Source organism: Amblyraja radiata, chromosome 5, assembly GCF_010909765.2.
Source record: "Amblyraja radiata isolate CabotCenter1 chromosome 5, sAmbRad1.1.pri, whole genome shotgun sequence".
Classification (NCBI taxonomy): domain Eukaryota; kingdom Metazoa; phylum Chordata; class Chondrichthyes; order Rajiformes; family Rajidae; genus Amblyraja; species Amblyraja radiata.
The window spans coordinates 66,638,703-67,792,135 of NC_045960.1; the positions used below are offsets into that span (position 1 = coordinate 66,638,703).

Genomic DNA, 1,153,433 nt, shown 5'->3' on the forward strand with positions numbered 1-1,153,433 from the left:
CTTATAAATCAGCAACCAAGGCATATTTACAAATTAAAGCCCAGAAGGAGTAAAAAATACAGAAGTTGTTCTCACAGCAGACTCACGACTGAAATGTTTCTCGAGCTTCGTTGTGTTATCCTTCACACTATCAAACAGGCATTTACAGATTTTCACAGATGGTATATTGAAGCTGTTTTGTTTTAAGGTTTCTCGTGTAACCCATGTTCCAACATTGCTTCATTTTTCTCGCAGTCTGGGTCTGGAAGATCAACAGATCAGTTTTGCCATTGGCCCTCGACAAAGCAACAAGATTTTGTTAAATCGTAGTGGAAAGACAGGGATATGTGGTTGCAGTAGAAAGCACAAAATTCAGGCCTGGATGTTCATAAAATTATCAGCCACACAGTCTTGTTCACACTAGATGGGGACTTCAACCAGGCCAACCTCGCTGGCAAGAACGTGAACTTCCCCGACAAGTTCAATGCACTTTATGCCCACTTTGAACAGGAAGGCAGCGGTATTGTCATCCACTTCGACAGCCTCGGGTGTGCCTGTAGATGACAATGCTACCAAAATACCATCAGCGTACCTACTGTCCCGCGAGAGGCCAAAACATCCTCAACCACTGCCACAGAAATATTACAGACACTTGTCCAAGTCATTAGCATTTCAGGTCAAATGATCCCGAATGGTACACAAAGTCTATTTATGACCTTTGTAAACCCTTCAAGAATGTCAAGACGAAATCCTGGATAGACACAAAATGCTGGGGTAACAGCGGGTGAGGCAGCATCTCTGGAGAGAAGGAATGGGCAATGTTTTTGGTTGAGAGCCATCTTCAGACTGATGTCAGGGGAGGGGGCAGGACAAAGATAGAATGTAGGCGGAGAGAGTAAGACTGGTGGGAGAACTGGGAAGGGGAAGGGGATGGAGAGAGAAAGCAAGGGCTATCTGAAGTTAGAGAAGTCAATGTTCATACTGCTGGGGTGTAAATTACCCAAGCGAAATATGAGAAATCCCGGACATGTGTTGATTCCATGATTAACCGCATGAACACCCATCGATTATGGCAATGCTTGCATGCTACAACAGGCCACAATGTGAAGTTGGGCAGTATCACTGGCAGCAATGCACCCATCTCTCATGAGCTCATTGCCTTCTATGCTCGCTTTTAACAGAAGATCAGTGGACCATGCCAGCCTCGGGTGTACCTGTACTCATGGTCAGTCACAGATGTCGGTTCGACCTTCCTGAGTGTGAACCTATGGAAAGAAAATTACTCCGATGAAATACCCATCTGTGTCCTCAGGACCTCGCTAACCAGCAGGCAGGAGTATTCATGGACATCTTTACTCCCTAATTTACCTCCCAAATGGGTCAGCACTGTAAACATGTTGGCAGCCAGCATTGAACAGGCTATTAAATGGAGCAGGCATCTCAACACTGGCTCTAAGAGAAGCACTGAGGATGAGTGCTTACGTAACCTTCTTATGCATGGGACTCGGGTCAGTGTGTGTGTTGAATATGTGATAGATGTGATGGCATCTGTTGATCAGTATGTCCTGGACATAGAGCAGGTATTTGCCTCAGAAAGATTAGACACAGCCAGCATACTGTGGCTCAACATCATGCTTCTGTTTTTCAAAATGTTTTCACTGATGTTTCTCAGAAGTGATTTTCTTTTTCCTGACTTTCTCCAGTTTCTTATAACAGGAAATAAATTTTGATTCCTGTATTTTTTGAACGTGAACCTGTTTTGTTTCTACAATTTCCAGTTCCTCCCTGTTGCTGTGTTGGATTCCCCTACAGACCTTGGCAACTCCTGCCACCAATTTCTTTAGCATACCCTTCATCATCTCACCATCCGTTGACGTGTTGCCGGTCGTTTAATTTTGTTTAGTTTAGTTTAGAGATACAGCGTGAAACAGGCCCTTCGGCCCATCAAATCCGCACCGACTGGCGATCCCTGCGCATTTACACTAGCCCACACACAAGGGACAATTTACATATATACCAAGCAAATTTACCTAGAAACTTGTACGTCTTTGGAGTGTGGGAGGAAACCTAAGATCTTGGAGAAAAGCCACGCAGGTCATAGGGAGAACATACAAACTCTGTACAGACAAGCACCCGTTGTCAGGATCGAACCTGGGTCCCTGGCGCTGTAAGGCAGCAACTCTACTGCTGCGCCACTGTGCCGTCTCTGACATTAAATCTAACATGCAAGCATGTGGACATACAAATCAAGTGCAGGAATAGGCCATCCAGCCCCTCAGGCATGCCTCACCATTTAATAAGGCTGATTTGATAGTAACCTCACCTCTTCAATCCCACCTATTCCAGAAAACGTTCATTTCCTTACTTATCAAGAATCTACCAATTTCTGCCTTAAAAATATTCAAAGACACATCTTCCATGACCCTTTTAAAGAAGTTATAAAGACTCATAATCTTTTGAGAACAAAAAAACGGTCTTATTTCTGTTTAATTAGGTTACTCCTTATTTCTAACCAGTGACTCCCCAGTTCTAGGTTCTGCCATCAATACATATCCCCCTGCTAAGACCCCTGGAAATTAATTTGATAAAAATGTCTTAATACAGTAATATGTAATGGTCTCCAACTGAAGTGGTTAAATAGAACGGGGGCTTTCTCTGCTGGTCTATTGCCTCACTCAGTTGGAAAGATTTGTGTGGGGTGGGAAGATTGTATATGATTTGCTGCTGCTTGAGAAAACTATTAAAATCGCAGGTTAACATGCACTCTTAAAAACTAAAACAATGCTCATTAGTACTCATGGTGTTTAGATTAAAGAAATAGCTGTCAGTTCTTCCCTTCCACTGATTTTCATATGCTTTGTAAATCTTCAATGAGAGAGCATTGCTTTTTGGCGGAAACAATCTCTGTTCCATTTCTTTTAAGTGTAGACAACTGACAACAAAGCCAAAGAAGATAAGAAAATTGGGCAGGGACTCCTTACTCTAAATTTCTGCATCGTGTAAAAAGAAGACTTCAGCTCGGCACCATTTGAAAGAAGTTTATTCCAGGTAAATTTTTTTAATGATCCTGATTTTTCCTTGGTGATTTTCGAGATGGATTTTCTATTATTTACCTGTTCTTCACAAAACCCAATTTAGTGTATCGACAATTAATATCAATTTGCTGAACCTTTAAAGGTATGTAGATCTGTAATGCTTGCTTTCCTCGAGGCTTCACCTTAATTTGAAAGGACAAAGATCAAAGCTAATTTAAATGTTGACAGAAGATGCATGTTATTAATCCAGCCAGAGAAAATCCTGATAAACATTTTTTCAAATCAGTGGTTCTTACAACTTACTGTTTTGCAACTGTTTCTTCCAAGAAAAATGATTTCTAAATCTCCATTTTTGCATTACCTAGCAATAAAACACGGACTTGTAGGGCCGAGATGGCCTGTTTCTGTGCTGTAATTGTTATATGGTTATAATTTGATGATGTTAAGCCAGATATTACTTTAAGGTATTTTTTATTTAGGACTGCAAAATGTCTTTGGAAACATTAATGGGAATATTTATACCTCGCTGCATATAAACTCTCCATTTCATCATTTTAAAGTGGAGATTGAAAAAGCTCCCTCCTTCCATTCTCTGGAAATTCCAGTGTTCTTTGATTTCTTGGTTTAGAATCATATTGCAATATTTCCGATGACTTCAATTATTTTGAATGATGCCCATAGACTCTTTGTTAAATTGTTAGCATGTTTTCATAATACTTAAACAACAATTAAACAAGTATTAACAAGAATAAACAAAATATTTTGTATCTCCATGTGTGCCTTAGAAGTGTGTCATTTAATCCTATATTAAAGAATTGTCAGAGGTATGCTGTTTTCCTGTTGTAGAAAGTAAACTACCTAAATTCAAAATGTTAATCTTGTTTAATTGCTCAGCACTTGTACTAAGTTACAGAATGGCAGCAGCCTGTATAAAACAATTGTGCAATGCTGAGTGCAAAGCTCACCTTTAAGAATAAAACAGTGACATTAATGATCCTCAGTGAGTCACTCCCACATGTCAGTCAGTCATGTTTCATGTTGACTGTCTTTATCAAGAAGACTGTATTTAGCAAGAAGTTACAATAGGAAAAATCTGACACAAATCCCGTTATGGCAGATTTGTGCATCAGATTCTGGCATTGGCTGAGCATAGTGCGGACAGTATAGATGAAATAATGATTTGGAAAATGACTATACCAATGCCATGTGAAGAATTTTAATGCATTTACTGATGTCCAAGTTGCCATCTCATTGTCTTCTCATTTTTGCATCTTGTAAAGTAGTTTATCAAATTATTATCAGAATACTAAAAATTAATAGAGCTTTTCCCTCCAAAATGAACAAATGGAATGAAGACTTTCTGTTGCTCAAACTAAATGAGTTTGCTGTAGGATGCAATACGTCCACGCAAAACATTGTTCTGGTGAAAATGACACCTTAATATATTTTAATTATGGGCTTAACCATTACCATGTATGCCTGAATATTCCAGAATTCATTCCTGTTATGTCCCAGAAGGTGGTCAGCCATTGTTACTTAAATATCACTGCCATGAAAAGGAGAGGAATTAATTGAATAAAAGAAAAAAAAAAATAGAAGAAACAGGAGCATGAGTAGGCCAGTCATCCACCGGAGCTTACTGAGTCACTGAATTTACACTGTCAATCTCAGCCATGAATGAGTATGGGGAGTGTGGGAATGTGGTGTTGACGCCAAGATCTGATCAGATGTGATTTTATTGAATGCAGAACCTACTCTGCTTTCATGGGTAGAGGATTTCAAAGTGTCATGATTCTCTGAGAAGAAATTCATCGAGTCACAAAGTCATACGGCATGGAAACAGACCTTTCAGCCCAACTTGCCCACGCCGACCAACATGCCCCATCTACCTTAGTCTCACCTGCCTGTGATTAGCTCATATTCTTCTAAACTTTTCCTATCCCTGCACCTGCCCAAAAGCCTTTTACATTTGTTATTGTACCTGCCTCAACTATCTCCTCTGGCAGCTCATTCCATCCACTCACCACCTTTTGTGTGAAAAAGTTGCCCTTCAGGTTCCTATTAAATCTTTCCACTCTCACCTTAAACCTGCCCTCTGGTTCTTTACCCTTCTTTGGGTAAAAGACTGCGAATTTACCCTATTCACCTTATGATCTTATGCACCTCTATAAGATCAGCCCTCGTCCTCGTGCTCTCCGAGGAATAAAGTCCTAGCCTGCTTAATCTTTCCCTATAGCTCAGACCATTGGATCCTCATAAATCGTCTCTGAACCTTCCAGTTTAACAAGATCTTTCCTGTAACAGGGTGACTAAAACTGAATGCAATATTCCAAATGTAGCCTCATCAATGTCTTGTACAACCGTTACATAACCTCCCAACTTCTGTGCTTAATACTCTGACTGAGTACTCTGACATGCTCATCTCTATCTCAAATAGGTCCTCTTGTTTTGAGAATGTATTCCCTGTTCTTGATACCGCACAAGGTCAGGCATCCACTTGGCATCAGAGATCTTTGAAGAATAATTCAAAGACCTTTGACAGCAGCACGCTGCTGATCTAGACCCATAAAAAGTGGGTGTGGTTGCAGGAATAGCCACACAAGCAATGTATCCTTGCATTTGTCTAAAAATACATTCACTAGTCTAAAAATAGCGCACTGGGATTTGCTGGGTGTTGAATGCCAGTTGCAGGCAGATGGGGCACAATCTGGACCACCTCAATTCTGTAACCACAACAAGGTGAGATTTTCTCTGGGCAATGTATTTGACAACATTGTAAATGTGTTCATCAAGAAACGACTTGGTTCAAGTATTGTTCCTGACTTCCCTTAAAATGCTGAAAAGGAAATCTTATATTTGTGTTGCAATGCAGTGTGATCAATGAAATTCTAAATATTTTATACCAAGGCCCATTCTTCCTTCTGATAATCCTGTATTTCAAGGCTTTTTTTTTGCTTTTTTGTGATGATTACCGATGATCTTCAAATACAATGTTTCACTTATTAGGTTTTATTCCCTTTCTCTCAGCAACCTTGAATACTGTCTCAAAATCCATTCACCAGTCTGAAAACAAAGGGCTAGAATTTGCTCGGAAACATTGGCTATTTCATCTTAAACTGGTGACATTCACCTCTGTAAGCCTTTGCAAGCCCTGCTACCCATGTCCTGTTCTTGCTGTCTATCTATCCTAACTATGTGCTGACGCTGGCCTTGCCAGTTTTGCTTGGTGAATCTTGCCTGTCAACCTGCAGCAGGATAGACCTGGTGTAGCAATATTGATATTAATTGTTTCAGAGATGAAAGATAAATTTAGTAAAGTACCGTATATTATGTTTAATTCACTGCAGAAGAAAGACTGGATAGACTCGGCTTGTACTCGCTAGAATTTAGAAGATTGAGGGGGGATCTTATAGAAACTTACAAAATTCTTAAGGGGTTGGACAGGCTAGATGCAGGAAGATTGTTCCCGATGTTGAGGAAGTCCAGGACAAGGGGTCACAGTTTAAGGATAAAGGGGAAATCCTTTAGGACCGAAATGAGAAAAGCATTTGTACTTCCGGTGGCGCTGGTGCCAGCAGCCTCCACCTACAGCCCGGTATCTTTATGTTTTTTTGTTTATTTAGTTATGTAAAAGTGTGTTTTTTTGTGGGGTTTTTGTGTTTTTATGTGGGGGAAGAGGGTACGGTGCGGGGGATACCGTCCTTCAGCCGCTTCCTGGTGAAGACGCGACTATTATTCGAGTTGCGTCCTCGCCCCCCCCCCCCCCCCCCCAGCGGCCTACCTACTGGATTGGCGTGGCCTTTCCTGCCGGGATCGACCAGAGCTCCAGCAGCGGCGGGACAGCGCTGATACATCGCGGGGCTGGCGATGCCTTACCGGGGATCGCCGTCTGGAGCCCGGAGTGCTGGACCTGTGGCACCGACATCATGGAGCTGCGGTTTGCGGAGCTCCCACCGCGGGCGGCGCTGATGGACAGCGCGGGGTCCTGCGACTCTGCCCGGCTCGGCCTGCGGACACGGGAGCTGCGGACTCCGGCTGCGGGAGGTGGCTGATCGGGAGGTCCAGGCCGCTGAGGAGGATGTTCACCGTCAGGGTTCGGCGTCGGCGTTCCACCAGCCCGGCGTGAGGGCCTGAACATCGGGCCACCCGGGGTGGCGACTGCGGGTGCTAGGAAGGCCTCGACCACGAGTGAACATCTGGGAAGAACGGAGGGGAGGCTGGCTGGACTATGGTGCCTTCCTCACCTTGGTGCCACTGTGTTATGTTGTGTCGTGGACTTTCACTGTTTGTGCTTTTTTTTTAAATTCTATTTTATTTTTAATGTTTTATTATTTATTATTATTTATTTATTTTTATTTTTATGATACTGCCTGTAAGGGAAATTCATTTTGTTGTCTCTAACTGAGACAATGACAATAAATTTGAATACAATACAATACAATACAATACACAGTTTAAGGATAAAGGGGTAATCCTTTAGGACCGAAATGAGAAAAGCATTTTTCACACAGAGAGTGGTGAATCTCTGGAACTCTCTGCCACAGAAGGTAGTTGAGGCCAGTTCATTGGCCATATTTAAGAGGGAGTTAGATGTGGCCCTTGTGGCTAAAGGGATCAGGGGGTATGGAGAGAAGGCAGGTACAGGATACTGAGTTGGATGATCAGCCATGATCATATTGAATGGCGGTGCAGGCTCGAAGGGCCGAATGGCCTACTCCTGCACCTAGTTTCTATGTTTATATGTTTATGTTTCTATGCTCTCAACTGTTTTAAGTATTTTTTTCAGTGTTTTTAATTTTTCAATTTTTTGAATGTTTGTGAAATATCAGTGCAATAGTTCAGGTTGGTGTCGAGGTTATTCATGAGAAAAATAATTATTTGAAAGGTTTATTGGCAGGAAAGCCTGTGTGGTGTAACCAACGTCGCTGTCAAAGTTGTCTCAGCTTTTCTGTGGGTGGAACTTATTTTGTCCATTTTCCTACAGAATTAATTTAGCATAAAGGCAATTATGGCAGCAAGCTAACATTAGTGGGCCAGTAAAAGTTCAGTGGGTAACTGCCTCGTAGATGAGCAGTGAGCATGGGCACCTTACACCTTACAGCTCGCAGAAAAAGCTGGGCCAATATCTCATTACCCTAATTATCAAAGCAACACTTATCTTGCTGAGTGCTTAAAACCTACTTTGAAAATTATTATGAACATTTATCTTTAGTTTATTTTAGTTTAGGGATACAGCATGGAAACAGGCCCTTCTACCCACTGAGTCCATGCCGACCAGCAAACCCCATGCACGAGCACTAACCTACACTCTAGGGACAATTTACCATTTTTACCGAAGCCAAATTAACCTGCAAATGTCTGTACGTCTTTGGAATGTGGGAGGAAACCGGAGCACCCGATAAAAAATCCACGCGGTCATGAGGAGAACGTACAAACTCCGTACAGGCAGCACCTGTACTCAGGTTCGAACCTGGGTCTGTGGCGCTGTAAGGTAGCAGCTCTGCCGCGGCTCCACCCGGTCGCTTCAAATCTGTGTTTTACTTTTACATAAAACACATGTATAGACTTTGTTATTATCGATTTTCTTGAATTATATTTGTTATATACACTGCAAAGATTTTCAAATGTTCACTGTAATAGTGAATAAAGGCTTATGGCTAATGAAAGGTAATTGTATCATTTCCATTTTCCAGCTAAAATCCATTAAAAATCATTGGATGTGAACATTCAAAGGTGCCACTGCAGCTGCAGGTACCTGTACAAAGAAGGGTCTTGACCCAAAACATCACCTATTCCTTCTCTCCATTACTCCAGCATTTTGTGTCTACCTTTGAACAAATTATGTCATCTTTAGGTCTTACCTAAAAATACTCCCATTTTCTAATTTGGCAACATTTTTGCTAATTGCACTCATGTACACGCCAACACACTAACTGATATCTGTTACAAACAATTCAGTAACAATTGGTCCCAGTGTAGGGTGATTGCTGGTCAGCGCGGAAGGCCTTATTCCCTCATTGCATCTCTAAGCAAAACTAAACTAAATTAAACTAAACAGTGAAAGGATGAAGAATTAGGACATAAGGTATAACAAATGTAATACAGAGCAAAATGGCAAAGTGGAAGCATTTTTCCACAAATGTGATTAGTTAACACGGATGGAAATAAGTGGAGCTGTAGTGAGATATGTTTACCTTGGTATTAATGATCCTAGGATGTTTAACTTTAATATAAGGTAAGCAAAATGGAAAAGAAGATTATTAAGCCTAATGTGAAAGAATTTTATAATCAGCAGAGAGAAAAGATCTTGGTCAAGATGTACAATCTTCTTCCTCGTGTCTGGCCTTCTTCTATATCACAGCTTTCTGGTCGGTCAGTAACGGTTGACAGAATTGGCTACTTCAGTCAGTCACTGTGGTACAGTGTCTGTCGTCAGCATTGCCCGCGAATTCAAAAATTTCAAATAATTAGCCATTCCAACCTTGTCGCTCATTTCCAGCATTCACAGATTGTAATTTCAAACTTAATGAGTTCTCTTATTTACACCAAGCTGAATTAGTTCATCTCAATGAGAACAGCAATTGAGCCAAACTGAAACATCGACGTGCAGCGGTAACACATGAGGTCCAGATAAGGCTTTGCTGCAAAGCTTTACCCTTGATAAAATAGCTTGCTGCCACACATTATAAACGTGAAGAATAATCATATGTTGGGTGATATGTTCACCAGCAAATGAAGAACTGTAACCAAACACAATTATTCTGAAAGAGAGGGGCGATGGCAGCAATAAATTAAAAATAGTCAATCTATTCCTAATAACAAGGATGTGACTTGTTTCATCTGACAAAGCTATATTTCCTCAGTGCAATCAATGCCCACTATAAAAGGCTCTTCACTTTGCATGTTATTTTATATGTCCTGTCAGATTTTCCTTTTGTGATTGAATTCTGTAAGATCACTACCCAGGCCAGCACCATATATGGAGTCACAAATGTTTGAAGATGTTGGAATCTATAGGAAAAAAAAGAGGGAAGGAACTCAGTGTGTCAGGCAGCGTCGTAGAGAGATGAATTGACAGTGGGTGATTTGGATTGAGACCCTTCATCTGAGTTCATCCAACTGCTCTCCTTTATTTGCTGTGGTGTGTACAACTTGGTACGTTGATAGTTGTACAAGATTTGGAGCTGCGGTTTCTATGGTTTTAAAGTTGCCTGGTCTATAAGACTGTAAATAATGATTTAGAATTTTGTGGTATGAAAATTCTTGTTTGATGTTAACTCCAGCTAAATAAATACTGGAATGTTAATTGGACATCACATGCTCAGATCTGTTATCTAAGTGTCTGTGTACTCAATTGAAATTTCGATTGGACGAGAACACTCTTTTTGCCCAGATATGGTACCTTATTCTATCTGTGCCTTTGATATTATTTCTTTTATAATCTAGCAAAACACAGTCAATGCTAAATTCCTAATACTTGTAAGAAATAAAACAACCAAACCTATTTTTAATGTTTTTATTATATTCCTAAATTTTGAATGCAGTCTGTTTGATTTAATGTGAACTGATTCTTTTGGATTTCAACCAACTTCTCAAAAATATTATTATTCCAAAGTGATAATTTTGCAGATTGAAATGACACTTAAGAAAATAATTTGGGAAGGGACCTGTTCATCTAGAATCTTTGAAGCACACGATCTTATTTTTAAAATGCTAAAAATGAGACCATGCTTCATGGACAAATACTTTTTTTTTGCAGTTGTTTGTGGCTACCATCTATCCTGCTGGAAACACATCTATTTCTGAAGAATTTCAACCCAATTATCCTCATATATGATGCTGTCTAATGCAATACGTTGTTAGGATCAGCACTCAAAGAAGAATTTGTAACCAGCTGAGATTTCCTTCACTCCAACGCTTCTATGCCCTTTAAATTATAAAACAAATTGGGCCAGAGGACATTTTGACCTGACCTGCACCTTACATTTTCCCCTTACACAACCTCTGTGGCTGCAATGACCTCTCATGGTAGAATAGGATCCATCAAACTGGATGCTCCACACCATTGCCCTGCCACAAGTAGTTACCAGGCCTCGGGTGGTGCATTTAACAGTAGATTTAAAGAATTACAAATATAAAAAATACTTACAAATATTAAAAGGTAACAAATTTGGTTGATGCACTTATTGCCTCTAAATGAAGGCTCAGACACAAGTAAAAGTAAACATAAACACAGAATCTGAATTTAACTTTTTACTGCAAGATGAATGTGATTGTTGCTGAGAGCGATGGATTGAATGCAATGTACTCTTTATTTCAGTATGAAGCCTACACAGAATTAATAATGAGGAGTCCATTGGCAGAGCAAAGGTTAATTGCTCTGGCTTCTGACCTCTAGGGTTTTTTTCTGACTTCTCAGCTGCTGTGTGCAGATGTGAAAGTTAAAGAAACTCTATGAATCAAAGAGTGAATAGAGTTGCCACCCACATCCAAGCTTGATCTGGCACAATAGCTGCCTGATGACAATGAGGACAATTTCAGGATGACTCACAGAGGTTGTGTAAGGGGAAAATGTAAGGTGCAGGTCAGATCTGAACTACGTAGGTAATAGTGATAATATTGGCCAAATAAGTATGTCACAAAATGGAGGATCTCTGCATTTGCAATGCCTGTTTGTCATCTTTCTGTGAAAAACTGCAAAGTCATCAGTCTCATGGCTCCAGGGTGCCTGGACCCTGGGAGGAAGTCAAGCACAGGGTGATGTCCAGATGTCACCTCTATTGTTAATATGTATGAAGGGTTTGCAGAAAGAGCTGAGCTGGGTTGCAAATGCATTATCAGGATTGCTTATAGAGTGGGGTGTTGTAAAGTATTGTTAATTATGTTGCAGAGTGTTTGAGCTGTTATCGTGTGATTGGTCAAACTATGGAGCCTTGTTCAAACTGTTTATATTACCTGGGGAAATGTTTCTTTACTTTGGTGAACTGTCTTCCAACTAGAACCTTCTGTGGAAACAATGTAATGGGGTACTTTGTGATTGGGTTAGGGAACTATCAATAAATGTATTATATGATCTTTATTTGTGATTGGCTTGTAGTGGTTGCCCCCCCCCCCCCCCCCCCCCCCCACCATGTATTTTCGCGCCACAGGTCCGATACAGTATAAAAGAGGGAACACCAGATGGATCGAGGTCGATCTTCTGGAGGTGCACTTGGGACTGTGTTGACCATCTGGAGGTGTCTATTCGCACAAAGCTCAAGGGCTTGGACGAGTAGAGACAAGATCGGACCCACGGTGTTGGTTAGGTATCGTATAGGAAGTTCGTTTGTGAGTGAGAATAAAGAGTTTAGTTGATCCAGTGCTTGACTCAGTGTTTTACTGAACTAGACTAACGGGGTAAGCTTTGGCAGCATAATTATAATAGTAGGCCATTTCATATGTTGTCCCTTCTCTCATGATGTTCACCAAACCTTTGTTCTTTGAGCTGGACATTCCCTGATGATTTGTTTCACTCAGAGCACTGATATTAATGTCAGTGTGACTGAAGGTTATGGGAAGAAGGCAGGAAAATGGGGTTAGGAGGGAGAGATAGATCAACCATGATTGAATGGCGGAGTAAACGTGAAGGGCCGAATGTAACATAACTGTATGACCTTAAGTCCCAGGTCACAAAACGCAGGGCAAGCATCATGTCTGTTGGTGTTAGGGTGTATCTATGAAGGCACGTCGGTTCCAAGCTTCACAATATACATCAATCCCCTGCAAGAGTTTGGTTTACTTCAATCATATCACTTCTTATTCTACCAAGTTTGAGAGATTATAGTCTCTGTCTACTTAACTCATTCCTCATGAAATAATTGCCCCCCACCCTTCACAGGAATTAATCTAGTGTACCTGTGCTGCACTCGAGCTATCATAGATATATCCTTTCTTCTTCAGGACAATCTGAACTGTACATAATTCTCCAGATAAACCCTCACCAGCTCCCAATAAAATTTATTTATTCTGGTCCTGAATATATTTGCAAGAAAGGTCAAAATAACATTGCTTGCTTTACCTGTATGTTAACTTGCCATGATTTGTGTGCAATGTCCCTTTTAGCTCCCGATGAACACCCAAACCTTACAATCTCTCACCAATTAAAAAAAAACATGCTATTTTCATTTCATTTTCTTACCTCAGTGGATGACATTGCAGTTTTCATTTCATGTCCCATTTCCTATGTCCTTGCTCCTTCATTTTGACTGACTATATTTTCTTGAAGCTTCCCTGCAGCCCATGGCGTCTTCCAGCGTTTAATCATCTTTGACATACAAAATATTATCTCCTCGTTAAATCATTAATATAGGTTTTAAACTGCTAGAACTATCCCCTGTATAAATTCTTGCCACAGGTACCCAATCTGAAAATGACCAGTTTATTCCTACTCCCTGTTCATGTCCAATATTCGTAATGGTTTATTGTTGTCACATGTACCGAGATGCAGTGTAAAGTGATGCTTTCCATGCTGTCCAGTCAAATCATACCATACATGAGCACAAACAAACCATACATAAATATAACAGGTAGTTAAAAGAGAAAAATAAACACAGTGCAGAGAAAATACAGATTAAAAAATGCTAGGGCTGCATCGAGATAGATTGGGAGATTGGGTTTTTAGTTTGATCTGACATCTCACTTCAGTTCCATGGTAAACCGGCCAGCTGATGCGATGCAGTGGTCGGTGCCCATCAGCTGCAGAGCCATGAGGCTCCTCCCTTGAGAGGGAGGTGAAAGGTCAGTGAGTTGAATTCTCAATCGACATTGACATATTATCCACAATCTCAAGTGTTCTAATTTTGAACATTAACTTTTCATGTGGCCCTGTATCAGAAGCCTTTTAAAAGTTTAAATGAACCACATCTATTTCTCCCCCTTGTCTATTCTGCAAAATACAACCTCAGAAACATCCAACAAATATTTCAAATGTGATTTTTGATCCATAAATACATTTTTATCCTATCTTGTTATTACTTCTGTTTATATGCAGTGTTTCCATAGAAGACACAAAAATTACCAGAAGTGCGGTAGTGTGAATGGTTTTGTGAAATGAGAAAGTAAAATAAGTTCATATTTATTAAATACTAATTTAACGAGTCTGTAAACTTATAAATCCTGTGAACTTTATGATTTTTAAACCCTAGAATTTTGAAAGTGATTGCCTTAGACAAAGTAGATCCTCTGCTTACTATCCTTCAAAATTCTATCAATGCTGGATTGCTTCCTGGAGATTGGAGGGCAACAAATGTGATCCACCCATTCTAGAAAGAAGGGAGTGAGAAAATAAGGAACTATAAACCTGTCAGTGTGTCATTAGCAGTCAGGAAAATGCTAGAATCTACAATAAATGATGTGCTATCAAGACAAAAGTAAAAATAGTGCTGAACAGAGTTAATTTGGATTTCTGAAATGAAAATCATGTGTAATTAATTCATTGGAGTTCTTTCAGAAAGCTCTTTGAATGTGTGGAGTTGCTGATTATTTATATAATTTGGCTGAGAGAATCTAATATCACATGTCCAGGTTTGCTCATGATAGAAAACTAAATGAAACTGTGAGTAAGGAGGTGAATATAAGGAATGGCAATTAGATATATATATATATATATATATATAGACAGAATAAGTGGGCAGGAACATGGCAGATGAAAGATAATGTGGAGCAATATGAAGTTGTTGCCTTTGATTTGTAAAATAGAAAAACAGTGCACTTTTTAATCGGGGAGAAATTGTGTAATGTTGTTTGCGAGGACCCAGGTGCAAATGCAGGGCAGTAAGTGAGTGTGGCAACCAATTAAGAAGGTTAACTTAATTGTTAAAGTTAATGACAATTAACATACATTGTTATGTTACATAACTGTTAGAGTATGTTAGTCTTTCGAATGAGAGGATATAGGCACAAAAGTAAAGACATCCTATTGTTACTATATGGGGTCTTAGTGATTATGTACGATATATTGTGTATAATTTTGACCCTTACCTAAGAGAGCTGTGCAGCAATGATTTTGCCAGTTACAGGGGCAGATAGATTGACTGGACTAGGCCTACAACAGCTAGAAAAATGAGAGATCTCACTGAAACTAACAAAATTCTTGCAGGGCTAAACATTACATTTAGAATTGAATGAGGAGAAATTTTGTCATGTGAAAGGTGGTGAATCTTTGGCATTTGTTAGCCCAGAGGGCCATGAGGTCTTGACCTGAAACGTCACTCATTCCTTCTCTCCAGAGATGCAGCCTGTCCCGCTGTTACCCCAGCATTTTGTGTCTCTCTTCAGCCATGAAGGCTCGGTCAATTGAGTTCATTAAAAAATGGAGATTGATAGATTTCTAGAACTTGAGAGAATAAAAGGGAAATACTGACGTGAGGGAAAAATAGTCTTGAGGTAAATGATCAGCCATGGTCATATTGAATGACAGAGCAGGCTTGAGGGGCCTTATGAATTATCAGGTACTTATGAATTCCTTAATGATAGTTTACAGTATTTTTCCTACTACTGATGTCAGGTTAACAGCTCCATAACTCCCTTCTTTCGTCAATAGTGTAGTTACTTTGGCTACTTTCCAGTCTAAGAGAAATGTTCTGGAATTGCTGAAGAAAGGAAGATATCTATCCATGAATTATTTTAATGTCGGATGGCCTTTGCACCCCAGCTGCAACAAGGATTTACCTGTAAGATTATTCCAGGAATGGAAAGCAAAGGTGTGGACGAAAGGAATATGGGCAAAGCGGAAAGGATGGCTAGAAAATGAAGGTGAGGAGGCAAATGGTAGAATGTGAGTGTTCATGGAATAAAGGTGCAGGTCATCATCGGCGGCATGGGCGGAAATCGCTTTTAAAACATGGGGGGGGACACAAAGAGAGAGGGCATAGTGGGGAGAGAGGGGAGGGTGAGAGGGCAGAGAGGAACAATTGCACGTTATAACGCGCCGACGACCCATTCTGACCGCTGCCACCACCACCAAACGACCCCCCCCCCCCTACGGCGGCCCTGTGATGTATCGGCTCTGACAATTCGAGGGACCTACCCGGTAACAACACTAAGAGCAGCTCCGGGCCGCTGTGCTCCCCGACTCGAATCAACAGCTAACTGACACACACTCCGTCCTGCGCTGAGCTTGCTGTGGGCTGGATAAAATCTTGAGGCGGGCCGGATGTGGCCCGCAGGCCATAGTTTGGAGACCCCTGATGTACTCGTATGTATGTACGCCTGATACGGTAATTACAGTTAGCGCTGGCTTCCTTCTGTGGTGGATGGGAGCACTTAGGGGGGAAAAGGGGCCGGAGAATAGGCCTAAGTTATGTTTCGACATACAAGAAAACATGGGGGGGTATTGTCCCCCACCTCTCAAAACATGGGGGGACACGTCCCCCCCCCCCCCCCCCCCCCCCCGGATTTCCACCCATGACCCTGAATTCCAGGTCACTCCAAACGAGTATGACTGTCCTCTCATGGAGGACGCCTGTGCATGACTTTGTTTAAGTGGGGAGACTGGTGCACAGACAGCCACAAGGTCCTTGACAGAAAGGTGACTGAGATGGAGATCAGGCAGTGGGAGGAATCTTAAGGAGAGAGATTCAAGGGTGGGAGGATTGATACTGAAAAGAACAATAAAAGAGGGTGGATGAGAAGGTAAAGAGGACATGTCGAGGAAGCTGCAGCATGGGAAGGTACCTGAGACTGCTGGTACTTATGTGAGCTTGGACAGGCATTTGTGCACGTCTGCGTGTATGATAATATCGGTGCAGCAAGTTCGGGCTCTAGTCCTCTTGGATTCCCTTGCCTTTGATCAAAGACGTTTTCCCACCAAATTCGTTCGTTTCATTTTTTATTTGTTTAGGCTTTTCTAAATTTCCCACATCACCCATAAACGAAAGATGTCAAGTATATGCACATTTCGGATGAACTCCACATTCAGAGATAACTCCCTAATTTGTTTTAATTTAGGTCAACCTTTTAAAAGTTGGGAGCAGATTCTAACGCGTAGCTTTCAAAGGGGTGCCATTAAAGAGGAAGAAAACGTACGTTAGAGATTTCAACATATGACACAATATAGAATCATTTTGTTTTAAAACGTCCTAAAAATCTTCATAAACTTATTGACGCTAACGTTGTACACGAAGATCACCATGAAGCACATCAGGGTGTAAGGTCTCTGGCTTTGTCTGATTCGGTTAGATCTAGCATTGAAATTTCACCGTGCGTTTATTTAAAAGACTCCATTTCCCCCATCCATTGGTGTTTCTAATAATTTTGCAATGAATTCACGGAGGGGTTTTTGCTCAGCCCGGTCGTGCGGCGAAACCTGAACACCAAAGGCTGGAGCTGAAGGTAATCGACAAAGCTGGGGATTTTCCACAACGCCATTTTCTACAATGTGACCCAGCTTTGCAAATCAGGCAAGAGCAGGTTCGGAGATATGCAACAATAAATGAAAGAGCGGGGCAGAGAGCAGACGGCAGGGGGAAAAAAGGGGGGATGGTAACGCCATCTCCCCGGGATGATACTAATTGAATTAGGCCACATTTTTAATTGGGAAGAGGGTTTGGAGGGGGGGGGGGGGTGGGCGATCTGCATTCTCCATCGAGAATAAGACATGCTTTTAAAAAATCCAGGTCTGGGGGAGTGGGGATGGAGAAATGCCTGGTTATTTCAGGGGTGTTTGGAATGTCACTAATCTTCCTATTCCCCAGGCCCAGATTATATAGAAATACTTGAATCTGCAGGGGGTGGGAGGGAGGGGGGAATAAAACGTCTTTGCGAATGTGTTTCGGCGAGTCAGATACGGACTGGGTCATGGATGAAAGTGGGGCTTGGCCTCAGGGGTGGTGACGTCTCCCGTCAGTTTCAGAAACAAAAACCCAAACGTCAGATCAGCCTCCCAAGCGTTCTCATTTACTGCGGCATTATATATATATATCTCTCTTAACTGGGCTCAGTTGGTTTTCTACTTAAAGGAGAAAATGCACGGCGCAGTTTTAAAAATACTGATGTAATAGGTGGAACCTTGCATTTTTAGACATATCGTTTCAATAAACGTGTTGTTAAATAATAACAATGCAGCCCACATAAATATGTTTTTCTCAACCGCAGAAAGAGCAGAAAGTATGACATCGCGTTTGCGAAGCAATTATCTAAAGTTAACACGTCAGTCTTCATTTTAAGAGCATATTTTTCAGTTAATCTTGATACGGGCCGTTGTTCAGAAACTTAACGTTGCGCTTTACGCAACACCAGTCCGTTTGCAGCACCTGACCTTGGCCTTTATGGGGGATGGTGGAGAATGAGTGGGACGGTGGTGAAGGGTGAACTAGTCCAAGATCGCCGGTCAGTTCAGGCTGCATTTCAGTTTTTTTGTTCTGCGATTCCATGCGCTACATGCAGTTAATTTAAGTGTGTAACAAAAAAGGTGTTAGAAGTTCCACGTTAGGGTTTCGAAGGTGTGCCAGTGATGCAATAGGAGTTGTTCGACATTTGTCCATTTCCAAAGTTATCGCCGTGACCAAATGTTTATCCGACCAAATGTTTAGAGAGTGCTTACATGCAGATCAAAGATTGCGACATGTGCAGTTGAGTTTTATGCCTTAACGAAGATGGCCCTTTAACGTGGCAGTGATCAAATAAGCAGAAGAGAATTCACCCATTGTCCGACCGCATGGCACTAAAAACAAGGTATAGATGGTGCCAATGTTCAGTCTAGAATCTCGAAAGGAAATTAAGCGATATTTCCTTGCTTATATTTGCAAAAAAAAGATAAACGAATTACAATTTACATTAATTAAATAAATTAATGTAAATAATATCTTGCAGAAGTTGTTTCCAAGTTATGACCTTTGAAAGAGAGCCACGGTTTGACCATTAGTTTCATATTCTTCTTCATATCAGAGAGGGTTTCAGGGTGCCCTCTGGGGATTGACCTACATGTATATGGCGACCACCTAATGTACTTCAGCGCCCCCTAACTTCCATAAGTACCGCAATTAAAGTTATGGAATGCACCTTGAGGTGATAATGTCTGCTTTTTTTGCAGGCTATTTAAGATGAATCACACTCTAATCTATGTTCATGCACTTGATAGCAAATTGCCGACAAAATCGAGATGAAAATTGACAAATCACAGACCTGCAGTTCCCAAAATAAGCACCGCTCCAGAACATCTGCAATGCGCAGCACCGATTTGAGCAACTTTTTGAAACCAGTCCGAAGTGTAAAAAAACTATGGAATATACATTTTCAAATAAACAGGTAGTTCTAAATGTGATTAATTGTGATTCGGCCATTGTGTTGAATATCAAATAACTCAAAGGTTAAATACGCATGTTTTATGTACATGTCCGTTACTGATCCAGGCATGTTAGAGCAGGAATTTTCTCACAACTTTTAAAATGACATCTCAGGAATCAAGGGTAAATAAGCAAGGTCATCGTATATGAACCACTATCTTTAACTACCTGCGCATGCATGTTTTGGGACCGTTCTGTACGTTGACGTTTTGCCATAGTTTACTGTAGTTCTAAATATACGTACACAGTCATTGTTACCATCTCAAAAACTCCATTAAACTCCACAGATGAAAAACAAACTCTTGGATTATTTTTCTCATGCCCTTTGAAGGGAATGTACACAGCTTTAGCTGTTCATGTCAAAGATGTGGTATATAATATCAAATATCTTTAATAGTTTTGAGTCAGATTATAAAATTGAAGCACTGCGGTGTGATGGGCCTACGAAGATACATATAACGGGTGTGAGCCTAGCTATTTATTGAACATGCATTTGTGGAGTGAACATTATTTTTATCCGATTTCCATAAAGTTTCTACAGATAGAATTACAGAACATCTCGTTCTACTAAATAAAAGCTATTTGAAGAACCAGCCCACAATTAATAAATATAGCCAACGAAGGGAGAGTTGTTGTGCATTCTAATGACGCTGGTTTTATTTGATACTACAATTTGAATAATGTCTCTATATGAATAAAGTATGCACTTTAATGTTGCAATAACTGAAACTCATACCCTTTTGGTATGTATCCAAAATAAAAAGCACAGTCGCCAAGTGTTAATGTTTGATAAGTTGTAAGTACTTTCCTAATAAAAGGAGAGGGAGCCTCGTCATGGTCAAAGATTTTACCCATAAATAAGACCAGCGGGTAAAATATGGAACAACAATCTTTGGTTTTAGGATGAGCATTCAACGCTAGTTCGTCACTGAGTCGTGGAGCTGTGTGTACAGAAACACGCCAACTTGCCTAGCCTGGCTGATTCCCTTTTAGACTGGTCTCAAAACAAATTGCATGTCTTAGGGAAACTGGAGCCAGGATTTCCATATTTTCTTTTGCAGGTATCGGAAAGCAAACTGGTGAAGTTGGTGGAGCTGCTGTCTCGCAGCGCCAGAGACCCCAGTTCGATCCTGACCTCGGGTGCCGTCTGTGTGGAGTTTCCACGTTCTCTCTGTGACCACGTGGGTTTACTCTGGGTACTCCGGTTTCCTCCCACATCCCAGAGACCTGCGGGTTTGTGGGTTAAAATTGGCATCTGTAAATTTTCCCGGGTGTGTTGGGAATGGATACGAAAGTGGGTTAACGTAGAACTAGTGTGAACTGGTGACCGTGGACTCGGTGGGCGGAGGGGGCTGTTTCCATCATCTCTCAACCACATTCTTCTTTCTTATATCGTTTTTCGAAACATAAGAACGGACACTCCAGTTATTGCATTTATTGAGATGTGTGGGGGGGGGGGGGGGGGGGGGGGGGGGACGTTTTCTGCCAACACATATAACAGCCCAAATGTGATTGTGATGAGCAGAGCAGATAACATCTGAAATGCGAAATACAGTAGTTATTATCCAAACGGAGACTGTTGGTCTGCAACATATCAGTCAATACAAAGACCAATAAATACTACGAAATTACTGTTAAATGCTAAAATAGATAATGTAACTAATCTCCATTCTATGGTTAAGATATTTAACTATATGTTTGAAAACAATATTTAATATTATAGTTTGAATGTACGGGTGTCAGGGGTTATGGGGAGAAGGCAGGAGCATGGGGTTGAGAAGGAAAGTCGATTGAATGGGCTGAATGGCCTAATTCTGCTCCTAGAACTTACGAATGCATATACCAAGTGGAATGGCTCACGATTCAACGTATAGCATTGATTTTTAAGTATGGTAATTCACGAGGGTGGCGTTTAGAGGGAAGAGTAGAGCAGCCATGATTGAATGGCAGATTGGACTCGATGGGCTGAATGGCCTAAATCTGCTCCAATGTCTCCTAAGGGTCCCGATCCGAAACAACATCTGTCCATTCCCTCCACAGATGTTGCCTGGCCCGCCGAGTTCCTCCAGCACTTTGTGTTTTGTTCTGTACTTCTTTTGTGTGCCTCTAGTTTCGTGACCTTCACGGATCTGTAATACAGAGGATTAACAGCACGTTTAAAAATAATAAGTTACTGACTTCAACTTACTGTGTCCATAGACACATGATGGAAATTAGAAATGTTAAAGTTTTAATTGGTGCCTGGGTATGATCAAACAAGTTTAGGCGGAATAATTAGAAGATACCATTAATTAAAATAATATGGGGTACACCGGACAGATATTAGTCAATTAATTTCTAGTCGTTTTAGGAGGTGCATTGCCAAGGCTGAGGTATTTGTGTACTGATGTCGAGGTCAAGGGATGAGAGAGTGAGAGTGCAGCGAGCGCTAAGTAGGTCGGGCTTTAGGACTGCGCGGAAGCCGTCTCTACCCGGTAGGACTCTGCAGTAAGTGTAGGGGACCTCAAGGAGGCCGCGCCGGCTGGGGAGGACGCTGGAAGAAGCAGCCGAGGAAAAGGTCCAGGCCTGGATTGGCAACGGGTAATTTACACTCCGATCACTATTAAACTCATCAGCTAATCAATATATTTTTCGATCTTCAACTTTTCGAAGGCGATTGCAAACGTAGGAGCAGTAAAAGATGGTGATGTTTTTCATTTTAACGGGGGTTGGGGCGGGTGTAGAGGTTTCATCAGAGCTCTCTGCAGATGTGTCCTCCTGTATATTTTAACGATTGTTCACTTTCACCGTGAACTTGGGAGGTTTGTATCGGGAGGGACTTCGTTCTCCGATTAAACGATGGAAGTGTCCGACACCTAAAAGATTCCTTCAATGCATTTAGTCGAGTCCGTGTGTGTGAATTTTTTTTTAGACTTGCATCGAACAAAAATGTAGCTAAGCCTTGGTACGTGTTAGTATTCACTGCAGCTAAAGCCGGTTTATCATCTGAAGCTTGGCTGTCTTCCAAACTCCACTTCTATGCTCGGTCTCTGGCACGTCTACTGCTCGCTTTCTAACAGCGCCGGCTGACCAAAATGGCATCAGATTCTCCAGCAGAGCAGCCCATTTGGAGATTTGTGTTTTGTTTCTGAGCAATAATAATGATCTCCGAGGATTATTGTAGCGCGAGTGGTCACGATGGACGTACCTTGCCCCACCTGCACGCAAACCTGGGTGGTGGTGCTGTGTGTGTCTGGTGTTGGGGGGGGGGGGGGGGGGGGGGGATAATGGTTGTTGAAGAAAAATAGATATAGAGTGCGCTTATACACATATTCAGATATAAACATCTGTCCCTGCTAAACATGTCGGTGCGTGTTTTATTTTTTGATTCCATAATGTCACTTTAATCTGCAACAAAGTGCAGCAGTTGCTACCTATATTACATAATCGATCCCCAATGTCTTCGGTGCAACCCATTTTCATGGGCGTCAGGATTCTGAGGTTTTTCCTTGTATTTACTTTTAAAGTTATTCTATTTTAGTGAATCAATTTCTTGCAATTGTACAAAATATAGTTAGTTCTGTTAACACTAAGATCGATCTGTTTGATGCAGTAAACTGCAATTGACCAGTAAAAAAGGGTCATCTGAATAATTTTGGGAATGTCATGATGTAAATGAACCCTTATGTCGTTATTTGCATTGAATCGGCCTATGAAGGTTAACCTGAAGTTTAAAGTCAGCAGACGCCATGTTAGCGAGCTATTCCCAATGATTGTAGATGAAGGACGGGGGGGGGGGGGGGGAGCAATGGAAGGCTCCAGAAAAGCTTTCTCACTGCCAAGTACAACATCACACATGGCAAATGCATGTAGGATTTTCCATAGCAACAGGTGCTCAGTCCATTATTTTGACGGGGCGTTATTTTTCCCCTCATCCTCCATCGTTTCTATTATTGTAACACTGATACACAGTGATCAGTTCTAGTACAGTCGGACCAGCTGAGGTCACCGTTTGTGAGTCAAAACACAAACTAGAGCTCTAATTATCAATCAGATCACAACTCAGTGTTTCGAGGAAACAGCTTGTATTCTTATTTTTGTTCTCTGCATTACTGGGGGGGGGGGGGGGCGTTATTTATTTGCCCGTTAACATACGATGGTTTCTATTTCAATTTCAGTCAAATTATTTTACTTTAGACATGCCAACCACAGCTGTGGCCGGTATCATTCTGGCTGTTCTTTTGAATCGCACGGATCAACACAAAAAGCCGAATCATTTTGGAAAACACTTAATCCAGTAATGTAATACGTAACACACAATACGATATGAACACTGCATATTTCAAGGAGATCAGGGAGTATCATTCGACTTTGTATCATTCAATTGTTCCCACATATTTGAAGACTAGTTACCGATCGAGCGATATATATGGACATATATGGATATGGATATATATTGGACGGGAGATTCTTGCCAGTGAGGTGTAGAAAGAAGGGAACCTGGGCGAATTTGAAGTGTTGCTGGCAGGCTTGACAAAGATGAGGGAAAAATGGAAAACGCTGACCAAGCGGAACGTGAGAATGAAACGCTGCTAATAAAATGAAAAGAAGAGATGCTTTCCAATCTGAAAAGGGTCCCTCTATCCTCTGGCCAAAGCGAGTAAGGCAACAAAATGCGTATTTTGGCACCATGTCAAAACCGCCATGTTATAACAGAGAGAGAAAGAGAGGAAGGGGGAGAAACTCGTTCAACGTGATAATGATCTGTTACGGACTTTATTTTTCCAAGGGAGGCATATACGACAATAATGTCCGGCCAGTTGTCCAACTGTTACGACCTGACGTTTAGTGACGATCGGTCCGATGCTTAATAGAAAACATGGTTGGCAACAACTGTCCAGCTCCTAACTGAACGCCACTGCCTGGAACGGCTATCATTTTCGCTAAGGTGGCAAGAGCCCCGAACTGCTAATATAATTGAAGACACTAAGAAATCGAGTCTTGCTTTTATTGTTTCAAAATCATCATTTGTTTCCTTTCTGTTTTGATTTTTTTTTTTCAGACAAGGGAAAGCTGAAAGACAGAAGGCACTTCTCCGCTTTATTATACATAAAATCTAGCAATCTATTAAATCTGATCCCATGATGCCGTCCAATACCAACACAAACCCTGCCCCGGATGAAGGAGTTGAGACGCAGATGGTAAGAAATGATTCTTTACGATTTGAGCACTTTGCACTTTCTTTGTTGTTCCCATGATAACAGGGTTGGTGCAGGTCGGCAGGACCGGGACCGATCTTCGCCAACTCTCGGCCATGTTCGGGCGACATCCGCTCGTTTCCTTTCCTTTCTGACTCTCCAACTGAATTCTTGCTCTGCTTTGGGACTGGGATCTTGCTGTTTGCACCTTGGCTTTATATATTTTGGGGGGTTGGTGGGGGTGGGTAGTGGTTGTGCCGACCTATCAGGCGTTGCATTCTGGGATTGTCGCATAGCGCAGGCGGTAATAAAAAAGTCAGCACCAACTCTGAACTCTTTGCACTCATGGGGAGGGGGGCGTGGAGGGGCTCTGCCGCCTCCTGTCCTCTCCTGTCCCCAGGGCCGCCCGGGAGCATCTCCCTCCCGCCCTCGCCTCGCCTCCCACCCGGTACGCGCGGGTCCCCGCGAGCCACGGGGGCTGGCTGCCTCTTGCACATCCGCGCACTGCTTTGAGTTGGCACCAAGGTCAAGTTGCACCAGATCAAAGGGACACAAGGGCCAAGTGCATCGAGTTCACGGACCTTGCACCTCCTCCTATTGATGGGAAAGTCACTTGGCCCCTCGGTTGATGAGCACCGACCACAGCATCTTGTCAACTGTCCGCTTTGCTCTGGGACTGCAAATCAAACTAAAAACCATGCCAACTTTCTTTCCATCATATCGGACGACTGACTGGTTGACCTTTAGAATGTAGGTTTTTAAAAAAGCTCTCTATCAAAAAATCTTGCTTTGAAGATATTAAACTGAAGGGTAACTTTGTGGGCTTGGGAACGGCATACAATCTTGAGATTAAAATGTAAGGAATAAGGGCTATAAAATTCAGTTGTTATTACAGAAATCTGGTTCCTCAAGTTAATAGGTAAGCTTAATACAAGAAATTAAAACACTATATTTTTTCCAGATTTAAACCGTAGGAAAATGATTGTCGATTGAGAATGGTCTTTAATACCCCCCCCCCCCTCCCCACCACCACCATCAACAAAAAGTTGGCTCCTGTAAGTGAGTTTCAAAGCATTTCAATCCTCTTAAAATGAGTTTCACTTTCAGTTGGTGTGGCACAAATAAGGATGGAATACAATAAATAACTCCTGACAGTAGTTTGAATAACTGATAGTCCTAGACCTTTATTATGAGTGAATTCTTGTGGACCTTGAACCACTTTCAAACAAGAATCATTTTTAAGCAATACTGAAAAAAAATGCAATTTTCAGTCACTTCCCTTCTCTCTTAAATGTCCGTGCACCATAAATAATGACTCTGGGTGGTGATGCTGCAAGTCCTGCCATTCGACGGTAAGTAAAATTGACGTTGGTCATCAGACGGTCTGATTTTTCCCTTCCTTGTTCAGAGATGTGTTGTGTTTCAGCTCTATATCTAGTTATCCTTCACTTAATTGGAAGCTCACAGTGAGTATTGATAAATGGTAGAATAAGTTTTCTTTCCATGTCACACAATCATGGCCATAAACTGCATGTTTCTGGGCAAGTTTTAATGGTATGTATATTAAAAAAAAACAATTAAATATATAATTTCAATCATATGCTCCCCTTTTGATTGTTCTAAATTATCGAAAGCCAGGAAAAAGAGATGATAGAAATGGATACCTTTTGAAGTTGCTGGTATATCTGCTTTTAACTTAATTGACCCTTTAGTCAAACTGCAAGTGGAAATTATTATCAAGTTATAACTGAAAAAATGAGATAACTAGAATCTGAGATTCTTTGCCATGATTCAATTTATCGAAAATCTACAGAGCATTATTTGATAATAAGACAAAATGTTTAAGTTTAGTTGTTTGACGTGCTGCAGGAAAAAGAGTACAATCTCCTAAAATACTGTTCAAATTGATTATTTTTATAACCTCTGTAGAGTTTGCATTAATCTGAATTCAAAAACCAAATATAAAGACAGAATCGCCATCCATAGTGAGGTGTTGCTCCATGAGCTTTATTAACAAGCTATCTCTATTCTCTGCCTAGTTGTCTCAATTTCTTTGCTTCTTGCACCTCACTGACTGACCCTGGTTTGTCTGTTCATCGATGTTTCTCCTTCTGACTCCTTGACAGGTTATCCTTGTTTTCTCTTTCTCTTTCCCTCTCTCTGAATCTTTGAACTCGCTCTGTTTGCATTTTGTAGGACTAGAATTCTTTTTGTAAATATATGCCTTCAATCATGCCCCTTCGTTGTTGTCATTCTGCTTACCATAAAGAAATCATCTATCTTACACACAATGCTTATCAACACAAATGCATGTGCATTAGCTCAATTGCTGCTGCTATTGTGACATTACAATCACAGCTGTTGCTGTTCCCATCTTTATCACAGTCCCATATTACATAGAATTAAAATATTACTCTTTTTTTCAAGTATGTTAGAAATGACTGATAACTGTCAAAATAAGCTGTTTTATTCTGTGCCACCTTCAGTGAATCAACCCTTCTGGGAAATAATTTAACATGCAAGTTATTCAACACAGATGCAGCCTTTGTGATACAAAGGCAGATGATCATGGCATTGACATGTCATTCCTTATAGTGCTCTACCACAATAAAACAAAGAGATTGGATATCATTTGAAATTCTTTTAAACTTTTCTGTTAAATTCATGGTCATTTTAAAGATAATTGAAATTGCACTGAAAAATCACTGCATCATGAAATAGTTACCGCATTTGGAATTTTGTGGAATCTGAATAATTTTTGCTAGTTATTAGTATTTGAATTTTTGCTGACATAGTCCAGTATTTTTACCTGTACATGTTTACATTAAAGGTGGTTGAATTGACTTGCATATGATTAATAGCCATTCACTTTGTTGTTAATAACATGGGGGTTTCATTAAAGTCATGCATATTCCATGCTTATTTGGAGTTACTTTGCATTAGAAAATTCATTTGAATTCATACTGGTAAAGAGGTGGGTGTAAAATCAAAGAGATCTTCACAGATTTTGCATACGTTTGGTGTTCTGAATATAGTACTTTTGGTTCAATTTGTGAACAAGGATCTTTAGAAAAAGTTGTTGGTGTTGCGTGTTAGTTTGATACTTCAGGTTGTGTAAATCTGAGCAGCTGAATGTTGGTTCATTCCCAGAAGGAATAAAGTTTTATTGATGTGATGTATTCACGGTGCTGACAAAGTAAATAGAATTGTTTGGAACAGTAAATAAAATTGTATCAGAAAATAATTTTCAAAACTTGGGCTGTCTTGGATCCATGCCTTGGTGACATTTAATAAAGGCAGCTAATAGTTTGGCCTTCGTTCAAATTTATCCTTTCAAACTTTGCTAACTAAAAGGTTATACAATAAATAATGTTGACAATAAATTCAGCTCACTTGCACAAAGTTCTGCTATTGCTACCTTGCATTGAAACCTTGCTTGTGCGGAGTGAAATATAACAGAAATGATGAAACTTGTAGCCAGTGGCTATGAAATAATGTGGATCTTGTTAAATATAATTTAGAAATTGAAACTCTTTGTTGTGCCAGAAAATAGAGTAAAACAATTGTACCTTGTAATAAGGAAGCAAGCACATTTAAATATCTGATTTTATTTGGATATTTTAATTTCCCAAAAAACATGATTAACCATTCAACTGCAACATTCATTTGGCAGGTACATCACCTTAAACCAAAAAGTATATATACTTCATGTAGTTGATTCCTCCAGTGGTGCCAATTAGCAGTTTATCTCACTCAACAGGTTGACCACATCTCCTTGACAACCCACAAGCTAGCGTCAGATGACTACCAAATTTAATGTCAAAGTTGACATCATATGCTCTTGGACCATTGTGACTTGTATCACTTTAATTTAATTTTTAAGAAATAACCAACAAGAAAATGAGTGGTCATTGATCAATTCAAGTAATTGTTGAAATCATTATAACTACCTACCTAAAACAAAAGTATACAGTAGTATACATGAAAACAGTGACAACAGTAAATTGGTAATTTTGGACAACTAAATTACCATACAAGATTAAATTTGGAGGATGCAGAAGTAATAATGACTTGCACCTAGTCAGTGATATGCATTATGACCATTTTTAAAAATGGGGTAAAGCTAGGGAGTTTTCATGAGACGTATCTCTCGTACACGATAAAGCAGAATATCTGACCATAATGCCTCTTCTATCTGTATGTGAAATGCTGTTCAATTTGGTTGTGTTTTTATTCATATATATTATAATTATTTAATTGGCTGTGAAGGACCTTGAGAATACGTTCATTTCTTCGTTAATTTTAATTGTTACCAGAAAGTCATATTTTGCATTTTGTAAAAAACATCTTTTTGTTATCCCAATTGGAGTAAATCAAGCTGGTCAACCAAGAAGTTCCTGTCAGGTGATATGGTTATGTTCAAATAATAACATTGCCTGCAATACCACATAGGTTTTTGTTTGATATTTACTAAGTTTTTGGTACAGAGAATATTGCTTTATCAAATTCATTGATCAGTTTCATTTAGCTTGGAATACAATGATTCACCTGCCCATGCATCTAAATTTCTCCCAGTGGTCTGAGTAAATTCTCCAATGATTCAGATGGGAATCATGTTGCAATTTCACTAAGGATATTACAATTAAATTCAAATGAGTGGCAGTACAATCAGTTTTATTCGTCACAATCAGACTTAGTATTACCCCATTGATGGCATCATCTCCCTTCAGTAGCTGCTCATAACTTCATGTCTCAGTAAAACTGCACCAGATCATTCACAACATGAATGTTTACAATTTATTATAGTCAGAAATACTTAACTTTGCTCAAATTTTAGTTTGTAACATCATACAAACTCATCAGTGTTTTTCAAGTTTCTGAGAAATGTACTTATTACCTTATAGAGTAGAGGTCGATAACTTCCTTGTGAAAAAACAGTTCTGTACCTTCAAGACAGAATTGATGAATAATGAAATTACTTAAGCTCGGCATCATGTTGAGTTGTTTTTTAAAACAATAAAAAAAACAACAATGACAAAAAAATGCTCATCTACTATAACAACATCTAAAAGATATTTGGATAGGTACATAGGTAGGAAAAGTCTACAGGGATATGGACCAAATGCGGGCAGGTGCAAATAGTGTATCTAGGACATCTTGGTTGGCATGTGGAAGTTGGGCTGAAGGGCCTATTTCCATGCTGCATGGATCTGGCATTGTGATTTGTAATTAATATCTAAACATTCCTCAGGTTCCAAGTACTGACCAAAAGGTATGATTATGATTTTAATTGTCAGATAAAAATGACCGTAGTGAAGATGCAAGCAGAAATGGAACATTTTTGCTTTATTCTTGCAAAAATGAGCATCTATCGATTGAAATATGGCTTTGATCTATGTTCATTGTATTTTAGCATCTCGTGTTTTATATGGTTATTTTCTTAATTTGTGCACTCTGTTGGCTTAGCATTCATGTTCAGAAATTAATTCACGATTAATGAATGCATTTATCAACCGTAATTTAAATGAGCATATAGGTGTTTTAACAAACATATACTAATAATTTATGAATACAGCCAATTTAGTTTCAAAAGCAACATGCAATAAAGCTGGCACACCGTTGACTTTCACAATATTTTATAGAATACCTTTTGACTTCAAAGTTTGTTTTTCTATCAAGCCAATGATATAATGTTGAAATAATGAATGAGTGAAGTTGTGAGTAGATTATCAGTAGAATTCTGTGTTTGGAATGTCTGTAGCATTTCTAATGGGGCCCCGAGCCTGTCTTGGAAGCCTGAAATTCTGTTATTAATTGAGATTCAGAAACTCGTAATTCCAACCTGAATAGGCACAGTGGTCTCGTAGCTTATAGCTCAGAGCATGCTTTGTGCCTGCAACTGACAATATTTATATATATGATTGATGGATACATGTATTGTTTGCTGAGCATGTTTCATCTGGTTGTTGATAAGCTCTATCCATTTTTCCAGTCCCATTTATCCAAAAATAGTGCTGTTCAAAACATGGAAGGAAATTATGAGCACTGAATTTAAATATATTAATTCTCCTAAAAAGATTATATTTATATGCCTGAACATTTTATTTTATTTTGAGGTTACAGGGAAAACTATCTCTACTGTACTTTAGCTCATTACCTTCCACATTGGTTGGTTATAACATCAGAGAGTTGAACAAATGAGAAGAAAATGAATGAGTAGGATTGGACAGGACAAGATCATGTGAGTCTTTATATCTCCTAATTAATTAAAAATGCCCACTAACAATGCATTCACAATATCCTGGAACTCAGAAACAAATGGGGAGATCAAAATAGTTAAATGCAGTACCTATAGCACAGTCTTTGAACAAAACGATGACACATCATTTTCTGTTACTGTCAACAACCACTGGACAGAAAGCAGTAACCTTACTCCATTGCCAGAAGTTCCAGCTGTTGAGATGGCAGATTGCATGAATATAAATATTGAGTGCTCAGTTTTCAGTCCATTAGTGCACAGCAGTTATCAGGGTTTATATTTCCTCTGTATGCAAATGAATGGTAATTCCCAGGAAATTATTATGCTATTGGAGACCAAATTCCAATTTCAGAATGTGATTACTTGAATCTCTGCCAGTCAAGAGAATTGTTCCATCAAACACTAGTTATATCTAATAGTGTTGCCTGTTCAGTGCAGTCAAACCAATTATCGGGACTAAAAAGTAGGTTTTAACAGTAATAAAGTTGTCCTGTGATGAATTACAGTGATGGGGTGAAACCCTACCAGATGCATTTGTTACATGAATGCCAGCATACCATAAATACCAAGATACATGAAACAACAACAAAATATTTCATATTCTAAATCTGTAGTTCTGTGTTTTACAGTGAGCAAAGCATGTACGTTGTGTGTAGCATTCTCCAGATACTCACAATCTAGAATCCAACTACCTATCAACAAATTATGGGTCCTATCTTTGGGTGGCAGCCAGCAAATTTCTTCCGTCAGTGCCTATAGTATGTTCAAAAATAATACGTCGTTTTTTTTTGTTAGAACACTTTATTTTGATGGTGTGACTTACCTTGCACATCAATTTTTAATTATTTGTTGCTTGATCAGGGTCTCTGGCAGCAGCCATGTCAGCAGCGCGTCAGTTTTTTCAACATTTTTTAAACTTTTTAGTATGTTTTAAAGTATGTGCTTAATGTTCCTTTGTGTGTTTTGTGTGGGGGGTGGTGTGGGGGGGCAAGGGGGAAACCGCTTCGGTCGCCTCCTCCATGGAGAGGCGACTTTTTCCAGGTCGCCTCCCCCGTGGTCTAACAACAAGGATCGGCGCGGCCTTTCCCGGAGACGCGCCCGGGACTTCAGCGGCGGGCGCAGCGTGGACTCTCGATGTGGAGCGGGTGAACCCTCGCTGGGGCTCACTGGAGGGGAGCGCTCCGTTTCGCTGGCCCGGGGCAGCCGGCAGCCTGAAGTCGCAGCCTGAAGCCGCGGTCTGCAGAGCTCCAGCTGGCGCGGCGTCTACAGCCCGGGATCCCTCGTGGGGGACCCGGGGGAAGAAGAAGCCATCACTGCCGGCCCGCGGCCAACTTCTACCGCGGGGCCGGCATGGACTTACCATCACCCCTGGAGGGGAGCTTCGACCACCGGCCCTGCAGTCTACGGTGCTTCTGGCTGCGGCGAAGACTTTAAATCTCGACCGCCGGCCGAGGCCTACAACAACTTAAAGCCGCGGTCTCCGGTGAGGAAGAGCCAATCCTGGACTGACTCTGGACTCTGGTCCTGTCCACGGGGGGGAATTGGAGGAGGACTGGCCAAATTTTGTGCCTTCCACCACAGTGATGAATGCTGTGGTGGATGTTTGTGTTACATTTTTATTGTGGTTGTGTGTTCTTTATTATTGTATCGCTGCTGACAACCCAAATTCCACCGACCCTGGTTGTGTGGTAATAAATTCTATCTAATCTAATCTTAATATGCTTCCTCATCAAAAAACGAATTCACTACAAAATGCTATCAAGCATTTGAGGATGATCTCGGGCCCATGGAAGGCATGAAAGAAACTGTGTTACTGTTTTTTATCTATCATCTAATTGTGTTATTTATGCTCATACCCAGCTGGTATACATTCTATCAATCTTGTGTGTGCTTCTATATGTACTTTTGTTGTTTTACTCTGGCGCATGATTCAGTTTGCTGGTTGTTAATGCCTATATCACAAATCTAACATATATATTCTGCAAGAGGAAGTTGTCCCTCCTCTGGGAGATTTATAACCTGGGGAAATAGATTAAGTAGTAGTCATTAATATCTCCATAAAAATATAGAGAGAAGCCATGGTATTACTGATGCATTAGAATGTGCTTTAAGTGGGGCTTTGCTTTGTGATATTCTACAAATTCTGGGTCTGATGTATCAAACTTCCGTCTGTTATGGATATTTACTCGGATTGTATATCTATCTGAGTTTCTGTCAGAGTACATCTATATTAACCTGTTGGAGGATAAACCTTGTGGAAAAGTAGACTGGATACATTTAAAATATGATTGTTATACTACCCTTAGATTTTGGAATGTAGTTGACTTAATGTTTATTTATTTCGAATGAACCAATAACTCCAAACTTTGAACAAATAGTTATATAATGCAAGTTTCCACATGTGGTTTAATGTAAAGTAATCAGATAATACAGTTTTTTGTCAAAGGTTGCGCATGCGGTGGGTATTAACCTTCTCTGAGAGATCGAACGCTAATGCTGTATGTAGCCTGTTGTACATCTCACTGGATGTTCCTTTGAATTTATGGAAATCAAAATGAAGTAGGTGCTTAATGGACATTTGATGATGCAGATGATGTGCTGTAGTCAGTTTTATTCTCAGCTATTTAAGTTAATGGCCATTCTTTCTTTATAAATTTCTTAAGCAAATAAGACATACTGTTCACTGTTCACATTACGGCCTCTATGTTTTCAGCCTTGCCAGTATTTTGAGCTCACAATAGGTTTTGTATTAATCAACAACTGTTTTGAGCAAAATAAGCCTGTGGCCTCTCCGCCATGCTCCCAAACCAGTCTCCACTCCCAGTTCAAAATTTGTTTTAAAAGAAGTGCTGCATTTCAACAAGAAAAATAACTGAGAGGGAAGAGATAATAAATTTGGCATGCTTTGTGCCTCTCTTGTGGGTATGGTTCTTAACATCCCACGTTTGCCTTTTAAGTACATGATATCAAAGATGTATGCCTCATAATTCGTCCTCGGTTAGTCTTACTAAATATGCTACAATGTAGCATTTATGCATTGTATTCTGCCTCTGAAATGTATTCATTTTACTTCGTTGCGTTGGTACTCCAGTGTATTGTGTTACATGCTGCCAACTGGGAATTTGTATCTTGGCATCAGTCTTTGATTCTGACTTGCCTGAGTCACCTCCGTTCACATGCACTGGCATGCTCAAGTGTCATTACTACAATACACTACCATTCTGGGATTGGATCTGGAGAGAGTTGCAGTGATTCTGTTGGGTATCTTAGCACAAACTCTTTGTCCTCTCTGCCCTCTTTTGATAGTAAGCTGCAAAGTTCTAACCAATAGTTATTATATCCATTCTACACTCTAGCAATGATGGTTTGCTACTTTCCTACTGGTTAAAACTTCAACTCCATAAAATACTTGCTTTTAAATTTGGAACTATCACACACTTTTATCATTGTTTCACCTGAAAATCATAACAATTTGCCTTTTCCTTTCCTGTTTTCTGCAACTATTTTGCATTAAAAAAAATCACACAAATTCAGACACTGATGAGAAGGGTCCTTTAGTATCTCTCCTAATATTTTGCCACTTTATAATGTATGTTTTTACTGAAGTTGATGAAGGGAAATATATCCAATCTTCTGAGTTAGTTACAAAACAGACTGCAACCAAAGGCAAAACACAGAGATTGCTCAGGACACACGGAGTTTGTAGACAATATAATCGCATGAAGAGTGAAAGAAACTTGTTTGCAAGAAATACCTATGCTTTTGCCCTTCCTATCATGCATTTATAATTGGAGCAATCATCAGTCTTGGTATTTGGAATATTTGCTGTTAGACTTGACAGAAACAGTGCAGAAACAGGCCATTCAGCCCACCGAGTCTGCGCCAACAAGCGATCTACTTGTACACAAGCACTGTCCTATATACTAGGGATAATTCACAATTTTAACAAAACCAATTAGCCTACAAACCTGTACGTCTTTGGAGTGTGGGAAGAAAACAGGGCACCCCGAGAAAACCCACTTGGTCACAAGAAGAACGTACAAACTCCGTACAGACAGCACCCGTAGTCAGGATCGAACCCAGGAATCTGGCGGTGTAAGGCAGCAACTCTGCTGCTGCGCCACTGTGCCGCCAGTGGTGGACAGTAATTAGCTTCGTTTTAGCTGACATTTTATTGTATCCTACAACTGTGCGCCACAAAACAAATTGTTAACCTCTGTAATAAATATTTTGGGTAATATGTTATTTTGATGCATGAATTTATTTAGCTTGGTATTAACTGGTCTAATATATGATGTTAACAAAGGGGAAATAAAAAATAATTTATTTAGAATGGTGCTGATGAAAATCCCAATGTCCAATCTGAAAGGATGCTGGTGATAATAAAACAAATACTCTTTGAAATTGTTGTATTGTTGATGATTTGACAAATACCTCATCTACTTAGTGCCAGCTTTGTTGAATTTAAGAGCCTACAGACCTATCATTATGAGGAAATTCGATCCATTTAATTTTATCAAGACTTAGTAAACAGGTCACTAAGGACATATAACGTCATTTCGTCCACGATGGATTGAAGTACAGTCAATCACTAATGCAACATATGCAATAGAGGGAGGTGCGGATTTCAACTGATTCATCATCTTTCCAACTGGCAATATAATTCAGATTCAGATTCAACTTTAATTGTCATTGTCAGTGTACAGTACAGAGACAACGAAATGCAGTGGACTTTACATAGTTACTTGAAAGCTATTAGCTAGCTGACTTCTATGGCTGCCCTCTCCGCTCTTTGGGCAATCATCAGCTGACCAACGACCTGAATGAGTTCTACTGCAGGTTTGACAAGCAGAAACGTAACCCTGGTACCCCCTCCCCAACAAACACAGCCAGACCCCAGTCTGCAAAGAATGGACCCTTCTGCACCCACTCCTCCCCATTCACCACTTAGAGCAAGACTCCAGTCTGAAAAGACTGTACCCTTTCCCACCCACCCCTCTCCAATCACCACTTCACACCGTCTGCACCATCTGTGCTGCACAACATCACCTCCATCATCACCAGTAAAAATAGAGGAATTGGAGAGGTTGTTCAGAAGACAGAAAAGCCAGAAATCTCCAGGACCTGACAATGTTTCCCAAGCTCTGTGCCTTCACAGCTCTTCACAGACATTTTTAACCAGTCCCTGCAAACCTGTACTGTCCCTGCCTGCTTCAAAGTCTCCATTATTGTCCCTGTACCCCAAAAGGTAAGGATTACTGGTCTTAATGACCACAGGCCTGTCGCACTGACCTCATGAAGACCCTTGAAAGGCTTGTGCTGGCCAAGCTGAAAAATATCATGGACCCCCTGCAGTTTGCATATCGGGCCAATAAATCAGTGGATGAAGCAGTCAACCTATGCCTGCGCTTCATTCTCCAGCACCTAGACCAGGGGACCTATGCTAGGATTTTGTTCGTTGATTTAAGCTCTGCATTCAACACCATTGTGCAAGAGCTACTACACTCCAAACTTTCCGAGTTGACTGTGCCTGAACCCCTTTGTTGGTGGATCACCAGCTTCCTGACAGATAAGAAGCAGCATGTGAGGCTTGGAAAGCACATCTCGGACCCGCAAACCCTCAGCATAGGAGCACCGCAAGGCTGCTTACTCTCCCCTCTCCTCTACTCTCTCTACACCAATGACTGCACCTTCACTGACTCCTCTGTCAAGCTTCTCAAGTTTGCGGACGACACAACCCTGATTGGACTGATCCAGGATGGGGAGGAATCTGCCTACAGACAGGAAGTATCACAGCTGGCGTCCTGGTGCCATTGCAACAACCTGGAGCTCAATGCTCTTAAGACAGTGGAATTGATTGTAGACTTTAGGAGAGCTCCCCCTCCCCTCACCCCACTCACCATCAACAACACCACAGTCACATATGTGGAGTCTTTTAAGTTCCTGGGAACCATCATCTCCAAGGACCTTAAGTGGGGGGCTACCATCGACTCCACCGTCAAAAAGACACAACAGAGGATGTACTTCCTGTGGCAGCTGAGGAAGCACAATCTGCCACAGGCAATGATGGTCCAATTCTATACGGCCATCTTAGAGTGTGTCCTCACCTTCTCCAGCATGACATCGGAGGCTGCAGCGAATCGTCCGATCAGCTGAGAAGGTTATTTGCAGCAACCTTCCCTCCATTGACGAACTGTACACTGCAAGGGCCAGGAAGCGAGCGGGTAAGATCATCTCTGACCCCTCTCACCCTGGCCCAAACTCAATGACTTCCTTCTGGAAGGCGACTGCGGACTGTCAAAGCTGCCATAGCCAGACATAAAAACAGCTTTTTTTCCACGATGTAAATAAGCAAACTGTACAATGTGGGGTTCAAGATCATCTTTAATCGGTACTCATATATAGCGGTACAGCAGGTTGTTAGTTGTTAGTTCATCGTTACCGCTTCCAAGTCTGACTAGTGTAGGAAGTGGGTGTTAGTATGAATCATACAGTAAGGTGGGGTTAGTGATGCTATTCTACTATGATTGGTTCACATGCAATAACCAATCTACATCCTTCCCCGTAAAGAGTGAATATAGTTAAACACACATGCAACTTAGAATTCAAACATACTCGCCATATCGGTCAGGCGGCCTACTAATACGGCACAAACGCGTACGGACTAACCCCTCTCCCTCTTTGCCAGAAAAGTTAGAGGGAGGCAGTGAACCCGGAAGTGAGAAAGCAGCAGGGGACACTCGTGGTGACCTAAAGGGGGAGCAGGCGGGTGAGGCAGTGTTGTTGTTAGTCATATCCGCCGGTCGTGGTGGAGTAAGGGACATGCTGGGACTAGTGGTGGCCACGGCAGCAGATGGCTGGAACAGTAGAGGTGGAGCGAAAGGATCGGCTGATGGGGGACGTGGTTCCTTCACAGACAGCAAGTGTTGGCGGCTGCGTCGGTACAAGGCGCCATCGATGTCAACAAGGTAGGATCAGGGTTCTTTGGACAGGCGAACAACGCAACCTAGACGGGAATGTCCCACAGTAGTTTGCAAATAGACGAATTGGCCCGGCAGTAGTGGTTTAAGTGGTTTGCTGGACTTGTCATATGATCGTTTCTGGGTGTTGTGTTTCTCCTGGATGCGCTTCTGGATCGTGTTTGGCTTCAGCACCTGTGGCACCAGCTTCTGCTGGGCAATTGGTATCGGAGGTCACGTTGTTCTGGACATCAGGCATTGGGCTGGTGAGCCCAGGACCCCATCTCTAGGGATGTTTCTGAGGTTTAAAAGGTCGGGGTACACATCCGACTTGGCTAGGTGGGCACGTTCCATTAGCTGTTTCACGCTTCTGATGGCCCATCAGCGAGCCCGTTACTTTGTGGGTATTCGGGGCTGCTCGTGACATGGTGAAAATTCCATCGGTTGGCAAAGTGTTTGAAGGCGTGGCTGGTAAATTGTCTTCCGTTGTCGGTTTGCAAGTGGACAGGTGCGCCAAATGTGGAGAAGTGTCTCTGTAGCTTTTGAATTACCATTTCTGATGTGATAAAGGGCAGTAAGTCATGTTCGAACCAGTTAGAGTAGGAGTCGACCAGGACTAGATAATGTTTACCATGCCATTCATTAATGTCTGCCGCCAGCGACGTCCAGGGCAGTGCTGGTGGAGGTTGTTGTAGCAGGGGCTGTCTCTGTTGGTGCGGCGCCAGGCTGTTGCAGATGGGGCAGGAGGCTGTCCTGTCCCGTATGTACTTGGCCATGCCAGGCCAGTAAAACATATTCTGTGCGTGGGCCAACGTGGCATCGGTGACTGGGTGTCCGCTGTGTGCCTCTTTGTAGTATTCGTCACGTAATGATGAAGGGATCACGACTTTGTGGCCCTTATCTATGACACCGTCCTGTAATACCAGTTCATCGCGGACTAAGATGAACGGCTGCTCCTCCAGTGGTGTGCTGGATTGCCTGTCTGGCCAGCCTCTCTTGATTATGGATGAGAGTAGCTGGAGAGTGCCGTCGGCAGCTGTGAGTTCGGCTAGATGGCGCAATCGTTCCGTGGGAACGAAGTCAATGCCGAGAACCGTAAACTCGTCCCGTTCATAGGGGTGTCGTTCGCTGGATGCTTGTGGTGCATGAGAGCGGGTGTCAGCAACGAGCATGTCTTTACCCTTCTTGTAAACAATTTTGAAGTCGAATCGCTGGAGCTGCATCATCATACGCTGCAGACGTGCAGGTGCTGCGGGTATAGGTTTATTGAGGATGGTCACAAGAGGTTGGTGGTCTGTTTCGACCGTGAAAACCTTCCCAAAGATAAAGTCCTTGAATTTAGAACATGCGAAGACCACGGCCAGCAGCTCTTTCTCGATCTGTGCGTAGCGCTGCTCTGTGTCCGTCATGGACGGTTGGTGCATATTCAAAGGTCCGAGCTCTCATCATGGCTTCGGGTCCTGCCAGGTTAAGTAGGAGGGAATGTCCCACAGTAGTTTGCAAACAGACGACTTGGCCCGGTAGCAGTGGTTTAAGTGGTTTGCTGGACTTGTCATGTGATCGTTTCTGGATGTCGTGTTTATCCTGGTCCCCACTTCTGACACCATGTACATAAGCAAACTACAATCTGGGGTTCAAGATCATCTTTAATCGGTACTCATATGTAGCGATACAGCAGGTTGTTAGTTGTTAGTTCATCGTTACTGCTTCCAAGACTGACCAGTGTAGGAAGTGTGTGTTAGTATGAATCATACAGTAAGGTGGGTTTAGTGATGCTATTCCACTATGATTGGTTCACATGCAATAACCAATCTATACACGAGTAGTAGCTCTACTCAATAACCAAAAATCTGTAGCCTCCTTTTGCTCTGGTATTTTATTTAATTCACATGTTTAATCAATAATGTTTTATTATTAATGTTTAATGTTTTATGTATCATTCTTAACCGTCACTGTTTATCATGTTGTCACTTGCGGGCGGAGCACCAAGGCAAATTTCTTGTATGTGAATACTTGGCCAATAAACTTATTCATTCATTCTTGATAACTCGGCCTTAAAGCTACTGAAATTTCCTGATTGTCATTATCCATTCAGAGGTTCTGGGTCTTCATGCTGGATGTATGCTGTAATGTGCACTTACTCAGTCATGGCAAAACTGAAGTCATCTCTTCAGCCGCCTTAAGAAACTGCATCTTCCCTCTTCTTATTTCTATTCATAGTTTAGCATTAGAGTCATGAAGGGTCATTGATCTGAAACATTGACTCTCTTTCTCCGGCACAAATACTGTTCCACTTGCAGAGTATTTCTGGCATTTCCTGTTTTTATTTCAGTTCTATTTTTGCTTTTGGAAGACTTTCTGACAACATGTTCCAAAGATAGGGACTGAGCATATTTTGGTAGTAATCTGATTTGCATATTTACTGGTAAACTATTTCCTGGTTTATGGCCAGCTGCAGATTATTTTATGAGGTGAGTGATTCCCAGGTTTATATTTAATTGCAACAGAAAATCTGTCTGACCTGCTGAGTTCTCACAGCAGTTTTTTGTTCAAGGTTGATGCATCTGCGGTTTTGTGTATCTCCATGTTAATACTCTGACAGCTCCTTCCATGGCCACAACTTATATGACTTAGCATAACAAGGTTAGTAGGCACATATGAACACCTCGCCTTCATATTACCAGACTGACGTGGGAAAGTACATTCATGACTGAAATATCATTGAGTCCGAATACTTGAACTCCCTCTACAATGGTACAATACTTTAACTCCTTCTACAAAAGGAGTGACTTCAGAAGGACTGCAGTGGTTTAAGAAAATCACCTTCGCCATTTCTGTCGCTATCAGGAATAGTCAATCAAAGCTAGACCATCTGGTGAGGCTCAGATCATGAAAGATAAATACATTTAAAAAATGAATACATTTTGTTAATGATAATGCCCCAGTACTTTTTGCGAAGAATCAACAATAACTTTTTGGTCAGTTTAATGCAGCAGTTTAATGTAATACTTTCTAGTTAGATTCATGAAGCAAAACCAACACAACACAATTCAGTTGCTGTTGCCAGCACCCATTCTTCAAAGTAAGCAGTACCTTGAACACAATTCATGCATAGTTTTACTTGCAGTACTTTATGAGGTCAGTCTAACATTTTTGTTACAAAGAGCCAGGTAGGAAAGAAACCAGATTAAATGAGATGATATCAATCTGCCAGAGAATTGCATCTTGATGCAAACATCTGACCAAGAGAAACCACACAGCAAAGTCGTATCAACTGAGACACAATTTTATTGTTTATAGACCAGTTGGATGAGGCTTAAAAATACTTGTCGGGTTTGGAATCATGCCAATTTGTTTGAATGGATAATCCACGCCCTGTTTTTGTCTGATTTCTGTAAACTGGCTGAGAAATGTAAAAGCCTGGCTCACAAATGCTGTTGGGGAAATGAGCTTGAGGTAATTTCCAATGATTCCTCGTTCATTATTTTTGATTATTTTCATCTGTTGGCTTTCAAAGTCTCAAAACAGTACGCTGTTACATTTTTTAAAATTCTTGCACATCAGAAATACAGATACATTTTCATTCCGTTCATTGATTTACAAATTAAAATCAAGCAGAGTTGGCTATTTGCAAAGTTAGTTTTATGCCTGGTGGCAATTTGGAAGTCTGCTTTTGTATTCTTTTCAATCAAGATGAATTCTCATGCCAAATATGTATACTTTTTTTATGTTCATCTTCATATCTCTTTAATCTTTACAAATCTCAAAAGTTGTATACCTTTCCATGAATTGAAATAAAATTTGTTTCCACATGTTGTAACGGGTGGAAGCATCATGGTGACACTACAGATAGTACTGTCGGCTATAGCTAAAAAAACAAATGGGTTCAGTTCTGATTGAAATGTAGAGTTTGCATATTCTACCTGTGACTGGGTTTTTTCCAGGAGCTCTGGATACCTCCCACATGCAATGAGGTTAATTGGGTGCTGCAGAAAGTGCCCCTCGTGTAAGATGGGTGGTGAGAGGATTGTTTTAGGGAGGAGTTGATGAGGATGTAAGAGGTAACGTAGGTATGGTGTAGATGGTGGCCATTGTTGGACTCTGCGCATGTGGTTGGCTGATGGGTTTGTTCCATATAATGTGATCTCTAGCTGTAAAATGTGCGGGAATGTGATCAGGCAGAGCTTGAATTTTTGGTATCAGCACAAGCATGATGGATTGTCTCATTTTGTGCTATAAATTTCTGTGCTTCTATGTTGTATGTTCCCAATGTCAACTTTAGCCTCCAGCTTTAATGTTTTCATCACATATATTTCCTTTACAAGTCCTATTCTGTTAATTATAGTTTCGTTTCTCTTAAATATTAAATATAAATATCCCATGCATTCTTCCTCCATACATTAGAACTATGTTTAACTTGCTCGACAATGTAACGGCTGACTTACACTATACCCACAATGAGGTTTTGAGAAGCAAATGTGTTTTTGAAAAATATTTACTACATAATCAAAGTATCCAGTCAAAATTTTCTCTATTAATTGAATATAAAATATACTCTCTATCTTGATTCATAGTTAAAACAAGCTATTCTGAGCTAGTGAAGAATATTTGTGAAGCTGGCTTTGGAATATTAGGGTACACTTGTCCTGATTCCTCCACGACATGTATGAGATAATTTCAATTGTTTTAATTGCGGCACTACTTTGTTGTTTGGGATTGCCTGGTTTTCTTTTCCTATTTTTAGTTCTCACTCCATTCCTGTTGGAATTTTGCTGTACACAGCCGACAAGGGCTTGAGATGGAAGTTCATTTGAGGATTCAAAGGTGATCCATGGTTTGGAGGAGAAAATTAATGGATATGTAGTTCATATCGGAAATAGAAAGTGTGATTTTATCTTTTGTTGTGCCAGAGAGTCATAGAAAATTTGCAAATTAGAGGAAGCAATTCAGCCATCAATTCTATGCCACCTTCTTCCAGAGTAAACTACTCCGTCTGATTTCTCTCTGTCTTTGACAGAAGATGGCAATTATTTTCTTTCATGCCTACCAGTTCTATTTAAAAATTCTTGCTATTGAGGGAGTGCAGTGTACGTTCATCCAGTTAATCCCCGGGATGGCAGGACTGACATATGATGAAAGAATGGATCGACTGGGCTTATTCACTGGAATTTAGAGGGATGAGAGGGGATCTTCTAGAAACATATAAAATTCTTAAGGGATTGGACAGGCTAGATGCAGGAAAAAATGTTCCCGATGTTGGGGGAGTCCAGAACCAGAGGTCACAGTTTAAGAATAAGGGGTAGGCCATTTAGGACTGAGATGAGGAAAAACTTTTTCACCCAGAGAGTTGTGAATCTGTGGAATTCTTTGCCACAGAAGGCAGTGGAGGCCAATTCACTGGATGTTTTCAAGAGAGAGTTAGATTTAGTTCTTAGGGCTAGCGGAATCAAGGGATATGGGGAGAAATCAGGAACGGGGTACTGATTTTGGATGATCAGCTATGATCATATTGAATGGCCTACTCCTTCACCTATTTTCTATGTTTCTATGTAACTCTGATGCTTCCCACCCTTGCATGTAGTGAACACCAAGTTGTCACCACTTCCTGCATAAGAAACAAATCCTCTCATCCCTATGATCTTTTGCCTGACACTTTAAACCAGTGTCCCATGCCCTTGAAATAATAGGAACAGGTTCTCCTCACTTGGTCTATCTAAGCAAATCATTATTTTGTATACACTGTCAAATGTCTTTCCAACCTCCTGTACTCCACGAAGACCAACACAAACCTCTCCATTTTAATCTCATAGTTCAAGTACCTCATCTATCGAACCAGTCTAATAAATGTTTTCTCCGCCCTCTCTTGAACCCTACAGCGTTCTGTTGACTAGAATTGTACATAATTGTACATAGTTGTTAGTTGTGTGGTATTTTATGAACCTTCTGCATAACCTCCTACATTGTACTTGGTGTTTGTATTTGAGGCATAGAATCCCATATTTGTTATTAAGTGCGGCCCTGACAATTAACTTTCAAAGGTTTATATGCATGTATAACCAAGTTGCTCTCTTCCTGCACACCCTTTTGAACGCCATTCAATCTTCACTTTCTCTTTGTATTGGCGAGACAAAGCATAAATGAAGCTACCATTTCAGCTAAAACTTGCACTCTGTACACCAAGGCCTGCGGGCGCTCTCAGTTGCTAACTATTTAACTATTTTTTTCATTCCCATACTAACCTTACTCTCCTGGGCACCTTCCAGTGTCAGATTGAGGCCAAATGTTAAACTGGATGAGCGTACCTCATATGTGACTTGGGTGACTTAGAACACAATGGTATGAACATTGAATTCTCCAATTTCAAGTAATACTCCAGCCTGGTGCGCACACATTTCTCCCACCAAGCCAGTCACCTTGCTCTCCCCTCCTTTGTGTACTCATCTCCCACTCTGGTCCCACCATTCCCTTTTATCCCCCCCACATCCCGCTCCCCTCTTGCCTTCGAACTATATCCTTTCATCCTTCCAGCTCCAAATTTCACTCTTCCTTCTTTCATTATTGGCACACTTTTGTCTCATTTTTACCTCAAACCGTTGTTGTATATTCCACCCATCTGATAATCAACCCCCCCCCTCCCCTCACTTGCTTGTATCCACCTATCACTTGTCAGGCTTTGTCTCACCCCCCCTTCTCTTCTCCAGCTTTCTCTCTATTCCAATCAGTTTAAAGAAGGGACGACTCAAAACATCACTGGTCCATTCCCTCCATAGATGGTGACTGGCTTGCTGGGTTCCTCCAGCATTACATGAAGCAAATACATGCAGTGTTCTTTGTGCACTGTTGCAGTTGCATCTCTTCTGTCTCGATATCATCTCCTTTTTCTTTCTGCCAGAATGCATCACTGCACACTTCTCTCGGTCAAATGTAACCTGCCACTTGTCTGTCCACTCTGCAGCCTAATTCAGTCTTGTTATAGTCTCTTCCTGCTAGATTTGTATTATTTTAATGTATTCAACCTGCAGAGCCATTAGGAAGTGCCTACAAAATTATGAAATATTAACTGACAACTGGCCAAGATATATTCAGAAACATTCAGAAACTTTAAACTCTTAATAATATGTTTGAAACGGTTTTGTTCAGAGTTTCAATCATATTGATAAGAATTGACAATAAGTAAAACATTTTATTGAACTAGTTTAAAATGGAAATAATCTAATGTGAAACTGCCCAGTGAAATGAATGGAGTGGCTGTTTCTGGACCTGGTTAAACTGGCACATGTTCAGCAGGCAGATTCCACAATGTAAATGCTGGGAAACTAGGAAGTTAGCACTCCACAGCTGGACACAGTGAGGAATCCAGCATTGAAGTGTGATTGGCAAAATCCCACAATACCTGTTGTGAAATTTGGGACTTCTGTGCTTATGCAGGAATCTCAAACTTATGGCTGACAGTTCCGCATGGGTTGCCCCATATATTTTCCCCGTGACATCTAGTTAGCTATTTATTTGTGTGCATTGTTCATGGGGATATTGTTTCCAGCATCAATGATTTTATCTCCATGTTGTTATTATGCCATCATTTCCCATTCATTTCAAAACTTGGTCTTGGGTCAAAGAACATTGTTTCGAACCATCTTTCCTTGTCTGCTACAAAACTAAATGCAAGCAAAATATTAGTCAACCACTGGAGCAAATTATGGAAGTCTTTTCTGTGAACAAATCATGCTTCAGTCTCCACTCTGTATTGAGTGGTGAATTATTATTCCCAAAGCCTCACAAGATGCCTTTTACTTAGTACAAGGAAGGAAATGCAGATGCTGGCTTACAAACAAAGGCTCAAGTAATTCAGCTGTTCCGGTAGCATCTCTGGAGAACATGGATAGGTGACCTGTCCATGTTCTTGATAGATTCTGCCTAACCTGCTGAGTTTCTCCAGCACGTTGTGCCTTTTACTAAGATGTATTGGGAATTTTTATTTTATTTGTAGTTTATTTAGACCTATTAAATATTTGGGCCTTCCAATGATCTGTAAAAAAATGTTAAATCATTGATATTTTAGGCTCAAACATTTTTTTAAATCCTATGTCATTATTTGAGTTTTTCAATATTGTGTTGTCAAAGACAACTAATTCAGTACGCTATTCAGTAGTGGTTGTGGACAGATGAGCATGATAAAAAAAAATTGATGATCACTGGCAATGTCAATATTTGTTTGAATTGACTATAGTAATACATATCTTTCAATGTAGAATTTGTGAAACTGGTTAATATGTTTTACTTTTATCCATTGTATTTCTTCACTTTTTGTGAAATATGATGGCTTCTGGCTGTAGAATGATAGAGATTCCAGATTAAATGGATGGCCTTTTGGCAATTAGTCAATTTCTGACTGGGACAGCCTTCATCACAGGTAAATTAGGGTGGATAGAAATTTGGTGTAAATGCCCTTTTTTACTTGCCAATATTGCCATCGGATGAGGAGAAAATCAAACTCGTGTTGCATGACTTCTCATGTGTGGATAACACATGATGGGGGTTTATTCGAGGTTACCTAAAATTGGGAGTAATCAATGTTCATATAATTGAGTTGTAAATTAACTCTCCCTGCCCATCCCTCTCTGGACCTTGTCAAAGGCCTTGCTGAGGTCCATATAGGCAAGAACCTCTGCACTGCCCTCACCAACCCTTTTGGCGAGCTCTTCAAAAAAGTCGAATATATTTTGTGAGAGATGATTTCCCACACACAAAGTCATGCTAACTAGCCCTAATCACTTTATGCTTTTCCAAATGCTGGTAAATGCCTGACCTGCTGGGTTACTCCGGCATTTTGTGTCTATCTTCAAATGCTGGTAGGTCCTGTCTCTAAGAATCCCCCCTAAACCTTTCCACACCATTAATGTCAGGTTCACTGGCCTGTAATTCCCTTGGCTTGTCCTTGCTGCCCAACTTAAATGAGAGGTTGGGGTTAAATACTGTAATCAAATAGAGTAAGATTAGCAGACAAGAAAGGCAAGAGCATAGTAAAGAGAGAATGAAAAGCCAATGATTTAAATTGCATTTAATTCCATGCTAGTGGTTTAACAGGCAAGACGGATGAACCCAGGCCTTAGGTTGATTCATGTTCTGGTATATAATTACCATAAACAGATACATGAAGGGAAGGGCAGGCCTGACAGCTCAATATCCCAAGGGATAGATGCTACATATTTGATAGATATGCAGGAAAGAGAAGAGGGGGGGGGGGGGGGGGGGGGGGGCGGCCTTTTTGATCAGGGTGTGCTGTATAACTGCAGTGCTCAGAGACAATATTGTTGAGGGATTGTCCAGTGAGGCTATTTGGATAGAACTTAGAAATAGGAAGGGAATGTTCACTTTCATGGGACTGTATTTTAGGACTCCCAATAGCCAGCATAAATTTAGAGGAGTACATGTGTAGGGAAGTTGCAGATAGCTACAAAAATAATAGGGTGATATTAGTGGGTGATTTTAACTGTCCTTACGTTGCCTGGGTCACCAATAGTGTAAAAACCTTAGATAGTATGGAATGTGTCAAAGAAAGCTTCCTTAATCAGGATATAGACATACATTTGCCTCCTTTCTGTACTGGGACCCTCCCTCCTGCCAATCTAATTTAAATCCTTCTGAGTAGCGCCAGCAAATCTTCCACCCAGGAGATTGGTCTGGAGCTGCAGCTGGGGGCACTTGGCAGAGGCGTAGAGTTATAGAGTCATACAGCACAGAAACAGGCTCTTCAGCCCAGCTAGCTCATGCTAACCAAGGTGATCCATCTACACTAGTCCCACCTGCCTACGTTTAGCCCATATCCCTCTAAATGTTTCCTGTGCACGTACCTGTCCAAATATCTTTTAAATCTTGTTATAGTTTCTGCCTCAACTACCCCCTCTGGCAGTTCATTCCATATACCCTATGTGGAATGTGCCACTCTGATTCCCATAAACCTTTCCCCTCTCGCCAGCAGCCCGTCTGTCCTTTCGACTTTAATTTTTAATTTTTAGTGCGTCTAAATGTGTGTTTTAATGTTTCTCAGTATGTCTGATTTGGGGTGTGGGGGGGGGGGGGGGGAATTGGGGGAAACCATTTTCAGTCACTTACCTCGACGGAGATGCGACTTTTCTCCTTGTCACATCTTCGCTCCCCTCGCGGCCAAACAAGTGGATTGGTGCGGCCTCTCCATCACAGTGAGAAATGTTGATTTCACTTTGATGGATGTTTATGTTAAACTCTATCGTGTATTGTGTTCTTTTTACTTGTATGGCTGTATGGTAACTCAAATATCACTGTAACTTAATTGTTGAATGTGACAATAAATGTGAACTTGAACTAAACCTATGTCCTTCGGTTCTCGATTCCCTTACTCTGGGTAAATCATACGGTGCATCTACCCTATCGGTTCCCCTCATCTGAAACACCTCTCTAAGATCACCTCTCATCCTGCTATGCTTAGGGAATACTGCACTAGCCTGCCAAACCTCTGCCTATCACTCAGGCCCTCAAATGCTGGCAGCTTCCTTGTAAATCTTTTCTGCGCAGTCATTAGGGAAACTGGAAGTTTCCCTGACTAACCACATCTTGCAGGAGTTAATTGCATTTGGACCAAAGAAGAAAGTTACAAAAACAAGACGTTTTTTTATATTGCCGTCACCTTCTGCTTGGTCACCTTGCTGAAGCCTCTCGAATCAAAACCTCAATATCCAGGGTGCAGTGCTGCCGGAGCTCACCGGAGCGCCGCTCCGGCACTTCTGCCTTGGGAGCGACAGGGAGGGTAGAACTTTGGAATAGAGAAACCGTGCGCTCGGATACTTGGTGGATGAATTTAGCGCGAGGCTGCTGTAACTGCGCAAGAGGGGAGAAAGAGATGGCAGTTTAGTTGGGGGAGATTCTCAGACGTTCCAGGGCCGCTTTGGAGGTGAGTACCTTATACTGATGCTTCAGTTTAGAATATTCACCCGCTGACTTGCCACCGTTATAAGGAGGGATATTTTAAACAGAATTTGAATCAAATCTCAACACGCAAGGAAATTGAAATTGCTGCAAGTAAGAATCTCATTGTCCCCTTTCAGGACAAATGTCAATAAAACAGTCTTGCCCCTTGAAATTCTCGCTTCTGCTACCAAGAAGAACCTATCCGCCTGAAATCGTCTTGTTAGAAATCGTCTTGCCAGTTTTGTTTTTAATGATTCACTCTGCCACTGTTATATACGGTTCTCAATGCAACCGAAGTCGCGCCCAATTTTTGAGGATTAGACCCTTCTCGCCCAGCGCGCAATTATATGTATATAAATAATGTTTCAAAGTTCAATCCAGATGGCTTCCGCTTTGATTTAGTTACCACTGTCGCGGGAAGTCTCTGTTTTTATTTTGGTTAAAAGAATGAATTTGGCAGGCATGAGTCCCTGTAAAAAAAAGCCAAAATGAACAGCGGGGAATTTTAACAAGCGGGGAATTTAACAGCGGCTGCATATTAAATAAAGGGGATTTTACGGAAGCGAAGGTTGGGGTACATAAGATAATATATGTAAAGATTCAACCTTTTTTTAACATATCTAAAAACGAAACAGGATTTGTATTGGTCTACTAACCATGTAATACCCCACGTGTGAGGATATTGTGAGTATCGACATGTACACTTTCTGTCCAAACATTTCTGCGAGGAAACAGTACAGTGCAGAGTTGCCAACCAACCGCTTTTGATGCTAATATTCTGTGATATTTGTGGCTCTAGCAATAGTTCATTAGACATTCTTTTTTCATACTTGATTACTTGGTTGAGTTGGTTCTAATTTAGGTGGCTAAAATGTGAAAAAAACGTATTTGCTTTATTTCAGTAAATTCTGTTGCTTTTATAATTGCAGCTTAGCAACACTGCTAAGTGTTGCTGGCCCTGCTGTTTGCTCTGACTCAGTCGCATTAGTAAGGCTACATCTGTGGTAGTCCGTGCCACTCCGTAGATTACTCTCTAATACTAAAGTTAAATTTTCTCACTAACAACCCAATGGCTTCTACACAAACAACGTTAACTTCTTTCTTTTGTAAACAAGCTGAGGAGTGTAACAAGAATAATGTAACAGAAACTGATGATAGTAAAAATGACAAAAGCTGTGTTTCGCCTGCTTCTAGTTCAAATTTTCCAACCGGGTATAAAGGTAGTTCTGAATGTAATGATGTTTCGAAGTCAGGCTTGTATCCCTGTTCAGGTGTTTGGATGGAAGAAATGTGGAAGAAAAAGAAAGAAGGTTAGACTTTGTAATGTATTTACACATATTCATGTGTATGTTAATTAGTTGGTGTTCAATATAAGCAGGGAATGCTGGGTAATAAATCTCTCTCTCTCTCATGATCCAGGCAACCAATGTGTAAGTCTAGTTCTTCATTCTGCTGTCCGGAATATAAGAAAATTGGCGACGAGGATGGGATAGAGTTTGTGAACTCATCCTTTAAATACAGTGCGGGACTGTTTTGCAACATGTAGTATTGTTTAACATTTTAAACAGCAAATACGGAGCTGTGTCGCAGTTGTTTGTGAGCTGGACACGATAGGCCACAGATCCTTCTATGTATGGGACTGTAGTTTAAAACAGCAACCGTACAAATCGTCGAGAGTTTGTCAGGCTATCTCTATGTTGTGTCCACATGGCAAGATGGCATCCTTGGGATTGTATAGGATTTTAGACCGATTTTTTTATTTTTTTGGTCGAGTTCTGTACAAGCTGTATAGCCTTTGTACAGCTATGTTTTAGGTGAATTGCTACACCAGAACAGACAGGAAATAGGGCTTTTTGAACAGACTTTAAAAAAAAGAGAGAACGATACGATGGCGGTGTCCACAGGCTGCATCGGAAACCGTGGCAATTTCGACAAGAGTAGAGAGCCGTTCAGCGCCTATATGGAGAGAGCGAACATGTTTTTCACGGCAAACAATATAATGGAGATTAGCGGTGAAGGACAGCTAGTGACAGAAACAAATAAGGTTGCTTGCGAACGCACAAAAGTGATTCTGCTCACAGAGTTCGGTCCTGAAGTGTACGGCACACTCTTGAATCACCTTGCGCCCATAAAGGCAAAAGACGTGCCATTGAATGACATTATGAAGAAGTTGGAGGAGCACTTCAACCCAAAGCCTCTGGAAATTGCAGAAAGCTATAAATTCGGCAATAGAAACCAGAAGCAGAATGAGACAATGAGTACATTATTGCCTTGAAAAACGTAACTTTGCACTGTAACTTTGGAACCTTTCTCGGATGCGCACAACGTGACAGATTTGTTTGTGGTCCAGTGAATGAACAAATTCAGTCCAAACTCATGAACATTCCAGATCTTACATTCGAGAAAGCATGCAAGATTGCTACCACAATGGAGATGGCATCAAAGAATGCTCGCGAGTTTCGCCCACCACAGACTGCAGTGGCCGTTTACAGTCACAAGGCAGTGCCTATGGCCAAACCTAGAGGCGCTAAACCAAAACCAAAGTATGGCTGGGAGCCGAGTTCAGCCAGTTGTTATCGTTGCAAAGGTTATCACTCATCCCAATGTTGTCATTTCAAAATGGCCAAGTGCTATAACTGCCAGAAGAAAGGCCATATCGACTCAGCATGTTGGGCCAAGCTTAAAACAGGAAACCAACAATCTGCAGGAAACAAGTGACAACACCAGAAAGGAGTTCACATCCTTGAGATGAACCCAGATGGAAATGAACTTGGGTTGTACACCATTTATGCAACCAACATCGATAAGCCTACAACCAGTCAAGGCAAGGACTTTCGAACTAAACTATTGATTAATGAACAGTTAATCGATATGTGTATTGACATGGCACCAGATTGTTCGGTCATGAGCAAAGACCTGTACGAAACAAAGTTCCCACAGACACCATTGTTTGAGAGTAAGGTCAAGCTGAGAACCTACTCGGGTGAAGTTTTGGAGACATGCGGACAAATGAACTGTAAAGTTCAGCATAATGGTCAGTCAGTAATACTGCCCATCAGAGTGGCCAGCTGCAGAAATAAACCAATCCTCCTTGGAAAGGATTGGCTGAATAGAATAGAATTAGACAGGAAGAACATTTTCAGCGTTAATTTGTCCAAAACACGTCTTGAAAATGTCATAAGCAAACATGCAGAAATTTTTGCCGACAGTTACACGGGATTAACAGGGTACTCTGCACACATTCGACTTAAGCAAGATGTGAAACCTGTGTATTGTCGACCAAGACCTGTACCCTATGCACTAAAGCAACAAGTGGAGGTAGAACTCAACAGATTAGAGCGTAATGGAGTACTCGTGAAGACAGACCAGAGTAACTGGGCAATGCCAATTGTAGCCATAACCAAGGCCGACAAAACTGTTCGACTCTGTGGTGACTACAAAGTCACAATCAACCAAGTCGTTGACGACGAACGATATCCCTTACCAACCTTCAAGATCTGTACGCAGAACTTAGCGGAGCAAGAGTCTTCACTAAACTGGATTTGTCTCACGCTTACCCCCAACTCAATGTCGACAAGGAAAGTCAGCAGTACTTGACTATCAACACACATAAGGGCTTGTATTCATATACAAAGCTGCCCTAGGGTGTGAAATCCTCCCCGAAAATATTCCAGTCTGTCATGGACAAAATGTTCTATGGCATTCCGCACTGTGTGTGCAACCAGGATGACCGACTGATATTCACAGAGGGCATGGTAGAACATCTGGAAATCCTCGAGCAAGTTCTCACACGACTGAATTGCCACAATGTCAAACTGCGACAAAGTAAATGTGCATTTGCACAGTCAGAGGTGGTCTACCTTGGACTCAAAGTAGACACCAATGAACTTCGTCCTGTGAAGGCGAAAGTTGAAGCAATAGTGAATGCTCCAAAACCCAACAATGTGTCAGAGCTACGATCATTCCTTGGGATGGTGCAGTTCTATGCACGATTCCTTCCAGATTTAGCAACTGTGCTAAAGCCACTACATCATCTGCTACAAAAAGATGTGAAATGGACTTGGGGAAAGGAACAGCAACGTGCATTTGACATCTGCAAGGAAAACTTGACAAGTGACAAACTCCTTGTTCACTACGACACGACACGCAAGTTGAAACTTGCTTGTGATGCTTCAAATTATGGTGTAGGTGCAGTGATCTGCCACGTAATGATTGACGGACAGGAAAAGCCTATTGGTTTTGCATCCCGCGCCCTATCACCGAGTGAGCGCAATTATGCGCAGATAGAAAAGGAAGCACTCAGCATCGTGTTCGGAATCAAGAAATTCCATCAGTTTCTTCTCGGCAGACCATTCACCCTAGTGACTGATCACAAGCCACTACTAGTGATACTTTGTCCCAAGTCAGCTATACCTTCCACGGCGGCATCAAGGATGCAGCACTGGGCAATTCTGCGGTCCCAGTATGAGTACAGAAGCTCCAAGTGTAACGCATTTGCAGATGCGTTGTGCCGGTTGCCACATGAGAACTTTGACGTGGGAAGTGAGAACTCAATCTACGCAAGTTGTAGATGAAGACTTTCCAGTGACTGCAACATAAATTACAGCAGAAACAGAGAAAGACACTGTGCTGAAGAGGGTCTATGACCAGACATTGAACGGTTGGACTGAAATTGATAGTGGATTGAACTCAGTTCTGAACTCAGAACTGAAGCCTTTCCATAATCAATGCCATGAATGATCATGTGAGCAGGGATGCATTAAGTGGGGTTACAGAGTGGTTGTACCAGAGTCTTTGAGACACAAAATTATGAATGACTTCATGCCGAACATCCTGGCATAGTAAGCATGAAGTCAATTGCCAGAGGTTTAGTGTATTGGCCTGGTATTGACAGTGACATAGTCACTGGTGAGCAAATGTAGCGTCTGCCAAAATTGCTGGAGTAAACCACCAAAAACACCACTGCAACCCTGGTCATGGCAAATTGGAACTTTTCAGAGAGTTCATGTAGATTTTTGTGAAAAGGGTAATGATCGCTTTCTGGTACTAGTAGATAGTCATTCCAAATGGATTGAGGTTAAGCTTATGGGGTCAAGCACCACTACTGAGTGTACCATAGATGAGTTGAGATCCATTTTTTCATGCCATGGTTTACCGGAAGAACTTGTTTCTGATAACGGGCCTCGGTTTCGTTCAAGCGGTTCAAAGAGTTCATGCAGCAGAATGGTGTAAAACCTAAACCTGTTACAACTGTTACTGTTAGACGATCAGGCAGGATCCGTTAACCAGTAGTCAGGTTAGGTTTGTAAGTTAAATAACTCACTGCACAAGTAAAACAAAATGTGTAGATGTGTAAAATAAATACTGGTTTAAATCAAGTATCGCAACAACAAAATTGTAACTGTGTACTTAGATTTAATACTTAAAAAAAGGAGAGCAGTGTAATGTATTCATACATATTCATGTGTATGTTAATGAGTTGGTGTTCAATATTAGCAGGGAATGCAGGGAATCTCTCTCTCATGATCCAGGCAACCCGTGTGTAAGTCTAGTTCTTCATTCTGCTGTCCGGAATATAACAGACTTCACGAATGATAAACTTGGGTATAAAGTATGTGCAAACATAAGCTGACACTTTTCACTTCTGAGGGTTTGAGGCTGTCAAATGAATGGCAAATGTACCAAATATCCTATTATAGAGCCGATCGAAGTACACGCTTGAAGTCTCTCAGAAATAATATTGTTGATCACAAACAAACTAAAGCTCACACTGCTGCTCTACGTGTTGAAAATAAAGCGAGTGAAGATGCTCTTGTAAAATTACGTGACACCATGAATGCTTCGCATCTAAAGGCAACTTGTACAATTTTTCGTTCTGCATATTATTTAGCTCAGAATGACAGACATACTGATCACTTTGGTTTACTGGAACTCCAAAACAGAAATGGTATTGACATTGGAATTGGACTGCATTCCCGCACTAGTGCGACAGAGATCATTAACCACATAGCCATCAATATGAAAAAGAAAATTTGCCTGCATATCAAGCAGATAAATGGCAAAATTTCTGTTCTCATTGATGAAACAACCAGCCTGAGCATCAAGACCGCCCTAAAAGTTTATTTGAAATGTGAACATGATGAGGAAGGTGATCCCCACTTTATGTTTCTGGATCGAATTGAACTACTTGATCAGGAAGCTGAAACTATTGCTAAGCATCTATTGAACTCTCAGTAAACATCGGTTTGATGACTCTTACATGAAACAGAACCTTTGAGCATTTGCTAGTGATGGGGCGAGCGTAATGCTTGGTGTCAAATCTGGTGTTGCTACAATTCTCAAGGAACATTACCTTGATGTGATAATTTGGCACTGTCTTAATCACAAATTAGAACTTGCAGTAGGTGATTCGGTGAGAGAAGTTCATGGAATTAATCATTTTCAATCATTTATGGACAAATTGTGCGCTGTTTACAGTAGATCAACTCAAAATCAAAAGGAACTGTAGGAAATGTGCCTCTCAACTAGAAAAACAAATTTGCAAAATAGTCTGTTTTCTGGGCTCCAGGTGGGTAGTTAACTTGTTGCGAACAGTTTCAGCAGTGGCAAAATTATGAAGCACTGTGTCTTCATTTTGGAAAAAGCAATGAAGGATGAAACAAGATCTGGGAGTGACAGAAAAACCGCTGAAGGTCTGTTGACTCTCTTCAGAACAGTTTCTATTGGATTTAGCTCTAATGTGTGACACGTTGCATGAACTTGGTTTACTGTCAGAGTTTTTACAGAAACGCACCACTACGATTGTTTATGCTGACAAATTGATCAAACAGAGCATAAGATCACTGCATGGACTGAAAGAGCAAGCTGGTACTAAAACTCTAGAAGCTCAAGAGGCAGTTGAAAAGGGGAAGTTGGAGAAATTACCTTAACAAGCAACAACAAAATCATCTCCATTAATTATCAACAGTTTCTTACTAGTCATAAACAATTTGCAGCACTGTATGTTAACAACGACATCCTTGAAAGGTTCTCATTCTTCTGAACCTCATGGTATGTATAAATCCCTGCTAAATGAATTGTGTGTACCTTGATAAATGCAGTTGGCCTGCTGAAATACCACCAAATTATGGAGAAGCTGCAAAATCATCTCTCTGTAAGAGGTGTAAGCTTTCTTCTTCCTCTGTAATAAATGCCTTCAGAGATTATGTGGAGGATCGTGGACGCCGCATCTCCCAAGATATACGCCCATTACTGCGCTGTTCACAAGTTATTCCTATTAGTACTGCTGAGTGTGAGAGGGGATTCATCACATGAACTTGATAATAACACCAACACGCTCAAGAATTCTCATAAATCATATATCAGCACGTTTGTTAAACTACACAGACCTCTGGTTCAGTGGAATCCTGAGCCATACGTCACATCATGGCTGCGGTACCACAGATCAGCAGAAGACACCAGGACAAGAGTTGCTTCAGACTCCTGAACACATATTACGCCTGACCCTTTGTGGAAATTATTGTGAAACTTCTCATTGGTGGCATTTGGTAAGTAGGTAATTTCTTGTAATTTTGGTAAAATATATGATTACCGTCTTTTTCTTTACTTGCTTGATAATTATATTTCATGATCATTAGTGAGTGTAATCGTGCAATATTTTGTCATATTATTAAATTAAGTGTTATATGGTTTATTGCACTAGTTATACACTGGGATGTAGTGATAGGCTATAATCTTGTTTGATCACCTTGGGAGACCAGCTTGTCCCCCTCCCCCAAAGCAAAACCTGAAATAACGCCCCTGTTTGACAGCTCCGGCACCTAAAAAATTAGCACTGCAACACTGTCAATACCTACCCTAAAACACAGCACTCCACCCCAAAATACAGCCTCCCTCAAAGCGACCACTCCCAATACACTGCTGTGCTCTACCTTGTCTTTGCTGTTCTGCCTCTCAATGAGCCAATCCATTAAACCTTCCAATTGCTGCCCTGCTCTGCATCCTGGCTGGAAACCTACACATTCCATCCGCTTTGCTGAATGAGAGAGCTCTTGTTTTTGAGCCTCTACTTCAGGACTTGGGTACAAGTCAGGACTTCAGATCAACTGACAACAGTGCAGAACGAAAGGACTGTGACACTGTCAGATATCTCAACTTTTATATGGAATTTTAAAATAGGCCCGAGTTGGAGTAAAAATAAGTCCAATGGCATTTTTGCAAATGAAGAGCAGACCGTTTTCTTGGCCAGCATTCTTCCATTAATTCCATTTTGTTTGTCAGATACCGTAGAAAACCATTGTTTGGTAACCATTGTTACCAAATAGGCTTACTTAGCAGTGGTTATTCCACTTCAAATTATTGGCAATGAGTACTTTTTAGAGAAATTGCAACATATGGCACAATATAAACCGGAGATCTCACCAAAATAAAACACATCGTAGAGGACTTTTTACTTTGCACACTACTTTTGCAAATGGCAAATGTCCTGACTTTCTGAAGCCTTCTCACCAACATACGTTTGGAGCATGGTGATCAGGTTTTATGAATGAATGCAGTTCTACAACTCTTAGGAAATTTGACACCATCCAAGACTCAGTAAGCTGCTTAATTGGCATCCTGTCCATTACCCTAAATATTAATTCCCACCACGTTTCCAGCAAACTGTGACCGCAGTGGGTACCATTTGCAAAAATGCCTTGTTGCTATTAACCCAGATTAGTCTGACAGTATTCCACAAACTGCCAATTTCAAGTACAAGGAAAGAAAGTGTAGAAATAAGGAACTGCAAGTTGCTTGTTAATACACAAAAAAGGCACAAAGTGCTGGAACAACTTAGCAGGTAAGGCAGCATCTCTAGGGAACATGGCTAAGTCCCGTTTTGGGTCTAGAATGAAGGTGGATGAGAATTATGTGACATTAAGGTTCCTTTCAAGATTGGACATCATTCTGACCTGGAAATGTATCCGCAATATATCATTATCATAGTATCGAATTTCTGGAACAACAGCAATGTGGGAGCAATTTGACTCCAACTGCAACAGTTCAATGAGGCAGCTCGCCATTACTGCAAGTAGTTTGGGTTGGGAAGTAAATACTAGATTTGCCAGTGTCACTTACATGCAAAAAGTTAAGTAACAAGTTAGAAAAAGCTCTTCCAAACTTACTGTCTGATTGCTGTGAATGTTTTTAGATAACTTGGATGTGCAGAAATGCAATCACTTTTTTAGATTGACCGGACATTTCTCAGCAACTTTATTCCTCATCTAAAATGCAGAATTCAGGACTTCAGCCCAGGTTCAGGTTAATTTGTCGACTGCCTCTTTGCAGTGTTGGTGTGAACCATATTGAGCAGGAGTAATTGGAGTTTAAATCTTTAGTGGTTAGGAATAATTCAAAATTCAGTGTAGCCTGCCCAAACAAGAATGTCTTAAACCTACCAATTACAATGTGCTATTTTGAAGGTTTAAGACTCATCCATTCATATTATTTGAAAGTATAGATTTTGTCATTGCCTTGATCGTTTCCAGGGACGTGGCCAGAACATTTGTAACACCAGGGGCAGAAGGATTCTTTTTCACCCATATTTATGATTCAATCTGTTAATTTGAACTATTCTGTGTATTAAATTAGAACATAGTTTTAGGGCCTGTGGACCTAAATGCATCTCTAATTAACTGGCTCTCCCTGGTAATTTTTAAATGTTGGAGCAGTGACAAAACCAGTTCCTGGTATGGATCTGCTCGATATTTTGTTTTTAAAGCAGCTGTGCCCCTAGATAAAACAGGCATGTAATATAAGCACACCAACCACTCAAACGTGGAATCTAATTGCCTGGAACTATTTTATGATGGAGCACTAGTACCAGTAGTAATACAAACCATGGAAAGATGCTCATATCCCACTCTTTTCTTGGTCATGAACATGACTTTCTATATTTATAGTACATTGAATTAATTGGCTTATTGTCCACTGTGTTGGTGTTAGTGAGTTGTTTGTTTGGCTATGGATGGCAAAGTAACATAACAGATCAAAATTACAAATAATTAAAAACTCCAAATTTGTAAGAATTAACTGAAGAGAAAAAAACTAAAATGGTACTCATTCTTGCAATCTAAATATTAGGACTAATGGAAAAGTCTTAATAGATGATAACTTCACATATAAAGAGAATTCTGAATCTTGTCTTGTTCTGATTCCACCATTTTGAGTGATATGTCTTAATATCTATTGCTCACTTATTAGCTTGACAATTTTAAACGAAATATGCTTTAGTATGAAATCTATACAAATATTGCAACAAAATCGATGAAATCCATACCTATTAACTATTCCATAGTTATTAGCACATCATAGAATATAATCTGCTTAAGGTATAAAGAAGAATATAGAATATGCAGCACAAAATTCAAATTGGCAACACCTGTCTTTTGGACTGACACTTCCAAAGTATCACCATGTCCATATGTTTATTTGTGATGTGAATTGTTTTGAACGTCATGCCAGTAAGGGTATTGATGTGCATGCAGTGAATGTCACTGCAAACAGGTCATAATGTCAGTCATCATGCATCACTGATTTGATGGCGTTTTTGAGGTCTGCCATCAATGCTATTGGCCCGAATCATTATTGCCATACATTACTTTGGTTATAAGGGCTGTTTGTGTGATTTTTACTAGTGTTCGGTGCTTTCTCTGGTCATATTGCAGGTTTCTAACTTCAAGCCTTTTTGCCCAAAATGATTGTGCATTATGGCCAATCAGTGTCGTACGGAAACTGTTGCTCTGAATCCTGATAATTTCATCACCAGCCATTATAAGTTGACCTTCTCCAACATGGAAGACTGATAAATGGAATTAGTATAGGTTTATGTTTATTATTGTTATATGTTCCATGGTTCCAATACTTTGTCTTGCATGCTCTCCAATCTGATCAGATAATACTGTACATAAATACAATCAATTCAAATGCAAGTATGATAGAGAGACCAAAGGAGAAGATAAAAAGTGCTGACAAGTCTTGGATTATTTTGGCTGCTATTCTGAGGCAATGTGAGGTGTAGATCTAGTCAATGGTAGGGAGTCTGGTGTGTGTGGTGGACTGGTCTACATCCACAACTCTCTGCAATTTCTTGCAGTCTTGGGCAAAGCTGTTCCCAAACCAAACTGCGATGCAACCTGACAGTATGCCTTCTTTGGTACATCTGTAGAAGTTTGTAATAGTATTTGGAGATGTGCAGAATTTCCTCAGTCTCTTGAGGAAGTAGAGGCATTGGTGTGCCTTTTTCGCTTTCGCTTCAAAGTGGTTGGTTCATGACATATCCTCTGTAATATAAATGTCAAGGAACTTGAAGCTCAACCATTTCCATTTGGGTAATGCACTATGCACTTGGTTGGCAAGAAGAACCTGCCTTCATGTTTCTATGATTCTACCCTCCCTACCCTTTAAAGATCTGCTGATCATATCCTGGCATTATAAAATAGTTATAGCGCAGCAGACGTTCATTTTGCCCTTTGATTTCATGCCAGTTCTGTGCAGAGTATTCCAGTCTGTTCCATTCTTCAGCTCCTTCCCTGTGGTCCTATGAATTGTCCATTTCCCTTTTTGATAGCCCCAATTGACTCAGTTCCTACTGTGCCAGCAAACAATGAATTCCACATGTTAACCATCAGTGTAAACTAAAAAAACATTGCATGTGTTTATCATCTCTGAACCAGTAATTTTCAATGCATCTCATCTCCTCTTAGATCTCCTCCTAGCCTTCACCATTCCAGAGCAAACAACACCACTTCCTCTAGTTTAATCTTGTATCCAAAACCCTTAATTTCATGACCTACCCCAGTTAATCTTTTCTGCATGTGCTCTAGGACCATGACATCCTTCATTGATTGATCAGAATTACACAATCGCATTTACCCTTGATCTTTGTAATGATTATTAAATATTGTCTCCATCTGATCAATGCCTCTATTTTTAAATCTCAAACTTGTTTTCAAATCTCTCCATGCTTTTGACAAGCACTACTCCAATAGCCTGGCAAACCCTCCAACTTATTTTGCTGTAATCTTTCATGGCCGTTCACCCACTAGACATTCCTTTCTCCATAATCTTTATGAATCCACTGTTTGGCTGCTAAGAGGTGTAAAATTCTCTCTCTGAAACAAACACCTTAAAATTTTTTCCTCCTCTCAATATAATATCTATCTCTTTCATCAAGTTTGATTTAAACTTATCCACCCTGCTCTCTCTGAAGCATGGTGTCAAATTTTGGACGTGCTCTTTTGAAACGCCTTGGGATATTTGTACTATTTTTTTTAATTCTGTGGTTGTAAAATTAGGTGTAACAAACCAGAATTTCAACAGTTAGCTAGGCATCCCACTAAAAGTACAAAGTCTGAAAATGAATGCATCTGGAACTAGCTGGTGTTTACATTCCACTCTGAGGAAGGGCTGAACTTAGTTGCACAGATTTTAAGTAGTTGCACAATATAGCAGTGTTCCTTACACCCTGAAACTCAGAATGAAGATGATCCTACCTGTGCTCAAATAATTCGAATGCAAATGCAAAATGCATGCAGGAATAATTTGAATGCTTGGTATGCTAAATTCTTTATAATTTTGTTGTACAATGGGATAATTCCAAACCATCACAAATTGGGAACACATGTGAGGAGATGGATTGCTTGTTGCAACCTAGACATCCCCCTTTTTTCCAAGATGAAGTTAACCAGGTAACTCACAGTGAACTAGTAACTTCAAATGCATTTCTTATCTTCTGGTAATTTGACTCTCCTCAGCTTCCCACCAACACTGACCGTCATGTTACATACTCTAATGCAAATCACATAGTATTGTGCATAAAATTAGAATAATTAGTCTTGTGCATTTCCATAACGGTTTTTTTTTTCAGTTTGTTTTTGCTTATGCAAATACTCCTGTGACGTGCACTACAGCTGAAGTAAGCTGTTTAATTGCAGTGGAGGAGGCATTAAATGGCCTCGGAGTAGTGAGCTTGAGAATCAGCACCATGGAGTCTTGGCTTCATTATTTACCAACTCCATGCGGGATAGTAATCTGAATTGACCGGCTAATGTCCAATAGCAAGGGTAGTAGCGAAGTAATGCTTTTGTGAGTCTGTAAGATGTTGTATGAAAGAAGACAGTAGGCTTGTGCTCCATGAATCTACACAGCCTTTTTTATCCACACGGCTCATTAAGTTCTCAGAGAAGTCTGTTTAATTTTGTTCATTGTGATTTTCCTTTTCATTAAAACAAGTTGAATCTGCTTGTTTGTATTCTGCTTTTCCAAGTATTCTATAACCCTCAATAATGGATTCCAGCATTTCCCCCTCCAATGATATAAAAACAAAAATAGCTGGAAATATTCAGTGGATCATCTTTGAAGAGAGAAGCAGTTAACATTGCAACTCACTGATCTTTCATAGGAATTGGTAAAGTTACTGAGTGGCAAGTATAAAGAATTTATTTATTCTTAATATGGCCATCAAAAATTTTACATGGAAATCTGAAATACAAATCTGAAATACAAATCAGGAGATAGTGAAGATACAGTTACAGATACAGCTTTCGCTTTAAACTGGAGAATGAGACTATGTTCGGCACCTGTGGCAAGGCTATATTGACAACATAATTTCCTACAAGGCAAAACTAGGAGGCAGCTCACTCCCAGCTCACTCCCAAAACCAGGGCAAAGCATCACTCCCAGATGAGCTCAATGCATTCTACACACACTTTGATTGGGAGAACACTCTTATATTCCTATATTTTCATTTATAATGGCATTTACAGAGTACTATGTTTACATATCAGTTGTGCTGTTGCAAGTGAGAATTTAATTGTTCTGTTTCAGGACATATGGCAATAAAATTCTTTTGACTCTTGAATTGTTTAGATAATTACAACTCAGAGGGAGAGAAGGAGTGGGTGACGTTTCGGGTCGAGACCGTTCTTCAGACTCCTCAATGTCACCCATTCCTTCTCTCCAGAGATGCTGCCTGTCCCGCTGAGTTACTCCAGCATTTTGTGTCTCTTCGGTTTAAACCAGCACCTGCAGTCCCTTCCTTCACATACAGGGAGGGAGTTGAAAGAGTGTAGTGGAGAGAAAAGACTGCAAGGACTGCTGTGCAAAACATAGCATTCCCCCCCCCCCCCCTCTCAAACTGAAACAATAACTGTTTATTTTTCCATAGTTGTTGTTTCCTAACTGTATCTTCACTATCTCCTGATTTGTATTTCAGATTTCCAACGATAGGCTAGTTTACCTCTAGTTTCTTGGTTTCTTTCTTTCCTTTTCTTAAATGGGGAGATGGTATTTGTTATTTTCCAATTCACTGGAATCTTTTAATCAACCTTGGAATGATCAGAATCTAGAATCTTTGCAGACACTCTTTTGAGATGTCTGGATGCAGGGCACCAGGATCGGGTAACTTGTCCACCTTTAATCCCATTACTTTGCGAGGTACCATTACTCCACTGAGATTCATTGTTTCAAGTTGCTCCCTCCTTTTTGTCCCATGTTTTTCTCCCATTATTGGGTTGATATTTGTGAATTTTGGTCTTTAGATTCACCAGCCCTGACAGCAAATGGGAAGTAATGGAACTCTGAGATATTTTTTTCCTGATTCTCGGGCTTATTCTTGTCATTTTCATCCAGGGATATAACTTTCTCTGCCAGCATGTCTGTTTGGAGAGTCTCCTAGCCTCATCAGTCTGCCTTTTCCTTCTTCAACCAGGCAACATCTGAAAAATATGGCCAGACATTTCTCTTATTTCCCAAGCCTGATTGAGCTAGAGAATGATGCAACGCCTGTTCTAACCATAGTGTATTTGCCCCTCGCAATATGCAGGCAAGCTTTAGGTTGTGCCAGATAGGAAAGAAAGCAAGCCTGCTGCTAATATGCGTTGGCTAGCTTTAAGCACTGCAAGCCACTAACAATATTGGGACCCCTGCTGATGTGTCCAGGCAATGAACAGAGCTGTGAGAGCAGGCTGCAGGCAACAGTCATTGTAATTAGCATGCAGCACACAGTTGGCACTCTGCCACATTCCACCCAACAGGCTTGGATTAATCACACATCCCGTCTACCCACCCTTTTTCGAGGGCTAACCAATTTATAGCCCAGGGTGCCTGATAGCTGACGTAAGATGTACAGCTGAGACATCTTTTCCAATTCCTTATGAGCTGAAAGACACAGAACTTAACCACATTATAATGTCACTGTTTATTATTCTGGGAATATGCTGATAATAGTCATTTGATGCTTTGAATATTAACAGTGAGCTCCTTTGTTATTACACCCACATCCGCCTCCCACCGCAGGGCATCACAGTGGTGCAATGGTAGAGTTGCTACCTGACAGCGTCATAGACCTAAGTTTGATCCTGACCTTGGATGCTATGTGTGTGGAGTTTTTATGTTCTCCCTGTGACCGACCGCATGGATTTTCTCCAGGTGCTCTGGTTTCCTCCCACATTACAAAGACATGCAGGTTTGTAGGTTAATTCGCTTCTGTCAATTGTCCCTCGTGTGTAGGATAGAACTTGAGTATGGGTGATCACTAGTCGGCACTGACTAGGTGGGTCGAAGAGTCTATGTCCATGCTGTATCTCTAAAATGAAGCCCAATACTTTCATGAGAATAATAAGTAAATAAGTAATTGCTTGAAACTCCTTTTGGGGTTTTGTTTGAAATACATAATAAAAAAGAAATTGTTGGATTTATTTCACTTATTGAAGCAATATTTGTGATAATTCAGTTCATTGAGATTCATAATATTAATATGCATATTTCATTATTGCAATTTTACGGAAGTATGTTCCTTTTAATTTCTTTATCATGGTTGATGGAACAGTTGCTGTACATTAATTCCATTAAATATTACATTTGGACTTTAAAAATTACATTAAGGAAAGGAAAGAACATTTGATAAGGATGAAAAATATGCCCAGCTGGATTGTGTCCATTGGTGTCCACCAACATTGCTCATACCTGATTCTCAGTGGAATTGTGGGTGGCACTTCAGTTGCATGTGTGGGTTGCTCACTTTGGTTATCCCACTGGATATATATGCTTCATGAACAGTAAGTTTATTCAATCCCCCTTATGGTGAATACTTAAAAAACATATATATGTGTAGGAAGGAACTGCAGATGCTGGTTTACACCATTTTCGGTCGTCACCCACTCCTCCTCTCCAGAGATGCTGCCTGGCCCGTTGAGTAACTCTAGCATTTTGTGTCTATCTTTGATTTTATGTGTTTTGGGTCCCTCATTTGGGCCTATGAGAATCCCCACTCATAATATTGCCCAACACAAGAAAGTTGCATCCTTTCTGAAGCCTTGGAATATGTCACGACTGAGGGAGTCAATGCTTCCCTCTCTTCACCTTGATTATCATTTGCTTCATATCAGATGGGCAGAAATTATGTTGATTTCAAAACGACCATGAGGTTATCACAAATTAAGATACCCTGGTATAATCCAAATGTTGTCTCCTTACCCACAGAAGGATATACTTGTAATGCTTGGAATACTTAGAAAAGGCATGCAGTCTGATTTCAAGAATGGCAGAACTATCATATGAGGAGTGATTCGGTCAACTCAGTTTATATTCACCTGAGTTTGTAAGAATGTAAGAGGTTAACGGAATCAAGGGATATGGGGAGATAACAGGAATGGGGTACTGATTTAGGATGATCAGCCATGGTCATATTGAATGGCGGTGCTGGCACGAAGGGCCGAATGGCCTACTCCTGCACCTATTTTCTATGTTTCTAATAGGGGATCTAAACTTGTGACTGGGCGCGACAGACTGGATGCAGAACGGATCTTTCTTCAGACTGGGCGATCTTGAGTGAGAGGTCATGGTCTCAGGATATTCGGCAAGATATTTAGAACTGGAAAGAGAAGCGATTTCCTTACTTTGAGGGCAGAGCCTGTGGACGTTTGTTCCAACAAGGCCAAGTTGCTGAATTTATTTGAGGAGGTAGTTAAATTTTTAGATGCAAAAGACTTTGTAGAGAGAGCAGAAATGTGGTATAGAAACATAGAAAAATAGGTGTAGGAGTAGGCCATTTGGCCCTTCGAGCCAGCACCGCCATTCAATATGATCATGGTTGATCATCTAAAATCAGTACCCCATTCCTGCTTTGTCTACATATCCCATGATTCCTTTAGCCCTAGGAGCTAAATTTAGGTTTTCAGCCATGATCGTACTGAATGGGGGAGACAGTTTGACTTAGTTTATTATTGTCACGTGTACCGAGGTACAATGAAAAGATTTTTGTTTGAAGGTTGTTTGAAAGGCCAACACCCACAGCCTCAGCTGGGGGAAACTTCGGGTCCATGGGCCAGTTGAAGATGTGACCACGTACAGAGATGTATTCAGAAATTTGTTTCTATGTTATATGTGATTTGCCCTTCGCTGTCTTCCAGGTTCTTGTGAAAGAAAATTATTTTGATGTAGGTAGTTGCTATACTGTTTAATTGACTTTAGGAAATTGTGTCAAGGCATTTCTAAATTTGAAGAAACTCCATATAAATAAAAAGATAATATTAAGTATTTTTCTGAAAAAACATTAATTAATGCACGGAAAGCTGGCGGAAAACACAGATGTGTGTGTGTGAACTATAAGATGTAAATACAGTGCGTATTGTGGTCTAGGAAGTGATAACTATGACAGGAGGGCTATGTTTGCAAAATTTTCTGAATCCAGAACCAGCTTGCCCACATAACAACTTTGAGGTTGCTTCAAAGTAACTCATTGTTAATTGTTTCGGAGAGATTTGATAAGGTGCCATTTGAATTATGCCAATGTTTCTTTTAGTTTAACTGCATGAGTTTGCAAAGGTCAATAAAATTTCCGTGTTTTTCTCGTTTTTCTTTTTGCTTTTAGATTATACATTTGTTTAAGTTGTATTTCTGAGGACGTTGACAATCTGCTTCATTAATATCTCAACCTAAATTCATTTTGTAAATTGACTTCAAGTGGTCTGAACAATTATGATTAAGAATGCCACATCTACTCACTGTTCATAAACTGCCAAAGCAGTGGTAGTCTATTGCTTCTGCTGAACAAAAAAACCTCTGCCATATACTTCAGCTGTCCTTCATGATTTGTTGCTTCTCCGAGTTTTATAATAATAATAATAATAATAATAATAATAACTTTATTTATAGAGCACTTTAAAAACAACCACTGTTGCAACAAAGTGCTGTAGATGACTAATCATGAACAAAAAATTATTACAAGACAATAAAAACATTAAAAAAGAGAGTAAAAACAATAAAAAAACATTAAAAACACTAAAACAGGAGCAAAGTCTCATGCAGGGTCAAAAGCCAAGGAATAGAAAAGGGTTTTAAGACTGGTTTTGAAGATGGACAGTGAGGGGGCCTGTCTGATGTGCAACGGCAGAGTGTTCCATAATGTCGGAGCAGCAACAGAGAAGGCTCTATCCCCTCTGAGCTTCCGCTTAGACCTCTATAAATTCAGATGACTGATGAGGCCAATGTAGGATGGTGCAAGGGATGTCTGACAAGGACAAAGGACATTTATTGTCACATACACCATTTCTGGTGTTGTGAAATTTGAGTTGCCATGCAGCACACCAATAGAAGTAAGACACCACATCCGGAAGTGGCGGCGCTGGGAACGTCTGCGGCTCGCCTGCAGTCCGTTTGTCTTTTACTTTTTTGTGTTGTTTTTTTCGTTTTGTCTAGTTACGTTTTTGGTTTTTAGGTCGTGGTTATGTGGGGGGGGGTGGGGGGTGAAACGGGGCTTGCTGTCTCTCCCTTCGGGGGAATACGACCTTTTTGTCGTATCCCCCTTCTCTGCCTCCGTCTACGCTGAGGCCTAATGGCGGAGCTGGCGACCTCGGGACTCTGGAGGCAGCTGACAGGACTCGCCCTGAGCTCCCGTGAGGGTGGCCCAGCCCGGGGCTGGAACTGCGCTCTCGTGAGAGCGGCCTGGCGAGGGGCTGAGAGACTCTCCCGTGAGGGGCTGTGGCCCGTCGGAGTGGCCCAGCCCGAGGGAGAACGGCACTCCCGTCGGAGTGGCCCAGCCCGAGGGTGGAACGGCACTCCCGTCGGAGTGGCACAGCCCGAGGGAGAACGGCACTCCCGTCAGAGTGGCCCAGCCCGAGGGAGAACGGCACTCGCGTCGGAGTGGCCCAGCCCGAGGGTGGAACGGCACCCCCGTCGGAGTGGCCCAGCCCGAGGGTGGAACGGCACTCTCGTCGGAGTGGCCCAGCTCGAAGGAGGAACGGTACTCACGTGAGGGCGATCCGGCTCGGGGCTGGAACGGTGCTCCGGTGGCTGGGACGGCGTTCTGGCGGCGGTGACCTGAGTCCTGGGTTGAGCCGCGGGCCAGCGGCTGCGTGTGCTGGACTGGAGGGCGGCAGCTTCGACCACCCCCGGGCCGCGGTGTTTGAACCGGCCCGTTTGCGGGGTTCGGTGAGCCGCGGGACTGTTTGTACCATCGCCCGGTGGGGAATCGCCTCAGCGCAGAGGGAGAAGAGGAGGGAAGAGACAGTAACCCTAAGATTTTTGCCTCCACCACAGTGAGGAGGTGCTTGGGGGATACACTGTGGTGGTGTTAATTTGTGTTTATTGTTGTTTATTATTGTATGATTGTATGTATGACTGCAGGCACGAAATTTCGTTCAGACCGTAAGGTCTGAATGACAATAAAGGTATTCAATTCAATTCACATTAATGAATAATTTAACATAAAACATAAAAGCATCCCCCCATAATGGTTCCCACTGTGAGGGAAGGCAACAAAATCCAGACCACTCCTCTTGTTCACCTCATGGTCGGGGCCTATTTGAGGCCTCCGCTGTCGCCGCAACGGCGGCCCGATGTTTCAGGCCCTCTTGCCGGATGATGGAGCTCGGGCGTCGGGAGAACACTCTTCAGCGGCTTGGAGTGCCTGGAACGGCCGCTTGCTGCCAGAGACTGCGGCTCCCGAAGTCCACAGGCCGCGCTGGTCGGAACTCCAACATTGGCGATCTCGGCGAGAGATCCCAGGCTCCATGGTGTTTAAAGTCAGCACCGCTGCGGCTGGACTCTCCGCAATGACAGCTCCGCGATGTTGGAGTCGGCGGTCTCAGCACTCCGGAGTTTACCACACGGCGACCCGGGTAAGGCATCGCCTGCTCCGCGATGGTGCTTCAGCACTGCGCCGCCGCCGAAGCTGAAGTTCTGGCCGGTCCCGGCAGGAAACGCCACTCCAGTCCCGTTGGTAGGCCGCGAGGAGAGGGCGAAGATGCGGCTCGGAGAAAAGCCACATCTCCAACCAGGTAGGGACTGAGAAATACAGTCCCACCCACCCCCCACAAAAAAAGATTAGACCTCCAAACGAAACTTTTTAACATATTAAACATTTTTTAAAAGGGTGAAAGGACGGACAGCTGCAGGCTGGGCAGCCATACTCGACGGTGCCCCCACTCGGTGGATGGTGGATAGAGCATGGGCCTGTGTACTTCATTTGCTTACAAATTAACCTACAATTAAACTACAAACCTGCATGTCTTTGGAATGTGGGAGGAATACGGAACTCCGAGAGAGAACCCACGCGGTCAGAGGGAGAACGCATAAACTTTGCACAGGCAGCACCCATAGTCAGGATCGAACCCGGATCTCTGGTGCTGTGAGGCAGCTGCTCTACCACTATGCCACTGTGCTAAACTTTTGATACATTTTTGATAAACTTTGTTCTATTTTACTATAAAATCAGCAGACTTTTGTTTATTTATGAACATTATTTTAAATCATAACCTCTGAAAAAATCCACAAGAAACACAAAATTATTTTTAAAAGCAGTTGTCTATAAATTATGATGCATCCAGTTATTGATTAATAATATTTAGTTTGGCAATGAAGTCAGTGGATTGGGGACCCACACCCTGGCCATTCCCTGTTCTCCTCTCTCCCATCAGGAAAAAATGTTCAGTGTGAAAATGCACACCTCCAGATTCAGGAACAGTTTCTTCTCTGCTGTTATCAGGCAAATGAATCGTCCTACCACAACCAGAGGGCATTGCTGAACTACTAGCTACCTCTTCGATGACCCTCGGACTATCCTTCGGCTCTTGGGGGGGATGGTCACGTGTCCCGGTGACGAGAGGTAGGGGTCACGGTATGGTCACAGGTGCCTCTGGGGAGTATTTAAGGGTTAATTGCGCGCACATGGGGTTGGTGAGTGAGGAGAATTAGCGTAGTAATAAAGAACAAGACAAACTTTGTGTCTGCCTCGTTCTTTAACGGACAACACCGTGTTCGCTACATTTGGTGACCCCGACGTCCAGAATAGATATTCTGGAAGAGAAAATGCTCCGCGCCGGAACGTCGGACGACGACGACGACCAGGCCCAACTCAACACCGTCGCCCTGAAGCTGCCGACCTTCTGGACCGGCCAGCTGCAGGTATGGCTCAAGCAGGCCGAGTCACAATTCTTTGTTCGCAAGGTAACAAACGATGAGACCCACGACCATTATGTGGTTGGTGCGCTCGACGAGGAAACGGCCGGGCGAATCATCCCCTTCCTGCAGGATCCACCAGCGGCCGATAAATATGGCGGCCTGAAGGCGTTGCTGCTCCATAGCTTCGGCCTCAGTTGGATGGAGCGAGCGGCCCGCATTTACAGCATGGCCGGGCTCGGCGACCGTAAGTCATCGGCCCTAATGAGCGAGATGTTCTTGCTCATGGATGGCCACCACCATTGCATGCTCTTCGAGTATGCCTACCTGCAACAGCTTCCAGACGACATGCACCCGCTCCTCGCAGGGGTAAGTTTTGAAAACCCCCGGGCTCTAGCGGAGTGTGCCGACGAGCTGTGGCTATCCAACCAGCAGGAAGTGGGCACGCTGGATCAGGTGTCCACAGTGCCCAGGAAGGCGCAGAGGCCTAGAGCCATGCCCACCATGGGCTCCACAGAGCACCTGGAGCCTGCCCTTAAAGGGGAAGTCCTTAAAGGGGAGTGGTGCTTTTACCACCAGCGTTGGTGCTCGGCGTCTCGCCAATGCCGCCCACCCTGTGCGTTTACGGGGTGCCGTCGGAGCTGTGGTCAGCAATGGCTCACCTGTTGGGGGCTGAGCTCCACCACTCAACGGCCTATCACCCCCAGTCGAATGGGTTGGTGGAACGTTTCCACCGCCGGCTTAAGGACGCTTTGAAGACTCGCCTCACCGGACCCGGTTGGATGGACAAGTTGCTGTGGGTCCTGCTAGGGATCCGCATCGCCCATAAGGAGGACTTGCAAGCTTCATCGGCCGAGTTAGTTTACGGCGTTCCACTAACCGTGCCCGGGGAGTTGATCCCAATCGCTGGCGGCCCCCACGAGTTACCGTCATCCATGTTGGTCTGACTGCGGAAGGGTCGGCGCCCTGTCTCCTGTCCCAACGTCTCGGCATGGTGTCGTTCCATCTCATGTGCCGCCGGCTCTTGCAGACAGTCAATATGTCTTCCTCCGCTGCGACGCCCACAGGTCACCCTTACAGCGCCCTTACGAAGGTCCTTTTCGGGTGCTACAACACGGGCCCACGACTTTTGATTTGGACTTGGGGGGTCAGGGGGAAACCGTTCCGGTAGCTCGTTTGAAGCCGGCCCATTTGGACCTGAGCGAGCCAATCCAGGTGGCCCAGCTTCGCCGTCGAGGGCGACCGCCATCTCGGGTCTCACCTATTTCGTCCTTACCAGAAAATGGTACGGTAAATTTGCATGGGGACGTATGTACGAGGTCCGGCCGCGTTCAGCTGCCCGTCCATTTTTGTGCCTCAGGTTCGGGGGGGGGGCGTAATATGGTGGACCATGCACTGTACATAACCTTCGGCTCTTGGGGGGGGGGGGGGTCAGGTGTCCCGGTGACGAGAGGTGGTCACGGGTGCCCCGTGGGAATATTTACGGGTTAATCGTGCCCGCACGGGGTTGGCGAGTGAGGAGAATTAGTGTAGTAATAAAGAACAAGAATTTCAGACAAACTTCGGGTCTGCCTCATTCTTTAACGGACAACACCTCGTCCGCTACACTGTCAATATTTATCTTATCAGTTAGCTCTTTTATTTAAGGATTAGGATATATGCATAATCAATGAATCTGTTGAAAAAAATGTCCTATTTTGTTTTATTACATGTATATTATTTCTTAGGATATTTGATTGGTTTTAACTCAGTAGATGCATTGTCACCTTTATAATATAGCTGTTTCCCAAATTGCAGCACATTATCGGACTCATACTTCAATACAGGACTGTAGATTGGTTATTGCATGTGAACCAATCAGATTAATGTACTACCTCCACCTTATTGAACACTACATATTAACACTCACTTCCTATATTACGTAGTCGCACTAGTGGTAGAGTGGAACTAACATGTATTGTACTGTGCTACTATAACTGATGATTAAAGCTGACTTAAACACCATACAATGTCCGTACATTTGTTTACAAGGACTATGGGAGCACTCTGTGCAGGTGCACGCCTTGTGGTTCAACTATTAAAATGAGGAGTATCCGTCAAATTAACGTAGTTAAAAAACAGCTTATTCAATGAGCCATGAAGTTCTTCAAGTATTTTGACCGAAATTTATCCTTAAACATACACCCCCAAAGAGAATGATTATTTATAACTGGTTGTTCTATACATCGCCTTAGTCAATGTTGTTAACACGCATGACTCGGTTAAAAATAATGTGATGCATGAAGCTTCTATTTTGGGCAAGTTATTTGCTTCAAGCTAATTATTTGCTACTTTTATCTATATATTACTAAAAGTCTGTTCTTGACCGGTTTTGGCCATCTGTGCTGCGATTTCCGAGAGAACGCCGCCACCTACGGCCGTCATTTTTGGCCACCTCGCTCAGAGCCCCCCTCCGCCGTATGTGTGATGAGCATTTTTCCCGTCGATGAAAAATGACAGAGATATTAATGATTTTACAAAATTCCCCATTCATCAGCTGCCCCTGCTGGCGGCAGGGGGGAGGGACTATAAAACCAGGAAGTGGTGTGCCTCAATCAATGTCTGCAAGCAGGAGGAAGGCAGAGGGTCACGTTTCTCTGAGCTGTGAATAACACTGAACACATGTCTACTCAAATGTAAGTGTCCTTAGTGGTTCTAAAACACTTGCAGAATGTGTCTATTGGTTCTAAAATGTTTGCAAAAAGTGTTTATTGGTTCTAAAATGTTTGCAAAAAGTGTCTCTTTTGGTTCTACAACGCTTGCAGAATGTGTCTTTTTTGGTTCTAAAATGTTTTTTAGGTTCTCCCCCCCCCTTCCTCTCCTCTCCCCCCCTCTCCTCTCCACCCTCTCCTCTCCCTCCCTCTCCTCTCCCCCCCTCTCCTCTCCCCCCCTCTCCTCTCCCCCTCCCTCCTCTCCCCCCCTCCTCTCCCCCCTCTCCTCTCCCCCCTCTCCTCCCCCCCCTCTCCTCTCCCCCCCTTTCCTCTCCCCCCATCCTCTCTCCCCCTCTCCTCTCCCCCCTCTCCTCTCCCCCCCCTCTCCTCTCCACCCCCCTCTCCTTTCCCCCCCCTCTCCTCTCCCCCCTCCTCTCCGTCCCCTCTCCTCTCCCCCCCTCTCCTCCCCCCCCCTCCTCCCCCCCTCTCCTCTCCCCCCCTCTCCTCCCCCCCCCCTCTCCTCTCCCCCCTCTTCTCTCCCCCCCTTTCCTCCCCCCTCTCCTCTCCCTCCTTTCACCTCCTCTCCTCTCCTCTCCTCCCCCCCTCTCCTCCCCCCCCTCTCCTCCCCCCGCTCCTCCCCCCCTCTCCCCCACTCTCCTCCCCCTCTCATCTCCCCCTCTCCTCTCCCCTCTCTCCCCCTCTCCTCTCCTCTCCCCCACCTCTCCCTCCCTCCCCCCTCTCTCTCTCCCCTCTTTTTCTCCCCTCCATCCCCTCCCCCACCATTCCTCTCCTAAACCCCCTCCCCTCCACACACCCTTACCCACTTCCCTCCACCCTCCCTCCCCCTCCCTGCTCCCCACCTCTCCCCCTCCCCTCTCAGCACACCCTCTCTCCCCCTCCCCCCTCTCTCCCCTCCTCCCCCCCTCTCTCCCCTCCTCCGCTCCATCCCCTCCCCCACCCTCCCTCTCTCCCCTAAACCCCCTCCCCTCCACACCCCCACCCTCTTCCCTCCACCCTCCCCCCCTCCCTGCTCCCGACCTCGCCCCCCTCTCAGCACCCCCTCTCTCCCCCTCACTCTCACCCTCTCTCTCCTCCCCCACCTTTCCCCCCTCACCCACCTCTTATCCTCCTCTCCACCCCCCTATCCCTCTTGCCCCTCTCTCTGTGTCTCTGTCTCTCTCTCTCTGCCTCTGCCCCATTTCTCTCTGCCCTCACTCTCTACCCACCCCCCCCCCCCCCCCTCTCTAGATGTGACTGCAAGTTGGGGGCTATGCGTCAGTAGATAGGGTGGTTATGGGGTAAAAGGAGCAAATTAATAATATTAATATAATATCAAGGGGGTAATTAGCGTGAGTGCGGGGGTGGGGGGGGGGGGATAGTTAGTGTGTGTGACGCTGCGTGCCGCCTCCCCCCCACAACCGCACGTTGGGGGAACAGACCCAACGGGTCTGCACTTGGTCTAGTTTTATTATATAAATACTGTAACTTCATGGGACTCTATTGTTATTTCTAATATTCATCTCTTTAACAGATGGATAATTACTACATCTTTCTCACTAACCCTTTTTGTGGCTCTCCAGCCTGATCAATTCTTGGCATAACTTTATTTAAGTCACCAGTGATTCCTTGAATTCCACTGTATTTCCTTCTCTGTTGTCATAAACGTATTTCAGTTGAAATTTGTCAGTTGTCATACTTGTTTCTTTTCTTTCCTGATTATCCATCCCCAGGTATTGACAATTGCTGCAAAATTGTTTTGAAATATTGGTGCAAGATCAGTTATGATAAAAATGATCAAAGCAGGAGCACATATTTGTTCTGAATTTGATAGAATTTGATAGAATTTATTGCCACACAACCAGGGTCGGTGGAATTTTGGGTTGTCAGCAGCGGTACAATAATAAAGAACACACAACCACAATAAAAATGTTACACAAACATCCACCACAGCATTCATCACTGTGGTGGAAGGCACAGAACTTGGCCAAACCTCCTCCATTTTCCCCCGTGGTCGGGACCTCCACCCTCCGCAGCCGTTGCTGCGGGCATCCAGATGGTAAGGGACAAAGTATTGGTCTAAATGTAGTACTGGCTGCCTCTATTAATACTATGGTGTTATATGGCAACTGGAAATGTGCAAAGTGAACTGTGGAAAGCCAGCATTGACAGCTCTGACGTACACCTTACAGCTATTTGATTTCTGAATTTCACACGGTTCATTGCACATTTACTCATGGCATAGAGTCCTGTCGAGAGGGGATCTTATTGAAACATATAAGATTATTAGGGGATTGGACACGCTAGAGGCAGGAAACATGTTCCCGATGTTGGTGGAGTCCAGAACCTGGGGCCACAGTTTAAGAATAAGGGGTAGGCTATTTAGAACGGAGATGAGGAAAAACTTTTTCACCCAGAGTTGTGAATCTGTGGAATTCTCTGCCTCAGAAAGCAATGGAGGTCAGTTCTCTGAATGCTTTCAAGAGAGAGTGAGATAGAGCTCTTAAAGATAGGGAGTATGGTGAGAAGGCAGGAACGGGGTGCTGAATGTGGATGATCAGCCATGATCACAGTGAATGGCGGTGCTGGCTCAAAGGACAGAATGACCTCCTCCTGCACCTATTGTCTATTGTCCTGCGTTTCCCCCTTCCCTCTTAATCAGCACAGTTGAAGGGAGCACCAACTAGTTGTGGGTTCATTGCTGTTTGATTTCTACCACCTATTGTTCTACAAGGGTGGTTTTCCAGATTCCTTTGAAATTATTGGTCTAAAGGCAGCGGTGAACCAGCAGCTGACTGTCTTGGCCTTAATTTCCAGCTTCTCCACAAACTGATTGCTTCTGAACATTACCGCAAGTTATTTGCACATTTTTGGGGAACAATTTAAAAGATCACCTCTTCAAAGGTTGATTGCCTTAAGTGCGCAGTGATATATATATTTTGGCTTACCCCAAGCCTCCATCTTTGCTCCACCTACCTGTTATTTTTTAACTGCATTGGACATAAGGCATAAATGCAGAGACACCTGACAGCAGCCATTATCCATAAACAAGGAGCTCCTGCTGTTCCTTGAGCTGCCCATCTCATATGTTGCCCTGGATCCTTTTCCAGCAGCTTCAACTCCACAATGCTGATATTAGTTTAGTTTAGAGATACAGTGTTGAAACAGGCCCTTCGGCCCACCGAGTCTGCGCCGACCAGCAATCCCTGCATATTAACACTAGGAACAATTTTCACATTTATACCAAGCCAATTTACCTACATACCTGTAGTTTTTTGGAGTGTGGGAGGAAACTGAAGAGAAAACCCACGCAGGTCAAGGGGAGAACATACAAACTCCTTCAGACAGCACTCGTAGTCAGGATCGAACCCGGGTCTCCAGTGCTGCAAGCGCTGTAAGGCAGCAACTCTACCGCTGCACCACCATGCCGCCCTTGTTTAAAACATTTTTGTACCTTTTTGGGGCTCAGGTGTAAACTCATTTAATTATTTTTTAATTTGCAAACTGTGTGAAATAATATGTAGCTTTGCAATTGTCCTTAATTATGAACAGATCTTTTTAATCCCAAATTTCTTCATCACAAGGTTCCTTTTCTTTTATAATGTAATGTCAAGTGGTTTTGGGGTATAACTCCCAACACAAAGATTTAAACCCCAATCAAGTAAATCGAGTATCACAGTACCTTAATTGGTACACGTGACAATAAAATACCCTTTGAAGTAATTGTTTAAGAAAGAACTGCAGATGCTGAAAAAATCGAAGGTAGACAAAAAATCTATGATTCATCATTTTGAGGAAGGCTTACATGTTGCACCTTTGAACATTTTTTTATTCAATTAATCTAGGGATGAGGCCTTCTTTCATCCAAAGTTGCACATAACCTCAAATCAGTCTTCCAGCAAATTAACTTTAAGGTCCTTACTGTCTTCTCTGGCTTTTTTTCAGACAAAATGAGCAATCTTCTTCATCCACATATGTGAACCTGCATCTTCCTTTATCTTGAATGGGCTGATTATTCTTCATTTATCCAGTCCACTGCCAAAGGCTGCTCTTTCAGCCATCGTTCAAAGGAACTCCCATTTTAAACCTTGTTGCATGGCTGCTTTCTCTCTACTAAAATATTCTCAAGAACCAGAATTTTTCTACTGTCTCCTCCTCATTCTTATATTGAATTCTTAACTTCTGGTTAAAATTTACTCCGACCTGTTACCTGAGGAGAAACACCAGAAATATGTTGGAGAAGAAATACCAATTCATTTACACTGTCTCTTTAGAGATGAATGCGTACATCAGAAAAATGTTCTTTGGATGAAATTCCATCAGAATCGACAAGTTGCCAGAAAATGTAATAAATTGTAGAGAAGAAATTGTTAATCGAAGATAACTTAAAGGGTCCGTTACAGTACATATTGAAAATGGCAAATGGAAGATTTTTGCCCTGCTGATCATTCTAATGACCTGCTGCATCATCGTTTATCAATAAAAATCATCTGGTTGTCTGTACCTTGTTTTTATGATACAGAATGATGAGCAGCCAGAGAAAAATAGAAACAAGGAGAAAAGACGAGGCAGGCCAGGGAGAAAACGCAAGCAAACAATGGTAAGCACAGATCATATTGTTAAATGTCCTATGATTTCATATGACAAGCGAGTCCTCTGGTTGCTGGTGGGGATGCACTAATGGGATATCACCATTCTTTTAAGAACATAAACTGTTTGGCTGCCTTTGTTCTTTCAAGTACCACATTTTTTTAACAGTCTTTGTCCAGTGACTGCACTATGTTTAGCCCCAGCTTTGTAATGCAGTTCATTTGTTAGTTACTACCTCAAATAACCAGACATGGAAAGCATAATTTTTTCATAGATGCTTCCAAGTGGCCCTTGGTAATTTTTCTACCTTAATCTTTGTTTACTTCATAAAATGTTGCTGTTTTCTTTTTTACCATAAATATGCCATTATTTCCCCCAATATCTGCTCTCTTTTCAATCTAGTTTCAATCTAATAAACTTCCATTCTGGAGTAGAAAGGCCAGTAAAATCTTCCAGTAATTTGCTTTCATACTAAACTCTTAGCTCTGCTTCAAAGTTTGGGGTCCATTTTCTCAAAAATCATTGAAACAAATCTAAGTCCATGACTTTAAGTACATTTATTTATATTGTTACATAGAGCACGCCAATAAAATCTGCCTATCCCATCCAAATTTTTCATTCGGATATACCACAGCAAATGATTTTCTCATTTGAGAGTGGGTACAGATTTTAGAGTAATTAGTACTGAATTATAGGTTGTGGAACCAGACTGATGCCATCCGCATACTTTTCAATGAGGGTAAATCACGCAGAGAGCAGCCTTTTCAACTGAGTGAACACAACCCTGAGATTTTCAAACTGTTTGCATCATTTATTTGCATTATATTTTGCAGACAAATAGGAAACATGTCATCACTGTTTCTTGTATCACAGGACACATTTAATGGTGTGCATCAATTATTTTAATTTGAGATTGATAATGCTGCCTGTGGAAGTCAGCAAAACTCAGACCTGTCATGGGACTAGATCTTCAGTGGCAAATACATTTGTATTGAGTTACAATAGCAGCTGGCAGGACACAGTCCATGCTATTTTTGTCAATATGTATGTTCTGCCATCCTTCTTATAAACTACACTGCAACTTTGTGAATGACCCTCAAAGATAATCAACATTTATCTTTTCCAGGTTCAAATTAATTTGCTCAGAAACAGAGAGAGAGAAACATATGGGTGTGGGTGGGTGTGTGTACCTAAGTACATGATTTAGCTGCCAACCTAACAATAAAAACTTAAATTATGGTTGAAAACAAAATGCTGTTTGTCTAAGAAAACACACAACAAAATACGGTAGATAGTGGAAACCTGTAAGATTCCTCCCCCCCCCCCCCCCCCATTTCACAAAATGTTTAGAATACACACCAATAAACAAAAGTGGAGGGGGAAAAAAGAGTTACAATTTCAGGTCAAAATGGTTGCAGTGGTTTTTGACTGTAAGTCCAAACTTTAGAGAATCATAACTTTTATCTTATTTCTTGGCAACTATGTTAGTACATTAATAACTGTTTTCAGATTGATAACAAATGGTAGTTTGCTTTCTGTGGTGTTAACACATCTTTCTATTAAATTACTCACATGTGATGATTTCAGAAATTCTTTAGTAATCATTAAAAGATATCCTGAGAAGGAAATAATGTGCTTGAACCAAAGTTGGACATAAATTGTGGTAATTTCAAACTCAAAATGGTTTATCTTTAAATACAAATGTCTGCTAACCATTTGAGTGTCTCCCACATTTTCTGCTATCTCTTTTACTTGATTATTTTTTTATATATTGATGCTTCTTCACATTCATTTGACTAGGTCAAATTTTGTGCATTATTATTCAGATTATTGGTCTGGCAAGGTGGAATTGACCTGTTCATGTTATCTTGGATTACATTTCAAAACTGAGCACGATAACATTGACTAAGCTAATTGTACAGTAGGTTCAAATGGAGCCTTGATGCATTTAGCATTAAGTTGGCTCAAACCATACACTATTATTAAATCAGACTAAAACAGCATTGATATTTCAAATGTACTATCTTTTCCTGTTAGGAACAATATTTGCTGTACTACCAAATCACCAGATAAGCAAACGAGACAATTGCAATCAACTTGGCCACAAGTAGTAAATGTCCAGCTGAAGCTGTTGAGGTCCTCTTCTGATTTCAGTAATTTGCCGTGTCAATTTTAGCAGATTATGCAAATGAAACATCAGGACAATATATACTTCATCATATGAGTTGTAATGATAATTTATAATTATGAGAATTGTGTTTATCATTGCAGATAAAAGGTTAGCATTAATTTTTAAGTTCATGTTTCATGAAAACTTAGTTACCGATAAATCGTACAAAAAAATTAGGAATGAAAATAGAAAAAAGTACAAGTTTAAAAAGAGAGAAAATTTCAACCAATAGTTTTGGTTCGTGTTGACAGTTCATCAGTTGCACCATCAATTCTTGCTTTACTTCAGTGCACATTCATTAAATAAATAATCATTTAGAATACATATAAACAGAAGCGTTTTAAACATTGGACAGGAAAAAGTGCATCTATGACATTGTCTCACTGTGAAGATTAGCTTTGCTTTTCTGATGAAAGTAGCACATATTTTTGAGCTTGTATATAAATAACTTCTCATTTGTGGTTTCATTTTGGCAAACATTTCTATGTCTTTTCTTGTTTCCTGTAATTCAGTGCCCAAAACTACACAAATTATCCCATCTGTGGCTTGGCTAATGTCATAAAAAAATGTTAAATTGCTTCTTGCTTTTTAGACCCTCTGTATCAAATCCCATTATTTTATTTGGTCTTCATGGCTTATTGAGTTGAATGATCAGTTGGAGAATCTATACATATGTTTCCATAGATCCTTCTGTTCCCTTGCTCATGAGTGTTATTATTTAGTGAACATGTTTTATCCAAGTTTTTCTTCCAAAATGGGATGCTTTTTTTTTGCACTGAACTACATGTTCCCATTTCTGATTTTTTTTTTTTGTCCTACAGTCACACACATTCCTCTCCAAGTTGCCTTAATCACTGATTTAGTATGATTACCAAATTCCACTGATTCACTTATTCCAAAACCAGAGTAAAATAAGAGGTTGGACGACTGATACTTTTCCACATGCAGTCATTGACAGCAGCATTAATTCCCCGATCTGTTCTGCTTGTCCCGCATGTGATTTATCCTGAATTTCTTTCCATCATTCAAAAGAGATGGGCTTTGCAGGCTGACCGGCATTTAATTGCCCATCCCTAATTGCCCTAAGAAGGAGATGGTAGGCTGCCTCTTAAACCACTGCTGTCCTTGAGATGTCTGTATACCGACAATGGTATTAAGGATCGAGTTTCAGGATTTTAACGCAGCTACAGCGAAGGAACAGTGATATATTTCCAAGTCACGATGGTGTGTGGCTCGGACAGCAACTTGTCCTTCTAGTTTGAAGTGGCCATTGGTTTGGGCATTTCTGTCGAAGGAGACTTGGTGTGTTGCTGCACCTCAACCTGTAGAAGGTACAAACTGATGTTACTGTGCAATGGAGGTAGAGTGAGTGAATGGTTGTGGATTGGATGCCTATCCAGCGGTCTGCTATGTCCTGTATGATGTCGAGCTGTTTGAGTGTTGTTGAAGCTGTACTCATACAGACAAGTGGAGAGTATTCCACTTCTGACTTGATCTTGCAATAATGGATAAGCTTTTCAAAATCAGTAGATGAGTCAGTCGTCTCAGGATTCCTAGCCCCTCTGACCTGCGCTTACAGCCACATTATGTATATGGCTACTCCAGTTTAATTTCAGGTCAATGGGAACCCCTTCCCCAGGATATGGATAGTATTGACAGTGTGAGATAGCTAGATTTGTATGAATGTAACTTGTCACCTATCAGCTCAAGCCTGGATATTGTCTGAATTAGGATCCCGGCTCAAATTGGCGCCTATCCATGTCCTCCAGAGACGCTGTCTGATGCTGAGTTACTCCCGCATTTTGTGTTCTACATAAGATTCCAGCATCTGCAGTTCCTATGTTTCCATTGCCCAGGTCTTGCTGCATTTGATATTGGCATTGGTTTTTAAAGTCACACGTGTCGAGATACAGTGAAAACCATTGTTTGCTATCCAGTCAAATCATACTATGCATGAGTACATTCAGGCCTTGCAGAAGTACAACATGTCATGCAAAGACAAAACAATAGCAGAGTGTAGAATGTAGCATTATAGCATTATCATGTCACAGTTCATTTGGTGTTTTGTAGATGGTGCACATTCTGGTCACAGTACATCAGTTATAAGGAAAATTAATGTGTGCGGTTGTGTTATTAGTCAGTAGTCAAGAAGAATTCTTTACCTTTGATGGTGTTGACATAATTTAGAATTGTTGACAGTACACTCATTCAGGATGTTGAAGGATTTCCATCAGGTTTAAGGCATGTTCCATGTAAATAGTGGATAGACTCTGGATATTCAGGGATGAATCACCTCATTCCAAAATAGCGAGGATCTGACTTGCTGTTGCAACTATTTTCATCTTGTGGCTAGGACAGTTAAGTTTCTTTTCTCTAGTGACTCTAGGTGGCTTTGGATTAAGAGGGCTAATCCGTGGATGGTTGCTGCTGGGACGCAAGTTGGGGCTTGATCAACCCCGGCTGGGTCGCATGGGCGAGGGTGTCTGACATTGTGAGACCTGAAACACCCAATGACCCCAGGTCACATCACTGAGGATGCATCCCAGCGCTTCTAGAAGATGTATCTTTCACACTGATGTTGATGGTGGGCAGGATCATCTAGTGCATTTCTTGTCAATTGTGTGCGGTGACTGTAACTATCCACTTATCAATGCCACACTTTGGACAAACATGGATTGTTTCATTGTCTGAGGAGGTATGAATGGAGCAAACTACTACGCATTAATCAACAAACCTCCCCTTTTGTGAATTTACGATGGCAGGATACCCATGAATGAAGAACTGAAGATGTTTGAGCCTAGGACACTGCCCTGAAGAACTTATTCGGCAATGTCCTGGGACTGAGAGTATTGGCAGCCAACAACTTAAATTATCTTTGTTTGTTTGAGGTACAACTCCAGCCACTGGGGAGCTTTATTTCACATTGTCTTTCAGAGGTCCATCAGATTGTTAAATTTTGCATTGATTTCAAAGGTTAGTCACTTTTCCTCTCCTCTGGAATTCAGTTGCTTTATCATGTTGGGATTAAGGCTGTGATGAGATCTGGAATAGAAAATGCATGATGGAATCTAAACAGAGAGAGAAGAACAAGTTATTGGTGAGGAAGTAATTTTTGATGGCACCATTATGGCACCTTCCGATGTTTGCTGATGATAGAGTGGACAATGATAGGGCTGTAATTGGCTAGATTGGATTTTTCTTCCTTTCTGGTAATACCTGTCTAATTTTCCCGACTATTGGTTTGATGGGATCGTGGTGACTGAACTTAGTCTGAATATCTAGCTTGTTCGGCAACTAAAGATTTCAGCACAATAGTCATAATACTGTGAGGCCAAAAAGTATTTGTTGTATTCAATCCACTTGGATTTTTATACTGTGAATCAGATAGGTGAACTCTGATTTCTGTGATGCGAGAATCTTTCAGGAGGCTCAATTCGATTATTCTTTGGTTACTTTTGCTTGAGGCTGGTTGCCAATGCAGCCTTGACTATTGTACTTGTGTGGTGGTAGTGATTGATGGTGATGTTCATGAGCAGTCTTGGTGTCAAATGTTTAATTATCCATCATTGTTGAATCTGCTTGGACATCAGAGCATTAATATAATTAATTGATTATGATTGGGAGCACATCAGAGGAAGTCAGAGAATAGAAGCAAGAAGCAAAAATGGTATTTGGGGTTTTAAAAGTTCACAGGGAGATGCTCTATCGTCTTATCAGAAGGAAGAAGCCTGTTGCTGAATAAATGAAGACACAGTAGAAGTTTGACAGTGAAGTAGCTGCTGTAGGTGGTACCATGCTCAAGAGTTCATTGACAAAGTAAGTCAGGAAAAATTATTACTTTGGAGTATTCACCTATGAACTAATATGGTTATCATCCCAACCCCAGTCTACTTTCTTAAGCCTATTCCAAGCTGATAACTCTTCACACTACCTTTTCGTGCATTTGTACTAATTCCTTTTCAGTGTACTTCCTTTCATATGCTTTTATCCATCCACAATGCGCACCTACTTTCTTCTTTCTGCTTAGTCATGCTATTCTCTCTTAGCTATGCTCAGCAAAATATACTTCATTCATTCTTTCATTCAACGTATACCATAATCCTTACTCTTAGGTCTCTTTATTTCCTTACAGGAGAAGAGAGCACAGACTATTGGGGAAAAAGGTCAAGAAGCAAAGATGGTCCCAAAGATGGTAGCAAAGATGAGCAAAAATCACTCCTCACATTTCTTAGCAGACTTACGGAGGAGGAGCCGGAATTGTTAGAATCTTGATGTGTTTGACCATTGGATATGGAGAGATAATGGGGTCCAATATTCCACTGATTGTGTTAATTGTCAAACACATGACATACATCACTCATTTATTTTGATTTGCTATCAGTTAGAGGTGAAACATGACTTGCTACATAATGATAACTCTAAAAGTCATGTGCAGCTTTTTCTAACTTGGCTTTAATCTCCCACAGGAGGAGATCAAAGAGGAAGTCAACAGTTCCTCCGAAGAGGTCACTCTTCATCATTACAGGCAGACCATGCACTAACTCAGATATTCACACTTTGGTCCAAATAGTAAAGCACATAATTGGATTGTCAGCTGCTGATTACACGTGACAAGTGAGCATGAGCAAAATATGGACAGCAAATCCACCAAGAGGCAACCAGATCTCCCAAGCTGTGTTAGCTGAGTACTGGTGCTGCTTCCCGATGCCTTCTAACAAACAGGCTATTTCAGGCAATGGAGTGCATGAAAGTGATGGACTGGTTGTTTACAGGATTAGTTTGTGTTAATGACAGAATGTGGGGTTTGAAGTGGTAAGAAAATGTGAATGGTGTACATGGATGTCAGATGGCAGAACCCAGAAGAAATCTTCCAATAATCAAGAGTATCCTGGGCAACAATATGCAGTGTTGTTATCACATTGGATATATCAGCCACTGCCTTGTCCTCTCCTTGGAATCATCTGCATGTAATTATATATTTACTTCAAATTAAAAAGCCATTCAGCCTATCGAATCTATGCAGGCCCTTGAAGACCAATCGGTTCAGTCCCATTCCCTTTCATATTTCCTTGTCACCTTGCAAATTATTCCCTCTCACATGGCCTTATAAGTTGTTGCCACTTACCTATGCTTAGGGGTCATTTACATTTGCCGGTTAATCCACACATATATCTTTGGGGTTAGGGAGAAAATTGGAGCACCAGGGGGGAAACACGTGCAAGTCGTGGGGAGAATATGGACAGGCGGCATTCAAGATCAGGATTGAACATGGGTTACTGGTGCCATTAGTCTGCAGCCCTAACTTCTGTGGCAGTTCTGTGCTCCACTCTATGCCCTTCTGGTCCATTCTTCTAGCTGTGGGATTGTAGAATAGTAAAAGTAAAATTGCTTGCCTTAGCACAGAGGGAGGCCGTTTGGCCCAATGATTCAGGCATTTTGAACAGGTTCCCAATGATTTTGAACATTTCTATCAAATCCCATTTCAATATTGTCTGTTCCCTTGAAAGTAATTTTCAGAATTTGTTTCATACTTAGTGCCTGGATGAGGGATAACTTCTCCGCACTGAAAAGGAATGGTGGGGTTTTGATTCAAGTGGACATGGGCATTACTATTGAGGAAGGAAAGAGCCGTTCCATTGGGGCACACTGCAGCAGAATCCACGCTGGGACTGGAGTTGCAGAGAATTAAATAGCAAGGGAGGGAGATTAATGCAGGCATAGAGAGAGACCCTGTGAAAGAAAATATAGAATTCTTGAGAACTCTTGAGGCAGCATCTATGGAGCGAAGGAAATAGGCAACGTTTTGGGCCGAAACCCTTCTTCAGAGTTTCTCCAGCATTTTTGTCTACCTTCGATTTTCCAGCGTCTGCAGTTCCTTCTTAAACATAGATTGCTTGAGGGTGGGATAAAAAATAGCTACATTGTGTCAGCAAGCAAAATAGACAATAGGTGCAGGAGTGGGCCATTCGGCCCTTAGAGTCAGCACCGTCATTCAATGTGATTATGGCTGAAAATAATTCCTGTGCGAATGAAAATGGCAATAATTTAAGTGGGCCAATAATCCAAAAATATGATCTGGTATTTTAAAAATTGTTAAGAAAAGATACACTGAGCGATGATGTATTTCAATAAGCAAAATATTTGATCAGCAGGTGGACAAATTAATTGCATAGTAGATGAGTTAACTGCATCAGTATTGATACGCAAATGATACGCAAATATGATTGCCATGATGGGACAACGGCAACATGGTTATCAAGAATGGAAATTTAAATATCAAAGTGTACTTAGGAAAGATAGGCAAAGCGGAATATGGTTTATCAGTAAAAGGAAGTTAGTGCAATAGTGAGAAGGTATTAACTCAGAAAATGAAGACTGAGTAGAGCCTAAGAGCACCAACTTAGTGGATGGTGTTTACATATTTCTGAACAGCACGCATTAATGAGGATGGCATCAAATAGGTAATTGAAGATACTTGTAGCAAGACTAATATACGAATTATGGGACCAATCTCCATGTGCATTGGCCAAGCTAAATTAGTAATAATACTCTGGAGGATTGGTGTAGGATTGTGTTTGGGGTGACTTTATGGACCCGAGGTATCAGTAGATAACTAGGCGCAGGCCAACAGATTGGCCACTTTCTAATAAAAAAAGTTAGTAATCTTGTGCGGTCCATTCGGGAAAGGTCAACTAGGATTGTATTCATGATAGAATTCTTAATTAAAATGGAAAGTGAAATAGGTGAGACTTAAATTAGGCTCCTAATACTAAACAAACTTATGAGGAGCAAGTAAGTTCTGGTAGATTGGGAATCATCATTAAAGCGTATGATGCTGCTAGAGAATAGCAAACATTTATAGAACAAATATAGGAATTAGAATATTGTACATTCCAGCATGGTGTAAAAAAAAAGAAAAGCAATTGTTAACAAATTATAAAGATAGTATTCAAAGAGGAGTTGTATATGATGGTCAGGATATACCTTCCATGATGAGTGTGTCATGTCAGTGTATCAGACCCACTCTTGACATGGTGCATTGCTCTATGTGGAGAGATAGGGTCAACTTGGACTGTATTCTAGTGGATCAGATGCTCTTGGGTTTTGAGTCTCAGATGAAATAAGTGTTCAGAAGTCCTAGTTGAGTTTAGTTGCAAATTTCTGATGGCGCTAGACTGTCTGCATAAGTAGAGGATGTTTCTCCTGGCTAGGGAGTCTGGGATGAGAGCCACAGTCTCAGGTTATAAGGCAAGACATTTAGTTTTTGTTGTATAAATATACCTCATTAGACTTTCAGTCTAATATATTTGTAAGGTTGCTGGAGATGAGTGTATGCTTTTGAACCAATGTCTGGACAATACAAGGAATGTACAAAATGCAGCAAGAACAAAGGCCAAATGATTTGAGTTGGTGAGAAGTCTCCAGGGGCAAGGGTCCCCTACCATTTCATTGCTTTCATTCTCCATGGTATTTACAGCAGCCGCGCCAAAGCGTGGCAAGTTTTTTTTTCCTGACTTCTCTGTTCCCTTCTGTTTGATGTATCCTGTCCTAAATCTATTGGTGTGGCCATGGGATGTGGGCAAAACAGTTCATAAAGTTTTTGCTCTGCCAGGCCACTTCCTCAGATATAAGCTGTACCTTTAAGAATGATTGATGTTCACAGTATGAGTTGCGTTCAAAATGATTGTATTTCTAGTGTGCTACAACATTGCTTTGTACCTAGCATTCAATGATGTGCTCTTGAGAGCAGTGCGGAGGTCAGCTTTTTTTGATTTTCATGAGTTACCACAAAATAATTTGCATTTATGAGGGCACATTTTTACAGTCTACTAAAAGGGAACAGGCGTTTGACAAGAGAACTGTAGGACGTATTTTGATTTCATTAAGACCTTTTGCTGATACCCCAGCTGTTCATGATATGACACTTATAACCATATAACCATATAACAATTACAGCACGGAAACAGGCCATCTCGGCCCTACAAGTCCGTGCCGAACAATTATTTTCCCTTAGACCCACCTGCCTGCACTCATACTATAATCCTCCATTCCCTTCTCATCCATATGCCTATCCAATTTATTTTTAAATGATACCAACGAACCTGCCTCCACCACTTCCACTGGAAGCTCATTCCACACCGCTACCACTCTCTGAGTTATCTTGTTTTTATTGTTTTTTGTTATCTTGTTTTTATTCTTCAGCATTTTGACAGGATGCCCATATCATGTGTATTTGACTATTTTAGTTTTCAACTCCAACCCACCTAAGATCCATGTCAAGATAAAAGCAAGATGCGATGTTTTGAGTTTGTACACTTGATCAAAAGATCAGATTATGACAAAGGGCTACATATTTAAAGTATAATAATATGTTCTGCTCAAATCCATCGCTATTATTTTTACAATTACGTAACATTGGTTATTGTCCAATGAGGTAAGTTCTGGTGACATAGTGAAAAGTTACCTAAATATAAAACTGTTCATTACATATTTTGGAAGAATGTACCATTCTAATAATGAGAATGATGACAGAATACACAAATTCTAAGTAGTTTACTATTTATAGTTACTGTGGGATTAATAAACAAGATCCTTTAACTTCTACTGGTATTATGCATTGAGTGTATTTCAAGATGATATACCTTGTTGGGTGTGCAAGCACCCTGGATAGATTTGCTGTAGATATGACTGTAGACATACAATTTTATACAAGCTACCCATTTAAAGGGAAATTATGAACAAGAATAAACATTGTGCAAGGAATATTGAATTTTACCAGCAGTATCTATGACCCATGCATTATTTTAAAAAATGCATTTGGTAAAGTGAGATAATTGGATTTGGAAAAATGTTACTGCTTCCCAAGTTTATTGAAGGAGTAGATGGGCAATTGAGCCAGGGAGGTTGAAATTTCAATATTGGTCTGTGTTGAATTCGCTGACATTACCAGGGGGGCATAATGTGGATGGTATAATTAGTTCCATTCCATCTATGTCAGGAAGATGAAGTTTGGCCAAAGTTCTTTCTTTTGCTGTCCATGTCTTTCCATGCAACTTTACATGTCAGAAAAGATCAGGATATTGTTTGGATGTGCTGTTACACCAGCAGAGAGCCAATTAGCCCTCAGGATTTAGAATTACACATACAACAGCACTTCAACCAAGTTTCTCGAGAAGATTTGGATTCTGTAGAACCGCATCCTGCAAGTTCTAACTTTTTGTAGTAGGATAAGGAGAACGATAGTAAATTAACTTCAAACAGGAGCTCATAATTCTGGTTCAAAAGACTGTTTGGCTTGGAGACATCAGTTGAAGCAAAAAGAGTGTAGCATGGTATTGCTTGCATTGATTACCTGTATTTCATATCCAAAACGCTTGCTGAAAGAAGTTAAGAAAATGAGTTTAAGATGACTATTGTAGGAATAAGATATATCCATGCAAGCATTTTGCTTTGCCACTCGAGTTATTGACAGCTTATCCACTGAACTATTTTAAGATATGGAGCTTTGATAATGATGGTAGGCTTCAAATGAAGAAGGTTATCGTGCTAGTACGTTTAAAAAAAATGCCAGGTCTTTTCAAGGCACGTGAATTCACATTTGAAAAGAAACCTGAGCCGTATTATTGACCTATTTGTATTTAACTGAAGAAAATACGATATTGTGCATTTAAAATTATTGTTTATACAAGCAATCTTTCTTAGCGATGTAAAAAATTAATTGCATTTAAAGGCAATTAATTATGGAGTCTCTAATATGCCGTTATAAACAAGCAGATTTAAAGATAGAAGGGTTAAAACTGTGGCTGCTGGAAATAGAAATAAAAACATTAAATGTTGGAAAATTTCAAGCAGAGATTATGGAGAGAATAAAAAAGTTAATGGTATAGAATAATAACTAGTCTTCAAAGTTTGAAATTTAACTTATTTGTGAGTAAAGAGCCAAGAAAAAGGTGTCGGAGAAGGAAGGTGCTGTGTGGCGTTGATGTGGTGGGGTTTGATGACTAGGGGGTGCAGGACTGTATTTTGTATGTGCAATAGTGAAGGGGAAGGGCAACGTGTTGAGTGATGGGTGATGCACAAGGAGTAAGAGGGCGGTCACGGCACAAGGAGTAAGAGGGCGGTCACGGTGGCACGGCGGTAAAGTTGCTGCCTTACAGTGAATGCAGCAACGGAGAGCCGGGTTCGATCCCGACTACGGGTGCCCTCTGTACGGAGTTTGTAGGTTCTCCCCATAAGTTCCGTGGGTTTTCTCCGAGATCTTCGGTTTCCTCCCACACTCCCACACTCCCACAGGTTTGTAGGTTTATTGGCTTGGTAAATGTAAATATTGTGCATAGTGGGTGTCGGATAGTGTTAATGTGCGAGGATCGCTGGTCAGCGCGGACCCGATGGGCCAAATGGCCTGCTTCTGCACTGTATCTCTAAACTAAACTAAAGGAAAAAAGGAAAATTAACTGTGATGAAGCTAGTAGTAAATTGAGAAAAGGCAAGAATGTGCAAGCCTGGAGAGCTGTTAAACGGTCCAGTAAAGAAAAAAAAGATTTATTGAGAGGGGAATGCTCATGGGAGATTGATAGAAGGCAAGATTTTGCAAGCCTTGAGTGCTGCTAAAAGGTCCAGTGAAGAAACAAGAGATTTATTGAGAAGAGGGGGGTGCTCATGGTGACAGCCGAACACCATCTGCTACTAAAATGAAATGGGATAATGAATTTGTGTTAACCCCAAAAGATTGTTAATTATGAAATTGAAGTAAGAAGTATTTTTGAGGTTGATTTGAGCATTGTTGGAACAATGTTGGAAGCCAAGATCAGAGTGGGAGTGGGATAATAGTAAGTTTCACACTTGTGATTTCATTTCCATGCCAACATTACAACAGCAGTCAGATATGTAGCTGCATTCTGAAAATCACTGACTTGTCAAACGTTTCCAATTTTATTATGTTTTGGATTGTGCTCACCAACACTTGTCATCATGTGTGCCAGCCAAAAAATCTGACAAAAAGTGGCCAAGTTGCAAGTTCAGTTCCATGAGATAGTTTACATTTTAGAACATTTATTGTTATTGTCAGTGTTCAAACTCTTAATTAATTTAAATTTAAAATGTGTATATTTTATGTTTATTGGAGATTAAGTTCTTCTCTCCGTTGTTCGGATGCAATTCAGCTATTTTGCAGAACCTTTATACAAGAGGGCATCCAATTGACTGGCCTTTGCCTTTACAGATGAGTTGGAGAAGTCGCAATAAAGCTATGTAAACTGCTGTAGTGTATCATCAGGGAACCTTAACTGAGGTGATGAATTCATGAGAATATAGACCTAAGGTAAAGCAGGGAAGACAATTTAAAGTGAGTTCCAGTTAGCTAAGCATTATATGATTTTGCAAATTCAAATGTATAGTTCATTTTAAACATGTATCTAACAGTTATTACTAATTGTGCTCACATGTGTACATGCATAAGTGAGTGAAATATTCTTCCATCATCCCATTTACAATTAAAACATAACATGCTGGAAATACTCAGCAGGCCAGGCAACATGCATGATGAGAGGAACAGTGGATATTAAAGTCCAATGTTCTTCATCAAACTAAATTGTTAACTCTGTTTCTCCTTGCAACAATATTGCTACAATTAGCAATATTATAAATGCTATTATTTCAGCATTTTCCACTTTTATATCAGTTTTCTAGCAATTTTGTTTAGAATAGAATAGGTTTGTAGGAGGTCTTAGAGCATTAATATCTTTATAAATACTGTATATTTATTTTCTTCAAAGATCTCAAGCTGCTTGAATTCTTTCATAAACACTGGAGTGAGAGAGAGTATTTCATAAAAGCAGTTAATATTTACTTGTGCAAATGTTCAGGTGGGTCTGGTGAAGATTACCAGTTATCAGTTGTGTAGAAAGGAACTGTAGATGCTGGTTTAAACTGAAGATAGACACAAAATGCTGGAGTTTTTGTTCAGACACAAAATGTACAGACTGAAGAAGGGTCTTGACCCGAAACCTCACCCATTCCTTCTCTCCAGAGATGCTGCCTGCGTCACTCCAGCATTTTGTGTCTATCACCAGTTATCAGTTTCCTACCCACACACACCACAATGGAATGAAAAACAGAATTAGTTATACCAAGAAAAATCTTGTGGCTGATATTAGTGCATATTTTGTATATTGTTATGTCCAGAACAAGCATTAACCAAGCAACTCGACATCATAAACTAGTGCAAAACTTTAATATAATGTACTCACACAGAACGATAAAGGAAGACTTATCAATTATTTCATTAGACGCAGAAAAAGCATTTGACCAAGTAGAATGGAAATATCTTTTTACAGTATTGCAAAAATTCCAGTTGGGAGAAAATTTTATTTCATGGATAAAATTGCTATATGACAAACCGACTGCCAGAATACTGACTAATCATGTACTCTCACCTAAATTTCAGCTATCCAGGGGCAATAGATAAGGATGTGCACTTGACACTCTGATCACAAATTTATTTGGGATTATAAAACACATAGAATCCATAAACGACATCTATGTAAACCCAAAGAAATTGGCAGATTGGCTCTCTCCAATTTTTTACACTATTATTGGGCAACGAATATTAAAAACGTAATCTAATGGATGGACAACACATGCCAACAGGTAAAATGGTTAATAATGGAGAGAGAAGGTTGTTCGCCTTTTAATATAGGCGCGATTCTTCTCTCTCCAATAAATTTGAAGAAAACATTATATGAGAAAAATCCGATTATCCACAGTACCTTACGAATCTGGAAACAAGTGAAGTCAACCCTTTAACTGAGAAATTTATCTTTTCTCTCACCAATTCGCTAACAACCCTTCGTTCAAGCCGTCTATTTTAGACAAAACGTTGGGAAAGATTAGGAATTAAAAAACTGGGAGATCTTTATGAGATGGGAACTCTTCTCTCATTTCAAGAATTACAGTCGAAATATCATCTGAAAGGTAGCCAATATTTTAGATACCTTCAAATACGAGACTATCTGAAATCATATATCCAAGACTATCAATCTATGTTGCCAGGCACACTAGACGATTGTATGAATAGAAACTCGGATTCAAACAAGTTAATATCATATCTGTATAACACCCTTTTAAATATACAAACCCCATCATCAGAAGTAATTAGAAGAGCTTGGGAAGATGAGCTTGGCCTAACAATTTTAAAAGACAGATGGGAGGAAAGCCTTCTATATATACACAACTGTTCTCTTAACGTTATGCATTCGTTAATTCAATATAAAATACTGCACAGACTCTATTATTCAAAGTCTAAACTGAATAAGATCTTTCCAAATGTATCTCCCATTTGCGATAAATGTCTTCTTCAGGAAGCAACTATAACCCATTCCTTTGCCTCTTGTATAAAGTCACATAATTTCTGGAGAGAAATTTTTGAAATTTTTCAAAAAAACTAAAAATATAATTGGAGCCCGACACTGAACTGATCATTCTAGGTACGTCTGTCAGAAGCCTGTTCTGAGCTATCACTATTTCAAAGATGTTTCCTTAATTATGGCCTGATAACGGCGAAAAAACTAATACTTAAATTTTGGAAACATACATCAGTCCCTACTCTTAAGATGTTGATTATAAACATGTCCGAGACACTACATCTTGAAAATATTAGGCTTGTCTTGGCAGAAAAACCAGATCATTTTTCCAAGACATGGACACCCTTCATTGATTTCTTACAAGGATAGTATGGCGCAACACAACTTTGGATTTAAATCTAATTATGGGTTGGGTGAGATGGGTGGGGAGGGACGAGAGGCATGTATATCACCACTTTTCTTTCTCTTTTACTTTTAGTCCTTTTTTTTCTATTCTTCTCTTTCTTTCTTTCTTTTATTCACCCTTTGGCTACACTACTTTGGCAGTCTAGGGGTCCTATCTTTGCACATCTCACTTTTTCTCTTTCTTGCTTTTTCTCCTTTCTTTTCTTCTAATTCAAAGCTAAAAAGTTAAAATTGAAGCTATACAATAACTGTATAATTTTATATGCCATTGGCTCTATTGTACACCTGCTAATAAAAAAAAATAAACTAGTGCAAAACATTAAAAATCTCCAAAACTTGGATCCTTTTTCATTGCCCGTTTTACTTTGATTCACTCAACTCGACAGCTTTGTTCAGGGCTGGTTGTTTAGACGTTAAAGTTGTAAAAATTATTGGTACTGAACCATATGTATTACTGGCATTTTGTAAAACCTGGGACTATCTTGTTCATGAAATTCACACCAATTTCTTTAAGTCTAATCAGCCACATAGACGTAATAAGGTAAGTTTGATAAGATATACATTTTGTCCCAGTTGGCTTTGCTTACATTGTGATTTATCAATTGATGTACCTGAAAGAATTAGTCAATATTCAGACAATGGGGCTGTAACAAAAAATAACAGAATATTAATTTCACCGCTTTTTTAAATTTGAGGTTTGGGGAACCTGTTCTAAACTAAGAAAAACTATACCTACACTGTAGTAATAAAAATTGAATTATGCTGTTGTGTTGGTCCTTTTAGTGGCACAAAAGAAGTATTAAATTTAATAATCTGGCTTAAGAATAAGGTGTGTACTGGAACGTGTAAATGTAATAGGTTATACATTTCTCATAATTTTGTCAGATTTATCATCTGATCATTTTGGAGAAAGAACAATGTCGTTTTTCACATTCAAATGGGAACAATATTCTCGTGTAGGTCAAGAATAATGACATAATTTATGATTGGCTGGGCCCAAATTGGGTGCTGTATTTCTTATATTGCAACAGCAGTTTGTTTTTTTGGAGTGTCTTGTGTGGGGGATGGTGAGGGGGGATAAGCGGGGAACCGCGTTCGGTCGCCTCCTCCACGGAGAGAGTTTATTGTCATGTGTCCCAGATAGGACAATGAAATTCTTGCCTTGCTTCAGCACAACAGAATATAGTAGGCATGAATACAGAACATATCAGTGTGTCCTTATACCATTATATACCATTATATAAATATATACACACATCAATAAATAAGCAGATAAAGTGCAAATAAACAGATAATGATCTATTAATGTTCAGAGATTTGTTTCAGTTGAGTTTAATAGTCTGATGGCTGTGGGGAAGCAGCTATTCCTGAACCTGGACGTTGCAGTCTTCAGGCTCCTGTACCTTCTACCTTAAGGTAGCGGGGAGATGAGTGTGTGGCCAGGATGGTGTGGCCAGGATTGGTGCGGCCTTTCCGGGAGTCGGGCCCGGAGTTTCAACAGCGGGCGTAGCATGGACTTTTCATCGTGGAGCGGGCGAGCCCTTGCTGGGGTTCGCCAGAAGGGAGTGCACAGATCGCTGGCCCACGGACTTTTACAGCCTAAAGCCGTGGTCTGCAGAGCTTCTAGCCACGGGCGCGGCGTCCAGAGCCTGTGATCCCTCGCTAAGGATCGCTGGAGCAGAGCTCCGAATGCCGGCCCACGGCCAATAACATCCTGAAGCCGCGGTTTGTGGAGCTTCTAGCCGTGGGCGCGGCGTAGACTTACCATCCGGAGCGGGATCCCTCGCCGGGGATTCCCGGAGAAACTGCAACCGCCGGCCTGCGGACTACAACATCCTGAAGCCGCAGTCTCCGGTAGGGAAGTGCTGATTTGGGACTTACCATCCCGACGAGAGGGCCTGTACATCGGGCCGCCCGCAGCGGCGACTGCGGAGGTTTATGGCCCCCACCACGGGGGAACAATGGAGGATAACTGACTGTACTTTGTGCCTTCCACCACAGTGTAGAATGCTGTGGTGGATGTATGTGTTAAATTTTTATTGTGTATTGTGTGTTCATTTTTGATTGTACTGCTGCTAGCAAAATTCATTTCACTGCACTTTATTGTGTATGTGATGAATACATTTGATTGATTGATTGATTGATTGATTGATTGATTGATTGATTGATTGATTGATTGATTGATTGATTGATTGATTGATTGATTGATTGATTGATTGATTGATTGATTGATTGATTGATTGATTGGTTACTCCTTTGGCGGTAAGGCTCTTTGGGATGTTCTTTAAGGATGCTTAAGATTTAGGCCTTAAAGAGCTTGTTTACATCTGTTCAGTTTTGGAATATTGTTGCAGACCAGTAAAGATATAATTATTGTAAATTTCAGAATCCTTTACCAAGAACCACGTCCTCAATTATTAGCCCCAAATGGGCAATAAGGGGGCTATGTTTTGTATTCCATATTTTGTTCATAAATAATATTCTGCACAAATCTGTAGAAACAAATGTCAGAAATTATTATTTTATGATCAATCTTACAACCAAGGTGTAATTTTTAGCCATTGTCATCTTTTGCCTCTGAACATTATTTTGGTCATGTCAAAAGGAAAAGCATTGATTTAATCAAATGGTTGATTTAATAACAATTTTAGCTTGTAATCAATGAATGTAATACATTTACGTATACTTGTAGATTTTCAAGTTACAATGACGGTCACATGTTTCGTCTTCAGTACAGACAAAACATATGTTCAGTTAATTCCAGAATCTGTCCAGACCTAGTCATGAGTAAACTGACTGTTGTGTGGCACTGCATGTTTCCAATTTGGTAATCTTTTATATATTTTTGAAATTCATCTTTTATGCTTTACTGAATAACATAAAGAGTAACTACAATAAGATATTAAAGATGTGAAGCTAGGTTTATGATTAATATTCACTTTTAAAATCAGTTGCCAATGTCTTCTGATGGTTCCATTGTCTCCAGTTCAGTACTGGCAGCATGCCAAAAAGCAAAGCCCATTTTCTTCTATTTGTTCATAATCAGTGTTGCTTTACCAGTGAAGTTTTACATTAAACACACTACAACATTCTCAATCCAAACATAACTGATGCCACATTTAATTGCCCGAGAGCTTTGTCAAATCTGGAAAAATGTGAAATCTCTATAGGTTATGAAATTACATTCAAATTTAGTTCCGTGATAATCACATTTTAAACTAGTGTGACTACGTTAGGGTCATCCTCCCCTTATAGCAGGCTTATTTTCAGATGAGGGGTGTAAGGTGAATGAAGTAACAACTGTTAGTTTTTAATCTCTGATTAGAGCTCAGCAATTGCATGGCCTTTGGATAAGGACTGGGCCAAGTATGGCTTCATTCTTTTCCACTAATCATTTAGTCAGTTATACAATTTTCACAACATCAGCATTGGATTCCTGAATAGCTGGGGAACTAACCCATTAAGCAGAGAAGAATGTCCAGTGTTACTGTGTAATAGATAAAACATACATGTAATTTTAAGAGCTATCATTGAGGAACGATTATTGCGATAAACCATGATGCATTCAAAGTATAAAATGCCTCACTTCCGTTACAACTGCCCAGATATGCTGGTTTTGCTATGTTGAGAAATGATTGACATCATATAATGTTAAAGTCTTGTTGAGAGGTAATTTGTTTGTGGGTGTATCTCTGGACATGCTTTAATGTGATCCTTTAGGTCATATTTCACAGAGGTCAACTGACCTCAATTTAATAATAAAGGAAACCTGAAGGGTGTTTATAGTCTTTAGCTAAGCATTTGACATAGAGATCTGAAAAATGTAATCCGAACAAGCTGGGGCAGCTCCTAACAATCCAAAGGTCATGAATAATAACATAACTTCACTGTACAAAAATCAACTGCACATAGTTAACAAAGTATTCATAATACTTGATGGTGTCAATGACTTTAAATTCTGTTGCATAGCAACACAAATTTTTTAACCAGTAATTTTTCAATTTTAACCATTTTTGGTGATTAAACCATCAATGAAATATTTGAAAAGGGAGACATTTTTGATATATTGCTGATGATTATTGGACCAGCATCTCATTCTTTTGATACTTTAAAATCACATGAGGTTCATCTGCAATTTCATTATATATGTGGTTGGTAAGCCTAGCATTGCAGAAAATCCACCAGGAGATAATTTATAGAAATGTGCATAACTAGTTATTGCAAATCCCTTCATGCAAAGAAAGGCATCTAGTTTTCTGAAACCCGCTTTTTTTTTTCAAATTGGTTTATTGATTTCAGCTTGTTTTCAAAAAATGAGTCAGAAATCATTTATTTGTTGATCTGAGCATTTGCACTACTTGAGCAGAAAACATTTGTGGGTGCAGTCCTTCCAAATTTTCAACCCCATGTTTCAATGGCTGGTATTCCTGTGGCCCCTTGTTGTGCCTGGGTCTATCAACAGATTTCTGCAGGTCTTCCGACCTACAACGCCATTTATTACCTTGTATTTATAAAGTGACTAGAGAAACCTTACTGAGGAGTGATTGCTGAGCAAAGTCTGACAGAGAGCCAGGCATATAAAGAGCTATTAGGACAAGTGCTCAGAAAAGGGTTCAGTATAGTGTCTTTTAAGCCTCCAGGTGTGGTTTCAGCCACGCCCTAATTGTGATCAGACATCTTGTCTCTTGTACTTAAAATCTCTTACAATGAAGGACAACATTTCATTTGTCTTCTAAATTGCTTGCTGCATTTAATTGTTTGCTCTCAGTGATAAGCATGAAAGAGCATTCAAAGAATTTTACACATCAACATTTGCCAATTTCTTGCAGTTTAAATAATACTTTCTATTTTATCCCTCAGTAAGTTCATACTTATTCACAGCTTTTCATTATGCTCACAATTCTCAATCCCACACAGTTTTATGTTGACTGCAAAGATAGATCCAAATCGCTGATATACATTGTAAATAAATGGGACCAAGCATTGATCCTTGTAGTATCCCACAAATCATTGCCTGCCATCGCAAAAGTAATCCATTTATTCCTCCTCTCTATTTCTTGACCAATTCTCAACCCTGTATATTACTCCAACTCCTATGTGCATTAATGTTGGATGTTTACTGGATGACTCGATCAAAATCCTTCTGAAAGTCCATATTGACCACATCCACTGGTTCTCACTTCATTATTTCAACAATTAAATCCATTAAAAACTCAGTAATACACAATTTCCCTTTCAACAATATATTCTGACTGCCTAGTCCTATTGATATTTTCCAGGTGTCCTGTTATCACATCCTTTTCAATAAATTCTTACATTTTCCCTTCAACTATTGTTCGGGTAACCATTCTGCAGTTTCCTGTTTACTCGCCCTTTTTAACATTTGCTATTCTCCAATTGAATGGAACCATTAAATAAATGTATAGAATTTTGAAAACTGATTAATGCATTTACTTTTTTTTCATGGTTACTTTTAATATCCTGGGATATAAATTATCAGACTCCGGGCATGTTTTGGTATTCAGTCCAATTCATTTATTCAGAATCATTTATTTTACTAATCATAGTACATTTAGTTCTCAGGGTTGATGACCTTTTTGTTTTTGCATTAAAGATTTTGCATGTCTATTAGCTATCAGATTTAAATATCAGGCACATGGTACCATCACTCATTGATCTTTTGAGGTCATTAACCGTTGCTCACACTGGAGAGGGTTTGAAGAGCACCTGTTAGATCTATCTTTGCAGACAACATAAAACTGGATGGGATTGAGAATTGTGAGGATGATGCAAATAAGCTATGTGGATTTTCCCTCCGGGGATGAATAAAGTTCTATCGTATCATCAATTGAACAACTTATTTTCACATGGTTGTCCTGTACTTTGTTGACGCCAGTCTCTCTGTAAGCCACTCCTGTGCCAAATTACACTCTTTAGAATATGATACGGCTCGTCTCTTTTCTCTTGACTTTTTCTTACAAGCTCTTCTTGAAGCTCTGATTCCAAACCGTTGTCCTCTAATTTTTCTTTTGCAAACACTTGAAATGTGAATTATTAAGTTATTCTGAAGATATTTCCAGAGCTTGAAAGTATTTCTGTTTTTGATTTCTTGCTGCCTCCACTTGAAGAATAGTTGTGTTTTATATACTACAAGTGTAACTTCAGCGTGATTTCCTGGGTGTCCTGGCCGGTGGAACTTGATGTCTCTGCATTATATACTACCTATGCAATTAGGAAGAGATGACTACTTTCTGGAAGAATTGATGTTGGAATTATTAAGTATGCAAGTTCTCCAATGCTACCACTTGGGTGCCAGATTGTGGAATTTAGGATTTCAGAGCCAGAAAATGTAATTCATTTCAAGAGCTTGGGCAGAAGTTATGGTATGAGGCTTAAATTAACAGAACATTTGTGCAGCTTAGAAAGTAACAAATTTAATTGGGTGGCCTTGCTTTACCTCCAGCAACTTATTTATCAGCCTTCTTCAGACAAATCTATAGCTGGTCCATTTATTTTTATATATGACTCAACAGTGTTTTGGAAATAATTACACTGTGGCAAAAATAGTGAAGTGGTTGTTGAGTTTGGATGACTGCCCAATAGCTCACCTCATTTTGAGTCGCCTACCTCATCTGTGCACACAGATTGTGTCGTTGCTACTCCTGCTCCTTCTGGAATTTTGAAAAAAAACTAATTTATTAAAAAAACCTATGGCCAAAGATCACTGGAGAGACTCAATGTTGTTTCAACATCCTCAGCAAGGGTGCCTGGAAAAGCCATTAGATCCCTTTTAACATTCACAGACTTATGTCTGCTTAAAGCCAAAATCCCTATAAAATGACAGCAGCAAATTTAGCAATGGGCCAAACATTCTGCTTAGATACGTTGCAAGTTGACCCACAGTAAAATGGATATGCATTGCTCTTAAACATGTACTGACATTTTTGTATTGCTCACATTAGATAGTCAAATATTGGCTTGTTATTATTATTGTCATGTGTACTGAGATACAGTGAAACACTTAGTTATGTATGCTATCCAGTCAAATCCATACACAAGCACAACAAAGAGAAAAATAGCCAGAGAGCAGAATATAGTGCAAAAGCACTTTTAGTGTTACAGTGCAGATAAAAAAAAGTAAAACTGTGTTGCACAATGAGGTAGGTTGGGAGATCAGGAACTGCACCCTTAGCTTATGAGAGGTCCGTTTAGTATTCTGATACCATGAAGGAAGAAGCTGTTGCTGAATCTGGTGGTATGCACTTTCAAGCAGTTGTAATTTCTGCCTGATGGGAGATGGCAGAAGAGGACAGGTGTTCTTTGATTATGTTGGCTGCTTTTCCAAGAGTGTGAGGTGTAGATGGAGGTGAGGGGAGAGGAAGTTGGTTTGTGTGATGGGCGAGCTGCATCTACAAATCATTGCAATTCCTTGTACCGAAAGGAAATGAATCATGTTGAATTACCCAAACTACACAGCATAAAAATATAAAGTGTAATTCTTTCAATGAATCTTGAAAATGTTGAGTATCATGTCAATATCTGAAAAAGAGAAGGTTAATTGTGACCAATTATTACGTGCAGTTTGTTAACTAAGATTACCAACTGAAAAGTTAATGTAACATTTATTGGCATGAAAGAGCACCATTTTGACATGCTGTCATGAATGATGTCAAGGTTTCCTGGCAACATCAAGTGCATTGACCCCGTTGACACAGGCTACGACTGTCTTCGCTATTGTTCACACACTGCGTACAAAGTCGTTCAGCAAAATAATTGGCTCTCTGTAACTCCTTTGTACCGGCACATCATAGTACAAGCTCATTCTTTCCAGTAACTAATCTCCCGCGATTGTTTTACTTGGCCAGGTGCACAGCAGGTTCACTTACTCTTCAGCATTGAATTCTTCTGGCACATAACCACGTTCAAATTCTGTAAAACACAGCATAATTTATCATTGTTTCAGTGAATAAAAACTATCACACAGGTTCGTCCAATTTCTTCAAACAAAAAATGGAACATTGATTTGGGTTAATAGAAGAGTGCTAAAATTAATTACCACCTATTTTTCAACATTAATTTCTTGGAACACAACATTTGCAACAATAACTATTACCGTACTCCTACCCCCTAAGTACTTTGCCATTCAAGATTTTTGGACCCAAGCTTTAATTTTTAACATAGTGTGATCACTAAATGGGGAATGCATATTGTACAGAATGGGAGCAGCAAGTACAATAGGTCTGATGGCATTTCTTTGATACAGTGCATTCAGAAAGTATTCAGACCCCTTCACTTTTTCCATATTTTGTTATGTTACAGCCTTATTCGAAAATGGATTAATTCATTGTTTTATCATCAATCTATACACAATACCCCATAATAAAAAAGCGAAAACAGGTGTTTAGAAATTTTTGCAATGTAATTAAAAATAAATAACTGAATATATCACATTTACATAAGTATTCAGACCCTTTACTCAGTATTTTGTTGAAGCACCTTTGGCAGCGATTACAGCCTCAAGTCTTCTTGGGTATGACGCTAGAAGCTTGGCACACCTGTATTTGGGTAATTTCTCCCATTCTTCTCTGCAGATCCTCTCAAGCTCTGTCAGGTTGGATGGGAAGGATCGATGCACAGCTATTTTCAGGTCCCTCCAGAGATATTCGATTGGGTTCAAGTCCGGGCTCAGGCTCGGCCACTCAAGGATATTCACACTGGCCACGAAGCCACTCCTGCGTCGTCTTATAGACAATAGGTGCAGGAATAGGCCATTTGGCCCTTCGAGCTAGCACCGCCGTTCAATGTGATCATGGCTGATCATCCCAAATCAGTACCCTGTTCCTGCCTTCTCCCCATATCCCCCGACTCTGCTATCTTTAAGAGCCCTATCTGGCTCTCTCTTGAAAGTATCTGGAGAACCGGCCTCCACCGCCGAGGCAGAGAATTCCACAGACTCACAACTCTCTGTGAGAAAAAGTGTTTCCTCATCTCCGTTCTAAATGGCTTACCCCTTATTCTTAAACTGTGGCCCCTGGTTCCGGACTCCACCAACATCGATAACATGTTTCCTGCCTCTTCCTTGTCAAACACTTAATAATCTTATATGTTTCAATGAGATATCCTCTCATCCTTCTAAACTCCAGAGTATACAAGCCCAGCTGCTCCATTCTCTCAGCAAATGACAGTCCCACCATCCCGGGAATGAACCTGGTAAACCTACGCTGCAAGAATGTCCTTCCTCTAATTAGGAGACCAAAACTGCACATAATACTCCAGGTGTGGTCTCACTAGAGCCCTATACAACTACAGAAGGACCTCTTTGCTCCTATACTCAACTCCTCTTGTTATGAAGGCCAACATGCCATTCGCTTTCTTCACATGCTTATTTTCATTGACTGATGAACAAGGACCTCCAGATCCCGTTGTACCTCCCCTTTTCCCAACTTGACACCATTAAGATAGTAATCTGCCTTCCTGTTTTTGCTACCAAAGTGGATAACCTTACATTTATCCACATTAAACAGCATCTGCCATACATCTGCCCACTTACCCAACCTGTCCATGTCACTCTTCATTCTCATAGCAATCTTCCTCACAGTTCACACTGCCACCCAGCTTTGTGTCATCTGCAAATTTGCTAATGTTACTTTGAATCCCTTCTTCTAAATCATTGATGTATATTGAAAATAGCTGCGGTCCCAGCAGCGAGCCTTGCGGTACCCCATTAGTCACTGCCTGTCATTCTAAAAGGGACCCGTTAATCCCTACTCTTTGTTTCCTGTCTGCCAACCAATTTTCTATCCATGTCAACACTCTACCCCCAATTCCAGAAGATTAGTCAAGCATGATTTCCCCTTCGTAAATCCATGCTGACTTGAACCAATCCTGTTACTGCTAACCAAATGTGCCGCTATTTCATTTTTATAATTGACTCCAGCATCTTCCCCACCACCGATGTCAGGCTAACTGGTCTATAATTCCCTGTTTTCTCTCTCCCGCCTTTCTTAAAAAGTGGGATAACATTAGCTACCCCCCAATCCACAGGAACTAATCCTGAATCTATAGAACATTGGAAAATTATCACCAATGCATCCACGATTTCTAGAGCCACTTCCTTAAGTACCCTGGGATGCAGACCATCAGGCTCTGGGGATTTATCAGCCTTCAGTTCCATCAGTTACCCAGCACCATTTCCTGCCTAATGTGGATTTCCTTCAGTTCCTCCGTCACCCCAGATCCTCTGGCCACTAGTATATCAGGAAGATTGTGTGTGTCCTCCTTAGTGAAGACGGATCCAAAGTACCTGTTCAACTCATCTGCCATTTCCTTGTACCCCATAATATATTCACCTTTTTCAGTCTTCAAGGGTCCAACTTTAGTCTTAACTATTTTTTTCCTCTTATTAGCAATGTTACAAAATTTTGAGATTTAAAAAATCAAGTCTGTAATTTATCCCATCAGATAAAGCATAAAATTTGACACCTAATTCACTTTCATATCTCAAGTATTTAAAAAGTTATGGCCATTTTCATACTGGGAAATGAGCAACTTGTTCCCTATTGATTTTCTATGGACATAACAAAAAAGCTGTGATCGTGAACAGTCAAAAGCCCATAACTTTCTTAAAAATTAAGAGAACTGAATGAAATTTTCAGTTATCATAGATTGAAGCATTCTGAAACAAATATAAAATAATCTTACTTGGATGACCTGAAATTAAAGCATATAATTAGTTAGTTACCTAATTGTAGCTAATTTCAGACTTCAATTACTAGATCTAAACATCTATCCATTTCTTAATAAATGATTAACATTTTTAAATAGCCTAAATGTCCAAATAATATTCACAAATAATTCACAATAAAACATGATTTTTAAATCTCATTTACATTAATTTATAGGCCAAATGGAAGGAATTTAGTGTTTAATTGCTGTAAATAAATGCCCATTTAAATCAGCTTTCCAGTGGGTCCCCGTGGAACACGCTGGTTTAGAACGTTCACATTGCGGTAGATTTGTGCCTCAAATGCCCAGAAAAATACTGCGGGATATAATGGGCCCAAAATGAGCTACTCGCAATATTAAACTTTGTATAAAGGGATCTTTAGAAGCCCTTTTTAATGTAAAAATATACAGCCTACCTTCTGTGGTTTGCTTTATGAGACCCTGCGGTTGCTGGCGGTCGCGGGTTTAGAGATTGATTTTTAAACTACTATAACTATTATTCAAGGCCTTTAAACCTAATAATAGCTTTTGCGACGGGGTCTTTCAGCGATTTTTCGTTAATAATTAACTAGGCTGAACATTTTCGATTGGAACAGCTTAGAGAAAATCGCGTTTTAAACCCGTCCCCTCTAAACGGCGCCAAAATCGCGCACACCCGCAGCGGCAGCTTTTCAGCGACGCTTCAGGTAGGCTTTGCAACATACCTACTCTTATCATACCTAAAGAAGCTTTTACTATCCTCCTTTGTATTCTTGGATAGCTTACCCTCTTACCTCATATTTTTTCCCCTACCTCTTTAGTTATCTTCTGTTGCTCTTTAAACATCACCCAATCCTCTTGCTTCCCACTCATCTTTGCTATGTTGTAATTCTTCTCTTTTATTTTATACTGTCCCTGACATCTCTTGTCAGCCACAGTTGCCCCTTACTCCCTTTGGAATCTTTCTTCCTCTTTGGAATGGCTGTGTGCATAGGGTCGTTGTCCTGTTGGGAGGTGAACCTCTGCCCCAGTCTGAGGTCCAGAATGCTCTGGAGCAGGTTTTCATCAAGGATCTCTTTGTACTTTGCTCCATTCATCTTTCCCTCGATCCTGATTAGTCTCCCAGTTTCTGCCACTAAAAAGCATGATGCTGCCGCCACCATGCTTCACCGTAGGTATGATATTGGTCAGGTGATGAGCGGTGCCTGGTTTTCTCCAGACGTGACACTTGGCATTCAGGCCAAAGAGTTCAATCTTGGTTTCATCAGAGATTCTTGTTCAGGTGCCTTTTGGCAAACTCCAAACAGGCTGTCATGTGCTTTTTACTGAGGAGTGGCTTCCGTCTGGCCATTCTACCATAAAGGCCTGATTGGTGGAGTGCTGCAGATATAGTTGTCCTTCTGGAAGTTTCTCCCATCTCCACAAAGGAACTCTGGAGCTCTGTCAGAGCGACTATCGGGTTCTTGGTCACCTCCATGACCAAGGCCCTTCTCCCCTGATTGCTCAGTTTGGCCAGGCAGCCAGCTCTATGAAGAGTCCTGGTGGTTCCAAAGTTCTTCCATTTAAGAATGATGGAGGGCACTGTCCTCTTCGGGACCTGCAGAAATTGTTTATACCCTTCCCCAGATCTGTGTCTTGACACAATCCTGTCTTGGAGGTCTACAGACAATTCCTTCGTCTTCATGGCTTGGCTTTTGCTCCGCAATACACTGTTTTTTCCTCATATTCTCAACTTTTCAGTTATTTTTCTTTATTGTTTTATCGGGATTGACATATGATGAAAGAATGGGTCGACTGGGCTTGTATTCACTGGAATTTAGAAGGATGAGAGGGTATCTTATAGTAACATATAAAGTTCCTAAAGGGTTAGACTGGCTGGAGGCAGGAAACAATTTGCCAATGTTGTGAGAGTCCAGAACCAGAGGTCACAGTTTAAGAATAAGGGGTAGGCCATTTAGAACTGAGATGAGGAAAAACTTCTTCACCCAGAGAGTTTTGAATCTGAGAAATTCTCTGCCACAGAAGGCAGTGGAGGCCAATTCACTGGATGTTTTCAAGAGAGAGTTAGATTTAGCTCTTAGGGCTAAAGGAATCAAGGGATATGGGGAAAAAGCAGGAACAGGGTACTGATTTTAGATGATCAGCCATGAACATATTGAATGGAGGTGCTGATTGTGAGGGGAAAGGGAAACAACCTTGTACCTACAGTATGTGCTCTGTGCATTCCTGTGTATGTCTGTTTCTTTTTGTGATTTTAGCTACCTGCTCTGGTCAGTACAGCACTTTGGTCAACGTGGGTTGTTTTTAAATGTGCTTTATAAATAAATTTGATTTGATTTGATTTGACATATTTCTTTTCTTCAGAGATGCTGTCTAACCCACTGAGTTACTCCAGATTTTTGTGTCTATCTCCGGTTTAAACCAGCATCTGCAGTTCCTTCCTGCACACCTAACCACCTATCCTTTGGATAATGTTGGAATAAAGGAAATGGAAGGAAAGGAATTTCTAAAATATATTCAAAAGAACTTCTTTGAACAGTTTGTTCAATGTTTAACCAAGAAAGAATCTCGTCCTGGAGACTGAGATGAGCCAAATGGATCTGGTGTCAGTGAAAGATCATCTGGGTAAGAACGATCATTTGCATGAAAAGGTTTAAATTAGCAATTGACAAGAAAAATCCACAACTAAACCGCAAGCAGTGCAATTTAAATGGGATTAAGGGGAGATCGTTCTTCTCTTTTTTTAGATTTGACCATTACGGGCAAGATAAGTATTTATTGGCTATCCTTGATTCCTCTTGTTATGGTGGTTTGAGCTTCTTTCTTGACAATGCCTGTTCTTCTTGTAGTGGAGATTATGGGTTTGTGTAAAACCGAATCAAAACATTGATGAGAAAACTAATCCTTTAAGGAGGAAATGTCTCCGGTACAGGCTGGATCAAAAGTGAACGATCCCTTGGATGTCAAACAAGATAGAGAATGTAATGGATTTAAAAAGGAGCATGAATGATCATGCTTGGTGAATTATTCATGTGATCTAGATTAAGGTGTTCTCTGAGAACAGACCACTGGAACATTGTGCCTTTGGAAATATTATATAAAAATGAGGCATGAATGTTTAAGATAATGGATGGGCCTTCAGCCAATAAGGCTACTTTGGCCTGGATTGTAATTCCTGGAATGACATGATTGTCATATGAGGATAGGTTAAGCAGACCAGACCTATACTTCATTGAATTTAGAACAATGAGAGATATTCTCATTAACATGTACACTTTTTTTTACAAAAGCTTGACAGAGTAGAAATGGAATTTGAAGTTTCAAGGAACCATGCACCTGTACTCCAAGATCCCTCTGCTCTACAACACTACACACAGGCCTACCATTTACTGTGTAGGTCCTGCCCTTGTCCCAAAATGCAACATCTCACATTTCTCTGTATTAAATCACGTCAAGCATTCCTCCGCCCATCTGGCCAATCGATCCAGATCTTGCTGCAATCGTTCACAACCATCTTCACTATCTGAAAAACCACTAACTTTTGTTTCATCAGCAAACTTGCTAATCTTGCCCTGCATATTCTCATCCAAATCATTTATGTTGATGACAAATAGTAACGGGCCCAGCACTGAACCCTGAGGCACATCACCAGTCACAGGCTTCCAGTCTGAGAAGCAATCATTACACTCTGCTTCCTTCCATGGAGCCAAATTGATATCCGTTCAGCTATCTCTCCGTGGATCCCATGTGATCTAACCTTCCAGAGCAGCCTACCATGCAGAACCTTGTTGAACGCCTTACAGAAGTCCATGTACACAACATCTACAGCTCTGCCCTCATCAACCTTTATGGTCACGTCTTCAATAAAATCAATCAGATTTGTGAGAAAGGACCTCCCACGTACAAAACCATGCTGACTATCCCTAATCAGCCCTTGCCCATCAAATGCTTGTATATCCTACCATCAGAATACTCTGCAGTATTTACCAACTACAGATGTTAAGCTCACTGGCCTATAGTTCCCAGCATTTTCCCTGCAGCCCTTCTTGAAAAGAGGTACAACATTTGAGAGTCTTCTGGCACTTCTCCTGTATTTAAGGACGACTCGTAAATTTCAACCAGGGCTCCCGCAATTTCCTCTAGTTTCCCGCAATGTCCTCGCATATATCAGACCAGGCCGTGGGGATGTGTCTACTTTCAAACACGACAGTACCTTCAGTACTTCTTCGACGGTAACCCTGACTGCTCTCAAGACACGTCCAGTGACTGCTCCAATTTCCTCCGTACTACTGTCTTTCTCCTCGGTAAATACAGAGGAGAAATACTCATTTAGGACATTGCCCATCTCCTGTAGCTCCACACAGAGGTGACTGCCTTGATTCCTGAGAGGTCTCTCTAGTTACCCTTTTCCCCTTATGTATTTATAAAATCTTTTTGGATTGTCTCAATGCTACCCGCCAGAGCTATGTCCTAGCTCCTTTTTGCCCTTCTGAGTTCCTTTTTTAGTAAAGAAGATGAAGTAGGTGTTAGAAAATAGTAAAAAATCTGATGTGATCTCAATGAATGGTAGAGCAAGGACAAGGTGTAAAATGGCTGATCTGATTTTATTTGTCATGATCTTCTTGAGTATTGCTGGAACTGTGTTCATCTCAGAGAGCAGAATAATTATATGTCTTGTAACTAGTAGAAGTACTTTGGGGTACTGGAACGTAAGGCATGCTCTATTCTGGTCGCCACAGAAGTTGTAATTGTCAGGTTATGTTTCTTGATGTTGACAATAATGTTGAATGGCATAAGTAAGTGATTAGACATTGTGTGGTTCAGTTGCTTGACCTTTGCGTGGCACAGATATTCTTGCATGGCAGAACAGGCTGGAGGAGTTGAATAACGCATTCATGTCTCTTTGAGTTCCAATATTTTCTGGATAACTATTTCTCACACTCAAGCCTTTGACGTAAAAACAAAGTTGGAAAACAGTTACTCAATAATAAGAAAGTATGTGTTATAATTGTTTATTGTAATACAAATTTTGTGTTTTACAAATACACAAAATAGTGATTTTAGTGCCCTCCATAATGTTAGGGACAAAGACCTATCGTTTATTTATTTGCCTCTGTTCTCCACAATTTGAGATTTGTAATAGAAAAAATCACATGTGGTTAAAGTGCACATTGTTAGCTTTTAATAAAAGCCATTTTTATACATTTTGGTTTCGCCGTGTATAAATTACAGCAGTGTTTATACATAGTCCCCACATTTCAGGGCACCATAATGTTTGGGACACAGGAATGTCATGTAAATGAAAGTACTCTTGTTTAGTATTTTGCATATCTTTTGCATTCAATGACTGGTTGAAGTCTGCGATTCATGGACATCATCAGTTGCTGGATGTCTTCCCCGGTGATGCTCTGCCAGGCCTGTATTGCACCCATCTTTAGCTAATGCTTGTTTTGGAGGCTAGTACCCTTCAGTTTTCTCTTCAATATATAAAAGGCATGCTCAATTGGGTTCAGATCGGGTGATTGATGGCCACTCAAGAATTGACCATTTTTTAGCTTTGAAAAACTCCATTGTTGCATTAGCAGTATGTTTGGGATCATTGTCTTGCTGTAGAATGAACTGCCGGCCAATGAGTTTTGAGGCATTTGTTTGAACGAGCAGATAGGATGTGTCTATACACTTCAGAATTCATTATGCTACTACCATTAGCAGTTGTATCATCAATGAAGATAAGTGAACCAGTACCTTCAGCAACCATACATGCCTGGCCATAACACCCCACCACTGTGTTTCACAGATGAGGTGGTATGCTTTGGATCTTGAGCAGTTCCTTCTCTCATGCATACTCTCCTGCCATCACTCTGATATAATTTAATATCATCTCATCTGTCCACTAGACCTTTTTCCAGAACTATGGTTGCTCTTTTAAATACTTCTTGGCAAACTGTAACTTAGCCATCCTATTTTTACAGCTAACCAGTGGTTTGCATCTTGCAGTGTGGCCTCTGTATTTCTGTTCATTAAGTCTTCTGCGACAGTGGTCATTGACAAATCCACACCTGACTCCTGAAAAATGTTTGTGATCTGTCGGACAGGTGTTTGGGGAATTTTCTTTATTATAGAATTCTTCTGTCATCAGCTGTGGAGGTCTTCCTTGGCCTGCCAGTCTCTTTGCAATTAGTTAGCTCACCAATGCTCTCTTTCTTCTTAATGATGTTCCAAACAGTTGATTTTGGTAAGCCTAAGGTTTGGCTGATGTCCCTAACAGTTTTATTCTTGTTTCTCAGTCTCGTAATGACTTTTTTGACTTTCTTTGGGAAAACGTTGGTCCTCTTGTTGATAAACAGCAATACAAGTTTCCAAAGGTGATGGAAATACTGGATGAAAGACTTGGTGCTGAGAGCTCCCTTATACCTGCATTAAGGAGGCATTTAAACACACCAGAGCAATTACAAACGCCTGTGAATCCATGTGTCCCAAACATAATGGTGCCCTGAAATGTATGAACACAGCTGTAATTTCTACATGGTGAAACCAAAATGTATAAAAATAGCCTTTAATAAAATCTGATAATGTGCACTGTAACCACATGTGATGTTTTCTATTTCAAATCTCAAATTGTGGAGTACAGAGGAAAATAAATAAATGATGGGTCTTTGTCCCAAACATTATTGAGGGCACAGTATGTAACAAGTGAATATATGGAAATGCACAAATATTGCCATCACTCTGATATAATTTAATATTCATCTCATCTGCTATTAGTAGTTGTAATGAGCAGCCAATTTCTACATGGAGAAGTTGGCGGAGTGAATGCTACCGCACAATGTATTTCAAATTGTTTGTGGGTTGTGGGTTTTTGCACAGCTGATTTCCTCAGGCCAGTAGTAAGACCTGGGTTGGTATACATTTGTACAGATGCTTACTTATAAACCAGCTGTTGGTGCATTACAATGTCTCTATGCTTTTAGCCACGTAAAATATCATGGATGTTAAGAACATTTTTAAAGGGCTTCAGAAACAGAGTATGGCCTTGCTATTTACCATCTGTTATTGGAAGTGTACACTGAGTGCTGCTGTAATACAATGGGAGATGCAAGAAACTGCAGATGCTGGTTTACTAAATGAGGCACAAAGTGCTGAAGTAACTTAGCAGGTCAGGCAGCATCTCTGGAGAATATAGATATGTGATGTTTTGGCCCAAGGGCCTTCCTCAGACATTCTTCAGACATGTCAGATCTACCTGACCTGCTTAGTTACTCAAGCATTTTGTGTCTTTTGCTGTTGTTAAACCAAATTGGACCTTTAATAATTGTACCAAGATTCAGTTCACAATGGAAGGCAAAAATGTGAATCATGTTGTTAACATTTTGTCAAGTGTTTCATGTTGAGGAAAGATATGGTTCCTTTGCTTGACCATATTTTGCACAGTCGGCAGAAATGAAATGTTTTGAAGTAACAGGATGTATAACAACACATTGAAGCTACACTGCTAATACAGACATGTTTTTGCTGCCATAATGTGCTTTTTAGCTCCTTCCCAGATATCGTAACCATTCCTGGAGGTCTAATCAGTATGTGTTGCTCTGTTAGATTTATTCAGATTCCTCTTGACCTGATTTTTTTTAAAGAAGGCACAAATCTGAAGGCTGCGAATGTGAAAATGTAAACTTATTCTGATAAAGGTTAAAGGTTATTTAAAACATATGACTTACAAGTGTTATTGAAGATGTAAATTCAGTAATTACTTCAAGCTGAGACCAGGTACTGCCTGAAGGAGTAATTGGACAAAGGAGACTTGGAAGGGACTTGGAAGTAATTGGACTTACCCCTTTCTGACTATAACATGAGTACATCTAGTTTGATAGATACAGCTTCAATCAATGTTTATTTTCTGTTGTTTTGGGCTGTAGATTTGGTGCTGTTGAGTAGTCTGTTAGGATAGAGAGGCTGGGCCAAAATGTAGCCTTGGCACCATCTCAATATATTGAGTGATCTGCCTGCAACCTTTCACATCACCAAAGTAGTGACTTTTTTTACAGCTTTTGGAATAGAGTATAGAGAATATTCACATATTTCCTGTGTCATGCTTTTCATTGTCCAAACATATATAGAAACATATGTTCCTAGGTGCAGGAGTAGGCCATTCGGCCCTTCGTGGCTGATCATCCAGAATCAGTACTCTTTTCCTGCTTTCTCCCCATATCCCTGGATTCCATTAGCCCTAAGAGCCACATCCAACTCCCTCTTGAATACATCCAGTGAATTGGCCTCCACTGCCTTCTGTGGCAGAGAATTCCACCGATTCAGAACTCTCTGGGTGCAATAGTTTTTCCTCATCTCAGTCCTAAATGGCCTACCCTTATTCTTAAACGGTGACCCCTGGTTCTAAACCCCCACACCATTAGGAACATTTTTCCTTCATCTACCCTGTCCAATCACTTAATAATTTTATTTGTTGGATAATTATATTGGATAAAGCTATCCATTACATTGTTATTGAGCAAAACTGATCTCAAAACTAGCATACCTAACTTGCATAATTTATACACAACAATGAAGAGCAAACAGATTAATATCTTGGCTTTTGAATTTGGAACATTGTTTGCTTTTGGTCTATTGTAGATCACTTTGAAATATAGAAAATAGGTGCAGGAGGAGGCCATTCGGCCCTTCGAGGCAGCACCGCCATTCATTGCGATCATGGCTGATCGTCCCCAATCAGACTTTCAGAAGGCTTTCGACAAGGTCCCACATAAGAGATTAGTATACAAACTTAAAGCACACGGTATTGGGGGTTCAGTATAGATGTGGATAGAGAACTGGCTAGCAAACAGGAAGCAAAGAGTAGGAGTAAACGGGTCCTTTTCACAATGGCAGGCAGTGACTAGTGGGGTACCGCAAGGCTCAGGGCTGCGACCCCAGCTATTTACAATATATATTAATGATTTGGACGAGGGAATTGAATGCAACATCTCCAAGTTTGCGGATGACACGAAGCTGGGGGACAGTGTTAGCTGTGAGGAGGATGCTAGGAGGCTGCAAGGTGACTTAGATAGGCTGGGTGAGTGGGCAAATGCATGGCAGATGCAGTATAATGTGGATAAATGTGAGGTTATCCACTTTGGTGGCAAAAACAGGAAAGTAGACTATTATCTAAATGGTGGCCGATTAGGAAAAGGGGAGATGCAACGAGACCTGGGTGTCATGGTACACCAGTCATTGAAAGTAGGCATGCAGGTGCAGCAGGCAGTGAAGAAAGCGAATGGTATCTTAGCATTCATAGCAAAAGGATTTGAGTATAGGAGCAGGGAGGATCTACTGCAGTTGTACAGGGTATTGGTGAGACCACACCTGGAGTATTGTGTACAGTTTCGGTCTCCAAATCTGAGGAAAGACTTTCTTGCCATAGAGGGAGTACAGAGAAGGTTCACCAGACTGATTCCTGGGATGTCAGGACTTTCATATGAAGAAAGACTGGATAGACTCGGCTTGTACTCGCTAGAATTTAGAAGATTGAGGGGGATCTTATAGAAACGTACAAAATTCTTAAGGGGTTGGACAGGCGATGCAGGAATATTGTTCCCGATGTTGGGGAAGTCCAGGACAAGAGGTCAAAGTTTAAGGATAAAGGGGAAATCCTTTAGGACCGAGATGAGAAAAACATTTTTCACACAGAGAGTGGTGAATCTCTGGAACTCTCTGCCACAGAAGGTGGTTGAGGCCAGTTCATTGGCTATATTTAAGAGGGAGTTAGATGTGGCCCTTGTGGCTAAAGCGTTCAGGGGGTATGGAGAGAAGGCAGGTGCAGGATACTGAGTTGGATGATCAGCCATGATCATATTGAATGGCGGTGCAGGCTCGAAGGGCCGAATGACCTACTCCTGCACCTATTTTCTAGGTTTCTAATAACCCGTGCCTGCCTTCTCCCCATACCTCTTGATTCCACTAGCACCTAGAGCTCTATCTAACTCTCTCTTAAATCCATCCAGTGATTTAGCCTCCACTGACTTCTGTGGCAGGGAATTCCACAAATTCACAACTGTCTGGGTGAAAAAGTTTTTTCTCACCTCAGTCTTAAATGGCCTCCCCTTTATTCTAAGACTGTGGCCCCTGGTTCTGGACTCGCCAAACATTGGGAACATTTTTCCCGCATCTAGCTTGTCCAGTCCTTTTATAATTTTATATGTTTCTATGAGATCCCCCTCATCCTTCTAAACTCCAGCGAATGCAAGCCTAGTCTTTTCAATCTTTCCTCATATGACAGTCCCGCCATCCCAGGGATCAATCTCGTGAACCTATGCTGCAGTGCCTCAATCACAAGGATGTCCTTCCTCAAACTAGGAGACCAAAACTGTACGTAATACTCCAGATGTGGTCTCACCAGAGCCCTATACAACTGCAGAAGAACCTCTCTACTCCTATACTGAAATCCTCTTGTTATGAAGGCCAACATTCCATTTGCTTTCTTCACTGCCTGCTGTACCTGTAAGCCAACTTTCAGTGACCGGTGTACAAGGACGCCCAGGTCTCGCTGTACCTCCCCCTTACCTCCTAACCCCATTGAGATAATAATCTGCCCCCTTGTTTTTGCCACCAAATTGGATAACCTCACATTTATCTATATTATATTGCATCTGCCACGCATCTGCCCACTTACTCAACCTGTCCAGGTCACCCTGCAACCTCCTAACATCCTCTTCACAGTTCACACTGCCACCCAGCTTTGTGTCATCCGAGGTCAATAAAAAATGTGAATGAAAGAAATAAGACAAATCTGGACATTAAAATATTCCACCAAAAGAGAAGTGAAAATGAAAAAAAAAATCCCACAACTGATGAAACAAGAGTGTTTCCTCTCTTTAGTAGTGAAATATCAGTCTTTTATGCTATGATCCAACACTCAGACACTTTTGAGGACCTAAAGACCTCTTGATCCTCGTTGAAACATTTGAGCTTGTGGCCTAAAGGGCCTGTTACACTTTCACGACCTAATTCACGACCTTTTTTACTCGTGGACATTTTTCATCAGGCTAGAAAAACGCCACAAACTACTTGATGCCACGCGTACCTACGACTAGCATCACGGCCTGCTACGACCTACCTACGACCTCCTACGACCTGGTGATGACCATGCTGCATGAGTCAAGGGCAAACTCGGCAGAGGTCATGATGTAGGTCGTGAAAGTGGGACAGGCCCTTAAGTCTTGGAAGTGATGCCACTGATGACTTCAATAACTGTAGTCTCCAATCTCCAAGGAGTGAACACAACTCGAATCAAAAGATTTGAAATAACCACATATGCTTTTTACCAGTTGTATACCAACTAAGTAACTTTGCATGTGTAAGGGTTTTATTTTTAAACATATTTCAAAAAGATTTGTGTTATGTTGATAAAGTTAAATTGTCAGTCAGTACATATCTTAATGACTGATTTTGCCTGCTTTAAATTACAGCCTCAAAATGGCAATATTTATCAAATGCTTGATTAAAATGCTTTATTTTTCAAAACAAATCATTCAAAATGAAGCAAATTAACATTATTATTATGATTCTATAGGATTAAACAAATTAGTTTATAAAATAGGAAGCTTTATATCACAATCTTCCAGTGCACAACTTTCACTATAAAGACGTGAATTACTGACGATTTTCCCTCAATCTTAAGGTGCAGAACCAGGAAATTTGCCATGGTTTAAATCTGATAGATCACCGTTGATCTGATGTTTAACTGCCCAGCCACAGAAATATAATGCAAATCATAGACTGATTTTATTACATTTAGTGACTTATCTCCTTACTCTCCACTAATAGGAGCATCTTGGACACAGTCCAGTCCAACTCACAAACCAGCCACAACTCCACCCCCCCCCCCCCCCCCCCCCCCCCTCCATTTGATACCATCAACACTTAATGTTGCCTCAGGAAAGCAGCCATAATCATCAAGGATCACATTTTGCGGCATTCTTTCTTCTTCCCTCTCTCATCGATCAGAAGATTAAACAGAATGACTTGAAAATATATCACTGTTCCATCCAACATTGCTGGATCAGAATCGTGGAACTCCCTCTCCAAAATTTTGGGGAGTGCCTTCACCACACAGGCTGCAGCAGTTCAAGAACTCAGATCACCCACACCTTCTCAAGGCCACAGAGGATGAATAATACATTTTCACCGTACCAGTGATACCCTCAGCCCAGAAAAACGCTTGAAATACTTTGATTAAATACGTTTCACAGGTATAGTAATAAACAAAGCAGGCTGTACTTTATTGGTTTGGAGTTTATACTGGATGCTATCTGGTTTCAGTTTTGCAAAATGATGTAAACCAGTGAATTTCTTGGAAACAGTGGGCAGTGAACTACAATGCAAAAGTGTGCTGGTGTTGAATATATTTTTACCTCGTAAAATAAAAATGCCTGTGCTACACCCATCATACCAGAAATGTAGGTAAATATTGAAAAATTGTGCTCTGAGCACAAAGCTTGCCCTGCCAGGAAAACATAAAGAGAGTTCAGCATGGAACTCAATAGGCTTTACAAGATTTTCCCATCATTAATTTTAATGGCTGAAGAACCTTATGCACCTTAGGTTGACCTCTGCACCTTAGCTCCTGATGTGCACTTTGGGTGAAAGAAACTTGAGATTGCAAATCGTATCTTGTAATATTGCATTGCAGGGTTCTCCTGGTGCTAATGATGTACAATTTGCAAAATGGCCAGGTGATTGGTATAATTGCGATTAGTAGCATTCAGAAGAAATAACAGTATGACTGTTGAATAGCAGTATGACTGATTAACTTTAGTGTGCTGAAGGATTGTAACTGAGGGAAGAAAAATTATTACTGGTTAATTCTCAGCCATTGTGATGTGGATATCCACAAAATCATGTAAGCACAAAGAGAAGATTTGATAATCAAATAATCTAACCTAACCTATTTTTTACTAAATTGGCTAATTATAAATTGCAAGTTTTACATTTGAGTTTAAATTGTCATTTTGCATGCTTAGCAACCTTGAGTTCCAGGTGCATATAATTATTGTGCATCAAATGCATCAACACAAGTCTCCAAGAGTAATTGCCCTTATGATTTTGCAATTGCTCAAGTTCAAGTTCAAGTGAGTTTATTTACATGTGTCCCTGTATAGGACAATGAAATTCTTGCTTTGCTTAAGCACACAGAAAATAGTAGGAAACATTTGCTCTAGAATAATTGCTCTAGAAAATACTATGAAACATTTCAAAGTGCTCCACTCGTTGGAACATTTAAGACCTTTTCATTTAAATGCTATTAATGCTGAGAAAAGGGCTCTTAACTTGCATTACATCACATTAAAAATAAACTCCTTTGTCACTGTGCCACACTAAATAGCAAGTATTGCCAATTGGGTGACAGTTCATAGGCTTCATTGCAAAGTGGAGAATAGTTTGAAAGGACCATACAATATAATGAATATATCATCCAGGTCTTTAAAAAAAAAAGATATGATTGAAAATAAGTATTAATTTGGCTGATAATTGTAGACACAAGGAGCACAACGATTCAACAGTACAAACAATAGAAAATAGGTGCAGGTGCAGGCCATTTGACCCTTTGAGCCAGCAATGTGATCATGGCTGATCATCCACAATCAGTACCCCTGACTGCACTATCTTTAAGAGCCCTATCTAGCTCTCTTGAAAGTATCCAGAGAACCGGCCTCCACCGCCCTCTGAGGCAGAGAATTCCACAGACACACAACTCTCTGTGTGAAAAAAGTGTTTCCTCGTCACCGTTCTAAATGGCTTACCCCTTATTCTTCAACTGTGGCCCCTGGTTCTGGACTCCCTCAACATCGGGAACATGTTTCCTGCCTCTAGCATGTCCAAACCCTTAATAATCTTGTATGTTTCAATAAGATCCCCTCACATCATTCTAAACTCCAGAGTATCATTCTAAAGTCCAGCCGCTCCATTCTCTTAGCATATGACAGCCCCGCCATCCCGGGAATTAACCTTGTAAACCTACGCTGCACTCCCTCAATAACAAGAATGTCCTTCCTCAAAGTAGGGGACCAAATCTGCACACAATACTCCAGGTGTGGTCTCACTAGGGCCCTATACAACTGCAGAAAGACCTCTGCTCCTTTACTCAACTCCTCTTGTTATGAAGGCCAACATGCCATTAGCTTTCTTCACTGCCTGCTGTACCTGCATGCTTACTTTCATTCGCTGATGAACAAGGACCCCCAGATCCCGTTGTACTTCCACTTTTCCCAATTTGACACAATTTAGATAATAAATCTGCCTTCCTGTTTTTGCTACCAAAGCGGATAACCTCACATTTATCCACATTATACTGCATCTGCCATTCATCTGCCCACTCACCCAACCTGTCCAAATCACCCTGCATTCTCATAGCATCTTCCTCACAGTTCACACTGCCACCCAGCTTAGTGTCATCTGCAACTTTGCTAATGTTACTTTGTATCCCTTCATCTAAATCATTGATGTATATTGTAAATAGCTGCAGTCCCAGCACCGAGCCTTGCGGTACCCCACTAGTAACTGCCTGACATTCTGAAAGGGACCCGTTAATCCCTACTCTTTGTTTCCTGTCTGCCAACCAATTTTCTATCCATGTCAGCACTCTACCCCCAATACCATGTGCCCTAATTTTGCCCACTAATCTCCAATGGGGGACCTTATCAAATGCTTTCTGAAAGTCCAGGAACACTAACCTCTGGCTCTCCCTTGTCCATTTTCCATCAAAGCCATTACAGAAATCGGGTAATACTGAAGTATAGATAACGAGATAATCAAATGTGTCTCTGCCAAACGTACATGTGAGACATAAGCAGCACTTACAGAGATGAGGGAAAGATGCTGAGCTTGTCAATCGAGCACTTTTCAAGGGCAGACAAATATAATGCCGTTTAAAGATAATGGGCTGGATTCTGCAGTCAGCTGTGGGACCATTATGTTCACTTCACTGCTGAGTGTAAAGAGAGATCGGGAAAGAAGAGAAAACCTTGTTAACCAACTGAAAGTAAAATATGAAGTTCTCTAGTATCTGTAATCCCCGGAAAAATAAACCAATGCAGATAATCCCAAGAGCATCCAGTAAACCAGGCAAAATGGACAGAAAAGGCAAGTTACTATTTCAGTTATAATTCCTTTATGGAAACAGAAGCACCCAATTAGATCTACTTCATGGAAAGAGGGGAACCTAATAAGTATCATTAATTAAACACAAAATATTTTACATTTATTTCTTGATATGTCCCGTGGTTGTATTTCAGGGATTATGCCCTCGTTTTCTAACCGCAATGCTTGGCTGCTATGCTTGCCAACTATTGGACCTTGTAGGTTTTGGCAGCACATGACACTCTGGTTCATGAAGACTTTGCTCTGAAGAAGCTTTTCTTTATAAGCCAAGGGTTTAATCATTTGTAATTATCAGCAGCTTGTTACATGGGGTTAGTAAATCGTTGACAATATGTTTTAAACCATAAAAACACAAACAGAAGCAGGACAAGACCACAAACTCCCAAGCCCATTCAGACATCCAATAAGCATTCCAGTTCTTGGTTCCATCAGCCCAAAAATCTGCCTATCTAAGCCTTAAAAATGACAACTCTCACGACTGTCTCGGATAGAGAATTTCAAAGAGGAACAAATCTGAGAAGAATTCCTCAAATGATTGACCCCATATCCTGAGACTCTCAAACTCATAACTTCACTCTAAGCATCCTCTCAAGTCCCTCAGAACCTTATTTTTCAATGATCATTATTTGCACGTAAACCTCAGAGTCACAGATGTAATCTCCCCAATTTCTCCTCGTAAGACAATTCCGTCATCCCGAGAATCAGGCTGGTATATATCTTTGCTGCACCACCCTTTTAGCGCATTCTTCATTAAATAATATATACAGTGCTCCAGATAATACTTTCACAAGCCCCATAGGCTACCTTATTCTCCTTGCTAATTGCATGTTGAACATACTTTTGCAATCTTGTATATGGAAACCCATACTTCTTTGAACCGATATTTAATAGTGTTATACCAGTTAAAGAAACCTTTCTACCAAATATCACCTTTATCTCATTATCTTTTTCACTGCCCACTTAATGTGTCTAAATCGAATTGCAGACACTTGGTGTTTTAGTCGCCATTTGTTTTCCCAGCACCTCAAACTTGGATAAATGACACTTATTCCCGACATCTAAGACATCAATGCAGGTCATAAAGCATAAAGGAAAATGGTCACAACAGCAGAAAAAATGATCAAGACTTGTAATTGCTGTGACAGGTTGGATAAGACTGTTCAAAATAGTTGATGTTTTAAATTATTTTTTTTGTGCCTGGAATTGGCTAGAAATTGACATTGTAAATTTACATTTGAAATATAAATAGTACACAATATTAAGTATGAACAGTAAAGGGTTTCAGTTCAAGAACTGTACACCGAAGTAAATAAAATGATTTGATTCTGTTTCCATAAATGCTTGCAAGAGAGAAAGTAATATATTGTCAGTATCACCTTGGAATATTTAGGAAAATAAACACAAAAATCTATCCAAGTAGTCAGGTGCAAATTTATGTTTGTCATTCGTCAAAATTCTCCAACCATAGATATCTTCTAATCGTTCCATAAAGCACGGAACTGAAACATTAGACGTGACAAATAATGGGATAAGGTGGGTGTGGGGGGAAGAAGAGATCTCTGTTCATGAGAAGTGTAAGTCTTGCTTGTAGCATATGTTCATCTTTGTTTCTATTTGCATGATACTTTTCCAATAACTTCAACAAAAAGCAAAGTTGCATAACCTGTGATCAGCCATAAAACAAGTTAAATACATTTGTATACACATTGGGTGAATATGGGAATTGTTTCCTTACATGGAGGACTCATGTTTGTACTAAATGGTTGAAGAAACCCCTGAAGAGGGAGTTAATGATTATCAGGAAGGTGCTTAAAAGCCCTCTGTTCTCATGTGGGCGGAACTCGTGTTCTGGAGTTGGCAACTGTAGATTAACTTTGGCATGAACCTTGAAAATTGAGCATTCCAATGAATCCAGGCTTGGAATTCTGAATCAAAGGGTTTAAACATAGATCATGGACCAGTACAGCACAAGAACCCCAATGTCTGAACATGATGCCAAGACCATTGCTTATCTACGTGTACCTAATCAATATCCCTCCATTACCTGCAAGTTCATATGCCCATTTAGAGTCTCTCTTAAATGCTACTGACAAACCTGCTGCAATCATCACTCTCGGCAGCACATTCCAGGAACTTCTTACCCTCTCTGTAAAATAACTTGCCCTCTAGTAAGGTTTAATGCGTTTTGGTAGTTGATTTTTCAATCTTGGGAAAAAAGGTTCTGACTGTCTCCCCATCTATGCCTCTTATAGTGTTATATACTTCTATCGGGTTTCCCTGCAACCTCTGGCATTCCAGAGAAAACAATCCAAGTCTGTCCAACCACTTCCTATAGCAAATTCCCCCTAATCCAGGTATCATCTTGGTAAATCTTCTCTGCACATCTTTCCAAAGCCTCCACATCCTTCCTGCAATGGAGTTTGGACAAATTAAATGTGGGTAAATAAAGATGTTGACAGACAGCAGGGAAATGTAATTGCAAAATCATTGAGGACTTTGGCACTTATGCTGAGAATTTGGGTCTCTCCCATAGTTGATCTGGAAAGGATTGTTTTCTTCCAACTTGCCCACAAGGGGCGGCACAGTGGTGCGACGATAGAGCTGCTGCCTCACAGCTTCGGAGATCTGGGTTAAAGGTTTCAAAAGTCTTTTATTGTCACGTATACCAATTAAGGTACAGTGATATTCAAATTGCCATACAGCCATACTAAAAAAAGCAACAAGACACACAACTACATAAAAGTTAACATAAACATCCGCCACAGCAGATTCCTCACATTCCTCACTGTGATGGAAGGCAACAAACTCCAATCTTCTTCCCTCTTTATTCTGCCGGACCATTTGTCGGGGCGATTGACGCTCCCGCAGCCGATTCTGACTATGGTGCTGTCTGCGCAAAGTTTGCACATTCTCCCTGCCACCACATAGGTTTTCCCCCAGTGTTCCGGTTTCATCCCACATTCCAAAGATGTGCAAGTTTGTAGGTTAATTAGCTTCTGTAAATTGCCCCTAGTGTGTCAGCATGGAACTAGAAAACGGGTGATCATGGTCGGCGTGGACTCAGTGGGCTGAAGGGCCTGTTTCTACATTGTATCTCTAAACCAAACAAAATGGTCAAATCAGTAGCTATCCCACATTACTGAACAATATGATATATGCAGGATCATATAAATGTGCATTAACATTACTGGGAATCCATGACTTGCCAAGGATGTGGATTCTTGCAATGGTTTTAATCAGAAGTGCACAGATTTTTTAATGTTATAGTTTCATTTACTTTTGTTTCACAAAACCAAAGATCTTCCAACACTACAGCACTTTTCTGCGACAGCTTAGTTACATTTTGCAATGAAGGCCATGAAATACCTTCTGGTTTAGTTTTTTTGTCTCTGCAGTTCAGTCACTGATTAACCTGGGCAGAAAATTTAATTTGGTATAATATAAATGTAAAAATGACACTAAAATATTGTGACAGGGAACATACCTAGAATTGCGATGCAGACTTTCTGGTGATAATAGTCTTTACTTTAAACTTCTGAGTTACAGCCCCAAAACAGACACTTTGACCCACTGAGTCCATGCCGACCTGTGAACCCCATACACTAACACTATCCAACGCACTAGGGACAATTTACAATTTTACCAAAGCCAATTAACCTACAAACCTGTATGGTTTTGGAGAGTGGGAGGACCCAGAGAAAACCCACAATGTCACAGGGAGAATGTACAAACTCTGTACAGACAACACCTGTAGTCAGGATTGAACCCAGGTCTATGACGCCGTAAAGCAGCAACTTTACGGCTGCACCACTGTGCCACCCAGAAGTCAATTGTGCTTTGATCACCGAATTGCAAACATTACACGTATACTAATCATCACTTTTTATATTAATTTCTGTTATTAAAATTGCTGCAACCAACAACAAAGCTGAAAGACAATGAAATGACTATTGTAATTTGATATAATTGCACAGTTAATCTTTCCTTGGGAGGCATTAATGATTTTGTTGAATTAAAGAAATGATAACTCATGGTTGTTTATGATGAAATTGCAGAGCAGTAACATCTGAGTAAAGTGATCTTGAGTATTATATAAGTGAAGGTGAGTTGTGACAACTGTGAAAGACCTAGACCATATCCAGTGGTGAAAATATGCACTTTTCTTAAGTTGTTATGCAAATTTATATAAAATTGTTTCAGCAATTACTTTGTGGAGGCCAGTTTATGATAACTAACAATACCTCTGGCTGGCGTGAAACTGGTTAAGATTAGATGTCAACATGGTTGAGCTCATGAGGGTATTCAAATTGGCTTTGTGATTTCCTGGTTGTGTGGTTAATGCAGGCTGTTTAAACAAATGTTTTTGCTATCTCTGGGTCAACAGTGTCCATGATAAATGAGGGGCTTACTTCCAAAGGCAATCTTACTATTGTGATGCAGTGGTGGCTTTTAATACTGGATTGACTGAGCTTGTGCAGTCCTGGATATTGGAGTGAAGTTGGTGGCTCTGGGAGAGTCATGCGAGTCTTTGAGTCATGCTATTTTTTAAGCTGTTTGTGGGACATGAGGAGCAAGAGTGTTCCTCCTTAACTCACAACCCCCTCCACCCCACCCCACCCCACCACAGTTGCCAAGCTTCCTACCCCTTGCTCATTTGCCTTGTATTAGACTGCTTCTTTGTGTGGGGAATTGCAATTAAGGGGTTTCCCCCCCACACACCTTCAGAACTCCCATCCCCATCCACTTTATTTAGGGGGCCACAGGGCAGGCTTGAGTCTCCAGATGTGTGGACCAGGTTAAAATTTAAATTGGAGTCATTATGGTCACAAAGATAATCACAGGCGTAGTCTATGGGAGCATTTTGTAACAGTATGGTCCAATAGTTAAACCAGGGGGTTTTGATCCAATATTTTAAACTGGTTCAGTGATCTGTCCCTTGGTTTAAAATTATTACTCCGATTAAGCATCTCAGAAAAGCAAGATTTCTGTAGGACTCCCCATTCTATTTATTATCTGGCTGAGCTAAGATAATCCAAGAGTTGCATTAACACATTAAAACAGCCCTTTCGTTTCTCTTGACCACTGCAAATTCTAATGAAAAGAGGAAGATTCTGGAAAAGTACAAAAGTTATGTTAACTTTCTATATGTAGAATTAAAGTTTTGGATCAGTTTGGCCACAAATATAATTTTTGCCAGTTGAAATTCCATAAGGGAGCAATTTAAACTGACACAAGTATTTGATGGAGCAAATGCAAAAATTCTTTCCAGATATCAGAAAAGCTATCGACCAGCCAGCAACTTGCCAAAATGCAATATATTGTTGAAACAATTTTACTCCAATTTTTTTGGTTACTGTGTTTTTTTTCAGCCACTTACTTATAATAATGAGCACATAAAATTCAAGTAAGTCTCATAGCATTAAACATGCCCATAAGCCTATTTTATTTTAGAAATCCCAATAACAATTTTCCTCTGCATAGGTCTTCTCCTTTCTCTGGCACCGGGCCAGCTGCATTCAAGATAACCGTGTCTACATGCGGCCGAACCAGCAGTCCTTAAAGGGACCGCTGGAGGCCGCCACCATAAAGGTAAGTTTTTGAAAAAAATACTTACCTAAATGTGGATCTGGGAGGTGAGGGAGGGCTCCTCCCAGTTCTGCAGCAGTCCCGTAGACCATTGCCAGTTCCCACTTAGCCCTTCTAGTCAATCCCCTAGCCCTCTTTCTCACTCGCCCTGTCTCTCAATCAACTCCTACCCTTCCTTCCCTGTCCCAGGACCTACCTGAAGGCTGCTGCTGAGGCAGCCAGCCCACCTCTGGGCACCCGGTTGGCATCGCAGCTTGCTGATGAGACTCAAGTCTCAATGAGGAGTGAGTCACGTGACAACTGTTGCTAGAACCACTCTGTGTCATGATGAGTAACACCATCTTATGTATATTTTCTATGTAGTGAAATATGAAGAATAATATGTTTGTTCTATGGGCATAAACGTGTAAGTATATATGTTATCTTCTATGTTAAGGTAATGACGGAAGTCATCATCATTAGAAATTGTTCTGCACCATAGCAATGTTATCTGTAAACTAAACAAATAATCAAGTCACTTTATAGCTATTGGTGAGAAGTGTTTGTGCCTCTGGTCTGAATGATATAAGAAAAATCTTGAGCGGAGAGTGAATGAAGCTATAGATGTGTTTGATTGATTTAATACAAGAGACTAATTTTTGCAGTGATCTGCTTGGCCATATTATTGAGCAATCAGCTATTAGAAATAACATGGCTCAAGCATCTTATTCTTTTCCATGGGATATTCATAGTGCAGTAAGATGCGCTCTATATTTATAATATTCTGCTAATTAGCAGAATTGACATCAAATTATATCTTATCTTAACAATTGTTAGAACTGGCATTGATCAATTTCTCTGAAGAAACTTTGTCCACATCCCTTACTCTCCAAAACAAATAGAGTTTACTTCCTGTGGTTATATGAAAATGTAAGGCATTTTAGAGATCAACCTGATCTTTTCAAGCAGCCTGCAGCCACTGATTCACTCAGCTCTTTCTAGTTTACATACTGGAAAGAATATAAATGTTGCTATTTACTTTGACAGATACTTTCGAACTTTAATATGTTGCTGGTTTATTTTTAATATCAAATGACAAAAATTTCATATTATTGATGAGAGATTCTTTAATATTGTCACTTTTTGTGTCTAATAAGTGTGGGATTTGATGAGTGGAAATTAGCTAAAACACAAACTGAACAGAAACCAAAGCTTTTGGTCTAAACATGTTGCTTAGATGATGAAATATTAATTTATAAATCTTAATATGTTAATTAGATTAATATCGTAATCATAATGAATATATTGATTATGGTTCTTACTTTGGCAAATAGAAATAATACTGCAGCTTTAAAGTATTTAAATTATTAACTCAAGTACAGTGTATTAAAGTAATGATTCCATTTCAAAAGTTAGAATTTTTGAGTTCATACTTTTACTTCAACAAAATACATATTGAGTAACCAAAAACATAAGGGAGACGACTTGTTAAATACTGAAAGTCCTTTTTAGTCAACAGTGGAGTAAAAATCGCAATTTTGGACAGAATTGTGGGCAAATTGCAATTTCTATGTCTGGTTGTTTAGACTCCTTAATACTGATTAGCAAATCCAAATAAAAAGATCTCCAAACTCAAGGCAGAGGCAAATCGATAGCTCCTTATGAATGACAGTTGTGAAATTTGTTTCGGTGTATCAATCAAAAAGAAATTTAATAGAATGCGTCACCATAACAATTGCTGGCATGATGCATTTTGAAAACATCTGCAATCTTAGATAATGCTGATTATGTGTCACTGAAATTTTTGGGGAGAATTTACTGTTATTAATTTACACAGCATATTGTTTTTCAGTTTGTGGGTAAACTGTGATAACTTGTACCTGTGCTAGCCATCAGGCAATCAATAGAGTAAGTAGCACTATATCCTTCAACATAGTTATGAATGCCAAACAGGGACCCTTTAAGCACTTGAAATAGAAGACCTGGTCAATTTTCATCTCTTAACCTACACCATCAAAGCCACCTGGTATGTAATGTTACGTGGGTAACAAAGAACAGTAATTACAACTAAGAGGTACTTAATTGTCTGCAGAGAGTTTCCACATCTTCTAAACATTCTGTACCTTCTATCACCTAGCACTGAATTCAGCTCAATGGCATCAGTAGTTTGGGTTCCACAGGTGCCAGCTTCTGTCAATTTGTTGCTTGACGTGCACAACACATTTGCCCTACAATTAATCCACTCTTCTCACTTTAATGGGAAACACAGCATCACATGCAATGCTCATGCATCCCACATTATGCAGAGCAGGCAGATTCTGATGTGTGCAATGCTGATTTAATGCCAGAGCTGCCAAATTAATATAGTTAACACCATGTGTTCAACCCTTGCTAAGAAATCAACAAAGAGTAGCAGGAAGGATCCAGATACGTGTTCTATTTAATTATTCATTATGATTAATTTACCAAGTTGCAAATTCTAATAAATTGGGGAGTTGGTCTTTTTTTAATCTCACGAGAACTTTTGAAGACCACATTGATATTGCAGAAGAGAAGATGTGCATTCAACACCATTGTGCCAGAGCTACTACACTCCAAACTTTCCGAGTTGACTGTGCCTGAACCCCTCTGTCGGTGGACCACCAGCTTCCTGACAGACAGGAAGCAGCATGTGAGGCTGGGAAAGCACATCTCGGGCGCGCAAACGCTCAGCATAGGAGCACCACGAGGCTGCGTACTCTCCCCTCTCCTCTACTCTCTCTACACCAAAGACTGCACCTCCACAGACACCTCTGTCAAGCTTCTCACGTTTGCGGATGACACAACCCTGATTGGACTGATCCAGGATGGGGAGGAATCTGCCTACAGACAGGAAGTGTCACAGCTGGCGTCCTGGTGCCATCGCAACAACCTAGAGCTCAATGCACTTAAGACAGTGGAATTGATTGTAGACTTTAGGAGAGCTCCCCCTCCCCTCACCCCACTCACCATCAACAACACCACAGTCACATCTGTGGAGTCTTTTAAGTTCCTGGGAACCATCATCTCCAAGGACCTTAAGTGGGGGGCTACCATCAACTCCACAGTCAAAAAGGCACAACAGAGGATGTACTTCCTACGGCAGCTGCGGAAGCACAATCTGCCACAAGCAATGATGGTCCAATTCTACACGGCCACCGTAGAGTCTTTTCTCACCTTCTCCATCATGGTCTGGTTTGGCTCAGCCACCAAGCACGACACCTGGAGGCTGCAGCGAATCGGCCGATCAGCAGAGAAGGTTATTGGCTGCAACCTTCCCTCCATTGATGAACTGTATACTGCAAGGGCCAGGAAAGCGAGCGGGCAAGATCATCTCTGACCCCTCTCACCCTGGCCACAAACTCTCTGAATCACTTCCCTTTGGAAGGCGACTCCAGAAAGTCAAAGCTGCCACAGCCAGACATAAAAACTGTTTTTATCCATGACTAGAAAATCTGTAGCCTCCCTTTGATCTGGTATTTTGTTGGTTCACATGCTTGATCGATGGTGTTTTATCATTAATGTCTTATTATTATTAATGTTTAGTGTTTTCTGAGTCCTTCGTAACTGTCACTGTATGTCATGTTGTTACTTGTGGGCGGAGCACCAAGGCAAATTCCTTGTATGTGAATACTTGGCCAATAAACTTACTACTACAACAGAACGTGCTTGCTCACAGAAGGGGAAGACTTGGTGACCAGTTCACCAGAGTGCATTGTGATGTGAGATTAAGAAAAATGCAAGAGGAAAGGCCAATGTTCCAGAAGATGGAGATCGAGGTCGTCTTCAGCCAGAGAACTTATTCAACAACACTGAAGATTTCACCTGTATACATGTCAGCAAGAAGCAATGCTTTAGGTAACTCCATTTCATTTGGGTCATGCTGTAAGCTGCAACCACAACTGATCTATCAGTATAGGACCAGAACTCTGATGTCAGTGACTGGAAAAGTGAGGAACTTATCAGATTCCATACCTGGATCTTTCCACGCTGCCCCTTGGGACTTCTGAAACATTTCACAGTTTGCAGCATGCGATTGCCTTAGGAAGGTCATTGACGTCTGGAGAGCAACATTTATTTTCTCCTATGACAGAGAGCAGAAGTATGTGAATTCACAAGGTTTGTTTAATGCCTTCCGGTGAGGCAGAGTGCCATTAATTGCAGGCATTTTGCTTGAAAGCCTCCATATTTGAACACTATGTACTCTGTAAACATCAAAGACTTTAAGTCTCTAAATGTGCAACAACTAGTGACCACACCCATTACTATGCGATGGTCACATGAGAGACTGCAAATGCTGGAATCTTGAGTTAAAAACAAATATCTGGAGGAACTTTCCAGAAGCATCTGTGGAGGGAAAAGCTTAGATGGTGTTTTAAAGTCAATTATTAGCAACTCTGGGCCAATTAGTTCAGACCTTGTAGACAATAGACAATAGGTGCAGGAGTAGGCCATTCGGCCCTTCGAGTCATCACCGCCATTCAATGTGATCATGGCTGATCATCCCCAATCAGTACTCCGTTCCGACCTTCTCCCCATACGCCATGACTCCGCTATCTTTAAGAGCCCTATCTAGCTCTCTCTTGAAAGTATCCAGAGAACCTGCCTCCACCGCCCTCTGAGGCAGAGAATTCCACAGACTCACAACTCTCTGCGTGAAAAAGTGTTTCCTCATCTCCGTTCTAAATGGCTTACCCCTTATTCTTAAACAATGGCCCCTGGTTCTGGACTCCCCCAACATCGGGAACATGTTTCCTGCCTCTAGCGTGTCCAAACCCTTAATAATCTTATATGTTTCAATAAGATCGCCTCTCATCCTTTTAAACTCCAGAATGTATAAGCCCAGTCGCTCCATTCTCTCGGCATTTGACAGTCCCGCCATTAACCTTGTAATAGCAAGAATGTCCTTCCTCAAATTAGGGGATCAAAACTACACACAATACTCCAGTTGTGGTCTCACTAGGGCCCCTATAAATTTGCAGAAGGACCTCTTTGCTCCTATACTCAACTCCTCTTGTTATGAATGCCAACATGCTATTTGCTTTCTTCACTGCCTGCTGTACCTGCACGCTTATACTTTCATCTGTAGAGGTCAGGTACTACATTTTCTCACCAAGCTGGACGGCCCAAAGCACGGCCTAAGTGGCAGTAGAGCCGGTGATGATGACAGACGCAACGGGAGAAGAACGAGGCTGGTAGGAGAGGAGAGGGAACCGGGGTCTGGCCCAACATGCCTTCCAGGTCAGCTGCAGGAGGCATCCCCAGGGCACAAAGTGGACAGGCGAGGAAAGGACATTGGTTGCTGGTCAACCAAGGAAGCCAATGGCTGGAGGCCTGCAGCAGCCTGAGGCTTGCCTGACTGGGCATTGCTCATAACAACTAGAGCATGGACTGGACTTGGAAATGGCATCTCTTACATGGGCCAGGCAGACTATTTCTGTACAATTGCTAATCGGGGATGGTATGGCAATACTCTACTCGACTGTTGTAAGAAAAGTATTTCACTGTGTGTTAGCACTTCACACATGTGACAATAAAATGCTATTGAACCACTGAAGGTATCTGAAGATTTCTGAAGAACCATCTGAAGAAGGGTCTCGACCTGAAACGTCACCCATTCCTTCTCTCCAGAGATGCTACCTGTCCAACTGAGTTACTCCAGCATTTTGTGTCTGCCATTGAACCATTGATTGGTGAAATCATCAAATATTGTAAGAAGACAGTAGATTCTCGCACCAGAGCATCACTGAATGTTGCATTACAGCAATATTTCTCATCTGTGGAGAACAGATTCCTGCAATGCTGTAACTGTTTAATACTATAAGTATGAGCCTCTACTACAGCACTCTTATGAGATTGGGTGGAGCCTGATGGCTCTGCATTTGGAAACTGAGACATTGGACTTCAAATGCAATCTGTTGGTTGACCTGCAAGTAGGGAAATGAACCCTTGACCCATTCCTTCTCTCCAGAGATGCTGCCTGTCCCGCTGAGTTACTCCAACACATTGTGTCTATAGTTGGGAAATTGAGTTGGATATGATTCACACACTGCGTAAATATGTGTTCAACATTGCTTCCCATTGTTCCTAGGTATTAGACATTTGCATTTTGGCAGTTGTGCTCACACATCAGGTAATTATATTTGCATAGCCATTGGCTTTCCTTTGAAAGACGAGGTTGAGTTTTCAGGAACTGAATTTGAGCGTATCTAGGCCTTGCAGCATGTTGTTACCTGATATTATCTTTGGCCTTACCCTGGGCATGTGGAGATCATGCCTGGTGACTCATCGCAATCACCAGATACCGTTTAAGCTTTTCTCTCTATATTCAGAATGCCAGTATCTGAGCTTGAGGCTTTGAATGTCAGAACACATGATGGGTGCCTTCTTCATCGCTGTAACATTTGTCAACCACACTGTCTGGCCAGGTGGGCATTCTTGGCCATTTGACTTCAGAAATGCACAGGGAGCAAGTTAAAGCTGCAGATCATGGCAAATAAGATTTTGGAATGGGGTATACCACGGGATTTCAGAAGAAGAGCTGGTTTGGAGATTTTGGATGAGCTGCTCTGAGGGGTGTGAAGTTTATAAGATTATGAGGAACATCGATGGGGTAGATAGTCAGACACTTTTTCCCTGGGAAAGGGTGTCTAAAACAAGAGGGCTTACATTTAAAGTGAGAGTGAATAACTTTAATGATGATGAGAGATGCAGGTTTTTCACATTCTCGATGGTGGTTATATGGAATTAGTGGCCAGAGGAGGCAGAAACATTCACAGTTTAAAAGCCATTTGAACAGGCATTTGGATAGTAAACAAGAGAGATATAAGCATAATGAAGGACAAATATGATTAATGCAGATGGGCATGATGATCGGCATGGAAGAGTTGGGCAAAACGGGAGTTTCTATACTGCTTAGCTCCAAGACTTTTAAAATACCATGATGAGGGGGGAAGATTTATTTACCGCACTTCATAATATTGTGAAATCATTGAGGTGCTAATGGCAATGTCTTTTTTTCCTTGGGTCCTGTCATTTATTAACCTTCCCAGCACTTTCCTCCATCTGGTACTTTAGTCTGTCCAAGAGGGTGCCAGGATCTCCAGTTGGAAGACCCCGTTCTTACTCTCCACTTCATCAGCAAAGATCTCCACTGATACATCAGAAAATGTTGCCTGTGTTCAGCTAACACTTCAGCAAGCTGGTTAGGCCTCTGTATCAAGCTCATCTCCAGTTCCAATTGTCAAACAACCCTTCTATAAGATGTGCAAGTTTGCAGTTGGCTTTAAGCCATCCAAAGTTATCTTCAACTCGTGCCCATCCCAAGCTAAGGCACAGATGCACACTGCACAGCTCAGTCTTTAATAATTGAACATTGACATTGTGTCAAGCAAAGAAGTCACGTGTTTGTGCGTGCCCTTCACTGGGCCACATGGATTACTCCAGACCAAAATCACACTCGATCCATCCGAGCCTCCTGCAAGTTAAAACATTAAAAAAAAGATGGTCATTTTGCACCGATGGAAGGGATAAAATTAAGTTAATTCAAGATGTTTTTCTCGGCTGGTATTCTGTACTTAAGCCCTAGATACACTCGTCAGCCACAATGAAGAGGTAACATCCTTCGCTTGGCTCCCGAAATGGACACTCCGTTCCAAGCTCGATCATGCGAAGAAATTGGGTGACAGAAGAAAAGATCAAGGATGTGCTCATTGCTTCCTGGAAGAAATGTCACATTCCCATTGACTCCTGGTTCAAGAATACTCAAAATGGAAAATAAACATTCTTGATAATATTTAAGTTATGTCAAAGCCTTGTATAAACAGCAGAAAGTTCACAGTGCATTTTCAATCCTTCCACCCTCCACATGCCATCAGAAACCTGCCACATTGGCCTTATTGGACTCTCAAAACTGGAGTTGAAGGAGTCATCCTTGATTTCAAGGGACTATCTAAGAACTTCATGAAGAATGGTTGTTTAGCTTCCTAGCCAGAGAGAATATAAATGCCTGACGACCTCTGATGAAAGAGAACGAGAGTTTAAACCGAAGAAGAACCTGGAGAGAAGGAATCAGTGACGTTTCGGTTCGAGACCCTTCTTCAGACTGGTTAGGGATAAGAGAAACGAGAGATATAGATGATGATGTAGAGTTTAAATCTCATTTCATTGATCTTTCACCAGAATGGGTAAATGTTGCAGTGCGTTAGGATTAATAATACACAGAATGCTTCATATTGAGTTTGGAGGGCTGCAGTGAACCTAGTCAAAGGATGAGGTACTACTTCTCCAGTTTGAATTCAGCAGTTTGAGAAATGATTCTACTGCTACCATTTACTCCTCGTCCAGGGTACTTTGGTTTCCTGTACCATTGTTATACTCTTATCTTGGATTGTCTTGCCTTTCACCATTTGATTTCACCATGTTCCATTACACCAAATGTTACATTTTGTTATTTGTTTCCTGTCTATTAATTACTAATCTTTTCCAGTTTTAATTCAAGTTAATTGACTAAAACTTGCTAGCCCAATATCTTCACCTAGAATTTCCAATCATGGACCTTAACGTCCATATTTACCTAGTCCAGGTACAGAGACTAATCTCACTGGCCCAAGCATCCAGGACTTCAGCAGCAATATCTCATTAGCAGCATTACAAACCCAAAACTGTTAAACACATAAGACATAAAAAACAAGTTGTTGAAAATACTTAAAAATAATTTAAAAGATTATCAGAAGTGAAATAATTAAAAACACTAGCTTGGCATTCACCAGTGGCATTAAAATAACTTGAAATCAAAAGGTTTCTGGGTCCTGATGTAACGACACAGGATCTGTTGGACTTTTATCTTAACCCCTTCCACAAGCTATTGCTGACAACTCAGCAATCTTGGGCTCAGCTGTTAGATAGCATGGCAAAATCAAAAATGGACTATAATGGCAACTTTCCCAATCAATCAGCAAGTTTGGGTATTTTGCAGCTAATGGCGAAGACACAGATGCTCTGAGCATACTCTAATTTAAAGCCGTAAATGCCAGAATTCTGTCTAGAAACACCCATCCTCTGAAATGTGTATTTCTCTTTAAAGATGCTGTCTTTATATTATACTAAATATTACTGGCATTTTATTTTTTCTACTTAACACTTCTGGCCATTGGAAGTAGTGTTTTGCCTTAATATTAATCTTCTATGTATTACTGTGCAACTGAAATTTACAAATAGTTCTATTATGATGTGGTGAACACATTATTATCTTAGTATCTTGCAATATACATGGGAGAAAAAATAATCTATAGTTCATTTTCCAACAGATTTGACTTCATAGTGTCACATTTCTTCATGGTTTAACAACATTCTCCTTTATCAAAAATACAAAGCAAATTACTGCTGCAGGAAAAAAAGAAGAGAGAATGACAATCTCTAATAATACCAAACTAACTCTTTCATTTAAAAACATCTGAGGCAGAGGAAGTAATAACTGAAGTTTAGAGATTCTGGATGGTAGCAATATACCACTCAAATGTTGTTATTACAATTTATAGTAGCACTTGAATGCTTTACTCAGATTACTGTTTTGCAGTCATTCCCAGTCATCCAATAATAATACCACTCAGATTAAATTTTAAAGAATTATTTTTTTATATGCCGTTCTGAGAAGTAACATAACTAATGTTGGGATTCTCACAAAAAAGGGAATCTGTGGTAAAATATAGGTCACTTCCAGCAAACTAATATTCTAGGTCCCTTCATCAGGTTGCTAATTTACATGGTGGAGGAAAAAGATTGTTGTTGGTAATTCCTGATAGTGGTCAGGGTTCTGATCATTTTGTTGAAAATTACGTTTATTGTCACCTTGATCTGAAAGGAATTGGCGGAAACATTTAATGGAAGCATTTTGAGAGAAATAGACTGAAAATTAATTTTACTTCATAACTCTCCAAAGGGATACCATCATAACCATATCTTGAAGTAAAATATACCACATCTTGAAGGGAAATATCTTGGAATCCTGAAAGATATGTAACTAAAATAAGAACCCATCTGATCGCAGAATAATAAATATTTTTGCATTTCATTTCATTCTATTTCATTATTTGGAGTTTCTCAACTGCAATTTGCAAAAATGTAATATGATAAATTGCATGTTATTTGTATAGAACTTTATATTTGAATAAATTTTACTTAACTCAGATAATAATGTGAGTCCTGTAAGAATGGCCGATTAATGTGGTCTTATTCTGGCTATCTGTTTAATACACTCGATCACATTTGCAGTGGAGTTACTGATCTTGAATACAGATGGAAATATGAACCTTGACATTTACAAATCCTTCCAAATAATTGAAGACTTTTTGATTAGCTGCAATATAATTTGCGCTCTTAAGAATCAGATGTATCATAGTGATGTGCTTTAAAAAGAGTCGTAGAAATACAGATTCAGAATTGGTAATTATGTCCGATGCTTTTTATGATTTTGTTTTAAAGCTAACGTGATTGGTGTGTCATCCCAATGACTGTACAAGGAGATCTTGAATTTAAGAATATTACAAATAATTAAAAAACATTGCATCCATTTATTTTCAAAATAAAATTTAGCATTATATCGCTGAATAGCATGCCATGGATTTTAAATGATCTACAGAAAGGAACGATTATTGTCTTATAAAGATCAAGAAATTAAGAACTTCCCGAAATAGAATCGGATAACCAAAAGTTAGATTACTCACCAGAAGCACTTAAAAAAAAAACCTATTTCTGAAAATAGTTTTTTGAGGATACCATAGTGAATAGCCACCTCTCAAAATAAATATAGTGGTTTTGGAACTGCAGCAATCCTATTGCAAAAGGGAAATGGATGTTCGTGCTAAGAATAATATAGAATTGACTCATTTGAAGGGTTATTGTGAATGAAGGCCATTTGTTGTCATTTCAGAACAGCAGCAAAAGATCCTTAAGCAAAAACGTAAAGTGAAACATTGCTCCTCCTTCAAAAAATATGTTAATAATGGAGACGTACCCTCTAAATCACAGGGAATTGACAACCTCTTATTCTAAAGGGTCAAACTGCTTTTACATAAGTGCCTTGAAAGATGAGAGGAATTGCAGCAAAGAACTGCAGATGCTGCAAATCGGAAATAAAAGTAGGAAATATTGGAAGAACGCAGGCAGCATGCATAGAGAGAGAAACAGATTTGACATTTCAGAAACCCTGATCTGAATTTTCGGTTTTGGTCTCAAAAATGACAGATCAAGAGTCAAGAGTGTTTTATTGTCAAATGTCTCAGATTTGGCAGGGAAATGCTGTGAGTTCAGCATAGAACTGTTTGCATTTTCTGGTGTAAGCACCACCAAGTTCAGGATTCCCAGGTTCACAGATGTGAATGCAGAATTCTCGTTTGCCCTGGGCTTTTCATATCTGTCCTTGTACGACTGTGCTCCAATATGGAATCCAGTGACAGTATAAAGCTACAGTAATCCCTCAGCATTTACGTGGATAGTTCAGCTGCACAGGCTAAAAGTAAGTATTGAGTAAATTACTATTTTTAATTAATTGAATTAATTAATTCAAATGTGTTTGATTATTTCATAAGATATTTGGTTAAAAAAAAAATTGTAACTGTTTTGCCACAATAATCGAATATTTTTAAATGACAGAGACTAGGGAATACCAAAGAAGTTTCTGACATTCTGGAAAAAGGCTCAGATAGGTATAATTTTTTTTTCACGGATGGAACTTGTTCTCTTCTGCTGTACCTCCACCCCCCCCCCCCCCCCCCCCCCCCCACACACACACAAGCAACACAAATTCTGAAACTGAATGAGTGGGGGACTTTAAGAGAGAAATTAATGCAAATGAGGGGAAATCATATCAGAGTGTGTAGGCAAGAGTCTGACTAATCCAGAAGTGAAGCCCACATAGCAAATGACGAATGAACTGGAGGCGTAGGAGCTGACTACAAGGATGGTCAATAATGATTCATTACCCACTTTAAACGGTATGGGGTTTGCCAGGGCAGATGCAAGTTTTGCAATCAAGTGGAAAGGTAGTGAGGTGGCCACACTTTCCATCTATTTTTCCTTGGTGTACAAGTGACTGGCTGACTAATAGGAAACGTTAACACCAGAATATCTGGCTCCCTATATACTCTTCTTTCAGTTGGTGGGGGGAGAAGGTAAGGAGGAATTATGTGGAAATCATATAGAGAACAAAAACGGTTGTTTTTTTTCATTGATCCAACTCATTCAGACAGGAGGAATTTCTGTTAATTCTGCGGCAGTAAAATATTCTAAAACTAGCAAGTAGTAAAGTGCTGGAGGAACAGCAGATCAGGCAACATCAGCGGAAGGAAATGGATGGACAACATGCCTGGTTGGGACCCTGCTTAAGGTCGATGGAGGGATAAAGATAGAAAAGTGAGGTGGGGGTGGTGCAAAGCCTGGCAAATGTTAGGTGGTTATACAAGTGAGAGGGGGGATCCAAAGAAGGGGGCGGGGCAAAAACGAGGTACTTGGAGATGGGAGAGGTGGGTGTGGTGATGGGGGGGCGGGGGGGGTGACCTTAAAGAGGAGAAGGAAAGGAGCAGCCAAAGCTATCTTCAGTTCTTTATTTCTGGCTGGAGCTTTCGCGAAGAATAGATCAAGATAGATGATCTGACCCTGTATACATATTGGTACACATCACACCACATGGTGAGGTACGGCTTAAATATATTATGTGTAGGAAAGATTTGCAGATGCTGATTTAAATCAAAGATAGACACAAAATGTGGGAGTAACTCAGCGGAACAGGCTTAAATATATTAGGTTAATCAACATTTGAAAACTCCACACACCTTGTAATGTCTTGTTATCTCCCCAATTATACCTTTTTTAAACTTCTTTGAGTTTCTTCTTGAGTTTTTAATTAAACTGAACTATTATATTGAAATATTTCTGATTTGATTGGGAATTAGTTGAATCCTGCCATTTTCATTTGATCAGATCTCTGATTAGATTTTCTGAATACAAATATGAAGGGTTGGTGTTGTCAATATTTCAAGCCAGTTTCTGCTCATGATGACCCTGGACTTAAGAGTTCAATGATGGCAAACCTGATTTTCCGTTGTGTGTGAAAGATATCTTGACTATAATTCTGTTTAAACAAAGCTATATAGACAATAGACAATACTAGGCCATTCGGCCCTTCGAGCCAACACTGCCATTCAATGTGATCATGGCTGATCATCCACAATCAGTACCCCGTTCCTGCCTTCTCCCCATATCCTCTGTCTCCGCTATCTTTAAGAGCCCTATCTAGCTCTCTCTTGAAAGTATCCAGAGAACCAGCCTCCACCACCCTCTGAGGCAGAGAGTTCCACAGACTCACAACTCTGTGTGAAAAAGTGTTTCCTCGTCTCTGTTCTAAATGGCTGGCCCCTTATTCTTAAATAAGAATTAATCAAGGTTTCTGTTAAGGTATAAAATCAAGGCAGGTGTAATTAATCAAGGTTTATGTTAAGGTATAAAATCTAATAACAAGCCTTTGAACATTAGTTAACATTTTCAGTAGGGAATTGGTGAGAGCTTTCCTTACTGAGCTAATGGTCCTAACATTAGATGTGCAAAGAAATCTAAGTTTTGTCATATGCTAATGAAGATTAGCCAGAAAGAAGGAAATCGTGGGAAAGATCCTGGAATTGTCTGGCAAGTTAGATTAGAAAATATAATGAAGTTACTTAAATATCATATGGTAAAAGAGAAAATAGTTTTTTAATAAAAATGGATGTCCGCAGACAAGCAGAATTGGAAATTCCATAGACCCAGTTGCCAGAGAGCATGTGTAAGTTGGTTTTATCTGTGATCTGCAATGCAGCTAATATTGTAAGGCCTGTTTCTCCAACCCATGCTGACAACAGGAAGTGGGGGTGGTTTCTGTAAATGACAGGAGAAAGCATATTTAACATTGACAGGAAATGCAGAACTGCTTTGAGGTTCAAGAGAAAAGGCAGCAAAGAAGTGTGCACCTTTGCATCACCTTCAGTGAACCCGAATCGGTGAAGATATTGGATTTATTTTCCATATAATGGTATGTCAAGCTTAATTATGGAACCGATTTTAGCTTTTTTTTTAAATGTATGTTTATGCTTCAAATAAGCTGTTATCTTTCCAGTGCCTGAGAAATGTGCTTCTGGTTTTCTAGTAATATTAAAGCAGTTGATGGTAGACCGGTGAGTTTCACTCAGTGCAAAAGGGCACTGCTTGACCAGTGACGGTACATGAAAATATTTAAATATTAAAATCAATTGTCAGACATGCTGAACGATATCATGTTCAGACATACGCTGGATGATTAGGGCCCAATTGAAGTGGAAATGTAGAAGTTTATATAATTGTCTTCTGGTGTGCATACACGTGCTCAGCACAAGCACTGAAGAGATTGTCTATCAAGTTTTCTGTCTTTCAACTATTTCTTTAAAGACCAATATTGTGCTGTTTAATGTTTTTCTTCCTCGTTCTTTATGAGAATAGAGAGAAATGAAAATGAAGAATAATTATTTTGTAGAATGGCATGTATGCAGATACAATGGAAGAGGAAATGGGTTCATCGTGAAAATTAGAAGGGGATTTAAGTGTCACCACGTGCAGATTTAGTTCTGAATATGGGAAAATCTTGCAGGCCTGTAATGAGGAGTATAAAAAGATGTGTAGATCAATTTTATGATAATTTACAAAAAACCTGCATGTACTGCAAAACTGAAGTAAAAACACAAAATGTTGGAAAAACTCAGTGGGTTCCAAATGTTGAAACATTGCAACACCTGTTGAAAGAAAAACAAAATTAATATTTCAGGTCAGATATCCTTCATCAGAACCATTTTAAAATTTTGTGCTTGTATTCAACGAAGAGACTAGTCGCGCAGGCTGCTTTGGGCCTCCACCAATCCAACACTTTTTGTTGCTTGGTAGTAGATTTAAAGATATGGGATGTGTTGATTTTGTCTGTGCCATTGTACCTTCCCATCCTGATCTGGATGGTGACATGAGAAACTCCAGGGAACAGGAGTCATTGCACTTGTTTTAGCACTACATTTTGCACATCAATTGCCATGTTATAAGACTGAATGCATGTATTAATCTTAATTTAAGCAGAGACCTTGGGAAGAATGGAATGTTGGAGAATGACAATAGAGAACAATTCAGCATAAAATAATACTTTGAATAGGTGTCGGCTCTTTCACTCCTGCTTACCCTAAGTTTCTGCAGTTTATTTTCATATTTATTGAATTCACTTTTCAATAATGTATTGAACATGTAACCATTCTTTAAAGCAATGCAAATTTCAATCACTTATGAAGTAAAAGAGTTTTCCCATTCAAATTCCTCTGAATCTTTTGACAATCATATTAATTCTCTTTACTCTGATCTCTGTTCCTCAAGCCATTGGAACTGCTCTATTCGCTGTATCTAAACTTTTCATAATATTAAATTGAAACTTCTCTAGAGGAAATAATGCAAATTCCTCCTCTCTCTTGTCACAACTATGGTCCCTCACCCCTTTAACCATTCCAGTAAAACATTCCAATATCCAAACTTTTTAATACCTCTACAAAGCTCTTGTTTACTTTCTCAAATGTGCTGCCTGGAATTCAGCAAAGTGATTTAGAATTTACACTGTGTTGAAGTGATTCTGCTTGCTGCAGGCTTCAAAGACAGATGCCAAACTTTGCAGTCTTCGTGGCATAGCTTTCCATCTTTTAGATATGAGTGTCTATCAAAAGCCAGGAATTGGTGGTGGGAAGGCAGTCAGTAAACCAACAACAATGATGTCCTCAAGCAGACTGAACTGTCATTGTGAAAACTTGCAAGGTACATCCTGTCCAAAGAAAATTAGGATCAATCCAGGGACTGCCCAATCACTCAAACAACAGAAAATGGATATCACATGTTAAGAGGGATCACAGGTTTAGAAGGACATGGGCCAAACAGGCAGGTGGGACTAGTGTAGATGGGACATGTTGGTCGATGCGGGCAAGCTGGGCCGAGGAGTCTGGTTCCACGCTGTATGATTCAATGACTTTATGTTGACATTGCTATTAGGTACCACTTTCTCACCAAAAATCCACTTGTCTGGATTCAGTACAAATTCCAATCGACCGCTTGGTTCCAGAACTCACATAACATTATATACACTAAAAGGAACTGATTCCAGATGTGAAGAGCATGTGCCTGCCCTTGGAAAACTAGAAGACTTTGATGACGTGTGACATTAATGGGCCTGTCCCACTTAGGTGACTCTTTATGGGCCTGCCCCACTTAGGCGATTTTTCAGGTGACTGTCAAGTTGCTGGCAGTCGCCTGAAAAACCGGCAACTGGAACGGCGACTGTCAGAGTGGAACACACACACACTCACATCGCTTCCTTCACCAGCCCGTTATGCATTGAGGCACGTCACCTTACTCTTCTTGGGCACTGGTATAATTGATGGCCTTTTGAAGCAGGTGGGAACCTCGGACCTCAGAAGTGAGAGGTTGAAAATGTCCGTAAAATCTCCAGCCAGTTGGTCCGCACAGGTTTTTAGAACACGACCAGGTATACCATTAGGTCCAGGCGCTTTTCGAGGGTTCACCCCTCTGAAGGATTTCCTGACGTCGGCCTCTGTGACTGAGACTGAAATACCATCACAGCCAATGGGGGCTCGGGAAGGCACATCGGTGTTCTCCCTATCAAAGTGTGCATAAAACGCATTGAGCTCATCAGGGAGTGATGTTTCGCTGACATTCGAGCTGCCTCCTGGTTTCGCCTTGTAGGAGGTGATTGCATTCAGGCCCCGCCACAGCTGCCGAACATCTGTCTCATACTCCAGTTTGGAGCAGATGTCCCTTTTGGCCTTTTTGATGATCTTACTATGGTCGTATCTGGACTTCTTGTAGACCACTGTATCATCAGACATGAATTCCCGGTGTCTGGTCTTCAGAAGAGTGCGGATCTCAAAGTTCATCCAAGGTTTCTGATTGGGAAACACTCGGAAGGTTTTTGTGGGGATGCAGTCCTCCACACATTTCTTAATGAAGTCTGTAATGACTGTGGCGTATTCGTTCAAGTCCGTTGCCGAGTCCCTGAACATTGCCCAGTCTACAGACTCCAAACAGTCCTGTAGTTGTTCCACTGCCCCCTGTCCAGCTCTCACCAGACCAGACGAATTCACCTACGACACCTGGCGACAATGTACGACAGCACCTACAACATCTGGCAATAACCTACGACAACACCTATATCAACCTACAACCACAAAAATTGTCGCCGAAAATGTTTGAATATGTTGAAAATTTTGCGGCAGTCGCCTGGAGTCGCCCAAAAAATTGCCTAAGTGGGTCAGGCCCATAAGGACCCTTGGGAGATTAAAGTCAATGGAAATCAAGAAGAGGAAAACCTAGATACTGTAAAAGAAACAGAAAGTGATTATTGAAGGCCAGTCATTCCTGTTCCAAGCCGTTACTGTGGCAGTTGTTCAGATCACATATAGGTTTGCCCACTAATTATTCTGCGGACCTCAGATTAATTTGCTACTGTTTGGGGAATGAAGCAGTCCCTATCTCCATTCTTAAGCAATGTTCAAGGATGAGCTGAAATTGGAAAGCAACATTTGTACCATTCATTGCCGATGTCTACCCTTAGCTTTCAAGCAATTATAGTTACTAGTTCTCATGTATAAACATCCTGCGTCTCATGGATTAGGAGTGTTATTATTGATTGGAAACCAAACTGAATATGTCACATCAATACTGTGACCTCAAGAGAATTTGGAGGGTTGGATAAGCTTTGATGAGTGACTCACCTGCTGACTCCCAAATTTTTACCATTTACCAGGTGTAAGTGAGCAATTTGCTGAAATGGCGTATTAGAGCACAAGTGTTGTATGTGTGCTGGAAAGAATGTTTCCAGTAATGGGAGAGCCTAGAACCAGAGGGCACAGCCTTAGGATGAACGGATGTACCTTCAAAATTGAGATAAGAAGGCATTTATTTAGCCAGCTGGTGGTGAATCTGGGTATTTTTAAGGTGGAGATTGATAGGTTCTTATTTAGACAATAGACAATAGGTGCAGGAGGAGACCATTCGGCCCATTGAGCTAGCACCGCCATTCAATGTGATTATGGCTGATCATCCACAATCAGTACCCTGATCCTGCCTTCTCCCCATATCCCCTGACTCCGCGATCTTTAAGAGCCCTATCAAGCTCTCTCTTGAAAGTATCCAGAGAACCGGCCTCCACCGCCCTCGGAGGCAGAGAATTCTTCAGACTCACAATGTGCGTGAAAAAGTGTATCCTCGGCTCCGTTCTAAATGCCTTACCCCTTATTCTTAAACTATGGCCCCTGGTCCTGGACTGGCCCAACATCGGGAACATGTTTCCTGCCTCTAGCATGTCCAAACCCCTAATAATCTTATATGTTTCAATAAGATCCCCTCTTCTTCTTCTTCTTCTTCTTCTTCTTCTTCTTGCGTATGGCGTGCACAGCCTAAAGTTGTAGGACAACTTGTTCTATTTGATCTTATTTGATTGTGCATGCCAGGTTGATTGCATTCGTCGAAACAGGGCAGACCACGTGAAGGTTGCAATCTTCCACAGATTTCCTCTCATCCTTCTAACATTAGCTACCCTCCAATCCATAGGAACTGATCCTGAATCTATAGAACATTGGAAACTGAACACCAATGCATCCACGATTTCTAGAGCCACTTCCTTAAGTACCCCGGGATGCAGACCATCAGACCCTGGGGATTTATCAGCCTTCAGTCCCATCAGTCTACCCAACACCATTTCCTGCCTAATGTGGATTTCCTTCAGTTCATCCGTCACCTCAGATCCTCTGGCCACTAGTACATCAGGAAGATTGTTTGTGTCCTTCATAGTGAAGACCAATCCAAATTACCTGTTCAACTCATGTTCCCCATAAGAAATTCACCTTTTTCAGTCATTAAGGGTCCAACTTTGGTCTTAACTAATTTTTTTCCTCTTCACATACAGTTCCTAAAGAAGCTTTCTTACTATCCTCCTTTATATTCTTGGCTAGCTTACCTTCGTACCTCATCTTTTCTCCCTGTATTGCCTTATTAGTTATCTTCTGTAGGTAAGGGCCTCAAAGGTTACTGGGAAAAGGCAGGTGAATAGGTTTGAGAGGCAAAAATATATAATCCATGATCAAATAGAGGAGTAAGCTCAATGGGCTGAATGTCCTAATTCTGCTCCAATGTAACTGCTTCATTATTTTTAAGAGACAGTTGAGGAGGATCCGTATGATGATCTTCTCTTCTTTATCAATGGAATATTGTTGAAATATGGTGGAAGTTGTTTTTCGGACTGGAGGCCTGTGACTAACGGATGCGCCAAGGATCAGTGCTGGACCCTTTGTTGTTTATGCTTTATATTAACGAGTTGGATGAGAATGTAGAAGGCATGATTACTAAATTTGCAGATGACACTTAGGTAAATGGTATCATAGATTGCAAATATGGTTATCAAAAATTACAGCAGCATATTAATCAGTTGGGCAAGTGGGCTAAAGTTCAATGGAGTTTAATGCAGATAATTGTGGTGTTGCATTTTGGGGTGTGAGGTGTTGCATTTTGGGAAGTCAAACAAGGACTGGACCTTCACAGTGAATCCATGGCCCTGGGGAGTGCCATAGTGCAGAGTGATATAGGACTACAGAGTTCCTTGAAAGTGGAGTCACTGGTAGGTGGATGGTTAAGAAGGATTTTGGTACATTGGCCTTCATCAGTCAGGGTATTGAGTATAGAAGTTGGTATATTATATTACAGTTGTACAGGGCATTGGTGAGGCCACATTTGGAGTATTGTGTTCAGTTTTGGTCACCCTGCTATAGGAAGGATGCTGTTAAGCTGGAAAGAAAGCAAAGAAGATTTACAAGGACGTTGCGAGAACTTGAGGCCCTGAGCTAATAGGCAGAGGATGGGCTGGCTAGAACTTGGAGCGCAGGAAGAAGAGAGATGATCTTATAGAGGTTATATGATCATGATAGGAATAGATAGGGTAAATGCGCACTTTTATCCAGAGTTGGGGAATCAAGGACACGGGTTAATGTTTAACCACCTTAAACATAGGTTTAAGGTTCGAGGGGAAAGATTCAATAGGAACCTGAGGGGCACCTTTTCACACAGACTGAAGTTATTATATGGAACAAAACTGCCTGTGGATGTAGTTAAGGCAGGTACTATAACAATGTTTTAAAAACATTTTACAGGTACATGGATCGGAAAGGTTTAGAGGAATAATTTGTCAAACGGGGGCAGGCGCACCTAGTTAATGGGGCATTTTGGTCGGCATGGGTCATTGGGCCTGTTTCCATGCTGTATAACTCTATGACAACGTCTCTGATAGACTGTTGGCATAGCACACATTGAATGTTTGCTAAGATCAAGAAATGTGAAGAGATATGAAAAGTGTAAATGCACCGGGTGAAATCAAATACAAAAATTGTGAGCATGTTAATCGGAAAAATGAGCAGAGATAATGTGTTGAAACTACAATGTAAAAAATGTGCAAAAGAGCAAAGAAATCCCAGCAGTGTCAGTGCAACCGTGATTGAAGCCTATCTAATCTTGAGATTTATAAATAGAGGCATAATGTACATGAAGCAGGAGTGAATGTTAAAGCTGTACAAGGCTTGACTGAGCTAGAGTATTAATCTCAAATTTCTGATGGGATAAAAGACAAGTCTGACTCTCATGTTAAAATGGGGGAAATCTGACAGAAACATGGATCGTTTACAGATATCCACAAACTGCTAGCATTGGTTCTCTGCTTCCTTACTGTGTATATTGTAGAAGTAATCTCCAGCATAATGAATGCATTGCTGAGAACTTCATGAATTATACACCAAAGGTTCTCAACCAACCAGCCCTAACCATACAAAGCCAAACACCATCAAGATCCATGTTGAGACACTCCCAAATATGGATCACTTTCCAATCCTCAGCAACCAATTTCCTGTCAAGGCAGATAGTGACGATCAATTAATCCCCAGTTCCCATGTACTAGCACATCCTCGGGTGATGGAGGAAACAGGTGTTCAGAGGCCAATAACTCAAACCCAGTAACAAGCTCACATTCTGCCAAACAATAGTGATTGCTGCCCTCACCTATTCCTTTGAAGCATGATCAACCTACAATAAATAACTTAATACACTGGAGAAGGACCACAGACACTGCCGAAGCCTCCAACTGTAATGGCAGGTTGATAAAGCAAGGGCAACCTCCTCTGACAAGCCAATGGCATTGATCAAGGTCAGCTATCACCAGTGGTCAGGCCATATTCTCCATACATCCGACACTGGATTCCTAAAATAGGAAATTTATTCTGAGCTTTATCATGTCAAAAGATTTCCCACAGGATAGCAAAAGCGCTCTGACGATGTTCTTAAAGTCTCTTTGATAAATATGTGATTCCCTTAATAGTTGACAGGAATCTCTCCCCTTGACTGCTGAAACAGAAACAAAAAGGCATTGATCAATTCAACTCACACTTGGAGCATGTGGAGACCAAGTACAATCTGTAAAGAGAGTGCACAACATCCCACACAATCCAGCAAACTACCTCGTTAAGCATCATCTGCTGTACTTGTGACAGTCTGTCAATTCAGAATAGCCCTGAACATCCTGCAGAATAGAGTGACAGTAAATCATTCTCAACCAACCCTGAGGGGTTGCCTAAGAATAAAATACTTTGGAGAAAGAACTGTGGAAAGAAAAGATAGTTGTAACTAGAGGTCCAAAGTCAAAGGTTACAATGAACACAACCCTCAAGATTGATTTGGCGGGAACAAGTCCAGCAATCGCACTGATAAGATAGTTAAGAGAACATTTACAATACAGACAGGTCATGATAATGAGCAGTATTCAGCATAGATAAGGCAGACTGGAGAACAGAATTAACACAGATAAGGCAGGATAGAGACCAATGTCAATAAGATTCAGGACAGTGTTCTATATTAATGCCATATAAAAAGAAGACAATTTCCATTAGTAGGGGAAATCCAGGTTTTTAGTGGGGTTTGATCAACATGCAAAGGCAAAGAAATTGGCCTAATAGAGTTTTTTAGTACTTTGGAAAATCCAGGTTTCCTTATTTTCGTTTCAACCATCAACAGTCCAAGACCATAATACAAACCCATTTAGAGTAAACAAAGTTGAACGGGTGCACCCATTGCTGGTGTGCCCATCAAAATGGGCTCAGATTATTTTCTCCTACTGCTAGCAGCCTCAGACCTGCAGTAGTCCAAGTCAAGTTTTAAAACAGTATCCACAATTTGTATAAAGATCAAGCCTATACTTAATCTTGCACCCCACTGATTGACAAAGAAATGGGGAATTAAATCACAGAGGCTGCCACAGCAAATGCCACAAACCACCAAAATCACCACAAAAATGTCCATAAATCATTAAACTTTAGCAGATTAACCAACCATTGAAAATTGATGTGTGTGTTGTTTCAATACAAATCAATCTTTCAGAATAATACCCTCAGCAAGCAGCCATCTTAGAAACACTTCACTGCAGGAGATTACAAGAGTGTATGTTTGATATCGAGGATGGCAAATTAAGAGGAAGCCGTGTGAAATAAGAAGGCAGAACCAGGTTAGCATTCTTTCTGAGTGTTACATATTTACTGTTTATGGCCTGTCTTTGTGTGGACTGAAGGGATAAAAGACAAGTCTGGCTCTCATGTTAAAATGGGGGAAATTTGACAGCAACATGGATAGTTTAACACAGAAATCCACAAACTGCTAGCATTGGTTCTCTGCTTCCTTAAGCCCCTGACCCATTTACGTGTCCTTGGCACGCTAATTACGCGACCTCGTGGTCGCGTTGAAGCGCGACGGTCCCGCGAAGGTCGCGCATGACTTCATTCGCCCGCACAGCCGTCTGGAGCACGTGACATCATTTGAAGATGGACACAAAATGCAGGAATAACTCAGCGGGACCGGCAGCATCTCTGGAGAGAAGCAATGGGTGATGTTTCGTGTCGAGACTCTTCTTCAGTCTGAAAGAAGGGTCTTGACCCGAAATGTCATCCATTCCTTCTCTCCAGAGATGCTGCCGGTCCCGCTGAGTTACTCCAGCATTTTGTGTCCATCTTCAATTTTCTTGGCCCCGCTCTGGGAGTAGAAGTGGGGGAGGATCCGGACCGCAACGGCCGTGAGCCCCAGGTCAAGTTCGGCGATCGTTTGCCTGCTTCTGCTGCTGTTGAAGGTGAGACGTTGCGTCGCGCCAGCGGATTGGGCCTGTCCCACTTTGGCCGTCAGTTACGCGGCAGGCCGTTGGCGCGCGAAGATTTCGTTCGCTACAAAAATTTCTGAGCCCCGTGCGATGTCGCGCACAACTACATACCCCTCTCAGTGGGACCGGCCCTTCTCAGTGGATGCCCGTGTGCCTCAACGCGACAACGAGGTCGCGTAATTTGCGTGCCAAGGACACGGATGTGGGACAGGCCCTTTACTGTGTATACTGTTGAAGTAATCTCCAGCATAATGAATACATTGCTGAGAACTTCATGAATTATACACCAAAGGTTCTCAACCAACCAGCCCTAACCACACAAAGCCAAACACCATCAAGATCCATGTTGAGACACTCCCAAACATGGATCACTTTCCAATCCTCAGCAACCAATTTCCTGTCAAGGCAGATAGTGACGATCAATTAATCCCCAGTTCCCATGTACCAGCACATCCTCGGTTGATGGAGGAAACAGGTGTTCAGAGGCCAATAACTCAAACCCAGTAACAAGCTAACATTCTACCAATCAATAGTGATTGCTGCCCTCACCTATTCCTTTGAAGCATGATCAACCTACAATAAATAACTTAATACACTGGAGAAGGACCACAGATACTGCCGAAGCCTCCAACTGTAATGGCAGGTTGATAAAGCAAGGGCAACCTCCTCTGACAAGCCAATGGCATTGATCAAGGTCAGCTATCACCAGTGGTCAGGCCATATTCTCCATACATCCGACACTGGATTCCTAAAATAGGAAGTTCATTCTGAGTTTTATCATGTCAAAATATTTCCCACAGGATAGCAAAAACGCTCTGATGATGTTCTTAAAGTCTCTTTGAAGAATATGTGATTCCCTTCATAGTTGACAGGAATCTCTCCCCATGACTGCTGAAACAGAAACAAAAAGGCATTGATCAATTCGAGTGTCACACTTGGAGCATGTGGAGACCAAGTACAATCTGTAAAGAGAGTGCACAACATCCCACACAATCCAGCAAACTACCTCGTTAAGCATCATCTGCTGTACTTGTGACAGTCTGTCAATTCAGATCTGGTAAACAGCCTGGTAAACAGACATAGCCTTAATGTATTTGGGAAGGGGAAAAATGTTACTGTCACATTTTATGTGACTAACAAGTTTCAATGTAAATTAAAACATCTCATCTATACTATTACTAAAACTCTCATTTTGACCATTTCCAGTCTGCGTTGTATTTAAATTTGCACAAAAATGCTACCCTATATCGCTAGGATTTTCGCCATCTTACTCACCGTTCTCATATGCTGCAAGCGCACCAAGTTTTGTTCGGATCGGTGAAATATTAGAAAGGTTATGAAGGTTTAAAAATTCATGAGATCAGCAGATTGGTCTTCTCGCCTGTGAGTCACCATGAAGGTAACGCCCCTTCCGGGGTGAGGAAAATAAAGCCCCTGAGGCCGGGCATGAGTCAGTCAGCCCGGAAGCTGTGAGTGCTGAGCTGTGAGTGCACAAGCCACGTGTGAGTGAGCTGTGAGTGCACCAGCTGTGAGTGAGTGTGGGGGGGGGGGGGTCACAAAGGGAACCCATCAGCCTCGCCTGCGCAGTTGGAAGCTATACATGAGCGGTGGAATATTGGAATTGGTGGAGAGGTGGAATATTGCGTTTGGGGACCAGACCTCCCGTGTGAGAATGGGACCCAACGGGTCCCACTTAGTCGAGTTTATTTGTAAAAACAGATCCATCAAATGTTATATAAAGTTGACATTTGGCAATGGATCTGTATGTGAATCCTATTGAATAGATGGAACTTTAAGATGCAGTTTAAGATTCAAGATTCAAGAGAGTTTTTTGTCATGTGTCCCTGATAGGACAATGACATTCTTGCTTTGCTTCAGCACAACAGAACATAGTAGGCATGACTACAGAACAGATCAGTGTGTCCATATACCATTATATAAATATATTGTTCTTCAAGGAAATAAATTTAGTGTCTGCATTCATTCAGGGTCTGCAATTATGGTTTACTCTCAATTTTCCCTTCTATTGGTCATGGATTAGCCATTCAGAGCAAAGGCAATTGGGGATAGACAATAAATGTTGGCCAAGCCAACAACATCCACATCCCGTTTATTCGGCAGAGACTCAATGGACCAAATGGCCTCTGACTCTGCTGTAAGGAAAGATGGACTGAACAAATAAACAGAAGTTACAGTTTGATCCTCAGCTATCTGATTTTGAACGTATAGGTGGGCCATTCTACCCTCAAGTTAATTTGCTTTTTTTAAACAGAAGGAATTCTTTCAGATTTGGAGAGCTTTGAAGCATGGAGTTGCAGACTGAAGTCAGTCAAAAACCAAAGAATGCCAATGATTGAAATTTTAAACAAGTAGTGTGCTGAAAGCTGGAGTAACGCAGCGGGTCAGACAGCATCTCTGGAGAAAAGGAATAGGTGACTTTTCAGGTTGAGACCCTTATTCAGACCCGAAATGTCACCTATTCCTTTTCTCCAGAGTTGCTGTCTGACCCGTTGAGTTACTCCAGCTTTTTATGTCTATCTTTGGTTTAAACCAGCATCTGCAGTTCCTTCCTACATACTTCCTACAGCACAGTTGTCAGGAATATTGGAAAAGTCCCTGAACCCACATCTTTTATCGCCAATCTACATAGTCTCTAATGATTGGATTTGTAGCAGCTCCCCAAGCATTCAAAATGTGGCTTCAAGTTATCCGAATATTAATTTGAGGCCTTGTGTTAAAATGTTACAACAACAAAAAAAAGCTTAACCTGTTTTATAACAAATATACCACTATAGCCAACTTCTAATTGGTGAACTTCACTTATTTGAGCTTTTTTTTTTGTTGTAACATTTTAACACAAGGCCTCAAATTAATATTCGGATAACTTGAAGCCACATTTTGAATGCTTGGGGAGCTGCTACAAATCCAATCATTAGAGACTATGTAGATTGGCGATAAAAGATGTAGGTTCAGGGAATTTTCCAATATTCCTGACAACTGTGCTGTAGGAAGTATGTAGGAAGGAACTGCAGATGCTCGTTTAAACCAAAGATAGACATAAAAAGCTGGAGTAACTCAACGGGTCAGACAACAACTCTAGAGAAAAGGAATAGGTGACATTTCGGGTCTGAATAAGGGTCTCAACCTGAAAAGTCACCTATTCCTTTTCTCCAGAGATGCTGTCTGACCCGCTGCGTTACTCCAGCTTTTTGTGTCTATCTGCAGGAAGTATGTCCAGTTGCAGTTCCTGTCAGACTGGTGAAGCAGCATTTAGAAATCGTCTTCACTTTTGGTCACCCTGCTATAGAAATTATGCCATTAAGCTGGAAAGAAAGCAGAGAAGATTTACAAGGATTTTTCCAGGAGCCTCAGCTACAGGGAGAGATTGGGCAGGCTAGGAATTTATTCCTTGGTGCGCTTAGGCCGAAGAGTGATATTAAGTGCAGAAAATCATGAGGGGAATAGGGTGGATGCAAGGGAAGAGGAATCAAGAACTAGACGGCATAGGTATAAGGTGAGAGGGGAACATTTAATAGGAACCTGAAGGGTCACTTTTTCCATACAGAGGTTGGTGAGTTTATGGAACGTGTTACCCGATAAGTACAATCACTTTTAAAACAAGTAGTTTCTCTACTCAATAACCAAAAATCTGTAGCCTCCTTTTGCTTTGGTATTTTATTTAATTCACATGTTTATTCAATAATGTTTTATTATTAATGTTTAATGGTTTATGTGTCATTCCTAACTGTCACTGTATGTCATGTTGTCACTTGCGGACGGAGCACCAAGGCAAATTCCTTGTATGTGAATACTTGGCCAATAAACTTATTCAAAAGCTTAAAAACTTAAAACTTCATAAATGATGTTTAGACAGGTACGTGAATAGGAAAGGTTTAACGGGATAATGGCCAAATGTAGGGAAACAGGACTAGCTTTGATGGAGCAGCTTCGTCGGCATGGAGGACTTGGGCTGAAGGACATGTTTCCAGCTCTATGACTCCATGACTACAATTGCATGGAGCAGTTGGATGTGCAGATGGTGTGGTTTTGAAAAATTCAGTTTGCAGAAAATGTCGTGGATAGTACATTAATCAAGTTGGTCTCACCACAAATACAGAAAGAAAAAGAGTGGGTGAGCTGTTCTGAGGAATGTGGCAGCAGTAGCCAGGTTTCTGACACAACATTTGGTTCTGGACAGAGCAAGAGAGAGAAAGATCCAGTTGAGTAGTAGAGGGGGATTCAGTCGTGAGGGGAATAGACATGGTTCTTCTGTGACTGAGAGCAAGACTCCAGGATTGTATGTTGCTTCCTTGTTGCAGTGTCAATATGTCTTAGACTAGGTACTGAACATTTGAAAGGGGTCGGGGGATGGATGAGAACAGCCAGAGGTCGTAATGCACATTGGTACTGATTACTTCTCTCTTATACTTGCTCCCTTCCCTCTCTGGTCTTACTGCTGATGCAGAGTTTCTTAAATATTCACAAGTCCTCCAACCACATAGAGATGCCACTCGATCCACTGAGTTCCTCCAGCAGTTTGATTTGCTCAAGATTCTAACATTGCAGTCCTGACTCTTGCAGCCACAAATTCTGTTTCCTTTGTTGATACCAATGAAAAATATTAACTTAGAAACTCATTTGGACCCCTTTGGAATCCCTGGGGCCCATGGTTATTTTTTTTTCACAATTGTAATCTTTTTCCCATAGTGACTGACAGGGATATTGGGTGCAAAATAAGCAAGACATAGAAGAGTACAAATCTATTGTGAGCAAATGCGATTAGTGTAGACAGACCAAAAGATCGGCATGCATTCGGTGGGTTGAAAGGCCTATTTCTATCATTGTACAATTGTTATGACTCTATGACAGGGGTCTCCAAACTATGACCTGCGGGCCACATCCGGCCCGCCATGAGATTTTATCCGGCCCACGGCAAGCTCTTAACATGTTCCGTGCGGCAGGCTATTTAGCTGGTTCTGTGGTAGCACGGGAACTTACACGTGAGTTTGCGTAGGCTATCAAGTTGCGGGTTTGTGTGCAGATGCTGACAGGTTACCGTTAGTTGTACATGACTAATACCCAGGGGTGCAGTGCTGCCGGAGTTCACCGGAGCGCTGCTCCGGCACTTCTGTAAAAAAAAAAGCCAAAATAAACAGTGAGGAATTTTAAGTAGCAGGTGTGTGGTCGGGGTAGCCTGGTTAAAAGAGGGGGAAGGGGAAGACTCATCGTTACTTAGGTTCCCTGTAGGAGGGGAGGAGCACGAGGAACGAGCAGAGTCAGACCATGTGCTGTCTGCATCGTGGAGGTTGTGGGCCTGGTGCTGAGCCTGGAACTCTGGTGAGGTGACGGCTTTGGCCCACTGGTGGCCGGTGGAGAGGCGAGGGTCGGCGAAGTCGCTGGTGGAGGCCCGTGGGGGCCTGGAGTAGAGATACGGGTCAGCGGCAGCAGCATCGGTGGCCCTGGGAAGACAGCGGCCTGTGAGTGGGTGGGTGAGTGAGTGGGTGGGTGAGTGAGTGAATGGGTGAGTGGGTGGGTGAGTGAGTGTGTGGGTGAGTGGGTGAATGGGTGGGTGAGTGTGGGTGAGTGGGTGAATGGGTGGGTGAGTGAGTGAGTGGGTGGGTGAGTGAGTGAGTGGGTGAGTGGCTACAAGTTTTGTTTTGAATTTCTTTCATTTGTTATACTTAAGTTCTTTTTTGAGTTCATTAAATTTATAAAACTGACATTTCTTTATTTTTTCCCATGGCCCACAAAAATGTGCCAAATATATAATGTGGCCCTCAAGCTGAAAAGTTTGGAGGGGCCCCTGCTCTATGACATTGCAATAGCACTTCCATTTCCTTTCCCAGTACTGAATCAAGCATGGTACTAGCAATGAAATCTCCCAAGCATCAAGTGTACTGTTAGGTTTCGGTGTAGTGGTTTGTGAATGTTAAATGGAGCATAAAACAGTTGGGCCTCTAGCCTGTATCCATGATGGATTAAAAAAAAGTCTACATAACATTATGCAATCATTAAAATAGTTTGCAGATGCTGGGTAATGTCCTGTTCTAAAAGGTATTTAGAGAACAGGCTTCAAGTGATCTGACTTGGTACAATTTTTAGCTGCAAACAATTAATTCTTCACATCCCTTCGAAATACTTTGGAAACTACTGGTAATAGATTATGCTGTGATGGCAGAATGATCATCATGCTTGTTAGATTCAGACTAACAGTTAATGATCATGCTTGTCTTCAAGCATGTCTTCAAGCATGTCTTCAAGTGAAAGCAACTTCAGGAGAAGTTACGATCACTGTCGTCCATTGCATTTTAAGGCACCGTGCCCATTGATGTTTTCAACAATGATGATGAGGATTGTCTTCATGATTTAAGAAACTCAACTATTAACTGTTCACAATAAAATTGCAATTTGAAATAAAACAGGGACATTGGGGACCATGGCCCACACATGGAAGTGCTGACATCTTGCTCACCTTTGTGGATTGTCGTGCATTTCTTGAGAGATGATGTTAATCCATGTTTGATAATGATCATTCAAGCGTACAGAAACCTACATAGATGAGAAACAGGGTTGCTCTCTTGGAGCCTGGCATGTCAATGATTTCAAATGGCAGACATCCAAAATGAATGAGCCCAAGATGACCATTGAATTTTGTGCAGTGAGAGAAAACTGGAAAAATAGGGAAGATTCAAAGGCCATTGTGAAATAGACAACTTGGATCCTTAATCCAAGATAACATCCACTGTCCAATACTGTTGGCATGTTTCAAGGATTTGGTCATGGAGAGTGAGATGTGTGTTTAAAATTGGATCGATTCAATATGAATACTACACAGCCAGGTCATTTCTGTATCAAGTGGATTGAAGCCATTTGACCGTAAAGGTGGTCATTTTTTTATAGTGTGATGGTGGGGTTGAGAAACATTCTGCCTTGTAAGCAGAATCATCAGAAAATAAAGAGCAGCTCAGGTGCAGTAGAGTTGCCCTGGTAGATGGACTGGAGGAAAGATGGCTCGGAGAACAATCTCAAATCTGGAAGAGATTGGGATAATTGAGAACAATCACATGGTGTAGTCCGCAGCAAGCCGAGTCATGGTCAGTGTGGACGAGTTGGACTGTAGATTAGTTTAACCTTGCATCAGATTCGGCACAAACATTGTGGGTTGTAGTGTCTGCTCTTGTGTTGTGCTGTTCTCCATAATGTTTGAGATAAAGACCCCGTTTATTTATTTGCCTCTGTACTCCACAATTTGAGATTTGTAATAGGAAAAAAAATCACATGTGGTTAAAGTGCACTTTGTCAGATTTTAATAAAGGCCATTTTTATATAGTTTGGTTTCACCATCAAGAAATCACAGCAGTGTTTATACATAGTCCCCCTATTTCAGGGCACCATAATGTTTGGGACACAGCAATGTCATGTAAATGAAAGTAGTCATGTTTAGTATGTTGTTGCATATCCTTTGCATGCAATGACTGCTTGATGTCTGCGATTCATGGACATCACCAGTTGCTGGGTGTCTGGTGATGCTCTGCCAGGCCTGTATTGCAGCCATTTTTGGCTTATGCTTGTTTTGGGGGCTAGTACTCTTCAGTTTTCTCTTCAGCATATAAAAGGCATGCTCAATTGGGTTTAGATCGGGGTGATTGACTTGGCCAGCCAATTGATCATTTTTTAGTTTTAGCCATATGTTTGGGATCATTGTCTTGTTGTAGATAAACCGCCGGGCAATGAGTTTTGAGGCATTTATTTTGAACAAGCAGATAGGATGTGTCTATACACTTCAGAATTCATTAGGCTACTACCATCAGTAGTTGTGTCATCAATGAAGATAAGTAAGCCAGTACTTTCAGCAGGCCATAACACCCCCATCATCGTGACCCAGGCCATAACACCCCCACCACCGTGTTTCACAGATGAGGTGGTCAGCTTTGGATATTGGGCAGTTCCTTCTCTCCTCCATACTTTGCTTTTGCCATCACTCTGATATAAGTTAACCTTCGTCTCATCTGTCCGCAAGACCTATTTTCCAGAACTGTGGTTGTTCTTTTAAGTACTTCTTGGCAAACTGTAACCTGGCCATCCCATTTTTGTGGCTAACCAGTTGTTTGCGTCTTGCAGTGTAGCCTCTGTTCATGAAGTCTTCTGCGGACAGTGGTCATTGACAAATCCACACCTGAAGAGTGTTTCTGATCTGTTGGTCAGGTATTTGGTGTTTTTTTTTTTTTTTTTATAGTAGAGAGAATTCTTCTGTCTTCAGCTGTGGAGGTCTTCCTTGGCCCGCCAGTCCGTTTGCAATTAGTAAGCTCACCAGTGATCTATTTCTTCTATATGATGTTCTAAACAGTTGATTTTGGTAAGCCTAAGGTTTGGCTGATGTCGCTAACAGTTTTATTCTTGTTTCTCTGTCTCATAATGGCTTCTTTGACTTTCATTGGCACAACTTTGGTCCTCATGTTGAAAAACAGCAATAAAACTTTCCAAAGGTGATGGAAAGACTGGAGGAAAGACTAGGTGCTGAGAGCTCTCTTATACCTGCATTAAGGAGGCAATTAAACACACCTGAGCAATTATAAACAACCATGAAGCCATGTGTCCCAAACATTATGGTGCCCTGAAATGGGGAGACAATGTAGAAACACTGCTGTAATTTCTACATGTTGAAACCAAAATGTATAAAAATAGCCTTTATTTAAATCTGACAAAGTGCACTTTAACCACATGTGATTTTTCCTATTACAAATCTCAAATTGTGGAGTACAGAGGCAAATAAATAAATGATGGGTCTTTGTCCCAAACGTTATGGAGAGCACTATATGTAAAATGAATACAATTGGCAAAAACAGGAGAACAGGCTATATGTACAAGTGGTTCAGAGCTGGAACGCACTTTCTGAACACTTGATGGAGTCAATTGCAGCTGTAGGTTTCTTAAGTGAATTATATATTATTTTTAATTACATATTATACTTGAAAGGAAAATAATTGACAGCAATGTGCAGGTGTAGTAGGTGCATAGGACAATCTGAATTGCTCTTGCATATGGAGCTCAGACCTGATGGACTAAATGGTCTCTTGTGCTGTAACCATGTTGTCATTTTATATTTTTAAGAGGACTGCAGAGAGTGATTTTGTTTGTTATTGGGAAGTGATGATGGTGGGATTGAGTGGATGGAGAAGTGTGGACATCATTGCAAATTAGCAACAGATCAGTGCTTGAAATTATAGATGATACAATGCCTTGTGTAGGGTGAAAATGGAAATATGGCTGTGGGAGTAGGTGAGGAGTTTATTCATAGACTTTTGTTGAATGAGGACACGTGAAAAGGGAAATGAAACCAGAATGGGCAAGGGGAATCTAGGTCATGATTGAAATCATGTGAGAAGAGGAAATGCTCAGTGCAGAGGTTAAGAGAGGATGAGCAGGAAGGAAATTACAGTAATAAAGCTGCCAAAAGTCTTGGCAGAATGATAAACAATACAGGGTCTTAAAGGGAAATTGGAACTTCAGTGTGGCAAAGAAAAGATACAAAAAGATTAAGGGAGCCAGTCAAAATGGACCAAGAACTGCTCTCCCACAGTGGTCAAGGCTCCAGACAGAGTAGGCATGGTTGAGCATGTAGTAAATGCTCAGGTAAGTGAGACACCCGCTTCTCTTTGCCACCTTTTAGTCAAACATACAACACTGGACGTTTTGAAGATTAATAAACAGTTCAAAATCCTTGCGTATTGAACAGATGGCTGACTTCTGGTGGTAGGCTCTATTTTTTAATTCTTTTTGATTACCAGAGACATTTAAAATTAATTTGAGGCCTTTGACAGCAGAAGTCTAGGTTCTGGGGCCAAGCTCCCAGGATGACATCAAGGTCTAGATGCTGCTTGTAATCAGATTCATGGGAGGACCCTTGCATTGGGGGAATCAGCTCAGTCAGCCATCCTTTTCCAGATCAGGTTCATATAGGAAAATTGATATTGTGGGCAGTGTGTTCAGGTAGCAGACTGAATCCAGGATGATCCAGTTGACAAACCTTGAGCTTGAAGGAGCAACAGGTGTAATTGACCTTCCCCTTCAAATTGGACACCAATTGGCAGATAACATTACTGATTACTAACAGTTTATGGAGCAGAATCTATTTCGGATGAAATAAGGTTATGACATCTGGGGTTCAAATGCCTCCTGCACTGGAGGAACACTCACAATATAATCAAATTAGGAAGTTTATCAGCTTGTTATTTTGAATATAAAATATTAGGACTGAGCTGTTCCTGCTAAACATTACATAAATAATCTAGTTGTTTAATCCACATTGGTTTACTTTGCAGATGTCGTATATCGCAGGCTGTAAAGATCAGGAGGTTAAACGTAGAGAAAGGAATTTTGTCTAATTATTCAGGCTTTTCCTTTTGCATGAAATTCAAAGGAGGAATAGTGTATTCACACTAAAGGTGAATTTGCAAATCGTTTCCATTTTACGGGGTCACGTTACAAAATAATCTATATTGGTTCCTTTCTTTGAACTGAATGGAGGCCCATATCGAAACTCATTACTTGTTTTGGTCAAATGGAATTTATAGGTTCCACAGTTAGGAAACCTTTTTTATTGGGCATTTAACATTGATGTTTTTCTGATAGGTTTATTGCGGTCCAGTTAGGCAGTAAGTCATTAATCAATTTGAGCATGCAACTTATTCATTGGTTTAAGCATCTGAAAATCAAGAAATCCCAAAACTAAATAGAAATCTAAGCCAAGCCGGATTAAATATGATAGCTTTCAATTTCTACTCAGTTAAATTAAGTTCCAATAGCTTGAACATTATGATTAATGTAGATGGAATTTCAAATGCAAACTCTGCAAAGCCCAAGATCTTGCAACAGACAGAAAGTCTGCCTTATTTCTCCTTCCCAATGCCCTACTTTAATTTTAGTCTCAGGTTAGTTTAGCTTGAAGATACAGCGTGGAAACAGGCCCTTCGCCCCACCGTGTCCGCGCCAACCAGCGGTCCCCGCACACTACACTATCCTACACACACTAGGGACAATTTTACACTTAGACCAAGGCAATTAACCTACAAACCTGTACGTCTTTGGAGTGTGGGAGGAAGCCGAAGATCTCGGGGAAAACCCACGCAGCTCATGGGGAGAACGTACAAACTCCATACAGACAGCACCCGTAGTACAGTTGCACCACTGTGCTTCCCACTGGGGGCTCTGAGTGAGCAACTCTTCTCGGATAATACTGGAAGGTGTGTGACCACAAATTTTACCTCCCCTTATAAAACTTTGAATCTTAACTCGGCGAGTTGGGCAGCATCTGTAGAGGCCGAGGCATTGTAAATAATTTAGATCAAAATGCTGCATTGGGACTGAGAGCGTTCACTCTGTCCTGATGTACAATTTCGACTTGAAGCATGGACTATAATCTCTGCCTCGACAAATGCTGCTCGTTCCTGCTGAGTTCCTGCAGTAGTTTTGTCTTTGCTCCATATTCCAGCACCTGCAGTCTCTTGTATTTACAGTCTGCTTGTATTTGTGTTAGTGGACAGCCCATTCTTTAGTTGAACCTTAAGCTCCTGGACTGCTGAATGGTGGAAGGCACTTTGCTTTTAAAAATTTGGAATGAAACAGAAAACTATAATAGCACACGTTCTGAATATTTGTACAAGGTTTTCAGTGGTTAGCAAACTTCAACCATATTTTATCAAAATCCTTGGATATGATAGATTGCAACTGAAATGAACTCATCCCTCTGTAAATAAATCTTCTGTCATATGAGTGAAGATGTGGGCATTGTTCAGTTTCCTTTTCCACTGAGAAGCATAACCATTGGGAACGCCTTGCTGATGCTCCAATGGAATCAGGACTTTGTTTTTTGTTTTATCAGCAGTGAGTAACATTTACCAAAGGTACAAAGGTTATTCTCCATTGACGTTAGATGCTTGGTTTGTGATCACTATTTTAAGAGATGTTTTTTCTCCAGAGGCCACATTTATGTTATTACACTGAAGGTAACAGTGATTTTCATCATCGATGATTGCCCTAGTTGATAGATGTTTTCCAAGACTTCTGAAGGCGTCACAATTTCCAAGAATTTGTCTTATAACTTTATTGTCAGAGTCGGTGGGAGTTGATGCTGCTTAGTGAACCAGTCAACGATGAATTGGGGGACTTGTCCTCAAAACATATGTATAATGACACAAGCATGTGACTTGCAACTTGATGGCCAATGCTGGAGTGAAATTGATTTGAAAGTGGAGGATTATATATATTGAACAGTTTTCACTTGTCCTGTGGATTAAGTGTATTCCAGCAAGAGACTTTGTGGAAGTGATGTGCACAACTGCAGAGAGAAAGATTGAGAAATGTTTAAGGGCGATGATAGAACCTTACCTTTGCTTGAAACCAATCTGGATTGAGATTGGGTCTGTAGAAGTGTCTTTGGTTAAGATGCCATGATCCTGCAAATGGAAGACTGAGATTAATTGCTGCAGGCAGCCAAATCTGTGAGGGATACCTTTCGATCCCTTGTGATTGCCTGTTATAGGTTCAGGAGTAGGCAATTTGGCCCTTCGAGCTAGCACCGCCATTCATTGTGATCATGGCTGATCATCCACAATCAGTACCCCATTCCTGCCTTCTCGCCATATCTCCTGACTCCACTATCTTTAAGAGATCTATCCAACTCTCTGTTGAAAGCATACAGAGAATTGGCCTCCACTACCTTCTGAGAATTCTACAGATTCATAACCGTGTGTGTGAAAAAGTTTTTCACCGTCTCCGTTCTAAATTGTTTATCCTTTATTCGCAAACCGTGGCCCCTGGTTCTGGACTCCACCAACATCGGGAACATGCTTCCTGCGTTTACCATGTCCAAATCCTTAATAACCTGAAATGTTTCAATAAGATCCCCTCTCATCATTCAAAATTCCAGAGTATACAAGCCCAGCCGCTCCATTCTATCAGCATATGACAATCCCGCCATCCTGGGAATTAACCGTGTGAACCTACGCTGCACTCCCTCAATAGCAAGAATGTTCTTCCTCAAATTTGGATCCCAAAACTGCACACCATACGCCAGGTGTGGTCTCACTAGGGCCCTGTATAACTGCAGAAGGACCTCTTTGCTCTTATACTCGACTCCTCTTGTTATGAAGGCCAACATGCCATTAGCTTTCTTCTCTACCTGCTGTACCTGCATGCTTACTTTCATTGACTGATGAACAAGGACCCCCAGATCTCGTTGTACTTCCCCTTTTCCCAATTTGACACCATTTGGATAATAATCTGCCTTCCTGTTTTTGCCACCAAAGTGGATAACCTCACATTAATCCACATTAAACTGCATCTGCCATGCATCTGCTCACCCACCCATGCAAGTCACCCTGCAGCGTCATTGCATCCTCCCGACAGTTCACACTGCCACCGAGCTTTGTGTCATCTACAAATTTGCTAATGTTACTTTTAATCCCTTCATCTAAATCATTAATGTATATTGTAAATAGCTGAGGTCCCAGCATCGAGACTTGCGGTACCCCACTAGTCACTGCCTGCCATTTTGAAAGGGACCCGTTAATCCCTACTCTTTGTTTCCTGTCTGCCAACCAATTTTCTATCCATGTCAGTACCCTACCCTCAACACCATGTGCTCTAATTTTGCCCACTAATCTCCCATGTGGGACCTTATCAAATGCTTTCTGAAAATCCAGGTACACTACATCCTTGTCCATTTTCCTAGTTACATCCTCAAAAAATTCCAGATTAGTCAAGCAAGATTTCGCATTCGTAAATCCATGCTGACTCGGACTGATCCTACTACTGCTATCCAAATGTGCCACTATTTCACTATTAGTTAATTCACGGGCTAACTGGTCCATAATTCCCTGTTTTCTCTCTCCTGCCTTTCTTAAAAAGTGGGATATCATTTGCTACCCTCCAATCCTATAGAACTGATCCTGAATCTATAGACCATTGGAAAATGATCACCAATGCGCCACGATCTCGAGAGCCACTTCCTTAAGTGCCCTGGGATGCAGACCATCAGGCCCTGGGGATTTATCAGCCTTCAGTCCCATCAGTCTACCCAACACCATTTCCTGCTTATTGTGAATTTCCTTCAGTTCCTCCATTACCCTAGATCCACTGGCCACTAGGACATCAAGGAGATTGTTTGTGTCATCCTTAATGAAGACAGATCCAAAGTACCTGTTCAACTTGTCTGCCATTTCCTTGTTTCCCATAATAAATTCACCTTTTTCAGTGTTCAAGGGTCCAACTTTGGTCTTAACTATTTTTTTCTCTTCACATACCTAAAGAAGCTTTTACAATCCTCCTTTATATTATTGGCTAGCTTACCTTCGTACCTCATCTTTTCTCCCCGTATTGCCTTTACAGTTATCTTCCGTTGCTCTTTAAAAGTTACCCAATCCTCTGGCTTCCCGCTCATCTTTGCGATGTTATACATCTCTTTTATTTTTATACAGTCCCTGACTTCCCTTGTCAGCCACGGTCACCCCTTACTGCCCTTGTAATCTTTCTTCCTCTTTGGAATGAACTGATCCTGCACCTTCTGTATTATTCCCAGAAATACCTGCCATTGTTGTTCCACTGTCATTCCTGCAAGGGTATCTTTCCAGTGAACTTTGGCCAGCTCCTCCCTCATGGCTCCATAGTCCATTTTGTTTAACTGTAATACTGACACTTCTGATCTTCCCTTCTTCATCTCAAATTGTAGATTAAAACATCATATTATGGTCGCTACCTCCTAATGGAGGCGCCGTCCAGTTTGGTATGGCTGCCCAGCCTGCAGCTGTCTGTCTTTTCACTTCTTTCTTTTATTTTTAGTGTGTTAAAAAGTGTTTGTTTGGAGGTCTTCTTTTTTATGTGGGGGGTGGGTGGGGGGAAGGGGGAAACTGCTTTTCCTAGTCCCTACCTGGTCGGAGAGGCGGCTTTTCTCCGGGCAGCATCTTTGACCCGTCCTCGCGGCCTACCAACGGGTCTGGAGCGGCGTTTCCTGAGGGGACCGGCCAGAACCACGGCTTCGGCGGCGGCACAGCGCTGGAGCGCTATCGTGGAGCGGAGTGGGCGATGCCTTGCCCGGGTCGCCACGCTGGAGCTCCGGAATGCTGAGACCGCAGGTGTGGGACGTGGAGCGGCCAGCTGCGGGCGGGGTCGGTGACTTTAACATCGGGAGCCTGGGATCGCTCGCCGAGATCGCCAGTGGTGGAGTTCCGTCCAGCGCGGCCTGTTGGCTTCGGAAGTCATGGTCTCCGGTAAGGAAGCGGCCATTCCAGGAATCCCAAGCCGCTGAGACGGTTCTCCCGACGCCGGAGCACCATCACCTGGCGAGAAGGGCCTGAAACATTGGGCCGCCGTAGTGGCGACTGTGGAGGCCTCAATAGGCCCGACCATGGGTGGACAAGGGGATGGGGATGGGGGACTTTGTGCCTTCCCTCACAGTGGCAACCATTGTGGGGGGATGTTTTTATGTTTATTGTTAAATTCCTTTATAATGTTATGTGGTATTCTTATTAATGTGCTGCAATGGCAACTTGAATTTCACTGCACCAAGTTGGTGCATGTGACAATAAATGAACCTTTGAACCTTTACCTCAAGTTCCCTTATCAAATCCGGTTCATTACACAACAACAAATCCAGAATTGCCTTCTCCCTTGTAGGCTCCAGTACAAGCTGCTCTAGGAATCCATCACGGACGCACTCCACAAACTCCCTTTCTTGGGGTGCAGTACCAACCTGATTTTCCCAGTCTACCTGCATTTTGAAATCTCCCATTACCTTTACGACATGCCAATTTTAACTCTTGATTAACTTGCACCCTATATCCAGGCTACTGTTTGAGGGCCTGTAGATAACTCCTATTATAGAAACATAGAAAATAGATGCAGGAGGAGACCATTCGGCCCTTTGAACCAGCACCGCCATTCATTGTGATCATGGCTGATCGTCCTCAATCAATAACATACCTGCCCTCTCCCCATATCCCTTGATTCCACTCGCCCCTGGAGCTCTATCTAACTGTCTCTCAAATCCATCCAGTGATTTGTCCTCCACTGCCCTCTGTGGCAGGGAATTCTACAAATTCACAACTCTCTGGGTGAAAAGGTTTTTTCTCACCTCAGTCTTAAATGGCCTTCCCTTTATTCTAAGACCCCTGGTTCTGGACTCGCCCAACATTGGGAACATTTTTCCTGCATCTAGCTTGTCCAGTCCTTTTATAATTGTATGTGTTTCTATAAGATCTCCCCCTCATCCTTCTAAACTCCAGTGAATACAAGCCTAGTCTTTTCAATCTTTCCTCATATGACAGTCCCACCATCCCCGGGATCAATCTCGTGAACCTACGCTGCACTGCCTCAATCACAAGGATGTCCTTTCTCAAATTAAGAGACCAAAACTGTACACAATACTCCAGATGTGGTCTCACCAGAGCCCTATACAACTGCAGAAGAACCTCTCCAATCCTATACTCCTATACCTATGGTCGTTTTACCCTTACAATTCCTCAGTTCTATCCATACTGACTCTGCATCTCCTGATTCTATGTCACCGCTAGCTAGGGACTGAATGTCTTGGTTGATTTCTATATTTCTCTTGAAGTTGTCGCTTAATAAAAATTATGCATACTGTGCCTCTCGATGGACAGAAATAATAATGATATTCAGTGAACTGCTCTTCATCTACTGAGAGGAGGCATGGGGGAGGATGCTGGCGATGACCTTTCCTGAAGCAGATAGCAAATAAATCCCACTTAACTTACTACAATCAGATTTGTCTCCTTTCTTGAAGATGATGACGATTTAAATACCTTTGAAGTCCCCAGGGGTTCCTCCTGTTATCAAATGTTGGGGAATTTAAGTTGTTAATTTATGACAGATGTTGCTCTCTGTTAGGTTTTGGATTTTAGCAGGAATACTTTACACTCGTATTGCCTTGTCTTCTGGTGGGATAAATTAAAACCAATAAACTGCAGATGCTGGAACAGAAGAACAGAAGGAAATAGGAGCATGAGTAGGCTACTGGGTACATGTGTATTGAGAGGATTTTTTTGTGTGTACATAAAATCAGTGGAAAACTATAACTTGGCATCTTACTCTAGATTTATCATTCCTTTTCGCGTTAACCATTTCGTAGGGCAATTAAAATTCAATCGCATAGGGTGGTTTGGATTGACATTTCAGTCACAGCAGGTAATAATAACAGATCTGGTGAAGGATATTCATGAACCAGATGGGTTTGTAAGGTAAATCATTAGTTTCATTGTTGCCAATGTTGATACAATCTATTAATTACAGATTTATAAAAATGTTTAAGGTGGGATTGGGCTCAACGCTTCATATCAATTGACAAGGACTCTGGATACCTGTCATGTAACAGCCACAATGGCTCGGATGCTGATTTTATATGGCAGGGAGCTGAGCAGATTACAATATCTTTGCATATATTGCATTTTTGCACCTATTGTCTATTGTTTATTGTTATTCGAGACACCACAGAAGTCTAGGCTCAGTTCTATAAATATGAATGGAATTTAACGGAATAATTAAGGAGAAACAATTATCAGTAACAGAAGTTTTGGTAAACTGAGGCCACAGGTCAAATATGATTGGCATGTTGCATGTTTTTTTACCTCCACAATTTTTATGAACTGGAATACATTGTGAAATGATTGTTTTGATGTTTCAGGATAGGTTCCAAGCCAAATATGCGACTGTATTTATTAAAGATGCTTGCATTAACATGGTAAATAATAAATATTAATACTAGAAGACGCATTGTTAGAGGCCGTTTGTAGCCGCATCTGATAAATGTAAAGGTATATCCGGACTTTCCAAATTATTTATTCTCATTCTCATTGCGATGTGACTTTACATTGTTTAAAAGTCTTAAAGAAAGTGGTACATGCACTGATCTATGCAAAATAATCTGTAGAGATATCTTCTACTGATAAACAGCTTTGAAACGTTTTTTATATTTAAACAGCATGATTATCCAGGGTAATTTCTCCTCAAGTTTAATGGCAATGAAGCATCAAATTGAATTGCAACATTTATTTAAGAAAACGTTATGGTGTCCACTACAGATCAGCACCTCATGTGAGGGGTGACTTTGCATCACTTAAGAGAAACTACTTTTGACAGTCCCAACCTTGTGCTGTTTCTTGGTGTGATTCTGTCACTCAGAAGCAGTTGCTGCCTGATTAATAATGTTGGCTTTATTTACCAGTTTAGTGGGTTGTTTTAAGTCACAGAAAGACGATGTTTCAAGGAAGAAAAATGTAAACCATGGAAATAGAAAACTGAGTAAATTATACTTTCACGCGGTTTTAAGAATTGTCATTTGAGTGAGTTTTCCAAACTTCATTGTGTTCTGGCCACTAATATTTGAAAAACGCACCAGAAAACAGCAATTCTAAGTTTTTTAGGTTCATAGATGCAGTACCATTCAAATCTATGCTGATCAGAATAGTTCAATGCTGGATCCCTCATTTGTGTGGATTTAGTTACTAGGATTTGGAATTGCACAGAGAGAGTTTGATTCACATTCCCAGACTGGGATAAAAATAAATCAATTCACCCACAGTTCATGTAGCCCATTGCATCATGTCACATCCCTTTCTGATAGCATGCGTGAGCATCTAGTGACAAGATGAGTTTACTAATTCTGATGGTTCCTGTGGTAGTGAGTTTTAAAGAGGCAGCAAGTGGCTGCATACACAAGCCTCAGAGTAGATAATGCATGAGAAATCAACCGATGGTGAGACCTGTCGGATCAAATTCTGGTGAAAAAATTGATCAAATGGACTATATTACCAGGAACAAGACGTGCTGCATTTAAGAAACAGAGTTTTTTACATATTTTTTGAAGTCTATTGATGGAGAATCTCAAATAGTTAAATTCAACTTGAGAAAAAATAATTTCGGTAATTTGCAGAGATATGGCTCTGGTAGATATGAATCAAAGATAGACATAGAAACAGAGAAAATAGGTGAATGAGGCCATTCGGCCCTTCGAGCCAGCACCACCATTCAGTTTGATTATGGCTGATCATCCAAAATCAATACCCCATTCCTGCTTTTTCCCCATATCCCTTGATTCCGTTAGCCCTAAGAGCTCAATCTAAAAGACCATTCTCACGTTGCGAGTTGATACAAGAGATAACCCGAGTTAAACCTCGTGGTAATAACGTACGATTATCGTACGGCATTCGTGGACGCAACGTAATGCATCGTGGCGCTAACGGGGCGCTAACGGCAGGTACTCGTGTAACTTGTCTACTCTTGCCAAAAATCAAACATGTTTGAAATTTTCCACGAGTCAATTTTACTCTTGTGGTTAAGAATTGAAACATTTTAATAACGTAGTGGCCCGTGCATTAACCTTGGTGACTCTTGAGTCTACCGTGGGAAGTCCTGGGCACGGTGAACCCGGCAGCTGGACAGAGGGAAAAAAAAAGGTGAGTAAAAAAAAGGCAGTTTCAATATCACCACGTGACCTGGGTCCATCGAGGGCGTTTCACCTCATTGCTGGAGAATCTTTTTAAGAGGAAGACTTGTAGAGATGGCTCCAAGAAAAGTCCAAAGAAAGGGAACAAAACATGCCAATAAGGCTTTTGTCATGCAGGAGGAGGAGGAGACGCAGAAGGAGAGGCAGGTAGAGAGGCAGCAGGAGATGCCACAGGAGAAGTCAACACTGCCTGTGGGCTCCTAGGAGCAGGGAAAAGGTGATCAAGGAAATCTGCAGATTGCCTCCCCGGTAGCTCAGGTGAAATTCTGACAAAAATTTTAAAAGCAGATTTATCCTCTTCGCACAGCACATTAAGCAGCTTTTCATATTGTCCAAATAGAGATCTCCTTTGAAAGATGGGCTTCACCCAGTGAGACTTCCTCTTAATTCTCCTTTTAATTAATCTCACCCTTCTGCCTTCACACAAGCGTCCTCGCATCACACAAATGGCTGCTGCATACAGCACTTGAATAAAAAACACCATCATCCTGGACTCGAAAAGCCTTATTGCAGACATGTCTCCAAATGAGCCAATTCAACCAAGGGAGGATTTTCTAGTGTGTGAAGAAAATACGTCACATCATTTGTACCACGTGATGATTTTACAACACGTCAGTAGACAATGTTCGCTCAAGATTAACGGGACAGGAACTGGTTAACTCGGGAGACGAAAATGTCAGATCGCAGAAATGACAAGTAAACAGGAAACTGCCGTCTACCCGTGGGAACTCGGTTAACCTCTTGATCTTTCACATGGTATATCGTACACAACCACGAGCCCTTAACTCGGGTTACCTCTTGTGTCAACTCGCAACGTGAGAATGGCCTATAACTCTCCCTTGAAAACATCCAGTGGATTGGCCTCCACTGCCTTCTATGGCAGAGAATTCCACAGATTCACAACTCTCTGGGTGAAAACGCTTTTTCTCATCACAGCCCTAAATGGCCTACCCCTTCTGCTGAAAGTGTGACCCCTGGTTCTGGACTCTCCCAACGTGGGGACCATTTTTCCTGCATCTAGCCTGTCTAATCCATTTCTATACACTGTTTCTATAAGATTCACTCTCATCCTTCTAAATTCCAGTGAATACAAGCCCAGTCGATCCATTCTTTCATCATATGTCAATTCCGCCATCCCGGGAATTAACCTGGTGAACCTACGCTGCACTCCCTCAATAGCAAGAATGTCCTTCCTCAAATTAGGAGACACAATATTCCAGGTGAGGTCTCACCAAGACCCTGTCCAACTGCAGTAGGACCTCCTTGCTCCTATACTCAAATCCTTTCGCTATGATGGCCAATATGCTATTTGCTTTCTTCACTGCCTGCTGTACCTGTGTGCTTACTTTCAGTGACTGATGTACAAGGACACCCAGGTCTCGTTGCACCTCCCTTTTTTCTAATCAGCCACCATTCAGATAATAACCTGCCATCTTGTTCTTGCCACCAAAGTGGATAACCTCACATTTATCCACATTATACTGCATCTGCCATGCTTCTGCCCACTCACCCAACCTATCCAAGTCACCCTGCAGCCTCATAGCATCCTCCTCGCAGCTCACACTCCCCCCCAGCTTTGTGTCATCCTCAAATTTAGAGATGTTACATTTATTTCCCTTGTCTAAATCGTTAATATATATTGTAAACAACTGGGGGTCCCAGCACCGAGCCTTGCGGGACCATACTCGTCACTGCCTGCCATTCTGAAAAGGACCCGTTAATTTCTACTCTTTGCTTCCTGTCTGCCAACCAGTTCTCTATCTATGTCAATACCCTACCCCAATACCATGTGCTCTAATTTTGCACACTAATCTCTTGTGTGGGACCTTGTCAAAGGCTTTTTGAAAGTCCAGATACACCACACCAACTGGCTCTCCCTTATCCATTCTACTTGTTATATCCTCAAAAAATTCCAGATTGGTCAAGCATAATTTCCCCTTCATAAATCCATGCTGACTTTGACTGATCCTGTCACTGCTTTGTAAAGGGGCTGCTGATCCGCTTGGGTCTTGATTTTTCAGTCACCACCAAGTTGACAACTTAAATGAAATGTGTTTTATACTTAGCAATCTTCCAAGCGTTGATTTTCGCAAAATGCTGGGAAATGTTCCCATTGCTTCTCCCTGGGTTTATAATCAATATCATGTGGGGCTATCAAGATAAGTCCAAACCAAAAGTTCAGAAAACAACCTGGCAGTGTACTAAATCCAGATTTAGTCAATTCTGACTCTACTTCCAAACCTGTTAAGGAATCTAAATCAATAAGCTGTTGAAGAGATGCTTTGAAAAGAAGTCTTGTAAAGATATAACATATTAATAGGCTGTTATTACCTGCATCTCTCACAACTGCTCTTTTCTATTAAAATCTATAAGGTTAGAGACTTACTGATCCTGACGCCCCTTTGGACTTGATTCAGATTTTTTGGACGAGCCTCCTTCCACAGGCACTGAGCGATTTGACCAATTTCTCACTGCGTTGTTGAGTTCCGTGGTGATTTCTGCTTTTGGAGTACAGGCTGTAGGGTCATGTTGAATCACGAACAGAAGTTTATGGATTTCTGCGTTTGAAAACGCATATGCGTAAATCCTAAAATTGCTGACAGTTGCAAAGGTAGTGAACATCAGTAATTGTTCCATCATCACCACAAAATCATGGACCAGCTGATTATCAAAGTTGGACCTTTAAACAGTTGATATATGAGGATCAATTAATTGGCTGTGGGATTTGAGGATAAATTAGTGAGAGTGTGAGAGAAAAGAAAGGGCTAACAAAATTAGAGCCTGCCACTCACATAAATTAAGACATGATACAGTAGCAATGTTACAAAATTTTGAGATTTTAAAAATCAAGTCTGCAATTTATCCCATCAGATAAAGCATAAAAATAAGTTTAATTTGACACCTAATTCACTTTCATATCTCATGTATTTAAAAAGTTATGGCCATTTTCATACTGGGAAATGAGCATCTTGTTCCCTATTGATTTTCTATGGACATAACAAAAAAGCTGTGATCGTGAACAGTCAAATGCCCATAACTTTCTTAAAAATTATGAGAACTGAATGAAATTTTCAGTTATCATAGATTGAAGCATTCTGAAACAAATATAAAATAATCTTACTTGGATGACCTGAAATTAAAGCATATAATTAGTTAGTTACCTAATTGTAGCTAATTTCAGACTTCAATTACTAGATCTAAACATCTATCCATTTCTTAATAAATGATTAGCATTTTTAAATAGCCTAAATGTCCAAATAATATTCACAAATAATTCACAATAAAACATGATTTTTAAATCTCATTTACATTAATTTATAGACCAAATGGAAGGAATTTAGTGTTCAATTGCTGTAAATAAATGCCCATTTAAATCAGCTTTCCAGTGGGTCCCTGTGGAACGCGCTGGTTTAGAACGTTCACATTGCGGTAGATTTGTGCCCCAAATGCCGAGAAAAATACTGCGGGATATAATGGGGCCAAAATGAGCTACTCGCAATATTAAACTTTGTATAAAGGGATCTTTAGAAGCCCTTTTTAATGTAAAAATATACAGCATACCTTCTGTGGTTTGCTTTATGAGACCCTGCGGTTGCTGGTGGTCGCGGGTTTAGAGATTGATTTTTAAACTACTATAACTATTATACGAGGCCTTTAAAACTAATAATAGCTTTTGCGACGGGGTCTTTCAGCGATTTTTCGTTAATAATTAACAAGGCTGAACATCTTCGATTTGAACAGCCTAGAGAAAATCGCGTTTTAAACCCGCCCCCCTCTAAACGGCGCCAAAATCGCGCACACCCGCAGCGACAGATTTTCAGCGACGCTTCAGGTAGGCTTTGCAACATACCTAGATACAGAATGAGGAAACACTATGATGGGATTCTAGTTCAGCAGAGAACCAAACTTAATATTAAAAACACTTGGAGAAGATGAGTGATGTTTAATGACATTCTAAAGTCCGCCCCATAGATGTGATCTCCAAAAATTGTTAAATGGAGTGGGAACCAAAAATATATCATCTTGTGCCAGCAGAGGATTTGACGTTTATACTAAATGTGTACTTAACATCGGTCTTCATGAAGGAGAAAACTAACCATGTTACAGTAATAGGGATAAAATAGAGAAATAAGAGGATTACAATAATCAGGAGGTACTAAAAAGATTAGTAAAGCTCAGTTTGGGTATGAATTATCCTAGGATCTCCAAGGGAAATGATTCAAAATTACAGTAACTCTGGCAGCCAGCTTTCATTCCTTCTGAGCTGTGATGTAGAGGGGGTGGGAGGATCCCAATGATATGCACTTGTTCAGTTGGACAGAACCAATAACCAACAGAAACAATAAGTATGAGTAAATATTTCACAGACTGATACAGAATTAATTGGCATCTGAGAAAAGGACATGCAGAGTAAATGAAAGTGGGAAAAGATCTGTAAACCCAAGGAACAGCTGGTGCTGATTTTCAACAACAAAAAGATACACAGTGCTGGAGTAGCTCAACAGGTCAGGCAGCGTCTTTTAAGAATATAGAAAGGCGGCGTTTTGACTGAAGAGGGGTCTCAACCCGAAATGCCACCCATTCCTTCTCTCCAGAGATGCTGCCTGTCCCGCTGAGTTACTCCAGCTTTTTGTATCTATCTTCAGCTTAAACCAGCATCTGCAGTTCCTTCTTACACAAGGTGATGTTTTGGTCTGGTACTCTTCTTCAGACTGATTATAGTAGGGGGGGGAAAGCTGGAAGAGCGACGTGGGCGGGACAAAGCCTGGTGCTGGAGGAACAGCACCTCCTGCTCTGCGTGGGTAGCTTTGAGCCCAATAATATCAATGCTGAATTAATCAATTTGACGTAACTAATCGATAAATACCGCCCCGCATGTACAATACGATAAAACTTTATTCATCCCCGGAGAGGTACACAAAAACGTGAAATTAAAAGTGGAAACAATAAGAAAAAGACAAGCGACTGTTGGCTGGCTGCCATGTGCACAGCGCCTTCACCGGAACAAATGAACAAACAAACAAACAAACACAGACTTATCCCCTGGACAGAGGATTCTAAACTAGAGTGTGTGTCCCCCCTCCCCCACACCAGGTCCCCCCTTGGTCCCCCCACGCCGGGCCCTCACGGCGGTACCCCCACACCGGGTCCTCCATTTTCTTCCCCATCCCCCTCACACTCATCGACCGCGAGGCCCAACCGCCACCGAGGCTCCCGTTGCCGCCGAGGCTCCCACCGCCGAACAACCACGCCGCCGTCGAGTCTCCCGCCGCCCAGACAGGCCTCGCTGCCCGGCTTCACCGCAGTCCCCTGGGAGGCCTCTGGGGTGAGTCCGGCCTACCGGGCATGTTCCGGTCGTTGGTTGTCGTTCTGGTCGTTGGGCGGCATGGGTGTTCGGTGGGTGGACCCGGCCCGCGCAGTTCCCAGGGATACTCCCGCTGTGTGAGCGGCTCACTGGGACACTACGGGACACACCCATTTCTTCATTTCCCCTTCCCCCTGTCCCCTTCCACCTACATTCCTTCCTCTGGCTTCACATTTAATGTGTAGGAAGAAACTGCAAATGCTGGTTTACATTGAAGATAGACACAAAATACTGGAGCATCTCTGCGGGTCAGACGTTTCGGGTTGAAAGCTTTCCTCAGACTCATGGGGGGAGGAAAACTAGAGGTATGAGAAGGTTCAGAACAAATCAGAGCCAGTACCGATGACCAAGGAAAGGCGAAGCCCACAATGGTCCATTGTTGGCTATGGTAGAGGTGATATCAAAGTCATACAAATATGAACAGTGGAAATGGCAGGATGAATAGGGAGTGGGAGGTGTGGTGCGAGAGGGGTTACATGAAATTAGAGAAATCCACATTCATACCACTGGGTTGCAAGCTGCTTGGGCATCCATTCTTTACATATCTGGGGCAATTAACCTAGAAAGATGCACACTTGTGGAATGTAGGAGGAGACCGGAGCACCCGGAGGAAAGCCACCCATTCAAAGGTAGAACGTGCAAGCTCCATACAGACAGCATCCAAGGTGGGAGAATGTACAAACTCCATACAGACAGCATCCAAGGTCAGGATCAAATCCTGGTCTCTGGTGCTGTGAGGCAGCAACTCAACCACCTGTACTACCCCAAAGTGATGGAATTTCTTGGTGAAGTAATCGATCTTAATGATGAGGGCAGTGCAGTTGATGTGTATAGGCTCTGTTGAATGGTATTCAGTAAAGTTCTATGTTCCAGCCTTTCACATCCCTTAAATGTAACTAAGATATTTTATGTGGATTGTGGGATGTAATGAACAACATGGTAACATTTATTGAGCTGCAAGTGTCCATGTGTTAGAAAGTCAGCTGCTCCTAATTGCTCAGCTGAGAAAGCAAAGGATGATTATTCCACTAGGATTCACATTTTAATGAGAGTGGTTATATATGAGTGCGCAGTTTAAAAGTTCCTTTTTAATCTTGTTAGCTGGTAGACTGAGGGAGTTGGCATGCAATGTATTAAGAAAAAGACAAAGGACAAGTTAATCCCAGCAGTTAAAGCTTCCCCAATCACTTATAACTTTAAACATCCTCACCATTCATCCAAGTTTACAAAACAAATGTTGAAAACTATATATGGAGAGGTGAGTGACGTTCTCGATCCCCCAGCAAGGCTGGACTGCACAGAGGACTCAGTGCCAGCGTGAGCCTGCAGGCTGACGGGAACCCATGGCTATGGTGGGTGTGATATTGATGGGGAGGTTGCAGAGGAGATTCACCAGGATATTGCTGGATGGGGCACTTCAGCATTGGGAAGAGACAGGAGAGCCTGTGTCAAGTCTCCCTGGATTGGAGGATGTTAAGTGAGGATATGATTAATGAATACAGAATTATTAGGAGTATTGATAGGGTACATTGCAGGAACCTTTTCCCCTTATCAAAGATTAATACAATTAAGCAAGCACTAGAATTGCCTGGGTTGAAGACCACAGACCAATCATTGGAACATAGGATGAGTACAGATGGGTGCTAACTGCTTGTCATGGTTATGGTGGGCTGAATGGCCGGTTTCCATATTGTGTGACTCGATGCTGAGATCAGCATTGGAGTGGAGTGACAAAGGCATCTGTAACTCAGCATGTTGGATCCAATGTGTAGGAAGGTACTGCAGATGCTAGTTTATACCGAAGATAGACACAAAATGCTGGAGTAACTCGGCGGGACAGGCAGCATCTCTGGATAGAAGGAATGGGTGATGTTCTGGGTCGAGACACTTCTTCAGACTGAGAGTCAGGGGAGAGGGGGGCACAGAGATAAGGATGGGTAAGGTGTGAAATCGAGATCAAAGGAGATGAGAATCAAGGTAAATGTAGAATAGATTATTGTTAGCTAGAAGAAGGTGACAACGAAGCATAGATAGAATTTAATCAGGGCAGCAGTCAGACTGGTCAGAGAACTAGAAGGGGGAGGGATGGAGAGAAAGGGAAAGCAAAGTTAGAGAAGTCAATACCGCTGGATGGTGATATATGATGTGCAGTTCCTCCAATTTGTACTGGGCCTCACACTGACAGTGGAGGAGGCCCAGGACAGAAAGGTCAATATGGAAATTGGAGGGGCAATTAAAGTGTTTAGCAACCAGGAGATCAGGTAGGTTTAGGAGGACTGAGCGGAGGTGTTCAGCGAAATGATCGCCGAGCCTGCGCTTGGTCTCGCCGATACATGGAAGTTTACACCTGGAACAGCTAATATGATGAGGTTGGATGCCACTGCATCTTCTGCAGTGGCATTGGAACGTACCTGGAGAGCGGGTGGTTTGGGTGGAAAGGGATGAGTTAACCAGGGAGTTGCGGAGGGAATGGTCTCTGCGGAAAGTGGAAAGTCGTGGAGATGGGAAGATGTGGCTAGTGGTGGAATCCCATTGGAGGTGGTGAAAATGCCAGGGGATTATGTGCTGTATGCGACAGCTGAGAGGGTGAAAGGTGAGGACTAAGGGGACGCTGACCCTGTTGCGACTGGGGGGGAAGGGAAGCAAGAGTGGAGCTGTGGGATATCGCGGAGACCCTTGTGAGGGCCTCATCCATGATGGAAGAGAGGAATCCCCGTTTCCTGCAGAATGAGGACATCTCGGATGCCCTGGTATGGAACACCTCATCTTGGGCGCAGGTGCGCATAGACGGAGGAATTATGAGTAGGGGATAGATCCACAAATATTTGAGATCCTCTCAGAATTGTTAAACATGGATGATTGTGTTTGGAATCTCCAGCTCTCTCTCTCCCCCTCTCCTCTCTCCCCTCTCCCCTCTCCCCTCTCCCCTCTCCCCTCTCCCCTCTCCCCTCTCCCCACTCCCCTCTCCCCTCTCTCTTCCCTCCCTGCATATTTTACTCAACTTCATGGAAGTGTATCTGAGATTAGGGGCTTGTCGCATGATGAACTTCAAACAAAAGCTATAATTTTCCTGTACATCAGAAACCTTATTTTGTTAGTTTGATTATTGAAACACAATCAGGCACAGAATTGTTTTGTGAAAGTTGAATTCAGCAATACAATTTACACAAAATTTATAATGTAAAGAGCTCTATTTTATCTGGAATAATATAATTGAAACAAGCAAGTTTGTTGACTTGAGTTAACTTTAAATTGACTTTGTACTGAAGCCCCGTCTTTTCCCTGATAAATTGGGATCATCTTCCTCCCTTGGATAATCCGATTTAGTAGGACTGCTGCAGAGAAATGGGATGAAATTGCATGGCTATATGTGCCGTTTGATCTTCCACATGGCTGTGCACATTTATCAAACATATTCTCTACATTCATGTCCCGAACTTGATGTCATGTCATGTATTGCAGCTTTCAATTCTCCAAGGCAAAACAATGGGCATGTGATTTTTCAAGGCAGTGTAAAATCAAACAAGGCTGGATTGTGCGTGTGGCGGTATTAATACATGTGTGTGAAAATGCACTGAGCTAATTTTAAAACTGTAGGTTTTAACTTTAGAAGCCCTGGATTTTAGTTTAGATGCCAAATACTGAATTTTGGGAAACAACCAGTTTCCCCACCCTCATCAGCCAGTTTATTCCACCTCCCACATCTATTCATCATCTACCCCTCCCTACTTTCGGTCGCCCATTTGTCTTCTCTTACATCAGCCCCCTTCTTCCCCCCCCCCCCCCCCCCCCACCACCATTTATTTCTTATCAGATTCCACTATTTCTATCCTTTTGTCTGATTACCTTCAGCATTGGCTATTATTTCCATCACACTTCCCCTACCAAACTCATCTGTCAATCAATCCCTCTTCATCTGTATCACTTTGCCCTCACCCTTTCCCTCACTTTCTACCTGCTATCTTCCTTCTACTCCGTCAGTCTAATTGACCCAACCCAAAACTTTGCCTTTTCATTTCCCTCCACAATGGTGCCCGACCCACTGAGTTCCTCCAGCATCTTGTTTTTGGCTCAGCATCTGCAGTCTGTGCATGGTCCGCAGCCCACGTGTCTTTTGATTACACAAGTTTCCCAGTTGCAAACAAAACTGCAAAATAGGTTGACCAGGATAAAATCAGTCTTAGCTGTTCCAAAACGCTATCATCAAAGGAAGAACCATTTAAGTTGAGAATGTGTTTGCTCCCTCCTCCATTACCCGCCTGACCATTATTATTGCTTCTTATAACACCCACCAGGACTGATTTTATCATGAACATCATTCTTTCTCCATGCTGAGTGGATGAAATGTATTTAGGAGCTGTTTTGGCAGAGGCCCCAAAGTGACTTTCAAAGATGTTCTAAAATAGTTGATAATACTTTAATATTCTCTTAAGCTCTCCATTTAAAACTTTTGTCAGAAATAACCTTCTACATGTATAGAATTCAGATCTGCATTCTCCCCTGATCTTGATGTATTAAGTGCTAAGTAACTCTTAAGTCACACGCAATTGAATCTCTGTTTTTGGAAAGTCCAAGTAACTTTTGCTGACTCCACTATTGGCTGAGTCAGCTGAGCATACATCATAATTATGGCAGCCGTACAGAAAAAATATTTGAAGCATTGGATCATTCAAATAAAATGTAGTTGGAATTTCCTTGTTCTAACTGATGGGACATGAAATTCAACAATACACACAAACACACATTGAATTGTTGCTGCATAAAGAATCCACACTAGCTTTGATTGAATTTTTAAGGAAGAGAAATGTTAACTCTGAGCCTTGCGCACATAATTGTGCGTAAAATTGATGCAGGTCAAAAGATTGATGAGAATTCAATTAAGCTTCTGAGCCAATGGGCCTGACAGCTCATGCCCTCTGGCCTCCATTTGTAAGTGTAATACATGCATGGATTATGCTACTAGAGGTGGGAAATGGCCTATGAGCACACAGACTCTCTACTGTTTGGAAATTTTCTTTGCAATGCTCACAAAAATCAATGCATAGTGCAATGTAAGTTTTAGGTCCAACATGTTATTTAAATTAATACCTCTGTACAAACTATGATGACAGTAGAGTTGTAAATAAAATGTTATAGCAACAATAACAAACATTTGCATGGCATCTTTAACATAGCAAACCGTTCTGAAAATGCTTCAAAGCAGTGTTTTCAAATTAGTTTAAAAAATGCCATTCTGCCAAATATTGTTTCAAGGCAGATAAGCAAAACTGTGATTTTGAGATATATCGCAGAGGGAAAAAAAGCAGGAAAGTCATGGGGAGAGAATACCAGAGTTTGAGGCCTTGGCTGCTGCAAGCTCAGTCATCAGTCTTAGAGCAATCGTGTTCAGGGATCATCAGGGAAACATTTGGAGGGCAAAGGTATGTTGGAATATTAAAGGACAGGAAAAGATGACAGAGATGGAATAAAACAATATAAAGTTTAAATTTGATGCATTTGGAGAGGCACATGCCCTTAACAGTGCATTATATATGTGTAGGAAGGAACTAATGATGCTGGTTTAAACCGAAGATAGACGCAAGATGCTGGAGTAACTCAGGGCTGAAGAAGGGTCTCGACCCGAAACGTCACCCATTCCTTCTGTCCAAAGAGGCTGCCAGAGAAGGCAGGAACGGGGTACTGATCGGGGATAATCAGCCATGATCACATTGAATGGCGGTGCTGGCTCGAAGAGCTGAATGGCCTACTCCTGCACCTATAGTCTATTGTGTATTGTCTGTCTCGCTGAGTTACTCCAGCATTTTGTGTCTATCTTGTGCATTATATATGTTTTGTATGCTGATTAATTGAGGATTACCCATGCCTCTGGTCGTCCCAGTGGTGTTGTTCATCATATGAAACACCCTTCAAATACTTTGCAGGACTGAATTGCTTGTTCAACTTATGTGACATATTTTCAATAGCTAATTATGTTTGCCTTTTCTTTTTCATGTTAATACTGATTGCGTTAAAGCATGTAGATTTAATCCAATACAAGACTTTTGACGTCATTTTTTTCTCCTTATGCACCAATCCAGCCTGTTTTTCGTTGTCTCTGTACTATACACTGACAATGACAATTAAAGTTGAATCTGAATCTGAATCTGAATCTTTAGTTTTCAATAAACGTTATTCACAGGAAAACATTTGCATTAGGGTTAGTGGGGAAATATGTAACGATGCTCCACAAGTCAGTTGAAAAGGATAAAATAACTAAAAAGTGGGATGTTAGTACATCTCGGATTTGTACTCGCTAGAATTTAGAAGATTGAGGGGGGGATCTTATAGAAACTTACAAAATTCTTAAGGGGTTGGACAGGCTAGATGCAGGAAGATTGTTCCCGATGTTGGGGAAGTCCAGAACAAGGGGTCACAGTTTAAGGATAAGGGGGAAATCTTTTAGCACCGAGATGAGAAAATCATTTTTTTACACAGAGAGTGGTGAATCTGTGGAATTCTCTGCCACAGAAGGTAGTTGAGGCCAGTTCATTGGCTATATTTAAGAGGGAGTTAGATGTGGCCCTTGTGGCTAAAGGGATCAGGGGGTATGGAGAGAAGGCAGGTACAGGATACTGAGTTGGATGATCAGCCATGATTATATTGACTGGCGGTGCAGGCTCGAAGGGCCGAATGGCCTACTCCTGCACCTATTTTCTATGTTTCTATCTCTGCTGCAATGTTTTTAGCCACAGGTGCAAATTAGTGTAAACCTCTCCAGGATTCAGAGCAAAAAAAACAGTTTCAGTACCGCTCCTTCACAAGGGAACCTGTCATAAATAAGTGCCACCTGCGTCAGGTGATGTGAATAGAACATTGTCAACAATTAAAATCCTTGCATCTGTGAAGGTCACTGCTATATGTTTTCACGCGATTGGATCTATCCAGGCCCTCCCAGAGGGGCCCATCTCTTAGAGAAGCCTGTTTTCCTGTTCTTAAGTGCCGTGACAATTATCAAATGCCATGTCAAATGCTTGTAGTTCATATTTTTCAACACGAGCAGGAAACATAAAATGGACAGGGCCCAACATTTCCACAGGATGCAGAGTTCTTGGCAGTTTCTTCAAATCAATCCAATGTAACTTGAAACTTTAGATACAATGAACTGCTGATGCTGGTTTACGATAAAAGACACAAAGTGCTAGGCTAACTTGGTAGATCAGGCAGCAAAGTGTGGAAAGGAGGGGCGGGATAGTGGGAGAAATAGGTGCTAATGCTGATGGGGCACAGCGAATAGAGGGGGATAAAGAAAGAGGGGGGTTTGAGGTGGATGGATGGATTTGCTTAGTTATCTAAAATTGGAAAATTCAGTGTTCATACCATTGGGTTGTAAAGTACCCAAGGGGAATATGAGTCGCTGTTTCTCCTGTTTGTATGGCCTCAATTTGGCAACGGAGGAGGTCCAGGACAGAAAAGTCAGTATGGGAATGGGAAGGGACGTTAAAAGGGTTATGGGCCTGTCCCACTGTACGAGTTCATTCAAGAGTTCTCCCGAGTTTGCCCTGATTCGAACTCGGAGATTTACGATAATGGCCGCTCGTAGGTACTCGGGGCTCTTGTGGACATTTTCAACATGTAGAAAAATCTTCACGAGTCTTCACGAGCTTACCGCGTTTTCCGAGTACCTGTCGTTAGCGTTACGAGCCACTAAGAGACGTCCCGAGCTCCGACCTACCCGCTACGTACATTCTACGTGCTTACCACGAGTTTTTTTTTTTTTTAACTCGGGAGAGCTCTTGGGTGAACTCGCACAGTGGGACAGGCCCATTAGCAATTTAGGAGATCCAGCAGGTCTTGGCAGCAGGATTGCAAATAGAAACTTTGTTATTGGAATAAGTTTGAAAGTAAATGCATGGCTTAGTATTCTCTGTTTTACTTGTTTACATGTATTTAAAATGTTTTCTACAAAAGCATTATCACTTATTGGTTTTGGCGTTGTAGATTTTTTTGCAGTAAAGTAGCATGGTGCTAGTGGTACTGTTATTTGATGTTTCCAAAATGCACTCTCCCTTTTGCAACAGTTCCATAGCAAACCACTGGTGACATCCTTTTCTCAGGGCAGGCAGCTCCTCGAACTTGCCTCTCTGTGTATTGCAGTGCTGAAGTCAGAGGCGAACTGGTGGTCAGATGTCAGCCTATCTGACCTCCGACTCCAGGCCAGAGTACAAGCAGCCAGTATATGTGGTGCTCACTCAAACCGGGTCACCAGTTTGATTGAAAAGGATAGCGCAGGTCAATGGTTTATTTGTTTTTTACTTTAGTTTATTTAATCTTTATTTTTTTACATTATTGTTGTTTTTAAATGCCTTTGATCATTGCAGACGTTTAACAGCAGTGATGTTATCGACCTGCTAAAGGACCATTAGGACAATCTATGTTTGACTGCCTGAGGCCTAGTAGCAGCTCCTGGAGTGCCCTTTCTCACAGGATGGCCATGGCTGCCAAGGCAGTTTGACGTGTGTGACAGCAATAAGTAATTACAGGAAAAGTGCAGGCAGCACGTGTAAGGAGCGGCAGGATTACAGGCAATCCGGCCCATCATTTGCTTTTGCTCCCTTGCCTCATTAATTGTCATTTATTTAATTTTGGTGCTCTGAAATTATTGCTTTAAGCTGTGAAAGGGTTGCGCTATTTTACGGTGGGGAGCTGTATCATTTACCTCCTAACCCCATTCTCCTGCCTTTTCCCCATAACCTCTGACACCTGTGCTAATCAAAATTCTACCTATCTCTGCCTTAAAAATATGCACTGACAGCCTTCTGTGACAAAGAATTCCACAGATTCATCACCCTCTGACTAAAGAAATTTATCCTCATCACATTCCGAAAAGAACCCTAAGGTTATGACTTCTAGTCCTAGACTTTCCCACTCGTGGAAACATCCGCTCCACATCCACTCTATCCAAGTCTTTCACTATTCTGTATGTTTCAATGAGGTTCCCCCTCATTCTTCTAAACTCCAATTCTAAATGTTATGATAGTACTCACATGCATTAGCCCCGCTTGCAGTGTGTTCCAGATTACAACCTTACCCTAAACCTGCGTCCTCTGGTTTTACACACCTTTGTTTGGGGGAAAAAAATCTTACTATCTACACCATTTACAATTTAGCATTTCTCCATGGGTCTTTCTTTAGCATTACAAGGAAAACAAATTCAACCTCTCCAATCTCTCCTCACCAGGGAAACACATCATTCCAAGTAACATCCTTGGATAAGTAAACCTTCAGCTTATTATCCCAGATGTTGAGCCACCTAATCATTCTCAGTCAGCCCCGCTAGGCAGACAACATAAATCCCACACCCAATCTCAAACTGCCAAGCCTTTTCAAGCTTTTTATCCTTTTTCAAGCTTCATCGCAGAAAAATACTATTGGGTGGCTGGATAAAAAAAATTCAAAAATATGTTCAAGTGTTCCTGGAAAAATTACAGCATAGTAATCCCTGGAAAATGACCTCTCAAACCGGAGAAAGTGTGTTCAGGATGGCATCAATAACCTTGAGCACATGGAAATCCAGTGTAAACTGCAGAATGAGGTTGTGGATGCGGGGGGAGTGGGGGTGGGAGAGGAGAGAAAACTTGAGACACTCATTAGCATCAAGGGGTGTTCTGTGAAACATAGAGCATTCTGATAGAGATTGACAGGTTCGATTCTGAGAGGTTATTTCTTCTCATTGTCGAACCAGGTCTCATTGTCCCAGGATGGGGGGTTAGCCTCCTTGGAATGATCTGAAGAGAAATTACTTTACAGAAATATATATATCTTTGAATTCTGAAGTTTGGAAAATGTTTGATGCCAAAGAGAACAGATATAGGCTTGGATGGGAGAGTTGATGTGATAAATGCTTGGTTTTTATCTTAAAGTGTATCAGAAAATGTCAATGCTCTATGGCCTACTTTTACATCAATTTCTTTTGGTTATTTTTAATGCAAAATACTGTCAATTCTATTCCTCTAAATGTCTAGAGTACATCCTGTTCATTTTTGAAAATAAACATTGTATTAACTTCCACCACTATTTTGGACAGGGTTTTCAAGTCCTGCCAATTCACTCCATTTAAGAAATTTTCTATTTCCTCAGAGCATAAACAGTTCTCTCCATCAGCTCATTAAAATCTTTCCTTAAGTTTGAACTCTACTATTGATTTCAGGAGGTCAGTCCCAATTTCTTCATTCATTCTACACGAGTAAAGTTCAAACATTGTTCAGATAAATGGTACAGATTTGTACTGTTAATTTATAGTTTATCTTTCAGATTATCATCATTTACAATATTTTCCTTTTGTAATTTTAGATAATGATTCTACTTCTATTTACACCTCCTCGAGTCTGACCTTTTGATTCTTTCCCCATTGCCACACATATTTTCCTCACACCATCGTCATTGTCAGAAGTTATACTCTGCTATTTTCCATTTGTCATCCCCTTCTCAGCATCTTAAAACATGTTTACCTCCATTTTTTCCCAGTTCAGATAAAAAGTCATCATTCCTCTTTTCACCGATCTACCTGACGTGATCAGTTTTTTTCAGAATTTTATGTTTGTATTTCTGGTTTCAAGAAACCACAATATTTTGCCTTTGTTTGATTTGAAGAAATGTTGTCTCCACCCTAGCCAGGGCCTTTTCAATATTTCGAGTGTAATGTCACTGTTGAAGAAAGGAGTGAGACAGAAAGCATTAAACTGTGGGTCTGCGAGTCTACATCCTTCATTGCTAAAATGCTGGAATCCATTAATAAGCAGGTAATAGCAGGACGTTTTGAAAATCATAAGGTCGATTTGCTTGCGTTCTTGTGGATAAAGATGAGCTAGTAGATGCAGTGTATTTGCAATTCCAGAAGGCATTCATTAAGATGCTACAAGAAAGATTACTGAGCAAGGTAGCAGGGGAGGAGGTTTGGATAATATATGGCATGGATAAGAGAGTCGCTAATTGACAGAAAACAGAGTTGGGTTCAAGCAGCCATTATTTTTTTTGTATTGTTATTGAGAAACTAGTGGAGTACACAGGAATTCGTATTGGGTTGCAATTATTTCAAATCTAGAATGATAACTTGAAGGGTCAGCACAATGGAACAGTTCGTGGAGCTGGTTCTGAGCTTGTTCAAATATATCTGAGGACATTGTGGGAAACTAGAGAGGAAATTGCGGGAGCCCTGGTTGAAATTTATGAGTCGTCCTTAAATACGGGAGAAGTGCCGGAAGTCTGGAGGGTGGCAAATGTTGTGCCTCTTTTCAAGAAGGGCTGCATGGAAAATGCTGGGAACTATAGGCTGGTGAGCTCAACATCTGTAGTTGGAAAGTTACTAGAGAGTATTCTGAGGGATAAATTATACAGGCATTTGGATGGCAAGGGCTGATTAGGGATAGTCAGCATGGTTTTGTACATAGGAAGGTCAATAGACAATAGGTGCAGGAGTAGGCCATTCGGCCCTTCGAGCCAGCCCATTCAATGTGATCATGGCTGATCATCCCCAATCAGTACTCCGTTCCTGCGTACTCCCCATATCCCTCGACTCCGCTATCTTTAAAAGCCCTATCCAGCTCTCTCTTGAAAGTATCCAGAGAACCGACCTCCACTGCCCTCTGAGGCAGAGAATTCCACAGACTCACAACTCTCTGTGAGAAAAAGTGTTTCCTCGTCTCCGTTTTAAATGGCTTACCCCTTATTCTTCAACTTGGGGAGTGGTGGAGTGGTGGAATATTGCGTTGGGGGAATCCCATTTGGTCCAGTATTTAATATAACTACCTTCCAATGTTGCTAAAATGATATGCTCGAGTATTCATGCAGGATTACTAGCCTTGAACCAGTTTGGCTGATACCAATTGGTGTTAGTTTAAAGGGCCTGAGAGAACATGGAAAGATGCTTCTGAGCTTTCAGTCATTTTTGGGATTTAAAAAAAAATCTAGAATTCACAGACATCTGTGCACACCAGCAACATGTTGACACGACAATTAGTGGATTTAGTACAACTGAGCTACAGCAAGTTTGATTAATACCCTCAGCTAGTTATGCTGAGAAAATCAATATAAGAATGAGCAGAATGAAACGTAGTTAAACGTAATTTTATATACTGACGGTAAGTTTGATCTATTAGCACATTGATTTATACAGTTGTTTCACTGGAAACAACATCAACAATCAATGTCCATATTTTGAAAAAATGAAGCTGAGAGCTATATAACTGCTCAGTTGTGATGGAAATTGTTAAATATGGTGAAATTAAACAGACAATTTAACATATCATTGATGTATGTTCATGTAATCTAATGAATGCTTCATATTTTGGTACGCAATTTATATTCTGCAATATTAGTGTTACAAGCAGATAATTCTTAGCATAAATGACTCTCATTCATTCATTCAACAGTCATACAGTATAAAAGGCCTTTCTCACGGGGCGACTTGACGCAAGATGTAACCAGAGTGAAGTGGTCGTGGTCTAGCACGATATCACACGATATAACGGGGGGTAGATAAAGAGTTCCCACGGTACTTGGCATTTCTGTTATTTGTGCGAGTGACTTGTCCGTCTCCCGAGCTTTCCCGTTAAATCTTGAATGAACATTGTGAACTGTGAAGTGTTGTTAAATCATCACGTGGCACAAATGATGTCACTTTTTTTTTCACACACTATAAATATCCTCCCTTGGTTGAATTGGCTCATTTGGAGACATGCCTGTACTAATGCCGTGACTTTACTGCAGGAAGATGCCACATTACTTAGACGATGTTAGTTGCGCCCAGTCAGCGCAGAATCCTTGATAATCAAAAACTGTCTGAATCAGCAAGTTAGACACAAAATGCTGGAGTAACTCAGCGGGCCAAGCAGCATCTCTGGAGAAAAGGAATAGATTCCATTTTTGGTCGGGACCCTTCTTCGGGATGATTGTAGGGGGGAACTGGAAGCAAGAAAAGACCGGGACAAATCAGGTCCAACAACAGATGACCTCAGCAGGGTATTTTGAAGAGGAGTCCCGACCCGAAATGCCGCCTAACCCTTTCCTCCAGAGATGCTGCCTGACCCACTGAGTCACTCCAGCACTTTATGTCTATATTTGGTTCCCTGATAGGCCAATTGTTGGCTAGGGATAGTGTGATCCCAAAAGGGAACCATCGTTGCAAACCTTGGACTGGTTAACTGACATTTACTGCATGGGGGGGGGGGGGGGGGGGGGCAGGAGCGGGTGGGCGGGGGAGAGAGAGAGAGAGTGTAAGTTACCTAAAATTAAATAATTCAATGTTCATAGTGAACACAGACACAAAATGTTGGAGTAACTCAATGGGTCAGGCAACATATCTGGAGAAAATGAACAGGTGGCGTTTGTGTCTATCTTCGGTAAAAACCAGCATCCGCAGTTCCTTCCTGCACAATGGATCTCAGTGTCAGTCTCTGACTCCCGTTGGCAGGCCATTCGGCCCACAGCCCGCCCAGCGATGACTAACCCATGTCACAGGGGGATGGTGTGAAGGCGGAGTTAGACAGAACTTGATTAATGTTACGGTTGGGGAATGGGCCATAATATGGCCAGGGAAACGCTGTTATTCATGACGCCCCCTCCGCCCTTTCCCAGCTGTTCTCAATCGCACCCCTGGCCACACAAAAATGTATACTTTAAGAAGGAATACACGGAACATTTAAACTCAGAACGCTTCTAACAGAGTGAGCCATGTGAGCACTTTGATCATTCTCCCTGTATTTGCATTTGATAAAATAGTCGGAAAAAAATGTTTAAAAGTGTTCATACCTTTTGCTATGCCTAATTGGCCCTTACCTCTGCGAAAATAGTCTGATATTCGTAGGTGAAATGTCACCAACAATAATTGATTCTATTATTAATTGACTAATAATTGACTCTATTAGCGGAAAGATGCAATTCTGATCTAATATTATCAATGCCTCTGTCTTTGGAAGCAACACCAGCAATTTATTAAATCTGACTACATGCGGCACAGTGGTAGAGTAGCTGCCTCACAGCCCCAGAGACCGGGGTTCGATCCTGACCATGGGTGCAGTCTGTATGGAGTTTGTATGTTCTCCCTGTGACCGCGTGGGTTTTCTCCGAGTGCACCGGTTTCCTCTCACACTCCAGAAATTACAGGTTTGTAAGTTAATCGGCTTCGGTAACATTGTAAAATTGTCCTGGAGTGTATAAGAATAGGTGGTCGGCGCGGACTCGGTGGGCCGAAGGGCCTGTTTCCGCGCTATATCTCTAAAATCTGAAGTTAGGTAATGTCTAAAGGAACTGCAGATGCTCGTTAATACGCACAAAAGGACACAAAATGTTGGTGTAACTCCGCAGGTAAGTCAGATCTGGGAAGAAAAACATAAAAAGCTGGAGTAAGTCAGCGGGTCAGGCAGCATCTCTGGAGAAAAAGAATAGGTGGCGATTCGAATCGGAACCCTTCTTCAGACATCCTAATCGGAATTGAGTCTGAAGATGTGTCTCGTCCCGAAACATCACCTATTTTTCTCCAGAGATGCTGCTTGACTCGCTTAGTTACTCCAGCTTTTTGTGTCTGTCTTCGGTTTAAACCAGCATGTGCAGTTCACTCCTTACACGGGTCTCTGGAGAACATTGATTGGTAGCGTTCCGGACCCTGCTTCGGAAAGGCATCGATCGCTAGTCGGCGAGGACTCCGAGCTGTATCTCTCAAAGAAGTACATGTGAAAAATTTCTCACGGACCATAAAAATGCGGGACCTTTCAGTAAAGTCCCTTTTAAAGATTATAGTTATTTTCTTGAATCTCATTAACATAACTCATGAATAAGTTGATGTCCATATGCGGATGCAAATCTTTATTTTTTAAATTCAATCCCACAGAAGACAATTTTTACTCACCTTCTGTCCCCTCTGCCAAGCTTCCGGGTTCACCGTTCGCAGGAGTTCCCACGGTAAACGCAAGAGTTATTACGGATATCGCACTGGCCACTACGTCCATATAATGTTTCAATGTTCAACCACAAGTGTACAAGTCACTCTTGGAGAAATTCAAGCTTGCTTGAATTTTCTCCCGAGTCAACAAGTTACACGATTACCTGCCGTTAGCGCCACGGTGGTCTACGGTGGTCCACGAATGCCGTACGGTTATCGTACGAGGTTCCCACGATGTTCAACTCTGGTTACCTCTTGCGTCAAGTCGCCCCGTGAGAAAGGCCTATTAGAATCTCTGAAAATGGTCAGATTCGAACACTACATATTTAAGAACTCAACTTGGACTTGAACCTAGGAATTATTGATCTATAAATGTATTGATTTAACAGCAATGTTGTTATTGGAATACATTAATCAATGGATAATTCTAATTATTATAACTATTCTTATTGAATTTGTATTTTCTCTTGTATACTTCAGTGATCGATGCTGGACATGCCATGATGTTTAGGAGTGTACAGTGAAGATTAATTAATGGCAATTAATGTTTGAGGCTACTGTATTAACAGACTACTGCTTCCTCAGTTACTTTTCTGTTTTAACATGACTAACCATTCCTTGTTATAATGTTGAACTCTATAATTGAGAAAGTACCTTTAATTTATTCTGCTGAGGCCTCCTAAGGATTTGGGGTTGATAATAAAGCCCTTTGTGTCCTGCTTGCAAATATGGATGGGCAATGTTGAGCACTTCTCCTTTGTGCAGTTTGCTCTAGCTGAATGTTCTTTGCGACATGCTCATCCTCCACTTTGCAGATATGTCCCACCGACCTCAGTTCTACTCTTTAGGTGGACCGCTGATATATGTCATGCATAAACACACATGATCTGCGTCCTTTTGAAGGTCCTATTGGCACTCCACCAAGCAGGCCAGAGATACTGTGTATCACCTATAATACTCTCTCTCATGCTCCACTGTTAAACTTTAGAGATAGACTTTAGAGATACAGCACAGAAACAGGACTTTCGGCCCACGGAGTCCACTCCGACCAGTGATCCACCATATACTAACACTATCCTACACACGAGGGACAGTTTTACAATTTTGCTGAAGCCAATTAGCCTACAAACCTGTACATCTTTGGCATGTGGGAGGAAACTGGAAAACCCGGAGAAAACCCACATGGTCACAGGTAGAATATTCAAATTTCATAGAGACAGCACCCGTAGTCAGTATTGAACCTTGGTCTCTGACACTGAAAGGCAGCAACTCTTCCGCTGTGCTAATGCATGTATTTGCATGTATACAATTTATATAAAAGAGAAACAAATATTTCCTTTTGGTCGGTCAAACTACGTACCAAGCATAAACTACAGGGATTAATTACATAAGGAAGTATAATTACAGACGAAAGTAAGCATGATAATTACAGTAGAAAAAATATGAATGAGGACATGTTATCAAAAGTGTATTAAAATTTTAAATTCATTTAAAATTCCTGCAAAATAAATATTATTTTTCCATTCAGAGGCTGATAAAACACTCTTGACTCTTGACATTTCATCTTGCAATGGGCCAAATAAAGTATTGTGCAAAAATGTGCAATCCTCATCTTGCTGAACTAAATGTAATGTGAGGATCCAATGAAGTTAACTTATGACACAGCATGTCACCATGACTTCTGAGGAAAGTTGTTAAACCGGACAAGTGATTGTTTCAGTCCCCAGCCTCTATAATCATTTATTTCAGACGATTTATTGTTATATGACATCTTCCTCAGTGGAGCCAGACATTTTATAGCCTTTGCTTTAATAGAGCCACCAGTTAACCTTTAAATGCCCAGGTTACAATGCTAGTAAATAATTTATTTGTTGAGGACAATCCACTGATCTATTTGTAATAAAGTTGGAAAGATGAATGGAGAGTTCTCCTGGATGACAGTATTGTAGTAGTTGTACTTGATGTTGATATAGATTTAATGTTAAGATACTTGATAAAACGGCAAAAAGAGAAGTGTGAAAAAGTGTTGATGTATTTTAGAGTCTGAGCTGTTTTGACGAGATTGTAAGTTTACTAGGCTTTTACTTATACTTTACACTCTTGGCTTTAAGGGCCTGTCCCACTAACGCAACTTTTCAGCGACTGTCTTCGACCTTCAAGCTCGAGGGCACTCGCCTGAAATACCTCGAGCTGGATCGACCGTCAGCGATGAAACCGCGAGCCAGATCGACCGTCTGCACACACACACAACACAAACACATCGCAAAGGCGGGGGCCAGGGAAAGCGGGGGAGCGCTGTCTGAAATTCACACCCGCGATGAACAGGAAGGTAAAATAGAGAAGGGGGGAGAAGGGGGGGGGGGGGGGGGGGAAGGAGTGGAGACACTATTAAGAAGCCAGACAACTTTTAATAAAGTTTAGCCGGCATTTAACATTACCGGTCGGTTTACTCACCTTTTTTTTCTCAACGAGCTTTACCTTCGACTACCTTCAATTAGCTTCGATTACCTACGATAGCATTGCGACCTACTATGACCTACCTCGACTAAACCTACGATTTTTTTCCATGGCGACCTAATTTTTACTCGCGGGCATTTTTAAGCATGTTGAAAAAAACGGCGCGATCTAGCTGAGGCCTCGGGTACACGGGGACTACTCTCGAGCATGAAGGAGAGTTACAAAGACCTCCTAGGACCTCGTGTCGACCATGCTGCGAGTATGAGTCGAGGGCAAACTCATCTAAACTCGCGAATTAGGTCGCCGCAGTGGGATAGGCCCTTTACACTTTAACTTCAAATTGATCATTAAATTCAGGTATATAGGAGACACTCCACAATTAGCCTCACATTATCTGCCATTGACCCACAACCATCAATTAGAGCTAGATTTTCACGACCTCATTTACAGCCATGATAATTGCGGATGTAGTCAGTGAACCTTTCTGGTCTAAAATTAAAATACTTTAAACTGAAGTATTGGGTAACTTCGATATTTACTAGAATGCTTTTAAAAATAAAATCATACTTTCTCTTTCTATTTTTTTCTCTTTCTCACATTCTCTCAAAAGGCAACAATAAGTATGTGTGGGCTACTTAGCTTTCAAAATGTCCAATCATTTGGTAAGATTATGATGGATCTATGATGCAGCTCCATATGCCCACCTTTTTCTGATATCCCCAACTCTTTCTGGTTAACAAAACTCTTATCATTCTTAGATTTTCAATTAATAATTAACTGACTGTTAGTTGCCATTTGTAGATTCAGTGTTGTATTGTAAATAAAAGTTTATCTTATCTTTACTCTTGGAAGGCCTAACTCAAATATTTGAACGATGACCCACGTATTGTGGATTCCCTGAGGAATGAAAATTATTTTTCTTTATCTGTCATATCAGTTCTTAATGCTTCAGTCTATCAACCCCCCCCCTCCCCGCCCCCTCCCCACCCCCCCCCCCCTCCCCCTCCCGCACCCCCACCCCCAGCCTTCAGAATTCCAGCAAATACTAGTTTGTGCAATCTCTTCTTGTCATTTGGTAAATCTAGTCATTCCCTCCCCCTCCTCAATGCTCTTTAAATTGTCCCTCTGTTTATTTATTGAAAATCTCAATATTTTAATATCATTGGTATACACCAATGACCCAGGTACTCAAATGCCCTCTATTGTTAACTCTTCAACAGTACAAACGTATGAGCTAATATAGTGAATGAAAGAATGCAACAAATGACATGCTCAGCAAGTTGCTTGGTTCCAGTGAAGCTCACCTCAGTGGTCCCTATTCTTCTGGCTGTGGCCAATATTTCTGAAGGGAACCAGACATTCAAAGGGATATACATTCTTGAATAGTTCAGAGCCATCAAAAGCCTTGGCGTTAACGAGAGACAAGATAGCAGAGCATCTGTTCCTACATTCTATCCCTGGATTCGCTTAGCATAGTTTGATTTTGTGAGGAAATTGCCACTTAGACCCTTTGCTCAGTGAGACCTGGCAGACATGTGAATCCTCTGTTTCCAATGGGGGTTCTAGGTCTGTGAAATAGGAGACAATGACTTGGTTGATGTGTAGTAAGTTTCAATTCAGTTTTGTGCTTTTTATTATTTTTGCATTCGAACTGATTTATTTTTAGTATTAAAAATTTTATTTGTTTCAATGTCCATAGTTTTAAATAGAGAGTATTAAAGCACGGAAACAATCTTTTTAACCCAATTCGTCCCTGCCAAACAAGATGCCCCAGCTAAGATAGTCCCATTTGCCAACATTTGACCCATAGCTTTCTAAAACTTTCCTTATCACGTGCTAGTCCAAGAGTCTTTTAAATGCTGTTATAATACCTGCCTCAACTTCTTCCCATGGCAGCTCGTTCCATATATCCGTCACCCTCTGAGTGAAAAAATTGCCCCTTAGGTTCCTATTAAATCTCTCCAAGTGTCAAAGGCGTTTAAAAACAGTTAAGATCCACAATATTGCTGGCAGATGGTGAAGCTATGTCTCGAGCTTTGCTTCTGTCAAAGCCTGTGAGGATTTCCAGGGAATGGGCCTCTGCACTATCCTCCCCAAGGCCTGGTTGCCAATCAGACCAATTTGCCTGACTGTAGGCTCCAGAGGCTAATGAGACCAGCCTGTTGCAAAGAGCCCAGTGGCATTTCTGAATGGGGGCCAGATACGGCAGGATCCAGTGCATTGTAATATTCCTTACGTATTATGTGCAGTAAAAGTGCTTGCCTCCCAGCCATGTCATTTTTACTTTAAACCAGGTTTTTCGTTAACATTCAGGATCAGATGGTTTTGTTAGGTTGCGGTGTTGTCAACTATTTTCCGATTAGTATTCTATTCTTGAGAAAACCAAGGGCCTGAAACAGAAAGTAGGCTTTATCTCTACCACCAGCAGATGCACCAGTTATTTGCAATATCCTGGCATGTGGTGTTGGAAAAGCTCACATCATGTCATTTATGATACAATTACCCAAGCCATTCTCTGATATGAATGGGTGATGTTTCAGATCACGACCCGTCTTCAAATTTGAAACGTCACCCATTATTCCATCTCTGCAGAGATGCTGCTTGTCCTGTTGAGTTACTCCAGCATTTTGTGTCTATCTTCGGTGTAAACCAGCATCTGCAGTTCCTTCCTACACATTCTCTGATATATATCACTTTCTAGCCAAATTGCATATACAATGAAAGACTAAACTGCTGTAAAGTTTCTCCCGAACAATAAGGGGTGGTTGCAGAATTAGACTTCCGGTGAAATAGGGGGAAGAATAAGTTTTAATAAATCTCAATTATGCTAACAGTGAAGGTTTCGGGAGCAGTATATGTGAGTCATACTTTACGCTTTGTATCTTATTTACGAGAATGTATTCATCGGTTTTCTCTAATAAACCATCTGAGATTGGATCTGCTATTTATCTGCTTGGTTTTATATACCATGGCAGTAACCTGTCTCTTTTGTAAAACATTGTCTCTTTTACAAATGGTCCCAGAGCTATTTGTGGATACACGTCGCTATATTATTTATATAACTGAAACTTATTAACCAGCAGCTTCAGAATAACAGAGTTTGAAGCAACTGGCAAAGATGTGGCTAGTTGTATGCTGTCATGATGTTGCCCTCTAACTACAAAGGAGCAGATTTTGGAATAATTAGTGTGAAACAGATTAAGGAAGGGAGGTCAGCTGCTGAAATTCTACAGAGACACAAGGACCTGCAGATACTGGAATCTTGAGTAAAACACAAAGTGCTGAAGCAGTTCAGCGGGTCAAAGCTCGCCTATCCATTCCCTCCACGGAAGCTGCCTCCTGAACTGCTGAGTTGCTCCAGCACTTTATCATTCTGCAGAGATTTGATTACCTTACTTTTCTGCATGTACAGAAGCTTATTGCGTTGATTCTTGGGGAATCATTGAGGATGGTTATGAATTATATAACATTAATTTAGTTTGGTGCTAATTTCTATCTATTTATTTATTTACATGACCTTTTTTCGAATAATAATCTTATCACTTCGGTTGCGGCTCAATTAGTGTAAAATGGAGCAACCTCATCATTGCACCTGCTGCACCCGCTGAGTTTCTCCAGCACTTTTGTCTACCCGCATCATCAACTAGTCAGCCTCCTGAGAACTGATTTTGTGAAAAGGTCATTCAAATCTATTTGTGGTCTGACCTTGGAGTTAAAGTAATTCTAAATGAATATGTTGCCTTCTGGGCATTTCCACTTGGACGTGTCATAAAAAGGGTACAAATTACTGCACAGGCCGACTGGAAAGTACACATTTGAACTGAGTTCAGGTTCAGGAATAACACAGCATTAGAGCACTAATGTGTGTGGAGCTGTTCTGGGTACGGTAATTTCACCTTTTTTAATCATCTCGTTCATTTCCTTTGATTTAGTTTACAAAAAGAGCAACATTCTGATTTTGTAATACCAATAAAAATAATTGAGTACTGTGTTATGATGATTGCATTTTACAATTCCGTCCGCCTTTTCCCCATAACAACTCTAATTAAAGTTGATTGTAGTAATTATGATATGAATGAGAATTGGCTTAGTTATTGAAGTTTTGCAAAACCTTTCTTCTATTCACTCTTGGAGGATGAGATAATCATTCTGACTCGTACACGTACATTAAATGCTGTAATGTACTGTCACTTTATCCATAGGTTGGATAAAGAAAATATTCCATAAGATTCAAATTTTTCTGATGCCCATTTGGTTATTTTTTCCTTTGTCGAGGAAAAGGAAAGCACCAGTTCAAACTCTGGAAGTAGATGTATTGAAATTGCTGTGCTTTATGAAAAAAAATATTTCCAGGGCAAGGTTACAATACAAGCATATTGTTACATCAGGATGCTTTGAGGATTTGACAATAAAACTATTAAAATTCAATTATGTACTGTGGAATTTGAACAGCTATATTAAATAATTTAAATACATTTGTTCTGGAAATGTGCAGCTGGAAATTATGGTGTCAAAGGATCTGATGTGGCAGGCTGCATATTCAAGTTAATTTCGCTTTTGAAGTGCATAAGTTACCACATTAATATAAGCTCTCTCATGGAAGTCCAGAGATCATGCTTCAAATATTGTTACTATTCAAAGATTGTTACTATTGTTACTGTTAAAATAAACAGTTCATTCAATCTTAACTACAAACAACTACTATTGTTAACTCACCCCCTTCCCCCCCTCCGCCCCCCCCCCCCCCCCCCCCCCCCCCCCACCCCACCCCATCAGTCAGAAGAAGGCTCCCGACTAGAAACATCACCTATTCATATTCTCCAGAGATGCTGGTTGACCTGCTGAGTTATTCAAGCACTCTGTGTCTATTTTTGTAAACCAGCGTCTCCAGTTCCTTATTTCTAAATTTTTGGAATGAGTCTTCAGTTATACCTCTAAACCAAATGTATAAGTGGCCACCTGAACTTGAAACACAATAGTCAGAGAATAACAAATTTGCAGAACAATGTTTTAAATGTAGTTATTGGGAAATTGGGGCCAAATGTCGGTGAATTGAACAGGATTTTAATTTGTATCTCTTATCTGTATTTTTCTTTACCTGTTTATATTCATTTATTTCTATAACTTCTCCAATAGATCAGATAGAATTAATAAACCCATGAAATTGTGCTTTATATACATGCGCGCGTGCACACACACACACACACACACACACACACACACACACACACACACACACCTATCAGCAGGAATTAAAGGAGCACATATGTGGGGAAATAGGTGTAGAAATAAGAGGGTGATAAAAGAATGCTTCCCTATGACCTCAGTATGAATCGCCAATGGCACAAAAGGAAGCCATTCAGTCCATCCAGTCTCACTTGGCAGCCTTCTCCCTCTAAGCAAAACAATTTTAATTTTCAAAAATAAATACAAAATGCTGGAGTAACCCAGCGGGACAGGTAGCATCTCTGGAGAGAAGGAATGGGTGAAATTTTGGGTCGAGACCCTTTTCAGACTCAGTGGAAAGGGAGTCTAGAGATTTTGAAGGGTAAGGTGTGAAAACGACCGATCAAAGCAGATGACGATAAGGAAATGTAGAATGGTTCATTGTTAACTGAGGTAATTGTGACAGGTAGGCATACAATCAGTAAAATTAATCAGGACAGTGAATCTAGTTGGAGAACTAGGGTGGGGGAGGGAAGGAGAGAGAGGAAAAGCAAGAGTTACTCGAAGTTAGGGAAATCAATATTGATACTGCTGGGTTGTAAGCTGCCCAAGATGCTCCTCTTCCAATTTGTCTTGGGCCTCACTCTAACAGTGGACAAAGGCCCAGACAGAAAGGTCAGGATAGGAATGGGAGAGGTTAAAGTGTTTAGCAACCAGGAGATCGCTGAGAACTAGTTCTCCGACTAGATTCACTGTCCTGATCAATTTTACTGATCGTTTGCCTCCTTGTTACCTTCCCCTCAGCATACAATGAACCATTCCACATTTCATTTTCAGCATCTGCTTTGATCTGTCATTTCCACACCTGATCTGTCCATATCTCTAAAATCCCTCTCCTCTGACTGTCTATCTGAAGAAGGATCTTGACCACAAAATGCCACCCTTTCCTTCTCTCCAGAGATGCTGCCTGTCCCGCTGAGTTACTCTAGCATTTTGTGTCTATCTTCAGTGTAAACCAGCATCTGCAGTTCCTCCCTACATAATATTACTTTCTTTGTGCAATTTCCTTTTATAGACAATAGACAATAGACAATAAGTGCAGGAGTAGGCCATTTGGCCCTTCGGGCCAGCACCGCCATTCAATGTGATCATGGCTGAATCTGCTTCCACTACTCCTGCAGTGGATTTCAGACCTCCAACCCTTGCTTCGTAAAACAAGTTCCTGTCATGACAGTCTTTTTGGAAAATCACTTTCATACTGCAACTCCTAACCCTTGACCCTTCTTTCCTATTCTCCTTACATTTTCCCACTGTTCTATGTTTTGTTTCGTCTTCAAATTTGAAAGTTGTGCTTCATTCACCTAAGAACAAGCTATTAATATTTTTAAAGAAAAGCTTGGTTCGTAGAACTAACCCTCAGGGAACATCTTCCTCCAAAGCAAAAACTATCATTCACTCTGGTGTCTGTTTCCTGCCGCTTCATCTATTTTCTGTACATGCTACAACAGCCCCTTTCATTCCATGGGCTTCAATCTTGATGACAAGTTTATTCTGTAGCACTTTATCAAACATTTTTTGAAATAACTTTTACAGCATATCAACTATATTTCACATTGAATCTCTTGATTACCTCATCATTCAAAAATGCTGGGTTTGCGAAACATGATGTGCCTTTAACAAGTCTATGTTGACTTTCCCCAATCAAATCTATATTTGAGCAAGAGGTTGCTCATTCTATCCCTCATTATTGATTCTAAAAGTCTCCCCACTAAAAACAATTAACTGGACTGGTCTTTGATTCCTCTTTTTATCTGTGCAACCTGAGTTTGAACAAGAGAGCAATATTTGCAGTTTTCTCATCCTCCTCAGACAACAAGTGGCGCAGCGGTAGGCCTGCTGCCCCCACAGCGCCAGAGATCCGGCTTCGATCTTGAGTATGGTTGCTGTCCGTATGGAGTATATACATTCTCTCTGTGACCGCAGGGGTTTTCTCCAGGTGCTTTGGTTTGCATGTATTTCACATCCCAAATACATGCAAGTTTGTAGGATAATTGGCTTCTGTAAAATTGCCCCTAGTGTGCAGGATGCAAAAGTGGGATAACATGGAACTAGTGTACGGGTGATCAATGGTCTGCGTAGGTTGCATCTCAATCTGGGTCAAATGAATCGTTTATTTTAAGTACAGCCAGAGTGCTTTAATGCATCATCAGTGTTTGGAAGTCACACGAGTGCATGGGTTGATAGTCAAATGTTGGCATATCTGCAAATTGGCTAACTAACACAAGACAGAGAATCAAGTTACCGGTTTCATTTTTGGATTGATAATCACTGATTATTAATCAGTAACTAGTGAGCTCCCTCAGAGAAGAGTGCTGTGGCCAGAACTACTATCATCCAAATTGATGATTTGAGGGTAACGGGCTGAATGCACTGCAGCTATTTTGGTCGAAGATATAAAGATAGGTACCAGTTAGCAAGTTGTGAGGAAGGCACAATGGCAGTGCAGGAAAGTTTCACTGGGTTGGTTCTTTGGATGAAGGGTTGATATATGAAGAAAGATTAATAGGATGGAGCTTATACTCAGTAGAGTTTGCAAGAGTGAGGGATGATGTTAATGAAACATAAGATTCTGATAGGGATTGAGAAGTTGGATGCTCACAAGAATGTTTGTCTAAGTGAGTGTATCTAGGAACTTGGAGAAATAATTTTATCATAAACAATGGGCCGTTTTGGACACAAATGAAGAGTAATTTCATCTTTTAAAGTGCAGAATTCCCTACCCCAGTGAACTATGAAGGTAGATTCATTGAATATAGTCAATGTGAGGATTGACAATTGTCCTGCCTTTCCTTCTCATAAGAATGTACCAAGATTGCACAAAACATGTTGTTAGGAGTGCAAATGTGTAAAATCTGTGTAAAATTATTTAGTAGAGATCTACGACAGTGCGCAAATGACTTCCAATTATTTAACATCTTGAAGATAATGTGGAGCTTTTCAGAGGTCTCCCCAGCGTTTAAGCAATTTGTTTATGCGTTTATGCAATGCAGTTTGCGCAAATCCTTCTAAACACAGTCTGGTTTGGAAGGGCAAGACAACAGTTTTCAAGATTCCGCTGCTGAGTCCCAACTGACCAAGTCGGACATGATCTCTCTGAGCAACAAGACACAAAGTGCTGGAGTAACTCAGCAGGTCAGGCAGCACCTCTGGAGAATATGGATAGGTGAAGTTTTGGGTCGAGACCCTTCTTCAGGCCGAGAGGGTCTTGACTCGAAGTTTCACCGATCCATGTTCTCCACAGATGCTGCCTGACTGGCTGAGTTACTCCAGCACTTTGTGTCCTTTTGTGTATTAACCAGCATCACCCTGAGCAAGCACATTAACTATTTCCGATCAATTCCAGCCTCTCCAAATCCAGATTAATCCTGCCCTAGATTTTTTTCAACAAATTCCATTTCACAGCCATTGGATTTACTATTTTATAATTATCCAGCTAATCCCAGCTGCCCAGTCATCTGGCACCTCTTATGGCCAAAGAAGATATTAATATTTCAGTCAGGGTCCCAAAGAAGCCGATGTTGCCGTGCATAGGGCAAGAAGATAGATGCTTCAAATGATTTGATAATTTGCAACTGGGAAATCATTTGTTGATAGGAATTGGTCCTACACATTTGTTTAAATAATCCCAAACATTATTCAGAATGTAGAAACAAAGAACTGCGGATGCTGGTTTATACCAAAGATAGAGATGTGGTGCTGGAGTAAAATATTAATTATTGTGTCATCCAACCCCCCCCACCCCCATTTGCCTGATAATTGTTCCTTGTCAATGTAGTAGAATTCCTTCTGTTGCTCATAAATTGTGGCTTTGCAGTGTTACCTGCAGTACCTTTGCAGCAGATGTGGGTGACTGTACACTTAAATTAATGTGTTCTGTCTAGCGAGGGTACTAAAAGTCACGGAATATTGGACAATTAGTTCTTCTGTGAGCAGTGGGTGGTGAGATAGGTTTCAAATCTCTTCAGCTCTATTCGGGAATGTACATTGTATATAATTTTATAATTTGTTTATCGTGGGTGTATTTCAATATTTAATTTAATCTACTTGTATTTCATCAGAGTTTTCACGCAATGGTCATGGTTTACAAAAAGATGTATCAGTTATTTAAGTATTAATATTGCCAATTCTCTGAAAATTAAGTCATATAACTCACCATCTTCCAGTTTGAAATATGTTAGGCATAATACCAAAATTAATTGGATCCAACCTAAGTGTTCTGACTTTCTTCCATGGTTCCCAACCAGTGCAAAAGCAAACATTGGGACTGGTCTAAATAAACCAGTGCAATAAAAAATTTGACTTCACCAGTAATTCGTGAATGTTCCAAACAAATTAAAACACTGTCACTTCCTGAATGTTTTTTGATTACTTTCTATTTAAATGCCTTTTCCATTGGAAGTACTAACTATTGCTGTATTAAAAATAAATGTATCTGTGAAAATGGTTCAAGCAACATGATGATAGAGTTTTTCTTCAAAAGAATATATCAATCTAAACGTTACCATCTTGAGTCAGTGGATTGCACAAAATTATATAAATATCCACAGTTCTATGGGGAAAAAAAATTCCCCAGGAACACAGTCAAAACGTATGCTTTGAAAAATTCAATCTGTATTAATACACATGTTTTTCTTTATGTAGGTGGACATCAATGAAACTTCCAGTGAAATGGTGCCAGCCCCAAAGTGCCAATCTTCCCAAGCATCGTCAACACAAGTGCACAATGGAGAGGTAGAAAGTAAACAACAAGAGATGGGGAACTCACAGCTGACTGGAGAAAAGAATGTTCCTGAAAATGGCGACCGTGGAAGATCTGTCCTTGAGGCTCAGAACTTGAAAGACCAAGAGTCCAATGAAGAAAGCACAAGTCTGGATGGGGACATAGAAATAGATTTGGAGATAGAGAATGGTTGTTACACCCCAAAGTATGGACAGGATTCTGAAAAAGGAGAAAATGAGAAACTGCCATCTGCTCTCAGAAAGAAGTACAAAAAGCGTCAAGTGGGGCCAGCTGAAAAAGGTTTGAACATTTTAATAAATGAACGTGCTTATATCTTCAGCACCATAATTGGACCTCAAAGGACCTATGGGTGCCCATATAAAATCATATCTATCAAATTCACTATTTGCCCAATTCTTTTGAGGTTTGTCAGAGTGTTGTTAAAGGTAGATACAAAATGCTGGAGTAACTCAGCGGGACAGGCAGCATTTCTGGAGAGAAGGAATGGGTGACGTTTCGGGTCGAGACCCTTCTTCTAAAAGGATTGTTAGAAAAGGATTGGCAGTTAAAAGATCTACTCCTTTTTTTCAATGCTACAAAGGTTGTTATACACACTTTAATTTTTCTAAAGCAAAATTGTGCTGGAAATTTAATGTGCTGAGTTGCAAGTAATGTTTGGGAAAATAATGCTTATATGGTTAAGCAATTCTTTGCTAAACTTTGTCCCAGTAGTTTGTGGTGTTGCTACTTGATTTTGACAGTGAATAAATGGGATTTGTCTTCTTGTTCACCACACTCGTTCATCCCAGAACTATTAATCATCAAGCACACACTTCAGTTAAACCATTATGGCTAATTTGTGGGATGGGCCACAGTGTTTGATTATTTGAGAGCTCTTTAACAGTACCATCTGGCCTTTGACATGCTGGTTGAAAAAATGTGAAGCCTGATTATTCACTTAACAGAAATCCTTTGTTGGTGCTTTTTGCTAAATATTAACACCTAGGTTTGCAAAGAGTCTATTATGACCTCCAATTCTCTCAACCATGTTACTGCATCTATAGTTGAAATAATGTTACCCATTTCGTAGCTGATCTGACTATGCACATCAGAATGTTTTTTTTCTATTTTACTACGTCATGTATTTGGGAATGATAAAGGAGGTTGTCATGAGAATCTTGTCATTGAATGGCAAGAAGGGCCGAATGGCCTACTCATGCCCCTATTGTCTATTCTTTTTAGTCTGTTGCCAAGATCAGAATCCTGTCTAAACTGAATTGATCTAAAAAATTATGGACAAGGACTTTGCAAGGAAATTAGACCATGCCATCCTCCATTTTTAGTTGTAGCAGATTGGGTACTGGAAAGCGAGACACAATAATGATAATTTCTGGTTCACTTTGTTCTGAAAATTCATCCATTCATCCACGTGTCACTCTTATCTTGTGTGATTTCTTCATCTTATGTCATTCAATTCATGTATTTCTCCCTGCAATATTCTAATTGAGGGACCAGTGGAGATTAAATCAAATTTTCATAAAAGCAAATATTGCTGGTCACAACTAAATCTTCACAGTGCAGCAATTTCTAAGCCTCTTATTTACCCTTCCATAGCCATAGTTTATATTAGAACTCTGTTTTGTTTGTGAGCTTTACTTCTTTAATTTCATTCAATAGTCTAGATTTATTATTGTTACATGTACCATGATAGTGAAAAGTTTTGTTTTGCTTGCTATCCAAACAGATCAGATATGCCATAGATCAGATATACCATACAATCACCAGGTGGCGCCAGCAATGGCTGCCTGGCCAACAGTCTGTCCCTTTCTTCGTTGTTTTTTTGTATGTGTTAAATTTATGTTTTTAGTATTCTTTAGCTTGTTTTATGTGGGGGGTGGGGGAGGGGGTTGGGGGAAACGTTTTCTAATCTCTTACCTCGACGGAGACGCGATTTTCTTCTGTATCGTATTTCTGATACGATACAGTTCCGCGCTGCGGCCTAACATCGAGGAGTTGGCGGCCTTTGCTGGAGACCCATTTCGAGAGCTCCACCGCGGGACTTTAACATCGCGGAGCTCGCGATCCCTTTGCCAAAGATTGACCTCTGAGCTCTACTGCAGGAGCCTGTGGACTTTTGACATCGCGGAGCTCGCGATCACTTTGACAGGGATCGACCACTGAGATCTACCGCGGAAGCCTGCGGACTTTAACATCGTGGAGCTCATGGTCTCTGGTCTCTGGTTCGGGAATTCCAAACCGCAAGAGCTTCGATCGCCCCGACGTGGTCACTTCAACAGCCGGCTGCGGGAGCTTCGATCGCCCCGACAGATGGTTCAAATGCCCCGAATGCGGGAGAAAAATGAGGGGAAAAGATTAAACTTTATTGCCTTCCATCACAGTGAGGAATGTGGGGAATCCGCTGTGGCGGATGTTTATGTTAATTTTTATGTAGTTGTGTGTCTTGTTGCTTTTTTTGTATGGCTGTATGGTAATTCGCATTTCACTGTACGTTAAATGGTGCACATGACAAAAAGACCTTTGAAACCTTTGAAACTTTTGAATAATCAAACTCATACCATAGATAGAGCATAGGGAAAGATATAGAGTGTAGAATATAGTTATCTGCATGGTAGCACATTGTAGACAAAGTTCAATGTCCAATGGGGTAGAGGTGAATCGGACAGTACCCTATCTTATGGAAGGATCATTCAGAACCCTGATAACAGAGGGGGACAGATGGTTTTAACCTACTAGTAATACTCCAAATTGCTGTCAATGTACATCTGCAAAGTGGAATATTATGAATATGAAAGTAGTCTAATGTCACAATGTCAGAAAAGCTGTAGTGGCTATGTCATTTGACCACTATCTATATCATGTATTGACAACTCATCTGTACTTGCCAGATTAACATAAAACGTGAGTTTTGCCAGCAGTCTTTTTGGAAGGAGAGAAATTTTAAAGGATTGTGTTGAGTGCAAAATAAAGAATAATGATAGCTTAAACAGACAATATATTTGACGTATTCGATGACTAAAATAGTTAAAGCAGTGACTAGCGGAGCGATATGGAGTAGGAAGTTTACAGGATTTATTTCTGGTTCTACACAAAATTAACAAATCCAGCCAGCATGGTTATCGGTGTACAATTGACCCTCATATAGCGAGGAGAAGGTGTCTTGCTTCCGTCAGTTGAATGTCCTTCAATGGCTTTAGCTGGAAATGTCCACATGATGAAATCATGTGAGACGAAAATTGGGCTCAGCTGTGTTAGCGCACGGTGTCAAGTAGACTGTCAAGTTTTGCTCTCTGGTCTGCAAAATGAAGGAATAGTGCATGCTTGAGATGTTGCCAACAGTACTGTGCCAGCAAGGAACCAACATGCTTGAGTGAATCACAGAGCAAATGAAAGAAAGTTGACAAGGAGAAAACAATATCTGTCAAATCTTCCATATTTGCAAAAATAGCAATATCTGCATTATAAATGCTGTACAGATGTTTAGATTGTACTTTCTCATGATATAATCATTGTGATATTGTATGATTTGTTTTGATTTCTGATTGCCTCAAAATATTATACTTTTCCCAATATTTTGCGTTTAGTTTTGTTCTGAAGCTAGGTTTCAAACCACTACAATAGGTAAGACAAAGATATGTAGAAGCAGATATGATGGTGGCATTTAAGAGGCTAGATATGCAGTGAATGGAGGGATATGGGTTATGTGCAAGCAGAGGAGATTAAATTGGCATTATATCCAGCACAGACATTGTGGGCTGAATGGCCTGTTCCTGTGCTGTTCTGTTCTTGTTTGCACTATACTTTGCCGTTTCTCGTAAATAATGGTGCAAAAGCCAGCCTGTTGAAACAAATTGATGTTGTTTCTCAATTTAATGTTGCTGAACAAATCTTGCAAACACTACAATTGCACAAACGAAAAAAAAAGGATCAGTTGGCTTACTGTCACTGGTTGCACCAGGGAATAGAGACCAACATGTTACTTTCTTTTATCTTTCACCACTTTTTATCACCACTAATCTTAAGAGATTATTGTTCGCATTCAGGAGAGAAAGTGTGTTCATCTTTATGAAGGCAAAGCATTGGTCTGGTGTGACAGTGCTGTTCACATTTATATAACATGTTAATGTCCTTTAAGGTAGAATGTTATGTAAAACAAACCTTGCACCCTTGAATTCGGGAAGAACAAACATTTACCAAGGCCATGTGAGAATCAACTGACCTGAAGAGAGGTTTTAACGTAGCTTAGTTTAAACTAATACAGCGTGGAAATAGGTCCTTCGGCCAACGAGTCCTTCCCGATCAGCGATACCCGCATATTAACACTATCCTACACACACTAGAGATGATTACACTCATACCAAGCTAATTAACCTACAAACCTGTACGTCTTTGGAGTGTGGGAAGAAACCGAAGATCTCAGAAAACGCAAGCGGCCACGGGTAGAATGGACAAACTCCATACAGACAGCCCACGTAGTCGGGATTGAGCCCAGGTCTCCGGCGATGCAAGGCAGCAACTCTACCGTTGCACTACCGTGTTGCCCGTTTTGTGGAGAATGTAACCATACTGTGCCAGTTCCTGTGACAATACAGGAGTTCGAGCAGAAAACGTGCTTGAAGGGACCGTTTTGAGCAGTCTGGAAAAAAAAATCTGAAATGAATACTATTTCCACAGGATCAATGTTAAAATACTATGCAGCTGATTTTGTGGCAGAATTATGTTGTTGGCAGCAAGTACCTGACACAAACCACGTATAACAATGTAACTGATGCCGTTACAGTGGAGCAGGAAGCATAGGTGGGAATAACTGCAATTATCCAGTGTCATGTTCTACTGTCATAATTATTGTAACAAAATTGGTTAAAGAAATTCAAGCCCATCATAACATTAATTTATTTTTTAAACCTTGAAAGACTTCTGAAAAGTTTGTGCTTCCACAGAAAACCACACTCTGAACGAGAAAATAGGTGATTGCAGTCAGTGTCAATGGGAAAGTTAAATAAGGGGAGAATGGAGGACAGGAGGAAAATGAGTGTTGCATATGCCTTACCATGTATCTATTGTTTGTGAATCTGATTACAGTATAAACACTTCCAATATGTGCTCATAACAGAAAAGTCACTTGCATCAACAACACAAATGTCATGTGAACTGAAATCTATTAATAACATCATCAACCTGAAATGATGACAGCGGAAATTGGAGGAACAGCACCTCATATTCCGTCTGGGGACCTTGCGTCCGTATGGCATTAACATTGAATTCTCCCAATTTTGCTAGCCCTTGCTGTCTCCTCCCCTTCCTTAACCCTCTAGCTGTCTCCTCCCACCCTCCCATCCGCCCGCCCTCGGGCTCCTCCTCCTCTCCTTTTCCTTCTTTCTCCCCCCCCCACCCCCCATCAGTCTGAAGAAGGGTTTCGGCCCGAAACGTCGCCTATTTCCTTCGCTCCATAGATGCTGCTGCACCCGCTGAGTTTCCCCAGCAATTTTGTGTACCGTCGATATTCCAGCATCTGCAGTTCCCTTTTGAACATGATGTCAGTCTTATCAGGTAAATAGGTTATTGCAATACTGGTGACAAATAGGATGCTCATACTATTCTCATGTCAACTCCGAAATTAGGTGTTTACTAAAGAGCAATATTTTGAGACAGTTCATGAAAAATACTGAAATGTTCATGTCTTAAATGGAAAACACCACGTTAAACTTGAAAGTTCAGCAGAAGTTCTATTTGCAGTAACTCGTTGGCTCACATGCAGTTTGGAATAGTTCCAGTTAATCCTAGAATGATGAAAGGGAGATCATCAAACCTTAAATGGCTACTTACAGGAGACCATACAAGGAGTCACAATATATTCACTAAAATAAAATCATACTGTGCTGCTTATTACAGAATGTGCCAAGGGACATATTCAAGTTCTTAATGCCTCACAAAGAAAAATAAATCCAACTACTCTGAGCTCGATGGCTAATGTTACTTCTGTTTAAAATTTATATCTGGAAGAATTGAGGGACTCCCGGGTGGTCGAGCTTGATCCTTAATTTACAAATGGCTTAATACACAATTTCTCCTTTATAAGATGATATAAATTGTCTTAAGTTTCCAAAATATGCGTTGTAAAAATTATAAAGAAAAACATGGGGAATAATGCAGATCTTGGAAAACTGAAATGTGGAAAGAGATTATTGGAAGTACACAGAAGTTGAATCAGCATTTGCATAAAGAGAATGCATGTCAAGGGAATTGTTTAATTTGCCAACAGTAACCATTGGAAAATATTAAACAGATAATGTTGAAATCTTTTGCTTGGCTAGGCTTCTGAAAACATGGGATTCAATAAAAAGGGTGCTTATAGAAAGAAATCCACAGTAAATAAATCAAACCAATAGCGTAAATTGGTTTCAGAAGTTCTTCTTGTGGAACTTTCATATACTGTAGCTTAAAATGTAACTGCTACAATGCTTCAATCTGTGAGCAAATGATTTCTGCCAGGGCAAATTTACGTAGGAGCTTTTTGTTTTTGTGGGAAGTGCCCTGACAATTTGCTTCCAAAGCATAGCTTGATATTTCTGTTACTTTCTGATGAGTGACACAGTCAGAAATTACCTGTTTTCATTATTTTGCCCTGAATTGTAACAGGGATTTGCTCTGTTACAATTCGGAGCAAAATCATTTGCAAGTTTGGGGCAACTTTTAAAAAGCGACTCCTTTCAAAATATAGCCCTTTAGCAGTAGAAATGTGATTACCTCAGTTTGAAACAATTACAGTGCCCTCCATAATGTTTGGGACACATGGCTTCACAGGCATTTGTAATTGCTCAAGTGTGTTTAATTGCCTCCTTAATGCAGGTATAAGGGAGCTCTCAGCACCTCGTCTTTCCATAGTCTTTGGAAACTTTTATTGCAGTTTATCAACAAGGGGACCAAAGTTGTGCCAATGGAAGTCAAAGAAGCCACTATGAGACTGAGAAACAAGAATAAAACTGTTAGAGACATCAGCCAAACCTTCGTCTTACCAAAATCAACTGTTTGTAACATCATTAAGAAGAAAGAGAGCACTGTTGAGCTTACTAATCGCAAAGGGACTGGCAGGCCAAGGAAGACCTCCACAGCTGATGACAGAAGAATTCTCTCTATAATAAAGAAAAAACCCAAACACCTGTCCGACAGATCAGAAACACTCTTCAGGAGTCAGGTGTGGATTTGTCAATGACCACTGTCCGCAGAAGACATCATGAACAGAAATACAGAGGCCACACTGCAAGATGCAAACCACTGGTTAGCCGCAAAAATAGGATGGCCAGGTTACAGTTTGCCAAGAAGCACTTAAAAGAGCATCACAGTTCTGGAAAAAGGTCTTGTGGACAGATGAGATGAAGATTAACTTTTATCAGAGTGATGGCAAGAGCAATGTCTGAAGGAGAGAAGGAACTGCCCAATATCCAATGCATACCACCTCATCTGTGAAACACGGTGGTAGTGGTGTTGTGGCATGGGCTGCTGAAGGTACTGGCTCACATATCTTCATAGATGATACAACTGCTGATGGTAGTAGCATAATGAATTCTGAAGTGTATAGACACATCCTATCTGCACATCAGGTTCAAACAAATGCCTCAAAACTCATTGACCGGCGGTTCACATTCTACAGCAAGACAAAGATCCCAAACATACTGCTGAAGCAACAAAGGAGCTTTTCAAAGCTTAAAAAATGGTCAATTTGTGAGTGGCCAAGTCAATCACCCGATGTGAACCAAATTGAGCATGCCTTTTATATGCTGAAGAGAAAACTGAAGGGGACTAGCCCCCAAAACAAGCATAAGCTGCCATACAAGATGGCTGCTAAACAGGCCAGGCAGAGCATGATCAGAGAATACCAGAGAATACCAGCAACTGATGATGTCCATGAATCGCAGACTTCAAGCAGTCATTGCATGCAAAGGACATGCAACAAAATATTAAACATGACTACTTTCATTTACATGACATTGCTGTGTCCCAAACATTATGGTGCCCTGAAATGGGGGGACTATCTATAAACACTGCTGTAAATCTTACATGGTGAAATCAAATTGTATAAAAATGGCCTTTACTAAAATCTGACAATGTGGACTTAACCACATGTGATTTTTTTCTATTACAAATCTCAAATTGTGGAGTACAGAGGCAATGATGGGTCTTTGTCCCAAACATTATGGAGGGCACTGCAACTTAAAATGTAACTGCTACAATGCTTCCATGACAATTTGCTTCCAAAGCATAGTTTGATATTTCTGTTACTTTCTGATGAGTGACACTGTCAGAAATGACCCATTTTCATTATTTTGCACTGAATTGTACCAGGGATTTGCCCTGTTACAATAAGCGAGATCGGTATACCGACTGCGCATGCCCAGGTCATAGGTCACTTGAGAAAAACATTCTCGGCAGCTGAGCCGCTGCATGTATACAGACCCACACCTCATCCGTAGCCAGGACCGAACCGGGTCTCCGGCACTGCAAGCGCTGCCGAACCGCCACTGGAGTTAGCGGCATTATATCTCCCTTCTCCTCTGGTCCATGCAGAAATCCCAGCAGTGACCATCTAATGAATCACGGTCCGGTCCACCTCAGCCTGGGTGTATGGGTTCCATTCTCTCTCGGGCTGCCCTCCCAGGTTACACAGGGTTATTATACAGGGGAGAAGCCCTCTCCTGCATAACCCCAAGAGGCAGATTTGTGAGCGGAGTCTCACTACCGTCCCTGTCCTCCACCCCCCCCACCGAGTGCTCCATCCCCGTCTGGGGGCAACCCCAGACCGACAGGACACCGGCCCGGAACAGCGGCAGCCCCAGGCCCACAACCTGTGCGGAGAAGAAGCGCCAACTCCAGCCCAACTCCGCTCCAACTCCTGAAGGACCCGCCCCCCAACGGGCCGGGAACCGCCAGCCGCACCTCCCGTCCCACCCAGCGGCCATCGGTCAACCCCCCCGGCGCTGGTGAAAGCCGAGCACCAGCCATCAACGGGTACACACACAAAATGCTGCAGCAACTCAGCAGGCCAGGCAACATCTCTGGAGAAGGGTCTCGAACTGAAACGTCACCTTTTCCTTTTCTCCAAAGATGCTGCCCGTCCCGCTGTGCATCCTCATCGATCCCCGCCGGCACCGAGGGGGCCAACCGACAGCCACTGGACAAGGCGAGAGGTGCAGCCCACAGTCCTTGGCCTGCCGGAGAACAGGCCCCCCAGGAGCTGGAGCCGAGCCGAGCCAGAGCCAACACCTCCCCCCTTTGACAAATCCCATGATTCCTTGCATTTTCGAAATACCGAACTCAATCATTTGCAAGTTTGGGGCAACTTTTAAAAAGCGACTCCTTTCAATATTTAGCCCTTTATCAGTAGAAATGTGATTACCTCAGTTTGAAATAATTACTGTTTCATGTGACTTCATCCTGCCGAATAGTTTAATACCAATTTAAATGACTATGTTTGGATTTGGTTAACAGAAAACAAAAAGCTGGTAGTCTTCCTTGTAATGATTCACTGAATTTAAGGAAAGATCATTTAGAAATAATAAGGTTTTGTTGTGGTACTTTGGTTTTAGAGCTAAGTATTTTAGTAGGTCATCCAAATAGTGCCCTGTAGTGCTAAATTTACTTTGAGGGAAAATCAATCTTTTACATCCCTAAATAGCTATTCAAGGCAGGTTTTGAGGTTTTCATTATATTGGAAGCGCATATTGCTTTGGTTTTTTTAACAAAAATAAAAAACCTGAGTGTTAGAGCAAGTGTTTCATTGAACATGTGATATAGCTGTACACTTTATTGAAGAATAAAGAAGTGCAGAGGAAATTTCCACATATAAATGTTGACTATAATATCAATGGTGAAGGAGCACACTGATAACAAAGAGACCAAGGTTTAACATTGAGGAGTCAGACAACAGGATAATGAGCCCTTTGAGTTCCAAAGTTGAATCCACCCTCAGAATGGAAATACATGTTTCTCAAATCCCCTCTAAATATCTTACTCCTTTGTGTCCTCTCTTCACACGCCTACTTACTTTATTTTTAAGTTCCCCTGAACATTCTGTTGGAGCCTCACCTGCATTTACAGTATAATTTTCCAAATGACCTTATCTTTTTGGGTCATGTCTCTCTTGACACATAATATGAATCTTAATAAGATATTTCTGTTAAGATTTTGTTAACAATTCTATCCTGGTAATTTTTCTTGGCTATGCAATTTCATCTTTTGAGTGCTAATAATCCATTGCAGCTGACAAAATATTCTCATGTCCTTTAAACATAGAAACATTGCTATTTACAGCACTGAGACCATGGTGTTCATGCCATCTGTAAAAGAGGCATTTAAACAAATCCTATTTTCCATTTATAGTTAACAACCATGAACCTTTATGGGCATCAAGAGCTCATCCAATTACTTAATAATTATGGCTATCTGGCTTCCCACCCTATCAAACAGCTAATCCCAGACCCTCACTGCTCTCCAGATGAAAATATTTTTGCAACTCTACTTTAGGACTATGCTTCCCAGGTGCTGATCTCTCCACAAAGGGGCTTAATTAAACTTCAATCATATCATACATCCCACCAAATCTCCCCTTGGAAGCTGCCGTTCCAAAATAAACAACCCCAGATTAGCCAAGTTTTTCTTGTGACTAATCTTCTCCATTTTTGGCAACATTTTCTTAAATCATCTCTGTTTACTCTCCAGTACAATCTTCAGATTGTGATGAGAACTTTATGCAGTATTGTAATATTTTTCATTTTTTATACAACTATAACATGATTAACCTTTTATGTACCATAACCAATAACCATATAACCATATAACATATAACAATTACAGCACGGAAACAGGCCATCTCGGCCCTACAAGTCCGCGCCGAACAATTTTTTTCCCTTAGTCCCACCTGCCTGCACTCATACCATAACCCTCCATTCCCTTCTCATCCATATGCCTATCCAATTTATTCTTAAATGATACCAACGAACCTGCCGCCACCACTTCCACTGGAAGCTCATTCCACACCGCTACCACTCTCTGAGTAAAGAAGTTCCCCCTCATGTTACCCCTAAACTTCTGTCCCTTAATTCTGAAGTCATGTCCTCTTGTTTGAATCTTCCCTATTCTCAAAGGGAAAAGCTTGATCACATCAACTCTGTCTATCCCTCTCATCATCTTAAAGACCTCTATCAAGTCCCCCCTTAACCTTCTGCGCTCCAGAGAATAAAGACCTAACTTATTCAACCTATCTCTGTAACTTAGTTGTTGAAACCCAGGCAACATTCTAGTAAATCTCCTCTGTACTCTCTCTATTTTGTTGACATCCTTCCTATAATTGGGCGACCAAAATTGTACACCATACTCCAGATTTGGTCTCACCAATGCCATCCTCACCAATAAAAGGAAAGATCCCATACATCGCCTCGACCGTTGTATTTGTCAGTCCTGTTCTTGTCCAGGATCATTAGGATCCTCGAGGTCAAGGTCACTCGTCTTTTAAACTTTCTATCAAACTATAATTATTGTGCGTTTCTGTGCCTTGCTGGTCCTTGTTTGTCCTGCTCAAATGTATTACCTCAGACCTGTTCACTTTTTTGCCCACCTAACCATCCATTGATATACTTCTGGTCTCAGCAGCCATCATCCTCATCATCAACCACACAGTCAATGGCAATTGTAAACTTCTAAATTATAACCTCTGCATTTAGGACTGAGATGAGGAAAAACTTTTTCACCCAGAGAGTTGCGAATCTGTGGAATTCTCTGCCACAGAGGCAGTGGAGGCCAATTCACTGGATGTTTTTCAAGAGATAGTTGGATTTAGCTATTTGGGCTCACAGAATCAAGGGATATGGGGAGAAAGCAGGAACAGGTTACTGATTTTGGATGATCAACCATGATTATATTGGCTCGAAGGGCTGAATGGCCTTCTCCTGCACCTATTTTCTATGTTTCTGTTTAACTCCCAAATTATTTAGAGCTTCCAGAAAAACCAAGGGACATTGCATAACATTATATAAATCATCCTTTCTGTCACTGTTGAGCATTTTCATTTGCTTCCTTCAGCTGAGCAAAGTTTGGATCTAAATTTCCTTTGGTTATCACAAGCTTTTACTTTCCTGATTATTTTACCATGTGCAATATTCTGTCAGGGTTACGTACAAAATTCTGACATGACTCAACCATCTGGATACCAAGAGGATATTACTCCTGGTTGGTGGGTCTAGAACTACTGGCCAACGATAGGGTAGAACATATAGGACTGAGATGAAAATTATTCACAAGAATGTTATTGGAACTAGAGGATTATGAGGAGATTAGGAGAAGTTTGGGTCTTTTTCTCCCTGGAGACTGAGGGACCTGGCATGACTCTATATTTAAGAAGAAGGTAGAGATCTCCAGGCACAAAAGCATCACAATGTATGAGGAGAAATTTGAATATGGTCTTCAGATACGAGGATCAGCTAGAATCATATTGACTGGCAGAGCAGCATTGAAGGGACCAATGGCCAACTGCATTATTTTTAATGTCCATTTCCATACAGGACATTTTGAAACTTAATTGAATGCAGAGCAAAGCAGGTGCAATGCATTTATTGCCCTTCATTGTTACCTATTGAGTGGTCTGGGTGAATTTCTGGGCTGATATGAGGCTTGGGGGAAGGTGGGTTGGGTATTATTTGTTAATGTAGTCAATGGGGGATGGATGTAGTGATTGGAACTATGGTGAGATTGGGGAACTGTAAAACCACGAGTAAAACACGATGTGCTGGAGTAACTGAGCAGGTCAGTCAGCTCCTGTGGAGGACTTGGACAGTTGACGTTTCTGGTTGGGACCCTTCTTCAGACGGGTAAAAGTATGGGTCTTACCTTGGTCATATCCCAGTCAAGTGTCATGCTTCGAAGACTTGTTTATCCCAATTGTTTGCAATGATGGTCCTTTCTATGACAACTTTGTATCATTTCTCCAGAGATTCATAAGAAGAATGAATTGGCATTGACAACAAATTCTCAAGTGCAACTCATGCCAGGAAAAGATAATACAAATTTCTGGTGTGATAAAAAACTATCTATAAATGGTTATCACATTTCCCCCTGCATTTTCTTTTACTGAGCGCCATGTAATCTCATCGTCTATATTAACTCGAAGGTAGACAAAAATGCTGGAAAAACTCAGCGAGTGAGGCAGTATCTATGAAGCGAAGGAAATAGGCAACGTTTCGGGTCGAGACTCTTCTTCAGACTATTAACTCTACTGCTGTAAATGACTGCTTCACAGAGGTTAATGGTAAGAAGACAGAAAGGAGAATTGATGGGCATGTCTGAGAAAGAACACATTATGGGATATAAGGAATTAAGAATCGGGTGGAATGGGATGAATGGGATTATTCCCTTGGAAACCAGGATCGACCTGACTGAAGGCCAGCTGCAGTGTGTGTGTTCACAATTATAAAAAGAACAAATTATATACTTTGTTTCAAGCACTTTAAGCACTTGTGCCTACAATCTGCTTTACTTTCCTCCCTCAACACTTGCATGTGTTATCAGTGGCTTTTCAGTTGAAGTTTAAACATTGTAGCCGCAAAAAGTAAACCTCCTGATAAACATTGTTTTCTCTGCTTTGAGGCAGCGTTGCCCAAGAGAAACAATGGTAAATTCAAGTAACATTTTTGTATTTGCATGAGCATTGTTTCACAAAAGGCAGGCATGTGGTGAGAGGTAGATTCTCCTGACCGTGAACTATATTTGGTGTCAAATACTTACTTTCGTGCTGATTTGAGGTTAAGCTTGAACTTTGCATATTCTTGTTATCTGCCTGACTGAATGTTTAAAAGACCGTTAAACCTTTTATTAGGCTACATTTCTTGTGTTATTGATTTACAGAGTGTCACAATGACAAATACCAGTATGGAGCAAAATGGTTTGATTTACTCAAGCCTAGTCTAAGTGCCTTTATCAGTTTTAAACATGAAAAAAGACACAAAGTGCTGGAGTAACTCAGTGGGTCGGGCAGCGTCTCTGGAGAACATGAATAAATGTTGTTTCAGGTCGGGGACTTTAGTTCATGTACTTTGTGCTCATAACAGGAAAATATTTCAGAGTTTATAATTTTTCCACACAGCCAGCATATCATAATAAACGCATTTCCTGTGGCAGTGGATTGTCTAGCAGGCACTTTTATATGCTATTTGCTTCAATCACCTTGCTACCCTGCTAATGTCTGAGGAAGATGGTTCCAGTAAGTCGTCTTTAAGCATGCATGTTAAAGCGGCAGTGTGGCAGAGTGGTAGAGTTGCAGCCTTACAGCAAATGCAGCGCCCAGCGACCCGGGTTCGATCCAGACCATGGGTGCTGTCTGTACGGAGTATGTTAGTTCTCCCCTTGACCTGCGTGGGTTTTCTCCGAGATCTTCGGTTTCCTCCCAAACTCCAAAGACGTACAGGTATGTTGGTTAATTGGCTTGATAAATGTAAAAATTGTCCCTTATGTGTGTAGGATAGTGTTAATATGCGGGGATCACTGGTCGGTAGGCCAAAGGGCCTGTTTCCGCGCTGTATCTCTAAACTAAAGTAAACTAAACTAAAACTGCATCTGCTTTTTACGCAGCTTGTGTTCAGGCCTCTTTTATTCACGTAATTTATAATCAGGATGGAGTTAGGTCTCAGCTGCTTTCATTGAAATCTTGTGGCCCTGAACTCTGGCTCTCCCTATCTCTCACGTTGGCTCAGATACTATACTCGTGAAGATGCTGCTTCTGGAGCTGCTCTCATCCTGAGGTTGGCAGCAAGAAGTGACACTTGGTTATGGATGTTCGTTGCTCGATTGTAGATAAGAAGATGCTTGAACTGATGGTGAAATGATTGATTTTTTTCAGCTTTTATGGATGAAGAGACTGTGATTGATTTATATAAAATGCATTTAGGGAATCAGTTTGTGGCACATTTTGTGCTCAGAGGTGGTGTTTAATCAAATAGCACAGAGAAAGCACAATGTTCTTTAAGTCAGACAGCATCCATGGAGAACAGTTTATACATGAGCTCAATTATATCATCAGGTAGGAAATGTAGATTGAACATTTTTTTCCAAGATGTAGGGAAAGTGGTCGTGGAGAAGAGGACATAAGGGAAGGTCAACAATATGGTGTGGATGAAGAGAGATTAAATGATAGAAGTGATGGAGCCAGCGACAGAGCCAGCAACCAACAAAACATAGGTCTGCAAAAGACGTAAATAGCAAAAAGAAAACGGATGAAATTATGCAAAAATATCGATCACAAAATGTAAATTCACACCTTTTTTTGTAGGGCAACAAATTGTTTTAGAATGTTCCATACACATGATATGCAGACATGTATCTGGGAATGCAGGGCAGTGGTCATCTGTGGTCATTCATCTTACAATATGGTGTGACTTGTATAAAACTAATTTTCTCATGCATAACTCAAAAACGGCACCACCCGCTCATAGAAGCAGGCCCTCAAGACGAATACTTACAAAATCCTTAAGGGGTTGGACAGGCTAGATGCAGGAAGATTATTCCCGATGTTGGGGAAGTCCAGAACAAGGGGTCACAGTTTAAGGATAAAGGGGAAGTCTTTTAGGACCGAGATGAGAAAATCATTTTTTACACAGAGAGTGGTGAATCTGTGGAATTCTCTGCCACAGAAGGTAGTTGAGGCCAGTTCATTGGCTATATTTAAGAGGGAGTTAGATGTGGCCCTTGTGGCTAAAGGGATCAGGGGGTATGGAGAGAAGGCAGGTACAGGATACTGAGTTGGATGATCAGCCATGATTATATTGACTGGCGGTGCAGGCTCGAAGGGCCGAATGGCCTACTCCTGCACCTATTTTCTATGTTTCTATCTCTGCTGCAATGTTTTTAGCCACAGGTGCAAATTAGTGTAAACCTCTCCAGGATTCAGAGCAAAAAAAACAGTTTCAGTACCGCTCCTTCACAAGGGAACCTGTCATAAATAAGTGCCACCTGCGTCAGGTGATGTGAATAGAACATTGTCAACAATTAAAATCCTTGCATCTGTGAAGGTCACTGCTATAGATTTTCACGCGATTGGATCTATCCAGGCCCTCCCAGAGGGGCCCATCTCTTAGAGAAGCCTGTTTTCCTGTTCTTAAGTGCCGTGACAATTATCAAATGCCATGTCAAATGCTTGTAGTTCATATTTTTCAACACGAGCAGGAAACATAAAATGGACAGGGCCCAACATTTCCACAGGATGCAGAGTTCTTGGCGGTTTCTTCAAATCAATCCAATGTAACTTGAAACTTTAGATACAATGAACTGCTGATGCTGGTTTACGATAAAAGACACAAAGTGCTAGGCTAACTTGGTAGATCAGGCAGCAAAGTGTGGAAAGGAGGGGCGGGGATCAGGGGGTATGGAGAGAAGGCAGGTACAGGATACTGAGTTGGATGATCAGCCATGATCATATTGAATGGCGGTGCAGGCTCGAAGGGCCGAATGGCCTACTCCTGCACCTATTTTCTATGTTTCTATGTTTTTGCAAACTGCGGGCTATGGATCCACTGCAGGTGGATACCAATTTCATTTTCTCTTTGCACTGCCCACCAACCTGGCTTCCGTCTTTTGAACCGCAGTCTCACCACCCCCGCATGTTGTTTTTAAGCTCCTTTGACTGTATTTCCCCCACACCCCCTCAATCTAATATACATGAATGATCTGGATCTGGATGAGGGATTCAAGATCGTGAAGATCACAGATGGCAGTAAGATTGGCAGAGCTGTTAACAGTGTGGAAGGAAATCTGAGACTGCAATGAGATATCAATGTGTTGTTGAAATGGGCAGAAGAATGTCAGATTGAGTTTAATCCAGCCAAATGTGGGGTAATGCATTTTGGGAGTACTAATGAGGCTGGGATTTACACCATGAATGTTAGGACCTGAGGGAGGATTAAACAACCTAAGGACCTTTGTGTACAAGACCATAGAACCTCAAAGGTAGCAACAAAAGTAGACAACATGGTTAGGGGATACCAACTTTCATTATTTGTGGCATTGAGGACAAAAGTAGGATGATTATGCTCCAACTGTATAAAACCTTGGTCAGATCTCAGCTGAAGTATGTGTAGTTCTGGTCGCCAAGGAGTAGGAAGGATATAATTGTGCCTGAGCGGGTTCAGTGGGGATTCACCAGTTTGTTGCTTGGGATGGAGTAGTTTTCATTGTCGTATAAATACATTTGTGATGTAAAGTATCACTTCTTGTCGACTGTTGCATAAATCTGTAATGTATCTGTCTTTATTTTTTGAAGTCTCCGTTCAGTATATTGAACATCTTTGTGATTGGCTAAATTGATTGACGCAGATAAAAGGTATCACGGACTGTTACAAAAACAATGGAGAAAAGTGAAGATGTTATCACCATAATTTTAGTGTTCTCCTTGATCATGGAAATGTTGCTAAAGGATTAGAGAATTGCTAGCTTTGCTCAAAAAGGGTGGAAGTAACAAATCAACTAATAATAGACCAGTTAGTTTAACATTATGTTGGCTAGTTATTAAATCAGTTCTGAACAATATTATAAACCAGACGGACAATTTAAATGTCACTCTGATTATAAGGGAATGGCATGCACGACATACTTGTTCGAATTTTTCAAGGCATTAACAAGGAAGATAAATTAGAAAAGTGAAGTTGATTTGTTTCCACAGATCTGAGCAAAATATTACTTGCAACGGATCAAAAATTTAAAAGCCGTTTTGATCCAGGGGAGATGGCAGATTGGATCCATATAACCATATAACCATATAACAATTACAGCACGGAAACAGGCCATCTCGGCCCTACAAGTCCGTGCCGAACAACTTTTTTCCCTTAGTCCCACCTGCCTGCACTCATACCATAACCCTCCATTCCCTTCTCATCCATATGCCTATCCAATTTATTTTTAAATGATACCAACGAACCTGCCGCCACCACTTCCACTGAAAGCTCATTCCACACCGCTACCACTCTCTGAGTAAAGAAGTTCCCCCTCATGTTACCCCTAAACTTTTGTCCCTTAATTCTGAAGTCATGTCCTCTTGTTTGAACCTTCCCTATTCTCAAAGGGAAAAGCTTGTCCACATCAACTTTGTCTATCCCTCTCATCATTTTAAAGACCTCTATCAAGTCCCCCCTTAACCTTCTGTGCTCCAGAGAACAAAGACCTAACTTATTCAACCTACCTCTGTAACTTAGTTGTTGAAACCCAGGCAACATTCTAGTAAATCTCCTCTGTACTCTCTCTATTTTGTTGACATCCTTCCTATAATTGGGCGACCAAAATTGTACACCATACTCCAGATTTGGTCTCACCAATGCCTTGTACAATTTTAACATTACATCCCAGCTTCTATACTCAATGCTCTGATTTATAAAGGCTAGCATACCAAAAGCTTTCTTTACCACCCTATCTATATGAGATTCCACCTTCAAGGAACTATGCACGGTTATTCCCAGATCCCTCTGTTCAACTGTATCTTCAATTCCCTACCATTTACCATGTACGTCCTATTTTGATTTGTCCTGCCAAGGTGTAGCACCTCACATTTTATTTTTTTTTACTCAGAGTAGAAAGCAAAGAGTGGAGGTGACTGGATGTTTGTGCAACTAAAAGGCTGTATTCAGTGGGGTTCAGTACACAGTTCCTTTCTGATTATATTGTAGTATGCCAGTAATTTAGGCCTAAAGGTGTATTTTAAAATAGTTTGCAAACTATGTGACAGGAAGCTTGGAGAAGAGCTTGTGACTGTTGGAAGATATTGCTCTGGATACCAAAAATACCAAATGGAATTCATTTTGAAGTGCGAATTGGTGCATGTGAGTCACTCAGCAATCAGACTTTTGGAAAGATGATTGACAGGAGATGCTGTGCTAGTTATGTGGCTGTGGGGAGATTGGTGTGTCCAGAGGTGCCAGAAAATTGAAATGATAGTAGAGATTAGTAATGGGAGAGGTGAGGGTACAGGGGATTTTGGAGCTGTAAAAACAGTATATAAACAGAAAATGCTGGAAACACAGCCGCTCAGGGCAGAATCCTTGGAAAGCCAAACAGAGTTAGGATTTCTGGTTGTAGAGCATTTGTCAGGGAGGGGAGAATGGTGGGAAACAAGATTAGTTGGTGGAATGGGAATGAACGCAGTTCTTCTTCAGTTGTGGGATTCACTGGGTAACGGGGTGGGGTTAGCCATCAGTTCTGTTGAGGCATGGGCATGAAAAGAAAGATTTTGGATGTAATCGATTCAATCAAGTCTGTTGATTGGCTTCATTTCAGTGTTACAATTTTTTGATTCAATATTGTAGCATGCCTGTAAATTATTTCAATTTCCAAGTTGATAGTAGCTCTGAATAAAATTAGAAAAGCCACTTCAGACTTGGTCTGAATGTGACTTTCGATCCTGACAGGTAAAGTTTAAGGCACATGCTGCTTTCTCACGGAGACAAGTGAGTAACTTTAAAAATAAAACATTTCTGTTCAGGAAGGAAACCAAAACCACTGATAAAATCTGGTTAATCAAGAAAAGAGTGTAGTTAAAATTGGCTCTGGTTTCTATGAACTTGACATTTTCCAGGTAAGAGGTTGACCTAGATTACTGCATTTCATTTTTTTTTTCAAACATTAAGATGGTGCCGTGGGATAAACTCATGCTTTTTATGAAAGCCGCATGAAGATTACACACTTTGCTTGTAAGGTTTGCACACTTTCCCATTGTTTGTGTTGATTGAAACCAATGCTAACAGTGTCAGAATTGCATCTTCTGTTGCATGTTTGCATTCTGTCAGCAAGTAGCCTGGCAGGTGATCTTTGCAGCAGTGGGAAAGGCCAGTGCAAGCAACACGTTTCTGCCTGGACAGGTGAATTGCTACTAAGTGGTTGCTGCAATTATCAAGCTTTGGGGGTTTGTCAGGGTGAGGTGGGGGCGGGGGGGAGTGGTGGCGAATGGGTGAAAGAATGCTCCAAAGTGATCAAAGAAACTTGGGCAGGCTGCTGAACAGCAATTCATCTAGGAGACATATTTTGTTTGAATGTGAGGGGACTGCAGAAGCTAGAAGTTTCAGGCAACAGGTTACCATTAGGAAATAAGTACATTACTATAATAAAATGTTGGGAGGTCTCCACATTAATGCCGTCTATGAACTCCTGTACTTTGGTGAAGTCTGCACCTGTAGGCATAAGTCAGTGCCCTGTCTTCAAAAGCGTTGGATTAACAGTAGGTCAGGCAGCATCTCTGGTGAACGTGCATAAGTGATGTTTTGGCCCGAGACCTTACTTCAGATTGTTTGGTCTGTTTCCTCTCAGGCAGAAAAAAAAGTAATTGAAGTCTCCTCTACTTGAGTGTAGAACTTGGATCCCTTCCCGAATGTAACAATAAGCATTCTGCTGTGAGATGAAGCAGAGAATAACGATTGCAAGCTTAAATAAACCTGAGGACAGGAAGCTGAGAATGACTGTGACCTTGAGGTACATGGGAAAAGCAGTCACAGCATTTGTGAAGTTGTAAATGCCAGGACCAGGGATAACTTGCTATCGATCATGGGGAACGTTTTGCTGAGCTTGTGCAAGGATTTACACAAGTTAAACTGACAATGCTGTTCTATGAAGCTCACGGAAGATGGTATCTTAAAGGGACTTTTAACAAATCACACAGGAGTCAAAGACGTCTTTTTTGATACCATTAAAAGATGGTAAAGAAATTTTAATGTCGAACAACTTTTATGTTCAAAGTATAGGCAATGTAAGTTGCTGGAAATTAAACAGCTTCAAACCACTGCTTTTGACATTTGCTTTACCAGCTGTATCATTATTGTGACGCCGGGCCCGCAAGCGCCTGCTGGTCGCCCGGCGACAGGCGCGGGGGGGGGGGGGGACGAGAGATGGGTTCATCACCATCACCACCATTTGCTGACCTCGCTGCCCCGCACCTGAGCATCGGCTCAACTACAGCTTTCCTTGTGATTCCGTTTGAAAGCTGCACTCGCTGCACCCGCCGAGTGACCTATTCATAAAACTCACAGTTTAGTTTATTTTCATGTGTACCGAGGTACGGTGGAAAGCGTAGTGTGTGAGAAGGAACTGCAGATGCTGGTTAATACCGAAGATAGACACAAAATGCTGGAGTAACTCAATGGGTCAGGCAGCATCTCTGGAGAAAAAGGAATAGGTGACACTTCTGGGTTGAGACCCATCTTCAGACCAAAGGCTTCCTGACGGGCCATGCGCCCAGAAGGCTTCCCGACGGACCGTGGCTACGGACTGGGAACATGGCCGGAGGCCTTTATTGAGGCCCGGATCCCCGTACCCACTGTGTAGAAGCCCGGGTTGGGGTAAGCGGCCTACGGAGCCTGCGGCTGGGGCCCGGGTCGGCACCACGGAAGCGTGAAGTGGGGCATCGACAGCGGTGAGGCCTCGCGACGATGGGGCCTCACGACGATGGGGCCTCGGTGGTGGTGAAGCCTCGCGGGTCGACCCATGAGGGGACCGCTGTGAAGGAGTTGGGGGCTAGAACAATGGACAATGAGGGGGGGGGGGTGCAAAGGACTATGGGGACCTGGCGTGGGGGAACTGTCGGAGTGGAGGGGGAGGGCAACAAAAGGGGGAGCCGCCGTGCTTTGTAACAATGTGAGCGCCGTAGGTGGCTGCTATTTGTATACATTGTGCATGCAAGCAAAAATTCTCATTGTGCGTAGTCACATGTGACAATAAAGTAATCCTATCCCTATTCCTATTCCATCATTACTGACGACCCATGTCAATGACAACCACAGCCATTTTCTAATCTATGTGCACAGTTTAGTAAAGAGTTTGATAGTCACCAGCTCCCTGGATTCCAGCTTCTTCCCAGTGAAAGAACTTGCACTTTCTCAATACACAATTTAAAAAATGAGGAAACAATAAGCACAACTGTTTTGAGAAATCTTTTGCATGACCTTCAGTCAGAAGCATCAGAGAACATTATCATTTTCATCTCAGCAGGATTTAATTATTTGGCCAAGAATTATAATCCAAATAACTCACCAGGCAATAACTACCTTATGATGGCTAGATTCCAGAACCCTCTGCAATATTCACAATTTACGAAGACCAGTCACCTCGAATACCAAGCAAAATATGAATACGGATGATTCCAGCATGTTTAGAATGGATCTTTTTATTCCACAACTTCAGTAGCAGTTGTTTTTGGTATCCATTCTATTCTGCTCTGGGACCCTGGCCAGAATCTGAAACTGCAGTCGTCAGCAAAATTTCTGAAAATTCATGATACCTGGTAAAAATCGTAAAATAGGAATAGAAAGGAAAACATACACTGTGCCAATAAATGTGGTTGTGACTGGATATTTGTTGACATTTTTATAATCATTTTGACATACAACACTATAATTCATTATAGTTACTGATAACTAATATTCCATTGATTCTCAGGAATTACAAGTAAATATTTGTCGGCATTTACATCAGTCAATTGGCCCCAAAAGTTTATTATAGAGCACAATGTACTTATGATATAGGTGGAGGAATTGAGGAATATGGGCTCTGAGAGTATCATCCCTCACACTTATTTCCCTGTAATCATTTCTCATTTAACTCCTTGATTTTCCAAACACCCATATATACCGGTGTTAATTTACACAGGTCAAATAGCCCACCAGAATATCGTTGCAATATGGGAGGAAATTGGAAGAACTCATAGAACATATAACCTATACACAAATAGTAGCTGAGTCAGGATCGAATTTAGAGCACAGGAGATTTCTGACAACTCAAATACTGTGCCACCGAGTTGCCCTATTCATCGGTCCTATGACAGAATTATACCAAAAATGAAATTAGATCCTTCATGAATCGATAATAATTTGCTAAATCACATTCAGGTGCTTAGAACATATGGCATTGTAATACTCGGAGAAACTTGGACATGCTCTGTGGTATCCAACTCCATGCATTGCTAATCTAAACACCACTTCCAGGAACTACGGTTGTACACAGAATCAGCACTGAAACAGGCCCTTTAACCTATTCCTACGGACGCAATTCCCACATTGTAACCGCTCTTTGAATTTCCTATTTTATTTCTCCATTTTTTAAATTCCACACAGAGGGTGTCCATTCTTTCTTCACTTTTAAAATCCTCAATTAGGACACCCCTCTGCCTAAACTAGGGTGTTCATCTTCTCCTGCATTCATTCCTATAAACCTTTTCAGCACTCTCTCCAGCATTACTATGTACTGTGCTTAATCTAGTAACTACCTCTGTGCAGAGTGCACAAGTGTAATCTAACCAAGGTCTGACACGAGATGGGATTAATTACAAACTGTCAACTAGCAATGCATGGTTTGCTTACATTTGACTTGGTCCTGTCACATGGCAAACTACATGATATAATTGGAGATACACACTTTATATACACATAAAGATCTTTCCTCCAAGAGCTCCACTATGTTCTGAATTTCTGTTGAACTAAAGGTTGGGTTGAGGTAATGATATGTCGAAGGGGTTTACTGCAGATTTCTTCCATTGTGTTTAATGGACCTACTGTGCTTGCTCCAGGTCAACTTGATGGCTGATTTCCTACCTTGAGAGCTGGGCATCCTACAGAAGTTCACAATGTCCTGGGAATTGTCCAATTACGGACACATCCACTGACAGATCAATCTTCGATTTTGGCAAAAGTTTTTCTCTGATGTCGCCTTACCGTTCATTACATTTCTCCTCAGCATTTGACTAACCCTTCCAATTTGGTGTGCTCATCAAATTCATAAATATTATTTATATTCCAAAGTCTGTTATTCATAGACATTTTGACTAGTGCTCCAGATTGATGTGGAGCCTACTCTCTGCTTTGTTCGACTTGGAATAGTTTTCCTTTTCCCCTACTCACATTTTTTTAAATCAGCATTGCAGCCAGCTGGCTGCCTATTCCACAGGACACAACCTTATTCACCTCTGACATAATTTATTAGTATATTATATGGCATCTTATCAAAGGGCTTTTAGAAAACTAGATTCACTTCATTGTCCTAGTCTGTTTTTTCATGCGCTCCACTAGGAATTCCTTGACAATGTAAATCAATACCATCTTTATAAACCTGTGTTGAGTTTCATTGTTATAACATTTTGGACACAGAAACACATCCAATGCCGGCAGTGCTAATAAGCACAAGTTATAATTGGGGCTCCAATTCGTGCTCCATTTCCAAATGCTCCACCTCTTACTTTGCAAGGAATGATATAATTTGTATTCCCAGCTACCAAGGTCACAAAGCAACTGAATTATTTAATATTTTAACATTAACTATATCTGACTGTGATTTTATCATGACTGCCTCTCGGTGGCCCCATCCTATCCAGCCTTCCATATATTTTATTTATGTGCCTGTAGAATATATTACCATGGTTATTTTGTGTAACGTACCTTGATAACTTAGTTTGATAATTTCTCTTTGCTTTCTTATATATATTTTCTTAGTTTGTCCCCAAATCTTGTTCTATTCTCTCCGTATACTGTTCTCTAACCATGAGTTTAGTACGGGTCCTTTTCTATCCTTGTTTCTTTTGTTTCTATCTATGTTGGTGTCCCATTGTGTTAAGTTTATTGTTTATTTTAATATATTGTTCCAGACCTGCATTAAACAATGGTTGCATTCCTATGTCAGTGTTTCCCCCTATTGTCCATTTTATTTTCCATGTTTTATTTCCAGCACATTAAAATCATAGAGTGATACAGTGTGGAAACAGACCCTTCAGCCCAACTCGCCCACACCGGCCAACAATGTCCCAGGTACACGAGTCCCACTTGCCTGCACTTGGTCCATATCCCTCCAAACCTGTCCTATCCATGTACATGTCTAACTGATTTTTAAATGATGGGATAGTCCCAGCCACAACTACCTCCTCTGGCAGCTTGTTCCATACACCCACCAGTCTTTGTGTGAAAAAGCTACCCCTCGGATTCCTATTAAATATTTTCCCCTTCACCTTGAACCTATGTCCTCTGGTCCTCGATTCCCCTACTCTGGGCAAGAGATTCTGTGCATCTACCCGATCTATTCCTATCATGATTTTCTATACCTCTATAAGATGTCCTCCTGCGTTCCATGGAATAGAGACCCAGCCTACTCAACTTCTCCCTGTAGCTCACACCCTCTAGTCCTGGCAACATCCTCGTAAATCTTTTCTGATCTTTCAAGCTTGACAATATCTTTCCAATAACGTGCCCAGACTGAACTGAATATTCTAAATGCGGTCTCACCAATGTATTAGTTTGTTGGGTTGTGTTAGAGGGGGTGAAACATGTTCTCTGTCTCTTCCTTCGGGGGAATGCGACTTTTTCGTGTCGTATCCCCCTTCTCTGCCTCCGTCTGCGCTGAGGCCTAATGGCGGAGCTGGCGGCCTCCAACCTGCGACCGACCCCGAGGCTCCGGAGGCAGAGCCAGCCAGGACTTACCAACGAGAGGCTGGCCGTCTTCGGGGCTAAGGCAGCGGTGGCCCGACTTGCTGGTGCGGCGTTCTAGCTTTCGGCGGCGGCCTGGAGCTGATGCAGCGGGGCTCGGAGCTGAGACTGCGGGACCCGGAGCTGGGGCAGCGGCCTGGAGCTGGGGCGGCTGCCCGGAGCTGGGGCAGCAGCCTGGAACTGGGGCGGCTGCCCGGAGCTGGGGCGGCGGCCCGGAGCGGAGACTGCGGGACCTGGAGCGGCGACTGTGGGACCCGGAGCTGGGGCAGCGGCCCGGAGCGGATACTGCGGGACCCGGAGCGGAGACTGCGGGACCCGGAGCTGGGGCGGTGGCCCGGAGCGGAGACTGCGGGGCCTGGAGCGGGGACTGCGGGACCCAGAGCGGAGACTGCGGGGCCTGGAGCGGGTACTGCGGGACCCGGGGCTGGGGCGGCGGCCTGGAGCTGGGGCGGCGGCCTGGAGCGGAGACTGCGGGACCTGGAGCTGGGGCGGCGGCCTGGAGCTGGGGCGGCGGCCTGGAGCGGAGACTGCGGGACCTGGAGCTTGGGCGGCGGCCTGGAGCGGAGACTGCGGGACCTGGAGCTGGGGCGGCGGCCTGGAGCGGAGACTGCGGGACCTGGAGCTTGGGCGGCGGCCTGGAGCTTGGGCGGCGGCCTGGAGCGGAGACTGCGGGACGTGGAGCTGGGGCGGCGGCCTGGAGCGGAGACTGCGGGACCTGGAGCTTGGGCGGCGGCCTGGAGCGGAGACTGCGGGACCTGGAGCTGGGGCGACGGCCTGGAGCTGGGGCGGCTGCCCGGAGCTGATGCTGTGGTGGGCCGTCTTGGAGCGGAGACGGCGTTCCGGCTTTCGGCGGCGGCGACAACACCACGGAGGTCCGCTGGACTGGAGAGCGGCATCTTCGGCCTGGATCGATCGCCTCAGCGCAGATGGAGAACAAGGAGGGAAGAGACGGAGACTAAGACTTTGCCTCCATCACAGTGAGGATGTGCTTGGTGAACTCGCTGTGGTGGATGTTTAATTTGTGTTTATTGTATGTTTTGTTATTATTGATTCTGTGTATGACTGCAGGCAACATAATTTCGTTCAGACCGAAAGGTCTGAATGACAATAAAGGATCTATCTATCTATTATACAACTGCAACATGACCTCCCAACTTCTATACTCAATGGTCTGAATAATGAAGGCTAAAGTGCCAAAAGCCTTTTTGACCACCTTATCTACCTGCGACTTGACCTTCAAGGAACCATGCACCTGTACTCCAAGATCCCTCTGCTCTACAACACTACACACAGGCCTACCATTTACTGCCCATGTTCGACGTCCGAAAATGCAACACCTCACACTTCTCTGTATTAAATTCCATCAACCATTCCTCCGCCCATCTGGCCAATCGATCCAGATCTTGCTGCAGTCGTTCACAACCATCTTCACTATCTGAAAAACCACTAACTTTTGTATCATTAGCAAACATCTTGTCCTGTATGTTCTCATCCAAATCATTGATGTAGATGACAAACAGTAACAGGCCCAGCACCGAACCCTGAGGCACACCACCAGTCACAGGCATCCAGTCTGAAAAGCAATCATTACCCTCTGCTTCCTTCCATGGAGCCAAATTGGTATCCTTTCAGCTATCTCTCCTTGGATCCCATGCGATCTAACCTTCCAGAGCAGCCTACCCTGCGGAACCTTGTCGAACATCTTACTAAAGTCCATGTACACAATATCTACAGCTCTGCCCTCATCAACCTTTTTGGTCACGTCTTCAAAAACATCAATCAGATTTGTGAGACATGACCTCCCACGTACAAAACTATGCTGACTATCCCTAATCAGCCCTTGCCCATCCAAATGCCTGTATATACTATCCCTCAGAATACTCTCCAGTAACTTAGCTTAGATGTTAAGCTTACTGGTCTATACAGGGCTCGAAATTAACGGTTGCCCGGTTGCCATTGGCCACCTAAAGTCCCACCGGGCAACCTAAAAGCCATGACCTCATCCGCTGGCACGGCCGGCCACCTTGCACATGCACATGCGCACTGCCACGGCCAGCACATCATTGGCCGCCTGGCACATGCGCACTGCCACGGCCAGCACATCATTGGCCGCCCGGCACATGTGCACTGCCACGGCCACTGATCGGCGCAGGGCACTTTCTCCCTCCCTTTGCATTGTGGGAGATCTGGCCGCCATTGCTGTCCAGTCGCCCCCTCGCCGCGACTGCTGAAACCCAACGCAGAATCACTCCCTGGAGCTGGAGTAACTCTTGCTTCTTGGTTTCCTGGGCCTCCAAAAATATTCCAAATGGAATTTAAACTGGAGGTGGTGGAGGGTGGACTTAAGCAAAAAAGGGTTCTTGGGGAAAAAAGAGCTACCTTAAATTTAGCTGCTTATGGTTGGGTAACTATGGTAGGGTGACGACTATTCCATGCTTTAATTGTGCAGGGAAACTCCATGGAGCAGCCAGCACCTCTGTATAGAAGAAATTGGGTGACGTTTTGGGTAGAGACCCTTCTTTAGACTCGCTCTGGTTTTAGTGTTTTTAGTTTAATTTAAAGATACAGTGCGGAAACATGCACTTCGGCCCACAGAGTCCACGCCGACCACCGATCACCCGTACATTAGTTCTATCCCACACATTAGCGACGTAAGTCAAGAGTCAAGAGTGTTTTATTCTCTCACGTCCCAGTTATAACAATGAAATCCTTACTTGCAGCAGCATAATAGAATATATAAACATAGTATATAAACATAGTATGTAAACATATGTGTATAATATATACACCCACACACATAATTTCCCTCCTGGGATTAATAAAGTTCTATCTATTGTATAGTATCGTGTGTGTTGGAAGGAACTGCAGATGCTGGTTTTAACTGAAGATAGACACAAAAAGCTGGAGTAACTCAACAGGTCAGAGAGAATCTCTGAACAAAAGGAAAATATTCTGTTTTGGGTTGGGTCTGAAAAAGGTTCCTGCACACCTTTTGAATGTAGAAGGAAATGAGCACCCGGAGAAAACCCATGCGATCAAAGGGAAAAGGAGCAAACTCCAAACAGATTCAGGATCAATTCCGGGTCTCTGGCACTTTTAGGCAGCAACTTTGTGTCCAATGCAGGGGCGGTAAACCCAGGGGGGAGAGGGGGGGGCACGTCCCCCTCATGTTTTGAGAGGTGGGGGACGAACCCCCCCCCCCCCATGTTTTGTAAACCGTATTTTAAAACTCGGTGAACAAAAAGCTATTAAAAATCTCCACTTTCTGCGAGGCAGTTGGGGTGGGACTGATGATCAAGCACGGTGATTGGAGGAGGGAGACGTCCATGGAGCAAAGATCATAGAGCGGAGCTTGAATCGGCCTGTTCGCGGGGCTTTTCGTTGCCCGGCGCGGCTGTCTGTGGGATCTTCCACCGCCGGGATGGCTGCGCCGAGGCGGTCGAGGCTCCCGATGTTGAAGCCCCCGCGAATGGGCCGATTGAAGCCTCAAGATTCGGGGCGGACGAAGCTGCTGTTGCTGGAGTTGGGAGTCGGTCACCAACCAGGTCACCTCCCGATGTTACCGTCCACAGGGCCCACGGCCGAAGCCCGAAGCCTCGCGTGTGTGCACATGCCCGTGCGGCCGCCAAGAAATTGGGTGTCCCCATGTTTTGATAGTGATTTTCGTGCCTGGTCCAATGTACTGCCCCATAGTCTTGAACTGAATTAAAACATACAGTAGCTGCAAAGGGGGACATAGCGTCACTTAGAGATTTAAGACTGAAAATGGAAAGTTTATTTGTTTGGTAACCAGAGTTATCAACGTGTAATTTTGTGTGTGTTGGAGAACAAAATATAGTGGCACAGCTGGTAGACCTGCTACCTCACACGCCAGAGATCTGTGTTCAATCCTGTCCTCGGGCACTGTCTTGTGTTGAATTTGCGCATTCTCTCTGCAATCGTTTGGGTTTCCTCCCACATCCCAAAGACGCATTGGCTTTGTAGGTTAACTTGTATCTGTAATGACCACCTTGCACCATTCACAGCTGTGTAAGCACAAATGTCCTTTAATTGAGGGGTGGCAGATCCCTTTCGATGCTGCCTCGGTGGGGCTGTTTCAGGTGGGAACCCATCATTTGAACTAGGCATAGGCTTAAGTTTTAGAAGGTATTTGTGGGGAAGGTTTTGTACACAAAGAGGGGTTGATATCTGTGACGCTGCCCAGGGTGGTGATGGGACCAGATGAAATCACTTTCAGACACATTTAGAGTGACACTTCAATCGGCAAGGCAGGGAAGGGTAAGTCAGATAGTAGGTTTATATATAGATGTATCTCAAATATATATACATATATGTATGTGAACATATATGTGTGCGTGTGTATGAACAACAGTTCTTATTTAGTTAGAATGAGCATGTCACCCCAGTGAAACTTTAAAAAAATCAACATTCAAAATGCTTTCTCTTCCTCCCTATCCTCTGATCTCTAGCACACCCTCTCACATATTTCCTGTCTGCATACCTGGTGTCAAGCTCACTCACAGCTTTTCAGCTTCATGGTCATTCCTGGGCTGTTTCCCAAGCAGCTGCATTGGAATGTATGAGGACTATTGTTTTGGCTACTCAGTTTTTGACAGCACGGATGAACTTTTTGTGGTGCACCTGTCTTACAACTGGTAAAGATTCTCAGATAGTATATTGAGGCAAACTTCTCACCTGCCTATACATTTGCAAAGCCTTCTGAAGGTGCAGCAGGGTGTTTATAAGGCTTATCAATATTCTCCTGCATCTTAGTTGCTAACAACTATTTTGTAGCTGAGAAATGACTGGCCAGGATATGAACTTTGTTTAGAACGGAGACGGGGAAACACTTTTTCTCGCCGAGAGTTGTGAGTCTGTGGAATTCCCTGCCTCAGAGGATGGTGGAGGCCGGTTCTCTGGATACTTTCAAGAGAGAGCTAGATAGGGCTCCTAAAGATAACGGAGTCAGGGGATATGGGGAGAAGGCAGGAATGGGGTACTGATTGGGCATGATCAGCCATGATCACATTGAATGGCGGTGCTGGCGCGATGGGCCGAATAGCCTACTCCTACACCTATTGTCTATTGTCTATTGTCTTGTATTGTCTTTGCAGACTAGTGAGGCTGAAAGTCACCATGTGAACACATTTTAGAATTATATTTCTATCGACATCAAAAGAGGGAGGTTGAGAGCAAACAGAAATCCTGCCATGAAATCAGCGATTGAATTGCCCAGAAATATACACAATATCATTTCATTATAAGCCCACAACTCTGAACTGTATTGCTGTGTGCAGAGGATAAAGTATTGTTTTGGTGGTTCTTTATTGCTTTCGCATTTCTGGAGCCCCCAATGAATGTGCCAACCTTTTTCATAAAATCTATATTTGTCTTTAAATTTCTGTCCAACTGTTTGTCAGTTTGTTGATGGTTTGATTAATTATTCTCCCAGTTATTTGGTGCCTGCTAGCTGTGGATCCAGAGAAGTCCTTTTCTGCTCAGCGGCAAGTTGTGATTTGTTTCAGCTCACTGTATTTGCAGACGGAATGTAAGATCTTTATTTTGCAAAAATCTTTATTGCAGGGAGCAACTTTTAATGCATCTTGGCTATTAGCATAACATATTTTATGCTCTCTGGGTCAGTGAACATCCTGTTACCAAGCAGATGGTTGAGGACTATGTATGCTGCAGAGCCCAGTGCAGGTTCACAGTAATGCCACTCTTGAAGCCTCTGAGAGCTCGAGTTCACTGCCAACCTATTCTCGAAAGCATCCACCACTTGAAAATGTTGTAAATGAACTGCCTATTCTGATAGACATGATGCTCTCTCACACTTGATGGGCTATAGTAGGACACTAGTTTAGCCACTGTATCGTATATGTGCTGTAAAATGTGGTTTTCATGCTGGCACAAATCATGGGCAAACTGGTCCTGTCCCTCAGTGCACCCACTTCTTCATTTGTATCTTGACTGTGAACTGTTTAAGGCAGTAGAAATTTCCACAGTAGTATAACAGTGTTATTCGCCACTTCGGGCAAACAAAAGGAAATTGTGTTCTGAATCCTTAAACACTTATATATCCTTAAATTGCAATTGTCTATGTTTCTCCCAGTAAATTGTGATCCTTGGAATTATTTATGTGTGGTTGGAGGATATTATCTGTGATCACTCTCAGAAGAAAATACAGAAGACTTGAGGTCAAAAACAAAATAGAAAACACTGGTGTACATTTTTGATCAATTGTCATCTGTAAATACATTATCTGAAATGGGAAAATCAACAGAGAACTAAGATTACTGAAGCTGCAAGAGGACAATGAAACATATGTAGAGGTTAGGAGTCAGGAATACTTGTCCCATGGTGTGAAAATATATTTAATAACCTGCAGCCAGATATTCATCAAAACAAATGAAAGAGTTGAAATCTAGTAAAGAATTGAATTGAATACATTTTAATAAATTGTATTAGCTAAGTATGTATATATACAAGGAATTTGCCTTTGTGCTTTGCTCACAAGTACCGACACGATATACAGTAAACAATAAAGAATAAAACATTATAATTTAAACATGTGAAGAATGCAATAAAATACCAGAGCAGTGTTTAATGTTCAATGTTGGAATATTCCCTAAATATATGTAATCTTAAAGGATACAAAGTGCTGGAGTAACTCAGTGGGTCATGCAGCATCCCAGAATTACAGGGATTGGTGATGTTTTGGGTTGTGACCAAAGATCATAGAAGGCTAAGATAGACCACTCCTGAAAAATCCAATGGACTGACGTGTAGTACGCAACGGAGCTGAACCTCCGCCATATTGGGAAACCCGACTTCCATTATGTCTCTCACAGTGTAATCAATGTTGCGGGGGAACAGTATGTATGTGTGATATAGCTTATCTACCAACTTCATAATTTTGGTAACGTTATTTTAAAATGTTTTCCCCCTGCTTAATCTATCTGTTTCCGCGCATTTTCCTCCCATCCTTCCTCCCCATCCCCCTCTTTTCTGCAGTTTCCCTTGTATTGCACAAACACACACTCTGCACAAATATAACTTATTATATACATACACATATATATGAATGTGTGTTTGTGTGTGAGAGGCAAGATAGAGATAATAGATCTCAAAGTTCACTCTTGTTCTAGTATTTTTGGTTGTGACCCTTCTTCAGTGATTGTAGCGGGGGTGGGGGGCGGGGTGGGGGGGAAGAATGCTGTGACACCTTCCTTCCTTCCTTTCTTATCTCTAACCTTTGTTCCAACTATCCACCTATCAAAACCTTCCTCCTTGCATATGTGGACTTATTACCTGCCACACTTGGTCCTGCCTCTCCCAATTTCCAGCTTTCTTCTGTCCCCCTACAATCAGTCTGAAGAATAGTCTCGACCCAAAATGTCACCTATCCATGTTCTCTAGGGACGTGGCCTGACCCGCTAAGTTACTCAGCGTACTTACTCAAGTACTTTGTGTCCTTTTGTGTATTAATCAGCATCTGCAGTTCTTTGTTTCTACCTAATCTTTCTTAAAGATTGTTTAGTGAGAATCAACTAAATGTTATGATCAAACAATGGAGCTGTTATGTGGGCACAAGGAACTGCAGATGCTGGTTTACAAAAAAAGGCACAAAGTGCTGGAGTAAATGAGCAGGTCGGGCATCATCTTTGGAGAGCATGGATTGGCAACATTTTGGGTTGAGGACAACATCTTCAAAGTTGGCGTACCTTGAGGAGATTTTGCAATGGAGCAGTAAAATGTTGTTGCAAGTAACTACAGACGCCTGTTTACAAAAAAAAGCTGATATGCTAGAATACATAATTAAAGGTGTGCTTACAGCTGTTTTACATTACATGGACTGGTGTATCCTGACCATACAAATTATCTTGCCTTACTTACCTGCAAGTCTGCAGCATTCATTGTGGAGAGAGAATCCAATGCATGAGCATTGCCGTTTAATACTCATTCCCAACTATAGAGTGGCTGAAGGAAGGAACTTGGACAACAAGCATCTGCTGGCGTTTGGGCGATTCTCCAGACAAAGTCTCTAAAGACATCAGTTACTGATATCACAAATAATTTTGAAAAATCATGATGCTTTAAAAAGTAAGTGTAAAACCATAATGGACTGCTCTTTTGATGTAAAATCCAATGGAGTTATTAATTATTTTTTAAACAAGCATGGATGAATGTGGTCACAGATTTGTTTTTGTTGGGTTCCATGCCATTTCATTCTTATTACTGTAACTTGAGACTTTGTGAATGTTAAAGTAACTTTTGTGCAACCCAGCTGTGAACTGTGACCATGTTTCTGACTTTAATTAAAGAAAGCAGCAGGTTGTATTCACATGCATTTCACGAGTTTTAATTAAAACTACAGTATACTGTAGGACATTGTTAATGTCTTAGCAAAATCATGCACTTGAGCTTTATTTTTAATTTATATTAAGTATATTAACCAAGGTAACCTTCATGTCTGAGGCTGTGGGTCCTGTGTCCCGTCAAGCATGGCACTTTCAAGTTAATATTAATTAACCCTTCAGGCTTTCAGCCTACAGAACATTTTCCATCGCTGGTTCTTATTTGAAGATTTATTAGACTATTATTCATGGAATCGTCTTTTTTTAATTTTGGCAAGTACTGAGATATGTCCTTAGGACTACCCACTAGCTCCAGTGCAGTTTTTAAAAACATTACTTTTAAATCCGAAAATAATCCAATTACATTTATATTTTTTAAATTGAGACAATGTTGATACTGGCAGTAATCATTTCACCACTATTCTGGGACCCCTGAGCAGTCAGAGCATAGTTCACACATGCAGGCATGAATAAATGTTGTATGGGTTTTTCCATGAACAAATGTGACATGAGGAAAATATCTTTCACCACAGCAAGTGGTCAAGGATCTGAAATGTACTGCCAGGTAAATGTACATGTATGGAGATGGATTCAAATGTTGATTTCAACATTTGATGCAAAAGGAAAGAATGATCAGGGCTGGAGAGAGAGGGCAGGATGAGGGGACTAACTTGATGATTGTTACCAAGATCCAGCATAGACTAGTGTAAGAAGGAACTGCAGATGCTGGTTTAAACCGAAGATCGACACAAATAGCTGGAGTAACTCAGCGGGACAGGCAGCATCTCTGGAGAGAAGGAATGGGTGATCTTTCGTGTCAAGACTAGTCTGAAGAAGGGTCTCGACTCGAAACGTCACCCATTCCTTCTCTCATGTATGGACTTGATGGGCCGAATGACCGTCTTTCCTTCTATAAGCATTCTATGATTCTGTTGTTGAGCAAAGTCCTATGTCTCTAGCATATTTGTTGTTTCTTTAGATGTAGTCAACACCGTTTATGTAAAATAATGTTCTAAAACCTCTTTGTGGGGTGATATTAAAACATAATCCCTGAATAGTTCACAGAAAATGGCCATATTTGATAACAGTAATTGCATGAGACATACTTCCGCTTTCAAACACTTGAGATGTTCAGAGATCATGAAACCTGTTACATTAATATGTACTTTTATTGGGATTGATAACTGAATGCTTGAATGAAGAGATGGATGCTGTGTTTTTTAAATAATTCTTTAAACAAGAGGAAATTGCAAGTGATATGTGGTATAAAGTGGCAGAAACATTCATCCATTTACGGAGGAGATGAGAAGGAACTTTTTGTAAATGGACGAATCCTTATTCTGAAATAATGCCCCCCAATACTCCTACTAGGGAAAAGAAGCTCTGAGCACTCGCGTGTCAACCCCCAGATCACCACATATTCTTCTTGACTCCACTGAGCACAGTCCCAAGCTGCCCAACCTTTCTTCATGTGTCAACACATTTTGTTTTCCAGGGTTTGTTGTGCTATTTTAGATGCCAGTGCATCATGACTAATATATGGAGATCAAAATTGTACCATATAAACTATAGACCAATTTCACCAGCATGAAACACCACTTTGTGCCACACAGTGAGGGTCATGATTCCATTTGCCCTCATGTTCATACTTATGATTTTGTGTTCATATTTTTTGACCCTCTAGATCCCTTTGTAGTGCATTGTTTTGTAGTCATACTCCATTTAGATAATTTGCTTTTTCATTATTACTTCTAAAGTAAATAATTTTCATGTTCCCACATTACACTTGATGTGCTTCATGCCCACTCACAATCTATCTTTTCCCCTGTGGAGGTGCATTGTGTCCTGCTCAGAGCTTGCAGCATCGGTAATAGCTCCTACAAACAGATATAATTTATGACAGTAACGGAAAAGTCGGTGCCTTAGGGGATGAAACTGTGGAATGATTGATAGGAAAATGAAAAAGATAGATTCTGAATATATTTGTGGACTTTTGCCAAAGTCTTGAGTATAGATTGTAAATAGTTGCAAAGGCTACCGGAAATTGGTGAATTCAATGTTTATGCCACTGGGGTGCAGACTGTCCTGGGCCTCCTCCATGGCAGAGTGAGGACCACCAGAAATTGGAGGAGCAACACCTCCAACAGTCTGCACCCTAGTGGCATAAATATTGAATTCACCAATTTCCGGTAGCCTTTGTGTCTCCTCCCCTTCGCAGCTCTTCCTAAACCCTCGGGCTCCTTCTCTTTCCTTTTCCTTTCTTCTCCCCATCCCCCCCCCCCCCCCCCCCCCACCCTACATCACTGAAGAAGGGTTTCGGCCCGAAACGTTGCCTATTTCCTTCGCTCCATAGATGCTGCTGCACCCACTGAGTTTCTCCAGCACTTTTGTCTACCTTCGATTTTCCAGCATCTGCAGTTCCTTCTTAAATATTTATAAAATCTATAAAATTATGAGAGGCATAGATAGGGTAGATAGTCAGAAGCTTTTCCCCAAGATGGACAAATCAATTACTGGAGGGCATAGCTTTAAGGTGAGAGGGGCAAAGTTTGAAGGAGATGTGCAGGGCAAGTGTTTTACACAACGGGTGGTGAGTGCCTGGGATGCACTGCCAGGGGTGGTGGTTGAAGCAGATATGTTGATGGCAATTTTGTACTTTTAGTTAGGCATATGGGTGTGCAGAGAATGGAGGGATATAGGTTATGTGCAGATAGATAAAAACTGGTTTTGGCATCATGTTCGTCGCAGGCATTGTGGGGAGAAGGGCCTGTTCTGTGTTGTACTGTTCTGTGTTCTATTAAGTATTTCTTCCGAATCGCTGGTAAAAAGGTAACTATGTTTCAACCCAAAGCCTCGGTAGCACTTTTTCCCTAAGATATATCCCAGTTGATTTGGATGTGCCGCTATTATTCACAGTATAAAATCTTTGCTTAACACACAGTAAATATGTTGAAATTGACAAATTCCCTGGTGGACATTATTGATAAATTGCCTGCCAGCATTGTTGAATCAAATATGATATCTCTCTGGGATACTTCAAGATGTCTGGGTATCATGTAACCATTCACTAATTAACACACTCTGGCTCCAATTGTCTACATTTTGATTGTTTTTATTTTGTTTTTAATTAGATTTTACTTTGTTTAAATAGACTTGCTGATTAGGAACAGTAGTATGAGATTGTTTTTCTACAAGATTAAGTAAGTTATTCATAAAAAATATACATAGAAACATAGAAAATAGGTGTAGGAGTAGGCCATTCGGCCCTTCGAGCCTGCACCGCCATTCAATATGATCATGGCTGATCATCCAACTCAGTGTCCTGTACCTGCTTTCTCTCCATACTCCCTGATCACTTTAGCCACAAGGGCCATACAGAGCCACAAGGGCCATCCCTTTAGCCACAAGGAAACACATCTACGTATGCACAAATATCATACAAAGACAGAGCCCACAATCACAGAAGCTCCAAACAATAATTTTCTGATTGTACACAGTATGAACTCTTCTTAAATTACATAATAGACATAGCCTAGACCCTCTATATTGCAAAAGGATTTGACGTTTATCTAATCAATCATATTGATTTTATCTACACCGACATGCTGATCGTATTCAATTCCAGACTTTGCTGTTCCTTCCAGCCTGGTCCTGGGCACTTGGGCAAGGTGCAAGGCAGCACATGGCTTCAAGTGGCTGACTGCAATGAAGAGCAATATTCACAGTGAGACATGGACCAAACGTAGGCAGGTGGGACTAGTGTAGCTGGGACATGTTGGCCGGTGTGGGTCGAAGGGCCCGGTTTCACGGTGTATCAATCTATGACTCTATGGTGAGGTCCCACTCCCATGTGGTCAACCCACAAACATGCAGTGTAAATTGAATGTGAATTCAGATTCACCTCTTAAAATTAGAAATTTTGTGAAAAGAGTAAAAATGCACATTTTAAAAACAACTAATACACTTGATTAATCACATTAAAACCTTTCTTTGTCTTTGCCCTGGCAATGATTTTCTCCCTCTGACTGCAGCAGCCCTGCTATGTAAGCAGCAGTGTGGTGGAATGGTGGTGCAGCCATCAAAGTTGTTATCTCAGTGTTCCAAACAACCTGGTTTGATCCTGACCACTACTGTTGAGTTTGCCAGTTCTCCTTTTTACTACGTGGGTTTCCTTCAAATATGATGGGTTGGTAGGGGGGAGGGGAAGAACAATGGAGGATCCAGCGTGGGGCGACCGCCTTAAAAAAGGTGCGGGAGAACAATGCACAATTGGGGACCCTGCGTGGGAGGAACCACTGTTTGGGGGGAGGGTGAGAGGAGGGAGGGGGGGGGGGAGAGAACAAAAGGAGGAGCCGACGTGCTTTGTAACTTTGTCAGCGCTGTTGGTGGCTGCTATTTGTATACATTGTGTATGCAAGCAGAAGAATCTCACTGTGCCTAGTCACATGTTACAATAAAGTATTCCTATTCCATTCCATTCAGTGTGTGTATTTTTACTCTTTTATTTGGAGCATCAGTGATTGTGAGCTCTGTCTTTGTACTGATGGGTTAATAGGTTAATTCAGGGAGTTAAAAGGTACAAGACCATAAATTCTCGAAAGTATCAACACAAGTAGGTAGGGTTGCAAAGAAGGCATATGGTATGCTTGATTTCATAGGTCAGGGCATAGAGTATCAGAGACAGGAAATCATGATTGAGCTTTATAGGGGTTTGGGTATGGTCGCATTGCATGTAGTCTGTGTCGAAGCTATATAACAATGATTCAGTGGGCAGATCGATCTCCTATCTGAAAACTGGGATATATTCAGGCTGGGTGGACTCTACAAGGAGTACATTGAGCAGCTCAGAAGTTTCAGAACCAGCACTGTGTTGAAAGGAGTGCTGTGCAACAATCTATTATCTGGTGTGGCATATTAGGAGCGTCACGGTGGCTCAGTGGTAGAGTTGATACCTTACAACGCCAGCGACCCGGGTTCAACCCGCACTATGGGCTCTTGTCACAACGGAGTTTGTACATTCCCCCCGTGACCTGCGTAGGTTTTCTCCGGGATCTCTGGTTTCCTCCCACAATCCAAAGACGTACAGGTTTGTAGGTTAATTGGTGTGGTATGATTGTAATTTTTACCTAGTGTGTGTAAGATAGTGTTACTGTGTGGGGATCACTGGTCGGTGAAGACTCGATGGGCCGAAGAGCCTGTTTCCATGCTGTTTCTCTAAACTAAACTAAACTAAAAATATGCAGTCTGATGTATTGTGGCTTAGCCTAATAATATATTTATTTACAGCTCTATCTCAAGAAGAAGTGCTAATTCTTTGCCACATGCATCAGTTGTGGTGCCCCTCATGACATAAAAAGTGATCTGACATTGGTTGTAGATATCAATTGTATTCCTTTTGTACTTCCCTCATGGGTCATTATCACCTAAAGTGTTTTTTTTATGCTTCCATATATTCAATGCTTGCTATATGATTGTAGCACCACATTTGTTTTCTAATTTTATCTAAAACTTAGAAGCATGCAAAGGAAAATGTAACTCAGACAGCATTTGCTACAGTCAAATTACCAGTGTTTTCAATTGCTGTGAGAATAACCCTGAAAGCGGAAAGATAATGCTTTTCCTTGCTAAAGGTTAATCAAGAACATTTCTGCCGAATTACTTCAGGGTATAGGGAATGATCAAAAGGGTGAATCTGAAATTCTAGGCCTGATGTTGCTAATTAAATTCTTGAATCGGGGGATTTAAAAGTAACACCCCAGTGGTGTGAGAATTAAGTGCAATTAAATTTGGAAATGATCCATTTGCTGCAATCCCATCTGTTTCTCATTTGGGGTTTCCTCACTCTACAGATTGTAGCCGTATTTATTGGTATCCTCCTGTTGGATCAACTGCAGTAGGATTTAGTGTGGAGTCAATTGCCCTTAGAAGCTCAATTTGAATTTGTCGCATGCTCTGGCACACCTTTTTCTTAGAATTAAAGATATTCAATTGTAGTGTGAAAGACTGAGTTGTTATTTCTGAATTGACGCATGAATGTAAAGTACAACCTGAGAACTTGGTTATCAAATGAACTAACTGCAATAATATACTAGAAGTATGGACTATCACTCTAAGAATTAAATGAATATTTCAATGTCCACTAGATCAGTTGTTCCCAACCTTTTTTAGCTCATGGCCCCCTTGGGATCTTTTGATTTTTCTGTGCCCCCCCCCTGACATTATTAGCGGAAAAAAAGTACTTCAATATTATAATACCTTCCATAAAAATATCAGTCTCTATTAATTGCACATATATTCTCTTTTATTCTATTCCACAAACATCAGAAATATTTAAATTTTATTAGAACTGAAATTTAGGAGGCAACAGGGTGGTAGCTCTGTGGCCCCCTTCATTGAACCTGTGGCCCCCTAAATCCCAAAATATTTCTGTGGCCCCCCTGAAATTTGCCATATGGCCCCAGGTTGGGAATCACTGCACTAGATCACTTATCCATATCAAAAAAAAATCCAAAATATTTTAGATAAAGTATTTATCACCTGCTTAACTCACAATGTGCAAGGATTACAGTCTTGCATCTGAGTGTAATACTTTGGGTGCCCTATCCTATTTTCATTTACAAAGCATTGTTTAAAATCCCATTCCATCAACAAGGCTTTTTAACCTGGACAGAACATTTAATGTTCATATTTGCTTCACAGGAGTTTGTTTTTTTTGAAGAGTAAAAATTGGTCACAAAACTTCCTGAAAAGCACCTTAAATTATAATAACTTAATTTGCAAAATAGGAGTAAAGTACAAAACAAAAGAAGCACTTACTTGAATATGATCACCCCGTCTATATCTGACTTCCCTGGGAGAGGAAATGTGCTGTCATCCTGTAGTGAGGCCCTGATGACTCCAGATTCATGGTAATGCAGCTCACCCTTAACAGCATTTTAGATTGGGTTGTCTGTGACCTCTATGGCCTTCATAAGGATTAATCTTGTCATTTCACTAAGTTCAGGACTTTACACTGGAGAAAACGGCAAGACAATGCTCTGTACAAGAATAGGCAATAATTGATACTGACTTCTTTACTGAATTTCTTATTTAAGAAGTGGCTCGACCCTAAACATCGCCTATTCCTTCGCTCCATAGATGATGCCTCACCCGCTGAGTTTCTCCAGCATTTTTGTCTACCTTCAAATGTCTTCATTTAGCTGCACAAAATTTTCGCCACAGATTAATTTTAGCAAAAACTCATGCCCATGGAACAAGGACAGCAGAAACGGCATGGATACCGTTATGGTGCAAACATTTGTATTTCAGGCTATGGTTGGAAGTCCATGGTGTTCCGCAGAGGTCACACCATTGGCCATTATAATTTCCAAATATGTATCTGACTCCAAACAGTGAGGACAGTGATGGACTATCTGGCAGATTGGGCAGGCATGTGGCAAATTAAGATTCATGTATGGATGTGAACATATTTGGAATTTTTTTTGCATCCTTTCAGAATTGTTGTCTTGCTGCCTAAGGCTTAGATTGGATCATGAGCACCAGTAGCTGGGTGTTCTACGTTTTTGCTTGTTTGTCTATATTGTGATGAAGACCACAGATGTAGGCACGGATGGAGTGTGGGACCTGCAGTCTATTGGGGGAGACCACTGTGTGCTGGGGGAGTGGGAGATCATAGTATGCTGGGGAGTATCGGACTACAGTGTACTGGGGGAGTGTGGGATCACAGCATGCTGGGGGAGATCACAGTGGGAGTGGGAAATTACACTGTGCTGGGGTAGATCACATTATGCTGGGGGAGTGGGAGATCATAGTATGTATGCTGGGGAGTATCGGACTACAGTGTACTGGGGGAGTGGGAGATCACAGCATGCTGGGGGAGTGTGGGATCACAGTGTGTTGTGGGAGTGGGGGATCACAGTGTGCTGGGGGAGATCACAGTGTGTTGTGAGGGTGGGAAATTACACTGAGCTGGGGTAGATCACATTATGCTGGGGGAGTTTGGGATCACGGTGTGCTGACAGCGTTGGAGATTACGCCAGACCAGGAATACCACATGTTCTGTTATCCACCCCAAAGATGAGACTTCCTAACTTGCAGATGCTGAAGTATTGAAGGATCATTTTTACAAGTTGCCATCATGGACCATTTAAATGCCATGAAATAGAAAATGCCAAGGTTGGAAATCCCACAGGTCAATCTCATCTGCTATCTTGGAGTTGCTGCACTTTAACTTACAGTGTATTGCAGTTCTTTTCAAATAGTTTAATTTAGCTTAGTTTAGAGAATCAGTGTGGTAACAGGCCCATCGGCCCACTGAGTCCACGCCGACCAGTGATCACCCATACACAAGTTCTATCCTACACACCAGGGACAATTTACAGAAGCCAATTGTCTGCAAACCTACATGTCTTTAGAATGTGGGAGGAAACCGGAACACCCAGAGAAAACCCACACAGTCACAGGGAGAATGTGCAATCTCCGATCAGACAGCATTCATAGACAGGATTGAACCCGGGTCTGTGGCACTGAAAGGCAGTGTTGCACCACTGAGCCACCCAACTTGTCCAGTTGGATTGACCTTGAACAGATTTAAGCTACTTAACCCAAAGATATCCTGCAATAAGCCGCTGAACTACCACCACAATAAAGTCTTGAAATTTGAGAAACCCATGGCTATTAAACAGAATTGTATTATACAAATTATCAATTTCCCATGTCATTAGACAGCCATAAATAACAATAAAGTGGGTCACTGAAGAATAATGTTAGATATACTCAGGGGGGAAATAAAGGCTATTTTAAGATCAAGTAACAACATTTTCATCCATTTCTAATTAAATTTAATGCAATTGTATTTGTTTACTCAAATTAATATTTTTATAAATTGGTTTACTTAAAACTCTTGAGAATATTTAAGATTTAAAGTATTGATTGCAATGTATAGTCACCTGGGTGAAATGAATATTGGAAAATCAGTAGGTTCACAGCACATAGATGTAAAAGATGGATCTTCCAAATGATGACCCTTTACATTTGGGCACAGTCCCTGGAAAATCTCCAGTCACGGATTTGTTTTTGCACAGGATCAGCCTTTAAAATAATGTACTTTATCATGAACATTTGTCATATATTATATGACATTGGATATTTATGTGGAAAGGAGGTTGGATGAATTAATTCTGAAGTATAGCTCCAAGGACAGAGTAGTTTGTGTCAACCAGAATATTTGCAAACTTACAAATGCACATTAACATTTGTTTTTCATCATTCCACTTTTTTTCCATTTTGTACCTCCCCTGAGATTAGTCCTCTTGCGAGTATAGAATTTCATGGGAACAGGATAGTGTGTTTATTTTGCTGTTTCACCCAGCCATGGAACCATTCCCAGTTGAATCTTTGCCCAGGATTCATAAATATAGCATACCCCTTGTTTGCCTGCATGGTGTGTGGAATGCCCCCTCGAACGTCACTGCAAAGGTACAAGGCACAGGCAGAAAGGTGAAAAAGGTATATAGGGATTTGGTATAACACCAGGGTCTTGCATTAAATACAAAATACTGCCTGATAAAGAACATCATGATTGGCAGAGTGTCTGACATTCCTGAGTGATTTATCTGCTTAGCCAATGTAAAAGTCCTTTTCCATTCACCACCGAAGGTGGTGCCCAACAATCTCTAGCCAAGTATATTTTCACTATATAAGGATAAGAGGAGTAATAGGGGTCATTGATCCTTTGATCCTGTTCCATCATTTATTAAAATCATGGCTGATCTTTTACCTCAGTGCCATTTTCTTGCACCATCCCTGTCTCACTTGAATCCCTTCATATCCCAAAATGTAGCGATCTCAGTTATGAATGGAACTCAGTGACTGAGCTTCCACTGTCCTCTCAGATAGAGAATATGAGATGCTTTTTCCACAGTTAGTTCCACAAGGCCTTGATCGAGAAAGCCATCTCATATACGTTCTATAAATGTGCCCCTGTTTTGTTTTTTACCTTCTGAAGGAAATTTGCAAATAATAATAATAATATATTTTATTGTCATTGCACATAGGTGCAATGAGATTTAGTATGCAGCTTCCATATGATGTCATAACTTAAACAACTAATAAAATTTAGATACCCCGAGAAACATGATTTATTAAAAAAAGAACAGTAAAACAATCTAAAGTGCAAATGTGTCTGTGCCAGGTCGATGTGCGACGTGACCATCCGAGGGAGACAGTTCATGGGGGTGGGGGGGCACTCAGCAGGGCCAGTTCAGAGCAGTGATAGCTCTGAGGATGAAGCTGTTCCTGAGTCTGGAGGTTCGGGCGTAGAAGGCCTTGTAACGTCTGCCGGAAGGTAGGAGTTCGAACAGACTATTACATGGGTGCGAGGAGTCTTTGTGGATGCTGACGGCCTTCCTGAGGCACCGTGTGCAGTAGATGCCCTCCAAGGCTGGTAGCTGTATCCCAATAATCTTCTGCGCTCTGTGGACGACGCGCTGAAGAGCTCTCCTCTCCGCCTCCGTGCAGCTGAGATACCACACAGAGATGCCATACGTTAATATGCTCTCGGTGGTGCAGCGGTAGAAGGTTGTCAGCAGCTGTTGGGGCAGACCAGTCTTTTTCAATGTTCTCAGGAAGAACAGTCGTTGCTGTGCCTTCTTGGCCAGCGCAGCGGTGTTGGTGGACCATGTGAGGTCCTCCGAAATGTGTGTGCCCAGAAACCTAAAGCTAGACACTCTCTCCACACTGTCCCCGTAGATGGAGATTGGGGCGTATTCTCCATTATGTGACCTCCTGAAGTCGATAATCAGCTCCTTTTTTTTTTCTTTTTTTTTTCTTTTTTAATTTTTTAAAATAAATTTATTCAATTATTAAAAAATAATATTACACTACAATAAAACAAGCCAGAACCCACCACCATATACAATACAAACATGTAATAAACTACTATACAACTATGATACAATCCTTATTGAGGATACATTCAACACCCTGCGGAGCCCAGCGGTCCCGGAACTCCCTCAGGGTGCCCGTAGACAGGGCGTATTCCCTTTCTGATCCCACCCGGGCACGGATGTAACCCCGGAAAAGGGGCAGGCAGCTGGCTCGGGTAGAGCCCTCCACCGTCTGGCGCCGTGACTCGCGGATGGCCAGCTTGGCCAGGCCCAGGAGCAACCCAACCAGGACATCTTCAGCCCTACCCTCTCACCCTACGCACAGGGTGTCCAAAGATGAGGATGGTGGGTGAAAAATGCAGCCAGAAGGCAAGGAGCAGCCCCTTTAGATATTCAAACAGTGGCTGCAGCCTCACGCACTCCATGTACACGTGGTACACAGACTCTTCCAGCCCGCAAAAGTGGCAGGCGGCTGGCGAGTCTGTGAACCGCGAGAGAAACAGGTTGCAGGGAACACCTCGGTGCAATACCCTCCACCCCAGGTCCCCAATGTAGAGGGGGAGAATCCCTGCGTAGAGGGACCCCCACCGGGGGACCCCCTCGCGACCGGAAGGAAACACCGACCGCCACTTGGTGTCCGGACGATGGACCAGGGCGAGGAAGTGCAGGGTGTGGAGGAGGAGCCTGTACAGGACACGCCTCCCTGCGTCTCGGAGGGAGACGAAGGGTGTCAAGGAAAGGCGGCTCAAATTGTGTGGGACCGGCTCCCGGGATGGATTACGGCGCCTTGGTCCGATGAGTACTTCCGGCTGAGCGGGGGCTTGCTCAACCACCAGTACTCCACACGTTTGAGCCCCCCGGTCACCCGATGGGGCGGGACAGGGACCGGCTGCTCTCAAGCCCGGGCCGTCACCCTCCGCCGGTGGAGGTGGGGCCTGGTCAACGGCAACCAGGTTCCAGACTCTCAACAAGTCCCTGTAGAAGCCAGGCATCCCCATCAGGACCGCACGGCTGACCCCCACCATCGGGATCCGCGTACCTCCTTGAAGGCAGCGGCTCCGTTGGAAAAAGTGCGTCCCCAGCACGTGCCACCTGGGAGGATGCCCTGAGTACAGGTATCTCTGCAAGGTCCTGAGGCGGAGAGCCGCCACCTTGGTGCGAATGCACACCAGCGACTGACCGCCCTCCTCGATCGGAAGACTCAGGACCGCCGCAGAGACCCAGTGCTTTCCGTTGCCCCAGAAGAAGTCCACCAACTTCTTCTGGATGATCCCAGCAAAGGTGGCTGATGGGACCAATGTGGTCAATCTGTACCAGAGCATGGAGGCCACGAGTTGGTTAATGACCAACACCCTGCCCCGGTACGAAAGCACTCTGAGGAGACCCGCCCAGCGCCCCAGCCGGGTGACGACTTTCACCTCCAGCTCCTGCCAGTTCGCCAGCCAGGTCTCCGCACCGGGACTCAGGTAGACTCCCAGGTAGAGGAGGTGTGTGGTACTCCACGTGAGATAATCAGCTCCTTGGTGTTGGAGGTGTTTAGGGACAGGTTGTTACGTGAGCACCAGTCCGCCAGGCTCTGCACCTCCGCTCTGTAGTTTGTTTCATCACCGTTGGTGATCAGCTCGATCACCGTTGTGTCGTCTGCAAACTTGACGATGGTGTTGGTGTCGAATGCAGGAACACAGTCGTGTGTGGGAATCTGCCATTCCCAGATTTGTAGCTGTAGTTATTCTTCAGATTCTGCATCTGTTATTATCAGCAGCCCATACGCCCATAGTCTGCAATATTGACTCTCTAGGCATTTACTATCAGCGTACTGTTATTGAAAGCATCATGTTGCCTCTTAATATATTACTGCTTTAAATGTCTGTTGACTGACAGATTATGTGGTAGTCAATTCCTCCTCCGACTGTACGTATTCTCTTTAACCACCCACATTCAGCAAATTAGATACAACTCCTTCATACTGACCCAAGGCTACTATGTTCGCAAACTCAAGTTTAAAGGTGAGTGTGTGTGAGTGTGTATTGCACAGACAGCCTACAGCTATATCTCAAAGCAGAGCGACAATGAGCATGTGAGTCTGTGTATTTATTAACTAATGGCATGCAGGGATAAGAGACTGAAGCTGAGACCTTAAAGGAGCATTACAGTTGATTGTAACAACATTTGTAAAACAGGGTTACTAGATTAGGAAAGTTATATATTGTTACGAATTGGTGTCCTGGTGGGATCTTTTAACATAACAAGATATCCATCGTCAGGTTTTCAGCAGTCACCAGATTCAGCCTTGAGAAGTTTCTCCTCACCAGATATATTTACATAAAATACTCGTCAAAAGTAATGCATATGTCATTGATAGATAACTTGCCATATTGTCTTGAAACTTAAATTAAAGTAAACAGATCAGTTGGGTGCTTCTGAATCACTGCTGGGCTTTTAGCTGTTGAAATGTGTGTTAGTGAAACAAAAAAACGTTACTCAAACCAGTGTCCATTCAGTGTGCAGTAAAAAATAAATAGAAATAAAAATACATATATCATGAACAAGTTTAACAGTACTCTCAACTAAACATCAACAGGCGTTCCGATCGGCAGCGGCACGACAGTGGCTCTGTCCAGGTTGGTGGTTGGTGCGCGATACTTTGGCAGGGGGCAAAGTCCGTTTAACAGTCTTATAGCCTGCGGGAAGAAGCTGAGGAGCATCCTGCTGGTTTTGCAGCTAATGCTCCTGTACCTCTTCCCAGATGGCAGGATGGAGAATATGTGATGCGATGGGTGGTAGGGGTCTTTGATGATGGAGATGGCTCTGTTGATACATCTCTTCCTGTATATGTCCAGCAAGAAAGGGAGTGGAGCACCAATAATCCTGCTGGCGGTCTTCACAATCCTGTCAAATTGGTGCCGTTCGTACGCCTTGCAGCTCCCGAACCAGGAAGTGATGCCGTTGGTTAATGTGCTCTCGATTGTCCCCCTATAAAAAGTTCGTAGATGTGTAGTGGGGAGACCTGCTTTACGTAGTCTTCGGAGAGGGTGTAGTCGCTGCTGGGCTCTCTTGACCAGTGCTGTGGTGTTGGTTGTGGACATCAGGTCATCTGACAGGTGGAGTCCTAGGAACTTCACGCTGCTGACCCTTTCCACATCAGCTCCATCAATGTGCAGAGGTGTATGGTGTTGTTTTTCCGCCCTCCTGAAGTCAACCACCATCTCCTTAGTTTTTCCCACGTTGAGAATGAGGTTGTGGGATTTGCACCATCCTGTGAGCAACTCCACCTCCATCCTGTACGCCGACTCATCATTGTCACTGATGAGACCCACCACTGTTGTGTCATCAGCGAACTTGTTGATGAAGTTGTTATTGAGTCTAGCAGTACAGTCGTGTGTAAGCAGACTAAACAGCAGGGGGCTTAGGACACAGCCTTGGGGCGAGCCAGTGCTCACGGCTATGGTTTTTGATGTCCTACTGCCCACCCTGACTGTCTGCTGCCGTTGTGATAGAAAGTTCAGGACCCAGTTACATGTGCCAGCATCAACCCCCAATAGCTCATAACTTCTCCACCAGCTGCTGCGGAATGATTGTGTTAAACGCAGAGCTGAAGTCTATGAAGAGGATCCTGGCATAAGTATTTTTCCGATCAAGGTGTGACAGTACGAGGTTCAGTGTTGTTGAGACTGCGTCCTCTGTGGATCGGTTGGCTCTGTAGGCGAACTGCAGTGGGTCTAGGTCGGCAGGTAGACTCTTTTTGATGTGCTGCATAACCAGTCGCTCAAAACACTTCATTGCTATGGGTGTTAGAGCCACTGGTCGAAAGTTATTATGGCAGGCTGGGTTTGGTTTCTTCAGGACAGGGACGATGGTGGCACTCTTAAGACAGTTGGGCACTACTGCCTGGCTGAGTGAGATGTTAAAAATGTCTGTGAAGACATCTTTCAGTTGCTCGGCGCAGTCTCTTAAAACGCATCCAGGAATGTTGTCCGGCCCTGCAGCTTTGCGTGGATTGATGCTGGCAAAGGCCTTTTTAACTCCGGCTGCGGACAGCCTAAGCGACTGGTCACTGGGAGATGGCAGTAGTGCACGTGTCTAGGTGCTGTTTTTAACCTCAAACCGTGCGTAGAACTCGTTCAGTTCATCTGGTAGAGAGGGGTCGTTTTGGCATATCCGCAGCGGGGGGGGGGGGGCTTGTAGTCAGTGATGGTATGAAATCCCTGCCACAAGCGACGTGTGTCTTTGTCATTTTCGAAGTGGCTATTAAGTTTTTGCCCATACAGCCTCATCGCTTCCCTGATCCCCTGGGATAGGTTACTCCTTGCCAGTTTGTATGCTGCGTTGTCCCCAGATTTGAATGCAGCATTCCGGATTCTCAGTAGGGAACACACTTCCCCAGTTAGCCAAGGTTTCTGATTGGCACGCCTCTTGACGGTTTTGACCACCGTTACATCATCAATGCATTTATTGATGTATCCGATGACGGATTCTGTGTATTCTTGGAGGTTGATGCCACTGTCATCTGTTGCTGCCTCTCTGAAAATGGCCCACTGTGTGGTTTCGAAACAGTCTTGTAGTGTTGCGGTAGCTCCCTGTGGCCATGTTCTGACTTCTTTGACCGTTGGCCTGTCCTGTTTCACCCTGGGTCTGTATGCAGGTGTGAGCATAACCGCTAGGTGGTCAGAGTTGCCGATATGGGGGAGGGGGGCTGCTTTATATGCATCTTTAATGTTGGTGTACACCAGGTCTAGTTTGTTTTTTCCCCTGGTTGCAATGTTCACATGCTGGTAGAATTTAGGCAGAACAGATGTTTGAACACTTTTGAACACTTTGTCATCCGCAATAACCTACCTGAACTCCCGGTGGCTCAGCACTTCAACTCCCCCTCCCATTCCCAATCCAACCTCTCTGTCCTGGGTCTCCTCCATTGCCAGAGTGAGCAACAGCGGAAATTGGAGGAACAGCACCTCATATTCCGTCTGGGGACCTTGCGTCCTTATGGCATTAACATTGAATTCTCCCAATTTTACTAGCCCTTGCTGTCTCCTCCCCTTCCTTAACCCTCTAGCTGTCTCCTCCCACCCTCCCATCCGCTCGCCCTCGGGCTCCTCCCTTTTTCCTTCTTTCTCCCCCCCCCCACCCCCCGTCAGTCTGAAAAAGGGTTTCGGCCCGAAACGTCGCCTATTTCCTTCGCTCCATAGATGCTGCTGCACCCGCTGAGTTTCCCCAGCAATTTTGTGTACCTTCGATATTCCAGCATCTGCAGTTCCCTTTTGAACACAGATGTAAGACTTGCCTGGTTGAAATCCCCAGCTGCCATGAAGAAAGCATCTGGATGTTCCCTCTGCTGCTCACTGATGTTGTTGTAGAGCTCTGTCATAGCATTCTTCACGTCCGCGCTCGGTGGTACATAGACGGCCGTTATGAAGACTGCCGTTAGCTCCCTGGGTAAGTAGAAGGGTCGGCATTTCACAGTCATTAGCTCTACATGGGGTGAGCAGTAAGTGGAAATCACCACAGCATCCTGGCACCATGATCTGTTCACATACATAGCCAGTCCCCCTCCTCTTGCCTTACCAGCTAGCGAAGCTACTCTATCAGCTCTGTATAGCATAAGTCCCTCCAACTGGTAAAAGCAGTGTAGGAAGGAACTGCAGATGCTGGTTTAAACTGAAGACAGACATAAATTGCTGGAGTAACTCAGCGGGACAGGCAGCATCTCTGGAGAGAAGGAATGGGTGATGTTTCGGGTCGAGACCTTCAGACTAGTAAGGGGAAAGGGAAACGAGAGGTGTAGATGGTGATGTAGAGAGATATAGAACAAATGAATGAAAGGTATGCAAATAAAGTAACAATGATAAAGGAAAAAGACCATTGTTAGCTGTTTGGTAGGTGAGAACTGGAACCTGGTGCAACTTGGTTGGGGAAGGGATGGAGAGAGAGGAAGTGCAGGGGTTACTTGAAGTTAGAGAAATCACTGGGTAGTAAGCTGCTCAAATATTAGATGCTCCAATTTGCGATTAGCCTCACTCTGACAACGGAGGAGGCTTAGGGCAAAAAGGTAAGTGTGAGAATGGGAAGGGGAATGGTTGGCAACTGGGAGATTAGGTTAGTCCAGGGGGACTGAACCAAGGTGTTCAGCGAAACGATCGCCCAGTCTGCGTTTGGTCTCGCCGATGTATAAGAGTCCACATCTTGAACAACGGATACAGTAGATGAGATTGGAGGAGGTGCAAGTGAACTTCTGCCTAACCTGAAAGGATTGTCGGGGTCCCTGCACAGAGTCGAGGGAGGAGCTATAGCGACAGATGTTGCATCTTCTGCGGTTGCAGGGGAAGGTACCTGGGGAGGGGGTGGTTTGGGTGGGAAGGGATGAGTTAACCAGGGAGTTGCGGAGGGAATGGTCTCTGCGGAAGGCAAAAGGGGTGGAGATGGGAAAATGTAACTAGTGGTGGGATCCCGTTGGAGGTGGCGTAAATGTCGGAGGATTATGTGTTGTATGCGATGGCTGATGGGGTAAAATATAAGGACTAGGGGCGACTCTATCCCTGTTGCGAGTAGAGTGAGGGTGAGCAAGGGCGGAGCTGCGGGGTAGAGACGTGTTAGGGCCTCATCTGTGATGCAGTGCTCTTTTGTGATGGTTAAAACGTTAAATGCCATTATTTTGTTTTTCGGCCATACGACACGTATGTTTATTAAAGGTGGATATCATAACCGTTTTGTCTTCAAAAAAGCACTGCACAAGAGTATAAGGTATCTACGATTGCTAGCTAAACTAAGGTGGATGTGTAAAGTCTGCAAAGCAATACAGACAGATTAAGAGATGTAGGATTACATATACATAGTTCCCTGAAACTGGCTACACAGCTTTTGGCTTGAATGAACATCTAGGTCGCACCGTCATGTATGACTTAAGAGCCTGATTCTGTGCTGCATAACTATGTGACTCTTTGACTCTCAGAAGGTGAAGTAATTTCTGATTCTGATAAGGCTTGGTTTCCCTGACAAGGGTCGAATGAGATATCTAAAGAAATGCATCTCTGACTGTGCAGCACTTCCTCAATCCTGCACTAAGATACCAGCTTGGAATATGTGAACAGAAACTTGATCTCACATCCTTAAGACACTGAGATCAAAACACTATCATGCTGTTAAAGACAAAGTGAGCATGTCCATATGTAGCTTCTCTAGCATTAGTCTGCCGTCTGTCAAAAATAAGTGGATTGTTGGACATAATATACACGTTGAGAGTTTTTCTTTATTCGCTTTTGATGCTCTTGTCCTTTTGACATTTATTTATGTATTCTTGTCTGTGGGGCATTTCTGGCAGCGTTTCATTAATGACTCATTCCTGGTTGCCTGGGGAAGTAATAAAGCACCTTTGTGAAATGCTGACATCCTGAGATTGTATTGCTCCAAGAATGATATCAGGCAGGATTCAGAAAGAGTTGGCAAAGCAACAATGAAGAAATGGTAATTAATGTTTGTCCAACCTAGAGTATGATTTGAAAAGGAACTGGGAGGTGAAAAATATTTCAATGAGATTGCTTCTCTTGTCCATCTTGGTAGGGGAGATTTCAGGGTGATTAGATACTGACAAAGGAAGTAGATAAAAGGTAAGTGAGCAATTTCTTGGAAAGCCCTGTAGCATTAGTCTGCCATTTGGCAGTCATGTCTCGATTTTGCCAAAGTCCTACTGTTGGTTGGAAGAGGTTGTTTCATCATTAGAAATTAATCAATGGCGGAAAAATCTATAAAGCAGTTGAAATAGTTTTGTCAAGGACACTGGTACTTTAAGTCTACCTTGCAATAATCCTTTTAAGTTTACATTCCTAAATTGATAAATTTTACTGCACCATTGAACAATTTTTCAAACGCAATATAGGGACATACATCTAATTTCATGCAAAAATGCCGATATTGCCTTTCGGTTTAGTTTGTGAAGAAGAATGCGTCAGCAAAAATCACATGATTTTTCATTTTGTTACAATGCACGAAAAGATTAAAGAATCTTTGTGCCCCTGCAATACAGGATTGCTTCTGATGAATGATAAAGCTAATACCTTTGCAGAATCAGGGAAAGGGTACTGAACCCTGAGAAACTGACTGATATGTCGGGAGATTTGAGTAGTTTCCACACAATGGACTTCTCAATCTTATGCTTAAATCATTTCACACTAAAGGCCCTGTCCCACAATGCGAGTTTACCCAAGAGCTCTCCCGAGTTAAAAAAAAAATCAAACTCGTAAGTACGTAGCGGGTACGTCGGAGCTCATGGATGTTTCCTAGCGGCTCGTAATGCTAACGGCAGGTACTCGGGAAACGAGGAAACTCGTGAAGTTTTTTCTACAGTGAAAGATTTCCAAGAGTAAAAAAAATACTCGTGATGAAGTACCACGAGTTTGATTTTTTTTTAAACTCGGGAGAGCTCTTGGGTAACTCGCATCGTGGGACAGGGGCTTAAGTATCAACTTACTTACGACAATGTCACTTTAAACTCAGACACAATTGGGATACGATTCATAAAATAAAACCTGCATGACTGGAAATTAAAATCCACTTGTTTGGATTGAGATAAGAAAATGAATTGCACATTACTTCTTCTCTACCAATTTTTTGCCAGAGACTTATCAAACGTTGATAGAATTATTTCTTTCTGTTAATGGTGACAGATTATTTTGCAGTCATCACCATTGTGCATTCAAATCTAAATTGTCGTTGGTGCACATTCCATTCCTGTTTTTAGGATCTGAAATGTTGTTAGTGAGTGTAAGTTAAACAGGGATTCTTCTGAACATTGCTGTCAAAGATAAATAAAGAATGGATGTCGCCATTTATCATGTCTGGAGGATCTTAAATATTTTGAATGCATTACTCCTGAGCAAAGTGAATATTCTGTGCTGATGTAGTGTCTCCATAGAATCTTGATATCTAATCCTAGTTCTCAGTAGATTCTGTGCTGGTTCAGTATTACCTGGCTGCCTCTCTTATATATATGCCACAGTCAAAGTCAGATCTTGGCTGTTCTTCCCAGATTCTACTTGTGATTATATGGATGAATATAAGTATGTTTTTACATAGTATTTTCTTTCCAATAAACAGTTGGTAATATTATGCCAAGGAATTTGCTAGTGTATGTACCTAAAAAACCCAATGAGTCATACTTATGCTGCAAATAATTGAAGGAGTACTTAGATTTGACAGGAGATATATTATCATGGATGAAGGTTGATGTGAATAAAAGGCTGAGACAGCACTAATTTACATGGCTCCAGAGAACTATTTTGTAAGTGGAATAAAATTCTGACCGTTAATTGATCTTACCGATTAACTTGCATGCAGAACTTTTCCAACTTCATAAACTAATAATTACCAAGTTTTTGACCACAATTTTCAGCTTGGCTGAACAAAATCCTGCAGATGAGGAAAATGCTTTATTTCCGAGGCAGTGAATGCAAACTATGAAAACTGGTGACCAATGGAAATGCTCCCTGGTTATCTCTTTAAATAATTGGTAAAGACTCGGTCCTCTGTGCAAAGATGATATTGGATAAGGGACACAGTTATTCTCTGCAGTTGAGGTGAATTTCCCCAGTTTACCAGTAGATTAAAAGAAAAGCAAAATAAATTTGCTGGTGGTAGGGGTGGAAGATGAGATATACCAGTAGCACTCAAGCTAAATAACACTGGGCAGATTGTGCTTCCACCAGCCTGGGCCTTGTTAACCAGATCATCTCAACTCTGTGCTATTTGTGTGGAATAATTCATTCAATAATCTTGCCTACCTCACATGACACACTGAGCTCCAGACCTCTCTAAAGTGGTGGAACAGTTCACAAGCAGCAACCAGGCATCAGACAGTGGAACCTGGTGCTTCAACCTGTCTCATGCTGTCAAAGGCAGTTTTGAGCTGTTTTCACATAGATTTTCTTTTTTTAATTTTAAATGGTACCTGAGAGTAAAAAGAGAAATCATACTTAAACTATATTGTCAGCTAAATGATTTTTTAAAAATTTAATAAAACCAAGCATTGTATTTATATTACAATCCAGGTGGGTGACCCCATCCAACAGGATGGGCTTGTGTTACATACACCAGCCATCCTTGGTGGAATGCTGAATAAACTGGATACACTTCAGTACAATGCAACTGAATTCCGTCCCTGTATTCAACGTTAAGATCAATGGCAGAGGTGAGGTCAGACATGTCGGCACCTAACCTCCAGCATGTTACTGGCCTCCATGTTGCTATGCTGTTCGTCAGTGGTTTCACAAACCATTGTTGGTAATTTGGTTCCCTAACATCAAATACAAAACTTCACTGCAGGAAGACACTGTATTCAGCAGCCCAGCTGTGAACTGACCATACATCCTGTAAACAGAATTGTCAGTTTCAGGTGAACTATGTTCCAGGATCTTGTAAACTGCTAAAATCTACAGATTTTGCTCTTGGAATTGAAAACTTTGCAGAATTTTCTTCAGATTTTTAAAATTCTATTGTAAAGTTGTACTCCAATAATTCTTTGTCAACAATACTGCCGTATTTCAATAATTCTGACACCCCGTGCATTAATTTTGGAAAGAACAAATGTTAAATTAGCAGAGTTGCTCAAGCTATTGTGAATGCACGGCTGGGTTTGATTCAGAGCCAAAGTCAAACCATCTCCTGAGCTCCGCCTCGTTGACGTTGGCATTAGTCCAGCATTCATGCCTCAGGTAGATTATTACTATTCACATTTAAGATCAAATTGCGACCAGTGCTGGAGCCCCATTGTGCAGTGTAATCAGAGTATAAATAGCTGCCCTGAAAACAAAAGATTACCAACCCTCTTAGCAACAAATCCAAAAAAAAAGCAACAAAGTCATTACTGTGTCTGGAAAATTACAGACCTAAAGCTAATTTCGAGAAGGCCCCACTGGAGAATATTGCCGAAAGAGACCTGAAAATTGTGGGAACCCTGTGTAGCAGCATTGCACACATCTAATGTGAGCATTGGTAGAAACAAACTGCTGAAGTAACTCAGCAGGACAGGCAACATCTCTAGAGAGAAGGAATGGGTGGTCTTGACCCGAAACGTCACCCATTCATTCTCTCCAGAGATGCGGCCTGTCCCGCTGAGTTACTCCAGTAGTTTGTGTCTACCTTCAATTTAAACCAACATCTGCAGTTCTTTCCTACATATAGTGTGAGCATTGGTCTGGCCAACCCCCCCTTACTGGTGTATGTCTGCATGTTGCAGCTCCAGAGGCAACTCACCAGTTACAGCAAGTTGGGGTTGCTCTTGGGGCTTGGTAGGAGACAGTGCGGTCGGTCAGCCATTTGAGAGGGGGTGAAGAGGATAGTTCATGTGGCGACCAGCACTGGTCTGCAGATAGAATGGGGGAGGCAAGAGGGAATAATGGAGCTGCTCCTGACTACACATTTGGTTAAATGTACTTTTAAACCACTAGTCTAGAATTACCTCAGTGCCTGCAGAATCTCATTAGAAGGTTGTGACTGCTGCTTGGAAAATCAGTTGTGCTCGAGGCCAAAGTAACCCACTTTTTTTGTATTCTTTCTGTGTATTATGTGATAACCACATCCTGGCGCCGCAAAATATACATTAAAGTTATTTATGAACTTTCATGATTTTACATCGCAGTAAATGCAACAACAGCAAACAATATAAATTTCAGGTAGACTCATTTTTACAACCGTTTAAGATAGAGTTAGACAGCACGGGAATGGGCCCTTAGGCCCAACTCGTCCATGCTGACCAAGATGTCCATCTATGCTCATTCCATTTGCCTGGGTTTAAGCAATAGAACCACTACCGTCCATAAGAAACGGTTGCCCCTCATATTCCTTGTAAATCTTTCCATTATCACCTGAAACATATAGTTCTTGTTTTTTCAAATCTGGGAAATAAAGTGTGTGCATACACCCTATCCATTCCCCTCATGATTTGTACACCTCTATAAGATTACTCCTTGGTATTCTATGCCCCAAGGAATAGAGTCCTCTCCCTCTAATTCTGTCCCTCGAATCATAGCAACATCCTTGAAAATCTAGTCATTATTCTTTCCAGGTATTGATATCTTTGCTGTAGAGGGTGATGAAAACTGAACACACTACTCCCAAGCCTCATCATTCTATTGTACTACTACAAAATAATATTCCAACTTCTATACTTTGTGTCCTGACTGAAAGCCATCTTCATCAGCCGGTCCACCTGTGACACGAGTTTCGGGGCATCATGTAATAGTACTCCTTGGTCCCTCTGATCTGAGAAATAATCATTGAGGACTATACCCATCTCCTGTGATCCAATCAGAGATGTCCACATTGGTCTTTGAGGGGTCCTATCCTTCTCCGAGTTACACTTTAACCCGTTATACGCATAAAATCTCTTTTGAATTCTCAATCTTCCCTCTCAAGGCTATCACATTCCCCTTTTTGCCCCCCTGATTTCCTTCTTATGTACACCACGGCACCCAAAGACTCTTTCAGGGATTCACGATCCCTGCTACTTGTACCTGAACCTCCTTTTTTTCTGACCCGAGCCTCAGTATTTCCCATCATCCAGGGTTCTATACTCCTGCCAGCCTTGCCCTTTACTCTAACAGGAACATCAACCCTTGAACTCTTGCTATCCCATTTTTAATAGCTTGCTGGATGTTCCTTTATCCGCAAATAAGTTACTCCAATCCGCAAATAAGTTACTCCAATCAACTTTTGCATGCTCCTTTCTAATACCGTCAAAATCTGCCTTCCCCAATTTGGAGCTTTATCTTACGGACCAGTTTCATCCTTTTTAATAACCATTTTAAAATTAGAACTATGGTCTGTGGCCTCGGAGTGCACCCCCGCCTCAGTCACTTGCCCTGCCCTATTTCCAAAAAGTAGGTCAAGCTTTGCCCTCTCCATGGTAGGGTCATCTATATATTGCTTCAGGGAACTTCCCTGGACACACTCAACAAATTCCACCCCATTTAAGCCCTTAACATTCTGGCAGACACAATCAATATTAGGAAGGTTACATTTCCCTACTATGGCCACCCTATTATTCTTAAGATGTTATGCTTTTATTTTATTTTCAATCAAAACCATATTAAAAGAATTTTATATGTTTTATGTTAAAAACATAAATACCATAAACAGATATTACAATATCTATTGCCTGCATGTTATCTGCATCTTTTTGGGGCCTGATAAGTTTTCAATTTTTAAATAAGGTCCAGCTAAGGAGGAAATTAGGAAAAGTTGCATTCAATGCTGGGAGTAACATAGCATCATGCAAGTTGTTCTTTGGAGCCCTAATTTTCATTCTGTTTTCATTGTGTTATAAATTAGCTTACGTACCCAACTGGTGCAGTGCAGTATAATTAACATTTGATGGCTGTTTCTTTATGAGTTCTGTTGATGGGACTGTAGGTAGACTTAGTATTTTAATCACAGCAGGCTGGGTGCTTTCTGTCTTCACTGTGAAATGATTTTAAGTTGAATTCTTAAAGCAGGCATTACATTCCTTTGTGTTCAAAAAGGAACTGCAGATGCTGGAATATCGAAGGTACACAAAATTGCTGGGGAAACTCAGCGGGTGCAGCAGCATCTATGGAGCGAAGGAAATAGGCGACGTTTCGGGCCGAAACCCTTCTTCCAACTTCTATACTTTGTGCCCTGACTGAAAGCCATCTTCATCAGGGGGGTGGGGGGGGGAGAAGGAAGGAAAAGGGGAGGAGGAAGAGGAGCCCGAGGGCGGGCGGATGGGAGGGTGGGAGGAGACAGCTAGAGGGTTAAGGAAGGGGAGGAGACAGCAAGGGCTAGCAAAATTGGGAGAATTCAATGTTAATGCCATCCGGACGCAAGGTCCCCAGACGGAATATGAGGTGCTGTTCCTCCAATTTCCGCTGTTGCTCACTCTGGCAATGGAGGAGACCCAGGACAGAGAGGTCGGATTGGGAATGGGAGGGGGAGTTGAAGTGCTGAGCCACCGGGAGTTCAGGTAGGTTATTGCGGACTGAGCGGAGGTGTTCGGCGAAAGGATCGCCCAACCTACGCTTAGTCTCCCCGATGTAAATCAGCTGACATCTAGAGCAGCGGATGCAGTAGATGAGGTTGGAGGAGATACAGGTGAACCTTTGTCGCACCTGGAACGACTGCTTGGGTCCTTGAATGGAGTCGAGGGGGGAGGTGAAGGGACAGGTGTTGCATTCCTTGCGGTTTCAACAGAAAGTGCCCGGGGAGGGGGTGGTGCGGGAGGGAAGGGAAGAATTGACGAGGGAGTTGCGGAGGGAGCGGTCTTTGCGGAAGGTAGACATGGGGGGAGATGGGAAGATGTGGCGAGTGGTGGGGTCACGTTGGAGGTGGTGGAAATGGCGGAGGAGGAGGACCTTGCGTCCAGATGGCATTAACATTGAATTCTCCCAATTTTGCTAGCCCTTGCTGTCTCCTCCCCTTCCTTAACCCTCTAGCTGTCTCCTCCCACCCTCCCATCCGCCCGCCCTCGGGCTCCTCCTCCTCCTCCCCTTTTCCTTCCTTCTCCCCCCCCCCACCCCCCATCAGTCTGAAGAAGGGTTTCGGCCCGAAACGTTGCCTATTTCCTTCGCTCCATAGATGCTTTAAATAGATTAGATAGATTAGATAGCCTTTTATTGTCATTCAGACCGAAGTCTGAACGAAATTGAAGCAGTCATACATACAATACAATACAATAAAAAACAACAATAAACACATATTAACATCCACCACAGTGAGTCCACCCAACATCTCCTCACTGTGATGGAGGCAAAAGTCTTAGGTCTCCAGTCTCTTCCCTCCTCTTCTCCCTCTGCGCTGAGGCGATACCCCCCGGGCGATGTTACAACTGTCCGTTGTCAAACACCGGGCGATGTCAAACACCGCGGCCTGGGGTGGTCGAAGCTGCCGCCCACCAGTCCTGCTGACGCAGCCGCTGGCCCGCGGCCGAACCCCGGACTCAGGCCACCGCCGCCAGAACAACGTCCAAGCCACCAGAGCATCGTTCCAGCCCCGAGCCGGATCGCCCCCACGTGAGTGCCGTTACCGTCTCAGCCTCGCGCCAGGCCGCCCCGACCGGGCACCGCTCCTCCCTCGGGCTGGGCCGCCCCGACCGGGCGCCGCTCCTCCCTCGGGCTGGGCCGCCCCGACTGGGCGCCGCTCCTCCCTCGGGCTGGGCCGCCCCGACTGGGCGCCGCTCCTCCCTCGGGCTGGGCCGCCCCGACTGGGCGCCGCTCCTCCCTCGGGCTGGGCCGCCCCGACCGGGCGCTGCTCCTCCCTCGGGCTGGGCCGCCCCGACTGGGCGCCGCTCCTCCCTCGGGCTGGGCCGCCCCGACCGGGCGCTGCTCCTCCCTCGGGCTGGGCCGCCCCGACTGGGCGCCGCTCCTCCCTCGGGCTGGGCCGCCCCGACTGGGCGCCGCTCCTCCCTCGGGCTGGGCCGCCCCGACTGGGCGCCGCTCCTCCCTCGGGCTGGGCCGCCCCGACCGGGCGCCGCTCCTCCCTCGGGCTGGGCCGCCCCGACTGGGCGCCGCTCCTCCCTCGGGCTGGGCCGCCCCGACTGGGCGCCGCTCCTCCCTCGGGCTGGGAACGCCGTACCTCCCCGAGCTCGGCCACTCCGACAGGAGCACCGTTCCTTCCTCGGGCCGGCCGCCCTCCCGGGAGCGTCACAGCCCCTCACGGAAGCCCTGTTCCAGCCCCGAGCCGGGCCGTCCTCACGAGAGCGAGTCCTGGTGGGCTCTGCCTCCTGAGCCTCGAGGTCGCCAGCTCCGCCATTAGGCCTCAGCGCAGACGGAGGCAGAAAAGGGGAATACGACAAAAAAGTCGCATTCCCCCGCAGGGAGAGACAGCAAGCCCCGTTTCAACCCCCCCCCCCAAAACAGAACTAAAAACCAAAACTAGACTAACCAAAACGAAAATAAACAACCCAAAAAACACAAAACAAACAGGACTGCCGGAGAGCCACTGCAGCCAGAGCCGCGCCGCCACTAGATGCTGCTGCACCCGCTGAGTTTCCCCAGCAATTTTGTGTACCTTCCATTACATTCTTTTGTTGCTTTCCTGCCGATGCCTGCTTCATGTTTTATGTGGCTATCGGGAGAGCCTGCACCAACCGAGCATTGAATGGGTCCCCAGCATTGTTCATAGGCAGAAGATTGGGTTGGAGATTGGTTGGACCTCTGTGTACTTGATTGCTACCTTTGAGCCATTCCACCTTGAACTCCAGTGCACAGGTTCGGGACAGGAGCTCAGTGTTTTCATCTGGCTCCCTCTGGGGTTGAAGGTCTCCTGCTGGGCTCCGAACAAAGCTTGTGACAACAGTTCCATTGCCATTGAAGGAGCAAAATTAATGGAATTTCCGTTGGAGCACTCAGCACTCCATGCAAATGCTAAATATGGAGAAACAAGGAACAGCAGATTCTGGTTTACAAAAATAGACACAAAGTGCTGGGGTAACTCAGATGCTTCCTGACCCACTGAGTTACTCTAGCACTTTGTGTAGGGGTAGGAACGTTATCTGAATTTTCAATCTCTGTAGAAAATAAAATTTGATCAGCTGTGAAGCAGATTGAAGTCTGATGCTATCAGTTTCAGGGTCAGGCAGTTTAAGTTAAAATTGCCTTCAGGTGTGAAACAATATTTGTCACACAAGGTTAACTTGTATTGAGTTGAATAAATAATAAGTTAGTGGTAACTAAATTTCATTTACTGATGGAACAACTAAGATCTCTAATCATTGATTTTACATTCTCACTTGTTCCCAACAGTTACATTGTCATTTATTTAAACAACAGAGAACATTGCTACTATGGTAAATAAAATAAATGGTAAATTGCTAGGTTACTGCAAAGGTATCTGATTTCATGACAGGAAAAGGAAAGATGCACCTTTGAGTTCCATGTATCTCAGATCCTATTTGAGCTCATCTAGACTACAAAGAAGCTAAGATCCCGAGACAATCCGTGATTTTAGTTTAGTTTATTGTCATGTGTACTGAAGTACAGTGAAAAGCTTTTATTGCATGCTAACCAGTCAGCAGAAAGACAATACGTGATTACAATTGATTCATTTACAGTGTACAGATCCATGATAAGGGAATAACATTTAGTGCAAGGTAAGGTCAGCAAAGTCCGATCAAGGATAGTCCGAGGGTCATCAAAGAGGTAGATAGTAGTTCAGCACTGCTCTCTGGTTGTGGTAGGATGATTCAGTTACCTGATAACAGCTGGGAAGAAACTATCCATGAATCTGGTGTTGTGCATTTTCGCACTTCTATACCATTTGCCTGATGGGAGAGGGGAGAAGAGGGAGTGGCTAGGGTGTGACTTGCCCTTGATTATGCTGCTGGCCCTGCCGAGGCTGCGTGAGGTGTAAATGGAAGGGAGGTTGGTTTGTGTGTTGGCCTGGGCTGCATCCACAATTCGCTGCAATTTCTTGCGTTCCTGGATGGAGCTGTTCCCAAACCAAGCTGTGATGCATCCAGATAAAATGCTTTCTATGGTGCATCTGTAGAAGTTGGTGAGAGTTGTAGGAGACATGCCGAACTACCTAAGCCCTGAGAAGTAGAGGCATTAGTTTGAGGCGTCGGTCATTTTCTGGGTCAAGTTGTCCTTGCCTCATGCCATATATATTTGCCAGAGTTTTGCCATTTCAATTGTCTCGGGCTGGAAATTGTGAAAAGATTACATGGCCTGAAATGTTCCATTTCATGTAAACCAGCCCCCGTCGCTTCAATATTTAACTGTATTGAGGATATTTAAAAACATTTGGACATGGATAGGATAGGTTCAGAGGGATATGGATCATATGGAGGCTGGTGGGACAAGTGTAGATGGGGCATGTTGGTCTGCATGGGTAAGTTGGGCCAAAGGGGCTGTTTCCACACTGTATGACTCTATGACACTATGTGAAGCGTAGAATTTTCATGTTTTATTTATTCAATTGAGGAACACAAATATTTGAAGTAATGTTTCTTTATTTCAGACATGAGGGACAGTGGCATGGCCTGGGGTTGAACTAGACCGTGTCTTTTATTGAGACATTGAAAAGTTTGAAATAAATCTCCAAACCCTTGGGCTAACTAAAGAACAAAGTGAAAGATTAATGTTTCATAACTTGAATTGTACTTGTCAATTTGGATGGTCTGCAAAAAGAGCCATGTGGTAACTTTTGGGAATATACAATCATACAAAATTGATGGCAAAGAAGGAATTTATATGGCCCATTGTGCCGATATGTAATGAGCTATCTAGCCCAATGCCACCTTCCAGTACTCGGCCCTGCAATTCCTGGCTCTTCAACTACACATCCAGGCACTATTTGTGGAAGTGGTGGAGGCAGGTTCGATTTTATCATTTAAAAATAAATTGGATAGTTATATGGACGGGAAAGGAATGGAGGGTTATGGTCTGAGTGCAGGTAGATGGGACTAGGGGAGAATAAGTGTTCGGCACGGACTAGAAGGGCCGAGATGGCCTGTTTCCGTGCTGTAATTGTTATATGGTTATTTAAGCGTTGTGTCAGTTTTTGCCTTTGCTGCCCTTTCATGAAGCTCAGTTTTGACCTCTGCCACCTGCTGGATGAAAAATACTTTACCATCACCCTTCTAATCCTGCCAATAACCTAAAGTTGCATATCTTGGTGTGACCCTTAAATTCAAGGAAATTGTTTCTTCCCACATGGGCCTATCTCCACCTCCCCTCAGCCTCTGATCCAAAAAGAACAATCTCAACAAATTAATTCTTTCCTCAAGGCTCAAATTTTTAATTCCTATCAAACACCGTGTGCACTTCCTCTGCACCTTGTCTATTCCAATCACATCTTTCCTATAATATGATGACCAGAGCTGCACGCCGCACACATTTGTGGGTTTAAAAGCAATATATACTACACTAACACAATATTCCTGCTTTTAGAGCCTATACCTCACCAGAAAGGGAAACTATTCCATATGTATTTTTCCCCTTTCCAATCTACATAGTGTACAAGCCAAGATCCCTGTATTCCTCGCTTCTCAATATTTTCCCATTTACTGTATGGCCCCGTGTCTTGTTGCACCTCCCGAAATGCATTACTTCACACTTTTGTGGGGTATGGAGAGGAGATAAAAATACTTTTATTAAATTTCAACAGAGATGGCTCCATATTTTATTTCCTAACTCCAGTTGTGAATCTGCTATAGAATACCTATAACTGTGAATTGAATCATATTTTATTTGATTTCTAACATTAATATTGTGAATAAATCAAGTTATGGCCACCCAGTCAGACATCAGGCCCTTGCCACAAAGATTATATTTATTTAAAAGTAATAATTTCAGCCTGAGTTAAATACAATGAAGAGTTTGCCTGCATTAGGTGCTGGAGTATGCCATTCGGCCCTTCGAGCCAGCACCGCCTTTCACTGTGATCATGGCTGATCATCCACAATCAGTACCCCGTTCCTGCCTTCTCCCCATATCCCTTGACACCGCTATCTTTAGAGCTCTATTTAACTCTCTCTTGAAAACATCCAGAGAATCGGCCTCCACTGCCTTCTGAAGCAGAGAATTCCACAGATTCACAACTCTCTGGGTGAAAAAGTTTTTCCTCATCTACGTTCTAAATGGCCTACCCCTTATTCTTAAACTGTGGCCCCTAGTTCTGCACTCCCCAACATCGGGAACATGTTTCCTGCCTCTAGCTTGTCCAATTCCTTGGTAATCTTATATGTTTCGATAAGATATCCTCTCATCCTTCTAAATTCCAGTGTATACAAGCCCAGTAGCTCCATTCTTTCAACATATGACAGTCAACCCAGGAATTAACCTGGTGAACCTACACTGCACTCGTTCAATAACAAGAATGTCCTTCCTCAAATTTGGAGATCAAAACTGCACACAATACTCCAGGTGTGGTCTCACCAGGTACAACTGCAGAAGGACCTCTTTGCTCCTATATACGATTCCTCTTGTTATGAAGGACAACATGCCATTAGCTTTCGTCACTGCGTGCTGTACCTGCATGCTTACTTTCAGTGACTGATGTACAAGGACACCCAGATCTCGTTGTACTTCCCCCTTTCCTAACTTGACACCATTCAGATAATAACCTGCCTTCCTGTTCTTGCCACCAAAGTGGATAACCTCACATTTATCCACATTAAACTGCATCTGCCATGCATCTGCCCACTCATCCAACCTGTCCAAGTCACCCTGCATCCTCATAGCATCCTCCTCACAGTTTACACTGCCGCCCATCTTTGTGTCATCTGCAAATTTGCTAATGTCATTTTTAATCCCTTCATCTAAATCATTAATGTATACTGTAAATAGCTGCGGTCCCAGCTCCGAGCCTTGCGGTACCCCACTAGTCACTGCCTGCCATTCTGAAAGGGACCAGTTAATCCCTACTGTTTGTTTCTTGTCTGCCAACCACTTTTCTATCCATGTTAGTCCCCTACCCCCGATACCATGTGCTCTAATTTTGCCCACTAATCTCCGATGTGGGACCTTATCAAATGGTTTCTGAAAGTCCAGGTGCACTACATCCACTGGCTCTCCCTTGTCCATATTCCTAGTTACATCCTCAAAAAATTCCAGAAGATTAGTCAAGCATGATTTCCCCTTTGTAAATCCATGCTGACTCGGCCCGATCCTGTTACTGCTAAGCAAATGTGCCGCTATTTCATCTTTTATAATTCACTCCAGCATCTTCTCCACCACCGATGTCAGGCTAACAGAGTTTATAATTCCCTGTTTTCTCTCTCCCTCTCTTAAAAAGTGGGATAACATTAGATGTTTCTATGTTTCTATACCCTCCAATCCACAGGAACTGACCCTGAATCTATAGAACATTGAATCAGTGACTTTGCAAGTTCAATAAATAAGTGCCATACATAACAATTTATATCCTTTGAAATTTCAGAACATTTACATAAGTTTTTTTTTCATTATATGGCTTCTATACATTCAGCAACTTAAAACCTGTAATCTTTGCTAAAAGCGGAGCAGCAAGTATATGACAGCTCAGAGCATTTTTTTCTACCATTGTGCCTCTGCAAGAATATTATTGTTCCACAAAACTAAATATGCCATTAATTTATGTAACTTTGCATGTATTTTCTGAATATCCAACTGGCATAACAACTGAACTTGGGTTAGAGTTGGAGCAGATCATACAAGTCGCATTTATGAAGGCAGAAAATCGAAGTCAAACCATCGTACAGATTATAAAATCATGAGTCGAATAGATAGGTTAAATGCACAGTCTTTTTCCCAGCGTAGGGGAATCAAAAACAAGAGGACATATGTTTAAGGTGAAAGAGAGAAGATTTAATACAAACCTGAAAGGCAACTTTTTCATTTAGACAGTGGTGAATATATGGAATGAGCTGCCAGAGGAGATATCTGAGGCAGATACTATAACAGCATTTTAAAGAAATTTGGACAGGTACATGAATAGGAAAAGTTTAGAGGGATGTAAACCAAACATGGGCATATGGAACTAGCTTACTGTAGATAGGACATGAATGGGTTGGCCCAAAGGGAAATACATATGCTGTATTATGCCATGTAATGCAAAATGTATAATTCAAAGAGTTATATAGATGGAACCAGGCTCTTTGGCCCACTTCATCCATGCTAGCCATGGTACATATCTTAGCTAGTTACATTTGCCTGTATTTGGCCCAAATTCCTCTTAACCTTTCCTATCTGTAGATGGTTCATGCATGCAACCAATAATATAGCTACCTCAGTACCGCTAACCACGCCTTAGTTATCAAGTATAATAACTCTCTCTCTCTCTCTCTCCTGGTTCCAGCACAGTCATAGACTGTATGCAGTCAGTGCTGGAACGTGTCTAACCTATGTGATCATTAAACGTTAAGTAAAGCTACAAGTGTGTCAGACTTAACTTCTTTACACTATCCATGCACCTGCCTAAACCTTATTTTAAATGTTGTAATTGTGTCCTGCTCTACCACTTCCTTTGGCAACTCGTTCCACAAACTAGCCATCATCTACGTGAAAAACAGCACAGAATACGCAAAGCGTGGTCTAAGCAGCATTTTGTAAAATAGAAGCAGTCATGGAGGGGTGAGTGAGGATGTGGGAGGGATTTTAATCTTACCTGATAATGTGAATTTGTTAAAGCAGATGAGCAGTTAAATCCTCTGTTCTTCTATCCTGCTGAAATACAGTTGAGATTCCGTCGACATGAGGTGGGGAATAGACTGTCACCACCATTTCATACTCCCGCATATTTAACAGGAAACTGATAAAAAATCAACAGCTTAAATTGTTGCTTGCATAGCATTCAAATCTGTTGTAACTCTGCACATAAGGACAGTAGAAACAAATTCCATCAAATGGGGTCTGGGTAGAATGTCAAACTTGTACGTTTATAGGAAAAGAGCAGATGAATGGGTCCACAGGTGGAAATAAGGCAGTACAGGTCAGGATATCATACTGGTAAGAAAGTTACTAATGCAAACACCATGATCAATTGGCGGTACCGGAATGTACCGTATTTCCCGGTGTCCAAGACACTATTTTTTACTCTAAAATAAGGCCCGAAAATTCGCCTGCATCTTAGAGGCCGAAGGTTAGGCCAAGCAATACCACTCTCGTAGCGACTGCTTCGCGGAACCTGTCACGCCTTCGACCTTGGAACTGTATGAAGTGGGAAGCGGCTGTAAAAGGACAGCGCCGCTGCGGGGGGGGGGGGAGAGAGTTTCTTTCCACAGGGTGTAGGGAGTCTTGCCCGGGTCAGCCTGACCTGGGCTGCACAAAGTAGTAAACTTGGCTGGGCCGCCAGGGGTAAAGTTGTCGGGAGGGCAGGAGCGTTGAGAAGGAGGCGGTCGGAGATTATGGCAGCAACTCAGTCACCGCTGCCGTGGCGCTCCGGGCGTGGAGCCACTATATTGTGGCCGGGGAGGGAAGTAGCTCGGGCGGCTGCAAGCGGCTGCCAAGACCGGACAGCGGAACCGGCTGCCACCTCAGCGCCTTCTGCCAGCCGGCCCGCCAGCCAGCCACGGTGTCCTTCGGCACAGCGCAACTGGTGGAGGTGGTGGTTGGCGGAAGGCTGGCTGCTCTCTCTCTCTCTCTCTCCGTTATGTGATCTCCCTGAGCCAGGAAGTCCCCGTACCTCAGACCTGAACCGCACAGCGCACAGGCGAAGATGGAGGCTCCCCGGTCCTTATTGCCTCCTTGAAGGAGTTTCACATCTTCCTTTCTACTGACTAAACCAAACCCTTGATCCTGTCTCGCCAGTCTTTTTTCAAAATTTTGCAACTCAAAATGGGGGTTTGTCTTCGACGCAGGTGCGTCTTCATTGCTGGGAAATACAGTAATTACTTTAATCCCTGCATGGTTCTAACGGGATTGCTGTACTCAGACCAGCATGAATGAAGCCTGTTTCTCAGTGTCTTGCAGTTATCAGGCAAATAGGTGGTGTGAGGGTCCAGGCATAATGAGGGGTGGTTTCTCTGTCCATATCTCCGCCACTGCATATGCCCCACCGCCCAAACCCTGTTTTCCCTACAACGACACAAAGTGCCAGAGTAACTCAGCGGGTCAGGCAGTATCTCTGGAGAGCATGGTTACACAACGTTTCAGGTCGACTGTCTGATCTTCACACTGATTCTAGGAAGGGGAAGAAAGCTGGAAGAGAGGTGGGAGCAGGACAAAGTTAGGCAAGTGATAGATGAACGCAAAATGCTGGAGTAACTCAGCGGGACAGGCAGCATCTCTGGAGAGAAGGAATGGGTGACGTTTTGGGTCGAGACCCTTCTTCAGATGGTGCGGTGAGGGGGATATGGGTGAGGGGGATTTGATTGGTAGATGGGTGGGCAAAGGCCAGAAATGAAGGGACAAAGGCCAGAAATGAAGAGATAAAGCACAGTGTGGTCAGGAGAGAAAGGGCATGAAATGTGATACCATTTCTCCCACTATCCTCCACCCCCCTTTCCCTATCTCCTTCCACCTACAATCTCTTTATTTGGCTTCACATTCTGCACATCTTCTCTCCTTATCTCACTGCCTTTGTCTTCTTCTCATCTCTGGTATTTGTCCACCCATCTGCCAATCAAACCCCTCTCACCTGTATCCAACTATCACTTGCATAGGTAGACAATTATCACTCTGAAGAAAGGCTCGACCCGAAACGTCGCCTATTCCTTCTCTTCATAGATACTGCCTCACCCGCTGAGTTTCTCCAGCATTTTTGGTCTGCCTTCGATTTTTCCAGCATCTGCAGTTCTTTCTTAAACATATCACATGCATAGCTTTGTTCTGCTCCCACCTCTCTTCCAGCTTTCTCTGCCTTACTACAATCAGTCTGCAGAAGGGCCCCGACGCATACACGTGTTCTCCAGAGATGCTGCCTGACCTGTTGATTTACTCCAGCACTTTGTGTGTTATTTTGTACACCAGCATTTGCAGTTCCCTGTGTCTACCCAGTTTGGTCATATGTCTATGGGTGGTAGACATACCTGCTGACATATGGTGACTGCAATGGATCACATCCTTAAAGTCTGATTTGCATTCAGTAGTCATCTTGGGAAAAACACGGCAGTCAAGGGGCTCTGCATGCAGGCTATGTCAGGGAGCGCATTGGAAATGTGTTAACTGGCAATTCAAGGTAAAATATGCCCTCATGATTTGTTTCGCAGCCAGTTATACTTTTCTTGAGGGAGTCCAAATTGAACATTAACACCACACAGAGTAACCCAAAAATGCATTAATGCATCACAACATAGAATGAACATGAAATTGTATACAAAAATAATCCAGTGTTTTTCATTCAAAGTGAAAATATTTAATTTAATATTTGCCATTAATCAATACTTGGTCCAAATCCTCCAACTGCTGATCCAAAATAATCCATTTTAAAGGCTAATGACTTTTGTGAGAAAGCAGTTGGATTATACATGAAACCTGACAAGACCAAAAAGCAATTTCTGTGTTCTTTCCACCCAGACATTGCACAAACACTCAGCAAAGCAATGTATGTGACTGTGGGATATAGTTGGATTTTCTTTGTGTAATCAATGGGCTGATACTAGTTGGCTATACTTTCCCAACTGAGCCTCTTATACAGGTAGGAATGCAAACACTCATACCTGCCCAAGCTTATAAATAGCATTTATTAACTTGGCAACAAAGCAATAATTAACTTGGAGTGTGGGTGGCTGAGCTCAGTGTCTAATTTTGGAATCAGCACATAATATATTTTGATTTTTTGGCACAGGACTCTAATGAAAAAGAAAGTGAAAACCCTGAAGCTCTATTTATAAGGAAGATTTTCCTGGGTGTTTGCCCAGAGACATTGAATTGGCTTAGTGTTGTGTTAGTCAAAAAAGCAAATCGCTTTCATGTGTAGATATCCCTCCTAGCTTACATTCTATTTTAATTATTCACATATTGTCCATACTATAAAATGTACTTTAAGCCAATCATTTAATATGGCAATTGCAATTGATTTATTCAGTTCACAAATATGATTACAGTAATTTCCATTCATGCCATGCCTTTAGCAGGCACCTTATAAGGGCAAGACCAAAGAACATCTGACTATAAGTTACAAAGGGAGGTATTAGGGCTGATGACTGTAAATTATGAATTTTGAGGTATATTAAAGGAAGTGATAGGTAAAGAGGAGAAATCAATAGAGGGAACTATGGCCAATGGGCATGACTGCAAAAGAGTGATTGAGCAAATAAGTGGCTGGAATTGAAGAACTGACTTCTCACAGGATTATGATGGTGGAGAGCCTGACAGAGATAGGGAATGGTGAAACTTTATAGAGATTTAAAATGAACTCTGATTTTTAAATCAAGATATTTCTTAACTTGGAGACGATGTAGATTGGCGAGCACATCAATAATGGTGGCGTAACACTTTCATTCACATTGTTTAATGAAAATCATACAAAAGCTATAACTATTGTATTTAACTGAATGTTTAGTTGTATATGTTTCATAATATCTGCCTTAAAAGAGCTGTATACATATGGAAGCAGAGCGGGGACACTATAAATGGTTTCATATGCCTTTGACCAAATTATTTAGACATTCTAATTTCAAAATAAGCTTAGAGTATGATGGCACATTACTTATTTATTTATTGCAATCTATGAGATTTTCTTTGTTTCTTTGTTTTAATGTTTCATTCAGCTTGTGACCTGACGTAGTCAACCATCTTGTTATTTGTTCAAAGGACAAAGGAGCTCAAGGCAACAAATTACATTTCCAGTGAGTTTGTTAGCAGTGCATTTACTATTTACTTCAGACATAGTATGTTATCAGCAGCATCGTACAAACACCATGCTTCTGTTCACGGAGTCAGGCCTTGCTAATGGCCTGTTATTCTTTGTTCAAGGAAAACATCCGTTGAGTACCCAATCTACGATGAGTTTAACAATAAAGTGCAGCAAGCTTCGTAACACTATTTGTTTAGTTAACACTAATTTAAATGCGCTCTATTGTTTACATGGATATATTCAACACCATCAGTGAATCCCTTTCACCTGGTATTTTAGCTGACCTGGATGTGATGGCTATGATCATCATTGTTAAAGGAATAATTTATGACTACCTGACTTATGCATGGACTCACACAAGAGCCAGCCAACGCACCGATAATTGTTAATCACATGAAGATAGTCACAATATGTGTCTATAGATAGACCAATGATAGACACAAAAAGCTGGATTAACTCAGCGGGACAGGCAGCATCTCTGGAGAGAGGAATGGGTGACGTCTTGGGTCAAGACCCAAAGAAGGTTTTGTATAGTGGTAACGGGACAACTGTATTATTTGCAATATCACATTGCCACAGGTTTGGAGCCACATTTAAACAAGACTCGTGAGGATAGCAGATGTCTCTCTAAAAGAACTAGATAGGTTGTTATGAAAATTTGGTTGTCATTTGGTCAGCATCAGAGGGATTCGTTTTTGGATTCCTGATTATTACTTGTACTTACATTCTACAATGACCTTTGTGAGATTGGATCTTTGTGTTTAGGTATTCGTCTGAGAACTTAGTTACAGTACAAACAGCAAACCCTGCTTTGTAAAATATGAGTATGCATGAAGTTAGACATCAACATGTACTATATTGTAAACTGAACACTCAATTCTATCAAACTTAATTTTATTAGGTGAACACACCAGAGAATAATTCATACCTGTGTACATTATCTCCCAAGCCTTTTTAACCCTTTAAAGAAAACAGAAAGTTAACTAATAAATCTCCCATCAAAATACGCGAAAAACCTACTTCCAGGTGCACATTCCATTGTACTTTGTCTGTGATGGAAATTTCACAGCTTTTAACCTTTCTGCACCTTTGATGTTTATTCTCTGAAGGGAGATTAGCATTTTCTCAACCCACATGCATAACACGGCATTTATTTGTTATATATAATTTACCAGTCTTTGGTGAGTCCAAGTTCCCAACACATTATGATTTGCATGAAGCAAGGATCATTTACAGTTCAAAAGATTACTTGCTCTAATTTGTAAATTTGCAGATCATGCCATTAGCAACATCACCCAATGCATTCATTAAAATATTAAAGATTTAAGTTAGGTTCATTATTGTGTTGGGTTCATCACGTGTTTCGAGGTACAGTGTGAAGCTTTTGATTATATGCTATCCAATCAAATTAGATAATACTATACATGAATACTATACAAGCCAAATACAAGTACAAAAGGTGAACCAAAGAAAAGGATACCAGAGTGAAGAATAGAATTTCTCAGCATTGTAGCATAACAGTTCCAGAGGGAAAAGTCCAATGTCCGCAACGTGCTAGGTTGAAGAATTGTGCCTGAATCTTTGTTTATGGTAGGACTGTTCAAGAATTTGATAACAGATGGGAATAGGCTGGTCCGGGGTCTGGTGGTATGTGCTTTCATTCTTCTACTCAACAGCAGCGGGATTGAGTAATAAGGCATCTATTGTAAACCAATAAGAAGTCTTTTATGGAAACGCACCATCAATTTGACCTTTCTGTACATCTACTCAAAAGGCAAGCATTGAAACTAATGCAAGGTCACGTAATCAGAAAATCATAGTAATGTTGATAAATTGTTTGTACACACAGTTCTTGCTTGAAGCAAATGGGCAGATACAACAAAAGTGTATAGACATTAAGTATCAGTACAGGTGCACAACCTTTTATCCGAAAGCCTTGGGACCAGACACTTTTCGTAATTCAGAATTTGTCGGCCTTCGGAATGGAAATTTTTTAGCGTAGATTTTAATGGCTGGCTCAATGGTAGACTGCTCGGCTCATATCCGCAAGGTCGCGAGTTTGCGCCTTGATCCTGGCAGTTACTCGGTCGCGAGTTTGAGTCTTCAATGTCGTTTTTTCGTGCAGAATAAATGTTTGTATGAAATGCAGTGTAGGAGAGGTGTACTGACTGTGTGGGCAGAACTTTGGAAGTGATTGCCCACCAGTCTAAAAAGCCACGGTGTCTCCCTGTCCCTGGGATAGCAGGGGGCGATCAAACAGCACAATACCCCCCTCCCCCTCCAACTCCAGAGGAATCCGCTCCCCGATGGGCCGCTACGGCGACAAGTGGCAGTTTGCCCACAGCCCGAGCTGCGCCCCCTCATCCGCCACCCCAAGAACAAGACGTACCTTGCACACCATCAGCTTCTGCCCCTACGTGTTCCTCTGGAGTTGGAGCGGGGCTGGGCTGGAGTTGCTGCTGGCTGTGGGTCTCTGGGATCTCCGTGCTTGCAGTGGGCCTGGGGGTCGGTGTCCCGTTGGTCCTGACGTCTCCGGCCCCCCCACTGGACTGGAGCTGAGACTGGAAACTGTACCGCCCTTGCCCCCTCCCTCTGCAACTGCAAACAACCCCACTCTCCTGCAAGGGCGGTACAGTTCCCGGAGGATGGCAGGTGGCCGGAGACGTCAGGACCAACAGGAACCCGCTCCCCGATGGGCCCCTACGACACCCCGAGCTGCGCCCCGTCATCCGCAACCCAGGTTCCTCTGTAGTTGGAGCGGGGCTGGGTTGGGCTGCTGTTGGCTGTGGGTCTCTGGGATCTCCGTGCTTGCAGTGGGCCTGGGGGTCGGTGTCCCGATGAGGGGGCGCAGCTCGGGGAACGGCTTCTGGTGGTCCTGACGTCTCCGGCCAGTTTGCAGTTTTCCTCTGGAGTTGGAACGGGGCTGGGCTGCTGCTGGCTGTGGGTCTCCGGGATCTCCGTGCTTGCGGTGGGCCTGGGGGTCGGTGTCCCGTTGGTCCTGACGTCTCCGGTGACTGGCACTGACCTGCTGTCATCGCCGACGTGAAGACAGTGCAAAGCCCCCGCGCCGGTGCAATGAGCGGGGAGCTGGAGAGGGGAGGGAAGGGGTCACACACATGGCCGGGAAGCAGAGGGGTGTAGGTGGGGTGAAACTGAAGGGAGCGACAATCTGCTGCTGCCTGCCCGCTGAGTTAAAAAGTTCCCACGCAAGACTCACGATACACTCTATATCGTGAGTCTACCGTGGGAACTTTTTAACTCAGCGGGCAGGCAGCAGCATATTGTCAATTATTAACCCTCCCGCGCAATATACCCTCACCTTCTCTTTTATGAATGGGGATTTGGTTCCCCTGTCTTCGAGGACCGGCCGGAGGTTCCGCTGTCACCTCTGCGGGCCGCCCTCGGTGAACGTTTTCAAGGACCTTTCTTCAAGGACCGAAAAAATGTCCGCTATTCGGAGGTTTTCGTTATTTGGATCTTCGGATAAAAGGTTGTGCACCTGTACCAGTTTTATTCAGTTACGCTTCCTGGAGCTTAGAGCACTTTTCTAAAGTTCAAATCAAGGTTTGAGCCAGGAATACTCATTCCCACCTCATGAGTATAGGAATGATGGATTGCAGCTACTTCATAAGCAGAGCCATTGGCATAATTTAGAAACATCCCAAGAATTAGGAGGATTCATTACATCAGCTCTTTGTTTACCAATTGTTTTCATTCCAGCTGAAAGTTAAATATTCTATGCAAGGAAAGAGATACCCACCACGATGGATTCAATTGAACAACAAACCAAATATTTTTATACAACAGTATTTAAGGAAATATGAAATCTACAATATTAACAGATTATGAACCTCAACATCCATAAGTGGAAAATATCACAATTTGATTTAAGCAAGAATCACCGTATATTCTGTAAATATAAACACCTTGTCTTCTGGATAATTTACATTGACTTTTCAAGTTCTTTGGAACTGCTAAATTTAAAGAGGGCGTTATGGGGGCAACATTGTATTGCAGCCATTGTGCATCAGAAAGTGCACTATGGTGGTGAATTCTTTGCAGTTTCGCAGATTAATTTATTCACCAGCTACGATATATTTCACTACATGGGTGTGCAAATTTGATGCAGTGATTTGATAACTTTTTTAAGCACTCTGAATATTACAAATTTTGATTTTTTTTAATAACTTGTAGAGATGTTAGATAACACTATCACAATTCTAAATTTTTGATGAGAGCATTCCCATCATTTTGCTAGTTTCAACAGTATAATTTGGTACTAACACAATTTTACTTACAAATTAAAACATTGGCATTTTATTCTGCATAAATTGTATGGGGACTTTATCTTTAAGTGTTCCTAGTGGGGATAAGATGGCAGATGGAGTTTAATGCTGATAAGTGTGAGGTGCTACATCTTGGCAGGACAAATCAAAATAGGACGTACATGGTAAATGGTAGTGAGTTGAGGAATGCAGTTGAACAGAGGGATCTAGGAATAACTGTGCATAGTTCCCTGAAGGTGGAATCTCATGTAGATAGGGTGGTAAAGAAAGCTTTTGGTGTGCTGGCCTTTATAAATCAGAGCATTGAGTATAGAAGTTGGGATGTAATGTTAAAATTGTACAAGGCATTGGTGAGGCCAATTCTGGAGTATGGTGTACAATTTTGGTTGCCTAATTTTAGGAAGGATGTCAACAAAATAGAGAGAGTACAGAGGAGATTTACTAGAATGTTGCCTGGGTTTCAGCAACTAAGTTACAGAGAAAGGTTGAACACAATAGGTCTTTATTCTTTGGAGCGCAGAAGGTTAAGCGGGGACTTGATAGAGGTCTTTAAAATGATGAGAGGGATAGACAGAGTTGACGTGGTCTTTAAAATGATGAGAGGGATAGACAGAGTTGACGTGGATAAGCTTTTCCCATTGAGAGTAGGGAAGATTCAAACACGAGGACATGACTTGAGAATTAAGGGACAGAAGTTTAGGGGTAACATGAGGGGGAACTTCTTTACTCAGAGAGTGGTAGCTGTGTGGAATGAGCTTCCAGTGGAAGTGGTGGAGGCAGGTTCGATTTTATCATTTAAAAATAAATTGGATAGGTATATGGACGGGAAAGGAATGGAGGGTTATGGTCTGAGTGCAGGTAGATGGGACTAGGGGAGAATAAGTGTTCGGCACGGACTAGAAGGGCCGAGTTACGGACTAGGGGGCGCTGACCTGTGCGCGGCTGCCCAGCCAGCAGCTGTCCGTCTTTTCATCTTTTTTTTTATTTTTAGTTAGTTAAAGTGTTTTTGTTTCTGGAGGTCTAGACTTTTTTATGTGGGGGGTGGGGGGGGGGGGGAAGGGGGAAACTACCTTTCAGGGTCCCTACCTGGTCGGAGAGGCAGCTTTTCTCCGGGCTGCAGCTTCGACCCGTCCTCGCGGCCTACCAGCGGGCCTGGAGCGGCGTTTCCAGTCGGGGACCGCCCAGAACCACGGCTTCGGCGGCGGCACAGCGCTGGAGCGCTATCGTGGAGCGGGCGATGCCTTGCCTGGGTCGCCGCGCTGGAGCTCCGGTGAGCTGAGACCGCCGGGAACAACATCACGGAGCTGCGGGACTGTGGAGCGATCAGCTGCGGGCGGCGGCGCTGACTTTACACCGGGAGCCTGGGATCTCGCGACGAGATCGCCAGTGGTGGAGCTCCAACCGGCGCGGCCTTGTCGGCTTCGGAAACCGCGGCCTCCAGTACGGAAGCGGCCGTTCCAGGGTTCCCAAGCCGCTGTGAGGATTCTCCCGACGCCGGAGCACCATCACCCGGCGAGAACGGCCAGGAACATCGGGCCTCCGTAGAGGCAACTGTGGAGGCCTCAATAGGCCCGACTATGGGTGAACTAGGGTTGGGGACTGGACTTTGTGCCTTCCCTCATGGTGGGAACCATTGTGGGGGGATGTTCTTTATGTTTAAATCTCTTATTAATGTTATGTCTGTATTCTTTCTTTATGTGCTGCATTGGCAAGAAGCATTTCACTACACCTAGGTGTATGTGACCAATAAATAACCTTTGACCTTCTTTGAGTTGGCCTGTTTCCGTGCTGTAATTGTTATATGGTTATATGGTTATAAATCTGAATGTTAAAAACAATTCTGAACACTGCCTATTTGTGGTTGTCACTTAATCATAGTTTCTTGTCTTATGTACTGCATTTGTAAGATTAGTAATGAATCGCTCAGTCAGTAAGAGAGACTTGGCAACAAATAATGTATAAAGCAATTTGTAATCCATTTGCAAAACAATTAGAATCAGACTTCATGGCATTTCCAAACATGGGAATTCAATGTAGAGCTCAAAGAATTTTAAAATTCATTGCTCATAAATGTTAATGAACAACCCTCTAATTTGAATGCATCCTTAACTATTTAAAAAAAACAATATAAAGAGGTTGATAGCAAATCAAGGACTATTGTAGCAAATAATAAACACAATCTAATTAGATTTGGGTGAAGATTCAACCCTAAGAAGTTGGTGAAGTTGGTTGAGGTAATTCCAGCACTTCAACAGCCAACTTTGGGAGTGCTATTCATATGTCCCTGGCCATGTGGTCTGGATTCCTGGGTGCATGTCAAAGGTAAAAGTGTAAATCAAAGTGGATAACTGCAAAGGAACACACATGATTCTTTCTTTAATTCATTAAATGGATAGAAGGTAAAGTGGAATTCCATGGTATGTTTGCTGTGACAGCACGAGCAGAAAAATGAAACGGAAACCTATTCAGAGCAATCGCTTCCCAATTTACACTCACCATTTTTGATTTGATCCCAATGATGCAAAACATCAATAAAATACTTTCAAATTTTGCAAAATGTGAATCAAATGTACCCTGTGGCAAGGATCCTTGATTTTCTTGCCTAAATTATTTGTTGATCGACCTCAGCTGAATAAACTGGCTCATGAAAGGATGGTTTATTCTGGTCCTCTGGAGATTAACTTCTTGTGGATGTGCTGCAACTTTTCATCCTGGAGTTCAAACTGGGGGTGTTTAGTCTTGAGCTCTAACTCTGCAAGGAGTTTTAGTCTATCTTGCCCTATTTGACGTTCTAATAGTTGTCAATTAAATTACACTAATCAGTTTTAGAAAATGGGCTTTGCTTTACCAAGAGTTGACACATGATCATTTCAGGATGGGTGAGAGACAGCTGTGTTTACATAGAGGTGAACTACCTGCAAAGAGCCTTACCAAATATAGTTTTGTCTACAGATGTAGTGATAGGTGATTGGGAATGTCCGAGGATATCAGCTATTGCAGGTTCCTGGTCCACTGGGAATCTGCGACAGATTTATGTCATATCCTCAAGCGTTATCTGTGGGCAGCACTGCTGATGGCTGTAAAGGTAACAACCCTACTAAAGTTTTACTGCCTTCAGATTGTTCCGAAGAATCGGGGAGGTCATATGTCAAATCCGTCAACCGTGAGCTGGTGCATATAAAAGAGCTGACTGATGTGTTGTTCACCAGAGCTAGCTGCTTTCCTGTTTCCCCTATATAAAGCAAACAGCAGTGTGAAAAGGCACTGAATATTTTTCATGTGGCAGCATTCCATAAATTGTGGGCATCATTAACAGTTTTCATGATCTTTCAGCCCTGCTCAAAATGCCAAAACTTTCAAGTACTTAAAAGGATTCAATTGAAAGAATTTTCAGGTGAAATATCATCTACACAATCATAGAAGTTAAGACCAATTTCCCTTGCAGTATTCATATTCATTTTAACGTACTAAACATCTTGTATGTTACATGAAATTGAAAGGTTTGATGAAATCAGAATAACGTGTTAAATTAATTCAAATTATAGCATTATGCCAGTGTTTTCAGTATGAAGACAGGGATTTGATTTCACAAGAATTGTGTGGTGGTCTCTCCTCCAAATAGTGCCATGGCCAAATGCAACTACATAGCTAATAGTTGATGAAGGTGAGGTCATTCTGCTAGGGTACAAAAAAAGCTAGTCTGATGCACATTATATAACTTTATTCACAGATGTAAAAGCAAGAAATATTGGAAATGGCAGGTCAGGCTGTATTTGTGGAGAAGGAAATTGAGTTAATTTGAAACTTTAATATTTTTAAGTTAGTACTGTTTCTGTCACCTGAGACAATGCTGTCACCTGAGCTGTGTAATATCAGCTTTTCTTACTTTGCTTTCAAATTTCCAGCACTTGCAGTACTTTGCATTTGGATTACTACACAAGAGACCTTCTGAAACAGCAGGTGTTCAAGCAAAACTAGATGAAGTTAAGAGCAAAATAACATTGAATGTTGCTGTTACTTATATGAATAACCCAGCTCTGTTAGATTCTGGAACTAACATTTAGCTGGGTATTTGCAAATTCAGTTTTATACCGAAAAGGGAAAACAACATATTCCTCATTCATCAGCTAGTGGAGGGATCTGGGCTTGATGCCAATGCTGAAAAAAGGTAAACATGAACTTGCCAATCTAGAGAGGGACAGGTTAACATAAATCAATGAAATAACTTATTGTACTATCATTTCCTTTTGTCCTTAAATTCCAAATTGAAACAAAAGCATCCTATGTTAAATATTAAAGTGTGCAATAAAAGGTTGTGCAAAATATTTGCATTTAACCAGTTTTGACACAAAATCCTTATTTTCCTACTTTCAAAGAATTAAAAAAGTCCCAGTCAATTTATCGGATTCATTCATCATTGATCATTTTTTAAACTTAAAAAAACATAACGTATCACATTGAATGTTAAATAAAATCAATGGAATCTAAAGACTACGTCCTTGCAGTCATCTGTTTGGACTGTACTTGCTGCTGTGCTTCTCTGCTTCTCTTGGATCAAATCCAGGCAATAGGTAGATGCGGTAACAGTATTACAAAGAATACAGCAGGAAATGGAGGGAGAGCTTTGCAGTATAAACACTGCTTTGTGCAGTTGAAAGTGCCTGAATTTTCTCTGCTGACTGAAAGTGCATTCTCCCCTGCTGTGACACTTCCAATTATTCACTACTGAATTAATGCTCAATTGACCCGTTGGTCCTCTTGCCGCATTCTGTTTTCGCGCTGCAGATGTTAAAAAAAATACAGTACCTACATGATTTCAACATACAGTTCCAAGAATCTTTGATGATAAATGATAATATAATTTTTATCATCATTGGAGAAATTGTGTTTGAAGAACAAATTAGACGGTGATGTTTATCGATTTTCTCTGTCTCCATCATAGAGGACAGACTATCGACTGATTTCTACTATAAAATCGCTGACTCCCATATGTTCCTAAGATGAAGCTTTCCAATCTAGGACATCTAAAATGTCCTCTTTCTTTAGAAAACGTGGGATATGGTGTAATTCATTGCTCTAAATCTTGATGTTGCTATTTTCATAAAGTAAGGAAAGAAAATAAAATGTTTTTCAAAATTTGCAAACTGATAAACTAGTGAAACATGTCTAAGAAAGAACTGCAGATGCTGGTAATATCAAAGGTAGATACAAAATGCTGGAGTAACTCAGCGGGTGAGGCAGCATCAATGGAGAGAAGGAATGAGCGATGTTTCGGGTCGACCCGAAATCGCCCATTCCTTCTCTCCATAGATGCTGCCTCACCCGCTGAGTTACTCCAGCATTTTGTGTCTAGTTAGTGAAACACATTGCTATCAAAATGTATCTTAAACATGTGGTGAATAAACACTGCATCCAGATCTCAATTCACGCTTCTATATAAATTCTGTGCCAGGAAGTTCAGCAGTATCAACAGTTATATACTGTAAATGCCTGGGATTTAAGTGTCTTCCTTGTACAAAGTAACTGCTTCCTGAGTTTGAATAACATAATCTTGGGATTCTGATTCAACAAATTATCTGGATTAATTAAATACTTTGAACTACAAGGTCAGAGAATTAATGACTCAGCAACCTGGATAGATGCAATCTCCTGCAGATAACTTTTCTCCTCCGCCTTCCATTAGTTTGTATATTGTGCATGACTAATGCTCACTCTCAGGAAAATGCTCAGGACTAAAGCTAGAAACAGCTGGTTTGTGCAGGAGGCTTAAGATCAGGATAGAATCCTTCAGCACCTAGCACGCCCAACCCAATTGAGTTCACAACATTAGAAACAATTCTCGAAAGCACTAAACACATGCAAATTTGTTACAACAAATAGTCAAAATTACTAACTAATTTGCCAGCAGTAGGTCCCTTCAAATGGTGCATTCAGATTTAGACTGTTATTTGCTTGGAGTGAACATTTCTGGCAGATTACGCTCTGCTGCACTGATGAATGGATGCCTGGTTCAAGTTAATCCCATTGCATGCACACATATAGCCCGTTTTGTATCTACAGTGATGAGTGGCTCATGATTCTGGAATCTGAGCGCAATGGCAATTAATGAAGAAAAATGCAGGTCAAGAGAAGTACAAGAATCAACTTGGATAGGCATTTACACCTGAAGTATGTGGCTCTCAACTGTTGCCATTGGATGGATGCAAAACAGCATTGTTTGAATCAGAATGACAAGTACTGTTCAAGCCAAGTTCAAGTCCCACATTCTTCCATGAAAAACACAACTTAAAACACATTAACTGCTGCTTGTGACTTCATTAGCTCAGCCTAGCTTCAAAAATGCCTACAAAATAGTAGTGATCAGTTTCCAAAATGAATTCTTGATCCTGAATTTCTTGTATATTTCTTCACTCCAGGTTCAGTTTAAAATGTTTAAGAAGGAACTGCAGATGCTGGAAAATCGAAGGTACACAAAAATGCTGGAGAAACTCAGCGGGTGCAGCAGCATCTATGGAGCGAAGGAAATAGGCAACGTTTCGGGCCTGTCTGAAGAAGGGTTTCGGCCCGAAACGTTGCCTATTTCCTTCGCTCCAAAGATGCTGCTGCAACCGCTGAGTTTCTCCAGCATTTTTGTCTACCTTCTGTTTAAAATGTAATGTTTCTTTTCATTCATGTTCCTTGGACTTTTCATTTCCAAGGATCAAAATGTATAACCGAGAATTCATCGACATTGGACACTTTACTTTCTTTTTGTAGAAACATAATTATTTTAGATGTTCAGCATTTTGTTTATTATATAGAAGGAGAAGCTGCCATTTTGGCAGCAACATGGTGCTGTAGTTTGATGCAGTCTTTTATGAAATAAGAATACGTCTTCTCAACATCTAACTTCCAAGGTCTTTTTTACCATGATGCTTATCATCTGTGGTACGACATTGCACATTCTTTAATTCAATTCCAGACGTTTTTCCAGATGTTACTATTTCCTTTGGTGAACGGTGCTGTGTTGTCCTTGATCCCTAAGGATTGCCGTGACATCTTTTTGCCTGATAGTATTCTGGGAAAGTGATCTAATTACGTTGTAATATAAATCCTACCACTTTTCCCAGTTGAAAAGGCCTACTTACACAGCTGCACATCTCAGTTTGTAAAACTCCACTTGAGATCATTAATGAGCAAACCATACTTACTTGTCACATAGACTGATCAGAAAGGGGAGTTGAAGCAAGATAAAATATATTTTTAAATTCTTGCCAAAACTCTTCTCCAGCATTGTTCCCATAAATTTGATGATGACGATGTCTTGAAATAAAGCGTGCATCCTCAATAAAGCAAACCACCATCATTTAAAACAAATTACAAACGTTGGTCCAAAATTAGAAATGAAGACATTGTGGATGTCTAAACAGGTATACAAAGTTAGGGGAATGCTTGCTGCAGTCCATGCAAACTTAGCACGGAACATATTTAATATAATTATAATTTGAACTGTGTATAACTTACATAATTTAAACATTTTTTTATGATGCTAAAATATTCAATATTTTATATTTTGGTCAATAAAGATTTATCGAGTGGTATATGTTTTGATTTAAATTGTGTTTCTTTTTTTAGATTCTGAGGAAAACACATCTACAGAGTCAGGAAAAGCTGAGGTAATGAATCTTTTAACCTATATATGGGAATGTTACTTCCTTTTGCAGGATGCCAAGGCATTCCAGGTGTTTTGTCAAACCTTTCAAACAGAGGGAAGCTTATCCCATATCTCATGCAGAGTTGTACTGCACATGAGATATTTTACCAAAAAAATCTACAAAATAATGATGTGATGGAGCACCAATCAAATGAAGCAATCTCTGTGTTGATTTCATGAGTAATTAAAAAAAAAATCTTAAACCCTTTGTTGAATTCTGGAAGCATTCATCAGCTTTATAATAACTTCTGCATTTCTCTGATACATATGTCAGGGCATATGTCCATATAAATCTGTTACTTGTATTTGGATATTATTTACCTTTTTTGTTGATATGAAATCTGAAACCTGTGATCATGCATTTTACTGCAATTTATTTATTTGCCGCTTCTGTGTAAAGCATCCCATATTTGATCATAAATAGGAATGTCCGTGCATATATGAAAACTGTGTTACAAGCTTGTTCTTCAAATCATAATAAGGATCAAAGAGTTGGGTATTAAATGTGATATTTTTTTCACTGGTGCCAATGAGTTATTGTGGCCAGCGTTTGCAGAGCCCCATACATTTGAATGGGGTCACTGGTCTTGATTGAAAAATGAAGTCTTGGGTAAGTGATTTTTTTTTGTGCTTAATCTTAACTTTTTCAATTGTACTTCATTGCCTTTTGAAATAAATGTATATTTCTTAACTTTTTAAAATAAAACAATCAGTAAAATTCTCGAGCTGTTTTAAGTGTTTCTCAGCATCTTAGGCATTTATGAGCAATTTAAATGACCTGTGTCAGCAGGGAGTAAGAGCAGTGTGTCTTGGAGCTTGATTGGACAGTGGCCTAGCGAGTGAACAGGGAGAGGGGGCCTAACCAGACTGTTGAGCTATAAAGTGAAAGAAGGGTGGTACTGCATTCATAAAATGCATACACTCCTTTACAAGGTAGCTGGATCAAAATGATCAGAAAGTTACTAACAGAAGTGAACATTCGGCATTCGAAACTCAAATACGCATTTTACACAAAACAAATGCTAATCTTGATACCTGAGAAATCCCAACAAAATCCCATCACTTATGAAGTCTTTCTTTAATGTAGAAACAGATTTAACTTAATTTCTATTTTTTCAGTGGCAGTTCAAAAAAATCAAAGAAACTTCACATCTTATTCAAATATCCATGCCAAACAAGTGGGCTAATACAGTTTCAGAGCAGTCAAAAATTCTTGGTAACCAGCTGTAATTTGATTGGCACTTTCAGTTTCTTCCACTAAGAAACTGGTAATTCCACACTCATGCTCACTCATTGTTAATGTGGTACTGAAAGAAGATGTAAATGAAAGATCAGTAATATCTTTATACTTCCTAATATTGTCAACAAAATGTATCCTTTCCAGCAGGGAATAAGGGGGCGAAATCGTGGCCAATCAGGGTGGGAAAATAGCCTGCGTCAGAGGCCAAGTCAGCGAATAACCTTCCAAGCTGGCGATCCCTATTATATCAGTAAGCGGAAACGAGATGAGTGGCTGGCTAAATGGAAGAAAGAGGTAAGTTCATTTTATGAATAAAAGATCATTAGGAGAGCATCAAAAATCCCAGCTCTTACACTAATTCAGCAAGTATTTCAACAAAGTTTATCAATGGCAATTTGACATTTGTACTTTAACTCGTGTTCACAGAGAGAAGAGAGAGATGACAATCTTCACATCTCCTGTGAAAAAATAATTAACTAGGTTTAAAAGATACTGACACAATCAAATGAGTTCAAAAACATATATTTTCTCTCATGGTTTTCCACTAAATTAATATTGTATAATTATCCTTCCTACTGTATTTTGGAATTCTATCCACAAATGTACTCAATCGATAGTGCAACTTTCTGGTGACTTTGCAGAGATGCTCTACTTCCTAGTGCTGTAGAAAAGTGTGATGCCAGTGAATATTAATGTGAGGTATTTTGCAAAATGGGTTGAGTATATTGATCTAACGGCATTAATAAGGTTTTTCACAACACAAGGATGGAAAATTCAATGGTATATGAGACGTTCTAACCTTCTAACCTTCTGATAAAATGTGGAAAATATGTATATTCTAATTATTTGCATACTTCCTTTGATGCCAACTGTACAGTGGAAATCAAGAAGAAATACATCTCATTTGGCTGTCATTTACAACATAACAGCGATGTGTAAAAAATAGCAATCAGCAAGTAGATAGCGGACGTATTAGGTTGTATTTTTAACCTTCATAGCTTTTGTATTTGCATCTTGATTTCACCATATGGCAAACACTGCATAAATCTGGATGGACGTAACTTACATCATGTTGAATCTGTGGAGTTACTGTTGTGTCCTGATAAGAGTTAACACACTATTGTTTTTTCAGATACAGCTTCCTGTGTTTTATTTATGATATGATACGATACCATAGATCTTTATTTATCCCAGGAGGGAAATTGATCTGTCAACACTCATATAACAGAAGAGACATGAAACATGAAATGATTGGGGATGTACAAAGATTGGGGGGGGGGGGGGGGGCAGTCTATCTCACAACAGAAGGGGGAGGAGTTGTACAGTTTGATAACCACAGGGAAAAAGGATCTCCTGTGGCGTTCTATACTGCATCTTAGTGGAACCAGTCTGTTGCTGAAGGTAGACACAAAAAGCTGGAGTAACTCAGCAGGACAGGCAGAATCTCTGGAGAGAAGGAATGGGTGATGTTTCAGATCGAGACCCTTCTTCAGACCCTTGTGTCTATCTTCGGTTTAAACCAGCATCTGCGGTTCTTTCTTACACACTGTTGCTGAAGGTACCTCCATAGGTTGACCAGTGTGTCATATCAGTAATTAAAAAACCCCAAAGTTAACTGTTTCCTGGAACTTGACAGCAAAACAAATGTCGACAATTATGTGGGTAAAATGCCATGGAATGACTCAAAGTAGGTATACTGTCCCCGATTATTCCACTGGTTGTCCACAACCAAGTTTGGATGAATAGAAATTTCCACCAATTAAATATTAGGATGAGCAAAGCCTTTGCTTTTGGATCCTGATGCAAACTTCATTCCCCAGCCACCAAATCCAACTGGTGACTTGACAACTGCCTGAAATTGAGTTGTCCTAAATGGGCTTATCCGCTGTTGAATCTCTCCAATCTGTATTTTTGCCACTTATCCGCTGTTGAATCTCTCCAACTGTATTTTTGCCACTGGACAAATGTTCCAATGCCTCCTTCAATCTAGGGCTCTTTCAACCTGAAGTCTGCAAAAACGTTGCCATCTATATGTCAGCCCACACCATCCCATTCAACCACCACTTCTGTGCTGGCTATCCTCCAGAGGCTTCAGTAATATCTTGATTTTTTAATTCTCATTTTTATTTTTGGAAACCAACGATGATGTGATTCCTTCCCCTCTTTAAAATCTCAACCTTGATTCACTCCCAAGATATCTGAACTGCTCCAATTCTGGCCTCATCCTTGAATTTAGTTGCTCCACGATTCCTCCAATTACGTCACCTGCCCTGGCTTCTGATCTCTTGAGTTGGCATCCCAGAATTTTCTCCACCTCTAAAACCTTTCTCTCCATTTTTAAAACACACTTTAAAATACTGCTTTAAAACCAGGTTTTGGTCATGTGCTTTGGTAACATGTTTGTTTTGATAACACATCTGTGAAGTGCTTGGGGATATTTTGTTATGTGAAAGGCAATTGTGTGAATTTTAAGCAGGCATAAACTGTACCCAAGCTATTCCAATACAGTTATTGTGTTGGCATTTACCCACCGAGGTAGAAAGTAGCCCAGTGTGTTGTGTTTAATTGTCATGTCAAATCCAACCTGGCTAATTACCGTCTAATCAATCCATTCTCAATCTTCATCAAAGCGCTGAAAGGTGTCAAACAATGGTGTCTGTCCACAGTGACCTGCTTACTGATGCTGAATTTAGGTTTCGCTAGGATATCTTAGCTTCAAATGTCATCATAACTTGAACTAAGGAACTAATTTCCACAGTTGAGGTCAGAGTGGCTGCCCTCACAATGAGGGAGCATTTGATCAAGTGTGGCATCAAGGTGCTCTGATAAAACTGATGTCGCTTGGCATCAAGAAGAAATCATTCTAATTCATGGACTTAAAGGAAGTTGGTTTTGTCAGAGATCAATAATTGCAACCGTAGAGCATCACCAGAGGAGTTCCGCAGGATGTTGCCCAAGGCTCATCTTCAGCTGATTCATCGATGATCATCTTCGCATTATGTCAGAAATGGAAATGTTCCTTAAAGATTACACAATGCTCAATTCCATTTATAGCCCCTCAAAAATGAATTTGTCTATGCATGGGCAGAGCAAAATGTACATAACATTCAGCCATGACTTGATAAGTGGCAATTTACATTCATACCACAAGAAAGCCAGGCAATGCCATCTCCATCAAGAAGAGTCAAGTCACCTACCTTTTACATTCAGTGGTACTACCCTTGCCAAGGTGGCCATCATCAACATCCTCAGGATCACATTGACCGGAAACTCAATTGGACCAGCTGAATAAATACACTGGCTATAAGAGCGGGCCAGAAGCTGGGCATCGTTTTTCAAGTTACATATTTTGACACCCCAAATTCATTACCATCTGCAAAGCCAACTAGGGATGTCGAAGGATGAAAGATAAATAAATAAATATAACATTTACTATTCAATAAATGAATTAATAGAATGTCATATCCAATTAAGTAATAGAAGATCTTTGAACATTTCTCTGGTTCTTGGCAATTCATTGCTTGGCAGTCCCTGTTTCTTCGAGGTTCAAGCATTAAGAGAGATTCAGTTTTCCCATAAACATTATATAGTGGTATGTATTTCCTCTTCTGGGCCAAACATTTCCCAGAAACCTGTAAAAAAATATATATACTTGACATCTCTATTGTGGGAAAAAAGTCATGCAAAAAGTTGTTTACAATGTTAACCTGCACCTTACAAGGCTGAATTAGTTAGAGATACATTTTCTTCAAACCATAGGGTGCGCAGTAGCGCTGCTGGTAGAGCTGCTGCCTCACAGTGCTGGAGTTCTTAATTCGATCCTGACCTCGGGAGCTGTCTGTGTGGAGTTTGCACGTTCTTCCTGTGACTGCATGAGTTTACTCTGGGTGCTCCAGTTTCCTCCTGCATCCCAGACATACGGGTTTATAGGTTAATTGGCATCTGTAGATTATCCGTGGTGTATCACGAGTGGATGAGAAGGTGGAATAACATAGAACTTGTGTGAACGGGTGATCAATGGTCAGCATGGACTTAGTGGGCTGAGGAGCCTGTTTCAGTGCTGTATCTCTAAATTAACTAAAACGAAACATTGAGAACTAGGATAATTAAAACAGACTGTCAGGATTTAAATTTGAACTTTGAATGCAAAACCAGAACATCAAAGATCTCAAGTAAATTAAATGATTTTATTTCCATCAAGGAATTAAATAAAAAGCCCACTTATCTGGTAAGTAGATTAAGTAGATGTTTCTTTTTTAGAGTGGAAGAAAGGTCATTAAATTGTTTTGCAAGGAGAAGTTCCCTGAAGGGAGAATTCTTAATCCTAAGAATTGAGTAATACATATATCATAACTGCAAGGAGTGCAGCGACATACAGCTATATTAAAGTCCACAAATGACCATTGGGATTCTGAGCCATTGAATTTATAAAGGAAAATCAGCAGGCTACAGTTGCCAAGCTGTAAAAGTTCTGGGTGCCATGCGTGGAAGGAATAATCAAGAAAACGATATAGCAGCAGTCTATGAGATGGGTAAATAATTATGAAACGAAGTACTGGATTTCCCGGCAATGAGGATGCACCTCCATTTTGGGGAGAGTGAGAGAGAAAGAGAGAGAGAGACAGAGAGCCCGGGACGGAGCAGCTAGCCTTCCGCCAACCACCACCTCCATCAGTAGCTACCCGCCAAACGCCACCTCCATCAGTTGCGCCTGTGTCGAAGGACACCGGGGCTGGCTGGCGGCCGGTTCCGCTGCCCGGTCCCGGCGGCTGCTTGCAGCCACCCGAGCTACTTCCCTCCCGTGTGGTGGCTTCCCGCCCGGAGCGGGAAAGGAACTCTCTTCCCCCCCCCCAGTGGCGGCTGTCCATTTACAGCCACTTCCCACTTCACACAGTTCCAGGGTCGAAAGGCGTGGTAGGTTCCGCAGAGCAGTCGTTACGAGAGTGGCATTGCTCAGCCTCACCTTCGGCCTCCAAGATGCAGGTAAATTTTCAGGCCTTATTTTAGAGTAAAAAATAGCAGGAAATCCTTTTCAACTGGAAAGAAAAGAGCTCAAGGAATAAGGACTAGCAGAGGTTTCCTGAATTATGATTTTTTTCTTAGAGAAAAGCATCTGATTTCTCTTTCCATTCTTTAAATGTTACTCTTTGGTCTGTTACCATTCATTGGTAGAATTAACAAGCCCTTTCATTAATTTCATGGTGCTATAAATTTTTGTTGAAGTGATGTCAGTTTTTAGAAATGCAAGTTTCCACAGCTGTCTACAACAGGAGTCTAAAGCTACAGAGATTTTACTGGAACCAGCAGCCTGGAAGACCTGCTAAAATATATCTTCCTGACAGTCACATTTGTCAGTCCCAAAACATTTATATGTATCATGCAACCAGCTGTGTGGAATGCACACTTTCAGTAACTCAGGGACTAATGTGCACAAATATTAGACAGTTTCATGTGCCTTTGACTGATTACTTTTTGAGACCCAGGAATGTTTGTGTGGAAATTTTCATCAGGAAATTAAATAGGCATGGTTGAGTACAAATGGGACTTTCTATTCATTTCAAACTGACTTGCCTCAGGAACAAAAAAATACATTCTTGGCTTTCTTCCCTCTTTAAAACGACAGGGGAAAAAACGTTAATATTGGACAAAGAACATTTTGCCATTGTTTCAAATTAAGGGAGTTTTCAAGCCTTGGCTGTTGCAGAGCATGATGTTTTAACCTTCATTCGCCTTATCTAGTGTAGGACAGATTGATGTCATTATTCCGACATTTTATTCCCCTGCGTTCCCGCTGAAATGGAACATTCCACAACATGGGTAAATGTTCAACCCACGTTGCCTCTGCGTTTGACTCAAGAGCACATCAACATTAAATAACAAGCCGAAGCGCAGAGGATGCTTCTATATGTGTACATTCAGATGCTAAACTCAAAGTCATTGACAACTTATTCACTGAAGCAGAGCAGAGATTGGGCCTCACTCTTCACATCCTATGGGAAATCCCCTGATGATAAAGAGACCCTTGAAAACATGGAATACTTCCCATAGCTCAGGAGCCACTTCTCAGCAAAGGCAGATATGAATATTGTATTCACTAAAGTGCAATGGTACAGTCTTTACTCATCAGAGTAAAAGAATGTTTGAAGGTCAAGATTTAAAATCAGATTAAAAGCACTTGATTCCAAGATGGTGGTTATACCTCCCTTCTGTCACATGGACAACCTGCAGGGCACAAAGCACCAGAGAGGTACCACCACTGTTGTCTCTACAAAATCCTTCAAATCCACTGGCAGTTATAATTGTCTTTCCCAAACCAGCATCCTTGGGATTGATGCCTAATAACATTCATGGGCATGGGCATTCAACCTCTGGAGAATCCCATGTGAACTGAGAACAATTCTCAAGAATATTCTCAAAGCACCTGTGAAGCAGTTGTGAAAATCTCTGGCTCTTGAACACTCAAGAGAAGCATTTTGGATGGCATTGAGCACATCCTTCTTCACCTCCAGACCACGGGGAAACTCAACATAAACAGTGGGAGAAATCTCTCAAACTACACAACTGCCCACCCTGCCCTGTCAATAACTTCCTGCCTCATATGCATTTCGTTGTCTCTGTACTGTACACTGACAATGACAATTAAAATTGAATCTGATCTGAATCTGATATGTGAGAGAGTTTTCAGATGGAGCAGACAAAATGTGTGAGAAGCAACTACAGATGCTGGTTTAAACCGAAGATAGACACAAAAAGCTTGAGTAACTCAGTGGGACAGGCAGTATCTCTGGGAGAGAAGGAATGGGTGACGTTTCGGGTCGAGATCCTTCTTCAGAGTTTTCAGATCCTTTGTTGGCTTCGGCCACCTCAGAACCCACAGAAATTACTGCAAGTCTAAGCAAGTCATCCTCAATCATGAGAAACTCCCCACCATGATGAAGGAAAAAGAGGTCGGCAGCAAAAACAATTGAGAACAAAAAGAAACTTTGGCGGCAAAAACAAGGGGGCAGATTATTATCTCAATGGGGTTAGGTTAGGTAAGGGGGAGGTGCAGCGAGACCTGGGTGTCCTTGTACACCGGTCACTGAAAGTTGGCGTGCGGGTACAGCAGGCAGTGAAGAAAGCTAATGGAATGTTGGCCATCATAACAAGAGGATTTCAGTATAGGAGTAAAGAGGTTCGTCTGCAGTTGTATAGGGCTCTGGTGAGACCACATCTGGAGTATTCTATACAGTTTTGGTCTCCTAATTTGAGGAAGGACATACTTGTGATTGAAGCAGTAGGTTCACGAGATTGATCCCTGGGATGGTGGGACTGTCATGTGAGGAAAGATTGAAAAGACTAGGCTTGTATTCACTAGAGTTTAGAAGGATGAGGGGGATCTTATAGAAACATATAAAATTATAAAAGGACTGGACAAACTAGATGCAGGAAAAATGTTCCCAATGTTTGGTGAGCCCAGAACCAGGGGCCACAGTCTTAGAATAAAGGGGAGGCCATTTAAGACTGAGGTGAGAAAAACCTTTTCACCCAGAGAGTTGTGAATTTATAGAATTCCCTGCCACAGAGGGCAGTGGAGGCCAAGACACTGGATGGATTTAAGAGAGAGTTAGATAGAGCTCTAGGGGCTAGTGGAGTCAAGGGATATGGGGGGGGGGGGGGGGAAGGCAGGCACGAGTTATTGATAGGGGATGATCAGCCATGATCACAATGAATGGCGGTGCTGGCTTGAAGGGCCGAATGGCCTCCTCCTGCACCTATTTTTTATGTTTCTAGGTCATATTCCTTTGCGTGGATTAAAAGATGTGAAGCCTGGTCTGAACCTGCTTTCGGTGTCTGCGTTAGTGAGTTGTTAGTTCAGAGCGAGTGAGGCTGCTTGAACTCTTCTTCTCCGAGCATTGTGCCACCGCAGATCTATGGCAGAATGATTGGTCAGTTATGCCTCATGAGCATCTGCAGTGCACTCCAAACACAAAGATCAATGAAGAACAACACCTTGCATCTTTCATTCCCTGACCAGGCTCCTGACTGAATCTACAGTAAAGCACAACTGATCCTATCACGGCAGAAATTCAGTGACTATTCCCCAGATATTTTTGTGAGTTTTTTACCTAAAAATAAATATGACAAGTAATTGAGAGAAGCCAGACCCTCTCTTGATTAATCTATTACTCTTAAACGCAATTGCACAGCTGCAATGTCAGAGGAGTGGTCGTCTCTTGTGAATTGTGTGATTGAAATGCCATCGTTTCTTCCTGTGTTTGAACTTAAAAATGGAGTGTGAATTTCTCTTGGAATAAATTTGTATATCAGGTAGTACCATGGCCAAATTAAATACAGGAACTTTAACAAGAAGTCGTTGAAATCAAGTGGAGGCCAAGACACTGGATGTTGTTCCTGTTTTGAGATTTTTCAATGTTGCCACTCAATTGTATTTCTTTTCATGATCTATATGTAAGAAAGAAATTATAATTTTATAGCTAGCTATTAAGTATGGCTTCTCAGAAGGAAGAGACCTGGAAATGAAATTTCAAATCATGAATTATGATTGCAGAAGTTCTAGTAGAGAGCAGCCAAATGGATTAGGTGCATCTTTTATTATTCTTTTTTTTTAGAGAGTATAACTGCAGTTGTTTCCTTGGTTGAAGGTAATTATAACTGTTACAATAAAGCCTCGTTATAGCGGACTATAGGGGGGCAATGGTGTCTGTTATTGCGGATTGCCTGCTATAACCGAGTAAGGGTTTGTCCTCCATTGACATCACTGACTGGACGGCGGGTCAAAATCCTGGAGCCCCGTCACTGAGAACCCAGTGGGACCTCCCTCACCACACGGAGGCAGCGGGCCAAGAAGGCCGCCCGGCAACACCTTATCTAGCGCAGCCGGGGAATGGCGATAACCGCTGCCCTTGTTGCTGATTCCCACATTTGAGAACAAAGTGGGCTGTCTGGAGCATTGGAAGTGGTGGTGTGGCGTGATGAGGTAACCCTGTCCTGCTCTACATGAGATTCCCATGACCAGGATGAAAGGACATTTACCTGAAATATTTATAACTCAATTTCTCCGTCCAAAGACACTAATAACCGGCAACTGGAATGGTGACTGTCAGAGTGGAACACACACACACACAAACACATCGCAGGTGGGGGACAAGGCAAGCGGGGGGAGCGCTGTCTGAAATTCACACGGTACAAAGCCAAGCAACCCACTAGGGCCTACTGGCGACCTACCTACGGCACGAGAATTCTCGCTACTCTCCATGGCGACTTCATTCTAGTCGCCACTAATTTTTTAACATGTTGAAAAATTTGTGGCGACCATAAAGAGGCCGCGACTAGTTCCCACAATGCGGGAACTCCTCACGACCATAAAGGCATCTCCCCGGCAACTCTCCTGCAGTCGCCTAAAAAGTTGCCTGTGGGACAGGCCCATAACCTGCTGAGTGTACAGAGTTCTTAATAGCTAGAAATGTATACTAAAAGTATAGAGTTATGTGGAAATTGAAGTGATTGCTTGTCAATTTCAGTGCTTTGTCAGGCTCCACAGTATAAAAGGCCTGTCCCACTGTACGAGGTAATTAAAGAGTTCTCCCGAGTTCTCCCCTGATTCAAGCTCGTGTAATGTACGTAGCGGGTAGATAGGAGCTTGTGGATGTCACGTAGCGGCTCGTACGAGTAACGGTAGGTACTTGGGAAATCTGGTAAATTCGTGACGTTTTTTCAACTGTGAAAAATGTCCACGAGTGAAAAAATACTCGTGATGAAAAAAATTGTTACTTTTTACCTGTACGAGCCCCTACGTACCCGCTACGTACATTACACAAGCTCGAATCAGGGGAGAACTTGGGAGAACTCTTGAATTGCCTCGTACAGTGGGACAGGCCCTTAACTAGTAGCCTGTGTTCTTAAAAGATAGTCCACTATAACCGATATCAGTTTGAAGAGGTCTGTAATAATGAGGGTTTACTGTATATTAGTTGTTCTCAGCAAAGCTGGCATTACAATTTACTTGCAACATGAAGCCCAGCTGAATTGTTGGTGGTTTTCATAATTTCCCATCTCTACCATATTGCAGACATATTTGTGTTAAATTGAGTTGATTGTGGAGACTAAACATATTTTATACCAGAAGTAATCTCTAACCATCACCTTGATATTGATGTTGACATTTTGTTAAACTCTGATGAAACTGATTATTTAAATGGGTGAATTCCTTTCTTTAAACAGTTTTATGGAAGATTGTCAGCCTTTCCTTAATTTCTCATGTAACTCCCTTCACATCTTTCGGCACATATCTTAACCATGAAACACACCTTGTGTGTCCGTCCATTAAGTGACTGATTATCCAATTGCCCTCTGTGGTATCACTGATAATCCTCTTTAAAAGTGATTACACTAGGCTTAAAAAAAATCTCAGTTCACCCATTAGTCTTGAGAACTAGCATCAAAAACCAACTCCTTTTCCCTCTTGAGACCTTGAGTGCATTGCTGTTTTCCTGTAGACTTGCTCCTCACTGTCTCTAAATCTCTTCTAATTCCTCCAGCACGCAACCCCACTCCCCCATTTCCAAAACTAGCCTTTAATGTAATTTACTCCTTTTACCACATGATTGGCAGATGATCCTTTCAAGACCTGTATTCTGGAATTCCATACTTATGGGCCTGTCCCACTTACGCGACTTTTTCGGCGACTTCCAACACTCGTCATAGGTCGTTGCAGATCGGCGAAAATTTTCAACATGCTTAAAATCCAGTGGCGACCAGAAAGACGCTACGACTCTTTGGGCGACTGAGGAGACTACTCTCGACCATACAGGCGACACCCTGGCAACATGTCGCAGGGTAAAGCCTGTATGGTCATGAGTCGTCGCCCAAAGAGTCGTACCTTGTGCTGGTCGCCGCTGGATTTTCAACATGTTGAAAATTTTCAGCAACATGTAACTGTCATGACGATGAGTCATGATGATGATATGCAAATATCATGACCTTTGTATCAGATGACTTGGAGGTCAGATCGCATGTGCATTGTGTAAGCCTAGGCAGGATCGCCATGGCTGAGTGAGATAATAAACACGGAGACTTCCTAAGGAATGGAACCTATAAATATTGTGTCAGTATCATTATTATTCCACATCTGAGGCCAGGATGTGACATTGGCGACGAGGATATTTTGGATATTTTAGATATTTTGGATTCTGAATCTGTGGCTACGAGCTGGAAAAATATTTTTTTTGTTTAAACGGCGGTCGCTGGAGCTGATCTCTTAGCAGTTCGTGGAGTTCCACACTACGATCCGACGGGTGATGCGAGTACCGTCAACGTGAAGGGGAATGCTTGGCTGGAGGAATTCGAAGCTTACGCCTACAGTCGTGGGCTTTTTCTTGAGGAGAGTACGCCGGGGCAGAAGGCGCAGCGGAGAGCATTGCTTCTTTTCACCGCGAGGCCAGCAGTTCGAGAAATGTTTGAAACACTCCCTGACACCGGAATGAAGGAAGACTATAAGAAAGCCGTTGATGCTTTGAACAGTCATTATGTGGTGGTGCCAAATGCTACATTTCAACGCCATTTATTCATATGTGGCTGCTGATGTGGAAAACCAGATATTGGATCAGGTTGTCCAGCATTGCAGGTCAGACAAGCTCTGGGGAAGGCTGCTAGAAAAAGGGGGTGAGTTAAACCTTAATGATGCTTTGTCGATTGCAGCGACACTGGAAGCTGTTGAGGGACAATTTCATAGCATGAAATTGAAAGATTCCAAGACTGGGCAAGTTAATCAACAGTCCTATGGTAGACCAAGATGTAAGCCTGAACGTGAGATCGAGTGTTACTGGTGTGGCAACAAGGGTCACATAGGGAAAGACGCATGTTGTCCAGCAAAAGGTAGAACATGTAGGAAATGTGGAGATAAAGATCATTTTGCAAAGAAATGTAAAAGTAAGGCCATGGATAAGACAAGTGATTACAACAAGAAAGGGAAGTCCAGTGAAAAGAAAGACAGACCTTGGCAGAAAAAGAAGGGTCATGTCTGTCACGTTGAAGGTGATTTCAGAAGTGATGAAGCTGGTGAGCATGCTGTTAAAAGGAATTATCAGTTTGCATTGAATGAGAGCCATCACGAGAAACTTGCAGTGACCATCGGAGGTGTTACAGTGCCAGTGATTGTAGATTCTGGTAGCGACAGCAACGTAATTGACAGATCACTTTGGGAATGCTTGAAACAGCAGAAAATCAAGTGCACGTCAAGGAGGTGTAGTAGGAAGTTATATCCATACACCGCAACTAAACCATTGCAGACCATTGGATGTTTCACGGCTAAAGTAGAAGTCGGAGATAGAGAAACTGAAGCAGAATTCATGGTGATAGAGGAGAAGGGAGAACCTCTGCTGAGTAGGAATTCAGCTCGAGAGCTGGGAGTGCTTCATATCGGAGGGCATGTCAATTCAGTGCAGTCATATGATGACATGAGGCAGGAATTTCATTCAGTATTCCAAGGGGTTGGAAAATTGAAAGGCCGGCAAGTGAAGTTAGCCATTGATGAAAATGTCAAGCTGATAGCTCAACCGGTGCAGAGAATGCCATTTGGACCATGGAAAAGTAGAAGCCAAAATCAAGGACTTGATTGATCAGGACATTATTGAACCAGTTGAACGTTCGACACCATGGGTGACTCCAGTTGAGATTGTGCCGAAATCCAATGATGACATTAGACTATGCGTTGACATGAGGAGAGCTAATGAGGCAATAATCAGAGAATAACACCCAATTCCTACGGTTGATGAGGTGCTACAAGAGTTATCAACCAGTAGTGTTTTCCAAAAATGATCTCATGTGGGGATATCATCAGTTGGAATTACATCCAGAGTCAAGAGAGGTGACAACATTCATCACTCACTGAAGATTGTACCGATACAAAAGACTGATGTTTAGAATCAATGCTGCTCCCGAGATCTATCAACATGAAATCCACAGAGTGATTCAAGGTGTACCAGGAGTAGCAAACATATCAGATGACATCATCGTCCATGCATCTGTTTCGTGAATTACTGGAACACAAATGAAAACACAAATATGTTTTGTAAGAATTTAATTGGAAATTATATTAGAAAGAACACATATTAATTTAACGTTTAATTCTGGTAAAGGAGGAATGTCATGACGATGAGTCATGATGATGATATGCAAATATCATGACCTTTGTATCAGATGACTTGGAGGTCAGACCGCATGTGCACTGTGTAAGCCTGGGCACGAGGCCATGGCTGAGTGAGATAATACACGCGGAGACCAAGGAATATAACCTATAAATATTGTGTCAGTATCATTATTATTCCACATCTGAGACCAGGATGTGACAGTAACGACCTATGACGGGTGTCGGCAGTCGCCGAAAATATTGCGTAAGTGGGACAGGGCCATAAGTCTCTAACACTCTCTGCTATAGCGACCCCTCCTTTCCAGCTGCAATTTTGCCCACCGCTTACCCAATCATCCTAAAATCTCTCGTTTTCACTCCTTACCCGCCCATATCACTGTGTCTCTCTCTCTCTCCCCTGACTCTCAGTCTGAAGAAGGATCTCGACCTGAAACATCCCCCATTCCTTCTATCCAGAGATGCTGCCTGTCCCGCTACTCCAATATTTTGTGTCTATCTCAGATCTCCTAATATCTTGGCACCAGTTTACGTCCATTTAAACCACTGTGAATCATCTTGGGACTTTTGTTTACCAGCAACTATATACGACTTCTTGTTTTTGAACAATAAATATTTTTTCACCAAAATTATCAACAAGTAAATTTATATTCCGTTATTTTTTAGAAAGCTACTAGTCCGTTTAGTAAGGAAACTAACGAGGAGTATTACATGAGCATAGGATTTCTTTATATAGTGTTCAAACAAACAACAATCAGGAGTCATTAATAAGGAAACAACTGGACCTCTTCGGGGAGAAATTACAAAATATTTGTAAAGGGAAATATATAACAATTAAAAGGTAGCACGGAAACACTGAATTAAAGAGATTCCTCTGTTATTTAAAGATTTGTTCTGCATGTGTAAAGGAAAATATTGTTTCCACTGAGAGTGCTGTAATTTAGAAATGATCTATGATCTATGACCCATCAAATGTAAATAGATGACAATTGATATTGTGTTGTGTTGATCGCCCTTTCATCTATTGTACTTGAAAGTTTTGAGTCTCAGCTTTTCATAGAAGTCAAGAAGTCAGGGAATACAAAATTAGTAAAACGCATTTTGTGACCCTGCCTGTTGGCTTTGTTCCAGTTTAGCAACATCTAAACTAGCATGCTGCAGTCCCAGACTCTTGCGGAGACACGAATCACATTGAATCTATCTTCTTCTTCTTCTTCTTCTTCTTGCGTATGGCGTGCACAGCCTAAAGTTGTAGGACAACTTGTTCTATTTGATCTTATTTGATTGTGCGCGCCAAGTTAATTGCATTCGTCGAAACAGGGCGGATCACGTGAAGGTTGCAATCTCCCACCCCATTTAATCTATGAAGGTGGAGATGATATTTGGTGTAAGAAAACAGCATTTAATCTACAGAAGGTCATTCTTATTCTAGGTCCTTAAGTAAAATGGGTGAAAACATTTTCCTTTAAATTAAGTAAGTACAGACTAATGCAACGATGGTTCAGTATCAGATGAATTTAATATTCAGCTGTGTGAATAGTCAGAGCCAAAACTGACCATTTTGGCTGGCATCTATTGGCAATCATTTAACAGTCAGGGTTGCTTCCTGGGAATTAGTGTGAGGAGCTCATTGGTCACCTCTCCCTCCATTCATTAAACCAGTTAGTATATTTAAAAGAGTTTTCTCCAACGCCACAAAAAATTATAATCAAAGTGAGACTGGCTGAGATACTTTTAATTTGAGTCTCTTTCAAACTCAATCAAAAATATTCATTTAATATAGAAACAGATATAATTCTGTACATACAGCATCACTGTGTTACAGGTCAGGATTAGATAAAATACATTTGTAAAGGCTGGATAATTATTAAACCTGAGAAGGGCAATCGTATTTAATTTCCTGAAGAATTAAAAAGTTTTGCTCTATCCATTGGCAAACCCATTAGTAAGTTGATGCATTCAGGATTCCTGTGTGTGGTGTTAATTAGTCAAAGGTCCAGCACTATTTTATCTGTCTTTATTGCATAACAATTATTTCAACATTGGCACTTCATATGCAGTATATTTATTAAATTTGGAAGACATTTCAAATTTATCGATGTCATTGAAAGGAGTTTGCAATATATATTTTTTAATAATAGATTCATTCCAGAACATAAATCCACTATAAATATCCTTAAAATCCAATAGATTCTGTCCAGAGCATTTTCAACATACCAGTATTCACATTGACCTGACTCTAAATGAATAGCGTCAGCATTAAATATTAAATAAAATATATATTTGGTTGCTGTTGCAGTTGGATGTCACTTTGCTTAGTCATAAGGCGCTGGAAGGAAGTACAATATAGAGTAAAGCCCCTGTCCCACTTTCCCGAGTTACTCACGAATTCTCCCGAGTTTTCCCCTTGATTCAAACTCGGAGATGCCAGCCGTAGGTACTTGGGGCTATTTATTTTACTCGTGGACATTTTTCAACATGCTGAAAAAACGTCCCGACTTACCTGATGCCCCGAGTACCTACGGCTGGCATTACGAGCCGCTACGAAATATCCAAGGACTCTTACAGACTCGCTACAGGCTCCTATGGACTCGCTACGGACATTCTCCGAGTTTGAATCAAGGGGAAATTTGGGAGAATTCATGAGTAATTCGGGAAAGTGGGACAGGGGCTTAAGAGAGCAGGTGCTGATTCCAGGAAAACTTGTGTCGGAAAGAATGATACATTGTCTAGTGTTAATGTTTACATCAACTTCAGGCAATATGCTTGACAAAAAAACTATATAGAGTTACTATTATTTAACTTGAAAAAAATAGCAATTAGTGGGAAATACGGAGTTACCTCATTTAAAAAATATTAAAAGGGATTGCAGCAGAAGTCAGAGTCGATCACAGAATAATCCTTTGCTTGTATATTTTTGTTTTCTTATTAATTTATGTGAAATAAATCAAGAGATTATATCTGTATGGCAATAAAATGAGAATTTCTGCTCCATTTTAAGAGTAGAAATTAATGATTACAGCAGCCTAAAACTAACTAATCTTTGTCCCATAAACTGTTTTGGGAAGGTGGGCAGAAGGTCACCTTAATTTCTAGAAATTACCTGGGAGATGCCAACAAGATCTGCCGTATGCTGGCCCCATAACACAGAATACAAACAAGAGTCTATCATAGGATTTAAATGCAACCAACCATTCAATAAAGAACTCACATGGTTCTCAGTCTCTGAGCCATCATTTCTGAACCGAAAAATGCTGCTTTACAATCCCTGCAAACCCAAGGGATGAGCAGCAACTATGAATGTGGAAATGTTCCCATGGACTCTTCTAGACATGTCTGGAGTTCAAACTATTGGCCTGACATTTGTCAGGAAAGAATGGGAGTATTTGTGAGCAGTGAAGAGGAGAATGAGTGGGCCTAGGAAATGGAATTGAAAAGTTTGGGAGATGAATCAAGGAAGGTAAATGTGAGTGCAGATCCAATCACATGTGAATTTTGAGATCATGTCACAGGGGAGACCCAAGATCGAATCAGTGGGATGTAGATATCACAAGAAATCTTGGGATCAAATAATGGAACACATTGGCAATTACATTTGAAGCATCTAGTACTCAGTTCACTGAAGGATACAGTCCGACGGGCCTTAAAATCCTGTTGTAGGCATTTTGCTGCAGTTGAGGTTCGGGGTGGACAGTGGGAGACACTGTTATTAAATTTCGGTGACTGAGCTGTGTTCGTAGAGATCTTACTAAGCAAATACAACATTACATGCATCCCTTCAGCTGCCAGTTTCCTCAGACCTTCGACTTCTAGAAGTTCGTCATTAACATGGTTAAAACGTACCAATACATTTCCTGAGAACAGATTATCATTGAAACATTATTTTGACCATAACCATAGTTCAAATTGAAGTAAAGGCATTAATGGCAAATTTTCCAGATTGGTCCATCAATGTTAAAATTCCCATAATTCTGTCCAAAATATGTCACACTAATTAATTTATTTGACTCGTATTTACTTCGAGCAAACATTAAATGATATGTAGAGAAAGCTGGAAAGAGGAAAAGAGAGATCCATTTATACTTTCAATCCTGCTGCACTGTTCATTGCTGATTCTCTCCACAGCCATCTTGCACTGCCCCAAATCTTTTGACTTCCTTAATTTCTAGAAGTATTTTGATCTCAGTCTTAAATATATTCACCGATTAAGCCTCCACAATGAATTGTGATAAGAAATTCCCAAGGTTTAACATCCCTTTGAGAAAATAAATCTCTGCTCTCCTCAGTCCTAGTTAACTGAGCGCTTAGTTTATGCCAATGATTACAAGTTATATGCTACCAAACCAGAAGAAACATCCTTCGACAATCTTCACTGTTGAATCTTTTTAAGAATGTTATATATTTTGATAAAAACAGCGTCTGCATTCTTGTGTCCTTGGAGTGTGTTCATTATATTCTGATCAAGGCAAGGATCTGACAAACACTTCTCATTTTTGTGAACACGGGATTATAAATGAAATCCGCAAATTCTTGATTCATCAGATAATCCTCATCTTCATCCCATTGCACTAACTCTGAAAAATATCTTCAATAATGTCGGACACAGTATTCTCAGGAGTAGTCTCACCAAGGCCAAACGTAATGGGTGTTAAACATTTTTTCAATACTTTAATCCATTAAGGCTAAAATTTGTTTTTTCAATCAGCTAATGCGATTTGAGTACAATATTAAAACTGCCATCATCAAAACAATATTCTGCTTTATGTTGCTTTTGTAAGTGGATGACTTCAGAGTATATCCTGTTAACTCATTAAGCCTGTCTTAATCCCTTTGTACTCTCTCTTAACCTCCTCATAGTTTAATTTGTCGCCAAGTAAATTTATAGATTAGTTTTGATCCCCTGATTCAATGTGGACAGTGAATAGCTGAAATCCACTTACTAATTCTGGTGGTACCAAAGTTATAACCTGCCAACCTGTAAATGAACTATCTATTCCTCTGTTTTCTATCTGTTCAACGCTTTCAAGACACCCTAAGTCCACCCCTAATTTTGTGAATAATACTGTTGAGTGGCACCTGGTCAATTATCGGCAATGTTATTGCCAACAAAGGCATCATGGTGTATTCATTCAAGTCTGTATTCATCAGCCTGAAGAAGGGTTTCGGCCCGAAACGTTGCCTATTTCCTTCGCTCCATAGATGCTGCTGCACACGCTGAGTTTCTCCAGCATTTTTGTGTACCTTCGATTTGCCAGCATCTGCAGTTCCTTCTTAAACAACATGGTGATGCAGCTGTTAGTGCTGCTGCCTCAGCTCTAGTGCCTTGGGTTTAATCCTGACCGCATCTTTGCATTCTCTCTGTAACAGCATGGGCTTCCTTCCCCCTGCTGCTTCAGTTTCTTTCCATGTCTCAAAGATGTGTTGGTTGGCCACTGTAAATTGCCTCATGTAGATATGTGGCAGGAAATGCTGATGGATTCAATGATCATGTTACAAGTTCAAGTTATGGGGGGAAAAAAGCAGAGAATGGGATCAATGACAATGCTTCGATACACAGCATGGAACTTTTGTGCTGTAAGCAAATATATGTAGAACGTAATGACAACACAGGAGGTGGATCCAGATGTTAACATGTGTGCTCTGCATTGGAATAAAATCTTGGTCACAGTGCCCACTGGTGGCTTCGGTTTCACTCAATTGGAAGTATTGTTTGTTCATCCTATGAGAAACACCAAGAGTGATGCAAACAAATAATGGGAACAAGTATATATTGAAAATACATCTCACTCCTTATTCTCCTCGGTTTTGGAGGTTTGTGGCATTTATCCCTACATTTTGATTGGCTTGGTTAGGTTGACATCCTCCCCCATACTCAAACTGTAAGGAAAGTCAGATTGTGCAGCAGAAGGACATATTTTTGCATCAGTGCACAGCAAAACACATGCACTGGGTTCATGGTTTGCATGTCAAATATACGATCTGTGTGGACTGATGAAATGTATCTGCATGAAAGCAAGTCAATTTTATATTTAAAGTATTGAGATATTGGTGTATGAGGTGAAAATTATTTCTTATCAAATTTTGTCATGCAAAAAACAAATTAAGAAATTTGCACCAAATAATTTCTGTTTGATATCTTTAGTTGATTTACAATTTTACCACTTCTGCTCAGAAAATGTACTTGTTGAACAGTATTTGACATATTTAAATTTTTTTAGGACAGTTCAACAATTGCAGTATTTGGTCTTTTAATGTGGGTGGGCACAGAACTGTATTGAATACTTTGAACCATCTGCACAGTCGTGTAGATATGACCACTGAAGCATTCTCCATGGCTGTCCCTTCCTTGTGTGACACAGTAGTGATGTCAATTGACAAAGGAAGGGAATGCTGAAGATCACACCTTTGCATTAAGAGGTGAGCCTAATGGGCCTTTTTTGGCCGATTAATAGGTGATTTTTGCATTAAGAGGTGAGCCTAATGGGCCTTTTTTTGCCGATTAATAGGTGATTTTTGCATTAAGAGGTGAGCCTAATGGGCGACTACAGGCGATTGCCACAAAATTTTCAACATGTTGAAAATATTTAGGTGACAGTGGCAACAATTTTTGCTGTCGTGGCTTGACGTAGGTGTTGTTGTAGGTTGTCGCCTAGTGTCATTGGTGAATTCCATTCAAACTAGTCCCTGGCAGTCGCCTAAAGAGTCGCCTAAGTGGGACAGGCCCATTAGGCTAAGCTTGAAACTACAGGTAGGTCCTCTCATCCTGTTCAGAGAATGTTGTATAAAGGGAAGCAGTTACTTTCTGCTTCTGATGCAGTGACCTTGGTACATGGAATAAGACCTTTGCTCGTTCATAGCAGGTGAAGCTGCTGGTGACTTCCAAGGGCAACCTAAGTATACCACCGAGAAAACAAAGCCATAGGAATGACAAAATGTATGACGAAAAAAATAAATCCTGTACTTTGACATTGTAAGAGATGTTAAGAAACTTGATTAAATTATTTCCTATTCGTCCACCTCATCTCCCACCAAACACCTATTTCTGAGCTTTCGTGCTGAGCAGCACCGCCTAAAATCTTCTTGAAAATATTACTCAATTTTACTGTCTTGCCTATCTTTGGGGATGCAAGCATCACCTGTTACCCCAAACCCCCCGCAACAAAATCTGCTAAGCTCCATCCTAGAAGTTCCTGGAACTGAGCAGTAGGACATTCTTCTTCTTATCGAGTCCACACACAAGATTAGAAGTTGTTCAGCCAGAGCTGAACACACTTCTCGGCATCTGCACAATGGTGTCTGTCTTGCGCTTCTTGTGCTTCTTGTGCGTGGTGGTGGAAAGATTGGTTGAAACAGGGCCGCGACGTGAACGCTCTTTCCTTGGCCCCAGTAGGACATCATTTGACGCAATAGTGTGATTTTGGTGGGCCAGAACAAACAGCACCCACGCAACTTCACTCAAAGTATTTGCCAATTGCAAAGAACCAGCCCCATTTTCATTCTGCCAGAGCTTTCGAGGTTTTTCAATGTTATCGACACAACCCAAGCATTGGAAAACTATTGAAAATGATTGCTTTTATTTAAGTGTAGATATTTTTTCCCCTCCTCCATTTTGTATTCAAGTAGCAGGTTCATGGATCTACACGGGATGCAGGAACACAATCCCAACATAAATACTGCAAATGTCAGCAAACCTCTGCTCCCTCAGGGTCCACTGACAGAACACATCTGAATTTGACCAGTTGAATTCAGCACTTTGGGAAGTATGGACTAATTTACGTATGAGAAGTGATGGCAGTGCCTTCTAAAACTGCAGCAAAATCCCAGACCAGTCTGTTGCAGTCATTTGCTGTTTTTAAGGTGTAGGTTTAGCATGTACTTCAGTGGTAGATGAGATGAAAGAGCTGGGGCCGATTTAGGGAATGATTACAAACACATTGGTCAAAAATACTTTTTCATGTGTTATCTGCTCGGATGATCAAATATTCACTTGGTTACACTTTGGTAAGACTCAATGCTATCAGTGCATTGTTTTGATTAAGATACTCACTGAAACACTTATCAACATGCCAAGAAATGGGTTCTGGATTTAATGTCTCAACACATAGTTAAAGCTAATGACTTTAGGATACAAATCATTAAAATTCATTTTATCTTGTCACTGTAACTACCTGTCTATCACACTAAGTATTCTGACACTGTTTCTGCCTTAATTATCTGACCTAGACACCCTATGGCCATATATAACACAAGCAATTGGTTAACCTTTGACATGACACATTCCTAACACTGGTATATCAGAACAAATGTTCAACTACTGAGCAAAATACTTTCTTTAATCCAAGAATTATAACGCAAAAATAATTTATTTCCAACTAGCTTCCGTGCCCTCAACTTGAAAGGTAAGCCCAATATTTATGAATTGTAAACAACCATTAAAGCCAGCATTTGCTCAGGCTTTTTCTATTGCTGTCAACAACTACCCGGATCATCTCTTCCCACATCCTTTCCAATCTGAAGTAAAGTCACCTTCTGGAATTTAGTTCATCTCACCCATTCGCACTGCCATGAGACTACATATTAATAAACTCACAATTTTATCACAAGGAGCCATTAACTTGTTTGGTTACAGTTTGGATTAATTTAACTGCGTTATTTTTTATTTTCATAAGAATTCAGCAAAGTCAGATGCTTTTCTTGTAATCGTGAATGTCTTTATGTCTGGCTGCATTGCTGCCCCTGCAGAGTAAAAACTCTTTCAGTCTTGTATATCACTATAACAGCATTGATCAGCATTTCCACAATTAAATGATTCATTCATTAATAAGATTAAGGAGAAACCAAAGATTAAGGTGAATTAGGAGAATAGAAGAGGGTTAAAACTCCTACTGATTCTCCTACATTTTAGAATCTGAAATACGCTGTCAGGATTATGATTAAATTGTATTCATAAAAGGACTAGATATGTATCTGACAGGAAAGGATTTGCAGGGCAGTGGGAAAGACCAGGGGAGTCGGATTGTTCTGACATAAATCATGAGGGGAATAGAGAGGATGAATGTCTAGAATCTTTTTCCTGTGTTAGGGAAATCAAGGACTAGAGGGCATAGATTTAAGGAGAGAGGGGAAAGATTTAATAGGAACATCAGTGGTAACGCACACAAAGTGGGTGTGTGGAACGAGCTGCCAGAGAAAGTGGTGAAGGCAGGTATCATAACAGGTGGCACCGCAATGGCAGCCTCACCAACAGTCTGTCCTTTCGCCTTTTTTGTTGTTACTTTTACTGTTTTTCAAAGTTTGTGTTAATGTTCTCTGGTTTGTTTTATGTTGGTGGAAACTTTTTTTCAATCTCTTACCTTGCCGGAGATGCGATTGTTTTCTGGGTCGTATCTCCGGTCGCTCTGCGGCCTAACATCGTGAAGCTGGAGGCCTTGCTCGGGACTGACTTTGAGTTCCACCCCAGGGCGTGGATTTACCATCGGAGCCGATTCGTTGCCTAGGATCGACGCTTCAACCGCAGCCGGTGGACTTAAACATCAAGGGCTTGCAGCCTCGGGAGAGACCAAGTCGGGAAGCTCCAAAACCGCACGACGTTCGACAAGCCCGACCCGGGGTCCGACCGCCCAGTGCCGGGGAGCTGACATCCCCCCGATGCAGGAGCTTGATTGCCCCGACGAGGAGGGCCCACCGCCGGCTACGGGATTAAGATCGTCCCATCAACGGGAGGCTCGAGGCCCCCGACCACTGGAGGACAAAGAAGGGAAGAGATTGAACTTTTTTTTTCGCCTTCCATCACAGTGAGGAATGTGGAGGAGTCACTGTGGTGGATGTTTATGTTAAAATGTATTTTGTGTGTTCTGTTGCCTTTTATTAGTATGACTGACTTGGCAAATCAAATTCCTCGTATATTGCAAAACATATTGGTTAATAAAGTAAGTATGAGTAAAAGACATTTGGATACGTACATGGATATTTAAGGTTTAGAATCATATGGACCAAACATAAGCAAACACAGGACTGGCTTATATGGGGCATCATAATCAGCATGGGCGAGTAGGGCCTGAGGGTTTGTTTTCATGGTTCAAAATATAATTAGGCACATATCACAAATAAGCATATATTTTACCGTATATATTACTTTGAGCCTAAATATGATTTACTTGCTTCATGAAGTAATTTTAAAGGTAATGATTTTAAGGAAACAACAGCAGAGCCTCATTGCAAAGGAAATGTGGTTTGTCTTAACTCATCGACCAAAAGCTTAGCTGTGTCTCATAGACAGTAATATTGGAATCATCATCTATTAAGAGTGATGTAATTTGTTTCTACATTGTTCTCAAGCCAGGGATATTGTTGCATTTTCATTCAGGTGAATAGATCCTATGAATGGACATTTTATGATGTAAAAGATTGCATGCAAGGATTGATTATTTTTGTTTATAGGTTACTTGTTATTTACTTTTGAATTCTGGAGAGTTTAGTTTGATTAGTTCATCGGTAGGTAAATCCTAGTTCATAAAATTTAGATTTGCTATGAGCTGCAACTGATGATATCTCACTTTTTTTGAAACATTTCCTCACACTTACAAAAGGGACATAAAAAGCATGCAGAATTTGGGATTTAGAAACACAAAAAGTGGATCCATTCAACTCTAGAAGCCTGCTCTGCCCTTCATGGCTGATCCTGTACATCACAATACCGCCTCGGGCCTTTTGTGTCCAAAGGTTTATCTATTTGCATCCTAAAATATATTCAGTGAGTTGGCCTCAATAGCCCTCTGTTGAAACTAATTTCACAGGTTCGCTAGCAACTCTGCAGACATTTCTTCTCATGAAATTTCTTCTGTTCTAAATCTCTTGCCCTGTAACCTGATATTGTGACTTCTTGTTCTAAATTCAGTACCAGTGGGAATATCCTTCCAGCCTGCTGAGCCGTGTCAGAGCTTTGGAAGTTTCAATTAACTTCCTTTCATTCTTCTCTACTGCAGTGAATACAATTCTCAGTTACCTTAGCTCCCCTTGTACAGCAGTTCTGCCACCCTAGGAACCAGTCTGGTGAAAGTAGATGGTACACAAAAATGCTGGAGAAACTCAGTGGGTGCAGCAGCATCTATGGAGCGAAGGAAATAGGCAACGTTTCGGGCCGAAACCCTTCTTCAGACTGATAGGGGGTGGGGAGAAGAAAGGAAAAAGGAGGAGGAGGAGCCCGAGGGCTGAGGGAGAGATAGGAAGGGGAGGGGACAGCAAGGGCTAACAAAATTGGGAGAATTCAATGTTCATGCCCCCAGGATGCAGACTCCCCAAGCGGAATATGAGGTGCTGTTCCTCCAATTTCTGGTGGTACTCGCTCTGGCCATGGAGGAGACCCAGGACAGAGAGGTCGGATACGGAATGGGATGGGGAGTTGAAGTGCTGAGCCACCGGGAGGTCAGGTTGGTTAATGCGAACCGAGCGGAGGTGTTCGGCGAAATGATCGCCAAGCCTCCGCTTGGTCTCACCGATGTAGATCAGCTGACATCTAGAGCAGCAGATGCAATAGATGAGGTTGGAGAAGATGCAGGTTAACCTCTGTCGCACCTGGAATGACTGCTTGGGTCCTTGAATGGAGTCGAGGGGGGAGGTAAAGCGACAAGTGTAGCATTTCTTGCGGTTGCAAGGAAAAGTGCCCGGGGAGGGGGTAGTACGGGATGGAAGGGAAGAATTGACAAGGGAGTTACGGAGGGAGCGGTCTTTGCGGAAGGCAGACATGGGGGGAGATGGGAAGATGTGGCAAGTGGTGGGGTCACGTTGGAGGTGGCGAAACTGACGGAGGATTACTTCTTGTATGTCATGGCTGGTGGGGTGAAAGGTGAGGACTAGGGGGACTCTGCCCTTGTTGCGAGTGGGGGGATGGGGAGAGAGAGCAGTGTTGCGGGGTATGGAAGAGACCCTGGTGCGAGCCTCATCTATGATGGAGGAGGGGAACCCCCGTTCCCTGAAGAATGAGGACATTTCAGATGCCCTGCTGTGGAACGTCTCATCCTGGGAGCAGATGCGGCATAGACAGAGGAATTGGGAGTAGGGGATGGAGTCCTTACAGGACGCAGGGTGGGAAGAAGAGTAGTCTAGATAGCCATGGGAGTCAGTAGGTTTATAGTGGATGTCGGTCAGAAGTCTATCACCTGCAATGGAGATAGGGAGGTCAAGGAATGGTAGGGAAGTGTCGGAAATGGTCCAGGTGTATTTGAGTGCCGGGTGGAAGTTAGAAAGTAGATGCATGGTGTAGAAAAGCAAGAATGTCAAGATAAACCTTTAACAAGGTTTGCACACATTTGGAATATTATATAACATTCTAGGTGCCATACATTAGGTAAGATGCAAAGACTTTAGAGAAGTAGAAGAGTTTTATTGAAATGATTCCAAGGATGAGGGACTTTAGTTGTATGGAGAGACTGGGGAAGTAAAATTGTTCACCCTTCATCTGAGGATAACTGAGGGGATTTGAAAGAGATATTTAAAACTGTGAAAGGTATTAGGAGAATAGAAAAGGAATAAAAAATCCTACTGAAGGAACTAAGGACATGAAAGGAAAGCAATTATCAAAACATTTTAGGATCTGAAATACACTGTCAGGATTATGATTAAATTGCATTCTTCAAAAAAGGATTAGATAAGTATCTGACAGGAATGGATTTGCAGGGCAGTGGGAAAGACCAGGGCAGTTGGATAGGCTGGATTGTTCTTACATAGAAACCAGCATAGAAATTGATGGTCCTTATAGCCTTCTTCTCCACTGTAAACATTGGTGTTTCTTTTCATCAGACTGTCTCTTTGGAACTTATAATAAGCATCTAAACAATCAAGGATGGCTGAAGTTTTAGAAACCCTTCATTGGAGTAATTTGTTTAATGTGGTCTATGTTGAGAAATTGACAGTAAAATCTTTGTTTTGATTGTCATGTTTGTTACTAATTACAATAATCCTGAATATTCAGTACATAGCTTTTATTGCATTATTTAGCTCCTTGGATATGGTGGTACTGAAGCTCGGAATTACTGAATTACTTCAGAAACTCAGGATTATTCATGTTTGTAGACCTGTGAAATCTTTTTCCATGACCAACAGATGAATTATCGGGAAGAAAGGAAAAAAGTATAAATTAGGAGAGTAAGAATCCTATTAATGTCCCCAGGAAACAGACAAAGGACTCATTCTGCTGCTGTGCATGTAAGTCTGAGCATGTCACAGACAGTTCAGTTGCATGGATTTAGAAAAACATACATATATTTTAAATCTTCTGATATTTACATTGATGCTTTGTTTCCGTTCCAAGCATAAAATGTACTTGGCCTCCTCTATTTAAACTATAAATTGTCTCTTTGAAAAATTAATTTGAAACTCTAAATAGCACCCATTTCTGCAACGGTCTGCTGTCATGGTAACCAAAGTACTGCATATTTCCTGCAAATCCAAAGCCTGCGTGTGTATATGTGTTATATAGGCTCCTGCAGAGAAGGGACTCCACCAGGCAATAAATAAGTCTAGGAAGAAATAGTGGAGATACTCAAGAAAAAATCTGCCAGTAAAAGATGTAATGATAGCAGCAATAAACACATTCCCCAGTTAAACTAACAATTTAGCTTTTGAGTTTTGCATGTCTCTAACTGCTGTATAGATAATGTTTTCAAGCAATATGGAGAGAGAAATATATCGACATTCGGCAGCCTTTTGCTCCTTGCCAGCCTTTTCGGATCTTAGCCAACCAGAATGCTAGACCACAATCAGGTGATCCTTAATTCCAGACAAAGGAAATATCACCAAGTTTCAGGGATTCCATTACGCGAGAGGGGCAAAACTCTTTGGATATTTTAAAAAGGTGTAATATACCTAGTTTATTAGCATGTTCCTGTTTTACTAAAGTTTCTAGCAGTTGATGATTTTGTCCTGTGCTTTTAGCACAAATGTAATATGGTTCAAATCCAGCTTAATTTTGTAGCTGAAAAGGTTTTTAAGTGTGGACATTAGCTCATTGACGTGGGCGGAGGAGAGAATTGTAAATCTCCTGAGCAAACTGTAAAACAAAACAAATCTCTTCAAAAACCCTACTATATTGATAAAGAACAAATTTTACAATATATGTGTAACTTGAGGTGTAATTTCCACACATTTAATTATGAAGATGATTAAATGTTTATTTATAATTGATTTTTATTTCAATCTATATACTATTTGTGTAATTTGTTAAAATCTCAATCAGTGAAATCAATGATTTTCAAAAAAATTAACCATACCCGATACTTGAATGACATATTTTAAATAGATTTGTAAGCTGGGAAGTGTTTGTGTTAGTTATAGAATGAAATAAAGTAAACACACTGTTTCTTTTGTCATTTCATTGGTCACTGAGCATTCTGGGAAAATCCTATGCTTGTTAAGGGTGCTGTGTTAATAAGTTTTCTTTTATACTCTAAAAGCACTGACTAATATATCTCAGCAATCCAGGTAACAAAAGAAGACAGCAGCATTTCAGGAGAGCATGGATAGGCAACTTTTCGGGTCAGGGCTCCTCTTCAGTCTGAAGAAGGATCCCGACCTGAAATATTGCCTATCCATGTTCTCCAGAGATGCTGTCTGTCCCGTTGAGCTACTCCAGCACTGTGTCTTCTCAGGTAATTTTTTTCCCTGGATTGTTCAAAAATGTCTGATTATTCTGGGCAACTTTTTATATTTTGCTTCTCATTGATATTTGATGGACATAATAATGGAAGAGGAAATAATACAGTTTTTCATTGAGGGCTATAATCCTGGGCCCTCTCTTGATACATCTGAGACTTGCCTTTCAAAAATAGTTATAATTTTCTGATTGTTGGTAATACCTTGTGACTTCTTTGTTTCCATTAACTTATTGAGTGGTGATCAGAGCTAGGGCAAGGTATAATGTTAATTTTCTTTTATTGTTTATTATTATTTTTATTTTTAATGAAGGTAGTTATATTCCTTTATTATGGCCCCGATTTTTAACTGTTTTTCCTGGTCAACATAACCTGGTCAACAAGACCTGGTCGAATGTTTATTAAATTTGAATGTGCAAGTGCCAGTCTCTGAGATAAAAGGCAATGAAAGAAGATTCAGCACAGATTTACAGTTTTTAATATATGTTGTGCATATCATATTCTTATCATTAGTTTATTCATAATGACAGCACAGTTGATTAAAAATAAAAGATCAAGATCTTGTCTGCAGTTGTTTTCCTTCTTGGGAGCCTTATTTGTGAAAAGTTTCTGTTTCTCCTAGCTGTATATTTATTTTGGTTTTATATAGATGATTTTGATACAAAAAGAACTGCATAAAATGAAAATTTCTCATCAAGCTAACAAGATTGATTTTAGCATTGACTCTTCAGCCTGAGGAAGAGTCCTGACCTGAAATATAATCATAATAATCATAATCATACTTTATTAGCCAAGCATGTTTTGCAACATACAAGGAATTTGTATTGGGTGAAACATCACCCATTCCTCCTCTCCAGTGATGCAGACTGTCCCACTGAGTTACTCCAGCAGTTTGTGTCTAAGGTGTAAATCAGCATCTGCAATTCCTTCCTACATAATAATAATCTCATCTTCCAGCACCTGATACAATGCCTTAAATCCTAGATGATTCAAGTGCTCCTCCACACACCTCTGTGCTGTCAGCAACACTGCTTCCACCACTCTGTCTGCCAGTGCATTCCAGGTACTCAACATGCTGGTTGAAAATGATCCCTCTCAAATCCCTTCATAACCTCCCACCCTATATCTACGTCCTCCCATTTGATAAGGAAGAAACGTTTCTTTAGACTTTAGAAATACATGTTTTCTGTAGACTCCACATTCCAGGGAAAATAGAATTAGCCTCATCGGTTTCTCCCTATAACTAATACTCCTCGTGAAGAAGGCAACATCCTGGTGAATCTGCTCTGCACACGTTTTGGTGCCATCACATCCTTCCTGTAGCATGGTGACCAAAACTGGGTGCGGTATTCCAGCTGAGCTCTGAACGACGTTTTATATAATTGGAGGAAAAATTCTCTGCTCATGCATTCAGTCCCTGAATTAATGAAAGTCAACATCCCACATGCCTTCTGAACTACCTCGTCTACCTGTACTGCTATTTCAATGATCTTTGGACTTTCACTCTAAGATCCCCCTGTTTCACAATCCTCCCATGGACCTTACCATTTGTAGTGTAAGTCCTGGCCTGGCGTTGTGCATTTTGGTACCAATGCCAAGAGTAGAAAAAAGACGAGGTCCTAGGAAGTTAGGAAAGAGGTTAAAGCCAGACCTCAAGAGTGGAAATATCAGTAATATGGCAGAAATAAAGGGTAGCCAGATTAATCCATAGCTGAGGGGCCAGTGCAGATGGCTGGGCTAAGGTTCTTGGATCTTTGAGATCTCCTTTGGAACAGAGATGACCTATACAGGAAGGTTGGGTTGTACCCGAACTGGAGCGGGAACTAATATCACAAAAGGAGATTGTCCACTTGGGAAGGTTTAAACTAGATTAGGAGAGGGGGTGGGTCCAAGAGCTGTTGAGAAGTTGGGGGTAAATACTGTAGTCAGAGAGAAAGTTTAGTGGATAGGATAGCCAGCAGTGTGGCAAAGAGAAGTGGGAAGACGGGTGGTTTAAGCTACATATATTTCAATGCAAGAGGCTTAACAAGTGGCTTGCAAAGAGGGGTATCAGAGTAAAGGGGGCTGAATACTTTCGCACGCCACACTTTTCAGTTTTTTATTTGTAAAAAAATTTGAAAACCATGTGTCATTTTCCTTCCACTTCACAATTATGCACCACTTTGTGTTGGTCTATCACATAAAATCCCAATAAAATACATTTACGTTTGTGGTTGTAACGTGACAAAATGTGGAAAAGTTCAAGGGGTATGAAAACTTTTGCAAGCCACTGTAAGTGAACAAACCCATAACAGAAACATGGCCCGAGAAAAGAGCTGATCTGGCAGCTCAAGTTACAGATGCTACAGGTGTCATGGCGGTACAGCTTCCTTAATCAATATATGGTGGACTCTAACCGAGAAGGCACAACATTGAACCTCCTCTTGGGGAACAAGTAGGGCAAGATTCTCCAACTAGAATTACAGGCAAGTTGTTATATTAAACCTGGAATTTAATGTGTTTTTAAATAAAACAAACCGCTGAAGGAATTATTCACAGAATATTACAAATGTCCACAAATGTGGAGGAACATTTTGGGACCTGTGACCATAATTCTATTATGTAAATACCTATGGAGAAAGCTAGGAATGTTTCGCAAGTTATATTGGGGCACGGCCAAATTTGGAGGCATTGTGTAGAAACTTGCAGAGAAGACTGTTTGTAGGTAAAGGAAAGGCTGGAAAGTAGGAGGTTTTTACAAGTGATTACTAGAGTTCAGGGACAGCACATTCCTGTGGGGAAAATGTAAAAGTGTGAGGGTTTGGAAGATGTTTGGAGGATGTAACTAGTAGCGTGGATAGGGGAGAACCAGTGGATGTGGTGTATCTGGACTTCCAGAAGGCTTTCGACAAGGTCCCACATAAGAGATTAGTTTACAAACTTAAAGCACACGGCATTGGGGGTTCAGTATTGATGTGGATAGAGAACTGGCTGGCAAACAGGAAGCAAAGAGTAGGAGTAAACGGGTCCTTTTCACAATGGCAGGCAGTGACTAGTGGGGTACCGCAAGGCTCAGTGCTGGGACCCCAGCTATTTACAATATATATTAATGATCTGGATGAGGGAATTGAAGGCAATATCTCCAAGTTTGCGGATGACACTAAGCTGGGGGGCAGTGTTAGCTGTGAGGAGGATGCTAGGAGACTGCAAGGTGACTTGGATAGGCTGGGTGAGTGGGCAAATGTTTGGCAGATGCAGTATAATGTGGATAAATGTGAGGTTATCCATTTTGGTGGTAAAAACATGAAAGCAGACTATTATCTAAATGGTGGCCGACTAGGAAAAGGGGAGATGCAGCGAGACCTGGGTATCATGGTACACCAGTCATTGAAAGTGGGCATGCAGGTGCAGCAGGCAGTGAAGAAAGCGAATGGTATGTTAGCTTTCATAGCAAAAGGATTTGAGTATAGGAGCAGGGAGGTTCTACTGCAGTTGTACAGGGTCTTGGTGAGACCACACCTGGAGTATTGCGTACAGTTTTGGTCTCCAAATCTGAGGAAGGACATTATTGCCATAGAGGGAGTGCAGAGAAGGTTCACCAGACTGATTCCTGGGATGTCAGGACTGTCTTATGAAGAAAGACTGGATAGACTTGGTTTATACTCTCTAGAATTTAGGAGATTGAGAGGGGATCTTATAGAAACTTACAAAATTCTTAAGGGGTTGGACAGGCTAGATGCAGGAAGATTGCTCCCGATGTTGGGGAAGTCCAGGACAAGGGGTCACAGCTTAAGGATAAGGGGGAAATCCTTTAAAACCGAGATGAGAAGAACTTTTTTCACACAGAGAGTGGTGAATCTCTGGAACTCCCTGCCACAGAGGGTAGTCGAGGCCAGTTCATTGGCTCTATTTAAGAGGGAGTTAGATGTGGCCCTTGTGGCTAAGGGGATCAGAGGGTATGGAGAGAAGGCAGGTACGGGATACTGAGTTGGATGATCAGCCATGATCATATTGAATGGCGGTGCAGGCTCGAAGGGCCGAATGGCCTACTCCTGCACCTAATTTCTATGTTTCTATGTTTAATTGTACTCAAAAAAATGCTTCACCTCCCATTTAACATGTCACAGGCATCTACAAGTATTTTTTTCGTTCATTCCGTAATTAATATGGAATAGTTTGGGTTTAAATGTTTTCTTTTACCTATTGCTAATGGGGTTTTGTCTCTTAGGCATGGTCGTGTGTTGAAGATAAGACAACAGTTTGTTTTTCATGGATGATAACATTTATTTTATGGAAATATATGCTGTTTTATCAAAAAAATATGTGATTTCTAAAAAGGTGGAATAGACAAAATATTCAAGATCAATTCTTAAGATTCCCTTGCATTTGATGAGAAAAATATAGCTGAGTTATTTACCCTACATTGTAAACTGTTGGGAAAATTGTGGCTTAATTGCTCCAGGGGAAAAAAAGCTTTAAGGAAGTCTTAATTTGTGGAAATGCAATACGTAAAATTATTTTGTTGACAGTCGGTCTTTGTTATCTATATTGCAACAGGATTAAACAAAATGAAAATATTGTTCATTGCCCAGTTAGCTCTCTTGATGTAAATTCATTTTAGTTTTATTGTGATATTGTTTACTTTTGTGGAAATTGATCAAAAATGCAATTATTTAAATCTAAATTTGGTTAACATGAAAGATTTGGAGGTTTGGAAATTGAGTGTGTGTGTGCATGCATCAATGTATGTGCATGCGAGTGAATTTGTGCGAATGTGCCAGTGTAAGAATTAGCTTGTAGAACTGGTGCATGGGGTTTGAAGGGAATACTTTCTGCTTAGCATGCTCTTGACATTTGACCACTGAAAGTGAAAGCAGCCATCATGATGTGCATAGATTAAGGTAATGTCTCAGGTTCACATGATTGACCTACTTTTAATGAATAAACCTTTGCACTCATTTGTTTGACAAATATTATATTGAACTATTAAGACATATGTTAACATTATTGCAGTAATACCTGCTGTTGCAGAAAAATTGCAAAATATTACATTTTCTATTATGGACTGTGAAATGACACCATTCATCTGACTGTTGCATTTAGGTTCGGCATAACAATTGAAGCTGGGTTCAGCATTCTAGTTGGGCATTGACAAGAGTTATTACTAAGCTTTATTGAATGTCGAGATTGTTGGGCTCAACCATTTTAATATTTATGAGTGATTATCTTTTATTTGAAATTTGCTTTTAGCAAGATAGAAATTAAGTGAATAAGTTAAAGTCATCTTCAGGATGTCTCCATCAAACTACGTTGGTTTTAATAAATAGATCACATTCTAATTATATCATCAGCTGCTGATAATACTATGTCAGCGATGCACCATAATTTTTTTACATATTTTTCTTTTAAATTTATAGTTGGAAGTGACCAAATTAGAATCTGAAGAAACTCAGTGATTTCAATACTTATGAATACTTATGATTAGACTACTATTCTTTGTTCCCCGTCCAGTTTGGTTCATAGAATTAATAAACCATTATACACTATGATATTGGATATATAGTCATTTACTCTATAGTTGAAAATTTGAATTCCATTATATTCTGATTCATGAATGGGTAAATGTTATCTTAATTTTGTAGTCAATCATCTGTCTTCTAAATAATACAATTACTTCTTCATCAGCAGAGCATTGCAAAATTATTTCCAAACCTCCATGTTAGGATGAGTATGAGCACCTTGGATGAGGCAGCTTAAGAATTAAATCAGCTGTAAAAACAGAATACTGTGCGTGATGGAAGTACTCAGGAGATTAAACAGCATCTCTGGAGAGAAAAGCATAGTTAATGTTTCAGGTCATTGACCTTGCGTCAGATCAGGGTTCTGATGAGCTGATATAAAGTCATCGACCTGAAATGGCTTTCTTTCTGAATTAACATTAATTAATTACTCAAGTGGAGCCATATAAATGCAGGCAATTTCGACTTTAACATTGCATCCATTGGTTTTGTTCTTTGTAAAGCCGGTAATGTTAAATGCCCGTTAAACTTTATTAAAAGTTGTCTGGCTTCTTAAAAGTGTCTCCACTCCTTCTCCCCACCCCCCCCCTCTTCTCTCCCACCCCCCCCCCCCTTATCTCCCCTTCTCCCCCCCCCCCCCTTCCTTGCTCTCTAAAGGACTTACCGTAACTGTGCCTTCCTGTTGCGATATGTTTGTGTGTGTGTGTGTGTGTGTGTGTGTGTGCGTGTCGTGTTTGCTGACGGTCGATTTGGCTCGCAGTTTCATCGCTTACGGTCGATCCAGCTCTAGGTTTTTCAGGCGAATGCCCTTGAGCTTGAAGGTCAAAGACAGTCGCTGAAAATCTAGTTCGTGCTAGTCGGACAGGCCCTTAAGGTTAAGGGAAATAAGTGAGAAGATGATATTAAGGCCAAAAATACATCACCAATTATTGCATTGTATAGTTGAGAATGCTTGAGGTGTGATGTGATCTATTCCTGCTCCTTCTTCATCAGCTAGGAGCCTGACCACTGGGGATTAATGCTATTAAGATCCATTTATAATATTATTAGAATGAGGTCAAATTCCTGCAAGGCTGTCAGTAAATCTATGTACTGACTTAGTTTAAGTTTTTTGCAAGGCAAAAAGGAGCCTTGCAAACATCTTCTGGGATTCTCCCAACTGTTACCTCTCTCCTCACCGTATTTCATATTCCCTCCTCCTCACACATCAATCAAGAATAGTTGCTCTGTCTCCCGCCTCATCCTCCCCACCAACTTACTGGCCAGATTTCATGTTGCTCTATTCCAATGAGTCTCAGTGAAACAATCAGCTGGTCCACGCACTTCTTCAGTCAAATTTAAATGAGGTCCCAACCTGTTCGGGTCATCCAAGTGTGGTCTAAGGCAAATTTCTCTCCACATGCCACATATATTGTCAAGGCTAACTTCAGACACATCCTCTTTATATCTCGAATCTTTGGCTAGAAACTCAGTTTTAAATAACCCTTGTAGATATGTATATAAATATTACACATCTGGCAAAGTAAGCTCTTCATTGAGGCCCAGTTGGAAAGAAGGGTTGGCTCAGTGCTTATGTAATGTTTGAATTCTCACATTTCACATGGAGAGAGAGTTGTGAAAGTCTGTGGGCCTCATTTAATATTAATTTTGTGCGAAGCTGAGGGAATTCTGAACCTTGAACGCAAATCATGTTTCTCTTCGTTTTTACTTGTATGTTATTTAATACACATCAATTATCACAGTGACTTGTATCTGAGTTCCACTGGTGCCAGACAATTATGCAAGCCGGCATCAAAACCAAATACAACTTCAGCAAAGTATTTTCTATTTTAACTCAACAGCTTCCAGTCGAGCCAAGAGAAAAGCAGGCAGGATTAATCCACCAAGTGCTCTCATTCCCCCAAACACACTCTGAAAATTTTAATTTGAAAAACGTTTTTCTAGAAAAACTCCATATTGTAGTTTGTTTCTCATATTTTATATTTTCAGGTTCAATCACTGCCATTTATCCCGCTGAGTACATGCCAATTTTCAGAGCAGTCCCAACAAACTCATTCCCCACTTATTTCTCTGCAACCTATTCTCTCTAATATGCCTATAACTCCCCCCTGATCCTCCCCGCATCCAACTGCACTTTGGCTGATTTATAGTAACCAATTAACCCACAACTTGGCACAACTTGGCGACATAAGCACCTGGCTAAACCCATGAAATCGCCAGGATAATGGGCAAACTCCATACAGACAACACCAGAAGACAGGATTGAACTCGGGTTGGCAGAGATGCCAGCCAGGCACCAACGCTACCTGTCAATTTATGGTGTCGGCACATTTTTCCCCCATATGGCCAGATTGAAAGCCTTGATTATTTAATGTGTAATTATGAATTCTGCAAGTCTCTGCGCCAAAGCAAGTAAGCAAAATGTTTCCCTACTAAGATGTCCAACCTTTACATTAACTCAATTTGCAATTCGAGTCTTTCAGTGGTTTCTACTTGTGTTTGTGGTTCTTGATCGAGATTAAAAGCAGCTGCTATATCCAATTAAACGGATGAATCTCTGGGAAAGCTCCATTCATGCAAATAATACGTTTGTTTACATTTCAGATACTATGAGGACTAGGATTAAAAATCTGTTGATCATCGTAAACTGTATCTTTTATTAAACTGTATGTTCTGTATTTGCCAGAATAATTTGCTGGTATATTTTCTTCTGCCAAAACTTTAGAAAATTGCTGCTCCAGATTATTTTATAAATATTGTTGGTCTGGTACATTTCTTTCTTTACACAGGAACATATATTTCAGGTCTGCATTAATTTGCAATCTTTAACATAAATCAATAAAAAGGCACTATGGCATTGTCTTAGCAAAAGGATTAATCGTACAATTTTAAATCCAAGGTACCTTTTAGTTTGATTTCTTCCTTCTTTGTAAATTTATTCTGTTACAAAAATTGGTGAAAAATAGCAGTTTTATTTTGTGCAAACTTTCCACTAAATTTAGCATGTGAAGAAATCTTAGATAGCTTACTTACAATGGCAAGCAAACTGCAAACAAAATGTGCACTGTTTCTCTGTACAATCCTGATACGTGCATACTATTTCCTACATTTATTTGTCAGTTGTACATGACTATGTATGGCTGCCTCTGTCAGGCTGCCAAGTGGGACAAAAGGCAATCTTCCCCTGCATCCAACATAATTCAGTTGGCTGAAGCAGAAGAGGAATATCATCATAACAAAGTAAAACTCGCCGCACTTCCAGCTGCAAGAGCAAAGCCCCTTGTGACACATTTGTTTCTTTTTTTTTACTGTTGGCTTTCCCAGGCAGTGCCTAAGAAACCAGAAACAAATTTGGACAACACTTGCAAAAGTGTTATGAGTCTTGGATCAGTTAATCTTCTCTGACAAAATGTTCACCATGTCAATTAGTGAAAATATCCAGATATGTTCTGTTAGATTCAAGGAGGCCCTTATTACACGATGGCCACTGACTTTTTTCAAAGTTTGATCAAAGCACAATAAAAAATTCTGCTCAGAGCAGAGCATTTTGAGCACAAATTGCTGCAGCTGTGCGAACGTCATGAAGATTGAACACAGTGGTGCAAGTTAATCAAAAGGGCGTGTGTTTTGAAATGTAAACACAAGTACAAATATGTCATCACCCATTTACTTTTGAGTACATTAGTTAACTCAGAGTGAACAAAATCTCACTCCAGAGATGAATATTTTTCGATTTTTTCATCTACAGTAAGTTTTCTTGGTTGAGGCATATCTAGGCAAAGGGTCACTGGATACATGTTGCCCCATTTCGAGACAAAGTTATGTTGTTGTAAACCATGGTTGGGTTTCGGTGTAGAGACTCCTGGCGCTCAACTGAATGGATCCAGTTCTGGGGTTGGACAAGTAATCAGTTCAGTGGTCATGGGGGGGAAGGGTTGAACAGAGGGAGATGGCAGAGGATTGGCCGGGCAGGCCCAATCAGTTAGTTGGCAGGGTGGGAATGGTTGAGCGGTCAGTTAAGTGACCTGGATGGTGAATAGGAGCTGATCTGGCAAATGGTTAGGAAGTACGATCACATGGATATCTGGGATTTACAAGTTGCTCAACTGACTTAGTGAGGGGGGAGGGGTATGGAATTATGATAGGTAGGAGATCAGCGAGTGCAAACACTGGGGCATTTAGGCTGCAAAGGAGTGCACTTGAGTGAAGGACTTGTCAAGTCCTGGGAAATTAAGAGTCTGAATCTCAGGCACACTGAGTGTCGGCAAGGAGATGATAGATAGATAACATGAGATGGAGTACCGAAAGATTAAAAGCATGGGATATACCATAATGCTGTATCATAAAGATTTATTTACCCCTTGTTTTGCCACTGGAATGCTCTAATTGGACCATAGGGAATAGTGCCATTTATGTGCATCTAATCGTGCCCGGGTTGAATTTTGCAGTGACACAAAACTATCTTGAAGCAGTCATTGAACATAGACTCAAAATGCTGGAGTAACTCAGCGGGTCAGGCAGCATCTCTGGAGAAAAGGAATAGGTGACGTTTCGGGTCGAGACCCTTCATCAATGATGAAACAGTCATTATTATATTTCACACCATGATAAACATATTTTCAATGGTGTCCAAAAAAACAACACTTTGCAATTGACTTTCAACGCACTATTTAAGCTCAACAAGAGTCTAATCCGATATCAAAGACTGATCCCTTTTGCATGTCTGAAGTTGTTCCTTTGTGCATTTCATTTAGAATACAAAGAAGGAAGAAATCATGTTACCATCCATCCCCACCTTTTATTAACACATAATGAAATAAATATATGTGCATCATTCATTCAAGTAAAAATATTTCAGAAGTCCCTAGTTTCTGCCTGAAAATGGGGGTTCGTTGAAAAGGATAGAAAGGAGAAATATTCTGAACAAACTACTGGTATATGCACATTTGACACCATGGCTGGAGTGAATGAAATATTTTTGATAGCATGTAACTATTATTTAATCTCTGCAACTGTGAATGAGAGGGGGGGGGGGGGGAGAAAGCAAGAGATAAAAACCGACATGGACAAATAAAATAGAATCCACGGGGGAAAAGCCAAGCAGTGCAAGAATGAACTAGTTAAGTGAAAGTGATACTGCCTGAAGTGTTTACAAGGCGTGTTGCTTTACTTAACCTTCCAGGGCTTCCTCCTTTGCAGAGTACAAGGGGTGACAGCTGGGGTTAACACTGTGTTAATTACCTGAGAACAGATGGAATAAATATAGCAAACAATGAATCTGACTGGGTAAGGCCATCTTCCAGTATCAGGTACCATGTAGGTGACCAGGGTTACTTGTCATAAAATGTTGAATAGTAAGTAATATGTTCCACATTAACTCTGGGTCAGTGATAAGCTTGTGCAGCACTACAGCTCATCCAGTACATTCCCTGCAGGCTCATACTTCAGCAGATCACACCCATGTCCTTGAGGTTATTATTAAAAACCTTCCAAGGGGATTCCAGCATGATTTGTTTAAACATTTAAACGTCGCTGATGGGAAAGTCTTTTCAAACAACTATCTGGGTGACAGTGAATGGATGAGTATGAACCTACAGAGAGAACCAGTGCAGCTCCATTACTGGCAACGTAATGTTATCAAAGTTGAGGAGGGGTGGCACAGTGGCGCAGTGGTAGAGTTGCAGCCTTACAGGGTCAGAGCCTCGGGTTTGATCATGACTACGGGTGCGAGCTGCACGGAGTTTGTACATTCTCCCCTTGACCTGCATGGGTTTTCCCCGGGAGCTCCGGTTTCCTCCCACACTCCAAAGACTTACAGGTTTGTCAGTTAATTGACTTGGTAAAATTGTAAATTGTCCGTAATGTGTGTTGGATGGTGTTGGTGTGCTGGGATTGCTGGTCAGCGCGGAATCGTTGGGCTGAAGGGCCTGTTTCCCCACTGTATCTTTAAACTAAACTAATAAACTAAAAACTAAATCAGAGATACCGAGTAAAGCCATTGCAGTTGAAATTGTGTGCGCTGTTGTTTAAAAGTCCACTTTGATGAAGCACCACTAGGTTCTTGGCAAGGCAGAAGCACACAGGATGGAAGGAGCAGTGATGCAATACAAACAACGTTGTCCATGAATTGAAAGTGGAACTGAAATAGGGAACTGATTAAAAGCTGGAGTGTTTTCCTGATATTCACTATCATGACACCGCTATCTTTCTTGGTGCAGAGAGCACAAATAAAAAATTTGCAAAAGACCCAAGATTGGTAGTGTTGTTAACAATGAGGAAAATAGTAATAAAATTAAAGAGACCATTTTGGTGGGATTAATTCAGAGAGGCAATGCAATTTAAGTGATACGATACTATAGATGTTGATCTGTGGTCTTAGACGATGGCAGGGCATGTGAACAAATCAGTTAGTTAAGCATGTGGTGCTTATTACAGAGATGTAGACAAGAAAAACCATGATGTAATGTTGAATGTGCATAAAACATCTATCAGGCCCCAAGTGAACAATAGGAACGCAATGATAACTGGGGGACTGTAGTGTTTAGTGTATCTGTTAATCCCTCAATACATTTTTAATTGACTTGTTTGCACATAATTGTAATACATTTTCCCAATGAATCCAGCAGGTTTAAAGGGAGTGTAGGAATCGGGGCCCCATTGAGTGAGTTGTGAGTGGAAAGGGAACATGGGAGCCAATGGGAAGAGAGCGCTACAAACATTAACTGGTGAGTCCGATGACAAAACATCAGGATTTCCAAATGATCAGGGAGCAGATTATCAGAGTGTTATTGTATTGGATATTGCCATTTATAAAATTTATAAAGGCTTATAACAGTAATTAAGTTCAGGAAAAAAGGACTAACCATTATTTAGATGGACCGAAAGGCTGAGGGAGCCGTGTTTGGAGCAGAAAAAGAGGAGTAAATTAGATAGAAGACCTTAAATCATGTAGTGTTCAGACAGAAGAGAATTTGTTTTCACTGTCTGAAGCAGCAATAACCAAAGGGTTTTAATGTGATCAGCACAAAGATCAATCAACATCAGGAAAATATTCTGCAGACAACATGTGGTTGTTGTTGCTGACAAGGAGGTGGAACATATTCTGTATCAGTTTTCAAAAGGAAATAGGATCAGTGCTTGAAGGAGAAACGAATTGCAGGATTACGGGTGAAATGTCATGTGTAGGATGAATTGAAGTGTTCTAAAGAAATAAAATCATAAACACTGAACAGTTCAGGTGACATTCATGGAGAAAGAGCCAGAATTAATATTTTACTAGAAGATCTTGGGCACGTTATAGTTTTCTCCCTTACATTCCACCCACAAACCTTCGTCTTTAATCCCCATCAAGAGAATGGATGCTAATTGCTGGTGATTTCACATACTTCATAAATCCTACAGATTAGAATCTTATCCATGCTTGCAAGATCAGGCCAACATTCAGCTGTGAACTGTTAAATACCCTGCAGATTTGCACTACAAATTCCAGGCAACGATCTCTCCAATAAGAGACAACCTAACCATTGCCTCCTGACAAAAGGAATATGTGACATTTTGGGTCGATACCCTTATTCAGACCTTTCTCGACCCAAAATGTCAGCAATTCTTTTTCTCCAGAGATGCTGCCTGACCCACTGGGTTACTCCAATTTTTTGTAACTATCTTCAGTTTAAACCAACATCTAAGTTCCTTCCTATACATTTCCACCTGATATTCGGTTTCCATTGCCAGGTTCCCATCAGCAAGATCTTGCGAGTACTGGGGTCAGGTGAAAAGGGTGTAAGGGCGAGCTAATGTGGTGTCATCTTCTGCCAGTAAACCAGCTGGACCAAGCACAACATACTGTTGTTATAAGAGCAGACAAAAAGCTGGATATCCGAGTGAGTAGGATCACCTTCTGATTTCCAAAAGCTTCTATGTGCAAAACGGGGTTGTGTTGGGATATTCTCCACGTGCCGACTCATCGACATATTGTGCACAGAGTTTATATGCCGACTGTTGACTTCCCCAGAGTAAGTCACAACACCCCCACACCCCAAACCCCTGGCCTTCCCCAACCAAAGGATGTCATCAAAATTATGAGACAAAAGACACCTCCAGGTCATGCAGATCTGCACGTCCTTTGCTGCATCTGCTTCCATTTCTTTTCCCGGGTCTACATTTCTTTTTTGGGGGAATATTATGTAGTTCGACTTATCATTTTGCAGATGAAATACATGTGATTTTAAAATAATTTCTGAAGTAATAATTTTACAATAATGGGCTAAAAGCTTCTCTACTAGTTGTGCTAGTTGTCACAACAACTAGTTTGGCGGGTGGCAGCAGATTGGAACATTTCCAAAGCACATTACTGCTGACTCTACACTAGCAACTCCATTTGATTTGAAGTCTCTTTTATGAAGTACTTACATGGGTGATAAAATAAATGGAAATTGTTACAGTGTGTCAGTGATTGTTTGATGCTGATGTTAAAAATATATAGGTAGAGCAATCTTAAAGGAGATTTGCTTCATTTGGAGGTTTTGGGTGCAGTCTGAGTGGTACATCCGCAGTTCATAACAAGGACGAACATAGGAAGATAATGTATCTCATACTTGGGATATTGAAATGCCAGCCATTTGAATAAAAGGCTTCATAAAAGAAGAGGTTACTTATTCAGTAGGGTGATTAGTTGAGTTTTTTTATTTGGATTCGGGCAATACAGCTGGTCTTCGGCATCATAATACACTGTCAGTCGAAATTATGTGCTCAGCTCCTGAAGCAGAGTATAAATCTGCAATCCTCTGGCTCAAAGGCAAGAATGTGGATTGCTGAACCAAAAAGAAACTTGCAAGCAGCTTTTACAAATTCATACCACAGGCAGCACGAGCCTTGATAACACGTGTTCAAAAGGGAACTGCAGATGCTGGAATATCGAAGGTACACAAAATTGCTGGAGGAACTCAGCGGGTGCAGCAGCATCTATGGAGCGAAGGAAATAGGCGACGTTTCGGGCCGAAACCCTTCTTCAGCCTTGATAACACATTGGCTTTGAAATATATCTGCACAATGCCAGTAAAAACAGCATCGCACTGGCAAAAATCACATCAACACATTATTAACAAAATTGTAAATATTAGTCATTAATAAGGTATGGATTTAATTTTGCAAGAATTTTGGGTACCTAGCTTGTCTAAATGATATCAATAATACGATGACATTACTTTGTGGAAGATTTTGGCCCTGAAAGTAAATGGGGCCATTCATTCCCCGAGGAACACACTTAATATTGGAGAAGGTGCAAAGTGTGTATTATTTTAAGAGTCAAGCATAATTCTCCAGCAGTCAAGGGCAAAGTGATTGGAGGCCAAATCTGCTGATAAAAAGCACATATGGCACTTTGCTGCTCACTGCTGCAGTGCAGGTCAAAAAAACAGTGACCCGCAAAGTGGGAAACCTTGATCTGTTGGTCATTGTGACTTTGCATATTGGAAGGCACTTTAGGTTCAGTGGAGACCACCAAAAGTGCAGCCATTCAAAGGGCATCTCATTTGCACAAGAAAGTTTCCCTCCTATACACAATGTTATTTGGAAGTCTGTGCAAATTCCTTTGACCACTGGAAGGACTCTCATACTGCCCTAACTGTGTTCTCCCCCACCCCCTTTCATCATTGTCACGAGCAGCCATTGCATTGCCGTAATAATTAGCCGAAAAGCTGCTGGTTGAAGCATGACGTGTTTCTTTGAGTCACTTTCCGAGTCTGAGCTCTGGTTAACGTTGCCCCACTGAGGTAAATTCAATGTGGGCTTCATTCAGACAGAGGCAGGACAATTTATAATAGAGAATCAAGAAATGGCAGAAAAATAAAAACTGCTTTGTGTCTGTATTCAATGAAGAAAACACAAAAAAAACTGCTACCTGAGAACCAAGAATCTAATGACAATGAGAGGAAATAAATATTGGTTTAAAAATTGCAACCGAGACTACAATCCCATTATGTTTCTGAGTTTTCAAAAAGGTGGCAATAGGGAAAGTAATTACTTTGGTTATCTGGCAGCATCTTCCAAAATGCTGCTGATTCTGGAATTGTTCGTATGTTTGCGAGGATGGTAAATGCAATGTCACTATTTAAGAAAGGAGTGAGAGATTAAAAAAAAAATACCAACCGGTTAGCCGAATGTCAGTGGTGGGGTAGAGTGCTGGAGGCCATAATGACAGAATTCCTTGAAAAGATTAATGGGATTGAACTATCATGGATTTATGAAAGGAAAATCAAGCTTGGAATTCTTTGGGGATGTGATGGGTAGAATGGATGAGGTGGAGCTAGTGGATGTGGTGTATTTACTCTTTCAGAAAGCTTTCAATCAGCTACCATGAAGGAGATTGGCCCGCAAGGTGAAACCACATAGAAAGCGAGGGAATATTAATTGGTTATTAGCAAAGAGTGGTCTTATTAAGTCTGAGGGAGAGAAGATGCTGAGTAGCTACAATTTGCAACTGACATTTTGGGATGAATGTTCAGCTATTTAGCTTTATGCTAAAGAGGTATTTATTTACTCATCATGTCATAGGATTATCATTCTTTGGAATTCCGACCCAAAATGCTGAGGTGTTGATTTTACTACAGCTGATGTCAAAAGAGTTTTGGACAATAAGAGAATCAGAAGTTGTGAGCATAGGGTAAGAAAGTGGGGTTAAGGCAGACAGTCTGCAATTATATTGAATGGCTGAAGAAACTTCAGAATCATTGAATTTCAGCACAGATGGAGACTTGGTTCTTAAACACTCCCACCCTTTACAGGTATCCCTGTAATTTGGTTCTTCAAACCTCTGATAAAGAAATGCAATTGTTTATCTTCTCTCACCCTTTCTATGCATCCCTGTAATTTGTTTTCTTTCAAGTACTAAGCCAATGCTAATTGATTCAATCTTCATCACCCTGTCAGCCGATCCATTCCAGATGCTCAGCGTTCACTGTGCATAATAGTTTCTCTCCATGTCACTTCTGGATCTTCTACAAGTTGCTTTGAGTTTATGTTTTCAGACACTCAATCCTTCCACCAACGGGAACTACTTTGTTTAGACATTTGGTATTTTGAATGCCTTTCTCACATCCCTAAATCTTCTTAGCTCAATTAGAATTGCCTTCTCCAGCTTTTCTGTGTGATACAAGTGTCAGAATAATTTATCGACACCAGACTGTTTAAGTGAGAGGAACGGTTTATTTAATTTAACAGAGCTCTGGGAGAAGCGCAAAACCCTATGATAGGGCGGTTGCCGACTTCTCCCCGATTGTCTTTCGAGCTTGACATTTATACAGGTTAGTCGTATGACCATGAGTCAGCTTTGTTAGGCAGGAGTGAAAGCAGATTAGCAGATATTGGAATTTGCTATCATACACTGCGGTTGTACATAGATACAGAATCAGTTACTAACAGTTGCGTGCCATTTTCCTGCTCAAGCCATGGTAATATCTTGTGCTAAAGTCAGCACATTCTAATGTCTTTACACAGAGTCCATTTTGTACCAAGCGCCCATCTTGTGTCATCTGTTTTCGGATCCTACCTCTTCACAAGTCTTTCATCTGTGGGAACTATTCAATTTGATCTTTTTTGCATCATGTCCAAAGCCTTCGCATTCTTCTAAAACCACAGTGATCAGAATTGAAATAATATCCAGTTGTGGCCAAACCAGTGCTTTATTTAAAAAATCATAACTTCCTCACTTTTGTATTCTACAGGCTAGAAATCTGTCACGCATCTGGCAAAAGAACTGCCAGGCAGTTGAAAATCAACTTAACCCAGAAGCAAGATTAATTGCTCACTTTGACTTCATTCATCCCCTCATTCTTTGATGAAATCTTCTTTTTTGCAAGTGTTTTTCGTTCCAACATAAATCCCACCCCTAATTATCATTGACAAATAGTGCTGCAAAATGCGGTATTTGTATCCAGTGAGATTTCACTCTCGTATTATGAATGCTTCTTATTTACAGAACTACTCGGTTCTACTGACTCTTGAAACTTCTTTAACACTTACACTGCATCCTTTGTGCTCACTGAGATCTGTGACCTTCTGTGACCTCAAATACAATTTCAAAATTGTGCCGTGACTGATCTTTCATTGAGATCATGGTCACGGTCACTCTTAGCTTCCACGCCTGGATCATTTCGGCTTGTTGCTTCTGACTGATGCATCACAGAGGTCTCCAATCCCATTCTCAAACAGAGAAGTCTTGTCTACTTTTCATTCAGTCCACAGTAGAAGGCAGAGCGGGTACAACCATCTGGCTGCGTAAAAGACCTCTCCAAATTTCAGGTGTTCATAGACTTTCCTCCTGGTAACACAAACATACCACTGGAATTGTTTTCATCAGATGACCAGATTCCTTGAGGTCCCTGAGAGCGCTCCCACCTCCTACAGTCGGTCATTCACTGGCAGCCCTCCCTTGTACTGGGAGAGTAGTTCAAGTTCAAGTTTAAGTGAGTTTATTGTCATGTGTCCCTGTATAGGACAATGAAATTCTTGATTTGCTTAAGCACACAGAAACTAGTAGGCATTTACTACAAAACAGATAAATGTGTCCATATACCATGATATAAATATATACACACATGAATAAATAAACTGGTAAAGTGCAAATAACAGAAAGTGGTTATTAATAATCAGAGTTTTGTCCGAGCCAGGTTTAATAGCCTGATGGCTGTGGGGAAGTAGCTATTCCTGAACCTGGTTGTTGCAGTCTTCAGGCTCCTGTACCTTCTACCTGAAGGTAGCAGGGAGATGAGTGTGTGGCCAGGATGGTGTGGGTCTTTGATGATACTGCCAGCCTTTTTGAGGCAGCGACTGCGATAAATCCCCTCGATGGAAGGAAGGTCAGAGCCCATGATGGACTGGGCAGTGTTTACTACTTTTTGTAGTCTTTTCCTCTCCAGGGCGCTCAAATTGCCGAACCAAGCCACGATGCAACCGGTCAGTATGCTCTCGACTGTGCACCTGTAGAAGTTAGAGAGAGTCTTCCTTGACAATCCGACTCTCCGTAATCTTCTCAGGAAGTAGAGGCGCTGATGAGCTTTTTTGATAATTGCGTTAGTGTTCTCGGACCAGGAAAGATGTGCACGCCCAGGAATTTGAAGTTCTTGACCCTTTCAACCATCGACCCGTTGATATAAATGGGGCTGTGGGTCCCCCTCCTACTCCTTCCAAAGTCCACAATCAGTTCCTTGGTTTTGCTGGTGTTGAGGGCCAGGTTATTGCGCTGGCACCATATGGACAGTTGCTCGATCTCTCTTCTGTATTCTGACTCATCCCCACCAGTGATACGCCCCACAATAGTGGTGTCGCCAGCGAACTTGATGATGGAGTTCGCACTGTGGTTCGCTACGCAGTCATGGGTATAGAGTGAGTACAGCAGGGGGCTGAGCACGCAGCCTTGAGGTGCTCCCCTGCTGATTGTTATCGAGGCTGACACATTTCCACCAATACGAACAGACTGTGGTCTGTGGATGAGGAAGTCGAGGATCCAGTTGCAGAGGGATGTGCAGAGACCCAGTTCTGCGAGTTTGGTAACCAGTTTGGAGGGGATGATTGTGTTAAATGCCGAGCTGTAATCAATGAATAACAGCCTGACATATGAGTTTTTGTTGTCCAAGTGGTCCAGTGCGGAGTGGAGGGCCAGCGAGATCGCATCCACCGTTGATCTGTTGTGGCGGTACGCGAACTGCAGTGGGTCCAGGTTTTTGTCGAGGTAGGAGTTGATTTGCTCCATGATCAACCTCTCAAAGCACTTCATCACCACCGGCGTTAGTGCCACTGGTCGATAGTCATTGAGGCACGTCACCTTACTCTTCTTGGGCACCGGTATAATTGATGCCCTTTTAAAGCAGGTGGGGACCTCAGACCTCAGAAGTGAGAGGTTGAAAATGTCCGTAAAAACTCCCGCCAGCTGGTCCGCACAGGTTTTTAGAACACGACCGGGTATACCATCAGGACCAGGTGCTTTTCGGGGGTTCACCCCTCTGAAGGATTTCCTGACATCAGCCTCTGTCCTCTGTGACTGAGACTGAAATGCCATCACAGCGAATGGGGGATCGGGAAGGCACATCAGTATTCTCCCTGTCAAAGCGTGCGTAAAACGCATTGAGCTCGTCAGGGAGTGATGTTACACCGACATTCGAGCTGCCTCCTGGTTTTGCCTTGTAGGAGGTGATTGCATTCAGGCCCTGCCACAGCTGCCGAACATCTGTCTCGTCCTCCAGTTTGGAGCAGAAGTCCCTTTTGGCCTTTGTGATGGCCTTACCAAGGTCGTATCTGGTCTTCATGTAGGCCACTGTATCATTGGAGGTGAATGCCCTGTGTCTGGACTTCAGGAGAGTGCGGATCTCAAAGTTCATCCAAGGTTTCTGATTGGGAAACACTCGGAAGGTTTTTGTAGGGATGCAGTCCTCCACACATTTCTTTATGAAGTCTGTAACGACTGTGGCATATTCGTTCAAGTCGCCGAGTCCTTGAACATTGCCCAATCTACAGACTCCAAACAGTCCTGGAGTTGTTCTTCTGCCCCCCCCCCCCCCCCCCCCCCCCCCGACCAGCTCTGTACTGTCCTCACTTCTGGGGGTGCGCTCTTTAATTGCTGCCTGTAGGCAGGAAGAAGCAGCACCGCGGTATGGTCGGACTTACCGAAGTGAGGGCGAGGGATAGAACGATAGGCATTCTTAATGGTGGTGTAGCAGTGGTCGAGGGTGTTAGGTCCTCTGGTGCAGCAGGAGACATGTTGGTGGAAGTTGGGGAGTTATTTCTTGAGGTTCACCTTATTGAAGTCCCCAGCAATGGTGATAAATGCCTCGGGGTAAGACGTCTGGTGTTTGTTGACCACGGCGTGCAGCTCCTCCAGTGCCAGACGGACATCTGCCTGGGGTGGGATGTAGACCGCGGTCAGGATAACGGAGGTGAATTCTCTCGGGAGGTAGAAGGGACGGCACTACACCGCCAGATGTTCGAGGTGAGGTATTGGTTGATTCTGGGATATACACTAGAGTTTAGAGTTTCCTTTATTGTCATTCAAACAATAGTTTGAATGAAATTGCGTACCTTGCAGTCATGACAGAAAAAAAGTAACAGAACACACAATGAACACAATTTAACACAAACATCCATCACAGTGAATCTCCAGGCACCTCCTAACAGTGATGGAAGGTAAAAAGTCTTAAAATCTTATCTCTTCCTTGCTTGTTCTCCCGCTGCGTTGTGGTGATCCAGCCCCTAATCCTACAATAATCCCATTTTTATTCCCTCTATATTTGCAGCAACTCCCCCCTGGATTTTACTACTAACTCCACACTGGGGGCAATTTACAGTGGCAAATTAAGATTAACCACCAAAACTGCACATTTCGGGGGATGTGGCAGGAAAAGCAGAACACCCAGAGGAAATCCATCTAGTCACAGAGAAAACAAGCAAACCCCACACCTGAGGTCAGGATTGAACCCAGGTCTCTGTTCTACTCCTCGTGGAGCCATTTCTAGATCTGCAGAGCATTCAGAAAATATTCAGACCCCTTACATTTTCCACATTTTGTTACATTACAGCCTTATTCTAAAATTGATTACATTATTTTTTTTATCATCAAGCTACACACAATACCACATAATAAAAGCAAAAACAGGTGTTTAGAAATTTTTGCAAAGTAATTAAAAATAAATAACTGAAATATCATATTTACATAAGTATTCAGACCCTTTACTCAGTACTTTGAGGCACCTTTGGCAGCGATTACACCTTCAAATCTTCTTCTATGCAGGTCCGATCAAGCTCTGTCAGGTTGGATGGGGAGCATTGATGCACAGCTATTTTCAGGTCCCTCCAGAGATGTGCGATCAGGTTCAAGTCTGGGCTCTGGGTGGGCCACTCAAGGACATTCACAGACTTGTCATGAAGCCACTCCTGCGTTGTCTTGGCTGTGTGCTTCGGGTCATTGTCCTGTTGCAAGGTGAACCTCCGCCCCAATCTGAGGTCCAGAATGCTCTTTTCATCATGGATCTCTCTGTACTTTGCTCCGTTCATCTTTCCTTCGATCCTGACTAGTCTCCCAGTTCCTGCCACTGAAGAACATCCCCACAGCATGATGCTGCCACCACCATGCTTCACCGTAGGTATGGTATTAGCCAGGTGATGAGCGGTGCATGGTTTCCTCCAGACATGACGCTTGGCATTCAGGCTAAAGAGTTCAATCTTGGTTTCATCAGACCAGAGAATCTTGTTTCTCATGGTCTGAGAGTCCTTTTGGTGCCTTTTGGCAAACTCCAAGCGGGCTGTCATGTGCCTTTTACTGAGGAGTGACTTCCGTCTAGCCACTCTACCATAAAGGCCTGATTGGTGGAGTGCTGCAGATATAGTTGTCCTTCTGGAAGGTTCTCCCACCTCCACAGAGGAACTCTAGAGTTTTGTCAGAGTGACCATTCGGGTTCTTGGTCACCACCCTGACCAAGGCCCTTCTCCCCCGATTGCTCAGTTTAGCCGGGTGGCCAGCTCTATGAAGAGTTCTGGTGGTTCCAAAATTCTTCCCTTTAAGAATGACGGAGGCCAATGTGCTCTTCGGGACCTGCAATGATGCAGAAATTGTTTTATACCCTTCACCAGATCTGTGTCTCGACACAATCCTGTCTTGGATGTCTAAGAACAATTCCTTAGTCTTCATGGCTTGGTTTTAGCTCTGTCAACTGTGGGACCTTATATAGACAGGTGTGTGCCTTTCCAAATCATGTCCAATCAATTTAATTTACCATTGGAGGACTCCAATCAAGTTGTAGAAACATCTCAAGGATAACCTAAGCTCAATTTTGAGTGTCATAGCAAAGGGTCTGAATACTTATGTAAATGTGATATTTCAGTTATTTCTTTTTAATTACTTTGAAAATATTTCTTAACACCTGTTTTTGCTTCTTCATTCTGGGGTATTGTGTGTAGATTGATGATAAAAAAAAGATGTTAATCCATTTTAAAATAAGGCTGTAACGTAACAAAATGTGGAAAAAGTGAAGGGGTCTGAATACTTTCTGAATGCATTGTTTTATCTTTTAGTGTTCTTAGATCACTCAATTCTTATCTTCTCGTCATTCACAAGCTGTCCTGATCTCTTGCACACATGTTTTACCTCCCTACAAATCATCTTTTGCTCCTCCTGGTCAGTGTGCCCCTTATCCCCCTCTCCCCCAGTCTCTATCTTTCTGTCTCCCCCTCTTTCTCCCTCCCCCTTTCTCCCACTCTCCTCTTCCCCTCTCTCCCCATTGCCCCTCTCTTCCCCTTGCCCCTCTCTCCCCATTGCCCCTCTCTCCCCATTGCCCCTCTCTCCCCCTTGCCCCTCTCTCCCCCTTGCCCCTCTCTCCCCCTTTCTCCCACTCTCCTCTTCCCCTCTCTCCCCTTGCCCCTCTCTCCCCTTGCCCCTCTCTCCCCCTTGCCCCTCCACCTCTCCATTATTTTCCCTCCTTTCCTCTCTATCCTCCCTCACTCTGCCTTCCTCTCCATCCTACTCTCTCCCCCAGCCTCCCCTCTCCCCCCTCTCTTACTCTTTCTCACTCGTTCCCACTCTTTCCCATTCTCTCCCCCTCTGTCCCCCACTCACTGTGTCTCTCCCTCTCTTTCCCTGTCTCTCCCTGTCTCTCCCCCTCTCCCCATCTCTCTCTCCCGAACAATAGATCGGAGATCTCAGCTTGCTATATTTGCGGGCTAGACTAACTAAGTGACTGCCGTTTCTAAAATTCAAGACATTTTCCAACCATGTGCCACATAACTGTTTGTGTGTGAACATGAAACTCTACAAAACCTTTCCAAATGCCAAATTGCTCCTGTTCTCTTACATGTAGCAATGTGATCCTTCGTACTAAACCTACTCGACTTATTTTCTCTGGCAAAGGATTTTGGAAATGTTCTTTTTCAGAAAATGTCACTTTCCTCAATCATAGTTGATGGCGCCCTCACCCACATTTCCAATTCACAGATATCTGCTCTCTCCATGCTCTCCCATAGACAGAGTTCCCTTGGGTCTGCACCTTTCACCCCACTAGCCTCTGCATCCAACATATAGTCCTTCGCCATTTGCCAGTGACAACATGATCCCACCACCAATCACATCTGCCCCTCTCCATCCCGTTCTGCTCGGACCACTTTCTCTGTGACTCCTTAATCTGCTCATCCCTCCCACTCCCCCCTCCCCAGGCACTTTCCTCTGCAACTGCACGAGATGCTGTACTTGTCACTACACTACCACCTAGGCTCTTTTTCCCTTTGTTCACATTTCTTATTCCCATTTGCCCATTGTCAATACACCAATCTACCTGTGTTTCTCCTCCTCTACCCGCTCCCCCATCTGATTCCATCTCCTCATTATCCCTTCCTTTTCTGCTTCCACTCTTTCAAGTGAGAGTTAGATTGAGCTCTTAGGGCTAAGGGAATCAAGGGATATGGGGAAAAAGCCGGAACGGGGTACTGATTTTGGATGATCAGCCATGATCATATGGAATGGCGGTGTTGGCTCGAAGGGCCGAATGCCCTACTCCTGCACTTATTTTCTAAATTTCTATGTTATCACCTCCAACCTCTGTCTCTACCTTCCCCCTCCTCTTTCCTCCCTGGCTGTTTCTGCCCCTCTCTGTTTCCCTATCTGTTTCCACTTACCACTCACCAGCCTGTCTCTAAACTCTGCCATCCTCCTTCCCCATCAGTTCGTCCAGCCCATCATGCCACTCCTCAGCTGGGTCCACCTCTTGACCCTTGCCTCACTCTCTCTCACCTCTTTATACTGGCAATATTTCTCTCCTCACTCCTGGTTACGATGCAGGGTCATGGCCCAAAACATCAGCATCCCACTGCCTCCCAGATGCTGCTCAACCCACTGTTCCTCCAGCAGTTTGTATCTTTGATCTGACAGGAAAGCTTGATTAGGTTGGCATCTCCATTGTTTATGCTGTTCTCTGCATGAGTAGTTGAGAAAACGGCAAAAAATACATACAAAGAATGAATTGGAATAGCTGATTTCCCTGCAGTCTTCATTCACTCTGTGCGCTTGAGACAGTCATGTCGTTGGAGAAGATAATGTTATGAATCTTCTCTGCTGATGCAAAGCTCTATCAGCCAGATGCAGAAACGAGGATTCCAGGTGTGTACTAAAGACCCTGACCCACTTTCCTGAGTTACTCGCAAACTCTCCTGCGTTTTCCCCTTGATTGGAACTCGGGGAATGTCGGGTAATGTCGGCAGCGAGCCCGTAGGAGTCCGTAGATGTTTCATAGCGGCTCGTAATGCCAGCCGTGGGAACTCGGGGCATCAGGTAAGTCGGGACGTTTTTTCAACATGTTGAAAAATGTCCACGAGTTAAACAAATAGCCCCGAGTACCTACGGATGGCTATTACCGTAATTCTCCGAGTTCGAATCAAGGGGAAAACTCGGGAATGTTCGTGAGTAACTCGGGTAAGTGGGACAGGGTCTTAATCACAGTTTCCAATCATTCATCAGAAAGACTGTGTGCAGCACCTGTTCAAATTCCCATACACACCACCAGCAAGGTTCCCTTTCGAAAGATCAGTCAGGAAACCCGTCTTTGTTAATCATCACTATTGTCAAAGAAGTTCTCGGGTGTCAATGGTTATAATTAATTATATTGCAGCATTTCCTGATACGTATGCTTCCAAAGCGTCTCCTAGAAGAATGGTATTTATAAGTTGTAAAGTCACTGTTGGCTTCTCTAAATGTTCAGCAATCATGGCTGGCAGTCAAAGGGTCTCCACATGTAATACAAACTCACAAAAAAATCCCCTTGACATTTGTACTTCTGATTAATTCCTGTGTATTTATTTAAAGTTCATGCCTAATTGATTTATTCTGGCCAGTTTGTGCTTTAACTGATTTCACCCACTTGGGTCATGTGTTCACACTGTGGTTCACTTGAAATGCATGCGCCGACACATGCACACAAAACCACAAATGAATTTGCAAAGATGGAAATCTCATTTAGTCCTGGTTGAACAATATGCCCTTGAAGGATGTGATGCCAAGCAGGGTTATAAATTATTGTATTCAGTCAGTGGCTATTCCATTCCATTTACAGTTTTAAGTTCAAATGTTCCTAATGTGTTGAGTTGAAACATGTTTTTTGTGAAAGTGAAATGAAACAGTGACTAGCGATTAGAATGCAGTATGTGCTGTGGAACACCAGTACAAACAGACTACTATTACGGTAGTTCATTGCAAACAGAGGCAGCATCAGATATGCTACAAATTCCACATCTGTTGAGTCCACAGATATTTTAGACATGATCTGTTACCCGATCTGTGTAATATGAAAAGGTAAATGTTATTGGATAATATTCTTTGGAAATTGTGTAAAGGTATGCTATGATCTTTGGCATGGTTTCTATCTTAAAAGGGAATCGCTGTGTCTAATTTATTTGAGGTGTGGTTTGTTGGTGTTTGTTGGTGTTATGAAGTATATTTACTCTATATATTGTTTTTTTAGATATGCACAGTATCTTTAATTATGATGAAAAGTAATTTTCAAGGTAAATTAAGTGCTTCAGTATGGTGTGTAGGGATTTCACCTAAAACCAATCCTTTCAAGAAGAAACTAATCATTTAACAAATAATTATCTGTTATGGGAGCAGAACTAGAAATGCTCCATTATAAGAAATATAGGTTAATGATATGTTCCCCAAATAGAGATCGTGCTCTGACATTGCATGAGATAACCTGGTGTCTGTAAAAGGCACCTACTATTCACTTGATTGCTAAGATTTTCTCCCATCTTCCACACCAGTGAAGGTTTATGCAAAGGAACATACTTAATCACAGCAGTCAGGGAGCTAATCTAATCACTAGGTACACAAAAATGCTGGAGAAACTCAGCGGGTGCAGCAGCATCTATGGAGCGAAGGAAATGGGCAACGTTTCGGGCCGAAACCCTTCTTCAGACTCACTACCCTTATAATGGGGTGGGGAGGGGGGGGTTCTTTAGTAACTTGTCAGTTTCTTTGTTGAACTACATTTTCTATGTTAGATGTCCTGATCAAATGAACGAGTTGATGAGGGAGAGATCAGCTGAAGGTACGCAGCACAATAATTCAGAATCAATCATTCAGAACCTGCAAGAGAATATGGTTGTTGCATCTCCAAAAGCCAGGCATCAACAGGCTTAAAATCGTTGTTAGGTTGAGTGCTGATCAACAAATCCCAAAATGTTGTTGTCACAATGGTGAAGTTTCTAATTATGTTGGTATATATACTGTGACGTAGGTAAGAAACTCCGAGTAATTTGTAATGTCGTCCCCATTCCACAATGGGTGTTCTTTTCATTTACTTACATTTTACCTGTTTTTGTCTTCTTATTCCTTCACTTTAGTCTCTCACCTCCATGCGTCATTCTACCGCTAGGAGGATGAGTAAAAAGGCTGCAAACCCCCCTGATGCATCCCACTTGAATGCCACCCCATTGCTTAGCCAGGAGGAAGCACTCTTACCGTGGGGTGAAATGGAAAGAATCACATATTTTCCCCGAAGTGGGAAACTTCACCCCCTCCCCCAGACTGAGGTACAGTGTCTAAACCATTACTCTACTGAGTCACGATGTTTCAGTCAATAATTTTACCACCCAATGCATACAGCAGGGTGCATTAAGTAATCACACACATTCCTGTGTGAATTATCAGGACATTTCTGGCTGGTTGATGCCATGAGGTGCCTTGACAATGTCATAATCTTGTTTATGTTCTGGTCTTGTCTTGTCAGTGACTAAATGATCAAAGCTACAGGTATTAAGCAAAAGTGACCAAATTAACGCTGCCATTGAGGAGTGGACCTCAATGGCATAACTTATCAGGAAATCAAATCCATACATAAAGCAGTACTAGTAGCGTGCAGTTTCCTCAGGAGTAGTTTCTGGGAGTGCTGCTCTGTACCTGATCCAGGACCATTTCCCAATTGATTGGGAATGGAGTCCACCCTTAATGTAGATTGGAAACATTCAGAGGTTAGCCAAAGAAGATTCTCCTCATAGTTCTGATGCACAGGGTTCAGCATGTTGGTGAAGCGCTTGCTAATCTCGTCATGGCAGTGGTAACTATAATTGGCCATAATGCTACCCGACGGCCTCAGAGAGATAAATGAGACAAGGTTCTCAATCCTTGCTGCAGTCCAAAGACGTATGCCCGGAAATGCTTATAAACTGGGTGGGGGCATCTTCATTGGGTTATCCTCCTCAATGTTAGAAACATCGACAATAGGTGCAGGAAGAGGCCATTTGGTCCTTCGATCCAGCACCGCCATTCATTGTGATTATGGCTGATCATCCACAATCAGTAACCCGTGCCTGCCTTCTCGCCATATCCCTTGTTTCTGCTGGGCCCCAGAGCTCCATCTAACTCTCTTTTAAATTCATCCAGTGAATTGGCCTCCACTGCCTTTTGTGGCAGAGAATTCCACAAATTCACAACTCTCTGGGTGAAATTTTTTTTCCTCACCTCAGTTTTAAATGGCTCCCCCTTTATTCTTAGACTGTGGCCCCTGGTTCTGGACTCCCCCAACATTGGGAATTTTTTCCTGCATCTAGCTTGTCCTGTCCTTTTATAATTGTATATGTTTCTATAAGATACCCTCTCATCCTTCTAAATTCCAGTGAATTCAAGCCCAGTCTTTCCAATCTTTCCTCATATGACAGTCCCACCATCCCGGGGATTAACCTCGTGAACCTACGCTACTCTGCCTCAATAGCAAGGATGTCCTTCCTCAAATTAGGAGACCAAAACTAATGACAACAAGTTGTCAGATAATCTCCTGACACACACTGGCTAGACTCTCAAATGAACAGAGTCAACGTGTTCAGCAAAATGAGGCAAAATGTAGGTTAAAAAAAGAGAAAATGTTTGAGGGAGAGAGCATGAAGAGCACAATGGGCTCTTTTCAGGATATGTAGGTTACTTCAGAAGTTAGTGAGGATTTTCTTTGTTGGTGTTTATTTCAAATTGTGATCATGACCTCCCTTGAAATAGTTGCAAGTGGAGAAATTCATACTTGCTTGAAGATATAAAATCTTTCTTTGTATTAGCTTTTTCTTTTGCAATATTACTTTGAATTGGTGTAGACTCAGTTCAAGTGCCCAAAGAATGGACAAAAGGGTTAGAATATGGAAATCAACCCACTGGCATCGTACAAAGTAAGCAGCATTGCCACTTGCTGCTGAATGTTAAATATAATGATTATGAAATCATCGAAACATAGAAAATAGGTGCAGGAGGAGGCCATTCGGCCCTTCGAGCCAGCACCGCCATTGTGATCATGGCTGTTCCTCCCCAATCAATAACCCGTGCCTGCCTTCTCCCCATATCCCTTGATTCCACCATCCCCTAGAGCTCTATATAACTCTCTCTTAAATCCATCCAATGATTTGGCCTCTACTGCCCTCTGTGGCAGGGAATTCCATAAATTCACAACTCTCTGGGTGAAAAAGTTTTTTCTCACCTCAGTCATAAATGGCCTCCCCTTTATTCGTAGACTGTGGCCCCTGGTACTGGACTCGCCCAACATTGGGAACATTTTCCTGCCCTAGCGGAGTCATATCCCTTGACTCCGCTATCTTTAAGAGCCCCATCTAGCTCTCTCCTGAAAGTATCCAGAGAACTGGCCTCCACTGCCCTCTGAGGCAGAGAATTCCACAGACTCACCACTCTCTGTGAGAAAAAGTGTTTCCTCGGGAATAATGGCATCCTTTATTCTGAAACTGTGGCCCCTGGTTCTGGACTCCCCCAACTTCGGGGACATGTTACATGCCTCTAGCGTGTCTCAGTATACTACTCAGTGGGACAGGCAGTATCTCTGGAGAGAAGGAGACGTTTCAGGTCGAGACCCTTCTTCAGTCTGAGAGTCAGGGGATAGGGAGACTAGAAATATGTGGAAGGATAAGGTGTGAAAATGGCTGATCAAAGCAGACGATGATCAGGGATGTAGAATGGATCATTGTTGGCTGAGGGAACGGTGACAATGATGGAATAGAGTCCGCTTGCCTGGATAAATGTCCATCTATCATCATTGAAGATGCCTGACACTATTCAGGAAAAAGACATTCCTTCTACCAGCCTAAACAGTCACTCTCTTCATTCCTGGAGGTCACAGCATCAGCTTCCAGTGTCAGAAAGTCCTGTCAGATTGCTCATTGCATCTTGTAGATAGTAAACTCTCAGCCCGATGTGCTGATTATGGAGGGAGCAATTTTTAAGGTGAAAGAGAAAATAATAATTGAGATATTCACTTCCTACTGACTGGAGTTGATTATTTTGAGAGAGTTGTGGCTAACTATCCATGCAGGTGAAGAGTATTCTTTCATCCTTCTCACTTTTAACTAATAGAAAGCCTGTGAGGGGGCAGTTGCCATGCCTTTGACCTACTTTTATGGCTGCAAATCTCATGTGGTTGTTCCTGTTAAGTGCCGAGACAATGATGGTGCTTCCATGCTAATGGCGTGGGATTTAATGACAGTGATAACACTGACATTCAAGGGATAGATAATTGAGATGGTTCAAAAGAAGAATGAAATGGTCACCAAGGTCACAAAGGTGAAAGTGAATCAGGAGGTGTTCATTGACCCTTATCATGCTGGGCAATAGCATTGTCATAGAAGGAAAATAATACATCATCCCAGGACACAAGAAGGCAACATATGGACACACATAAAGAAAAGCAAGAAGAATTAGCCATGCAAGGACCCTGAAGCGAGTCTTCCTCCCTGCCTCTAATAAAACTGCATGTCTCCGTGGATATAAAAATGTGGTTCTTATTGTGCAGTGGAAAGTAAACTGAATATATCAGAGAGCAATACTATTATGTCCTCCATTCTAAAATTAGCACAATTTGAAAGGAAAACTTGATATAGCTACACCATTCCAAATATGTAACTTTATCTCCACCTAGTGAATAAAGTATATATTGTTACTTCATTCTTTATTCAAGGCAATTGCATACTGCATATATCTCCTATTATTGAAGTTAACAATAAACTCTAGAATAATGGATTTTCAGGAAAACTTTAGTTTTCTTGGAATTGTTTTCATTGGATGTGTAAATGTTTGGAGTTTGAAACATGTTAATTTAATGCTTTACAACAATCCCAGTGTCTGGTTAGAAAGCTGCCAAATATGCACCGAACATCAGATAGTTTCTGATTCAATCTGCATGAAATCTAGATGTTTTATATTTATAATTGAGGATTTAACATTGATTGCAGTATAAATAGTTTGAGGATGGACACTGAGTGAACATAGGATCTAAAATGAGAACCATTGATCTGTCTGAATAATTTCCCTGATTATGTACCGGTCAGAAAACCCAACATTAAAAGCACAGTTTCACAAAAATAATAAAAAATTGAATTTATTTTTACTCATTGACATACATGGGAAAGACTCCTATATCATAAACTACATCTCTGCCTTTAACACCATATCCCATCCAAGCTCATCACCAAACTCGCGGGACGGAGTCAGCACTCATCTCTGCAACTGGATCCTCGACTTCCTGAGTGAGGATAGGGGACAAATAATCCTCTCCAATAATCCTCAACACTGGTGCTCTACAAGGATGCGTTCTCAGCCCCCTTCTTTGCTCCTTGTACACCCATGACTGTGCAACCATGTATAAATCTCATTTAATTTTTCAAATTTGTAAACGACACCCCCCACTGTGGACCGGATTTCAAAATAATGATGAGATGGAGTACAGGAAGGAGATAGAGATCCTCATGTCCTGGTGTCAAGACAACAACCTTTCTCTTAAAGTCAGCAAGACAAAGGAGATGGTGATCAACTCAGGAAGCAAAGCGGTACACATACCTCAGTTTGCATTACATAGAAACATAGAAACATAGAAATTAGGTGCAGGAGTAGGCCATTCGGCCCTTCGAGCCTGCACCGCCATTCAATATGATCATGGCTGATCATCCAACTCAGTATCCCATACCTGCCTTCTCTCCATACCCTCTGATCCCCTTAGCCACAAGGGCCACATCTAACTCCCTCTTAAATATAGCCAATGAACTGGCCTCGACTACCCTCTGTGGCAGGGAGTTCCAGAGATTCACCACTCTCTGTGTGAAAAAAGTTCTTCTCATCTCGATTTTAAAGGATTTCCCCCTTATCCTTAAGCTGTGACCCCTTGTCCTGGACTTCCCCAACATCGGGAGCAATCTTCCTGCATCTAGCCTGTCCAACCCCTTAAGAATTTTGTAAGTTTCTATAAGATCCCCTCTCAATCTCCTAAATTCTAGAGAGTATAAACCAAGTCTATCCAGTCTTTCTTCATAAGACAGTCCTGACATCCCAGGAATCAGTCTGGTGAACCTTCTCTGCACTCCCTCTATGGCAATAATGTCCTTCCCCAGATTTGGAGACCAAAACTGTACGCAATACTCCAGGTGTGGTCTCACCAAGACCCTGTACAACTGCAGTAGAACCTCCCTGCTCCTATACTCAAATCCTTTTGCTATGAAAGCTAACATACCATTCGCTTTCTTCACTGCCTGCTGCACCTGCATGCCCACTTTCAATGACTGGTGTACCATGACACCCAGGTCTCGCTGCATCTCCCCTTTTCCTAGTCGGCCACCATTTAGATAATAGTCTGCTTTCCTGTTTTTGCCACCAAAATGGAGAACCTCACATTTATCCACATTATACTGCATCTGCCAAACATTTGCCCACTCACCCAGCCTATCCAAGTCACCTTGCAGTCTCCTAGCATCCTCCTCACAGCTAACACTGCCCCCCAGCTTAGTGTCATCGCAAATTTGGAGATATTGCCTTCAATTCCCTCATCCAGATCATTAATATATATTGTAAATAGCTGGGGTCCCAGCACTGAGCCTTGCGGTACCCCACTAGTCACTGCCTGCCATTGTGAAAAGGACCCGTTTACTCCTACTCTTTGCTTCCTGTTTGCCAGCCAGTTCTCTATCCACATCAATACTGAACCCCCAGCAGAGATGGTTGAAAGCTTAAAATTCAAGGAGTAAATATCACCAACAACTTCTCCTAGACCATCCATATTGAAGCAATGGCCAAGAACCAATGGCCAACCAATGATTACTTCCTTTGAAGGCTTAGGAACGTCGGCATGCCCCCAACAATTTCTACAGATGCGCAGTAGAAAGCATTTCATTAGGATGCATCACAGCTTGGTTTGGGAACAGCTCCATTTAAGACCGCAAGAAATTGCAGAGAATTGTGGACGCAGCCCAGACCATCACACAAACCCACATTTACACCTCATGTTGCCTCGGCAAGGCCGCCAGCATAATCAAGGACGTCGCACCTGGCCACTCCCTCTTTTCCCCTCTCCCATCGGACAAAAGGTATAGAAGTGTGAAAACGCACACCTCCAGATTCAGGGATAGTTTCTTCTGAGCTGTTATCAGGCAACTGAACCACCCTAGCAACAATTAGAGACCAGTCCTGAACTACTACCAACCTCATTGGAGACCCTCGGATTATCTTTGATCGGAATTTACTGGCTTTATCTTGCACTAAATGTAATTCTCTTTATTATGTATCTGTACACTGGATGGCGTGATTGTAATCATGTATTGTCTTTCTGCTGATACAACAAAAGCTTTTCACTGTACCTCAGTACACATGACAATAAACTAAATTCAAACTCAAAGATGCTTAAAATTGATTCTGCTTTCCATAATTCAAAATGTTGCAGCTTTCTTTAATGTATTTATGGTTAAAACAGGCAAGTAATCTGAAAGAGAGCAGCATTACACAGTGGCTTCTGAGGAAACATTAACCAGGTCATAAGGAATCCTTCTTTCCTTATGTAAATAGTAACCATGTTTGCAATTGACTGCCTTCATAGAAATCCTCTTCTTTAAATTAATTTCACTTTCTTTCTTGTAAGATGCTGTTTAGGCACATTATAAAAAGTAGCCCCATAAAACGATACATCACTTTGCTGTCAGTTAGACATGTAACTGAAGCACTTCATGGAAATTAAAGAATTGATTGGAAACATCGTCTTTTTTCATCGCTAACATTTACTAACTGAATCCATGTAACTACAATTGACAAACTTTTATGGCATTTTTCATTCTTTGTAAACTGTTGTATAACTGATTCAAATTTGCCACAATATACCTGTCATGTCTAGACATGATTAAAGCGAATAAAAACTAAAATTATTGGAAATCCCCCATTGTTATCATTGACTTGAGCTGCCCTCGTTATAATGGACCTCATTATAATGTATTTTGTTTATAGTGGACGGAGCATCCCCACAATAATCAGGCACCACTGTCTCTTCAAGAACAGACTGCAAGTTACACTGCGAGAGGCCATAGAAATTGACAAGCAATTGCTTCGATCTGCACTTGTGCAATGATACGCTATTAAATAGTGTACCAAACAACCCTTAGTGTTTTTAGTTTACAGTGACAAAATATATTTTCAGCTGTTAAAAAGTATTTTGTATTTGAAAACAAATCATTGTTTCACGAAATGACCACTAGGTGGTTGGAGTGAAGTCCTTACTCAGTTATAGCGGACAATCGGAAAGAAACATGACTGGCAGGATATTATCAGAATTAACTGGAATATGAGTGTACAAAATTCAAACAAAATAAGTTGTTACCAAAATCATTGTCCAAAATAGAACCATTAAGTCACTCTGTTGTTAGGTTATTTATGTGTCAATTGTTTATTTTGCAAGATCAACAGATTCAGCTGGGTGGGATAATAAAAAATTAGTTAAAAAATAATCTTAAAACATTGACATAAAGGGTATGTACGGCAGGCATATATTTTGGCAGTATATTAAAATTAAAACTAAACAAGAGAAGGAGGAATTTATTTAGTCGGATTAGTACGGATGTCAGAGTTTATGGGGAGAAAGCAGTAGAATGAGGTTGAGAGGGTGAGATAGATCTGTCATGATTGAATGACGGTAGACTCGATGGGCTGAATGGCCTAATTCTGCTCCTATGACATGGACTTATGAACAATAATCAGGCACCAATTCATGAATCTTGTGTGGTTTTTGAATTATTAATGGATATCACATTTAAGTGGTGTTATCCTGTTGTCCAATAGCATATGTTGATAGACTTGAACACTTTATGTACTGTACATAAATGCACCAGTAAGATCATGATTATCTTATTTTATGTAAGTAGCCATTTATATTTTAGTTTCTGGATCAACACATCTATACTGATAAATTACTTATTTTCCATTTCGGAATGGATATGAACAATGATGGAGAGGCATATAGTGCCTAAATATCAGTTGTAGCCTTTGAGAAACTTTGTCTGGTAGCCAAGTTCCATAGCTTTAACTTTGAAGCAATGAAAGAACTTTAGAAGATTACCGTGATGCATCTTACATATGATCCATTGTGCACCAGCTGTGAAGGAAGTAAATGTTTAAAGTGGTGCATAAGGTGACAATTCAGTAAGCTAATTTGTCTTGGGTTGATTCAGTTTTTATAAATGTGGTACCTGTAGAAGCTGCACTCACCAGGCAAGTGAAGACAAATCCATTTCTCACGTATGCCTCTTGAATCAAGGGAAGACGGAAATACAGAGTAATTTACTTACCCAGAATACCCAGTCTCTGTCTGCTCTTGTAACCAGAGTACTTTATTGGTTGGTTCAGTCAACTGGTCACTTCTCCCAGGATATTGATGACAATAAATAAAGAGATGGTAATGCCATTGACTGCCAAGTTTAGTTTAGTTAGTGAGACAGCGCAAAAAGAGTTTATTCGGCCCACCGAATCAGCACTGACCAGCAATCACCTATACACTAGTTCTATCCTACACACTAGGGACAATTTACAGAAGCCAATTAACCTGCACACCTGTACATCTTTGGAATGCAGGAGGAAACCAGAGCACCTGATGAAAACCCATGCAGTCACACAGAGAACGTAAAAATACCGTACAGACAGCACCCATAGTCAGAATCCAACCTGAGTCTCTGCCTCTGTAAAAGGCAGCAACTCTACAGTGCTCCACTGTGCCACCTTAGTGCAGGTGTTTCTTGCTTGAGATAATCATTGGCAACGTGTGCATGATAGTTACTTACCTGTGGTCAACCTTAGACTGCTTCATTATCTCATGATCAATGGATTGAACCAAACTTCGGGTCCAACTTAGTGAGCTGATATTATAATGGAGGAAAGGTGAATATGGTTGGGCCTCCAAAGCTCTTACAATGTCCTGGCTGATGTCATGAGTATGTCTATCATACTACTGCTTGATTTGTCAATGGAAGAGTTCTTCTACATGGCGAAAACTTGGTGGGGATTGCTGAATGTTTGCTGGCCAAGTCAAGTCAAATCATATGGAGTTTATTGTCATGTGCACATGCACAGTGAAATACATCTACAATGAGTCACAGGCATATAGACCCAGCCAACATATGAAAATATAAATCATACATAAAATACACATTTATTCTACAACACAGTGTAAGGAAACAGACTGCAAAAGAAAAACAAGACACAAATAGAAAACAAGTAAAAACACAATTAGAAAACATGTCCATGGTAGATTCTTACTGAGATAAATTATGGGAGGCCTACGTAGTTGTTTTTTTTCCACAGCTATTTTGTACAACTGATATACTTGTCAAACTATTTCACAGGGTGCTGGGGCAGCAGTTGGATGACGTGGTGATGAGAGATACGGTTTGGTGAGGGAATGGAAGGGGTTAAGGGTTAAATACATGACTTTGCATCTACAGTTTCATATAAGCTTGATGAAGCAATGTCAGCAGATTTCATTCCACAAAGACCACTATTGAATTATGTTGCTTGTGACAATATGCAAACTTCATTATCATTAATGATTGTACTGGCTTCTTAATAGTGTGAACATTTAATGAAGTAAAAAAAATATTATAATATCTGAAGTCAACAGCCTTTGTGGGAATTGAATGTTTCTATAGATCATTTGTCCAGGTCACTTCAGATTATCTGGCTCAAAAAGAAATCACAACTGATATTCCCCTGTAATTCCTTAAATTGCACATCACCATCATGACAGCATGCAGAGCTGTGATCTGCTTTATTGGTTGTGAATTTCCATCATTTGATTTCATATTTTTGTCTTCTTAGCCCCTTCTCATCCAAATTCCAGTGTGTACATTGTATCCTATCACAGTGACACTTATATACACATTTGCAACTGAGGTGTTTACAAATGAAGCCAATAATCTGTTGCTGGTTGTCACCAAACTCAGAATAATTTCTTCAATGGAAAAAGCTGAGATCACCCAAACTCACTAAAAAACTTGTTGGACTGGGCCGAATTTGAACCTGAATGGTTCTGTGTGAAATTATTGCTTGACATTGCATTGGTCCAATCGAACGAGAGGAAGATCGTTTTAAGAAAAGAAGTACCTTTCGTCAAAGTTTATTTCTCCAGAAGAAAATAGCTCAAAACACCAAGCAATGCGCAAATGTGATGCTAAGAGCTTAAAGGAGCGAATTGTACCGTTTCTAGTCATCTGTTTGTTAAAAATATTTATTTAGTAGATGTTTGATGTTAGGCAATACAAAATGAATATATTTTACATGAACTGTGTTGATATCGTCAAGGCTACTGCTCACTTATTTATTCTAACCAACTCCATTGATTCCCCATGTTACCAATCATCTGCAACCTGTAGGCTGAGAAGAGGGCAAAGCTTGTCGCAGTGATGGGTGCACAGGAAGATATCCCAGTTCAGAAAGAAAAAGAAACAAGCACAACCACTTCCCAGCAGTCCACTGAACCTGCACCTCCCAGAATTGTAACAACTTCAGAACTTTCAGTCATTTCACACGAGACAGCCGAGAAGGACCCTGTCAAAGCAGTGGAGGAGGAGTCAGAATATGAAGTAAGTTAACTATTCCATCCCTTGCTACGACTTGGACATTCAACTTGAGAGTCGTGAAAGGTAACATATTCAATTCTTCAGAACTCAGAAAAAGAGAACTAATACAATTCTGAAATATTTTCAGGGTGTGGTCACTACACGAATTGGTCATTGGACCTTGGTGCAATATGGGCTACTTAGTAAGAATCGGAGGTTCAGTGCAGAGCATAACACCAGAGAGTCATTGACTTCACGCAGCATGGAACCAGGCCCTTTGGCTCAACTCATTCAAACCATCCAAGATGCCCCATCGGTGTGAAAAATATACATCTTCTAGATGCGCTGGGACACATCCTCAGTGATGTGACCTGGGGTCATCGGGTGTTTCGGGTCTCACAACATCAGACACCCTCGCCCAGGCGACCCAGCCGGGGTTGATCAGGCCCCGACTTGCATCCCAGCAACAACCGCCCACGGATCAGCCATCTTAATAATACTCTGCAGGGATTGGGAGACTCTAGTGCATGGAGGGACTGGGCTCTGTGGGGTGAGTCCTGGCCGGGCTCCTCCTGCATCTCACCAGGTTCAAGGCCTGTGCGTTGCACCTCTTTCTAAGTTTGTCCCAATTGCCCATGTTTGGCCCGTATATAGAGGTGAAGTTTGATTCCCCAAATGTAACATTTTCACAAATGAAGATATTGACAGGAGGCTAAGTATTTCATCACGCGAGGGGAATGTAAATGTCAAACTATCATCAGTTAAGGAGTGGGAAAACACCACTAATAAAATGGCTTAAAAGACTGTGGGTAAACAGATGTAGGATTGAACCATGCTTGAAAATCCCGGGATGGGATGAAAGTCCCGGAATAGCGGGACTGTCATATGCTGAGTGAATGGAGCAGCTGGGCTTGTACACTCAGGAGTTTAGAAGGATGAGAGGAGATCTCATTGAAACATATAAGATTGTTAAGGGCTTGGACACGCTAGAGGCAGGAAACATGTTCCCGATGTTGGGGGAGTCCAGAACCAGGGGCCACAGTTTAAGAATAAGGAGTAAGCCATTTAGAATGGAGATGAGGAAATACTTTTTCACACAGAGAGTTGCGAGTCTGTGGAATTCTCTGCCTCAGAGGGCGGTGGAGGCCAGTTCTTTGGATGCTTTTAAGAGAGAGTTAGACAGATTTCTTAAAGATAGCGGAGTCAAACGATATGGGGAGAAGGCAGGAACGGCGTACTGATTGTGGATGATCAGCCATGATCACATAGAATGGTGGTGCTGGCTCGAAGGGCCAAATGGCCTACTCTTGCGCATATTGTCTATTGTCTATTGTCTATAAAATGTAGTTGGAACTGGATAAAGCTAAAGAGGCCAACAATATTTTAGATTCACAAGTAAGGGCACCTCTTGGTAACATGGCACATGTATGAACACTGATCAGCTTGAATTCAACCAGGTAGCAGGTACTTTGTGAGTAAAATAGAATTAAATTACAAAGCAATATTGATGCTAAACTCTGCCTATTCTCTATAAAGTGCATGATCATAGTCATAGAATGTTTGCACATAAACATGTCTGTCAGCCCACTGTATCCATGCCAATCTTTTTTTGCACATTTATACTAATCAATATTAGTACTGTATCCTTCTCTGCCATGCCTGTTTGGCTGAATACCTCTTAAATATAGTCATTGGTAGTGATTCCACCAGCAAGAGAAGCACATTTCAAATATCAATCATTCTCTATGTAACTTACCCCTTTGAAACTAATTTCCATCACCTTCATCCTTTGCTTCTTTTTATTGATACCCTGCTCATAGGGTCATGATTATGTGTCCAATCTCTGACTTTCATAACTGTTGCATAACAAGTTTCTTTCTTGTTTCTTTCTTATTTGCCCATGCAAGTAACATTATATGCGCAGCTCCCAAAATATTTCTCATCAAATAGGAACATAGAACCATAGAGATTAGGTGCAGGAGTAGGCCATTCGGAACTTTGAGCCAGCACCGTCATTCAATATGATCATGGCTGATCATCCAAAATCAGTACCCGGTTCTGGCTTTTTCCCCATATCCCTTGATTCCCTTAGCCCTAAGAGCTAAATCTAACTCTCTTGAAAACATCCAGTGAATAGGCCTCCACTGTCTTATGTGGCAGAGAATTCCACAGATTCACAACTCTCTCAGTGAAAAAGTTTTTCCTCATCTCAGTCCTAAATGGCCTACCCCTTATTCTTAAACTGTGACCCCTGGTTCTAGACTCCCCCAACATCGGGAATATTTTTCCTGCATCTACCCTGTCCAATCCTCTGAGAATTTTATATGTTTCTATAAAACCTTCTCATCCTTCTAAATTCCAGCTAAAGTCTGGACAAGTCCAGTCGACCCATTCTTTCATCATATGTCAGACCCACCATCCCGGGGATTAACCTGGTGAACCTACACTGCACTCCCTCAATAGCAATAATGTCCTTCCCCAAATTAGATGACCAAAATTACACACAATACTCCAGGTGCGGAATCACCCGGGTCCTGTACAACTGCAGTGGGACCTCCTTGCTCCTAAACTCAAATCCTCTCGCAATGATGGCCATTAGCTTTCTTCACTGCCTGCTGTACCTGCATGCTTACTTTCAGCTTACTCACTATTGAGAGTGCAGCGGTAAATGGCAGTTGTCAAAACAATTTCAGGAAATGGTCATTGTGCCATGCGTTGGATATTTGCCTTGTCCAAAATCCCCTTTGCCACAACCGATCAGAATGTTGCCAGTTCTTGGCGTTTAAAAAGTGTGATTGCAAAAACACATTGTAGACTGTGCACATTGTGATGAGAGACTCAACATATTTGGGATGCCTTTAAGGTCAGTGTAAGTCAGGATGGTGAGACAGAATCTCTGTATTGCTCCAAGTATATCCAGCCAGATCATGTTCTATTGTAGCATATCTGACCTCCTGATGGATTAAACACCAATGGTAGCTCCAGAATTGACTGAGCTGTGATGCTGATATGCACTTTACATCAACCTTAGCAAGTGTCTGAATGACAACCATAAGGTAAAGTAGGAAGTTCAGCCAGTTATTGCTGAAAAATCTTGCCTTTGATAATTAAAGGACCAGGATTTAAATCAGAATGGATAATCTGATTGAAAAGCTATCGATCAGTATCTACTATAATTTCTGTAAATCAAAGAATCGTAGACATTTATATTTCAAAGAAAGGTAATTCACTCAGAAATAATGGGTTAGAGGTCTTTCAAGTGATGGTATTCAAGTGTTTCTCTGGGTACTTTTTAAATGGATTAAAGTTTCTTCCAGTTCATCTTTCAGGCAAGGAAAATATGTCCTCAATACTGTTCCTCAATCAATTATCTTAAACTCTGGCCCCTAGTTATTGTCCTAGGAAATGAGATTGCTTGTTCTCTGTCGATTACTCATAATTTTGCACAGTTCAAGAAGATTGGTTCATAATTTCCTTTGCACCAAAAAAAGAAATTCAGCCTAAATCATAGCAAAATGCAGAACACTGAGCCCTGCAGGTCCACGTAACAAACAATCTTGTGTTCACCAAAACACGTGCAAATGAAAAGACGTTTCCCAGGGAATACCGGAGCATCGCACAAGAAACTTAAAACTTAAAACATTTCACACATACTTAAAACATTTCACACATGCAACACTGTTTGAATTAAGATGCAGTCCATGCTTCACAAGTATTTTGTAGAAATGTCCAATTCCTTCATTAACATTTGCCTCTTATTTTACCCAGGATGGGCGAGGATTTGGCATTGGAGAGCTGGTGTGGGGAAAGCTCAGAGGATTCTCGTGGTGGCCAGGTCGTATTGTGTCCTGGTGGATGACTGGCCGGAGTCGGGCAGCTGAAGGAACACGATGGGTGATGTGGTTTGGAGATGGCAAATTCTCTGTTGTAAGTTCAACTTATGTTGTAACTTATTTTCTGTTTATGTGACAAGACTTTGCAAGGACCTTCAACATTGCATCGTTCAAAGATCACTGAGGTGATGATTTTTATATATTGGCAAAGAAACAGTTGAGGTGAAATAGCAAAGCATCAATATCCTGTTGGTAATACAATGATATAGCTGTTAGGTAACTAAACTGGTTGTGCAGAGAATTGAATTAATGGGACAGAGTTAAGATATCACAGTAATTGGATATATAGTTGAATTAAATAAACCTAAAATTAAAAACCTTGCATCATAATGGTAACCATAAAGTGGTTGTTTGACTATCAGAAACCATGTTGTTTACAAATGTCCAACAGAGAAGGATTTTTTTCATCCTTTCTCACTTTGGCAATAATTGATTCTTTGCCCAGAGGATCATAGATCTTTGCAGAGAGGAAGGTATTAGTCATGCCCAAAAAGCACTCCCCATTCTTATCCAAGCCCAGCCAATTCTCAATGTTCACTCTCCACACTCTCCCCCAACTGACACATAAAAATGGCCCTGAAAATAGCCTAGAAGGTCATTGAATTCAACCACAATCAGAGATGGATAGTGATTAATGGCCTTGTCACTGTATTTTTGAAATAATAAAAATATTCATTTCTAGTGCCACAGAATAACAATGAAAATTCACCCAACCTCCAAAAACACTAAGGTCTCAGTCTGGTGAATTGGGGTGATGCCAAAGGTCAGACTGAGAGGGTGAGAATCCAGAACATTAACTCTACTTGCTAACCAGCTGAGAATAAGAACGCAGAGGAGTGGAAGCCTCTCAACAACGCATTTGCCAAGGGTGATACACAGAACAATCCCAACAGAAGGAATTGAGAAAATCAAGCAATCTCAGTTCTGAAAGGAAATGTCGGGAAACATCTGGAATTTATGGATACAAATCTAAAACCTTTGTCACAATTCCATTAGGTTCCTGGTTTGTTGCAGGAAAACCAAGAATGCATGAAATGTGGTGGCTTTGTGGTGGCTTTGTGCTTTGTGAGCCTGTAATAATAAACAGAGGGCAGGATGAACAGGAGATAAAAACTGATGAGGAAGAGGAGAGAAAAAAGTATTTAACCTATCCCACTGGAGATGAGAAAGGAATAGAGTGCAGAGAACACAAGATAAAGGGAGGGAAATTGTTAAGCAAAGTGAGACAGAAATATAAGAAAGAAGAAAGAAAAAAAAATAAATCAAGGAAAAAAGAAACAGGGCAGAGCATAAAAAGGAAACAGTGTAAAGATTCAACTTGGAAACAAGCCCTTGGGGCCATCGAGTCAATGCCAACCATCGATCACTCACTCACACTAGTATATGTTATCCCACTTTCTCATCCACTTGGGCAGCACAATGGTAGAGCTGCTGCCTCAGAGTGCCGGAGACCTGAGTTCGATCCTGACCTCAGGTGCTGTCTTTGTGGAGTTTGCATGTTCACTCCGTGACTACGTGGCTGCTCCGGTTTCCTTCCACATCCCAGACTTGTGGGTTTCAAGTCGCCGAAAATTACCCCTCGTGTATAGATAGTGGATGCAAAAGTGGAATAATACAGAACTCGTGTGAATGGGTGATCGATGGCCGGCGTCAGCTTGGTGGACCAAAAAAACTGTTTTTCTAAACTAAACTAAACCTACTACACATTAGAGGCAGTTTACAGAGGGCAATTAACCTACAGATATGCAGAAGATATACTTCTAAAATTGCTGTTGAACACTTCTGGACTCCAAGTGACCCAAGTGATCTGTCACACTTTTCCAGTTATGCTCAACTCACACATACAAAAATAATAAGGTCAATCACCCAAAATATAACACGTAAGCAAAAGGAAAGCATGCAAAACATTTGATGGTGATTTTTAAGTTCTCTGACAACCAAGCAAATTAAAACCTTCACTATGTGAGGTGTGTAAATAAAACTTCAACGCGTACAGTGACCCTTAGGATTATCAATACCAATGTACTCAAGTAGGCTTGGGAAATGTTAATATCAGTAACACACGACTGATCAATTTAGTTATTGACTACTGCTACTGAAAGGTTATTGCACATGTTTGTCATCAGGAATGTTCTAAGTTGATCAATCCCAGTCTCCGATCTTTGGTCAATGCTTGCTGGCTGGGTGTCAGTGGGGAGAGAAGGCCAGCAGGCTTTGACCGAGGATCAGGAACTGGTGTTGACAAGTCCAGCAGGCTAAGTGGGCAGGAAGGAAAGGCGAATTATCAAGCAAGACTGGAGCTGGGAGAGAAATGGGCATTTTTTCCCGAGAGTGTAAATTAGTTAAGTTTAGAGATACTGTGCGGAAACAGGCCTTTGGGCCCACTGGGTTCGCTCGCACCTGTGATCCCAGTGCATAAATAAGTCTTTCTTTTCTCCAAGTAAGATTCTTCTCTCAAGCAACATCAATAACATTGATTAATTATCCCTTAATCTCAATTTTGTTTGTTAGGCTTGGCTTTGGGTAAAATTGGAACTGCATTTGTGTAAATAACAACACCCTTAACTTTCAGAAAGTTCCCTGTTTATTGCGTACTTGAATGTTTTGGAGAGCAACAATGAAGTGCTTGGTAAATATGTCTGTTGTTCATTCCTTTCCTTCTCACATTTTGAAGTACATAAATCATGAAGTGTGTGGATGAAAGGCCATATGTACTTTTGCCAATAATTTTCAACTCCCATTGAATTCAGTCTTCTCTGGTTTGACAGGTTTGTGTAGAAAAGCTGATGCCTTTGAGTACTTTTTCTACTGCCTTTCACCAGCCAACCTACAGCAAACAACCTATGTATAGGAAAGCAATTTTTGAAGTCCTACAGGTATGAGATTCCTTCATTAATCTTTATTTGCACTCCTTTTCAGGGCATTGTACCAGGAGAAAGGTGTTTTTATCTATCTATAATTATGCATTTCAGTGATAATCTTAGGACATACATTCCAGTTCTATTGCTTACATTTAAGGCTCACATTTCAAGAATATGACTATTTAATCACAGCTAAGTCAATAGGGTCTGCAACACGAGTCTACAAACAATTATTAGGGTTAGTGCTGGGAACCCAGCTTTTCATGATCCATATCTACAATTTGGTTGCGGGGATAAAATATAATTTTCCAAATTTGCTGATGATACTAAACCAAGTGGGGTTGCAAAAGCAAAGGAGGGCATAACGGGGCTTCATGGAGACTGGAACACGCTGAGTAATGGGGCTGTCCCACTGTACGAGCTAATTCAAGAATTTCTCCGAGTTTCCCCTGATTCGAACTCAGAGAATAACGGTAATAGTCGCTCGTAGGTACTCGGGGCTCTCGTGGACATTTTTCAACATGTTGAAGAATCTTCACGAGTCTTCCCGAGCTTACCGCATTTCCCGAGTACCTGCCATTAGCATTACGAGCCGCTAAGAGATGTCCCGAGCTCCGACGTACCCACTCCGTACATTCTACGTGCTCACCACGAGTTTGATTTTTTTTTAAACTCGGGAGAGTTCTTGAATTAGCTCGTACAGTGGGACAGCCCCTTGAGTGGATGTATATGTGAGTGAGCTTATTGCCATATAGGGTGCAATGAAATCTTTGTTCAAGTAAAGCTCACAAAGTAAACAGTATACATATAGTAATGATAAATACAATGATGAGTGCAAAACTGCAGAATGGTGCAACATTGGAGTAGGATCTGACGGGTTGAAACAAAGAAAATCAAAATATAAATACAGAATAACCGAATGAGGTAGATTTAGTAAATATACATGGCAGCACCTTGGGGAAAGAGGGATGAAAGAGGAGATTGGTTCAGTAGTATGTTAGCAGAGGGGAAGAGACTGTTCTTAAGTCTGGTCATTTGGACTTTCAAGCTCCTGTGTATTCTTCCTTGAGAAAGAAGAGAGAAAATGCAATGGCCAGTGTCAATACTTACATGATGCAAGGTACACAAAAATGCTGGAGAAACTCAGCGGGTGCAGCAGCATCTATGGAGCGAAGGAAATAGGCAACGTTTTGGGCCAAAACCTTTCTTCAGACCCTTACCTGATTCAGATGATTTAGCTAAGCAGTTGCCACACCAGTCTGGGGTGCATCCTGTCAGAATAGTTTCAAAAACATATCTGTAGACTTCAGGGGAATCCTCCTTGGATTGCCAGATGCCTAAAAAAGTGACTATGCTGATGCGCATTCATGATCACCTCATTGGTGCGAAGAGACCAGGTTTGGTTGCTGGCGATATGGATGCCTAAGAACATGAAGGCACAGCAGGTATGTGGATGAGTACAGGGTTGTGTTCACCACTTCCTTAGGTCAGCAACCAACTCTTCCACTTGCTGACATTAGGGGCTAGTTTGTTGTCCTGACACCGTGACACAAGGCTCTCAATCATAGTGGATGGAATATAAGGTGAAAGCATCAATTTTGGTGCATATCACAGAAAAACAAAACATCATATGGTGGGTAATTAATTGGGTAGTGTTCATATTCAAAGAGACCTGGCAGCTTCTATGAAAGTCATTGAAGGCCAACAAACAATTGATTTTAAGGATAAATATTATGTTAGCCTTAATTATAACAGATTTGAATACAGGAATAAGGAACTTTTATTGCAATAATATAATGGAATGTGGTGAGACTGCACCTGGAAAATGGTGTATAGTTTGACCTGTTTCCCTAACAAAGGCTATACTTCCAAAGAATGTTGGGTTTGCCTGTTGAGACCTTGAAGACAATGCTGTCTACAGCCATCTCACTTAAATGACGGTGACTGTACTGGCAATTAGACTGGATCAGCTAAGCTCACTAGCAGTAGATCTGCCAGAGGATGTCGTCAAGGAATATGGGGTGAAAGCAGGAACGGGGTACTGATTGTGGATAATCCGCCAGGATCACATTGAATGGCGGTGCTGGCTCGAAGGGCCAAATGGCCTACTCCTGCACCTATTGTCTATTGTTTATTGCCTTGTAAACCACCAACTCTCAGGCACAGTGCACCTCAAGTCCAATCGGTTTAAACACAGACCTATGAAACATCTACCATGACTATTCCAATCGCTGCCGGACACTTAAAAGAATAACAAGGTTAATTCTAGAACAGGTGTTTCACAAGGCAAGAATTCCCGGGGTCTTTATCTGGAGACATTTCAGTTACAGGGAGCTGATATTGACTGAACAGGCTGACATGCCTCATTCTCTGCTGTAATAGCTCTGTGAACACAGTAAATATCAGTTATCAATGTGCAAATCACTGAAGACTGCACTTAGGCTGCTCTCATTGTTACATGGGATGTGGCAGGAAGACTTCTTTACAGGTATTTCTGATTTTCCAATAGTTGCTGAGATGATCCATAGTCTAGAAAATCCACACTCTGCTCTCTCACCAAATGGAAGAACAAGTGTGAAACACACGAAGACTGCATTCTGACCATAGCATGGGGTTCTAATTTATTTCAATCAAAGGGAAGCGCTTTAGCAAGATAAAGGCTGAAAACATTGTTAATGAAGCTGGCTTAGACCATCACAAGGTTTAGATGGAGGAAGGATTTATTGGCATTGTCATGTGTATCAGGATACAATTAAAAACATTGTTTTGTGTGCTATTCAGGCAGATCATACCATACTTGTGTGTAATTTGACCATATATAAAAGGCACAGCTATTGGGTTCAGTCCTGACATCTGGTGTGTCTGTGGAGAGTATGCATGTTCTTCCTTTGCCCATGCAAAATGAGGACTCGGGTTAATTGACCATTAGTGTGGGTGAATGTTAGCATCTAGGGGGAGCTGGTAAGAAGCTGTTGCTTGATGGTCAGCACAGACTCAGTGAGCCGAAGGATCTGTTTCTGTGCTATATGAATGAATCTATGACGTCCATAACTTAATTGAATGGCTGAAAATCTGTGGAAGTCACCATACTTGCTGATAAATGCCACTGCCCAAGAACAAAGAATTATCGCTATTTTCTTGAGCATGAAAGGAAAGAAAGCAATCACCATTAAAATTTAAGATAACAAGTTCATTTCAATAAAAATTCTTATCTCTGTTGAATTACTCAGTCTTTTCTCACCAGTCTGGTGATTTTTCTTTTACATTGATAGGCCTTCAGCTTTGACCTAAATTTCATTTTAACATTAACAAAGACATTTCTTTTCATTGAAATTTATATAAAGGTATATTGTTCTAGAGAACAAAAGAATGTCTGTCTTTTGTCAGCATAGCGCTCTAAGAATACCTGAACAATCATTCATTTTAAGTACGGTACATAAAAACAGTACATCATAACTCACATTTCATATTGATCTTTACTCTTTTTAGTTTCCTGCCACTGAAACTTGCCCAAATGGTGTGAAAAATTAATGACACAGGGAATCATAGGTCTGTCATAAAGCTGAATGTTATCATGGATATCACAAGCTGCAATATGTGTAGGAATCTGAGATTTGCCCAGAGATGCAACCTGTGCTTTTCAGCAACTAAGGTTCTACGATGTACTGATTCTTCAATGCATTACTTCCAGGTGGCAAGCAACCGAGCAGGTAAACTCTTTCCAGCTCAATCTGGGAATGATGATTTGGAGACTACCAAAGGTGTGGAAAACCAAACCAAGCAGATGATTGATTGGGCTTTGGATGGATTTCTACCCTTGGGGCCAAAATGTTTGGATCCACCTGAAGGTAAGATTGAGCATGGATAGGGATGGTCAATGGCAAGTGTTTCATCCCAGTAAATGATGGCATTTCCACATCTGTATTGGAACAAGTATCTACCAGAATGTATACTTCAAGGGGGATATTATTAGGCCCCCCTCGGTCATGACTGACCACGGGTGATGCATTCTGGTCGGATGCAAGCCTGGGCGATGTCATATGGAGGACAGGCTGTTGGCCATGCAGCACGTCCCCCTTCTCCACATCGCTGATCGATCCAAAGGAACAGCAGGGCCGTTACAGTTTGGCACCAGCGCTGTCGCAGGAGCTGCCAGAGCAAGGTTGAAGACAACGACCAATTGCCTTAGGGGCTTTGACTCCGGATTTTCTTGAGGTTTACTCCAAGAGCCTTTTCCATGACTGGATATGGCCACAAGACAGTGGAGGTTTTAAATCAGAGTTTTCCCTCTCCTAGATGGACTGCCTTCCCAGGCTGACGAGCCCCATCTGCCCGAGACTCATGGGGGCGGGAGCGTCTACCTTTCCGTGCAGGTCTATAGCACCTGCCCACTGCCCAGGGGGATATTACCTGAAAGATAACTTGCATGTTAAAAGGACAAGAAACATTCTCATGATAATCTTAAAACTCCAGTGAGATTACAGTAAATAAAACATTTTAAATCCATGATGGTCATCATTGTTGAATTGGTTCTACATTAAATTCTTCATTGACAGTTTATTTTTTCAGTCACAGGTTTGACGTATAATTCAAGAGAGAGTTCAAGAGACATTTATTATCACATGCACCAATTGGTACAGTGAGATCCTTACATTCATTCTGATTCCTCAATGCAGTGTGGGCCTGAGAACCCATCGCAAATGCAAATGTTTACTGAAAGGTTGGAGCAATTCTTCCTTTAACTATCTCCAAAGCATTCAGTGAATATGAAGGGCTTACTCCAAATCCACATGGTATGCTTTTTCTTTTGGTGAAAGAATAATGGGCCTGTCCCACTTGGTGATTTTTTGGCAACTGACGGCCATTGGCATAGTCGTAGCAGGTCGCCGATAAACCGGCAACAACCTACGTCATCCTGGGGACAATCTCCAACAACACGTACGCCAGGAGAAGTCAAGCTACGCTCATTGGCGTCAAACCCACTGTCGCTGAATATATTTCAACATGTTGAAAATTTAGCAGCGACCAGAAAGGCGCTACGACTTTTTGCGCGACTGAGGGGACTACTCCCGGCGACCACCAGCGAACATGTGGCGACAAACTAGTCACATGTAGTTGCCTAAAAATTGCATAAGTGGGACAGGCCCATAAGATTATTTACAGTCTGCCACATCTATTCCTATTTGGGTACTTTTTTGCAGAGAGTACTTTTGGTTGCAGAAAAGCTAACCTTTCACTATTCTGTGCCATGATTGAACAATGCAAAAATTCCAGAGATTATACATTTACTTACATAATTCTGGACGTGGATATATTCTAGTTCGAAACCAAAACACAAACCTTTTTTTTTAAACATTCATATACAGTGGAGCATTGGCCCTGACAGAGCAGCGAGACCCTAAAATCAAAGGAATTAGTAATATTGTGAGCATACTCAGAGTATCCTTTTGTTTCACATTGATTCTATTGATCATAAGTAAAACGGTAAAGTTATTCACCCACTGAATAATGTAGGTAAATGATGGTTTTCAGTGGAAGGAGTGTTTGAGACCTGAACAATAGCGCGGAGGAAGGTAGGTGAAAGATGTTCATTGGTTGTTGTTGCTTGAGAAAAGCAGGTAACAGTAAGGATGACAGAAGAAAAAAATGTTTTGTGGAGTTTACAATTCCCCCTTAAAGAAGAGTGGTGGGAAGATCTGCTTGATAATAAAATCACGTTGCAGATGATAGATATCTGCCACAAACAATTATATACTCAATTCCACCTGAAAAAAAATGACAAATACATTTCAAATGCTATGTTAATCAATGTCGTCCCAATGGAACTGGTAGAAATATTCTATTTTAGTTCAGAATTTATTGTAATACTCTAACCTGTGGATATTAGCCTTTCACCATAAACATAAGAATAGCCCAATGATGTAAACAAATAAAAGGAGGGAACAAAATAGCTTTGAAAATTCTTCTGGAACTTAGTATTATTTACAGATTGGTAAGCTACTTCGATTTCCCTGCATATCAGTGGGCAATTTAATGTACCTGACTTAATAACAATGGGATAATGTAATCCTTCAGAATGTCCACAATCGTTACAAAATAAGCTGGATTTGCCTTTATTTCCTGACTGGGAAATATGGTAAAGATGAGTCAGTTTGGTACATGTCATAGTTCAGTGTTGATTGGATTTTTTTTTAACAGTGTCCTAGTACATCGTTTTTTAGTACATCGTATCCTGTGCGTAGTCCTTTTCTGGCTCCATAATCAATAATGAAACGATGGGGGGGAGGGGGGGGGGGGGGCTTCCTTGTTAAATTCTGTATCGTTCCAAACATTAGATCAAATTACACAAATTATCATAAAAAGGCTGATTATATAATAAAACTGAGTGAGCATACTTTAGTTTAGAAATACCGTTTGAAAACAGGCCCTTCGGCTCACCACGTCCACACTGACCATTGATCACCTGCACACTAGTTCTATCCTACACACTAGTAACAATTTACAGAAGCCAATTAACCTACAAACCTGCATAGCTATGGAATATTGGAGGAAACCAGATCACACAGATAAAACCCACATGGCCACAGAGAGAACGTACAAGCTCCATACAGGCAGCACCCGTAGTCAGGATCGAACCCGGCTCTCTGGCACTGTAACTCTACTGCTTCCAGTTGCCATAAACTATAAACTGGGATTGGATGACAATTTTGGAAATTTACACCATATCTTTAAAAAAATTGATATTGATAAATAGTGCCTTTAATTTCATTTTCCAAATACTCAAGAAGTTATCAAATTGGAGGATAAATTTGCAAAGCAAAAACTTCCTGCTAATAAACTCAGTGGAAAAATAATTCAAGTAGTGTCTAACAGGCAGTTGTCTGACACAGCTTGTTGAAGTCAACCCTTAGTCAAAGTCAAATTTATTCGTCACATGCACCAACTAAGGTTCAGTGAAATGAATTTGCAAAGTGGTAATGAATATCAACAAATCTCTCAGAATTACTTCGCTTTGCAATATTGTCCTCTGTAGTCTTTAACTGATTTTGCATTGTCTCAAGTAACAAGAATGGTATAAAATGTGATATATTTGGTTTTCAGAGGAGCGAAATCCATACAAAGAGGTTTATACAGAAAGTTGGTTGGAGCCCGAGGCTGCTCCTTTCCCTCCACCTCCCCCTGCCAAAAAACAAAGAAGAAGCACAGAGAAGCTAAAAGTCAAAGAAATCATAGATGAGCGAACTCGAGGTACAATTTTGTGCTTTCTTGTGATTTTTGTCGTGTGTATGTGTTAGATTGCAAGAACTCACATTGTATCAATCCGGAAAGAGGAAGAAAAGAAGATTGATATGGTATCCTCAAGAAAACTTTAAGAGAAATAGATAATATAAACATCTATTTAGGAATTAAAAAACACGTTTATGCAATATTTCTCCTTTACACTCTTATGAAAACTGATACTTTCATAATGGAATATTTGGCTGAAAGTATGTCATTATACATTCACAATAGTAACTTTTGAAAGGTATGTGTAAATTAACTTGAGATCAGGTATGCACCAATTGCACCCTGTCTTGCCTCTTGGATTTCAAACCATTGAATAATGTAGGTTTGAGGCACAGAGTCACATAGCATGGAAACAGGCTCTTTAGCCCAATTTTCCCATGCCAACCAAATTCAATATGATAGCTCATTGATATGCAAAATACATTACAATTTCTTTCATGAATATTTTTTTTTCAGAGAGGCTAGTCTTTGATGTGAGGCAAAATAGCAGAAACATTGAAGGTGAGTATATTAGAATTTAATTTAGAAAATGCTTAATATGTCAAATGTAAATCTACCTTAAGCTAATTATTGTTATCTTCACTTTTGGCAGATATCTGCCTTGCCTGTGGAAGTCAAAATATTTCTCTTGAGCATCCACTTTTCATCGGAGGGATGTGCCAAAGTTGCAAGGTAAGAAGCACTCTTTTTTCCTTATGGTTTATGTTTTTTCTAGCAATGGTTTGGAGCAGCAGTACTGCCAGTATGTGCCATTGTCAGTCTGATAACAATGTGAGCTGTCACTAGGTTCAACCCTATCTTATCAGGGTCTCTCGGGGATGGGACAGCTTGATTTAAAAGTTTGATGGATCAGAAAAACTGGTTTCATAATTGATTTCCACTTTTTTTGTGACCAGAAGCAGAACAGAAATGTCATTAGGAATCTGTTCTTATTGTTGCTCAGGTACAACATTCCTCTTTCCTGTGTCTTTTACATTGGATATGGCTGCAGTTCCAGTAGTGAGTGGAACAGAACTTCAGCTTGGAAAATTAATTATTGAGGCTTTTTTTAAATAAATGGACTAACAACGTTAAACAAACTCAGCTAATTCTAACTTATGGGGATGGCTGAACATGAACTTTGGCTAATCAGTTTTCAATTGTTAATCAAAGTCAATGGAAAAGAACATTAGGAAAGGAAAATGTATGTATCCCAAATATTCAAAACACCACTCTCAGTATCTGCCAAAACAAACAATTGAATTCAGCCAAGTTTTCTCCCAGTTCACTTCAATGGTAATCCATAAAAAAACACAAATAACAAGCTGGAAGTAAAGGTTGTGGGGAAGGAATATTTTTACTTCTGTTCACTCAACCTGCTCTTCACCCTCGGGAACCTATAGTTGCAACTGTTCCTCTATTAAGTTTTTTCTCTACATTGGACTGACTTCAGGTACATCTCTTTGTTTATCTTTTTCAATATCTTTTGATTCAAATGCAGATAAGTAACAACTCCAGTGAATATTGTATCTGCTATTTGTACTTAATATGTTAACTTATGTTTGTTGAAGTACAAATCTGTTGAAAATGATCCACTCAAATCTCATATTCATAAAACAACGACAAAATGGATTTGAAGAGGATTGGAACACACAAATCAAAGATGAGGGAAACAACAACTGAAAACTAGCAGTGAATACATTCAAAGCAAATGATTCAACAGCTAGTCAGTATGCGTTATTAGTTTTTTTTAAAGGAGAAAGTAAGCTGGCAAAATTGCTCCAAATATTTTGCCCTTTTAGCCGCCATCTTAATTTCTCCATTAATCTCAATGCATGCCATTGGGAATTATATCTGTAAAATATTTAAATGGAAAAAAGGCTGGGAATTTTCTTGGAGCTATTCTATCTCTGGCCACACAATTTCACAGACATTGTGATGAAAACCTCTTCAACGATTAAAAATGTGTTTCAGCCACCAATATCTTTAGCCGAATAACAATAGCAAATTGGGGCAGCTGCAATGGATTTTCAGGCAATTAGTAAAAGTCTTATAAATTAGTTATTTCTTTGTTTTCTTTGAGTATTTAAATATGAAGGCTGAACATTGAGTTTGTGCAGATTGTCAACCCCAACGCTGTTAGCTGAGGAAGTTTAGCTCCAAGTCTCAGCATTCATTGATGTTTGCAGTTTCTAGAATTTCCAGTGTGATTGACATCAATCTGGCCATTCACCCTGTGGTTTTTTGTAGGCCCTGCACCCTCCAGTAGGAAATGACCAAAAATGAAAAGCTCCAGGGGAACAATTTACTGAACAGTGAAAGTAAGCAACATTTTAGAGAGGTTGCTTAAGAACATAAGAAATAGGGGAAGGAGTGGGCCCTGTGCCAAACAAAGCAAAGATAAGGCATGAATCGTTTCATTTTACCTGAGGTAATTTAGGTGGCTCTATTAATGCACATTCCAACATATATTTGGTCTGTGATCTGCATCCAACATGTTTGTCAAATCAAAACTTCAAGCAATTACATATGTTTCCATATTTTGTTTTGGTTGCACTGGCTGCTTGATACTACTATAGGGTTGCCAACTGTCTCGTATTAGCCGGGACATCCCGTATATTGGGCTAAATTGGTTTGTCCCATACGGGACCGCCCTTGTCCCGTATTTGACTGCTACTGTAGTACAGCCCATGGAGTGCAAGAAGCAGCGCCTCGCCCGTGGCCCCGTCGGTCGGCAGCCCGGCCAGCTGTTCGACCTTCGCTTACCGCCGACACCACCTTCTCATGGCCGATCATCGGTTCATGAGTTGGATGGGATGCCGGACTTTGCGAGCGACGTCACGCGGGCCAAAACTCATAAGGCTGGGCTTTGTTTGTAGTCCAGCACCCAGGCCAACTCATCATTCACCCAGCCACGGCCGAGTAGGTCAACAAATTGTCGTTGGGAATTTGTCCCTTATTTTGACCCTTTGTCCCTAATTTGGGAGCGAGAAAGTTGGCAACCCTATACTACAATAAGAAATCAAAATGTATTTTTATGAACGTAAAATTTATGGATTATCCCATTGTTAAAATCTATAGGGAAATACAGATTTATTTATAATAACATTTCTAACATTTATAAAATGTGTACTTGTTGTCTAGGCAACTGAGATAGATGGCAATGCATTTTGGGAGCACTGATGAGGCTAGGCTGTACACTATGAATGATCAAGTATTAGAATATTGAAGAACTGGGGGCCCTCTGAGTACATTGATCATTGGAGTTGGCAATGCAGGTAGACAATATTGTTCAGAAGGCATACAGAATACCATCTTCAATAATCGGGTTATTGAATAGAGAAATAGTGTGGTTGTGTTCCAACTTTATGAAACATTGGTTAGACCTCAGCTGGACTACTGCATGCAGTTCTGGTCACCAAGGTATAAGAGGGGTGTGACAGTGCTGGAGGGGGTACAGAGGAGATTCATCAGGGTATTGCTTGAAATGTGACAGTTCAGTTATGCAGAGATTGGAGAAGCTGGGTGTGTCCTCCCTAGAGCGGAGGAGGTTAAGAGTTGAAATAATGAGATATATAAAATTATGAGGTGTATTGACAGTCGTCTACAGGAAACGTTTTCCTGTATCCGAGGTAGATGAATCTAGAGGCCAGACATTTAGGGTAAGGGGGGGGGGAGATTCAGAGGAATATGAGAGGAACTACCCACATCTAAAGAGCGATAAATACCTTGAACACACTGAAAGAGCGATTAAAGCTAGGCTCCTGTCAGCATATAAGAAGTGTTAAGATGAACACTTGAATTGCTTTGGTATGCAGGGTTATGGGTGATGGGGTTACTACACAAGTGTGCCCTGTGGTTAGTGTGGGGGGCAAGGTAGCTCAAATGGCTTGATGGCATTCTGTACTATTTTATGATTCTATGAAAAGGTTTTGTTTAATTTTGTTAAGATTATTTGTCGAAGTTAAAAATTCTGATAAAAGGTTTAAATTAATCATACCAGTTTTACAGCCTTCATATTAAAACTGCACTTAATGGCAAACTACAGGATTATCTTTTGATATGTGTACTGAACAGATTCATTAAGTACAATAGTGATATCTGTTCACATTCCTAAATGATCAAGAAAAATACTTGAAATTCACTGGCATTGAGCTTCTCGTTTTCAGACAGAGATTTCCTAGAGTAAAATGGGCTTGTATGGATGATGCACTTACTTATAGTACTTGATACATACCAAATAACAATAATTTGGTAGCAACACCACTTTACAGCATTGCAAGGTCAAGTTCAGTCATACTTACCAAAGCTTCCTGGCATTTCTCACTCTGACACCAACCAGGTTTTCATCACAGTTTTTGCTCTGCAAATAAGTGATTTGAAGAGCTATACATGAACTTGTAATATCAGCACTCTTCTGCACAAACTCTGGAGGCTCCAGTTGATTCTAAAAATTATTCCCAATTGCTGATCTTTACAGACCCATCTTGACTTTTTTGAAGAGCAGTGTTCACACTGACTGAGGATTACTGAGATAATCACTGTGGAAAAATGTGACCTTTCGTCACCTCAACCTCAGGTTTCCCAATGTTTGGGTTGTCATTGAACATCACAACCTCAGGAACATTCTAAGTTGATGGAGCTGATCTATGCCATTAAATAAGAGTTTGCTGCTTACGATAATATTACTAGGTTACTGGTTCTCAATATCCAGCAGAATCAATCTCCTCAACTTGTAGCACAGAGGTTGAGGCAGTGTGAGCCTGCCTGACACTTACCAGCACTGCTGGCTTCTCCAAGGTTCAGTCCATCGCAGCCTGCACGAGGGGCTCTTCTTCAGAACTCAGAATCCAGAATTGGGTGAGCTTCCACTCACTGTCCAGGTCATGTCCCACCATGAGATGAAGTTCATCACAGTTATTGCGAGGCATTCTTGGAGCACGCGGACTCCTTCATTCTATGGTGGATACAGCTGCGTATCATCATTTGTGGGATAAAGGTGATTGCCTCTGCACTTGGCTTTCCCTGTGCCTTCCTTAGCCGCGGGCGATTGGTAGAGACTGCGGTGGATCCTCCCCGGTGTGAACAATGTCCATCTGCAGCGCCGGGGCAGCACCCTCCATGACTCACCAGACAGGATTCCCAATCTCACTGTCTACTGAGAACTCCGGCAACGTAGCAACAGGAGAGCAAATCCCCAACCCAAGGCCTCCATCAATGATAAGTGGGAAACATCAGAGGAAGAGGAAGTAAAGGGGAACCAGGATGAAGAAGACAAGTACCCACAGCAAGGACAAATAGAAGAATCGAGCGTTGACAGCACAAAAGTACAACACATTCGTGCTTAATTATCCACAGATTCTCCCGCATATGATGTGTCACCTTTCCAACCCACTCGTAGACATCAGCCGTTACATGTTAAGGAGCATTCATTCTCCACCAGCAGCACAAGCATTAGCTGCTTAAAGATATTATTTATCCTTGTTACCTGACCATGTATTGAATGCACCCTTAATACTTCAGTGCCAAACCAGCACATTTTCCAGATAATTGGATGTTACCCTTAATAATATTTGTCTTCTTTAATTTCACTTTTTTTGCATGTTACACAGAAGTATAATGACATTTCTAGTGAACTCAGTGAGTGTAAAGCAAGCAGGTAATATACAAGAATTCTGGATCTGGCTCCAGATGCCAAAGTACCCACATTCCCAACCCCTCGATTCAGGACCCTAGTCCCGGTTCTGGCCACACATCTTGCTTGCCATCTAGTACCCCACCCATCACTGGGCTTTGGACCCTCATGTCTACTACACACTCCCGACCCCCGGATCGCACTCTGGACTCATGATCGAACCAGATATCACTCCATCAGGAATTCTGAACAATCTAATCTTGGATTATGGAAGTTTTCTTGTGGTTTCTATTATCTAAGTTGAAACCACTACGGCGACAAACCAAACTTAACAAAAATGTACAAAAAGATGCTCTCCCTTGTGATGACTGCTCAAAATGTAAAGCTAAGTCCAGATCAGCCTGGGCGTACTCACTCACTCTTCTTAATATCACTGTCTTTCAAGGAACTGGGCTTATTTCAGTCATTTGAGGGTTGCAGACAACGAACTCAGAAACGTCATCCATTCCTTCTCTCCAGAGATGCTGTCTGTCCTGTTGAGTTGCTCCAGCATTTTGTGTCTATCTCCGGTGTAAACTTACATCCGCAGTCTCATCATATGCATTCAGCTGATCTGTTGCCAGGAACCAAATGCACAAATGAAGCCACAGATTAAAAAATATCATTACAGTTGAACAGTACATCTCTGTTGAACTAAAACATTATAGATTAATTCTAATCCTTCAATAGCAGATTATTTACTTCAATAATTGTATAAAACCATTTAATTTTATTTGCAACATCCTAAGACATTGTAAAGTCAGCCTTCCTTTCCATAACTGTGCTTAGTCTGCTTGCAGTGGAGATCCAGCCATGGATGCCAGACAAGGCAAATTATAGCAGAACAAGACCGCTTTGAAAAGGTGATTTCTTAACTGGGACCTTCAGTATGATCATATTGGCAATAATAACATCTCAGTGTCTGATCGAAGTAGTCCATAATGCTGCAATTGCCTGGGAATGAAGCTCTTGGAGTGATACAATGATCTTTGATTCCAGGATTTCATCGTTAGAAACATTGTTCTGACAATTGAGGATACTACTGTGTATGCAGTTTAAAATGGGATAAAATGAGTCTAAGCCATTATTTATTTTTCTCTTTATGCCTGCCTCTCAGGAGGATCCACTTACAAATTGATTTCACTCAAGCTATTCATTGATTTACAACTACGTAATTCTGATTCTGTATGGGAAGTACCAAGTAAAGCACACACCTACATTTTGTGCCCGGCATATATTTTGAACTACCACACTTTAGAAGCTTCACAATTAGACACTATTGCATGTCTACACATATCTCAATGTGCACCACTACTTTGCCATTGGAGAATCCCTGCAGGAATTCCAGATGGGGATTATCCACAAGATTACATCATAAAAGTCTTAAATCTTGATGTTTTATGCCTAACTGTAAATACTTGATTTTGTTATCGGAACAAAGTAACCTCATGGGAAAATAAGTCATTAATTGAATTTGTTTGGCCCAATGTGAATTTGCTTGACCTGCCGCCTGAATTTCTGCTCCCCAAAGCTTTTTGCTTCTAACAGTTAAATTCTAACTTTATTTTTTTGTTTACTTAAGAACAATTAGATTGTCTGGCCTGGAGTTTCTATTCGGGGTGTAGCTGGTTCTCCAGGCACAATTTCCATTTAAAGTTATGTTGATTTTGCAAAGTTTTTCTTAAGTTTTGCTGTATTAATTCACATTTTGCAAACCGTAATATTTGTCTTGATTCAGGAACGCATAGCAGCATATTGAAAGTATTAAAAAATATTTATAAAGGTACATCTTCATATATTTAACAAGTAATAGTGCAGGTTGATTAATTCTAGCGCAGAATTGTTTACTTCCACAAAGAGACTGATTTTTCAACCTGTAAATAATCTTTAAATAATTTCATTAATAATTCATTTATTTCATTAATAACTGTTCACAGCCAATTACTACTTCTATTGAGGTACTGCTACTAAATTGAACTGATAAATTAGGAAGCTTGTAAAACATCCCCACAGCATCAGAGTACATAAAAGACAGTGACTAAATTTAAAGAGCTGCATGCAATGTGCAATTCCCTGCTGCCAGTAAAGTGAAATTTAATGCTTTAAATACAAGACGGTTATTGTTTCCCAATCATAGTCTATGGGCTAATGGGCCTCTATCAGCATTTGTTTAATGACACAAGTATGGATCTGGTTTGTTTCCATGAAAAGCACTGCCAAAGATTGTAATGATTGTTGAATATCCATCTGAGATTGTGGTGAAAAGAGAAAATGACAGAAGAGAAACACAGTGGTTCTACGTTAATGTAGTCCTTTCAATGAATTAAGTTAAAGAATACAAGTTGCCACAGCATGATAAGATAATGTAGCTCTCAAGAAATGTTTAGCAAGGATGATGACCTGCAGTTTTCAGATAATGGCCTCGGCTTCAACCTCCAATTAAGATTTGGCCCAGCATTCGGCACAGACCTCATTATTGATCTGTAATCTGTGTTTGGTTCAACATTACATTCTCCAATTTTCAGATGGTGGGAATATTGACTAAGCTTTGTTATGCCTATGCTTTTACTATTAAAATGAAGTTAAGAACCATAATGAAAATTTAAACTAATCATTATTGGCATGGATGTAAACTTCCTGGACACGAAAAGCAAAGATATGTATTAGCACAAAATAAAATGGAATTATATTTCATTTATGTACAAAAAAAGAATGGAGACTGTTCTGAAGCAGGATGCATGCAGGTACATGGACAGATCAGGCCGCACCTATAATGCCTTAAAAGTCTTACATAAAAGGTTCCCATTTCTTGCAGCTCTTTTTCATGTTATATTTCTTGTTGCGGGATGTTTACAGTGTACTTCTTATTTTAAAAGAATACAGTCTCTAGTGTTGAGACCAACGCCACAGACAATCTGCTTATAAAGTCAAGGGATAAGGAATAATTCATTGGGAGCTGGCACACGTGTGCATAAATTAATTTGGATGTTCTGTTATATCATGTTATCCTGCAGAATTATGTTCTTTTATATTGATTAGAGCATTAACCTAATTAACATATATCTCACTGGGGAAATGCAGAAGGGGATTTATCTAGTGTCAGTAACATAACGTACACATGCATCATCATGGTGGATATTTGTAAGACCTGTGGAATAATTATGTGAGTGAAGCAAATGAACGATGTCTGCTGACAAAAGGAGGGTTTTTTTTCAAAATGTGTGGAATTCTGCAAAATCTCCACTTTATCTCTGCCTTATCCAAATAGGTATAATGCAAAACAATTTATTTGGATGCAAATCCACTTTTTTTAGCCTCATTATACAAATGTAGGACAAGCGTTTACCTAAATTTAGGACAGTGCAAATTCCACTCATGTTAAGACATTTCACAGGTTGTAACACATTTTAAATGTAAGCAAAGCTATCATAAGGGATAAAACCCTTTGAGGACTGTTGGGTACCTTCGACATGAGAATAAAAAGATTTTTATTGAAGATTTTGTTTGAGGAAGAATGTGACAAACAATGCATGCTTTCACACAGCTCTCCAAATTAGCTTATGCTACTCACCAATTCATGGTCACATTAAGTGAAATACGATGGGCCCTATTTTCAAAGGTTTGCATTATTTGTTTGCGCAATGACTACTCAGCTTGCAGAGATGCACTGCAGAACATTTGAGAAATTTTCATTTTGAAGATTTTTGGGAAGTTTTTTTTAAACTTGCACATCGTTGCACATGGACAAATCAACTTTTTTCATCCTGTTGAATCAAGAAATTATTACAGGAGAATAAATTGAAACAGAAGACAATGTCAGCCCTTCCAAACACCATCAACAGTTGGGAAGATGACCCCTCTGAGTGAGGTTATTTCTTGTGCATTGTTCTGTTTCCCAAGACACATACATATGCCTTGTCATTTGTAAAACAAATTCACTTTTTTTTATTTTAATGTATGTTTCTTGTCTCTGCAGGGCTTGCGACAAGCTAAAACTGGGGTAAGTCATGTTCACGCAAACCTGACAATTTGTGGCAGTTTATGGGATTCAAATGTCGCATCCTCAGTGCGATAATCCCACGGGAATCATCTCCAAAAACTGCAGGAAATCTTTGCAGAAGTTTTTTTGTGCAACTGCAATGCACTGTTCCCCAGAAAATGGGCAAAACAATTATCATTAAATCTTATGCAAGTGCAACTTGTGCAAAACAAACACTCTGCAAATAACATTTCAGAATAGCAACAGGTTTGAAAATAGGGCCCGAAGTGCATACTGTGAAAGCTGCAAGGAACGGCAAGTACTCAAAAGTGTTAATGGGGAATATGTTGGAGTGGGGGGAGGAAGTACTTAAATATAAGATTACTTCCACTTCCCCACATCAGTGTGTGCCACACAGTATTGGGCTTACAACAAGAGTATGTGAAAACTGGCAATGAGTTCTGGGCATCTTTCATCATAATAGACAGATGTGAAAAGTAAGATGAAAGGGGGAAGGTACTTAATGTGTGTAAAATTCTTCCCCACTTCATGTCTATTTTGCATCTGCTTGTATCAAACTCTGAAACAATTATAGTGGATATTCTGATTACTTCTGAATAGTTTTTTTGCATTAATTTCAAACCTATCACTGTGGGACACACATAAACAAATATAACTCTTTCCACCACCACCATGGGCATATCCCTTTTAAGAGAATTATTATCTTTTTCAGTCCTCTTTTTTCCTTTCTCTAGGTCTTCGCCCACCATTTCCTGACTGAGAGGACGGGCCGGGAGCCTGTTTCAGGCCTCTACCAATGTCACTCTTTGAGTTGGCTTCTAGGATGTGCTTGAGGGCACCACAGATTTACTTAACCTCCGATTCTCCCTCCCTGCTGGCAAGCACCTTGTCTCTACCTCAGATGCCCCAGCAGGTTAGCAGGCCAGAACCCATATCCTAAAGCTTTGTAAGTGGCATCTGGGTACATAAAAGCCACCAGGCTCTCCCAAGAGAATGCTAATATTTGGGCCGTTATTTATAAATTGCAAGTATAATTTAATGTTAATCAAAGCTTAATGTGGTGGACAATTTTGCAGAGGAATGAGTGAAGCCATTTGAAGATATGCTGCTAGCACTGAGTGACACTGATAGTCCATGAGTCAACACCATTGCACTAGATCACAATGATTTTGAGGTGCACCGAAAGGTTAAAGAAAATGCAACTGATTGCTTTGATTGTGAAATTCCTAATGGTGTTGTGGTTGTTTTCAGAACTGCTTCTTGGAATGTGCATACCAGTACGATGATGATGGTTACCAGTCCTACTGTACCATCTGCTGTGGGGGCAGGGAGGTACTCATGTGCGGAAACAATAATTGCTGCAGGTACGAGCCATTTAGTTATACAACGAAAAGGAGAAGAAGAATGCAGATTTCAAAATCAATTTGTTGGGCCCTGTTGCAAGGCAATGCTACATTTTATGGCACTGATTGGACCACATCCTTTGTGCTATGTTCAGTTCTTGTTTGTGAGGCAGAGAATAAAATTGCTATGCAGAAGGATCAATAAGGATGGTACACTTTCCAAAGCTTGTGACAGATTACTCACGAATATGTCACATCCTTGTGACTACCATTATCCTCACTGTTTGCTACAATTCTGCTTTAAAATGTCATATGAAAATCTGGAAATTTTACCCAACACACCCATATCCAAAACAGTAGTAACCACTAAGAAACACCAATAATTACCATCCTCCTTTCTGAAAACCAACTATTTGCTTTGACTCTGTCTTCTGTTTACAACTGCCACTGACCCATTTATTCTGCAATATAGCCTTAATTTTGTTAACCAACTTAACTAATGAAACTTTATCAAAAGTCCTTTACATGACCCCCTCTGTAACCTCGTGAAAAAGTTCAGATTAATCAAACACAATTTGCCTATAATTTCTGCAAGTATCCACGTTTATTTTACGTTGAATGTTGTCTCCAAACGCTTAACCATCATTAATCTTAAAACAATCAGCCTGCAGTTCCCCGGCACATCCTAACACCCCTTATTGAACAAAGGTGCTATGATTCCCATCTTTGCGTCTAGGAACTTCACAATGACTTTCCACAGCCATACATGATGTATCCCATCTGGTCCAGATAACTTACTCACTTCAAGAATAGCCAGATATTCTAGATATTCTCCTCTCCATGAGCTACATGCTCCATCTCTTCCATTGTCATTTTTTCCCAATTCTGCTTGTCAGTTCAACAATACCAATCACAAGGATTTGAACTTCCAAAGATGTACTAATCCTGTTCAGCACAACCTTCAATGCCTCTGTGTTGTCAGAATGTTAGTCTTGTAAAATGCACAGTATTGTTTAAATAATCATTGGTAAGAAAGACAACAGTGCAGGAGTAGGCCCTTCGAGCCAGCATCGATGTGATCATGGCTGATCATCCACAATCAGTACCCCGTTCCTGCCTTCTCCCCATATCCCCTGACTTCGCTATATTTAAGAGCCCTATCTAGCTCTCTCTTGAAAGTATCCAAAGAAATGGCCTCCACCACCCTCTGAGGCAAAGAATTCCACAGACTCGCGATTCTCTGTGTGAAAAAGTGTTTCCTCATCTCTGTTCTTAACCCTTATTCTTAAACGGTGGCCCCTGGTTCTGGACTCCCCCAACATCAGGAACATGTTTCTGCCTCTAGCGTATCCAAACCCTTAATAATCTTATATGTTTCAATAAGATAGCTTCTCATCCTTCTAAATTCCAGAGTATACAAGCCCAGCCTCTCCATTCTCTCATCATATGACAGTCCCGCCATCCCGGGAATTAACCTTGTAAACCTACGCTGCACTCCCTCAATAGCAAGAATGTCCTTCCTCAAATTAGGGGGCCAAAACTGCACACAATACTCCAGGTGTGGTCTCACTAGGGCCCTGTACAACTGCAGAAGGACCTCTTTGCTCCTATACTCAACTCCTCTTGAAGGCCAACATGCCATTCGATTTCTTCACTGCCTGCTGTACCTGCATGCTACAAAACTATTATCCCATCATACGCTCTGTGTCCTTCTCACCGTCTTCCCCAGCCTCACTTCCTGTTGTCCCACTTGAATTAGCTATTGACATTTCATTTGGCCATGTTGTCCAGATAGATTCGTATAATACAGCATGGGAGTGATTTGAACTCCCAATCAAACAAGGAGTTCATGGTACTGAAAGTAGTGAACCATTATATAAGCCATAGGAGGAGAATTAGACCATTTGGCCCATTGATTCTACTCTGCCATTCAATCATTAATTCAACAACAATATAAGAGAGGCAGTTTTTAGCCATTACTTGTTGTCATGCCTGTTATGGTGATATAGGCTCAATGAGTTTAATTGTACTGGGAATCGTCACTGCTAAATCCGGAAAGTATGACATTATAGAATGAAATGAGAGTAGCAGGTAAAATGGAATGTATCAGAGAGGAAAAATCAGTGCCGCGGCTTGTGATGGTGGTTGAATTTCTCTGTTTAAAAAGTAGAAGAGAATTTGTGTTTTGTGCAATGTGTTTTGTGTGATTACAGCACTCAGTAGTTTGCAGATTATTGTTCATTATTTTCGTCCAGAATAATTGCTGAGAATACTTTATTTATTCTCAAGACTCAAGGCTAATATGTGCGAAGATGCATTGTGATCTGCAACAATCAATAAACAGCAGAAATGTTTCATTTTTAATTTCTTGCTCATTTAATGAGTAGTTATTACAATTCAGTCTTGACATTTTGAATTGATGTACCCACAGTTTTTTATTTCAATTGTCTTGTGTTTGTTCTTAAAAACTAAGAAAGTCCTTGGAAGTTTTTGCTGAAAATCTTGGCATAGGTGTTTTCTTAACCCACCACATCTGCGGAGTCCACCATTCTGGTCAATTTGTCTTGTAGTGATGATATCTGTTTTCTGTTGCTTGCAGATGCTTCTGTGTGGAGTGTGTTGACCTACTAGTCGGACCAGGAGCTGCACAGGCAGCAATTAAAGAAGACCCCTGGAACTGTTACATGTGCAATCACAAAGAGATATTTGGACTGCTAAGACGGAGGGATGATTGGCCAATACGGCTCCAACATTTTTTTGCTAATAACCACGACCAAGAATTTGTAAGTTTTTTTTATGTGTCTTGAAACTCTGCCAACATGTTGTATAACTGAGGTTGATGAAATATTTGAAGGATAGGATGAGATAGAAAAGAAGATCTAGCCTCTCATCAGGTGTTCAGAATAGGGGGTCAGGCCATTCAAGAATGGTATCAGGAGTCCTCTTTACCAACAAGCTGTAGAAATCTGGAACAGGCACCACCGGAGGAATTTCTATGATTGCACACGTAATAACTGAGACAACTTGCTTTCTGGTATGTTAAGATAGTAATGATTGCAGAGGTTTGTAATTATGAAGAAGCATCATGATCTTATTAATGTTGGGTTTGATGAGCTAGGTGCAAACGGACTTGACTCCAAGACTTGTCAAAACTACTCTCACCCCTTGTCTGTACGCACCTATCATGGCATCATTTGCCTGGCTTTGTCCTGCCCTCACTTCTCTTCCAGCTTTCTCCCTCGTACTACAATCACTGAAGAAGAGTCCCGGTTTGTAACGCCATCTATCCATGTCCTCCAGAGATGCTGCCTGACTTGCTGAGTTACTCCACCACTTTTGTGTCTTTTATTCTCACCCCAACATGGTTAAATTATTTAGCATTCTTCTCGGAAAACAGCACGTCTGGAAAATTTTGTGTAGTGCAGAAGAAACTGCTGAACAACGGAGAAGGAGGGGTGGAAGGAAGAGACAGTTGCAAACTTGCAGGCCTATCAATGCACCAAGCATTTGATTATACTTATCTGGATCATTTTTTCTGGAGAATACCTCGTCAAAATGTTCATTCTATTCTGCATCAGGAACAAAGGTGACCGCACCCTCAAGGAATGGATGTCCATTGCCGTGAAATGAGCATCCTTCCCCAGCAATAGGTGTCTTGTTCGAGTCTAGTCAGGTGTCTATGTGAAATGAGACAGATGTAAAAATAGGACTGCGGTGACTGAAACGTCAAGAAGGATGTGTATGTTTACATAGGTCCCCAATGTTAATCACAATAGATTGTGGGGTGAGGGATTATCCTCTCCCTTCTTGTGCCCTGCTGCTTCTGCTGTGCCACTCTCAGCTCGACATCAACTTACCCTAGAAGGGAAGAGGTGTTTTAGTGAGTTTCATATCACCTGTTTACATGAAAAGGCTGTCAAAGTTCAATTAGTGGCAGTTTTTAGGAAGTTGGAAATTGTGTATTGAGTTTGCAGCATTCTACATAACCCTTCATATTTATCTCCTTTCAGGTAGCAAAGTGTGAGAGGGCACATTAAGCATGTTATCATTAAGGTGCCACCAAAAGTATGAAGAAGTATATTTAAAGCCCTGTCCCACGGTACGAGTTCATTCCAAGAGTTCTCCCGAGTTTGCCCTGATTCGAACTCGGAGATTTACGGTAATGGCCACTCGTCGGTACTCGGGGCTCTCATGGACATTTTTCATCATGTTGAAAAATCTTCACGAATCTTCCCGTGCTTACCTGCCGTTAGCGAGTCTTCCCGAGTACCTGCCGTTAGCGCTAAGAGACGTCCCCGAGCTCCGACGTACCCGCTACGTTCATTCTCCGTGCTTACCACGAGTTTAATTTTTTTTTAACTCGGGAGAGCTCTTGGAATGAACTAGTACCGTGGGACAGGACTTTTAGTATATATGCAAATTACGTAAAGGAAAAGAGGAAAAGAAAGATGGGGGTTAGAGAGACAAAATAAAAGCAAAAATAACATGAATACATGAATATTTACATTTACAGATATTATAGCTTACATCTTCAGATTCTCATTATTGGTCATTTCCAAATGTTGTTTGGAGGCACAGGAGTTGCAGATGCTGTAATCCTGAGCAAAAAACAAAGTGTTGGAGAAGCTCAGCAGGCCAAGAAGCAATTGTGGAATGAATAGGACAGACAGTTTAGGGTTGGGACCCTTCACTGATTTTTCTCAAAATGTTGCTTGTATGTTTGTTTCATATGCATCTCTCTCCCTCTTGATGCCTTAATTCCATTGTTTTAATTTGCTTTCTGCACTTGTTCAAACATTCAATTAAGTATTCGCCCTGGCACTTCCTTGTTCAGGCATTTAGCATCTTTATCATTTCTTCAGTCTAAATGTGCAGTAGCTCCGTGTTGGTTTTTATGTCTTCACATAACTCCAAGATGCTTTGTAATGAACATTCAATTATCTGATTACTTTGCAAATGGAGAATTTTCAGTGCACATCTTATTTTGCAAATATAAGGAATGGCATGCATAAAACATTGGCCACTCAGAACAAAATCCAAACCTACATGTTTCAAAAGCTGGATTCATATTTAGTCTGAGAACTATCATTATCAGGATGAGCTTGATGTGCTAAATCTTTTTTCATTGGAGATGCTATGCTTTGAAATTATATATAATTTAGGTTTTCAAAATGATTAAAGAAATAGCATGTATTCAGGTGAAATACTTTTTAAGTTAAAGGTAGACACAAAATGCTGGAGTAACTCAGCGGGTCAGGCAACATCTCTGGAGAGAAGGAATGGGTGACGTTTCAGATCGAGACCCATCTTCAGACATCTGAACCAGAAGTTTGATTTAAACCAGCATCAGCAGTTCTTTCCTATACTTTTTAAGTTTCTTGCAAGTAGACAGAATCAAGAAGCTGAAAGGGAAACTGTATGCCACAGGATATTCCTTCTTTCAATGATTAATCAGGCACCTTACGTGGGACTATGGAGCCATGAGGGAGGAGCTGGCCAAAGTTGACTGGAAAGATACCCTTGCAGGGATGACAGTGGAACAACAATGGCAGGTATATCTGGGAATAATACAGAAGGTGCAGGATCAGTTCATTCCAAAGAGGAAGAAAGATTCCAAGGGGTGTAAGGGGCGACCATGGCTGACAAGGGAAGTCAGGGACTATATAAAAATAAAAGAGAAGTATAACATAGCAAAGATGAGTGGGAAGCCAGAGGATTGGGTAACTTTTAAAGAGCAACAGAAGATAACTAAGGAGATAAACTAAGAAGATAAAGATAACTAAAGATAACTTCAGCAGCGGCGGCGCAGAGCTGGATTCACCGCAGAGCGGGTAATTCCTAACCTGGATCGCCGTTTGAAGCTCCGGAGTGTTGGGCCTGCAGCATCAACATCGCGGATCTGTGGTTCGTAGAGCTCCCAGCACGGGCGGCGCTGACTTCAACATCGCGGAGTCCTGGGATCCCTTTGTCGAGGCCTCGCGCAGCCTGTGGACACCGGGAGCCGCTGTCTCCGGTAGGAAGTGGCCGATTCAGAAAATCCAAGCCGCTGAAGTTGTTCTCCCGTTCCGACGTTGGAGTTCCATCATCCCAGCGAGCGGGCCTGTGCATCGGGCCGCCCGTAGCGGCGACTGCGGTGGGCTCGGGAGGCCCCGACCACGGGTGAACATCAAAGAACATCAGAGAAAGATAACTGAACTTTGGTGCCTTCCCTCACAGTGGGAAACTTTGATTCTGCTGTGTGGGGATGTTTTATGTTGGAGTCTATCGTGTATGTGTTCTTTTTTTATTCGTATGGCTGTATGGTGACCACACATTTCACTGTACGAACTGGTACATGTGACAAATAAATGAATCTTGTATCTTGTAAAAGGCAATGCGGGGAGAAAAGATGAGATATGAAGGTAAGCTAGCTAAGAATATAAAGGAGGATAGTTAAAAGCTTCAGTAGGTATGTGAAGAGGGAAAAAATTAGTTTAGACCAAAATTGGACCATTGAAGACTGAAAAGGGCGAATTTAGATTCAGATTCAGATTCAACTTTAATTGTCATTGTCAGTGTACAGTACAGAGACAACGAAATGCAGTTATTATGGGGAACCAGGAAATGGCACACGAGTTGAACAGATACTTTGGATCCGTCTTCACTAAGGAGGACACAAACAATCTCCCTGATATAGAAGTGGCCAGAGGATCTAGGGTGATGGAAGAACTGAAGGAAATTCACTTTAGGCAGGAAATGGTGTTGGGTAGACTGATGGGACTGAAGGCTGATAAATCCCCAGGGCCTGATGGTCTGCATCCCAGGGTACTTAAAGGAAGTGGCTCTAAAAATCATGGACGCATTGGTGATCATTTTCCAATGTTCTATAGATTCAGGATCAGTTCCTGTGGATTGGAGGGTAGCTAATGTTATGCCACTTTTTAAGAAAGGCGGGAGAGAGAAAAAATGGAATTATAGACCAGTTCGCCTGACATCGGTGGTGGGAAAGATGCTGGAGTCAATTATAAAAGATGAGATAGCCGAACATTTGGATAGCGACACATTTTGAATTTTTTGATGATGTAACTGAGAAAATGGACAAGGGTGAGCCAGTGGATGTAGTGTACCTGGACTTTCAGAAAGCATTTGATAAGGTCCCACATCGGAGATTAGTGGGCAAAATTAGAGCACATGGTATTGGGGGCAGGGTGCTGACATGGATAGAAAATTGGTTGGCAGACCGAAACAAAGAGTAGGGATTAACGGGTCATTTTCAGAATGGCAGGCAATGACTAATGGGGTACTGCAAGGGTTGGTGCTGGGACCGCAGCTATTCACAATATATATTAATGACTTAAATGAAGGGATTAAAAGTAACATTAGCAAATTTGCAGATGGGTGGCAGTGTGAACTGTGAGGAGGATGCAATGAGGATGCAGGGTGACTTGGACAGGTTGGGTGAGTGGGCAGATGCAGTTTAATGTGGATAAATGTGAGGTTATCCACTTTGGTGGCAAAAACAGGAAGGCAGATGGTGTCGTTGGGAAAAGGGGAAGTACAATGCGATCTGGGGGTCCTTGTTTATCAGTCACTTGAGTGTAGGAGCAAATAGGTCCTTCTGCAGTTGTACAGGGCCCTAGTGAGACCACACCTGGAGTATTGTGTGCAGTTTTGGTCTCCAAATTTGAGGAAGGACTTTCATGCTATTGAGGGAGTGCAGCGTAGATTCACAAGGTTAATTCCCGGCATGGAGGGACTGTCATATGTTGATAGAATGCAGCGGCTGGGCTTGTATACTCTGGAATTTAGAAGGATGAGAGGGATTCTTATTGAAACATAAGATTATTAATGGTTTGGACACGCTAGAGGCAGGAAATATGTTCCCGATGTTGGGGGAGTCCAGAACCAGGGGCCACAGTTTAAGGATAAGGGATAAGCCATTTAGAACAGAGATGAGGAAATACTTTTTCACACAGAGAGTTGTGAGTGTGGAAATCACTGCCTCAGAGGGCGGTTCTCTGGATGCTTTAAAGAGAGAGCTCTTAAAGATAACGGAGTCAAGGGATATGGGGAGAAGGCAGGAACGGGCACTGATTGTGGATGATCAGCCATGATCATGTCTCCAAATCTGAAGATATCCTTAGTTATGTTATTTGCACGGGTTTATCTGTAAATATGAATTCACATGCACTTCCCTAGAGTTTGAATAGTTGCTTCTGTAGTTGAAGAAAACATACCTGCAAAAGAGGACAACTTTTTTGCCAAAGTGCTTTCTTCCCATATCCAATGAATGTAGGTGGGCTTCTCCTGCATTTTAAGGATGCTGAGAGACCATAAACCCTTTCCCAGCTAAGTGTCTGAATGCGACAGGCTGACATTTCATGTTTCTATCCAATTTTCTTGATTTGTATGTTCAAAGGTAATTAAGCTGTATATCATGGATATCAGCTAAAATCCACTGGTCGTGACATGATTCACATATCCATATCACTTATGATTGCATCGGTGTTCTGGGACCAGGAGAGATCTTCGGAAATATGCATGCCCAAGAATTTGAAGTTCTTGACTCTTTTCACCATCGACCCATTGATATAAACGGGACTGTGGGTCCCCATCCTACCCCTTCCGAAGTCCACAATCAGTTCCTTGGTTTTGCTGGTGTTGAGAGCCAGGTTATTGTGCTGGCATCATTTGGTCAATCAGTCGATCTCTCTTTTATACTCTGACTCGTCCCCATCAGTGATACGTCCCACAACAGTGGTGTCATCAGAGAACTTGATGATGGAGTTCGCACTATGTCCGGTTACGCAGTCATGCAGAGTGAGTAAAGCAGGGGATGAGCATGCAGCCTTGAGGTGCTCCTGTGCTGATTGTTATCAAGGATGACACATTTCCACCAATACGGACAGACTGTGGTCTGTGAATGAGGAAGTCGTGGATCCAATTGCAGAGGGATGCGCAGAGACCCAGTCTGAAGAAGGGTTTCGGCCCGAAACGTTGCCTATTTCCTTCGCTCCATAGATGCTGCTGCACCCGCTGAGTTTCTCCAGCTTTTTTGTGTACCCCAGATCTGAGAGCTTGATAACCAGCTTGGAGGGGATAATTGTGTTAAATGCCGAGCTGTAGTCAATGAATAACAGCCTGACATATGAGTTTTTGTTGTCCAAGTGATCCAGAGCGGAGTGGAGGGCCAGCGAGATCGCATCCACCGTTGATCTGTTGTGGCGGTACGCGAACTGCAGTGGGTCCAGGTTTTTGTCGAGGTATGAGTTGATTTGCTCCATGATCAGCCTCTCAAAGCAGTTCATCACCACAGACGTTAGTGCCACTGGTCGATAGTCATTGAGGCACGTCACCTTGCTCTTCTTGGGCACCGATATTATTGATGCCCTTTTAAAGCAGGTGGGAACCTCAGACCTCAGAAGTGAGAGGTTGAAAATGCCCGTAAAATCTCCAGCCAGTTGGTCCGCACAGGTTTTTAAAACACGCTCGGATATACCATCAGATCCAGGCGCTTTCCGAGGGTTCACCCCTCTGAAGGATCTCCTGAGGTCGGCCTCTGTGACTGTGACTGAAATACCATCACGGCGAATGGGGGCTCGGGAAGGCACATCAGTATTCTCCCTATCAAAGCTTGCGTAAAACGCATTGAGCTCCTCAGGGAGTGATGCTTCGCTGACATTTGAGCCGCCTCCTGATTTCCCCTTGTAGGAGGTGATGGCATTCAAGCCCCGCCACAGCTGCCGAACATCCGTCTCATCCTCCAGCTTTGAGCAGAAGTCCCTTTTGGCCTTTTTGATGGCCTTACCAAGGTCGTATCTGGACTTCTTGTAGACCTCTGTATCTCCAGACCTGAATGCCCGGGATCTGGTCTTCAGAAAAATGCGAATCTCATGGTTCATCCTAGGCTTCTGGTTAGGAAACACTCGGAAGGTTTTTGTTGGGAGGTTGAAAGTCCTCCACACATTGCTTAATGAAGTCTGTAATGACTGTGGCGTATTCATTCAGGTCCATTGCCGAGTCCCTGAACATTGCCCAGTCTACAGACTCCAAACTGTCCTGGAGTTGTTCCTCTGACACCCCCCCCCCCCCCCCCCCCCCCCCTCCCCCCCCTGACCAGCTGTGTACAGTCCTCAGCTCTGGGGGCGGCTTTTCAATTGCTGCCTGCAGGCAGGAAGAAGCTGCACCGCTGAATGGTCGGATTTACCAAAGTGAGGGCGAGGGATAGAACGATAGGCATCCTTGATAGCAGTGGTCGAGGGTGTTTGGTCCTCTGGTGCTGCAGGAGACATGTTGGAAGTGAGGGAGCAATTTCTTAAGGTTGGCTTTGTTGAAGTCCCCGGCTACGGTGGTAAATGCCACGGGGTAAGACGTCTGGTGCTTGTTGATCGCGGCGTGCAGCTCCCCCAGTGCCAGACGGACGTCTGCCTGGGGTGGGATGTAGACTGCGGTCAGGATGATGGAGGAGAATTCCCTCGGTAGGTAGAAGGTACGGCACTTCACCGCCAGATGTTCGAGGTGTGGAGAGCAGGAGTTGGATAGGATTGCCACGTCTGAGCACCACGCAGAGTTGACCTCCCTTTCCCAGATGCCTGCGTATGGTCCATACGGTGGATGGAGAACCCTTCAGGCTGGACCGCTGAGTCTGGGGAGCTGGGGGTCAGCCATGTCTCTGTGAAACAGAACACAGAGCATTCCCTCAACTTCCTTTGTAAAGCAGCCTTGCCCTTAAGTCTTCCACTTTGTTTTCTAGTGACTGTACTTTGGCCAGTAGGATGGTAGGGAGAGGGGGCCGAAGTCCCCTCCGCTTCAGTCTTACTTGTAGTCCTGCCTGACACCATGTTTCCGTACTCCATGAAGCCCTCCTCGGTGTGTAAAGGTACAGTACTTGCGAGTCTCCACGAGGTCGGGGATTCCCCTGCGATCGGGAATTCCCTTATAGTCGGCACCTCCAGCTCCGTTGCTGCTGGGAGATGCTGCCCAACGGCCTCGATTCCGGACTCCATGAAGGCCTCCCTGGTGTTTACAAGTACAGTACTTACTATACCTGCGCGCCTCCGCAAGGTCGTGGATTCCCCTCCGTTTGGGGATTCCTTTACTATAACAGCATTTAAAATACATTTGGACATGTATATAGATAGGAAAAGTGGAATGGGATATAGGCCAAACACAAGCAAATGGGACTAGCTTAGATGGGGCATCTTGGTCAACATGGACGAGTTGGGCCAAAGGGACTGCTTCGGTGCTGAGTTACTCCAGCAACAGTAGAAAGAATGCCAATTGTTCACATTTTATCAAGAAATCAGCTCATCGATGGGGGATCCACTGGCATAACCTAATGGATCAGTGGATTTTTCTGAAGTATCTTGCAAAATTCTATGAATATTTATGTCTTTACGTTTTCAGGACCCACCAAAGTTGTACGCGCCCATTGCTGCAGAGAAGAGAAAACCTGTCCGAGTACTGTCACTTTTTGATGGCATTGCCACAGGTAGTGTATACGGCCAAGTGCTAACATTGAGTATTTCTAAAAATAATTTTTGATTAATAATAATAATAATAATAAATTTTATTTATGGGCGCCTTTCAAGAGTCTCAAGGATTAGAACTAACCTTTTATTTTTGTATCATCTCTAACTCTGCAAGATATTTATTTTGAGTAGAACACACAATCCTATCCATCATTGCAAAAGTTTCACACTTCTACATGAAAGGTATCTAAAATCGTTACAGTAGGAACTGCTGTTTTACTTCTCCTACCCTGCAACCTCAACAGATAAATTCCATAATACCCTCATTCACCTGCAGAACGTGTCTCGTTGCTTTCTTTCAGCAGCAATTGACTCTCCTTTAGTGATCATGTAATTATTAATTTTGCTAATTGCCTGTTAATCAGAGGCTTATTTATTAAATGTAATTAATAGGAAAACCATTGAATCAGAATATTAAATGAATACCAGAGATTAACCAAAGGAAGAGTTACAATAGCAACTCTCACATCAATATTTGCTAATTTTGTCCATCATACTTCGGTGCTGGAATAAAATCTGATGTAGCGAATTCCTCATTAAACACAGACATATACCAACCCAGAACTGCCTCACCTTGAAAGGTTATTCAATTGAAAGTGCTTTCTCAGTGAATGCCAGACTGATTCACATCCTCAAGTAAAGCAAACAAAATTTCAGAATATGGTGATGATCTCATTATTTATTTCACCTTTTCAGGTCGTAGAAACATAGAAACATAGAAAATAGGTGCAGGAGTAGGAGTAGGCCATTCGGCCCTTCGAGCCTGCACCGCCATTCAATATGATCATGGCTGATCATCCAACTCAGTATCCTGTACCTGCCTTCCCTCCATACCCTCTGATCCCTTTAGCCACAAGGGCCACATCTAACTCCCTCTTAAATATAGCCAATGAACTGGCCTCAACTACCTTCTGCGGGAGAGAATTCCACAGATTCACCAGTCTCTGTGTGAAAAAAGTTTTCCTCATCACGGTCCTAAAAGATTTCCCCTTTATCCTTAAACTGTGACCCCTTGTTCTGGACTTCCCCAACATCGGGAACAATCTTCCTGCATCTAGCCTGTCCAACCCCTTAAGAATTTTGTACGTTTCTATAAGATGCCCCCTCAATCTTCTAAATTCTAGCGAGTACAAACCGAGTCTATCCAGTCTTTCTTCATATGAAAGTCCTGACATCCCAGGAATCAGTCTGGTGAACCTTCTCTGCACTCCCTCTATGGCAAGAATGTCATTCCTCAGATTAGGAGACCAAAGCTGTACGCAATACTCCAGGTGTGGTCTCACCAAGACCCTGTACAACTGCAGTAGAACCTCCCTGCTCCTATACTCAAATCCTTTTGCTATGAATGCTAACATACCATTCGCCTTCTTCACTGCCTGCTGCACCTGCATGCCTACTTTTAATGACTGGTGTACCATGACACCCAGGTCTCGTTGCATCTCCCCCTTTCCTAATCGGCCACCATTCAGATAATAATCTACTTTCCTGTTTTTGCCACCAAAGTGGGTAACCTCACATTTATCCACATTATACTGCATCTGCCATGCATTTGCCCACTCACCCAGCCTATCCAAGTCACCTTGCCGCCTCCTAGCATCCTCCTCACAGCTAACACTGCCCCTCAGCTTCGTGTCATCCGCAAACTTGGAGATGTTGCATTCAATTCCCTCGTCCAAATCATTAATATATATCGTAAATAGCTGGGGTCCCAGAACTGAGCCTTGTGGTACCCCACTAGTCACTGCCTGCCATTGTGAAAAGGACCCATTTACTCCTACTCTTTGCTTCCTGTCTGCCAGCCAGTTCTCTATCCACATCAATACTGAACCCCCAATACCTTATGCTTTAAGTTTGTATACTAATCTCTTATGTGGGACCTTGTCGAAAGCCTTCTGAAAGTCCAGATATAACACATCCACTAGTTCTCCCTTATCCACTCTACTAGTTACATCCTCGAAAAATTCTATAAGATTCGTCAGACATGATTTACCCTTCATAAATCCATGCTGACTTTGTCCAATGATTTCACCACTTTCCAAATGTGCTGCTATCCCATCTTTAATAACTGATTCTAGCAGCTTCCCCTCTACCGACGTTAAACTAACTGGTCTGTAATTCCCCGTTTTCTCTCTCCCTCCCTTTTTAAAAAGTGTGGTTACATTAGCTACCCTTCAATCCTCAGGAACTACTCCAGAATCTAAAGAGTTTTGAAAAATTATCACTAATGCATCCACTATTTCTGGGGCTACTTCCTTAAGTACTCTAGGATGCAGCCTATCTGGCCCTGGGGATTTATCGGCCTTTAATCCATTCAATTTACCTAACACCACTTCCCGGCTAACCTGGATTTCACTCAGTTCCTCCATCTCATTTGACCCCCGGTCCCCTGCTATTTCCGGCAGATTATTTATGTCTTCCTTAGTGAAGACAGAGCCAAAGTAGTTATTCAATTGGTCTGCCATGTCCTTGTTCCCCATGATCAATTCACCCGTTTCTGACTGCAAGGGACCTACATTTGTTTTAACTAATCTTTTTCTCTTCACATATCTATAAAAGCTTTTGCAGTCAGTTTTTATGTTCCCTGCCAGTTTTCTTTCATAATCTATTTTCCCTTTCCTAATTAAGCCCTTTGTCCTCCTCTGCTGGTCTCTGAATTTCTCCCAGTCCTCTGGTAGGCTGCTTTTTCTGGCTAATTTGTACGCTTCATCTTTTGCTTTGATACTATCCCTGATTTCCCTTGTTATCCACGGGTGCACTACCTTCCCTGATTTATTTTGTTGCCAAACTGGGATGAACAATTGTTGTAGTTCATCCATGCAGTCTTTAAATGCCTTCCATTGCATATCCACCGTCAACCCATTAAGAATCAATCGCCAGTCTACCTTGGCCAATTCACGTCTCATACCCTCAAAGTTACCTTTCTTTAAGTTCAGGACCCTTGTTTCTGAATTAACGATGTCACTCTCCATCCTAATGAAGAACTCAACCATATTATGGTCACCCTTGCCCAAGGGGCCACGCACAACAAGACTGCTAACTAACCCTTCCTCATTACTCAATACCCTGTCTAGAATAGCCTGCTCTCTCGTTGGTTCCTCTACATGTTGGTTTAGAAAACTATCCCGCATACATTCCAAGAAATCCTCTTCCTCAGCACCCTTGCCAATTTGATTCACCCAATCTATATGTAGATTGAAGTCACCCATTATAACTGTTTTACCTTTGTTGCACGCATTTCTAATTTCCTGTTTGATGCCATCCCCAACTCCACTACTACTGTTAGGTGGCCTGTACACAACTCCCACTAGCATTTTCTGCCCCTTAGTGTTTCGCAGCTCTACCCATATCGATTCCACATCCTCAAAGCTAATGTCCTTCCTTTCTATTGCGTTAATCTGCTCTCTAACCAGCAACGCTACCCCACCTCCTTTCCCTTTCTGTCTATCCCTCCTGAATATTGAATATCCCTGGATGTTGAGCTCCCAGCCTTGGTCACCCTGGATCCATGTCTCCGTGATCCCAACTATATCATAGTCGTTAATAGCTATCTGCACATTCAACTCATCCACCTTATTACGAATGCTCCTTGCATTGAGACACAAAGCCTTCAGGCTTGTTTTTACAACACTCTTACCCCTTATACTATTATGCTGAAAAGTGGCCCTTTTTGATTTTTGCCCTGGATTTGCTGGCCTGACACTTTTACTTTTCACCTTGCTACCTATTGCTTATACCCTCATTTTACACCCCTCTCTCTACGCTCACACATTTAAGAAACCCTTTCCCTTTAACTCCATCCTCCACTATCCCATTCGACACCCCACCCCCCTTATTCAGTTTAAAACCACCCGTGTAGCTATTAGCTCTCTGTTTAAAGTAATTGTGCTTAACTTCAGATTGAATTTTACATAACATTTGATCTTCCGTTCTGAATATAGCAATGAATAATGTAGAATTTTAAACAAATTCTCGTTGCAAAAAGTCACAACACCACAGAACATTATCGCTGTGAGAAACTCATAATAATTCTTACATTGTGGACCAATACGTTAATTATGATCTTCCTCAACAATAATAGAAGCCAAAACACTCTTCATCCATTTGTTCAGTGTGCCGTAAAATGAGCATTATGGAAGCTAGTCTCAGGAAAGGTTGTTAATATTTGATCGGAAAAGGTAAGATAATACTTATTTTTAAATACATGATTGCTTTTATCAATGCCCGCTCATCATGCTTTTTGTTCAAGACAGAAATGTTCCCAAACAACTTTGCAAAATAATAGCAAGCATAAATTGAAGAACGTTTTCAACATCTATACAGTTCATGTCTAGAATCCAACATATGGTTCTAGTCACCACACCACAGAGGGAGTACATTATGATCAGGGCTGTCAATCAATCACTATTAACTTCCCAATCACATGCTCAATTACTGTGAGGCAGCATGTGGACAGGCACATCATTAGCTTTGACAGACTCTTCCCTCCTGCAGTGCCTGACCCGCTCTGCTGAGGCTCATGCAGATCTAGCCACCAGTTGGCAGCTGGAAAGCAAAAGAGGTGAGATGATTCCAACAACACTAGCAACAAGTGCAGTGATCTGCTGCAGGGATTGACTTAGTCCAGCTGCACAATGCTAATATTTGGTCCCACCTTATAAATCTTTAAATATATTAAAAGTAAAATAGTATTTACTGTCTGGGCTGTTACAGACCATTATGGCAAGGTCCTCTTTATCTCTCGCACTGCAAAGCTCACAAAAATATTGCATTATTTAACAGTGGGATCAAAATAATGATTAGTTGTAGTGTATATTTTAGTCTCATGATTCATTGCAGTTTGTTTCAAGCATTTGATAACTCTAGCTAAAATAGATTATCCTTGGAAGGATTGCAGTGTAAATTTGCTGTTATGTTACTGGAATCCCAAGGGATTGAATATAAAGTGAGATTACCTAAACTAAATTTATATTTCATGAAATAAGGAAATTAAAGTGTGATTTGGTGTTTGCATGAGTTTGGAAAGAACAATGAGAACAGAGATTGATCACTTCCAACGTTGTGTAAGTGCAGGATAAGCTGACATTCAAAGCCAAAGCAGAGGGTTTTATTCCAATTAGGAAACAATTATTCATGCAGTGTTTGGAAATATAGAATTCTTTAACACAAATAAAACAACAGATAAACAATTAATTGAGGATTGTAGGCTTTTGTTGGACCAGTTAGTAACTGAATGTGGGCACAGGTAAGGTAAATAGCGGCATTTTACAATTTGACCATCATCTCAATGTATGGTGACTTAGGCATGAGAACCTAGACGATCTCTTGTCCAAGTTGTAGTTTCTCAGTCCAACTATAGAACAATTCCGCAACATTTTTTGTTAAGACTCTGATGTAGGTCTTCAACTGAATCATGGGCAAGAGTCCATACATGATACCTGATACAATTTAGTATAATGTAACTCGTCTTGTCAAAAAGTTTTCCTTTCCTTATTATTAGGCTATTTGTTGCATGTGTATTTGTTTTTATTGATGTTCAACATATTTCTCAGGAGTCCCCACTCCCAAAATTTGAGGACAATTCCACCCTAAAACATTCAACTCACTATCTTACTATGAATTTTGTTTTTGTCCAAAAATGCTGCTGAAAGACATTTGGGATACTCCTCTGAGGATTTGGTGGGAACCTTTTGAGCTGCTTCAGAAATATTCTAGTGCAGCATGTAAGGACGCTACAGTCATTTAGATCTATGTTGGAGTGAGAAAGAATCTCAAGGGATCCCTCTTGAACATTATTCAACAGTCACTGCTTTAGATGCCTATATATGGACGGTGGCTGAAGCCAAATTTGATGGAGAACTGTAACCATTTAGTATTTGATACCTTCAAACAAAATTTCTGCAATGTTATACTCTTCTTTTGACAAATGGTGTTTATTCTATTTAGACCAAGGCGAGGATCTGACAGATCAATTTCCCATTATCAAGTCACATTTCTTTTTTTTTTCAACTTCTACGTATTTCCTAATCATTCACTGGGGAAGGATTTAACAATGGGAGGTGAAGGGTGTATGGGTGACCAGTGGAAGACCAGGTCCTTTCTTAAGGTCTTATTGACGTGCATTATTCAATATAAGTGCCTGATGCAATTGTCAGCTCTGGACAAGCACAACATTTCAAGAGAGAGTTAGATTTAGCTCTTAGGGCTAAAGGAATCAAGGGATATGGGGAAAAAAGCAGGAACGGGGTACTGATTTTAGATGATCAGCCATGATCATATTGAATGGTTGTGCTGGCTCGAAAGCGGAATGGCCTACTCCTGCACCTATTTTTCTATGTTTCTATGAGCCCTTGAGGTGACCCATTCAGGGTATATCAGGTCCCCCTGGATTGTAACATACGACGTAATATAGTTACCTCCTCTGGGGCAATGTCATTATTTTATTATTGGGCATCCATAGTGAATACCTGACCAAGCATCAATTAAACTATCTTAGTGGCAGTAAAACTATCTTAGTAGCTGAGTGTACTCCATCTAAACACAGTTTGTATTAATTAGTGAGGCTCCTGGTTCACTTAGGTATCCAGCACAATGTTTTGAAGATGGTAGAGGAATGTGAATGAGACAATGTCTGTCATTGTCTTAACACAACATCTAGTTAATTCTGAAATTGTGCGCCGACCAACTCACCATAGTCTTCGCCAACATCTTCAATGTCTCATTTCAACAATCTACTGTCCCCATCTGCTTCAAAGAAACCTCTATCATTCCAGTTCTCAACAAAGACTACATACCAACTCTTGTCCATGCAGTACTAACCCTACATTGTACACACTTGCATAGACTGTCACCTCTTTTTGTACTCTTTGGAAATGCTTGATAGAAATTTTACGTGATCATTGTGGACAAATAACGTTCTCTGCAGTGCATTAGTAAAACTTCTGCAGACCAATTATCAATACATTCGTTTTGGCCTTTGGCTGATATTCTTAGAAGATCTTTACTCCATTTCCTAAGGCCAGTGGTATAATTTGCCTTGCTTTATAACCTTTAAAGTATTGCAACACAAGTTCTGCTGTGATTTGCTTCCTTAACCTAGTTGATTGCTTACATAGTTTCACATCCTTTTGGATCGGCTGTCTGAGTAGCTCATACAGATGGGGCAGGATCTTACTCAAATAATTGACTGACCCCAGAAGGCAGCAACCATCAGGCTCAGCCTTCTGGATCAATCTTTAGGTTATCCATGGTGATCCAAGGAGCCAATGAGGAAGTCTACCTTCATTTTCAAGATCCATTTTTGCTTGATCATCAACAGTTATTAAAGTGTACAACAGCCAGGCATAAATTAATTTCTTGACATTAATTTTCCCATAAACATAAGATGACCTGCACCACAGGATTTGCATGAGAAAAACATATTCTGTTCTTTGTCCCTTTGCATATTCCTTTCGTTCTCTCCTGGCTTCTCCACCTTTTCATTGAAACCTATGTGGAGAAATTATATAAAAGCATAAATATATATACTCAACATGAGGTATTTCTCATGCTTCTACTATATGTTGATTGATTTTTCTTTTTTACTTTATTTGCTGACTTTTTTTCATGTTATCAAAGACGGACATTAAAAGCTAAAATTACCCGAAGCCTATGTCCCATGGATAAAGAAAACAAATTGTGCAACTAAGTTGTATGAAAATTGCAACAGCATGTATCATAAAAGTATCTGTTAAAGCTGTGGTTCAGTTCCATTTTTGTTCTACTTTTTGTTTTGTTTAGTAAAACATTATGAAAAATTGCTAAAGAATATTCACTCAGAATGGGTACATTAGGTTGTTTTACTAATAATTCTAGGTTGATATTGCACAATCGGCATGAGCCGAAATGAAAAGCTTTGCATAGCTATATAATCATGTTGGATTCTTTTAATTTTAAAATTGCTAAATGAAGAGTGATTATCACAACAAGAGGAGCTGATATTCTTTGTGCTCAGTTTCTGCAATTTGTATGGAACCAATTCGAATTGGGGTATTAGGGGTAGGTTGTTGACATTGACAGAAAATTGGTTGGCAGACCAGAAGCAAAGATTAGGAGTGAACGGGTCCTTTTCAGAATGGCAGGCAGTGGCGAGTGGAGTGCCGCAAGGCTCGGTGTTGGGGCCGCAACTGTTTACCATATATATTAATGATTTGGAAGAAGGAATTAGGAGCAACACTAGCAAGTTTGCGGATGACACAAAGCTGGGTAGCAGTGTGAACTGTGAAGAGGATGTTAGGAGGTTGCAGGGTGACCTGGACAGGTTGAGTGAGTGGGCAGATGCGTGGCAGTTGCAGTATAATATAGATAAATGTGAGGTTATCCACTTTGGCGGCAAAAACAAGGGGGCACATTATTATCTCAATGGGGTTAGGTTAGGTAAGGGGGAGGTGCAGCGAGACCTGGGCATCCTTGTATACTGGTCACTGAAAGTTTGCTTACAGGTACAGCAGGCAATGAAGAAAGCTAATGGAATGTTGGCCTTCATAACAAGAGGATTTCAGTATAGGAGTAATAAGTTCTTCTGCAATTGTATAGGGCTCTGGTGAGACCACATCTGGAGTATTGTGTACAGTTTTGGTCTCCTAATTTGAGGAAGGACATCCTTGTGATTGAGGCAGTGCAGCGTAGGTTCACGAGATTGATCCCTGGGATGGCGGACTGTCATAGGAGGAAAGATTGAAAAGACTAGGCTTGTATTCACTGGAGTTTAGAAGGATGAGGGGGTCTCTTATAGAAACATATAAAATTATAAAAGGACTGGACATGCTAGATGCAGGAAAAATGTTCCCAATGTTGGGCGAGTCCAGAACCAAGGGCCACAGTCTTAGAATAAAGGGGAGGTCATTTAAGACTGTGAGAAAAAACGTTTTCACCCAGAGAGTTGTGAATTTATGGAATTCCCTGCCACAGAGGGCAGTGGAGGCCAAGTCACTGGATGGATTTAAGTTAGATAGAGCTCTAGGGGCTAGTGGAGTCAAGGGATATGGGGAGAAGGCAGGCACGGGTTATTGATTGGGGACAATCAGCCGTGATCACAATGAATGGCGGTGCTGGCTTGAAGGGCCGAATGGCCTCCTCCTGCACCTATTTTCTATGTTTCTAATCCAATGTTATGAGTCTCTGCTGCTGGATATGTATATTATCCATATTTGATTAACAATTAAAGCATCGGAAACTAACAATCAATCGTATCATTCATATTTGTTTCCCAGACGTATGTTTGAATTTGAATATCGAGATTTTGTTGATTTTTTTGATATAATTCTTATAATTATTTATTCAGTATTTTAAGTTTGTTGCCAGGCAGCAGAGATTTGGCTTTTGCCTGAAGCAGATGTTTAATCATGGATCTTAAAGTGAATTAAAAATTATAATCAATATAAATATTTTTTTCAATTTAATATTTCAGTTCCCAAAAAACAGGTGCTGGGTGTGCTTTGTAAAAATTGATGTGTGAGTCAAAACTGTGCTTGGCATAGTGTGCAGGGAGCATTATTGTAACATAATTTCTCAATGAAAAATGGGTTAAGTTGTAGCTGTACCGTTTCATTCTTTTCAGGTTAACCTATATATATATATATCTATTTATAGGGCTGCTAGTTCTGAGGGATCTGGGGATACAAGTGGAACGCTACATTGCATCCGAAGTCTGTGATGATTCCATCACAGTGGGTATGGTCCGACACCAGGGGAAGATCATGTATGTGGGAGATGTTCGAAATGTTACTCGCAGACATGTACGTGAATACTTTTGAATATTGATTCCATGCATCTGTATCTGGAAGTAAATTTTCTTGTACATCGATATTTGCTAAACAAAAAAAAAGATTTGGTTTTGCAAGTATTTTCAAATATGATTTAAATATCTGATGCAGGTTGCAGCTTCAATATTTGAATGCTTTTTGTTTAAAGCAAAATTTGATGCTGATGGAAAGAATAAGGCAGGTGAAGCCAAATGTTTGTCCAAAACCAATGATATTTGGTTTTAAAGAGATTTGTAGAAGAGGCAAAAGAGTTTTAAAAAATAAATCTTTGGAATTTTCACAAAATTATTTAAAATAAAATTGAACCCCAATACAGAACTGATTATCTTCGATTCAATGGAAGACGGATGTAAGCTGACCTCGTTTCAAAAATGTCTACTTAATTATGGCTTAATAACGGCAAAAAAACTTATACTTAAATTCTGGAAAAATGCACCCACACGGACGTTCAAAATGTGGATTTCAAACATGTCAGAAATGTTACACCTTGAAGATATGAGATTCATCCTATCAGGCAAATCAGACCAATTCGTAAAGATTTGGTCTCCATTTACTGACTTATTACAAGCATGTGGTGTAACACAACCTTAAAAATTAAGTGTTTCAGAACCGGGTGGGAGGTGGATAAAGTTATGAAGGAGGCATATCCCTTTCAATTTCTGTCTTTTTTTTTTTCTTCTCTCTTTTCTCTCTCCTATTCTTTTTCTTTTTCTTCTTGCTTAGTGCACATCACCTTTTTATTTTCTTTCTCGAGCTATATAATATTCTCTCTCTTTATATTTCTTGCTTTTCATATCTTTTTTCTCTACTATTAAATTTTAAATAAGAAATTGTACATGAAATGGAATATGTTATTCATGTAGTATATTATTGTACATCACTTCTAATTTAAAAAAATATATTAATTAAATAAATAAATACATTTTGGAGTTCAGTGCTGTGGTAGAGATATGTAAACTCTGAAGTTCATTTACAAATTTAAAGGAAACATGGTATCCACAAATTCAAATCAAGTAAAAATTAATAACGCTGCTTGCGCTTTGTGGTTTGATAAAAGATTTAACTGATAATTCAACAAATGATTTTGAAATAGGATTAACATCATTATTTGGATGCTCCAAATACAAATCAAAAATAATTCAATTGTCTGAATTGGATATTTTTGGATTTCAGATTTGGTTTGAAGCTCAAACATTAGGAAGATGCTCAAGAGAGAAAAGGATTTGGGATGAATGATTATTCAAAACCATTTCTTCAATTAACTGCACTCCATGGCTTGGTGATTAGATGCCTTAATTCTCGAGTAATTGGTTTAAGAAACTTTAAAGTAAATTTAAATAATTCTGATTATCTATGGCAGGTGACTGATAGCTCAGTGCAAACCAATAAATTCAAGTTTACAATAACTTGGATGAGAGTTTGGCATCATCCTCAGCATACGCCTTAATTATACAAAGCATAGTTCACAGTAGGATAAATAACATTTATTTTTTAATTTATTTTTAAATATTGTGTTGATCCGATCTTATCCTCCAGATTGAGAGCTGCCCAGTCATAGGACTGGGTTATAGGTCTTCACACAAAGCCTCACAACCCCCAGTGATAATAGCCCTGAAAAATGTGAGCCCATTGATGTTTTATTCATTTCAGAGGGCTAGGTGGGATGTAGTATCTCTGACGACTGTGTATAAATTGATGTATGCGCACAGCATTACCTCCTGACCCAAGGTTCCTGACCCACCCTACTTAGCCATCAATTTCCATAAAGTTGCTTCCAGTAATGAACTCCTGGCGGCAGAGTCATAACCAAGCTCCTCTCAACAGGTGCACACTGGAAAGGATGAGTACCTTCTAATCCAATTTACAGATTAAAATATCCGTTCCTGCTTTTGTAACTTTTTTATCCTTTCAATATTTGGAGTGGTTTGCTGTGATTAGTATTTAGCCAAGTAATCCCCAGCGCTCCTGATCTGCTACCTTGAATTACTTGCAAGCACCTCCTCCTGACTCGGTAAACGTTTCCCCTCCCCTCCAGTGGACCCTGGCAGTGGAAAGCAGCTTCAGATATCTTTAACTACATTTTAAACTTGTCTCTCACAGCAACTCTCCCTTGGATCTCACTCCCCCTCCATCGGTGTAACCAGGGCCCCATTACTCCTCTAAGCTAAACACCAAAGCTCAACAGTACCTCGATCAGCGAGTATGGATCTCCACCCTCCCTGATGCTCCAGCACTGCTATCAAAGTCCTAGTTCCCATGACTAACCTTCTCTGCCCACTCCCCCTTCATCTCCACTTCCAGAAACAATAAATAGGACTCCTGATTTAGCTGAGATGGAGACCCACACTCTCTCCAGTGCAGATCGTCTGAATAATGGTGTTAGAGCATGTCTGGTGTGCAAAGCTGTTGCAATTACATATGAGCAATGCTTCTGCCCATTGGAATTTCACAGCAGTGGATCATCAAACCTTGCGTGTAACAACTATTGTCCATGACGTTCCAAGTGATGAAGAATTTCCAGTTGACCATGTCTAAGCACCTTATGTTGTACTGATATATTCATATCATAAGAATTGATTTGTACTGGTGTCTGGGGTTATGGGGAGAAAGCAGGAGAATGGGGTTAGGAGGGAGAGTAGACTTGATGGACCGAATGGCCTAATTCTGCTCCTATTACTTAGGACCTGAAGAGCACAGATTCTATTTGTGTTATCTTTCCCGAAATCTCTATACATACAAAAATAAAACCGTGATCAGAAAATAATTTATTTTTAGTTTGCAAAGCTATAGCCAGTTAATTAGTGTTATTTAATAATTATGGCAATAAATATGGCTGGAAATCGTATTATTCTTTTTTTCGTTCAGCTATTGGAGTGGGGTCCATTTGACCTGGTGATCGGTGGAAGTCCCTGCAATGATCTATCCATTGTGAATCCTGCCAGAAAGGGACTGTATGGTGAGTTATCTTGATTATTGGCAGTTGTTCACCTCATTCACCTCACTTCAATTAGCCCAACTATTTGAATTATTTATTATTTCATGACTTACGTTTCCTCCTTAGCTAGGCAAATGGCTTGATTATTAACTCATTGAATCAACTAAGTTATGCTTCAAAATATTACTTGGGGTAAAGGATTTCATGTTCCAGTCTGATGTGGATTTTAATTGTTTAAGGAGAAAGAGCAATAGTTTATCCAAAGATACCAATTGCAAACTGATCTGAATGTATCAGAGATGTCATGTTGTCAATGCAAATCATGTTGATTTTGCTCATCAAGGACGAAGGTTTATGCTGATTTTTTTCCAAACTCTATTCAAAAATTAGAATTTGCTATTCACCTTATTAAATTTAGTTGTTATCGAGGAGTTCATCAGTTTCTTGTTGGGACATATTCCAAAATATGTGTATTTTTTCGTATCGGAATTTCTTGCATAAGTTGTAGCATAATTCATAAGATTCACCAAAATGGCAATCAGCTGTATGCACAGAGCTTGCACATAGTGCAGGTATGTGTCATGAATCATGTCATAAAGCACAGAAACAGGCCATCCAGCCCTGGTCGTCCATGATGACCAAGATACCCCATCTAAACTATTACATCCATAAATGCTGCTGTTTCTGCTGAGTTTCTCCAGCAGATCGCTTGTTGCTCTAGATGCTGCAGTCTCTTAGATGTCCATGCAAGTGACCGCCCTTTATACCATCTGATACTCAATTCCGTTCTGAGGCCACCTTCTCCTCTGCCCATGTTATCAATGTTTCAACGCATTTTTTAAGTTATTGTTCATATTACAGGAAATGGATATCTTTGAACTTGATGATTGCAAATATCAAGGTCTTCCACAACAGCTGTTTGATATTATCTTACTCAAAAGCTGCATGCCAATTCTTGACCTGAAGGGAAAAGGGCATAAGAGTAGTGATAAAGGAAAGGCTGCAAGATAGCCATATGGTAAACACCATTTTCATCGTACACCAGCAGAGATTACAGGACTTGTGAAACTTTATCTCACCTGTAGCGGTCCCTGTGTTGCAACTAACTTTGAGTTCCGACATTGGTTAGCATTGTAACTCTCAAAACAGCCGGTTGTTGAAACTACACATTTGCACCACTGGTTTTGTGTTGTGAGTGGTACTTTACATCATTTTTTCCATTACTAGGTTGAATTTTAATTGACAGAGATTGTCAGGGAGTAATGAAGGTGTAACGTCCAGAGCAATGTGTGAGGCTGGTGGGGCTGTCCTTGGACGATTAAATATGATAATGTATACGTTGATCTTGACCACACTTGCCCAGTCGTTCAAAAAAGCAGTGTGTTCAGAAACCTGGAGATTGGCTTCTCACATTCACCCACATTGCTGCATTGTCCTTCTGCCGCTTTGAATGTTGACACAGAGGACTGCCTGGACCTCGCTTCCCTTCACCACATTTTCACACATAAAATCCAAAGATGTATCAGAATATCAGAGTGGCCATTCTTGCATGCGCAAAGGCCCATTGGATTCCATTGGTTGAAGCCACTGAACAAATCTCCTTTGCAAGGTCCCAGCTTATTATGAGCACTGCTATCTATCATAAACTGCACCAATAAATTGGCCGTTTGAATGTATGCTATGGCAATCAAGATCATGTTATTCACTAAATGTCACTATTCACCAAAATCCTGTTGACAGATTTTGTATGCAGCTTGCGCAAGGTCTAGAGGACAAGCATTAATTATGCATCATGTTGACAGCATCCATTTTCCAGCTTAGCCCCAGAAGCAATCTTGACAGCATTTTGATCTAAGATATTTCAAATGGTAATTGCAGTGTGAAGTGTTTTCTCACATTAATCTTTCAATAAGCTAAGTGACAAACCAAATGTTATTGATTAATAAAACTTCAGGTAATACATCGCAGCAAAAAATCAATACTCTTTCTAAATATCTTGTATCTACTGTCATTTCTCCAGTGGCTGTGCAGGAGATTCTTTAAAGTGTTCTACATAGCAACTGGAGCAATGAAGATGATTGATAGGAAAAATAAATTATTGCAGACATTTAAATAATAATTGAGCTATGTTTTGTTCTTTGTTCTAACTTTATTCATCTTGCTAAAATCTTCCATGATGGTGCGTACTTGGTTGAAGGTTGAAGGTTATGGCATTAATATTTATGGGAATAAACCAGGGTAGAGTGGGTTGAGGAGAGTCGGAGGATGAGAGAGGCGACTGGAAATTGTGAAACATCTAGTTTCTGTGGGGGTTTTTCTCTTTTTTTCTAACCACAATTATCTATATTGATTGACTGGCTTTGAGCTGAAAATCCTAGGAATACCGAGGGCATAGTGGGCAAGTCTGTCTCTGCCAATCAGGAAGCATTATGGGTTTCATGAATGAGAGATGGTGTTATTTAAAACCTGGAATGAGGTTGGTGTGGGGGTGCTGGGAGTGGGTTGGGAGAGGTTAGGACATTGAATGAGTTGGTCAGAGCAGGAATTAGGACCAAAATGAGAGCTCCTATAAAGATCACCAGATTAGCAGGGAAGATAATAGAAGAAGATGTATGGGGAACAAATGTTTGTGGAAGTCTGGAGATGAAGAATAAGATTATGGTGGAAGTCTGGCAGGAGTCTGGGTTTGATTGGTACAAATAGCAGGTAATTAAGAGAGAGCAGAGGAAAGAATATGGTTAGGGGCTGGCAGATCAAGTATACAGTATTCACGGGACTGACTTTTAGCTCCATTTCTCCCATTTCTTTTTGCCTCTCTCTGTCTGTTGGATATCCTGAGACCAAGGAAACCAGGATTTTGAATTTAAATAGCTGCTGAAATCTGAGTAACATATTATAAAGGAGGCTCATTTCCAGAGAGGGATAAATAATGTCCCAAAATTGAAGGAGGCACATTTGGGATGAATTAGGGCTAAATATTGCAAATTTCACATTTAATCTCCACCAGAAATATGATTTTGAACTTCTCGTCATGAAGGCATAGGTTTTCCCCTCATATATCTGTAGCATTCCTGCTTATTGTAAAATGCATTCACACGATATGTCTTCAAATTCAATACTGAAATCCCATGTTGATAATTAAATCTCTTGGCCGTGACAGAATTTAAGGCTGAGATACTATTTTCTGTGGCATTGTGGTAGATCCCACATCTGTTGAGACATAACAAGTACATGGAATGTGTTTCTGATGATTTAAGGTGCCCAATATTTTGAATTTACTTTTCAGAAGGCACAGGCCGCCTGTTTTTTGAGTTCTACCGCCTTCTTCATGAAACAAGACCCAAAGAAGGAGACAACAGGCCATTTTTCTGGCTGTTTGAAAATGTGGTGGCAATGGGAGTCAGTGACAAGAGAGACATCTCACGCTTTCTAGAGGTATGTTTTGTGGAGGCAGAACAAAAAAGATATTCTCAAAAATACAGATCAATTTATGAAATAAGATTGCTGTTCATTCAATACAAAAACAATTTAATGTGTCTATGTTACAACTTAACTTTTTTTTTAAATTCAACCTAAATAATAATGAAAATCATTTCGAATAAAGCAAAATGTAAAAAGCTAAAATTGGATATCTAGTAGCCAAGTCTATTATGTATTTCCCAATTGCTTTCCAATACGTTGAATTAGCAGACAAATTATTACACTACTCACCTTTTTAATTGACATATTGTGGCTGCTTCTTAAAAGACCAGAAAGAGACAAAGCAATCATGAAAAGTGTTTAAATATAAGGTATCCTGTCATCCTGTCAGAAATATCAAGTCATCGTTTATGTGGAAATACTTTCAGTCATTGGAGGTGAAGGTGAGTGTCATGAATGTGAGATCAAAATTAATGATGTAAGTAATAGATGCTGCACAGATGAAGATATCAATCCTTCACATGTCAAATTAAATCAGTCGCCTGGTCTACTTTCTCAATACCCATGACTATGTAGCCAGACACAACTCAAAAGCCATCTTTAAAATCACACAAAAACCTTAATTGTTGGATGAATAAAAGGTAAGAATGAGTCAGAGTAACGGATGGAGATTGACAATATGATTGAATGGTAATAATAATAATAATAATAAATTTTATTTATGGGCGCCTTTCAAGAGTCTCAAGGACACCTTACAAAAATTTAGCAGGTAGAGGAAAAACATGTAAGGGGAATGAAATAAATAGTAGAGACATGACTAGTACACAAAGTAAAGACAGAATTCAATACAAAACACAATATGAGGCAATTAATGCACAGATGAAAAGGGAGGGGGACGTGGGGCTAAGGATAGGCAGAGGTGAAGAGATGGGTCTTGAGGCGGGACTGGAAGATGGTGAGGGACACGGAATTGCGGATCAGTTGGGGGAGGGAGTTCCAGAGCCTGGGAGCTGCCCTGGAGAAGGCTCTGTCCCCAAAACTGCGGAGGTTGGACGTGGATGGAGAGGAGACCGGCTGATGTGGATCTGAGGGACCGTGAGGGTTGGTAGGGGGAGAGGAGGTCAGTGAGATATGGGGGAGAATGGTACATGAACACAATCCTGTTCTCAATTTTTAGCAAGGTTTAGGAGCTGATTATTGACCAGGAAGACAAAACTGAGGATCCATGAACCTGCCTTAATCAAGGGGGAGGAGAAAGTCAGTTTCAAGTTCCTGGGAGTGCCTATCTCTGAAGATCTGTCCTGGATCCAGCCCATGTTGCCATTGCAAAGAAAGTTTGTCAACGACACTACTTCCTTAGAAGATTGAGGAGATTTAGTACATCCCCGAAAACTCTATTGAGCTTCTACAGGTGTACGGTAGAGAACACACTGGTTGGTTGCACCAAGAACCTGGTTTGGTAACTTGAATGCTCAGGAACTAAGGAAGCTGCAGAAAATGTAGACATTGCCCAATCCATTGGTCTTGACCTTCTCAACATGAAAGGGATTTACAGGAGACACTACCTCAAAAAGGCAACTAATATCATCAAAGGCCCTACCTCAGCAACTATGATCTTCTATGGACTTTGTTTTGGTTGCACAACAGACTGCACTACTGATCTTTAATGTAATGTATTATTGAATATTGATATCAATTTGTACATTATTGCATCAATGAGCCTGTAAGGCTGCAGCAAGTAAGAAATTCATTGTTCTGTTTTTGGTGCATATGACAATTGCACTCTTAGCTCTTGACTCTTGAATATAAAAGTGACCAAACTAAATAAAGGGCTGTTTTAGTTAACCATAAACCAAGAAAATGTAGATAGACACAAATGCTGGAGTAACTCAGCAGATCAGGCAGTATCTCTGGAGAACATGGATGGGTGACAATGTGGCTCAGGAGAAGGGTTCTGACCGAAAACGTCACCTATCCATGTTCTCTGGGGTTGTTGCCTGTCCCACAGATTTACTCCTGCATTTTGTGTCTACCTTTGGTACAAACCAGCATCTGCAGTTTCTTGTTGTTAGAATAAGAAAATGTAGACTTTGGGAATTATTTTAACGCCTCAGAGTTATCATACTAAGAAAGTTGTATTGCATTCAAGTAACAAGTTATCCAAAGCAAACCATACAGCATGGTAGGACATTAACCCTATCCAATCTCTCACCATTAAACAAATTACCCTAGGGCACCTCATATTTTTCCACATTATATTCCATGTACTGTTGTTTCATCCAGTCATTTAGCTTGTCAATCATTCCTTGAAACCTCTTTACATCTTCCTGTGTATGAATCTAGTTTGGTATGGTCAACAAATTTGAAAATATGATATATCTCCTCAGTCCAAGTGTTGATCTAAACCATGTAAAGCTGGGGCCAAAACATCAACTCCAGTGGGGACTCATTGCCCAATAACCAATTATCAATACGCAAAATGATTTGCTGGAGGAACTCAGTGGATCAGGCAGCATCCATTGAAGGGGACGTCTAATGCAAGGGTCTTGTCTCAACTTTACATTTCCTTCCACAGATACTGCTTGATCCGTTTGGTTTCTCCAGCAGAGGAATGTTTAGAATTGAAGATTCCAGCACCCAAAGTCTTGTGTAACCAATTCTCAATACATATCTGTATATTATCCCCTATTTCATGGTTCTTATCCTAGTTAATCAACCTCCTGTGCCAAATGTTTTTGAAAACCTCTCAGAAATCCAAATACACTCCCAAACCTCTATTCTGCTAGTCACACCCTCAAAAAAATTCAGCAGATGTCAAATATAATTTTCCTTCGTATGGTCAACTTGGCTGTGTTCAGTTCCATTATTCTTTCAGAGGAGTTCTGTCACACCTATTAATAGTTACTCATAAGCAGCTATTCACTCACTTGTCATTTACCTCTGCCAGCACCGTTTGTTAGTTGTAAATTCAGTACAAACCCAGCACAACTATAATGGATTAAAATACATGGGAAAAGCCGATTTATGTTCTCAATGCACCAAAACATCATTCTAGAAATTCAAATTGATAAGATTTGTTTTATGATCTTAAAGTAAGGGTTGGGGAAGGAGGTAACAGGGTGAAAGAAGATTTCTCTCAAAACATATTGTTCAATTTCATGAAATTAATGTAGTTATCCTTTCCTCTTTTTATGGTAGTGTAATCCTGTGATGATTGATGCCAAGGAAGTCTCTGCTGCCCATCGAGCCCGTTACTTCTGGGGTAACCTTCCTGGTATGAACAGGTTGGTGAAAGAACGGTGAGGGAGCCAAACTGAGAATTAGCCAGTGGACAGCATTACACAGTGAGACTCAGTAGAGTATTCTATCCATGGTCAAAGAACCTCTTGTGATGGAGCGAAGATATCCATTTGATTTCCTCGTGTCTTCGATGCAGACCTCCTTTTAGCGAGAAACATCCTGTCCTGTGCTGTATGTTCTCTACATCCAGATTGGTGGACAGGTTGCATGTTGACACATATTGGGCAATTTTCCTATTTCTGCCAAGGTAGTCTATCTCTGTGGTATTTTCCAGCTGATCCTGAACTGGTAAAATTTATTGGTAAGGAATACTGAAGCTTGAAATTGTTAACATGTTTTTAGACAATAGCTACACACTAGTTAAGCTATAAATTGTCAGTGTTTTATTTTTAATCATTGCAGTTGATTAGGTCCTTTTACACTTTTGTCTTTATGCTTATGCTTCACACCATATTTTATGTTGGGGTTATATTTGTGATTAGAGTAGCAATTTTACTTGATTTTAAAAATCAAGTCTAATTTATCCCATCAGATAAAGCATAAAAAGAAGTTTAATTTGACACCTAATTCACGTTCATATCTTCAGTATTAAAAAGGTTATGGCCATATTCATACTCAGAAATTAGCATATTGTTCCCTATTGCTTTTCCATTGACTAAACACAAAAGCTGTGATCGAGGGCAGTCAAAAGCCCATAACTTTCTTAAAAATTAAGAGAACTGAAAGAAATTTTCAGTTATTATAGATTGAAGCATTCTGAAACAAAGATGAAACAGATGACTTGAAATTAAAGCATATAATTAGTTAGTTACCTAATTGTAGCTAATTACAAAATTCAATTACTAGATCTAAACATCTATCAATTTCTTAAGAATAGATTAACATTTTTAAATAGCCTAAGTGTCCAAATAACATTCACACAAGAATTCACAATATAACAAAATTTTTAAATCTCATTGTCATTGATTTATAGGCCAAATGGAAGGAATTTAATGTTTAATACCTGTAAATTAATGGCCATTTAAATCATCTTGCGAGTGGGTTTTTCTGGAACGCGATCATTTGGATTGTTGCGGTTGTGGTGAATTTAAACCCGTATCGGCAGCAAAAATACTGCCGGTTCATATGGGGGAAAAAATCACCGTTCGCAACTTAAAATGTGAATTAAAGGCATCTTAAGGAGCACTTTTATATATAAAATAAACGGCTTTCGTTTACCTGTCCCGTACCTGAAATCCGTCCCCATTGTCGGCGTTGACGGCTTTAGAAGCTGATTTTAAAATTACTTCAGCGCTGAACTTGTCGGGCGATTTTTAAAAATAAATACACAGAACGCCCGTCGGAACGATTCTTCAGCAAAAGCTTGCACTCCAACCAAATATAATCCAGGACAAGGTAGGAAAAAAATGAGTTTTAACCACGCCCCCCCCCCCCCCCCCCCCTCAAAGGCGCCAAAATCGCACACACGGCCAGTGGCAGAATTGCAGCGCCGCTGAAGGTAAGTATTGTAACATACCTAATTAGAGTATTGAAGGGTTGAAGTAATTCTTAAAATTAGCATATTTTATAAATAAAAACTTAAGTAATCAAAATACTGGAAATAGTAAGCAGCTCATCAGCGTTTATGTGGGAATATCAAAAGTTATAATGAATAAAGAAACATATTTAAAAGTTCCATACTTAATCCTAACCTTACGATATACATGCTCCTGGTTTGTAGGGTGAACAATTTAACATAAAGGGAAAAATAATATCTAATCAGGTTGATTGTGCATATTTATGATGGCAAATGCAGGAAGGCCATCCTTTAATTAAAAAATACTCGTGGAAACTGAAAAATACATAAAGAGGATGGGTGTATGCTAAACCAATTCTCACATTCCGTTCTGGATGGCTTCCTGATCCACAACTTCACATCTCTACAATTGATGAAAACTACAAAAATATACTGTCTTCAAAGTGAATACCTGGTTCTCCCCACATGTGTATGTCACAGACAATCAACAAAATTGAGTCTGGCTCCCAATAAATTCTTGCATGTTCCTTGTTGCTGAATTTTTTTCTTTCCTTTTCTTTTTCTCTCCCTTTCAGTGTGTCTCTGTATCTTTCTTTCAAGTTTTCATTGACTCAATGAACTAAGGTAGACTCAACTAGGGAAGCATTCTATAGTAACCTGTGAATTTTACTGTGAATGTTGTTGCATTTCATGTACATATAAAAAGCATGTGCATAAACTGCTGTGGTTTGATCTCAATCCTGGAAGATTCCTAATGATCACATCAAAAAATTAATATCACTTCAGTTATTGGAAAGCCTGTTGTCATGCTTCAAGGTTGGAAACAAATGGCCATAATTGTGTTCTTATTCCTTCTCAGTGGAATCAAATATAACTCAGTTTTGAGTGACTACTCAATTTTTCTTCTGCTTTTATTTTACCCCGAGGTATTGTCCAATGGACTCTTAAAACCCTTCTCTTCAGCATTTGAAAGGAGCTATTGACCCTTTTAAAATAATGCTCTGTAGTAAATGTTAATTATATATGGTGATCTACTAGGCACTATTTTATATATTTTGTTGATATAATCTACGTTCAACTTTAAAATAATGAAAAGTATATTTAGGGACTAAATTGGAAAGTGCTGTTGGTTCAGGAGGTGAGATTAACCCATGTTTGGAACAGAATGAATGCATTATTTAGGCCAAATGAATGCATTATTTAGGCCACAACCCCATTATCACAGTTCCAGCAACCATCCAGTTCTCCCTATTTCAAGTATGGCAATTGTGGCTGTCAGTCACTCAACACCTTGCCAAAAGGTTGCAGATTCGAGTCCTACTCCAAAGATTGTGTAGAAAAATCTTGGTAACAACCTGGATTCATACTGACGGCATGAGGATTGATTGCTTTAGGAATTATTTTCATATACCACATATGCCCAAACACAAATTACACTTATGTTCTTAAATATACGTTAAAACCTATCAGTTCTGATCAACATCGGAATGTTTATAATGTCTCCAGGATTATTTCCACTGCCCCTATAATCAAAGGAACAACATTAGCTACTCTCTCGTCCGCTGGGACCTTGCCTGTGATTCAAGAAGGTAAAAAGGCAAGGACCTTCGCCAAGGTCCCTGCAATCTTATTTGCCTCTTTCAATAACTTGGGACAGATCCAATCAGGCACTGGGTATTTATCCACCTAATTACTCTTCAAGAGCCTCAACACCACCTCCTTCTTGATCTCAAAATGCCGTTGCATATTAGTATTCCTCATATTAATCTCACTATCCTCCACGTCCTTCTCCTGAGTGAATACCGATGCAGAGTACTCATTTTGTTCCTTGCCAACAACCTATGACCAAGCATAATGCCCTCATTTATACTTGAGCAGTCCTACTTTCTCCCTGGTTACCCTCTTGTTTATGATGTACATATAAAGATCCTCAAGATTTTCTATAATCTGACTCACCAATTACATTTCATGGCCCCATTTGGCCTTTCCAATTGCTCGCTTGTTCTTCCCAGCTTGCTTTATATTTCTCTAAGGCCCTGTCCAACTTCCTCTTTCTCAACCCCACATATAATTGCTTTCACTTTTTGACCCAATTTGCAACCTCTTTGGTCATCTGAGGTTCCTTTACCTTGCCATTCTTCTCCCTCGTCCTTACTAGAACATTGGTCCTGAACTCTGATCAACTGGCCTTTAAATGACTCCTGCATGTCAGATATGGACTTGCTCAATAACAACTTTACTCTCCTGAGCTTCTGCTTAATAGTGCTGTAATCTGCCTTACTCCAATTTAGTACCTTCCCCCATGGTCCACACTTATCCTTTCTCATAACTATTGTAAAACTCATGGAAGAAGGGTCTCGACCCGAAACGTCACCTATTCCTTTTTACCAGAAATGCTGCCTGACCTACTGAGTTTCTCCAGCTTTTTGTATCTATCTTCAGTAAACATATGGAATTGTGATCACTGTTCCCAAAATGCTCTTCCATTGAAATGCTCTTCCACAAAATGTTCTTCCAGTCAGCTGGCGTCAACATCATAGAACAACACAGCACAACACTGCCTGCACTGAATTAGATTCACTTCAGCACATTAATTTCACCACATTCCTTAACCTCTCCATGTCTGTCCTTCCTTTGAGACTTTCTGGTCATAAACTCTGTTCTCCTATTAGCTATTTCATTTGCTGACCTTCTGTTCTGGTTCCCAACTTCCTGCACTTAATCCAATTTCTGTACTTCTGACATAGGCAAACAAACTAAGACCCCATGATGACCAGTTCAATATATTATTTCAAGAACTTGAAATCCATCCACTCTCTGAAGCACAGAATTTCATTAGAAAGGAGAACCAAAAGGAAATAGCTTGAGAAAAGGGGCTTCAGAACTTTTCTTAAATTGGAGAATTTCTTATTTTTTCGCTTTCCTGTTCATTTTATATTCTCAGTTTTTTAATGAAACATCTGCATTATGCATTTGTCATGTCACTATCTTGAATGCATTTACTGGGAGAAATAGATTGGCCAATGATAAGAAGTACTTATCATTACCATTATGGCCTGTGTGCATCTAGTCCCCCATATGCTACATGTGTATTTTGTACCTCAAGACAATATAAATATTCTTAAGATATCATACATCTGCAATGCCCCATTTACCAGCTTTTCTCTGTGATTTTTTTACATAAAAGTTTTCAGAATTGAATGAAATGTAAGTCAAGGAAATATTCATCTTCCAGACTCACTCAAATTTTTAATTGTCAATTAATTTATCTTGTTCTGACCTTTGCAAAAATGGTGTTGAGGGAAATATGATGAAGTAAAGTTTTAAGAGCCTTAGATAAAAAATGCAATTAAAAATATAATAATTAGGTCCTACAGGCCAAGAATAGCACTTTTAGAAGGTGACTATCATTTACAAATACTAATAGCGTCACGAAAACCAGGTTTTGGTTCAACTAGCAGTTATCAAATAGTGACTGTGAAATAATATACTTTAATTATGACATATTTACATGAAAGTAAATACTTTGCAACTGCTTATTACAGAATAAATAAAAGATTCAGCTTGGATATGTTGATGCATTTAATCATTTGAAAAAAAATTAACATCTCTATCCTTAAAATATTTAAGAACTTACACTTTCATATTAAACATTGCTGAACATATTAACTTCTTACTAAGTCACCAAAGAGCCATTCTTATTGTGTGGAAAAAAGGCAATAAGTCTCAATATATTTTTGTTAGAGACATATCACATTAAAGTCTTAGCTCAATCCTCAGTCCACTTGGAAATATTATTTTGGAGATGCGAACACAATATTAAGTTGATATTGAATCTCAGACATTTTGGTCACATAATCACTACCTGCATCAATAGAGTCAGTTACTTTATTTGATTTTAAGACAGTTCATATCTTTTTTTGTTATAAGGTACTAACTTGCATTAAAAAGTAGTCAAGTAGCTGAAGGCTTTTACAAATCCATACTCATAACTTAATTGTAGTTTGGGATTGACTGCTACCATTTGCACATATGAGGGAGACAGTTTAGTGTTCCATCTGGTTCCAACTCTTTCATAAAAATTAGTTTTGATGATACGAATGTAATTTCCTATAGTTATGTAATTTCTATATACTAAGGCAACCATTTTTTTTCCAAGTCTCCACTTTTCTTGACATATTTATATTATGTACTTCATTTTTCATTCATAATCACCATACAGATGTATTGTTTCATGTTATGGAAAAATACTGACATTAATACTCAGAGTTTGGTATCAACCTATCTGGAAAACAAATAAAGAGTAGAAAGAGGATGAGAAAAGGTTTGATGAATACAGTAGGAAGTTTTGTTCGTACCCCACTTACAAAGCTCTTCACCATGTTTTGAACTGTAAAATGGGTGTTGGAATTTATGTTCCGTATCTCTTTGTTCCAATCTGATGGCAGAAAACTGATGGACTCTTCTTCTTTTTAGACCACTGGTTGCCATGTATAACGATAAACTTGATCTTCAGACCTGTCTTGAGCATGGCAGGACAGCAAAGGTTAGTGCAAGCTATCTGTACAATGGTTTTTTATTGTTGGAATGAATGGCAGGGAGTGACCTTGCAATCACTTTCAACTATCATTTTTAGGATGATTAAAATTTGAAATCACGTCATATTAATTTCTCTCCTACCCTTTTGTAGACGCTGCTCTCCACAGTCTCTTCCTGACAGGTCGATTGAGAAAGTCTCCAGTTCCTCTTGCTTTATTTATATCAGATTACAAGGAGAGAAGAATAGTGAATCGATTTTCCCCATCTCTGCAGAAACACTGTTTATTGATTCACTGGCTGCTATATCACACATCCAAGCCTCACTCTCTGCCCATGGGGAAATCCCAGGCAAGGATTTCTTTTAAAAGATAAATTGCCTGATCTTTAGACTGGAGCGATGTAAGATTGAACCTGTGTACTACCAAATTCATTTCCACATATTTTGAGGTACTGCACTCTGCTAAACAGAACCAAACCCAGGCACCTAACTAACAGCTCTGACTGGGTGCTCAGTATTATACTCAACACAATTTTATTTCCACAGACATTTGGTGGATCGGTTAGGATGTAAAATGAACACAGAGTCTGCTCAGGTTAGTCACCATTGCTCATCTTGCCATTTAGTCACGGAGTTCCATAATCCCAAGGGGAACAGATAACAGCAGAAAAAGAATAATATCATTTTTTTAAACTAAATCGGTTACTATTATTTTTTAACTGAAAAGCAAATTTAATCCCATAACGATCCCAAATAATTAATTTTCAAACATACTGGTTTGCAGTGTTGTCTTGCATCGTCAACCATTATCATAATTAGTAAACTAAAGGATATGTGAGGATGTGTGTTGAAGAGAACAGGGTTAATGCTGCATATCACTAGTTTACCCTGCCACCCCTTGAATCATCCTGTTCAGTTTCTAAATCAGTCTGTAATTAGTAATATTTTAAAGGTGAATTCATCCTTATTCTTCTGCATTTACATTTCAATCTTCCGATTAGTAGCTGATGCTCTCAGTTGAACTATCCTTCATGGACATGCATCATGGACTTCCTCTAGACATCATATTCTGTTTTCATCCAAAGCAATAGATATAACTAGAACAGCTACATAACTAGAACATTTTCCCTTGTTTTCACCACTTTTTTGAGAGTGACAAAGAGCATCTGCGAGATCATATCAAACATACCAAAACCTCTCTTTAAAGTTAATATAAACAAATAAATATGGTCCAATTGGCTGTACAAATGATAAAATGCATCTATGATCTGACAGCTGCAAAATGCTTCTGAAATAGTTTGACAACAACATTTGCATGGAATTGGAAATTCATATTTCATCTGTGGATTCATCTTTGTATTTTGTTCAATATTAAATGTAGTAGGAGATGCTGTATATATAGCTTACTCATGTCACAGATTTAAATTATAATTTTAAATTTATTTTGTCATTTTTATTGCCCACCCTAATTAACCTTGAGGAGGTACTGTTGCACCATCTTCTTGAACCACTGCATAAATTCAGAATTCAATGAAGATAGAAACACTACTTACTGCTGCTATCTTAAATGTACAGCGGCACACAATTTGCTAATTGAATTAAACTGAAACAAATCCTTGAAGCCCCAGTTGATCACTTGGTCAGGATCAAGTGCCACAGATTAAGCAAACTGAAATAGCTCACATCTCACTCACCCAGAGATCTCATGTTACAAACCAGAAATGCAATTGAAGTCACAGTTACTTGCAAGGTCTCTAATTTATTAAATAATGCAGAACAGAAAGCAGGTTCAGCTTTAAAAATTGCATTACATATGAACAGTCTGTGGACGATGAAATGCATAATAACCACACTAAGTTCTGAGTTTTGATATGGTTAGGTCAATATGAAATGACAAAAGACCAATGTCATGAGCAAAGAGTCATAAGCAAGAAAGAGCAATGTGTGCGCCCAGGAGCCATTAAATATGCCACCTCAAACACATGTGATTGGCATGCATTTCCAAAAGTGGAAAGGAGAGAAGCTATGAAAATTTGTAGATTACTTCTTAATTTCTACAATAGGGCCTTGTAATTTGTGTCTTTGTATGTTGTTTGTGGGATATGTTATTTTGTTTTACGAATCACCATTTCTAGTACCTGGGTGTTTTCAGATAAAGAAAAACACATCATTATAAAATTTAACTCATTTACAGAGAGCAAAATAAAAATTGGCAGATACACTAGATTTAAATAGAACCTGATATATCATAAAGAAACCGATAAAGGAAATATAAATTACTTTGTTATTGACAAAACGTTTGTCCATTTTTCTCCAGGTTTTTTTCAGGGATAGAGACTGATTAGGAACTCTTCTCATTCAATATGATTTAAAGACTTTTCTTCAAAGCAGTTTATATAAAATTAGATCACACATCAAACGAATAATTCTGTGATGAATTCCTCGGCAAAGACTACCACACTGCACCCAATGGAGGAACAGGATATCTTTGACAACAGATGCCACATCTCCATGTTTAATGCAATGTGTGTGGATCAATAAAGATACTGCTTATTGGGGCATAATAATGACCGTGAACAGTGACAACTTCATCAATGCAGCCCCAAATTTAGGCCGGTATTTTGGTTTGATTGGTGGCACACATTTCTGTAATTAAATCAATGGATATTGATACTCTTGTACCAAGACATCACCTTCCTTATCTGATATCCTAATCAATCTTTCTTACCAATTAAGCATGGATGCTTGTTCTGTTCAGTTCCTCCAGTGGTTTGTTTTTGCTCAAAATTCAAGCATCTACAGTTTCTCTCCAGAACAGTTAATGTTTCCCAATATATTTACTGTACAATATTGGTTTGTTGTGGTCCACAAACATTTTTATCTCTGATCCCCAACAAAAAAGTTCATATTTCAAAATTCAGTTTTCTTGTCCATCTTGTTGGGTTTATTTTTTCAAGTGTGGACCGTGGTGTTTCCAAAATATAGGCTGCATTATGGTCATTTAAAAAAATACAATGTAAAGTCAATTTAAAAGATTTTTAAAATACCATAGCAAGTTGAAAAAAATATTTAACTTGTTGGTAAGATTACACTCAGCATTTCATTTTATTCCATGGAATTTAATTATCACATTGTGTTAAAACGGTGATTGATGCTATGCTATTCGTTTTGCACCACACCATCTTGGATAAATTTCTATCCATGCTTCTTTTAGGTGTATTAACATTGGAAATATTATATTTTGCCCTTTCCATGATAATCACTGGATTGGGCAAGAAGCAACTCTCCCTTCAATTTTCTCCTTGATCTTGGAGACTTACCCTTCATTTTTTCTTTCTTTTTATATTGGGTGACACAACAATGAGTGTAGATTTAACAAGCACATAAATTTGACCCAGGTGAAAAAGGGCATGAAAAAGATGATCTGTGGTACCAAAATCCAAATCCAATTTTCTGATTTTCTCAAGCCACCCTGGTTAAAGAAGTGATGATTACTTTTGCATTTGAAGTTCTGCATACAACAGTAGAGCTCTAGATGACTACTCTGTCTGGAGAGGCAGGAGAACCGGTGTGTTAAGCTTCACCGCTGATATTCTCTATGCAATGTGTTTGATATTAGACGGAATATTGAGATGCAAATCCAACAGATTTTATGCTCCTTTCTTAAATGTGTTTTGCCTTGAGCTCTCATAACTTTATGGAGCTGTTTGATGAAGAACGTAGAGAATTTACTGTCTGGCCGCATCCTGTGTGGATTATGGTTTCTAATGCAGAGTAAGCAAATCTCATACTATTCCCTTGTCAGCAGGGCTTCGGATTGATCTTAGTCCAGCAATCGGCAAAACATTTTAAAATGGGGTAACTTTGTTCCATTGCTTGACATTTATGGGCTATGTCTTTTCTGCTGCTGACAAATAGTGCTGAATTTTTTTGAGGAACTACGCTCTGCTAGCTTATCCACCCAAGATCACTTGCTTTTCAAAGTATAGGTCAGATTTGATTGCAAATCCAAGGAGCTGAGCTGACATTATAATCTTACTGAGTTAAGGTGGGTGGGCTGCATTAAGCTTTCTTGTCCGAGTAATCTACTTAGCGTTGAATATAACACACCGTTTGTCTGCCCACTGTCCAGTTCTGTCTATTCCTGCAGTGATTTAGTCGCTGCTTGTCTTTCAGATTGGAAGTTAACCATTCTGTAGAGGGTTATCAAAGAGAACATCACTTTTGATGAATCTACCAAGTCACTGATGAAGACAACAATAGAGTGGGGCCAAGCACACTTTTCGAAGAACCCCCGCGTAGGTGTTTGAGATAAGAAGATAAGCATCCATTAACCATGACCTGGTGTTTACATCTTCTGAGTAAGAGTTGTATCCAGTTAAACAGCTCACAAATGTTACCACATGAGGGTTTCTTGTCAGTGTGGAGAATGCCAAACCCTCCCGAAGGTCTAACGTCAAAGTCTACTGTATTAGCCCACTGGACATCAAGAGAATCACTCAATTTTTGGATCTCGAGGACATCCTGCATCAACTGCTTTACTCTATCCTGTTATCAAACATCATAGGTTGCTCTAATCTAAGATGATGTACCAGCTACCGGTGCAGCGGTAGAGCTGCTGCCTTACAGTGCCAGAGACCCGGGTTCGATCTTGACTACGAGTGTTGTCTGTACAGAGTTTGCACGTTCTCCCTGTGACCGCGTGGGTTTTCTCTGGGTGCTCTGGTTTCCTTCGACACTCCAAAGATATAGAGGTTTGTAGGTTAATTGCCTTCAGTAAAAAATTGTAAATTGTCCCTAGTGTTTAGGATAGTACTAGTGTACAGGGTGATCGCTGGTCCGCGTGGATTTGATAGGCCAAAGGACCTATTTCCATGCTCTTTAGTCTAAAGTCTAAAGTAAAAGCTTCTCATTAACTGTGGTTTCCATGAGCTTTTAATACTTTTGCGTTTGGAGAGACTGGTCTGCAGTTCCCGGGGTCTGACTCTGATCCCATCCTTCAGATAGATACAATCTCATCCACTGTTGACCATGATAAGGTTGTGAACTCGGACACATGAGAAATTCTTTGTCGGAAACCTTTGTCTTGGAGCTCTGTAACATGGTGCATTTGGTGCAATTACTGTCTCTAAGCCATTATAATCTTTTTGATCATTTGCTCTTGACTTCTGTTGTTACATTTGATGATTCATTCAAGATGAGTGAGATATCATTTTATATAAAATGGCATGAGTTCACAATCTCATTCATGAAGTCAAAAGGACAAAGCCAAACCACATAAAATAGAATTGCCTGACAAAACAGACTTTTCCTAGGCTTATTCGTGAAAGAGATAAGGATTCCATGGGAGCACCTCCTCCTCCAGCCCTCTTGTACAGGAATGGTGTGCGGTTATGGGAGAGGGAAAATCACCTTTGAATAAGATAATTTCCTTTAAAGCTGCAAATATTTACACTTGAGGAAAGAAAACCCATGAATTTTACCCGATTCTCCGTAGATGCCCATTAATCCCCCCCCTTAAAATAGATGAGATTTTGGCTCCTTAAATTCAATCACCAAAAACTCTTTGCAAGTTCAGGAGCGTCTTCTGAAAACAAAAGCTCCAACATCAAGAGGATAAAGCAAACTCAGCTGAGGTCCAGCTAACGCATGGGGTTGTGATTAGATTTGCACTAATCATGAGCATACTGCATCCTCCCAAGCAATCTCTGGAAAGAAATCCTTGATCCAGGTATCAACACTCTATTTTATCCTTGCCAACTGTCAAATGGAGATGTAACTGTTGAGCTCTACATGAAACCGTTGACCCAAAATGTTGCCTGTCCATTTCCTCCACAGTTGCTGCTTGACCTGCTGAGTTCTCCCAGCATTTTGTGCTTTGATCAAGATTCCAGCATCTGCAGTTTTGTTGGGTCTCTATTTTATGGAGCTTTACTCCATAGTGGGCAGGTGCTCTCGACCTGCATGGGAAGGTAGACGCTCCCATGAGTCTCGGGCAGATGGGGCTCGTCAGCCTGGGAAGGCAGTTCATCTAGGAGAGGGAAAACTCTGATTTAAAGCCTCCACTGCCTTGTGGCCATATCCAGTCATGGAAAAGGCTTCTGGAGTAAACCTCAAGAAAATCCGGAGTCGGAGCACCTAAGGCAGTTCGTCGTAGTCTACAACCTCGCTCTGGCAGATCCTGCAACGGCGCTAGTGCCAAACTGTAATGGCCCTGCTGTTCCTTTGGATCGATCAGCGACATGGAGTGGAGGGGCGTGCTGCATGGGCAACAGCCTGTCCTCCATATGCCATTGCCCAGGCTTGCATCCTACCACACATCACCTACAAACTAGGATGCATCACCCATGGTCAGTCACGACTGAAGGGGGCCTACTACTCTTCTCCGTAGCTGAACTTCAATGAAAATTAAAATAAAACTGCAGATGCTGGAAATTTGAAACAAAGAATATGCTGGAAAATTTCAGTCCATAGTTCAATCAGCATCTGTGAAAGAAAAACAGTTAATGGTTTTGCTTGGCAAACCTTCATTAGAAATTGTCCAGTTTAGGATAGGCATGGGGCAGAATTTTGCCATTAACCATAGGCATGCTGTGATCCCGGGTTAGATCCTGGATTTCAAAGCAATGAAATGTATTGAATGGCTCCCTGGAACCTTAAAGTTGAAATAAAGATACCCACCTCAGGAAATTCAGAAAATAGGCTAGCCGTGTCATTTGTGATCTTGTGTGATGACATTGATGAGAACAGCTTTGTTCCTTTATTCATGCTGCAGTTGCTCAGCAGGTATCCCTGGCATTCAGGTTATGTAGGAGAATAGTGCAGGAACAGCTTCATATGGTATAATTCCTCTGTTTGCTTCCATCTGTCTGTCTGTCTGACGTGCCATATGGTCGGCCAAAAATGGACTTAAGATTTTGACAATGGAAGGAGCCTGAACTTGGTGCAATCAAACCTGCCTTTACTTGTGCACAGGCAACATTCTGCCTGCCTTGAACATAACAAAACGAAGAGAATTTGGCTTTTAAAATGTAGCTCTTGCATCCTTTATAGGAACATTAGAAATGTTTGAAAGCTTGCATTATACTGTCCTCAATACCAACAATTCAATAATTATATATTTGTGATATATTTGCATGTTTATGTATTATGTATTAGAACAATGTATATGCCAATTATATATTGATTAGGTTATTCAGATAATAACTTTTATAAAAATGTTTTTTTCTTTACTATGTCATTCCATGTCAATAGTTCTCAAGGTTTTCCTCCTTGGATGCAAGTAGACTGGATCGACCCAATATATGCATAATGTGCATTCACTCATTTCAATAGTGTGAATTTGCTCTTACCCATTTTCCTAGTTATACCATTAGAAAATATTATCGATATTGGCATAGTTTGGCCAAATGAATTATGTAGGGTGATTGATAAGAAGCGGTGATGATATTGTGATGGCACGCACAAGCTGGCACCTCTACAAAGTTAAAAACTAGATTAATGTACAGCAGCCAATAGTGTCATGTGCATACCAGCCTTTTCTTTCTCCACTGGGCTCTCACTGGGCTGAATTAATTGTATAAATCTACATAACCAAATGATCCTACTTCCAAACATTTAGAAACATAGAAAATAGGTGCAGGAGGAGGCCATTCGGCCCTTCGAGCCAGCGCCGCCAATCATTGTGATCATGGCTGATCGTCCCCTATCAATAACCCGTGCCTGCCTTCTCCCCATATGCCTTGACTCCACTAGCCCCTAGAGCTCGATCTAACTCTCTCTTAAATCCATCCAGTGATTTGGCCTCCACTGCCCTCTGTGGCAGGGAATTCCATGAATTCACAACTCTGGGTGAAAATGTTTTTTCTCACCTCAGTCTTAAATAACCTCCCCTTTATTCTAAGACTGTGGCCCCTGGTTCTGGACTCGCCCAACATTGGGAACATTTTTCCTGCATCTAGCTTGTCCAGTCCTTTTATAATTTTATATGTTTCTATAAGAATCCCCCTCATCTTTCTAAACTCCAGTGAATACAAGCCTAGTCTTTTCAATCTTTCCTCATATGACAGTCACGCCATCCCAGGGATCAATCTCGTGAACCTACGCTGCACTGCCTCAATCACAAGGATGTCCTTCCTCAAATTAGGAGACCAAAACTGTACACAATACTCCAGATGTGGTCTCACCAGAGCCCTATACAACTGCAGAAGTACCTCTTTACTCCTATACTGAAATCCTCTTGTTATGAAGGCCAACATTCCATTAGCTTTCTTCACTGCCTGCTGTACCTGTAAGCCAACTTTCAGTGACCGGTGTACAAGGACACCCAGGTCTCGCTGCACCTCCCCCTTACCTAACCTAACCCCATTGAGATAATAATCTGCCCCCTTGTTTTTGCCGCCAAAGTGGATAACCTCACATTTATCTATATTATACTGCATTTGCCCACTCACTCAACCTGTCCAGGTCACCCGGCAACCTCCTAACATCCTCTTCACAGTTCACACTGCCACCCAGCTTTGTGTCATCTGAAAACTTGCTAGTGTTGCTCCTAATTCCCTCTTCCAAATCATTAATATATATGGTAAACAGTTGCGGCCCAAACACCGAGCCTTGCGGCACTCCACTCGCCACTGCCTGCCATTCTGAAAAGGACCCGTTCACTCCTACTCTTTGCTTCCGGTCTGCCAACCAATTTTCTATCCATGTCAACACCCTACGCCCAATACCATGTGCTCTAATTTTAGTCACCAGTCTCCCGTGCGGGACCTTATCGAAGGCTTTCTGAAAGTCTAATTACACTACATCCACTGGCACCCCTTCATCCATTTTACTTGTCACATCCTCAAAAAATTCCAGAAGATTAGTCAAGCATGATTTCCCTTTCATAAATCCATGTTGACTTGGACTAATCCTTTTACTGCTATCCAAATGCCCCATTATTTCCTCTTTAATAATTGACTCTAGCATCTTTCCCACCACCGGTCAGGCTAACTGGTCTGTAATCCCCCATTTTCTCTCTCGCTCCTTTCTTGAAAAGTGGGATAACATTAGCTATCCTCCAATCCACAGGAACTGATCCTGAATCTATTGAACATTGGAAAATAATCACCAAAGCGTCCACTATTTCTAGAGCCACCTCCCTGAGGACCCTGGGATGCAGACCATCAGGTCCAGGGGATTTATCATCCTTCAGTCCCATTACCCTACCCAATACTATTTCTCGCCTAATGAAAATTTATTTCAGTTTCTCTACCCCCTTAGATCATCTGTCCTGCAGTACATCTGTGAGATTGTTTGTGTCTTCCTTAGTGAAGACAGATCCGAAGTACCTATTCAACTCTTCTACCATTTCCTTGTTGCCCATAATAATTTCACCCGTGTCTGCCTTCAAGGGACCTACATTTGACTTTGCTACTCTTTTTCCCTTAACATATCTAAAGAAGCTTTTTACTGTCCTTCTTTATATTCCTGGCCAGCTTCCCCTCGTACTTCATCTTTTCAGCCCGTATTGCCCATTTTGTTTCCTTCTGTTGTCCTATGAAAGTTTCCCAATCCTCTGGTTTCCGGCTACTCTTTGCTGTGTTATACATCTTTTCTTTTAGTTTTATTCTATCCCTAACTCTCTTGTCAGCCACGGTTGCCTCCTTCTCCCCTTAGAATCTTTCTTCCTTTTTGGAATGAAATGATCCTGCGTCTTCCGGATTATGCCCAGAAATTCCTGCCATTGCTGTTCCACCGTCATTCCTGCTAGGATCCCTTTCCAATCTACTTTGGCCAGCTCCCTCTCGTGCCTTCATAGTCCCCTTTGTTCAACTGCATCACTTCCATTTCCGATTTAACGTTGTTCTCCTCAAATTGCTGATTAAAACTAATCATATTATGATCACTACCTCCAAGCGGTTCCTTTACCTCGAGTTCTCTTATCATATCTGGTTCATTGGACAACACTAAATCCAGAATTGCCTTTTCTCCTGTCGGCTCCATTACAAGCTGCTCTAAGAATCCATCTCGGAGGCATTCTACAAACTCTCTTTCTTGGGGTCCTGAACCAACCTGATTTTCCCAGTCTACCTGCATATTGAAATCCCCCATCACCATAGTGGCATTACCTATGTTACATGCAAGTTTTAACTCCTGCTGCAACTTACCCCCTACATCCGGGCTACTATTTGGGGGTCTGTAAATAACACCAATTAGTGTCATCTTGCCTTTACAATTCCTCAACTCACTCCACAGTGACTCTACCTCGTCAGTCCCTATGTCTTCCCTTGCAAGGGACTGAATTCCATCCCTCACCAGCAGAGCTATCCCCCCCCCCCCCCTCCTCTGCCCACCTGCCTGTCCTTTCTATAGGATGTGTAACCCTGAATATTAAGTTCCCAGGCCCGATCCTCCTGCAGCCACGTCTCAGTAATCCCCACAATGTCATATCTACCAACCTCTAGCTGAGCCTCAAGCTCATCTACTTTACTTCTTATACTTCGCGCATTCATATACAATACTTTTAATTCCTTACGCATCTCACCTTTCACATTGATCCCTATTACACTTGGCCATACTCTCCTATCCCTTTGTGAGCTTCCTTTCCCGTTAATTCTGGGGTCATTAACCATCCCTTTACTCTCTTTCCCTTAAACTCCATCCTCGACTATCCCATTTGACACCCCACCCCCCTTATTCAGTTTAAAACCACCCGTGTAGCAGTGGCAAACCTGCCTGCTAGAATGCTGGTCCCCCACCTGTTTCGATGCAATCCGTCCCTTTTGTACAGTTCCCCCTTACTCCAAAACAGATCCCAGTGGTCTAAGAATCTAAATCCCTGCACCCTGCACCAGTTCCTCAGCCAGACATTCAGGTCCCGTATCTCCCTGTTCCTGCTCTCGCCAGCACGAGGAACTGGAAGCAAACCGGAGATAACAACCCTGGAGGTCCTGCTTTTCAGCATTTTTCCGAGCTCTCTAAAGTCACGCTGCAGAATATTTATCCCCTTCTTTCCGACATCGGTTGTGCCAACATGCACTACCACTTCCAGCTGTTCACCTTCGTCCTTGAGGATTTTCTGCACTCTGTCCGTGACATCCTGGATCCTGGCACCAGGAAGGAAACACACCATCCTCGAATCCCGTCTGTTGCCCCAGAAACCCCTGTCCATACCTCTCACAATGGAGTCTCCCACTACAATGGCGTTGCCTGACGTTGGCCTCTTTGGTTTTGGCTCAACAGCCCTTTTTGCTTCGCAAGCCAGTCCGCCGCTCAGTGTGATAACGTCTTCTGTCCCGACAGCTTCTAAGTGGACGAACCTGTTCACAATAGGTACAACACCCGGAGACGTTTGCATTCCAAGTTTCCCTCCCTTTCTCACCGTCACCCACCTTCTCTCTTCCAGTACCTTAGGTGTAACAATCTTACTGTAGGACTTGTCGAGGAACGACTCAGTTTCTCGGACGAACCTGAGGTCATCCACTTGCTTCTCCAGTTCCCCAACACGGTCCTTCAGGAGCTGTACCTGGATGCACTTCTCACATTTGTAGCAGCCAGAGGCACCAGCAGTGTCCTTGACCTCCCACGTACTGCAAGCATCATACTGAATCAGCTTTGGTTGGTTTTAAAGCATTTTAGGATACAGCATCATTGTTTGTTTTATGTGGTACTTTGTCTAATAATGTTTGGAGCAGCATTGTACATGCAGAAATGTTGGTATGCTATTTAATTCATTAGGTAAATGTTAGCATTTAATTGTTGTTCTGAGCTTCAAAAAAATGCAGAATGGGTTGGATGCCATTTTGTAGAACCAAAATTATGATGTTGACCTTCAATTATTTCTGTTGTCACATTCAAATTGAGCGGACAGTTCAAGCTAAGTATCCAAGATTGCCAGCTGATCCCTGCTGCAGCTGAACTATTTAAATGACATATTTAAACAGACATTGACAATAGTGACTATGATGAATGTGTTTTGTGGAAATCAGGGCTCTGAGGAAATTCTCCAACCGTACGCAGGGAAAGTATTTACAGATAGTTTGATAATGTATATATCTTTTGATATCAAATCAGCTTGCGACTGATCTTTGTATATTTATTCCCAGGTTATGTTTCATTTTCATTTCATTGTTAAATGCCAATATATGTAGACATTATTAATTACTTCAGTGACTTTTAATTCTATTATGTACATAAATTGTTCATTTCTGTTTTTATATTAGCAGTCTTTAGAATAAAATGGGATAGATAGGAAAGGAATATCTTTATCTTATGTGCTGTGAATTGTATGGAGAGCTAAACTAGTTTGTACAGTCCCATTATACTGCCTTAATGTCGGCCTCCATAATGCGGCAATAGAAGGATACTTCTTACCTACACATACCCCTGAGTGAGGTTATCTTTTAAGAGTAAAATTCCCATGCAAATATTATTTTGTTTCATTGGTTATATATTTATACCAAAATCCCCTGAATTTGTGTAACCAATTCACAAATAATTTGATGAATCAAAAGTGAATGTTACTTAAAAACAGAGCAAATTTACTATATTCTCATTGTACTAAAGGTTCACGTTTCAAAAAATTGGGTTGGTGCAATGCACAGATATTTTTTCTTGGACTCCAATACCCAACAAGGTGGAATCTTTCATCTGATTATTCTGGATGTGCTCAAATACAGCATTTGTAACCACATTGCCACCGAGTTACACATTCAGGAACAAAAATCAGTACTTCCAGTTGAAAGCATATACCCACTTATATATTCCTAATTATTGATAATGCTGAGAAAGAAGATGTGATAAGGTGAAAAATAATTTTCCATGAGTCCTGAACTTAAATTTTTTAATTCAAAAATTCTGTTCTCATTCCTTTTTGTCAGCTGATTAACAACAATAAATGCCAGGACCATGAAACTGATGTGCAAGCTTGACAGACTCCTTTATCAATATCCAGTATCCTGTTAATGGAAATTTACTTATATTAAATATTGATCAGACCAGAGCCATTGTTGTGATCCTTTCCCCCATCTCATAATAAAGTTAGGTAGGCACAAAATGCTGGAGTAACTCAGAGGGACAGGCAGCATCTCTGGAGAGAAGGAATGGGTGACATTTCGGGTCGAGACCCTTCTAAAAGTCAGACCCTAATAAAGTTAGTTTCTCAGGCATGAACTGCATTCCTATACCCGGCAACTGTCTGACAGTGGACAAGGCCTTCACAACTTTCGTGCCATATCTGACCCCAATCTGAGATCCTATCTGTAAATTTATGGATTCAGGCGGCACGGTGGCACAGCAGTAGAGATGCTGCCGTACAGCGCCAGAGACCCAGGTTCGATCCTGACTATGGGTGTTTGACTGTATGGAGTTTGTACTTCTCCCGGTGACCTGCGTGGGTTTCCTCCCATACTGCAAAGATGTGCAGGTTTGTTGGCTGATTGGCTGGGTATAATTCTAAAGTGTCTGTAGTGAGTACAGCATAGTGCGAGTGTTCAGGGATCGTTGGTAGACGTAAACTCAGTGGGCCGAAGGGGCAGTTTCCACGCTGTATCTCTAAACTAAATTAAATGGAACTAAATCAGCAAGATTATTTGCTTCCACTTGATTCACCTCGGCTTTAGCATCGATACAGCTGTTGAATGTGCTAACTTTTGCATGAGCTTAAACCAAGACCATTTCTGCTTTCTCAATGAGAACAATCCCTTGCCACAATCTTGAAGAAGAGCAGAGCAGTGACCATGAGACCCTAATGGATATTGATCCTTCAATCAATATAAGTTAAAAAATCAGATTGATCTTTCTGTGTGCAAATTTGTCACTCCAATTCCCATTCTACTGTAATTAGCTGCTTGATATTAAAGTATAGTTAAGCAACCTGAGGTTGCCATGTCTTTGTAAGAATTGTGTATGCAAATGCATTCTTACAATATAATATTTAACAGTGAAGAAATAGAACAAGTTACACACAATTCCGATTCAATTGTATAACACTGAGAGTCTTTCTAAAGCCATGCATCCTCTGGCATTGTGGTAAGGGATTTGTTCTCAAGCAAACGCAAACTCTTCAGCCATCTTTCCTCCCTGCCATTTGGATAAGTAATGTGCAAAATAGAACTCTTAGATCAAGAGTTTATAGCTATTAACGAATATGATGATGAACTCATCTGAGGACAAAAGCTCACAGGCTATTTCCAGTGAGATATTTACAATCAATCCCTGCTGAAATCACAGGGTTTGGAATTTAATGATATTAGTGGTTGGTTAGGATAAAATGTTAAACTGTGAGAATTTTAGCACTAAACAAGCTTTGAAACTAGCCACCTGAGAAACCTCAGTATTTCAAGTTTGGCAGGCATAGACTATAGTGTAATGTTGAAGGAAAAAGTTACTTTTAATGTCTGATGCAGTAAAGATTGGTTGAATACGATTACTTAAAAATAAACCAGTAACCACGAAGAGATTTGTTACACGTAATTATGTCTGGTACAGTTATTTTCAAAAGGCTTAATGCGAAGATATCTTGTTTTATTTAAGTAAGTGGCAGAAGATTGCTGATATTTTTAACCAAAATTAGTGCACCTCATGACAAATGTATGCAGCAGAACAGTTCTGATACTATTTTCATCAAAAGTAGGCTAACTGGAAACATGTTAGTGTTATATACATCATAACACAGTAGATGAAGCAATAATTTACAGAAAATGGCTGGCCCCATTATAGCATTTGTCAGCTGGTTTGTAGCAGGTTGATAAGTACTTTCTCTGCAGTGCACATTTGCAGTATTCCCTGTTATTGTTCCTTTATTGCAAAGTGAGCAGAGGAAATCACAATAAACCTGGAGCTGAGACTAAAGGGTGAGGAGCGAGCGAGCGAGCGAGGCAACGTTGGGGATGAATGTTGGGTAAATGGGTCAAGGAATGTGTTGGATGTGAGGTAGGACTGATTTCTGGAGATAGGATTAGCAGTTTATCAGGGTAGGATAGTGGTCAAGGAGTAGGATTGGAAAAAAGTTTTGAAGTTAAAGAATTGAACATTGTAGCCGGTCAGGCATAAATTGCAAGGTACAACAGACAAAGAGTTTGGGAGTAGAATTTGCATCTAATCAGGGAAGTAGTGTTGATAAGATAGGCAATTTAGGATTGAATTGGGTGAGGAATTGAGTGATATCAGTGGTTGGGTTGAGTAAAGTGGTTGATTACTTTTTAATAGGATTGATAGTTGAGGGGATAGAATTAATACATAGGGCTACGAATAGAATGCAGAGGAGGTTGGTGAGGCAGGTACTATCACAACAATTAAAAAACATTTGGACAGGTACATTGATAGTCAACCAATCATAAAGTGCCAATATCATGTACAAAATGCAAAAGGAATAATATTACAGAGCTGAGGAAATTCCTCTAACGATTCAGTCATTATTAATGCAAGTGTCACCGAAACAAGAAGTGTGGTGAGGAGGTCAGCTTTCATTGACTAGAATTATCAGGTAAAATATTTGTGCCAAGAAATTGGTTCACATGATGCCACATTTTTAATGTTCTGTGATACAATTTCAGGTATATCATGAAAGTTTCATGGTCGACAGTTATTGTTTTGTGTCACTGGATAAGCTTCCAATGGATCACCACATGAGCATGGTCATTTCTAAATGTTTATATCTATGACATATGTTGTTGATGAGCCATTCATGCAAAGGCATATTCTTACAGTGTTTGGGCGGCAGGTTGTGCATGATTTAAAGTTAATCAGACTCAGTGGAAACTCAGTTGGTGATGGAAACTGACCGGGTAGCCACTCACAAAGCTGTTCTTCAGACCCTTTAAATCTTCTGCATCCAGAACAAACACTGAACATCATATCAAGCTAACAAACTTGATCTTTAACCTGTAACCAATGGACAACCCAATGACCAAAACTTGGGATGACCAATCACACCTTAGTCACCTCAAAGCTTGATTACCAATTGTCCCCCAACAATACACATTCCTATCTATCAATTCTCCCACCCAACCACCAATCTGTCTTCCTCAACCACCAATTTTACCCACTGCCAAACAGGATTGCAAAGACTTCAAATTTATTTTTTTATATATTTGTTCAATTCCAGAAATGCTACATTTGTTTCGCTTGTTTTTATATTTGTGTGTGGAGCATCTCACTAACATGGCCTACAACTCATGTTATACCAAGAATGGTACAAAAATATGTTTACAAATGCCATTGTTCTTCAATAAGTTATTGTAAAATGTAAACAATAGTTTCATTATTTTAGGATTTTTGTTTGCTTTTTTTTGTCCTAAGCTTAACTTTTTTCTTTTAGTTCAACAAAGTGCGAACCATCACCACTAGATCTAATTCTGTCAAGCAGGGCAAAGATCAGCATTTCCCAGTCCTAATGAATGAGAAGGAAGACATTCTCTGGTGCACTGAAATGGAAAGGTACATTTGTTTAATCCATATTTGATCTCAGTTTTTTCACTTTCACTTCTTATAGTTAGTGCAGTAAATTGAACGTTGATGTGGCATGGTTTAATAAAAAGTATTTTGTTTTGTTGGAGAGCATTCCCAAATATTCTGCCACTCATCACTTGGGGGGGAAGGACAGTTGGCAAAATATCCAAAACTGTTTTAATATTTGTAAAATATAAAATTACAACTAATATAAATTTCCTTTTTAATGTGACCTTGAATTTTAACTCTTCACCTCTCCCTGTACCTATTTGTTTCATTTGCTAACTCTTTATTTACTTACTAAGCTTCCAACAGGTTTTTTTAAATACTTTTCGTGGATATTCCCAATTTCAGAGATCTTTAACAAGATCACATGCAGCTAATGGTTTTGTTAGTCATTACCAGTACATCCAATGGCCTGTACTTGTATCATATATTTCACAGAAAGAATTAGAGATAATACTTTGAGTCAATATTTGGATCTAATATTACAGGGGGATAAGACTGCTAGTCTGTGGAACATTTTGTGCCATTTTATCATTCAATGTAGCCTTCAATTTCACCGAGCTATTCAGTCCAAAATCGTACGTCTATTATGTAGAAACATAGAAACAGAGAAAATAGGTGCAGGAGGATGCCATTCGGCCCTTCGAGCCAGCACCACCGTTCATTGTGATCATGGTTGATCGTCCCCAATCAATAACCCGTGCCTGCCTTCTCCCCATATCCCTAGATTCCACTAGCCCCTAGAGCTCTATCTAACTCTCTCTTAAATCCATCCAGTGATTTGGCCTCCACTGCCCCCTGTGGCAGTGAATTCCACAAATTCACAACTCTCTGGGTGAAAAAGTTTTTCTCACCTCAGTCTTAAATGACCTCCCCTTTATTCTAAGACTGTGACCCCTGGTTCTGGACTCGCCCAACACTGGGAACAATTTTCCTGCATCTAGCTTGTCCAGTCCTTTTTATGATTTTATATGTTTCTATAAGATCTCCCCTTATCCTTCTAAACATCAATGAATACAAGCCTAGTCTTTTCAATCTTTCATATGACAGTCCCGCTATCCCAGGGATCAATCTTGTGAACCTACACTGCACTGCCTCAATCACAAGGATGTCCTTCCTCAAATTAGGAGTCCAAAACTGTACGCAATACTCCAGATGTAGTCTTACCAGAGCCCTATACAACTGCAGAAGAACGTCTCTACTCCTATACTGAAATCCTCTTGTTATGAAGGCCAACATTCCATTAGCTTTCTTCACTGCCTGCTGTACCTGCATGCCAACTTTCAGTGACCAGGGTACAAGGACACCCAGGTCTCGCTGTACCTCCCCCTTACCTAACCTAACCCCATTGAAATAATAATCTGCCCCTTTGTTTTTGCCACCAAAGTGGATAACCTCACAATTATCTTTATTATACTGCATCTGCCACGCATCTGCCCACTCACTCAACCTGTCCAGGTCACCCTGCAACCTCCTAACATCCTCTTCACAGTTCACACTGCCACCCAGCTTTGTGTCATCCGCAAACTTGCTTGTGTTGCTCCTAAGTCCCTCTTCCAAATCATTAATATATATGGTAAACAGTTGCGACCCCAATACCGAGCTTTGCGGCACTCCACTCACCACTGCCTGCCATTCTGAAAAGGACCCGTTCACTCCTACTCTTTGCTTCCGGTCTGCCAACCAATTTTCTATCCACGTCAACACCCTACCTCCAATACCATGTGCTCTAATTTTCGTCACCAGTCTCCCATGCGGGACCTTATCAAAGGCTTTCTGAAAGTCTAGATACACTACATCCACTGGCTCCCCTTCATCCATTTTACTTGTCACATCCTCAAAAAATTCCAGAAGATTAGTCAAGCATGATTTTCCTTTCATAAATCCATGCTGACTTGGACTAATCCTTTTACTGCTATCCAAACGCCCCATTATTACCTCTTTAATAATTGACTCCAGCATCGTTCCCACCACCGAAGTCAGGCTAACTGGTCTGTAATTCCCCGTTTTCTCTCTCGCTCCTTTCTTGAAAAGTGGGATAACATTAGCTATCCTCCAATCCACAGGAACTGACCCTGAATCTATTAAACATTGGAAAATGATCACCAATGCGTCCACTATGTTTAAAGCCACCTCCCTGAGGACCCTGGGATGCAGACCATCAGGCCCAGGGGATTTATCAACCTTCAGTCCCATTAGCCTACCCAATACTATTTCTCGCCTAATGAAAATTTATTTCAGTTCCTCGACCCCCTTAGATCCTCTGTCCTCCCGTACTTCTGGGAGATTGTTTGTGTCTTCCTTAGTGAAGACAGATCCGAAGTACCTGTTCAACTATAAAATTATGAAGTGGTCCAAGGACTGCAGCCACATCCAGTCTATGTTTTAATTTCCCTGACAAAGCAGCAAAGGCTGCACATAAATACAAGCAGAGACTGAATTATTTGTTATTTACTGGGTCTTCATCATGGTGACGTTGGATTTGCAGGCTGATGCCTCCATTATGTGTTGTTTGTCCAGTCCACATCTTGGCAACACCAATTTATTTTCTAATCCTTCTTGTTAGCCCTTCATCTATTTAATTCCCGAGTATAAATCTATTCCCCCATTAAAACACCTCAATTCAATGAAATGTTACCATTTCTGAGGTCCTCACAAATTGCTGGTCAGGATTAAATAATATCATCGCTGTTCAATGGAATAACCAAAGGCCATTATCTCACAAATCTAAAGCTATTAATTAATTGCTCTGACCTTGCTGAGAGTTCATAACATAACTGTTAGTCACCTTTCTTATCTTTAAGCTTAGCAATGAATTCAAAACAGATATAATTTATTTAATGTTCACTCACTGCTTCATTCCTCAAAACTGAAATGAGTATTGCCAGTTGGCATGGTGTATTGATTTAGGAAATTTCAAATATCTATTCCATTTTGTATTTTGGCCTACAATTTATTTCTTAAACTTTGCGCGGTGGCGCAACGGTAGTGTTGCTGCCTTACAACGCTTGCAGCACCAAAGACCCGGGTTCGGTCCTGACTACGGGTGCTGTCTATATGGCGTTTCTACGTTCTCCCCGTGACCACGTGGGTTTCCTCCGAGATCTTCGGATTCCTCCCATACTCCAAAGACGTACAGGTTTGTAGGTTAATTGGCTTGATACAAGTATAAAACATTATCCCTAGTGTATGTAGAATAGTGCTAATATGCGGGGATCTCTGGTTGGTACATACTCGGTGGGCCAAAGGTCCTGTTTCTGCACTGTATCTCTAAAACAAAAAGAACTAAAACTTTCGTAATTAACCATTACTGTCACATTGTTTGCTTCTTTCATTGCTACCTGGTGTGTATGCACCTTCTTCACTTTACAACAGTGTGCTGAAAGTGATAAATTACTCCCACTGCAACCTTTTTATTTTCCCAAATTTAATCTATATTGGTTTTCAGGTCCCTCCTTTGTACTGTTATGGTTCTCTCGTGTATGAAGTCCCAATTTTCACTATATAACCTGGACCTTGGTGTATTTCAGTCACAGTCTTACACATATGCTTCAAATGCCTCGATGTTATTCATAGTATGATGATATGTATACGAATTAGGGAATTACATGCTGTTATGTGGCAGTTTCTGCATTTATACTCCTAGAGGCTGCTTGCAGGACCTGGAAAATCACAAGTAACCTGTCCTTTCATTTTCTTGCTAGCAGCAGCAACATGTCAAAAATTGACTGCATCAAATCAAATGAACTATTTCGTTTAGTTTAGCTTTTTTGGTTCATGCCAGTCAGTGGAAAGATTGTACATGATTACAATCAAGCTCTCCACAGTGTACAGACACAGGGTAAAAGGAATAACGATTAGTGCAAGATATAGTTCAGTAAAGTCTGATTAAAGATAGTCCAAGGCAGCTTCAATCGAACTTGATATGCTTGCATTTATCTCTTGAGCATAGAATGGACAGAAAACATAACTATTATGTAGTGAATTAACTTGCACCCATTCTGTATGGAAGTTGATTCCACGGTTAAATTCACACTGCTCAGTTTTAACGCGAACGGGTGGTTATCTAAAATGGACAGCTGATGGAAACAGTTCATCTAGCAACTACAAGTGAATAAATAGATAATAAAGATTTTAAAACTGCAAATGTTGGAAATTCGAATGGAAGATATAAACAGAAGGTCCAGGGGATAAAACCTATTCATGTATTGGGTCCTAGACCTATTTATTAATGAAATAGATATGTTCCTTACCCCACTCCACATTTCGTTTGAAAACCACAGCCTAACTCACCATCCATGCATGGTTCAAAAGGGATACGTTCCCCTGAATTCAACCAATTTCTCCACCATAGGCCTGCTATATCCACAATAATAACTCAAGTGCACAGTTGGCACATTTTGAATAAATGTCTCCTGTGACCGTAGCAAAATTCTGAATCAACGGTGACACCCCCATGCCCCATTGTAACAGAGAAGCCATCATCAAACTCAATTTATTTTCAGATAACCTGCAAAGTGATCACAGAAAGAAATTAAATCTTATTCAAATCTGGTACCCTACAATACAAAGACAGAAAAGCAGTGAAGCGAGTTTGAGGATATTGAAAGCTAGTACATATAAGCTTGCATGTGAAGGCTATATTTATTTATTTGGCTGTGCAGCCATAATATTGATAGGGGAAGGAGCCAATGATGGATTATTTTAGAGCTTCAGAGATAGCATTGTGTGCAGTAAAATAAGCCACTGCTGGAATTTATCTGACAATGATTGAACGGAAAAGAATGGAACTAAACCAGGGGCAATAGACAACCGGATTTCGAGAGCAACTTTATGGCATTTGTGTCCAAAGGCTACAGAGAAGAGATGAAAGCTCCTACATCATGGTCATAATGCCATAATTGTGTGCCAGAGAGAAAAGGAAGACAAGGCACAGTTTACGGTGTAGGGTCAGTTTTTATGTAATCTCAATGACTTTATAAATTCTTCCACTTTCTCATCAGTGCAGACTTTTCAAGTTTCTGTTTACTTATGATGCACAGATGCCAGAAAAAAAACAATCATAGATTGTATTGGCTAATTGCAGCTTATAGCAGAAGTTGTTTTAGCCTGACAAGTGGTAAAACAGGAAGGAATGGCTAGATCTTTGGGCATCATGTCATGTAATAATCTGGTCATATGTGAGGAAGGAACTGAAATTTTCTCCTTTGTATTGGTTTATAAAATGTTTAGAGTTTATTATGCAGACTAGCTTGACTTCTTTATCAACTGAAGTGGACTCCAAAACTAGCTGCTTGGAGTGAAAGCAATACAATTTCAAAATCTTCTTGTTTAAATTTACCAATTTTCCAGATTTAATCTGTATGTAACAAATTAGGTTGAGTTACATGCATGTGCATGGACTGATATGGTTTTAATGGTGCTAAAGCAATAAAAGCCTCCTTGGAAGAAACACTCATTGGAATATATTTGAACAATAGAAGTTTCTTTACTTTCTCTTCAGGGTATTTGGTTTCCCAGTCCATTACACAGATGTCTCCAATATGAGCCGCCTTGCCCGACAAAGACTTCTGGGGAGATCCTGGAGTGTTCCTGTCATACGTCACCTGTTTGCACCACTGAAAGAATATTTTGCCTGTGTTTGAAAGCAAAGAAGACAAAGGAACTTATAAAAAAAATATTAATTTACTCCAAGGAAAAATGTCATCTTTTGTTAGATGTTACTTAATTTTACGTATTTTAAATGTCATCCTTTTTATCCTATTTAATTTTTATAATGTTTTTAATTTTCAGCTATTTTAATGTGTGATTTTGTAAGTTTTGTTTTTGTTGTGTTCAAGCTGTACTTGAGATGAGGCTGTTCAATCCTTTGCAGCTCTGGGAAAAAGACAATTTTGCCTTGTGTAGGTGGATAAGAGCACCAGGAAGAAGATGGATATGAACAGAGCCTGGAACATCAAGTCAGCCAGCTGAGCCTTACCTTACCAGCACCATTTCTGGTATCTATCTCAAGCAAAAAATAACAGTTATTTACATTTCAGGTGCAACCAGAAACCACGAGGAAACAATATATCAGCTGCCAGTACGCTTCATTTCCATAACACTGATAGCTTAAAAAAGGTACAACTGTGCAACAATTTCTGCAATGGTGCTTTTACAAAAGGTGATTGAAAGCATCAGCTCTGATGTTGCCTTACCGTTTACAAGAGGCAGAATTGTAATATAATCAGGACAGAGCAACATCGAGGTGGTCTTTAGTGGCTTGAGTTTGAAAATATAGTAATATTTTCATAAGCTCAAGAGGTCACTATTAAGGACTCTTTGCCATGACTGTAATTTTTCTATCATGTTTGTACAATAAGATAAAAATATATAACAGAAAATGGTGCTTTTTTCTTAAGCATGAATCCTTGGGCCAAGGCCTGGTGCTTATGTAACAGATCATTTATAAGCACCTCAAATAGCCAGCCAACATGCAGTGATGTTTTTGGTCATCCAAAACTAAATGACAGGCTGCACTTTTTTACTGAAGGACTGATGAATTTTTTACATCTGTGATTTCCTTTTATTTCTGGTTGATTTTTAAAAACATTTCCTTCGGGGTCTCTTTTATACCAGGAATACCCCTTCTTGGCTGCATATAAATCAGGTACAAGTCAATACAGTGCAGCTTGATGATGTAATTTTGCCTTTTTTTTCTTTTATTCCCATTTCCTTCCTTATCCTTTTTTTGTTAGCATATATTTTTGTTAAGTTGTTTATGCAAATCATACTTCTACTGTCAGTACTTGATCAAACACAGCCAACAGGTTTCCTTAAAGCAGTTGTTGATTCATATGGTGCTACACATTTTTTTTTTCTAAAATATTGAAAGAAATCTGCTATCTTGACTATGATTCATTAAGTTCTCGTAGTCAAGAAAAAGCACTCTTATTTTACTCTTTTAAGAAAAAAAAAAGGCATTTTAACTTTGTACTTGAAAAGAAAAAAAATCAGTTTCATGTGTTTTAGCCTAGACAGTGCCGTAGTTGGTGCTTATTTGTGGGAATCATGTATTCATATTGAAGACGATGTAGTAAATTTGCTAATCCTTTTACTGTTACATATGTATTTGCTTGATCCCCAGCAGCAGTGCATTTTCTTTCCACATTCCATGCAGCAAGCAGTATTTTTGGTTTTATTCCTTCATTTTACTCTCATTATAACTTTGATAATATTTATTGACAATAATGTGCATTTCAAAATTAAGAGAGTTCACTGAAGATTGTATTTCGGTGAATATTGTATTACTGTGTATTGCTTGTGACATAGCTGTTTATGGAAAGGTCAGTAGGTGCAGCAGATGTAGCAGTCAACCTCCATCCTGTTTTCAATGCCCAATAATGCTCCTTTCTTATGTACTTGTGCTGGAGAACACTTGAATAAATGTATTGTTTTTTTTGTGCAAAGTGTACACAGTTGTGTATCGGTTTGTTGTGTATTCTTTTGTTCCTCTAGTATATTGTTTCTTTCTACTGTAGATCCAGTTGGCTGACTGAGAGAAAAAAAACACAACTTGTCTGATCTGGTTCTCACTAATCAGTCAGTTGCTGAGTAGGTGGTTTACTGTTGAGAGCTGCTTACCTTTTCTTTTGGGGAAAAAAAATCAATAGTTTATTCAGAAACAGCCAGCTTTTTACATTGACACACTAGAAAAAAACAGTTTCTAGTACTATATGTGACTTCGATTTTTCCATTTCTCATGATGAAGGAATTCTGCTGTCCTGAAAGTTAATGTTTTTCAGATATTTGCATCTGGTCCAATGAAAGGAATCATGTGCAACACTTTGGCACGTTTACTGAGAAACCAATGGTCTGCCTAGTGTTCTGAACTGTGCACTGCTGTGTTGTGGGGAAATTAAGCTTGTAACGCTGCATTTTTTTCACCACATGGGCGGCCACATATTGCCGCCACATTGCATACCTGCTGACTTCATTGTGGACATGTTTCCCAGTACAAATGGTCCCAGGTGCGTCACATTATCCAGAGTACTGAGTTGCAAAGTGCTGACATTATCTGACAAAATACCTAGAGTACAATCAGCCTAAAATTAAATGATAAGATGTTAAAGGTAACCTGTAAAAAATCTGTTCATTGGAACAGATTTAGCCTGTAGTTGGGGAAGCACTTTTTAACTGGTAACAACTTGAAAGACTAAATAGCTTTTTGTGTTCCCTCGGTTTCCTGACATCCAGTTTTGGTGTCAGAAGGAAACATTAATACCAATAAGACCAAGAGCTTCTAATAAAATGTAAATCCAAACAATACCACAATTAGGTCAACGAGTGCAGATTAGTAACTAATTACTAATACTTGATAATTTTGAAAAATATTATGAATGGGGAACTCTCGATACTCTTATTAGCCAGCAGATGAAAATAGCAAGGAGTTCTCCCCACTTAATTATATATTTTTCTATTTATATTCTCTCCCAATTGTTACCATTTTCCCCCAAAATGACTGCTTACCTGTGTGCTGCTTTCTTCAGTTAGGATAGTGGCGAGCTCCAAGCTGTGGCCTTTTCCAAAATTCACATGGTTATTCTTCTGCCATCCTCAAATTCAGCATGCAATTTTAAACAGGCCACATAAAAAATGTCTGAAGTCATCCTAAGTTAAGAAAGCAGATTGAAGTGTTTTAAAAGCTTGTAATTTGATGTTGCGGTCTCTGCATTTTAATGTGCTCTAAACATTACAGTTTTGTTAATGTATAGAATATATCCAACATGTAGCTGGTAGAGAACCCCATTTGCTGTGGTGCTAAAGTATTTGTCAAATGACAAGTTTGAACAAAAGTTCTGTTTGCTTGTGATCGGGTCCCTCCAGCGGAATGTGGAACAAAATCATCCCTTACTCAAGATTCACTCCTGATTTGTTATCCTAAAACACCAATCCTCCACAGCTTGAAACCGTCCCATCCTCCCCACTGAAGTATGAAGCATAATGGTGCTAAAGGGTGGCAACTGTAAGGATTTAATGGGGGGAAATGTACAAATTATTTTTTTAAATGCTTTAAAAAATACTCAGTACACAAAAATCTAGCTGTGATAAATTTGGAGTCCATTCTGGAGCACATTGTATCACACCAGGGTTAATGGCAACTCCAGTGTCTCTGAGGTTCCTGAACTCCAGTGCACAGAAAAGCTATCTTAAAGGGATACTGATATCAAAAAAGTGTTTTGAGAAAGTGTTTTTTTTGTTTACAAACTCAATGCAATTACGTAACTTGCTCAAATAAAAATCATTGAACCTCCCCATCATTATATCGTGATTCAAAATGGTGCATGCCTATTCTGTCTCTCCAAACAAAAAAGATTTGCCAAACACTTTTTTGTGAAGACAGTATCTCTTTAAATATTAAAATGAGGTATTCTCTCATCTCTTTCCTTTAATATATACCCAACACCCATCATTGATATTATGAATATATAAGGTGTAACCCTGATATGTGACTGTTACTGTAAGGATGGTTAATGTAACTGCTCAGAATTTATACTGGTACATTTATTTGTGACTGTATGTCTGTTAAACCTCAATAAAATGTTATACAAAATTGCACTGCTAAGCAATAAATGTATGATTGCATTCAGTTTGTTAATTCCTTGCCCACTTTATTCACTAGACACAAATTCTATCAGTGAGAAAAGTACGAGTAGCTTACAAATCATTTACACTTTCAACAGAGTTGTAAAGAAGTATAGCCCCATTTTATAAAGACAGAATGGACCCTAAAAGATATACATGCAAATAAAATAATGAAGTTATATTAATACACGTCACTTTTCAAAAGATACGTTTTTCCATGTAATATTTATATTGTATGTACTATCACAACAAATAGAGCTAATGGTATGGTGAAAGCTGATAATTCAGTTAAAGCTGATTTAACCATTCAATACCAGACAGTTCCTGTGAGCAGAACTGCATTCAGATAACATGTAACATTTTCTTTTATCAAATCAGAATCCCTATTTTATTTTGCTCCGCTTCATTTGGTCACTTTCAAATGCTTGTATTGACAACCTAGTACTCAAATAATTTGCTTTGGAAAGCAATATGCCTATTGAAGCCTTCTCTAGGAGCACAAATAGCCTTTTTACACTCCCCCAAATATAATAATGCATCAATCCAGAATATCTAAATCTGTCTTACATGCTCTATTTAATTTAATTAGTTCTATTTACTTTACAGCCTCCGTCATTTGAAAATCAAAATTGTTGCTGAAGACATTGCATTGTGCTTGTGAAATTGCAATAGTTTGGTAGAATAGTGGAGATGGAACACATTTATCCACAAACTATCAAATTTGATTCCAAAAGAACCAAAAGTGACATTTTTCCCAACACAACAATAATTTGAGAGTAATGGTAGAGGCAAATTTGATTGTTGAATTCAGAAGGGAGCTTTATACGTATCCAAAATGAAAGAATTTATGGGACAATGGGGAGAAGAAAATTTAGAAGTTGTATTAAGAATATTTGTTAGACTCTTTCTTGCCGAAGATGATGGTGTCTCGTAGATGAGTAGTGCAAATGTTACTTGCCACTTTTAAACCCATACCTGAAATTTGTCTGAACTTGCCTAGATTCATTTTCAGGAATTTGCAATGGGAATTTAACATCCATATTTCTGACAAAGGTGGTGGGTCCAGGGCACTGCTGAGCAATATCTGCAGTAACCACAGAAACATTGTTGACTCTCTTTTGGGTCTACGTAAAGAAATCCAGCTTGTGCAGCACCCTGCCTCTCAATTCCATTCCTTTTCTGATACTTATTCAGCTCCCTCTTGAATGCAACAATTTAATGTGCCTCCTACCACTGAGAATGTATTACAGGCCAAACTATTCATTGGGTAAAACATTTTTTTCATGGCATCTGCATTCCCTGTTCATAGATTTTGACCTCTCCACCAATGGGAACAGTTTATCTGTATTGACAGGATCTCTACCCTTCCTGATTTTAACAACATCTATCAGAATGTATCACAAAATTCTCTGTTCCATGCAGGATAACCAATCTTTTCATATCTATTCACAAAGTTAAAGCTATCATCCCTAAAATCACATTGTTAAATTTATTCTGCATCCTCATAAAGAGTGTCTGTCACCCAGAACTGGTCACAATACGACAATGCCGCCTAACCAGTGTTTTATAAAATTTCATTAAGACTTCATCTTTTAATATCTGACATATGATGAAAGAATTGGTAGACTGGGCTTGTATTCACTAGAATTTAGGATGAGAGGGGATCTTATAGAAACATTTAAAATTCTTAAAGGATTGGACAGGTTAGATGCAGGAAAAATGTTCCCGATGAGTCCAGAACCAGGGGTCACAGTTTAAGAATAAGGAGTAAGCCATTTAGGACTGAGATGAGGAAAAACATTTTCACCCAGGGAGTTGTAAATTTATGGAATTCTCTGTCACGGAAGGCAGTGGAGGCCAATTCACTGGATGTTTTCAAGAGAGAGTTAGATTTAGCTGTTAGGGCTAAAGGAATTAAGGGATACTAGACCAAGTGCAGACCCGTTGGGTCTGGGGGCGGCCTGACGTCATCGCGCAACGCCACGCGCTAGGCATACGCCGTCAAGACGCTGCGTACGACGTCAAGAAGCTGCGTAGGATGTAAAGACGCTGCGTACTACGTCAAGACGCTGCGTACGACGTCAAGACGCTGCGTACGCCCATCGAGACGCTGCGTACGCCCTCAATGTGCCTGCGGGCTGACAAGCCGTTGACGCGCGGGATTTTCGGACAGTGCAAGCCAGCAAGGACGGCGAAAAGCAGCGGGGGGAGCAGGCGATCTTTGGCTTCAACCAGCGTGACAGAGCGGGGGGGGGGGGGGGGGATATGGGAAAAATGTCGGCGTTTTTGCGTGTGGTTTTGGCGGAGTAACGAATCAAAGGCCAAATATATGACACACCCACGCACACACACAGTTTTAATAGTATATAGATAGATAGACGGGGGAAATGCAGGAACGGGGTACTGATTTTAGATGATCAGGCATGATCATATTGAATGGCAGTGCTGGCTCGAAGGGCCAAATGGCTTACTACTGCACCTATTTTTCAATGTTTCCTTTCATAAAGTCCAGGATCCCACATACTGTCATAACGAATCTCTCAACTTTACCAATTTTCAAGAAACCATGTGCATGCTTGGGACTAATATAGGCCCTACCAATATACAGTGGGAATTAGAGGAGCAAATGTGCAGGGACCTGTAAGAATAATGGGGTAGTATTAGTGGGAGTTTTTTAATTTCTATATAATTGACTGGGGCATCCATAATGGTACGGGCTTGGATGAGGTAGAATGTGTTAAATGTGCCCAAGAAACTTCCTTAATCAAGATACAGTGGGCCCTTGGGGAACTCTTGGGGAACTAAGTAAAACAAATGGCTGAAATGTCAGTGGGGAAGCACTTTAGGGCCAGTGACCATAATTCTATTAGTCTTAACATAGTTACGGAGAAGGGTAGGACTAGCCCGCAAGTTAAGTTCCTAAATTGGGGCAAAGCGAATTTTGGAGGCATTTGGCAAGAACTTTCAAAGATCAATTAGTAGGGTCTGCAGGTTTATTGTCCAGCAAGTGGGAGGCTTTTAAGGTCTGATATCTAATGTTCAGGGCAGTATGTTCCTGTTGGGGGAAATCTACAGCTGGCAAGTTTATGAATCTATGGTTGACAAGAGATATTGGTCAAGCAAAAAGAGGGATACACCAGATTTAGATGGTCAGGATTAAGCAAATCCTTCCAAGAATAAGAAGTGTAAGAGTACACTTATGAGGAAAACTGGGAGGGCAAAACGAGAGCATGAGATGGATCCGACAGGCAAGGTAATGGAAAATCCAAGAGTTTTCACAGGTATATTGAGTAAAAGGGTGATTTGGATGAGATCAGCATGGTACAGGAGACAGGTGAGATTTTTAATGAATATATCTCATCAGGTTTTGCTGTGAGGTGTGTAGTCTTCTATCATACCCAAATTACTAAAGTGGAGATATCGGCAGTTTAAGTACATTGAGGTGAATAATTCCCCAGCGCCTGACCAAGTGTATTCTCGGATCTTAAGGAAAGCAGGGAAGGTTTTGTGATACCAAAGGAGAGATATTTGCATCACCGTTCACCACAGTTGAAGTTTCAAAAAACTGGAGAATGTCACAAGGAGTGGCCAGGTAAGGACAGCCCAGTGAGTTTGACATCAAGTTACTGGAATGGATTCTAATGGACAGGGTCTGCAGCATTTGGATAGACATGGACCGATTAGGGATAGTCAACTTGGATTTGAGTGTGGAATATGATGTCTCACAAACGTGATAGAGTTTTATGAGTTAACCATGGGGATTGGTTAGGACAGAGCAATGGATGTTGCCTACATGGACGTTAGCAAGTCCTTTGACAATGTCCCACATGGTAGGCTCGTCTGGAAGGTTATATCCCATGGGATCCAGGGAGAGCTAGCTAATTGTTTCAAAATTGGCTTGATGGTAGGAAGCAGAGGGTGATGATGGAAAGTTGTTTTTCAGTCTGCAGGCCTGTGACTCGTGTGCTTCAGAGATTGGTTTTGGAACCATTGCTGTTTATTGTTTATTTGAACAATTTGGATGTGTCATAGTGTCTTACGGCATGGAAACAGGCCATTCAGCACAACTTGCCCACACCAGCCAACATGCCCCATCTACACTAGTCCCACCTACCTGCAGGGGTGGAAGATTGCAACCTTCACATGGTCTGCCCTGTTTCGACGAATGCAATCAACCCGGTGTGCACAATCAAATAAAATCAAATAGAACAAGTTGTCCTACAACTTTAGGCTGTGCACGCCATATGCAAGAAGAAGAAGAAGAAGAAGAAGAAGAAGAAGAAGACCTACTGCAGGAAACTGCAGATGCTGGTTTAAATCAAAGGTAAACACAAAATGCTGGAGTAATTCAGCGGGCCAGGCAGCATCTCTGGAAAGAGCGATTGGGTGATGTTTCGGGCCAAGACCCTTCAGACTTCAGACTCTCATGTAGACTGGAAGGTGAAGAAGGCACACTGGCTTTCATCAGTCAGGGCAGGATTTTATATATTGTGCTACAGTTGTACAGTATGTTGGTGAGGTTACACGTAGGGTACCATGCCCAGTTAGCTACAAGTGGAAAATGTCATTAGGCTGGAAAAACAGCAAATAAGATCAATCAGAATGTTGCTGGGACTCAAGGGCCTGAGTTATAAGGACAGTTGGTGCAGGCTGGGACTGTCTTCCCTGAAGCATGGGAGATTGAGGGCTAATCTTATAGAGGTCCATAAAATCATGAGAGGCATAGATAAGGTGAACACACACAGTCTTTTCCCCAAAGAGGAAACAAAATCTGGGCAGAGGTTAAAGTAATAGGGAAAAGTTTTTAAAGGGTCCTGAGGGGTAACTATTTTACATAAAAGGTAATGTGTACATAATATGAGCTGCCAGAGGAAGTGATTAAGGCAGGTATAATAACACTTCAAATACATTTGGACGGGTACGTGGGTAGGAAAGGGTTAGAAGAATATGGTTCTAATGTAGACAAATGGGATCAGCTTAGAGGGACATCTTGGTCAGCATGGATGAATTGGGCCAACTCAGAAACGTAGACAAATGAAAAACATTTTCAGACAGAAGATTCATGCCTTGCTTATCGTTGGGTATCAATTTAAAGGTGTGTTAAATATAAATGAATATTTTCAACGTTTTCCGGTTGACTATATGAAATTATTTCGTAAACGCTTGTTAATTGATTTGTGCAAATATTTCAAACGACACAAAAAATGTACCCGCCAGCGTTATTGCAACAAATATGGACAAAACCCAAACAATGATCGCCGGCACGGTCCCTCTGAACTTGATATTCAGGTTCCAGGACCACACCAGTTTGTTCGAGGTGTTGTGGGATATGTAGTTCACATGCGGGGCCTTGCGCGTTTTCTCAGCTTGACGGCTTTGAGCGGTCGGACTACAACTCCCAGTGTTCACTGCGCGTCGCTGTCCAGTCCCTCGATGCAGATTGGCTCATTCGCGACAATCGCGGGTCTGGTTGGGCGGTTGGGCTGCGTGCACGCACTTGGCAGACGGCGTCGAGGCGACAGGACGGGACGGGACAGGACAGGCGCTTGGGCTGTGGTCGCTTTGCCCTCGCACAATAAGATCATTCCGTGGAGCAGGAGGAGGCAGGAGAACGGAGGGAGCCTGTGCGGCCGCTGAGAGCCTGTCTAGCGACAACAAACAATGCATGCCAGTGCCAGCGCCCTGCGGACCCTCATCAAAGGGGGCCGGGTGGTGAACGACGACTGCACCCAGGAGGCAGATGTCTACATCGAGAATGGCGTCATCCAGCTGGTGGGCCGCGAACTCATGATCCCCGGCGGGGCCAAGGTCATCGACGCCACCGGCAAGCTGGTGATGCCGGGGGGCATCGACACCAGCACCCATTTCCAGGAGACCTTCATGAACGTGACGTCCGTAGACGATTACTACCTCGGCACCAAGGTAATGAGGTTGCCGGGCATTGTTTCCACACACGCCACACCCCACGCACCACCCACCTACCTCTCACGTATCGCAGGCCATGCAGCCAACCCCCCCACACATCGACATCCCACCCCCCACACATCGACATCCCACCCCCCACACATCGACATCCCACCCCCCACACATCAGCGTCCGGCCATCCCACACGTTCCACTCGCACACCTACTGTCTGCATCCCATCCTATTCTTGTGTGTAGTCTTTGTCTCTGTCACTCCTCTCTCTCGCTCACACATTATACCAGTCACATGACCTGTGATGGCTGGAAAGCTTTCATATAATGTGTAGGAAGGAACTGCAGATGTTGGTTTAAAAACCAGTCTGAAGAAGGGTCTCGAACCGAAACGTCGCCCATTCATTCTCTCCAGAGATGCTCCCTGTCCCGCTGAGTTCAGCTTTTTGTGTCTACTTTCATATGATTGTACTTCTGGGTGGAGCAGGCTGCAGTGTGTTTGACAGTTTGGGAGGAGAAACGTGGGTGGTTTGGGTTGGGGATAGGTGGAGCTGATCAGCTGAGAAGAAAAAAAGTCACGTTACTATATCTAGTTAACTATTGTGGCATGGCATGATTTTAGTTGTCATGGGGTGGTATTGAAATCTGAAGAGGTTTACAAGTAAATTTATACAGGTTATCTGTGGGCCATTGAATTAAGCATAATTTGTAATGCGGTCCAGATCCGAAACGTCACCTGGCCATGTTCTCTAAAGGTGTTGCCTGACCTGCTGTTGCTCCCAACACTGTCTTGAGAAAATGGTTGTGAGGCATCAACCGAAATTGCTGCAGTCCTTTTTGTACTGTAAAGTGGAGAGTTCCACGATTTAAATCCAGTGACAACGAAGAGCTGGTAATTTATTTCCCAATCAGGTGGCGTGTGACTTGAAGAAGAACCTGCAGGTGGTGGTGTTCTCATGTGCCTGCAGCTCATTTATTCTTGGTGGTAGAAGTTATTGTTATTGGGCGATATTGTTGGCATAGCCTGGATGAGTAATCTCAATGCACTTTAGATTTTACACACTGCATCCACTGGTTTGGAGGAAGTGAATGTTTATTGAGCTAGGAAGTGTGCCAGTCAAGTGGTTTACTTAGTCCTGGATGGACAACATGAACACAAGGTGATTGAGAATCTACTGATTGGACGATGTTTCACTAGATTAGATTTGCCCTGTTTTCCTGAGCAGGGCATGCCTGGATTATTTTTCCACTTTGTCTGATTGATGTCAGTGTTGTAACTGTACTGGAATAGTTTGACTGGAAGTGCAGTTAGTTGGAAAGCAGCATTATCATTGACATGTTGTTTGGTCCCAAAGTCTTTGCTGCATCCAAGGCTCTCAGTCGTTCCTTGAAAGCACATGATGTGAATCAGATTAACTGGAGACTGTCTTCATTGATGATCACAACCAAAACGGATCACCTATTCTGGCTGAATGTGGTTTCTTCTGGGGTGATCGAGTTCCATCGCTGAAATTTCACAGTTTTAAGCTGGCATTAGTGAATGAGGATGTGCGAGTGGATTGCCTCTTTACAGGTGGAAATTACATGGGGGAAATGGGAAATTGTGTGGTGGTGCTCTTTTTTGTATCACAAGATGCTATTTTTAATTTGTTTATTGCCAAACCATTTCCCCCTCACCTTTTCCAAAGCAACTGCATTCCCCCAAAATCATGACTGTTAAAATGACAATTAAGTGGGTACTGATACTTTGCTCATAACTATTCAGAATTGGATTCCAAGTTCAACCCTGTGGTGTTAAAAACAAGTTGCATTGAAATATTGGACAAAACTCACAACATCATCAAGGATTTTTTTTAAAGGGACAGCAGCAGATATACCACCCCAAACATTGTCTCACCATTTTCCCCTTAACAATAACAAAGAAAGGAATGTGTGGTTTTTGATGGGAAGCCAATAGTCTTGTATATTTGTTAATGACAGGATATGTTGTGTAGTTGTATATTGCTTTTTGATTTGAATATTAATGTTGTTGAAAACTTAAACTATTTTGCCACAAGATTTACAAGTGCTTATTTATAATTAGGCTAAAAGGAACCAGTGAAGAGGAGATTCAAAGCCGAAAATCATTTGTACATGGTGATAACTTGCAGATTCTTGAAAAATTTATAGTATTAAAATGATCTCTTAAAGGGATTGGGCAAAATTTGACATTTATTACAATGCTTCACCCAAAAGAATAGGCTGAAATTATTTATTGTTGAACAATCTATTTGATCAGCCATCACAATATTGTTTTATATTGATTTGCCTACACCCCCTACTCACCAGATCCCCCTTCATTTAGGTCCCAACATTTGGAATTCGCTGTTTGAAGAATTTATTAATCTGCACAGCAATTGTGTGTTTAGGGAGTGGTCTTTGGGCAATGTTTAATAAATTGGATAATTTCTATTTAAACGTTTAAGTTTTGTCAAATAACTCTTTGGACAATCAGGAATGTGCTGTGTCAGCCTGCTCAAAATACGACCAAATTATTGTAAATTTGAGATTCGCTGATTTGGTATTGCAAAACAATTAGGAACCAGTTGTATGTAATAAGAAACATTTATTTCTCTGTCATCAACATGGTTTGGTGCTAGTTATGTTGCAGGAATGTCTGGCATGTTCATTGTTTTTATTAGTAGCGGATGGTCGTGGGCAGAAACTGGAGGAGGTGTCATTATTGAAATACCATCAAAATGAAATACGATCAAAATGTAATAGTATCTGGTGTGTTCGGAAGAATGCCTTGCTTCTAAAGAAGCTGCCAGGGATTGGTTGATCTGAGGAGTAGAAATCGGGCAGCTGTTCTGTTTTTGTCATATTGTCACAGCTGAGTAGCTCGGTCAGAATCTGTTTGCCAAGCAGACCATGAATGTCCCCAGCCAAACTGCATTTGCATTATAAAGTAACTAGGATTGGGATTACATTTACAGCACATCTCTCATTTAAGTGTCAATTTTGATATAGGTCAATGTTGACATAAGAACAATAGATTTGTTCATGAAAATATCTTTAATATATCAGCCATTTATTCCTAATGTATTAATCTTAATCTTTTTATTGAATTATGATATCTAAAGTTAAATGAGACTGAAATGTTTTGTGAATATCATGATGATTTATGATGTAAATTTGATCTTCATTATCTCTTTTTCACACTTTACTGCACTTTAGATTTCAATGCACAATTTGTGAGCAAGTAAAATTCTCCGAAGATAGACACAAAAAACTGGAGTAACTCGCGGGACAGGCAGCATCTCTGGAGAGAAGGAATGGGTGATGAAGGAATTCTGAAGAAGGGCCCTGACCTGAAATGTCACCCATTCCTTCTCTCCAGAGATGCTGCCTGTCCTTCGGTTTAAACCAGCATTTGCAGTTCCTTCTTACATAAGTAAAATTCTCCCTTTGGCTATTGGTGTACTCAGGGAATATTTTTCAATCAAACATGTTTCAATTATTGAATATTAATTGTTACAACTTTGTTAATGTAGGAGTGTTACAGCCCTTAACAAGAAGGCAGCATTTGAATGTGCATCAAATACTCTGGGTAAAACTAAATTCAAGCCAAATGTAGGGGAATACTTGGTTAGTTGGATTCATCGCTCACACAAAAGAAGGTTAAGGATGATGAGATGTCAGTTATATAAGTGACTGGTCAATGTTGGATGTGTTCCTTGGTTTCAAAGACTAGCCATCTTCAGATGCTTTATCATTGAATGCTGGAGTAACAGCAGGTCAGGGAGCATCCCTGGAGAATATGGATAGGTGGCATTTGAGGTTGGGACCTTCAGACTGATTGCAGGGTTGGGGGGGAGGGGGAAGAAAGTTAGAAGAGTGGGGGTGGGGTGGCAAAACAAATCATGGCAGGTTGTAGCTGAACACAGGTGGGGGTGGGGGTGGGGGGGGGTTGATAGTCAGATGGTTGGACAAAGGCCAGATACACAAGGTGTGAGAAAAAATGATTAGCAATTTGCGGATCATGAAGCTAGAGGAATGGAGGAATTTTGTTGAAGGCGTGGATCTGGCGTTGGATAAAGTGTAGTTGGGGCCCATTACTGGTCTGGGTGAGCGAGGCCCTGAGCTGTGGGAGAGTCAGAGTGAGGGCCTGTTGCAAATTGTTTAGGTGATCGGGGAGAGGAGAGATGGGTGCAAGATAGCTGCTTTATTATTGATCTTGCCTTAAACACGTCAAAAGTGGGGATTTGTGCTTACAACTGGGTAGTATTCAAAGGTAGCATTTTTTCAGACAATAAAGCAGTCACTGCCTGTCTGCATGCAATGGACATTAGACAGCATTCACTTGTTTTTATAAATGGCAAGCAATATTATTTTGGTCAGACAGATCAACTCCAACAAGTGAGTGTCTGTCACCTTTTAAACAGTGGCATTGCCAAGTCAAGATTGGAAGGGTTGTGGTGGTTCAGAGGAGGAGGTGGAAGATCGGCATTGACTATAATTTCAACTACACCTCAATCTCAAGCTTTTGTGTGAGGGATGATTCCGACTAACCAAGATTTCTCCTACATTTGCCTAGGGGCAATTCATAGAGGCAATTTAGTCGATTTTGACAGCACCCCAAATCTGTGATCTCTTTCACAAGGATGTGCTAACCTCTAAGATGTACACCATTCCTGTCTTGGAATTTATATTGAAGATTAAGTTTGATTGCTAATCAATAATATGAGGAAGGATTTCAGTACAGTGACTGATGGTTCAAAAATACCTCGTCTCAAGAAAAGTGATGGAAAAAAAGTGCTGTCTTGCAAGCAATGTCCACATCAAATATTAAAGATGACATGTTAAGATCAATTAAGCTGTAAATTGCATTTCACAACGGTACATTAGGTTAAGAGCATTCTCTCCAATTGATCTGTGCATGTGTTTGATTTCACAAAAGCCTCCTCGTCTCATCATCACATCCTCTAGAAAGGTCCTTGCATTTATTTCCATTTATTTCATCCTATTTAGCGTAAAAGGCATCTGTGCTATTTCTCCCAGCTGTTCAATTAGTAATGTTCAAAATTCTAAGTGCAGTGATCTAAGTAACTAATATCCATTAGCTTGATAATGCATAGGGAAAAAATTTAGACATAAATATCCACAATTTCCAAGATCACTAGATAAGAAAGAATTGGCTGCATAAGCATAATCTAAATTCACTTTTCCATGTCTAGTGACGAATGTTCAATTCACAACTACCACTATTGCCCTACTTGGGTACAGTTAAAGTATAAAGGGATTGTTTTTTGATAGAAAATGGCACATGGTGCCTCTACAGTAAGGCCATTGGGTGTTATGAGGATCGTTTTCGTGAGATGAACTAGTGGCTGGGCTTTTGTAAACTAGTCCAAACAACACTGAAAACTAGTATTGGTATACATGTGAGCAGAATTCCATCGCATAGTTTATTACAATATGTTACGTTTAAATGAACGCAAATTTGTTTAAGTGTACTTTTCTACAGTTCATAAACTTTGGGCCAATGCAGATAGTCACAAAATCACTAAAGTGCTAGTTTAAGAAAAATCCACGAAGCTCATGGACAAAATGGAACATTGCCATCCATGCATGCCTGCATGCATGAGATGAATAATGGATTTGAAATTATAAGCTATATTTGTATATTGACTATAATGTGCTAGATCTGAATCATTATATATCATCTAACAACACTTTTGTGATAGTCAAGTCACTCTGAAGTTGCATTTTTCTAAACATGTCAATGTTTTAACCTTTTAAGTGCAAATTAAGCAGTCTAAAAAAAACACTGCATTAGAGATATGGCATATTGTTGCTGTACAGTTGTGAATCAGAAATTGCAACGAAAGAAGATTCTGCAACATTGGGCCATTTTACATAGAACATCAAGCATAGAATAGTAGCACAGGAATGGGCCCTTCAGCCCACTATGTTTGTGCCAAACTTGATGCCTAGCTGAACTGACCACATTTCCCTGCACATGATCCATATCCCTCTATTCCCTCTAGTTCCATGAGCTATGAACTTGGACTCAAATCTCTCTGCACCTCCCCTTAAAGCTAGTAACCTCTAATGCAGGCAGCATTCTGCTACATCTCTCCACATCCTTCCTGTAGTGGGGCAGCCAAATTTGCGCACAATACCTCAAATACGGTCTACCCAAAGTTTTATAAATCTACAACATGACTCTTATATGCAGTACCCCAACCGATAAAGATAAGCATACCATATGTCACCTCTATCATTCTACTTTTGTTGCCACTTTCAGGAAGATATGGACTTCCTGAAACGTCTGTTCATCAATTCTGTGAAGAGCCATGCCTTTAACTGTATACTTTCCCTTTACAAAGTATAACATTGTTTTCGGATGCTCAAACTCCATCTGCCATTTCTCTGCCCACAACTGAAACTAATCTCTCTCCCTCTGTATCCTTAGATTATATTTCCCACTGTCTGCAAACTTGCATATAATCACAAACAGCATAGATCCCTGTAGAACTCCACTGGTCACAGACTCCAGCCTGAACAATACCCTTGCACTACTACCAGGGGTCGAAATTAGCGGTTGCCCGGGTGCCACTGACCACTCAAAGTGCCGCCGGGCAACCTAAACGGCGAGCCATTTTGCCCCGCTTGGCAACTTGGTTTATACCGAAGATAGGCCGTGGGAAAGATGCTAAGTGTGGCGTGACGGAGGGTCGGAGCGAATGACGGGCCCCGCACAGCAGCAGCGGCGGCTCCATCTCCTCCTCCTCTCGCATCCCGCCCGGCCTGATAACGCTATAGGATCTTTGCTGATAGCGGCCGCTGCTGCCACTCCGCCAACGGCGCTTTCAAAACAAACCCTTGGAGGAGGGATGTGTCGGTCAGAGGCGGAAGTAGTGGGGGGGGGCTGAGGATAGAGCGCGGTGATTGGAGGAGGGCGACGTGCCAAAACACTCTGCAGCCCTGCACCGCAGCCAGGATCGATGCCGGTCTCCGGTGCTGCAATCGCTGCCGAACCGCCACTGGGCCATCCCCGTCCCCACCAGAGAGCCCCCCACGCCCGGGGATGGCCAGAGACGTCGGGAGTCAGACAGGAGCGGTGCCCCCAGGCCCACAGCCTGCGCAGAGAAGCAGCGCGAAACCCAGCTCAACTCTGCCTGTCCCTGTCTGGATTGAGACAGGGCTGTAGGTGAGACAGGCAGAATTGAGCTGCATTTAGTGCTGGATTGAGCTGAAATTACTATTCACAGGGCCTCCGAAGCCAAGATATTCTGTCCCCTGTCCCCCCCCCCCCCCCTGACCCTATTGTGCTGGAAATGCCTTCAGAGCGAACATTGACTATGTCTGATAACGGAATGCAATCAAATATGTTTTAATTCCCAATGTTATTATTTGTTTTAATCCATAAAGATGGATTAATTAAATTGTGAACATGTGAAGCATTAAAACCGCAGTGTTCGATTGTCACTGCTACTGTTGACACGTTATTACAGAATTCATTTTAACAGCAAATCAATGCTCTTAATATGGAGTATCAATACTGTAGTTATTTAATGAGCAACATTCACAACCATACGTTGGATTTATCCAGGTTTTACTTCTACAGTCAGTCATATACATCACAAATTTGGTCAGGAGATATTTCAGTTGAAATTTTAACGTTAATTCTGAAATGGGAATGATGGAAAAAACGTTTATCAACTATTTTTTTTTAAATTTGTTGCTTACAAACTGGGTATCTTCATTGCTGTTCACAACACATACAACTAATCTGAATGTCCGGTAATGTGGCGTCTTGACACCTTTAAATATATTACCAAAAGAACATTTGCTGCATTTATGTCCTTTGGCCATCTCTTGTTAGTTAGTGTAATGTTTAACCTGTCCGATGGGTATAGTCAATTTTGACAGCTATTATCATAAAACGCATTTAGAAAATTCCTTGCAACCTGTATATTTTGTTGTGGATAAATTATGTGGGAAGCGAGAGTGTTTCTGTACCAATAGCAATAACGACCCATGCTATGATCATTTTCGGTCCTTCACAGAAAACATGCTTGCATCAATCTGTAGTGTGCATGGTTAAGCATATATGTTATCAAGGTCCAGGATTTATTGACACATTGATCATACGCTGAATAATCCAACCACATTTTTGTTTGGAAGTGGAAAGAAATAATAAAAATTGCATTAATTGCAATGTGTAAAAAGAATTGAGATACTGTATTATAAATTTGCTGCATGTCATTGTGGTATATATCATGTCTTGATTGGTGAATATGTTTAGTTTGTGACTTTATTTGAAGCAGAAATAATATGTGAATGCTTCATTGAGCATAATTCCGACTGGTAACTATACACTTCGTCCAAGCACATTATCGAACACGTCATGCAAGCCATCTTAAATGACCACCTAAACTGTCATTTGGCAACCTAAAAAGCTGCCAAGGTTGCCCGGCTGACAACAGGGGAAAAAGGTTAAGCGAGAGCCCTGACTACCCTGTCTTCTTTGGGTAAACCAGAACTGCCAAATCACTGCAGATCCCATCTTAATCTTTAGGATCAGCCTACCATGAGGGATTTTACCAGATGCCGCACTAAAATCTATAATTCTAAATTTACGTAATTCAATCACTTTTTTGTCTGCTCTGATAGTTTACTGTTGATATTGTTCCATACTAACCAATGGGGATTAACTTGATTTTTGTCCTCTTAATGAGGAAGTTGAAATTGGGAATTGTTTTGTGTCTAGAGGTAAAATGTGAACCTGCTGTTCCGTTTACAGGGTAGAGTTTGCTCTCCCATTCCATGCAGAGGAAAAGAATGTCAACATTTATGTTAATTTGATTATCCGTATCTCACAAGCTGATCTTGCCTGTGTATAGGTCGAGGAATATGTATAGTAGTGAAAAATGATTTGCCAATGAAAAAAATGTCCAAACAGGAGAAAATTAAATACCCACTATTTATGCAAAATAAATTTCAACAAGGGCAAAATCGGTTCACCATTCTAAAAAAAAAAAATGACAGGTAGTTTTATAATCTGGTATGTAAGTACAGTATGTTTGATTTGAATGATAGGTAAGAGAAATCTATGTTTGCCTTTTGAAAGAGTTAGATAGTTGTTTATTTTCGCATGTGGTTACCTCTGTCCCTGCATTTTTTTCCTTTGCAAGAAAATACCATATTCCATTGCGAAAATTCCTGACTCAGCTTTCATCGCTTTGTCTCGAATGATGGATACAGAATGCTTTTATTTAAATAACATCCTTTCTCTGTTTTTGACAATCACCTTAAATTTGTATAGGAGAGATAACAAATGCATTAATAATTTTCAGTTGTGGTCATTTTTTGATCAGCTGACACCATTTGATCCTTGATGCAATATCATGATCTTCTAGTTGCATGTCAAAATTCTGACGTGATGACAGCAGTTGCAATGTTGAAAGGAATATTGATGCATTGGAACTCCTTATAAAAGGGAAGAACAATATTGTATATTGAAGAGAATAAAATAATCAGAGATTCCTATTATATATTTCTCATTTGCAATTAGTGAGCTTGGTGATGTTCATGGCAGATAGTGATAGTTCTGGTTTTGCCTTCCATACTCTGCATTACTGGTTTGGTATACAGCAATGAGGCAAAGTATAACTTATTCCACTGCTCATGGAATGAATTTTAACTCCAAATCCTAACGCTGGACAGGGTTAAACTATTTAATTTCCATTGCCTTCAATTCTTGGACTTCTATATGAGAATGTCCTGTACAGAACTATTGGCAATGTGCACACTAACATTGCTGAAAAGCGTATTTATGGAGATGTTTAAAAGGTAAATGGTAGAGTTGGACTCTGATTTTAGACCTGACTAGAGGCTTTAATCCTCTCAACAGTCCATTTGTCTGATCATGAATTATTCATTGGAAGGTTGTGTAGATTGGTTATTTCCTACTAACCAATTGTAGTTCATGTTAGTAGTTGCTCCACCTAATATGCGATTCATATTACTAAGAGCTTGCTTGCGTAAGTCAGTCTGAGTAGCTGCTAGTTACTGTAATGTCCTGCAGACCGATGCTGTATAGTTCGCAGTATAGCATCAATCTTACAGACACCTATTGTCGTAACAGCCGTTCGCAGCCTTCCCCGGTCTGGCAGCAGAGAAGGTCTGCTGGTCGATGTCCTAATTGTGACTATTCTCATGCTCAGTCGAGAGTTCTGTATTGCTTATGGTAAAATCTGCAACTTCTGCAAGAAATTCAACCATTTTGCAAGATGTTGCCGTTCCCGTGTGACTCAATCTGTCAAGGCCGAGTTTGCACCTGTTACAATATGAGCTGCTGATAATGAAAACCAAGAGCCTGACGTGCCATCCTCTGCTCAGTTCTCTGAAAGTGCAGATAACAGTTCAGCCATCCACTCTCTCCTCCCATCCTCTAAAGAGCAACTTGACCCTGAGGTAACCTTGTTTGTGAATAACAAGCTTGTGATCGCAAAGGTTGATATGGCCACTCAGCAAATACTTTCTCAATACAGAGAACTATTTAACGACGAGCTTGGCAAGCTGCCCCTCAAGTACCACATTGCTGTTGATCCCAACGTCACTCCTGTGGTTCGAGCACCACACAGTGTTCGCATGCCATGCGTGACAGAGTACACAATGCACTCAAGCGGATGGTCTCCATGCGTGTCCTTGCTGAAGTTACTGACCCATCTGACTAGGTTTCCACCATGGTGGTCGCAACGAAAAAAAACAAGGAGGAAATCTGTATTTGCATAAGCCCCAGAGATTTCAACGCAGCTATCAAACGCCCGCACTACCCTATGTGAACGGTATAAGAAGTTGCTGCTCAAATAGGCAACGCATCAGTGTTCTCCGTTCTGGCTCATTTTGGCAGATTCCGTTGGACCCAGACTCGTCCAATCTTACTACGTTCGGCACCCCCTTTGGCCGCTACAAATTCCTGAGAATGCCCTTTGGCATTAACTCTGCTAGCGAAGTTTTCCAACACATGATGGAACAATTGTTTGCGGAGTATCCATGCGCCATCATTGTTGATGACATTCTTGTCTACGGGCGCGACTTGGCAGAACATGATGCTAATCTGAAGAAAATACTGGACCGTGCCAAAGACATTCAGCTCAAACTCAATCCCCTGATGTGCAAGTTTCGAGTCCCGGAAGTTACCTACGTCGGACATGTTTTCACAAGTAATGGTCTTAGACCACACCTATCAAAAACTGCAGCTATCAACGAGATGCCGGTCCCTACTGACGTTGCGAGTCTACAAAGGTTCCTTGGAATGGTCAACTACCGGGGAAATTTATTCCCAACCTCAGCGACATATCTGCCCCCCTGCGGGAACTGACACACAAAGACGCTGCATAGTCCTGTATCCGCAGCACCAAAGAGCTTTTGATATCCTCAAGTTGCAACTGGCCAGCGCACCTACCCTCGCCTATTTCGCTTTGGAGTTACCAGTAACGCTCACATGTGATACATCCCAGTATGGACTTGGTGTCGCTTGCCAGCAGACCGCTGCCGATGGCGACTGCAAGCCTGTTTCATATGCCTCTCACACACTAACAATGTTATACGCAGATTGAAAAAGAATTACTTGCAGTGGTTTTCGCCTGCACGAAATTCAAATACTTTATTTTTGGAAAGTCTGTGATTATAGAAACCGACCACCAGTCGGTGGTCACCATCTTGAATAAACCCATGCACGCTGCTCTGGCTCGCCTGCAATGGATGCTGCTGCAGCGGTTTGATTTTAACATTGTCTATAAAAAAGGCAAGGACATGCACATAGCTGACACGGTATCAGGGGCCCCACGCAAAACCAGCGGACAACAACTCTCTGAACAGGACCAGTTCTCAGTAATGAAGGTATCGTATGTTCCTACTGATTGCCTAAGCAGCCTGGCAGAGTTTGTACGGCTGCTGACGAGACTTTACAATTGCCGTCCACAGTCATCCAGCGTGGCTGGCCGGATAAACAATAAAGCACCCCGCTCGCGATCCACCCATACTTCCTGGTTTGCGACGAACTGGTATTACAGGACGGGATTATAGTCAAGGGCCACAAGGCAGTTGTCCCAGCTGTCCTCCGGGACAAGTACTTCGACGCCGTCCACAGGGGCCACTCCGGCGTGGAGGCCACCTTATAACGGGCACAGAGCATGTTTTATTGGCCTGGTATGACCAAGTACATATGTGACAAAACTGAAGTCTGCGCCATCTGCAAAAGCCTGACGCCACACCAGCTGAAGCAGCCCTTACTGCCGCACCCGGTTCCTCCTCTATCTTGGTCCACGGTAGCCACCGACATATTCGAATGGCATGGGAAACACTATCTGGTTCTTGTCGACTCTTATTCGGGTGGGTTTGACATCGATCTACTCCAAACCATCACATCTGAAGCAGTTATCCAGAAATTGCAATACCATTTCTCCATGCACGGTTCCCCTGCACGCCTTCTATCCGACAACGGCAGTCAGTTCTCAGCCAGCTTTTCAAAAACTTTGCACAATGATGGGACTTTCGACATATTACCAGCAGCCCTGAGTTTCCGCAGTCCAACGGACTCGTCGAACGAGCCGTCTGAAGCGCAAAACAACTAATGGAGTGTTCCTACCTTGCTATGTCTGACGTTTACCTGGACCTGCTCAATTTAAGGAACATTGCCAGGGATCCCATACTGGGTTCCCCAGCCCAACGACTGATGTCTCGCCAAACCCGTGCTGCCCTGCCTGTACCACAGCAGCTTTTGCAGCCAAAGGTTCGTTCTCCGCCTGCGGTCCAGAAACAACTACAGATCAATCGCGATGCACAAAAACTTTTTTTCGACAAATCCAGTAAGCCACTTAAACCTCTCTTCAGTGGGCAGGTTGTTCGTCTCCAGACCAACAAGGGCTATGGCCATCTAGGTCACATCCACAGCCCTGCCAAAGAACCGCGCTCCTACCTGGTCAGCAAGAATGGGGCCATTTAAAAATGCAAACGTCAACATCTCCTTCCAGTGAAGGAACCGCGTCCTGCGACTCCGCATCCAGAGGTTTCGAGTTTTGTATACCCTCCCGCTACCGGGCCGGCTGCTCCACTATCAGAGACTGTGTCCCCTGTGGCCTCCTCACGACGTTCAGTGCCTAGCTTGCCTACTTTACCACCTCCCCTCCCCAGTCACATCCCTGGTAACTTCTCCGGTAAAAGGAGGAGATGGCAACTCATACCGGACACGTGCTGGGCGGGTTAGCAGGCCACCCATTAGATACGGTGATTTTGTGTAACTATTAGCAATGTTACAAAATTTTGAGATTTTAAAAATCAAGTCTGTAATTTATCCCATCAGATAAAGCATAAAAATAAGTTTAATTTGACACCTAATTCACTTTCATATCTCAAGTATTTAAAAAGTTATGGCCATTTTCATACTGGGAAATGAGCATCTTGTTACCTATTGATTTTCTATGGACATAACAAAAAAGCTGTGATCGCGAACAGTCAAAAGCCCATAACTTTCTTAAAAATTAAGAGAACTGAATGAAATTTTCAGTTATCATAGATTGAAGCATTCTGAAACAAATATAAAATAATCTTACTTGGATGACCTGAAATTAAAGCATATAATTAGTTAGTTACCTAATTGTAGCTAATTTCAGACTTCAATTACTAGATCTAAACATCTATCCATTTCTTAATAAATGATTAACATTTTTAAATAGCCTAAATGTCCAAATAATATTCACAAATAATTCACAATAAAACATGATTTTAAAATCTCATTTACATTAATTTATAGGCCAAATGGAAGGAATTTAGTGTTTAATTGCTGTAAATAAATGCCCATTTAAATCAGCTTTCCAGTGGGTCCCTGTGGAACGCGCTGGTTTAGAACGTTCACATTGCGGTAGATTTGTGCCCCAAATGCCGAGAAAAATACTGCGCGATATAATGGGCCCAAATTGAGCTACTCGCAATATTAAACTTTGTATAAAGGGATCTTTAGAAGCCCTTTTTAATGTAAAAATATACAACCTAACTTCTGCTATTTGCTTTATGAGACCCTGCGGTTGCTGGCGGTCGCGGGTTTAGAGATTGATTTTTAAACTACTATAACTATTATTCAAGGCCTTTAAACCTAATAATAGCTTTTGCGACGGGGCCTTCCAGCGATTTTTCGTTAATAATTAACTAGGCTGAACATTTTCGATTGGAACAGCCTAGTGAAAATCGCGTTTTAAACCCGCCCCCTCTAAACGGCGCCAAAATCGCGCACACCCTCAGCAGCAGATCTTCAACGACGCTTCAGGTAGGCTTTGCAACATACCTATAACTATCTATACTTCCCCATATGTGTTATTACCGTTCCGGCTCCTATATTGTTTAGCCATCATGCTCCCATGTATCTGTGCTTTCTTTGGTTTCTACAAAGAAATATGTAGATTGGTTATTTCCTACTAACCAATTGTAGTGCTTGTTAGAAGTTGCTCCATCTAATATGCGATTCATATTACCAAGAGCTTGCTTACGCAAGTCAGTCTGAGTCGCTGCTAGTTACTGTAATGTCCTGCAGACCGATGCTGTAAGTGGACTTTAATAAACATGTGTTGTATCTTGATGTGTGTCCGACTCGACTCAGTGCAGGTTGTTTGATATGCAGTCTACCATTCAAATGTCTATAGTACAAAACTGGTGGGGATTGTTTGTTTTCAAGCCAAATGGAGGCTTTTCTTATATATTAAAAAAAATGATGAGGCTGCTATTAATGACATGTTTTCAATTAATACATGTGATATCCTACACTCATTCATTGTACTTGTGATGCATGGTAAATCTTTGGAAATATGTTCATGCAGTTTGCTCTTTTATACTTTCATTATTTCAATCTCTTCTATGTTGTTTTGAAGAACGCCAGTTTTAACACTGCAATAGAAGCTTTTGATGGAAACTCAATATTGTGAGGTTGACTTCAATATTTCAAAAAATGGTTGAGATGATGCTCGAATTACGATCTTGTTCAAATATATGTTTATTTTGGTGTGTTACAAATGTGAACACAAGGGCTCATAATGTCTACTATCAAGGAATCCATATGCTATCTGTGTTAATTCTAATTTTGAGACGCAAGGAACTGTAGATACTGGTTTACAAAAAAGCCACAGTGCCGGTATAACTCAGCGGGTCAAGTGGCATTTCTGGAGAACATGCGTATGTGACATTTTGAGTCGGGCCCTTCTTTAAACTGATGGGACAGGGGACGCTAGAAGAGAGGTGAGGATTGGATAAAGACTGACAAGTTATAGATGAGGGGGTGTATGTTGATTGCCAGATGGTTAGACAAAGGCTACAAATAAAAAGACAATAAGTGAGATAAGTAGGTAAAAATTGTAAAGTATAGAGGAAGGCATATAGTTGGAAGGCAATGGTGGGAAGGGGAAACATGGGTGTGCCTCCTGGTGGGGTACAGGGAAGGGGGGGGGGGGTGTTTGTTGGTTAGTTACCAAACATTGGGTCATTCATTGTTCATGCCGTTAGGTTGGAAACTACCCAAATGGAATATGAGATGCTGTCTGACATACTGAGTTACTCTGTGTGCCTTTAATTCTAATCTTATTTGCAAGATGTGAATGCTCACCTGTGGATCTCTCGACTTAAAGGTTTCAGCCGGGATGGCATAAGGAGGTGGAGGTATCCATTAAAGAAAGATAGACACAAAGCTGTGGTAAATCAGTGGGTCCAGCAGCATCTCTGGAGAAAAGGAATAGGTGATGTTTGGGCCTAGACCCAAAACGTCGCCTATTTCTTTTCTCCAGAGATGTTGCCTGGCCTGCTGAGTTACTACAGCTTTTTGTCTATCTTCGTTGTAAACCAGCATCTGCAGTTCCATTGGAGTAAAAATGTGACGAGCAGATGCAAGCACCGTGTATTTCTGAAAGAATCATGATTGATGATGTCCTGGCAAATATTTTGGTTAAATATTTAAGATTATTTTCATACTTCTGCTGTTTCAGAAACATGTTGCAGGATAAGTGATGCGAGTTAATAATGTCAGATTTAAGTTTCAAGGGAAATAAAATGCCAAAATCGCAATGATTTTTGAATTACACGAGACATGATAGAAATGAAGAGTGTTCAGAGTCCTAAAGGTACAGACCTTATATTTGATGAGAAAGTATAACACAAAATGGTACATTAAATCCCCATGTTAAAGCAAGTCATAAATGTCCATGCAGTGGTGATTATGAGAGATAAGCCTAACACAAATGCGTTCCTCCAAGTTGTGTGATAATCTTCAAAATAAAATTATGATTTTAGATTTCAATACTGTCACTTTTTTATCTCTGGTTTGAGACTACCTTGCCATGCCAGCCGAATTACAATCAATTACATTTTTTTCAAATATGTTATCTTTTGATCATCTAAATTCTATTTTGTACGACTAAGTGTTCCTTTAAATTTTTTCTTCACTCTCTCGGCGTGTTTTTGGAAAATCCTAATGTGATTAATGTGAATGCAGAGGCTGTTATTGTGAAATAATAAAAATAACTTCTGTGATATCTGTCAAACTCCAGTCATCTTGAGAGCTGTTCATTAGATGGTGCTGAAGTTTCCTTGTATTCCAGGAAGCAATGGCTTTCAGCTGGGTACTTAAAAAAGGGTGTTTGGAATGAGTTGAGTTTCATTCAAATTAAGTTAAAATGTATCACTTTAAACCACATGAGGCATAACTTGAGGCATTTGCAGATTTTCCCTTGGGCATTCACAGATATCATTGTTATTTTGTTTAAAAATGTTATTTTGCCTTTACAATCTGTTTACAGGACCTAGTTTTTTTGTTTTTTTGCAGTTATAATTCCTGAAATTCTTGGATGTACATGAACTATTTATAATCAATTTACATTTTTACTTTGACTTTTCACAAGATCACGCAAGCAACTAAAACGTGCCGTTTTCAATTGTTTTTATAGCAAATTGAAATTTTATTTTCAAAATCACATGACCAATCAATTGCTTTCTGAACCAACTGTTGGCACTCAATCCAGTTCATTGCAAAAGAAGTTTGAGTATTAATTATTTTTCTTCATGGCAGCACAGGGGAAATAAAGTTGGTGTATTTACATTTTGATTACAATGTATGCTGAATCACCTAGAAATAATGTTGTTTCAAAAATAAAATGGAGGCATTTGAAGCACAAGTGCAGCTGTAGGAACAAGATTGAGACCCAAAATAGACCCACCATCCAAGTTGTTTAGTAATTAATTGGAATTCATACAAGAGCGAACCATCCTTTAGCAGACAGCAGGGACCTGAAAGAGACAACAGCAGGCAAAATTTGTATAGATAAATTGGGGAATTCCAAGTTAACAGAGGGAGTGATCTATTATCTTCAGCATGCTGATATAAAATGAAGAATGTTCATGAACATCTGGGAACAATGAAAGAAGAAAACAATGTGACAGTAATGATTGATTTTATTAATTGAGTATAGAAGTTGGGAAGTCATGTTGCAATTGTTTAAGACGTTGATGAGGACGCATTTACAATATTGTGTTCAATTTTGGGCACTATGTTATAGGAAAGATGTTGTCAAGCTGGAAAGGGTGCAGAGAAGATTTGAGGATGTTGTCAGGACTCAAGGCCTGAGCTATCGGGAAAGGTTGAATAGGCTAGGACAATATTCATTTGAGCGCAGGAGGATGAGGGGTGATTTTATAGATGTGTACAAAATCATGAGAGGAATAGATCGGGTAGACGCACAGATTCTCTTGCCCAGAGTAGGGCAATCAAGAACCAGAGGACCAAATGACTTTATAACTGAAAGATTAAGAAATAAATTGCATGTTGATAATTGAACAGAAAGTTATTTCCTAAATCAATGTACCTTGCAAACTCAGTTGTGAGGAAAGAAGTGGAAATGGGAACATTTGTACTAAACGTTATTCCCTTGTGTATCTATACACTGTAAAACGATTGATTGGAATCATGTATTGTCTTTCTGCTGACAAAAAGCTTTTCACTGTACCTCGGTAAACGTGACAAACTAAACTGAAATTTTTCAAATGATAGTTATAGTTTAGCTCGTTGTATTGGCTATTTGGCTTGTTTTGTTCAGATTAATGATGGCATGTGTCTTTAAATTTTAGACTGCCTGTTATATTGTGGGTGGGATTTATGACGTATTTTTGGGTGTGTTTGGAGCTGGGTTTCTGGCGCAAAAGCTTAGTTTTTATTTTAGTTTCGGACCAGCATGGAGAAGGTTTACCGTTTGACCATGCGAAGTGTAACGGAGACATGAGGAGTTTTCTAATGTTTAAAGTGATAAGCTGGAGTTCGATGAAGATTATAGTAATGAGTCGGAAGAAGTTTGGATGTATCTTGTTTTTCATCAACAATAAAGAATTTATTCATCAAAAGACTGTTTTGGAAGATTTGGCTGTGAAGCTCTGAAGGTCTCTGACGGAGAGCTCGCATGCGTATAAAGACATTCCCCTTAACCATGTAGTCCATTTAGCGGCTAGAGGGAGTAATCTCTTGAACGATATAAAACTCTGCCGCTACATTCGTTGACAAGCTTAAAGCGAAACAAGGTAAGTAACAATGCTTGTTTTGAACTTTCATGGTAGGGATGACGCAATGCTGGCATGTGGCTGGGGGATTAGAAAAGAGGGTTGATTGGCAGGTACACAAAATTGCTGGGGAAACTCAGCGGGTGCAGCAGCATCTATGGAGCGAAGGAAATAGGCGACGTTTCAGGCCGAAACCTTTCTTCAGACTGAAGAAGTCCGAGTTTGAAGAAGGGTTTCGGCCCGAAACGTCGCCTATTTCCTTCGCTCCATAGATGCTGCTGCACCCGCTGAGTTTCCCCAGCAATTTTGTGTACCTTCGATATTCCAGCATCTGCAGTTCCCTTTTGAACACAGGGTTGATTGGCAAATGGATGGAGTTAATGACAAAGGCAAGAAGTGAAAAGAACACAAAAGGATGTCAAATAAGAAAATGAGAGGAGTGAAATATAAAGCCAGAGGGAGTGATATGGATAGATGGGGAAGAAGGAGGGATAAAAGGGAAATGGGGGTCTGGGGTATGGGAAGGGTGGGAAATGAGCGTGCAGAGGACGGGAAAGAAGCAGAGTGACAGGGATGGCTGGAGAAACATGTCACACCAAGGTCGTGGAAGGTAGGTGGGGGTGGGTGGATATTATTTGAAATTGGACAATTTAATGTCGATACTATTGGGTTATATGCTACCCAAGCGGACTATGATGTGTTGTTCCTCCAGTTTGCGTGTGACCTCACTCTGGCATCAGAGGAGGCCAGGGACGGGAAAGGTCGTAATGGGAGGGGAATTAAAATGGGGAGTTTCAGCAGACCTTAGCAAGTGTTTTCAAAATGGTCATCTAATCTATGCTTGGTCTCAGCTCTGTAAAGGAGGTCATGATTGGGGGCATCAAATGCAAGAGATGAGGTTGAAAGAGTGCACATGAATCTTTGTCTCACCTGAAAAAGTTGCAGGGGTTCCAGCCTGGAAGTAACTGTTTTTGGCTCAAGATTCCCGCATCTTTAGTTTCTTGTGCCTCTGGTCATTTTTTTGAAGTTGGTCATTGCCTTGCACATATTGAGTGAATGTTACCATTCATCAGTCCAAGTGTACTGTGCTATTTTGGTCTTGCTGTGTGGTGGCATGCACAACTTCTTTTTCTGAACACCACCAATCGTCACTACTTCGGATCTTCTGGTTGAAGAAAGGTCGGTGTAAAAGCAAATGCTATAGAACAGAAAATGTTTGAAAGCTTCAGTGTTTCAGGCAACATTTGTGCATAGAGAAACGGTTAATGTTTCAGCTCTGAAACGTTACGTGTTTCTCTTTCGACACTTCCTGTGCGTCTTGAGGATATTCTGTTTTTATTTCTGATTTCCAGCATCTACGCTTTCTATTTTCTTGAAGCAAATGAAGACAGTTCTCTGAATAACTGTCACAATATCTAAGCCCTTGGATAATGAAAGTAACATATGTCTTTCTGCATTGAAGGTTTTCCATCCAGTGCCCAGGTTTTCAGATTTCTTGTTAAATATTGGTGTCTGTGCATAAGTGATAGCAGCAATAAGTAATAGTCCATCATTATAGTGTTAATTGTTTTTCTCTACAGGCTGCTCTTGTTGGAGGTTCAACAATGATAGTTGGCTATGTATTACCAGATAAAGAGACTTCACTTCTCGAGGCCTATGAAAGAGCTCGAAATCTTGCGGATCCTAAAGTGTGCTGCGACTACTCTCTTCATGTTGGTGTGACATGGTGGTCTCCACAGGTAGAGCTATATTTTATTGCTGGCTTTTTCAAAAGTTGTCTTTTTTTTATAAGTAAATAGATGGTTCTTTGCATCGGGTTGAACAAAAACAGTATTGAAGATGTTCAATGAAGAGATTAGAGTTGTTAAAACATGATTAATAAAGAATTGGTGAAATAGTAAAGATTAATACGCAATTGATTTAGTGCTTTGAGTTAGTGTGAGGCTTGTCTTATAACTGAATGTTAAAAGTCATAGGATGAAGTTCACATCTTCGCGTGAAATAAATTTTATTTTGGCTTGTATTGCCTCACTACCTCATTGAACACTTAATTGAATGATTGAATCTTGCATTCTCCCAAAATGACTTCAAATCTCAAAGATTGACTTTGGCTTTATGCTAAGAAGAGGACAGCATAATGGTGCAGCAAATGGAGCCACTGCCTTAAAGCATCAGAGACCCGAGTTCAATCCTGGGCTCCTCCAGCTATATTAAAAACTCTAGTTGGGCCGTATTTAGATAATTAGGTGGTATTCTGGTGGCCCGATTCAGCAGGATGCTTCCTGGATTAGTATATTAGCCATAAGGAGAAGTTGCACAGCAAATTGGTTATTGTGTGCAATACTGGTTGTCCTATTACAGGAAGGATATAGAGGCTTTGAAGAGGATCCTGAAGAGGTTTACCAGATTGCCGTCTGGATTGCAGGGTATTTAGTTGCAGCTCATTCCAGGCACCACCAATTTCTGTGAAAATGCCCCACACACCTCTTTTAAACTTCTTGACTTAAAGTATGCTTTCTAGTCTTTGACATTCCACCCTGGGAAATAAGTTCTGTCTGTCTGTCCTTTCTAAGGCAATCCAAAATTTTCCAACCTCTCCTTATAGCTAATAGCCTCTGATCCAGGCAGCAATGGTAAACCTCTTCGGCATCTTTTCCAAAGCCTCCATCCCCATCCTTGCTGTAATGGGGTGATCAGAACTGCACGCAATATTCCAAAAGCAGTCTAACATAAGTTCTATAAGTATGCAAAATGACTTTATGGCACTTCTCAATGCCCTGACCAATGAAAGCAAGCATGCCGTAACCTCATTTCCCACTCTATCTACTTGTGTTCCCACTTTCACAGAGTTATGGACTTGGACCCCAAGATCCCTCTGCGCATCAATACTGTTCCGGGTCTTGCCATTAGCTATGTACTTTCCTCTTGCATTTGACATCCCTAGCAGCACCTCTCATTTGCTTGGATTAAACATTTCTGTAGCTGATATATATCCCGCTGTATACTATGAGAGCCTTCCTCACTGATAAGGGAACTAGTCGATCCAGAGTGGAAATGTCAAATGTTGGAGGGCATAGCTTTAAGGTGAGAGGGGGAATGTTTAAGGAATATTTACGAAACGAGTTGTTTTTTTACACAGTGGTAGGTACCTGCAACACGCTGTTAGGGGAGATGGTGGAAACAGATGGGATAATGATGTTTAATAGATATTTGGACAGACACAGAAACAATCAAGGAACAGAGGGATACAGCTCATGTTCAAACAGATTGGATTAGTTTAGATTGGCATGGTAGTTGATGCAGACATGGTCGGCTGTTCATATGCTAGACTATTCATGTTCCAATCTGTGCCACCAAAGTGTCAGAAAATATCATCTCCACCATTTAAACTTTACATGTAAAGTCATTATTATTGCCAACTACTGAATTATCAAGGTCCTGCGACACACCATTGAGCATATGTTCCATTCAATAGTAAGCAATTGCCAGGCGAATAAATGTGTAGTAAGTCTGTCTGCAGGTATTAAGGCTGGGCACTTGGTGAATGCTGATGATTTAGTCCAACATGAAATGAAACCTGTCTTTAAAGGAAGAAGTGAGGAATGAAGGAGCCATCCTGTGAGGAAATGTTGAGTAAAATTAGCTTTTATTCTCGAATTTCCACAAATAAGAATTAATAATCGTCATGGTAAAGTAATTACAGTAATAAATAGAAATAATGGAAAACAGATGAGAATTTGTCAGGTAGTTACTGAGAAGCCATTGACCTTTACTGGCATGCTGGCAGCAGCGCTCATTGCCTTTGGGCAAAGGATCAGCCATTCAGGAGTAAAATTTGAAATTTATCAACTTGAATTGCGAATCCTTAATTCTTCACGCGGAGAGCTGCAGCTGTCCTGTTAAGAATGGTTGAGAAAGAGATAATAACATGAAGGGATCAGAAGGGTGGCACAGTTGTTGAAGTTCAGTTGTGATATTGAATACTGAAGCGGGTCTGAGGGGTCATATCCTCATCCTGTGGCGTCAGCTGATACACAGACCACTTATGGTCGCACCCTCGTCAGTAGTTACGAAGGCTGTCACGTGACGTCAGGGGCTAAGGGGAGTGACCTGCTACATAAGCATATCTCACCTTGAGATCAGCCCAGTCAACAGGTAGCTGAGCTCGAGACAACACCCTCGCTCAGCTACAGCAGCAACGACAATTATGTTAGTGGACCAAACTTACATGTAACACCTGAATAAAGCAACTGTTTATTCACCACGTTTGGTGCCGCTACATTGGTGACCCTGACGTGATCCAAATTGGAATTTTGGATTTCTCCCGACACACGCAGCCTTGGGAGACCTGATGTCTGCAGCCTACAGCCCAGCCCAGCTCAACGACGCTGCCATACAGTAAGGTATGGCGCAGGCCGCCCAGGTCAATGAGCGCGGTCCGGGCATTGCTTGACGGCCGCCAATCTCTCCCGCATGACCTGCCCGGAGCCGACCACCGGAGCTGAGAGGCCGCGGCTGCCGTCGCTTCCCCACCAGCCGTCGCTTCCCCACCAGCTGTCGCTCTCCCACCAGCTGCTGCAGGAGCTGCGAGTTTAGTGCCCCGCCCCCAGCATCACCAACGCACGGCCTCGGGAGCGGGGAGTGAGCGGGCCCGCCCATTACCCAGCCGGCCGCTGCCCAAGGCCTAGCCACCCGACGCGGCGGGCTTACCTATGGCGGCTGCCCGAAGACGTCCTCTGCTCCTTACCGGCACGGGCCCCGAAGATCCCTGGGCGTTGGCTGCCTGTCTCGCCCAGCAGCGGTGTGGAGCCTCGGCCAGTCGTGAGTCGGCGGTTCCGCGACGGATTCCCCGGCAGCTTCCAGTCTCCGCCACGGGCGCGGCAGCGCAGCCCGTCTCTATTGACACCGGCGGCGGTGAGTCGAGTCCCTACCTGCAGCGGTGGGGCAAGGCCCGTCAATGCCGGCCGCCCCACTCGCATCTTGAATCGCCTTTGAAGGCCGCCTCAGCCGGCCGGCAAAATGGACACCGCAACCTACTGAAACGAGGTGCCGCCCCGACTGCAAAAATGGCCGCCGCGGCTGGCTGGAAGAGAAACTCGACCTTCCCTGATCGCCGTCCACAGCGCCACCTTCCAGCCGGATGCCGTCCCTGCAGCCTTACCACCGGCAACAGCGCCACATTCAAGTCGGAGGCTATCACTGCAGCCTCTAGTTTTCCAGCTTCCCATCCTGCACCATGAACACTGGACAATTTGAACTTACCTACCACTTGGCACTTGATTGTTCACTGAAGTTTGTTTTATTTCTTTTCACTTTGTTTACACTATCACCATGCCGGATTTAGCAACCAGTTTATTTATTTATTTTCATTTTTTTCTTCTTTGTTTGCATTGTTGCCGACGTCTCCCAGCCGTTGCTGGGGGCCGTATTTCTCAGGACACGATCCCCTAGCTGGTCGAGGAGATGCGTCAGTGTCTCTTCTATCCGGCGTTTTTTCCATTGGTCTCCTCGCACCCCTCGGCATACTTCGGGATCGCCCACTTCCTCATCCTGTGGCGTCAGCTGATACACAGACCACTTATGGTCGAACCCTCGTCAGTAGTTACGATGGCTGTCACGTGACGTCAGGGGCTAAGGGGAGTGTCCTACTACATAAGCATATCTCACCTTGAGATCAGCCCAGTCAACAGGTAGCTGAGCTCGAGACAACACCCTCGCTCAGCTACAGCAGCAATGACAATTATGTTAGTGCACCATACTTGCATGTAACACCTGAATAAAGCAACTGCTTATTCACCACGTTTGGTGCCGCTACAATACTGCTATTTTAATTTTACTGATGAAACTGCCTGCACTATGATTGCGCTGCATGCTTGTGAGCCAAATCATTAATTTATTCTTTTAAATATTCAGGTACAATGTGAAATGGAAGAACTAGTGAATGACCTTGGAGTGAATTCATTCCAAACATACATGACATACAAGGACCAGTACATGCTGCGGGATAATGAACTATACCAGGTTTTTCGTGCATGTAAAAGTCTGGGAGCCATCGCTTGTGTTCATGCTGAAAATGGAGATCTTGTTGCAGAGGTAACACATTTAAGACTACCTGACATGTCATAAATTAAAATTATTTGAAATGAGACAAAAAGGAACTTCAAATTATAATGGGGAATATTCTGGAGAAGGTGACAACATAATTTGATATTGCCTTTGAGCTTTAATAAATCCATTGATATATATCATGGGATGCAGGTCTTCCTGCAATACACTGATTTAATTTGATCCAGTTTAATTCCAAGGGAGCATAAAACTGTACTTTTCTTTCAGGGTGCAAAAGAAGCTCTTGAATTGGGAATCACTGGGCCCGAGGGAATAGACATCAGCAGGCCTGAGGAGGTTTGTCACATTAAAATGATTAATACACATAAGCTTAAAATTTATTATCAGTATTGTACCTTCAGATATACAGATGGTGTTTGCGTACCATGTTTTTCAAGTGAGCAAAGAGCACCTTTGGGTATCAAGGTGAAAATGAAGTAGACTGATGACAAATATTTCACATGAAAAATACTATAACTACTTTGTTCCATCTGATATTTAGTCTGAATGACTCTTCTTTATAGCCATTGTAAATCCAGATAATAAATGTCACCTTTTTGTCAGAGGAATAGTAATATGAAGCCAGTTGTTTCTCTTATTCTGTTCCCTTTGAATTTTCTACACCCCATTGAGATAGTAATCTGCCCCCTTGTTTTGCCGCCAAAGTGGATAACCTCACATTTATTTATATTATACCGCATCTGCCACGCATCTGCCCACTCACTCAACCTGTCCAGGTCACCCTGCAACCTCCTAACATCCTCTTCACAGTTCACACTGCCACCCAGCTTTGTGTCATCCGCAAACTTGCTAGTGTTGCTCCTAATTCCCTCTTCCAAATCATTAATATATATGGTAAATATATATATATATGATAATATATATTGCGACCCCAACACCGAGCCTTGCGGCACTCCACTCGCTACTGCCTCCCATTCTGAAAAGGACCCGTTCACTCCTACTCTTTGCGTCCGGTCTACCAACCAATTTTCTATCCATGTCAACACCCTACCCCCAATACCATGTGCTCTCATTTTAGTCACCAGTCTCCCGTGCGGGACCTTATCAAATGCTTTCTGAAAGTCTAGATACACTACATCCACTGGCACCCCTTCATCCATTTTACCTGTCACATCCTCAAAAAATTCCAGAAGATTAGTCAAGCATGATTTCCCTTTCATAAATCGATATTGACTTGGACTAATCCTTTTACTGCTATCCAAATGCCCCATTATTACCTCTTAAAAATTGACTCCAGCATCTTTCCTATCACCGGTCAGGCTAACTGGTTTGTAATTCCCCGTTTTCTCCCTCGCTCCTTTCTTGAAAAGTGGGATAACATTAGTTATCCTCCAATCCACAGGAACTGATCCTGAATCTATTGAACATTGGAAAATAATCACCAATGCGTCCACTATTTCTAGAGCCACCTCCCTGAGGACCCTGGGATGCAGACCATCAGATCCAGGGGATTTTTCATCCTTCAGTCCCATTAGCCTACCCAATACTATTTCTCGCCTAATGAAAATTTCTTTCAGTTCCTCTACCCCCTTAGATCCTCTGTCCTCCAGTACATCTGAGAGATTGTTTGTGTCTTCCTTAGTGAAGTACCTATTCAACTCTTCTGCCATTTCCTTGTTGCCCATAATAATTTCACCCGTGTCTGCCTTCAAGGGACCCACATTTGACTTTGTTACTCTTTTTCCCTTAACATATCTGAAGAAGCTTTTACTGTCTTTCTTTATATTCCTGGCCAGCTTCCCCTCGTGCTTCATCTTTTCAGCCCGTATTGCCCGTTTTGTTTCCTTCTGTTGTCCTATGAAAATTTCCCAATCCTCTGGCTTCCGGCTACTCTTTGCTGTGTTATATATATTTTCTTTTAGTTTTATTCTATCCCTAACTCTCTTGTCAGCCCCGGTTGCCTCCTACTCCCCTTAGAATCTTTCTTCCTTTTTAGAATGAAATGATCCTGCGTCTTCTGGATTATGCCCAGAAATTCCTGCCATTGCTGTTCCACCGTCATTCCTGCTAGGATCCCTTTCCAGTCTACCTTGGCCAGCTCCCCTCTCGTGCCTTCATAGCCCCCTTTGTTCAACTGCATCACTGACACTTCCGATTTAACGTTCTCCTTCTCAAATTGCAGATTAAAACTAATCATATTATGATCACTACCTCCAAGCGGTTCCTTTACCTCGAGTTCTCTTATCATATCTGGTTCATTGGACAACACTAAATCCAGAATTGCCTTTTCTCCGGTCGGCTCCATTACAAGCTGCTCTAAGAATCCATCTCTGAGGCATTCTACAAACTCTCTTTCTTGGGGTCCTGAACCAACCTGATTTTCCCAGTCCACCTGCATATTGAAATCCCCCATCACCATAGTGGCATTACCTTTATTACATGCCAGTTTTAACTCTTGCTGCAACTTACACCCTACATCCGGGCTACTATTTGGGGGTCTGTAGATAATACCAATTAGTGTCTTCTTGCCTTTACAATTCCTCAACTCAATCCACAGTGACTCTACCTCGTCAGTCCCTATGTCTTCCCTCGCAAGGGACTGAATTCCATCCCTCACCAGCAGTGCTACCCCCCCCTCCTCTTCCCACCTGCCCACATAAGGCAACGTTCAAGTTGAGACCCTGAATTCTTAAGGGACTGACCAATCCCTCTGTGACTCCTTGGTTCATTTTTCCTTTTCCACCAATAACCACTACCTTTCTTAGGGGGTTCCCAAGCGACTGCACGAGAAGCCACATTTGCCTTTTTACCTCGTCCCTTTCTGCATGTAGGAACCCAAACATTCCTTTGGTTTCTGTCCAACTAACTCTATTGGATTCAAAATGCAGAAGAAATCAAATGCAGATAAGGAAGCTGGTTGGTAGAACACCCCAGTTCAGTCCACAAGGATGATGGAGCTTTGAGTTGTCAGTCCTGTTAATTTTCCACCTGTTATCAGTCTGACGTATCTTTGACCTCTTATATAGTTTCTATGTAAGCTGCAGGAAAGGTAGCTCATCATCTGAAAGGGTATGTTGTAGCCCCCGTATTTAATATTGAACTCCTTAATTTCAGATAAATATCCTTTCCATTATTTTGTCAGGTAACTTTAAATAATGTATTGCTAACTGATAGATCTGTTGGGGATTGCTTGGAATGGTTACATGGCAACTGCACAAACAAAGAAGAAATATTCACTGAAACAAGAGACTGCAGATGCTGAAACTTGAGCAAAAAATATTTGTGTATGGAAATTGGCAAATTGTGTTTTGGGTCAGGACCCTTCTTCAAGAATGGAGTTGAGGGGAGATTAAGGTTCTGCCAGCTATCTCTGCTCTACTCCAGCCTTGAAGGGTCCCAACCTAAAACATCACCGTTCCATTTCTCTCCACAAATGCAGCTGAAGAAATTCTGATCGACTACTTGCACTAGTAAAATAACTTTACAGGTCTCTGCGAAAACTCCATTGAATTTCATTCCAACATCTGTGATTATATCTAAATTATTTCTGAGACATGTCCACACACTTGTGGGAAAACTTGGAAGGCTCTTTACCTTTTTTATTCAGTTAAATAATATATTGTTTCCTTTAAAAAAAAAATTGAAATACTTATTGCTTGTTTCGTATAGGTTGAAGCAGAAGCAACACATCGTGCCATTACAATTGCAAATCGAGTGAGTTTTTCAATAAAATGTTTGTTTCAGCATATTTTTAGTATTTTATTGGGACTCGTTATCTAATTGATACCATTACTTTTCCCCTTTAGACCCATTGTCCATTATATTTGGTTAATATCTCAAGCAAATCAGCAGCTAATATCATTGCTTCTGCACGAATGCACGGTAAGGTTGGTTACCAGAGTATGGAAAAATATAACCATTAAATCCAGTGGGGTTTTTTTCGCCTAGATATTTTGTAATATGTTATTCTTGATTGTCATATTGGTGTATGAGGGTTGTGTATTTTTAGTGGTAGTACACCGTTACTAGTCAGGAAGTCTGAGTCACTTGTTATTCCGTTGAGTAAGAGTGATTTAAAGACGGGACTATAAGAATTTGAGGCATATAATTTGTGGAATTTACTTCAGATGAAAAGGTGTTTCTCACATTTGTAAATTTCTTTAAAAATTGTAAATCTTTTTAAAACAACTGTATAAAAAAAAATTATCAACTTGAATTTTCCAAGCATAGACAAACATTGTTGGCTTTTAATGTCTTGAAATTTTGAATCTGTGATATACTGATCACTGCGAAAAAAACATTCATGTTTTTTCAAGGCAACAGTTTTTTATAAATCTATATTTCACATGCCTGAGGCTGAAAAGATCTGAATCTTGATGAGGAACACAAAATATAAACAAAAATCACATCAAAACTGTAAACACGAGCGTCATTTTTTCAGTTCTATCATCATCAATTTATGGGTTACAGGAAATCTCATTACAAAATGTCCATATCTTTGATTTTAAACTACATTACCAACGACCCCTGTCACTCAAATGAAAACATACAGTGCAGAAATATAATTTGAAATCAGATAGGACCCTGTTTCCTTCACATTCTGCTTTAGGGTAAGAACTAAGACCATTCAGTCATTTGTTTGATTTGTGCAATTCTGTTTTCATTTTGACTGTTATATGCTTGATACGTGGTAATAGAGGCATTGAAGACTTCAGTGCTACTGATGTGATGTTGCCTGGTGCACTGTCTTTGCAGTCAGCTGTTTCTGTTTTTGGTGCCATGTGGATTGAATCAAATTGACTAAATATCAGTCTCTGCAGTGCAAAGACGAAAGAAGTCCAAGGTTAAATCGTTCCAGACTCAAGATATAAATATATCGACTTTGCATTCAATGCGCTGGGCTCTGCCATCATTGATGAAGGGATATTCTGGAAACAGCCTCCAATTCACAATTAAATTACCCACCAACATTTATCAAAGTGCAGGGTACAGATGCAACTCGGTGGTTTGGGACTGCAGTTGGCCTTGCAATTTTATTATTGTTTTTATGTTGCATTTTTAATGGACTGTAATGTTACATTTACTCAAATCATCATAACTATAATGGCACAGATTAGCACACCATCCCCTTCCTTTCTGACCTCTGCATTATGTCCCTTTTCCATTCGTTCACTGCGATGCATCTTCTTTTCCACTTCCCCTTCCAGCTCCAGTATGTGATGTGACAATTTGCTGCTTTCACCCTTTTTTGGGTTTCACTGGACTTAAAAGCCCTTTTTTTTTTTTTTTTTTTTTTTTTTTTTTTTTTTTAGCCCTTGATTTTGTCAGATTTTCATAATGCTCTTTGAACCACCTTCTCCAAGAGTTTCTTGCCTTACTGGAGGTTACATTAATAAAAATTGAAGGGAAACTAAGTTGTATTTAATTCTGATAGCAATTTCATACCACTTGGAAGTATAACCAAATGGAATTGGCCCCATTGTGTAGAATGTAAAAATACACAGCAGCGTATAATTGTGGCAACAATATTATACACATTTCCCTTCTATAGAATTGGACATCTGGAAGGTGTGTCCTCATGGTTGCTCTTGGTGAAATAAATTTAGGACCTACTAGATAAATAGACCAAAGTTTGAAATAATTGGACAAGATGGAGTCACAGATGGAGCAGCAGGACACCAGACGCCTGTGGCAGGGGCTATGGCCTGTAACCAACTACCGGAGCAGCCCCCCCTCAACTGCAAGTGCCGGCACCTCCCTAGCTGATGACCTGAACTCCTTCTACGCTCGTTTCGAGACTGGCAACATCGCCCCAGCTGGCTAACGAAGCTGAAGGGAGGTCCATCGCTGGGGATGTGCACACATTCTCGTTGTCCGTGCACGAAGTGAGGAGGGCTCTGACACGGGTGAACACAAGGAAAGCTGTAGGCATCTCGGGGCGAGTACTTAAGTCCTGTGCTACGCAGCTAGCTCCGGTGCTCACTACAATATTAAACCTCTCCCTGGCCATGTCCGTGGTCCCTGCCTGCTTCAAAAGATCATTGTACCTGTACCAAAAAATGCCTCCCCAGCCTGTCTGAATGACTACCGTCCGGTGGCCCTCACCTCGGTAGTCATGAAATGCTTTGAGAGGCTGGTGAAGAAACACATCTGCGCCTTCCTCCCTTGCAACATGGACTCGCTACAATTTGCATACCGTCCGAACAGATCCACGGACGATGCAGTCTCCTAGGTTCTGCACACCGCTCTCTCTCACCTTGGGGGCTATGTGAGGATGCTGTTCATAGACTTCAGTTCAGCCTTCAACACAATAGTCCCCACCAGACTTGCTGATAAGCTGCTGGAATTGGGGCTCAACATCCCCCTGTGTGCCTGGGTCCTGGACTTTCTCACCGCCAGGCCCCAGGTAGTCAAGATGGGAGGAAATGCATCAAAGTCCCTCACCCTGAGCACAGGATTCCCCCAGGGTTACGTCCTCAGCCCCCTACTGTACTCCCTGTACACACATGACCGTGTGGCTAGGTTCAGCTCCAACTCTATAATCAAGTTTGCTGATGACACTGTGGTGGTGGGCCTGATCTCCGATAACGATGAGAAGGCCTACCGGGAGGAGGTGGCTGATCTGGCACTCTGGTGTCAGGACAACAGCCTCCTCTTGAATGTCAAAAAAACTAAGGAGCTGATCGTGGACTTTAGGAGGGCACAACATCCGAGTATGTACACTCCATTGAAGATATATGGAGATACTGTGGATAGGGTGAGCTACTTTAAATACCTGGGAGTCCACATCTCAGACGATCTGACATGGACATCACACGCTGCCGCACTGGTGAGTAAGGCAAGGCAGCGCCTTTACCACCTCAGGCAATTGAGGAAATTCAGAGTGTCTCTGAGGATCCTCCGGTGCTTCTACTCAGCGGCTGTGGAAAACATCTTGTCCGGAATCATCACAAGTTGGCTTGGGAACTGCTCTTCCCAGGACAAGAAGGCTCTGCAGAGAGTAGAGCGTTCGGCTGAACGCACTATGGGAACTACACTCACCCCCCTGCACGAACTATACATCAGAAGGTGCAAATCCAGAGCCAACAAGATCATGGGGGACCCCTTCCACCCCAGCAACAGTCTGTTCCAGCTGCTACAGTCAGGCAAACGCCTTCGTTGCTATGCTGTGAAAACGGAGAGTATGAGAAGGAGTTTCTTCCCAGAGGCCATTAGGACTGTAAACTCCTCTCTCACCAGGGACTAACTTACTGTACCAATTTACTGTTGTGTGTCTTTATAAAATTGCTCTTTTTTCCCTTTTTTTCCTCCCACAAATATGTAATATGTGAATATGTGATTCTGTTCCATTCTGTTTTGGAGTTTTTTTTCACAATCCGCAAACATTGCCACTTTTCATCTCACTGCACATCTCGTATGCGTATGTGAGGAATGAACTTGACTTGACTAATTCAGATACCAGATTAATTTTGTTATCACATCTTCCGGAGGAGGCGCTGTCCTGAACGGCTGCCTGTCCTGCAGCTGTCCGTTTTTTTCCCCTTCTTTTTTATTATTTTTAGTTCGTTAAGTGTACAGTCAGGGGGTCTAAATCTTTTATGTGTGGGGGGTGGTGGGGGGAAGGGGGAAACTGCTTTTCTAAGTCCCTACCTGGTCGGAGGGGTTGCCTTCCTCCGAGCAGCGTCTTCGACCTGTCCTCGCGGCCTACCAGCGGGTCCTGGAGCAACGTTTCCCTGAGGGGACCTGGCCAGAACATCGGCGTTGGCGGTGGCGCAGAACGTCGGCGTTGGCGGCGGCGGCGCAGAACATCGGCTTTGGCGGCAGTGCAGCGCTGGAGCGCTATTGCGGAGCGGGCGATGCCTTTCCTGGGTCGCCGCGCTGGGACTCCAGTATGCTTGGTACCGCCGAGGAAAACATCGTGGAGCCGCGGTTCTGCGGAGCGGCCAGCTGCGACGTTGAACTTACATCTCGCCGAGATCACCAGTGTGCGGAGCTCCGTCTGGCGTGGTCTGTTGGCTTGGAAGCCGCAGGCTCCGGTGGGAAGGCGGCCGTTCCTGGCACCCCAAGCTGCTGGGGGTTCTCCCGACGCCGGAGTACCATCACCCGGCGAGAACATCGGGCGCCGTGGCGGCAACTGTGGAGGCCTCAATAGGCCCGACTATGGGTGGACAAGAGGATGGGGACTGGACTTTGTGCCTTCCCCCACAGTGGGAATCACTGTGGGGGGATGTTTTGGTGTTGAATTTCTTTATGAATACTGTGTTGTATTTTTATTAGTGTGCTGCAAGGACATCAGAATTTCCCCTGAATAAGGGGATTAATAAAGTATTTATCTATCTATCTATCTATCTAAATTATTTTTGGTTAAATATCTGTTGAGTTTATTTACAAAGGAACATAAGGAGGTGATTTACATAACTGAACTACTACAAGTAGAATTACTATCCAACAAGTTTAAAATGTATTTGGATTAAATGCATGGGTGGTTTTAAATTGAATAAGGGGGTTGGGGTGTCAAATGGGATAGTCGAGGACGGAGTTAAAGGGAAAGAGAGTAAAGGGATGGTTAATGACCCCAGAATGAACGGGAAAGGAAGCTCACAAAGGGATAGGAGAGTATGGCCAAGTGTAATAGGGATTAATGTGAAAGGTGAGATGCGTAAGGAATTAAAAGTATTGTATATGAATGCGCGAAGTATAAGAAGTAAAGTAGATGAGCTTGAGACTCAGTTAGAGGTTGGTAGATATGACATTGTGGGGATTACTGAGAAGTGGCTGCAGGAGGATCAGGCCTGGGAACTTAATATTCAGGGTTATACATCATATAGAAAGGACAGGCAGGTGGGCAGAGGAGGGGGGTAGCTCTGCTGGTGAGGGATGGAATTCAGTCCCTTGTGAGGGAAGACATAGGGACTGACGAGGTAGAGTCACTGTGGATTGAGTTGAGGAATTGTAAAGGCAAGAAGATACTAATTGGTGTTATCTACAGACCCCCAAATAGTAGCCCGGATGTAGGGGGTAAGTTGCAGCAGGAGTTAAAACTGGCTTGTAACAAAGGTAATGTCACTATGGTGATGGGAGATTTCAATATGCAGGTAGACTGGGAAAATCAGATTGGTTCAGGACCCCAAGAAAGAGAGTTTGTAGAATGTCTCCGAGATGGATTCTTAGAGCAGCTTGAAATGGAGCCGACCAGAGAAAAGACAATTCTGGATTTAGTGTTGTCTAATGAACCAGATATGATAAGAGAACTCGAGGTAAAGGAACCGCTTGGAGGTAGTGAACATAATTAGTTTTAATCTGTAATTTGAGAAGGAGAACGTTAAAAGGGGACTATGAAGGCATGAGAGGGGAGCTGGCCAAGGTAGACTGGAAAGGGATCCTAGCATGAATGGTGGAACAGCAATAGCAGGAATTTCTGGGCATAATCCGGAAGACGCAGGATCATTTCATTCCAAAAAGGAAGAAAGATTCTAAGGGGAGTAGGAGGCAACTGTGGCTGTCAAGAGAAGTTAGGGATAGAATAAAACTAAAAGAAAAGAGGTATAACACAGCAAAGAGTAGCCAGAAGCCAGAGGATTGGGAAACTTTCATAGGACAACAGAAGGAAACAAAACGGGCAATACGGGCTGAAAAGATGAAGTACGAAGGGAAGCTGGCCAGGAATATAAAGAAGGACAGTAAAAGCTTCTTTAGATATGTTAAGGGAAAAAGAGTAGCAAAGTCAAATCTTAAAGAAACGTATAAAATTATAAAAGGACTGGACAAGCTAGATGCAGGAAAAATGTTCCCAATGTTGGGCGAGTCCAGAACCAGGGGCCACAGTCTTAGAATAAAGGGGAGATCATTTAAGACTGAGGTGAGAAAAAACGTTTTCACCCAGAGAGTTGGGAATTTATGGAATTCCCTGCCACAGAGGGCAGTGGAGGCCAAGTCACTGGGTGGATTTAAGAGAGAGTTAGATAGAGCTCTAGGGGCTAGTGGAGTCAAGGGATTATGGGGAGAAGGCAGGCATGGGTTATTGATAGGGGATGATCAGCCATGATCACAATGAATGGCGGTGCTGGCTCGAAGGGCCGAATGGCCTCCTCCTGCACCTATTTTCTATGTTTCTATGAAATTAATGATCAAAAAGGCTGATGCCAAAGTTCATGTTAACAGGATGTTGCAAGTTCATGTAGATGTCACATTTTTATTATTTTCCAAGGCTGAACGTTGAACAGGATGCCAATTATATATTACAATGCATCTTCTTTCTTTAAGCAATACTTATGTTGACTATTTCTTCACCTTCATTGTCACTCTTTTCATTCTAAGTCTGGCACAAAAGCAGAGTCTTTGGGCACTTAGGCTAAGATCATATAGAACCTTGGGCCAGGCTTAAGGGGGCTGGTGGCCTACACCTGTACTTTATTTTCTGATTTTCTTACATCTCTTCTACATTTTCTTTAAGACAGACTCTGATAAAATGGAACGGACATCATTATTGAATATTTGATGCCAGGTGCAAGCAATTCACTCAAGGAAGAGCAAAAGCACAGAGCTGATAAATCTGAGCAACAAATAAAGGCAGAATGCATGAATTCTCTAGCAGGAGGTGGTAGAAGAGAAAGAGAAAGTGACTGAGGAGGAACTTTGCCCAGCACCCCCAAATTCATTAATGTCAGAACACTTGGGTATGATCTTCAACAGTAGCTATGTCCAACTCCAAGTGGAGCAGAGACCAAATGAATCGTTAGTAACTTATGAAAACAAATAATCACAATTCTGTAAATATTTTCTTCATAAAAGAAAGTTGTTTTTTTTAATCATGCTTTCTGCATGTTTATTTCTCTTTCCAGTCTACTAAAATTGTTAATTTGGGTAAGGCAAATTATGAGAGATGAAAGGGTCACTAAATTGGAGACGCTAAATTCAAGTTTCTCTGTGTATGTTGATGTACATTTAGCTGACGAGCTATAACTAAATAAATTAAATGGTCATGTTGATGGGTGTTTTGAAATCCCAACTCTTTTTAAAGGCAATATTATATATGGAGAAACAACCTTGGCACACACGACTCTGAATGGATCAAGCTATTATCACCCTGACTGGTCTTACGCTGCTGCCCATGTTACTGCCCCTCCTCTCCGACTGGATGCTAGCACTCCCAACTACCTCATGAGCTTGCTAGCCAGGTATGTTTCTATAACAGGCTTAACAAGAAAATCTTTATTGTTTACTACCACCCTCAAGTTGAATTATGTTTCACTGAGCTGTGATCAATTCTATTAATAAATAGAATATCATTATTCTGCCCAAGTTAGTTGAAATGTTAGAAAATTTATAAATTGGCAAATGCATTCTTAAAAATTTGAACGATGCATATGTATAGCATAGATTTGAATATAAAAGTGAGAATTTCTGGTGTAAATTGAAAATGCTACTAACAACATGATAGTAATTATCGATGCTTAAACTATAAACATTAAAACCTTTTTTCTGTTTAAAACTTAAGTTACAAATTGGCTAAGCCCATTTTAATGATCAGCACACTCTTGAGAAAATCTTGAGAACCAGCCATCAGGACAGCTCAGAGATTGGATATCCTGCAACAACTACCAACTGATTCCCATGGACTTTTCCTCTATCTACAATACTCAAGGCAACAGTCAGATAGAATATAGTACATTTGCTTGAATGATTACAGTTCTAACAGCACATGAAGCTTGACACTATTCAGAATAAAGCAGTCTGCGTGACTGACACCCATTCCACCACCCTAAACATTTATTTCAGCATTCATGGGCACTAACTTCCTCATTTGCGAGTTATGTTTCCAAAGACTCCAATAATTGGAGTTATGCTCACAGCAAAGAAAGATGGTTGTGGTGTTCAGAGGGCAATCATTCCAACCCCAAGGCTTCACTATAGGAATTGTCATGGTACTGTTATTGGACCAATCATCTCCATTTGGTCTGTGACCTTTCTTCCTTCACAAGAAGCGAGGATTGCCCAATGTTCAATTCCTTTGTAATATATTAGCAAATGAAGCAGTGCATGACTGCATAAGATGTGGACTGAAAATGACAATTGTCAGCCAGGCAATGACCATGTCCAACTTGAGATGGTCTAACTGCTCACCCTTGACATTAAATAGAAATACCATCACCATGTCCTACCCCATCAATATTCTGAGAATCACCATTGACCAGGAACACGACTGGATCACATCAGTACTATGGCTGCAAGAGTAGGTCAGAGGTTGTGTATTCTATGATGAGTGAATTGCCTTCCAACACCGAAAGGCTATTCCACCATCTTCAAGGCACAAAGGAGCAGTGTGATGAAAAACTTTACATTTGTGTAAATGAGAACAGTGCCAATAACCTTCAAGAACCTTGACACCATCCAGGACAAACCAGCCCACTTGATTAATATTCCTTAAATCTCCCTAAATATTTATTCCCTCCACTTGCACAAAATGATTGGTGTGTGTAGCATGCACAAAATATTACTTGCCTGGGCTTCTTTGACTGTACCTTCCAAGCCTTTAGACTTTAGAAATACAGCACGGAAACGGGCCTTTCAGCCCACTGAGTCTGTCCCGACAAGCAATCACCCCGTACATTAACACCATCCTGCACATTAGGGACAATTTACAATTTTACCGAAGCCAATTAACCTACAAACCTGTACGTCTTTGGAGTGTGGAAGGAAACTGGATGGAGCATCCGGAGAAAACCCAAGGAGAATGTACAAATTCTGTACAGACGGCACCCGTAGTCGGGATCGAACCTAGGTCTCTGACGCTCTAAGGCAGCAACTCTAACACTGTGCCGCCACTCCCTTGACCTCTTCCATCGAAGAGGACAGTGGTAGTAAGCAAAAGAGAATGCCACTACCTGCAAGTTTCCATACAAGTTGCATACATCCTGGCTTGGAAGTGGTGTGTAAGAGGGGACTGTAGATGCTGATTTAAACTGAAGATAGACCCAAAAAGCTGGAGTAACTCAGTGGGACAGGCAGTATCTCTGGAGAGAAGGAATGCGTGACATTTCAGGTCGAGACCATTCTTCAGACTGGTTAGGGATAAGGGAAGCGAGAGATATAGATGGTGATGTGGAGAGATAAAGAACAATGAATGAAAGATATGCGAAAAAGTAACAATGATAAAGGAAACAGGCCATTGTTAGCAGTTTGTAGGGTGAAAATGAGAAGCTAGTGCAACTTGGGTGGGGGAGGGATAGAGAGAGTGAGAGAGGGAATGCCGGGGCTACCTGAAGTGAGAGAAATCAATATTCATACCATTGGGCTGTAAGCTGCCCATGCAAAATACAGTGCCCTCCATAATGTTTGGGACACAGACCCATCATTTATATATGTATTGCACAATTTGAGATTTGTAATAGAAAGAAATCAAATGTGGTTAAAGTGCACATTATCAGATGTTATTAAAGGGTATTTTTATACATTTTGGGTCTTTGTCCCAAATTTATTGGAGGGCACTGTATGAGATGCTGTTCCTCCAATTTGCATTTAGCCTCACTACTACACCTCCATCCCCCACCAGGAAGGCCTTAAAGCCCTCCGTTTCTTCATTTACTGCAGAACTGTCCAATTTCCCTCTACTAATACTCCACTCTGCCTACCAGAGCTGGTCCTCACCCTCAACAACCTCCTTTGACTCCTCCCATTTCCTCCAAGGGGTAGCTATGGGCACCCGCATGGGCCCCAGATACGCCTGCCTCTTTGTTGTGTACGTTGAACAATCCCTGTTTGAGGCGTACACTGATCCTATCCCCAAACTCTATCTCCGTTACATCGATGACTGCATCGGTGCTACCTCCTGCACCCATGCAGAACTCATGGACCATCAACTTCACCACCAATTTTCATCCTGCTCTCAAATTTACTTGAGAGCCCCACCATTCCCTCTGCAACTCTCTGGTTAACTCATCCTTTCCCACCCAAACCACCTCCTCCCCAGGTACCTTCCCCGGCAACCGCAGAAGATGTAACACCTTTCGCTATACCTCCTCTCGACTCTGTCCAAGGACCCTGACAGTCCTCTCAGGTTAGGCAAGATTCACTTGCACCTCCTCCAACCTCATCTACTGTATCCGTTGTTCATGATGTGGGCTCTTATACATCGGTGAAACCAAACGCAAACTGAGTGATCGTTTCGAGGAACACCTTCACTCAGCCCACCTGATCTCCCGGTTGCTGGACACTTTAATTCTCCTTCACATTCCTACAAAGACCTTTCTGTCCTCGGCCTCCTCCATTGTCAGTGAGACTAAATGCAAATTGGAGTAACAGCATCTCATATTTCGCTTGGGCAGCTTACAGCCCCGTGGTATGAATATTGACTTTTCTCACTTCAGGTAGCCCCAGCATTCCCTCTCTTTCTATCCCTCCCCCACCCAAGTCGCACTAGCTTCTGATTTTCACCCTACAAACAGCTAACAATGGCCTGTTTCTATTATCATCGATACCAACATCATCAAAGACCCACACCCTCATCTCACCACTGCCATCGGGAAGAAGGTACAGGAGCCTGAGAACTGTAACGTTCAGGAACAGCTTCTTCCCTACAGCCATCAGGCTGTTAAACACTACAACCTCATAAGCAATGAACTACAATATATTATTATTATTGCACTGTTATTGGGTTTTTTCCGAGTTTTTGTTATAATATTTATTATGATCACATATTCTGTTGTGCTGCTGCAAGTACGAATGTCATTGTTCTATCTGGGACATGACAATAAAACAGTCTTGACTTTTGCGTATCTTTCATTCATTGTTCTTTATCTCTCCACATCACTGTCTATATCTCTCGTTTCCCTTATCCCCAAACCAGTCTGAAGAAGGGTCTCAACCCAAAACGTCTCCCATTCCTCCTCTCCAGAGATGCTGCCTGTCACGCTGAGTTGCTCCAGCTTTTTGCGTCCCTTCGGTTTAAACCAGCACCTGCAGCTCCTTCCTACACAGGTCTAGCTGGGAACAAGTAATGAAGGTGGTGGTTGTGGGAGTGTAATAATCTCTTTTGCATGATTCTTGATGAAAAGCTTCAACAAAATCTGTAAATCTGTTGCGGGATATTAGACACGAAAAAAATGTACATCATAACTCAGCTGTGAGGAATTGTTTGTGTTGTCAATTATACTTGAATTGAAATTAAGTCTCATACCCAAAGTATCTAATAACAAGAACACTGCTCAAATACTGTTATGTTTTATTTTTCATAGTGATACTATTAATGTTGTTGCTTCGGATCATCGTCCATTTACTATCAAGCAGAAAGCTGTAGGAAAAGAAGATTTTACCAAAATTCCTCATGGTGTAACTGGAGTGCAAGACCGAATGACTGTCATCTGGGAGAAAGGAGTGGTAGGGTTGATTTTGTACAATTACAAATAATTTTGTATTAATGTTGATTTATCTTGCATTTGTATTGAACATTTTGGTTTTTCACATCATTGCTTTTTTTGTTTTTTAAAAAAAAGTGAATTTGTTTCATGGAATGTGTGATTTCTTTCTCATTGCTTGTTCTCTGGTATCACACAGAAATTGCAATGATAAGATCCTGCCTGATATCTCAAGTCATAAAAGGGGGGTGTTGACAAATGACTGCTACATATGTTACTTTTCTATCTTGCTGGAACTTCTGAAGAGTATGTTTTGGGTTCTCCTTAGTTGATAGGTTGATTCATGCAGTGGATCGATTCTTACCAGATATCAAATGGAAGGTGTACAAAAAAGATTCACTTTACAGACAGCAGAGAGAAAAAGGCTACACCTAGGCTGTACCCTCCAGCCCACCATTCCAAAGCTGTCTAGATTTGGTTTGAATATAATATCCATACTTTAAAAAATGCATTTCTGGTTGATAACTCTCCATTGGCTGCGTTCTTCAACCTCTTCAAATAGATGACAGCAACTCACCAATGCTTTTTCAGCAGTAAATGCAAAAGTCTTGGTCTCTGCCTACTATGAAGATACAGACAGTGATTATGTTGGGATTTTAAAATATGTCATTCCTTATTCTCAATCTTGGAGTTGTCCCACTTCTAGTGCAATCATATTCAGTACTTCCAACACTGCAAACAATACGTGGAAAATGATTCCGCAATCATCCACGATGGGAGTTGAGGATGATCATTTATTTCCAAACACCTGCACATAAGAATTTCATTGTTCTATCTGGGGCATATGACAATAAAACAGTCTTGACTTGACTATTGATATACTGACAGTTTCCATTGTAGAATGATTCAGCTGTTAACTATCTATATGTCTGCAAAAATTTGAAAATAGGAAGTGACCCAATCAACCTTAACATTGTCTATGTTTGTGCCTGATTTCCACATCTAACCTCTTTCTTCCCTCCTCCGTCACATCCCCTCCCCCCTCTCACTGCCACAATGACTATAGCCTAGTGGATGAATAGTGCTCTTTTATTGTGGAGAAGGCTGATGTGGCTATGAAGCACTACTTTGAGCAGCTGTGAGCTTGTGTGGACTAGCTTTTGAATATGGAAGATAGACACAAAGTGCTGGAGTAACTCAGCGGGTTGGACAGCATCTCCAAGGAAAAAGGAGGGATGACGTTTCGGGTTGGAGGCCTTCTTCAGACTGAAAGTAGAGGGGAGGGAACTGAAGGTAGGAAAAGGTCAGAACAAATTGGGGTTGGCAACAGATGACCACAGAAGGGTGGAGCCCATAATGGCCCATTGTTGGCTTGGGAAGCCCTGGTGAAATATGATCAAGAATTACATCAAGATGACACAGCCAGCGGGAGGTGGGTGACACACCTTAGTGAAACTTTGTTTACCTGTTTAAAAAGGGCAGAAAAGCTCATCAGGAAGAGATGTTGTTGCCCGAGATTGAGCCTGATTTGGGCTTATCGTTCATATTGGTGTTCAGGCCCTGGCACAATTGGCTGACGTTTGCTTGATTGAATTGAGCTTTTAGCTTGTTCTGGAATTCTATTTTGTCGTTCTTTGGTCTCACAGAGATCGTACTAGGCCGCTTTGTACAGTGCAATGGCATCTTTCTTAAAAGCCTCAGATTTGTTCAGCGTAGAGTAATCTCCCTGTTCATCCAAGGTTTCTTCTTAGGATGGACCCTAATTGTCTTTGTCGGAGCGCAATCATTAATGCAATTCTTGCAAAATCGGTGATGATTGAGGTTTGCTTATCCAGACTGGATGAAGTCTTAAACATGTTTCAGTCAGCTAACACAAAGTAGACAATCGGTCTCCTCGGACCACTGCTATAATACCCTCTTACATAGAAACATAGAAAATAGGTGCAGGAGTAGGCCATTCGGTCCTTCGAGCCTGCACCGCCATTCAATATGATCATGGCTGATCATCCAACTCAGTATCCTGTACCTGCCTTCTCTTCATAACCCCTGATCCCTTTAGCCACAAGAGCCACATCTAACTCCCTCTTAAATATAGCCTATGAATAGGCCTCAACTACCTTCTGGCAGAGAATTCCAGAGATTCACCACTCTCTGTGTGAAAAATGTTTTCCTCATCTCGGTCCTAAAAGATTTCCCTCTTATCCTTAAACTGTGACCCCTTGTTCTGGACTTCCCCAACATCGTGAACAATCTTCCTGCATCTAGCCTGTCCAACCCCCTAAGAATTTTGTACGTTTCTATAAGATCCCCCCTCAATCTTTTAAATTCTAGTGAGTTCAAGCCGAGTCTATCCAGTCTTTCTTCATATGAAAGTCCTGACAACCCAGGAATCAGTCTGGTGAACCTTCTCTGTACTCCCTCTATGGCAAGAATGTCTTTCCTCAGATTAGGAGACCAAAACTGTACGAAATACTCCAGGTGTGGTCTCACCAAGACCCTGTACAACTGCAGTAGAACCTCCCTGCTCCTATACTCAAATCTTTTTGAGTATGAGTATCATACCATTCGCTTTCTTCACTGCCTGCTGCACCTGCATGCCTACTTTTAATGACTTGTGTACCATGACACCCAGGTCTCGTTGCATCTCTCCTTTTCCTAATCGGCCAACATTCAGATAATAGTCTACTTTCCTGTTTTTGCCGCCAAAGTGGATAACCTCACATTTATCCACATACTGCATCTGCCATGCATTTGCCCACTCACCCAGCCTATCCAAGTCACCTTGCAGCCTCCTAGCATCCTCCTCACAGCTAACACTGCCCCCCAGCTTCGTGTCATCCGCAAACTTGGAGATGTTGCATTCAATTCCCTCGTCCAAATCATTAATATATATTGTAAATATCTGGGGTCCCAGCACTGAGCCTTGCGGTACCCCACTAGTCACTGCCTGCCATTCTGAAAAGGACCCGTTAATCCTACTCTTTGCTTCCTGTCTGCCTGCCAGTTCTCTATCCACATCAATACTGAACCCCCAATACCGTGTGCTTTAAGTTTGTATAATAATCTCTTATGTGGGACCTTGTTGAAAGCCTTCTGAAAGTCCAGATATAACACATCCACTGGTTCTCCCTTATCCACTCTACTAGTTACATCTTCGATAAATTCTATAAGATTCGTCAGACATGATTTACCTTTCATAAATCCATGCTGACTTTGTCCAATGATTTCACCACTTTACAAATGTGCTGCTATCCCATCTTTAATAACTGATTCTAGCAGTTTCCCCATGTTAGACTAACTGGTCTGTAATTCCTCGTTTTCTCTCTCCCTCCCTTTTTAAAAAGTGTGGTTACATTAGCTACCCTCCAATCCTCAGGAACTACTCCAGAATTTAAAGAGTTTTGAAAAATTATCACTAATGCATCCACTATTTCTGGGGCTACTTCCTTAAGTACTCTGGATGCAGAGGGATTTATCGGCTTTTTAATCCATTCAATTTACCTAACACCACTTCCCGGCTAACCTGGATTTCACTCAGTTCCTCCATCTCATTTGACCGCCGGTCCCCTGCTATTTCCGGCAGATTATTTATGTCTTCCTTAGTGAAGACAGAACCAAAGTAGTTATTCAATTGGTCTGCCATGTCCTTGTTCCCCATGATCAATTCACCCGTTTCTGACTGCAAGGGACCTACATTTGTTTTAACTAATCTTTTTCTCTTCACATATCTATAAAAACATTTGCAGTCAGTTTTTATGTTCCCTGCCAGTTTTCTTTCATAATCTATTTTCCCTTTCCTAATTAAACCCTTTGTCCTCCTCTGCTGGACTGAATTTCTCCCAGTTCTCTGGTAGGCTGCTTTTTCTGGCTAATTTGTATGCTACATCTTTTGTTTTGATACTATCCCTGATTTCCCTTGTTATCCACAGATGCACTACCTTCCCTGATTTATTCTTTTGCCAAACTGGGATGAACAATTGTTGTAGCTCATCCATGCAGTCTTTAAATGCCTTCCATTGCATATCCACCGTCAACCCTTTAAGAATCAATTGCCAGTCTATCTTGGCCAATTCACGTCTCATACCTTCAAAGTTACCTTTCTTTAAGTTCAGGACCCTTGTTTCTGAATTAACAATGTCACTCTCCATCCTAATGAAGAACTCAACCATATTATGGTCACTCTTGCCCAAGGGGCCACGCACAACAAGACTGCTAACTAACCCTTCCTCATTACTCAATACTCAGTCTAGAATAGCCTGCTCTCTCGTTGGTTCCTCTACATGTTGGTTTAGAAAACTATCCCGCATACATTCCAAGAAATCCTCTTCCTCAGCACCCTTGCCAATTTGATTCACCCAATCTATATGTAGATTGAAGTCACCCATTATAACTGTTTTACCTTTGTTGCACACATTTCTAATTTCCTGTTTGATGCCATTTTGGTGCTTCATGCTTCAATTTCTGCAGGAACAACATGATCAGACTGACCAAAATGAATGAGAGGGATTGAGCTATAAGCATACTTGAAGAAAAATTGGATAGTTATATGGATGGGAAAGGAATGGAGGGTTATGGTCTGAGCGCAGGTATATGGGACTAGGGGAGATTATGTGTTCGGCACGGACTAGAGGGGTCGAGATGGCCTGTTTCCGTGCTGTAATTGTTATATGGTTATATGGTTAATCTATTCATCTCGTGGTTGCTGACTACTTGTTGGATTTCCTAAATACATTCCACCTGTCATCTGTAATTAAAGATGCTAATTGTTTCTTGGCTATAGACATGCCTGCAAATCTGTTTTTCTTCCCCTTCTAAGATGCGATAGTCCTTTAGGAGTTCCTTGCATTCGTAGATTACTAGCTCCTGAATTGCTACATAATTATTTGTGTGGGATATTTGGTCAATAGACAATAGGTGCAGGAGTACCTGCACCGCCATTCGAGCCAGCACCGCCATTCAATATAATCATGGCTGATCATCCCCAATCAGTACCCCGTTCCTGCCTTCTCCCCATATCCCCTGACTCCGCTATCTTTAAGAGCCCTATCTAGCTCTCTTGAAAGTATCCAGAGAACCGACCTCCACCGCCCTCTGAGGCAGAGAATTCCACAGACTCACAACTCTCTGAGTGAAAAAGTGTTTCCTCGTCTCCGTTCTAAATGGCTAACCTCTTATTCTTAAAGTGTGGCCCCTGGTTCTGGACTCCCCCAACATCGGGAACATGTTTCCTCCGTCTAGCGTGTCCAAATCCTTAACAATCTTATATGTTTCAATAAGATACCCTCTCATCCTTCTAAACTCCAGAGTATACAGGCCCAGCTGCTCTATTCTCTCAGCATATGACAGTCCCGCCATCCCGGGAATTAACCTTGTAAACCTACGCTGCACTCCCTCAATATCAAGACTGTCCTCCCTCAAATTGGGGACCAAAACGGCACACAATAATCCAGGTGTGGTCACTAGGGCCTTGTACAACTGCAGAAGGACCTCTTTGCTCCTATACTCGACGATTCTTGTTATAAAGGCCAACATGCCATTTGTTTTCTTCACTGCCTGCTGTACCTGCATGCTTACTTTCATAGACTGATGAACAAGGACCCCCAGATCCTGTTGTACCTCCCCTTTTCCCAACTTGACACCATTTAGATAGTAATCTGCCTTCCTGTTTTTTATACCAAAGTGGATAACCTCACATTTATCCACATTAAACTTCATCTGTCATGCATCTGCCCACTCCCCCAACCTGTCCAAGTCACCCTGCATTCTCATAGCATCCTCCTCACAGTTCACACTGCCACCCAGCTTTGCGTCATCTGCAAATTTGCTAATGTTACTTTGAATCCCTTCATCCAAATCATTGATGTATATTGTAAATAGCTGCGGTCCCAGCACCGAACCTTGCAGTACCCCACGAGTCATTGCCTGCCAATCTGAAAGGGACCCGTTAATCCCTACTCTTTGTTTCCTGTCTGCAATCAATTTTCTATCCATGTCAGCACTCCACCCTCAATACCATGTGCCCTAATTTTGCCCACTAATCTCCTATGTGGGTCCTGTTCCAACATTTATTGATGACTTGTTCAAGATTATTAATTACTTTTTCAATGAGTATAATCAGTGCACATCATACTACTTGTTGTATTCAGTGACAATCTATAAAGACAGATTCTATTAGTTATCCCTTAACTGATATTATTCTCTCCTTGCAAAATATCTTCAGAAAAATGGGTAAGCTCTCTGTAGAGCTTCAGATCATCTGCACCCAATATTCATTTTTACACAGTAACAAGTAATACCAGAAAAATGTTTTGTTTGGAATTAATGTATATATGTTTTTCTATCACAAAGGACATTTGTTGTCACATACACCAATTGGTGCAGTGAAATTTGAGTTGCCATGCAGCAGACAAATAAGATAAACACAACACAATTTAACATTAAACATAAAAAACATCCCCCCCACAGCGGGATCAACGTTTCCCACTGTGAGGGAAGGCTGCAAAGTTCAGTCCACTTCCTCTATGTTCACCCATGGCCGGGGCCTATTGAGGCCTCCTCAGTCATCGCTATGGTGACTCGATATTTCAGGCCCTCCCGCCGGAATAATGGAACTCCGGCGTCGGAAGAACGCTCTCAGCGGCTTGGAATTCCGAAACGGCCGCTTCCTACCGGAGACCGCGGCTCCCGAAGTCCACAGGCCACGCTGGGCAGAGCTCCAACACTGGCGACCTCGGCAAAAAATCCCAGGCTCCACGATGATAAAGTCAGCTCCGCCGCGGCTGTACGCTCCACAGACCACAGCTCCACAATGTTGAAGTTGGTAGTCCTAGCACTCCGGAGCTCCACACGGCGACCAGGGTAAGGCATCACCCATTCTGCGATGGTACGTCAGTGCTGCGCCGCCGCTGAAGTTCGAAGCTCTGGCCGGTCTCCGACAGGAAAGGTCACGCCATTCCAGATGGTAGGAGGGTGCGAAGATGCGGCTCGGAGGAAGGACGCATCCTCGACCAGGTAGTGACTGGAAAGAAACGGTTTCCCCCTCCCCCCGCCCTCCCCATCCTCCACATAAAAAGACTAAAAGGCCTCCAATACAAAACCTTTGACTAACTAAAAATGTTACTCGATGGTGCCACCACTCGGATTTATCGAGATTTAACAAAAATGTATCCCTTTTTACATTAGGCTTTATGGTCTATGTTTTTTATTTTCTCTTTCACAAATTCACCTTTCATGCTGTATGTTTCCAGAATTGACCCGAGTTGAGAAAAGGAAAAGGTTGGACAGGGGTATTTTGACCCTGCTTTCAGCATATTATCCTGTTGAGGGCATTGATAAAAGCATATATGCCACTGCTTTTTATACCAATTACTGGAGAATACAGAGAGAAATATAAGAATATACATATTGCTATTTTAAGTCAATTACTTTAATTTAATTACTTTCAGCACAAAAACCCAAAGGAAAAAAAAAAATTTGCAAACAACAATGAATACAATTTGATATTTTCAGGTCGGTGGCAAAATGGATGAAAACTGTTTTGTTGCAGTGACTAGTTCCAATGCTGCAAAAATTTTCAATTTGTATCCCAAGAAAGGAAGAATTGTTCCAGGAGCTGATGCTGATATTGTTGTGTGGGATCCAGAAGCTACAAGGTACGTTTTCGGAAACATGCGAGTTTTGATTTTTATCAGTCAAGACTTTTGTGGTAACTGCAGTGGAAATTATCTGCCCCAGGAATGCTGATCGATTAGAAGCATTGATTGTTGCTGGAAACACTTCCTATCCATTATACTATTACTCCATACGTATATGTTTTCTTTAGACAATAACCAGTTTAGGGAGAGGAAGATTTTGGGGTTAGAAGTTTAGGTTATGACTTGTGTGCAAGGCTGTTTGCTGAAGAGCTGAAATGTTCTTGAGACAATTTGATTGTCTCAAGCCAAATGTTCTGAGACAATTTAACTGTACCCTCAACACTGAAACTTTCTATAATTGGCTGTGGTGCTTAAATAAATAGTGTTTTTAAGTTATTTCACCCCTGAATTGACAACCAACATCAGACTTTCTACATATTGCTTGGTGGAGGTGCTTGACGTTTATGTACAAAGTAAGGACCTACTTTCACCCTGCCAACTTTGAAACTCCACTAAATAAAAGGTTTTTACTCAACTGACACAAGAATTTCCCCACTATTTACAAGGCACAAATAGAGTGTATGGTTTTGAAAGTGATGCTGATATTTCTTGAATGAACTGAAAAAAAATTCAAATACAAAACAAAGTATAATGGTTTCCCTCAACTCAGAAATAAGTTCAAGTAAAGCTGATTCCTCGTCACAAAGCATGGGTGCACCAGAAAATACAAGAGGAGGTGTATGTAAACCTCTGTCTCTCCTGGAAGGACAGCTGGGGTCCCAGGTTGGAGGTAAGGGAGAAGGTATAGGGATAGATGATACATCTGCGGTTGCAGGGGAAAGTACAGTGCATTCAGAAAGTATTCAGATCCCTTCACTTTTTCCACATTTTGTTACGTTAGAGCCTTATTCTAAAATGGATTAAATTTTTTTTTTTATGATCAATGTACACACAATACCCCATAATTAAAAAAGTGAAAACAGGAGTTTAGTAATTTTTGCAAAGTAATTAAAAAGAAATAACTGAAATATCACATTTACATAAGTATTCAGACCCTTTACTCAGTACTTTGAGGCACCTTTGGCAGCGATTACAGCCTCAAGTCTTCTTGGGTATGACGCTACAAGCTTGGCACACCTACCTGTATTTGTGTAATTTCTCCCATTCTCTGCAGATTCTCTCAAGCTCTCAGTTTGGAAGGGGAACGTCGATGCACAGCTATTTTCAGGTCCCTCCAGAGATGTTCGATCGGGTTCAAGTTCGGGCTGGGCCACTCGGACATCCACAGACTTGTCACGAAGCCACTCCTGCGTTGTCTTGGATGTGTGCCTAAGGTTGTTGTCCTGTTGGAAGGTGAACATCCACCCCAGACTGAGGTCCAGAATGCACTGGAGCAGGTTTTCATCAAGGATCTCTCTGTACTTTGCTCTGTTCATCATTCCCTCAATCCTGACTAGTCTCCCAGTTCCTGCTGCTGAAAAACATCCCCACAGCATGATGCTGCCACCACCATGCTTCACCATAGTAATGGTATTGGCCAGGTGATGAGTGGTGCCTGGTTTCCTCCAGTCGTGACGTTTGGCATTCATGCGAAAGAGTTCAATCTTGAATTCATCAGACCAGAGACCTTGTTTCTCATGCCTTTTGGCAAACTCCAAGCGGGCTGTCATGTGCCTTTTACTGAGGAGTGGCTTCCGTCTGGCCACTACCATAAAGGCCTGATTGGTGAATGCTGCAGATATAGTTGTCCTTCTGAAAGGTTCTCCCATCTCCACAGAAGAACTCTGGATCTCTGTCAGAGCGACTATCGGGTTCTTGAACACCTCCCTGACCAAGGCCCTTCTACCCCGATTGCTCAGTTTGGCCGGGCAGCCAGCTCTATGAAGAGTCCTGATGGTTCCAAAGTTCTTCCATTTAAGAATGACGGAGACTACTGTGCTCTTCGGGACCTGCAATGCTGCAGAAATTGTTTTGTACCCTTCCCCAGATCTGTGACTTGACACAATCCAGTCTCCGAGGTCTACGGACAATTCCTTTGTCTTCATGGCTTGGGTTTTGCTCTGGCATGCACTGTCAACTGTGGGATCTTATGTAGACAGGTGTGTGCCTTTCCAAAATTGTGAGTGTCATAGCAAGGGGTCTGAATACTTATGTAAATGTGATACTTCAGTTATTTATTTTTAATTACTTTGCAAAAATTTCTAAACACCTGTTTTCACTTCTTCATTCTGGGGTATTGTGTGTAGATTGATGATTTAAAAAAAAGAATGTAATCAATTTTAAAATAACGCTGTCGCGTAACAAAATGTGGAAAAAGTGAAGGGGTCTGAATACTTTCTGAATGCACTGTACCTGGGAGATGGTGGTTTGAGTGGGAAGGGATAAGTGAACCAAGGAGTTGCAGAGGGAACGGTCTCTGCAGAAGGCAAAAAGGGGTGGAGATGGGAAGATGTGACTAGTGGTGGGATCACGTAGGAGGTGACAGAAATGTTGGAGTATGATGTGTTGGATGTAGAGTTTGGTGGATGAAGGGTGAGGACCAGGGAACTCTGACCTTGATCTATCTGGGGGGAGGTGGAGCAAGAAAAGAACTACAGGACACAGAGGAGACACTGGTGAAGGATCCATATTTGACAAAGGTGGAAACCACATTTACTAAAGGAAGAGGGCATCTTGGATATCCTGGAGTGGAAAGTCTCATCTTCAGAGCAGATGCAGCAACGACAAGAGGAATTAAGAATAGGGAAAAGTGCCTTTGCAAGAGAGGGTGGAAGAAAGTGTGGGAGTTGGTTAGAATCTTTTGCTTTCTTGTGTATATTTGGGCAAGACTTTTTTTTATCTTGTCTGAATGTGATGCCATCCACCAATAGTACTGATGTGCCAACCTGCGTTGTATGCTTGAAAGCCTGTATTAAACCAGGCCCTACTAATTTGGCTGTGCTATCATTTTTCTTCATTGCTTCATTTTATCCATTATCCATTAGTTAAGATGCATAATTTGTTCAACAGATTCCACTGAATGATAATACTGAATTGTTTAACGTGGCATTTAACTCCAAATAAACGGGTATATCTTGTCTTTTTTTATTTCTAGATTACAGATAAGAAAATCACATGTGTTCTAAATAATACTTCAAGTTTTATTTTGCATTTGTAGTAAGAATTAATTGGTCATTTCAGAACTATCTCTGTGAGCACGCAAGTGCAGGGTGGTGATGTGAACCTCCATGAGAACATGCGATGTCATGGCGTCCCACTGGTGACTATCAGCCGTGGTCGGGTTGTCTACGAAGATGGGATCTTTACATGTGCCGAGGGAACCGGGAAGTTCTGTCCACTTCGACCCTTCTCTGAATTTGTGTATAAAAAGCTGATACAGAGGGAAAAGGTAGAAATGATTACAATTTATATATTACTTCATCTGAATGGAAAAAGTCAAACATATGTTGTGCCCTGTTTTAAATCCTTCAGTTAAGGTCACATGCAGACATTTGAAGAAGGGGGAAAAAGGATCGCCTCCTGCTATTTTGTAGTTTTGATAAGGCACATAATGTTATTCAGTGATGACTCGAGTATTCTTGCAGTATGATTAAAATTACAGATATTTGATAACTCTTAAGTAGTAAAGAATTAGTTCTGTTGGGATACATTGCAGCAGCTACATTCCCAATTTCCTAAAAGTCAGCTGTTTTGCCAGTAATATTCCATCAAAGCACATATGGGCCATCCACTTAAAAATGCACATTTTTTTCAAAAGTTATTTCAGCTACCCTGCTGATTATGATACCTGTGTAGGGAAGCATATGGAGTTGGCTCAGGACAAAAGAGAAAACTAATTAAATTCCCCACTAATTGCTGGCTTTTGCAAGTGTGATCATATACTAACTCAGTGGCATTCTCATAATCGTGCTGGTATTTTTATAGAAAGCTGACTTTCATTGGAATGTCTTTTGAAGTATGAAGCCAACAAGGGAGCAAGGGTCTGAGCAAACTGCAGCAAAAAGCTCGACGGCCATGCTGCAGTCCTGGGGTTAAATTGTAAGTCTAGTTGTTGGGAGGCAAATTAAGTAGTAATAGTAGTAAATAGAGTATGGCAAGAAACTGTGTTCACTGGGTACTGGAAGCAATACCAGTAGGTTGCTGAAGTCAAAGCTTGTTGTTGGGATTAGGAGAAGGCTGTACCTAATGGACCCAATGATCTTGGCTTGGTTTGCAAGAGCTAGGTTACATAAAAATCAAAATGGTAGGTAAATAAAAAGGTCAGGTCGCTGGTACCCTCAAACAAACTGATGAGAACCTGAACAATAGCAGGTTGCAAGGTGGTCGAATACCACTGATACGTAGAAGAGGGTGTGATTTTTGTAAATGTCAAATCCTAGAATGTAATCACATAGATGGAGACCTTTGGATGTAACTTCAGTTTTTCTGATATTTATGCATTAATTTTCGCAACAAAAAAAAGTCTAGTATTTCTGGCAAATCATTTTGTGCCCCGAGAATCTACTGGGTAAAAATATTGTCCCCCCAGCATCTCATTTATTGAATATTAAAGTTGAAAAAATAGTTATGCAATTGTTTTTAAAATTTAAATATGGGGGGGGGGGGGGGGGGGGAGCAAGAACTTGCTGGAATTGTGCACTACTCAACATTTCAAGAAATTCATCAAAAGACATGCAATTGCATTTGCTTCATTCAAATTCTTTATTCTCACAATGGTGGACATTTTATTTTTTTCCGTAAGTAACCATTTCACTGCTTATTTATTGCACTTTTACTACCTTCTGATTTTGTGGTACAATGAGGGGTTGGAAAATAGGAATTTTGTTTTTTGGGTCTAGCTGCCTTTGCACAATGCACATCTTTGATTATTAAAGCAACACTCCCTCTCCCTCAAACACGGCTGGAGTGTTCTAATGCCAGAAGAATTTTCACCGTTCTGTTGCAGCTGTTATAGACAATAGGTGCAGGAGTCGGCCATTTGGCACTTCGAGCCAGCACCGCCATTCAATGTGATCATGGCTGTTCATCCCCAATCAGTACCCCGTTCCTGCCTTCTCTCCATATCCCATGACTCCGCTATCTTTAAGAGCCCCATCTAACTCTCTCTTGAAAGCATCCAGAGAACCGGCCTCCATCACCCTCTGAGGCAGAGAATTCCACAGACTCACAACTGTGTGGAAAAAATATTTCCTCATCTCCGTTCCAAATGTATTCTTAAATAGACCTCATTGAAACCTACTGAATAGTGAAAGGCCTGGACAGAGTGAATGTGGAGAGGATGTTTCCACTAGTTCAAGAATCTAGGACCGGAGGCCATAGCCTCATAATAAAAGGATGTACCTTTAGAAAGGAAATGAAGAATTTCTTTACTCAGGTTGTGGTGAATCTGTGGAATTCATTGCCACAAACAGCTGTGGAGGCCATCAATTGATATTTTTAAGGTGGAGATTAGCAGATTCTTGATTAGTAAGGGTGTCAGGGGTTATGGGGAGGAACCAGGAGAATGGGGTTAAGAGGGAAAGATAGATCAACCATGATTAAATAGCAGAGTAAACTTGAAGGGCCGAATGGCATAATTCTGCACCTAGAAATTGTAAACTTGTGAAGTTGTGGATGTTTCCCAAGCCAAGTCCCTTCCATTGATTCCATCTACACTGCCTCGGCAAGGCCACCAGCATAATCAAGAAACGGTCTCATCCGAGTCATTCCCTCTTCTCCCCTCTCCCATTAGGCAGGAGGCACAGAAGTTTGAAAAGGTGTACCTGCACATTCAGGGACATTTGCTTTCCAGCTGCTATCAGGCAACTGAATGGGTAAAGTTCCATCTACCTTATTGAAGACCTTTTGAACTATCTTTAATCACACTTTTTCAGAGTACAATGTTACATTTTGCACTAAATGTTGTATCTTTATGGACTGGATGGTTTGATTGTTTTCATGTATAGTCTTTGACTGGATAGCAAACAAACAAGCTTTTCACTGTACCTCAGGACACGTGACAATAATAATAAACTAAACTATTAAAGTCTTTACGAAATATTACAGCACAATGTTACTGGAATTAAATTATTTAAAACATTTCTATTCTTATCTTAGAGTCTGAGTGCAAAGCCTGTGGATCGTGCTCCATATGCAGGTGATGTGGCGGTTGTACTTAATACAAAAAAGGACATGTCACTTCATTCAGAACAATCTCGTGTTACAACACGCCACAGTGGAGCGAGGGACTTGCATGAATCCAGCTTCAGCTTGTCCGGTAAGAGTTTGCCACATTTGACAAATTTCTGTATTTTTTTCTTTGAGTAATTAACATTTATTATGCCTGCCTTGAGTGTTAAGGGCCTGTCCCACTTAGCAATTTTTTCGGGTACTGCCGGCATCATTGACTGACGTATCAGTGTACGAGGCAGTGTAGAAAAATTCGCGGCGCGATACGGCATGATGACGTATTGACGCGCGGTGTTTTTTCAAGTGTCGCAACATTTTTTTGTCGCCGCTGGATTTTGAAATGTTCAAAATATTTTGGCGACACTGATATAACGCCGTCAGTCGCCGAAAAAAATCGCCAATTGGGACAGGCCCTTTATGTTCTTATTGACAACATTTAGCATTGTGAGAAATCAGATATCAGTGCTTCTCTTTCATAGCAGGGAGTGAGAATGGTAGGGTCCAGAACGCAGATTGATGGAAAGGTATCATTGTGAAATATTAACTCTGCTTCTCTTCATAGCTATTGGCTGACTTGCTGGATATTTAGAGCATTTTATGTAGATTTTAGTTTGGAATTTTCTGGTGCAATTATATCGCTTCTGCTTGACTATTGTTACCCCTGGAATTATTACATTATTACGACGTAAAACTGATTTTCCAAAATTAATTACACTCTAATTTTCTTTGACTAGTTTTGCCATTATTCCATGTGGAGTATGATTCTATGGATTATAACATTTTATTTATATATGATTCAGTGTTACATAGTGTTTCCATATTAATATTTTGTGGAAAAATGTGATGATATTTTACTTTTGCATTTATTGCCAAAGGTAACTTTTTGCATTTCTTTGTTCTTTGCAGGATCCCAAGTTGATGATCACCTGCCAAAGCGCCCTGTATCTAGAGTTCTGGCTCCACCTGGTGGTCATTCTAATGGCATTTGGTAAAAGAATTGCATGCTGCCAACTGAAACCAACAAGTGAAACCAGAATACAAATGAATAAACTCGCTACACACTGGGAACATCTACAACAACCTCAGTAACACAGTATTGACATCTTAGGAATGAACAAACATGCAATCTTTTTTGTTGTTTTAAGGCTTTTGCAAGATGCGTGGAATATTAGATCATCACTGCAGGAATTCGGTAACACCTGAAAATTGTCTGTTATAAAACTCAGAGATCCATTGACCGTATTTTCAGCTCGGCTGCTGTGCAGAAAGTCCATAATTCTGCTGTAATAAATTGTGCACAAGCGAAATGTTTTGTGTGTGCATGATGCAATCGTACTTCATATCCTGTACAGGTTCCATAATTCGTTACTTCCAAAAATTGTTGAATACTTTGAAGGCAATATTTTAAAGTGTATTAATATTTAATGTCTCAACATAAATCATAGTGTAATTTAAGTTGGTGCACACTCGGGTTTTTTAAAATACCAACAGTATATGCTGCTCTCAATTTGAAATTGACTGTTTAAACTGATAATTGTATTTACATATATCGATTTTGGGCCGTTTGATCATCATTTTAGGAAACAAATAGAAAATGTCATAGTAGGTTCCTGAATGTTAATTATATATAATGTATGCTACTTATTTGTTGCATAGATGTCACTACTTAGTTTATTTGGAATGAGTACTATTCTCCTTTTTAGAAGGTACATCTTAAGTATTTTGTGGCCATTTGAGCAAAATCAAATATAACTAGAGAATTTTCAGTTATTTTCCAGAATTGTGGTTTATGTGACTTCATCACCTTAAAGGATCTGTGCTTTACATATTGTGAATGTATAATCCAACAAGGCATTTGCGAAGAATATCTTTATTTGGTGAAAACTTGAAATTCATTACCTCACACATGCACTGAAGAGGAATTGTACGGAGGAGAAATGAAATTGGAGATTTACCTGAAACATGAAAATCAACGTAATGATAATGGGCTATTACTGTGCTGTAATATTCCATGCAACTAAGCTATCTGTGTGGTTTCCAAGTTGACAATGTGATTATACTGTACACAAATTCTTGAAGTAACTAATTGATGGTTGCTCTTTGATTGTCTTCTTGAAGTAGAAATAATCTATTTACATTGATGACACCATTAGTTCCACCAATTATTCCATAGCGCACACAATTCTGTAACTCTTTTCATGTATAATACCTTGAAAGTTATGAAATATGACTTTCAAAGCTCAGTGGTTATTTCAAGAAACGTGAAATTTGTGAAAGCTTTTCATCTAAATTTAAATAGTGGTGCCCGACCTACGACCACACATACCCCTTAAATAATTTAATCTATTATAATTAAGCTACATGTGTTTTACATGTTTGCCTCAATTATAAAAAGTGCACAAATTAATGTGCATTCTAAAGCAAAATTAAAATGAACTATTATACTTTTATTGCATAAAAGGCCCGATTTGCTTGGAATTTCACAGATTTTGTTAAAAATTTGTACCTTAAATTATAGATTGCAGTTAATAAGTTTTTACCTTGACATTCGTCTCCTCAGTCCATTTCCGTATTTTAGTTTCGAAGATTGCATGCAGCAGACTCCTGTTGATAAAAAGATCTATTGAAAAAAATGTAATTCCAAGCAGTGTTCTGAGGTTGAACTTGGTTGTATTTGATTTTTTTTTAATGATATTAACAATATATTAGGCCATTTTTCCTAAATGAACTATATACTTGCATCTTTGGTATATTTTGAGTTTCGATTATTTTCCTCTTTCCAGGAAAAGGCATTGCAGCAGACTTTAAAGTTAATCATTCGCATTAATGGAAAAATTAATAATTTGCTTTAATGAAGCAAGCTAAAAATTGGGGAAAGTAACTTTCTTATTTGTGCCATAACATCTGTTTTAAATTGATTTGCATTTGTGCAATGCTGAGTTATCATTTGGCTTAAATATTTCATAAATGTGCATGTAATGTTTATTGCAATTATAATAATAAGTGGAATGGTTCTTTTGACTTCTGTCAAAGTAAGGATTGTGGCAAATGACTGAGGTGTTATCAATACCCCTTGTTGTTAGGTTTAAAAAAATCAAATGGTCATTTTAATTTTTTTAACAACATTTATGGTCTTTATTTTGTAAAGTACAAGTTTATGATTTAATCAAAATTTAAGGTGACCTTTCCTACTGCGGGATTATATGCTTTAAAGAAATCCCATGTTATTTATTTTTCATTATAACAATACACTATTATCCAAAGCTGAGCAGAATTGTTGTAATTTGGTCAGACAAATGACAAATGCAATGAATTTTTGTGTAATTAAGGAATGAATTTACTTCAGTGTCCAGAATTAACTTTTATTAGTGAGTGAAGTTTTAGGATATTGTGACATAGTGGGGAAGACAAAATTAGGCATGTAGTGAGGCCTGTAAATATGTTGTCTGTAATAAGCACTGATGATTACCATAGGATTTTGTCAACATGGATAAAATTTATCATCATTTTAATATACATTATTTATTATTTATAAATAATTTGATCTTAAATTCAGGCTGCTAAAAGTATTTTATTTGTTCCACTGAAAATTTATTATCACTGAGCTGATGATCATAGCCTTAATGTGCTGCTGACATGGACAGCATAGGTTTTGTATGTGTTGTGCCAAATGTACGGAAAACTAGTTTCATTACAGCATTGCTGCCGCCTTATAATTGATCTGTCATATGTGAAGGAAGCAGAGAAACCATGTTTTCCCTGCTTTACTTCAAGCATTAAATAAGTGGCATTTTTCACAATGGTATTTAAGAGAAGTTACCAAGTTGCACCAAAAATGCAAGTTTTTTTAAATCTTGAAATTAGAATAGTCAATAGAAAGGTACAGGGCCAGAAGAGACTATTAAAATCCATTAAGTCTCAGTTATCAGATTACATGATATCTGCTAAACCCTGAAGAAACATTTTTTAATCAAACATATATACAATGTCAGTATTTCTCAGATTTGGCTGAAATGTTGAAATACAGTAGATATTCAGCAAATAAATTCGGTCATTTAATCTGAAGACAAAATTCAAACTGCCTTTTAAAAAAATAAAAAAATAAACAAGAACAATATTTTGTCTTTTAAGTGTTTGAATAATTTTTTAGATAACCAGGTTCTGCCACAATTTGTGTTGACTTATCAGGCGTGTTTGTATTAACCTGATTCCATTCAGTTTACTTTGGGGGAAATTACTAGGAATGGATAAGATTGTTTTCTGAGCATGCAGAAGAAAAAAAATGATAAAGCAATATAATTTGGTGGAACCTTTTTTATGGTTTCAACAAGCCTTAAGATTAGCTCTGAAGAAGGGTTGCGACCTGAAACGTCACCCATTCCTTCTCTCCAGAGATGCTGCCTCTCCTGCTGAGTTGCTCCAGCATTTTCTGTCTACCTTAAGATTAGCAGGGTCATTTTTACCTAACCATTGTAGTTCTGGTTAAGGGCATGAAGCTTTCCTATCTTCTAAAATGGAACAATGGCCTTAAGAATTGATGCAGATAGTCATTAAATTTATAAAATAGAACAATTGATGTGTGCTTAATCCAAATCCACTTGTTCTATGGCTTCAAAATCAATTTGAAAAGTTTCCAAAACGTGAAATTGTGTTGTGAAGAGAAATGAACAGCTGCTTGCCAGAGACTAGTCTGAAGTGCATGGATAACTAACATACACCTTCAGATTAGTTGTTAAAGTGTGTTCGCAGTTCAGCCCTCTTTATACGCATTAAAGGTATCCACAAGCAATGTGAATGTTAATAAAATATGGACACTCCACCTGTTTTTCTAGATATTTTAAATGCAAGTCACAGATAATAAGAGGCAAAGGTCTCTTCATGAAAGTTCCAAAGAAGCACTTTTTTTCGCTGAAATCCACAATGTAGCTATAGGCTGGAGACTTAATTACGACACAGCATATGTTGAATTATAGTCATTTCAAATTTGCAGCCTTTTCAAGGAGTTATCCCTCCAGGTGTTTACTATCCTTTGATTTTCAGCTCAAGCAGGAAAGAGACAGTTAGCTTAGAAATAGCTGAATTACTATTTAGCATTATTATTTATATGGATGAAAAATTAATGTTCACATTTTTTATTGTAGCTTCTAATCCTTTAAATTGTTTGTTTTTAACATTGTGCTTTTCCCATGTTAATTAAGGGCTATTCGTCTTTTGGGGATTCATTGAGAATCGCCTATTTGTCACTTCCTGCACTTAGAAATGATTCTTTACCATTGTGGGATTTTTGATACAATTGAAATGTTCTTATTTCTTCAAAATATGATGTCTAGGCCCTGTTTTTGTTGACTTCCAGGAAAATGTTAAAATCAGTGTTGGTTAATAATGCCATGCTTTGTTTACCCATGAAGTGGTCATCCCTGTGATTGCATATTTGTGGTATGTTTATTTCCATTGTTATTAAAAAACAAAAGAAATAGTGAGACTTGTTTATCACAAAAACATTAATGTTGAATACCTGATTTAATATAAAGAGGGGCAGAATATGAAGGGAAATTTGTGCATTTTGCAGCACAGTTCTAAATGCAATCAACAAATTAGTCTCCACAGCTTTCTGAGGTAGAGAATTCCAGTGCTTGACCATCCTGAAGAAATTTTTATTTCTGAGTGCTAAATGGCCTATCCATTATTTTAAGACTGATCTTTATTCCAGGCACTTCAGACAGAGGAAACATCCTCCATCTTTCTAGTCAAGCACTCCAATCATTTTGTAAGTTTCAATTAGATCTCGCATCTCATTCTTCTGAATGCAAGGGAACCGAGTTCTAACCTATTCAAACTGTCCTTGTGTAATAGATCTGTCATTCCAGGAACTGGTTTAGCTAATCTATGCTGCATTCCCTCCAAAGCACAAATATCCTTTGATTGGAGAGAAAAAGACAAATTTGTACACAATATTCCAGATGTTCTCGCCAACCCCTATGACATTATAGGAAGAAATTATTGCTCTTGTATTCCAATCACCTTATGGTAAAAGCCAGCCTTTACTTTCCTAATCGCCTGCTGAATCTACATGTTTAGTTTTGTTTATTGTCAAGTGTAGAGCGAAAAGCTTTTTGTTTCATGCCATCCAGTCAGAAAAAAGACTATACATGATAAAATTAAGCCATCCCCAATGTACAGATACAGGGTGAAGGGTATAACATTTAGTGTTATCTTTAATTAAATTGTGTCCCAGGTTCCTTAACATTATCTCCCTATTTCATAATTTAGAAAACTATTCATTGTTTTCTATTGAATGAGATAATTGTGCTCCAACATAACTCTAAGCTCTATCATAATTTTCATGAATTTACATTGCATCCCTTTCAAAGTCAAACTGTCTTCTCTGCATCTTAGAAGTAAAGATCAACTTTCCAAAAGCTATTTTGACTTTCATTTGTATTATGTTTTTTTAACAGTAATTTATTTGCATACTTCTAAATCCCTTTACTCCTGTGCAGCAGCCAGCCTCTCTCCATTAAGAAAACATACTTTGTTTGATCTGAAATGAATGATTATGTAACCAAAGAATGATGTTTCAAGGATTTGTTCCCATATTCCAATAGAGAAATCACGTGCTGCCAAGATGTTTAAAAGAAAAAGTGTCCTGCTATAACAATAACAAAAATAACTTCTTTAAAATTGACTTTCAATCAGTCTGCAAGCCAAGAGCAGAATCATTATGGGATTTCCCTAAACATTCTCACAGTAATGGTGGAGGCCCGAGGACAACTTTGTTCTATAGTTGGAATCCTTGCGTGCACTAAGAAAAAAACTGAGAAGGATACATTTAGGAGTAATATACTTTCATCCAGTTATCTTGGTTAATTAGATTTTTAAACATTTGATGTTTTAATATTTACTCAAGGGCTACGAATCCTGCTCTTTTTGTGAAATTATGTACTTGAGTCATGGGTTCCTGCAAATTATTGATCTGTAAAGTTTGAGTATATATTTTGATTTGAAAATAATTCCATCTTGCCTCATTTTCATCCTTATTTCTCTCCATTTCTTATATTCCAATCCACCATTCTCCAATATATATTTTTTTCCCCTGAGTCCCCATCTTCACTTTTAATTTGAACCTGGTCTTCCAATTTCATCCTACTCTTCCCCCAAGCCGCTCTTCTATGAGTTAATAGGAATTCCTGAAAATTCACAGCTTCCAATTCCAGGTACAATTTCACAAATAGCTTTAGCTGTAAACTCTCCCAAAATAGAAAAATGGTTTCCTACTTTGTCCTTTTAACATTTTTATAGATTTGATAATGTATTAAAAAAGTAAGAAAAATATGACGTTAAACACTCATGGTTTTAAGGAAGTATATATTTTTTAAATCAATTGTGGTTCTAAAAGTGGAGACACGAGGAACTGCAGGTGCTGGTTTGCAACAAAAAAAAAGACGTAACTTAGCGAGTTAGATAGCATCTCTGGAGAACATGGATAGGTAACATTTTTGGTTGGGACCCTTCAGTCTGTATTTCAGGATGCTGAGTGACTCCAGCATTTTGTGTCTTTTTCTGTTTCCAAAAGTGATTGTCTTTTAGCTTTCCTAATTTCTGCATAATAGCCATTCAGGTTATAGTAATTTCCCCTTGGAGAATTCACAAATCACCAGTAAATTTTTTTTGTGGAACTTTTAATAAACATTCCTGTCGCTTGGCCAGAAAATTAAATAATGATAATGATATGAATTTCACCCTTGTGTGATTTATGATAAGTAAATAAATAAACACTTTTTAAACTTGTTTCTTGATGTATCTGCAGATGACTTAGCTACCTGTTATCGAAAATCGCAATAAGAACGGTTTTCCAGGAATGCAACCCAAATCTATTAGAAAAACACATTTCTCAGTTTGTCTTCTAACTCTCAGTAACCATTCTAAATTGGTAGCTCAACTTTAACTGCCCAACCTATGCAGATAGTGTTTCCTTGTTCACAGTGTCAAACTATCTTATTAAATCTCTGATCTGATATAATCCAGTTAAAATCGTGTTAATACCTCAGACTTGTTCAAATATTGCATTCAACTACACCTTGCCAGTTTGCATTGAATAGTTGAGGACTTGAAAATCAAACCCTTTGATGACAACTATTGACACACAAATTAATATGTAATGCATTACAGTTGTTAGAATGGTACAAAGGAATTGTACAAAGGATCAATTCTAAAAGCAAGTTTTTCAAGCAGGTTCCTGGCTCAAAACATCACCTCTCCATGTTCCCTGGAGATGCTGCCTGGCCTGTTGATTAACTCTTGCACTTTGTGTCTTTTTTAGTTTTAAAAGCAACCTTGGTTCAAGTTACTTGTAACACAATTGAACAGGTTTAAGAACTATATTTAAATCTTGTTAAGAGCACATAATTTATTTGGTCTGCTCAGGAACTTCAAAAGGTGCTAATATAATTCATCATTGTAATAGGAAATGGGACACAGGTGCTAAAGCAAAGATGAAGTCACATCCCAAATACCAAAACGGATTTTCTCAAATAATGATATCTCTTCATACAATGACAAAAAAAGTTTTCAGAGCAGTCCTTAACTTTTACTCAAAACAGTACATCAGAACTTTCTGGATGAAGGTTAGTTTCTGTGATTGACATGACTTGTTAAACCTGGTGATGAAAAAACTATGTAAAAATATTTAGGCATACTTAGATAATTAGCCAACAACAAAACGGATTGATATAAAAACAGCCTGTAATTTTTACAATGTCTACTTTTTTCAATCATTTTCACCCTCTTTGCAAGAAATATTAACTTTATAGCAACATTAAACACCTTAAGGTGAAAGATTTCAACAAAAAGCATGCAAAAGAGGGGAAATTAAGTTTAAGTTTTAATTTGCATTATACTTTCATGATGGCCTAATTTGTGGATTGTTTCAGGATATCAGTAATGATTATTATGAAACCAGAAATTTTGGATTCAAAACTATGTCAAATTGGAGAAACACCTGGACATAATATTGGAAAAAAATTTCTATATATATGTTTAAATATATTAGTAAAACTAAAATGTGACCTAATTTATGTTCTCGATATCTTATTTTATTATTTCTGCACTTATTATTTGTGAACACTATAATTGACATAAGAATGTGGTATATGTGGACTAAAATGAATGGAGATTAACAGTTGTAGTTTCTGTTGTAAGTGTTCTACAAATTAGGCCATTATGAAACTATAATGCAAATTAAACTAATTTCCCCTCTTTTGCATGCTCTGAGCAAAAAAAATACTTCCTTTGCCTTGTCATTAATAAACACCTAGTTATTCTGAAGCTTTATCCCCTATTTCTAAGTAATACCAGAAGAAACAATGTTTAAACATCTACCATTTAAAAAAAAAAAACCTTGAGGATTTTATGTTTCAGTAAAATCATCTCTGAAACTTCAATATCCCAATATATAGGCCTACCTTGTTTAATAATGGTTCATATGTCAAGCCCTTCATCCCAGTATACAACCTAATAAACTTTGCTTTGCTTCTGATTCAAGGATACCCTTTCTGTAATATGGACACCAAAACTGTACAACATATTCCTTATATGGTTTGCACCAGCCCTGAGAGGTTGCATCAAAATTCCCAACTTTTGTACTGCTTACCCCTCGTAATCAAGGCCAATATTCAATAACCTTCCTGAGTAGTTTTACCTGCATACTAACTCTTTGTTATGAACTAGGACCCAATTCTGTTGTACTACTACATTTTATTGTCTCTAACCAATAACTTTTACATTTTTTCCTGCAAAGTACAAAACCTATCATCTTATTTCATGATAGTTCATTTCTCAACACTTTGACTGCAAATTGTTTAATTTTATCCTGTACAATGGATTTAAAGTTGATTTTTTAACCAATTTTAAGGTCTATATCAACATTCGTTAGTGGTTGCTTCATTTGTTTCAACCGTGGGGAATTTTTACAGTGACTGCAAAATCTTAATGTTAACTCTGCACTATAAGCTTAACAATTTTAGGCAAATGTTATGAGCTATTATGTATCACATAATACTACTTTAGATTTTCAGACTAAACCATTTGTGTTTTTGTTATGACATTTTCCACTTGGAACCAGTTTGTTAATTTTCACATTTTTAGCAATACTTCAAAAATGCACCATTTCCAATGTTTTTGTCAGTGGTCTCTCATAGCTACAGCTATATTTTAGCCATGTTGGATTTTAGGAACCAGGTTATTTAAACCATGTATTGTTTGAGCAAATTTCTGTTCCTTTAGTTGCTTTGAAGAAAACATGGAAAACCACTCAACTAGGATTTTGCGTAGTGATTAAAAAATGGGATGTGCAGATTTGCGTTTTTGTACTGTAATGCTGTGGAGAATTACGCCTTTGGCACTCTGTAGAATATTGTAGAAAACTAAAATATTGTTGTCATTGTTAAGAAAGAAAACATTTTGATTTGAAAAAAAACGTTTAATTTTACTTGTGATAACTAAGCTTTTTATAGTTATTTCATTGTATTTGTGTGTGTGTATACATATGTTTGTGATATTTATGTAAAACAGTATTAAACTTGTTTTGGAATGTATACTCGTTTGTGAGATTTCTTTATATAAAAAAATAAACCAGAAACAAGATATTGGTACAATTAAAATGCAAATAGTCTATGTTTTTAGCATATTGCAGGTTATTTTAACAATTGTTTTAACACTTAATCTATACAACATTCTTATACTACAGTTTAAGCTTCAAAGTAGTCTTTGAAAGTATGAAGTTTAAATACCTCGGAAATGTGGTTTGGTATTTTATTTGTAGTAAAGCTGACAAACAGCAGACTTAATTTGCGGCCAATGTTTTTAGCTGGTGCTCCACAATAAACAACTTATCTTTGAGATCCTCTTTCTGTTTCCTTTCGTCCATTCTCGGTAAACAGCTGTCCACACTATTTCCATTTCAGGCCATTGCTACTGATGGTCTATTTTTATTTTATTTTTTTCCTCGCGCATTGCTCTTTCCTTTCAATATAATTTACATCAACTCCCTCAAACATTGAACCCGAATGTTCTACAAATCCAATGCCAATGCATAGCTCCATGTGCATTGTCAATACAATTCCTATTTTGGTGTTCTTGACTTTCTGCCTTTTCTACAACACCCGAGCATATCAAACCAAAGCAGCAAAGTGTTGTGTCCATTTCTCCCCCACCTCCCCCCATATTGATACTTGTCCTGCTACCTCTCGAAGGTTAACTGATCTAATGGCAAACTAAAGTTTTGTACACTAAATCTTTAATACATCATTTAAAATATACCAGCTTTTAATTATCCTTTGTGCAGAGGACATCTGTCCCACTAGTTCAATTGAGTTTTTTGGGAGGAAGTGTCGTAGAGACAGAATAATGAGGGCTAATAACTAGTAAATAGGAATGTGGAACTTCATTGCTTATAGCGTGCACCCATCATTTTATTAGAATATTGGGTCTACAGCCAATGACTTGTGGATACAAATTTTATTCTGTTTGTTACCTAATTAAGTCTGTAAGCTCCATTCTGTATTCAATACATCATTTTACTGTTTATCAAATTTCTGTGTAATCTTGTCAACTGAGCTCCATTTTGTAATTCCATTCTGTTAGAACATTGTGTTCAGTATTCAAATAGCATTCCATTCTGTAATCAAAACCTTATTTAACTGTTAATCAGGTTTCTGTGTAATCTTGTTATCTGACAATATAAAACTATTCCAAAGTCGCACTCGTTAGATCAGCTTTGACTGGTCTCCTGGTGCGCACCAGAAGAGAATGTACAAACTCCATACAGACAGCACTTATACACCTCTTACTGTATTTCACTTGGGCAGCTTACAACCCAGCAGTATGAATATTGATTTCTCTAACTTCAAGTAACCCTTGCATCCCCTCTCTCTCCATCCTCCCCCCAACCCTAGTTGTCACACCAGTTTCACTGTCGTTCTATTGAGTTACATTGTATAACACGTTATCACCTAGCCCAAAACCAACAATGGACCATTTCCTTGATCATCATTACTTTTTTGCTTATCTTCCATTCATTGGGCAGAGGAGGGGGGGTGGGGGGGGGTAGCTCTGCTGGTGAGGGATGGGATTCAGTCCCTTGCGAGGAAAGACATAGTGACTGACGAGGTAGAGTCACTGTGGATTGAGTTGAGGAATTGTAAAGGCAAGAAGACACTAATTGGTGTTATCTACAGACCCCCAAATAGTAGCCTGGATGTAGGGTGTAAGTTGCAGCAGGAGTTAAAACTGGCATGTAACAAAGGTAATGCCACTGGTGATGGGAGATTTCAATATGCAGGTAGACTGGGAAAATCAGGTTGGTTCAGGACCCCAAGAAAGAGAGTTTGTAGAGTGCCTCCGAGATGGATTCTTAGAGCAGTTTGTAATGGAGCCGGCCAGAGAAAAGGCAATTCTGGATTTAGTGTTGTCCAATGAACCAGAAATTATAAGAGAACTCGAGGTAAAGGAGGTAGTGAACATAATTAGTTTTAATCTGCAATTTGAGAAGGAGAAGATTAAATCGGAAATGTCAGTGATGCAGTTGAACAAAGGGGACTATGAAGGCATGAGAGAGGAGCTGGCCAAGGTAGACAAATGAAATGCCACACAAGCATTTTCCATTGTACAATTCCAGTCCGTGTGAGAGGACAGAGGGGTCACGATGTAGTGAAAACTTTAAAAGCAAGAGGAAGACTCTTGGCTTTAAAGTTAGCAAGATGATGATAAACATGTTGCAATATGCTGATGATGTCTGTAAATTATTTAGGTAATAGTTAGCTGGCCAAGGTAGACTGGAAAGGGATCCTAGCAGGAATGACAGTGGAACAGCAATGGCAGGAATTTCTGGGCATAATCCGGAAGACGCAGGATCATTTAATTCCAAAAAGGAAGAAAGATTCTAAGGGGAGTAGGAGGCAACTTGGGCTGACATGAGAAGTTAGGGATAGAATGAAACTAAAAGAAAAGATGTATAACACAGCAAAGAGTACCCGGAAGCCAGAGGATTGGGAAACTTTCATAGGACAACAGAAGGAAACAATACGGGCTGAAAAGATGAAGTACGAAGGGAAGCTGGCCAGGAATATAAAGAAGGACAGTAAAAGCTTCTTTAGATATGTTAAGGGAAAAAGAGTAGCAAAGTCAAATGTGGGTCCCTTGAAGGCAGACACGGGTGAAATTATTATAGGTAACAAGGAAATGGCAGAAGAGTTGAACTAAGGAAGACACTAAGTAAGACACAAACAGTCTACCAGATGTACTGCAGGACAGATGATCTAAGGGGGTAGAGGAACTGAAAGAAATTTTCATTAGGCGAGAAATAGTATTGGGTAGGCTAATGTGACTGAAGGATGATAAATCCCCTGGGCCTGATGGTCTGCATCCCAGGGTCCTCGGGGAGGTGGCTCTAGAAATAGTGGACGCATTGGTGATTATTTTCCAATGTTCGATTGATTCAGGATCAGTTCCTGTGGATTGGAGGATAGCTAATGTTATCCCACTTTTCAAGAAAGGAGCGAGAGAGAAAACGGGGAATTACAGACCAGTTAGCCTGACTTTGGTGGTGGTAAGGATGCTGGTCAATTATTAAAGAGGTAATAATGGGGCGTTTGGATAGCAGTGAAAGGATTAGTCCAAGTCAACATGGATTTATGAAAGGAAAATCATGCTTGACTAATCTTCTGGAATTTTTTGAGGATGTGACAAGTAAAATGGATGAAGGGGTGTAGTGTATCTAGAATTTCAGAAAGCCTTTGATAAGGTCCCGCACGGGAGACTGGTGACTAAAATTAGAGCACATGGTATTGGGGGTAGGGTGTTGACATGGATAGAAAATTGGTTGGCAGACCGGAAGCAAAGAGTAGGAGCGAACGGGTCCTTTTCAGAATGGCAGGCAGTGGCGAGTGGAGTGCCGCAAGGCTCGGTGTTGGGACCGCAACTGTTTACTGTATAAATTAATGATTTGGAAGAGGGAATTAGGAGCAACACTAGCAAGTTTGCCGATGACACAAAGCTGGGTGGCAGTGTGAGTTGTGAAGAGGATGTTGGGAGGTTGCAGGGTGACCTGGACAGGTTGAGTGAGTGGGCAGATGCGTGATAATATATATAAATGTGAGGTTATCCACTTTGGTGGCAAAAACAAGGGGGCAGATTATTATCTCAATGGGGTTGGGTTAGGCAAGGGGGAGGTGCAGCGAGACCTGGGCGTCCTTGTACACCAGTCACTGAAAGTTGGCTTACAGGTACAGCAGGCAGTGAAGAAAACTAATGGAATGTTGGCCTTCATAACAAGAGGATTTCAGTATAGGAGTAGAGACGTTCTTCTGCAGTTGTATAGGGCTCTGGTGAGACCACATCTGGAGTATTGTGTACAGTTTTGGTCTCCTAATTTGAGGAAGGACATCCTTGTGATTGAGGCAGTGCAGCGTAGGTTCACGAGATTGATCCCTGGCATGGCGGGACTGTCCTATGAGGAAAGATTGAAAAGACTAGGCTTGTATTCACTGGATGGGGGATCTTGTAGAAACATATAAAATTATAAAAGGAATGGACAATCTAGATGCAGGAAAAATGTTCCCAATGTTGGGCGAGTCCAGAACCAGGGGTCACAGTCTTAGAATAAAGGGGAGGCCATTTAAGACTGAGGTGAGAAAAACCTTTTTCACCCAGAGAGTTGTGAATTTGTGGAATTCCCTGCCACAGAGGGCAGTGGAGGCCAAGTCACTGGATGGGTTTAAGAGAGAGTTAAATAGAGCTCTAGGGGCTAGTGGAATCAAGGGATATGGGGAGAAGGCAGGCACGGGTTATTGATTGGGGACGATCAGCCATGATCACAATGAATGGCAGTGTTGGCTCGAAGGGCCGATTGGCCTCCTGCACCTATTTTCAACAAAAAAAAAGATTCATCTTTCGACGAGGTCAAGTTTCGTCATTAAGATCAGATAATGGTACGAATTTTGTTGGAGCGGAAAAAGAATTGAGAGAAGCACAAGCTTAAATTAGAATATGATCAAGAGTGTTATGCATCAGAATGGGATAAAATGGAATTTTAATTTTCCAGTGGGATCGAGAACGATTGATTCGCATGGTTCGAAATGTGCTACGCTCTGTCCTTAAACAACAAGTTCTGGACGATGAAGGATTGTAAACCTCATTTTGTTTAATTGAAGCAATTTTAAATGATTGACCCATTACAAGGAGTTCTGATGATCCAAGTGACCTGGAAGCACTTACACCAAATCATATTCTTTTGTTGAAAACCAATCCAACGCTACCACCTGGGCTCTTTGTGAAGGAAGATTTGTATATGAGACGCAGATGGAGACAGGTACAATATATGGGTTTCGGCCCGAAACGTCACCTATTTCCTTCGCTCCATAGATGCTGCTGCACCCGCTGAGTTTCTCCAGCATTTTTGTGTACCTACAATATATGGCAGATCTTTTTTGGAAAAGGTGGACACAGGAATATTTGCCTCTAATCCAAGAACGACAACGATGGTTGAAAGTAAGAAGACATTTTATTCCAGGTGATATCGTTTTGGTGGTTGATTCTACTGCACCACGAGGTTCTTGGTTGATGGGAAGGATACTGGAGATCATGCCTGATATTAAAGGTTTGGTGCATACAGTACAACTTCAGAATAAGAACAATCAAGTCAAGTACCCTAAGGCGGATTTGGTCATGTCTTCTGCGGAGCTGGTGTATGGCTCCCCGCTGCGGGTGCCTGGTGATTTCCTTGAAGCGCACCGGACTCCCCTGCAGCGGCCTTATGAGGGTCCTTTCCGGGTGTTGTGGACCAGTATCGCGACTTTTGTTTTGTATGTCGGGGGTCATGAGGAGATCGTTTCGGTGGCCCGCCTCATGCCCGCCCATCTGGATGTCGATAGCCCGGTGGTGATGGCCTAACCCCGGCGTCGAGGTCATCCGCTTGCCGGCCCGCTTTCGCCGGTTGCACCTGTTGTGCCTGTTCCGCCTGTTGTACCTGTTCCGCTCGTCGTGCCTGTTGCACCTGTTATGCCAGTTCCCCCTGTCTCCACTTGGTCTGGCCGCCTGATTCGGACTCCCGCCCGTTTCCTTTCCTCTGGTTCTGGGTGGAGGGTCCTATAGCGGCACCTAGTGGTGGGGTGGCGGTCAGAGCCCTTGTCATTGGTCAGCTCGGTCACGTGACCGCGGTGGTTCGTTCGCGGGCTTTTAGCCAGTTGTTCAGCGCTCCTCCCAGCGACAGGAGCTGTGTTTGTTAGCTAAGTCAGGCACGCGGTTTTCACGAGTTTTAGTTCCGTTTTTTCTGTGAATAAAAATTACTTTACTCAACCTGCCTGGTCTCGCTTCACCGCCACAGCTGGACATAAAACAGCTTTTTTCCATGAGCAGTAGCTTTACTCAACAGTCAAAAGTCTGTAGCCTATTTGTACTCTGGTATTTTATTTCATTCTTCACATGTTTAAATTATAATGTTTTATTTTTAATTGTCTACTGTACATGGTGTTGTTACTTGCGAGCAAAGCATCAAGGCAAATTCCTTGTATGTATACATATTTGGCTGATAAAATGTATTCAATTCAATTCAATTCAATTCCAACTTCTAGCCTCACACGTGGCTTTCCTGTACAAGATCCCATCTCCCACCCCCCTCCCTTGTTTCCCTTTTCCCTGACTTGGTCTGAAGAAGGGTCTCGACCCGAAACATCACGTATTCCTTTTCTCCAGAGATGCTGCCTGACCCGCTGAGTAGTAGAGTCATAGAGTGATACAGGGTGGAAACAGGACCTTCAGCCCAATTTGCCCACACGTCCCAGCTACACTAGTCCCACCTATCCTTTTTTGGTGTATATCCTTTCAAACCTGTCCTATCCATGCACCTGTCTGTTTCTTAAACATTGGGATAGTTCTTGCCTCAATTACCTCCTGGCAGTTTGTTCCATACACCCACCACCCTTTGTGTGGAAAACGTTACCCCTCAGAATCCTATTAAATCTTTTTCCCTTCACCTTAAACCTACGTCCTCTGGTCCCCGATTCACCTACTCTGGGCAAGAGACTGTGCATCTACCCAATCTATTCATCTCATGATTTTATACACTTCTATAAGATCACCCCTCATCCTCTTGTGCTCCAAGGAATAGAGTCCCAGCCTATTCAATCTCTCCCCATAGCTCAGTCCCTCCAGTCCAGGCAACATCCTCGTAAAACTTCTTCGTACCTTTTCCAGCTTGACAATATCTGTCATGTACATGGTGCCCAGAACTCTAAATGCGGCCCCATCAACGTTTTGTACAACTGCAACATGATCTCCCAACTTCTATACTCAAGCCTTTTTAACTACCTGCGACTCCACCTTCATGGAACCATGCACCTGCACTCCCAGATCCCTCTGTTCTACAACACTCCCCAGAGCCCTACCATTTACTTTGTAGGGGCTACCCATGTTAGACTTCCCAAAATGCAACACCTCACATTTCTCTGTATTAAAGTTCATCAACCATTCCTCAGCTCACCTGGCCAATCGATCAAGATCCTACTGCAATTATTCACAACCATCTTCACTATCTGCAAAACCGCCCACTTTTGTATCATCTGCAAACTTGCTAATCTTGCCATGTATGTTCTCATCCAAATCATTCATATAGACAACAAACAGTATTGGGGCCCAGCACCGAACCCTGAGGCACACCACTATCCACAGGCCTCCAGTCTGAGAAGCAACCTTCCAAGCTGGAGTTACTCCAGCTTGTTGTGTCTAACACCTATTGTCAACGTTGATTTTGAAGCCTGAATGCCCTCATGTGTTTGTGAACTTTCCAGGAATCATCCCCAAAGTGATAGCAACTCTTCAATACTACAGTGTATGATTAAGGTACTTACAGTGTGCTATTTGATTAAATATTTAAGGTTTTCTCCCAGCAACAATAAAGGAGTGTGTAGGAAGGAACTGCAGATGCTGGTTTACATTGAAGATAGACATAAAATGCTGGAGTAACTCAGTGGGACAGGCAGCATCTCTGGATAGAAGGAATGGGTGATGTTTCAAGTTGAGTCCCTTTTTCTGACTGAGAGTCGGGGAGAGGTAGACACAGAGATAAAGAAGGGTAAGGTGTGAATATGTGACATCAAAGGGGATGAGATCAAGGAAAATATAGCATAGATCATTGTTAGCTAGTGTAAGGTGACGACGAAGCATACAAAAATAAAGATTTAATCAAGCGGACAGTCAGACTGGTCGCAGAGCTAGGATGGGGGAGGAATGGAGAGAGGCAGAGTTACTTGAAGTTAGAGAAGTCGATATTTATTCAGCTGGGTTGTAAGCTGCCCAAGCGAAATATGAGTCTGAAGAAGGGTCTCGACCCAAAACGTTACCCATTCCTTCTATCCAGAGATGCTGCCCGTCCCGCTGAATTACTCCAACAATAAAGGAGTGTTGTAAAGTACAATGATGTGTGATATGGAGAAGTATAAGTGATGAAGTCGAAGAAGTGATGGATGTTGTCATTCATGATGCCTCTATCCCTCATTGTAGTAGTGGTCATAAATTTAGTGAAAATGCCAGTGTTGCATTTAAGAATCCTGAGTTCTGTTTCTTAAGGTGGAGTGAGGGTTGTTTGTGGGAGGGAACAGTGAAATTGATAGCTAATGCCACACAAGCATTTTCCATTGTACAGTTCCAGTCCGTGTGAGAGGACAGAGGGGTCACGATGTAGTGAAAACTTTAAAAGCAAGAGGAAGACTCTTGGCTTTAAAGTTAGCAAGATGATGATAAACATGTTGCAATATGCTGATGATGTCTGTAAATTATTTAGGTAATAGTTAGCTGTTCATGTATGTTTCTGTAATTCACCATTAACCAGCTTTGCTGATAAGTCGATATGAATGGTCCAAGAATTTAAAATTAATATCAAGGTTGAGTTTTAATTCACAACACATAACTTACAAGCTTGCAACTTCAGTCACAAATCTAGGTACTAATATAGATTATCTCAGTTTTCTGAGTTTGTGTAGTAGGCACACTTCTCGTGTCTCCAGATAATAGTGTTAATACCCTGGGACACCAAATAATCTTCTTTGCCTAGATGTGTCTCCCCCAATCTTTTGCTCCTGTAGAATATCCATGTTGCCATATCCATATCCAGAAACGAGGAAACACTTTTTCTCACAGAGAGTGGTGAGTCTGTGGAATTATCTGCCTCAGAGAGCGGTGGAGGCAGGTTCTCTGGATGCTTTCAAGTGAGACCTAGATAGGGCTCTTAAAAATAGCGGAGTCAGGGGATATGGGGAGAAAGCAGGAACGGGGTACTGATTGGGGATGATCTGCCATGATCACATTGAAGGGCCGAATGGCTCGAAGGGCCGAATGGCCTACTCCTGCACCTATTGTCTATTGTGCATGTCTCATCATAACAATATCTGATCCGATTAACTGTTTTATTCTCAAAGTTAATCCAAGTGATACAGTTCAGAGCCAGATTAGTCACTGAACTGCATGATCAGCTGCCTAAACACCTGCAGCAACTTTATCAGTACAATTCTACTACAATTTCAACCTGCTGTATGATGCAGCTCAGCTGCAGTTAAATGGCAATATTTAACAATTGAGTTAAGACTGGACTTATCAGGCTTTCAAATTTTTATGGGTGGGAATCAGCTGGTGACTTCAAAATTATAGGTCTTTATGCCTTTTGAGTGACTCAGTGTCATTCTAGTTCAAATTTCTCAGGACTCAATGTTGGATACCAATGAAAAAATCTGGGCTTGCTAGAAATCTGCAGTGTGAAATCTCAAAATGTTGGACACACTCAGCAGGTTAGGCAACATCTATGAAAATAGAAACAATGGATGTCTCAAACCAGAAATTAATTTAGGTATCTGGTTTTAGGAAAATCGTAGAGAAAAAGGGCAGCCAATACCTTGTTTCATGATGTAGCCCATCTTCTATCTTAAAACAAGGTGACGCATGCAATGCAAATGTTGGCAACACTGAATGCTCCCCAAACTGAATGCTCCCCATCTCCCCATCTAATCCCCATCACCAGAGACCCAAATCACGTTTTCACTCATTTGATATTAACTGACTCGCCACTGATTGGATGCAGCATTGAAAGTATAGGAGTATATTATCTTTATTTTATATTCTTGGTGTTTGTAATACTTGAGATACTTAAATACTATCCTTTATCTATTATCCTTTGTATTAGCTATGGTCTGCATGTTTGGATTTAGCTTTGCTCTGCATGTTTGGATTAGCTTGTTTATGTTGAGATAAGACATTTATCCTCCCTTCCTGACGAGCTAAACTACTTCTATGCTCGTTTTGACTGGGACAACAAAACACCAGCCATCAAAGCTTCCCCACCCCTGAACGAACAACCCCTCAGTCTCTCCACCTCTGCTGTATAAGGTGCACTGAGCAAAGTGAATGAGCACAAAGCTGCTGGCCCCGATGGCATCCCCGGGCGTGTGCTCAGGGCATGTGCTGGACAACTATCCCTGGTCTTCACTGACATTTTCAATCTGTCACTGGCCCAGGGTGTCGTCCCTACTTGCCTCAAGACCTCAACCATTGTGCCAGTGCCCAAACAGTCAGCTTCAGGGAGTCTCAATGACTTCCGCCCAGTGGCACTCACCCCCGTCATTGCGAAGTGCTTTGAGCGGCTGATCTTGGCTCACCTCAAAGCCAGCCTCCCCCCCACACTGGACCCCCATCAGTTTGCCTACCGGCCCAACAGGTCTACAGAGGACGCCATATCTGCGGCCCTACACTCTGCCCTGACCCACCTGGACAACAACAACTCCTACATCAGGTTGTTGTTCATCGACTTCAGCTCCGCATTTAATACTGTCATCCCCGCCAGCTTGATCACCAAACTCAGCGGACTTGGCATCACCACCTCCCTCTGCAATTGGACACTGGATTTCCTCAACAACAGTCCACAGTCTGTTAGGATCAACAACCTCACCTCCTCCACTCTAACAATGAACACCGGCGTGCCACAGGGCTGTGTGCTCAGCCCTCTCCTCTACTCCCTCTTCACCCATGACTGTGTCCCTAAGTATGGCTCCAACGCCATCATAAAATTTGCCGATGACACCACGGTGGTAGGGCTGATCAGCGACAACAACGAATCAGCCTATAGGGAGGAGGTCCAGAACCTGGCAGCCTGGTGTACCAATAATAACCTCGTCCTCAACTCTAAGAAGACGAAGGAAATCATTGTTGACTTCAGGAACACCAGAGGTGGCAGACATACCCCCATCCACATAAACGGGACTGAGGTGGAGCGCGTCTCCAACTACAAATTCCTCGGGGTACACATCTCAGAGGATCTGTCCTGGTCCCACAATACCACCAAACTGATCAAAAAGGCGCAGCAGCGCCTTTACTTTCTGAGGAGGCTTAAGAAAGCTCACCTGTCCCCCCAGATCCTGTCCAACTTCTACCGCTGTACCATCGAAAGCATCCTGACCACCCGCTTCACAGTATGGTACAGCAGCTGCACCACAGCTGACAGGAAGGCACTGCAACGGGTGGTGAAAACCGCTCAGCACATCATCGGTGCCCCGCTCCCTGCCATGGATGCCCTCCACCGAAAACGGTGTCTGAGATGGGCCGGGAAAATCATCAAGGACCCCTCTCACCCTAACCATGGACTGTTTGCCCTCCTCCCATCAGGGAGACGGTACAGGAGCCTCAGGTCTCGCACAAGCAGGCTGAGGAACAGCTTTTTCAATAACACCATTACACTGTTGAACTCAGAGTCCCGTCGCTAGCTATCTTTAGACTCTCCCATTTGTATACATTTGTATACATTTATTGCCTATGTACCAGTTTAATTCATCCACAGTCCACACATTGTTAACCATATTTTTATTTTTATTTGTATTTTTATTTTGTATTTTTATTTTTATTTCTACTATCTTGCACTATGACCAGACGCTAAACTGCATTTCGTTGTACCTGTGTTTCGTTGTATTTGTGCAATGACAATAAAGTTGAATTGAATTGAATTGAATTGAATTATGCAAGACATTTGAGCTCGCCTTTGTGTGTTTTGTTTATATAAATTGGGAGTGGGGGGGAAGGCATTTGGGTTCTCTCCTCGAAGCTAGCTCAACACTTAGCGTAAATCAGTTGTGGCAATTATATGACCTTTGTAACCCTGTATCAACCCCTAGCTAAGAGAAATAAGGGGCCCAAGAAGGGGAAGTCATGTGATTTAAATAAGGGTGGATTACGGTATGGAAAATTACTGGGGAAGAAGGAGAAAAGTAAATGCAAGTGATAGGTTATTACTAAGAGAATGCTTGCAAGTGATTGGTTATCGATAAGGGAATGTCTGCAAATGATTGAGTATGGAAATGTACCGGGGGTGGGACAGACAGTTAAACATGCCATAAAAAGCAGCTCTTGGTCTGGGGCGAGCTCTCAAGTGATTTACTCTTTGAGTGTTCCAGCCTTGATTTGCAAATAAAGGTTTGAACTTCTTGAAGAATTCTCCGCATCGCCCGAGTTAATTTTGAGTATCAGCAACCACAACAAAAGTTCTTTGATATTTTGATACTGGACAAGCAATTTCTTTGGTTGTTGATACCACTGAACCTTGCAGAAAAATCCAATTATTCACTTGAAGGTAATCAGTCAAATTTGACTTGCAATTTTTACTTCTGCTGCTCAGCTCTCTATTATATAACACATTAATATCATTTGAGTAGACACACTTAAAATTTCCAAAATGCTCTCCCAATATTTAAATTTTGCCTAAATGGAAACTTTAATGGTATGGCAAAATGGCTGTGACCGTCTTGAATTATGATGGACATTTGAGTTTTAATTCACACTAACAAACTGAAACATTCCTGGATCTGCCAACTCATGCATGTCCCATTCATCTCACCTGATGAAAATGACCTCCAAACTTTAGCAAGAAAAATGTTTGCATTATAGTTTTAGAAAACTGATTTTAATGAAAACATGCAGTGAGTATGGGCCAAGACCCTTTGGATGTTTTCCCATGAAAGGATGCCATAAATCAGTATGAACGCTTGCCATTGAAAATGCCAGTATTACAGCTCAAGTAGGTAAGCTGAACCCCGTCTGTATTCGGGTGAGAGGACACACATGCATTACTGTTCTGAAGGACAAGTCCATCATCTGAATTCACCCCTGCCATGTGACTGGCATCAGGTGTAGATGCTCCATTTGGCCACTGATGAGAGGATCCAAGCTAACGGTTGAAATGAGATCAAAGAAGGAAGTCAGAGAATGAAATGGAATAATGTTGTGCTTCTACACTGATTAATTCTCCTTTTCAACACAGCTCCTCGAGACGGGTAATTTACAGTAGTTAGCTGCTTGATAACTGAACATTACATCGAAACCTCAATGTGAAGTCACCGATGTGAGTCAGAAGCAGCACCTTCCCATGCTCAAATCTGGAACACTTCACTCAAATTTTTACCACGCCCTATTACAACGCCTCCTTTTCTTATCATTTTACTCCAGTTGCTTGTCACCCCGCGGTGGTGAGTTTAATCAGCATCCTTTTATGTAGAGATGTGCAAAATACCTTATGGATATCTAAGATCAACACACATTGCTGGAGTAACTCAGCAGGACAGGCAGCATCTCTGGAGAGAAGGAATGGGTGACATTTCGGGTCTTCTTCTTCAGTGTCTAAATTGCCGATAGTTCAGGACCTACCACATGCAAGAGTACATCACTTTGAAGAAACAAAGGTACTGCAGGATATCATCCTCATCCGAAATCATGTTAATCCTGTATCCTAATTTTATGTTTTCAATATGTACATCACTTGAGCCTATTTTCTAACTATTTTACTTCCTTATCCCCAATGTCTCCATTATAATGATTACCGATGCCTTTCAAAACTTCATTTTCTCAACTCTCTGGCATACATTCGGCACAGTGGCGCAGCAGTAGTTGCTGCCTTTCAGCGCCAGAGACCCAGGTTTGATCCTAACTACAGGTGCTGTCTGTGCAGAGTTTGCACGTTCTCTCTGTGACCATGTGGGGTTTCTCTGGTTGCTCTAGTTTCCTCACACATTGTATTGTATTGTATTGTATTTTTTAATGACCACACAGCCAGGCTGGTGGAATTTGTTCTCAGTACAGCTCGATACAGGTTCCAACATTTCATCAAACATTCAACTCGTGACGTAGATATACATACAAACAGACACATTTCATAATGCATAAGGGCCACGCTTATTCGTATTTCCTCACCGTACGGAGTTTAAAAAGTTAATTGCGGTAGGAATGAAACTGTTTTTGAAACGGGTTGTTTTGGAGGCAATTGACCTGTAACGCCTCCCAGAGGGCAGTAGCTGAAAGGCATAGTGTGCAGGGTGAGTGGGGTCAGTGATGATCTTGCAGGCTTTGTGAAGTGTCCGTTTATGGTAGAGTGATTCAAGTGATGGAAGGGGTAAGCCAATAATTTTGGAAGCTCTGTTTATAATGCGTTGTAGTTTCTTCCGGGAGAGTGAGTCGAGGCTGCCGAACCAAACTGTGATAGATGAAGTGAGGATGCTTTCAATAATGGCTGTATAGAAGCAGAGCATCAGATGAGGCCTTACTCTGAACTTCCTAAGCTGTCGAAGACGTGCAGGTTTGTAGGTTAATTGGCTTCTATAAATTGCCCCTAGTGCGTAGGTTGTGAAACTGGGATAATATAGAACGGGTGATGGTTCGTTGATGTGGACTCAGTGGGCAGGGCCGGCCTTAGGGGGTGCGGGGCCCAATTAGGGACAATTTTGGTGAACCCCAGATTCCCAGCCAAGGTCTGTCAGCCCAGTTATTTAGTATATATTATGAAATTGTAGACTAAGTGCTATGGATTATACACTGTGTGAATCTCTCCTGCTCCCTCCCGCTGGCTTCCAACATTTACCGTAGCTGCTAATTATGTGATTGGACACAATGCCCTTGGAGACAGCGGCTGATTGGACGGGAGGAGACCTATTTGTTGATTGGACGGGAATTTTAAGGCAAGCTGGTTGGTGATTGGATGCAACCCCCTTAGAGACAGCGTTTGATTGGCCGCCAAATAAAATTGTCAAATAGGAAAACAAAAATCGCTGGTCGGTGCGATCTCAGTAGATTATCTACAATACAATACAATACGGGTTTATTCGTCACATTGCATATAAAGTGCAAGTGAAATGAATATGTCAGCAGCGATACAATGAGAAAGAACACACAATACACAATAAAAAATTTAACACAAACATCCACCACAGCATTCATCACTGTGGTGGAAGGCACAAAAATTGGCCAGTCCTCCTCCATTTCCCCCCCGTCATTTCCCCCCCGCTGAAGCCCCGGGCCGCGTCGATCCTTGCTGTTAGGCCATGGGGTAGGCGACCTGGAAAAACCGAAGCAGTTTCCCCCTCACTCCCCACACCACCCCCCACACAAAACACACAAAGAAACACAAAAAACACACTTTAAAACATACTAAAAAAACAAAAAAAGTTGAAAAAAACGGACACACTGCTGACAGGGCGCCGGCTTGCAGCGCCCCCACCGACTACTGATATCTGGTTGTATCTCCAAACTAAACAGTATAACATGCAGGTACATTCATTTAAAATTAAATTCAGTGATTATTTCACATGATTTCTCACTGTGTAAAGCTCAATATCTGACCAATTTCTGTTTAACACGTTTGGTCTGCCGTGAGCATTTTTCTCTCCCAAAACAGTTCATATCTAGCAAACCGATCAACGAACCAGACAGCAGTTGGACGCAGTCATAGAAACATAGAAAATAGGTGCAGGAGTAAGCCTATCGGCCCTTCGAGCCTGCACCGCCATTCAATATGATCATGGCTGATCATCCAACTCAGTATCCTGTACCTGCTTTCTCTCCATACCCCCTGATCCCTTTAGCCACAAGGGCCACATCTAACTCCCTCTTAAATATAGCCAATGAACTGGGCTCAACTACATTCTGTGGCAGAGAATTCCAGAGATTCACCACTCTGTGTAAAAAATGATTTTCTCATCTCGGTCCTAAAAGACTTCCCTCTTATCCTTAAACTGTGACCCCTAGTTCTGGACTTCCCCAACATCGGGAACAATCTTCCTCCATCTAGCCTGTCCAACCCCTTAAGAATGTTGTAAGTTTCTACAAGATCCCCCCTCAATCTTCTAAATTCTAGCGAGTACAAGCCGAGTCCATCCAGTCTTTTTTCATATGAAAGTCCTGACATCCCAGGAATCAGTCTGGTGAACCTTCCCTGTACTCCCTCTAAGGCAAGAATGTCCTTCCTCAGATTAGGAGACCAAAACTGTACGCAATACTCCAGGTGTGGTCTCACCAAGACCATGTACAACTGCAGTACAACCTCCCTGCTCCTATACTCAAATCCTTTTGCTATGAATGCTAACATACCATTTGCTTTCTTCACTGCCTGCTGCACCTGCGTGCCTACTTTCAATGACTGGTGAACCATGACACCCAGGTCTTGTTGCATCTCTCCTTTTCCTAATCGGCCACAATTCAGATAATAGTCTACTTTCCTGTTTTTGCCACCAAAGTGGATAACCTCACATTTATCCACATTATACTGCATCTGCCATGCATTTACCCACTCACCCAGCCTATCCAAGTCACCTTGCAGCCTCCTAGTTTAGAGGGGTTTAAACGGTTTAGAGATGTTTAGAGGGCTTCAGATGGGTTCAGGTGTGTTTAGAAGTGTTTAGAGGGGCTAGAGGGGCTAGAGGGGGTATAGAGGTGTTCAGAGGGTCCCAGAGGGGTTTAGAGACGTTATAAGCCCCCCGTGAGAAATTGTATTTCTCTGAAATTGAAGATAGACATAAAGCTGGAGTAACTCAGCAGGACAGGCAGCGCAGCGACTCTGGAGAGAAGACCCTTCTTCAGACTAAACTGAACTTTCATCGGTGAGAGTACTTGAGATTGTCTGAAGAAGGGTCTCGACCAGAAATGCAACCCTCACCCCAGAGCCCTTGCCCGTCCCGTTGAGCCGCCACCAACTTCAGAGCCAAACAAAAAACACAGAGTACTGGGGGAACTCAGCGGGCCAGGCGGCTGCCTCACCCGCTGGGTTTCTCCAGCATTTTTGTCTATTGCAAAACGTCAATGATTCCGGGAATGCCGAGGCGACAGTGTGAGAGAGCTATAGAGAGACGAAATGGGGAGCGGGAGAGAGAGCGAGAGAGAGAAGGAGAGAGCAAAACACAGAGAGACACAACGTGGGTCGGTAGTTGAATGACTAACCTGCACACCAGGAAGAAGCCCCTTCTCGCGGTCCGGGGCCCTCACTCATGATGGTGAGTTTAAAGAAATTCTCAACGTGTCATCGATCTACATTCCTCAGTAAATGTAATTGTGTTTTAAACAAGTATTAATGACTCCGCGTGACATGACACGACGTCATTAATACTTGTTCAAAACACAATAACATTTACTGAGGAAAGCGGATGGATGCATTGATGACATTTTATAACAACGTGTTAAGTACTTGCTGTTAAGAAGTGCTAACAGTACTAGTTAACAAATCGTTTGTGTCTGATGGCCGTGCAGCGGTTGTTATACACAGAGATCCTATAGTGGAGCTCTTCTAGAAGATCTTTGGTTATACATGTTCGTTTAAAAAAAAAACCAGATGGCGAATTAAAAAAAAACTTTATTTAACAAAGTGAATTCGTATTTCCGTACGAAATACAGAACATTAGTGCGGGGCACCCCTTAGGCGCGGGGCCCAATTGGGAGCAATCGGTCAAATCGGCTTAAGGCCGGCCCTGTCAGTGGGCTGAAGGTTTCCATGATGTATCGCTAAATAAAACTTTGTTTGTTTACAGCAACTATTTACTTCATTCCAAAGACTCACATATCAGTTTACATCTTATGTGCAGGGGGCTGTTGTTCCTGTTCCTGTAAGTGATTATTCAGAACATACCATCTGATCTTTTAATGTTTACAACGCTGAAAGAATGATTTGCTTATAGCTGTTTTTCATCTTGTCTTCACTTCTGATTACCACCAGTTTAACTTATTACTGCAAAGTTCCATATGCAAACACAATTCCAAGATAGGTTCTTCACAGTTGCAAATAAACACTGTGCCCCAATTATGCTTAAACAACCTTTGCAGTGCCTTTTGTCTTTTCCATGTGGGAATTTGAATTGGTTCATATATTTGGTGCGACCATACAATGAATACAACGAGCCATCTTTTGTTTTCTTTATTATTGTTCTGCATTGTGCCAGCTTGCATCATTGACAACATTCTCACTGTTCAATCATATAAATGATTCAAATGCCATTCCATGACCTCAGCACATAATCTGGGATGACATTTCAGAGCAGTACAAAGAGTGCTACTGTGTCTGTTGAAAAAGCAACAAACCGCTGCTCTATTTCCCAATGGAGATGGACATAAATCATTCCCTGAAATGACTTAATGAGCAAGTAGAACATCTGGTGTGCACAGGCCACTATTCCATTTAAAGAAATACAATATTTCATTTTCTGGCTGCAAGTTACCTTTCATATTTGCATTTGTAACAACATTATTAAACGGTGCTTTAAATCCCCAAAATATCAAAAGTGCACGTGAATTCAAGATATGTGTACAAATTCAATTATACCTTCTCACAGTAGAGCTGCACATAAGCAGATGTGGATAATGTTCAAAATGTATTTCTTTAAAGATGCAAATTAGATGCATTGTAAATGTTTACCGTAGCTTTTCCTGGCGAAGACGTTAGAACAACCAGCATTACACATTCTGGCATATCAGCACTTTCAACTTTTGGAATGGAGCAAAGGAATAAGCATGACATAACAATGCAAGGAGCAAGTGCCACGTGTGTTTCTTCTATGGGGGAACAGCACCTCATATTCTAATTCTCCAATTTTAGTTACGCCAACCTACCTCTCTTCTTCCCCCATACCCCGTCTCTCCCCTGTGCCCCAATCTGGACGCGCCTATTTCTCCACTATTCCTCTCCTTCCAAGCATATTACTTCCTCTATCTTCACAATTTATGTCTCATCAATATTTTGGTCTCACATCTTCTGTCTTTTCGTTTACTGCCTTTGTCCAACCATCTGCCTATCAACCCCCACACCTTATCTGTATCCACCTATTCTCCGTCAGGCTTTACTCTGCCCCTCTTCCCCCCAATGTTTCTTTGTGTGTTTTGTGTGGGGGGTGGTGTGGGGCGGTGAGGGGGAAACCGTTTCGGCCGCCTCCTCCATGGAGAGGCGGCTTTTTCCAGGTCGCCTCCCCGTGGCCTAACAGCCTTTCCCGGAGACGCGCCCGGGGCTTCAGCGGCGGGCGCAGCGTGGACTCTCGGCGTGGAGCGGGCGAGCCCTCGCTGGGGCTCGCTGGAGGGGAGCGCTCTGTTTCGCTGGCCCGGGGCAGCCTGAAGCAGCGGTCTGCACAGCACCAGCTGGCGCGGCGTCCGCAGCCCGGGATCCCTCGTGGGGGACCCGGGGGAAGAAGAAGCCATCACTGCCGGCCCGCGGCCAACTTCTACCGCGGGCCCGGCGTGGACTTACCATCATCCCTGGAGGGGGAGCTTCGACCGCCGACCCTGCAGTCTGCGGTGCTTCTGTCTGCGGCGCGGCAGGGACTTTAAATCTTCGACCGCCGGCCTGCGGCCTACACCAACTTAAAGCCGCGGTCTCCGGTGGGGAAGAGCCGACTCTGGACTTACCTGGACTTGTACCTTGTCCTTTTACCATCTGGACGCCCGCAGCAACGGCTGCGGAGGGTTGAGGTCCCGACCACGGGGGAAAATGGAGGAGGACTGGCCAATTTTGTGTGCCTTCCGCCACAGTGATGAATGCTGTGGTGGATGTTTATGTTAAATTTTTATTGTGTTTTTGTGTGTGTTCTTTATAATTGTACCGCTGCTGACATATTGATTTCACTTGCACTTATGTGCAATGTGACAAATAAACCGTATTGTATTGTATTCTCTTCCAGTGTTCTCCCTCCTTATAATCAATCTGAAGACGGATCCGACACAAAATGTCACTAGTCCATGTTCTCCAGAATTCTGCCTGACCCATTGATAGTTCCTCCAGCACCCCCCACCCCCACAAATAGAAGATACTGTTTGCATCGGGAAGAAATCCATCCATCTACCAGCCTTTAGTTTGTGTCTCAGCTGGCGTACTCAGGTTTGCGAGCACTCGGAAGAGACTCGCAAAGTCAACCATGAATTTATCACCTGAAAAGATTTAATGAGCAAGGAAAGCGTCTAGTGTGTGCAGCCACTATTCAAGGAACGAAATACGATCTTTCATGTGCTGTCGGTAAGGTAGCTGGCTGCAAGTTACGTTTCACATTTGCATTTGTAATACCAACATTATTGCATGTGGCTAGATTTTTTTTAAAATATCAAAAGTGACTCAATACTTCACGACCTGTCTGCTCTCACTTTGTTGCTGGCGATGTTGCGGATGACACGAAGCTGGGGGGCAGTGTTAGCTGTGTGGAGGATGCTAGGAGGCTGCAAGATGACTTGGATAGGCTGGGTGAGGGGGCAAATGCATGGCAGATGCAGTATAATGCGGATAAATGTGAGATTATCCACTTTGGTGGCAAAAACAGGAAAGTAGATTATTATCTGAATGGTGGCCGATTAGGAAAGGGGGAGATGCAACGAGACCTGGGTGTCATGGTACACCAGTCATTAAAAGTAGGCATGCAGGTGCAGCAGGCAGTGAAGAAGGCGAATGGTATGTTAGCATTCATAGCAAAAGGATTTGAGTATAGGAGCAGGAAGGTTCTACTGCAGTTGTACAGGGTCTTGGTGAGACCACACCTGGAGTATTGCGTACAGGTTTGGTCTCCTAATCTGAGGAAAGACATTCTTGCCATAGAGGGAGTGCAGAGAAGGTTCACCAGACTGATTCCTGGGATGTCAGGACTTTCATATGAAGAAAGACTGGATAGACTCGGTTTGTACTCGCTAGAATTTAGAAGATTGAGGGGGGATCTTATAGAAACGTACAAAATTCTTAAGGGGTTGGACAGGCTAGATGCAGGAAGATTGTGCCCGATGTTGGGGAAGTCCAGAACAAGGGGTCACAGTTTAAGGATAAAGGGGAAATCTTTTGGGACCGAGATGAGGAAAACTTTTTTCACACAGAGAGTGGTGAATCTGTGGAATTCTCTCCCGCAGAAGGTAGTTGAGGCCAGAGTTCATTGGCTATATTTAAGAGGGAGTTAGATGTGGCCCTTGTGGCTAAAGGGATCAGGGGGTATGGAGAGAATGCAGTTACGGGATACTGAGTTGGATGATCAGCCATGATCATATTGAATGGCGGTGCAGGCTCGAAGGGCCGAATGGCCTACTCCTGCACCTATTTTCTATGTGCTGCAGTTGGCCTGCTGCTGGCCATCTAATGGTGCGCACCGGCAGATGCAGCCACCTGCACGAGCGTGGGCTCGCGGGGGTGGGGGGTTGTGTGCGCGCGGGCGCGGACAGGGGCGGGTGAGTGCGCGCGCTTGACGCCCACCGGAGTCAGTGCCGCAGCGCTTGGGTTCGCGCGCGCCCCCCCCCCCCCCCCCCCGCGGGCAGGCCGGAGCGCGCATGCGCAGTGCGGGCTCGGTGCGCTGCGTTAATAGGGAGACGGCGGCCTGAGTGTGGCTTCAGACCTGCGGCAAACAGTGAGTCCCGCAACTCGTCCGTCCGCCCCCCTTCTCTTCTCTTCTCTTCCCTCCCCGCTGCCTCCTCCTCCCCATCTCCGCCATGCTTCTCGGCGATTGGGGTGGGGGGAGGTGAGGGGGCGGTGTGTTTCCTTCCCCCCCCCCGCTCCGTCACCCTGGGCTGGGCTGGGCTGCTCTGCGTTACATAACAGCGCGGCGGCCCCGCACACAGTCGGTGCCGTTCAAAAATAAACGGCAGCTTCGGGCGTCGACAGCAGCGAGGCCGCCCGCAGCCCTGTCCTGTCCTGTCCTGTCCCTGCCCCGGCTCATCACTGCGCCATCCGAGCACTCCGCCATCCACTCCCTCTGCCCCGAACACCTGCTGCTCCCGCCCGGCGCCCGGCCTCCTGCCCAAGATCCCCTATTCGCCCTCTTCTCTTGCCCCCTGTTCCGCGCCATTCTCCCCTTTTATCCTGTTCCCAATCCTCCCCCCATCTCCTGCCTCGATGCCACCATCCTCTATCCCAATCCCCCTCGTCCTGCCTTTGATCCCTCCTCCTGCCCTTATCCCTGCACTTCCCCTGCCTTCGATTTCCCTCTGCTCCTTACATCAATTCCCTCCTCCTCATGCCTCTCGATTCCTCTCCCCTCCCTCCTTCTGCCCCAGCCTCCAAACCCCTTCACCCCCCCCCCCAGTTCTCGAATTCCCCCTTACTCCTCTCCCCGCAGCCCCCTCCTGTCTCTGCCTATCATGGCCCCTGAACCCCCACCCACCCTCTTTTTCCTGCAAACTCCTTTCCTAACATTGCCCTGGTTGCTGATCTAGATGCCCATATAAGCCAGTTCCGTTTGCATGCATTAGGCCCAGAACCCTCTGAACCTTTTCTATTCACGTGCGCCTATCCAATTGTTTTTTAAATGTTGTTATTGTGCCTGCCTCAACCACTTTCTCTGACAGCTGGTATCATTTATGTACCTCTTCTGTGTGAAGAAGTTGCCAATCCAGTCCCTTATTAATTTTTTCCCCTTACCCCTTAGAGATCTATACTCTTGGTTTTTGATCTTGGGGGAAAAAAGACTATGAATTTGAGGAAAGGTTTACTATACTGGATCCAGGAATTATTGTTTTACTCTTAAGAAGAGAATGCAAATCGATCTGATTGCAATTTAAAAGGATTCTTACTGGGCCTCACATCATCGATGTAGAGTTGATGTTTTCCCTTGCAGGCGAGTTCTAGAACCAAGAGTAAGAATCTCACAATACTGAGTAGCTTCTTTGGGACTGGAGAGGAGAGGAATTCTCTAACTTGGAGGTCTTTGGAAGCTCAGCAATTGAGTTTATTTTAAACAGAAATTGATAGACTGCTGAATCTTAAAGGAATCAAGTGATACAGAGGAAGGCAGGAAATGGTCCTGAAGTGGAACTTGATTTTATTGAATGGCAGAAGAGACACAAAGTGCCATATTGCCAACTTATGCTGGGTTGTTTACATAAGTATCAAAAGGATTTTTTGAAAAATGATCTTAGAACCCTGTTAAAGCAGATAAAAACAGAAAATGCTGGAAGTATTTTGTAAGTCGAGCAAGATCTGTGCGAAAAAGAATCAGCTGAGTGAGGCAAGGCCTTGTGATAGAGATATTTTGCTGAACATTTGTGTTCCTGCTCGTAATTGTAGTTTAATGAAGAGATTTCAAAATGAAATTATTTGGTAATTGTAGACTGCTCTGGTGCATACTGCTCTAAGTGGCATACTACTTGAATATGCACATTTCTCATTTATTTAAAAATTAAAACCATAATCACTAGAGGAAAAATGCAGTGATATTGGAGGAAGTCACTTTTTGGTTGAGGTTATTTTATCTATAATGAATCCCCATAACTGCATATATTTAAAACTGAAAACAGAAACTGAGTCCATACTTTCAATATCGTCAATGACGTAGAATAAATAGTTACAATTTGGCTTATTTTGTTTATTCTGAATGTATTTGTAGTACAAAGTTAAAATGATGTTTATGAACTGGTTTCTGCTTTCCGCAAGTCTATTTATTAGCTATAAGTTTATTGTTAGCTATTGTTCTTTTTTGACAAACTTAACACGGGTATTTAAATAACTAACTGTGGATAAACAGAACATTGGAAATTTATATCTGGATCTTACAATATAAATAGGATTTCTGAAGGCTAGTTAGAAAAAATACAAATTACAAGATGAAACTTAGCCAAAGGATAGGTCCATTCCATAGAGCCTGTACCACCATTCAGTGCAATTAAGGTTGACCTCATTTTGATACCAGGTTTCTACACTCTTTCAATATTGTTTGATGCCGTCTAAAATGCATTTATCAACTGGTCATGGAAAATCCTGCAAGTTCACCGTTCTCTGTGTGAATTTTTTTCAGCCCAATAATGTAATTATTTCAGGCTTTGTTTTGTGAACACTGTCAACACCAGTCCAAGTACTCATTGAGGATTCTTGCCTTGCCTTGCACTTCTAACGATATAGCGCAGGATGAATGATCACCAACTGTGCTGTAGCCTCTATGGTTTAGTCTGTGAAACTATTTTATGATGGAGCTTGAACTCTGGAACATCTGAGCAGGTCTTTAGAGGAAGTGATCCTCAAACATGATATGAATTGGAACTGTGTGTAGCAAAGGTCGCAAAGAGGTAATTTGAGCATATTTTCTATGGAGTATCAGAGACAGGAAGGAAAGTTATGACTTTTTCAGTCTTTTTTTAAAATGTGTAATGTGCTAGCCACAGAAGCACATCTACAATCACATATTACAATCGCTCCACACTCTTAAAACTCTATTCCTACAGCAACATTTCTTTCTTAACTGATTTACTTTGCACTAAACATTATTCCCTTATCATGTATCTTTACACTGTAAATGGCTCGATTGTAATCATGTATTGTTTTTCCGCTCTTGATAGCACGCAACAAAAGCTTTTCATTATACACCAGTACATGTGACAATAATCTAAACTGAACTGTTTATTTAAATTTGGAGCTTATCAACGCAATTCAGGTTTAATTGAATGAAATTATTTTTAAATGTGCTTGAGTTAAAACCTCTTGGAAATGTCACCAAGCACATGGAACTTGTGCATTTTTCTTGTGCTGGAACTGTTATCCACAACATATATATGTATTCAAGTTTCTATGTATTTAGAGATTCTATTTGGGGGGGAAATGATTTCTGTGTACTCTAGGTGTGACTCTGAATACCATTTTATGTCTATAATTCTTTAGAAACTTGAGCATGAAAATCTCCATTCTAATTCTGAAGGCTGCACTAAAGAAACATTCATCTTTCAGATTACTATCTAAATGGCATCGTTGGGAAAAGGGGAAGTACAACGGGATCTGGGGGTCCTTGTACATCAGTCTATGAAAGTAAGCATGCAGGTACAGCAGGCAGTGAAGCTGGCCTTTATAACAAGAGGAATCGAATATAGGAGCAAAGAGGTCCTTCTGCAGTTGTGCAGAGCCCTAGTGAGACCACACCTGGAGTATTGTGTACAGTTTTGGTCCCCTAATTTGAGGAAAGACAATCTTGCTATTGAGGGAATGCAGCGTAGGTTTACAAGGTTAATTCCCGGGATGGCGGGACTATCATATGCTGAGAGAATGGAGCAGCTGGGCTTGTCACTCTGGAATTTAGAAGGATGAGAGGGGATCTCATTGAAACATATAAGATTGTTAAGGGTTTGGACGCTAGAGGCAGGAAACATGTTCCCGATGTTGGGGAAGTCCAGAACCAGGGGCCACAGTTTAAGAATAAGGGGTAAGTCATTTAGAAAGGAGACGAGGAAACACTTTTTCTCACAGAGAGTGGTGAGTCTGTGGAATTATCTGCCTCAGAGGGCAGTGGAGGTGGGTTCTCTGGATGCTTTCAAGAGAGAGCTAGATTGGGTTTTTAAAAATAGCAGAGTCAGGGTATATGGGGAGAAGGCAGAACCGGGTACTGATTGGGGATGATCAGCCATGACCACATTGAATGGTCATTTGGCTCGAAGGGCCGAATGGCTTACTCCTGCACCTATTGTCTATTCACCTGGGAAATTGAATCAAGGCAGAATTGTCTCCAATGTACAAGCCAATATTTATCCTTCTGTGAATATGCAGGGTTTGGGTACTTTGGGAAATGGCAGGTGTCTGTAAAAGATTGGGCTTCACTGATGGTGACAATACATTGCAAGGTGCTGGAGACCCATGTGACCCAGCTGTTGCCAATAAGTCTGGACCTCTGAAGAAGCTCCAAGAAACTTTGGCCCATGTGACCCACCTGTTGCCACTAAGTCTGTGTTCCTAAAGAGGTTTTTGTTATGTTTCAATACATTGACGCTTGTTCCGTGTCTGTGATTGGTATGGGGAGTTTTATGATTCTACTTTGTTTCTGTATCTTCCAGCTGGTATCTGTGATTGGTCCAGAGGGGTTGCCTCACTGAATATGTTTCTACTTTGTTTCTGTGTACTGAATAGGTGCCGTGATTGGTTTGTAGGGGTTGCCTCCCCCTGTACTTTCGTGCCGTTAGTTTCCCGCCACTGTTTAAGGATATATAAGGGTGCTTGTTTCGTTGGGGCTTGTCGGTTGTCTTTCCTTATGTTCTGTTTACGCGAGGCTGCTGAGGGCTCGGGTGAGTGGATCCGAGGCCGGCCCCGCGGTGTTGTATAACAAAGAAAGAATAGTTTGGACTCCAGTGTTCGACTCAGTGGTTTACTGAACCAGATTTCCCGGATTACAGTGAATACATTTAAAAAAACTTGTTTGGACATAAAACACTTTGAGGCGCATTAGATTGTGAAAAGTATTTAATGCTTAAAATTATCAGAAGTTGTACACATCCATTGTACAAGATAGCATGAGAAACATTTATGAATACTTGTTTTTGAATGGCTGTGTTAGGTTCCCCGCAAATGTATTATTTTACTTTTCGTAGTGGATATGCTTCCCACAAGTAGACCTTGTAAAACTAGAAGTGTGTGTATGGTTAATATCACATAAAACACATTTGGAAATCATGTTGTCAAATCATATTTATCATCCTAGGTTTAAATGTCTGCTGCTTTTTTAGTTTTAGTTATGGTTAATGGACCTAATGTGGATTCTGGCAGATGTAGTTGTGTAATTAACTGGGACAATAACAAGGCTTCATTCTCATAGTTTGCTATTTGGACAGAAGAATCGGAGCAGGTCAATTAGCCCCATCACCCGATTCACTATACATTTAAAGGAAGGCTCATCCATAACTCCATTCAATTTACACACTTTGGGTACAGACTTATATTTTGATAGTTATGTGACTAGAAATGGAAATCAAGTAAGAATAATGAAAATCATGAAGAATAGTTTTCTATTTCTGCATTTAATTTTGAAATTCTCCATTGTGCTATGCACCTTGGTTGAAACTGGGAACATGATTAACATCACATTTTCACTTGAGATACCTGCTTACACATAAATCAATGTTTACAGATTCCAGGGAATACAACCCTTGTTTCTGTAATTTCTACTTGTGGTGTGGTCATTACTACTACTGGATTCTTGCTTTAGAAGAATAAAATGATAAATTATGCTGATGTTGTGAGAGGTTGTACATACAGTGCCAGGTGTGTCAATGATTTGGGAGAATTCTAAGCAGTTCTGAGCATCACACCTTAGGAACAATACATTTGGTCTTGGAGGAAGTGTAGTGTAAATTTAACAGAATAATACCTGTATAACTAAGGATAAATTATAATAATGTGACATTTGGAAAGTTACAGGTGTTGAGTTTTGAAGAGAATAGTGGGAACTGATAAGATAGCAGCAATTATTTCTGTTGGTTGGTGAGCCTAAGAGTTAAAGTCAAGGTAACAGGCTGAGAAATTAGAACCAGGCATCTTACTACTGAAGTCAGGAATTCCTTCTGTTGGGGTTGTTGGGGAAAAAAAATTGTGAACAATTAAAGTGATGCTGATTGTTAATTTTAAATCTGAGATTGATGATTTTTTGATAGGTGGAGTTATGAGGGATCTGGGAAAAGGAAGTTGCGGAGGATCCACAATCCCATTGAATGAGAGAATAGGCTTGAGGCCAAAATAAATACTTTGGGTTATGTGTGTCAATATAATAAGCAACAAAGTGATCCAAATATTCTGATTGCTGCATTGGCTACCTCAGTTTGTATGTAAAGTCTTATACTTTTCATACAGTTTCCTCTATTGTGAAATTTGTTTTTCTGAACTTTTTTTGTCGGCAATTTTCTCATTGATCAAAAACAATCCATATTTGATTATCAATTACAAACAGTAAATTGAAAATACATACTTCAGTTATCTCAATTCTGTTTTCACATTTGGTTTTTAAAATATTACATGATAGAATTGAGCTTTAAAGAACAAGTAAGTTGAGCTTTAAAGAACAATTATTTTGGCATGAGTGCAGGTGAGAATTGACCTTCACTCCCCTATGCAGCAGATTATCCAAACTGTCACCATACCCAAATCATTGCTTTTGGAGCCAAATCTGAGTATGTGTAGAATAGTAGAAACAGGTTTTGAGGATTTGCATCAGTCATGTAGAAAGAAGGTTTCGAGGTGAAGTCCTGTGAGCTTGTTCATACTATGCACTTGTATACTCAATAGACTTGTACTTCTTCCCTAACTTACAACAACGATCAACTGAGTTTTGAAAAACTAGGTATTCTCTGTATAGCAATGTTACAAAATTTTGAGATTTAAAAAATCAAGTCTGTAATTTATCCCATCAGATAAAGCATAAAAAGAAGTTTAATTTAACACCTAATTCACTTTCATATCTCAAGTATTAAAAAAGTTATGGCCATTTTCATACTGGGAAATTAGCATCTTGTTCCCTATTGATTTTCTATGGACATAACAAAAAAGCTGTGATCGTGGACAGTCAAAAGCCCATAACCTTCTTAAAAATTAAGAGAACTGAATGAAATTTTCAGTTATCGTAGATTGAACCATTCTGAAACAAATATAAAATAATCTTACTTGGATGACCTGAAATTAAAGCATATAATTAGTTAGTTACCCAAGTGTAGCTAATTTCAAACTTCAATTACTAGATCTAAACATCTATCCATTTCTTAATAAATGATTAACATTTTTAAATAGCCTAAGTGTCCAAATAATATTCATAAATAATTCACAATAAAACATGATTTTTAAATCTCATTTACATTAATTTATAGGCCAAATGGAAGGAATTTAGTGTTTAATTGCTGTAAATTAAAGTCCATTTTAAATCAGCTTTCTAGTGGGTTCCTGTGAACGCGCTGGTTTAGAACGTTCGCATTGCGATAGATTTGTGCCCCCAAATGCCCAGAAAAATACTGCGGGATATAATGCGCCCAAAATGAGCTACTCGCAATATTAAACTTTGTATAAAGGGATCTTAAGAAGCCCTTTTTAATGTAAAAATAAGCAGCCTACCTTCTGTTATTTGCTCTATGCGACCCTGACAGCTGCCGGTGGTCGCGGGTTTAGAGATTGATTTTTAAACTACTATAACTATTATACGAGGCCTTTAAAACTAATAATAGCTTTTGCGACGGGGTCTTCCAGCGATTTTTCGTTAATAATTAACTAGGCTGAACATCTTCGATTTGAACAGCGTAGCGAAAATCGCGTTTTAAAACCCGCCCCAATCTAAACGGCGCCACTCACCCATAGCCCCTAACTGCGCAGGCGCGGCTCATTTCCCCTCATCCCCGAGCACACTCTCCCCCTCCTCATGTGTGGAAGGGGAGGAAGGGAGGGGGGGGGGGGGAGGAGGGGTGTGTGTGGATGGGGAGGTGTAGGAGGGGATGTGTGGGAGAGGGAGGTATGACGGTGGCGTGGGATGGGGTGGGGGGGAGGTGTGTATGTGGGCGGGAGGGGGGGGAGTGGGGGATGTGTGGGCGGGGGTCTGTGATTGGGTGGGGCGTGTGTGAGGGGGAGTAGGGATGTGGAGGGGAGGGGTTTTGGGGCGGAGGGGTGTGCAGGTGGGGTGTTTGGGGCGGAGGGGTTTGTGGGGGCGGGGGGATTGTGGGGGGGGAGGGTTTTATGGGTGCGGGGGGGTGGTGGGGAGGAGAGGTGTGTGAGTTGGGGGAGAGGGGTGTGTGGGCGGGGTGAGTGAGCTCAGAGAAAAGACGGGGGAAGAGGCATGGGGAAGAGATGGGCATCAAGGGGGAGGAGGGGAGGAGCCTGCGAGGGGGACCAGAGGGGTAGTGGCTGGAATTGGCGGTGCGATGGGGATTCACAGCGGGCGCTGGTCACTAGTCGTTCTTCTCCACCGGGATCAGAGTCTCCACTTTCCGTTTGGTGACATCTCCGACTATGGGCTGGGTCTCCGACGCTGGGCTGGGTCTCAGACTCTGGGCTGGCTGGGTCTCCCAAGCGGGGCTGGGTCTCCCAAGCTGGGATGGGTCGGGTCTCCGATGCTGGGCTGCTTGGGGCTGGGCTGCTTCGCGAACCGTTTTTGCGCAAATAGAAAGACTGCCAAACCGGAAGATAACAAGATCAGAGTTTTAGTTATGTATAGATAGAAGATACCATTTAGCATCAAGTTAAGAAAAAAAAATAATTTTCATGAAAAGTGCAGTTATTTTTGGCAGTAAAGTAATAGACAATTTAGCTCTAAAGAAAGTTGCCTCTGTTTTGCATATATGTGCGTTATTTTAGTGCAGTAGGCTCTGATCCAACAGTGCAGTATAATATCTGCAGTGACAGATTGTTGATTCGAAATTTACAGTATAAAACGATACAATTTCAACTTTCCTAGTTGATTTAAAAGGTTTCCTAAGAAATTAATAAGCTGCTTCTGTAATATTAAATGTAACGTTTATCATTCAATTTCATTTAATTAGTTTGACTTCTTTGATATTAAAGAAAATTTAAGGCCATTAAAATGTCATGTATTAAAATAAATTTTATCGAGGCAAAATTGGATTTGGTTTGATATGTTTTGGTGCTGCAATGAATTGCAGAATTGCTACCGACTCTTGCTAATGCTTCTATCAACAAATGAAACAGGCCACTAATTCATCTAAAATTGCACTGCTGTTGCTGACGTGGCTGAAAAAAGTTTCAGTTCAGCCTGCATTTAACGTGATTGAAAGGTTTGCTTTCAACAATCATTGAGCTAACTTTCAAAAGGTACATGCACTTTTGTACCAGGGAAATGAAATTATTGAAGTGCTGTTGATTGACATTAAACCTAAAACGGAATTCCACTAAAAGGCACGTGCAGTTGGATTCATCCGTGTTTCCAAAGTTGGAGATTTTTTTAAATGTTCAAATTATTAGTTGATTTTCTTTTCAGGTGAGTATTAGAAAGGACTCAATTTTGCAAACATGAATGATTATCAATGTGACCCAAAAAGCTGGACATTTTATTGCCTTTTGGTCATGAAATGTGTCATTTTTAAAAATTAATAATTATGCAAACTGATGATATCACATATGGTCAGTGATTAATCTCATCCAAGAATAAAGACTAATTTGAGTGACAGTCTGATTTTTTGTTTTGATGGTGCAACATTCAGAGACCAATAAAATTAAAAAATAACGGAATGAACAGCAAAATCAAGGGTATGATTTTTGTCCTGCTTTGAATTGGGCATTATTTCGGACAAAATGTTTTTAAGGAAACAACAATTGTTTTGAGCAGGGAAAATAACTTTTCTCATAAATGCAGCCTGACTATCCTCCTCCTTGGCTGTAGATAGATGAAGTTTGTGATAGTCTGACTTGAGATGCCCAATCCTGTTGTAATCTAGTTGCTTAACTGAAGTTTTATAAGTTGAACCTCATTCAACTTTGCAAATGCATTTGTTAGCAGCTTCTTCTCCTTTCTGATGGCAACTGTTACTGAGATTGTTTTGTTAATCTAAAGCAGGGGTCGGCAACCTTTTCTGCCAAGGGGCCAGCGCATATGTTTGTAAGCGGATGGCGGGCCACATCTATCACGTGTACACCAGGATCCCGCCCCGGATGGCAAGCATCAAATCACGTGTTCACATAGATCCCGTCCCTTCAAGGACGCCACCCGGAGCACTAAGCTCAAATATCTTACTCGCTCGTCCCCGGCCTACTGACAACCCCGATCCCGACAGTGAAGCCCAGACACAGAAGGTGCGCGGCCATGCAGGCAGCTTTGCGCAGGATGCAGTACAGCCAAATCACCTTCCAGGTACCGGAGGTAGAAAAAAATGCTGGAGAAACTCACCAGCATTATTTTCTACCTTCGATTTTTCCAGAATCTGCAGTTCTTTCTTAAACATTCCAGGTACCGGAGATGACTGAAGTCTGCGGGCCGGATGATTTCGGGCTACGGGCCGGATTCGGCCCGGGGGGCGTAGGTTGCTGACCCCTGGTCTAAAGACTGAGAAAAAATTTACTTGATTTGTCTTTTCAAGTTGAATCCTCGAGGTCCACCTTTCACAAATTGTAGGCTTTTGATGTTTCAGAAGTAACAGAGAAGGAGTTAAAGGAGGTCTGTTCATCTACTAATCAGGGAGAATATCACATCAGCATTTAGAGAGGACATGCTGGAGGGTTCACCCACGAAGGTAGTATGGGTAGAGCTAAGAAAATAAGACGGGTGCAATCACTCTAGTGGGATTGTACTATAGTCCTCCCAGTAACCAGTGGGAGATCGAGGAATGGACATGTGGACAGATTACAGAAAGATGCAAAAGCATCATCATTATCTTAGTGGCTCTCTAACATCCCCGATATAGACTGGGACTACTTCAGTACGTAATGCTCCGATGGGGCAGAATTTGTTAGGCTTATCCAAGAGGTTTTACCTAAAACTGTCCAACTTGAGAAGGGAACATACTGGACCTTGTGTTGGGAAACGAGCTTGACTAGATGGCGGTGTTTTGGTGGAAGAGTATTTTGGGGACAATTATGACAACTCTATAAGTTTTAAGATTGTTTTGAATGGGGATAGACTGGACCTTGGGGGATGGTAATAAATTGGAGTGAGACAGATTACGGTGCGATAAGAGTAAATTGCAAGCAGTTATTATTAGGTAAGTCCATATGTGACACATGGGGAAAAAACACGCATTAAGTGGTGGGGTAACTCAGCAATCTCTGAAGAACATGGATAGGAGATGTTTTGAGGTTGGAACCCTTTGGTGGGTGGGAGGGGCTAGAAGAGAGGAGGGGCAGAACAAAGGCTGGCAGGAACCGTTGCGCACCATCTCCTCTGACCTCCCCCTTTCTGATACGTAACAGTCTGTCCTCAGTAAAGGCCGCACCTTTGTTCCCCTCCGCCCCCACTTCAACGAGTTCCGGACCCGCCACGATATAGTGCTCTTCCGTCGCCTCTACCTCCGTGCCTTTTTCTATGGGAAGGAGACCTCACCACCTAGTGATGAGCCCTTCTCCCATCTCCACCGGACCACCTCCTCTTGGACTCCCCCAGATGGCCTTCGACCTTTTCATTTCCAACTGCCGGCGGGACATCAACCGCCTCAACTTTTTCATTCTCCTTACTTACTCTAACCTCTTCCCCCCTGAATATACAGCCCTCCACTCACTCTGCAGCAACCCCAACTTAATAATCAAACCTGCTGACAAGTGAGGTGCCCTGGTAGTCTGGCACTCTGACCTCTAGGCCAGGCGACAACTCTCAGGCACCTCCTCCTACTTATCCTTGGACCATGACCCCACAGACGAGCACCAGACCGTAATATCACACACCATTTCTGATTTCATTACTTCCGGCTCTCTGCCTTTCAAAGCCTCCAACCTTATCATTCCCCAACCCCGTACGACCCGATTTTATCTTCTCCCCAAAATCCAAAAGCAGAACTGTCATGGCAGACCCATTGTTTCTGCTTGTTCGTGTTCCACCAAATTAATTTCCACATACGTCGACTCCATCCTATTTCCCTCCCTACCTTTGTCTAAGACACCTCACACGCTCTTCGTCTCTTCTTTTTCCAGACCTGCACTCCCTCATCATTATGTCTAGTCACTCTACACCTCCAACCCCGACCAGGAAAGTCTTAAAGCCCTCCATTTCATCCTCGACCGCAGAACCAGCTAATTTCTGTGTACTAATGCTCTCTTCTGGTCCTTACCCTCAACAACTTCTCCTTCGACTCCTCCCACTTCCTCCAAATCCAAGGCGTAGTTATGGGCACTCACATGGGTCCCAGCTATGCCTGCCTCTTTGTAGGGTACATCGAACAATCACTGTTCCAGGCTTACACTGGCCCTATCCCCGAAATCTATCTCCACTATATTGACGACTGCATTGGTGCTACCTCTTGCACCCATGCAGAACTCACTGACTTCATCAACTTCACGCCTAATTTCCATCCTGCACTCAAATTCACTTGGACCATATCCGACATCTCCCTACCGTTTCTAGATCTCACCGTCTCCATCACAGGAGATAAACTATTGACTGACATCTATTACAAACCCACTGACTTCCATAGAAAAAAAAGGAAGGGTCTTGACCCGAAACGTCACCCATTCTCACCAGAGATGCTGTCTGTCCCGCTGAGTTACTCCAGCATTTTATGTCTACCTGGCTTGTAACAGGTTGATACAGAGGGTGGTGGTCGTGGGGGGGTTGGACAAAGGCAAATTGTGAGACAAAAAGATTGAGGAGTAGCTTTACCAAACGTTGTAAGTTACCCAAGTGAAATATGAGGTACTGTTCCTAACATTTGCCGGTGTGCCTTCACTCTGTCAATGAGGAGAGGAGCTAAAATGGTTGACATATGTGAGATCCAGTAGGCCTTGGCTGACTGGGCACAAGTGGTAACCAAGTTTACGCTTAGTCACAGCAATGTACAGAAGGCTACATCGAGAACACCTGATACAGTAATTGAGGTTAGAGGAGGTGCACGTAAGACTTTCTCTCACCTGAAAGGAATGATGGGGTCCCTGGATGGAGATGATGGAGGTGGTGTAGGGACAGGTGTTACATCTCCTGCTGTTGCAGGGTAAGGTACCTGGGGAAGGGGTGGTTTCAGAGGTAGTTAAATTGCATTTAATAATATAGAGGGTCTCTGAAGAATATTGGAAAGATTCTGGCGTTGGGGAAAAAATAGTTCACTGGGTTATGTAGCATTTCTAGTGCTTTGGTGAATGGTACAAAAGCCCCTGGGTCTTGATATCAGTCATAAAACAAACTGGATTTTGTTTTTTAGCATTGGGGTATGACTTAATTCAATGCATTTGTGAGAGAATCGAATAAAATAAAATAGGTCTTGCAAAAATTGTTTGGGTGGTGTTTTTCATCTGAACAGGCCTTCTGCTGCCAGATTTCACTCCCATCACAACGTAAAAGAAGCAGTATCCAGTGAATCTCTCTGATTTACTTAGTTTTGGAAGTTTAAGGAATGAGTGAGCTTCAATTTCCCATTACAGAGATTACCTTTGGCAAAACGTATCGTTGTTTTGAGCACTATGAGGAGAAATATTTTACAGGGTGTCTATACCTTGAATTTGATTTGTTTCTATCTTAATCTATTTCTTGTTCTTTCTGTAGCTGGGGGATGGCAGTTAATGTATATTCCACTTCTGTGACAAGTGAAAATCTTAGCCGGCATGATATGTTGGCATGGGTCAATGACTCTCTCGAGCTCAATTATACCAAAATTGAACAACTATGCTCAGGTAAGAAAATAATGTTAAAAATTCTGTGTAAATAATGTGCGTTCTCTGACTTTCAGTCATAATATTTGAACAATTTTACAAATGAAACAAAAATTAAAAAAAACATGTGAATCTGTTACTGCAATAATGTTTTCTTCTGTTAAAAATGGGTTTACGTGATGATACCACCATATGTTAGAGAAAAAGAACCTGAAATTAATTCTGTTGATGATAAATACACTGTGATTTAATGAAATGACACATTGTTAGACATACAAGATTGTTTTCTTAATTATCCCAGGCTTAGAATATAAGAGCAGATGAGAAGGTGATTGAACTCCATGAACTCCACGAGGCTCTAGGTTGTGCACCTTGTAGTTTTGTCACCACACTGCAGGAAGAATGAGATAGCGCATCACCAGGACTGCAGAATTGTTGTTTAGTGGGGAGACTGACTACATAGAAACATAGAAAATAGGTGCAGGAGGAGGCCATTTGGCCCTTCGAGCCAGCACCGCCATTCATTGTGATCATGGCTGATCGTCCCCTATCAATAATCCGTGCCTGCCTTCTCCCCATATCCTTTGACTGCACTAGCCCCTAGAGCTCTATCTAACTCTCTCTTAAATCCATCCAGTGACTTGGCCTCCGCTGCCCTCTGTGGCAGGGAATTCCATAAATTCACAACTCTGGGTGAAAAAGTTGTTTCTCACCTCAGTATTAAATGACCTCCCCTTTATTCTAGGACTGTGGCCCCTGGTTCTGGACTCGCCCAACATTGGGAACATTTTTCTTGCATCTAGCTTGAACAGTCCTTTTATAATTTTATATGTTTCTATAAGATCCACCCCCTCATCCTTCTAAACTCCAGTGAATACAAGCCTAGTCTTTTCAATCTTTCCTCATATGACAGTCCCGCCATCCCAGGGATCAATCTCGTGAACCTATGCTACACTGCCTCAATCACAAGGATGTCCTTCCTCAAATTAGGAGACCAAAACTGTACACAATACTCCAGATGTGGTCTCACCAGAGCCCTATACTACTGCAGAAGAACCTCTTTACTCCTATACTGAAATCCTCTTGTTATGAAGGCCAACATTCCATTAGCTTTCTTCACTGCCTGCTGTACCTGTAAGCCGACTTTCAGTGACCGGTGTACAAGGACGCCCAGGTCCTGCTGCACCTCCCCCTTACCTAACCTAACCCCATTGATATAATTATCTGCCCCCTTGTTTTTGCCGCAGAATTGGATAACCTCACATATATCTATATTATACTGCATCTGCCACACATCTGCCCACTCACTCAACTTGTCCAGGTCACCCTGCAACCTCCTAACATCCTCTTCACAGCTCACACTGCCACCCAGCTTTGTATCATCCGCAAACTTGCTAGTGTTGCTCCTAATTCCCTCGTCCAAATCATTAATATATATATGGTAAACAGTTGCGGTCCCAACACCGAGCCTTGCGGCACTCCACTCGCCACTGCCTGCCATTCTGAAAAGGACCCGTTCACTCCTACTCTTTGCTTCCGGTCTGCCAACCAATTTTCTATCCATGTCAACACTCTACCCCCAATACCATGTGCTCTAATTTTAGTCACCAATCTCCCGTGCGGGACCTTATCAAAGGCTTTCTGAAAGTCTAGATACACTACATCCACTGGCACCCCTTCATCCATTTTACTTGTCGCATCCTCTCAAAATTCCAGAAGATTAGTCAAGCATGATTTCCCTTTCATAAATCCATGTTGACTTGGACTAATCCTTTCACTGCTATCCAAATGCCCCATTATTACCTCTTTAATAATTGACCAGCATCCTTACCACCACCAAAGTCAGGCTAACTGGTCTGTAATTCCCCGTTTTCTCTCTTGCTCCTTTCTTGAAAAGTGGGATAACATTAGCTATCCTCCAATCCACAGGAACTGATCCTGAATCAATCGAACATTGGAAAATAATCACCAATGTGACCACTATTTCTAGAGCCACCTCCCTGAGGACCCTGGGATGCAGACCATCAGGCCCAGGGGATTTACTATCCTTCAGTCCCATTAGCCTACCCAATACTATTTTTCGCCAAATGAAAATTTATTTCAATTCCTCTTCCCCCTTAGATACTCTGTCCTCCAGTACATCTGGGAGATTGTTTGTGTCTTCCTTAGTGAAGACAGATACAAAGTTTTGTTTCCTTCTGTTGTCCTATGAAGGCTTCCCAATCATCTGGCTTCCGGCAACTCTTTGCTGTGTAATACATCTTTTCTTTTAGTTTTATTCTATCCCTAACTTCTATTGTCAGCCACGGTTGCCTCCTACTCCCCTTAGAATCTTTCTTCCTTTTTGGAATGAAATTATCTTGCGTCTTCGGGATTATGCCCAGAAATTGTTCCTGCTCCCTAAGTACTCCCCACTCATCAGACGGGTTAAACCAACTGTGAGGACAGTTAAAGTCTGGTCAGAGGAAGCGGACTTCACACTTCAGCAGTGTTTTGGAAACACTGACTGGAAGGCGTTTGCAGCCCAGGCCACCCTTGACTCCCACACGGACATTGATTCCTACACATCCTCTGTTCTGGACTTTATAAACTCCACCATCAATAGTGTCACCTCCCTCAAACAGGTGACCATATTCCCGAATCAGAAGCCATGGATGAACAGCGAGGTCAGGCTACTGCTGAAAGCACGGGACACCACTTTCAAGTCAGGCGATGCTCGAGCCTACTGTTCAGCCAGGGCTAACCTGAAGAGGGGCATCAAGAAGGCCAAGCACTGCCATAAGCTCAGGATTGAGGAGCACTTCAACAACAACTCCGACCCCCGACGCATGTGGCAAGGCATCCAGGCCATCACGGACTACAGACCCTCCAACACCACCCCCACATCCAGCGACGCCTCCTTCCTTGAGGAGCTTAACCACTTCTATGGCCGCTTCGACAGGGACAATCTAGAGACAGCCATCAAGGCTGTGCTACCTGCCGATCACCAACCCCTCACACTCACCCCCTACGACGTATTCGTGGCACTGAGTAGGACTAATGCACGTAAAGCTGCTGGCCCTGACGGCATCCCCGGGCGCGTGCTCAGGGCCTGTGCTGCGCAGCTGACAGACGTCTGGACTGACATCTTCAACCTGTCACTTGCCCAAGCAGTTGTCCCCACGTGCCTTAAAACCAACTCCATCGTGCCAGTGCCAAAACACTCCACTGCGGCAAGCCTCAACGACTTCCGCCCAGTTGCACTTACCCCCATCATCACCAAGTGCTTCGAGAGGCTGGTCCTGGCACACCTCAAAAGCTGTCTACCCCGCACACTGGATCCCTATCAGTTTGCCTACCGCAAGAACAGGAGTACGGAGGATGCCATCTCAACGGCACTTCACTCCGCCCTCTCCCACCTCGACAACAGAGACACTTACGTAAGAATGCTGTTCATCGATTACAGCTCAGCATTCAACACCATTATACCATCAAAACTGATCACCAAACTCGGTAACCTGGGCATCGACCCCTCCCTCTGCAACTGGATACTGGACTTTCTAACCAACAGACCCCAGTCTGTTAGGTTAGACAAGCACATCTCTTCAACCCTCACCCTGAACACCGGCGTTCCACAGGGCTGTGTGCTGAGCCCCCTCCTCTACTCCCTCTTCACCTATGACTGCACACCTGTACATGGTACTAACACCATCATCAAGTATGCAGATGATACAACGGTGATTGGCCTCATCAGCAACAACGATGAGTCGGCCTACAGGGAGGAGGTCCAGCACTTAGCGGCATGGTGCGCTGACAACAACCTGGCCCTTAACTCCAAGAAGACCAAGGAGCTCATTGTAGACTTCAGGAAGTCCAGGGGCGGCACGCACACCCCCATCCACATTAACGGGACGGAGGTGGAACGTGTTTCTAGCTTCAGGTTCCTGGAAGTCAACATCTCCGATGACCTCTCTTGGACCCACAATACCTCAACTCTGATCAAGAAGGCTCACCAGCGTCTCTTCTTCCTGAGGAGACTGAAGAAGGTCCATCTGTCTCCTCAGATCCTGGGGAACTTCTACCGCTGCACCATCGAGAGCATCCTTACCAACTGCATCACAGTATGGTATGGCAACTGCTCTGTCTCCGACCGGAAGGCATTGCAGAGGGTGGTGAAAATTGCCCAACGCATCACCGGTTCCTCACTCCCCTCCATTGAGTCTGTCCAAAGCAAGCGTTGTCTGCGGAGGGCGCTCAGCATCGCCAAGGACTGCTCTCACCCCAACCATGGACTGTTTACCCTCCTACCATCCAGGAGGCGCTACAGGTCTCTCCGTTGCCGAACCAGCAGGTCCAGGAACAGCTTCTTCCCGGCGGCTGTCACTCTACTCAACAACGTACCTCGGTGACTGCCAATCACCCCCCCCACCCCCCGGACACTTATTATCACTTATTATTATTTATTCAAATCATTTACTATGTCGCTCTTCCAGGGAGATGCTAAATGCATTTCGTTGTCTCTGTACTGTACACTGACAATGACAATTAAAATTGAATCTGAATCTGAATCTGAATCTGAAATTCCTGCCATTGCTGTTCCACCGTCATTCCTGCTAGGATCCCTTTCCAGTCTACCCTGGCCAGCTTCCCTCTCATGCCTTCATAGTCCCCTTTGTTCAACTGCATCACTGACACTTCCGATTTAACCTTCTCCTTCTTAAATTGCAGATTAAAACTAATCATATTATGATCACTACCTCCAAGCGGTTCCTTTACCTCGAGTTCTCTTATCATATCTGATTCATTGGACAACACTAAATCCAGAATTGCCTTTTCTCTGGTCGGCTCTATTACAAGCTGCTCTAAGAATCCATCTCTGAGGCATTCTACAAACTCTCTTTCTTGGGGTCCTGAACCAACCTGATTTTCCCAGTCTGCCTGCATATTGAAATCCCCCATCACCATAGTGGCATTACCTTTGTTACATGCCAGTTTTAACTCCTGCTGCAACTTACACCCTACATCCGGGCTACTATTTGGGAATCTGTAGATAACACCAATTAGTGTCTTCTTGCCTTTACAATTCCTCAACTCAATCCACAGTGACTCTACCTCGTCAGCCCCTATGTCTTCCCTCGCAAGGGACTGAATTCCATCCCTCACCAGCAGAGCTACCCCCCCCCCCCCCTCCTCTGCCCACCTGCCTGTCCTTTCTATAGGATGTATAACCCTGAATATTAAGTTCCTAGGCCCGATTCTCCTGCAGCCACGTCTCAGTAATCCCCACATTGTCATATCTACCAACCTCTAACTGAGCCTCAAGCTCATCTACTTTACTTCTTATACTTCGAGCATTCATATACAATACTTTTAATTCCTTACGTATCTCACCTTTCACATCGATCCCTATTACACTTGGCCACACTCTCCTATCCCTTTGTGAGCTTTCTTCCCATTAATTCTGGGGTCATTAACCTTCCCTTTACTCTCTTTCCCTTTAACTCCATCCTCGACTATCCCATTTGACACCCCACCCCCCTTATTCAGTTTAAAACCACCCGTGTAGCAGTGGCATACCTGCCTGCCAGAATGCTGGTCCCCCACCTGTTAAGATGCAATGCGTCCCTTTTGTGACTGAAGACTAGGATGGGATTATTTTCATTGAGGTATATTCAATCATGAGATATGTAGGCTGGTTTAGCTGAAGGATCTATTTTCTTTGGCAAGTACCTGTAAGCTGATGTGCCTTCTCGAGCCCCCATTCGGCGGTATTTCGGTCACGGTCACAGAGGTCAACGTCAGAAAAATCCTTCAGAAGGGTGAACCCTCGGAAAGCGCCTGGACCTGATGGTATACACGGTCGTGTGCTAAAAACCTGTGCGGACCAACTGACTGGAGTTTTTAACGGACATTTTCAACCTCTCATTTCTGAGGTCTGAGGTTCCCACCTGCTTTAAAAGGGCATCAATTATACCAGTGCCCAAGAAGATCAAGGTGACGTGCCTCAATGACTATCGACCAGTGGCACTAACGTCAGTGGTGATGAAGTGCTTTAAGAGGTTGATCATGGAGCAAATCAACTCATACCTCGACAAAAACCTGGACCCACTGCAGTTCGCTTACCACCACAACAGATCAACTGTGGATGTAATCTCGCTGGCTCTCCACCCCGCTCTGGACCACTTGGACAATAAAAACTCATATGTCAGGCTGTTATTCGTTGACTACAGTTCGGCATTTAATACAATCATCCCCTCCAAGCTGGTTACCAAACTCTCAGTACTGGGTCTCTCCGCATCCCTCTGCAATCGAATCCTCGACTTCCTCATTCACAAACCACAGTCTGTCCGTATTGGTGGAAATGTGTCAGCCTTGATAACAATCAGCACGGGAGCACCTCAAGGCTGCATGCTCAACCCCCTGCTGTACACACTCTACTCATGACTGCGTAGCCGGTCATTGTGCGAACTCCATCATCAGGTTCGCTGACGACACCACTGTTGTGGGACGTATCACTGATGGATGTGAGTCAGAGTATAGAATTGAGATCGTCCGTTTGACCAAATGGTGCCAGCATAATAACCTGGCTCTCAATACCAGCAAAACCAAGGAACTGATTGTGAACTTTGGAAGGGGTAGGATGGGGACCCATAGTCCCGTTTATATCAACGAGTCAATGGTGGAGAGGGTCAAGAACTTCAAATTCCTGTGCGTGCATATCTCTGAAGATCTCTCCTGGTCCGAGAACACTGATGCAATTATAAAGAATCAGCGCCTCTACTTCCTGAGAAGATTATAGAGAGTCGGTATGTCAATGAGGACTCTCTTGAACGTCTACAGGTGCACAGTAGAGAGCATGCTGACCGGTTGCATCGTGGCTTGGTTCGGCAACTTGAGCGCCCAGGAGCGAAAAAGATTGCAAAAAAACGTAAACACTTCCCAGTGCATCATCGGCTCTGACCTCCCTACCATCGAGGGGATCTATCGCAGTCGCTGCCTCAAAAAGGCTGCCAGCATCATCAAGGATCCACACCATCCTGGCCACTCACTCGTCTCCCCGCTGCCTTCAGGTAGAAGGTACAGGAGCCTGAAATCTGCAACATTTAGGTTCAGGAATAGCTACTTCCCCACAGCCATCAGGCTATTAAACTCAACTCAAACTAAACTCTGAACATTAATAGCCCATTGCACTTTATCTGCTTATTTATGTGTGTGTATATATATATTCAATGGTATATGGTCACACTGATCTGTTGTGTATTTATTTATGCATGCTATATTCTGTTGTGCTGAAGCATAAAAAAATAAGCACTTGAAAGGATATAGCCCACAAGCCTTATGGACTGGGAAGTAGAAGTAAGTTCTGATCAAAATGGACGTGATAGGCTGAAAGGCCTCTGACTGCACTGTACATTTTCATGATTCTGAGGTAATCCTTCCTGGAGGTTTGATTTTGAAGTATTTTTAGAGGATGGGTAGCCAATATAATTTGAAGGAAGAGTAATAAACCTTTTCCTGCATCTCTATTTTGCACCACCACATTAAGGCACATGAACTAAGCACGGTACTTTAGATGGGACTAGGAACAGGAATTGGCCCCCTTGCCCTTCAAGCCGCCTTCTCATTCAGTGTAACTGTGGCTGATCTACCCAGGCCTCAACTCCTTCTTTGTCAGATCCCCATCGCCTTCAATTACCTAATTTTTCATAAATTTAACCACCTCCACTTTAAAAACTACCGAGCCTCTGCAACTTTCTGGGTTAGAGAATTCTAAAGAATCATTGCCATCTGTGAGAATAAAATAGTTTAATTTCTCCACATGGTCATTTCTTCCCATGACCTAGCTCAGAATAGAATGTCTGTTTCAGGAATCCAATGTCATACTTGAAAATGATGTGATCTGCCCACTACAGGTGCACAACCTTTTATCCGAAAGCCTTGGGACCAGACACTTTTCGTAATTCAGAATTTTTCGGCTTTCGGAATGGAAGATTTTTAGCGTAGATTTTAACGGCTGGCTCAGTGGTAGAGTGCTCGGCTCATATCCGCAAGGTCGCGAGTTTGCGCCTCGAACCCGGCAGTTACTCGATCGTGAGTTTGAGTCTTCAATGTAGTTTTTTCTTGCAGAATAGGAGAGAATAGGGAGGGTTAGGCTGGGATCATTCTCTGCGAGATGATCTTAGTGCGGGAGACAAGTGTAGGAGAGGTGTACTGACTGTGTGGGCAGAACTTTGGAAGTGATTGTCCACCATTCTCAAAAGCCGCTGTGTCTCCCTGTCCCTGGGATAGCAGGGGGCGATCAAACAGCACAATACCCCTCTCCCCCTCCAACTCCAGAGGAATCCGCTCCCCGATGGGCCGCTACGGCGACAAGTGGCAGTTCGCCCACAGCCCGAGCTGCGCCACCCCAAGAACAAGACCTACCTTGCACACCATCAGCTTCTGCGTGTTCCTCTGGAGTTGGAGCGGGGCTGGGCTGGAGTTGCTGATCTGGGATCTCCGTGCTTGCAGTGGGCCTGTGGGTCGGTGTCCCGATGAGGGGGCGCAGCTCGGGCTGTGGGCGAACTGCCACTTGTCGCCGTAGCAGCCCATCGGGGAGCGGCTTCTGGTGGTCCTGACGTCTCCGGCCAACGGGACACCGACTGCAAGCACGGAGATCCCAGAGACTCACAGCCAGCAGCAACTCTAGCCCAGCCCCGTTCCAACTCCAGAGGAACCCGGGTTGTGGATGAGGGGGCGCAGCTGGGGCTGTGGGTGAACTGCCACTTGTCGCTGTAGCGGCCCATCGGGGAGCGGGTTCCTGTTGGTCCTGACGTCTCCGGCCACCCCCCTGGACAGGAGCTGAGACTGGGAACTGTACCGCCCTTGCCCCCTCCCTTTGCAACTGCAAACAACCCCACTCTCCTGCTCACCTGCAAGGGCGGTACAGTTCCCAGTCTCAGCTCCTGTACAGGGGGGTGACCGGAGACGTCACAGCCCGAGCTGCGCCCCCTCATCCGCAACCCCAAGAACAAGACGTACCTTGCACACCATCAGCTTCTGTCCCTACGGGGAGCGTGTCCCTCTGGAGTTGGAACGGGGCTGGGCTGCTGCTGGCTGTGGGTCTCTGGGATCTCCGTGCTTGCAGTGGGCCTGGGGGTCGGTGTCCCGTTGGTCCTGACGTCTCCGGTGACTGGCACTGACCTGCTGGCATCGCCGACGTGAAGACAGTGCAAAGCCCCCGCGCCGGTGCAATGGGCGGGGTGCTGGAGAGGGGAGGGAAGGGGTCACACACATGGCCGGGAAGCAGAGGGGTGTAGGTGGGGTGAAACTGAAGGGAGCGACAATCTGCTGCTGCCTGCCCGCTTAGTTAAAAAGTTCCCACGCAAGACTCACGATACACTGTGTATCGTGAGTCTACCGTGGGAACTTTTTAACTCAGCGGGCAGGCAGCAGCAGATTGTCAATTATTAACCCTCCTGCGCAATATACCCTCACCTTCTCTTTTATGAATGGGGATTTAGTTCCCCTTTCTTCAAAGACCGACTGGAGGTTCCGCTGTCACCTCTGCGGGCCGCCCTCGGTGAACGTCTTCAAGGACCTTTCTTCAAGGACCGAAAAAATGTCCGCTATTCGGAGCTTTTCGTTATTTGGAATTTCGGATAAAAGGTTGTGCACCTGTATAGCCAACTGAGTATAAACAAAAAATACTGCAAATGTTTGAAATTTGAAATAAAAACAAAAAATGCTGGAAACGCTCAACGGGTCAACCAGCATCTGTGGAAATAGAAACAGTTAACATTTCATGTTGAGACACTTCAACAGTGCAGGGAAAGAGAGGATAAATAATGTCCCACAGATATCTAGGCAGAGTTGTGGACACATGCATCACATCATGGGTTACTTATGGATTCCATTCCTGAGAGCTGTCCGTAAGCAGATTTCTCTAACTCAGAACCATCCCATATCTATCGTAACCTATACCATTGTACGTCAATTTGCTATAGTTATTTTTTTTTTTTTTGAATAATCACCTGAACACTCTCAATAATTAAACTAAAGGAATATATACTGGATACAGTCATTAATGAAACATTATTACTATTGTTTTAAAATGTATGAAGAATTTGAGTAAAAGTGGTTTCCCTTAAATCAGGTCATTCATAACCTGTGATTCCACTGTGATTTCACTTGAGGCTTTGGAGAAATAACGAACTGTGTCATTCACTTCAAAGTGAATATGGGGCGAAAGGTTATGGGCTGTATTGCCTCCTACTTTGCTACAAATCTCAAAGATGATTGGAACCTTGTTATGCCAGTGCATCCATTCCATGTATTTTAAAATATAAAGTCCATATATTTTTTTAAATCATTAACTGCCTGCCTATATTTTGGAATTCTTGAGCATTTTCTAAAATTTGGATTGTTTTTCCAACAGGAACAGCATATTGTCAATTTATGGATATGTTATTTCCGGGTTGCATTCATCTAAAGAAAGTCAAATTCCAGGCAAAATTGGAGCATGAATATATCCACCATTTTAAAGTCTTACAGGCAGCCTTCAAGAAAATGAATGTTGATAAAGTATGTACTCAACATCTGATTAAAGTTGCATATTTTTTATTAGTAAATGGGACTGTTTAATGTTGTTACATTTTCGTGCTGCTTGCCTCCCTTTTTCCTTCTTGGCTGTCAGTTCAATATGGCATATGAAGTGCTTCCTGCAGGCAAAAAAACATTTTAAAGATTTTCTAATGAGCAATCTCTTGCCTTCAAAAGAGTGAAAGACTCAATGGATCAGATAGCCTCTGGAGGGAGTGGACAGATGACATTTCAGGTTTGCATCCATCTTTGGGCTGAAGGAGTAAAAGGCAGAAAGCTGGAAAAGAGAAGTTTGGCTAGAGACCCGGTGGATACTGGTGAGGAGAGGTGATTGGCAGATGAGTAAATTTGGTAAAAAGACTCGAGATTAATAGGAGACAAAAGGGTGACAGATTAGAAAAGGAGGGAGTGAAATTTAAAGCTCGAGAGAAGCATTTAAATAGGTGAGGACGGAGGATGGGAAATAAGAGTCAAGTCAAGATTGTCATGTGTCCCAGATAGGACAATGAAATTCTTGCTTGCTGCAGCACAACAGAATATGTAAACATAATACAGAACAGGAGATATAAGTTCAGTGTGTCTATATACCATAGACCATATATCTACACACAATAAATAAACAGATAAAGTGCAATAGGCTGTTATTGGGATAAAAGGGGAAATAAGAAAATGGAGAAATCAACTTTCCAACCATTGAGTTCTGAGCTACCCAAGTGAAATGTGAGATGCTGTTCCTCTCGTTTACCTGTGACAATGAGCAATGGAGAGGCCCAGAACAGAAAGGTTGGTACGGGAAGTGGAGTGGTTAGCAACCAGGAGCTTTGTCAGGCCATGGAGGACAGAACGCAAGTGTTGGGTGAAACGGCACTTCGTCTCTACTTGGACTCATCAAGGTGAATGAGTCCATATTGGGAGCACAAATTGTAATAGACGAGGTTGGGAAAGGTGCACTTTGACATCTGTTTACTAAGCTATTTTAGCTGTGCCAGTAACATTGAAATCCAAAGTATTTTTAAATGTATAACATTCAAATTTATATTTCAGAAAAAAATATTAAGAATCTGGCCATTTTAAATGTAAAAGAAAGTATTTAGAGCAAATGCAATAGTGTCTGTTGAAAAATTGGTTAAATTGATATTTCTGGTTTGGACCAGTCATGAGCTTTTTTGATTTTTCAGGTGCAGTGGAATTAAAAGGAATGGTACAAAAGGAAATGGGGATGTTTGTTTGCCAACACTTGCAGTAAATTAAATGCCCTGTTAACTGACAGATGTGAGGGAAAAATCAATGTTTTGAGTGTGTAAATAAGTGAAGAGATGGGGAGTAATGCAGGTTTTCATAATTTTTTTGGAAGCAGATATAAATGTAAAACAATATCCATAGCCAGGCTTTTTGACACGTCAAAGCTGTTGCCAGTTTTTCATGCTTTCCTTTCTTTCCGCTTGCTCCCCACTGAGGATAAATGTGAGGTTATCCACTTTGGTGGCAAAAACAGGAAAGTAGACTATTATCTGAATGGTGGCCGATTAGGAAAAGGGGAGATGCAACGAGACCTGGGTGTCATGGTACACCAGTCATTGAAAGTAGGAATGCAGGTGCAGCAGGCAGTGAAGAAAGCAAATGGTATGTTAGCATTCATAGCAAAAGGATTTGAGTATAAGAGCAGGGAGGTTCTACTGCAGTTGTACAGGGTCCTGATGAGACCACACCTGGAGTATTGTGTACAGTTTTGGTCTCCCAATCTGAGGAAATACATTCTTGCCATAGAGGGAGTACAGAGAAGGTTCACCAGACTGATTCCTGGGATGGCAGGACTTTCATATGAAGAAAGACTGGATAGACTCGGCTTGTACACGCTAGAATTCAGAAGATTGGGGGGGGATCTTGTAGAAACTTACAAAATTCTAAAGGGGTTGGACAGGCTAGATGCAGGAAGATTATTCCCGATGTTGGGGAAGTCCAGAACTAGGGGTCACAGTTTAAGGATAAGAGGGAAGTCTTTTAGGACCGAGATGAGAAAATCATTTTTTACACAGAGTGGTGAATCTGTGGAATTCTCTGCCACAGAAGGTAGTTGAGGCCAGTTCATTGGCTATATTTAAGAGGGAGTTAGATGTGGCCCTTGTGGCTAAAGGGATCAGGGTGTATGGAGAGAAGGCAGGGATGGGATACGGAGTTGGATGATCAGCCATGATCATATCGAATGGCGGTGCAGGCTCGAAGGGCCGAATGGCCTACTCCTGCACCTATTTTCTATGTTTCTATCCATTTCTTGAGCAATTTACATGTTTTCCGTTTATAAGTATCTTGATTTGTTGGTGGCTTTAGTTGCCTTTTGTTAATATCATGTCTGTTATTTAAGCATAATTTTGCACTGAAGCAACTCTGTGTCTTATTGATAGGTATCTTTCCTCTCTGTTCTTTTTTTAAATTCTGTGATATGTTCCAGTTCTGATGAAAGGTTTACAATTTAGAATTTTAGTTTTCTCTTCATGGATACTCTTCGACCAGTAGAGTTCAGAAAATGTCCTGTTTTATTCCAAATGCTATAAACTCATTTAAAATATAAAATAAACCTCTGGACAATTATTCACTTCCAATTGGTGACTGTTCTGTTTCAGTCTTTTCATTGTAAATAATTCATATATTTTCAAACATATTTGTGGTGATTCTATGTATAGGAAATGCAGATGCTGGTTTAAATCAAAGGTTGACACAAAATGCTGGAGTAACAGGCAGCATCTCTGGAGAGTCTGAAGAAGGGTCTCGACCTGAAACGTCATCCATTCCTTCTCTCCAGAGATGTTGCCAGTCCTGCTGAGTTACTCTAGCATTTTGTGTCTACCTTTGTGGTGATTCTATCTTGTTAAAATGCCATTAGAACTTCGACCAAACCAAGTTTTGGATTAGAAGATTGAAAGAGCTTGATAAAATGAGATGTGATATCTGGCAGTAATCGTGGTTTTGAAATTAGCTTCTGTTATTTTGCATGATTTGCACTAATACTTGATTGTGATTGTTTTGCTATTTTGTTTTTAATATTTCCAGTAAATGACTACTATTTAAATGTGTACCAGTTCATGTTCTAACAGATGATAGTGTTAGTTAATTTATATTCATTAATTGGCTTACTCTCTTTCAAATATTGTAATTTGTATTGTTTTTAAAATCTTTTAGTTTTGCATTTTAATGTAAGGCATAGAAGCCTAAATTTCCACTTCTAGGTTCTGGTTTTATTCTCAGCATATATGCAAACTGATCATTCCAATTCATTTCCGTGCGCACATTAAAAAAGCACATTCAAAAGAGGCCTGAATTTGTTGCCATAGTTTGTTGCAATAGTTGGTACAAGTACATTTTAATTATGTTGAAGGAATAACAATTACAATGGCAATTATAAAGCCTTAGTATTTTTTTAAATCACTGGTGTACAAATAAGGAAAGTTAAATTCTAGCCTCAAAAACCTTTTAAGGTTTATCTTTTTGGAGCTTTAAAGCTAAGAACTTGAAATAATTATGTTTGCTTCAGGAAATAATGTTTGTGTCTTTATAGCTTCTGTTTGGTTATCCATCTGGTAAAGAAAATTATGAATTAGTTAACTTTGAATTTTGATAACTTTTCCCTAAAATATTTCACCATCAGAAAATGAGGTTAAATATCCTGGAGTTCTTTCTATCTTTTAAAGTTTAAGCAAAATATGCACATGATGTTGAATACAAAGGCAATTAGCAAAGTAATCTGGTTTTAAACTTCAATATCTTAAAAAATAATATTTGCACAATTCTGCATCATATGATCCATCAAGACATCATACCAGAAAATATCTACAATTTCTATGTTTTCATACATCCTCCATTTTCAGAAGAATTGGGTCTGTCATTCAGCAACAGAAATCACAGGAGTCTTTTGTATCTTCCTCAAAGGTTACATGATCTCTCTCATTATTTTGGTTTATCTGACATGTCCTGATTCCTTCCTTTTTTTATTCCCTAGTAGAGCTATGTAGTGTCTTTATAGGATATGGAAAATAGTTGTGGAGTGAGGAGGTGAGACTGTTAAAAATGCATAGTCTGTCCTGCATCTACAACCACGGTTGTTGAGGCAGTTTAATTTCTTGGACATTAGTTCAATAGGTTTATATTCCTTTGCATCAAAAGTTTTTTCTTCATTTCTCAGTGGTCAAACTCTTAGTCTGGGAGTATACACACAGACAGCATCTCAAACCTAGCACCGGGTTCATGGTGCTAGAGTGCCCCTTTATGCTTTGGAATCATGAACAACCACACTGAGTACTACCAACACATTCTCCACAAAATTCCTTGGATCATTTGGCAGGATAGCCAAACGATTGTCACTCTCCATCTTGGGCCCTACATCCCCAGCATTGAGGCTCTGATCATGCCCAACCAGCTCCTTGAATGGCTGCATTAGCCCCATGTCTGACTCCTATTTCCTGGAACAAGCACTACACTCTCAGGAAGATTCCAGGAAGACAAACTGTTTCAAGAACTCACTGACTCATGGGAATTGTAGTTCTTACCCACTCAACATGGACAAGAACCATTGAAGAAGGAACCAAGTTTGTTTAGACTCTGCAATTGTAGCATACCGAAACTATTGGAAAGTGCTCACTATATCCCATATAATCTACCCTGTCAGACTACACAAGTGGCAGAGTTTGTGGATTCAGCCTAAATCCTTCAGTTAATTCAGAACCCACTGAACCAAAGCTAAAATAGCAAGTTACCTAGACCCCACATGACTGTCAAAGAAGACAATGACACCAAGTTTTTCCAGATAAGGAAAGCAGCCTCTCAGCATCTACTTCATCAACCCAACTGAATATATTGTGTCAGAGAGATCATCTTGTAAACTCCATCAGATGAAGAGATTTCCTGGAAGACAGAAAATGTAGGCCAGTCTTCCTTTTGGCATAGTTCATCCTCAAATGGAACAACCAATCTTCTGAATCACTAACTGCAAGGCAGGTACTTCATTCCTCAGATATGAGGGCCAAAACTACCCACAATATTCCAAATGAGATCTAACCAAAGCCCTATACAATTTCAGCTTCCTTGTGTGTTTCTCCTCAAAATAAATACCATTCATTTTCCCAATTGTTTGCTTTCACTTTCTACATATTTACATTTTATGCCTTGTAATCCAGCACACTAAATTACCTCTGAACGCAAGCATTTCCTGGTTGCTTGTCATTTAATGAATATTATATTTCTACTAATCCCCAACAGCTACTGGGCTCTGCCTTGTCTTTTTTTAAATTCCCACATGTACATAATTATTTTTTATTTTTCTGAACTCAACTTATGGCTCATCTGTTTGTCTCACAAGCTACAAATAGAACGTTATCACATTGTGATTACTTTTGCCCAGATTACTTATCAATGCCATTATACAAGGTCTAAGTTATGCTGTCCTTGTTTGGTATCATGAAATATTGTTCCAGAACATGATCTGAAAAGGTGAACTCCAAACTACTTTTTGCCAATTTTATTTTTTGTGCTCGATGTAAATTCCTCATCATTTCTGTCTTTACTACAAGCTTTTTTTGTGATTAATTATTTCTCCAGTTGTATGTTTGCTAATGCCACCTATCAACCACTCACATTTTCATTTATTAATTCTTATTGCCAACCAGGCTGTTGTTTTTGTTTTTCAAGTATCCTCATCAGGATCACCAAGTCTTTCCCTTATACCTTCTCTAACCGATAACTATCACCTTTTTTTTTCATTTTGCTTATACTTTAATGTTAAGTAACCTGAAATATTTACTTACTATCCTCGACACAGCTCTCGACAATAGCTATGAAGTCAAACTTGTTTTTTTAATTAATGACATTGCCTCTATTGTATTACAAAAGCTTCTTGCATTCAGGTACAATCTTTTATTTTTTAACCATTTTTCTTCAAATTTGTTTACTGCATTTTATCATTTAACATTAACTTTCCTATCTCATTCTACCTATAGTTAACTAAATGGCTACTTGATTCTGTCTTGTTCTCTTTGAAATCTAAAATTCTCCCTTTACTTGAATCCTATTCCCATCCACTACCCTGGGCTCCACAAATTCACGCATATTGTTTTAAAATATGACTTTTACATTGCCTATTAAATGTATCTTAAAATAACAAATCAGACAAGGTTACTATTGCTTGATATTTAGTTTCTTTTTACCTATATTATCAACTGAAAACTAGTTTATGTCACATAACTAACTACTTTGTAGTATGTTTTTTTACACCAAGCAGCAAGCAAAATACAGATTTTAAATACTCATTACTTGCGTATTCCATTGACCAATAGTATTAAGTGCACACAGCAATACCCCTCCTTATGTGGTTAGGAATGGAAAGGTAAAAATTGAATACAGGTGACCACTTGGTTAGTGAGTTCAATTTATGCATCAACAAATGGCATAAAGTCATCGAAGACTGAAGTTGTTTACCACTGTTCCAAATTTGAATGGTTAATATAAAAGTTGAGTTAGGTGTAAATCTCTGGAGAATCATACTTTTTGTATTTATGTTGAGGCACTTCAGCAAAGTGTTTGTACAGAATATATAACACTTCAGATTTTAAGAGGAGTATAATTCAAATAGAAAATTCTGGGTTGATCACCTTTATCTTTTTGTTTTGAACTATTAACACAGCTTTGATTTGTCGTTGATAATCTGGGTGAAAAATAATACTCTACATTTGCACATTGACCATTCTCTCTTCCTTTCTCTTTTGATTTTTTTTAAACTGTTATATCTGATTCCTCCTAGAAAAGGCTAGTTGTCAGGTATTTATTGCTTTAATTGTCTAAATGGGATCCCAAGCACTTTATAGTCTTATTTATAGTGTTTTATAAAATGCACTTGGAATTAAGAAGTATTTGAAATACCTTTGGGTATTGGTTCTACCTTTTTCTTCAGATGTTCATTATCCCCTATAAATAGATCTTTCGCACTAGCTTTTGATATTTATCATTTTATCTAACCTTTTATACCAGTTAATATTTAGTTTCATTGTGATCATTTAAAATCTTCTCTCAGTAGATCTCTTGGTGCTTATTTTTGCAACACAGGAAACTGATATGCTTTGGTGCTGCAACCACTGTACTTTGGAGTTCAAGTGCAGACTTCCTTGTACCACTTTTAGATATTTTGTGAAATTTATTTATCTTAAAATCTGGAATCAGGACTTGATTTCAGCATTGGCTCTTTAACATTTTAAGAGGAGACGCATGAAAAATGGATTGGATCTAGGGCGTTATATGAGACAACAATTTGTTTCTTTGAGGTAGCTCTCTTCGATGTACATATCTCCAAGCAAGACATTGTGGAAGGATAATATAGTTTATTTCACTCCTGCAATATGTTAACTGTTTTGGCAACTTACAACCAAACAAAGGTTGTTCTACCTAATCTATGACTTCTGAATTGATCATTTCAAGATTAGCTGCAATCCTTGTTACTTGGGAGTATCTTGATGCATTTTCGAACACTACTGTTAGGATATATTTGCAAAGGCAAATACATCTTTTGCAAGATCAGTTCTGTAAATTGGTATGTAAATCAATTCACAGAAATCCCCATCACCATTTTCCCCATGATCCTGATATAATTGTCTTTTTCTGGAGAATAAAAATATATGTGCCCCACCTTTGGTACTGATACTTCCTCACTCTAAATATATTTTATCCTCTGAATTAAGAACTTCTGTCTTCTTTCCTCATTGTCTCCATGCTGATTTGAAGTACTTGGAGTTTAATTGTTAATTTAATTTAATTTCTCCTTCGTTATACCACCTCGGTCTACCTTTCAGCCACCTCTGTCAAAAAAAACCTAAGGAGGGAATCTGGATCGATGACTTGTGTACAGTGTGGGAATGAGGGAGATCACATGGCTGTTGCGAGGAACATTATTAAAAGGACAGTGTCCTGTGATTTCCCCCTTTGGATGACAGACCTCATTCATCTGTATGTGGAGGATAAACTACACTGAAATCAGGAGGAAAACCTTCTCAAGGTAGGTTATCTTTCTTTGCACAGTCCAGCAGCAATGGATAACTTGCGTATTGCAAAAACTGAGACATGCTATTCGGTAATATCAATCATTTCCGCAGCACATTCATTTGGAGAATTTCAGTTTCTCAGATTTATATACACTAGTAACATGCTTAGTGGATCATATGGCCCACACCTATTTCCATATTCCTGATGAATGTCGGTCGCAGTTTGCCACGACACAATAGCATTATGTGACATGCAAAAAAGACAATTTTTAAATCTTTTTCCTGATTCATTTTTTTACATTTGGTCAGTTCTTTACATGTTTTATTCCAATTGCTCTCTGAATTTATCACCAGCTTCACTTTGATTTGCCAATTTAATTTCAGCATTTAAATTGCTGAACCCAAAAATATATTTTTGATTTCTGCAGTTTAAATGCATTCTAGATCTTATGCTCAATAATGTGAATAATCTGCTTCAGTCTATGCATTTTGAAACAAACATTTTGAATATTTGTATGCACTTTAAATTAATACCTGACATAGTGATAATTCAAGCATAGCATTCCAATGTATAGTTATTCTATTGATAACAAACAAGTTAATTCAGGCATTAGTAAAGATTATATACAATGACGTAATTTTAGCTGGGGGTTGTTCTCACTGATTAGAATGCAGCACTAACTAACAATGTTACAACATTTTGAGATTTAAAAAATCAAGTCTGCAATTTATCCCATCAGATAAAGCATAAAAATAAGTTTAATTTGACACCTAATTCACTTTCATATCTTCAGTATTAAAAAAGTTATGGCCATTTTCATACTCGGAAATTAGCATCTTGTTCCCTATTCCTTTTCCATTGACTTAACACAAAAGCTGTGATCAGTTAAAAGCCCATAACTTTCTTAAAAATTAAGACTGAAATAAATTTTCAGTTATTGTAGATTGGAGCATTTTGAAACAAATATGAAACAATCTTACTTGGATGACCTGAAATTAAAGCATATAATTAGTTAGTTACCCAATTGTAGCTTATTACAAAATCAATTACTAGATCTAAACATCTATCCATTTCTTAAGAAAAGATTAACATTTTTAAATAGTCTAAGTGTCCAAATAACATTCACACAAGAATTCATAATATAACATGATTTTAAAATCTCATTGTCATGGATTTATAGGCCAAATGGAAGGAATTTAGTGTTTAATTCCCATAAATTAATGGCCATTTAAATCATCTTGCTAGTGGGATTTTGTGGAACGCGATTGTTTGGAACGTTGCGGTTGCGGTGAATTTAAACCCCATATCGGCAGGAAAAATACTGCCAGTTCGTATGGGTCATAAATCACCGTTTCGCAACGTAAAATTTGGATTAAAGGCATCCTAAGAAGCACGTTTATATGTAAAATAAATGGCTTTCCTTTACCTGTCCCGTACGTGAAATCCGTCCCCGTTGTCGGCGTTGACGGCTTTAGAAGCTGATTTTTAAATTATTCCACTGCTGAAATTGTCGGGCGATTTAAAAAAAATCGCAGAACGGCCGTCGGACCAATTCTTCAGCAAAAGCTTGCACTCCGAGAAAATATATCCAGGACAGGTAGGAGAAAAAACGCATTTTAACCCCGCCCCACCCCCCCCTCAAAGACGCCAAAGTCGCGCACACGGCCAGTGGCAGAATTGCAGCGCCGCTGAAGGTAAGTTTTGTAACATGCCTACACTAACTCTGTTACTCGGCGAGTAATAGAGCATAGGAGTCAAATCATAGATAAAAGCTTTGAATTCAATCTAAGTATTTTCTGAAATAAATAAATAGATAGTAATAAAATCAGTTCTGAAAATAATAAGTTCATAAGTTGTTGGAGCAGGATTTAGGCCATTTGGCCCATCAAGTCTATTCCTTCAATCCTGTATTCCCTAACTGGTCTGGCCTCGCTTTGAACCCATCCTATTCATTTTTAACTGCCCTCTGAAATGATTTATGAAATAATTTCATTTTATCAAACCACAGCAGAAAAGAATAAAACTCGATGGCTGAATCTATTACCTAGGCACAGGATATAATAAAGTCACACCTATCTCAATTGACTTGCAAAGTCTTCCTTGAAACCAGATGGGGAGTGGTGTGAATGTTGGGAGAAATGTCCCAGAGTTTTCAATGAATACTATGTCATCGCAGTTATTTTCTATAGTTCTTTCCAAACCGGCAACCAACGACTCCCAGAAGGACAAAGACATCAAGTATATGGGAGTACGGTTATCCTCATACCAAATTGATTTGGTTCAACATCTTCAACACAAGACTTACAGTAGCGTGGGCATGTCGTCACCAAATAGACTTCAGACTTCGAAAGAAAAACAAAGCTCACCTCGGCCTTCTTAAAGGCAACATTTGGTGACATTATGGCATTGTTAACATTCACTGTCAAAGAGAAGAATGCATCTATTCTAGTTTCAGATTAAATTGCCCTTGCAGCTTGCTGTTAACAATAGGTTGATACCCGTGTGTTAATCTTTCAGTTTTGTTTCCACTCTTCAAGGAATCATGGCTACTTTGTGAAAAGCAGGAGAATATGGAATAAACACCTTGAGGCAAATTAATTTCAGAATATTCATCAACACAGTTATATGGTTTCAATTGAAAACCATATTGTTTATTGCATGTATTAGATGTTCACTGTCCATTAATTTTCAATCCAGTACTTAAGCAGTTGCATGTATGAAGAAGAATTTGTATTGCAATTGTTTGACTGTGTGCACATGTCTGCTATTTGCTGGGGGAGAAAAATATTTTTTTAGCCTACAAAATGAATGGGTTGAATTTAGTTTGATTTTGGTGGTTGTTCCATAAGGAACTGCTAGCATCTGCCTTGTGCGTATGGACACATTTGGTACTCACACCTAAATGTGGAAATTGTGAATTTGATGGTAGAACTCTGCTGGCAGTATCCAATTTGCACTTTGTCACTGAACGTGGCATGGAACACATTCTTATCAATTGGTGTTATACAGCTGCAAGGAATAAAGATAAGAATAAGGTGTCACCATTTTCAATAATGTTAATATTTTCATTGTTATAGTTAATTTTGTTTATATTATGAATGTTTTCTAATGTTTAATTGTGTTTTTCATTTTTGACAGTTTGCAATTGTTTCTGAATGTCACGAAAATTCAGAAACACTTCCAGGTATTGACAGCTTTGACAGATTGCAAAGCAAGGGCATGGCTTTGCCATCAGTCAACTTTCTTAAGAAGAGTTTCTTGGACAGGTCTTGTTTGGGCCCATCAGTATGCCTTAGTTGAATCTTGCCAGGCCCTATCATCACTCAGCGCTTTATCAGGACAATCAGAGTTAGCAAGTTTACATGAGTAAGAGCTCCCTGACTTGCTTGGTTGTGAGGTAAATGTAGCAGACCTTACTGAGCAAAATCCAGGCCTGAGAAGAAGGACTTAGCTTCAACACATTCTTTAATAAAGTTTTGACTTAGACTTTACTCTTGACTTTGATTTTCTTAATGCTACATACTTATGTAGGCGACTTTGGTTTATTCTTGAAGAATCTCCTTGTCACAACTCTGAATGCAAAATGACCAGTGAAGATTATGAAAAAAGAAAAGGAGGAATCAAAGTGGGACGGGATCATTCCATTCCAAACAATCTTTTCACATTTGTAATAGTCATCTCCTTTCTGCTGATAAACAAGTTCCAATCCACAACTGATATTTTACCGCTTCCATAATCATTCTTTAAAAGCATTGTGTAGAACATTACACTATGCATTTTGTAAATCCAGGCCAAACAAAAAACTTTTTTGATTGATTTTCGTGGTCTTTATTCACAAATATCGCCACCATTTGTCCAGTGAATTATCCAATTCACAGATTTGTTTTTGTATATATTTTTTGATTATAATCTGCATTGTTCTCAAGAGTCTTCAAGTACCATTTTTCTGCTCAGTTTCCCCATGTCTCTGCTAACGACCTATTGCATTTATATTTGGGGCGTTGGATGGCTTTGCTAGATAGGATTGAGAAATCAAAGGGATTTTATGTATAATAAGGATAAACGGGTAACCAGAGAGAGAATAGGGCCCCTCAGAAACCAAACAGTCAACTATATGTGGAGCCGCTTTAGATGGGCAAGGTCCTCAATAGATTTTTCTCCTCTACTATTACTGTGGTGAAATACATGAAGACTAGGGAAGACACACAGCGTTGAAGTAACTCAAGTTTGTCAGGCAGCATTTCTGGAGAACATGGCTCGGCGACGTTTTGGGTCGGCCACAAAACACCACCTATCCATGTTCTCTGTGGATGCTGCTTCACCTGTTGAGTTACTCCAGCTCTTTGCATCTTTTTTGGACAACCAGCATCAGCAGTTCATTGTGTCTACATGAAGATGAGGGAACTTGGGACAATTAATGGAGATGTTTTAAGGATCGTCTATATTACGGTCAAGGAAGTGCTAGACATTTTAAGATGAAGGTAGATAAACTCACAGACCTAATCAGATATATACATGGACACTTGGAAGTTAGACAAGAAATTTCAGGTGTCCTAGCTGAGATATATGAATCACAATTAGAGATGAATGCGATGCTGGAAGAGTGACGAATGGCTAATGCTGTGCCTCTGCAAAAGAAGGGCTGCAAAGAAAACCCTGGGAACAATGGACCCGAAAGCAGAACATCTGTGGTAGGAAAGTTATTTGAGATGATTCTGAGGGATAAGATATACATGTATGTGGAAAGACTGAGGTTTATTTATGGTAGTCAGCAAGGTTTTGTGCATGGGAGACACTGTCTCGTGAATTTGATTGTTTTTTGGTGTAACCAAGAAGGTTGATAGGATTAGGCCTTAGACATAAACTACATGGACTTTGTTAAAGTTCAGCTTGGTAGGCTAATTTGGACGGTTAGACTGCATGGCATCCAGGGGGAGCTAGTAACTGGATACAGAATTGACATGGTAGGAAGCAGAGGGTATGTGGAGGAGGAAGGTTGATTTTCGGACTGGAGACCTGCGACAACTATTGTGCCTCGGGTCAGTGCTGGGCCTGTTGCAACTTGCCATTTATATTAATAATTTGAATGAGAATGTACAAGGCATGATTAGTTTATAGCTGACCCTGAAATAGGTGGTATGGATTGAAAATGATTATCATGAATTTAAGCAGAATCGTGATCAACTGAGCAAGTGGGCCAAGTAATGGCTCATGAAGCTTAATTAGTGAGGTGTTGCATTCTGGGAATTTCAATCATGCCAGGACCTTCATATTGAACAGTAGCCCCCTGGGGATTGTTGCAGAACAGAATGACCCAGGAATAGATATATAATTCTCTGAAAGTGACGTTGCAGGTAGATAGGGTGGTGATGCTTTCGGCATGCTGGACTTCTGCCAGGAAATTAAGTAGAGAAGTTCGGATGTCATGTTACAGTTCAAGACATTTCAAGATTTACGAGGATGTCAAGAGTGTTTTATTGTCATACACCCCAAAAACAGAACAATGAACAATGAAATGTGCCAGGACTCGAGGACCTGAGCAATGGGGAGAGATTGAGCAGGCTTGGACTTTTATTCCTTAGAGGCTGTAGGATGATCTTATAGAGGTGCATAAAATGATGGGACGATAAATAGGATGAATGCATAGAATTCCCCGAGAAGGTGAATCAAGAACTAGAGGGCATAGGTTTAAGGTTAGAGGGGAAAAATTTAATAGGAATATGAGGAGCTACTTTTTCCACACAGGTTGATAGGTATATGGAGCGAGTTGCCAGAGATGATAGGAAGGGTTTTGAAGCATATAGGCCACACGTGGGAAATGGGACTAGTTTAGATGAGTCATCTTGGTTGGCTTGGACGAGTTGGGCTGAAGGGCCTGTTTCTATGACTATTTGGCCTGTTGGGTCCAATCTGGTTCCCAGATGCTCTTTTTTCTGATTAACTGGCAACTATAAATTACTGTAGATTAATGGCAAAATACAAATAAAAGTGCATTGATAGGTCCATGCGGTAGAATAAGTTGCAACGATGCAGGGAATCAAAGTGGGAAATGGGACTAATGGATTGGCCCAGGGAGCTGTCTAAGATTACATGGGGTGGCTTTGGATGTGGGAAGAAACTGGAGCCCCTGAAAGCAACCCACATGGTCACAGAGAGAACACAGACAGCACCAAAAATTGGGATCAAATCCACGTTTCTGGAGCTGTTGGGCGACAACACTGACTGCTGCACCACTATACCATGCTGGTTAAATTGGTTAAATCAGGTGTTAACCTAAAGGGCCTATCCCACTTAGGTGATTTTCTTTGGCGATTACAGGCAACTGCAGCAAAATTTTCAACATGTTAAAAAATTCTTGGCGATAGTGGTGACAATTGTTGTCATAGGTTGACGTAAGTATTGTCGTAGGTTGTCGCCAGGTGTCGTAGGTGAATTCCATTAAAACTAGTCCCTGGCAGTCACCTGAAGAGTCGCTTAAGTGGGACAGGCCCATAAGAAAAACAAATGCCGAAAATCTAAAAGAAAGGAAACTAGATATCTGTCCATGTAAAACACTAATGGCAATTAAATATTTTAAGAAGACATTCACATGTAAAATCACCAACGATTCAATGAATTTGATCTGTAAGATTGACATAACATAATTTAGTTAAGAAAAATGAGACAAAATTAAGCTTATTGCTTTTCTTTTTCCAGATTATTCCTGTTGAAAGATTAGTGAAAGGAAAGTTTCAAGACAATTTTGAATTTGTTCAGTGGTTCAAGAAATTATTTGATGCAAACTATGATGGAAAAGAGTATGACCCGATTTCGGCAAGACAAGGACAGGATGGAATTCCACCACACAACCCAGGTGAACAAATATTCAACAAACCGAAGAGACCCGTGGGCACTGCAGGTAAACCTATTAACTGTTGGGTTTCTGATTTTTTTTACCTCTTTGTGCATCCTCAAATGGTAACTCATTGTGCTTTTATTTCACATGTTGAGTTACATGCACAGGTTGAGTGTTGATGATGAATGTGTACACCAGTACAATGTGTTAATGGACAAAATAACTTTGGTCACAAAACTAACCAAAGTTAGGACATTCATGGCAGAGATTAATGCTAAATAAATTACATCATGCAGAAATACGTTATACTCTGCTATAGAGGGGGAATATTAGTGGATACATGAGAAAGTAAAACATTAAATTAATTGAATTAAGTGTAAGAAGATCTGATAGCATTTATCTTGCTATTGTGAATAAAGAATGAAGGTGATATAAAAGGAGGGAAAGAATTGAGCGCATAAACTAGACTGATAGGAATGGAAAAGAGAAGAATGATTCATGTTCAAACACCAGACTTCTGATGAGTGCCAGAAGTCAGTGAGGCAACATATTTGGGAGGGGAAAAGTTCAAATTTGGCTTGGGTAGCAGTAGTAGGAAAGTGATAAGTGAAAATCTTTTTAAGTAGATCACTGAAGAACAAAGTTTCATAAGCCATGATAAGAATATTTTTTGCATAATTTTGTTGTGCAGGAATCTACCAGTATAGGGTGATTTCACTAAAGGTCACTGGAGCGTAGTTCCGCACCCACGTGACCGCAAAATTTAACTGGGGTACATGCGTCACTTCCGGTACATGTTAGTGAATGGGAAAACACGCACTTTCACACCCGTTAAAAACATCGAAAACAGCCCGTTTTTGAGCTGCAATTAACTGTGCCAGTCGGGGTGACCGTGAGGCACAGCTACCTAAATTTACAGTCCAAAAAAAAGATAGAAACTAAGGTAAATTCAAGAGGGCGCTGAAGGTGCAAAAACAGCGGAAGTGCTTAGCGGACATTTGCCGTGGAGATTTAAAGATCGAAAATATCGGGAATTATCACGTTTGCTCGCTGCATTTCATCAAAAGTAAGGCATTATTGACTTATCTTTATTCATTTGTTATATGAAAAGTATTAAAAGTGAAAAATCCGTCAGTAAAATTGCAAAATCGCCCATGGTTCTCAGGTGGGTTTTAACATGCAAAATGAAAACGCTTCTGAAGCTACATTTACCATTTAAATAATCGTAAAATGCGTTTTGAAATAAATTTTGCTCAGATGCAAGCTAAGGAATGGGGTAATTGTCAGCTGTTAGTTGGACAAAATTAGGACATTTTATTATTTGCCAAAATATATTTCTCAATGTTTCTTGTTTAAAGCCTGCACAATCAGTAAAATTTATTTCAAAACGCATTGATAGTTTACGATTATTTAAATGGTAAATGGAGCTTCAGAAGCGTTTTCATTTTGCATGTTAAAACCCACCTGAGAACCATGGGCGATTTTGCAATTTTACTGACGGATTTTTCACTTTTAATATTTTTCATATAACAAATGAATAAAGATTAAAAAGTCAATAATGCCTTACTTTTGATGAAATGCAGCGAGCAAACACGATAATTCCCGATATTTTCGATCTTTAAATCTCCACGGCAAATGTCCGCTAAGCACTTCCGCTGTTTTTGCACCTTCAGCTCCCTCTTGAATTTACCTTAGTTTCTATCATTTTTTTTGGACTGTAAATTTAGGTAGCTGTGCCTCACGGTCACCCCGACTGGCACAGTTAATTGCAGCTCAAAAACGGGCCGTTTTCGATGCTTTTATCGGGTGTGAAAGTGCGTGTTTTCCCATTCACTAACATGTATCGGAAGTGACGCATGTACCCCAGTTAAATTTTGCGGTCACGTGGGTGCGGATCTACGCTCCAGTGACCTTTAGTGAAATCACCCTATACTGCTAAATGTTGATGGTATGCATCATTCAAGCCAATTGCAGGTCTAATGGATATTACTTGGTGAATGTGGAACTCTTTAAAATATATTCATGAGTATCTCTTTTTGCTTGGCCTGTAAAGATGGAGAAAACATTAAGTAAAAGAGTGAATGGAGGACCAAAATAAATTACCTTCCACTCAACAGTTATGCTGAAACCAACAGAGGTTTGGGATGATACACAGGGAACAGATCTGGAGTCATGTGAAATGCCATTTATAGTTTTGATTACAGTCAAGCTTAATATTGCAATTGGATCAGAAGGTGTACTTGAGATGTATTTAGTAAATAGGTGTTGGCTTGGCAGGTAGGATAAATATCCCTCAAGTCAGAAAAATAGGACTTCAGGCTTACTAGAGATATTTGAGCATATAATTTTAATGATAATTTTAATGAATTTTAATGATTTAATTTACATGTAAGTTTTACTTGATATATGAGAGTACCTGCCCTCTCACAGATTGAAAAGATCTCCTGTTTTTTTTTAAACAAAGCTTTGGGAGTCTGCTTGGCTTCAGGGAAAATATTTGTTTTATGTCTGTCCCCAAATCAACCAATGACTCTGAAATTCTTATTTGTATTTTCCTTTGCTCTAGCCCTGTAACCCTCTTGGAACTTGGTGTCTTTATAATTAGTCATAGAGTGGTACAGTGTGGAAACGGGCCCTTCGGCCCAACTTGCCCAAATCGGCCAATAATGTTCCAGCTACACTAGTCCCACTTGCCTGCGCTCGGTCCATATACAATACAATACAATTTATTGTCATTTGAGCCTCAGTGAGGCTCAAACGAAATTCTGTTTCCACAGCCATACAAACAAAGTGAATTTCCTAGACATACACACAATTTAACTCACACAAACATCCATCACAGTGGACCCACTGTGATGGAAGGCAAAGTCTTTTCTCTCCCCTGTTCTCCATGTCTCTCCCGATATCCAAGCCCCAGGCGGGCGATGACAAGTCCCACGGCCATTTTAGGCCGTGCCGGGCGATTTACGGCCCCGCTCCCAGTCTAAAAGTCACAAAGTTGGAGCTCCCGGCGGGCGGTGTACGTCCCCGCTCCAGGTCGTTCCAACCCCGCGACACGGGCTGGAGAAGTCGCGTTGCGGGAGCTCCGGGAAGCGGTCTCTCTCTCCCCCCGGACCCGCGAGCTCCCGATGTCCCAGTCAACCGGACCTGCGGCTGCGTTGCTGGAGCCTCCGAGCCCCAGGAGTCGAGTCGCAGCAGCGAGTCACCACTGCTCCCCACGCTCCGAGGCCGGCCAGCCCCACGATGGTGAGTAGTCCGCAACTCCGCAGTCTCCCGAGCCCCTGGGTCGTTCAGGTTGGAGGCCGCTCCACGGTGCTAGGCCCCAACGACAACGGAGGCCCGATAGGGAAAAGGTCGGGTCTCCCGGACAGGGAAGAGATTTTAAACGGTTTCCCCCTCCCCCCCCCCCGCCCCCCACATATACACATTTAAAACTAGTATTAAAAAAAAACACCAACACTACATTTAACTAGACAAAAAATAAAAAAAAGACAGACAGGCTGTAGGGGCCGCTGCAACGGGTGAGTCGTGCCGCCATATCCTTCCAAACCTGTTCTATCCATGTACCTGTGTGTTTCTTAAACAATGGGATTGTCCCAGCCTCAACAGCTTGTTCCATACACCCACCACCCTTTGTGTGAAAAAGTTACCCTTTGTATTCCTATTAAATCTTTTCCCCTTCACTTTGAACCTATGTCCTCTGGTCCTCGATTTCCCTACTCTGGGTAAGAGACTCTGTGCATCTACCCGATCTATTCCTCTCATGATTTTGTACACCTCTGTAAGATCACCCCTCATCCTCCTGTGCTCCATGGAATAGAGACCAAGCCTACTCAACCTCTCCCTATAGCTCACACCCTCTAGTCCTGGTAACATCCTCGTAAATCTTTACTAAACCCTTTCAAGCTTGACAATATCTTTCCTATAACATGGTGCCCAGAACTGAGCACAATATTCTAAATGCGGCCTCACCAACGTCTTATGCATCTGCAACGTGACCTCCCAACTTCAATACTCAATGCTCTGACTGATGATGGCCAAACTGCCAAAAGCCTTTTTGACCACCTTATCCACCTGCGACTCGACCTTCAAGGAATCATGCACCTGTAATCCTAGATCCCTCAGCTCCACAACACTACCCAGAGGCCTACCATTTACTGTGTAGGTCCTGCCCTTGTTCGACGTACCAAAATGCAACACTTCTGTGTAAACCTCTGTATTAAATTCCATCAACCATTCCTCTGCCCACCTGACCAATCGATCCAGATCCTGCTGCGATATTTCACAACCATTTTCACTATCTACAAAACAACTCACTTTTGTATCATCCGTAAACTTTCTAATCTTGCCCTGTATGTTTTCATCCAACTCATTGATGTAGATGACAAACAGTAATGGGCACAGCACCAAACCCTGAGGCACACCACTAGACACAGGCCTCCAGTCCGAGAAGCAACCTTCCACCATCACCCTCTGCTTCCTTCCATGGAGCCAATTTGCTATCCATTCAGCTATTGCTCCTTGGATCCCATGCGATCTAACCTTCCAGAGCACCATACCATGTGGAACCTTGTATAATGCCTTACTGAAATCCGTACACAACATCTACAGCTCTGCCCTCCACGATCTTTTTGATCTTCAAAAAAATCAATCAGATTTGTTGGACACGACCTCCCCACGTACAAAACCATGCTGGCTCCCTAATCAGCCCTTGCCCTTCCAAATGCCTGTATTACCTATCCCTCAAATAATCTCAAGTAACTTTCCAACTACTGATGTTAAACTCACCTGGCCTATAGTTCCCAGCATTTTCCCTGCAGCCCTCCTTGAAAAGAGGCACAACATTTGCCACCCTCCAGTCTTCCGGCACCTCTCCTATATTTAAGGATGACTCGTAGATTTCAACCAGAGCTCACACAATTTCCTCTCTGAGTGCTTATTAAATTCCCACATTGTACGCTGCATCATTCTGGCATTCTTGGAAATGTTTCATCTATAAATTTACCCTTTTTACCTCAACCTTTAAAATTATGTTGGAAACCTATCTCTCTGCCTAACCAATAAAGAAAAAACTGATTAATGTTGACAACTTGCTTATAGTGACCTTGGATTTGGGTGCTGATGTTTGCTTAGATGGAAGGACAAAGAATGCAGGCTCAATACTGAAAATGAACTTATTAGATTCATCAAAAAATAAATGTTTTACTTTTCAAAATATTGGTCTGTGAACTTTAATCTTGAAATGATTATTTTTGAACGTGCTGAAGTTATTTCTTTTTGATTTCTGGTTTAAGTGCCACAGAGAACATCTCCAACAGTACCCAAGATTACAACCAGAACGCCAAATACAACATCCTCAATCGGCATGAGGAAAGCCCAAAATGTTTCTCGAAATGGAGGTAGTGATGCAGATGCCCAAATAATAGAACTAAACCAGCAGGTGGGCATTTTAGAAATATGCTTTGTAGTTTCAATCCCACATGGACCCAAATGTTGTATTGCAGACTACATAATCTAAACAAATATAAATATATATATTTGAAACTCAAATGCCTCTGTTGTATAGATTTATAATTTCAAACCAAATGGGGGAAATAATGAGCGATGGAGTAAAAATTCCACCTTTCGTGTCCATAGAAATTAAGGATATTCTGAAACTGAAGAATAAATTAGAGAAATTAATTGTGTTGTAGAATCTGAATTCTAGAGATAGAGAATAGAGAAATTAATTGTGTTGTTTAATCTGTGTTGCAGCTTCCTAGCCTTATTTTAATGAGGTCAAATGTGAAATACATTGGACTGATGTAGAGTCATAATGTTATATAGCATGGAAACAGGTACTTGTCCATGCTGACCAAGTTGCCAACTTTAGTTTGTGCTATTTGCCTGTTTGGCCCTTTTCCCACTGAACCGTGTGTGTATGTACCTGTCCAAATGACTTTTAAATGTTGTTATTATTTCCAGTACTATTATTTTTTCTGATAGCTTGTTCTACAAAGCCACCATCCTCTATGTGAATAAGCAGCCTCTCGGATCCATGCTGGGCAAAAGACTGCAACCAATCATCTTATCTATGCTCATCATGATTTTAGATTCCTCCATAAGGTCACCCTTCTATGCTCGAGGGTAGAAGCCCCAGCAGATTCAGTCTCTATTATAACTCAAAGGACCTCCAGTCCTGGTAACTTTCTGGTGATTTTTTTCTGTAACCCTTAGAACTTAATGACATCCTTCCAATAGGTAGGGAAGCAGAACTGAGCATAATACTCCATTTAGTTTCACCAATGTTTTGTACAGTTGTAATTACTTTTTTAATCAATTGTTTTAGATTTCATCTTACATCTCTTTGTAATTTACTTTCCCTTCCAAATATCCTGGTAATTGGACATTGATCCAGCAGTCAGACTCCCCTTGAGTCTCCCTAGCTCTTTCCTCATTTCTCCATACTCCCCAATTTTTATCATAGTTGCCTGTCACCAATGCAATCCCCATTGACTCTTTCCACCATCCCAGATGCCTGTGGGTGGTGTACACAGTGAAATTGCAGTCGAATATTAAAATGTTCACATCCTTATTAATAGTGGTTAAAATGAGGACCATTGTCTGAGCTTATTTAGGTTGGGAATAACTTCTCTTAACAACAATGTTACCATAGTTTCAGCAGTATTATTATAGATTCACTCCACCTGCTAAATAAATCTAAAATCACTAAGCAATATTTATAACACTGGGCCCATGGCATTTCAATAAAATCAATCTGTATGCATTCAAACGATCGTGATGGCATTGGCGTCACCGCTGAGGGTATCTTAATTGATTTGCCTGGATTATTTCGTTGGCAAATTTTACATTCAGAGGCCTGCCACCACATTTCCTTTGTTATCCTATCATTCCCTCCTTACCAGCATGGGTAAGACGAGTAAAAATGTATCGAATACACCAACTTGTCCAAGCGGGGTGTGCTGAATCAATGGCACAGCCCTCTTGTTTCCATAGTTATTATTATATATGAGAGGCGTCCCTCTGTAATTTACATACCTCCTTCATGTTTGGCAGGACCGTTCTATTTGCTAGTGTCTGTTTACGTGCTGTCACTACGCATTTGGATGTACAGGCTGCCCTGTTTGGATACACTATCAGCAGCTCATTGTCCTTTGCTATAGGGTCCCCAGCACCAGTGTGTGCAGTACATTTAACAATGACCAGCTGTTCTGGTAGCATCAATGCGCTAAACAAATTACGCACAGAAAGGCATTCCCGTGCTCCCAATCCTGGGGAGCTTTGTAAGGTCAGAACTTCAAGGTATAGGGATGTTACTGACGGAACTGTCCCAGGTAAAGATGCCATTGCTACTGGTAGGGCATAGGGAGGTGGACATCTCCCACGATTATCTAACTCCTCATCTTCACTACCAAACAGGGTCGTCGTGCCAGACATGAAGTCTCCTCCAGAGGATTTACCAGTACTGGGTTTATTTTTATACTAACCATCACCTGTTTCTCACCTCCTGTCTGTCTTTTAATTATTTCCTCTTGTTCCTCTGCCCACTGGCATTCTAGTTGCAATACGTTCCATCCTTTCCGAGTGCTATCCTTGTTTCTTAACTCTATCCCCTTCTTACATGCAGCATCCATCCAACTTCAAACTCTATACTCTCCTCATGCTTCTTCACTGCGTCTGCGTCCCATGTTTTAATTCATTTCTTCCATTTCTTTCCTGCCTTCCTTTCCCATATAAATGTCTCTACATTCCATGTTCCCCCTACTGGCCAGGCTTCATCCATTAACCATTTGGTCAACTTGTAACTTAACATTCTAAATTTCTTATTATACCTAGGATTCAAATAACACATATGTTGGACTGTTATCCAGAGCATTCCCCATAGATAGATAGAAAGAGAGAAAACAGACTTCTTAATTCCGAATCGTTCCAAATATATCAACCAGGCCGACTTGCTACTCGAGACCCCAGTTTCTCAATTTGGCTGACTTTTTAACTCTTTAATATACAACCCAAGTGTCTCAACGAAGCCGACTCGCTAACCAAGACCCCCGTTTCTCAACCTGGCAGACTTCTTAAATATTTAATATACAACGCCACTTATTTCTGAATCCGACATCTCTTCAGATGTCTCAATAAGCCAGACGCACACCTCAACCCCCGTATCTCAACCCGACAAATCACGGATGTCTCAACGAGGCCGATGAGCCCTTAGTAGAGAGAGATAAAAAAAACAAAGAGAGATAGACAGAGAGAGAGAGAAAGAGAAACTGCTCAAGTCCTTCTTAAAAATATACACAATTCCTTCTTAAAAATACATACACAATTCTGTCTTAAAAATACATACACAATCCCTTCTTTAAAAAAAACCATATAAAGCCCAACTGGTCTTACCTTTGTCTGTTTCTAAGAACCTCGGCAGGGAACCAATTCAATGTCTGCTGAAGGATCACAGATGTTCCCGGGAGTTTCTAGTGAGTCGGTCTGACAAGGGGGCCGATAGAGCTCAGTTATCTCCCTTCCAATCCCAGCAACCTCTGCAACCTCTTGCACAGTCAGCTGTTGATGTGGTCCCAGCGAGGCCTGCATAACTACGCCAATGAAAAAGCTACTTTCTTAACTACTAAACCAGGTTCGCTTCTTAATAAACAGACACCACACAAACTGTTTGGTAGACCAGTTCACAACTTTACTTATTATCGGCCGATGGAAGGGAGGGAGAACTCCAGTCAAGTGACCATTACAGACACTTGACCGTCCTCCGTCCACCACACTGAACAACAGAATTACATTGTCTTAAATAGGGTTTTTTTGTCCCCTTAGCACATTTCACAGACATTAGTCATGGTCAGAGGTACAGGAAAAGGTTTCCACAGAATGCATCACATCAAAGGCCTTTTGTTTACATAGTACAAGATAATATTGGCCATTTGGTTTACGACATTTTATCTTCACTTCCCTGGTTCCTTTCTCGTCCTTCATAAACATTGGCTATTTGGATAATGCCATTTTATCTTCACAGAGATCACCCTAGCTCTTTCGCTGCTTCCTCTCTGTCATTTGGTCCCTCATAAACATTGGCCATTTGGTTTATGGCATCTTACTTCAAAGATGTGACTAGCTGTTTCTTTCTCTGTCACTTCTTCACTTGGGAGACAATGTTATAGGATTTATTATCCCACACACCCGAAACCTGAGGCAAGCCTAATTTGAGACTAAATATAAGATGTAAGCTAGCCCAGAAGCCAATTTAATATCTTCTTATATTTTAACTAAAATTCAGCTTCATCAATATCAGCCTGTTGATCTCTCTGGTATTTGGTCATTCATATGCCAAAGTTATACAGATCCTTGTCTTTCTTACATTGTGCATTAGGACATGGTTAGCTGTATGCAATTTAAACAGTTGAACTGTTTACCGTGGTCAAATAAAACAACTGCCAATCCAGTAATAAATGTTTTCTGTAACCTAACACATTTATCAAACTTTTCATGTAATTTTAAATGGAAGAAGTTAAATATCCACCCCAAGAAAATTGTTCCATTGATTTGGGATTCTTGTTTTAAAATAAAGGCACACTTATTTCCAGGCATTATATTTCAAAGGTTTCAAAGGTCTTTTATTGTCACGTGTACCAATTAAGGTAAAGTGATATGCGAATTGCCATACCAAAAAAAAAGCAACAAGACCCAAACCTACCTAAAAGTTAACATAAACATCCATCACAGCGGATTCCCCACATTCCTCACTGTGATGGAGGGCAATAAAGTCCAATCTGCTTCCTCTTTATTCTCCCGTGGTCGAGGCGATCGAAGTCCCCACGTCAGGGTGGTCGAAGCCCCCGTGTCGGGGTGGTCGTAGCTCCTGTGGCTTGGAGATCCCGAAGTTGGTCTCTTAACCAGAAACCGCGAGCTCCACGATGTTAAAATCCATAGGCTCTCGAGGTTGGAGCTCCGAGGTCGATCCCTGGCAAAGTGATCACGAGTGCCACGATGTTAAGCCGTAGTGCGGACGGAGATACGATACGGAAAAGAATTTGCATCTCCGTCGAGTTAAGAGATTAAAAAATGTTTCCCCCAACCTCACCCCCCACATAAAACAAACTAAAGAACACTAAAAACATACATTTAACACATACTATTAAAACACCAAAGAAGGAAGAGACTGTCAGACATACTTAAATTTAAAGAGACTTAGCTGATCAGCACAGTGCTAAATTTTTCATGTATACTTTTATACATTTTCGCCTTGTCTGTGGTTTACAGAGCTTTGTAGGTATATTGTATATTTTTCCCTTGCTTAGAGGTACAGTTGTGCAAAATTCATCAAAATCACTGATTAGGAAAATACTTTTGTGGGCAATTTAAATGCATTGCTGATAGAAGCAGAAGAATTTGAGCATTTAAGAAATGGCAGAGGAAATAAATAAATGCCGTGTCTGTCTTCACTGAATACGATTAAAAATACCCGTCAAAAATATTATAATCAAGGAACCAGTGCTAATAACAAAAATCGAAGAATTCGCAAAAAAACAGTCGCGAGTATTGGGTAAAAAAACAACTAGAGAAGGTGATGAGCCTGAAAAGGGATGCAACTTTATGGTCTGAAGTAAGTGACCTGAGAAACAGTGGATGCCTGGTGAATGCCAAAATGTTACAAGTTTTAGGAATGGGTCTGGCAGATTAGAGGATAACAGATGTGACCCCACTATGCAAGAAAGGAGGGAGAGAAAACATAGCAGCTGGGAAAATGCTGGAATAAAGTTGTGATATCCAGCACTTGGAAAATAATGATACGCTTGAACAGTCAATATGAATTTTTGTAAGGAATATCAAATTTGGCTAATGGATAACAAACTTGAAATTAGAGCATTGATTCAGTTCGAAACCTTGTGCAGAAAACAAAATATAGAAGAGAAAAGAGATATGGGATTGATAGAATTAAATCTAAAAGTCACAAGTGAACAATTTAAACTAATTTTTTAAATGACTGAAATCTCCAACAATGTTTCAAGACTGAAGGGAATGAAACAATACGTTAAATTTCCACTGGCAAAGAGTTTGTTTTGTTGATGCTGGAATTCCCTGCAGTTTTTGGTGGATTTGCTGGATATGTAGCACATACTCAAATTGACCACTTTCCATTTGTTTCAGTGATGATTGTCACATGCCAGAAATTATGTGGAGACGCCAGACAGAAACTCCTGTGTCTTTCTTCTGCTTTTATGATTGATGCTTTTTTGTTTGGTCAAATTTACGCTTAGATAACAGCAATGATAATAGTTCTGTTTTTGTATGTAAAATAAAAGTTTGGGTGAGCAGCACAAAAAAAACTTTCAAAGTAATAACTGCCCAGAATTAGATAGTGGAATTTGCAGTGCTGTTGTGTGGAGAACTTGATTAAATTTGTGTTTTAACAAGAATTCTGGTCTAATCTCTAAAGTCCCATCTGGCGTTATCAGGAACCCTCCTCCACACTTTAACACTTGCTTCTTGATCCCTTAACCACGTTCCAAACCCATATAATTGCGGCCATGTACAACTGGTTTCTTATGTCCTTACAGCCTATTGTGGCGTCACCTGGTGGTCAGACCACTTACTGTCGAACCCTCATCAGTGGTCACGAGGACTGTCACATGACGTCATGGGTTAGGGGGAGTGTCCTGCTACATCAGTAGATCTTACCTTGAGATGAGCAACATGTAGCTGAACACGAGTCAACACCCTCGCTCATCAGCAGCAGCAATGACTCTTATGTTAGAGAGTCCAAAACGCACATTTATATAACTTATCTTGCTAAATAAAAAACCATTTGATCACGAAGTTTGGACTCGCTACACTATAATAATTTTTCTGTTTTGTGAATTGGTTCTATGATTTGTCAAAATCCTATGTTTTACACAGAATAGTTTCGGAAAGACAATTCAGTGCAGAAGTAAATTAAAATTACCTTAGTTTGCCAACTTGTGGGAAATGTGACTATAATGGACCAGAAAGTTTAAAGGTAGAAATTTAATTAAAAATGATTAAAACTGACAAATAATTGAAAATGTTAAAGAATAAATATAACACACTTTTTGCACATTATATATTTGTGCAGGGCCATTAATCTCTACTCAAATGATTGGGGATGCTGCTTGTATATCAACTCATCCTGGTTTAAAGCTGACAGCTACATTTTAAACACATTTTAAGTGCATCCACACACTCACTTCAATGGAGCATGTGTTAAAGTTGGTTAGACTTGATGAGTAGAATAATAATTCAAAGAGTCAAAGGTCTCGTTGAACAAACTTTTACTATGTCACCAGGGTGAAATAGGACACAGCCAGGAGTGGGCACTTAGATGCACACTCGCAAGCTGCTACAACTCTACTGACTATACAGAGAAATTACAAGTATCTTTATACTGATAAAACATCATTAGTCACATGGTTCGTAGGCATAAGTGAACAAAGGGCTCAGTTACATACAATGACATCCTTCAAACTAACATTAAAGAGATATGGGAGTATAGAGATACATGGCCCAGCTGCTTAGGCAAGAAAGCACTATTGTATTAATTGAAACCTCCAGACAGAACACTGATATGGCAAAGAAACGAGATGCTAGGGAACGGCCATTATCTCTGTTCCCTTTAGTTAATGAAGGTCATGTTCACAAGCTTCTGCAGACTTACAGAATAGTCAATCTTTAAATTTAACCAGCATTCTATTCATAAAATGGAGGTTGCAGCTAACATGAATAAAATAGCTAAATAAGATGGCGCGCTAGCTCTTACACATGCAATCAGATGAACTTGGCATCTGAGCTTCCATGTTTGACAATGGGTGTGTGGAACTCAAGTCTTGAGACATGGCTGGTAGCCAGCCTTTGCTTCAGAATTGTTGAAAATATCAGCCAGTAGAATTATTTTTTTAATATTTTTTTTTTAATGTTTATTTTATTGGAAGCAATTGTACAAGAATAAAACAATCGGCATGACAGTTAAACAATTTTCGTACAGCTTCATTTTTAACATAAATACATGAATTAAAAAAAAAGAAAAAAGGAAAGAATTAAGAAAAAGAAGAAAAAAGAAAAGAAGAGACCCCTAAACTACCTAAGAAGTGCGAGAGGAAGGAAGAGAAATAAGAAAAAAGAAGATGGAGATATGCCCCACGATCCCCCCCCCCCCAAAGCTCACCCACCCTAGCATCGGTTTTACATTTATGTTCAAACATTCTGTTATTGCAGAAATTCAGTGAAAGGAGACCATGTTTTGAAAAATTGGTCTGCTTTTTTCAGCCAAATAAAGCCCAATATTTTCTAAATGTAGTGTCTCGGATATGTCAGTAATCCACATCTTCATTGTGGGAACTGGTGTCTTGTTCCAGAATTTGAGTAGTGTTTTTTCGCAGTTATTAGGCCGTAGTCAAGGAAACGTCTTTGAAATATCGTTAACTTAGAACAGGCCTGTTCCTTGACTACGTGTTGGAGAAAGAAGAATCGCGCCTATGTTAAAAGGCAAACAATCTTCCCTCTCCATTTTTAACCAATTTACCTGTTGACATGTATCATCCATCCAGAAAATTATGTTTTTAATATTAGTCGCCCAATATTAGAAAAGGAAATTAGGAAGAGCTAATCCTCCATTTTCTTTAGATTTACACAAATGCCTTTTGTGTATTCTGTGGGTTTTGTAGTCCCAGGTGAAATTTGTTATAATAGAGTCAATTTTTTTGAAAAAGCTTTTGGGGAGATATATCGGTATTGATTGAAATAAATATAGGAGTTGTGGAAGGAAGATCATCTTTATGGCATTTACTCTACCTATAAGGGAAATAGGGAGTGTTTTCTAGAATTGAATGTGGGTGTTTAGTAATTAGTGGTGGGAAATTTGTTTTAAATAGGGAGGTGTATTTTCTAGTCACATATACTCCAAGGTATCTAAATTTTTCAGTAACAATTCTGAAGGGAAGTTTTGAAGTTGAGAAGGGTCTTGAGCTTTTATTGGCTTAATTTCACTTTTATTCCAATTCATTCTATAACCTGAAAAGGCACCAAATTGTTCTACATTTGGGATACTAACTTGGGAGTTGGTGATGTATAAAAGTACATCGTCTGCATATAACAAAATCGTGTTATTGGTATGTTTAGTGTTATATCCATGAATACCCGAATGTACTCTAATGCTCTCTGCGAGAGGTTGTATGGCTAAGACAAATAACATTGGTGAAAGGGCGCATCCTTGTCTATTACCCCTGGATAAATGAAATTTAGGTGAAATAATTTGATTTGTCAGTATTCTGGCTGTCGGATTATTATATAACAGCTTCACACATGAAATGAAGTTTTCTTCAAATTGGAATTTTTCCAACACTAAAGAGATAGGCCCATTCCACTTGGTCGAAAGCTTTTTCTGCGTCTAGGGAAATAATTGTTACATCTTCGTTTATCGTTCTGTGTGAGTAAATTATATTAAACAAACGTCTCAAGTTATAAAACAAATGTCGCTTAGGTATAAACCCAGTTTGATCTGGGTGTATTAATTTACTAATATACAGACTTAGTCTGCTTGCCAAAGTCTTGGCTAATATCTTCTGATCTGTATTTAAAAGAGCTATTGCCCTATATGATCCAGGCTCTTCAAGGTTTTTATCTTTTTTTGGAATCAATGTAATAGTAGATTCGGCAAGAATTTGTGGTAAAGTCTGTTCTTTAAATGCCTGAATATAAAGGGCTTGTAAACGTGGGGAAATTCAATCATTAAATTTGTTATAAAATTCATTACTAAACCAATCCGGACCCGGCGTTTTTCCGCTTTTCAATGATTTAATAGTCTCTACAATGTCTTTTATTGTTATCTCTGCCCCCAATTCCTCCCGTTCCTCCTCATTAAGGGATGGGAGATTGCAATTCTCAAGAAAGCTTTTCATCTTTGCAGGATCAGCTGTTGTTTTTGATGAATATAGTGTTTGATAAAATTTTAAGAATCTTTCATTAATATCTTTAGGCAGTGTAAGCAGCTCTCCTTTTTCTGATCTAATTTTTTGAATAGTATGATCCTTCTTTAATTTACGGAGCTGACGTGCCAGCAGTTTATGTGGTTTGTCACCAAATTCAAAATTTTTTTGCTTAGTATAATGAAATACCCTAATAATTTTTGCAGAAAGGATCTGGTTTAATTTAAATTTTAATGCGGCTATCTTATTATGTTTTGCAATGGTTGGGTCAATCGCATTTTCTGTCTAGCTGTTTAATCTGTTTTTCTAATTCCAATTGTTCAGTCTTATTTTTCTTATTTTGAAAAGCTTGGTATGCAATAATACAGCCTCTGATATAGGCCTTGAAAGTTTCCCACAACAACCCTGCAGAAATACCAGGTGTGTCATTTGTCTCAAAGAATATTTTCATCTGTAGCTTCAAATAGTCACAACAACTTGCCTCAGTTAGTATTTGTGGGTTGAATCTCCAAAATGATTTTTATTATACATTCCTTCCAATTTTAAGGAGAACGTTAATGGACAATGGTCCGAAATTATATTATTGTGATATTTTGGGTTATAGGTGAAAGGGATAAGTTTTGCATCTACCAGGAAATAATCAATTTGTGTATACTTTTTGTGAACAGCTGAATAAAAAGAGTATTCTCTTCCGAATGGATTGGTAATCCTCCATAAGTCGGTTATGTTTGTATTATTTATATACGTATTTAAAAGTTCACTCGATTTTGATTTTGAAATACTTTTCCTTTGGCCTGAAGATTTATCCAAGTATTGATCTAATACACAATTTAGGTCTCCTCCAATTATCAGATTCTGCTGGCAGGAGTCTGAGTATATTAAATATTTTATTAAAAAATTGGGGATTGTCGAAAATTAGGAGCATAAACATTCACCATAGTCAGTGGAGTTGAATATAGTTCCCTGGATATTATAATATACCTGCCTTCCTTATCGGCTATAGTTTATTTGTGTTTGAATGGTATACCTTTGCGAATTAGGATTGCTGCTCCTCTTGCTTTGGAAGAAAAAGTAGAATGATATAATTGGCCAATCCAGCTACCCTTCAGCCTGTTGTAAGCTCCATTTTTAAGATGTGTCTCCTGTAGAAATATTATATCAGTATTAATAGATTTTAAATGAGCTAGTACTTTGCCCATTTTAATTGGCTCGTTAACGCCCCTAACGTTCCAACTACAAAATGTAATTTCTCCAATTTTCCTAGCAACATCATCTTGCATTTTAAAACTTACATGGTTTCCTTTGATTCAAATGATCCAACACATTGTTTGAAATATTTCCTTTAATTGCTGGGTGGGTGAGCCCTGTCCCCTTTCCCCCTATCCCCCAGAGATATCTCCAAGAAAAATGTGCATTAATAAAAATAGTTAAGATATTTAGTTTAAAAAAAAGTAGAAAGTGAAAAAGAAAAACAACGGAAATTGCAGCATATAGAAATGCTGCTGGGGAATACCACCCAACGGTGGTTGGGTTAGTGAAAACTTCCGTAGATAATATTAAGTAAGTCCGCTCCTTAAGTTAATAAAAACTAAACAGAACAGACCCCAAAAAGGTTTAACAGTATTTAAATCTGTCAGGGAATCAGCATTCCCAAGAGGTTAAGTATCTTAATGTACTCTAATTAAGCAGTTGAATATTGAGTAATTTGACCAGTATATGGCGCTTATTACTTTCTATTAGTACTGTTTTGACGTATTAACCGACTCAAAGTCAGTGAATTTATGACAACATTGATTACAAATGCCGTTTCACACAGACAAATCTCCCTCTCTCTCTCTCCCTCCATCCCTCTCACGACCTCTCCAAAACTTTCCAAACCAGTCTCTAAACTTTCCGACTTTCAAAAACGTACTCAACACTTTCCAACACTTTCCCAACCAATCTCCCACATTCGTTCTCTCTCTCCCCCTCTCTCTGCCCCTCTCCCTTTACCCCATCCCTCCCTCTCTCCCTCTTCCCTTCCCTCTCTCCCAAAACTTTCCACAACTTCCTCTAACTTACTCTCACTTATATTTCCTCTCATTACCTCTCCCTCCCTCCCTCCCTCCCTCTCTCTCTCTGCCTCTCTACCCCTAGCCCTCCCCCTCTCTCCCTCTCTCTCTGTCTCTCAATCTCTCAAGTTCTCTGCTTGACATATTAACTGACTCTGGGTCAGTAGATTTATAACTACATATTCCTTATAAACACAGTATAAATGAATACAATATAAATGAATTATAAACACAGTGTAAACTCAGTATAAACACAGTGTAACCCTCTTGATTATCATCACGACATAAACTCAGTAACACAGTTACTTATCCTTGACGGGTCCCGCAGTATCTTGAGCAAACTTGAATGCTTTCTCCGGATCGGTAAAAAAGTATTCAGTTGCTTTATGTAACTCGCAATTTGGCTGGATATAATAGGCCAAATCGGAGGTCTGGTATGTCCATCAAAATAGCTCTTGACTTGGTGAAGAGTGCTCTTTTCTTAACGACTTCGGCAGGAAAGTCTCTGAAGATTCGTATGTTTTCACCTTCAAAAGTTAGGTTTTTGTTGTTGGCAACATTCTGCATAATGTCCTCTAGAACATGGCAGTGATGTACCTTCAGAATCAACTGTCTTGGTGGAGCTGTGCTGCCTGACCGGCCTCTCAGAGCTCTGTGAGCCCGGTCAAGTCTAGGTTTTTCATCCAGTTAAAGTACATCTTGCAGTAGTTGGGCCACAAAATCTTGAAGATTTTGACCATGTTCTTTGCCTTCTTTCACTCCAACAATCCTTAGGTTCTGACGTTTAGAACGCCCTTCCAAATCGACATTTTTCTGTCACTTTGGCAAGTAACCTGGAAATGCGCTCCACCTCAGCCGTCGGCCTGTGTGTTGTCTCGGCATTTACAGCAGTAGTAGATTCCAATTCCCAAATAGCCTCGCTTTGTTTATTTGAAGTAGCAAGAATAGGCGCCAACTTACGGCTGATATCGGTTTCAAGCCTGTGGATTTCCCCTTTCAAGGAAGAATTCACCTCCTCTATACAGGCATCTATCTTGTCAATCTTGCCACAGATTTCTGCCTTCCCAGCAGAAATTTCCAGCTTCACAGCTGCAAGTTGCTCTCCCAGTAGTGATCGGATATCCTCCAACACCAGAGGTTGTCTTGTGGCTTCCTCTCGGGGGTGCTCCATACTCGAGGTCGAGGCTTCTTCGGGGCCTTCCACGCCTTCTGCTTGTCGTTTCCTCCATGGTACTCTAGGCAAGCGTCTACGATAGCGTCTACCAGTCATTTAAAATACCAGAGTCGCGTTCTGCTGACATCACTTACGCGACACTGAACGTCTGCCAGTAAGCATTTTAAAATCTGTCCGGTTTAGGTTTTGATGATTTTTTTCAGCGTTTAGCGGAGCGGAGCTAAATGGCGCATGTCCTAAGCCGCCATGGCGCCACTGGAAGTGATGAGCCAGTAGAATTCGCCCCAATGCAATATTTAGCTGAAACATCTTTTAAGAATTTCCATGCCATTGATAAGAAAATGAATGATTTTCTTAATACATATTTCAAAAACAAATTATTTTTCTGCATATCCTGATCAGCATTTGTAGGCATTTAAATATATTTATCTCGTGATAAAATATTAGTTTATCTATCATTCGGCTATCATTATGTCATGCAGGTTACCACTGAATATTTTTACATAAAATGTGCCATTGTAATTTATTAACTTTTTTCTTTTTAAATTCTTAAAGCTAATGGCACTGAAACTGACAGTAGATGGACTTGAGAAGGAGAGAGACTTTTACTTCAGTAAACTAAGAGACATTGAACTCATCTGCCAAGAACATGAAAGTGACAACGTTACTGCAGTTCAGAAGATTGTGGAGATTCTGTATGCAACTGAAGTGCGTATTTCCATTACTGTTATTCCTTTGAAATTCAACTTCAAAGTTCCGAAATATTAATGATAATACTATGTTCTTTAAAATTGATGCCCATAATTATCTTGAAAACCAGAAAGACCCACTGGTTGAAAACCTACATTTTATTCTTCTTCTTAAATATCAACAATATTTTTCTTCATCTAGAAAATTATTAACTGTAACATTTTTTAAGAGTGATAATTTAAGTGGTACACAAATTAACTTTTTAAAAATATTATCCAGTGTTTAGAGCCATAGAGTAAGTAAACAGGCCTTTGGCCCAACTCATCCATGCTGACCAAGTTTCCTAATTAAACTACTCGCACTTACCTGGCTTATTTTCCTCCAAACCATGTACTTACCTAGTTGTCTTTCAAATATCATGATTGTAACCGCCTCTAACACTTCTGGCAGCATGTTACATATGCAGAACACCATCTGTGTGAAAATGTTACCCCTCGGATCCCTTTTAAATTTTGTCCGTTCCTTAAATCTATGTCCTCTTATTTTAGATCCCCTACCGCCGATAAAAAGATTGTTTCTATTTATCTTATGTATGCGTTTGATTTTATATTTCTATAAGGTCACTCCTCGGCCTCCTCTACTGCATTGAAAAGTCTCGTCATTTGCATGTGCATTAAGCAATTAGTTGAAACTAATGAATATTTTGTTGATTTATTTACTTTTTCCACATAAATTTCATGAGTGAATTTCATTCCATATATCAAAATTTTGGGTAATAATTTATGAACTCTGTTGGGGCAAGTTTCTATTATCTCAACAGCCGTACCACTGGGAGAGGTGCAACTCCCTGGTTCATTCACCCCTTCCCATGCTACCACTCATTCACTGTGATCATGGCTGATCATCCACATTCAGTACCCAGTTCCTGCCTTCTCACCGTATCCCCTGGCTCCGCTATCTTTAAGAGCTCTATCTCTCTTGAAAGCATCCAGAGAATTGGCCTCCACTGCCTTCTGAGGCAGAGAATTCCACAGATTCACAACTCTCTGGGTGAAAAAGCTGTTCCCCATCTCCGTTCTAAATAGCCTACCTCTTATTCTTAAACTGTGGCCTCTGGTTCTGGACTCCCCCAACATCGGGAACATGTTACCTGCCTCTAGCGTGTCCAATCCCTCAATAATCTTATATGTTTCAATAAGATATCCTCTCATCCTTCTAAATTCCAGAATGTACAAGCCCAGCCGCTTCATTCTATCAACATATGACGGTCCCGCCATCCTGGGAATTAACCTCGTGAACCTACGCTGCACCCTCAATACAAGAATGTCCTTCCTCAAATTTGGAGACCAAAGCTGCACACAATACTCCAGGTGTGGTCTCACTAGGGCCCTATACAACTGCAGAAGGACCTCTTTGCTCCTATACTTAACTCCTCTTGTTATGAAGGCCAACATGCCATTCGCTTTGCTCACTGCCTGCTGTACCTGCATGCTTACTTTCAGTGAGTGATGAACAAGGGCCCCCAGATCTCTTTGTACTTCCCTTTTTCCCAATGACACCATTCAGATAATAATCTGCCTTCCTGTTTTTGCCACCAAAGTGGATAACCTCACATTTATCCACATTAAACCCCATCTGCCATGCATCCGCCCACTCACCCAACCTGTCCAAGTCACCCTGCATCCTCATAGCATCCCCCTCACAGTTCACACTGCCACCCAGCTTTGTGTCATCTGCAAATTTGCTAATGTTACTTTGAATCCCTTCATCTAATCATTGACGTATATTGTAAATAGCTGCGGTCCCAGCACCGAGCCTTGCGGTACCCCACTAGTCACTGCCTGCCATTCTGAAAGGGACTGAAATCCCTACTCTTTGTTTCCTGTCTGCCAACCAATTTTCTATCCATGTCAGTACCCTACCCCCAATACCGTGCACTCTAATTTTGCCCACTGATCTCCTATGTGGGACCTTATCAAATGCTTTCTGAATGTTCAGGTGCACTACATCCACTGGGTCTCCCTTATCCATTTTCCTAGTTACATCCTCAAAAAACTCCAGAAGAATAGTCAAGCATTATTTCCCCTTCGTAAATCCATGCTGACTTGGGCTGATCCTGTTACTGCTATCCAAATGCTCTGCTATTTCATCTTTTATAATTGACACTAGCATCTTCTCCACCACTGATGTCAGGCTAACTGGCCTATAATTCCCTGTTTTCTCTCTCCCGCCTTTCTTAAAAAGTGGGATAACATTAACTACCCTCCAGTCCACAGGAACTGATCCTGAATCTATAGAACATTGGAGAATGATCACCAATACGTCCACGATTTCTGGAGCCACTTCCTTAAGTACCCTGGGATGCAGATCATCAGGCCCTGGGGATTTATCAGCCTTCAGTCCCATCAGTCTACCCAATACCATTTCCTGCCTAATGTTAATTTTTCCCATGCAACTGCAGGAGATGTAACACCTATACCTCTGCCCTCGCCTCCATCCAGGAACCCCAGCAGTCTATCCAGGTGCGACTGAGATTCACATGTATTTGTTCAAGCCTCGTCTACCACATTCGGTGTTCCTGATGTCGCCTCCTTTACATCAGCGAGACCAAGGGTAGACTAGGCAACTGTATTGCTGAATACTTGCACTCGTTCCGCCAAGGTCTGCTTGATCTCCTGGTTGCTAACAATTTTAACTCCCTTTCCCCTTGCCATACTGACCTTTCTGTCCTTGGGCCTCCTACATTGCCTGAGTGAGGCTATGCTCAAACTAGACGTGCAGTGCCTCATATTCCACTTGGGTATCTTCAAACCCAACAATATGAATGTTTAAGATAGACACAAAATACAGTGTTGCAGTTCCTTCGCACACATATGAATATTGAATTCTATAATTTTAAGTAAACCTCCCTAACCCCCTGTCTCTGTCCTGTGCTCCCCTACCATGCGCATCCGTTTATCCCACTATCATGCCCCAGCTACCCTGCCTCTTTCTACTCTTCACTGATCTTCCATCTCTGAGTCCCTCTTATCCTCATCCCACTCTTTCCTCCCTCCCCCTCCCCTTCCTCCCATGACATAACATTTCATCCTCTTCTCCCCTTTAATAAGGGAGTCAAAAGGAGTCACCCTTTGACTCCTTTTCACCTCAAACCTTTGACACTTACTCCATCCATCTGCTAATCAAACTGCCTCACCTGTATCCACCTATCACTTGCCAGGCTCCCCCCCCCCCCCCCAACTACAACCAATCTGAAGAAGGGCCCTGACCCAAAACGTTGCCTGTCTATTCCCTCCACAAATGTGCTTGACCCACCGTGTTCTTCCTGCAACATGTGTTTTACTGACTCTTATGACCCTATTTACAAAATGAAATTTGACACCAATTAACATTGAAAGAAGATCTTCTCTTGTGATATTCTAAACCTAGAAGGTTACTCTGGGATTCTGGGTGGCTTAAGAAGGTCCTGTCTGTCATGCTTTTCCGGGCCATGGTGTTTTTGTTGAAAATTTCTGCACCTTATGGGTTGGTAAATTATAATGGTGAGGATGACTGTTCCCTTTAACCGGAAATTAGCGTGATCACCACTCGGGATTAATCCTATCCACCACTTGACAGACTAGAGCAGGAAAAAGCCAAGAGAAAATGCATTTAAATAGACTGCTTGATTGCAGAAAATAATATTTTTACTTTGCTTTGTCACTTGACTTTCTGACCAGTTGTCTCACTTTTCAAATTAAGCTGCTGAAACATTTGAAATGAAAAAAATTCTGCATAGTGATAAGCTGTGCGCATCATCCTCTTTTCCATGTCAGGACCCCCTCCCCCACCCAACCCAAGTCTTTATTTTGGTACACGGCATGTTTAGGATCTAGAAGAATATGTTGGGAAATTCCAATTTTTTAATAGAAAAGAGCCACCATTAATTTCTATGATAATACCCTTACCTGTCTTTTGTACCTGTAATGTCGTGCTCTGCCAGGATCTGACGTTTAATTTTTAATATAGTAAATACAGTGACAGTCCTTTTTACATCCAGTGCTTCTGACTTTTTCAACCCATTTATAAATTTGCTGGACTCCATTTGGTGACCATCTCCTGTAAGTTGATGAGAGCAAGACATTGGTCGAAGTTGGATATTGTGTACTGGATATTCCGCCTCAAGACCCATCTCTTCACCTCTGCCTATCCTTAGCCCCACGTCCCCCTCCCTTTTCATCTGTGCGTTAATTGCCTCATATTGTGTTTTGTATTGAATTCTGTCTTTACTTTGTGTACTAGTCATGTCTCTACTATTTATTTCATTCCCCTTACATGTTTTTCCTCTACCTGCTAAATTTTTGTAAGGTGTCCTTGAGACTCTTGAAAGGCGCCCATAAATAAAATTTATTATTATTTATTATTACTGCGGCAGATAAAACCGGAATTCTTGAAGTTGTTTCATTTGAGGAGAAAATTGTTTTTTTTGCAATCAGAGATTGAACAATTAAAGTTTAGTTTGAGATGTAGAAATGTTTGCGAAATGACCTGGAGCTGCAGTGCCTCAAAGAAATTCTAGATAGTGAAAATTATTTTCAATGAAGTATATGCTAATGGCATGTAACATCTTCAGCTGGAGGGCCAGATTGACAATCCAATTCAGTTCCAAGAGTTACACATGTGAAATATGATTTACTTATACTATTCAAAATAACATACTGATATTTTATCATGTTTTATGAAGGCCAAATACTGTAATTGTATAGCAACATGGCTTCGGTTCAGATTGTTGCCAAACATCTACAAATAATAAAAAGACCTCAATAACTACAGAGGACGTTACCGGAATGTTAGGGATAGGGAGATATTGGGCTTGTTTGTTCCACATGCAACATAAAAAAAAGTTATGGAGTACAAATCGAATTCTCAAAATGGGATACTTCAATAGACAATAGACAATTGGTGATGGAGTAGGCCATTCGGCCCTTCAAGCCAGCACCGCCATTCAATGTGGTTATGGCTGATCATCCACAATCAGTACCCTGTTCCTGCCTTCTCCCCATATCCCCTGACTCCGCTATCTTCAAGAGCCCTATCTAACTCTCTCTTGAAAGCATCCAGTGAATTGGCCCCTTGCCTTCTGAGGCAGAGAATTCCACAGATTCACAACTCTCTGGGTGAAAAGGTTTTTCCTCATCTCCGTTCTAAATGACTTACCCCATATTCTTAAACTGTGGCCCCTGGTTCTGGATTCCGCCAACATCGTGAACATGTTTCCTGCCTCTAGTGTGTCCAAACCCTTAATAATCTTATATATTTCAATAAGATCTCCTTTCATCCTTTTAAATTCCAGAATATACACGCCCAGCCGCTCCATTCTCTCAGTATATGACAATCTCGCCATCCCGGAAATGAACCTTGTGAACCTTCGTTGCACTCCCTCAACAGCAAGAATGTCCTTCCTCAAATGTGGAGACAAACTGCACACAATATTCCAGGTGTGGTCTCACTAGGGCCCTGTAGAACTGCAGAAGGACCTCTTTACTCCTATACTGAACTTCTCTTGTTATGAAGGCCAACATGCCACTCGCTTTCTTCAGTGCCTGGTGTACCTGCATGCTTACTTTCATTGACTGATGAGCAAAGACCCCCAGATCCCTTTGTACGTTCCCTTTTCCCAACTTGACATCATTTAGATAATAATCTTACTTCCTGTTTTTGCTACCAAAGTGGATAACCTCATATTTATCCACCTTAAACTGCATCTGCCCACTCACCCAACCTGTCCAAGTCACCCTGCATTCTCATAGCATCCTCTTCATAGTTCACACTGCCACCCAGCTTCATGTCATCTGCAAATTTGCTAATGTTACGTAATCCCTTCATCTAAATCATTAATATATATTGTAAATAGCTGCGGTCCAAACACCGAGCCTTGCGGTACGCCACTAGTCACTGCCTGCCATTCTGAAAGGGACCCGTTAATCCCTACTCTTTTTTTCTGACTGTCAACCATGTCAGCACTCTACCCCCAATACCATGTGCCCTAATTTTGCCCCCTAATCTCCTATGTGGGACCTTATCAAATGCTTTGTGAAAGTCCAGGTACACTACATCCACTGGCTCTCCCTTGTCCGTTTTCCTAGTTACATCCTCAAAAAATTCCAGAAGATTAGTCAAGTATGATTTCCCCTTCGTATATCCACGCTGACTCGGACCGATCCTGTTACTGCTATCTAAATGTGCTGCTATTTTATCTTTTATAATTGACTCCTGCATCTTCTCCACCACCAATTTCAGGCTAACTGGTCTATAATTCCCTGTTTTCTCTCTCCCGCATTTCTTAAAAAGTGGGATAACTTTAGCTACCCTCAAATTCACAGGAACTGATCCTGAATCTATAGAACATTGGAAAATGATCACCAATGTGTCCACGATTTCTAGAGCCACTTCCTTAAGTACCCTGGGATGCAGACCATCAGCCCTGGGAATTTATCAGCTTTCAGTCCCATCAGTATACCCAACACCATTTCCTGTCTAATGTGGATTTCCTTCAGTTCCTCCGTCACCCCAGACCCTCTGGTTAGTATATCAGGAAGATTGTTTGTGTCCTCCTTGGTGAAGACGGATCCAAAGTACCTGTTCAACTCATCTGCCATTTCCTTGTTCTCCATAATAAATTCACCCTTTTCTGTCTTCAACGGTCCAACTTTGGTCTTAACTAATTTTTTCCTCGTCACATACCTAAAGAAACTTTTACTATCCTCCTTTATGATCTTGACTAGCTTACCTTCGTACATCATCTTTTCTCCCCATATACTGTCAGCCACAGTAGCCCCTTACTCCTCTTGGATTCTTTCTTCCTCTTTGGAATGATCTGATCCTGCACCTTCTGTATTATTCCCAGAAATACCTGCCATTGTTGTTCCACTGTCATCCCTGCTAGGGTATCTTTCCAGTCAACTTTGGCCCGCTCCTCCCTCATGGCTCCATAGTCCCCTTTGTTCAACTGTAACACTGACACCTCCGATTTACCCTTCTCCCTCTCAAATTGTAGATTAAAACATCATATTATGGTCACTACCTCCTAATGGCTCCTTAACCTCAAGTTACCTTATCAAATCTGGTTCATTACATAACACTAAATCCATAATTGCCTTCTCCCTGGTAGGCTCCAGAACAAGCTGCTCCAAGAATCTATCACGGAGGCACTCCACAAACTCCCTTTCTTGGGGTCCAGTTCCAACCTGATTTTCCCAGTCTACCTGCATGTTGAAATCTCCCATAACAACCGTAGCTTTACCGTTAATACATGCCAATTTTAACTCTTGATTCAACTTGCACCCTATATCCAGGTTACTGTTTGGGGGCCTGTAGATAAGTCCCATTAGGGTATTTTTACCCTTACAATTCCTTAGTTCTATCCATACTGACTCCGCATCTCCTGTTTCAATGTCACCCCTTGTAAGGGACTGAATTTCATTCCTCACGAACAGAGCAACCCCACCCCCTCTGCCCACCTGTCTGTCTTTTCAATAGGATGTATAGCATTGAATATTCAGTTCCCAGCCCTGGCCCTCTTGCAGCCATGTCTCTGTAATTCCCACAACATAATTCTTGCCAATTTCTAACTGAGCCTCAAGCACGTTCACTTTATTTCTTATTCTCCTCCCCTCTCACTCCAGTCCCTATTGGCCCTGACCTTACTAGCCCTGACCTTACTATCTTATGCCTTATCGAACTTTCCTTCCCATGAATTCGGGAGTCTTTTGTAACTTTTCCTGTACTCGCTTCCTCTTTAACTCCATCTTTATACTACCTATCTATATCTATGTCAATATCTATATCTCTTTCTCCATCTGTATCTATATATACAAAGATAGCAAATTATTATTTCTGGCAAGTGTTTCCATACCATAAGAATACTGTTTGGGAGTAGACTCAGAGGCAAATGTAACGAGCCAGCACAAACACGTTGGACCTTATGGTATAAATTTGAACAATTCTACCAAAATTCTTTCAATTTGAACTATTATTGTACAACGTACACAAGAAACCACACGGGGAATGAAAAGTTGGAGGACATATTTCATAATCAATTCTTATACATCTTATTGTTAATTCATGTTTATCACAGTAGCACAGCAGCTCTAGAAAGAGCTCTAGGTCCACTCCTGATCTGAGGACCCAATACTGTTGAATTTGTATGCTCTATAACCATGTGAGTTTACCCTGGGTGCTCTGACTTCTTCTCACGTCACAAGCGCATGATAGTTCAGAGGTTAATTGGTTACTATAAATTACACCCTTGGTGAAATTGGTGGACGTGAGAAAGAGAGAATGGGTGACAGAAAAAATAATTGGAGAATGGAATTGTTGAATTGGAGTTGAGAGTCTGCATGGACTCGATGTGCCAAATGGCTTTCATATAGTGTTAGAAAATATGACAACTATAAAATAAGTTGAGTGTTATTGGTGTTATGCATTGGTAATTACAATAAGTTTATTTCACTTGTTATTGAGTGTTACTGGAATTGTGAAATTAAAGCAGAAAATGCTGGAAATACTCAGCTGACCAGGTAGCATCTCTGGAAATGGAAATGGTTAATATTCCAGGTCATTGGCCTTTCATCAGAATGTGTAGGAAGGAACTGCAGATGCTGGTTTAAACCGAAGATAGACACAAAATGTTGGAGTAACTCAAAGGGGCAGGCAGCATCTCTGGAGAGAAGGAATGGGTGACGTTTCGGGTCGAGACTCTTCTTCAGACTCCATGGGTGACGTTTCGGGTCGAGACCCTTCTTCTGATTCAGTTTGAAGAAGGGTCTCGACCCGAAACGTCACCCATTCCTTCTCTTCAGAGATGCTGCCTGTCCCGCTGAGTTACTCCAGCATTTTGTGCCTTTCATCAGAAGTTGGATTTCTGTTAATTTCGGGACGTTTCTGAAACAAACATTTAAGTTGCAATGAGCTTGAAACTAGTACAATCCCATTGGCAGCAGTTTCATTTTCAGCAATATTCTCTAATTTTCTTATCCCGCGATCAAATTTTGATTGCTAACACTCCTGTTCAGCACATTGGAGTGTTTTATTATGTTCGTGCTATTTACATGTGAGTTATTTAGTCCCGATGAATTAACAAAATGTATTTTTGTACTGCAGGATGGATTTGCCCCACCAGAGGATGACAACATTAATATAAATCACCCAGAAGATGACCAGGATGAATATTAAGTCTATGTAATTGCTATCTGTACCTTTCCCAATCTGTCTGCTCTCTGTGATTGAGAACCTCCCAGGCTGTTTACTAACATTAATTAGAGTTGAGTTTCTACAGCCACTACACAATCACAATAAATCTGTACACTCTGCATCACAGATTGCTACAACTATATCATCCTCATCACTATTACTGGCAAACTGTATTATAAAATATATTTAATTTGTATATTTTTCTTAAATGAGTACCTTGCACTTTGGTTTGAAAGTAATCAGAAATCCTGGATGATAATGCAAGTTGTTTGCCTTTGTATTATAAGCAGCATGCAATTTAGATTTATTTGAAAGTTAAAAGAGCTTGGATATCCTTGCAGTCACTATAATTTCTGAAAGCATGTGGATATTTTAGCAAATGGTTTATGACAGGGAAGATGGTGATTTTACAGTTTTACGCAAATTCGATTTGAAAAACAGTGACTTGACTGATTGAGGTCGGAGTTTAGTTTTAATGCTTTTAAGAGTAATTATTTATTATAGTTTGCTATATACATAAGGAATAAGGGACACTTTTTGATGTGACTGAGACTAACTAAATTCCAGCTGCTTTTTCATCAAACACTACTAAAATATGCCTTTTGTCATCACATTTTGCACCCTCTGATACTGTGCCCATGACACCGATGTGCGGAAACAAAACTTGCATCTGTGAAAATTTATTTAAAATAAACGTGTGAAAAATAACAGATGCTTTGTATACTTAATGCCTCTATTGCTAATATAAATGCATGTTTAACATATATTAGTTTTGATGCATTTCAGTCAGAAGATGACTGCTGGCAAGTGAAGTCAAATTCATGTGTCATATGCACGTACAGTGAGAAATAAGTACAATAAAAATCTTGCTTGAGTAGCATTGCAGGAAGACTGATTCCGACAACTTACAAAAACATAAATTATATATTAATTAGACATTGGTTCTACAAGATGGTGAGTAGAAATAACTGTTTAGAACAGCAAATTATGAGTGCGAAAGACTATTTGTTTATGGTAGTGCAAGAGGTGGTCCTTAATGTTCTGTTGCCAAGGTAGGATTAGGGTTATATAGGTTGTTCAAGAACCTTATAGTTGTAGGAAAGCTGCTGTTCCTGAACCAGGTGATGTGGGATTTCAAGCTTCTGTACCTCCTCTTGGATGCTAGCAACAATAAAAAGGGCATGGTCTGGATGTGATATATATATCTTTGGTGACATATGCCAGCTTCTTGAGGCTGTGCCTCATGGAAATGCTTTTAATGGAAAACTCTGCCCATGATGCACTGCGCTGAGTCCACCACTGTCTGAAGCCGCATGTGTTCCTGTCTGTTGGAAATGCCGCACCAGGTGATGATGCAACCGGTGAGGATACTTTCTGTAGAATATTTGGTGACGTACCAAATCTCTTTAAACTTCTAAAAAGGTAGAGCTGCTGGTACACCACCTTCATGATTGCATCTATGTGTGATCCCAGTGCTGATCATCTGAGGTAATTGGACTAAAAAAATGAAAAGACTTCATCAATGTCAGCTTGTGAATGTTAACTTTCCTAATATTAAAAGCTGAGAAAACTGGCTCAATGCTTCAAAGCTGCATCTCAGAGCACGGATTGGATCTCTAATTTGAACACACTGGAACGTACAGTGCCCTCCATAATGTTTGGGATAAAGACTCATCATTTATTTATTTGCCTTGGTACTCCACAATTTGAGATTTGTAATAGAAAAAATCACATGTGGTTAAAGTGCACATTGTCAGATTTTATTAAAGGGTATTTTTATACATTTTGGTTTCACCATGTAGAAATTACAGCAGTGTTTATACATAGACCCCCATTTCAGAGCACCGTAATGTTTGGGACACAGCAATGTAATGTAAATAAAAGTAGTCATGTTTAGTATTTTGTAGAAGTCCCCATCAGTTTTATATGCTGAAGAGATAACTGAAGTGGACCAGCCCCCTTAGTTTATGCAAATCTTTTGCATGCAATGACTGCTTGAAGTCTGCGATTCATGGACATCATCCATGGGTGGCTTCTCTGGTGATGCTCTGCCAGGCCTGTATTGTAGCCATCTTTAGTTTATGCTTGTTTTGGGGGCTAGTACCCTTCGGTTTTCTCTTCAGCATATAAAAGGCATGCTCAATTGGGTTCAGATCAGGTGATTGACTAGGCCACTCAAGAATTGACCATTTTTTAGCTTTGAAAAAAACCTCTGTTGCTTTAGCAATAAGTTTGGGATCATTGTCTTGCTGTAGAAAAAAACGCCGGCCAATGAGTTTTGAGGCATTTGTTTTAACTTAGGCAGATAGGACATGTCTATACACTTCAGAATTCATTATGCTACTACCATCAGCAGTTATATCATCAATGAAGATAAGTGAGCCAGTACCTTCAGCAGCCATACATGCCCAGGCCATAACACCTCAACCACCATGTTTCACAGATGAGGTGGTATGCTTTGGATCTTGGGCAGTTCCTTCTCTCCTCCATACTTTGATCTTGCCATTACTCTGATATAAGTTAATCGTCGTTTCATCTGTCCAAAATTCCTTTTTCCAGAACTGTGGTTGCTCTTTTAAGTACTTCTTGGCAAACTGTAACCTGGTCATCCTATTTTTGCAGCTAACCAGTGGTTTGCATCTTGCAGTGTAGCCTCTGTATTTCTGTTCATGAAGTCTTCTGTGGACAGTGGTCATTGACAAATCCACACCTGACTCCTGTTTCTGATCCGTTGGACAGGTGTTTGGGGATTTTCTTTATAATAGAGAGAATTCTTCTGTCATGATCTGTGGAGGTCTTCCTTGGTCTGCCAGTCCCTTTGCGATTAGTAAACTCACCATCGCTCTCTTTTTAATGATGTTCCAAACAGTTGATTTTGGTAAGCCTAAGGTTTAAACATTATGGTGCCCTGAAATAGGGGGACAATGTATAAACACAGCTTAAAGGGCCTGTCCCACTTACGTGTCCTTGGCACGCAAATTACGTGACCTCGTGGTCGTGTTGATCCGAGACGGTCGAGCGAAGTTCGGGCGCGATTACATGCGTACGCACAGCCATCTGGAGCACGTGACGTCATTTGAAGATGGACACAATGCTGGAGTAACTCAGCGGGACCTGAGGAGACTAAAGAAGGTCCATCTGTCTCCTCAGATTCTGGTGAACTTCTACCGCTGCACCATCGAGAGCATCCTTACCAACTGTATCACAGTATGGTATGGCAACTGCTCTGTCTCTGACCGGAAAGCACTGCAGAGGGTGGTGAAAATTGTCCAACGCATCACCGGTTCCTCACTCCCCTCCATTGAGTGTCCATAGCAAGCGATGTCTGCGAAGGGCATCGTCAAGGACTGCTCTCACCCCAGCCACAGACTGTTTACCCTCCTACCATTCGGGAGGCGCTACAGGTCTCTCCGTTGCCGGACCAGCAGGTCCAGGAACAGCTTCTACCCTGCGGCTGTTACATTACTTAACTCTGTACCTCGGTGATTGCCAGTCACCCCCCCCCCCCCCCCCCCCCCCGGACATTCCTTCCACCAGAAATATTGTATACGTAAATATAAATTTATTGCTCATATTCTATGTTCGCTCTTATGGGGAGATGCTAACTGCATTTCGTTGTCTCTGTACTGTACACTGCACAATGACAATAAAGTTTGAATCTGAATCTGAATCTGAGCATCTCCGGAGAGAAGGATTGGGTGACGTTTCGTGTTGAGACTTCTTCAGTCTGAAAAGAAGGGTCTTGACCCGAAACGTCACCCATTGCTTCTCTCCAGAGATGCTGCCGGTCCCGCTGAGTTACTCCTGCATTTTGTGTCTATCTTCAATTTTCTTGGCCCCACTCTGGGAGTAGAATTGGGGGCGGATCCAGACCGCAACGGCCGTGAGCCCCAGGCCGAGCTCGGCGATCGTTTGCCTGCTTCTGCTGCTGTTGAAGGTGAGACGTTGCGTCGCGCCAGGGTCTTGGGCCTGTCCCACTTTGGCCGTCAATTCCGCGACAGGCCTTGGCGCGCGAAGATTTAGTTCACTGCAAAAATTTTGGATCCCCGCCTGATGTCGGGACCGGCCCCGCACAACTCCATACCCCTCCGCGCTTCTACGTGGGACCAGCCCCGCGCGGCCATACGGTGCCCGTACGCCTCAAGCGACCATGAGGTCGCGTAATTTGCGAGCCAAGGATGCGTAAGTGGGACAGGCCCTGTAATTTCTGCATGGTGAAACCAAAATGTATAAAAATACCCTTTTATAAAATCTGACAATGTGCACTTTAACCACATATGAATTATTTTATTACAAATCTCAAATTGTGGAGTACAGAGGCAAATAAATAAATAATGAGTCTTTGTCCCAAACAATATGTAGGGCACTGTACTTGCCACTATTTTTAAGAAAGACCACTGTTTGTCCTGTATGTTGCTGAGCTGAGAATCCTGCCCTACTGACTGATGAGAACATATTGTAATTATCTGCTCTCTGACAGCACTGTCTCAGCAATGAATGACCCATGGGTTGCTGTGGAGAGTTGCCTTTGAGGACAGCTGGGAGCGAGGCTGGGGCAAACACTTAATAATGAATCCTTATGAATGATCTGTACCCTGGCTGGCAAAGTGGGTGTGGGCATTGCTGGGAGCTAACAGTACCTGCTCCATGTGTTCACATTCTGCCCCCAGACCCTACAGTTTGTCATCACCGCTGTTGAATATAATGGAAACTACTGTCCCCACTCTTGCTTGACTGTACAAGCACTTAAAGCGAGTGAACACATAAAAAATGTTACAACAGTGAACTCTGTCGGCTTGATAAAGCTTTGCAGTCAGAGAAAGAGAGGAGGACACAGCATTTTTGTCACATCCAACACATGATGATGAGAGGCCGGAGTAGCTAGTCAATTTGTAAACACATAGAGCATAGCAACAGGGAGAGCAGGGCTTCAGGCCATGTTGTGGGCACGTTAATATACTAACAACCCGTTTATACGTTGACTGTCAGTGCTCTCATTAATGTGAAGATATACTGAGCACAAACTAAGGCACCAGTGGAAACTGATTCAACAATTAGGTTGTACTGAGCTACTTAAAACTTGTCCTAAGTTTGAAGTGGTAGGTCAAATCACTCCACAGAGATGACAGCATAAACTGCCACTGTTTTGTAGTATATCTCATAAGCTCATCTGGTTTTTATGGCCAATATTTGTCACGCTGCGAACATCACTGAAAATATTATCTATTGAGTGCCATATTTCAATTGTGGGAGCTTAATGTATTTCCTCAGCGGTTAAGAGTGTTTATTTGTCGTATGCACCAGGAACAATGTAATTCTTATTTACTAGAGTTTGACAGGAATATAAATTGACAGAAATACAGAGCGAAACAATAAATTATCTGTTACAATGGGTAACCAGACCATAATAGTGAAAGTCAAATTACGTAGTGGATTCTATTAAAAAAGAGTCCATTAGGATCGTTTTTATGAAATTAGGTTGTATTTCGGGTTGTGCACAGTGGTTCAAGGGAAGGTTGATGGGAAGAAGTTGTTCTTGAACCTGAGGGTTACTGTTCCAGGCTCCTGTACCTTCTCGACAAGAGTAACAGGATGAGAGTGTGACCAGGGTGGTGTGCGTCTGATGATATTAGGCTGCTTTCTTGAGGTAGAGATTCCTGTAGATTCCTTTGATGGTGGGGAGATCAATACCCATGATGGAACAAGCAATGTTCATCATCTTCTGCAGCTTTCTTCGTTTTTGACCATTTGAGATACCAAACCAGAGCATGATATAATCAGTCAGTATCTGTAGAAGTTGGATAGACAATTCGGTGAGATGCTGAATCTTCTCAAACCTCCACAGAAGTAGAGTCATTGATGACCTTTCTTTGTGGTTGCATCTATGTGCTGGGTCTTGGAGAGATTTTCAGAGATATGCATGCTCAAGAACTTGTTAACTGAGTAAGCAGCCTTGAGGTGCTATGTGCTAATGCTCATTGAAGAGGAAGTGCTGTTGCCAATTCATATTGGTTGAGGTCTGTTGATGATGAAGTTGAGGATCCAGTTCCCTGAGTTGATGATATGTTTGGAGGGGATGTTGCTGTTGAACATTCAGAACAATCAAACAACAGTCTAACATTTGTGTTCTTGTTGTCCAAGTGGTCCAATGGTGACCCGGCAAAATAGCGTCTGCTGTCGATCTGTTGTGGTGGTAGGCAAAGTGACTACTCTTCCAAAATAAATTAACTAGCTGTAAATAACTTCCCCAAGTGTGCAGGTGAGCTGGAGGGAAAGTGGAATGATTTCAATGGGATTAGTATAGGTGGATGCTTGATGAATAATCCAGATTTAGTAGGCTGACAAATCTACTTCCCTGGTAGACAATAAATGCTGGAGTATCTCAGCGGGACAGGCAGCATCTCTGGAGAGAAGGAATGAATGATGTATCGGGTCGAGACCCTTCTTCAGACTGATGTCAGGGGAGTGGGCAGTACAGAGATAAAATGTAGTCGGAGACAGTAAGACTGGTGGGAGAACTGGGAGGGAGGAGGGGATGGAGAGAGAGGGAAAGCAAGGGTTATTTGAAGTTAGAGAAGTCAATGTTCATACCGCTGGGGTGCAAGCTACCCAAGCGAAATATGAGGTGCTGTTCCTCCAATTTGTGCTGGGCCTCACTCTGACAATGGTGGAGGTCCAGGACAGAAAGGTCAGTGTGGGAATGGAAGGAGGAGTTCAAGTGTTGAGCAACCGGGAGATCAGGTAGGTTTAGGCGGAGTGTTCAGCGAAACGATAGCCGAGCCTGCGCTTGGTCTCACCGATATACAAGATTCCACACCTGGAACAGCGGATACAATGGATGAGATTGAAGGAGGTGCAAGTGAACCTCTGCCTCACCTGAAAAGATTGTCTGGGTCCTTGGACGGAGTCGAGGGGGGAGATTTAGGGACAGGTGTTGCATCTCCTGCGGTTGCTGGGGAAAGTACCTGGGGAGGGAGTAGTTTGGGTGGGAAGGGACTTATTTGACCAGGGAGCTACGGAGGGAATGCTCTCAGCGTGAAGAGGTGGAGATGGGAAGATGTGGTCCGTCCAAGGACCTCAACAGTCTTTTCAGATGAGGCGTGATTCACTTGCACCTTCTCCAACACAAAATCTATTTCCCTGATGGGTGAACCTATTGTGCTCAAAGCTCTACCCTGTTAGTGGCAATGTTATAAAATTTTGAGATTTTAAAAATCAAGTCTGCAAGTTATCCCATCAGATAAAGCATAAAAAGAAGTTTAATTTGACACCTAATTCACTTTCATATCTTCAGTATTAAAATAGTTATGGCCATTTTCATACTCGGTGCATATTAGCATCTTGTTCCCTATTGTTTTTCCATTGACTTAACTCAAAAGCTGTGATCAAGGACAGTCAAAAGCCCATAACTTTCTTAAAAATTAAGAGAACTGAATGAGATTTTCAGTTATTATAGATTGAAGCATTCTGAAACAAATATGAAACAATCTTACTTGGATGACCTGAAATTAAAGCATATAATTAGTTAGTTACCTAATTGTAGCTAATTACAAAATTCAATTACTAGATCTAAACATCTATCCATTTCTTAAGAAAAGGTTAACATTTTTAAATAGCCTGTGTCTAAATAACATTCACACAAGAATTCACAATATAACATGATTTTTAAATATCATTGTCATGAATTTATAGGCCAAATGGAAGGAATTTAGTGTTTAATTCCCGTAAATTAATGCCCATTTTAATCATCTTGCGAGTGGGATTTTGTGGAATGGGATCGATTGGAACGTTGCGGTTTGCAGTGAATTTAAACCCCATATCGGCAGGAAAAACACTGCTGGTTCGTAAGGTGCCTAAATCACATTTTCACAACGTAAAATTTGGATTAAAGTAATCCTAAAAAGCACGTTTATATGTAAAATAAACGGCTTTCCTTTAACTGTCCCGTACGAGAAATCCATCCCGTTGTCGGCGTTGACGGCGTTAGAAGTCGATTTTTATTTTACTCCAGCAATTAAATTATCCAGCAATGTTTTTTAAAAACTTGATAGAACAGATGTCGGAGCGATTTCTCTGCAGCAGCTAAACAGCCTGAGAAAATGGACTTCGACAGGCAGGAGAAAACGGTATTTTAATCCCGACCCCCTCTCAAAGGCGCCAAAGTCGCGCACACGGCCAGTGGCAGAACTGCAGCGCCGCTGAAGGTAAGTTTTGTAACATACCTACTGTTAGTTTCAGCTTTAGAGATACTGTGTGGAAGCAGGTCCTTTGGCCCACCGTGTCTGCACAGACCACGATCACCCGTACACTGGTTCTACCCACAATCTTCAAAATATTTACTGAACTGTATGCAAAAAAAAGAATTTCACTGTACCTTGGTACATGTGACAATAAAGAACCTTCTCATTGTCCATATTTTTACAACGGTGGGGAATTTAGCAATGGTAAGTTTTTCACCAAGAGAGTTGTGAATCTGTGGAATTCTGTGCCACAGAAGGCAGTGATGGCCAATTCACTGGATGTTTTCAAGAGAGTTAGATATTGCTCTAGGGCTACTGGAATCAAGAGATATGGGGAGAAAGTAGGAACGGGGTACTGATTTTGGATGATCAGCCATGATCATATTGGAGTGCTGGCTCGATGGGCCGAGTGGCTTACTCTATTTTCTATGTAATATATTTAAATATCAATGGTAGTTTGTTAGACTATTGGAGTTGGCTATTGCCAGGCACTTGCAAGACTTCCAGTTGGATATTTTTTGATGCCCTTTGAGTTATGCAGAGGATACCCTTGTTTGTGTATGAACTTCCCTGAATGTATCTTATATTTTCTGGTGTATTTGTGATTTTTTTTGTGTTGTCAGTCTTGGGTAAGCACTAAACTCTTTCTCTGAGACAACATCACAGTGTTATTCTCCATCACCAACAATAGAAATGGAGGAGGTGGAGAGGCTATTAAAAAGGCAGAAAAACCAGAAATCTCCAGGACTGGACAATGTTTCCCCCTCTACTCTCAAGCTCTGTGCCGAACAACTAGCACCAGTCTACACAGACATTTTTCAACCAGTCCCTGCAAACCTGTACTGTCCCTGCCTGCTTCAAAGTCTCCACTATTGTCCCTGTACACAAAAAGCCAAGGATTACTGGTCTTAATGACTACAGGCCTGTCGCACTGACCTCTGTAGTCATGAAGACCCTTGAAAGACTTGTGCTGGCCAAACTGAAAAATATCACTAACCCCCTCTGCAGTTTGCATACCGGGCCAATAGATCTGTGGATGATGCAGTCAACCTGGGCCTGCACTTCATCCTCCAGCACCTAAACTGCCAGAGGCCCTATGCGAGGATTTTGTTCGTTGATTTTAGCTCTGAATTCAACACCATTGTGCCAGAGCTACTACACTCGAAACTCTCCAAGTTGACTGTGCCTGAATCCCTCTGTCGGTGGATCACCAGCTTCCTGACAGACAAGAAGCAGCATGTGAGGCTGGGAAAGCACATCTCGGAACCCGCAAACCCTCAGCATAGGAACACCGCAGGGCTGCGTACTCTCCCTTCTCTTTTACTCTCTCTATACCAATGACTGCACCTCCACTGACTCCTCTGTCAAGCTTCTCAAGTTTGCGGATGACACAACCCTGATTGGACTGATCCAGGATGGGGAGGAATCTGCCTACAGACAGGAAGTGACACAGCTGGTGTCCTGGTGCCATCGCAATAACCTGGAGCTCAATGCTCTTAAGACAGTGGAATTGATTGTGGACTTTAGGAGAGCTCCCCTTCCCCTCACCCCACTCACCATCAACAACACCACAGCCACATCTGTGGAGTCTTTTACGTTCCTGGGAACCATCATCTCCAAGGACTTTAAATGTGGGGTCACCATCGACTCCACAGTCAAAAGGCACAACAGAGGATGTACTTCCTCGGGCAGCTGAGGAAACAATCTGCCACAGGCAATGATGGGCCAATTCTATACGGCCATTGAAGAGTGTCCTCACCTTCTCCATCATGGTTTGGTTTAGCTCAGCCACCAACCACGACACCCGGAGGCTGCAGCGAATTGTCCAATCAGCTGAGAAGGTTGTTGGCTGCAACCTTCCCTCCATTGACGAACTGTGCACTGCAAGGGCCAGGAAGCGAGCGGTCAAGATCATCTCTGACCCCTCTCACCCTGGCACAAACTCTTTGAATCACTTCCCTCTGGAAGGTGACTCCGGACTGTCAAAGCTGCCACAGCCCGTCATAAAAACAGCTTTTTTTCCACGAGTAGTAGCTCTACTCAATAACCAAAAATCTGTAGCCTACTTTTGCTCTGGTATTTTATTTAATTCACATGTTTAATCGATAATGTCTTATTATTAATGTTTAATGTTTTATGTCTCATTCTTAATGTCACTGTATGTCATGTTGTTACTTGCGAGCAGGGCACCAAGGCAAATTCCTTGTATGTGAACATACTTGGCCAATAAACTTATTCACTTCATGACAAAGGCCTATAATATAAGACCCATTTGTATGGTATTGGAGGATGAGGGATTGTATGTTGAAGGTTCTTTCTATAAATCTGAGCATTATGTCCTTTCACTTGGATGTAAACTAATGTGGTTGACATTCCTTTTAAAGCCCATTAAATTTTACGTATGTTCAAGTTATTGCCTGGAGCTTGACCCTGGACTCTGACATCACTCAGGAGCAGTGTCTTTCTCCTGGTGATTTGAAAATGAAGAGGAACACCTAGGTTCTGGGGAGGGCGGAGGGGGTTGAATGGAGCAGTAGGCAGCATAAACTGAAATAGGAATGGAGGAGCATGCTAATCTGAAGATGTAAAAAGACTCAAAATGCTGGAGTAACTGCGGGTCAGGTAGCATCTCTGGAGATCGTGGTTAGGTGACGTTTCAGGTCAAGACCCTTCTTAGGACTGATTGTAGTGGCTGAGGGAAAGAAAGTAGGAAGAGAGGAGAAACGGGACAAAAGCCTGGCAGATACAGGTGGAAGATAGAGACAAAAACTGGAGTAACTCAGTGGGGCAAGCAGCATCTCTGGAGAGAAGGATTGGGTGATGTTTCGGGTCTTGACCTAAAACATCATCCATTCCTTCTCTCCAGAGATGCTGCCTGGCCCGCTGAGTTACTCCAGTTTTTTGTGTAGATATTCGGTTTAAACCAGCATCTGCAGTTCCTTCGTACACACATAATAGGTGGATAGGGGGGTTTTGACAGGCAGATGCTTGGACAAAGGCCAGAGATGAAAAGACAAGATGAGCCTGGCCATGAATGTCAATATGCATGAGAGAATGTGAAAATTCCTGCATGGATTTGTGGAGAAAGGATCACACGTGATCAAATGTTCAATGCACCTCCCATTTTAGTAACAACCATTTCCCACTAGAGTCGCGTTTCCCTATGTCATGAATGGTTTCTGAAACTGTTGGCTTACCCTTTGTTCATTTTCCATTTTAGCAGTAGTCGGGGCCCGCTGGGTGATCATAATTCCCATTTGACTTGTAGCTATTTCTGGGATGTGAAATAAGATGACATTTTGTTCTCCTGCGAAGCTGGGGTTTTATTTATGTAATGAGTTTTTGCTTGAGACATGCTAAGAAAGAATATTCATGTCTGCTGAAACTACCACCATTTTAAAGAACAATTAATTAATATGATGCAAAGTGTGTGTATATAGTATGTTGAACAATATTGAAATAAATGCTTACCAATCCACCATATGGGTAACGTCTTCCCTGGCCACAGTGCAGCAAGAATTCATTTAGTTGTGAGATTCTATCTAAAACATTAACACTTGTTTTCAAATATTTGTTGGGTATTTTCAACATTTTTCAGAATATGCTTTCAGAAATAATTTGTCTCTGTTTAACTGGTTTGAATTGGATTGTTGACTCCATATTCATTACCATAACACCTGGGCAGGACTAATCAAAAAGGTACATTGGACATGTTATTTGCTGTGTGATCGGAATTAACTGAATCACTTAGTAAATTGATGTTTGTCTACGTAATTGTACTTACCTTCTACACCAACATATGAGAATGTGAAAGTGCTGATCAACTGGAGGAAGTCAATAGACATTCCAATTAATAGGAGATTAATGGGACTGAAGGATGATAAATCCCCTGGACCTGATGGTCTGCATCCCAGGGTCCTCAGGGAGGTGGCTGTAGAAATAGTGGACGCATTGGTGATCATTTTCTAATGTTCAATAGATTCAGGATCAGTTCCTGTGGATTGGAGGATAGCTAATGTTATCCCACTTTTCAAGAAAGGAGCGAGAGAGAAAACGGGGAATTACAGACCAGTTAGCCTGACTTCGGTGGTGGGAAAGATGCCGGAATCAATTATTAAAGAGGTAATATGGGGCATTTGGATAACAGTAAAAGGATTAGTCCAAGTCAACATGGATTTATGAAAGGGAAATCATGCTTGACTAATCTTCTGGAATTTTTTGAGGATGTGACAAGTAAAATGGATGAAGGGGTGCCAGTGGATGTAGTGTATCTAGACTTTCAGAAAGCCTTTGATAAGGTCCCGCACTGGAGACTGGTGACTAAAATTAGAGCACATGGTTTTGGGGGTAGGGTGCTGACATGGATAGAAAATTGGTTGGCAGACCGGAAGCAAAGAGTAGGAGTGAACGGGTCCTTTCAGAATGGCAGGCAGTGGCGAGTGGAGTGCCCCAAGGCTCGGTGCTGTGGCCGCAACTGTTTACCATATATATTAATGATTTGGAAGAGGGAATTAGGAGCAACACTAGCAAGTTTGCGGATGACACAAAGCTGGGTGGCAGTGTGAGCTGTGAAGAGGATGTTAGGAGGCTGCAGGGTGACCTGGACAGGTTGAGTGAGTGGGCAGATGCCTTGCAGATGCAGTATAATATAGATAAATGTGAGGTTATCCACTTTGGCAGCAAAAGCAAGGGGGCAGATTATTATCTCAATGGGGTTGGGTTAGGTAAGGGGGAGGTGCAGCGAGACCTGGGCGTCCTTGTACACCGGTCACTGAAAGGTGGCTTACAGGTACAGCAGGCAGTGAAGAAAGCTAATGGAATGTTGGCCTTCATAACAAGAGGATTTCAGTATAGGAGTAAAGAGGTTCTTCTGTAGTTGTGTAGGGCTCTGGTGAGACCACATCTGGAGTATTGTGTACAGTTTTGGTCTCCTAATTTGAGGAAGGACATCCTTGTGATTGAGGCAGTGCAGCGTAGGTTCACGAGATTGATCCCTAGGATGGCGGGACTGTCATATGAGGAAAAATTGAAGAGACTAGGCTTGTATTCACGAGTTTAGAAGGATGAGGGGGTATCTTATAGAAACATATAAAATTATAAAAGGACTGGACAAGTTAGATGCAGGAAAAATGTTCCCAATGTTGGGCGAATCCAGAACCAGGGGCCACAGTTCGAATAAAGGGGAGGTCATTTAAGACTGAGGTGAGAAAAATCTTTTTCACCCAGAGAGTTGTGGATTTATGGAATTCCCTGCCACAGAGGGCAGTGGAGTGCACGCCGGGGGCTCTAACAACAAGACCCGGTGTGCGACCTTGCATCACCCGGCGTGGCTTTAATGGCCGCGGGACAATTGCCATCGCCAGCCGGGGGCTTTGACTTTGACTCTGACATCGGGGGGGGGGGGGGGGGGGGGGGGGGGGGGGGGGAGTGCAGTGGAGAGATAAGTTTTTTTGCCTTCCATCACAGCGATGCGATGGATGTTTGTGTAAATTGTGTTGTGTCTCGGGTCTTTTTGTTTTTGTAATGTATGGCTGCAGAAACGTCATTTCGTTTGGACCTCAAGGGGTCCAAATGACAAATAAATTGTATTGTATTGTATTGTATTGTATTGTATTGGAGGACAAGTCACTGGATGTATTTAAGAGAGAGTTAGATAGAGCTCTAGGGGCTAGTGGAGTCAAAGGATGTGGGGAGAAGGCAGGCACGGGTTATTGATAGGGGACGATCAACCATGATCACAATGAATGGCGGTGCTGGCTCGAAGGGCCGAATGGCCTCCTGCACCAATTTTCTATGTTTCTAAGAGGCAAAACATTAACTTTAATATGTGCACTGGTTTAATGTTCTTTCTGAACAAAAAAAATACACAAACAACGAAAACCATGCAAGCCTTTTATAGCTTCTAATTAGTTCTGATGAAATACTGCACATTAACCTCAGTCAAATTATATATTCAGTTATAGTTATTTTTTCTTTAGCGCAGAGTGTAACAATAGATCATTTTAGAAATCTTGTCCCTCCCCAGAGTTTAAAAAGCTCAGTGTTATCCATCTTCTGGTTCCTCTGTTTAAAGGCATGATTTTGGCTTTGACATGGGCTGCAGCTGAAAAAACATTAACCACCTTCAGAGAATTTGATCTCTTAAGGGAATATTTTTCACCTTTTTACCTGAAGACTTCAGTCTATAACAGTTACCAATGTGCCAAAGTGGCAGATGCTCCCAATTTACCTGACGATGTAAGGCAATGTAAATAAATTAGCAGGAATTATGGAAAAATAACTAATTACGGTACAGCAGCAGTGTTCATTTTACATTTGTAAAGCAAGGATCAAGCCAGCCGTATCGGATAATAGTTGGGAAATTGGTAAATCCTGCTCTGTCATCAGCAAAACTTTCTGCATTTTTATATTATTTCAAATAATATTTAGGAAGGGTAACTTAATGGTCGCTTCCTGGAGATTCTGCTGCAAATCTTATTTGAAAATTGGATGTGAGGCAGTGCTGTGTGGCAGCAGAGAAGTCACTGGGCAAGCTCCGTTTCAACAGTTCCTAAGCCTGGGTCTGGAAGATACCGTATTTATGACAAAGAAGAGCATCGAGAGCATCTGTAAGTTCATGTGCTTGATCATAAAGAGAATATATGTTTGTGAAATTTAAAACATCACCTGGTCTGATATTTCTCTCTGTAAAACAAGGATAAGTTTATTTTCCTAGCTCTGCACAGGAGAAAGGGGTGCGGAGACCTTTGGCTGTTGCGGAGCTTAAAGTGTTCTTGCTATTTAGATGCTCAAGAATTCTTAATCTGGTTCTATGTAGCATACTGAATTGTACAAGTTGTGAGAAGATAGAGATAGTATAACTGGTTAACCATACCTGTCCAGGTTCATGGAAGGAAAGAGACAGAGTTCAGCTCTATCACACAGCCTGAATTTAAAGAGGCAGCATATCTAACAATATATTAATTCTATTTTGTACCTTGGTGTACGATAGACAAAAGGAAGGCAGGTCCACGACATAGTTTGGGGAATTGCACCCTACTTACCAGGTAGGGTTTTTGCTTTAAAACATTTTTTTTGAATCATTAGATAGTGGATTATTAAAGTTTCATTGGTGTGGAAAGAGATGATATTGTAAATGGCATAATTTTGTAAAGTGTAGGAAGGAACAACATATGCTGGTTTTTAACCAAAGATAGACAAAATGCTGGAGTAACAGCGGGACAGGCAGCATCTTTGAAAAGAAGGAATGGGTGACATTTCGGATCAAGACCCTCATTCAGACTCAGAAGGAGTGTATCGACCCAAAACATCAACATGGAGCATTTTGTGTGAATTTTGTAAAGTGGCGAGTTCATCATAGGAACATGGCCAATTATATATGTAGGTTATTTGGATTTATAAATTGAAGAATATAAAAGCAATGATATCACTAATAATTGTGGACAACTCTGAGCCCCACCCTTCAAGAAAGATGCAAAACTTAAAATGAACAAAAAAACTAAGGAGCTGATTGTGGACTTTAGGAGGGCATATCATCCGAGGACGCACACACCATTGAGGATAAATGGGGATACTGTGGATAGGGTGAGCTGCTTTAAATACCTGGGAGTCCACATCTCTGAGGATATGACATGGACATCACACGCCGCGGCACTCGTGAGTAAGGCAAGGCAGCGCCTTTACCACCTCAGGCAATTGAGGAAATTCAGAGTGTCTCCGAGGATCCTCCAGTGCTTCTATTCAGCAGCTGCGGAAAGCATCTTGTCCGGAAATATTACAATCTGGTTTGGGAATTGCTCTGCCCAGGACAAGAAGGCTCTGCAGAGAGTAGTGCGTTTGGCCGAACGCACTATGGGAACTTCACTCGCCCCCCTGCAGGAACTATACATCAGGAGGTGCAACTCCAGAGCCAATAAAATCATGGGAGACCCCTTCCACCCCTGCAATGGACTGTTCCAGCTGCTACGGTCAGGCAAACGCCTCCGTTGCCATGCTGTGAGAACGGAGAGGTTGAGAAGGAGTTTCTTCCCAGAGGTCATTAAGACTGTAAACTCCTATCTCACCAGGGACTAACCTTACTGTGACACTCTACTGCTTTAAAAAAAAAATTGCTGTGTTTTTTCCCTTTTTTCTTCCGCCCACAATATTTAATATGAAAATGAATATGTGATTCTGTTACATTCTGTTTGTAGTTTGTTTGTTTGTTTGTCTTTTTGCACAAAGTCCGCGAGCATTGCCACTTTTCATTTTACTGTACATCTCGTATGTGTATGTGACAAATAAACTTGACTTGACTTGAATTCAGGGGAAAATTTTAGGGATGAGGGTGATAGTCATGAGGAGAGATTGGACAATTTAAGAATGTTCCAATTGAAGCAGAGAATGTAAAGAGATGACCCAATGTAGCCTTTAATGCTATGAATAAATGGGGAATGGTTAAAAATTCATAGAGCTATACACAAGCACTTCAGCCCAACTTGTCCATGCTGACAAATGTGTCTAACTGAGCTAATCAACTTTTCTGCAAGTCATTTTTTTGTTATTGTGATTGATCTGCCACAGAGGTAGGATAATTGTTTCTCATTCAGACAGTTGTCACGATCTGTAACTATCTAAAGAGGAGATTAAAACTGATCCCATTAAAAAAAACATGAAAGGGGGCTAGACAGGCTATTGAGGATAAGAACATTGTAGGGCATAAAGCAGTGATGTGGAACTAAATAGCCAGTACAAGCACAGTGGGCTTCTCCATTATAAGATCCTATGATTCTACAATTTAAGTCATAAGTTAAAATATACAATCCCAGCAATCAATTAGTGTAGGGTTTTGTTTAGTTGATTGTCACATGTACTGAGATTCAGTGAAAAGCTTTTGTTGCGTGCTAATCAGTCAGCAGCAAGACAATACATGATTACAATTCGATCCATTCACAGTATACAGATACATGTTAAGGGAATAAGGTTTAGTGCAAGATAAAGCCAGTAAAGTCTGATTAAAGATAGTCTGAGGGTTTCCAAAGAGGTAGATAGTAGTTCAGGACTGCCCATGAGTTGTGGTAGGATGGTTCAGTTGACTGATAACAGCTGGGTAGAAACTGTCCCTGAATCTGGAAATGTGTGTTTTCACACTTCGCTACCTTTTGCCCGATGAGAGAGGGGAGAAGAGGGAGTGGCTAGGGTGCGACTCGTCCTTGATTACGCTGTTGGCAGCGTGAGGTATAAATAAAGTCAATGGAAGGGAGGTTGGTTTGTGTGATGGTCTGGGCTGCATCCACAATTTGCTGCAATTTCTTGCCGTCTTGGATGCTGTTCCCAAACCAAGCTGTGATGCATCCCGATAAAATGCTTGCTTTCGCACATCTGTAGAAGTTGGTGAGAGTTGGTGGAGACATGTCAAACTTCCTAAGCCTTCTAAGGAAGTAGCGGCGTTGATGTGCTTTCTTGGCTGTTGCTTCAATATGGGTGGTCCAGGAGAAGTTGTTGGTGATATTTATTCTTAAGAATTTGAAGTTTTCAACCATCTCTACTTTGGCACTGTCAATGTAAACTGGGGTATGTGTACTGCTTCGCTTCCTTAAGCCGATCACTATCTCCTTTGTCGTGCTGACATTGAAAGGTTGTTTTCTCGACAAAAGGACACAAGGTCCAAGACAATTCTTCATTCTGTTATTCGTCCCTATTGAGTGCTACAACAAGAAAACATATATAACTGTTCTCTGAAAGACAGCTTTATATCAAATTAAGCAAGAGCTAAGAAATAAATATGAAAATATATGAAAACTGTTCTTACATTTTATTTTACATAACTCCCTGATTTTCCTTTTGATACCATTGCTCACCAATTTAATAATAGTAGCCACCAAATTAGTACAAATGTCAGTTTGATTAACAATTATGTTCCTGCTATTGAAATAAATCAATTTTAACCCTGAATAGGTTTAGTATTCATTGTCACACGGCTTATTCAGAGTATGGTCAGCACAGAATATGTGGAAGTTTCAGTGGAGTGGATTTTTGAAGGAAAATTCTCAGCATTATCCAGTATATATCAGTTCTTTCTTCCAAAATATTACCCTGTTTACTATACATTATGAGCTACCTGGAGCTCTGAGAAACAATCACCTCTGTGTTTGTGAGGGGGATTTTTTCACATCACTTTCAAAAGGACACAATTGTTGATATTTTGTACAGTGTAGCCCTTGTGATTGCACTCAGGTAGGTATATTTGAAAACCTCTGGCTGACTAGTAGAGAACCAGAGGTGTGGTATCGGAATAAGGGCGAGACGATCTAAGTCATAAGGTCATAAGTGATAGGAGTAGAATTAGGCCATTCAGCCCATCAAGTCTACTCCGCCATTCAGTAGAATTAGGCCATTCGGCCCATCAAGTCTACTCCGCCATTCTATCTCTCCCTCCTAACCCCACTCCCCTGCCTTCTCCCAATACCCTCGAGCTAAGATAAGACATTTTTATGAAGATGAATATTTATATGTCTCTAGGCTCAGTCACTGAGTACGATCAAAACAGAATGATAGATGTGAGCATGAAATAGTTCAAGGGATATGATAGTCTGACGAGTGTCTCGTCCCCAAATGTCACCCATTCCTTCTCTCCAGAGATGCTGCCAGTCCTGTTGAGTTACTGCAGCATTTTATGTCTATCTTCGATATGAAAGTGGTGCAGGAATATGGCACTGAGGTACATTAGGTTTTTTAATTAAAAAAATGAACTTTATTCAGAATTAGAAACAAGGTACAGAACAAAAACTGTGCAAAAAACACTTCATACATTATCTGAATGTCTGAAGAAAGGTCAGTCTGAAGAAGGGTCTCGGCCCGAAACATTGCCTATTTCCTTCGCTCCATATATGCTGCCTCACCTGCTGAGTTTCTCCAGCATTTTTGTCTACCTTCGATTTTCCAGCATCTGCAATTCTTTCTTAAACATTGTAGCGGCGCCTACTGGCGCTCGCAGGTATCGAACCCGGCGTTCGGAAGCCGCGGTCACGTGACTCGGGAGGGGCTGCTTGTTTTCGCGAGGTTTTGCTTTCGCGCGCTAGTTCAGCACTGACCACCGATGTGGCCAGACGTGTCTAGAGAACCTGTTTACTGAAAAGTGAATTTTAGAATAAAAGTTTGTTTAAAACTTCAGTTGTCGTTCTTGAGACCGCCAAATTGGTGACCCTGACCTGTCTAGCTGTCGTTAGACAAGAGAATTATGCAGGAAGACAACGTTCCCGCAGAATCAGCCAGCACGCGACAGGGCTCACCGGCTTTCAAATTGCCAGCGTTTTGGCCTGACCAACCTCAGGTGTGGTTTGCCCACGTTGAGGCACAGTTTCACCTCCATCACATCGTAGCGGACGACACAATGTATTTCCATGTGGTGGGGGCAGGACTGTGCCTCGAGGCTGTTGCCCTACATCAGGGACCCGCTGACCATCGGCAAATATTAAGGGCTGAAGGCCCTGCTGCTCCACGCTTACGGTCTCAGCCGTAGAGACAGGACAGCGAAGCTGCTGCATATGGACAGTGTCAGCGACCGGTGGCTATCCACCATCATGGCGAAGATGTTAGCCCTGATGGACGGGCACTGCCCATGTCTGCTTTTCGAACAGGCGTTCCTGGAGCAGATGCCTGACGAAGTCCAACTAATGCTCGCCGGGGCTGATTTCAGCGACCCCAAACACCTCGTGGAGACAGCTGACGAATTATGGGCACACAGACGGCGGGACGTGTTTGCTTTCGCCCACCCCCTGGACAGGTGTGGGTGCCACTGAACGATATCGGGAGGAAGAAGCACAGCCCAGCGCCGAAGAAGAATCGTCGCGGCCAGTGGTCTACAGCCAACGTCGTTGGTTTTACTACCATCAACAATATGGACCCGAAGCCCGAAGATGTCGGAGCCCCTGCTCATACCCGGGAAATGCCTCGGCCGATCGTCCATAGAGGTGAACGCGATCAGCCCAAACGAACGCCTCTACGTCCGTGATCGCCATTCCGGCCACCGTTTCCTGTTGGACTCCGGTGCCCATCCTGCCTCCGAGCGCCCGAGATATTCGCGCCGGTAAGGTAGGACCCGTCCTCTCGGCTGTTAACAGGAGCGACATTCGCACTTACGGTACGTGGACCATGGACTTAAATTTCGACCCGCCTGTACAGGTGGAAGTTTATTGTTGCTGACGTCGCCCAACCGATCCTGGTTAATTTCTACCACCGATTCGCCCGTCAGCAGCCGCCATCATGCGGCCGTTGTTCCAATGTCTGGCCGGTAAGCCTAAGGACCTGGTCTGGTCCAAGGAGGCGCTTAAGGCGTTCGAGGGGGCTAAGACTGCATTGGCCAACGCCACTATGCTAGAACACCCTCGGGCGTCAGCCCAAACGGCCCTCACCGTGGACGCATCCGACGTTGCTGTAGGCTCCGTCCTCGAGCAACGCGTAGGTAGTCGCTGGGTGCTACTGGCATTTTTTCAGCAGGCAGCTAGCGAGCCCCCGAAGTTAAGTATAGCGCTTACGACCGGGAACTCCTTGCGCTCTACCTAGAGATCCGCCATTTTCATTATTTCCTGAAGGGGAGCGCTTTTACCGCATTCACAGATTACAAGCCACTCATGTTCGCCTTGACCAAGGTATCTAACCCCTGGTCTGCCAGACAGCAACGACACCTCGCCTACACTTCCGAATTCACGTCAGCTATTCGGCATGTGGCAGGGAAGCTGAACGTTGTGGCTGACGCGCTGCCCAAAGTTTCAGTGTTAAGTCTAGGCGTGGATTATGAGGAGCTGGCCGCTGCCCAACAGGCAGATGCCGGTATGGAGGTTTACCGCAATGCTGAATCAGCTCTCAAGCTGGTTAAGGTGACTTGCGGCACCGCCGGCATGCGAGTCCTTTGCGATATCTCCACGGGCAAACCTGTCCCATTGTCCCGGTAGCTTGGCGGCGTCGGATTTTCGACACTATCCACAGCCTAGCGCACCCGTCCATTCGTGCCACCTCTGCCTTGGTCGCGGCGAAATTCGTCTGGCATGGGTTGAGGAAGGAGGTCGCAGCATGGGCACGTTTCTGCGTCCCATGCTAGGCTTCCAAGGTACAGAGACATGTGCCCGCCGTTACAGGATTTCGCCGTCCCGGACGGCAGGTTCCTGCACATCCATGTCGACCTGGTGGGTCCCTTGCCATGTTCGCGCGGGGCTACTTGCTTACTGACTATCGTGGACAGGTTTACCAGGTGGGCGGAGGTGATACCGTTAACGGATACCTCCGCTGAGGCATGCGCGATGGCCATTGTCTCGAATTGGATCGCTCGTTTCGGGGTTCCCTCCGCTATCACTACCGATCGTGGGGCCCAGTTCACGTCCTCCCTCTGCAGCTGTATGGCGCGAAGCTGCATCAGACCACCGCATATCACCCAGAGTCCAACGGTTTGGTTGAGCGTTTCCACAGGCACCTCAAGTCGGCGTTGAAAGCTTGACTCACTGGCCCAGATTGGGTCGACCAGTTGCCTTGGGTCCTCCTAGGCATCAGAACCATGCCTAAGGAGGACCTCAAAGCCTCCTCGGCCGAGTTGGTTTACGGCTCGGTTTTGCGAGTTCCTGGGGATTTCCTGTCTGTCTCCCGGGATCAAGAGGTCTCGGCTTCGGCGTTGTTAGCTGACTCGCGAGCGGGTGCGAGCTTTGGTCCCGGTTCCCACTTCCTGGCATGGTTCATCTGCGGTGCATGTGCCTACTATGTTACGGGATTGTGCTTATGTTTTTCTCCGTAGAGATGCTCACCGCTCGCTGTTACAGTGGGTGTACGAGGGTCCGTACAGGGTGCTGAGTACTGGTGCCTCGACGTTTACGTTGGACATGGGTGGCAAGGAGGAGTTCGTCTCCGTGAGCCACCTTAAGCCAGCACACGTCAACGAGGATAGCCCAGTGACAGTGGCTACTCCGCAGCGTAGACGTCCACCGGCCGTTTTACCGCCCTCTGCACCTGTTACCCCCGGTCATGTTTCTCCGGTCCCCTATGTTACGCCCATCCCTCGTTCGCGTTTTTGGCGTCCCTCCGGTTCTGTTTTGCCGGCCCCTACTGTTACACTCGCCCCTCGGCCTACGCGTTCCGGTCGAACCGTTCGGTTACCCGTGCGTTTCCATACCGCGGATTCTGGGGGGGGGCATGTAGCGACGCCTACTGGCGCACACTGGTATCGAACCTGGCGTTCGGAAGCCGCGGTCACGTGACTCGGGAGGGGCTGCTTGGTTTTGCGCAGTTTTGCCTTCGCGCGCTAGTTCAGCACTGACCACCGATGTGGCCAGACGTGTCTAGAGAACCTGTTCACTGAAAAGTAAATTTTCGAATAAAAGTTTGTTTAAAACTTCAGTGGTCGTTCATGAGACCGCCAAAACATCATACATTATCAGAATCTGTCAGCTGTGATGTTGTATGGATTGAAAGGGCTGCTGAACGCACTATGGGAACTTCACTTGCCCCCCTGCAGGAACTATACATCAGGAGGTGCAACTCCAGAGCCAACAATATCATGAGAGACCCCTTCCACCCCTGCAACGGACTGTTCCAGCTGCTACGGTCAGGCAAACGCCTCCGTTGCCATGCGGTGAGAATGGAGAGGTTGAGAAGGAGTTTCTTCCCAGAGGCCATTCGGACTGTAAACGCCTATCTCACCAGGGACTAACTCTACTGAACTTTTTTCCTTCCATTATTTATTATGTAAAAGAATATGTGTGTTATGATTGTGTTTATAGTTTGGTTGTTTGGTTGTTTGTCTTTTGCACAAATGTCCGCGAGCATTGCCACTTTCATTTCACTGCACATCTCGTATGTGTATGTGACAAATAAACTTGACTTGACTTGAAGAACTGTACCTTCTTTATCAATGAGCAAGAACGCTTGATACACACCGTTCCGTCCCTCCTCTACCACCGCCATAGAACCCTCCCCCCTCCCCCATAGATCCACTCCATTGCATCCCCCCTCCCCAGCCCCCATAGAACTCCCCCCGCCCGTAGAGAAGCTCCCCTATGTAACCCCGCCCCATAGAACTCCCTCCCCCCAGAACCGCCCGCCATCATTGAACTCCTCTGCCCCTCGTATAACTCCTCCATAGATCGCCTCCCCCATCCTATAGAAATCCCCCTCACAGAAACTATCTCTCCCCCCCCCCCCATAGAACTCTCTCCTCCCCTTAGAACTCCCCGCCCATGGACTCTCCCCCCCCATTGAACCCCCGCCCATGGACTCTTCCCCCCTTAGAACTCCCCGCCCATGGACTCTTCCCCCCATAGAACTCCCCGCCCATGGACCCCCTTTAGAACTCCCCGCCCATGGACTCTCCCCCCATAGAACTCCCCGCCCATGGACTCTCCCCCCTTAGAACTCCCCGCCCATGGACTCTCCCCCCTTAGAACTCCCCGCCCATGAACTCTTCCCCCCATTGAACCCCCGCCCATGGACTCTTCCCCCCATTGAACCCCCGCCCATGGACTCTCCCCCCATAGAACTCCCCGCCCATGGACTCTCCCCCCATAGAACTCCCGCCCATGGACTCTTCCCCCCATTGAACCCCCGCCCATGGACTCTCCCCCCATAGAACTCCCCGCCCATGGACTCTTCCCCCCATTGAACCCCCGCCCATGGACTCTTCCCCCCATAGAACTCCCCGCCCATGGACTCTTCCCCCCCAATTCTCCTCCCCCCCCCGTCCGGAAAATGCCGGACGTCATAACGGCATCTAGGCAACGTGGCGCGCCGCGCGCTCTCTGATTGGACAGGAGGCGCCGTTTGAAAGGCGCCGGGCCGAGCCGAGCCGAGGACCGGGCCTGGAGCGGCGGCAGCGGCAGCGGCACAGACACTGGAAGCGGCGCTGGATCGGAGCGGCAACGCGGCGATCCCGGCCCTCCGTAATGGCGACCCCCGGCAGGTGGGAGCTCGTCAACAAGAGAAACAATAAAAAAATCTTCACCAAAAATGAGAAGAAGTTGGCCCGCAAGGCTCTGTCGGAGAACATGCCTCGCATCGACCCAGTCGGTGAGTATCGAGCGTGCCCTGGTTGTGGGGCGAGGGGGGCCTGCGTCTGATCGGCGCTGAGCCGGGCACTGGTGGGATCCCGGCAACGTTCCGGGGCCGCCTTTGGTCCTGCAATTCGTCCCGAAATTTAACTCAACGTTTTGCTGCAAAACCCGACAGGAAGTGTCATCCAGTCTTCCAGATGTTGCGATTGGGGCACAAACAAAAATCCCCTAAAATGCTGTGAACACGAAACTAAAAACACAACAAGTCCAGCAGTCGGTGGGGGGAGTGGTGACGTGGATATTTTGGGTCAATAGCCCCCTCATCAGAAATGAGGAATGTGTTTAAAGTTCCGGAGAAGGGGAGTGGTGGGGGAAGGAAATTATCAAAGATTGTGGACCGGTCCTCATGGGAAACAGTTCCTTTAAAAAAAAACAGTAGTTCAGATAGGAGAAGAAATAAATTAATTAAAACTGATAAATATTGCCACATCGAGGAAAGGAACAGAAGAGATACCTACACTGAGGATTAAAGTATCCCTTTAAGATTGGTAGAGGAAGTTGAGACCTGGGGAAGATCAGCCATGATCATATTGCCTGTTGGGCTGGGCTTGAAGGGTCAAGTGGCCTATTCCTATTAATTTATGTTCTTTTGTTTAATTCAGTATCTCATTTCCCTCCTTGACCAAATGTAATTACTCCATATAATATCCGAGCAAAAGATTGAGGAACACCAATACCACTTTAGTCTGTACTTTGAAGTTAACCATTTGCGAGACACTGTGTAGGTGACTGTACTGGCAACATCCTTGTAAATCTTCTCTACACTGTCCTGCTTAACAATATATTTCCTCTAACAGAGTGAGCAAAACTGAACTAAATACTCTAAATGTGGCCTCACCAATGTCGTATACAACTGTAACACGATCTCACAATTTCTATACTCAATACCCTGACTGATGATGGCCTATGTGCTGAAAGCCTTCTTGATCACCCTATCTATATGTGACGCCACTTTCAAAGAACTATTACCTGCCCTCCTAGATCCCCCTGTTCTATAACACTCTCCATAGCCCTGCTGTAGAGTGCTGTAGATCCAGCCTGGTTTGACTTTCCAAAATGCAACACTTCTCACTTCTCTTTATTAAACTTGCTTATCTTAATTTTCTAGTTTTGATAGAGGTCTAGCGCTCAAGGCACTGACTTATTTTATTTCTTCCTCCTCCCCACCCCCCAAACAGTCATTGCATTAATGATAAATAGATCTATGTTGTCTGATTTAAGCTAAATTGTTGTACTTTTTTCAACAAATGTAAGTTTCCTGTGACATTTTCGATTTGAACATATTATTAAACATTGACAATGCCCCATCCCTTTTAAATGAGGAGTGTTTCTATTTCAGTAGGAAACTAGCAAATTTAAATTTTAACTCTATTGTAATGCCATTAATTGCGTACCATATGATCTATAGCATTATCTTTTCTCGCTTCTTTTCACTGGCCAGTAAATTAAAGATAAATAAAAAGACATGTACAAAGTGGTCACTGAGGTTTTCTGTATTTGTCTGGCATGTGTGGCATGCACACAATAAGTCTTTAGTAAAGAAACAAGTTGCTGGAGTGACTCTTTGATGGTAGGCACAAAATGCTGGAGTAACTCAGCGGGACAGGCTGCATCTCTCGAGAGAAGAAATGGGTGACATTTTGGGTCGAGACCCTTCTTCAGACTGATGTCAGGGGAGTGGGTGGGAGAGAGATAGAATGTAGTCGGGACAATAAGACTGGTGGGAGAACTGGGAAGGGGGAGGGGATAGAGAGGTAAAGCAAGGGCTATTTAAAGTTAGAGAAGCCAATGTTCACACCGCTGGGGTGTAAGCTACCCTAGCAAAATATGAGGTGCTGTTCCTCCAATTTGTGCTGGACCTCACTCTGATAATGGAGGAGGCCCAGGACAGAAACGTCAGATTGGGAATGGGAGGGGGAGTTAAAGTGCTGAGCAACCAGGAGATCATTTAGGTTAAGGCGGACTGAGCGGAGGTGTTCAGCGAAATGATTGCCGATGTATGGAAGTTGACACCTGGAACAGTGGATAGAGTAGATGAGGTTGGTGGAGGTGCAAGTGAACCTCTACCTCACCTGAAAAGACTATCAGTGTCCTGGGATGGAGTCGAGGGGGGAGGTAAAGGGACAGGTGTTGCATCTCCTGCGGTTGCAGGGGAAAGTACCTGGGGAGGGGGTGGTTTGGGTGGGAAGGGACGAGTTGACCAGGGATTTGCGGAGGGAACGGAATCTGCGGAAAGCAGGAAGGGGTGGAGATGGGAAGATGTGGCCAGTAGTGGGATCCCGTTGGAGGTAGCGAAAGTGTTGGAGGATTATGAAGTGCTGTATGCGACGGCTGATGAGATGGAAGGTGAGGACAAGGGGACTATCCTTGTTGCGAATGGGGGGAGGGGGAGCAAGAGCGGTGCTGCGGGATATCGATGAGACCCCAGTGAGAGCCTCATCTATAATGGAAGAGGGAAACCCCCGTTTCCTAAAGAGTGAGGACATCGATGATCTAGTATGGAAAACCTCATCCTGGGCACAGATGCGGCATAGACGGAGGATTTGGGAGTAGGGGATAGAGTCTTTACAGGAAGCAGGGTGGGAAGAAGTGTAGTCTAGATAGCAATGGGAGTCAGTTGGTTTGCAGTAGATGTCGGTCAATAGTCTGTCTCCTGTGATGGAGACGGTGAGATCCTGAAATGGTAGGGAGATGTCGGAGATGGGCCAAGTAAATTTGAGTGCAGGATGAACATTAGTTGTGAAGTTGATGAAGTCAATGAGTTCTGCATGGGTGCAGGGGGCAGCACCAATGCAGTCGTCAATGTAGCGGAGCTAAAGTTCGGGGATAGCGCCAGTGTACGTCTGGAACAGTGATTGTTCGACGTACCCCACAAAGAGGCAAGCATGGCTAGGGCCCATGCGAGTGCCCATAGCTACGTGTTGGATTTGGAGGAAGTGGGAGGAGTCGATGGAGAGGTTGTCGAGGGTAAGGACCAGCTCTGCTAGGCGGAGGAGAGTATTAGTATTAGATGGGTCAGGCAGTATCTGTGGAGGGAAATGGGCAGAAGTTTGTGGTCGAGATCCTTCTTTAGTCCTGAATGGTCCTGACTGGAAATATCGTCTGTCCAATTGCTGAGTGATTTCAATCCAGACAGAATTCCAATTGATCAGCAATAAACACGTATGTATCCACCAGTGAGTTATAATGACACTTGGAGTTAAAAAAAAAAAATCTCAGTTTCAAAATATTCTGGACAAACAATTTTGAGCCCTACCCCATCAGAGTCATTGTGGAAACACGTGACTGCAGAGACTGGAGGAACATTTCCGGCCAGGACCATTCTCCATGGGTCTTGACTGGAAACATTGTTGATCGATTTCTCTCCACAGATGCTGCCTGACCTGCTCAATTCCATCACCATCTGTAATCTTTTGTGTCTCCGTGGATAACAGAGAGCTAGTGTGAACAGGTAATAAATGGTCTGCGTGGATTTGGTGGGCCAAAGAGCTTGTTTCCATGCAGTTTTTGTAGTCATTTCCACTCCTGGGCGCTCAAGTTGCCGAACCAAGTCACGATGCAACCGGTCAGCATGCTCCATACTGTGCACCTGTAGAAGTTCGAGAGAGTCCTCCTTGACATACTGACTTTCCGTAATTTTCTCAGGAAGTAGAGGCGCTGATGTGCTTTCTTTATAATTGCATCAGTGTTCTCGGACCGGGAGAGATCTTCAGAGATGTGCATGCCCAGGAATTTGAAGCTCTTGACCCTTTCCACCATTGACCCGTTGATATAAATGGGACTGTGGGAATCCCCATCCTACCTCTTCCAAAGTCCACAATCAGTTCCTTGGTTTTGCTGGTGTTGAGGGCCAGGTTATTGTGCTGGCACCATTTGGTCAGTCGGTCGATCTCTCTTCTATACTCTGACTCGTCCCCATCAGTGATACGTCCCACAACAGTGGTGTCGTCAGCGAACTTGATGATGGAGTTCGCACAAACATGATGATGGAGTTTTGTCCCAAGCCAATCTAATTGTTTACCAGAAGACTGGTAGATAACACAGTAGATTTAGTGGAGACACAAGGATCTGCAGATGCCAGAATCGTGAGCAGACACGACGTTGGAGGATCAGGCAGCCTCTGAGGGGGGGGGGAATGACTGATTTAGTTTCAGGTCAGGGCCCGTCTTCAGTCTGATTGTGGATGGGGGGAGAAAGCTAGAAAAAAGATATTGGGTGGGACAAGTGAGGTGGATACTGGTGGGGGCTGGACATTGATTGGCAGATGAGTGGAGTAACTGAGAAGGGTTAAAGATGAAAGGGAGACAAAAGGGTATCCTGAGAGTTAGTGATTCTTTATCCATAAACCCGACACTTAACTAAATTGGCTTTTGCAGATTTCTATTTCACAACTGTCAGTTGGAAGAAAACAAATGGTGAGCTAACTTGACTTTTGGCCTTGTAGAATATCTCGATCATACGGTAACCTCTATAAATTGCCAGTGCCCACTGTGTGGAGTTTGCATATTCCCCCTGTAACTGCGTGGCTTTATGCTCCCTGTTATCTCGATTTTGATTTCATTGGACCAACAGCAAAGTGAGTTTTGTCAAACTCTTGTATGCACTGCCCAATTAATGTTGAAATGTAGTTTTCATATTTTCATGTGAAAGGTAAACCATATGACGGAGATGTTTTTTTAATTAAGCTCCTTTGAAACCATCCGAAACCCTCTTTGAACTTGGATTTGAGAAAATGGGAAAGAAGCAAAACAAAGAGCAAGTTCCTCCAATATCTCCATCCGAGCAACTGCTGCAGAAACCACCCACTGGGGGAAAGGTGATTAAGAAATCCTGTGGTGATAGTGGACCGAAGCACAAGACATTTCCTTCTTTGGATACTGCCATTAAAGCTGTACGTACTTGAGGATTATTTATTTTGTTCTGTCTTTCAGTGTAATGTATTGGTGTTCCTTTAAGCTATTTTTGGTAAAATTCTTGTGAAATTTTGTATTGCTGAAAAATATTTGCAGTTATTAAATTAAATGTATTAATTTTATTGCATTTGAAACAAACAATACATAAACCTTTGCTCCAGAGCCCATTTGACATGATCAATACTGAGTACTTAAGGATGAACAACGGTTGCCTATCAACCTCTGGATTCTCGTGAGTAAAAACAACCTGTTGTGTAAACTTGTGTAAGAAAGAACTGCAGATGCTGGTTTAAATCGAAGTTAGACAAAAAATGCTGGAGTAACTCAGCGGGACAGGCAGCATCTCTGGAGGGAAGGAATGGGTGATGTTTCTGGTCGGGACCCTTCTTTAGACTTATGTCAGTGGAGTGGGCGGGACAGAGATAGATGTAGTCGGAGACAGTAAGACTGGTGGGAGAACTGGGAAGGAGGAGGGGATGGAGAGAGAGGGAAAGCAAGGGTAAGCAAGGGTTATTTGAAGTTAGAGAAGTCAATGTTCATACTGCTGGGGTATAGGCTACCCAAGCAAAATATGAGATGCTGTTCCTCCAATTTGTACTGGGCCTCACTCTGACAATGGAGGAGGCCCAGGACAGAAAGGTCAGATTGGGAATGGGAGGGGAGTTAAAGGGGGAGGGGGAGCAACCAGGTGATCATTTAGGTTAAGGCGGACTGAGCGGAGGTGTTCAACGAAATGATTGCCGATGTATAGAAGTTGACACCTGGAACAGTGGATACAGTAGATGAGGTTGGTGGAGGTGCAAGTGAACCTCTAGCTCACCTGAAATGACTATCAGTGTCCGGGGATCAGGTACGTTAAAGCGGGGGATCAGGTAGGTTAAAGCGGACTGAATGGAGATTATGTTCAGGAGGGAGAGGTTAGAGAAAGTCTGGGGAGTGGAAAAGTTGAGGGGGTTGATGTCCTGCTGGCAGTTGGAAATGAAAAGGTCTAAAGAAGGTAGAGGGTCATCCGAGGGAGCCCAAGAGGAGGGGGTCCGGTGGAGATTGGAGAAGGGATCATCACTGGGCGGTGAGGACTCCTTCCCATAGAAAAAGGCAGTGAGGTGGAGGTGACGGAAGAAGTGCTCTGCATCGTGGTGGACCAGGAACTTGTTGAGGTGGGGTTGGAGGGGAACAAAGCTGAGGCCTCTGCTGAGAACAGACCGTTCCATATCAGAAAGGGGGAGGTCAGAGGGGATGGTGAACATAAGGCTTGGGTGGGGGTTGGGGTCGGAGGAAGGCAGGTGAGTATGGATGCCGAGGCAATGTCAGGTGAGGGGGGTGGTGGGTGCTCTGAGAGGAGGGGCATGAGGACTATTGCTTGGGTGCGGAGTAACTGGGACCTGGTTAAAAGGGGAAGGGGAAAAACCTGTGGAACATCCACTGATGTTCCCTTTAGGAGGGGGAGAGGGGGGGGGGGGAGCAGTAGGACCCAGCACAGTCCGACCCGGTGGTGTGGGAGTCTGCATCGTGGAGACGGTGGGCCTGGTGCTGAGCCTGGGACTCGGGTAAGGCGACGGCTGCGGCCCACTGATGGGTTGTGGAGCGTCGAGGGTCGGCGGAATGGCCGGCTCAGCGGACTCCAGTGTAAACTTGCTGGGCCAGGCAGCATCTGTGGAAGGAAATAGACATGCGATTCTGAAGAAGGATCCCAAATTCACTGTTGTCTGTGCAAATGCTGCCTGGCCAACTGAGCTCCTCCAGCAGTTGTTTTTTACTTGGTCTGGATTTCCCTATTGCAACAATGTGCTGCGTTGTTAAGGTGACCACGTTGGAACAGAAGTAACCTTTAGCCCTTCAGGCTTGTTCTGCCTTCTTGGAGATTGACAGCTGATCAGAGTTTAAACTGCATATTTTATTGTTTCTTATCTCTTGGCACTATTCAGTCAATAAGAATCTCAAGGTTTAAAATTAACTATTGACCTGGAATTGACTGCCATTTGCACAAGAGTTCCAAACTTGTTTCACCTTTTGAATGCTGACGATGCTTTCTGAATCTGAACTCCCAGCTAGTGGAATTTGTGGAGATGGTGTAGCTCATTTCCCACTGATATGTTGAAGACACTACTTTGCATTCTAAATTCCTGGGATTTGCATAAACATCTACAATACTTTAGCCTTTGAATTTCTTCTGCATTTGGATGTGACCTCTTAATTGTTGAAAATAGCGTCCCTAAATCTCCAGATTTTTCACATGGCCTGTAGATTTCCAAAATTTGCAGAGTGCTGTGTTCTATCCTTTCCATCCCATGTGGATAACCTTTATATTTGCCAACTTCAAAAGCCATTTACTAATCTGTTATTTTTGTTGTGGATATTTCCATCTATAGCTTTGCAGTATTATGTAGCTTTCTCATTGTTAAAATTTGATTTGATGCTTTCAAACTCATCGCCTAAATCAGGGGTGGGGAACCTGCGGCCTTAAGGCCGCCTGCGGCCTTCTAGGCCATTAAGTGCGGCCTTTTGAATGAATCCAAATTTTGTAGAACAAATCCTTTTTTTTTAATTAACTTAAGAAGGAACTGCAGATGCTGGAAAATCGAAGGTAGACAAAAATGCTGGAGAAACTCAGCGGGTGAGGCAGCATCTATGGAGCGAAAGAAATGGGTGACGTTACGGGTCGAGACCCTTCTTCAGCTCTGAAGAAGAGTCTCGATCCGAAACGTCGCCTATTTCCTTCGCTCCAAAGATGCTGCCTCACCCGCTGAGTTTCTCCAGCATTTTTGTCTGCCTTTTATTTTTATTAATATGTTTTTGTTCGTCTTATTCTTTTTATTTAATCTTAAAATGAACGTATTTTAAAATACCAAAGAGTAAAAGAAGATTCAGCAAAATAATCCTCCCCGACTGACGGCCACAATTAAAACATTAGTAAGTCCTGAATGCTATTTTAACAAAATAATGTTTATTTTGAAGTACATCTAATTGAAGTTTCTTAGATGCGGCCTTATTAGATTACAACTAACTTAATGCGGCATTCCAACATGAAAAGGTTCCCCACCCCTGGCCTAAATTGTTGTTTAAGAAGGAACTGCAGATGCTGGAAAAATCAAAGGTAGATAAAAATGCTGGAGAAACTCAGTGGGTGAGGCAGCATCTATGGAGCGAAGGAATAGGTGACGTTTCGGGACGAGACCCTTCTTCAAATTGTTGTGTGGTTTTGTAATCTGGCAAATGAAAGTGATATTGAATTTGAAATTAGAGAGCCCAGTGTCACTGATTAATGATGCAGTCAATTTGTCTGCTTGCTTATTTGTTCAATGCTAGCATTATTATCTGTCCTGGGTTATCCCTGGACTGAATAGATTAAGTCAGCTGGTACCATATTTAGGCCAGTTTGGGTAAAAATGGTAGATTTTTGTTTCCGGGTGGCCAGTGTGAACCATATGCATTATTTTCAGCTACTACCTTTCACAATTCTGAATTGTTTCTTAAATTCTTGAGCTAGCATGTTAGGATTCAAACTTGTGAAAGTTTTCTGATGTGTATTCAAACTCGTCTCTCCAGATCCGTAGTTTGGAAACGTTACCTCCAGACTGCCTTACCATCATTCTGCCATTTGAAAGACTAAACTAAATTGTGGTGAAATGTCCATTTTGGAAAAATTAACACAATTATGCAATGTTTTCATGTCACCATTATTGAAGTTGTTAAGTATCTAAAAAGCCATAATTTTCTCTGCAGATTGATGTGAAAGAGCTTCAGGAGCAAATGGATAAAAGTCAAGACTTGTTTCCTGGGAATCCATCTGTCTGGGTGAAGGATCTGGCTGGATACTTGAATTATAAACTGCAGGCACCAGAGTCAGACCCCACCCTCAGTCAATTTTCTTATGGTCAGTTGGGGTCAATGTGATAATTTTGTATTTCCAGTTAACCTGTGATTTAACATTGATTTGTAGATATTGTGGTGAGTATCTAACATGTACACCAATGAAAAGATCTTTGCGCTTTCCCCATGCATTATGGAAACGTATGCCCTTGTCACTGTTTCCTTACCATGTGGATAAACAGGAATGTGAAAGTACCACCATATTGCCATGATCACAGGTTTCATTTGGGAGAACTACAATGTTCTAAACAGGAATCTTGGACTAAAAGCAGAGTCGGTGCTTATTCTTAGATTCATAGAAACATAGAAATTAGGTGCAGGAGTAGGCCATTCGGCCCTTCGAGCCTGCACCGCCATTCAATATGATCATGGCTGATCATCCAACTCAGTATCCCGTACCTGCCTTCTCTCCATACCCTCTGATCCCCTTAGCCACAAGGGCCACATCTAACTCCCTCTTAAATATAGCCAATGAACTGGCCTCGACTACCCTCTGTGGCAGGGAGTTCCAGAGATTCACCACTCTCTGTGTGAAAAAAGTTCTTCTCATCTCGGTTTTAAAGGATTTCCCCCTTATCCTTAAGCTGTGACCCCTTGTCCTGGACTTCCCCAACATCGGGAGCAATCTTCCTGCATCTAGCCTGTCCAACCCCTTAAGAATTTTGTAAGTTTCTATAAGATCCCCTCTCAATCTCCTAAATTCTAGAGAGTATAAACCAAGTCTATCCAGTCTTTCTTCATAAGACAGTCCTGACATCCCAGGAATCAGTCTGGTGAACCTTCTCTGCACTCCCTCTATGGCAATAATGTCCTTCCTCAGATTTGGAGACCAAAACTGTACGCAATACTCCAGGTGTGGTCTCACCAAGACCCTGTACAACTGCAGTAGAACCTCCCTGCTCCTATACTCAAATCCTTTTGCTATGAAAGCTAACATACCATTCGCTTTCTTCACTGCCTGCTGCACCTGCATGCCCACTTTCAATGACTGGTGTACCATGACACCCAGGTCTCGCTGCATCTCCCCTTTTCCTAGTCGGCCACCATTTAGATAATAGTCTGCTTTCCTGTTTTTGCCACCAAAATGGATAACCTCACATTTATCCACATTATACTGCATCAGCCAAACATTTGCCCACTCACCCAGCCTATCCAAGTCACCTTGCAGTCTCCTAGCATCCTCCTCACAGCTAACACTGCCCCCCAGCTTAGTGTCATCCGCAAACTTGGAGATATTGCCTTCAATTCCCTCATCCAGATCATTAATATATATTGTAAATAGCTGGGGTCCCAGCACTGAGCCTTGCGTGTACCCCACTAGTCACTGCCCGCCATTGTGAAAAGGACCCGTTTACTCCTACTCTTTGCTTCCTGTTTGCCAGCCAGTTCTCTATCCACATCAATACTGAACCCCCAATGCCGTGTGCTTTAAGTTTGTAAACTAACCTCTTATGTGGGACCTTGTCGAAAGCCTTCTGGAAGTCCAGATACACCACATCCACTGGTTCTCCCCTATCCACGCTACTAGTTACATCCTCGAAAAATTCTATAAGATTCGTCAGACATGATTTACCTTTTCTAATTCCATGCTGACTTTGTCCAATGATTTCACCACTTTCCAAATGTGCTGCTATCCCATCTTTAATAACTGACTCTAGCAGTTTCCCCACTACCGATGTTAGACTAACTGGTCTGTAATTCCCCGTTTTCTCTCTCCCTCCCTTCTTAAAAAGTGGGGTTACGTTTGCTACCCGCCAATCCTCAGGAACTACTCCAGAATCTAAAGAGTTTTGAAAGATTATTACTAATGCATCCACTATTTCTGGAGCTACTTCCTTAAGTACTCTGGGATGCAGCCTATCTGGCCCTGGGGATTTATCGGCCTTTAATCCATTCAATTTACCCAACACCACTTCCCGGCTAACCTGGATTTCACTCAATTCCTCCAACTCCTTTGACCCGCGGTCCCCTGCTATTTCCGGCAGATTATTTATGTCTTCCTTAGTGAAGACAGAACCAAAGTAGTTATTCAATTGGTCCGCCATATCCTTGTTCCCCATGATCAACTCACCTGTTTCTGACTGCAAGGGACCTACATTTGTTTTAACTAATCTCTTTCTTTTCACATATCTATAAAAACTTTTGCAGTCAGTTTTTATGTTCCCTGCCAGTTTTCTTTCATAATCTCTTTTTCCTTTCCTAATTAAGCCCTTTGTCCTCTGCTGGTCTCTGAATTTCTCCCAGTCCTCCGGTATGCTGCTTTTTCTGGCTAATTTGTACGCATCATCCTTCGCTTTGATACTATCCCTGATTTCCCTTGTTATCCACGGATGCACTACCTTCCCTGATTTATTCTTTTGCCAAACTGGGATGAACAATTTTTGTAGTTCATCCATGCAGTCTTTAAATGTCTTCCATTGCATATCCACCGTCAACCCTTTTAGAATTAATTGCCAGTCAATCTTGGCCAATTCACGTCTCATACCCTCAAAGTTACCTTTCTTTAAGTTCAGAACCATTGTTTCTGAATTAACAATGTCACTCTCCATCCTAATGAAGAACTCAACCATATTATGGTCACTCTTGCCCAAGGGGGCACGTACAACAAGACTGCTAACTAACCCTTCCTCATTACTCAATACCCAGTCTAAAATAGCCTGCTCTCTCGTTGGTTCCTCTACATGTTGATTCTTAATACTGCACCTTCTCCAGCAATTGATGGGATACAGGGGAGGTCGATGATTTTGGTAAAATGAGACATTGAAATTATGTTCTCCATGACGGTAGTACTATTAACATAGGAAATATGTAATTCACTATTGACATCAATTCATTTTCTTGGCACAGTGGCTCCAGTCTCAATATTAAACCTCTTTAAACAAGTGGTAGTCCAATGGAGGTTATTCAGTTATGTTTGCCCCTATGACTGTATGCAAGTCTGTTAATGACAGCAGGCCTCTTAACCTGCCTATTCTAAGCAATAAAATGCCATAGCCTCACTGTGATTCAGAATTTTCTAGTCAGTAGTAGCTGACAGTAGCCACTTGAAATTGATTCTCCAGAAATTGATTCTCCAGGAAGAAATGCCTACCTGTCTAGTACAAACCTGACATTATTGACACCCCCTAATTGTCAGATTTAGTTAAAAACAAAACCCTGACACTAGCTGCTGTGGCATCACTTAATTACCTGAGCAGCTATTCGCTATGCGCAATATTGACAGCACAATTTTAATCTATTTTTTAAGTAGTACCTTGGGTGTTAAATAATTTTTGTGTAATAGAAATGGTTAATGTCAATCCTGAATTTGTTTTAAACAAATTACTTACTTTGAAATCTCTCTCTGAAGAAATAATTATATATAACCTTATTTTAGAGTCAGAGGTTGTTGATTAGTAATTAAAATTCGGTTTTCCATTTAAAAATCGCTCAGATCTCTTGTAATAAAACATAACATTTAAAATTATTGAAGCAAGTTTCCTTAATTCCACTGTAGTTGGCATAGAGGTATGCTGAATCACTGATGACAGCATCACAATTTCTGTGCAGCTCTCTGCCTCAAAATCTTGGGTCTGTCAGTTTTGTAGTGTCATATTGCTGGTGCTTTGTGATGTTCAGTCATACAGTTACAGGAGGCAGCAGTTCTTAACTTTAACTATCTTTTTGAAAAATCCTTTGCAGATTATCCTTATTCCCTTGCAAGTAAAGATCTTAAGAATATCATCAAATCACTGCTGGGAAAAGCATCCGAAAGCCTGGAGCACTTTTTTGATCACTGTATCTACACAATGTTGCGAGAACAAGATAAAACTGCAGGTAAGTAACTGCTGCGATACATTTTAGCAATTTTATCTTTCATTATATGTGGTGTCATCTTGGGTCAAACATATAATTGTTCAACTTGGATCATTTAGGATTTACTTCAGATCGAATCAGCGTTAGGTAAAATAGATGTCTGAATGGTACCTTTGTTTCTCGCGTCTTCATACTAAATGACATCACTCGTGCAGTAGGCCTTGCCATCAAGTTACCCTTAAGCTGAGCCAACTTTCTTTATTGTCCATAATAGTTTCATTCATGAAACCTGCAGAATATTGAAATATATATATTAACATAAATGGCATGGGTAACATATAATAAATCAGACATGATCATCTCTGCTCATAAAGTGGTGTGTATTTCATAATTATCCTCGTTCCTTTCATGCACATATGCAAAATGTGATACTTTGCAGTAACTGATCAAGAGAGTGCTTCTCCCAACTTTTGTCATTTGAATTTGTCTTCATCTTTGTGGGTAACTTGGGGAAGCATGGTGGCATATGTTTAAGTCTGTGCATCTGTGTAGTGCCAGTGCAGGTTTTGATGCCATTGACAAAAAGCATTGATAAATATACATTGTTTTAGTGCATCCTTTAAATAGTATTATCAGTAGCTCTAGTGTGTGCTGATGATTGGTAAACGGTTCAAGTTAGTGGGGGAGATATCAGTCAAGCAGCCTACATTTTGTTTTGCTGATATTATAGTTGCTGCAATCAATCGGGAAAATTAAGATTAGACCACCTCAAATTTTACCGCAAAGAGATTTGAGTATCAGGAGTTGAGTTGCTTTGCTATAGGGTTCCCAGTTGCTTTTAGGGTCTTCTGTTCACTGTGCCTTTTTGTCCAGTCAATTTTCTGTTCAGCAATAGCCACCTTGCAATTGATGGGGTAGATGACTAATTGTCAGTGGTAGTTGAATAAATTCTGAAGATAATTGCTGAACATTTGTGTAGTGGAAATAACTTTTTCAGCCCAGCTCTAAATGATAAGACAACTATCTTGCATCCTGTCAAGTACATGTGTCCAAACATGGCTGAATGAAATATATCAGGATGAAGATCTTCCATTTTATTTCACACTACATGATGTAATTTATTGATTGTGGAATTGTCTAAGTCAATGAAATGGATTTGGAGTTTGTAGTCTTCATTGGAATTCATGTTAACAGCACAGTGTCATTACAGGTTTCTCAACTGGAACTAATGGAGTGGGCTAGCAATTGATGGTCAATAGTATATTGCACTGTAGTCTTCACTGATGAGCATTCTAGTAATACACGTACAAATAAAATAGCCAAATGCACAACAAAAATGTTTAATAAAAAAATGTGCTTCTTTCAGGTGAATCTCTGCATGGCTACAGAATTTGTGTTCAGGCTATATTAGCAGAAAATCCCAAAATTGCAACCATGAATTTAGGAAAGGTAAGCAGATTGCACTGCATATTGGTTGTTTTGTGATATTTATTGCAAATCCAAACCAAATGCATTTTGTTTATTATTATTATTATTATAACTAGTAATTCAAGCATTTAAGAAGCATTGGACTCGTGTATGAAGAAGGGAAACACGGTTAAACTGATAGATTTGAATGAGGAACGATGGGAAGTGACTTGTCCTGCACTAGCTCAGCCAAATTGTTTCTTTCTCTGTTGTATATTTTGTGTAAAACAGGACTTTGAGAGATAAATATATGAGTTAAATATAAAACTTATTTAAGTGTAGTTGTGGCCATTTAGAATAATTTATACAATAGACCTGGGTTTAAATTCACTTCATGATGTTTATAATGGCAGCGAGAGATTGGATGATTCAATACTTGTTCAATTACTTTTATTGTGAATGTCTTTAGCAATGCTATATGAGTGTTTTATACATTTTTAATGATCAGTAAACCTTTCCTGTTTATCTTGCAGATGTATTCTAATGATGTTGAATTTTTTTTCAGTACCTAGAAATGTTGAGATCTCAGTATAATAAACCAATTAAATGCCTGAGCATCATGTGGGCCCTAGGGCAAGCTGGGACAGATTTGGCTGAAGGATTGAAAGGTAAGGAATCTGTGATTTACGAATTAAGAGTGGAATTGTTTTCCATTTTGGTTTAATACTATTCATTTATTTGATACATTCCTTTAACTCTTGATCTTGGTATATCATCTCGTACATCTACTTCACTTTAATTTTTACCAAGTGAGCGGCTGGAACTCAAAAATTGAAAATTCTGGAAGGGTGGGGTAGGGGGGAGGGAGGGGAAGAATGGGATGGGATAGATGAAGAGAACATTTCAGAGAGAGACCAAATGGATTAAAATTGGCTGTTGGACGCACAGTAGTTTGTTGGTGTTGTGTGTGTTCAATAGCAGGACTGTGGGATATACAATAGGTGTAGGAGTAGGCCAGCACCTTCGAGCCAGCACCGCCATTCAATGTGATCATGGCTGATCATCCCCAATCAGTACCCCGTTCCTGCCTTCTCCCAATATCCCCTGACTCCACTATCTTTAAGAGCCCTATCTAGCTCTCAGTGGCAGGCTATGGTAATAAAGAGACAAGTTGATATCTTGGTCATATTTCTGCATCAGCACTAGTGTCTTCTGCTAACCAGTTCTGTATTTTTTTTAAATAAAAATCTGAATCTCAACATCTGGAATTTGATTTTAATTTTCTGTTGAGAATTCTGCTTTGAATCCAAAATGATTATCTTTGAACAAAGTTTCCCCTCATTGGACTCTCTCTATCAAGTAATTGAGCAAAACACTTTGATTTAAAGTACATTTAGTGCAAGTAACTTCTGACCTGAAAACATTTATGTTTTTCCTCACCCATAGTATGGCTGAACATTATGCTTCCTGTATTGGGCATCAAAACACTCTCTGCCTTTGCAATCAGCTACTTGGACAGACTGCTAATGTGAGTATACATAATCATAAGGATTTTGAATTTTGAAAAACTGTTGGAAACTTTAAAAAAACATGCATTGCACGACTCTTGTACATTTGTACTTTTCCTTTTAACTTTAGACTAAATTTAGGATTTAATGATATGATTTCCTTTAATTCCCAAGAGTAACTCATTAATCTTTGCATGTCTCCCCTCAGTCTGTTGTCTCTGGGGTCTCAATATAAATCAGTTGCTGACGACAATTGAGGTATTAATTTAGTGACTGCTTTTGGCTCATGGATTGACCATGGATATGGTTGGTGTAGTTTGGAATCCAACTAGCTTGTTCATGCCCAAGATTGAGGGAAGATGAGTCGAAGTTACGGGTTGGTGATCCAGCAGAATTGATTTCTCTGTTTCTCCTTACACAATTGCTGACTGACTTTGCATTTAGATTTCTGCCATTTGCAGTTGTTTTCCTTTTGTGTCAATGAAGTTTTAAGAGCATACCAATGACTCTACATCCTTAGAAAATCAAGGAAATTTGGCATGCCTTCAATGACTTACCAATGTTTACAGGTGCACCATAGAAAGTAGTCTATCTGCCCAAGACTGCTAGAAATTGCAGAGTTGTGACCGTAACCCAATTCATCATGCAAACCAGATTATTCTTTTCTACCCCTCCACGTCCCATCGACTCCATCTACACTTCATGCTGCCTCCAGAAAGCAATGGACAAAATCAACACTCACATCCCAGTCATTCACTGTCCTCCGATTTCCTATTGTGCATACAGAGCTGCCAAGTAGTACGGATTTTCTGTAGTTTGAACGGAAATGTGATTAGAATACGGATGAACGATTTTGTGTTGTTAAATGCGGATTTTAAATATGGAGTTTAGTTCAGTCTGAAGAAGGGTCTCGACCAGAAATGTCACCCATTCCTTCTCTCCAGGCTGCCTGTCCCGCTCCTGGTTTAAACAGAGCGCTGTCAGTTTAACGCGTAGGAATTTAATCGAAGAGCTGTCGGCTACAGCGCTATGGGTTCTAAAAATAGCGCTACCAGCTGGAGCACTATAGGCTTTGCACATAGCGCTATGGGTCACAGACTGTTCAGGAAAATTCTCGTATAACAATGAGTCTTTGGAATTCTCCTTCTCATTGGTAGTTGAGCCTTTGATTATTTTTCAGGCAGTGGTAGAATTCTGGATAAGCCTAGTGGTGAAAGGTTACCAGTGGGATTGCAGTTACATTGGGATTGGCCTTGATTTTACAGAACGGTGGGTGGGCTCAAGGGGGAGAGAGGGAGGGGTGGAGGGGATGGGGAGAGGGAGGGAGGGAGAAGAAAGGAGGGAGAGGGAGGGTGGAAGGGAATAAGAGAGGGAGGGAGAAAAAAAGGAAGGAGAGAGGGAGGGTGGGTGGGATGGAAAGAAGGAGGGAGGGGAAAGAGGGAGGGAAAGAGAGGAGCGCACCAAGCCAGCTCGGCCGACCGGAAGCACCACAGACGGCGACGTGTACGAAAGCACCGCCGGGGACGCAGAGGTGGGTTAAAGGCCAGGTTAGAGCTAGTCCCACACAGGGTAGCGATTCCTAGCCTTTTCCTCGCCAACGTGCGCTCACTGGCAAACAAAATGGACGAACTCCGGCTAAGGATCACCTCCCACAACTGGACCAAAGACCGCAACATCCTGATCTTCACGGAAACTTGGCTCAACATCGACGTTCCTGATAGCGCCATCCAGCTAACGGGGCGTCATTTACTCCGAGCGGACAGGACAACAGACCTGTCCGGTAAGACCAGAGGTGGGGGTCTATGCATTTATGTAAATAAAGCATGGTGCACGGACTCCACCATCATCGAGAGTCACTGCTCAGCTAACCTTGAGTTCCTCTTGGTTAGATGCAGACCGTTCTATCTGCCCAGAGAGTTTACCTCCACTGTTGTGACTGCAGCCTATATCCCTCCTGATGCTAATGCCAAGCTTGCAATGAAAGAGCTGCATACTGCCATTAGCAAACAACAGACTCATAACCCTGAGGCAGCCTTCATTGTTGCGGGTGACTTCAATCACTCCAACCTGAAGACTGTACTCCCCAAATTCCACCAACATGTCTCCTTCGCCACTAGAGTAGACAAGACACTGGACAAAGTCTACACTAACATGGCTGAAGCTTACAAAGCCGTCCCCCTCCCCCACCTTGGTCAGTCTGATCACCTCTCATTGTTCCTGCTCCCTAAGTACTCCCCACTCATCAGACGGGTTAAACCCACTGTGAGGACAGTTAAAGTCTGGTCAGAGGAAGCGGACTCCACACTTCAGCAGTGTTTTGGAAACACTGACTGGAAGGCGTTTGCAGCCCAGGCTACCCTTGACTCCCACACGGACATTGATTCTTACACATCCTCTGTTCTGGACTTTATAAACCCCACCATCAATAGTGTCACCTCCCTCAAACGGGTGACCATATTCCCGAATCAGAAGCCATGGATGAACAGCGAGGTCAGGCTACTGCTGAAAGCACGGGACACCGCTTTCAGGTCAGGCGATGCTCGAGCCTACAGTTCATCCAGGGCTAACCTGAAGAGGGGCATCAAGAAGGCCAAGCACTGCCATAAGCTCAGGATTGAGGAGCACTTCAACAACAACTCCGACCCCCGACGCATGTGGCAAGGCATCCAGGCCATCACGGACTATAGACCCACCAACACCACCCCCACATCCAGCGACGCCTCCTTCCTTGAGGAGCTTAACCACTTCTATGGCCGCTTCGACAGGGACAATCTAGAGACAGCCATCAAGGCTGTGCTCCCTGCTGATCACCAAACCCTCACACTCACCCCCTACGATGTGTACGTGGCACTGAGTAGGACTAATGCACGTAAGGCTGCTGGCCCTGACGGCATCCCCGGGCGCGTCCTCAGGGCCTGTGCTGCGCAGCTGACAGACGTCTGGACTGACATCTTCAACATGTCACTTGCCCAAGCAGTTGTCCCCACGTGCCTTAAAACCACCTCCATCGTGCCGGTGCCAAAACACTCCACTGCGGCAAGCCTCAACGACTTCCGCCCAGTTGCACTTACTCCCATCATCACCAAGTGCTTCGAGAGGCTGGTCCTGGCACACCTCAAAGGCTGCCTACCCTCCACATTGGATCCCTATCAGTTTGCCTACCGCAAGAACAGGAGTACGGAGGATGCCATCTCAACGGCACTTCACTCCGCCCTCTCCCACCTCGACAATAGAGACACTTACGTAAGAATGCTGTTCATTGATTACAGCTCAGCATTCAACACCATTATACCCTCTAAACTGATCACCAAACTCGGTAACCTGGGCATCGACCCCTCCCTCTGCAACTGGATACTGGACTTTCTAACCAACAGACCCCAGTCTGTTAGGTTAGACAAGCACACCTCTTCAACCCTCACCCTGAACACTGGCGTTCCACAGGGCTGTGTGCTGAGCCCCCTCCTCTACTCCCTCTTCACCTACGACTGCACACCTGTACATGGTACTAACACCATCATCAAGTATGCAGATGATACAACGGTGATTGGCCTCATCAGCAACAACGATGAGTCGGCCTATAGGGAGGAGGTCCAGCTCCTAGCAGCATGGTGCGCTGACAACAACCTGGCCCTTAACTCCAAGAAGACGAAGGAGCTCATTGTAGACTTCAGGAAGTCTAGGGGCGGCACGCACACCCCCATCCACATCAACGGGACGGAGGTGGAACGTGTTTCCAGCTTCAGGTTCCTGGGGGTCAACATCTCCGATGACCTCTCTTGGACCCACAATACCTCAACTCTGGTCAAGAAGGCTCACCAGCATCTCTTCTTCCTGAGGAGACTGAAGAAGGTCCATCTGTCTCCTCAGATTCTGGTGAACTTCTACCGCTGCACCATCGAGAGCATCCTTACCAACTGTATCACAGTATGGTATGGCAACTGCTCTGTCTCCGACCGGAAAGCACTGCAGAGGGTGGTGAAAACTGCCCAACGCATCACTGGTTCCTCGCTCCCCTCCATTGAGTCTGTCCAAAGCAAGCGTTGTCTGCGAAGGGCGCTCAGCATCGCCAAGGACTGCTCTCACCCCAACCATGGACTGTTTACCCTCCTACCATTCGGGAGGCGCTACAGGTCTCTCCGTTGCTGGACCAGCAGGTCCAGGAACAGCTTCTTCCCTGCGGCTGTCACACTACTCAACAATGTACCTCGGTGACTGCCAATCTCCCCCCCCCCCCCCGGACACTCCTCCCACAGGAAAAACACTATGACTGTATGCATGTAAATAGATTTATTTATTGAAATCATATTCTATGTCGCTCTTCCAGGGAGATGCTAACTGCATTTCGTTGTCTCTGTACTGTACACTGACAATGACAATTAATGTTGAATCTGAATCAGAGAGAGAGGGAATGAGGGAGGGAGAGGGAGGCTTCCAAAATGGCTTCTACATCATCATCTTGTGCTAAAATCAGTAAGAAGCCGTTCAAACAGCAGTATACAAAGAGATGGCAATGAATGCACTGTCAAGTAAGGTGTGTAGAAGATGTGTCAATTGGTAGCAAAGTTGTGCATTCTTGTACTTACATGACTGCACATGAAAAAATTAAAAATTTTCAGCAAAATGGCCCTGCGTAAAAATACTGATTGCCTCAGCAAAATACTGATTTTGAGGTACTAGAATACTGATGCTCTGACAAAACTTGGCTGCTTTGTGCATAAGATACAAAACCTCAAATGCATCACCAGGTTCAAGTACACTGCTCTTTTTAATTTTCATCTTTGTCGTAACACTATATTCTGCACTCTTGATTCCTTTCTCTTTTTGTATAATCCGTTGTACTCCTGTTTGAGATTATTGGACAATTGTATGCTTTGGTCTGTCTGGATTGCATGCAAAGCAATATAGCTATTTTAGAAATGAAGGACACTTGCTTGTAAATGTAGATTTTGGGGCCAGAGAAGCAGTGATATCAAGCAAAGTTAAAAAAATAATGCATTTGTAGACGGTGTGTCTCATTTTTGTATACATCTTTAGTGGACAACTAGTATGCAAGGATACTCAACGTGATGCTGTTGAATTGATTTCAATGTTGAGGACGATCTCAGTACACCCATGGATGTAGCAGAGTGTCTTCAAGAATTTATTGTTTCTTGTGTTTAATCGCAAGTGTGCTAATGATAGAATTGCTGTCAAATTTACTCTTGCTGTTATTCTTTAAACAAAACCAAATCTGGTGTTAGTTGGCTTGTAGTCTTGTAGCCTGATACTTAATTGCTCAAAATCAAACTAAGAATGAAAGATGGAGTGATGGGTCCCTGTATCAGGTGTGATGATTTATTTATGTAACATGCACTAATAATTATTCATTTTTTTAGGATGCATTCTAACTTGTCCAAAGGATTTGGAACAATCGGACCAAAAGATTTTTTCCCATTGCTGGACTTTGCTTACATGCCTAATAACTCGCTTTCATCCAAGTAAGTTAGAAAATTGAATTTGATGCTTGTGTTTAAAAACTAGTCTATGGGTTTGTTCTAGGTTTGAAATGTATTTCAAGACTGCATATTGCATACGTCTTCCACAATCATGCAAGTGTACAGACAAAAATTTTTTTCTGAAAATACAAGTAAATTATTTACTGTGCCTAACTCTCAATTCACATGATCCAAATATGACAGCTAATCTCTGATCCTTTCTCATTTCTATTTCGAATGCAAGTTCACTCCCGCTTCAAAATATCATTGCAATTAGCAGGTATTTGATCACATCACCTTGAATTTTGCCTTGGAATTTGCAATCTTTTATTTGATCCTATTTATCAAACTGGTTGTGACGTTCTCATTAGCACCTGGCTTTTATTTTGAGGCTGGGAGAGAAAGCAGGTGAAATGCACAAGCTAGTTATATTTTGATTTCTGGGAAGATTTCAGTGGTTTAAAGGTTGTTTATATTACCACAGACTAAGTATTTCACAACATAGCAACTTTATCTCCAAACTTTTTTCTTTTTCATGCAGTGTCAACAATGCAGCATTATCTTTTTCAAATGTAGGAAACTTAAGATTACTCATCTTGTTACCATTTTACAATACAAAAGTGACTTTTAGACTGCAAAATAAAGGCAGCGTAGTTTCACAGATTTGTATCTAATCAGGCATTGAATTGGAAGAATTATTAAGGAAGGTGATATGTTTCCCAGCAGCTTTGGGTAATTATTTCAGAACATAGCCCATCCGGTGTAATTGCCTACAAACACAAAAGTAATTTAATAATTGTTGATAATCTTCTATTTTCTAACTCTTTTAGTTTGCAAGATCAGTTACGCCAACTTTATCCTAAACTAAAACTGTTGGCACTTGGAGCCAAACCTGAATCTGCGCTGCACACCTACTTTCCCTCCTTTTTATCCAGAGCAACGCCCAATTGTCCTCCAGACATGAAGAAAGAGGTGAGTGATCAACTTTAATTTTGCTGCAATTAACTACAATTTTGAGAGAAAAGTGAAAATTGTTTTGTTAAGCTTCTTCCTGCAAATGCATTCACTGTATTTAATTTTCATTCAAGAGTTTATTTTTTGTGCCTGGCATAATTAGGCATTTGCAAAATTAGTTAATTATGAAGTTGACATGAAATCAAATTCCCTGATTTCGGGGAATCAAATTTAGATTGATTAATCGTAGTTTAAGTTTTAAGTAACTCTACCCGAAGGAGCCTATAAAACAAAAAATAGAGGTGCACGCAAGCTAGAATAAATCAACATGTTTATTGCTGATTATTTATTTAAACTTGCATATAAACATGTAGATTTATTCTAGCTTGCATTTACCTCTAATTTATGTTTTATAAGCTCTCTCGGTTAGAGTTGCTTAAGACTTAACCTTTGGTGAAACAATCTAAATGTTTCTTTTGTAATTGAGCAATGTGGAAATAATATTCCTGGTCTGAATTGCACCACATATGTCTGGTATAGTTTGGTATAAAATGAAGCAAATGTCTTTTCTTAACTTGCAGCTCTTACGATGCATGGTTGAATGTTTGACCACAGATTCCAACAGCTTCAGTGTTTGGAGACAGCTTTACACCAAACATCTCTCGCAGTCCAGGTAAATAGTGCAACCTAAAATAAATCATTGATAGCAAATGAACAGTTTTCTGGGGTAACTGACAACCTGATCTGGTATTTATGGCATCTTATTTAAAATCTATCTCTAGCTAGTATAAGATCCTTTTTTTGGCTATTTTCTGGGATCTGTTTGGAGCAACCTGGTTCATTTTTGAATTCCCATTGCAGCTTGATATAATTTGAGAATGTTGCTAATTTCTATGCACATCTTGTCATTTGTGAGTCAAAAATAATTTTGGAGGCCATAGCCCCCGACACCTATACTAATCAAGAATTTGTGAATCTCCATGAGAGATAGCCACTTATGAGAAGTAGCCAAAGGGAAGTATTTTGAAGATATGCATATTATATTATGGTTTTAAACATTAAAAAAAATGAAAATGGGACAGTTGGTAACATTTCAGTTCAGATCTGTTTAACTTTTGTTGGAGTGGCTAAATTACTCATGTGCAAGCTTTGACACTGAAGACCAGGAAATATCACCAGGGTGCCAACAGTTAACATCATGGCAAACCTAGTTTTGTCCCTTGTGTCCACACAAGAATATCCACTTCGTTAGTCCTGCAGATAGGCACAAAAAGCTGGAGTTACTAAGCGGGACAGGCAGCATCTCTGGAGAGAAGGAATGGGTGACGTTTCGGGTCGAGACCCTTCTTCAGACTGGTTAGGGATAAGGGAAACGAGAGATATAGATGGTGATGTGGAGAGATAAAGATCAATGAATGAAAGATATGCAAAAAAGTAATGATGATAAAGGAAACAGGCCATTGTAAGCTGTTTGTAGGGTGAAAGTGAGAAATGAGTGCGAATTGGGTGGGGGAGGAATAGAGAGAGAAGGAATGCCAGGGCTACCTGAAGTGATAGAAATCAATATTCACTAGACTAAGTGGGACCCATTGGGTCCACCACTCACCCATAGCCCCTAACTGCGCAGGCGTGGCTCATTTTCCCTCATCCCCCAGCACTCCTTCCCCTCCTCTTCATCCTTTCTCTTCTTTCCCTTCTCCTCTTCCCCCCCCCAATCCCTCCACCTCTCCTTTCCCTTTCCCCTACCCTCAGTCACTCCCTCCCTCCCTCCATAACTTATCTCCCCTCCCTACCCCCCCCTCCTATCCCTCTAACCCCCACTCCCCATATCTCCCCCCCCACTATCCCTCATAACCTCCCCCACTGCTCTTCGCGCCCTCTATTCCACTTCCCCCCCTCTTCCTCCCTATGCCCTCCTCTCCCTCAATCCCCCCACATTCCCTCCTCACCTCCCCAGGATCTCAAGGTTGTCGGAGTCGGCCTCGCTTTGCTCGCTCCACTCCTTCAGCTTTAGTCTCCATGCCAGTGAGTGACAGGACTCGGCCAATCAATGCGGCGATGTTGCGCCGGAAGAGGCGTCGTCGTCCCGGCCTGGGCGTCGCCGTCCCGGGTGACTGGCAGGAGAGGAGACCTATCTGCATATGTGCGTTTTTAAAGATTTTTAAATCGTAATAACTTTGAAACTCTACCATCAATCGGAACAAACTTGTTGCACTTGAGCACAGGAGAATGATGAGTAAGGTGGCAAAATCGTGTACTGTTTTTGCTCAATTTAGAATAACCACGCAAACCAGAAGAGCACACGATCAGAGTTTTAGTTATGTATAGATAGATACCACTGGCCTGTAAGATGCCCAAGCGAAATATGAGATGCTGTTCCTCCAATTTACGTTTAGCCTCACTCTGACAATGGAGGAGACCGAGGACAGAAAGGTCTGGGTAGAAATTGGAAAGGGAATTAGTGTCCAGCAACTAGGAGATCAGGTTGGTTCAAGCGGGCCAAGCGCAGGTGTTCCGCGAAAATGATTGCCCATGTCTCGCCGTTGTATGAGTCCACATCTTGAATAACGGATACAGTAGAGGTTGGAGGAGGTGCAAGTGAACTTCTGCCTAACCTGAAAGGACAGTTGGGGTCCCTGGACAGAGTCGAGGGAGGAGCTATAGCGACAGGTGCTACATCTTCTACAGTTGCAGGGGAAGGTACCTGGGGAGGAGGTGGTTTGGGTGGGAAGGGATGAGTTGACCAGGGAGTTGCGGAGGGAACAGTCTTTGCGGAAGGCGGAAAGGGGTGAAGAAGGAAAAATGTAGCTAGTGGTGGGATCCCGTTGGAGGTGGCGGAAATTTCAGAGGATTACGTGTTGTATGCAACGGCTGATGGGATGGAAGGTAAGGGCTAGGGGGGGTGGGGAAAGCAAGGGCGGAGCTGCGGGGTACCGAGGAGACACGAGTGAGGGCCTCATCTATGATCGGAGACGGGAACCCCCGTTCCCTAAAGAATGAGGACATCCAGGATGCTCTAGTATGGAACACCTCATCTTGGGCGCAGATCCGGCGTAGTGGATAGAGTTTTTGCAGGAAGCAGGGTGGGAAGAAGTGTAGTCGAGATAGTTGTGGGAGTTAGTGGGTTTGTAATAGAAGTAAGTCAATAGTCTTTTCCTGTGATGGAGACTGTGAGATCAAGAAAGGGGAGGGAGGTGTAGGAGATGGTCCAAGTAAATTTGAGAGCAGGATGAAAATTGGTGGTTTATATATTTTTATATTTGAATATGAATATATATTCAATGGTATATGGTCACACTGATCAGTTCTGTTCTGTATTTATTTATGTCTACTTTTTTCTGTTGTGCTGAAGCAAAGCAAGAATTTCATTGTTCTATCTGGGACACATGACAATAAACTCTCTTGAATCTTGAATCTAACACTACTCTGCCTAACACAGCTGGTCCTCATACTCAACATCTTCTCCTGCGACTCCTCCCACTTCTTCCAAGGCGTAGCTATGGGCACCCGCATGGGCCCCAGCTATGCCTGCCTCTTTGCAGGGTAGGTTGAACAATCCCTGCTCCAGGCGAGGGCCCAGTGGACGACAACGTCGGGAGCTCGCAGGTCCCAGGTTGGTGACCGATTCTTTGGAGCTCCCGCAACAGCTTCGTCCGCACCGGGCCGCGGAGTTTGAACCGGCCCGTTCGCGGAGCTCGGATTCGGCCGCGGGACTTACCATCACCCGGCGGGGGGCACAACATCGAAAGCCTGGATTGCCGCAACACAGAGGGAGAACAAGGAGGGAAGAGACAAGGACTTTAAGACTTTTGCCTTCCATCACCGTGAGGAGGTGCCTGGTAGACTCACTGTGGTGGATGTTAAACTGTGTTGATTTGCGCCATGATCAACCTCTCAAAGCACTTCATCATCACCGACGTTAGTGCCACTGGTCGATAGTCATTGAGGCACGTCACCTTGCTCTTCTTGGCCACTGTTATAATTAATGCCCTTTTAAAGTAGGTGGGAACCTCAGACCTCAGAAGTGAGAGGTTGAAGATGTCCGTAAAAACTCCAGCCAGTTGGTCCGCACAAGTAGATGGACATTGGATGGTTCTGCTGTCGTGGAAGAAACGGAGGGCTTTAAGGCCTTCCTGGTGGGGGATGGAGGTGTAGAGTGACTGCATGCCCATAGTAAAGATGTGGGAGTGGGGGCTCAGAAAGCGGAGGTCATTAAAGAGATGGAGGGCATGTGAGGTATGTTGGACATAGGTCAGGAGAGAGTGGACCGGGGGGAGATAGGATAGAGTCTAGGTACGTGGAAATAATTTCCATGGGACAGGAGCAGGCAGAAACAATGGGTCTGCCAGGGCAGTTGTGTTTGTGGATTTTGGGGAAAAGGTAAAAACGGGCTGTGCGAGGCTGGGAAACGTTAAGGTTGGAGGCCCGCGGAAGGCAGACAGCTGGAAGTGATGAAATCAGTAATGGTGTTTGAGATTAAGGCCTGGTGCTCATCTGTGAGATCATGGTCCAAGGATAAGTAGGAGGTGGTGTTTGAGAGTTGTCGCCTGGCCTCAGCCCAGTAGAGGTCAGCGCACCAGACTACCACGGCACCTCCCTTGTCGGCAGTTTTGATTATAATGTTAGGGTTGCTGCAGAATGAGTGGAGGGCTGTATGTTCAGAGAGGGTGAGGTTAGAGTGAGTAAGGGGAGTGGAAAAGTTGAGTGTTGATGTCACGCTGGCAGTTAGAAATAAAGAAGTCTAGAGTGGGTAGAATGCCGTTCTGGGGAGACCAAGAGGAGGGGGACTGGTGGAGACAGGAGAAATGGTCATCACTGGGTGGTGAGAACTCCTTCCCATAGAAAAAGGCGCGAAGGCAACAGAAGAAAAGGTCTACGTCGTGGCGGACCCGGAACCCGTTGAGGTGGGGTCCTGCAACCTGATATAAAATGACAAACACACACAAATATTCTGAAGGAAATTAAATGTTTGCGAAAGCATCAATTTTTTCTTCTCTAGGATTCACAATATTCTAGCAGATGTAGTCATCTAAACTATAACCTTAATCTGACAAATATTTGTATATTTTTTTTATTTGGCTTCTATAAATGTATATTATCATAATTAGCAGCATTAACAGATGTGGCAGAAAGCCTATTTTGAAGAATCAGTTTGCCTGACCAAGATTAAATCTTAAATCTTATGAAGTTAGTTAATTTAAAAGTTTTAGTGTGTAATCCTAGTTGAATAATCCTTTTGTATTTGCATTACCTGCATTTTCCCCTGACAAAGATCTGATCTGCATTTCATAATTTCATGGTAATTTTTGAATATTACATGAGCATTTTCTATCTTGTTTCTGAAAGTCAACTACATGTTCAATACACTACATGTAATTGGATATGCAGTAACATTGAAGACACTTTTAGAAAAGCACAGGGAATGGAGGGATATGGATCATGTGCAAGGGGGCGAGATTAACGGCATTATGTTCGATGTGGAAAGTGCGGCTCAAGGAACACTTTGTGTGCTGTACTCTTCTCCAAGCAGCTTTTATTATCTTTCTCTCCTTGTACTTCAAACCCTCTTGGTGACCATTTTTAAATTTTGTAAGAATTTAATTGACATTTAATCAAAACAGCAATTTGCACTCATGGATGTTTGAAATGATTACAATTTCATTTAACTGTAATATTTAATGTCAGTTCCAAGGTGAAATGTATCCAGACTGCTCATTTGTGTAGGAAAGAATTGCTGATGCTGGTTTAAATCGAAGGTTGACACAAAATGCTGGAGTAATTCAGCGCAGTGGGCAAGTGTTATACTGCCCTACTTTGACAAAAGGAAGCAACCGACAGAAAGGAGTTTTCTTGTAAATTAGGAAAACGTGTTTTTCTTTCAGCTCTCTGTGATGGAATTTCTTACTTCTCTGGCATAAACATTTTCAAATTGTACTCGGAGAAGACTTATTTTGTTCACCATTGTGTAGAGGATATCTCAAATATCTAAAACAAGCAATAACTCAATTTTGACAAAATTGTCAGTTGCTTCCTTTTGTCAAATTAGGGCATAATATACCTGCACGGGAAGGTAGACGCTCCCGCCCCCATGAGTCTCTGGCAGATGGGGCTCGTCAGCCTGGGAAGGCAGTCCATCTAGGAGAGGGAAAACTCTGATTTAAAACCTCCACTGCCTTGTGGCCATATCCAGTCATGGAAAAGGCTCTTGGAGTAAACCTCAAGAAAATCCGGGGTCGAAGCACCTAAGGCAGTTGGTCGTTGTCTACAACCTACCTCTGGCAGCTCCTGCGACGGCGCTAGTGCCAAACTGTAACGGCCCTGCTGTTCCTTTGGATCGATCAGCGACGTGGAGAGGAGGGACGTGCTGCATGGGCAACAGCCTGTCCTCCATATGACAGGCTTGCATCCGACCACACATCACCTGCAAACTAGGATGCATCATCGATGGTCAGTCATGACCAGGGGGGGCCTACTAATTCAGCGCGACAGGCAGCATTTCGGGAGAGAAGGAATGGGTGACGTTTCAGGTCTGAAGAAGGCTCTCGACCCGAAACATCACCCATTCCTTCTCTCCAGAGATGCTGCCTGTCCCACTGAGTTGCTCCAGCATTTTGTGTCTTCCTGATTGCTTATTTAGTGATTTTTTTTTTTCTTTCTTTCAGTCTTCTGCTAAATCATCTTTTGGAAACCTGGGACAACATTCCAGTCAAGGTAACTTTCTTCAATTGGGTAAAAATATTGGGTTTTTTGTTTGAAAAGTTTGTTTGAAAATTGGAAAATCTGTAATGAAGCAATTGATCCAATGCCGTGAAAGTGTCATTCTTAAAATACTTTCATGAGGTATCTTTCAAAAGGTCATAATATAGAAACAAACCCTCAATTTATACTGATCTATTTTTACGGCAATTAAAATCTTTGATCTGCGGAGTGAAAAGAATATTATTTGAAAGTGGCAAGTGATGAGCAATCATAGGTTTTATAATGTGCCTGATGTTCACATTTTTAGAAATGGAGGATCATAAATTAACTTTAAAGCTTCTCATTGCAGGTGCAGAAATCTCTGCAGGAAACGGTGCGATCATTTAAAGTTACAAATGAAGAACTGTCTGTAAAGGGTGCCTTGAATTCACAAGAAATATCTGCCTGCAACTCTGCATGTAGTGTAAGGATATTAAATACATTTAATACGCTGTTGGTTATGTGTTATGTATTGTGAACTGTACACATTGTTTTCCCAGTGTTGGATTTGAAAGTGAATGCCTGTGAATGCCCCCCCCCCCCCCCCCCCCCCCCTTTTAAAGGACTTACCGTCCACTGTGCTTTAGCCGTCTTTTTACAGTGCCAACCTTCCTGTTCATCGCGGTGTGTGCCTGGCTTTGCACCGTGTGAATTTTTTAGACGGCAAGCGGGGGAAGCGCTGTCTAAAAAATTTGCACGGGCTGATGAAGGAAGCAATGAGTTTGTGTGTGTTCCACTCTTGACAGTCGCCGTTTCAGTTCCCCGTTTTTCAGGCGACTGCCGGCAACTTCTGAAAAATCGCCTAAGTGGGACAGGCCCATAAATTACCTTTTTAAACTATTTGTTGGCCCAAGTTTTTTTTTTAAACATTATCTTCCTCAGTGGACATGGTGGCACTAATGTTGATGCCATTTAACATTCATTCCCAAATTTGCTCTGGTGCTGAGCTGGTACCTTGAATCGAAATTCTTTGTTGTGAAAGTACTCCTGTCGTCTTGGTCGTCTTGGTCAGTGTGAAATTATAGGCTTTTGATCCAGTAATGAAGAAGGAATCGTGAAACGTGGGTCAAGAACCTGCAGGCGTTGCTACTGTAACTTCTGCATTTACCAGTGGGCTTCTCTAACTGTTGCCGTTGGAAAAGGAATATTAAGATGGGATGTCATTTCCTACATATTAGCGGTCAGAATTCAGCTTATCTCACTTGGCTTTTGCATTATCTCGTACTTGACAAAATCTTTGTCCCGAGTCTTATTAGAAAATAGGGTATTTTTTGCGCCTTTTGGGGTCATTCTGCAGGCCTTGCTGATGTGCAGTCGTTGTTATTGGAAATGCAGTACTCCCGGAGAGGTATGTTTTTTTTGATCCATTTTTGGTTGGTTGATGTTTGCAGAGAATAACACTATTACTCGTATATGAGTAGTACTATAGGATCTCTATTATCCAAATAAAATGCCAACAGGAACACATCTGAAAGAAGGCACTGTCCATAGTGCAGTAATACTGCAAATCCTAACTGGATTGACATGCCACTGTTTTTGCTTGCATCTTTGGAATATTCAACCAACACTGATTTGGAGCCAGTAATATTAACTAATCATGGTTGATTAAATGAAAGATGCAGATGCTAATTGTGTGTTTCTGTTCTTCGTGTGTCCAATTAGATAGATTTTTTGTGCATTGTGATGAATAATAAATGTTTACATGTCTGTTTTCCAGAATATCCTGCAGAAGTTGAGAGGCGGTGGATTTCCCTGGTTTCGTCTGTTACTTGTTCTAATGACTTTTGCTGCAGCGTTTGTGCTACATGATATTAGAGTACATGGGTCCTTCAATGGTTAGTAATAACTTTCATTGTTGAATATTGTTATTTTGGGGGAAGATTGTTGCAAAAGGAAAAAAAATGCAGAGTCCACCTTGGGTCTCACTATAAATTGTATTTGTGTGTCAAATATTATCTCTCCATTAAAATGGCCATTGATTTTCGGAACAAATAGCAGAAGTTTAGTTGGCAAGTAAATAGAGTACCAGGCCAGCTCTAGAATTTAGTTGACCCGTGAAAGTCCCATCTTTATTTATAACCTTTTTGACCTCTGACATCTTTTTGTCCTTAATGCCTTGACGTGAACATACATCAGAAATTGGCAAGATCCAGGAATTCTATCAACATATTTGGCAGTACAGGTGCACAACCTTTTATCCGAAAGCCTTGGGACCAGACACTGCTCGGATTTCGGGATTTTTCGGTTTTCCGAACGGAAGATTTTTAGCATAGATTTTAACATGTGGCTCAGTGGTAGAGTGCTCGGCACGTGGCCGCGAGTTTGCGCCTCGATCCCGGCAGTTACCCGGTCAGGGCCGGCCTTTAGCCAATAGGACCTATTTCTCCCAATTGGGCCCCGCGCCTAAGGGGGCCCCCGCGCTAGAGTAATCAACTCAATTGGAGCAAAGATCTTATAGCGCGCAAGATGGTCCACTCCTGCGAAATACAATGAACTGACGCGTAGTCCGCACCGGAGCGTAACCTCCGTCATTTCAGTAACCCCGACCCGACTTCAGTTATGCCTCTCGCAGCGTTGCGGGGGAACAGTTTAGGTGTTGTTAAATGTTTTTTATCACTTCCTTTTTAAACGGCACATACTGCAGATGCTGATTAAACCGAAGACAGACACAAAAGGCTGGAGTAAATCAGTGGATCAGGCTGCATCTCTGATGAGGAATACGTGATAATAGAAGGAAATAGGTGATATTTCGGGTCGACTTTTTCAATAGCTGCCATGAGGGGAGAAGCGCCGGCACCAAGAGCGAGCGAAAGCGTGGACAGACGGACTAAAGCAACGTTCATAGAGCGGCGTTGGTAGACATTTCGGGTCGAGACCCTTCTTCAGACTGATAGTCAAGGGAAAGGGAAACGGGAGATATCGGCATACCTTCCATTCACTTGTCCTTAGTACCGTCCATAGCTCTTGCTCCTCTTTCCCCGTCGCCGTGCTTCACGCACACAGCCCCGGCTCCCGCCCTCCCCCCTCTCTCCAGGAAGACGCGGTAAACAATACACGGAGGGCCGGGCCGGGGGTTGCAGCAACGTTTACAAACCTCGGACTCAGCTCACGCCCGGACCCAGGCATCCGTTCCTGCCGCTGGACATCTCCCTCCCTTACCTCCCTTCCCTTCTTCTCTCCCTTCTCCCCTCAGACTCCGCTAAACAAACACACACACACACACACAGCATGTCCGGCAGATCCTTCCTCTCTCTTTTCCCTTCTCTCCCCTCCCTTTGCCGAAACCCTTCCTCAGACTGATAGGGGGGACTGATAGGGCAGTCTGAGGAAGGGTTTCGGCCCGAAGCGTTACCTATTTCCTTCGCTCCATAGATGCTGCTGCACCCCGCGGCGTTTCTCCAGCATTTTTGTGAATCCCTAGACCTAGTTCAGTGAGCGTCCACCGAGGGTCACCCGGAGAGGTGACCGCGGAACCTCTCCGGGCGACCCTCGGTGGACGCTCACTGTACTAGGTCTAGGGATTCCTACTCCCGGGCAATATACCCTCCCTTTTTTCCAGGACCGAAAATGTCCTATTTTCAGAGCTTTTCAGTTTCCGGAATTTCGGATAAAAGGTTGTGCACCTGGACAAGGAAAGTTGAAAAGGGATTCGGATATTTTAACAGTGTCTTGGCCTTGTTGTGCAGTATGAAATGGCAAAGGTTATGCTGTGAATATGTAAAATGCTAGTTTGTCCCGACTGTGGTTCTGTGTTCAATTCTGGCTATCGTACTTTATTTGACCATCCCCGGAGAGGTTGCGGAAGAAATGTGCTAGAATAGTACAGGGATGAAAGACTTGCAAGGCTTGAGCTTTTTCCAAATACTTAAGGAATTGGTTATTGATTCATCAAGCAATAAAAATTACTGTAAATGTCAAAATACAATGGCATATGATTTATAACAGATGACAGTCCGACCACTGTCAAAAATGATAATTGTGTAAATCTACCTCCTGTGAGGATATTTTTGGGGGCTGTGAAGGGTGACACTTTCACACCCATCCTCCAAATTGGGGTTGCTCTGACATCTGTTTGATCTTGTATGGTTCTGTTTTTAAGACCACAGATATTTTCATGGAATGTTCATTAATGCATTGTCCGTATGAGAGGCATTTATGACCATAAAACAATTGTCAAATATGTTTTGTGCTCGCATGTGGTGGAACTACCAAACTTGAACTTGATTTTCAATACCAAGCTTGCCTACTTGTTGCATTTGTGGATTGGAAGCTGCGAGAGAATTTTGTACTGGATGTCAGATAACCAATCAAAATTATAAATTTAAAGCTCCAACAGCATCAAAGTTTGTCTGTATCTTCTAACAAGAAATGTAAGTTGGATTAGTAGTCTTTAGCTATCTACTGAAGCTCTTGCTCCTTGTACAAATGGTAGGGAAGAAAATATCAGAACAGAAGAAAAAGACTTAACACCTGCCCCTATATCTCCTCCCTCGCATCAATCCAGTAACCCCAGCAGTCCTTCCAGGTGCGACAAATGACCATGTGCACCTCCTTATCTACCACAGTTTCTGTTCCCAATGTGGCCACCTTTATATCATTGAGAACAAGTGTAGACTAAACGACTGTTTCACCAAACATGTGCTCGGTCTGCCAAGTCCTGCTGAATCTCCAGGTTGCTAATCATTTTAACTCCCCTTCCCTTACTGACCTTTTGATCCTGGGCCACCTCCATTGTCAGTGAGGTCACGCTCAAACTATGAACAGCACGTTGTATTCTGCATGACTAGCTTATAACCTAACAGCATGAAAATTGAATTCTCCAATTTTGGGTAACTACCAAACAAAGCTCCCACACCCCTCCCTGCCCTGTGCCACACTTGGATTCACACACATCTTCCACTTTCCCCTCCCTGTTCCTTCCTCTTGCTTCACAATTCGTACATCTTCTATCCTTCTCATGCTTTTCGTCCTTTCATCTCTAGCCCTTTGTCTGACTACCCGCCAATCAATACCCCACCAACCTGCATCCACCTATTATTTGCCAGGCTTTGTCCTACCCCAACTTCTCTTCCAGCTTCAGTCCGAAGAAGGGTCTTGACCTTAAAATACACCTATTCACATTCTCCAAGGATGCCTGACCTGCTGAGTGAGTTACTCCAGTGCTTTGTTTAAAAATATATATAAATCATTATCTGCAGTTCCTTGTGAATCTATTAGAACGGTAGGCCCACCACTTGTAAATGTGCATCCAGATATAGGTTTTATAGAAATGTGGTTATTGGTCTAAGATGCCAAATTAAATTTGGGCAGCTTGTATGGTAGTTATATTTTATTATCTTTATTGTTTCTGTAATCCAACAAGAAATTGCATTCAATTAATGTTGGTCAATTAACTTTGCATTTAGTCTCTATTCCATGCTTTTAATCGGTCAATCACATTTTAATATCAAGAAGAGAGTCAAAAGTTTTATTGTCATGTGTCCCAGATAGGACAATGAAATTCTTGCTTGCTGCAGCACAACAGAATATGTAAACATAGTACAGAACAGGAGATAAAAGTTCAGTGTGTCTATATAACCATAGACCATATATATACACAATAAATATACAGATAAAGTGCAATAGGCTGTTATTGTTCAGTTTGTTTGATGGCGAGTTTAATAGCTTGATGGCTGTGGGGAAGTAGCTGTTCCTGAACCTGGATGTTCCAGATTTCAAGCTCCTGTACCTTCTTCCTGATGGCAGCGGAGAGATGTGTGTGTGGCCAGGACGGTGTGGGTCCTTGATGATGCTGGCAGCCTTTTTGAGGCAGCGACTGCGATAGATCCCTTCGATGGTGGGGAGGTCAGATCTGATGATGGACTGGGCAGTGGTCACAACTTTCTGCAATCTTTTCCGCTCCTGGAGGTTCAAGTTACTGATCCAAGCCACGATGCAACAGTCAGTATGCTCGCTACTGTGCACCTGTAGAAGTTCGAGAGAGTCCTCCTTGACATACCGACTCTCCGTAATTGTGGTGTTAAATTTCCAGTAACACAAACGTAATAAGCTTTCCCTGTATTCCTTGAAGTGCCTCAAATGCTTTAATTTTGTTCAGAAACTTCTTCAGACATGTGAATTTCCAGATATGTATTCTGCTGGAGATATTTTTATAAACTTAGTATCGTGTAAACTATTGAAACCACTAATGCCTGTTAAGAAGTATTAGAATATCATTACTGGCCAGTCATCGATTCTCTTTATCTTCCTCAGCTTCTTCATCTGCTCATATCCTTCAACAGTCAGGGTTAATATCTATATCTGAACAGGCTTGGAATAAAGTGTCTTATTATTCCAGACAGGGATACAGGTGGGTGTATTTGATAAAGTGTCTGGAAATACCACTGTCTTTTTTTCCAACTGTCCTGCATAAAATAGAAAAATTGAATTCAGAGCAAAGTACAATTTGGCTTTATTGTTAACTTTCAAATATCAACGGTCTTTCATTTAAATCCTCCCTGTTTGTTTGCATTTCCTTCCAAGTGGATCTTTTATTTTATTGCCAGTAATTGATTGTTATATCTAAAATAATGCTTGCCTATAAAGACCATCTTTTGTGTCAAAGTAGCATATTGTTTGAATATTTCAACAGTCTAAAAGCTTCAATTTACAAAATCTTAAGCGTTATAAATTGACAATAGAACCTAGTCCCTTGAACAAATATTCTGTACTCTTGATGGGAATAATGTGATTTTTAAATCTGTTTTTGATACGGTGGGATTTTACATTGTCTTTTTAAAGTTGGTCGCCCAGATACAAAGTACAGCTGTCTTTTTTGAGTTGATAGGAATGGGTGGGAGAAGTTACTGAGGTCTAGCAGGACTTGGAGGGAGTATGGGTGCAAGTGGAATTGAGTATGTAAAATTGTAATCTCCTGCACCCATAATTTCTAATTAGTTTAGTGACATAGCGTGGAAACAGGCCCTTCGGCCCACACATCTGCCAATCCCACCCAACCTACATCCACCTATCATTTGTTCAGCTTTGCACTATCCCAACCCCTCTTCCAACTTTCTCCCCCCCCCCCCCCCCCCCCATTGGTATGAAGAAAGGTCCCGACCGGAAACGTCTGTCCATTCCCTCAACGGATGCTGCCTGATGGGCCTGTCCCACTTAGGCAAAAAAAAATTTAGGCGACTACAGGCGACTTGACTGTCGCCACAAGCCCGCGGGGGTGTCGCCTGTATGGTCGTGAGTAGTCTCCTCAGCCGTGCAAAGAGTCTTAGCGTCCTTCTGGTCGCCGCAAAATTTTCAACATGTTGAAACATTTTTGGCGACAGTGGGTTTGACGCATATGAGCGTATCTTGACTTATCCTGACGTAGGTGCTATGGTATGTTGTCGACAGGTTAACATAAGTTGTTGCCGGTGCTGACTTCGGTGAATTCCATTGGCGACTACGTCAACCGGCGACAGGCACCGGCAACTGAATTGTCTTACCTTGTCGCGGGTGGATGTAGGTTGTCGTAGGTGGACGTCCTAATGGTCGCCGGTTGTCGGTAGCTTGCCGTAGCTTTACATCGACTAGGAGGTAGGCTGTTGTAGTAATTGTCGTAGACATTGTCATAAGGGGGTCCAGTCGCCGGTTTTTCGACGACCTGCTACGACTATGGCAGTCGCCAAAAAAATCGCCTAAGTGGGACAGGCCCATTACTCGCTGAGTTCATCCAGCTCTTTGTATTTTTACTGTTTATTTGACGACTCTCAACCATTCTGTACCACGAATCTTCAACATGGAGAATAGTGTTACTTGGGGAGCATGATCCATAAATTAATTTCTGAATCCTTAAAATGCATTTTATGATTCCTTGTGTTTGCTGTTATGTGGTTTCTGACCTGTCCATACGCTCCTTTTCATTATCTTCGCAGTTGGGTAGAAACAAATACTCCACATTATTATTCAGAAGCTGTAACGATGTTTGGACCAAGTCTTGAGCTGGGTTGGAGAAAGTTATCTGAATCAGCTGTGTATATAAAAGAGAACTTGTCATATCATGTTTCATGGATCATTGAAAATGTGCCCAAGTTTGCTCATTGGGTAAGTATTAATGTTTTCATAAGTCTCATGCATGCAGCAGGTTTTGATAGTGACATGTGCAACATGTTTGTCACCTCCGTTTCATGTTTTGTTGTTCATTTTGAAGTTTGATAATTTGAACTCTTGACCATGCATTTTATAATGCGAAAAAGCAAGATGAGATCCCTCTGATTCCATTCTTCCTCCCACCTCCGACAGGGGTAAATGGGGGTTGTGTCGTCTAAGATCATGTCCATAGTGCAAGATGATTTGATAGAGACAAGCAAAATCCAGAATAATGTGGAAACATTTTTTGGAGCAAAAGGGGATTATCTCGACTGATAGTGTCCACTAAGCATTGTAAGTGGATACTTTAATTCAAATAGTACTTTTTACACAACTGGAGCTGTAGGTAGAGTGATATTCAAGTGGAAACTCTCTTCCCTGGTATTTCATTCAGTTGCATATTGTGGATTTGTGGAAATATAAGACTAGGACATAACCCGAATGTCTTCTCTTTTCAGCTTCACTCTAATCTTCCGGACACAGTGTTCCACGTTGTAGAATATATCAAGGAATTACTTCTCTTTGTCCATCAGAATTACATATTACCAATTGTGGAATATATGAAAATAGTGATATTGCATTGGTGGAGACAATTTGTTAATTCTTGCGAGTAAGTAGCTGTTCTGTTACTTTTTTCCCCTTTCCAAGATGTTTGGAGCCCAAATCATTGGCAGTGAAATTTGGTGTATGTTGGGTGTTTCTGGGGTACAGTGGTGCTTTTCATATTTATGGAGAATATTGCATTTTTTCCAATGCAAGATTATCCTATTATTTACTTTCCCTTGTGAAATACTGTAAAACTCTAATCTGGCACCGATGGAACTTAATAGGGCTATGGGATAATATCCTATGACTGTCCTGAAATATTTCACTTATTTAGATGTTATACAGTTGCAATTCCAGTAAATTAGGAGAACATGGAGAAGAGGAAGTGTAATCTGACGAGCTAGATAGTGAACAATTGAGATTTCTGAATTGGATTTAACACAGATGTTTTACTGTACAATAATAGTTCAATGGATTCTGGAAAATAAATAAATGTATGTTGTTATTAGGATATTATTAAAATCCACCAACATCCCTCACTCCCATCGCCAACTATGACACCTAAGGTCATAGGTTTTGAGTTTCAAAGTAAATGGTCATGAGATGCGAGTTGAAACTTAAATTTTGGTGTTGAAATGGGAGATCTTTTGATCTTCAAAGAGTACAGCCCCCTGGTTGCCCATTTATCTGAATTTAATATTTTTTCCATCAACATCACTAACGTATGCAACAAATGGTTGATAATATCATTAAGTACAGATAACTAAAAAAGAGAACAGCATTTTTTGTTTTACAATTATGTTACATCTAACAATTTAAACGTTGAATTTGTTTCAAAAACTAAGCAAGGTGTAAGTAAGGTGATGGAACAGAATGGGATAAATTCAAGTAATAAGATTGCTAGATTTCAGAATCAGAATGCCGTTTATTGTCATTTAAACATGGGTTCAAACGAAATTACGTTCCTGCAGTCATAACACAAAAAAACGAAAACACACAGTTAACACAATTCCACACAAATGTCCAATACAGTGAATCTGCAAACACCTCCTCACTGTGATGGAAGGCAAAAGTCTTATCTCTTCCCTGTTCTCTGTTCTTTATTCTTCTCCCGCAGTCAAGCAGTCAAACTGCTGCATCAAGCTGATCGAGGCTCTTGATTTTAGAGCCCCCGGCGGGCGATGGTAAGTCCCGCGGCCCTTTAAGCCGCGCTGGGCGTTGTAAGGCCCCGCTCCGGGTCGATTTAAACCCCTCGATTCGGGCGGGCGAAGTTTGCCGTTGCGGGAGCTCCGAAAAGCGGTCTCCCACCAGGGACCGACGAGCTCCCGATGTTACCGTCCACAGGGCCTGCAGCCGAAGCTCCCAAGTCGGGTCGCAGCCGTGCGCCACCACAGCGCTTCGCACTCCGAAGTCGGCCAGCTCTGATATGGTGAGTCCGCAGGCTCTGCGACTGGAGCCCCAGGTCGATTCCGGTTGGAGGCCGCCGGCTCCACGATGTTAGGCCCCAACGACAACGGAAACTCGACAAGGAAAAAGTCGGGCCCCCGTACAGGGAAATGATTAAAAAGTATCCCCAACCCCCTCCCCCACATATACACAACTAAAAATAATATAAAACTAAAATCAAAACCTACACCTAACATAGGACAAAAAAGAAAAAAAAAGACAGACGGACTGCAGAGACCGCTGCCACGAGGCGCCGCCATCTTGTCCAGTTGACATTTTGTAATGTTATTTTAAATTGTTCAAGTGTTGCCATGCATTTGCACTTATGGATGATGTGAAGGAAGTATTTATAGATATTTTAAATGCCATACATCAAGATCTCAGGTGGAAATGGATAATTATAAACTAGTGTTATAAAGCAGCATCTGTGGAGAAAACAGAATGTTTCCAATCATCTCTCCACGGATGTTGCCTGACTTGAGTATTTTCAGCTTTTAGTAAGTTTATCTGACTGTGGTTTGGGAATGCATACCAAGCCTGAGCTTGCATTTGCAATTGTTTATTTTTTTTACATCTCTACCAATTTTTAGGGGTGAAATCAATTGGGATTGCATGAAGAAACACTTTGTGTACACCACACATGTAACGTGGGGTTATCTACAGAATACTACAACCGCTATCAAAAACTGGGCTGCCTCAGTGATCGCCAGTTATTAAACAAGAAGAATGTTCATGTTCGTTTCGGAGTAGCATAATCACTTTCAGCATTTTTGAGGAGATGGATTGCATTTTCAGCCGGAGAGAGCATAATCAGTTGAACTGAAAGTACAAATGCCACTTAATTCCTTCATTTATAAAAATTTATAACAAATGCATGTATTTTGTACCCTGTTTTCCCAAAACTCTTCAGTGGTGACTGTCTTCTATATTGTAATTACAAGATCTTTACATTAAATTTTGGATGAAAATTCTCAATACCAATTAATATTTATTGCTATAAACAGTTGTTCACACATTGCAAAAAAAAGATTTGATTCGAAATAGTAGATTGAATATAGTATTTTAATGAACATCCAATGTTAAACAAGCCAATTGTACACTTTAATGGGACATCTTGCATATTAAAGTAATTGCATTGTTAACATCTAATTTATCAATCTTGGTGGTTTGTGTCCAGTTACCACAGTAAGAGGTTGAAGTCATTCATGTTGCATGCAGTCTATCAAGAGGTTTCATGTGAAATATTGTTTGTAACAGGTATGAATGTCCATGTTCAACAATACCTATTAGAAATATCATTCTAACTAGCCCCCGTGAAATGGGTTGCAAAATCTGTCATTTCTACTTTTATCTCCTACTCATTAATATTTAAAATTTTACATGTTAACACAGAATGTTGTCATGTTATCAAATGGCATGAAAGTTTTGTTCAGAATAAGTGACACAATCGTGGCAAGACATCAAGGGTCTGATTCATCATCTTTATAAAGAACATCATCAATTATAAAGGCACTTGTTCCTATCTTGTTGCTATCCATTGTAATTGTAAAAAAATTCAGTCCATCGAAGATATGTAATTCTAATATAATTGTTGTGGCTGCACCTAGCCAAAATTCTAGATGATAAGTGAAATAGTGTAATTTGTCTTGGCATGTTTGTTGCTGTTTCTAACTCTACTTCCAGATCTGAAAAGATCCTTACAAATGAGTTGGAGTTCAGCTAGCGCTTTGTGGGCGCTTCATTTCAGGAGCCAATTGCAAAGCTTCATTTACAAATACCATCTCTGCCGCCTCTCTTTCCACCCCCCTCCCTCCTCCACACCACAATCCCCAATAACATTTGCAAATTGCAGGTACATTAAATGCTCTCCCAAAGAGTGTGGATAAATTGAAATAGTTAAATGCTCAGGTCGGGGACAATACCTATATTTAGTTAAATAGCGTGGGAGCCAGAATGAGTCTTTGCGTGAAAAGAGAGCCAATCTTTGCACTCTGAATTATTGTTCCAAATAAAGTGTTGCAAATTGGCAGTTATGACAATTCTTCTCCTGTCAATGTCATTTTCCCAGTCCTATCATATGCACTAGATGCTAAATTGCTTGTAAATATTGTTTAAAAATATATTTTGCCTACTCCATCAACTGACTGCATTTATTAATGACCTTTTGTTTTGCTGTTGAGATGGAACACTGTTGCCTTGTTCATACACTAATTTATTAAAGTAAATTTTAACTGGGGGAAATTCTACAATGTACATATGAACCAGAGTGCTGGTTAGGGTTGGTGAACCTTTAGCTAACTAGTCATATGTTATTTCTTTTTCAGGACAGTGTTGTCTTTAAATGTATATTTCAATCGTGAATTAATTTCTGGTGGAAAAATAAATGGTATTGAACAAGTATTTTGAATCGTTGATTTTAAGAAGTAATTCGAAACTTTTCAATATTCCTTAAGGCACGTTTCCCCCCGAAACTTGACGTTTCCACTAAACAAAAATTAACATACTTGTGAAAATTTATTGTAGTTGGCCAATTAGTGCTCTTAATACTGGACCAGTCACCACTTGAATTAAGTTAGATATTGGCAGGGTTGCTCAATAAGTAAATCGACTTGAGAGATGAAAAGGAAGTTCCTACTTTGTCACCCATAATGTAGTCCAGATTGGTGTATTCTGGGGCTTTGTTTTCTTTTTATGAGCAACATATTTGATTGTACAATACCTGTGTTTGTTATCTTGTAACTTCAAAGAGAATGCAAGCTGACATAAACTAAACTATATTTTCGTGGGACCATGAAGTTGTAGAGATAAAATAGGCCATGTGGAATCTGAAATGCAAATAGTGTAATTGAACAGTTTGGAAATGGGACGAAGCCACTCATTAGGAACATGCAAAATAAAATAACGGATTTCAGTAAGAATGGCTACTCTTTCTCGTACACTATGAAGCGCATCTAAAAAATTGACCAGTTTTTTGTAAAAACAGTAGATAGGCAAAGTCTTTGATACTCTGCTGAGCAGGAATTCTTTTTGATAAGATACAAGCACCTTCCACTGTGTTGATAAGGGACAGCACCCAACCTGCTTTGCATCAGGTGGTCAGGACTTTGCTGCTAGCTGCTGAACACTTGAATTATAACTTTGTGCAATCCCTCCAGTTGCAACTTAAAGTGACTGAGCTTTAGAATTCTTCCTGGTGAAGAAAAATATGCCCCATCCCCAAATCATTCAGCTTTGGCTTAAATTTCTCACATTATGAGACTGAATCCTTGATCTGAGGGAGGGGAAACACCACCTTTCTACCCTGCTGAATTTTGAAGAGTGAATTTTGAAACTTGAGCTTCTGGTTGCATGTCATTTCAACTTCATTTCTCATTCCCACACTGATCTGTCCTTCCTCAGCCTTCCCCATTACAATATTGAGGCCAAACACAAATTAGAAGAATAACCTAGTGACCTGGTGTCAAGACAATATGACCTTTCAATGTCAGCAAGACAAAGGAGATGGTGATCGACTTCAGGAAGTGAAGCCCTATACATACCCCAGTATGCATTGATGGTGTAGAAGTAGAGATGGTTGAAAGGTTCAAATTCTTAGGAGCACATATCACCAGCAACCTGTCCTGGACCATCTATATTGAAGTAGTGGCCAAAAAAACACACAATGCCTCTCTTTCCTGAAAAGGCTTAGGACGTTCAGAATGTCCCTAACAAATCTCACCAACTACAGATGCGGTGTAGAAAGCATTTTATTGGGATACATCAAAGAATGGTTTGGGAACAGCTCCATCTAAGACCACAAGAAGTTGCAGAGAATTGTGGATGCAGCCCAGACCATCACACAAACCAACCAACGTTCCACTGACTTAATTTACACTTCACGCTGCCTCGGCAGAGGCACCAGTATAATCATGGACGAGTCTCACCCTAGCCACTCCGTCTTCTCACCTCTCCCATCAGGCAAGAGGTATAGAAGTGTGAAAACGCACATCTCCAGATTCAGGGACAGTTTCTTCCCAGTTATCAGGCAACTGAACAATTCTATCAACAAGAGAGCAGTCCTGAGCCACTATCTACCTCATTGAAGACCCTCGGACTATCTTTAATCAAACTTTACTGGACTTTATCTTGCACTAAATGTTATTTATTTTATCATGTATCTACACTAGATGGCTTGATTGTAATCATGTATTGTCTTTACGCTGACTCGTTAGCACGCAACAAAAGCTTTTTACTGTATCCCCGGTACATGTGACAAACTAAACAAAATATTTCATAACCTATAACTCAATAATATAGACTTTTAATGTTCAACTTTCAATAACACACATATTTGGTGTTCCTTTCCCCACCCCTTCCAGTCTATCTAGGTTCTCCCTTTGTTCACCTTTTCCATTCGCAGCACTGCAGTTCCATTTGCCCATCACCCTTACACCCAATCACCTAGGTTTCCCCTCCAGGTCTACCTTTCCTGCCCATTTCCACCTACCCATAATTGCTCCCTTACTGGCTATACATCACTTCTACCCTTACGTCTTCCCCTCCCACAACAACCTGGCTCTATCTGCCCATATTTTCTTTCCTGATCTGTTTCCACCTTTCACCCACCAACCACCCTAAGCTTCACTGCCCTCCCCCAGGAAAGATACACCTTGGAACAGAGGCCAGAATTCTCTGCAGTATTAAGGCCCTTTTGTTACCTAAATTTCATGGGGTGGAAGATTGCAACCTTCACGTGGTCCCCCCTGTTTTGACGAATGTAATCAACCCGGCGTGCACAATCAAATAGAACAAGTTGTCCTACAACTTTAGGCTGTGCACACCATACGCAAGAAGAAGACCTATCTTCATTATTTTTCATGTGGGCACCACTTTGGCAACAGTCTTTGCTCACTGAGAACCACATTGAATATTAAATTAACATTGCTTATTGCTGCTGAATAATGTCATTTTACATAGGGACATGCAACAAAATTAACTGGTTGAAACCAACCTGATTTCCCGGTGGCTCAGCATTTCAACTCGCCCTCCCATTCCGAATCTGACCTTTCTGTCCTGGGCCTCCTCAATGGCCAGAGTGAGTCCCACTGCAAATTGGTGGAGCAGCATTTCATATTTCGCTTGGGTAGTTTACACCCCATCGGTATGAACATTGAGTTCTCCAATTTTAGGTGGTCCTTGCTTTCTCCCTCCTTCCCCTCCCCTTCCCAGCTCTTCCACAGCCCACTGTCTCTGCCTCTTCCCTTCTTCTTCTCGCCCCCCCCCCCCCCCCCCCACCCCCACATCATTCTGAAGCAAAGAACAAAGATCTTTGGTCCGAAGAAGGGTCTCGACCCGAAACGCTGCCTATTCCTTCGCTCCATAGATGCTGCCTCACCCGTTGAGTTTTTCCAGCATTTTTGTCTACCTTCGATTTTTCCAGCATCTGCAGTTCTTTCTTATACATTAAATAGAAAAATACATAGAATGAAATAGGCATGAATTAGACAAAAGCAGAATGCTGTCAATACACATGCATGGACTCGGGCTCTACTGCCCTGGCCCATTGAATGGCCCCTTGCTTCTCATTACTTCCCCATCCACTCTTGATCCGTCAAACTATGTTCCTGAACCCTTTCACATAGAAATGTCTTCCACATTTGTTGCCCTCTGACCCTCTTCTGTCCTTCCATAAACACCCAGCCTTAGATCCATTAGTCTTTAGGCCCACCCAATACCATGTCTGGCCACCAGGTCCCATCTCCGCACCCAACATCGTCCCTGACCATATACTCCAGCCCCACACCCTTCCATTCATCAGGTACCATTCCCGGCCCCAGGCCCATGCAAGCGCCTGGCACCGATCACCATTAAATAGAAGGTCGAATGTGTCAACTCTTGTACTGCACCATATTATTGCTTTCTTTATCTGGCTGGTCACTAGGTTTTAACATCTCGCCCTTGAAGCCTCCCAATCAGTCTGAAGAAGGATGCCAACCTGAAATGTTGTCTGTCCAATCACTCCCTAAATGCTGACAGGCCTGCTGAGAACTTCCAGCACTTTGTATTAAAACAACACCTCGTGTTCTGCGTGGGTAGTCGACAAACCAATGGTACGAATATTAAATATTCCAGCTTCAGGTAACCGTAACCCGTTGCGTTTCCTACTGTCTTTGCTTCTGATCCACTTAGGTCTTTCTGCCCTCCTTTTCCATACTCTCCTCTAGGCCCTCCAAATCACTCAGTTTTGTCCAAAGATTATAGAGGAGCTATAATCTTTGGTTTTGTCCCTCCCTCCACCTAATCTGGATCCATCCACCCATCACTCACATACCTTCCCTCCCACCCCCCACCCCTCCCGGTTCCTTCTGCCTACTTTCTCCATGTCCGATTCCAACCTAACATCCTACCCTCTGTCTAACAACCGGGATCCCCCACCTAATTCCATCTACCCATCATCACTCATCCCTGGTACACAAAATTGCTGGGGAAACTCAGCGGGTGTCTACATCACTCATCCCTTCTTGTCCCACCTGCCTCCTCTCCACCCTCGATCCAAAACCTCAACAATCGATGCTTTGAAACAAAAAAGACGCTGCTCGACCTGCTAAGTACCTCCATCAGTTTATATTTTGTCTCAGTCTGCCATGCCCAAAGATACTGCTCCTCTAGTATGGTCATGCCTCATTCCCAGCAGCGGATTGAGGGATTGAGCAGCACCGTGAATCTGGTGCAACGCCAGCACCACTGGGCGGGCGGGCGGGCGGGCGGACACACGAGGCGCGGGAGCGGTTCATTCTACTGTGCCTTCGATAGCTCAGATGGTAGAGCGGAGGACTGTAGTTGATTATACTGGAAATCCTTAGGTCGCTGGTTCGATTCCGGCTCGAAGGACGTTTATTTTTCTTCCTCCATATGAGATTTGAAGCTTTTTTGTTTGCGCTTTATGTATTTCAAGGAAGCACTTCATGTAATAATTTAATTCAGCGGATCGGGAACCAGCTGTAGGGGGAACGGGTAGGGACTGTTCTTCAGAGCCCGGCTCTGTTACCTCCCCAGGTGCTGGAACCTTGCGCGTAACACAAAGTGCTGGAGGAAGGAGGGGAGGGGTGAGAGGGGAGGGGAATGCTGCAGGGGAGGATGAGTTCCTCCAGCATTTTGTGTTACGCGCAAGGTTCCAGCACCTTCAGTTCCTTGCGTTTCCATTAACAATGTATCCCGTGGTTGGAGGCTCTTGCTCGGGGGGAAATGGGGAGGGTGACCATCCGTGGGCCCGGTCCGTGCAGTATTACCATTTAACACAGACCGCTAACAGGTTGCGTTCTTCGTCGCTCTTCAAGGTTCCTCTGGATTATCATGTCCAGCAGGGGGATTAGCTCAAATGGTAGAGCGCTCGCTTAGCATGCGAGAGGTAGCGGGATCGATGCCCGTATCCTCCATATTTTTCCTGCAGTCATTTAAGGAAGGACTTTTCATGAGATGGGTTATCTATAGTTCCGACGGGAGAAAAAATTTCTGAGTGTGTATTTCGCCTGAATATCCTGGAATTGGAATAAGATGAGCCGGTCGTAGTTTTGATTCATACGCGTGGCTATCACCTATTGAGCGATGTCCGGATCACTTGGACGGGGCCGAAGAGATGGTGGAGCACCTGGTGGCGACGGTGGAGGATTTAGATTTATTTATGTTTTAGATTTCCAGCATGTGCAGTTGTTTTTGATTCTCACTCATCTTATCATTGGGACGCTACTAACCAAAAAGTGTAGGAATAAATGTTATCACTGTGACAGATTGACATTATCCCTTAACCGCTGAGAAATATTCGTATCTGGGTCATAATGCAATATATATTGGGATCGAATTATTATTTTTGTTGCATACTCTAAGATTAATAGAAAACATTATCGAGAGATAAGGAATTGAAAAACAGTATGTATTTTTTTTAATTTTATTTTTCTTTGTAGAAAATGCTGCAGGTAAGCAATTGGTTTGAGATAGAAACAGGAAATTGTGAAAATTTTCTACAGAAAGGTGGGTTTATAATGCACAAAGGCTATTCCCAAATGGGTGGTGCATGGCGGACTCATGGATTCTCCCAGCTTATTATCTCTTCAGTGCTTAACCCTGTGCACAGAGCAAAGTGAACAAGCGAAACTCTTCACTCTGTGAACAATGTAGAGAGCCATTGTCCACCATTGTGGACAAGTTGGGTATCAGTGAGTGTGAATGTCTCAAACCTCACATAATAAACAGTACAAGTACCAGTGAATAATAATAATAATAATAATATATATTTTATTGTCATTGCACGTCAGTGCAACGAGATTTAGTGTGCAGCTCCACTGATGTACAAGAAAGGTAAATAAATACAATACATAAATAAGCAAGCTGAATTGATTGACGTGACCATCTGAGGGAGACTGTCCAAAGGGAGTGGGTGGGGGGGCACTCATTAGGGCCGGTTCAGAGCTGCTATAGCTCTTGGGATAAAACTGTTCCTGAGTCTAGAGGTTCGGGCATAGAAGGCCTTGTAACGTCTGCCGGAGGGAAGTAGTTGAAACAGACCGTGGCAGGGGTGTGATGAGTCCTTATGGATGCTGAGAGCCTTCCTGAGGCACCGCGTGTGGTAGATGCCCTCCAAGGCTGGTAGCTCTGTCCCGAAGCTCCCCCCTTCCACCAGTTACGCAGTTGCAAATGAAATCCTTAGCCATGGATCATTATGAGTTAAGTTAACCATCTCCCACAGATGGATTATCCAGGTATCTTGAAGTCTGAAGAAGGGTTTCGGCCCGAAACGTCGCCTATTTCCTTCGCTCCATAGATGCTGCTGCACCCGCTGAGTTCCTCCAGCAATTTTGTGTACCCCCCTATCTTGAATCCATCCTGTAATGAACAGTTCAGGATTCAGCAGTCCATTCTGCAGATGACCAGGTTGAAAATAATTTAAACTTCTTACCAATATGGTTATATTGCTAATTTGCAGACTGTCCAAATTCTCTGGGACAATTAACTGATTTTTACTGGTGTATTGTACTGGCTTGTTTTCACATTTTTTGCTGCTTTGACAATGGGTGAATAACTTTGCCCAGCTTGCATTTGCTGGTTTAGAGCAATTTCTTTCACAACACTTTTTCCTTGTAACTTACTCTTTCCATATTTTCCTTAACATCTACTATTGCTATTTGCAGTGGGCTGGCTAAATGCTGCAACAACTAACAATTGAATTGTTCAATGCAAGGTAATATAATTAAACGCTCTCGGGAGAAACCGGAGTGTCCTGGGGAAACCCATTTGGTCACAGAGAACGTGCAAATCGCACCCATGTAGCAATAGAAGCCATGATCCCTAGCGCTGGGAGGAAGGAGCAGCAGCAGCAGCTCCACTAGCTACCCTCTCATCCCATGGACTACAGTGAGGGAAGGAACTGCCGATGCTGCTTTTACACCGAAGATAAACACAAATTATGGAGTAACTCAACGGGGCAGACCGTATCTCTGGAGAAAAATAAATGGGTGACGTTTCGGGTCGAGACCCTTCTTCAGACCAGGACTACAACCCAGCGGTATGAATATTGATTTATCTAACTTCAAATAACCCTTGCTCTCCCCCCTCCCCCCCTCTCTCTCTCGTCTCTCCGACCCACTCTAGCTCTCCGATTAGCTTTATTACTGTCCTCATGATTAATTCTATTGCTCCAGATACGCTGCCCGTCCCGCTGAGTTACTCCAGCTTTTTGTGTCTATCTCCGGTTTAAACTAAGCATCTGCAGTTTCTTCCTACACACTATGAACATTTCTTTGATCATTACAACTAGTTGTGTTACTCCAGCATTTTGTCTATTTTCCTGATCAACGTTTGCTTTGATCTGCCCTATGTACACCTTACCCGGAAACCCGTCTAGTTTCCATCCCTCTCCACTGAGGAAGGGTCCCAACACCTTCTCTCCAGAGTTGCTGCCCCCCCCATACTGAGTTACTCCAGCATGTTGTGCCCCTCATGGACTAGTGTCGGCCCCGCATTGCGCATGCGCTCTCTAAGCTGGCCGGGGGGTGGGGCTTTGTTGTCAGCCAATGAGGAGGCGCGGTGCTGCGGTGAGCGCGGCGCCCAATGGGGGAGGCGGTTGCTGCTGCCAGGCGGAGCGGGGGGGTTGGCACCGGTTTGTTTGGGGAAATAGACAAAGAGCCGCGGGCGCCGTCAGCGACCGAGCGACACGGAGCCCGACCGACCGGCTGGCGGGGATCACAACACAAGCGGGCAGGGCGGGCAGCAGAGGGTAGCCAGAGGCTCGGGCGAAGGAGGCAGCGCCAGGCTGAGCCGACAGCGGCTCGGCGACCGCGACAACGGCTGGAGGAGCCGCCGGCAGCGGGAAGCCGAGGCGCAGCGGCGGCGTCGCGACCGGGACGCCGTGACCCAGAGCCGGAGAGAGCGGTCCACCGCCGAGCCTGGCGGAGAGGGCGGCGAGCAGGTGGAGTTCGGGGAGCCGGCTTTGGAGAACCGGCCGGAGGAAGGGGCCGCTGGACCGGCTGAGGGCGGCGCGGAGAGCCCGGGGGATGGAAGCCGCAGCCCCGAGATCCGGCTGAGCCCCGCCGCGGACACTCGGCCCAGGTGAGCTAGGCCCGCGTGACGTCACAAGCGGCCGGCGTCACCCAGTAGCGCTCCCCTGTGAATTACGTCATGGGGAGAGGGTGCTCGGTGGGCCCGTGACACTCATTGCTGCCAATACAAGGGACAGCAAGGATTGACACCAATGTGTATGCGTCTGGTACTGGCAATTACTGTTCGGTGGTGGCGGCATTTGTGAGATCGCATTAATGCCATTTAAAACTTGACGTGATCATTTCTATATAGGTGTTATATCAACATCAGATCTCATTCCCACGCATGTAATTTCTGCCAAGTAATGTAATTCATGAAATGGGGTTTGGCTTGGTGGATCGAGATAATGTCAGTAACATAACAGTCGAGTGACGATTGACACAATGACCAATATATGCGTTTCTTAGGACAATCCTTGTCTTAGAATAGCAACTGGAATGTTTATTGTTAGATTTTTAAAAACAAATTACCGTTATTTATCTGTTGAAATGTATTTTGTGATGCCTTTATTAACTTGGAGATTAACTTAAAGCAATGTTCTTAAATTCACGACTAAGTTTTGATGGGTCATATCTTGCTGGCTCATTGTTAGTGATTCCCAGAATCACTAAGCCCTTCAGCCCACTGTGTTCACACTGATCATTGATTACCCGTTTACTCTAGTTCTATGTTGTCCCACTTTTTCACCCTTAGACTAAGGACAATTTACAGTGGCCAATTAACTTAAAACAATGCAGTTAGATACAAAATGCTGGAGTAACTCAGTGGGCAGGCAGCATCTCTGGAGAGAAGGAATGGTGACGTTTTGGGTCGAGACCCTTCAGAATGATGTCAGCGGTTCTGAGAATGTAGTCGGAGACAGTAAGACTGGTGGGAGAACTGGGGAGGGTGTGAATAGAGAGGGAAAGCAAGGGCTATTTGAAGTTAGAGAAGTCACTGTTCATACCGCTGGGGTGTAAGCTACCCAAGCGAAATATGAGGTGCTGTTCCTCCAATGTGCGGTGGGCCACACTCCGACAATGGAGGAGGCCCAGGGCAGAGAGGTCAGATTGGGAATGGGAGGGGGAGTTAAAGTGCTGAGCAACCGGGAGATCTGGTAGGTTAAGGCGGACTTGAGCGGAGGTGTTCAGCGAAACATTCATGAAAGCTATGGACCTCCACTGTTGTATCATTGATCACTGAACAGGTACTTTGGATCTGTCTTCACTAAGGAGGACACAAAGAATCTTCCTGATATAGTAGTGGCCAGAGGATTTGTGGTGACGGAGGAACGGAAGGAAATCCACATTAGGCAGGAAATGGTGTTGGATAGACTGATGGGACTGAAGGCTGATAAATCCCCTGGGCCTGATGGTCTGCATCCCAGGGTACTTAAGGAAGTGGCTCTAGAAATCGTGGATGCATTGCTGATAATTTTCCAATGTTCTATAGACTCAGGATCAGTTCCTGTGGATTGGAGGGTAGCTAATGTTATCCCACTTTTTAAGAAAGACGGGAGAGAGAAAACGGAATTATTGACCAGTTAGCCTGACATCGGTGGTGGGGAAGATGCTGGTCAATTATAAAAGATGAGATAGCCAAACATTTGGATAGCCGTAACAGGATCGGTCCGAGTCAGTATGGATTTACGAAGGGGAAATCATGCTTGACTAATCTTCTGAAATTTTTTGAAGATGTAACTAGGAAAATGGACAAGGGAGAGCCAGTGAATGTAGTGTACCTGGACTTTCAGAAAGCATTTGATAAGGTCCCACATAGGAGATTAGTGGGCAAAATTAGGGCACATGGTATTGGGGGTAGAGTGCTGACATGGATAGAAAAGTGGTTGGCAGGCAGGAAACGAAGAGAAGGGATTAACGGGTCCCTTTCAGAATGGCAGGCAGTGACTAGTGGGGTACCGCAAGGCTCGGTGCTGGGACCACAGCTCTATTTACAATATACATCAATGATTTGGATGAAGGGATTCAAAGTAACATTAGCAAATTTGCAGATGACACAAAGCTGGGTGGCAGTGTGAACTGTGAGGAGGATGCTATGAGAGTGCAGGGTGACTTGGACGGGTTGGGGGAGTGGGCATATGCATGGCAGATGAAGTTTAATGCGGATAAATGTGAGGTTATCCACTTTGGTAGCAAAACCAGGAAGGCAGATTACTATCTAAATGGTGTCAAGTTGGGAAACGGGGAAGTACAACGGGATCTGGGGATCCTTGTACATCAGTCTATGAAAGTAAGCATGCAGGTACAGCAGGCAGTGAAGAAAGCGAATGGCATGTTGGCCTTTGTAACAAGAGGAATCGTATATAGGAGCAAAGAGGTCCTTCTGCAGTTGTACAGAGCCCTAGTGAGACCACACCTGGAGTATTGTGTACAGTTTTGGTCCATTAATTTGAGGAAGGACATTCTTGCTATTGAGGGAGTGCAGCGTATGTTTACAAGGTTAATTCCCAGGATGGCGGGATTGTCATATGCTGAGAGAATGGAGCAGCTGGGCTTGTACACTCTGGAGTTTAGAAGGATGAGAGGGAATCTCATTGAAACATATAAGATTGTTAAGGGTTTGGACATGCTAGAGGCAGGAAACATGTTCCCGATGTTGGGGGAGTCCAGAACCAGGGGCCACAGTTTAAGAATAAGGAGTAAGCCATTTAGAACGGAGACAGGGAACACTTTTTCTCACAGAGAGTGTTGAGTCTGTGGAATTCTCTGCCTCAGAGGGCGGTGGAGGCGGGTTCTCTGGATGCATTTAAGAGAGAGCTAGATGGAGCTCTTAAAAATAGCGGAGTCAAGGGATATGGGGAGAAGGTAGGAACGGGGTACTCATTGGGGATGATCAGCCATGATCACATTGAATGGCGGTGCTGGCTCAAAGGGCCGAATGGCCTACTCCCGCCTATTGTCTATTGATGCTGACTGAGTCGTATACTCCTTTCCATTTCCTGCAGTCGATGGTTTGATCCTTCATTTTGCAGCGATTAAGAGAGGGATTGTTGTCTGAACACCATGTTACTAAGCTCTCTACTTCCTGTACTCTGTCTTGTCATTGTTTGAGATCTGGCTCATCACATTGGTATAATGTTCAAACATGCAAACAGAGTTATTGCAGACTTTGGCTTTGGAGTATACAGGGATAATAATAAGGGGCTGAGATCACATCCTTGTAGGGCACAGGGGTTGAGAAGAATTATTGTAGGGGATGTTTTGTCATTCATTCTTGCTAATTATTAACTGTGAGTCAGGAAGTTGAGTTCCAGTTTGCTGCGTCCAAGGTCCAGAAGTTTGGAGATTAGTTGGCATTCTGGTGTGGAAACAGAGCTATAGTCAATAAATATGAGTCTAATGTAGGAGTCCTTGTTATCCAGATATTCCAGGAATGAGTGTAGGGCCAGGGAGATGACATTTGTTGTCGTGAACCTGTTATAGTGGTAGGCAAATTGCAGTGGTCCGGGAGACTGGAGTTCATCTGCTCCATGACCAGCCTTGTGAGGTACTTCATGATTGTAGATGTCAGAGCCACCAGACAGTAGTTGTTAAGGCATGCTTTTCTTTGGCATTGGGTGACAGGAGATGTTAAATGTGTCCCTGAATATCCTGCCCGCTGTTCCAAGCAGGTTCTGAGAACGGGACCCAGGACTTGAGGCAGGTGCCATAATTTCACTACCTTTCTGTTCATAATGAGCATAGAATGCATTAAGCTCGTTGAGGAGGTATGCAAAATTGCCAGTGATACCGCCTGACTTCACATTGTAGCCTGTTATAGCATGCATAACTTGCCACAATTGATGAGTGTCCATGTGGTTATTCTGGGACTCTATCTTGGTCTGGAGTTCTCTTTGTCGATGGTTGTATACAGATTTCTTGTGCTAGTTGGGATTGTTCGACTTGAAGCCAGACAGCCTATTCTAACAACAAGAAACGCTGAGTTCACCATCCCCTGATAATAAGGACGTGGAGGATAAGATAAGGCAAAAAGGGAAGTTAATGTTAGACACCAAGATTTAAATACGGCAGAGAGCACAGAAAGTGAAGGAATTAATTAAAATGCAAATTTGTTGACCAAAGAGGACATAGAAAACATATTGTGTAGAAAGGAACTGCAAATGCTGGTTTATACGCAAAATAGACACAACATGCAGGATTAATTCAGCAGATCAGGCAGCATTTCTGAAGAAAAAGGACGGTGTAGATTGGCTATAGCATGTTAGCCAATTAGAATGCTTAGTAATTATAACCCCGCCTAATTATAACATTCATTGTGTAAGATCCTCCCACTGTCTACCAGTACGAGGAGCAGTGTGAATGTGTGATGACCTGCGTAGTAGTTAATGACCTAAACAATAAAGATGCTTGTGTTTCAACCTGTGTGAGGTTGAAATCTTTACATACTGTCAGAAAATCGGGTCTACCCCGCTCTGTTTACCACGATTTATTTTGTTTACCAGTTTTTATTTGTGAGTTTTGGTTGTGATTTGAGGACATTGCTAACTCTTGTCGAAAGCCTAGCCCGCTTGTGTTTGATTCTGATATCGCCGAGCGATGGCGAATGTTTGAGAAGGACTACTCGCATTATATCCGCATCGTTCACCGAAAATATCCCGACGATCTGAAAGCCTTTCTACTGTTGAATTTAGCGGGTCCGGAAGCTATGATCCGCGTTTGTTAGGTATGTGATAATTAGCATATGTAATTAGTGTCTAGTGATGTTTTGTGATGTCTTGTGCAAGTACGCATGTGCATGGGGAGACTCAAGGTGACGTCCTGCAGTAAAGAAGCTTGTATGATTACTCCCGTGTCCGAGCCTTATTTCAAGCCTGTTCAAAGCACCCAAATACCCAACAGCGTTGACTTGTTTGAATTTGCACCAGCTCAACTAGACGGGAATGATCTGGTAGTGGTCCCGGCTGAATCTATTGACAACTCGATAGTTTTGCTGAGGAAGTTTAGAGGACTGTGTGACCTGCCGTCTATCAGAATCCTCGAGAGAACAAGATTTTTTGCTCGAATGCAACAGGCTGACGAGCTTGTGGAACGATTCATCAGCGACTTGAGACGTATCAGCTCTCGATGCAGATTTGGTAAGTTGACAAATGAGCTAGTTTGTGATAAAATTGTGGGAGGAATGAGCGACCGCAAGCTACGAGCCGAACTGCTGCGGAACGCTGAACTGACTTTGGAGCAAGCGATTCATGCTTGTTGGATGGCTGAGACTGTAGCACCACTGGCAGATTTTCTGTTCTCTCTGTCTGTCAATCTCCGTCTTCGCCCACCACCCGTATCCGGGTCTCCGCTCTCTGCTCGCTCCTCATCCGCCGGCACGGCAAGCCGCCTTGCACATGCGCACTGCTACGGCCAGCACATCCTCCTCTCACATGCGCACTGCCACGGCCAGCACACCATCGGCCGCCCTGCGCATGTGCACTGCCACGACAACTGGTCGGCGCTGGACACTTTCTCCCTCGCTTTGAATTGTGGGAGATCTGGCCGCGAAAGAGAGACACAAAATGCATGAGTAACTCGGCGGGACAGGCTGCATCTCTGGAGCGAAGGAATGGGTGACGTTTCGGGTCGAGGCCCTTCAGACTGAGAGTCGGGGGAGAGGGAGTCTGGAGCTTCTTTAGGTATGTGAAGAGAAAAAAATATAGTTAAGACCAAAGTTGGACCCTTGAAGATGTGAATTTATTATGGGGAACAAGGAAATGGCAGATGAGTTGAACAGGTACTTTGGATCTGTCTTCACAAAGGAGGACACAAACAATCTTCCAGATATGATAGTGGCCAGAGGATCTGGGGTAACAAAGGAACTGAAGGAAATCCTCATTGGGCAGGAAATGGTGTTGGGTAGACTGATGGGACTGAAGGCTGATAAATCCCCAGGGCCTGATGGTCCCAGGGTACTTAAGGAAGTGGCTCTAGAAATCGTGGATGCATTGGTGATAATTTTCCAATGTTCCATAGACTCAGGATCAGTTCCTGTGGATTGGAGGGTAGCTTATGTTATCCCACTTTTTAAGAAAGGCGGGAGAGACAAAACAGGGAATTATAGACCGACCAGTTAGCCTGACATCGGTGGTGGAAAGATGCTGGAGTCAATAATAAAAGATGAAATAGGTGCACATTTGGTTAGCAGTAACAGGATTGGTCCGAGTCAGCATGGATATACGAAGGGGAAATCATGCTTGACTAATCTTCCGGAATTTTTTGAAGATGTAACTAGGAAAATGGACAAGGGAGAGCCAGTGGATGTAGTGTACCTGGACTTTCAGAAAGCATTTGATAAGGTCCCACATAGGAGATTAGTGGGCAAAATTAGGGCACATGGTATTGGGGGTGGAGTGCTGACATGGATAGAAAATTGGTTGGCAGACAGGAAACAGTGGGGATTAACGGGTCCCTTTCAGAATGGCAGGCAGTGACTAGTGGGGTACCACAAGGCTCGGTGCTGGGACCGCAGCTATTTACAATATACATCAATGATTTGGTTGAAGGGAATCAAAGTAACATTAGCAAATTTGCAGATGACACAAAGCTAGGTGGCAGTGTGAACTGTGAAGAGGATGCTATGAGAATGCAGGGTGACTTGGACAGGTTGGGTGAGTGGGCGGATGCATGGCAGATGCCGTTTTATGTGGAGAAATGTGAGGTCATCCACTTTGGTGGCAAAAACAGGAAGGCAGATTACTATCTAAATGGTGTCACATTGGGAAAAGGGGAAGTACAGCTGGATCTGGGTATCCTTGTTCATCAATCTATGAAAATAAACATGCAGGTACAGCAGGCAGTGAAGAAAGCGAATGACATGTTGGCCTTTATAACACGAGGAGTCGAGTATAGGAACAAAGAGGTCCTTCTGCAGTTGTACAGAGCCCTAGTGAGACCACACCTGGAGTATTTTATGCAGTTTTGGTCCCCTAAGTTGAGGAAGGACATTCTTGCTATTGAGAGAGTGCAGCGTAGGTTTACAAGGTTAATTCCCGGGATGGCGGGACTGTCATATGCTGAGAGAATGGAGCAGCTGGGCTTGTACACTCTGGAGTTTAGAAGGATGAGAGGGTATCTCATTGAAACATATAAGATTGTTAAGGGCTTGGTCATGCTGGAGGCAGGAAACATGTCCCCGATGTTGGGGGAGTCCAGAACCTGGGGCCACAGTTTAAGAATGAGGGGTAAGCCATTTAGAACGGATACGAGGAAACACTTTTTCTCACAGAGAGTCGTGAGTGTGTGGAATTCTCTGCCTCAGGGCGGTGGAGGCAGGTTCTCTGGATGCTTTCAAGGGAGAGCTGGATAGGGCTCTTAAAGATAGCTGAGTCAGGGGATATGGGGAGCAGGCAGGAACGGGGTACTGATTGGGGATGATCAGCCATGATTACATTGGCCGAATGGCCTACTGCATCTATTGTCTGTTGTCTATATGGAAGGGTGAGGTGTAACAATGACAGATCAAAGCAGATGATGATAAGGAAATGTAGAATGGGCCATTGTTACCCGAGGGGAAGGTGATAAGAAGGCATACAATCAGTAAAATTAATCAGAAGGACAGTGAACCTAGTTGGAGAATAGGGTGAGGGAGGGAAAGAGAAAGGGGGAAAGCAAGTTAATTGAAGTTAGAGAAATCCGCTGAGCTGTAAGCTGCCCAAGTGAAATATGAGGTGCTGTTCCCCCAATTTGCGTTGGGCCTCACTGACAGTGGAGGAGGTCCAAAGCAGAAAGGTCAGTAAGGGAGGGGGAGTTAAAGTGTTTAGCAACCAGGAGATCGTGTAGGCCTAGGCAGACTGAGCGGAGGTGTTCAGCGAAACAATCGCCAAGCCTGTACTTGGTCTCGCCGATATATAGGAGTCCACACCTGGAACAGCGGATACAGCAGATGAGGTTAGAGGAGATGCAAGTGAACCTCTGCCTCACCTGAAAGGACTGTTGGTGTCCCTCGACAGTCGAGGGAGGTGGTATAGGGACAGGTGTTGCAGCTCCTGCGGTTGCAGTGGAAAGTACCTGGGGAGGGGGTGGTTTCAGTGGGAAGTGATGAACTAACCAGGGAGTTTTGAGGGGAACGGTCTCTGTGGAAATGGGAAGATGTGAAGATGTTTCTAGTCGTGGGATTCCATTGGAGGTGGCAAAATATCGATGGATGACCTGCTGTATGCGACGACTGATGGGGTGAATGGTGGTGAAGACAGTGAGATCAAGAAATGGAAAGGAGATGTTGGAGATGGTCCAAGTGAAATTTGAGTGATGGATGGAATTTGATAGTGAAGTTAATGGAAGTCTGTGAGTTCTGCATGGGTGCAGGAGTTGGCACGGTATCCCGCTGCTCTGTTGATTCTCCCCCTCCCGCTGGTCGCAACAGGAACAGAGTCCCCCTAGTCCTCACCTTTCACCCCATCAGCTGTCAGATACAGCACATACAGTAATCATCAGACGTTTTTGCCACCTCAATACTCAAACCTTGATTTTCTGACAGTAATTTAGGGATCCATTTAAATTAGACAAATAGCAATGGTGGGGTTTAAAAGCGCCACAGATGAGAACAAGGGTCTTAAACGTTATGGCTCGATTGTTCTATATTACTCCAATACAGAGTTTCTTAACCTTTTTGGCCCTACGACCCCTTCAGACATTCTTGGTCAGTACGCGCAACCCCCAAAACAAAAATTGAAAAGAAACAGATTGATTTATTAAAACATGTCTGCCAATGCTCAGTCAATGGGATGGCTGAAATTGCTTCGTAGCCATCGGGCAATCAAAACAAGGACGAATGCTCGACAGGCAGCACCTCATGTCAGCGTCGATCACAAGCCTCTTGCGTACCTTCGTTTTCAGAGTTACCATGGTTGAGAATCCAATAAGTTGAGGGGGACTGGACCAATAGGGTCAGGGCAATATCAGAAAGAACAGGACAGTCCTTCACTTTCAGCCAAAACGTGGTGAGCTCTTGTTCCATGAAATCACTCTTGAGCTGCGCATCTTCACGAAGGAGCTCTTCACTGGCTTTTTAAAGGAGGAGGATTGGCTGAACCTTGTTGCCTTCCACCACAGTGAAGAATGCTATGGTGGATGTTTGTGTTAAATTTTATTGTGTATTGTGTGTTCTTTTTAAGTGCATCGCTGCTGGCAAATTCATTTCACTGCACCTTCGGGTGCATGTGACGAATAAAATTGACTTTGAATACTTAGCCTGGCCAAATCTACAAGACGTTCCTGAGACATTGTAGACCTTAAATAATTCTTAATCAGCTTAAGTTTGCTAAATGACCTCTCTGCAGAAGCTATGTTGCTGGAATTGTTAAAAGTATTCTTAAGCTAACGCAAACATTTGGAAACAGGTCACCAAGTCTATACTCTGTTAACGTTCAACAGATCAATGGTTTTAACTGCCTTTACAAAATTCACCCTCCCACTAACACACACACACACACACACACACACACACACACACACACATACTCACTCAGACACACACATACTCACTCAGACACTCACTCAGACACACACACACGCACTCACACACGCACCCCACTCACACCCTCCCACCCACTCACTCGCACACACCCACTCGCACACGCCCACTCACACACACACACTCACTCACTCACTCACCCACACACACTAACACCCTCCCACACAAACACCCATTCACCCACACACACGCACCCACACACACGCACCCCCACACTCACACACATTCACCCACACCTACCCACACACACACCTACTCACACACACGCACCCACACACACACACCCATTCACCCACACACACACCCATTCACCCACACACACACACCCATTCACCCACACACACACACCCAAACCCAGGCCCGGACCACTGAAACAGCCGCAGCTGCCGACTCTCACCGCCTCCCCGGGCGGAGTCACCGCAGCTGCTGTCGCCGACCTTCACTGTCTTCAGAAAGCCACCGACAGTGCTGCCCATATCTCTACTCCAGCCCCCCATGGGCCTCCGCCAACCCTCACCTCTCCACCTGCCACCAGCGGGCCAGAGCCGTCACCTCACCGGAGTTCCAGGCGCAGCACGAGGCCCACAACTTCCACCATGCAGACAGCACGTGGTCTGACTCTGCTGGGTCCTAGTGCTCCCCCCCCCCGCCCCCTTACAGGGTAGATCCATCAGTAATGATGACTCTGCTGGGTCCCAGTGCCCCGCCCCCCGTGCAGGTAAGATCCATCACTAGTGACGACATTGCTGGGTCCTAGTGCCCCCCCCCCCCCCCCCCCCCCAAGGTAGACCCATCAGTAGTGATGACTGCTGGGTCCAAGTGTCACTCCCCCCCCCCTACAACAGGGAAGACCCATCAGTAGAAGACCCATACATGAAATTACTGCCCCCTCTCCTTCGACTCCCGGGCCCCCTTTTGGACTCTGGGCCCGGGTACCCCCTGCACCCCATCTCACATAGGCCCTGTGTATACGTACGCGAATACGCAAACAAAATACTGTGTGTGGTATGTACCTTTGTTAGGTTCTTAAAAATGGGCTCGACAAATTGATGTTATTTACAACCCCTTCATGACCCCCGGAAAAACCCCAAACAACCCGCATGGGGGTCACGCCCCCCAGGTTAAGAACCACTGCTCCAATATAATGTGTTGAGTATTTTAAATGGCACATGTTTAAGTCGAGTTTTTTATTGACATACATACTGAAAACGAACAATGACATTCTTACTTGCTACAGCATACCAGGTGTGTAAATACCATAAAACATAGATAAATATATAATAATGAGAAATACAATAAATTAACTAGAGTAAGTGGGACCCATTGGGTCCCATTATCCCACTGGAGGCCTGGTCCCCCAACACAATATTCCACCACTCACGCATAGCCCCCAATTGCACAGGCGCAGCTGATGGGTTCCCGTTGTGACGCCCTGACCCCCCCCCCACTCTGCCCCTTGCCCTTCCCCCCCACACACTCACTACACCCCCCCCCTCCCCCCCCATCCACTCTGGCCCAGGGGGGTGTGGGGGGGAGGGGATGGGTGTGTGGGAGGGAGGCATGTGGTGGGGAGGGGGGTGTGTGGGGGGGTTGTGGGGGTAGGCGAGGGGGTGAATGTGAGAGGGGGGACGGGTGTGTGTGGTAGGGGGGGAGGGGGTGTGTGGGCTCAGCGGCTCCCGGCTCCGGCCGCACTCACCGGCGCCAGGACCCGGTTCCGGACTCACTCAGCGGCTCCCGTTCCCGGTTCCTGTCGCACTCAGCGGCTCCCGGCACCGGCTGCACTTAGCGGCCCCTGGCTCGTCGTGGTGGTCGCCGCCGCCCGCGGAACACAGCCCCCGCTTGGCCGCGAACACAGCCCCTGCCCGCCCACGAACACAGCCCCTGCCCGCCCGCGAACACATCCCCCGCCTGCCCGCGAACACATCCCCCGCCTGCCCGCGAACACAGCCCCCCCCACCCCCACCCGCGATTTTCAGGGTTAACCTGTGTGTACTCCATTCTGTAGCAACGATTTCTGGTCAGACTTGCCACTATGCCAATGAATCGATGAATACAGAGAGAAATTTAAATTTCTGGTCTCAAAGATCAGTCAGATTTTGATTCTGAAAAATATAGATATTTTATTTAATTTGTTCTAATTTCTTTAGTTTTAATTTAACTATTCAGTTAATAATAGTTGTTTTCTTTCTCCATGTAGATCTTCAAGGCACAGCTCTCCTCTTGGCAATACATGAAAGAATGTCATATGTCTTGAAAAGTTATCTCGTGCCACAAAAATGGAAATTCGATGTGGCGGCTTGCTTTTCAGTTCAATGTTTGATTCTGGAAATATTGCTCAAGTTGAAAAGGTGGAACATCCTGAAGTAACAGAGGATTCAGCTCCCAGCAGTAATGGCACCTCTGGTAATTTTGGGAATACGATACCGACTCCAGATTGCGAATTTAATGTGTGGACCAAGCCAGATTGTGCAGGGACTGAGTTTGAAAATAGTAACAGGTAATTCTATATGTTTTCCCTCTCACCAGATTAAAATTGTGTTTCTTTTTTTGTCTCCAGATTTCCAAATAGTTCAATTTACCAGGAGGTTTGGATGAAATATTATGTTGCAGGATAAACCAGCAGTGCAGCTAGATAACATTATTTTAAATACATGCATTATTACGTTTTGCATGTTATTACACGTGGGTTAAATTGTAAATAGTATATATAAAAATGCCGTTGGTTTTAATAAATGGTGCCTTGCTTTGCAAGCAGGGTGCTTTCCCAGCAACAAGAATGTAAATTGAACCAGGATAAAAGGGTTTTACTGTGGTATATAAAGAGAGTTTTACTGATAGCATTGCTGTGCCCGGAACCTGGGTGCTGAGAATTGAAGTGAAGTGCTGCTCTTCCTGCTGTTGTGCTGGGATTGCCCTAAGGAGAGACCACCTATGAGGGCTAGTGTTATACTGGCCTGGGGGTGTGGCGTGACTGTTCAGTGCTGGGCTGAGGGTCTTGGGGATGTGCCATTACTAGCATGATGAGTGTTGGGCATTGTTGGGAACTGTCAGCATCTGCTCCATGTGTTGTCCGACTGCCCATAACTGACAGATGTGGTAGGTACCTTTGTCCTTGGATTGTTTAGCTGCACAGTTGTTCTCAACCCTGGGATTTATTCATGTCAACAAGCTTAACAGTCTAGTTGGCTATTCGGCTTTTCATCACAGAGAAATCTGCAGGCTGGGAAGTGTTGTGCAGCCAGATAAAGGGGGGATATAAAAATAAACTTACTTTGCATCCATTGGAAGGAGAATCTTGAAATAGAATCTGCACAGCAATTCAACACGTGGAGTCAGAGCTGCCCGTGCCCAGCATTGGTTTGTACTCGTATTGGCAGCTTGGGGTGCAGCCCCAAGTCTGCATCTTGGCCCCAGGCAGTCAGACAGGTTGGTTCATCACCAGGTTTCCAAAGTCACTTCTCACTGAGCGTGGTGTAATTTATTCCTCCATCTGCAGATGTTCCTGGCACCAGCAATATGGAGAAAGCAGGGGGTTTTGTGCCTGTTGAAGTTTCTGCCTCCCTTGCTTTGATTGGCCATAGTTTGTCCCAGCCTGGAGATTTATTGTAATAATAACAAACTGACTGATCAATGAAAACTGTTGAGGTTGTTAACATAGAGAAATGTCCAGGTTTTGGTGAGCTGTGCAGCAAAAGAGGGAGAGGAGGCAGCGTCCATCAGGAGTGATTTGAATGCTGAATCCTTCCTCAACTTCTTTTTATCTGTCATTCCATTTGTTTTTCTAAAACCCTCAAGACTACCTGCTAATTAAGTAGTCAGTAAGCCCAGCAAGCACATGCCTTCACTGGCTTTATTAATATATAAATTGGAAATTAACCCTCTATTACTTATCTGTATATTGTCACAATCCCTTATTCAAAAAATTAACTCTCTATAACATGCATACATTTCTCTCACCTCAATGGTTCAGAAAATTATAAATATTAATGTATTTTTTTAAACACACTTCAAAGAGAAGTTTAACTTACCTGCTATAGTTCAGTTCAGTAAATGGATACCTTTTAAACTTCATGGGATATTTGAATTTATTTTGATCAGTCGGGAACTCCATTATTGTATCCGATGACTAGCATGTTGATAGCAAATTATCTGAATGAAAGTGCCATTTCCAAAGAATTTCACAAACTTATCTGTTTGCAGATAGGATATCTATACTATAACATTTATTGGACCATTTACACTTAAGGGATGTATTACATAAACATTTACTACTTTAACCTTTTTTTAAATGTGTCAAAGCTTGGAAAGTTGTTTTATATATTCTCACACATTTGTATTGCTTATCTTCAGGTCCTGGTTTTATTTCAGTGTGAAAGGAGGAATTCCAAGTAAAGTCATTAAAATCAATATTATGAATATGAATAAACAAAGCAAATTATACTCTCAAGGAATGGCACCATTTGTAAGGACCCTGCCTGGAAGACCCCGTTGGGAACGTGTAAGAGATAGACCAACTTATGAGGTATGGAAGTGAGCAATTTTGCATGCATTTGTGTTCATGTCAGAACAGACCTACTGTGATTAAATTTAAATTGGTTAATTCTATGTGTTTTTTGAAATAACTAGTTAACATGCAAAAAGTGTTTCTATCCTGCAATCAGAGAACATGTGAATTCACTTGCACAGTGGAGAGTGACGACTGGGCAATTTCTCATTTGTTATAGTTTTGTATCATTAAAAGATGTTTATCAATTATTGTTGCTAATTTGAAATTCATCAGCATATTTTGATTATTGTATAGTGGTTCTTAAAATAAAAGTTATCAGTTACAAGGCAATGTCTAAGAAATTCAAAACACACAAACTGCATTTATTTGCATTCAGAAATTCGTCTCCTAACTTGCATTCACTGCATCCATGACTTGAGTTACACACGCACAGCAGGTGACAAGTATGTTGCCATAGATGCAACATGTAATTTTTGGAAATTTTCAAATTTAAAAGAAAATTGTTGTATTGATTGTTCTCTACAGCCCAAATAAAATTTGAAAATCCACCGATATTTTGTAATTGTAAAATATTCCAGGTTTTAACAGATACCATTGAAATTTTTTGAGTTTGTGATCAAGTTTATTAAAGCAGTTCCTTGATCTTGACCGTTACAACCACTCTGCCGGCAGTGAAATAATTAAAATTGAAATGTGGAACATGCCAGAATGGGAGGAGTGCAGAGATTTGGAAGTTGCTAGGCTGGTGAAGCATATAGAAGTGGGGTAGTGATCTTGTGAAATTTGAAATCGAGGATGAGAATTTTAAAACTTTACGTTATTCAACCTGCCAAATGTATGCCACCAAGCACATGAGAAGTTACATTTTAGGATGCAGTGAAGATTGTGGATTATTTCAGGCTTATGGATTGAAGCCATCCATTGTGCCTCAGAATTATCAAGCTGTTGACCATGCATGGTTTCAGCAGCAGAAAAGCTGACACAGGAGTGGATAGACAATATTATGGAGATCAAAGGAGATGGTCTTGATGCATTGTGATATCGTATATCTTTGAGTAGCAGGAGGTGGCCCAGCATTTGTCCCAGAGATTGCAGTGAAGGAATGGGAGAGAAATTAATGCAGGAATTCATTGACACAAAGTGCTGGAGTAACTCAGTGGGTCGAGCAGCATCTCCAAAGATTATGGATAGGTGACTTTTTGGGTCAGGACCCCTCTGGGAGGGGGGGGGGGGGGAGGAAGGAGTGAGAGGGGAAGAAATTTGGATGAGCAGAGCGGCAGGCCAAACCGTGACAGCAGGTTATGGGTTGATACAGGTGAGGGGGCCTGAGGTTTATTAGCGCATGTTTGGACAAAGGCCAGATATGAAAAGGCAGAAGGTGTGAGGCAAAGGGATTGAAGAGTTGCAAATTGTGAAATTGGTGGAAGGAATGTATGCAAAAAGGGAAGGGGAGGAGGAGGGAAGAATGAGTGTTGTGTGTAAATTTGAGACCAAATTTAATGCAGCAGAATTGATCAATTGGCTAGGCTTTGAAACATTCAGATTAACTTCATTCTACCCAGTAGGCCATGGTGAACTGACGCAAGTGTTCGGCGAAACAAGGGCTTGGTCTCGACGACGTACAGGAGGCCACATCAGGAACACCAGATGCATGGGATTAGAGAAGGTGCATGTGAACTTCTGTTTCACCTAGAAGAACTGCTAGGGTCCCTGAATGGTGGTGAGGGAGAAGGTATAGGGACAGGTGTTCTCCTGTGGTTGCAGGGGAAAGCCTCTGGGACCCTTTCGCCGAACAATTGCACTCGGTTCGACAAGGCCTACTGGATCTCCCGGTTGCTAACCATTTTAACTCCGCTTCCCATTTCCCATTCTGACCTTTCTGTCCTGTGCCTCCTTTATTGCCAGAGTGAGACCACAGGTAAACTGGGGGAACAGCACCTTATATCTCACTTAGGTTGCTTACAACCCAATGATATGAACACTGAATTCTCCAATTTTAGGTAACTATAACTAAACCATACAACAATTACAGCACGGAAACAGGCCATCTCGACCCTTCTAGTCCGTGCCGAACACGTATTCTCCCCTAGTCCCATATACCTGCGCTCAGACCATAACCCTCCATTCCTTTCCCGTCCATATAACTATCCAATTTATTTTTAAATGATAAAAACGAACCTGCCTCCACTACCTTCACTGGAAGCTCATTCCACACAGCTACCACTCTCTGAGTAAAGAAGTTCCCCCTCATGTTACCCCTAAACTTCTGTCCCTTAATTCTCAAGTCATGTCCCCTTGTTTGAATCTTCCCTACTCTCAGTGGGAAAAGCTTATCCACGTCAACTCTGTCTATCCCTCTCATCATTTTAAAGACCTCTATCAAGTCCCCCCTTAACCTTCTGCGCTCCAAAGAATAAAGCCCTAACTTGTTCAACCTTTCTCTGTAACTTAGTTGCTGAAACCCAGGCAACATTCTAGTAAATCTCCTCTGTACTCTCTCTATTTTGTTGACATCCTTCCTATAATTAGGCGACCAAAATTGTACACCATACTCCAGAATTGACCTCACCAATGCCTTGTACAATTTAAACATTACATCCCAACTTCTATACTCAATGCTCTGATTTATAAAGGCCAGCACACCAAAAGCTTTCTTTACCACCCTATCTACATGAGATTCCACTTTCAGGGAACTGTGCACAGTTATTCCCAGATCCCTCTGTTCACCTGCATTCTTCAATTCCCTACCATTTACCATGTACGTCCTATTTTGATTTGTCCTGCCAAGATGTAGCACCTCACACTTATCAGCATTAAACTCCATTTGCCATCTTTCAGCCCACTCTTCCAACTGGCATAAATCTCTCTGTAGACTTTGAAAATCTACTTCATTATCCACAACCCCACCTATCTTAGTATCATCTGCATACTTACTAATCCAATTTACCACACCATCATCCAGATCATTGATGTACATGACAAACAACAGTGGACCCAACACAGATCCCTGTGGCACCCCACTAGTCACTGGCCTCCAACCTGACAAACAACCATCCACCATTACTCTCTGGCATCTCCCATTCAGCCACTGTTGAATCCATCTTGCTACTCCACCATTAATACCCAACCATTGAACCTTCTTAACCAACCTTCCATGAGGAACCTTGTCAAAGGCCTTACTGAAGTCCATATATACAACATCCACTGCTTTACCCTCATCAATTTCCCGAGTAACCTCTTCAAAAAATTCAAAATTAAACCCGGGTCTTGGCGCTGTGAAACAGTGGCTGTACCAGCTGCACCACTGTGCCCGATGTCCAACAATTTAGTGCTAGAAGGAATGATTCACAATTGCCATCTCTTCTAATTTTAATTGATGAGAAGGTGATGAATGAATGGAACACTTTATTGCAATGTTGGAAAACCTGGAGATATTCAGCAAGCCAGGCAATGTCAGTGAGAAGGAACCAAGTTAATATTTCAGCAGAAATTCAAAGCTATTTAAAAAATATATTTCTTCAAGAAGAATTAACATTTTCTAATTAAATCAATTTTTTAGATTTATCTTTTCTACCCCACCCCAATCAGTCCGAAAAAGTCCCACCCCGAAATTCCCCAAATGCTGCCTGAGCCCCTGTTCCTTCAACGCTGTGTTTTGCTGAAGTAATTGTGTCTGGTTGATTTATTATTTTATATAAAACATTTATTTTTGAAACAAACCCAAGACTAGAGCTGCAAGGATGAGCTGGGTCGCTAAATTTGTTAGTGCTAGCCCATGATTGATTACATATGATGCTGATATTTCATCACATATAATGGAAATTAGCAAAGCTGGGTGGCAGTGTGAACTGTGAGGAGGATGCTAAGAGAATGCAGGGTGACTTGGACAGGTTGGGGAGTGGGCAGATGCATGGCAGATGAAGTTTAATGCGGATAAATGTGAAGTTATCCACTTTGGTAGCAAAAACAGGAAGGCAGATTACTATCTAAATGCCGTCAAGTTGGGAAAGGGGAAGTACAACGGGATCTGGGGGTCCTTGTACATCAGTCTATGAAAGTAAGCATGCAGGTACAGCAGGCAGTGAAGAATGCCTTTATAACAAGAGGAATCGAATATAGGAGCAAAGAGGTCCTTCTGCAGTTGTACAGAGCCCTAGTGAGATCACACCTGGAGTATTGTGTGCAGTTTTGGTCCCCTAATTTGAGGAAGGACATTCTTGCTATTGAGGGAGTACAGCGTAGGTTTATAAGGTTAATTCCCGGGATGACGGGACTGTCATATGCTGAGAGAATGGAGCAGCTGGGCTTGTACACTCTGGAGTTTAGAAGGATGAGGGGGATCTCATTGAAACGTATAAGATTGTTAAGGGCTTGGACACACTAGAGGCAGGAAACATGTTCCCGATGTTGGGGGAGTCCAGAACCAGGGGCCACAGTTTAAGAATAAGGAGTAGGCCATTTAGAACGGAGACGAGGAAATACTTTTTCTCACAGAGAGTGGTGAGTCTGTGGAATTCTCTGCCTCGGAGGGCGGTGGAGGCAGGTTCTCTGGATGCTTTCAAGAGAGAGCTTGATAGGGCTCTTAAAAATAGCGGAGTCAGGGGATATGGGGAGAAGGCAGGAACGGGGTACTGATTGGGGATGATCAGCCATGACCACATTGAATGGCGGTGCTGGCTCGAAGAGCCAAATGGCCTGCTCCTGCACCTTTTGTCTATTGTCTAAGCTAATATTTCCTTCCAACAACTTGTTTCCGCTTGATGTGTGTATTAGCTTGAATTGTTTGTTATTACTTTTTCCTGCCATTTATTTTCAATTTAGATGGTGGAAAACCAGTTTATTCTCACCTTCATGCATCGCTTTCATGAATGTCGTGGAGCAACTACCTACTTTGCATTTTGCTTTCCATTCACGTACACTGAATGTCAGGAGATGCTGATGCAGCTGGATGAAAAGTTTGAATATTGTAAACGGCTGACTTTAAGCAGGTACTGTGCAATCTTAGAATTTCAACAGACAATTTACACAATCAATCTTCCAAATAATTTCCTTGAAAATAAAATGGTTCTGTTGGAAAATTCTGTTGCATGCTAAATATTAAATATATTATTACCATTTGGATTTGTTGCTTTTCATTGTCATGAACTTGCATTCTATCGGTTCATGTCCAGGCTTGTCTGCAAGACTGTGCAAACATCGAGTATGCATTAGAAACTGGGAAACCTTCACAAAGTTGAATTTTATTTATTTATTTATTTATTTATTTATTCCGAACAAGTAAAGACATTAACGACATTAATATTAACAAAATCGAAATTATCAAACAATTGGACATTACAATCAATATTTACAAAGCAATGAGAAGAACAAAATCAAAGTTCCAATGTCCAACTCTGTGTCTGTACAAGCTCGAAATCAACAAGCAGTTAAAACAAATGTTATATATTTAAAATAAAAACTCAAAAAACTATTTCTAAGATGTACAGGAAAGAGTGCCATGCCTTGGATTTCAATTTGTTGGTAGCTTCTGCCTTAAATTTAAAATGACTTGGTTAACTTTAAGACAGAAGGTCAAACCAGGATCAATATTCTCTCCTTACTCTATTCTTTCCCCTCTGAATTTACATGTTGTTTCCTTATTACTGCTCTTATTCCTGTCCACCCTTGTTCTCGGCTAAGTATTAACATTCTTGTTTATAAATCAGCAATATGCAGAGTTCCTCTCAAATAATTTTAGCATATATTCCAGACTACCATATAACTACTGTACATTTCAGAATAAAAATTAGCTTTGAAGTACTTTACGATATTCTGGTATTGTAAAAGTTTGTTATAACTTATTACTCTATTTTAGTGTGAGCAATTATCCTGCTGACAGTTAAAATCCTTTTTTCTTCGTGTTGCTGCAGGGCATTAAGGTTTTCAGCAATGTAGAGTTTGTTGACCTTTATTTTAACTGGGTGTGTCAAAATCAAGTAAAATTATTCCAAGTAACAAATATATTACAAATTTAGATTAGCTGAAGTGGGATAAATAGATGAGCTGGTTCAGTCTGGTTTATGTAAAACTGGAGAAGTCTGAGGAATATTGCATTAATACGAATAGAGGGAAATAAATTAGCTCCATTAACTTTTGAAGACTGGTGGAAAGAATGTTATACTATAACAGTTGTTTTTGGAACCAATTTAAACAATTCAATATAGAACTCCCCAAGCTGAAGTTATGATGGTCAGTTCCTAGGAGTAAATATTACCAACAACTTGGCCTGGACTAGCTATATCGAAGCAATGGCCACGAAAGCACACCAATGCCTCTACTTCCTGAGAAGGCTTAGGAAGTTCACTTAGCAACTCTCTCCAGCTTCTGCAGATGCACCGTAAAAAACAGCTCCATCCAAGACCGCAAGAAGTGGAGAGAATTGTGGACGCAGCCCAGACCATCACACAAACCAACCTCCTTTCCATTAACTCCATTTATACCACTCGCTGCCTCGGAACGCCCATCAGCATAATCAAGGATCAGTCGTACCCCGGTCACTCCCTCTTCTCCCTTCTCCCATCAGATAAGAGGTATAGAAGTGTGAAAACACACACGTCCAGGTTCAGGGACTGTTTCTTCTCAGCTGTTGTTGGGCAACTGATCCATCCTGCCAACATCTAGAGAGCAGTCCTGAGCCACTATCTACCTTATTGTAAACCTTCGAACTATCTTTAATCGGACTTTACTGGATTTTATCTTGCTCTAAACATTATTCACGTAATTCCTTTTTGTCATGTATCTGTACACTGTGAATTTCATAAAGAGTTACAAGCAGTTCCTAATACAAACAAGATGAATACATTGACAATCACCTCAAAGGCCCTAAAATTCCAACATAAGCAACTAAACATATTTTTTAACCCTAACCCTAAAATATATTGGAGGTGATCTTGGAGGAAAGGACAGGCATGTGGAGCATTTACTTAATAAATCAGCTATGATTTCACTAGTCACAAGTGAAGTGCCAGTTTGTAATCTGTTGTCATGTCATCAGTTGATTTTGTCTGCTTCACTGCAAAATCTCCTCAAGGTATGCATACTTTGAAAACGTTCTCCTCTTCCCTCCGAACCTTATCTCTGCCTCCCCCTCTCCCCTGACTTAGTTTGAAGGAGGGTCTTGACCCGAAACATCACCCATTCCTTCTATCCAGAGATGCTTGCTGCCTGTCCTGCTGAGTTACTCCAGCATTTTGTGTCTATTAATGGTATTTCATGCGCTGTTGTTGTGTAGAGTTTGAAAGCCACCATCAGTTGCAGACCAGAATTTGAAGTTCTTCTTAAGTTATCACCAATCGTCTCTTTATCGTCATCTCTGTAATTTGAAAAGTAATTTTAAAAGACCATATATTACTTTCCTGTCTCTTTTTGATGTTCTTTGTAGCTTTAACATAAATTTATTGGCTTGTTTTTGTGAAGAAATCAACTGGTAATTAGAACATTTTTATTTTTCAGCCCTGCTGATACTATTTATTATCACCGTGAGCCTCTGTGTTATTCTCTGGACAATCGATGTATCGATCTCATCACCATTTCTTCGTGTCATGGAATGATGGTTGAATGTGAACCAAGACTAGTAAAACTTTTTCCAGACCATTCCATTTCTCGCCCACATGTGTTCTCTCGAAAACAGGTAAAAAAGCTCACAGCGTATTTTATAAAGATTTTGTTGGCTCATATTCTGCCACATAAAAAAACTCAAGTAATTGCAAGAAATTTAGCAATCTGCACCGATTACATTAATTTTTGTTGCAATATTTTATTTTATTTACTGATCCATATATTAGAGAGAGTCATTAACTTAGCTGATCATTTTGAGTATGGAGAGAGAACTTAATCTCAATTTTTTTTTAATGTTCATGTAGTTTATCTCTTTGCTCTCTGGAAGGTATCAAGTTTCACTGAGGTAAAGAATTGTGTAAATGTTTCAACAGGCTGTTGGGGCCAACTAATGTGTTTGAGTTTATCATGGATGTGACCAATTTTCTAAAACTCCCTGACCTAGAAAACTGCTTTCCATCCAGCAACCTATTCAATCAGAGAAAATAGTACTGCTTGCCCTATTGTCTTCAATGATTTGAACTCCTCAGTGAAATTTCCCCTTAACCTCTTTACAGTCCCCTTCCCTCTGAGAGTTTTGTTTCTATTGAAACTTCCTCAGAGCAGGTAACGTTTAAATGAATATATGATGCGCCATCTCCTTTTATTGGCTCCGGATTATTGTGGTCATAGGATCAATTTTATGGCACTAGATTATTTAAGTAATTGCACAAAACATTAGAGCTTGAACCTTTTTAATGCATGATGCCACATACACACTGAAGGAACAGCACCTCTGGGCAGTTTATAACCCAACGGTATAAACATTGAATTTTCCAAGTTTAGATAACCTCGTCAGCCCCCCCCCCCCCCCCCCATTCCCTTTTCTCCACCCCCCCCCCCAAAAAGTGTTCCATGTAGACTCGCACCTATTTCTTTCCTTCCTCTCGCCTTGCCTCTCCACCTACATTCCTTCCTCCGATTTCACAATTCTTCAATCCTTTTGTCTCGTGCCTTTTTTCATCTCTGTCCTTTGTCCACCTAACTGCCTATCAAACCCCCCCTAATTTTTCTCTTCTGCATCCGCCCGCAATCAGTCTAAAGAAGGGCTCCAGTGCAAAATGTCATCTATGCATGTTCCCAGGGGTGCTGCCTGACCTGCTGAGTTACTCCAGCACTTTGGGTTTTTTTGTACACCAGCATCTGCAGTTCCTTATTTCTACAAGAAAATTTATAGTCTCTGCTTTCTACCTTCTTGTCCATTTTCTAATTACCTGCATTTGTTATATTTGCCAAGTGCTAATCATACTTGAGGCATCATAATTCTGAGATTGACAGACTTGCAGATGCATACTTTTCCAGTGAGATTAAGATTTCAGGAACTCCATGTCTTAACACTTGATTTGATCTGATTTATGCGGGCAACACTCTGGGAAATCTTTGTATGAAGACAAAGATTATTGGGTCTAGGCAAGTGCTTTTTAAAATATCCTCTCCCACTCAAATTTTTTTTTGTATTTTACAATGATTTTCATTGAAAAATAGTTATGATTCCTCTCACTTTACTTTGGGTATAAAACATCTCTCATATCCAATCTCTAAAGGTACAGTACATTGAATGTGAATGATTGACATGTTTATAATTAGCATTATAAACTTACAGAAGTGATCAGATACTCACTGCTCTGGTGTTATTTTATATTTGTAGACAGTTGGTTATACTTCAACTTATTTCCATTCGGATCATATTTGAATGAATTGACGAATATTGCAAAATGACTGTATCTTCTGTTTTAGGTATTTTTTCTCAGCAGTCGTGTGCATCCTGGTGAAACTCCCTCAAGCTTTGTTTTTAATGGTTTTCTGGAGTTTATTTTGCGAACTGATGATCTTCGTGCTCAAATGTTGAGACGAATGTTTGTCTTTAAACTTATACCCATGTTGAATCCTGATGGTGTAGTGAGGGGACATTATCGGTAAGCTTATAAATATTAAACTGCTGATACTTGACTACAATACTCGCTTCCTGTAATTATGTTGGCTAATCCTGTACTTTATTTGGAAAAGACTTGAGTTAGCAATTTAACAGCATCAAATTCTTGTTTACATCTGATATGCTTTGTATTTACCAGGACTGATTCCAGAGGTGTAAATTTGAATCGGTTGTACATGGATCCAGATTTCAATTTGCACCCTTCAATTTATGCGGCACGTGCACTCATCCTTTATCATCATGTTAACAATCGTGTGCCTTCAGACAACTGGGAATTGAGAATGTTTTCTTCAGTGTTATCCAATGGTCCTTTATGCACAAAAGACTTGAACCATTCCATCAATAACCCTTCAATTTCCTCTGAGGTCTTGTTATCAGAATTGGAGAAAAGCAAAAATTTGAAAAATGTTACAAATGGTGAAATGGATAGCGTCATTACCTACAAAGACCATGACCACTTAGATGCATTAATACAAAGCAAAAATAATAAGCATCAGTATCCAGACTCTCACAATGGGAAAATCGATTCATCTAATGGTGAAGGTACCATCAGCGAGAAAGCAAGTGATTCTTCTGACTCTTCAGAAAACATTGAACACATTCCTCCTCATGAGAGTGGGATTGCATACTACGTGGACTTGCATGGACATGCTTCAAAGCGTGGCTGTTTTATGTATGGGAATTGTCTTCCATCTGAAAATAACCAGGTTAGTATCCATTACCTATTATTTAATGATCGCATGGGACACTGTACACATGAACAAACATCAACTTTATTGGATTACTTGCTTAATAGTTGATTTAGTTAAGTGTAGAGTGCTGGAATAACTCAGCGGGCCGGGCAGCATCTGTGAAGAGAATGGATAGGCAACATTTCAGGTCGGGATCCTTCTTCAGACTGATTCTGGTAATGGTGGGGAGGGGGGGGGGGTGAAAGCTGGAAAAGAGATATGGGGTAGGGCAAAGTGTGGCAAGTGATAGGTGGATACAGATGAGGGGCAGTTTGATTTGAAAATGGGTGGAGTAAGTATTGAGTAGTAGGTGGGAGGTTAGGTTGTAGTTGTATAAGATGTTGGTGAGACCGCATTTAGAATATTGTGTTCAGTTCTGGGCACCGTGTTATAGGAAAGATATTGTCAAGCTCGAGAGGGCTCAGAAGATTTATGAGAATATTGCCAGGACTAGAGGGTGTGCGCTATAGGGAGAGGTTGAGTAGGCTGGGTCTCTATTCCATGGAGCGCAAGAGGATGACGGATGATCTTATATAGGTGTACAAAATCATGAGAGGAACAGATTGGGTAGATGCACAGAGTCTCTTGCCCAGAATAGGGGAATCGAGGACCAGAGGACATAGGTTCAAGGTGAAGGGGAAAAGATATAATAGGAATCCGAGGGGTAACTATCTCACACTAAGGGTGGTGGGTATATGGAACAAGCTGCCAGAGGAGGTAGTTGAGGCTGGGACTATCCCATTGTTTAAGAAACAGTTAGACAGGTACATGGATAGGACAGGTTTGGAAGGATATGGACCAAGTGCAGGCAAGTGGGACTAATGTAGCTGGGACATTGTTGGCTGGTGTGGGCAAGTTGGGCCGAAGGGCCTGTTTCCACACTGTATCACTCTGACTCTAAGTGACAAAGGTAAGATGAAAATATTGTATCAGCATTGCCATATTAAAAAAATCTTCTATACTTCCATTAACTTAATTTTTTTTTAACCTGTCCATAATTGCTCTTGAAAATTATGCAAGTTCATCTGCAAATTATTTTGACTGATAGGCAGTACCTGGTTTTAAAAAGATGTTTCCAAATATTTAGAAAGCCTAATCATGTTTATATTGTCAAGTGGGACAGAGGCTGAACAATAAGATTTGTAAGTAATGTCACGTTTGCAGCATTGGGTGCTTCATTTGATACTACAAGCAAGGTGATGTTGCTCTTAATGAAAACTCACTCGCATTCAAGGACCAATTGGGTAGAGGTTGGCATTAGTTCCAAGAATAGATTGAAACATTATTTACAGTCATGTGTTGTGGAAACTGGCACTTTGGTCCAAGTTGCCCATGCTGACCAACATGCCCCATCTGCACTAATCTCACCTTCCTGCTTTTTGGCCCATGCCCCTCTAAACCTATCCTATCCATGTACCTGTCCAAATGTTTCTTAAATGTGAAAATGAAATCTTCCTGTAACAATACCTGAAGCCCCATCAATGAGGCTCAATGCAAGCTCGAGGAACAATATTTAGACCGCCTAATCATGTTTATATTGTCAAGTTAGAGAGGGACATTCATCATCGTTTGTCTGGGCATGTTGCAGCCTGCATGACTTCATATCAAATTCTTCCACTTGAGAAACCTTGCTTTTGAATCAAGTCTGGTTATTTTTGTTTGACATCCCTTTTTCATTTGTGAATTCTGGTCTGCTGACCATGAACCAGTAAACCAGACTTCTCCTTTACTTCATCAGTCACTAAATGTTTTGGGTCCAGAATTTCTTTTGCTCTAGATTTTCTGAGTCTACTGTTGTTCTTGTATCCTATAGTGAGCTTTGTTCAGGTCACATCAGATGCTGTCATGAGCATCTTCCGCTACATGAAACTATGTGTTTAGCTCCTCCGCGTTTGGAGCGTACTTCATGATGTCTCGACAGGTCCTTAAACTGTTCATTCTGGGATTTAGAGATACAGCATGGAAACAAGCCCTTTGGCCCACTGAGTCTGCGCTAACCATCGATCACCCATTCATGCTAGTTCTATGTATCCATGTTTAGCATCCACTCCCTGTATCCTTGGGGCAATTATACAGAGGCCAATTAACCTACAAACCCGCCGTCTTTCAGATATGGGAGGAAACCGGAGTACCGTCGGGAAACCTACGCGGCCACATGGAGAATATGCCAGCTCCACATTGGTGGCACCCGAGGTCAGGATCGAGTCTGGGTTTCTGCCGCTTTGAAGCAGCGGTTCTACGAGCTGTGCCACTGTGCTGTACAAATCTTTCTTCATCTCTTCAAATCAGGCATGGAAATTCTTCAACTCCAATATAAAAGTTAATTTGGCTTCGGTTCTGTTCATGTTGGTTGTTGGCATCTCACCTTAGTTGCTCTTTATTTATTGAAACATTGGCAAGTTCTTGGAGAGTGTTGATGAGCTTCTCTGAGAGAATTAGCTTCCCTGATACCTTCGAGGATGAAAACCTGCTGCATCTTGTTTTCATCCAGCAGCAAAACCTTATTTCACTCCTTTGGATTGTGATAATCTCTTCACTTTCTCACCTTCAAAGTGAGCACAGAGATTGTGTTCTTGCTTCTGCTGATGGACCACTCTTCTCATTCCTCATCCTGCCCAAAACGTAAGGATTCCTTCTTTCATTGCAGTTGATCTACATCCTCCTCGTAGGTATTCTATTCATTTTTCAGAGCAACTTGGGATTCACGTTTGATTGAGATAGTTTCTGAGTGAGAAACTCTATTTCATTCCAATTTGGTCAGCTCGACCTCCATTTCCTTCAAACAGGGTTTGATAGCTGGCTATTAAACAGGTCTTGAGACCTGCTCCTTCATCTGCCAGAATCCCGTTCTCACGCTCTGATGCTGTGAGCTTGGAACTCAATACTTGCCATCAACTTTGTCAGTCCTACTGTTTCTTTGACCACATGAAGCAGTGCCTCATTGTGCTGCTGAATCTCATGATGCGCCTGAACTAACCGCACTCACTCTTGTTCAGTCGTCAAGGCACCTATTCCAGATGTTCCTGTATTTCACCCTATTCCTGTTGGCAGATCTTGCACCAGCTTCTCACGGCTCTGCTCCATAATTTATAGGGTGTGCTCCAAGCCATGTACAGGTCCAACTTCTCTTGTTCCAGGCAGACTAACTATTGCAGATTGAGGTCTTTCCCTGTTTAATTTATTTCTTCTGTTCTAGCAGCATCATCATCTCATTCTCCAGCTCCAGGGTGATTTTCTTCAGCTGCATTATCTCTTGGGCCATCCACTCAATGAAGATTCCCCAGGACGTTACCTGCATTTGAGGGCTTGAGTTATAGGGATAGGCTGGGACTTTTTTCCCTCAAGCATGGGAGGCTGAGGAGTGACTTTGCAGTGGTATACAAAATAATGATCGACATAGATAGGCGAATGGACACAATCTTTTTCCCAAGGTAGAGGAGTCCACATCAAGAGGACATGGGTTTAAGGTGAGAGGGGAAAGATTTAAAAGAGAACCATGTGGCATTTTCTTTACGCAGTGGATGGTGAGTTTATGGTGAGATGCCAAAGGAAGCTGCAGAGGGTACAATGGTGCACCATCACTTCCCTCTTATCTATGTCATTAGTACCAATATGTACCATGTCTGCTGTCTGTTCACCCTCACCCTTTGGAATAACCTGCTGCCAATCCAAAATATCCTAGACCCTTGCACCACGGAAGCAATGTACCATTCTGGAGTCTCATTTGTGGCCCCAGAAACCCCTATCTGCTTCCTCTTATTATAGATTCCCCTCGCACTCATGCCCTCCGACTCTTATTCCTCCCCTTCTGTTTAGGAAAGCCATGCTGTGCCACAAACTGGGCTGTTGCTGCTGGGAGACCATTTCCCACCCCCATCCCCATCACGTCCAATATGGTATACATATTTTAGAGTGGAATGACCGCACTACTTGGTGTCACTTCCAGATGGTCATCCATTTTCTCTTTCTGTGCCTGCGGTACGACCAACTAATTAAACGTACTATCTACAAAAAATGTCCACATCCTGATACTGAATAACTCCATAGTATTTTTATTTGACAGAATTGTCAGTAAAAGGTTTGTATTTTAAAGCTACTAATTTTGTTTAATTTTGTTTCCTCCTTGCTCTGGAGTCTAAATAAGGTAGAATTTGTTTTGATAATCACACTGTTTTTATTGTCTCTACAGGTGGAGAATATGATGTTTCCCAAATTGATATCCATGAACTCGGCTCACTTTGATTTTGCGGCTTGTAACTTTTCTGAGAGAAATATGTATGCCAAAGATAAAAGGGATGGACAGTCTAAAGAGGGAAGTGGCAGAGTGGCAATCTACAAAGCCATAGGAATTATTCACAGGTGACAGGATCTTTAATGTACCTCATAATTTGGATTGCATAAAAATATTATTTGGATATACATAAAACCTTATTGCAAACATGTTATACTCAGTACTGTTAAGGGCCTGTCCCAATTACGTGTCCTTGGCACGCAAATTACGCGACCTCGTGGTCGCATTGAGCCGAGACGGTCCCGTGAAGGTCGGGCGTGATTACATGCGTACGCACAGCCGTCTGGAGCGCGTGACGTCATTTGAAGATCTGTCCTGAGCACAGCATATTGATGTAATCATAAAGAAAGCCCATCAACGTCTCAACTTCCTTGGAAGATTGAGGAGATGCATTATGATGATGAATATTCTCTTGAACTACTACAAATATACAGTAGAGGGCATATTGACTGGTTTCTTTGCGGTTTGGATTGCCAATTTGAATGCCCCCGGAACTAAGGGGACTACAAAGAGTGGTAAACACTGCTCAGACCATCCTGGGAAGAATAGCTTCTTCCCAACAACCATTAGGCTCTTGAACACTGCACAACATTAATTTCAAATGTGAACTATGGACCGTCTTTGGTTACACGTACGACCAGGCTTTTTTAGCACTAGTATTAGTGGTTATTGATTGATTGAATTTCTGTTAATTATATATTACCTGTGTATTGTGTTTACAGGCCTGTTATGCTGCTGCAAGTAAGAATTTCAAAGTTCCGTTATCCGTACATATGACAGCCACACTTGACACTTGATTTGAAAACATGCATTATAGCAGAATTGCCTGAACTTAAAATTTAAAAAAATTCGCAAGCCCATTAAAATATAAATATGACAATAAAACATTCTGTTTTCTTGATATGTTTAAAAAAAACCTCTCTTAATTGAAAGTCAAATATTTGTACAATCTTTTCATAATGGACTGCACTGAAAGCTTACCATGATCACTAAAGTCTTGAAGATTAGTTACTTGGAATTTCGTTTTGGGCTTTTGTTCAAGGAAAGATAATAACATCAGTTCAGATGTTTAGTTTAGTTTAGAGATACAGCGCGGAAATGGGCCCTTCGGCCCACCGGGTCCGCACCGACCAGCGATCCACGCACATTAACACTATCCAACACCCACTAGGGACAATTTTTGTCGGAGAAAACCCACACAGTTCACGGTGAGAACGTATAAACTCTGTACAGACAGAACCAGTAGTCGGGATCGAACCCGGGTCTCCGGCGCTGCATTTGCTGTAAGGCAGCAACTCTACCGCTGCGCCACCGTAAATTAGAATTAGAATATGGTCAGCATATGTTTATGCATACTGTAATAGCAGCTGGTGCTCTATGTTATTTTTCTGTTTAATAATTTCTTGCTTGGTTCCAATAGACGGATAGTTGTTAGATGATAGATTTAAGAGTGGTTGTAATGGCTGGTGTGAAAGGCAACTGAAAAGTGGAAAAGTGAAAACCACTAAATTGAATATTAGTTTTGCGAGAATATTTGTTCAAATTTTCAGTTTTGCATTCTATTTTGCAGCTATACCCTGGAATGCAATTACAATACAGGCCGCTATGTGAATCCAGTCCCTTCTGCATGCCATGACAATGGACGAGCAACTCCACCACCAGCACCTTCCTTTCCACCTAAATACACTATAGAGGTCTTTGAACAAGTATGTGGTAACAATTTAAGTGTTCAGCAGTTTTTGATTTTAAGAATATTGTAGTTGAAGTTATACTTCTGGCATCCTTTAAGATTACATTTAATTTTGTATGTCATGTTCAGTACAGGCAACATAGAACAGTAGAGCTCAGGAACTGGCTCTTCAGCCCAATGTCCGTGTTGAACATGATGTCAGGTTAAATTAATCTCCTCTGTGTGCACATGATCCACACTCCTCCATTCCCTGCATATCCATTTGACTATGTAAAAGTTTCTTAAATCCGACTATCGTGTCTACCTCCACCATTAGAAATACAGAGAAATGCATTTTTTATGCATCTATTTAAAAAAAAAAAAAAAAAAAAAAAAAAAGTATACCTTAAAGCTATACACTCTAGCCTTCAACCTGGAAAATGTTCTGACTGTCTACCCTATCGACGTGTGTCATAATTATTACATTCTTTCTATCAGTTTTCCTCTCAACATCTGACATTCCCAGAGAAAACAATCCAAATTTGTCCAACCTCCCTTTATAGCTATTGTCATCTAATCCAGGCAACCTCATCTGCACCCTTTCCAAGACTTCCACATCCTTCCTGTAATGTGCTGACTGCAGAATTGTGGCCACAATGTTTATTTTCATTTGTCTATAGATAAATTATGTTGCAATATGCAACAATAACAGGATTGTTGTTGGGGGTGACTTTAACTTCCTCGATATTGACTGGAACTTACCCTGTGCAAAAAGCTTAGTCAGAATTTGTTCGGAGTATCCTGAAACAACATATGGACTGTCCACCTCGAGGATGAACCATAATGGACCTTGAATGCAAAGGCATCGCCGATGACTTAAAGTGAATTAAAAATAAGCCTGGCCAGGTGACATGTGTTTCAGTGGAAGAGTATTTAGGGAACAAGTTCAACACTCCATAAATTTTAAGAGAGTTGTCAATGAAGATAAAGACTGGATCTTGGGGGAAGGTACTAAATGGGGTATAACAGATTAGAGCATTATGAGGCAGGAGCTACAGAGAGTAAACTGGGAGCAGTTGTAATTGGGTTCACATCTAACATGTGGGAGTCATTTAAAGGCCAGCTGATCAGTTCAAGAGGATGTTCCAGCAAGGATGTATGTTCTTATGCAATCTAAAATAAGAGCTGGGATTAACACAAATTTTTAAAAAAAACACAAGGGATTTGAAAAAAAATATTGAGGGAATGAGATGACCCACTTAATAGGCATAGACAATATTTTCCAATTGGAATGAATTGTTATTTTTTTTATTTCACTTGTTTCTGATACTTTACAGCCCACATGGGAAAACTCTTTAGTTAACTGATTGTGTTGACAAAGTGGATTGAAGGCAGGTATTGCAATTCCACAAGCAGATATAGAATTTGAGGGTACACAAAAAAGCTGGAGAAACTCAGCGGGTGCAGCAGCATCTATGGAGCAAAGGAAATAGGCAACGTTTCGGGCCGAAACCCTTCTTCAGACTTTGATTTTGAATTTGATATTGTGAAATAGAATTTGAGGTTGTGGTTATTGGAAAGGTAAATTATAAAAATGCTTTCTGATTTCTGTGCTCTACTCATTCTATACTCACGACGGTGTAGCCGGACACAGTGCAAACTCCATTTTCAAGTTTGCCGATGACACCACCATTGTTGGACGAATTGCAGATGTTGATGAGATCGGCTCTCAATGTCAGTAAGACTAAGGAACTGATTGTGGACTTTGGAAGAGCAAAGATGAGGACCCACAAACCTGTCTATATTGAAGGGACGATGGTGCAGAGTCAAAAGCTTCAAATTCCTGGCGTGCATATTTCTGAAGATCTTTCCTGGACCCGACACACTGATGCAATTATAAAGAAATGTCATCCACGCCTCCACATCCTGAGAAGATTGCGGAGATTTGGTATGTCAGAGAGGATTCTCTTGAACTTCTACAGATGTACAGTAGAGAGCATATTGACTGGTTGCATTACTGCCTGGTTTAACAACTTGAATGGCCAGTAGCGAATAAAACTGCCAAAAGTGGTGAACATTGCCCAGTTCATCACCAGTTCTGACCTCCCCACCATTGAAGGGATTTACAGGAGTCGCTGTCTCAATAAGGCAGCCAGCATCATCAGAGACCCACACCACCCTGGCAACACACTAATTTCACCCCTGCCACCAGGAAGAAGGTACAGGAGCCTGAAAACTGTAACATTCAGGAATAGCTTCCCTACAGCCATCAGGCTTATTAAACACTACAACCTCCAAATAAGCTGTGAATTACATAGACTTGGGGACATTGGTTTCTCTTAATTACCATTCCTTATGCAACATATACCCACGGTCGATGAGTGCGTGGAGGACCACCGTGAGGGAGGAGGGGAAGAACAATGGAGGACCTGGCATGGGAGGACTGCCGTGAGGGGGGAGGGGAAGAACAATGGAGGACCCGGTGTTGGGGAATTGCCATGAGGGAGGTGGGGGGGGGGGGGGGGGGGGGGAGGACAATGGACAATGGGGAGGGGGGGGAAACAAAGGACAATGAGGACATGGCATGGGGGAATTGTTTGGAGGGGGACAAAAGGAGGAGCCGGCGTGCTTTGTACCTTTGTCAGCGCCATAGGTGGCTGCTATTTATATACATTGTGTATGCAAGGAAATAATCTCGCTCTGCGTAGTCACATGTGACAATAAAGTATTCCTATTCCTATGTGTGTGCGTTTGTATGTGTGTATATGCATATATACTTTTTTTTGTTTATTATATTGGTTACAGTGTGCTAATGTTTACATATTCTGTTGTGCTACTGCAAGTAAGAATTTCATTGTTCTAACGGGGACATATGACAGACCGTCTTTTGATTTTGTTAGAAGTTATCCAGTTTGCTTCATAACAAGGTTGAGTGTGAAAAACTTCACCATTATTAATGTTGTAGAATGGGGCAACAGGATTACCAGGAGCATTTTAGTTTTTAATTATCTTTATAAGTCATTGGCAATGCCCTTGTATTCAAGTACATTATTCTGGTATCATTGTGTATATATTCCCTTCTAATTCCAGCCACTTAAAATAGACAGTATATAAGGTGTCCTACATCAGCATGTGGATGTCGGAAGCTGTAGATAATTTATTATAGGTTTGTGCACATTGTTGCATAGGGAATGATAATTAACAGAAATCTGGATGCAGGATAATCAAATATTCCAAGGAATTTGACTTTAAGACAGACATAATGAAAAGAAAGTGGGTAACCCTGGCTTAGATATCAGAATGTAAGATAAATAGATGGAATTCTAAAACAGTAAAGAGTGAGGACAGTCTATCATTGGAACAATACTGTAGCTGCTTGCCTTTAATTTTGGAATGAGATCAGATGAGGGATTTGAGTACATGAGGGATGAAATCCCTAGATATTTTAATCTAGGAGGTAGGACAATGAGTATGACTAAAGGTACACAAAAATGCTGGAGAAACTCAGCGGGTGCAGCAGCATCTATGGAGCAAAGGAAATAGACAACGTTTCAGGCTAAATAGATTAACTAAATAATTAATCATCTCTGGTGGATATCAGTGGACCCACTCCAATTTTCTACTGCCACAAAAGATCAACAGTGGATGCAATCTTGCTGGCCCTCTATTCTGTGCTGGATCATTTAAACAAGAACACTTAAATTTAGGGAACATTTGGTTAGTTACTTGAATAGAGTGGGAATTATAAATTTGACGTGTGGGGTATGAGGTAGAACCATGGCTACTGTATAAAATAAATCATTTGTGCTATTGAAGAACTTTGATTTTCACTTATATTCCCAGATCGGTAGAGCTCTAGCCATTGCAGCTTTGGATATAGCTGATTGTAATCCTTGGCCAAGAGTTGTTATGTCAGAATACAGCTGCCTCACAAAGCTTCGAGCATGGATGTTGAAATATGTTCGGAATATAAGAAACACAGCAATGTCTAAGAGAAATGGTGCAAGGATTCCAAAAGTTTTCAGGTGAGAACATATTTTGTAATGACAGTTGCTCGTTCTTAATTTTACCACGTCGTTTTTCTGACTTTCCCCATGTGTTCCATTTCTTAAAGCTTTTATCATCGTTGTTTGTGGCAGTCCTAAGATATTGCGGTGATAGCATTGAAATAAGCATTATATAACTATGTGGGGGGAAAAAACGATTTTTATGAAGTATTATTTTTTGTACTCACATACTTAATACAATACGTGTGAAATTTCAGATGGTATGTGACCACAGGTTTTCAGATGATTTCTTGTTCAAGCATGTCAACCATGTTCTAGCTGTTTGTTCAACCTGAGACAATTGCAAACTACTGTTCTATAACTCAGATTTTACAGGAAGAAAAATCAGTGAAGGTCCTAAATCTAGTTTTTGAAAATACTAATTACTGGGCAGATTTCAGTGTGAATGGCCAATAGGATGTGGAGTTTTTAAAGCGTGTCTCCAAGAGCTTTTTGCACCTCCAACTAGAGAAGAGGACAGTTGCTAATCCAGATGTTGGAGAGCCAAAAACAATGTTTTGGAGATGGTGACCAGAAGTTTCAATGTAGTTATAAAAATGGGCCTGGGAAAGATTGGAAGTTGAAGTCCTGAATTGGGATAAAGATGATTCCAATATCATAATAGTCCTGGCAAAAGTAGTTCTGGGGCAGTTACTTGCAGGTAAGTCTACCGTTGACAAGTGAAAGACATTCAAAATTAAAATTGTGAGGTCACAGGGGCAACTTAAGGATGAAAAGTAAGAATGCAAGTAAAAAAATGTCAAAGAATATTGTGGGTTCAGTAAGGGAAAAAAAAGATGCATACAGCAAAATTAGAAAACTGGAAACTTTACCAGAGATTAGAACGTTTCAACAATACAGTAATCCCTCGTTATTACAGACCTTTTATAACTGATTTTGATTATTGCAAATGGACCTACCAACCTTCACTGCTAGGCCAGGGTGCTGACACTAGCCTCTGCCCGCAACCACCTCCCAGGCTGGGCTGCCAATGCCACCCCTGGTCCGTACCACCACCCCAACGCTTCCAGGCTTAGGAAGGAATTCATAATTGGTATGAATAACACTCCTGAGTTTTGTAGCTATAGAATTTCATTCATTGACCTTGAATCCTGAAATAAGGTATTTGGGGCTAGCGGAATCGAAGGGTATGGGGAGAAGGCAGGAACAGGGTACTGATTGTGGATGATCAGCCATGATCACATTGAATGGCGGTGCTGGCTCGAAGGGCCGAATGACCTACTCCTGCACCTATTGTTTATGTATCTATGTCTATGTAGCCAGCCCACACAGCTACCTCGGCTGCTTCCAGGCTGCACCTGCTGCTGACCTTTTGCAGCTGTACCCAGGCTGCAACCAATGACCCCACCAATCCTCTCCTATCCCGCTGCCACCAACAGGCTGGGACCTTCAACTCACCTGGATACCAGACTGAGAGTCTGACGAAGGATTTCGACTCAATGCTTCCTACCTATGTTCTCCAGCGATGCTGCCTGACCTGCTGTGTTACTCCAGCACTTTGTGTATTAACCAACATCTGGAGTTCCTTGTTTCTACTAATTATGCAATTTTAATGCCTTATTCGATTGTAGTGGACAATCGGCAGTAAAGGTCCTTATTTATTCCTCCCCCCCAATGGTCTGTTATAATGAAGGTTAACTGTATACTTAAACAAGGAATGCGGGAGACACAGCATATCACCTGCAGACAATATTAAATTAAATCCCAAAGGGATTATGTTAAGGGCAAGAGGGTAACCAGGGAAAGAGTATGGTAGGCCCATTTGGGGCCAAAGTGGCAATCTGTGTGTGAACCCTGAGGATATACATGAGATTTTTTATGTTTTTATTGGATATTAGAGTTGGAGGATTTGGCGAAGAGGATGATAAATTTTAGAATAAGATATATAATTTAATAAGGAGAGCAAATTAGATGCTTCAGCGGACAAAAGTGAGCAAATCCCCATGGTCTGATGAAGTGAATCCCAGACTACTGTGGGAGGCAAGGAGTAGACATTCGGGGCCTACAGAGATTTTTAAAATCTTTGCTGCTTATAGTTTAGATTGACTGGAAGACAGAAAATTGGGTATCTTTATTTAAGGATAAGCCAGGTAATTCCAGGCCAGAGCGTCTTCTGTAGTCGGAAAGCTATTGGGAAGATTTCTGGACAGGGTTAATCTACACTTGGAGAGGAAGGAATTAAATAAAGAGGGCTGTGCATCCCGAGGAAATCCATGCAGTCATAGGGAGAACGTGCAAGCTCCATGCCGACAACATCCTAAGTCAGGATTGAACTCTGGTCTCTGGCCCTGTGAGGCAGCAGCTCTAGCAGCTGCACCACTGTGCATCCTTGCGTCTGAAGTTCCTACCTACTTTAAAAATGCATCAATAATACCAGTGCCTAGGAAGAGTAAGGTGATATGCATTAATCACTACCACGCAGTGGCACTAGCATCCATGGTTATGAAATGCTTTGAGAGGTTGGTTGTGACACATATTAACTTCTACGGTAGCTAGAACCTGGACCCACTACAATTTACCTGCTGCCACAATAGATCAATGAGTGATGGAATTTTTTTTGGCTCTCCACTCTGCACTCGACCACTTGGACAATAAAAACACATACATCAGAATCATCGACTACAGCTCGGCATTCAACACTATCATCCCCTCCATACTTGTCACCGAATGGTCGAGTGCACATCCCTCTGCAACGTGATCCTCAACTTCCTCATTAACAGAACACAATCGGTATGAATTGGCAACAACACTTCCTTCTCAAATACTATCAGCACAGGGGCACCTCAAGGCCGATAATCCACAAACCTGTCTTCAAGAGAGTCAACAACTTCAGGTTCCAGGGCGTGCATATCTTTGAAGATGTGTTATGGACCCAGCACATTGTAATCATTAAGAAAGCCCATCAAAGCCTCTACTTAGAAAATTGAGGAGAGTCGGTATGGTGACAAATACACTCTTGAATTTCAACGCGTGCAGGTAGAGAGTATATTGACTAGTTGCATCACAGCATGGTACGGCAACTCAAATGCCCAAGAAGAAAGGAGATTCCAAAAAGTGGCTACTCCATCAGACCTCCCCACCATTGAAGAAATCTGTAGGAAATGCTGCCTCTAAAAGCCTGCCAGCATCATCAAGGACCCATACCTCCCTGGCCAAGCTCTCCTTTCACTCCTGCCATTGGGAAGAAGTTATAAGAGTCTGAAAACTGATGTCCTGTTTCAAGAACAGCTTCTTCTTAACAACCATCCTGCTATAGAATACTGTGAACTTTTATTTATTCAACTTTTTAAAAATGTGTTTGTTATGTTACCTATTGAGTACTGTGTTTACAAAACTGGTGCTACAGCAAGTAAAAAGTTTATTGTTCCATTTCAGTACATATGGACAATTGAACACTCTTGACTTTATTTCGGATTTACATTTATTGTGCATGGAAATAATCCTTCAGATGTATTGGGTTCCCTCTATCTGCTTCTTTCTACGGTTAACATGGTTTATTGTCATAAACATTTGAAGAGTAAACTTTTAGAAAGTAAAGCACTTAAAGTTTCATATCATCAGTGCAGATAATTGCAGAGAATGCAGATTTAATCAAACATTTAAAAAACATTTGTTCTCTTTGCTTAGTGGGATAACATCTTCAGTCTCAGAAAATTCGCTCAGTAAAACCAAGAGTAATGGGATTGGGAATCATGGAAACGGTAATGGGCACCAAAATCCATCCCAGATTAAAGCATCTCCCAGTTTCACATTTGGGTGCAGCTCTGGACTAACCAAAGGGATTTGTATACCAGCATCTAATCATAATCCTCCAAAAGGTGGCCACAAAACACTGGGCCCAGTGAGAGGTAAGATGTTCCCTGGTATGCACTGTAAGTGGCTACTGGAAAAGTAGCTTCTGTGTTAACCCTTTATGCAGAATTCACTAAATTGATGGTGATTTATTTTTACTTCAATTTGTTTTCAGGTTTCAATTTGTTATAGATATTGTATTTATGTAACATAAAATGTATATTTCCTGGAACATTTTAAATTATTTGGCAAGGAAAAGACGAGAATGTTTTCACTTGGGGAGGAAATTTTGATTATTGAAACATTGGTGATGGGGAGAATAAAAGTTTAGTCATGAGTTCTATATTACCATCAGTGCACTTAAGAGTAAAATCTCCCTTTTCCTACTAACCTCATAGGTACTCTGTACTGATTTCCATTGGCAAGGTAGACAGAATATTGAGGTACATTATGATTAATAATTGATAAATCTGAGTGACTTCAAAAAATCTTTGTTTGAGTGGTGTTGTCAACTTGCAAAAGATACTTGTGGATGCAAATACTTGGCAGCTCTGTTTCATGTGAAAATTGATTACCCAGTGTCTCCTTAAATGCAATGAAGACTTAAAGGGATCTTGAATTTGTTATTATCAATGTGAATAATCATTTTAACTATTTGTTTGTATGCAGTACAAATATATTTATAACGTTGTGGTAATTACTATAAACATCATTTTCTAGTTTCAAATCAACTTCAGGGCATTGCACAAAAAATACAGACCTGCATTATAATTGTTTTGAAGTAATATTGCTATTTCTGGGCATGCCTTTTATTTTCTTTAATACTTGGTATGAATAACACTCTTGAGTTTTGTAGCTTTAGAATTTCATTCATTAACCTTGAATCCTGAAATAAGGTACAGAGCTTTTTGGATATTTAATACAAACTTGTGCATGTATTCAGTGAAAGTCGAAGTACTATAGATATTGTTGGTGTGCCTATCATGAAAATGTGAGAGGAGAGAATATTAAAAATAACTTATTATATCAATTAGAATCGAAATGTCTAAAACAAGAACAAATATGAGGGCTAGCATAAATTAAACACGTCCTCTCCAGGTTATGACACTCTAAGGACTGATCATAACCTAAATTGTTAAAATATTTGAAATGAATAAAGAACAGTGTGTAAGAGGAGCACAGAAACAACTGTGATGGCAGCGAGCAGAAGCGGGAAGAGCAGCTGCAAGTCGGCCTCATTGACTCTGGGAGCAAGCGAGTCAACGCAACAGGTACACAAAAATGCTGGAGAAACTCAGCGGGTGCAGCAGCATCTATGGAGCGAAGGAAATAGGCAACGTTTCGGGCCGAAACCCTTCTTCAGACTCACTCAACATCCCAGTTCTACCCGGCTTGGTGGTTGCAGCTCGGGCTGGAGGGTGTGGGAGTGAAGGCAGGCAGAAATAACATTCCCACCTTTAGAAGATGCCTGGAGCAGCCGGCAAATTCATAATGCCTGTGTGCCAAATGCTCATTCGTATGTACAGGCTGCCCTTGAATCAGGCATTCATAACGTGAGGAGGATCTGCAATATTAAGGAAATGAAGTGACAGCTAAAATGCCGTTTCTGGCCATTACTGCTACAAAATAAAATGTGTGTTTTGAAATGAATTACTGGTTATATACTTTCTGATTCAAATGGTTTTCCTCTTTAATGCTGAATATCACATCTCTAATAAATTGGTGATTGATGTGTACTTCCCGTTTACTGATTTGGTCCGGTCTTTAATTAATGTCTGTCACTTCTCTCTCAATAGTAGTGCATTGACGGTCATTGGCAGTTACATGAAATAGAGCAACACAACAAGGAACCAGGCCCTTCAACCCATCTTGTGCATGCTGACCAAGTCAGCATTTTTAGCTCGTTCCATTTGCCTGCATTTGACCCATCCATATCCCTCAAAACCCTTCCGATGCATATATCTGTCCAAAGTCATATTTGTATCTGCTTCTATAGCTTCTATGGCTCATACGGACTATCATCTGCGTGAAAAGTATTGCCCCTGAGATCCCTTGTAAAACTCATCTGAAGCCTCTGCTCTGTAGTATTGGAATCCTCTATCCTGGGTAAAAGAGTGAGTGTTATTTTTATCCATACTTCTCATGTACATCTCAATAAGGTCACTCCTCAGCCTCCTGTGCTCCCAGCCCATCCATCCTCTGACTGTAACTCAAGCCCTGGTAACATCCTGGTAAATCTCTTCACCACCCTTTCCACTTTAATGATATCATTCCTATAGCTGGGTGACCAGAACTGCGCACAGAACTCCAAATATGGTCTCACCAACAACTTGTACATATGCATCATGATGTCCCAACGTTTGTGCTCAATACCCTACCTAATGAAGGCAAGCAAACCAACTGCCTCTTCACAACAGCCCAATCAATTTACCAATGTTGGGTAACAAAGCACCTGTACTCCCAGATCCCTCTGTTCTACAACACTCTCCAGTGCTCTACCATTTATATGCAAGTCCTATCCTGGCTTGACATATCAAAGTGCAATAATTCACACTCGCTTGTCAAAATTAAATTCCATTTGCCATCCCTTGGCCCAACTTTCCATCTCGTTCTTGTAAACTTGTCGGTGTGCAGTGTACCACCCTTTTTGATAGTCTGCAAATTTACTAACAATATTAACTACATTGTCATCCGAATCATTAACAAACAGCAATGGACCAACCACTGACCCTTGCGGCACTCTGCTGGTCACAGCCCATCAGTCAGACAATACTGCAGGGTTTTCACATCCTACCCCTCCCTCTGGGTCTGTTCCCCCATTCCTTACTTTTGAGGGTTTCCAAGTTACACACCAGGGTCTCCCTGTCCCAAACCTCACTCTGGGAAAGGCTGGGAACTGTTACCTTGCTTGCTCTATTGTGGTTCTTTACGTCGTCTCACTCACTATCAGAGGTCTCCCTGTTCAAACCATTTGTTCTGGGCAGAGCTAAGGCCCATCTCTCCCACTCCCTCTGTTGGGGGTTTCTGCCCCAGCCTTCACTTCGCCCAGGCTCTGGGGAGAAGGGAGGGAAGGGTCCTGGTCTCACCCGTGGGACAGGGGAAGTGTACAGGGCTCAGGGGAGGGAGGATGCATGTTATGCGTGTGAGCTTAGCGTGCACTCCACAAACCTCTCCAAGAGGTAGACAAACATGGGGGAGCACTACAGCTGAGAGAAACAGTGGTAAAAAATGACGTTGAATAGCTGAAGGTTGTTGTAAGTGCGTAAGTTTTGATCTTGAATTTGTGGTAAAGCTTTTTTTAAAGAAAAATATATTTTGGCATGTGTAGGCAGATTGATAATAAAGTTAGTGATTTCTTCTTGGAGCAATGCAATTACTTTTAAGGAAATACTTATTATGTAGACGCGGCAATAGGCCATGCGGCCCTTCGAGCCTCATCCATCATATCATCATATGATCGTGGCTGCTCTTTGATCTCAATACCATTAGCATTTAACTACTCAATGCAAATGGTATTTAAGGAGTGTCTGTCTGGCCTAGGCATGGAAGGCCATGGACCAAGTGCTGGAAGATGGGAAGATGGGTCCCCACTGGTCAGCTGAATGGCCCAGTTCCAAGATTATGGTTCTATGACTATTACCTTATTACCACTCTCTCCTAATATCTTTTAATGCCTTTGCCGCTGTCAATAACCTCCTCAAATACATTCATCATTTATTTATTTGCCTCTGTACTCCACAATTTGAGATTTGTAATAGAAAAAAATCAAATATGGTTAAAGTGCACATTGTCAGATTTTAAAGGCTATTTTGAAAAATGTTGGTTTCACCATGTAGAAATTTGCAGCTGTGTTTATACAAGTCCCCCCCACCCCCCATTTCAGGACATGTGATTTTATTTCTATTACAAATCTCAAATTGTGGAGTACAGAGGCAAATAAATAATAATGGGTCTTTGTCCCAAACATTATGGAGGGCATTTTATGGGTTTAGGCATACAAGCTATTTAGTTTTGTAAGAACGAACATTAACGATGCTGGTTAATACACAAAAGGAAACAAAGTGCTGGAGTAACTCAGTGGGTCAGGCAGCATCCCTGGAGATCATGGGTAGGTGACATTTTGGGTTAAGACCCTTCTTCAGACTTCTTCAAAAGAAGGGTCTCAACCCGAAATATCGCCTATCCAATTTCTCACAGGATGCTGCCTGACCCACTGCATTACTCCGGAACTTTGTGTCCGTTAAAGCCATTTTGTATTGATGGTGTTGCAATTTGGTGCAAGTAGCATTTGATACTGCTTCACAGTGAATTAAGATTAGGATACTCCGGGACCTGGCAATAGTAGCAATCTTATAAATGTCAAACGTGAAATAATACAGGAAAGCAATTCCAAAAACAAAACAAACAAAAATATTGGAATGTATAGCCATGTGCAGTGACTGGAAATGCCAACACTAGTGGGTATCTCACAGAGGAATTTTGGAATGCTCTTCAGGTGCAATTCAGGTCTCTGCACTACCTGAACAATGTGCAAAGATGCCAAGACGGGAGAATATAAGGAATAGTTCAAAATGTAAAATCTTGAACTCTGAGGAACAATGTTTGAGAAAGATTAATCCCTGCAACTGTTCATTCTTTAGACACTGCATCAAGATTAATTCACTAGCTCTCAGGTATTGGCCCTTGAGGGAAAACAATAAACTTAGCTTCATCCTAACTATATTCATTTATGTTTAAACTTGGATAGGTTTATTAATATTAATATTTGGGAGAGCATGTTTGGGCATGGCCCCAGCCTAGAATATGTTTGATTTTGCATTATGACAATTTTTGTTTGAATAAATTCCATTTGTGAAATAATGATGCTGGGTTTGACTTTTCAGCTTTCATCCAAAGTGATACAGTGAGCAAGTTATTATATTTCCTGTTGTCTCATGGGCAACATCACAAATCTTTCAAGAGTGCATTTGTCAATATAATTGAGTGGAAGAGAGAAGGAAATAGACTCATTATTGAACAACCATTTTATTGCTGATTTCATATTGAACTACTTGATCGATCAGTACAGTTTCTGATAAGTACAAATGTGATGACATTTTATTGCTTGTTTGAGTATGTCTTTTTTTGAAAACTTTTAACACAGTTGCAAAGTTCCCAGGTGGAATCCATTGGATCCTCATTTGGATAGCACAAAGTAGAGCGAGTAAACTAGCTAACTAAAGATTTTCCGCTTTGGTGGAATTGTTGGTGGAAGAATTTTGTCCTTTTGATGCATTAATCTTAGAGTTGCTGACAGTTAATTATCTGCATTTCTTTTATTTTACATTCCAGCTCGTCTCAACTGAAAATACTGAAGCTAATCATTCTGAGTGGTTACACGGAACTGTCATTTAAATAATGCTGTATCAAAGATTACACAATTCTTCGTAGTGTAATCCATGTATCAGAGAACACAGAATAAATATACATATTTAAGTGGAAAGTCTGTTTTTGGCATTCTTTGGCCTCATCAGGAAAGAAACGAAGACTATATATATTATGGGGTTTTTTCCAGCAAGCTAATATCAACTGCATTCTGATCTTCCCTACCACATAGTCACATATATATGTGCCTCGTGCAACTTTATTGAATTCTGGAAACATTTGAGGACTTAATTTATTGCTTTAGTGTCACATTATAGCACTGAATTATAGAATCCATGTTGATTATTTATTATTTGGAGCATTGCATTTAAATGAGAGTGCATATCTTAGATATATTATGGAGACTTAAAAACATTACAGATGCTGAAATCTTGCCAAAAAATAGTGCTGGAGGAAATCAGGCAGCATCTGTGGAGGAAATGGACAATTACTTTTTTTGGTGGGATCCTTCTTCAAACTGATGGTGTAGGTAGAGAAAGCTGGGGTACGGCAAAGCCTGACCAGCAATGTGGAGGAACATATTTCTTGTATAATGTTAACTGAAATATGGTTGCTTTGTTATTCAGAATTATGGTTTTAATATAAAAAGTAAGATATAAAGTAATACTTATAATTATGCAACAAGCTAATTAGGTAGGCTAGTTCGGTAAAAATTGTATCTCCATGATAATTTTGTGAAATCTTTACGTTTGAAAGCAATGAAGAATAATTACCTAAATTACGACACAGATTGCAAGCGGTGAGACTTGAAAAGAACATTGTGTATCCACGTGAGCTTTGCACAACCATAATTTCTAGTGTATTCCTATTTAATTTCTTTAAGACAAATGTTGAATGAAAAATTATAATTCATTAATTTTGTAGCTTTGTGTTTTGTTCGCTTAGAAACTAGAGCACAGGAGAAGCGTCGTCAGCATCAGGCTATGCTGCGAGCAACAGGAGTCAACCATCCCAGCTGCCTACACGGTTCTGCCACCTATCGATTCATGCAGTGCCCTTCATCTGTCACCCTCGGATCCTCCAGAGACCCATCTCAAGTTCAGCTTTCCAGTTTAGGGTCTTGTACTCTTCCAACGTCCCTCAACATGACAGGTTTGTATGCAATCACATCTCAAAACATATCCAAATATTGCCCAACTTTGAAATCCAATTCCAAGCCAAATCTGTTGAATGAAGCTTTAAGCAAACACCTGTCACCTCTACATCACCCGAGTATTCCTTCCCTGGGATTTTTGAATGAAAGGAACAGAATTTTGGGACCTTCATGTAGAATCAAGTGCCAGAAAGGAAGGGAAAATCAGAATTGAGGAAAAAATGTGACTAACGAAAGGAAAGTATATACCTTCATATTTTCATTATAGAAACTTTTCCGAGAGTAAGGGACCAACATGATTTTATTGTTTTGAGGCTTTCCTGATATAACAAGTGGTTGGGCATTCAGTTCCACAACCCGATTAAAAGGTATATTCCACCGCAAATGTAATATCTAATTCATCTTTTTTCCTCATCTTGGATATTTGTAAATAATATTGCAGTAAAAGTTTTTTTTTCAGTGTTGACAAATTAGTGAAAATATGTAACTATCACTTTGAAAGACATTTTATGGTTGTCACAAGGGATAGTGAATTTAATCTTTCTGATATTTCTCCATGTATTGTCATAATTTGTATGTTTAACGTATCCAAAGGGAAGCATATAAATGTATTTGTATGTAGGTTTTAATATTGTTAAGAATGAAATTACATAAGGAAGATGATTCTATAATTTGATTCTTTAAAGCATTATGTTTTTTTGCATTAATTGCATATTAATTGTTTTCATCAATATCTTTGCACTTTGATACTTGTTACCTACAGGACTGGGTACTACTTCTGATGCAAGGTAGACAAAAATTCTGGAGAAACTCAGCAGGTGAGGCAGCATCTATGGAGAGAAGGTATAGGCGATGTTTCGGGTCGAGACCCTTCTTCAGACTGATGTCGGGGGGGGGCGGGAAAAAGAAAGGAAGAAGCGGAGCCAGTAGGCTTGTGGGAGAGCTGGGGAGGGGAGGGAGAAAGCAAGGACTACCTAAAATTGGAGAAGCCAATGTTCATACCGCTGGGTTGTAAACTATCCAAGCAAAATATGAGGTGCTGTTCCTCCAATTTGGATTGGGCCTCACTCTGGTCATGGAGGAGACCAAGGACAGAAAGGTCAGATTTGAAATGGGAGGGGGAGTTGAAGTGCTGAGCCACCGTGAGATCAGGTTGGTTATTGTGAACTGAGAGGCGGTGTTGGGCAAAGCGATCGCCAAGCCTGTGCTTGGTATCACCGATGTAGAGAAGTTGACACCTAGAACAGCGGATGCAGTAGATGAGGTTGGAGGAGGTGCAGATGAACCTCTACCTCGCCTGGAAAGTCTGCTTGGGTCCTTGGATGGAGTCGAGGGAGGAGGTAAAGTCACAAGTGTAGCATTTCCTGCGGTTGCAAGGGAAAGTACCAGGGGAGGAGGTGGTTTGGGTGGGAAGGCACGAATCGACCAGGGAGTTACGGAGGAAGGGTCTCTGCAGAAAGGGGAGGAGATGTGGCCAGTGGTGGGATCCCGTGGGAGATGGCGAAAATGTCGGAGGATTATATGTTGTATGCGACGGCTGGTAGGGCGGAAGATGTGGACAAGGGGGACTCTGTCCTGGTTACGAGTAGGGGGATGGGGAGTGAGAGCGGAGCCATGAGATATAGAGGAGGCCTCATCTATAATAGAAGAGGGGAACCCACGTTCCCTAAAGAATGAGTACATCTCCGATGCCCTGGTCTAAACACCTAATTCTGGGTGCAGATGCGGTGTAGACGGAGGAATTGGGAGTAGGGGATAGAGTCCTTACAGGAAGCAGGGTGTCAGTCAGTTGTCTGTTACCTGCGATGGAGATGGTGAGGTCTAGAAACGGTAGGGAAATGTCGGAAATGGATCAGGTGAATTTGAGTGCCAGATGTTCCCTCCGTAACTCCCTGGTCAATTCGTCCCTTCCCACCCAAACCACCCCCTCCCCTGCTACTTTCCCTTGCACCACAGGAAATGCTACACTTGTCGCTTTACCTCCCCCCTCGATTCCAACCAAGGACCCAAGCAGTCTTATTAGGTGAGGCAGAGGTTCACCTGCACCTCCTCCAACCTCATCTACTGCATCCGCTGTTCCAGTTGTCAACTTCTTTACATCGGTGAGACCAAGCGCAGGCTTGGCGATCGCTTCGCTCAACACCTCCACTCAGTTTGCAATAACCAACCTGTTCTCACGGTGGCTCAGCACTACAACTCCCATTCCGAATCCGACCTTTCTGTCCTGGGCATCCGCCATTGCCAGAGTGAGGCCCAGTGCAAATTGAAGGAACAGCACCTCATATTTTGCTTAGATAGTTTACACCCCAAAGGTATGAACATTGACTTCTCTAACTTCAGGTAGTCCTTGCATTCTCTCTCCTTCCTAGCTCTCCCACAAGCCTACTGTCTCCACCTCTTCCTTTCTTTTTCCCGCCCCCCCACACCCCGACATCAGTCTGAAGAAGAGTCTCGACCCGAAACGTCGCCTATTCCTTCTCTCCATAGATCCTGCCTCACCCGCTGAGTTTCTCCAGCATTTTTGTCTACCTTCGATTTTTCCATCATCTGCTGTTGTTTCTTAAACACTTACTAATGCAATGTATTTTCTATTTAACATTTAACAAATAATGTTCGACACAAAATGCTGGAGTAACTCTGCGGGTCAGGCAGCATGAGGTACCAGGAGCCCATAATGGCCCATTGTCGGCTGGGGAAGAGGTATTAACGAGAGCAAACAGTGGAACTGGTAGGACGACTAAGATGGGGGAAAGGCGGGGGAGGGGGAGTGGGAAGAGACAGAGAATGCAGGGGTTACTCGAATTTAGAGAATTCAACGTTCATACCGCTGGGTTGTAAGCTGCCCAAGCGAAATATGAGGTTCTTTTTCTCCAAATTGTATGAGGCCACATGCAAATTGGAGGAACAGCACCTCATATTTCGCTTGGGCAGCTTACAACCCAGCGCTATGAACGTTGATTTCTGTAATTTCAAGTGATACCTGCATTTCCTCCCTTCCCCTCCCTCCTCCCCCACCCTAGTTGTCCTACCAGTTCCACTGTTCGCATCCCTGTATCCCCTCTTTCTCAGCCAACATTAGGCCATTATGGGCTCCACCCTTCCTTAGTCATCTGTTGCGGCCCTGATTTGTTCTGGCCTTTTCATACCTCCATTTTCCCTCCACCCCCAACATCTACCTTCAAACTGATGTAAAGTCACCCATCCTTTTTCTCCAGGGATGCTGCTTAACCCGCCGAATTACTCCAGCACAATGTGTCTATCTTTGGTATAAACCAGCATCTGCAGTTTGTTCCTACACGTAAGAAATAATGTTCATGTCCCACCCACCCTCCACCAAAGTCAATGAGTAATGGTCATTGTAACAATTTATTTTCATTTCTGAGACTATAATCAGGTCATGTATTGGCACCTCTGCCTATTGTCATGCAAAGAACTTTCTTAATTTGGAAGGGAATTGAGCAAGTGAAGGACATTTGGAATTGAGCCTGATCTAGCCCCCACATCAATTCGCACATCCATTGCAGCTGGTTGTATTTAAAAAGGTGTTCGACCTTTCTCTTTGGTTCTTCCAACTTGTCTTTGGGAATGTTGAGCTCAGTTGCAGTGCACCCTCAGTCATTCCAGCTGAAAGTAGCCAATTAGTGTATATCAAAATAGCCTGGTTTGGAGATATAGATGAAAAAAATTATATTCATATGTTGGAATGGCATTTTTATGTATTAGAATGACAATATACTGCTAAAGTATAATGTATGTACACACTCGCACACTGACTCACACTAAATTATTCATTTTGCATATTGTCATCCCTAGATCTGGAAGTAATGTGAAAGGATAACAATTCAACATTATTATTCCAACATAAAGTTAACAATTTAACATTATTATTCCAAGAGGTAAAAATCAGGTAATTACAGAATAGCAGCAGAATAGCAGTGTTAGCTGCCATATGGCATAGTGGAGAAGCAAATACTTAATTAAATGGCTAGATTTATAGAAACAACAACTGAAGTGACCGTTTCCTAAGGTACACAAAATTGCTGGGGAAACTCAGCAGGTGCAGCAGCATCTATGGAGCGAAGGAAATAGGCGACGTTTCGGGCCGAAACCCTTCTTCAGACCGTTTCCTAATATTGGTACATCAAATTCAAACAACGGATGTTAATGTGCCAAGAATTTTAAATTTCTGCCTTAAAAACAGGCAATTTAAATTTGGTTTAAACTTAAATGATAATAGTATAATTACCGGTATGATAATTATACCAATTTACTATTAGTCATAGTGATACAGTGTGCAAACAGACCCATACTATGCCATTCTCACAACATAACATTAATAAATCTTCTCTTTTTGTTGGATAAGATCAAAGGTTACACAGCTATATAACAGGTGTTCATTAGTCAAAAAACAGCTGAGGTTTGGTGTGAAACCAATTTAAAACCTTTGAATTTCATTGTTCATCGCTGTGGAATCAAATTTAAAAGGAGAATGAAGGTGTCAGACAACGTTTTTTAAAGGTTTTATTTTAGTATAAGGGTACGGTTTAAATCTGGAAATGCAATACAAGTAAAATTACCTATAACTTATACTACGTCAGTGAAGGTAATTATTTTCCCCAATTGACACAGGGTTCATTTGATGTAATCCTGTTTCTGGATTACATCTTGTTGAATGCATTGTTGGAACTTTAATATCCAGCATGAATGCTTGTGAGTGCTCACTATTGGTATATTGGAATATCGTATTATGGGCAATACCTTGATTTGAGAGTCTCCAAATGTATACCACATGCATCTTAATTTACATATCTTTGTATAGTATGGAAATAATGCATAATGAGATCACATTGTCTTTTGAGATTCAGGGGGGTGAAATCCCTGAGCAATTTAGTTGAGATTTAACAAATACCAACCAAGCTCTAATCAAACTTATGAGGAAGGTTTGTTTACGAATTAGCTGCTAACACTAGCAAAGTGAAGACATTTTGATTAGTTTGGTTATGAGTAAGTCAGGTGATCACAGTCATGTTCCTTTCGCCACGTCTAAGAAAAACAAAACGCAAGGGCAACTTAAGCTTTTGATTGTGAGGATTTGTTGCATGAGCTAGAATCAGATGATCATTTCTGTTCTCGTGCTACATTCTATTCATGTGCGCATGATTTTTTTTGAATAAACACATTCTTATCGCATTTATCCTCCAGCAGTAGATCTTAATTCCACGTACATCATTTTATTTATTCTATCAGTAGCTGTAACTATCATTTTGTTTCATTGATTTTATTTTCTAGTTATGATATATTTAATGTGCAAGATATTCAGTAAACAAAGGAAGATTTTGAAATGTGGCTTTAAGGCAAACTCAAATGCAAAATGTACTTTCATGTAAAAATAATCACTTCATTCAAACATTTCTTGACAGATTAAGGAATCTGTTGAGTTTGTTTCGTTTCTTTTTTTTCCATGATGTTTTAAAAATCCCATCCTTTTTAAATTGTCACATCACACTTTCTGTTAAAAATTACTCTTTGCCTTTAAGAAGATATTTAGTCATGAAATGAGGCACGTTTTATAACATTAGTCTGTTCTTAGTATCATGAGCTGAGAAGTGAAAGAGGCGAGGTAGATGAGTAATCATGTTGAGTGTGGAAATGGAAGATGCAACATTATTTTCACCGGTTTTTATTTGACTGCAGATGGAAATAAATAATTTAATCAATAATTGAAATGTTTACATTAAAACTATTTATATGTGTTATGAATGTAGTGCACATTTATTCATAATAATGTTTCAGTTAATGCAGTCAAACAGATTCTGGTTTAAAAGTGCTTGTTGCTAAATGTATTCCAAATTTGGTAATTCTCCATTATAGCACCAATGCATCCAAATATGATTGCAAAAGCACTCTTGATTTGAACTCATCTTTTGCTCCTCAAATGAAGCTGTATTTAACAGTAGGTAGACAAAAATGCTGGAGAAACTCAGCGGGCGAGGTAGCATCTATGGAGCGAAGGAAATGGGCAACGTTTCGGGTTGAACACAGTAATTTGATTCTGGTTAGTATGTGAGCCTCTTTGAAGGAAGGATCTAAATGACCTGAATTCAATTTGTTTTCCTATCCTGAAATGGAAAAGTATATATTTCTGCAAATGAGGAATTAGCTCCTACATCCTATGTTGTTCTTTCAGTAATTCCCATTCCATCCGGTACCTATACCTATATTCACTAAAATATATACATGACATTGAAGTATTAACTGTAACATTTTTTGGTTCAATTGCTAATAATTCTCTGATAATATTTGGCAATTGATGCCAAACTTTCTTAATAACATTTTGAGGCCATTGTGGTTTTTGTAGTGTGGCCAAAAATGTTTTTCTTGGTATTGTCCTGAGAGCAAGAGGAAACTGGAACTGGGACAATACTGAAACAGCTGTTGTAGCAATTGTAATGTACTCATAAAAGAATTATGTTAATATATGGTAAAATGCACGTTAATTCTATCAATTTAAATTTGACCTTCTGGTTAGCCAAGTGAAGTTTGTGCCATTATATTAAATGTTTCAATTAACGGATTATATTGCTCAACTGCATATATGATATATGCTTTATGCTGAAATAATAAGTCAATGTTTATTCTAAATAACTAGTTTTTCTGTTTATGTTTGATGTAATTCTCTAGAGAAATCATTTGAAAAGCTGTAGAAATTTTATTGACATGTATAAGATACAGGTTTATAAATGTATTTAGAAATATTTAAAATACAAGTTGGGGGTTTACTCGATTTGCCTTTTTTTACCAATTACTTTTCTGGATTGGGCATTGGATGGGAGTGTTTGTGATTTTTACTATTTACAAAATTTTGGAGGTTTGGTGCCAAATCGTTTGAAATTTGCTAATATATAAGGTAATACGACCATCAGTTGCTGTCTATAGGTATTGCACATGAAATGGAAATGTATAAATACACACAAGACTAGAATAATCTAAATTCAGTAAGTTAACTCAGTATTTTAATTCAGTAGCAGGGTGGACAATGCCCAAGTTATGGGCTTCTTGTGGCTTAAAACTACACATTATAAACATGCCTTCAGGTGATATTCAGTTCGTAAATGTTAGGTTTTTTTGGGGGGCAATCAAATCCAAAGCATGCATGTGATATTATCTCAATGGCATAGTGAAAGTGAAACAATTTTACAACCTCATAGTTTAATTGGGTTTGAAAACACTCCAATAATTGCATAACTGATGAACTATTTTGCAACAGTTAGATTTTTCAGTAGCATTTATCTGATTCAACAGAAGAAGAATTTGAAGGCAAAGATAAGCCAACAGTATTGAACAATTTTTAACACTTTTCACATTGAGTTTGCAATCTGATAAATAAAATTTTCATTTAAGTTGCCAGTAATATTAAATTGTGCTTTACTGTTGGGGTTTAGCACAGAATTATTTGAGTATTACAGTGACAGTGCTTTTGTACTTGTATTTTCTTCATATGTTAGAAATTCCCTCCTGAATTTCCCTTCCCTCCTAGAATTGAACAATTTCCCTCCTGGGATAAATAATGTTCTGTCGTATCGTTCTATCATATATGGAAATATCCTGTTGAGGGGCAGGGGCTATGGGGATGAAAGTGAGGAATATTTTGTGGCACAAGGTAAGGTAAGAACTATTCAGAAATGAGCAAGATATAAAATAACCTAGCATTCATTTTAAAACTCAAATGGTCGCCTTAAAAAATGAAAATCTGCTCCTGCTTCAAGGAAATGCTAGGGTGATCTATTGTACAAAGCGGGTCCATGTTTTCTATTAATACAAGTACCCAAGCAAGCAGAAAAACTTTCAGAAGTGTTCAATTTGAGGTTTTTAATTTTCCATTTAGTGCTCAGCTGTTTGCATTTGTTATATTTAAAAAAAATAGTGGTACTCCTGTAAGTAGTTGACAATTTCATGCCAATAGCGTACCTCTGTAAGTTTAATATCCTTCAATCTTTTTGGTGGTATTGTGGATTTTGTGAAGTTTTGATGTGTGTTTTTTGGTAAATAAACTTGATTTGTATGTTTTCAAAAAATATTTCCTCTTGTATTCTTCCCTTTTGTCTGTGATCATGCGCGCACATATGATAACCAAAGTGTATAAACTGCAATAAAAACGGAAAATACTGGTAATACTCAGCATAATTCGGAAGAGAAACATAATTAATATTTCACCTCTTCTGTGCTGAGTATTTTGAGCATTTTCTGTTCATATTTTAGATTTTCACCATTGCATTTAAAAAAAAATATATCCACCTTGTTTGTGGATTGATTCATTTTCAGTGTAGAGATTATTTTTCCCTTGCTAAAAACAATCTTGCCACTAGCATTTGGTGGGATATAGTCATAAGCTGTCTCTTATCAATCCTTTAATGAAATCATAGGACATGGGGTACAAGCGCTGTCTGATTAGAGCTAAGGGCATTACCAGAGCCCCCACACACCCACAATTCGGACTGTTTATACTGCTTAACTCTGGGAGGAGGTACCGCAGCATGAAGAGCGGGACAACCAGGTTCTGCAACAGCTTCATCCCCCAGGCCATAAGATTACTGAACAATCAACAAAACCGAGGCTAGAACTTTTTAAATATCGACACTTTTTAAAAACTTTTTATATATATTTATTTTACAGAACCATGCACATGAGGCATTTTTATGGACGCACCTAGCACTTTTACTTTTACTATTTACCTGATTGGAGAGTCAAATGCAACGAAATTTCGTTCAAGGTGCACTGTGTCTAGGTGTATATCTGAATGACAATAAAGTTTTCATTCATTCATTCATTCATTCATTCATTCATTCATTCATTCATAGTCATTCAGCACAGATATCATCCAAAATCAGTACCCCGTTCCTGCTTTTTCCCCATATCCCTTGATTCCGTTAGCCCTTCGAGCTAAATTTAACTGTCTCTTACGCTAGTCCCATCTGCCCGCATTTGTCCCATTTCCTTCTAAACCTTTCCTATTTATGTGCCTGTCCTTGTACCTTTATGTACCTTTTGAATGTCACAATTGAATAGTTTCAGTTGTGGAATGGAGTCGGAGACTTTGTTTAAAGGTGGGAATAATTTAACTGACCGTGTGATGAGAGGCATCAATCCACTCAATAGGAACTAGATTTGATTTACCACTTCAGATTTTGTTAAAATTCCCTTGCTTGAAACACAAATTTTTGAATAATTGGCTGCTGACCAGTCATCATCCAAATGGATTTGGATGTTCATCAGCAGGAATTTGTATTAAATTTCTTGCTGATTTTGATAATGACATCAACAGAATAAGGGGAGGATACAAAAATAGAATTGCTGTGGTTTACAAAATTTGTGAACTTATTGAAAGCAAGGGGCATTGAGAGTAGAGTCAGAGTCGTACAGTGTGCAAACGGGTCCTTCGTCTCAACTTACCCACACCAGATAACATGACCCAGCTACACTAGTCCTACCTGTGTTTATTTGGCCCATATCCCTCTAAACCTGTCCTATCCATGTGAAACTTGGACAACTTGAATTGCATCAAATGTAGCACATTGCAAATTTGAATGAATTTCTATTGTTGACTTATTGAGGCCAGCTTCACAGGCCAAGAGAATATTATCCTTTCTGGTCATTCTGCGTGTTATTCTATTTAATAATGCAATGAAGGCGTGTGTATATGTACTTGTGTGTATGAGTTACTGTAATTTCCTGCCCTGTTCATTTGTACATCAGTGGAATATCAATTACAGCATTCCTGTGACATGAACGCAAATGTAAACCAACTCAGTCTGTGAAATATATGAATCGGTATGGGTTTTAGGAAAATCCACACATTTCCTTTGTGTACAATTTTTTTAATCACTCCCATCTCTTCTGGCTATACTGGCTCCTAAGTGAATTAGTCATCTGATCCCCTTATATGCTGTACACATTCAACCCCCAAATAAGAATCCATGTATTTCTCAGTTAGACAAATAAAAAGCAAATTAAACAGTCAACTCGCCTATTCCTCAACATTCATTTAGAATTGACTTGCCAGGCTCCCAACCCAACGTGCCATCTTAAATATAAAAAGGCCTCCAGATATGGGATACATCAATGTCTTATTCAGCCATTGAGTTGTTGGACGCATCCAATACAATTATGCCAGATGGCCAGAAGTGGTTGCAATCTAAACAAATGAAGTTTATTGTCTTTCAATTTAAGTAATCATAAATCTGGTTCATGTCCCATCTAATATCCTAATGATGACAATCTTTAAATGGTGTGAAACAATGCTATATTTACAGTTACAGTTCAAATTGACAAAAAAAGTGCTTGGAAATGACAAAAAAAAACAAATTAGTTAATATTTCCCCATTAAATTTCTTATAGCTATTGTAAACTACTTGTTGCATCAGTGTTCTAGTTAAATATTGGACACTGTTTATTAATACCATGTTGATGTGTGGATCATAAAATAACAAAAGGAATCACTGTTGGTGTTGTGGGTTGAAACCTAGTTCCCAATGTGTTCTTGCCTTTCCCTGTAACTTTGAGCCTATGTGGTACACCATGAACAGTGTAGTTAGGACAAAGTTCAAATCAGCTATCATTCTAGTGATGCTGGATTGGGGTCAAGAGTGAAATGCAGCTGAAATGAAACCTTTTGCGCAGGGTGTAGTATCCTAATTGTTCCACAAGTAACATGGGTTTGATCCACAGGTAACCTGTCAGGCACAGGAGGAAAAAAACAATTATTACTGATGGTATGAAATGTCTGGTGTCAAATGCATTTTCTCAAATATAACCACAATTTAATGGTCAGATCACAAATATATTCAATATCTCAGAATACAAATTAGAGAAGACTTCTTACTATTTCCCATTTTGCTAATAAATGGATCCTGTAACATTTGTCTTTAAAATTATAAATGTCATTAGATTTCAAGAAACATAAAGTGATGAAGCTTTAACAATGCTACTAAAATGCAAAATAATTGCATAATTTCAATAGCAACTAACCTACTTCACTTTGATGTATTCCTGCTGTTTCATTATTAAAGGCAGCCATTTAGAACAGCTGTCCCTATGAATTCTCTTTGATTTTCCCTCTGCCCGACTGCTTTCATGATAAGTGCCGGTCAAACTAAATACATTGTTAAGTTTGTGCTGGAGAAGGAAGATTTGGTTGTAATGGTTTATGACAAATTAAATTTGAAAACTTTCACTATTACCATAGAATATGATTTTTTTTTTCAAGACTATGATGTTGCTTTTGTGCTTATAATATAGCCTGGAGTGTACTCTTGAGATTGTCTGCAACAGTCACTGAAATGATGATTACTGCAATGGTTCGTAAGATTATTTTAAATACATGACCTTTAATTCCATTCTCATGGCAGAAAGTTGAGCATAAAAACATTGCTGTAAAGGTTGTGTTCCATTTTTAAAGCTGGGTAAAAATAAGAAAAATAATTTTCAGTTGGGGAAATTATTTCAGAAGCACGAGAAAAGACTGAAGGAACCTGTATTAACTTAATGTTCAAGAGGTAGAAGTTTACAATATTCTGTGGTGTGCAATAAATCAAAGAGGTTGTTGCCTTCAATCTGTTAACCTCTGAGAGGATAAACAACTCGATTCTAAGACAGGCACGATACCAATTTAAAAAAAAATCAAAGGGATTTTGTGAATAATTGCACAATACATCATGGTGATTGTGAACATTCACTGTCCAAAAACTCTGCACATTACAGGAAAATGCAATTATTTCTGATATTTGTTTCCTCATCTCTGCCTAATTCAATACAAGAATTAAAGATTTGTTTGGTTTTACTTTATTGTCACATGTACCAAGGTACAATGAAAAGCTTTTGTTCCAGTCACAGAAAGACAATGCATGATTACAATCGAGCCATTCACAGTGTACAGATACATAAGGGAATAACGTTTAGTGCAAGGTAAAATCAATAAAGTTCGTTCAAAGATAGTCCGAGAGTCTCCACTGATGTAGATGGTAGTTCAGGACTGCTCTCTGATTGTGGTAGATAACAATCTAGTTTTGCCTGATAACAGCTGGGAAGAAACTGTCGCTGAATCTGGAGGTGAGCGCATTCACACTTTCATACCTTTTGCCCGATGGGAGAGGGTGCGACTCGTCCTTGATTATGCTGCTGGCCTTGCCGAGGCAGCGTGAGGTATAAATGGAGTCAATGGAAGGGAGGTGTTGGTTTGTGTGATGGTCTGGGCTGCGTCCACAATTCGCTGCAATTTCTTGCAGTCTTGGATGGAGCTGTTCCCAAACCAAGCTATGATGCATCCTGATAACATGTTTGCTATAACACATTTTGAAGTTGGTGAAGTTGTGGGAGACATGCTGAACCTCCTAAGCCTTCTAAGGAAGTCGAGGCATTGGTGTATTTTCTTAGTCATTGCTTCAACATGGGTGGTCCAGGAGAAGTCGTCGGTGATATTTGCTCCTCGGAATTTGAAGTTTTCAACCTTCTCTACTTCTGTGCTATCAATGCAAACTGAGGTATGTGTACCACTTTGTTTCCTGAAGTCGATCACTATCTCCTCCCTTTGCTATCTAAAGCACCATACATTGAAATGATGAGAAATTACATTTGCAAAACCTATATGTTCTGCTTTAAGATTTGTTTCCGCCACTTGAGAGATGGGTGGCTCGGATCCCATCTCAGTACATTTGTTCCACAATACTTTGTTCAATGTTTTATCCATAAAGTTGTGTTATTTTTTGTTTATTATTTCTCAACCTTTAATTCCCTCACTCATCCTCCCCTTCTCCAGTCACAACTCGTGTATGAAATTTGGCAAAAAGACTAAATGAATGATTTAAATTCTAAAATGTATCGGTGTCGGGATAAGCCAACAATGTTTAGTGACTTTTGAGATTATTAAGTGCACTGGTTTCAGTTACATATAAAAAATACAAATGAATTACATGGCATATTATAACATAGAAACATAGAAATTAGGTGCAGGAGTAGGCCATTCGGCCCTTCGAGCCTACACCGCCATTCAATATGATCATGGCTGATCATCCAACTCAGTATCCCGTACCTGCCTTCTCTCCATACCCTCTGATCCCCTTAGCCACAAGGGCCACATCTAACTCCCTCTTAAATATAGCCAATGAACTGGCCTCAACTACCCTCTGTGGCAGGTTAATTGTTGATCTTGTGAACGGGGACAATATGCATGGTATTGCTGATGCTATTATATAAGATTGGAAAATAGTATTTAAAATTCTGCATGATAAGATTTGGTCACTAAGAACTGAGTTGAGAAATTGCTTAATCAACCGGCTGTAAGACATTGAATTCTCCATCCTGGGTGGCTGAGGATGGTTGTAAATTACGTTTGAGGCCGAGATCGGTAGATTTTGGATCCTAAGGAATTGGTGGACGTGTGGAGCAGCAGTGTCAGTTAGAAAGAACTTGAGCACACAAGTGTAATTCTTGCACAATGGGATAGAAACATAGAAAATAGGTGCAGGAGGAGACCATTCGGCCCTTCGAGCCAGCACCGCCATTCATTGTGATCATGGCTGAATTTTTTTTTGATGGGGAATAGTCTCTTGATAATGTGTACAATTTATTTCCTGTGGGAGGTGTTGGAGACCTAGCCTCACTCTTAAGACAATATTGATTACCGGCAGTGTATTTTCCACAACTATCTCTTTATTTGGGAATTGGGCACAATAATATGTGTTTGAATGTCAATTAACCAGAGTCTCAGTTGATCCTTGATTTTTTTTTTTCAACTAGCAGAATGAAATGCTCAGTACTGATTCCACTGATTCAAATTTGCCAGCATGCATTATTATTGATCAGATGGCACTCTGGTGGTTTTGCACTTTTTTTTGCCTGCTTTACAACCATATGCACAATTGTGCCAAGTGTGGGAACGGTAGAAAAAATACACACATGAAATATTTAGTTCAGTGAGCTGAAATGATAAAAAAAACTTCTTGTGTATTATTCTGGTCATGAAATAATTATCAGTACAGCAGTTGCAAATCATAGCTCTGGATACCAGCTTTTGGAACTGCCCCACATGACATTGGATAGGGTATAAGGATAATGCACACACTAATTTACTGATAGGGACATAAAGCACTAACTATTAATAAATACTGAGTATTGGTGTGTAAACATTCAGATCAAAGAGTTATCCATCATTGGAGGAATCTTAATGTAGAATAAAAGCTTCCTTTTATTTCTGGCAGTGCTGAGTGCTAACGGGAAAATGATACAAATATAGAAACTGAAATTGACAAATATCACGGAGTGGAATTCTTTAAATCCAGATACAGTTTTAAGGAATTGCTCTCCAGAGTGGATGACGATGAAAACCGGATTTCTCTGATTCAAAATGAAAATAGTTTGCAGAATTGATTGATTGTTTCTTACAAGTGTGAGAGAACGATGAAACAAAACTAGCTTATATTGGCAGTTCTGGTTGAAGTTGCTAGCTTCCAGCCAAGTCTCAGACCACTGTACTTGCGATGCTCGAACGCGTAGAAACGGATGGCACTGCATTCATGTAGCAAATCTTATTCCTTTCAACGTTATTAGCAATATTTGCACATCCTCTTCATCTTTCATAAGAAGGAAGTAATGCTGAGAAAACTGCTGCACTTGCAGACACCTCGTGCCTGAAATAAGTTGAGGATGAGGGACATTCCTGAAGAAAGGGCCCTGCCGACTGAACTGACAAAGAATTTTAAATTGAAGTGCAAAAGATTGGTTCAGGCACATGTTGAATATCACCTTTGAACATTTTCATTTAGATCAAAGTAAATTGTGCAAGACAAAATTACTGTATACAACTTAATTGTGATGACATGGGCTCATTATGGTAGAAATTTAATGAGCCAGTTCTTGAAAACTGCATCATTGGTTTTACTTATGTCTGTGCTGGGAAGTATGGTTTTAAAACTTTATGCACAGGAGTCTCGTGGAATGAAAATTAGTGTGATCTGGGCAAGAGAACAAAAATTAATTAGCAGCATGAATAGGGAAAACTATTTGATGATGACTAGAGAATTACACTCTCAGTAAGAGGAGGTGACGGGGATGGAATGGGGAGTGTCAAGAAAATATTTTAAAATGTTTCTTTCTGCAATAAAAGGTCTGTATTGGGTCAGCACATCATCAAAATTTGTGGATTGACATTGTAAATATAATGGGAAAAATAAACACAAAATCAAATAAATAATAGCATGGAAAGTGTCCATTTGGTCCATTGTATTCATTCTGGCCTAAAAATAACTTCAGACAAGTAGCATAGCTTGATCTTTCTTAAATATCACCATGCCCGTACTGATCCTTGCTTTCAATACTTTAGACAATGTGGGATGGCTAATGGAATGAAGGGGTATATATAGCCAAGTAAAAGCAATGCCACAGTTTTAGAATGCACAGAAAGAATATGCTGGTTAAATGTGATCACATCACCAGGTTTATTGGGAAGATACGAGATTAAGTGAAACCAAGCAGGGTAGTAGATTAAAGATTTAAATAATTATGAAGAGAAACTACACTGTATGAGGATGGTAATTTTTTAGTCGTTTAAGTGCTATTGAAGATGTTTGATCATTATATTATGCCATTGTTATTAGAATTTTTGGAAACTTTCTGGGATAATGAAATGTTATCTATTACAACAGCTGAAGACAGTTTATACTTTATTCCAAACAACCAAATGGTTGTTTCAAAAATAAAAAAAGCCAATTTCACCCTTTAGCAATGCTCTTTCCTGGTCAAGATTGGTGCATATAAAATGAGATTTGTTTCTCTCTGGAAATCTCTTCACTATTAGTGACATGGTCTCTAAGAATGGTCAACGTCTTGAGTACAACTGCTAGCCTTCTGGAGACTAATCATCTTTGAGCCAAACTCTCCAATAGGAAGTTGCCTGGTGCATGGCATGCAGCCTGGCATTTGTATATCTGAAACTTATCAACATTTCCTACAATCTTGCTTCATTTCAATTTACATTCGTAAGATGAAAGTTAATTCCAATCAAAACTTGTTTGAAAGCCTCAAATAACCAAATGCATTGAGGTGCTGGCATATGGGAAGATTAAATATGTTTGAAATATCTTTTAATATCAATATTGAAAATTAATCAACTTTTGCCAAGTCTATATTGTTATGATCTGTGCTCTCTGAAGCAGTAGTAATATTTTTAGCTACATTCATATTTATACAGATTATTAGGTATTCAAGCTCTGTTTAGTGGATGAAGCATATCCTCTGCGAGGCTTTTCACTGAAGCCATAAACATTTAAATTTATTACTAGAGAAGAGATCTTCATTCCTTATGTATCAAAATCCTTATTCAGTTCTTTGTGCTGTTTTGTACAACGCGTGATTTCCACTTTAAAATTGTAGCAATAAATTGGTGCAAACTCAAGTACCTTGTGTTTAAAATGCTTTGTTTCAAATACACAACTGTGATTCTGCAAATCCATACAAAGGGGGTGTTGCGGAGGTTAGAGATGCAGTGCGATCCAGGTGTCCTGGTGCAGGAATTGCAAAGGACCACGATGTAGGTGGTATAAGTAATTGGGAAAGCTAACTGAGTGTTATTGCCACTGACATTTAATACAAAATTAAGAAGGTTATGCCTCAGTTTCATCTGATGTTTATAAGACCAGATCCAGATCTACAGTAGATCAACTACTATGCATGGTATTGGTCTCCTTGTTGAAAGAAGAATCACATCAACAGCAGTCCAGAGAAAGCTTACTAGATTAATAATTGGAAAGTGCAGGTTGTCCTCTGAAAAAGGATTGATCAGGTCTCAAATAATATTCAAATGTTAGCACAATGTAAGTGCTACATAATCACCCAAGAATGAGAATCTTTCCCAGTTTTTCCGGTCTTCCCCGTTTTCTTGTCTTGCCTATTTATTTTTTTTCCTCATGGTGACCTGGAAACTAGAGCATGTTGAGTGCTTCCCAGAGCCAACTCTTAGAATATATATATATATATATATATATATATATATATATATATAAGTGTGAATGATGGCTAAAATGTTGTGTATGTGAATGTGGTGATGGTTCCTGTAACTTAAGGAGTCATAACTGCAAGAACGGGAAGTAAATTAATTTCCTGAAAAGTAATTTTCTTAGTTAGAAAAAGTACTACCAGAGTGGTGAAGATTCTAAAACTTGCAAAGTGGCAAATGCTGATATGTACAATTATTAACATTCTAGGGTTCAGAGCCACAATCATGCCTGGTGCATTTAACAATGGCATCCCTCAGGAAATATTAGAACACACTCAGCCATTAGAAAATAATACAGTCACTGGAAGGACAAGCCATGTGCAGGTACAAAACATCTTATTTTAATGCTGTAAGTTTGAAGAACAATTGTTAAAACTAATTTTGAAATACAAACTAAATTGATGTCTTCTTTGACACAAATACTTCATTCTGACAACTGTTGTAGAATAATGTAATTAGGTTATCATTAAAATGTGTTTGTAGAACACATTTGTCAACTTTTAACAGCCTTAAAATCTTATTGAATAAAATTATAGTCTAATTATGAATCTTTTCAAATGACTCAAATGTTTGAGTACTGCACTCTCATTTTGGAGTCATCCATCATTATGGCTGATATGGAAAATGTTTAAACTTAGTATGGGATGATAATGGATGACTTCAAAATGAGATGTCAGAATCGGTACTCAAGAAATTGATGAATTGCTCGAGATTCATAATTTTTAGACTTAGATTTACTTTTTCAGTTGAAGGATGAATTGAAATGCTATGACCATCAAATATCCAAAGTAGTTTTTTATCACATATTCTGTGCTATTAGAATGGGCATTAGTGTTTCTGGTCAGCAGCAGCATTGCATAACTGATTGTTATCGGATTTGGTTATTAGCTGAAGGAAAAAACAAATTTTGCTAGAATTAATTTCATTATTTTTGACATCTTGATTACTCCAGTGATCTTCTTACATAGAAGTTTACAGAACAGAAAAAATACATTATGCCCATTATATTTGCACCAGATTTTGCATGGGCACAATAAATCCAATTCTTGTCATAGTCAACAGCATGGAAACATGCACTTCAGCCCAACTTGTCCACAATGACCAACATGTCCCACCTGTCTTAATTGTTTCTTAAACGTTGCAACTCAACTACCTCCTTTGCCAGCTCGTTACATACACCCACCACTTTGTGTGGAAAATGTTACCCCACAGATTCCTATTAAATCTTTTCCCCTTCTCCCTGAACCCATGTCCTTTTCTTGATCTCGATTCCCCAACTCTGGATAAGAGACTCCCTGCGTGTACCCGATCTATCCCTCTCATGATTTTGTACACCTCCACAAGATCACCCCTCATCCACCTGCACTCCAAGGTATAAGAGTCCCAGCCTGCCTAACCTCTCCCGAAAGCTCAGACCCTCGAGTCATAGCAACATCCTCGTAAATCATCTCTGTACCCGTTCCAACTTGGCAACATCTTAGAACATGATGCCCAGAACTGAACACAATTCTCTAACCGTGGCCTCACCAACATCTTATACAACTGCAACATGACCTCCCACCTTTTCTACTCAATGCTCTGATGAAGGCCAATGTGCCTTTGTGACCAACCTCTTTACCTGTGAAGCTATCTTCAAGGAAATATGTTCTACCTACACTCCTAGATCCATCTCCAATCCAACTCTCCCCGAGCCCTACCAATCACTGTGTAGGTCCATCCCATGTTAGACTTTACAAAATGCAACAACTCGCATTTCTCTGTATTAAATTCCATTCCTCAGCCCACCTGGCCAATCGATCAAGATCCTGCTGCAATTGTTTGACATCCATCTGCAATACCATCCACTTTTGCATCATCTGCAAACTTGCAAATCTTGCCATGTACGTTCTCTTCCAAATCATTTATATAGATGACAAACAGTAACGGGCACAGCACCGAAACCTGAGGCACACCACTAGTCAGAGGTCTCCAGTCCGAGGAGCAACCTTCCACCATTACCCTCGGCTTCCTTCCATGAAGCCAATTTTCTATTCATTCAGCTATCTCTCCTTGGATCCCATGCGATGTAGCCATTTGTGTGAAAATAATTATCCAGCATGTCAAGAATATTTTGCCTCAATTTTGTCCTGTGTTAAAATACTCAATGCTCCAAACATCTTCAATGTTAAGGATCATTTCCTGACTTCCAATGTTTGTCAACTGATATCTATCTTGCCATATTTGACATATTCCTATTATTAGCTTTCCAAATAGAGTAAGAAATATGTTTTCATTCATAATTCCAGAATAAAAAATGTTTTGAATTAATCTTCCAGTGGTCATATTTCAAGAATCTCTACTTATTCTATGTTAATGTTTTTTTTTAACTATTCTTGGCAGGTATCTCTACACTGTGGTGGTAGGCCCTTTCTGTAATGAAGTATCCAGTCATTAGTTTCCTCACTGTGGTTGAAACACTGACACAGTTTTATGATGAACTCTTTAATTTCTCTTTAACAAGCTCTTTTTAAAAGGAGAAGCCTTTGACACTCTTTATCCACCTGCACTCTAATGTTCAGAGAATTCAGAATTTGCAGAGCCAGTTCTATGTGTTAAAGTTTTTTGACATCTTTCAATTTAATATATGATTTAATTTACTGATTCTCTCTGGGAACTCCATAGTAAAATGCACCCTTCACTTAACTGCTCCTTTTGCTGTGCTGTATGTGTCTATCTGGTCCATATCCCTACTCTGCTAATATTATGGTAGGCCAAGAACAAAAGTAAACCCAACACTGATCCTGAGAAACATCAAAGTACAATCCTGTTCCCATTTATCATGTCCTTCCCTGTCCATCAATATATCTTCTATCCTGCTCTGTCTGTTAACAAAAACATGTATTTATAGACTGCTTTATCATAAATTAGCCCAAGGCACTTCAAAGGCGCATTACAAACAAGATTTGACATTGAGCTACACATAACTGATGTCGGGGCAGAGGAAGTGGTCCAAGAGATATCTTAAAAGAAGGTATCCCAAAGATATTTAGAGAGGAATTCTAGAGCTTAGGAGCTTGGCTGTTGAATGTCGACAGAGGGCTGATCGTTACAGTTGATGGGGTAAATTGCAAACCTTGTTTATGTTCTTTATTGCATTTACATAGAAACTCCATAAACTTATCTTTCAGTTTAAGATTCTAGTTCTGTAGAGATGCAAACCATCCTTCCTGTACAGATGCCACCTCCCCAGTACCTGATCTAATCCTCAGGAATATAAAGAGAAAATGCTGTCAGGCTACATGCAGCAAAGAATACTTGATGAAAGAGAAACAACTACAACATTTGTACAGGGAAGACCTGAGTTCCATGCTGCCTCTGGAGGCGGTGGATAGATCAAACAAGTTTTGAAAGGATAATATCGCCTAAGGTCGCAGGACTGGAAGTTATCGATTATATGTGATGAAAGAAAAAGTGGTAAAAATTTGATAGGGCAATAAAATTAGTAATGAAATACTGGATAAGCAATGAGAGATCGCCAAATGCAAGAAAAATGGAGTACATGATAATCATACATTTTTAAGATGTAGGGATTTACAAAGGAGTGTGCTCTATAGGTAAAAGTAGGAAGTTAAACCAATATAAGAATTATTTGATAAAGTGATTAATTGGAAACAAAAATCATACAGAATATAAAAAGTGTTATTGAACAAAGAATGAGGAAAAGCAGGGTAAATGGGAATATCATGAAATATGAAAATAGTACAAAGAAAGATGTAGTGTTTCTCATGTTTACATAATTTGAAAGAATATGTCTGTGAGACATTGATGCTGCCAGTATAACTGCTATAACACGTGTGAGTGCATATGCTTACCGTTTTGTCCTGATCACATGCACCCATATCAGCACAAATTTGAATTTCTCGGCTATTCACTGGCTGTGATTCACTGCCTGTGATTTGTTTTTTTTTCTCTTTGCCATGTTAAAATTATCTTAAAGTTTTCTTTTGTTCCCCTAGAACTCACTGAAGAAGAACAAATTAAAAGTCAGGGCATCTTTTGATATCACCAGGTAGTGCAATATTTATTTGTATTCTTAACTAAGTTATTGTCTGATAAAATCTTTCTTCACCCACACTGAGACTTGGAGTGCTTGACATCATTTGAGGTCAGCTTAGTAAGATGCTTGTATTTGTTTCAGTTCCTTGCAGTTGTATTCCATGTTATTTAAGGAGCCACAGAACTTTTGTCTTCTTTAAAACAGTCACCAATGCATTACACTTGTAGAAATATTATTAGTGCTCCAGAATTTTATCTTTGAAGCTTATTCCTGGATATTTTATGATTTCATGTGAACATAAAACCAAAACTTAAATGAATATTCCCTTAGTTTTAATTTCAGTTATCAATTGGGATCAGTGAAAGTTTAACAGTCACATGATTAACTTAAATACTAAATTGCACATTTTTAAATATAGCTTGCATTGTAATTAACTGCATAATGCCACAAAATATTACAATTACATTTTCAGTTCTGTCTCTTTAAACAAAAAATTAAATTGTCTTCAATCTTTACATATGTTGTTTACTCCATACAAATTTTGTTCTTCACATGTTAGGAATCTCCTTTATTTGAGCGTAATTATGTTTTTTCATTTAGTTTATTAAAATAATTGGCATTGTCAGAAAATCTGAAAAAAATTGCAAACTAAATTCTATGTAAGACAGTGCTTCCACACCTCAAATTTTTTTCCCCTTAAATAGAATCCCAAATTTCCTGGAATTTGACGGTATTTCCTGAAATTTTCAAAAATGCTTCCTGCGTGCTATTTGTTGTTGGGTTTTTTTTTTTTGCGGGCCCACGTTAACAACACAAAGAAGAACAAGGCAAAACAGATCTATGTAACTACACCGCATCTGCCTGCTTCTGTTACTCACTTGTATAGTGTTATGCAAGGCAGCTTTCATTGCTTCCAATAGCTTTCGTTGTCTTCATTTTTTCAACCTGCTCTCATGTGTCTCAATCTCTGCTCTGAGACTGTGATCATGGCTGATCATGGCTAATCATTAAATTGGCGAGGACGAGGTCGTCTCCTTGAAGAAAAAAAATAACATCAAAATATATTGATGTGTGCAAGATTATGGTTGGGTTGATTGAGAAAAGCTAATCATATTTATGGATGCTTCAAGAACTGAAGGAATAGATTTAAATATTTGGGGAAATGATAATGGGGGAAAGTGAAGAAAATAGTTTTCATGTATTTTTTATATTCTTAATAATCTGGAGCTCATAATTTGTGAGTCATAGTGTCATACAGTACAGAAACAGGCCCTTTGGCCCAACTCGTCCATGCCAAATAAGATGCCCCATTTAAGTTATTTGTCTCAGTTTGGCCCATATCTCTTTCAACCTTTCTATCCATGTTATAATACTTTCCTCAACTACCTACAATGGAAGCTCGTTTCATATACTCTGTGAAAATGTTGACCCTCGGGTTACTATTAAATCTTGCCCGTCTCACCTTAAACCTTAGGGTGAATGCACAGTTTTTTACCCATCTATTCGCTTCATGGTTTTATATCTGTATAAGATCACCGTCTCGGCCTCCACATGGAAGAAAATATAAATAAAAAACACCAGCAACGCGCCTGAAATTCAAGAGAGTCAGGGAATGGAAATTAGTGGAGTGGCTATTACTAGGGAGAAGATGCTTGGGAAGCTGAAAGGTCTGAAGGTGGATAAGTCACCTGGACCAGATGGGCTGCACATAAGGGTTCTGAAAGAGGTGGCTTTAGAGATTGTGGCGGCATTGATAATGATATTTCAAGAATCACTAGAGCCAGGAGTGGTTCCAGATGATTGGAAAATTACCAATATTACCCCGCTACACAAGCAGGGAGAAAAGCAGAATAGTGGGAACTATAGGCCGGTTAGTCTGGCTTCGGTGGTTGGTAAGATTTTAGATTCCATTATAAAGGATGAGGAGTACTTACAAGCTTACGATAAAATAGGCCAATGTCAGCATGGCTTTGCGACGGGGAGGTCTTGCCTGACAAATTTGCTGGAATTCTTTGAAGAAGTGAATAGCAGGACAAAGGACAGTCAATAAGATTCAATCTTTATTGTCATTGTGCAGTGTACAGTACAGAGACAACGAAATGCAGCTGGCATCTCACCCAGAAGAGCGAACATAGAATAATGGAACAGTAAAATATATATATGTACATACAGTAGCAGTAGTGCAAATTTTTCCGGGGGAAGGAGTGTCCGGGGGGGGGGGGTGACTGGCAATCACCAAGGTGCAGAGTTAAGTAGTGTAACAGCCGCAGAGAAGAAGCTGACCTAACAGATTGGGGTCTGTTAGTTAGAAAGTCCAGGGTCCAGTTGCAGAGGGAGGGGTCGATGCCCAGGTCGCTGAGTTTGGTGATCAGTTTTGAAGGGATAATGGTGTTAAATGCTGAGCTATAGTCGATGAACAGCATTCTCACGTAGGTGTCTCTGTTGTCGAGGTGGGAGAGGGCGGAGTGAAGTGCCGTTGTGATGGCATCCTCCGTACTCCTGTTCTTGCGGTAGGCGAACTGATAGGGGTCCAGTGTGGGAGGTAGGCAGCCTTTGAGGTGTGCTAGGACCAGCCTCTCGAAGCACTTAGTGATGATGGGAATAAGTGCAACTGGGCGGAAGTTGTTGAGGCTCGCCGCAGTGGAGTGTTTTGGCAACGGCACGATGGAGGTGGTTTTAAGGCACGTGGGGACAACTGATTGGGCAAGTGACAGGTTGAAGATGTCAGTCCAGACGTCTGTCAGCTGCGCAGCACAGGCCCTGAGGACGCGCCCGGGGATGCCGTCAGGGCCAGCAGCCTTTCGTGCATTAATCATGCTCAGTGCCACGTACACGTCGTAGGGGGTGAGTGCGAGGGGCTGGTGATCATCAGGGAGCACAGCCTTGATGACCATCTCTTGATTGTCCCTGTCAAAGCGGCCATAAAAGTGGTTAAGCTCCTGAAGGAAGGAGGCGTCGCTGAATGTGGGGGTAGTGTTGGTGGATCTATAGTCCGATGGCCTGGATGCCTTGCCACATGTGTCGGGGGTCGGAGTTGTTATTGAAGTGCTCCTCAATCCTTAGCTTGTAGCTATGCTTGGCCTTCTTGATGCCCCTCTTCAGGTTAGCCCTGGATGAACTGTAGGCTCGAGCATCGCCTGACCTGAAAGCGGTGTCCCGTGCTTTCAGCAGTAGCCTGACCTCGCCGTTCATCCATGTTGTATACCTAGATTTTCAGAAAGCCTCTGACAAGGTGCCACATGGGAGGCTGCTATGGAAGATGAGAGCCCATGATATCATAGAAACATAGAAAAATAGTTACAAGAATAGGCTATTCGGCCCTTCAAGCCAGCACGGCCATCCAATATGATCATGGCTGATCATCTAAAATCACTACCTTTTGCCTGTTTTTTCACCATATCCCTTGATTCCTTTAGCCCTAAGAGCTATATCTCCCTCTTGAAAACATCCAGTGAATTAACCTCAACTGCCTTCTGTGGCAGAGAATTCCACAGATTCACAACTCTGGGTGAAAAAGTTTGATCGGGAAGGGGGGGGTGGTCAAAGTCTCGAGTGAAGTATGAAAATGTGTTTGAGGTTTGATGCTTGTGAGACGGAGATCAGCTTGTCAGATCATCCTTGATGACAGGTTTCAGAATTAGAATTTAGTGACCAGAGTATTCAGAAGTGGAAGATTAAAGTTAGTTGAATTAATGATAAAATCAAGGCAATCAATGTCACAATGTAGTTAGTAAGGAATAGATCTAGAGAAGAAAAGGGACCAGATGGAGGAGTCCAGCTGGATCAGGAGGAAGGTTCTGCACTTCTGGATAAAGACTCCTGGCCAAGGAAATGGACATGAAGGCAAACTTTAGAGATACATTGAGGCTCTTCGGCCCAACAAGTCGGCACTGTCGAGCAATCACCCCAAACATTAGCACTATCCAACACACTAGGGACAATTTACAATTTTACTGAAACCAATTGACTTACAAACCTGTACGTCTTTGGAATGTGGAAGGAAATCGTAGCACCCGGTGAAATCCCCACGGTCACGGGGAGAACATACAAACTCCGCAAAGATGGAAGAAGAGTTCAATATCATGTGGGAAAGGGAAATGGAGGTTATTTCCATAATTCTGCAGTTATGGTCTGCACGGGGACATATCTAGTTTCAAAGTTATATTTTTTAATTATCATAATTCAATGATATATTTTGTATCTTTCTGGTTAGTGATAGTGGTGAAAGTGTGTTAACTTGCATTTTTCTTCTTTCATAGTTCTGAGCAGCTGAGACCCAGTAGAATTCCAGTGAGAATAAGTGGCATGCTTACATCCCAGGGAAATCTCAACCTCACTAGTTCTGCCAATCATAATCCACAAGTGAAAATATTGAAAGCTGTCCGGCCAAAAGTTGTGCAACTTGAGCCTAAAGGTAGTAAGTGCAAGATCCCTAGTTCCATGTGTTCTCTTACATTGGGGGCGGTATTGTGTACATTTTATTTTATTTTCAACCATAACATTCAACTTGCAGACTGGCAGATACTGAAGCAACTTGTATTATTGTGGCACTGTGATTACGTTACTGGTTAAAATCATTGATCCAGTTGCACAAGTTCAAAACCCAGCACAGTAAACAATTAAATAATCATCTATCCTTGCCTGACTTGGCCTTCATGACACTTCAGATTCACCAAACCAATTGAGAATGCCATCCCAGTTCAGGAAAAATTGTGAATGGACAACAAATACAGTGGTATGTTATGCTGATGATGCCATGCCACCAATGCAATAGCTTGGTGTGGAGATAAACTATTACGTAATGAGACAGTTATGAGATCCAATCTAAATCATGCATGTAACTATCCTCTCACTTGAAACCCAAACAATTCTCTGTGTCCATTTTTGATCCCCATCACCCTCTGTACTATACTCAATAATAATATACTCTTATTATTAATCCTGGAAATTATTTTTTTAAATATTTTTTACAATTTCTTGTGTATAATGGATTTTACATGTTTTCCCTCATAAGCTGTAACAATTGACCGTATCTCTGAGATGCTTTTCTTTCCCCCAGCTGCAACAGTTTGTTTCAAGTTACCTTGTCCCATTAGAATTGGATATTTCTGCTAAATATACCATAGCTTTTTTGTTTTAACAACATAAGTAATTTTCTGAAATCTTTCCATGTATCTACACCAAGCACAATTGCCTTCATCGACCGGAAGCATTGACTGTTTCTTCAGGGATGCTATATGACCCACAGTTTTTCCAGTGTTCTGTTTTTATTTACTTTCTTCGTAAATATGTCTGGTGTTGGCCCTGAAGGCTCAATTGTTATACAGACCCGACACTCTGCAAAGTGATGCAAGAAAAGTCTCTCAAAGGATTTTTATAGGTTCATTATAACCTACTTGCTTTTTAATTCTGTAATTTGTATGAATGTAGAACATATAGCACAAGAACAGGCCACAATGCCTGTGCCGAAAACGATGTCAAGACTAACTCTTATCTGCTTGCACATAATCTATACCCCTCCATGCTCTGCTTATCCTTGTGCTTATTCAAAAATCTCTTATATGTCTCTAAAGTAAGGTATGATGCAACCTTAATTTCTCCATTTGCTAACTTTTGTCTCCTGTATCCACCTGAGATGCTGTCTATAATGTTCTTAGTTTAGTTTAGTGAAGCAGCTTGGAAACAGGACCTTCCGCACAACGGAATCCACGCCGACCTACTCTGGGCAAGAGATTCTGTGCATCTACCCGATCTATACACCTCTAAGATCGTCCCTCATCCTTCCGAGCTCCAAGGAATAGAGTCCCAGCCTACTCAACCTCTCCCTGTAGCTCAGACCCCCAAGTCCTAGCAACATCCTCATAAATGTTCTCTGTACCCTTTCCAACTTGATCAGTACCCTTTCCAGCTTGAGAAGCCTCCAGCTTCCCACATTCTCACACTACTCTTAGCTTGCTCTGTTCACAGTGAAGTATTGTCAGTTGTAAAACTAGGTGGAACATCTATTGGGATGCATTACGGCCTGGTATAGCAACTGCTGTGCACATGACCGCAAGTAATTGCAGAGAGTTGTGAACGCACTCAGTCCATCACGAAAGCCAATCGCCAATCTCAACCCCCTACCTCCCCTCCCCCCACTGTCATCGACTCCATCCACATTTCATGCTGCCTCGGAAAAGCAACCAATTGTGAGCAATCAAGGACTGCTCACAACCTTACAAGGACTGCTCACAATTCTCTCCTCTCTCTACCATCAGGTAAAATGTATAGAAGGTTGAAGGCAGCAGATTCAGCAACAACGTCTTTCCTGCTGTTATCAGATTCTTGAACAGACCTCTCATGCTAACGATGAATGCCCGATCTTCTAATCTGCTTTATGGCCCTTGCACATTTTTCTGCCTGCACTTTCTCGGTAGTTGCAACACTATTCTGCACTCTATCCTCATTTGCGCCACCTGATGTACTCTCGTGTATGATATGATTTGCCTGGACTGCTTTCAAAACAAAGTTTTTCACTTTTTTCAGTACACATGACACTAATAATACCATTTTAATTCTCATCCATAACCTTTGGAGAGGTTATTCAATACCCAGCTCAGTTAATACATTCTTCATTCAAGCTCAACTCCTATCTCCCTTTGTGTATGTTTAACATTAAGCCAACTTGGCCAGACATCTTCTCAACTATACACCTCCCAATTCATAGCTGCTGAGGTGAACCCATAGTGGATGGTTAAATGTAGAAAAAAAGAGATGATTACATGTTCATAAATGTTAACATGCATGAAATCAACAATGGCTCCTATATTATTATCTCATGGATACTTTTATTTTTTCCATTGAATTCCAATTACACTAATTTCCGGCTTATTCTCACCCTGCACATAGCATGCTCCATTCACAGCTTTCTGAGTGAGGTATTCTCAGTTGTAAATCCAGATGGAACATTGCTAAAGGTCAAGGCGGCACAATTGTCTTTGTAATCTGAAGCATAGAATTTCATTGTCCTACACAGGGACACATGACAATAAACTCACTTGAACTTGAACTTGAACTTGAGTGCGTTAGAGTAGATTTCATTTTGTGGCTTTACCTGGGAAGCTGTGTGCAAAGTAAGATTTGGCCAAGAAGGTGCAGGAACAACATAGATATGGTTCCCTCATGTCTGCTACCCGTGATCACAGAATTAACCCAATTTATTTTTCTCATTTGTCTCGGTTGTAGAGTTTCTTGTGAATATGACACACGGAATATCTTAATTTATTTGTTCCATTATAGATCAATTCCTTTCGAATCGGAGAAACACAGCTAGCTGATGCACATTGTAATGACATCAGCAGTACAAGAAGTACATCGTTGTCCATTTGTAACATTCAGAAGCATTTCAAACACTATTCCCAGGCTGAAATGTAATGTCATTTTGAACATGAGATGGGATACTATGTAGACTTGTCTCTTATAATCATCTTAATTTTTTTTTGCTCCATAAAAATGCAGAAATTGAGAACCTTTGGAAATATTTAAAAGATTATTTTGATTTAATATTTCAGAGCATTAGAATTCAAAGATTGAATGTCCTAGTTTGGATCATAAGTATCACACAAATAATTATTGCTTTAATCTGGGAAAAGTTAAGTAAATAATCAATGGATTTTCCTTGGCAGGTAGCATATTGGATTGTCCTGCAATGACCTTCACTCCTTCAGTACTGAAATGTAGTTCTCAAGACTCTGTATGCACTACTAATGGTGAAACGGAAAATCAGCTGGATATCTGTGAGAAGGTACTTGTTGCTTATTTAACATAGTTTTCAGTTCCTTTTGGCTTGCATGGGTCATTCCTCAGCTACTCCGATAGTGTTAAGCTCTTTGCGTCATTGACCTTGGACAGTTTTATTCTACTGAGCACTGCTCTTAATTGACTTGACTATAATTGAATTGTGGATAGAACAGGTTTAGAGGGATTTCGGTCATGCGCAGGTAGGTGGGACTAGTGTAGCAGGGACATGTTGGGCGGTGTGGGCAAGTTGGGCCAAAGGACCCGTTTCCACACTTCACCGGGTAGTGCAATCCAGCACCTTTCACTCTTAGTAAAATAAAATTGGCTTGTAAGTCTTCTTTGAACTTTATCCCCTTCATCTTAAATCTATGCCCTCTAGTATTTAATATTTGTACCTGGGGGAATAAAAAGACTGACTATCTACCTTATCTATGCCTCTCACAATTGTATGTAATTCTATCTGGTCATCCACCACCTCTGATGGTCCAGAAAAAACAATCAAAGTTTGTCCAATCTCTCCTAATAGCTAATAGTCTCTAATTCATGCAACATCCCGGTACACCTCTTTTGCAACTTTTCCAAATCCACCCCACCCTCCCTGTAGTGTGGGACTAAAACAGCATATAATACTCCAATTGTGGCCTAACCAAAGTCTTATGCAGCTGCAATGTGACTTGTCAAGATTTATACTCAGTACTCTGATTGATGAAACCAAGTATACCCTTTCCCAATGGTGCCACATCCTTCCTGTAATGTGACCAGAACTGCACACAATGCACCCTAACCAAAGTCTTATAAAGCTGCTTCATGACATCCTGATTCGTATACTCAATGGCCCGATCTATGAAAGCAAGCATATGCTTTCTTTAATACTCTAGTTGTGTGACCACTTTCAGCGAGTTATGAACTTGTCCCCAAGATCCCTCTGCACATCGATGCTGTTAAGGGTCATGCCATTAATTGTATATTCTCCCCTTACATTTGACCTTCCATAGTGAAACACCTCACACATGCTCAGATTAAACTAAATGTCCCAGCACAGATCCCTTTGGACTCCACTAGTCACAGACCACAACCCTGAATAATATCCGTCTGGCACAACCCTCTGTCTTCTATCAGTAAATGACTTGTGCATCCATACAGCCAGGTCAATGTTAATCCCTTACATCTTAATCTTCTGGATCAGTCTACCATGGGAGACTTTATCAAATGCCTTACTAAAATCCATGTAAACAACTTCCACCGCTTTGCCCACATCGATCACCTATGTTACCTCCTTAAAAAACTCGATCAAGTTAGTAAAACACGACCTACTATGTACGAAGCTACTTTAACGCCCCTAATTAAGGCATTCTCCTCCAAATGGGAGTAAATCCTATCCTGAAGAATTCCCTCCCAATAGCTTCCCTAATAATGTTAATGGGGAATAAAGAAATGGCAAATTAATTGAATACGTTGATTGCGTCAGTCTTCACAGCAGAGGATGCCAGCAAAATGCCTGAAATTCAAGGGAGTTAGGGTGCAGCTTATACTAAGGAGAAGGTGCATGGAAAGTTGTAAGAATTGTAGGTGGATAAGTCACCTGGACCAAATGGATTACACAACAGGGTTCTGAAGGTGGTAGCTTTAGAGATTATGGTGGTATTAATGGTGATCTTTCAAGAATCACTAGAGTCAGGAGTGGTCCCAGAGGACTAGAAAATTGCAAATATAACGTTCAAGAAGGGAGCGATTAGTAATGGTGTCAATGGTTATTGGGAGAAGACAGGAGAATGGGGTTGAGAGGGAAAGATAAATCAGCCATTATTGAAGGGCAGAGTAGACTCGATGGATCGAATGGCCTAATTCTGCTCCTATGACCTATGAACAAGAATATTGACGTGAGGCACCGTCCTATAATTCCCTGAATTATCACTATTTTCCTTCTTAAATAAAGGAACATAGGCCTGGGTTCTCTCTACATTCTTCCGAATAAACGATCCTATTCCTAAGAATATTCTCCAATAAATTCCCTTCCACCGATGTGAGGCTCACAGACCTATAATTTATTTTATTTCTATTGCCCTTAAAAACAGGAACAACACTAGGTACTGTACAATTTTTTCAGACATCACCTATGACTAAAAAGGATATAAAAATAGTTGTCAACCCCCCCAGCAATCCCTCCTCTTGCCTCTCTCAATAACCTGGGATAGATTTCATCATTCCCTGTGACCACTTTAACTTTCTTCAGGAGACCCAAACCACCATGTTCGTGATATCAGCACACTCCTTTTTCTCACTATCCTGCATGTCCTTTTCCTTGGTGAATGCCAATGCAAAGTATTCATTATGCATCTTGCCTACATTTCATGTTCTCTTTTAGTCCTCCTGATTATCTGTTGAGGAGCTTTCCTGTTTGCTTTATAATCTTTGTGGTCACAATCTGATGTCAGGTTCCTTGCAGCTAAACCTTGCATAAGCTTCCTTTTTTTGGCTAATTTTGCCACATTTTATTATCCAAGGTTCCTGAATCTTGCCATCCTTGTCTTTCTTCTGCATAGGAACATTTTGGTTCTGAATTCTGCCAGCCTGGCCTTTCCATGAATCCCAATCTAATCTTCCCAGCTTCTGTCTAATACTATTGTAATTAGCCTTCGCTCAAGTTGACACTTTCCTTTAAGCTCCAGTTTTATCCATTACTATTTAAAACCTTAGCGAATCATGACACTGTTGGCAAAATTATCTCCTACTGAAAGTCCGATCATCTAACTAGTACAGTCTAGTATGGCCCCTTCCCTGCAACTGCAAACCAATCTGGATGTTCACATTGTGTCAGAAATGAAGTTTGCCACTTGGTAATTATAACTTGGTCATTAGAAAGGAGCTGAGGAGGAATTTCTTTAGTGAGAGGATGGTGAATCTGTGCAATTCATTTCCACAGGAGGCAGTGGACAGGTTAATGGATATTTTTAAGATGGAGATTGATATATTCTTGATTAGCACGGGTGTCGGGTTATGGGGAGAGGGCAGGAGATTCGGGTTGAGGGAAAGATAGATCAGCCATGACTGAATGGTGGAGTGTACTTTTGATGGGCCAAATGGCCTAATTCCGCTCCTGTAACTTATGAACTGAGAAACTGGTAGGTCCATGTGACATGCAAGAGCTCGGCATTGAGACAACAGCATTCTTGATTAGATATGCTTATGTCATTAGAAAGTCTACTTGCAACTTCAGTATGTCCTACCAATGCTTTTAATCTAGTAAAGTGTCCAATTATCACAAATAGATTGCAATAGCAACAATATGTTATTTTGATCTTAAGTGGGAGTGGTTGTGTCAAGTGTATCCTTTTTAAATAACTTTCATTTCTATTTATATGAGCAAACGACTGCAATGGATTGAAAAGACAATCACAGAGAATGATGTAGCAATGTATTTAATTTCTTGCATGATTAATATACTTTTGGATGAATGAATTCTGAATACTATTTACATAGCTACTTCTGTATCTTTTTTCAACAGCTGTCGCTGGTAACTGGAACAGATCAGATACCCACATATAGGAAGCTTTTTTCATTTTGCACTGATGGCTGACTCTAATATAAAATTTCTATGATTTGTATTGAACTATTTTCTCAAATGTCTTTTAGTCTGCCTGAACTGAGTGTGTGTATGCTGTACCTTTTTTTCACCTTAGGTGAAAACTATTGTTCCTTAATTGTTGTTGGGTTCAAATCCTGAAATTCTTGTCAAAGGTCAGTGGTATATATCTTCATTACACAGAATGTGGCAGTTCAAAATGATGGCTTCCCATCACCTTTGAGGGCACTTTGGGATAGCCTTAAATGGCAAGGAAACTTTTAACTCTTTCATAACCTTTTTTTAAAACATTGGAGTTCAGGAATGTTTCTAGCTCAAAACTAGCAATGCGCAATACTAGTTTATTGCAATGAAGGTGGCTTTCTTGTTATAGGTTAACAAGTTAGACTGTTGGTCTAAACAGCAGGCAATTGTATCACATTTTAAGAACTCATAACACTAGTTCTTAAATGGTTCATCAGAGACTGGATTCTTCAAGAAATGGCTACCGTTGGAAGTATCCATGTTATGTGAAAGAAGTAATATAATTTATTTTGCTGGTTCTCATTCCCACAGACTAATAGCCTTAACACTCACTATGTCAGCAAAGGGCAGACGGCAATGGGGATTAAAAAATACAGAGAGCTGGAGTATCTCAGCAGGTCAGGCAGCATTGGCGGAAGAGAATGGGCAACAATGGTAATAACCTTGATAACAATTTCTGCAGTACTTCCTCTCATTTTTCAAAGTACTAAGAATGAAATTGATGGAGTGAGTGTTACAAATTATTGTGTGTATATGGCATAGCACTAACAAAGGCTCGGAACTGATTATTTCAGGTTGTAAAATATTAAGAAATAGAATAGGAAGAAAGTGCTTGAAATATTCAAAACTCTGGAGCTTTTGTAAATGAGGACGAAACACTGAAATATTTCAGTGTGTAAAATGTAAACATAGCTGTATATTGATAACTTACACTCATAACCCTTTTGTGTGTTTTTTAATCTTCCTTTGCTTGTTTCTAAAATTTACCCAATCTCCTGACTTACCACTCATTTTTAGCAATACTTTAACACTCGTTCTTTGCATAATTTCCTTAGCGAACATGTATGGGTTACCTTCTCATCTGATCCTTATTTCTCAGAGCAATATATCTTGGTTGAGGATTATAAAATATCTTCTTGTGTGTCTGCTACTGCTTATCAGCAGACGTTTTTCACCTTATTTTCCCAGTTCGGCATTGCCAACTCTATCTTCTTAACATTTTTAATTGCTCTTAAGATATTAGTTTCAGATCTATGTTTCTCTCTCTCAAATTGGATGTGAAATTCTGTGCTGCTATGATCACTGATCTCTCCTCTGGAGGATCCTCTTCATGAGGTCTCTATTAGTCATTGGTTCATGCCAGCATCTAAGAACTGTAAATGGCATTGCTTGGAAACCAGTCAATACAAACTTGGACTGACATTAGAAATGTATGAAGCAGTTGAAGCAATATGTTATCAATTGTACTCCCTGAAGGAAATATCCTAAGATGCAAATGCAAATGCAAATATTGTGATTTTAATTGGGGCAATTGATTTGAGTTAATATGAATTGACATATAATGTATGTGAAACATGATCCATGGTGCTCAAAGGATCGGGTCTGTTGCATCATCAAGAAACAACATTTATTTATCATGCATGTCTATATTATAGCAGGTTCCAAAAATACTAGTCTGTATTTATTGCAAGGAGCTGCAGTACTTGCTGTCTGGCATTTATGCGATGTGCATATCTTGCCTCGGTAAAAGAGCTGTTATAAAGTAATTACTACAGGCTGAATTAATACATTTTTTGTATTATAAAAAATGTGGAAATTATCCTATAACCAGGCTTTTTACTTAATATTTAATTAATGACATGTTATACAAGTGCCTGATAGAATGTGTTGAAACATAACTGTTCCAGCACAAAGATGGCTTATTTGATCTGATAACTCACCATTATTCTTGTAGTTTGCAGAAGTTGACAGTCTAAAAAAAACTTTGGATGTTTGGTTTGTTTTCTATCAGGTTGAACTTCAACTTCTTTACACTATGTTATTATTTAGACTGCTGACTGGCTAATGTCTTCTTTGAAAATCACTACAGATGTAGTCTGTGTCACCTTTAAAATGTACATTTGACGTGCTCGTCATTTGAATGATTCGTATATTTTTAAAATGGAATACTTTTTCAAAACTTGAGTTGTATTCTTGATGTACTGATAATTTCTGACGTTAGTACTTTTGTACCAAAAAAAAAATCCGTAATATTGTGTGCATCTAGTGTGATGTGATTGGAAATTGTTGTACTGGAATTCATTGTCATTGTATTTGGGGGTACTGTAAAACCAAGTTAATACATTCCAGTTATTTGAATAATGCAGTGATTAAGGCATAAATTGACCAGTCAATATAACTTTAAATGTGAAAATGACTTTCACCTGAATTTGTAAAGTATTGCAGGGAAATTATTCTCTGTAATAAATGATTAATAATGATTACATGACTAGCTGTGGTAATAACTTTAAACTAAAAAGACAGTTGACTTTGTAATTGTTTGTGAAACGTTCCAATATTTTTGATAAAATAAAAGTTGTTTGAATATCTGAGTAAAACTTAAGACCTCTCTGATAGTTTTCCAACTCTTAACTTAATAGTGTATTTAAAAAAAAAAAAAGATTGTGTTAATATAGTTGCTCAACTAAAGATCTCAGAACAATTTATGGGATTGCTAACATTTAACTTTTTAGTAATTACCTTTTTTTCAGTGTGGCATATCTGGCAAGAAATTGAGGTAACTGATTGTTGACACTTTTACTTTTTAAGAACATTTTAGATTAGATTAGATAGCCTTTATTGTCATTCAGACCGAAGTCTGAACGAAATTGAAGCAGTCATACATACAATACAATACAATAAAAAACAACAATAAACACATATTAACATCCACCATATTAACATCCACCACATATTAACATCCACCACAGTGAGTCCACCCAGCATCTCCTCACTGTGATGGAGACAAAAGTCTTAGGTCTCCGATCTCTTCCCTCCTCTTCTCCCTCTGCGCTGAGGCGATACCCCCCCCCGGGCGATGTTACAACTGTCCCGCGGCTCAAACACCGCGGCCCGGGGTGGTCGAAGCTGCCGCCCACCAGTCCTGCTGACGCAGCCGCTGGCCGCGGCCGAACCCCGGACTCAGGCCACCGCCGCCAGAACACCGTCCCAGCTTTTTATGGCTTTCTGGAGGAATTTTAACACTTTGCATAACAGCTTGTTTTTTTAACGTTGTAAAACAAGTACTGGAAAACCAAGTGTGCAATGAATATCAAAAACACAATTTTAAGCAATCTATTTCCTCTCCCCTGTCGCTCAAACCACATTATAAGTATGCACTCACTTAGATAACAGGTCTTAATTTACACGTGGTTAAAGGACACTTCTTGAAGTTCAAGGAACTTTTTTTCAAGTAAGAAGGAAAGCAAATACTCACCATATATATCATGGTCACATTGTGTTCACACACAGAAATAAATGTCAAAGGATTTTATGGTGTAGATTGGATTGACCATAACCACTACTCCCACGTAACATTTTCTATTAAGATTTGCAACTAGCTAAACATTTTCACTTTGACTACTGCTGAATGTAATAAAAATGTGTTGCAGAAGATCAGCTGAGTTTTTGGTTATCAAGATTTGGATCCAAAGATTTTCATATTTTGGAAAATGTATTAAATAACAATATATTCAGAGATTAATTCAGGTACATTCATCATATTAACTATAGGGGCTCTTGCAAATGAACACCTAAAATTCGAAGTATTGGTGTGGTGATCTGTAATGCTTGCATCTACTTTTCTGAGATATTCAGATCGAATATTTTGATTTTATAGTCATACACCGTCAAAACGGCCCTTCGGTGCAACTTGCACACATCATGTCCCTTATACACTAGTATATACACGACCACATGTCCCATATACACTACCTCCGCCTGCCTGTGTTTGGCCCATATCCCTCTAAACCTGTTCTATCCATGTTCCTGTGTAATTGTTCCTTAAATGTTGCTATAATCCCTGCCTCAACTACCTCCTCTGGCAGCTCGATCCATGCACCCAACACCCTTTGTGTGTTACCCCTTGGATTCCTATTAAATCTTTTCTCCTTCACCTTAAACCAGGGATGGCACAGTAGAGCAGCGGTAGAGTTGCTGCCTTACAGCACTTACAGCACCAGAGACCCGGGTTCAATTCTGACTATAGGTGCTGTCTGTACGGAGTTCGTACGTTCTTCCCATGACTGCGTGGATTTTCTCCAACATCTTTGGTTTCCTCCCACACTCCAAAGACGTACAGGTTTGTTGGTTAATTGGCTTGGTATAAATGTAAATTGTCGCTAGTGTGTGTAGGACAGTGCTAATGTGCGGGGATCGCTGGTCCATGCAGACTTGGTGGGCTGAAGGGCTGGTTTTCGCGCTGTATCTCTAAACTAAACTATGTCCTTTGGTTTTTGATTCCTCTCTAGTTTTTATAAAAACTATTATTCAAAAAAAACTCACTGGGCCAGATTGTGCTCTTCATCCACTTATAGCTCTGGGCACTAGTGTGTTCCAGATTTTTGAGCATTGCAATGTGGTAGTTGTGAAAAAAATGTTGGATGTTAAATGCCTGCACATGTGACAATCCTCGATGCTGACGAACTCGGAGCAGAGTTTAGACTCGCTGATTCAAGGGCATTTAGCCCTTCTGCTTCATGCTAGTTTTGCTTATCAGATACTGCATAGCTCGTTTATTTGACTGGGATCATTGAGCAGGTATAATGGATGGGATTTATATAGCGCCTTTCTAATACTCAAGGCGCTTTACATCGCATTATTCATTCACTCCTCAGTCACACTCGGTGGTGGTAAGCTACTTCTGTAGCCACAGCTGCCCTGGGGCAGACTGACGGAAGCGTGGCTGCCAATCTGCGCCTACGGCCCCTCCGACCACCACCAGTCACTCACACACATTCACACACAGGCAAAGGTGGGTGAAGTGTCTTGCCCAAGGACACAACGACAGTATGCACTCCAAGCGGGATTCGAACTGGCTACCTTCTGGTTGCCAGCCGAACACTTAGCCCATTGTGCCATCTGTCGTCCCGGGTATGACAAGGTAAGCACACATATCTATGTTATGGTTTTCTATCACATTTCTATCACTACAGTGCATTCCGAAAGTATTCAGACCCCTTCACTTTTTCCACATTTTGTTACGTTACAGCCTTATTTTAAAATGGATTTAAAATTCTTTTTTATCATCAATCTACACACAGAATGAACAACCGAAAACAGGTGTTTAGAAATTTTTACAAAGTAGTTTAAAATAAATAACTAAAATATCAATTTACATAAGTATCAGACCCTTTGCTATGACACTCAGAATTGAGCTTAGGTTCATCCTGTTTCCATTGATTATCCTTGAGATGTTTCTACAACTTGATTGGAGTCCACCAGTGGTAAATTAAATTGATTTTACATGATTTGGAAAGGCACACACCTGTCTATATAAGGTCCCACAGTTAACAGTCCATGTCAGAGCAAAAACAAAGCCATGAAGACGAAGGAATTGTCCGTAGATCTCCAAGACAGGATTGTGTTGAGATACAGATCTGGGCAAGGGTAAAAATCAATTTCTACAGAATTGTAGGTCCCGAAGAGCACAGTGGCCTCTGTCATTCTTAAATGGAAGAACTTTGGAACCACCAGGACTCTTCATAGAGCTGGCCGCCCGGCCAAACTGAGCAATCGGGGGAGAAGGGCCTTTGTCAGAGAGGTGACCATGAACCCGATGATCACTCTGACAGAGCTCCAGAGTTCCTCTGTGGAGATGGGATAACCTTCCAGAAGGACAACTATATCTGCAGCACTCCACCAAGCAGGCCATGGTGGTAGATTGGCCAGACAGAAGGCACATAACAGCCTGCTTGCCATTTGCCAAAAGGCATGAGAAACTCATGATTCTCTGGTCTGATGAAACCAAGATTGAACTCTTTGGCATCATATCTGGAGGAAACAAGGCACCACTCATCACCTGGCCAATACTATACCTACGGTGAAGCGTGGTGGCAGCATCATGCTGTGGGGATGTTTTTCAGCGGCAGGAACTGGGAGACTAGTCAGGATCGAGGGAAAGATGAACGGAGCAAAGTACAGAGAGATCCTTAATGAAAACCTGCTCCAGAACATTCTGGACCTCAGACTGGGGCAGTGGTTCACCTTCCAACAGGACAACGACCCTAAGCACAATGCAGGAGTGGCTTCGTGACCAATAGTGAATGGCCTTGAGTGGCCCAGCCAGAGACTGGACTTGAACCCAATCGAACATCTCTGGAGGGACCTGAAAACAGCTGTGCATCGATGCTCCCCATCCAACCTGACAGAGCTTGAGAGGATCTGCAGAGAAGAATGGGAGAAATTACCCAAATACAGGTGTGCCAAGCTTGTAGTGTCATACCCAAGAAGACTTGAGGCTGTAATCGCTGCCAAAGTGCCTCTACAAAGTACTGAGTAAAGGGTCTGAATACTTATGTAAATGTGATATTTCAGTTATTTCTTTTTAATTACTTTGCAAAAATTTCTAAACACCTGTTTTCACTTTTTTATTATGGGGTATTGCGTGTAGATTGATGATAAAATATATATAATTTAATCCATTTTAAAATAAGTCTAGCATAACAAAATGTGGAAAAAGTGAAGGGGTCTGAATACTTTCTGAATGCACTGTATGCATATTTGATGTAATTGGTTTAGTTTAAGTATTTTTATTGTTAGTTTATTTATATCTACTTCAATTATGTTTAAGTTTCTGATCATCCAAAATATTTAAAACATTTAAAAAGATAGAATACCTCAGTAAGCTGTTAAAAAGCCATGAATCAATGCATGAAACCAACACAGCCAAAATGTATTCTGTAGTTTGTTCAACCTGAGGAAGCTGAACAAATCATCTTCTTTGACTAGAGCAGCAATAAGTCCAGCTTCAGAATAGTTAACCAGTCCAAAGCCCTAGTCGGGTGGGAGTGCATCTCTGAAGGCCACATTTGTGATGGGGATGGGGGGGAAGAGAGAGGATGGCACAGTATGTGGTTGGCAGTTGCATTTTAGTTATTTTTTAAATCAACGAATAAACATTTTTTTTTATCATTCCACCTTTGTGTTATTTAAATGTGCATCACTGCCCTTTTTGTAGATCCTTTTGATCTTCACAATGCTAAAATAAGATTGATAGAATGTGTAGATGGTCCATGCATGCAACCAATAATATAGCTACCTCAGTACCACTAACCACGCCTTAGTTATCAAGTATAATAACTCTCTCTATCTCTCCCTCCCTCTCTTGGTTCCAGCACGGTTATAGACTGCTAGTAGTCAGTGCTGGAATGTGTTTAACCTGAGTGATCATTAAACAATAAGTAAAGTTACAAGTGTGTCAGACTTAACTTCTTTACATGGTGTCAGATAGTTAAAACGCACGCATCCTGTTCATCGGGTTTTATTTCTTTATAAGTGTTGCTTTATCGGAGTTTTTTCTCGCACCCCTCTACCACTATGGCCTCCTCGTGCCGCAAGCCCTCGCCCCTTGTCTTTGATGCCGACATAGCGGAGCGCTGGGCGACTTTTGAGTTGGATTTCACACACTACATGAATATCGTTCACCGTAACGATCCCGACGCTGTCAAAGCATCTCTCCTGTTGAACCTGGCTGATGCCTGAGGAGAGCACTTGCTTTTGCCTACAATCCCACGGTCCAGGATGACAACGATCTGGTCCTAGTACCTGCGGAGCCTGCCAACGATCCGGTATGTTTGCTACGGAAATTTGCTGAAATTTGTGACTTGCCCTCTAACTGCATTTTAGAGCGAGCCAAGTTCTTTACGCGGAAACAACAGCCTGATGAGCCAGTCGAGTGCTTTATTGCTGATCTGCGCTATCTCGCCCAGAGGTGCTGATTTGAAAATATGACTGACCAGCTTACTAGGGACATTTTAGTAACGGGGATGATGGATCAGAAGTTGCGATCGGAGCTACTGAGAAAGCCAGATCTTACTCTGACGGAGGCCATGCACGCATGCAGGTTGGCCGAAGTTGTTGACCCGCAGTTCGGACAGCGGGAGTCTGATAGCCGAGCTATCAATCTAACGGTTTTCAACAGACCGCGTCTCAAAATAGACTACAATAGATCTGTACCGAGGACGAGCTACCCCCCCGGCGCTCACGTTGTTAAAAAGTGCCCCAATTGTAATTATGTGCATTCTATGCAGTCGCAGTGCCCGGCTTACGGAAAATCCTGCAATTTCTGCAAGAAATTTAACCATTTCTCTGCTGCCTGCCGGTCCCGTGGGAAACTTCCCCCAGTTTCTAGACAAGTATTAAACAACCTGGTACAAGTCGATAACGAGTTTGGTTCCCAGTCCTCTCTCGACACTGCCCACGACTCTGAGCCAATTAGTTCTCAAGGAGATGCTAGTGTATTCACACTCCTACACGCACATGTTCTACTCCCTGATCCATCGGTCCTCATTACTGCCAACAATCATTCTTTCTCGGCTAAGCTCGATACTGGGGCAAAGGTCAATGTTATGTCAACAAGCCTGTTCAAGAAGATTAGACTTAATGAGCTGCTGACTGCAGACCGTTCGACTTTACATGCTTATGGGGGTGAGGTGCTGAGACCTGTGGGGAAGGCCACTTTCAACTGTGTGCTGCAGAAGTTATCGTGGCCTCTCCTGTTCTATGTTCTCGACTATGACTGTGTGACTGTTGGGCAACCAGGCATGCCAGGACCTAGGACTGGTGTCCTTCAACCGCACCGTCAACGAAGTGCAGGTGTTGCTGAATCCGATGTCTGAGTACCCGGACCTGTTCGACAATGAGCTGGGAAAGCTACCTCTCGTTTACAAAATCGCCACCGACCCGAAAGTGGTGCCCGTGGTCTGTGCACCACACAGAGTATCCCTAGCTATGAAGGATAAAGTTGAGTCTATGCTGAAAAGCATGGTCGCGATGGGAGTGCTGGAAGCGGTTAGCGAACCCACCGACTGGGTCTCCACCATGGTCGCCACCCTGAAAAGGGACAAGAACGAGATACGGGTGTGCATCAATCCGAAGGACCTGAACCTCGCGATAAGGCGACCACACTACCCCATGAGAACCGTGGAAGACGTTGCAGCTCAAGTCGGCCAGGCCACGGTCTTCTCTTGTTTTACTCCGATTATATGTTTTTATTCCGATTACTATGTAAGGTGTCCTTGAGATTTTGTATGAAAGGCGCCCATTAAATATAAAATTTATTATTATTATTATTCTCTGTCCTTGATGCCAAGAGCTCTTTCTGGCAAATACCTCTCGACAAACGCTCCTCCGACCTGACAACGTTTGCCACTCCATATGACAGATTCAAGTTCTTACGGATGCCATTTGGTATTAGCTCCGCCAGCGAGGTGTTTCAGCGTTCCATGGAACAGCTGTTCGCTGGCATGCCGTGTGCCATCATCGTGGATGACATCCTAGTCTATGGGAAGAATACCGCCGAACATGACAAGAACCTCCGCCGGGTCCTAGACCGGGCCCGACAGATCAATTTGAAACCGAACGAAAAAAAATGCAGGTTCCGCGTATCCGAAGTGCCTTACGTCGGGCATATCTTCACTTCTAACGGTCTGAAGCCCGACCCGCAAAAGACAAATGCAATCTCCCAGATGTCAGCCCCCACCGACGTCCTCGGTTTGCAGCGATTCCTGGGCATGGTCAACTACCTGGGGAAGTTCATCCCAAATCTCAGTGAACTGAGCTCGTCCGTGAGACAGCTAACAAAAAAGGTCACTGCCTGGTCCTGGTTTTCACAACACCAGCAAGCTTTTGAACGGCTGAAGTCTATGTTGACCCGCACCCCGACTTTAAAATTCTTCGACCTGCGCCGTCCCATTGTTGTTACCTGCGATGCCTCTCGTTTTGGATTAGGTGCTGCCTGCCTGCAGCTCTACGACGACAGATCGCTGCTACCGTTCTCGTATGCTTCTCGGACCATGACCGACACGGAGCAACGGTATGCTCAGATCGAGAAGGAGCTTCTGGCGGTGGTGTTCGCCTGCTCCAAGTTCAAAGACTTCCTCTTCGGCAGCAAATTCACAGTCGAAACGGACCACCAGCCATTAGTGACTATCCTCAACAAACCGATACATATTGCCCCTGCAAGGCTTCAGCGCATGATGCTGCAGCTCCAGCGTTTTGATTTCAACATCGTTTACAAGAAGGGCACTAAGATGCATGTGGCTGACACCCTGTCTCGTGCCCCACTAGCCTCCTGCGACCGCCACCCCTATGAGCAGGAGGACCTGCTGGTACTGAACGTCAACTTTGTCCCAACCAAGCAGCTACAGTGCCTGACCGAGCACACCGCCGCTGACCCTGCGTTGCAGCAGCTCGCAGCCGTTATCAAGCGCGGGTGGCCTGACAGACGCACCACTTTGCCGTCGGGTGCCCACCCTTTCTTCCTAGTCTGTGATGAACTGGTGATCCAAGACGGTGTCATCGTCAAGGGCCACAAGGTCGTGGTCCCTGCCTCCCTCTATGATCTATACTTCAATGCTGCCCACAGCGGCCATCCCGGGGTCGATGCTACCATTTCTCATGCCCAAGGACAATTTTACTGGCCCGGTATGGCCAAATACATCAGGGACAGAGTGCCCTCCTGTCCCTCCTGCAACAACCTTGCCCCACACCAGCAGCGCCAGCCTCTTTTGCAGCAGCCGGCGCCTACCATGCCCTGGACATCGCTGGCTGCCGACATATTCGAATGGCGGGGCAAGCAGTTCCTCGTCCTGGTCGACTCGTGCTCCAATTGGTTCGAGGTGGACATACTTCCCTCCATCACCTCCGAGATGGTCATCAGCAAGCTGCGCAGGCACTTCGCCACTTTCGGTGCCCCTGTACGCTTGCAGACCGACAACGGCCGGCAATTCACTAGCGCCGAATTCAAGGCTTTCGCTGCCAGGTGGAACTTTCATCACTACACCAGCAGCCCTGAGTATCCACAGAGTAATGGCCTGGCCGAATGGGCTGTGCGGAGTGCTAAGGCTCTGCTGGAGCAGTCGCGCCTGTCCAACTGCGATTTCTACCTGGGCTTACTCAACCTACGAAACATCTCCCGGGACCCAGCCATGGGTTCTCCTGCCCAGCGTCTGATGTCGAGGATGACAAGACCACCCATGCCAATCGTCCAACAGGCCCTGATACCCAAAGTGCTCGAGCCTGCCACTGTCCAACAGCGGATTGACCAGAAGCGTGAAAGCCAACGACGTTCGCATGATAAGTCCTGCCGCCCCGTCTCCTCTACTGCCAGGCCAAGTCGTTCGGATGCAGACTACCACCGGCTACTCCCGTCTCGCGACCGTGGTCGGTATGGCTGACTCCCCAAGATCTTACCTGGTGGACTACGAAGGGACTGTCTATCGCCGGAGCTGTCAACACCTACTGGCCATGAACGAGCCGAAGCCTGCACCTGCGGGTCCTTATGCTCCTCCGTTGCCGTTCCAGCCTGTCATTGCCGATCTCCCTGCTGTTCCCCGCATGCCACTTACCCCTCCGCTGCTGCTGTCTCCTCCTCCTTTGCGTTCTCCTCCTCCTCCTCGACCGCCTGGTTTTGGCGGGTTTCTTCACCTCCTCTGAGTTCACCTCCCCCTCCTGCCTATCCAGCTTCGACTGCGCTTGATCCTGCTTTAACTTTCTCGTCTGCCTCCGATACGCCTTCTCTTCTTTCCGATGGGGGGGGGGGAGGTATTGTACGCACGCGTTCGGGTCGCATTGTCAAGCCGCTGGTGCGCTACGGCGACTTTGCTTAAACTCGCATGCCCTGTGCTGTTACATTGCCACGGCTCTAATTCTGTTTTGATTTCTAAGGGGAAGGATGTAGATGGTCCATGCATGCAACCAATAATATAGCTACCTCAGTACCACTAACCACGCCTTAGTTATCAAGTATAATAACTCTCTCTATCTCTCCCTTCCTCTCTTGGTTCCAGCACGGTTATAGACTGCTAGTAGTCAGTGCTGGAATGTGTTTAACCTAAGTGATCATTAAACAATAAGTAAAGTTACAAGTGTGTCAGACTTAACTTCTTTACAGAATGGAAATGCTTGCATGAGTACACCTGTCGCAATCCTCAAGAAGCTTGCTACCATCCTGGATAAAGCGACCCACTTTAATGACCCTTTACCACTGATCGGTTTTGAATTTCAATATTTTCCATCTTTATTCCATGATCCAGTGGTTGTTTAGGACTTGTCCTTACATTGCCTAGAACAAGAATGAAAGTGTATCATGAATTTTTTCCTGTCCCTAGATTTGTCGACTGTGTTCATGAATCAGATGTGCATGGCAGGCGACCCAAATGATGGGTCAAGGCCTTTGTTCCTTGACTCTTTCATTTTCTCATTGCCTGTCTCTTGCCAGCTCCAGCTTCGACTGTTGTTCTCCGCACCGTGGCTCCAGAGTGCAAGTTGTACACTGAGTGAAGGTTTTACTTCTTTCAAAAACATTAAGCTGTTAGCTGTATATCCTGCAGATTCTGGAGTTAGTCTTCCTCTCACTGAGATGCTCCTTTGAAATTATCAGTTTTTACTTCCTCAAATTTATTTCTAAATGTTGCCTTTGTTTCCTAAAATTTTCTCATTCAGGGTAGTCAGTAATCTTTGTGGCAGTGCCTGACCAGTAGTTTGCTTAGAAGGCCCAATGTAACTGGAGTGAGATGAGCACCTGGCTCTCCAGGCTGTGATCCATTTAGATATAGATACCAAATGCTGGAGTAACTCAGTAGGTCAGGCAGCAATCAATCAATCAATCAGATTTATTCATCACATACACAATAAAGTGCAGTGAAATGAACTGCCAGCAGCGGTACAATCAAAAAACACACAATACACAATAAAAATTTAACACAAACATCAACCACAGCATTCACAGACTCAGACTCAGTCTACCCCACGACAGAAGGGGGAGGAGTTGTACAGTTTGATAACCTCAGGGAAGTAGGATCTCCTGTGGCGTTCTGTCCTGTATCTTGGTGGAACCAGTCTGTTGCTGAAGGTACTCCTCAGGTTGACCAAAGTATCATGGAGGAAGTGAGCTGTATTGTCCAGGATGCTCTGCAGTTTGAGGAGCATCCTCCCCTCCAAGACCACCTCTCACGAATCCAGCTCCGCCCCCATGACAGAGCCAGCCTTCCTGATGAGTTTGTTGATCCTATTAGGTACCATATTAGGGTAAGGCAGATTACAGCATGAAAATTATAAAACAGCACGGAAACGACCCTTTGACTACTTGCCCATGTTGACCAACATACCCTGTCTAAGCTAGTTCTATTAGCCCAGGTTTGATCCATACCTCTCTAAATGTCTTATAAATGTTGTTAAAGTATCTGCCTCAGCTTCCTCTAGCTGCCTCCTCTACCCACCACACTGTGTGAAAATGTTGTGCTTCAGGTCCATATGAAATATTTCCCCTCTCAACTTAAATTTAAGTCCTCTGGTTCTTGATTCCCCCACTCTGGCGATAAGACCGTGCACTCACTATCTAATTCTCTCAAGACTTCGACACCTCAATAAGATCACCCTTCAGCCTCCCACACTCAAGGAATAAAGTCCTACCCGGCCCAAGCACTATAGTTCAGGTCCTCGTGTCCTGGTGACATTCTTGCAAATCTTTTGTGAAATCTGATTTTTCATGAATACGTGATGACTCATTATTAATCTCCAAGGGTAAATTACTACTCCCTTAACAATAGATCCCATCACTCTGCCAGGGGCATCTGCCACTGTCCAACCCAACAATTGCAGAAACTGGGATGTAGATAGATAGATAGATATAATTTATTTGCCACACAATGGGGGGAAACTAAAAATACAGGAAGGAGATAGTGAACCTAATACGGAAGGATATAGAGAACTTATTAACATAGCATCAGGGCAATAACCTTTCCCTCAATGTCAGCAAGACAAGGGAGCTAATTATCGATTTCAGGAAGCATGGTGGAGTACGTGCCCTAATCAGTATCAATGGTGACGAAGTGCAAATGGTTGAGATCTTCAAGCTGCTTGGCGTTATTATTACCAACAATCGGTTACGGACCAATCACATTGAAGTGGCAGCTAAGAAGGCACATCAATACCTCTACTTCCTTAGGAGAATGAGGAAATTCGGCATGTTTCCATTGACTCAATAAAATAATTGAAACATACATCTACAGATGGACCACAGAAAGCATACTGTTGGTTTACATCACAGTTTGGCACGGGGGTACTTTGTAAGTGCCCTTTATGGGCAACTATTTGCATAACTCTGGTATGCAAGCAAAGAATTTCACTGTGACTTGTCACATATGACAATAAAGTATTCAATCATTCAATAATTGTTCCACCCGTCATTCCTTCTTCTCCCTGTCCCATTGGACAAAAGATACAGAAGCTTGAAAGCATGCACCGCCTGACTCAGGAACAGGCTCTTCCCCTTTTCCATTTGCCCTCTGAATGGGATATTGGGATGAGGATAGGTGATTGTGAGTGGGATATTTGTTATACTGATTGTATTGGGAAGGGTGATTATAGGATGATGGGCTGTATATATGACCAAGAGATACTGTATAGTATATGAGGGTTTTTTCTTTTCTTTTTTTCTCTCTTTTTTTGTATATTTGATTAGTGTATAAATGTAAATAATTTGGTGTACATATAGTTGCTGGTGTACATATGATGTACATATAGGTGCTAAATTTGTATAAGATAATTATAAGCAGTTGAATAAGGGGTGGGAATTAAGCTTTGGCTTCTTCCTGCTCCTTTTCGGACACATACGATTTCATTTATTTATAGATATTGTTTATGACACTTTATAAATATTCTTGTTTTGTTTTTTTGTATACTGTTTCACACTTGCTTTTTCTTCTGTTCGAAATAAAGAATTAAATTAAAAAATCAAACAAAAAAAAACAGTCCCTCCATTAGCCAGGGTACCGTCTGATCTACCTGCTCCCCATTGCGGACACTGGACTCCATCTATGGAACTGGTACCCAGTAATGCTGAGCCACACACGCTGCATGCCACATCATCCCCCCACATTCCATTGCACCCAAGTTTGACTCGATTGAATTCATGTATAAAACGGTCTAATCTGAATGGATAGCATGCAAAACAAAGCTTTACAACATTATCTTCATAACCACCTCTAAAAATCATTGAGGGTCAGGAGGAGCACCTAGGCCATGCTGGGAACAGATCTTGCCAAGGTGAATGCTGACAATCACTTGCCTTGCAGTTAATCAAAATGAACATTGAGGATGGTATCTGGTGTTGGGGCCTACTTTGGGTACATGTGAGGTGAAGGGAAAGGGATGGTGGCTGGGCCAGGCAATAGTGAGTGGGAGGTCATGAATGGAGCAAGAAGAACAACATAACAATCTGAAGATAGACACAAAAAGCTGGAGTAACTCAGCGGGACAGGTAGCATCTCTGGAGAGAAGGAATGGGTGACGTTTTGGGTCGAGACCCTTCTTCATACTGGTTTGGGATAAGGGAAATGAGAGGTATAGACGGTGATGTGGAGAGATAAAGAACAATCTTCGGTTTAAACCAGCATCTGGAGTTCCTTCTTAAACATAACAATCTGATTGAAGAAAGAAAATCATGAACCAATGGTAATTGTGTCTCAAGCCCTGGTACAGACGGCTTCATGGCCAGAGGAGTCCAACTGAATTAGCACATAAAATATAACATGGGAAAGAGGGGGAGGTGGCAAATTGTTTTCAACTTGAATACAGTGCTTCCATATGGAGCATGCCTGGTACACTTTCTTTGCATCGTCTGCTTTGATCTGTCGTTTCCACACCTCTGGTTTCCCTCTCCCCTGACTCAGTGTGAAGAAGGGAACGTCGCCCATTCCTTCTCTCCAGAGATGCTGCCGTCCCGCTGAGTTACTCCAGCACTTTGTGTCAGTTCTGGGGTGAGGGCGCTGCTGTCCTGCGGGCGGCGCTGTGCGCGGATGCCCCCCTCCACCGCCCTGCGGCCGCTCCTGTCCGCGGCGCGCTCGTTGTCGCTGGGATATCTGTGCGGGCGCGAGAGGCGCGGGGCTGTGACGCCGCTCGCTCTCCCGCTCCCGCCCGTTAACCGTCCGCGCCCCCGTCATGTTCTCCTACGAGTACGTCACAGAGGAGCAGCTGGCCGGATTCGACAAGTACAAGGTGAGGGCGCGCGGGGGGAGTGGGGGGGGCACCCGGACCCGCACCGGCGGCACCGGTAACAGCACCGGGCCCACACACAGCACCGGCGGCACCGGCAACACCGGGTCCACACACAGCACCGGTAACAGCACCGGGCCCACACACACACACACCGGCCACGGTGAGGGACCACCGTCCGTGTGCCCCACCCACCCCGGCGGGGGCCTCCATGCCACCATCCTCGCTCCTACCCATCCTGTCCTCCCTTCCTCCACCTCCCACCCCAGCGGGGGCCTCCGTTCCCCCCGTTCGCTCCCTCCCATCCACCCATTGCGGCGCCGGGCTAAGCCCCCGCCCTCCCCTGTCTCACTCTCCTCCACTCCGTTTTCTCCCTCCTCCCGTACGCCAACAATCCCTCCCCCGTTCTTCATACCTCTATAACTCATAAAGTTCACTGTCCTCTCTGGAAGTTTCATCTAAATTCGCAATGGGATTTATTTGTGACGGTTTATGGTCCCAACTTCAATCATTGTACAATTTAAACGTTTTTCTGCATTTAATACTATGTAACTAAAAGTCTATTAACTCGGTCATATTTTTTATAAATGAAATTCTTGGCTTGATGGTTGTATTTTGTCAGACCTGATCTTTTTCTGTTATTCTTTGCATAGTTTCAATGTTAAAATATGTTAAAAACAAGGAAACTAGAACAGCAGAACTCTTTACTGTGGTCTGTCAGATTTTTGTTTACAGTTTTAACACAACCTTGTTTTTGAATGGTACATCCCAGCATGTGTTTTTATTCGCTATAGACTTGTACACGTTTTATAATGTAATAATTTGCCATTTTTAATCTCCAGATCTATTTTCACTTTTTGGGGCAATTGGGGATGGATAATCATTGCTGTCCCAGTGACACTCAAATCCTGAAATATGAATAAAAATGCATGGAATAATTATAGTTGGGAATACAAGGGGCTGTTGAAATGAACTGCTGGACTTGTTTAATGGATTCCATGCAATATTCTGTTACTCTTTATCACTAACTTGAGAAAAAGCTTAAGACACTGTGAATTTGGTGAATTTGCATAAAGTTGCATTTTTGGTCGTAAATCGTTTGTAATGTTTATCTGAACTGTTTATCCAGCGACAGAACACAAATTCCATCTTGGCAGCTGAGGAACTTAAATTCATGTACCTGTACTAGAATTAATGTATGAAACAAATATTCTGTGTTAGTAGTAGTGGCCACCAAACTAGGGTACTGTAAAAGCTTAACTGATTCAGTTATGTCTGGAAAGGAAATATGCTTGTCAGGCCTGTGTGAGATTTCAAAATGTGATTAACTCCTAACTGCCTTGTATGTGTTGATGGGTCAGACAGACATGGACAATAAATGATGGCCTTCCTGTGGTGTTCTTGTCCTGCGAATGAATAAAAAACCCTCTGGTGTCCCAGCAAAAAATCAGTTGTCTCACACTAGTGCTTCTAATAAAGGTTTGTAGATATAGATGATTCAATGGTGTAATTCTGAATAATAATTATATCTGAAGATAGACACAAAAAGCGGGACAAGCAGCATCTCTGGAGAGAATGAATGGGTGATGTTTCGGGTCGCGATCCTTATTCAGACTGGTGTCTGCACTGGTGTCAATAATTATGTCTGTACCTGGTTATTTTAAAATATAGCTTAGTTGCTTATTAGGACCTGACGGAATTATTTCTGGTGTTAACAGCAAGTGTGGTGTTTGTGTTTTGGAAAGAGGAATGTGCCATGTCAGTAAAACTTTTACAAATGAAATAATTTTCAATGTTGATTTGTTTTGAGTGGCAAAATATATAGGATTGCACAATTTACACTACAAAATCTTGGATCCCATTTAATAAGAACAGGATTAGACATGTAGTTTCAGTTATGCGGTGACCCTGTATAACTGAAACAGATTGTAGTGAGTGTCTTCGTAATTGTGGAAGTAATTAAAAACAAATAACAGGGGATTGAGCAGTACCTGCAGAGTCAAAGTGTTGTTCAATGTTTTTGGTTTGGTCCCTTCATCAGGACCTGCTGGCATCTTCCAGCAATTTATTGTTTGCTCCACATTCCAGCATTTATAGACTCTTGTGTGCAAAAAGTAATTGAATTTCTCTTTAAGAATGGTTGGTACTTTTATTTTGCCTTAAGATAAATCTTTTACGCATTTACAAATGGTGTTGGGCAAACTGTTTTAGCTGTTCTAAAATAGATACAAATGGTAAAGTAATTGTTGCAACTGGCAGCTCAAGCACTTAGTTCTGATAGCCGTGTGGTGTCTGGTGAGCTGCCAGCTGATTTGCCCTTTCCTCTGCTGATTACATGTGGATGATTGTTATATTGTATTCCATGCTTGAAATTTCATCAGTTGCCAAGAAGTGACTCTGTCTGCTGGTCGCTGATGTACATTGCTAGTTAATAAGCCTTATTTTCTGTAGCTGTAGTTCCCCCATATTGGTGTCTTTCTTCTGTGTTTAAAAAGGCCTCTTCTGCTGTTGCTCATTCAATCCATTCTTCTAGTCACACTTGCCAAGCTCCTTTCATCCTCGAGCAGGGTCTCTTGCTGTTGCCCCAGCGCCATTGGGCCTGCCAGGGTTTCAATCTATATTGCTAGTTGCTGTTGGCCAGCACATTAAGAGTGCTGGATGTATGACACCCAGCCCAGCAGTTCATGCCCATCCTCGTCCATTTTTTGTTGTTGAATCGTGTGGAGTAAAATTAAACTGCATTTCTAAATCTCATGCTATCTTGTGACAGTTTAGGTGGTCATTTAAGATGGCTTGCGTGCTCGGACGAAGTGCGTAGTTACCAGTTGGAATTATGCTCAATTCTGCTTCAAATAAAGTCACAAAGTAACATATTCACCAATCAAGACATGATATATACCACAATGACATGCAGCAAAATGATAATACAGTATCTCAACTCTTTTTACACATTGCAATGAATGCAATTTTTATTATTTCTTTCCACTTCCAAACAAAAATGTGGTTGGATTATTCAGCGTATGATCAACCTGTGTCAATAGATCCTGGACCATGACAACATATATGCTTAATCATGCACACTACAGATTGATGCAAGCATGGTTTCTGTGAAGGACCGAAAATTATCATGACATGGCCATAGCATTGGTCGTTATTGCTATTGGTACAGAAACACTCTCGCTTCCCACATAATTTATCCACAACAAAATATACAGGTTGCAAGGAATTTTCTAAAGGCATTTTATGATAATAGCTGTTAAAACTGACTGTACCCATCTGACAGGTTAAACATCACACTCACTAACTAACAAGAGATGGCCAAAGGACATAAATGCAGCAAATGTTCTTTTGGTAATATATTTAAAGGTTGGGGGGGGGGGCGGCTTGAGAAGGCAATCAGTGCGGATTGGATGGATTGAGGCAGGGGAATTAGTGCGTGTTGGTTGGAGTGGGTAAAAGTATGAGGGGAGAGCACGGGGGATGGCGGGGGGGTTGAATAGGGGGGGGGGTCTGTGCAGGATGGATGGGGGGAGCAGTGCAGGATGAATGGGAGGAGCAGTGCAGGATGGATGGGAAGGGTGGTCAGTACAGGATGAATTGGGGGACCAGTGTAGGATTGATGGGGAGTGGAAGTAGAATCAATGCGAGGTGGATAGGGAGATCAGTGCAGGATGAATAGATGGGGGGAGGGGGGGGGGGTAGGGGGAGTAGATGAGGGGAGCACAGGGGATGTCAGTGAGGACTGAATAGAGACTGGAATGGGGATCAGTGCAGGATGGAGAGGAGGGGTCTCAGGTTAATGGGAGTGGAGGGGGGGTAATGAGAGAGAGAGAGAGAGAGAAAGGGGCAGAGGAGGCGGGAAGGAAGGCCAGCGCTCCTTGGACACCACCGGCATCATCGCTGCCTTGGCCGTCCCTGTCAGGCACGGAAATTGCTATACAAATATGGAGGGGACCGGGGGACAGAATATCTTGGCGGCCTCGTGCGTTTACGCACACTCACGCACACGTGCGAGGCTTCGGAGACCCTGTGAACGGTAATTTCAGCTCAATCCAACGCTAAATGCAGCTCAACTCTGCCTGTCTCGCCTACAGCCCTGTCTCAATCCAGACAGGGCTGTAGGTTAACCTGGCGGGACAGGCAGAGTTGAGCTGGGTTTAGCGCTGCTTCTCTGCACTGGCTGTGGGCCTGGGGGCACCGCTCCCATCTGACTCCTGACGTCTTTGGCCACCCCCGGGGGGGGCTGGTCCAGTGGCGGTTCGGCAGCGATTGCAGCGCCGGAGACCGGGATCGATCCTGGCTGCGGTGAAGGTCTGCCGAGAGTGTTTCAGCACGTCTCCGTCCTCCAATCACCGCGCTCTATCCCCCCAACTTCCACCTCTGACCCACACCTCCCTCCTCCAAGGGTTTGTTATGAAAGCGCCGTTGGCGGAGTGGCAGGCAGCGGCCGTTATTAGGCGGGCGGTGTGCGGGAGGAGGAGGAGATGGAGCCTCCGCCGTTGCTGCTGTGCAGGGCCCGTCATTCGCTCCGAGCCTCCATCACGCCACACTTAGCATCTTTCCCACAACCATCGACGACACAAAACGTCACGTTCCTTTTCTCCAGAGATGCTGCCGGACCCGCGGAGTTACTCCAGTTTTTTGTGTCTACGGTATAAACCAGTATCTGCGTGCCAAGCCGGGCAAAATGACTCGACATTTAGGTAGCCCGGCGGCACTTTGGGTAGTCAGTGGCATCCGGGCAAACGCTAATTTAGAGCCCTGGGGATGGAGAGAGGGAATGCAGGGGTTACTTGAAGTTAGAGAAATCAATATTCATACCACTGGGTTGATTTATACCAAAATATGCTGGTCCACCAATTTGTGATTAGCCTCACTCTGACAATGGAGGCCAAGGACAGAAAGGTCAATGTGGAAATGGGAAGGCGATTAAAGTGTTTGGCAACCGGGAGATCAGATAGGTCCAGGCGGACTGAGCAAAGGTGTTCAGCGGAATGATCCTGGTGTATGAAAGTCCACATCTTGAACAACGGATATAGTTGATGAGATTGGAGGAGGTGCAAGTGAACATCTGCCTAACCTGAATGGACTGTCGGAGTGCCTGGACAGTCAAGGGAGGAGGTGTAGGGACAGCTGTTGCATCTCCTGTGGTTACTGGGGAAAGTACCTCGGGAGCGGGTGGTTTGAATGGGAAGGGATGTGAAGTTGCGGAGGGAACGGTCCTTGTGGAAGGCGGCAAGGGGTGGTGATGGGACAATGTGATTCGTGGTGGGATCCCATTGAGGGTGGTGAAAATGCTAGAGGATTATGTGTTGTATGAGATGTCAAATGGGGTGAAAGGTAAAGACTGTCCCTGTTATGACTAGGGGGAGGGGGAACGAGGGCGGAGCTGCGTGGTACCGAGGAAACACGTGTGAGGGCCTCATCTATGATGGAAGAGGGGAACCCCTGTTCCCTAAAGAATGAGGACATCTCGGATGTCCTGATATGGAATACCTCATCTTGGGCGCAGCTGCAGCGTAGAGGGAGGAATTTAGTTGGGAACAGAGTCTTTGCAGGAAGAAGAGAGGGAAGAAGTGCAGTCGAGATAATTGTGGGAATCAGTGGGTTTGTAATAGACATCAGTCGATAATCTATCTCCTGTGATAGAGTTGGTGAGATCAAGAAATGGGAAATTGGAAGGAAATGAGGCTTGATCGGCTTGAATTTAATTTCCCATCTAATTCCTTGCATTTGCAGTATCAGCAGGTGGCAACTTGGATGATCCTTGCTATTATGCACAATAGTTGTAGCAAAAATGTGTAACGAATTCCTGGAAGTCCCAAGGAGGTGATTGACTTAATTGAACAATAAGTAATTGAAGCATTAATGCAGGGGGTTGAAATTCAATTTTGTTAACTGTTATTATCAATATTATAGTGAGTGTAATTGTTAGCTGTCATGAGAATTTTGACATTTGTACTAAAATCTTAGCTCACTCAGTACTGTGTTCTCTGCAAAAAGGTTAACAGCCACCAGCTTCCATTAGGCTGAGATTAGGCTGTCTTTTTCAACTTCCAGGAGCATTGGAACTATTTACAATTTGTACTGGAGTTTTCATGTCGAGATGGTGCAATAGAAAATGATTTGTGGGATGTTCACTCTTTATTCAAGCAATATTAAAAAATAACAATAGCAAAAAAATGGGTTTAATGGCTGGAGGATTTTTCCACTGATGCATTTTAACCTGTCACTGTGGTGCTGTTGTCCTGACCTCAAGTAGTAATGTTTTTATAACCATATAACCATATAACCATATAACAATTACAGCACGGAAACAGGCCATCTCGACCCTTCTAGTCCGTGCCGAACACATAATCTCCCCTAGTCCCATATACCTGCGCTCAGACCATAACCCTCCATTCCTTTCCCATCCATATAACTATCCAATTTATTTTTAAATGATAAAAACGAACCTGCCTCCACCACCTTCACTGGTTTTGTTAGCAGAATTTCTGAAAATAATTTGTATTTTTGATCAAATATAGTTTCCCAATTTATTCTTGTCCCATCAATTCTTAGTTACTTATTTGAAATTTTGTGTATTTTTCTTCACCAATTATCCTCTCTTCTTTTTCTGTCTGCTTTCGGTTTCTCATTGACTGAGACTTGTTATTGGGGCTTTCTTTGTTTTTATCTCTTTGTTCAGCTGTAGGTTTTAGTTTCATTTTTTGGCAAAATGTATTTTTATTTTCTAAAATTTACTTGCACGGTTTCTGAACAAATTTGAATTTTTTGTAATAATGGGCAACAATGCATGATTTCCAGATGAACTCTATGGTTTTTATCCATGCTTTGAAAGGCAATGACGCAACAACACATGCGCCCTGCAGCCCTTGACTACCTTGTGATCTCGATCTCTGAGACCAACGTAAGAGAAACCTTCAAGGGGGTGAATCCACACACATCGGTGTTTGTGACACTATTGCTACAAACAAGATTTTCATCGTCCCTCGGTCTTTTTTTCCCATGTGAGTGGAAAAAATGACTAGAGGGCATAGGTTAAAGGTCATTGAAAAAGAATTTGATTGTAACCCGAGCGTTTTCACAGGTAGTAGGTATTTGGAATGAGCGGTCAAAATAGCTGGGACAATAACAATGCCTAAGACATTTGCCTAGAAGGCACATGAATGTATCTACTTCCGAAGGAGACTAAGGAAATTTGTCATGCCTCCAATGACTTACAAACTTCCACCGATGCACCATAGAAAGGATTCAGTTGGGTTTCATCACAGCTTGGTTTAGGAACAGCTGATCGCACAGTCCAGACTTAACACCATTGACTCCATCTACACTTCATGCAGCTTTGGGTAAGCACACATCATAACCAAGGGCATGTACTACCCTGGTAATTTTTTTCCCTGCTTCCAATCGGCAGAAGGTACAGAAGCTTGAAAGCTCACCTCATCAGACTCAGTAACCACTTCTTTCCCTCTTATCAGACGTCTGAATAGTCTTTCCATAAGCTGTGGTATTCTGCAATTGTCCTCTACCCCATTGTGGACATTGGACTGTCCATGGAAGTGATGTGCTGTTGAGAATTCTGTTCTGCTCTCTGTATCTTACTCTTTATCTATTGTACTTGAGTTTGACTTGATTGTGTTTATGTATAGCATATCTGATCTGTTTGGATATCATGCAAGACAAAGCTTTTCACTGTACCTCATAACATGTGAAAATAAATCTAAATCTAAACCTAAACCATGCTGATTAGAACAGCCTTCAGGCCTAACATCCTTCAGTCACTGGATTTACCGTAATGATGTGGAAACTAGAATATTTTTTGTATAAAAAAGGAAGATTGCACTTCTTCAAACAAGTGTTGGTGGTAAAATTAGACTGAAATCACAGAGATGTTGAGGCTAACCAATAAAGGGAGTTTACAATAGAGGGCTTGTACTCAAACTGATGCGTATTAATTTTGAGTTGGGATGCTAAATTTTTTTTAATGGATTCACAGATGAGCCTTGGTCTCATTGAATGGCCGAACAGTTGAAGAACTTATTTCTATTTCAGAGATGCGAACATTCTACTCACATTTTTCCCCTGGAGGTGATAAACATCTTCCCGTCGTATTTCCACCTATATTTCTGAACTTTTTGATCCTTGAAATTTTAAAAACTGCCCAAACCCACCCATTTTGAGAAAACAAAGCTGACTATCGTCACAATGCACTCACAAGGCAGGACGAGACATTCCGGTGAACGAGGAGTGGCGGCAGTTGCTGGCCGCCCGGTGCCTGGTGAGTAGGCTGCAGCTGGAGTGAGGGCCGAGCCCAGGGCTTGGGATGGAGCCGTGAGCGGGGCCGAGAAAGAAGCCGCCGGTGGAACCAAGGACGAGCCTGGGTCTATAGCCAGGGCCAGGGCCAGGTCGAGTACGAGAACCAGGCCGTTCCAGGCCCTGGCGCTGCTTTACGACCTGGGTAGGTCCTGGGGCAGGGAATGGGAGTGAGGTTGAGGGAAATGAGGAGGAGGGAGATGGGGTAAAATCTCTACCTCCCTCCCTCACTGCCTCCCTCTCTCACTGCCCCTCTCCCACTCTACCACCATCCATCTACCCTCCCTCTCTACTCACCTCCCCCTCCCTCTCTACCCCCCCCTCCCTCTCTCGGGCCCAGTACTGGAGCTCTCGGGTCCGTCTCGGGTTCTCGGTCCCTCTCCCCCTCTTTCTTTCTTTCTTTCTGTCTTTCTTTCTTTCTTTCTAGCTCTCTCTCTCTCTCTCTCTCTCTCTTTCTCTTTCTTTCTTTCTAGCTCTCTCTCTCTCTCTCTCTCTCTCTCTCTCTCTCTCGCTCTCTCGCTCTCTCTCTCTGACTCCTCCCTGTTCTGTGTTCCTCTCTGTGAACGAGCAAGTTATGCAGATCCGGAGGACAGGCGAGATCCTGGGGAGATGAAGGGGAGTGGGGGGATTGAGGGAGAGGAGGGAGGGAGATGGGGGAGGTGAGGAGGGAGAGTGTGGGAATAGAGGGAGAGGTGTGGGGGTGATAGGGAGTGGGGAATAGATGGACTGCCCCCACCCACTCTCTTCCCCCTCTCTCCCCCGTACCCCTCTCCCCCTCCCCCTCCCTCCACACTCTTCCTCCTCTCTCCCCTACCGCTTCTCCCTCCTGCCCTCCCTCCACCCTCCACCCTCCACCCTCCACCCTCCCCTACCCCCTTCCCTGAATAAGTACTGCTCAGGATCATATAGAGGATCTTTGTTTGAGGGTGCTACAATTCAGCAACATTTGAAAGATAGCAAATCTCTATGCAACAATATTAATAAATGTGTGGTAGACACAAAATTGTGGAGTAACTCAGCGGCTGAGACAGCATCTATGGAGCGAAGGAATTGGCGACGTTTCGGGTCGAGATCCTTCTTGAGATAAATGTGTACTTTACCAATAGAAATGTGACTAGTTTTGAATTTGTCATGAACTATTTGGCAGGAGTAATGAAATGCTGCCTTTCTTATGCGTGTCTCTGTATATTTCCAATGAAAATTAATTTCTGTGGAACTGGGAAAATTGTTTTTGGTGATCAGCGTGGGGTATGTTGAAATGCAATTTAATTAATGTTGGAAATAGATTCAAACGTATTTGGTATTTACGGTGGACGTAGATATGCCGCATGATGTATCTGATGAAATCAGTACAATGAATAATAATAATAATGGATGGGATTTATATAGCGCCTTTCTAATACTCAAGGCGCTTTACATCGCATTATTCATTCGCTCCTCAGTCACACTCAGTGGTAAGCTACTTCTGTAGCCACAGCTGCCCTGGGGCAGACTGACGGAAGCGGAGCTGCCAATCTGCGCCTACGGCCCCTCCGACCACCACCAATCACTCACACACATTCACACACATTCACACACAGGCAAAGGTGGGTGAAGTGTCTTGCCCAAGGACACAACGACAGTATGCACTCCAAGCGGGATTCGAACCGGCTACCTTCCGGTTGCCAGCCGAACACTTAGCCCATTGTGCCATCTGTCGTCCCAAAAGCACAAGAGCGTGTACAATGCAAGGCTTTCTATATCCTTGGGAAGAATTGGTACATCAGTCAGCTTATTCAGTCTTGAAGGATTCCTTAAATGTTTATGTGTGTTGTGTTTGGTATTAAAGCTATGCTTTGTATCATGCGTTGGTTAAATGTTCAGAACAAATATAGCATTTCTGTGCATGATTCCAAGGGAGTTGAATCCTTGTATTGATTCACAATGACCACATAATTATAATGTTTTGGGTTAGTCTATAACAAGTAATTTAGGCAATTGTATAATAAGGCAGCATGATATAATCCTCTGGAGATGTACATCCAAACCAAAACTGAGAGTGCAGGAGAATGAAATTAGTTAGTCAGCATTTGAAAGTGAAAGAAAGTTTACTGTAAAAACAATAAACTGCAGATACTGATTTACAAAATAAGAGAGTGCTGGAATAACTCTGGGGCAAAGGGCTGTGAGATAAAGAGAGAAGAGTTATGAAATGTGAGGACAGGATATGGGTGGAAAAGGGCGGGGAAATGGAAAAGGGGCAGGAATGTGGGAGAAATGGATGAACGTCCAGATGGGGTACAGGGAAAAGGTTTTGGGTGAGGGGGGTGGGGAGTTGGTTGGTTAGTTACCTGAAATCGAACAATTCAATGTTCAATTCTTTGGGTTGTAAACAATACAAAGTATTATTTTGTACATTACGTGCTGAACCGGTAGGGAAAACTTGATATATTAATTATTTCCTGTGTACTTTCATTGCTATGATCATTGTGGAATATGTCAAATGGTCTTTTAAATGATCGGAGTGGCGGCGCGGCTCTGGCTGCAGCGGCTCACCGGCAGTCCTGTTTGTTTTGTGTTTTTTGTGTTGTTTATTTCGTTTTGGTTAGTCTAGTTTTGGTTTTTAGTTTGTGTTTGGGGGGGGGGGGGGGGTTGAAATGGGGCTTGCTGTCTCTCCCTGCGGGGGAATGCGACTTTTTTGTCGTATTCCCCTTCTCTGCCTCCATCTGCGCTGAGGCCTAATGGCGGAGCTGCCGACCTCGAGGCTCAGGAGGCAGAGCCCGCCAGGACTCGCCCTGAGCTCGCTCCCGTGAGGGCAGCCCGGCTCGGGGCTGGAACAGTGCTTCCGTCGGAGTGGCCGAGCTCGGGGAGGTACGGCGTTCCCAGCCCGAGTGAGGTACGGCGCCCATGTCGGGGCGGCCCAGCCCGAGGGAGGTACGGCGCCCATGTCGGGGCAGTTTTTAACATCGCCCGGTGGGGTATCGCCTCAGCGCAGAGGGAGAAGACGAGGGAAGAGACTGCAGCCCTAAGACTTTTGCCTCCATCACAGTGAGGAGATGCTGGGTGGACTCACTGTGGTGGATGTTAATATGTGTTTATTGTTGTTTTTTATTGTATTGTATGTTTGACTGCTGCAATTTCGTTCAGACTTCGGTCTGAATGACAATAAAGGCTATCTAATCTAATCTAATCTAAATAAAATACACATGATGCTGGAATAACTTGGCAGGTCAAGCAGCATTTCTGGAGAAAATGAATGGGTGACATTTCAGGTTGAGACCCTTCTTTAGACTGAGAGTTGGGGGGGGGGGGGGGGGGGGGAGGAAAACTGAAGAGAAAGGTCCTGAACAAATCAGAGCCTTCACCGACAACCAAAGGAAAGTGGAGCCCATAATGGTCCATTGTAGGCTGTGGAAGAGGTGATAATGAAGGGATATGAACAATGATACTAGCAAGACGACTAGCGTGGGGGAGGGACAGGTAATACAAGGATTACATGAATCAATAGTCATACTGCTGGGTTGTAAGCATATGAGGTGCTGCTCCTCCAAGTCCTTCTCGACCTTTCAATGGCCAAATATTTTAACTCCCCATCTCATTCCCATACTGACCTTTCTGTCCTGAGGAAGTATTATATAATAGAACCACTCGGATAGTGACTTTTATATAAGCTAGGTAATTTGCAAAAGAAAAGCTTAAGGTTTTCCTAACAAAATAAAGTACAATGAAACATACACGCAGGAAAAGATGAATCAAAACATGGAGACCTGAACCTAAACCTGCATAGCTTAGTTTATTGCTTTGGGGCAATTATAACACTGGAGGAAATTGTATTTGGTATGACTTTGTGTTGAAGAATGGATAGCTGAATATGGGCCTCTTCTTAGGCCAGAGGTCAACTGCTCTTTCTCTATGGCACATACTTGAGCTGTGAAGTTTATGCTGAGTTTGAGACAGAATTCAAGGCTGAGAGATAATAGACCCTGTAGTTAGCCTTGGCTATGTTAAATTATAATGAGGTAGTGATAAGGGATGGATGATTGGAGAGGAAGAGAATTAGATTGATGGATATGTTTATAGGAAGTCGAAGAAGCAGATGTGATTCTGATGTAATGGTTTGAGTTGTAAATCTCCCTTGTGTTCTGCCTTGTACATGAGATTGGAAATCCAGCAGGAAAGGGGCTACAAATTAGAATTGAGTTGTGTCCTTGCACCAAACACTTATTAATTAAGTTGACAGATTTATGACCCATATATGCTTAGGTTGGGAGATGTGTGTGTGTTTTGAACTTAGAAACTGTAAATTCGGCAAACATATAATTCATGTTTTAAATACATATGTAATAGTATTATAAAATGTGTAAAATTGTAGTGAGGCAATTATGAAATGTATTGTCTTAAGTAGGAATGTAAACATTAGATCTTGTTTAGATTTATAGAAATATCTTTCTTCTTGGTATGGAAAGTGTGTATGACGTGATCATTGTATTACATATGTATCTTATATTTTGAGGAGTGGTCTTTGATAATTGAGCCTACTGGGGTTTTGCTGTGTTGAAATAAAATAATTCTAAAGCAAAGTTATACCACAGGCAAACGAAGGTTGTGAGGCCAGGGAAAGGGGATCATGGGACTGATGTTGTAAATCACCAGAAGGACTCAGATGATTGGTTACTAGCTTGTCATACACTCTGTATCTGAAATGTCTAATACCTGTATAAATGACATGACAAAGTTACTCCTCTCTGGACCCGCCCCAGAGCATCAGCTCTGTGTTGGAAGGTTCAGAGACTTGTCTCGGCTGAATAAAGAATCGATTTCAACAGCTACAAGTGTTTGAGTCAAGTTGACTTTAGATTGACAAAATAACTCAGTTTAACAGTCCTGGGCCGCCTGCAGTGTCAGAGTGAAGCCACATGCAAATTGAAGGAACAGCACTTCTTATTTTGCTTGGGCAGCTTACACCACAGCTGTATTAATATTGATTTCTCTAATTTCAAGCAACCCTTGCAATGATCAGATGGCGTGATTAGTCTGAAGAATGGTCCTGACGCAAAATATTGTCTACAATTCCCTGCACAGATGTTGCCTGACCCGTTGACTTCCAGCAGCAATTTGTTTCTTGCCATGTATCTTCCTGAATCGTGAATGTTTTTGTGACCAGCAAGCTGACTGATATGGGTGAATTAAATCTTGAACCAGCATTTGGTGTTTCCTCTTATAGGCTTGTTATTCAAATGCTAGTCTTAGAATTGGTTTTGCTGATCACATCCAAATTGTGCAAAAAATCCAGTGGAAATGTCATCTGTATTCAGGCGTTTCGTTTTGTGTCATTCGTGATAATTATGGCTAAACTTTTGGCAAACAGCAGTTGGTGCATTGTTGCTGAGATAGTGTTAGAGCATGGAAACGCTCTTCAACCCAACTTGCCCATTGTTGTGTTTCAGCTGTTATAAATAACTGGAACCTTACACCAGATAAAGATCCAAAGACTTTATTAACTACATAGCAAATACGACTTCACACTTGCACGTCTCTCTAATTCTAAGGGAACCAGGCAAGGAACGGTTACTGTAAAGCTAGTGGGCGTAACTATAAAAGCATAACTCATAAGATGAGTGACACTGATCTACTACACCCATGCTGACCAAGATGCCCCCATCTACACTTGTCCCACTTGCCCGTGTTTGGGCCATATCTCTCTAAACATTTCCTATCCATGTACTTGTCCAAATCTCTTTTAAATGTTGCTACTGCCTCAACTATTTCCTCTAGTTCCATATACCAATGGAAAATGTTGTCCCACGGATTCCTATTAAATCTTTCCTCTCTCACCTTGAACCTGTGTCCTTTGGTTCTGATCCCCCTACTCTGGGTAAAAGGCAATGTGCCATCACCCCATTTATTCCCTTCATGTTAGCCATTTATTCTTTTAATTGCAATCATTTGATTGTTCACGCAGCAGGCCTGATGTAGTGTTGGGAACCATTTTTAATAACAGTGGTTTACAAAGAAAATAATTTGCAGCCATGATAATGGTGCATGAATATGAAATGGTAATTTGAATTAAAATCCTCTGGTGTATTTGCTCATTTACTGTCCAAATAAGTTTGAAGATGCTTTTAAAATCTGTCTGCTGCTGTTTAAATCCCATAGGAATTAATTTGACTCGGAATAAAGTAACTGTTCTCGTAGTTTGTCACTCTTGGGAATAAATTAAATTTCAAACAAAATGAAGTTATGATCTCAGCTTCTGGGTGATTTTTGCAAGTTGTTGTTGGGGTTTGGAGGTCTTGTAGTGTGTGAGGGAACAGTACAATGTGGTCTGAAGAAGGGTCTCGACCCGAAACGTCACCATTCCTTTGCTCCAGAGATGCTGCCCATCCCGCTGAGTTACTCCGGCATTTTGTGCCTATTACAATGTGCTCTTCAGGAGCAATGGTATGAATTCATTCTAACAGCAGGATAAGTAAGAATGCATCTGGAATTTGTTTATAGCAAACAAAGCTTTTCACTGACTCCATGTCAACTCTACAAGAAATCTAAGACTGTCTTGCATTCTGTTTCTTCCCCCACCTTCCAAAAAAAAAGAAACAGAGATTTTGGTTTTATATTGTGCATCTTTTATTTTGACCTTTTTTTCCCAAAAAAGAAAAAGAAGCCTGTTTTGGGAGTGGATTGTTATTCTCTAGATTTATATCATTCGAGACATGGCCATTGAATGCCACTGTTCACTAGTAAATCTTTGCAAATGTTGGGGAAAATGTGCATTTTATCCAGAAATAATTGGGCGAAGAATATCGCAATAGGGATGTTGCACGGCAGTAGAGGTCACGACCCCTGACCCATACTGTTGCCACGCCACGCAACGCCTTCTGGAGTACAAGTGGTGAACGTCAGGTAAGCACTTACTATGGCTGCCAGTACAGCGGGCCCGTCTTCTGTCCCAGCATCCGGACTCCACGCTGACTGGTTCCACACTCACGGACCCCGGGCCGTCTGGAAGGGGGGGGGTCTGAATGCCGGTGCAGCGCGGTCAGTGACTCTGGGTGGGCTGAGGGACAAGACAGTCTCGAACTCTGCTGCAGCTGACGAGGACGTTGCCGGGTTTTCGTCACCGTGTGTCAGCTGCCCGGAGCCACAGCCCGTGCGGCCGCACAAGGGGGAGATGGGGCGGATGCCGTCCGTGGCCAGATAGCACTGACCCTGGGGGGAGAGTGGGGGTTGTCCCAAGGGATGCGCTCCTTTGGCCGTTTGCACTTTGGTGCACGGGTTCAGAGCAAAGATACTAGAGCATTTAGTTCAGAGCGCTCAGTCGCCCTCCACAATTATTCATAGCGCAAAAAGCTATCATATCGGTGGTTTTTAACAGGTAAGAAAGTTTGTGTTTTGTGTGTTAACAGTGTATGCCGGAGACTGCCATGTCCTCCAGAAGGATTGAGCTGCTCCGTGCGTCCCGCCCATTGACCCGATGGCCTTACGTGCAACCCCCCCCAATTGATGGACTGGCCTTTCTGTTATGATTGTTCCAAGATGGCGGCGCTGGCTTAACAGCTGCGGCCCACCTGCAGTCCGTCTGTTTTTTTCTTTCGTTTTTGTTCATTGTCATGTTTTAGTTAATTTTGTTTTATTAAGTTGTGTATGTGTGTGGGTGGGGTGGGAGAAACATGTTTTGGTCTCTTCCTTCGGGGGATGCGACTTTTTCTTCGGTCGTATTCCCCGTCTCCGTCTGCGCCGAGGCCTAATGGTGGAGCTGGCGACATCGGAGCTGTAGCAGCAGCAGCGGCGGCAGCGGAGACCTGACTCGGCCCCGAAACTGTGGCGGCGGCGGTGGCAGCAGCGGAGACCGGACTCGGCACCGAAGCTGTAGCAGCGGCAGCAGCGGCAGCGGAGACCTGACTCGGCCCCGAAACTGTGGCGGCGGCAGCAGCGGCAGCGGAGACCCGGCTCGGCCCTGGGGCTGTAGCAGCAACAGCAGCGGCAGCGGAGACCCGGCTCGGCCCTGGAGCTGTAGCAGCAACAGCAGCGGCAGCGGAGACCTGACTCGGCCCCGAGGCTGTGGCGGCGGCAGCAGCAGCAGCGGAGACCCGGCTCGGCACAGAAGCTGCGGCGGCGGCAGCAGCAGCAGCGGAGACCTGACTCGGCCCCGAAGCTCTAGCGGCGGCAGCAGCAGCAGCGGAGACCCGGCTCGGCACAGAAGCTGCGGTGGCGGCAGCAGCAGCAGCAGCGGCGGAGACCCGACTCGGCCCTGGAGTTGCGGCGGAGGCAGCAACCACCCGCGGAGTTTGAACCGTCGCCTCGGCGCAGAGGGAGAACAAAGGGGGAAGAGACAGAGACTTTAAGATTTTGCCTTCCACCACAGTGAGGAGGTGTTTGGTGAACTCACTGTGGTGGATGTTAAATTTGTGTTGATTGTGTGTTTTTGCCATTTTTAAAAATTATATGTATGACTGCAGGGAAACAAAATTTCGTTCAGACCGAAAGGTCTGAATGACAATAAAACGAATCTAATCTAATCTAATCTAATCTAATGATTTGCTTAAAAAAAAACAGCAGCTTAATTTGTTTTAGGCCAGTACAATCTGCCAGTTTTGCCTCGGGGACAGCAGTTGCATCAACTCTCGACTGCAATCTGAGATGCATGATCTGAGATGAGTTGCCAAGACCTATTGGAGATGGGCAATAAAAGTTGCCAAGACCTATTGGAGATGGGCAATAAAAGTTGCCATGCCAGTGACTTGCAGAGACTGGAGTGGGAAAAATTAAACATTTTCTTGGGTTAAGGGAGCAGATGTGAGCCTTTGAGATGCTGCACGATGACTGACCTCAGCTAGCTAACAATCTGAAATCCTTTGTGCAGTTTGTAAAAGGCTGCACTTGGCAATTACATCAGCTGAATTCAATGGAGGCCATGTGATCGGTGGCCTTTCTTCAACTTGGTGGGAGGTGAAAATCTGAAAAATGCATTGAATAAATCTCAAGATGCATTGTCAACTTGACAATAACAGGGTGCATTTCTGTTCAGTCCAGTGGTTCACTGTGGGCAAAGACTCACAGATGCAGTAAGCAATCCATGTTTTAAAGGGAATGTTTGAATAATACAACAGACCATTACTAATTTTAGGTGGAGCAGATATAAAGCAAAACACAAAGTGCTGGACAAACCCATGGGTCTGGCAGCATCTGTGGGGGGGATGGACAGATGATGTTTTGTGTTGGAACCCTTCTTCAGACTGAGTGGAGTAGGGGGAAAATACATGAAAAAGAGGAGTGGTTATGGCAAAGCCTGGATGGTGATGGCTAAAACAAATTAGGGCGTGTGATGGGTGATGATAATGTCAAAGCCTAGAGGTGAAAATAAGACAGGGCTGAAATGTAATGCTGGAGGGGTATGGGTGGATGGGGAGGAGAAAGAGGATAAAAGAAAATATGGGAATAGATGAAAAAGGAGTGATGGGGAGGGAATGGCATGTGACAAGTGATGAGAAAACTGGCATGGGGGGCAGGAGAAGGGGTGAGGGGGTGTTACTTGAAATTGGGGGAATTGGTCTGTAAGCTACCCAAATTGAATATGAGGTACTGTTTTTCCAGTTTGCCTGTGGCATAAATATGGTAATGGAGGAGGCCCAGGACAGAGAGGGTGGAATGTGAATGGCGAGCAACAGAGCTGCCAAGTACTACGGATTTTCCGTATTTTGTATGGAAATGCAATAAGAATACTGATGTACAATTTTGCGTTGTTAAATACGGATTTTTTAAAAATCCGACCATAGATAATTGTAACAACGAGTCATCGCTGTACCGGCCGATGTAAAATGCTAGTAGTCAAATCAGAATTTACTGTCGGAATGTGAGATTGCCTTTATGGACGTATTCTTTGATGGGGCTGTTCGTATCGCATTGTCAGTCTGGAACATCTCCTGGTCAAGATCTACCACACTTATATTGGATCTCATACTGGCAAGGCTGAGACCTTCCATTAGTTCTGCAGTAGCTGAGCTGGAGGCATATTGCATCAGCATTGAGGAAAAAAAGTGCCAGAGAAGCAGCTCTGTTGAGACCCTGCTCCAGAAAGTTTTTGATGTGGCCTTGTGGAATAGTGTGGCCATAAGCATGAAGACAGACGCTGAGTAGCTCAGGAGAACATGGATAGACATTGTTTTGGGTCGGGGTCCTTCAGTCATAAATTTGTAGTTATAAATACGGATCGCATCAATTAGTTGTTTAAACAATGGAGATGACCTCACACAATGTGAGGTCTACATGGACTTTATCTTGCGTGAAACGTTTTACCCGTTATCCTGTGTCTGTATGCTGTGGGAGTTTGATTGTAATCATATGTAGTCTCTTTGACGACTGGATAACAAGCACCTAAAAGCTTTTCACTGTACCTCCCGGTACACGTGAATAATAATATACTACTAATAAACTAAACAATATAACGTGAAAAAATGGAGTCAATATTTGTACCAGACATGAATTTTCTTCCCCCCCCCCACTTTTGCTCCAGCTAGCCTACGATTTTTTGCATTTGAATTGAAAATTTAACACAAATTCTCATTATTGGCTCTTTACATTTGATGAAATTTATTTGAGCATCTTTTGTTGCTTGCAGCTGATTGCATGGTTTATTGTCTGCTCAGTAAAAGTTGTTATCAAAGTTACTTACTATGCCTACAAAAGTTACTTACTATGGCTACAATATTCTGTTGTGCTGCAGCAAGCAAGAATTTAATTGTCCTATCTGGGACACATGACAATAAACTCTCTTGACTTGACTCTCTAGACTCTTGATTTGACTCTTGACTACCTAGTAATTTTGATGTGCGTTTCTTCCAATGACACCCTTCTCCATGACATATGGGATCTGGTTGCCAAACATTTTAACTCCCCTTTCCATTCCCATTCCGACCTTTCTGAACTGGGCCACCCATACTGTCGGAGTGAGTCCAAACACAAATTGGAGAAACAGCACTTCATATTTTGTTTGGGCAGCTTACAACCCAGCGGTATGAATATTGATTACTTTAACTTCAAGTAACCCTTGCATCACCTCTCTCTCTGTCCCTCTCACCCCCTGGTCGTTATACTAGTTTCACTGTCGTCCTGTTGAGTTTCACTCTGTATAACTCGTTATCACCTACACCATAGCCAACAATGGACCATTGTGGGCTCCACCGTTCCTTGATTATCATTGCTTTTGGTATATCTTTCATTAATTTATTTTATTTACCTTCCCTATCTCTCGTTTCCCTTTCCCCTGACTTTCAGTCTGAAGAAGGGTCTTGACCCGAAATGTCACCTATTCCTTTTCTCCAGACATGCTGCCTGACATGGTGATGCTCCAGACATGCTGAGTCACTACAGCACTTTGTGTCTATCTTCGGAATAAAGCAGTATTTGCAGTTCCATCCTACACATCTTTGTTAACATTTGAGTACATAAGGTGACACGTTTTAACTGTGCAAACAGCACTGAAAGTCAACTGTTTGTAACAGACTTGTTTAGCCTTAGACTTGATTTCACTGCACCGATTGGTGTATGTGACAATAAATGTCCTTTGTCTTTGTCCTTTGATGTGGTTCATGATTTGTACATGTTTCCCTGATTTGGTCAATTCCTGTACCCTCCTACATATCCTCCTAATATCTCTGCTCACCAATTATAACCTTCCTTGAACATCCCTGAGTTCAATCACTCCACTTTTCTGTGACCTGCGCATCTTTTCTCACATCTCACATCTCACATCTTTTTCCCCCTCCACCCCACCTCACCAGATGGAACAAGGAAAGAGTTCCCTTGGTCCTAACTTTCATCCCACCAGCCTCTGCATCTAACCCATCATTCTGACATCTCTGTCACCGACACTGAGACACCTTGCACACTCGTCACCACTTCAATAGATTCCAGTTCCTAGGTTACCCATTACCAAATCTTTACTATGGACGTCCAGTCTCTTTACACCTCCGTTCCCCAGTTAAGGCTGAATCAGTTGCCCTCAACTAACACATCTCCTGCTGGACAGAACCTGTCCTTGCTCTTAACTTCTCTTTTGACACCTTTCACTTTTGTCAAGTCAGAAGTATGGTCATGGGCCATAGCTATACCTGCCTTTTTGTTAGGTTATGTTGAAATCTCCTTGTTCCATGCATAGCCCAGCATCATTCCCCAGCTCTCTCCACTGCATCGACAACTGCATCATAGCTGCCTTCTGCACCCGGCAAAACTAGTTTATTCTACAAACCTCAGTTATGAGAGTCAGATGCATTTGTGGGCTTAAAATCCCATATAGGCCAGACTGCAGGAGAATGGCAATATCCTTCCCTAAAGGGCATTAATGCACCAGACGTTTATAACAGTCTGGCAATTTTACATTGGCAATACTGAATCTTAATTTTATTCTGCATCTTTTTTATGATCCCATGTCAGTAAAAATGTATGGTATAATTGATTCTTTGCCTCGTATCTCCTTGAGAATATTTAAAAAGAATTCACCAAAATATATAGAAAAATTCCATCGCTAAAATTCTAGGTGAAACTTTAGATATTTTTGGATGCAGTGATAATGTAGGAAATGGTCTACCATAAAGTACATAATAATGATACTATGTTAATACTGTAACATTTTCATCCTGTTTTTAAAGAAAATGGGCAAGGAATGGTTAAGGCACGTGCTCAAGATTTAATGTGTAATGCAGATGAAGATGCAGATACTGTGTATTGGAGATGAAATTTTCTGTTTTGAAGTACTTTGTTGCCTATTATGAAGATCAGTTGTTTTCAAAAGATCAAATGGTTTTAGGTTAAAAACCTGATGCTATTAGAAGCTCCCTGATGACTGCCACTCGTTCTGCACTTTTGCAAGCTATTCGTCACTAGCGATTTGTCATCTTTCTGGTAAAAGATTTGTTATCTTTCTGGTAAAAGATGTTGAGTTTTACTTTGAAGTAAATCATTATGCATGCTGGAAATTTGAAATAAAATTAGAAAATGTCTCTAACATTAGGGTAGTGAAAGCTATGAACTGTTACTCCTTCACATGCTGCTTGACCTAATGATTTGTTGACAATATTAGACTAGTACGTTTTCACTAAAACAAATTATTCAAATCCAATAGGGAGTGAAATTCCCAACATCCTCACCAATATTGAGTTAAACATCCCAAAGAGAAACAATTCAACAAATGAGTCGTATTTTGCACAAATGTTGCAATAGTTATGTTGTCATTTAGATAGCCTAGCAATTTATAAAGTTAAGATTTAAATGTGAAAGTTTTTTTCTCATTTCTTTACAGTATAGCGCAGTGGACACCAATCCGTTGTCTGTGTATGTTATGCACCCCTTTTGGAACTCTGTAGTAAAGGTAAAGGCATGTTGATATCTTCTAACATTGTTAAGTCCAGATGTAGTTCTCGGTGTCCTATATGGTATGAGGTTGAATTAAATTTGGCAAAAAAATGTTTAATACACAAAAAAGTGCACTAGATTTCATTGTTTAAAAAAAAGACCTGGTGATTCAAAGAAAAATATGCAGCTAATGCTATTTTTTAAAGTATCATGCAGTATTAGTAAAAATGCAAGCTACTCTGATGTATATTAGCCTGAAGTTAGAAGCCACATTAAGAACCATATGAGTAAAAAACAATGTGGAGATGTCTCCTGAAGATGCAGTTATTAAAATTACTGAATATTAAAATTTCCCAGCTCCCCCACAGCCTACTGTCTCCGCATCTTCCATTCTTCTCCCCCCCCCCCACCTCTACATCACTGAGAAAAGGTCTCGACCGGAAATGTCACCTATTCCTTAGCTCCATAGATGCTGCCTCACCCGCTGAGTTTCTCCAACATTTTTGTCTACCTTTGATTTTTCCAGCATCTGCAGTTCTTTCTTAAAATTACTGACCATCATAGTCCCATTCTCATGTTACACAAGATCCACTGTCTTGAATGTCGATTTACAATAACTAAAGTTGCAGCTGACTTCATAAGATCATAAGTGATAGGAGTAGAATTAAGACATTTGACGCATCAAGTCTACTCCGCCATTCAACCATTCAATCATGGCTTATCTATCTGTCCCATTCTCCTGCCTTCTCCCCATAACCTCTGACCCCGTAATAATCAAGAATCTATCTAAAATATATCCACTGACTGCCTCCACAGCGCTCTGTGGCAAATAATTCCACAGATTCACCACCCTCTGACTAAAGATATTCCTCATCTCCTTCCTAAAAGAATGGCCTTTAATTCTGAAGCTAATCCTACCTAGACTCTCCAACTAGTGGAAACTTCCTCACTATTCTGTATGTTTCAATGAGATCCCCCCCTCATTCTTCTAAACTCCAGCGAATATAGGCCCAGTGCTGTCAAACGTTCATCATATGTTAACCTAATCATTCCTGGGATCATTCTTGTAAACCTCCTCTGGACCCTCTCCAGAGCCAGCACATCCTTCCTCAGAAATGGTGCCCATAATTGCTCACAATATTCCAAATGCTGCCTTCTAGAGCCTCAGCATTACATCCCTGTTTTTGTATACAAGCCCTCTCAAAATAAATGCTAGCATTGTGTTTGCTTTCTTTACTACTGATTCGACTTGCAGATTAACTTTTTGGGAATCTTACACTAGCACTCCCAAGTCCCTTTGCACATCCGATTTCTGGATTCTCTCCCCATTTAGTGGCATATTCAGTGTTAAGATTTTAATTTTCTGATAAGCCTAGTTAATCTGCATGGGAGAATTTGTGATTTCCATTTTTATCAACCTTTGTTTTTATTTTTTATAGATTTTACCTACCTGGTTGGCACCAAATCTGTTGACATTCTCTGGTTTCGTGCTGCTTGTACTTAATTTTTGTATGCTGGCCTATTTTGATTATGATTTTTATGCTTCAGGTAAGACTTTGGATACTGTATGTATTTTTAAAAAAAATTAATATAATTGAAACTAGTATGGGTAGCAATTCCTGGTAGGCAGTACAATGGGTATCCCATTAATGTCACTGTTTCTTGCAACTTGACTGGAATTCTTGCTTGAGCACTAGTTAGTTGCTCTTTAGGGTGCTGCATGCTCCCTTTAGCACTGTCTACCTTTTTAAATTGTGACAGGTACATGTTCAATGTGGTTGTGATACTGCTGGTTGATGTAGAATCATGACACCATCCCTCCTCTTCCATTCATTGATGGACCATGGCCTGTGGTTAAACTCTGAACATTGATTGTGAGACCTGCAGTGTTAACCACACCTTGCTACTGAGCAAATGCTGCATGAACACCTGGTCAACGAACATGCACTTCTGTCTGGTACCACAGCTTGTACTAAATCCAATGCCATGCATTTTGTTTTGCATGTTTGGCTTGGCCATCAGCTTCAGGAAGATGGATGTTTGTTACCATACTGCCACTGATGAACTTTCACCTGAAGGTTGATAACTTGTATATTTAGTCTCCATTCTCACCAGCATTCACATGCTACTGAAATAAACTGGAGCTATTGTGTTGAGCCTGTGTAGACCAGCATAAACACCGAACAGCAAATTTACCAAACCCATGTCCTGAGTAAATATTGACAATGTAAATAACCAAAAACATAATTTAAAAAACATTGAACTAAACTCAATTTAGAAAATCTAAATTATATTTTGGTTTAGAGATACAGCATGGAAGTAGGTGCTTCGGCTCATCGAGTCCATGCCAACCATCGATCACCCATTCGCACTAGTTCTGCTATCCTACTTTCTTGTCCACTCTCTACACACCTGAGACAATTTACAGAGGCCAATTAACCTATAAACGTCTTTGGGGAGTGGAGCACCTGGAGAAAATACACATCGTCACAGAGAGAACGTGCAAACTCCACATAGCACCTGCGGTCAGGATTGAATCTGGCACTGTGAGGCAACAACTCTCCCACCTGTGCCAATGTGCTGCCCAGTGTTATTAAGTGTGGTTAACCTGCAGCTGTTAAACTTTCATTATTCCTCTAAGTTGCTCAATAGCCCTATATTTATTATATCGCCAATACAGAGTCCCCTTAGCTATGGTTACATGTGTTGCTTACAGCTTATACCATTGTTTGGAAAATTAGGCACAAGTAGGAAGTTCCTGAAACTTGTTAAGCAGACGCTTGTGATTGAGTTTGTGTAATTACTTCAAAAGCAGCACATTTTTGTGTATTTTCCCATGATATTGTAAGCACCTGTCACAGCAGCCTCATTTCCCAGTTTTACTCGCTTAAATCATTAGTTTTATCTTGTAATTTGCAAGTTAAAAATAGAAATTAAGTACATTTAAATCATTACATACTTGTCTCACACTTGTGAAAAGAAAACAAGCAATTCTTTCAAAGGCTTTTGCTAATCTTCATATTAGAATTTTCTTCAGCATTCCGAAATGTGATTGCTTTATTTTCTGCTCTTTGAGTCGATGATGCCAGAAGCTGTATACCTTTGTAATGAGTGCAGCTTAGGGGTTGAGATCAACTCAGGTATTGTCCCTTATGCTTAACCAATTGAAGAGAGCTATTTGGTTTTTGGCAAAATGCAGAAAATGTTGTCCTGTAATATGCAGGAAATGTTTAAATAAGCTTTGTGTCTGATTTGGAGAATGACCCTCAATTTTATTATTTTTCTGTTGCAGGTGAAGGTTATCAGCACGTTCCAAGTTGGGTGTGGGTTCTCGCTGGTTTCCTAAACTTCACAGCATACACGCTAGGTGATATTGTTATGGTTGCTAATTTATCAATATTATGATATATAGACACAGAGCATGCTTGGAATGCTTTATTTGTGACTATTATCCTGCATTGTGCTCGTAACTAATTTCTCCACTCCATTATCTATTCTTTCTTTAAGTTCCTCTCCACTGATCTCACCCTGAATAAGAATGAGGCAGTCTGCATGGTTGCCTCTGGTGCTTTCATCTCCTCTAATGGTCCACAGCATCAAATTTCCCGAGACAGACTTTCCTTTGGCACTTCTCTCTCTCCATTGCCTTTCTAAACTCCTCTTGTTCATGTGACTTTTTTCTCTCTCCTTCCCCCCCCCCCCTCCTCCCCAACAGCTGCTGACCACCCAACTTGATGACTTTATCTCGTCGGATTCAGTCTTGCACCAAGCTGGTTTGAATCTTAATTCTCCTCTGAAATCTGCACCATTTTGTAAAAGTAATGAATTGCAAATTATGTGTAACATTGCCATGACTATTATCTTGGTGCTGACCCACGAGGGATGATTAATATCACAAATCATTAATTGTCACAGCTGATTGAGGAAATGTAAAATATTATTTTTAAGGAGCTTTGAAAATATACATTGTTTTGATAAATTTAATGATACAAAGTGAATTGATGGAGTTGATATAGGTTAACCTAAGTCACACTGAATGGTAGAACTGGCTAGATGGGCTGAACAGCTTGCTCCTGTTCCTTAGAACTAAAATATCAAAAACTTAATTGAATGGCAGGTGACTTTTTATTCTAGTATGCCTGCGTTGGAATCTCTGTTCTATACAGTAAAAATCTCCTCTTGATTTCTTGCAGATGGAGTTGATGGGAAGCAAGCTCGACGAACAAACTCCAGCACTCCCCTTGGAGAACTCTTTGACCACGGTTTGGACAGCTGGGCATGCATATTTTTTGTGGTCACTGTTTACTCCATCTTTGGACGTGGAGCGGCAGGTGTTAGTGTCTTCACGCTTTTCCTCATATTGTGGGTAGTATTGTTTTCCTTCATCCTATCACACTGGGAGAAATACAATACTGGAATTCTTTTCCTTCCTTGGGGATATGACCTGAGTCAAGTGGTAAGTGACTTTTAAAGTTAAAATTGTCATTATTTGTAGATCACCATGGTATTGTTATTGATTCATTACGGTCATGCATACTGACCTGCAATGAAAAAACTGTTTGGCGTGTTATCCTGGCAGATTATGCCATACATGAATGCAATACATAGTGCATAAGAGAAAGTGGTAGATTGAGATAACTAGGTAGATTGAAAGATTGGGAATATTTTGACATTGTAGTGATGCATTCAAGAGTCTCTTCACAAAATGGTGGGGAAGAAGCTATTCCTGAATGTGGTGGTGCATGCATTTAATCTTTTGTAGCTTCTGGTTGTTGGGAAAGGAAAGAGAAATGGACTTGAATGTGAATGGTCTGTGTGGATGGTCTGTGCTGCGTTCAAAATTCTCTGCAATTACTTGCAATCTTGGACAATGCATTTGCCATACCAAGCTGCAATGCATCCTGATAGGATTTTTTCCACTATGCATACAATTGGTATGAATCATTGGGGATATGCTGAATTTCCTTGGTGTGCTTTCTTGGCTGCATTGTCAATGTGGTTGCACCAGATCAAATTGGTAATATGTACACCTAGGAACATGAATGGGAAGTTCTCAACTATTTCCAGTTCATCACCTTTAATGCACACTGGGATGTGTACAGTGTAACCCATTTCCTGAAGCCAATGACCAGCTCCCTTGTTTTGCTAACTTTGAGAAGAGGTCTCTTCACACTGGTGCAGCAATCAAGAAAGCACATCAGAATATTTCTTTGGACGTCTGAAAAAATTCAGCATGTTCACAAGGAATCTCTCGAACTTGTACAGAAATGCTATTGAAAGTATTCTGATGGGATATTTCTCAGCCTGGTGTGGCAGCTGCTCTCCTGTTGACTAACTGAAGCTGCAGAGAGGCGTGAACACAGCCCAGTCCATCACAGTCTCGTCACTTCCTTCCACCCAGTCCATCTTCATGGTCATTGCATCAGAAAGGCCGGAAGTGTTGCCTTTTCTCTCTTCTAATTTCTGGGAGAAGATACAGGATCTTGAAAACTTGGATGTCGAGAATATCTACTTTCCCATTGACATAGAAACATAGAAAATCGGTGCAGAAGTATGCCATTCGGCCCTTCGAGCCAGCACCACCGCCATTTAATATGATCATGGCTGATCATCCAAAATCAGTACTCCGTTCCTGCTTTCTCCTCGTATTCCTTGATTTCCGTTAGCCCTAAGATCTATATCTAACTCTCTCTTGAAAACATCCAGTGAATTGTCCGCCACTACCTTCTGTGGCAGAGAATTCCACAGATTCACAACTCTCTGGGTGAAAACGTTTTTCCTTAACTCAATCGTAAATGGCATACCCGTGGTTTTGGACTCCCCCAACATTGGAACCATTTTTCCTGCATTTAGCCTGTCCAATCCCTTAAGAATGTTATATGTTACTATAAGATCCCCTCTCACCCACCTACATTCCTGTGAATATAAGCCTAGTTAATCCATTCCTGTATGTCAGTCTCACCATCCCAGGAATTATCCTGGTGAACCTATGCTGCACTCCATCAATAGAAACATAGAAACATAGAAAATAGGTGCAGGAGTAGGCCATTCGGCCCTTCGAGCCTGCACCGCCATTCAATATGATCATGGCTGATCATCCAACTCGGTATCCTGTACCTGCCTTCTCTCCATACCCCCTGATCCGTTTAGCCACAAGGGCCACATCTAACTCCCTCTTAAATATAGCCAATGAACTGGCCTCAACTACCTTCTGCGGCAGAGAATTCCAGAGATTCACCACTCTCTGTGTGAAAAAAGTTTTCTTCATCTCGGTCCTAAAAGATTTCCCCCTTATCCTTAAACTGTGACCCCTTGTTCTGGACTTCCCCAACATCGGGAACAATCTTCCTGCATCTAGCCTGTCCAACCCCTTAAGAATTTTGTAAGTTTCTATAAGATCCCCCCTCAATCTTCTAAATTCTAGCGAGTACAAACCGAGTCTATCCAGTCTTTCTTCATATGAAAGTCCTGACATCCCAGGAATCATTCTGGTGAACCTTCTCTGTACTCCCTCTATGGCAAGAATGTCTTTCCTCAGATTAGGAGACCAAAACTGTACGCAATACTCCAGGGTGTGGTCTCACCAAGACCCTGTACAACTGCAGTCGAACCTCCCTGCTCCTATACTCAAATCCTTTTGCTATGAATGCTAACATACCATTCGCCTTCTTCACTGCCTGCTGCACCTGCATGCCTACTTTTAATGACTGGTGTACCATGACACCCAGGTCTCATTGCATCTCCCCCTTTCCTAATCGACCACCATTCAGATAATAATCTACTTTCCTGTTTTTGCCACCAAAGTGGATAACCTCACATTTATCCACATTATACTGCATCTGCCATGCATTTGCCCACTCACCCAGCCTATCCAAGTCATCTTGCAGCCTCCTAGCATCCTCCTCACAGCTAACACTGCCCCCCAGCTTCGTGTCATCCGCAAACTTGGAGATGTTGCATTCAATTCCCTCGTCCAAATCATTAATATATATCGTAAATAGCTGGGGTCCCAGAACTGAGCCTTGCAGTACCCCACTAGTCATTGCCTGCCATTGTGAAAAGGACCCGTTTACTCCTACTCTTTCCTTCCTGTCTGCCAACCAGTTCTCTATCCACATCAATACTGAACCCCCAATACCGTGTGCTTTAAGTTTGTATACTAATCGCTTATGTGGGACCTTGTCGAAAGCCTTCTGAAAGTCCAGATATAACACATCCACTGGTTCTCCCTTATCCACTCTACTAGTTACATCCTCGAAAAATTCTATAAGATTCGTCAGACATGATTTACCCTTCATAAATCCATGCTGACTTTGTCCAATGATTTCACCACTTTCCAAATGTGCTGCTATCCCATCTTTAATAACTGATTCTAGCAGTTTCCCCACTACCGACGTTAGACTAACTGGTCTGTAATTCCCCGTTTTCTCTCTCCCTCCCTTTTTAAAGAGTGGTGTTACATTAGCTACCCTCCAATCCTCAGGAACTACTCCAGAATCTAAAGAGTTTTGAAAAATTATCACTAATGCATCCACTATTTCTGGGGCTACTTCCTTAAGTACTCTGGGATGCAGCCTATCTGGCCCTGGGGATTTATCGGCCTTTAATCCATTCAATTTACCTAACACCACTTCCCGGCTAACCTGGATTTCACTCAGTTCCTCCATCTCATTTGATCCCCGGTCCCCTGCTATTTCCGGCAGATTTTTTATGTTTTCCTTAGTGAAGACAGAACCAAAGTAGTTATTCAATTGGTCTGCCATGTCCTTGTTCCCCATGATCAATTCACCCGCTTCTGACTGACTCATGTACTGGTCAAGCTTCTCAAACTTAGTCACACTTTCAATAGAGGGAGTGCAACTGAAGAGTTACCAGATTGATTCCTGGGATGGCATGATTGCCGTATGAGGATTAGGTTAACTAGTCCTGTGCTTCTCGAGATTAAAATGATAAGAGCTGATCGCATTGAAATGAATAAAATTCTAAGGGGGATTACAAGAGTTGATGTTTGTTCAGTTTGATTGCCAGGGGCAACAAACTCAATCTTGGCTTGACACAACAATGTTTTCTATACCCATAAGGTGGCAAATCTTTGGAATGATCTATCCAAGAGGGATGTGAAGGCTTGGTTGCATTGAGTACTATGAGTACATTATAGATTGAGAAAGAGGCACACAAGGCCACATATGCCGAAAACTTAAGGTGCTGGAGGATCTCAGTGGGCCAGGCAGCATCTGTACAAGGAAATAGACAAATGATGTTTTCTCAATTTGAGACCTTGCTTTCGTTTGAAGAAGTATTCCAGCACAGAATGCTGTCTGTCTACTTCCTTCCACAGAAGCTGGTTGATCCATTAAGTTCCTCTAACAGCTTGTTTTTTGGGGAATTTAAATTCATATAACCAAATTAAACTTGTTTACTTCAAGGAAGGCAATCTTTCATACGAGGAATCAATTGGATTTGTCAAATACATAAGTTGTGGATCATGGTACATCAAGATGACATTAATGAATGAGAAAAACACTGTCCGTGATCTGAACTATATCAAACTATTATTTACCTGTGATTTTCCACTTCCAGCATTGCCAACTATGAAAACCGAGTGACGTACTTGAAGTATTTCCTCCAGCTGAATTATTTTCAGGACAAAGTTATCTTCTGGTTGTAGATGAAGTTCTAGAACTGACTGCTTAACAATCTGTTCAAAGTCTAGATAGCAGGAAAGTCCTTCCTCAAATTAGGAGACAGATCCAAAACTGCACACAATACTTCAGGTGTGGTTTTACCAGGGCCATGTAGAACTGCAGTAGGTCCTTCTTGCTCCTATACTCAAATCCTCTCACTATGGCCAACATACCATTTGCTTTCTTCACTGCCTGCTGTACCTGCATGCTTACTTTTAGTGACTGATGTACAAGGACACCCAAGTCTTGTTGTATCTCCCCACTTCCTAATCTGACACCATTCAGATAATAATCTGCCTTCTTGTCACCAGAGTGGATAACCTCACATTTATCCACATTACACTGCATCTGCCCACTGGGCCAAAGCTTCTGAACCGACTCACAGGGTGTACCAATGAGCCCTTCTTCACCCACTGCACGGTCTGGTGACATGGCTGCTGTTGTGGCCCACGTTGTAGCCCCCAGGGACAGCGATTTCTTCAGGCCGCTGACTCCGACAGAATGTGCTCGGTCCAGCTGTGTCACCGGACCTTGAATATGGAATTTAATTGAACCCTGGTGTATTTGACAAATTGATCTGAGTATTTAGATGAGCACCTGAAGAGCAGTAATTTATAGGACTATAAGCCAAGAGCTTGGAAATTGCCAGCGGATATGACAGGCGCAGGACTGCCTTCAATCTTTTTTTTTAAATGCAGTTCTGATGTTGCTGCTTTCCTTCAGTGGGAAATATTAAATTGTTTACAGAATTTGCCTTTCCAAATGGTTAAGAATTACCACTTGTTCATTTAACAAACAATGTAGTTGTATCTCAAATTCATGTCAATTTCAAACAACATCAGAAAAAATCCTTTTCTTCTCTAATTATATTGCAGACCATTTCAATTGTTTACATTATAACTTCAATTGTTGGAGTCGAAGCTTGGTATGGACCCATCTTCCTCAAGTTCCAGTACAGAGACCTCTTCACTACCATGATTTTGAGTATGTACCTTCATTTAATATGGTATTGTGCACCTTGGTTTATAAAAAAAAGGGTTCTACTCATGGTGAACTACTGATTTCAGTTTGAGACATAGGATGAATGTTATTAACTTGTCCTATTAAACTGCATCGACCTGTATCACAAGTGGATTTAATGATTCCGATTTTGTTTTACCTTATCCCTTTTTTTTCTGGGAGCTTATGCCACGGGAAGTTATGAATCCAACCGTGCAAAGCAATTGATATTCCTGCTTCTGGCACAACAAATTATTGCACCATACAGTAGGATTTATTGGTTATGATTGTTTTGAGGTTTAAATTTTAATGTGAAATATATGCTGCAAGGTTTAAGTTGGGATCGTAAAGCTATGTGACGGACAAAGAATACATGCAGCTAGAAGTTATCAAAAGTTTAAATTCTCTAAATCTGGTTTGATCAAGCTATTTACTTTTTGGATCTTGGAAATGCATTCTATAAGGGCCACGAACAATGTTTATTTGCCTATTTGTTTCCCTTAATATGAAACTGCTGATTAAGGAACAAGGTTTAAGAAATTCAAACAGTTGATACAGAAAATAAGGCACGTACTGAGATATCTTTTCAATTGGACCACTTAGGCAGAATGTTAAAGTTGGATGATAGACTGTAGTCTGTGACTATAGACTATTGGTCTGTGTCCACCTCATTGATTTTATAATTTTAGTTGTTGAGGTAATTGAAAATCCGGACACCGCATTTTTTGTGCATTATTTGACCTCAAAGTAGTTGTGGACTGAAATCTGAAGATGATATGGACTCCAATCTATTTTCATCAGTTTTCAGCGATGTATTATGTAAAAAAATGTACATAATCTGTAGCTTTGTTGTCATCCTGAGCTTTTTGCACGTGGAATTTGTTTTGAAGATTACAATGTACATTGGAATGAAAGTATGTCATTAGTTTAATGAATTTGTATTAATGCCTAACAATGGATTCATCTGTTTTGTAGGTTGTGCCTTTATCATCACATTTCCTGTGAGTTTGTACAATGTTTTCAAGTAAGTTGATTTATAATCTTTTCCATTTTTGTAATAATTGTTAATTGCTTTCAAACTTTTCATTTCAAAAGCTGATTTTTGATACTTAGAATATCCTTACTGACTTATTCACTTAATTTCCACACTCCATTTTCTTCCATCTCTATTTCAACTAAAGGGCTCTGATTCCTGCAGCTTTCAGCATTAGCTGTGAAGATGTTATTTTGTTGGATACTAATATAATGCTAATGCCGTCTGAGTAAGGCACCGTAAAAAGTACTTAAAGATGTGATCATATGTTAATTAAAAATGGTTTTGCAAATTTTATAAATGTTGGGAAACTTACTTGGCTAAATTTAACTAGTTTTTTCATTTAAAGTATTTCACTGACTTGGATATCTCTCTTGAGCTAAATATTGAAGTATTGTGTGCTGCATTTCATGTTGGGGTGTATTATAGTAAGTGTGCACTTCCTAGATGACAGTTGTCAAAGTTGCACTGTTTTGATTTGCTCTATTTTCTTCAATTCCTAGGGCATATAGGTCTGGCACTCTGAAGCAGCATTCTTTTTATGAAGCTATGCTTCCATTCATTTCGCCACTAATGCTCTTTGGTCTCTGCATGCTATGGGTCTGTATGTCACCATATGATGTTATAGAGAAACATCCAAGAATACTATATTTCTTGGTTGGGACAGCATTTTCTAATATTACGGTAAGTCCACTCCTGACAGATTATTTGGGAAATTTCTCAGTCTACATAGCGCCCTATCTATACCGACTGCTTACAGTTTGAGGATCATCTATAATGCAAATTCTGTTCTCTACTGCAAACTTGTCAATCACTTTTTTGGCCTTGGCACTAACATGGACTATCCATTCACTGCATCTTGTAATTTCCTCCCTTCGTCCAGTCTCCAGTTTACTGAGCTTGAATCTTGAGATACTAACCATACAACATCCATTCTTATCTCCCAAAGATAATATTGACTCCTCGCATATTCTTTCATTCAAATTGACTTTCACTCAAATGTCTTGAATGACTTCTTACAAATTATTGCCCTAATTTGAATCTCTCCATCTATGTTGAAGTTCACATACATGCAGTTACCTCACAAACCTGCACCTGACGTTCCCCAAACTCCCTCTGTGCAACAGCACTATAACGGTTACTGATGAGTCATGGACTTCAAGCTTCATGGTGACAAAGGTAACTCAATCAAAGGTTCAGGTGTACACCTCTGGTATGATGCGATCATCCTCCAATGCTTTTCTTTCTCTCCACTAGTTGGGATCCTTCTGTTTGCATTATTATTTATCTTGGCCCCATGTTGCTTCCTTAGTTATAGCCTGTAGGAATTGTATAACTTTATACATGGAGCTAACTGCATCCTGGTCCATCGCACCACCATAATTAAGAGAAAGGTAATACTACCGTTGTTATGGAGGATTTCAACATGCAGGTAGACTGGGTAAATCAGGTTGGTACTGGACCCCAAGAAAGGGAGTTTGTGGAGTGCCTCCGTGATGGATTCTTGGAGCAGCTTGTACTGGAGCCTACCATGGAGAAGGCAATTCTGGATTTAGTGTTGTGTAATGATTGTGGATGATCAGCCATGATCACATTAAATGGCAGCTCGAAGGGCCGAATGACCTACCTCTGAACCTATTGTCTATAATTCAGATTTTAATATCTGAGTAAAGTGTTGATTACTCGGTTGGGTTCTACTTCAAACTATATTCATAGCCATATTGCTTCTCCTTGCCAGAGTCTGAGGCTGAACTAAACAGTTCTTGATTTTAGTGGCATTACTGATCTTGAAATGAGTTTTGGGCCACATCCAAGCAATTATCTATCTATCTGTTTTAACTCTGTAACATTGTTTGCCTCTGACTGCCTGACCAGGCTGGCTTGGTGGGCTAGACTGATTATCGATAATTCAGCATTAGCTGACAATTTTTTTAGTTGTCATAAATGTGATGTATGGCAATTGAAATTAAAAGACAACCATAATTATAACTGAATAGAAAAGATTTGGCTCACAACATTAAGATAACAAACTGTTAATGTCACTGAGATGATTCATGTCACTGCTTTCTACTGCTACTGGATGTGACTGTTTTGAAATAACCCATAATCAAAAAAATATGTAATTTGGATTGTTGAAATGTGGGAGTTGGGAGTTGGGAGTAGACCACAATCAATGTGGCATAATTATTTGTAATTTAAAAAAATTAGTTCCCAAATGTATCACTTTACATTTCTTGCAATGTTCAGAATGATTTAAAGCAGAAAATTAGTTTGTGCACTTTATTACAAAATGCCAGCATCACATTTGTTCTTTGGTGTATATGGAGTGTTGAAACATTGTTTTTTGTTTCCAGTGACATTTAATTTATAGTATCTTAAGGTTGCATAAAGTTGATAAATATAGTTCTGAATATGTTGGCAAATTGGGCAAGTTGTGCACCAATTCTTATTATGCTGCAAATAGCTAATATTTTCCAGATAAGACAGAGATCCTGGCTTAAAATCTATGTATTAAAAGTTTATTTTAGTCAATGTAACTTAACTTACTTTCTTCTACTTGCAGTGCAAACTCATAGTTTGCCAAATGAGTAACACTCGCTGCCAGCCCCTCAGCTGCCTTCTCCTGCCTTTGGCTGTAGGTGTGATCTTTGTGATCTCTGGTGTTCTACAAGACAAAGAGTATTATCTTCTTATCATCTTGACCATAGTAATAACTGCTGCACACATTCATTATGGAGTATGTGTGGTGAGTACATTTCTTTTCTCAAATCATTGCTCTTATTATAATATGTGATGATCAGTAGCGTCAAGCTAATTCTTAAGAATGCAAAATGCTGGAGTAACTCAGCAGGTCCGACTGATCCATCAGTCAGAAGAACGTTTCTGACCACAAAATCACCTATTCGTGTTCTCCGGGGATGCTGCATGACTTGCTGAGTTACTCCAGCATTTTGTGTCGTCTTTTGTAAACCAGCATCTGCTTGTGTCTAATTCGTAAGAATAAATTGCAAACTTTCTGAATATTGAGTCTTTGCGCCATTTTTATCTGAATCCCCAGCATTGTATTGTCTACGGGAGCTTAGAAAATGTTCTAGCCTGATCCAGTAGGATAGAATACAGGGCATTTTAGCAAATTAGATCCAAAATTGGCTTGATGTGAGACAGAGTGTAGTGAACGAGGTGTACGAAAATGCGATTCGAATATGGACGTGCGATTTTGTGTTGTTAAATACGGAGTTCAGTTCAGTTTGAAGAAGGGTCTTTTCCAGAAACGTCACCCATTCTTTCTCTCCAGAGTTGCTGCTTGTCCTGCTCCAGGTTTAAACAGAGCACTGTCAGTTTAACGCGTGGGAATTTAAACGAACCGCTGTGAGTTCTAAATGTAGCGCTACCGGCTGGAGCGCTATGGGCTTTACACATAGCGCTATGGCCACAGACTGTTCAGGAAAATTCTCGTATAACAATGAGTCTTTGGAATTCTCTTTCTCAGTGGAAGTTGAGCCATCGAATATTTTTCAGGCATTGGTAGAATTCTGGATAGGCCTAGTGGTGAAAGGTTACCAGTGGGATTGCAGTTACATTGGGATTGGCCTTGATGTTACAGAACAGCGTGTGGGCTCAAGGGCGAGAGAGGGAGGGGTGGAGAGAGAGGATGGAGATACATAGATACATAGAAAATAGGTGCAGGAGTAGGCCATTCGGCCCTTCGAGCCTGCACCGCCATTCAATATGATCATGGCTGATCATCCAACTCAGTATCCCGTACCTGCCTTCTCTCCATACCCCCTGATCCCTTTAGCCACAAGGGCCACATCTAACTCCCTCTTAAATATAGCCAATGAACTGGCCTCAACTACCCTCTGTGGCAGAGAGTTCCAGAGATTCACCACTCTCTGTGTGAAAAAGTTTCTTCTCATCTCGGTCCTAAAGGATTTCCCCCTTATCCTTAAGCTGTGACCCCTTGTCCTGGACTTCCCCAACATCGGGAACAATCTTCCTGCATCTAGCCTGTCCAACCCCATAAGAATTTTGTACGTTTCTATAAGTTCCCCTCTCAATCTCCTAAATTCTAGCGAGTATAAGCCAAGTCTATCCAGTCTTTCTTCATATGATGAGAGGGAGAAGGAGGGAGGGAGGGATTAAGAGAGGGAGGGAGGAAAAAAGGAAGGAGAGAGAGAGGGAGGGTGGGAGGGAGGGGGAGGGGGGAAAAGGGAGAGAGAGAGGGAGGCTTCCAAAATGGCTTCTACATCATCATCTGGTGCTAAAAGCAGGAAGCAGCCGTTCAAACAGCAGTATACAAAGGGATGGCAATGAATGCACTGTCGAGTAAGGTGCTTAGAAGACATGTCAATTGGTAGCAAAGTTATGCATTCTTGTACTCTTACATGAGTATGACCGCACATTTAAAAAAAAACATTTTTTTAAAGTAAAATGGCACTGCGTAAAAATACTGATTTCCTCAGCAAAATACTGATTTTCAGGTACTAGAATACTGAAATGCTCTGACAAAACTTGGCAGCTCTGTATATAAATGACTTGGATATGATGTAAGTGGACTGATTAAGCAAGTTTGGTGATAGTATGGAGATTGATTGAGCAGTAAATACTGAAGAAAGTTGCTAAAGGATACAGGGGTATGGATCATTTAGAAAGTCAGGTAGAGTGGTGGCATTTTGGTATTTAATCCAATAAAATGTGAGAATGCATTTTGGGATGTTGAGTAACAACAGGACAAATGGAGTAAATGGCCGGGATCTAGGGAGCGTTGATGTTCTGAGGTTCTTTGGGGTGCAACTGCATGGATCCCAAAAAATTGTGATACAGGTGGATAGGCTAGTGAAGAAGGCATTCGGCATGACTGCCTTCAGAGGCTAAGACTGAGTATGAAAGTTAAGATGCCATGCTACAGCTGTACAAAGCGTTGGTCAGAACTTGGAGCATTGTGTGCAGTCCAGGTTGTCACAATGGAGGGATGTGGTAGCAAAAGAGTGCAGAAGAGATTCACTAGACAAAATGGAGGTCTGTAGTTATAAGGAGAGATTGGATAGACTGGCCTCATTCTCATTGGAACGTAGGAGGTTAAGGATAACCTTAGAGATTTATAAAATTGAGGGTCACAGGTCAATTGAATGAGAGAGGGATTTAATGGTAGGGGAGAGTCGCGTAAAAGAGATTTGACGGGTAATTTTTTGGGAATGGGCTGCTAAAGGAGATGGTAGAAGTGAATACAATTGCAATGTTTAAAAGATAGGCATCACAGTCGGCATGGATGAATTGGGCCAAAGGGCCCATTTCTGTGCTGTTCAACTGTATGACTATGACTACATAGAGCAATACAACATGGAAACAGCCCTTCAGCCCAACTTGTCCATAATGATCAAGATGACTAGTCCCATATGTTCTCGTTGAGCCCATGTCCCCCTAAATCTTTCCTATCTCCTGCCCTCCTAGCCTGCCCAATCTCTCCCTACAGCTCAGCCCCTCAAGTCCTGACATCATCCTTGTAAATCCCAGCACTCTTTCCAGCTTAATGGCATGCTTCCTATAGCATGGTGACCAAATCTGAACGCAATACTCTAAATGCGGCCTCACCAACATTTTGTACAACTGTAACATAATGCCCCGACTTCTCTAATACCCTGACTGAAGATGGAAAAACAAGCTTTCTAAATAACCCAATACTCTGGAAAAGGCAATTAATAAAAAAAAATGAGTGAGAACTTAATGAGAAGAAAGGGTAAGAGGTTTAGATGGGATTTTCACCAAGCCAATGGCTGAAATCTGGAACACTGCCTAAAGGGCAGGAACTCTTTTAGCACATTAAGTATCAAGACAATCACCTGAATCACCAAAGCATAATAGGCTATAGAGGACGTGCTGGTAAATGGGCTCAGCACAGAGGTACATAGATGTGTCTTTCCTGGGGGTTGCCTGGCTCGGGCACCGCTCCTAAGAACCAGAGCGTGGACTGGTCTTTGCAAATGGTGTCAAAACATGGCACCTCTTGCACACGGGCTCAGTGGACTATTTCTGTACACTTTGCTAATCGTGGGATTGTGCTTGGGTATGGCAATACTCTACTAGACTGTAAGAAAATCATCACCTTCTGCATTTGCACACGTAATAATAAAGCACAAATGAACCATTCAAACCATTGAGATGTTGGTTCAATTACTACAATTATATAAATACTTGAGAATAGTGCTTTTTATTTTATCTTAAACAGGTAAATCAGCTGAGCAAACATTTTAACATATACGCCTTCTCCTTGAAGAAACCAAGTACAGAATGACTAGAGGAGGAGCAGAAAATATGTTTACAGGCTTCTGAAGTATTGTAATGAATGGTCATTTCAGCAGCCTGTGAATGCTTTAACCATCACTGCAAACTGTCTACCATCATCACTAGAAAACAGAAGAATCAGACTGTCCATTTATAAGTATTAAAATATTGTTTTATAAGTGATTTGCTGTTAATACAAGTGTAATAGTTCAATTAAGTATTTAAATAGACATTGAAAATGCACAAACAAAAATTGTGTGCAACTGACTAGCACTGGATTTTATTTTTGTGATGCTCACATTAAATGTGCTGTTGAAGTCTTTAATAAATAGATGGTAGCATGCATCCAAGAAAATATGAAAAACTTCAACAGATTTCTATTTTATAGATTCAGTCTGGGTCATGGGCATTACGATTATGTTTTTGTAAATTACTCATTGGAAGATCTGTATACCTATATTTCCTTAATACATGTTCTCAAAGACCATTCCATTTTTGCTTATAATGCTCATCAATGTTTTTTTAATTTATAGCTGACGAGCAAATCTGATAATGGAAATTGATGTTTTTTTTAAGAGTATGAGAGGGTGGCATATTGGAAATTGTCAAAAGCCATAATTAAAGCATGTATTTGAAGATTTTTTGAATGAGTAAATTATAAAATTTACAAAGGGAATTGAATGAAAATGTACAATGTTTTGAACATTGATAGTTCTCAGAAACCAATCAAAACCTTCTGTTTTCATTTTTCAAATATTCAGCTTTGTGATGGTGAATGCATGTTAATTTTCTGCTTTAATTTAGTTTATTTCATGGATTGTGCTTGAATGAAGAGTATACTAAAAGCCTTGGAGCAAAGTATACTTGGAAGGAATAAGCATGACTAACAGCAATTGTTTGTATAGATGCAAAAACAAACTATTTGTACCTAAACCGTGTTTAGGAAAGGCAATGAATACATTGTGTGGATTTTCACATTTTAGTAATTTCACTTCAGTGAGGGTTTGGTGGTATTTATGTCTAGATGGTCCTGCTTGATGGTGTAACAATTTGGTATGATGGATCCTTAATGTGAGCACAACTTAGCAAACACCATTTTACATAGAGGTACTGTATTTCTTACCGGTGACACCATAATAAAATATGTCAACAATATTCACCTTCATGTTACATCGGTGTAATTTCTGTTAAAAAAATGAATGCCAATGGAATTGTCAGGTCGGTCATTTACACACATTTTTTTGTCCGATTTAAAGCAATTCAACTAAAAAAAATAATTTACCAGAAAGATGAAACAATATTGATATCTTCCTCTGACATATTCCACTCTATGGCTTTAAGATTGCAGAGTGCATCTTTCATTTACATTTAGAAATTGTGTTGCACACTACAACCGTATAAACGTTTCCAAAAATATACAAAATAGACTTGTGCTGATATTATTACATGCCTTAATTCTTTAGATTATTTATCAACCTGTGGTACAAAAGTGAGAAAATTTGTGTACTGTGGAATAGTTGCACTTGTGTATTGTCTTTGTATATTATCGAGCTTTTCTTTCAGAAAAATCATGTTTTTTCATTTATTATTTCAACTGTAATTTGCACATGCTTATTTCCGACATTAGGTGCCTGTGTTGTGACATCATTAGAACAGAGTTCATAACATTAAGCCTTGATGCAGTTTGATCACTGAAAATGAAATTATCATAAGTAAATTTGTGTTCAGTAAGTCCATCCAAATTGTTGCCAAAATCATTTGGTTTTGGAACACCCTGGGTTAATAATTGGAGCTGTTTGGAGTACACGGGAATAACTTGGCAGGTGAAAAAACAATCCTATATTTATTGAATGTTTCAACAGTTAATATAAACACACTACAGCTTTTATGTTTGAGCTTTCAGTCCATGTTTTGGACTTTATTCTCTTTTGCATTTGTGGAAAAGTTTATTGGATCTTTGGACCGACTTCTTCATTCAAACCAGGCCAGAAAGAGCAGTCTGGCTAGTCACAGTGTTCTGATCTAGTTTCAAGTTATGTTAGAAATTAACGCATGTGGATGTGTAATTACTAGGGACATTATTACACTTCATTGAGTCCACTGAGATTTAATTGTTCCATAATTAGTAATCCATAAAGTAGCCATGAACTTTATCTTTGTGTTTCCTTTGTACCATAGTAGACCTTTTGATTCATCAAGTTTATGCTTATTCTTGGCACAAATGCAAGATTCTCCCTAATCTTGTTTTCCTGCGATCAATTTTCTCTCTTATGCCCATGAATTCTTCGATTTTCCTTTGGGTGTGGAGGAAACTTACATTGTCTCAGTGTGTATAAATACCAGAAAGACAGCACACAAGGTCAGAGTGAATTCCTGCTGCACCATCTTTTGTTAAATTGCTTCAGCATTTATAAAGGGCATGCTTATTTATTTGATGTGATGTTGCTGCCTGCAGCCATGTACAATTAATAAAGAAGCAATGGGGAACCAAGTAAAATTAAGTCCAAGATGGTGGCTATCAAGTCCAGTGAATGGACTTGATCATCAGTGGCTAAAAATCATTTAGTTTTAAGGATTCATGTGTGAATGGTTTTTGGAGTGGTGTAAATGTTCTTAAATCATTTCTAGTCAGCTTTCATTTTGTACAATCATCTGCAGTATATGGGTACCATTCTTTCATTAAACAAGAAATTGAACTGTTGTCCTGTGTGCTGGATAGATTTAATGAGTAAGGCAGCTGTTTAAGTATTGATTATAAACAGTGCTCTATAATTCAGAAATTCAAGTTATTTGTTCTGATGGGGATGGGTCTTGTGCATTCAAAATCTCTGGGCTTCAGTAGCGGAGAATGGTTTAATACAGACGTTGGGCAGCTCTTGATCCATGATTTTTCAAAGTTTTTACATTAAATTCTCAAATTGTTATTTGCAAAAGAACCCAAGTTATCTTCCTGACCCACATACTAAAAGTCCATTGGAGAAATAAAATAGATTTCATTCCCCACATTTAACAGGTGTGACAAGCTTTTCCTGTCACCCCCCCCTCCTCCCCCAAGGTTTTGTGCATGAAATTATATTTTCACCTCTGGACTATTTCTTGTAGTACTATAGGATTCCTTGTGCCCGTTTATTTCTGTTTTAGACAGTGCTCAATATAAACAAAGCATCCAAATGGACCTTTTCAAAATTCCTTTAAAAGTAGTGGACGTCTTTGCTTCAAGCAAACTTTATTATGTGTAAAGGGCTAACAATCAAACTTATTTTTTATATTCTCAACATAATTAGTTTGATTGTTGTTTAGCATTGAGGTCTGTGAATATCTGTGTGAATTGAAGTGACTGCTTAAAGAGTAGTAGTTTGTGTTCCAAAGGGGCTTCATGGCTTTTTCTATGTAACAAAAGTATGAGAGGTATAATGCAAACAATCTGAAAAATTTCTTGATGCACCATGTAATATTAAAACTTTTCGAGCAGAAGATTCCAGTGCAATTTGTTTGGTTTCATCTTTAGTGATTTGAAATGAAATGTTTTTGACAACATAGTATTGATTCCAGTAACTATCTAAATCTGACTTCTGACATTCTGGAAGTTGATTTCATGAATAATAAAGCATTTGGCTATTCAAATAATAATTTGGTTTTGTGGACTCTGAATTCTAAAATTTGAAAATAATCAAAGCAGTTAGAAGCCTGATTACATTTTGAAATTTAGTGAATGTTAATCCTTTATTTTAATACATTGCTGCATTGTTCTAATGTATTAGTTAAACAGTTATTTTTATTGCACCGTTTCCCTTGGACTGAAAGTTAGCACTGTTAATTTATAACCTCGCCTCTCAGGTGCATACATTTTGTGGGTTTCTAGGGAGTTAAGAAAAAAATTGACATATCAACAGTGCTGTCTCTAACATGCTTTTTACGTACATAATCATCATTTTGGATGCACCACGGGTATCATCAAATCCCGGCAGACAAATGAGTAAATATTGTTTTCAGTTGCCACTTGGTACCTTTAAAATCTAGTGGTAGTTGTCTCCCGTCGCTTGCTTTATATCAAAGTTGCACTGTACAAAAATGTTGAATTTGCAAAATAGTTTGCGGAAACTAATAAAGTAAGCAAGTATAAACTTCGGGATCTGGCTGGTTTTGTCACAAATGACCAGAAATTAATTATTTCAATGAGATGCTAATTGTTTTTTAAAAAAATGAACAGCATGAAGCATCCTTCTAGAAATTAAGATTTTGCAAAATAGGGGAATTTGAGCACATTATGACATTTCTTGCTTACTGCTTTTGGTTTTGAGGTTTGTTGACAAGGGGACTTGAAAAACTTAATTTTGACAGCATAGTAAGATCCTTTTGATGGAAGAAAGGTGCTTCAAAATATTTGGAATTTCCAACATGTAACATTGAAACAGCAAATTGAAATATAGCCATGGCTTTAATGATGAGGTACTAAATAATAACTCTCTTTCAATTGGTTTTAATGCAGCTTTTCAGTTCTGTATGATAAACTGTACACCATGTCCACAAAGTTCAAATTGAGTAGTTTATGTTAAGCTCAAGTACTTTAATGTGTATTTTCTTTGCTTTTCATTTAAGATTTGCAAAAATACATTTTCACTTTATATTTCAAAAAAAAATAGTGCTTCCATTAAACTGCTGACATTTTGGTTTTTTAACATCACCTGTTGGTATACATTTGCTAAGTTATGTGGTGAAATTATTTGAGTGTTTTTTAATATGCTTTTAATGTCACTTAATTTATTATTAATTGTAATTATTTGGCCACAGATTTTCCAGTCCCAATTAACCAACATTTATTTAAAAAAAAAAAGTAAACTTAGCATTGCAGCTTAACTAAATTTGAAAGCAAGCTCAGATGAAGAATATAGTGGACTTGGAGGAAGGAAGGCAAGACATAGAAGCAGCTTGTCAAGCCTTTTAAAAGTTATGTAAATGATAAGTGTTGATACTTTTTTTTTGTTATGACTAACATTCTCCCGAGTTAAACTTTGATGATTGTATTGGGGAAGAGTGAATGTTCTGCATAATTGCAGTGATTTCCTTGATGCAACAGTAGTAAGAGAAGGGAATTTCCTCTTTCCTTGTACCGTCTTGCTAATATATTTGAAGCTGGTGTTGCAGAAAACCAATTGCATATTTTCTACACTGGTTAATTAGGGACTCGTGGAGAAGGATCTACTTTGATGATAGAGATGACTGCCTTCTGAAAGCAGTAACTATTTATTCACTATAATAGGAATGATCATTAAATTGTGTGTAGCCTTTAAATAAATAGTTTACATTTTGAACTTTTTATTTGTTGTACTGTTCCATCTCTAAATTTGTTTTAAGTGGGTTCTTATGGATATCAATCTCTAAAGTTGTTGACAGTTCTCTGGTAAGTAAAATATATCAATCTTGGATGTGTATTTCAAAATACAGTTGTAGTCTTGGCAGTAAATTAGCAAAGGTTACGTTTAAGTGGCTGATTCACTGAAGAAAAATGATGCATCTTTTAATGAAACCTTCAAGTTAAGGTGCAGCTGGGCAACCAAACATGATATAATGAAGTCCTGTTTACTGAATTTGGTTTACAACGACCATTTGCTGTATGTTACTTCTTGCAGTTTATGAAAGACTTAAACTGACATGATTTTCTGTTAAATGATGATTTGAACAGTTATATGGGGTAGTTTCACAGACCAAATTATAAATTCCTGCTGCCTTTATTGCTTGAAATTCCCATTCCACCTCATTAGCAAAAAGACAATGTCATGGGATGACTGGTAAAAGATGACTGCTATTAATATCGTAACTGTAACTGGTACAGGTAATATAATCTCTAAAGACAAATACATTAGAATATTGTTATCCAGTTGTGTACAAAAATGTAGAATATAAGGTGTAGATTGTAGACTAAAATTTAAAGTAGTGAACTATACAAACATGCTGGATGGAAAAAATGAATTTGTATATGACACCTTTGTACTGCACAAGTTTTAGCACACAAGTCAATACAGGCAGGGAAGTGTTTTTCTTATTGTCAAATTTTGTCAAATCACTAAAGCATTATTTTGCAATACTGAATTTGATTTTAAAAATTGTAACTAAAAGTAATGTCTCTGGTGCGTACAATACTCCCTATTAGCGTTTTAATCCAAGTTTTCAATCTTTTTGAGAAAGGGGACTTCATAACAAAGAAAGGAATTACCTGAACAGAATGAGTTTAACAAACATTGCATTGTGCAAACGTGGAAATGTTACAATATTCTCCCTGAATATTTGATTTCAGCATTATTTAGTCGATACCACCTGGCCACTCTGCTCCTCAACTGAATTTGACCAGGACCCCACAACTTCATATTCAGTGCCAGAGCCAATATTGCACGGCTTCCCAAACTTATTTGTCCTGTTTACCCCTGGCAACTTTAATAGCACATAACAATGTTATTTCACTTATTTATGAATAACTAATGATGAACAGATACCAGTATACCAGAACCAAACACAGTCAGTCGATGAGAAAAAATATTTACAAATCCAGAATCAACAAATTTACCCCCTGGCTAAATTTACCCCAGTTTGGGAAACCTTGCAATATTTTCATCCGACGCTGGTACAGCAAAAAAATAAATAAAAATATTTGCTATGTTCACAAAACAAGCGGTCAGGAGAGAATAGCTGTCTGCTGTTGGACAAGATTTCTGGTAGCTTTTAGTTTGTAAAATGTTACAATGTTTATTTATTGTAGGTATGGACCTGAAAGTTGAATAAATACTGGAAAATAATATTTTATCATCTCGTTTCCTCGAATATGTAATGATTTTGTAGAAAATCTTTATCTAGAACATCACGCACATAATTTTGAAAGCACTGCAAGCCCCTACATGCATTACTTCAGATTATTATGCCCACACCAACATAAATTCTCCATGTTCACAAATTCAATTTACAAACCCTTGGTCTGCATCCTTCTCTGTTGGTAATTAAAGTATTTAACTGTGTGAGAACTAGTTTACACCAATAAATTAGTAACTCAGCGGGTCAGGCTGGGGAAGAACTCTCCTCCAGTTCTCCCCCCCCCCCCCCCCCCAATATTCTTCATTCTCAGTCTGATGGGTTCTAACTCGAAACGTCACCTATCCCTTTCCTCCAGATATGCTGCCTGCCCCCCAAATTACTCCAGCACTTTGTCTCTTTCCAAAACCGTTTCCATTCTCTCGCATCTCTAATTTCCACACCTTTTCAACTATTTCGCCAGTACTTCTACAGCATTCGCTGCTCTTTCCATCTGCACCCTTTTGCCTTTTTCTTACTGCCTCTCTTCCCTCCCCCAGCGCCCAGTCTCTCCCCCATTGCCCCAGCGCCCAGTCTCCCCCATTGCCCCAGTCTCTCCCCCACCGCCCAGTCTCTCCCCCATTGCCCCACCGCCCAGTCTCTCCCCCACCGCCCAGTCTCTCCCCCACCGCCCAGTCTCTCCCCCATTGCCCCCGTCTCTCCCCCATTGCCCCAGCGCCCAGTCTCTCCCCCATTGCCCCCGTCTCTCCCACAGGCGCCGCGGATCCTGATTCCGGGTGCAGGGCGCTACGTCACCCGCATTGTGCCGCCGTCGTCTCTGGGCAACCGGACACTCGCAGCGACCGCGGGTGGACAGACGGACACTCGCCCCGCAGTCCCGGCCCCTGCGGCTCATCCCACCCCCGGCCCCGCATCCCACCCCCCCGGCCCCGCATCCCACCCCCCCCCCCCGGCCCCGCATCCACCCCCCCGGCCCCGCATCCCACCCCCCCCCCGGCCCCGCATCCCCCTCCCCCCCCCCGGCCCCGCATCCCACCCCCCCCCGGCCCCGTATCCCACCGCTCACTCGCCCCGCAGCCCGGCCCACGCCGCCCCATGGCGACTTCCAAGGCCGAGCTCCGGCCCGCCCCGAGTGTGAACTCTGAAGACCCAGAGGAGAGGATCGCTGCTCGTCGAATCCGGATCGCCCAGAGGCTGGAGGAGAAGCGACGGTGAGAGCCGCCACCCTTCAACCCTTGCACACCCCGCTCTCTCGCATTCACTCGCAAACTTCTCCACTAAACTCTCCCACAACCACCTCAACTCTTCCCCAACCCAAACTGCCCCACAACCCAAGCTTCCCCTTCAACCTTTCTACTCTCTCATATTTCACATTCACCCCAAAACTCTGCCTAAAATCTCCCCCTTTCAAACTTATCCCTCCCCAATTTCTCATCCCCAAACAATTCCCTGTAACTGCATACTTCCTCATTGCTGCCTTCTCTCCCTGTTGTATCCCTCTCCCTCATGTATCCCCGGGACTGCCAACATTGGGTGAGAGTTGGGAGTGAGAAATTGCGAGAGACCAAGCCGAGGGAGTGTAGCGGCGCGGGAGGGGGGGGGGGGGGGGGGTGCCTTTGCATTTTTCAGCTTGAAATTGTGCAATCTGGTGCATACTGTAGCAAGTCTTTTAATTTACACTTGAATGCAATATTTATGCTTTAAATTGGATTAGCTATGAATAAGGTTAGGCTAAATTACATTCCACAGTAGAGCCAGGCTCTGATCAACAGGTGCAGCACATGAATGATCTTAGTGTATTCATGTATGGAAATCAGATTATAATCAAGCACTTGGCCCATGTTGACCAACCTGGGTCTCACTGCACACCTGATACTACTCTTGATCCTGACTCCAGTTGCATACCTTGCTGACCCTGGATCCAGCCTTTCACCTGGCCCCCTATTCTACCCTGATCATAGCTGCTTACCTGCTTTGGCTCCCAGTGCTGAAGACTCCCATTGTCCCAGCTTTGACTGCACACTCATTACTATTCCAGACCTTGATTCTGGATGCACACTTGGCCTTGCTCCTAGCCGCTCTGCACTGACAATATATCTAGCCCACACATAAAGCCACATATCTGACCCCCTGGAATTAACCTATGTCTATTAACCTTCAAGTCCACAGGTGCTTATCTAATACGGTAATCTTTTATGGGGCACTTCACTGACCAAAATTTGCTACATCCATTGGCTTCCTTGTTATCCAACATGCTAGTTACTTTGTCAAAGAAGTCATCAATTGGTTGAACACAATTTCTCATCCATAAAATTATACGGACTCAGCTGTATAAGTATTCTGTTACCATTTCCTTCATTTTCCTAACAAATTGTCCTGAAGTCATTTTCACCCCCAATATTTTCAGTATTTTGCTGTCTTCCTCTCAGCTGGGACTTTTCCGAAATGCAAAGTCCAATCACTATATATTTAAGCAATAATATTCTATTTAATGTGATCTTGAGAGTACATAATATTTTCTGTGGTATTCATAACACAACAATGATAAAAAGATCTTTGTTTTGATTGCACCTACCAACATGCATACATTATTATATTACAGTTAATATGTACTGAGGGCACATTTTTGTTCCAATGCTCTCTATTCGCAATTACTTTTACATTGAAGTGATTGAAATCCAAGTGAAGTTTAAACGGCATCAGAAAAATAAAACCGCCGGAATGGATGATATTCATTACATGGTTGGTTGGTTGGAGTCAGTATCAGCACAATTACTATATTAAACTTTGAATCTTCAGATATCCTGGTTCAAGCAAAAAAACAAAGACAAATAATAACCTCACACATTCCCCTGCAAGTATCTCAGTCACTCCTTTAAAATATGCCCCTTCTTTGAACAAGCTCTTTAACATTGCATCTGAATCAGTTTCCATCTGATTACATTCTTTGAGGATGTTCATCTACGTGTTCAATTAATAAAACAACGAGATTGGGGACATTTCTATTCAACCTGTCAGGAATTTTGGGGGGGATTTGTAATAGTGAGGTAAACAAACATAATAGTTGAGTGGCAAATGACAATAGTGCTACCTTCCCAATATTTAACTGAAGGAAATAATGGATTATCGGGGCTGTATGTTGTGACAGACAGCCTGACACCTTGCATGTCATTTTAATATTACACTTATCCCATCTCCCTGGATATTACGGATGAATAAATTAAGGTTTTGTCAATTAATTACAAATCAGGCTAATTACAAATCAATAATATTAGCCAACTCCGAAACACAAAGGGCTGAGCATTGGGATCCAGGCGGACAACTGGCCTCAGTTCCCCTCTCACATCTGGCAGTGCTCTCCATCAGAACCAAGGGCCACGGAGTGTTTTTGAAAGTGGGGAGGCTGAGCGATCGCTGATCACTGACCTTGGGGGTACCTAGCGAGGGAGTGGAGCGACCGAATGGGGGGAGAGTGTGGGAGGGGGTGCCCCCCTTCCCACGGTGGGGACTATTTGAAATTTGAAGAATTAAAATCATGTTATAGAGCATTGTAGTATGATTTCAATGTTATTTGTTTGAAGTATTTTTAAGAGGTAACTTTCTAAGGAGTAACTTTTTCCACACAGGGTGGTGGGTGTATGGAACAAGCTACCAGAGGAGGTAGTTGAGGCAGGGACTATCCCAACATTTAAGATACAGACTGATGGACAGACATGGATAGGACAGGTTTGGAGGGATATGGACTAAAAGCAGGTAGTGTAGCTGGGACATGTTGGCAGGTATGGGCAAGTTGGGCCGAAGGGCCTGTTTTCACACTGTATCACTCTATGACTACATTATACCTCCACCATGCATAAATGCTTCAAAATCAAGTGGTTGAGTTGTATTGCCATATGCTCGCATAGAAACATAGAAAATAGGTGCAGGAATAGGCCATTTGGCCCTTCGAGCCAGCACTGCCATTCAATATGATCATGGCTGTTCATCTAAAATCAAAACTTCTTTCCTGTTTTTCCTCCATATCCCCTGATTTTGCTAGCCCCAAGAGCTAAATGTAACTTTCTCTTGAAAACCCCCAGTGAATTGGCCTCCACTGCCTTCTGTGGCAGAGAATTCCACATTCACAACTCTCTGGATGAAGAAAGTTTGTCCTCATCTCAGTCCTAAATGGCCTACCCCTTATTCTTAAACTGTGTGACCCCCTGGTTCTGAACTCCCCCCAACATCGGGAACATTTTTCCTGCAGTTACAGTAAGTGAAAATCTAGCAGGCAAGCAGGATACTTTCTCCAACCACCCCCATTTGACGGCCACTATCTTCCACCGCTTCTACCCAGTGCTTGGTACCTACTTCCAGCAGCCACTGGTTGTCCTCCAGAATGCACCGAGCCGCAGCCTGGTCCATGCCAGTCACCAGGACAAATTCAATAGACGATAGGTGCAGGAGTAGGCCATTCGGCCCTTCGAGCCAGCATCGCCATTTAATGTAATCATGGCTGATCATCCCCAATCAGTACCCCGTTCCTGCCTTCTCCCCATATCCCCTGACTCTGCTATTTTTAAGAGCCCTATCTAGCTCTCTCTTGAAAGCATGCAGAGAACCTGCCTCCACCGCCCTCTGAGGCAGAGAATTCCACAGACTCACAACTCTCGGTGAGAAAAAGTGTTTCCTCGTCTCCGTTCTAAATGGCTTACTCCTTATTCTTAAACTGTGGCCCCTAGTTCTGGACTCCCCCAACATCAGGAACATGTTTCCTGCCTCTAGCGTGTCCAAACCCTTAACAATCTTATATATTTCATTGAGATATCCTCTCATCCTTCTAAACTCCAGAGTGTACATGCCCAGCCGCTCCCGGGAATTAATCTTGTAAACCTACGCTGTGCTCCCTCAATAACAAGAATATCCTTCCTCAAATTAGGGGACCAAAACTGCACACAATACTCCAGGTGTGGTCTCACTAGGGCTCTGTACAACTGCAGAAGGACCTCTTTGCTCCTATATTCGACTCCTCTTGTTATAAAGGCCAACATGCCATTCGCTTTCTTCACTGCCTGCTGTGCCTGCATGCTTACTTTAAGGCACAGAGATTCTCGGCACAGAGATTCTCACGGCAGCGGCGCAAAGCTTCCGACTCCTCTGACGGCCCGGGACACTTAAAATGAGGCTGCTCCATGGCCGGAGCTACAGTGAGCGACTCGCCAGCCCGGAAAACACTCGCCATGCCTCGGCTCCCCATCCGCATCTGCCGCTGCTTCAGCTTCCATTCCTCCCTCTGCCCCGGCTCTCCAACACCCGCGGCCCATTCAGATGATATTAGTTTTGAAATTCTCGTTGATCACAGAATTTCTCACGACAGCGTGAGGAGGTTTGTGATTAGCGTGACAGCGTGACAATTGGGTGAAATGCATGATTCTCACGCTCAATGCGTGAGAGTTGGCAGCTCTGGTATCCCTCTTAATGTCCTTTCCTGGCGCCTTTACTTCATCTCACTCATTTTGCCCTCCACTCCTCTTAATCCTTTTCTTTATCCTTTTCAATTTTGACAATTGCCTCCTCCCCCCTTTCCAGAATACCCCATTTCCCCCTCATTTTACCTTACCAACTCCTCAGTCTTTGTTCCTTAACCTTCTGCCTTCCAAGTTCCCTCTCCTCACCCACCCACCTTTGATTTATCTGTTGAACTAAAACGTTCTATGTGGTACATGATGAATATATAATATGTTCCAGGGAACTCAGAGGTAGCAATGAAGTTGTGGAAGAAGGTGATGGCATAGAGAAGCTTAATAAAAGCTGCAAACAGGTTGTGGACACGCACCAGGTTAGTTCTTTAACATATTTCTTGAACATCCCATAGGTTTGCGTTAACTTGCTTCTATTCCAATTCTTAGGAGTTTGAAATAACTGATCCTGCAGATTTTGCCAAAGGTAGTCCATGGGACAAGTTGTGGTGCATAATGCAAGCAAATTCTATTTAAGATCAGCTTAAGTGGATGAAAGGTGTAGTATTGGTCCTATATGTTCTCTCTTCTTATATCTTAATCATTGGCCTGTTTCTTCCAACGTTGCATTTTTTAATGGCATTTATTGCCAAATTTTGTTTGAAACATAATTTACTTATTATCATCATGCTCCTCACAATAAAACGTCTAAAGTGTTTAATTGTCTTGTGTACTAGCAATGGAACAATTGAAATTTGCCCCAGCTTCACTAACTTGTGCTGCTGCCAATTGGAATAATAAAAAGCATCAAATTTGATCAAGCGACATAATATACAAAAACTCTTGGGATTTCAGTTGGTGGGAGCTAAGATGAAGTTTGAGTAGTTGTTTAGACAAGACACTGATGCTTGGATTGCCTTGATTTAACAATTGGACCCTTTGTAATGGAGCTCCTTCTTGACATCAATATAATCCATGTTATTGGACTGCCTAATTGGCACTGATCCCACTTGGATGTTTTTGTGCCATTGCTAAATTTGCTGCTTGTTTTTAAAATCAGCAAAGGGAAATTAAGATAAAACGCATGTTATTTATTAAATAAAATGTAGTATCCCCCTTCCTCTATGTAAAGTTGAAAGTTGTTGTTTGGAAAAGATGATAAGGCAACTTGTGTCATCAACTCTGATGTCTATTGCGAATTTCTAAAGAAAATTTGCAGAACACATTCTGGTTAAATCTATCCAGTTATAATCTCGTGAAAATGTTATGTTTTCATAATGTTCCTTGGTTGTAGAGAGTGACCTTTGAGTGAGGGAGGAGTAATTTTATTTTGTTTGTTTTATGTCAGTAATCAAAATGGTAAATCTTTGTAGGCTTGAACTTTTCAGTTGGAGATTGCAGTTTCAGGAGGTAAACAAGATAAAGTGCTCCTGCTCTGATTGTAAACTTGTCAATTGAGTTCAATTGAATTCAGATGTTGGACAACAGTTTGGGTCTTATTAGAAAATAGGGCAGAGGAACCATAGGGTTTGTTTTCTGACAGTGCTTCTTGTAGCACAAGAGTCTCAATGTAGGAAAGATATATGTTCTTTTCTTTTAATTTTATCTTAAGTTTGTAGTTGAAACTAGTGACATTTTCGTAAACTAATGTTTGTTTTTTTGTTGAAGAGATAACAAAGGTACCTTGATAACCCCCAATGTAATTGTAAGCAAGTCAATTAATTTCACTTGTCTCAATCAGAACTGCATCTAAAGAGAAATCAGATTATTTTTATCACAAAGGTTTTTGGAGAGCGGGATTTGGTATGTGCAGGGGCTGCAGCGAGGATGGCATGAGGACACTTCTCAACCTTAGCCTTTGGTTGGACAGTGTGACATTTGTGCCAGTCAGGCACATGGTCAGTGACCATTTTCACTTTTTTTGCAGCTCAAAAATTATGTGGGAACAGAGATTGAATGACATTTAAAAGTGGCCCTTTCTAAATTAACAACAATGTAGGAGAGCTCAGTCCTTTATATTGTATGACACGATGTGGAATTTCTGAGGCGTCCCTTCATTCTGGGTGATTACATATGTGGGATATAGTTTTCAGAGACTGTACCCTCACATATTAAAGAGCAGTTTTTTGAAAGAAGAAATCTATGGCCACTAGATAGGAAGGGTGGAAGGCAGGTAGTCGGGGAAACCTTAAAAATGTTTATCTCACTCAAACCAACATGTTTTGGAAAATGGGCAGAGTTGACTGTGTAATTGAGGGGTCCAGCCAGAAACAATATCACAGCACTGGGTGACTTAACTATTTTAAGGGGAAATGGTCAAGTATCCAAATGCAACACTTATGGTATATTCGATACCCGATAATTAAAGAGTTCTTGGCTTCCTGATGCATAGACTGCAATCAATAAGGATCGATGATAGAACATCACAATAATTTTTGACACTGATTGTGTGGCTAAACTCTGCACTGTCCATTTGCAAGTTTGCAGATGCCATCACTTAGTGGGTTGGGTCTAAACCAATAACACGATGAAATGCAAGAAGGAGATAGAGAGCTTGCAAACATGGTGTCAAGACAACAACATCTGTCTTAATGTCAGTGAAATGAAGAAGCAGGTCATCGACTTCAGGTAACTGGATGGAGTACAAGCTCTAGTCTGCATCTATGGTGCCGAAGTGGAGATGGTCAAAGCTTCACGTTCCGAGGCGTAAATATCACCAACGATTTGTCTTGGTCTAACCAAACCTTTACCTCAATGTCTCAAAATATATCAAAAGGCTAAGGAAATTAGTCATGTCTCAAATGTCTCATCAATTTTTACGGATGCACCATAAAAAGCATCCCATTGGAATGCATATAGCTTGGGAAGGCATCTGCCCTGCCCAGGACTGCAAGAAATTGCTGTGAGTTGTGAACGCAAGGACATTGCACAAACCAACCATCACCTTATTTCTCACTCTTCTTCCACCTACTCACTTCTTGCTGCTTCGGGTGAAACTGATAAGGTTCACTTCTTAAAAAACAGACAAATACAATGAGTTAAGGTAGACCATACAATCTTTACTTTTACGTCAGACGGGAGTGGCTGGAGATGCTACAGTTAGAAGTATCCAGTGATACTTCTGGTTCTCCCAAAATACCTCTCAAATTAACACAGAATCTTGGGGTCTTTTATATAACAAGTCACGTACATAGAATATCAGGGGCCCCAAGATGCAATAGGCCCCAAGATGCAATAGTCCCCCAAGATGTAATTGTCCAGTCCTAACAATGAGCTGTTTCTCTGTGCTAGCTGGTGCCTTGTCCCGTTATCAGTTAGTTCCCCTAGCTGGCCTCTCTTATCTGATTGAACTCTTCGAACAGAAAGGCTGTCTAAAAAAAACAAAAGTAAAGCCACAAAAATTCGGTCAAGCATCCCAGCAATTAGCAATTAGCTCTTTTATTACAGAAAGGGTTAAATATGGCAGCAAACGATATAATAGCGATTAACTCTTTCATTCCCTCCTTTTTATCATTTTGATGATACCAATTACATTCCTCGCTGAGTACATAAGAAAGGCCATAAGCATCACAACAGACAAATTAAGAGTACAATTAGTAAAACAATCAATCCATAGTGGACAATAATTTCCCAAGTCCTTCCAAACATATTAAATGGCCACCAACCTCCCCCGGAGCTATAATCATGGAATTCAGCTCCTACCTTCTTTATTTTAGCCACTTCCATTTTGATATGGGCGCTTGGAAATCCCCCTGTGCTGGTGCAACTGGTTCATGCTTATGTGTGGGACCACATATGCAACATAACTACACCCTGTCCAGTGATCGGGTTCTTTTGGTCGTTCCCAAGTTGCCTCGTCTGCTGGCGGCATTCTTGATAACCATGGGAAGGCCCAGGATCCACATACAAAATATGTGTCATTAACCGGTCGGGGTGGGCCGGCAATGGTGGCTGACACGTACGGTTTCCCAAAAATGCCTTGGTTGTGGCAAAAACAGGTAGTATTAACTGGCTTGTGCGGATCTCTTACTATCTGCAGTCGGGGTATATCTGCTGCGCTTGTCATGTTTAATTTCCAATCTTGTTTAAAGGGAGAGGTGTACCATCCTTTAAATATGGGGTTAGTCCTCAAGTTTGCCATTCTGAAGTCGCCCATTAGTTGCTGCCCTATTGCAAAAACAGTTCCTCCTCCATCATTGTATGGGATGTGCGTATGCACCCAGCATACACTTATATTATCACAAAGGGCAAATTCAAAACTCATAGAAACAAATTATTTTCCCAAGTCCAGTCCATCTGCGCCAACCCCAGAATAAAAAGGAGGGTCAATAGCCAAATTGTCCTTTCTTGGTTCTCCGAACCGTTTACAGTCAATCAGATGTATCCAACGGGGGTGATCTTCAATCTTCACGGTGGTTGATGTTGTTGGTAGCACTTTGTACAGTTTCTTTCAACAGTCTCAATTTCTTCCGGTCCCAGTACATTATCAGTATGTAATCTGACAGTATGGACTCGCCCCAGTGTTCAACTGGTAGTGGCTTCTGTGCCTCTCGTACCTGGGAATGTAGACCTAGCAAGGCATGGGTTAATTGCTGTGCATACATAATTAGTTATTCTAAATGACAAACACAATGATCATATCAAAACAAGCTTTCCCAAAAGAACTAAAAAACTCAAAATCAGTAATCCATAGCTTTGCCAATATCTTTAAACTCTTAAAAAAAAAAGAAGAAGATTATTAAGAAAAAACAATAAAAAAATTATTCCCAATTGTTCTAATCTATCTCCCCAAATTCACAACCTCAAATTCCTGGCATAAATGCATGACAATCACAATTTTCTCAAATCAACATTTTCTTTTTCTCTGTGATATTGACATTTCCAATCTCATCTAACACTTTAATCAGGATGCCAAAAGCATCCAGGTCTCTTTTTGAACTCAGCTCAAAAGATTAGAATTAGGGGAAAAAAACAACTTAAAACATCGATAAGACAAAACAAACTGCATTTTTGCATCTCTCCTTTGTTTAATTCTCCTCATTTTAAATGTTTTATTATTAATGTTTAGTGTTTTCGGAGTCATTCGTAACTGTCACTATATCATGTTGTTAGTTGTGGGCGGAGCACCAAGGCAAATTCCTTGTATGTGAATACTTGCCCAATAAACTTACTTACTACTTTAAGTCAAAAGAAAACAAAGAATAAACAGTTAATTTCCACATAAGTAGATAAGCATATCCAAAGAACAAAGAGAAAGAAAATAACTGTTTGGCTCAACCCCCACACAACTGCACCTTCTTAAAGAGACACCACCTCTTAAGACTTTTTTTTTCTGTGACATTCACTCACAAGTTGCCACACCTCATTCAATATTGCTAAATCTCAGATATTCACATTCGCACTCAAAAGTAACATAATTATACACACTCAAGGAAATTATTCAAATTCTTAAAACTGTGATAATCTAAATATGCTCATAAGATTGCCCTCCATTCCACATGTGATGTGCTGAATTAACATGGAATTTTCACAAAGGAAAATGGGCATCACAATTAGGTTTTGAAATTGTATCTCCATTGTTTTCCCTCCTTACCAACATTAGTAAGGCAGTGTATATGATATAAAAGAACGGACAGAAAAACATCGGTTACACAAACTTTTTCGAAAGGGGTTAGCCGGAAGCCCGTCAAAGAGTCAATGGTGCCGCGCACTCGTTTCCAAAAATTCCAAGATTTTTAAACCTTAATAACTTTTAAACTATACCACCGATTGGAACAAAACGTGTTGCACTAGAGCACGGGCGAATGGTGAGTAAGGTGGCGAAAAATCGTAGCGCTATCGCGTACCGTTTTTGCGCAAATAGAAAAACTACGCAAAGCAGAAGAGCACAAGATCATAGTTTTAGTTATGTACAGATAGATAGATAGATCAATGTAGGCAGCATCCTTCTAAACCTCTTCTGCACCCTCTCCAAAGCATCCTATAATGAGGCAACCAGAACTACACGATACTCCTAAAGTGGTTGAATCAAGGTTTATAAAGATGCCTGACTCTTACTCCATGCCTGACTGACTCAATGCCCACACGAGTACCATACACCACCTTTACCACATATTCCATGTGTTGCTATTTTCAGCGAGCCATTGTCTTTGACCCCAAGATCACTCTACATCAGTGCTATTAAGTATCCTGTCATTAGCTATATACTTTCACTTCATGGGTGTGACATGGCATAAGGGAGGAAAGCAACAAAAGAGGATCTATTTTGATACAAGGTGAATGATAAGGATGTCTGATGAACCGAGAATGTTGGAATAAATATCCCCAAATGAGTAGCATGGATAGCGTCAAGAGGTTAGTTAAGTATGTGAGGGATCAAGGATATCCTGATGTCGTCATGGTAGGTGGAAGAAGACACTTATGAACAAATGCTCCACAGAGCATTTGGTTTGATTGATGTATTATCTGCTGTTTATTCATTGTCTCTGGAATTTTAATTCAAACAGCTAGTGTTTGACATTGATCATACCCTGACATTGATCATATCAGTGATCAGTCTTTTTCCCAGGGTAGGGGATTCTCAAACCAGAGGGCATAACTTAAGGTGAGATATATGAGGATCTTCATGTGCAACTTTTTCTCTCAGAGGGTAGTCATCATCTGGAATGAGTTACCAGAGGAGGCAATAGAAGTAGATACAATTATGACTATCAAATGACATGTTGATATGAATGATTTTGAGTGATATGGCCAAACGCAGGCAATTGGACATACCAGCATTTAATTTACTTCAATTAAGAGTAAAACCCCCTTAAAATGGCAACGAGTAAAGCAGTAACGTTAAATTGTACAGTTTGCATTCTTTGTCTATTCTTTACTATTTCTCTCCTCGCTGCCACTGTACAGCCTCTGTCCATAGTAAAGAAACACACTGTGACATTTGCTACTGAAAATGAAAGATGTTTATCTCAACTAACAAGGGAGGAACACGAGATGCATTAAATTTAAATATTTGAGTTTTTTCATACTTTTAGAGATTGTTGAAGTTAAAAAGAGATGGGATATCATTGGTCACAAACGTGCAAGTTGCTGAAGACTCCAGGGAGATGTACAGGAGAAATCTAGAGAGAGAAGCACTAAGTCAGAGGTGAGTGTGCTATTTCAACTGTGCCCAAAGGAGAAAGTTTACAGGCTCCAATATGAATTTCACCTGTTTTGATTTTAACCCAGTCTGGATTTCCAATCTCACTCATTTGCATTTTCAGCTAGCATAAATACTGGCATGAATACCTCAAATAGACAGTGTTTTAATTTTTTCTAATTCAGTTTCCTTCTGAAATATTCCTGGATGGTAACTTATAACACAGGACTACATCTCTTAACCAATGGTTCAGGTCAAAGTTCTGCAGTCTTACCAAGTGTGCTTGCGAATGTTGATAATTAAACAATGGCGAGAAGGGGATTTGCCGAGAACATTCCCATCTCCGAAAATGGGACAGTGCAGCCTTGCAGCCAAAGAGATTATTCAGATTGGCCTCTTCTACCAGTACAGATGCCAATCTTCAGCTAATTTGATTCATGTCAGATGATGCTAAGACATAGCTGAGAGTACTGGATACTGCAAATAATATTGGGGAGATTTAGATAGATATGAGCCAAATGCAGGCAAATGGGGCTAGCTTAGATGGGGCATCTTGGTTGGCATGGAGCTGTTGGGCTGAAGGACATGAATAATTTAGAAAACATCAAGGCAGCATTTGATTAAGTGCATCATCAAGCTGTAGTACTGAAGGCGTGCACGCCAGAACCATCTGTACTTCTGGTGAAGATGTTGCAGTAAGTAAAACACTGGCATCTACCCAACAATTTGGGAAATTTTCCAGTTGTGTCTATTTCACAAAAAGTAACACCAATACAATCTGGATATTTAAACGCTCAACCACACTCTGAAAGTCATTAGCCAAATGACAGAAGCTGTCATCAACCATGCTATCATGCAGCACTTGCCATCAGTACGTCATTCACTAATGTCTAATGTGAGCTTCACCAGGACCACTCAGCTGTGAACATCGTCACAGTGCTGGCCCAAACCTGGGCCGAAGAGCTGTATTGCAGATGTGAGTGATCGCCTTTGATTTCAAAGCAACATTGGAACGTGTGCAGCATCAGGGTATGCAGGTAAACGTGAAGTTAATGGGCATCCAAGAGAAAATATGGCTGTTGGAATGATATCTTACACTAAAGATGATGGTTGTGGTTGGTGGAGGTTATTCATTTCAGCTTCAGCATATCACTGTAGGTGTTCCTCAGGACAATGACCTAAGCCACACAATCTACAGCAGCTTCATCATGCCATGAGACTGCGAGACAATTTGGGATCAATAGTAAATAATATTTGAACCTCAAAAGTAGCAGGAAACAGAATGTGGACACAAGAAGCTGGAGTAACTCAGCGGGACAGGCAGCATCTCTGGAGAGAAGGAATAGGTAAAGTTTCGAGTCGAGACCCTTCTTCAGAGAGTGTCTCACAAAGTACCCTTGACATTCCCAATGCCATTGTCATTACTCATTACTGAGACCACAACTACCAATCTCCTAACAGTCAGGATTGACCAGAAGGTCAACCAAACAGCCACATGAATGCCATAGCTTCAAGAATTCTGAGGTTGCGTATCTGGTGGTGAGTGACTTGACTCATCTTCTGATCCTCAATACCTTTCCACCATCCACAAGTGAGGAGCACGATGGACTACATTCACTTTGCAAGGATGATAGCAGTGCCAACAACTCACAGGATGTTCACCTTGAGGCCAGATAGGGATGGAAACAAATGCCAACCTTGATAATGAAGAAAGCATTTGATAAAGTGCCACACGTGAGGCTGCTAAGGATGATGAGAGCCTATGGTATCAAAGGGCAGATACTGGTATGGAGAGCAGGTTGACTGGATGGCAGAAGGCAAAGAGTGGCTATAAAGGGGGCAAAGTGTGGAGTTGTGCATTTTGGTAATAGGAAAAAAGGCATAGACTATTTTCAAAATGGGGAGAGAATCTAGAAATCAGAGGTGCAAAGGCACTTAGAAGTGCTGGTGCAGGATTCCCAAAAAGTTCATTTGCAAGTCGAATCGGTAGTAAATAAAGCATACGCATTTATTTCAAGAGGGCTAGATTACAAAACCAGGGATGTAATGTTGAGGCTCTCTATAAGGCGCTGGTCAGACCGCATTTGGAGTATATCGTGGCAATTTTGGGCATCATATTTTTGGAAGGATGTGCTGGCTCTGGAGAGGTTTTAGAGGGGGTTTAGAAGAATGATCCCAGAAATGAGTGGGTTAACATATGATGAGCGTTTGATGGCACTGGGCCTGTACTCGCTGGAGTTTAGAAGAATGAGGGGGAACCTTAGTGAAAAGTTTCAATAGAGTGGATGTGGAGAGGATGTTTCCATAGTGGGAGAGTTTAGGACTAGAGATCATAGAATTATAGGATGTTCCTTTAGGAAGATGAGGAATTTCTTTAGTCAGAGGGTGGTGAATCTGTGGAATTCTTTGCCACAGAAGGCTGTGGAGGCCGTCAATGGATATTTTTAAGGCAGAGATAGAGGGATTCGTATGGGTGTCAGGGGTTATCTGCAGAAGGCAGGAGAATGGGGTTAGGAGGGAGAGATAGATCAGCCATGATTGAATGATGGAATAGATGGGCCAAATGACCTAATTCTGTTCCTATCACTTATAACCTAAGAAAAATAAAGCATGACTTTGAATTAAAAAAATATGTTGTTGGAGCGACTCAGCAGGTTAGTCATTAACTCTGGAGGACATGGATAGGCCGTCTGACCCTTCTTCAGATTGTAGTGGGTAGAAAGATGGAAAAGATGTGAGAGTGGGACAAAGCATGGCAAGTGATAGGTGGATACAGGGGAAGGGGTTTGTAGAGTAGATGGGTGGATAAAGGCTAGAGATGAAAAGAAAACAAAAGGATATCAAAGAACTGCTAAATATAGAGCCTGATAGAGGTGGAAAGGGAAAGGGGGCAGGATAATAGGATAAATGGGTGCGCACCAACGTGCATAGCAAGGGAAGGGGGGTGGGAGGTTTGTCTTACCTAGAATTGGAGGATTCAATGTTTATACAGCTGGGTTGCAAAATTACCTAAGTGGATTATACGGTACTGTTCGTCCAGTTTACACGTGGCCTCACTCTGGTAATGAAGGTGGGCCTCGGACAGAAAGGTTGGAATGGGAGTTAAAATGGTTACCAATCAGGAAATCCAGCATGCTGAGGTGGAGTGAGCGCAAGTGTTCAGTGAAACGGTTGCCTAGTCTATGCTTGGTCTCACTGATGTAAAGGAAGCTACATCAGGAACACCAAATACAGTAGATGAGGTTAGAGGAGCATGTGAACATCTGCCACACTTGGAAGGACTGCTGGGGTCCCTGGATGGGTGTGAAGGAAGAGGTGTAGGGGTAGGTATTACATCTATGGTTGCTGACGAAAGCACTTGGAGAGAGGGTTATCAAGATAGGAAGGTATGAGCGAATCTAGGAGATGCAAAGGGAATGGGAAGATGTGACTGGTGGTTGGATCACATTGAAGGTGGTAGAAATGTTGGAGAATGATGTGTTGGATGAAGAGGCTGATGGGTGTAAGGTAAGGACCAGGGCAACTCTATCCTTGTTCTGTTTGGGGGTAGGTGTGTGAGCAGAATTGCGGGACACAGAGGAAACGGTTGAGGGAACCATTCACAACAGTTGGGGGGAAAGAAGAGGACACCTTGGAAATATTAGTGGAAAGCCTTATCTTGGGATACAGAGAAATTGAGAATAGGCGATGGTGTCCTGTCTAGATGGAGAGTGGGAACAGGTTTAGTCAAAATAACTGGGAATCAGTGGGTTTATTGCAGATAACAATCGATAGTCTATCCTTTATGACAGAGAGATCTGGACAGGGAAGAGAGGTGTCAGAGATAGTCCAAGTGAATTTGAGCGGAGAATGTAAGTTAATGGTAAAGCTGATGAAAACAAGTTCTGCATGGGTGCAGGAGGCAGCCCCGATGCAGTTGTGATGTCGGGGTGAAAGAAAAACAGTTCAAAAGCACAACCAGGATTGGGGGATGGTGCCAGTGTACAATTGGAACAAGGACAATTCGAAATAACTGACAATAGGGCAGGCGTCGCTGGGCCCCATGCGAGTGCACATGGCTAAAACTTGACTTCAAAGTAAGAGGAATCAAAAGAGAAGTTGTTGAGGATGATGATGAGGCCAAGTTCTGCCAGATGGAGGAGAGTGTTCTTAGAGGGGAACTTATTGGGTCTCTGCTCAAGGAAGAACAAGAGGACCCTAATACCTTCCTGGTGTGTAAAGGGACTGGACACTATGATTAAGATGAAGCAATGGAGGCCTAGGAAATGATAGTTATAGGAAGTGTTGAAGAGCATGTGAGGTGTCTGAGTAGATCAGAAGGGACTTGCAAGCGGGGGGGGGGGGGGGGAGGGTGGGGGGGGGGGGGGGGGGGGCACACAAGATAGAATTTAGTTGTTTGGAGATGATTTTGGTGGGGCAGAAGGCAGAAACAATGAGTCTGTCAGGGGAGTCCTGTTCTTGGTGTGGTTTTGAATTTTTTTTAAATTAAGTTAAACTAACGTGGATTGGGGCTCGAGAATTGGATCTTTCAGTAATTTAGTTGCATGCTGACACCCTAGAGACAGATTAAGAGTTGATTCTTAGTCAAAGAACTGTACACAAGCAAATTAGCTGGAATTATGATGTTCACCTTAAAATGTGGCCGTATTTGTCTGTTTCTCAGGAGATGCTGTGCATGATGATCGGGGTGAGACATTTCTTATATTTCCATGGGATATAAGAAATGTTTGCAAAATACTGGATTTTTAAACTGCATTTTTGCTTTCTGAAGGACTGCAAAGCTGGAAAATGAAGCCATCATGAGTGAGGAAAAGTTTGAGGCCATCACAAAGAAATGGGTATCAGCAAAAGCTCTTAAGATCCCACAGGATTTGCGCGACATTCTCGTCAAACAGCAACAGCAGTGTGCCCAATTAATCGAAGGAAAGAACAATCTTATTACTACTTTGCAAAAGGTAAATTCTTTATGCATTAGAAAGTTGGGTGAATATTTAGTGGTAAGTAGTTTAACTTTACCCATTTTATTTGTTGCTATTTGCCTAATAGTTGGAATGTCTCTTTTGGGCAGACTATATCAGGAGCATGGCAATCCTTTTTAAGTGGGGAAGGAGCTTACCTCCTCAGAAATTGCTTGCCTCCAACACGGTGGGACACCTTTCCACAAAGTGAAATAAGTCTTTCCACTAAAGACCCACAAAACTGAAGTCAAAGTGAGTCATCCTCAATCCTGAGCAAACGTCTGTTTAGTTTTAGAGATACAGCGTGGAAACAGGTCCTTTAGCCCACTGAGTCGTCGCCGACCATTGATGACCTGTACGCTAGTTCTATCCTACACCCTAGGGACAATTTACAGAAGCAAATTGTCTGAAGAAGGGTCTTGAAATGTCCCATTTCTTCTCTCCGGAGATGCTGCCCATCCCGCTGAGTTACTCCAGCATTTTGTGTCAACCTACAAACCCTTTCGTTTTTGGAATGTGGGAGGAAACCGGAGTACCTGGAGAAAAGCTCACATGGTCACAGAGAGAATGTCCAGACAGCACCCTTATGGGGCTTTTTCACGGGGCGAGTTGACGCAAGATGTCACCAGAGTGAAGTGGTCGTGGTCCAGCACGAGTCTCGCACGATATAACGGGGTAGATAAAGAGTTCCCACGGTACTCGGCATTTCTGTTATGTGTGCGAGTGACTTGTCCGTCTCCCGAGCTTTCGCGTTAAATCTTGAATGAACATCGTGAACTACACGTGACACAAATGATGTAACTTTTTTTTTCACACACTATAAATATCCTCCCTTGGTTGAATTGGCTCATTTGGAGACATGTTTTACTGTGTATGTGGGAGACACAGATGGACTGAGCACAGTACCTCGGTCTTACTGTGTGTGGGAGAGGGGGAGAAAGAGACGTACACTCACAGAGGCAGAGTCTCTCAGCCTGTGTAAGAGGGAGGGAGAGAGAGAGAGAGGCACACACAAGGTGGATGTGAAATCTCACCTGCCTGTTTCAGTGACAGACACCCGCCGCCAGTAAATGAAGACACCCCCATCTGTCTCCCCCTCCTCTCCCTCGACTCCCCCACCTTTCCCTCCCAACTCCAGTCCCGTCCCGACCCCCTGGGAAACTGAATAGAGCAACAATATAGATATAGAAACTGAAACTGAAACAATATAGAAACTGAATAGAGCAACATGGCAAAAACATCTCTGACACGCTTTACCCCCTTTCTTTGAGATTTTCTGGGAGCCATCTCTGCAAGTGTTCCTGTTAAAAAGATTATCCAACAATGACAATTAGGTGGGACATCCTCGAAGGACACATGTTCCCTTGTCGATATTGAGACCACCTTTTTTACTCACCTTCTGTCCCCTCTGTCCAGCTTCCGGGTTTACCGTTCGCAGGAGTTCCCACGCGCTATATCTCTAAAATCTGAAGTTAGGTAATGTCTAAAGGAACTGCAGACGCTGGTTAATGCTGGTTAATACGCACAGAAGGACACAAAATGTTGGTGTAACTCAGCAGGTAAGTCAGATCAGGGAAGAAAAACATAAAAAGCTGGAATAAGTCAGCGGGTCAGGCAGCATCTCTGGAGAAAAAGAATAGGTGGCGATTCGAATCGGAACCCTTCTTCAGACAGCCTAATCGGAATTGAGTCTGAAGATGTGTCTCGTCCCGAAACATCAGCTATTTTTCTCCAGAGACGCTGCTTGACTCGCTGAGTTACTCCAGCTTTTTGTGTCTGTCTTCGGTTTAAACCAGCATGTGCAGTTCACTCCTTACACGGGTCTCTGTACAACATTGATTGGTAGCGTTCCGGACCCTGCTTCGGAAAGGCATCGATCGCTAGTCGGCGAGGACTCCGACCTGTATCTCTCAAAGAAGTACATGTGAAAATTTTCTCACGGACCATAAAAATGCGTAACCTTTCAGTAAAGTCCCTTTTAAAGTCCCTTTTAAAGATTATAGTTATTTTCTTGAATCTCATTAACATAACTCATGAATAAGTTGATGTCCATATGCGGATGCAAATCTTTATTTTTATTTATTTTTTAAATTCAATCCCACAGAAGACAATTTTTACTCACCTTCTGTCCCCTCTGTCCAGCTTCCGGGTTCACCGTTCGCAGGAGTTCCCACGGTACCCGCAAGAGTTATTACGGATATCGCACTGGCCACTACGTCCATATAATGTTGCAATGCTCAACCACAAGTGTACAAGTCACTCTTGGAGAAATTCAAACTTTCTTGAATTTTCTCCCGAGTGACCAAATTACACGACTACCTGCCGTTAGCGCTACGGTGGTCCACGGTGGTCCACGAATGCCGTACTGTTATCGCACGAGGTTCCCACGATGTTAAACTCTGGTTAACTCTTGCGTCAAGTCGCCCCGTGAAAAGGCCGCTTTAGTCAGGATTGAACCCAGGTCTCTGGTGTCGTAAGGCAGCAACTCTACCACTGTACCACCCCAAACATGGTATGTGTGAAAACCCAAGTGGGCCTGTATATTGTTTAAACTTTGTGACATATCAGCATTGTGACATTTATGGGAACTTTGCTATGAATAATAGCTTGTCTGTGACATTTAAATTAGCAAAGGGACTCTGTTCCCAACGACATCTTTACCTCATTGTCAGCACACCTCGGTTTCCTAATCCACTACTGTCAAAGTCTACAATGAACGGTGACACACTCATCAATCATGATTTCTGTCGGCCAAGTTCCTGTTGAGCACAATTTTATAGTCATTGTTTTCTGATATCAGCCTGCTGTTTGTACAGCTGTATTTATTGCTTTGGGCAACTTCAAAAAAACTGAGTAGCAGGATTGCAAATTTCACAGATTGTGCAGGTTTTAATTTTATTTATGTTCTCCATGCAGGAGCTAAAGTTGAGTGATGATCGTTATGTAAAAGATCTCAAGAAATTAGCTGAAGACATTGACCTGATGTTGGAACGTATGGAAGAACAAATAAAGACCTTATCCAAGTCCTATAGAATGGAAATGAAGGAGATAGAGGTGATGAATTTCACATGCAGCATAGTCTAAGTTGAAATCTAAAGTAATTAAAAGTATGAAAGACCAGTTATAGTTTTGCAACAGATGGTATATCTCATGTTATGATCTAGAATTGATTAAATTAAGAGGTGCTTCAAGATGTGACAGATTATTAACGCATGGCATTTGGGTTGATAATGACAAAAAAAACGTAGTAAGCTTGTTTACCTGCAGAAACTGGTTCTGCAGGAAAACAAGCTAACTAAGCCTTTTCTGCCATTAATTAAAATGGCATGTTAACAAACTTCAAAGAGCATTTCTAGATTGTGCAACAAATGTCAGGGAATTAATTTTAAAGCACAGATACATATACACTATTCAGCTGTATTTATTGCCCAAAGCAATAAATACAGCTGACATAAGACAGATTGCATTAAATGCTGATAATTGAAGTAATGAAACCAGTTGGGTGGTTTGGTTTATGCAGAGCTTTGTTGGCAGCAGCAGAGAGCTAGAGTGCAGGAGTGACTAGTGGGGTACCGCAAGGCTCAGTGCTGGGACCCCAGCTATTTACAATATATACTAGACTAAGTGGGACCCGTTGGGTCCCATGTTCACACGGGAGGGCTGGTCCCCCGACGCAATATTCCACCTCTCCACCAATTCCAATGTTGGTGGCCAGTGGGGGGGGCTTTCTGGAGTGCTGGTATGGGGTCTTGGGGTGGCAGCTCAGTCCCTCAAGCCTGATCTGCTGGCAGCTCACTCATGGCTGGTGGGCTGGCAGTTGACTCATGACTATTCCTTGAAATTCCATTTCAAGCAGGGTGCAAGGCCACCGAATTCAAGTGCAGTTTCCTACCACTTCAAACAGGGTGCAAGGCCACCAAATTCAAGTGCAGTTTCCAACCACTTCAAGCAGGGTGCAAGGCCACCGAATTCAAGTGCAGTTTCATACCACTTCAAGCTGGATCCAAGGCCACCAAATTCAAGTGCAGTTTCATACCACTTTCAGCAGGGTGCAAAGCCATCAAATTCAAGTGCAGTTTCATTCCACTTCAAGCAGGGTGCAAGGCCACCAAATTCAAATGCAGCTTCATACCATTTCATGCAGGGTGAAACCACCATAAAACCACACAAAACACCAAACTCACAGTTCAGTAGACATTTAGTGTGTTCAGTTGATTCACAGCTCAGACAGTCGTAACCTCTCCCTCCTCCATCATGCAGAGGCTGCCACACCCACACTTCCGGGGTTTATAACCCCTCCCCCCCCGGAAAAGGTGTGGCTTTCATGGCGTGATTGGCAGGAGAGAGATTCTCAACATTTTTTAAACACTAATAACACTTTTATTTTTCATTGATGGGAAGAATTCTCTGCACCTGCTCAGCAGAGGGGGGACTGAGTAAGATGGCCAAAAATCACAGCCGTAAGTGGTAGCGTTTTATCTAAAATCAATATACAGTGCAAACAGGAAGTGCATTTGCAGTAGTGCCTTTTAAGTTCAAGCCAAAGCACCCGCTGCCATTTGCAGTAAGTAGTGCCTTTCAACTTCAAGCCAAAGCACCCAAGCCACCATTTGCAGTAAGTAGTGCCTTTCAACTTCAAGCCAAAGCACCCAAACAACCATTTTCAGGCAGTGCCTTTTTACTTCAAACAAACCATATTTTCATTTTCAAATCACATTAAGGGGACTCACAGTTGTGTAGACATTTGTTCAGTGTTATTCAGAGCTCAGAGAAACGTTACCCTTGGCTTCATCCATCTTGCAGAGACTAAGTGAGGCACACCACTTCCTGGTTTTATAATCCCTCCCCCTCCCTCCAGCCAATGCCAAAGCAACCAACCCACCATTTGCAGTAAGTAGTGCCTTTCAACTTAAAGCCGAAGCACCCAAGCCACCATTTGCAGTAAGTAGTGCCTTTCAACTTCAAGCCAAAGCACCCAAGCCACCATTTGCAGTAAGTAGTGCCTGAACTTCCCGCCAAAGCACCCATGCCACCATTTGCAGTAAATAGTGCCTTTCAACTTCAAACCAAAGCACCCAAGCCACCATTTGCAGTAAGTAGTGCCTTTCAACTTCAAGCCAAAGCACCCAAGCCACCATTTGCAGTAAGTAGTTCCTTTCAACTTCAAGCCAAAGCTCCCAAGCCACCATTTGCAGTAAGTAGTGCCTTTCAACTTCAAACCAAAACTCCTAAGCCACCATTTGCAGTAAGTAGTGCCTTTCAACTTCAAGCCAAAGCACCCAAGCCACCATTTGCAGTAAGTAGTCCCTTTCAACTTCAAGCCAAAGCACCCAAACAACCATTTGCAGGCAGTGCCTTTTTACTTCAAACAAACTATATTTTCATTTTCAAACCACATTAAGGGGACTCACGGTTGTGTAGACATTTGCTCAGTGTTATACAGAGCTCAGAGAGACGTTACCCTTGGCTTGATCCATCTTGCAGAGACTGAGTGAGGCACACCACTTCCTGGTTTTATAGTCCCTCCCCCTCCCTCCAGCAGGGGCAGCAGAGAGAATGGTGAATTTTTAAAAAACATTAATATCTCTCTGATTTGTCATCGATGGGAAACCTCCTCTGCACCGTAAGGCGGAGGGGGGCTCTGAGCGAGGTGGCCAAAAATGACAGCCGTAGGTGGCGGCGTTCTGTCGGAAATCGCAGCACAGTGGGCCAAAAGCAGTCAAGATCAGAGTTTTAGTAATATATAGATTAATGATTTGGACGAGGGAATTGAATGCAACATCTCCAAGTTTGCGGATGACACGAAGCTGGGGGGCAGAGTTAGCTGTGAGGAGGATGCTAGGAGGCTGCAAGGTGACTTGGATAGGCTGGGTGAGTGGGCAAATGCATGGCAGATGCAGTATAATGTGGATAAACGCGAGGTTATCCACTTTGGTGGCAAAAACAGGAAAGTAGACTATTATCTAAATGGTGGCCGATTAGGAAAAGGGGAGATGCAACGAGACCTGGGTGTCATTGTACACCAGTCATTGAAAGTAGGCATGCAGGTGCAGCAGGCAGTGAAGAAAGCGAATGGTATGTTAGCATTCACAGCAAAAGGATTTGCGTATAGAAGCAGGGAGGTTCTACTGCAGTTGTACAGGGTATTGGTGAGACCACACCTGGAGTATTGTGTACAGTTTTGGTCTCCAAATCTGAGGAAAGACATTCTTGCCATAGCGGGAGTACAGAGAAGGTTCACCAGACTGATTCCTGGGATGTCAGGACTTTCATATGAAGAAAGGCTGGATAGACTTGGCTTGAATTTAGAAGATTGAGGGGGGATCTTATAGAAACTTACAAAATTCTTAAGGGGTTGGACAGGCTAGATGCAGGAAGATTGTTCCCGATGTTGGGGAAGTCCAGGACAAGGGGTCACAGTTTAAGGATAAAGGGGAAAGCCTTTAGGACCGAGATGAGAAAAACATTTTTCACACAGAGAGTGGTGAATCTTTGGAACTCTCTGCCACAGAAGGTAGTTGAGGCCAGTTCATTGGCTATATTTAAGAGGGAGTTAAGATGTGGCCCTTGTGGCTAATGGGATCAGGGGGTATGAAGAGAAGGCAGGTACAGGATACTGAGTTGGATGATCAGCCATGATCATCGGTGCAGGCTCGAAGGGCCGAATGGCCTACTCCTGCACCTATTTTCTATGTTACTGGAAATTTAATTTGTCCATTGTATGTTAAAGACTGATGAAATTAGTGGAGGGTATCAACCCTACAGTTAAAATTATTCATTGAATGTAAACCATGTGTTTTATACAGTGAATGGTAGGGCTCTGAGAAGTGTTATAGAGCAGAGGGATCTAGGAGTGCAGATACATAGTTCATTGAAGGTGGCGTCATAGGTAGATAGGGTGGTCAAAAAGGCTTTTAGCATATTGCCCAGTCCATCATCGGCTCTGACCTCCCTACCATCGAGGTCAACAAATGATGTCAGTGTTGTCATACTATTGGATTCCAGTATCTGCATGCTAACTTTACATTTCAAATATAAGATATCCAAATCCTTGTGTAGCACCGTGTTCTGTATTCTCTCTCCATTTAAACATCCTGTTTTACTATTTCTCATCAAAATCTTCCCCAGGTTATAAATCTGGATTTTTTGTTGCCCACATTCTCAACCTATCTGTACTTCTTGTACTTTCATAACATCCTGCTTCCTTACAACCTTATTGTGAATGATTTGGGTTGCAGTAAATTTGATTCCTTCATCTTAGACATTGTTATTGATCGAAAATAGCCCCAGATTGACCCTATGACACTTCACCAGAAGGGTTTATTAATCCAGCTTTGTTTTGGTTAGCCAATACTCTTCACCCAACAGACACACAGATGCACGTCAATACAGTAAGTGTTTGTTAAGTACATTTCCATGAGTTAATTTTTGGAATGTTTCTGGAAGTTCAAGCACACTACATTAACTGGTTTCATTAATCAATCAATCAATCAATCAAAGCACTTTATTCGTCCCCGAGGGGCAATTTAAAAAGGCGCATTACAGTAGCTTTTAAAAAAAAAAAAAAAAAAAAAGAGGGACACAATCAACAAACATAAGCAGCACGCATACTGCACAATCAACCAACACACGCATTTCACAGACACACTGCACAATCACACAACACACACCGCACATCAACATTCAACACATAGTAATAGTTTTAAAGTGCTTCCTTAGTGCTTGAATTAAAAAGTGCATATAAAAGGTTATTTCATTTCATATGTTCATGAGTCAGTGATCAGCATTAAGAAGCTGGACAGCCCTGGGGATGAAGGTTGCCTTCCTCCTCTGTGTCCGGCAACCCGGACAGCGGAGTCTGCGTCCTGAGGGGAGCCACTCAAACTCAGGAAACAGGATGTGAGGGGTCCTGAAGAATCCTACGTGTTAACTTTACAGACTGTTGGTCGCATAGGGCAGTGAGAGTTCGGACGGGCTGCTCAATGATTTTTGAACAGACCTTGACCACATTCAACAGGCGGTTTCTGTTTTGCAGGGTGATGGAGTGGAACCAGCTAGTGAAAGAGAAGGTTATTACATTTTCAATGAATGCGTAGTAGAATGTGGTGAGAATGTCTTTGTTAATCCCAAATGACTTCAGCTTCCTGAGTAGGTACTGTCTCTGATGGCACTTTTTAAGGATTTCCTCTGTGTTAGAGGAAAACCTTAGCAGGTTGTCGAAGGCTGTTCCCAGGTATTTGTATACCTCCACTATCTCCACTGGCTCCTGCTGGATGATAGTGGTGGCTGCCTCAGCCATCTGTCTCTGTTGGGGGGAAAAGGTCACAATCATGTCCTTGGTTTTGCTTATAATTTGTCCTCTCATTACATTGTCAAAGAAGCCTAATGAATTCCCTTAGCATAATTTTGCTTTCACAAAACCATTTTAACTCCACTTGATTGTATTGCCTTTTTGCAAGTATTAATCCTGCTAAATAATGGATTTCAAATTTTTTCCAATCACACATTTTTGCTACCTACCGTTACAGTTCTCTGCTTTCTGTTTTGCCTCTTTATTGAATAGGGACAAATGTGCTTTTTGTAACTGCTGGGTCCTGAGACCATCTGATTTCCATGCTACCCAGTACCTTCAAAAGATTGGCAGGGATCCTGAAGCAGGTTCCACACTAACTTAATTGAGTTGGTGAATTGCTTACTGTTTCTGGACATGAGTAAACAAATCGACAAAATGATGATAGAATGGGTTAGGAAATCCAATTCTGTCCAAATTAAATTATACAGACCAACCTATGCTCAGATTTAAATTTGCTGTAAATCGCAATGCAACGTAGAAATGGTGAATGCTTGCCTATTGTGATCTAAATACTTTTATCTTTAATCTTTGTGATGTGAAATTCCAGATGCAATGATAGGAAAATCAGCACACTATCTCCCAGTTCCACAGCAGTTTTGATAAATGGCTCTGGTGTTGTTTTGCCATATCTCTCGTTCTATTCTATTCTGTTCTGTTTTTTTACAGAATTCCACCTCATTTTTTTTCTTGCTTGTTTCATTTACAAAGAAGATTCATTATTTTCTTTTTACTGTCTTTTGTTCCCTCTTCTGCGAGCAAATCATGGTAGTTTAGCAGCCTTGATAACTGACAGAGTAACAAAAAAAAAGAATTTAAGCAAATGACTTGATATACCAGGATCTTGCATCATAGTTTGTGGGTCAGTTATTTATCCATTTCTATTTCTCTATTTAACAGAAAGCCTTTCAGCTGGAACGCCACGAACTAATGAAAAACAATCTATTGCTATGGGAAAATAAAATGCAGACGCGAAGAGACAAAGAGGTGAATATTTTTAATGTCTACCAATCAAGTTATCAAGAATATTACAATTTTTGGAAGTATAGTTAACATAATTGAAACAGAATATAAATTATTAGTTGATCTATCTTATGCTCTCTGTGCAGCTAATCAGCTAAGTACATTGGCTTTTTCATTTGGCATATTTTATGTTCATTTGATGTGGATTTGTGACGCAATGTTTTCAGAGCGACTTGCTAATTTCTAGCTCAAACTACACTATTTCTGATCAGCCTTTAAAACGATCAAATATTGCAAACAGGTGTTTAAACTAGTGAGAGAGTGAACGAGTTACCAGACAAAAACTGACTGGTTAGCTGGGGAGGAGGATCTTGTGAGCAGGAGTCTACCATAAAAACAAGTAGTTAATTTCTTTAAAATGCTGTTTGAAGAAAGATTATATGTGCTCATTTCTGCTTTACTTTTAAGAAGTTTTGAATTCAATCAAGGAGAATGCAAAACATTTTACAATTGGTTAGTTTAGTTTTGCGTTACTTTTACTGAGAATGCAAAACAGCTTACAATTGTTTAGTTTAGTCTTGCGTTCTCAAAAAGATTTAAACACTTAAAAATACTATAAAGCTAGTATCTGTCATAGAAACATAGAAAATGGGTGCAGGAGTAGGCCATTCGGCCCTTCGAGAGCCTGCACCACCATTCGATATGATCATGGCTGATCATCCAACTCAGTATCCCATCCCTGCCTTCTCTCCATACCTCCTGATCCCTTTAGCCACAAGGGCCACATCTAACTCCCTCTTAAATATAGCCAATGAACTGGCCTCAACTACCTTCTGTGGCAGAGAATTCCACAGACTCACCACTCTCTGTGTGAAAAATGTTTTTCTCATCTCGGTCCTAAAGGCTTTCCCCTTTTTCCTTAAACTGTGACCCCTTGTCCTGGACTTCCCCAACATCGGGAATAATCTTCCTGCATCTAGCCTGTCCAACCCTTTAAGAATTTTGTACGTTTCTATGATCCCCCCTCAATCTTCTAAATTCTAGCGTGTACAAGCCGAGTCTATCCAGTCTTTCTTCATAATAATGTATAATTCTATTGATAAATAAACTTTAAATTAATAGACAAAATACATACGTCAGGGTACTCATGCAAGTGAAAGTTACAAGTTGAACTTGGAGAACATGGGGGTGAGGGGGTGCTCAGTTGCAATCAACAGTCCATAAAGTAGAAAATAAGTTGGGCAAAGAATGTGCTTATTTTGTGAACTATTTGATCCGAGTCCACATGCGTTTTTTTTAATGTTATTTTCTCAGATCGAGTATCTTGTGGTCAGAATGGAGAAGGTGGAAGAGTATGAGAATCAGCTTCAGCAGGTGCGGGTGCAAGATGCAGAGGAATACGATATGATCAAAATGAAGTTGCTGACTGATGTAGAGGTATGTGATCTGCTCACAAATTGAAATTTCCATTTTGCTGATGTCAGATTATGAATAAAGAAGTTACGTGCCTAAATATATTAAGATAGCTATGAAGAAAAATACCTGAGTGCGTTATAATGTTACAGTTGCAGAGAAAGTGCACATTAAGGAATAATGCAAGGGCCACAATGAAGTAGGTGGGGAGATCGGGACTAAACCCTTATGCCCCTGTCTCACTTAGGAAACCTGAACGGAAACCTCTTTGCGCCTCACCCAAGGTTTCCGTGCAGTTCCTGGAGGTTTCCGAAGGTTTTTGTCAGTCTCCCTACCTGCTTCCACTACGTGCAACCTCCGGCAACCATCTGCAACCTCCGGGAACCGCACGGAAACCTTGGGTGGGGCGCAAAGTCTCCAGAGGTTTCCGTTCAGGTTTCCTAAGTGGGACAGGAGTATTAGTCTACAAGAGGACCGTTCAGTAGGCAGATGACAGTGAGGTGAAAGCTGGGCTAGAATCAGTTGGTATGTGCTTTCAAGCTTTTGTATCTTTCGCCTGACAGGAGAGGGGTGAAGAAGGAATGACTGGGGTGCGGGTGCTACCGGTTTTTCCGAGACACCATGGTGTAGATGGGGGGAGGCTGGTTTGTGTGATGGACTGGGCTACATTGGCAATTCTCTGGCAATTTCATGTAATCTTGGACTGAGCTGTTGCCAAATCCAGTTGTGATACATCCTGGTAGGATGCTTTCTTCAGCACATCTATAGAAGTTGATAAAAGTTGTTGGAGGGATGCTGAACTACTTTAGTATTCTGAGGAAGTAGAGGGGTTGGTGTACTTTCTGAAGTAGCATCAGTGTGGTTGGTCCTAAACAGATTGTTGGTGACATTTACACCAATTAAATTGAAGATCTCGACCATCTCTCTACTTCGGCACCATTGATGCTGACCGGGGCATAGTACACTTTCTAGTTTCCTGAAGTCAGTAACTAGCTCCTTCATCGTGTTGATATTGAGGGAGAGGTTGTAATCTTTACACCATGTTACAAAACTCTGAGGCAGACAAACAATGCTGGAGAAACTCAGCGGTTGAGGCAGCACAGGGCTCTCACTTCACTTTTTTCCCCTGTTGCCTGCCAGGCAACCTTGACAGCTTTTTAGGTTGTCAAATGACAGTTTAGGTGGTCATTAAGATGGTTTGCATGACGCGTGCGATAATGTGCTTGGACGAATTGCGTAGTTACCTGTCAGATTTATGCTCAATGAAGCATTCACATATTATGTTCAAGAAGGAACTGCAGATGCTGGAAAATCGAAGGTAGACAAGTGCTGGTGAAACTCAGCGGGCGCGGCAGCATCTATGGAGCGAAGGAAATCGGTCTGAAGAAGGGTTTCGGCCGGAAACGTTGCCTATTTCCTTCGCTCCATAGATGCTGCCGCATCCGCTGAGTTTCTCCAGCACTTTTGTCTACATTCACATATTATTTCTGCTTCAAATAACTCACAAACTAAATATATTCACCAATCAAGACATGATATATACCACAATGACGCAGCAAAATTATAATACAATATCTCAACTCTTTTTACACGTTGCAATTAATGCCATTTTCATTAGTTCTTTCCACTTCAAAACAAAAATGTGGTTGGATTATTCAGCGTATGATCAACCTGCGTCAATAAATCCTGGACCATGGTAACATATATACTTAACCATGCACACTACAGATTGATGCAAGCATGTTATCTGTGAAGGACTGAAAATGACCATGACATGGCCATAGCATTGGTCGTTATTGCTATTGGCACAGAAACACTCTGGCTTCCCACATAATTTATCCATAACAAAATATACAGGTTGCAAGGAAATTTCTAAAGGCATTTTATGATAATAGCTGTTAAAACCGACTATACCCATCTGACAGGTTAAACATTACACTGACTGACAAGAGATGGGCAAAGGACATAACTGCAGCAAATGTGGTAATCTGTTTAAAAAAGAGAGGGGGAGAGAGAGAGATGAATATGGAGAGGGAAAAAGAGGGGGGAGGAGAGAGAGAGAGAGAGAGAGAAAGAGAAAAAAAGAGGGTGACAAAAAGTCACCCATTCCTTCCTTTGCTGGATGTTTCCATGGTTCTATTTCTTAATGAGTACATGGATATGACCATGCATTGTATTATTTGCTCTGTGCTAATTTAGGCTCTTGGGTAATGTCATGCTATATTTATATTGTGATGATATTGAGTGTAACGCTTAGAGACCTCAACTTAAATCAAAACATTTGGCCCTATCTACTGGTACTATCAATTTAGGTAAATTATACTGCATCAATCTATATTTCAGAGACTAATTTATTTCACTACCGTAGACTCTTATGAGTTCAGCTGTCAATAATCACAATCTTGAGCATTGATTCCATTTCCAACCAAGGAGGAGATGCTTCCAACTAATAAAGCTGTTTGTATGCCATGAACAGTATTCAATATTTATATTAGGTTGTAGTAGTATTATATCCAAAATATAATTTAATTGTCCTTTACAACTGCGAGATGTGTGGCTTGACCTTTTAAAGCTAATTACTGTTATACATCTAATGTATTGTCTCTGGTCTTTTTAACTTTGCCCCTCCTCTAAGCAAAGGTAATTACACGAGTTAACAAAGGTTTTCAATTTCTTTCTGTGTATGTAATCCCCCTGTGGATGGTGGTAAATTATGAGAGATTTAAAATTTAAAAAAAAAATGTAAGCACATTTACAGAACCCTGTTTTAAAATCAAAAAAGGTAGAGAAAATATTTTCGGAGAAAGAAAAATGTGCTATGTTAACATAAACAAGGGATATTGTTTATAGGTAGACACAAAATGCAGGAGTAACTCAGTGGGACAAAGAGGCATCTCTGGCGAGAAGGTGACGTTTAGGGTCGAGACCGGTATGAAGAAGGGTCTCGACCCAAAACGTCACCCATTCCTTCCTGCAGTTCTTTCTTGCAAATATTGTTTATAGTATTTCCTCTCCAAGTGCGTGGTGTATCTGGCCCAAGGGAGCAGAAGTCTTGCTGAGTCTTAACAAGCAGTCCTTCAGAATCACTGCCACATTGTGTGCTTTAATATAGAGGGTAATAAGCAGCTCTTTTAGGTGGAAGAGTTGTTGGGGGTGGGGAGAGAGTAAAGTTTCACATCATGCAATTGGAAATGCTAAATGTTCAGATTCAGATTCAGATTCAGAAAACTTTATTGTCTGTCGCAACAGAAAATCCTCTTTGACGTGGCTCCACATACAAACATACGGGAGCAGCGCGCCGCGAGTCGCTCACAGAGTAGCGTTGTTGTTAGTAATGTTAGATGCAAGTGGTGGGTATCTCAAATGATGCAATCAGTAAATGTCCAGATAGAATTTGACACATGCCGCAGAATGGGATAAATATAGCCAACCTAAATATACCAATAATACATGCAAAATCCCATGTTTATGTTTTGAAATCAGAATATCATAGAGGAATTTGCACATGTGACAATAAAGCACATTGACCATAGGGTTGAAGTTGAATGGTTTCTAATTAATATGGTTTTCTTCACAAAGAATTCATATACTCACTGAGCTATATTTGTCTCTCATTTCTTAGAACATGCTTTTCAGCAACTGCACAGTTAAAAATACGTAATCAGTTAACATGACGAGCATCTCGTTTGTCAGCCGTGCATAAAGTGGCATCATTTAAGAACCAATATTTATTTTAGATTTTGGAGCAGCAGCTGGAGCAGATGAAAGCTACGTATCAACTAAATCAAGAGAAACTTGAATATAACTTCCAGGTGTTGAAGAAACGCGATGAGGAGAACACAATAACCAAAATGCAGCAGAAGAGGAAAATTGCAAGGTTACATTTAAATTTACATTGAATTTTACAGCATTGAAGCAGGTTGTTCAATGCAAAAGGTGTACACTGGGGGTAAACTGTTCACAAGAGTCTTTGTTTTACCACCTCAGATCATATGTCCTGTTCCCCTCCTAGTGTTTTCCTGGCTTCCTTGAATGGTCTATTTGACGTCATCTCTCCACCTATTGCAAATTCCATGCTCTCAGCACTTTGCGTAATATCTTTCCTGGCTTTTGATTGAATTTTCATGTTATGATTGTTGTATAATGCTTTTCAAAAGGATAATAGGTAAATATTGTGCTTCACATTATATTTAACTGTAAAGGCCTGTGTAAATAAGTAATCTACACAATCTGTAGTTCAAGATCATCTTTAATCAGTACCCATATTATAACAGTACAGCAGGTCGTTAGTTGTTAGTTCATCGTTACCGCTTCCAAGACTGACTAGTGTAGGAAGTGGGTGTTAGTATGAATCATTCAGTAAAGTGGGGTTAGTGATGTTATTCTACTATGATTGGTTCACATGCAATAACCAATCTACAACCTGGAAGACCCAAGTTGGTCTTTTTCTACTGATCCAAGCCGAGTTAGCAGTAGGGATAATAAAATCTTTTTTGGTACATAGCTACATCAGGGTCTTGAACATCATATTGGTTTATATAGAGTATGATTATTGATCCTTAGTGACTTTAATTGAGTCTATCATAGAATACTCTCATGTGTTGCTTCTGTGCAGATATAAACTACAAAGTGTCTTGTATGTGCTCACTGGTTCTCGATACCCACCAAAACCTAATTTCTACTCAAAACATTGTAAACTGATTTGCATCAGACAAATCCTACCTCCTGGCTAATATTTTTATAGGAAAGGATCACCTTTCCCCCTATCCTCTTTTTTTCCATCTCTAAAGGATGGTTGATGAGCTAATCTGTTCCACGCAATGAACGGCAGTGCATTCAGAAAGTACTCAGATCCCTTCACTTTTCCCACATTTTGTTACATTACAGCCTTATTCTAAAATTGATTAAATTATCTTTGTTTTATCATCAATCTACACACAATACCCCATAATACAAAAAGAGAAAACAGGTGTTTAGAAATTTTGGCAAAGTAATTAAAAATAAATAACTGAAATATCACATTTACATAAGTATTCAGACCCTTTACTCAGTTGAGGCACCTTTGGCAACGTTTACAGCCTCAAGTCTTCTATGACGCTACACGCTTGGCACACCTGTATTTGGGTAATTTCTCCCATTCTTCTCTGCAGATCCTCTCAAGCTCTGTCAAGTTGGATGGGGAGCGTCGATGCGCAGCTATTTTCAGGTCCCTCCAGAGATGTTCGATCGGGTTCAAGTCTGGGCTCTGGCTGGGCCACTCAAGGACATTCACAGACTTGTCAGGAAACCACTCCTGCATTGTCTTGGCTGTGTGCTTAGGGTCATTGTCCAGTTGGAAGGCGAACCTCCGCCCCAGTCTGAGGTCCAGAACGCTCTGGAGCAGGTTTTCATCAAGGATCTCTCTGTACTTTGCTCCGTTCATCTTTCCCCCGACCCTGACTAGTCTCCCAGTTCCTGCCACTGAAAAACATCTCCACAGCATGATGCTGCCACCACCATGCTTCACCATAGGTATGGTATTGGCCAGGTGATGAGCGGTGCATGGTTTCCTCCAGACGTGACGCTTGGCATTTAGGCCAAAGAGTTCAATCTTGGTTTCATCAGACCAGAGAATCTTGTTTCTCATGGTCTAAGAGTCCTTTAGGTGCCTTTGGGCAAACTCCAAGTGTGGTGTTATGTGCCTTTTATGAGGAGTGGCTTCCGTCTGGCCACTGTACCATAAAGGTCTGGTTGGTGGAGTGCTGCAGATATAGTTGTTCTTCTGGAAGGTCCTCCCATCTCCACAGACGAACTCTGGAGCTCTGTCAGAGCGACCATCGGGTTCTTAGTCACTTCCCTGACCAAGGCCCTTCTCCCCCGATTGCTCAGTTTGGCCAGGCGGCCAGCTCTATGAAGACTCCTGGTGGTTCCAAAGTTCTTCTTTTTAAGAATGACGGAGGCCACTGTGCTATTCAGGACCTGCAGTACTGCAGAAATTATTTTATACCCTTCCCCTGATCTGTGTCTCGACACAATCCTGTCTCGGAGGTCTACGGACGATTCCTTCGCTTGGTTTTTGCTCTGACATGCACTGTCAACTGTGGGACCTTATATATACAGGTGTGTGCCTTTCCAAATCATGTCCAATCAATTTAATGTACCGCTGGTGGACTCCAATCAAGTTGTAGAAACATCTCAAGGATAATCAATGGAAACAGGATGAACCTAAGCTCAATTTTGATTGTCATCTCAAAGGGTCTGAATACTTATGTAAATGTGATATTTCCGTTTTTTTTTTTTAATTGCTTTGCAAAAACTTTTAAAAACCTGTTTTCGCTTCTTCATTCTGGGATAATGTGTGTAGATTGATGTTAAAAAAATGAATTTTAATCCAAAATGTGGAAAAAGTGAAGGGGTTTGAATACTTTCTGAATGCACTGTAAGTCAATGCAGAATCTCTCTTCAATATTTCTGTGAATGCTTTATTTTATTTTATATTTCAAAACAACAGTTGGCATCTTTCTTCAGGAACTTGGAGCCTTAAAGCAATATGAAACTTTATGAAAGCAAACAATGTACTCTTATATGTCAGTATGGTAATTTTTTAAAAAATCCTGAAGATTCGGGTGTGATATCATTAATGTTTTTCAGTAAAGTATCACTTGGTGAAACTGATATTTTATCTCGGGCAACAAATGCATAATTGATGTTAGGGTTTAGTTTTCAGTGGGAATAGGACACTGTATTGAAAATGATGCTTAATTAAATATTGTTCTGATATCCCTGAAATTTATGAACAATGAAGTATAATGGAAAGTCTCTAATGAGCAATGTAACTTTCAAAATTGGTTACCTAATTTAGGGCGAAAAGATTGGAGGAGGAAAGTGTTACTGGCATGACAAAATGAACTTGGCTTGAATCAGTAGAAAATGAAGATGGGGAATTGCAGAGTTTAATTATGATTTCTCTAATTACGTTTTTACTGTTTAATTTGCTTCACAGGCTGCATGATTCTCTGAACAGACTTCTGGCAAAATTTAGTAAACAAGAGAAAATGTATCGAGAAGAGAACCAGTCCCTAACTGACCAGTACAAGAGAACGGTGGAACTATACAAGGACCTTCAGAAGAAAATGAGGTTTGCAAAATCCCAGTTGAAGTCCTGTAATTACTTATTTATACTTTTAAACAAGACTAGACCAAGTGCGGACCCGTTGGGCCCTGTCCCCAACGCAATATTCCACCACTCACTCGTAGCCCCCAACTGCACAGGCGCGCGCGGTTGAGGGGTTCCCATTGTGACACCAGAGATCCCCGTTGTGACGCGAGTCACGGCAACACTCCCCCAACTGTGCCTCGCCATGCCTCTTCCTACCCCTATCCTCCTCCATTCCTCCTCATCCCCCAGCAATCCATCCCCTCCTCTTCACCCTCACTCTTCTTTCCTCTCTCCTTTTTTAAAATGAAATTCTCAATGAAAATTTCGTTTTTTCTTTAAAATAACCTAAACACTGTTAGCTGTTAATGAAAACAGAAGAATTTGATTAAAACAGTTTTTTTGAAAATTGCGTTTTTTAATGTAAATGAGATTCGGGATCCCATTGTGATGTCATTGTGACGTCGAGCGCGGCTGATTGTCGAATCCCATTGCGAAGTCGAATGCGGCTGACGGGCGGATCAAGTGGAAAAGTGGTAAAAATTGTAGCGCTATCATGTACCATTTTGGTGGGGTTTTGGGATCTCACGCACACATACATACAAATAGACAAACAAGATGAGAGTCTTAGTAATATAGATATAAAATTATAATATAGATGATTTGTGTGTTTTTTGTATACTTGTTTATGTCCTTTCCCAGAGGAGTTCCATTTATCTCTTTCAATCTATTTTTCTGATCTGACGTTTGGAAAATTGATTTTGAGATCTGAACAAACATACTCTTAAATCATTCAATGATGGATCTTTGGACTTGAATTTACTGCAGTACATTTGGAGCTCTCAGTTTTTCTTACTTTTCTCCTATGGTTTCTCTACATCCTTGTTTAGTTTGGTTTTGAGATACAGGGATACAGCACGGAAACATACCCACCGAGTCTGTGACGACCAGCGATCCCCAAACATTAACACTACCCTACACACGCTAGAGAATATTTTATATTTGTACCAAGCCAATTAACCTGCAAACGTTTACGTCTCTGGAGTATTTTTTTCCCACGCTTTGCTTGGTGTAGTTCTGACATTGCCATGGAATGTGCATACTTGGAATGTGCATACATCTGACAAAGTTAACCATGCAATGTTGAATCTCGTTTGCTCTCATCAAGATTAAAAAGGCTTTGCATTTATTAGCAAAATTATCCTCGCTGTTGCCGTACCCTGGAGGACAGGGTAGATTAGTGGCAGATTACACGGCAAGATTAGCAAATTTGCAGGTGATACAAAGGTGGGTGGTTTTGCAGATAGTGAAGATGGTTGTGAAAAATTGCGGCACGATCTTAATCGATAGACCAGGTGGTCTGAGGAATGGTTAATAAAATTTAATGTAGAGAAACGTGAGGTGTTGCATTTTGGGAAGTCTAACATGGGCAGGACCTACACAATGAATGGTAGGGCTCTGGGTAGTGTAGCGCAGAGGGATCCAGGAGTGCAGGTGCATAGTTCCTTGAAGTTGGAGTCGCAGGTAGATCGAGTGGTCAAAAAGGCTTTTGGCACTTTGGCCTTCATCAGCCAGAGTATTAGGTATGGAAGTTGAGAGGTCATGTTGCAGTTGCATAAGATGTTGGTGAGTATTGTGTTCAGTTCTGGGCACTGTCTTATAGGAAAGATTTTGTCAAGCTGGAAAGAGTACAGAGAAGATTTATGAGGATGTTGCCAGGTCTAGAGGGTCCTGGCAACATCCAGAGCTATAGGGAGAGGTTGAGTAGGCTGAGACTTTATTCCTTGGAGTGCAGGAGGATGAGGGGGTGATCATTTTAGACTAAACTGATAGACAGGTATATGGATAGGACATATTTGGAGCGATATGGACCACACTCGGCAGGTGGGACGAGTGCAGCTGGAACATGTTGGCCGGTGTGGGCAAGTTGGGCCGAAGGGCCTGTTTCCACGTTGTATCACTCTATGACACGGGTGTTCACAATCACCTTTTCTGTTGACCACTTCCTTAACCTCTGTTGTCACGCTTTCCAATTTCACCTCAAACATAACAGAAGGAAATGAATGTTTTTGTCTCCATTAAAGGAAACTTTCAATACAACTGTCTCTCTTGCTCCCTCTTTTCTCTTGCTATGTTTGTTTATCTTTGTACATTTACTGTATGCCCTGCTGAATGTTTCCAGAAGTATCTGTTTTCACTTCCATTTTACCATTACCCTCATTAACACCTTCGCAACAGCTATTAAGAATTTAGGATGGTTGGGTAATGCCCAGATCCACAATATTACCATTTAAAGAGAAAACATTTTGATAGGTTTAGATTAGTTTGTTAAATGCAATAACAGAAATTTTCTCATTCACATTTCACAACCACCTCCACTATTGAAGCTTATTAGCAGTTTTGAAATCACAAAGTGCAACAGTGTGAAGAAAGTCTGTTATCTGTTCAAACAGCTCAGGGCAGGGATACAAGAGGTCTGGAATGAGATCAGTGTACTTATACCAATAATGATTGGTGCATGTACTTCAACACTTTTGTTTGGAAAATTTCAAGAGTAAGGTCTGGGGTTGACTTTACAAGTACACTGATCTGCGGGGAAACAAATTAAAAGACAATGAGGATTCAATGGAAAGTATTCAAGTATTTGCTGAAGTGACCATTGTTGGAGAACCCTCGCTTGTTGTATTGTCAGACTTAAACAGCCAATCCTTGATTTTCAAAAGGAATACATGCTGAAAAAATGATCCGTTAAGCACACTTTGTTTAATTGAAAAGATGGGCAAATGCTTTATGATTATTTTGGTACACTTTTCATTCAGGTCCAAGACAAGTTCCATTAGGAGCATATTTCATAAATTTGAGCTTAGTTTAGAGATACAGCATGGCAACAGGCCCTTCGGCTCACCGAGTCCACATCGACCAGCGATCCCTGCACATTAACACTACCCTAAATACACTAGGGACAATTTCCAATTATACCAAGCCAGTTAACCTACACACCTGCACATCTTTGGATTGTGGGAGGAAACCGAAGATCTCGGAGAAAACCAACGCGGTCACAGGGAAAACGTACAAACTTCATACAGACGGCACCCCTAGTCAGGATTGTACCCAGGTCTCCGGCGCTGCAAGCGTTGTAAGGCAGCAACTGCGTGCCGCTCTTTAAAAAAAATAAATAAAGCTAAAAAAAAATTGAGCAATATTTGAATGTTGTTAAATTTCTTTAATGCTGCAGAGTTGAAATGTGTTGTGGAGAAATAAATGCACAATGAACTTGGCATAATTGGCCTTACATCTGAGCTTCAAGTCACAATTATTTGGATTCATTATTTAAGACCAATGTGTACTGATGAGCACATGAATAAGTTTTCGTCCACAGCAAGACCAGTTATGAAGTTATATGCATGTTTTAGACGTTGAGATGTTAAAATGTCAATACGTTTTTGGTTAGGATGAGACAAGAATTACATGCTTAAGTCTGAAGAGTATCTCAGTTATACGGAGGAGATTTTAGACCCAAATTGATGATATTAAAGAAGATTTGAGAACGTTCTGTAAATTCCGTTTCTGTAAATTGATAGCATACATTCGTGCAAATAGGTTCTAAATTTTGACTTACGCTTAAGGGAAAAAATTAACAGGTTCCAAGAGAGAGGTCTTTTTTTTGTTGATCTTCCAGACTATTAACAAATGTTATTGCTGTTTAACATTTTTTTACCAGTAGTTCAGAATATGAAAATTAGTACTTTTGCTTCAACAGGCATTTTGCTGCCGTCGATGCAAAGAAGTTTCAGGGCATTTGGTTGATGAATGAGGAAGAGGCAAAGGATCTGGTCAGAAAAGCCCTCGATGCTGATGAGATAATACACAATCAACAGCTGGGCTTGACCTGGACAATGCCAGAACTATGCTTCTTGAAGAATGTTGGACCGATTGTATCGTGCACTGGGAAGAAAAAGTCAGCGGTCCAGCTTGCAGAAGAAGTTATTCTAGGAGGTAGGAAAATAAAAGTCAGTTTGTAACCCATATGTCGAAATATCCAAGGTAATTTTTGCAGAGCCGAATCTAACTTAATGAAGCATAATGTTCTTGTAGCGTATTAGCTAATTAATGTGATAGATATATTTAATTGTTGGTTTGTTTTTGAAGATGTTTCCTTCTGTGAAAACTAACAACAAAACGAATGAATGATAGATTTTTAAATCATCCATCTTTCTCTAAAGAAACTTTCTGATGGCAAGATGAGAATGTTATGGTTTTGCATCATGTGATCAGAAGTAAAGCTATTCATTCGCAACTCCTCAATAAGTAAGCAGTCAGTAGCTGCAAAGGGTCCTGAATGATTTTGCATTGCTTTTGATGTTGGAGCGCCAATCATTAATGCACAAAATATTTCATGACACACTTGTAATCTGTGGTGGAAAGTGTTTGAGGTATCAGGCAGTGAGTTGCAGGATAACCAGGGTTTGAGCTACTGCGTTTTTCCAATATTTATATGGTTTTCTGTTAGGTTTCTTGCAGAAGGTACACAAAAATGCTGGAGAAACTCAGCGGGTGCAGCAGCATCTATGGAGCGAAGGAAATAGGCAATGTTTCGGGCCGAAACCCTTCTTCAGACTGATAGGGGGTGGCGGGGAGAAGGAAGGGAAAAGGAGGAGGAGGAGCCCGGGGGCTGAGGGATGGGAGGAGACAGTCCGAGGGCTGAGGAAGGGGAGGAGACAGCAAGGGTTAACAAAATTGGGAGAATGTTGATTGAAAGAAACTTGGTGTTTGTAATACTACTTATCAAAGTTAGGTGATTTGATTCTCTTGTTGAAGATAATCACTCATTGACGGGCCATTGGCTCTTGCTGCATTCGGTAATTTACTGGTTTGTTTGCAGAGAGCTGTGAATGGAATGGAACATTGTACCATTATCTGCAAGCATCCCTGTATCTTATCTGATGAAGGAAAATGTATTGATGAAACAGCTGAAAATGTTTGATGTAGGTCACTGAGTAAATTCAGCAGTGAATTCCTCTGCTTGAGTGACCGACCTCTAAGAACCACAACCATTGGTTTTGTGGGAGTTATCACTTGAAGTATTTCCCCATGGAATCAGTTTTCCTGGAACTCTTCAATCAAAAGTTACCTCCGGTAACAAGGGTCATTTATAAGGTTCAGCTATTTTATTCATGTTCGGCCAAGGTAGCACACTCATTGAAAACATTGATGAACAGGTTATGGATTCTTAAATGTTGTTTGATGACACTACAAATGACATCTTCCATACCTTTGTAAATGATGAAAAGTAGATCGAGTAAGCAATAATTGGCTAGATTATTTGTCCCAATAATTTCTCATTATTGTGCTTCATTCCTTTTTCCTTATCCGTGTAATGTTCATTCCTTTTTTTCCTTTTTTATGCAATCTCGAATAATGTAGTGGTTTGTATCTGGCTCTGAATGATAAAGCAAAATTGATTTTCTCTTCATCTTCAGCATCGCCCTGCAGTTTTCAGCAGATCAACAGAAAGTCAGTGCCCTTGCTGCAGCTCCTAATGCCCCTGTCCCACTTAGGAAACCTGAACGGAAACCTCTGGAGACTTTGCGCCCCACCCAAGGTTTCTGTGCGGTTCCCGGAGGTTTTTGTCAGTCTCCCTACCTGCTTCCACTACCTGCAACCTCCGGCAACCACCTGCAACCTCTGGGAACCGCACGGAAACCGTGGGTGGAGCGCAAAGTCTCTAGAGGTTTCCGCTCAGGTTTCCTAAGTGGGACAGGGGCATTATTCTTCGATTTTATGCATTGACGTTACAGCATGAGTTGTTACTGAAAGAAAAAAATTGACATGGCACTGTTCAAGCATTTTTTTTTTGGCAGATCAACAGTCATGGAATTTCCAGGAAAAAGCAGGAAATGGAGAGAAATCATCGATGTGGAATGCCATTTTCCAAAATATTTGTTATTCGGCTAGTGAGGACAAGGCAATGGCGCTGTGTGGTGGAAAACCTGGAGAAATCTCATTGAAAACAGTTAAAACATTGTTAGAAGTTTTGTGCGATGAAACAGTGAGTATCTGTTTTCGGAGATTCATTTTATTAGCCCAAGTAGTCAATAGAATATTTTAAGTTTTCTGGACATTATTCAGTATAGTGTAGAATGCTTCTTTGTATTATATTGTAGAATCAATGCTCTTGCACGCACTCTTTTGTTTTCACAAGATAATAGGTAAAGTCTTTGATTGCTGCTACAGTTTCTATTGGACTTGATCCAAAACCAGCCAAATCAATAATTGACAATAGACAATAGGTGCAGGAGTAGGCCATTTGGCCCTTCGAGCCAGCACCACCATTCAATGTGATCATGGCTGATCATCCCCAATCAGTACCCCGTTCCTGCCTTCTCCCCATATCCCCTGACTCCGATATTTTTAAGAGCCCTATCTAGCTCTCTCTTGAAAGCATGCAGAGAACCTGCCTCCACCACCCTCTGAGGCAGAGAATTCCAATGACACTCTCTGTGAGAAAAGGTGTTTCCTCGTCACCGTTCTAAATGACTTACTCCTTATTCTTAAACTGTGGCCCCTGGTTCTGGACTCCCCCAACATCAGGAACATGTTTCCTGCCTCTAGCGTGGGAGAGACACAAATGGCTAACAGGCAAATAACCATTTTCTACAAACACCAAGTCTCCAGCGAAAATCAGTGCAAAAGATTAGAATTTCGTCCAATATTGATTCAGTACTGATAAAGTTCTATCCGCGCTATCAGACAACAAACCACATTAGTCACTTTTAGAATGTAACATTTCCTCTTTATTATGCCCGTACACCCTTAACCCTTTCAGTTCTAAAACTATTTCATTCCCTCCTTTTATCATAACCCCACGAAGCACAGAGTGGTTGGATACACTGTATTGCAAATATTAATGCAATTACCAACAGAAAAATAGAGCCGAAATGTAGTATGGACCCCCAGAGACCTCCGAACCAGCTAAATGGATACCAGCTGCTCCAATCATTGTAGCCATGCATCTGGCTCCCAATTTTTCTGATGTTATTAACATCCTGGGATATGTGGGCAGGTAGGTTGGTAAAATTAGAGGACTCTTCGCGGACATAGGTGCAGCATTCCTAGCCTATAATAGCGCAGGTCCCTTCTTTTTCTGCCAGAATAAAATCCAAGGCCATACGATTCTACAGGGCCATGTGCAGAGTGCAACCATTTCAGCTGTCATGGATGAAAGGGCCTTTTGCGTATAGGTAAAGGCGTCCGCTGTTTCATTGGCCAATTTCTCCATTGCAGAGGCCATATTAATCAATTCCCGTAAGGTGCGGGCTGTCCGTAGAATGGGAAGGAGATCATCCAGGTCTTATTTACTTTCCAGCCTGGCTTAAAAGTGGCGTATACCATCCATTAAACATGGATTTGTCCTCGGTTTTGCCGTTCTTTCGGCACCCGCTAGTTGCTGTTCTATTGCGAAAGCAGTGTAAGGCCAGAATCTCGGTAATGTTAAGGGGTACTGTTAAGAGGGGTATTCCTCCTCCACCATTATGTGGGATGTGCATACACACCCAGCATGCACTATATTGTCCCAGAGGGCGAATTCATAGCTCATAGATTATTTCCTGGGTCCAGCCCATCCGGGCCAACCCCAGGACAAAAAGGAGGGTCAACAGCCCCACTGTCCTTTCTTCTTTCTCCGATCTGTTTGCAGTCAGTCAGATGTGTCCAACGGGTGGTCTTCAACCTTCACGGCGGTCGGTGTTAGTAGCACCTGGTACGGTCTATTCCAGCGTGGTCCCAATTTCTTCCGATCCCAGTTCCCTACCAGTACGCAGTCTCCTTGTAGTATGGACTCGTCCCCGTGTTCAACTGGTAGTGGCTTCTGTGCCTCTCGCACCTTGGAGTGCAGAACGGACAAGGCATGGGTTAATTGCTGTGCAAATGTAATTAATTCACCGCTGAGGGCATGTAAGTCAAAACTAACTTCCACACTCTTAGTCGCACCCCAGGGGGTATGTAGCGGCCGGCCGTACATTATTTTGGCCGGGGTTAGTTTAGTAGCTCCGTGTGGGGTCACCCTCATTTCAAAAAATGCCAAGGGAAGGGCCTTAACCCAACTCTGCCCTGTTTCCTTCATTAGATTAGCCAATTCAGGGCTCCATTTGCCCTCTCGACCACTTCAGCGGCCTGTGGGTGGTGAAAACAGTGGAATTGCTGTTTAATGTTAAAATGCTGACACAATTCTTCATTAGTCTTTACGATAAAGTGGGGACCGTTATCAGAACTAATAACGGTAGGCAGCCCAAAGTGAGGTATGATTTATTTTAAAATAAGTGTTACCGTAGTTTCAGCTGTCGCTTTACAGTTGGCAAAGCTTCAATTACTAAGCGATATTTATAACAATGTGCCCATGGTAACTCTATAAAATCTATCTGTATACACACGAAGGGTCAGCCTGGCATTGGTGTCACTCCTGTTGGACATTTTACCGTCTTTCCGGGATTGTTTCATCTGCAAATTTCACATTCCGAGGCACGTTTTAACGCCTCCTGGCGAATTTTGGGATGCCACCATGTTTCTTTTGCCATCCTTACCATTCCCTCCTTACCAGCATGCAAAAGGGAGTGTATATAGTTGAAAAGAATGGGCAGAAAAACATCAGGTACACAAACTTGGCCGTGTAGAGTGAGCCAGAGGTCTATCAAAGAGTCAACGGCACCGCCCTCTCGTTTCCAAAAATCGCTTTGCGCGGCAGAGGCGTCCCCCATGCATTAACTTTACATCACCCATGTCTGGCAAGTCCGTTCTACCTACTAGAATCTTTGGTTCTGTGGGGACCATGGTGCAGGATCCGCAAGCTGCCGTGCGGGGAGTGATATCAGCAAGGGCATTCCCTTGGGAGACTTCGTCACGGCCGCTGGTATGGGCATTGCACTTAATAATGGCCGTGTGGGCTAAGGCTTGCAGTAGGTTCGTCACATAAGTTGCTGGTGTTCCGGAGGAGGTAAGAAATCCTCTATGTTGCCAGAGGGAGCCAAAATCGTGGGCGACTACAAAAGCATAACAGGTTCGAATCCTGCCAACTACGCCAAATGTTAAAGTTCTATCCGTGCTATCAGACAACAAACCACATTAAACACTTTAAGAATGTAACAATTCCTCTTTATTACGCATGCAGGAGTGCGAGAGCAACCACGAGTATGGTTGCATATGTTGTCCCTCGCGGTCCCACTCAAAGGTCCGATACAAAAGTCATACCTATATACCCCTAGGGAGGTTATATTCCATGCTGATTGCATCATCAGCACGTTTAAAGCAACGGTTCTTCTCGCGCCTGGAACAGACTCGTTTTTCTCTGCAGTTTTACTTGGTAATTGGCCATCTTATCTTGTTTCCACATATTTCTTGCATGAACTGCTCCTCTGCCTGTACACCCTTAACCCTTTCAGATCTAAAACTCAGTACAAATTAAGATTGTTAGGAACTGGCTAAAAATAAATTCACCATGCATCTAGCGTTAATGAGACAGCATTATATTTATCCAACTGGTTTAGAAATTTTTTGTTTAAGAGATACAGCACGGAAACAGGCCCTTCGGCCCACTGAGTCCGCACCGATTAGCGATCCCAGCACATTAGCATAAGCCTACACACACTAGGGACAATTTACACATACCAATTATACAAATCCAAGCCAATTAACCTACAAACCTGTTCATAGAAACATAGAAACATAGAAGTAGGTGCAGGAGTAGGCCATTCAGCCCTTCGAGCCTGCACCGCCATTCAATATGATCATGGCTGATCATCCAACTCAGTATCCTGTACCTGCCTTCTCTCCATACCCCCTGATCCCTTTAGCCACAAGGGCCACATCTAACTCCCTCTTAAATATAACCAATGAACTGGCCTCAACTACCTTCTGTGGCAGAGAATTCCAGAGATTCACCACTCTCTGTGTGAAAAATGTTTTCTTCATCTCGGTCCTAAAAGATTTCCCCCTTATCCTTAAACTGTGACCCCTTGTTCTGGACTTCCCCAACATCGGGAACAATCTTCCTGCATCTAGCCTGTCTAACCCCTTAAGAATTTTGTAAGTTTCTATAAGATCTGCCCTCAATCTTCTAAATTCTAGCGAGTACAAACCGAGTCTATCCAGTCTTTCTTCATATGAAAGTCCTGACATCCCAGGAATCAGTCTGGTGAACCTTCTCTGTACTCCCTCTATGGCAAGAATGTCCTTCCTCAGATTAGGAGACCAAAACTGTACGCAATACTCCAGGTGTGGTCTCACCAAGACCCTGTACAACTGCAATAGAACCTCCCTGCTCCTATACTCAAATCCTTTTGCTATGAATGCTAACATACCATTCGCCTTCTTCACTGCCTGCTGCACCTGCATGCCTACTTTTAATGACTGGTGTACCATGACACCCAGGTCTCGTTGCATCTCCCCCTTTCCTAATCGGCCACCATTCAGATAATAGTCTACTTTCCTGTTTTTGCCACCAAAGTGGATAACCTCACATTATCCACATTATACTGCATCTGCCATGCATTTGCCCACTCACCCAGCCTATCCAAGTCACCTTGCAGCCTCCTAGCATCCTCCACACAGCTAACACTGCCCCCCAGCTTCGTGTCATCCGCAAATTTGGAGATGTTGCATTCAATTCCCTTGTCCAAATCATTAATATATATCGTAAATAGCTGGGGTCCCAGCACTGAGCCTTGCGGTACCCCACTAGTCACTGCCTGCCATTGTGAAAATAACCCGTTTACTCCTACTCTTTGCTTCCTGTCTGCCAGCCAGTTCTCTACCACATCAATACTGAACCACCAATACCGTGTGCTTTAAGTTTGTATACTAATCTCTTATGTGGGACCTTGTCGAAAGCCTTCTGAAAGTCCAGATATAACACATCCACTGGTTCTCCCTTATCCACTCTGCTAGTTACATCCTCGAAAAATTCTATAAGATTCGTCAGACATGATTTACCTTTCATAAATCCATGCTGACTTTGTCCAATGATTTCACCACTTTCCAAATGTGCTGCTATCCCATCTTTAATAACTGATTCTAGCAGTTTCCCCACTACTGACGTTAGACTAACTGGTCTGTAATTCCCCGTTTTCACTCTCCCTCAATTTTTAAAAAGTGGGGTTACATTAGCTACCCACCAATCCTCAGGAACTACTCCAGAATCTAAAGAGTTTTGAAAAATTATCACTAATGCATCCACTATTTCTGGGGCTACTTCCTTAAGTACTCTGGGATGCAGCCTATCTGGCCCTGGGGATTTATTGGCCTTTAATCCATTCAATTTACCTAACACCACTTCCCGGCTAACCTGGATTTCTCTCAGTTCCTCCATCTCATTTGATCCCCGGTCCCCTGCTATTTCCGGCAGACAGAACCAAAGTAGTTATTCAATTGGTCTGCCATGTCCTTGTTCCCCATGATCAATTCACCTGTTTCTGACTGCAAGGGACCTACAATTGTTTTAACTAATCGTCTTTGGAGTGTGGGAGGAAACCGAAGATCTTGGAGAAAACCCAGGCGGTCATGGGGAGTACGTAGAAACTCCGTACAGGCAGCATCTGTAGTCGGGATCGAACCCGGGTCTCTGAAGCTGCAAGTGCTATAAGGCAGCAACTCTATCGCTGCGCCACCGTGCCCTTCTGTGCTAATGACAGGGCCCTCAATAAAACTTCAAAATTAACCTTTCTACCAAGGCAAGGGGACCCATTTCAAAAAACCTCATCTCCAACAAAAATCTATCTCTACATCAAATAGATTAATGACTGGTTCTGTTATTTTACGTCAATCTAAAGTATATTAAATCAAGTTAGTTGATGTGGTAGGTGAGATAATCTTAGTGGGCTGGGCTATATTTTATATCGCAAAGCATTATTATTTTTAGCATAGAAGATTATTCACTGGTCACTACATAAATGGGTTTGAGTAGACATTTTGGACAATATTATTGGAAAAGTTTTGCGTTGATGAACAGTTTGGATCCTGATTGCTAATTCCACCCAAAATGAAAATTACACTTGTTATTTCTCTAAATATAAAGTTTGTGTGACAAGTCAGTGGAAGGTCACAAACATACAAACATTTGAATTGGGAGGAATCATAGGCCACTTGTCTCTCCTCCATTGAATAGGATCACAACTGATTTGACTGTAACCGCAAGTCTGTATTCTAGCCAAACTGTTGACATCTTTCTTCCCCTCTTTAAGTATCTGCCTCTGCTTTAAATGTAGCCAAATAATCTTCTTACAATATCTTTTTGAGGGGAATTACTTCCAAAGCTCATGATGCTCCAAAAGAAGAAATTGCAAACTTAAATGGGTGACCTGTTATTGTTTTCCTGGATGCTTAGATTCTTCCACAAGAGGAAACATCCTCTCCACATCCACTCTGTCATCCCACAAATAAACGTTGCTTTCCCCAGTTATAAAAAGTTAACTGGGGGAAAATGCTTTCTCGTGAGAATGAAGGCAGACATCTTCTGCGGTGTGGAACTTGGTTTGTGGCCGTATTTCTGACTTGACAACTATTTGGGTTGTGAACATTTCTCATGAACGGAACCCTGTTGTAACCTGAGGAGGACCTGTTTTCTTCTTGACAGAATTGCTTCTACACCATATTTAGAATTTAAACTGACAATATTTTGTTTTTACAGGGATTCCTGATTGAAAACAAGCTTCTGAAAATTCTTAGTTCCCTGAAGCAAGATGAACAATCGCTAATTAAACTTGATGCCATATTTACTGTAAGATTTTAAAATTTTGATGGGAATATTTTGAGCAGCCTTGATATTCTACTAGACCAGGTGCAGCCCCGTTAGGCCCTTCCCACATGGCAATATTCCACCACTCATGCATAGCCCCCAACTGCGTAGGCGCGGCTGAGGGGTTCCCGTTATGACGCCAGACATCCCTGTTGTGACGTGAGTCACTGCAACCCTCCCCCAACTGCGCCTCGCCATCCCTCTTCTTACCTCTATCCTCCTCCATTCCCCCTCATCGCCCAGCAATCCCTCCCCCTCCTCTTCACCCTCCCTCTTCTTTCCCCTCTCACCTCCCCTCCACACTCCCTCCCTCACCTCTCCCTCCCTCTATCCCACCCCCCTCCCTCACCTTTCCCCTGCCCTCAGTCACTCCCTCCCTCCATAACCCACTTTCCTCTCTAGCCCCTCCACTCCCTCTATCTCGCTGCTCCCCCACTCCTCACCTCTCCCCTATTCACTCCTCCACTCTCCTTCCTCACCTCCCCACTGCCCTCCTCTCCCTCTATCCTCCACTCCCTACCTCCTCCACTCCCCCTCTTCTCCCTCCACCCCCCCTTCTCCACCACACTCCCTCCTCACCTCCCACACTTCTCCCTACCCCCCTCCTCTCCCTCTATCCCTCTGCTCCCCCACTCCTCACCTCCTACCTATCCCACTCCCCCAAAATGAAAATTGCGATGTTTTAAAAAAAATGAAATTCTCAATGAAAATCGTGTTTTTTTTCTTTAAAATAACCTAAAAACAATGTTAGCTGTTAATGAAAACGGAAGAATTTGATTAAAAGAGTTTTTTTAAATCATGGTTTTAATATGTAAATGAGATTCAGGATCCCATTGTGACATCATTGTGACGTTGAATGCGGCTGATGGGCAGGGCAAGTGGAAAAGTGATTTTTGTAAAGTTTACAATGTCAATAACTTGTAAAATATAACATCAATCCAAACGAAACTTGTTTCATTTACATCCCAGGACAATGGTGAGTAAGGTGGCCCAAAAATTGCAGCGCTATCGTGTACCGCTTTGGCGGGGTTTCGGGATATCACGCACATGTACGCATTCAGTTTCTCCCTTGAGTTAATGCTCTTCATTCTGCACTGAAATTCAGTTCACTTCTGCAGCTAAGCTTGTTTTTGGCTAATAGTTTGATATTTTGCTCTGTTCCTGTGTACATGTCCTATTTCTGAGGGTGGGACTCAGATCTGGCGTCTACTGGGTTAAGAGCTGAGGGCTGTCCAAGCATTATTTCTCAGATAGCTAAAATGAAAAGGCACAACTGTATGGTTTTAGTGGAGGGAGTGGCAACAAAAGGCTGTGGGTGCAGCAAGCCCTTTCAGGTCTGTTACTGCAGTGTGTATTGATATAAAAATCCTTGTTCAGTAATAAGTCCGAGATGTAAGTAAGTAGAATCATAGATAGCTAGACACCATCTTTCCTAAAACATGGTGCCCAGAATTGAAATTCAATACTCAATACTCTGATGAAGTCCAATGTGCGCAAAGCCTTTTTGACCACCCTATCTATTCGTGATATCCGATTCTATCTGACTCTTATCAGATTCGTGAGACACAAAATTAAATTGATCTGGGATTGGGAAGGGAGAGAGAACCTAACTGACTTTGTATTATCTATCATCAAATTGCAGTAGAAACTAAAGATTTTAATGGGGATGGTAATGTGATACTTTTGTTTGGGATATTTCTGATTTTAAGATTAAAATTTAAAATTCTAAATTATTTTCACCACACACAGGCTTTGGGAATTGAAAATGAAGATGATATCATCAAACTGACAGAGTTTTTTATAAAGAATTGTGAAACATCCAAGTATGAATTGGATAAGGTAAGATAACTGCATTTTCAGGTACAAAATCGTTTGGTCATACTCGGTATCTGAAAAAATTTGGTTTAGAATACCATTTGTTGGAGTATTGGTACATCGAGGCCTATTTACTTTGCTTACAGTTGTCTGTGATGCATCCTATTTCAAGAAATGTAAATACACATGCAAAAGTGAACTCATTATATTGTATGATCATTTGCAAGTGATGACTATGTTTTTGTAGCAAATGCATTGGCTGGATTTTGTAGCAAATTTAGGCTGGATTCATATGAATACAAAGCAATGTGGCTCCACCTCAAATGAAGCAGGAAATCTGCTAACCATCTGGCCATTAACAATTTAAAAATGAATTTGCAATGGGGACTTGCTACTTGACTTGACTTGACATTATTTATATTGTTATAGCAGGGATGCCCTTGACTTTGAACTTTCAGCTGCCTGGTGTGGTTATGAAAGAAGAGGTCTTTGCCTCAATGCAATCATCATCATCATCGGCGGTCACTCAAAATAAGTATGACTGTCCTCTCATGGGGGACGCCTATATGTGACTTTGTTTAACGTGGGGAGACTGGTGCACAGACAGCCACCACACGGTCCTTGACAGATCTGGGTCAGAATCCAGTGGCATGGAATCCAAGACGACCGGGGACCCTTTTCTGCTGCAGCCTTCATCCGCCTTCCCAGCCGTTGTGAAGCTACACTAAAGTTAGCCATCATCCTCCTCCTGTTACACCGTTCAGGTCTTGGTTGGATTGCTCTTTGTCAGAGACCTCCCTCTCGACCTTACCGCCATGGATGGCCCTACCAGGGGCATAGCTCCAGACTGCATCGCTCTCAGTAGCTCAGGACCACACAAGCTTCTCCACCACGACAAGGTGACAATCCACAGAGAAGATAATGCAAGAGTGAGCTGCTGTTCAAGAACCAGTGGTGAAACTTGAGCACAAATTCTAGTTGAACATTTTGATTTAGAATTTAAAGATTTTCAGAACTATTAATTGGAAGAGTCATTAAATGAATGGTCTGCTCCCTTGGATTATAATGACCAAGAGCAGGGGTGTGGAAGGGTCCCGACCCAAAGTATGTACATTTCCCTCCACACACACTGCCTGACCTGCTGAGTTTGTTTTTTGCTTCAGATTCTGCTGTCTTTTGTGTCTCCAAAAATTAAATTATCTTGGTTATTTACTTCATAGTTATTTGATATGCACAAATTAGTTTATTCCTTCAACATAACAGTGAGAATAAACCATTTAATTGTGCAATGCATGAAAGGAATACATAAACACTTATGTTTCATTTTTTCCTCCAGCTGCTGCAAGGATTTAATGTTGACCAGATTGATATATTTTACAGTTTGTTACTTGGTGTTACAGAATTGCTTTTGGAGAATCTGAGCCATTTCTACTGCAACCTTTATCTGTTTTCAAAGGGGGTATGAAAGATAACTCATTCTCAGTCCACCAATCACTCACTGACCCTGTGTCACACCATGATCCCTCTCTTTATACTGGCTATCTACCCCCTCCACTTTTAGTCCGATTGCAGGGTTCCAACTCAATGTCGACAATTCCTCCCCCCCCCCCCCCCATTCCCCCAGCACTCATTGATGCTGCTTAACCTGCTGAGGTCCCCCAGTGGTGAGGAATGCACATAGCTTGTCAGGGAAGACAGAGGAACGACTAGGGGACTGCTTGGAGTCTGTGGACTGGGCGATGTTCAAGGACTCAGCAACAGACTTGAATGAATACGCCGCAGTTGTTACTGACTTCATAAGAAAATGTGTGGAGCACTGTATTCCTATGAAAACCATTAGAGTGTTCCCCAACCAAAGGCCTTGGATGAACCAGGAGGTCCACATTCTTCCGAGGACCAGATCTCGGACATTCAAGTCTGACGACGTAGAGCTATACAAGAATTCCAGATACGACCTTGACAAGGCTATCAAAAAGACGAAAACGAACTTTCACTCCAACCTGGAGAATGAGGCAGGTGTTCAACAGCTGTGGCAAGGCTTGCATGCTATTACTTCCTACAAGGTGAAATCAGGGGGCAGCTAAAGTGACAGCGAAGCATCGCTCCCAGATGTATTTTGTGCAAGCTTTGACAGAGAGAACACTAATGTGGCATCCCAGGCCCCCATAGCCCCCCAATTACAATTTCAGTCACAAAGCCGACGTCAGAAGGTCCTTCAGGAGGGTATACCTGGTTGTGTTCTTAAAACCTGTGCAGACCAACTGGCTGGAGTTTTTGTGGACATCTTTAACCTCTCATTACTGAGGTCTGATGTTCCCACCTGCTTCAAACAGGCATTAATGATACCGGTACCCAAGAAGAATAAGGTGATGTTCCTCAATGACTACCGCCTCGTGGCATTAATGTCCATGGTGATGAAATGCTTTGAGTGGTTGGTTTATAGCACATATCCTTCCTCAACAAGAACCTGGAGCCACTACAGTTTGCCTACTGCCACAACAGGTCAATAGAGAATGTGATCTCGCTGGCTCTCCATTATGCATTGGACCACTTGGGCAATAGCAACACAAACATCAGGCTGTTGATCATAGATTACAGCTGGGCGTTTAACAACATCGTCCAGTCCAAGCTCACGGATCTGGGTCCCACTGCAACTGGATCCTCGACTTCCTCATCAATACATCACAAACTGTACAATTAGCTTCTTCCTCGATAGCCATCAGCATGGGAACAGCTCAAGACTACTCGCTGATTGTGATTGCAGCATGTGGAGAAGCACTGAATCTCACCTGATGGGTGTTTCGGGACTTTCCAGTAAACTTGCGTAAATGCACCAAACTTGCTGAGGGTTTTATTCTGTAAATTTGTTTCATTAGAGTCTAAAAGGTTGAATCGTGTTATTGAACCATGGTGTTGTCTCCTGCTTCATCGACTGTGATCTTTGGTTCTGCTTTTTGGAAATATAGAATGTATTCCTTTACGAATATTTATTTTATCAGAATTAGGGAGTGTAGGGATGTTGAAACAGAAGAGAAAATTTTAATGAGAACAAATACCATAAATACACTCAGGGAACACCACATTCATGTTTTGGATCAACTGCTTTTCATTATGGAGCAATGTTTATGCTTTCTCACTTTCTCCTGTCATTTAAATATATTTGGTCATGCTTCTCTGATAGTGAAGCTTTTTCCAGAGATTATCCACCTATAACTATGATACATGAGGATAAACGAGGAGTTATTATTGTAATAATCCCTCACACAATTCCATGCGGGGATAATATATTTGGTATTTATCACTTGTCTAAATGAGTAACAAAGGAAATAAAAAGGCACACAGAAAAATATGAGGGTGTAATATTTGTTTTAAATATAAAATATGTTATCTCTAGAGTAAAATGATAATCTGCTGTCACCGTTTATTAATATTTAAGGATCTGCAATATTGCTTCCTCTTCAATAACAAGATGCATTTATTGACTTTAGGAGACAGACATATTGTTGAAGCAGCTTGATGAAGAGGTGGTAGAAGAAATGGAAGATGAAGTAGAGGGTCAAGGAGATACTTTGGAAGAAGTATGCATAAGTGAAGAAGAGGATAAAAAGATAAAAGCCTGTGCAGATTTGATATCTCAGCAGCGTTTGCAACTTGTTCATCCCAATGATATCCTCAGAACTTTAAGACTTTTCCTAGAGGAAAATGATCAAGCAAGGTATATATATTTTTTGGTCTCTATATATCAAACCTGAAATTGTATTTGTCTTTTAACAATGTTTTGGTACTCTCTACCTTTTCTGTTCTGAAGGCAGTAATTTAATGAAGGGAACATAACCATATATGTGGATGTGGACAAGCTTTTCCCTTTGACAAACAACAGTGGACCCAACACAGATCCCTGAGGCACCCCACTAGTCACCAGCCTCCAACAGCCATCCACCATTACTCTCTGGTAACTCCCATTCAGCCACTGTTGAATCCATCTTGCTACTCCACCATTAATACCCAACAATTGAACCTTCTTAACCAACCTTCCATGTGGAACCTTGTCAAAGGCCTTACTGAAGTCCATATAGACAACATCCACCGCTTTACCCTCATCAGTTTCCCTAAAAATTCAAGAAGATTAGTCAAACATGACCTTCCAGGCACAAATCCATGTTGACTGTTCCTGATCAGACCCTGTTTATCCAGATGATTATATATATTATCTCTAAGTATACTTTCCATTAATTTTCCCACCACTGACGTCAAACTAACAGGTCTGTAATTGCTAGGTTTACTCTTAGAACCCTTTTTAAACAATGGAACAACATGCGCAGTACGCCAATCCTCCGGCACCATTCCTGTTTCTAATTAAATTTGAAATATTTCCTTCATAGCCCCTGCTATTTCTACACTAACTTCCCTCAATGTCCTAGGGAATATCCTGTCAGGACCTGGAGACTTATCCACTTTTATATTTTTCAAAAGTGTCAGTACTTCCTCTTCTTTGATCCTCATAGTTTCCATAGCTACTCTACTTGTTTCCCTTACTTCACATAATTCAATATCCTTCTCCTTGGTGAATACCGAAGAAAAGAAATTGTTCAATATCTCCCCCATCTCTTTTGGCTCCGTAGATAGCTGTCCACTCTGACTCTCTAACAGACCAATTTTACCCCTCGTTAACCTTTTGCTATTAATATAGCTGTAGAAACTCTGGATTTACTTTCACCTTACTTGCCAAAGCAACCTCATATCTTCTTTTAGCTTTTCTAATTTCTTTCTTAAGATTCTTTTTACATTCTTTATCCTCCTCAAGCACCTCATTTACTCCATGCTGCCTATAATTATTGTAGATCTCTCTCTTTTTCCGAACCGTGTCCAATTTCCCTTGAAAACCATGACTCTTTCCAATTTTTACTCTTTCCTTTCAACCGAACAGGGAGATAAAGATTCTGTACTCTTAAAATTTCACCTTTAAATGTCCTCCATTTCTCTTCTACATCCTTCCCATAAAACAAAATGTCCCAATTCACTCTTTTTAAATCCTTTCGCATCTCCTCAAAGTTAGCCTTTCTCCAATCAAAAATCTCAACCCTTGGTCCAGTTCTGACCCTCTCCATAATTATATTGAAACTAATGGTATTGTGATCATTGGACCCGAAGTGCTCCGCAACACATATCTCCGCCACATGACCTGTCTCATTTCCTAACAGGAGGTCCAGCACTGCCCCTTATCTAGTAGGTACCTCTATGTATTGCTGCAAAAAACTATCCTGCACACATTTTACAAACTACAAACCATCCAGCCCTTTTACAGAATGTGTTTCCCAGTCTATGTGTGGAAAATTGAAATCTCCCACAATCACTACCTTGTGCTTACTACTAATATCTGCTATCTCCTTACATATTTGCTCTTCCAATTCTTGCTCCCCATTAGGCGGTCTATAATGCATCCCTATAAGCGTTGCTACACCTTTCCCATTTCTCAGTTCCACTCAAATAGCCTCCCTTGACGAGCCCTCTAATCTATCCTGCCAAAGCACTGCTGTAATATCTTCCCTGACAAGCAATGCAACACCTCCACCTCTTGCCCCTCCAATTCTATCACACCTGAAGCAACGAAATCCTGGAATATTTAGTTTCCAATCACAGCCATCCTGCAACCATGTTTCACTAATCACCACAACATCATACTTCCAGGTGTCAATCCAAGCTCTAAGCTCATCCACCTTTCTTACAATGCTCCTAGCATTAAAATATACACATTTAAGAAACCCACCACCTCTTATTCTCCGTTTATTATCTTTTTCTTCTTTCTCCCGTACATGTTGGGTCTGAGTGCTTCCCTTCTCTGCCTCCTGCCTCACACACTGTCTACTGGCTTTCTCTATTTGAGTCCCTCCCCGTGCACTGTGCTTTCCCTAGGTGCTTCCATCCAGCATTTATTTTTATATTTCGCCCAATTTGATAAATCCTGGTGCAGGAGATGGAAGCAAGTCAACTATTACCAAGGTTGATGCTGGTTTCATCGGTATGGCTAATACCATGTATATTTGCCAAACGTATTAAGGCGGAAAATATCTCAAGAAGATGGGATTTTATTTTTGATGGGATTTCTTTCTTTCAAGCATCTTTTAAGTTTGATTATATGATTCATTATTCTTTTTGAAATTAAATTGTAGTTAATGTATTTTGTTTAGTAATGCACGATAATTAGTGTTTCCTCTAAATAAATGTTCTTACAAAGTTTGCTACAAATAAATCAGATAATGTTCTGATGACACGTCAGATAATAAAGATGTCTCTCTAAACTTGGAAACTTTTTACAAGCATTCAGTTTGGTCATCCCCATAGGCAGTTGTGCATTCATATACCTTTGTGATCTGGTCAATCTTCCTATTCAAGTCCTTGTTTTACTAGTTTATTGGACTGTGTTTCTCTTCTATAAGATTGTCTTCATCACCGTTTCTCATTTACTTTCTTGGTTGTAATAGTGATCATTTCTGGCTACAGATTTTTCTAATTACAAACCGGGTATAACTTTTTTCTATTGAAATCACTGTTATTAGAAGAATACAGCGGGACTGTGGTCGTGCTACTAGATTAGTTATCCAGAAGGTCATGCCAATGGCCCAAAAGTGTGAGTCTAATTTCAACAATAAGCAATGGAAAGTATAAAATAAAATAAATTGTAATGGTAAAAGTGACCATGAAACTTGCGATGGTGGCCTGAACCCATCTGGTTCTACAAAGTTTGAAAGAGAAGAAGATCTTTCATTCTTTGCCATCCATGGTCAGACTTCTAAGGCAACAAAAAAAACAAAAGCAGAATGCGAATTGGAATACCACCCACCTGGAGGCTCTCCTTCTAGACCTGCAATGTCCGGACTTGGAAATCAATTGCTGTTCGTTCTTCCACTACCACTAGATATGAATCCTGGTGGTACTTACCCAACAGCACTGTGGGAATACCTTCAGTTGAGGAACTGCAGAGATATAAGAAAATGGCTTGCGACCAGCTTGTTGTGGGAATTTGGGGATGGGCAACAAATGCTGACCTTGTCAGCGCAGCCCATTTGCCAAAGTTTGAATAATCACCATGATATGAGAAATGTGCTCGTATTAATGGCCCTCTCAATGGCTTAGCAAGGGACTCTTCATTTTCGACATGCTGTAGTAATTGATTCATGAATGTAGCAGTTCAAGAAATGGACAACCTCCACCTTCTAGAGTATATTTAAGGATGGCCTTTAGATGATAACATCGCCAGTGACAGGCATATCCCATGCTTGTAATCCCAATAAAAGAGGAAAACAGATTCAAAGTTTACATGGCCTAATAGTCAATTCAAACTGCACAAAACCTGGACTGGTATTTCTTAATAATGCTTATTTCCATTTGACTTTGATCAATTCTGAAAGATTTGAACATAATCTGGCAAAATTTTCCATCCATGCTTTTCTGGATTTATTTTCTCAAGGGACAAAGCACACACCAAAATGTCCAGCGTGAAGGAGAGAGATAGCTCTGAGGATAGTGCATACTGGGGCGCCATGGCAAACGTAATCCCAGAACATAAATTAAAGGTCTGGAACTGTCTTGAGGATTCATTGGGCAAATACTTGTAAGTATCACACTTTAAGCAGTAGCAAAATCTCTAATGAATTTACAAATCAAATTTACCTCCATGAAATGATTAAGCAAACAAATTTCACATTTGATTGCATTCAATTTTTAAAAATCTTTCTTTACTAAGCTGTTTTGTAAGACTGATTTATGCAATATGTGCAAACAAAAATTATATTGCAGAATAAATATAATAAATGTTGACACCATTTTAAAATTGATGAAGCTTGAAGCTCCCTCATCTAAGTGGAGTAAGTCAAATATTGAAAGGCTTGGATAGAATGGATGTGGAGATGATGTTTCCACTAGTGGGAGAGTCTAGGACGAGGTCATAGATTCAGAATTAGACTTCCTTTAGAAAGGAGACGAGAAGGAATTTCTTTAGTCTGAGGGTGGTGAATCTTGGGAATTATTTGCCACAGAATGCTATGGAGGCCGTCAATGCATATAGTTTTGTTATTTTGAATCACCCATACTATTTTCTGGTACTGCTTTTAAACGGAATTTGAACAGCATATTTTGAACAATTTCTGTACTCCCACACACTATTTTAACTCCCTTTCCCATTCTCATACTGACCTTTCTCTCCTTGGCCTCCATTGCCAGTCAGGCTGCATGCAAACTAGAAGAAACACCACCTTGTATTCCACTCCGGTAGCTTACGATCCAATAGTATGAACATTGAACTTTCCATTTTTCAGTAATACCCCCCCCCCTTGCACCCCCACCTCTGTGTGCACCCATTTCTCCTACCATCCCAATCACCCTGCTCCTCTCTGCCCCGTGTACATCTTTTCCCATCCCAGTCCCATATTTTCTTTGATCTCCTATTTTCCCTATACACTATCCCCATGCATGCACATCCTTCCCTCTGACTTTACATTTCACTCCTTTTTTCCTTAACTTGACACCCTTTTTGTCTCCATTTCACCTTTACCTTTGTCATTTACTCCATCCACCTGTCACCTTTGTCCACATATCACTTGTCCAGCTTTGCCCCACCCCATCTCTCTTTTCGAGCTTTATCCTCCTTATACTCCACTCTGAAGAAGAGTCCAGACGACAAAAAAAATCGGTCCATTCTCTCCATAGAAACCAACTGACCTGCTGTGTTCTGCCAGCACTTAAGTGTTATATTCAGTACAGTAACAGGTTGGAAAGAAATATAACTCAGGTGTATGTTGTGGTGAAAATGCATCAGTACTTCACCCAGGATGAGTGTTTTATGGCACCACATCACTGCCTCTACCTTCCTCCTTCCCCCATCTGGCCCATTCTGCAATTTTTTCCCCTTGTATGTTTCCACCTATTATTAACGAACCTTTGTCTTTAATCTGCTCCACCTCCTCCCAACCTGACTCCATCTGCCCATCATTTCCAACTGTACCCGGTTCTTTCTCTTACCTCCCAAACACCCCCCCCCATCTCTCATCTCTTTATACCAGCTATCTTCCCTCCACACACTCAGCCTTGATGCAGGGTCTCGATACAAAACATCGACCATTCTGCTTGCATGCACAGACACTGCTCGACCTGCAGTGCTCCTCCAGCTGGTTTTTTTTTGTCCCAGATACTTGGCATCGAGATACTAACATATCTTGTGTTTCCTGAGTATTTTCTCTGCATCTTTTAATTTTTGTGGTTTAATGTTCAAAATCACAGGGTTTAAAAAAAAAAAAATTTAGGTTGTCTTCATTTATGCTGTATACAAATAATGAAAGGAAAAAAGTATGTTTTAATGTAAAATAGGACTGAAGCATAAAATGAAAAGAGAAAGAAAAATGACAAAATGACAGAAAGCAAGCCTAAGTTGTATTTTATTATATTGTCCTTGCATTAGCTGGAAAAACAAATGTTATAAATGTAGTTTTTCTGTATTGTTATTTTTTTAGAAAAAAATTACTGTAAATCTTTACTGCTCTGTTATGTATTTATATTACCATTTTAATTCACTGCTGGTATTGAGTCCTCATATAAATACAATATTAAGTGAACACGATTTAATATTTTCTTTTACAGTCAAATATTGGTGAAAAGATCAAACTTAAATACTGAGAAGTGCAGCCTTGCTCAGCAAAATGCAGAGTTCAGATTATTATTACAGCAGTACATGCATTCTTCGGTAAGTGATACCTTACATACAATATTTTCTTTCAGGAGGCATTTAAACAACTCCCTTCTGTAAGGCACTTTTGTAGTGTGAAGGGGATGCAATGAGGATACAGGGTGACTTGGACAGGTGCAGGGTGAGTGGACAGATGCATGGCAGATGCAATTTAATGTGGAAAAGTGTGAGGTTATCCACTTTGGCGGCAAAAACAGGGAGGCAGATTATTATCTAAATGGTATCAAGTTGGGAAAAGGGGAAGTACAATGGGATCTGGCAGTCCTTGTTCATCAGTCACTGAAAGTAACCATGTAGGTACAGCAGGCAGTGAAGAAAGTGAATGACATGTTGGCCTTCATAACAAGAGGAGTTGAGTATAGGAGCAAAGAGGTCCTGCAGTTGTACAGGGCCATAGTGAGACCAGACCTGGAGTATTGTGTGCAGTTTTGGTCTCTAAATTTGAGGAAGGACATTCTTGCTATTGAGGGAGTGCAGCGTACCCACCAGGTTAATTCCTGGGATGACGGGACTGTCATATGTTGATAGAATGGAGCGGCTGGGCTTGTATACTCTGGAATTTAGACAGATGAGAGGGGATCTTATTGATACATATAAGATTATTAAGGATTTGGACACGCAGGAAACATGTTCCCAATGTTGGGGGAGTCCAGAACCAGGGGCCACAGTTTTAGAATAAAGGGTAAGCCATTTAGAAAGGAGATGAAGAAAAACTTTATCACACAGAGTTGTGAGTATGTGGAATTCTCTGCCTCGGAAGGGGTGGAGGCCAGCTCTCTGTATGCTTTCAAGAGAGAGTTAGATAGAGCTCTTAAAGATAGCCGAGTCAGGGGATATGGGGAGAAGGCAGGAACGGGGTACTGATTGTGGATGATCAGCCATGTGAGCCATGATCACATTGAATGGAGATGCTGTCTATTGTTACAACTCGTCTTCTGCGTGCTATGGACACATTTAGGAGGTTGCTTTAATCCCTAATTGGAAATATTTACGGTTGATGAGTTAATTGCTTTGACGCAGAAATATATTTCTGTGTGGATGCTGCCTGAACTGCTGAGCATTTGCAATAGTTTGGTTTATGTTGGAATAATTTATCAATTGCTATTTTTCATAGTATTAGAAACAGTGCCAGACTGATTCACCACGGTTCCTCAAGACTCAGTGTCGATGAAACTGCTGCAGGCTGAGTTGTAATGTTGATTTGAAGTTATTTATTTTGTTACAAGAACTGCAGATGCTGGTTTACCAAAGAAAGGCACAAAATGCTAAAGTAACTCGGTGGGTCAGGCATAATCTCTGGAGAACATGGATGGGCCAACATTTTGGGACAGGTCCCTGCTTTAGTGTGAAGAATGATCCTGACCCGAAATGTTCTCTATGCATGTTCTCCAGAGATGCTGTCTGACCTGCTAAGTTGCTGGAGCATTTTATGTCTGTCTTTATTTATTATGTTGTTTAGTAGTGCGGGTAGACTTGAAATGTTAGATCATTTTCACATGGTGTTATCTGTGGCTAGGGTTGGTTTTTTGGTAATCCGGACGGTCTGACAAAACAGGTTTGATTTGGTGTTATTCCTTTCAAAACAGATATTGATCATCTTGGGTCCAGATAACTGCAATCAGTTGAATCACACATTTTACCTGCCCAGTTCCAACATGCTGTTATAATAATTGTGATTTAATGATGCCCACCATTGTGATGTACTATATCAAGCTTCCTAAATGGGATAGAAGGTCTCTGGGCAAGCGAATTGCATGCTGAAATTTAGACCACATTTGTTTGTGGTATGCGATTCCATCAATTGCACAGAGCACCATTATTAACTCAAGGGTAATGTTCAAACAAAGGTTAAAGAGAGATCAGTAATCAAAATGAGCAGATTTAGTATTTGGGAGTGGATGTGGGTCACAGTTTATACCAGGTACGGCATTAGCATTGAATAGTGAAGTGCCAAGAGATGAGCACAATACATGAATGACGAGTGGAGACAAAGTTAAAAGGGAGATGAGGGAATTGAACTGGGGGATTTCAAATGTCTGATGGTTGTAGTGACGCAAGATTCAAAGTGTGTATGGGTTAGTGGCAGCTGCAGTGGTGGTATGAAGCTGCGCTGCACTTGTAAAAGACAACAGATCGCTACCTGAAAACCCACTTAAAATGGGGGAATTCACTTAGACTGGACAATACATATCCACTAGGTTGGCTGTTCTCATTTCTGGTGCAAACTCCATTTAGCACTCATTAAATTAGTGCCAATTTTTAGGTGGCATTCTTTTCCTTATGACATTGGTGCACTTTAGTTTGCAGGGCTAACTTTTGTTCTTGTTTTGGTCTCTTATTAAATTTTTGTGTTCATTTATTAATACAGTGTCATTGATAAAGATAGTATTTATTGCTCAAACCTTTGTGTTAAGAAAGCGTTCACACATATTTGTGTGCTGAAGGTAAATTTTCAATGAGTTTTCACATTATAGTTGAATTGGGCCATTCAGCCCATCGAGTCTACTCCGCCATTCAATCATGGCTGATCTCTGCCTCCTAATCCTTTTCCTGCCTTCCTTTAACCCTTGACACCTGTTCTAATTAAGAATTTGTCTATCTTTGCCTTAAAAATATCTGCTGACTTTGCCTCCACAGTCCTCTGTGGCAATGTGTTCCACAGATTAACTACCCTCTGACTAAAGAGGTTCCTCCTCACCTTTTTAAAAGAGCACCCTTTAATTCTGAGGCTAGGGCCTCTGGTCCTAGGCTCTCCCACCAGTGGAAACATCCTTTCCACATCCACTCTGTCTATGCCTTCCATTATTCTGTAAGTTTCAATGTGGTCCCCCCTCGACCTTCTATACTCCAGCGATTACAGGCCCAGTGCTGTCAAACGCTCATCATATGCTAACCGATGGATTCCTGGAATCTAATTTTTGTTTGTTGCATTGAGGGATTTTTGACTTGGTGGTGTTGAGGTGGAGGTGAATTGGTTGCATGAATGATGGAGATTAATTAGAATTTCTGAATTTTGTTCATAAATGAAGAGGCATCATATTTAATTTCGCTTGGTGTAGTGGTTTTTCAGATAGTGCAAAGATTATAATCCTTGCCTTGTTCTGCAAATGTTTTGTTAAAAAATAAAATAATGTGTTTTGTTTTAAACTCCTCAGGTGAACAATGAGCTTGAGATTCCGCCAACGCAGCTGATGCAATTTAATCTTGATCAGCAATAAACCACTAAATTAGAAGAATTAACAACATGCATGATTAACCAGTAAAGCAAGCAATGAGTGATTTATTAGTTTTCAGTGGATGAGCCTTGGTTCTGGAATACTTTTTCCACACCTTTATCTTATTACCTCTGGGTGACCTAAGTCACACCTCATTTGTCTACATCGTAATGGTTGGTATCGTATAATTGTTTATATGACAAATGGTTAGAAATAAAGTTTTAAACAATTAGGACTGCAAAAAAGAATTATTTTTGTTGAAAGGGTTGCTAATCTATATGTGTAATTTGCTCTTATTTGGCAATATAACTGGCAAACTATCTCTTCAAATAAGATGCATAAGAAATGTTTAAATGAATCAGAATCATTTTTGTTTCCATTGTATAGTGGTTAGTCTTTTCAGGATGGTGATCAGAAGCACTAAGTTGACTGAGGACGTGAACCCATATTTCACATACCATGAACAGTCCTTGAATGCTTTTCATCATGTCAGCATCATTGTGTTATTTGTGAGAGCTGCTTGTGCTGGTGACTGTATTTGACGGTCAGCATTGTTGTCTTTGGTGACTTGGAATGTACAGATTGCTGTTAAAAAAGAAATTAAATTTAACAAATAGCTTGTGCAATTCCATGACTGTTTTTTCACTGGGATGACAACGACAGGAGATTGGACAATTCTGTCATAGAATTGGGGAAGAGAGCGATGGTCTTGCATTTGGAGCCCTGCTGCCTTACAAAATTACAGCTGGCCTCTTGTAGAGTATCTGAATGTAATGTTGTTAAAAGTTAACAGGGTTAAGTTATTTATAAAACAGACACAAAATGTTGGAGTAACTCAACGGGACAGGCAGCATCTCTGGATAGAGGAATGGGTGATGTTTCGGGTCGAGACCCTTCTTTCTGCAGGGAAAAATTGGTAAAGCGGGAACCATTGAACTGGCCAACAAACATGTGAACAAGGGGAAAAAAATGTAGTTTTGCATTTCAAAGGTGGAAAAATAAACAAGGGATGTCATTGTTCCCCACAAGCTTCATCTGGTCTGCTGCACTTTCCGTTAAGAGAGTAAGAAATACAAACAGAACTAGAACATATGTAATGTCGCGTGCAGCAGAAAATAAGCACATGGGTTCACGACACCCCAAGGAAAAAAATCCCTGTTAAACCTAGCTTGCCAGGCTGTCTAAGAATGTTCTACATTCACAAAGATTACGTGTGATTCTTCTAAAATACATTTATTTTGTTTAACCTCCCTTCGTATGTTTACCTGTTTATCCCAGCATCTCAATGGAATGAGTAGTCTGGCGCTCAGTGAATAATGCACTTGTTCACAACTTTATTTCAAATATTAATATTTAATTTAATTTAATTGCATTGTTCTCACAACAGAAACCAAAAAATATATAATTACACAAAGATCCATACAAAGAGTAAGGTGAAATAGAATTTGACAGTTTGAGGACATAAAATTGTACTTTCATAATTTCACAATGTATCACAAAGAGAGACAACTGCCAATTATAAAGCAAAGATAACTTGAGTCTCATCTAGGGTATGCTGTCTGGCATTTACCATGGTTCAGTCAACCTTGTAAAGTGCTACCTGTCTGATTTTTGTTTTGAGTTGAGCGGATGGAACATAGATTGGACAAATCGGCTGTCATCTACTCAATTGTGTATTTCATGAATATCTATTTATCTTTGTCTTGACCAGAAATTTCTACTTGAACAACAGTGAAATCCTGAATAGATGACTTGTAGATGCTTGTTCACTGTTATGTTTTGAAGATTTGAACATGCATGTGGTGCAATCTAATGTTGAAATTCAGCAACCTTGTGAACACAGTGTGATTAACAGGCCAAATGGATTGCCCTAGTTAATATGTTTGAAGATAGGAACAGATGTTGGTCAATGGAGTTGCTCTGATCTGATGTAACCTCTCATCTGATGAATCTGTTTAGCTAGTCATTAACAAATGGATAATCTTTTTCTGAAGAAGAGTCCCGACCTGAAATATCACCACTTCCTGCTATCCAGAGATGCTGCGTGGCCCACTGAGTTACTCCAGCATTTAGTGTCCATCTTCAATGTAAACCAGCATCTGCAGTTCTTTCCAACACAAATGTTATTCTTTCTTCCCAATACCCCTTGAGGAGGAGAGTTCCAGAGATTTGCAGTGCTCAAAGAATGAATCATCGCTGTTAAATGGCTAGAGCTCAATTTGTTTTGTGTCACAATTTTCTCATGTGCAAAGAAAATAACCCAAAGAATCAAAAAAAGTGTAGCTGTAAAATTGAATGCTAGTTTCTAGGTGATGAGTGTTGGTGTCTAATATCCCTTGAAATGTTGTGTTGATAAAAGAGGTGTTAATGTTTTAATTAGTTACCAGCTAAGTGAATTGTTTCTGCTTGTTAGCTTCAAGGATGTTGCTGAATTGTTTTTAATCCCCATGAAGAAGAACTTGTTGGAGTAACTTAGTATGCCAGGCAGCATCTGTGGAGAAAAGGAATATGCAACGTTTCAGGTCAAGACCCTTCTTCAGACTGAGAGTCGGGGAAAGGGAAACGAGAGATATAGGAGGTATGTGATCATGATGTGGTGACAAGAGCACATGCAGGATTCATATTTCACTACGAAACATTTTTTTAAACATTTTTTAAAAGTTTTGCTGAAAGTAATCAAGGCCACAAACAGTGAAAGGAATAGCTTGGCCAAAAATATCTGAGGGACAATTTGTAGTCAGACAATATGTCTGAGTTTGTATTGTTTGAAGCAGGTACTTGTTTTTAAGTGGAATAGGGGGACATTTTGAAAGTGCTCGACAAAACTGGCAGTGATCATAATATGTGAGAAATACTGAACCTCAAAACCATACAAGCAAAACGTACTTGCAACTGAGAATCAAAAAGCTGAAAAGAATATTCAATTGTAATTTAAACCTTGATGGTGGAGAGCAGCACACACTGCACACAATAAGATGATCTGTAGATAATGTTTTCAAAGTGAATCCCCAGAAAATGGTATAGGCTTATCTCCTAAACGTCATACATTAAAAGTACCGTCGGTTGTTCAGCCACATGAAACCGTGATTCACGCACCAAGCAGCTTCTTCACCATGTAACCTGGCATGCTGTAAAGGAATAGGCCGATCATGATCACCAGTAGCAGAGCCAGCACAATCTTCACAATAAGCCACTTGTATCGGGTGCAGATGAGGTATTTGATGGATTTCAAAGGGTTGAGAAACCATATAAAAGTTGTGTCGGGCCGACTGTCCACAGCAGCATGAAAGAAATACAAAATGAAGGTTAGTGTTAATAATTTAAATGGGAATGGGAAGGAGGGAAGTTGGAAGGGGTAGTATGAGGAATGGGAACGCGGTACAGTTTTGTTTAGTAAACATTTCAAACACTTAATTTCATCCACATTGCATAGGCACAATTTAGGATAGATGAGAATAAGCATCTACCATTTTGAGATCATTATGCTCCAAGCATCTTCTTGACAATGTAACCAGGCATGGAGTAAAGGAAGAGCCCCAGTAGCAGAAGAAGCAGTATAAGGGCAAGGATCTTCAAAAGCAGCCACCGATAATTATGCCAGATGAAATATCTGATCGACTTTAGAGGATTCATAAACCAGATAAAGCTGGTGTCAGGACGACTGAGTAGGAAAATGCAGTAGAGGAACAGAGAGAGACAGGAGAAAAATAAATAGACAAAAGTTACTATTTAACATCAGGCAGAATTTGAATATTGTTTTCTGAATGTATGACACAATCTTCACATTTCAAGGACTGCATAAAACAATTGTTCAAATCCTCAGTAGACGGTAACCGTTTAACCAAAGCTGTGCTTTCAACTTTCAGCTGTGAGACCGTTCCTAATATAGAAGCTGTATTGTGCTCCATAGAAACAACAAACCCAGCCTCTCTTCATAGCCAGTATGCTCTCTAAATACAAGCATAAGAAGACACTACCCAGCTTCCTGATGTCACACACAAGCCCTCATTTAAACATACAAGGATGCAATTTGTGCCTGGACACAGGCATTGTAAAACCAGGCAGTAGTTGTGCAAACTTGACAGGCAGGTATTAAAGCCCAGGACAGTAAAAGCACGAACCATGTACAGGATTGCCTTACTACAGTACTATGCCAGCTAAGGAAACAAAGGTATTCACATTAAAGCCATCTTTTCTCCTGTAAAGATTAGAATCTGAATTGTGCCCTTCTGTTCCTTAAATGGCAGCATTTACCCTGAGCTAGTTTGTGAGACATAAGCAAAACAGGAAAAGTACTCACTTTGGCTTCTCCAGAGGATCTGGTTCATTTCGCGCCAAGCCTGCAGGGCTCTTCTCAGCTTCCTCTGCTGTCAACAGGTGTAGCTCGGCCTCCACCTTACCCTGAACACAGAAACATTTGGTTTGAACTTTGCAAAGACTCTGTGTTTACACTGGAGATATCCAACCTGCGAGACTCAACAGCAGATGGTCGACAGTGTGAAAAGGAGAGGTGATAGCTCCCAGAGGGTGTCTACATTGAAAACTTGTCATAAGGTGTCTGCATTTTGTGCATTAAAAATCTGTTAAATTACTTTGAACAATTTGTATATATTATTTTTCCTACAGTTGGATTTCAAAACACATAATTTCCTCACATTGGTTGGCAACTTTTATATTCAAACTGAGATTACTACTTTCCTGATCTCAATTGAAGAGAACTGGTGGCATACTGCTCCAAAACATGCACTTTTCACCCATCTGATCCATGATGCCTCTATCTGCTAACCCTATATGCCTGCGTTAGGCGCATATCCTGAGAACATAGAAAAGTAAATCACAGGAAAAGGCCCTTTAGCCCTCAATGTCTGTGCCGAACATGATGCCAAGATAAATTAATCTTACCTGATGCATGTAATCCTTATTCCTGCATAACCATTGTGCCGATCTAAAAGCCTCTAGCACTATTATCACATCTGCCTCCAGCATGTTCCAGGCTCCCACCCACCCTCTGTGTAAAAATAACTGGCCCCACATATATCCTTCTCTGCCTTTCCTATCTCAGTGCTTGTCCAAATGTCTTTTAAACATAATTTTCCATCAATTCCTCTAGTAGCATGTTTCAGGTAACTGCCCACTCTGTGTGAAAGACTGACTCGTCATACTGTATCTCCTTTACATTTACTCTCTTTTGTGCCCTCTAGTTCTAGGGAAAGGAACTGACTCTCTAACCATTCGGAATCACACATCATTTGTTAAACTTAACCTTCTATGTTCCTCACTTCAAAACACACATGATATCCCAACTCTTATACTCAACCCATGAAGGCAAGCATAACAACTGTTCTTCACTCTCCTTTCCACCAATGTCACCTAATTCAGGGTGATATGGACTTGCAACCCAAAGTTCCTGTGTATATCAACAATCCTTAGGTTTGTGCTATTTGCCCTATTGTGTCCAACTAGAATTTGATTTTCCGAAGTGCATTACCTCACACTTCTCCGGATTAAATTCCACTCCGCCCATCTTTTCTGCTGATCTATGTCATAAGTGATAGGCGTAGAATTAAGCCATTTGGCCCTTCTTCTACTCTGCCTTTCAATCATGACTGATCTATCTCTCCCACCTAATCCAATTCTCCTGCCTTCTCCCCATAACCTCTGTCACCTGTACCAATCAAAAATCTATCTATCTCTGCCTTAAAAATATCAACTGAATTGGCCTCCAGTTTTCTTTGGCAAAGAGTTCCACATATTCACCACCCTCTGACAAAAGATATATCTCCTTACTAAAAGAATGTCCTTTAATTCTAAGGTTATGGCCTTTAGTCCTAGACTCTCCCACAAGTGGAAATATCCTCTCTACATCCACTCTATCCAAGCCTTTCACTATTCTATATGTTTCAATGAGGTTCCCCCCTCATTCTTCTAAACTCCAGCGAGTACAGGCCCAGTGTCAATAAACGCTCATCATTGGTTAACCTGTATCCATATCTATCCATATCAGGGACGACAGATGGCACAATGGGCTAAGTGTTCGGCTGGCGACCGGAAGGTAGTCGGTTCGAATCCCGCTTGGAGTGCATACTGTCGTTGTGTCCTTGGGCAAGACACTTCACCCACCTTTGCCTGTGTGTGAATGTGTGTGAATGTGTGTGAGTGATTGGTGGTGGTCGGAGGGGCCGTAGGCGCAGATTGGCAGCCACGCTTCTGTCAGTCTGCCCCAGGGCAGCTGTGGCTACAGAAGTAGCTCACCACCACCGAGTGTGACTGAGGAGTGAATGAATAATGCGATGTAAAGCGCCTTGAGTATTAGAAAGGCGCTATATAAATCCCATCCATTATTATTATTATTATTATGTCCATCTGCATCTGTAGACAAGTTTCTTCACTATATACGACCAGCGATTTTCCATTTGCCCGCAAACTTAATAATCCAACCACATTCTCATGTCATTTATATATTACAAAGAAGGTTCCCAGCACAGATCACTGCAGTCCACTGCTGGTTACAGATATCGTCAGAAAAACACTCATTGACTCCTACCCACTGCCTCCTCGCACCAAGCTGACTTTGGATCTAATTCCCCAACATGCCGTGGATCCGTTGTGCCACTGTCTTCTGGACCATGCTACCATGTGGGAGCCTTGTCAAAAGCCTAACTTAGGTCCATGTAAACTACATCTGCCACTCTGCTTTCATCAATTTTCTTAGCTTGTTCTTCAAAAAACTCTATTCAATGTGAGGCACGATCTGCCCTCCTCCTACAATTAGTCTGAAGAAGGGTCCTCATCCAAAACGTCACCTATCCATGTCCTCCAGAGACGCTGTTCCAGCACTTTGTACCTTGAGGTACAACCCCTCCTTTTAGTACAAGTCTACCCTGCCACAGAGAGACCCCACTTATCCAAAGCCCCAAGGTTCTTCCCCTTCTAATAGGTCTTTAGCCGCACATTCATCTCTGCTCTTCCTAGTTCTACAATAACTAGCATTTCTATACTCACCAGTATATAGCACAGAGAAAAATCCTGAGATTACTATTGAAGACATAGAACAGTGCAGCACAGGAGCAGGCCCTTTGCCCCACAATGCCTGCCAAACATGATGCCAAAACAAACTCTTATCTGCACCGTGTGTGTAAAAACAATGCCTTGCCCATTTTAAAACTTTGCCTTGTTTGATATTTCCATTCTACCCTATCTATGCCTCTCATAATTTTAGATTCTTCTATCAGATCCCCCTTCAACCTCTGCTGTTCCAGAGGAAGAAATCCAAATCTGTCCCCCTTCTCCTTGCAGCTAATACCCTCTAATCCAGAAAAGGACACAAAGTGCTGGAGTAACTCGGCAGGTCAGGTAGCATCTCTGGTGAAAGTGGATAGATGATGTTTCAGGTGGAGTCTGAAGAGGGGTCCCATCCCGAAAAGTCACCTACCTATGTTCTCCAGAGATGCTGCCTGACCTGCTGAGTTACCCCAGCACTTTGTGTTTTTTTGTGTATTAACCTGCATCTGCAGTTCCTTGTTTTTATCCTCTATTCCAGGCATTATTCTGGTAAATCTCAGCACCCTTTCCAAAATCTCCACACCCTTCCTGGGGCATCCAGAACTGCATGCATAACTCCAAATGTTTACCCAAAGTTCTATGAAGCTGCATCAAGACATCCTGACTACTGCACTCAATGCTTCAACTGATGAAGGCAAGCATATCATCTGCCTTCTTTACCACTCTATCTACTTGTGTTGCCATTTTCAGGGAATTATGGACTTGGACCCCAGTTATGGACTTGGACCTCTGCACATTCATGCTGTTAAGGGTCTTGCCATTAGTCTCCCAAAGTTCAACTCTTCACAGCTGCTCAAATTAAACTCCATCTGCCATTTCTCTAAGGTAGACGAAAATGCTGGAGAAATTCAGCGGGGGAGGCAGCATCTATGGAGCTAAGGAATAGGCGACGTTTCGGGTCGAGACCTTCATTTCTGCCATTCTCTGCTCATTTCTGTAGCTGACTTATATCTCACTGTATACTTTGACAGCCTTCCTCACAGTCTGTGACCCTGAAAATCTTGGTGTCATCTGACATCTTGGTTTTCAACTTTCCATCTAAGATCAAAATAAGTGATACGAGTAGAATTAGGCCATTCGGCCTATCAAATCTACTGCGCCATTTAATCACGGCTGATCTATCTCTCCCTCCCAATCCCATTCTCCTGCCATCTCCCCATAACCACGGACACCCGTACTAATCAATCAAACTGCCTAAATTTTCTTTGTAAGATCGCATCTCCTGACTCACTTCTGTCGTTACCACATAACAAAACCTCATGCCTTCTTTTTTTAATCTCTTTACAATACTTGTGTCAATTATTTCCTGATACAAGACTAAGCTAAACTCCAACATAAAAAAAAGTCTTCTTACTGTAAGCTCCAGTTCATCATTTTCATTTCTGGCGACAAACGGCCACCAGCCCTTCACTCTCTTCTGCTTAAAAATGGAGACGATAGGAAAAGAAGATTCATCTGTCGCCATTTCAATTGTACATAACTTGGCTGTTTTTGCACCTCGGGTGAACCTGTTCAGATCCAATTCAATTGCACCTGTCAGGGGGGAAAAAACAGTAGTCATAGCTGAGTTGTTGAACAATGTTCCAGAATATTACACTTACATTGCTAAATATCTATTTTGATGTTAACATTGTGGCATAACTTTGAAGAGCTTATCCAATGTTAATTGTGTGTTTGTGAGACCAGAAAACCTAATTTTGAACAAGTCATAAAACACGAGTTTCTTTTCTCTCTGCTCCACTAGATCCCTCTCCTTCATCTCTTTCTCCAGTATCTTGTCACCTGTATTGGCGCTGCTTCCTGTACTCTGGCAGAACTGGAAAATTTCATAGCTTTTGCGGACTATTTCAATCTTGTCTCACCTTCGCATGACCCATCTCTGACAGTTCCCTCCTATTTCTGCATTCTTCCGTCTTTACCTCAACGGACAAGTTCCTGACTCATGAACATTACAACCTTACAATTTCCCACAGCGTTTTCAACTATACTCCCACCCTGCTGTCTTTAAGGACTTCATTCCATTCTTCTAGTTCCTGTGTCCATTCCAATGATGAATCTTTCCACAAAGGTACCTCTAAGATGTTTGACTTTCTCATTAACAGTGGCTTTCCCTCCTCTGTGGTGAGAAGAACCCTTGACTGCATCTCATCTATTTCCTGCTCCACTGTTCTTACTCCCTTTCCTGGACAGAGCAAGTATATGTCCCAACACCCCCACCCTTTCCATTTTCCACAGAAACCACTCCCTCTGCAACTCGGTCCACTCACCCCTTCTCCAGATACTTTCTCCTGCAATCACTAGAGATGTAACACCTGTTCCTATATCTCCTCCTTTCATCCACCCAGGGAATCAAGCTGTCCATGCAGGTGAGACAAAGGTTCATGTGCACCTCATCTACATCAGTGCTTCCAATCTGGCCTCCTTTACATCTGCAAGGCCACGAGAAGACTTGGCATTTCACCAAACATTTGCACTCGGTCCACCATTTTAGCTCCCCTTCCCATTCCCATACTGACCTTTATGTCTTGGGCCTCCTTCATTGCCAGAGTGAGGCCACAAGCAAAGTAGAGGAACAGCATCTCATATACCGCTTGGCTAGCCTATAACCCAATGGTATGAACATTCCACACCTCTGTTGTTGTTATCTCCTTCTCTCACACTTTGGCTTTTCTATCAGTCAAATCTATCTATCATGCCTCCAGCATTGTTTCAACTTGCCCACTGTATACCTGAAGAACAAAATCTTCCACTGCACTTTGCAGCCTTTGGGTCCCAATAAAGAATTCAACAATTTCAGCTTTCTCAATCTTTCTGTTTGTGTTACAACTGGTCAATTCTACAGTAAAATTACCTATTTGTAATATAAATTTGTTTTTACTCCCTTCACAGACCCTGTCTGATGCACTGTGTCTTTCTGTAGTTCTCCTTCTGGTATCAAACTTAACAATAAATCTGACACAGCATATGTCATACTGCTGGAGAAGCTGAAGATATGGAGGCTGGATGCTGTATTTGTACACACGCAACACCAAATGTTATGGTGTTGTTGATAGCGTTTAGCTTAACTTAGATAAGGTTGCAGACCAATATTGATCAGCCGGCAAGATTGGCACAGCCATAGCAGATAAAACTTAGTCCTGGCGAGAGAGAAAGGGTGCACGATACACAGTAAATAGTAGAGTTGGGAGAATATTGAGGAACAAGGGGAGCTCTGCTTACAATTCTACGAAAGGTGGTAGATCAGGAAGTTAGCAAGATACTGGCCTTTATTAGCTGGGGCGTAGAATATAAGAGCAAGGATAATATAAGAGTACTGATGACATTTGGATAAGTACATGCCACGGAAAGGTTTTGGGGGGGGCGGTCACAGGCAGGTGGGATTAGTATAGATGGGACATCTTGGTCAGCAAGGATGAGGGGTCGAAGGGCGAATTTCCATGCAGTGCAACTCTGAGGAAAAGTGGATAGGCTGGGCTTATTTTCCTTGGGATGGAGGGGAGACATGACAGGTATGCAGAATTATGAAGAGCATAGGGCAGATTGTGAGGATGTCATCCCCATCATAGAGGTGTCTGAGACCAGAGGGCCTAGAGATAATGTGTGGGGTGGGCGACTTAGAGTGTTTCCGATCCAAGTCTTTCTCCACCTAGAGTGGTAGCAATGAGGAAACACACTGCCCGAGAGAGTGCTGGAGGCTGAGACTCTCACAGCTGTTTGGTAGTATTGAGAAAAAGCATTTGAGTCACCAAGGAAGAGAAGGTCATAGGCCAAGTGCTGGTAAATGGGATTAATATAGATTTGTGCGATAGTTGGATTGAATAATATGAGATATTGGGATGGCATGGGAGGGCAAATGGGCTGCTTCTGTGCTCTTATGAGTTTGTGACCCAGTGGATCATAGCTATCATTGATGGCAAATATTTATCTTAGGCTTCGAGTGGGGGCAGTTAAGGAGAACATTTGGCTAATTTACCTCATTCTGTAATGTAACTATTTCAAAGTAGAGATACTTCTTAATAATAATCATGCATTCGCAAAAATAATCTGGATCTAATGTGCAAGATATTAAAGAAAGAGCAGTTCAACTTACCAAGGAAGTCATCAGCTGAGAAGTGGTCAGCATCCCAGACTTGTAGAGTCAGGCGGGCGGGGATCTTATACTCTGTCTCATCCCAGGAAAACATGGACTCCTTTTTGGACATGACGATCTTCTCCTCAGCCATCAGGTAGTCGAAGGGGTAGACAAAGCGCCAGTTGAAGTTGCCCTCGCCAGTCAATGAATGATAGTGCACATCGGTGTCCTGCTTATCTTCCTGCTGCCCTTTTAGCCAGCTATAAGAGACAGCCAGCATTGCAACAATTAACACCACAAAGACTTCAGCTGGTCAAAAGAAATCCAGACTAAAACAAATCTATAATTGTGTTTTAGATTTTGGATTTCCAATCCTCACTGTAGGGAACAGTCCACATAATACCTGGTTTCTGACTGGACTAATATGAGGGAGTTACACTGATTTTGCTCATGGCCATGGATCAAAATAGTTTCCCAATTGGAATTGTGGAGAAGGAAATACTTCAAGGAATGCATGTATTCTCATGAACCTGATATAGACGGTGCTAAAGATCCATTTGTGGTGAAATATTGTTCAATGCAAAATTAGTCTGGGCACATCCACTCACACTTTTCTCAAGCACATCTCTGATGACATTACTAACTTTAACGCCATTTCCTCGCTTCCTAATGTAACCTGGAGGTGAAAGTTGTGAACTCCAAACCTTTGCTCCAGTTTCTTGCTTTTTTTTTTTTTTAAAAGGTCCACTCGGCTGATATTGAGACACATTATTGGACAACTTCAGACTGCAAACTGCACAAACGCCTCCAAATGCCTGCATGGTGCACTACAACTAAGTGAGAGCACTTTCCAGCAATTAACTGATAAGGTATTAATCCCATGGGTTCTTCAGCAACACAAATATCACTGACTTGTCATATGAAGCCGTTTCATCATGCAAAGGAGACAAAGCAAAGACACACCCATCAATTTGTTGCTTGCATCTCCCAATTTGCTACTAACCCTAATGCATCAGAGAGGTCCCATGGCAGTGTATTTCTGAGGAAAAGATTTCAGTGAATTCAGTGAGGGCCAGGTGTCATCTGGGACGATGGGACTGGCCAGTATGGCTGGCTTCCCACAACGAAGGCAGCCATTGAGTGAGCTCGTGCCCACAAGACTTCACTTTTATAAATGGGAAAGGTTTCCACTTCCTCAATGAGTATATGGCGATGGATCATCAAAAGATCCCCAATGTGGTAAATGCTATGTTTCCAAAACACTCATGACAATATTTGTTCATGGTAATATATCCCCATGCATATTTTCATTTACTAGCCACTGCCCAGAGGGATCAATTCTGATGGACAAGTTCAAATCCTCTGACAAAGTGTACTAACTGCTCATATATGTAAAATCAGATGAGAAGCTCACAGTACGACGCTTGTCTAAAATCTAAATTTCTAAATTAGTCACGTTGATTGAAACACCAATCTTCACAAGATCCCATTTATGCTTTAGTACCGAAGATAACTAAAAATACAATTTATTGTACGGAAAAGAGTAATGTCTATAAAGGAAAAGCAGCTGATTGGTTGTTTTTTTTTGTCATCCTCCTCACCATAGGTTTTTGGAAGAACACACGTGGCTTTTAGCAATAATGTCATCAACTTTTCTTTCCAACTTTGATTTAAATATTTTGAGCAATTGTACACAAAGAACATGTGTCAAGTGTTTTGCCTACAACAATAGTCAATGCTACATACAAAAGCACTGTAAATGCATTTGAGATTCCAATGCCACCAATGACTCCTTTATCTGAGGAATACCGTGGATGGCTTGATTGTAATCATGCATTTTCTTTCCGCTGACTGATTAGCACGCAACAAAAGCTTTTCACTGTACCTCGGTACACGTGACAATAAACTAAACTCAACTCAAAAATGTCTTCTTGGGCTGTGCATGGTATTAGTGGCTGCTATACCTGCTATTACTTAAACCTAGTCATGTACCTCTAGTTGAATGTTGACATCCAGTGGCAGTTATGTCTGAAGGTCTGTCCTGTCATGATGCCAACAATCCAATTAATTATGTCTAGATGAAGGCTCTACTTTTTAAAAAAGTGTTTCAAGGATGTCTTGAAGATTGGTATAGGAGAATATGAATTTTAAAATATCAACATAAATCAAATTTGAAAGTTGCTCATCAACTTTAGAAACTGTTAACATGAAGTTGTAAGCACAATCAGATACATCCTTTGAGTATTAAAGACGTTTTCCTTTAATTAGACTGCAAATCTACCAAATATACAGCCTTTTAAAGTTCAATGAGAAACATCTTAAAGTTTGTTATTAATAGACCTAATCCTTTCATATGTCAATCCAGGTCAAGGTTTCACAATAAATGGAAACTGGCAGTTTCATGGTTTGTCCCAATATCTGCCAAAATGCCTGCTTATATCTCTTGGTTTCACACCAGGATTCTGCTATTATCTTCTTGAATCTTTGCACCAATTTTCCTTTACATTACGAATTATTAGTAAATGTAATCAAGGAAGTAGAATGATAGGTTACCCGAGTAGATATTTGATAAACACATGGAAAATTGGCCTTTAAACGGGTTCTAATTTCACTAACTCAGCCTCCCCTCTTTGCAGATGGCACTGCTGGGTGATGTATCGCAGACTCATGCATGACTAGAACTGGCTGCAAGCAACATGGCAGTTTTCCTGGTGTAAACACATCCATGACAGGCATTGAACATGTTTATACCACAACAATAGCTGAAACAGGCACAATGGCCCTATATCTTAGAGTTTTTATTTAACATTGTTACCTCTCCTTACCTCTCTTTACACCTTAGATTAAAAGTGAATATAAACTGCAAGTCTTTTATTTGTTGACTCAATCATTCCTGATTCTCCACCCTTGTTCTACAGCTGGTAGGGGAGTCAAGTGTATTCCAAATGTGTTCATGATTTGGGTGTAAAGAATGGTCTGTTTAACTGACAGTCAGAATAGTCCACATGACTAAAATATTTCTTCTTTCTCATCAAGAGGTGAAGCCCAAATAACTAGATAGCAGGAATCAACTTACATGAAAGCTTTAAGTGCCTTGTTACCTTATCTTCTGAAAACTTTTTGTTATTCAATAAAAGTTTCCAGCAAAAGCCTTCTGCCAAATTTCCCAATTGTGCCCTTGGTAAGAAGATAGAACTGGGGAGAACCTAAAAAGTTCCTTACAGAGAAAACATTTTTACATTTCTTACAGATCTATTAAGAAGATGCAATGGCTCCAAAATAGCCTGATATGCCACTGAGCAGTAGGATGCAGCAGGTAACTGGAGTGACCCCTGGACTTGGCTGGACTGCGATCTGCGGGGAGGAACAAGAAACTTCAGGGTGAATTGTCCAGAGTATTCTCGTGTACCTCCTGCTGGGAAATCACAGAGATAGCATTCATCTGCGAAGATGAACTGACTCTTATATTGACTCTTACAGAAAGAGTTTTCAGAGAGGGTTATGGTGTTGGAAGAAGCTGAAACCTGATAGAAAGGAAATAAAGTAACTAATAAAGATTCAGTCCTTTTTTTAAATGTCTATTTTTTTTTAGTTTTAGAGAAACAGTTTGGAAACGACCTTCAGCCCATCAGGTCCACGCCGACCATCAATCAACCGAATACATTAGTTCTATGTTATCCCCACACACTTGGGACAATTTCACAGAGGCCAATTATCTTTACAAAACCTCCACATCTTTGGGGAGTGGAAGGAAACCAAAGCATCGGAGGAAATCCACCGGGTCACAGGGAGAACTTGCAATGTCATATTGAATGGCGGTGCTAGCTCGAAGGGCCGAATGGCCTACTCCTGCACCTATTGTCTATTGTCTATTGTCTATGCAGACAGCACCCGAGGTCAAGATTGAATCCGGGACTCTGGCACCATGAGGCAGCAGCTCTATCAGGTTCATCACTCTGCCGCACGGGTTGCTTGGTTAAAATTGCAGCGCTACAAAGCTGAAGCAGCCACATTGGTCAAAGTAACCTCCCCCTGTGCTGTAACCATTCTATGATTTTCTGATCATCATATAACCTTTCATTTACAAACAAAGATCATATACTTTGAGATAATGATCTGCTTTCTTTATAGCATTACTGTTATGAACTACAACATTGTATTATGAGCAGGCTGTTGTTGGTATTGGGTGTCTAACATGTACAACCCACCATTGGAATTGGCAATGAAACTGCTCAACAATGAAAGGGCACACTCTTATTTTATTGTTTGACCACCTGGAGAAATTATTTACATTAGCAGCAATGATGCACCAGTGAGTGCTGCAATGAGAGGCCACTAAGGGCCAAAATCCATGTTGTTCATAAAATATCCAGTGGGATTTATTGATCCCAGATAATTAATTTGAAAGACATTGCGGCCCTCATGCACCCGCAGGCAAATGTTTCAGTTATTTTGTTGCAAGCACCTTAAGAATAATAACAATCTAGCAGTTTTAAAAGCAAAATCAATTTGAATGTTAGTCATGCATGAGAATGTCTGCATTCATGCTGCAAAGAAAAACATTAATTAATACAGCGCGCTCTGAAAGAAATATTTATTAAAGCATGTAATAATGCTGCCTGCAGAGATACTATACCAACCAGATTTTTAGTTCCTCTTCTATGTACACAGTGTCTGACTTGACACTCTTAACTAGGTGCTTGGTACTTTATTCCTTCGTTGATCATTGAACCAAAATCAATTGAGAAATTGGCATGGATAACAGATGAATTAACACTAACATTCTATGCATCGATTTTGTATTTCAAACTAGAGTCTTAACTATTTTAAATTCATGAACATGGGCTCTGGTAATTATTGCCTGACCTTAATGGCCTTGAAAAGATAGTAGTGAAATACTTTTGCCAACATATTCAGTACCATAAAGTAGAAAAAGAATACTTGGCTTGTATGATTAACTGGTGACAAAGGGGCATCGACTTCTGCACTATAATGGTCACTGTGGCATATGTTACACATGGTAGTCCATGTAGAAACGCATGCATCCAAATGAGACATCTGTGGCTACGGGGGAAATGTAGCTGAGGATAGATAATCAGGGAGGGATACAACATGGTGAGACCAAAGAATAATGGGAATGATGCACATCGGGAGAAATATTCAAATGTGAACCAGGAAAAATTCAATGAGTTGAGAAAGGAAGCAAGCAATAGGAAATACTGGTTGGGATTAGAAATGAAAATTAATATTCCTATATTTTCTCATATACTTCTGAGGATCAGAAAGAAGTGTGCCTAAACACATTGGAAGATACTGCATGCTTAAGAAGTTAAATTATTTTTCTCCAATTCAAACTCCACTAACAAGAATTGCCAATTCAAATGAACGTGGGGTCCTATTACAACAAATTTCTCAAAAAGTCAGTGCTTTCTTTTTTTAATACCTAACATTGTGCTTTACGCTTTATGCTTGAGGAACTAGAAATATGCTTGATATGTATCTGAAATGTAGTTAGATACAATTGCAAATAGCTCCAGTATGTTGCAGCAATGTAGGATGGGGAATGAATGAATTATTCAGCATAGAGGGGAGGGGATGAGCCGTGCAATTGAATCATTACCCCCTGACATAGATGTCTGACATCTTCTCTCCTGTCATGAAAGCATCATCTTCAAGAATAACGTCATCAGTGTTCCAAATAACAACACGCAGTTCATAACTGGTTAACAACAAAAGCAACAAAGAAAAATTAGAAAACAAAACCACACTTCACACTCCCAACACACGTCACACGGTTGTACATACCCCCTGACAAAAATGTCACTAGATTTCTCTCCAGTGAAGTAATCATCGTCTTCCAAGATAACCTCATCTGTATTCCAAACTATGACTCTAAGCTCATATCTGGCAGGGAGGAAGGAAGACAGGATAAGATGCTGAGGGATATGTAATATTGAATGCCTACCCAGAAAGTTGCATGCGTCTGATCAGTATTAACTTAATACCGTAGACCTTCCGATTGCTTTTAATAGAAGCAAAGTTCCTTTCCTCACATTTATTAAGGGAACTGTGAAACTCTGAGAATACATGCAGAGTATTCCTATGAAATGTCCTATATTGATTCTTGGTCAGTTGTCTTGCTGCATAGAACTCCATTGCTCACTACACTTATGGAGCAAAGGTGAAAAAGAACTTATAAGGAAAAAAAATATTTTGGAGCATTGGAACATATCCCTTTGGGGGCTACAAAGTATCAGCATTGATCAATAATATCAGCAATATTAGTAATGCAGAGCCAATGTTTAGCACAGTCTCCTCTCAGTACAGCAGGAGTTATGCGCATAGTTCACAAGTATTTGTTCAATGTAGTTCATAAAACTCAGATGTGATTAGACCATATCTGCAGTACATACGAGGTCTGGAAACCATGCTTTAGGAGTTATACAAAGAAGGGATCCTGAATAACACAATTACATTGCAGTGTGAGATTAAACAAATTAAGGTTGTGTTCCCTGGAATTTAAAAATGCGTGGGATTTAAGTTTTCAAGAGTATCACGGGAATTAAAAGGAAAGACAGAGAAATTATATTCACTGATTAATCTGAAAGTTCGAACCAGGCCTTTTCGTATTGAATTTAAAAGTCACTTCTGCACCCTGAGTGAAGTGGAAATTTGAAGCTCTCATTTACAAAAAACAACTGCTCAGTTGCCAGTTTTAAACCAAAGGCACCGGGAAATACAAGGAATTGTCAGGCCAAGGCACTCATCATCTCTGGATTCAAACTTAAGCTGGAAGGACTAAATATCTTAGTACTGATTCTATGTTCTCACATTCTACTTTATTGTGTTGTGTTGTGTGATGATGTTTGAGGTGATAAAATGTTATCTGCATTATTGCACTTTTGAGGCACTTATGATTCAATCGGGAAGTTTTCTGATTTTCATGGCACGTGGCTTGACTACAGGGTTTACAATTGGCCAGATACTAATGCAAAGCTGCTAATTTTCAAGATATGTTTCAAGGGGCGAGGGTTCACAATGGGACCACAAGGCTAAAGAATTATGATATCTGAATAAACATGACACAAATTGTTTGGCTAAGTGTAAATCTTGCGAATTAGCCTCTAGCATGACAGAAATAAACCTCAAACATGATAGCATAGTGAGCAGTCACAGCCTGCAGTAAGAAAGATGAATTGTTTTGGCTATTAATTGCTTAATGAATTAATAAATCATCATAGTGTTCGGCAGTTATTAAAAGAATAAATCAATAAATAGGTACACGAGGTAATTGGGATCCCTGTTCAGATTAAATATGCGCTGACAGCTGTGACAAAGGAAAGGAACCTCCATTATAAACAATAAAACATTCCTCTGTGTGTGAAGAACCTTTGAGAAATAATAATGATAGTTTTAATCATTTGCTATGGTTTTAAGCAATAGTATCCATGGGAATGCCTTTGACTGTCAGCTGTAGAGTAGAGATTTGTGGAGCTAATCAGGTGAAGCAGACTAGGATATAAACTGAAAGCAGGAACTGGGTGGTAATTCCCATATAATGCAAACTGATGTCTCTTCCTTGTGAAAAAAGAAACTTTGAGGTGAAGTTTTCGATAGAAGTAAAACAATATTATTGGTGGTTTACAATTACAAGAGATTTGTTCTGTTCTGAAGCAAATATATAATTCACAGATGCAATGCAACAATGAATTGATATGAAAAGCCTTTGTTTATCATTAGAAATGCTGAACAGGCTTTCTCTCCAATTGCCTAGCGGTCCACTTTAGAGGAAAAACGTAGAAAATTGTAATAGGCATAAAAAGGTCAGTTGTGTTTAATTATAGCCAATAACCTCAACACATCTAATAATATGAGAAGACTTTACTTTTTTGGTTTCCTTGGTGCTATATCAGTCGCTGCTCTTGGTGCAGCCTGGTCCTTTGGAAACATGTCCACAAACAGTTCAATGCGACCCTGAAAAAATAGAAAGGAAATTGCAAATTAATTATTCATAGCACTGATTTGCAAAATGCTTCCTCCAATCTCCAATGATAGAATTAGCTTAGGAGTCAAATTCACAGCTCATGGGTCATGGGGATTTTCTGCAGCACCAGAGGCTAAAGTTCACTTCACCTGCCTCAACTAAATTACTTTAATCTTCCAGTCCCATTGGGAAGTAAAAAAACTGTGCTTGCACTTCAATCCCTCATTTGGATAAAGAGTCTTCAAGCTGAAACATTATTTTATTCCTCTTTCTACAGATGCTGTCTGACCTGCTGGATGTTGCTGCAATTTGTGATTTTATCTTTTAAAAATATCATACAATTTTTTGCAAAGCCTCGGTGACATCTTGGCTCAAACCACCAGTAAAAAATCAAAACACATCATTGGGTCCGGATGCATACGTAAAAAAGGATTCCATTAGGTTTATTTTTCAATACAGTAACTACAAACAGTTTTCCATCAGGTAAGCAACAAAAGTGGTTTCTCATCAGGTATCTGGTGTGAGAATTATCATTCCTCAATTGCTTGAGGGAGGCAATTTCTTCCATCATGCTTTTTTCTACAATTGTGCATTTGTATTCATGAGAGAGAAACTAAAATCATAAATAACTTGGATGGCATCATCTGCAAATAATGTACCAGGTTTTCGTGGAGTGGAACTTTAAGCAGTGGGATAGATTTGTCGTAGAGTCAGACAGCGTGGAAACAGGCCCTTTGGCCCAACTTGCCCACACCGACCAACATGTCCCATCCACACTAGTTTCACCTGCCTATATTTGGCCCATATCCCTCTAAACCTGTCCTATCCATGTACCTGTCAAAATGTTTCTTAAATGTTGCGACAGTACCTACCTCAAATGCCTCCTCTGGCAGCTCATTCCATACACCTACCACCATTTGTGAGAAAAAGCTGCTGCACAGGTTACTCTTAAATCTTTCCCCCCTCACCTTAAACCCATGTCCTCTGGTCCCCAATTCCCCTCCTTTGGACAAGAGACTGTGCGTCTACCCGATCTATTCATCTCATGATTTTGTATGCCTCTATAAGATCACCCCTCAAGGTAACAGGAATGGAATTCATTATGACAGATTGCTGAAAAACAGGTATGATATTTAAAAAATGTAAAATCAGAAATTGCAGAAACATCCAGCAGGACAGACAGCAACTGTGGAAAAGGGAATTAAATAATGTTTCAGCTTGAAGACCCTATGTTAAAATGATGAAGAATCTTTGATCGGAAACGTTAACTAAATTTCTCGTTCCACAGATGCTATTTGATCCGTTGAGTGTTTACACATTTTCTGCTTTCGGAGACACTTGCTCCAGGTAGGAGCATTGATGATCATTGATGACCTTGGAACTGAGCACCATCCTGGGGATTCCAGGCCAATATTCAATCAGATGGAAGTGATCTTTGATGATCCTGGATTTCATTCAAGATTTCCTTGAAAGCCATTGAAATTTCTCTGAAAACACAAGAACTTCCTTGAAATTCACGAAATCTGACCTAAAGCATGAGACCAGGGCAGACTCCATTATCGGTTTTGATTTTAGAACAACCAAATCCACTCCAGGCCACAAGGACGGTTCAGAAATAGAGTGAAAAGTGCTGAAGACAGAAATGTCAATTCAGTTTTTATTTCATTGGAGAAACAGAATTAACATTTTGGTTCAATTATTTTTCATCCAAACTAATAATTAACTTTGTTTGTCTCTCGATTGAGGCTGCCTGACCGGTTGAGCATTTTTCTTCAGTGTTTCAGATTTCCAGATTTTGCAGTGCTTTACTCTTCTAATGGGAAGCAGACATCAGCTTTGCTGCACTGATATACAATAATGTTACCATCTGTGTCCTTGGACTGCCTTACCTGCTGCTTCATGATTTTCCACCAACACTCTGGTTAGAAGGTTGTAATTATTGACTTTTCAATGTATTCCTGGTGGATGTTGAGGTTATGGGGAGAAGGCAGGAAAATGGGACTAGAAGGCAGAGATCAGCCATGATTGAATGGCGGAGTGGACGCGATGGGCCGAATGGCCTAATTTGACTCCTTTGACTTGTGAACCTGTGACAAGACACCGATGATGTTACCTTGTGTGAGCTTTTCCATCAGCTCTTGTCTCTCCAGTTTACTCTACCTGCTCAATGCCTGGTTTCTCAGGGTTTAGCAGAGGCCTTGTTTCCACGTGTTCCGGGACCAACTTGCAGCCAACACGCGGGGTGTGCTCCCAGTGCTGCAGAACAATAAGGGCGACGTGTTCATCCGTCTCCTTCTTTACTCCTGAGAGGAGACATGAAAGTGACAGGTCAACCCGAAGGACTGGTTCTGAATGGTCTTATCTCAAGATTATGAAGTTGTGGAATTAGTTAACACTGTATAGTGGAACAGGTCAGCTAACATTGGCCTACTCATTCTCATACAATAATCCCTTGGTTATAGCAGACTGGCCTACCTACAGCTGCTACCTGTGCTGCCTCCACTGCCGCTTGCAGTAATGCCCAGCCACACCGCCCTTGGCTAGCGCTACCTTCTCAGATGCTGGCAGCATTGGCAATCTGTGCAGCAGTGCCGGCCAGCTGCCCGGATGCTGGCAGCGTTGGCCATCCGCTCAGCTTGTGCTGCTTTCAGGCCGGATCTACTGTTGCCACCGCCAGCTCACACACCTTCCTCTGCCAATTCTAGATGCGCCTGCCACCGCCTAACATGACCTGCACTCCAGCCGCCCGCGAGCTGTGACCATTGACTCCGCTGATCTTCGCCTCTCCACCGGCCACCAGCAGGCCGGGACCGTCAACTCACCTGGATTCCAGGCCCAGTTCTGGGCCGAGACTCTGAAGAAGGGCCACCTATCAAAAATGTCACTTATCCATGTTCTCCAGCGAGGCTGCCTGACTCCAGCAATTTGTGTCTTGTGAGGTACAACCCCTCCATTTTGTATAGGTCTACCCTCCCCAGAAGCGACCCCAAAGATCCAAAAACCTGAGGTCCTTTGGTGAATTTACCAGCAACTGCAGTTGTTTTTTATACCATAATAATACCTTAGCCATTAATGCCAATAGAGCACACCATCCTCCCCCTCTGGTCCGTTATAACAAGGGTTTATTGTACAGTAAAATGTGAACAGTTCCCAAATAGAAATATATTCCTTGAAGAAAACCAAATCATTGTATCTTCTTGTTGCTGTCAGATTTTGAGAGGATAGAGAGGAAAAGTATTTGAATGATTAAAACTACTATGACATACCACTTTCATCCTCAAGCTCTGTTGGACCTGTAAAGACTCTATTAGCGACCTTTACTTTTCCTCCAGGTCCAAAGTGAGGCCCGTCCACTTTGCCTTCTTTGCAAAGTTTTGTCAGTATCTGTGTAGGTCTCATGGGATCTCTCCAGGTATTGTATCCATGACTGTTGACAACAAGAACATTGGTACACATTAGAGGCTCAGTAATCAGCAGTGAACTGCTACAAACACAAGACCTTAATAACCTCATGGTACACTTCTTAAGCCTGAGTGGTTCTCATATATCCCCTGTACTATCAGTGAATGTACAAGGTACAATGATTAGTAAGTTTGCAGATGACATAAAAACAGGTGGTTTCGTAGACAGTGAAGATGGTTATTATTAATCTTGATAAAGTAGATAAGTGGGCCGAGGAATGGCAAATAAAGTTTCATTCTATGCAAAGTGTTGTATTTTGGGAAGTCAAACCAGGGCAGGACTTTCACAATGAATGATAGGGTCCTGGAGAATATTATAGAGCAGAGTGTAGTGTAGGTGCACAAGTTCCATGAAAGTGGCATTGTAGGTAGATGGGGTGGTGAAGCATTTGGTATGGTCCCCATTGTCAGTAATGGAACTGAGTACAGAAGTTGTGATGTTATGTTACAGTTGCACAAGACATTGATGAGGCCACACTTGGAGCACTATGTTCAGTTTTGGTCACCCTGCTGCAGGAATGATGCCATTAAACAGGAAAAATTCAGAGAAGATTTACAAGGATGTAACAGGGACAAGAGTCTGAGTTATCGATGGACATGGGCATGCTAGGACTACATTCCTTGGTATACAGGAGGCTGAGGGGTGGTCTTATAGAGGTGTATAAAATCATGAGGGGAAGAGATTGGAAGAATGCACAGAGACTTTTAAGCAGAGTAGGGGTATTAAGAAGGACATAGGTTTAAGGTGAGAAGAGTAAGATTTAATAAGAACCAGAGGGTCAAATGTTTACAGCGAGTGTGGTGGGAATATGGAACGAGCTGCCAGTGCAGGTAATTAAAGCAGGTACAATATCAAAAAAACATTTGACCAGCTACATGGATAGGACGCTTTAGAGAAAAATGGGACTAGCTTGGATAGGGCATCTTGGACAGCATGGATGGGTGGGGGCGATAGGCCTGTTCCTGTGCTGTATGACTAGGACTTGTTTGCTAATTTGGCCTATTAATCTTTGCAGGCTGAAAACCAGCAAGCTGTTCTGAATACACACTTTGGTCGAGCATTTGGATCATAGACTGTTGATGCATTGGTTTGTACACTTGAACAATCCCCGGGTTGTTCAAGTGTACAAACTTGAACAAGTGTACAGCGGGTGTTGAGAGTGGCAGGTTTATTCGGGTAGGTTTATAGGCAGCAGTTAACATTCCCCCTTTGCTTTACCACATTGAACAAGTGTTCTTTTACTTACACTGAATATTGCTGCGAAAAGCCACACGTTGCTCTGTGTTTGCTGTAGTAGCGATTCTCTAGATCAATTTTTGTTTCTCCAATTAGATCATCCGTACCCACTAAATCCCAGTCAAATATAGCGACTGTCAGCATAGACTCCATTGGAAACGTGACTTCAATATCAAATGATCTGATGAAGAAGGTAATCAATGATAGACAGAAATGGCAATTTTTGACAGGTTTTCAATGCTCTGATGACAAGTAATTGACACAAAAAAAAAGCTTTGTCAGCAAATAAAATTGCAATTCAGGGATCAAAGGATACACATTGTGGAATGTTTTAGTTCGATGTGTGCTTAAATGACACTTGTTCTTGTTGGTTAATTTCCGCTTGGTTTCCACTATAAATCCTGGGTTGATTCTATGCTGTATAACTCCTCCCTCTTCTGTCGTGAGGTGGACTAACTCCCCTTTCCCCCCCCTCTCCCCAATCTTTGCACATCCCCAATCCTGGACTTTCCACTCCTCACTTTAGTTTCATGTTTCATGGATCTTCTTGTGTTTTGTGACTGTTGGCAGACCAATTTCCCTCCTGGGATAAATAAAGTTCTATCGTATCGTATGCTGGGAACAAACACCTACTTGATATCACTAAAAGATACACCCACATAGTGAGGCTGGAATCTTGGAGAGAGTAGATTTCAAAAGCTGCATTTATGGATGGATCAGGCCAAAGACGCAGCTTCTCTGCTTTTGTGTTAGAATCCAAGCAGATTGGCCGATTTCACGGTCTGAATTTGGTTCAGGATTTAAGACATAAGCAAAAGCTGTAGGAACCTGAGGTTATCAAAGGTACACGTGATAACATTCATTGACAACCCTCCAATGTTCCTCATCCACGACCGTTAAGCTGAAGGCATATTGTGACAGCAGTAGGCGAACATAGTTCCTCCCTCCATCTCACACCTGTTCTCAGGAGCAATGAGGCAGAGACGAATGACACTGACATAGATGTTTTCTCTAAAACACCTGCTTTAACGACAATACCAGATTGTAAAATCATTGATACTCAAAGTAAAAATGGGCCAGTTGCAAATTATTGAAGAATCTATCCAATGAACCCACCTCAAAATTCAATTACTTTCTTCAAATAGCAGCGGAGAGTGTTGTGAGACAGAATAGCAAACCTTTTTTATGGTTTGGTTAATGTAAAACATAGAAAGTTATTTTCAGTGTTTTCTGGACTCATCTAGAGGACTTACTTGCCAAAGACTGGATTGAGTTGCTTGGAGATATAGTTCTCCTTGTCTTTGATTTCTGTTTTGCCTAATTTTATGACAATATATGGATCTGCTTTGCCATTGATATCAGCTGGATGTAAATCTGTGGCCTAAGACAAATAATTAAACAACAATAAAACTCAAATGCGAACAAGCCCAAGAGTATTCACCAAATCAAAATCTGGTGAATGATCAAGAATGAAAATGTATATCCTCATGTGTTGGAATTTAAACACAGGAATAGTGTTGTGGTGCATCTATTGATGTAATTAAGTTTAGATGAAGGAACAGCATCCAACATTTAACTGGATTGATATCTCAACATTTTACCTATCCCTACCTAGAACACCCACAGGATTTCTCCCATTTAGCCATAATTATTTTGGAAGAGACTAGAGTAATGGTGGAAATAAGTGGTCAGTGTATTTTTTCTGATGAGTTATGTGGCTGATGGTATTCCTTAAAAATTTTTCCCCCTCATTTCAGTTTACCATACTTTCTGTTTTAGTGGCATAAATAATTCACTAATTCCTTTGAATCACTATTCAAGACCACTTGCATACATTCGGAGATATGAGAAAAATTCTAATTTTCTTGATTATCAGATGCACTTAAGTTGTCTCATGTTAATATATCTCTGGCTGGCTGATTGATTGACTTAAATATCAGAAAGATTCTGGGCCACCACCATGTGAAGGCTAAAACAGCCTTGTGAGTCATTTCACGGACTTTACCTCAAATGTTCTTCATGTGAGTGTGTGAAGCTGGTGCCACCTTGTGGCAATGTTCTGAATAGATGGCTCTCGGGTTGGACACAAGACATCTTGCAGAATCTGCAAACCTGATGATTCTTGGAATTTTTCACAGGCCTCCCACGCTCAACTATAGTCCTGTTCTATGCTAATTCATTCAATTCAATGAATCAATTAAAGTGGGATAAAGTGCTGACTTAACTCTGGATGAAAAAAATACCAGGCTGTTTGATGAGCAGAATAAGTTCATGTTTCATCCACCGCAACCAAAATGAAACTCACCAGCTTTGCTGTGACTTGTTTGGTCACTACTTACCCTTACTACGTATACTCTGACCAAAACATTGACGATATCGTTGTTTGGGATGCCTTGGAACATTCCAAAGGTTGGTTCATACCCAGCTTCCCGAGCAATATTATCTGGTAGTGGCACCTTGTATACGCAAACAGAGCCCTGCATGGATTTTTGAAAACACAAGGAAGAGAAAGGTGACACCACTCCACGAAACCTGGTACGTGAATAAGTATATATATTTAGAAGCAGTTTATCCATTAAGGCCACTAAGCTTACTTCCTTGAGATAGATGCGTCAGACAGTTTTATTTGCAAAGTGGACTAAAGTGAAATTTTAATTCAGGCTGCATGTAATCACAACACTATTCCAAAAAAAAGTGCAGGTGATTAGATTGTAAATAACCAGCTATTGAATCATATTACATTTAACAAGAGAAAATGTAATGCCTCCCCCAGAAAAGTAAATGTCTTCATCCATTTGTCAAAGCAAATCATTGCATGGATCTGGCTCGGTGTGTCAGCTGTTACATTAAAACCAACTACAGGAACATTTTTATTACCCTTCTCTAAGAAAGGGTAATTGTTCCCAGAGAACAATGTCTCCATTAAATGCACCACTCAGTCCTCTCATGTTTCACAGAAGGTAAGAGGGTATTATTGCGCTCATACAAAAGTTTGAAATAGTTAACTTCATTCTTCAAAACAAAATACAAAGTGCTGGAGTAACTCTGTTGGTCAGACAGCATCTTTGGAAGACACGGATAGAGGATGTTTCGGGTCTGACCCGCCTTCAGACTGATTGTAGTGGGCAGTCGCCTTTCCCTGTCCTCCAGAGATGCTGCCTGTCCCACTGAGATACTCTGTCACTTTGTGTTTTGGTTTTCTTTGGAAGACTACCATTTGCAGTTCCTTATGTCTAAACTCTATTTCTCAGATGCACTAAAGATGTGCTTGATGTAGTCTTAAACAGCTTCAGCAAAACTTGGACAACATTTAATCAAGTTTCTCAGCGGTGATCCTGGTGAAAAGTACATGACCTCAAAATGACCAAGCTGCTTCGTGCTAGTGCACGTTGCAGCTCATTGCTACATTTGTATGTGTGTTATCCAAAACCCCCCACTGTTGATAAGGCACACTAGATCACTGCTTTATATGGGACGTTAAACTACCTCTGGAATTCTCTGCCACAGAAGGTAGTTGAGGCCAGTTCATTGGCTATATTTAAGAGGGAGTTAGATGTGACCTTTGTGGCTAAAGGGATGGAGAGAAGGCAGGTACAGGATACTGAGTTGGATGATCAGCCATGATCATATTGAATGGCGGTGCAGGCTCGAAGGGCCGAATGGCCTACTCCTGCACCTATTTTCTATGTTTCTATGTTACCTCTATAATAATACTCCATCAAAAATCCTTGGATGAGGAAGTGTTTTATTATTTATTTTTTGAAACATTTTATGAGTTAAGTAGTGATGTCAAGTTCCCCAACTGCAAGATCACTGCAATGTGGAATTTGTGAAAATATATAAAGGGCGCAGCTTTTGAACTCTATTCATATTCTTGTAAAAAAATAATAACGTTTACAATGTACAATCTTGTGGGAAAGGTCCAGTATTATTGCGTTCCGTTTCCAGAACCAAAATGAATAAATTTAGATTTAGATAATCTTGAGCTTTAGCAGCAGCTGAAAACTTAAATTCAGATTCAAATTTACATTTTGACAATTTGAATATATTTCAATACCCACCACAACTAAAATAAATTGATATTGTCCTAGCTGCTGTTTTCTTTTCAATTAATTCCTTTCATCAGCATGTTAATAATCTTTAATTATATTTGTGGAATCATAGAATTGAGAATACATATTAAGTGTATGGCAATCCTGTTGGTCCCATTTCCCCACTCTTTTCCCAATGCTCCAAATATTATTCTTGACAAGTGGCTATCCAAGTCCATTTAATTGATGAAACAAGGAACTGCAGATGATGGTTTACAAAAAAGGACACAAAGTGCTGGAGTAACTCAGAACATGGATGGACCACTTTTCAAGTTGGTACTCTTCTTCGGACACCTATCCATGTTCTCCAGAGATGCTACCTGGCCTGCTGAGTCACTTCAGCACTTTATGCCCTTTTCTTCTATTTAAACGGGTGTTATTTAATTTTACATTCTTGGAGTTTTTACTCACCTTAAAGCGCCCAACAATTCTTTCATCATCTGTTGCACTGTCGTCATCATCTCCGATTTTACCTCGATAAAGATTAAATGTGTGCAGCCAGTCTTCAAAGTTTCCAAACTCAGTTTCCAATTCCTTGTGGTAAACCTATGTATTGGAATGGAAAGCATGTTACTCAATCTTACATGCAAAATGCTCACGATTGGGCAATTGTTGTTCTTCCAGGATTATTGTCAGCTATTTATAGTACCAGAAGATGAGCAGAATATCCTGAAGGTCACTTGCTTTTGATAGATACTGATCATATTCAAAACTTATCATTTGGAGTTCTCCACATATAAATATTTTCACTTTTTAATTATTAATGCACATATGATATTTGATATTTGAGACATAACTGCTTTGAAGTCAGATAATAAATCCTTCAACATTGGATTGTTGTAAATTCTGTTGAATTTACATCGGAGGAGGTGAATATTTTAAGTTCAAATAGATTTGGCAATATACGGCACCTTTGGGGTACTTTAACAGACATGGATAGGAAAGGTATAGAAGGATATGGGCTAAACGCAGGTAGGTGGGACTAATGGAGAAGGGCCATCTTGGTCAGTGTGGGCAAGTTGGGCCGAAGATCCTGTTTCCTTGAATGACTTTGTATGACTTTGTATGAATTTGTATGAATTTGTATGACTATAACAAACGTGTAGCAAATTTTATTCTGAGGTGCACACAGAGCATTCTGTAAATAGAATGATGTCTCGTACTCAACTCCTATTTTCCCACGGGGCCTGATCTAGTTTCACGTGCCATGGAGAAGCTCCATAGTATGGGTGCTTTACCTCAGTATCTGATGCTGTTTTTTTCCCAGCTAGATACCTCCTGGAATCTGAGCCTTGGAATAGATCAGATAGAGTCAGTGTAGTGAAGTACAAATACAGAATAGGGATCAGACCCTAGGGGTATGGGTTGGATCATTTTGGAGTGAGATGAGGTGACATTTTTTTACCTGAAAAATGTTGAACGTGGAATTATTTGGCACTGAAGGCAGTTGAAGCCAAGTCATTAAATATATTAAGTGCAATGTCCAATGTCCATTAAATATATTAAGTGCAATGTCCAATGTCCATTAAATATATTAAGTGCAATAACCATATAACCATATAACAATTACAGCACGGAAACAGGCCATCTCGGCCCTACAAGTCCGTGCCGAACAATTTTTTTCCCTTAGTCCCACCTGCCTGCACTCATACCATAACCCTCCATTCCCTTCTCATCCATATGCCTATCGAATTTATTCTTAAATGATACCAACGAACCTGCCGCCACCACTTCCACTGGAAGCTCATTCCACACCGCTACCACTCTTTAATGTTCAATTCATTGGAGACAGCCGGCGAGGAGTGTTCTTTGTAGATCAGCTCTTTCATAACTTCTATGCCTGTTCAACACAACACAGAAGCATGGAAGGCACTGGACCTTTGTTCAGCCCTGTCTAGAGGTGGCTCCCGATTGATGTGAAATGAGGGGTTGGACACACCATATCCCCAGCCCTTCAGCTTTATACCTGCCATTGCTGCCTTATCGGGACCGGGTCACTGACCTTCATTGGAAAGGTAAGTGAGATTTAAATGTTTATTTTATATTTATTTTAATTTTAGTGGTTTAAAGTATTTAACTACATTCATTTTAATTAGCAGTTATTTTAAAAATATCTTTCCCCACTCTTAAATCCATTTGAACCAATTTTAAATGCCCATAATCATGTGGAAAAGACCTTTCAATGTGAGCTGTGGAATGGCCACCAGGGATGTCCATCAGTGGAACCTCAGGATCCACTCGAATCCATAAGTCACAGAGCAATGATGCTGAGGTTTATTCAAGGCATGGGCTGGTGTAAATGTGAATCAAGCCAACTGCTCTATGCAGTAAAAAGCTGACAGTTTTCTTTTGATTGTTCAGAATTTTCAGAGTAACAATTTGGAACCAAACATATTTGAAGACTTTTGTACTTACGCGTAATTCGTCAATTTTCACTTTTTCCTTCTTTTCAACAACTTCCAGCTGCTTTTTCTTCTTCTCTTTATCCTGTCCTTTGACCTTCCCCTTGGACGGTTTTGTGCCTTTCATGGGAGAGTCATCAATTTTGATCTCTGAATATGGAGGAAGGAGGATGGGCACAAAACACTCAAGCATGAATGACATGAAAGTTGACACTGACTTCTGCTGGGCTAGGATGGAAAAGGAGCTATGTTCTAAAACAAACCACTAATGCTAGAAGAATAAACAGGATCACAATGACAATCCCAAGGACAATTAGACCATAATATTACTAGAGTCCAAAAGAGAGTGCAGAATGAAACAATAAACCTATAAACAGATTCCATAACAAACCACCAACTCAATGCAGGATAAACAGATGGTAACAAACAACTAAACCTGATAGGATTCATGGGTTGGAGCACCATTTTTTACCTTAATTCAGTGTACCCAGCTGGCAATGAAATCAATTATATTTTAAATTGTTCATTTTGATCACACAGTTTTACGGAAAATTCTTCACAAATGCCTGATATCTGTGCCGATCTGGTAGGTGGTATTGTTATATGTAATTCAATACTTTGCGTGTTACTCTGAACGCATTCACTTTTACTGAGTGCACTATAGTCTGAAATTCTTCAGTGTAGACACTGGTTCTCATTTAACACTCAAAAATGATTTTTCAGTCACTATTTTTGCCCTTGGGAACTGACGTTTCAAATGTCTAATATATGTTTCCAAAGTCAATTAAATAAATATATTTTTATAGGGAGAGTAGAGGGAGAGGGAGAGGGGTGGAGGGGGGGGGGGAGAGGGGGAGAGGGGGAGAGGGGGAGAGAGAGAGAGAGAGAGGGAAGGAGGATGTGATTAGCAACATAACCGTGGCTATCAAGTTAAGGCCTGTATTTGCAAAAACAGTGCAGCTGGTTCAGCTTAAGTAAAGAAACAATAACATTGGAATTGGAAATTTAAGCAACCAGAATATAAAGCTACCTTCTCGAAGATTTTAAAGCTAATACCTTCGTCTACTTCAACAAATTATCGTGTTAACTAGTACATACAAGATACCACTGCAGATTAATCCAGCTGTAGAAAGAACACAAATCATACCATATAATTAGACAATCTAATCATCTTTCAACTTCTTCTTTCATAACAACTTTGTGAACAAAGGTTCTGAAAAAACCTTGTGTCAGTAAAGAATAATTGCTTGGGATTTCATTTGCAAATACAAAACTTGGTCCCTTCTCCAAGTGTAAATAGGTGCAGTTATTGCTGCCTGGCCTCCTAGCTGCGTGCTCTGATCTCAATGACAATACTTGTGTCCAGTTCGTGCCAACTTTCATGAGGGCATAGTAATGTGGATGAGTGACAGATTCTGTCGTGATAAAAATGAATGGTGACCAGGCAAAGCAAAAACACTCACAGTAGGCAGAGGCTTAGAGTTATCATGAACACAGAAGATTGGTACATGAGCCACTCCAATCATTATGCTGAACATTGAAGATAATAAAGCCATCTCTGCGAATCACCCTTACTAAATATCCTATAGTTTCATCCATTAAAAGTCCCACTTCATCCTAAGAGGTTTCTTATGGATGACAGCAAAATCTCAATCACACAGAAAGGTCATGAACTCAATGGGATTTCCGTGATTTGATGTAAACTTATAGGATATTGTAATAAGAGTAGTAAAAGCAAAGATAAATTGATGCTAATAGCATCCCTTCATAATAATAAACACAGTAAATTAGAATACAAAACTCCAGGATACTTTTATTTCCATAACATTTGCTATCTCTACCTGTTCCAGCTTAGCTACTGCTGACAGCCTCACTTAATTACCTCCAGCCAGAATATCCCATTGCCCCCCTTGTCAGTCTACTGATCTTTTACCCTCCATGGATCTGGTGCCCTCACAACTACTCGCATTGTCCGTGTAAGCTGGTCAGTTTTAGTCACCAAGTTTTGGTCACCATGTAATAGGAAAGATGCTGGAAAGGGTACAGAGAAGATTTATTAACATGTTGCCAAGATTCGAGAGCCTGAGCTATAGGAAGACGTTGAGTAGGCTGGAACTTTATTTCTTGGAGCACAGGAGGATGAGGGGTGATTTTATAATTTTATACATCTCTATATAAAATCATGAGAGGATTAGATCAGGTAAATGCCATATTTTGCCCAGAATATGGGCAATCAGCAACCAGACAAAATAGGTTTAAGGTGAGGAGGGAAAGATTTAGTAGGAACCCGAGGGGTAACCTTTTTTACACATAGGGCGGGTTGGTGGGTGGGTATATGGAACGAGCTGCCAGATGAGGTAGTTGAGGCAGGTACTAGCATAACATTTTTTAAGATGCATTTGGACAGGTACATGAATAGGATAGGTTTAGAGGGTTATGGGCCAAGCATGGGCAGGTGGGACCAGAGTAGATGGGGCATGTTGGTAGGCATGGGCCACTTGGGCCGAAGGGCCTGTCTCCATATTGTACAACTATAACTGTGGATCAGTGCGGCCATGTGAACTGTTGATTGTGTGTTTAAATTCTTCCTGGTCTTGTCCATCCCAATCCGGGTGATGTTCTCCAAACTCATAACTCTCTGAGTTCTCTACATTCCTTCATTTTGTCCCTGAGCTTCCCTTCACCACTGCTTTCCATTCCTTTCCCTGATCATGCCCCTGAACTCTGGAAATCCTTCCTCTAATAAAACAAACTCTGTATTCTGCCCAATTAAACAAACCTTTAGCGTCTGTCCTATTGTGTTCTATCGTGACTCAGTGTCAATTCTGGCTGGCTAACGCAAATGAAACTACCTTTACTGCAGAAAAGGTACCATATATGTAAAAAATCACTGTTGTCGTTAACACCTCCCACCTATCTAACCACCTGCCAATATCATCCAGCCAGCGATTAGCATCAATTCATCAATTCATTAAGGTGCTCACAATAGTTGAGCTTTTCCCCCACAATGCCACAGCCCATATGCATCTCACAGCATGCACAAGCACATGCATGGGGGAGCGGTTCATTTCCGCAATCATTTTCCATGACAGAGGATTAGATTTCCCCCCTCTATTTACCCTCTGCTGCTATCTCCATATCCTCCTTCTCCTCTGCTTCAGCTGCAGCTGCTTCCTGCTGTCGGAGTTGCTGGAAAGAAATTCACAAGATCACCCTCTGAATTAAACAAAAGTCACATATTAAATGACAGGATAATGCGACGTCATTTTTCTTGTACATTCCTTATCAAATGAGATCAGTGTTATTCTGCGGCAGGATTTGGTGGAGTGTGAAAATGCGTGGACTGCAGGAGATTTGCACGCAACACTGGAACCTTTTACAATATTGGTCAAATAATCCCCCAGATGGCCGCCACTAGTTAAGAAGAGTGTCCCTAAATAGGCCCTGCTCAATGGATGATCTGCAATAATAGAAGCCTCATCTGGCGAGGCAAACAGTTGCTGCTTTTAGCCCTGATACCTAATCAGCAAACTCCCCTCAACAAAAACTGGACTAACTCATGTGAGGAAACTTTAGGCTTGCATGCACTTTGATTGCTGCATTAAATGTTACCTCTGAACACTGCCTTAAAGTGAGAATATAAGTAATTGAATAACTCCTTGGGCCAAGATTAGATATTCCAGAGACTTGGAAGTAGCAAGATTGCACCGGTACATGGCAACTCTGTGTGTGCTGTTCCTGAAGAGGATCTATTGTACTCATGCATTATATGATTTGACTGGATGGCATGAAGAACAATTATTTCATTATATATCCGTAGACATGACAATAACTAAACCAAACTAAACTAAAAGTAATCCTGCAAAATTAGCTGGAGTCTGAAGGTAATAGTTCTAGGAATATTTTAGGCTTCAGAAATGCAATATTGACACCAGCGACTTGGAAATAAACCTGCAGTACTTTTTAAAAGACTGATGGAGGGAACCCCTTCTTGGACAATTTTCTGGGAAAGTCAAGCAATGTAGGGCACTTATTAGAAATCAAAGTGGCTAAATTAAACCCACTGCAATATTTCAGTGCCAAAGCAAATGTCACCTTTCTTTGGTAGACAAAAATGCTGGAGAAACTCTACGGGTGAGGCAGCATCTATGGAGCAAACGAAATAGGCAATGTTTCGGACCGAAACGTTGCCATTTTCCGGCATCTGCAGTTCCTTCTTAAGCAACATGTCACCTTTCTTTATAATATTGTTTGACTGGTGCACTATGATTGGGCTCTGCTTAGTGTAAAAGATGTGTCCATTTGATTCTATTGTGGCATTAATATTAAGAACACAATGTGGTACACTATTTCGTATGCCTAAGATGTTTTACCTTGCATCACATACTGGTAAATATATTCTGTGATTCAATCTTTGGATCACATTATTCAATAAACACAGAAGCACTCTAAATTCACAGCATACCTCCATAAGAGTTTCAATGGAGGCAAAATATTTTGACCACCAGTCCAGCATGCTTTCATCTGGCTCCTCCTCTTCTATTTCATCACCTTTCTTTTTCTTCTTCTTTTTAGATTTCTCATCTTCAATCTAGAAACATGACAACATGCGTAGTGAAGAAAGTACCAATCACTTGGAGCAATTGAATGTTTCTCTTGTTGTTTAGTTCTCAGTGCCCATAAGGAGTTGGTGGAAGAGGCAGCAATCTTTTATTTAATCTCTTTATGCATTTTTCTTGCTTTTAACAATGCTATTCTGTTGCTGAAATATTTTATTGCAAGTCAAAACAGGCAACGGGATGGTTTGGGAAATTAGTTGGTTGCTGTTCTCACTGATAAACTTGATGTTGTCCACTTCCAAAGTTGAAATCATATTAAATTACACATATTTAAAAAAAAGTCTCAGTATCTTACCATCTCTCACTGGGCAGGTTTTAAAAAACGCTTTCTTTAGATTGGGCAAAGAGGAAGTCCAGTTTAGAAATGTGACAAGCATCCAAACTTTCATGTCTTGCTATTAGGACGGGCTTCCAAGACTTCCCTGGTTGTAAAAGGCAGTGTCCCTTTGCAGCTTTGATGAGATCCTGCCTAGAGTCCTTGCTCCTGTGGAGCCAGTACATATGTCTACATTCCTTTCAATTGTGGTCAACTTCAGTTAAATAAATAGCATTGGCAATTTTTGGATGCAACTTAGAGTTACTTTAAAAAAAAACCTTTTACATCCTGATACAATTGCTAAGTGACAAGCCTGGTGAGAGGGCAAGGACTGATCCAAACATTGTCAAGTATTCAAATCTCATGTAACATTTTTTTATTGCCAAAGTAGCATTACATTGAACTTCACCCCATTGGCAATTTAACAGGTAATGCATCACAAGATTACGTTGCCGAGCTCATATATATTACAGAACTTGACTTGCTAACCTATTCACAATTGTAAGCAATTTTTGCACAACAGGTCTGAATATTTTGTTAGTCTGGCATTTTAATGCAGAAACATGATCAACGCTGTGTCAGAACACTGCTAAGACTGGAAGAAAATAAGCAATATAAAGAAAGAGAAATGAAGAGTGTTGGCGATGCCATGCATTGATTTTGGTGGCTTGAAGGTTAACCGGGGATAAAATAACATGAGGAATGCTAGGTCCCGGAGTAGGGAACTTGAAATGACTTTTGCCTTCAGTATGCTGAGATGGTAAAGATAGTAGTGCATACAGTATGTTAATGTCTGTGGAGATCAAAAAGGGCAATTGGAGGAATGCATAGAGCGGGTTTGTAGTGTGTGCAAAATAGCAAGATTTGCAAAGCGGATAAAAGGTCGTGGGGAAAGACCTTTGTCAAATGAGCTTTTGTTCAGAAGCACCCCTCAGATAATAGTTAATGTAATCAGGAACTACATGGATTTAAGAGTTAATGAAGTAGTGAAGAGCGCTCTGACATGTGGAGTTTTATCAGTGGTATCTTAACTTACCGCATCAAGTTTGACAACAGCGTCAGAGTTCTGTCATCAAATGGAAACAGACAAAATGAGATGATGTCAATGTCACAAAATTGGTTGTACATTTATGAACTAATTTTTTTCCCCTCTTGATTATAAATAGAGAAAAATAACATAAATGGAAAACCGATTCACATAGATAATATAAACATTTATGAATGTTTGGACAGCATGAACTCTCATGGCAAATTGCTACAAAAATAATTAAAATACAAAACAAAAGCAAGCTTGTGGCATGTCACTGCCATATCCTGACGTGAATCCTGAAACTCTACAACTCCACGTGAACAGTCAACTAATAAAGTAAGAAAGTGCAACTCAACAGACTTAAACCCCACAGATGAGTTGGTGGCCACATTTGGAATGTTGTGTTCACTTTTAGTCACCTACTAAAGGAATGATGTAATTAAGCTGGAAATTGTGCAGGGAAGATTGACGAGGATGTTGCCAGGACTTGAGGGCCTAAGCGAAAGGGAAAGATTGGGGAAGCTAGGACTTTATTTCTTTGGAGTGGCAGGAGGCCATTGGATGATTATGTAGAGGTGTATAAAATCATGAAGGGAATTGATAGGATTAATGCACAGTCTTTTACCCAAGGTAAGAGAATTAAGAACCAGAGGACATAGGGTTAAGGTTAGTGGAGAAAGATTTAATAGGAACCAGAGGGGCAACATTTTCATTCAGAGGGAGATGGGTATATGGACTGAGCTGCCAGGCGGTAGTTGAGGCAGGTACCATTTTGGACAGGTACGTGGATAGGAAAGGTTTAAAGGGATATGGACTGAATGAGGGACAATGGGACGAGCTTTGAAGGGCTGTCTTAGTTGGCAAGGATGAGTGGGGATGAAGGGTTTGCTTCTATCCTGTGGGACTCCATGACTTTACATCAACTGCAGCTTCACGTGAAAAGTTTGGTCTGGAATGGATGAACACATCTTATTTTATCTTACTGTTGTCTGTGAAAGTTGTCTCTTTCATTCTTACAAACATTTCATAAAGGTCTATTTCATTCACCTCAGTGGGGAAAATACCATTCATTACAGAAACAAGTTTGTACATTCAGTTGGTGCCAGGAGGAGGAAATGTATGAGATTATCCATCCAATTCAAACATGAGTGGTTCTCCTGATTGGAATTGTGAAATGCCCTGAGCCATTTGCCAGTGCTACAACAGCAGGCTTCAGGATGCAAGAATTCCCCTCTGCCCCAGTTACTCAGGCCCTGCTGATTCCTCTCAGCAGCCACTCTTTCTTTGCTAATGCCAACATTCACTTGTTTCATTGAGTTTCTGACCCATCCTCCTTGACATACGAGGCTGGAGGCAGCTACTGCAACATATCTGATGGTTTACCTTCTTCACACTAGGAGGTTGCCTGCCGAGACCGCGGTGCTGACCTGGCTGAAGGGAACTACTTGGGCAGAGATCAAACAGGGAGCTTGCAAGCTGAAGCTTGGCGTCTGTAGACCTCAATGCAAAAGTTTGATCTGCTCAATATGGGAGATATTTGCAAAATCTATTAGCTCTACAAGCATAGCTCATCTGATTGTGAGTGAGCGCCTCAGGTTAGAGAGACAGTGATGAATGAAGAGAAATTGAGAGATTCCTCCTGACTCAGGAAGTGCCACAACAGTCAGTGATCTTGTAGAACTACAGCACCAATCTCCAACTCATTGCCGATTCTCTGACCCCTGGGGGACCCATGCAACACATGTTAATCTCAAAATGGCCTCTCAACTTCACAGCAGAAGTCTTATTTAAGAAAATTAAAGATCATCCTGCTGGGGTAGCTAGAAAACCTTGATATACTCCGTCATTCGATTCAGTGGAGAAAATCTCTGCATCTCAAATTTTTTTTTACAGTTACAGGTTATGGAAAAGGTCATGAAAAAGTTAAAACAAAGGGCATACTTACAGCATCCAGCTTGACTACAGTCTCTATTTTCTTCACATGAATGTCTGTTTCCATGTTAATGTTGATATCACCTACAGGAGGAGAGATCAGGCGTCCATTTGCCAAAGCCAAGTATCCATTCATTAATTTGGCTGAGCAGAGACCCAGAGGAAGCCAGGAGTGCGAGAGATTCACAGAAAAAGACAAGGACAGGACAAGGAGTAAATAGTGTGAGAATATGGACAGAAAAGACTGCAGAGATAAAAGGGAAGGAAAAAAGTTAATAAAGGCACGTGAATGTAAGATCACATGGACACGTGGCCAAGTATATCCAAATTGGAGTGATGGGTTTTTTTTTAGGATTGTCACGTAAACCACTAAGAACTTTGACTTCTGATAATGTAAAATATGATGCAAGATGAAATCTGCACTTATTCAAAGCTGAGCTCAGAAACAGCTCATGTAACTTTCTAAAACTTGCACTGTTTTTCAAAGGCTACCATTACCATCGGGTAATGGTACACCCATGAAACTGATCAGATACTGAAATTTCTTGCAGTAATTTGATTGTTTGCAAAGGCTGTGAATGGCTCCTTTGATGAGTGGTCTTCCTGAATGGAATTGGGAAGATAGTCCATTTCTCCCGGATTGAAATAGAACCTACCCTCACAGAGTCCATTTTGTTTATTGGAAATAAATTGCAAAATCTGAATCGTTGAAGTCAGAACTAAAATTTAAAATGCTGGAAATGCACGGGAATCCTGCCAGCTCTTCTGTGAAGCATTTTATTTACCATGTTCAGCTTTCTCCATTAATCCAAGTGCCACATTGGATCAATTGTTGTAGTTCACTGAACACAGCTTTTAACACGAACACAAGGAATCGGCACAATGTTACAACTTTATCCCATATTATGGAAAAAACAATTACTTATCAAACATTAGCTTTATATATAGGCAGCATGGTGATATCACATTCAAGTTTATATAAGTTTTTACATTATTTCAGTGATAAATTAGTATATGATTTTCTTCCCTTCAATGGCAAGAAATTAATGTGCTAGTTCATCATGAAATATTCTCACATGGCTTGAGATGATCAAGGACATGACTGTTTCCCAGCATGCAGATGCTCCCGCCAGCACCATATACACACCAATTCCCCATCTCCTTGCTTTCTCACCTCACAGATGGAGAGGGGGTGCAAAATTCTACAAAAATGACTGGAACTGTCTTGTTTTCAACAAAGCAAATCCCATCTATTGTTATGGACATCTGAATATATGATGTAACATGTTTATAATAATAATATTGGATGTTCCAGACTTTCTTTCCAATGCTCCTACCGTACTACCGTGTAAGTCCTAGATGTTTTGGAAATATCTGATAACTTCGACATATGGGAGATAGGTCTCAGTTCTTCAAAATCATAGCATGTTTACATCTTAAACCAATGGCCTCTAGCATATATGTGAAAACAAAATCTAAGGGTTAGACCTTAAAGTAATATTTGAGTGGGGAACAGTAAAAATACATTGGAAAGGTGCTAATACATTGGGCCATGTTTTGTGATTTATTGTAGTTTCTGCTTTGACAAATTGGAATGGATATATGAATTCCTCTCTGCTTTCAAAAGCCACAAAATACATGACACATTCACGGAAGGCTAATTGATGACAAAATATTTAACTATTAATAAAATCAAGTTCATTGTTATTGAAATGAAAATAAATGCATTCATAGAAGTCTTTATAAATTAATTAAAATAGAGTACAATTGAAAATTTGCTTGCCAGAATCTACTGTAGATGAAAAGTCTGGAGATGGTCAAATTGATGCTGCCAAAGAATGACTGGAAAGAGTCACTATTAGCTAAACGTGAAGATCACAAGCTGACCACTCCTGCAGCCTCACAGTCCAATGTATCTTGTTCACAGAGTGGTGTGATGGGCACATAAGGGACAAGTTTCCAAGTGGTGAAGTCAGGAGAGAGTGAGCAGGCAGGAGTGATACGAGAAATTGACAGATCCGTGAAGGCCTATGAATATACAGTGCTATCTTTCTATAACTTTGTAAGTATAAACATACCTGCATTGGCCCAGTTCTGAACTGTGTTGTTAGGTGGTCTATAGATGAACTTCCTCAAGGACCCGACAGCATGTGAGCCAACGAGGGTGTATCTGCCAAACGCACGACAGTCCACCACTCGGATATTAAGAGGAGGGTGAAGCAATTCATTCTCTGGTAGATCCTATAAGGAATGCAACAGGATTAATGTCTAGGTAAACGATGCAGCTGCTTTCACGGAGAATAAAATACTAGGATCAGACTGTTACACAAATGTAGACATCCTGGTGTTCACTCATAATCCTTCTCTGGTTAATTTAACTGCAGTTCTCTTTTCAATGAGAGGCATCAGGTGCATTTGTAATAGTTTTCTAAAGGCTGCTGAGACAATTCCGAAGTGCCCAATGGATCAAACACCAGCAATACACTGTGCATTCCTAAACAGTATCCCAATGTCATGCAAGTTGATCGATTAATTGACCATTGTAAATTGCTCCAATTGTGTAAGTGATGGTGGAATCTGAGGGATGATGATAGGAATGTGGAGAGAATTAAATGGAATTAGTGTGTTTAAAAAGTATGTGTTAATGTTCTCTGGTTTGTTTTATGTGGGGGGTGGGCGGGGGGGTCAGGGGAAACTTTTTTTTCAATCTCTTACCTTGCTGGAGATGCGATTGTTTTCCAGATCGTTTCTCTGGTCGTTCTGCGGCCTAACATCTTGCTCGGGACTGACTTTGAGCCCCACCGCGGGGCGTGAACTTACCATCAGAGCCGATTCCTTGCCTGGGATCGACGCTCCAAACGCGGCCTGCAGACTTTAACATCAAGGAGCTCGCAGTCTCGGGTTGAGACCGGCGTTGGGAAGCTCCAAAAACCGCACGACATTCAACTAGCCCAGACCCGGAGTACATCGCCTGGCGCGGAGGGGGGGGGGGGGGGGGGGGGGGGGCTGAGATTCCCCCCCAATGCAAGAGTTTGATCACCCCGACGAGGAGGCCCGCCGCCGGCAACTAGAGTAAGATCGTCCTGTCAATGGAAGGTTAGAGGCCCGCGACCGCTGGAGGACAACGAAGGAAGAGATTTAACTTTTTTTCGCCTTCCATCACAGTGTGGAATATGGAGGAGTCACTGTGTTGGATCTTTATGTTAAAATGTATTTTGTGTGTTCTGTTGCTTTTTATTGGTATGACTGTATGGCTAATCAAATTCTTCGTATGTTGCAAAACTTACTTGGCTAATAACATGATTATGATTAACGTAAACTGATGCTTGACAGTCGGCGTAGACGCAAACTGATGCGAGGTCTGCTTCAGTGATACTTAATGAGAGCCTGCCTAAACTGCAGTTACCATGTGGGAAATGGATGCCTTTCATCATGAATCACACTTTCCCAAACCCCAAAATTCCCCTTTGCAAATGCAAGTTGTTCAAGCCCCCTCACTCTGCCAAATCTCAATTCAGCGTTCCAATCTGATTTCTTCCTTGATACAGTATCTCCACCCACCGCAGAGGCAGATCATGATTCTTCCCCCAAGACCTAATACCACAATCCCCTGACTGACTGCTTACAGTAAAGGGCCTGTCCCACGTGCGCGTCATTTACACAACATCATTTACGCGTCACGACGCATGACGAGCGCAAGACGTGCATTACACATGCATGGCGCGTGGTGAGGCGTGGTGGCGTAGGCAATGGCGCGCGGTAGCACGCGGCACCCCAGGATTTGGGGATTCTCAAAATCCTCGCGCGCCACCTGCGTGACGCGCAAATGACGCCCAAGTGGGACGGGCCCTTAAATCTGCATCTTAATGCCAGCTCACACTCACTACATTTCTAAATTTCACACTTTCTCTTGACGGACTCTCTCTCCGATCTCCTGGACCCTCCATCCACCCTCTCCCTGGACCCCTCCTCGTCATGCACTTCACCCCACGGTAATCAACATAGAATTTGTGACCTCCCTGGTTATCCTCCATAATGGAAGATTAAAGGAAAGACCAATGAGCAGTTAGCCTGTCCTAATGCACCTGAGGCCTCAGGCTTTGTGTGCAGTAGAATTTTGTAGTTGCATATCCTTGTCAGAAAACTCGCTTCTTCTTGCTTCGTGTCAATTGTTCTCCCACACTTTCAGGTTCTGTTGATTTCTCAGACCACTAACTTTTTCAATTACACTGAAAAGATTTTAAATTGTGCTCAAATAAAAAAAAATTTAATCAATATCTTGTAAATCACAGGTTCAATGAAAGTTGGTCTCGATGACAATTTGACAACATATTAATTCCCACTGCACGTTTGACGAGTTTGATGGATTTAAATTATGGATCCCGGCTGGGTTTTGTGGCCTGCTCCGTCAACCCACGTATTTACAGCTTGGTTGAGTCGGCAAATTTTCAATCATTGATAATTGATATATTGCCAATGTAACTATGAAATCAAGGCTGAGGTTGTGTAACTCTCTGTCATCACCAGAATAAATGAATAATTACAACCAACGCAGCAACGATTTTCTGACACACTGCAAGCTCCGTCCGGTGATACATCATGGTAACCAAGGTATCTTGCAGCATCCCATTTACCTTAATGAATTGGTGAAACATTTCTGAGAGTTTTCTCTGAAATTGTGCTCAGCTTTGCTCTGGTTTTGTCTCTCCCATGAATCACTTCTACTCCCCCAGGCAAGGGACATGCAAGTGCATGTGACATCTGATGTGACAAAGACGGGTCTAACAACCATATTTATCGATCATTTCAAATCTTCATGGATAGATGCATAATCCTTGGAAAAATCAACTCTAGTGACTTTCTTTATTTTTAAACCTGTTAATGATCATTCTCTGCAGGCAACTCAGGAAATAAAATAATCAGAGGTTGAAGCAGCTCTTTGTTCATTTGCACGAAACCCACAACCTAACATTGGTGGCAGGTTGAGCTCAGCTTCTGAAATTCATTTCCAATACAGTTGATGGAACTAAATTTCGAAGATGGTCCATAAAATGCAGCCGCTATTGCAGCACCCTTTTGACTTGGGCCACCGAGATTGGACTTATTTCTGACTTTGATACGAGAAAACTGAACTGGTTAAAAGCAAATGTTGGCATAAATAATGTTTTCATACCAAGATATGGCACAGACCACATGACTTACACATAGTATTGCCAGAAGTAAAGCATGCACAATTGCAATAGTCAGTCCTCACCACTTCAAAATACTTGACTAATGTGCTGAAATTTGGATTCTTCTTGTAGTTTTGAATGAGTGCAGACTGCACACCCTTTCCAGCACATTCAATGTCAACTCGTGGTCTATCAACCTGTGCCAGGTTCACCCGCTTGAGATCCCTGAGACCCCAAAAGAGAATCTACAGGGAACAAAAGAGGAAAATGACTTAACGTTCATGTCCATCAAAATAGAGCGATATTTAAAGTTTGGTGAAAACTGTCAGGGTAGTTCAGAGATCTCTACTAGCTTGGATTGAGTGAACGTTTAATTCATTTCCCTTATTAGGTTTCAGACTTGCGTTGAAGCTATTTTATTTATTCGGGGAGTTAAATATATATTTAATCACTGAGCATTAATTGTCATTGAAGATCAAAGTTATAGAAAATAATAGCAGAAAATGCTCCAAGTACTCAACAAGTTAGGCAGCATCTGCAGAAGGAGAAACAGTTAAAGTATCCCCTAACCCTAATGTAGTTTGGTAATCATACATTTCTCCCCAAGAAGATCAGAGTTCCTACTTTTGTTAAAGATGTTGGATTCACTTCCCAGATTTCTCTTCTTTCCGTTGGAGCAGTGTTTGAGTCTCTTTCTGGAATAACTGTTGGAACATCCTCACATTCTACCTTTGCATGCAATAACTACCCCACATTAGAGTCATAGCGTCATACAACATGGAACCACCACCCTTCGTTGACCAACATGCCCCATCTACATGTCCGACCAGCCTGCTTGTGGCCCATCTCTTTAAACCTATCCTATCTGCCTGTCTAAATTTTTCTTAAATGTTGTGATAGTACCTGTCTCAACTACCTCCCCTACACTGGGCAAGAGACTGTGCATTTACCCTATCTATTCCTTACATGATCTTGCACACGTACATATCCCTTTAAGCCTCTCCCCTGAGTTCTGGCTGCAGCCTCGTAGATCTTTTCTGCACCCTTTCCAGCTAAACATAATCTTTCCGAGAACAGGGTGAACTAAACAGGACACAATACTCTAAATTATTTCCAATGACATCAGGACAGCAGCTCAGTTTGTGTTAACGTACATATAACACTGCCCACATCTTCCGCTCCCATATCGCCATCCCCGACTAAATCATTTAAATTTCATCCCTGTGCTTTGATTTCACACAACAGATTCCTGGTTTATTAGATCCGGGAAGCAGAATTAGATTAGATTGCTTATTCTTGATGAGCACAGATGCACTCGGCTGAATAGTTTCCTTCTGTTCAGTGTTTCGTTCACAATCCTGACCGGAGGGCTAACATCCTTCAGTTACACCTGACATTGAGATCCTGTCTCCCGTACAATGTGGGTAATTCTTCATGGACTCAGGCCAAAAGAGTTTGATGTCAACGCTCATCACGCTGTCATCTCCGCTGGGAGTCAACATCTCCGATGACCTCTCTTGGACCCACAATACCTCAACTCTGATCAAGAAGGCTCACCAGCGTCTCTTCTTCCTGAGGAGACTGAAGAAGGTCCATCTGTCTCCTCAGATCCTGGTGAACTTCTACCGCTGCACCATCGAGAGCATCCTTACCAACTGCATCACAGTATGGTATGGCAACTGCTCTGTCTCCGACCGGAAGGCATTGCAGAGGGTGGTGAAAATTGCCCAACGCATCACCGGTTCCTCGCTCCCCTCCATTGAGTCTGTCCAAAGCAAGCGTTGTCTGCGGAGGGCGCTCAGCATCGCCAAGGACTGCTCTCACCCCAACCATGGACTGTTTACCCTCCTACCATCCGGGAGGCGCTACAGGTCTCTCCGTTGCCGAACCAGCAGGTCCAGGAACAGCTTCTTCCCGGCGGCTGTCACTCTACTCAACAACGTACCTCGGTGACTGCCAATCACCCCCCCCCCCCGGACACTTATTATCACTTATTATTATTTATTCAAATCATTTGCTATGTCGCTCTTCCAGGGAGATGCTAAATGCATTTCGTTGTCTCTGTATTGTACACTGACAATGACAATTAAAATTGAATCTTGAATCTTGAATCTTGAATCTGTAACTCGATGGCCCATTTAACATGTTGTTCTGACAATGACAAACTTCGAAGGGTTACCTACCTCAATCCTGTACTTGCTTAACACTGGCCGGATCCCTTTTGGAACAGGGAGAATTGGACCACGGTCAGAATCTGTTGGGCCATCAATTGGTGGCAGGTTGTGCTTTCCAGATGGAGGAACCTGGGTTTGAAGGAATAATGTAACTTGTAAGTGATCATTAATGAGGAAGATCTAAGAATGTAGCACAAGAAAATGAAGTTGTTGGAATCTTGGGTAGAACACAAAGTGTCAGAGTAACTCAGCAGGTCAGGCAGCCTCTATGGAGAATGATGGGTGACGTTTGTATCTGAAGAAAGGACCCAGCCTGTAACTTCACCTATCCACAGATGCTGCCTGACCCACTGATTTCCTCCAGCACTATGTTTTCCATGTAAGAATGCAGTCCAGGCTATACAAAGAAAAACTGCTGCATCAACATCCAGACTAACAAATTCAATGAATGATACATTTAGTCTTCTCAATTGATGTTCTTTATTTGTTAATTTTACAATACTCAAATACTTCAGTTGCATTTCCACCGTTGTTGGCATTTATTCAACACCACTGATTCAATAAATTAATATTTACAATATTATTAAAACCTTCGTATTTCAATAAAATGGCATTTCTCAGAGGTGGAGGATAAAATGTTTCATAAAATGAACATTCCAAGAGTGTCTTTCAAGTAGAAAGGTGGACAAATGAACTGCAGCTTCACTTCCTCATGATTCTAATTTCAGTATCAATCTAAACGAGCGTTGCCTCACACAAAGACAAATGTGTCATCAGTCTTTTCACACTCTATTGCTAAAGCTATTCAAATCTATTCATCTATTCTACTTATTTCTACTCATTCCTTTTTCTAAAGGGTTATGAGCAGTCCAGATGAGAAATAATGTCATTGGCTGGGATGACTCATCATTTATTTTTGCAGATAGACTGTGGTTTAAAGCATTCCAATAATGGATCTAATTCCAGCTCCTAGAAGAACCACCCAACCTCCCACATCAGTGAACAGAGGCACTCAAAATCTTGAAATTTTTTGAGTTAATAAGGTGAAACATTTTTCACTAATGGGAAGGTTGGAAACCAGAAGGGATAATTTTAAGGAAGTTAACAAAAGACTCAGCTAGCAGGATTTACCGTCTATCTTTATGAACTCCACAATGTGCGAAGGGAAATGTATCATGTGAATTCAGTCATATCCTGTGATAAATGTCTGTGTCAAGAAGCTACCATAGCGCACTCTTTTGTTTTTTGTACAAAAATCCAAAAATTCTGGCATGGAATATTTGATATTTTTTCAAAATTAATTAAAATAAAACTGGTACCAAAACCAGAATGGATCATTTTTGGGATATCGGAAGGTATCCCTGAATTAAACGTGTATCAGAAGAATTTACTCAATTACGGGCTAATAATGGGAAAAAAGCTCATACTTAAATTCTGGAAAAATGCGCCCACACCAACAATAAAAATGTGGACATCAAATATGTTTGAAACATTACATCTGGAAGAGATGAGATTCCTCTTAGCAGGTAAAGCAGACCAATTCCAAAAGACGTGGTCTACGTTTCTGGACCTATTACAATCATGAGGTGCAATAGTAATTTAAAAAAATAAATAAATGGTATTAGGACCTGGCATTGGGAGATATAACAACAAAAACAGACTTGGTTGGTAGTCTTTCTGCGGAGTTTAATGTTATAATAGAGCGACTGTCCTTACTTTCTTTTTCTTTCTTTTCTAGGGTCTACTTTCTTACTTTACTTCCTTCTCTAACTTCTTTTCTAAGGGGCTTTCTTTTCCCAACACTCTCTTGCACTTCACAACTCTTGCGCACCTTCTTTACTTTCCTTACTTCTATCTTTTTCTTAAAGCTTTAAAAAAAAAAAAAAATGAAGCGGTACAAAAAATGTATTAAGATATATGTGTTGTGTGTTATTGTAATTTACCGTACTTCTAATAAAAATAAAATAAAAAAAAAAAAGAATTCAGTCATATCTGAAGCCATGCTCATTGCTACACCAACGCATTTACCATGCAGTGTAGAGTTAGTGGGTTAGTACAACCTTATTAATTTCAAGAAAATATCTCAAGCCTCAATTTGACAGTGAAACCAGGAGCTGGAATATATGGAGGCTCTCCTTACAAGTGCTCAAATTGTGGAGGCTGCCAAACAATATAGTAAGTTGTATTCTCAGGGCCAACGGGACAAAACAATCTGCATTTTATCCCACTGCAGCGCGACATCATCTTGCGGTCAGCTATGATGGTGCACTGACAACGATCTGTTTGAAAATCTACTGCTTAAGTTACAGTTTTCTGCAGCACCAAAACCTGTCATGGAAATATTAAGTAAGAAGAAGAAAATTATAAAGGAAAGCAAAGGCAACCTGCTTTTTTACACATTACCTGTAGGAGTTCAAAAGCAGCTAGCAAGTCCCCAGCCGTTGAATTCCCCCGATAGATCTGATAGTACTCCAGCTGAGGGGGGAATCGAGGCGGGCCATATTCCTCTTCTGCCATCTTCACCACAGGCTTTGAGAACGTTCGACCAATATACTCTGCTTTTCCCTGCAAACACAGATTTATTAACAATTACCTAACTTTACCATCATTGAAAGAGGGAAGCACACACATGGATGCACAAGGTTTCGCAGAAGATTTTAGGTCTTGAATTATCCACACTCAGCATCAGACTAAGTGAATTGACAGATCTTGCTGAAGAGAGAATTAAATTGATCACAACATGGTCAATGGGGGTTAACAGGAACTTGAAAATCATAGTTTGCTTTCAGACTCATTAGATCACAATTTTATATGTTTACAATTTTTCTGGGAATCCTTGTTTGTATTATTTGTTGTATTACAGAAACATTTCTACTATCTATGTATTCTACTATTCTACAATAGGTTTACTCAGCTAATCAAATACTAATTGTAAAGATGTTCTTACCGGATCTATGTCAAACTTGGAAGGCTGTTTTGTTTGGCATTTCATTGTGTTCATAAGATTGAAAAGTTAGTTGCAGAGTTAACCAAAGGCAAATTGTTCTGTAAGATGATCTATATCTATTGATTGTCTAAAGTTCTTTAAGACTGCTACACTATATCGCTAAACTAAACTAGACTAAAACATTCAAGCACTCAGAATTTTCTCAAACAGTTGTTCCATCAGTTTACTTTTACTGAATTACCAGCACAAATTATATTTTAAATTATTTGGTTCCTTGCATTTTTGGTCTCGATTTGGCTTTTTGCAGACAACCTTAAAATAACAAATTAGACCTGATATTTTAAAATTAATTCAGAAGATGAAATGATGTATGTGTCACGGGTTGCATTTGTTGCCAATCGCTCAATGGCTAGTTGCCTTTTTTGACTGCTATAGTTATGTGGCACAGCTGCACCCACATTGCTGATGGTGAGTTATCCCAGGAACCCGACCTAGGGAATAACTAGGAAGTGGCAAAGTAAGAAAGCCGATTCTTTTATTTACTGGAACTGTGTTTGATTTCATGACGTAGAACTATGCTTGGGATGAACGTTGATAAGTGTCATGACTGTATACTACTGTGGGTCTTCTCTGTAACCATGCAACAGGTTGTACACAGGACTGGCAATGCTGATGATAATAAAAGATGAAATGTCATGGATCTGAAACATCTCTTGTTCCTCTGTCCAGAGATGTTGGTTGATCCACTGAGTATTTACAGCATTCTCTACTTTTATTTTATTTCAGGATTATAGCATCTGCTTATTGTCTGGTGCTAAATGACTGTGGGACATTTTGTGAAATATAGAAAACTATAACAATAACCAACAGGAATTTCATCACAGATCTGTGGGACAAGTTTCCTAATTTTTTTAATCCTCCACTGCCATTTGCCTGAATCTGTTGCCTTGTAGGCAACAATCAATATTGTAGCAGATGCTGAAATTACATGGCAGTTTTCTGTCCCTAAAGGACAAGATTAAATTAGACCTATTCAGAGCCAAACAGCATTTTATTCTATATTTATTTTAGTTACTGATTTTAAATTCACCATCTGTCAATATATCCCTGGATAACCCTGGATGGGTTGTTAGTCTTGGGTTGCCAACTGTTCTGTAGTAACTGGGACATCCCGTAAAATTGGGCTAAATTGGTTTGTCCCATATGGTACCGCCCTTGTCCAATAATTGACTGCTATTACTCGGGTCGAGGGGACTGTCAGGTCAGAGCACCGCGTCCGGCCCCGCCTCACCTGTCGCGACGTAGTGCAGCCCATGGAGTGTAGCAGCAGCGCCTCGCCCGTGGCCCCGTCGGTCGGCAGCCCAGCCAGCTGTTCAACCTTTGGACTTTCGCTTACCGCCGACACCACCACCCATCCTTGGCATGGCCGATCATTGGTTCATGAGTTGGATGGGGCGCCGGATGTCACGTGCAAAGTCCGGAGCCCAGGCCAAAACTCCTCAGCTGGCCCGCCGGCTGGGCTTTGTGTGCAGTCCAGCACCCAGTCCAACTCATCATTCACCCAGCCACGGCCGAGTCGGTCAACGAATTGCCATCAGGAATTTGTCCCTTATTTTGACGTTTTGTCTCTTATTTGGGATTGAGAAAGTTGGCAACCCTAGTTGTCACTCCAGTAATATAAATGCAATGTCATTGTGTTACAATTGGATGGCCATTTGGCATTTGATCTGTTTTGTTTGGTTAAAGTTAAATAATCATTTACAATACAAATTCACTGAGAGGTATCTTGCATTGTGTAATCAATTTGGAGTTTCCAAATATTGGGAATTTTTGATGGAAAATTAATTTAGTGAGCAATAATTTTAAATAATTGTAATTTTATCAATGGAATATTCTAGTTGAGAAATTCATAATTATATCAATGACAGGCAGAACAGAAAATCAAATGTTGTCACAGAGATGATTAATATTAAACTGAAGTTAGGACTGCTGAAGAAAATATTCTTTAACTTAAGAAACCTTAAGCAGTCTTTAACGTGATACTCCTCAAAAGAAAAATGAACAAATGTTATTGTTTTCCCCTGGTCCTTCATCCATGAAGCTTTTGTCTCTCTGCTAGAGTGCCAAGCACACTCCGGTAACTGATCCAATCACTTATAACTGAAGGATCATGTACAACTTGACTAAAGGGAGCAACATATTTAAACTTGAATTTGCTTCCACAATCTAATCCTATCTCCTTCTTTCTAACTACATGAAAATAAAGGCTCATCATGGAATGCTTGGCATTGATCAGAAATAGTGAAACTGCATGGCAGGAAGTTTGCAGAGTTACCGGCAAAGGCTTTTGTGGTGTTTCTATCATCTAGTTTGGATATCCACAATTGCTCACCTGGTGATGCTGGAAATGCTACATTTATTGCACACCTTAGGTACTGATCTGCCTTGGCCTTTACTCTGCTGTGTTCATTGTGGCTATTTGTAGTTCCACAGTGTTATGTCTGGAATTTCAGTGTAATGATCTAGCTTCAAAAAGAAAGAATGTCACATCTGGAGGGAACCTTGAGATATAGTTTAGTAATCAGTTAGAAGGGAAGAGACAGGATTGGGGTTTGTTTTTTGGTTGCGAGGACATGGCAAGTGGTAATCCATCAAGATCTATTCTGAGGCTTCAATATAAATCATAAACACTTTTGACAGAGAGGAAGGAATGGAACTGTACAGCACAACAACAGAGCCTACAGCCCCCAATATCTGTATCAAACATGATGCCCAGATCATCTCATCCACCTGCACACAACCCATATCCCTCCATTCCCTGCAGATCCATAGGCCTATCCCGAAGCCTCCTAATGCCACTATTGTATCTGCCTCAACCACCAACCCAAGCAGCGCACACTCACTACCCTCTGTGTAAAACAGCTGTCCCGCACATTTCCTTTAAACTTTGCCCCTCTCACCTTAAAACTACACCCTCAAGTATTTGATTTTATACTCTGGGAAAAAGACTGACTCTCTACCCTACCTTTACCTCTCATTATTTTACATAATTCTATGGGATCCCCCTGCAACCTCCAGCGTTCCAGAGAAAACAATCCAAGCCTGATGGTACTGATATAGAGGGAAAGTGCCAAATGTATGGTTGTTAAATTTGCTGATGATACAATGAGAGGTTGGAACGCTTCCTTTTCAATAACCATTAGATAAGGAAGGCTGTGTGCTCAGCCCCCTACTCTACTCACTCTATACCCAGGACTGTGTAGCCAGATACGGTTCCAAAACCATCTTCAAATTTGCTGACGACACCTCCATTGTTGGACGATTTACAGATGATGATGAATCAGAGTATAGGAGGGAGATCGATGGACTGACTGAATGAGGACAGAATAACCTTGCTCTCAACATCAGTAAAACCAAGGAACTGATTGGTGACTTTGGAAGTGGAAGGTTGAGGATCCACAAACCTGTCTTCAATAGGACAGTGCTGGACCCAACACATTGATGCAATCATAAAGAAAGTCCATTAATGCCTCTACTTTCTTAGAAATTTGAGGATATTCAGTATGTCAATGAATACTCTCTTAAACTGGTGTACAGTGGAGAGCATGTTGACTGGTTGCATCATGGCCTGGTTCAACATAAACAAAATCTGCTGCTCCTGTTTGTCAAATCTATGCCAGGCTAGGTTGCTTGGGGGTAATGGTACCACATATATATGGTGGTGGTATGCAATTAAAGCTCAAAATAATAGAGGGTGGAATTTTAAAAACACTGCATTTGTTTCAAAGCACATCAAGCATAGGCTGGTTGGAGAGGGAATGATTTTAGTTCAGTTATGTTTTCTTTCCTGCTGTGGTTAATCACTCCAGGATGCCAAACGTTTGAACGGTAGATCTGCTTTCTGTTCCACTGAGCACTACGGCAGGCATGAGAAAAATCGATCAAAAATAGTGGTTGAAAACTCAGAAGAAATTGAATTTAAAAATTGGATGAAAATAAATCAGAAAATGCACCTTGAGATTATCACGTTAAAGACCATGTGAAACTCTAAATATTTTTTTAGCTCCAGTATACATTTCTTTGATCGTACAAAACATATAGGTGTGGACTTAAAGGTGCAACATTATTTTCATTTGAATTGTCATCAGAAAATCATCAGAAATTCGGGTTGTTGCACCTTTTACATTGTTATCTAATCTAATGAAAATCTTGTCTAGTGCTATTCAAACTACAGCAAGCCTGAAAGATGTAAACTCTACTTAGCCCATGGTACACAATGCATCCAGCAACGAGTGAATAAGAGAAAACAAACATAATCAGACAGCTAGCCCATATTGATTAATGTCAGTACATGGAATTCAAAGCCTACAAGGAACCCCACAGTAAGAAAGACAAAGGTTGAAACACAGTGATTGTACGCTATCTCACTCACATCTCTGCATGTAGTCTGGCTTCAGTTCCACAGTCCAAGATTGTCTGTCCTATATACTATTTGACGTAGTTACTTTGTTTATTTTCATGGTGGAATATACTATACAGTCCCTGTCTTTTATTCCACTGGTCAGTAGAATATGGTGTGACGATTCTGCAATGTCGCCAAACTTATATTGGCTGATGTAATGTTCTTAAATGGATCTCATTCCTGCACTTATCTATTCTGTGGACATCACCATAGACATAATCTAATAGTGGGCACCCGAATTTGAATGAATTCAAAGAATGGTTTACAGAATAATAGATATAGGAATAGTTATATGAAAGATATTATCAAGCATTATCAAGGGTGCAGGGAAGATTTACGAGGATGTTGCCAGAATACGGGGGTCTGAGCTATAGGGAGCAGTTGAGCAGTCTAGGACTCTATTCCTTGGAGCGCAGGATGATGAGGGCCGATCTTATAGAAGTGTATAAAATCACAAGAGGAATTGATCGGGTAAAGGCAGATTCTCTTGCCAGAGTAGGGGAATCGAGAACCAGAGGACATAGGTTTAAGGTGAGGGGGGAAAGATTTAATTGGAATTTAAGGGGTAACCTTTTTACACAAAGGATGGTGGGTTTAAAGAACAAGCTGCAGGAAGAGATAGTTGTGGCAGGTACTATCGCAACATTTAAGGAACATTTGGTCAAATACATGGATAGGTTAGGTTTATAGGGATATGGGCCAAACTCAGGCAGTTGGGACTAGTGTAGATGGGACATGTTGGTCGGTGTGGGAAAGTTGGGCCAATGGGCCTGTTTCCACGCAGTATCACTCTATGACCATATATATATATATGGATTGGAAACATAGATGGTATGAATGATACCCATTGGACTATGCTCAATTTTCTTTCATTACTTATTGAATACAAGTTACACCACAACCAAAATTATTTCAGCCTTGTTAATACCATGCCAACACCTTCTTTAAAAAAAGGGCACATTAATTAATTAGGAATAAGATCGCAGATAAAGAGCGCAGAATGTGACCGTGTTCTTTTGTCATTCTTGGTTTCTGAAAACATTGAAGTATTATATTTAGGAAGCCAACTGATTAAAGAATGAATAATGCATGATGCAAGTTGGGTACACTGAAAGTGTTGCTTCATTGACCTTGTGTGGAATTTGAGGCAGATTATATGACAAAGTCTGTGAAAAAAATATTTATTTTGTTGAAAGACATTTTCTTGGTTCATGCGTTAAATTCCTGGGAACTTTTGGGGGTTCGAATTGCTTTTATATATGTTCATTTTTAAATGCATCAGCTGAGTTACACTTTCATTTAACTAAGATATCTAGTGACCTAGTTTTCACAAATCGTTTACAATATTAACACTTTTTGATAGAATTAGAATAGGATTAGAATAAGAATTTAACAGTAAGGTTCAGGACTCCTTACCACAGTATCCTGGTCATAAATTTCAATGACCACAATGGGAGGATCATCTCTCAGTTCCTGTGCTTCACCATATAACTCAATATTGTCATACACCAACATCTGGTCCCAGGTAGGGCAAAGTGTCTCTTGTAAAACCTGTGGGAAACAAAATGAAGAAGCCAAAATTGGAAACCTTTCAATACAGAAGTTATTATATTTATGATTTTGGTTCCCACAACCATTTTTGTACTTCTCACCTTCCCACCCTCCCTTTAGCTGAATTTTATGCATAGAGAATCTTGGAAAAGCATCAACAAAATAAAAGTAATAAAAAATGACTGAATGAGAATTTAGTCAACAAATCAACAGCAGAGCGTCTCCTAGTCAAATTACAGTATCATTTGCTAGGCATTGCATAGGACAGGATATTTAACTCTTAATTTAGCATTAGCTGAATAATGATATTAAAGAGAACATAAAAACATGGAAGGAGAAATAAGCAATTCAGCACCATCATGGTTGATCTGCCACAGACTTCATCTGCATATCTGCCAGTCCTTATGCACTCAGATACCTGATCTTTCAAGAATTTGTCTACTTTCTCTTTAATGATCCCAATGATCCAGCCTCCATAAAGCTCTAGGGTAGAGATTTCCAGAGATTCACTACTTTGTGAGGAAAAAGTTACTGTACATTTCTGTTTTAAACAAGGTCAGGACCCTTCTAATCCTGAATCCATGTCTCTTTGTTTGAGATTCTCCCACCACTACAAATATCTTGATGTCTAATTTATTGTGCCCTTTAAGGACCTTACATTTTTCAATAGTCACCCCTCATTCTGATAAACTTCAAACCAAGATAAAATCAGAGAATATGAAATTAGATTTTTTTCCAAAGATAAATAGATCAGATTTTCTTTTTAATACCATCTTATTTGCGAAGGTAGGCTGATGTTTTGCTTCCACGACTTTACCATTGTATACATTGAACCAATGTGGGATGTTTATTTATTCATTTAGAACACATTTCACATTCTAAAACCCATAAGAGCTTCAGAATCTAAACGTATATAATGTAACAATTAAAGTCCCACTCTCCCATTTCCAAGGGTACAATCTTGTTTCAAAATATACTTTCCCCTGTGTAAGATCAGTACTTGCAAAAGAGTTCTTTGACTGCCGATATCTGATGAGTTTTTATGTTGAAGTATTTGAGTCTAGAGATACAGCATGGAAACAGGCCATTTGGCCTATCGAGTCCATGCTGACCATTCACACTGATTCTATGTTATCTCACTTTTGAATGCACTCCCTACACACCAGGGGCAATTTTACGGAGGCCAATCCTCTACAAACTCCATGTCTTTTGTAATGTGGGAAGAAACTGGAGCACAACAGAGAAAACCCACGTGGTCAGAAGGAGAACATGCAGACAGCACCCACGGTCAGGATTGAATCCGAGTTTCTGGTGCTGTAAGACAGCAGCTCCACCAGCTATACCACTGTGTGGCCGTTATTTTGACTACCAGAGATATTTAAGGTTAGACGCCATTGACACCCAAAGAGTTATCTAAAGGCTTCAGCAGTGTGCTTTCTTTCATTGACGCAAATGCCTTTCGATTACGTGGTAATTACCTCAGTGCATTGGCTCTGGGTGGAGAAGAAGACTCGAGCGAATGGATCAGAGAGGCCACTAGTATCTGCGGCACACAAACTGCGGGCTTGGTACATGTGGACTCTAAGCTGGAAAAGCTGCTTTTCTGGTTTGGCAAAAGAAAACACAAAATTATTACGAATGATGCAATGACTTTAAGACAAGCAAATCAATTTCCAAATTTGACTGAATAAATTGTCAAACATTAGTGGCAACAGTTTGCTTCACACAATTATTAGTTCCCTCTTTTCAAGAATTTGATGCCTTGATTGATATTTTCATCAACTTGCTGCAAGTTGAGCAGAAGCCATTTTTATCACAATGTGTAACTTTCAGGAGCTCTTTCTCAACTTCCTTTCCTCCAAAGCCATTTGGACGAATCCCGTTTACCAGCAGGCAACATCTTTGCAGAGAATCTCTGGGCTTTTGTTTCAGGTCTCTATGCCAGTGCATGGACATACACAACGTGTAAGAAAGAACTGCAGATGCTGGTTTAAACTGAAGATAGACACAAAAAGCTGGAGTAACTCTGTAGGACAGGCAGCATCTCTGGAGAGAAGGAATGGGGGACGTTTTGGGTCGAGACCCTTCTTCAGACCGTTCTGAAGAAGGGTGTAGACCCGAAACATCACCCATCTTTCTCTCCTGAGATGTTGCCTGTCCCACTGAGTTACTCCAGCTTTTTGTGCCATCATGGACATACACAAGTCTGAGACTAGTTGAAGGTTAAACCCAATCTGCCAGTGGTCTCCAATGGGAGAGCGCATATATGTTGAGGAATGGGGGTGGGTGTACTGTGTATGCCGGTCATGGTTTCACGCCACTGAAGATTGATGTACAAATAAATGCAATACCTTCTCTGTGGATAAAGTCAAGTGCCTGATATTTTTTTTCACTTATTTGGATTTTTAACTCTTTCATTTTGTGAATTGCTTAAATTCATTTAGACTAGCAGAGACATGAAAATCTTAAACCCGTTAACATCCAGTGAGCTAGCAAAGGCTTTGCATGGCATGGCAAGGCCTTGGCAGTGTGCTGGCTGTAATTTGCTCTTCAGGCCTTCCTGCCAGTTTCCAAGACTAGGAGAATGATGATTAAAGCCATGCGTCCCGACGATGTTACAACAGTCTTGAGGAGAGCTAGTCAGGGAGATGAGCTGAATTATGCACAGTTTATCCCAAGAACACTGTTGCTAACCAGCTGAATATTTTCTGCACTTTTAGTTTTTATGCAGTTTTTTTATCCATCCAAGATGGCGCCCAACCCAGGCGACTCTTAGAGTGCGAGCCACAGAAGTGGATCTGTAATCACGCATTACAATCACTCCACTCTTAAATCTCTACTCTGAATTTACTGGCTTTATCTTGCACTAAACATTATTACATTTATCATGTATCTGTACACTGTGGATGGGTCAAATATAACCATGTATTGTCTTTCCACTGACTGGTTAGCATGCAACAAAAATGTGACAATAAACTAAACTCATAACCCAGGTAGGTAGTAAGATATAGATTTTAAATACCACTGAGCTACTCAATAAGAATTTCATTATTCCATTTTGGTACATATGACAAAAAAAATATTCTTGAATCTTGACTGTACAGTTTAATCATTTACTTTCAAAATCAGTACTTACTGATATAGGTCAGACTTATCGGAGGGCTAGACTGCGTCCCGGGTCCCTTTACAGCTTTGTTCTCTTCATATCCGTTGGGGAGGCCACAGAGGAAATCCTTCCGCTGTTTATTCAATCCCAACCAAAAGTAAACCTCTATTTTAGACTGGACTGTCCAACATCCAGTGCCAAAGCCTTTCTTTCCAGGAAGCTGTGGAGAGGTAAGTGTAAGTAAGACTTTTTTGAAAGATTTAAATAAAAGCACAGCAGTGCACCGACCAATGGCCCTGGGCGTAGGTAAAGAGATAGAACTGATAGGAAGAAGGGGAGATTAGGCGATGAGAAAAATTAGTGGGAGGATGGGATTGCTCTGTGAGGTAAATTCATGTTCATAAGTCATTGGAGCAGAATTAGGCCATTCGGCCCATCGTGCCTACGCCATTCAATCATGTCTGATCTACCTTTCCCTCTCAATGCATTTCTCCTGACTTCTCCCCATAACACTTGACACTTACTAATCAAGAATCTGTCAATCTCTGCCTTAAAAATACACAATGCCTTGGCCTCCACAGCCTGTCTGTGGCAATTATGTGACATGCTCCTGATTAGCACAGGGTCAATGGGCTGCATCACCTCTTTCTCGGTAAGAAGGAAACATAGAAACATATAAGATGGAAAGCAGGAGCGTTTCACAGCATCTACAAAATGGAAATAAAACAACATTGCCCAAGTCTTTCCTTGGTTATATTAACCAGCATTGTTGACATTCTTTCACAAGGAACTGCAGATGCTGGAATCTTGAATAAAACACAAAATACAGGAGTGACTCAGCAGCTCAGGTAACATCTGTTGAGGGAATGGATAAGTTATATTTTGTGTTGGAACCTTCCTTCAGACATTTGTAGTTGGAGGGGTGGGGAGAGAAAGCTGTAAAAGGGGTGGGGGTTGGACAAAACCTGACAAGTGATAGATAGGAAAGAAGTACCTTTGAACACATAGCCTTTGCTTTCACTCTCTCTCCACCCCCTCCCCCTTTCCCAGTTCTCCAACCTGTTTTAGTCTCCGATTACATTTTTTCTCTGTACTGCCCATGCCCCTGATATCAGTCTGAACAAGGGACTCGACCCGAAACGTCACCCATTCCTTCTCTCCAGAGATGCTGCCTGGCCTGCTGAGTTAATCCAGCATCATGTGTCTATCCTGACAAGTGATAGGTGGATACAGGTGAGGGGGGTATTGATTCACAGAGAGGTGGACAAAGGTTAGAGGTGGGTTTCCTCTGGGTGCTCCAGTTTCCTCCCCCATTCCAAAGATGCATAGGTCAGTAGATAAATTGGCCCTCTGTAAAATTGTCCCATGTGTGTGTTTCCATGCTGTATTTCTAAACTAAACTAAAGTGTAGTCACTGGTTTTGTGTAGATTAATATGGCAGCCGATTTTCATTCAACAAGAATACACACAATGCAATGCAGGTCATGACCAGATAACGTGTTTTGATTAGGTTATTTCAAAATAAATATTCTTTGTTATCCCATGGCAACTCCCATGCTGAAGTGACAATAATCACAGTGGTACAGATAATTACATATTAACATTATGAGCTTTGGCAAAATGACTGTAATAGATGGAGTGCCACCAAAATTGCTGTCCAAAAGCTCATTTTCTAAAAAGATAATGTTACCATCCAGGGTTTCTCCAAACTGACTCAAGTTTCTTTGAAATCCATTCCTGGTCCGAGCTTAAAATGGCAGCAGCATCTGCTGACATGCTGCTTGCTGCCACTCTCAGGCTCCCAATCTGTGCATTTAGGCAACAACAGGTTTAATCTGCTGCACACACAGTGGCACCATTGACATCAAGGGGGAGAGAGAGATAGCTGCCTAGAAAAAGGCAAGCAACATTTTAATTTAGTTTAGTGTGTTTAAATGCATTAGGATTTTTCACTGTTTTAAGTTTTATCAAGCTGCTTTTATAATCTTATGTTTTGCACATTGGTTTTGTTGCTTCATGGTTCCCAGATGTTTTTGAATGTTTGTGGATATCAAAGCGTTCAACTTCAGGAAAGGTTTTGGGTTGCTGGCGCTGTGGGCAGGGCTCTGCCAGCTGACAAAGCTACCCTGGAGATTCTGCTGGCTTCTTGTTCTGGGAGATCCTGGTGCTGCCACCGATGGGCCACACATATGAGCTGGTAGCTGATCTCCCAGAGGAAAGCTGAGTCTGTGACCACTCTGGCAGTCTGGCTGCAGGCAGCCATTAATCTCAGAGCAGCACAAGATCTATCCTATGGGGTACTGGAGCAACTCAGCGGGTCAGGCAGCATCAGTGGAGGAAACGGACAGGTGGCGTTTCAGGTCAGGACCAAAGATTATAGAGGAGCAAGATAGACCACTCCTCGAAAAACGCGTAGTATGACGTGTGTGATTGTCAACGCCATTTTATTGAGCATTTTATTGGGCTGTCATGGCGTCCTCATCTAAATCTTCATCTCACTGCTCTGCTATCAATTGTTCTAATCGTAAATCTAAACGACCAGACCTGTCATTCTTTAGGTTCCCCAATAAAAAAGAAAGGTTAGAAAATATTATTATTATTATTTTTAGTCGATATTCTGTCGTGAAAATGTTATTTTCTGTTCTCCCATCAACGGCCATTGTGAAACTAGGTTTGTCGGTACATTAGAAAGTTAGTAGACTTATTTTTAATAGATCTTTACTTACCACTATAATAAAGACAATTTTAACACTTACGTTTTTGGGTTTGTTCTTGTAAGGGATTGGTCTCCAAAATATGGCCCGCGGGACACATTAGGCCCAGTGACCACGAGATTTTTCGAGCTCAGATTCAAGTCCGAGAACGCGGCGGCTGTTACCCGTTATAGCCCTCGAATTGTCGAGACATCACAAGCAAAGATCACAAGCCCGCCGTGAAGAAGGGTGCAATCAAAGATTATACAACTCTGCTCTATCATCTTTGGGTGCAATGGTGGGCCGGGGGGTTCGGCGGCGGCGGTTGCAATCAAAGATACTAGAGGAGCTCTGCTCTATAATCTTTGGTCGGAATGGGACGGCTGAACGTTATAACATGCTATCGTTCCACCCTCCCTCTCCCCCTTCTCCCTCTCCCCCCTTCTCCCTCTCCCCCTTCTCCCCTTCTCCCTCTCCATCCCTCTCCCCTCTCGATCCCTCTCCCTTCTCTCGATCCCTCTCTCCCCGCGTGTCGCTTAAAGAAATGGCGGCCGTGACGTTCCGTCACCTACTACACGTCAGTCCATTGGATTTCGGAGGAGTGGTCTATCTTGCTCTGCTATAAGATCTTTGGTCAGGACCCTTCTTCGGCAAGAGTTTGTAGAAAGGTCCTGATAAGAAACATTGCCTATTGACTTCCTCCAAAGATGCTGTCTGACACGCTGAGTTTCTCCAGCACTTTGTACTTTGTCCAAGCAAAAAATTCTTGGCTCCCCTGGATTTTCCTTCCAGAAGATTAAACCCATCCAATAATCCTGCCAGTTGACAACCTGACATTACCTTTAGAAAGACTGTTTTAACTTTGCCACAGTCTTTGCCTGTTTCTTCATCCACGATTGAGTACAGGATATCTTTGGATGGAATTCGAGCATATGCTATCCTCTTGTTGTTGCTCATCATCCAGATGAAAATTTCGGGAATGCTGTGTTGGGGCTGCAATAGAAATGTGAAATATTAGAAACTGCAGGAAGCTATTCAATTTTTCAATGTTCTCTCGACTCTGAATCAGTTCCTGTGGACTGGAGGGTAGCCAATGTAACTCCACTTTTTTAAGAAAGGAGGGAGAGAGAAAATGGGGAATTATAGACCAGTTAGCCTTACATCGGTAGTGGGGAAGATGCTGGAGTCAATTATTAACGATGTTATAGCAACGCATTTAGAAAGCAGTGGGATCAGTCAAAGTCAGCATGGATCTATCAAGGGGAAATTATACTTTTTTTTTTCTACTTACATTTTTATTGATTTTTCACAGAGATATATACAAACAGTGCAACACCATCACCATAAATAAAACAAAATAAGAAAAACACCGATAGGGAAAAAAAAAGTAAATATATTTAAAAAATGGAATAAGTCCATGTGGCTCACTTCCCAATTTAAAAAAAAACATTACATTGATTCGTTATCTGGAGATATTTCAATATTCACACAAACATGCCATCTAGTTCTATATAACACAATCTTCCCATATCTAGCTCGGCATTTATCTAGTGGTGTCATGGCTCAAATAAACAGTCCATTTTCCCCAGATCTTCTCAAATGAATTCTCCTTGACTCTCAAGGAATATGTCAGTTTCTCCATAGTAAAGATGTCTCGCACAATTTCTAACCACTGTTCCTGTTTTGGACTTTTTTCATTAAGCCACTGCCTGGTAATGGCCTTCTTACTTGCTGCAAGCAAAACTTTAATCAAATATGTATCTTCTATCTTTACTATATCTTTAATGTGCCCCAGATACATCACAGGGCAGGATATTTTTAACAACTGCGTTAACATTTTCCCAATATGGCCTTATCTTTACACAGTTCCAGAAATTATGGGGAAATTATGCTTGACTAATATTTTGGAATGTTTTTAGGATGTAACAAGTAGAATGGATAAGGGAGAGCCAGTGGATGTGGTGTATCTAGATTTTCAAAAAGACTTTGACAAAGTCCCACACAAGATATTAGTGTGCAAAATTAGAGCACGGTATTGGGGGTAGGGTATTGACATGGATAGAGAACTGGTTGGTAGACAGGAAGCAAGGAGTAGGAATTAACGGGGCCTTTTCAGCATGACAGGTGACTAGTGGGGTGCCACAAGGCTCGGTGCTGGGACCCCAGTTGTTTTACAATATATATTAACGATTTAGACGAGGGAATTAAATGTAACATCTCTAAGTTTGCGGAGGACACAAAGCTGGGTGGCAGTGTGAGCTGCGAGGAGGATGCTATGAGGTTGCAGGGTGACTTGGATAGGTTGGGTGAGTGGGCTGAAGCATGGCAGATGCAGTATAATGTGGATAAATCTGAGGTGGCAAGAACAGGAAGGCAGATTATTTTCTGAATGGTGCCATATTAGGAGAAGGGGAGGTGCAACGAGACCTGGGTGTGCTTGTACATCAGTCACTGAAAGTAAGCATGCCGGTACAGCAGGCAGTGATGAAAGCCAATGGCATTTTGGCCTTCATTGCGAGAGGATTTGAGTTTAGGAGCAAGGAGGTTCTACTGCAGTTGTACAGGGCCCTGGTGAGACCGCACCTGGAGTATTGCGTGCAATTTTGGTCTCCTAATTTGGGGAAGGACATTATAGCTAATGAAGGAGTGCAGCGTAGGTTCACCAGGTTAATTTCTGGGATGGCGTGACTGACGTATGATGAAAGAATCAGTTGACTGGGATTGTATTTGCTTGAATTTTGAAGGATGAGAGGATGTCTTATAGAAACATATAAAATTCTTAGAGGATTGGACAGGGGAGATGCAGGAAAAATTTTCCCGATGTTGGGGGTGTCCAGAACTAGGGGTCACAGTTTAAGAATAAGGGATTGGGCATTTAGGACTGAGATGAGGAAAAACTTTTTCACCCAGAGAGTTGTGAATCTGTGGAATTCTCTGCCACAGAAGGCAGTGGAGGTCAACTCACTGGATGTTTTCAAGAGAGTTAGATTTAGCTCTTAGGGCTAAGGGAATCAATGGATATGGGGAGAAAGCTAGAACGGGGTACTGATTTTGGATGATCAGCCATGATCATATTGAATGGCAGCGCTGGCTCGAATGGCCTACTCCTGCACCTATTTTCTATGTTTCTATGCTATTCTATCACCAGAGATACAAGAACAATTGAAGAACTTTAAAAACTTTTTGAAGATATCAGTCAAAGAGAGAATTGAATGTTTGAAGAATATTAGAAATTAGCAGGATACGAGTATGCAAAGTAATTAGAGTGGATACTGGAAATGTGAAATAAAATAAAATAAACAGAGCACAGGCAGCATCCAAATTTCCTGATGCTACCTGAAGCATTTTGTTTTTCTCTCCGATGATGCTGTCTAGCTCACTGAGTATTTCTATCATCTTCTGCCATGTTTATCCTGTGCATAAATGTATTGCTCACATCTTGAACTGACTGAAAATAAGCAAAGAATTCTTAAAATAGATCAGAGGACACATATAGGTTCACCATGAAAAGCCTGCTAGACGTATCTGGAGAACCTTATGTCAAAGCAAAGCACTAGGAGACTGAACAGATTTTTGCAGATGTTTATCATTTCTTTTTATTTGCCATTATTAAATATATGATATGATGTATGTAACTTAAACAATATTGGATGTGTACCCCTTTAAAGATGGCTTTGTGCAGTCAAATGCACTTTGTGTATGTTGCAATAATATATCATGGAACTTACGTGCTTGTCACTGGAAACAGAACTTACTGTACAATGAAAAATATTTTTTTCTCTCTGACTCTGCATGTTCTTTTGTTTAACAAAGTATTTAGTTCATTTAACTTATCAGGTGTCCTTCAGTATCTTAATCAGTGACACTGTTAAAGATTGTAATATAATACAGAGGGTATCAGAGGCTCTTAAATCAGATTAGTAAACAAACAAATTGAGTCACTGAATCACACAGGATGCAAGAAAACATATTCACTTCTTGGCCTGTGCTGAGTCATTGTATATTCACTGAGGCAGTTGCAAGGAGCTTAAAGGGCCTGTCGCACTTAAGCGATTTTTCAGCGGACTGGCGGCGACTGTCAAGTTCCCGGCTGTCGCCTGAAAAACCGGGAACTGGAATGGCAACTGTCAGAGTGGAACACACACACACGCACGCACGCACATCGGAAAGGCAGGGGCCAGGGAAAGCGGGGGAGCGCTGTCTGAAATTCACACGGTGCAAAGCCAAGGTGATACAGACACACACCACGATGAACAGGAAGGTTAAGACACTTTTAAGAAGCCAGACAACTTTTTAATAAGCCAGAGATACACAGCTGTGAAGTTTGGCGGGCATTTAACTTTACCGGTCGGTTATCCTTGGTTCTGAAAACTCATGCTTACGTTTTTTCCCCCAATGAGCCAATGAAAATGCCCGGTCAGCAAAGGCGATTAACTAAAACTACCTACGATTACCCATAACTACATGGCGACCTCACTACAACTGCACCCACGACAACAGGATTGTCGATTTTCTCCATGGCGACCACATTTTTTCAACATGTTGAATAATTTGCGGCGACCATACTGAGGCTGCGACTAATTCCCAGAATGCGGGAACTCCTCGCGACCATGAAGGAGACTCACCAGAGACCACCAGCGAACGTGTGACGACCATGTGCCGATCATGTGGCGAGCGCAGAGTCTCCTGCACTCGCCTAAAAAGTCGCCTAAGTGGGACAGGCCCTTTAAAATGCAGAAACAAGGAACTGCAGATGCTGGTTTACCAAGGAAAGACACAGATTGCTGTAGTAACTCAGCGGGAACACACGTTGGTGATATTGTGCCAGGGTTTTGAAACAATGGTAGAAATATTTGGTATTTACATAACCTTAGGATATCTTAATTGGTAACTGTAATGAGCTCCAATAACTAATACAATAGCTCACGCATACAAATTGTCAGCTATTTGTATGAGGCACTTGGAATGGCAGTCATGTAGTGTGTGTGTGTTTGTGTGAAAGAGACACAAAGTGAATGAGAGAGAGAGAGAGAGAGAGAGAGAGAGAAAGAGAGAGAGAGAGTGTGTGAGAGAGAGTGTGAGTGAGAGTGTGGGAGTGTGAGTGAGGGTGAGAGAGAGTGTGAGTGAAAGAGAGTGTGTGAGTGTGAGTAAGAGAGTGTGAGTGTGGGAGAGAGAGTGAGAGAGAGTGAGAGAAAGTGTGTGAGTGAATATGAGAGTGAGAGGAAGTGTGAGGCCAAGTAAGTGTGAGTGAAAGTGAGAGAGGAAAGGGAGAAAGTGAAAGAAAACTATTAGCATTAATTAAGCAAAATATAAAAGTTAACCATACTTATTTTCTACTTTATTCGTGAGCATAACCATGAAGAAAATATGAATTCAATATTAGATTCTGCTGTACTGAACTCAGCAAAATTGAATATGTTTCTTACTTTCTGTATCCAGATGAATCTCTTACCTCATCAGCTATAAAGCGGAGTTTATGCAGAAAGCTCTGAACCTGCTTCATTTTGTCCTTGAATGTGTTTTTCTTCACCTGGGATCGGATTGTCTTTGCTTGTTGTGCCATGTTCTCCTGGAATCAGACACATTTGCTTGTATTCAGTGTAAAGATTACAATCAGACCTTCTGTATGTTTTGTCTTTAAAAAGAGGATCTACGCTTTCAGCATTGCCTATTGCATTTTATTTTGAATAGCAATAACCACTAGGTTTGTGGAATTAGTATTGGTCATTGACAGCTATCATCTATCAAAGCAGTACAGCAAGTTATTTCTCGTCATCCATGGTATCTTTCAAACAATTTTCCCTGCGCTGAATGATTTTGAAAATGTCAGGCAAATGTCTCTCGCGGGAGCAAAAATCTAAGCAGTGCAGCCACTTGACCCTTTGCTGTGTATTGTGAGGTTTAATTAAAATGGGAGTCACAACTCTAAATTATCTTAAATTGAAATGCTACAGGAGTTCCAAGAGCTATGAAGAGTAAGTGTTACATGAAAAATTAATTAACTAGGAAATTAGAATTTTTTCTGCCTTCTGAATCTTCAGATCCTTCTCCTAAGATTGACTGTGAGAACATAGCAGGAGAAAGGGGATATAGCCTTACGAGCCATCCCTGTGCTTCATAGCTGATCCTCAGTGTCAACCCTGCTAATCTATGCATCCTTCAATCCTCTTGCAGACCAAATACCTTTTAAATCTCTGTCTTAATTTTATTTCATCATTTGAACATAAGAAGTGCTGTGATATTCTGAAAATTCACAACTTTGAGTAAAGACATTTCCTCTCATCCACTGTTAAACTTCAACAACTTCACCCGAGACTATGCCCCCCAATTCTAGACCAGTGTAGAACAGAATAATAGGTCTAACGTTATAAATTATTGAATTCTGCACAAACTAGAATGCCACAATGAAGATCTAAAGCAATATTTGCATGAGCACCTAAGTCCGTGGTTTATCAGCAATGTTTCTTAATGTTAATCATCTGTAAGAGCCAGGGAAAGTTTCATTTACCATCTCCCTTATGGAGGCCTTCAGTCTCTCTCTGTCCAGCTTTGTCCTTCCTAGTGCATTTTGGTCCTTCATTCCCAGTGACACAAAACGGCTGTTGGGAGAATGCGGAGGCAATAGATCAAATACAAAGTGGATGTCTTCAAAAAGTATTTTGCATATGAAATAGAAGAACATCTCAATTATCCCATGTGATCCAAGACAATCATTTCATTCTCAATTTCAAAATCTGTAAATGTTACCATTAGTAGACACAAAAAGCTGGAGTAACACAGTGGGAACAGGCAGCAACTTTGGAGAGAAGGAAAGGGTGACGTTTCGGGTTGAGACCCTTCTTCAGATCATTATACGGTTTCGGAATATATGAAAACACCTTTCAATCAATATTTTGTTTGGAGTACAGAGGCTGTATCATATTCAAGAATGCCTCAACATTTTAAGCAATTAGTAAAATGAGTATTTAATTTGCTTTTGGTGGCACTTGTGGAGAAAGAAATGTTGGCTAAATGCTAGGGAGAATTGCTTCTTTCCTTTCTAAAAGTGTTATGCTCTCTGTAATATTCACCTGGTGCAGGACGACCAGACTTAGGTGCCACAGCTGTAACAACAGAGAATTGTGAGTCTGTGGAATTCTCTGCCTCAGAGGGCGGTTCTCTAGATACTTTCGCGAGAGAGGTAGATAGGGCTTTTAAAGATAGCGGAGTTAGGGGATATGGGGAGAAGGCAGGAACGGGGTACTGATTGGGGATGATCAGCCATGATCACATTGAATGGCGAATGGCCTTCTCCTGCACCTATTGTCTACTAACTTTGTGCCAAACACACATTTTATGTCCCAGAGAAAAGAGCATTACTAAATGCATCTGACTGACTGTGCATTTAACATGATGGAGCAGGGCTCAAAATAAATAGTTAATGCTTGAAAAATACACAGTTGGTACATAAAGCAGTGGAGTCAAAACTAAAACGTTAAATTGAAAAGAAAAGCTTAAAATTTGGTATGTCCTTAAGATAGTCACTGAGGTTTTCAGCATGAATCTGTTGAATCATACTCAACATGAAGATATTAGCCGGTCGCACTTTAATTAAATAAATAATTAATTAGTATTGATAGACTTGGTCCAACAGATTAATGCAGCATTACCAGCATTTTACAGCGGGGTGATCAGTATCTGCATTTATACGCACTTGCATCCGTTGCTTAGCTCCTCCAGGACGCCTCGGAGGCGTCGCTCTGGGTGTGGTTTTTCTGTCTTCATGATCTCCTGAACATCGTTTAAACCTTCTTCCTATTGTCAAACGTTGGACGATGTTACACAACCACAAGACTGAAGAAAACAAATCACATTTTCCCGCCTCCTTAAAACTCTGTTGGGTCGCCATTCCCACTCTTCCTTGAAACACGTGAAGGCCTCCTTTCCACGCCCGCTTGTAACTTACCAGACTTGCTTGACAATTTATTATGCTCTTTAAAAATGTGTTGGACAGGGGAGATGTGTTGAAAATGTGTTGGAGCACTAATTGGAAAAACATCCAACAGTCAAATAATCTGCCAGTGTGGCTCTATCTGGCTTTCTCTTGTGTCACATTAGCAGTTTGACTTTAATACAGTTCACATACTGGAAGTCAATTTGTATCTTTTAAATGTCTTACTAACATTTCTTTGCTTTATTTCCCACCGTTAATGTGAAAATTATGATTTTGTGTATGTCTTTCTTCATCCGGTCCCCTGGGGATATGTGAGGACACTGCAGGATGACATGTTGCTCAAGAATCTGGAGATACTGCAGCTAAAATTAACAACTTGAAAACCAAGGAATCCAAAGCACAAATTTTAGTCTTAATATTGAGTGGTTGCACAATTGGGGCATCAACATGTCAAAGTTCTAAGATTGCAGGTGGTACCTGCCTTCTCTCCATACCCCCTGATCCATTTAGCCACAAGGGCCACATCTAACTCCCTCTTAAATATAGCCAATGAACTGACCTCAACTACATACTGTGGCAGAGAATTCCAGAGATTCACCACTCTCTGTGTGAAAAATGTTTTTCTCATCTCAGTTCTAAAAGATTTCCCCTTTATCCTTAAACTGTGACCCCTCTCCTTAATCCTTAATCCTTTATCCTTAAACTGTGATCCATCTCAGTCCTTAATGGCCTACCCCTTATTCTTAACCTGTGACCCTTGGTTCTGGACTCCCCCAACATCGGGAACATTTTTCCTGCATCTAGCCTGTCCAATCCTTTAAGAATTTTATATGTTTCTATAAGATATCCTCTCATCCTTCTAAATTCCAGTGAATACAAGCCTAGTTGACCCATTCTTTCATCATATGTCAGTCCCGCTATTCCGGGAATTAACCTGGTGAAACTACCCTGCACTCCCTCAATAGCTATAATGTCCTTCCTCAAATTAGGAGACCAAAATTGCACACAATACTCCAGGTGCAGTCTCACCTCAACTCAACTCCTCTTGTTATGAAGGCCAACATGCCATTCGCTTTCTTCAATAGTCACAGCCTGTCAATCTGAAAGGGACCCGTTAATCCCTACTCTTTGTTTCCTGTCTGCCAACCAATTTTTATCCATGTCAGCACTCTACCCCCAATACCATGTGCCCTAATTTTGCCCACTAATCTCCTATGTGGGACCTTATCAAATGCTTTCTGAAAGTCCACGTACACTACATTCACTGGCTCCCCTTTGTCCATTTTCCTTGTTACATCCTCAAAAAATTCCAGAAGATTAGTCAAGCATGATTTCCCCTTCGTAAATACATGCTGACTCAGACCGATCCTGATACTGCTATCCAAATGTGCTGCTATTTCATCTTTTATGATTGACTCCAGTATCAACCCCACCACCAATGTCAGGCTAACTGGTCCATAATTCCCCGTTTTCTCTCTCCCACCTTTATTAAAAAGTGGGATAACATTAGCTACCCTCCAATCCCCAGGAACTGATCTTGAATCTATAGAACATTGGAAAATAATCACCAATGCGTCCAAGATTTCTTAAGTACCCTGGCATGCAGACCATCAGGCCCTGGGGATTTATCAGCCTTCAGTCCCTTCAGTCTACCCAACACCATTTCATGCCTAATGTGGATTTCCTTCAGTTCCTCACCCATCCTAGATCCTCTGGCCACTAGTACATCAGGAAGATTGTTTGTGTCCTCTTTAGTGAAGACGGATCCAAAGTACCTGTTCAACTCATCTGCCATTTCCATGTTCCTCATAATAATTTCACCTTTAACTATTTTTTTCCTCTTCACATACCTAAATAAGCTTTTACTATCCTCCTTTATATTCTTGGCTAGCTTACCTTCCTTCATACCTCATCTTTTCTCCCAGTATTGCCTTTTCAGTTATCTTCCTTGCTCTTTAAACATTACCCAATTCTTTTGCTTCCCACTCATCTTTTCTAACTTGTACTTCTTCTCTTTTATTTTTATACTCTCCCTGACTTCCCTTGTGAGCCACGGTAGCCCCTTACTCCCCTTGGAATCTTTCTTCCTCTTTGGAATGAAGCCTTCCTCCACTGCCTCTCATCACAGCACAGTATTTGTTATGTATTGAGACCAACACTGTGCATAGTACTCCAAGTGCAGCTCACCTGTGTATTGTAACACTGCACCAGAACACCCATACAGTTAAACCCATGCCTCTTGCAAAATGATCTAACATTCCAGTAATATTCCTAATTACTGATAGGACATGGATGCTAACGTGTTGCTTTACACGGACGAGGATCCTCAGATGCCTTTGTAAAAACCTGTCTCTTTACCACCGGGGGCGCCGCATGATGGCTGCCTCACCAACGGTCTGTCTACCTCTTTTTCATTCTTTGTGTTTTTAGTTTGTTGTAAAATGTATGTTTTAGCTTATCTTTAGTTTTTGTATTTGTGGGGGTTGGTGGGGGGGTGGCTGAAACTTTTTAAAATCACTTTCCTTGACGGAGATACGACATTTTCCGTGTCGTATCCCCGTCGGCACTGCGGCCTAACATCATGGAGTTGGCGGCCTCTTGTTTGGGACTTCTAGAGCTCCAAAACCGCGGAGCCTGCGGACTTTAACATTTTGGAGCGGGCGATACCTTTGCCAGAGGTCGGACTTTGGTGCTCCAACCTGCGGGAGCTGCGGACCGTTAAGCTCGCGGTCCCCGGTTAGGGACCGATTTCGGGAAGTCCCAGCCGCAGGAGTTTCGACCATCTCGATGCGGGAGCTTAGTCCACCCCGACATGGGAGCTCGATCGCTGGCTGCGGATGGTTCGACTCCCCCGAGGAAAGGAGGAAAGAAGATAAGACCTTATTGTCTTCCTTTACAATGGGGAATGTGGAGGAGCCGCTGTGGTGGATGTTTATGTCAAATTTTTATGTAGTTGTGTGCCTTGTTGCTATTTTGCTATGACTGTATGGCAAACCAAATTCCTCGTATGTTGAAAAACATACGTGGCTAATAAATTAAGATTACGATTATGATAACATATTGCAGTAATTCTCACTTCACATTAGTTTCTCTTTCATCTTTCCAAACTGGATAAACTCATAATTTCCAATATTCTCCATACACCAGCTTCTTGCCCATGCACTGAATCTATCTATATCCCTTTGCAGGCTCCTGATGTCTTTTTCATGCACTGATAACTCAACTGTCTTTTGTGTCATTAGCAGATTTTACTATGGAGTACCCAAGCCATTGGCATAGCAGAAGCGTTCACGTCACGGGGCTGGATAATAATTTTTTCCCCTTTGCTGTATATAATTTGTGTATTAATGCAATAAAGTATTTGGTTGTAAATAGGTTAATTTGAATGAATTGACAGTTCCAGTAAAAATAATATGCATAATTGTTGGAAAAAAAGAAAACAAATTCATTTAAGGCAGTTTAGAAAAGTCTTGGAAATGATATATCACCTGCAAAACTATATAAAATGCGGGAGGGTTAAGAAGCACAGGATCCAGGACCCTGCCATTGTTCATGTTCATGTAAGAAGAGCAGAAATAGGCCATTCAGCCCATCAAGTCTACTCTGCCATTCAATCATGTCTAATCTATTTATCCCTCTAAACCCCATTCTCCTGCTTTCTCCCCATAACCCCCGACACCCATACTAATCTAGAATCTATCAATCTCCACCTTAAAAATATCCATTGACGTCCTCCACAGCCTTCTGTGGCAAAGAATTCCGCAGATTCACCACCCTCTGACTAAAGAAATTCTTCCTTCAATGTGGAACACACACAGAGGAAAATGTGTTCAGTGTCAGGTCTGCACTTGGCTTACATTGGGGAGACAGGAGTACAAGGGGCCCAGGGAGACGAGGCATCGGCCAGCGTAGATTGGGTGCTATTGAAGGGTTCAGCCTGATGATTAATGAGTGGGGTGATTTGGGTAGGAGATGGTGGAGTGGGGGTGAGAGCTTGTGGAGGAGGAGAGTGTGTGGGCAGTGGCAAAGGCAGAGCTGAAGCATGGGGTGGGTTCGAGAGATGGGCTCCTGATCATGATTTGTTTTTTGAGCCAAGGGAGGACTTACTCAGGGATCTGCACATGTGCACATGGAGGATTTACTCAGGGATGTGCCCTGTAAAGGGCCTGTCCCACTTACGTGTCCTTGGCACGCAAATTACGCGACCTCGTGGTCGCGTTGAGGCGTACGGGCATCTTATGGCCGCACGGGGTCGGTCCCACTTAGAAGCGCGGAGGGGTATGTAGTTGTGCGTGACATCGGCCTGGGGCTCACAGCCATTGTGGTCCGGATCCACCCCCACTTCTACTCCCAGAGCGGGGCCAAGAAAATTGAAGATAGGCACAAAATGCAGGAGTAACTCAGCGGGACCGGCAGCATCTCTGGAGAGAAGCAACGGGTGACGTTGCGGGTCAAAACCCTTCTTTTCAGACTGAAGAAGAGTCTCGACACGAAACATCACCCATTGCTTCTCTCCAGAGATGCTGCTGGGCCCGCTGAGTTACTCCAGCTTTGTGTCCATCTTCAAATGACGTCACGTGCTCCAGACGGCTGTGCGTACGCATGTAATCGCGCCCGACCTTCGCAGGACTATCGCGGCTCAACGCGACCACGAGGTCGCGTAAACTTGTGTGCCAAGGACACGTAAGTGGGACCGGCCCTTAACTAGTCAATTAACTTTGGAAAAAGGTGGCTTCTGTACGAGAGGCCTCCAACTCTATTGCATCGACTCAAATGTGGCAAGTTGCTCCAAAATATGGTTGACAGCCTGCACAATTTCAGCTGCTCTACGTGTTTTAGCTTCCAAACCATGGAGCAAATGGCTGGAAAATTGCAGACTTTATAGAAATTGTTTTTCATCCCTAAACTTTCCTTTACAGTTGGTTTTTCATTAAAATCAAATTAGCAGTGTTCCTTTAAATGTGCTGCACTCTCTTCATATCTAGCATTTCAGCACCCAAATGGACTTTTCACTTCGGTATCATGTGCGAGTGGAAATTCCCAGTTCACAGAGACACCGAGAAAAAATGTTGTAGAAAACTAACCAGTTTGTCTGCCATCTTATCTATAATATTTGCATTGTAGAGTCGCCTTCGCTGGTCTTGCCACCAACTTTTGATATATGTACAAGGTTTCTTTTCAAAGTATGGCAGATGGAAGTAATTTCTGAAATTAAATAGGAACATGTAGATTAGATCAATAGATTTCCCACCATGTTTTCTGGTCTTCCCAATGTTGCTAAGTGATACTCTGTCAGAATATTGCTGAAAAGGATCATCAGTAACACAAAGCTAATACAGCCTTCACTTTTCAGAAATACTAAGCTTTTTTTCGATTATAGTTTATTTTCATACTCCCAACATTAATATTTCACATTAATAATCAGCAATGCATACATTAAATTATTCCTCTATAATATATCATATACTCTCCACATACCAACATACTGTCTTCCTCTTTGAAAGTATCTTAATACAGACTAATGTCATGAAATCTAATTTTTAAGGGAATCACCATGGTTGGCAATATTTTGCAGCCAAATAGTTTAATGCACCAACATTTAAAACACTCTTTCAAGATATGTCTCTTTAAATTTCAGTGCAACCAAAACAATGCAGCAGACATCGGTGACTAACACAGCTACAGTGGGACAATGCTGACTTTGTTCCATAACAAGCATGTCCTCACAACAAACATAAGCATCATAATATTTTAAATTCTCTGAGTGCCAGAATTCTTTCTTGGGAAATAGAGAGAAATTACAGCAACTGTCCAAATTTATTTACAACTTCAAGGGTATATAAGTCTCTCTAGGTTTCAGTACTTGAAAGAATCCTAAGAGAAATCATTACTCAATCATAGTTTGGGTGCTTATCAATTAATTCTCAAACAGTATCATGAAATATATAACAGAAGCTAATGTAATCCGATTTCATGTTCATTAAAAGACCCAAACACACTGAATGGTGGGGTTTAAATGAAACCAATACTTCTAATAGATGAGACAATGAGTATATTGTCCAATAATTATGGAAACCTGGTTAAGAGAGGAGCAGGACTGGTAGCTCAATGTTCCAGGGTGCAGGTGCTTCAGGAGAGACAGGGGTGAGGGCAAAGGAGGAGGGGGGGCTGCGTTATTGGTTAAGGAGGATGTCACGGGCGTGGTGAGAGGTGACATTACAGAGGGTTCATCTACTGAGGCTATATGGGTGGAGCTGAGGAACAAGAAAGGGATGATCACCTTGTTGGGGGTGTACGTGCAAACTCTACACAGATAGCACCGGGGTCCGGATCGAAACCGGGTCTCTGGCACTGTACCACATTAATTACAATAGAATGTTTTTAAAGTAATGGAAAGGATGCCTCTCCTCTTACATGAAGATACCATATTTAGATGCCGTTCAGAAATTCCTGAGTAAACACTCTTAAGATGGGCATTAACAGGATTTCTTTATTTCTGAAAGGAAACCTGGATGTCAGAACATAACTGTGTGCTTCACATCACACAGTCCTCTCAGGAGAACTCAGCTTGGGGGGACTGCCGTGAGGGAGGGGGAGAACAATGGACAATGGAGGACCCGGCGTGGGGCAACCACTGTGAAGGGGTAGGGGGTGCGGGAGGGGGAGAACAAAGGGGGACCTGGCGAGGATACCGTGTATACTTTGTAACTTGGTCAGCGCCTATATGTGGCGACTATTTGCATACCTTGGGTTTGCAAGCAAAGAATGTCACTGTGACTTGTCACATGTGACAATAAAGTATTCATTCATTCATTCATTCATTCATTCATTCATTCATTCATTCATTCATTCTCTGAAAGACAAGCCAAACAAGTTTGATGATGTCTTATCATCATGAGTGGATCACAGACCTGTCAGTAATGACGGGCTTCATAGGTGGAGTGGAGGACACGGAAACAAGATCCCCTTCATCATCTGCTTCATCTTCACTCGAGTTCTGGAGAAGCTCGGACTCCTCCTCATCTCCGTCCCCCCCTCCTTTCTTCCTGCAAATTATTGGCTTGCTTATTCCATCAATTTTGTTTCCATAGTTACCTAGGAAGAAGAGAGATTAAAAATCTTGCTCCTAATGATATTAAGGGAAACATTAGCGTCACAGTTGATCATGAGCAGTTAAGCAAATAGTTATAATGTACTGCAATACTATAGAGTTAGCACTCATTCTATGGTTTCTATAGAGTTAAACAATATGGAATGAGGCCCTTGGAGCTTAATTCACAAAATATTTAATTTAGGGCATTTGTTTTCTCATTATTGAACAATATCTCTATTTCACGTTTATGTGTAACAGATTGGGCTTTTGAGCTCTTACTCACTCACTGCATCAGTTGAACCTATGATTCGTGTTGTATTATTCATCCTTTACAAAACCATGGAATATCAGGGTTAATGTCATTTACTGCAATCTACAATATGTGATATGCAAACTATGGTGAAACTGAGAAGATGCACAGAGTCTCTTACGCAGAGTAGGGGACTCTAGGACCAGAGGACACAGGCTCAAGGTAAAGTAAAGTAAAGTAAAATAAAGTAAAGTAGCCTTTATTGTCATTCAAACCTTTCGGTCTGAACGAAATTTCATTGCCTTGCAGTCATACATATAATAAAAATGACAAAAACACACAATAAACACAAATTTAACATCCACCATAGTGAGTTCACCAGGCACCTCCTCACTGTGATGAAGGCAAAAATCTTAAAGTCCTTGTCTCTTCCCTCCTTGTTCTCCCTCTGCTCCGAGGTGACCTGTATAGGAATCTGAAGGGTGACTTTTTCACACAAAGTGTGGCGGGTGTATGGAACAAGCTGCCAGATAAGGTTGTTGAGGCTGGAACTATCCCAATGTTTAAGAAACAGTTAGACAGATACATGGATAGGACAGTTTGGAGGGATATGGACCAAACGCAGGCAGGTGGGACCATTGTAGCTGGGACATTGTTGGCCGGTGTGGGCAAGTTGGGCCGAAGGGCCTGTTTCCACGCTGTATCACTCTATGCTCTCCCTCTGCCTACCTATTACAATATTTTATTGAGTCATTTTAATCATGAGTTGGCCATGAGCAATTGCATCATTTGTTCTCCAAGGAGCACCAAAGTAGTACATGAGCCTAATTATTCACTCTACACTTACCTATTGTAACTTCAAAACTCACTGGTTTATCTCCAATCCTCCTGTCAAGCATTGTTGCTTCCAAAAAGGCACCAAAGAGGAAAAACTCCTCGGTTTTTCCTGTAGCAGTCTATGATTAAAAATGGAAACATACTAATACAGCATTGTACTAATTTCAGAAACTAATTGGTTAATAATATGACAAGTATAGCAGGATGACACAGCTCTCAACTTCACTGATAATAATACTTACATCAGATAACTGTTGAATTGATTCAACTTGAACATCAGTGGAGCTCATTATTTCTGTCGAGCTTGTGTCTAAGATTTCCATACCAATACTGATAAGTAGTCGAGCTCTGAAGGAAACACCCTCACCCAGACCTTCATTTAAATCCTGATGTTCATCCATTAAAGTGTAGTTGCGTGTGGACCCATACATATTCACCCAGGTAGGACCAAAAGTGGGTAGAAATCCTATAAAAAGGAGATGACAAGAATTGCACTTGAGATTTCTAATGAAGGAGATGGAAAAAATCCTCAAATTGTGTCGGAGCAAATTAAGCAAATCTTCACAGGAAATTAGCATTTCCTTACCTTTGTCTCCATCATTTGCAATCTTCCTCAGGTCGACAAAATGGCTCCCTATAGCAACCTCATTCACTTTGTCTGAATCACGGATTTGGATTTTAATTCGCGTGCATAAGGGTGGAAACATTTCAGTAAATATGATTTGTTCATTCCATGACGGTTCATAAGTGTTCTTTTGGACAGAGGTCTTTCCCTAATAAGAAAGTAGAAGACTGGTTATAAGCAGTTCAGGGTTATGAAGGTTAAGTAGGTAAAATGATTATTGTTAAGGAGATGCAGATGCTGAAACCATGAGCAAAAAATAGACTGTTTGAGGAACTCAGCGGGTCAATGTGAAGAACCAAGTCAAGTCAAGTCAAGTCAAGTTTATTTGTCACATACACATACGAGATGTGCAGTGAAATGAAAGTGGCAATGCTCGCGGACTTTTGTGCAAAAGACAAACAACCAAACAACCAAACAAACTATAAACACAATCATAACACACATATTCTTTTACATAATAAATAATGGAAGGAAAAACGTTCAGTAGAGTTAGTCCCTGGTGAGATAGGCGTTTACAGTCCGAATGGCCTCTGGGAAGAAACTCCTTTTCAACCTCTCCGTTCTCACCGCATGGCAACGGAGGCGTTTGCCTGACCGTAGCAGCTGGAACAGTCCGTTGCAGGGGTGGAAGGGGTCTCTCATGATATTGTTGGCTCTGGAGTTGCACCTCCTGATGTATAGTTCCTGCAGAGGGGCAAGTGAAGTTCCCATAGTGCGTTCGGCCGAACGCACTACTCTCTGCAGAGCCTTCTTGTCCTTGGCAGAGCAATTCCCAAACCAGATGGTACTGTTCCCGGACAAGATGCTTTCCACCGCCGCTGCGTAGAAGCACTGGAGGAACCTCGGAGACACTCTGAATTTCCTCAATTGCCCGAGGTGGTAAAGGCGCTGCCTTGTCTTACTCACGAGTGCTGAGGCGTGTGATGCCCATGTCATATCCTCGGAGATGTGGACTCCCAGATATTTAAAACAGTTCACCCTATCCACAGGATCCCCATTTATCCTCAATGGAGTGTACGTCCTCGGATGATGTGCCCTCCTAAAGTCCATGATCAGCTCCTTCGTTTTTTTGATGTTCAAGAGGAGGCTGTTATCCTGGCACCAGAGTGCTTGACCAGCCATCTCCTCCCGGTAGGCCTTCTCGTCGTTGTCTGAGATCAGGCCCAGCATAAACGTTGTCTGTCTGCTTCCTATATCAGACACTGCCAAAGCTGCTGAGTTCCTCCAACAGTCTGATTATTGTTATGGGTTTGTGGCACGAGGAAGAACTGAAAGGTGGTTAATATTTAAGACCAGGCTGACATATGTTAAATGACCCATCTTAACTTTAAAGAAGATCAAAGTAAACTGAGTTTAGAAACCATGTCTCAGTAAATAACATTTGACAAGTCTCTGATATCATTACAGTTTTTTGAAAGAGATGGAATATTCGTTGTTTGGGATTAAATCTCTCCCCAGTCATGAGAAGTCATGTATCTATACACAGTAAATGAATCGATTGTAATCATGTATTGTGTTTCTGCTAACTGGTTAGCATGCAACAAAAAGCTTTTCACGGTACCTCTTTACACATGACAATAAATTAAACTAAACTGAATTGAGAATCTCATTGGGATTGTTGTTAATTCAGGATTTCACCATGCAAGGAAACAATATTGTCTTCAGTTTACACTATGTAAATTTATCGGTAAATAGATAAAATAAATTGAGATTAAGAAACTCATCGATATTTTAAGGACTTAACAAGTTTTAGAATACATCTAAATATACATATATAAACTCTGACCAAAGAAACGATCCATCTGACACAAAGAATAGCCAAGATTAAAAATCTATAATAACCAAAAGTGAGCAACAGAGCAGGAATTTACATTGAAGGTTCAGAAACAATGTTACTAAAGCCCCTGTCCCACTTTCACAACCTAATTCACGACCTCTGCCGAGTTTGTCCTTGACTCATACTCGCAGCATGGTCGCCACAAGGTCGTAGGTAGGTCATAGTAGATCGTGATGCTAGTCGTAGGTACTCGTGGCATCAAGTAGGTTGCGCCGTTTTTTCTAGCCTGATAAAAAATGTCCACGAATAAAAAAAAAGGTCGGCATGGAAAAAATCTATACTTTTTACTCGTAGGTCGGTCGTAGGTAGGTCGTAGGTTGGTCTTAATAGGTTGTGATGCCAGTGATGCAGCACAGCGGGAGGGCACAACCCTAAAAAAAAGGCCATGCAGGTGTTGCCCACACAAGAGGAGGAGTGGCAGGAGGTGATGCCACAGGAGGTGAGAGTGCAGGAGGAGGTAGCCCTGCATGATAGGCCCCTGGAGGAGGAGACCAGGGTGGTAGTATATGTCCCCACCACCACCCCATCCTTCACTGCCTCATTTGAAGTAGCAAAGCAGCCCATTCTCCTGGGTCTGATGCAGCATCAGAGGCAGATGCCCCATTGGTGGTGAGGGAGGGCTGGGGGAAGGTTATGCCCTACACCTTCACCAGGCAGCAGGAGGGGGACCTTGAGGAATGGTTCCAGCAGAATGCCATCCTGTACAAAAAGGAAAATGAGGGGGAAAGGGACAGGGACAAGAACGGCATGCTTGCCATCCACTGCCCCACATGTGTGCTTAAAGTTCCATCTTTTGTCAAAGCCCAGTGCCACTCTCTTCCAGTCATCTGGTGTATGGGACAGTCCATCACATCATCTCCATTCATCCATTGACCTGTTCTTGTGCTTCCTCTTCACCCTTGCTCTTCCCCTTCTGCCTTTCTTAAAAGGCTGCTGAAGCAAAAGGGCTACTGCAAACAGCAGTAAAACGTATATGGTTGAAGCCAGTCTTCTTCGAAGGAGGTCGAAGGAGGTCTTCTTCATAGTCGTGGGAGGTCTTCAACATAGTCGTAGGAGGTTGTAGACATAGTCGTGGAAGGTCGTAGGCCGTACAAATAGTTGTGGAAGGTCGTAGGAGGTCGTAGGTTACCGCGTCCTTAATTTCTTTAGGTCGTTTAAGGTCGTCAGAGGTCGTGAATTAGGTCGTGAAAGTGGGACAGGGGCTTAAGAGTCAGGCAGCATGGAAACAGATCCTTCAGCCCAACTTATCCATTTTGACCATTGCTTAACCAACCTAGTCTTATTTGCCCACATCCCTCCAAACATAACCTACTCTTATACCTGTCTAATTTTTTTTAATATCATAATTTTACCTGCATCAACCACCTCCTCTGGAAGATCATTCCCTATATTTACCTCTATGTGAAAACATTTATGCCTGCAGTCCTATGTAAATCTTACCTATCACAACTCAAACCTATGCCCTCTAGTTTTATACTCAGCTACCCAGGGGGAAATAATGTGGCTGTCACCTTATCTAGGCCCCTCGTGATTTTATAAACCTCTATAACATGCACCTCTCAGTCTCCTAGGTCCAAGGTAAAATGACCTTCTCTCCTCTCATAACTCCAATTTTCCAGACCTGGTAACATTATCAAAAGTATTTTCTGAACCCTTTCCAGTTTAATAAAATAGTTTCTATAGCAGGGCAACCAGAACTGTCTCGACCCGAAACGTCACCCATTCTTTCTCTCCAGAGATGTTGCCTGTCCCGCTGAGTTACTCCAGCATTTTGTGTCTATCTTCGGTATTACTCCAAATGTGGCTACACCAACATCGTGCACAGCTGTAACACGACATTCCAACTACGGTGCTCAATAGCCTGACTGACCATCTTATAGTTGAATATAATGTATACATTTTGTGAAATTTATGGCTATTAATTCAGCACACTGCACATTACTCATTTGTCTTTTATACCTTTTGTCCTGCAAATAACACTTGAACGAAGGGATCAACTAAGTCTTTGTTTTCTCCAATGAGTGCCTTTTTCATATTAGCCATAATGCTGGTATTCATCTTCGGCAGTCCTTCTGCTTTGTAGATCTTGATATAATAACGAGCCCACTGCCTCTCTGAGGGCACTCCTTCAGGAAGCAACAAGTTCCTATTGATAAACCATAATTGAATGATAAAGCTACAAACTATCCAGGGTTAATCGTGGCATGACAATTAGATTTTGGCTTCATTGTTATAACTAGATATTAAAAATAATAGTTTGTGTGTGTTATTACACTTGAAGTCCAAAATTATATCCTGTTAATGAAATCCCAGTTTGTTCCATACTAAAGGCAGATTGTGATTTTTGAGGGCAATGTACTGGCAAAAATATAATTTGGGAATGAAACAAAATCACAATCCATTTCATGACATTAAGGTCACTTATGAAAGGCACAATGATGCACTACAATGCCATTTATTGTTATTACATCATGTGTTTAAAGTTAAATTAAAACCAGAAATATTGGACAATTTTTCTAAAGGTTGCATGACATTAAAATTTACTGAAGCAGAAAAATAGTATCTGTTTGCAAAAATCAACTTCAATCTGACATTTAACATTAAAATGGCCATCAGACAGTAATTGTGAGTAATTTCATATTACATAGACCAGAACAGCACAGCATCAGCCCTTCGGCCCACCATGTCCATACCGAAGGTACACAAAAATGCTGGAGAAACTCAGCGGGTGCAGCAGCATCTATGGAGCGAAGGAAATAGGCAATGTTTCAGGCCGAAACCCTTCTTCAGACTTCCGTACCGAACATGATGTCAAGCTAAATTAATATCCTGTCTGCATGTGGTCCATATCTTTCCATACCTCGCATATTCATGTGCCTATCCAAATGTCTCTTAATTGCTCTTATCGTATCTGCCTCTACGACTGCCCCTGGCAGTGCGTTCCAGGCACACACCACTCTCTGCTTAAAGACTTGCCCTGTACATCTCCTTTAAACTTTGCTCCTCTCACCTTAAAGCTATGACCACTAACCTCTGACATTCTCACTCTGGGAAGAAAGATCAGATTGTCTACCCTACCCATGCCTCTCATAATTTTACGTACTTCTATCAGGCCTCCCCTCAACTTCCAACAGACAATGCAAATTTGTCCAAACTTTCCTTATCAGTAATAGCCTCAAATCCATGCACCACTCAGGTGAACCTCTTCAGGACCCTCTCCAATGCCTCAAGTTCAAGTTCAAGTGAGTTCAAGTGAGTTTATTGTGTGTCCCTGATAGGACAATGAAATTCTTGCTTTGCTTCAGCACACAGAACATAGTAGGCATTTGCTACAAAACAGATCAGTGTGTCCATATATCCACATCCACCTCCACATCCATCCTAGAATAGGACAACCAGAACTACACACAATATTCCAAAATCCTATAAAGCTGCAACATGAATTCCTGACTCTTATCCTCGACCGATGAAAGCAAGCATACCATACCCCTTCTTTACCACTCTATCCACTTGTGTTGCCATTTTCTGGGACAATAGCTGGTATTCTGCTTCATTAAGGAAAATTCTCCCCATAACTACATTTTACCATGAATATGTACACAATTTCATCTGTATCTAAATCATCCACGTTGCAATATGGCACACAAATACTTCTCAGAAGTCAAAGAAAGAAAGAAATGCAATGTGATCAGACTAAAATTCAAATTTTCTTTGATTCGGGAACGTTCCATAGAAGAATTCATGTGGAGCCTGCGCTCCCTGGCCTTTGAGTATTTCAAAGCATATAGTTTTTTTATCAAAAAGATTTCAAGTCATCTTAAATATAAGCACTGAAAATGTTTCACGTTCTTTACAAAACAATGTCTTACCCTTCTATTTCATCCTCATCATTCTCGTTGGATTTATGTGTCATCTTAATATTATCTCCTTTCCCAACAACAGCTATGTCACACTTCACATAACCTTTCACTCCCGCAGTAATGTCACCAGGGTCACAGAGTATTGCCCATTTATGGTGGAATTGATGCTCTGTGCAACCAAGAAAAATAAAAACACAGGAAAATCGTAAAAATTCAAGATTGAAATTTTGAAAATCTTAATGGATGGATGCTATTTTGAAATCCTTAATGGATGGATGCTATTTAGAAAGAAATAATATTTCTTTCTTTTTTTTAAATAAAAAATTGGTAAGTTAGTTTCATAGCCTAAAGCTAGTGCTATTAGCTTGGAAACAAATAGATCGCCTTGTCGATATGAGTCCAAGTGTTACCAATTTTCTGTAAGAATATGGAGCTCTTTGATACATTGGTAAAATAGCCTTGAGAAAGCAAATTCTTCAAGCCGCTCTGATTGATGATGAGGGATAAGATTCGCAAGTTAAAAAGTCAAGATCAATGTATGCAAGCAGAATGAAGGAATATGGGGAAAGGGTTCGGAAGAAGCTCGTTTGAAGTATCAATACTAATGTAAATCAGTGTGGGCAAAAGGCATGCTTTAGCGTTATAGATTCCACAGATTACCTGGTTGAGAATAGATGGTTCCTATGTCAATCTTGAATGTGCCAACCAATGTCCCACTGCGCAGGAGGTTTTTGGAATGAATCACCTGAAGAATAATTAAATCATTTTGATTAATTTTCTTTGTTTTGGCAAGCATAAAACTTCACTAATGCCTAGTATGTGAAGCGAAAGTGCCAGATCTGCAATTATCTATGACAATAAAAGGAAAATGATATACTAGTTTCAATTTATTTTCAGTGATGTTGGAATATGACGTGATTTTATTGTTTTGAGTGTTTATTCCCTGTATTTCCTCTCAACTCCATTTGAGGATTCTCGATAACAAGCAGGATACAACATACTAATTCAATGTAACCAACACACAGAACAAGATAAGAATACATATGTACTCATCTGCTTTATAGTTTTCTCCTCACCTCTAGCCTCTGTCACCCTGACTATTCTGTACCCCACTTTAAAAACTGCCTAGCGCTGAGAGGTTGCAGCTGATTACAATGCTATATGAAATAACGTGATCTGGTTCATCCATTATTCCCTATCAGTGCAGAACCAAGGTTATTCACTCAATTTATCCCGTAGCTACACGTGTAGTCCTTACGTTACAGAAGAATGTATTTTACAATCTGAAATGGTACATTACAAGAAGGATCAGTACCACAAGGGGGCGGCACAGTGGTGCAACTTGTACAGTCGCTGTGTCACAGTGTCAGAGACCCAGATTAAATCATGACCTCGGTTGCTGTCAGAAGTCAGGCGCTGACAGTATGGAGTTTTTAGGTTCTCCCTGTGACCCCATGGGGTTTCCTCCCACATCCCAAAGACATGCGGGTTGGCAGGTTAATTGCCCGCTGTTAATTGAGCCTTGTGCATAGGTGGAGTTAAGATGCCTTTCCAGTTTGTACTCAGCTGAGGAAAAATGTAGCCTGTCTGTGACAATTTTTCTGACAACACAGCAAATTTTGGAAGGATCTTTCAAAGTAAATGATCATTTTTTCCGTCTCATATGAGCAATGTTTTTTGCCCCCCCCCCCTCCTCACCCCTTGTCCCTCTCCACTGCAGTTAATTCTGCAGGATTTTGGAAAGCCTCATTTATCGTCAAATTCTATTCAAAATAAGCAAGAAGTTGTTATAATATATAAATGTTCTCACCGAGAGCTTGACTATTTTATCGAACATGACATCCGGAGATAGATGAAAGTCAAAGACGAAGTACTAAAGATAAAAAGTGGAGAGCTTTATTAATGATCCAATCAGTATTCACTGAACATAAGCAAGGATATCTGTGAAGTAGAATCAACTTTAACAAAGCATATACAATGATTATGCTGATTCTACATAGGTTAGTTGCCATATAAAGTGGCTAGCAGTAGGTAACTTTAACCCACACATTATAAAGCACCTGCACCTGCATTATCAGTGAAACTAACCTTTATCTAATTTTAGAATTTTTATGCACAAACACACCCACACTCTTCAAGTTTCAGTCAATCTCTATTGTGGCTGTATCTTACAGCCACAATTTGTAGAATAGATTCCCAGTACTTTTCTAGAATTTATTACTATCTCCCCAACATTAAAGCCAGTTCATTAAATAGCTTTAAGACGAGAGGGGCAAACTTTAAGGGATATGTGTGGGACAAGTTTCCCCCCCCCCCCCCATAGAGGATGGTGGGTGCCTGGAACACGCTGCTGGGGGTAGTGGTGGAGACAAATACCACAGTATCATTTACCAGGGTTTTAAATAGGCACATGGATATGCAGAGAATCGCGGCACATGATTGTGGAAGCAGATTAAATTAGTTTATCTTGGCATCATTTTGGCACAGATATTAAAGACTGAACTGCCTATTTCCTGTGGTCTACTGTTCTATGTTCTATATGCTAACATTCTCCTGTACTTCCTTAAATAAAGATCCATTACATTTTGGAGCAAATATTCCTGCCTTCCCGTGGCCCTGGCATCAAATACATATTGTCTTGAAAGACTTGGGGCAGCTGAAAGTTCAATATAATAAACCGTGTTATACCAAGAATGAACTCTACAACAAATTAGCAAAATTGATTAAGACATATCACAGATTCCAATCAGTTAAAACATAATCTATTCCACATGCAGTTCAGCTAAAAAAGGCATATTTGTAGTAAAATTTGAATTACGTCTGAGACAAAACCATCAGAATGTTATTTCTATATTTGATTCACCAAATTTTTATGGTGATTTTACATATTTGATTATCAATGATATTACAATAAAGGCAAAGACAAATATTGGGATTTGATGTGTCCCCCCCCCCCCCCCAGATAGACAAAGTAACAATTACACAAAGGAAGTAACACATTACTAAAGCCTATCCTTTTAACTTGTTAGACACAATTGTGAAGAGTTGCATTAATTGACACATTATATGCAGTGATCTGACAATGGAATTATTTATTGGATGGAATTTGTTTGAAGTGACACCCAGCTGTTGGGAAGATGTTGTTACGATGATAAGGGCAGAGAAGACTAATGAGGAAGGTAGACAAAAATGCTGGATAAACTCAACGGGTGAGGCAGCATCTATGGAGCAAAGGAATGGGTGACGTTTCGGGGTCGAGACCCTTCTTCAGACTGATGAGGGGATGGGGGGGGGGGGGGGGGGGGGAAGAAGAAAGGAAGAGGTAGAGACAGTGGGCTGTGGGAGAACTGGGAAGCAGAGGGGAAAGAGGAGAAAGCAAGGACTACCTGAAATTAGAGAAGTCAATGTTCATACCGCTGGGGTGTAAACTACCCAAGCGAAATATGAGGTGCTGCGCCTCCAATTTGCGGTGGGACTCACTCTGGTCATGGAGGAGGCCCAGGACAGAAAGGTCGGATTCAGAATGGGAGGGGGAGTTGAAGTGCTGAGCCACCGGGAGATCAGGTTGGTGATTGCGAACTGAGCGGAGGTGTTGGGCGAAGCGATCACCAAGCCTACGCTTGGTCTCACCAATGTAGAGCAGCAGACACCTAGAGCAGCGGATGCAATAGATGAGGTTGAAGGAGTTGCAGGTAAACCTCTGCCGCACCTGGAAAGACTGCTTAGGTCCTTGGATGGGGTCAAGGGGGGAGGTAAAGTGACAAGTGTAGCATTTCCTGCGGTTGCAATGGAAAGTACCAGGGGATGGGGTGGTTTGGGTGGGAAGAGAAGAATTGACCAGGGAGTTACGGAGGGAGGGTCTCTGCGGAATGAGGATGTTGCCAGCACTTGAAAGCCTGAGCTTAAAGGGAGGGATTGGGCAGGCTAGGTCTTTATTCCTTAGAACACAGGAGGATGAGGGGTGAGCTTGTAAAGATGTATAAGATCATGAGAGGAATAGATAGAATACACGCACTGAGTCTTTTACCCGGAGTAAGGGAATCGAAAACCAGAGGGCATAGGTTTAACGTGAGAGGGGAAGGATTTAGTAGAATCTGAGGACAACTTTTTCACACAGAGGGTGGTGGGTATATAGAATGAGCTGCCAGAGGAGATAGTTGAGGCAGATACTATAACAACATTTAAAATATAATTGGACAGGTATATGGACAGGAAAGGTTTCGAGGGATTAAGGCCAAACATGGGCAGGTAGGACTAGTGTAAATGGGGCAGCTTGGTCAGCATAGGTAAGTTGGGCCAAAGGGCCTGCTTCCGTGCTGTATGACCCTGTGATATTTTGTTAAGCTTTGACAGTAGATACAATTAATGAAACATTAAAAGAGATTGCAATTCATATCCACTTATAGGAATTTTGAACCAAAATAGGCATTCTTATACAAATGCAAACGTTCCAGTACATATTTAATAGAGATTTACTTCTTTAGGAACAATGAAATGGAATCACATGCTAGAAGAAACATAAGTTAGTGATTTACGTGAGTACCAGAGACTGAAGAAAAGTATAACAAGCAAAAAAACCGTCACCTCATTGAAGTAAGGAGAATTTGTAGACTCCTTCATGCTTGTATATTTCTTATCATCACCAATCTCAACACAGACCACAGGGTCCATGTTCAATCCGACTAGCTGTCGTGCTTCAATAATTGTAATACTCACCTGGAGTAGGAAAATAATGTCAGCACAATCTCAATTTAAGTGCATTTTGTTATTTTGTCAAACTTCTGATGAAACATAGCTAACTCAGCCTATGTCAATGGATGAAAATTGCCTAAAAAACGGTCTTGTGCATTATATTTTCTGTTTCTATTTCCGACTTGGAAAATATTTTTGCATTCCTTTGCACATGTCTTGTGCTATGAATGGATAATAGGCCGGACTTCATATTATATTTGAATATTCTGATGATCAGAACGCTGGAAATGTTCAGCAGACAATTCTAACAAAAGGTAGGTGGCCTGAATTGTTTTGAAAATCTTTCTTTATCTCAAGCATCTCTTTATCATCCAAATACAAGGGACTGGTGAGATAATGAGCCAGAACTTGCTGCCAGAGGTGAACTGCTTATGCTTATCATTACTTAAATGGTAAGGTACAAATTAGCCCTTTGCAGAATCACCTATGTTAACGTTGCTGGGTGCTGCCCTGATTTTAAAAAGGGGATGGTGGCGTGGAATGGAGGGAGTGATTGGTGTAGTAATGCCACCATGTGGGTCTGCCAAGAGAATCCTTGCTTGTGGTACAGCTGAAAAATAACTTTTGATGACTGACTAAATCACATCCCCAGCTTAACCAGCTGTCAAATCTGTCAAGACCCCTGAATGCCTCTGAATAAAATGTAAAATGTCAAAAGTATTAACGATTAAAATACAAAACAAAAAGAAAGTAGACAAACATTCTTAAAAACAATTCAAAATCTCAAAACTGAATTGGTTCATAAGTGTGCAATTTACTCTGATGTTTTCAAGACCTTTTGCAGATGTAATGTTCCATTAAAATAAATGATGTTGCTATGCCAGTCCCAGTTTTAACCTGGGCCAGACAGCAGAAATGCCAGAAAATTGTTAAACATTCACATTCCTTCATTTGATTCTATGAGATAAACATCAAAACACAGCTGGCAAGTCACCAACAAAGACTGAGAAGCAATTTTGGGAATTAACATTTGTTCAAAGGCTGTGAAATTCATCTGTCTGAATTTATCATAATAATAATAATAATAATAATAATGGATGGGATTTATATAGAGCCTTTCTAATACTCAAGGCGCTTTACATCGCATTATTCATTCACTCCTCAGTCACACTCGGTGGTGGTAAGCTACTTCTGTAGCCACAGCTGCCCTGGGGCAGACTGACGGAGGCGTGGCTGCCAATCTGCACCTACGGCCCCTCCGACCACCACCAATCACTCACACACATTCACACACATTCACACACAGGCAAAGGTGGGTGAAGTGTCTTGCCCAAGGACACAACGACAGTATGCACTCCAAGCGGGATTCGAACCGGCTACCTTCCGGTTGCCAGCCGAACACTTAGCCCATTGTGCCATCTGTCGTCCCAATAAGCTTTGGCTACAAAATATTCCACTGTCCATTAACAGTGTTAAGATTGTAGCAATATACCTTGGCGGTTCATTGTCCAAAGTTTTCTTTCACAATTATGTCAGACCGTTATGTTGCTAAGTTTCCCTCTATGTCCAATTTGATAATGTTGTAGAAAAGATTGCTTTACAACAATGACTTGTCCTTCTGTCCTAATATGGATGTTAACATCGTTGATTTGACTCTTGATATGCACAGTCAAACCTCAGATAAATACTGGGATACCATTATGATGATGTTGCATCACATACTGGAGTTGATTTAATGTGTGTGGTAAACATTACAGTAATGGGACATCATCTCGCTGGGCAATCCACTTCAAATGTGCAGCAGTAAATCAGATTATTCTGGAGTAGTTATAAATTATTTATATTTAGCTGTTTCATCCTATTTTAAATTTTATTTCGCCTTTGCAGTAGTTTATTAATCACACAATATCCACTCACATTAGCTCATTTTTTAGAAAGTGCACTGATGGGAAGAGTGCTATAGGTCACTTTCATAAACGTGTTTCATCATATAAACTCCACATCTTTTTCAAAATTGCCCATGAAACTAATGAATGCCTCCTGCCGATGTAAGGATTCAGTGAGAAAACAGTGCATTTCATGAAATTACTGAATTACTGCTTGTGCTCATTATGTCATTTCCAAACAATTAATTTGATGACAACATAAACATAATTTACATTTTAGAACTGCATGGTTTCAACCTTTTTTTTCTCAGGACTTTAAAGATGGCAGGCATGCTTCAAATGGGTGTTATTAGCACTAATTCTGAACGAGCTGTGTGATATTTACTTTGTATTTAATAAACATGAAAATCTATCAGATCAATAGGATATATTCCAATTTCAGAATATATCAGACATAATATCAGAAATGTGCTCAGTACATCAGAACTAAACTGTATAATATTAAATGCAATGATGTTTGGAGGTATTGGTCTACTGAGCTAGCTCAAACTAACACTTCAATTATCAGCACCTTTCTCCATTGAACACTGTGAAACATATGTATTCCATCACCCAACAGGTGGATCACAGGTAATAATGCAGCCCACACTGAAGCCCTTTCCTCTGACATCTCCAAGTGGCATCTACTGCGATACTTGTGTGAATCTTTGTGCATCTGCTATCATTTTTGTGATGAAGAGGGAATGTTACGGTGTTTGATTTTAATGTCCATTTTACTGTAAATTTGATGACGACCAAGACATAATCTGCTAAATGTAAAAGCACATCAAATGTCATCACTTTGGTGACTACACTTGAGTCTCCAGACTCACAAAAGGTAGAGCAATATGTTTCTTCTTCACTGTCTACCAGCTTGTCTTGTAAATTAATACTTTGATTCACCTGATCCAAGCTGTTTAATATTTTATGCAATTAATTATCTATCTTCTACCTGAGCTGCAGAGACGGAATTATTTATAACCTTTCATGAATGCTTACGCCTCTCCTTACACTTGCAACCACTCTTCTTTCTTTTTCCTTTACCATTGTAAAGAAACAAGTACTACATATTAATTCAAATGGGCCCTATGCAGTTTGTTGCAAAGCTGAACAGGCTCAAGAAGATGGCAATAGAGTGGACAACAAAAATTGCCCATCGCCCTGAGGATGAGAGCACAATTCCATTAATCATATCTTAATGCCTCATGAAAAATTAAAAAAAAAAAACCTTCTAGCATTCTAAAACACTACTCCCAAATAAATATGTTCAAATTTCACTTAAAAGATATCAGTTATTTTATGTTTCCGATTACTTAATCCAGAGAAGTATTTTACATTTATGAATCACTTTTCCCCCTGCAATTCTTGCCACTTTATCATCTAAAAATTGAAATGTGTCTGCTTAAAATATGATGAATATTCCCACCATCTATATATTACTAAAACTCTCATCTTGTTTGTTTGGATGTCTGCATGTGAGTGAGTGAGATCCTGAAATTACGCCAACACGGTACATGATAGCGCTACAATTTTTGGACCACCTTACTCACCATTGTCCTGTGGTGTGTTGTGTCAAACATTAGTTCACACTGATGTTATATTTTACAAGTTATTCAACTTTAAAAATTTAACTTTTCACTTAACTTCTCACTGCTAAAAATCCAAATCAAATTGCCGACTACAATGTTGCAAATCACAGGACACTGAGTTCAGGCAGCATGCAATTGGACTAATTTTCCTGGCAGCAAGTGCAATTGGCAAAAGAGGGAGGGTGAATGACGGGAAATGAGCCGCCCCTGCGCAGTTGGGGGCTATGGGTGAGTGGTGGAATCTTGCGTTAGAGGATTGTGTTGGGGGAACGGGTGAGTGGTGGAATATTGCGTTGGGGAATGGGTTACGTTAGGGGACCAGGCCTCCCGTGTGACAGGGACCCAACAGGTCCTACTTGGTCTAGTTATCTATATTAACCTCATTATATCAAATATATAGTTGTAGAGAGGAAGAATAATCACAGCATTTTTTTCTGAGCGCAGCTGTAATCATTGTCTGCTAGTCAGCACCCGTGACAATGATGCAAAAACGAGTAACAGAGTTTAAATAAAGAAAATAACAATCCAAAGAGCGTTCTCCTCTTTGAAGAATGCACAAAAATGGCCAATGATAATCAATGAAATCATAATCTTAGGAGTTACTAACTTCTGAACAGCCACAAAAAAGTGAAAAGCATTGATAAGCAGGTTGGTTTCCTGGCCAAGATTGACTGAAAGACAACCAATTGCTTCAGTCAATGCAATACTATGGTAGGAGTTTATTCAGTTTACTTGTGTAAAGAGGTTAAGAATGTTTGAGGTTGATGTCTGGTGGAGATTTATTTCAATCAATCATAATAAGTGCCAAGGTCACCTTCAAGTTCAATTATGTCTTTGAGGTTGGCTCTGAAAAAATGCAAGTAGAATCCCGTAGGACAAAATAAAAATGATCAAGTATAAGTCACAGTGCGGTTAACGATTATGTAAATCCATATTTGACAATGAGACAACTGACTGAATGTTATATAAGTAATAGAGGTGTTAAACACACGAGCAGTTCTTTAGAGCTATGCCAGAGAGCAGAGAACTCCTTCAACAAGCAAGATTTCATTCAAACTTAAGAGTTGTCTACAGATAATCCATTTATGACTGCAAGTACAGGATCAAACTAGCCACTTTCTCTTAATTTGAAAATAATTTGGTTTAAATAGACTTTCCAGGCAGGCCAATGCACTGAACTATAAAATGAATCTGCTGGACCTTACTTGGTAATCCTGAGGTCTCCCTGCACTAGGTTCCATTTTGATATCAGGCTTTGATCTGTAAGTAAAAACAAATTAATTATTTTTTTCAAAATGTGTTGAAGAATAATAAAAGTCACTGATGCACTTTTCAGTAAAATACATTAACTGTGATATTGGTTTAAGGGGGGGTCCATTAGACCCCACTAGTTTTTTTTGTAAATGGAGCACCGTGCTTAACTTTGGGCATTTTGAATTATTTGCATACATTTCCTAATGAAGCCCTGCCTATCAGGAAATTAGTTCAGGCAATTTCTGGTTCAAATTCCTTCAGATGTCACTTCCCCGTCATATTCTGTCCTTGTAATTGCATCATGAACATATTCATCACTTATTACTTAGTTAATGGCAAAAATGGATGAAAAGTTTATAATTTACTAGATCAGGCACTCACGCTAATTACCCCCTTGATATTATATTAATATTATTAATTTGCTCCTTTTACCCCATAACCACCCTATCTACATAGCCCCCAACTTGCAGTCACATCTAGAGAGGAGGGGGTGGGGGGGGGGCGGGCGGGAGTAGAGAGTGAGGTCAGAGAGAGAAGGGGCAGAGGCAGAGAGAGAGACAGAGAGGGGGGAAAGAGGGGGTGAGGTGGGGAGCAGGGAGGGGGAGGGTGGAGGGAAGAGGGAAGAGGGTAGGGGCTGTGGAGGGGAAGGGGTTTAGGGGAGGGAGGGAGGGGATGGAGGGGAGGAGGGGAGGAGGGGAGAGAGGAGGGGGGAGAGAGAAGGGGGGGAGAGAGAAGGGGGGGAGAGAGAAGGGGGGGGGAGAGAGAAGGGGGGGGAGAGAGAAAGGGGGGGAGAGAAGGGGGGGAGAGAGAAGGGGGGGGAGAGAGGGGGGGGAGAGAGGGGGGGGAGAGAAGGGGGGGGAGAGAAGGGGGGGGAGAGAAGGGGGGGAGAGAAGGGGGGAGAAGAGAGAAGAGGGGGGGGAGAGAAGGGGGGGGGAGAGAAGGGGGGGAGAAGAGAAGGGGGGGGAGAGAAGGGGGGGGAAGAGAAGGGGGAGAGAAGGGGGGGAGGAGAAGGGGGGGGAGAGAAGGGGGGGGGGAGAGAAGGGGGGGAGAGAAGGGGGGGGAGAGAAAGGGGGGGAGAGAAGGGGGGGAGAGAAGGGGGGGGGAGAAGGGGGGGGGGGGGGAGAAGGGGGGGGGGGGAGAAGGGGGGGGGGGGGAGAGAAGGGGGGGGGGGAGAAAGGGGGGGGGGGGAGGGGGGGGGGGGGAGAGAAGGGGGGGGGGGAGAGAAGGGGGGGGGGGGAGAGAGAGAAGAGGGGGGGGGGAGAGAGGGGGGGGAGAGAAGGGGGGGGAGAGAAGGGGGGGGAGAGAAGGGGGGGGAGAGAAGGGGGGGGAGAGAAGGGGGGGAGAGAAGGGGGGGAGAGAAAGGGGGGGAGAGAGAAGGGGGGGGGGAGAGAAGGGGGGGGGAGGGAAGGGGGGGGAGAGAAGGGGGGGGAGAGAAGGGGGGGGAGAGAAGGGGGGGGAGAGAAGGGGGGGGGGAGAGAAGGGGGGGGAGAGAAGGGGGGGGGAGAGAAGGGGGGGGAGAGAAGGGGGGAGAGAAGGGGGAGAGAAGGGGGGGAGAGAAGGGGGGGAGAGAAGGGGGGGGGAGAGAAGGGGGGGGGGAGAGAAGGGGGGGGGAGAGAAGGGGGGGGGAGAGAAGGGGGGGGGAGAGAAGGGGGGGGAGAGAAGGGGGGGGAGAGAAGGGGGGGGGAGAGAAGGGGGGGGAGAGAAGGGGGGGGGAGAGAAGGGGGGGGAGAGAAGGGGGGGGAGAGAAGGGGGGGAGAGAAGGGGGGGAGAAGAGAGGGGGGAAGAGGAGAGGGGGAGGAGGAGAGGGGGGAGGAGAAGGGGGAGGAGGAGAGGGAGAGAGGAGAGGGGGAGAGGAGAGGGGTAGAGGAGAGGGGGAGAGGAGAGGGTTGGCGGAGAGGGGGGAGGAGATGGGCTGGAGGCGAGGGGGGAGGGGGGAGGGGGGAGAGGAGAGGGGGGAGAGGAGAGGGGGAAGAGGAGAGGAGGAGAGGAGAGGGGAGGAGATGAGAGCGGGATGAGAGTAGAGGGGGGAGAGGAGAGGGGGGGAGAGGAGAGGGGGGAGAGGAGAGGGGGGAGAGGAGAGGGGGGAGAGGAGAGGGGGGAGAGGAGAGGGGGAGAGGAGAGGGGGGAGGAGGAGAGGGGGGAGAGGAAAGGGGGAGAGGAGAGGGGAAAGGAGAGGGGGATGGGAGAGGACAGGGGGTGGAGAACCTAAAAACATTTTAGAACCAAAAAAGACACATTCTGCAAGCATTGTAGAACCAAAAGAGACACTTTTTGCAAACATTTTAGAACCAATAAACACTTTTTGCAAACATTTTAGAACCAATAAACACTTTTTGCAAACATTTTAGAACCAATAGACACATTCTGCAAGCGTTTTAGAACCACTAAGGACACTTACATTTGAGTAGACATGTGTTCAGTGTTATTCACAGCTCAGAGAAACGTGACCCTCTGCCTTCCTCCAGCTTGCAGACACTGATTGAGGCACACCACTTCCTGGTTTGTAGTCCCTCCCCCCCTGCCACCAGCAGGAGCAGCAGAGAGAATGGGGAATTTTGTAAAATCATTAATATATCTGTCATTTTTCATCGACGGGAAAAATCCTCGGCACACATAAGGCGGAGGGGGGCTCTGAGCAAGGTGGCCAAAAATGACGGCCGTAGGTGGCGGCGTTCTCTCGGAAATCGCAGCACAGATGGCCAAAACCGGTCAAGAACAGACTTTTAGTAATATAGAAGATGGCCAGTACAAGATGGAATTCAACAAGGAGCACCCCTTACTCAAAGCAGTGAAATTTCACAATTAAAAATGTTCCTGGAGCAATCCTTTTTAAGTGTTGAAAATCTAGACTGCAGTTGCTAATCTTGTAAAATGTTGTTGGCAGCAAATCTCAGCATGAATTAGAGCTAATAATGGTAGAACACAAATCTCTTGCTACCACTGATTGGGGAGTGGGGGAGGGAGAAGATGGCTTGACATTGTATGGGCCAATCCATGCTTCCCAAGAAGTTCACCCTTCCTGGCTCTTGTTTTTCACAAGTCCCTCCCAATCATCCCTGCCAGTTGACACCTCCATGGCACCCAGAATGGACCGAGCCATTTAATAAATGCCAACATATTTTCCATGGGCAAGCTCACAAATGTTATCGCTATTGCATATCCAGTGTGCAGCAGCCTGTGTGCAGGTTGGGGTTTAACATTTCTGCAAGGGTGTGAATCATGATAATCCTTTCTTCAAGCAAAGATGTCCAAATTCCATGATTCTTGGATTTTCTGATTAAGCATTCGGGCTAACCTTAGCAGAAACATATTGCACCATAAGGCAAACGCCAGTTTCTGGAATGTAACATGTACTACATTGCAAGGGTTATAATTTCCATAAACTATCTGACTTTAGTTGAATTACTCTAGAACATCAACTATTTCTCTTTTGTCCATTCGATGTACTTGCATGGGCTTCAGAATTAACTGACACTCTTTTGAACATTCCTTCGGTGAAAAGTTTTCCATTAATCATTGTCTATGTTATTTTCCCATATCTGTGGGTGCTGTTTTTGTGCCAATCTGAGATAATGACTGATAAAGATTCCATCTCTGTTTGTCCTTCATTTGTTCAATCTTGAGCTCGTTTCTCCTTTCCTTGGACTCTCATCATTGTATTCTTTCCAATAATATATTTAAAACATCGAGCCACACTGATTATACTTTCTCTACTCAAACCACTTAATTATTTTTCCTCGTGTTCTTCATATCTGTGGCATGTACTCTGAAGCTTCCACATTTATTGCTGATGTTTATGGAATATCGGTTTACCGTGAGAAATTCTCCTGACAACATATAATAATAATAATGGATGGGATTTATATAGCGCCTTTCTAGAATACTCAAGGCGCTTATATAGGTCCGACATATGATGCATTTACAAGATTGCTATTCGTATCCCTTTGTCCTCATGTTATATGATAATAATTCTCATTTATCAAATCATTTTATATCATCTTCACCATTTTAGCAAGAACACCACTCCTTTATGAGTACGTACTTCCTCTGAGATAATCCCATTTCCAGTTGGTCTCAAGACTCTTATCCATGGAAACGAACAACTTTGTAAATACAGTTCCTCCCAATAAATCTCTTCCCACACCATCAACCAAAGCCTCTCCAGCTGTTCAGGTGGGATCAGAACTCATGCCTCCAGATCAATATCCCTGGTCTTGAGGTGATATTTGACTAACTTAATCACACTGCCTCTTTACTTGAGCTACACGATTGGCCAAGGTCTTGTTGAGTGTGAAGTAGACTTGGGAGACTTCTGCTTCAGTTTTTTGTTGGAAGATGAGTGGAAGCAATGGACCAGATTGCCCTGAACACGCACCCTCCCTACACATGCATTTAAGGGCAGCATCAAAGGGTGGCACAGTGGTAGAGTTACGGCTTTGCAGCACCAGAGGCCCGAGTTTGATCCTGACAATGGGTGCTGTCTGTACGGAGTTTCTACGTTCTCCCTGTAACCGGGTGGGTTTTCTCCGGGTGCTCGAGTTTCCTCCCACACTCCAAAGACGTACAGGTTTGTAGGTTCATTGGCTTCTGTAATTGTAAATTATCCCTGTAATTGTAAATTGTGTAGGATAGTGCTAGTGTATGGATGGATCACTGGTTGGTGCGAACTCGGTGGGCCAAAAGGCATGGTTCCGCACTGCATATCTAACTTAAATTTAAATTTCCTTTTAAACCCCAAAAGGTGCTGGAGTCAACAGGTCAGGCAGCATATCTGGAAGACATATATGTGAGGTCCTGATCCAAGATATCACATCTATGTCTTCTAGAGATGCTGTCTGACCCGCTGAGTTACTCCAGTGCTGCGGTTTCTTTGTAAACCAGCACCTGTAGTTCCTCGTGTCTACGGCTCAAGTAAAAGCCTGAAGGCCAAATGTACAAATGCACCTTCCATTGGGACCTTCCTTCAGCACATCAATACTCTGCTGTTTCTATTGCTTTACTGGCATTCACCCTGAGAGGTGCTGAACCCTGAACAGTCTCCACAATCTTCTCACCACTCTGCAGCCTCTCTTGAAAACACTGAACTAATCAATTTCAGACTGTGGCTAATTTTCCTGCCTGTTCCTTTTTATTGATTTTCCCCTGAAGTCCTTTCCACTTTCAACATTGTTGCCTTTCATTTGGTCTTTTTATTGCATTTTCACTAGTTTTCAATCTTTTCAGTGCTTTAATGCCTAAATCAGCTTGATTTTGATTGATTGTGAATCTGTTACCTCATTAATGTTTCTTTGTTTTCAGATTGAAATGATCTTTGCAGAGTACTCAATAGTCTAATGTTGAATGGTCTACAAAGCATTCATGAAATAATCTGCTCTGTTGTTGAACTTATTTAAACAGTTCTTTGTCATAGTATTAACCACAGGTGACCCCTGATTTTGTATCTATAATTTCCCTCTTACTTTGATTTGTTCAATCCTAAAATGGGAGGTGATTTCTAGTTTCAGTTCCTCCCAGTCGGCTGAATGATAACCTGTCATTTATATACAATAAAATCAGAAAATTCTAGCAACACTATGTTTCAGACAGCATCTGTGGAAAGAGAATATATTTTTCAAGTTTGGGAGCCTTCTTTATTTGGAAAGAGAGAAAACAAATTACTTTAGGTACCAGAGAAGGTGAGGGTGGGGAATAGGTGATTCAACAGAAATATTTTTGATAGGGTAAGACCCGATAACTTAAAGGGGCAGTGAAGGGACAATTTAAATCTGATTCAGCAGCTAATACAAACAAAGAGAAAGAATGCTTGTGTTGGGTCTCATTATAACAGTGCAGGAGACTATGGACAGAAAGGTCAGAATGGGGGGGTCCAATGAACTGAAGTAACAGGCAACCAGAAACTCAGGACTACTCCCAAGGACTGAGGGCAAGAAGATCCCCCAATCTATGTTGGCTTCTGCAATGTAGAGCAGGCCACCAAATGGATTGGAAGAAGGGCAGGGAAATCGCTGCTTCCGTTGGTGGGCAGGAAGGAAGGGTGAATCAGGGAGTCACACATGGAGCAATCCTTTAAAATGCTGAAAAAGGGAAATGTTTGTCTGGTGGTGGAATCTTGTTGGAGGCTGCAGAAGTTGCAAAGAAGGATCTGTTGACAATGGAGGCGGTTGGGGTGGAATGACCAGGGAATTCTCTTCTTGCTGTGTCCAGGAGACCAGGGGGTGGGAGCAGAGCTTCTGGAAATAGTTGAGATGTGGTCAGGGGTTTGTCCAAAATGACTGAGGGGAAGCCACAGTTCAGGAAGAAGGGAGAGGCACACTTGTGGAATGATTTATCATTGGGGCAAATGTGACAAAGCTGGAAAATTTGAGAGAATGGAATAGAGTCCTTACTGGAGGCAGGATGGAAGTATAATCAAGCTAGCTACAGATACTCTCTTTCCTCTATCCATCCATCTCTCTCTACACTACTCTGCCATCTGGACTAAGTTGGTTTCTTTTCCTAGATTTGATGAAGGTTAACCGTTTTTCTTTTTACAGATGCAGTTTGACCTGCAGAGTTTTCTGATAATTTTTGTTTTCTCTTCAGATTTAAGCATCTGCGATGTTTAAAAATTGTTACTTATTTACATGCTAACATCCTGTGCTGTTCTCTTCTATTTCTGATTTTCAGTATGTACAGCTCCTCTTGGCACTAAATTGAATTTCGTTTTTCCACATCACTCTACCAGTAAGTTATTGTTGTGACCTAATTGTTTTCTTTACTACATTTTCGAGTTGTGTCTCCTGCAAAAGTATGGATTAGAACTGCAGCTTCCAATGCAGGGAGTGGGTTCATTCAGCCCATGGGCACATGTGCAGTTAGCTGTTGTGCGTTAACTATTTTGGTTTAATGATGCTGTCTATTGAAGCATTGCCTTAAACTGATTGAATTGCTGGCTGGTTCTGTGTATCCCTTTGTTCCTGTTACTGAGCTTGCTCCTATTTGTCTATTCCACAGCTTTGCCATTTTACTCAAAACACCCAAAATGACAATATCTTCAAAAGCTTGGCTGTTCTGTTCTGCAATCCTACTTTGTGATCCAAGCAACTGGTGCTGAGAGATTTCTCTGCCCAGTTAACTTTTTATGTCTCATTTCCGATCTTGATCTTTAGCCTTCAGCACATGTTAAATTAATAAATCATAGCAGTTGTCTGAAATTAGTATACAACTTGCATGATTTTATAATTATGATTAAGATATGCTGCACACTTGAGGATATGAATCCTTTTTTGTTCTTGTAGCCTCAAAGCCTTCATGATAGAAACATAGAAATTAGGTGCAGGAGTAGGCCATTCGGCCCTTCGAGCCTGCACCGCCATTCAATATGATCATGGCTGATCATCCAACTCAGTATCCCGTACCTGCCTTCTCTCCATACCCTCTGATCCCCTTAGCCACAAGGGCCACATCTAACTCCCTCTTAAATATAGCCAATGAACTGGCCTCGACTACCCTCTGTGGCAGAGAGTTCCAGAGATTCACCACTCTCTGTGTGAAAAAAGTTCTTCTCAACTCGGCTTTAAAGGATTTTCCCCTTATCCTTAAGCTGTGACCCCTTGTCCTGGACTTCCCCAACATCGGGAGCAATCTTCCTGCATCTAGCCTGTCCAACCCCTTAAGAATTTTGTAAGTTTCTATAAGATCCCCTCTCAATCTCCTAAATTCTAGAGAGTATAAACCAAGTCTATCCAGTCTTTCTTCATAAGACAGTCCTGACATCCCAGGAATCAGTCTGGTGAACCTTCTCTGTACTCCCTATATGGCAATAATGTCCTTCCTCAGATTTGGAGACCAAAACTGTACGCAATACTCCAGGTGTGGTCTCACCAAGACCCTGTACAATTGCAGTAGAACCTCCCTGCTCCTATACTCAAATCCCTTTGCTATGAAAGCTAACATACCATTCGCTTTCTTCACTGCCTGTTGCACCTGCATGCCTACTTTCAATGACTGGTGTACCATGACACCCAGGTCTCGCTGCATCTCCCCTTTTCCTAGTCGGCCACCATTTAGATAATATGATATGATTAGATATGATAACATGTGTAACATTCAGAAAGCTGTTCACTTCGGGATATCTGGCCAACGCTGTTTTTATTTGCTGTTCATTTCCATGATTTTCATTTGTCAACTGCTACCCAGACTAAACAAGGCATCTGTGAGGTGTAATTCCTCATTGCAGTTTGATTGCTGGGTTACATTCCCTTTGCTGCAACCTTTCAGAACAACTATATCTTGTTACTGCCTCATTGAGGAATCATAATACCTTTCTTTGCTGCCAACATTTAAATACCTGGCCTTCATGCCCAGGTAAATGAAGGCCCATAGGACTCAGAAACCTACCTGAAGCTTCCTTCACTGGATGGAGTAGGGCTGATGTTTTTGAATGGAAAAGAGGAAGTGGAGGCACTCCAGTCCACCTGCCTCATCCAGCCAGAAGAATCGCAACAAACGAGCAAAGGCCTTTAATTCTGTGTACCTTTGAATCGTAGGTTTCAATGTGCAAAAAAAAAAGGTTGCAATTATCTCAACGTACCTCTTGTTAGAAACATTGATGGTGACGGCAGTGACAGACGCCAGTGAGATGGTGTCAGGGTCCAAACCTCCGCCAAACCGTTTGCCTTTTCTATCCAGGTCTTCTGTTTCAAGAACAGCAGGCTCATCTGGAAGAATATAAGCATGATAGTAAAAGCTTCTTTAGGTATGTGAAGAAAAAAGAATTAGTTAAGACCAAAGTTGGATCCTTGAAGACCGAAAAAGGTGAATTTATTATGGGGAACTGATGGTCTGCATCCCAGGGTACTTAAGGAAGTGGCTCTAGAAATCGTGGATGCATTGGTGATAATTTTCCAATGTTCCATAGACTCAGGATCAGTTCCTGTGGATTGGAGCGTAGCTAATGTTATCCCACTTTTTAAGAAAGGCGGGAGAGAGAAAACAGGGAATTATAGACCAGTTAGCCTGACATCGGTGGTGGGGAAGCTGCTGGAATCAATTATAAAAGATGAAATAGCCGCACATTTGGATAGCAGTAACAGGATCGGTCCGAGTCAGCATGGATTACGAAGGGGAAATCATGCTTGACTAATCTTCTGGAATTTATTGAAGATGGAACTAGGAAAATGGACAAGGGAGAGTCAGTGGATGTAGTGCACCTGGACTTTCAGAAAGCATTTGATAAGGTCCCAGATAGGAGATAAGTGGGCAAAATTAGGGCACATGGTTTTGGGGGTGGAGTGCTGATGTGGATAGAAAATTGGTTGGCAGACAGGAAACAGAGAGTAGGGATTAACGGGTCCCTTTCAGAATGACAGGCAGTGACTAGTGGGGTACCGCAAGGCTCGGTGCTGGGACCGCAGCTATTTACAATATACATCAATGATTTGGATGAAGGGATTCAAAGTAACATTAGCAAATTTGCAGATGACACAAAGCTGGGTGGCAGTGTGAACTGTGAGGAGGATTCTATGAGAATGCAGGGCGACTTGGACAGGTTGGGGGAGTGGGCGGATGCATGGCAGATGACGTTTAATGTGGATAAATGTGAGGTTAACAGGAAGGCAGATCACTATCTAAATGGCGTCATGGTGGGGAAAAGGGGAAGTACAGTGGGATCTGGGGGTCCTTGTTCATCAGTCTATGAAAGTAAGCATGCAGGTACAGCAGGCAGTGAAGAAAGCAAATGGCATGTTGGCCTTTACACAACAAGAGGGGTCGAGTATAGGAGCAAAGAGGTCCTTCTGCAGTTGCATAGAGCCCTAGTGAGACCACACCTGGAGTATTGTTTGCAGTTTTGATCCTCTAATTTGAGGAAGGACATCCTTGCTATTGAGGGAGTGCAGCGTAGGTTTACAAGGTTAATTCCCGGGATGGCGAGACTGTCATATGCTGAGAGACTGGAGCGGCAGGGCTTGTACACTCTGGAGTTTAGAAGGATGAGAGGGTTCTTATTGAAACACATAAGATTGTTAAGGGTTTGGACACGCTAGAGGCAGGAAACATGTTCACGACGTTGGGGGAGTCCAAAACCAGGGGCCACAGTTTAAGAATAAGGGGTAAGCCATTTAGAACAGAGACGAGGAAACACTTTTTCTCACAGAGAGTTGTGAGTGTGTGGAATTCTCTGCCTCAGAGGGCAGTGGAGGCAGGTTCTCTGGATGCTTTCAAGAGAGAGCTGGATAGGGCTCTTAAAAATAGTGGAGTCAGGGGATATGGGGGAAAAGGCAGGAAGGGGGTACTGATTGGGGATGATCAGCCATGATCACATTGAATGGCGGTGCTGGCTCAAAGGGCCGAATGGCCTACTCCTGCACCTATTGTCTATTGTCTAATCAAAGGAATTTCCTTTTGCTTAAATGATCCAGAATTGCTCACTTTGCAGAGCGAAGTACATTCACTGAAATAATCTTTCCCTTCAAAAACCAACATTCCATAACATTGTGCCAGACTTTAATGTAGCTCACAGGGTGATGTTGATGGCACTTGAAATTATTTAAGGAAAAAATTGGCACGTTAATGTTGTCTGAGAAACAAATGAGTGGTTAAATGCTAATATTTAAACATTTTGGTGCAAGTTGTGCCAACCTATTGTGAGCTATGCCAAAAATGCATTTTGCAGTATGCCTCACCATTGACATTCATTGTACAGCCAGAGCTGTACGCATTTTAACAAATAAACCACTCTATCCACTTAGAAAACATAGAAAATGGGTGCAGGAGGAGGCCATTCAGCCCTTCGAGTCAGCACCGCCATTCATTGTGATCATGGCTGATCGTCCCTTATCAATAACCCGTGCCTGCCTTCTCCCCATATCCCTTGATTCCACTAGCCCCTAGAGCTCTATCTAACTCTCTTTTAAATCCATCCAGTGATTTGGCCTCCACAATTCCACAAATTCACTACTCTCTGGGTGAAAAAGTTTTTTCTCACCTCAGTCTTAAATGGCCTCCCTTTATTCTAAGACTGTGGCCCCTGGTTCTGGACTCGCCCAACATTGGGAACATTTTTCCTGCATCTAGCTTGTCCAGTCCTTTTATAATTTTATATGTTTCCATACGACACCCTTCATCCTTCTAAACTGCAGTGAATACAAGCCTAGTCTTTTCAATCTTTCCTCCTATGACAGTCCCGCCATCCCAGGGATCAATCTCGTCAACCTACCTCGTTGCACTGCCTCAATCACAAGGATGTCCTTCCTCAAATTAGGAGACCAAAACTGTACACAATACTCCAGATGTGGTCTCACCAGAGCCCTATACTACTGCAGAAGAACCTCTTTACTCCTATACTGAAATCCTCTTGTTATGAAGGCCAACATTCCATTTGCTTTCTTCACTGCCTGTTGTACTGCCTGTAGATACACCACATCCACTGGCACCCCTTCATCCATTTTACTTGTCACATCCTCAAAATATTCCAGAAGATTAATCAAGCATGATTTTCCTTTCATAAGTACATGTTGACTTGGACTAATCCTTTTACTGCTATCCAAATGCCCCATTATTACCTCTTTAATAATTGACTCCAGCACCTTTCCCACCACCGAAGTCAGGCTAACTGGTCTGTAATTCCCCGTTTTCTCTCTCGCTCCTTTCTTGAAAAGTGGGATAACATCAGCTATCCTCCAATCCACAGGAACTGATCCTGAATCTATTGAACATTGGAAAATGATCACCAATGCGTCCACTATTTCTAGAGCCACCTCCCTGAGGACCCTGGGACGCGGACCATCAGGCTCAGGGGATTTATCATCTTTCAGTCCCATTAGCCTACCCAATACTATTTCTCGCCGAATGAAAATTTCTTTCAGTTCCTCTACCCCCTTAGATCCTCTGTCCTCCAGTACATCTGTGAGATTGTTTGTGTCTTCCTTAGTGAAGACAGTTCCGAAGTACCTATTCAACTCTTCTACCATTTCCTTGTTGCCCATAATAATTTCACCCGTGTCTGCCTTCAAGGGACCCACATTTGACTTTGCTACTCTTTGTCCCTTTACATATCTAAAGAAGCTTATACTCCCCTTCTTTATATTCCTGGCCAGCTTCCCTTCATACTTCATCTTTTCAGCCCGTATTGCCCGGTTTGTTTCTTTCTGTTGTCCTATGAAAGTTTCCCAATCCTCTGGCTTCCAGCTACTCTTTGCTGTGTTATACATCTTTTCTTTTAGTTTTATTCTATCCCTAACTTCTCTTGTCAGCCACGGTATGCCCAGAAATTCCTGCCATTGCTGTTCCACCGTCATTCCTGCTAGGACCCCTTTCCAGTCTACCTTGGCCAGCTTCCCTCTCATGCCTTCATAGTCCCCTTTGTTCAACTGCATCACTTCCGATTTAACCTTCTCCTTCTCAAATTGCAGATTAAAACTAATCATATTATGATCACTACCTCCAAGCGGTTCCTTTACCTCGAGTTCTCTTATCGTATCTGGTTCATTGGACAACACTAAATCCAGAATTGCCTTTTCTCTGTTCAGCTCCATTACAAGTTGCTCTAAGAATCCATCTCAGAGGCATTCTACAAACTCTCTACTTCTGACACCACTTCCAGGTTACTGTATATTTGTACTCCTTGATCCATCTGTTCTACAACAAATTTCTGGGGCCAACTGTTCACCTGCCCTCATTTGACTTCCCATGAATGCAACACCTAACACCTTTCTGAATTAAATGCCAGCAGCCATTCCTTGGACCACTTGCCCAGCTGATTAAGATCCTGCTGTAATTGTTGATTACCATCTTCACTGTCTACAATGCCACCTACTGTGGTTGATCAAGAGGGGAGCAGATAGGGTAAATGCACATTCTTTTTCCAGGGGAGGGTAATCAAGAACTAGAGGCTATAGGTTTCATGTGAGAGGGGAAAGATTTTATAGGAACCTTATGGGCCTGTCCCACTTAGGCAATTTTTTGGGCGACTACAGGCAACTGCCACAACATTTTCAACGTGTTGAAAATTTTTCAGCGACGGTGGCGAAAATATTTGTTGTTGTAGGTTGTCGTAGGTGTTTTTGTAGGTTGTCGCCAGGTGTCGTAGGTGCATTCCATTAAAATTAGTCCCTGGCAGTCACCTAAAGTGTCGCCTAAGTGGGACAGGCCCATAAGGGGCAACTTTTTCACACAGATGGTGGCGGGCATATGGAATGAGCTGCCTGGGGAAGTAGTTGAGGCAGGTACAATAACCATGCTTTGTACATTTTTATACAAATCATTGATATAAATAACAACCAACAGGCCTTGCACTGTTCCCTGAGGCAACATCACTAGTTACAGGCCTCAAGACTGAAATACAACCTTCCACCACCCTCTGCTTCCTACCACGAAGCATATTCTACATCTAGTTGGCTAACACTCCCTGAATCCCATTCAATCTAACCTTTAAGAGTTGCCTAAGATAAGGAAGCTTATCAAAGGCCTTGTTGAAGTTCAAATAAACCATGTCTATGGCTCTGCCCTCATCTCGGTCAACCTTCTTGGTTACTTCTTCAAAGAACCCAATCGAATTGATGAGACACAATCTCCCACATACAAAACCATGCTGACTATCCCCAATTACCCTGTTTACTCAAATGCATGTATATCTTATCCCTCAGAATCCCATCCAGTAACATCCTTACAACAGATGTTCGGCTTACTGGTCTATAGTTCACATGTTTTTCTTTGCGGTCTTTTTAAATAGAGGTACAACATTAGCCTCCTTTCAGTCTTCTGCCACCTCACCCAAGTCAAATGATGATTCATAAATCCCCCTGAACTTCATTCAATTTTAATTCAACTCCATTTAGAGAATAATCTGCCCATTGAACCATCCTGTGGCTACTCTTAAATATAAAATTTTATTTATTTTGTTTTATTTCTATTTCTTATTTTTCCTCCGTTATTCCTTTCCACTTATTTTTCTGTGCTTGTATTAATTGATGCTTCTTATCATAGTCACCACACCATTAAATTCACAAACCTTCAATCAGATTGCTAAATGAGGTATATAGATATTGGCCCTTTTAACTATTCCTTCAATCTTTTTCTGTTGCTATATTGATCTTCTCCCTCTTCCTTTTCCTGGAGCTTCACTGGGAATGTTGTTGCTTTTTCATGATTATATACTTTTGGGAATACTATTTGCTTTAACTTAAGACAGATGATCATTGCTTTTGGTGGGGGTGTAAGGAAGGAGAATTCTGTATTGAAGCCAACACATTAACTCACTGACCACTCAAGGAGAAAGCCTGATAATGTCACTGTTACTGTGTGGATGTGATGACAAGGAAAAAGCACTGGGGATTGCAAAAGAATAACGTGACCAGTTATGGGCTGACATTGTATCCAAAACAGCTAATCTAATTCATAACCTACATAAATGGTGAGTGTATCAATTAAAATAAAGTGAAACCAAAACTAGAATTAAACTGAATCAGTAGAATCAAATCTAGTGTTCAAGAAGGAACTGCAGATGCTGGAAGATCGAAGGTACACAAAAATGCTGGAGAAACTCAGCGAGAGCAGCAGCATCTATGGAGCGAAGGAAATAGGTGACGTTTCGGGCCGAAACCCTTCTTCAGACTGAAGAAGGGTTTCGGCCCGAAACGTCACCTATTTCCTTCGTTCCATAGATGCTGCTGCACCCGCTGAGTTTCTCCAGCATTTTTGTGAATCAAATCTAGTATATGGTGAAATATGCAATCTTTTCATGGTCTACCTAGGTGTGACATTCTTTATGTTGCTACCCAAATTAACTTATTTCTCTCTTATGTGGATCTGCTGAAGAGACTCATCTGCAACATTAACTGGTTCTCTATCCACAGATGCTGCCTGGCCTGCTGAGTTTATCCAACATTTTTTCATGTTGTTGCAAATGTTTTTAAGCACTCGACAGACTAGATGCCGGGAAGGTACTTCTCCGGTCTTCCTGGTGAAAAATTGTGACAATATGATAGCATTTGAGTGTGGAATGCTTCAAATGAATAAGACAGCATTGTGGGTGACAAGCATTTGATGCAATATTTCATCATTCTGAATCACCTTACACTGGGAAATAAAAACTCAAGGGGAAGAATGACTCATCTCTGACTAACAAAAGAAGTTTAGGGTAACTTTGAATGAAAAGGAGTGAGATATAGCTAATAGGAGTAGTAAACCCAAGGATTTGAGTGTTTTACACCCCCACCAAAAGCAATGACCAGCAACGGATAACCAAGTAATTAATGAAGAGGGAGATAAAATAAGCAAATGAATTACCATGAAATTAAAAATATGGAAATTGGCAGAAGACTGCAGGAGCTTCTAGATACACATCAGAGGAAGAAGTAAAATGTACTGTAGGTCCCTGAGAATTAGTGGCAGCCGAACTTAAATGACAAATGATGAAATGAAGGAGGCTTGGCACCAGTTTTCAGAGCAGTAAACATAAATGGTTTTGTAGTGAACCATTATTACAAATAATGAGAGTCAAGAGTTTAATGGGAGTGAGAAACTAAAAGTATTTTATGTTACAAAAAGAGAAGGTTTTGGAAAATGGTAGGCTTAGAGGCTGTCAAACCTCCTGGATTGCATGATCTGCATTCCCATCTCTCAAGCTGCTTCAGAGACAAAAGGTGAATTACCAAAATCACCTAGGTTCTGCAATGGTCTAATGGGATTGGAAGATGGTGAATTTAGGACTGGTATTCAAGGTCGGAGGAACAATCCATAAGGAGATTCACAGTAGTTTGTCTGGCATTAGCTGTAGGGAAATGCTAGAATTCATTACTAATGATGTTGTAAAAGGCAACTGAGAATAGAACAGTACAGGTCCAACAACAGCTCAACCGAGTTATTGTTTCAAAAAGGGAAATCATATTTTAGAGATTCAGTGGCTTTCTGAGGATGTAACTGCAATTTAGATAAAGCGCACAAACAAATTTGGTATATCTAATTATTGAAATTATGTTATCTTATCTGAAAAAATATTACACCTATGTTGTTATGTTAAATACGGGCTGAGGAAATGTGTTTAATTCATTGGATAAAGAGAAGGGAAAAGAGACCAAGAATAAATGTCAATATTCATAGGGTAGACAGGATCTTGCTAGTAAGGTGCCACAAGGATTATTACAAGGGGCCCAGTGATTTACAATCTATATTAAGGAATTAATATAGGGCCACAGGCGGTAGTGGTAGAGTTGCTGCCTTACAGCGCTGAAGACCTGGGTTCGATCCTGACTATGGGTGCTGTCTGTACAGAGTTTGTTCGTTTTCCCCATGGCCTGCCTGGGTTTTCTCCGAATTCTTTGGTTTCCTCCAACACTCCAAAAACGTACAGGTTTGTAGATAAATTGGCTTGGTAAATGTAAAGATTGTCCCTAGTGTGTGTAGGATAGTGTTAATATGCGGGGATCGCTGGTCGTCACAGACCTGGTGGGCCTAAGGGCCTGTTTCGGCCTGTTTCCGCGCTGTATCTCAAACAAAAAGAATTGGATGAAAGGACAAAGTGTAATGTACCAATATTTGCTGTTGATACAAATGTATGTGGGAAGTCATGAAGAGGAGACAAAAGTTTGGAAATTGGATAGTGCAGTGCCAGGTTTGTGTGTAAAATGCAATCTAATTTTTTAAAATATGGATCACAGTATTGGTGATTTTGATATTGGTGATACTGGTAATTGTGTTTAGGTATCGGGGTGCTGTTAGCTGGGATGGGCAGTCAGGAGGTGTTAATCGGTGGTTTCAGTCAGGTGCTAGGTCGAGATCATATCAGTCACAATCTTAGTGGATGGTAGAGCAGGCACATCGAACATTTGGGCTAATCCCTATTTTTTCAAATGCTCTTATTTTCTGCAAATATGAATCAGTGGGAATATGCACAAGATGGAGCACCTGTGATAATTTTATTGAATGCCACGACATAGGGATGCACAGCATTCCTGTTTCATTTTTTAAAAAAACAATTCTAATATTTTATATCTGTTCTATATCATCAGGTGGAATTTCACAAATGTGATGGGGAAGAGGAAATGAGTTCTACGTTGTCTTTACCTCCATGACCCTTCTTGTGATCATCTTTTGAATGACGTGCTTTTCCCAGCTTCATTCCCGAGAAAACTCCTTTACCGCTTGCTCTGCAAAATAACCAGTTAGAATCAAATTATACACATGTTCAGCAGGATCATATATCATTTAGATGCCATCATCAGAAGTCTTTATTAGTGATTGTTCGCTTAGAGATGAAGAAAGTTAAATACATATTTTATTTATTGGGAGCATCACATTATACATACTATGGGGCAAGAGAAACTGTATGTTATTTTTAATATAATCTTGCAGTGACACAAAATCACTTGAAATTGTATCTGGTGTTTTCATATTTGAAGTTAACTTGAAAACAAACACAGCTTCAATAAAAACATCAAAGTGGTGTAAACATCAGGAAAGAAGGTGGATCAAAGCAATGACATTTGGCAAGGAATCATTTGTCCAGCTGGGTGCCAAGTCAGTGGGCAACCGATCACAAGCAGCCTAACAGCAAATGACAAGTTCACAATGTCCTTACTTACAAAAGTATAATTTCATGTTTGAAAATACCTTCCTGACTGAGGTGGAGTTTTACTATTTGAATCAGGAACACAAAATATTCTCTCATAGGACGATGATAATGGCGTATCTTTGGGCCAAAGGTCGACGAGAGTTAGAAATGGTTTTGTGTGCCCTTGCATTAAACTGCATCATAGGAAGCAGTCTTTCATTTTTCAAAGTCTGCCTTACCTTTATACTTTAAAACATATCTTAACTGATCATTTCTAGGTATATGTCATTTTAGTTGTGTTCATAGTTGAAAATAAACTCCATGCTGTGATATTAGAAATGTTTTGAACCAACATTTAATTTGATTTGGATTTAGTGAGGGAAGTTGTGAATATTAACAAAGTCTGCATCTTAAGCCTTAGGTAGAGCTGCTTCCAATGTACACATATATCCTTCCAATTCTAACATTGGCACACATTATTTACTGTGCATTTCCAGTACTGTTTGTCAATCAAAAATAACTAAGTTAATGATGTTCTTTGAACAAATCCCATGATGTTTCAAGATCATATTATCTTTTGTTAAATAGATCTAACAATGCTATTTCAATACGTTGTTTGCTTCATATATTTACTCTCAGCCTCCATCTGATCTCCACTGTCCAATGAATTGGGACATCTATGATCCTAGCATTTCTCCGGGGTCAGGAATTTGATGTCAAAAACATTTGATATCAGTACATTACATGAGATAAAACATAAATTTCACTGTCTTCAAGATAAACTCACATCATCCAGCAGACTGATACCCAATTGACTACAGCAAGAACTCTTTTGATACTTGCAAGTAGTGCGATTTTGAGCCCTGTGTTTAAATGGAGGTGAGAGGCAGATATGATTTTGGTGAGCCAATTGTGAAGCTCGTCTCTGGCTTATTTTAAGTTGAACTGCCAACAGAATAAAATCTGAATATTCTTTGGCTTGTGGGCAGGAGCTGGCCAGAAGACCATGACCAGAGGCTTGGAAGAAGTGCCCCTTTCAACTAAGCAGTGAGGGGGTGGTGCGCTGTTGTATCCCTGTGAAGGATGCAGGTTCTACCCAAGATTGCTTCTCTAGCCTCCACCAGGGATATCAATATGAAAATGACTGTTTTTTTTATTCTCTCCCGAGCCAGCTACAGTAGCTGGTTGCCTTCTCTTGTGGGGAGGCAGCATTGAATTTATGACACCAAGGTGAAGTAGCTTCAGGTTCTGACTCACGGTTACTTTGAATGAAGCCACTGACTGCAAGAGACACTGGCCTCATTGCTTCTCACAACATTGCAATTAAAAGATGATGCCTATCCGGTGTCAAAAAGAATGCAGACTTTTCTTCCGTTTTAAATGTCTATTAACCCAATTACGGTTGGCTATGTTGAATTAATACCAATCCATCGTAAGCTTAGTAATCTGGAGACAGCAGATAAAATGAGATATTGCTGATAGCCAGCCCAACAATTTCAGACTTTGGCAAATGATTTTTGTTTGTTTCTGCTCAAATACAATTAGTTCTCATAATTCAGTAACTTATGCAAGTTAAAATGTATTTAATATTTTTGTTAATAATATTTCAAATAATAAATGGATATATGCAAATACCATAGAAGACAAATGCAAAATTGCAGTCTTTTCAGAATCCCACATTCACTCTGATCTCAGTTCCAATAATTTGTTTTTTATTAACAAAAGTAACCGTTACATCTTTATAATGTTGGGCAAAGTTAAATGAGAAAAAAAAATCCAAAGTAGTACAACATGAAAGCTAAAAATAGTCTCAAAACCTACAGTTAGAAAATAATGTTTGATTAGATTTTCAGTACAGGATCACACAGGTTTTTCATTCTTACTCTAAGGAAAATAGAATATCATTTTTCTTGTAAACTAGATTTTAACGTACTGACCTAAACCAACTGAATGAAATAATAATCCTTTGCATTTATGTTTTTACAGATATCTCAAGGCAAGATGTTTATTTTCTAGTGATGAATTAAGCTGTCTCTTATTCACTAGTTTTAACAATGTCATGCATTGAATACCATTACTATTGTATTTAACTAGCATATTTCATGCTTATGCCACACTTTCAACATTTTGACAGACATTTAATTAGAAACAATTGGATTATCTGAATATATCAAGTTAATTTCACAGTATATAAATTGAGGATCTAAATTAATAATAATAATAATAATTTTATTTATACAGCACTTTTCATACAATTGAATGCAACCCAAAGTGTTTTCCACAAAAACACAGGTCTAAACAAAAATATAACTTAAAACAGTAAGGACAGTTAGCAGCATAAAAAGCACAGATTTATATAAAAATATAAAATTGAGAATGTAAAAGGACAAAGGAAAGTCAGTTAAAAGCTTGATTAAAAAGATAAGTTTTTAGCTGCCTAGTCCTGGGTAGGGTATTCCATAGCTTGGGGCGTAATTGAAAAAGGCTGCTTCACCAATTTCCTTATTGCTGCTTTTCTTATGTGCAAATATGATGCACTTAATTTCATAAGGGCAGCACATCTCTCAGTTCCAGATCAAATTCGAACATTTTTGAAGCACATTTCTCACATCCTTGAATTTACTTGAGCCTTTTCATTAAAAGGGTTTTGACAAATACAAGCTAATTCTGAAGTACACAGCACTTCAATACACATATACAAATGCAGTTCATTAATGAGGTATGAATTATTCTTACAACAATTTCAGGTTTAAATCATTGACCTCAACTTCACATTTTAATTTAATGCCGAATTAAATTACAAAGCAAAATTGTATTTTACATAAAATGGATCAGGTTTTGTTGATAATATGATCTCTTTAGCAATGAAAATAGACGAGTGTTACATACCGTTTAGAACACTTGCTTCCTCAGTTTGAATTTCTAGCACCCGTTAAAAATTTCCCATGTTGGGAAGAGCAAAAATTAAAAAGAAATTCCTCAAAATAAATTGCTCTTCTTACTCATTTGCCGGTCCATCCTGATAATTATATTGATGCCATTCAAAACACAAGGGAAAGCAATATTGGAAATTAGGACCCAAAAAATCACTTTAATTGGGGCAGAGTTAAGAGACTGAAGCTGCGAGACGGCACTTGTTGAATGTTGTATGAGATGGAGAGAACCTGAGACTCCGAAAAGAATGCCTAGATCAGTTATTCATGCTAGTACCATCCTCCAACTCAAAGCCGTAATTATAAGCATTATATTGGAACCATAATCATGTGTGAAAACATACTTAAAACATCACAAACATTACTTTCCTCCAGTATATGATGAAATCCTCACAATCCTACGTTACCAAAGGACAAACTTCTTGCCATTTTTAAAATATAATTATACATTAAAATGCTAGTCAAATATTTCCTCATCTTTTATCCATTACACATTTTATTTCTTTAATATATGCAATTAATTTCAGACACCTCTACTTTACTCTTACCTGAAGTACAACTGTAAATGATGTGGAGCTTTTATTGCTATTTATTTATTATTAATTGCATTCTAGCTGTATTCTTAAGTAAGTGCTGATGGTAAATAATTAAAGCCAGTCTGATATAGTTTACCCCAGTTCAGTGTGTTTAGTGGCACACGTTCAATTCCGTTGCTTCTACAAGACAGATGTTAGATATTATTTTGTTCATAATTCATGTAATGTATTACACTCGTAAAAGCGAATGACTATTGATATAAATCACCTCCCCCTTCAATGGTTCCCTTGGCGGACTACTTTTGTCTTAAAACCAATTCCTACCTGTGCAAAACAAGCTCAGACACATCAGAGGCTCTGCTGCTACCAGAAGACGGACAAGTGGAAAGAATGGATGTGGTCAAGCGAAATCACTGTTGGGTTCTCTCAATACAATAGAGTATGTATTGGCATTGCTGTGTGACATGTTGGTTGAAACATACATTTCATTCACAAACCTTGTTGCAGTGGTGGAACTATGGGCTTGATTTGCAATACTGTAAAATTTTAAATTTGCCCCCTAAAGTCCACATGAGCATCAGTTCATTAGTTTAGTAATACTACAAGGTATGGCAATGACATCATAATTTTGTCTGGGCTCATTAACCTTTCATTAAAAATTACCAGATAAATGTAGGATGATGTTAACATGAGAGGCTGCATTTAAATAATTTATAGATGAGGTGTGCATCTCTGATGATGAGCCATTGACATATTCCATGGGGTTAACGATGACACGTAATCTTGGATATTGCATATTCCTTTTGGGTCCATCGCACAAAATAGTTTCTTCCTTCAACTAGTTTGCACATCACACTTTGAGAACTCAAAATATACAGACAGCATGCTTGCAAGATTATAACAATGGATGCCATCAATTGTATTTCAGATTGAGGAATAAAAATGTTCTTATTTGGTTTTGAATTTAACAGGTGTTAAAGTATTGTTATGAATTTTCTTAATCAGTGAAGATTTATACTGGATCTAACCCAGCTGATTGTGTTGGCTGATGGGGCCAAGGATGGAACCTTGTGGAACCCCACAGCTTTGGAAGCCTTACCCCATTACTCAAACCTCACGGCAAAAACCTTGGCGTGATATTTGACTCAGCATTGAAATTTGACAAACAAGTCAATGCCGTGGTAAAAGCTAGCTTCTTCCAGCTTCGGACGATAGCTAAAATAAAACAATTCCTCCAGTTTGATGACCTCGAAAAGATCATCCACACATTTATCTCCTCCCGCCTCGATTACTGCAACTCCCTCCACACTGGCATCAGACAATCTTCCCTGTCCCGCCTGCAACTGGTCCAAAATGCCGCAGCGAGACACCTGACGGGCACCCGAAAAAGGGATCACATCACCTGATCCTGGCCTCTCTCTGCTGGCTCCCTGTGCGGTTCTGAATAAATTTCAAGATCCTCCTTTATGTCTTCAAAGCCCTTAACGGGCTTGCCCTCACCTACATCAAAAGTATGCTTACCCACCACACCACCTCCAGGTCCCTCAGATCGGCCGACTTGGGGTTACTGAATATCAAGGCATAAGCTCAGGGGCGACCGCGCCTTTGCAGTTGCAGCTCCTAGACTGTGGAACAGCATCCCTCTTCCCATCTGCCCCCTCCATCGACTCCTTTAAGTCGAGACTTAAAACTCATCTTTACTCTCAAGCCTTTCTTGACGTCCTCTGAGGGAGGGCTATATGTATTTATTTATGTATGTACCTAATCTATGAACCAATGTTGTATAACGTTAGTACCTCCACCAATGTAAAGCACTTTGGCCAACGAGAGTTGTTTTTTAAATGTGCTATATAAAGAAAAGTGACTTGACTTGACTTGTTTTGGTCCAGCAGATTTTTAGTTTACTTCTTGTGATTAGCTGGAACAATGAGCGCAATAAAGAACCCACTCACTGCCCCATGAGTGCCCTAGAGGACTAAGGCTGTGGTAAAGCTGTTGTAATCCATTTACCTTTTCGCCCCAGGAGTTGACACATGTTGCACGAAATGTTTTTTTTAATGTTTATTGTTAAATATTTCCTTCATGAGTTACTCATGCTATTAGCTGTTCTGCAGCCACTAATAATGGCAGTGGAATTCTACTCCCTCAATTATTTCAAAGCAGATAACTTCATCAACTTGCGTCACTGGTGTCCAATTTAAATTTTCTCTCACTTATGTTCCTGACTGCAGGAATCACTTTTATTTTCACACACAACCTTTACTGGTACCTACTTTTCTTTGCTTTCTGTTTTTCCTTTACCATCCTTTGCTTTGGGTATTTTCTTGCCTTTGCTAGATGGTAAACAGACCACAGAATGAAGAAAGTAAATTCCAAAATAAATAACAGAAACAGAATGCATTTAAGTGAACTAACGCTTATAGTTATGAATGCAGTATTTGACTTTGAAAGTTTTTCCCCTTTCTATATTTCATCTCTTATCTACTTGAGAGGGATAGACAGTGCATACAGAAAGTATTCAGACCACTTCACTTTTTCCACATTTTGTTACGTTACAGCCTTTGTTACGTTACTGCCACTAAGGTGAACCTCTGCGCCAATCTGAGGTCCAGAACGCACTTACGCAGGTTTTCATCAAGGATCTCTCTGTACTCTGCTCCATTCATCTTTCCCTCGATCCTGACTAGTCTCCAGTTCCTGCCGCTGAAAAACATCCCCACAGCATGATGCTGCCACCACCATGTTTCACTGTAGGTATGGTATTGGCTATGTGATGAGCGGTGCCTGGTTTCCTCCAGACGTGATGCTTGGCATTCAGACCAAAAAGTTCAATCTTGGTTTCATCAGACCAGCGAATCTTGTTTCTTATGCCTTTTGGCAAACTCAAAGCAGGCTGTCATGTGCCTTTTACTGAGGAGTGGCTTCCGTCTGGTCACTCTACCATAAAGGCCTGATTGACGGAGTGCTGCAGATATAGTTGTCCTTCTGGAAGCTTCTCCCATCTCCAGAGAGGAACTCTGGAGCTCTGTCAGAGTGACCATCGGGTTCTTGGTCACCTCCCTGACCAAGGCCCTTCTCCCCCGATTGCTCAGTTTGCCTGGGCAGCTAGCTCTATGAAGAGTCCTGGTGGTTCCAAAGTTTTTCCATTTAAGAATGACGGCCACTGTGTTCTTTGGGACCTGCAATGCTGCAGAAATTGTTTTATACCCTTCCCCAGATCTGTGTCTCGACACAATCCTGTCTCGGGCCTCTACGGACAATTCCTTCGTCTTCATGGCTTGGTTTTAACTCTGACATGCACTGTCAACTGTGGGACCTTATATAGACAGGTTTATGCCTTTCCAAATCATGTCCAATCAATTTAATTTACCACTGGTGGACTCCAATCAAGTTGTAGAACCATCTCAAGGATAATCAATGGAAATAGGATGAACCTAAGCTCAATTTTGCGTGTCATAGCAAAGGGTCTGAATACTTATGTAAATGTGATATTTCAGTTATTTCTGTTTAATTACTTTGCAAACATTTCTAAACACCTGTTTTCACTTCTTCATTCTGGGGTATTGTGTGTTGATTGATGATAAAAAAAAATGAATTTAATCAATTTTAAAATAAGGCTGTAACGTAACAAAATGTGGAAAAAGTTAAGAGGTCTGAATACTTTATGAATGCACTATACCTGTTACAATGCATCCCAACCAATTTGTACTATTTATTCTGCAGATGTGAGAATTACAAAACTAAAACACACAATAAGAATAACACACAATTTAAAGACACTGGATGTTAACCATAGATTCTATATGATAGATGTGCTTTCACAAAGAATGAATGGTTGCTGAGGTAGGAATTTGTCCTGAGTTACTTGTGCTAATCGACTGCCAATGATTTAGATAATTTTGTATTCCACTTCTGATATCCAATTCCACTGAAGCCAATTAAACTATTTTGGGAGGTGAATACTATAGTGAGCAGTTTGAAAGACTTAGCACCAGCATTGAAGGAATAATTTTTACCCCCATAGCATCCTGAATGCAGGAAATCTGTAAGAAAATCAAGGATCATAAAAATGGTATGTACTTATATCTTACTTTCCTCTCTCACAAATTCGCTCACACAAATTAGACTTATGGGCCTGTCCCACTTAGATTTTTTAGGCAACAACAGGCGACTAGTTTGTTGCCACATGTTCGCCGGTGGTCACCGGGAGTACTCTCCTCAGTCGCGCAAAAAGTCGTAGCATCTTTCTGGTCTCCGCTAAATTTTCAAAATTTTGAAACATTTTTGGCGACAGTGGGTTTGACGCTAATGAGCGTAACTTGACTTCACCTGACGTAGGTGCTGACGTAGGTTGTCGCCAGGATGACGTAGGTCGTCGCCGTTTTTTTGGCAACCTGCTACGACTATGAGAATCGCCGGCAGTCACCTAAAAAAAATCACCAAGTGGGACAGGCCCATTACAACTTACCTTTTATCACAAAGTCTCTGATCATTTTGGTGAAATTTTGAGCAATGTCTCCTCCTCATCACCTCTGCGTTCTATGTCTTAACTCTTCCAAATTGATATATACAGTTCCTGATCTAGATAATCTTGTAATTAAATATTAACATATGTATCTTAAAAATACTAAATGTTGAATATGTACACTGAGACGCTTTCAATCCGATACGTCACACACACATTTCTTGGTTTTCTCTCCGTACCGACCAGCGATCTCCGAACACCCTAGCACTATCCTACGCACTAGGGAAAATGTACAATTTTTACCGAAGCTATTTAACTTAAAACCTGTACATCTTTGGAGTGTGGGAAGAAACCGGAGCACCTAGAGAAAACCACCGGGAGAATGTACAAACTTCGTAAAGACAATACCTTACGTAAATACGTAAAGACAATTCATCCACAGTCCACACAGTCTAGGTGCTCCGGTTTCCAATATTTTTATTTTTATTTGTATTTGTATTTTGTATTTTTATTTTTATTTCTACTATCTTGCACTATGACCAGACGCTAAACTGCATTTCGTTGTACCTGTACTCGTATTTGTGCAATGACAATAAAGTTGAATTGAATTGAATTGAATTGAACCTGCAGTCAGGTTTGAACTAGCACTGTAAGGCAGCAAGTCCACAGCTGCGCCACCATGCCACCCCTTTATTTGCTGTATTATTCACACTTTTTATTTACCCTTTATTTGCAGTGTCTTGAGGATAATACCTGTTTACAATCCCACTTTCTTCCTTTTTGTTTTAGAATTATTACTCTTCCATTTAATTTTATAGTTATGGTTAATTATGTATTTCATCATTGAGTCATACAGCACAGAAACAGGCTTTTCAGCCCAGCTTGCCATGCCGAACAAGGTCCTCCGTCTACACGTCTCACCTGCCTGTGTTTGGCCCATATCCCTCGAAACCTTTTATATCCATGTACCTATCTGAAGAAGGGTCTTGACCCGAAATGCCGCCCATTCCTTCTCTCCAGAGATGCGGCCTGTTCCGCTGAGTTACTCCAGCATTTTGTGACTACCATCTATCTGTCCAAATGACTTTTAAATGTTGTTATGGTTTCTGCCTCAACTACTTCCTTTGGCAGCTTGTTCCATATACCCACCACCTTCTGTGTGAAAAAATTGCCCGTTAGATTCCTATTAAATCTTTCCCCTCTCATCTTAAACCTATAACCCCTGGATCTCCATTCCCCTACTCTGGGTAAAAGACTCTGTGCATACACCCTATCTATTCATCTCATGATCTTATACACGTTTACAAGATCACCTTTGATCCTCCTACGCTCCAAGGAATACAGTTCTAGGCTTTCCAATCTCTCCCTATAGCTCAAGTCCTCAAGTTCTAGCAACATCCTTGTAAATCCTGAAATATCTAAGCAGCTTACTGGTTACATCCTCATAATGGCCCAAATTATCTTTCCATTAGAATCCTTATTTGAGGCTAGTTGGGCTGAAATCCATTCCAACTACGCCATTATATTTTGTTATGGAAATGGTGCCAAAGTCTTGTGAAATTGACGTTCTCCATTCCACTGATAGTTACAGTGATTCATAGGTGGGTGAAGTAGTAATTCAGAGATCACAACTTTTAACCTTGTTCTTTAGTTCAAAGATATGTTACTTTCACAGTTGTTACCATTTGATCCAGCAAATACATAGATGCCACATGGATGGGAGAGTGGTCCCAGGACGACAGAGGAATCGTAAAATTTATTTTGCTCAAACCAGCAAAAATGTTTAGAAATTGAATATTGTCTTCTTCAGACGAAATGAATATTTATGGGCAACAATGAAAGTATCTTTTTTTTGCTTGACTACACCTAAGAGTTTGGATCTGCGTGAATCAAGGAATTCATTTTGAGACTCATTTGATTAATGCCCATATAGCTCCATAATTATCTAAGACAAGTTTTAACATCGTAATTACAGTGATGATTTTAGTTTTCCTTAACTTCTAAACAATACAGATGTGCTTTTTCCTCAGTAGTAAATCTGAAAACTTCTCATATCTGCAATCATTTATATTGTAATGTCATTTCTTTTAGACAATAGACAATAGACAATAGGTGCAGGAATAGGCCATTCGGCCCTTTGAGCCAGCACCGCCATTCAATGTGATCATGGCTGATCATCCACAATCAGTACCCTGTTCCTGCCTTCTCTCCATATCCCTTAACTCCATTATCCCTAAGAGCTCTTTCTAACACTCTCTTGAAAGCATCCAGAGAAACAGCCTCCACCACCCACTGAGGCAGAGCATTCCACACACTCACAACTCTCTGTGTGAAAAAGTTTTTCCTCATCTCTGTTCTAAATGGCTAACACTTATGGTCCTTAAACTATGGCCCCTGGTTCTGGTGTCCCCCAACATTGGGAACATGTTTTCTGCATCCAGCATGTCCAATCCCTTAATAATCTTATGTTTCAATAAGATTCCCTCTCATCCTTCTAAATTGCAGAGTATACAACCCAGTTACTCAAATCTATAAACAGATGACAGTCCCGCCATCACAGGAATTAACCTCGTGAACCTACGCTGCACTCCCTCAATAGCAAAATGGCTTACTCCTTATTCTTAAACTGTGGCCCCTGGTTCTGGACTCCCCCAACATCGGGAACATGTTTCCTGCCTCTAGTGTGTCCAAGCCCTTAACAATCTTATATGTTTCAATGAGATATCCTCTCATCCTTCTAAACTCCAAAGTGTACAAGCCCAGCTGCTCCATTCTCTCAACATATGACAGTCCCGCCATCCCGGGAATTAACCTTGTAAACCTACGCTGCACTCCCTCAATAGCAAGAATGTCCTTCCTCAAATTAGGGGACCAAAACTGCACACAATACTCCAGGTGTTGTCTCACTTGGGCTCTGTACAACTGCAGGAGGACCTCTTTGCTCCTTTCCTCAACTCCTCTTGTTATGAAGGCCAACATGCCATTCACTTTCTTCACTACATGCAGTACCTGCATGCTTACTTTCAGAGACTGATGAACAAGGACCCCCAGATCTTTATAAATGTGAGGTTATCCACTTTGGTGGCAAAAACAGGAAGGCAGATTATTATCCAAATGGTGTCAAGTTGGGAAAAGGGGAAGTACAAGGTCCTTGTTCATCAGTCACATTAAACTGCATCTGCCATGCATCTGCCCACTCACCCAACCTGTCCAAGTCACCCTGCATCCTCATAGCATCCTCCTCACAGTTCACACTGCCACACAATTTTGTTTCATCTGCAAATTTGCTAATCTATATAACTAAAAGTCTCATCTTGACCACTTCCTGTCTGTCCGCGCTGTATATTGATTTTAGAAAAAAACGCTTTCATATATCGCTATGATTTTTGGCCATCTTACACAGTCCTCCTCCGCTGAGGCAGCCCCAAGGATTTTTCCGATCAATGAAAAAAAAAGTAATGAGTGTTTAAAAAATGTTGAGATCAGCTGATTGGTCTTCTTGCCTGTCAATCACCACGATTAAGATAATGACCCTTCCGGGGGGGGGGGGGGGGGGGGGGGGGGTCAGTCACTCTAAAGGATCGCGAGGGAGAGGCCACTACTGTGATTCTAAGCTGTGAATCAACTGAACTGTGGGCCTGCAATGTACTTGCAATAAATGATTTGTTAGCCCTTAATGACAATGCAATGAGTTGTTTGGCAATTTGGTGGCCTGCACTCTGCTTGAAATGCTGTGAAACTGAATTTGGTGGCCTGCACTCTTCAGTCCCATCAGTCTACCCAACACCATTTCCTGCCTAATGTGAATCTCCTTCTGTTCCTCCGCCACCCCAGATCCTCTGGCTAGTACATCAGGAAGGTGTCCTCCTTAGTGAAGACAGATCCTAAGTACCTGTTCAACTCATCTGCCATCCTTGTTCCCCATAATAAATTCACATTTTTCAGTCTTCTAGGGTCCAACTTTGGCCTTAACTAGTTTTTTCCTCTTCACATACATAAAGAAGCTTTTACTATCCTCCTTTATATTCTTGGCCAGCTTACCTCATCTTTTCTCCCCATATTGCCTTTTTAGTTATCTTCTGTTGCTCTTTAAAAGTTACCCAATCCTCTGGCTTCCCGCTCATCTTTGCTATGTATTTCTTCTCTTTTATTTTTATACTGTTCCTTGTCAGCCACAGTCGCCCCTTACTCCCCTTGGAATCTTTCTTCCTCTTTGGAATGAACCGATCCTGCACCTTCTGTATTATTCCCAGAAATACCTGCCATTGTTGTTCCACTGTCATCCCTGCTAGGGTATCTTTCCAGTCAACTTTGGCTAACTCCCCCCTCATGGCTCCATAGTCCCCTTTGCTCAACTGTAATACTGACACCTCTGAGTTACCCTTCTCCACCTCAAATTGTAGATTAAAACTTATCATATTATAGTCACTACCTCCTTATGGCTCCTTTACCTCGAGTTCCCTTATCAAATCTGGTTCATTACACAACACTAAATCCAGAATTGCCTTCTCCCTGGTAGGCTCCAGTACAAGCTGCTCTAAGAATCCATCACGGAGACACTCCACAAACTCCTTTTCTTGGGGTCCAGTTCCAACCTGATTTTCCCAGTCTACCTCCATGTTGAAATCTTCCATAACAACCGTGGCATTACCTTTGCGACATGCTAATTTTAACTCTTGATTCAACTTGCGCCCTATGTCCAGGCTACCATTTGGGGGCCTGTAGATAACTCCCATTAGGGTCTTCTTACCCTTACAATTCCTTAGTTCTAACCATACTGACTACATCTCCTGATTCTATGTCAGCCCTCGCAAGGGACTGAACCATTCCTCACCAACAGAGCTACACCATCCCCCCTGCCCACCTGTCTGTTTTTTCGATAAGACATATACCCTTGACTATTCAGTTCCTAGCCCTGGTCCTCTTGCAGCCATGTCTCTGTAATTCCCACAACATCATATTTGCCAATTTCTAACTGAGCCTCAAGCTCAGACTTAGATCAAGCTTTAGAGTTGAATTACTTGCAATTTGTCGTTGTATAATTGGATTCCTTTATCTAATCGGCATAATTGATGGCCATTTCATTCCATTTCTGGAACTAGTGTCACACACAGTATTAAAGGACATCGCAACATCATAGTCAATAAATGTAAATTGTTTACGTGTTTATGTGTTTTCTGGTAAATTTACAATGTTCTCAAGCATATTTTAGCTTAAGCAGTGTTTAAACCTTTTGAAAGGTGTTTGGAGAAGTTACTGGTCCGGCTGTCAGTTTTTAAAATGTACTAGATTACTAAATAAAATAAATCTACAGGAGTAAATAAAGTACCCCTGCTGAAAATAAAATGTGATTGCTCCTATATCTTTATAATCGATCATTTTTATGAGAGACACTGATGGTGAAATGTCCTAATTTAGAGAAAGCCAATACTTTCTTCTCCAAGTGCACAAATTATCAAACTAATATCAGCTCCTTAAATTTTTGATCCAAGGGGAAAGAACATCAATAGAATCAGTTGATATCTTGCAACTGTTTTATATTTATCATGATGATGTTCCTTACAACAGGAAATTTTCTGAAATGAAAATGGAATGCAAAATAATAATAACACTGCATCTTGGGGGCTGGTAGTGAAAGCAGCAACTGGAAGATCTGAGAGAACAAACAAACAGACATACATGCACTTCCCTTGAACAATGGAACTAGCTTTTTAAAATTTCCCCTTTTGTGGTAGGTGTTCAGGGCCAGTTAATATTTTGTTTACTATTGCTCGTTTATGAAATTTGCAAAATTTCAAAAGATTGGTTATTTGACTCAGTAATGTCAGACTGGTTGAGTATAGTTGCTCATTCAACTTGATTGCTTATGTTGCCAAGTAACCTACGGTTGAGTCATCACTTGGAACATATCAATAATTTATCGGACTGTGGCCCGTGGATATTAATTTTTTATATTAATACCCTATCAGGAGGTATCATGTTTGGAATTGCTGGCTCTGGTTGCTGTTGGTGATTAATACCAACAGAATAGAAGAGTGGTGGTGGGGGACTGTGGAGCAAATAATCCTTTTCTCTAATAGTTGGTTGCATGTGATTCTCAAGGCTTGAAATAAAAAACCATTTTGTATATCAGTTTGTACAGCTGATCCAATTTAGCTCATCAACTACAAAACAGTTGTCTTTCTTGATAAATTAGATTAATGGTTTAAAAATCATTATTACTTCATGTTTTTTAGTAATTATTTGTTTTTTTGTAGCAAAATGCAAATTTATTATAAAGCTGGAGAAAAGATATTAAAGCCTGTGCAAAGTAGTTTACAGATTTTGATATGATTACATTTTACATAGAAACATAGAAAATAGATGCAGGAGGAAGCCATTTGGCCCTTCGAGCCTGCACCGCCATTCATTGTGATCATGGTTGATCATCCATAATCGGTAACCCGTGCCTGCCTTCTCCCCATATCCGTTGATTCCGCTAGCCCCTAGAGCTCTATCTAACTCTCTTCTAAATTCATCCAGTGAATTGGCCTCCACTGCCTTCTGTGGCAGAGAATTCCACAAATTCACAACAATCTGGGTGAAAACGTTTTTTCTCATCTCAGTTTTAAATGGCCTCCCCTTTATTCTTAGACTGTGGCCCCTGGTTCTGGACTCCCCCATCATTGGGAACATATTTCCTGCATCTAGCTTGTCTTGTCGTTTTATAATTTTATACGTTTCTATAAGATCACCTCTCACTCTTCTAAATTCCAGTGAATACAAGCCCACTCTTTCCAATTTTCCTCATATGACAGTCCCACCATCTCGTGAACCTATGTTGCGCTGCCTCAATAGCAAGAATGGCCTTCCTCAAATTAGGAGACCAGAACTGCACACAATACTGCAGATGTGGTCTCACCAGGGCCCTGTACGACTGCAGAAAGACCTCTTTACTTCTATTCTCAAATCCTCTCGTTATGAAGGCCAACATGCCATTAGCTTTCTTCACTGCCTGCTGTACCTGCATGTTTACTTTCAGTGACTGGTGTACAAGGACATCCAGGTCTAGTTGCACTTCCCCTTTTTCCTAATCTGACACCATTGTGATAATAATCTGCTTCCTTGTTCTTGCCACCAAAGTGGGTAACCTCACATTTATCTACATTATACTGCATCTGCCATGCATCTGCCCATTCACTCAACCTGTCCAAGTCACCCTGCAACCTCCTAGCATCCTCTTCGCAGTTCTCACTGCCACCCAGCTTTGTGTCATCTGCAAATTTGCTAGTGTTACTAAATCATTAATATATATTGTAATAGTTGTGGCCCCAGCACCGAGCCTTGCGGCACTCCACTCGCCACTGCCTGCCATTCTGACAGGGACCCGTTTATTCCAAATCTTTGTTTCCTGTCTGCCAACTAATTCTCTATCCATGGTCAATATCCTACCCCCAAATACCATATGCACTAATTTTGCTCCCTAATCTCCTGTGTGGGACCTTATCAAAGGCTTTCTGAAAATCTAGATACACTTCATCCACTAGTTCTGCTTCAGTCACATCCTCATAAAATTCCAGAAGATTAGTCAAGCAGGATTTACCCTTCATAAATCCATGCTGACTTGGACCAATCCTTTTACTGCTATCCAAATGTGCTGTTATTACTTCTTTAATAGGTGATTCCAGCATCTTCCCCACCTCCAATGTCAGGCTAACTGGTCTATAATTCCTGGTTTTCTCTCCCGCTCCTTTCTTGAAAAGAGGGATAACATTAGCTACCCTCCAATCCACAGGAACTGATCCTGAATCTATAAAACATTGGAAAATGATCACCAATGCTTCCACGATTTCTAGAGCCACCTCCTTGAGTACCCTGGGATGCAGACCAGCAGGCCCTGGGGATTTATCAGCCTTCATCCCATCAGTCTACCCAATACTATTTATCGCCTAATGCAAATTTCGTTCAGTTCCTCTGTCTCCCTAGATCCTGTCCTCTAGTACATCTGGGATATCGTTTGTGTCTTCCTTAAGGGCCTGTCCCACTTTCCCGAGTCCTCTGCCGAGTTGAAAGGACCTTAAAAAAAAAAATCAAGATTTTTGTGATCTACAAACTCCTCCTCCTGACTATCTTTTTACTCGTGGACTTTTTTGTCATGCTGAAAAAAACGTCCCGACTTACCTGATGCCCCTCGTACCTACGGCTGGCATAACGAGCCGCTACGATATATCTACAGACTCCTACGGCCTCCTATGGACTCGCTACGGACTAGCTACTGACATTCTCTGAGTTTGAATCAAGGGGAAAACTCTGGAGAATTCATGAGTAACTCGGAAAAGTGGGACAGGCCCTTTAGTGAAGACTGAATCAAAGTACCTGTTCAACTCTTCTGCCATTTCCTTGTTCCCCATAATAATTTCACCTGTTTCTGCCTTCAAGGGACCCACATTTGTCCTTACTAACCTTTTTCTCTTGTGGGGCAACTTTGTGAAACATTTTGTGAACTAGGAACAGTTTTGTTAATAGGAACGTGAGGGGCAACTGTTTTGCTGTTGATTTCTCAAGGCCATTTGTGCAAGAATGTTGATAGGTTGTTACCTGTATAAAATGAGTTCTGGCCTGTGCTTCATGTAAAACTGATTTATTTCTTACCATTTCTTTTCTTCCTATTTATTTCCTTTGAATGAAATATTTTTAGTTATTATTTTTAATTAATATAAACAATTATCGACATTTTATTGTCTAATACAGATACTTAAATATTTGAATTTGCATGATTTCTGAGTTTTTTGCCTTTGTCTATCTTACCATGTCTATGAAAATGTTTAATTAGTTTAATTTAGACTTTAATCAAAATGTTCAAAGTTCCTAGGGAAAGTTTAATTCAGAATAAGTTTAAATGGTCATCTTGGAACTCTTGGAATTTCTTCAAATGTACTTAGCTCTGTTTTGCAATCAAAAGCACTGACAAATTAATTTCTAAAGTTATAAAGGCAGTCCCTGGGTTTAGTAAGGGTTTAATTCCTGAGATGTCCACAAGCTGATTTCTCCATGTTAGAAGCGTCTATTTTTTTTTACCATTACCCATAATGTATCACTTTTCATACATTTACTATAATGCTTTCATTTAATATTCAGCACAATACTATCCATAATTAAACAAATTGAATATATACTGCATTCAGTCATTAATGAATACAGTGTACCATAAAACATTTAATTAATTTTATTGTGTAGGAAAGAATGCAGAAGCTGGTCTAAAAAAGCTGGAATAACTCAGCGGGACAGGCAGCATCTCTGGAGAGAAGGAATGTGTGATGTTTCGAATCTGACTGAACGTCATTGTTAAGGGAAACAAGAGATATAGAAGATGATGTAGAGAGATAAAGAACAATGAATGAAAGATACGCAAAAAAGTTATGACGATAAAGGAAACAAGCCAGTTTTAGTTGTTTGTTGGGTGAAAATGAGAAGCTAGTGCAACGTGGGTGGGGGAGGGATAGAGAGAGAGGGAATGCTGGGGTTAGTTGAAGTTAGAGAAATCAATATTCATACCACTGAGCTGTAAGCTGACCAAGCGAAATATGAAATGCTGTTCCTCCAATTTGCGTTTAGCCTCACTCTGACATTGGAGGAGACCGAGGACAGAAAGGTCTGTGTAGGAATAGGAAGGAGAATTAAAGTGTCCAGCAACCGGGAGATCAGGCTGGTTCACGTGGGCTGAGCGAAGGTGTTCCGCGAAACGATCGTCCAGTCTGCGTTTAGTCTGGCCGATATATAATGGCCCTGTCTCACGGTGCGAGTCCACCCACGAGTGATCCCGAGTTTAAAACAAATCAAACTCGTGGTAATCACGTAGAATTAACGTAGCGGGAACGTCGGAACTTGTTAACTCGTGAAAATCTTTCAACATGATGAAAGATTTCCATGAGTCAAATTTACACTTGAAGTAAAAATGTTAAACTTGTAAACTCGTTGTAAGAACGTAGTAGCCCGTGAGTTTACCGTAGTGACTCGTGAGTCTACTGTGGGCTTTAACTCACTGGACAGGCAGCATCTCTGGAGAGAAGAAATGGGTGATGGGATGACGTTTCCAAAATTCTGCTGCGTCTTTGTGTTACTCCAGCACTGTGTATTCACTTTTTGTCAACCAGCATCTGCCCTTTCTTGTGTATGACATTATTTGTATCTGTGGCAGTTGATTGTCACTCCCTTCAGTTTCCCAGGGGGTCGGAACGGGACAGGAGTTGGGAGGGAAAGGTGGGGAGGAGGGGGGGAGGAGAGGTCGCTATACCTTTGTCCAGGGACCCCGACAGTCCTTTCAGGTTAGGCAGATGTTCACTTGCACCTCCTCCAACTTCACCTACTGTATCTGTTGTTCAAGATGTGGACTCTTATACATTGGCGAGACCAAACGCAGACTGGGCGATCGTTTCGCAGATCACCTTCGCTCAGCCCACGTGAACCAACCTGATCTCCCGGTTGCTGGACACTTTAATTCTCCTTCCCATTCCTACACAGACCTTTCTGTCCTCGGTCTCCTTCATTGTCAGAGTGAGGCTAAGCGCAAATTGGAGGAACAGCATCTCATATTTCGCTTGGGCAGCTTACAGCCCAGTGGTATGAATATTGATTTCTCTCACCAGCTAGCCCTGGCATTCCCTCTCCCTCTATCCTTCCTCCACCAGGAAGTCACACTTGCTTCTCATTTTCACCCTACAAACAGCTTACAATGGCCTGTTTCCTTCATCATCGTTACCTTTTTGCATATCTTTCATTATTTGTTCTTTAACTTTCCACATCGTCTATATCTCTCATTTCCCTTATCCCAAATTAGCCTGAAGAAGGGTCTCGACCCGAAACGTCACCCATTCCTTCTCTCCAGAGATGCTGCCTGTCCCGCTGGTAGAAAGAATGAAAAGAGACAATATTTAAAAGGGGTACAAGAACAAACAGACATATGGGGTATGTATGGACAGTTCAATTGAAGTTCCAGGGCAGTTTAAGAAAATGTTAAAAAGCCCAAGGGATCCTGGGCTTTATAACGGCACCGAGTACAAGGAAGTTGCGATAAATATTTTTTAACGCTTCTTCTTGACCTTACACGAGGAAACATTAATGCCAAAAGATTTAATGAAATTATTCCAAGGAAGAGATACTTTAGTTATGTGGGGAAGATGAAAAGAGTAGATGGAGATACATTTTTCTTCTTGGTGGAAGATTTAATAATGAAGAAACAAAGAATGAAAGTGAATGGCAAAAGAACCAAAGTGACATGTGGGAATAATCATTTTTGCACATGTGAGGTTTAGAAACAAACACATAGAAAATAGGTGCAGGAGTAGGCCATTCGGCCCTTCAATATGATCATGGCTGATCATCCAACTCAGTATCCCGTAACTGCATTCTCTCCATACCCCCTGATCCCTTTAGCCACAAGGGCCACATCTAACTCCCTCTTAAATATAGCCAAAGAACTGGCCTCAACTACCTTCTGTGGCAGAGAATTCCAGAGATTCACCACTCTGTGTGAAAAATGTTTTTCTCATCTCGGTCCTAAAAGATTTCCCCCTTATCCTTAAACTGTGACCCCTTGTTCTGGACTTCCCCAACATCGGGAACAATCTTCCTGCATCTAGCCTGTCCAACCCCTTAAGAATGTTGTAAGTTTCTATAAGATTCCCCCTCAATCTTCTAAATTCTAGCGAGTACAAGCCGAGTCTATCCAGTCTTTCTTCATATGAAAGTCCTGACATCCCAGGAATCAGTCTGGTGAACCTTCTCTGTACTCCCTCTATGGCAAGAATGTCTTTCCTCAGATTAGGAGACCAAAACTGTACACAATACTCCAGGTGTGGTCTCACCAAGGCCCTGTACAACTGCAGTAGAACCTCCCTGCTCCTATACTCAAATCCGTTTGCTATGAATGCTAACATAGCATTCGCTTTCTTCACTGCCTGCTGCACCTGCATGCCTACTTTCAATGACTGGTGTACCATGACACCCAGGTCTCGTTGCATCTCCCCGTTTCCTAATCGACCACCATTCAGATAATAGTCTACTTTCGTGTTTTTGCCACCAAAGTGGATAACCTGACATTTATCCACATTATACTGGATCTGCCATGCATTTGCCCACTCACCCAACAATTTGCCCCCCAGCTTCGTGTCATCCGCAATCTTGGAGATGTTGCATTCAATTCCCTCGTCCAAATCATTAATATATATTGTAAATAGCTGGGGTCCCAGCACCGAGCCTTGCGGTACCCCACTAGTCACTGCCTGCCATTCTGAAAAGGACCCGTTTACTCCTACTCTTTGCTTCCTGTCTGCCTGCCAGTTTGGATGTGGAATTCGCTACCAGCTTAGTGGCACGGCAGATTTAATTGTACAGCGAAGCTGCATATCTGTCTGAAAGAACAGGATTTGCAGGGGCAGGCACGGGAGTGGGACAAGCTGGGTCAGTTGTACATGGAGCTGGTCCAGGTGTGAGAGGTTGAATGACCTTCTTCCATGCTGCAGCCACTGTGTGAGATTATGTGCATATCATTGGCGAGAACTCATAAGTCTAAACTTTGTCACATCAATCCAAAATAGTATGAAACATCAGATTGTTTTGTCTCTAAAGCCGATAGTTTCATGCAAAAAATTGCATTTGATCATTTGCAAAGATCAAAGGCAGCATTCAATTTAAGAAAGTGAAAATGCGACATTCAACCAAATCCACACCTTCACATCACACATCAATCTTCTTAGAAACAGTATTAGGGGTGCATGACCAGGTATTTTGTAAATGAGTAGATCTCTAGGAAAGATGCAATCGTGTTATTTTATTCTTTGTAAATTTCAATAAGCTCCTGAGAAGAAATTAAAAGGGAGATGCTGATTAGTGCATGGTCTTATTAATAGTGTGATCTAGGAAAAAGATATGGGTGCCGGGAATGTAATGTGAAAAAGTTCCCAGATCACAGTGATAGCCTGACTTAGCAAGATCAGTCAGCTAGGTATGAGCTTTTGGCTCAGTGCCTGCACAAAAGTGAAATATTAAATACTGGGCCCATGTCCTATTACAGTTCATCAACCTTTAGTTTGATTCATTGAAAAATCCAGCATGGAAAGAGGTCCTTTGGCCCCTCGAGTCTACACTGACCATCATTCACCCATTCCCATCAGTTCTATGTGATCCCACTTTTACATCCACTACCTACACACCAGGGGTAATTTACAGAGGCCAATTGACCTTGAAACCCACATGCCTTTGGGATGCGGTAGGAAACTGGAGAACCTGGAAGAAACCCACGTGGTCACATGGAGAACATGTAAACTCCACATAGACAGCTCCCGGGGTCATAATCAAACTGGGATCTCTGGCGCTGCAAGGCAGCAGCTTTACCAGTTGCGTTACAGTGCCTCTTACAGAAAAAAACATGGAGGCACAAACATGGATGTTGGTTGATGAGAAGATTAACATTGGCATTGATCACTCCATCCTGCTGTGTTTAACTCCAATAAATTATATATCTGAATAAGGGCAATTTGGGTGAAATTGTAGAAGTCTGATGATAGCTGGAGTCCAAACTCCAGAACCAAGCGAAAAGAAGAGATGAGAATAAATAGAAAAATGATATACAGCAGTGATGTGTTTGGGTCAGGATCTGCAAACAGCCATGAGATCACCAAGGGGAATTGAAAAAAGTTTGGAATACCAAAAGGAAAAGAGTCAGAAAAATTCAAGTAACATCTGTTAAACTCCACCACATGGAAAGGTGTGATAGGCTTTTTATTAATGATTTATTTGACTGGTCATGAAACCCCTTTAAACGATTTCCAGTGGAGGGACAGAGGAAACACACAACAGAGCCAGAAGGGCCAGACTCATCACAAGGGTGAGGTTGGCCCTGTCATTTTCTACCTTGCATTTGCTTCTCCCTCTTCCTCACTATTGTAACAGCTTTCATCACCAGCAGTCCTGAGATCAACCAGAAAATTAGTCAATGTTAGAGGCAACACATGCAATTCTTTATTGGCTCAAACAGTGTTTGAGGTGATCTGTACCTGGCATATACCCACATACCAGTCCTACAGTTGCATGGACTCTCTGTGCCTGCAAGCATAACGTCTTTGAGACCTTGCTGCTCGACTAACCCACAGGGCCATGGGTTATACGAGCAGTGACTGGGCCTCACAAGGTGGAAGAAAAGTTCTAGACCACCGTGGCTCTCTGACAGCTAGCATTGCCAAAGTCCGCCTCAATAGATAATCAAAGACAAATAGACACAATCACAATACATTTTATAACTTAAATTATGTTAAGAAATAACTTAAAAGAAAGAATTACTACAAGCTAATTTAAATAATCAAATACTAAGTGGAATTAAGAAACAAAAAACGTAATCTTAATCTTTAAAATTTCGATTGATGAACACATTCAAATGAATCGAGCAACACTGGATATACCAGCCAAAGTAAAAAAGCCAGAAACTAGGCGTGCAGTCCCTCAGCTAATGGTGATCAGGGGCTGCTCCAGACCCAAGTGCTGCACCCACGCTCAGACGTAAAGGTGTGAGGAAGATACAGCCAGTGGATCTGCTACAAAGCCATGCCAAATAAGAATATGATTTGGCTCATTGTGTAATGTAAAGGAAAGCTCTTGCATAAAGTCATCATTTCCTGCAACGCCATTAGGTTTAAGTTCCTGAATAATTCATGTTTTTAATTGAGCTTAATTAAGTCTCAAGCTTGTTATAATCGTCCATGCTTCTAATTTTGCATAATTATTCAAGTAATTTTCTTACAGATATTATTGTAACACAATATCAAATGAATATTTTATTATAATCTCTAATCCTGATTTAAATTAACGCAGCATCCAAGGGCAGCTTCACTGGAACAGCTGGGTCTACACTTTCTGATGACAGCACATGAAGCATAAATGGTAAACAAAAGCATTTATGCAGCTCATATATTTAGAAAAGAAAAAATCATATTAATATCAGGAAGATAATGAAACCTTTCAATTAATGCAACAACATCTCCTGGAGTGTTACGTTGATGGCCCAAAGTTCACAGTTGTAATAACAGATTAGCTGTCAACTTTTTGCCACGGTGAAACTAATATCAGGTTCTGAAAATTGCTCCTCTGCATCAAGCGGTGGAAATTTATGCATTCCCATGTATGTTTTTTGCTCTTACCACAGATTGCAAACTTTTACAATCTTTATAAACACCAAACAAAAAATTGGTGATCAGGCAAGAACTTCTGTGCTTACAACTTATAGCCCTGTCCCACGGTACAAGTTCATTGCAAGAGCTCTCCCGAGTTTAAAAAAAATCAAGCTCGTGGTAAGGAGAATGAACGTAGCGGGTATGTCGGAGCTCGGGACGTCTCTTAGCGCCAATGGCAGGTACTAGGATAGACTCGCTAACGGCAGGTAACCACGGGAAGACTCGTGAAGATTTTTCAACATGTTGAAAAATGTCCACGAGAACCCCGAGTACCGATGAGTGGCCATTACTGTAAACCTCCGAGTTCGAATATAGGCAAACTCGGGAGAGCTCTTGGAATGAACTCGTACCATGGGACAGGGCATTTATTCTTGTCACAAGAACTAGAAAATGTTGTGCTTTGTGGAATGAAGTGCAATAGAATTTTTAATAGCAGAGTTAGCCATAATTAATGCATAACAAATTCACTAATCCTAATTAATTTGTTTTACGTAAGTGGCTTTTAATATCCTCAAGTAAATCTTCGGTATGTAATAGACATTATTAAGGTTTTCTTATATTTTAACTTCTAACTTGATAATGCATATGTTCCAAACTTTCACATTGAGCTTTATAAAATGTTTACAAAGTATGGGGATAACACTTATCTGCAGACAGCAAGTGGTAACGTGGAAAGTATTGGTGCTTCTGGGTTGTATCCCCCTGCTGAAATGCTATGCCATTGAAGTCATTTAACTTTTTGACTAAATTCTACCTTACTGCTGAAGGTGAACTGAAACACCAAAATCTTACCGTCACAAACACAAATCAAGTGATATCAGCACAGTGTATAACTGTACTGACCACATTCTGCTTTGTTCAAAGGTTCAAAGGTTCAAAGGTTGATTTATTGTCACATACACCTAGATGTAGTGAAATTCCTTTTGCCAATGCAGCACATAAGAAAGAATACAAACATAACAATAATAAATAGCTTTAACATAAAAACATACCCCCACAATGGTTCCCATTATGGGGGAAGGCACAAAGTCCAGTCCCATCCCCAATTTCCACCCATAGTCGGGCCTATTGAGGCCTCCACAGTTGCCTCTACGGAGGCCGGATGTTCCAGGCCATCCTCGCCGGGTGATGATGTTCCGGCGTCGGGAGAGTCCTCTCAGCGGCATGGGAACCCTGGAACGGCCGCCTCCCTACTCGAGACCGTGGCTTCCGGAGCCGACAAGGCCGCGCCGAATGGAGCTCAACTGGCGATCTCGTCGCGAGATCCCAGGCTCCCGATGTAAAGTTCGACGCCGCCGCCCGCAGCTCCGCGATGTTTTTAACGCCGGTCCCAGCTCACCGGAGTTCCAGCGCGGCGACTCGGGCAAGGCACCGCCCGCCCCGCAATGGCGTTCCAGCGCTGCACCGCTGTCCTCAGACCCGCAGCTCCGCCGCCGCCGATGCCGGTGCCGCCGATGCCGAGGCTCCGGGCGGTCCCCTTGCTCCTCGGACCCGCAACTCTGCAGCCGCCGCCGATGCCGCCGCTGATGCCGAGGCTCCGGGCGGTCCCCTCAGGAAATGCCGCTCCAGGCCCGCTGGTAGGCCGCGAGGACGGGTCGAAAGTGCAGCCCGGAGAAAAGCTGCATCTCCGACCAGGTAGGGACCCTGAAAATTAGTTTCCCCCTTCCCCCCCCCCCCCCCACACATAAAAAAGCTAGAACTCCTTAAAAACAAAACTCTAAACTAACTAAAAATAAGAAAAAAGAAATGAAAAACAGACAGCTGCAGGCTAGGCAGCCATACCCCCTACAGGTCGGCGTCAAATGAAGGACGATAGCTATCTATGTGGAAAATATAGTTCAATAACTCTTGTGTTCTCAGTTCCATCAAATAGCACTCTGTCTATTTTAAAACCATATCTCCATTGCTAAATTTTTCTGTTTAAAAAAAAATATATATTGCATGGCACTTATTAAGAAGTACGGGAAGCAATGTTGTGGACAATGGTATACCAAGTTGTTCAACAGGGATAAACTCTGCTTCATTAAATGTGTAATCATATAGCTGCCTTGCATTTTCCAAGCACTCTGAGGTGAGCTCCTCCATGGAATTCATGGTCAAGTCAAGTCAAGTGAGTTTATTGTCATTTGTTTAAGAAGGAACTGCAGATGCTGGAAAATCGAAGGTACACAAAAATGCTGGAGAAACTCAGCGGGTGCAGCAGCATCTATGGAGCGAAGGAAATAGGCAATGTTTCGGGCCGAAACCCTTCTTCAGACTGGTGTCCCAGATAGGACAAGGAAATTCTTGCTTGCTGCAGCACAACAGAATATTGTAAGCACAAATACAGACCAGTTCAGTTCAATATACACATAAATAAGCAGATAAAGTGCAAAAGGCTGTTACAGTTCACAGTCTGTTTGTTGGCGAGTTTAATAGCCTGATGGCTGTGGGGAAGAAGCTGTTCCTGAACCTGGATGTGACAGTTCTCAGGCTCCTGTATCTTCTGCCCGATGGTAGTGGGGAGATGAGTGCGTGGCCAGGATGGTGTGGGTCCTTGATGATGCTGGCAGCCTTTTTGAGGCAGCGACTGCGATAGATCCCTTCGATGGTGGGGAGGTCAGAGCCGATGATGGACTGGGCAGTGGTCACAACTTTCTGCATCCTTTTCTGCTCCTGGATGCTCAAATTGCCAAACCAAGCCGCGATGCAACTAGCCAGCATGCTCTCTACTGTGCACCTGTGGAAGTTCGAGAGAGCCCTCTTTGACAAACCAACTCTCTGTAATCTTCTCAGGAAGTAGAGGCGCTGATGTGCTTTCTTGGAAGCAGAACAGCCATTTTTCTCAATGGCACAGTCTCTTATTTTACAAACTCCCCCAATGAATAACATTTTGATTGCACATTGCAAATTTATCAAAAACTCATTAAATTTAAATTTGTTAGGAATGTTATTTTCTTGACTTCATGTTGAATTCTATTTTTGAAAAGCCTGTGTGCCTATATAAAAGTGGTTGGCGTATGTATACATAGGCACAGAAGAATAACAACGTTTTATGTGAATATAAAAACTTATTTACTTTCAAAGACAACATAACCCCTACTTCATGAGAAATCTTATGTTTCCCATTATTATAATTTTACATTGAATGTGGGCTCCACTGTAAATATTAATTTTGTTCTCTTCCTCCCTGTGGTGCCGTGCTGCTGCTACTACTCAGTAATTTGTTGGTAATCTGGTGGGAGCATCATATCCAAAATGATTACATCAGTTGAAGGCCCATTACCGCTTTCTCAGGGCAACTTTTGAGTCAATGCCTTGTAGGTACTTTCTGATTTCTGAGAATGTAAATTATAGTGTTTAACTTCCCGAAGCTATCTTCACAGCACAGACTATACGCAATTTAAATAGTGCACAAAGATAATTCATTTGAGCAATACTGCAGGCACATGTTTTAACTACATTAAAGTGGCAAGTTGAGATTGGAATGCGCAAGAGGAAAATTACTCAAAGGTTTTGTTGGAGGATCTGGTTTTACGTATCAAAGTGCAATTCTGTCCTGAAAGATGACAATTTTTGGGAAACTGACCTTTTATTTGTGCTGATACAAAGCAGAACAGCAAACAATATCGTTTTTGAAATGTACAAGGAGGAAGCCCCTTCAAAACTAAACAATTAATATTATCAGCAGGAAGTCTGTGAGAAATGAGTGAATGATATTATAAGAAGACGGGAACTAACATGTTGTAATTACTGAAGTTAATGACTATTTCCATTGACGTTCAGTTGGTTTTCTTACTGTGCTAGGTTCATTAAATCCACCAACGCAATTTCACTGTTGATGTAAATGGCACTTAATGGTTTAAGCAATAATATTTTTGTAACTGCAGCGCAAACAGGAAAACCAGTTCAAAAAGCTGGTAGTCTGTTATCATGTTTGTCTCCAATTCTTTCTTTGTCTGCTTCACAAGATGTTAACTTCTGTTGGCACCCGTTTCCAAAGTCCCATTTACCCTTCAGCACTGTAAGCAGGCAAACATTTTCCATGCTGGAGAGACTGACGATGAATACCAATTACCCATTCTTACATGAGAGATACCGAGTGGGTTTGTACCCGATCTCCATTCATTTTCCAGCTCTCCACAGGCTTCTGTTTGATTTACATGGCTAATTTATAAAAACAGTTGAAATCAATATAAAAAACTCAGGGTACATTCTCTTGATGGGATACTAATCTTATGTTAAATATGTTGTACCATGTCAAAAGCTAAACATTTCCCCCTAAATTTCTTGCCTATCACATTACATTCCCCGTTCCACATTACCACAATCTGTGACCCAGATGAAATGCCTACTCTTTATTAGCTTTTCAAAGCAGTTTTATATTTTTCTACTTCTTCCCATTAACAACTCAAATTCTCTTTGATTTCACCTATGCAACCTCCTGTGATTAGATACTCCACACTTGAACAATGAATAATCATAAAGGTAGGCTAGACAGCAGGGCGAAGGTTGCAAACGCCAATAAGATCAACAAACTCGTCAGGAAGGCTGGCTCCGTCCTGGGGGAGGAGTTAGACTCAGAGGAGGTGGTCTTGAAGGGGAGGATGCTCCTCAAATTGTGGAGCATTCTCGACAATACAGCTCACTGACCTGAGGAGTACTTTCAGCAACAGACTGGTTCCACCAAGATGCAGGACAGAACGTCACAGGAGATCCTTCTTCCCTGTCACTATCAAACTTTATAACTCCTCCCCCTTCTGTTGTGGGGTAGACTAAGACCGACTCCTCTCCCCTCCCCTCCCCAATCTTTGCACGTCCCCCAAGCCATTCCACTCATCACTTTAATTTCATGTTTCATGTATTTTGTGTTTGTATGATTGTTGGCAGATCAATTTCCCTCCTGGGATAAATAAAGTTCCATAGTGTCGTATCGTATCAATACAGCAAAATTCGATACTTTTGGCACAATTTTATTCTGCATCAGTTTCTGGCCTCTGCTCTTTGTTTTATTATTATGTGCAAAGGGACGACGTATTTTTTAACTGAAGCACATAAAAAAATGTTCACCTTCAATAACTAAGATTTCCTTACGAACAGCAAAAGGGTTGTTCAACTAATCTGTCACAGATCAATAAAGGTGATCATCAATAAAATATTTCCAGGGATGGTGACATTGATTAAAATAATTGGTCCACATTCACCAGGGATCTCCATTATGCTTGAAATCACAGTTTGATAAGGATTGGTTGTGACTTTTGTTTTATCCAAAAGGTTCGTAAGCCATTAATATATGATTAAAAGCAGCAAAGTTAATGTCTATCCTTACCTTTCACTTTCATGGAACAAAACAGGAAACGGAACACACAATTATTTTGTAAATATTTGAGAGTTGAAAATTTTGTTAAACATATCTGACAAAACAATAAGATGCCTGAAAAGTGAAAATAAAACTGAAATGATTCAGTGACATAAAGATGCAGGAAGCAGATCCACTATTTCATAGCTCGGGTGACTTGGGTTCAGTTGTTTTTAAACTTAAGGGCCTGTCCCACTTGGCGATTTTTTCAGCGACTGCCGGCATTATTGACTGGTGTATCAGGTCACTGAAAAATTTGCGGCGTGACACAGCGTGATGCAGCAGTGATGCGGCGTGATGACGTATGACACACGGTATTTTTTCCAAGTGTCGCAACATTTTTTTTGTAGCCGCTGGATTTTGAAATGTTCAAAATCTTTTGACACCGATGTGACGCCGGCAGTCACCAAAAAAAATCGCCAAGTGGGACAGGCCCTTTAGAGATACAACATGGAAACAAGCCCTCCGACTCATCGAGTCCACGCCGACTTGATGAACCGTTCCTATATTATCTCACTTTCACATCCACTTGCTACATACTAGGGGTAATTTACAGCAGCCAATTAACCTACAAATCAGCACATCTTTGGGATGAAGGGAGAAACAGGAGCACTTAGAGGAAACCCTCAAGGTCACAGGGAGAATGTGCAAACTCCACATAGACAGCACCCGAGGTCAGGATCAAACCCAGGTCTCTGGTGTTTTGAGGCAGCAGCTCTACTGGCAGTGACACCCCAAACTGGGCCACTGTGCCACATTCAATCTTGATGTCTCGTATCATCTGTGTGCCATTTGTACGTTATTCCTGTGACCACACAAGAATCTTCTTAGTGCCCTGGTTTCCTCCCACTTCCCAAAGTCCCAGATCCTCAAGTCATTGTAAATCATCTCTCAACTCTTTCCACCCTAATGGCTACACACAGCACCACAACAGATGAAGGCCAGGATGTCAGACGCCTTTGTCACAATGCTCTCTACTTGTAACATCATTTTCAAGCAACTACAGTGTGTATTGTTTTCTCATATCCCTCGGCGCTACAACACTTCCCAGTGCCCTACCATTCACCGTGAAGGTCCTGTTTGATTTGACTTCTCAAAATGCAACACCTCACACTTAAATTAATTAAACTTTTAGTATAATCCGCAAACTTATAAATCATTCCTTTTACATGCTAAACTAAATCACTAACATAGATGGCAAACAACAATGCAACCAGCACTGATCCCTGAGGCACACCACTAGCATAGATCTGCTTTCTGACAAACAGCCATCCACCATCACCCTCTGCAACTCACCAGGAAGCCAATTCTGTATCCAGTTAGCCAGCTCTCCCGGGGTTCCATGCGATCTAACTTCCCAGAGCAACTTACCATGTGGGGAAATATTGAAGATCTTGCTGAAGTCCATATAGGCTACGTTTACAGTCCTGTTCTCATAATATTCTTGGTTATAGAGTCATACAACGTGAAAACACGCCCTTCGGCCGACTTGCCCAAGCTGACAAACAGCAAAAGGCCCAGCACCGAACCCTGAGGCACACCACTAGTCACAGACCTCCAGCCCAAAAAACAACTTTCCACTATTACCCTCTGCTTCCTTCCATGAAGTCAATTACTTCTTCAAATTACTCCATCAAATTTGTGAAGCGCCATCTCCAATGCAAATATTTGTTCACTTACTTTTTTCTTTCCCCCACAAAGTTTTGGTAGGATCTCCCGGGTGATGTCCCCGATTCCTGACTCTGTCCACCAGACAGTAAACTGTCTGTTTCAAAAAGAAAGGTGGCCTCATGCTCTGCTTTTAGGCTTGGATTTTCCAAGTAGTCATTTTCATTCCAGACTCCGACAGAACCATCTATTGCCTGGTACTTTATCCCAATGGAGACACAGGTCTAGACAAAAAAGAAAGGAGAACATTAATACTGAGAACTTCTTTTTTTAAAAGAATAATTGCCTGCTTAATGCAGACCTGGGCAAGAGATACAATCTCCAATCAACAAGGATTTTAAGCAGGGTAAATTTGGATTGCCAATCTGTATATAGTTTCACAAACTATGAAGTATATGAAGTACTTAATTTCAGACAATTAACATGTTTTTACTCATGCATAACCATCATTCACTGGCTAGCAGGACTGATGTGAACATATGCCTATACATTTCACGCTAAATTGTATTCTTCAGTGTGGGGCCAGCAAAGACTGTTGTGGAATTGATTATTAGAAATTGTTCCAATTTAGAGTAAATAATGTTTATTTCCAATAGCAGAAAATCTTAATCAAGATCGTCTAGACATGATTTATTAGTATTGTTGGACTTAAACTAAGTTGTATAATTAGGTTTCTCTGTTATAGATTTATGATTACCCTGTATATGGCCACTGCTCTTACTTTGTCGATACCAGTCACTACAACAGGTGCATGAAATTGGATTGGATTGGATTCAATTTATTGTCATTATCTCATAAGAGACAACAAAATGGATTTTCCTTACAGTCAAGTAACATTAAAATAAATAATAAATAAAACATTAAAAAAAAAAGCACAAACGCAGAAGTCCACGACACAACATAACCCCACAGCGGCACCAAAGTTGAGGAAGGCACCATAGTCCAGCCAGCCTCCCCGCCGGTCTTCCCAGATGTTCACCCGTGGTTGGGGCCTCCCGAGCACCTGCAGTCGCCGCCACGGGTGGCCCGATGCTCAGGCTCTTACGCCGGGATGATGGAACCCCGACGCCGAACCTCGACGGAGAACATCCTCAGCGGCCCGGACCTCCAGATCAGTCACCTCCCACCGGAGTCCGCGGCTCCCGAGTCCACAGGCCGAGCCGGGCGGAGTCGCAGGACTCCGCGATGTTGGTCAGCGCCGCCCGCGTTGGGTGCTCCGCGAACCACAGCTCCGCGATGTCGGTGCAGCAGGCCCAGCACTCTGGGGCTCCAAACGGCGATCTCCGGTAAGGCATGGCCCGCCCCGCAATGTATCCAACACTGCGCCGCTGCTGCTGCTGGAGCTCTGGTCGGTCCCGGCAGAATAGGCCGCGCCAATCCAGTAGGTAGGCTGCTGGGGGGAGGGTGAGGACGCGACTCGAATAGAATGTGTAAAATTACAGCATAGTGTGATCCGACAAGTAGTAAAAGTAAATAAGCCAATTAATGCAGATCCTCTCCAATTCCACTGAATGGACAAATACTAATTATGTACAATGTAATCAAGCACAAATGTGTATAAAGTAGCTTGTGGTGCAGAGGTAAAGGAGCAAACCAGGAAGTGTTCAGGTTCATTGGCCCCAACCTTACTTGGGTGATTCCTTGGGGCATGAGACCAGGTCCTGGCAGGCAGGAAGGACCTCCTTTTGCCTGGTGGGCAAGTGCACATTTGTGTGTGGATGCGTGACCTTGACCTAAATGCTGAGAAAGTAGCTCATCCAAAATCCAGTGCAAAATGCCCAAGGTCTTAGTTTAGGGATGTTTTACGTTTTGAAACCTTTTGAAATTCAAAGTGAAAAGTATGACTGTTTGAAATTGTGAAAGGTAAAGAAAATGCAATTTCTAACAAAAAATGAGCAATGCCTCTGTTTAAAAGGTTAAATTACCATAATGTTCACTTCACCCATGGGTCTTACAATGCATTGCTTGGTGTTGCTTTGATTATTAACAGCCGACTAACAACTAAGCAGTTTCGCGTTGGTGTTATTTTCATTCCACATTTGCGGAGGAGGCTGTTCAGTTACTGCTGCAGTTAGAAAAATAGTGGCAGGAGCAGTGGAACAGAATCATAAGAAAGATCTTGCATTTATACCACATATGTCAAAGCAATTTGCCATCAATTAGTCAATTATGAAGTCAAGTCACTGGATAGGTGAGATGAGCAAAGAATAAACAAGGTCAGTTAAGATTAGATTAGATTAGATATAATTTATTGCCACACAGCCAGGCTGGTGGAAATTTGGGTTGTCTGCAGCGATACAATAATAAAGAACACACAACCACAATAAAAATGTAACACAAACATCCACCACAACATTCATCACTGTGGTGGAAGGCACAAAATTTGGCTAGTCCTCCTCCATTTCCCCCCCCGTGGTCAGGACCAGACACCAGAGTCAGTCCAGGATCGGCTCTTCCTCACCGGAGACCGCGGCTTTAAGTTGTTGTAGGCCGCAGACTGGCGGTCCTCGCCGCAGCCAGAAGCACCGTAGACTGCAGGGCCGGCGGTCGAAGCTCCCCTCCAGGGGTGATGGTAAGTCCATGCCGGACCCGCGGTAGAAGTTGGCCGCGGGCCGGCAGTGATGACTTCTTCTTCCCCCGGGTCCCCAACGTGAGATCCCGGGCTGTAGACGCCGCACCAGCTGGAGCTGTGAAGACCGCGACTTCAGGCTGCGACTTCAGGCTGCTGGCTGCCTCGGGCCAGCGAAACGGAGCGCTCCCCTCCAGCGAGGGCTCACCCGCTCCACGCCGAGAGTCCACGCTGCGCCCGCCGCTGAAGCCCCGGGCGCGTCTCCGGGAAAGGCCGCGTCGATCCTTGATGTTAGGCCACGGGGAGGCGACCTGGAAAAACTCGCCTCTCCGTGGAGGAGGCGACCAAAGCGGTTTCCCCCTTACCCCCCCACACCACCCCCCACATAAAACACACGAAGAAACATTAAATACAGACTTTAAAACATACTAAACAAAAAAAAAAAAGTTGAAAAACTGACGAGCTGCATGACATGGCTGCTGCCAGAGCAGCGCCCCCTCCGGGAAAAGGAAAAAAAACAAAAAAAAAAACAGTTAACAGTTTAAGATATTGGTCTGGTCTGATGAAGAGTCCTGACCCGAAAGATCACCTATCCATATTCTCCAGAGGATATCGCCTTACCTGTTGAGTTACTCTAGCACTTTGTATTTATTTTTATAAACCAGTATCTGCTGTTCCTTATGTCTAGGATATTGGTACATTATTGTGGAATAAATATGTCCCGGGTAGAGAATGAACTACATGTTTGCTTTTTAATGGTTCCATGTATATTTGAATCCCATTTTGTGGGCCCTAGTTCATCATGTTATCTGAAATCACCATGTTCATCATTGCAGTCATTATTGGTCCAATGATCCAAAATCTAACCCTACTTTGTATGCCTGAAATCCTGAAATCACAACCTTTAGGCAAGTCCAACAAATGTTTCAAACTAGGGATAAAAATCTCAGGAGCACTGGTTTTGTGCGTCCGTGCATGCCACCGTGAACCGTGCATGCCACCGTGAACTCTGACCTACATGCTGCTTTGGACCTCAGTTAAATATCATTGAGCCTGAGACAAGAGATGGACACTAAAAGCTGAGTTGTAACTTGTGCATTCAAGTGGATGATAAATTGACTGGCACGCACATAGAATTGTCTGGTAAGTAGAGTCTGTAGTGGTGGCAGAGGGGGCGGGTATGTTTGGCAGGGGTGAAAGGCAGGCACTCCATGGGCATGGATCAGATAAATACTTACAATGGAATTTTAATGTGGGTTCTGAAAGAGCAATCCTTTTCTTATTGGGTTAGGGTGAAACATTTCAGTTTTATATTCCCCAGATTGAAGGAGGTCTTTAAAAGATACACTCAATGTCTGGTGTAACTCAGCAGACCAGATTCTAAAAGCTTTGACCACTATTACTGGAAAGTAATTAAGGAAACATATGTTTGTTTTGGGTGGTTGCCCTGTTAATCCTGTTAGATTATGACCAGGTAGGGTTTTGCACTTTTACGCAGTCACAATTGAATTTAATCACAGTTTAAAGCATTGCCCAGCTGCAGCGTTATTTATTGCTTTTTCAGTGGAGCAAGCAACAATTAGATTTGTAATGTAGGAAAGAACTGCAGATGCTGATTTAAATCGAAGGTAGACACAAAATGCTGGAGTAACTCAGCGGGTGAGGCAGCATCTCTGGAGAGAAGGAATGGGTGATGGGTTGAGACCCTCTTCAGACTGATTAGATTTGTAAGATCTACTGAATCCCATGACAGAAAGCAAAGAACAAACGACACTTAGCTGAGCCAGACACCTTGTGTCACGTTTATTCCAGAAGCCCCATTTATCCACATTCTCACCAATCATAACCAATAAGGCCAATTAGTGTGCCTGACCTTGGAGTTGTTATTGAGCTCTTGTGACTGGACCTTCTCGTGAGGCTGCTGGCGAGTCGCCAGTGGTGACAGACTGTATGCAAAACCAACGTGGGCCACAGACTTAATGAATTGGGTTTCAGTCAAGTGTCATACAGAATAGAAACAGGACCTTCAGCTCAACTTGTTCATGCTGACATAGATGCCGTATCTAAGCGAGTCCCATTTGTCCCTCCATGAGTTGGATTATCCACATACTGCTTCAGGAACCCCTCTTGGATATATCTAACAATTCTGTCCCGTCTAAGCCTTTTGCACCGAGGAGGTTCCAGTATATATTCAGGAAGTTAAAGTCATCCAGTACGACATCTGGTTGTAGAAAGAATTGCAGATGCTGGAAAAATCGAAGGTAGACAAAAATGCTGGAGAAATTCAGCGTGAAAGGCAGCATCTATGGAGCAAAGGAATAGGCGACGTTGTCTATTCCTTCACTCCATCAAGTGCTGCCTCACCCGCTGAGTTTCTCCAGAATTTTTGTCTACAGTACGACATCTATGTTCTTTTACATCTTTCTGTAATCTGAATGTACATCTGTTTCTCTATCTCCTGCTAGCTATTAGGTGACATATAGTAAAATCCCATTGCAGTGATACACCACATTTTTTTAGCTCTATCCATATTACCTCAAATTGATTTACCCTCCAGAATGGCCGCTCTGAGTGCCGCTGTAATGCTCCTATCTATACACTGTAAATAACTCGATTGCAATCATGTTTTGTCTTTCTACTGACTGGTTAGCACGCAACAAAAGCTTTTTACTGTACCTTAGTACATGTGACAATAAACTAAACTAAAATTGAGTAGGATCCCACACATTTGAAAGCCTAAATGCCTTCCAGATCTTTTCGAAATCAACAAACATAATTGGTAGCCTCGGGGCTAATGCTGGGAGTGCTTCATTCAAGACCTGTTCTTAATAATACACAAGGTCTTGTAGCAATAATATTTAGAGCTGAGAAGGATGTTGGGAAGTGAGTTTAGCATAGAGGCTATATTTAAAGAATATAGAAAGCCAAAGAGTAGTTAGTGTTAATATTGTCGATTAGTAACCAGCAGATAGTGGTAGCTGCATGAAACAATTTACTGCACAGATCCAATGAGATCAAAATAATTAACGAGAGACACACATTCATGAGGATTTACAGTGCCCTCCATAATGTTTGGGACAAAGACTCATCATTTATTTATTTGTCTCTGTACTCCACAATTTGAGATTTGTAATAGAAAAAAATCACGTGGTTAAAGTGCACATTGTCAGATTTTATTAAAGGCCATTTTTATACATTTTGGTTTCACCATGCAGGATTACAGCTGTGTTTATACAGAGTCCCCCCATTTCAGGGCACCATAATGTTTGGGACACATGGCTTCACAGGTGTTTGTAATTGCTCAGGTATGTTTAATTGCCTCCTTAATGCAGGTATAAGGGAGCTCTCAGCACCTAATCTTTCCTCCAGTCTTTCCATCACCTTTAGAAACTTGTATTGCTGTTCATCAACATGAGGATCAAAGTTGTGCCAATGAAAGTCAAAGAAGACATTATGAGACTGAGAAACAAGAATAAAACAAGAAACATCAGCCAAACCTTAGGCTTACCAAAATCAACTGTTTGGAATGTCATTATGAAGAAAGAGAGCACTGGTGAGCTTGCTAATCGCAAAGGGACTGGCAGGCCAAGGAAGACCTCCACAGCTGATGACAGAAGTATTCTCTCTATAATAAAAATCCCCAAACACCTGTCCGACAGATCAGAAACACTCTTCAGGGGTCAGGTGTGAGTTTGTCAATGACCACTGTCCGCAGAAGACTTCATGAACAGAAATACAGAGGCTACACTGCAACGTGCAAACCACTGGTTAGCCGCAAAAATAGGATGACCAGGTTACAGTTTGCCAAGAAGTACTTAAAAGAGCAACCACAGTTCTGGAAAAAGGTCTTGTGGACAGATGAGACGAAGATTAACTTGTATTAGAGTGATGGCAAGAGGAAAGTATGGAGGAGAGAAGGAACTGCCCAAGATCCAAAGCATACCACCTCATCTGTGAAACATGGTGGGGGTGTTATGGCCTGGGCATGTATGGCTGAAGGTACTGGCTCACTTATCTTCATTGATGATACAACTGCTGATGGTAGTAACATAATGAATTCTGAAGTGTATACACACATCCTATTTGCTCAAGTTCAAACAAATGCCTCAACACTCATTGGCTGGCAGTTCATTCTACAACAAGATCATGATCCCAAACATACTGCTAAAGCAACAAAGGAGTTTTTCAAAGTAAAAAAATTGTCAATTCTTGAGTAGCCAAGTCAATCACTCGATCTGAATCCAATTGAGCATGCCTTTTATAAGCTGAAGAGAAAACTGAAGGAGCCTAGCTCCCAAAACAAGCATAAGCTAAAGGTGGCTGCAATACAGACCTGGCAGAGCATCACCAAAGAAAACGCCCTGAAATAGCAGATTTCAGGCAGTCATTGCATGCAAAGGATATGCAACAAAATACTAAACATGGCTACTTTAATTTACATGACATTGCTGTGTCCCAAATATTATGATGCCCTGAAATAGGGGAACTACGGTATGTATAAACACTGCTGTAATTTCTACATAGTGAAACCAAAATGTATAAAAATGGCCTTAATTAAAATCTGACAATGTGCACTTTAAGCACATGTGATTTTTTTTTCTATTACAAATATCAAATTGTGGAGTGCAGAGGCAAATAAAAAAAATGATGGGTTCCAAACATTATGGAGGGCACTGTATCTGATAATGTGGTGAAAACATTTACTCGCCTATCATTTAGATCATTATGAGTGAAAATTTAATTTAAATTTACTGAGAATTCATGACATTTTGTAGTTAAGATTGAACAGCAACCAAGTGCCTTCAAAAGAGATGTTAATCTCAGCTGGAGGCTGATCTCTTACTTTGGTTCGAGATGAAATAGCAATGAGTTCTGGCTGGGCTCACTGGAACACATTCACAGAACTTGATGCTGTTAAACAGCAGTGTTTTTCCCAGCCAGCAGTACAATCAAAGAAAATGGCTTAGCATCTGTCTAGATCAGCGTTTCTCAACCTTTTTTACCCTTAAATGCCGCTTGCCATCATATAAGGGTAAAAAGGTTATACGCGCACGAGCAGCAGAGTCCCTACAGACACGAGGGCTGAGCATAGGTAATGTGTAATAATATAATGAATGAACATGCACAATGCGTGCTTCTGCAAACAACAATGTGATGATGACCAAGTGATTGAAGTAGATTTTGTGCAAAGCATAGTTTTTGCTCAGGACCCAAGTGGCAAACCTGTGCTCTTCTTTGAAATAGTGCCAAGAGAGCTTTCACATTCACTGCTGCTATAAGAACTCTGATATTTGCCAACAAGGCTCAGACTGTTGCCCTCATGTCTTTGGATTCTAATATTGGCAACGACTTGAGAGCATAGTATTTCTCCAGCAATTTGCCCTCCAGGACGTGCCGCGGAATACTAATTTTCTGAACAAGGATAGCGGTGATGGCTCTACTGGGCACGAATCTGCTGTCTTCTTTCAGTGCACTTTCAACAAATAGTACATTATACTTCAATGAAAGCTAGAGGTAAAATATGATGAGGTGAGAATCAGAAACATTTCTAATTTAGCTTTGTTTTAGGAAGAGTTTATATATTTTACATTCAGTTGCACCAGCGTTGTTATGGCAACAAATTTGCTGTTGGCTTAGCATCAATGTGAGTGCTATTTATTCACTCAAAAGATTAAGATTATGGTGGTATATATCTAGAAGGCAGAGGAGCAAATTAATGTGATGCGCTGCTTATATTATTGAGTTTTGATTTCCCAGGAAATCATTGTGATTAGTATTATCAATATAATGCTGAACAATGAAATATGATGAATACATTTTCAACTAAATGTGTGCATTCAAGGAGTAATACGTTCAAGCGACACGAGCTTTGTCCTCACATTTCATGACATGGTGTAATGTTATAAGATGCAAGTCTGCCCTATGGTGTTTGATGCTGAGCTGCTTCTGGATGCAGGCAAATGGCTCGCTTTCGCAGGCATGCCTCCAGTTTCATGGAATCATGACATCACAGGTAAAGGCCATTTGGCCCATGCAGAATCTGTCAGCTCTTTGTCAAGCGACCCACTCTGATTTGCCAGTTCATTCGGCATACTCCCGCAAGTAGCTACCTTCAAATATGTAATAATTTGTCTTCTGAAAGCTACAATTATAAGATGTTTTACCATCACTGAACCATCTCTTTAGAGTTTAGAGATAAAAGTGTGCAACAAGGCCGTTTGGCCCACTGAGTCCACATCGACCGGCAATTACCCTGTACGCTAACACTAATGTACACCTAAGGGACAATTTACAATTTACAGAAGCCAATCATTTGGAGAGTGGGAGGGTGGAGAGTGGGAGGAAACTGGAGCACCTGGAAAAATACCTCGCGATCACAGGGAGAATGTACAAACTCAATGCAGACAGCACCTGTAGTCAGGATCGAACCTGGTGCTCTGGCGCTGTACAACAATGCTCTACCACTGTGCCACTGTTTCCTTAAACATAATTTCAATAATAAATATTTATAAGATTTTCAGGGTGGGTGGCCTGCGGCATTACACACACACTAACTACCCCCCCCCGCACACACACACTAACCACCCCCCTTGATATTATATTAATATTATTCATTGGCTCCTTTTACACCATCCCTGCCCTATCTCGAGGGGCAGAGAGAGAGAGGGGGGAGGGAGAGTGGGAGGTGGATGGAGAGGGGGGGATGGAGAGGGGGGAAGGGGGGATGGGGAAGGGGGAGGAGAGGAGGGGGGGAGAGGAGAGGGGTGGAGAGGAGAGGGAGGGAGGAGAGGGGTGGAATTGGGGGATGGGGAAGGGGGAGAGGGGGGGAAGGGGAGGGAGGGGGGAGGGGAGATGGGGGAGGGTGGAGGGGTGAAAGGGGTGAAGGGGGGGGAGAAGGGGGAAGAGGAGGGGGAGAGGAAGGGGAGGGGGGAGAGAGAGGGAGAGGGTGGACTTGAACTCGTTGAGCTGGCGGTAGGGACTGGGCCGAATGCGAGCGTGCGGCGGGCCTCGGCAGCTCTCGGGACCTCACGGGACATCTGAAGCCCTTGGAAGCCCAACCAAATTACTGCATGTTCAGTGGCTTCAATCCAGAGCCCGGGGGGGCGGGGGGGGGGGGGGGGGGGGGGCAGCATGCGGCGTCACACACACGAACCACCCCCCCCACACACACACTAACTACCCCCCTTGATATTATATTAATATTATTAATTTGCTCCTTTTACATCTCAATGTATTTTTTTGTTTACCACTCAGTTAGTAGGTAAGAATTCTGAAACCTTAACTATTTGGAACTTAAATGATCTCCACTTACAGTTTTAAATTGCTCGGCTGTGTACAGAAATTGCAGAGCCTTTAATAACCTTGAAACACAAGAACTAATGGCCCTCAAAATAGAAAGATCCTCAGTGTTTTATTCTGCGCCTACACAGGTTAAATTGCAGAGGACAACATCAGTAATGTTGCACACAAAGGCATGCTGCACATTGCGCAATGGATTGTATTGTGGAGGCCAAGTCAATGGATAATTTTTAAGGCAGAAAAAGATAGATTCTTGATTAATACAGGTGTCAAGGGTAATGGGGAGAAGGCAGGAGAATGGGGTTAGGAAGAAGAGATAGATCAGCCAAGGTTGAATGACAGAGCAGACTTGATGGGATGAATGGCCTAATTCTGCTCATAACACTTATGACATGAGGTTTGGGAGGAGGACAAGGTTATGGATGGAGGGGGGGAATTCAGTTGACCAGGTATTTTTTTTACATATACCAATGGTTCTAACATAAACATTAACAAATCATATCAGTTAGATCTCCAAGTCACGTCCTCCTTCTTTGGAACGTAGTTTTCATTCTGTTTGAACTACTGAAACGTAGAGTGAGACAACTTGAGGAGAGAAAAATACTGAGAAAAGAGAACATTTTCCAGCAACTTACTCTGATGGAGCTGTTGTTGTCGTCTAATAATGTGTCTGATACTTCCAGCTGTCCTTCCTCCACCACTTTCTGTAATATCATCCCAAACGTCCCAATTAGCCTGCAAGTAATGAAAGTGAGCATCAGCATTTCTTGACTCCATTGCAAGTCATACCATTATGTAATATAGTCATCATATTATTTCCAAATGTAACTCCATTTATAGTTTGCTTTGGGTGATCTAAACAAAACTATTTAGAGAATTAGACATTATATACATAATGAAAACTAAAAAGCCAAAGTGAGATGCAGATAGGACAGGGTCTTTGGCCAGCTAAATCCATGCTGACCACTATTTACAGTAATCACATCCTAATCTCATTTCATTATCGCCATGTTATCATCACTCATCACTCATCTACATTGCGGGGGCAATTTAGAGAGGCAAATTAAAAACATTTTCCTATGTGGTGGGAGCATGCAGAGAAAACCCTGCAGTTCACATAGATACTTTGGATACTCCACAAGGGCAACAGGATTGAACCCGAGTAGTTGGAACTGTGAAGCAACAGCTCATCTAGCTGCGTCTGCGCTGCTCCTTCTGCGTGCAAAGAAATGTACATGATTGAAACTCTCTTCTGCAATTGGTGTTGGGTCATTGTTAAGCCAAGATTGGTGGATTTTCAATAATTAGCCCAGAGCATACAGACAAACTGGGAAAATAGGCTTTCTTTGCTCATCAGACTGCACAGTAAATTACTTTCACTGTAGAATGGAACATAAGGTAATAGGGCAGGGCTGGATTTTGCAGGGAAAGGGTAAATATCGGTGCTTGCACAAATGCAGAAATCCAAAGCTTGTTAGCAGCTACTCATGGGTAATGCTGTGAGTGCATTTCACTGCTGAATTCCTCACAGATTCTGATGCAATTCCTCACAGATCTGATACAATGCTTTTCCACTTATTCGGAAATCTGTTCAAACAGCTTGTGCCAGGGTGGACCGAGTCCAGGGAGTTCCCATTCATTTATTTTATTCACTTTTATAATTGTTTTTTGTTTGGAATGTTTTAATTAAAAAAAATATATTCATAATTTAATTATTTTCCACTGCTTTAATTCTCCTGCATATTTGTCAAATATTTGGCATGAGGATTAATGGTTCTGTAACTTCGTTCAGTTTCTCCACCGATTTCATTCAATCATACAAATCATCTCATGCATAGGTCAGGAAGAATTGTTTATTTTATTAATTAGTGCTTGAAAATAAGCTCATTCATTTTAGATTTAGCCTGTTGCATATATTTACTTACCTTCGTGAGATCTTCAATTTGGATGAGTTGAGGATTATCAGGGCACACTAACAACATTGATGGTTTTTGTATATGAGGTAATTTTACAGTTCATTGGTTTCAATGTTATGCTTTAATTATTGCACTCTTTAATGGGTGCATATGATATTTAAGACTGTTATTTCTATTTATATATTGAATCAGCGTTCCCAATTCCAAATTCTGTTCACAATTCGAATTCTGTTATTCCTGCTATTTGGTTCTCTTTACATTGCTTGATTTTAATGCCTAATTTTATTTCTTTAATAATTTCCAGTAGGTAACATCAGACTGAGGAATGACAGGAGAACTCCTTCATTGAAGGACATTAATGAATCAATTGTTTTTTATAAGCCAAATCGTGTTTTAAAAAAATCTAAATTTACTATGGAAATTTCACAGCCTCCGTGGTGAGATTCAAGCCGATGACTCCAAGACTTTGTTCTGTATCTGAATCACCATGATATCAAATAGTTATTCATTGATAACTGACAATAACATTTTTTATTTGCTTTTTAAAGTGGAAGCTTTAATACTTTTCAAGAAAGGTAAGCGGTGTGAACTCTTAGCCAGGTACAATGGATCTGTGTTTTGATTCTGCCTTTACAACAACTTTCATTTCACAATGACATTTGCCAATTAGCTTTCAGCTGAGCATAGCCTCTACTGTGGGCTATTTACTTTTTGACAACCAAGCTTAACCCAGCATTTCAGTACTAGTTCCTCCATTTGGTGCGTTATCTCTTTATGTATGTCTTGGGATACTCCAATATTATTTTTAGATCATTTTAATTTATTGTTTTAAAAGGGTAAATAATTAAAGTAACTGCAATGAAACAACTGGATGTAATGATCTCACCACTCATTTCATTTTACTTCTTCAAGTGAAAACTTGCCAACTGAATGGAATATTTTACACAAAGAGTTATTTGTAAATTAGTCTGGAAAGAAGAACTAATACTTTATTTCTTTTATGATTGAAATAAATTCTAACTTATTGCTCACCACCATTTCTTTTATAAATGAACCATATTGGTTTCAAGTACCGAGATCAGAAGAGTACACTCGCTGAAATTGATTGTATAGTAAAATTATTTCCCTGCAAGTTACATACCATCCTGAGTTGGAAATATGCTAATGTTCCTTCATTTACACTGGGTCTAAATGAAACAACTCCCTCCCAGCAGTAGTATGAGAGCACCTTCACCAGTGGTATGCAGTGCTTCAAAAAAGCAGCTCACCATCGCCTCCTCGAGGACATTAAGTGATGGGTAATAAATTCTACCATTGTCAGAAGTGAATAAGAAATCTGTCCATAATGAATTTAACATAGAACAGTGCAGCACAAGCACAGGGCCTTCGGTATACAATGTCTGTGCTGAACATGATGCCAAGGTCATAATTTATTTTCCTGCACATAACCCATATCCCTCCATTCCCTGCGTATCCATGTGCTTATCCAAAAGTCTTTTAAATGCCACCAACATATCTGCTTCAACCACCACCCCAGCAATATGTTCCAAGCACTCACCACCCTCTGTGTAAACCACATATCTAACAATGCTCCTCTTACCGTCTACTAAACCTCTGACCTTCTTAATTTTTTTACTACCATCAGGTCAACCCGCAACCTTTTGCGTTCCACGGAAACAATCCAAGTCTGTCCAAGTCTCCCCCTGTAGCTAAGATTCCCTAATCCACGCATTTATTTCAATGAGTGAAATTACTGTCTTTCAGATGTAAAATCTGCATTTGAAAAATGTAAAGCTATTTTCATTAAATGTAAAAGTAAAAACTACACATTTTCTTCATGGGTCATCTATTGGATTTATGGCCCAGCTTTGATAAAAGATGAACATTTTATTAAATTGACTAGATTATGAAATAGCATTTGAGTAGACTAAATTAACATTCACATATCCTCTCATTATGACAAACCAACACAAAGTTCGCAAGAGACAGCCAAAAGGGTAGTTTTAAATAAATATTCCTCAGCATGGAGTAGAATTCAAAAAGGTTTTCTCTAGATTAACAGCCAAATAAAGCAGGATCTCCTCGCTTTGCATGCAACCATTGGCACTCAGGTTAATTTCTGCATTTATGTTAACCACTGTTGTGGGACGTATCACTGAAGGAGATGAGTCAGAGTATAGAAGTGAGATTGACCGTTTGACCAAATGGTGCCAGCACAATAACCTGGCTCTCAACACCAGCAAAACCAAGGAACTGATTGTGAACTTTGGAAGAGGTAGTATGGGGACCCATAGTCCCGTTTATATGGGTCATATGGTGTTATATGGTGGAGAGGGTCATATGGGTTATATGGTCATATGGATTATATGGTGGAGAGGGTCAAGAGCTTCAAATTCCTGGGCGTGCATATCTCTGAAGATCTCTCCTGGCCCGAGAACATGGATGCAATTATAAAGAAAGCACATCAGCGCCTCTTCTTCCTGAGAAGATTACGGAGAGTCGGTGTGTCAAGGAGGACTCTCTCGAACTCCTACAGGTGCACAGTAGAGAGCATGCTGACCGGTTGCATCGTGGTTTGGTTCGGCAACTTGAGTGCCCAGGAGCGTAAAAGACTGCAAAAAGTTGTAAACACTGCCCAGTCCATCATCGGCTCTGACTTCCCCACAATCGAGGGGATCTATCGCAGTCGTTGCCTCAAAAAGGCTGGCAGCATCATCAAAGACCCATACCATCCCGGCCACTCACTCATCTCCCCGCTGCCTTCAGGTAGAAGGTACAGGAGCCTGAAATCTGCAACATCCAGGTTCAGGAATACCTGCTTCCCCACAGCCATCAGGCTATTAGACTCAACTCAAACAAAACTCTGATCGTTAAATAGCTCATTGCACTTTATCTGTTTATTTATGTGTGCATGTATATATATATATATTCATTGTTATATGGTCACACTGATCTGTTCTGTTCTGTATTTATTTATGCCTACTATACTGTTGGGCTGAAGCAAAGCAAGAATTTCATTGTCCTATCTGGGACACATGACAAAAAACTCTCTTGAATCTTGAATCTCATTACTCTATTTGTACAATTTGGACATTTTTTCAAAGAACTCAGAATCTACTGCTTAATACTTTCTATGGCTGCTTTTTAACTATTGTTTAGCTGTCTGTTAACAATCTGATTGGTTTGATGTTTCATGTATAAGAAATGTTAATTAATGTTTGAGTAAGGCTGAAGCCCTCTCACCTTAAAGCTATATAGTCTAGTATTTTTATCCTAGGAACACCACCAATATCAGCCAGCACTGGTGAAGTTTGACTGAAATTAGAACATAGAATGTAGAGCAGCTCAACACCAGAACTGACCATTCAGCCCACAATGTCTGTGCTGAACATAATGCCAACACCAACTCATATCTACCTGCAGATAATCCATATTCCTCAATTCCTTGCATATCCATATGCCTATCCAAATGTTTTTTTAAATTCCATTATCATATCTGCCTCAACCACCACCGCTGGCAGCGTGTCCAGTCAACCTTGCCCCACGCATCTCCTTTAAACTTTGGCCCTCTCACTGTAAAGCTATATCCTCTCGTATTTTTGTCCTCGGAAAAAAGATTCCAGCTGTCTACTCTATCTATGCCTCCCCAGGGCCTGACCATTCCCTCTGATGATCCTGCCCTTGTTTGACTTCCCAAAATGCAACACCTCGCATATCTGCATTTAACTCCATTGGCCATTCCACAGCACAATTGCCCAGGTGATCAAAATACTGCTGTAAATTTTGATGACCATCTTCACTATCTACGATTCCACCTACTTTAGAGTCATCTGCTAACTTACTAACCCTGCCTTGTCCATTCTCATGTAAATCGTTGATATAGATAACAAACTGCAATGGGCCTGGCACAAATCCCTGGGGCACACCACTAGTCACAGGCCTCCAGTCAATAGACAATAGACAATAGGTGCAGGAGTAGGCCATTCGGCTCTTCGAGCCAGCACCGCCATTCAATATGATCACGGCTGATCATCCCCAATCAGTACTCCGTTCCTGCCTTCTCCCCATATCCCTTGACTCAGCTATCTTTAAGAGCTCTATCCAACTCTCTCTTGAAAGCATCCAGAGAACCGGCCTACACCGCCCTCTGAGGCAGAGAATTCCACAGACTCACAATTCTCTGTGTGAAAAAGTATTTCCTCATCTCTGTTCTAAATGGCTTACTCCTTATTCTTAATCTGTGGCCCCTGGTTCTGGACTCCCCCAACATCGGGAACATGTTTCCTGTCTCTAGCGTGTCCAAACACCTAATAATCTTATATATTTCATTAAGATACCCTCTCAACCTTCTAAATTCCAGAGCATACAATCCCAGCTACTCCATTCTATCAACATATGACAGTCCCACCATCCCGGGAATTAACCTCGTGAACCTATGCTGCACTCCCTCAATAGTAAGAATATCCTTCATCAAATTTGGTGACCAAAACTGCACCCAATACTCTAGGTATGGTCTCACTAGGGCCCTGTACAACTCTAGGTATGGTCTCACTACAGCCAGCTCAGTAGGACCTCTTTGCTCCTATACTCAACTCCTCTTGTTATGAAAGCCAACATGCTACGTTCTTTACTGCCTACTGTACCTGCATGCTTACTTTCAGTGACTGATGAACAATGACCCCCAGATCCAGTTGTACTTCCCCTTTTCCCAACATGACACCATTTAGATAATAATCTGCCTTCCTGTTTTTGCCACCAAAGTGGATAACCTCACATGTATCCACATTGAACTGCATCTGCCATGCATCTGCCTCCTCACAGTTCCCACTGCCACCCAGCTTTGCGTCATCTGCAAATTTGCTAATGTTACTTTTAATCCCTTCATCTAAATAATAAATATATATTGTAAATAGCTGTGGTCCCAGCACCGAGCCTTGCGGTACCCCTCTAGTCAATGCCTGCCATTCTGAAAGGGACCCGTTAATCCCTACTCTTTGTTTCCTGTCTGCCAACCAATTTTCTATACATGTCAGCACCCTACCCCCAATACCATATGCTCTAATTTTGCCCACTAATCTCCTATGTGGGACCTTATCAAATGCTTTCTGAAAGTCCAGGTACACTACATCCACTGGCTCTCCCTTGTCCATTTTCCTAGTTACATCCTCAAAAAATTCCAGAAGATTAGTCAAGCACGATTTCCCCTTCGTAAATCCATGCTGACTCGGACCAATCCTGTTACTGCTATCCAAATGTGCCGCTATTTCATCTTTTATAATTGACTCCAGCATCTTACCCACCACTGACGTCAGGCTAACTGGTCTATAATTCCCTGTTTTCTCTCTCCCGTCTTTCTTAAAAAGTGGGATAACATTAACTACCCTCCAATCCACAGGAACTGATCCTGAATCTATAGAACATTGGAAGTCTGAAAACAACTTTCCTTCTCCACTCTGATTCCTTCCATAAAACCAATTCTGTATCAAATTCTCTATTCTCTTGTCATTGATTTATTTATTTAAATAAGGTAATGAATAGGAGTAGAATCAGGCCATTCGGCCCATCAAGTCAACCCCGCCATTCAATCATGGCTGATCCATCTCTCCCTCCTAACCCCATTCTCCTGCCTTCTCCCCATAACCTCTGACACCAGGAAATATTCATTTATCATTAGGTATTCCCCCAAAAAAGTTTGTAAAATAAAAAGGTTACTGATAATGAAAAGTGAAATTTCAGTGATTCAATTCAGCTCCCTCACATCATCCCACCCTATAATTCCTTCGTGCATATTTACTGTGACCCCAATTTGAATTTCCACATTTATTTCCAATACAACATTTCTCGAAATAGAAATACTAATTGATCATCAGTGTCACAATTTGAATCTAGAGGTTTATTCACATATTTCATACGTGAGACGAGGCCATTTGTCTCCCTGAGTCTATGGTGGCTCTTAAAGCAATTCCAGAACAATTTTGTGTTAACGGATCCACAATGAAAGTGATTGTGGCCACTTCTAGCCTACAGCATTTAAACGAGCCTATTCTGATATTTAAGTATTTCTTTGTCAGACATCATGGGGCTGGGAAATTTCTTAAAGAAACTGTCCTTACCTTTCCTTTATTCTATGAAGGATAAATTGTTCCACATTATTCTCAGCCATAATTATTTAAGACAAGATATTTAGATTTCTGAAATCATGTGCGAATCACACACGTTCAATTATAATTAGATATGGGTTGTCTATTCTGCTACAGCCCGTAGCAAAATGATGAAAATGTATCAAACAGCAATTCCAATTACATGGCAGATTAATACCGTATTTCCCGGCAATGAAGACGCACCTGCATCAAAGACGCACCCCCAATTTAAGTTGCTAAATTTTGAAAAAAGGATCGCGGGACAGGATCAAGAGTTTGGTTTAGTCCAGGGGTCGGCAACATCGCCTGCGTGCCCGGGACTGGTTGCAGTTCCCAGATCCGTCGCGTCCGTGGGACTGGCTTCTTTGATAACACCTTTTAGTATTTTATTATTTAAAAAATAGCATTCTGCTTGCTCCTAGCTAATGATTATTTATTCCAATACATCTTGTTCAAAATTGGGTCTTCCACTCAAAGATGTACATTTTGTCTCTGTCAAAAAATAACATAAAATGAAGGTTGTGAATAACTTGTGAGACAACAAAATGAGTTCTAATGAGCTATTTGACAGTTGACAACCAACTCAATAAATCAACCTAAAGAGTACACAATGTCTGTACAGCATTAATTCACAGTGAATTCAGAAATAATTTCACAGCATTGTAGAACCAGACATGGAATAAACAGTCATCAGCTACTTGTCCCTCAAAATTACAGGAAGGATGTGGAGGCTTTGCAGAAGAGTTTTATCAAAATGCTCTATAAAGAGAGGTTGGATAAGCTTGGTTTATTTTCTCTGGACTGCCAAGGCTGAGGGGAGACATGATAGAAGTGTACAAAATTATGAAAGGCATAAATAACGTAGACAGTCAGAACTTCTTCCTGAAGTTGGAAAAGTCAAAGTCCAGAGTGCATAACGTTTAAGATAAGTGGGACAACATTTAAAGGAGACTAGTGTAGCGGCACCAAACATGGTGAATAAGGCCAGACACCAGGCAGGTTCAAACAGTAGTTTTATTCAGGTGTTACATGTTAAGTTGGTCCGCTAACGTAATTACCATTGCTGCTGTAACTGAGCGAGATTGTTCTCTTGGGCTCAGCTACCTGTTGATTCCCCAGGTCTCCTGTGGCCCTTGTGGCTAAAGGGATCAGGGGGTATGGAGAGAAGGCAGGGATGGGATACCGAGTTGGATGATCAGCCATGATCATATTGAATGGCGGTGCAGGCTCGAAGGGCCGAATGGCCTACTCCTGCACCTATTTTCTATGTTTCTATGTTTCTATGTCTCAAGGTGAGATAAGCTTAAGTAGCAGGCCACTCCCCCTAGGCTGTGACATCACGTGCCAGCCCTCGTAGCTACTGACGAGGGTTCGACCATAAGTGGTCTGTGTATCAGCTGACGCCGCACTAGACCAGGTGCAGATCCGTTGGCCCCATTCCCCAAGGCAATATTCCACCACGGACCCATTCCCCAAACTGCGCAGGTGAGGGGTTCCTGTTGTGATGCCAGAGATCCCTGTTGTTACGTAACCCTCCCCCAACTGCGTCTCGCAATCCCTCTTCCTACCCCTATCCTCCTCCATTCCCCCTCATCCCTCAGCACTCTCTCCCCCTCCCCTTCACCCTCCCTCTTTTTTCCCCTCTCCTCCTCCCCTCCCTCACCTCTCCCTCCCTATCCTTTCCCCTACCCTCAGTCACTCCCTCCCACCCTCCATAACTCCTCGCTACTCCCTACCCCCCTTGTCTCCCTCTATCTCCCTGCTCCCCCACTCCTTACCCCCCTATCCTACACCCACTCTCACTCCTCACCTCCCCTACTAACCTCCTCTCCCTCTATCCCACACTCCCTGCCACCCCCACTCCCCCACCCTCTACCTCTATCCCTGCCTCCCCCACTCTCTCTCTCCTCCCCTACTCTCCCTCCTCACCTCCCCCACTTCCCCCTCCCTACCCCCCCTCCAATCCCCTGCTACCCCACTCCTCACCGCCCCCCTATCCCACCCCCCACAATGAAAATTGCGATGTTTTAAAAACAATGAAACCTCCCCCCTATCCCACCCCAACCCCACAATGAAAATCGCGATGTTTTTTAAATGAAATTCTCAATGAAAATCGCAATAAAAAAAAAAAAAAACCTAAGCACAATGTTAGCTGTTAATGAAAATGGAAGAATTTGATAAAAACGTTTTTTTTTGAAAATCGCGATTTTTAAATGTAAATGAGATTCGGGATCCCATTGTGATGTCATTGTGACATCGAGTGGGATCCCAATGTGACATCATTGTGACATTGAATATGGCTGACGGGCAGAGCAAGTGGACAAGTGGTTTGAAAAGTGATTTTTGTAAAGATAAAAATGTCAATAACATGTAAAATATACCATCAATCTGAATGAAACTTGTTTCAATTACATCACAGGACAATGGTGAGTAAGGTGGGCCAAAAATTGTAGCGCAATCGTGTACCAATTTGTTTGGGTTTTGGGATCTCATGCACTCACACAAACACGATGAGAGTTTTAGTAATATACTAGACCAAGTGCAGACCCGTTGGGTCTGTTCCCGCAACGCGCGGTTGCAAGGGGAGGGTGCGGCCTGACGTCATCCCGCAACGCCACGCGCTAGGCGTACGCCGTCAAGAAGCTACGTACGACGTCAAGATGCTGCGTACGACGTCAAGACGCTGCGTACGACATCAAGACGCTGCGTACGACATCAAGACGCTGCGTACGATGTCAAGACGCTGCATACGCCCATCGATGACGCTGCGTACGCACTCAATGTGCCTGCGGGCCGACAGGCCGTTGATGCGCAGGATTTTCGGACTGCAAACCAGCGAGGACGGCGGATAGCAGCGGGGGGAGCAGGCGATCTTTGGCTTCGGCCAGCGTGATAGAGCCGGGCCGGGGGGGAGGGGGTGGGGTTGGGGGAAGTGGAGAAAGTTAAATCGCTAGCAAAATGGGAAAAATGTTGGTCGCTAGCAAAATGGGAAAAGTGTCGGCATTTTTGGAGGAGAGCTGGGCGGCAGCAGCCGTTATGGTCGCTGGCCAGCAGGAAGCGAAAAAATGAGTGAGTGGGGGAAGGATTTTATTAAAAATGTGTATAGAAAAATGACTAAATTTAATGAGGAGTGCATGAGCGAATGTAAAAGTGAAATGGCTAGCGAAATGCTAAAAATCTCAGCATGTTAGCGTCTGGTTTTGGCGGAGTAACGAATCAAAGTCCAAAAAAATGACACACACACACACACACGCACGAGGAGGGGGAGAGAGGAGGAGGGGGAGAGAGGAGGAGGAGGGGGAGAGGAAGAGGGGGGAGAGGAGGAGGGGGAGAGGAGGAGGGGGGGGAGAGGAGGAGGGGGGAGGGGGGAGAGGAGGAGGGGGGGATGAGGAGGGGGATAGGAGGGGGATAGGAGGATGGGGGAGAGGAGGAGGGGAAAGAGGAGCAGTGGGAAGAGGAGGAGGGTGGGTGAGAGGAGGAGGGGGGAGGAGGAGGGGGGAGAGGGGGAGAGGGGGGGAGAGGCGCAGCGGGGAAGAGGAGGAGGGGAAGAGGAGCAGTTGGAAGTGAGGAGGGAGAGAGGAGGATGGGGGGGCGTAGGGGCGGAGAGGAGGAGGGGGGGAGGAGGAGGGGGGGGAGGAGAGGGAGGGGGAGGAGGGTGAGAGGAGGGGGGAGGGAGGACGGGGGGGAGAGGGGGGAGAGGGGGGAGAGGAGCAGTGGGGCAGAGGAGGAGGGGAGAGGAGGATGGGGGGGAGTAGGGGCGGAGAGGAGGAGGGGGGAGAGGAGGAGGGGGGGGAGGAGGAGGAAGGGAAGAGGAGGAGGGGGGAGAGGAGGGAGGAGAGGAGGGGGGGGAGAGGAGGAGGGGGAGAGAGGAGGAGGGGGAGAGGAGGAGGGGGAGAGGAGGAGGGGGAGGTGGAGGAGGGGGGAGAGGGGACCCGACTCAAGACGGTTCAGACCCGAGATGGACCTGACCAGAGGCGGGCACGAGGGCTCTAGTACAGGACCCGACTTGCTCGTTCTCCACTAGCAGCGCATGGAACACAGGCCGTCGCAGTCTTCACCTATGATCTTTGGTCTTCAGTCGACGGCCCGACGTTTGAATAATGGGTGGGGAGGGAGGTCACTCGCAGTGTGAGCAAGAACGGCAGGCAGGCAGCTCCACTGTGACATCATCAGCGAAAGCCAGCCATTTCTTTTCAAAGTTTCTTCAGATTTGTGAACATTTTGATTAATAACTCGAAAAATAATGCATGGATGTTTCAGATAAGACGATTTAGACACACACACATATATACACACACACGATCAGAGTTTTATAATTATAGAGATAGATAGATATAGATGTGCTGGGCAAGTCTTATTTTACACAGAGGGTGGTAGGTACCAGAATTGCGTTGCCAGAATTGGTGGCGGAGGCAGATACAATAGTGACGTTTAGGAGGCTTTTTCATAGGCACATAGGGAATAGAGAAATATGGTGCAGCAGATGAGGTTAGCTTGTCTTGGTATCATGTTCAGCACATATTTTGTGGGCCAAAGGGCCTGTTCCTATGCTATATTTTTGTATATTCTATGTTCTAAAGCTCTGTTGCCCCTTTGATGAATCAATTATTTCTACCCCCAGCTTTCCACCCACCCCCCATAACCCTCCAATGATTTCCTTTTCAAATATATTTCATGTTACTATTAACATAGAAAATAGGTGCAGGAGTAGGCCATTCGGTTGCTGGATGAACAGCACCGCCGATCAATATGATCATGGCTGATCATCCAAAATCAGCCGTTCCTGCTTTCTCCCCATATCCCTTGATTCCATTAGCCAGAAGAGCTATATCTAACTCTCTCTTGAATACATCCAGTGAATTGGCCTCCACTGCCTTCTGTGACAGAGAATTCCACAGATTCACAACTCTCTGGGTTTTTCCTCAACACAGTCCTAAATGGCCTACCCCTTATTCTTAAACTGTGACCCGTGGTTCTGGACTCCCCCGACATCGCAAACATTTTTCCCACATCTAACCTGCCCAATCCCTTAATAATTTTACATGTTTCTATAAGATCCTCTCTCATCCTTCTAAATTCCAGTGAATAGAAGCCCAGTCAATCCATTCTTTCATCATATGCCAGTCCCGCAATCACGGGAATTAACCTGGTGAACCTAAGCTGCACTCCCTCAATAGCAAGAATGTCCTTCCTCAAATTAGGAGACTAAATCTGCACACAATACTGCACTATTGAATCTGGATCTACATTCAAAATAGTCATACATAAAAAATAATCTAATCTCTCCATGATCTTATCGATTGTTGCTAACAAAATTACGCTCCCAAGTCAGGAAATAAAAACACTTTTGTCCATCACTCTGCAAGCAAGAAATTTTGAACACATTGCCAGGCACGAGAACTCAAAGAATCTCAAAACATCAAGAGACATTTCCTTTTTTGGCCTTTTAAAACTCTGCTGTTGAGCACTTTCATGAGTCATTTGTCACTGCCTTTGACAAGTTATGGTATTTTAGACTTCTAAGCAAGTTACCATTATCCATAATTTCACTGAAGCATTGTTTGTGGCTATCGCCTTTCCTCTCAAATTGCTCTGTTTGAACTGTTGTTGATGGCTCATTCTCTGACTTTTTAATTAATTCAGGAGTTCCATCTCTATGCCATTTAATATCCTTTCTTTTCCCCTCAAGCCCTCTCTAAGCTGAGCTTGTCTGTGATATCCACCCGATATTGGGGGAAATTAAAATCCTATTAGTTGACTGCAATGCAGAAATGCATTGAATTGCTGTTCAGCACACGTGTGAAACCCAGCTTCCATTTGCCAATTGCATTGATTATGGGTGGATGGCATGACTCGCGTCACAGCCGCCTCTGCAGTCCGTCTGTCTTTTTTATTTTTTTAAATTCTTGTCTGGTTTAAGTGTAGTTTATAGTGTTTTTTAAAACTGGGTATGTGTGTGGGGGGCGGGGAAACTTTTAAAATATTTTCCCTGTACGGAGGACCCAACCTCTTTTTCCTGTCGGGTCTCCGTTGTCGTTGGGGCCTAGCACCGTGAAGCGCCCTCCAACCGGAACGACCTGGGGCTCCAGTCGCGGAGCTGCGGACTTACTTACCATCGCGGAGCTGGCCGAGTTCGGAACGGGAGGAGCTGTGGTGGCGAGCTGCTGCGGCCCGACCCCGGAGATTCGGAGGCTCCAGCCGCAGGTCTCGTGGACAGTAACACCGGGAGCCCGTGGGTCCCTGGTGGGAGACCGCTTTTCGGGGCTTCCCCAACGGCGACTTCTCCCGCCCGAGTTGCGGGGTTGAGGATGACCTGCAGCGGGGCCTTACATCGCCCGGCGCAGCTTTAACGGCCGCGGGACTTGCTAGCGCCCGCCGGGGGCTCCAACATCAAGACCCGGAGTGTGGCCTTGCATCGCCCGGCACGGCTTTAATGGCCGCGGCCCATGGGACTTATTTACCATCGCCCACCGGGGGCTTTGACTCTGACATCGGGAGGAGAATGGGGAGTGCAGGGGAGAGATAAGACTTTGCCTTGTATGTGTAAATTGTGTTGTGTCTTGGTTCTTCTACTTGTTTGTATGACTGCAGAAACCAAATTTCGTTTGAACCTCAATGAGGTTCAAATGACAACAAATAAATTGTATCATTGTATTGTATCATTTCCTTTTGTCTCCGATTCTTCATACCTCTTTCACTTATTTTCTTTAAGATATCCTGCACTTCACATGATTTGACAGCATTTCAGACTCAACACTTGTACAATTCAGGTCATCAGTAGTTCTAGCCTTCTTATCCCACACCTTCAACATTTACAAGTCGTCTTTCTTCCAGTAATTTCAGAAAATTATGCACCTCCTTCTTCTCATATTTCTCCAGAGCTATCTTTTGTTATTTACCAATGCCTTTAATACCCTCTGTCACTCTGCTCTATAGGCTGCCTCACCATTTCACTTTGTGTGTCCTTCGATCTATCAGATACTTTGTTTTGTGTTCTCACTACATCTCCTCAACCCTACGTTCCACTTCCCTGACACACGCAACCCCACTTATCAGCATCTTGCTTTAGCTCCAAATTTTCCATGATGCTGCCTGTCCTTTTGAATATTTTCAACACTTACTTTCTTATATTATATTTCCAGCAATTGTTGGCCACATTTTCATTTCCAATCAGAGGAGAAATTGCCATCTTCACTAAACGGAGAGAGAACTACATTGAACATGTGAAAAAATAACAATTGGCATGGGGAGAAAAATAAAATTATTTTCATGAATAAATTAACCATGGGGTTTAATGGCAACAAATTATTGAATTGGAATGAGCAAATTCTTAAGAATGATAGTTTTAAAATATATTTCGTATTAGTATATTGGTGATACTGCTTTATTATTTTCACATATCAGTAGATATTTTTAATCGAGAGATAGATAGATTCTTGATTAATACACGTGTCAGAGGTTATGGGGAGAAGGCAGGAGAATGGGGTTAGATGGGAGAGATAGATCAGCCATGATTGAATGGCGGAGTAGACTTGATGGGCCGAATGACCTAATTCTACTTCTATTCCTTATGACCTTATGATAGGTACCGAGATACAGTAAAAGATTAGTCTTTGACACCTGGCCCAGATGGTACAGTAATTCTGGGCAGAAATAATTTAGCGAAGTGTTTGGCAACATCCTATGTAGCTTTTTGACCAGAAAAGTAAAAGCCCACAGGAATGATGGCAAGAAAGGGATAAAATGGATCTAAATTTGGATCAGGGGCAAGATGGAACAGATATTGGTCATCAGGAGTTTTTATTATTGCAGACTTCAAGTTATACAGGGGCCACTAATTGTTGCTGCTGTATGTTACAATGTTATGGGCTTTCAGAGCTATGATGTGCAAATTGGCAGAATATACAAATAATTGGCTCCATGCTTGATGGGGAATAAGGCAATGAGAAGGTATTAATACATTATAAAACATTGCAAGATACTGAGAAGTGCAAAGGAACCAAGGGAACTGATTCATCTAATCAACAAAGCCAACATTATGGAAAGGAAGGACCTACTTCACTTAGCAGAAAGATTAACAGGCAGCAGATTAATAACCTATTGCAGTTATACGTAAAAGATAAAAGGGAAGTAAAATCCAAGAGAGGTGCTGGTCTGATGCAAGTGCTTGCAATGATGATGGAGCCAGAAACCTTCATCGTGTTTACAATGTATCCAATGAAGAATTTGAATTGCTATAAACAAAAGGGCTGTGGACTGGGAGCTGAGAAATGTAATTGCTTTTACAAGCTCTTTTTCAGCTACCGTGAAGAAAATTGGCTGAACAGTGTCCTTCAGATTTTCAGATGATTTGTTCCACTGCTTATTAGACCGACTGAAAATTTGTTAATTACCCTTGACAATTGGCTAAGCTATGTAAAATTAACTTTAAAGTATAGATCATTCTCTACCTAGTGCCATGAGTTTCAGATATCTTTGTCTGACATCCAAAATCCTAATTACTTATCCCTTCTCCAGCAGTGGATCATTTCACACTCGTGAAACAACTAGAAGCGGACAGGGCAATTAGTTTCATTTCTTCTGTAGGTTGTAATATTGTAAGATCCTTCTCTTTCCGTTTGCAAGGACAGTCTCATCAGTTTTATCCACAAATGTAAAAAAACAGGCAAAAGTTTGATTAGTGTCCTCAGGTATGTAAATGAACAGCCTCAGAAATTCAAATTCCTCTCATCACAAATTTGATGCATTCTCAGCAAGTGGCTCAATCAGAGAGGCATTTCAGTGAAAATACCTAATTAGGTCAAAATTGTTATATCTGGCAGGATCTGCCTTTGGTTTGTCTCAACATTCCTACTTCAAGAATATGTAACAGAAAATGTACCAGTGTAAATGAGCACAATTACATTTGCCCAAATGTCTACTCTATGAGAGTTGTGAATCTGTGGAATTCTTTTCCACAGAAGGCAATGGAGGCCAATTCATTGGATGTATTCAAGAAAGAGTTGGATATAGATCTTAGGACTAATGGAATGAAGGGATATAGGGAGAAAGCAGGAAGCAGGCTCAAAGGGTCGAATGGCCTACTCCTGCACCTATTTTCTATGTTTCTATGTTTCCATGTAATGCGTTGAAGTGAAATTGCATTTTCAGAACAGGAAGTTTAGGAAAAATAAACATATGCAGACTCTTGGTAAGAACATAACGGCATAATATGGGCAGGAATGGGCCATTTGCTTCTCCTACCCCCATCCCTGCTCTACCATTTAATAATGTGCTTCCAATGGCTAAACGGCAATGGATCAAGTGGTGAAAAATAAGATGCTTGATGTTTGGCATGGATACGGTGGGTTGCATGAATCAATATGATCGTGGCTGATCTTGCTCCACCTTTATCCCCATACCTTCTGATTATCATGCAATCCAAAATTCTATTGGTCAGTCTTGAATGTACTCAATGAATGACTGGTTAACACGCAACAAAAGCTTTTCACTGTACCTCAGTACACATGACAATAAACTAAACTCAATGACTGAATATCCCTCGCCCATTGAAATTAGAGAATTATAAAAGACATAACATTCAACTTAAAATGTTCTCAAATCAGTATCCCATGCCCATATCTTTATCCTGAGATAAAGCCCACTTGTTTCCTCGATATTCTCCATATTGAGGAAACAGCCTCTTGACGTTGCCCTGGCAGCATAGAGGTATATAAATTATTCAAACATCAATGTATCATGTTTTTGCCAATGAGCAGATACAGTAAGTCCAGCATTAAATATTCAGCATGTGTCACTACACCAATTTACTTCTCAGGTGTTTTATAATTCACAAGCTCTCCGCTTTCAGCAAAGTTTACCTTTCTGGGTTCTCCACTGATCTCACAACGGTTTATGAGATCTCACATTACACTGGATACATATTACAATGCAAACGTGCCTGGATTCTATACAAGAAGGCATGTTTTGATGAATAAAATGTAATGAAGACTAATTTAAACAATCTTCTGATTTTTTTGAATAAAGACTATTAATTCTGCCACTGTTCACAGTAAACTAATTTCTGGATACATGAAACTCTCTTGTTATTTGCTGTTTGTCATTTGTGACTATTTTAAATTACTACTAGGATACCAGGACTTGATTTCTTAATGATAATGTCTTAGCACGATTGAATGCTCAGCTCAACAAGTTTCCTAATAATCCTTAAGTATGATTCTGGCTTGAAGGGCATTTTAGAACAGCACAGTGGCACAGCAAGTAGAACTGCCGAGTGACCTGGGTTCAATCCTGACCTCCGCCACTGTTTGTGTAAAGTTTGCATGTTCTCCTTGTACTGCATGTGCTTCCTCTGGGTGTTTCTGTTTCCTCCCTTCATCCCAAAGAAGAGAAAGTTGTAAGATTAGATGGCCACTTTAAATTGCCTGCTGTGTGTAGGCAAATGGTACAACCTGAGGTGAGTTGGTGGGATTGTGGGGAAATTATAGGCTGGTCATCCTCATGTTAGTGGTTGGGAAGCTATTGGAGAGGATACTTCAGGATATGATTTACTCACATTTGGAGGAGAAGGGACAGTCAGCATGGCTTTGCATATTTAGGTCGTGTCTTACTAACGTGTTCAAGTTTTTTGAGCAGGTGACGAATGTGATGAAGGTGAACAATGAGGATAGGGCAGTGGACATGGAGTTTAGTAAGGGATTTGATAAAGTCCCCCATGGTAGGCTGGCTCAGAAGATTTAGATGCACCAGATCAACAGTGACTTTGTTGTATGGATATGAAACTGACAGAAGGCAGAGATGGTTTTAGTGGAAGGACGATACTCAGGCTGGAGGTCTGTGACCAGAGTCCTGCAGAGACCTCTGCTGTTTGTGATATATATACAAATGATTTAGACATAAACGGGGTGGTTAGCGAGTTTGCACCAAGGTTGCTGGGGCGAGGACTGTGAGGAGGGCTGTCAAGGTATACAGCTCGATATAGATCAGTTACAGAAATGGGATGAGAAATGGCAGATGGCGTTTAATCTGAGCAAGTGCAAGGTCTTGCACTTTGTGAGTTCAAATGTAAGGGGAAAATATACAATTAATGGCATGACCCTTAACAACATTGATGTACATAGGGATCTTGGGATCCAAGACCATAGCTCCCTGAAAGTAGCATCAGAGGGAGATAAGGTGGTAAAGAAGGCATATGGCATGCTTGCCTTCAGAGGTCGGGGCATTGAGTTTAAGAGTCGGGAGGGATGTCATGATGCAGCTTTATCGGACTTTGGTAACACCACATTTTGGATATTGTTTGCAGTTCTGCTCACCCCATTACAAGCGTTCACGTCGCGGCTCTGTTTCCACCAATCTTTCCACCACCACGCACAAGAAGCACATGAAGCAGCAAGACAGACACCATTGTATGCAGATGTCGAGAAGTGTGTTCAGCTCTGGCTGAACAACTAATCTTGTGTGTGGACTCGATAAGAAGACCCATTACAGGAAGGATGTGGAGGCTTTTGAAAGGGTGGAGCAGAGGTTTACCAGAATGTTGCCTGGATGAGGTATTAGCTACAGCAAGAGGGTGGACACACATGGATTGTTTTCTCTGGAACAGCAGAGGCTATGAGAAGACCTGATAGAAGAATATAAAATTATGAGAGGCATAGATAGGGTAGACCGTCAGAATCTTTTTCCCCCGAGAAAGGAAAAATCAAATACTGGAGAGCATAGCCTTCAGAGGGGCAAAGTTTAAAACACAGTGCGGGGAAACTTTTTCTTTTAAACACAGAGGGTGATGAGTGCATGGAATACGCTGCCAGGGTTGCTGTTGAGACAGATGCGATATTTAGCGGAATTTAAGAGGCTTTTGGATAGACATATGGATATGCAGGGAATGGAGGAATATGGGTTATGCGCAGGTAGATAAGAGACGGTCGTGGCATCATGTGCAACACAGCCATTGTGGGCCAAAGGGCCTATTCTTGTGCTGTACTGTTCTATGTTCTACAAAATAGGTTTCTGCAAAGATTAACGAGGAGGCAGTTGCTTTGTGAGCAGGCACAGAGTTGGTGGGCTAAATAGCCTCCATATATCTACTCAGGAAATATGGATACAATCAATGCCATTAATGTGTTGCAAGTACTTTAGTTTAAATACAGCCCCTGTAGAGACAGATCTTGCTTAAATGTCAGCCTTACATTTTGACTTTATATAAATACTTGCTGAGGTTTTTAAGGTAAAAAATTAGAAAGTTGGCATGATCTGAAGCTCTTGTACTATATTTTTAAGTAACTGTAGATATAAGCTTTAACTCCCTGGTCAATTCGTCCCTTCCCACCCAAACCACCCCCTTCCCAGGTACTTTCCCTTGTAACCGCAGGAAATGCTACATTTGTTGCTTTACCTCCCTCCTTGACTCCATCCAAGGACATAAGCAGTCTTTCCAGGTGCGGCAGAGGTTCACCTGCACCTCCTCCAACCTCATCTATTGCATCTGCTGCTCTTGGTGTCAGCTGCTCTACATCGGTGAAACCAAGTGTAGGCTTGGCGATCGTTTCGCCCAACACCTTCGCTCAGTTCGCAATAACCAAACTGATCTCCTGGTGGCTCAACACTTCAACTCCCCCTCCCATTCCGAATCCAACCTTTCTGTCCTGGGCCTCCTCCATGGCCAGAGTGAGTCACACCGCAAATTGGAGGAGCAGCACCTCATGTTTCGCTTGGGTAGTTTTCACCCCAGCGGTATGAACATTGACTTCTCCAATTTCAGGTAGTCCTTGCTTTCTCCCTCTTTCCCCTCCCATTCCCAGCTCTGCCACAGCCCACTGCCTCTTCCTTTCTTCTTCCCGCCCCCACCACCCCCACATCAGTCTGAAGAAGGGTCTCGACCCAAAACGTCACCTATTCCTTCGCTCCATAGATGCTGCCTCACCCGCTGAGTTTCTCCAGCATTTTTATCTACCTTCGATTTTTCCAGCATCTGCAGTTCCTTCTTAAACGTAGATATAAGCTTGATGGGATTTAGAAATAGCCAAAGTTAACACAACACTCTCCCTATTAATATAAAAAAATGGAGAAAGGATCAGAGCAACCTAAAAGTCAGAGGCATGAGATATTCATCTATAGATTAACATGAATTTATTTTCGGAACAAATCCGTGATTCAAGTAGACATGCGAGAACTGGACCAAGTGCAAACAACTGAACAACATTGTACATATTTTTGCAGGCTTTTTCAAAAATATTTTGTTCAGTTTAATATGGGTTTAATTAACAAAATTGTCTCTTTACAGGAGAAAAAACATGAGAGGGTGAATGCAATGAGTCTTTTTCTCAGGTGAGGTAAATCAGGAACTAGAGGGTATAGGTTTACGGAGCAGGGGGAAGAACTTGAAGGGCAACCTTTTCACAGATAGGGTGGTGGGTATATGGAATGAAGTACCAGAGGAAGAAGTTGAGGCAAGTATAATAACAACATTTAAAAGACATTCGGATGGGTACCTGGATAAGAAAGGTTGAGAGGGTTATGGGTCAAATGGAAAAGTGGAACTAACTTAGATGGAATCATCTTGGCTAGCATGGATGTGGGTCAAAAGGCCTGTTTCTGGGCTGCATGAATCTATTCAGCCTCAATTCCATGTTATGTCAGAGGTGAGGTTATGAGTAGCTGGCCTCAACATGAAGTGAACATTTGATGGTTCTGGAAGTCTGAATAGTGAGTCATAAGGCACCATCAGCCCACCTTGTCTGCATCGGTCATCAAGAACTCGGTAACAATAACTCCATTTTATTGTCTCCAGTTTTCTATCAAATCCCCTCAGATTCTACCATCTACCTGCACACAAAGGCATGCCGCCAACCCGTATATGTTTGGGATGTGGAAGGCAGCCCACACGATCACAGGATGAAGGTACAAATTCTACATTGAGAGCTCTGGAAGTCAGTTTCAAACTCAGTATGCTGGAGTTATGAGGTGACAGCTGTACCAGCAGTGCCACTCTGCAGCCGAGGGAAGCTGAGAAATTATATATGCCACCAGGTTATAGCTGTGGTCACCAGAAAACAGTCACTATAGCCTCATAATGACATTTTGAAACTCTAAGGGCAATGACTTTGCTCCAAAAACAAGCATTGATGATCTAAGTCCATGCATATAAAATCTGCAATTTTCTTTTTGTTGTGAGTCCAAGTTAAAAGTAAACCTTTGACTTAATATTTCACAAACTAAAGAGTATTTTAGATCTGGAGAAGGGTCCAGACACAAAATGTTGTCTATCCATGTCCTCAAGAGATGCTGCCTGACCCACTGAGTTACTCGAGCACTTTGTGTTTTACTCAAAATTCCAGCATCTACAATTCCTTGCATTTCCATGATCAAATATATCTTTTGTTAGTAACAGCATTTTGTTTCCAGGCAGCAGTCAGATGTGAAACTACCTCACCTCAAATAAGTGAGTGTGATACATGATACTTATGAGGATCCTAAAGTAAAATTCTTCTCTTTGCTAACTTCTCTGCGGCCACGGTGGCGCAGTGGTAGAGTTGCTGCCTTCCAGCGTTTGCAACACCGGAGACCCGGGATCGATCCCGACTACGGGTGCTGTCTGTATGTTACGTTCTCCCCATGAGCGCTTGGGTTTTCTCAGAGATCTTCGGTTTCCTCCCACACTCCAAAGATGTACAGGTATGTAGGTTAATTGGCTTGGTCTATGTATAAATTGTCCCTAGTGTGTGTAGGATAGTGTTAACTAGACCAAGGGGGACCCGTTGGGTCCCGTCCCCTCAACAGGCGGTGCGGGGATCACTGGTCGTTGCGGACTTGGTGGGCTGAAGGGCCTGTTTGCACGCTGTATCTCTAAAAAAATCTGAAAACTTTGTTGAGTCCAGGTGGGACAATGAAAGGGGTCCTGGAACTTTGCATGGAGTGAATGCCATCTCCAGGTTAATCCCAAGTAACCATATAACCATATAACAATTACAGCACGGAAACAGGCCATCTCGGCCCTACAAGTCTGTGCCGAACAATTATTTTCCCCTAGTCCCATCTACCTGCACTCAGACCATAACCCTCCATTCCTGTCCCATCCATATACCTATCCAATTTATTTTTAAATGATAAAATCGAACCTGCCTCCACCACTTCCACTGGAAGCTCATTCCACACAGCTACCACACTCTGAGTAAAGAAGTTCCCCCTCATGTTACCCCTAAACTTCTGTCCCTTAATTCTGAAGACATGCCCTCTTGTTTGAATCTTCCCTACTCTCAATGGGAAAAGCTTGTCCACGTCAACTCTGTCTATCCCTCTCATCATTTTAAAGACCTCTATCAAGTCCCCCCTTAACCTTCTGCACTCCAGAGAATAAAGACCTAACTTATTCAACCTTTCTCTGTAACTTAGTTGCTGAAACCCAGGCAACATTCTAGTAAATTTCCTCTGTACTCTCTCTATTTTGTTGACATCCTTCCTATAATTGGGCAACCAAAATTGTACACCATACTCCAGAATTGGTCTCACGAATGCCTTGTACAATTTTAACATTACATCCCAACTTCTATACTCAATGCTCTGATTTATAAAGGCTAGCATACCAAAAGCTTTATTTACCACCCTATCTACATGAGATTCCACCTTCAGGGAACTATGCACAGTTATTCCTAGATCCCTCTGTTCAACTGCATTCCTCAATTCGCTACCATTTACCATGTACGTCCTATTTTGATTTGTCCTGCCAAGATGTAGCACCTCACACTTATCAGCATTAAACTCCATCTGCCATCTTTCAGCCCATTCTTCCAAATGGCCTAAATCTCTTTGTAGACTTTGGAAATTTACTTCATTATCCACAACACCGCCTATCTTAGTATCATCTGCATACTTACTAATCCAATTTGCCACACCTTCATCCAGATCATTGATGTACATGACAAACAACAGTGGACCCAACACAGATCCCTGAGGCACCCCACTAGTCACCTGCCTCCAACCTGACAAACAGCCATCCACCATTACTCTCTGGCATCTCCCATTCAGCCACTGTTGAATCCATCTTGCTACTCCTGCATTTATACCCAACAGTTGAACCTTCTTAACCAACCTTCCATGCGGAACCTTGTCAAAGGCCTTACTAAAGTCCATATAGACAACATCCACTGCTTTACCCTCATCAATTTCCCTAGTAACCTCTTCAAAAAATTCAAGAAGATTTGTCAAACATGACCTTCCAGGCACAAATCCATGTTGACTGTTCCTAATCAGACCCTGTTTATCCAGATGCTTATATATATTATTTCTAAGTATCTTTTCCATTAATTTTCTCACCACTGAAGTCAAACTAACAGGTCTATAATTGCTAGGTTTACTCTTAGAACCCTTTTTAAACAATGGAACAACATGCGCAGTACGCCAATCCTCGGGCACTATTCCCGTTTCTAATGACATTTGAAATATTTCTGTCATAGCCCCTGCTATTTCTACACTAACTTCCCTCAATGTCCTAGGGAATATCCTGTCAGGACCTGGAGACTTATCCACTTTTATATTTTTCAAAAGTGTCAGTACTTCTTTTTCTTTGAATCTCATAGTATCCATAGCTACTCAACATAATTCAATATCCTTCTCCTTGGTGAATACCTCACCAGTAGACCTCACCAACAGAAAACTTTAGCCTAGTTGAAGCATACCTCATGAATGTTCACATTATTGCAGTGGACCCGAGTCTTCCAGGCTCAAACCTTCGAGTTTACCATCTCCTTTAAGTGCACAAGGAACACGGATCATTTGAAATTAAGGAATCACATCTACTGCCGAGAATTAGCTATAATTTTCCATTTCCAAAATTACAAGTGAGTTGAATGAATAGTTTCTATCTGACAACCAGGCTTCTTATCATAGTCATAAGGCCATAAGTGATATGAGTAGAATTAGGTCATTCGGCCCATCAAGTCTACTCCGCCATTCAATCATGGCTGATCTATCTCTCCCTCCTATCCCCATTCTCCTGCCTTCTCCTCATAACCTCTGACACCTGTACTAATCAAGATGTCATTAATAGATGTAACTATTAATGTACTAATAGTCTCACTTTAGATGTTGGTAACATTGAGTTTTGGGTCACCAATGTGGAATTTACTGATGCCAGCAACACAGGACGTCTTTGAGTATCTGCATGGCTTACTGAAAACTACTGCATTTAACTGCTCTGAAATTGGTCCCCTTGGAAACTTTCCTAACATCTGAATACAGCTGCACATGTGAATTTAAATGAGAGATCACAAGCTATGAAATATATATAGAGTGTTTTCATTTCATTGACAACTACTACAACATTCAAATTGCTTTACTCCAACTATGCACTCAATATAATAAATTAAATTATTTGTCACTCCCATTCCAATGTCCCATTCCCATTGCCCATAGAATATTTATAAAATGTACACTAATTGTCTCCATTTTTTTAGCATAGTGCCGATCTTCAATTTTATCTCTGTATTTTTTGTACTTGTTCTATTATGACAAGCAAATAACTCAAGTCCTAGTTTCTACATGTATTTTTTTTAGTTGTTGCTTTACTCTTTAATATAATTGGGAGAGAAGGTTTCTTAAAAGCTTTTGTCTCATTGATCGCACCTAACAGCATCTAGGGGCATGTACACCATTTACCTGCATTTGGAAAAGATTTGAAATGGTCAATAGATGTCAGCAATTTGAAGCTTTCACAATAGTGAAAATACATTCCAAGGATATGGTGTTACTGAACTTAAGTAACAAAATAATCCTTCATGTAGCATATACGAATTGTGAATGATGGAAAGATTCATGAGGTCAAGCATCATCTGAAGAAAAAGAAAATATTTAATGTTTCAGGCTGCTGACGGGGTGGAAGATTGCAACCTTCACGTGGTCCGCTCTGTTTCGACTAATGCAATCAACTCGACGTGCACAAACGGAAGATCAAATAGAACAAGTTGTCCAACAACTTTAGGCTGTGCACGTCACACAAAAGAAGAAGGCTGGTGACCTCTTATCAGAACATCAAACCTGTTAAACACTCGCAACAAGGGCAGAGTCCCTCTGGTCCTCACCTTTCACCCCACCAGCCGGCAAATACAACACATAATCCTCCGCCATTTCCGCCACCTCCAACGTGACCCCACCACTCGCCACATCTTCCCATCTCCCCCCATGTCTGCCTTCCGCAAAGACCGCTCCCTCCGCAACTCCCTCGTCAATTCTTCCCTTCCCTCCCGCACCACCCCCTCCCCGGGCACTTTCCGTTGCAACCGCAAGAAATGCAACACCTGTTCCTTCACCTCATCCCTCGACTCCATTCAAGGACCCAAGCAGTCGTTCCAGGTGCGACAAAGGTTCACCTGTATCTCCTCCAACCTCATCTACTGCATCCGCTGCTCTAGATGTCAGCTGATTTACATCGGCGAGACTAAGCGGAGGTTGGGCGATCGTTTCGACGAACACCTCCGCTCAGTCCGCAATAACCAACCTGACCTCAGCCTGAAGGCTCAGCACTTCAACTCCCCCTCCCATTCCCAATCCGACCTCTCTGTCCTGGGTCTCCTCCATTGCCAGAGTGAGCAACAGCGGAAATTGGAGGAACAGCACCTCATATTCCGTCTGGGGACCTTGCGTCCGGATGGCATTAACATTGAATTCTCCCAATTTTGCTAGTCCTTGCTGTCTCCTCCCCTTCCTCAACCCTCTAGCTGTCTCCTCCCACCCTCCCATCCGCCCGCCCTCGGGCTCCTCCTCCTCCCCTTTTCCTTCCTTCTCCCCCCCCACCCCCCATTAGTCTGAAGAAGGGTTTCGGCCCGAAACGTCGCCTATTTCCTTCGCTCCATAGATGCTGCTGCACCCGCTGAGTTTCTCCAGCAATTTTGTGTACCATTAAACCTGTTTCACTCACCACAGGTACTGCCTGACTTTTTGAGCGTTTCCATCTTGGATTTTGTGCATTCATAATATTGTGCTTTTAAAGATAAGATATTGATGCTGTGAACTGGAATCAGAGGCACTATGCAAAGAATTGTTTCTATTGTATTCTGCACAATGCAATATTAATTATTCTCATTCCTACCTTCAATTCCTCCCTTTTCTGAATGTATCTTGCTTTTATTTTACCTTTAGTCTTATAACCCTCCAAAATATCTGTGCTGCTGCAATTCTATCTTACTGAGCATCCCCAAAACAAATTACTCCATTAATGAAGGCTATCAGTTTGAGCTGAACTCTTGTCTAAACCCTGCTGGCAAGGCCAGATATATTGGTTGCACAATTGGTCATTGTGCCAAAGGGAAAGGAGATGGACAATATTGGGATAGATCTCCAGACACTTGCAGGAAATTGTACCTTCATACATGTTACACGAGAAGAGGAGACAGCTTGACTTCAAGCTTCCTAGTTTTATTTATTCTTGAGATGATGATGTTACTCTGATCAACCAGGAGATGGCAAGTATCTTTTGTCCATTGACAGTAATAATGGTCTAAGCAACATAATAATAGAGGACACAAAGTGCTGGAGTAACTCAATGGGTCAGGCAGCATCTCTGGAAAACCTAGATGGGTGACATTCGGTTGGGATCCTTCCTCAGACTGATTGTGGTGTGTCCTTGTGCTCTGTCCGACAAAGCCTAATGGATCTCTCGGTTGCTAACTCCCCTTCCCATTCCCATACTAACCTTTCAGTCCTGGGCATCCTCTATTGCTAGGGTGAGGCCACACATAAACTGGAGGAACAGCACCTCATATTCTGCCAGAGCTACAACACAACGGTATGAATATCCAATGCTCAATTGTAGGTAATCTCGAACAACCCTCCTCTCCCCTTTCTTCCTTAGCCCCCCCCCCCCCCCCCTGTGCCCAACCTATTTCTCCTCTCTCCCTCCCACCACATTCCTTCTTCTGGCTTCACAATGTCAACTCTTCAATCCTTTTGTCTCACACCTTCTGCTTTCATCTCTGGCCTTTTTCCCCCCAACCCACTCCCTATCAAAAATACCCCTCACCCCAGTTCACCTATTAACATGCCATGCTTTGTCCTGCCTCTCTTCTCTTCCAGCTTTATTTCTCCCCCCCCCCTTTACAATCAGTCTGAAGAAACATTACCTACTCCAGAAATGTTACCTGACCAGCTCAGTTACCAGCATTTTCTGTCCTTTTTTTGTAAACCAGCATCTGCAGTTCCTTGATTCTGCAACGTTATGATATGTTTGTCATTGTGTCAAACTGGGATAAAATTGATAAAATAAGCAAACTGCCGCAACACAGAAGTTCTGCACCACTACAGCCACTAGACTATCAAAGGTGTTAGCATTGGTTCAATGATGGAAGTTCGTAAGGTATTGGTTTCAGAAGCAATTGAGTGTCCTTCTACACAGTCACTTAACGTTAACATGTAGAATCAGCAAGCAATTAAGAAGGCCAATGGTATGTTGGCCTTTACTGCAAAAGAATAGTTGTGCAAGAGGTGTGTTACTTCAAGGAGATAATGTACAAGTCTGGTCTTCCTACCTGAGGAAGGATACAATTGCAATGGAGTGCTGGAATGGTTCACCAAATTAATTTCTGAAATGGTATGTTTGCCCATTTAATTTCTCCATAGGTGACTAGGCCTATAGTTCTAAAATTTAAGAATGAGAGATAATGTTTGTGAAGTGTACAAATTCTTAAAGGGCTTGACAGGGCAACTCCAGCACTGATGTTTCCACTTGCTGGGGAGTCTCGAGTTTACAGTCTCTAAACAAATGGTTGGATGTTCAGTTTAAACAAACAATAACTTTCTTCGTCCAAAGAATAATGAATCTTTAAATAGGTGTACTGGCTCAAACTTTGAGTATATTCAACATTTTGACAGGTTTTTGGATGTTATCAGGGGATTTGAGATTAACACAAAAAAATGGCAGTGAGGTAAAAGGTCAATTATGATCTTATTAACTAGTGCAGCAAACACAAGGGATAAATATCCTCGCTTCATCCCACATTGCCCTTAAGGTAGCGTTGGGTCATGTTGTTTGCTCATGGACATCAAAAATGGCCATTTCTGCAATGTAGGGAGTCAGGGAACTGAATACTCAAATAAATGGTATTTACAAAAACGATGAAATTGGGGATATAAGTAATTAACAGTGCCTGCAGAAATTCACAGTCACTGCACTTCTCAGTCATTATCAAAGGAGATGATTGTTCATCAATGTTCAATTATTGTTATACACCAATAAGACGGTGTGCAATGCAATATGAAGGACAATTATTGAACCGATTAAATTTTACTTTTTATTTTTAATACAATTTATTACACTCAAATTGTGGATATTATTTTATCTTTCAAATATGCATTATTTAACTACGCCATTAACCCTTTTCAACTAAATAACTGTTCACTGTTAAAATTAGGAATATCTTGCTTAAGATCAAAAATTAATTTTTAGGTTTTATTTGAGTACATTAGAAATACTTCTAGTAAAGAGAGAAGATGCAAATAACTATATTATAGTTGAAAGAGTGATTAAATCTCTTCCTCTGTTAACTTAATCGCAAACGGAGTAGTACTCAAAAACATAGGCATGCAATAGGTAGCGATGGTTGGTATGAAAGATCACGTAGGCTCAAACATAGTTCTTCAGTTTGTTCTCTGATGCCTTTACGTACTTTCTCTAAAGGCAACAGATCAAACAATGTACCACAGGTTTGATGGGCAATGCAACAGGAGGGGTTTGGATTGATTTCACAGCATTTTTGATAAATGGAGGCTGTTTTGTGAGAAACCATTTCCACTAGTCTTTTGAACTGGAATATGTGTACAGCTTCTTCTCACCAACCATATGTTATGTTAATGTCACCTAAACTATGAGTTTCTGTGGACAATCTTTGGTTTCATTCGGACTACAGAATTTTTTGAACGAGTATTGTGATGAATAATTTAGTGATTTTTAAAATTATATATTTTCTGTATGTATTGTATTTACAGGCCTGATATGCTGCTGCAAGTAAGAATTTCATTGTTCTGTTGTTGATACATAGGACAATTAAATACTCTGTATTCTGGCTAGTTAAAAGATTTCTGCGAAACAATTTGATTATATTTTTTAATTCTACAAAGATTATGACTGCCGCCCATGCCATGTCGACAGATATACCACTTTAATATATGATTAGTGCGTTCCCCTTTCAAGGCACTCTACACCAAAAGCTTTTCCAAATATAATTCAAAAATATAATTGTCAAATCCCAGTTAATTTCTCAGAAATCTTTTGTGTGTAAAGTATCCTCAACTTATATAATTCAATAGCCCATGTGTTTGCATGTTTATTTAATAATAATGTTCAAGATTTGTGACATTTTTATTTAGCTTTCAATAAAGTTCCAGGTCCAGCTGCCATGGTAACAACATTGGGGAACATGATAGTAAATGGAGGGGCAATCCTGTGTGTTTGGGTTTCGTCTTAAGTAATGCAATGAAGGGATCAAAGAACAGGACACAATCATTGTATTATCAACTCTACCCATTCTAAGTAATTTGGTAACCTTCCCAGTTCAATTGAAAGAATAGATGGGAAATCTAAAAACATGGTCAGTTCCTGACAATATTGCATATGTATGATTTTATTTTATGGCCTTGAGCTTATCCAGTTTTTGTGCTGATTAGTTAATTGTGTGGGTGTGTCTCCATTTTAATGGTTGATTTCTGTTCTACCCTTTCACAGAAATCCATTGCCCCACCTTCTCAAGCATTTAAATATAAGCACTTAGATATAAAAAATTGACTTAATGCCACATCTGTTCATATGGAAGAGGAGGAGACAGTAGGCTGTGAGAGAGCTGGGGAGGGGAAGGAGGGAGAAAGCAAGGATGACCTGAAATTGGAGGTCAAAGTTCATAACGCTGGGGTGTAAACTACCCAAGGGAAATATGAGGTGCTGCTCCTCCAATTTGCGGTGGGACTGACTCTGGCCATGGAGGAGGCCCAGGACAGAAAGGTCGGATTCAGAATGGGAGAGGGAGTTGAAGTACTGAGCCACCGGGAGATCATGTTGGTTAATGCGAACTGAGCGGAGGTGTTGGGCGAAGCGACCGCCAAGCCTGCGCTTGGTCTCACGACGTAGAGCAGTTGACACCTAGAACAGCGGATGCAATAGATGAGGTTACAGTCGGTGCAGGTGAACCTCTGCCTCACCTAGAAAGACTGCTTAGGTTTTTGGACGGAGTCGAGGGGGGAGGTAAAGCGACAAGTGTAGCATTTCCTGCGGTTGCAAGGGAAAGTACCAGGGGAGGGGGTGGTTTGTGTGGGAAGGGACAAATTGACCAGGGAGTTACAGGGGGAGCTGTCTCTGCGGAAAGCAGACAGGGGGGGGGGAGATGGGAAGATGTGGCCAGTGGTGGGATCCCGTTGGAGGTGATGAAAATGTCGGAGGATTATATGTTGTATGTGACGGCTGGTTGGGTGGAAGGTGAGGACAAGGGGGACTCTGTCCTTGTTACGAGTGGGGGGATGGGGAGTGAGAGCGGAGCTACGGGGCATAGAGGAGACCCTGGTGAGAGCCTCATCTATAGTCGAAGAGGGGAACCCCCGTTCCCTAAAGAATGAGGACATCTCTGATCCCTGGTTTGGAACACCTCATCCTGGGTGCAGATGTGGCGTAGACGGAGGAATTGGGAGTAGGGGATAGAATCCTTACAGGAAACAGGGTGGAAAGAAGTGTAGTCCAGAAAGCCATGGAAGTCAGTGGGTTTGTAGTAGATGTCAGTCAGTGGTCTGTTACCTGCAATGGAGATAGTGAGGTCTAGAAATGGTAGGGAGATGTCGGAAATAGTCCATGTGAATTTGAGTGCCGGATGGAAGTTAGTGATGAAATGGATGAAGTCAGTGAGTTCTGCATGGGTGCAGGAGGTGGCACCAATACGGTCGTATTGAAGCAAAATGCTTGAGGTGGCTTCATCCACCTTTCCTTTGGAAAGTGCCATGTCATTGAAATTGTTTTCCCCCAACTCTATGACGTCCCTAAGTAATATCCCATATTGAAGCAAAATTGCTTTCATTATTTTGATGGAGAAGAATATCTTCAATCATAGTATATATATTTTCATTGAAAAGTAAATAGATCTGGTAAACTTTAATTTCTGCATTACTCCTAGTGTCACATGCTAATGAGAGGAGGAATGGAAGAATGGGCCAGATGAATGCAGCACAGAAACAGGCCCTTTGTCCCAACTCATCCATGCCGACCAAGATGCACCATCTAAGCTAGTCCCATTTGCTTGCATTTGGTCCATATCCCTCAAAACCTTTCCTATCTATGTACTTGTCCAAGTGGCATTTAAATGTTATTATTGTACCAGCCTCAACTATATCCACTGGTAGCCCCACTGGGGTGACAAAATTGCACCCCCATCCTAAGAGGAATGAGAGATGAAATTGGACAATGGCTCAACAAGATATATTCGATGGATGTAAGCAAAGTTTGAAGAGCGAGTGTCTATTGGTTATGACATAGTTACTCTTGAGGTTCAGATCCTGAAGTAGGTGTATATCATTAGCCACGCTAAGAATGGACTATGAAAATATTAACATATATGCCTTACATTGTGCAAGTGAGCACAATTACATGCAAATATACCATGAAAGTATCTTCAGTGAAAGAAAATTTAGTTTAGTTAAGTTTAGAGATACAATGCAGAAAATGTTACCAAGTGATTTAGAAAAGACCTTTCATCCTAGTTGCAGGTAACAAACTGTAATTAATACTTCTCAGTTCCAATTTGCTAACTTGCTGCTTCGTCTATAGAGAGTGTTGATGTAACTCCTGGAGCAACTCTTCGAATAGACGCTGGGAAGGTGAATGATAAACATGTTCAACAGCCAATCTGTGGCACAAGATCTGACCAAAAACAGGTCAAGGTTGATTGAAATGAAGACATTGATGACTTATTGCAAATGTTCTCAGAAGCTGCACCTTGGATGAGTTAGGGACTTGCGACACAAATAATTAATCCCATGGTGTTTGAAACCTAAAGGTTGTTGACACATTGGGTTCAGTATCCTATCAGATTCAATAATTAAATCTGTGTCCATTTGATACCGCTTCCATCCTGTTTCAGTTGTTCATGAAGAGGAACAGTGCCTGTGAAATATTAATAGCAGGAACATTTAATTTCCCAGTCAGAAATTAAACCAGGCCATAGATGTGCTGCCATAATTAGAAAATAATAAGATAGCCACAGATCAGACAATAGAGTCAGTGCATCAGACAGAAACAATGACAGATGTTCAGCATTGCCTGCCAAGAGTAAAAAGACATTGTTTAAAGAAGAAGTACTAAGTATCGTTTGTCAGTCGTTCCCAAACACGGCATCAGTCAGTTCAGTATGTCACAAATTACATCAGATGTCAAAAGAATAATTAATAGATGGCTATGAACAAAGATTAGAGCTAGGTTTTCTTTTCATAACAAATAGCAACTAAAGTCTTCTGCTCTGTGGGTGCTTATGAGGAGTTTAGTGCAATCATTGTTTTTTAATTAATAGTTATTCATTAATAGTCTCCATGGGGAGGCATCTTTTGTCAATCTTTGAGCTGGAACTATATGGGTGAGAAAAAGGACCATATTCCATCGTTCTGAAACCTTAATTCTCATTGTCTTCCTGACTTTGTGTCCCGGGGAGCCGTGCGGGTCCAATCCACCCGCCAAACAACTGCGGCGCCGACGACAGGAGCGACGGCCGAAGTGCGCCTTGGTAGGCCCGACTCGCTCCACAGGCCTCCCAGGGGTCTGCGGAGAAGCCGGGCGGTGAGGTTTGCCTGGGTCAAAGGAGCCTCAGCGGCGGCGGCGGTGGGAGCCTCGGCGGCAACAGCTGGAGATTCGGCGACAGCTTGAGCCTCGATGGCAGCGGGAACCTCGGCTGCGGGACGTGAGGGAGGGGCAGGGGTGGGGAAGACAATGGGGACCTGGCCTGGGGATACCGCCGTGAAGAACAATGTGGACCCGGTGTGGGGGAGGGGAAGGAGGGGGCACTCTAGTTTAAAATCCTCTGCCCAGGGGATAAGTCTGCGTTTGTTTGTTTGTTCGTTTGTTCCGGTGAAGACGCTGTGCACACGGCAGCCAGCCAACAGTCGCTTGTCCTTTACATTTTTTTTTGCACTTTTAATTTCAAGTTTTTGTGTACCTTGTGCGTTGTGATTGTTGGCAGGCCAATTAACATGAATAAAATGTTATTGTATCTTATAAATAAGTTAATTTATACTATACGGTACGAACTATCAACTCCTCTATCAAACATTAAATTCAGTGGAATTGTCCTCTCAAGCAGGTTGTGATGCTATCCTCCTAAGGAAGCTGTTTAAAATGGACAATGTTTTGTGTCTGAACCTTTTTGCAGATGAATAATATCTCTGCAAAGCTGCAAGATATTCATCAATAGTCACTGCCAAACTATTCCGTTTTAACTCCTTTTTAAAGGAGATTTAAAGGAATTAAGATAATACAATATGCAGCTGGAATGTTGGCCCTCTCCTTGCCATAATTTTAATGGAAATTAAAAGCTTTTTGTTACGTAAGTAAATATGAACTGTTATTTTTCAAAACAGTAATGTTGAATATCTCCTGCAAACAGATTTTGCATGTTGCTTTAGTGTTGGCAACAGTTATCAATGTTTCATACAGAACAAGGGTAGAGAAGGAAAGACCAACTCTAAAAAAGGTGACAGATGTTCTTTTTTATCCTAAGTTACCCAGAAGCGTGTGCTAAATTACTCTGGGTTAAACCGACTTTCATCGGCATCGCTGTTTTAGAGATGTCAGTGAATTCCCATTTTGTTTAAGTGGACAAAAATGCTTATTAAAATAATGGAACAAACTATTTCACACAATATTACATTACCAAATCTAACCCATTGGTACAAAATGGTTACTATGATTTGACTGGATAGCACACAAACAAAGCTTTTCACTGTATTGCAGTGCATGTGACCACAATAAACTAATAGACCAATATTAAATGAGGAGTAGGAGAAGAATGTGGATTTATATTGTTCATACTCTATCTCAGATAAAGACTTAAGGATCAAGAAATTTCAGGACCTTGTCATGTAATACTTCTTTAAAGAAAATGTAAACATTTGCTTTACATTTTAAGAGAAGCAATAGCATCTGTCAGCATAAAGATGCAACTTTTCACATTTTTCACACAGAGAGTGGTGAATCTCTGGAATTCTCTGCCACAGAAGGTAGTTGAGGCCAGTTCATTGGCTATATTTAAGAGGGAGTTAGATGTGGCCCTTGTGGCTAAAGGTATCAGGGCGTATGGAGAGAAGGCAGGTACAGGATACTGAGTTGGATGATCAGCCATGATCATATTGAATGGCGGTGCAGGCTCGAAAGGCCAAATGGCTTACACCTGCACCTATTTTCTATGTTTCTATGTAACTGTGGGTTAAATCAAGATATCCTCAAGCATATCAGGACAAAACAGGATATATTTTAATCTCAGCCTTGGCATGACTGTTCCATCACGTTGACAGATGCAACCCTGGGAAAGAGTTGCAATGGACAAAAATGTATCAGGCCACCAGGACACTGGTGATTCCTCTGAACCTTTCTTTGTTATTGTTATGGGTTGTGTGTAACAGCCAAAGATCTTATAGCGGAGCGCTCCGCTATAGGATCTTTGGTAACAGCCACCCAAGAGAGATCCAGCTTCATTCACAATACTTGCACATTACAGTCTTGCTTGGAGCAATGGTCCTACCTTGCCACTGTAGTTGGAATTTGGAAAGGCTAAACACAGAAACATGGAAAGTTATCCATAGCTAATTTAAAGGGTTATTTCGCCTTGAACTATAGAAGAGGTTAAAAAAAAAATCATCAACACTCTCAGCGCACATTTTATGTACCCATGAACACACATTAGAATTCAAGCATCCGCCTTATTTATTGTTACATATTTTTTTACATTAAAATGAACGAATGGGATATCATGAACCTGAAATTTGGGCAAGCAAGCTAACACAGTCTGAAGAAAGGTTGCCTATTTCCTTCGCTCCATAGCTGCTGCCTCAACCGCTGAGTTTCTCCGGTATTTTTGTCGACATTAGACTGGTGAATCTAGCATCTGCACCAGGAGTCTGAAAGTTTATAATTTGTTTCCTGGGGTACAATGTAGTTTCTTTATGCCCTTTGAATAGGGATGCAATACTGATTCAGTTGACAGGTAAAAGTACTTACAATGCAGAAGGTGATATACTGTATGAAGCTATGAACTTAAGTATTTTCCAATTGTCTCTGCTACCCATTGTCAATAGTGACAATCAAATTCAACTATAATTTGAAATACAATCACTCAAGGTAAAATGCATCATTATACAAAATATTTACAGAACCAACAACAGATCTGGAAATATTGAATTATCATTCTATTCTTAAAAAGAACAAACACAAGAACAAACATGGTTGCAGTTTAAAAATATCTTGTATCACTAAGAGACATGACCAGGCTCACCACATTCCTGACAGTCTCTACTGACCAAAGGCAGAAGTGGCTCAGCTGTAGTCAAACTTGGAGCATGGACAATAATAGATTGTACTGTCATACCTATTAGTGAAGACCTTGCTGTAGTTTAACACTTGGATCTCCAGCATTTCAGTGCCATCAATGTTGCTGGTGACGGGCCATCGGAAAGTCTGCCAATTAAACAAAGGGATCAAAATCAGTAAGACTTTTCAGAATATTTGCATTAATTGCACGTGAAATAAAAATTATGAACAATTCGGTATATTGATTATAGAAGACAAGGCAATGGTACATTTATATATGCTTGATCTGCCTCAACCTCTGGATATTATAATGGTCCAGTTGAAATAAAAATGAAAATCAGAACAGAATACAAATTTTATCCGATTTTATAACCTTTGTCACTTTTTAATTTTCATTCCAATTGTCCCACAACTTCTCATGACATTATTTCCTAGCCTTGACCTTGGCAAAATCATTCACAGTTACACTTGGATTGAACTAGTAAGTAGTTATGAGTAACAAAGCTGAAATTGTATGAGATAATGCATGCAATGGTTAATGTGGCTGCAGCCACATCATGTAGCCAATATAGTAGTACAAGCATTATTCTATTACAAGGGTTTGAGATTTTCTATGATTTGGCAGAGATTCAGTCCACTTTTTTCCCCAACACTAATGATGTGGGCACCACTGACAAGCTCAGCATTACATTACTCAGGAGAAGGCACAGTGAACAGCTACAATTTGCATGGTCAAGGTACTTCCAGAATAACGAGATTGAGTCTAGGACCTAATATGTTAACGTGTTTCTCTTTCCACAGATATTACTCTACCTCCTGAGTGTTTCTAGACTTTTTGCATTTATTTCAGAATTCTGCCATATTGAACTGTCAGGTGAGATTCCAGAATTTTGAACCAGTGATGTTATAAGAGCAGTGACACATTTCCAAGTTGAGATGATGCGCAAATTTGGAGGGGGGCTTGCAGGTGGGGTATTACCACATGACTGTCGCTCTCATCTTTCCAGATAGCACAAGCTGTGCAAGTGAAAGATGGATTACATAGGTGTGGCAGGCATTAATCTTACTTCTAAATGAGTCATCTGATTTGTGCAATGCAAATAATCACCAAATTTCTAAATTACTCAAATTCTGAAACACTTTTCTGGAACATTTTGTGAACAATTAAAAAAAACCAAAATGTACATACTGCCAATAGAACTAATAAATAGTGCTCCTTTAAATAATGTAATTGCCTTTCCTAATTCAAGGTGTATGATTAGAATTGTCATGAACAATAGACATTTATGTCAGTGATGAGAAGTTGTTGATTTATAGTTGACATTAAGTATAGGAAGTGCTGCAAGGATAAATGTTCTGAAGCAAAATGCTAATGATTAGAAGCAAAGCCCATCATTGCTCCAATGGAGGATTTAATATACAATATGAACAGGAAATTGTACAAGGCTATAGGGAAACCATGATGGAATTAATGCAGTAGAAAAAAGCTGGCAGAGGTAATATTGGCTGAATAGCCTCCCTCAGTGCTGGACATTTCTCAGTACTGCTGATTCTGTACAAATCAACCATTTTTTAATTGCAAATTAGAGCCAGATATACTCAGGGATTTCCATTTCCATTTTTGTAGTTCCACTGACACTGGCAACTCTCTAGAATCTAATTCAAGCTGCTGGTTTTCATTTGCAGGCCTCCTGGCAGATTGTTAAACAGTGGGATCATTATTTACAGTTTGGCCTTGTGCCGATATCCTCACACCTATCTTTCCCCTGTCAGCATTATGGAGTAGGGATTGTTGTGGTAAACCAGTTGATGTTTCTCCTTCACAGCTCAGATACGATGAAACTAAATGTAGTAACCTCAATATTATTCTGGCATATATTAATAACAATCATAATTACTGCTGTGGTAGCTCAGTAGCACACTTGTGGTAATTCTACTTTTGAACAATGTTTTTTTTAAGATGATACATGCCAGAATGGCCTACTGTCACCTCAAAAAAGTTAAAAAATTAGATTATCACTTTCTTTGAAATTTTAGTATTACAAAATGATTTTGAGAGTTTAAAGAATAATGTTTATTCATTAAATTATGGGGTCCGGACCTTAAGCAACTGAAAGGACCACAATCCACCATGGATACCAACATGAAAAAGTGTATGCGCACTGGAACCTTCTTGTCGATTTGTCATATTATAAACCAGGCTTGCAGTAAATCTCTGAGCACATCACTCTAGTTATTAGTTTAAGAAGGAACTGCAGATGCTGGAAAATCAAAGGTAGACAAAAGTGCTGGAGAAACTCAGCGGTTGCGGCAGTATCTATGGAGCGAAGGAAATAGGCAACGTTTCAGGACGTCTCGGCAATGTCTGAAGAAGGATTTCAGCCCGAAACGTTGCCTATTTCCTTCGCTCTATAGATGCTGCCACACCCGCTGAGCTTCTCCAGTACTTTTGTCTACTCTAGTTATTAGCATAACCAACCAACTTCCCCCCCCCATTTTCAATAATACTTAAGTTGGATATCAAGGAAGAGCCATGAGATAAATGATATCTAGGCTGCCAGTACAAAAGGCCTGTTGTATCTTGCATTCCCATACTAACATTTCTATCCTGGGCCTGACTGAGGGTGATCTCTGCATTTATCTTCAGCTTGTACTTGGCCTGTCATTTCAATTTTCTATCCCAATCTCACTCTTTCATCCCTGTGTTTGGCTTCTTGTAATATTCTAATGAAGCCCAACTTGAGCTTAATAATCATTTCAACTTCTGATTTGGTATGTTCCAGCCCTTACGATACCACATTTAATCAATAATTTCAGACAAACAGTTTTCTAATATGCATCTGAATTGGCCAGTGTTCGATTTCCACTGTTCCTAGTTCTGCTGACGTTTAATCCACCTGAAATGTCAACACTTTTTCTCTGCCCACACTGTTGCCTACACTGTTGAACATTTCCACCATTTTCTTTTTTTCAGTGTTATAAACTGTATGCTATTCTTGACACAGTCATCATCATCCTCTACGATAATCCTCAACACTGGTGCTCCGCAAGAATGCATTGTCAGCCCCATTTTTTACTCCTTATACACCCACAACTGTGCAGTCAAATACAAATACAACTCAATTTACAAATTCGCAGACAACACTACCGTAGTGGGCCGGATATTAAATAAAGCCAACTATTACAGGGCATAGATTTAAGGCGAAAGAGGGAAAGTTTAAAGGAGATACACAGGACAGGTTACACTGAGTGTGCGAGGAATACACTCCCAGTGTGCTGGTGAAACCAGATACAATAGTCGTGTTTAAGAGACTTTTAGATAGGCACATACAATGCAGGGAATGGAACGGTATGGAAATGTAAGCAAAAGGAATTGGTTTAATTTGGCATCATGTACAACACAGACATTGTGGGATGAAGGGTCTATTCCTGTGCTGAACAGTTCTTTATTCTAATATTTCATCAGCAGTTCAAAGTGTGTTTTATAAAAGTTTAGTCCAAATTAATTTGGCCCAAACTTTTCCCATCCATATATCTGTCCAAATGTCTTTTGAAAGTCATACTTGAGAATGCATTAAGGAAGGCATCTTTGGCCCTTGACTTTATAAATAGGGGAATAAAGTACAAAGCTAAATGGCTTGACTAAACTTTTATAAAACACACTTTGAACTGCTGATGAAATATATTTCCAAACCAAAGTTTGGCCCAAATATGGGCCAAATTAAGGGAAATGGGACGTTGAGAATAACAACTTGTCGGCATGGACAAGTTATGCTCAAGGGCTGGTTTCCATGCAGTTTAGCTCTCTGCCTCTAAGTTCTGCTATCACTGTCAAAGACATATTGGCACACTTTAGGTTCTTCCACATCCTATGTTCCCTTAAAATTGCATTATTTATACTGTCACTAAATTCTTCGCACAAAATTAGGTCTCTGCATACTTCTCTGCATTAAGTGGCATCTATTGTGCAACAATTCATTTCATCCATCAGTTCTGTCCTCCTCTTACCATCTCTCCTCTTGTTCATTACATTATTGCTTTTTGTGACAACTGAAAACTGTTGTCTATAACATTATGTCCTGCACATGGTTTGAACCATTCATATAAATCAAAAAAAGATCCAATTACCCTTCGCCAGATTTTTTAAAATTCTGAATAACCACTCAAAACGCTTCTCTGTTCCTGTTACTAAACTGAATGTCGCTGACAATTTTCAATACATAGGTTGAAACAATTATAAATTACTTAGCTTTTCATTGACTATCAATTTTAACTCAGACATAAATGTATAAATGGGTCACATCAAGTGCTGTAGGTCTTTTTTTCAATGGTGCTATACAAGGGCACTGAAGTGTGTACAAGCAGGTTGTACCATTCCCATTATTTTCTCACTAAATGTAAAGTCGCACTTTTGCTCATCTGTTTAATGTGATCTTCAGAAATTTTAATTGTCTCTCCGGATTTCATCCAGCTAATCAACAGATGTACAAGAATGATAACTGCTCTCAGGACAATGATTCAGACTGCTCACAGTTCTGTTAACTGAAGAATTGCAATTGTCAAATAATGAGTCAATTGACGGAACCAGTGAAGAGAGCAAGAACAAAACAAAAAGTAATTAGCATTAGAGTAATGCAAAATCAGTCATTCAGAAAGTATTCAGACCCCTTCACTTTTTCCACATTTTGTTACATTACAGACATTCTAAAATGGATTATTTTCATTTTTTTAATCATCAATCTACGCACAATACCTCATAATAAAAAAGGGGAAACAGGTATTTAGAATTTTTTGCAAAGTAATTAAAAAAGAAATAACTGAAATATCACATTTACATAAGTATTCAGACCCTTTGCTATGACACTCAAAATTGAGCTTGGGAGCATCCTGTTTCCATTGATTATCCTTGAGATGTTTCTACAACTTGATTGGAGTCCACCAGTGGTAAATTAAATTGATTTTACTTGATTTGGAAAGGCACACACCTGTCCATATAAGGTCCCACAGTTGACAGTGCATGTCAGAGCAAAAACCAAGCCATGAAGACGATGGAATTGTCCGTAGACCTCCAAGACAGGATTGTGTTGAGACACAGATCTGGGGAAGGGTGTGAAACAATTTTTTGCAGCATTGCAGGTCCCGAAGAGCACTGTGGCCTCCTGTCATTCTTAAATGGAAGAACTTTGAAATCACCAGGAGACTTCATAGAGCTGGTCGCCCAGCCAAATTGAGCAATCGGGGGAGAAGAGTCTTGGTCAGGGAGATGACCAAGAACCCGATGGTCACTCTGACAGAGCTCCAGAGTTCCTCTGTGGAAATGGGAGAACCTTCCAGAAGGACAACTATATCTGCAGCACTCCACCAATCAGGCCTTTATGGTAGAGTGACCAGAAGGAAGCCTCAGTAAAAGGCAACTGACAGCCCGCTTGGAGTTTGCCAAAAGGCACCCAAACAGGAATCTCTGGTCTGATGAAACCAAGATTGAAGTCTTTGGCCTGAATGCCAAGTGTCACGTCTGGAAGAAACCAGAAGCCGCTCATCACCTGGCCAATACCATACCTACGGTGAAGCATGGTGGTGGCAGCATCATGCTGTGGGGATGTTTTTCAGCGGCAGGAACTGGGAGGCTAGTCAGGATCGGGGGAGTGATGAAAGGAGCAAAGTACAGATGAAGTCCTGAACGGTCTGGAGCAGGTTCTCAGACTGGGGCAGAGGTTCACCTTCCAACAGGACAACGAACCTAAGCACACAGCCAAGACAACGCAGGAGTGGCTTTGTGACAAGTCTTTGAATACCCTTGAGTGGCCCAGCCAGAGCGCGGACTTGAACCCGATCGAATATCTCTGGAGGGACCTGAAAACAGCTGTGCATCGACGCTCCCCATCCAACCTGACAGAGCTTGAGAGGATCTGCAGAGAAGAATGGGAGAAATTACCCAAATACAGGTGTTCCAAGCTTGTAGCGTCATATCCAAGAAGACTTGAGGCTGTAATCGCTGCCAAAGGTGCCTCAACAAAGTACTGAGTAAAGGGTCTGAATGCTTGTGTAAATATGATATTTCAGTTATTTATTTTTAATTTCCAAACACCTGCTTTCACTTTTTAATTATGGGCTATTGTGTAGTAGATTGAAAAAAATGAATGTAATCAATTTTAGAATAAGGCTGTAACGTAACAAAATGTGGAAAAAGTGAAGGGGTCTGAATATTTTCTGAATGCACTGTACATTTACAACAGGGTAATTGATGATCCGACTAAATTAGTGAGGTTCTGCACCAGTCAGCCCAGTGACAAGCCGAATGTTGGAGGTGAAGTACATATTGGACTGTGCTTTTGACAGAAAGGTCTGAAAACTAATGCAATCATCCATTTGCAGTTCATCCATGCAGCAGCATAATACAGGACTCTGAACAAGCTCTCAAACATCAACTGCCATAATGACATATTGCCTCATAGTTACCCTTTTTCCCTTAGTATACACAACATCTCTTTGGTTTCTCTTTAATCTTACCTGCCAGAGCAATCTCAAGACCCCCCACCCCCCACTTTGCCCTCCTGATCTGTGTCTCAAATATGCTCATCAATTCCCTAAACTCCTCCAGAATACACTTGATCCCAACTGAATATATCTGACACATGCCTACTTTTTTCTGACCAGCGCCTCAATTTTTCTCATCATCCAGGGTTCCAACTGAATTGCCCTTCACTCTAACATGCATACCTTGAATTCTCATTTTCACATTTTTTAAAGCATCCATCAATCCAGAAGTCCCTTTGCTCACGCACAACCTACATCAATCATCTTTTGCAAGCTCCTGTCTAATACTAACAAAGATGGCTTCGCTCTTCAAAGAACTTCAATTTGAGGACCAGCCCTATCTCTATCTCTTTCCATTAACTTTTTGGGGGCCAACAGCACAATCTCAACAAGGTGGGATTATAAAATTTATAGGAATCATCCACTTTTTATCTCTCACCTACTCCCACATCGCCTTACTTGACGATCCTTCCGTGTGCAATCTCAGACTATTGCTATGATGTTCTCCTTAATCAATAATGCAACACCCCTGCTCTTTTATTCCTACCTCATCCTCACCTGTGACACCTGCATCCCTGAACATTAAGCTGATAATCCTGTCTCTCCCTTTGCCAGGTTTCCATGATGGCTATAACATCCCAGTCGCACATGCCTAGGGTTTATCCGTCCAACCTGTCAGGCCTCATGCAACCACCTCTCCTTGCTCTTTGCCATGTTCCAGCCTGTCCCGTCTAATGAACTTGCTGTCATTGACTTCTGTATTGACTTCCAGCCTCCCATGTGCCTCACGGAATTGGACCCTGACCGCTGCCATTCTGCCTCAGTGTCCAGTGGGTTCTGGGTAAAAGTCGCCGAAATACTTAATGTGTGTCTTAAGATAACATGGTTGGCATTGATCAACGGGTCAACGAATGTAGCAAAAGACACATGCCGTTTGTACTTCCTATATGAATAAAATACATCTTGTAAATGAACAAGGCATCATTGACAGCCACTGGATAAAATTGAGAATCCTGTAAAGGAGTAAACAGCACGAGTTGGAGATGTCTGATCTTCAGGAAGTCTTTGACTTCGGCATCTCCTCACATGTGCCTGAGGTGTAAGCATCAGATAATAATAATAATAATGGATGGGATTTATATAGCGCCTTTCTAATACTCAAGGCGCTTTACATCGCATTATTCATTCACTCCTCAGTCACACTCGGTGGTGGTAAGCTACTTCTGTAGCCACAGCTGCCCTGGGGCAGACTGACGGAAGCGTGGCTGCCAATCTGCGCCTACGGCCCCTCAGACCACCACCAATCACTCACACACATTCACACACATTCACACAGGCAAAGGTGGGTGAAGTGTCTTGCCCAAGGACACAACGACAGTATGCACTCCAAGCGGGATTCGAACCGGCTACCTTCCGGTCGCCAGCCGAACACGTAGCCCATTGTGCCATCAGATAGCTTGCAGTTTCCTTGGAACTACTATCCGCAGCCAGCAGGATTTGGCCCAATACATTACCCTTTATCTTCAAAAGAACAAAATAACACTGGTCACAATACTTTCAGTTTTTGTTTATACTTAATCACCCAGTATCCTTCTTGTGCTATTCTGCAATTTCCTGCTCTGTAAGAGAACTACTTAATTATTTGCTATCACAACTAATCTTGAGAAATCAAAGCACCATGAAAATGTAATTAGCACAAACATTCTCTTTGCCATGAATGGGCAGCATCTGTTTAATTTCCCTTCCTTGATGCACATGCAGAGTTTATCCAAATTATATTTTGTGTGGATTAAAATGCTACAGGGCTTCATTTCTGAAAATTTTATAATAGTCAAGTCAATTAGCAATGGATTCAATTCCCTGCGGACATCAAGTTCTGGAATTGAAGTCAATCAAATTTACGTCAATATTGGGCGGTCACGGTGGCACAGCGGTAACATTGCTGCCTTACAGCGAATACAGCGCCAGAAACCCGGGTTCAATCCCGACTACGGGTGCTGTCTGTACGGAGTTTGTACATTCTCCCCATGACAGGTGTGGGTTTTCTCTGAGAAAACCCACACCTTTTCTTCGGTTTCCTCCCACACTCCAAAGACATACAGGTTTGTAGGTTAATTGGCTTGGTAAAAGTAAAAATTGTCCCTAGTAGGGTGTAGGTCGCTGGTCGGCGCAGACCCGGTGAGCCGAAGGGCCTGCTTCCGTGCTGTATCTCTAAACTAAAATTCCTGCTGCCTTATTTTAACACGAAAAATATATCATCAGCTGTTTATCATCTGAAATGAGAAATTACTGAATTGGTTCTCAGTAATGTTTCTTATATTGTTTGGCTCAATGTTTAACTGGTGTAACAATCTTCTCCAGCATTAGCAAAAGTGGAAATGCAGTGGACACCATTGAAAAGGCAGATTAATAAACATTAGCCTCTGGGAGTGATTCATGCAATTGAAACAGATGGGATACAGCTGCACTAATATAGTGCTTTGCTCTGGATTTTTTTTGGATATGTATGTAGAAAGCACAAAAGCTCCAGAATGATATGATTCACGGACATTAAGGATTTGCAGGTAATGGGGGATAAACAAAATTGGCATAATTAAAGAGTTAGGTGCTATAATTGTGAATCATTGGTTTTTAACATAAAAGTGGACTGAAAACCAATTTTTTTTAATGTAAATTATATCCAGTCCAGATATACCGAAGTGCTTAGGATGTGCCAAACTCTCTGTGAAGGTACTTCCTACATCCGGCAGTCAGTTCTAGATACACAAATACATAACGCCATTAAAGATACACTGTGACGACACCCACGTTGTTGTCATGATCGACTTCATGTGCAAACATTTTCTGACGAGCAAATGATGAATAGCAGATGGAAAGATTGAGATGAGGCTGGCCAGAAAGATGTTCAGATAAGCAGTTTGATAGTGGTCATGAGTGGGCAATGAGAAGACTGACTTCACTTGGACTCAGAAAATATTTTCTGGTTTGTAATTGGGGAAATGATCTGGGTTTTTACTGTGTTATGCATGCATATAATTTGATATTGCAATGTGTCACTGTAGATTTACAGTACATGATATATTCCCACTTAACACATTTAAAGGCATTTTGAAGAGTTGTAATTTTAAAGGCTATCTGAACATTGGTAAAATTACAGATCTTAGGTATTCAAATTATATATTTTGTCTTTAGAGCACACAAATGAATTTAATCCCATAAAATGTGAACATATTTGGAGAATATGCAGTAAATTTGCACACTGGAATTTGTTACATATATGCTTTACCTCTCTCTCTTGCTACTCAGGAGATGCACTGTCTTTTTATTATGAAGCACCTTAGTTGTGCTACTAGCTGTTACAGAGAATTAAAGCAATCAACTAAAGCTTGGAATAAGATTATGGGTTGAAGATCCTTAAATCCCTGTACTGATGTCACACTAGTAGCGCAAGAATTCCTCGTCTTTAATATTTATACGTTGGTCCCATCAGAATTTTTGTTTTTTAATAAAGCAAGCAGGCACTGGCACAAATAGGATGCAAGTCTGCATTGCCCTTACAGAGCTGCAGCAGAAGAATCTTGGAGATCCATTCATGAAAAGCAAAAAAATGAACCTTTGGAACAAAAGGAAAGAATATTGGTTGGCCCAAGAGTTTGTTTCCCTGCTGTATATCCCACACGTCTGCAGATATATTTTGACTTCGGAGCACATAAATTAATTTAATCCAACAAGATATGAACATATTTGCCTGGAGAATATGCAATAAACTCAAGAGGGGGAATTTCTGAAAGTAACATTTCCCCGTGAGACACACTTCCTGTGAAACCTTTCAGTGGAGAAGGTTTTAGCAATGACTCATCCATACTTTCCCGTCCCTGAAACATATGGCAAATGGAGCAGAGAGCCAGCAAAACCATGTCACGTTGCCATTCCATGTAACATACTGATAGATTTAAAGACATTGTAGAGATATGGATGTACCCCAGTCCATCACACTAACCAAACTCCCCCCATTGACTCCATCTGCACTTCACAGCGCCATGGGAATGCAACCAACATAATCAAAGGCTTGTCCCACCCTGGTCACTGGTTGAAAATACAGAAGCTTTCAAGCACACAACACCATTGCCCCCACCTTTCATCCCACCAACCTCCCCATCCAAGTGTCAACCACTGCAATTTCCGTCATCTTCACCAGACTGCCATCATCAGGTACAGATTTTTCTCACCTCACCTTTCAGCATCCTACAGCTGCAAGGTTCACTCTTGCATCTCCACCAATACCCACTCCCATTCTCATGGCAGCTTTGCATGCATCCATAACAGTTGCAAATTCTGCCATTTTGCATCTTCGGTTCCTACTATGTTTATGTCAAAGGAGCATAATTAGGCCATTTGGCCCCTCAAATCTACTCCGCCATTCAATCATGGCTGATCTATTCCCTCTCAACCCCGTTCTCCTGCCTTCTCCCTGTAACCTTTGACACCCTCACTAATCAAGAACCTATAAATCTTTGCTTTAAAAATACCCAAAGACTTGACCTCCACAGCCACAATGAATTCCACAGATTCACCACCCTCTGTCTAAAAACAAATTCCTTCTTATCTCCCTTCTAATGGCATATACTTTTATTCTGAGTGTGCCCTCTATTCCTAGACTCTCCCACTAATGGAAATATCCTCTTCACGTCCATTTTATCCAGGCCTTTCATTATTCGATAAGCTTCATTGAGATCACCCATCATTTTTCGAAACTCCAGCCGGTACAGACCCAGAACCATCAAATTATCATCAAACATTAATCCAATTATCCCCAGGAATATTCTCGTAAACCTCCTCTGGACTATCTCCAACGCCAGTACATCCCTACTCAGGTATGGGGCCCAAAACTGCTCACAATACTCCTAATAGGAACTGCTCACTTTGTCCTGGTAATAGAGTGATTCACTTCTATTACTTCCAATCTATTGAACTGCATTCAGTTCTTACTAGATGTCTTCCTCTACATCGGAAAAATAAAGCGCAGAACACTTATGTTCTGCCTTCACGCTTCAAGCCGAGCTATTGGTTATCAATTCTCCATCCCCCTTCCACACTGACTTCTTTGCCTTCAATCATTTACAGTATAGCTCATCATAGCTTTAAGGAACAGCTCCTCGGCAGGTTCACGATGGGGAGAGAGAGGCATTTGGCAACGATTGCACGGCCAGTAGAAAAGAGGGTCTATCAATTCCTGTTTGTTTTCGATACCGGCAATTTGGATGAGTATGTACAATGCATTGACTCTAAATAGGTGGCATTGAAGATAGTCATCAAAAATTACGGCATGATCTTGATCAGTTTTACGTGGATCTAGTAATGGTAAATGGAGTTTAATTCATTTAAGTATGCAGTGTTGTATTTTGGGAAGTCAAACCAGGGCAGGACCTTCACAGTGAATGACAGAGGGATCTGAGAGTACACGTACATAGTTTCCTGAAAGTGACATTGCAGTAGATAGGCTTGTGAAGACGGTTTTATGGCATGCAGGCTGTCATCAGTCAGGGGATTGAGTATAGAAATTGGGACATTGTGTTATACTTGTACAAGACGTGGTGAGGCCGCACTTAGAGCATTGTGTTTAGTCTTGGTCATCATTCTGTAAAAAGGTGCCATTAAGCTGGAAACAAATTAAAAAATGATTTACAAAGATGTTGCCAGAACTTGGGGACCTGAGCTATAGGGAGAGATTGGGCAAGTTAGGCGTTTATTGCTTGGAGCACAGTAGGTTGAGGGGTAATCTGAGAGAGAGGAGTATAACATCATGTGAGGTCTAGTAGAGTGAATGCACAAAGTCTTGAGGAACCCGAGGGGCAATTTTGTCACACTCGGGTTGGTAGGTTCATGGAAGGAGATGCCAGAGGAAGTAGTAGAGGCAGGTACAACACCATTTAAAACTCACTTGGACAGGTACATAGATGGGAAAGGTTTAGAGGGATATGGACCAAATACTGGCAAATGGGATTGGTTTAGATGGGATATCTTGGTCAGCAAGGATATCTTAGACAATAGACAATAGATGCAGGAGTAGGCCATTCGGCCCTTCGAGCCAGCACCGCCCTTCAATGTGATCATGGCTAATCAAACCCAATCAGTATCCCGTTCCTACCTTCTCCCCATATCCCCTGACTCCGCTATTTTTAAGAGCCCTATCTAGCTCTCTCTTGAAAGCATCCAGCGAACCTGCCTCCACCGCCCTCTAGGGCGGAGAATTCCACAGACACCACTCTCTGTGAGAAAAAGTGTTTCCTCGTCTCCGTTCTAAATGGCTTACTCCTTATTCTTAAACTGTGGCCCGACTTGGGCTGAAAGGACCATATCCTTGTTGTATGACTATGTTTTTGGGCTGGAGACTGCACAGTCAGAATATGAAATGCTGTTGCTCCAGTTCCTACTTGTGAACAGTCAGGTTGGTGTGGGGATAGACAGAGGAATTGAAATGGCTGGCAATTGGGAGTTCCAGACAGAGCGCGTGCTCGGCAAAGTGGTCGTCTATTCTGAGTTTGGATTCACCGATATAGAGAAGTGCATACCAAGAGTACCAAAACATTCGACGAGATTGGAGGAGGTGCAGGTGAATCTCCAGCTGTTTAAGTCCTTGGATGAAAGTCAGAGATGAGGTGTTAGAACTCTTGTAGTTGCAGAGGAAAATGTCTGGGGAAGGGGAGGGATGAGCCAACCAGGGAGACATGGAAAGAGTGGCGTCTGCAGAATCAGGCAGGGGTGGGAAGGGGAAGATATAACTAGAGATGGCATCACACTGTAGCTGATGGAAATGTTGAAGAATGATACAGAGACTGGTGGAGTGAAAGGTAAGAACTAAAGGAACCCTGTTATGCCTGGGGACAGGTGGGTTGAGAACAGCTGCACAGGATGTAGAGGAGATATGGGTGAGGGCTTGGTCCACCACAGCTGGGAGGAATATACATTTTTATGAAAACAAAAGTTCATTTCATATGATCTGGAGTGGAAAGCCTCATCTCAAGAACAGGTGCAGCAGAGATGGAGAGGATGACTACACTGATAGGAATGTAATCGTTTGTTTCTGTGTTAAGAAATACAGCATGGAAACAGGCCCTTTGGCCCACCAACCATCAATGACTTGTTCACACTAACTATGTTATCTCACTTTCTCAATCGTGGCCATAACCTACAGACATGCATATCTTTGGGAAGTGGGAGGAAACGGGAGTACCCAGAAGAAACCCATGCAGTCACAGGGAAAAACTTGCATACTCCACACAGGCAGCACTCGAGGTTAAGAATAAACCCGTTGTCTCTGGCTCAGTGGGGTAGCAGCTCTGCCAACTACACTACAGTGCAAGACTATGATCAGATTTATAGAATTCTTATTCTCTTATTTTATTTGGAGATCCAGGAGTGAATGTTTGAGAAAGAAGAAATTGGCTGTGAAATTGCTGCAGTACAAGAAACATACAGCAGAGTTTTTTTCTCAGAAGTGCTTTAGGACAGAAGTCGTCATAGTCAACAATGTTTCTACATGAAGAAGAAAAAACGAAACTTGTACTTGTACAAAACAAGGTGCTGTAGTTACTCAGCGGGTCAGGCAGCATCTGTGGAGGACATGAACAGGTGACGTTTCGGGTCAGGTCAGGCCTGCACTTCTACAAATTTTTTTAACAATTGTAGAATTCTTCTCCTGACCCAGATATGGTTAAATAACTGGAAACACTCAAAATAAAAAGTACAACTGTGAATTACTGGCAGACAAGGATGCTACATTGAACTCGTCTGGTCAAGATGACTGTAGAATTTATTGATAGAAACTCTTAACAGCTTTAAGCGTGATTTACAATTCAGAAGGAAGATGGAGAATATCATAACCCTGACCAAGTTCGACATGCTAAGCCTGAGAAACCTCGCAGTCCAGACCAGATAGCAATACAAAGACAATTTGATAATAGACAAAGGATAACAATGTTCAAGTACCTATTCAGGAACTGATCATGCAGTTGATTACACAGCTGCTCTGGTGTGCACAAAGGATTAAAAACAAAATAGGATATGGGAGCAACAATTATACGGTTGGAGGAAGAGTCAACCCATATGAACAAGTCAAACTCAACCCAGATAGAGTAAAGAAATGGTTGTATGCCACATCTATTTGTTAAGCTTGGATCTGGGAGCAGAGGCTGTTTAAGTGACGTAATATGGGCTGCAATATAATAAAGTTAACTGTGTTGTTATAAACTACAAAGCTGAACTTGTATACGGATAAAAGTGTTGGAAAGACTTGTGATCCTGCACAACCTCATGGTGTCTCGAAGGGCTTTATAATCATAGTTATGTATCTGAGAGTAAATGTAAACAAGTGGTCATCTATATTCTGTCCAAAGAAATTAACATGATGTGGAGGAAGTATAAACTCAATGCAAAATGTACAGGAGAAAGATAAGAATGCAAGAATATAATGGGATTTGAAAATGTGAATGAACGAATATAATGTTAACCACATTATCTTTGTTATTTAAATGTTAGGGAGGATGTTTGTATTTCTTTAAACATAGTGGATTTATCGAAAGGAAAATTCGAATTATCACTTTCTTGAACAGTTCTCCAGTGAGGAACTTATCAGCTTGCATTAAGTTATTAATTCCAAGTTTTTTTAACATGACAGTAAGGACCAGGTACCTTGAGTATTAAGGAGAGCAAGTCAAAAGACTTTTTGGAGTTAATGACATACATCTTGGGTCACGTTGGAGGCCAATTACTGGACACTGATCGTCAGTGGTGAAAATTAATTGGAAGGTTCAAGATTATAAGCAACAAACTTTTTCTTCATATTTAAAAACTAGCCCCGGGTAAACCTGATCTATTCTAAGAATAAGAAAATCAAATTAATATTGATATTCTTTCATTTATCTGGAAATCCAGAAAGGCTTTGTCATGATCCTAGAAATGAATACGTTAATACAAGAAATCCAACAATTGGAAAATTAGTAAGATGTTTTAAAATCGGGCAAGAGAATACTTTTGATTTGAACTGAATGGAGCATCATTAGGTATTTGAAGTTCACTGTTTCCCTTTTCCCATGAATGACCTGGATGCCAAAAGTAGTTGAGAAATTTTCAATGTTGAGATTGGAAGAAGAGTAGGAAGAAGAAACCTCGGCCAGTTAGGTAGAATGATTTTGTGGTAGGACAGAAAAATAACAAATTCAAAATACACGATGAGCAAGTTACACAAATACTGAAGGAATAGATTTAGAACAAGGGGGGTTAAGAGACTCCAGAATAAAAATATAGCAGTCGGTTTCAAAATATTAAAGTACGCTAAAGATGAGCAAAAAACATCTGTGAGGAATGATCACCATGCAACGAGGTTTGTTTGTTTGTGTTTGTATGGTTTAAATGCACCCTGCTACCAAAGATAATAAATGTTCAGGCTGACAGTTACTGTTGCGCTGGGAGTTTGTGGTATTAAGGAAGTGCAATGCAAGCTTTACAATTTGATTGAGCAGTGAACAATAAAGGTTCAAGCTGAACAAAATACTCAAATGCATGATAGAAAGCTTAGGTGTAATAACACAATTCCATCACAGTAGAAATTGACTGCTTGATCGATTAGTACCAGGTTTTGTAGGAGCTGTGCACTGTGCAGCAGGCAACATCATTTTTTTAAAAGAAAGGAATGAATTTGTAAAAATTATTGTCTAATCAAGAAAAAAATGAAGAATAATGTAACATTAACCATATAACAATTACAGCACGGAAACAGGCCATCTCGGCCCTTCAAGTCCGCGCCGAACACTTATTTTCCCCTAGTCCCATCTACCTGCACTCAGACCATAACCCTCCATTCCATTCCCGTCCATATACCTGTCCAATTTATTTTTAAATGATAAAATCGAACCTGCCTCCATCACTTCCACTGGAAGCTACCACTCTCTGACTAAAGAAGTTCCCCCTCATGTTACCCCTAAACTTCTGTCCCTTAATTATCAAGTCATGTCCTCTTGTTTGAATCTTGGGAATCAATGGGAAAAAGCATATCCACGTTAACTCTGTCCATCCCTCTCATCATTTTAAAGACCTGTATCAAGTCCCCCCTTAACCTTCTGCGCTCCAAAGAATAAAGACCTAACTTGTTCAACCTTTCTCTGTAACTTAGTTGCTGAAACCCAGGCAACATTCTAGTAAATCTCCTCTGTACTCTCTCTATTTTGTTGACATCCTTCCTATAATTAGGCGACCAAAATTGTACACCATACTCTAGAATTGGCCTCACCAATGCCTTGTACAATTTTAACATTACATCCCAACTTCTATACTCAATGCTCTGATTTATAAAGGCCAGCACACCAAAATTCAGATTCAGATTCAGATTCAATTTTAATTGTCATTGTCAGTGTACAATACAGAGACAACGAAATGCATTTAGCATCTCCCTGGAAGAGCGACATAGCAAATGATTTGAATAAATAATAATAAGTGATAATAAGTGTCCGGGGGGTGCGGGGGTGATTGGCAGTCACCGAGGTACGTTGTTGAGTAGAGTGACAGCCGCCAGGAAGAAGCTGTTCCTGGACCTGCTGGTTCGGCAACGGAGAGGCCTGTAGCGCCTCCCGGATGGTAGGAGGGTAAACAGTCCATGGTTGGGGTGAGAGCAGTCCTTGGCCACCCTAGCTTTCTTTCCCACCCTATCTACATGAGATTCCACCTTCAGGGAACTATGCACAGTTATTCCTAGTTCCCTCTGTTCAACTGCATTCCTCAATTCGCAACCATTTACCACGTACGTCCTATTTTGATTTGTCCTGCCAAGATGTAGCACCTCACACTTATCAGCATTAAACTCCATCTGCCATCTTTCAGCCCACTCTTCCAAATGGCCTAAATCTCTCTGTAGACTTTGACAATCTACTTCATTATCTACACCACCTATCTTAGTATCATCTGCATACTTACTAATCCAATTTACCACACCATCATCCAGATCATTGATGTACACGACAAACAACAGTGGACCCAACACAGATCCCTGAGGCACCTCACTAGTCACCGGCCTCCAACCTGACAAACAGCATCCACCATTTCTCTCTGGCATCTCCCATGTATTGAAAAAGAATGAAAACGGACAAATGCAAGCGGAACAATTAAATTTAGTCTGTTTTTTAAAATCTCAAACAGTGCATTTATATCATGCTGGAAAGGGATTTAAGAGTTTAAATCAAAGCACAAAGGGCTGGAGTAATTCAGAGGGACAGGCAACATTTGTGGAGCGAATGGACGTGCGACGTTTCGGGTCATGACGCTTCTTCTGGATAAGGGTCCTAACCTGCAATGTCACCTGCTCATTCCCTCAACTGATGCTGTCTGGCCTGCTGAGTTACTCCAGCACTTTGTATCTTGCTTAAGCTTCCAGCATCTGTAGTTCCTTGTGTCTCCATCTTAATAGTTTAAATCATTCCCTTACTGGGCTAGATATTTGATTGGCATTGAACAAACATTTATCTCATAATTCTAATAATGGTGTCAGTATTTTAATTTCAATTTATTTATTTTTTTGCCTCAATTTAATGACCAAATGTAGTAAGCATTTAAAAATATTGAAGAGGGCAAGATCAACATGGTATTTGTACAAAGCAAACAATACAGCGCTGCTAGGGTGACTATTCGTTTCCTATGTACCGACTGCTTATATGCACTTTAAACATATTTTTAAGTGTTTTTTTGTCATATGTCCCAAAATGGAACAATGAAATTCTTACTGGAACAGCACAACATACCTGTAAACATGGTACTCTATAAACACCATAATAAACAACAACAACAAATATTATTGCCCATTGTCTGGATCTGGGTGTTTGAATCTTTGGGAAGAAGTTAATGAAAACATGGGGAGAATAAAATGTGATTAGTGTGGGATTCGTGTAAATGTGTGCTTGGTAGTTGCAATGAACAGCGTGGGCCAAAGATCTGTTTCTGTGCTATATGTTTCTGAAAATATTCCATAAAAGGTGCACTCGATGAAATTTATCCCATTTCCAAGGTAAAGTGAATGAAACTCCGGAACCCAACTGTATAACTCATGGTATTTAAACCTTAATTCACAATGGAAAATACTAAATTGCAATAAATGCTTAGTTATTTGCAGGTTATTTAATATTTAATTTCATGTACAGGGGGACTTACATGTTCATTTTAAACTGTCAACATAATTGCTGACTGGAGTAAAAGGAGACTGAATACTTTAAGATGTTTTTAAATATTATTTTACAGGCATTTAAGTGCAGCTGAATATTTATTAAAAACACAAATAGACATGCTAAAGCAAGTATCCTGGAATGTTTCATTGTCTGAAAGGAGCTCTTTAAATGTAACCTGTTGTTATTGAATCTGATTGGTCTGAATGTGTATTCTTCAGGATTCATTCTCAAGACATGCTCCAGCATGTTACATTTGCATAGCACTATGATTATTCTTTTTAGAATTCGTAAGTGCAATCAGAATTTTGCTCAGGTAGTTTGCTGATGGATTTCACAACTGTTTTCACATAAGTCTCTTGTGCTGCTATGCTTGGTCATTGGTGCAGCAACTCAAAAATTTAAATTATTTTAGTTTAGAGATAGAGTGTGGAAACAGGCCCTTCAGCCCACGTGTCCATGCTGACCAACAGTCAGTCACACACTAGCTCTATCTTACACACTAGGGACAATTTACAGAACACAATTAATCTGCAAAAATGAATGTCAATAGAATGTGGGAGGAAACCAGAGCACCTGGAGAAAACCCACACAAGTCACAGGGAGAACGTGCAAACTTCGCCCAGACAGCACCTGTAATCGGGATCTTGTGTCATGCTGTAAAGTAGCAAATCAGCGTGCCTTGTGCTGTAAGGCAGCAAATCTACAGCTGTGCCACTCTAAATCATTTTAGAAAATTTCCGTGACTCTGCCTGGAAGCTCCAGCTAAAATCACCATCAAAACATCACAATCATGTGTCATTCATTTTTAAAGTTAAGTACAAAAATTGTTAAAAGGATGATCTCCACAAAAGGGATGGAGAAAGAAATGCTGATGTGGAAAGATGAAGGCACAGAGAAATTTGGATGCTCTAAACACATCTGTGAGCACTGAACACAATGCATAATGGCTGCATGTACACTCACTCCTTGCATTTGGCTCCATTGAAATCAATCCTTGCAGGCCATTCTAAATCAGAGAGCTTCAAGCTCTCACTCGTGGCCGATGAGCCCAGATATTTAGTTCACGCCAGGACATGAAGCCCTATAAAAACATAGAAACATAGAAAATAGGTGCAGGAGTAGGACATTCGGCCCTTCGAGCCTGCACCACCATTCAATATGATCATGGCTGATCATCCAACTCAGTATCCTGTACCTGCCTTCTCTCCATACCCCCTGATCCCTTTAGCCACAAGGGCCACATCTAACTCCCTCTTAAATATAGCCACTGAACTGGCCTCAACTACATTCTGTGGCAGAGAATTCCAGAGATTCACCACTCTCTGTGTAAAAAATGTTTTTCTCATCTCAGTCCTAAAAGATTTCCCCTTTATCCTTAAACTGTGACTCCTTGTTCTGGACTTCCCCAACATCGGGAACAATCTTCCTGCCTCTAGCCTGTCCAACCCCTTAAGAATTTTGTACGTTTCTATAAGAACCCCCCTCTGAACAACCTGTATACCTCACAGGTAAACCTTGAGAAGGTGGCACAAATATTTTTTAGGTATTGGGGACATTTTGGAGCAATAATAAAATGATCAGGAGGAAAATATTACACCTGGCTTGTGTTGATGCAACAATTTCACAAAACCAGTGCAGTTCCACTCCTACTCCAACATATCCTGCACTGCCATAACGAGGTTCAACATAAGCTTGAGAAATAGCTTCCTAATTTCACAAGTGATAGGAGCAGAATTAGGCTGTTAAACCCATCAAGTCTACTCCTTGCTGCTCAACTTTCTTCAGACCTCAAGATTTGCTTCCAGACTCAATATCAAATTCAACAATGTCAAGTAACTTACTTTCTCAGTTTGCATCTGAACTAGGCAGTTCTGCTGTCGATCATCCACCATCAGCAACATGAAGATTTGGCATGGGTACATGGAAATACTGGGAGTAGATGGATATGGATCATGTGCAGGCAGATGAGAGCAGTTCAGGCAGGCATCATGTTTGGCACAAACATTGCGGCCCGAAGAGCCCATTCATAAGAGCAGAATAAGGCCATTCGGCCCATCAAATTCACTCCACCAGTGCAGTGTCGATCCTGGTTGATCTATCTTTCCCTCTCAATCCCTTTCTTCTCCCCTTGCCCCATAACCCCTGACACCCTTACTAATCAAAAATGTGTCCATCTCTGCCTTTAATATATCCACTGACTTGGCCTCCACAGCCTTCTGTGGCAAATAATTCTACAGATTCCCAATCTGTACTGTTACATGCTCTATGAATGATTTGGATAATTCTAAATTTTAATTCAATTCATATTCTACCTTTAAACATGAAGTACAGTTTTTGCACTGTTACCATAGTATCCAATAATTGCTCTAAACTGCTTCAATTGTTTGTGGTTAAAGAGAGAATTTGGGGGTGGAAACGTTAACATCAGTTAACTGCAAGCTGCATAATTGGTTCATCTGTCTAAAGGCACTGAAATTATTTGTTCTCAGCGCTCCTATGTTTTGACATCCAGCTCCTTATTAAATCAGACAATTAACTAGTTGGTTACTAGTAGGTATTTCTGGAAATAAATACTGCACTAAATCATACCAGTCAGCAATATTATCATATGAAGAGTGGCAGCTTAAAAACATTTTAACTCTACTCTACATAACTCTACATAAAAATCCTTGGTTAGCTTAATGTAAAGTTCACAAACATCTTCAAGAATAGGTAATGGCACCCAGCTCTTACTGCACATGGCCTTGGATACATTAATCTCTCAGGGAGAAGAAATTACATTCTTATACATATCACTGAAAAAATATAATTGAAAAGAGTGGAAGGACAACATTGCAGGGTAGCAAGCAATTGTTTGCTCACATTCCATTGCAAATGCAGATTAATGCATTTCCTCCAATCCTTGCCACATCTACAATGAAGGCTTTGACTGCCTGATGATAGCCATCATTTTAAGTGACACAGATGATGTGATTATTAAAGGACCCCCAATATTGATGTTTATAAAAATAAAATCAATGTCAATGTTACTGGATTGTTCAATACTTTTGCCTTTAATAAGCAATCTGAGAATTTGGGAAAAGTCAAATTTTGTAGAATGTTGGCTAATATAAATGACCACAAAGAAACAAAGATGATTTATGAAAGGAATGAGGAAGGGACTTTTATGAAAGGAATGAGGAAGAGATTTAGTATTTAGTGTTAGATCGTGAGCCAGAACAGGTGTGAAATTGATGAATGGAACATACAAAGTAATAATTTGCAGGCTAAATTATTGTAAGAAAGCGAGAATGAAAATTGTGGAGATTACTAGCCATACACCTCTATATTTTCAGGGATGGCACCCTCATATTGGAAAATTGTTCAAAAAGGGTTACCCAGCATCTACAAGTCAATCAAACTAGGTGGGGGGGGGGGGGAGGAAATATCAATAGTTTGGATAGTTTGGAGGTCCAGGGGCCCAGGGGAAAGGAATGATTCAGAAAATTGGAGTGGGTGGTGTAAAGACTGTAGGGAACACAAAGGAAACAGTTGAGGGGGAAGAGGAGGAAATTGGGAGATGAATAACAAGTGGCAAATACCTGTACTCTTCCTAACGTGTTGAGGCACAGGGAGAAGAGTTTCATGGTATAGAGCACTTCCACTATTCATGATGGGTGTGGAGCATGCCTTTTTAGGGGGAATGGAGGGTAGGGTTTGAATTGTTGTACACTTTCTCCTCCTGACCACCAAGCTGTTTTAGGGCCACAAAGTTTCCCTCTAGCTGTTGGATTAGTGGTATCTGGTTGGTTGGGCAACTCTTCATCAGCAGCCTTGCTAAACCATTCAGAGGCTACCTTCCTCTTGGCTCTCATCCAGTCTTTATTGAAATGGACTGACAGCAATAACTTTAAAAAAATAATGTTGTACTCAATCCAAACCTTATTGTGTTTAGTATCTCTTCTGGTTAAAACCTGACAGTAAATTGGTTTACTGTTCACCCTGTACACAGCACTTCTCCAGTTACTTGGTCATATGATCAGGTTTCAGACCATAAAATGGCTGGGCTTGCCTGTGGAGATGACCTTTAGGTTTGGTTATAGATGTGTTGAGATATTTCTTTTAAATGTATTATTCTCTACTCCAATATCAATACTTGGAAAACAATCACATGGATATGCAGGGAGTGGAGGGGAATAGATTATGTGCAGGGAGGTGAGAGTAGGTCTTGGCATTATATTTTGGGCTGATGGGCCTGTTCTATGTTCTATGTTCATTATAGTTAGTTATGCTTGTTCTGAATGCAGGAAAGGTGGCCTTGATACAACACACCCGTTAATCATCTCGGGACCTCCTCAAGCACTTTATTGTTGCAATGTAGGCAATGCAGTTGCCAATGTGCACAAAATCAACACCCAATCACAGCAGCAATAGTGTGCAGGAAGTCAGTATTTTAATGCCGATTAAATTTACTAAGAATCATTGGGCAACTTGAAACAGAAATATAATATTGTAATTCAGATATTTTGGTTTGTCGTGAATTTAGGACTACGTACTGACTGAATTTAGTTACTATATAGCAATTTGACAACATTTTGCAGCATTCTTGTAAAGTCAGAAATCAGAAAGGGCTTGTGGTATCCAGGATCAGTGTTACCAAGTTTTTTAAAGTATTCCTTTCCAAATAAGCTACGATTGTGAGTAATGAGATAATGATAAAACAATGCATGTAGTTCAAAGAACTCCCCTACTCCCTTCCTGTAATTAATTTTCTCAGTTAAATCTGGCTCCATTAAACCGCACAATTTAATTGTGTTAGGACTGCAAGAATGTAGAAAGATTATTTATGTTGAAAGTAAGAGAAAACAAAAGTGCAATACAGAGGAAAAATATTATGAGATTTCACCCAGGGTGAGATGCTTTATCTGCTTTCTGTGAACATTGGAGTTTCTGCCAGTATGATAAACATCAATGGCAGGTGAAGTCACTATTATAGATTTATGTAGCCTGCAAGCAGGCCTTTCAGCCCATCAAGTTTCTGCCATGAATCAAACATCTATTGGCAATAATTCTACATAGATGTTAATATGTAACTATACTTTATAATATGTCTACTTCTAATAAAAATATTATTAAAAAAAAGATCTAAGATATGCTGTTCAACTTTTCTGCTTTTGGTACTCAGAATCATGGACTCACACACCACAGTGTGCATGACAGCTGTCAAATACTCATCCATATCAATCCTATTTGCCAGCTAACTGCCTGAAGCCTACTATGCTACTCTACTTCAATAAATATTATGAGAATATTTGCCTCCAAAATCCATTCAGGAAATGCATTATTAATTTCAAGCACCTTATAAGTTAAACAAAATTGTCCTCCAATCCTCTCGTCAAATCTACTACCCTAGCCTTAAACCTGAATGAACGAATGAATGATGACTGAATAATACTTTATTATCACATGTGACATGTCACAGTGAAATTGTTTGTTTTGCATGCACAAGCGTATTGAATCAACTGCATCTACACCTTTGTGTCTTAGATTCTTCAGCTAAGGAGAACATTTCTCAATATCTACCATATGTATTGTTCTTGTGATTTTGGAGGGATCAATCAGGCTTCCCCTCAGCCTTCTCTGCTCCAAAGAAAATAAACCCAGCCTAGAAGGTGTCACGTCATTGCTGAAAGACTTTAACCCAAGCAATAACATGGTGAATATCTTTGCACCTTGATAGTTCAATCATATCCTTCCCCAGTGTCTGTTCTGATTGTTACCACTGTGGGGATTAGAACAGCACACAGTACTCTAGCTGCAACCTCACTAATGCATTATATAGTTCTGCTAAAAGTTTCTTGTCCTTATATTTTATGCCCCGGTTAATAAAGGTAAGTATCCTGTATACATCCTTAACCACCTTGCCTACTGTGCTGTTGCCTTTGTGAATCTATGGACATGTATGTCAAGGTCCATCTGTTCCTCTGTACTTCTCCGGATCCAACATTTCAATGTGTCTTAGTCTCATTAGTGCCCCCAAAATGCATTATCATACATTTTTTAGGATCATGTTCCATCATCCCTTTTTCTGCCTATCTTAATAACTCATCAGAGTTAGATAGAGCTCTAGGAGCTCTAGGGGCTAGTGGAGTCAAGGGATATGGGGAGAAGGCAGGCACGGGTTATTGATAGGGGACGATCAGCCATGATCACAATGAATAGCGGTGCTGGCTCGAAGGGCCGAATGGTCTCCTCCTGCACCTATTTTCTATGTTTCTATCAATAATGTTCTGTTGCCAAAAACTACCATTCTCACTACCAAACATTGTGTCATACGCAAACTTACAAGGCATACCTCCAACATCCACAATCAGGTTGTTAATGTAGATAATTAACAAGAATGCACTGATTCCTGCTATAGACACTGGTTTCTTTGATCTTAACATCTGTATATGTGAATCCCGGGATATAAGATGCTTTACTAACCAATCTCTTAAAATGCCCTTCCATCTCTAAGGCTTTTAGTGATTCTTTTTCGATCCTGCGCACGCTTGTAAAAGGATAATTTTCTTTCTGCCAACTGTATTGCTTGACATTTCTTAGTATTAATTTTCATCTGTCATTTATCTGCCTTTCAAACAACCTATTTCTATTTGCAGGATTCTTCACTATTTCCCATACTTCTTAGCATATTGAGTCAACTGTATTGAGTTAACATTTGAGTTAGTTATGAACTGAATGAGTGACTTATTGTGCAACAAAGCCTTATATGCCAACACTGTGGAATTATTTCAATACTGGTGATGACACAAATTCACTTAAGTATATCTAATGGCTTGTTTGAATGTTTAAAGAATTAACACTTTAATTCAACATTGTGATGGTCAAAAGTATATTGGCAAAGACGTAGGCAGGATGGTAAAGTAAGGGAACCTTGGATGACCAGAGGCTGTAAATTTGGTCAAATAGAGAAAAGTAAGGACTTGCAAGGGTTAAGAGGATGGAATCAGACAGGGGGCACTGAGGAATATAAAGAAAGGAAGAAAGAACTCAAGGCGGCAATTAAAAGGGCCAAGAGGCTGTGAAATGGCTTAGGTGAGTTGGATTAAAGAATATCCCAAAGCTTTTTATACCTATATTAAGAACAAGAAAGTAATCAGGGAGACGGTAGGACAGCTCGAGGATCAAGGAAGGAATTTCGGCTTGGAGTCTGGGAAAGACAAAACAAGTGGTTTGCATCTGTCTTCACCCAATGAGAAGGACATAGAGGACAGTGAGATCAGTGTGGAGAGTACTTAAAGGGCAGTTCAAGACTAAGGAGGTGGTGGTGTTGGGGCTTTTGAAGAGCATTAAGTGAATAAATCCCCCTGACGAGATGGGTTTATCCTAGATTACTGAGAGAGGCTAGAGAGGAGATTGCAGGAGCAATCTTTGCATCTTCTCTTGGCACAAGCGAGGTCCTGGAGGACTGGAGAATAGCCAATGTTGCTATGTTTTTTTAAGAAGTAGAGTGAAATCAGGGAATTATCAGCTGATGTCTCATGTCAGTGGTAGTGAATCTATTGGAGAGGATTCTATGGGATAGGAGTTACTCTGATTTGGAAGAGAATGGGTTAATTAGGGGCAATCAACATGGCTTTGTACATGACAGGTCATGACCTACTAACTTGATTGTTTTTTTTTTGCGGAGATGACGATTGATGAGGATAGGGTAGTGGATGTTCTTTACATGGATTTTCGCAAATCATTTGACAAAGTATCCCATGGCCGGCTAATCCTGAAGATTACGGTGCACAGAATGAACAGTGATTTTGTTGTGTGGATTCATAATAGCCTACTGATAGAAGACAGATTTGTGGTGAAAGGACAATATTCATGCTGGAAGTCTGTGCCCAATGGAGTTCTGCAGGAATCTATGCTGAGACCTCTGCTGTTTGTGATATATACAAATGACTTGGTTGTAAATAGGGTCGACTGGGCTTCTATTCACTGGAATTTAGAAGAATGAGAGGGCATCATAGAAACATATAAAATTCTTAAGGGGTTGGACAGGCTAGTTGCAGGAAAAACATTCCCGATGTTGGGGGGAGTCCAGACCAGGGGTCACAATTTAAGAATAAGGGGTAGGCCATTTTGGACTGAGATGAGGAAAAACCTTTTCACCCAGAGCGTTGTGAATCTGTGGAATTCTCTGCCACAGTAAGCAGTGGAAGCCAATTCACTGGATGTTTTCAAGAGAGTTAGATTTAACTCTTAGGGCTAATGGAATCATGGGATATAGGCAAAAAGCAGGAACAAGGTACTGATTTTGGATGATCAGCCATGATCATATTGAAGGGGAGCATATACAGTTAATGGCAGTTGTAGTTACAGCATACTTACAATGAAATCAACAGAAGTTTGGTAAATTAGTAGCTGCAATTCCCTTGAAAAAATTAATTCTGGGAAAACAAATTTGATTTGACTACTCTTTTTAAATAATAAGTTCCATTCATAGTACATACATTTGTAGGAGGCTTCCCTTTTCATGTCACAAGAGATTGCAGAGACCTCTAATAGGACCTCACGATAATTGATTAATGGAGATAAACAGCTAGTTAGATCTAAATTGTTTTCAACACTAGTGTACACAGCTCTGCCAAGATTTATTTGCCCTGAACTCTTGACAAAACAGCTTCCACAATCACTTTACTTGCAGATTGTGGCTTTGTCATTTTTAATGCAGTTACCACCAATTTAAGGCAGCAAACTGCTCAATCTTAAAGCTACTCCTTCTCTTATTACAGCAAACAGCTGCTGTCTGCTGTCTTGCTTGGTTTTTCCTGTTACTTTAATGTATATTAAATGTATATTGCGTGTAAGCCTTGCTGGCTTTGAATCCTCCTCCACTCCCTTGGTATATGGGGTTCCACAGGGCTCAATTTTAGGGCCCCTGCTCTTCTCCTTATACCTACTTCCTCTGGGCTCAATTTTAAGAAGGCATGGCATCTCCTTTCACTTTTATGCAGATGATAGCCAGTTATATATGCCACTCAGGAAAGAAGAAGACTATTCTCTAAAATCACTTCTGTCTTGTCTTGAGGACATTAAGTCCTGGATGGCCTTAAACTTTCTGGGACTTAATGAAGAGAAGACAGAGGTGATTTTGTTTGGCCCCAATGGCTGCCGTGAACCTCCCTTTGTTGACTTGGGTCCACTGGCATTGTCTGTAAAGCCAACCGTCTTGAACCTGGGTTTTAGGATGGACGGTGATTTTAAACTAGACAAACAAATAGGCGCGGTGGTTAAGTCCAGCTTCTTTCACCTAAGGAAGCTGGCAAAGGTGAAGCCCATTCTCGAGCGGGAGCATTTTGAAACAGTAATCCATGCCTTTATTACATCTAGGCTGGATTACTGTAACGCACTCTACTCTGGAGTCGCACGAGCTTCATTGGCTCGTCTCCAGCTTGTTCAAAATGCTGCCGCTCGCCTTTTGACTGGAACTCGAAAGAGGGAGCACATTACACCAATTTTGGCCTCCCTACACTGGCTCCCAGTGCACTTTCGAGTTCATTTCAAAATTCTTTTATTTGTTTTTAAATCGTTGAATGGGCTCGCCCCGCCTTACCTCTCTGAGCTGCTCCACCTATATGCTCCTGCCCGGTGCCTCAGGTCAGCTGATCAGCTGCTCCTTGAGGTACCAAGGTCTAAGCGGAAGCTCAGAGGGGATAGAGCCTTTTCTGTTGCTGCTCCGGCACTCTGGAACACCTTGCCGCTGCACATCAGACAGGCCCCCTCACTGTCCATCTTCAAATCCTCCCTAAAAACACATTTTTATTCTTTGGCTTTCGACACTGGCTGAGGCATTGCTCCTGTTTTTAGTGCTTTTAATGTCTTTTAATTTTTAGTGTGTTTTTATAGTCCTTCGTTTTACGGTTTTTAATGGTCTTTAATTGTTTGTAATAGCTTTTTGTTCATGAGTTCTCATGTACAGCACTTTGTGGCAACTGTAGTTGTTTAAAGTGCTTTATAAATAAAGTTATTATTATTATTATTATTATTATTATATATCATTTTAAGTCTTAAAAACACTTACAATGTTTAAATTAACAACATTTATTATCTATGAACATCAAATTGGATTTCCTAAATGTCTGTGCATTTACAAACTTTGATCCTATCAGCAAGCCTGAAGTATATCTTTTCAGCACTGAATGGTGAAGTCATCAGACAGTATTGCACAGCATGAAATCAGCAACTGAATGAATTATAGATGACACTTTCCTTTCAAGCCGCGGATAGGAATATATTAAATGCAGAGGAATAAAGCTCGTCTCATCTCGGCCGGAACATGTCAGATCATTTGGCTAACTCTTATAGAACTGTACACCGTTACATGGATATATTTTCACAAATGGTTTATTAAAGCTTTCAAGCTTCAGTCTCCTCTTTGATGTCCTTGTATATCAGGTGCACGTTATCAGAAGAAACACATCAAATATAGAGATCATTTGATTTCAAGATTTGTTCAGCAATGATAATCTTGCATGAGGAATTGTGTGCAACTGAATGGCCATTTCTGGATAAATGCAAGATATATTGACAATGTAAGCGTTTTTCGCATCTGGTCAACTCTAACTCTCAAAACGATTTCAAAACACAATGAGGTCATAAAACCAAATGAACAAAGTCGTATGAAAGTCACATGTGCAATAACAAAGAGTGCACATTGTACCATGAAAACAAAATTCCTCAGCCACACTGGCAAGGAATGTGGCCTTGTTACTGACTCAAGTGGGTCATGATCACCTCATGGAGCTGGTACCATTTTCAAGGTGGGATCTACTTATGCCACACTTTGCACATTTGCAATAAAAAAAATCCGTCGCTTGAAGCTGATAATATGGCCCAACGGTGTTTGCCATTTTTGAGACACTTACAGGTTGAAGGAGATGAACAACAACAATATGCAAATCATTAATTTTAATAATGAAATAAAGGCTGTGGATTTTCAGCAATAATTAATTGTATTTTGTTCAGCTTGGGATAGAATCTTTGATCAAATTGGAAACCAAATGTGTTATCCAAATCGGACAATTGTTTACACCAAATATTTGTGATAATTCAGATGTTTTGCAACAATAGTTTGAGCGCATTTCGTAATGCACTGCTTTTGCATAGAGGATTGCAGCAGTCTTTCACCCCAATTTTGATTAGGAATCTATTAACCTCAAAAACATTCACAAATCTTCCTTCCAAGAGAGTTCCAAAGATGTACAAAACTTTTGGGGGGAAAAAAAGATTCCGTCATCTTTATAATGCCTTATGATGTGACCTAGAGTTTGTCACGAGGAAATACTCCATATCTATCCTGTAAAGACCTATCATAGGTCCTGTTGCGTCTTCTAAACTCCAGCAAATAGAAACCTACTTTATCCAATCTTTCCTCATAAGACAACCAGCCCATTCTAACTGTTTTCCAAGTGGACTCTTATTGAACTACCGACACATTGGTATTTGTCCTTAAATAAAGAGACTAAACGTTATTCCCTTATCGTGCATCCATACACAGTAAATGGATTGCTTGTAATCATGTATTGTCTTTCTGCTGACTGGTTAGCACGTAACAAACTCTTTTCATTGCACCTCGGTACATGTGACAATAAACTAAACTGAAACTAATTATGTATGCATTATTCCAGATATGATTTCCCAACGTTCTTTACAACTGAAGTATAATCTCCCTTCTTTTAGAGCCTCTGACCAAGTTGCCCAACTAAATTAGTCCAATTTGTCTGCATTAGGCCAATATTGAAGTACCTGTCCAAATGTCTTTCTGACATGGGATTTGCCACTCACCACTACCACTTCCTGTGGCAACTCATATCACATTCTCACCATCCTGTGAGGTAAGATGTCCCTCATGTCCCTCTCACAATTAAATCCATGCCCTCAAGTTTTAGACATCCCTTCCTGGGAAAAGACTGTGGACATTCACTGTATCAGTGCCCTCATGATTTTATAAACCTCAATAAGATAATCTGTCAACTTTCAACGCTCCGGAGAAGAAAGCCGTAATCTTTTAGTCTCCTCTTATAATGCAAAGCTTTCAGTTCCAGTGACATCCTTGTGAATCTTTTCTGCACTCTTTACAGCTTAATGATGCCTTTCTAACACCAGAACTGGGCTGCACACATGACTGCATGTGTGACATCAACATCATACATATTTATAATATAATGTCAACTTTTGCAGTTAATGCTCTGACTGATGAAGGCAAGCATGCCAAATGCCTTCCTCGCCATCCTGTCTATTTGTCGCCACCTTTAGGGAACAATGTCATAACCCAAGGTCACTCTGTTCTACAACACTCTCTCCAGGAGCCCTGACATTTACTGTCTGTCCTGCATGGGTTCAACTTACCAAAGTACCACACTTCACATATGTCCAAATTAAATTCCATCTGCCATTTCTTGGCACACTTTCCCAGTTGATCTTGCTGTAATCTCAGTAACTCTTCACTCCTCATTCTACCCCCAGGTTTGGTGTTATCCACAAACATACTAACCACATTCTCATCCAAATTGATAATATAGATGACAAGCAACAACAAACCCAACACCGATCCCTGTAGCACACCTCTGATCACAGGCTTTCAATATACGAGAATTCTCCTTCCTCAAGCCAATTTTATATCCAATTGGCTAGTTCACCCTGGAGCCCATGCGATCTGACCTTTTAGACCAGCCTACCTTGTGTAATCTTGTCTAAGACCTTGCTAAAATCCATGTAAACAATGTCCATTACCTTGCCCTAATCAATCCTCTTGGTCACTCTTTAAAAAATCTCAAATCAAATTTGTGAGACATGATCTGTTATGAGCTAAGTCTTGGTCACTATCCCTAACCAGTCTTATTGCTCCAAATGCAGATAGATCCTGTCTCCCAGAATCCCCTCCAGTAACTTTCCCAACAACTGATGTTAGGCTCACTGGTGTGTAGTGTTCTGGCATGTTAAATAAAGGCACATTTGCCACCATCCGGTCTACGGGTACGTCACTGGTGAATAATACTATTACAAACTAACGGAACAGTGTGTCGAACAGCATTTGTGGATGGAAAGGAATGGCCAATGTTTTTGGTTAAAATCTGTCCACAGGACCGGGTGTGCCCCCATTTCACTATCTGTGAAACATTTAAAATGGTTAAAAATCATACTTTTTTTCCTCAGGTTTAGTTTAGTTTAGATATACAGCGTGGAAGCAGGCTCTTTGGCTCACCGAGTCCGCACTGACCAGTGATCCCTGCATATTAACACAAACTTACACTAGGGACAATTTACATTTATACCAAGTATACAAACCCAAGCCAATTAATCTACGAACATATATGTCTTCGGAATGTGGGAGGAAACTGAATATCTCGGAGAATACCCACCGGTCTCGGGGAGAACGTACAAACTCCGTAAAGACAGTACCCGTGGTAGGGATCGAACCTGGGTCTCTGGTGCTGCAAGCGCTGTGAGGCAGCAACTCTACCGCTACGCCACTGCCCGCCTCCAGCTTGCTGAAATTTTTTCCACATTCGAAAGTGTAAGGGCTTTTTGATAAAGGAGCATATTTTAAAAGAAAACTGTGCAATAGAAATTCCTTAACAAAACAATTCTTGTTCCAGATGTGCATATAAATGTAGGAATCTCAAAAATGCAGAGTTAAAATGATGGAAGTACATGAGGATCGAACCTCCATTGCAGCATCAATGAAAGTTATTTGAAAGGCTGCACAAATATAAATCACAACATTTCAAGTTATGCCCCTGTCCCACTTAGGAAACCTGAACAGAAACCTCTGGTGATCTTGCGCCCCACCCAAGGTTTTGTGAGGTTCCTGGAGGTTCCTGGTGGTTTTGGTCACTCTCTCTAATGATCGAAAGTCGTTTCTGCGTAGTTGAGGCTTCTTCTATGTTCCTGCGAATAATTCAACAAAATTAAAACCGGCCTTGACTAAAAATAGGTTTCCATTTGGTCAAAGCCAGTGGAGTGGGGTCGTTATTTACTTACAGGCAATCTAAGGCAATCTCCTTCGCTGACGGCCATTTTGATTGGCTCATTGGAGTTTTCAGCAAAGATCCTATCGGATCTTTGGTTTTCAGGACCTAGAAGATCCACCGGAAGGTAAAATGCCCGCTATCTTTATTAAACTTCTTAAAACTGTCTCCACTCCTTCTCCCCCTCCCCCCCTCCCCCCCCCCCCTTATCTCTCCTTCTCTCCCGCGCTCTCTAAATCAATCAATCACTCAATCAGTTTTATTCGTCACATTGCACATAAAGTGCAAGTGAAATGAATTTGTCAGCAGCGGTACAATGATAAAGAACACATAAAAACACACTAAAAATTTAACACAAACATCCACCACAGCATTCATCACTGTGGTGGAAGGCACAAAATTTGGCCAGTCCTCCTACATTTTCCCCCGCTGCAGGCATCCAGATGTATAGACAAGGTAAAAAGTCCAGGTAAGTCCAGAATCGGCTCTTCCCCACCGGAGACCGTGGCTTCAGGTTGGTGTAGGCCGCAGGCCGGCGGTCGAAGATTTAAAGTCCCCGCCGTGCCGCAGCCAGAAGCACCGCAGACTGCAGGGCCGGCGGTCGAAGCTCCCCTCCAGGGGTCCCCGGCGAGGGACCCCGCTCCTGATGGTAAGTCCATGCCAGGCCCGTGGTAGAAGTAGGCCGCGGGCCAGCTGTGGAAGCTTCTTTTTCTCCCGGGTCCCCATGAGGGATCCCAGGCTGCGGACGCCGCGCCAGCTGGAGCTCTGCAGACCGCGACTTCAGGCTGCCGGCTGCCGCGGGCCAGCAAAACGGAGTTCTCCCCTCCGGCGAGCCTCGGCGAGGGCTCGCCCGCTCCGCGCCGAGAGTCCGCGCTGCGCCCGCCGCTGAAGCCCTAGGCGCATCTCCAGGAAAGGCCGCCCGATCCTCGTTGTTAGGCCACGGGAGAGGCGACCTGGAAAAAGTCGCTTCTCCGTGGAGGAGGCAACCAAAATGGTTTCCCCCTCACCCCCCCACACCGTGCTCTGTGGCAACCGTTTACCTTCCTTTTCATCGCGCAGACAGCGCTCCTCCGCTGTCCCCGAGGCTTTCCAGGCAAATGACCAAAACCTCTGGCGACTCATGGAAACCTTGGGTGGGGCGCAAGGTCACCAGAGGTTTCCGTTCAGGTTTCCTAAGTGGGACAGGGGCATTAGTACCATTTAACATCCTATCCTACAGATACAGCAGTCTCAAAAGCACTTGTTATTATTTTTCCACTCTGACTGGGAGCACAGTGGTTTTAAAAATTGATGCAGCAACACAAAATCACGGTATTGTTTCCTTGATGATATTTCTGAAAGCACCGGTTCCCTGGTATTACTGCAAATGATTCATGCGCAGCCAACAGCAGCAGTTACTCTTTCCCCAGCCTTCATGAAATAATAACTTCAGCATTGGAGGGATGAAAATATTACATTGCACTTGTTAGGTCATCATCCAGACATGTTAACTCCAGTAAATATAGCAGAGTCTATTTTAGCCTGTTGGTTATCAGTACAAGAGACCACATAGAACATAGAGCAAGGAATTGATCCCTTGGCCCACAATGCCTGCTGAACATGATGCTGAAATCTATCTGCCTGCAGGTAATCCACGAACCTCTATTCCCTATGCATCCACGTGCCCATCCATGTCACTTAAATAGTTTCTGCCTTGACAGGCAGCACCTCTGTGTAATATTCCCTCTAGTATTTGATATATCCCCCTGGGAAAAAATGTTCCTGACTGCCTACTCTATCTATTTCATAATTGTATATATTTCTATCAGGTCACCACTCAAATTCTGACATTTCAGGGAAAACAATCCAAGTGTGTCCAACCTCTTCCTGGACACACTAATACCCCCTAATCCAGGCATCACTGCACCCTTTCTAAAGCCTTCAATTACTTCCTGTAATGGAGCAGCCAAAGATTAAAACTAAAAACTAAAAGATGGTCAGCTTTTAACATTGGATGACTGGCTGGGAAGGCAGCTAGGCTTCACTGGTTCTTTCAGTCTTGGGGCTCAGCTCATGCCCAGAGCATGGCATCAGAAACATTCCACTGGCAGGTTAATATGTCATCTATCTGCATATTCCCCATAATGGAGGTGCATGTCCAGAACCAATAATAACAGACCCATGGGCAAAATACTGCAGATGTTGGAAATAAGAAATGGAACTGAAATACTGTGTATGGTGGAGAGAGAAAAAGAGTTATTGGGCAAGTGCCTATCTGACATGTGGGAGTCATTTAAAGACCAGCTGATCAGAGTTCAGGATGGCATGTTCCAGTAAGGAAGAGGGATAAAGAATGGCAAAGTAATGGAGTCTCGGGTGACCAATAAAGTTGTAAATTTAGTCAAAAAGAAACTGTAGTTTTCTCTGGAACGTCAAAGGTTCAGAGAACACCTGATAGAACTATATACAATTATGAGAGGCACAGATAGGGTAACTAGAACCCCCGCACCCCCAAGATTGAGGGGGGGATCTTATAGAAAATTACAACATTCTTAAGGGGTTGGACAGGCTAGATGCAGGAAGATTGTTCCCGATGTTCCCAGAACAAGAGGTCACATTTTAAGGATAAAGGGGAAATCTTTTAGGACTGAGATGAGAAAAACATTTTTTACACAGAGTGGTGAATCTCTGGAATTCTCTGCCACAGAATGTAGTTGAGGCCAGTTCATTCGCTATATTTAAGAGGGAGTTAGATGTGGCCCTTGTGGCTAAAGGAATCAGGGGGTATGGAGAGAAAGCAGGTACAGGATACGGAGTTGGATGATCAGTCAAGATCATATTGAATGGCGGTGCAGGCTCGAAGGGCCGAATGGCCGACTCCTGCACCTATTTTCTATGTTTCTATGTTTCTATGGAACGTTAAAACTGTTTTAAGTTCAGAGAGGGGAATGTTTAAAGGAGATATGCAGGTCACATTTTCTTTCCAGGGGTGGATGCCTGGAATGCAATGCCATGGGTGGTGATGGAAGCAGATAGAATAGTGGCATTTAAGTGTTTTTTTGATAGGACATGGTTGTGCAGGGGATGGAGGGATTTTGATCACATGCAGGCAGAGGAGATTCGTTCAATTTGGCATCATGTTCAGCGGAGACATTGTGGGCCACAATGCCTGTTACAGTGCTGTACTGTTCTATTGTCAACACTGTGAAAATTACAGCAGCTTCTGGACCTCTTCTCATATGCAGATATACACTTCTTCATTGTCAACATCAAATTCTTGGCCAATGAGGAATATTGGGATAAACCAAATTGTGATTATCTCAGCTGGAACTGATGTAGCTACAACACAAGTGTTGTCAATCCTTCCCAAATAGAAAATAATACTTCCACAGTAAGACAGCGGTCTGGAAATTGAATAACACGTACTTAGGTGCATTACAATGTTTGTGCAGGATAGACCAATAAAGGTTTTGTTTGAAGCCTGCTGCAAAGTTCAGTATCAGTCAAGACCAAAGCATTGCAATCAGCCATCCATTTCTGGATAGCCAGGTAGAATATTAGTAGTTGGGTCAAGATTGGAACAGAGGATAAGATAAATGGAAGTGATTGGGAATTGGTACTTGAATGTTAGGTAATACAGTAAACCTTCTTTGTAACGGAAGATAGACACAAAAAGCTGGAGTAACTCAGCGGGACAGGCAGCATCTCTGGAGAGGAATGGGTGATGTTTTGGGTCGAGACCCTTCATCAGACGGACCCCATTATAGTGGATTTTGGTTTATAATGGACAGACCATCCAACACCACCCTACCTCACCAGCCCCAATGCTACATCCGGCTTATACCAGTGAGCCCTTCTTCACCCACCACATGTCCCTTTTGATATGGCTGTCGTTGCAGCTCATGTTGTCGCCACTGGGGACAGTGTTTTCTTCAGGCTGCTGCCACCAACAATACAAGCTTGGTTATAATGGGCCACTCTGTCCTCACCACCTATTGCTTCTTTCTATCAGCCATCACTTTGTCCACTCAGCCTCTCCAACCCTCCACAGTCGCCGCCTCCTCCGTTTCTTGCCACTTTGTCCAGTCTGCCGCCTTTTCCTCCATCTCCTCCTGCATCTCCCATCGCTCTGCCCACTCCTCCTCTCCTCCCCTCCACCTCCTTCTCCCCGGGAGTTGCTGACATGTTCCACTTTGGAAGATGTCAACGATTGTGGGGGAGGAGGAGGAGAAGACAGCTATGGAGGAGACAAAGCGATTGGAGAGAGGGGAGAGAACCCTACTGAGACCAAGCACATCCTGTCGTTCGTGGTGACCTGAAGAAAGCTCTCCCTGTCCGGGTCTACAACATGAGCCACAATAACAGCTGCGTCAACCGGTGAAGTGAAGAAGGGCTCGCTGGTGCAGACCAGCGGCATTGACGCCTAGTTTTAAGGTGAAATGGCACAAAGTGCTGGAGTAACTCAGCAAACTGAATCAGTCTGAAGAACGGTCCCGATGTTACCTATCCGTGTTCTCCAGCGACGCTGCCTGATCCACTGAGGTTCTCCAGAACTTTGTATCATCTGGTGTATTGTCCATCATTGCAGTTCTAACTGCATACAATGATAACAAGGTACTCGGATATAACGAACAATAGGCAATAATGGATACCATCGGTTATTGCCCCCCACCCCCTTTCCTTATGGTCTGTGATAACAAGGGTTTACTGCATATGACTATGGGTGAAGTGTTAAGGTGCAGATGTTGGCCAGAGGTGCGGGGAGGTTTGGTAAGGATCAAGAGGTCTGGGCGGGGGAATGGGCGGTAACCGGAGGTGTGTGCCGGAGTCCCCAAGGGGCAGGTATCACAAAAGGCAAAATTTAATTGAAGGGCCACATCCCACGCAGGTATAATACAAAATGACAGAAACAACACGTGGATATGTGGTGCCTGTCAATGCCTGGACTCCACCAGCCCTGGCAGGGGCTGGATAGAGATCCTGAAGAAAAACAAGGATCGTGGAATTCAGACCAAATTCGCAATTTTCCTTTTGGATTCTTTTTTCAGTGACATTGAATTATATAACATGCCAAACGTGATGCTCTGCTCTCCCACTTCCTTGTGAAATTCCTTAACCACATATTTCAACCACATTATCTTGTCATATTTTAGGAGACAGAACAGATTCAAACAGCTCATCAATTACCCATTCGTTATTAAGATTTGGTCTGAGACAACAGAAGACACTCTGAAGATTTATTAAAAATTATAAGTCATGCCACAAAAATTGGATTAGTAACATAATACAACTTCTTCAGATATCAGCATGCTCCACATAGCAGTTAAATTACCCTTGTCCAGTAACATTTCACACTGAAGATCACTGATGCTTATATCTATAACAGAACACTGAAAGGATTGAAATACATGTGTGGGGAACTGCAATGTAAAAATGCCTAGTCTGCACTTTGAAATGCTTTGAGCAGATTCAGCATCTGAAAAGAAAAAATATGATATAAAGACTAATGGGCCTGTCCCACTTAGGCTATTTTTTTAGGCGACTACAGGCGACTAGGTTATCGCCACCTGGTCGTGAGTAGTCTCCTCAGTTGCCCAAAGAGTCGTAGCGTCTTTCTGGTGGCCGCTGGATTTTCAACATGTGGGTTGTGGATAGTGGGTTTGATGCCAATGAGCATAGCTTGACTTCTCCTGACATAGATGCTGTCGTAGTTGTCGCCAGGTTAACGTAGGTTGTCGCCTGGTGACGTAGGTTGTCGCCAGGTGACGTAGGTTGTCGCCAGTACTAACTTTGTTTTTTTTGTTGTTAAAGTAATGATTCTATTTCAAATTTTATGTCGAAGGGGGGTCCAGTCACCATTTTTCGGCGACCTGCTATGATTATGACAGTCGCCTAAAAATAGCCCGTGGGATAGGCCCTTAAAGATTTAGAAATTTGTTTTTTTTGGTGCATTATCAGGGCTGCCAACTCTCACGCATTGAGCGTGAAAATCACGCATTTCACCGATTCTCACTCTCTCACGCTGATCACAGTATTCTCACGCTTTTTTTAAAAATTAAGAAAGTCACAAAAAATTCAATTCGCCCAAGGCTTCCACACTCCTCCACACTGACCAATGAGAATAGCTTTCTGTCAGAGGGTTGCCCGTAAATAACAAACAATTTGATTGGCTTAAGCCCATCGCACACTATTTAAAATGACAAATTCTGTGGTGCTAATGATTCCATTTGACACTCAACTGCTGGAAATTCAAATTAAAGCAAAAATTGTTTTAGAGGTGAGTAAAAACCATGAGGGGAATGTATAAGGTGAATGCATAGTCTTTTTCCCAGGATATGCGATTCAAGAACTAGAGGGCATTGGTTTAAAGCAGGGCTGTCAAACTACTGGCCCGCGGGATGATTTGGGGGAAAAAAGGAGTTTAGTTAGAGTCTGAAGGTGAGACACGGCAATGGTCCCAGCACCGACCCCCGAGGCACCGCTCACACCTCCCGCCCTCACGTCCGGCAGCTCTGTGTCCGTCGGCTGCTCTGTCCACACCCCATGGAGTTTTAACCCCGGCCTGGAGCCAGGAGTGGACCGGGTGAGTGGGGGCGTCGGTGCCACCTCCAGAACCGCGGGGATGAATCTCGGGCTAAGGCTTCGCTCCGATGCCCAGGTCACTGACCCTCACCTCCCCCAGACCCCAGAGCAGGGACACAGAGCACCTTGGCCGACCTGCATTCCCGGAGCGGTGGGGGGATAGAGACGGGGGGGGGGGGGGGGGGGGGGGGGGGGAGTGGGGGGGGGGGAGAGGGAAACACTCCCCGGACATCGCCAAGTGTCCGAATGTCTGCTCCGGGTGTTGTCGCCGCTTCACTGACACACACTCTAACACACAACCTATCACACACTGACACACGCACTGGCACACACAAGGTTTAAAGGGATATGGGCCAAATGCAGATAAATGGGACTAATTTAGATGGGGCATCTTGATCTGCATGGACAAGTTGGGATGAAGGGCCTGTTTCCATGCTGTAAGACTGTGACACATAGAAAAGGTGCAATTGCTCTGGAGAGGATCCAGGGTGATTTATAAGGATGTTGGCAGGGCTGGAATTTTCTTTCATTTTGAAGAAAGATTTGACAACTGGGATTGTATTCTCTGCAGCAGCGGAGGTGAAGAAAAGACTTAGTTGAGGTGAATAATATGAGACTAGGACCTGTTTTGCTTAACAAAGTGTGTAGGAAGGAACTGCAGATGCTGGTTTAAACTGAAGATAGACACAAAAATAACTCAGCAGGACAGGCAACATCTCTGGAGAGAAAGAATGGGTGATGTTTTGGGTCGAGACCTTCAGACTGATTTTTAAAAACAGCCATATAGATGTAAAACACAATGACTGGAGATGTGTGTTATCCAACTAAGGGCTGAAATCAGAATCATGTGTTCATCTTTATTGACATGACACCATAATATATATATATTACAGAAAAAATAATTTAATGGGGTGGCACGGTGGTGCAGCGTTGGAGTTGCTGCCTTACAGCACCACAGACCCAGATTTGATCCTGATTACTGGTGCTGTCTGTACAGAATTTGTACATACTCACTATGACCACATGGGTTTTCTCCGGATATTCTGGTTTCTCCCACAACCAAAAGAAGTGCAGGGTTGTAGATTAATTGGCTTCTGTAAATTGTCCCTGGCATGTAGCATAGAACTGGTGTATGGTAGATTGCTGGTCGGCTTGGACTTGGTGGGCCAAAGGGCCTGTTTTCACATATGTTTTACATATATATCTTAATTTCATTGAACCATATACTTGGTTGAATATGTGGCGTTAATTTAGTCTTGTTTCTATAGTCAAAGGGTAAGATTGTTTAATTTATTTGTGCAGAACAGTGAGGGAAGTCCAACCTCTTGCCTTGTTTCTATGTTTTCTTTATAATCTGATTTCCATACATGAATGTACTATGGTCATTTATGTGCTGCACCTGTTAAAGCCTGGCTCTACTGTGGAATGTAACTAGTAATGTAATTTAGCCTAATCTTATTCATACCTAATCCAATTTAAAGCATAAATGTTGCATTCAAGTGTAGGTTAAAAGACTCACTACAGTATGCACCAGATTGCACAATTTCAAGCTGAAAAATGCCACATCCCACAACCCCATTCCCCCCCCCCCCCCCCCCCCCCCCCCTGTCACTACGCTCCCTCAGGCTTGATCGCTGCACTTCCTCGCAATCCACAGAAAATACTACCAGGGAGATGACGGAAAGTGGAAGTAGAACACAGTGCTGTCGTGGTGTGTGAGGACCCTCCTGCAAGATTGTCTGCCTTGAATGAATCCAGTGCTATGACTGAACTCAATGCTTCTGCAAGATGCAGGGTGGTCAATGAGGCTGAGATTGCAGCTTATAGGTATTATGCAAAAATACTAAAAGGATAAACTCAGTGGTGGAACAACCAGTCATAAGATTTCACACACACTCAACAATAAACACAGAAGCTGGTTAAGTGCAAGATTAAGTTTAGACTCTAACTTAAATTTCATTGGCAATGCCACAACAACACACTAATCCTATTTTTGGAACTGTTCACAAAAAAAATCATAGCTCCAATTTAAGAAAGTAAGGAAGGTAGCAGGCAGTACAGGACTGATGTTGGAGAAACAAAGCCAGTTGTGCACTGAAATGCCAGGGCCAATTCCCCGATGAGCACAAATTTATCATTAATGCAACCTAGCTAGCCCATGTTAAATTGCTTCCTTGAATGATATTAGATTAGATTAGATTAGATTAGATATAATTTAATTGCCACACAACCAAGGTCGGTGGAATTTGGGTTGCCAGCAGCGGTACAATAATAAAGAACACAACCACAATAAAAAAATTTACACAAACATCCACCACAGCATTCATCACTGTGGTGGAAGGCACAGAGCTTGGCCAGTCTTCCTCCATTTCCCCCCGTGGTCGGGACCTCCACCCTCCACAGCCGTTGCTGCGGGCGTCCAGATGGTAAGGGACAAAGTCAAAGTCAAAGTCAAGGTGAGTCCAGGATCGGCTCTTCCCAACCAGAGACCGCGGCTTCAGGCTGGTGTAGGCCGCAGGCCGGCGGTCAAAGTTTTAAAGTACCTGCCGTGCCGCAGCCGGAAGCACCGCAGTCTGCAGGGCCGGCGGTCGAAGCTCCCCTCCAGGGGAGATGATAAGTCCATGCCGCACCCGCGGTAGAAGATGGCCGCGGGCCGGCAGTGAAAGCTTCTTCTTCCCCCCGGGTCCTCCACGAGGGATCCCGGGCTGTAGACGCCGCACCACCTGGAGTTCTGCAGACCGCGACTTCAGGCTGCCGGCTGCCCCGGGCCAGCGAAACGGAGCGCTCCCCTCCAGCGAGGTCTCACCCGCTCCGTGCCGAGAGTCCACGCTGCGCCCGCCGCTGAAGCTCCGGGCGCGTCTCCGGGAAAGTCCGCGCCGATCCTTGCTGCTAGGCCACGGGGGAGGCGACCTGAAAAAATCGCCTCTCCATGGAAGAGGCGGCCAAAACGGTTTCCCCCTTACCTCCCCCACACCACCCCCCACACATAACACACAAAGAAACATTAAAAACAAACTTTTAAACATACTAAAAAAATTAAAAAAGTTGGAAAAAAAACGGACACGCTGCCGACAGGCTGCTGCCAGTGCAGCGCCCCCTTGTTAAGGTATTCAGTTAAGGTGTTCATATGCACATAAACAGACAATAAAAATACCAGTTTCTGTAATATGGTATTAATATGATTATTCAGACAACTAAACTGTGAAGCAGTAGTTTAATATGTTTTAGTTGTCTGAATACCTTCACCATTATTGATCACTCAGCAGTCACAAAATCAAGGCAAATGTTTGCCTCCAGGGACTGTTTTTTTCCAGCTTGAAAAGGGGGACAGAATGAGCATGGAACATTGCAGATAGAGAGTCGGGTGCAATAATTATGGGCCCAGTAGTTTGACTATGGTAATAGGAAAAAGATTGAAGATCTTTTGGATTAGTTCTTAAACGGAATCAGGCAATCAGATCAGGCTGATAAAAAGTGAGCAACATTTTAAAAATCTAACTGCATATTTTGAAGATGTTACATAGATAGTGGGAGGTAAACCCACACTATTAGAACAAATGCGATTCAAAGTCTTTCAATAATAATATAGCAGATTCACTAACTTTTGAGCCTCTGGTATTAATGACAATAAATCAAGCTGGGTTGAAAACTGTTCAAGAAGGAACTGCAGATGCTGGAAGATCGAAGGTACACAAAAATGCTGGAGAAACTCAGCGGGTGCAGCAGCATCTATGGAGCGAAGGAAATAGGCGACGTTTCGAGCCGAAACCCTTCTTCAGACTGATGGGGGGTGGGGGGGAGAAGGAAGGAAAAAGGGAGGAGGAGGAGCCCGAGGGCGGGGGGATGGGAGGAGACAGCTCGAGGGTTAAGGAAGGGGAGGAGACAGCAAGGGCTAGCAAAACTGGGAGAATTCAACATTCATGCCATCAGGACGCAAGCAACCCAGGTGGAATATGAGGTGCTGTTCCTCCAATTTCCGGTGTTGCTCACTCTGGCAATGGAGGAGACTCAGGACAGAGAGGTCGGATTGGGAGGGGGAGTTGAAGTGCTGAGCCACCGGGAGTTCAGGTAGGTTATTGCGGACTGAGCGGAGGTGTTCGGCGAAACGATCGCCCAACCTCCGCTTAGTCTCCCCGATGTAAATCAGCTGACATCTAGAGCAGTGGATGCAGTAGATGAGGTTGGAGGAGATACAGGTGAACCTTTGTCGCACCTGGAACGACTGCTTGGATCCTTGAATGGAGTCGAGGGGGGAGGTGAAGGGACAGGTGTTGCATTTCTTGCGGCTGCAACGGAAAGTGCCCGGGGAGGGGGTGGTACGGGAGGGAAGGGAAGAATTGACAAGGCAGTTGCGGAGGGAGCGGTCTTTGCGAAAGGCAGACATAGGGGGAGATGGGAAGATGTGGCGAGTGGTGGGGTCACGTTGGAGGTGGCGGAAATGGCGGAGAATTATTTGTTGTATTTGCCGGCTGGTGGGGTGAAAGGTGAGGACTAGGGGGACTCTGCCCTTGTTGCGAGTGCGGGGATGGGGAGAGAGAGCAGTGTTGCGGGTTATGGATGAGACCCTGGTGCGAGCCTCATCTATGGTGGCGGAGGGGAATCCCCGTTCCCTGAAGAACGAGGACATTTCCGATGCCCTGGTGTGGAACGTCTCATCCTGGGAGCAGGTGCGGCGTAGGCGGAGGAATTGGGAGTAGGGGATGGAGTCTTTACAGGGGGCAGGGTGGGAAGACGTGTAGTCCAAATAGCCATGTGAGTCAGTTGGTTTGTAGTGTATGTCGGTCAGAAGTCTGTCCCCTGCGATGGAGATGGTGAGGTCAAGGAATGGTAGGGAAGTGTCGGAAATGGTCCAGGTGTATTGGAGTGCCGGATGGAAGTTGGTGGTGAAATGGATGAAGTCAGTCAGTTGTGTGTGGGTGCAGGAGGTGGCCCCAAAGCAGTCGTCAATGTAACGGAGGTAGAGGTCGGGGATGGGGCCAATCCTCCGCCATTTCCGCACCTCCAACGTGACCCCACCACTCGCCACATCTTCCCATCTCCCCCTATGTCTGCCTTCCGCAAAGACCGCTCCCTCCGCAACTCCCTTGTCAATTCTTCCCTTCCCTCACGTACCACCCCCTCCCCGGGCACTTTCCGTTGCAACCGCAAGAAATGCAACACCTGTCCCTTCACCTCCCCCATCGACTCCATTCAAGGACCCAAGCAGTCGTTCCAGGTGCGACAAAGGTTCACCTGTATCTCCTCCAACCTCATCTACTGCATCCGCTGCTCTAGATGTCAGCTGATTTACATCGGGGAGACTAGCGGAGGTTGGGCGATCATTTCGCCGAACACCTCAGCTCAGTCCGCAATAACCTACCTGAACTCCCGGTGGCTCAGCACTTCAACTCCCCCTCCCATTCCCAATCCGACCTCTCTGTCCTGGGTCTCCTCCATTGCCAGAGTGAGCAACACCGGAAATTGGAGGAACAGCACCTCATATTCCGCCTGGGTTGCTTGCGTCCTGATGGCATGAACGTTGAATTCTCCCAGTTTTGCTAGCCCTTGCTGTCTCCTCCCCTTCCTTAACCCTCGAGCTGTCTTCTCCCATCCCCCCGCCCTCGGGCTCCTCCTCCTCCCTTTTTCCTTCCTTCTCCCCCCCACCCCCCATCAGTCTGAAGAAGGGTTTCGGCCCGAAACGTCGCCTATTTCCTTCGCTCCATAGATGCTGCTGCACCCGCTGAGTTTCTCCAGCATTTTTGGGTACCTTGGGTTGAAAACTGATTTGGCATCAAGTAACTGTAGGTGGATGTGAATACATTGTTCCAGTTTCAATGATCTGGATTTAGGTGGTTTTATGATGTGTAAATGATGCAAATGCGTAGATGCAAGTTCAACAGACAGTGCAGATTACTTTAGATGGATATTCATGTATTGGGAGATTAGGCTCAGAACTGGAAGCCCATTCTGGATAAGCACAGTAATTTTCACATGGGCAGAGGGACTAGTCAACAATCGCGTAGCCTCAAAAGAAATGGCAAATAATGTGGAGAAAGACAGGTTTGTGTGCATCTCCAAATATAAGGGAGCAGAGGCACAAAGTTACTGCTGAAGCAATATGTATTTTTGGATAAATTCATAGGAAGCTTGAGCACAAGGAGGTATATTCTGCTTTTGCACAAGCCTCGTTCAAGCCTTACTTGCAATTTTCTATGTAGTGCTTGGGATCACATATGACAATTAATATTTCAGTGGGAGGAGGCCACAAGGCACCTTAAGCCTGCCTCACCATTCAATATGAGCATAGTTGATCTACGCTGGCCCCAATTCCTCTTCAGTGCAGTTACCCACAATATTTTTCAAATATTTACCTATCTCCACCTTAAATACTAATGTATTCATTAAATACTTATATTGATCTGAAGGGAAGGGGTGATAGTAACAGTAGGTCTGGATGCCACGTGATCCATCTGACTGATGTCAAGCTCTCTTTCCTCTTTGACTGAGTGCCCATCTTTGATGAGATCCTGCACTTCCAGACTGATTAACTCACTGTAACCAGTCCTGGGAGAAGGAGTATCTTCATGGAAAACCTTTCTGAAAGGAAAGAGAGGCAGCCTTGGGAAAACTGACAGTACTGATCAGAGCGACAGTACTCTCAAAAAGTGGCAGCGTAGAGCGAGTGATTATACTGTGTGATGATGTTTTACATGCGAGCTGAAAATCTGGTAGGCACTGTACTTTTACTAACTACTGTTACTGGAAAATTACTGCTCATAACATAGTAGTACAGTGTATTGACAAAAGGGCAGCCTACACAGATTATCAGTTGTATGGAACATAGAACAGTAAAAAGCCATGGTCTCCAATATTTCATACTTCCAAAAAGGTTCTGACTGTCTACCTATAAGTAACTCTCATAATTTTATAAACTTCTATCAGGTCTCCCCTCCACGCATTCCAGAGAAAACTATCCAAGTCTGTCCATCCTCGCACTGTAGCTAAAACCCCCAAATCCAGGCATCAATCAGGTAAACTTCCTCTGCACCCTTTCCAAAGATTCCACATCCTTCCTGTATTGTGGCGACCAGAACTGTATGCAATACTACAAATATGGCTTAACCAAAGTCCTATAAAGATATACATGACTAAATGTTTGAAAGCTGGTGAGCAAGTTATCAAAGATATTCTACCATTTACCAATTTCCAAGGTTTTTGGAATATCAAATTGATTTGGTTTCTTTGCCAATTAAACAAATACAAATCAAAATGTCATCAACAGCTGAATGCATGTTAAACTCAGTTTTCTATCATTAACTGAAAAGACAAAATGTCTTAATGTTTCAATAAACAAAGAATTACTAAAGATGTACAGGTTCTCACCCAGAATGTTAACTGGAATTTCCAGACCAAGCATTTAGTTGTCAGACAGAATAAGAGCATGGCAATTTTCCATAATGACTATTTAAGAAATAAACAGTATTTTATAAAAGCATATAATGCAAAATGAATAAAGTTTTTTTTCCCAATGGAAGATATTAAAATTGTGATGTTATTGTTATTTTGTGACTATTTTGAATTAAATCTCTCAGATTTGGTTTAAGGCTTGCAGCTTTTAACGGGATATCTTTCATCTTTTATTCACCATCACCATTTAACAGATTTTAAATGTTATCGTTCTTCAATAGCTGCATAGCTATAATATTATGACTTGGGGTAATTGGGGTAATTGAAGGTTTGACGCAAGGACCTTAAAGAGCTTGAAAACATCCTTCTTGAGTTTGGTTCCTCATGCAGAAGTCACAGCCTAGCATTGCAAGGCAAACACCTTTGGCTTCATCCAGTTGAGGACAATTAGCCATTTCAAATGTCCACATCTCTGTTATTTATACCTCAGCAAGTTCTATTCCAGCACATAAAATTGCACGTTAATAAATCTGTGGCATAAAAACAATCGGGTGTATTCACATGATAACCACTGAGGCTAGGTCTGCACATTTATATGAAGTCCAAAGAAGGGTCCCAACATGAAACATCACCTATCCATGTTCTCCAGGGATACTGCCTGGCTCGCTGAAGTGCTCTAGCACTTTGTGTCCACATTAATTTCCAAGTTGGGGTATAGTTACCTATGATTAGGTAATTAAAAAACAATACTTTGTTCTATCATTGGGCAATTGTTAGCTATTTACACATTTTAATATGAAACTAGATACACAAGGAACTGCAGATGCTGGAATCTTGAGCAAAACAAAGTGCTGGGGCAACTCTGCACGTCGAGCAGCATCTGTGGAGGGAAAGGATAGGCAACCTGAAAGGTCATCTGTCCGTGCCCTCCACACATGCTGCCTGATCTTCTGAGTTACTCTAGCAGTTAATATGAAACATACAAACATGCATTTACAGAAAGAAATTCCTCCAGAATTTATTTTTGCCATTTCTGTGTACTCTACGATTATTTAATCTCATGCATATGATTGTTTAATCTCATGCATAAGTATCCAAGATAGAACAATAAACATCATAATCTTTCAACTATAAATTTATTATTAATAGTCAGTACCATCTTCATGTCTATGTGAACAAAATATTTCAAACATACCTATCTTTAATTAGCAAAATAAATTACTGTGAAATATATTATATAATGAAAATGCATTTTATCATCCCTTAAAATAATACAGAAACAAATTATTACACCCTCAAAAAAAGATGAGCAATAATTAAATAAATCTAAAACCAAATATATGCAGTTTGTGGATGAAACCAAACAATTCATGTGAATCTCTTGCTGGCCAGAACATTTGTTAAAGCTTCACTGCTGTTTAAATCAGAAAACAAATGACAGAATAATTTTACCTCATCAAATTGTGCTTCATCTTCACAGTTTTCCAGAACTCTTGTATAAAATGTGATCCCTTGAAATTTAGCAGAAAAAAAACAAGTCAGAAAGAAAAGACAATCAACACAGAATTAACCAATGTTTTTACAAGCTGGCTTCAGTTGTATTTTTCACAATCACTTGAAATAAACAATATCAGTGTAACACTCAGCAACACAGGCAACATTTTTTCTGCAAATGCTGCTTGGCCTTCTGAGTGTTTTCAGCAATTTCTGTTTCAGCATCCACAGATTTTTCAATGTCACAATTCTGTCCAAACTGAACTGTAGTCATCTGTACTGACTCTTAACAGTTAACAGTTTATTAATTTGGATTGGAATATTCTTAGAGGATGAATGTGTGACAACAGTCAGAGGTTCCAAATCATATACATTTGGAACATATTTGAACATGGCAGCATTTATTTTATATTATACTGGAAGTAGCAAAACAATCAAGTGATGCACATTAAAAAAACAATTAAAATGCCTCAGGAATAATTGTTAGTGCAGATAAGTTAAAATTAGCTTGGAATCAACAGCTTAAACAATCATATGATACTCAATGGACCATTTAACACATCTTCCCTAGTAAATCAACAATTGAGACATCAGGCTGAGAGATGTATTTGCAAACTTTAAAATGTCAAATTATTAATTTAATTTTGAACGAGTTTTCCTTTCAGTCTCTTTTTAATTCCTCTTTCTCAACCCAATCTTTTATAGGTTTCTTTCTGCAATCAATTTAAACATTGCATTTACTCATGCTGACCTACCTACCATCCATCTTAATCCTTCCTCTATTTCCAATCAAAGAGGATTGAGGTGCTGCTGTCATGGCAGTTGGTGGCTAAATTAATTCAATATATAGGGTTTCGTAACCTGTTCCACATATAACATGAGAAATTTTGTTTGCCCTTTAGTAGGAATTAGTAATGGAATACCTTACTTGCTTCAATTGAAAAATAAAGTCCTGAGGGAAGAATTAGATTAAGAATTAGATCTTCCTAACAGACTCCAATTACATAAAAACGATTTTTGTGCCTCGAAACATTTTTTAAAGAATATTTGGAGGAATATCAACACCAGGATACAATTTTGTTATTATGTGTTTATAATATCTAGATAGATATTTTGGAGCCACCAGTTATGAGTTTCTAGTACAGGTACTTATCAGACTTAAAACATTTGGTTCGCACTGAACAATGGAGCAGAATATACAAACCAATTTGACGTATTTCAGTGGTGTAACACAAAACAAATAAGTCTCTTTATCTTTTCTGTTGAAACATTTTCAAGCACATTTGAAACTGGAAAGGTTTTTCGTTTTTATAGGTATGGATTAATAAGCAGTCAAAGAGCATATCCAGGTGATTTGTGAAATCCAATTCCTTTTATTTCAGGAATCAGCATAGTGCATGGACTCCAATGGCATACCAATAATCTGAGGTGGTTAGCATTTTTTTTTGTGCACCCCTTTAAGTAAATAAGTAAATATTCAGAAATGGATTTGGCCAAACTTAATGTAAAAGTTTCTGGAACACATATCCAGCAGTGGAGGCTGAGAAATGACAGGGAAAGCGACAGTTTACAATACCTTTTTCACAATGATAGATTGTTCTCGCATTTATTTTCCAATGTAATTGGTTAAACAGGACACATTGTTGAGGCCTCCAACATTTCCCAACAGGACAAACAGTCAGATCTGATCACTACAGAAATGTTCATAGCGAGTTGAGAGGGTAAGGCGCCTCACCCCTCCTCCTCTCTTCTTTGAACTAGCTCTTCCCTCTCCACTCTTTGTCCTGATATGTCCTGAGGAGAGGCATATTGTTGAAATTCTATCACTGAGACCCATCCAGCACAGAAGATAGTCTTCAGCCATTTCAGTTCATTGGATGTGATAGCAAGAAACAGCTGAGAATGCTGGATAAAATAAAGACTGTGGGATCAGGCAACGTTTTAACCGTAGTGCTTAAGTGCTCCATAACATGCTGCATTTCCTATTGTTCCGGTACAATTGCATTACTGGCATTTGCCCAGCAATTGCTCTGAGAACTGCTTGCAAAATTCACGACAAATCCAATCCAGCTCATGACAGTCCAGTCTACTCTTAAACATTGATAAGATGATGGAAGATGTGAGTCATCAGTGGTGTCAACTGTGACATTTTGGCAGGTCCACTTTGCTGTAGACTACTTCACAACTTTGGTCAAACATGTGGCGCGATAATAGTGACTTTCTTCAACATCAGGGCAGCATTTGACTGTGATTGGCATTAAGGTGATGTGATCAAACTGAAATCAATGGACATTTAAAAAAAAAAACACATCCGTGGTTAGAGTCAGACGTCTCACAAAGGGAATGTGTAGGGTGGAACTGCAGATGCTGGTTTAAACCAAAGGTAGACACAACATGCTGGAGTAACTCAGCGGGACAGGTACACAAAATGCTGAAGAAGTCCGAAGACAAAAGTCTGAAGAAGGGTCTCGACCGGAAACATCACCCATCCCTTCTCTCTAGAGCTGCTGCCTGTCCCGCTGAGGTACTCCAGCATTGTGTGTCTATCTTTGGTCTCACAAAGGGCGATTGTTGTGCTTGCCGTAGGTCAATAATCAATAATCCCAGCCCCAGGAAAACACGGGAGGAGTTCCTCAGAGTAGTATTCTAAGCACAATCCACCAGCAGATTCCACTCCAAGTTGCACACCATCCTAACTTGAAAATATATGATTGGTACTTTGTCATCCTTGAATCTAAATCCTGCATCTCCTTCCCCAAACGTATTGTGGGTGCTCCTTCACAAAAAGGACAACAGCTCAAGACGGCAGTCACTGTTATATTCCTGGGGTAATTAAGAATTATTTTTTAAAAATCAGTGCAAGTCATTTGTTTTCCAAAGTTTCTATTATTTTTTCAAATCTATTCGAAATTAATCTCTTTAGTTGGAGGAGGTCAGCTAGGATTTTATATTTGATCATGCACACCAAAAACCTTTATTCCTTTGCTTTCTTTAACTTAATTTTTTAAATCTCTCTTAATCAGCTAAATTAGCAAGCAGGGTAAGTCTCCACGATCCACTTTCCACGTGGAACTCCTTTTTAAACAGGTATCTACCTGTTGGTGGGCCCTTCCTTTAAGTCAGCAGAAAGCATTGGATTGTCACACGCCTACACAATTTAGCCCAGGGGTTTATTGCCTGTGCTGCTGCATTATTCATTTCTATAAATATTTCTGATTCTATATGCCATTGGACACTTTGGAAGGTCCTTTGCCATGTGGTTTATAAATTCACAAAGGTGGAAGTTACTTTTGTGGATGAAACACAAAGCTGAAGGCTAGAAATTACTCTGATCACCGATGAGCTGGGTTTTTGAGGGGAACAAAGAAAACAATTTAACATGTTTTAACTGGTGTGAGTGGGTGTGTTGAAACATTCACTCTAATGCCCCTGCAGTGGAGAGTCATGTGAACTAATGTGGAGGAGTACTTGCCAAGTACAACGATGAAGCATTTAAACTATTAGAATCAAGGTAGTGTATGCCCCAGCTGCTTAAAGAAAGTAGACATCCAAGCAATTGAAGATCAGACCGTAGCCTTGTTTGATGAATGAAGGAGGTCTGTGAGAGTCTTAATGGTATCCAATGACAATAGACAATAGGTGCAGGAGTAGGCCATTCGGCCCTTCGAGCCAGCACCGCCATTTAATGTGATCATGGCTGATCATCCCCAATCAGTACCCCGTTCCTGCCTTCTCCCCATATCCCCTGACTCCACTATCTTTAATAGCCCTATCTAGCTCTCTCTTGAAAGTATCCAGAGAACCGGCCTCCACCACCCTCTGAGGCAGAGAATTCCACAGACTCACAACTCTGCGAAGAAATAAATGGCTTACCCCTTATTCTGAAACTGTGGCCCCCTGGTTCTCGACTCCCCCAACATCGGGAACATGTTTCCTGCCTCTAGTGTGTCCAAGCCCTAAACAATCTTATATGTTTCAATAAGATTTCCTCTCATCCTTCTAAACTCCAGAGTATACAATGCCTCCAATAACTCCCACGTCTCTTTCACCAAGGGGCTGGGGGTAAATCACAGCTATCTAAAGCTGCTCAGGTCACAGTATAACCTACATAAATAATCAAACTTGATGAACTCAATTGTAAGGCGAGCAACATTATAACTATAAAGAAAGACTTGCATTTATAGAGCATCTTTATGACCTCAGAGTGCTAAAAGGTACCTTACACCTAATGATGTAATTAGTGAAGTATTGTCACTGTTGTAATATTGAGGACATGCCAAAATCGTTCCATCACCGGGAAGGCTGCAGTCAGGAGTATGATAGAATACTGTCCATATGCGGTGTCAACAATTGTCATGGAGCTCAACACCATCCAAAATGGCAGCTTGCTCCGTTGGTATCCAATCGACCACTCTTTTCCCCCACCATTGGTGCCCATTAGCTGCGGTGCCTGTCATCTGCAAAATACACTGCAGTCACTCTGGCAGCACCTCATTACCCACCTTCAATGGGCAGATTTCCCTCTTATTTGTTGCCTCAGAGGAATCGCAGCAATCCCATTCCTTAACTTAGTTTAGAGTTTAGAGATACAGCCTAGAAACATCCCCTCGGCCCACCGTCCCATCCCGACTAGCCGCACGCCAGTTACATGTTAGACCACCCCCACATCCTACACACTAGGGGCAATTCACAGAAATCAATCAACCAACAAACCTGCATGTCTTTGGAATGTGGGTGGAAACTGGAACACCCAGAGAAAAGCAAGGCAGTCACAGGTAGAATGTACATACTCCACACAGACAGCACACATAATCAGGATTGAAACCAGGTATCTGACGCTGTGAGGCAGCAGGTCTAACACTGTAGATAGATACCAAAAGCTGTAATAGGACAAGCAGCATCTCTGGAGAGAAGGAACGGGTGATGTTTCAGGTCAAGACCCTTCTTCAGACTGTGCCGCCCTGTAAATGACTCTCATGCATGCTGGTTAACATTCACCATGACCCTAATATTTACATTAGTCACTTAACGTGAGGGTGATTTGCAGCAGCCAATGAACCTGATGATCAATGCATCTTTGGAATGTAGGAGGAAGATCAAGAGTGAAGTATTGTTGAGCATCACTCCTTTTGTAATAATATCTAGTTGGTTCCAGTCTAGTCTGAAGGAAGGATGTGGTCACAGAGAGAATCTGCAAACTCCATACAGACAGCACTGGAGGTCAGGTCAGGTGACTGGAGCTGTGAGACATGTGTGCTACTTCCAGTGCCATCTTGTTGCCGATGAAGCACAAAATAATTGACTTAGGGGTTAAGAAAATTTATTTATACAGCCTCTTGCAAACTTATTCAGAATCTAAGTATTCTTTCAAATTGCAAATTGGGTAATTGCTTAAAAAAATAATTTGTAAGGATCAAGCAGATGAGTTTAATTAGACTCAGTGGTTGTTGCAGAAAACTCAATGGGCATAGACTTGTTCGGTTGCTAAACACTTTTATTCCCACACTGACCTTTCTGGCATGGGCCTCCTCCACTGTCCCAATGTGAGTCCCAATGGAAATTGGAAGACTGGCTTTGAGATGAGTGCTACCAATAGAAAGCCTCACTCATCAACCATTCTTCATTGAAATTATAAAGGTGACATTCAGATATTCTGCAATAATTCAACAGACAACAGGAAAAAAGCACCTTCAAGACTTTCATCATCTGTATAGTTAGTGCAAGCAGCTCTGTTGTCTCATATACTTCCGTATAACGATTAAGTGACTTTTACCTAACCTGCTCCACAATTCATTTCAATGGAATGGATTTGTTACATTCTGTGTTTTAACTTCCAAAAAGTGCTTTAACTGCTTTATGTTAATCTGATCGAACACACATGAACATACTTATATGCACACACAATCAGCTTTTTTCCCCTTCAACAAAATGTGTCAAAACTATGTAGCATTACAGCCATGGGCAATTGAAGGACTATCATCTTCCACAACACTGCTGGATATTTATCTTAATGGTTCTTTAATGGCACATAATTATTTGATATAAAATATCATTCCGGTTATGTCCTTTTTAAACCTGTTGATAAACAGCTGAGAAAGTTTCCCAAATGAAAGGTTTGCTGAACAGGAGAGCATGTTCAATACATTTCCTAAGGTACAAATATTTTTACACTGTTACATAATTATGTTTATATGCCTTTGTACATGTAATTCACCAATGCATGTACAAGTGTTCCTATATGCCAAAAAGATTGAACTAAAAATCAAAAGTAATTTCAGAGGTATTTCAACCTTAGTTAATATTTTTGACAGGAAATATTTTGGCGTAATAATGATTTTAAAGCTATGATAAAACCAACATATTTGTATTGCAAGTTACTTCAGACCATTTTTAACATTAGGTGGAACCCAGGGAGATTTTTTTTTTAGTGTTGAATCAATCAAAATCATTTAGGTTCCAAATTGCTGGCTCCCCCTCACTTTGAATGGAGCTTGGCATTAATTCCAGTCACAACGATTTTTAAGTTTGGGCTCCCTGGTGCAGTATAGAAGGGCTGCAGCACTGTACAAGTTACTATATTTCAAAAATAACAACAGCTACTTGCATTTGTGTAGCATTTTTAATGCTGTAAACTGTGCAAAATGATTCACAGTAGAATATCCAAAGCAATTGGTACGACAGTAGGGCAGACAATGATAGATTTGATCAAAAGAGATAATTTTATATAGTACCTCAGAAGTAGAAAGAAAGTTGGAGAGGTGAGGTGCTTGAATAAGGGAGTTCCAGAATTTAGGACCTTACCAGGTAATGGCGCAACTGCAAGTGGTGAAGGGATCAAAGGTATGAATAATCAGGAGGATTGAACTGAACGGTTTTGAGTACCTTGGATGACAACAGGAATGGTAAAGTTTACATAGATAGAGCGCCAAGTTATGGAATGTTTTGAAACAAAAGTGAGATTTTGAAATTGAAACATTGCCTAATCAACAAACAATGTACATCAGCAAGCATGGAATGACGAGTGACAAGCATGACTATAAGGTAGGTTATATGCATGAGAGTTTGATTGCATACACCTTACCTTGGTTCATAGTGAGTACAAAGGAAGCTTTTCAAGTATTATTAGAGAATATCTGGTCAGGCAATAGGTGGAGTTAGTTAGTAATATGGAGGCAGAATATACCAAGCTTACCAATGGTGCAGAGGAGAAGGTGAAAAGTCACCTTAAGATCCAATGCCATTCCCCACGAAATGGCTGGCTGAAGGTGATTAAAAAAGATTTCACTGCAATGACTGTCTTTTTGGGAGGGGTTAGAAGTGAATTATCCTAATTTTACTGGGAGAACTTGGTGCAATGTGTTTCCTCTGCCCTTTAAATAGATTGTTTACTGAGTAAATTGACCATGTTATTCAGTTAATCATGTGTACAATCCCACCTCCAATTAATTGGGTGACAATATAATGGCAAAAATATAATGTCAGCAGAAGTCTGCAGGTGTTCTCCGCATATGATATTTACCCACCAACCAGCATCACTAAAGCAGATTGTTATTTATCTCTCTCACACTGTGGCTAGGCTATTTGTCAATTGGCAGCTATTAGTCAAGTCAAGACACGTCTAGAGAGTTTATTGTCATGTGTCCCAGATAGGACAATGACATTCTTGCATTGCTGCAGCACATCAGGATATTGTAGTCATAAATACAGATCAGATCAGTGTGTCCATAGACCATAGAATGAATATATATATACACATCAATAAACAGATAAAGTGCAATAGGCTGTTATAGTTCAGAGTTTGTTTGAAGTTGTGTTTAATACTCTGATGGCTGTGGGGAAGAAGCCGTTCCTAAACCTGAATGTTGCAGATTTCAGGCTCCTGTACCTTCTACCTGATGGCAGCGGAGAGATGAGTGTGTGGCCAGGATGGTGTGGGTCCTTGACGATGCTGGCAGCCTTTATGAGGTAGCGACTGCGATAGATCCCCTCGTAGGGAGGTCAGAGCCGATGATGGACTGGACAGTGGTTACAACTTTTTGCAGCCTTTTCTGCTCGTGAACGCTCAGGTTGCCGGAACAAGTCACGATGCAACCGGTCAGCATGCTCTCTACTGTGCACCTGTAGAAGTTCGAGAGAGTCCTCCTTGACATACCGACTCTCCGTAATATGCTCAGGAAGTAGAGGCGCTGATGTGCTTTCTTTATGATTGCATCAGTGTTGTGGGACCAGGAGAGATCTTCGGAAAAATGCACGCCCAGGAATTTGAAGTTCTTGACCCTTTCCATCATCGACCCATTGATATAATATATGATATGATGACTGTGGGTCCCCATCCTACCCCTTCCAAAGTCCACAATCAGTTCCTTGGTTTTGCTGGTGTTGAGAGCCAGGTTATTGTGCTGGCACCATTTGGTCAATCCGTCGATCTCACTTCTATTATTGGCTCCATTTAAACTGCCTATGAAACTCCTTGGTTCCAAAGACGCTTGATGACTGCAATTTCAACTTTATAATATGGTGACCTAATAAGCCATTCTATTCCCTAGTTAAATGTAACAACTGGACAAATGAAGCTCCAAACGTTGCCCAGTACTCACCGCGCACCGTACAACTGGTTTCTATAATAACTTTCCATATGAGGCCAGGGGTAATGTAATATAACTTAAGCATTTAAAAGTTAGATAAAAGTATAATTTTGCTTAACCCCCGGTCTTCGCTAAGACCGGAGGGAGGAAAGTAGCTGGGTTTCATCGATGATACAATTTTCTTTAAAAAATGTCAACGGTAACCCAAGAACTGATGTAGGGGTTATTTCATAACATTTCGTAGGTGTGACAATGTCCATGTTTCTTGTACCCGTGATTAAGGGAATACGAAAATAATTGATCTGAAAGTTAACTCTCCTTTTACATAGATGCGGCCCGACCCACTGAGTGCTTTCCGTATTTTGCTTTCTTGGAGGCAAATCCAAACATTTTAGGCGTTCATAAAACCAAAATGATGACTGGCCGCGTTACTGAGTCAATGCTTCAGATTTCAGGATTTTAGTTTTAAGATCTTTTCCCGCTATTTCAATGGCAATAATAAACCAGTCATTTGCTTAAAACGCTTCATTAAATTAGCAGACTGAAGAATGCCACCCCAAGCACTTACACAAGGCTCAAAAATATTACCAGCAACAATTTCATACACTTTATTATTGTATCTGGAAGATACAAAAAAAACAATTCACAGAAACATGTTGATTTGAACGTTTCCCCTGAGCGCGGCTCACGTCCTTCAGATTGCACTCATCTGATACAACGGAAGACACGAAAGTAAGTGGAAGGCATCGGGTGCTTGGCCAGCACCACCGGCGACAAGCCCCCATTCCTCACCCTTCCATTCACCAGCCCAGTCGGCAACCATGGAAGCAGATGGGTTTTTTTTTTTTTTTAAAGCTTTTTTCCGGCATGTTACCGTGCATGATAGACAGGTAGCTACTGCCGTGACAGATATCAAACCTGCATTCATGTTGACTATTATCATAGATTATATGCAAAATGTATAAATAATAATTACCACAGTACTTTTTAAACGCGTTGTTTAAAGGATGCTATGCCACAACATTGCAGAGTTATCTTAACCAGGTTGATGGATGGATTATCAACATATACCAGGCTTAGCATTGAATAGTTATTCAAGTGATAGTAATTCAGACTGATATCTAGTTCCCCGGAGCCGAGTCCACTTCTCTGGATATCACAACTTTCTTTGGTGCAAATTGCAATCACTGAATGGATTTTGCCCGGGTCATATCACACCACAGTACAAGTCAGCCTGCCCCACACCTGGATATTTCTTGAGTCCACCTCCAATAATCTGGTATCGCATTAAAACCAATCCACTGCATTCAGATGCAACCATGTAAATTGCAACCGCGGACTAAAAAACATAGAGATTCTCTCAGTTTACCTCGAAAGGCTACTTTTGCGATGCGGTCTCCTTTCCCCCGGAGATCGGTGACTGTTTTCAGATGCACTATGAGAGCCATGCTGAGCGGGAGTGGGTGAGCGCGGTCAGTGCTGGCTGGCCCGAGCAGGTGCCGCTACACTCTGGCTCGCCTTCCTCGCTCACAACAACACAGCGCTGAGCAGCCACAGAGAGAAGCAGCACTCGGCGTCTCCTCCCCTCTGGGCAACTCACCACGGAGCATCCAGTGTGGTGTTAGGATCCCTAAATAATTCAGAAGATTCATTAACAGAGCGGATATCGCTGACATTTTTTTTTATTAAGGCTGCTCCACAATCATATTTGCAACCGGCAACAGACATCGTTAGTGTCAGTCCAGCTGTTGTGGGCATGAACATGCAGTGTGTGGATTGCACCAAATACATTTCCACTGTTCACAGATACATGGTGCATTGGGATTACTATGGCACATCATGAATTCTATGAGTAGGAAAGAACTGCAGTTGCTGGTTTAAATTGAAGATAGACACAAAATGCAAGAGTAACTCAGCAGGGCAGGCAGCATCTCTGGGGAGAAGGAATGGGTGACATTTCAGGTCGAGACCTTTCTTCAGAGACCCGAAGAAGTGTCTCGACCAGAAACGTCACCCATTCCTTCTCCCTAGAGACGCTGCCTGTCCTGTTGAGCTACTCCAGCATTTTGTGTCTATCGGGAATTGTATTTTGGGCGTGTTCCTACCCAGGCAGGAGAAATTACGTTGAGAAATTGTAAACATTGGCTGAGACAATGGGCAAGTATTTTGCAGTGTGGGAGAACAATAAATAGTCCAGGGTTAGAGGCTATCTGATGGCAAAAAAAGGGATATGAAGTGTAGGCGATAGCCGCAAAGAGAAAGTGCTGGGGAAATTGAGAGGACTAAATAGGAAGAGATTCCCTGGCCAGATACGCAATTCCCTAATGGGAAGGCCCCCGGAGATCAATCAGGCCGATATCAGTTGTTGGCAAAACATTGGAATTTATCATTGAGGACATGGTATCAGGAAACTTAGAAAAAAAAACTAGGATAAAACGAGCCAGCCAACATAGTTGCATGCAATGGAAAGCGTGATTCGTTAATGTAATCATCGCGGATGCAATCAGTATGTTGGGTGATTGGGAACCAGTACATACTTCTAAAAATAGCCTTCACAAACAGCTTACGTTTCGTTTCTCGTGTGAATACGACCCGTTGCACTCATATATGGCTTGGCTGTACTGTCATATACTATGATTTGCCTGTAGACAAAATTGCTGGAGAACTCAGCGGGTGAGGCAGCATCTATGGAGCGAAGGAATAGGTGACATTTCGGGTGGAGACCCTTCTTCAGACTGATGTGGGGGTAGTGGGGGCGGGAAGAAGAGAGGAAGAGGGGAGACAGTGGTTTGTGGGAAAGCTAGGAAGGGGAGAGGAAAGAGGGAGAAAGCAGGGACTACCTGAAATTGGAGAAGTCAATGTTCATACCGCTGGGGTGTAAACTACCCAAGCAAAATATGAAGTGCTGCTCCTCCAGTTTGCGGTGTGACTCACTCTGGCCATGGAGGAGGCCCAGGATAGAAATGTCGGATTCGGAATGGGAGGGGGAGTTGAAGTGCTGAGCCACAGGGAGATCAGGTTGGTTATTGCGAACTGAGCAAAGTTGTTGGGCGAAACGATTGCCAAGCCTCTGCTTGGTCTCACCGATGTAGAGCAGCTGACATCTAGAGCAGCGGATGCAATAGATGAGGTTGGAAGAGGTGCAGGTGAACCTCTGCCGCACCTGGAAAGACTGCTTGGGTCCTTGGATGGAGTCAAGGGGGGAGGTAAAGCGACAAGTGTAGCATTTCCTGCGGTTACAAGGGAAAGTAGGGGAAGGGGTGGTTTGGGTGGGAAGGAATGAATTGACCAGGGAGTTACGTGGGGAGTGGTCTCTGCGGAAAGCCAAAAAGGGAGGAGATGGGAAGATATGGCTAGGGGTGGGATCCCATTGGAGGTGGCGAAAATGTCAGAGGATTATCTGTTGTATGTGATGGTTGGTAGAGTGGAAGGTGAGGACAAGGGGGACTCTGCCCTTGTTACGAGTGGGGGGGATGGGAAGTGAGAGTAGAGTTACGGGGTATAGAAGAGACCCTGGTGAGAGCCTCATCTATCGTTGAAGAGAGGAACACCCGTTCCCTAAGGAATGAGGACACCTTCGATGCCCTGGTTTGGAAAACCTCATCCTGGGTACACATGCGGCCTAGACAGAGGAATTAGTAGGGGATAGAGTCCTTACAGGAAGCAGGGTGGAAAGAAGTGTAGTCCAGATAGCCTTGGGAGTCAGTGGGATTATAGTAGATGTTGGTCAGTAGTCTGTTACCTGCGATGGAGATAGTGAGGTCTAGAAACTGTAGGGAGATGTCGGAAATGGTCCAGGTGAATTTGAGTGCCGGATGGAAGTTAGTGGTGAAATGGATGAAGTCAGTGAGTTCTGTATGGGTGCAGGAGGTAGCACCAATACAGTTGTCGATGTAGCGGAGGTAGAATTTGGAAATAAGGCCACGGTACATCTCGAACAAGGATTGTTTGATGTGCCCTACGAAGAGGCAGGCATAGCTGGGGCCCATGCGTGTGCCCATAGCTATGCCTTGGATTTAGAGGAAATGGGAGGAGTCAAATGAAAAGTTGTTGAGGGTAAGGACCAGCTCCGCTAGGTGGAGGAGAGTATCGCTAGACAGGGATTGGCTGGTTCTACGGTGGAGGAAGAAACGGAGGGCTTTAAGACCCTCCTGGTGGGGGATGGAAGTGTAGAGTAACTGGACATCCATGGTGAAGATGAGGGAATGGGGGCCTAGAAAACGGAAGTCATGGAGGAGACGAAGAGCGTGTGAGGTGTCTTGGACATAGGTAGTCAAGTCAAGTCACATTTATTTATATAGCACATTTAAAAAACAACTCTCGTTGGCCAAAGTGCTTTACATTTGTTATAAGAATAGCACAACAAAACAGACTACATACATATATACATGTAGCCCTCACTCAGAGGACGTCAGGAAAGGCTTGGGAGTATAGATAAGTCTTTAGTCTTGACTTAAAAGAGTCGATGGAGGGGGCAGTTCTGATGGGAAAGGGGATGCTGTTCCACAGTCTAGGGGCTGCAACCGCAAAGGCGCGGTCGCCCCTGAGCTTATGCCTAGACCGTGGGATATTCAGCAACCCTAAGTCGGCCGATCTGAGGGGCCTGGAGGTGGAGTGGTGGGTGAGAAGACTTTTTATGTAGGTGGGGGCAAGCCCATTGAGGGCTTTGTAGACATGGAGGAGTATCTTGAAGTTTATACGGAACCGCACAGGGAGCCAGTGGAGAGAGGCCAGGATCGGGGTGATGTGGTCCCTTTTTTGGGTGCCCGTCAGGAGTCCCGCTGCGGTGTTTCGGACCAGTTGCAGGCGGGACAGGGAAGATTGGCTGATGCCAGTGTAAATGGAGTTGCAGTAATCTAGGCGGGAGGAGATGAATGTGTGGATGATCTTTTCCAGGTCATCAAACTGGAGGAATTTCTTTATTTTAGCTATCGTCCGAAGCTGAAAGAAGTTAGCTTTTACCACGGCATTGATTTGTTTGTCAAATTTCAGTGCTGAGTCAAATATCACGCCAAGGTTTTTGACGTGAGGTTTGAGTAGTGAGATAAGGCTTCCAAGGCTGCATGTTATCATTTTGATTGAGTCCGAGGGGCCGAGAAGGATGACCTCAGACTTACTCTCGTTTAGTTGGAGGAAGTTCTAGGCCATCCAACACTTTATATCCTCGAGGCAGTGGGTAAGGTTAAACAGATTAGATTGGTTTTTGGGCTTCAGGGGGAGATAGAGTTGGGTATCGTCTGCGTAGCAATGGAAGGAAATGCCGTGCCTTTCAATGACTTGGCCTAAGGGGAGCATATAGGTAGGGAGGGATTTAACCAAGGGGGATAGAATGGAGTCGAGGTATGTGGAAATATGTTAGGTGGGCACAAACAAGCAGAAACAATGGGTCTGCCAGGACAGTCAGGTTCGTGGATTTTGGGGAGAAGGTAAAATCGGGCCGTGCGGGGCTGGGGGACGATGAGGTTGGAGGCTTGGGAGGGCAGGGAGCCGGAAGTGATGAAGCCAGTGATAGTGTTTGATAATGGCCTGGTGCTCGTCTGTGGGGTCATGTCCACGGATAAGTAGGAGGAGGTGTCTGAGAGTTGGCGCTTGGCCTCAGACTTGTAGAGATCAGTTGCAGGTTTGATCACCAAGTCTGGGTTGTTGCAGAGTGAGTGAAGGGCTGTACATTCAGGGGGGGAGAGGTTAGAGTGAGAAAGGGGAGTGGAGAAGTTGAGGCGGTTGATGTCACACCGGCAGTTTAAAATAAAATGGTCTAAGCAGGTAGATGGCCATGAGGGAGAGTCCAAGAGGAGGGGGTCCGTTGGAGACGGGAGAAGGGGTCATCACTAGGGGGTGAGGACTCCTGCCTGGATAGCTTTTAAAACAAGTGTCTTCACCGTTTCTGGGTGCACATGACAACAATAAACCAATGGTAATACCAATAAAACAAAGCACTTTGACAAACTCAGCAGATTGAGGGTAAAAAAAATATGAAAAAGTTGCCTGGCCTTGCCCTCCCCAGATACTGTCCGAGTTCCCCAAGATTCCAGCACCTGCAGTTTTCTGTGTCTCTGGTAAAATTCTGTGTCTGGTACCATTAAAGTCCCGAGCATGCTGGACTAATGGTTTTATTGTAAATGGTCTTTTTCGGGCAGGCAAATGGTTATAAAAAATCCTGTACACTCAACTATTTACAATCTGTTTTAATCATTTAGATGAAAGTCCAAAACGTAACATGTCCATGTTTATGGGTGACACAGAATTGATGGACGTGTGGATTGAGAGGAATGCACAAGTTAACATGCCATATAAAGCATCACAGCTTGATATAATGACTGCTCTACCAAAGACAGTAAGAAATTACAGAATTGTGGATGCAGCCTATCATGGAAAGCAGCCTCCACCCTCTCCCCAACCTACTCCAGCTACACATCACACTGCCTTGGGAAGCAGCCAACATAATCAGGGACCATTTTCTTTTGTTGCCAAATTTCTCAACTGAGTTATTGTCAGCGTTTATAAAACACAGAGAGCGCCAACCTTCTTGATTAGTACAGGTGTCCGAGGTTATGGGGAGAAGGCAGGAAAATGGGGTTGAGAGGGAGAGATAGATCAACCATGATTGAATGGCAGAGTAGACTTGATGGGCCAAATGACCTAATTGTGCTCCTATTCCTTATGACCTTATGACCCCTCAAACACCCTACTTCTGCAGAAGACATTTCAGGCTGTCCTGTTATTATGTTGACTCCTAACTAGTTTCACGAATAAGGCATAGCAATCCCATTCTGTACCTGCTTCATGATATTTTTAGCATTACAATGCTGTTTCAGGCAAATGCTGGGGAAATTGTGTCACAGAAGCAAGTTCCAGGCACATTCACGGTTGCCTGCACCTGCATGAGTTGGGAGAATGTCTGTGGATTCCATCTCTGAGTTTGGGCAGCCCAAGAATTCCGCAACAGCAAGGTGGGCCGATTCTAACACAAGTCACCCTCTTGCGATAGAGCCAAAGCCAAAGACCTCTCCATCCGCATCCAGCTGGGCTCTCCATCTCACCTTCCCCCATATAATTGCCATTTCGACTCATTTCCCTTTGCAAGTCATCCTTCTACAAATTTTCCAGTGCAATTGTCTTTTAAATGTAAAAACTGTGGACAGAAAGCTATATAATCATGCTTGAATTTGGGAGTAACAGCAACCCTCTGTCACAGTTAGAAAAATAAAGGGGTGAAACATGTATAAACCCAACAGGATGAACATGGACAATATATTGTTTAATTGTCAAAAGGTTGTGGTATTTGTCTGTTCTTGGGTACACTGTGCCCATCTCAGTCCTCATCATGACCACAACTAAGCATAGCTCCAGCAGCTACTCTGCTTTCTATTTATCGGTGAGATTTGGACATTCCACGGCATCGTCCACCTTTTCCCCGGCTAAGTGTGCAGGTCAATTTGCACACAATTCTAAATAAAAAAAAATAGAATACTTTGCTCTGCTTTAATATTTTTCAGAGATTTAAATTATCATTTGTTTTAAACCAACTTTAAAGAGCTAATTTAAAACAGTAAGTTTAAACATACAATACCCATGGCTCATATTGATAGGACCCTTTAAAGTTAGGCATTAAATCCACCCCATGTCAATCAGGGCACCAAGGATCTTTGTTCGACAACGTATATCCTCCCACTAGCTTTAATATTTTCAGACCCAAAATAGAGATATGTTGTTTATCAAAACTTTCACACCAATTTCTACCATCTCAAGAACTGAAATTTGATGTTCAATATTTATAATTTTGATAACAAGTTCCTCATCTTTGCCATGTTCAACAAAACTTAGCTTTTAAATGTCAAACAACTAGCCCAGATAAAGCAAACATAAAGTGAAGCCCAGCCAGAATGTTATAGTACACACTGTACATCGGCTTGTAGAAGATTTGACTTCTGTCCCATGGGATGTATACTGATAACCTGACTTCACTGAATTAATTTCATTTTCATTCCATTCTATGACTAAAGAGAAAAAGTACAAACATTTTTTTCCTGACAAAACAAGTACAAGAGATTCACGGCTGAAGAAGGGTTTCAACCCGAAATGTCACCCATTCCTTCTTTCCAGAGATGCTGCCTGTCCCGCTGAGTTACTCTGGCATTTTGTGTCTATCTTCGATTTAAAGCAGCATCTGCATTTCTTTCCTACACAAGAGTTTTACATTTCACTTTCAAGAGGATAGTATTAACATGAATCAGGGTTTTTCTTTAGGATGCAATAACAAGGAACTACAGATGCTGGCTTATAGCAAATGCATTGGAATAAAACAGGTCAGGCAGCATCTCTGGAAAAAATGGATAGGTGACGTTTCAGGTCAGGACTATTCTTTCGACTGATTGCAGGGTGTAGAAAAGTAGAAGAGTTAGAAACATAGAAACATAGAAATTAGGTGCAGGAGTATGCCATTCGGCCCTTCGAGCCTTCACCGCCATTCAATATGATCATGGCTGATCATCCAACTCAGTATCCCGTACCTGCCTTCTCTCCATACCCTCTGATCCCCTTAGCCACAAGGGCCACATCTAACTCCCTCTTAAATATAGCCAATGAACTGGCCTCGACTACCCTCTGTGGCAGGGAGTTCCAGAGATTCACCACTCTCTGTGTGAAAAAAGTTCTTCTCATCTCGGTTTTAAAGGATTTCCCCCTTATCCTTAAGCTGTGACCCCTTGTCCTGGACTTCCCCAACATCGAGAGCAATCTTCCTGCATCTAGCCTGTCCAACCACTTAAGAATTTTGTAAGTTTCTATAAGATCCCCTCTCAATCTCCTAAATTCTAGAGAGTATAAACCAAGTCTATCCAGTCTTTCTTCATAAGACAGTCCTGACATCCCAGGAATCAGTCTGGTAAACCTTCTCTGCACTCCCTCTATGGCAATAATGTCCTTCCTCAGATTTGGAGACCAAAACTGTACGCAATACTCCAGGTGTGGTCTCACCAAGACCATGTACAACTGCAGTAGAACCTCCCTGCTCCTGTACTCAAATCCTTTTGCTATGAAAGCTAACATACCATTCGCTTTCTTCACTGCCTGCTGCACCTGCATGCCCACTTTCAATGACTGGTGTACCATGACACCCAGGTCTCGCTGCATCTCACCTTTTCCTAGTCGGCCACCATTTAGATAATAGTCTGCTTTCCTGTTTTTGCCACCAAAATGGAGAACCTCACATTTATCCACATTATACTGCATCTGCCAAACATTTGCCCACTCACCCAGCCTATCCAAGTCACCTTGCAGTCTCCTAGCATCCTCCTCACAGCTAACACTGCCCCCCAGCTTAGTGTCATCCGTAAACTTGGAGATATTGCCTTCAATTCCCTCATCCAGATCATTAATATATATTGTAAATAGCTGGGGTCCCAGCACTGAGCCTTGCGGTACCCCATTAGTCACTGCCTGCGATTGTGAAAAGGACCCGTTTACTCCTACTCTTTGCTTCCTGTTTGCCAGCCAGTTCTCTATCCACATCAATACTGAACCCCCAATGCCGTGTGCTTTAAGTTTGTAAACTAATCTCTTATGTGGGACCTTGTCGAAAGCCTTCTGGAAGTCCAGATACACCACATCCACTGGTTCTCCCCTATCCACGCTACTAGTTACATCCTCGAAAAATTCTATAAGATTCGTCAGACATGATTTACCTTTTGTAAATCCATGCTGACTTTGTCCAATGATTTCACCACTTTCCAAATGTGCTGCTATCCCATCTTTAATAACTGACTCTAGCAGTTTCCCCACTACCGATGTTAGACTAACTGGTCTGTAATTCCCCGTTTTCTCTCTCCCTCCCTTCTTAAAAAGTGGGGTTACGTTTGCTACCCGCCAATCCTCAGGAACTACTCCAGAATCTAAAGAGTTTTGAAAGATTATTACTAATGCATCCACTATTTCTGGAGCTACTTCCTTAAGTACTCTGGGATGCAGCCTATCTGGCCCTGGGGATTTATCGGCCTTTAATCCATTTAATTTACCCAACACCACTTCCCGGCTAACCTGGATTTCACTCAATTCCTCCAACTCCTTTGACCCGCGGTCCCCTGCTATTTCCGGCAGATTATTTATGTCTTCCTTAGTGAAGACGGAACCAAAGTAGTTATTCAATTGGTCCGCCATATCCTTGTTCCCCATGATCAACTCACCTGTTTCTGACTGCAAGGGACCTACATTTGTTTTAACTAATCTCTTTCTTTTCACATATCTATAAAAACTTTTGCAGTCAGTTTTTACGTTCCCTGCCAGTTTTCTTTCATAATCTATTTTTCCTTTCCTAATTAAGCCCTTTGTCCTCCTCTGCTGGTCTCTGAATTTCTCCCAGTCCTCCGGTATGCTGCTTTTTCTGGCTAATTTGTACGCATCATCCTTCGCTTTGATACTATCCCTGATTTCCCTTGTTATCCACGGATGCACTACCTTCCCTGATTTATTCTTTTGCCAAACTGGGATGAACAATTTTTGTAGTTCATCCATGCAGTCTTTAAATGTCTTCCATTGCATATCCACCGTCAACCCTTTTAGAATTAATTGCCAGTCAATCTTGGCCAATTCACGTCTCATACCCTCAAAGTTACCTTTCTTTAAGTTCAGAACCATTGTTTCTGAATTAACAATGTCACTCTCCATCCTAATGAAGAACTCAACCATATTATGGTCACTCTTGCCCAAGGGGGCACGTACAACAAGACTGCTAACTAACCCATCCTCATTACTCAATACCCAGTCTAAAATAGCCTGCTCTCTCGTTGGTTCCTCTACATGTTGATTTAGATAACTATCCCGCATACATTCCAAAAAATCCTCTTCCTCAGCACCCCTGCCAATTTGATTCACTCAATCTATATGTAGATTGAAGTCACCCATTATAACGGTTTTGCCTTTGTCGCACGCATTTCTAATTTCCTGTTTGATACCATCTCCAACTTCACTACTACTGTTAGGTGGCCTGTACACAACACCCACCAGCATTTTCTGCCCCTTAGTGTTTCGCAGCTCTACCCATACCGATTCCACATCCTGCAAACTAATGTCCTTCCTTTCCATTGCGTTAATCTCCTCTCTAATCAGCAACGCTACCCCACCTCCTTTTCCTTTCTCTCTATCCCTCCTGAATATTGAATATCCCTGGATGTTCAGCTCCCAGCCTTGGTCACCCTGGAGCCATGTCTCCGTGATCCCAACTATATCATAGTCATTAATAGCTATCTGCACATTCAACTCATCCACCTTATTACGAATGCTCCTTGCATTGAGACACAAAGCCTTCAGGCTTGTTTTTACAACACTCTTACCCCTTATACAATTTTGTTGAAAAGTGGCTCTTTTTGATTTTTGCCCTGGATGTTCCGGCCTGCCACTTTTACTTTTCACCTTGCTACCTATTGCTTCTACCCTCATTTTACACCCCTCTGTCTCTACGCTCACACATTTAAGAAACCCTTTCCCTTTAACTCCATCCTCCACTAGCCCATTCGACACCCCACCCCCCTTATTCAGTTTAAAACCACCCGTGTAGCAGTGGCAAACCTGCCTGCCAGAATGCTGGTCCCACACCTGTTAAGATGCAATCCGTCCCTTTTGTACAGTTCCCCCTTACCCCAAAACAGATCCCAGTGATCTAAGAATCTAAATCCCTGCCCCGTGCACCAGTTCCTCAGCCACACGTTCAGGTCCCATATCTCCCTGTTCCTGCTCTCGCCAGCACGAGGAACTGGAAGCAAACCGGAGATAACAACCCTGGAGGTCCTGCTTTTCAGCATTTTTCCGAGCTCTCTAAAGCCACGCTGCAGAATATTCATCCCCTTCTTTCCGACATCGTTTGTGCCGACATGCACTACCACTTCCGGATGTTCACCTTCGCCCTTGAGGATTTTCTGCACTCTGTCCGTGACATCCTGGATCCTGGCACCAGGAAGGCAGCACACCATCCTCGCATCCCGTCTGTTGCCGCAGAAACCCCTGTCCGTACCTCTCACAATGGAGTCTCCTACTACAATGGCGTTGCCTGCCTTAGGCCTTTTTGGTTTCGGCTCAACAGCCCAGTTGTGATATGTGTAGTTATTGGAAGGGTTGCAGGTGGAGGATGCGAGAGAGAATCTGGTGGCAGGTCAGCCAAGGCTCAGGAGAGGGGGGGGGGGGGGGGGGGGGGGGGGGGAGGGGGGGAAGAGAGAATGGGATCTGTTAACTAAAATTGCAGAAATAAATGTTCATACCATTGACTTATAAGTTACTGAAGTGGACTACGAGATGCTGTTCCTCCAGTTTGTGTGTGGCCTCACTCTGGCAATGGAGACGGCCCAGGATGGAAAGTTCAATATAGAAATGGAAGGGAGTTTAAATGTTTAGCAACCGGGAGATCCAACAGGCCTTGGCGGGCTGAGTTTTTTTTGTTAAATGGTCCCCAAGCCCAGTATAAACGAGGGTCCTGACCCAAAATGTCGCCTATCCATTCCCGCTACAGATGCTGCATGACCCTCTGTTAGAAATTTGTGTTTTGTAGACGCTGATGCTCTTTTCTCAGTTCAAAAGTAAATGGGAAATATGACGGGTCCGAAGCTAGACTCTTGATATTATAGGGCCAGGGTGAGTTTGAAAAAAAACATTTGCAGCCAGTTTTCTCAGAAAAGAATGGAAGCAGTGAATGTTGTGTCACTCAGCTGGTTGATGATTCAGAGGTGATGACGGAGGATGTTCAACTCAACCACAACAAAGCCTGCAGGCAGTCAGGAAGGAAAAATAGGGTGCTTATCTTTAATGCAATCGTGCTGGACATCATCATTAACTTTTGATCCATTCAATTGCATTTCTGTCACTGTCAAAGTACTGAAATTATTCTTAGCAAAGAAATGCAGTGACAATGTCTGAAGGGTACCAACCCAAAACATTACCCATCCTTTCCCTCCCGAGAGGCTGCCTGACCCACTGAGCTACATTTTTAGTTTAGTTTAGTTTAGAAATAAAACGCAGAAACAGACCCTTTGGCCCACCGAGTCCACGCTGACCAGAGATCCCTGCACACTAACACCATCCTACACACACTTTTTACATTTATAGCACTTAACCTACTAACCTGTACGTCTTTGGAATGTGGGAGGAAACCGAAGATCTCGGAGAAAACCCACGCAGGTCTCAGGGAGAACGTACAAACTCCGTACAGACAGCACCCGTAGTCGGGATTGAACCCGGAACTCCGGCGCAGCAAGAGCTGTAAGGCAGCAACTCTTCTGCTGCGCCACTGTGCCGCCCTACTCCAGCACTTTGTGTCTATCTTCAATGTAGTGAAGGGTTAGCTCAATAAGCTAACAACTTGTATGTGTCAACCAAAGATAAGCTACTTCTTTGTGGAAAAGCATGGCAAGTAATCGTGGGAAACAAGTATTTCCAGTGCCAAGTGTATTGGTTTATTATTGTACAGTGGTAAAGTGAAAATTCTTAGCATGCTATCTAGTCAAATTATACAGCACATGAGTACAATCAAGCCATATACAAGTACTGCCGATCGTGCCTGGAGAAAAATGCCAGGGTGCAATGCTACAGCATTACAGTTAAGTTTAGTTTAGTTTATTGTCACATGTGCCAAGGTACATAGAAAATCTTTTTGTTGCATGCTATCCAGTCAGCAAAAAGACAAACATAATTACAATCGAGTTGTCCACAGTGTAAAGATAGAGGATAATGGGAATAAAATTTAGTGCAAGATAGGAAAGTCTGATTAAAGATGGTCCAAGTATCTCCAATTGGTAAATGGCAGCTCAGGACCACTCTCTAGTTGGTGATAGGATGTTCTGTTGCTCTATAACAGCTAGGAAGAAAATCTCCCTGAATCTGGACGTATGCTTTGTCACACTTCTATAGCTCTTGCCTGATGGGAGAGGAGAGTAGAGGGGTGAGACTTGTAGTTGATTATGCTGGTGGCCTTGCCGAGGCAGCGTGAAGTATAGATGGGATCAATGGAAGGGCGGGTGGTTTGTGTGAAGGTATGGGCTGCGTCTACAACACTCTGCAATTTCTTGCAGTCTTGGATGGAGCAATTCCCAAACCATGCTGTGATGAATTGCGATAAACACTGAAGCTCAACACCATACTCTACATAGCAGTCCACTTGTCCCCATCGACAACCATTCATTCATTCCACCCCTAATGCACAGGTGGAGCAGTTTGTACCACCTGCAGGATTCACTGCAGCAACTGACCAAGACTCCTTTAACCACCTTTTAATCCTATGATGTTGACAAGCTAGAAGGACAAGAGCAACAAAAGCTTGGGAACACCACCACTGGGTGAAGATCATGGAATTCCCTTTGTAACAACACTGTGAGGATAGGCACACCTCAAAGACAAGAACGGTTCAAGGAGGCATCTCACCACCACCTTCTCATGGGCAATTAGGGATGGACAATTGAATGCTGGCTCAGCCTGTGAAGTCCATATCCCACAAATTATTATTTTTTTTAAACATAAGGATAATTTGCAACTCAAATAAATTGAATTTGTGGGAAGGTACATCTCATTTAGAAGTGGTACCAATTGCATTACATACCAGAAAAAAAAAAATCAAAAGCGAGGCAATAAAAATGTAGCATTGATCATCTAAATTTCTCAGCTGGATATTATTTTACTCCATTATTTACCTTAGCTTGTTTGCTAACCGACAAAGAGGGAATCTTACTGTGATGCTGCATTGTTGCACTGCAATAATGTACACTACAATAAATGTCATAAGTCCTACATTTAGCAATAAATGTACTTGTAATAGGTAATTTGGAGGATGGAATTAAAATGCAAATTGGAATCACACGTGAAATTTTCATAGCGGGTGCTCAAAGAACTTGATTTTGGCAAAAACCACGGACATTTTACATATTGCTCACGAAATTGTATTTAAACAACATTCATTTTTATTGGAAACACGAGGCAATCGCATTGATTAACTGCATTGCAACAGTGCAGAATATGGAAATCAGAACAAGACATCTGATTTTTCCCACTTAACTCAAAATAAAAGCATTCAATAGCTTTGTGATAAAGATTGTCATATTTTTATTACTTTATCGTGTGGTATTTATATTTCAAGTGCGTTCGAAGTCTATTCTGCCTATCTATAACATGCATGTCAGCCTTAATTAACCAATAATGTATTTACAACTTAAATTGATTTATTAGCAAAATATTTATCTTATATTTAAATACAAATTAAGTTTGGAAAGAAAACATGGCGATGCAGTTCCTATCGGTTTGGAATGGATTTGAAAGGGTTATATGATATCCTCGTAAAAGGCAATTAAACTTGGTACAAGAAGATAGTCACAAAATGCTGGAGTAACTGAGCGTGACAGGCAGCATCAAAGATACTAGAGGAGCTAGTATCTTTGGGCAGCCTCTCTGGCGAGAAGGAATGGGTGACGTTTCGGGTCGAGCCCCTTCTCTCCAGAGATGCTGCCTGCCCCGCTGAGTTATTCCCGCATTTTGTGTCTGTCTTCTTGCCTTGTACAAGGATATAACCCCTTTCAAATCCATTCCAAACCGATAGAAACTGCATCTGCAGTTCCATCCTACAAACTTGGTGCAAGCGCAGTTTTCTCCACGTTCCTAGGGAGCCCATGGGCTGAACCTGCCCAGTGCACAAGACGAGCACCCACCTTGCAAGGCAATAAACTTGGTGCAAGTGCAGTTTGCCCCACGATGGCATGAACCCATGGGCTGAACTTGCCCAGTGCACAAGGCGAGCACCCACCTTGCAAGGCAAGTAAACTTGGTGCAAGTGCAGTTTGCCCCACGTTGGCAGAGAGCCCATGGGCTGAACCTGCCCAGCGCACAAGGGAAGGCGAACACCCACCGTCGGGTGATGCTTGGTTGCCTGGTGCGCATCAACGCCGCATGGTTGCCTGGTGACAAATTGTTACACACGGGACGGCGCTGATTGACAGCTCCCGTCCAGGGCTTTCCCGGGGAAACGTCGCGACAGCAAAGCAGCAAAGACAAGCAGGCCGTTACCCTTGGATTGTTTTGTGGTTCACACAACTACTGTCACTGGAGTCATGGCTTCCCGGAGCGCAGGAACTCTCATTACTAACTACAATGCCACGTACATTCCTCCCGCCTTAATGCCCGGGTAAGAAAAGAGAGCGTTAACATTATGATCAGAGTTTGAAAGTAATTTGCTTCAAATATCATTGTTTACATTGTGCAAGCAGTGAATTCATCACTAAGTATTCTGGAGAGAAAACTATAAAAGCTAGCTTTCATTAATACGTTTTGATCAAATATCTTGTCATTCTAAATATTAGTGTTGCAGTTGATAGTGCTTCAGCAGCCACGGTTATTCTGGGATCTTCAGTCTTTTAATGAGTACTAAAATCATCCAGATTTATTTCGCCATGGTCACGAATAATCGCACCAAAATGTCAGTCTTCTCATTAATTAGATGGAGTCAATCACTGATCTAGATTGTAGTTTCCGCCTATACATATACATTGAATGTCCACTCTTAGGGCCTGGTTAGAATAAGGCTTCTTAGATTTAGATGATAGGTTTTGCCACAAAGGGTTTTAAATTTCATTAGTTGTGAAGTTATTGAACAATTACGTTAAGTGTGTAAATTCAGGATTTAAACTATTGTACTCCCCTTCATCCTCACTATTTCTCCCAATGTCCAGGGAACAATTAAACTGATAGACAACAAAAGTACTGCTCTGAGCATGCTCCAATTGGCGAATCAGTAATCAGTTTACAAAAGGAAAGCTTGGCGCTTCATTACAGGAAACAAAATAATTCATAGTAAATACAATTGTTAATAAAATAATTATAATTCCAGTTATTGACATTGCTTTTAGTTATATTAAATGAAAACAAAGTGTCAATTTGTTATTGCAATCATTTTGAATACCAGCAACATATTGACTTATCATTTTCTTTAGGTGGCTTTATGAACACATCCTCTGTAATGCCGTGTATAGACCAAGCAGATGAAATTTAATTTAAAAACATTAAGTATTTTGTTAAGAGTAAATAAGAAAAGCATTTCCAAACTTATCAGGGTTAGCAATCTTGGCATGAATGACATAAAAGGATAAATAGAACATCCATGATATTGTTATACTCATTTAGACCCATAAAGGTGAGGTGATGGGAGTTGTTCAGTTTGACACGAGATTACAGTGTTGAACAAACCTGTTGAATTCTATGAGCTGGTCTTTTTACATAAAGAAAACTGCAGAGAAACAAAAGGCATTTGGTAGGAAATGCCTTAATGAGTCAGTAAACGGAAGCTAGTGGAGAGGTATTTTCTGGTTTGGATTTAGTCACGTTTGGAAGAGAGCGAGATAAACAGGGACAATCAGACATGGCAGATCATGTCTTACTAACTTGATCGAGTTTTTTTGAGGAAGTGACATTGTCAGAGTGAGGTCCAGCACAAATTGGCGGAACAGCACCTCATATTTCGCTTGTGCAGCTTACACCCCAGCGGTATGAACATTGACTTCTCTAACTTCAAGTAACCTTTGCTTTCCCCCTCTCTGCATCATTCCCCCTTTCCAGTTCTCTGACCAGTCTGACTGTCTCCGACTACATTTTATCTCTATTTCTTTAGTTGTTACAATAGACAATAGGTGCAGGAGTAGGCCATGCGGCCCTTCAAGCCAGCACTACCATTCAATGTGATCATGGCGGACCTTCTCCCAACTAACAATGATCTATTCTATATTTTCTTTGACCCTCATTGTCTTTGTCCTGGTTTCAAACCTTCCACTTCCTTATCTATGTATCTCCCTCTCCACTGACATCAGTCTGAAGGGTCTCGACCCAAAATATCATCCATTCCTTCTCTCCAGAGATGCTGCCTGTCCCGCTGAATTACTCCAACTTTTTGTGTCTATCTTCGGTTTAAACCAGCATCTGCAGTTCCTTCCTACACAGTGGTGGATGGGTATTTTTCAGGCTGGAGGTCTTTGACCAGTGGAGTTCTGCAGACATTTGTGCTGGAACCTCTGTTCTACTTACTAACCAGCCCATGTACATCCAAGTTGTAAATGCAGATGGTCTGGTTGGTAAGATGGAAGACAACACTAAAATTGTTGGAGTTGCAGACAGTGAGGAAGGCAGAAGAAAGAGGGGACAGGGAGGGGTTTTTAGAAGTTACCCAAAATTGGAGAATGTAATGTTCATACCTTTGGGTTGTAAACTACCCAAATAGAATATATTTAAAATGTATGTAGAAACAAAGAGTTGCAGATGCTGGTTAATGCCAATGATAGCCAAAGTGCTGGAGGAACTCAGCATATCTGGAGGAAAACCCCCCCAAAAAAACATAGGTCACGTTTCTGGTTGGAACCTTTCTTCAGACTGAAATAGGGGGTGGGGTTGCCTTGTTAGTGTAGTACCATAATACCAATATATGTGTAGTGGAGATAATAAATCAATATATAAGGGTTGATCTACATCCTTCTTCTTAAAGAAGCAAAGCATATATATTACACTAACCACTCTATATATTGTAAAACACCGGTATAAGGTGTGTGCATTTCTTATTTTACTTGTACATGCTTGTGCATATACGAGCACATAAAACAAAACGGGTCATGCACAGTTCAAGTATAGCCGGTGAAGTTTCCAATCAGCGGGTTTGGCTTGCAGAAACGACCTGCACGTGTATGGTAGTATCCCTTGTGCACCTCATCCTTCTCTGAGGTAGCAAGTCCCTTATCGGGTGAACGCAGAGGAGAAGATACCAGTGGAGATGAGGGCACCGGGGAAGGCAGGGATGGCGCTGGCACCGGTGGAAGAATCGCTGGAGTGTGTCTTTACCAACTGGTTGCAACTCTCTCCCACCAAATGGATGTAACTTGGAGTTTGTTTTCATAACAGTTTCATTGTTGTGAATTCTTTGGAAGTCCCATAAGGATAGAACATTGCACCGTGCCCCAGTATCTATCTTTGCAGTGACTTTGGTATTGTTGATACTGAGCGTTGTCATGGGATCACTGTTTTTAGACGGTGAGTCGGGTAAACATGAATGTATGTTTTGGCTGTCTTCTTGCAGGTGTTGCGGTTGTGGCTCTGCTGGTGCTGCTATTTCAGTCAGTGCCTTGTGGGAAAGTGTGACCTTGAGCGCATAGAGCGATTGTTGTGGCTAGGCCCTGTTACCACGAGCACGGCAATACCGAATAAAGTTATTAACATGGTGGATGCATGGTATAGCGGTATTTGCCAAAATGAGTTCTTAGCATCTAGGACAGAGAAGATTGTGGCTTTACCCAGGTTGGCTGCGACCTCTTCCACTGTCCGCATTGGGTGGTGTGGTCGTTTGATGGCAGTGTTTAAGTATTTAAGGTTGATGCAAATCCCTATTCCGTCTCTGTTCTTCTTGATTGCAGCGACCATGGTGGAGACCCAGGAGGAGGGGTCGTTGACAGGGGCTATCACGCCCAGTGTTTCCATTCTGTCTAGTTCAGTTTTGACGCGGTCCTTCATTGCGTGCAGGATTCGGTGTGGAGAGCGAACGACAGGTGTAACCTCCTTGTCGGTTACAATACTGTATTCTGTGGGAAGCTTGCCCAGCTGGTTGTCAAAAAGATCTTTGTATTGTTCGAGCAGTTGTTGGGTGGGAATTTGAGAGGTAAATAGTTGGTACACAGTTTTGCCGAAGGTGACTAGGCCCATATCATGGATCGATACCCGGAAGGAGGGGCACTTCATCTTTAACGATGAAAAACATCCAGAATGTAATCTTGGGAAGCTAGATGGCATTGGAGTGTGAGTGAAAACCGACAGGCTGGTTAGTGTAAGGACGGGAAGGTGCTGATTCATTAACTGGGACGAGGTGTTGGCATGAGTGTCTGTAGATGCTGTTGTTAACACTGGCCAGGTATGAGCGTTGCTCCGCGGTTGATCCCAGAATGACACCGAGGCGGTCATACCCTCTGAGCAACCGTAAGCGGGCAACCTGTTCCTTGTTGAGCGGTTGAAGCGGAGAGCTGGTTTTATCATAGTATTTTCTTTGTATGTCGCGGCGGTGTGGAGCTGGGATTGGATCGCTGACGGTGCGCAAACTTGTGGTTCTAGCAGTTGCTTGCCCATAGGCAGGGTGGGGGTTCGCCGTGACATGAGTTGTTCGGCCGAAGATCCCAGGAGAGGGTCGCGGACAATGTTTCGTAGGTTGAGTAAGTCGAGATAGACATCAGAGCTGGCCCTGTGTGAGTGTTCCAGTAGTTCCTTTGCACTTCTTACCGCGCACTCGGCCAGGCCGTTGGACTGCGGGTACTCGGGGCTGCTGGTGATGTGATGAAAGTGTTTCACGAAATCCTTGTAGAGCTGACTGGAGAATTGAGTTCCATTGTCTGAGAGTAGCTTGAGGGGTCAGTTGTTGCAGCGGGGCTGACAGCTCGCTGAAATTTGGGATGAATTTTGCCAGGTAGTTTACCATGCCTAGAAATCGCTGTATAGCTGTCACGTCCGTGGGTGCTGGCATTTCATTGATGGCAATGGTTTTAGAAGGGTCTGGCCTGAGGCCGCTGTTGGGGAATACGTGGCCCACGTACGTCACTTCGTCAACTCGAAACATGCACTTGAGAGGGTTGAGCTCCTCATCCCGGAGTAGTTTATTTCTCTCCTTGTCATTCAGGATGCCATATACGAGTCTACCGCGGATGAGAACGTCGCGGTCCTGGAAGTGGCATCTTGCAGCGATGCTCTTCAGGGCACCGATGTAGGATTCGACCGTCTCGCCCTCGTGTTGGCTACGGGAAAATAATTAATGGTGCTTCATGATAACGTTAGTGCGAAGTTGGCACAGGTCACGGAACTTTCGGAGGAGGCAGGTGGGGTTCCTGCTAGACTCTGCCGGGGTCACAACCTGGGTTGCCGCATCGGTATGTTCTGGGGCGTAATCGAAATCCTGTGCCTGCAGGCCAGCCTCTATGCCTGCTACGTTGAGGAGAATTGATGCAACGTTGTGGGGAGCAGCTCCCGGGTGGGCAGCATCAATGAAAATTTCGAATTACACCTTGAAGTTGCGCCAACGTTCGGCACGTTCACTGTCGAATATCAGAGGATCGGGTTTACGAAACGATCCTGCCATGACAACAGAGCGATGGTCCGTTGTAAAAAAAAACTAAAATAAATTCAGGCAAAAGAATTGGAGACGTGGCTCAAAGACGTCTCCTTTGGAGGCGTGGGTTCGTATCCCACTCCTGACACCAGGTTTGTGAATGATCCACGACAACATATTCTACCTTCGTCAAAAAGTTACGCCCTATCGAAACCCCCCCCCCCCTCCCCCCTTGCCTGGCCCAGTCGCACTGAAGATGCGGCCTCACTCGGGTCCTTGGAACGGCGCCGGCCCACGGCCTCGCTCTGGTCGGCGCCCGCATCCTCTGCCTCCCTCCCTCCCACAGCGTGGCGCTCCCTCTTCACCGCCCCTCCCTTCCTCCCACACACTTCCCATCGCGGACCAATATTCTGTGAAAGTAATACGGCCAACGCTCAATACCATGGTAAAGGAATTCAATCACACTTACAGACCAACTGCTGATAAAATTATTCAAGGTCATTCCCCAACTTCAAATTCCCGACACCAGCTCAGAAACCATAGAGACTTTGATACACATAGTTTTGAAATTTGCTATGAGCAAGAGAAGGATCAAAATTGCAAAGTCATAAGGTAATCCCTTCCACCCCCTCCCCACCCACACACTCCCCTTTCCCCCCCCATACACCCATCTCCCCCCGACACCCACTCACGTTGGGGGAACGGGTTGCTTTGGGGGAACGGGTGAGTGCTGGGTCCGCATTTGGTCTAGTATACTTATAAAAGTCTCATCTTGTATGTGTGTGCGCGCGCGTGTGTGTTTTTGTATTTTCGCCATAACACTACGCGGTAGCGCTGAAATTTTTACAGAATCTTACTCGCATTTTTCCTGCCGTCGTGATAAACAGATTTCCTTCAGATTTGATATTACATTTCAAAAGTTATTGATATTTAAAGTTTTAAAATAGCTAACTTTGAAAATAAAAACTGCCCTTGACAGGGAGACTTACACGGTAGTGCTAAAGTTTTTGCAGAACCTTACTCAACTTTACCCCGTGGTTATTCCTGTCAACATTCCTTCAGATTTGATGTTATATTTCACGTTATTGATATTTAAAGCAGAGTGACAGTTATTCTTCTCAAACTGGGCTTTATAAAACTTTATAAAACTTTAAATATTAATAACGTGAAATATAACATCAAATCTCAAATCAGAGTTTTCTGGCTGCTTCCAGTGATGATGTCACAATGCCATCTCACAGTCCACCAATCACAATGGGATCATTTACATAAGCTGCAGAGTCATTGTTGCCAACGGTAACGGCAGCTAAGAATTTCTCCCCACAGAATTTTGGCCATACCCCTCTCTGGAATTGGTGACCCAATCGTTGAGCAGCAGCATCACCATTAGCAGAATCACGTGGGAAGGATTTATTGGCTCCACAGAGCACCGATGCCAACTCAAAAGTCAAGTCTATTCATTGGCTCCGGGAAGCACCGATTGCCCCCCAGCCCCACGTGCGCCGACCGGTTGCGTTGGGGGACTAGGCCTCTTGTAGGTGCTATGGGTGAGTGGTGGAATATTGCATTGGGGGAACAGGTGAATGGTGGAAACGGGTTGCGTTGGGGGAACGGATGAGTGGTGGATTATTATGTTGGGGACGGGGCCCAACGGGTCCCACTTGGGTACATAAAACACACTCAAATATATAAAACACACACAACAAAATAATAAATACAAAAAGACAAAACCAATACCCCCAGGTATATAGTTCAGAGCTAATTGGGAGGTTGTTGTGTTTAATAGCCTGATGGGTGTAGGGAAGAAGCTGTTCCTGAACCTGGACGTTACAATTTTGAGACTCCTATGTCACTTCCCCGATAATAGGAGTGAAATGAGTGTGTGGCCAGGGTGGAATGGGTCGCTGATGATGCTGGCTGCCTTTGTGATGCTGTTGCATCTTGCGGGAAGGTTATTGCAAGATAGGAAAGTGCTCCTGGCATGCGGTAAACAGTGGAGCTTCAAAGCTCCAGCGAGCCATATCCGATTTTGATGTGCAATGCAAGTGTGGAGTGTACATTTGCCTTGCACGTCATGGGTTTCCCCTAGGGTGTTTTAGTTTCCTTCTTCAGCCCAAAGATGAAGATGTGATGCTATGGTTAACTTTAAATCACCCTTAATATTGGCGATGGTAGAATATAGGCCTGAGAGACCAAGGGAGAGAGAATAGTTTACATAGAAATAAGTTGGGGAATGAGATTACTTCGAGAGGCAGCATGTTCAGTTCTGGGCAACATGTTATAGGAACGATATTGTCAAGCTTGAAAGTGTTCAGAAAAGATTTACGAGGATGTGGCCAGGACTGGAGGGTGTGAGCTATAGGGAGAGGATGAGTATGCTGGGTCTCTATTCCATGGAGTGCAGGAGGATAAGGTGTGATCTTATAGAGGTGTATAAGATTATGAGAGGAATAGATCAGGTAGATAGATGCACAGAGTCTTTTGCCCAGAGTAGGGGAATCAAGGACCAGAGGACATCGGTTCAAGGTGAAGGGGAAAAGATTTAATAGGAATCCAAGGGGTAACCTTTTTCTCACAAAAGGTGGTGGATGTATGGAACAAGCTGCCAGAGGAGGTAGTTGAGGCTGGGACTACCCCATCGTTTAAGAAACAGTTAGACAGGTAAATGAATAGGACAGTTTTGGAGGGATATGGACCAAGCGCAGGCAAGTGGGACAAGTGTAGCTGGGAAATTGTTGGCCAGTGTGGGCGAGTTGGGCCGAAGGGCCTGTTTCCACGCTGTATCATAAGTGGGCCAAAAGGTTCCTTCTGCATCATAAGTAAATACGAGAAATATCTGGCGTCAGGCACAAGGGATGCAATGGCATACCAAACATTTGCAGTTAAAGATGATAGAAATCATTTGTTAAATAAGCTACTCAAGCTTACAATGTTTAAAATAGTGGAACTGTTTCCATGACCTTTGGGTATACATTGAATTGTAAAGAAAGAGTCCTTGCATCCTTTAAAAATACGCTATTGGATATTCTTCCAGCTGAATGCGGATTTTTGGCAGTGGCGTAGAGTTCCCTTTAAACGAGTTTGCACCAAATGAGCAGCCAATTCACTGAGAACTCGTTTGGATATCTGATGGATGCCAATTTTATCTTTAACATATTTTCAATACACTCGTCTCATATTTAAAGACAACAATCGCATGTGATTTTTCTTGGCATGTTATATGGCCCGAAATGCAAACCATGTTTGATATTTGTTTATACCCACTGCTGAAAATAAAATGTGGATCCATTATGCATCAGCAGTGCAGGTATTTTTCCTATAGCTTCATGAATTATTAAATGTTTCTTCTTACGGCTGACAGTTGTTGCCATGGAACATATAGTCTTTATAGGCCCTTGGTTTGTTTATTCAATATTAACAAGACACATGAGTGCAGATGCTGGAATCTTTAATGAAAAACAACCTGCTGGGTCAGATACTGCCTGACCCACTAAGTTCCTCAGATCCTTTTCTCATGATTAAAATGGTTTGTTCTGATATTAGTGTAGATGATCATTCCATCAGGATGAAGTGCAGAGGCAATCCATATCATTTTCTGTCTCACAAGATTGCAATAGTTAAGATTAATCTTCATTTCTATAATCTGTATTGCCAGGTTGGGCAAGAGGTAACACCATGTCAAGTCAGTTCAAGTTCAAGTGAGTTTATTGTCATGTGTCCCTGTATAGGACAATGAAATTCTTGCTTTGCTTAAGCACACAGAAAAGAGTAGGCATTTACTACAAAACAGATAAATGTGTCCATATACCATGATATAAATATATACACACATGAATAAATAAACTGGTAAAGTGCAAATAACAGAAAGTGGTTATTAATAATCAGAGTTTTGTCCGAGCCAGGTTTAATAGCCTGATGGCTGTGGGGAAGTAGCTATTCCTGAACCTGGTTGTTGCAGTCTTCAGGCTCCTGTACCTTCTACCTGAAGGTAGCAGGGAGATGAATGTGTGGCCAGGATGGTGTGGGTCTTTGATGATACTGCCAGCCTTTTTGAGGCAGCGACTACGATAAATCCCCTCGATGGAAGGGAGGTCAGAGCCGATGATGGACTGGGCAGTGTTTCCTACTTTTTGTAGTCTTTTCCTCTCCAGGGCGCTCAAATTGCCGAACCAAGCCACGATGCAACCGGTCAGTATGCTCTCGACTGTGCACCTGTAGAATTTAGAGAGAGTCTTCCTTGACAATCCGACTCTCCGTAATCTTCTCAGGAAGTAGAGGCGCTGATGAGCTTTTTTGATAATTGCGTTAGTGTTCTCGGACCAGGAAAGATCTTCAGAGATGTGCACGCCCAGGAATTTGAAGTTCTTGACCCATTCAACCATCGACCCGCTGATATAAATGGGGCTGTGGGTCCCCCTCCTACTCCTTCCAAAGTCCACAATCAGTTCCTTGGTTTTGCTGGTGTTAAATGTTTATTCAAAAAGGATATTATATGCACCATATTCCCACAGTTCTAATGTTCAATTCCGATGTGTCGTGGTCTCCAGATCATTAAACACATGTTTAAGAAAGAACTGCAGATGCTGGAAAAAAAATCGATGGTAGACAAAAAGGCTGGAGGAACTCAGCGGGTGAGGAAGCATCTATGGAGAGAAGGAATAGGCGACATTTCACGTTGAGACTTGTTCAGACCTTATTCAGATGTTTTCTTCTTCAAAAACACCACTCCTTTAGATATTTTATTGAAATTTGCCAACCAGTAGGTATACTTTTGCTATTTACTGTGTAAAAAATATGAAGTTTTGCTTTCTTCACTTTTTGTATGTAATCACCTCATAAAGAATGTTCAAAAGTTGAGCCCTTTATATTTTTAATTTGATACTCATTATTCTCTGCAAGGCTTTTAGCACAGGCTTAATGGATGGTATGGGCCTCAAACTAAAAATGAAAGAAATTGAGGCTCTGGTGCTAATAACAGACAGAATATTAACCCATTTCTGCAGCATTATGGCAAAGATCTTTTATGTCACCAGGTTTGCTGTCTTTTTCTACAATGTGTTGATGTTATTGATGTTTAAAAAATTGTTCCTAATGTGGAAATGTGATGTGAAACTTGTTTGAACTCCGTGGACAAAGCTGGACATGGCTGCATCTGGGTTGCCAGCTAAGCCTTGGCCAATACTTTATCATCATGGAGAAGGGCACGACTCAACCAAAGCTAAAATGACAGAGCCAAGATATGTTACGATAGAACTTCTTTTATCACACGAGGGAAATTGATCTACCAAGTCATAAAACAACATACGTGAAGTTGTTTCTTCCTGGTCAGAATCTGTTAGCAAGGTTCCCTGCTAGCTTCAGAAATAGACACCAGATACAATATCATGCAGAGTGATGATCCCCATAAAAAAAAGTCTCAACTTAATTATTTAAAATCAAATTTCACAAGATTTTGCCCCCGTGTCGACTCTGCGGCTAAATTTTTCCATCTACAGTCTGGAGTGATTTACACTTAAAATTCCAGAACTCTTCGATCTCAACCTAACTATTTGGATGCAATAGGATCAGATTGAATCATAGTGTTTCTCTCATCATTGCTGTAATTAGGCCAGTGCCCGTTCATTGGAGAGATTTCACAAACCAAAATGCTTATTCAGGAGCTAAAATTCTCTGTTGGTAAAGATAGCATAGATGTTGGATAAGGAATTGATACCTCCACAAGGGAATCAATAGGCACTTGAGAGATTGTAATTTGCAGGGTTTTGGTAAGAGCCAGGGAAGCAAGTGATGGGATGACTGAACCAGATGTGATGGGTTGAAGAGCCCTTCCCTGTGCTGTGACCCAGCTAAACCACGCTATTCATATTATGTGCTTGATTCCAGGTACCGTGGCTTTGTTCCAACATTACATTTTACATATGGCGATACTTATGGAAACAGCACCAGGAAATACTTTCAAGATTTTCGTATGGCAGCTCTGAATTCAAGTCAGAGTCCTTATAGCAAAGGAGGGCAATTTCCAACGTTTTATTCCAATGATCCATCTCTTGTGATAGAAAATAGGATCAACAACAGGAACAGATGGCTGTTTGCTCCACGGTGGTCCAGACACGATGTGGATTTTGACAGGGAGGACGAATTGAAAACTTTTGATAAGGTAACAAGTTAACAGAAGCTAATGTTGTACTAATGCTATTTTTTATCCTAGTACCTATTTAGGAAGATTGAAGGCCAGTTGGTGTGGATTTGTATCATCTATTGGTCAGACAAAGCAGACCCTTGCCCGATTTCTCTGATATGGCTGATGATTTAAAAATATATATATGATATGACTATTCACGTCTATGCTTAGAACCAAATGAATAGTTTAACTAAAAAGCTTTGGACAAGACAGTTCCTTACCAAGATCAAAATTATTAAAAGCAGGTTGAAAAATGTAGCAGGTCTTAACTCACAGCACAAGTCTTTCATAGTTTGTGGAGTTTGCAGCTGAAAATGCAATGGGGCCGCCTCCCAGATTCTCTTACATATTTGGCCAAGAGTCAAGCTGGCTGATTTCATTACTCATTTATCAGCACAGAGTTAAAGTACTTTACAATGCTCCAAAACATCAAGATTCAGGGGTAATGCAGCAGGAGTATGTTAAAATGTGGGAGCTTGATCGCCCCAATGCGGGGGGCCCGATCGCCGGCTACGTGAGCCAAGATTGTCCCGTCAATGGAAGGCTCGAGGCGCCAGACCTCAGGAGGACAAAGAAGGGAAGAGATTGAACTTCTTTTTGCCTTCTATCACAGTGAGGAATGTGGAGGAGAATGTGGTGGATGTTTTTGTTAAAATATATTTTGTGTGTTTTGTTGCTTTTTATTGGTATGACTATGGCAAATCAAATTCCTCATATGTTACAAAACATACTTGGCTAATAAAGTATGATTATGATTAAAACACAGGGTCCAGAAGGGCAAATCAAGCTCACTGAACTGATGATCATTTTCTGCTTAGATCAACATAAAATGTGTACAATTGGTAAGATTATATTTTTGTACTGCAGGCAAAGATAGATTTCAGCTTTAATTTTATGGTTGTGAAAAGAAATGTATCATTTGACCAGAAAATGAAGTTGGTAACTGCCTAAAAAAATATCCAAGTTAGTCATAGGGCATGGAAATAGGATCTTTGGCCCAACTCATCCATGCTGAGATATTTGATCCAAGCTACCTCTTTGCCAACATCCCTCTAAACCTTTTCTATCTACCAGTCCAAACATCTTTAAAATGTTATTACTGTACCTGCCCCAACTACCTCTTTTGGCAGCTTGTTCCACCAACCTGTTTGAAAGCCAGGCATTTATTAAAAAATCAAAAAAAATCATTTTCAAACGCCAAACAGGAAACAGTGACAACCCATTTCAAGGATGGAAGCAACATAATTACAGTAGTAGCCAGGAAATGTGGCAGAAATGAAATAGTAAAGGAAGAAGTTGGATGCAACCAACATAATTTAGCTCTTTTAGATTTAGCTCTTAGGGCTAACGGAATCAAGGGATATGGGGGGAAAAAAAGCAGGAACGGGATACTGATTTTGGATGATCAGCTATGATCATATTGAATGGCAGTGCTGGCTCAAAGGGCCGAATGGCTTACACCGGCACCTATTTTCTATGTTTCTATCATTATATTAGCAACTTTGAGGATATAAGCACATTACAGGAGCATGGGCAAACCTGGAGCAAGAAATAATATTGTGAAGTTCACAACTGTGTCTTTGACTTGTTAATTAAATATATTTTCACTAGATGGCTCAGCAACACCAGGAGAACTACAAAGATAAGACAGGCACAATACCCCGAGTGGATCATTTTGTGCTGCCTGGGAGAGAGGAGTACACATTCCCTTGTTTACCAAACATGTGAGTATGACATGGTGCGAAGGGCCAAGGATGAATTATTACACTTTGATAATTTAACAGAATAGTGTTTAATAAATTTGGAAATGAAGTGGCAGATTAAATGTAATAAATTTTATCATTAAAGTAAATGCGCCATGTGCATTCCATTAGTAACTCTGTGACAAGACTTTTTAAATACATTTTTCTAGTATCACTGAGCAGATACATTTTCCAAGAGAAAGGCCTTCCTGAATGGTGTTGACATTGCTTTATTATGGTCACGTGTACCGAGATAGTGTAAAGCTTTGTATTTTGTGCTATCCTGGCAGATCATACCAAACATGTATAATCATTTCATACTTTCATTTCATACTTTCATTTTCATACTTCATTTCATACTTTCAAGAAGTAGTGTAAAAAGAGAAAATAAAGTGCATAATGTAATGATACAGCTATAGAAAAGTGCAGATGAAATAGGATGTGGTCAATATGGGATGTGAATGATATACAATAACTAGGTAAGTTCAACAAAACACAAAACACAAAGTGCTAGAGGAACTCACCGGGTCACGCAACAATGATGAAATGGATAGATGATATGTTGAGTCAGGACTCTTGCACACTCTTTTGCAAAGGATCACAGTAAACCAATCCAAGTTTTTTTCCAAGATTTACAATTTAAAAACAAATTTCTTGAATTTAGCTTCAAATTGCTATTATGGATTCCAAGCTTTCAATCTCCATGTTACCAGTCTAGTAATTTAATTTCTAACATCATCATGTAAAGGAAACAGTGGTATGTTTCCATTTCCTGCTTGGTTGACCTGAGAAAGATGATCTTCAAACAAATGAAGATTCTTCTGCCCTGAAATAGTAAATGTCTGAAGAAGGGTTTCAGCCCTAAACTTTGCTCATTTCCTTCGCTCCATAGATGCTGCCTCACCCGCTGAGTTTCTCCAGCATTTTTGTCTGCCTGAAACAACTGGCAGGTCAGGCAGCATCAAAGGAACGAGTTATAATGTTGGTCAAAGACCCTTCATCAGAACTGGAACAAAGAGGTACAGGTGCACAACCTTTTATCCGAAAGCCTTGGGACCAGACACTTGTCGGATTTCGGAATTTTTCGGATTTCCGAATGGAAGATTTTTAGCATAGATTAGGTAGGTAGCGCGGGCGGCTTGAAAAGTCTGGAGCGGCTGCCTCCTCCCTGGAGACCGGGGAATCATTGCATAAATGTTAGTCAGTTAGTTTGGAGGGATTTTATGTGGTGGGGGGGTGAAGGGGGAAACTTTAATTCTTAGTCCCCTACCTGGTTGGAGAGGCGGGGAGCGGGCAATGCCTTACCGGGTCGCCGTGCAGTAAGCTACGGAGCGCTGTGGCCGCCGACTACCAACATCGCGGAGCTGGGGGCTGCGGGCGTCCGGCCGCGGTTGGAGCTCTGACCCCGGCAACTCTACCCCTGGCTGCGCGGCGCTCCAAATCCAGCGCGGCCGGACGCCCGCAGCCCCAGCGCCGCGATGTTGGGAGTCGGCGGCGTCGCAGCGCTGGGATATCAGCGGGGAGCGGGCAATGCCTTACCAGGTCGCCGTGCGGTAAGCTCCGGAGCGCTGTGGCCGCCGACACACAACATGTCGGCCGGCCACAGCGGTGCTGGGGCTGCGGGCGTCCGGCCGCGGGCCGCGCTGGATTTGGAGCGCCGCGCAGCCAGGGGTAGAGTTGCCGGGGTCGGAGCTACAACCGGCGCCGCCCGCGGCCAGACGCCCGCAGCCCCAGCTGGGAGTCGGTGGCCACAGCGCTCCGGAGCTTATGCACGGCGACCCGGTAAGGCATTGACCGCTCCCCGCCTCTCCGACCAGGTAGGGGACTAAGAATTAAAGTTTCCCCCTTCACATAAAAGCCCTCCAAACTAACTGACTAACATTTAAGCAATGATTTACAGATGTTTAAGTGTCACCCCGGTCTCCGGGGAGGAGGCAGCCGCTACAGTAGTACAGACCTGGGTTGACCGTGGGTCGTTTCGGGTCAAGTTTGGCGCCAAACGCGAGCTTTGGTGTGCAGACGACATCCTGGAAAAAATGGCCGGTTTTCGAAGTTTTTCGGTTTCCGGATAAAAGGTTGTGCACCTGTACATATTAATATTTGAAGAGAACATAGAGAACTAGGATTTTAAATGAGATTCAATAGCATTTCAATGTGACTTTCGTTATAGTCCTATTAGTTACACAAAATGAGCATTTTTCCATGAATTTCAATCCAGTGAAAACCAGTTTCTGTCTCCATAATACGCTACAAAACATTGTTTTGAAACTCTTAAAATATGTATTTCAATTACAACAAAACTAGAAATCTAGAACAAGATTAGAAAGTGGTACAAGTTTCATTATATTTACTTATTACAAAAGAATACGAATTCTTAGTTTTAAGACAATTTTATCTAAATTGCCTTGCATTGAAGTGCCTTCAGAAAAATAAATACAAGTCTATTATAAAACGCATTGTAAAAGAGGACACTGTTGGTTGCTGACAACACAGGTTACAAAACATAGCTTGTTTCCCAATAACTAAAAAAGTGCACTGACTTTCATAGAGCAAGGCCTCATTCAAACATGGATTGAAGATTCCAACATGAGCCTTTTGTCAGATGAAGCACAAGTCTCAAACATATTTGTGTTGAGATACCTTGAGTGAATAACTGGAAACTGAAATTTTCATCTATTTTCTTTTCAACCTTGAAACACACATGAACCAAACATAATATCTCTATTCAGGGATCGGGGCGCCGCCTTGAAGGCAGCTTTTGCCTACATACCGTTTTTCAATCTTTAAAGTTTGTTTTGGGGAGCCTTTAACTTTTCTATGTGGGGGAGGGGGGTAGGATAATGGGGGAAACTGTTTCCCAGTTGCTTCCTGAGTCCAAATTGCATCCTCGCCTCCCCTCCTTGTGACCTACCACCTGAGAAAGATGATCTTCAAACAAATGAAGATTCTTCTGCCCTGAAATAGTAAATGTCTGAAGAAGGGTTTCAGCCCTAAACTTTGCTCATTTCCTTCGCTCCATAGATGCTGCCTCACCCGCTGAGTTTCTCCAGCATTTTTGTCTGCCTGAAACAACTGGCAGGTCAGGCAGCATCAAAGGAACGAGTTATAATGTTGGTCAAAGACCCTTCATCAGAACTGGAACAAGAGAAAGCAAGTTAGTTTTAAGTTGCAGAAAAGTTGGAGGAACAATAGATACAAATGAGTGAAGATGGTATGAGGAGGTCAGGGTTGCAAAGACCATCTGGTTGGTGGGCAAATGGGGGAATTGCAAGCTTCAGTGTAAACACAAGGGGCATAAAATTTAAAACCAGTGGGCAACTTGATAACTTCTGAAAGACCTGGTCAGTTCCGAAAGACATAGTTGGTGAGTTACCTGAAGTCAGAGTTCAGAGTTCAAAATCATACAGGATCTGTCCTTTAAAAAAAATCTTAATACCCCAACTCCCCGGATTATGTTTGCAGGACCTCGCATCTCTTCCAATGTCCCTTGTACCAATACGACCCACAACCTCTGGTTGGTCACCGTCCAATCTCAGATTGTTCTTTGTCTGCTCAGGAACATTCATGACTTGACCACAATGAATGCAGCACCTGGTGTCCTGTTTGTGCCTCCCCTTCTCTGCCCCCTATCACTTGCCTAGATTTTGCCCTACTCTGCTTTCCAGCAGTCAGATACCGTGCCACTGATCTGGTGGCTGCCGCTATTTTACCCCAAGATGCCATCACCTCCTGCCATTATCCAAAATGATATATTTACTTGAGAAGAATCGCAGGTGATTCCTGCACTACCTGCCTGCCTCACCTGGCGATCACCTGAGTGAACCTTTGGTGTGATCATCTTGTTGAAACTACTATCAGACACTGATCAGAAACTACTATCAGACCCTGTGGTCTGAGGAGCTGTAGATTTCCTGAAAAATTGATCCGCACTTCCTGAAAAAGTTGTCATGGACACTTGACTGCTCCCCAATTTCCCCCATCTGACGGGGGGGGGGGGGGGGGGGGGGGGGGGGGGGGGGGGGGGAGGTTCATGCCACTCAAACAACTTCTATAACTACACATTTAGAAAATTAGTTGACTTAAGGGGAATACATCTTACCTTGCCCTTAATGTTGTTACTGCTCGTTCTTCTCAGCAAAGCCCCATGTTCACCGGGGCCTGAACTTTAACCTACCAGCATCACTTCCACCTGAAGCCAGCCAGCCCTCAAAAATGCCCACTCTGCTAAACTAACTCTTGCCTTGCAACCAACTTTTTAAATCTCCTGTGCTCTGCCTCCTCATATCTAGTACAGACACGAATGAAACATAGATACATAGATACATAGAAAATAGGTGCAGGAGTAGGCCATTCGGCCCTTCGAGCCTGCACCGCCATTCAATATGATCATGGCTGATCATCCAACTCAGTATCCCGTACCTGCCTTCTCTCCATACCCCCTGATCCCTTTAGCCACAAGGGCCACATCTAACTCCCTCTTAAATATAGTCAATGAACTGGCCTCAACTACCCTCTGTGGCAGAGAGTTCCAGAGATTCACCACTCACTGTGTGAAAAGGTTTCTTCTCATCTCGGTCCTAAAGGATTTCCCCCCTATCCTTAAGCTGTGACCCCTTGTCCTGGACTTCCCCAACATCGGGAACAATCTTCCTGCATCTAGCCTGTCCAACCCGATAAGAATTTTGTACGTTTCTATAAGATCCCCTCTCAATCTCCTAAATTCTAGCGAGTATAAGCCAAGTCTATCCAGTCTTTCTTCATATGAACGTCCTGACATCCCAGGAATCAGTCTGGTGAACCTTCTCTGCACTCCCTCTATGGCTATAATGTCCTTCCTCAGATTTGGAGACCAAAACTGTACGCAATACTCCAGGTGTGGTCTCACCAAGACCCTGTACAACTGCAGTAGAACTTCCCTGCTCCTATACTCAAATCCTTTTGCTATGAAAGCTAACATACCATTCGCTTTCTTCACTGCCTGCTGCACCTGCATGCCTACTTTCAATGACTGGTGTACCATGACACCCAGGTCTCGCTGCATCTCCCCTTTTCCTAATCGGCCACCATTTAGATAATAGACTGCTTTCCTGTTTTTGCCACCAAAGTGGATAACCTCACATTTATCCACATTATACTGCATCTGCCAAACATTTGCCCACTCACCCAGCCTATCCAAGTCACCTTGCAGTCTCCTAGCATCCTCCTCACAGCTAACACTGCCCCCCAGCTTAGTGTCATCCGCAAACTTGGAGATGTTGCCTTCAATGCCCTCATCCAGATCATTAATATAAATTGTAAATAGCTGGGGTCCCAGCACTGAGCCTTGCGGTACCCCACTAGTCACTGCCTGCCATTGTGAAAAGGACCCGTTTACTCCTACTCTTTGCTTCCTGTTTGCCAGCCAGTTCTCTATCCACATCAATACTGAACCCCCAAACCAACTCAAAATTCTTGCATCAGATGTTCCCATCGTCTTTTGTCAGGAAATTAGTACCACCCACTCCAATCTGCCCCTTGTAAGTGTAGTCCTTCATCCCTGGAACCTACCACTCACTCATGGCATTTTCTCAATGGCTCCATATCCTTCCTATAAAGAGGTGATAATACTACAACTGAGGAGTATGACGGAGATTTATATGCTGCTATAGATAAATACCAGCATGCTCAGTCCTGTGAACCACTTCAGCAAACTGCGATTATCAAATTATGCTCCCATCCGCACCTCCCTCTGACCCTACACCCATTTTAGAACCTTACTTTTAAATTATACTAGACCAAGTGCAAACCCGTTGGGTCTGCTCCCCCAACGCAGCCGTTCCCTACCCGCAGCCCCCACGGGAGACGTGGTCCTCCAACTCAAGCGGCTCAGGAATCAGCAGTGCGGCTGTTTTTAAATGGAGTCTTTGAGGCGAGATGCGGGCGCCAGCAGCCGTTATGGTCGCTGGCCAGCAGGAGGCGACAAAATGAGTGGGGGGGGGGAAAGAGAAGGATTTTATTAAAAATGTGTACATAAACACCGCAAAATTTAATGAGTGGATACTTGGAATGAAAAGTGAAATCTCTTAACGAAATGGAAAAAAAGTCGGCGTTTCTGGGTCTGACGTTGGTGTAGCAACGAATCAAAGACTGACAGCCACAAGTCAGAAACACACACAGCCAGCCGCCACACAGTTTTAATATTATATAGATTTATATTGTCAACCCTCATTCTTCCTACCAAGGTGCAGCACCTCAATTCTCTGCATTCAACATCACTTGCCACACATCTACCCATTTCACTAGCTTGTTTACATTCTGCTGCAATCCAGTTTTATTTCTAGCTCACAATATTGCCACATATTTGTGTTCCGTTAACTAGGAGTGAATGAGAAAGCCACATTGTCCAACTCAAAAACAATTCTGGATCGTTAATGTAGATTTTATAGAATCTAACACCAATCTCATGAGAATGCTGTTATTCACCTTCCTGCAGACTGAACAAATATCAATCATTTACCATGATCTTGTGGTCTGTAACTCAGCCAACTAGAATTGAACACCAATGAATGCACTGTTATTTATCTGGAACCTTATGAAATAAAATGAGAGATTGAATCATCAATTTGTTAATAACTTCAATAATCACTTCAATGTAGCTTTTAGTGAATATTCAGTATTCACGCACAACCATTTCCTTTGCCAGTAAAGTTGTGCAGCATTCATATTTGAATATCCATTCTAGTACACTTGTTGACACTATTCCATCGTTTGCCTCTTTTCATATGTAGACATTCTCTTATCCCAGTCATTTAAACCTTTTGCTTGACATTATCAGACACCTTTAAAGAAAAACAGCATTATAGAATACAATAATTTGTAGGTCTGGAGAAGTATACAATTTCCAAGCTATTAAAAAACAGCATCTAGCTATTTTCCACATATGCCAGAACCTGCCATAAACCAAATGAAAAATGTCATTCCAGCATTGTTTTTATTTCAGATTTCCACTTAAATATTTTATAATTTAAAAACAAATTGAACAAAATGCTTTGTTGTATATAATTTGCTGTTATTTTGTATGCTTTTCTCAGGTAAATTACACATGCCATCTCCTCCACACACCAGACATGGGTTTACATTAAAGCCTTCATAACTCTGGAAGGAGATGAGGAATTCCAGGGTGAACAACACTTGCAGATCTAACAAATTATTGCCTTCTGAAATTCAGTTTGATTTAAGTGACCAAATGACATTGCAGAAGTTGTTTTGTAAATTACTTTACACTAAGGTTGCACTTTGCTTATGTGTATTGAATTACTGAAGCCAAAACATTTTAACTGCAGTTTTATCAATTTGATTTTAGGCATTAATTAGAAACCAAATCGTAACAAAAAGACATTCAATTGTTAATATCTATATTCCAAAGTTGGAGTTCTTCAATGGGCAATCAATATATACATTGAATGGAAAGTGATGTTTCACAAGATGCACACTTTTCCTTACTATCAAGGCGTCATTCTCAGGAACTGCGCCAAAGCAGCAGAGACAAAATAATGCAAATGCGTTTTAAAACTTTATTGCCAAATAATATATGCAGTGATTTAAAATAAGTCTCTTGTTACTGGCTTGTGTTTTAAGGATGTTTTGTTCCATGGCGCTTCGTATTATTTGATACATTTGTCTTCAATCTGGACATATTCCAGCTTTGTAATAAGGAACAAAGATTGTCTAAAGGTTTGCCAACCCTCCTGGCTTGTTGTGGCATCTCCAGGATTTGTGATTAATCCCAGGACTCAACTGAGAGCTGGCCATGATAAAAATAATAGGCGCATTAAGTTATAAATGATAGGAAATAATGAATTACAAAAAAGTGCTGGCAAAGGAAATATTTCCTGGATTATTGAAGAATTGGGTCATTTTCCAGCTGCTATGAGACTTGATCGTTTGGGCAACAAATGATGGGACAAGAAATTAGGTATTCCGAGCAAGAGGGTTCATTTGTTATTAAATCTTTGCTCACATTCAACCAGTGCTCACCACCCCACTTGTTAGTGCAGAAGCCAACTTGCAATGTGCATCTAGCTTGCACAAGCTACTGTAAATGATTTTAATATAGCACACAGAAGGCAAAAATTTGACATGAAGTAGAATCAAATGGGAAGTTAGAATTTGTACATCTTATAATAGGTGTGAAATGACTGCCAAATAGTCACCATTTTGTATCTCAATGATGCTGAAGGAAACCTTGGCAGCTATTGAAAAATTGGTCCCACACATAGATCCCTTTTAGGCATAAACTGTGCAGAGAGTGAAGATTCCTGAGCAACACCTCAATATGTAGATCCACCACCTAAAAGTTAAAGTTACAATATTCAAAAACCTTCCACTGAAGGGAGAAGGACCTGGAATGGCAATGATTGGCCCCACTGTCAACCAAAACAATTTATTTGCACAGCCACATTGAAAGTAAACAAGCAGGCTGTCAGCACACAAAAATGCTTCAAAACATCTGGGAACTGCTCCAGATGCACGGAGGGCAAATGGTCTCAAATTATTTCAATGGCTTTCGTGCAGCTTCAAACTGGAGAGCCAAACAAGTGGTCATCAAACGTCTGCCAGTCAGGCACTGCAAATGCTTAGCAATTTCCCACCTTGTTTCCATTAATTATTAGTTCATTAACTTTACTGCATATTAATAAAAATATTTCCAATTTGGTCAATGATGTTCATGGAGTGTGTTAATATCTGCATTGTTGCAATAAGTATACAACATGTACACTCACAAAAATGTTTGAAGTTTAAAATCTGCAGCAATTGTTTGGATGCACCATATAGTGATGGGGAGTAAAATGGGCAAGACAGCAAATCCTTAAACCAGAGTTTGAGAGAGTGGTGCAACAAAACAGGGGTAGCACAGTTACAGGGATGCTGCCACACTGCACCAGAGAACCAGGTTCGATGTAGAATACGGGTGCTGTCCATAAGGTGTTTATACGTTCTCCCAGTGACGTGGGTTATCTCCAGGTGCTTTGGTCTTCTCCCACATTCCAAAGATATGCAGTTTTGTAAGTTAATTGTAAATTACCCCCTAGTATGAAGGACATAGAAGTAGTGTTCAACGATCTTGTGATCAGTTATCAACTAGTGATCAATGATCAGTACAGACTCTGGGGGCCGAAGGATTTGTTTTCATGTCGTATCTCTAAGCTAAAACGGAATCCTGCAAAATACCAAAGTTCGAAAAGATCAGTACCCAGCCTATTATAGGGTATTGGTCGCTTAATAAGCAACAGCGAGCCTTCAACGACTCCCAGGACGTAGAGCTTGCCACTTGACATCTTATGCTTGATGAAAAATCCATTTAATTTGTATGTAAAAAAGAGGCTATTCTCAAAATTACGTGGAATCAGCAAGTAACAAAACAGAGGTAGAAAGACAGAAAAAAGGTGATACGGTTGGTGTTCTAGATTAATCCTTTCACAATTGTCATTCGTCCTAGGTGACACTTGCATCACCTGCAGGCTAACAGTTCCACGTTTTATAGGTCATTGAATCCTCCATGCCAGAGGGCAATCTCAAGGATCTGTTCACATTCTGACTCATTTTTGGAAGAGCTTTACACACATGTCCAGGCATACCCACACAGTGGTTACACGCCACCACTACAAACATCTCTAGACTTAAGTTTGAGAAAGAAATGTGAGGCAAGTGTGAGGAGCAGACTTGGTAAGGGAATGCGTGGCATGTACATTCTCAGTTACAATAGC

The 1,153,433-nt window shown here is 41.6% G+C and overlaps 9 protein-coding genes, 1 long non-coding RNA gene and 2 other non-coding genes across 35 annotated transcripts in view; 11 read left to right on the plus strand and 1 right to left on the minus strand.

The window, feature by feature from the left end:
- The first annotated feature begins 17,366 nt into the window (after nucleotides 1–17,366).
- Nucleotides 17,367–437,687, plus strand: dnmt3a (DNA methyltransferase 3 alpha). 15 transcript variants are annotated; one of them, XM_033021452.1, is made up of 26 exons: nucleotides 17,367–17,384; nucleotides 24,378–24,516; nucleotides 77,323–77,400; nucleotides 124,659–124,766; nucleotides 200,161–200,539; nucleotides 283,099–283,139; nucleotides 284,562–284,711; nucleotides 339,080–339,268; nucleotides 349,391–349,600; nucleotides 353,345–353,503; nucleotides 356,238–356,345; nucleotides 360,022–360,178; nucleotides 363,432–363,578; nucleotides 364,074–364,118; nucleotides 364,210–364,289; nucleotides 373,247–373,270; nucleotides 374,522–374,634; nucleotides 377,213–377,396; nucleotides 385,999–386,083; nucleotides 395,751–395,896; nucleotides 398,789–398,879; nucleotides 402,145–402,293; nucleotides 405,477–405,577; nucleotides 411,571–411,640; nucleotides 427,935–428,053; nucleotides 433,575–437,687. In XM_033021452.1, the coding sequence occupies exons 2-26, from the start codon at nucleotides 24,457–24,459 to the stop codon at nucleotides 433,714–433,716; spliced, it is 3,135 nt and encodes a 1,044-aa protein (XP_032877343.1). In that variant the 5' UTR covers nucleotides 17,367–17,384; nucleotides 24,378–24,456; the 3' UTR covers nucleotides 433,717–437,687. The 15 variants fall into 15 exon arrangements, with proteins under 15 accessions (XP_032877343.1, XP_032877342.1, XP_032877345.1 ...); XM_033021451.1 differs by lacking the exon at nucleotides 17,367–17,384 and adding an exon at nucleotides 21,791–21,916; XM_033021454.1 differs by lacking the exon at nucleotides 17,367–17,384 and adding an exon at nucleotides 21,791–21,916 and having other exon boundaries at nucleotides 405,477–405,562.
- A 5,489-nt stretch (nucleotides 437,688–443,176) lies between these two features.
- dpysl5 (dihydropyrimidinase like 5) lies at nucleotides 443,177–507,999 on the plus strand. The gene is made up of 12 exons (XM_033021467.1): nucleotides 443,177–443,617; nucleotides 463,767–463,925; nucleotides 468,100–468,279; nucleotides 468,520–468,588; nucleotides 471,922–471,966; nucleotides 472,059–472,134; nucleotides 479,273–479,429; nucleotides 483,486–483,627; nucleotides 491,115–491,257; nucleotides 494,420–494,627; nucleotides 497,336–497,495; nucleotides 498,314–507,999. The coding sequence occupies exons 1-12, from the start codon at nucleotides 443,357–443,359 to the stop codon at nucleotides 498,397–498,399; spliced, it is 1,686 nt and encodes a 561-aa protein (XP_032877358.1). The 5' UTR covers nucleotides 443,177–443,356; the 3' UTR covers nucleotides 498,400–507,999.
- A 21,012-nt stretch (nucleotides 508,000–529,011) lies between these two features.
- On the plus strand, nucleotides 529,012–596,924 carry mapre3 (microtubule associated protein RP/EB family member 3). The gene is made up of 7 exons (XM_033021468.1): nucleotides 529,012–529,101; nucleotides 542,605–542,732; nucleotides 553,108–553,253; nucleotides 567,987–568,188; nucleotides 573,420–573,565; nucleotides 586,851–587,003; nucleotides 596,127–596,924. Exons 2-7 carry the CDS (start codon nucleotides 542,612–542,614, stop codon nucleotides 596,196–596,198), a joined length of 840 nt encoding a protein of 279 aa, XP_032877359.1. The 5' UTR covers nucleotides 529,012–529,101; nucleotides 542,605–542,611; the 3' UTR covers nucleotides 596,199–596,924.
- Nucleotides 596,925–620,232: 23,308 nt separating this feature from the next.
- On the plus strand, nucleotides 620,233–661,698 carry tmem214 (transmembrane protein 214). The gene is made up of 17 exons (XM_033021470.1): nucleotides 620,233–620,482; nucleotides 625,212–625,417; nucleotides 629,163–629,313; nucleotides 632,991–633,125; nucleotides 634,471–634,553; nucleotides 635,077–635,179; nucleotides 635,958–636,039; nucleotides 641,395–641,496; nucleotides 642,324–642,465; nucleotides 643,029–643,120; nucleotides 649,110–649,158; nucleotides 649,496–649,609; nucleotides 650,903–651,020; nucleotides 655,438–655,534; nucleotides 657,093–657,261; nucleotides 657,765–657,916; nucleotides 659,889–661,698. The coding sequence occupies exons 1-17, from the start codon at nucleotides 620,359–620,361 to the stop codon at nucleotides 660,013–660,015; spliced, it is 2,046 nt and encodes a 681-aa protein (XP_032877361.1). The 5' UTR covers nucleotides 620,233–620,358; the 3' UTR covers nucleotides 660,016–661,698.
- Nucleotides 661,699–666,080: 4,382 nt separating this feature from the next.
- trnay-gua lies at nucleotides 666,081–666,168 on the plus strand. The gene is given in 2 exon segments: nucleotides 666,081–666,117; nucleotides 666,133–666,168. It is a non-coding gene; the product is annotated as a tRNA-Tyr (tRNA).
- Nucleotides 666,169–666,640: 472 nt separating this feature from the next.
- On the plus strand, nucleotides 666,641–666,713 carry trnaa-agc. The gene has a single exon. It is a non-coding gene; the product is annotated as a tRNA-Ala (tRNA).
- Nucleotides 666,714–669,406: 2,693 nt separating this feature from the next.
- On the plus strand, nucleotides 669,407–749,528 carry agbl5 (AGBL carboxypeptidase 5). 5 transcript variants are annotated; one of them, XM_033021471.1, is made up of 17 exons: nucleotides 669,407–669,879; nucleotides 681,521–681,820; nucleotides 683,674–683,845; nucleotides 688,652–688,818; nucleotides 691,322–691,499; nucleotides 693,203–693,381; nucleotides 693,538–694,105; nucleotides 698,319–698,488; nucleotides 699,991–700,126; nucleotides 703,933–704,114; nucleotides 707,784–708,004; nucleotides 714,237–714,464; nucleotides 731,718–731,833; nucleotides 735,505–735,557; nucleotides 739,805–739,962; nucleotides 743,210–743,328; nucleotides 746,830–749,528. In XM_033021471.1, exons 2-17 carry the CDS (start codon nucleotides 681,600–681,602, stop codon nucleotides 746,899–746,901), a joined length of 2,940 nt encoding a protein of 979 aa, XP_032877362.1. In that variant the 5' UTR covers nucleotides 669,407–669,879; nucleotides 681,521–681,599; the 3' UTR covers nucleotides 746,902–749,528. The 5 variants fall into 5 exon arrangements, with proteins under 5 accessions (XP_032877362.1, XP_032877363.1, XP_032877365.1 ...); XM_033021472.1 differs by having other exon boundaries at nucleotides 739,805–739,959; XM_033021473.1 differs by having other exon boundaries at nucleotides 669,408–669,879; nucleotides 714,258–714,464.
- LOC116973417 lies at nucleotides 717,507–728,942 on the plus strand. The gene is made up of 3 exons (XR_004412054.1): nucleotides 717,507–718,482; nucleotides 724,861–724,865; nucleotides 728,932–728,942. It is a non-coding gene; the product is annotated as an uncharacterized LOC116973417 (long non-coding RNA).
- Nucleotides 749,529–763,020: 13,492 nt separating the features above from the next.
- Nucleotides 763,021–806,017, plus strand: selenoi (selenoprotein I). Its single transcript, XM_033021484.1, has 10 exons — nucleotides 763,021–763,188; nucleotides 784,775–784,843; nucleotides 786,267–786,375; nucleotides 788,120–788,194; nucleotides 789,021–789,283; nucleotides 794,387–794,495; nucleotides 795,486–795,534; nucleotides 796,047–796,227; nucleotides 798,107–798,289; nucleotides 801,770–806,017. The coding sequence occupies exons 1-10, from the start codon at nucleotides 763,132–763,134 to the stop codon at nucleotides 801,833–801,835; spliced, it is 1,161 nt and encodes a 386-aa protein (XP_032877375.1). The 5' UTR covers nucleotides 763,021–763,131; the 3' UTR covers nucleotides 801,836–806,017.
- A 3,450-nt stretch (nucleotides 806,018–809,467) lies between these two features.
- On the plus strand, nucleotides 809,468–872,203 carry drc1 (dynein regulatory complex subunit 1). Of its 2 annotated transcripts, XM_033021483.1 has the most exons (18): nucleotides 809,509–809,527; nucleotides 809,704–809,837; nucleotides 814,354–814,444; nucleotides 821,099–821,211; nucleotides 825,977–826,160; nucleotides 829,080–829,217; nucleotides 835,414–835,500; nucleotides 836,791–836,913; nucleotides 840,627–840,766; nucleotides 843,872–844,006; nucleotides 847,785–848,020; nucleotides 849,886–850,073; nucleotides 856,701–856,790; nucleotides 858,558–858,647; nucleotides 862,112–862,338; nucleotides 866,092–866,235; nucleotides 868,257–868,359; nucleotides 871,518–872,203. In XM_033021483.1, exons 2-18 carry the CDS (start codon nucleotides 809,722–809,724, stop codon nucleotides 871,578–871,580), a joined length of 2,268 nt encoding a protein of 755 aa, XP_032877374.1. In that variant the 5' UTR covers nucleotides 809,509–809,527; nucleotides 809,704–809,721; the 3' UTR covers nucleotides 871,581–872,203. The 2 variants fall into 2 exon arrangements, with proteins under 2 accessions (XP_032877372.1, XP_032877374.1); XM_033021481.1 differs by having other exon boundaries at nucleotides 809,468–809,837.
- Nucleotides 872,204–872,919: 716 nt separating this feature from the next.
- Nucleotides 872,920–1,153,433, minus strand: part of otof (otoferlin) — a 313,157-nt gene continuing 32,643 nt past the window's right edge. Inside the window, exons 1-49 of one of the 5 annotated variants that reach the window (XM_033021476.1) lie at nucleotides 1,116,052–1,116,272; nucleotides 1,106,056–1,106,114; nucleotides 1,057,966–1,058,054; nucleotides 1,021,959–1,022,058; nucleotides 1,011,468–1,011,679; nucleotides 1,003,137–1,003,193; nucleotides 987,055–987,114; nucleotides 980,826–980,908; nucleotides 972,355–972,481; nucleotides 963,734–963,788; nucleotides 958,907–959,038; nucleotides 956,133–956,195; nucleotides 954,983–955,067; nucleotides 954,332–954,491; nucleotides 952,422–952,608; nucleotides 948,587–948,773; nucleotides 948,243–948,466; nucleotides 948,011–948,119; nucleotides 946,732–946,915; nucleotides 944,905–945,025; nucleotides 939,581–939,681; nucleotides 938,396–938,486; nucleotides 937,340–937,456; nucleotides 932,728–932,880; nucleotides 929,225–929,414; nucleotides 927,567–927,691; nucleotides 925,957–926,088; nucleotides 920,076–920,099; nucleotides 919,532–919,693; nucleotides 917,138–917,257; nucleotides 915,038–915,199; nucleotides 911,862–912,024; nucleotides 909,797–909,867; nucleotides 907,858–907,887; nucleotides 906,352–906,477; nucleotides 905,006–905,075; nucleotides 901,900–902,036; nucleotides 899,896–900,030; nucleotides 897,733–897,870; nucleotides 896,647–896,774; nucleotides 895,404–895,574; nucleotides 893,962–894,122; nucleotides 892,856–892,998; nucleotides 890,597–890,685; nucleotides 888,517–888,615; nucleotides 882,730–882,971; nucleotides 879,994–880,172; nucleotides 875,878–875,978; nucleotides 872,920–874,846 (exon numbers count right to left, since the gene is read on the minus strand). In XM_033021476.1, coding sequence (XP_032877367.1) covers nucleotides 874,666–874,846; nucleotides 875,878–875,978; nucleotides 879,994–880,172; nucleotides 882,730–882,971; nucleotides 888,517–888,615; nucleotides 890,597–890,685; nucleotides 892,856–892,998; nucleotides 893,962–894,122; nucleotides 895,404–895,574; nucleotides 896,647–896,774; nucleotides 897,733–897,870; nucleotides 899,896–900,030; nucleotides 901,900–902,036; nucleotides 905,006–905,075; nucleotides 906,352–906,477; nucleotides 907,858–907,887; nucleotides 909,797–909,867; nucleotides 911,862–912,024; nucleotides 915,038–915,199; nucleotides 917,138–917,257; nucleotides 919,532–919,693; nucleotides 920,076–920,099; nucleotides 925,957–926,088; nucleotides 927,567–927,691; nucleotides 929,225–929,414; nucleotides 932,728–932,880; nucleotides 937,340–937,456; nucleotides 938,396–938,486; nucleotides 939,581–939,681; nucleotides 944,905–945,025; nucleotides 946,732–946,915; nucleotides 948,011–948,119; nucleotides 948,243–948,466; nucleotides 948,587–948,773; nucleotides 952,422–952,608; nucleotides 954,332–954,491; nucleotides 954,983–955,067; nucleotides 956,133–956,195; nucleotides 958,907–959,038; nucleotides 963,734–963,788; nucleotides 972,355–972,481; nucleotides 980,826–980,908; nucleotides 987,055–987,114; nucleotides 1,003,137–1,003,193; nucleotides 1,011,468–1,011,679; nucleotides 1,021,959–1,022,058; nucleotides 1,057,966–1,058,054; nucleotides 1,106,056–1,106,114; nucleotides 1,116,052–1,116,130 — 6,114 coding nt within the window. In that variant the 5' untranslated portion in view covers nucleotides 1,116,131–1,116,272 and the 3' untranslated portion in view covers nucleotides 872,920–874,665. Of the gene's footprint in view, nucleotides 874,847–875,877; nucleotides 875,979–879,993; nucleotides 880,173–882,729; nucleotides 882,972–888,331; nucleotides 888,431–888,516; nucleotides 888,616–890,596; nucleotides 890,686–892,855; nucleotides 892,999–893,961; nucleotides 894,123–895,403; nucleotides 895,575–896,646; nucleotides 896,775–897,732; nucleotides 897,871–899,895; nucleotides 900,031–901,899; nucleotides 902,037–905,005; nucleotides 905,076–906,351; nucleotides 906,478–907,857; nucleotides 907,888–909,796; nucleotides 909,868–911,861; nucleotides 912,025–915,037; nucleotides 915,200–917,137; nucleotides 917,258–919,531; nucleotides 919,694–920,075; nucleotides 920,100–925,956; nucleotides 926,089–927,566; nucleotides 927,692–929,224; nucleotides 929,415–932,727; nucleotides 932,881–937,339; nucleotides 937,457–938,395; nucleotides 938,487–939,580; nucleotides 939,682–944,904; nucleotides 945,026–946,731; nucleotides 946,916–948,010; nucleotides 948,120–948,242; nucleotides 948,467–948,586; nucleotides 948,774–952,421; nucleotides 952,609–954,331; nucleotides 954,492–954,982; nucleotides 955,068–956,132; nucleotides 956,196–958,906; nucleotides 959,039–963,733; nucleotides 963,789–972,354; nucleotides 972,482–980,825; nucleotides 980,909–984,201; nucleotides 984,444–987,054; nucleotides 987,115–1,003,136; nucleotides 1,003,194–1,011,467; nucleotides 1,011,680–1,021,958; nucleotides 1,022,059–1,057,965; nucleotides 1,058,055–1,106,055; nucleotides 1,106,115–1,116,051; nucleotides 1,116,273–1,153,433 lie in introns of those variants that run through there. The other 4 variants (XM_033021477.1, XM_033021479.1, XM_033021478.1 and 1 more) reach the window with 4 other exon arrangements.
- On the plus strand, nucleotides 1,130,632–1,152,384 carry fam166c (family with sequence similarity 166 member C). The gene is made up of 4 exons (XM_033021485.1): nucleotides 1,130,632–1,130,829; nucleotides 1,141,648–1,141,921; nucleotides 1,143,557–1,143,669; nucleotides 1,150,758–1,152,384. Exons 1-4 carry the CDS (start codon nucleotides 1,130,756–1,130,758, stop codon nucleotides 1,150,759–1,150,761), a joined length of 465 nt encoding a protein of 154 aa, XP_032877376.1. The 5' UTR covers nucleotides 1,130,632–1,130,755; the 3' UTR covers nucleotides 1,150,762–1,152,384.

Bases quoted from the DNA above. Each gene is read 5' to 3' on its own strand.
- dnmt3a (XM_033021452.1), top strand. From the start codon at position 24,457: ATGATGCCGTCCAATACCAACACAAACCCTGCCCCGGATGAAGGAGTT. The intron at 283,140-284,561 runs GTAATGAATCTT...TATCCTTTCCAG, and splicing joins CAGAGTCAGGAAAAGCTGAG to CAGGGAATAAGGGGGCGAAA. The intron at 377,397-385,998 runs GTAAGTTTTTTT...TTACGTTTTCAG, and splicing joins ATAACCACGACCAAGAATTT to GACCCACCAAAGTTGTACGC.
- dpysl5 (XM_033021467.1), top strand. From the start codon at position 443,357: ATGCATGCCAGTGCCAGCGCCCTGCGGACCCTCATCAAAGGGGGCCGG. The intron at 468,589-471,921 runs GTTTGTCACATT...TGTTTCGTATAG, and splicing joins ACATCAGCAGGCCTGAGGAG to GTTGAAGCAGAAGCAACACA. The intron at 479,430-483,485 runs GTATGTTTCTAT...TATTTTTCATAG, and splicing joins CTCATGAGCTTGCTAGCCAG to TGATACTATTAATGTTGTTG.
- mapre3 (XM_033021468.1), top strand. From the start codon at position 542,612: ATGGCAGTTAATGTATATTCCACTTCTGTGACAAGTGAAAATCTTAGC. The intron at 542,733-553,107 runs GTAAGAAAATAA...TTTTTCCAACAG, and splicing joins AATTGAACAACTATGCTCAG to GAACAGCATATTGTCAATTT. The intron at 553,254-567,986 runs GTATGTACTCAA...TTCTTTTTCCAG, and splicing joins AGAAAATGAATGTTGATAAA to ATTATTCCTGTTGAAAGATT.
- tmem214 (XM_033021470.1), top strand. From the start codon at position 620,359: ATGGCGACCCCCGGCAGGTGGGAGCTCGTCAACAAGAGAAACAATAAA. The intron at 634,554-635,076 runs GTAAGCAGATTG...ATTTTTTTTCAG, and splicing joins CAACCATGAATTTAGGAAAG to TACCTAGAAATGTTGAGATC. The intron at 643,121-649,109 runs GTAAATAGTGCA...TCTTTCTTTCAG, and splicing joins AAACATCTCTCGCAGTCCAG to TCTTCTGCTAAATCATCTTT.
- agbl5 (XM_033021471.1), top strand. From the start codon at position 681,600: ATGGAAATTCGATGTGGCGGCTTGCTTTTCAGTTCAATGTTTGATTCT. The intron at 700,127-703,932 runs GTATGTGGTAAC...TTATATTCCCAG, and splicing joins CTATAGAGGTCTTTGAACAA to ATCGGTAGAGCTCTAGCCAT. The intron at 739,963-743,209 runs GTAAGTGCAAGA...TTTCCTTGGCAG, and splicing joins GCAACTTGAGCCTAAAGGTA to GTAGCATATTGGATTGTCCT.
- selenoi (XM_033021484.1), top strand. From the start codon at position 763,132: ATGTTCTCCTACGAGTACGTCACAGAGGAGCAGCTGGCCGGATTCGAC. The intron at 794,496-795,485 runs GTATGTACCTTC...TCTGTTTTGTAG, and splicing joins CTTCACTACCATGATTTTGA to GTTGTGCCTTTATCATCACA. The intron at 796,228-798,106 runs GTAAGTCCACTC...TTCTACTTGCAG, and splicing joins CAGCATTTTCTAATATTACG to TGCAAACTCATAGTTTGCCA.
- drc1 (XM_033021481.1), top strand. From the start codon at position 809,722: ATGGCGACTTCCAAGGCCGAGCTCCGGCCCGCCCCGAGTGTGAACTCT. The intron at 835,501-836,790 runs GTGAATATTTTT...TTATTTTCTCAG, and splicing joins AGACGCGAAGAGACAAAGAG to ATCGAGTATCTTGTGGTCAG. The intron at 868,360-871,517 runs GTAAGTGATACC...TAAACTCCTCAG, and splicing joins AGCAGTACATGCATTCTTCG to GTGAACAATGAGCTTGAGAT.
- fam166c (XM_033021485.1), top strand. From the start codon at position 1,130,756: ATGGCTTCCCGGAGCGCAGGAACTCTCATTACTAACTACAATGCCACG. The intron at 1,130,830-1,141,647 runs GTAAGAAAAGAG...GCTTGATTCCAG, and splicing joins CCTCCCGCCTTAATGCCCGG to GTACCGTGGCTTTGTTCCAA. The intron at 1,141,922-1,143,556 runs GTAACAAGTTAA...TATTTTCACTAG, and splicing joins AATTGAAAACTTTTGATAAG to ATGGCTCAGCAACACCAGGA.